General features: G+C 45.7%; 2 protein-coding genes across 4 annotated transcripts; one reads left to right on the forward strand and one right to left on the reverse strand.

Annotated features, from left to right (window-relative positions):
- Positions 1-63,030: 63,030 nt before the first annotated feature.
- UNC93A (unc-93 homolog A) lies at positions 63,031-957,968 on the reverse strand. Of its 3 annotated transcripts, XM_077486512.1 has the most exons (9): positions 957,774-957,968; positions 911,550-911,684; positions 778,255-778,436; positions 756,132-756,361; positions 580,671-580,808; positions 432,109-432,326; positions 311,848-311,983; positions 289,394-289,525; positions 63,031-63,429 (listed from the first exon to the last, which is right to left on the reverse strand). In XM_077486512.1, the coding sequence occupies exons 1-9, from the start codon at positions 957,858-957,860 to the stop codon at positions 63,161-63,163; spliced, it is 1,527 nt and encodes a 508-aa protein (XP_077342638.1). In that variant the 5' UTR covers positions 957,861-957,968; the 3' UTR covers positions 63,031-63,160. The 3 variants fall into 3 exon arrangements, with proteins under 3 accessions (XP_077342638.1, XP_077342639.1, XP_077342640.1); XM_077486513.1 differs by lacking the exon at positions 911,550-911,684; XM_077486514.1 differs by lacking the exon at positions 580,671-580,808.
- Positions 113,327-114,915, forward strand: LOC143989529 (uncharacterized). The gene is made up of 5 exons (XM_077489660.1): positions 113,327-113,684; positions 113,779-113,938; positions 114,444-114,588; positions 114,692-114,793; positions 114,883-114,915. The coding sequence occupies exons 1-5, from the start codon at positions 113,504-113,506 to the stop codon at positions 114,913-114,915; spliced, it is 621 nt and encodes a 206-aa protein (XP_077345786.1). The 5' UTR covers positions 113,327-113,503.
- Positions 957,969-1,132,922: the final 174,954 nt, after the last annotated feature.

A 1,132,922-nucleotide genomic window follows, 5' to 3' on the forward strand; every position in this document is an offset into this window, starting at 1 on the left:
TTCAAATGCAGCCTCACTGTGTCCATCAAATTCAACCTCACTGTGTCCATCAAATGCAGCTTTACTGTGCTGTAAATGCAGTCTCACTGTGCACATCATTGCAGCCCCTCCTGTGCCCCATGTCCCAGTCTGCAGTTCCTGTCTGTGGGAAGGTGTGTTGTTTATGCTCGGTACAGTACCTTGCATGCCAGCAGGATATCCATGACGGCCAGCAGCAGGCAGGGTCTGTTCTCGTTTTGGATGGGGACGGTGCTCCTTCCAGAGGATTTGTCTGCTGTGAGATGGAGTGGTCCCTGGCCACCTGCACCTTCAGCCGTCTTCATTTTCTGGCCCCAGTCAGCCTGCCCTCTGGTCCTGGGGAAGTGGAGAGCACTGAGTGGGAGTTGGAGAGAAGGGGGAGCAAAGAGTACTGGCGGGGTTGGAGAACACATGGGTGGGGGCAAAGAGTGAGGGGGAGTGGAGATCAAAGGGGTGGGGAGCGGAGAGCACTTGGGGGGAACTTGAGAGCACTGGGGGGGCCAACAAGAACAGGGGTAGAGAGCACGGTAGGCTGAGAGCACTGGGGGGGCTAAGAGTGTGGGGTGGTGAAGAGCACTGGGGGGGGGGCACAAAGAGCAGGGGTGAGTGGAGAGCAATGGGGGGGGGAGCTTGAGAGCACCAGTGGGGGCCAGAAAGAACAGGGGTGGAAAGCACGGGGGACTGGAGAGCACTATGGGGGGTGGAGAGCACACGGGTGGGCGCAAAATGCAGGGGGAGAGGAGAGTACAGGGGTGGGGAGTGGAGGGTGCTAAGGGGGAGCCAAAAAGAACAGGGGTGGAGAGCACGGAGGGTAGAGAGCACTGGGGGGGGGCTGGAGAGCACCAGGGGGGCAGATAGAACAGGGGTGGGTAGTAAGGAGGGCTGGAGAGCACTGGGGTGGGGGCTAGAGAGTGATGGGGAGAGCTGAAGAGCACTGGGGGGGGGAAGAACAGGGGGGGAGCATTGGGGGGAGGGGAGAGCACTGGAGGGGAAAGAACAGGGGGAGAGAGGAGAGCACTGGGGGGAGTGGAGGGCACGGGGGGGGAAGAGCACTGGGGGGAACAGGGGCGGAGAGCACTGGGGGGGAAAGCACTGGGATGGTGGCTAGAGAAGGATGGGGAGAGCTGGAGAGCAGCAAGAACAGGGGGGGAGAAAACTGGGGGGGGCAGGAGAGTGTGGTGGTGGTGGTGGAGGAGAGCACTGTGGGGGGGGGGGGGCAGGAGAGTGTGGTGGTGGAGGAGAGCACTGGAGGGGGTGGCAGGAGAGTGTGGTGGTGATGGAGACCACTGGGGGGGCAGGAGAGTGTGGCGGTGGAGAAGAGCACTGGAGGGGGTGGAAAGAGAGTGTGGTGGTGGAGGAGAGCGCTGGAGGGGGTGGCAGGAGAGTGTGGTGGTGGAGGAGAGCACTGGAGGGGGTGGCAGGAGAGTGTGGTGGTGGAGGAGAGCACTGGAGGGGGTGGCAGGAGAGTGTGGTGGTAGAGGAGACCACTGGGGGGGGGGCAGGAGAGTGTGGTGGTGGTGGTGGTGGAGAGCACTGTGGGGGGGGGGCAGGAGAGTGTGGTGGTGGAGGAGAGCACTGGAGGGGGTGGCAGGAGAGTGTGGTGGTGATGGAGACCACTGGGGGGGCAGGAGAGTGTGGCGGTGGAGAAGAGCACTGGAGGGGGTGGAAGGAGAGTGTGGTGGTGGAGGAGAGCACTGGAGGGGGTGGCAGGAGAGTGTGGTGGTGGAGGAGAGCACTGGAGGGGGTGGCAGGAGAGTGTGGTGGTGGAGGAGAGCACTGGAGGGGGTGGCAGGAGAGTGTGGTGGTAGAGGAGACCACTGGGGGGGGGCAGGAGAGTGTGGTGGTGGAGGAGAGCACAGTGGTGGAAGAGAGCATGGGGGGCAGGAGAGTGCGGTGGTGGATGAGAGCATTGGGGGGGCAGGAGAGTGCGGTGGTGGAGGAGAGCATGGGGGGGCAGGAGAGTGCGGTGATGGAGGAGAGCACTGGGGGGGGCAGGAGAGTGTGGTGGTGGAGGAGAGCACTGGGGGGGGCAGGAGAGTGCAGTGGTGGAAGAGAGCACTGGGGGGGGGGTCAGGAGAGTGCGGTGGTGGAGGAGAGCACTGGGGGGGGCAGGAGAGTGCAGTGGTGGAAGAGAGCACTGGGGGGGGTCAGGAGAGTGCGGTGGTGGAGGAGAGCACTGGGGGGGGCAGGAGAGTGCAGTGGTGGAAGAGAGCACTGGGGGGGGCAGGAGAGTGCAGTGGTGGAAGAGAGCACTGGGGGGGGGGCAGGAGAGTGCGGTGGTGGAAGAGAGCACTGGGGGGGGCAGGAGAGTGCGGTGGTGGAAGAGAGCACAGGGTGGGCAGGAGAGTGCGGTGGTGGAAGAGAGCACAGGGGGGGGCAGGAGAGTGCGGTGGTGGAGGAGAGCTCTGGGGGGGCAGGAGAGTGCGGTGGTGGAAGAGAGCACGGGGGGGGCAGGAGGGTGTGGTGGTGGAGGAGAGCACGGGGGGCAGGAGAGTGCGGTGGTGAAGGAGAGGAGCACTGGGGGGGCAGGAGAGTGCAGTGGTGGAAGAGAGCACTGGGGGGGGTCAGGAGAGTGCGGTGGTGGAGGAGAGCACTGGGGGGGCAGGAGAGTGCAGTGGTGGAGGAGAGCACTGGGGGGGCAGGAGAGTGCAGTGGTGGAAGAGAGCACTGGGGGGGGTCAGGAGAGTGCGGTGGTGGAGGAGAGCACTGGGGGGGGCAGGAGAGTGCAGTGGTGGAAGAGAGCACTGGGGGGGGCAGGAGAGTGCGGTGGTGGAAGAGAGCACGGGGGGGGGCAGGAGAGTGCGGTGGTGGAGGAGAGCACTGGGGGGGCAGGAGAGTGCGGTGGTGGAGGAGAGCACTGGGGGGGGGGGCAGGAGAGTGCGGTGGTGGAGGAGAGCACTGGGGGGGGCAGGAGAGTGCGGTGGTGGAAGAGAGCACGGGGGGCAGGAGAGTGCGGTGGTGGAGGAGAGCACTGGGGGGGGCAGGAGAGTGCGGTGGTGGAGGAGAGCACTGGGGGGGGGCAGGGGAGTGCGGTGGTGGAGGAGAGCACTGGGGGGGGGTCAGGAGAGTGTGGTGGTGGAGGAGAGCACGGGGGTCAGGAGGGGGGGGGCAGGAGAGTGCGGTGGTGGAGGAGAGCACTGCAGCCCCCCTCCCCCCTCGATCCTCCTATCCAGGCACTGTAGCATGGATGGGCATCTACTCCTGTGTATCACAGCGCTGGATGGCTGTGTTCGGCGGCCGCTCTGTAACACAGTCCCGCCCCCCCAGACCGGCTCATGTGATAGGCGGAGCGTTGATTCTCTCTACTATCACATGAGATGGTCTGGGGGGGCGGGACTGTGTTACAGAGCGGCCGCCGAACACAGCCATCCAGCGCTGTGATACACAGGAGAGAGCGGGGATTCCAGGGGGGGCACTTGACCCCCCTTGCCCCCTGCTGCGGACGCCCATGGCTAGAGGTTCGATGGCTAAATTAAATATTAAAGATAAGATAAGAGATAAGGGGCAACCTTGTCGTGTTCCATTCGAGTTGCCAAAGGGCCTAGACATCATATCATTTGTGTATACTCTCGCTGAGGGGCCCTTATACAGTGCAAAAATTGCCGATAAAATATTTCCATGAAAGCCGAATTTTAAAAGCACTGACTGTAAATAGCCCCAATGGACCCTATCAAACGCCTTCTCTGCATCCAAAGAAAGGAGCAGAGAAGGCGTTTGATGTCTCTCAGTGTATAATATCATTCAGACGTCTTGTTGCATCTGAAGATTGTCGACCTTTAGTAAAGCCAGATTGATCTTTGTGAATGAGGTCTGGTATGTAGTTCATCAGTCGATTCGCTATTGCTTTGGCGTATATTTTGATGTCAATGTTCAATAATGAAATCGGTCTGAAATTTTGGGGAGCGTTGGGATCTTTGCCTGGTTTCGGCAGTGTTATGATCAAGGCCTGAAGCATCTCAGCTGGAAATTCTGATTTGGATGCCGCTTCGTTAAAAAGTGAGCATAAGTGGGGAGCCAGTATATCTCAAAGTAATTTATAGTATTCTCCTATCATTCCGTCTGGGCCTGGAGATTTATTGTTGGGCAGGGAGTCTATAGTTCTAGCAATTTCTTCCACTGAAAATGGGACATTAAGATCAGAGATTTGATCAGTAGTTAATGATCGGAGACTAATAGTATTTAAGAAATCACTTATTATCTTTGGGGTAGGTGTGGGAGTTTGAGAATCATCTTTAAGATTGTACAGGGAGCTATAATAACATCTAAATGCATTCGCCAAGTCTTGGGGGTCTTGCAATTTTTCTCTAGTAATAGGGTGGTATAGATATGGAATCTTTGATTTGGAATATCTGCCTTTGATCCGAAGTGCCATGTTTTTTCCTGCTTTGTTGCTAGTATGGTAATATTTAGCTTTAAGTTTTCTAGTATGTTTTTCAAATGTATCCAATAAAGTTGTTCTGAGTTCCTGTCGTAATATTTGTAGTTTCGTTTTCAGTTGTTGTGATGGGTGACATTGGTTTTGGGAATCGAATGTTTTAATGTCAGCAGTACGTTTCTCAATGAGTTTTGTTTTATTTTTCCTGAATTGAGCATTCAGTTGCATTAGGATTCCCCTACTAAATGCTTTATGAGCACCCCATAGGGTGGCGGAGTCTGACACCGATCCCCATTATATTTAAAGAATTCAGTTATCTGGTTTTGTATAGCTGTAGCATAGGTAGGCATTTTGATAAGATATGCATTTGTTCTCTATAGAAAATGGGTCGTTTGAGAGTGTTTAGGTAGAATAGTCATACTAATTGGGGCATGATCAGTCCAAGTGATGGGTGCAATGTCAGACTCCCTCACCCTCTGCAATAACCACTTATCCGTAAAAATATAATCGATACGAGTATAGGTATTATATACCAGGGAATGATATGTGTATTCACGATCTCCAGGATGATGGCATCTCCATACATCATAGAGATCGCTTTTATTCAAAAAAAATTTAAGTGCACAGTTGGTTCTGGTTTTGGGATTAGAAGTGTCTAGTTCTTGTTCATGTATTGTGTTGAAGTCTCCACAAATTATTAAGGCACCTTTTCGGCATTTACCTATTTTTCTCATCAGGCCATTCAGAAAATGGGATTGCCTTTTATTAGGCGCATACACATTTACCAATGTAGTAAGTGTATTATCAATGGTACATATTAATATGAGGTATCGTGCATTGGTATCTACAATAGATTCATGTAATTGAAAATTAACTGAATGATGTATGGCAATAAGTACTCCTCTTTTTTTCTGTTGGCCTGAGGCTGTAAATATGTGAGGAAAGTTCTTATGGGTGCAAGTGGGAATAGCGTCTGTTTTGAAATGGGTTTCTTGTATACACAATATTTGACCTGGGTGTTAGCCATTTGCCACATCGACGCTCTTTTTGCTGGATGGTTAAGACCATTAGTATTTAAAGATATTAACTTTATACTCATAAAAGGATATTAATAAGATGGAAAAAGTAAGTACATACTAGCCTGATAATAGCTTTAAATTCTACTTCCATTTGAACAATCTGTAGTCTGAAATGACTATGAATGTCCAAAAATTTAGTGACTGAAAAGTTTTGATTCAAATTTTGTAGGTTCACAACATACCTGTCCCTTTGAATGCTATGAGTTGTGTATAGAATACTGTGAAGAAAAAAATAAAAGTAAAAGCACAAACAAAAATATAACCAAACATTAAACTTAACTTGCAGTGGTAAACATTTCAATGCATACTGCAACATTAGAATGGGGAATTAGTTCAAAGGTCAGCTGTTCCAAAGATTTAGTATCGCACGGCACGGCGGGCAAGCTGATAGATTGGTTTCCTATAGATAGGATTGTATTTTGACCAGATCTACTCAATGAAAGCTAATGCCATTGTGGCGTAAGTTTCTCCGGATTCTTCTTAGCTCCGATAGGTGGAGTTGGTTCGGGGATAATACCCCATGCGTGAAGTAACTTAATGCCTTGTTCCACAGAAGTGATTGTATGGTAGGTGTCGTTCTTCTGTATCAGTAGTTTAGATGGTTGTTTCCAACGGTATTCAATTTTATGATTACGCAGAGCTTTTGTAATCGTGGAAAGTTGTCTTCTCATATCTAGAGTATGTTTAGACAAGTCAGCATAAATCTGGATTGTATTATATGGTTGTGGAAGTTGTCCTAGATGTCGCACTTTATATAGGATTTGTTCTTTAACATGGTAGAGGTGTACTCTAAGTAGTACATCACGTGGTATCTGTGGAGGGAGAAATGACGGTTTCGGAATCCGATGGATATGATCAATTGTGAGCTCTAAGGCTGGTATAGCTGGCAGCAAGTTGGAGAATAAGTCAGTGGCATATTTTTTAAGATCAGACTGCTGTATATTTTCAGGGATACCCCTGATTTTGAGATTGTTCTTCCTTGAGCGGTCTTCTAGATCTGCGATTTTAAATTTAAGCCACTCTTTTTCAGCTTTATTTTCTTCATGAGCATCTATTAAGTCATTAATAGTATTTGTCATGTCTCCCATAGAGTTCTCAATAGTGTGTACTCTTTCACCTAAGGAGTTCACTGCTTTGGAGAATTGATTTGTGAGTTCTAAAATATCCGTATGAAGCGAAGTATGTAAAGTTAATAGCATTTCTTTTAATTGGGTGTCCAGAATAGGCTGGTTATTAGTGGGGAATGCGGCTATAGGCGAAGCTATAGGAGTTATGACTGTGTTATCTTGACTAATATGAGGTATTTTATGGCTTACCTCCTGGCCTGTGAAATCCAGTTTGATACGAGTTTTAGCCGGGCTGCGACATGTAGGGCTGAGGCAATCTTCCTCATGAGGAGATTCCAGATGTGTTTTGTGAGTTGATTCTTCTAGAGCAGCATCAGGCATGTCAGTGTAGTGCGCTCTCCCTGAGGAGGCCGTTGCTGGTACAGCAGCTGTGAGAGGATCTGCGCCATCTTTTTTTCTCCCTCCCGCTGACTGAGAGGAGAATGTCGTTAGTTTTTTCATTTTCCGTTCGTCTTTCCGCTTTTTCGACATCACCTTCGGATTCAGGAACTCTTCCGTCATCTGTTCGTATCTTTTTTACCGATATTCGCTGTGAATTGTCGCTAATATGCCCATTCGTGTCACGGAGCTCTCTCACAGAGCTTCCATTCGGCTCGTGCACTGACCACGCCCCCCCACTACAAAACCTTTCTTCCGATTCTGAGCCCACACTTAATCTCCCTATTCTCCTCCTTACTGAACGGCACCATACCTGACCCCCAGTTTCTCCATGCCCACGTTTCTATGATTCGGAAACCAGGTAAAGACCCCTCCCTCCTGGATAAGTACAGGCACATTGCGCTGCTAAATTCCGATTACAAAATCTTCACCAAGATCTTGGCGAATAGGTTATCCCGTTTGATTCCACAGCTCATCCACAAGGACCAAGTGGGTTTTGTTTTGGCTAGACATGCGGGTGACAATACCAGACGTACCGTAGATTTGATTGATTTACTAAATAAAACGAACCGCCCAGCCCTAATACTGAGCCTTGACGCTCAAAAAGCGTTCGATAGACTCAGCTGGCCATTTATGTTTGCCACACTCTCTCACTTTGGCATTGAAGGTCCCTTTATTGATGCCTTACGGGCCCTGTATTCCAGACCCTCTTCGCAGGTCCAGCTATCCTCCTATCTATCACCTTCATTCTCTCTCAGTAATGGCACTAGGCAGGGCTGTCCGTTGTCCCCCTTGCTCTTTATTCTGTTTGGAACCTTTGGCAGCCACTATTCGTAATCAACCTGACATTCGAGGGGGGACATTATGCCAAACAGAATATAAATTGTCTCTATATGCTGACGATATTCTGCTGACCTTGACCAGGCCTCACACCTCCCTTCCCACTCTACATGCCCTACTGCAACAATTTAGCTCCCTCTCTGGATATGAAATCAACACCAACAAGACAGAAGCTTTACCTATTCTTATTCCCCCCTCAGACCTTGTCCTTTTTCAGCGTAACTACTCCTACCATTAGTGTACAGACTCCCTTAAGTACCTAGGGGTTAACCTTACATCTTCCTACTCTAGTCTTTATCAAGCTAATTTCCCACCACTCTTCCGGGACATTGACCGACTCTTGCGACAATGGGACCCTTATCCTATCTTTCTCTTGGGTCGAATCAATGTCTTGAAGATGTCTGTCGTGCCACGACTTTTATACTTATTTGAAACGTTACCAATCCCCGTTCCCATGTCCCAACTTAAAGCGACACAGAGGTCCTTCCTTAATTTCATCTGGCACTATAAAGCCCACAGGATAGCTAGTTCAGTTGTGCTTGCTCCCAGAGCTGGAGGTGGACTGGGGACCCGGGCCTTCTTAAATACTATTTAGCTACACATTTGAAATCGCTCATAGTGTGGTTACACAGAATGTCATCCAGTGTATGGTCTGACATTGAAATGAGTATTACCACCCCAGTCCACCCCTGCTCGATGATCTGGGCAGAGTTGGAGACTTCCATACATCAGCTTAGGAATCTCTGCCTATGTCCCATGCTCTTTACTCTTTCTATATGGAATAAATGTGCCCAGCGTTTCTCCCTGGCCTGCCCATGTTCACCATTATTAAATGTATTGTTAAACCCTGACATTCCAGACAGCCTGTCTTACTCTCGCATGCTCCCCTGGACACATGCTGGTATCTTCCAGCTCCGTAATTTGGTACACCCACTTACTCATTCGCTTCTGTCTTTCGCAGACATACAACGTAAACTTCAGGTCCCCAAAGGTCTATTTTACTCCTATCTTCAAATCAGACACTACTTTAGCTCCAAAAATCCCACCCTTACCGTGAATAATCCTACCCCCTTTGAGCTTCTTTGTTCCCAAGGCCCATACCAAACTCGTCTCATCTCCGAGATTTACAAATACCTACAGGCCACTCCCTCTCTCCCTGGCCCCAGTCACCTCTATATGCACACGTGGTCCCGGCTTATTGGCCAGACCATTACTACTCCCCAGTGGCTGAAAATTTGGGAGGTAGCCTCTAAGTCATCTCGATGTGTAGAACAAAAGGAGACAATCTATAAAATTCTAATGTTTTGGTACAGGACTCCGGAGATCCTACATAAATACGATCCCGGGGTCTCCCCACTTTGCTGGAGATGTCGGAAGGCTACTGGCTCTCTCTTTCACATTTTCTGGGAATGTTCTGTCATTCAACCTTTTTGGTCCTCTATCCATGCATATCTGCAAAACCTTTTCGACACCACCCTCCCGCTAACCCCAATCCATTTTCTGCTAGGCTTGCCCTTCCCTGACCTACCCGCAAACGCCCAGAAACTATTAGGTTTTATTCTACTGGCAGCGAAGCGAGCCATACCAGTCAGATGGCTATCACAATCTCCACCCACGCTCCCACAGGTATTACAAACTCTGGAACAGATCCGTAGAATGGAGCACCTTGCTGCTATTATTCACGACACACTGCCTAGGTTCTTCCGAGTTTGGGACTTGTGGGACCATTCCCAGCTTAACCCAGGACTTCCTACAGCCCCCCTGGCAATGCTCACCCCCTTGAACAGAAGTGGGGGTGGGGTAGTTCCACTGCCCCCTACCTATAGCCTGCTCAGGAATCCTTGGTATTCTCCCTCACCCCTCCACCTATGTGTGTTTCACCCTGAGGCTGCCTCAGTCTGGTATAGGCTCCTTGCGTATCCCAGATCCGGTGGTTGGCTATGCTTCTTATGTGGATTACCCACGTGTTTGGCCTACCCACACACTGGATCCTTCCCCACCCCCCTCCTGCCACTTCCCCCCGACCCCCCTTTAAACATGATGGGTGAATTAGTACATTGGGTGTGTTTGTGCCCAGATATTGCCTGACCACTGTATTTTTGTTTTTTTTCTCTTGTTCTTTGGCCTTTGTCTGTAACATTGTTGACACTGACAATTGTTTGATGCTGTACTTCCCTTTGTATATTCTCTTTGAAAAATTTTCAATAAAAATACAAAAAAAATAAAAAAAATAAATAAATAAATATATATATATATATATATATATATATATATATATATATATATATATATATATATATATATATATATATATATATATATATATATATATATATATATATACACACACAGAAAATGGTGGACAAATACATACATACCCTTTTCTTCATATGCATTCTGTATTTTTATTTTTATTTTCATTTTTATTTCTATTTTTTAATTCATACTCACATTTATTTTATTAAATTTTATATTTTTTTATATAATGTTTTCCACATAATGTTTTCTATTTTGGTATTTGATTGTAATCAATAAAACATTGTGAACCTGTGCCTCTGCAGGGGCACAGGTGTTAATAATTTTAGCTGTGAGCAAATGTATAAGGATGCAGTGTTCCAATTGTTTAACTGAGCCCATAGTAATGCTTTTTTCCATTTCTAGTAGCAGGGGCCGGGGCTTCGCACGTTTATTTTTATTTTTATCCAGTTTACTATACAGCCTAGCAGGAAGGATGATTGGAGACCCCGCAAGCCCCTGCTATAACAGGCGCCCAGGGGAAGAAAATACAATTCGGGGAATCAGTATATATCTGCAGACCTGGCCAGTTCCCTTTACAAAGATGGCGCTAGATAACTCCCTGCATGTGCAGAACACTGCATCCTATATAAATGATGAGGTGCACTTATATGGCCGCACGACGAAACCGGTAGGAGTGGCTATAGAGAAGTGACCTCTTTTGAATACACCGCAGCAGCTGGCAGTGTGAGGATTTCTTATAGTGAATCTTGCTCTGATAAGATGTGAGTAGTTTTCTGTTTTCAATGAACCTTTCTTAAAGACATACTACACTATGGATTCTCCTCCTTTTTACATGTAACGTTTAAATGAGAATCTAAACTGTGGATGGATGAATAACCAAATTCCCAGGCAGATGCCAGAGAGCGACACAGGGGCTATACACTGTCAAGGCGGTTTTCCCCCAGTAGGGGTAAAGATCTGGTGAGCGCAATATAATTCATTTTCATCTAAGCGCACCTGGGATTTTCTTTGAATATTTGTACGAGGCCCCATTTGGATTATGCACTGTTTAATATATTACAAAGGACTTGTCGGCATTTTATGTTTATAGGATAATAATATTGCATTTAGTTATTTATTTCAGTATTTTTCACTAGGTTTATATTACCAATTTTTTTTTTGTTTCACAACCTTTATTGGTATGGATGTATAACTGTTTAACAAATTGCACAGATTAGGAATAATTTTATTAATTAACCACTTGAGACCCACGCTATAGCGAAATGACGGCTACAGCGCGGACCTCCTTTGCCGGGACGACGTCTATTGACGTCGTCCCGTGCACGAGCGGCCTGCGCGCCCCCTGAGGGGCGCGCGCGGCGCGCTCTGTGATTGGCGAGTCTATGAGACTCGCCTGATCACCGATCCGAGCAAGGGGTCGATCCCGACCCTTTACCACGTGATCAGCTGTCAGCCAATGACAGCTGATCATGTGATACAACGGAGCCGGTAATCGGCTAGTATTCCTCCTCGCGCTGACAGCGCGAGGAGAAAATAAAAGAGCCGATCACCGGTGGCCATGATCGGGACATCAGTCTCGATCACGGCCAGCTTACTAGTGCCCACCTGCCCCCTCAGGAATAAGTAAGTGCCCCCGTAAGTGCCACCCAGCAGTGCCCACGATGCCACCCAGCAGTGCCCACAGTGCCACACATCAGTGCCCACAGTGCCACCCACAATATGCCTCAACAACGGTGCTTCACCCCTGTGCCACATATCCGTGCCCATCAGTGTCATCTACCAGTACCCATCAGTGCCCATCAGTGCCGCCCAGCAGTGCCACCTATCAGAGCCACCTATCAGTGCCCATCAGTCCCATCTATCAGTGGTACCTATCAGTGCCCCTTAGTGCCACCCATCCGTGCCACCCATCCGTGCCACCCATCCATGCCATCTTATCTGTGCCCATCTTTGCCCATCAGTGCCGCCTTATTTGTGCCCATCAGTACTGCCTTATCTGTGCCTATCGGTGCCACCTTATCTGTGCCTATTAGTGCCGCCTTAACTATGCCTATCAGTGCCCACCAGTGCAGCCCATCAGTGCCCACCAGTGCAGCCTATCACTGCCCACCAGTGCAGCCTATCAGTGCGCCTCATCCGCGCACTTCAATGAAGGAGAAAAATTACCTGTTTGCAAAATTTTATAACAAACTATTAAACATGATTTTTTATTTTTTTTATTTTGCATCTTTTTTTGTTTGTTTAGCAAAAAATACAACTCCCAGCTGTAATTAAATACCACCAAAAGAAAGCTCTATTTGTGGGAAAAAAATGATAAAAATTTCATTTGGGTACTAAAGAATATTAAATATATCTATATTCTTTTATCTCAGAGGCGTTTCCGAATCAATAGCATTGATAGTCAAACTGACTTAAAAGAACGTGTGAGTTTATTTGTCACACAGTTGGCATCATAAATACAATGTAAAAAGTATAATAGTTCAGTTCAGTGTAGATAAAAATATATAAAATAGAATAGTTATAAAGCTGTAATAAGCTTATGAAAGCATGTGTGCTTCAATGGTTGCTGTCTTGCTGTCTTGTGTGTCCTTCAAGAAGCAACAGGAAATTACGTTCTTAGGCCGCGTACACACGGGCGGATTGTCTGTCCAACTTAGTCCGCTGAACCGTGTTTCAGCGGACAATCCGCTCGTGTGTGGGCTTCAGCTGACTTTTTCAGCGGACTGTCTGACGAACAAAGTCTTACGGAATTTCTGAAATTTTGTCCGTTCAAACTTGGTTTTGTCCGTCCAAACTTGGTTTTAGCGGACAGTCCGCTCGTGTGTAGGCAAGTTGGACGGACTAAGTATGGCGCATGCTCAGAAAGGATTTACACGGCCGAATGTTGCATTGCAGTGTATAGGACGTCGTTTTTCTAGTCCCGTCGTACGTGCTGTACACGTCATCGCGCACGCTTTCAGCGGACTGTCTGCTCATCGTGTGTGGTCAAGTCCGTTCATGCAAATTTTGAACGGACTGTCTGTCGGATTGTCTGACGAACTTAGTTGGCCAGACAATCCGCCCGTGTGTACGCGGCCTTAGACTTCTGGCAGAATTCAGCTGTCCCAATTCATCAGTCTCTGTATGAATATGTCAGTATCATGTGTGGGTGTCTGAGTGTGAGTGAGTGCCCGTGTGAGTGTCTGCGAGCACTCCTTCAATCTGGAAGCATAGGCTTAAATATTACATGTGAACGTCATAACCTCACAAATTTAGAACCTTGTATGGCACACATTCATGTCTGCTAACTTCCGCAATGTGCGATCCAAAAGTAGATACTAACTCAGAGTCATATGGAGCTTGATTGACAAGCTCACATGTAACACTCCATACTTGACATAATGTGCTTTTCATATAATGTCATAACCTTACATTTACATAATAAGAGCACATATTAGCAACTTTACATTAAATAACTATATACTAATATGTATTAACATGACTGAGACTACTCTAAACTTATTTTTACAAGATATAATCCACAATGTATCATTTCTTTGGCTACATAGACACATGTCTATTTTTGTCTTCTCATGACATTCTGTACCAAGATACCATATAAGTCAGTGATGGCGAACCTTGGCATCCCAGATGTTTTGGAACTACATTTCCCATGATGCTCATCCACTCTGCAGTGTAGTTGAGCATCATGGGAAATGTAGTTCCAAAACATCTGGGGTGCCAAGGTTCGCCATCACTGATATATGTCATGCTCAAATTGGCTACATCAGAAACGTATTACTAACTCAGCTTTAGATGAGGATATGTTTCACTGAACACTTTATCAAGGTCATTCACACATACTTTTTATTATGATTAATCATAAAACCAAATATGTTTTGCAAGCTTGCCATAAATATATTATAACACCTATAAGTGCCGAATTATGAATTTGGAATAATAGTCTAACAATCCCCCCTGAATTATGATTAATCATATCAAATTGATCTAATACATTCATAACATCATTTATGTCCCATTCACTCATCCTTGTATCAAATGATCGGACACAATATTCCTCAGAACTGAAGCAGCTAGAAATAACTCTCATTCTAAATGATATTCTCTTTACTTTTAACTCCTCTTAGATCTATCTATTCAAAATCTTAAAATAATTGTATAGTTTTTTTTTTTTAAGTATAACATAATCATGACTCATATCAATAATTATTATTATTAATAATAATTATTATTATTAATAATAAAATAAATAAATGATGGAATAATATATTTCCATATTTGTGCTCAAATAATATTTTAGCTCTTTTGGAAATATACTTTACACTCTAAAACTTGTCATAACTTTCCATAGTTCTATTAAAAATGATATGTTTCCTAACTAGAATGAATGATTGTGCATTTGTAACCTAAAAATATTCAATATATGAATAAGGAAAAATAAATAAAAATAATAATGATAATCCTAACTTAATATGAACATTACTATCAGAATAATTGAATTATCAAAAATGTATGTGGATAAATGTTTCAGTCCTAAATTGTTTATCTATAGTAGATAAAGTTTCTTCTGATTAGTTTTTTTCTTCATGAAATGTCTTTAAAATTTCTTCTTCAAGTTCTGTTAGGTTAGAAAAACCTTGTTGAATAAGATAAATCAGTCATAAATATGAAGTATAAATCTTTTGTCCAATATTCTTTCCGAGAGGATCTCTTCTTTAACTTTGAATTTCCTGATATTCTCTTTGCTCTTCATAGGAGCTTGTTATCTTCCATATTTATTTGATTTTAGATGCCATATCTGTAAAAGAGATGCAGTATCATTAATTAGGCATAAAATATTTACATTCAATTCTTGTAACTTTTTCTTTATTTTTTTCAACAAATGTTAAAACATTATAGGAAATAACTTTATGAATTCATTAAACTATATGTAAAATAATACTATCTTGTATTTCCTTCAAAGAGAACTTCTGTATGACAATGTACTGTCCTTATCCTGTCTAAAATGACCTCAACTATAAAACATATGACTGTGAAGTTTAGGTATGACAGGACGTAACATTTCTTTTTAATCATGATATAAATCCATATTTTCACAAAGGTTTTATATCACCCAGAGACAACAATGGACTATGCCTTTGTTCTCATTACGAAAAGATTAAAAATATGCGTAACTGTATTCTGTGTTGAAGCTTTTATTCTAGTGTTAGAATGTTCTTCAGTAACAAGTACTGATTCTATGTCCTTCTCTGTTCCTATGCTGGAAACCTGAGATGAAGACTTCTCAGATACAGCTGTATAAACATGTGCTGGTGTACATTTCTGAAGATGTCTTCCTTCTACATCTATATGAATGTGTTTGCCTGATAAAGCTCTGAACCATAGAGGATATCTTTTACGACATTCTTTAAAACTATCTTCCTCAAAAATATCTTTTAGTGAGCAGTCAGGTGTCTGTACAATGATTTTGTTTGATTTTTACTATGCTCTCTGTAGCTTTAATTGCATAGTAAACACTTAGCAGTTGCTTTACACCTGGCTCAAAAGTCTTTTCCAAAAATGATAAAACTCTGGAGAAAAAGGCAATTATTTTCTCCTTACCTTTTAATAATCGAGACAACGTTACTGAGATGGCATTCTCAGATACATGAGTTTTCAAAACAAAAGATATTTCAGAACAAACCTCTACTGTATTTAATGCAGGAGCATTCTGCAAATCTTTTTTCAACATTTCAATGGCATTTTTCTCATTTGGACCCCATTGGTCAACTATATTACCTTTATTTCTCAAAAAAATATAGAGTGGATTAACTTTTTCTGCGAAACAGTGTACAAACTCTTTGCAAAGATTTATTTTATGCAAAAATTGATGCAATGCCTTATGAGTTGTTGGAGTTGGAATTGCAGTGATATCTCTAACTGTTTCTTGTAACAGTTGTCTCTTTCCTTGACTAATTTGCATGTGAAGGAATTTCACTTGATTTTTCATCAGCTGAACTTTCGCCTTGTTTAACTTTAAACCTTCAGCTTGTAACATCATAAACAACTCAGACAAAAGAGCAATATGTTCATCGATATTCTGAGTACTCAGCAAAATCGTATCCACATGCTGACAAATGCAGTCTGGTCTAGAAAATTTTGAAAGTATTTTTGCTATAGTTTCATGAACTATACCATCACCAATACCTAAACCAGGTATTAATCGAGTGAACGTATAAGTCTCTTTTCTGAATGTGAATGCAAGTTTGTACTGACAACTATTCGTTAAAGGAATGGAAAAATGGCTATTAGCGATTTCTAGTACAGAAAACACTTTGTCCTCAGCATTCAAATTTAACTTTATATTAGATTTATCAGGAAGAACTGGGTTATTTGTGATGTGTTTATTCAATGTCCGCAAGTCAACTGATAAAGAATATGAATTATCAGTATTTTTGATAGGCCAAATACAGTTATTTACCACTGATTTAGCTTTCTTTACAATTCCTAGTTGTACAAACTCTTGAATAATGGCAGAAAGTGGACCAATTGATTCTAGTGGTAACTCATACTGACTAAGGGGTTCTGGATCTTTTCCCTCAATTTTCAATTCGGTATTTTTCAAAGTTCCAATATCATTTTTAAACTTTGACCACAAACTTGGAAAACTTTGTACCACTTCCTTTAAAGTACAATTACCATCAACATCAGGCCACTTTTGTTCTGCAGACATATTGGTAATGGAACCAACATTAATGTATACAGAGGGATCAATAAGCACTGATTTGGGCCTAGATGGATCTTTCCAAATACTTTTCTTTGCCAAATCAATCACCCACTTTTGTTCATTGATTACATCAAGTATATTCTCTGCTTTGTGACACACCCAAATGTTAATTTTAGTTTTCACTAATCCAGGTACCTCAAATGTTACATTAGATACCTGTCTAGCAGTGGAATTACCTGTATTATTAAAACCCACTATATTACACATAAGAGAATTAGATTTCACAGGTATGTTTTCTCTGGTAAGGCTAATCTCAGATCCACTATCAATGAGACAATTAATACTTTTACCATTCAGCAAACATTGTATATATGGTCTACCATTCTCATCCAATATAATTGGTGCTACATATTGTAATGGCAGAGAAATTGAATCCCGATGTGATTCTATTTTTGGCAATGGCAATAAACCCTTTTGTTCAGTGACAGTATTGTCTGAACTGCTGTTAACAGTCAAATAAATTACTGATCTGTTTGACTTCTGTGGCATAAGGCAATTCAGTCAAAATGTTATCTTGACATGAAAAAACAGGTTGTACAAAAGCTGATTTTTCATTCTCCATATCTTTAGTTTTTATTTGTGAATCTCTCTTAAATTTACAGCAATGTTTTCTCATATGGCCAGATCTATGGCAATAAAGACACGTGATATGCTCTCCTTGCCTCACTTACCTGCACCTGTCCTTGTCATTCCTGCTATGACCTGTCTTTTCTGACATGTCTTCAGCCTGACTATTTTTGTCACATTGAATTATAGCCACCTCGTGTGTGAGATTGCTTTGATTCAATTGCCTCCTAATTTTATCAATGAAACTTACTACATCATTTAAATTTTGACGTTCCTGTGCTATGGCTACTGAAGTTGGGTCAAGGTATTTAAATTTTTTTATGAAAGCTATTTTTAAACCTGGGTCATTGTCATTATCTACTCCAAATATCATTTCATAAACCTTGCAAAATTTTATTTTAAACCCAAATGGATCTTCTTCTACAGTAGTCTTTAATAGATCTAACATTTCTATGGTCGGTATTTGCTCACCAGTTGCACATAGCAATAATTGTCGTAGTCTATCTGTCGCGTCATTTTGTTTTTCCTGACCTTCGTCATCAATAACAGTTGAATTAATTCGTTTAGCAAAATTAACAGGAACCCACAACTGAAATATGTAATTGCGCTGATCATTTGACAGATTAAAACGATCCGCAAACATTTCAAATAAATCCCAATTGGAAAATACAGTTGCCTCAATGTCATAAATAGGAAAATCTTTTAAAACTTTCATAAGTTGGTCATGTATTTGCAACTTTAGTTTTGCAGTTCTACATAATACGTTTTTATGTTTCATTTCTACTTCATTAGTAGCATCAACATTCTCCATATCCAAATTTTCCGGAATGTAAGAAGGTAGCTTAGACTTGGATACAGTCTTTTTGTCATCTATAGTTATTACAGCAACCTGTCTACTGTCATTTTGTAACTCTGGAAAAAAAATTTTTTTAGATTCTAATTGTTCTTCAAGATTCTCTATGTAATTACAAAAAATCTCACAATTTGGACAACTAAGAGACTCTTGGGACACATTTTCATGTATTCCTGTGTTCTGTACATTGTTAGTTTCTGTCTGCTTTAGTATACACATATTTTTGGCAGGTAAAATATTAATAATCATCTTATTAAATATCCTCACTAGGTTTAAAATGTTCGATATCTTTTTACGCTCTTTCATAACAGTAAATTTATTTTTCTCTATCTGCAAATTGGCTTGTAAACATTCATTGTACATATATGCCCATAAGTCACTGTCATTTGGGTAAAAAGACACATCTTTAAACTCTTGCTTGCTTTCTCTCGCTATATCATCAATAAATTCCATGACTTTTACTCACCGTATTTAGAAGAATTTCTCGTCTTCAACCGTCTGATACTGGACTGTTGACCACATCTGATGCAACACAAACGCCTCTTGGTTGATAGGTTCTGAACCGTCTTTATTCTTGAGCCTTGAATATTTGCAAGACTGGGCTAATCTCTCCCCCCTCAGCAAGGATCGAGATTTCCTTAAAAATTGAGAAATGACGGAACCGTCTGGCTCGCCAACTGAAGAATATTATTTATGTCTAATATTCTGTATCTCAGAGGCGTTTCCGAATCAATAGCATTGATAGTCAAACTGACTTAAAAGAAAGTGTGAGTTTATTTGTCACACAGTTGGCATCATAAATACAATGTAAAAAGTATAGTAGTTCAGTTCAGTGTAGATAAAAATATATAAAATAGAATAGTTATAAAGCTGTAATAAGCTTATGAAAGCATGTGTGCTTCAATGGTTGCTGTCTTGCTGTCTTGTGTGTCCTTCAAGAAGCAACAGGAAAGGACGTTCTTAGACTTCTGGCAGAATTCAGCTGTCCCAATTCATCAGTCTCTGTATGAATATGTCAGTATCATGTGTGGGTGTCTGAGTGTGAGTGAGTGCCCGTGTGAGTGTCTGCGAGCACTCCTTCAATCTGGAAGCATAGGCTTAAATATTACATGTGAACGTCATAACCTCACAAATTTAGAACCTTGTATGGCACACATTCATGTCTGCTAACTTCCGCAATGTGCGATCCAAAAGTAGATACTAACTCACAGAGTCATATGGAGCTTGATTGACAAGCTCACATGTAACACTCCATACTTGACATAATGTGCTTTTCATATAATGTCATAACCTTACATTTACATAATATGAGCACATATTAGCAACTTTACATTAACCACTTCCCGACCAGCGCACGACCATGTACGTCGACAGAATGGCACGGGCAGGCATATTGGCGTACAGGTACGTCCAATATTCGATGCCGCCCTGCCATCGGGAGCGCGCCGGCGGCGGCGCGCTCCCGCGCTGGTCGGGACCCCCGTGAGTCCGGTCGCGGGACCCGCGGACTCGATCGCCGCGGGCATCCCCGCGATCGTCTCACGGAGCGGCCGAATAGAGCAAATGCTGTGTAAACAACATTTGTCTATTCTGCCTAGCAACTAGTGACGCTGATCTCTGCTCCATGTGATTGGAGCAGAGATCAGTGTACACTAAATGAAAGCCCAACCCCCCCACAGTTAGTAACACTCCCCTAGGAACACTTAACCCCTACACTGCCACCCACTGGTTAACCCTTTCACTGCCAGTGTCATTTACACAGGAATCACTGCATTTATATAGCAGTGATTACTGTATAAATGACAATGGTCCCAAAAATGTGTCAAAAATGTCCGATGTGTCTGCCATAATGTCGCAGTCACAATAAAAATCGCTGATCGCCGCCATTACTAGTAAAACAAAAAATAATAAAAAAGTATTAATAAAAATGCTATAAAACTATCCCTATTTTGTAAACGCTATAACTTTTGCGCAAACCAATCAATAATCGCTTATTGCAATTTTTTTTACCAAAAATATGTAGAAGAATACGTATCGGCCTAAACTGAGGGAAAAAAATGTTTTTTTATATATTTTTGGGGGATATTTATTATAACAAAAAGTAAAAAATAATGTGTTTTTTTCAAAATTGTCGCTCTATTTTTGTTTATAGCGCAAAAAATAAAAACCGCAGGGGTGATCAAATACCACTAAAAGAAAGCTCTATTTGTGGGAAAAAAAGGACGTCAATTTTGTTTGGGAGCCACGTCGCACGACCGCGCAATTGTCAGTTAAAGCGACGCAGTGCCGAATCGCAAAAAGTGGTCTGGTCTTTGACCAGCAAATTGGTCCGGTCTGAAAGTGGTTAAATAACTATATACTAATATGTATTAACATGACTGAGACTACTCTAAACTTATTTTTACAAGATATAATCCACAATGTATCATTTCTTTGGCTACATAGACACATGTCTATTTTTGTCTTCTTATGACATTCTGTACCAAGATACCATATATGTCATGCTCAAATTGGCTATATCAGAAACGTATTACTAACTCAGCTTTAGATGAGGATATGTTTCACTGAACACTTGATCAAGGTCATTCACACATACTTTTTATTATGATTAATCATAAAACCAAATATGTTTTGCAAGCTTGCCATAAATATATTATAACACCTATAAGTGCCGAATTATGAATTTGGAATAATATTCTAACAGGTACAGTATTGTATGACCGCGCAATTGTCATTCAAAGTGCATCAGCGCTGAAAGCTGAAAATTGGTCTGGGCAAGAGGGGGGTTTAAGTGCCCAGTAAGCAAGTGGTTAATAGAGCTCCACACATTGACACACATTTTATTTAAGGGTATAACGCCAATTCTACCTGACTTTTTTTTTATATGCTTTGACTACGCTTTCTCTATTTACCTTTTTATTTATATTTAATAAACAAGTGTGATTTAATTGTACTTCTGTCTCGGTCTGATTCATGGTTTCTGACAACATGTTCCTCTAGATATGTTGTCTATTTAATCACATGTCCCTGTGGCAAACAATACATAGGACGCACTACTCGTACTTTTTCAATTAGAGTTGGAGAACATCTGGCTAAAATTTAAAGCGGGGATGTTACGGTCCCAAGACATTACAGGGAATGTCCTGATTGTAACCCTGAGGATACCAGTTTTCTGATAATTGATAGCTATATTCCACCATGGGGGGGTGGGGCTATGACAAGGGGGGTCTCACAACTTGAAATATTTTGGATTTTCAAGTTACAAACCTATCAACCATGGGGTTTAAATGTAGAATGGGATATCAAAATAAATCTAAATAAAGCTTGACCAATTTGACATGTCTGCCCTTTTAAGGTGCAGACGTGTAGTAAATGAGGCAAGCTATTGGGATCTAACAAATAAATAAAAAAATTGTGTGTATTGTAATTATGTTCATTTTTGCACTTTTCTGCTGTCTCCAATAGTCCATTATGTATATGTATGTGGCATCTGAAATTTTGTATATTAACAACTTTTTATAATGCTAGGTAATAAGGATTTTGCTATTCCTTGGTTTGTTTTTTTATCTGTACTGTATGGAGATACTTACAGAGGACAGTTTCCTGTCACAGCAGTTGGGCTAGTTAGCCAACCATAATTTAATTATTATCACATACTATTTTGCAATGTTGATATTGGTAGGCGTGGCCTAGAGTGGTCTAGGTAATATTATTAAATGTATCATCTACTTCCGCAGATCAACACCCTATTATATCAATAAAAAAATTTGAAAGAATTTTTTTTACATTTGAGCGTTTGTCTTTCAGAATGTGAGTAGTCCGTAGGACACTTCCATCTCTGTTCATATATTGGTGTCTGGAGAATGCTGTTTTTGCATTAGATCCGGCTTTCCATTGCTGACACTGGTTTTTATATCGAGGCTTGGACAACAATGCTGCCCATTCGTTTGGTTAATTTTCTGGAGACAGTAAAAGTTATGTCACTTCCGGCTTCATAGCGAGGCTTGGACAGCGGTGCTGTTCATAGCCTCAGTGCTTTTACTATGAGAGTGGAGGTTGCGTCATTTCCAGTCTAGATGCCATTTTGTGGTAGTCCGGCATTGTACTCACTCTATATAATGTTTAGAGGATATTATTTTACATTCCTGTTCTTTAATTGAAGTATTTATTGCCCTAAAGAGGTATCCTTTTGAGTAGAGTATGTGGATAAGATTAATCATTCATTACAAATAAATTACATATTTTTTACATTGAGACCGTTCTGTTTACCAAAACGAGGCTTGATACACAAGCCATGGGCGCCATCTTTTGAGATACCGTCAGTTGTTCCGTTTGAGAACGTGCTGTGCCGGTAACCTTACCTCAATGCAAGTACCCCCATTTCTATAAATACGCAGTGTCTGCAGTGAACCAGCACCCCCAGATGATGCCTTATTGAGGCAAAACACATCAATAAGAGGTTTGCTGATACTACTGCGTTGCCAGAACACTATTACATGCTTTCTTATGTCTTTGTACATGTGAGAACCCACTTTAAGATTTGAATACATTTTTAAACCAATGGGATTACACTATGTGGTTCTATTTCTCTCCTTGCCGGTATAATTAATTGGGAGGAACCATTTTGCATACAATCTACCACTTCTTCTCCCGATTTCCTCTGAGCCCATCCAGTATAAAGATCTTGGTCGTTGGTGTTTGTGCATTTGAGTTGAGAGCTGTCATATTCTCCAGGTGCAGTGACACCATTAAGCCTTTGTGACTGATAAGGCGTATGCCTATCTGAGTCCACGTCAATCGGTAAGCCTTATTCCATGTGGTGGCGGACAACCTGCACAAGTCACATATATTTATTTTATGCACTTCAATAGACTTTTATGTCACACGTTTGGTGTATTCACATTCATGGATTAATTTTTTGGAATATTCACTGATTTATTTTTCAGATATTTTTGTATTTGCATTTTTGTGTTTAAAGTTTAAAGTTACAAACCACTTTGACCTACAGGTAAGCCTAGATTAAGGCTTACCTGTAGGTCCAAGAAATATCTCCCAAACCTATACGGTTTAGGAGATATTTGCCCGAATACGGGCACCGCTGGCGCACTGAGCGTGGCATCCTCGAAAACGAAGATGCCGCGCAATGCAGCGTGTCTTGGCTCCCGTGCGCATGCGCGGGAGTGACGTCATCGCGGCTTCGCCGAATGAAAACGGCGGAGCTGCGAGACCCACTGAGAACATGGATGCGGTGGACTACAGGGGACAGCGGTGACTTCGCTGGCTCCTGTGTCAGGTAAGTGACACATAATGGGCTACTATGCGATGCATAGTAGTCCATTATGCTTTGACTTTGCAGGGAATGAAAGAGGAAGTAAACTCATCAGGGTTTACTTCCTCTTTAAGCAATAACATGTATGGTGATACATATTTATAATTGTCGCTCATTATAGTTGTCACTCATAATTATCACCATAGCACTTTTATTTATATTTTGATATTTTATTTTGTTATTTATTTTTTCAGCATATATGTGTATATTATATAGTCACTTAGTATTGTCACAGTTATTTTAAGTCTGTGGTCTTCTCAATCTTTAAGGGATCTTTGCCTTTTGACAACTGAATCACAGCAGATTGTCTCATAGAGGGAGGTGCAAACCCTCATGCAGACAGCCTTTAAATACCTCACAAGATAAGGTACTTAAAGGACTTAAAAAATGTGTCTGTCAAACCATCTGCCTAGGTGTTTTCTTAATGGTCTGACCATCAATAGCTTTGGCTACCTCTTCTGCTGTGATTTGCCCTGTCAAACTTGCCAGCGGAACATCATTTCCCAGTCATGGTGTAGAGTCCAAAAAACTCAACATTTTTACCCAATCAAGGAACTTCTCCCCTGGAATTTGAATCAGCAAGCAGCAGTCTGGTGAAGTAGGCTCCCATCCCAGATGCTAAGAACCTTTTTGTCAATGGTTCCCGGTATAACACCCCAGATGGTAAGCCACGCACAAGTTATGCAGTGACCACAGTCCCGATGTCTGGGTTATTGCCATATGAGGTTTGTTTGGAGGTCATCCAAAACCAGAATTGTACTTTCCTCATTAGCTGTCACCTACATTCTTAGCTGATGCGATGGGTGCGGTCACTGTAACATGAACTTCAAAAGGTCCACCACAGGGTTCACGAGTCCCTCCTGGACCCTGACACAATAACCAGTTTACATTCTTTCCAACCAGGTGACTGGGCCATTGTAAAGAAGCTTGAGGGGTGAGACCACACCAGCCACTGAGAGCAACGGCTCAACCACGCCAAAGAATTGAGGAATATCTTTGTATATGTATATTTTTTTGTTTAGTAAATTTTATCAAGGGTAACAATGAAAAGCATCCCAACTTATTGCTTAAAGAAAGTGAACAGGACACATGGTTGGGTCTACTCTGAGTTTCCAGTGACCTCTAGTGCCCCAGGGATGACAACGGTACATGCTATTTATGATGTTAATATTGATATGGGGAGTTTTGACAAACTAGTAAAGACTTCAGACACTTGTCAATAGAATTTAACGATACATTTCTAGAGGGTAAAATTAATTATAATTTTAACAATAGCTCTGGTTCTTGCCAGCTTTGGTATCGGGATAACTAGGTAGCCCACAAGTGTGCTTCAACTTTAGTTTGGTATCAATGCAGATCTACAGCTTATAAGGTAATTTCCCCTAATGCAAGAGGTTAATGTGTGCTGGTGAAACTCGTCCCAGCATCTTATGTCGCGGCTGATCTGAGGCTCTGATGGCGTGAGAGAAGGTAAGAATGGCAAGGACAGCTGGAAGGGAATTACTTGTACACGGTGGGGGCTTGAGCTTATGAAACGATTGAACAATTTCTCATCCATTGAGGATGGGATGTTTCATGTAACTGTTGAAACTACAAGGAAGTTCCCACAGTCCAAGGGGGGTTTCTGGGAATTCATAAGTAAAGATTGTTATACCTGGATCGAGGATACTGGTGACAAAGTTCAGGCCCATATAGATAAGGTTCAGATCCCTGAATGGCAAAACCAGAGCTATAGCTAGTGAAGATTGAAATCCTTTTAAGGGTCTGGGAATCTGTGGGGATTTAAATATTTATTTTGCAGCGGATCATATGTGATGGAAGTAAGGGTTTGTTTATTCATGTTGTTTTTGTTTCTATTCTTTCTATATGCCGTGATGAGGTGCCCCTGTTGCCTGATTGGACACGTGACCAGAGCCCGAGCACATGACCACATCTTCCTCAATGAGACGCCCCAAAGCCCAACCCATGTACACACAGGATCCCAGACCAACCGGGGACAACTACAGCTCACCATGTCATCTCTCCTGAAGAACAGACATGTCAAGCCGTATTTTCCTTTTTATGGACTCATATGGACTGTAAGGACTGATTCATTTCCAGGTGTAAGGAAGATGAAGTTTCACCGAGGGACACATGGAATCATATGACAAAGAGGAGGAACTGTTGTGGAAGTATTTATGAAGATGTATTAGGTGTATTTTAATATGTATTGTCATAAGAGTCCCCCAGTGTTTGTTCTCCCCCAGCCCACTCTAAGCTGACTGGGGCAGACTGACGCTGGTTGAGACCTGTTAGGTAGTGGAAAACCTCCTGTTGTTTGGAGAGAGGTGTTTGCGGAGTGAGGACATGCCCGCCAGCGAAGGGCCCCTGTGCAATGCACAGAATGATCATTTGGGGGGGATTTGTTTGCCCTGCAAACACATTATCGGTTTTAGTGGATGTGCTCTCTTGTCACCCCTGTATGCCTGATCAACATATTTGGGGTGCAATGACGTACACCTGCAGATAGCCTCCCATCCACAAGGAACTGTAGGGTTAGGGAACTATAGGATTCCTATCAGAGGAATTGTAGTCATTGGTTATTGTATATTGTATAATTTATCCTGTGTTACATCCTTATATGGTCATATCCTTATTTGGTAATTTCCTGTGAGGTCACAAGCTTTGTAGGAGGTGTTTGGCTGCTGGAGGCACACCCTCAAGTTTGGGACTTCCTGTTGATGTGTAAATAAAAGGAGACGCATGGCTGAGAAAAGGCAGTTATGCTGAGATGAGGACGTAAGAATGTGGTGATGCGTTTTTACTGGGGAACTGGGGAGACATGGAATGATAAGTAAGGTACCTTATATCATTAGACGAAAATGTGTGCTTATATGAGCACAGAAGATATGGCTGTGTGCTCTGTGTACAACCAAATTTCTACAACTCTGGTTGCCCCCCAAAAGGATTATGTCCCTCCATATATAAGGAAGTGGGAAATGATATTAGACAGGACGTGCACCCAGGCACAACATAGGCAGATAGTAAATCTTGTGTTGAAATCTTTAATATCCACAAGAATCCAAGAAACTAATTTTAAAATAATGACAAGATGGTACTGTACACCCTCATTACTTAGTAAATTCTTTCCGGAGATCCCAGAAAAATGGAGGTGTCAGGAGGAAAGAGGGACTCTACTCCACGTTCTTTGGTCCTGCCCAAAACTGGAGGGAGATATGGCGGATAGTAAAGAAATTTACTGAGTATAACCTCCCAGAAGATCCAGCCCTAATTTTGTTACATGTCTCAAACATACCGGGAAAAACATATAGTAAATGAATTTTGCGCCATCTTATTAACACTGCTAGATTATGTATCATACAGCAGTGGAGAGATACAAGCCCTCCCACAATTCTTACATGGGTCACATGAATTGAAGAGGTTAATAGGATGGAGGATTTGTTATTATTGGCTGAAAATCAAAAGGAGCCATATTTAGAAACTTGGGGCGAATGGAATACATTTAAATTCTCAAAAGAAGGGAGTTCCCTCTTTGCTCCTGAGAGTATTTAAAAAAGAGAGGAGTTGGGGGGTGACCTCACTTCCCTGGATGATGGTATATTGAACTTGCCTTTTCCGCTGTAAATTTCCCCTCCAACTCCGACTCCCCCTCCCCTATCAGTGTTTTGTTTTTGTTTGTTTTTTCTTCTTCTCTCTTTCTATTTTTTTTTTTAGGAATTCTTTCCCTCATGGGGCTTCTTAATTTCTCCTTTTGCCTCTTCAGATATATAGAGGTTTTTCTTAGTAAAGTATGTTGTCAGGGCATACAAGAGAAGCAGGTCTAACGGAAGATAGAATGGGGACTCAAATAACTAGTTATTGTTTTTTCTGTGGCTGTATTTAAGATAGGAGTAATGCTGTTAATTGGATTTTGAATTGATTCATTGGAGCTCATATGATTGATGGATTCATGAAATTGTTTATTTCTCTGTATGTATGACAACTAAAATAAAGTAATTTAAAAACAAACTGAACCACATTGTTTTACGCTGCTGCATCCTGCACAACTTTTTAAAAAGAAATCCTCCAAATTATATAGCCTCAGTTGGGCCTGAGGCTAGACTTTGTGAACTAACACTGATGGTCCTGGAAGCTGTCCATCTTGGCTTGCCCCCCCAAAGTGCCTGTGAAGTGCATGAAAAATATGTGGAATATTTTACGGGTGGGGGGCCATTGCTATGCCAGCTAATTTGTAAATATTTTTAAAATAAAAAAAAATTGATATGATAAAATCTTGATTTGGATTTACTGCTTGTGTTTCTTTTATCTGTCTCCTAGGTTCTCCTAGTGCCAAGTGTTTTTTTTTTTAATCTTTATTTAAGGATTGCAGGTTATACAAAAAGGAAAGAAATCAAGCATGACCAGGGCCGGACTGGCCTAACGGGATACCTGGAGATTTCCCGGCAGGCCGCCTGCCCTGGGGCCACTTTTAGCTGCAGTTGCATCCTCTGCTCTCTCCTGCAGATCACAGAGCTGGCTGGCTCTGTGTTCGGCGGCCGCTCTGTAACATGGCCCCACCCCCTCAGACCTGCTCGTGTGATAGTAGATAGAATCAACTTTCCGCCTATCACATGAGCTGGTCTGAGGGGGCGGGGCCATGTTGCAGAGCCGCCACCGAACACAGAGCCAGCCAGCTCTCTGATCTGCAGGAGGAGATGCTGCAGATAGAGCCCGCCCTGTGTTCCACATTGCCTGGATAGGAGGATCGGCGGGATGGGGGCTGCCGATTCTCCCATCCAACTTATTTTACTGTCCCCAGTTCACCTTGTGCTCCCTGCCCCCACCCCAGTGCTCTCCTCCACACACTCTCCTGCCCCCCCAGTGCTCTCCTCCACCACACTCTCCTGCCCCCCCAGTGCTCTCCTCCACCACCACAATCTCCTTCCCCCCCAGTGCTCTCCTCCACCACACTCTCCTGCCCCCCCAGTGCTCTCCTCCACCACACTCTCCTGCCCCCCCAGTGCTCTCCTCCACCACACTCTCCTGCCCCCCCGTGCTCTCCTCCACCACACTCTCCTGCCCCCCCAGTGCTCTCCTCCACCACCACACTCTCCTGCCCCCCCAGTGCTCTCCTCCACCACACTCTCCAGCCCCCCCAGTGCTCTCCTCCACCACACTCTCCTGCTCCACCCCAATGCTCTCCTCCACACACTCTCCTGCCCCCCCAGGGCTCTCCTCCACCACACTCTCCTGCCCCCCCAGTGCTCTCCTCCACCACCACACTCTCCTGCCCCCCCCCGTGCTCTCCTCCACCACACTCTCCTGCCCCCCGTGCTCTCCTCCACCACACTCTCCTGCCCCACCCCAGTGCTCTCCTCCACCATACTCTCCTGCCCCCCGTGCTCTCCTCCACCACACTCTCCTGCCCCCCCAGTGCTCTCCTCCACCACACTCTTCTGCCCCCCGTGCTCTCCTCCACCACACTCTCCTGCCCCCCCCACAGTTCTCTCCTCCCCTGTTCTTGCTGCCCCCCTGCTCTCCAGCTTTCCCCATCCTTTTATAGCCACCATCCTTGTGCTCTCCACTCCCCCCCCCAGTGCTCTCCCCCCAATGCTCTCTACTCCCCTTGTGTTCCCCCCCAGTGCTCTCCCCCGTCCGCCTCATCCCCAGTGCTCGCCCCCAGTGCTCTCCCCCCTGTTCCCCCTCCCAGTGCTCTCCCCCCTGTTCCCCCTCCCAGTGCTCTCCCCCCTGTTCCCCCTCCCAGTGCTCTCCCCTTGTTCTCCCCCCAGTGCTCTCCACTCCCCCAGTGCCCCCTGTCCCCCATCCCCCAAGTGCTCTCCCCCCTGTTCCCTCTCCCAGTGCTCTCCCCCCCTGTCCCCCCTCAGTGCTCTCCCTGTTCCCCCGTGCTCTCCATTCCCCCAGTGCCCTCCCCCCTGTTCTCCCCCAGCGCTCTGCACTTCCCCCAGAGCCTTCCCCCCTGTTCTCCCCCCAGTGCTCTTCCCCCTGTTCCCCCCCGTGCTCTCCCCCAGTGCTCTCCACTCCCCCCAGTGCTCCCCTGTTCTCCCCCCCAGTGCTCTCCCCCCTGTTCTTTCCCCCAGTTCTCTCCACTCCCCCCAGTGCTCTCCACTCCCCCCCGTTCTTTCCCCCTCCAGTGCTTTCCCCATTCTTTCCCCCCCCAGTGCTCTCCCCCCGTTCTCCCCCCCCAGTGCTCTCCCCCTTCCCTCTCCCAGTGCTCTCCCCCCTGTTCTACCCCCTAGTGCTCTCCACTCCCCCCCAGTGCCCCCCCTGTTCTCCTCCCCCCAGTGCTCTCCCCCCTGTTCCCCCTCCCAGTGCTCTCCCCCTGTCCCCCCCGTGCTCTACCCCCTGTTCTCCTCCCCCCAGTGCTCTCCCCCCTGTTCCCCCTCCCAGTGCTCTCCCCCCCTGTCCCCCGTGCTCTACCCCCTGTTCTCCTCCCCCCCAGTGCTCTCCCCCTGTTCTCCTCCCCCACAGTGCTCTCCCCCTGTTCCCCCTCTCAGTGCTTTCCCCCCTGTTCCCCCCCAGTGCTTTTCCTGTTCCCCCCAGTGCTCTCCCCCCAGTTCTCTCCCCCCTGTTCCCCTCCCTAGTGCTCTCCCCCCTGTTCCCCTCCCTAGTGCTCTCCCCTCCTGTCCCCCCCAGTGCTCTCCCCCTGTTCTCCCCCCTCAGTGCTCTCCACTCCCCCCAGTGCTCTCCCCCCTGTTCTCCCCCCAGTGCTCTCTGCTCCCCCTTGTTCTCCCCCCAGTGCCCCCTGTCCCCCATCCCCCAAGTGCTCTCCCCCCTGTTCCCTCTCCCAGTGCTCTCCCCCCTGTCCCCCCTCAGTGCTCTCCCTGTTCCCCCGTGCTCTCCATTCCCCCAGTGCCCTCCCCCCTGTTCTCCCCCAGCGCTCTGCACTTCCCCCAGAGCCTTCCCCCCTGTTCTCCCCCCAGTGCTCTTCCCCCTGTTCCCCCCCGTGCTCTCCCCCAGTGCTCTCCACTCCCCCCAGTGCTCCCCTGTTCTCCCCCCCAGTGCTCTCCCCCCTGTTCTTTCCCCCAGTTCTCTCCACTCCCCCCAGTGCTCTCCACTCCCCCCCGTTCTTTCCCCCTCCAGTGCTTTCCCCATTCTTTCCCCCCCAGTGCTCTCCCCCCGTTCTCCCCCCCCAGTGCTCTCCCCCTTCCCTCTCCCAGTGCTCTCCCCCCTGTTCTACCCCCTAGTGCTCTCCACTCCCCCCCAGTGCCCCCCCTGTTCTCCTCCCCCCAGTGCTCTCCCCCCTGTTCCCCCTCCCAGTGCTCTCCCCCTGTCCCCCCCGTGCTCTACCCCCTGTTCTCCTCCCCCCAGTGCTCTCCCCCCTGTTCCCCCTCCCAGTGCTCTCCCCCCCTGTCCCCCGTGCTCTACCCCCTGTTCTCCTCCCCCCCAGTGCTCTCCCCCTGTTCTCCTCCCCCACAGTGCTCTCCCCCTGTTCCCCCTCTCAGTGCTTTCCCCCCTGTTCCCCCCCAGTGCTTTTCCTGTTCCCCCCAGTGCTCTCCCCCCAGTTCTCTCCCCCCTGTTCCCCTCCCTAGTGCTCTCCCCCCTGTTCCCCTCCCTAGTGCTCTCCCCTCCTGTCCCCCCCAGTGCTCTCCCCCTGTTCTCCCCCCTCAGTGCTCTCCACTCCCCCCAGTGCTCTCCCCCCTGTTCTCCCCCCAGTGCTCTCTGCTCCCCCTTGTTCTCCCCCCAGTGCTCTCCCCCCTGTTCTCCCCCCCAGTGCTCTCCACTCCCCCCGTGTTCCACCTCAGTGCTCTCCCCCCGTTCTCCTCCTCCCGAGTGCTCTCCCCCCTTTCCCCCCCCCCAAATGCTCTCCACTCCCCCCAGTGCTCTCCCCCCTGTTCTACCCCCCAGTGCATCCCCCCGTGCTCTCCATTCCCCCAGTGCCCCCCCTGTTCTCCCCCAGCGCTCTGCACTTCCCCAGTGCTCTCCCCCCTGTTCTCCCCCCGTGCTCTCCCCCCTGTTCTCCCCCAGTGCTCTCCCCCCTGTGCTCCCCCCCAGTGCTCTCCACACTGTTCTCCCCCCAGTGCTCTCCACTCCCCCAGTGCTCTCCACTCCCCTTGTTCTTTCCCCCCCAGTGCTCTCCCTCTGTTCTCCCCCCCAGTGCTCTCCCCCGTTCCCCCTCCCAGTGCTCTCCCCCTTCCCTCTCCCAGTGCTCTCCCCCCTGTTCTGCCCCCTAGTGCTCTCCACTCCCCCCAGTGCCCCCCTGTTCTCCTCCCCCCAGTTCTCTCTCCCCTGTTCCCCTCCCTAGTGCTCTCCCCTCCTGTCCCCCCAGTGCTCTCCACCCCTGTGCCCCCCAGTGCTCTCCCCCAGTTCTCCCCCCTCAGTGCTCTCCACTTCCCCCAGTGCTCTCCCCCCTGTTCTCCCTCCAGTGCTCTCTGCTCCCCCCCGTGTTCTCCCCCCAGTGCTCTCCCCCCTGTTCTCCCCCCCAGTGCTCTCCACTCCCCCCGTGTTCCACCTCAGTGCTCTCCCCCCATTCTCCTCCTCCCGAGTGCTCTCCCCTCCCCCCCTGTTCTCCCCCCAGTGCTCTCCACACTGTTCTCCCCCCCCAGTTCTCTCCACTCCTCCAGTGCTCTCCACTCCCCCATCTTCAACCCCAGTGCTCTCCCCCCTGTTCTCCCCCCAGTGCTCTCCACTTCCCCCAGTGCCCCCCCTGTTCTCCTCCCCCGTTCCCCCCAGTGCTCTCCCCCCTGTGCTCCCCCCAGTGCTCTCCCCTCCCCCCAGTGCCCCCCGTTCTCCTCCCCCAGTGCTCTCCCCCCTGTTTCCCCTCCCAGTGCTCTCCCCCGTTCCCCCCCAGTGCTCTCCACTCCCCCCAGTGCTCTCCCCCCGTTCCCCCTGCCAGTGCTCTCCCCCCTGTTCTCCCCCCAAATGCTCTCCACTCCCCCCAGTGCTCTCCCCCCGTTCTACTCCCCAGTGCTCTCCCCCTGTTCCTCCCCAGTGCTCTCCACTCCCCCCAGTGCTTCCCCCCCCTGTTCTCCTCCTCCCAGTGCTCTCCCCCACCTGTTCCCCTCCCCAGTGCTCTCCCCCTCTGCCCCCCCAGTGCTCTCCCCGTCCTGTTCTCCCCCTCAGTGCTCTCCACCACCCCCAGTGCTCTCCACCCTGTTCTCCCCCCTGTTCGCCCCCGTGCTCTTTCCCTGTTCTCCCCCCAGTACTCTCCCCCCTGTTCTCCCCCCCAGTGCTCTCCCCCCTGTTCTCCCCCCAGTGCTCTTCCCCCTGTCCCCCCCCCCAGTGCTCTCCCCCCTGTTCTCCCCCCAGTGCTCTTCCCCCTGTTCCCCCCCGTGCTCTCCCCCAGTGCTCTCCACTCCCCCCAGTGCTCCCCTGTTCTCCCCCCCAGTGCTCTCCCCCCTGTTCTCCCCCCAGTGCTCTCCCCCCTGTTCTCCCCCCAGTGCTCTCCCCCCTGTTCTCCCCCCAGTGCTCTTCCCCCTGTTCCCCCCACCAGTGCTCTCCACTCCCCCCAGTGCTCTCCCCCCCTGTTCCCCCTGCCAGTGATCTCCCCCCTGTTCTCCCCCCAAATGCTCTCCACTCCCCCCAGTGCTCTCCCCCCTGTTCTACCCCCCAGTGCATCCCCCCGTGCTCTCCATTCCCCCTGTGCCCCCCCCCCCGTGTTCTCCCCCAGCGCTCTGCACTTCCCCAGTGCTCTCCCCCCTGTTCTCCCCCCTGTTCTCCCCCCAGTGCTCTCCCCCCTTTGCTCTCCCCCCCAGTGCTCTCCACACTGTTCTCCCCCCAGCGCTCTCCACTCCCCCAGTGCTCTCTACTCCCCTTGTTCTTTCCCCCCCAGTGCTCTCCCTCCGTTCTCCCCCCCAGTGCTCTCCCCCCGTTCCCCCTCCCAGTGCTCTCCCCCTTCCCCCTCCCAGTGCTCTCCCCCTGTTCTACCCCCTAGTGCTCTCCACTCCCCCCAGTGCCCCCCCCTGTTCTCCTCCCCCCAGTTCTCTCTCCCCTGTTCCCCTCCCTAGTGCTCTCCCCTCCTGTCCCCCCCAGTGCTCTCCACCCCTGTGCCCCCCCAGTGCTCTCCCCCAGTTCTCCCCCCTCAGTGCTCTCCACTCCCCCCAGTGCTCTCCCCCCTGTTCTCCCCCCAGTGCTCTCTCCCCTGTTCTCCCCCCCAGTGCTCTCCACTCCCCCCGTGTTCCACCCCAGTGCTCTCCCCCGTTCTCCTCCTCCCGAGTGCTCTCCCCTCCCCCCCTGTTCTCCCCCCCAGTGCTCTCCACACTGTTCTCCCCCCAGTGCTCTCCACTCCCCCAGTGCTCTCCACTCCCCCCGTCTTCCACCCCAGTGCTCTCCCCCCTTTCTCCTCCTCCCCAGTGCTCTCCCTCGTGCTCTCCAGTCCTCCCAGTGCTCTCCCCCCCGTTCCCCCTCCCAGTGCTCTCCCCCCGTTCCCCCTCCCTGTGCTCTCCCCACCGTTCCCCCTCCCAGTGCTCTCCCCCCCTGTTCCCCCTTCCAGTGCTCTCCCCCTTCCCACTCCCAGTGCTCTCCCCCCTGTTCTCCCCCCAGTGCTCTCCACTTCCCCCAGTGCCCCCCCTGTTCTCCTCCCCCCAGTGCTCTCCCCCCGTTCCCCCCAGTGCTCTCCCCTCTGTTCTCCCGCCAGTGCTCTCCACTCCCCCCCAGTGCCCCCCGTTCTCCTCCCCCCCAGTGCTCTCCCCCCTGTTACCCCTCCCAGTACTCTCCCCCGTTCCCCCCCAGTGCTCTCCACTCCCCCAGTGCTCTCCCCTCCTGTCCCCCCTGCCAGTGCTCTCCCCCCTGTTCTCCCCCCAAATGCTCTCCACTCCCCCCAGTGCTCTCCCCCCCAGTGCTCTCCCCCTTTTCCTCCCCAGTGCTCTCCACTCCCCCCAGTGCTTTCACCCCTGTTCTCCTCCCACCAGTGCTCTCCCCCACCTGTTCCCCTCCCCAGTGCTCTCCCCCTCTGCCCCCCAGTGCTCTCCCCCCCGTTCTCCCCCTCAGTGCTCTCCACCACCCCCAGTGCTCTCCACCCTGTTCTCCCCCCCTCTTCACCCCCCATGCTCTTTCCCTGTTCTCCCCCCAGTGCTCCCCCCCCTGTTCTCCCCCCCAGTACTCTCCCCCCTGTTCCCCCCACCAGTGCTCTCCACTCCCCCCTGCCAGTGATCTCCCCCCAAATGCTCTCCACTCCCCCCAGTGCATCCCCCCGTGCTCTCCATTCCCCCAGTGCCCCCCCTGTTCTCCCCCAGCGCTCTGCACTTCCCCAGTGCTCTCCCCCCTGTTCTCCCCCCGTACTCTCCCCCCTGTTCTCCTGCCAGTGCTCTCCCCCATGTGCTCTCCCCCCAGTGCTCTCCACACTGTTCTCCCCCCAGTGCTCTCCACTCCCCCAGTGCTCTCCACTCCCCCCGTGTTCCACCCCAGTGCTCTCCCCCTGTTCTCCTCCTCCCCAGTGCTCTCCCCCAGTGCTCTCCAGTCCTCCCAGTGCTCTCCCCCCGTTCCCCCTCCCAGTGCTCTCCCCCCGTTCCCCCTCCCAGTGCTCTCCCCACCGTTCCCCCTCCCAGTGCTCTCCCCCCTGTTCACTCCCAGTGCTCTCCCCCGTCCCACTCCCAGTGCTCTCCCCCCTGTTCTCTCCTCCACTCCCCCCAGTGCCCCCCCCCGTTCTCCTCCCCCCTGTGCTCTCCCCCCGTTACCCCCAGTGCTCTCCCCCCTGTTCTCCCCCCAGTGCTCTCCACTCCCCCCAGTGCCCCCCGTTCTCCTCCCCTCAGTGCTCTCCCCCCTGTTCCCCCTCCCAGTGCTCTCCCCCCTGTTCCTCCTCCCAGTGCTCTCCCCCGTTCCCCCCAGTGCTCTCCACTCCCCCCAGTGCTCTCCCCCCTGTTCCCCCTCCCAGTGCTCTCCCCCATTCCCCCCAGTGCTCTCCACTCCCCCCAGTGCTCTCCGCCCCTGTTCCCCCTGCCAGTGCTCTCCCCCCTGTTTTCCCCCCAAATGCTCTCCACTCCCCCCAGTGCTTTACCCCCTGTTCTCCTCCCCCCAGTGCTCTTCCCCACCTGTTCCCCTCCCCAGTGCTCTCCCCCTCTGCCCCCCCAGTGCCCCCCCCTGTTCTCCCCCCTCAGTGCTCTCCACCACCCCCAGTGCTCTCCACCCTGTTCTCCCCCCTGTTCTCCCCCTGTGCTCTTTCCCTGTTCTCCCCCCAGTGCTCTCCTCCCCTGTTCTCCCCACCAGTGCTCTCCACTCCCCCCAGTGCTCTCCCCCCCTGTTCCCCCTGCCAGTGATCTCCCCCCTGTTCTCCCCCCAAATGCTCTCCACTCCCCCAGTGCTCTCCCCCCTGTTCTACCCCCCAGTGCATTCCCCCCCGTGCTTTCCATTCCCCCAGTGCCCTCCCCCTGTTCTCCCCCAGCGCTCTGAACTTCCCCAGTTCTCTCCCCCCTGTTCTACCCCCGTGCTCTCCCCCCTGTTCTCCCCCCCCGTTCTCCCCCCCAGTGCTCTCCCCCCTGTTCCCCCCACCAGTGCTCTCCACTCCCCCCAGTGCTCCCCCCGTTACCCCTGCCAGTGATCTCCCCCTGTTCTCCCCCAAATGCTCTCCACTCCCCCCAGTGCTCTCCCCCCCGTTCTACCCCCCAGTGCATTCCCCTCCCCGTGCTCTCCATTCCCCCAGTGCCCCCCCCTGTTCTCCCCCAGCGCTCTGCACTTCCCCAGTGCTCTCCCCCTGTTCTCCCCTCGTGCTCTCCCCCCTGTTCCCCCCCCAGTGCTCTCCCCCCCCAGTGCTCTCCACACTGTTCTCCCCCCAGTGCTCTCCACTCCCCCAGTACTGTTCCCTCCCCCAGTGTTCCACCCGTTCTCCTCCTCTCCAGTGCTCTCCCCCGTGCTCTCCAGTCCTCCTAGTGCTCTCCCCCCGTTCCCCCTCCCAGTGCTCCCCCCCCGTTCCCCCTCCCAGTGCTCTCCCCACCGTTCCCCCTCCCAGTGCTCTCCCCCCCTGTTTCCCCTCCCAGTGCTCCCCCCCTTCCCACTCCCAGTGCTCTCCCCCCCTGTTCTCCCCCCCAGTGCTCTCCACTCCCCCCAGTGCCCCTCCGTTCTCCTCCCCCCAGTGCTCTCCCCCCTGTTCCCCCTCCCAGTGCTCTCCCCGTTCCCCCCAGTGCTCTCCACTCCCCCCAGTGCTCTCCACCCCTGTTCCCCCTGCCAGTGCTCTCCCCCCTGTTCTCCCCCCAAATGCTCTCCACTCCCCCAGTGCTCCCCCCCTGTTCTACCCCCACAGTGCATTCCCCCCCAGTGCTCTCCCCCCTGTTCCTCCCCAGTGCTCTCCACTCCCCCCAGTGCTTTCCCCCCTGTTCTCCTCCCCCCAGTGCTCTCCCCCACCTGTTCCCTTCCCCAGTGCTCTCCCCCTCTGCCCCCCCCCCAGTGCTCTCCCCCCCTGTTCCCCCCCCCTCAGTGCTCTCCCCCCCTGTTCCCCCCCCCCTCAGTGCTCTCCACCACCCCCAGTGCTCTCCACCCTGTTCTCCCCCCCGTTCTCCCCCCCTGCTCTTTCCCTGTTCTCCCCCCAGTGCTCTCCCCCCTGTTCCCCCCCACCAGTGCTCTCCACTCCCCCCAGTGCTCTCCCCCCTGTTCCCCCTGCCAGTGATCTCCCCCCTGTTCTCTCCCCAAATGCTATCCACTCCCCCCAGTGCTCTCCCCCCTGTTCTACCCCCCAGTGCATTCCCCCCCGTGCTCTCCATTCCCCCAGTGCCCTTCCCCTGTTCTCCCCCAGCGCTCTGCACTTCCCCAGTGCTCTCCCCCCTGTTCTCTACCCCCCCGGTGCTCCCCCCCGTTCTCCCCCCCAGTACTCCCCCCCTGTTCTTTCCCCCCCAGTGCTCTCCACTCCCCCCAGTGCCCCCCCAGTGCTTTCCACTCCTCCCGTTCTTTCCCCCCAGTGCTCTCCACTCCCCCTGTTCTTTCCCCCTTCAGTGCTCTCCCCCCATTCTTCCCCCCCAGTGCTCTCCCCCCGTTCTCCCCCCGTGCTCTCTCCCCTGTTCCTCCCTCCCAGTGCTCTCCACTCCCCCAGTGCTCTCCTCCCTGTTCTTCCCCCCCCCAGTGCTCTCCCTCCATTCTCCCCCCAGTGCTCTCCACCCCTGTTCCCCCTCCCAGTGCTCTGCCCCCCATCCCCCCACCCAGTGCTCTCCCCCCGTTCTTTCCCCCTCCAGTGCTCTCCCCCATTCTTCCCCCCCAGTGCTCTCCCCCCGTTCTCCCCCCGTGCTCTCTCCCCTGTTCCTCCCCCCAGTGCTCTCCACTCCCCCAGTGCTCTCCTCCCTATTCTTCCCCCCCAGTGCTCTCCCTCCATTCTCCCCCCCAGTGCTCTCCCCCTGTTCCCCCTCCCAGTGCTCTCCCCCCCATTCCCCCTCCCAGTGCTCTCCCCCTTCCCCCCCAGTGCTCTCCCTCCTGTTCTCCCCCCAGTGCTCTCCACTCCCCCCAGTGCCCCCCCTGTTCTCCTCCCCGCAGTGCTCTCCCCCTGTTCCCCCTCCCAGTGCTCTCCCCCTGTTCACCCCCAGTGCTCTCCCCCTGTTCTCCCCCCAGTGCTCTCCACTCCCCCCAGTGCCCCCTGTTCTCCTCCCCCCAGTGCTCTCCCCCCTGTTCCCCCTCCCAGTGCTCTCCCCCTGTCCCCCCCGTGCTCTCCCCCCTGTTCCCCCTCCCAGTGCTCTCCCCCCATTCCCCCTCCCAGTGCTCTCCCCCTTCCCCCCCAGTGCTCTCCCTCCTGTTCTCCCCCCAGTGCTCTCCACTCCCCCCAGTGCCCCCCCTGTTCTCCTCCCCGCAGTGCTCTCCCCCTGTTCCCCCTCCCAGTGCTCTCCCCCCTGTTCACCCCCAGTGCTCTCCCCCTGTTCTCCCCCCAGTGCTCTCCACTCCCCCCAGTGCCCCCTGTTCTCCTCCCCCCAGTGCTCTCCCCCCTGTTCCCCCTCCCAGTGCTCTCCACTCCCCCCAGTGCTTTACCCCCCTTTTCTCCTCCCCCCAGTGCTCTCCCCCACCTGTTTTCCTCCCCAGTGCTCTCCCCCTCTGGCCCCCCCAGTGCTCTCCCCCCCTGTTCTCCCCCCTCAGTGCTCTCCACCACCCCCAGTGCTCTCCACCCTGTTCTCCCCCGCTGTTCTCCCCCCAGTGCTTTTCCCTGTTCCCCCACCAGTGCTCTCCCCCCTGTTCTCCCCCCGTGCTATCCCCCCTGTTCTCCCCCCAGTGCTCTCCCCCCAGTGCTCCCCCCCTGTTCTCCCCCCGTGCTCTCCCCCCTGTTCTCCCCCCAGTGCTCTCCCCCCTGTTCTCCCCCCTGTTCTTTCCCCCCCAGTGCTCTCCACTCCCCCAGTGCTCCCCCCAGTGCTTTCCACTCCCCCCGTTCTTTCCCCCCAGTGCTCTCCACTCCCCCCATTCTTTCCCCCTCCAGTGCTCTCCCCCCATTCTTCCCCCCCAGTGCTCTCCCCTCGTTCTCTCTCCCCTGTTCCTCCCCCCAGTGCTCTCCACTCCCCCAGTGCTCTCCTCCCTGTTCTTCCCCCCCGTGCTCTCCCTCCATTCTCCCCCCCAGTGCTCTCCACCCCTGTTCCCCCTCCCAGTGCTTTCCCCCCATTCCCCCTCCCAGTGCTCTCCCCCCGTTCTTTCCCCCTCCAGTGCTCTCCCCCCGTTCTTTCCCCCTCCAGTGCTCTCCCCCCGTGCTCTCTCCCCTGTTCCTCCCCCCAGTGCTCTCCACTCCCCCAGTGCTCTCCTCCCTATTCTTCCCCCCCAGTGCTCTCCCTCCATTCTCCCCCCCAGTGCTCTCCCCCCTGTTCCCCCTCCCAGTGCTCTCCACTCCCCCCAGTGCTTTACCCCCCTTTTCTCCTCCCCCCAGTGCTCTCCCCCACCTGTTTTCCTCCCCAGTGCTCTCCCCCTCTGGCCCCCCCAGTGCTCTCCCCCCTGTTCTCCCCCCTCAGTGCTCTCCACCACCCCCAGTGCTCTCCACCCTGTTCTCCCCCGCTGTTCTCCCCCCAGTGCTTTTCCCTGTTCCCCCACCAGTGCTCTCCCCCCTGTTCTCCCCCCGTGCTATCCCCCCTGTTCTCCCCCCAGTGCTCTCCCCCCTGTTCTCCCCCCGTGCTCTCCCCCCTGTTCTCCCCCCAGTGCTCTCCCCCCTGTTCTCCCCCCTGTTCTTTCCCCCCCAGTGCTCTCCACTCCCCCAGTGCTCCCCCCAGTGCTTTCCACTCCCCCCGTTCTTTCCCCCCAGTGCTCTCCACTCCCCCCATTCTTTCCCCCTCCAGTGCTCTCCCCCCATTCTTCCCCCCCAGTGCTCTCCCCCCGTTCTCTCTCCCCTGTTCCTCCCCCCAGTGCTCTCCACTCCCCCAGTGCTCTCCTCCCTGTTCTTCCCCCCCAGTGCTCTCCCTCCATTCTCCCCCCCCAGTGCTCTCCACCCCTGTTCCCCCTCCCAGTGCTTTCCCCCCATTCCCCCTCCCAGTGCTCTCCCCCCGTTCTTTCCCCCTCCAGTGCTCTCCCCCCATCCCCCCCCCCCCAGTGTTCTCCCCCCGTGCTCTCTCCCCTGTTCCTCCCCCCAGTGCTCTCCACTCCCCCAGTGCTCTCCTCCCTATTCTTCCCCCCCCCCCAGTCCTCTCCCTCCATTCTCCCCCCAGTGCTCTCCCCCCTGTTCCCCCTCCCAGTGCTCTCCACTCCCCCCAGTGCTTTACCCCCCTTTTCTCCTCCCCCCCAGTGCTCTCCCCCACCTGTTTTCCTCCTCAGTGCTCTTCCCCTCTGGCCCCCCCAGTGCTCCCCCCCCCCCTGTTCTCCCCCCTCAGTGCTCTCCACCACCCCCAGTGCTCTCCACCCTGTTCTCCCCCGCTGTTCTCCCCCCCAGTGCTCTTCCCCTGTTCTCCCACCAGTGCTCTCCCCCCTGATCTCCTCCCCAGTGCTCTCCCCCCGTTCCCCCCACTAGTGCTCTCCACTCCCCCCAGTGCTCTCCCCCCCTGTTCCCCCTACCAGTGCTCTCCCCTCTGTTCTCCCCCCAAATGCTCTCCACTCCCCCCTAGTGCTCTCCCCCTGTGCTCTCCATTCCCCCAGCGCCCTCCCCCTGTTCTCCCCCCAGTGCTCTGCACTTCCTCCTGTTCTCCCCCGTGCTCTCCCCCCAGTGCTCTCCCCCCTGTTCTCCCCCCATGCTCCCCCCTGTTCTCCCCCCATGCTCCCCCCTGTTCTCCCCCCAGTGCTCTCCCCCCTGTTCTTTCCCCCCAGTGCTCTCCACTCCCCCCAGTGCTCTCCACTCCCCCCTGTTCTTTCCCCCCAGTGCTCTCCACTGCCCCCCCTTTTTCCCTTCTCCAGTGCTCTCCCTCGTTCTTCCCCCCCCAGTGCTCCCCTGTTCTCCTCCCCCCAGTGCTCTCCCCCCTGTTCCCCCTCCCAGTGCTCTCCACTCCCCCCAGTGCTTTACCCCCCTTTTCTCCTCCCCCCAGTGCTCTCCCCCACCTGTTTTCCTCCCCAGTGCTCTTCCCCTCTGCCCCCCCCAGTGCTCTCCCCCCCGTTGTCCCCCCTCAGTGCTCTCCACCACCCCCAGTGCTCTCCACCCTGTTCTCCCCCGCTGTTCTCCCCCCCAGTGCTCTTCCCCTGTTCTCCCACCAGTGCTCTCCCCCCTGATCTCCTCCCCAGTGCTCTCCCCCCGTTCCCCCCACTAGTGCTCTCCACTCCCCCCAGTGCTCTCCCCCCCTGTTCCCCCTACCAGTGCTCTCCCCTCTGTTCTCCCCCCAAATGCTCTCCACTCCCCCTAGTGCTCTCCCCCCTGTGCTCTCCATTTCCCCAGTGCCCTCCCTCTGTTCTCCCCCCAGTGCTCTGCACTTCCCCCTGTTCTCCCCCGTGCTCTCCCCCAGTGCTCTCCCCCCTGTTCTCCCACCGTGCTCCCCCCTGTTCTCCCCCCAGGGCTCTCCCCCCTGTTCTTTCCCCCCAGTGCTCTCCACTCCCCCCAGTGCTCTCCACTCCCCCGTTCTTTCCCCCCAGTGCTCTCCACTGCCCCCCGTTTTTTCCCCCTCCAGTGCTCTCCCTCGTTCTTCCCCCCCCCAGTGCTACCCCCAGTGTTCTCTCCCCTGTTCCTCCCCCCGTGCTCTCCACTCCCCCAGTGCTCTTCTCCCTGTTCTTCCCCCCCCCCCCCAGTGCTCTCCCTCCGTTCTCCCCCCCTCTCCCCAGTGCTCTCCACTCTCCCCAGTGCTCTCTCCCCTGTTCTACCCCCCGTGCTCTCCACTCCTCCCAGTGCTCTCCCCCCTGTTCTTTCGCCCCCGCCAGTGCTCTCTAGCTCTCCCCATCACTCTCCAGCCCCCACCCCAGTGCTCTTCAGCCCCCCATTCTCTCCACCCCTGTTCTTTCTGGCCCCCTGGTGCTCTCTACCCCCGTGCTCTTCACCCCTGTTCTTTTTGGCTTCCCCCAGCACTCTCCACTCCCCACCCCTGTACTCTCCACTCCCCCCTGCATTTTGCCCCCACCCATATGCTCTCCACCCCCCATAGTGCTCTCCAGTCCCCCGTGCTTTCCACCTCTGTTCTTTCTGGCCCCCACTGGTGCTCTCAAGCTCCCCCCATTGCTCTCCACCCCTGTTCTTTTTGCCCCCCCAGTGCTCTCAAGTTCCCCCCAGCGCTCTCCTCTCCCCACCCCTGTGATCTCCACTTCCCCCTCCCAGTGCTCTCCCCCGTTCCCCCTCGCAGTGCTCTCCCCCCTTTCCCCCTCCCAGCGCTCTTCCCCCCATTCCCCCTCCCAGTGCTCTCCCCCTTCCCCCTCCCAGTGCTCTCCACTCCCCCCAGTGCCTCCCGTTCTCCTCCCCACCAGTGCTCTCCCTCCTGTTCCCCCTCCCCGTGCTCTCCCCCCTGTTCCCCCCAGTGCCCCCCCCTGTTCTTCTCCCCCATGTTCCCCCTCCCAGTGCTCTCCCCCCCGTTCCCCCCCAGTGCTCACCACTCCCCCCAGTGCTCTCCCCCTGTTCTCCTCCCCCTGTGTTCTCCTCCACCTGTTCTCCTCCCCAGTGCACTCCCCCTCTGTCCCCCCCAGTGCTCTCCCCCCCGTTCTCCCCCCTCAGTGCTCTCCACCCCCCAGTGCTCCCCCCCCTGTTCTCCCCCCATTCTCCTCCCCACCAGTGCTCTCCCCCCTTTTCCATCTCCCAGTGCTCTCCCCCTGTTCTCCTCCCCCAGTGCTCTCCCCCCTGTTCCCCCCCCAGTGCTCTCCCCCCCATTCCCCCCCAGGGCTCACCACTCCCCCAGTGCTCTCCCCCTGTTCTCCTCCCCCCAGTGCTCTCCCTCACCTGTTCTCCCCTCCGTGCTCTCCCCTCTGTTCTCCCCCCAGTGCTCTCTGCGCCCCCCTGTTCTCCCCCCAGTGCTCTCCCCCCAGGGCTCTCCCCCCAGTGCTCCCCCTGTTCTCCCCCCAGTGCTCTCCTCCCTGTTCTTTCCCCCCAGTGCTCTCCACTCCCCCCAGTGCTCCCCCCCAGTGCTCTCCACTCCTCCCCATTCTTTCCCCCCCAGTGCTCTCTTTTCCCCCCGTTCTTCCCCCCCAGTGCTCTCCCCCGTTCTTTCCCCCCATTGCTCTTCCCCCGTTCTACCCCCCCAGTGCTCTCTCCCCTGTTCTCCCCCCCCAGTGCTCTCCACTCCCCCAGTGCTCTCCTCCCTGTTCTTTCCCCCCCAGTGCTCTCCCTCCGTTCTTCCCTCCAGTGCTCTCCCCCCCATTCCCCCCCAGGGCTCACCACTCCCCCCAGTGCTCTCCCCCTGTTCTCCTCCCCCCCACCTGTTCTCCCCCCCATGCTCTCCCCTCTGTTCTCCCTCCAGTGCTCTCTGCCCCCCCCCCTGTTCTCCCCCCAGTGCTCCCCCCTGTTCTCCCCCCAGTGCTCTCCTCCCTGTTCTTTCCCCCCAGTGCTATCCACTCCCCCCAGTGCTCCTCCCCAGTGCTCTCCACTCCTCCCCATTCTTTCCCCCCCAGTGCTCTCTGCTCCCCCCGTTCTTTCCCCCCCAGTGCTCTCCCCCCGTTCTTTCCCCCCCAGTGCTCTCCCCCCGTTCTTTCCCCCCATTGCTCTCCCCCCGTTCTACCCCCCCAGTGCTCTCTCCCCTGTTCTTCCCCCCCAGTGCTCTCCACTCCCCCAGTGCTCTCCTCCCTGTTCTTTCCCCCCCAGTGATCTCCCTCCGTTCTCCCCTCCAGTGCTCTCCACTCCCCCCAGTGCTCTCCCCCCTGTTCTACCCCCCCGTGCTCTCCACTCCACCCAGTGCTCCCCCCTGTTCTTTCGCCCCCCCATGCTCTCCAGCTCTCCCCATCACTCTCCAGCCCCCACCCCAGTGCTCTTCAGCCCCCATTCTCCCCACCCCTGTTCTTTCTGGCCCCCTGGTGCTCTCTACCCCCATGCTCTCCACCCCTGTTCTTTTTGGCTCCCCCCAGCACTTTCCACTCCCCACCCCTGTACTCTCCACTCCCCCCTGCATTTTGCCCCCACCCATGTACTCTCCACTCCCTCTGCTCTTTGGGGACGGCAGAAGGTGCAGGTGGCCAGGGACCACTCCATCTCATAGCAAACAGATCCTCTGGAAGGAGCACTGTCCCCATCCAGAACGAGAACAGACCCTGCCTGCTGCTGGCCATAATGGATATCCTGCTGGCATGCAAGGTACCGTACCGAGCATCAACAACACACCTTCCCACAGACAGGTACTGCAGACTGGGACATGGGGCATAGGAGGGGCTGCAATGATGGGCACAGTGAGACTGCATTCACGGCACAGTAAAGCTGCATTTGATGGACACAATGAGGCTGCAATGGTGGGCACAGTGAGGCTGAAATGGTGGGCACAGTGAGGCTGCAATGACGGGCACAGCGAGGCTGCATTTGTGGGCACAGTGAGGCTGCATTTGTGGGCACAGTGAGGCTGCATTGATGGGGACAGTGAGGCTGCATTTGATGGGCACTGGTGAGGCTGCATTGAGCTCTTGTATCATCTCTGCAGTCCCTGACCATTTCCTGTATCATGTCTGCAGTCTCTGAGGGAGTCTGGAATTTGAATATATATAATAATAATAATAATACTCTCTTCATCAAATGTGCTTTAAAATGTATGGTTTTCCCTTTCGTGAACAAGAAAATAATGACGTTATGCTGTTGGGCTGGTATAATAATGCTGTGGGGCTGGTATGAAATTTTTTCCAGGGCTGGTTTTTATTCTCAGTCCGCCCCTGAGCATGACATCCAACCTCCTCCAATACTAAGCAATGACAACTCCTTGGACAATTTTTGTACATTAATGGGATAGCATTTCAGGTTCTAATATTACGTTATATTAAAACAGTGAACTGTGGTTTAAAGTTTCTTCTGTTGTTTAATTCTGCAATTTAACCAGAACAGCAAGGTGAACTTCCTAACCAGCAAAAACTATTGATATGACCAATGAGTAAAACCAAAAGGGAAAATCTCAATTCAGAGGACTGAGCCCAAACCTTATACTACATGTAGGTTATGGTTCTCAGTATTGGAATATCAGGAAGAGTATCAAAAGTTTTCCACAATCTGTGATAATTTTTCATTTATGTGAAAAAAGAGTCAGAGAATCAATGGGGGAAAGACAAGAAAAAAGAGAGGGAGGAACAGAAAATGGAAGGTGTAAGGAAAGTAGAAGGGGGTGTAGAGTTCTAGCAAGGCCGACGGCACGATACGTTAAATTATCTTAAGACAGGGTACTCAGATGTAGGACTTATATTCATCTGAAAATTGTAACAGGTGCCAGTGTGTCCAGCTGGTGTTGTGTTGTCCCCCCCCCCCCCCCCCCCCAGTGCAGCTGTGAGCTGTTCCATCTGCTGAATATCGCAAACCCACGCATTGGGGACACATGCCCTGGCTGCATTCAAGAGGTGTATCAAAAGGGATTTGCGATCATGCTTTCCGGACATGGGAGTCAGATTTAGGAGTACAGCTGCCAGGTTATCTTGGAGAGATTGTGAATGATCCACATTACTTGTCTCCAGAAAAGGATCAGGACTGGGCATTCCCAGAAGATGTGAAGCAATGTGCCATTCTGTGTGCCACATCTCCAACACAGTGGGCTATGTCCTGGGAATATAGACGTTAGTACAGAGGGGGTCCTGTACTAGCGCATCAAGATTTTATAAGTGATTTCCTGATACTTGCTACACAAGGAGGACTTATGAGCAAAAAGGAGCATATGATTCTTTTGCTCCTCAGTGAACGTAGTGTTAAGGTCCCTCTCCCACGGGGGGTCATGTTGGGATGTGTGAGCAAATAATATGTTATACGAATAGGAAAAGGATTTCCGTATAGTCTCATCTCCCAGGCACAGTTCTTCAAAGGACGTTGGCTGTCTGTGCAAAGGAAACCACCGATATCTGGGAGGGATTCGAGGAAATTAGTGAGTTGCAATATCTTCCATCCACCCAAAATGGAGGATCTAAAGCCAGGGTATATGCTTGAAGGGTCACACCACTCTGAGGGACCCAAAAAGGAGGAGGTTCTGACGGAGCTGGAATGATTTATCAGAAATACTCGGTAAAAAGTTTGGGTGACCAATTATAGGCGTTAAAGGCGAGGGAAAGCTAGGCGTTTCCGCCATTTTAAAGTTCTATTAAGCTTCTGCAGGGTGGGCTCAATTAGTGGGTGTGGAGAGGAGAATATGGAAAAACTAGTTCTACTCCAAGGCAAACCCTCAAGGGGAAATGGCACAGTTTCCTGTTCCAGGCGGACCCATAGATTATGGGACAGGTGTCTGCACCAATCCACCACTCTATTCATGTGAAGTGCTTTATAGTACAGGGCTGGATTGGGGAGGCCAACCCCTCCTCTGAGTTTTGGTCACTGTAATAGGGATCTTCTGAGTCGCGGAGGCTTGCCCTGCAATATATACCTAATGAAGATCATATGTAATGTACTAAAGAAGGTCTGTGGTATCCTAACCAGTAGAGCGTGTAAGAGATAAAGCAACCCCGGCATAATATTCATCTTTAAGACATTGCATCTACCAAACCATGAAACCGCCAGGTTCTTCCATCTATCTAAAGGAGAAGATGCTCAGGAGGGGCTGGAAATTGAGTTGGTAGATGAGATGCAGGTTCGAAGGAATCTTAGTGCCTAAATATTGGATAGTCTGAGGAGACCACCGGAAGGGAAAGTTGCCACAGAGGTGAGCCTGTGAGCCAGGAGTAAGGGAGACGTTAAGCACTTCTGAATTTTGCAGATTCATTTTGAAATTTGATAGATCACCATATTGGCGTATTGCCGAAAGGAGGACTGGGAGAGAGGTATGCGGTTCTGAGATGTAAAACAACAGGTCGTCTGCATAAGCAGCAATTTTATGATGGTATGTACTCGTTTCAAGTCCTCAGGTTTAAGCCTAATGTGTTGCAATAGGGGTTTGAAGGTAAGTATAAAGAGTAGCGGGGAGAGCAGACACCCCTGCCTTATGCCATTGCTTATCTTCAAGGGGTTGGAAGCTACCCCGTTTACTTTAACCAATGCAGTAGGGGACCAATAAATAGCAGATATCCATGACAACATGGAGGTCGGCATACCAAGGCGTTGCAAGGTGGCTAGGAGGAAAGTCCAGTTCACCCTGTCGAACGCCTTTTCGGCATCTGTGGACAACAGGATGAGCGGGGTATTAACCACTTAACGACCAGCGCACGCCGATGTACGTCCTATTTGCTGCCACAACCGAGATATTCATCTATTCAGGCGCCAGTCGTCTGTACGATAACGGTGGTCTCCGTGGCGTGTTCGCTGCGAGATCACCGTTATGGGTGGCGGGAGAGGTGCCATCCCCCCGACGCCCTCCTGCACCCTCCACCACTTACCGGAGCCGTCGGTAGTGGCGGAGGCGATCGGGTACTCTTCCTAGCTGGGTATAGAGATGAGTGAGGCTAAGATGGCCCCCACTCGTCTCTCTATACCATAGGAGTGCGGAAGCGTCGTCAAAACGTCACTTCTGCCCATACATTTTTGAGGACTTTTTGACTCCAGATCTCATATTTAAGAGGACCTGTCATGCTTTTTTCTATTACAAGGGATGTTTACATTGCTTGTAATAGGAATAAAAGTGATCCATTTTTTTTTTTAAAAGAGTGTAAAAATAAATAAAATCAATTAAAATAAATAAGAAAAAAAAAGGGTTTTAAAAACACCCCGCCACGACGAGCTCGCACGCAGAAGCGAACGCATACGTGAGTAGCGCCCGCATATGAAAACGGCGGTCAAACTACACATGTGCATTATCGCCGTGATTGGTAGAGCGAGAAGAATAATTCTAGCCCTAGACCTCCTCTGTAACACAAAAAATGCAACCTGTAGAATTTTTTAAATATCGCTTATGGAGATTTTTGAGGCTAAAAGTTTGACACCATTCCACGAGCGGGTGCAATTTTGAAGCGTGACATGTTGGGAATCAATTTACTCTGCGTAACATTATCTTTCACAATATAAAAAAATAATGGGCTAATTTTACTGTTGTCTAATTTTTTTATTCAAAAAAGTGAATTTTTTTCAATAAAAGTGCACTTGTAAGACCGCTGCACAAATACGGTGTGAAAAAAAGTATTGCAATGACCGCCATTTTATTCTCTAGGGCGGTAGAAAAAAAACAATATAAAATGTTTGGGGGTTCTAAGTAATTTTCTAGCAAAAAAAACTGTTTTAAACATGTAAACACCGAGTCTGAAAAAGAGGCCTGGTCCTTAAGTGGTTAAGGTGTTTGGCTCTTGCCACCACATCTATCGTCCTTATTGTGTTATCCTGTGCCTCTCTGTTATGGATAAAACCGACCTGATCCAGGGCTATTATGCGTTGGAGGACAGGACCTAGTCGCTCGGCACAGATTTTTGTGAACAATTTAAGATCACAATTAAGTAAAGGGATGGGCCTGTAGCCCACACAAAGGAGTGGATCCTTTTCAGGTTTAGGGATAACAGAGATGCTGGCCTGCAAAAGGTCCGGAGGTATGGCGTGGTTATATAGTATTGCGTTAAAGGCCGCAACAAAATGGGTCACTAGCTGGGCTTGGAATGTTTTGTAATAAGAGATTCTAAAGCTGTCAGGGCCGGGTGCTTTCCCTCTAGGAGACCATGCTAAGGCACACAGATATTTGTGGACAGAAATATGAATGGGAAACATTGCTTGGAAATGGGGTACAATTGTCTGTTTGGGCAGAGTTACAAGTTGAAGACATAATTAATTCCCTTAACCCAGCTGGAATACCTACCTTTTTTGGACAAGTTTCACACATGGAGACACCCCAAGTATCCACTGGAGCACCTGTGTGGGTCACCCTAAAAAATGTGCTCTGGTGTCCCACACTAGTGCCCCCGATACCAGATGTGTAAACAGCTGCTGTGTGTCCTTTCCTTACATTACACTGAATCAAGTTTCCAATTCATTCTAGTTTCAAAGACATCTAGACAACAATGTCCTAAACTTATTTTAATATAAATTAGCATGACCAAATGTAGTTAAGAGGAAATATATAAAGAACTGCGCTCCCTCCAACAATGCCCAAGAAAGGAACACTTTATGCCGCGTACACACATAGCGTACTATCCGACGGACTTAGGCCGCGTACACACGCGGGGACTGTTCGCCCAACTTTGTCCGTCAAACAGTTTCGGCAAACAGTCCGCTCAAACTTAGCATGGACGGACATGGCCACACACGACGGACGAACAGTTTGCTGAAACCGTGCGCGATGACGTGAACGGCACGTACGACGGGACGAAAAATACGACGTCCTATACACTGCATTATAACTTTCGGCGTGTAAATCCTTTCTGAGCATGCGCGGAACTTAGTTTGACGAACAAGCCTACACACGAGCGGGCTGTTCGCTGAAACAAGGTTTCAGCGGACAGTTTTTCGGAAATTCCGAAAAACCTTGTTCGTCAAACTGTCCGCTGAAACTGTCCGCTGAAAGCCCACACACGAGCGGACTGTCCGCCCAAACACTGTTCAGCGGACAAAGTTGGGCGAACAGTCCGCCCGTGTGTAAGCGGCCTTAGTCTGGCGGACTTCCTGCCAGACTGTCCGTCGGACTTTCCGAACGAGCTACTTGCCCACACACGGCACTTTTTCAGCGGACTAATACGGCGTACTAAGTCCGCCGTACTATCCGCCCTACTTTTGAAATGAACGGACTCGCCCACACACACGGAGGAAAGTCCGCTCATTTTGAGCAGGTCTCCAGGTAGGCGGGCCTGCGAAGGAGACGTTGCAGGCCCTGCCACCTGGTATGGACTTAAAGGGGAACCCCAACGCCGAAAAAAAACGGCGTGGGGGTCCCCCCAGGTCCACATCAGACCCTTGTCCGAGCATGCTACCCGGCCGGCCAGGAAAGGGTAGGACGAGCGAGCGCCCCCCCCTCCTGAGCCGTACCAGGCCGCGTGCCCTCAACATGGCGTGGCCCCCCCACCCCAAAGCACCTTGTCCCCATGTTGATGAGGACAAGGGCCTCTTCCCGACAACCCTGGCCGTTGGTTGTAGGGGTCTGCGGGCGGGGGGCTTATCGGAATCCGGGAGCCCCCTTTAATAAGGGGTCTCCCGGATACCGGCCCCCCACCCTATGTGAATGAGTATGGGGTACAATGTACCCCTACCCATTCACCTGTAAAATAAAGTACAAAAAAAAAACATAACACACAAGATAAAATAGTTTATTGCACAGCTCCGGGGGTCTTCCGTCTTTGGGGGTCTTCTCGCCGGACTCCTCCGCTATCTTCTTCTAGCTCTTTTGCTAGCAGAGGAGCCCGGCTTTCTTCCTCGCCGCGGCCTCTTCTTCCGACTTCGGGGGTCTTGTCCCCCTCTTCAGTTCTTCTGCCGGGCCACCGTGCCTTCTTATAGCTCTTTTACAGGCGGTGGCCCGGTCTTCTGTCGCCGCCGCCGCCTTCCGTTCTTCTTCTTCTTCTCCTGGAGATGTTGACTCGACGCTCTCTCCGGCCACAATGCCAGGGACGCGCTGCGTGGCGACTTATATAGGGACAAGGGGAGGGGTCATCGGTTTATGTCACATGGGTTGATGTCACATGGTGACCCCGCCCCCTTATGATGTCACAGTCCCGGAGGATGCTGGGGCTGTCGCCATGTGACATCAACCAATGTGACATCAACCCATGTGACATCAACCAATGACCCCGCCCTTGTCGCTATATAAGTCGCTGCGCAGCACGTCCCTGGCATTGCGGCCGGAGAGAGAGCGTCGAGTCAACATCTCCAGGAGAAAAAGAAGAAGAAGAAGAACGGAAGGCGGCGGCGACAGAAGACCGGGCCACCGCCTGTAAAAGAGCTATAAGAAGGCGCGGTGGCCCGGCAGAAGAACCGAAGAGGGGGACAAGACCCCCGAAGTCGGAAGAAGAGGCCGCGGCGAGGAAGAAAGCCGGGCTCCTCCGTTAGCAAAAGAGCTAGAAGAAGATAGCAGAAGACCCCCGAAGACGGAAGACCCCCGGAGCAGTGCAATAAACTATTTTATCTTGTGTGTTGTGTTTTTTTTGTACTTTATTTTACAGGTGAATGGGTAGGGGTACATTGTACCCCATACTCATTCACATAGGGTGAGGGCCCGGTATCTGGGGGCCCCCTTATTAAAGGGGGCTCTCGGATTCCGATAAGCCCCCCGCCCGCAGACCCCGACAACCAATGGCCAGGGTTGTCTGGAAGAGGCCCTGGTCCTCATCAACATGGGGACAAGGTGCTTTGGGGTGGGGGGGTCACGCGGGCCCCCATGTTGAGGGCACGTGGCCTGGTATGGCTCAGGAGGAGGGGCCGCTCGCTCGTCCCCCCTTTCTTGGCCGGCCGGGTAGCGTGATTGGATAAGGGTCTGATGTGGACCTGGGGGGACCCCCACGCTGATTTTTTTCGGCGTTGGGGTTCCCCTTTAAGTCCATACCAGGTGGCGGGGCCAGCGACGTCTCCTTCACGGGCCCCGCCTACCTGGAGACCCGCTCGAAATGAACGGACTTTTCTCCGGGTGGGAAAAGTCCGTTCATTTCAAAAGTACGGCGGACTGGCATACATACGGCCGGATTGTCCGCCGAAATGCGAGTCCGGCGGGAAGATTGGAGTGAAAAACTACTTTCTAAGTCCGCCGTACTTTCGGGTCAAAAAAGTATGCCGGAGGCTACACACGGGGGGATTGTCTGGCGGACTTCAGTTTGCCGGACTTTTCCACCCGCTTGTTTGATCGTGTGTACGCGGCATTAGGCTCACCGATCCCCTTAAACCCTTATAATACCAAAAAGGAAGGGGATATAATAGCATATAGCTATAATAATGGATGGAGCCAAAATTAATGCCAAAAATCTAACACCATGAGTGCTAAAATCAAATGATAAACCTAATCACATTATCCTTATTATAACGTGTATAAATAACAGAGTATTAATACCCAAAAAATCGTGTAAAAAAATCAAATAAATAAATAAATATATGAAGTTCATAGATCTCAATGAATTAGTCTTTAAATAGTCCAACCATAAGAAATCCAAACTCAATTCCACCACGTGACAAAACAGTGATTAGCCCTTGTACACACGGTCGGACATTCCGACAACCAAATCCGTCGGATCTTGTCCGAAACTGTTGCATACACACGGTCGGACAAAGTTGTCGGAAAATCCGATCTTTCAGAACGAGATGACGTAATTTCGTTATGATGGGACTACGTTCAGGCTAGTAGCCAATAGTAGCCAATGTAGGAATTTGATCTGAGCATGCGTGGCACTTTGTCCGATCGGAATTCTCTACACATGATCAGAGTATGTCCGATCGGAGCAGTTTGTCGGAAAATATTTCCGGCAAGTTGGAAAATTTGGTCCGACGGATATTCCGACGGAAACAGTCCGATGCATACCACACACAGTCGGAATATCCGACAAAACGCTCCGATCGGACACATTCCGGCGGAATCTCCGACCGTGTGTACAAGGGCTAAAACATCTCTTGCTTCATATCCATGTCCACAATGTGCACTGTGTGAAAAACTTCACCATCACCAAAATATAAGTTGGCTCCTTACCAGATGCTTAAGAATGAACAGCATATAAATAATACAGTCCAGATTTCTCAATCCTCCCACATAAGTCCACTCCGGCTACTGTGCCACAGGATATCCCAATCTCGGTGAGTTTTATCAGTGGTTAACCATAAAGAGGGAAAAAAAGTGCTCCAATAGTGTAAAATCTCTTTTTTAATTGAAATATAGATTAAAAGATTGCACTTACAGACATATGGAAAAAGTTCAGACATCAAAAGTGGGCAGCGCCGGCCATACACATACCCCCACAGACTTATCCTTTCCCAGTCTCATGTATTAAAAGAAAAACGAGGTGATAAACAGCATGACACACCGTAGGTACATTTCAAAAATACTCCTTGAGCTTTAAAAATACAAGATAATAATTTTGTTGTGTAAATTTGACACACAAATAAGTTCTTGATTAAAAAAAAATTATGACAAAAAATGCAAACATTATTATGGAGATTTGGCTTAAATAAAAAAAAAAAGATTATTCATGAGATCAGGAGAAATAATAAAGAAAGAAGTTTGTGAGAACTCTGTGTGAACATGAGCAGCAAAACAATTTCATTCTTCTAGCATTCTAAAGAAGAAGAGAATGCGCTGCATTAAACGATTAAAACAAATTCAGCGTGACGAATGAGCTATGTACATTACGAACGGTAGTTTTACCAGACCAATCGCTTCTGTCTCGTACGTGAATCTGAGCATGCGTGAGTTTTTGCGCGCGTTGGAATTGCATACACACACACACAAAAGCATTTTCGGGTAGGAATTTTTCCAACCATAAAATTGAGAACATGCTCTCAATCTCAATCTCAATCAGTCCAATAGAGCATACACACGATTGCATTTTCCGACCAAAAGCTCTCATCTGACTTTTTCTGGCGGAATTTCTGATAGTGTGTACGGGGCATTAGAGTCTGCAAAAGATTTAAAACTGGGGCAATGGTTCACCAGTAGAACAATGACCCTAAAGATACAGCCAGAGCTACAATGGAATGGTTTAGATGAAAGCATATTCATGTGTTCAAATGGCTCAGTCAAAGTCCAGACCTAAATCCAATTGAGAATCTGTGGCAAGACTTGAAAACTGCTGTTCACAGACGCTCTATATCCAATCTGATAAAAATTGAGCTATTTTGCAAAGAAGAATGGGCAAAAATGTCACTGTCTAGTCTAGAGTGACAAAAAGACTTGCAATTGTAATTGCAGGGAAAGGTGGTTCTAAAAAATATTGACTCAGGGAGGCTGAATACAAATGCACACTACTCTTTTCAGATATTTATTTGTAAACAATTTTGAAAACCATTTATCCTTTTCCTTCCACTTCACAGTTATGTGCCACTTTGTGTTGGTCAATCACATAAAATCCAAATAAAATACATTTACGTTTTTGGTTGCAACATGACAAAAATGTGAAAAATGTCAAGGGGTATGAATACTTTTTCAAAGCACTGTAAATTGTCGCAAAGTTAATATGCTAGGCTGCTGCATCCTCTGTTCCTTTCTTTATAGATTTGATTGTACAGCTGGATAAGAGGGGTAGCACACATACAGAAACTGGCCCCCTCCATTTTCCTCCTGCAGCCGCTAAAAGCCATCTCCTCTCCTTCAGTGGCTTCAGGAGGAAAATGGAGGGAACGGTTTCTGTATATGCTACCCTGCTAACCAGGTTACTCTTGTTACCGCTGCCCATCCACTGCTTCTGCTGTGTGCATCCGCTGCCCTACTGAATGACACCATCCACTGCCCTACTGACCGATATTGTCCACTGTCACCGCCCACTGTTCTACTGACACTGTCCACTGCTCTACTGACTAAAATTGCCAACTTATGTCCTGACACTGTCCACTGTTACCGCCCACTGCTCTACTGACTGACACTATCCGCTTCTCACTGACACTGTCCTGCTGACTGACATTGTCCACTGCCCTACTGACACAGTATACTTCTCGTTTTGCGTAGTAACAGGGAAATTAAATAAACAGTAATTTGGCCAGGAAATAAATTTAGAAAATGGCATTGTTTCCCTGGTGGAAACATCCCCCTGACATCGGTAGTCAGCAGTGTGTCTCTTTACATTTGTGGTCAGTGGAAAAGGGCCTAATACATTGGTGATGAGTGGAAAAGTGCCCCATACATTGGTCAGTGACATGTCCCCTTACATCAGTGTTCAGTAAGGTGTTCCTTACACTGGTGGTCAGTAAAATATCCCCTTACAACAGTAGTCAGTAAACTGTCCCCCTTACATTGGTGGTCAATAATGTGTCCACTTACATTGGTGGTCAGTAACGTGTGCCTTTACATTGGTGGTCAGCAATGTGTTCCTTTACATTGGTGGTCAGTAATGTGTCCCCTTACATTGGTGGTCAGTAATTTGTCCCCTTACATTGATGGTCAGTAAAGTGTCCCCTTATAATGGTGGTCAGTAAGTGCTCCCTTACATTGGTAGGTGGTGGAGAAGCAGCCTGTAGATTGGTGGTGATTGAGAGAAGGACCGTATTATATTAGTGATCACTGGAAGAAGCGCTCCCTTACACTGAATGATCAGTGAAAATGAACAAAAATTACACTGTCCAGTGCTCTACTGACTGACACTGTTCATTGCCCTACTGACACAATCCACTGCCATACCAACACTGTCCAGTGCACTATTGACTGACCCTGCCCACTTTTAAGGTAGTGTAAGTTTATATTTTTAGAGTGACATTTGTTTTATTATATTTTTCTTGGTTTTCCTTACTATTTAGTTAGGCTTTGCTGGCTAGTTTCTTAAAATAAAAGGCCGCTTAACCCCAGTGATCTTTAATCCCTGCCAGGTTGCCTACCCCTGGTCTAAGATATTCAAAAGATTTTGGAGAAACTGTCCACATTTTGACATATCTCTCCAATTATTTTGAATTACCCTCTTGATACGTAAATAATGAAGATTTCAAATAACCCTTTAGCCACTTGGAGTATCTTGGCGCGAAATCTAAGCAACGAGTGGTAGTGGGGGGCCCCTGGTCCTTTGGCCTGGAGTGCTTTTTTTAGTCACCTATGGTCCTTTTTGGCCTCTAAGGGCCGGGAGAACTGTTTTTGGTCACTGAGGACTATTTTTGGCCTCCAAGGTTTGGGAGTGTTTTTTTTTTTGGTCACCGTAAAGCATTTTTGGACTTCAAGGTCCACAGGTGTTGTCTTTGGCCACCAAGGACCAATTTTGGCATTCAAGGACTGGGGTTGTGTGTTTTTGGACACAAAGACCATTTTTGGCTGTCAAGGGCCAAGAGTGCTGTTTTGGTCACCAAGGACCATTTTTGGCATTCAAGGGTCGGGAGTGAATTTTTGGGTCATTGAGGACCATTCTTGGCCTCCAAGAGCTCAGAGTGGTGTTTTTGGTCACCAAGGACCATTTTTGGCCTCCATACGTAAGCAGTGATCGCACCACACATATGAGATATCACTGCAAATGTCATATCAAGAGCAATAATTTGAGCACCAGACCTGTATATATCTAAAGTAGTAATCTATAAAGACTTTTAAAGTGCTGCCTATGGATGATGTCGTTTATCGTGTTCCACGTGCATTATCTTTTATATTTTACCAAGAAATTGGTATTATATTGTGTTTGCGTGCACTAAAATTCATTAAAGTATATTGTTTCCAAAATTACTTGCAGGTGAAAAGACGCTTCTACAAAAATATATAATGTTTGTGGGTTCTCAGTAATTTTCTGGCATAAGAAATTCAGATTTTTACATATATTTGTGGATGTGTCAGAATAGGCCTGGTCTTAAAGTGGTTAAAAAAGTTCAGGGACTTCTGGTGCATGTTTTCCTGGTGCCTCCATGGCAGCATACCTGTGACAAGCTCCGCCTTGGCTCCTCCCTCAGGACTAGTGAATATTATAAAAGAAAAGGTTAGTACAGCCCCCGCATTCTCCTTTTTTTCCTCATACCTCATGGCAGTGAATCCTGGTCGGCGTCCTTACCTTCTGCATTCGGCAGCGTCCGTCCGGGTTCAAGCCTCTCCCGGACGCAGTTCCTTCTCTTGGGCAGCTAAATGCGCTTATAAGGTTGGAAGTCCCTTCTGTAGGATCTTTTGGGACAAGCAGTTTGTCTCTTAAGTAAGAGCTTTACCTGCAGTATGGGCGTTCAGGCTCCAGTCTATGGCAGCAGAGGTAGCAGCTTTTGCTCTGTCCCTGAGGTTTGTTTTTTCCCTCCAGTCTCATCTGTCCTTCCTCTCTCCTGCGCTCTGTTTCCGCGGTCCCCATAGTCCTAGCAGGCCCCCCTTTCCTTTCCCATGTGTGTTTGTCACTCCCAGACTCACTAGGGGCCGCGCGCGGCGAGTCTGTGTCATTTTATAATAGTATAGCGTTCCCGCCGTCGTCTGCGCATGCGCCGGCGGGTCGTATGTTTCGACGGTCAGTTTTGACGTTCGGCGCGTGCGCGGTAGCGTCGGAAGCTTCGGCGGCCATCTTTTTTGAGGGCGAATGGTTCTTTTTGCCCTCAGAGTGTCAGAGGAGGAGCTTTAGCACGACATCACTTCCCCTCCTCCTATTTATTTCCCCAGCAGCACAAGTGAAATGCCTGTGGTCAACAAGAGAATTACACTCTAGAGTTCCAGGCTATTCCCACCCCTGTTAAGGTAAGGCATGTTTTAATGCATTTGTTTTTGTACTTGTGATCATCCGAATATATTGGTATAGCTCTGATGGAATGTCTCTTTTCACTTAAAAAGAATAAATTTATTAATATATTAAATTATTTAAATCGGAGCCTCCAAAAAAAAAAAAAAAAAAAAAAAAATATATATAAAAAATGGATTTAAAAAAAAAAAAAAAAAAAACACAAAAACACAACACACAGTAACGGGGGGTGGGAATCGTCACTTTTGTAGGCAAATTCCCTTCTTTTCCGTGAATCAGCGCACGACTGGTTGACGCCTTTTTCCTCTGACTCTTTCCTAGCCGTTACCTCTGCTAAGCCGCCTAAACATGAGCCTTTCGCCGCCCGCTCAAGATCCTACTCTACTCCCAAGGTAAGGACCTACGCCCAGGTAAGTTTTAAAAAAAAAAAAAAAAGAGTGCACTAAGGACAATACTTTTGTATTTCAGTCCTGTACGCCAGAAGACGTCTAAGAAGACCTCAAGGCGATATGGAGATGACGATGATGATTCCTGTCACAGCAGAGACAGGTCACCCAGACATGGGCATTACAGAAGCGGCAGGAAAGCTTCAGCTAAGAGGCGCCGTCATTCGCGCTCCCCGAGACCTAGACCTACCAGATGTCAGGCCTGCGGAGGCTCCCCACTTCCGGACAAACTCATTTGTCGAGACTGCCTTAGAGACTATGCAGCAGACAGAGAGTCTGAGAGCCTACAGGTGGCAGATCTCCTTAAAAAGGCAGTAAAAGACTCCCTTACGGAATTGGTCGCTACAAGGCCGACACAACAACCGGCATCTCCTCCTCAGGAGCTGATGGCGGAGGCCTCCATTCCTGGTCCATCCACCAGTGGAAGTGGTCGTCTGTTCCCTCCCTCCTCCTCTAAACATCAGGACGAAATGGCCATTTCAGAGGATTCCTCAGATGACACAGATGCCTCTGGCTTTGCCTTTGCCATGGTCCAGCCCTATGTGCAGGCCGTTAAACAAGCAATCGGTTGGGAGGATTCCAACGTGGAGGTCAGGAAGTCCAAATCATACTTCCCCTTCCTTAAGCGCCAGATCTCCTTCTTCCCTCTTATGGAGGAAATCAGGGAGGTGATCGAGGAAGAATGGGGGAGGACAGACAAAAGACTTTCCACCAATCGATTGGGAAAATTATACCCTCTCTCCGAGGCAGATTCCAAAATGCTGGACGGCCCGCCGGTGGTAGATGCCGCAGTGGTAAGGCTGGCCAAGAACGTCACTTTACCCCTAGATGATTCAACCTCCTTCAAGGACCCTCTGGATAGAAGGATGGACCTTGACCTTAAGAAGGCCTATCAGATGGCAGGATATGCCTGTAAACCTGCAATAGCTCTGACATCAGTGTCCAACGCACTACGCGTCTGGACAGATAATATAGAGTCGGCAATCCAACAGGATATCCCTAAAGAAGAGATAATAAGGGCATTGGATGAGCTGAAGCTCTCAGCCGACTTCATTGGAGAAGCCGCCATCGATTCCATTCGTTGCTCCGCAAGGGCAATGCTTCACACAGTAATGGCCAAAAGGGCACTGTGGCTAAAACCATGGGCAGCGGACGTTGCCTCGAAGCAAAATTGGTGCAAGATACCTTTTGACGGTAAAGCCTTGTTCGGGGAAAAACTCGACAAAGCCATCTCTCGGGTCACCGGCGGAAAGTCAGGCCTACTTCCTCAAGACAGGCGATCTAGACGTTTCAGATCCTCTGCACCAAGGTTCCAATATTCCAAAAATAGGGACTACCGACAATCAAGACAAGGGAAAGGCTTCAGGCACAACTGGAAGAGCACACAGTCGACGTTTCTCAAGTCCAGGAGGCAGAGGCCGGTACCTACCCCACAGGAGCCATCAAAATCTTTTTGACGCCAGGCCAGCCCAAGTGATCCCTGTGGGGGCCAGGTTGAAACAGTTCTCAAAGATTTGGGAACAAAAATGCAGGGATCCCTGGGTAGTTGCAACAGTCAAACACGGTCATTCCTGGTCCTTCCTAAACCAACCCCCCAAGGACTATTTTTCTCCGACAAGGGTGTCAAGATCTCCTCAAAAGGCGGAAGCTCTGAAGCGATTTCTTCTTTCCCTACAGGAACAACAGGCAGTAGTTCCAGTGCCTCCATCCGAGAGATTTTCAGGTTTCTATTCCACCCTGTTTCTAGTCCCCAAAAGAAACGGAGGGTGGAGACCTGTGATAGACCTAAAGAGGCTAAATCGCTACATTTTTCTGGAAAAGTTCAAGATGGAGTCTCTTCAGACGATCATTCGCGTAGTCCAACCAGGGGATTGGATGTTGTCTATAGACCTGCAAGACGCCTACTTACACATTACCCATACTCCCTACGTTCCAGAAATACCTGAGATTTGCGGTGGGGCAAGTACATCTCCAATTTCGGAGCCTTCCGTTTGGCCTCTGCACGTCACCCAGAGTCTTTACAAAAACCCTGATTGCCATCATAGCACCTCTGAGAGAATTGGGGCTCCGGGTGTATCACTATCTGGACGACCTTCTACTCCTGGCGAAGAACCCAACCCAGTTATTAGAACACAGGGATATCCTGTTAACAACACTAGTGGATTTTGGTTGGAAGATAAATTACGAGAAAAGTCTTCTCTCTCCGACCCAAGAGATGGTCTATCTGGGAGCCCTGTTCAATACAATGAAAGGATCAGTGTCTCTCCCTCCTCAGAAGGTATCTTCCATTATCCAACAGATGAAGAAGGTGAGCTTGAGATCCTACCTGACAGCCTCAAATTGTTTGAGCCTGATAGGTCGGATGTCATCATGCATCCCTATGGTCCCCTGGGCCCACTGGCATTTGAGACACTTTCAGCTGGAGTTCTTAAGAATGTGGAACAAACGATATCTATCCCAACCCATACACCTGACAACCCGGATGCTCAGGAGTCTACATTGGTGGATGAAGAGACAGTCGCTTCTGAAGTCTCGCCCGCTAGGGCATGTCGACTGGATCATAATTACTACCGATGCCAGCGCAGCTGGTTGGGGAGCACATTCCAACAAGACCTCAGTACAAGGGAGATGGTCCTTCAATGCAGCAGGCGTGGTGTCCAATGTCCTGGAGCTCAGAGCGGCCTATCTTGCACTGCTAGCCCTGGAGTTCGAGATTTCGGGCAAACCAGTTCTCCTCAGAATGGACAACAGGGCCGCGGTATCTTATGTGCACCGTCAAGGGGGAACGCGCAGCAGATCCCTCCTGAACGAGGTGGAGCCCATATTCCTCTGGGCCGAAAGGAATCTGAAGGACCTGAGGGCAGTCTATCTGCCCGGCCATCTCAACTCAAGGGCAGACAGCCTTTCCCGCAGGTTCGCAGACACCAACGAGTGGTCCTTACACCCGGAAATCTTCAACTGGATAATGATCCAGTGGGGGCCCCTCGAGCTAGATCTCTTTGCGACAGCATCCAACACCAAACTGCCAAGGTTTATCTCGAGATTTCCGCACCCCCAGGCGGAGGCAACAGATGCCCTATCAGCCCCGTGGGCATGCGATCGGGCCTACGCTTTTCCCCCACGGCCCCTCATATCGAGGTTCCTGTCAAGACTCGTGAGGGAGACATCGACGGTGATAGCGGTTCTGCCATACTGGCCAAGAAGGCCTTGGTTCCCTACGGCAATGGATCTGAGCACCAGTCCTCCAGTCAAAGTTCCAATAGTACCCCTCCTCCTGTCGCAAGGATGTCACACCCACCCAGATCCCCGCAGGCTGGACCTTCACATCTGGCAACTGAAAGGGAAAGGTTCCAATCCCTAGGGTGCTCCGACAAGGTGATCGCAACCCTGCTCAAGGCAAGAAAACCATCCACAAACAACATATATGATAAAGTATGGAACAACTTCAAGACCTTCATGCTTGATAGAAACTGTGATCCAGGTTCCCCTTCGTCATCTCAAATTCTTGAGTTCCTGCAGGCAGGCCTGGACCTGGGTCTTGCATTGAGTACTTTGAAGGTACAGGTGTCAGCGATCTCAGCAGCAACCAGTAGAAGATGGGCGGAGGACCCATTGTTAATCCAATTTTTTAAGGCCGTCAGGAAGATCAGACCACCGTCTAAACAATCTTTTCCCACTTGGGACCTTACGGTCATCCTGGAGTCCTTAGCCAATCCACCCTTTGCCCCTTCGGACTCAATATCACTCTGGAACCTAACTTTAAAATTAGCCTTTCTGATAGCCATAACCTCCGGCAGGCGGGTGTCAGAGCTCCAAGCTTTGGGAGCAGATCAGGATCATATTATTTTTTACCCAGATAGAGTGGAACTTAGAACAATACGAGGGTTCATTCCCAAGGTCGCTTCATCCTTGAGCATGTCAGAACCCTGGGCACTCCCAACATTTTCTGAACAGGACTCTGTCGCTCTTCATGAATTAGACATCGCATCCACTCTGAAATGCTATCTCCAAGCCACAGCTCCATTCCGGGCTTCCATCAGACTGTTCATAATTCCCTGGGGAAAACGTAAAGGAAAGGAGGCATCAGCCAGAACGATTGCTTCATGGATCGTCAAACTCATCCACAAGGTGTACAGGACAAAGGGACTAGAGACCCCTTCAGCGGTCAGGGCGCACTCCACAAGAGCGGTCTCTGCCTCTTGGGCGGCAAGAGCGAATGTGTCGATCGAAACTATTTGTCGGGGAGCAACCTGGTCATCCCAACACACATTCCTGAAACATTACAGGGTGGACCCAGGAGCTCTCTCCTCAGTGGAGTTTGGCAGACAGGCAATCACTTCGGCCTTAGCCTCTTCTAAATAATAAATTCTTTAAATAAACCTCTAAGCATTATCCCACCCGTCTCAGCTAGTTATTTGTCACAGGTATGCTGCCATGGAGGCACCAGGAAAACAGAAAATTGTACCATACTTACCGTAATTTTCTTTTCCTGGTGCCTATCCATGGCAGCATACATTCCCACCCTCGGTATTCTATATTAACGAGAATGCGGGGGCTGTACTAACCTTTTCTTTTATAATATTCACTAGTCCTGAGGGAGGAGCCAAGGCGGAGCTTGTCACAGGTATGCTGCCATGGATAGGCACCAGGAAAAGAAAATTACGGTAAGTATGGTACAATTTTCTGTTTTTAGGACATAAGACAGGTATTGCAATAAACAAACACTGTCGGCATTTTTGTACCCACATACAATATTCAGACTCACATTTATTTGAAAGAAGCATTTACCCACTCATCCATGGAAATAGCTGATTGAGACCTGCCAAAAAGGAGGACCATATTAGATATAATGCACTGCATTTATTGGATCCAACCTGCTGCACTTACCATTGCAACCTGCTTCCACCTTCAACTCTTCTGGGTCCTACTGCACACCTCATCTGGTATCCACCTGCAGAGAGATCTCCACACCACCACCATCTCTCACCTGAGGCACATCTGGCAATCCCTATTTCTTTGGGCTTCATGTCCCCTGTTATTACCTTCAGTGGCACGAGGACTCTCAGCATTTCGGCTTCAGGACCAGGTACATTACACTGCCCCTAACGGGAACAGAATTCAGTTTGCAACATCTATTCTCCAGTTATTGCATCTTGAGAGTCTGCTGGCTAGGGTCAAAGCAGTGCATTGTGGGATGTCAACATTTGCCAGGGCAAGGTCAGCCAAACATTCACGTGTTTGGCCATATCCAATCCTGAAAATTTGCTTCAGATCAAAGCCAAAGCTCTTTCCTGAACATGTTTTGTTTCCCACTCACTTCAGAAGCAATTGATCTATACACTTGAGGAACATTTACAAGTCGTAGAGTTTACAGGAGAATAGAATTCTGTTGTATACCCTTGTAATACTAATATTTTCTTTAAAAATGCACCATCTGTACTAAAACATTATGAATTAAGCAATTGAACACACACCAATTACACTTTTTTCTTTAAAATCTGTTTACATTTAATTCATTATTGATTATGATTTTACTTTAACACCAATGGAGAGATGTTGAATATTCATTGACCATGCAAACCGTGATCAAACATATGCCTAACTGATATAATTTTACATTTTAGTCTGCTGGTAAAGGTAGACTTTTATACACGGTACTTTATTTGCTTCACTGCTTAGCATTATTTCTTTTTTTTCAATATATTCAACTACAGCATAAAGTGTTATTCCAAGGAAAAGTACAGAAAGCAATATATACAATTTTGCAGATACGCACAAAAAATTGCTATATCCATAAGCTATTACGAATCCCATAGACTCCCACAGACGATAATTGGCAAAAGCAGCTTCTTTGTTCTTGTCAAACAATACTCCATAAAGAGCTGTGAAAAAAAAACAACATTTTTTAAAGGTTTAATTAGGATGAATTTTATTCAAAGCTTAGTCAACATGTCATTAAACCCCAAACAATTTTCTGTGTATATCGCTTTAAAATTATGCACTATGCCTGTGTGCAGAATCTTGTTGCCATCCATCTATTACTTTCTTGTAAATACCTGGTTTATCCAACTGCTTCCATTCATGCTCCCACTGTGAGTGGCAACAACAGCACAGCCATTCTCCCGTCTTCTGCATTGCTACACATTGAGATTGATTTACTAAAGGCAAATAGACTACATATTTTGCAAGTGAAGTTTCAAGGGCATCTTCTCCAGAGCTTAGTAAATGGTGAGAAGAAGCTTCACTTTGCAAAAAATACCCAATCACATGCAAGGGAAAAAAAAACACATTTGCACATAATCATTATGATGAAAGTAATCAGAACTTTTCCTCATTTACTAAGCTCTGGAACAAATTCCCTTGCAAAGTGCAATTGCACTTCAAGGGGGTTGATTCTGCAATGTACAGCCTATTTGCCTTTAGTAAATCAACCCCTTTGTGAGCATCAGGCCCGGATTGGCCATAGGGCACACTGGGCATTTTTCCCGGTGGGCTGGGGGCCCCTCAAGGACTTGTCCTTGAGGGGCCTAAAGCTGAGCTGCTCCTTGAGACCATGCCTCACCCAGCCTCTCTGTGGCCAGCCACTCATTAAGCTCAAGGCCGGTAGTCGGGGCCTGGGGGTTGGAAATAGGAGATCAGCTGACCCGTGACGGGGAAGAGTTGGAGGAGGTCTCCCCTGGGTGAGATGTGACTCCCATCTCCTAAACTTGGGACAGGTGTCACAGTGACACAGGTAGCCACTGCTGCTAACTGACACGTGAATGGAGCCAGAGAAAAAGTGTCAGTGATTATTGCCAGTTATATTATATATCCCCCAAGGTAAGATCCTGTCAGGTATGGTGTAGCGTAAAGTATTGGGGGGACCGGAGATGATGGGGATGAAGGCTTCCATAGGAGGGCCAGACCTCATCACTGGTGTGTGACCCCCTCCACCTGGCTGTATCCCCTCCTCTGGTTTGTCCACCTGGCTCTATACTCCTCTCCAGTTGCATCCCTTCCTCTCCTCTGTCCACCTGGCTCCATCCTTCCCTCCAGCTGGCTGTATCCCCTCCTCTCCTTTCTGCCTGGCTTCATCTTCCCCTTCACCTGGCTGCATCCCCCTCTCCTCTCTCCACCTGGCTCCATCATCCCCTCCACCTGGCAGCATTCCCACTCTCCTTTGTCTCTTTGGCTCAGTACCCACCTCCACCTAGCTGCATCCCCCTCTCCTCTGTCCATCTGGCTCCGTCCTCCCCTTCATCTTGCTGCATCCCCCCTTTTCCTCTACCCACCTGGCTCTGTCCTTCCATCCACCTGGCTCCATCCCCTCCTCCTCTGTGTCCAAATGTCTCAGTCCTCCCCTCCACCTGGCTGCATCCCTTCCTCTCCTCTGTCCCCCTGGCTCCATCTTGCTCCTTCCCTCCTCCCTCCTAGCTTTGTCCCCTCTTCTCCTCCATCCACTTAGATGTAGGGCAATTGCCTCCAGTGTCCACACCAGGGCCACACTAGGGAAGCTTGTGGAGCTAAGTGCCAGATGCTTTTGTTTTATTTAACCGTGCTCCTTTAAGCCCCTCCCACTTAACACAATTTGGCCACACACACTCTTTGCTGCAGCACACTATGCTGCTCTCCTTGGGGCACCCAAAGGTTTCCCAGGTCTTTTACAATCCTATAGTGTATACTAAAAAAAAGTTACAAAAAACAGGTAGAACATGATGCCTGCGCTAAGTGATGCCTAAGTGATGCCTGTAAAAACTCAGTGGACAAAGATAAAAAACTCTTACACAATGTTCATTGCCAGATTCTGTTTTCTACTTCCTTATGAAGCAGGCTAAATGATCTAAAGCAGGCTAGTTATATAAAAGACATCAAGAAAATGGTAGTTGTCATTATTTGTAATTTATTTTTTTATAAAAGAAAATTGGGCTGGTCAGCCTAAAATGCCCAGGCCTATTTTTTGTCCCAGTTCGAGCCTGGTCTTTTCATCACTTTTGAGGTGGCTCCAACTGTCTGATCATCAGCTGCCCACCCTCTCCTCCCCTATCTAAAACACTCTGAGTTGCCTCACAAAGCTTCTGGAATCCGTCAATCATCGCGGATAGATCCACTGCACTCACAGTCATGTGGGGCTGCATCAGCAATGATTCCAGAGGTTCGTGAAGTGACTCACAGATTGTGTTATGCAGGATCATGTTTACGAGACAGCTTCCATGGGGGGCCCTGTGTCTGTATCTCTACCTGCACCAGCTGAAAGCCGGCAGGAGGGAGAGAACCCGGTTTTCAGCTGCTGCAGAGAGCCACACAGGGCATCCTGTAATTGCCTTTCCATCCGACTGCACTGATTTCCTCTGCTGTTTGGGCCCCCTACAGGAGGACTGGTGGTCCTATCACCTGGCTGAATGCATGACACGGATATAACATAACACCACCAGACACCCCATCTCAGAACAAACTGTGTCGTGAGGGTAAGGCAACACATCCAACCATTGAGTATTTATTGCCTTATTCAAAGGATCTATCAAGGCTTAATGAAATGCGATACAGGAGTATTAGAAAAACATATGGACATTTCAAGAGTACATCATCAGCAGATCATAAGCCATAAAAAATAACAAGTAACAGATGTATAGGTATACAAAGCCCTTATACAGTATATGACATGGCTTGCTCCCTGTTGGTGGTTTGCATGTGGATTTTGTGATCTCAAGTGGAATTTTGAACTAAAGTGGGGAGTTAATAACCAGGAGTTGTGCTTTTGACTGCTTCTGCTTGCAAGTGTTGTTTTTAGGGGTGTTTTTATCTATTTTTCCCCTCCTTTATTTGCTAGCAGTTTTTAAAAGACCTTTTTTCTGTCACTTTTTAAACAGCATTTTTTTTTTTCTCTCTTTCTTCCTGCTAATTGAGGGGAGGGGTTAATTGTTCACAGGTGTATAAAGGTAGGTATACAAACTCCCCAAAGAGCTTGCTCCCTGTTGGTGGTTTGCATGTGGATTTTGTGATCTCAAGTGGAATTTTGAACTAAAGTGGGGAGTTAATAACCAGGAGTTGTGCTTTTGACTGCTTCTGCTTGCAAGTGTTGTTTTTAGGGGTGTTTTTATCTATTTTTCCCCTCCTTTATTTGCTAGCAGTTTTTAAAAGACCTTTTTTCTGTCACTTTTTAAACAGCATTTTTTTTTTTCTCTCTTTCTTCCTGCTAATTGAGGGGAGGGGTTAATTGTTCACAGGTGTATAAAGGTAGGTATACAAACTCCCCAAAGAGCTTGCTCCCTGTTGGTGGTTTGCATGTGGATTTTGTGATCTCAAGTGGAATTTTGAACTAAAGTGGGGAGTTAATAACCAGGAGTTGTGCTTTTGACTGCTTCTGCTTGCAAGTGTTGTTTTTAGGGGTGTTTTTATCTATTTTTCCCCTCCTTTATTTGCTAGCAGTTTTTAAAAGACCTTTTTTCTGTCACTTTTTAAACAGCATTTTTTTTTTTCTCTCTTTCTTCCTGCTAATTGAGGGGAGGGGTTAATTGTTCACAGGTGTATAAAGGTAGGTATACAAACTCCCCAAAGAGCTTGCTCCCTGTTGGTGGTTTGCATGTGGATTTTGTGATCTCAAGTGGAATTTTGAACTAAAGTGGGGAGTTAATAACCAGGAGTTGTGCTTTTGACTGCTTCTGCTTGCAAGTGTTGTTTTTAGGGGTGTTTTTATCTATTTTTCCCCTCCTTTATTTGCTAGCAGTTTTTAAAAGACCTTTTTTCTGTCACTTTTTAAACAGCATTTTTTTTTTTCTCTCTTTCTTCCTGCTAATTGAGGGGAGGGGTTAATTGTTCACAGGTGTATAAAGGTAGGTATACAAACTCCCCAAAGAGCTTGCTCCCTGTTGGTGGTTTGCATGTGGATTTTGTGATCTCAAGTGGAATTTTGAACTAAAGTGGGGAGTTAATAACCAGGAGTTGTGCTTTTGACTGCTTCTGCTTGCAAGTGTTGTTTTTAGGGGTGTTTTTATCTATTTTTCCCCTCCTTTATTTGCTAGCAGTTTTTAAAAGACCTTTTTTCTGTCACTTTTTAAACAGCATTTTTTTTTTCTCTTTCTTCCTGCTAATTGAGGGGAGGGGTTAATTGTTCACAGGTGTATAAAGGTAGGTATACAAACTCCCCAAAGAGCTTGCTCCCTGTTGGTGGTTTGCATGTGGATTTTGTGATCTCAAGTGGAATTTTGAACTAAAGTGGGGAGTTAATAACCAGGAGTTGTGCTTTTGACTGCTTCTGCTTGCAAGTGTTGTTTTTAGGGGTGTTTTTATCTATTTTTCCCCTCCTTTATTTGCTAGCAGTTTTTAAAAGACCTTTTTTCTGTCACTTTTTAAACAGCATTTTTTTTTTCTCTCTTTCTTCCTGCTAATTGAGGGGAGGGGTTAATTGTTCTCAGGTGTATAAAGGTAGGTATACAAACTCCCCAAAGAGCTTGCTCCCTGTTGGTGGTTTGCATGTGGATTTTGTGATCTCAAGTGGAATTTTGAACTAAAGTGGGGAGTTAATAACCAGGAGTTGTGCTTTTGACTGCTTCTGCTTGCAAGTGTTGTTTTTAGGGGTGTTTTTATCTATTTTTCCCCTCCTTTATTTGCTAGCAGTTTTTAAAAGACCTTTTTTCTGTCACTTTTTAAACAGCATTTTTTTTTTTCTCTCTTTCTTCCTGCTAATTGAGGGGAGGGGTTAATTGTTCACAGGTGTATAAAGGTAGGTATACAAACTCCCCAAAGAGCTTGCTCCCTGTTGGTGGTTTGCATGTGGATTTTGTGATCTCAAGTGGAATTTTGAACTAAAGTGGGGAGTTAATAACCAGGAGTTGGAAACAGGAGTTAAGACAGGAGTCTCTAACCTGTAAGTAACATCTTAAACTTCATTTAAGTAATTGTATTGTAACTGGGAAATGAGTGATAGCAGGGTTGAAGGTTTTGCTCAGTGCACAGTGTGCCACATGTATGCAAAACTGGTGCAAGAGCTCCAGGATGCATACCGCTGTGACAGATGTGAGCAGGTTGCCCTTCTAGAAGCTCGCATTAGAGATCTGGAGGAGCAAGTTGCAACACTGGGTGGAAAGGACAACCTTGAAAGGGGTCCTCTGCTCGCTGAGCAGGTGGTCAGTAGGGTTGATGTGGAGGGTGGAGGGGCAAGTCAGGATTATCACGTAGGAAGATGGGTTAATGTAGTTAGAGGGAGTGGAAGGGGCTCGCAGAAAAGGAAGGTCAGTCCTGTGTTTGTGCATCAAAACAAATTTGCCGAGTTGGGTGAAAATGTGGAGGTGACAAACACAGAGGTGGCAGCCCTAGATGTCACTGCTCCCCCTAACAGCCGGGAGAGCAGCCCATCTAGTAGAGGAGGTGAGGGGAGTGCAGAAAGGCCTAGACAGTTGGTGGTTATAGGGGATTCTATAATCAGAAGGACTGATAGAATAATTTGTCGCCAGGATCGCCTCAACCGAATAGTTTGCTGTCTCCCTGGTGCTAGGGTTCGGCATGTGGTGGACCGGGTGGATAAATTACTGGGAGGGGCTGGGTATGACCCAGCAGTCTTGGTCCACGTTGGAACCAATGACCGTATACATGGAAGGTGGAGGCTCCTCAAGAATCAATTTAGAGAACTAGGCTGCAAGTTGAAGGGAAGGACCTCCAAGGTGATATTCTCTGAAATATTGCCTGTGCCATGCGCAACACAGGAAAGGCAGGGGGTGATTAGAGAGCTGAATGCATGGCTAAAGACCTGGTGTAGGGAGGAGGGATTTGGGTTTCTAGAGCACTGGGCTGACTTTTCATTGGGGTGCAACCTATATGCTAATGATGGTTTGCACTTGAATGGAAGGGGGTCTGCTGTGCTGGGGAAGAGGTTTATGGGAAGGCTGGAGGAGTATTTAAACTGGGTTTGAGGGGGGAGGGTGAACCAGAAGTACATTGGGCAGACAGGTCAGTTAGGGGTCAGACATTAATGGAGGGTGGAATGGGGATAGATGGGGGGTGGGATATGGCAGGTGTCAAGAAATTTCCCATGTTGCAAACAGCCATTGAAAACTATAGTGCAATTTGTACTACTAAAAATAATATGAAAAACACCAGAGCAAAATGTAATAATGCATTAAAGTGTTTATTCACCAATGCCAGAAGTCTGCCAAGCAAAATAGGTGAGTTGGAAGCTGTGGTGCATCAGGAGAGCTATGATGTAATCGGTATTGCTGAAACTTGGCTTCAATCCTCACATGACTGGGCTATTAATATTCCAGGCTATGCACTCTTTCGGAGAGACAGGGTAAAAAGGAAAGGTGGCGGGGTCTGTCTCTATGTGAGAAGTGATCTCAAAGCAAGTGTGAAAGAGGACCTGGTGGATGGAGAGTGTGATGAGTCCGAAGCATTATGGGTGGAACTGCATTTAGATGGGGGTAGTTCAAAGTTAATCGTTGGAGTTTGTTATAGACCACCCAATGTGAATGAGGAGGTGGAGACTCAGCTCCTTGCACAGATGGAAAGGGCTGCAAGGGCTGGGACAGTGATAATAATGGGGGATTTTAACTACCCAGAAATTGACTGGAGTAATGGCACTGCTGGGACAGTTAAAGGGCAAAAAATGATAAACCTATTACAGGACAATTTTATGGTCCAGTTTATTGAGGCCCCAACTAGGAATGAAGCTCTGTTGGACCTGGTAATCTCAAACCATGCAGAGCTTATTACTAATGTCCAGATAAAGGAACACCTGGGTAGCAGTGATCATAACATGATTTCCTTTGATGTTAGCGCTAAACAAGAAATACATACGGGTAAGATAAAAACACTTAACTTCAAGAGAGCTAATTTTCCAAGGATGAGGGCTACTCTCCAGGACTTAGACTGGGAGAGAATATTCGCTTCAATGGGCACAGAACAGAAATGGGAATTCTTCAAAAAGACTGTTGGGGACCTCACTGCAAAGTATATTCCCATGGGCAATAAGTTTAAAAGGCTAAAAACAAAACCTATGTGGCTCACGGCCAAAGTTAAAAAAGCTATAAACTGTAAGAGAAGAGCTTTTAAAAAATATAAAAATGAAGGATCACTAGTGTCATTTAAATGTTACAAAGAAATTAACAGTATATGTAAAAAGGAAATCAAGGATGCAAAAATTCAAAACGAACGACAGATTGCAAAAGATAGTAGGACAAACCCCAAAAAATTCTTCAAATATATTAATAGTAAAAAGGTCAAGTCTGAGCATGTAGGCCCTTTACAAAACAATCTAGAGTTGGTGACTGGGGACAAAGAGAAGGCTAATTTATTAAACACTTTCTTCAGCTCTGTGTACACAAAAGAGCATGGGGGAGCTCATGTCCATAATGGGGGTGGTAGTGACACAGCCCCAAATGATCCACAATGGCTCAAAAGGGATATGGTCCAGAAATACTTAGACAGAATAAAGGTGGATAAAGCACCTGGACCTGATGGCATCCACCCACGGATCCTAAAAGAATTGAGCTCTGTAATTTCAGAGCCATTGTATCTAATTTTTAGGGACTCATTAATGACGGGAATAGTCCCACTGGATTGGCGCAGGGCGAACGTGGTGCCTATATTTAAAAAGGGATCAAAGTCTTTACCAAGTAACTATAGACCTGTTAGCTTAACTTCTATAGCTGGGAAGATACTGGAGCGTTTAATAAAAGACCACATCGACGAGTTCTTGCTGAACAATAACACTTTAAGCAACAGACAGCATGGATTCATGAAAGACAGAAGTTGTCAGACAAATCTGATTTCTTTTTATGAGGAGGTAAGTAAAACCTTGGACAGAGGGGTGGCGGTGGACGTGGTATACTTGGATTTTGCAAAAGCATTCGATACAGTTCCGCACACATGGCTCATGTGTAAGGTAAAGTCTACAGGTTTGGAAATATCAGTTTGTAAATGGATAGAAAATTGGCTAGAAGACAGAATTCAAAGAGTCGTGGTTAATGACTCTTACTCTGAATGGTCTAAGGTTATCAGTGGTGTACCCCAAGGTTCAGTGTTGGGACCCTTACTTTTTAACATCTTTATAAATGATATTGGGTCTGGCATCAAAAGTAATATTTCTGTCTTTGCAGATGACACCAAGATATGCAGTGGAATAACGTCTTTACAGGATGTCTCCAATTTACAAGCCGACCTCAATACACTGTCTAATTGGGCGACTATGTGGCAGATGAGGTTTAATGTTGATAAATGTAAAGTTATGCACTTGGGGCCTAAGAATATGCATGCATCATACATGCTAGGGGGAGTACAACTGGGGGAATCCATAGTGGAGAAGGATCTGGGGGTTTTGGTAGACCATAAGCTCAATAACAACATGCAATGCCAAGCTGCTGTTTGCAAAGCGAGCAAAGTCCTTTCTTGTATTAAGAGAGGTATGGACTCCAGAGAAAGAGATATAATTTTGCCCCTGTTCAAATCATTAGTAAGACCTCACCTGGAATATGCCGTTCAGTTTTGGGCACCAGTTCTCAAAAAGGATATCGGGGAACTGGAGAAAGTGCAGAGAAGGGCAACCAAACTGATAAGAGGCATGGAGGAACTCAGCTATGAGGAGAGATTAGAGGAACTAAATTTATTCACTCTTGAGAAAAGGAGATTAAGGGGGGATATGATTAACATGTTCAAATATATTAGGGGTCCATATAGTGAACTTGGTGTTGAGTTGTTCTCTGTACGGTCAACCCAGAGGACACGGGGGCACTCTTTACGTCTAGAGGAAAAGAGATTTCAGCTTCAAGTACGGAAAGGTTTCTTCACAGTTAGAGCAGTGAAAATGTGGAATAGACTCCCACCAGAGGTGGTTCTGGCCAGTTCAGTAGATTGCTTTAAGAAAGGCTTGGATACTTTCCTGATGGTACATAATATAACTAGGTACTAACATAGGTAAAGTTGATCCAGGGAAAATCCGATCGCCTATTGGGGGATCAGGAAGGAATTTTTTTCCCCTGCTGTAGTAAATTGGAGCATGCTCTGCTGGGGTTTTTTTTCGCCTTCCTCTGGATCAATTGTGGGCATAAAATTGGGTATCTGGATTGTACGATTATTTTTTATTTTATTTATTTGTTTTTAAGGTTGAACTGGATGGACTTGTGTCTTTTTTCAACCTGGCTAACTATGTAACTATGTAACTATGTAACTATGGAAGGAAAGGCCTCAATTAGAGCAGGCTAAAGTGAGGTAACAGCCTAAACATAGCGGGAGTAGCTATACTAAAACCTGGGAATATGAGGGGGGTCTATTCAAAAGAGGGTTTTATCAGGGATTTCCGGCTATAGGTATCAAAACTGCTTGTTGGTGTCAAATATTAGTGAACCTGCTAATAACACCCCTGGGAAGTACTGGGGGACCGTAAACAAAGTTGATCTAAGCTAGTGTCTCCAAAAGGGATTAAGTGGTCTCAGAATGTCAGGGGGGAGTATAAAGAAGGCGTATTTGCATGTGAAAAGAGGGAAGCCATAGGACTAAAAGTAGTTAGCATGTCACTCTGGAAAGGGGGGAAGGAGAATGTGAAAAATAAAAACTCAGGTGCTTTTTTTCAGCTGGAACTTGGTGGACCTCAGTTCCACCACCTCTGGCTGAAGCCCTTTGCTCCCTGTTCACCACTATCACTTGTAAATACAGAAGTCTGGCTTCTGTGTTTATAAGTGACAGCATGTCTTCCTATGGCTCCCACTGAGTGCAGGATGGGGACCTGGGAGATGTAGGTGCCTGGGGTGCAGTGTGGATGCTGACACCCCCACTGGATGATCTCAAATGAGAGAGGCAGAGCCAATTATAGTGTGCAGGGGGGTACTAGAGAAGAAGAGGGTGAAGGTGAGATGTGGATGGAGGTGCTCTGCACTCTGTTTTTAACGCACCCCTGAACTCTGCACTATGTATGTAGCGCAACCCTAAACTCTGCACTCTGTGTATAACCCTATTGAACTCTGAACTCTATACATAATCCACTCCTGGTATTTAATGCCTCTTTAAGACTCTCCCACTAAGTATTATTTCACCATACCCACTATTTAACCTCCCTAGCGGTAATCCCGAGTCTGGCTCGTGTTGGGATTTTAGTATCATAAACGGTAACCCCGAGCCAGACTTGGGATCGCATCGCTGGATACAGGGAGGACACAGGGAGAAGTTACTTACCTTGTCCCCTGGATCCAGCGATGTCTTCCGCGCTGTGTGATCAAGCTGTCCCCCGCTCGATTCACACAGTGCCCAAGTGCCGCCGAGCTCCGTTCCCTGCAACGTTATGGCGCACGGGAGCGGAGTTCAGCGCCAAATTAAAAAAAGTAAAATCACACAAAACACACACAGTACTGTAATGGCTCGGGATTACCGTTTATGATACTAAAATCCCAACATGAGCCAGACTCGGGATTACCGCTAGGGAGGATAAATAGTGGGTATGGTGAAATAATATTTAGTGGGAGAGTCTTAAAGAGGCATTAAATACCAGGAGTGGATTATGTATAGAGTTCAGAGTTCAATAGGGTTACACACAGAGTGCAGAGTTTAGGGTTGCGCTACATACATAGTGCAGAGTTCAGGGGTGCGCTACATACATAGTGCAGAGTTCAGGGGTGCATTAAAAACAGAGTGCAGAGCACCTCCATCCACATCTCACCTTCTTACAGATTACAGTACTGTATAAAAAAATGACACACCCCCTTTGTCCCTAGTGGTCTGTCCAGTGCCCTGCATGCACTTTTATATTATAAATAAATTTTTTTCTGCCTGGAATTTGGAGATTGTCCATAGCAACCAAAAAGTGTCCCTTTATGTCAAAAGTGATTTTAGACCAACTAGAAAACAGCGATAATAAATTATAATCACTTGCAGAATTGAGCGATAGTGATTTGTGGGGAAATTCGTCATCAAACACTAAATCTAATGACAGCGACAATTCTGCAAATGAGCAAATTTCAGTGTTTTTGGATTTGATTACATTATTGAATAATTTTTATTATTATTTATTATATCATAAACTTTATCATACCCGGGATGTCTGCTAGACTCTGGTTTGAACAGATTTAAGAGAGTTATTCCTAAGAATTACAGGACTACAATATAAAACGCCAAATTTCCATGCAAAATAATTGTACCGCTTTCAGCACCTAAAATCAGAACTAATCATACCGCCAGGGAGGTTAATGTGGTTTGAAGGGTGTGTGTGTATCGGGGGGAGGGGGAGGTTGAGTTCCTGAACCTATTTTCTGAGAAAAACAGCTTGATGCTGCATACCTATAAGTGGATTGAAGCGAGTCGAAAGGATCTTTGCTAGGAGCTTTATGTTGTGGTTGAGTATAGATATCGGTCTGTAGTTGGACCATGAGGTGTTCTCTGTACTTGGTTTGGGAATCATGGCAATGGCTGCCATGAGGGATTCTGTACAGAAAGATTGGCCTTATAGGATTTGTAATTGAATGTATAAACAACTGACTCCATGTTAGATTCTCTTCCATTTTACATGAAGTAGAAGTGAACTTTTCGTGTGTGTGAATTTTGTCATAATCAGCTTAAAAGTTTGCATAGTTCCACACCCTATGAGATAAGTTGAATTTATCATCAACTATTTCTTGTTATCTAATCAAGCAGCCTAACTCTCTCACGGATCCGAGGGTCCTGATGGTCTGCCTATATAAACCAGTGTGGTCATCAAGGTGTACAATTCCTTTCAGTAATTGGGGGCTCGTCCCCGAGAAGCAATCATCCTTGGAAAGGAAAACGTTTGTTTTATTTTGGTGTATTATTTTTCTTGCCTCAGCTCTGATAAAGCTTAAGTCCTTTAAAAATTATATAGAAAGGAGACAGAATACGCCTTAAAGGGAGACCTGAGTCCTAGAGAGAAGATTCATTAATATTAGACAAAACAGTACTGTAACTCCTTTTGGGAAGGAGAGAAAAGGTTTATGAGGTAATTACCACTGTGACCCATGAAAAAGAAAAGAGTTTGGGACTTTAAATGAGGCCTCTGAAGTAGAAATCAGAGGTACCTCCATCCCGGCTTTTGCGCAGAGAAAGGGTTTAGGATTTTGAGTGAAGCATGCAGCTGGAGAGCAAGGAGGCACTAAAGGTTATCAAAATTAATTTTATTCCATAAACACAACATACAATACAATACATTACTGGAAACGAGATACATTGAGACCCGCAAGCCATTCAAAATTGAGTTACATAATTTATAATATGCAATATAAATACATAAACATAAGATACAATTGTATATGACGTCCCATACAATAGTGATAAAATAGTCACTGACTGTAAACATAAGGTAGCAGCATTGTTGGCTCAAACAACTGGATGCATAACCATGATTGTAGCATCTATAGCTTGACGCATTTTGTGACTAACTGTCACTCACCAGGAGCAGACGCTGTAGGGATGTCTAAAAAATTGAAAGGTGAACAGTGAGTAAACTGAACACACATAAGATGGGGAAGGAGGAATGATGAAACATTCACCCATACTTACAGGTCAACAATGAACGTGGAGTGCGGCGGTGGATGCCAAGGCGAACCACCGTGACCCAAACCTCTGTTTGCTTTGTCTTTCTGTCACATAGAAGTATATGATCATTTGTTGTGTGGGAGAAGCAGTAAGGTAAGACAGCCTTGCGTTCACTGTAATATAGGTCAAGAAGATGGTAAAGAGGCTCCGCCTCCCCCTAACCACAGGGAAACTTGTAAGGATTATATGCTAGGGATTGTGGTACTGATTATGAATTTATAAATCCTTGGGTGTCAAATTTAGCAGGGTGGACTGAAACTATGCATAGTAGTGATCCCTTCCCCCGAGATGGAGAAAATTATTAATTTCATATGGAAAGTATGAAAGGTTTATGTCTTGGTGACATGAAGGTTTTTCCATGGTTTTCAGGATACGCTCAGTGGGATTTGAAATACATGAAAGAGGGAGGGGAAAATTGGCTTAAGTTTGCCCCATACTGCTTTCAGAGGGATAATAAGGAACAGAAGAAAGCAAAGAAAGGTTTAACTAAGGAGTATGACCTTAAACAGAAGAAGGAATCTGAGGTCAAGAGACCCCACCCCACGGCTCCACCATTGCCTTTCTCTCATATATGCCCACGACCGTACACCAGTCAGATCTGTCCTAGCCTCAGCAGGGACAAGATATACATTCTTGCTGGATATCATACCACCCATCAAAAGACCCCCTCCACCAGGGGCCCCACAGGCTCTGCCACAACAACAAGCACTTCCACAGACACAACAGTTAGCGGTACATACCAACCAGCACCCGCCACCCCACAAAGATAAGCATCACAAGATTCTGAGGATAGCGATAGCACCTCAGAAGGAGCAACAGGGGGCCACACATCAACTACCCAATTCCCTCAATTCCCTCTAATGTTATAGTAGTAAAGTACATTTGTCCCCAGCAATTTGTATATATATATATTATCTCATTATTTACGGTGCCGAGCCAATTATAATCATCATAATATAGGCATTTAATCTTTTTGGCAAAATATTTTCTTAACTGGTTGCAATATAAATTTTTTGTGAGAACACCCGCCAGAGGTAACACATGACATAACAAATTCTAACAAATGATTACACCAGCACTTATCAAAATCACATCAGCACTCTTCTTTCTTTTGTTATTTTTCTCACGGGTATTGTGCAATATGTATATGTTTATAGATTAGTTTTATTCAAGAACACACTTAATTTTTATTTTTTATTTTTCTTTTGTTTATTTTTACCACTTTTTCTTTTAGTACACTCCACATAGGCTGAGGATATAACCCTTACACCATCCACACCAAGGTTCAATACATTTTTCCACTTATTTTTACATGGGGTTCAAGACTAAAAACATGGCATTTATAAAGAGGGTGTAGCACAGTAGTACATCCAAATTATAGGAGCTGCACTCCCTTAATTTCTAATTTATAGCACTTTCCATCGAGTGATATTACAAACTATCAAGCACTCCCCCACAGGCCTCTGTCCTGACTTGTTGCACCAAGCAGAGGTTATAACACATTCATCAGCACATAAGTCATTAGACATCATACCTTGCAGAAGGTATATATATTGATCATTGGCACATCTAGACAGTGCATATTTAATTTCCATCATTTTTTTTATTCTTAGCTTTTAAAGTTTTTCAGCGGAGATACTGGACACTAAACTACACTCCCTCTTACAAGCAATCACCCATACCATTGCACAGGAGATAGGGAAAGTTGCCAAGGAATTGAGAGGGGAGATTGATCAGCTGGGTGAACGTACAGACTCCTTGGAAAATAAATTTGACGAAATGGTGCAATATGTCCAGGTTCTCGAGGAAGACAATACCACCATTAAAAATACCGTGACTCAATTACAAGCCCAGCAGGAAGATTTGGAAAACAGAGAGCGTAGACAGAACCTTAGGTTTAGAGGCATTCCCGAAACAGTGGAAGACAAAGACCTGTGCAACTACCTCCTAAGCCTTTTCAACTTTTTAGCCCCTAATGTCCCTGACATAGACTGGCGCCTAGACAGAGCACATCGGTCGCTGGCTCCGAAACCTCCTTTGGGGGCCAACCCGAGAGATGTGATTGTTCGTTTTCACTATTATGACAGCAAAGAAACCCTGACGCTAGCATCTCGCAACCAGTCCAGAGTTGAATTTAAAGGCTCCAAGCTCCAAATCTTCAGTGATCTGTCACCCATTACCCTAGCGAGGAGGAGAACCCTTCGACCATTGACTTTGCATTTACAGTTTCACAAAGTGGCCTACCGGTGGGGCTTCCCTTTTCGCCTTTCCGCTTCTAAAGATGGCATCCAATATTCCCTACGTGATCTGCAAGAATGTGACTCTTTTCTACGCAACTTGGGGCTTCCACCTCTTCCAGAAGAAGATTCTCAGCCTCCTCCAGCTACGCCCAAACCTCCGCTGACTCCAAGCCGCATCTGGACCCCGGTGCGACAGAAGACGTCCAAATCCAACTTTCCCCCCGGAAAGGTCGTACCTCCAGGCTCCCAACCTGAACTGTCCCCTCCTGACTCGCTTTGGATGCCTTATTTACTTTGACACCCAAGTGCTATTATGGGTAGTCAATGCCCCCTAGAGGGTAGATCTACCCCTTGACCAGTGGGGTAGGTGGCCGGACTTATCTGACGCTGCCTCCAGTTTAACTAAATTTTATTCCTCTTCCCTCAACAGGTTGTGATATTTTTGTCTGATAGAAACTATAGTATTAATATGTTTTGTTTGTGTATTTTTGTGTAAGGTTGCACACGTTTGGGGGTCTGTACATGTATGTGTATAGCTCCCCCCCCTTTTTTTTTTTTTAATCTTTTTCTTCTCCCTTACACAACCTAGGTCTCATGTTCACACTGGGGGCACCCTGTTTATTTCAGGGAGATACGGGGGACTCCTCCCGTCCATGTTCCTCCTTTTTCTTTTTTTTCTTTTTGCATGTTTTGGAGATGTACAAATCTCCACCTCTGACCCATGGCTTTGACCTGGGCTCCCTGGTGGCACCAAGCCATCCAGGTTTCTATTGGTTGGTCGTTTTTCCGAGTTTTTTCCGACCCCTCATTTTACCCCCGTTTTTTCCCCTTCCCTTTTTCTTTTCTGGAACATTTTTTCCACTCTGGGTGGGAGACTGGGATCTTTCCCTGTCTTCCACTGGTTATACTTGCCTCTGATACAGATTTTTTTGAACGATTGCACCGATGTTTATGTCATGCACATTGCTTTATGTAATATATATTTGTTTTGGGTCCACTGTTATACCCTACTTGTTGCACTTGTGAGGTTTTCTGCCATGCTCTGGCCCTTGGTTGACTTGTTATGGCTTTAAAACTCCTAACATATAACGTTAAAGGATTAAATTCCATTCAAAAGAGATGGCTGGCTCTGAAGGAGTTTAAGGCCTCCAGGTCCAGATATTGGTCCAAGAGACCCACTTCCGTGTTGGAGGTTCACTTAAGTTTGCTAGCAAACATTTCCCGACCTCCTTTCTGGCATCTGACCCGTCGGGTAAGGCGGGTGTTGCTATATTGATTAGTCGGCATTGCCCGTTAAAGGTCACATCATCCCATTTAGACCCTCATGGAAGGTTTATCATCCTGAAATGCTCCCTACTTGCTAAATCCCTCACCATAGTTAACATTTACGCTCCTAACTCGAGTCAGCTTAATTTTTTGTCCTCAGTCTTTGACGCTCTCGACCGCTTTGCCCAACCGTTTATGATATTAGGAGGAGACTTTAATATGACGATGTCGTCAGACAGAGATAGATGCACTCTATTTCTCTCAGCTTCCCCACCCCGAGCCACTCGCCTATCCAAATCGTTCCGTAAGCTGATAAGATCAAGGCGATTGTTAGACATCTGGAGGATAAAACATCCTACTCATAAACAGTACACCTTTTTCTCATACCCCCACAAGCTTTATTCCAGATTAGATCATTTCTTTATCTCCTCGCCCCTATTAACGTCAGCGGTCTCCTCTGAAATCAACCCTATCACATGGTCCGACCACTCTTCAGTCCAACTGGATATCTACCTTTCCTAAGACCTGTCATTGGAGACTGAATGAGACTTTCCTCCATTCTCCAGAAACTAAGAGTCTTTTAACAAATGGTCTCACGGAATATTTCCAACTTAATACTGACTCGGTCACGGAGCCCTCTACCCTGTGGGAGGCCCACAAGGCTGTTTTCCGCGGACAGTGTATAGCGATGGGGTCCCGCCTTAAAAAAGACGCGGCATCCCAGCGTTCTGCCATTATGACTGACTTACGCCGGGCAGAGAGATTGCTGTTGGCCTCCCCCACGGTGGACAGGCTCTGGAAGGTTGTCTCCCTGCGCAATCGGCTCAAATCCTTAGCCATGAGCAAAATAGACAAGTCTCTTCTGTGGTCCAAACAGAAGTTTTATGAATTCTCTAATAAACCTCATAAGCTGCTGGTGAATAGGTTAAAGCCACGGTCCTTTCAACCCTCTCCCGACTTTCTACGACAACCCGATGGCTCAATTACATATTGCCCTCTGACTATGTCACGGATATTCGGAGACTTCTACCATAACTTATATAACTGCCTACAGACAGACCCAAATTATGACTTTACACAAGAGAGATTCGATCTCTTCTTTAAGCACTTGAAATTACCTAAACTTCTTCCTGATCATCTCGCAACCCTGAACTCAGCCATATCACCCGATGAACTTGAAGAAGTAATCATGCAGCTCCCTAGCCAAAAAGCTCCGGGCCCAGATGGGCTACCTTATTCCTATTACAAAACCTTCCTACCTATCCTGAGCCCCCACATGATCTCACTCTATGCCTCCCTTCTTAAAGGTTCTACTCCACACGCCCAATTCCTCCATGTCCACATATCGGTCATTCCAAAGCCTGGTAAGGACCCCTCCCTGCCGGACAATTATAGGCCCATAGCGTTGTTAAACTCAGGCTATAAAATTTTTACGAAGATCCTGGCTAACAGGCTGACCCATATAATCCCTACACTCATCCATAGAGACCAAGTGGGCTTTGTGCAAACCCGTCACGCAAGAGATAATACCAGACGCACGATAGACCTGATTGATCTACTGAACAAAACCTCCCGCCCAGCCCTGGTCCTTAGTTTAGATGCTCAAAAGGCCTTTGACAGACTTAGTTGGCCATATATGTTGGCCACTCTTTCTAGATATGGTTTCGCAGGCCCTTTTGTAGCAGCCCTTGAAGCCCTCTATTCCCGCCCCTCTTCTCAGCTCAAATTGGCATCCTATTTATCCTCTTCCTTCCCTCTGAGTAACGGCACCAGACAGGGCTGTCCCTTGTCGCCTCTTCTTTTTATTCTATGCCTGGAACCCCTAGCAGAGGCCATCCGCATACACCCAGACATTAGATGGGTATGTTTACGCCACAGGGAATACAAACTGTCCCTGTTCGCAGACGACATCCTCTTGACGCTGACTAGTCCCCACATCTCACTTCCGAACCTCTTATCCCTGCTGAAAGACTTTAGCTCCATATCAGGGTACAAGATTAACAAAAGTAAAACTGAAGCTTTACCCATACATATTCACTCTTCTGCTCTCAATTTACTGAAAGATAATTATACCTTTCACTGGTGTACAGATTCCATTAAATACTTAGGGATATCACGCCCTCCTATTCAACCTTATACTTGGCTAATTACCCTCCACTGTTTCGCGACATTGATAGGCTATTGAAGCAATGGGATTCGCTTCCCCTCTCACTTCTGGGCCGTATTAATGTCCTGAAGATGTCGGTGATGCCTAGGCTCCTTTACCTTTTTGACACTCTCCCGATCTCAGTCCCTATGTCCCAACTAAAAGCAGTTCAGAGAACTTTTCTTAATTTTATATGGCATTATCGAGTGCATAGGATTGCAGGTCCGGTGATGTTAGCTCCAAGATGGCGCGGAGGTCTGGGAGCCCCAGATCTGATTAAATATTATTACGCTACACACCTTAAACCAATTATTACCTGGTCATCCAGGAAAGCCCCTACAGTGTGGGCAGAAATTGAGATGAGCATCACCAGACCTGCACACATTTGTGCCATGCTCTGGACAGACCTTAAAACCTCCATGGGCCCACTTCGCAGTATTTGTCTAGCCCCGATGTTATTCTCCCTGGATGTCTGGAGGAAATGCTTAAAGTTGTTCTCTCTGGCCTCCCAATTCCCTCCTTTGATAAACATTTTGTTTAACCCAGATATCCCGGACAGCCTGGCTTATGATAGGATGATTCCTTGGTCCCAAGCTGGTATGTTTCAGCTCCGCAACATAGTGCATCCTCTCACCAGGAGACTTCTATCGTACGCGGAATTGCAGAAACAGCACCAGATTCCCAAACAACTTTTCCGCTCCTATCTCCAAATCAGACATTATTTCGCTTCTAAATCCCCCACCCTAAGTCTCGACAAGCCAACCCCATTTGAACTTTTATGCGCTCAAGGCCCGTACCAGGCCCATTTAATCTCTGACATATACCGTATACTCCAGGAATCGGTACCCATGACAGAATCTTCCCATTCCTATATGCGGAAGTGGTCGCTAATGCTAAAACATCCCATATTGCTCCCACAGTGGCAGAGAATATGGGCAGCTGTCTCTCAGACGTCATGTTGTGTGGAACAGAAGGAAACGGCTTATAAGATATTGCTTTTCTGGTATAGAACGCCTGAAATTCTACATGAATATGACCCCACAGCCCCTGTGGTCTGTTGGAGATGCCGAGGAGGTACAGGTTCTCATTTTCATATTTTCTGGGAATGCCCATTGATTAGCCCATTCTGGCTGACAATACAGTCTTTCATCCAAGACTTGTTTGAGATTTCCCTCCCGCTAGATCCTCTGTACTTCCTATTAGGGTTACCGATTCCTGGACTTTCTAAACATGCTCAGAAGCTCGCCACCTTCATTTTACTAGTGGCTAAAAGAGCCATCCCTACACGGTGGTTATCTCATATCCCGCCCGATCTCAGCCAGGTTTTGCAGAACTTAGAACATATCAGCCGTATGGAAAAGCTTACAGCCATAGTCCACGATACTATGCCCCAGTTCTCTAAGATTTGGGATCTGTGGAACCGCTCCAAACTGAATACTGCTGCGTAATTCAGATTACTACTCTACGCCCTACGATGAGTTTAAATGCTCAAATTAATCGACCAAACCATGTCATATAATTCTGAAAGGAAGAAATTCCCATGCCCCCGGCTCACTGAGACTTGGTTATTTGATTGTGACATTTACAGATCTGTACCGCAAATAGTTGATAATTTTTTGCTGACATAATAAATATGCTGAACTATTATGCCTCACCCTCCTTCTCCCCCCCCCCCCCCTTTTCTTCTCTTTTTTTTTTCTCTCTTCTTCTCCCTGCCACCCTTCTCCCCCCCTTCCCTTGTTTTTGATTTGTCTCCTATGTCAAACTTACTGTTTCTATGTACACTTGTGCAATTGTAAGATACCGTATTCTTGTTATCTTTCTATTTTCAATAAAAAATACAATTAAAAAAAAAAAAGTTTTTCAGTTTGCAATCTGTAGAGGGTGCAACACAGAACTATCATTACAATAGGTTCAAACCAAACACTCAAGTACCTTTTAATCAGAAAGGCGCCACACCTGCAACCTTTTTTAATCAATCCAAACATACCTCACCCAGGTGAAAGTGTGCCTGCAGGGGCAGCAGTTCTTTTTTTCAAAACTTTTTTCAAGATTTTCTGCATTTCCTGTGCGCGGATTTATTTACAACTTTTCTCATTACCTTTACCTACAGTCCATCATAAATGCCGCTGCCAGACTCATCCACCTTACAAACCACACAGTGTCTGCCACCCATCTCTGCTAATCCCTCCATTGGCTGCCACTTGCCCAACAAATTAAATTCAAAATAAGTTACAAAGCCATCCACAACTCTGCCCCCAGCTACATCACTAGCCTAGTCTCAAAATACCAACCTAATCACCCTCTTCGTTCCTCCCAAGACCTCCTGCTCTCTAGCTCCCTCATCACCTCTTCCCACATCAGCCTCCAGGACTTCTCCCGAGCCTCGTCCATCTTCTGGAAATTGCTACCCCAATCAGTCAGACTGTCTCCAAGTTTATCCACTTTTAGGTGATCCCTGAAAACTTTCCTCTTCAGAGAAGCTTATCCTACCTCCATCTAACAACTTCGCTATTTTCTCCATTAGCTCATCCCCCACAGCTATTACCATTTGTATAACTTGACCCTCCCTCCTAGATTGTAAGCTCTAATAATCAGGGCTCTATGATTCCACCCTTTAATGAATTGTATTGTAATTGTACTGTCTGCCCTAATGTTGTAAAGCTGTCATGGTTATGCAGTGATCTTCCTCTGTTTGCTTACCTCCCCTCATGTGTTCTGACTAAGAGGCCAGCCACTTCCACCTGGTGGTTTTTATAACCTCTCCTCAAAGCGTGGCTCCACCCCAGGCCCTATCAGGGAACCCTATATTAACCTGTGCACTGCAAGCCAGCAGTGCTGATCAACCATTGTGCATTCATTGTGTGTTTGGCTTCGTGTTTTCTGCTTGCCGTGTGCTCTACGTTTGTCTCTGTTACCGACCTTGGCGTGTTCTCATTGATTCCTGTCTGCTTGTGACCTTGACCTTTTGGTATGTCCCTGACCATCCCTGTCTGCCTGTGACCCTGAACCTTTGGCGTGTACTCTGTTGTTCCTGTCTGCTAGTTGCCCTGACCTCTGCCTTATCCCCTTACTATTCTTGTTGTTCCAGCCTGCTGCTTCCTTCTCCTGTAGTCTACTGTGAGTGTGAGCTGTGAGACCCTAGGGGCCGCGACCTGGAGCCAGACTGCAGCGAAGTCCATCCTCCCCACTGGAGGCTCTGGTGAACACCTGCTGGCTCTTAGACTCCGCGCCCTGGGGAATCTATGCTCTAGCTCCTACTTGGATCTGTGTTAGTGATCCAGTAGACCTGTGTCCTGAATCTCCCTGGGTACAATCCGCAGAAGTCAGTCCTAAGGTCCACTACCTAGCAGTGCACTTCCGACTCCTGCGAAGTGCATCTGTCACTATCCGCAGATGATCCATTACAGGGCTTAGTTCGCAGACTTGAGACCCAGGAATCACATCAGATCCAGGTGATGCAATTCCTTCAGGATTTGGCATCCCGTTTTGAACAGGTTCAGGCCTCATTAGGACCCCCGGTTCAACAACCTCAACCGCTATCTGCTGCTGCACCTATCGCATCAGTCGCAGCCACACATTCATTACAACTACCAGCTCCGGCCCGTTTCTTTTGGGACTCCAAGGCTTGCAGGGGGTTTCTTAGCCAGTGCACAATTAATTTTGAACTTCAGCCCCAAAACTTCCTGTCCGATCGGGCGAAAGTAGCATATATTATATCCCTCCTGTCTGGCAAGCGCTAGTTTGGGCTGCCCCTCTGTGGGAACTGAATGATCCAGTGGTTTTTAGCCTGTCTGATTTCTTGAAACTTTTTTGGAATATCTTCGAGGAACCTGGTCGTGTCTTCTCAGCGGCTAGCGCTCTTTTACGTCTCCGTCAAGAGTCCGCTTCTGTGGGACAGTATGCTCTTCAGTTCCATATCCTCACAGCTGGCCCTAGTTGCAACCTTTTTACATGGCCTCTCTGATAGAGTGAAGGATGAATTGGCAAGAAGATCCCTTCCTGCTGATCTGGACAGTGTCATCACCTTGTGTATCCAGATCGACATTCGCTTTCAGGAAAGGGCCCTGGAAAAAAGACGCCAGCACTCCCCATTCTTTTGGCAGCCTGAGCTCCCAGTCCCTTCTCTTCAATCCAAGGAGCACCCCCTGCCTGCTGAGGAACCTATGCAGTTGGGCTGGACAAAGTTATCTCCTGAAGAACGCGCTAGGTGCAGAACTCTGGGCCTATGCCTCTATTGTGGGGCCAAAGGTCATTTCCGTGACACTTGTTCTCTTGGTCCGGAAAAATGCTCAGGGCTAATACATCTGGAAGGTGGAGTATTAGACCCTGAAATATCACCTTCACCTACTCGTCTTCTCCTTTCTGTGTTGCTTCATGTTGGTGCTTCCTCTCGTTTGGTCTCAGCACATCTGGATTCCGGAGCCGCTGCCAATTTCATGGATTGGGAAACTGCATCCTCTATGAGACTTACCCTTTTGCCCCTTACAACACCACTGGTGGTCTTGGCGATTGATGGCACTGTTCTCCCAGGGGGCCCTATCCGCTTCCAGACCCTTCCTGTTAAGATGTCAGTAGGGACACTCCTCGAGGAGTGGATATCCTTCCTTGTTTTAACTAAGGCTTCATCTCCTATCCTATTAGGTCTTCCTTGGTTACGGCTCCATTCTCCACACATTGACTGGTCTGCTGGACAGATCCTGGCTTGGGGTTCTACCTGTTCCTCTTCCTGCCTACTCAAGGGTACCCCAAAAGAGAAACTTTCTGTTGCCACTATCCCAGTATCTTCTGCTCTTCCCGCTGTATATATTGATCTCTGGGATGTGTTCTGCAATAGTCAGACTGGTGCACTCTCTAGGTCATGTGGTACTCTGGATGAGGGGCCCACCTATGAACCTGAGTCGATCATTCACTCCAGTTTGCATAACCATTTCCCTTTGCCTGTCCCTAATCTCCCTTGGACGCACAGCCAGACTAACTTGTCTGCAAGTTCCACAGTCGCTATGCCCTGTGATGCAATTGAGATGGTCGCTACACCTGACAATACTATTCAGTCAGCCTCTGCACCAGTTATGCCAGTCCAGCCCATGCCCAATGAGCTTCCTGCTTCTTGTTCAGGACCTTTTGTAACCTGGCCTCACCCTACTGCTACTATGTCCGTTCAAACCTGTTTAAGAGGCTCAATCCATCCTTTGGATAGACTGCCTCATTCGGCCAGGTGGGGTTTTCAATCTTTTTCTCAGGGCTCTCTGCATTCTATTTGTGTTTCAGCTATCCAGCTTGACTCTTCTGACATGTCACCTCCTAACCAACCTGACCTGAGGGATCCACTGACCTCTGCTCAGTCTGGTGGTCCTGTGCTGGATGTCCAGCTCAACTTTAAGGGTCTGGGGGACCCTGCTCAGATTCTTGATGGTCTTATCATGCCCTTACCCATTCCTAAAAAGCCTTTAGTCCTCAAGTCCTCTCGTTCTCTCCCTACCTCGGTTCCGGTCTCTGAGGATAATCTAAAATACGAGGTTAGTCAAGTTTTGGATTCCTGGCTCCGTAAAAGCATTCTTCAGTACCTCGTACATTGGAAAGGGTTTGGCCCTGAGGAGAGGTCTTGGATCACTGCATCTGGGGTCTTTGCTCCTCGTCTGTTGAGGAGGTTCCATATGGAGTTTCCCTTTAAGCCTGGACCCAGGCGGGGGAGGGGGAGGCCTCGCAAGGGGGAGGGTACTGTCATGGTTAAGCAGTGATCTTCCTCTGTTTGCTTACCTCCCCTCATGTGTTCTGACTAAGAAGCCAGCCACTTCCACCTGGTGGTTTTTATAACCTCTCCTCTAAGCGTAGCTCCACCCCAGGCTCTATCAGGGAACCCTATATTAACCTGTGCACTGCAAGCCAGCGGTGCTGATCAACCATTGTGTATTCATTGTGTGTTTGGCTTTGTGTTTCCTGCTTGCCGTGTGCTCTACGTTTGTGTCTGTTACCGACCTTGGCGTGTTCTCAACGATTCCGGTCTGCTTGTGACGTTGACCTTTTGGCATGTCTTCTACCATCCCTGTCTGCCTGTGACCCTGAACCTTTGGCGTGTACTCTGTTGTTCCTGTCTGCTAGTTGCCCTGACCTCTGCCTTACCCCCTTACTAACCTTGTTGTTCCAGCCTGCTGCCTCCTTATCCTGTAGTCTACTGTGAGTGTGAGCTGTAAGACCCTAGGGGTCGCGACCTGGAGCCAGACTGCAGCGAAGTCCATCCTCACCACTGGAGGCTCTGGCGAACACCTGCTGGATCTTAGACTCCGCGCCCTGGGGAATCTATGCTCCAGCTCCCATTGGGATCTGTGTTAGTGATCCTGTAGACCGGTGTCCTGAATCTCCCTGGGTACAATCCTCAGCAGTCAGTCCTAAGGTCCACTACCTAGCGGTGCACTTCCGACTCCTACGGAGTACATCTGTCACCTGGTCTCAGGTGACCTGACACAAAGGTTGAGTGGATACGAGGTTATTCTCCCCTCAAATCCGAAAACAAATATGCTTTACCCACTTCAGGCCCAGCCCCAATCCTAAATGCGAAACTAGGTTTAAAAGGGGTTAGAGGACGAGGACGAGGTAGTGCCTCAACATGAGTGCATTGAAATAATCTACCAGGACACATCTCCACATGTAGATATGTGTTCCACTGCAATCTTTGGGGCACAAAATGTTTTTGTTGATGGTTCTTGTTCTAGAAGAAATGACCACATATCATGCAGGATAGCAATTAAATTGCCTCGCTATATAGCCATCCTCCATTGCAAGGCACATACCACAAACCAAGATGATCTTTTTAAAAGAAAATACCTTAGCTGATAAAGCAGCAAAGGAAGCAGCTTCTAAACAAGAAGCTACCATACAAATGCTATTGCATGCACCTGAAATGCCCGTTAGACCAAACCTTGTCAGATCTTCAGACATATGCTATAGACACAGATATTAAACAATGGAATACTGCAGGAGTGCAGAAAAGCCCAGATACTGTGTTTGTCTGTCAAGAGGGGAGACCATGTATACCTCTGGCTAGTACACCTTTATTTATTTCTCAGTATCATGAGGCTGGCAGGTCACATGTGAATTATTGGACAATGATTTCTTTATCCCTGGGTCTTCCCTCTTTAGTCAAATCATATGTTGCCAGATGCATCACATGTATTCGAAACAACCCAAGAAATCCACAAAAGCCAAAACATGAACATCTTACATATCCATCCACACCTTTTACGCATTTACAGATTGACTTCACCCATATGCCTAAATTAGGTAAAAGATAGGAATATTTACTTGTGATAGTAGACATGTTCTCAAGATGGACAGAAGCATTTGTAACCAGAAAAGAAAATTCACAAACATAATTTGTAAAAAAACCTCATGCAGGAAATTATCCCTAGATGGGGATGCCCTCTCCAAATAAATTCTGATAATGGTCCAGCCTTTATTTCAAAAGTTTGCCAAGATTTGATGAAAGCACTTAAAATTGATTGGAAATTTCATATACCTTACCACCCGCAAAGGTATTTTTGAGAGGGGCTTTATGTTCGGGACGAACATGAGTTTGACTCGAACATTGGCTGTTCGCCCGTTCGCCAAAAAAAAGTTTTAAAAATGGCAGTTTTTTGGAAGCAGCGATTTTAATAATGCTTAAAGTGAAACCATAAAAGTGTAATATTCCTTTAAATTTCGTTCCTGGGGGGGGGGGCTATGGTATGCCTGCAAAGTGGCTCATGTTTCTAAAAGAAAAAAGTCATTTAAAACTACTCGTGGCTATAATGAATTGTCGGTTCAGCAATACACATAAAAGTTAATTGATAAAAACAGCATGGGATTTCCCCATAGGGGAACCCCGAACCAAAATGTAAAAAAAAATGCGTAAGGGTCCCCCCAGATTCCATACCAGGCCCTTCCGGTCTGGTATGGATATTTAAGGGAGCCCCGCAGCAAAATGTAAAAAAAAAATGGCGTGGGAATACCCCTCAAAATCCATACCAGACCCTTATCCGAGCACGCAACATGGCAGGCCGCAGGAAAAGAGGGGGGAGAGAGCACCCCCCTCCTGAACTGTACCAGGCCACATGCCCTCAACAGTGGGAGGGTGGTTTGGGGCAACCCCCCAAAGCACCTTGTCCCCATGTTGATGGGGAGAAGGGCCTCATCCACACAACCGTTGCCCGGTGGTTGTGGGGGTCTGTGGTCGGGGGGCTTATCGGAATCTGGAAGCCCCCTTTAACAAGGGGACCCCCAGATCCCAGCCCCCCCTGTGTGAATTGGTAATGGGGTACAAATGTACCCCTACCATTTCACAAAAAAGGTTTCAAAAATGATAAAAAAGACAAGAGATGTTTTTTGACAATTCCTTTATTAATTTCTTCTTCTTTCATCCTCTTTCTTCTGGCCTACCCGTTTATGTAAACGGGTGACCCCGCCCACCTCTGACAACACGGGGAAAGCCATAGGGAAGTCCCTGTGTGTTAGACATGTGCATTACGTTTCGTTCCGAATTGAAATTCGGACAAATTTTCATTATTCGGACATTCGGATGCATCCGAATTACCGAATTACAATGCTAACGAATTCAACCGAACGAAATTCGAATCAAATTCGAAAAATTACCAGAATTTGGGGCCACGTATCTCGGGGCCACTTGTAGCTAGAAATCCCAAAATAGGTATGCAAACACAGGAGACTTAGCACTACAACATCTCCAAATTTGAGGGTTTTAGCACCAAGTGACCCCGAGATACGTGGCCCCAAAGTGGGGTCACAAAATGTCAAGCACTTTTCTGCAGCAGAGAATTACATTTTGCGACCCGATTTTGGGGCCACATATCTCTGGGACACTTATAGCTAGAAACACCAAATTTGGTAAGAAAACACAATAGGACTAGCACTACAACATCTCCAAATTTGGGGTTTCTAGCACCAAGATACTCCGAGATACATGGCCCCAAATTCGGGTCGCAAAATATTTTCGAAACCGGTTGAAATAGTTTCGAATGCGGTTGAAATCATTTCGAATCATGTTGAAATCATTTCGAATCCGGTAGAAATATTTTCGAATTTGGTAGAAATATTTTCAAATGCAACCAATTTTTCGAATTTGGTAGAAAACTAAATGAAATCCGAAAATGAATTTAACAAATTTAACAAATACAACTAAACTAAATTAATTAATTAACGAATTAAATCAAAATTAAACTAAACAAATTTTTTCCTTTTGCACATGTCTACTGTGTGTCAGAGGGGGAGGGATCACTGGGTGGCCCCGCCCTCCATTATATAAAATCTATCACCTGAACAGAAGCATCACACAGTGGAAGACTCCCACTGAGGCAGATCGTGCGGAGGACAAAGCGGAGAAGAAGAAGCCAGAGGAAGATGCCAGACGAGAAGACCGGAGGAAGAAGGGGAGGAAGATAGAGGAAGAAGCGGGGGATGAAGAAGCTGGAGGAAGAAGAAGAACAAAGAAGGAAGACCAGAAGAAAGAAGATGGAAAAAGAAGCGGGGAAAGAAGAAGAAATTAATAAAGGAATTGTCAAAAACCTCGTCTTTTTTACAATTTTTGACACTTTTTTGTGAAATGGAAGGGGTACATATGTACCCCATTACCAAGTCACACGGGGGGCCGGGATCTGGGGTCCCCTTGTTAAAGGGGGCTTCCAGATTCTGATAAGCCCCAAGCCTGCAGACCCCCACAACCACTGGGCAAGGGTTGTGGGGATGAGGCCCTTCTCCCCATCAACATGGGGACAAGGTACTTTAGGGTGCTACCCCAAAGCACCCTGCCAATGTTGAGGGCATGTGGCCTAGTATGGTTCAGGAGGGGGGCCGCTCTCTCATCCCCCCTCTTTTCCTGTGGCCTGCCAGGTTGCATGCTCGAATAAGGGTCTGGTATGGATTTTTGGGGGAACCCCACACCATTTTATTTTTAATTTTGGCGTGGGGTTCCCCTTAAAATCCATACCAGACCCTTCATTTTGAGGGGGTCTCCCATGCCATTTAAAAAAAAAAATTGGAGTGGGGTTCCTCTTAAAATCCATACCATTCAGTTCTGGTATAGATTTTGAGGGGGACCCCCATGCCTTTTTATTTATTTTGGCACGAGGTTCCCCTTAAACTTCATACCAGACCTGAAGGGTCTGGTGTGGATTTTGAGGGGGACCCGCACACCATTTTAAAAAAAAAGTTTGGTGCGGGGTTCCTCCCTGAAGGGCCTGGTATGGAATTTAGGGGTAACCCCACGTATTTTTTTTACATTTTGGTTTGGGGTTCCCCTGTGAGGAAATCCCATGCTGTTTTTATCAATAAACTTTTGTGTATTGCCGGACCGGCAATTAATTATAGCCGCGAGAAATGTCATTTTGCTGTCCGACTTTTCTAAACACGGGAAACATGCGCCACTTTACAGGCATACTATAGAGACTTTTATTGTTTCACTTTAAGCATTATTAAAATCACTTCTCCGGAATTTGTACATGTCCCCTGTGGCAGGACCCAGGTCCCCAAACACTTTTTATGTCAATACCATGCATATAAGCCTTGAAAATTAGCACTTTTGATTTTTCATGTTTGTGTCCCATAGACTTTAATGGTGTTCACTTGTTTGAACAAATATTTTGCATGTTCTGGTGCGAACTGAAAGGGGGGTGTTCGACCCATCCCTAGTTGAGAGAAGGAACGGAACCATTAAAGATAAAATAAGAAAAGGAACAGGAGGCACATATAATAAGTGGCAGAAAGTCCTAACAGCAGTTTTGGCTGAAATAAGAATATTTGATGTCCTCATGGGTAGGCCATTTCCCACCCCGTGGGCCAGACAACCACCTATGTTAGAAAGAGGGGACCTAGAAGTAATACAGGGAAAGTATATTAGAAAACTCATTGAAACTCTGGACAGAGTTGAAAGAAATGTAGCTCACACCTCTCCATTCTTTTCAGAGGAACCTACACACACTTTCCAGGTAGAAGACGTAGTGGTAGTCCAACAGCTGAATCATACTAAGAAGCAAGAGTACCCATACGGACCCCCAACCACTGTGATCGCAGTCACATGTACCGCAATCCTTACCGAGGGACAACAGTCCTGGATTCATGCCAGTTGTGTGAAGAAGGTGAATCAAACACCTAAGAAGCAAGATAAAGCACAAAGAGGTGAATCAGGTGATACAAATCCTCAAACAGTGAGTGAAGCAGATGGTCAAGACTCTGAAAAAGAGGACCTAGCTTACGGCACCACAGACTTCTGGGAAGGAATTTTGCCTCCTGTTCCTAATCTCTCTGATATTGTTCCTACCTACATGGATCATAACTAATTGTATTTATTATCCTGAGGACTTGGGAGCCCTTAAAGACATATGTGGGTCACCCAATAATACCATCGATAATATACATGCCAGACACAAGAGAGATACACAATCAGATAATGAAGGACTTAAAACTGATAGTTTTACAGAGAAAATATTGCTACTGAAATTCAAATATAATTATGCCCAGAAATCAGGGTATGGTAAACGTTGGATATGTAGTAAACTGCATCCTAGTACAGCCCGTATTCCGCTTATAGCTGTACCTTTACATATTACCCTTTTTTTAAATGGAACTCCTCCCATTGTTTTAAGCAACATATCAAGTTTATATGTAACTTTGTTACATTTTCAACAATGGACAGAAGTCATTCCCCTGACTGGTGTTTTAATTTAGGGAATGAGACACAGACTAACCCCTCTACATGCAGTAGGTCAATATTTAACATTTCTATGTATGAATCTAAGGGAAGCTCTTCCTGTTCACTGTTCCATATATCTGATCCTGATTTAAACAACACCTTGTCTAATTCTTCTTCCCTCCCTGATAATGTAAGTGATATACTACACCAATTTATAATCACAGCACAGGACAAGTACACTCACAGGCTTATTGCTAAGAAACTATTTTCACTAGGCGGCACAATGGTGTAGTGGTTAGCACTCTCACCTAGCAGTAAGAGAGGTCGCTGGTTCAAATCCTAACCACGACTCTACCTGCCTGGAGTTTGCATGTTCTCCCTGTGCCTGCGTGGGTTTCCTCCCACAATCCAAAGACATGCAGGTAGGTTAATTGGCTTCTGTCCAAAATTGGCCCTAGTATATGAATGGGGACCTAGGATTGTGGGCTCCTTGAGGGTAGGGACTGATTTGAGTGTGCAATGTACAGGGATAGGGACAATTGTAGACACTCACTCAGGATGGACTGGTGTTTTTATTCAACCTTACTAACTAGGAAAAAGTGTCTATGTGTTTTGTGGGAAGGTATGCTATCCTTGGGTTCCCCTCCATGTCCAGGGATGGTGTTATTTTGCCTATTAGTCCCAAATATGGGAGTAATGGGTAACAATAAGGGAGATCACCTACTTGAGGCCAGTATGCATCCAAAATAACATCTTAAGCATAGAATGAAGCGAGAATTGTTTCTTGAAAGGGATATGGCATGGGCTTGGTTTCCCTCATGGACAGGATAGGGGATTGATATGATGAAGAAATTAAATAATTATTCTAAGATACTAGATGAAATGCTGGATAAAAATTCAGATGACATTACCAAGTTATTTGGAAACAAGAGCAATCAGAAAACAATTAGAACTTCATGACATGGCAATAGAAAGTATGAACGCAGCCCTTACAGGGTTATTTGAGATGACTGAAGACTATGAATGTTGTACTTTGATACATAATACCAGTATAGAAATACCTGATTATTATGACATATTCTCACACAACAGAGCATAAGTAAATTACAAATAGAAGCATGAGACATAGCAAAGAAATGGGATGCTTTGAAAGGATTAGGCGGATTTCGTTTTGTAGGAATATTTTCAAGGCTGAAAGACATTGCTATGACTATTATAATGATTTTTCTGTTATTTTTATATGCATGCTTCAAACTTGTAATGTGTATCACTGCTACCCGAACCCCTGACCCTGCTGCTGCTAATAAAGCCTACCCTCGACTCCATCTTAGATTCTCGTCCATTTTACATAAAGTGGAAGTGAACTTTTCTTGTGTGTGAGTTTTACCATAATCAGCTTAAAAGTTTGCATAGAACCACACCGTATGGGATATTGTGGTTAAGTCGAATATGTGTCAGCAAATCATTAACTATTTCTTGTTATCTAGTCAAGTAGCTTAAACCTTGATAAGAATGTTGTGAGTGTGAAGCTTGAATAACCCTTAGACATGTATTTTTACTCATATATATATATGAATACTGTTGTATTCAATAAAGTCAGAGATCTTATGAACACATACTCAAGGTTGCTTCCCGTGTCTCATTTGGTCTCTCATGGATCTGAGGGTCCCGGTGGTCGTCAAGGTTTCCTTTCAGGATTGAGTTGTAGACTTTGACCAGTAGGGGGGCAAGGAGGTCATAACATTTCTTATAGTAGGTTGCCAATAGGCCATCAGGGCCTGGCCTTTTCAGAGGTTTCAAGGATTTGTATTTCCTTTGTAGAGAGAGGCTGTTCTAGGGTCTCACGGTGGGAAGGGGAGGGAGGGGGAAGTTGTGTAGTAGAAAGAAGGTTGTCCATACTGTCCTGGTCAAATGGGTTTTGTACAGGTCAGAAAGATGTCAGCAAAATTAGAGAAGAATTTTCACAGGGTTGCTTGTGCACAAATTCTTGGATAGTTTCAACCTTATAGGTTGGGGGGTGTCATCTGCTTTGCAGAGCGCCATAGCTAAAAATGTATCTGGTTTATTCACCTTCATTTAGAGGGTGTGTCGTGATTTTAGGAAGTCGTTTTTCCACTGCTTCTGTCAGAAAGAGGTCGCGTTCTAGATGCACTTTTTTAAAGTCCCGTATGGTCGATGGAGAGGGCATAATTTGAAATATTTCAGAGGCCTTATGGTAGGCCTCGTCAAGACGTTTATGGAGGTGAGGCGATGTTTCTCTCTGGGCTGATACGATGCCTGGCTGATACATGCTGCCCTAATGACAGGCTTATGTGCTTTCTATAGTGTTAGAGGAGAAACATCCGAGGACACATTGTGAGCAAGGTAGCGCACTCAATCTCTAGACAATACGTTGAGTTTGCCATCAAGCTGTCATTAATGGACCAAGATGTGTGGTTAGGTCTAGGGATTAAGGAGGAGAGGGAAGAGACCAACGCATTGTGATCTGACGATGAGCATGGAACATTGGTGGAGGCCAGGAGTGGAGAGTGGCTATGCTCACGAAAATATGGTCAATGTAAGAAAACCGCTTATGATGTATATTTCAGTTTTGGTGGGGTTCTGTTCTTGCCAGGAATCTAACAAGGAGTGTTGGTTCAAGAGCTGTTGAAAGTAGAGACGGTGTGCTTTGGAAGAGGGCAGAACTGGAGATTTGTCTAGAAATGTGTATAGTACCTGGTTTGAGTCTCCACAGTAACTTGATTATGAGAAGCCACAACAGAAAGTAAATGGGAAAGAAATGGGAGTGGATTTTTGTTAGTGGCGTAGTAAGAGACTATTGTAACTTCACAATCTAAGAGATGCGCAGTAAGTATAAGGTAGCGACCTTCTGGGTCTCTGATCTCTGCCAGGAGCGAGAAAGGAGTAGTATGATGAAATGCTATCAATACCCCCTCTGTTTAATAGAAGCAGAGGCTGTGAATGCTTGTGGATATTGGTCGGACAAAAAATATTGGTGTTGATTGTGCTAGACCTCCTGTAAACAAATGGGCTGACAATGATGCGAATGAACTGACCTTCGTACGCTTGGTGAGGTAATTTAGGCCTTGAGCGTTGAGTGTGAGAATGTTCAATGTGACCATGATTGCCAGCAGGGAGGTTAGGAGGTAGTGTCGCTGACAGCTGGTGGTCCCCCTCTAGGGGAGGGGTTTGGCGATCAGAAGAGGAAGGTGGAAGAAAGGAGGGCTAATAGAATGAGATGGTGAGTACTACGTGCCCTCCTCCAGACGTGTTTTGTCATCAACAGACGTTATCAATGGGGAACAAGCAGCATAGTGACTCATCATCATTATAAGTATAAAAATATAAAAATTACAATAAAATATAAAAGAGAGTTGTCCAATGGGTGTACAGCGCACTACACCTCTAAAGGACAGAGGAGTCCAGAGAATACCCGAAATGGATAACTGTGGACTTAGTGGGGGAGCAGTGAACTGTCTCCGGGATTGTAGGAGCCTAAATGGCAAAGTATATATATATATCATAAGGAAAAGAGAGGTGTAACCACGCTGGAACAATACTAAAAAGGAAACAAGACACAAAAAGCAGCAGCATACAGTGCGATAACACAGGAGATAAAATAAAATGAAAAAAGCTGCGCTACAGTTTTTTTTAAATTGAATCAATAAAAACCAACATGATGCCAGGCAAATCAATGAAATGTAGAAGTTGTAGTCACTGGTTAATTAAAACACACTGCAGTATGCATGCGCAAACAGATAAAGTGTCCGACCACCGTAGCTGTACATTCTGATTACCAAACGGCATGCATTAAAGGCAGGTGGCTTTAACCCAGCCTGGGTCTTTAAGCTTGCAGGTGACTATAACACAGATGGTAATCGAATAGTACTGCTCACTTCATCCGTATGCTTTCAATGAATGCTCAGGAAGAGAAAGAGACTAACCATAGTGTAGTATATTCCAAACTTAGTGAATGTATTAAATAAAATATTGCACTTACAATTACGTAGTCATATGAATGCATAAAAAAGATTGACGGCCGGCATACACAAACGGAGCCCATCCTCCTAGTTGGATCGCGTAGTAACATCACTACGTGCCTTTCTCCAGATGCGTTTCGTCATCAACAGACGTTATCAATGGGGAACAGGCAGCGTAGTGACTCACGATCTTAAATATAAAATCCAAGCCTCGTTCTGTCTACAAGTAACTGGATCCAGGAATGCCATATTGGATATGGGCAAATTTTCCCTTACTCTTGAAAACGGGGATAGTTGTATCCACAACGCCTTACAAAAACAATTATAAGTATAAAAATTACAATAAAATATAATTTTTAACAGATTATTGCCATTTCCCTATTTAAGGTCCATATCAAAAATTATATTTACTTACGTGGAACAGATCGGCCGATGAATTGATATTGAGTCAGTATAATAGAGACCATTAATTTAGCTCATGTTACTATATTCGCCTCCCAACAAATAAGAAGAGAGACAAACAGAGTATCATTCAAGTATCAAGTACCATTTGTGATATAAATTAAAAATGGGATAAAACTAAGTAATGTGTATAACTAGAAATGAAAAATTATAATAGTGGCATAAATATTAGTGTTCTATGAAGTATATTAGTTACAATAATCTCAAATAGCATTATGTGAATAATATAAACATATCAATTAATAATATATATATCCATGAAAAATATACATATCCATAATTAGGTGAATAGTATAAAAAATAAAACATATCAATAATGTTTACATGTATATTTAAGTAAAAATTAAAATACATGAAAGTGAATAAAATATATATATTAATATAAATATTAATGTCAATATAATCTATTCAATTAATAAAAATGTATTAATAATAAATGATTTTAAATATTACAACTATCAAATAATTAATACTGAGTGTAGTGATTGTAAACCCAATTATCCCTATATACGTTGCTCACCAGTGCACTACCCCTCCGTCGCTAAAGACATCAGTGATGAAACGCGTAGGAGGGAGCCACGCACACTACGTCACTTCCGCAACGCAGATCGAATGGAGTACAGCTGGAACGCACACCGCTGCTCCATAGATCTAGCGGAGATATCGGGACTAATAAGCGATCGGGTTCAGTTTTTTAGCTTTTGGGGGGTTTTTTTGCTTTTTGTCTTCATAATTTTTCACTTTTTCATGTGTATTTTTATTTTTTGTTTTTAATTTAATTAATTTTTATTTTTTGGCGGCCATATATAACTATTTTTACAATAAACAGGATTCATATTATAAATGTATCACTATATACAATTTCCAATATATAGTTTTTAATAATTTTTAAAAGTTTTTTTGTACATCTGCTTCTGGACTGCAAGAGACTTTTTAAAAAATATATTTTTTTGGCCACTAATTTTACTGCACTATGGGAGCTGATTTTTGTTTTTTCTGAGGATCCATCCTACTGCCATAAGCCTGCTATAAAATTAAATAAAGGGGGATCATCCCAGCTATAAGGAACACAAATGAGCTAAGAGGAGGTGGACGCACCACAGGATATCTTGGAAACTGAGTGACTACATGCACGATACCCCTTAGGGGGACAAGGATTTGGTGAGTGGGGACCTGAGTGGGCGAGCACGGAAGTCACTTTTTCTCCTGATCAAGCATCAAAGTCACTTTTAATCTGATGTGCTGCTATCTCCTGTCTAGGACTGACTTATAGCTTTAGGACTGAACACACACTGAGCGTGCACTTTAGTGTGAAATACCCCCTCCTCTAGAGGGTTCAGTGAGGAGTACATATAAATATATATATATATATATACCGTATATGCCGGTGTATAAGACGACCGGGCATATAAGACGACCCCCTAATCTTACTGTTAATCTTACATTTTTTTCTTGTACTTACCGTATAAGACGACCCCCTTCCAAGGCTTCCGACGCTTGATATTCCGTCCTTCTTGCTGGAGCAGGAGCTGGCGCCATATCCTTCTTCCTGCTTTTGCTGGAACCAATCACAGCGAGCGATGTATTCTATTAATGAATACAAAGCCTGCTTGGATTGGCAGAGGCTGTATCATCATCAGCCTGCGTCTCTCTGACTCTCAAAGCCAATCCGAGCAGGCTACAGAGTTTGGAGGTTGTTGCTCCAATCTGAGCAGGCTCTGTATTCATTTGAATACATCGCTCGCTGGGATTGGCTCAGCGGTATATACTGTATGTAGCCGAAGCTACATACAGTATTACCGAACCCTCAGCAGGCATCGTAGGGGCTGATCCGGCGTATAAGACGACCCCCGTGTAAAAGGTCGTCTTATACGCCGGCAAATACGGTATATATATATATATATATATATATATATATATATATATATATATACACACACACATACATACATACATATATGCGCAACAGATGGTTGTAGACTCTTTCTGATTGACATTTTTGTTTTTTATGTATTTTGTAATCTATTTCTCTTTTTTGGACTTGTTTGCACTTTTTTCACTTTCAGCACGTTATGCACTTTGGAAGACTGTCTTCCCCTTTTTTTTGCACAATATTTGGACTTTAATATATATGGACTACTGTATGATATATGGTTTTTCTCTTTTTGCGATCATATGGAGACATGTGGTGTGTAAAAACTGAGTAACAGATTAACACATTTGGTTTGACTTAACACATCACATATATAATTCTGTCTTTTTCTGATACTTATAGTTACAAGATGGTTTAGAATCATTTATCTATTGTACTGTACACTACCTTATAGAACATATTTTATGAACGGGGGTGCAAGGGTCAGATTGGATGATTAGTTTGTTGTATGAGCTGTATGTGTACTTAGCAGAGGGTGGCACCCTGAGAACATAGGTGTGAGCTTGCTAATATAATATAATATAATATAGCCCCATTAGCAAGCTTTTAGATACACCAACCTGTCTTTCTCATTTTATGAAGAGTAGAGAGGCCTCTGGGAATCCCTTATACTACCGATTAGGCGTGTATATACAATACTTCTTTAAAACATACTTATCAATACCCCAAAAAATTTTTTTGAGGGATCCTTAGCATGCATAGGTAAATAAAGTAAAATAAAATTGAATGAAATAAATAATAATAAAAAGGCATTAGGCATTATTTACTTGCGCATGCTAAGGACCCCTCAAAAACAATTTTTTGGGGTATTGATTAGTATAGCCCTCACTGCAGGGGTATTGCACTGGTGAGGGAAATATCTAAATTGGAAATTACTTGGATCCACAGATTAAAAACGTATGCGCCATATGGGCTAACCATAGACACTGATGTAAATGCTTTTATAGATATTTCATGATATGTCTATATGTCTAATTGTTTTGGCCCTATATGAGAACCCGTTCTGAGACACCCGTATGGGATAGGCATTTAAAAAAAAGTATTTTCCTGCCATTAATAGTATTTTCTAAATATTGTACTATTTTCACTTAAAATACATGTACACATTATTGATATGTTTTTTATTTTTTATATTATTCACCCAATTATGGATATATATATATATATATATATATATATATATATATATATATATATATATATATATATATATATATATATATATATATATATATATATATATATATATATTTAATTGATATGATTATATTATTCACATACTGCTAGTTGAGATTATTGTAACTAATATACTTCATAGAACATTTTTTTCATTTCTAGTTATACACATTACTTAGTTTTATCCCATTTCTAATTTATATCACAAATGGGATACTCTGTCTTCTTATTTGTTGGGAGGTGAATATAGTAACATGAGCTAAATTAATGGTCTCTATTATACTGGCTTGATATCAATTTATCGGCCGATCTGTTCCAAATAAGGAAATATCATTTTTTATATGGACCTTAAATAGGGAAAGGGCAATAATCTGTTAAAAATTATATTTTATTCTAATTTTTATATTTTTATACTTATAATTATTTTTGTAAGGCGTTGTGGATACAACTGTCCCCGTTTTCAAGAGTAAGGGAAAATTTGCCCATATCCAATATGGCATTCCTGGATCCAGTTACTTGTGACACAGAACGAGGCTTGGATTTTATATTTAAGATGGTGAGTCACTATGCTGCCTGTTCTCCATTGATGTATGTAGTGACGTCACCACGCAATCCAACTAGGAGGATGGGCTCCGTTTGTGTATGCCAGACGGCAATCTTTTTTATGCATTCATATGACTACGTAATTGTAAGTGCAATATTTTATTTAATAAATTCACTAAGTTTGGAATATACTACACTATGGTTAGTCCCTTTCTCTTCCTGAGCATTAATTGAAAGCATATGGATATTGGGACGGACGAAGTGAGCAGTACTATTCGATTATCATCTGTGTTATAGTCACCTGCAAGCTTAAAGACCCAGGCTGGGTTAAAGCCACCTGCCTTTAATTCATGCCGTTTGGTAAGCAGAATGTCAAGTCACCTGAGACCAGGTGACAGATGCACTCCGTAGGAGTCGGAAGTGCACCGCTAGGTAGTGGACCTTAGGACTGACTGCTGCAGATTGTACCCAGGGAGATTTAGGACACGGATCTACTGGATCACTAACAGATACCGGTAGGAGCTAGAGCATAGATTCCCCAGGATGTGGAGTCTAAGAGCCAGCAGGTGTTCACCAGAGCCTCCATGGTGAGGATGGACTTCGCTGCAGTCTGGCTCCAGGTCGCGGCCCCCAGGGTCTCACAGCTCACACTCACAGTAGACTACAGGAGAAGGAAGCAGCAGGCTAGAACAACAAGAATAGTAAGGGGATAAGGCAGATGTCAGGACAACTAGCAGACAGGAACAACAGAGTACACGCCAAAGGTTCAGGGTCACAGGCAGACAGGGATGGTCAGGGACATGCCAAAAGGTCAAGGTCACAAGCAGACAGGAATCATTGAGAACACGCTAAGGTCGGTAACAGAGACAAACGAAGAGCACATGGCAAGCAGGAACCACAAAGCCAAACACACAATGAATACACAATGGTTGATCAGCAACCCTGGCTTGCAGTGCACAGGTTAATATAGTGTTCCCTGATGGGCCTGGGGTGGAGCCATGCTTAGAGGAGAAGTTATAAAAAAAAACAGGTGGAAGTGGCTGGCCTCTTAGTCTGAACACATGAGGGGAGGTAAGCAGAGGAAGATTACTGCATAACCATGACAGTACCCCCCCCTCTTACGAGGCCTCCCCCACCTGGGTCCAGGCCTAAAGGGAAACTCCAGATGGAACCTCCTCAACAGATGAGGAGCAAAGACCTCAGATGCATTGATCCAAGAGACCTCTCCTCAGGGCCAAACCCCTTCCAATGTACGAGGTACTGAAGAATGCCTTTACGGAGTCAGGAATCCAAAACTTGACAAACCTCGTATTTTAGATTAGCTTCAGAGACCGGAATCAGGGTAGGGAGAGGACAAGAGGACTTATTGAGGACTAAAGGCTTTTTAGGAATGGGTAAGGGCATGATAAGACCATCAAGAGTCTAAGCAGGGTCCCCCAGACCCTTAAAGATGAGCTGGACGTCCAGCACAGGACCACCAAACTGAGCAGAGGTCAGTGGATCCCTGAGGTCAGGTTGGTTAGAAGGGGATGTGTCACAAGAGTCAAGCTGGATAGCTGAAACACCAACAGAATGCAGAGAGCCCTGAGAAAAAGATTGAAAACCCCATCTGGCCGAATGAGGCAGTCTATCAAAAGGATGGCTTGAGGTCCTTAAACGGGTTTGAACGGACATTGTAGCAGTAGGGTGAGGCCAGGTTACAGAAGGTCCTGAACAAGAAGCAGGACACTCATTGGGCATGGGCTGGACTGGCATAACTGGTGCAGAGGCCGACTGAATAGTATTGTCAGGTGTAGCGGCCATCTCAATCGCATCACAGGGCACAGCGACTGTGGAACTTGCAGACAAGTTAGCCCTGCTGTGCGTCCAAGGGAGATTAGGGACAGGCAATGGTAAATGGTTATGCAAACTGGAGTGAATGATCGACTCAGGTTCATAGGTGGGCCCCTCATCCAGAGTACCACATGACCCAGAGAGTGCACCAGTCCGACTATTGCAGGACACATCCCAGAGATCGCCATATACAGCGGGAAGAGCAGAAGATACTGGGATGGTGGCAACAGGAAATTTCTCTTTTGGGGTACCCTTGAGTAGGCAGGAAGAGGATCAGGAGGAACCCCAAGCCAGGATCTGTCCAGCAGACCAGTCAACATGTGGAGAATGGAGCCGTAACCAAGGAAGACCTAATATGATAGGAGATGAAGCCTTAGGTAAGACAAGGAAGGATATCCACTCCTGGTGGAGTGTCCCTATTGACATCTTAAAGTGGTTGTAAACCCTTACAAACCACTTTGACCTACAGGTAAGCCTAGATTAAGGCTTACCTGTAGGTCCAAGCAATATCTCCTAAACCTATATGGTTTAGGAAATATTTGCCCGAAAACGGGCACCGCTGTCTACGGCGCATGCGCCGTAGACAGCGGCGCGCAGGCGCACTGAACACGGCAGTTCCAAGAATGGAGCTGCCGCATTTGTCGACTCCCGTGCGCATGCACGGGAGTGACGTCATCGCGGCTTCGCCGAATGACAGCGGCGGAGCTGCGAGACGCCACCAGCAAGATGGATGCGGTGGACTACAGGGGACAGCGCGACTTCGCTGGCTCCTGTGTCAGGTAAGTGACACATAATGGGCTACTATGCGATGCATAGTAGTCCATTATGCTTTACCTTTGCAGGGAAAAAAAGAGGAAGTAAACTCATCAGGGTTTACTTCCTCTTTAACAGGAAGGGTCTGGAAGAGGATAGGGCCCAGTGGGAGAACAGTGCCATCAATCGCCAAGACCACCAATGGCATTGTAAGGGGCAAAAGGGTAAGTTTCCCAATCCATGAAATTGCCAGCTGTGCTGAGACCAAACGAGAGGAAGCACCGACATGAAGCAACACAGAAAGGAGAAGACGAGAAGGTGAAGGTGATATTTCAGGGTCTAATACTCCACCTTCCAGATGTATTAGCCCTGAGCGTTTTTCCGGACGAAGAGAACAAGTGTCACGAAAATGACCTTTGGCCCCACAATAGAGGCATAGGCCCAGAGTTCTGCGCCTAGCACGTTCTTCAGGAGATAACTTAGTCCAGCCCAACTGCATAGGTTCATCAGTAGGCAGGGGGTGCTCCTTGGATCGAAGAGAAGGGACTGGGAGCTCAGGCTGCCTAAAGAACTGAGAGTGCTGGCGTCTTTTTTCCAGGGCCCTCTCCTGAAAGAGAATATCGATCTGGTTACACAAGGTGATGACACTGTCCAGATCAGCAGGAAGGGATCTTCCTGCTAATTCATCCTTCGCTCTCTCAGAGAGGCCATGTAAAAAGGTTGCAACTAGGGCCTCATTATTCCAGCTCAATTCAGCTGTGAGGATACGGAACCGAAGAGCATACTGTCCCACAGACGTGGACTCTTGACGGAGACGTTAAAGAGCGCTAGCCGCTGAGGAGACACGACTCAGTTCCTCTAAGATATTCTAAAAAAGTTTCAAGAAATCAGACAGGCTAGAAACCACTGGATCATTCAGTTCCCACAGAGGGGCAGCCCAAGCTAGCGCCTTGCCGGACAGGAGGGATATGATATATGCTACTTTTGCCCGATCGGATAGGAAGTTTTAGGGCTGAAGTTCAAAATGAATTGTGCACTGGCTAAGGAACCCACTGCAAGCCTTGGAGTCCCCAGAGAAATGGGCTGGAGCTGGTAATTGTAATGAATGTGTGGCTGCGACTGATGTGATAGTTGCAGCAGCAGATAGCGGTTGAGGTTGTTGAACTGGGGGTCCTAATGAGGCCTGAACCTGTACAAAACGGGATGCCAATCCTGAAGGAATCTCATCATCTGGGTCTGATGCAATTCTTGGGTCTCAAGTCTGCGAACTAAACCCTGCAAAGGATCATCTGCGGGTAGCAGCACATCAGCTGGGTCCATGGCTGATCAAACTGTCAGGTCACCTGAGAGCAGGTGACAGATGCACTCCGTAGGAGTCGGAAGTGCACCGCTAGGTAGTGGACCTGAGGACTGACTGCTGCAGATTGTACCCGGGGAGATTCAGGACACGGGTCTAATGGATCACTAACACAGATCCCGGTAGGAGCTAGAGCATAGATTCCCCAGGGCGCGGAGTCTAAGAGCCAGCAGGTGTTCACCAGAGCCTCCAGTGGTGAGGATGGACTTCGCTGCAGTCTGGCTCCAGGTCGTGGCCCCCAGGGTCTCACAGCTCACACTCACAGTAGACTACAGGAGAAGGAAGCAGCAGGCTAGAAAAACAAGAATAGTAAGGGGATAAGGCAGAGGTCAGGACAACTAGCAGACAGGAACAACAGAGTACACGCCAAAGGTTCAGGGTCACAGGCAGACAGCGATGGTCAGGGACATGCCAAAAGGTCAAAGTCACAAGCAGACAGGAATCATTGAGAACATGCCAAAGTCGGTAACAGAGACAAACGTAGAGCACACGGCAAGCAGGAACCACAAAGCCCAATACACAATGGTTGATCAGCAACCCTGGCTTGCAGTGCACAGGTTAATATAGTGTTCCCTGATGGGACTGGGGTGGAGCCATGCTTAGAGAAGAGGTTATAAAAACCACCAGGTGGAAGTGGCTGGCCTCTTAGTCTGAACACATGAGGAGAGGTAAGCAGAGGAAGATTACTGAAAAACCATGACACAGAATCTACAGCTACGGTCGGGCACTTTATCTGTTTGTACGTGCACACTGCAGTGTTTTAACCACTTGGCGCCGATACTACATCTATTGACGTCATGGGCTTTTGGTGGTTATATCTGAATGATGCCTGAGGCCACAGACATCATTCAGATATAGGCGTTTTCAGCCGGCGATTCCCTGCACCATAAGAAGAATCATAGCGGCTGTTCCGCCGTTTGATCGTTCTTACGGACGGCGGGAGGTTCTTACGGCCGGCCCCCGCAAGTTACCATAGAGATTTCCGGCGGACCAGATTGTCCCCGGAGTCTCTATGATCGTTCGGAGACCAGGCGCGATGTTATGAGGTGACGCCCGGCCTCTGTATTCAAATTAATGGCGCCGATCTGGCTAGGAAGCCAGGATCGTTTTTTTTTTATTCTTCCCAGCCTAGAGGTGAGATATGGGGTCTTATTGACCCCATATCTCACTGTAAATATGTCCGATCGTGCCATATTCCTATTACAAGGGATGTTTACATTCCTTGTAATAGGAATAAAAGTCATCAATTTATTTATTTATTTATTTTTAAGTGTCAAACAAAAAAAATAAAAAATTAACAATAAAAAAAAAATGTAAAGCGTCCCTGTCCCCGTGAGCTCGTACACAGAAGCGAACGCATACGCAAGTCCCGCCCACATATGAAAACGGTGTTCAAACCACACATGTGAGGTATCGCTGCGAACGTTAGAGCGAGAGCAATAATTCTAGCTCTAGACCTCCTCTGTAACCAGTAAAAAAAATGTAAAGCGTCGCCTACGGGGATTTTTAAATACCAAAGTTTGGCGCCATTCCACGAGCGCGTGCAATTTTGAAGCGTGACATGTTGGGTATCTATTTACTCGGCGTATCCTCCTCTTTCACATTATGCAAAAAAATTGGGCTAATTTTACTGTTTTTTGCTTTTTTTTAAGCATGAAACCAAATATCTCGCAAATACCGTGCGAGATAAAAACGACCGCCATTGTATTCTCTAGGGTCTTTGCTAAAAAAACATATATCATGTTTGGGGGTTCTATGTAATTTTCTAGCAAAAAAATTAGAAATTTTACATGTAGGAGAGAAATGTCAGAATTGGCCTGGGTGCGAAGTGGTTAATTAACCAGTGACTACAATTTCTACATTTCATTGATTTGCCTGGCATCATGTTGGTTTTTATGGATTCAATTTTAAAAAACTATAGCCCAACTTTTTTCATTTTATTTGATCTCCTGTGTTATCACACTGTATGCTGCTGCTTTTTGTGGCTTGTTTCCTTTTTTAGTATTGTTCCAGCGCGGTTACATCCCTCTTTTCCTTATGATATATATATACTTTGCCATTTAGGCTCCTACAATCCCGGAGACAGTTCACTGCTCCCCCACTAAGTCCACAGTTATCCATTTTGGGTATTCTCTGGACTCCTCTGTCCTTTAGAGGTGTAGTGCGCCGTACACCCATTGGACAACTCTCTTTTATATTTTATTGTAATTTTTATATTTTTATACTTATAATTGTTTTTGCAAAGCGTTGTGGATACAGCTGTCCCCGTTTTGAAGAGTAAGGGAAAATTTGCCAATACGGCATTCCTGGATCCAGTTACTTGTGACACAGAACGAGGCTTGGATTTTATATTTAAGATGATGAGTCACTATGCTGCTTGTTCCCCATTGATAACGTCTGTTGATGACAAAACGCGTCTGGAGGAGGACACGTAGTGACGTCACCGCGCGATCCGACCAGGAGGACGGGCTCCGTTTGTGTATGCCGGCTGGCAATCTTTTTTATGCATTCATATAACCACGTAATTGTAAGTGCAATATTTTATTTAATAAATTCACTAAGTTTGGAACATACTACACTATGGTTAGTCCTTTTCTCTTCCTGAGCATTCATTGAAAGCATACGGATATTGGGACGGACAAAGTGAGCAGTACTATTCGATTACCATCTATGTTGTGGTCACCTGCAAGCTTAAAGCCCCAGGCTGGGTTAAAGCCACCTGCCTTTCATGCTTGCCATTTGGTAAGCAGAATCTAAAGCTACGGTGGTCGGGCACCTTATCTGTTTGTGCATGCACACTGCAGTGTTTTAATTAACCAATGACTACAACTTCTACATTTCATTGATTTCCCTGGCATCATGTTGGTTTTTATGGGCTCAACTTTATAAAACTCTAGCATAGCTTTATATATATATATATATATATATATATATATATATATATATATCTATATATATATATATATATATATATATATATATATTGTGGCAGCACGCAGGTAAAGTCACCTGGTTGTATCCAGGATGGGAAATATGTGTGCCCTAGATTCAGGCTTTACGCAGACTTATACAACTAGAGGGGAAGAGTTAATGAGCCCAGCTGAAGTAAGTGGGCTCATTAAGACCTCTACAAAAAACCCCAGCATGCTTAGGGAGATGCTCCATCCTGGAACCAGTTTTGTGTGTATAGACTGGGGAGTGTGATACCTGTTCTGTGCGGTGAGTTAACGCCTGTGTGGCAAACCCCTACAACAGAGACAGGGACTGGGGGCAGCACAAGGCTGCACTCAGTTGTTAGACAGGGAGTCTAAGTATGTAATTAGAGGTCAAGCTGACCAGGATTTATTTTCATGTCTTATTTTTGTTTGGCTGTTATATGTTTCACTGCATGTAGCATAAATAAACTGCATCTTTTGTTTTTTTGCACCTACAACGCTGTCTGCTGTGCCTAATTTTGTGTTGTGAACCCATCCAGGGGGGTCACACACACCCGCTGCCGAGCTAACCCCTCACAGTTGGTGGAGAATTTTGGCAGTTTTTTTTAAGGCCAGCATGGAAGAGATACTGAGACAGCTGGCTCTAGCAAATGCAAATCAGCAGCAAGCAAATGCAAATCAGAAGCAAACAAATGCAAATCAGCAGCAAACAAATGCAAATCTGCAGCAAACAAATGCAGCTTTACAAAAGAGCCTTGCAGCCCAGCAGCAGACAAATGCAACTTTGCAGCAGAGTCTTCAACAGCAAATAGAGACATTAATACAGCAACGTCCGCAGACCAATGAGGCAAGTGGTTACACTAATACCGCATCCTATGGTGTGAGCCGTTTACTGACAAAAATGACTGGAGAGGATGATCCGGAGGTGTTTTTGACCACATTTGAAAGGACTGCTGAAAGGGAAAAGTGGCCTAAGGAGCAATGGGCTGGACTGGTGGCCCCTCTGTTAACTGGGGAATCGCAGAAAGCTTATTATGACCTAGAGCCTGACCAAGCAAAAGACTATGTGGTGCTAAAAACAGAAATATTGGCACGGCTGGGTGTTACCCTGGCCGTCCGGGCTCAGCGTGTGCATAATTGGACTTTTCAGGTTGGAAAACCCCCCAGGTCTCAAATGTATGATCTCATTCACCTGAGCAGGAAGTGGCTGCAGCCAGAGATTTTGACCACACCAAACATTGTGGAACGTGTTGTTATGGATCGTTTCCTGAGAGCTCTTCCTACTGCCATCCAAAAATGGGTAAGCCATGGAGACCCAGAAAATGCAGATAAACTTGTGGATCTGGTTGAGAGGTACTTGGCTACAGAGAACCTAACCACCTCTTCCAGGGACTCACAGACTTTCCACCCTAAGACCAGATCATTCCCAGTGGCGGGTAAGATGACTCCAAGGGGTGAGGGTGGAGGGAGTGAGAGAGTGGGAGTTCTTCCTAAGGTCTGGCGGGAGCAGCCCAGGAAGCCCATGCTGCAAGAGGCAGCGAAAAAGATTATTTGCTACCGCTGCCGCCAAGAGGGACATATTGCAGCCAATTGCCCCGTTGTGGATGAGCCTATGCAATGTGACTTTATAAGGGAGAGACGTCAGTCGCTGTTTGCGACAGTTGCATGCACTGCCATTCGGGGACCTGAGAAACATTTATGTAAAATGTGTATTAATGGTAGAAATGTTGATGTGTTGCTGGATTCAGGTAGCCTGGTAACGTTGATAAAAGCTGAATTAGTTACTACAGAGGTCTCTGGGAAGAACAGGGTGGCTGTTATTTGTGTGCATGGGGACACCCGAGAGTATCCTGTAACTTCAGTGTTTTTTGAGACCCCCAAAGGTAACCTCTCTCATCAGGTGGGGTTAGTGTCTCACTTACCACATGATGCTATTGTGGGAAGGGATTTTCCAAAATTCTGGGAACTCTGGGATTGTCCTGAGCCCCCCACTGGTGCCCCTATAAACCAGGAAGATGACCAGAATTCCTCTGGGAGTGGTGAGGACTCTCCTGAATTTCCTTTGTCGGTATTGGCGGGGGAAACTCGAGAAACTGGGGAGGAGCCAACATCCTCAGATGAAAACATGCCGTCTGTGGAGTTTTCAGATCTTGAGGTTCACAGGGAAAATTTTGCCACAGAACAGTTAAAAGACCCCACCCTAATAAAGGCACGGGAAAATGTGGTGAAAATAGATGGCGAGTTAGTGAACCCAGATAAGACTTGCACTAACCCGTACTTCACTATGGAAAGGGACCTGCTGTATCGAGTGGCTCAAAGGGCAGAAGAAACCATTGAGCAACTTGTAGTGCCCAAACCTTACAGGAAGTTGGTGTTAGAATTGGCCCATGGGCACATTCTGGGAGGTCATCTGGGGACAGAGAAAACCAGGGAGAGGATATTGCAGAGATTCTATTGGCCTGGGGTCCTGAAGGAAATAGAAAATTATTGTTCCTCCTGCCCTGTGTGTCAGAAGTCGGCACCTATGCCACATTTCCGTAACCCGCTGGTACCTCTTCCTATCATTGAGGTCCCCTTTGAAAGGATCGCAATGGATTTGGTAGGTCCGATAATGAAGTCCGCCAGGGGGCATCAGTACATTTTGGTTATATTGGACTATGCCACCCGTTATCCGGAAGCAATTCCTCTTCGAAATACCTCGGCCAAAACCATAGCCAAAGAGCTATCTCTTGTTTTTAGCCGCGTGGGTATTTGTAAGGAACTGCTTACGGACCAAGGTACACCCTTTATGTCCCGGGTTATGAAAGAATTATGCAAGTTGTACAAAGTGACGCAATTGCGTACATCTGTGTATCACCCCCAAACAGATGGGTTGGTTGAAAGATTCAACAAAACCCTAAAACAAATGTTAAAGAAGGTGGTGGATAGAGATGGAAAGAATTGGGACTATCTAATACCCTATCTGATGTTCGCCATTAGGGAGGTACCCCAATCCTCTACGGGTTTCTCACCCTTCGAGTTGCTCTATGGGAGACACCCAAGAGGGCTGCTGGATATCGCCAAGGAAACTTGGGAAAATTTGAGTTCTCCTCACAGGAGTGTGATTGAGCATGTTGCCCTGATGCAAGATAGAATTGCACAGGTAATGCCAATTGTAAAGGAACATTTAACCCAAGCGCAGTTAGCACAGCAGGGAGTGTACAACCGTGGGGCCAAGACCCGTACTTTTTCCCCGGGGGATAGGGTCTTGGTGCTAGTCCCAACGGTTGAAAGCAAATTTCTGGCCAAATGGCAAGGTCCATATGAAGTAATTGAAAAAATTAGTGAGGTGAACTACAGGGTTAGACAGCCAGGAAGGCGAAAGCCGGAGCAGATCTATTACGTCAATCTGCTGAAAGCCTGGAGGGATAGGGAATCCCTAGTCGCAGAGACTTTGTCACAAGTACAGCCTGATTGCTTAGTTCCTGAGGTTGGAATAGCAGACACCTTATCGAAACCCCAACAACAGGAGGTTAAAGAGTTTGTACTTTGTAACAAAGAGATTTTCTCTGAGCTTCCAGGACAAACATCTGGCGTAGAGCATGACATTATCACCCCGCCAGGAGAAAGGGTAAAACTAAAACCTTATAGAATACCAGAGGCCCGACGGGAGGCAATACGTGGGGAGGTACAAAGGATGCTGGAATTGGGTGTAATAGAGGAGTCCCAGAGTGACTGGTCCAGTCCTATCGTACTAGTGCCCAAACCTGATGGGAGCTGGCGGTTTTGTAACGATTTTCGACAATTAAATAAAGTTACAAAATTTGACACCTACCCCATGCCGCATATAGATGAGTTGATTGACCGGCTGGGAACAGCTCGATATATGACAACTCTTGATCTCACCAAAGGGTATTGGCAAATTCCCCTGGCCGAGTCGGCCAAGGAGAAAACTGCGTTTGTAACCCCAGATGGGGCATTCCAATATAAGAGAATGCCGTTTGGGTTACAGAATGCACCGGCAACATTCCAGCGGAAAATGGATAAGATTCTGAGGTCCCATCAGAAATATGCTGCAGCTTACCTGGATGATGTGATTATCCATAGCACAGACTGGGTCTCACATTTGCCAAAAGTACAAGCAGTCCTAGACTCTATCCGGGAAGCTGGGTTTACGGCCAATCCAAAGAAGTGTACCATTGGACAGGAGGAGGCCAAATATCTTGGGTACACTATTGGGAGGGGGTGATAAAACCCCAAGTCAATAAAGTCGAGGCCATACAGAGTTGGCCACGTCCCAACAGCAAGAAACAGGTACGAGCCTTTCTGGGAATCGCTGGCTATTATCGACGATTCATTCCCCATTTTGCTTCTCAGGCTGTGCCCCTCACCAACCTGACAAAAGGGAAAGAGTCGGTCATGGTTAAATGGTCCCCAGAGGCTGAAGAAGCATTTCAGTCCTTAAAAACAGCCTTATGTAGCCAGCCAGTGTTGTACTCACCAGACTTCTCTAAGGACTTCGTGGTACAAACTGATGCATCAGACGTTGGGTTAGGAGCAGTGTTATCCCAGGTCTGGAACGGGGAAGAGCACCCAGTCATTTACCTCAGCAGGAAGTTGAAGTCCCATGAGGTAAATTACTCCACGATTGAGAAGGAATGTTTAGCAGTGAAGTGGGCTCTAGATTCCCTTCGGTACTATCTGCTAGGTAGGCACTTTGACCTGGTGACTGATCACGCTCCTTTAGGCTCCATGCACACTGGAGCTCATAAACTGCAGTTTATTGGAGTTTGGGCGTTTTTTTTAAAAGCCCATAAACTCCACTCTATGTTAGCCTATGTGTCCATGCACACATGGACGTTTTTTAGCTTTAATGAGCAGTGGAGTTTATGGGCTTTTTTCTGAACGCCAGAAATTCGCGTTCAAAGTGCCGTTTTTGACCGGGAAAAAACGCCAAAAACCGCCAAACGCCGATAAATGCTCATAAACGCTCATAAACGCTAGTTAATCAGCGTCTGACGTTTTTATGATAAAAAAAATTACAGGACATCTTGTGCATACAGGAAGCAACATTTGACCTCCCATCCACACCTCTTGAGCAGTTCACTTCCTCTCTTGCTGCACACACATCTTCTGAGTCGTCCTATGCATACAGGACAGGAAGCAAAATGGCAAAAGATGTTTCTCAATCACAGCTCATTGCTGCAGTACAAATGCACCCTGCAATTTGGGACTTATCTCACCCTGGACATGGGGACCGTGTTTCCAAAAGGAACAATTGGAATGAAATTTGCTGCAGCCTAACGGAGGACTGGGATGAAATGAGCCAAAGCATGAAGAAAGATCGACGTAAGTGCATATGTGTGCTTGAATAATTTTTTTGTTTTTATGTGCATATTGTATATAGTTTCAAAAATGCTTAATGTACCTTTTTTTTTGTCAGTTGCAGCTTTGCAGTCTCGATGGAAGTCACTAGTTGACAGAATAAGGAGGGAAGTGAAGGATAAGCTGCTTACGGAGCGAAGTGGAGCACCTTCAAATATTAGACCGCACCCCTTAGCTGAGGAGCTTTCCTTCCTAAGACGCTCCATGGAGTCAAGAGCGTAAGTAATTTGCATTGCAGGGAGGGGCCAGTGAGGTGACGTACCATTGGTAATGAGCATATTTTTATGTTAACAATTTTTTTTGTTAAAATTACAAAAAGAAAAAAATAATGCATTTTTTTTCAAAATTGTCGCTCTTTTTTTATAGTGCAAAAAATAAAATTAAATGATCAAATACCACCAAAAGAAAGCTCTATTTGTGGGGGAAAAAAGGACACAATTGTCACTTAAAGTGACGCAGTGTTGAATCGCAAAAAGTGCTCCGGTCTTAAGCCAGCAAAATGGTCCAGTCTGAAAGTGGTTATTTCAATATTTCAATAAATATTGTGAACAATTTTTTTTTTCAATTAAATTTTCTTTTTTTTCCATTTTTTTTAGAGCTTGATTTTGTAAATTTTAAAAAATATTATGTAATTTTTTTACAAAAAAATTAACATTAATATTTTTGTAATAACTAAAACGTGGTTTTTATCAGTAGTCACAACCTTTCTGTTATCTTTATTAGAACCACATCAAACTGGAATGCTACAGAGGCAGATGAGGAGATTGATCAGAGGGAAGGAAATGTTTCACGGGCGACTGCTTCCCCAAATGTTAGCACATTGTCCACGCCATCAGAAGTTGGGAGTGTGGATCTAGAAACTGAGCAGGTATGTTTATTATTATTATTATTATTATTATTATTATCTAATATATCTATTCATCTATCTATCCCTTTTGTAAAAATCAATTATCTGTTTTTTTTCTTCATAGGAAAATAGAGTTGGTAACGCATGCTCTTCCAGTGGTGGTCGTGGACGCGGTAATCGTCAGCAGCGTAATCCAGACAACAGCAACCAAATGGAGCAACGCATTGTACAGCTGATTACGGACTTAAATAAACAGAGAACCGAAAGCGACGTGTTTATGGATCATAGTCATCCTCATGTGACTTTCTGTCGCAGCCTATTCATGCTGCTGTCAGATCTAGATGCTGAACGGGAGAAGCAGTGCATGGAGAACATGTACACATATGTGTTGGCCTGTAGGGTGGCGCAAAGGAGTGGGATGCCAACACCACCCATTTTAGTTCCCTCTTCCACTGCTCCTCCTGGGCCAGCAGTCTACCACTCCACCTATGCGCCTGTTACCTCTTGCACCGCTCCTCCTGGGCCAGCAGTCTACCACTCCACCTATGCGCCTGTTACCTCTTGCACTGCTCCTCCTGGGCCAGCAGTGTACCACTCCTCCTATGTACCCGGTCCCTCTTCCACAGCTCCTCCTGGGTCAGTAATGTACCACTCCCTAAACGTACCAGGTCCATCTTCCATTGCTCCTCCTGGGCCAGCAGTGTACCACCCCCCCAACATGACAGGTCCATCTTCCACTGCTCCCTCTGGGCCACCAAGGTACCACTCCACCAATGTGCCAAGCCTGTCTTCTAGCAGCCCTCCCACTGGTCAAGGTTCCCCTTCTGCCTACTCCTACAATGTACCAGGTCTCTCCTCCTATATACAAAATGTGCCTCCTGCAAGTATGCCACCCACACCTCAACACCAGAGACATCGATTTGATACCACTAATCCCTCCAAATCACCACGCCTGGAATCACGGAGTGTTGATCCGGTTTATGAAGAATTATGATTTTATTTTGACTAAATTTGCATTTTTTTGAACGTGTCACCCATTTTGACATTCTATAAAGTTTTTGGCCAGTTGATGGTCAGTTGTCAGTTATTAGCTATCAGTTTTGACCTCTTTTTTTTGAAAAAGTTACACTATACACTGTTTGGTTGTATTATTTTTGATGATCAAAAAAGAAAAGAATAAAAAAAATCTGAACTTTATTGTAATGTAATGAATTTTATTAAAATTTAGTTAACTTTATTGAAATGAAAAAAACATATGCAATTTTATTAATCTGGGAGAACATTCAAGGTAAGTAAAGGCTAGTATCAAGAAAAAGTAAACTAAATATATTGGTCTTGCCAGGCCAAACTACCAGCAGGGGAAACAAAAAAATTGGCAAACTGATTTCGGATGTTTATAACTCTAGCAGTACTGCGCAAGTCCATGAATTGCATATCATGTCCTGGGTTTGGGGGTGCAGGTTCTGTGGAGACTCTCTCGTTGACAATTAAAAAGTTATGCAACACGCAGCATGCTAGGACGACTTTTATAGCGTTCTCCACATCAAGCTGCATGGCGGAGAGAAGTACACGCCACTTTGCTGTGCATACTCCAAAGGCGCACTCCACAACACGTCTGGCTCGGCTTAATCTATAGTTATAGATTCTCTGCTGGTAAGTAAGTCCTCCTCCACTATATGGGCGCATTAGATTTTCTGCTAAGCCAAAAGCTTCATCGGCTATCATCACCAGTGGAAGACTGGGCTCCGTAGTGCCTGGAAGTGGTCTACAAGAAGGAATCCCTAGTCGTCCTTCATGCAGACGACGACCCAGTGCAGACTCCCGGAATATTCGGGCATCCCCCTGACTCCCGTAGGCCCCCACATCCACAAATATGAAGCGCAGATTTGCATCCGCCAATGCCAGAAGTACAACAGAAAAGTACTTTTTATAATTGAAATAACGCGACCCGGAGTTAGGTGGTTTTTTGACTCGGACATGCTTTCCATCCAGAGCTCCTATACAGTTTGGAAACTGTGTCTTTTCCCAAAATTCTTTAGCTACTTTTTCCCATGTTTCTTCTGTAGGCTCAGGCATCATATCGGTTTTTAACTCCTCCCACAGAGCAAGGCAGGTCTCCCGGGTCACTTTTGCCACTGTGCTTACACCCATCAGAAAATAGTGGTGCAGCGAGACAAACGATTGTCCTGTGGCCAGGAACCTACAAAAAAATAAAAAAATTTTGTCAATAACATTTTAGAATTGGGAAAAGGTTACAAAATAACTTTTTTTTATATACAATCCTTTTTATTTTATCAAAAAATATAAAAAAAAATCAACAAGCCAGTAAATTTGTTGTGGATAAAACATTGTCCAAGCAAAAAAAAATTGGTAATGTAAAAAAGGCAAATATTTTTAAAAAATTATATTTTTTAGGCCGGGTTCACACTGCTGCGGGGGGAGATCCGGATGTGATTCGCACCGCACTGCAGTGCAAATCACATCCGATCTCCGTAGCGATGCGAGTTCAGCCATACAGATAGTATGGCTGAATTCGCATCGCTCCCGCAGCAAACTCGCACGGGACCCTTTTTTTGGTCCGCAGCAGAATCGGATCGCATGGGTGTTCACACCATGCGATCCGATTCCTGTGCGAGTCTGCAGATCGTACTGCGATATGCGGACGGATCTGGGGGTGTCATTAACATTTCATTGACACTCCCAGCCGTTCGCATAGGGCAGTGTGAACTGCCGGCGGGAGTCATGCAATGCGGGAAAACGCCGCGGATTTGCGGCGTTCCCGCATCGCTGTGGTGTGAACCCAGCCTTAAGGACAATTGTGGAAAACATGACTGTTTAAAAAAAAAAGTAACATTTTAAATACACATGACAAAAATAATGAAATACCTGAGTGTCACCAGGAGACGTTCCTCAGGAGACACGCTCATCCTCATCTGGGTGTCCATTCGAGTGAGACGTGGTCGCAGCCTCTCTAACAGATTGTCATATGTGCCAACAGACATCCTTGTGAAGTTAAAAAACTTTTCAGGATAATTACGCAGATGAACATATAGGTTGGTGAAATATCCTGAAGAGATGCGTTGGTCAATCAACGGATGGGTCCAGTACCGACGAACTCTGGTCCTCTCATTAATTTCTCTTCGTCTTCTGATCCGACGCAACAAAATCAGGAGGAGTATTTCCTGCATTGTCTTCACGGCTGGATCCATAGTCAACGCAGCTAGCAACAGTAGACAGCTCTCTGCTGAAGACAGTGCTTTTTCTGGTCTAAAATGGCTGCTAGGGTAAAAAATGCTATTGTTTCAATGCATTTTGGGAGTTTGGGAATGCATTGTGGGATTTTTGTAGTGTCCTCTGTGTATTTTTATAAAAAACGCCCATTAACGCTAACGCTGTAAAACGCTCATAAACGCTCATAAACGCTAGTATAAAACGCTGTTAAAAGCAGGTTTTTCAACCAGCGTTTTCTGCCAGCAATCTGGCGTCCAGAAATAGCTTTTTTGAGCTTCAGTGTGCATGGAGCCTTAAAGTGGATGGCTCAAAACAAGGAGACCAATAGAAGGGTAAATAGGTGGTTCCTGGCCCTACAGGAATTTAACTTTACAGTTAAGCATCGCCCTGGTGTTAAAATGGGGAATGTGGATGCTTTGTCTCGGATACATGCGTGTCTGACTGCTTGTGTTACAACCCCAAGGTTGAAACAAGAGGGGGGGGTATGTGGCAGCACGCAGGTAAAGTCACCTGGTTGTATCCAGGATGGGAAATATGTGTGCCCTAGATTCAGGCTTTACGCAGACTTGTACAACTAGAGGGGAAGAGTTAATGAGCCCAGCTGAAGTAAGTGGGCTCATTTAGACCTCTACAAAAAACCCCAGCATGCTTAGGGAGATGCTCCATCCTGGAACCAGTTTTGTGTGTATAGACTGGGGAGTGTGATACCTGTTCTGTGCGGTGAGTTAACGCCTGTGTGGCAAACCCCTACAACAGAGACAGGGACTGGGGGCAGCACAAGGCTGCACTCAGTTGTTAGACAGGGAGTCTAAGTGTGTAATTAGAGGTCAAGCTGACCAGGATTTATTTTCATGTTTTATTTTTGTTTGGCTGTTATATGTTTCACTGCATGTAGCATAAATAAACTGCATCTTTTGTTTTTTTGCACCTACAACGCTGTCTGCTGTGCCTAATTTTGTGTTGTGAACCCATCCAGGGGGGTCACACACACCCGCTGCCGAGCTAACCCCTCACAATATATATATATATATATATATATATATATATATATATATATAATCTCGTGATAAGTATAATAAGCGCATCCCAAAAGTACATATGTTAGTCCGGTCCCTGACAAACATGGTGCAGACTGCCGGGAGGAGCCTTGTAGAACAAACAGTAAACCATCCTACAATAGTTGACTTAGTAATGGGACTAGCTTTCAGTAACCAGGCTAACAGCACACATTATTCTTACAGGTTGCAGTAACGCAATTAAACAGGTATGGCATAGCATTACAGTATAAATGCCCTCAGTCAGATTTAATATGCCAATTTGAGCGGATGCTCACCAAAGCCCTTAAAAACACCTCAGATACAATTACAGCATAACAGGCCCGTAAGATCCATGATGTGGACCGCCGCACCTCAGCCCTTGAGCAGCAGGCAGATGATCTTGATCTCCTTACAGGCAATCACGCTGAGGAGGATCTCAAGGTCCTTAGGGAGGAGAATTGCAACCTCGAAACGTGCTTAGAGGACTTTAAAAACAGGGCCAGATGCTCTAACCTTCGTATCCGAGGCATACACGAGACAGTGCTAGACCTACAATCTACCATGACGGCACTCTTCCAGGAGCTGGCACCATCAATACCTATTGAGCACCTAGAGATGGACAGAATCCATAGATCCCTAGCTCCACATCCAGAGGATGACCCCCACGAGATATTGAGGTGAAACTTCACTTCTTCCGTACTAAAGAACCTCTCATGGAAGCTTCTTGCAACAAGGAATCCCTGTTTTTTTCAAGGTCATCACTACCAGATTTTTTTTTTTAACCATAAATTTTTATGGAAGAAAAGAAAACATTTTGTACATGAATTGCAAAGCATTGTTTACAACATATAAAATGAACATAGTGGTTGGTGAATGGTAGGCTTACTACTACACCGAAATTTTGCTACCTGAGCTACACATATTCACATAGCTTTCGACCTCAACAGGAGGTAGAACCTGTCACCCCGACTGGGTACATACTGGGAGCAGGCTCCTCTAAGGGACTTGAAAGAGGTAGCCCTCCAGTGACCTTATTGAGGGTTCCCTCAATTGGTCGCAGGTACCTTGGTGTGACTATAACCAAGGTTAATTTTTGTTATTACCACTATACAGCTGTGTATTTATTTAAGTTATCATGAGTATGTTAAATATAGAGTTATCGTCACAAGTGAGAGCAGGCATAGTGAGAAGCTCTCCAGACCTCCCAGTATTTGTGGAAGGCCTGAGCTCTTCTTTCCTTATACGCAAGAATTTTCTCCATTGTGTAGTGGGCGTTCATTCTATAAATTACTTCCTCAATTTTTGGAGGTAATTGGGAGGATATACGTGCTGCAAATAGGATATGTATAATAAATTTCCTCGCCATATGTGGGAAATTTTCAATGCCGATGCTGAGAAGGGCAAGTGCAGGGTTTGGTGTGAATGTGGTATTTGCTATGTCCTGAATGATGGAAGCTACTTCCTGCCAGAAGGAATCTATCACCTTACAACTCGACAATATGTGTAGAAGGTTTCCAGTATTGTTACAGTTCCGTCAGCAGAGTGGAGGGCTTTTTGGGTTCATTTGGTGAATGTGTAGGGATATGTAGGGGTGTGAGATACCATCTTCGTAGTATCTTCTGCACATTTTCCCAATGATCTATACAGGCTGAGGATTTGGCATTGTATTAGATAGCTAAGTGCCATTGATGCAGTGGGAATTCTCTTTTTAGTTCCTGTTCCCACTTCATCATATAGACTGTATGTATAGGGGGTAGCGAATTTGTAAAATAAGGATATCCCCTTGTGTTTCCCCAGGCTTTTGTTTATTATGTGGTTCCACAATATTTGGGGTATCTTTAGTGGCTTGGGTGTATTATATTTGGTGTAGTGTGTTATTTGAAACATTTGGTATCTGTCCAGTGCTTCAAGTCCCTGTAAGTCAGGTGTAATGAAGTGTATCCCTTTTCCTTTTCCAAGCATGGGTCGAGAAGTTTGGCATTAGGTATTCATACGTTTCTAATGATGTTCTTATTTCCTGCAATGGAGTATGCGTAAATTGTTGTTTTATCATGGAGCATGTATGTATCATGGGTACAGTGGTTATGCAGGTCTGTGGTGTAAACAGGCTGCTATTGCCAGCGCTGGGAGATTATGGCCTGGGGTGATTTCTTGCTCAATTTCTGGCCATCTATTGTCAATTTGACACAAGAACCAATACCATGCTTGTTCCAGGATTACTGCTTGGTAATAATTGTGTGCGTTGGGTAGGCCTACCCCGCCAAGGTACTTGGGTTTGTACAGTTGTGTCAATGCGATTCTAGGTTTTTTACCAGCCCAAATACATTTTTTTAATATTTTCGTTAGTTGTGAAAAGAAAGTTGGGGGGATAGGTATGGGTAGTGTTCTGAAATGGTACAGTAGCTTAGGCAGTATTTGCATTTGGTATTTAGCTATTCTCCCCATCCACGTTAAATGCAATTTGCCAATTTGATCCATATCCTCTTCAATGTTCGTAAGTAGTGGAGGGTAATTGCTGGAATATAGTTTAGTGGAAGATGAGGTGAGCTGCACCCCAAGATAAGTAATTCAGGGGGGTTCCAGTTGCAGGGGAACATATTTTTGATCCTATTTTGTTCCTCTACAAGTACATTGAGTGTTAAAGAGAAACATTTGTTAATATCGATTTTGTAATAGGAAACTAGACTGAATTTGTGTAGCATTTTCTTAAGTTCTAGTATAGAGGTTTCTGGGTTAGATATTGTTAAGATAATAATATTATCTGCAAAGAGTCCTATCTTGTGGGTTTCATGACCTATTCTAATACCTTTGATGTTGTCATTGGTCCTGATGTATTGTCAGTGGTTCTATAATAAGTGAAAATATGATTGGGGAGAGTGGGCAGCCTTGGCACGTACCATTAGATAATAGGAAAGGATCAGAGAGGAGACTAGATGTGTAGACTTGCGCTGTGAGTTTGGAATACAATGACATGATTGCTGAATGAATCAGGCCAGATATTCCAAATTTATGTAAGGTGCTTGATAGGTAACCCCAATGTACCCTATCAAAAGCCTTTTTGGCATCAAGGGCTAGGAAGATACTGGGTACTTGGTTAACTTCTGCTAACCGCAGGAGATCTAGCATCCTTCTAGTCCCATCTGGTGCTTGCCTGCCCTTTAAAAAGCCTACTTGGTCCAATCTTATGAGGGAGAGGGTAATTTCTAGTAGTCTGTTGGCCCAAAACCTTGGCATAAAATCTTTAGATCAGAATTTAGTAAGGAGATTGGTCTAAAATTTTGTGGGTGAGATGTGTCTTTACCGGGTTTGGGTAAGGTAACTATGATCAATTTTGCGATTTCTTTTGGGAAGGATCCTGTTGTGGCTGCCTTATTAAAAACATCTACTAATTTTGGCACTAGGAGTGCGGTGAAGGCCTTATAGTAGTCAGCAGAGAAACCATCCGATCCTGGTGACTTGTGCAAGGGGAGAGATTTAATAACTGTCTCAACTTCAGCACTTGTGAATGGAGAATTTAACACTTGTAGCATTGCTGTGTCTACTGAGGGCAATCTGATCCCCTGGTGGAATTCATCAATCTCTCTTTCCATGGGTTGGTGGGTGGATGGGTCTTTGTTGAGATTATGAAGGGATTCGTAGTAATCCCCAAAGGCATTTGCTATGTCTTTAGGGTTGTGAAGTGTGGTACTGGAACTGGGATGTTGTAAGTGTTGTGGTAGTGTTTTACCCCACCAGCAGAAGGATGCAGGGTTCTCAACCAAGCAGGTTGAGGGGCTCCAGGGGAGTTGTTTATTTGGGAGGAAACTGGCTTTTCAGTTTCCTCATTGTTTACAAAAATCCAGTTGGGGACCTGGAGCCCGGAGATTCCCTAGCGTTATGGGTGGGACGGAATCTCCAATCCTGGGACCGGGTTTTGGGAACAGCCAGAAGTCTGGCTGGTTGATTGAACAGGTGGATCCTGGGCTTATAACGGAGTCAAGACCAGGGTTCTGGGCTCCACCCTCCTGAGGAGTCCAGGCAAGCAAGAGAGAAGCGTGCATGTCTGCACAGCTCTGTCTGTCAGAGCAGACAGAGGGTCCAAGCCTATGGGCTGGAACAGCAAGGAAGCTGGAAGAGTGCTGAGGCACAGAGTGGACAGGAACTCGGTTATAGAGTCGAGAGGGCTGACGCATAAGTCTGAGAAGCAGTGCTGCTAAAGAGAGCCAGGTGGCTTGGTATTTTCCGTTCAACTTACAGTGTTTGCTGTGGAAAGCTGATACACCTGTGTGGGTAACCCTCCTGATATTAGACTTGTTTTCTTTTTTCATTTAATAAAAGTGGACCAACAAGCCCTTAAATGGCATGACTGGCATGGTCTCTGCTCACTGGTGTGCTCTACACAGAAGCTAAAGAATCCCCAAATATCACAGTGTGTAATATTGGTTTTAGCTTGTCTTTTTTTTTATTTGGGAGGCTATGAGTTTGCTTGCTCTATTATTTTGGGAATTGAAAGATAGTTTCCTCCTCATGAAATATAGGTCGTAGTCTGCCCTAAGTTCCTGTTGAAAGTCCTTGCGACAGCAAGTAAGGCGTTTTAAGATACCATGGGATACGGTGCTAGGGTTCTTATGTTGTGCCTCTAGGTCTGCAATGGACTTGTGAAGCAGTGCTACCCACTGCAACATTTTTTTCCTCTCTCTAGAGGCAACCTGGATAAGTACCGTATTTATCGGCGTATAACACGCACCCCAAGTTTAGGAGGGAATTTAAAAGAAAAAAACTTTTAGGAGGGAAGTTTATGGAAAAAAAACTTACATTTAAATGCCTATCAATGCAGCCTCGTCAGTGTCATTTGCAGCCTTGCATTGCAGCCTTGTCAGTGTCATTTGCAGCCTTGCATTGCAGCCTTGTCAGTGTAATTTTCAGCCTTGCATTGCAGCCTTGTCAGTCATTTGCAGCCTTGCATCCTTGCATTGCAGCCTTGCATTGCAGCCTTGCAGGCTTGTCTCCTTGCCATTTTAAAAATGGCGCCGCCGAGATACAGAGCAGATGTCCTGTGTATCTCGGCGGCACTTGTTCTCTGCCGTTCTCGGCGGATTTCGGGTATTTTCAGCCACACTCGGGCCGTTCTCGGCGGCTTTCGGCTTTATGAAAGCCACCGAGAATGGCCGAATGTGGCTGAAAATAGCCGAGAGCGACCGAATATACCCAAGAACGGCCAATAATAACTGAAAGCTGCCGAGAGCGGCAGAAAAGGTTAGGAAGGGCGGGGCATCATCGAATAACATGCACCCCTAATTTCCCCCTGATTTTAGGGGGAAAAAGGTGCGTGTTATACACCGATAAATACTGTAGTCCCCCAGCATAAGCTTTGTGAGCACACCAGACCATCGTTTAAGAACACTCCCCATTGGAGTTGAGGCTAAAGTATTCTTTAAGTTTCTCTTCTATCTCGTCCCTGATACAGGGATGTGACAGAAGGAAAGTGTTGTTGCGCCACAGCGGTTTTTGGGATGTTTTGTGATCATCCACAACCTCAATGTTCACAGGCGCGTGGTCGGACCATGTGATGTTGTGGATATCAGCTTTACTCACTTTCTGCAGGGTATACATATCCGTGAGAAAAAAGTTGAGTCTAGAGTAACTATTGTGCACTGTAGAGTAGTATGAGTAGGCCCTCTCAGTGGATCTAAGGCAGTGCCAGGGATCAAAGAGTCTTTCTTCATGGCACCAAGATCCTAAGGATGGCCTCTTCCTCAGAGCCCCCGAGGAGGAGTCAAGTTCATCATTCATAACCATGTTGAAATCCCCACATATTATTAGATTACCTTTTTGTATAGATTTAGCAAGTGTGACAATTTTTTAGAATAAATTTCAATGGTTTGACATTAGGAGCATATAGATTTACCAGTGTGTAGAAAAACAGGGGTACAGAAAGGCATAATTGTGCAGATTTGTTGTGCCACATCCTATAACAATTGCAAAAAAAAAGGAAATCCCTATAGGTGGACTTTAAAGGCACATACTACTATACCAGGGCTCGACAAAACCCGGGCGCCAGGTCGCATTTGCGACTAGAAATAGCGGCCTGGCGCCTGGGGCATCACAGCTGGGGGTATCCTGTCACCGCGGACCCCCCCGGCGTGATCGTGTCGGGCCGCGCCGCCGGCGGCCGGTAATTGAGGCCCCGGCTTTGAGGCCTTCTACGATCCTATGGTTCCTGCTGGAATCTGGCGCCCTCTTGTGGTGGCCGTTGGAATTACAACCAGCAATGCTAATAGGCTGGCAGGCAGGGGAAGCCCCATCTCCTTCCCTTTACTCAGAACCCCCTAAAGATTATATATATATTTTATTCTAACACCCTAGAGAATAAAATGGTGGTCGTTGCAATACTGTCTGTCACACTGTATTTGCACAGCGGACTTACAAGCGCACTTTTTTGGGGAAAATGTATTTAATAACAAAAAAAAATAAGACAACAGTAAAGTTAGCCCATTTTTTTTTTATATTGTGAAACATAATGTTACGTCGAGTAAATCGATACCCAACATGACATACTTCAAAATTGCGCCCGCTCATGGAATGGCGACAAACTTTTACCCTTAAAAATCTCCATAGGCGACGTTTAAAAAATTCTACAGGTTGCACGTTTTAAGTTACAGAGGAGGTCTGGAGCTAGAATTATTGCTCTCACTCTACCGATCGCAGCGATACCTCACATGTGTGGTTTGAACACCGCTTTCATATATGCGTTAGCTTCTGCACGCAAGCTTGGCGGGACAGGGCGCGTTTAAAATAATTTTTTTTTTTCTTATTTTAACTTTTATTTTTATTTTTTTCAATGTTCTTTTAAAAAAAAAAAAAAAAAAAAAAAGTGTGTCACTTTTATTCCTATTACAAGGAATGTAAAAATCCCTTGTAATAGAAAAAAGCATGACAGGTCCTCTTATATATGAGATCTGGGATCAGAGAGACCTCACATCTCATATTTACACTAAAATGCAATTTAAAAAAAATTTGTCATTTGAAAAAAATAAAAAAATAAAATGTCCCTCTAAGAGCTATGGGCAATGACTTGGAGACAGGTGAGGGGCTGGGGGCTATCTTCCCCTCACTCGTCTCCATGTCAGGCCAGGGACAGGTCCAGATCGCCGTCACGGACCTGGCTCCTAACTTTTTTAGCTGGCTCCTAGATTCCAAGCAAATTTGTCAACCCCTGTACTATACGATAAAGTACAAAACTATATTTATATTAATGCAAAATCTATATATACATAATCACAAAAGGTAAACACAAGGTAGTACAAAACAATTAAAAATAAGAGAACAATGTTAATATTGCAGGGTTGAGCACCCATACATAATGAAGTGCGCCCCAACACTCATTACCCTATGTGTTTCAGAGGGATTATACACTCCTTCATCAAGGGTAAGTATAAATTATGTGGAACGGAGTTCTAGCGAAAGACACAAATGACAGGGTATTAGGGAAAAAAGCAAACAAACAAGTAATACAGGTCAATAAAGAAAAAACAGCAGTAGTAATATGGTTCCCATTACTTACATAGCAAAATCTGCATAACCAAATCTGCAAGTTTGGGCATACAATATCTTATGAATTAAAAGTAATGAGGTCAAACAGTCGGATGGTATAGCTTTCCAGTGTATTGGGTCTCACAAATATAACTCAGTAGCTGATAAATTACAATAGTTGAAAAGATGTCAACATAATTGGAGGGCCCTGTGGAGTATACCCTTCTCCTCCTCCAAAAGTAGAAGAGTGGCACTGGGAGGGGGTAGGAGATACACTGAGGCAAAAAAGACAGGAAACCATAGAAAATGAGAAGAGAAGGAGAAAAAAACGAAAGGATTTTTTTACATTTTTTTTAATATACATTTATATACATAGAGGTCATGATGACATATCTTGTGTATAGACAAAATAAGAAACGACAACTATGGGAGTATCAAATAAAAAATATAGAATATATATTTTTTATATAGTTTTTGTTGCATATAACAGAAAATTGTTCCATACTTACCGTAATTTTCTTTTCCTGGTGCCTATCCATGGCAGCATACCTGTGACAAGCTCCGCCTTGGCTCCTCCCTCAGGACTAGTGAATATTATAAAAGAAAAGGTTAGTACAGCCCCCGCATTCTCGTTAATATAGAATACCGAGGGTGGGAATGTATGCTGCCATGGATAGGCACCAGGAAAAGAAAATTACGGTAAGTATGGAACAATTTTCTGTTTTCCTGGTGCCTCCATGGCAGCATACCTGTGACAAATAACTAGCTGAGACGGGTGGGATAATGCTTAGAGGTTTATTAAAGAATTTATTATTTAGAAGAGGCTAAGGCCGAAGTGATTGCCTGTCTGCCAAACTCCACTGAGGAGAGAGCTCCTGGGTCCACCCTGTAATGTTTCAGGAATGTGTGTTGGGATGACCAGGTTGCTGCCCGACAAATAGTTTCGATCGACACATTCGCTCTTGCCGCCCAAGAGGCAGAGACCGCTCTTGTGGAGTGCGCCCTGACCGCTGAAGGGGTCTCTAGTCCCTTTGTCCTGTACACCTTGTGGATGAGTTTGACGATCCATGAAGCGATCGTTCTGGCTGATGCCTCCTTTCCTTTATGTTTTCCCCAGGGAATTATGAACAGTCTGATGGAAGCCCGGAATGGAGCTGTGGCTTGGAGATAGCATTTCAGAGTGGAGGCGATGTCTAATTCATGAAGACTGACAGAGTCCTGTTCAGAAAATGTTGGGAGTGCCCAGGGTTCTGACATGCTCAAGGATGAAGCGACCTTGGGAATGAACCCTCGTATTGTTCTAAGTTCCACTCTATCTGGGTAAAAAATAATGTGATCCTGATCTGCTCCCAAAGCTTGGAGCTCTGACACCCGCCTGCCGGAGGTTATGGCTATCAGAAAGGCTAATTTTAAAGTTAGGTTCCAGAGTGATATTGAGTCCGAAGGGGCAAAGGGTGGATTGGCTAAGGACTCCAGGATGACCGTAAGGTCCCAAGTGGGAAAAGATTGTTTAGACGGTGGTCTGATCTTCCTGACGGCCTTAAAAAATTGGATTAACAATGGGTCCTCCACCCATCTTCTACTGGTTGCTGCTGAGATCGCTGACACCTGTACCTTCAAAGTACTCAATGCAAGACCCAGGTCCAGACCTGCCTGCAGGAACTCAAGAATTTGAGATGACGAAGGGGAACCTGGATCACAGTTTCTATCAAGCATGAAGGTCTTGAAGTTGTTCCATACTTTATCATATGTTGTTTGTGGATGGTTTTCTTGCCTTGAGCAGGGTTGCGATCACCTTGTCGGAGCACCCTAGGGATTGGAACCTTTCCCTTTCAGTTGCCAGATGTGAAGGTCCAGCCTGCGGGGATCTGGGTGGGTGTGACATCCTTGCGACAGGAGGAGGGGTACTATTGGAACTTTGACTGGAGGACTGGTGCTCAGATCCATTGCCGTAGGGAACCAAGGCCTTCTTGGCCAGTATGGCAGAACCGCTATCACCGTCGATGTCTCCCTCACGAGTCTTGACAGGAACCTCGGTATGAGGGGCCGCGGGGGAAAAGCGTAGGCCCGATCGCATGCCCACGGGGCTGATAGGGCATCTGTTGCCTCCGCCTGGGGGTGCGGAAATCTCGAGATAAACCTTGGAAGTTTGGTGTTGGATGCTGTCGCAAAGAGATCTAGCTCGAGGGGCCCCCACTGGATCATTATCCAGTTGAAGATTTCCGGGTGTAAGGACCACTCGTTGGTGTCTGCGAACCTGCGGGAAAGGCTGTCTGCCCTTGAGTTGAGATGGCCGGGCAGATAGACTGCCCTCAGGTCCTTCAGATTCCTTTCGGCCCAGAGGAATATGGTCTCCACCTCGTTCAGGAGGGATCTGCTGCGCGTTCCTCCTTGACGGTGCACATAAGATACCGCGGCCCTGTTGTCCATCCTGAGGAGAACTGGTTTGCCCGAAATCTCGAACTCCAGGGCTAGCAGTGCAAGATAGGCCGCTCTGAGCTCCAGGACATTGGACACCACGCCTGCTGCATTGAAGGACCATCTCCCTTGTACTGAGGTCTTGTTGGAATGTGCTCCCCAACCAGCTGCGCTGGCATCGGTAGTAATTATGATCCAGTCGACATGCCCTAGCGGGCGAGACTTCAGAAGCGACTGTCTCTTCATCCACCAATGTAGACTCCTGAGCATCCGGGTTGTCAGGTGTATGGGTTGGGATAGATATCGTTTGTTCCACATTCTTAAGAACTCCAGCTGAAAATGTCTCAAATGCCAGTGGGCCCAGGGGACCATAGGGATGCATGATGACATCCGACCTATCAGGCTCAAACAATTTGAGGCTGTCAGGTAGGATCTCGAGCTCACCTTCTTCATCTGTTGGATAATGGAAGATACCTTCTGAGGTGGGAGAGACACTGATCCTTTCATTGTATTGAACAGGGCTCCCAGATAGACCATCTCTTGGGTCGGAGAGAGAAGACTTTTCTCGTAGTTTATCTTCCAACCGAAATCCACTAGTGTTGTTAACAGGATATCCCTGTGTTCTAATAACTGGGTTGGGTTCTTCGCCAGGAGTAGAAGGTCGTCCAGATAGTGATACACCCGGAGCCCCAATTCTCTCAGAGGTGCTATGATGGCAATCAGGGTTTTTGTAAAGACTCTGGGTGACGTGCAGAGGCCAAACGGAAGGCTCCGAAATTGGAGATGTACTTGCCCCACCGCAAATCTCAGGTATTTCTGGAACGTAGGGAGTATAGGTATGTGTAAGTAGGCGTCTTGCAGGTCTATTGACAACATCCAATCCCCTGGTTGGACTACGCGAATGATCGTCTGAAGAGACTCCATCTTGAACTTTTCCAGAAAAATGTAGCGATTTAGCCTCTTTAGGTCTATCACAGGTCTCCACCCTCCGTTTCTTTTGGGGACTAGAAACAGGGTGGAATAGAAACCTGAAAATCTCTCGGATGGAGGCACTGGAACTACTGCCCGTTGTTCCTGTAGGGAAAGAAGAAATCGCTTCAGAGCTTCCGCCTTTTGAGGAGATCTTGACACCCTTGTCGGAGAAAAATAGTCCTTGGGGGGTTGGTTTAGGAAGGACCAGGAATGACCGTGTTTGACTGTTGCAACTACCCAGGGATCCCTGCATTTTTGTTCCCAAATCTTTGAGAACTGTTTCAACCTGGCCCCCACAGGGATCACTTGGGCTGGCCTGGCATCAAAAAGATTTTGATGGCTCCTGTGGGGTAGGTACCGGCCTCTGCCTCGTAGACTGTGTGCTCTTCCAGTTGTGCCTGAAGCCTTTCCCTTGTCTTGATTGTCGGTAGTCCCTATTTTTGGAATATTGGAACCTTGGTGCAGAGGATCTGAAACGTCTAGATCGCCTGTCTTGAGGAAGTAGGCCTGACTTTCCGCCGGTGACCCGAGAGATGGCTTTGTCGAGTTTTTCCCCGAACAAGGCTTTACCGTCAAAAGGTATCTTGCACCAATTTTGCTTCGAGGCAACGTCCGCTGCCCATGGTTTTAGCCACAGTGCCCTTTTGGCCATTACTGTGTGAAGCATTGCCCTTGCGGAGCAACGAATGGAATCGATGGCGGCTTCTCCAATGAAGTCGGCTGAGAGCTTCAGCTCATCCAATGCCCTTATTATCTCTTCTTTAGGGATATCCTGTTGGATTGCCGACTCTATATTATCTGTCCAGACGCGTAGTGCGTTGGACACTGATGTCAGAGCTATTGCAGGTTTACAGGCATATCCTGCCATCTGATAGGCCTTCTTAAGGTCAAGGTCCATCCTTCTATCCAGAGGGTCCTTGAAGGAGGTTGAATCATCTAGGGGTAAAGTGACGTTCTTGGCCAGCCTTACCACTGCGGCATCTACCACCGGCGGGCCGTCCAGCATTTTGGAATCTGCCTCGGAGAGAGGGTATAATTTTCCCAATCGATTGGTGGAAAGTCTTTTGTCTGTCCTCCCCCATTCTTCCTCGATCACCTCCCTGATTTCCTCCATAAGAGGGAAGAAGGAGATCTGGCGCTTAAGGAAGGGGAAGTATGATTTGGACTTCCTGACCTCCACGTTGGAATCCTCCCAACCGATTGCTTGTTTAACGGCCTGCACATAGGGCTGGACCATGGCAAAGGCAAAGCCAGAGGCATCTGTGTCATCTGAGGAATCCTCTGAAATGGCCATTTCGTCCTGATGCTTAGAGGAGGAGGGAGGGAACAGACGACCACTTCCACTGGTGAAAGGACCAGGAATGGAGGCCTCCGCCATCAGCTCCTGAGGAGGAGATGCCGGTTGTTGTGTCGGCCTTGTAGCGACCAATTCCGTAAGGGAGTCTTTTACTGCCTTTTTAAGGAGATCTGCCACCTGTAGGCTCTCAGACTCTCTGTCTGCTGCATAGTCTCTAAGGCAGTCTCGACAAATTAGTTTGTCCGGAAGTGGGGAGCCTCCGCAGGCCTGACATCTGGTAGGTCTAGGTCTCGGGGAGCGCGAATGACGGCGCCTCTTAGCTGAAGCTTTCCTGCCGCTTCTGTAATGCCCATGTCTGGGTGACCTGTCTCTGCTGTGACAGGAATCATCATCGTCATCTCCATATCGCCTTGAGGTCTTCTTAGACGTCTTCTGGCGTACAGGACTGAAATACAAAAGTATCGTCCTTAGTGCACTCTTTTTTTTTTTTTTTTTTTTAAAACTTACCTGGGCGTAGGTCCTTACCTTGGGAGTAGAGTAGGATCTTGAGCGGGCGGCGAAAGGCTCATGTTTAGGCGGCTTAGCAGAGGTAACGGCTAGGAAAGAGTCAGAGGAAAAGGCGTCAACCCGTCGTGCGCTGATTCATGGAAAAGAAGGGAATTTGCCTACAAAAGTGACGATTCCCACCCCCCGTTACTGTGTGTTGTGTTTTGTGTTTTTTTTTTTTTTTTTTTTTTAAAACCATTTTTTATATATATATTTTTTTTTTTTTTTTTTTTTGGAGGCTCCGATTTAAATAATTTAATATATTAATAAATTAATTCTTTTTAAGTGAAAAGAGACATTCCATCAGAGCTATACCAATATATTCGGATGATCACATGTACAAAAACAAATGCATTAAAACATGCCTTACCTTAACAGGGGTGGGAATAGCCTGGAACTCTAGAGTGTAATTCTCTTGTTGACCACAGGCATTTCACTTGTGCTGCTGGGGAAATAAATAGGAGGAGGGGAAGTGATGTCGTGCTAAAGCTCCTCCTCTGACACTCTGAGGGCAAAAAGAACCATTTGCCCTCAAAAAAGATGGCCGCCGAAGCTTCCGACGCTACCGCACACGCACCGAACGTCAAAACTGACCGTCGAAACATACAACCCGCCGGCGCATGCGCAGACGACGGCGGGAACGCTAGACTATTATAAAATGACACAGACTCGCCGCGCGCGGCCCCTAGTGAGTCTGGGAGTGACAAACAGGAAGGACAGATGAGACTGGAGGGAAAAAACAAACCTCAGGGACAGAGCAAAGCTGCTACCTCTGCTGCCATAGACTGGAGCCTGAACGCCCATACTGCAGGTAAAGCTCTTACTTAAGAGACAAACTGCTTGTCCCAAAAGATCCTACAGAAGGGACTTCCAACCTTATAAGCGCATTTAGCTGCCCAAGAGAAGGAACTGCGTCCGGGAGAGGCTTGAACCCGGACGGACGCTGCCGAATGCAGAAGGTAAGGACGCCGACCAGGATTCACTGCCATGAGGTATGAGGAAAAAAAGGAGAATGCGGGGGCTGTACTAACCTTTTCTTTTATAATATTCACTAGTCCTGAGGGAGGAGCCAAGGCGGAGCTTGTCACAGGTATGCTGCCATGGAGGCACCAGGAAATATAATTATTTTTTTATTTGAGGCAAGTGCCATTATTGTAAATTTATGCTAGTACAAAAGAATCCCATCCTACCTAATGGCCAAGTTTTTTACCCAAGGCATTTTGCCAGTTGTCGCACTTTTGGTGTAATCTATCTGCTACTCTGTGAATGTCAATGTTTTTATGTCGGAAAAACAAAAGTTGAGTTTTGGAGAAGAGCCTACCGACATATTTCTAGTATGATGTCATGCGACCCTGATCTTCCTCTAGGTCGACATACAGCTTTAGTACATAACGGCAAGTTCCCTAAAACTAAATTCTTAATTTTAGATCGTATCCATCCGAATCCTAGGAGAGGTGACTGGAACAAGTCCCTCCTCCAACTAGAGTCCCAGTGGATATTTAAATTAAAAGCTACTCAACCACCTGGCCTCATCGAGAGTATTTGTTTCAAACCATTTCTCGAAGGCCTTTCAACAGGAACTATGGAAAAAGGATACTAACTGCTTTCCCCTTAAAAAATATTTAAAAAGGGAAAAGGGAAAGGGAAAGGGAAAGAAAAGAGAAAAAAAAGTAAAAGAGAGAGGAAGAGAAAAGAAAAGAGAAAAAAGGGGGAAAAAATAAAAGGAAAAAATGTAATTTTTATTTTTTTGCTATGTTGGATAAAATTATAATATATTTATTACATTTTCTTAAATGTTGTATCCTAGTTTTGCATTATCACTTAATTATGTATAAAATTAATATTATTTATATATTGCCTTTTATTTTTCTTTCTTTGTCATTTTTTTATGCTTTGTAATCATTTTGTATTATAATTTAATTATGTACAACATTATTTATGTACTGTATCCTATTTTGTAATTTTTTCCTTGTTCCTTGACGACTCTCCAATTTCTTGGGCCTCTTTCCATTCCCTTCGTGATCTGGTTTCCTTTTCATGGTACCCTGTGTGTTTCCCCCTCCTCTGGCCTGGGTTGGAGTGGTGAGAGCACCCGGCACTCAAAGCTGCCAGGGAGGTTCTTCCTCCCTTGGCGGCATTTATGGGGATAGCGGCCGACGCATTCTATGCTGGCTGCACTCGATCTTGCGACTCCAGCAGACATGCGCTGTCCACTGGGGAAGCTCGGTGTGCTTGGTGTGTCAGTGGGTGGAGTGGGCGGGGCCCCGTTCCGGCGCACGTGGGTTTGCATGCGCGCCATGGACGGGACCGCGCTCTCACCACTCAGGAGTCGCCAACTGATTGGAGAGACACTCATTCTTAAACCCCTGTCGTAAGGTCCACCGGCATTCTACAGCTGTTAGCTGTGGGACGCCGAACGGACATGCTGGGTGCTTTGCTCTGCCTTAATCTTGAGGTATATTCTCACTGTTTTCTATCCTCGGTTTCCAATACTTTGCTGCTCTTCTGTTGGGATTTATACATATTATTGATATTACTCTGTCTACCTTTCTTAGATTTATTAAACCACCCCATCTTTGAGACCAGGTTCACGTAGCTGTATTTTTGCATCAAGGGTTTTACCCCGCAGGTATCTTTTTTTTTTTTTTTGTCTGTGCTTTACTGAAAAGAATTTACTATATACAAAAAAAAAAAGGAGAGAAGAAAGGGGAAAAAAGAGGGAAAAAGGGAAAGAAAAAGATATATAGATATATAGATATTTTTATCTTTATCTTTATCTTTTCCCTGACAGGCTCCATGGCAGCCTGTGTGTGGGTTGACCCCACCTCCACTCCAATGCTATAGGACCCCATTCAAATAAAAGAGCACTCACCACTCCACACGGTGTTCCTTTTTTGTCCTCCTCCATTTGGACCTACACATGCTGTTCGGTTGGATTTTGGATTTCTCTCTTTGCATACCTATGCGGTGCAAGCTCAGTACCCAGCCATGGGCGGGCGAGTAGCTTTGAGGCTGGATGGTCCCCTGTATGAGGGTGGTTGCCTCGGTATGCCCTGGATGAACATTCAGGAGGAATCACTACGGCTGGCAAGGTCTCAAGAGTTTTTTCTTTCTCCATGGCAGTCGTATATTTGTATATGTTTGTGGCTATTCCCTGGCATTTGTTTATTCCCCCTGTATGGCGGCTGGAGCGCTTTGCGTTCCAGGTCGCCACATTGTCTTCTGCGTTCTGGACGCGCCTGCGCAGTAGCCTCTTTCGATATTGAGGCTTGGTGTGCGCGGTTCGACCGAGCTATAGCGGCCGCACAGTCGCAGTATGGCCATCCTTCTATTACGCAAGTGCGAGGTGAGGGGGCGGTAACGTCATGGGCGGGGATTTTAAAAACCAGACTGCTGCCTCAGTCTCACTGGGTATGTCAGTGCATTAGAAGCAGCAAGCCTGTTATCTCCAGCCCCAGTCTGCAAAGGTGAGCATCGTTACTATGGATAATTAGATGCAGTGTGTGCATGTTGGAATACATGTATTTAAAAAAAAAAAGAAAGAAAGTTTTAATTTGGTAATCTTGTATAAAAAAAAAAAAATATATAATATATATTTAATGAATTCTTTCTAAATATTATTAAGTGAGATATATTTATGTGCTTTCCCTTGGGACCTCATCTTTTCTTTGCAGACTATCTTGTATCGTGACGCTCTTCGTCCAAAAATTATGGACAAATCACCGCCTTTAAGTGGCCAGCCCTTACGCACTAGGTATGTGCTGATAAGGAGAGGGGTGGAATTAACAGTCGCATTTGTTTGCGTTTTCTTTTTGATGCCATTTTTTTCCCGCTTTCCTGTCTTGTGTTAGCCCTTTCAGGTTGGATCCTCAGGATAAAAACCTTGCCAGGCCATTCGTCTAGATCCAGAAGGGAATCACCGCATGGATCTCATCATCAGAGGAGAAGTTCACATTCCTCCTCCAGACACTTCTCTCACCGCCATGATAGTCGCTCTGATCGCAGAGCCTGCTGGGGATGTGGGACTCGAGTCCCAGAGGGCAAATCGCTGTGTAATCAATGCTATCAATGCCCAGGCGGTTGGAGAAAAAGAATCAGAAAGCCAGCGTATGGAATCCCTGGTGAAACGTGTGGTGCAGCAGTCTCTGAGAGACATGGACACCTCTCACACGCCGAGTCAATCTACTTCCTTGTCTGGCCCTTAGGCTGATGAGGCCCGTGATGATCCAGGTACTTCCCAGCCCTATGCAGCATCTAATGCGACTTCGGAAGACGAGTTCCTAGGTGAGGAAGTTATCAGGGGTTACGACTTTGCTATGGTCTCCCCTCTGATTAAGGCAGTTAAGGAAGCCCTTAAGTGGGAAGACTCATCTATTCCTCCAGCCAAGCAGAAGAAATTCTTCAAACAGCTGGGGAAGGAACGTCCAAACTTTCCTTTTCTTACTGAACTCAAAGATATTTTTGAGGAAGAGTGGAGTAAAGTGGACAGGAAGTCCTCTATGACTAATAAAACTTCCAGGTTGTATCCCTTCAAAATAGAAGATGTAAAGCATCTGGAAAATGCCCCCCTGGTGGATGCAGCTTTGATGCGTTTGGCCAAACACGTTACCCTCCCATTGGAGGATTCAGTGTCCTTTAAGGACGGCCTGGAGAGGAAAATTGACCAGGACCTTAAGAAGATTTATAGACTGGCTGGGATGGCCTGCAAACCTGCCCTGGCACTAGCAGCTATGTCTAAGGCCATGGAAGCTTGGTCTGAAAATGTGGAATCCTTCCTTAAGGGCGTTTCCGAGGATCTGGCTAAGAATTCAGCAGCAGCAGCAGAGCTGAAGCTGGCGGCAGTCTTTCTGGGGGAGGCGTCCATTGATCTAACCCGTCTGTTGGCACGCGTGATGCTGTCGTGAGTTACGGCTAAGCGGGCCTTGTGGTTACGTCCCTGGCTAGCTGACCCGGTTTCTAAGCAGGCGTGGTGTAAGATCCCCTTTGAGGGCTCTACGTTATTTGGTAACAAGTTGGATGACGCCATTACACGTGCTACAGGTGGCAAGTCTGGCTTCCTTCCCCAGGACAGAAGACTTTTGGGTCGGAAGAGACCACAGTATAAAAAACGCAGCCCAGAGCGGACAAGGGACGCACGTTCCTACAAACCGGGTCGGGACTTCAGAAGGAATTGGTACAGAGGTCAGACTTCCTTTCGTAAGCCCAGCAAGAACCAGTCATCCAGTGGTCGTGAGCAGGCTAAGTCTTTCTGAGGTTGCACCCGCCCAGACAGGTTGGGTGGGGGCTCGGCTATCCCTCTTTCAGCACGTTTGGGTGGCCTCAATCTCAGATTACTGGGTAGTCAGAACGGTCTCGGTGGGCCACAGATGGACCTTCTCCAGCTCCCCTCCACGCAGATACGTGCCCACCCTGCTCCCTCGCTCGGAGGAACAAAGTCAAGTACTGTCTTCTTATGTGGATCTGCTGAAGGCTCAAGGAGCGGGTAATTCAGGTGCAAAGGAAGAGTGGTTTCAGGGAGTCTATTCTCTTCTTTTCCTGGTTCGAAAGAAAAGAGGTTCCTGGCGCCCAGTGATAGATCTCACCTGTCTAAACAAATACATAGAGTATGGGAGATTCAAGATGGAAACTCTTTCGACCATTCAACAAGCCATACAGACGGGAGACTGGTTGATTTCGATCGACTTAAAGGACGCCTATTTCCATGTCCCGGTAGAAATGAATTTTTAAAAATTCCTAAGATTTCACGTAGGTCAAGACCATCTCCAATTTATTTGCCTACCCTTCGAGTTGACAACCTCTCCCCGAGTTTTTTCAAAGGACCTCCTGGCTGTAGTGGCCTTTATCAGGTTAAAAGGTATTTGACTGTACCATTACCTGGACGACCTGCTGGTTTTGTCCCAAAGCAGAGAACAACTGCTGAAGCACCGGGAACAAGTAATCTCTTCTCTGTCCAGCTTCGGGTGGCTTCTAAATCTGGCAAAAAGTCATCTAGAGCCGGTCCAACGGCTAATATATCTAGGAGCCCAATTCGACACTCTGCAGAGTACTATCTCTCTCCCGGACGAAAAAATACAGACAATATGAGAAAGAGTCTCTCGGGCTCTATACACTCAGCACCTAAAAGCTTCTCAGTGTCTCAAGATCATTGGTACGATGGTGTCGACAGCCCCGATGGTGAAATAGGCTTTGTGGAGGTTTCGCCCCTTCCAAGCAGGTTTTCTCAAGCAGTGGAAGTCAGGGGACAAAAATCAGAGTATTCGTATAACCTCAACCATGAGAGAGAGCCTCTTTTGCTGGCTACAGCGCAAGAACCTGCTGAACTGTCATTCCATCATCCCCATCTCCTGGGTCACGGCCACGACCGACGCCAGTGGGACAGGTTGGGGGGCTCTCTACAGATCAAATCTTGCACAAGGCAAGTGGGATGCTCATCTCCCCTTACCAGGGTCAAATGTCCTGGAACTTCGGGCAGCCTGGTGTGCTCTCCAGCAATTCTCTCACCTTCTGAAAGGGAAGTCAGTGTTATTACGGATGGACAACACCACGTGTCCTATGTGAAAAGGCAGGGGAGTACTCAGAGCTCTACTCTTCTACGAGAAGTCGAACCCATCCTATCATGGGCTCAGAAAAACCTGATGAACATCTCAGCGGTCTTTGTGCCAGGAGTTCAGAACTCTCAGGCGGATTTTCTATCCCGGTCTCAACTGGACAACAACGAATGGTCTCTTCATGTTCAAACCTTCAAGTGGATCCTGTCATTAGGGGTCAGTCCAGAAGTGGATCTTTTCGCCTCTCCCTGCAATTTCAAAATAAAGAAATTTTACACGCGAAGTCGTTGCAGCCAGGCCTGCGGGACGGACGCTCTGACGGACCAGTGGAGGTTCAGGAGGGCATATGCTTTCCCTCCACTTCCCATGATCCTCAGATTCCTTCAGAGGCTCCGAGTGGAAGCAGTAGAAGTTGTGATGATAGCTCCCTATTGGCCCAACAGGCCTTGGTTTCCCCTCCTGGTCCAACTCAGTGTTCGAGATCCCATACCTCTCCCTCTCAGGCCGGACCTTCTTTCTCAGGGTACAGTTCTGCACCCTTGCCCAGCAGTTCTGAGACTGATGGTCTGGTTCTTGAAAGGAAGAGGCTGGAATCCATTGGTTGTGCATCAAGTGTGATTTCCACTCTGATGAATGCAAGGAGATCAAGTACAAACAAAGTATATGGCAGAATCTGGGACAAATTTGTTAAGTTCTGCTCTTCTTCGAATAGACCTTTTGAACATCCAGGAGTACAGGACATTCTTAGCTTCTTGCAGTCTGGCCTCGATCTTTCTTTATCGGTAAGCTCCCTCAGGGTGCAGGTGTCGGCTCTATCGGCTTTCTCAGGTACATCTTGGGCAGTGCATCCACTGATTCGTCAGTTCTTCCAGGGAGCTTCAAGACTCAAACCCCAAAGAAAGCCTAGATTCCCCAAGTGGGATCTTCCTCTGGTCCTGGACTCAATCTCAGTCTAAGTATGACGGGGCCATCCCCGCTCTCTATTAAGGATTTCTCAGCAAAAGTTGTTTTCTTAGTTGCGGTCACCTCAGCCAAAAGGGTTTTGGAAATTGGATCCTTGGGCTTCAAAGAGCCTTTTTTGAAGTTCTTTCCGGACCGAGTAGTCCTTATTCCCATGTTGGGATCTAATCCAAAAGTTACTTCGGTGTTTCACCAGAACCAGGAAATTGTCTTGCCTACTTTTAAGACTAAAGATTCTAATGACGTACACCCTTTGGATGTTGGAGAAGCCTTGAAAGAATATCTTCTTATCACTTCCCCCTTCAGACGCTCAGAGCATCTCTTTATCCTACCTTCAGGTAGCAACAAGGGCAAGAAAGCTTCAACTAGGACGCTGGCCAGCTGGATTGTAAGAACTATACAACGGGCATATAGGGCAAAGGGCTTGGCTCCTCCAGAGGCGGTGATGGCTCACTCTACCAGGGGAATGGCAGCCTCATGGGCACCGGCTCGGCATGTGGCTCCTGACACAATCTGCAAGGCGGCCTCTTGGTCTTCTATTAATACGTTCATGTCACATTACTGTGTTGAGCCTGCTTCTCTATCCTCTGTAAATTTTGGTTTAAAGATTTTATCGGTTGATAAAGCAAATTAAATGTTTTCTGTTTAAAGCATACCCACCCGTGTGGTCGGCTAGTTATTTCCCACACGTAGGCTGCCATGGAGTCTGTCAGGGAAAAAGGAAAATTTATTGTCAAATACTTACCGTAATTTTCCTTTCCTGATGGACTCCATGGCAGACGGAGTTCCCACCCATAAGTCTTATGAGGAGGCTAGTTACAGAACACCGTGTGGAGTGGTGAGTGCTCTTTTATTTGAATGGGGTCCTATAGCATTGGAGTGGAGGCAGGGTCAACCCACACGTAGGCTGCCATGGAGTCCATCAGGAAAGGAAAATTACGGTAAGTATTTGACAATAAATTTTCCTTTTTTTATTTGATACTCCCATAGTTGTCGTTTCTTATTTTGTCTATACACAAGATATGTCATCATGACATCTATGTATATTAAAAAAAAAAAAATTCTTTGATATTTTTAATTCCTCCTATTCAGTTTTTTCTCCTTCTCTTCTCATTTTCTAGGGTTTCCTGCCTTTTCGCCTCAGTGTATCTCCTACCCCCTCCCAGTGCCACTCTCCTACTTTTGGAGGAGAAGGGTATACTCCACAGGGCCCTCCAATTATGTTGACATCTTTTCAACTATTGTAATTTATCAGCTACTGAATTATATTTGTGAGACCCAATACACTGGAGAGCTATACCATCCGACTGTTTGCCCTCATTACTTTTAATTCATAAGATATCGTATGCCCAAACTTGCAGATTTGGTTATGCAGATTTTGCTATGTAAGTAATGGGAACCATATTACTACTGCTGTTTTTTCTTTATTGACCTGTATTACTTGTTTGTTTGCTTTTTTCCCTAATACCCTGTCATTTGTGTCTTTCACTAGAACCCCGTTCCACATAATTTATACTTACCCCTGATGGAGTGTATAATCCCCCCGAAACGCATAGGGTAATGAGTGTTGGGGCATACTTCATTATGTATGGGTGCTCAACTCTGCAATATTAACATTGTTCTCTTATTTTTAATTGTTTTGTACTACCTTGTGTTTACCTTTTGTGATTATGTATATATAGACTTTGCATTAATAAAAATATAGAAAAGGGGAAAACACTGCGCTATGGTTTGTAAAAAATGGCCACAACAGCCAAAACAGCCGCCAACACTAAAAACAAACAAAGTTCAACAGATGGAATAATAAAAACAGTGTAGCGCTTCAATAATAATAAGTGTAATCAACACAAATTAAAAAAATAACAGAACAAAAAATCGCACAGAACTAGATGCCTGAAAGTAAAAGTCCAACATAAGGCACTCATTCCACTATGTTGATGGCATAGGAGTGGCCAAACCGTCACATGGAAGGAGAATGGTGTGCTAGACGAATATGTTCATGCAGGTAGACTTGATTGTAACAATAGTAGATAAATACTTCTTACCGGAACAGTTGGACTCACGCAATCATATGACGGCTGAGTCTAGAAGGCTTGGGGTCACAGTCAAGGACCAAAGAGTGTAAAGAGAGAGGTCAGTTGTGCTGGTGATGGAGCTCCAGGCGGTTGTAGGCTCAAAGATGGGTCCTTTCAGATGGAACATCAAAGGTCGAAGTGGTCAAGCTCAAACGCAGCCCGTTGGACCAATACTCCAGCCTCCCCCGAATGGGGAGGGGGGTGTTTGTGAGGTTTTAAACCAAAACCATGGAAAGAAGGGAAAAGAAAAAAAGGCTCCACATGGTGCGGGTCAAACGATATAAAAACGTTGGTTTATTGAAGTCAAAAGGTAACAAATGACTTAGTGATCACATAAAAAAAACAAAATGAACTTAAAAGCAATGTGGGGTACCAACAGCTCGCCCGACGCGTTTCGACATATGTGTCTTCAACTGGGGCATGTTGGAACCCACCACATTGCTGACAAATATATAGAGAATGAGAGAGAGGTCCCGCCTATCAAGAGGCGGGACATCCAATCTCAGACAACCTCTTAAAGCGACAGTATACAATTCAGTCAAACCAAAGTATACCAATTCAGACACTATAAGCAAATGCAAATAACATCTCAAAATACCACACATGCAGAATGTTAGCTGGGTATTGATGACAATAAAATCTAAAAAATAAAAAATATAAGAATAAGCCACCATGCTCACGCATGGATAACACTAAATAGATTACATTATTCATAGCCTAATCAGATATATGGATGCAACATAATACAAATCACTTATGAAGCATATGCAAGGGACACATCAAGCAATAATACATAAAGGTAACACCTGCATTGTTAGTATACATGGAATACATTAAACATTTACCAGAGACTGTCAGTTTGTATTTGCATAATTCACAGTCTCATCAGACTTATGAATTGCAAACAGCCCTAGTGCTCATACAGAGCGCATACAAAAAACACATCCAGTCATGGTACAAACGATCAGATCTGCACTGTCAATTGTACATAAGCTGCACTATACCAACCCAAGAGCAAGCTGATTTGTATATATTATAACAAAAACAGAGCTATGAAATTCTCAGCGGTGATATCTAATAGAGCTCTATCATTAAATGTCTCTTACTTGTTATGCCAGCAATGTGTGACCTGGAGATGTGTATAAGTAATCATGGTGAAACTTGATACATGATGATCGGTTTAGTAAAGTTTAGATCAGATAATCTAAACTGTCATAACATGAGATGACACAGAAAGGACTGAACCAATCACTGAGTGCGTGTATCATGTGGTTAGATGTGGGAGTGGTTGAGAAAAGCTCAAGTCTGTGAAGTAGGGGCGTGTATATTTGCATATCATTGGGCAAAAGTGTGAAGAGGAGGTATCTTTCAAAGCCTGGCGCCAAATTACTCATTATTATGCGTTCCATGCTGCAGATCACAGCAAACTTAATGAACGCCTATAGGTGCATGCCGGCGAAGTGGGGCGTGTGCATACGAACGTCACATATTGCGTATTCGTGCAGAGACTGAATAAACAGAAAGGGGCGTGTGAGATGTGGAGGAGGGAAGAGCCTTTCAATCTGGCGCCAACTTCCCACATGGAAAGCGTCACACGCCACTGGGCGTGGCCAGCAGCAAAAGGGCCAATCCAAGGGTCTATCAATATACACATGCGCCCTGACTAATGACGTAATTACGTCATGTCATGCGCAGTGATGGATCAAGGGTGGAAGCAACGAGATGATCCCGGGGACTATGGGAGATGTGACGATATCACGTCACGTCCAATAATAGAGCCCGACGTAACCGTGGTAACCACGGAAGTGTCACCGCTTTTAAAGGCAAAAGGATACCGCAAATAAAGGAACGCAAGTACACAAATAAAAAGAAAAGACAAATATCACTAAACAGTCAGATTATACTTCTTACTGTGGAAAATTTTGCCACTAATAGCCAAAGGTTATGTGAAGTGGAAAATTGGGAATAATCGCATGGGTCTGATGTAAAGCGCCCAAATTACGCACATATTGACCTGAAAGATATAAATTTAAATTTTGAGGTACCAGAAACCCAAAAAGAAGGACCTTAAAATATAATGAAAATGGCATATTCTCAACTAATGCCAAAAGTGAAGTTGGACATAAAAGTGAGAATGTGAAAGGAACTCGGTCCCAGATCCCACATGATCTAGAAAAAATGCGTAATGAACGCATATAACCAGATTCAAGCAGAGATCTGAAAGGGAGATATGTGAAGGAAAAAATTATGTAAGAAAAAATATATGATGGGGACGCAAGGTGTATACGGTGAATTGAGAATTGTGTCACAGAGAGCGCGAATTTAGGAAGTGAAAGTGAAAAGTAAAGTGCCCGATGAATGGATAATAGGTATATTGGTGTATAATACCGAGGAAAAGGAGGACTAAAGAAGTGGTTAGGAGTATAAAACAAATCAATAATAAAAATGATAATATATGGCACTAGTGATCCATAATAAGATAGATTAGGCCTGATTAATAAAGCTGTTAATGTCCCAATCTGTGTTCATGCCAAAGGGGGAGTAGCACCTCAATTCATAGATCCAAAATGTCTCGAGACGCGAAACCCCCCTCAGGCATGAGTCTCCCCTCCAGTTTGGGACAAATTTGTCAATGATTTGGAAACGGGTGCCCGTAGGATCTCTGTTGTGTTTTTCAAGATAATGTCTCGGAACAGGGTGTTTATCGCACCCTTTTTTGATTTTGCTAAGATGTTCGTTGACTCTAATGGAGAAATTACGAATAGTGCGGCCAACATATTGTTGGTTGCAAGGACAGGTGATCAAATAAACAATGTACCTCGTGACACAAGTGGTAAAGTGTTTCATGAGGTATCTACGTGCAGTGGATGAAGATGTAAAGGAGTCACTTTTGCCCTTACCCAGCATATTATGTAGGCAGACATTGCATTTTCTGCAGGGAAAGTAACCCTTACTCTGGGGGAAAAATTGTATTGATTTAGGAATATCTATTACATTAGGAGCGATATCATTTTGTATGGATCGAGCTCCCCTGTAGATAGTTCCAGCTTTATTTGGAATCATTCCACCCAAAATTTTGTCACTTTGTAGTACCTTCCAGTGCCTGTTAATAATTCGCTTTATGTCATTGTGTTGTGTGGAGAAAGTTGTAAAGAAAGACCATTTATATTTATCACTTGTTACTGTTTTGACTTTCTTCTGTGTAAGAGAGGCCCTGTCGGTGTGTAAAGCTGCCTGGATCTCGACATCAAGAGTACGTGGATCATAACCCTTGTCCAAGAACCTCTTACGGATGGTGTAAGATTGGGAAATATAGTCACTGACATTCGTGCAGTTGCGCCTGAGCCTGAGAAACTGACTGCGTGGGATGGAATTAAGCCATTGACGATGATGGCAGCTGTCAACAGGAATATAACCATTCCGATCCGTTGGTTTAAAGAAAGTCTTCAGGACCAGGCGTTTCTGCACTATAGTAACCTCTAAGTCAAGAAAATGGATGTTAGTTGTACTGGCCTCAAAGGTCAACTGAATGCCGCGATCATTGGCATTGAGGGTTGCCATGAAGGAGTCAAGAGAGGGCCGGCTGCCCCTCCATAGGAGGAGGATGTCGTCTATATACCTAGCCCACAGCACCAGTTCAGGCCTGTTAAGGGCATAGACGACATCCTCCTCCCACTGGGCCATAAACAGATTGGCCAGGCTGGGTGCATATTTGGCCCCCATGGCAACCCCTCTGTTCTGGGTATAAAAGGTACCCTGGAACCAGAAATAATTATGAGACATAGCGAACTCTAATAGCTGCATAAGGAAATTCCTGTGTATCACAGGAAGTGTAGAATCCCTGGAGAGAAACAATTCAGCAGCTCTCAGGCCTAAATCTTGTGGGATACAAGTATATAGTGCAGAAACATCTGCTGTAACAAGAATAAGATCATCATGGTACTCAATATTCTCTAGTAGTCGAATAGTATCACCTGTATCCTGTAAGTAGGAAGGTATATTCCTTACTAGGGGCTGTAAATAGGAATCTATATATTTCCCTATTCGCGAGGTGATGGAATTTATACCACTCACAATAGGGCGGCCAGGTGGATTGGCAGAGTCCTTATGTATCTTAGGAAGTTGGTATATTGTCGGAATGCGTGGAGCCAGTGGGATCATAAATTCTCTTTCTTTCTTATTTAGAATATTCAGAGAAAAACCTTCGTCTATGATCTGTATAAGTGTTTTTTTGTATTTAAGGGTAGGGTCACCTGGTAGAGGGCTATAAGTAGTGACATCGCTCAATAATCTATTCATTTCCCCTATGTAACGAGATTTGTCTAAGACCACTATACCCCCCCCTTTGTCTGCAGGGCGAATGATGAGATTTTTCCTTTCACATAAAGATTTAAGGCCCTGTGCTATAGAAGGGTCTTGATGTGTCCTTTTTATGGGTAACTGGTCTAAATCGTTTAAAACGAGATTTTTAAAAACATTAATAGATGGAGGTAAGATACCTGGGTTGAACAAAGATGGATTGCTCAAACCAGAGTGTCTAACTGATGTAGGATGAGAAATTTTATTGGTTACACTTGGAAGAGACAAAAAATGTCTCTGGATGTGTAGCTTACGGATGAACTTATGCACATCAATGAATGTGTTAAATTTGTTGAGTTTTCTAGGTGGGACGAATTTAAGGCCCTTATCTAGAATACTTTTTTCACTTGCTGATAATATTGCTGTGCTTAAATTAAAAATGCCCGCACCTACTGTGTCCTTTTTCTTTTTGTGCTGGATGCGCCTCCCCCCTCTGGTGCCTCGTTTGGTTTTTGGTTTCCTCCACGTATGGGGGTATCCCTGTGAAAATCCTGATAATAAGGGGGCCCTGATGGATGATTGCGGTTATATGGGGGTCTAAACGGAGGTTCATCATTGTAAGTCATGTAAGGAGGAGGGTCGCGTTGAGAATCAAAATGGTCATCTTCCCTAAGGGGTAGATAACGATTATAAGTGCGAATTGGAGTACTATGTGAGTAGTCCTCCCTACTGTGACCATAATTGTCATCCCTCCGATTTCTACTATATTCACGGGAAGTGTATTGGTGACCACCATTGTTATTTCCATGATGTCTATCTGGGCCATAACCCTGATTATTTCTCCCTTTACCCTTATGCCAAGGTTTAGAGCCTTTCCCTTGGAGGTTAGGGTATTGGGCTTGGGCAGGGGATCTATATGCATAGTTATTTGTTCTAGGAGGTCCGCTGGGCCTAGGCGGGGGTGGGGGAGGTTCATATGTTAACCTTCTTTCGGTCTCCATAGCCTCGGGTTGCATAATATCTGATGGCGGATCATTACCCGGTTCTGAACCAATTTTTTTCTGCCAATTAAAAACAGCATTGGATTTATAATCGTTAACGTCACGATTATACTTTTTTTGTTTTTTAGTACGTTGATCTTTTTCCTCTTTCTCCAGATGGTTTCTTAGATTGGAGGATAACGTATTATACTCTGGTGTACCCAATGCTGGTATAAGTTTTTCTTTGATATCTTTGATTTCTTTGTCAATGAGGGGTAGCCTGGCCTGCTTCTTATCTATCAAGAAATTTAACAGTTTAATACCCATCTCATTGAAAAAGATGAACCAGGCATCAAACTCAACCTCCCCCTGTTGAGGATGTATGTCCCAACGTAAACCCCGAGGGACCATTTTCTCTTTAATATATTGCCTCAAGAAGGCGATGTCCCATTGAAGGTGAACTTCTGAGACCATCACGTTCTTGAGTCTGGTGAAGAGACCACTGACTTCAGTATTAGTGGAGTTAGATGTAAACACACCATCAGTATTGAAGGATCTAGAGGTCCTATATTCAAAGATATCCATTGTGTACGAAAAACAATATTGCCAAAAATTATATAGAGAGCAACAAAACTGAAAACGAAAAGAAGCTGCAGTGGATAATAAGTCACAAAGGTAAATAGAAAAGGGGAAAACACTGCGCTATGGTTTGTAAAAAATGGCCACAACAGCCAAAACAGCCGCCAACACTAAAAACAAACAAAGTTCAACAGATGGAATAATAAAAACAGTGTAGCGCTTCAATAATAATAAGTGTAATCAACACAAATTAAAAAAATAACAGAACAAAAAATCGCACAGAACTAGATGCCTGAAAGTAAAAGTCCAACATAAGGCACTCATTCCACTATGTTGATGGCATAGGAGTGGCCAAACCGTCACATGGAAGGAGAATGGTGTGCTAGACGAATATGTTCATGCAGGTAGACTTGATTGTAACAATAGTAGATAAATACTTCTTGCCGGAACAGTTGGACTCACGCAATCATATGACGGCTGAGTCTAGAAGGCTTGGGGTCACAGTCAAGGACCAAAGAGTGTAAAGAGAGAGGTCAGTTGTGCTGGTGATGGAGCTCCAGGCGGTTGTAGGCTCAAAGATGGGTCCTTTCAGATGGAACATCAAAGGTCGAAGTGGTCAAGCTCAAACGCAGCCCGTTGGACCAATACTCCAGCCTCCCCCGAATGGGGAGGGGGGTGTTTGTGAGGTTTTAAACCAAAACCATGGAAAGAAGGGAAAAGAAAAAAAGGCTCCACATGGTGCGGGTCAAACGATATAAAAACGTTGGTTTATTGAAGTCAAAAGGTAACAAATGACTTAGTGATCACATAAAAAAAACAAAATGAACTTAAAAGCAATGTGGGGTACCAACAGCTCGCCCGACGCGTTTCGACATATGTGTCTTCAACTGGGGCATGTTGGAACCCACCACATTGCTGACAAATATATAGAGAATGAGAGAGAGGTCCCGCCTATCAAGAGGCGGGACATCCAATCTCAGACAACCTCTTAAAGCGACAGTATACAATTCAGTCAAACCAAAGTATACCAATTCAGACACTATAAGCAAATGCAAATAACATCTCAAAATACCACACATGCAGAATGTTAGCTGGGTATTGATGACAATAAAATCTAAAAAATAAAAAATATAAGAATAAGCCACCATGCTCACGCATGGATAACACTAAATAGATTACATTATTCATAGCCTAATCAGATATATGGATGCAACATAATACAAATCACTTATGAAGCATATGCAAGGGACACATCAAGCAATAATACATAAAGGTAACACCTGCATTGTTAGTATACATGGAATTGTCTCTGTGACACAATTCTCAATTCACCGTATACACCTTGCGTCCCCATCATATATTTTTTCTTACATAATTTTTTCCTTCACATATTCACATATCTCCCTTTCAGATCTCTGCTTGAATCTGGTTATATGCGTTCATTACGCATTTTTTCTAGATCATGTGGGATCTGGGACCGAGTTCCTTTCACATTCTCACTTTTATGTCCAACTTCACTTTTGGCATTAGTTGAGAATATGCCATTTTCATTATATTTTAAGGTCCTTCTTTTTGGGTTTCTGGTACCTCAAAATTTAAATTTATATCTTTCAGGTCAATATGTGCGTAATTTGGGCGCTTTACATCAGACCCATGCGATTATTCCCAATTTTCCACTTCACATAACCTTTGGCTATTAGTGGCAAAATTTTCCACAGTAAGAAGTATAATCTGACTGTTTAGTGATATTTGTCTTTTCTTTTTATTTGTGTACTTGCGTTCCTTTATTTGCGGTATCCTTTTGCCTTTAAAAGCGGTGACACTTCCGTGGTTACCACGGTTACGTCGGGCTCTATTATTGGACGTGACGTGATATCGTCACATCTCCCATAGTCCCCGGGATCATCTCGTTGCTTCCACCCTTGATCCATCACTGCGCATGACATGACGTAATTACGTCATTAGTCAGGGCGCATGTGTATATTGATAGACCCTTGGATTGGCCCTTTTGCTGCTGGCCACGCCCAGTGGCGTGTGACGCTTTCCATGTGGGAAGTTGGCGCCAGATTGAAAGGCTCTTCCCTCCTCCACATCTCACACGCCCCTTTCTGTTTATTCAGTCTCTGCACGAATACGCAATATGTGACGTTCGTATGCACACGCCCCACTTCGCCGGCATGCACCTATAGGCGTTCATTAAGTTTGCTGTGATCTGCAGCATGGAACGCATAATAATGAGTAATTTGGCGCCAGGCTTTGAAAGATACCTCCTCTTCACACTTTTGCCCAATGATATGCAAATATACACGCCCCTACTTCACAGACTTGAGCTTTTCTCAACCACTCCCACATCTAACCACATGATACACGCACTCAGTGATTGGTTCAGTCCTTTCTGTGTCATCTCATGTTATGACAGTTTAGATTATCTGATCTAAACTTTACTAAACCGATCATCATGTATCAAGTTTCACCATGATTACTTATACACATCTCCAGGTCACACATTGCTGGCATAACAAGTAAGAGACATTTAATGATAGAGCTCTATTAGATATCACCGCTGAGAATTTCATAGCTCTGTTTTTGTTATAATATATACAAATCAGCTTGCTCTTGGGTTGGTATAGTGCAGCTTATGTACAATTGACAGTGCAGATCTGATCGTTTGTACCATGACTGGATGTGTTTTTTGTATGCGCTCTGTATGAGCACTAGGGCTGTTTGCAATTCATAAGTCTGATGAGACTGTGAATTATGCAAATACAAACTGACAGTCTCTGGTAAATGTTTAATGTATTCCATGTATACTAACAATGCAGGTGTTACCTTTATGTATTATTGCTTGATGTGTCCCTTGCATATGCTTCATAAGTGATTTGTATTATGTTGCATCCATATATCTGATTAGGCTATGAATAATGTAATCTATTTAGTGTTATCCATGCGTGAGCATGGTGGCTTATTCTTATATTTTTTATTTTTTAGATTTTATTGTCATCAATACCCAGCTAACATTCTGCATGTGTGGTATTTTGAGATGTTATTTGCATTTGCTTATAGTGTCTGAATTGGTATACTTTGGTTTGACTGAATTGTATACTGTCGCTTTAAGAGGTTGTCTGAGATTGGATGTCCCGCCTCTTGATAGGCGGGACCTCTCTCTCATTCTCTATATATTTGTCAGCAATGTGGTGGGTTCCAACATGCCCCAGTTGAAGACACATATGTCGAAACGCGTCGGGCGAGCTGTTGGTACCCCACATTGCTTTTAAGTTCATTTTGTTTTTTTTATGTGATCACTAAGTCATTTGTTACCTTTTGACTTCAATAAACCAACGTTTTTATATCGTTTGACCCGCACCATGTGGAGCCTTTTTTTCTTTTCCCTTCTTTCCATGGTTTTGGTTTAAAACCTCACAAACACCCCCCTCCCCATTCGGGGGAGGCTGGAGTATTGGTCCAACGGGCTGCGTTTGAGCTTGACCACTTCGACCTTTGATGTTCCATCTGAAAGGACCCATCTTTGAGCCTACAACCGCCTGGAGCTCCATCACCAGCACAACTGACCTCTCTCTTTACACTCTTTGGTCCTTGACTGTGACCCCAAGCCTTCTAGACTCAGCCGTCATATGATTGCGTGAGTCCAACTGTTCCGGTAAGAAGTATTTATCTACTATTGTTACAATCAAGTCTACCTGCATGAACATATTCGTCTAGCACACCATTCTCCTTCCATGTGACGGTTTGGCCACTCCTATGCCATCAACATAGTGGAATGAGTGCCTTATGTTGGACTTTTACTTTCAGGCATCTAGTTCTGTGCGATTTTTTGTTCTGTTATTTTAATAAAAATATAGTTTTGTACTTTATCGTATAGTAGTATGTGCCTTTAAAGTCCACCTATAGGGATTTCCTTTTTTTTTACCAGTGTGTAGATGTCAATTTCTGTTACCAATATGATAAAACGTCTGGGGGGTCAATATGGTCCTGCAATAAAGAAAAGGTTACTGTGTCCTTGATAGCAATCAATACCCCATTTTTTTTGGAAACATCATTGGCAGTGAACACTTTGGGTAATTTTTTGTGTGTGCATTTAGGGGGTTTGCTGCTGGAGAAGTGTGTCTCTTGTGCGCACAGGATGTCACAGTTCACGTCCAGAGCTGACTTCCACATGGTTCTTTGCTTTTAGCAGCTATTTAAGCCTCGCACATTGCGTGACATGATTTTAAGATTCATTCCAGTCAATGAATGCGACTTGCTACCATCTAGTGGTAGGCGTTAAAAAAGGGATGTGCCCTTGTACTTTTGCTGAATATGTGTGGTTCTTGAGACCGGGTTCCTGTAGTAAAATCCAGAATAACAAAAATGAAAAAAGGGCAAAAATAGAAAACCATACTGAGCTATAAAGCAACATGGAACAGTCAAGCAATGGAAATTGCATAACACAAGTTACAGCAGACATCCTGTGGGTAGAGAAGGGGGGTAACTGGGTCTCAAATTAGCCAAACAACGGTCAATTCTTGAACCTACACCTGGGTTCATGAGTTGATTGGAAGGCACTAGGGTTTAGTGATCCTGAGATGAGTACCATACTTGTGAAAGTACTATCAGCGGGAGCAGACATGAGATATATATTTGCCTACCTGCCCCCCCCCCCCCCCCCGTTTTGACGATAATCGTTGCTTCTATCCGGTAGGAGATCAGGGTCTGCCGCTTCTCCATTCATCGGTAGCAATCGCCATTTTTTGAAGAGCTTCATACCTTTTTCAAGGGATGTAATTGCATGCGATTCCTTATTCATTTCCAGCAACAATTTGGCAGGGAATCCCCACTTGTAAAGAATCTTGTGATTGCGCAAGATTTTTGTAATAGGGACCAGATTGTGTCTTGCCGTTAATGTGGCTTGCTATAAATCCGCATACAATGCGATTCCAGTGAATGGGTCAGGGAGTGCGTGGTGCTGTCTGGCAAATCGCATCAACTGGTCCTTTATGTGGTAAAAGTGGATCCTCGCTATGACATCCCTGGGTATTTGCTCAGATAGGAATGATGGCTTTGGCAGTCTGTGGGCTCTGTCTATTACTACGTCTGCAGGCCCCAGAGATGGAATGACTGTGGTCATGAGCTTTTGGAGATATGCTGCGAGTTCTGCTGGTTTGATCGATTCAGGGATCCTTGTGAATTTAATGTTGTTCCTGCGACTTCTATCTTCAATGTCCGCCAACTTAAGTCTCATGGCCTTGATCTCATCTACCTCAAAGTGGGCATCCACCAGCTCATTATGTGCCATAGTGAATTCCTCCATCTCTTTTTCCACACAGTCTACTCTGCTGCTGACTAGTGATGGACGAACTTCCGACAGGACGTTTCGCAAACGCGAACGCGGCTGATATTTCGCGAACCATAACGTTCGCGGCGGGCCCCATTGACTTCAATGGGAAGCAAACTTTACAAACCTACAGGTCATATTTGCAGCCACAACATAATTACTAGCTGTGCACACATAGTCCCACCACATGGCCAATGACATAACACATGTATGAGGTGAATCTGGGATCGACAACAACAAGCATTCTTTTTTTATGTGAAATTCTGACAATTCAGGACTGTGGAGCGCATGAAGGCAATGGAGGAGAGGGAAGGTCAGGGTAGGCAAAGAAGAGGGTGCAGGAGATGATCACCAGCACCGTGATATAGAGCACTGACACCTGCACCGTGATAGAGAGCACTGACATCAGCATCGTGACATACAGCAATGACACCTGCACCGTGATAGAGTGATCTGACACCAGCACCGTGATAGAGAGCACTGACATCAGCAGCGTGACATACAGCAATGACACCTGCACCATGATAGAGTGATCTGACACCAGCACCGTGATAGAGAGCACTGACATCAGCAGCGTGGCATACAGCAATGACACCTGCACCGTGATAGAGTGATCTGACACCAGCACCATGATAGAGAGCACTGACATCAGCAGCGTGACATAAAGCACTGACACCAGCACCGTGATATACAGCACTGACACCAGAACTGTGATATACAGCACTGACACCTGCACCGTAAGCAGCATAGCACAGGGATGGTGGGAGCCCCTCATAATATGCACAGCAGAGGTACAGCCCCAGGAGGAAGTCAGCACAGCACAGGGATGGTGGGAGCCCCTCATAATAAGCAGCTCCAGGAGAAATATGACACCGCTCAACCTCTTCAAACAGGAGGGTACGGGCATATAGTACGGTGTGCTTTTTTTTGTACAAGGAAGTGAGCCAAATGAAGAAAGAAGGTCTGTGTGCTCGATTAAAAAAATCATTTATAGACATATACATGGTCTACTGGTCACATGTGTTGAATTCCTCCGAGATCCATGCCTCATTCATTTTTAGAAATGTGAGGTAGTTAACACTGTCGTGAGCTAGGCGAGTACGCTTATCGGTCACGATCCCCCCCTGCTGCACTGAACGTCCTTTCGGACAGGACACTGGACGAGGGGCAAGCCAACAGTTCGATTGGGCAAGCTCTGGCCAGAGGTCAAGCCTGCCCACCCAGTAGTCCAGGGGTTCATCACTCCTCAGAGTGTCCACATCGGTCGCTAACCCGATGTAGTCGGACACCTGGCGGTCTAGGCGTTCCCTGATGCTGGATCTGGATGACACCTGTCGATGGGTCGGCTGAAAGAATGACCTCATATCAGAAGTCACCAACACATCTTCAAACCGGCCTCTTCTTGCAGGCGCTGTTGGATTGGTACCCGCAACTCCTTCTCTGGGAGTGGGAATTGCTCCTCTGCCAGCGCACGCAAAAGCAGAATGCAGCATTTCTCGAAGCAAGGCCTGGAAGTGCTCCATTCTGACAGCCCTCTGTGACGGCGGTAACATTTCCGCCATTTTGTGTTTGTACCGGGGGTCTAAGTATGTTGCCCCCCAGTACTGGTTCTTGACCCTTATGCTTTTTATACGGGGGTCCCTATTAAAACACTGGAGCATGAAGGCCCCCATTTGCACTAAACTGGAAGCGGTGTGGTGGCCTGGCTCCTGCTTATCATCCAGGATAATGTCGTCCTCTTCATTCTCCTCACCCCATCCACGCACAACAACAGGGATCCCAGAAAGGTTTAAAGCATGCTCTTCTTGCTCCTCCTCATCCGCCCCGGCACCATCCTCCTCTGACTCCTCTTCAGACTCCTGTTGTTCACTTGTCTCAGATAGAGAAGCCCCCCCCTGGGAATTCATCCAGCATTGCGACTTCCTCATCTTCCCGCTCCTGCTCCTCCACAGCTTGATCAATGACACGACGCAATGCACGCTCCATAAAGAAGGCATAAGGTACCATGTCACTGATGGCGCCATGGCTGCGACTGACCAGTTTGGTGATCTCCTCAAATGGCCGCAGAAGTCTGCATGCGTCGCGCATGAGCAGCCACTGGCGCAGTGAAAAAAAAACAGCTCCCTAGAACCTGTTCTGCCGCAGAGTTCATACAGGTAGACGTTAACTGCACGTTTCTCCTGGAGCAGCCTATCAAGCATAATAGAAGGTTGAGTTCCATCGCGTCGGGCAATTGCAAATAAGACGTCTGACCGGCAGATTGTGTCGCCGCTGAATGTCAGCAAGGTGAGCCATGGCCGTGTAAGATCTTCTGAAATGGGTCGAGATTTTCCTTGCCTGCCGCAAGATGTCCTGGACCCCAGGGTATTTGACAACGAATCGCTGCACAACCAAGTTTAAGACGTGTGCCATGCATGGCACGTGCGTCATTTTGCCCTGTTTCAATGCGCTAAGCAGATTGGCACCATTGTCACACACCACTTTACCAACTGTCAAATTGAGCGGTGCTAGCCACTGATCTGCCTGTGAATGCAAAGCTGAAAGGAGTGCCGGGCCAGTGTGGCTCTTGGCTTCCAGGCACAACAGACGCAGCAAGGCATGGCAACGTCTCACCTGGCATGTTGAATAGGTTCTGGGGAGCTTGGGCGGTGCAGCGGAAGAGACGCTAGCAGCGGAAAAGGAGGAGTCAGCCGAGGAGGAGTGGAAGGAGGATGGAGTAGGAGGAGGAGGAGGAGAAGAGCCAGGCCTGCATGCAATCCGTGGCGGTAAAACCAAATCTACACGGGTGCCACGGGTTACATGCTTGATGGCCGTCAGAAGGTTCACCCAGTGGGCAGTAAAAGTGATATACCTTCCTTGCCTGTGTCTGTGGTCAGATGTATCTTGGCACCGACAACTGTGTGCCAGAGATACATTCACTTGCCGCTGAACATGGCCATATAACTCTGGGATGCCCTTCTGTGAGGAATACTTCCTTCCTGGGACCTTCCATTGTGGTGTTGCAATGGCCACAAATTTTCGAAAGGCCTCCGAGTCCACCAGTTTATATGGCAGTAGTTGGCGGGCTATCAGTTCTGACAAGCCAGCTGTCAACCGTTGGGCAAGAGGGTTATCCGGCGTCATCATTTTTTTACACTCGAACGTTAGGCCCACGGAAGCCTGCCTTTTTGCAGAAAAACATGAGCTTGGTGTGATGGAAGGTGGAGTGGAGGACAATTGAGAGGAGAAGAAGTAGAAGACGAGGCTGGACGGTGAGAGCCTGGAGTGTGGCTTTGTGTGTTCCGTTGCTCCCACTGGGCTCGGTGATGGCAGCTCATGTGCCTTCTTAAGGCGGTCGTCCCTAGGTGAGTGTTGGGCTTACCGCGACTAATGCGTTGACTGCAAAGATTGCAGATGGCAACACTATTGTCAGCAGCGGACACGTTAAAAAAACCCCACACTGAGGAGCCATGTGCCGGCGTCCTGGGAGCGCCAGATGTGACCGTACATGGTCAGTGACTCGCTCCTGATACATTAGCAGTCTGCTTTGTCCCTCCTGTGCAATGTAAGTTATTCCTGCTTCTCCTCCCTATCTGATGGTCCATATCTCCCTCTGAACTCCCCTCCTCTTCCTCTCTTGTGGGCACCCACATGACATCACTAGACACGTCATCATCGACATCACCTTCCCCACCGCTATAAGTAGAGATCTCGGAGTAGGCAGCAGCACCGGTGTCCAACCTCCTCCTTGGGCTGATCTGGGTACTGTTGCCAGACTGCTGAGTGGTGGTTGTCCCTACCTCCTCTTCCTGATCCAATGCCAAGAGTGGCTGCACATCAGAAATGTCTTGATATGGATCGTAAAATAATTCCTGTGACTCAAGCGGAAGGTATGTGGTGGTGGTGGTGGTGGTGTTGTTGGTGGTAGTGTCTTTGGGGGTGCACATAGCAGAGAGTGAAGAAGAGGGTGCAGATCGAGAGGATGAGGAGGGTGCAGAAGAGTAAGGCTGAGTGAGCCAGTGAACCAATTCTGGTGCTTCCTTTGACGTAATCGCACGCACCTTCTGCAATTTCCCAATTTGGCTCAAGCCTGTTGCTCCTGCCCTACCCCTACCACCCCTGCGGAAGGGCCTGCCTCTTCCTCTGCCTGTCATTTTTTAAATGACCCTGTGACAAAACTCTCAGTCCCTATACTGATAAAGGACTGCTGCAGAATAGGGCAGCAGTCAGCAGTAGTGCACCTCAACCCTATATATTGTGGACCTATACCAGTCCTTAAGGATTAGCAGACTGTACCTCACTCAACCCTATATACTCTAGTACGCTATACCTTACCAGTCTTTAGAAGGACCTTTGTGCAACTAGTAGGTTGTGATTAGCAGACTGTACCTCACTCAACCCTATGTACTGTAGTACACTATACCTTACCAGTCCTTAGAAGGACCTTTGTGGAACTAGTAGGTTGTGATTAGCAGACTGTACCTCAGTCCCTATACTGATAAAGGACTGCTGCAGAATAGGGCAGCAGTCAGCAGTAGTGCAGCTCAACCCTATATATTGTGGACCTATACCAGTCCTTAAGGATTAGCAGACTGTACCTCACTCAACCCTATATACTCTAGTATGCTATACCTTACCAGTCCTTAGAAGGACCTTTGTGCAACTAGTAGGTTGTGATTAGCAGACTGTACCTCAGTCCCTATACTCATAAAGGACTACTGCAGCAGAAGGGCAGCAGTCAAGTATAATATTCTTTCTATATTTGGAAGAAAGAATATTATACGCGTACAACCCTATTACCATACCAGTCCTGAAAAGGACCTTTGTGGACCTAATAGTAACAGCTACTGATTAAACTGTCCCTCACTGCCACACACAGCTTCCTGTCTGTCCCTATTTAAACTGACAAAACACAGGCTGCTGCAACAATAACTTGAATAGCACTCAAAACTATATCCTGTACTACTACACCATACCAGTCCTGAAAAGGACTTTTGTGGACCTAATAGTAACAGCTAATGATTAAACTGACTGTCCCTCTCTGCAACACACAGCGTCCTATCTGTCCCTCTCTCAGCACTGACAAAAGACAATCTGCTGCAACAATGATTTGAATAGCAGTGCCTCAAACCTATATCCTGAACTAGAAATACTGAGCCAAAGCTAAAAATTGGACTTTATATGAGGCCATATGAACTAAATACATACACCTCCATCCCCAATATCTTGAAAAGGGTTCTTTCTAGTTTTTCAGCTGTGGAATTTGTCTTTATTATTAATTTTTACTTTTATTACTTTGACCCCTACAGATATGTTTGGGAATCAATTATAAGATGAATTATGCATACCATTAAGCACATATCTCATGGCTGGAAACTGTTTACCTCCCCCTTACGTTTACTATTGGTCAGTGGTGTTATGGCCGTGCCTCAGGGTTCGCCTTCTCAGCTCCCGGAAGTAGCGTTTTCTATAATGTTTTTTACCGTTTGATGCCATCATCGACAATTATACCCATACACTACAGATAGGTGAGATTGTTTGGGACTTTTGTGGTTCCCCTTTCATATTTGTATACCTTGGACTACTATATTCATTTGGTAATTTTATTTCATTATAGATACCCCAAAATCCTGCATCTGCTCCTGACGAGTGGTATAGTAACCATGAAACGTGTAGAGATTTTTCTTTATGATGCGTTGTCACAGTATTCATGTATACATATCTGGACTATATCATACTTTAATGAACCAATCCACCATCTTTGTTAATGTTTTAATGCTACTATTATATATACCTTGGTCTACATACTAAGAGTTATTATTATATATATATACACTATATTGAATTGATTGTGCATTATCATGAAATGGTTAGATCTTATTTATTGATATTTATGAATTTTTTAAAACAATGTTTCTATATTGAACTAATCATGTAATACCATGTTATATCTATATTTATAAATTGAGATCCATTATCTTACTGTTACATCAATCTATTATTCATGGTGGTATATATATGCATGACCTTTTGATAATAAACAATGTGTATATTGATTGGCTCATTTGGTCTAGTGAAGTGCTTTATATAAAGTCCCACTATATCCTGAACTACACCTATACCATACCAGTCCTTAAAATAACTTTTGTGGACATAATAGCTAGCGATTTGGGCCACTGCAGTCTCTCCCTGCTCCACACAGCAACCTCTCCCTATAGTGACAGTAGAAAGAATATAAAATGGCCGCCGGATCGGGTCTATTTATAAGTTACGGGGAATGTCCAAGTGTCCATGTGATGTAATGTCTCAATTGGCTGTCCTGTACCACATGATGGATGTGTCATAGGTCAAAGTTCTTTTACACAGTAAACACGTAAGTCCGCCGGGCGAACAGCGGCAATAGTCCGCCGATCGGGGCGGACCGCAAACAGCTGAAATTCGCCGCGAACCGACCGCCGGGCGAACCGTTCGGCCATCCCTACTACTGACCACTGACAGTTCAGTTTTAGTGGTGTGTATAAATGCAGATATGTCCTGTTGGAGGGCCCCCCTTAGGGTCAATAACATTTCTTTCATAAATGTGTCTATGATGGGTTGCCCGGAGGTGGGAATGGCATCTAGCTGCTGGCCATAAGAGGAGAATTCCTCCATTACTCCCCCCTCTGGCCCTGCTTCATCCTGCTTCTCCCCCTCCACCCCAAGTCTCCTCTGCGTCACAGGGCTATCAGAGGGTAATGAAGGTGGTGGATAGCTTGTGGGCCATGTCTCACATGTAAATGTGGACGGATGGCTGCAGGAGTGTGCAGCGGATGCTGCTTCTCAGCTCTAAGAGCAGGCGCCATCTTGGGATTCTCGGCCGGCCGCGAGTGGGTAGAAATTGGTTAATTTCCTTGGTCCCTCTCTCATTTTATGTTTATTCATCATGGCCGCTGTGCTCCCCTTAGTCTCCCCTCTCTGTGGGTGCTATTTTCGTTCATGTAGGTTAGCTGTGAGCTGCGCTGTATAGTCTGTTGTGGCAGAGCTTTCTCCTTACACCTCCATCCACTCTGGCTGCTGGCCACACCCAATCACTACCAGATTTTTCAAGATCTTTAAACGAAAAGCTAAGAATCTTCTAATGATATTGTAAAAACACTGCATTGCCTATTGCTGGGGGTTTCCCTTTTCCATTTGCTTCTCCTATAAAGATACATCCTATCTGAGCAAATCTGCTGAAGACCTCCAAGTCAGAATTTAAGTAGTAATAAAAAACAGAAAACTTTTGGATCAACTAACCTATATCGTAAAGCCCATTAAATAACACAATAGAGTATTTGCAACAGTGGCAGCCCGTCCATAGGAGGCACCGGGGAGCCACCACTACCGCCCCCCCCCCCCCCAAGCAGTCACAAAAAAATGTTTTTTTTTAAAACTGGCCCTTTAAAAAAAAAAAATACAAAAAAGTGTGCCAAACAGTGCACTTATGGGAAGTGTCATGTCTATGCAATCACGAGATGGTAGTAGGGGCGTTTCATTTGCGGCCGTTTAACTCGCCTTGCGGTGACACAGGCTGCTGCAATTTGGTGGTGACGCATGCTGCTGCAATTTGGTGGTGACGCATGCTGCTGCAATTTGGTGACACATGCTGCTGCAATTTGGTGGTGACACAGGATGCTGCATTGTGTAGGACACAGGCTGCATTTTATGTGACACAGGCTGCATTTTATGTGACACAGGTTGCATGTAAGGATGGACTCCGCTGGGGACACCTTCTGGCATCTGGTGGCAGGCGACGTGGCTCAGGGCTCCCACTGATTCTGCATTATGGTGAGTTGAATGATTTAATTTTGTATTACAATGTAATAATAGAAATAAGGCGCTTCGGTCATCCTGACACCATAAAAACCATGGTGCTGGGATGATTTAAGTGCTAACACCAGGTGTTCGGAATATCTTTATCTGCTGATTGTTACACTCCATCCTTCTCTCCCTCTCCCTCCATCCCTTGTTCATCTCGGACACTAACCACACCACCTTAGAGCCCGCCCATTATTTTGCTGAAACCACACCCATTTTCACAGAGTGGGAGGGGTCAAAAAGGAAGGACGGGATCTGGCGCCCCCATCCTAAAACGTCACCAGCCTCTACCGATTTGCAGTTATCATTGCTTAGAATAGGGGCCTGAGATCTCACGCCACCTGGCGAGGGAAATCAGCCCGTTGGAGCCATCAAAAGTGACTGATCTGAGAACCATGATCCCTGTTAAACTTTAATGGTAGAGTAAGAGCAGGGCCATCTTTAAGGCATGGCAAAAGGGGCAGCTGCCTTGGGCCCTGTCATTGTTGTGGGGCCCAAAACAGCTGTCTCATACTTGCCAACTATCCAGGTTTAAATTCCCTTGTCCCTTGAAGTTTTAGTCCTTTGCTGTGTCCCAATATCTCAGTGTGAAGTGCTGGTCCTAATGCTGCCCAGCTCTGCCCTGTTGATGTGTGTAGATGACTCACCTGCAGACCCTGTGTTTACATGAAAATAACCGGCATTCATGTGCAAATAGTGTCTGCAATACTACGTAAATAGCTGCGGCCGGTGGCATTGATATGTAAATAAAGGCGACATTCATATGTATATCATGCTCCCCTGCAGTGAGGAGATGATGTGCTGTAACCTCTAGCAACTAATCAGTGAGCCACAATGTGTGCTGTAACCTCTAGCAACCAGTCAGTAAGCGGTAATGATATGCTGTAACTGCCGGCAACCAATCACAATTGCTGCCTGATCTGATACAGTAAACTGATTTTTAAGTCTAGCTGCTATTTATTGTATGTCTCAGAGCAGGTGGAGAGTGAAATTGCCTGGGGGGGGGGGCAAGAAAATGTTTGCCCAGGGCCCAATCAATATTAACCCTTTCCCGCCGAGCGTACGCAGATATGCGTACTCGGCTTCTGGGGGTTATACCGGGATGATGCCCGCACCTGCAGGCATCATCCCGGTACCGTTTTTTGCAGCAGGCGATTGGCTATCCAGGCATAACAACCGATGCGGCTAAAAGCCGCTCGGCTGTTATGCCGGAGGAGCGGGAGGGGACGTCCTCCCCCCTCCCGCCGCTTCTCGCCGCTGTTACCGGTGCTCCCGCTCGATCGGGAGCACCGATCAGTGATCCGACGCCTCCGGCTGCTGCGGAGGAACTGGAACGAAGCCGTCATCGGCTTCGTTCCAGTCTCCTCATCGTAAACATGGAAGCGACATCATGACGTCACTTCCCGTTTACTCGGCTGCCAATGGCGCCGGTTTTAAAAAAATATCCGGTATTCAGAATCGCCGTTTTCGGCGATCTGAATACATTGAAGTGTAAAGGAGGGGTGGGGGGTCTTTTAGACCCCCGATCCCTCCATAAAGAGGACCTGTCACCACCTATTACTGTCACAAGGGATGTTTACATTCCTTGTGACAGCAATAAAAGTGATCAATTTTTTTTTTTTTTTTAAACAATTTAGTCATTTTAAAATAAATAAAAAAATTAAAAATTTTTTTTTTAAAGCGCCCGACGTCCCCGCGAGCTCGCGAATCAAAGAAAACGCATACGTAAGTCGCGCCCGCGTATGTAAACGGTGTTCAAATCACACATGTGAGGTATCGCCGCGATCGTCAGAGCGAGAGCAATAATTCTAGCACTAGACCTTTTAGGTACCGTACTTTGTCGTCAATCTACAAGTGCGCGCAATTATAAAGTGTGGCATGTTTGGTATCTATTTACTCGGCGTAACATTATCTTTCACATTACGCAAAAAAATTGGGCTAATTTTACTGTTTTGTTTTTTTTTTATTCATGAAAGTGTCCCTTTTCCCAAAAAGTTGCGTTTAAAACACCACTGCGCAAATACCGTGTGACATAAAATATTGCAACAATCGCCGTTTTATTCTCTAGAGTCTCTGCTAAAAAAATATATATAATGTTTGGGGGTTCCAAGTAATTTTCTAGCAAAAAATATGGATTTTAACTTGTAAACACCAAATTCCAAAAATAGGCTTAGTCATGAAAGGGTTAAAGACATCCCTGAGTAAGAGGATAAGTTGTGATGAGTCACCTGGCTATTGTACCAGTGTTATACATGGGGGGGGGGGGGGGGGGGAGGGAGCGAAGGATAGAGGGTAGGTAAGGGGTAGAAGGATAAGGGGAAGATGTGGAAATTACGGAAGTTCAACACTGGTGAGGTGGAGTCACTAAGCAGCATCCAGCAGATCAAAAACAAAAAGGGTGCATAGATACGGTATAGTTACAGTACACAGTATGCCATTTTTGAACTTGCTATAAGAGCAATTTAGATGGTTGTGACTGTAGTAAAGAGAGTCCAGAAAAGCCCAGAGCAAAATAAATAAAATAAATAGGCATAATGCTGGCATGACAGGGGGAACAGGGTACATGGATAAGACAGAGGCTGTGATTGGGAGAATAAGGTGGGAGGGGGTAACAAGTGAAGGAAAAGGAACTGGCTCCTCCCCCTGGCACCACAGCATGAGGTAAAGTTCAGAGCAGCAGTGACATGGCCGAGGTGGAGAGATTACTGGCCCACCTACGGGCGTAAGCGGCAGCACAGGGCCCACGTTGGCTCTAGGAGATACTGGGGCCAATGCTGGCACAGCCGGTAGAGAGTGAAGGTACCCGGGGGAGGGAGTCAGTGCGAGTTCAGAGGTCTCGGCCTCCGTAGTCCTTCTCTCCCAACCTCTCCCCCAGAGCTCCGAGTCATCCAGGGAGTTACCCGCGGGCCCCTTCGGGTCCCCCTGTGAAGCGTACTGCTTTGCTCGTGGGGGGAGGTTCCCAGAAGGAATCCCCCTCATAGACGGAGATCTGCAGGCAGTCATTCCAGCAGTGTGGGAGTGGCCATGTGGCCTGCACGGCGGAGAGAAACTGATCAAGCAGGCCCCGCCCCTGGTGGTGACACAGGCTGCTGTATTACAAATGTCTGGGCCTTTACTAGTCAGGTTACCAAGGAAATTGCAAGCACCAAATGGAAGGATTTATCTAGTTCCAATCTAACTCCATCTCAATTGGAGGCATTAACATCCCTACATCAAAACAACAATATAATTATCAAGCCCTCTGATAAAGGGGGCAATTTGGTAATTATGGACACTAAGCAATATGAGAATATGATCCTTGATATATTATGTAACCGTGAATGATACAAAAAGGTGTCCTCCAGTCACCTTCTTCTGACTTCTACTCGATATTTACATCGCATTGGATCAGTCTCCTCTCCACGAACGCCTACTATGTATGTGCTTCCCAAGATACACAAAAACCATTTGCAACCACCAAGCCATCCCATTGTTTTGGGAAATGGCTGTTGAACAGAAAAGGCCAGCCAATTGGTGGATGATGTTTTGAGGCCTCATGCTGAGGGGCTTGCATTGTACCTACAGGATACAAGTAACTTGCTCAGGGTCCTTGATGGGATTGTGATTCCAGAAGAATCCTGGTTGGTCTCCTTGGATGTTGAGGCCCTCTACAACTCCATCCCCCATGACTTGGGGGTGGCTGTTGGGGAGGGCTTCATTAGTGAAAACTGTGGGGTCTCTGAACAGTATAATATTGTCAGAAACCATGAATCAGACTGAGACAGAAGTACAATTAAATCACACTTGTTTATTAATAAAAATAAAAAGGTAAATAGAAAAATCGTAGTCAAGCATAGCCAGAGTCCAGTAACCAGATCGGGTAGTCAGCCAGGCCAGAAGTTCAGGGATCCAAGTAGATCAATCGCAAGCAGGATAAGGAGCAAGAAAGGGATGTCAGCAAGCCAGTCTTTAAACAAACTGCAGGAGATGGTTTCTAGTGATGTGACCAAGGCAAAGGCAGAGGTGAAGTGAGCTCGAAGGCTTTAAGTAGGCAGGTCAGGCGAGCATCATCAGGAACAGCTGGTAACTGTGGAGAGAGAAGAGAGCTGGCAATTAGCCAACAGCTGAGAAGCCAGCCTAGAGAACGAAGGGCTAAGCCAGCCCTGACAGTACCACCTCCTCAATGACCCCTCTCCCTCGGAGGCCACCGGGCTTGAGGGGAAACCGTCTATGGAACTCGCAGAGGAGGACAAGGGCATGTACATCAGAGGATGAAACCCAGGAGCGTTCCTCCGGACTGTACCCCTTTCAATGCACCAGGTACTGTATGCACCCACGGAACCTACGCAAGTCAACAATGGATTGTACATTATACTCCTTATGGTTCTCAACCTGAATAGGGTGAGGACGTGCCACCAAGGTGGTAAATTGGTTACAGACCAACGGTTTCAATAAGGAGACATTAAACACATTTGAGATGTGCATACTAGGAGGAATGTACCTATCATTAGCATGACGCAAAGCCTCCTGGAATTGTACCCAAGTGGAACGAAGACCACGGTGATGCTCCTCTAATGCAGGAATACTCTGCGGAACAAACGAGTCAGGCAACATGTAAGGTTGGAAACCATAATTCGCCATAAATGGAGACAATCGGGAGGCAGAATTCAAGGCACTGTTGTGAGCAAACTCTGCCCAAGGTAATAGGTCAGACCAGTTGTTATGGTGATCAGAAATAAAGCAACGTAGGAATTGCTCCAAGGACTGATTGGCTCATTCTGCGGCCCTATTAGACTGTGGGTGATACGCAGAAGAGAACGCAAGCTGGATTCCCAACTGGGCACAAAAGGCTCACCAGAACCGGGAGACAAACTGACTGCACGTCCGAGACAATCATCTTGGGTAGCCCATGTAAGAGAAAGATCTCCTGAGCAAAAATGGAAGCCAGTTCCTTAGAGGTGGGCAACTTCTTAAGTGGAATACAATGACACATCTTTGAGAACCGGTCAACCACCATAAGGATAACAGTGTTGCCTTGGGAGTTGGGCAAATCCACAATGAAATCCATAGACAGGTGAGTCCAGGGCCTCTCTCCATTGGGTATGGGTTGTAGGAGGCCCATTGGAAGGTGTTGTGGAGTCTTACTCTGAGCACACACGGGGCAGGCAGCTACGAAGCCAGTAACATCAGCCCGTAGACTAGGCCAGCAGAATTGTTGGGGAAATGTCCCAAATGAGTTGATTCTTCCCAAGATCGCCAGCTGCCTTGGGAGAATGGTAAGTCTGGAGCACAGCAGTACGGAGACTCTCTGGGACAAATCAGCGGTCACAAGGTTTATCAGGAGGAGCATGGACCTGAGCAGCAAGAATTTTGTCACCCAAAAGAGAAGTAAGACTGGTGCGAACCGTAGCCAAGATACGATCAGGAGGAATCGTAGGAACCAGAACCGACTCCGATTTGGAAGTGGAAGAAAATTGTTGTGACAAGGCATCAGCTCTTACATTCTTAGTACCGGGTAAGAATGAGACAATGTAATTAAAGCTCAACAAGAAAAGAGCCCATCGTGCCCTTCTGGGAGAGAGCCGCTTAGCCTTAGACAAGAATGTAAGATTCTTATGGTCCGTAAGAATAAGAACAGGCACGGTGGTACCTTCAAGGAGATGTCTCCATTCTTTCAGGGCTAAAATGATTGCCAACAGCTCTCTGTCACCAATCTCATAATTGCACTCAGCAAGTGACAATTTCTTGGAAAAGTAGCCACACGGATGCATATCGCTCTCAGTTAGGACATTGAGACAGAAGGGCGCCAACTCCAGTCTCAGAAGCATCAACTTCTAGGATAAAAGGCAACTTAGGATCAGGATGTGCAATAACACAGGAGCAGAAACAAAGGCAGCCTTGAGAGTCTCAAAGGCCTTAATGGACTCCGGAGACCAACTCTGTGGGTTACCGTCCTTTCTGGTCATATCAGTCAGGGGCTTGACCAGAGACGAGAAGTTACGAATAAAACTTCCGATAGTAGCTGGCAAAGCCCAGGAAATGCTGCAGAGGACGTAAACCCATGGGTCGAGGCCAACGTAGGACTGCTGAAATTTTCTCTGGGTCCATCGAAAAACCAGCAGTGGAAATGACATAGCCCAGGAATGTAACCTGTTCATGATGGAACTCGCACTTCTCCAGTTTACAATAGAGATTGTTCTCTCTTAGTTTCTAAATGCACACGACAGACATCTGTGTGGTGGCTCTCCAAGGACTTGGAAAATATGAGGATATCATCGAGATAAACCACCACACACAACTGCAACAAATCTCGGAGGACATAGTTAATAAATTCCTGGAAAACTGCCGGCGCGTTACAAATGACAAAAGGCATTACCAGGTATTCATAATGGCCTGTTCTTGTATTAAACACCGTTTTCCACTCGTCGCCCTCCTTAATGCGCACGAGATTGTATTCCCCTCTCAAGTCAAGCTTCATGAAAACCGTTGCTCCCTTGAGGCGGTCAAATAACTCTGTAATCAATGGAATCGGGTAGGCATTCTTAATCGTGACACGATTGAGACCCCTATAATCTATACAAGGTCTCAGTTCACCACTCTTCTTTTTCACAAAGAAGAAACCAGCACCAGCAGGAGACGAGGATTTGCGAATGAAACCTTGAGAAAGTGCGTCAGCAACATACTCCTCCATGGCCTTATCCTCCAAGACCAACAAAGGGTAAACCCGGCCATGAGGAGGTATAGCACCAGGTTGAAGGTAACTTGCGCAATCATAAGACCGGTGTGGAGGCAAACTACCGGCTTGACCTTTATCAAAGACATCGCTACAATCGTGGTACTCCTCAGGCAGGGAGGGGAGTGAAGAGGTGCAAAGGACCATGGATACCTTCAGTAAGTATGTCTCACTGCATTGTGGTGACCAGGAGAGAACCTCAGCACGGAGCCAATCAAAAGAGGGGTTGTGCCTCTGTAACCAAGGATAACCAATAACCAGCAGAAACCTGGGTGAGGAAATAACTTGGAATTGGATTATCTCATGGTGAAGAACCCCTATGGCCATGGACAACGGAACCATCTCATGAGTCACATGGGCAGGCTGTAAAGGTCTCCCATCAAGAGCCTCAATAGCAAGTGGAGTGTCACGCAGCTGCAGCGGACTCGAGTGCTGCGAAACAAATGCAGCATCAATGAACAAGCCTGCAGCCCCAGAGTCGATTAGCGCCTGTATATCGATGGACGACTCGGACCAAGAAAGGGTGACCAAAACCAGGGGCTTATCCTTCTGGATAACTGGGGATGAAACAACGGCACCTAAGGTCTGTCCATGACAGGACCTCAAGGTTTGGGCGTTCCCTGGACGGGTAGGACAAGACTTCAAAAAGTGACCTGCCTGGCCACAATAAAGGCACAATCTCTCCCTCCTCCTAAAGGCTCTCTCATCCGCAGAGAGACACGTGAAGCCCAGGTGCATGGGTTCATCTTCACTGACCAACTCAGTACCAGGAGGCATGGGAGGCATGGGTGGGACTACAAAGCTCAGAGGCAAACGTACAGGAGGCTTCTGCAAGTGCTCCTTAAGAGAAAGTCTTTCTCTGAGTCTGGAGACAATGAGGATGGCAAACGAGATCAAGCTCTCCAGCTCAGTGGGTATATCTCGGGCTGCTATCTCATCCTTGATGGAATCCGAGAGACCATGAGAAAAAGCAGCCACGAGGGCCTCATTGTTCCAAGCAACCTCCGCTGCCAGAGTAGGGAATTCAATGGCGTAGTCGGCAACAGTTCTTGTTTGATGGACATGAGGCACTTGGCAGCAGAAGCGGAGCATGCGGGAACGTCAAATACCCCTTTAAAGGAGGCCACAAACTCAGGGTAACTCAAGACAACATGTTTTTGCATCTCCCATAAAGGGTTATCCCAGGCCAAGGCTCTCTCAGAAAGCATAGATATCACAAATCCTACTTTGCTTCTGTCAGTGGGAAACGACCTGGGGCAACATCTCAAAGTATATCTCAACCTGATTGAGAAACCCTCTGCATTGAACTGGATCGCCCCCAAATCACTGGGGAAGCAGAGCGGAACCAGACATACCTCTTATAGAAGTAATACTTGAGGCGGGTGCCTGCACAGAGACTGGTGCAGCAGCAGGGACAACTGCGACTCAGGTTGTACCGGAGCAGCCACCCTGGGGGATTCCAGGTGAGCCGTGCGATTCAGGAGCGTTTGTAACGCCATGGCAAACTGATCCATGCGGTGATCTTGCTCATCCAATCTGGAAAAAATATTACCAACAAGTCGATTGACTGTATCTTCTGAATTCATGGCCTTCGCCTACTGTCAGAAACCATGTATCAGACAAGTACAATTAAATCACACTTGTTTATTAATAAAAATAAAAAGGTAAATAGAAAAAACATGGTCAAGCATAGCCAGAGTCCAGTAACCAGATCGGGTAGTCAGCCAGGCCAGAAGTCAGGGATCCAAGGTGAGCAACTGCAAGCAGGATAAGGAGCCAGAAGGGATGTCAGCAAGCAAGTCTTTAAAAAAACCGCAGGAGATGGTTTCTAGTGATGTGGCCAAGGCGAAGGTAAAGATGAAGTGAGCTGGAAGGCTTTAAGTAGGCAGGTCAGACAAGCATCATCAGGAACAGCTGGTAACTGTGGAGAAAGAGAAGAGAGCTGGCAATTAGCCAACAGCTGAGCAGCCAGCCTAGAGAAGGAAGGGCTAAGCCAGCCCTGACAAATATTTTCATCTTAGAATTACTGAGATTCATTTTATCCAATAACATTTTTCTGTTTGGTGATTCCCACTTCCTCCAGATACAGGGGATGGCTATGGGGACCAAATGTGCTACCTCATATGCCAACCTGTATCTGGGGGGGTGGGAACGAAACCTGTTTTATCGGGATGATATGCAGGTTTTCTTTGAGTTCATACCAATTTGGCGATGCTTCATAGACTATATTTTCTTTATATGGTCAGGAACTAAAGAATCCCTTTTACTTTTTTTTGCGGAGTTTACAAACCAACAGCTACAATTTGAAGTTTACTTTTGAGTTCAATTAACATACATTGACCTTTCTTGATGTTCAGATTTTTGTAAATAAAGATGGGAGTATTGGTACCTCTTTATCGAAAACCCTCCTCAAGGAATTCTTTACTCCATGCGACCTCTTCAAACCCAGCGCCATTAGTGGCAAGTGTGCCCAATGGCCAGTACTTGCGTTTGAAGCGCAATTGTAGCTCCAATGGGGATTTTGAAAGGGAAGCCAGATTGTTATATTCATGGCTACAGCAAAGTGGATATAGCAGAAAATGCTTAACCACTTGCCGACCGCCGCACGCCGATGTACGTCGGCAGAATGGCACGGGCAGGCATAAGCACATACATGTACGTGATTTGCCTCCCGCGGGTCGGGGGCCCGATCGGGCCCCCGCCCGGTGCCTGCGGCGGTCGGTTTTCGTTCGGGAGCGATCCCGGACGAGGGGACGGCCATTCATTCATGGCCACCCCCTCGCGATCGCTCCCGACGAATGGAAATCCCCGGTGACATCACTTCCTCTCCTGTAATGTAAACACAGGAGAGGAAGTGATGTATTCTCTCCTCCGTGTCGGTATTTTTCGTTCCGACACGGAGGAGAGCGGATCAGTGAGTTGCACCAACACATCCCACACACAGTAGAACATGCCAGGCACACTCACACCCCCCCTTTACCCCCCGATCACCCCCCCAATTACCCCTGCCCCCCAGTCACAGTGACACCAATGTCATTTTTTTTTTTTTTTTGCATTGGTGTCATTTGTGACTGTAATAACTGTTAGGGCAGTTAGGGTTAGCCCCCTTTAGTTCTAATGTACCCCCCTAACCCCCCCAATAAAGGTTTAACCCCGTGATCACCCCCCGTCGCCAGTGTCACTAAGGCTGGGTTCACATTGCAGCGGTTTATGAGAACGAATGTGATTCGCACCGCACTGCAGTGCAAATCACATCCGATCTCTGTGCGATTCGAGTTCAGCCATTCGCCGCACCCGCCGCACCCGCCACACCCGCCGCACCCGCCGCAAATTCGCACGGGACCCTTTTTTTGGCCCGCAGCAGAATCGGATCGCATGGGTGTTCACACCATGCGATCCGAGTTTGCAGATCGCACTGCGATATGCGAACTGATCTGGGGGTGTCAGTAACATTTCACTGACACTCCCAGCAGTTCGCATAGGGCAGTGTGAACTGCCGCCGGGAGGCATGCGATGCGGGAACCCGCCGCGGATTCGCGGCGTTTCCGCATCGCTCCAGTGTGAACCCAGCCTAATAAGCGATCATTTTTCTGATCGCCGTATTAGTGTCACAGGTGACGCTAGTTAGGCAGGTAGGTATTTAGGTTCGCCGCAGCTTTTTATAGCGCTAGGGACCCCCATATACTACCGCATAAAGCCCCCTGATTGCCCCCTAGTTAACCCTTTCACCAGTGATCACCATATAACTGTTACAGGTGACGCTGGTTGGTTAGTTATTTTTTTATAGTTTCAGGGCACCCGCCATTTATTACCTAATAAAGGTTTAACCCCCTGATCACCCGGCAGGTGTCATTTGTGACTAATAACTGTTAGGGCAGTTAGGGTTAGCCCCCTTTAGTTCTAAGGTACCCCCCTAACCCCCCCAATAAAGGTTTAACCCCGTGATCACCCCCCGTCGCCAGTGTCACTAAGGCTGGGTTCACATTGCAGCGGTTTATGAGAACGGATGTGATTCGCACCGCACTGCAGTGCAAATCACATCCGATCTCTGTGCGATTCGAGTTCAGCTATACAGATAGTATGGCTGAATTCGTGTCGCACCCGCCGCACCCGCCGCAAACTCGCACGGGACCCTTTTTTTGGTCCGCAGCAGAATCGGATCGCATGGGTGTTCACACCATGCGATCCAAGTTTGCAGATCGCACTGCGATATGCGAACTGATCTGGGGGTGTCATTAACATTTCACTGACACTCCCAGCAGTTCGCATAGGGCAGTGTGAACTGCCGCCGGGAGGCATGCGATGCGGGAACCCGCCGCGCATTCGTGGCGTTCCCGCATCGCTCCAGTGTGAACCCAGCCTAATAAGCGATCGTTTTTCTGATCGCTGTATTAGTGTCACAGGTGACGCTAGTTAGGCAGGTAGGTATTTAGGTTCGCCGCAGCTTTTTATAGCACCAGGGACCCCCATATACTACCGCATAAAGCCCCCTGATTGCCCCCTAGTTAACCCTTTCACCAGTGATCACCATATAACTGTTACAGGTGACGCTGGTTGGTTAGTTATTTTTTTATAGTTTCAGGGCACCCGCCATTTATTACCTAGTCTCACTAGTGTACCCCTAAATTTAGGGGTGTCTACTTTCTAAAATGGGGTCATTTGGGGGGGGGGGTTTGTGCCATCTTGGCATTTTATGGCCTTCAAAACTGTAACGCCCTTAGAAAGCCTGAAGGCGGTGCTTGGTTTTTGGGGCCCCGTACGCGGCTAGGCTCCCAAAAAGTCCCACATATGTGGTATCCCCGTACTCAGGAGAAGCAGCAGAATTTATTTTGGGGTGTCATTTCACATATGCCCATGGCATGCGTGAGCAATATATCATTTAGTGACAACTTTGTGAAAAAAAAAAAAAGTTTGTAATTTTCCCGCAACTTGTGGCAAAATATAAAATATTCCATGGACTCAACATGCCTCTCAGCAAATAGCTTGGGGTGTCTACTTTCTAAAATGGGGTCATTTGTGGGGGTTTTTGCCATCTTGGCATTTTATGGCCTTCAAAACTGTAATAGGTAGTGAGAAGTGAACTCAAAAAATTACGCCCTTAGAAAGCCTGAAGGCGGTGCTTGGTTTTCGGGGCCCCGTACGCGGCTAGGCTCCCAAAAAGTCCCACATATGTGGTATCCCCGTACTCAGGAGAAGCAGCAGAATTTATTTTGGGGTGTCATTTCACATATGCCCATGGCATGCATGAGCAATATATCATTTAGTGACAACTTTGTGAAAAAAAAAAAAAAAAAAAAAAGTTTGTAATTTTCCCGCAACTTGTGGCAAAATATAAAATATTCCATGGACTCAACATGCCTCTCAGCAAATAGCTTGGGGTGTCTACTTTCTAAAATGGGGTCATTTGTGGGGGTTTTGTGCCATCTTGGCATTTTATGGCCTTCAAAACTGTAATAGGTAGTGAGGCGTGAAATCAAAAATTTACGCCCTTAGAAAGCCTGAAGGCGGTGCTTGGTTTTCGGGGCCCTGTACGCGGCTAGGCTCCCAAAAAGTCCCACATATGTGGTATCCCCGTACTCAGGAGAAGCAGCAGAATTTATTTTGGGGTGTCATTTCACATATGCCCATGGCATGCGTGAGCAATATATCATTTAGTGACAACTTTGTGAAAAAAAAAAAAAGTTTGTAATTTTCCCGCAACTTGTGGCAAAATATAAAATATTCCATGGACTCAACATGCGTCTCAGCAAATAGCTTGGGGTGTCTACTTTCTAAAATGGGGTCATTTGTGGGGGTTTTGTGCCATCTTGGCATTTTATGGCCTTCAAAACTGTAATAGGTAGTGAGAAGTGAACTCAAAAAATTACGCCCTTAGAAAGCCTGAAGGCGGTGCTTGGTTTTCGGGGCCCCGTACGCGGCTAGGCTCCCAAAAAGTCCCACATATGTGGTATCCCCGTACTCAGGAGAAGCAGCAGAATTTATTTTGGGGTGTCATTTCACATATGCCCATGGCATGCATGAGCAATATATCATTTAGTGACAACTTTGTGAAAAAAAAAAAAAAAAAAAAAAGTTTGTAATTTTCCCGCAACTTGTGGCAAAATATAAAATATTCCATGGACTCAACATGCCTCTCAGCAAATAGCTTGGGGTGTCTACTTTCTAAAATGGGGTCATTTGTGGGGGTTTTGTGCCATCTTGGCATTTTATGGCCTTCAAAACTGTAATAGGTAGTGAGGCGTGAAATCAAAAATTTACGCCCTTAGAAAGCCTGAAGGCGGTGCTTGGTTTTCGGGGCCCTGTACGCGGCTAGGCTCCCAAAAAGTCCCACATATGTGGTATCCCCGTACTCAGGAGAAGCAGCAGAATTTATTTTGGGGTGTCATTTCACATACGCCCATAGCATGTGTGAGCAATATATCATTTAGTGACAACTTTGTGTAAAAAAAAAAAAAAAATTTTTTTTTGTCATTATTCAATCGCTTGAGGCAAAAAAATAAAATATTCAATGGGCTCAACATGCCTCTTATCAATTTCCTTAGGGGGTCTACTTTCCAAAATGGGGTCATTTGGGGGGGTTTTGTACTGCCCTGTCATTTTAGCACCTCAAGAAATGAGATAGGCAGTCGTAAACTAAAAGCTGCGTAAATTCCAGAAAACGTACCTTAGTTTGTAGATGTGACAACTTTTGCGCAAACCAATAAATATACAATTATTGACTTTTTTTTTACCAAAGACATGTGGCTGAATACATTTTGGCCTAAATGTATGACTAAAATTGAGTTTATTGGATTTTTCTAATAACAAAAAGTAGAAAATATCATTTTTTTTCAAAATTTGCGGTCTTTTTACGTTTATATCGCAAAAAATAAAAATCGCAGAGGCAATCAAATACCATCAAAAGAAAGCTCTATTTGTGGGAAGAAAAGGACGCAAATTTTGTTTGGGTACAACATTGCATGACCGCGCAATTACCAGTTAAAGCAGCGCAGTGCCAAAGTGTAAAAAGACCTCTGGTCATTTACCAGCAAAATGGTCCGGTCTGAAAGTGGTTAAAGAAAGCATATTCAAATGCAAAAAATCAGAAAACCATTCTTTTACATGGTTCGTCGCCAAAAAACTTTGATTCTGGGGTCCAGCTGGTCACCACTTTCTCAGGCCAACATAAACAGGTCAGGGATATTATGACTAAATATTGGTATCTCCTGATGGATGATGATAAGGTGAAACATCTCAAACCATATCCTGAAATCACCTTTAAACGATCTAAATCCCTGAAGGACAATTTGGTGTAGAGCCATTACACCCCCCCCCCCCCCCCTGTAGGTGTCCCTATGGAATTTAATAAGGGCATGTGGCACTGTAACAAATGCAGTTTTTGCAAATACATACATGCGGCTCGATCAATTGTTTTGTCAAATGGCCGAACGTTTAAACCTAATTTCTCTGTTACCTGTTAATCCATTGGCGTTGTATATATCATGCAATGCGAGTGTGATGCTTTTTATATCAGCATATTGCCATATTAGAGATCATGTTTCTCTTATACTGAAAAAACGCATGGAAACTCAGATCAGCCGCAATGTTGATATGAATCATAATTTCGATAGCAGAAAAATGCATTTTTATGCATTAGAATATGTTCCACCAGGGCCAAGGGGAGTCGATTATGATAAGATTCTTTTACAACGGGATGCCAAGTGGATATATAATTTGTCAGCATTGAAATATCCAGGGCTTAATGATTCTATGAGCTTTAAGTGTTTTTTTTTTTTTAACTATCAGATGGACTTGCATATATTTAAAACTCATTATTCTTTTTTCTCTTTTTTGCATTTGTTCACATTTGATCTATATACCTTTTGTCAAAATAATTTTACTGAATTTAATGGGATTTTGTCACTTGGTATGCCTGAATATTGTTGGGTGGGTCACATGGGTGCCCGGGGCACAGTAGAGATTCAGGTGGAGAATCAGCCACTTGTCTACACTGTGCCTATCTTGAGATAGTCGATAGTTTGGAGCATTTGTTGCTGTGTGATATTTAAGCGCCAGTTAGTTCTGGGTATCCGATATAATAGGCGGTATCCAGTACTTAAGATGGTGCTTCTGTTGCAGGAAGGTCATACGTGCCTTCTTCTGGTATATTACAAGCGTAGGATTGGGCGCATGCGCAATACGGGGAGGTTACGTTGGATACGTCATTCCCAGACATCTTCCTCATTCTTATTGGATGGAGGAATGCATGCGCAGTACTAGTTCTATGGCGCTGTATGCTCCATTTTCTTTAATCCAGCCAATCATTTGCTCCAGCTGCAGTCTTTCCATATGCGTCCACAGCCCGGCGGTGATCTCAGACGCCGCTGGGTTGGGAGGGCTATTTAGATGCGGTGCATTCTCCGCCAATTTTTTTGCCGCTGCTAGCATATCAGTGGGGTGGTATATCCATCCATCACCTCATGATCTGTCAGCTTTTGATACTCTATTACATCAGGTACTTTGGTTCTTTTTATATTTAGCGGTTTCTGTGTACATGGGATGTATTTTAGGGCAGCCATTATTTATTAACATATTATCCATACTCTTTATACCTCTACAGAACTATTTATCTGGGGTTTCTTTGTCTTGCTTTTGGTCCAAAGAGGTCAAGTTATTATTGAATGACCAAATAGGCATTTACTATAACTACAGATGAGGATATACCTCGCTGATTCTATTTTAATTAGTATTCAGGTAATTTACCATAGTATAGAGGGGGCCAGTTGAGATGGTCTCAATATACCCAACTGTCTTTTTTTTATTCATACAGATCACTACATGTATCAGTAGCCTTCCTGTGACCCCCAGATTCAGAAATACCTATCTGTGACTTAAAATCCTGTTACAGCACTTTCTACTTGGTGGCTGCTATACTGTTGCGGTGTAACTGGCTAATTGGCATATTTTTGGATATCTTATGTGGATCTATGTTTTAAAAAAATATATAAATTGAACACTGCATATTCATACAATGTTCTTGTGCCCATGAATTGGGCACTATTGGAATATGTTATCTTATCATTGTTAATGGAAAGGTGAATTTGATTATGATATATTTTTGATCCGTATCGCTCTATTATTACTTTTAGTTTATCCACTAAGTGTACCTTTTAACTCTTGAGGAAGCTCAGAGGAGCGAAACATGTAACGTGGTATACTCTGAAGTGATAAATATTATCTCTTTTGTTTCATCATAGAGCATTGATGTGGATAACAATTTTAATATATTGTAAATATTATTTTGTACTTATGTTAATAAAATAAAAAAAGTGTGATTTTATGATACATACTCTGTGAATATCTATTTTCTATATACATCATACAGCACCTTTAAAGTCCTGGGGTTTTGTTTACCCCTTTGTCCCTGTCTTCATTCTGCTGCAATTTGGTGGTGACACAGGCTGCTGCAATTTGGTGGTGACACAGGCTGCTGCAATTTGGTGGTGACACAGGCTGCTGCAATTTGGTGGTGACACAGGCTGCTGCAATTTGGTGGCGACACAGGCTGCTGCAATTTGGTGGCGACACAGGCTGTTGCAATTTGGTGGCGACACAGGCTGTTGCAATTTGGTGGCGACACAGGCTGTTGCAATTTGGTGGCGACACAGGCTGTTGCAATTTGGTGGCGACACAGGCTGTTGCAATTGGTGGCGACACAGGCTGCTGCAATTGGTGGCGACACAGGCTGTTGCAATTTGGTGGCGACACAGGCTGTTGCAATTTGGTGGCGACACAGGCTGTTGCAATTTGGTGGCGACACAGGCTGTTGCAATTTGGTGGCGACACAGGCTGTTGCAATTTGGTGGTGACACAGGCTGCTGCATTTGGTGGTGACACAGGCTCCATTGTATGTGACACAGGCTGCATGTAAGGAGGGACTCTGCTGGGGGCACCTTATGTAAGGACGTACTCCACTGGGGACACCTGCTGGCATCTGGTGGCAGGCGATGTGGCTAGTGACATGCTGAGGGCTCCCACTGATTCTGCATTATGGTGATTTGAATGATTTCATTTTATATTACAATGTAATAATAGAAATAATGCGCTTCAATCATCCTGACACCATAACAACCATGGTGCCGGGATGATTGAAGTGTTTGGAATATCTTTATCTGCTGATTGTTAAACTTTCTAGAATACACGTATTTCTATTGTTGTGCAGGATCTATATCTGCTATCCCTCCATCCCTCTCTTCCTCCATCCCTCTCTCCCCCCATCCCTCGTTCATCCCAGACACTACCCACACCACCTTAGACCCACTATCTTTTTGAAACCACGCCCACTTTCACCAAGTGGGAGGGGTCAAAAAGGAAGGACCGTGTCTGGCGCCCCCCTATCCTAAAACTTCACCAGCCGCCACTGATTTGCAGTTCTCATTGCTTAGAATAAGACCTGAGACATGGTGCCACCTCGCATATGGTGAGGGAAATCAGGCCATTGGAGCCATCAAAAGTGACTGATCTGAGAACCATGATCCCTGTTAAACTTTAATGGTAGAGTAAGAGGATAGGTTGTGGTGAGTCCCCTCTAGTGAGTGGCTCAGCGGTATATATGAGCAGGGGCTAGAACTCTAGGGGATCATAAGTTACCCATGGGTACATTGAGGCCTGGCTATTGTACCAGCGTTATACATGGGGGGGGGGGGGGGATCGAAGGATATAGGGTAGGTAAGGGGTAGACAGACAAGGGGTAGAGCGCGGAGGCATGGACTGATGGAAGCTGAACCCTCGGCATCCAGGGCAGAGTTGGCTGCAGGACCTTCTTCAGAGGAGGAAGAGGTTGCTGTGGTACAATCTTTCTGGGGCCACACTGGTGCAGTAGAGGGAGACATCACAGCGGGCAAGGGAGCCAGGGCAGATGCAAGCCCACCAGGTCCGGAAAGGCGTCACAGAAGTCCATGGGTGGGTCTGGAGCTCAGAGCATGGACTAGTGGAAGCCGGACCCTCGGTGCAGAGTCATCTTGGCAGAATCATCTGGAGTGCCTTCTTCAGAGGAGGAAGAGGTTGCTGTGGTAAGATCGGAGGGAGAGCTATCGGGGTTGGAGGATGAGCAGGTTCCCCTGAGACAATCGGTGCCGATGGAGACAGGACGGTCAGCTGGTGGGACTTTTTCCAGGCAGCCCAGTAAGTCAACTTTACCTTTACCTTCCATGGGCTAGTGTGGTGGGATGGATGAGGTAGACCACTGGGTGGGCCTGATACGGGCACTGGGGTAGCTGCGGGGCAAGGGGGCTCTCAAGTGGTGTCTTCCCAGGCTGCCACAGTTCAGGGGGCCACGGTTGTGGGGGAGTCAGGCTTGTAGGGTATGTTGGTGGGACTGAAGGAGCTGGTAGGCAGATTGGAGAAGAGTGACGGCGGCTCTGCCAGCCCATCAGTAGCGTGGGTCCCGCCTGCAAGGGGGGGCAGGGCATCACCAGCACCTAAGTCGGCAGCGGTACCTACTGTGGAGGACCAGCCTGCTTTGTGGTAAATGCAGAGCAGGGGCAGAGAATCTGGAAAGGCATCAGGGATGGGGGACACCGTGAGTAAGCAGGACACAGTCCGTTTAGCGGATACGGCAAAATGTGAGGTCTATGTATGTTTGGTGGGTCCACTAGGGGCACATCTGAAACCAGAGGTACGAGAGAAAATTTGGAAGGGTGAGTACGTCAAAATTTTCTCGCTGCTGCCATTGGAAAAATTCAACCTGGATAGGGTGAAACCAGAGGAGTCCAAAAAGGAAGACGAGGAGAAGCGGAGGTATCGGCTGATTCCGCGGATCTTTACTAACTGGTTGCAAGCGTTTGCAATCATGGCACGTGTAATCAGGGAAAAGAACCCTGAACATTGTTCGGCGCTTTTGTTTGGATGCAGTGGGGGAGGCACACAGAGTCTACGGGGGCACAGCATGGCTGCGGTATGACGAGCAGTTCAGGCAGCGGAGGGCGATACGTCACCATAAGGACATCAATTTGTGCTTATGCCTGATGACTTCGGTAAGGGCTCCAAGTCAGTTTTTTCAGGGAGGGGCCAGTGAACTGTCTTTCCCTGGACAACCGGCCGGGAAGCAAAAGGAGGTCTGTTGGAGGTACCGCAGTGTATTATTTACATAGATGCTAATCGAGGTTCCTGCAAAGGCCAACACTAGGATGGAATGATGGCTTTGATAACAGATGTTTGTGTTTATGTTTATTTGAAAGTATTTTGTTAATAAATAAGGCTGCTACGGCCTGTGTTTTACTCTAAAAACTCAGAGTGGTCTTGTTAATTAGGTTATGGGTAGAGGTTGGAGTATAAAGGTTAATTAAAGGAAAGGTACATCTGTTATACAATAGTCAAGAAAAGCCTGGAGAAAAATAAATAAAATAAATGGGTATAGGGCTGGCAAGACATGGGGAAACAGGGAACGTGGATAAGACAGAATTTGTAATTGGGAGAATAATGTGGGAGGGGGTAACAAGTGAAGAAAAAGGAACTAGCCCTTCCCCCTGGCACCACAGCGTGAGGGAAAGTTCCCGCCCATCCTTCCCTTGTTTTGTGGTTTAGGTTTGTCTAGTTGCGTTGTTTTGTTTCCTTTCAAACAAGGACGAGAGGATTCAGACGTCATGGCAGTGGCAGGTGTTGGTCTTTGCGGGTGAAGGAAAAGACCTAGCAAAGAAGCGTTCAGGACCTGTAGTGGTATGGGTCCTGATGGTGGTTTTTCAGCTAACGGAGGTTTAGCTGGAAGTTTTGGTAACGGGTGCACTGGGGTCAGTGGTTGTCTCTGAGCCAGCCTGTCGGCTTGAGGCCTATTAACAAAGTTGAGAGGTACCGCAGTGCAGTATTTACATAGATGGTAATCGAGGTTCCTGCAAAGACCAACGCTAGGATGGCATGATGGCTTTAATAACAGATGTTTGTGTCTATGTTTATTTGAAAGTATTTTGTTAATAAATAAGGCCGCTATGGCCTGTGTTTTACTGCAAAAACTCAGTGGTCTCATTAATTAGGTTATGGGTAGAGGTTGGAGTATAAGGGTTAATTAAAGGAAAGGTACATCTGTTATACAATAGTCAAGCATATTTAACATTAAAGCATCAGTCCATGGAGTCTTCATGAGCAGGTGCTGGCAAGGTGAATCGGCCTCTCTTGTTGATATTGGCATTGGAGGAGACCCCTTGTCCTGGGGTGGTTGGCTTTTTCGTGGGTGAGCAGGATACAGCTCTGCGACGGGAACCCTCAGGGGGGCGATTCAGCATACACCAGATGATTGTCGTGAAGTGTGGCCTGGAGGTCTTCAGCAGATTTGCCCAGATAAGATGTACCTTTATACCTTTTTATAGGAGAAGCGAACGTTAAAAGGGAAAGCACCATAGATATTGCAAGAACACCTCATTGCCTATCAGCAGAAGGGGTTTCATAGCTTTTCATTTACACATCTTGAAAAATCTGGTAGCGATGACCTTGAAAAAACAGGGATTCCTTGTGGTGGGAAGCTTCCATGAGTTGTTCTTTAGTACGGAAGAAGTGAAGTTTTACCACAATATCTCATGGAGGGCCATCCTCTGGGCGTGGAGCTAGGGATCTGTGGATTCTGTCCATCTCTAGGAACTCAATAGAAATTGATGGTGCTAGCACCTGGAAGAATGCCTCGGATACGGAGGTTAGAGCATCTGGCCCTGTTTTTAAAGTCCTCTAGACACGTTTTGGAGGTTGCAATTCTCCTCCCTCAGTGTGACTGCCCGTAAGGAGATCGAGGTCATCTGCCTGCTGCTCAAGGGCTGATGTGCGGTGGCCCACATTACAGATCTCGCAGTTCAGTTGTGCTGTAATTTTATCTGAGGTGTTTTTGAGGGTTTTGGTGAGCATCCTCATTGGCGTATTAAATCTGGCTGAGGGCTGTTATACTGTAATGCTATGGGTGTCTCTCCATAGTCAGTGTCTGATTCACCGTAAAGGTGATTTGATTGGATGAGCTGCCAACCAGAATTATTTTTTGCTCATTGGAATCCGTGATGGATGGGGCCTGCACCTGGTCTATGCATTAGTGGATTTGGAGATGGGAGACTGACCTAAAGCGGTGTTCAAACACATCTAGAGATTAGTAGTGGCTAATTTGGGACCCAGACTTTTGGAGGCTCAGAGTGACATTTGGGTGGTTAAAGGACCTCCTCTACAGGGTTTAGTAGCCTCCAGGAAGCAGTACATAATGCAGGATGTTCCCTGTGCTAATGCGTGAAGTAGCAGTTGAGAGGAGACCTGGCTGTGTGCGGCATGTGTGCTGAAAACTGACAAATATCTGAAGCTTGACACTGCTAACTATGACGAAACATCCCCACACTCTGCTTGAGCGCTTTCGTTATATACCACTTCCTCCCAGTCTGAATAGAGATATCAGATATTCCAACCGCTCACAAGCACAAAACAGGACGATACTTATTTGATTGCTGAACATGGACTTATTTATTTGAGATGGCACACAAATATATAAAGCAGGCTTACAATAAGGACTGTAACCAGAAACCTAATTAACACAAGCTAATTATCTAATCCTTTAGACAGCATAGGTGACTAAGAGACATGACCTTTAAGATAGACTTGCAGTCTTTTAGCTCAGAAGATACAATCAACATTGTAAATCAACACAGGTCCTTCCTACAATAGCAAGGTTAATTAGCACAAACAACAATGGGTGAAATACTAGAAGTTGACAACAGGAGACCCATGGCTTTCCAGATCCCATTAATCAGCATTCCTTTCAAATACATCCGCTATATGAGTCCCAAGCATGCAGAGACCATCATGGCCTCTGTAATAATGTCCTTTTGCATTACATAACAGAATATCTTCCTAAATGCTTGTAGCTTCCTCAAATGCCAGGGCCCATAGTCGGTAGGCAAATGGCTAGCATCCACTCCCCTCCAAAAGCCTCTGTCCCGGGTGAGTCTGTCACACTAACCCTGGGGTAAATCCTGTATATGAACTTTGTTTCTTATATTTGTGCTGAGGATAAGCGGACTTTTGTGTTAAGTTTTCTGAAAAAGAAGTCAGCTCCATGTTACTGCTGAAAGTGCTGTTTAGTTTGCTTTGAAAGAAGAATAAACACCTTTATGTTTAAGACAAATGCAGTGGCGGCCAGTGCTCAAAATTTTTGGGGGGGTGCCAACAAACTGAAAAATTATGGAAAAAAAAACCCCATCAATCGCCGCCACTGTGCCCATCAAACCCAGCCACTGTGCCAATCAATTGCCGCCAGTGTGCCATCAAACATAGCCACTGTGCCCATCAAACACAGCCACTGTGCCCATCAAATGTAGCCACTGTGCCATCAAACGCAGGCACTGTGCCCATCAATTACCGCCACTGTACCATCAAACGCAGCCACTGTGCCATATCAAATGTTGCCAGTGTGCCCCTCGCCTGCCATCTGCACTTACCATGTCTTGGTGGGACAGCTCCTTGATGCTCCTCGATTTCTTATCCCATCCTCTCTTCCCATCCTCTGCTATGATTGGACGCCTGTTATTTCACCAAATCAGGTGCTGTGTAACAGATCCGAGCACCTGATTGGTGAAGAGGTGGTTTAGTGTTAGGAAAGCGAATAGTCATTTGAGTGACCTGCGAGCGCCAGGTCACCATTTTTGAAGCCTATGGCTCTAATCAGGTGCTTAAAAAAACCCTGCCACTGTAGTTTTGGTGTCAGGTGCTCAAAAAGGGGCCAGCAGGAACAGACATGCTGGAGGTCATCCATTCCCTTTTATATAAGCCACGGTGACCCAGCCGCAAGCCTCCATATAGGCCAACTGTCGCTATGAGGAGGTGATGGCCCGGCCCAACACAACTGTTCTGACAATATTGGGTTTCAAAAAGGAGGCCGGTAGCTTGAAGAATAGACTTCTTAAAGTACTCAATCTATCCCATTGGGATTTACGTCTCACCCATAAAAACCCCAAAAGTGACAATGGTATCGAGTGAATTTAGAACTACCAGAGGTGGTGCATGTAAAACTTTGGTCACATTTTGAGCACATTTTCATGTGGGGGCTATACATATGAATACAATATGAATACATGGACAGATGCAGACATGTCAAGTTACCCAATGGAAGCATGTTTCATCCCAAACATTATGTCAATTGCAAGACTCCGGGTGTGGTGCATCTACTTTCCTGTGAATGTGGATGCTACTATGTCGGGAAGACAATAAATGAGTTTTGGAAATGCATTTACTGACATCTCCTAAGCATATGCAAATGAGATCCAGAAGTGCTAAATGGCAGACATATGGCTCTTGTCCATGGTGAATCCATTACTAAAGTATATTTTTTGGCATTGGATTGCATACATCCCAACTCAAGGGGAGGTGATCTTAACAAGCATCTATTACAATGTGAACTTAGATGGATCATTGACCTCCAGGCCACTTCACCTCCTGGCCCAAATGAGGCATTTAACGTTAAACCCTTTCTCAACTTAATCTGGAATGCACACACTGGGGGATACCAATCCTCTACTTGTTGTCTTTAGTCATTTCATATATACAACTCTCAACTTTGCCCTTTCTTGACCTTTTTTCTACTACATAGCATGTTTTTGTTTTGTTTTGTTTTTTAAATAAAAAAAATTATTTGTTTTTATTTTACAATTTATAATTACATAAAGTGACTATCAATGAATAGTCACCTCATGAGAAACAGTATATATCATATACTCAAAAATTAAACAGCTATAAGTCACATTACATACAGTTAAACATATTGTAAACAAAACTATAGATTTTTTTTTTTTTTTTTATTTTTTTAAATGGTGCTCGGTATTAAATGTAGGAAGTTAGGAGAAAATAATGTTGTCAACTAGTGGATGTTGGAGAGTCGAGCACCCTACAACTTAAAGAAAAAAAATAACTTAACTTGTTTTCCCCTCTTCCTCTCCCCCACATACAAGTTCCGTGGTGGGTTACATTCGCAGGAGTCTGTCCATCACCAACTGCGGTAGTGCCAGGCCAGGGTCAGCCAACCAAGGCTGCCAAATAAGGTAAAATTTTTGTGCAGCATTCCTGCGTCGATAAGCCAGTTGCTCCCTGAGCAGAAGGGAATTAACATAGGTAATCCATTGTTTCTCAGTGAGTACTGTAGATGCTATCCAATGTCCGGCTATGAGCATATAGAAGCCTGGTTATCATAAGATACATTCCCTTTGGGTACATTTCAGCATCAATAGCTCCCAAAAGGCACACTAAAGGAGCCAGAGGTACAGGCACTTGGACTAGTTTATTAATATGCTGGAGGACTTCCATCCAATAGCGGTGGAGTTTTGGGCAGCGCCAGATCAAATGTATGAAAACACCTTGATGCACCTTACATTTTGGGCACAGGGGGGATTCCCTCAGACCCCATGCTCAGGCCTCTGATAAGCTCTATGCAGAATGGACAATTGCAAGAGGTTATAAGAGACTGAAACAGAGATCGCGGGGATCAATTCTAGGACCATATACCATTGTTCTCCGCTTATATCTCCAATATCAGTCACCCACGGGCTTTACATTTCAGGGAGGTATGGTTACATAGTTAGTCAGGTTGAAAAAAGACACAAGTCCATCCAGTTTAACCACAAAAAAAAAAAAAAAATATCATACAAGCCCATATACCCAATTCTATACCCACAGTTGATCCAGAGGGAGGCAAAAAAAAACAGCAGAGCATGATCCAATTTGCTAAAGCAGGGGAAAAAAATTCCTTCCTGATCCCCCCGAGAGGCAATCGGATTTTCCCCGGATCAACTTTCCCTTTAAATGTCAGTACCCAGTTATATTATGTACACTTAGGAAATAATCCAGGCCTTTCTTAAAGCAATCCACTGAGCTGGCCATAACCACCTCTGCAGGGAGTCTATTCCACATTTTCACAGCTCTTACTGTGAAGAAACCTTTCCGTATTTGGAGATGAAATCTCTTCTCTAGACGTAAAGAGTGCCCCCTTGTCCTCTTTGTTGACTGTAAAGTGAATAACTCAACACCAAGTTCCCTATATGGACCCCTTATATATTTGTACATGTTGATCATATCCCCCCTTAATCTCCTCTTATCAAGAGGGAATAAATTCAGTTTCTCTAATCTTTCCCCATAGCTGAGCTCCTCCATGCCTCTTATCAGTTTGGTTGCCCTTCTCTGCACTCTCCAGTTCCCCGATATCCTTTTTGAGAACTGGTGCCCAAAACTGAACTGCATATTCCAGATGAGGTCTTAATAATGATTTGAACAGGAAAGGACTTTGCTCGCTTTGGAAACCGCAGCTTGGCATTGCATGCTATTATTGAGCTTATGATCTACCAAAACCCCCAGATACTTCTCCACTATGGATTCCCCCAGTTCTACTCCCCCTAGCATGTATGATGCATGCATATTCTTAGCCCCCAAGTGCATAACTTTACATTTCTCAACATTAAACCTCATCTGCAACATAGTCTCCCAATTAGACAGAGCATTGAGGTCGGCTTGTAAATTGGAGACATCCTGTAAGGACGTTATTCCACTGCATAGCTTGGTGTCATCTGCAAAGACAGAAATTTTACTTTTGATCCCAGACCCAATATCATTTATAAAGATATTAAAACGTAAGGGTCCCAGCACTGAACCTTGGGGTACACCACTGATAACCTTAGACCATTCAGAGCAAGAATCATTAACCACTAATGAATTCTGTCTTTTAGACAGTTTTCTATCCATTTACAAACTGATATTTCCAAACCTGTAGACTTAACCTTACACATGAGCCATGTGTGTGGAACTGTATCGAACACTTTTGCAAAATCCAAGTATATCACGTCCACCGCCACCCCTCTGTCCAAGGTTTTACTTACCACCTCATAAAAAAAAATCAGGTTTGTCTGACAACTTCTGTCTTTCGTGAATCCATGCTGTCTGTTGCTCAAAATATTTTTTTCCTGCAAGAAATCATCTATGTGGTCTTTTATTAATCCCTCCAGTATCTTTCCAACTATAGAAGTTAAACTAACGGGTCTATAGTTACTTGGTAAAGACTTTGTTCCCTTTTTAAATATAGGCACCACATTGGCCCTGCGCCAATCCAGTGGTACTATTCCTGTCATTAATGAGTCCCTAAAAATTAGATAGAATGGCTTTGAAATTACAGCGCTCAATTCTTTTAGGATCCGTGGGTGGATGCCATCAGGTCCAGGTGCTTTATCTACCTTTATTCTGTCCAAATATTTCTGGACCATATCACTTTTGAGCTATTGTGGATTTGGGGCTGCGTCACTACCACCCCCATTATGGACATGAGCTCCCCCATGCTTCTTTGTATACACAGAGCTGAAGAAAGTATTTAATAAGTTAGCCTTCTCTTTGTCCCCAGTCACCCACTCCAGATTATTTTGCAAAGGGCCTACATGCTCAGACTTAACCTTTTTACTATTGATATATTTAAAGAATTTTTTGGGGTTTGTCCTACTATCTTTTGCAATCTGTCTTTCATTTTGAATTTTTGCATCCTTGATTTCCTTTTTACATATTCTGTTATATTCCTTGTAACATTTAAATGACACTAGCGTTCCTTCATTTTTATATTTTTTAAAAGCTCTTTTTTTATAGTTTATAGCTTTTTTAACTTTGGCCGTGAGCCACATCGGTTTTATTTTTAGCCCTTTAAACTTATTGCCCATGGGAATATACTTTGCCGTGAGATCACAAACAGTCTTTTGAAGAATTTCCATTTCTGTTCTGTGCCCATTGATGCCAATATTCTCTCCCAGACTAAGTCCTGGAGAGCAGCCCTCATCCTTGGAAAATTTGCTCTCTTGAAGACAGTAATATTATGCACACCTTAGATATCAGGCATTTTTGGGCATCCACCCAAACAATCTACAGCAGGAGAGGAGAGGCTGACACAGTCAGAGGGAGTGTGTGGTTTTGTGCTTGTATAGCGTGTCTGAGTTGGAGATATTGATAGAAATCTCTCTGAGGTAATTGGAATTCAGCACAGAGTTGTTCATAACATTTTAAAACTGTCCTCATATATATTTGTGAAAAGAACCAAACTCCCTTTTGTGCCCATGTAAAGAATCCTTGCAGCTTATATAATTCTGGGTTCTGATCCGATCCGCAGATGGACGGAAAAATAAGTTTTTCCTCCGTCACACTTTTTCGGATTGGAGCGGGTCGGATGTCAGCGGACATGTCACCGCTGACATCCGTCCCTCCATAGACCTCTATGGAGTGTCTGTTCAGGCCTAAAAAATTGACAGGCGAACCTGAACCGATCGTCTGTATGAAAGGGGCCTTAATCTGTTGAGGAGGGAGAAATTAAAAGCAGGGTTGGGAAAGCCACACCGCCTGTACAGCACTATCAGCATTTACTGGTATCCTGTAGATGTAGACCAGAGTATTGAAAATATCTCACCACCTCCACTGTCTCCACTGTACCTCCACCTCTCACTCCTATCTCTGCTTTGCGGGCCTCCAGATGCACTGCACTATGTACTATGTATTGACCCTGGTGACACTGGCTCCAGATTTGCCTCCAGGGGTCACTTCAACTCCGCTTCACAAACCGCACTTGCCCCTGGCCGTGATCCCATGGACGTAACGTGCATGCTGATGTCACGCTCACGCGTTTTGTCAGTCAATCACCGCTAACTTCTTCCTGAAAGTGGAAAATATACCTTGGCCCTAGCTTCCAAGAAGGGCAGGCCAATTTCAGGTTGGCAGTAGACAGCCACACTTTGTCTCCTACCTCAAAGGCAGGATCCCCCCTCCATTTCTTCTCCAGTGTTTTTTGTCATCCACTGTATGGGCTCCTGGAGGACCTGATGAATAAATAAAAGCAGCGGAGGTATTGTTCCAGGGTTTGATTTTGCCTTCCGTTTGCCCTTTACTTTAAGGGTGGTAGGTAGATGATAAGCAGAGTTTTATTTCCAAGGCTTTACAAAGGGCTCTCCAAAACCTGGAGGTAAATTGCACCCCTCTTTGGTAGTCTGTGAAGTCTGATGACAGTAGACAGTCACACTTTGTCTCCTACCTCAAAGGCAGGATTCCCCCTCCATTTCTGATCAAAGTGTTTCTTGTAATCCACTGTATGGACTCCCGGAGGACCTGATAATTGTTTTGTATGAAAACAAAACCGTCCTGCAAGGCGGGTACAGTGGTTTCAGGCATAGTTTCAGGCAGGGCAGCAGTGTGGAAGTCATAATTGGCCCAGAATGGGGACTGGTTTGTAGCTGAATGGACCAAGTAATTATAGGCGAATTCCACCAGTGGAAACAGGGATGCCCAGTCATCCTGGAAAAAGCTGAAAAGCAGCTGAGGTATTGTTCCAGGGTTTGATTTTTGCATTCCGTTTGCCCCTTATTTTGAGGGTGGTAGGCAGATGATAGGCACAGTTGTACTTCCAAGGCTTTACAAAGGTAAAGTAAACTGCACCCCCCAGCCTGTTCTTTGGTAGTTTGTGAAGTCTGATGATCTCCTTGATAAAACTGAGCCGTTTAAGCTGCAGAGGGAGTACCAATCATTGATATGAAGTGGCCCATTTTGGATAGTTGTCTACCACAATGAAGATGATTGCGAATCTTTCAGAGGGAGGAAGGTCAACAACAAAATCCAAAGAGATCATCTCCCAGGGGTGATTAGGAATAGGCAAGGGTCTCAATAACCCCCAGGCTTTGGCTTTGTCGCCTTTGCTATGTAGACATATCGTGCGTGACTTGACGTAGGATCTACAGTCCCGACTGAGATTAGGCCACTGAAAGGACCGCTGAATGAGCTTGTTTATTTTACGAGCCCCAAAGTGCCCTGCAAATTGGTGTTCATGGAATGTCTTGAGAACCAGAGACCTTGCTTCTTGAGGTATGAAGACTTTGTCCTGGTGCCAAAATAATCCATCTAGTCTCCTAATGAGTCATGTTCAGATTCCGGGCAAGATCTAGAAGCATGTTCAATGGATACTTTTAGGTTGGGTTGAATCAGCAGATCCTTTTGGGCGGATAAGATGGTGCTTGGAGGAGCCAATTCGGTGGACTCGGGGAACATCCTGGACAGGGCATCTGCTTTACCGCTTTTGAAACCCAGGCGGTATGTCAAGTGGAAATTAAATCTAGAAAAGAATAAGGCCCCTCCGGCTCGTCGAGGCGTTTTGCAGATCTTAGATATTCCAGATTTTTGTGATCTGGGAAAATCACAATTGGGTGGTTAGCTCCCTCAAGCAGGTACCTCCATTCTTCGAGGGCAACTTTAATTGCCAGAAGTTCTCTGTCACCCACATCGTAGTTTCTCTCGGCCTGATTCAGCTTCCTGGAGCAAAAGGCTACTGGGTGAAGCAAGGCCTTTGAGCCCTGATGGTGGGAGAGCACAGCTCCCATAGCGACTTCGGATGCATCCACCTCAAGGACAAAGGGAAGAGCTGGGTTAGGGTGTTGCAACACAGGAGCATAGGTGAATAGAGACTTCAGTTGTTCAAAGGCCATTTGGGAATCCTGGTTCCAGGAGAATCGTGAGTGCAGGAGAACCTTTGGAATAACTCTGGAACGAGCTGAAGTGGGTATCTGTTCTTGATGGTAATTTTGTTAAGGTCCCTATAATCAATGCATGGTCTGAGAGAATGATCCTTCTTCTCGTTGAAGAAGATACCAGCTCCAGCAGGCAAAGAGGAGGGGCAGATGAATCCTTTGGCTAGGTTTTGGTCTATATATTGTCAGAGGGCCTTCAGCTCCAGCTCAAAAAAAGGAAAGATTTGCTCGAAGGGTACGTCTGCTCCAGGTAGCAACTCAATCGGGTAGTCATAGGACCGATGCAGCGGCAGGGCATCAGCACCTTTCTTGTCAAAAACATCAAGGAAATCAAGGTAGGCTGAAGGAATGACATGACAGGGATCTTGTGTGGGTTGAACGGAGAGACATACTGAAGGATTGACAGGCATGGGGACACCATAGTTTTGGTGACACTAGGAATATGGGAAGACGATTTTTTCCCTTGGGCCAGTCATTTTTTGGGTTGTGGGCCCACAGTCAGGGTATCCCTAGAATGTCTGGGAATATAGAAGACCCGATGACCTCAAAGTGGAGTAATTCCTGATGATTGGCATCCATGGTGGCGAGCACAGAGATAGTCTCCTGAGTGACAGGTCCAGAGCTGGGAGCAGTGCCATCTGCTAAATGTATGTCAAGTATTTGTTCCTTCAGTTTCAGTGGTATGAGCAAGCTCTTGGGGCTGATTTCCAAGAAGCAACTACAGGCTCCAGAGTCAATGACTGTCATCAGCTTGACTTTTCTTCCAGCCACCTACAAAGAGAGGGAGAATTGCATGAGTGGTTCAGTCCCAGATAACTGGAGGTATGAGGGTCGTGGAAGGCTGGACTTACTTGGGTGAACAGGACAACTGTGAAGGAAGTGGCCCAAAGCTCCACAGTAACGACACAAATAACCTTGTGATATGCATGCTCTCTCTTCAGGGGTTAAAGCTGGGTGGAGTAGGCCAATTTGCACTGGTTCCTTGTCAGAAGTATTGATGGACTGGCAAATAGAGCCTGGGGTTGTTGGCCCAGGGAACTTTAGCATTACCCATATGGGCTGAAAGGTCTGAGGGCGTTTCAGGTCATCGCTCTTGCAGCCGTCAGTCTAGTTGGATAGAGACTTGGATGAGCTTTTCTAATGACGTGGAGCTTCAAACCTAGCCAACTCGTCCTTGAGAGTCTTGAATAAGCCTTGCGAGAACTGGTATTTTAGGGTGGTATCAGTCTACCCAGTATCAGCTGACCACCTGCAAAACTCCACAATATAATCCTCCACCAGTCATCTACCTTGTACTAGAGCATGAAGGGCAGACTCGGCAGTGGCAGTCCACTGTGGATAGTCATATAGGTTAGCCATAGCTTCAAAGAAGGTGGCAACTGAATCCAGTACTAAGTTATTTTGCTCAAGGAGGTTATGAGCCCAAGACTGCGGTTAATCAGACAAAGGTGAGATAATGAAACCCACCTTGACAGTCTCAAGAGAAAAAGTCCTTGGTTGCAGGGCAAAGTAAAGTTCACAGCCATTTTTGAAGGTCCTGAATTTCCATTGGTCACCTGAAAAGCGCTCAAATGCGGCTGTAGCAGGAAGACTTGTCATGCAGGCAGTGTTGTGGAAAATTGTATGAAGATGTATTTTAATTTATTGTCATAAGAGTCTCCCAGTGTTAGCACTCCCTCTAAAGAGCGGCCTGGGGCAGACTGATGCTGGTTGAAGATCTGTTAGGTAGTGGAAAACTTCCTGGGATAGGAGAGAGATGTTTGCAGAGTGGGGGTATGTCTGCAAGTGAAAGGGCCCCTGTGCATTTCACAGGCGATCATCTGAGGGAATATGTTTGCTCTGCAAGGACCGATGTAGGCTCATTGTCTCTGCTGTGTCTGATCAGCACATGTCGAGATTCGCAGCGTGTACCTGCTAATAGCCTTCCATCTACAAGGAAAGGTAGCATAATCCAGGTATGCATTACTCTCTGGAACAATGTATATTAAGGCTTCCTATCAGCGGAATTGTAATCATCATTCATTGGTTATTTTATAAATTCATTTATTCTGTGTCATGTCTTTATTTGGTAATGTCCTTATATGGTCATTCACATCCTGTGTTGTTCATTTTCCTGTGAGGTCACAAACTGTTTAGGAGGGGATTAGCTGTTGGAGGCAAATCCTCCAGGGTGTGGCTTCCTGTTTATGTGTAAATAAAAGGAGATGCATGGGTCAGGAAGACGGAGATGCTTACCAGCCATCCTGAAATGAGGACGTAAGAATGTCGTAATGTCTGTTTACTGGGGTATGGGGAACCAGGGGAGACATACGATTAAAAGGAACATTATATCATTCGATTGAGGGGCGCTTATTGGTGCAAGAGTGTGGTGGAATATCCACGACAGGAGTGAGGGAGTGAAGGCGTCCTTCCAGCTGAAAGTACCCATCTTGTAAGCTCTGGACTGCTTATGTAAGAGTCGTCATCTGCTGACATAGGGCCTCCAATGCGGAAGCAGTTCTCTCGGGCCACAGACATCTTGGTTGATACTATTACGTACCTGGTGCTGGAGGCCAATAGAGAGAGGGCTTCCCTTGCTGCTAAGTTTCAGACCCCCCTGAGGGTGAAAACAATAGCGGTAAAGGCCTAAATTAGCATGGGTCACCTGCTGGACTGTGTGCAGGAGGTTCCAGAATATAGCTGATGTGCTGGCATATAATCAGCAGACAGGTGACGCCCATGTAGGGTTGCAGGACTCTGATAATGCAGAAACTGGGGCGTAGTCAGAAGGAAACCTAGGTCAGGAGCCAGGTGGGTATCAGAGAAGCCGTGGTCAGATGGATATCCGAGATCAGGAGCCAGGTGGGTATCAGAGCAGACGTGGTCAGATGGATAGCCAAGGTCAAACACAGGAAGCATGCAGGAGACAGGTCAAGGACAAGCTGGGTCAGTAACAGAATACTCTTACTAAATATCTTGGAATGTCTGCTTTTCAAAAAGGGGTCATCTGGGGGTATTTGTACTGTCCTGGCTTTTTAGTGTCTTAAGAACACTCATGTACATCAGGTGTGATCAATTTTCAATGAATTGTACCATAGCTTGTAGACTCTAACTTTCATACAGACAAAATATTACAATGATTTGGGTTATTTTTTACCAAAGCAATGTAGCAGTATACATTTTGGCCCAAATGTATGAAAAAAATGACTTGCTTAAAAAAACTGTATAAAGCAAACTAAGAAATGTTTTATTTTTTTTATTTCAAAATGTTCGGTCTTTTTTATTTATAGAAAAACCCCAGTGCTGAATAAATACCACCAAAATTAAGTTCTATTTGTGTAAAGAAAAAGAAGATTTTGTATGGATACAGTGTTGCATGACTGAGTAATTGTTATTCAATTGTGAGAGCACTGAAAGCTGAAAATTGGTCTGGGCAGAAAAGGGGTAAAGGGCCCAGTAGGGAAGTGGTTAAAGTGGTTGTTAACTTCAGTCATGGAACTTGAGCAAAGCACATATCTCTGTAGTGTTTACATATCTCTCTCCAAAGTTCTAAGTGCTGTTTCTCTTTAGTGCTTCATTCCTCTGTTATCAGCATGAGTCACTTCTGAGAAGTTTTCCCAAAACATGAAATAAATTTGTGTTGGGAGGGAAGTGCTCAGAGCTCAGAAAGGAGCTTGTCTATTCACAACGCAGTTCTTCTGCATTGTGGAGGGGGTGTGTTCCTTTCCTCCAATCAGCTCTCACACACTTTAACCGCAGTCTCTCTAACATCTCCTCAGTGAAGAAAGATCTGCACTTTTGAAAGGGTGTAGAGAGGAGAAGAGTGCAGATAAACAAATAAAACCCATGTAGAAGGATTTTTTAATCTCTCTGTATCAAGGCTGGGTATATGTGAGAAATTACAATTAATTTAAACCCACTGTGATCTTTTGCATATTCTCGATTAGCTCCATTTCAGATGCCTATGAACACTCCCAGACCGTCTGGAACCACCACTGTGGGCGGGGGGGGGGGGGGGGGGAGAGTAATCTAGCATTCTTTAGAATCAAACAATGGGCCGCCTATAACATTGGATGTACCTCGCGTTCTTTAAGGGTCAAGATTGGAGAACACAAGTGTGGGATTATTACTAATAAAGAGAAGTACTCTATCCCACACCATTCCAGTTTTTACGGCCATATGACTCCTCTTTCCTCTCTACTGGATGTGTATTTCTGTGCATTTGAAGTCTCCACACAGCATATGACATGTAATGACCTCTTGCATTAGTTGTCATATTTTTATTAGTATTTGTCAGTTATGTAGTCCCTCATCTCGTTTTACCATCAGCGCACTGCACAGAGTCTATATATGTGCATATATATGTGTACAGGCATATAATAATTTCTATCATTTGGAAAATCACCATCATTCTCATTATCACTATTATCATCATTATCATTATTAATATAAACAGCACACCTTTTTTAGACCGGGCATCTCTTTGGTTTGCTATAGTGTGTCTACCAGAGTTTGTCTATAATATACACATACCTCACTATGGCAATAATAAGTTTATTTTCTCCCCCCATATGTGCCGAGCAATACAGGCTCTATGTCATAGGGCTAGAATACGTTACAGTTCACGTTTACAGACACATTAATGCATCTTGGTATATTTTTCATGCATTATGAATATATGATAAAAAGAATATTCCCGCGCTATCAAAACCAAAAACAAAAGTAAGGCACTAGTTACAGCGAACACCAGATTGGTCAAACCATAACCAAAAATAAGAAATATAAATAAAATCAATAGATGGTGCTGTGCTCTAAGTGATGGCTAATGCCACGTACACACGACCGGACTTACTGGCAAACTAGGTCCGACAGTCTTCCCGATGGACTTTTCGGCGGAGTTCCGACGGACTTTCCGAAAGAACAGACTTGACCACACATGAATGGACTGAGTCCGTTCGTTTGGAATGTGATGATGTAAACGGGACTAAAAAAGGAAGTTCAATAGCCAGGAGCCAATAGCTTCCCTTGCGTCGTATTTGGTTTGCTGGACCAGCATACAGACGATTGGTTTTCCCCATAGGAATTGAGTCCGTCAGACAGATTTGAAACATATTTCTAGGTCCATCGGATTTTTTAAACGATAAACAATCGGATTAGCCCACACACGATTGGATTGTCCGACGGACTGATTCCATCGGACCTAGTCTGCCGGAAAGGTTGTGTGTACACGACATAACAGTTAAATAAATCAACAATGAAAATGCTATGTGCTAGAAGGCTGAATATAGGACTCCAATGCAATATACAAATGTGACAAGGCAAACGTATATAAATAATGTAAATTATATAAAGTGCTACATGCTGACAACTGCAAAACATAAATGACAATGTAAGGAAATAGAGAATGAATGATATCCTATATAGCAGTGGTCCCCAACCTTTTTGGCACCGGGGACCGGCGTAGTTGAAGAAAATTGTGCCAAGGCCCAGGGGGTGTATGCAGCTTTTCGCGGGCAATTTATTGGGCGTTGGCTGGCGTTGGCGCTTCAATCATCCCTGCACCATCATTGATATGATGTTAGGATGATGGAAGCGCATTATTTCTATTATTGCATTGTAATATATAATGAAATAGTTCAACTCACCATAACGCAGAATGTGCCAGAGTGTCACTTGCCACGTCGCCTGTCACCAGATGCAGATTGTCACTTTCCACGTCGCCTGCCTTCAGATGCAGCTTGTCACGTCGCTTGTCACCAGAAGCATTTTGTCCCTTGCCACGTCGCCTGGCACCAGATGCTTTTTTTGTCCCTTGCCATGTCACCTGCCACCAGATGCAGCTTGTCACTTGCCACGTCACTTGTCACCAGATGCAATTTGTCCCTTGCCACGTCACCTACCACCAGATGTGGATTGTCACTTGCCATGTCGCCTGCCTTCATATGCAGCTTGTCACTTGCCATGTTATCTGAAATCAGATGCATTTTGTCCCTTGCCACGTCACCTGCCACCAGATTTGGATTGTCACTTGCCACATCCCCTGCCATCAGATGCAGCTTGTCATTTGCGACGTCGCCTGCCATCAGATGCAGCTTGTCATTTGCCACGACACCTGCCACCAAATGTGGATTGTCACCTGCCACCACATGACTGTTGTCACTGCAGTGGTGGCAGCACAGGTGTGCATATTAGTTCAGAGGCAAGCCTGCACTAATGGGTAGTAAGGAAGAACAGCGGTGGGGCCCGGTAGTGAGAGATGATCTCACCTGCCTCAGCTTCAACAGTATATCAGTGTTCTGCCTCGCTGTGTCGGCAGAGGAGCAGTAAAGCGGGCGGGCAATGAGAGATGATCTCATCTCTCTGTTCCCTCACCTCACCTCACCTCCAGCGTTATAGCAACCCCGCTGTGAGCACGGAAGAGCGGCGATGCAGGCGGGTGGGCGGTTGGAGATGATCTCATCTCACTGCTCGCTCGCCTCCGTATAGCGGCCCCGCTGTGAGCGCGGAACAGCGGTGATGCAGGCGGGCGGTGAGAGATGATGTCATCTCTCTGCCTGCTCCGCCGCCGCTCATCAGAGTGCAGCCTTCGCGGCCCGGCTGCAAGCAGGCCACGGCCCGGCTGTGGGCCGCGGCCCGGGGGTTGATGACCCCTGCTATATAGGACACATAGAAATGAGGTGCTGGTGATAAAAGTGAAGTACAGATACACAAAAAGCCCTCAAATGTAATGAGCAAAGTGAAAACGTGGGGTGCTGCTCTAACTGACACTGTGCAAATATGGTAATGGTGGTTTGGTGACTTTTTTCTTCAGTACAATTACACCTTTGTATGCAATGGCCCCTTACCTTACCGCTGTAAGGTAACAGCATAGATATGTACAATATAAATCCTGAAATCCAGGATCCTGTAATAGGTCACACTGAGGGCTGATCCTCTGTGCAAAGCAACAGCGATGGATAGAAATCTTCCCAAGCCGATGTATAAGTGGGATGTAAGAACAGAAAGAAAGGATGCCGAATCGTGAAGTATGCAAGAACTAAGTACTTTTATTGATACCAGCCAATAGAGGTACTCACATAAAAACGCAAGTAAAAAACAAAACACTATGAGTGGCGAGCTAGCAACGTGAAGTCACTTCCGGTGCCTATCTGTTTCGATGAGTAGATTCACGATCACGTAACTTCATCAGGGAATATAGACTGGCACTAGAAATGTCCTTAAATAGGCTTGATACTATAGTGAATGAGCGGCCATTTTCTTGTAGTCATATGACTAGAAAAGGTATAGCGGCCATTTTCTAGTGGATATTCATAGCGGTCTAGTGGTCTACAACCACAGTCATTTTCTTGAGGTCTAATGACATTAAACATAACTAGGGACATTCTCAGGCCGCTCATATAGCAAAGCCGCTGATAAAACACATTAGCCATCGCAATTGGCTTTTGATGCACCTTAGACTAAATTGAACTCAGAAAAATGACTTCCGAGCCCAAGCTGATAAAATTGGGCACAGATTTATCAAGAAAGGCTATGACAGCAAGTATGTACAGTAGGCGAGTCAGTCCAGACTAAAGATATCAAACACTGTAAATAAAAGCACGCCACTGGCAACTGGGTGACGTTAATGTAAGATTAAAACATATGTCCCTCTGCAAAGGCAGAGGAAGCAGGCAAAAAGGTAGTGGGGACACCAGAAATGATGTTAATACCGTATATTGGGCTGGATTCACACCTATGCATTTCTTGTGCTTTTTGCATTTTGCAGATTTGCTCTACAGAACGTGTTGCATAGGAAACCATGTTAAATGGACTGCAGTGCAAATCTGCAAAATGCAAAAAGTACTAAAACTGCATAGGTGTGAATCCAGCCTAATAGAATACCAGGAAAACAACAATGGACACAGAGAATGATGTCAATATAGATAATTAAAACTGCATAAGATGCGGAGGCTGATGCTAAATATTAATAGAACAGATATATATTTGACACAAGAGAACTAAATACTGAAGAAGATGGAGAAGATGGAGGTATCGTAATAAAATAGGATAAAATCAAAAGATAAAACTAAAACAATATAAAAGGTAAACTGTAAGAACGTCTGAATAATACAGGGAAAATAAGATAGTATCAGAGTGGATATGTAAAAACTACTGTTTCTGAATAATTCAAAATCATTAATAAAACAGTTAAGCTCAAATTCAAAGTTCAATCCCCAGGGTACGGACATATTCAATATAAAAATCCATTTGGATTCTAGCTGGCTATGGGTGCTCACTTTTTGGCTACCCCACCGGTGTCTTTTGTATCATTCTATCCAGGGCCGGCCCTACCATGGGACCCAATGCTACCATTGGTTCCAAGTGGCCCGTTCCACCCACTCCGCTGCTTATCCCACTACGAGGAGCTAATTTTTCTCTCAATAGGACCTGCAGCAGTGTGCAGATCCAGTACAACCAGGGATTGGCTAGCAAGTCAGCTGGATGTGCACTGTGCAGCCCCAATGAGAGACTTCCCCTGTCAAAACGAGAGTGTGATGTCGGGTAGGGGCGGGACTGTGTGGCATGACTAACCTACTATTACAGAGTTTGTATCCCAAAATTCCACTCACTGACCCAGCACTTCACTCTTTTTTGCTGAGGCATCCGCAGTTCAGAATCTTATTGATCTTCTTGACGAAAACGCACCTACCGATTTAATCGATACCATCGTTCTTGACCGTATTTTTGTGGAAGTCGACGAGGACCTAATAACTAGCAGACCACATACGTCTATAAAAAAGAAATCTAGTGCATATCCACCCCCCAGTACGAATTCCAATACAGCCCTATTTCTCAAATTGGTTACCCGTGAACTACGTCCGTTCAAACCCACTTTCAAACACCATAGAAATCTCACATACCATGAACCTCTTGCCCTTCAGAGTCTCAAAATGAATTCCTCTATTGTTATCAAACCCGCTGACAAAGGCGGGAATATAGTTATTCAAAATAAATCCGATTATGCAGCAATGTGCCTTGCTATCCTTTCTGACACAAATTGTTATAGAACTATATCTCACACTTCGTCGATGGTGACACTATTTTAGTTGCCATCAACGTGGAGGCCCTATACAGCTCTATCCCTCACTATTTAGGTCTTCAGACCATCCGTCACATTCTGACACGTTCTCAGCAATATCCGCAAGAACTGTCAGATTTCTTACTACAATCACTGGAGTTTATACTCGCACACAATTTATTTTCTTTTGGGCGTTCCCACTACCTCCAGGTGCATGGCGTAGCTATGGGCACCTGTTGTGCCCTGGCATATGCCAATCTATACCTGGGGGAGTGGGAACGCTCACTTTTTTCTGATCCAAATGTATCCCAGTTTTGCCACCATGTGGCGACCTGGTATCGCTATATTGATGATATTTTGTTTTTCCCTAATCGTCTTTCAGGACAGCCACTATGAGAGATAGACTCCTCCTCTTCCTCTGGAAACACTGCGCCAGCCCATAAATTCTTACTTCCCCTGCCGGACCTCAGTTATTAGTGTTTCCTCCGGCGGGGAGACACTGTGCAAGGAACCAGGCCGATCAGCTGGGGAGGCTGTGGCCGTTTTTTCGTTAAAAGAACCCGGTTGAAAGAAGCAGGGGCTTCGTTTGGAGAAAGCTGGGTTCAAACCGTTCGAAACCAACGTCCGCGTGTCGGACGGGTCGAACGGTTTACTTACCTCACCAGGTACTGCCACCCCTTCCGAGTCGAGCGCGGCTTCAGGTCGTGGGGGACTCCTATCGCGTCTACAGGGACGCAGCTGGCAAGCCGTTCGGAAGATTTCCCTGTACATGGGTACAGTCCGCCCCTTTTTTCTCTGAACCGAGCGGGCCGAACGACGGGCGACGTCGTATCCGGCGGAAACGAAGGCTTGACCTCGAAATACGATCGACTTCCGGTTCCGGGTCGTGGAGCTGATAGGAGGTCCGGGCACAAGCTGGAGATGGGTTCAGAACGTGCACAGGCAACGTGGAACTCTGTAGTAAGCAGCCACCTGCAGTCATGTCGGAAGCTGAGGCTCAAACGACAGACTCTATCTCCAGCATTCCTAAGGTAAGAGCGCCCTGGGGAGGGGTTCTCTCTATCTAGGATCCCCCCACCCCAATGTATGGTTCTATCATGGGTGGGGGGGCAGACCCCCTGGGTGGCCAGGGGGGAAGGGAGGCTCAGATCCCTTCGTTTTAAAAAAGGGTCTAGTGCACTCCCAGGGTTGTATCCCGAGCTTTTGATTGACTTTGTCTTTTTTCTGTTTTTTTCTTTTTTCCTTTTTTTTTTGAAAGCTACGGAAAAAACTAGGTCTACGCATAGCTCTAAAAAGAAGTGTGCCTCCTGTAGGGACATTTTAGGGGAATCTTGGACCAAAGTGTTGTTCTCACGGGTCCATCTCCCCAGGATACAACCCCACCTCTAGCACAGAGTTCTGCTCCAGTCCAACCTGCTAGTACAGGGGGGACAGAGGTTGCAGGCCCTTCAGGGACAGGTAGGGAACTTCCAGATAGTTCCTCCTCCGATTCCCAGGAGGGCTTCGAGGGGGAGGACCAGGACGGGTCCAGGAAAGCCTCCAGATATAAGTTGTCCCTTATGAGGTAGGGACCTCTTAAAGGCAATTTATGCAACCCTCAGTATCCAGACGGATAAAAGCCCCTAACCCTGCATGACCAAATGTATTCAGGTTTAGGGGAGCCAAAAAGAAGGGTGTTTCCAGTACACAAAGTTTTAATGGAAACAGTTTAAAAAGGAGTGGCAGGATCGGGAAAACCCTTTTTATCTAGATCCCTCAAAAGAAGGTTCCCATTTTCAGAGGACCCGGCATGCCTTTGGAATAAAAGTCCCAAATTGGATGCCACGTTCTCCCAGGTCTCCAGACACACAGATTTGGCGTTTGAAGACATGGGGGCCTTGGCAGATGTCATGGACAGAAGGATTGACTCTCTGCTTAAAAAGACGTGGGACTCGGCTATCAGCAATTTAAAGCCTGAAATGGCAGTTACAGTTGTGGCTCGCAATTTAGAGCACTGGCTCTCACAGATCCAACAACATATTGAAACCATTCTGTCATCCTTCCCTACTATGCTGCGAGGGATCACTTACATAGCTGATGCCTCTGCTGAGTCCGTCCGCATGTCGGGCAGAACGGCGGCTCTAGCCAATTCGGCCAGAAGGGCCCTCTGGTTAAAAACATGGCCAGGGGATAATGCCTCCAAGATAAAGCTATGTGGGATACCCCTGACGGGGGACCTCCTGTTTGGCCCAGGGCTAGAGACGGTTCTAGACCGGACAGCGGACAGGAAAAAGTCCTTTCCTCTCAAACGGAAAACCTCCGTACCAACAAGAAAGAGGTTTCCTCCGCAGGGGCGTAGGGAAACCTCTAAACCAGAGGGGAAAAAAGAGAACCTGGCCCCAAAAAGGCAGGGGCAGAGGAGGGGCGATTTTTCGCCCTCCTATCCAGCCCCGTAAAACCCAGTGACTTTCCAGCTACAGGGGGAGGAAGACTGGGGGCCTTTCTTCCACAGTGGGAGACAATATCCCCCAATCAATTTATTTTAGGGGTAGTAAGAAGGGGGTACCTCTTGGAATTCCTAAGACCACCCCCTCAAAGGCTCCTTGTCACGCATCTACCCAGGTGCATGGTAAAGGCCGAGGCCTTGCTAGAAGCTCTGAGGGAATTGGAGAATCAGGATGTTATTCTCAGGGTCCCAAAAGCAGAGGGAAGGGGGTTTTTTTCTCACATCTTCATAGTGAAAAAACCCTCGGAAGTTCAGGTTGTTTCTGAACTTAAAGCCCCTGAACGCTTCAGTGACATACAAAAGATTCCGCATGGAATCGATCTTTTCAGTAAAGGCGCCTCTGCCCCACAACTGTTTCATGGTATCCCTGGACCTAAGGGACGCGTATTTACACATCCCTATAGCGGAAGCCTCGCAGAGGTTTCTACGCCTTGCCATAGATCTGGGCGGAGAAACAATACACTTTCAGTTTCAGGCCCTGCCATTCGGGCTATCCTCTGCACCCCGCATATTTACCAAAGTCCTGGCAGAAGCCATGGCCTTTCTTCGGCTCCAGGGGATATGTATAATTGCTTACCTGGATGACCTGCTTTTATTTGCAGCATCCCCAACACAGTTGGTCAGGGATCTCGATCTAACCAAAGAGGTCCTTACAGACCTGGGGTGGCTTCTGAACTTGGAAAAGTCCAGCCTGATCCCCTCACAACAGATCTCCTACCTAGGTTTCCTGTTGGACTCAACACTGTTGAGAGTTTTTTCTACCAAGAGAAAAGGTACAAAAACTGGACAGTGCGGTGGCCTCTCTTCAGAGCAACCAGCTGGTTTCCATAAGGGTTCTGATGTCAGTACGGGATCTCCTTACATCCACCCTTCCAGCAGTGCAGTGGGCAGGGCTAGACTTTCGTCCCCTACAGTCCTTCATCCTAGGGGTGTGGGACCACAGTCAGGAGGCCCTAGACACCTTAGTTCATATTCCACACCAGGTAAGGAGATCCCCCCGGTGGTGGAGGAAAGTGACAAATCTGTCGCAAGGTCGTCTGTGGCTCATCCCGATTTCTCGGATAGTAACCACAGACGCAAGTGGAAAAGGTTGGGGGGCACATTTGGGTTCCCTTCTAGCCCAGGGCACCTGGGGGGGACGGCGAGTTGACTCGATCGTCCAACTAGAAAGAATTAAGGGCAGTGGGACTAGCCCTCAAATTCTTCAAAAAAGAGCTCCGGGGTCACCACATTCAGGTGCGGTCGGACAACTCTTCCGTAGTGGCCTATTTGAACAAACAGGGTGGCACGAGAAGCGGAACCCTGTTGTCTTTAGCGACCGAGATCCTGTCCTGGGCCGAAACCTACCCCCTTTCGCTCTCAGCAGTTTTTCTGAGGGGAGAGAAAAACGTGGTAGCAGACTTTTCTCAGCCGAAAAAGGCGGAGGGAGGACGATTGGGTTCTCAACCAGGAGGTCTTCAATCTCATAATAAGGAGATGGGGGGCCCCCGGAGGTGGACCTGTTCGCGTCCAGAAACAATGCAAAAACCCCCTGTTTTTTCTCCCTAAAAAGGGGAGAAGGAGCCTTAGGGGTGGACGTTTTGAGCCAGAATTGGCACTTCAGAACTTGCTATGCCTTCCCACCTCCAGCGTTGTTGCCAGCAGTTCTGAGAAAGTTTCAGATGGAAAGCACATCTCTGATTCTGGTGGCTCCACATTGGCCCAAGAGAGCATGGTTCTCAATGCTAAAGCAGTTGGCGGTAGAACCTCCCTTACTCTTGCCCCCTCATGGACGATCTTCTCTCTCAGGGGCCAGTCCTCTGCCCACAGGTACGCCAGTGGAAGTTAGCGGCCTGGCTACTGAGGAGGGTTTATTAAAATCTAAGGGATTTTCACAGAAACTAGTTTCTACCCTCCTGGACAGTAGAAAAAAGGAAACTCGCCAGATCTATGAAAAGGTCTGCTTACGTTTCAACAAGTGGTGCGCAGAGAACTCTTTCCCAGTACGGAGCTCCTCCGCAGTGTTGGAATTTTTACAATGTGGGGCAGATAAGGGCTTATCCATTAGTACCCTTAGGGGTCAAGTATCAGCCCTCAGTGTTTATTTAGAGGATCATTTGGCTGCCAACCCATGGGTAGTCAGGTCCTTTAGGGCCCTGTCCAGACAGAGACCGGTCCAGGGCCTGTCCTTTCCCAGATGGGATTGATCTTTAGTTTTGCAGAGCTTAACTGGACCCCCCTTTGAGCCTTTAAAGGAGTGTCTTCTGAGAGAGCTTACTCTGAAGACAGTGTTTCTGGTAGCAGTGACAACTGCTAGGAGGGTCAGTTAGATGGAGGCCTTATCAGTCAGGGCTCCCTTTGGCGTTATTTTTCTGGATCGGATAGTTTTAAAGACCGATCCAGCCTTTTTGCCGAAGGTGGTATCCAGCTTTCATAGAAGCCAGGAAATTGTTTTGCCCTCTTTTTGTCCCAATCCCTCCGGTGAGAAGGAACTAAAATTCCATTATTGGATGTTAGGAGATGTATCCTACACTATCTGGAACTGACCAAGTCATTTAGAAGGTCAGATTCCTTATTTATTTTGTTTTCCGGGGCCAGGGAAGGTTGTAAGGCGTCCGGCGCACTATTGCTAGGTGGCTCAGAGTAGCCATCGAGCAGGCTTATTTAGTTCAGGGAAAGAAATCCCAGTGGGTATTAAAGCACACTCCACTAGAGCTATGGCAGCCTCCCAGGCAGAAAGAGCGGGAGCAACGCCAGAGCAGATTTGCAGAGCAGCAACATGGTCCAGCTATTCCACTTTTGTAAAGCACTACAGAGTGGATCTGGTGTCGGCAGGTGAGCAGACCTTTGGGCGAAAGGTTTTGCAAGCTGTAGTCCCACCCTAACTGTTAAGTGCTCGCTTATCCTCTCATAGTGGCTGTCCTGAAAGACGATTAGGGAAAATTAGAGTTACGCTTACCGGTAACGTCTTTTCCAGTAGTCTTTCAGGACAGCCCTAGTTCCCACCCGAAAATTGGGGGGTGTCTTACAAAAGACCAGAGCGCAGCAAGATAATGGTATTTGATAAATATGTTATTAATGTGTTCTTGTGTCTCCCCAGCTGGCCGGAGGTATTCTCGATATAAACTGAGGTCCGGCAGGGGAAGTAAGAATTTATGGGCTGGCGCAGTGTTTCCAGAGGAAGAGGAGGAGTCTATCTCTCATAGTGGCTGTCCTGAAAGACTACTGGAAAAGACGTTACCGGTAAGCGTAACTCTAATTTTTTGGAATGGTCCAGCTGAACTACTACACCAATTTTTAAAATTCCTAAATTCTGACTACTAAATTTAAAATTCACTATGACATATAGTACTTCTAGGATTTTGTTTCTGGACCTGACCATCACCAAAGACCAGAAGGGTCACTTGCAAAGCACATTGTTTCGCAAACCTACTGCCGGAAACACTATTTTATCTGCAGATAGCTTTCACCCCAAGCCCTTACTACAATCTATCCCCTACACACAATATTTACGTGCACGGCGTAACTGCTCTACTGATGAACTATTTAACCAAGAAGCCACCTTACTTAGAGAGAGGCTCTCTGCTCGGGGTTACTCTAATAAAATCCTAAAAATGGCATACAAGAAAGCCAAAGCGAAAAATCGCCATGATCTTCTTTTTCAAAAACGCATTACTACACGTCCCCCCCCCTCCCCCCCCCGAATCATTGTCTCATATTGTCAGCAGCATCAGCAGATTAAAAATATAGTACTAAGATATTGGCACATTTTAACCTCAGACCACAATTTTGCACTTTTCGTTCCAGCCCAGCCACTTCACATTTAGAAGAACCCCCTCCATACGCGACAAGCTGGTTCATAGCGAATATTCTCATACTTCTTCTACTACCACTAAATTACGAGGTACTTATCCTTGTGGTAACGGCAGATACTGCAAATATATCAATACTGTTCATAATATTGGGTTACCCAATCAACAACTTTTCAATAATCATCACTGTCAACTGTCGCACAGAGGGGGTTGTTTACCCTCTACTCTGTGAATGTATCTGTTTTTATGTTGGTAAGACCAAATTACCATTTTGGAAATGTATTTACCGCCACATTACTACTATTAACACTAAAGACCCTGATCTTCCAATAGGCCGACATTGTGTTACGGTCCATCCTGACCATACACCAGTGGTCCCCAACCTTTTTGGCACCGGGGACCGGCATAGTTGAAGAAAATTGTGCCAAGGCCCAGGGGGGTGTATGCAGCTTTTCGCGGGCAATTTATCGGGCGTTGGCTGGCGTTGGCGCTTCAATCATCCCGGCACCATCATTGATATGTTAGGATGATGGAAGCGCATTATTTCTATTATTACATTGTAATATATAATGAAATCGTTCAACTCACCATAACGCAGAATGTGCCAGAGTGTCACTTGCCACGTCGCCTGTCACCAGATGCAGATTGTCACTTTCCACGTCGCCTGCCTTCAGATGCAGCTTGTCACGTCGCTTGTCACCAGAAGCATTTTGTCCCTTGCCACGTCGCCTGGCACCAGATGCTTTTTTTGTCCCTTGCCATGTCACCTGCCACCAGATGCAGCTTGTCACTTGCCACGTCACTTGTCACCAGATGCAATTTGTCCCTTGCCATGTCACCTACCACCAGATGTGGATTGTCACTTGCCATGTCGCCTGCCTTCATATGCAGCTTGTCACTTGCCATGTTATCTGAAATCAGATGCATTTTGTCCCTTGCCACGTCACCTGCCACCAGATTTGGATTGTCACTTGCCACGTCCCCTGCCATCAGATGCAGCTTGTCATTTGCGACGTCGCCTGCCATCAGATGCAGCTTGTCATTTGCCACGACACCTGCCACCAAATGTGGATTGTCACCTGCCACCACATGACTGTTGTCACTGCAGTGGTGGCAGCACAGGTGTGCACATTAGTTCAGAGGCAAGCCTGCACTAATGGGTAGTAAGGAAGAACAGTGGTGGGGCCCGGTAGTGAGAGATGATCTCACCTGCCTCAGCTTCAACAGTATATCAGTGTTCTGCTGTGCTGTGTCAGCAGAGGAGCAGTAAAGCGGGCGGGCAGTGAGAGATGATCTCATCTCTCTGTTCCCTCACCTCCAGCGTTATAGCATCCCTGCTGTGAGCACGGAAGAGCGGCGATGCAGGCGGGTGGGCGGTTGGAGATGATCTCATCTCACTGCTCGCTTGCCTCCGTATAGTGGCCCCGCTGTGAGCGCGGAACAGCGGTGATGGGGGCGGTGAGAGATGATGTCATCTCTCTGCCTGCTCCGCCGCCGCTCATCAGAGAGTGCAGCCTTCGCGGCCTGGCTGCAAGCAGGCCACGGCCCGGCAGTGGGCCGCGGCCCGGGGGTTGATGACCCCTGCCATACACCACATGTACGTTTTCTAGCCCTTGACCATATCCCTCTGTGTTCGAGGAGGTGATCACAACAAACTCTTACTTCAGAGCGAACTGTGGATTTTTCATCTTAATGCCACCTCACCACCCGGCCTCAATGAAGCCTTCAATTTTAGACCCTTCTTGGAAGGTTTTCAATCGGGGGTATGTGAGCTTGACCTTTAACAAATTCAGTACATTACATGATTGCTGATTTTAGGCCTATTAGCACTATACTAATATTACAGTCTTTGTTGTATGTACTTATCTGCTTATTCTGCTGACATATATTGGAGGTGGTGTCTGTCGGTGCCAGCATTTCACATCTGCTTTACCTGCAATAGACTCTTTTTACAGTGTTTGATAGCGATTCCTAATATTTGACATATGGACTATATGCTCCTGCACCGTGTCTCTCTCCTATGCCCATATATAGATGGGTTTCGAGGCTGAGGACCCCAATAGTTGGTATAACTCTGAGACCATTTGTGGGACTGGTTCGTCTGCTATGAATAGGCCTTCTAAAGGTGTGAGTAATGTGATATCACTTATGGAGCTACCATGTGTCTCAAAAAGTGGTGCAACTCATTGCCGATCCTGGACGGGGTGCATGGGGTGCAGTGCACCCGGGTGCCACAAAGGAGGGGGCGCTGAAGCTCCCGAGTGCTCCCCTCCCTCCTGCCGCCACTGTGTTTTCTCCCCAAGCCCATCCCCCTCTCTCTGCCTGTTAGCGGAGGAGAGCAAAACAGCTGGAGACCGGAGTGGTTGTGTCTCTGTGTGCAGAGGGATCAGCCGCAGCCACGCAGTGACGTCACGGGGGGGGTGGTCCGTGGCCGAGCCCGAGCCCGACATGTTCCCAGTTCTCCTCCTGTGTGCAACTCCTACCTGCTGCCCAGCGAGCACCACAAGCCTCACAAGCTCTGTTCCACCCTGGTGGCATGGCTGCACACTGTGCTCTCCTCTCCAGCTACCGCCCAGGTGTTTTTTAATTAGCTTAATGGGGGGGGGGGGTCTGTACTAATGGAGGGGGGGTTTGTGGGGGTCTGTACTAATGGAGGGGGGTTGTGGGGGGTCTATACTAATGGAGAGGGGTGTGTGGGGGTCTATTCTTATGGGGGGGGGTTTGTAGGGGGTTTATACTAATGGAGGGAGTGTTTGTGGGGGTCTATTATAATGGAGGGGGGTTGTGGGGGGTCTATTCTAATGGAGGGGGTTTGTGGGTGGCTCTGTACTAATGGAGGGGGGTTGTGGGGGTCTATACTAATGGAGGGGGGGGTTTGTGGGGGTCTATACTAATGGAGGGAAGGTTTGTGGGGGTCTGTACTAATGGAGGGGAGGTTTGTGGGGGTCTGTACTAATGGAGGGAAGGTTTGTGGGGGGTCTATACTAATGGAGGGGGGTTGTGGGGGGGTCTATACTAATGGAGGGTGGTGGGGTTTTGGGGGGGGGTCTGTACTAATGGAGGGGGTTTTGGGGGGGGGTCTGTACTAATGGAGGGGGTTTTGGGGGGGGGTCTGTACTAATGGAGGGGGGTTTGTGGGGGGTCTGTACTAATGGAGGGGGGTTTGTGGGGGGTCTGTACTAATGGAGGGGGGTTTGTGGGGGGTCTGTACTAATGGAGGGGGGTTTGTGGGGGGTCTGTACTAATGGAGGGGGGTTTGTGGGGGGTCTGTACTAATGGAGGGGGGGTTTGTGGGGGGTCTGTACTAATGGAGGGGGGGTTTGTGGGGGGTCTGTACTAATGGAGGGGGGGTTTGTGGGGGGTCTGTACTAATGGAGGGGGGTTTGTACTAATGGAGGGTGGTTTGTGGGGGTCTATACTAATGGAGGGGGGTCTGTACTAATGGAGGGTGGTTTATGGGGGTCTATACTAATGGAGGGGGGTCTGTACTAATGGAGGGTGGTTTATGGGGGTCTATACTAATGGAGGGGGGTCTATACTAATGGAGGGAAGGTTTGTGGGGGTCTGTACTAATGGAGGGGGGTTGTGGGGGGTCTATACTAATGGAAGGGGGGGTGTGTGGGGGTCTGTACTAATGGAGGGGGGTCTATACTAACGGAGGGGGTTTGTAGGGGGTCTGTACTAATCTAATGGAGGGGGGTCTATACTAATGGAGGGGGGTTTGTGGGGGGTCTGTACCAATGGAGTGGGTCTATACGAATGGAGGGTTTGTGGGGGGTCTGTGCTAATGGAGGGGTTCTATACTAATGGAGGGGAGGGGTTTGTGGGTGGTCTATACTATTGAAGCGGGGTTGTCCTTGGGGGGGGGGGGGGGGGGGTCTGTACTAATGGAGGGGGGTTGTTTGTTCTGGGGGGTCTGTACTAATGGAGGGGGGTTGTTTGTTCTGGGGGGTCTGTACTAATGGAGGGGGGTGGTTTGTCCTGGGGGCGTCTGTACTGATGGAGGGGAGGTGTTTGGCCTGTGTGGGGGTCTATTCTTATGGAGGGGGGTTTGTGGGGGGGTTTATACTAATGGAGGGAGTGTTTGTGGGGGTCTATTATAATGGAGGGGGGTTGTGGGGGGGTCTATTCTAATGGAGGGGGTTTGTGGGTGGCTCTGTACTAATGGAGGGGGGTTGTGGGGGGTCTATACTAATGGAGGGAAGGTTTGTGGGGGTCTGTACTAATGGAGGGAAGGTTTGTGGGGGGTCTGTACTAATGGAGGGGGGTTGTGGGGGTTTGTACTAATAGAGGTGGGGTCTGTACTAATGGAGGGGGGTTGTGGGGGGTCTGTACTAATGGAGGGGGGTTGTGGGGGGTCTATACTAACGGAGGGGGGTTGTGGGGGGTCTATACTAAGGTAGAGGGTTGTGGGGGGTCTATACTAATGGAGGGGGTGGGGTTGTGGGGGGTCTATACTAATGGAGGGGGGTTTGTGGGGGGTCTGTACTAATGGAGGGGGGTTTGTGGGGGGTCTGTACTAATGGAGGGGGGTTTTGTGGGGGGTTTGTACTAATGGAGGGGGGTTTATGGGGGTCTATACTAATGGAGGGGGGTCTATACTAACGGAGGGGGGTTTGTAGGGGGTCTGTACTAATCTAATGGAGGGGGGTCTATACTAATGGAGGGGGGTTTGTGGGGGGTCTGTACTAATGGAGGGTTTGTGGGGGGTCTGTGCTAATGGAGGGGGTCTATACTAATGGAGGGGAGGGGTTTGTGGGTGGTCTATACTATTGAAGCAGGGTTGTCCTTGGGGGGGGGGGGGGGGTCTGTACTAATGGAGGGGAGGGGTTTGTTCTGGGGGGTCTGTACTAATGGAGGGGAGGGGTTTGTTCTGGGGGGTCTGTACTAATGGAGGGGGGTGGTTTGTCCTGTGGGCGTCTGTACTGATGGAGGGGAGGTGTTTGGCCTGAGGGGGTCTGTACTAATGGAGGGGAGGTGGTTTGTCCTGAGGGGGGTCTGTACTAATAGAAGGGGTGGTTCTGTACGAATGTAGGGGGGGTGGTTTGTCCAGGGGGGGTCTGTACTAATGGAGCGGGTGGTTTGTTTTGGGGGGGTATGTACTAATGTAGGGGGTGGTTTGTTTTGGGGGGTCTGTACTAATGGAGGGGGTGGTTCTGCAGCCCACACAGCATGCTCAGCTGAATGGGAGAGAGAGAGAGAAAGCCAGGAGCTTGGGAAAGTGTTCAGGGAAGTACACCCAGGACTCCAGAGGGAGAGGACAGTGCTGGGAGAACCCCTCTGCCCTGCACTACCAGAGGGAAAGCCACACAGCCTTGCACCATCCCTGGTGGAGAAAGGAATGGAGTCATTGCCAGAATACAGATCTGGGCTCTACCCAGCGGAGTCGCCACGGGCAATTCAGAGTGAGCTGACTCCTGATCAGAGGAACCGTTGTTGGGTCAGGTGAGAGGGCTGATCGGCCATTATCTACTAACTTCCATAGGAACTGCAGGCTCTGATCATCTCCTGTACTATGTCTGCAGGCTCTGATCATCTCCTGTATTATCTCTGCAGTCTCTGATCGTCTCCTGTACTATGTCTGCAGTCTCTGATCATCTCCTGTACTATTTCTGCAGTCTCTGATCGTCTCCTGTACTATTTCTGCAGTCTCTGATTGTCTCCTGTACTATGTCTGCAGTCTCTGATCGTCTCCTGTACTATGTCTGCAGTCTCTGATCGTCTCCTGTACTATGTCTGCAGTCTCTGATCGTCTCCTGTACTATGTCTGCAGTCTCTGATCGTCTCCTGTATTATGTCTGCAGTCTCTGATCGTCTCCTGTATTATGTCTGCAGTCTCTGATCGTCTCCTGTATTATGTCTGCAGTCTCTGATCGTCTCCTGTACTATGTCTGCAGTCTCTGATCGTCTCCTGTATTATGTCTGCAGTCTCTGATCGTCTCCTGTACTATGTCTGCAGTCTCTGATCGTCTCCTGTACTATGTCTGCAGTCTCTGATCGTCTCCTGTACTATGTCTGCAGTCTCTGATCGTCTCCTGTACTATGTCTGCAGTCTCTGATCGTCTCCTGTACTATGTCTGCAGTCTCTGACCGTCTCCTGTACTATGTCTGCAGTCTCTGACCGTCTCCTGTACTATGTCTGCAGTCTCTGACCGTCTCCTGTACTATGTCTGCAGTCTCTGACCGTCTCCTGTACTATGTCTGCAGTCTCTGACCGTCTCCTGTACTATGTCTGCAGTCTCTGACCGTCTCCTGTACTATGTCTGCAGTCTCTGACCGTCTCCTGTACTATGTCTGCAGTCTCTGACCGTCTCCTGTACTATGTCTGCAGTCTCTGACCGTCTCCTGTACTATGTCTGCAGTCTCTGACCGTCTCCTGTACTATGTCTGCAGTCTCTGACCGTCTCCTGTACTATGTCTGCAGTCTCTGACCGTCTCTTGTACTATGTCTGGGGGCTCTTTCTAACAGACTCTCTAACAGAAGTCCCCTCTGTGTGCATAAGAGAGACTCCCCTCCAGGTCTCATTAGTGTATGATTTTCCTATATTTTCTTTACTGGTAAAAGATGATGGGAGGATCCCAGGGTAATGAAGACTTCTTAGGGGAGCATCTCTGTGTTTGAGTCGTTGCCATAGTAACATTTGTAAAGGGGAGGAGTTTGGAAGATGACCACGCCGACGTGGGGGCGCCAGATTTATTTCTGCACCCAGGCGTCTGTGACCCTAGGATCGGCCCTGGTGCAACTGTCTATATCGACAAAAGTTCATCTGTAGTCTCCCAGGTCTGCCCGTCAAAGAATCAAAGGGCATAATTTTGCCATCTCTTAACAGTTTCCTGCAACTATCGTTCCTGTCATCAACCCATGTTACAAATAATTCTGCGCTTTTCCCAGGGGGAAACCAAAGGTACCCTCCCAGTGGCGCCAGTGGGGACACAGGGGGGGGGCCCAGGCCTAGAGCTCAGTTGATTTTATCCCATGTCCTGAGCGACAGATGCATCAGTGGGACATGTCTTTCAACAGCCCCTATGTTCCCTCGAACAACAGGGCATATGCCAAGTTCCTCCCAGCTATGTATTTTTCCATGGTGACCCACAATTTGGATTGGTCATGAAAGCATCCTTTGAAGGGCTATAGCCTGGTAGTATCTCTGTAGGTCCGGAATGCCCAAACCACCAAAGTACTTTGGGCGTTTCAGAACCCTTAGGGCTATGCATGATTTCTGGGAGTTCCATATAAACTTAGTGGACATGTGGGTAAAGAAAGTTCTGGGTTAGTGATGGACGAACTTCCGACGGGACGTTTCGCAAACGCCAAACGCGAACGCGGCCGGTAGTTTGCGAACCATAACGTTCGCGGCGGGCCCCATTGACTTCAATGGGAGGCGAACTTTACAAACTTACAGGTCAAATTTGCAGCCACAAAATAATTACTAGCTGTGCGCACACAGTCCCACCACATGGCCAATGACATAACACATGTATGAGGTGAATCTGGGATCGACAACTACAAGCATTCTTTTTTTATATGTGAAATTGTGACAATTCAGTACTCTGGAGTGCATGGAGGCGAGGGAAGGTCAGGGTAGGCAAAGAAGAGGGTGCAGGAGATGATCACCAGCACCGTGATATACAGCACTGACACCTGCACCGTAAGGAGCCCCAGGAGGAAGTCAGCATAGCACAGCGATGGTGGGAGCCCCTCATAATGAGCATAGCACAGGGATGGTGGGAGCCCCTCATAATATGCACAGCAGAGGGTGCAGAAGAGTAAGGCTGAGTGAGCCACTCAACCAATTCTGGTGCTTCCTTTTGACGTAATCGCACGCACCTTCTGCAATTTCCCACTTTGGCTCAAGCCTGTTGCTCCTGCCCTACCCCTGCGGAAGGGCCTGCTTCTTCCTCTGCCTGTCATTTTTTAAATGACCCTGTGACAAAACTCTCTACAGAAGTGCAGTATGTATGTGAAGCAGGATGTTATATACCTTCTTCCAATCTATTGTTTTTGGGGGCCACTGGTCTATCACACCAGTTACAATATTTTTTTTGAATTGCGTTTGTCACTCTTTGTAGTATCGCTGCAGATCCGCTCAGCAGTCACAATGCTGGACAGTGGAAACGCACTATACTATGCTTTCTATATGTGCAAGTATTTTATAAGTGTATTACACAACTATATACTGCACACCAAATAGTACACCTATACCAGTCCTTAAGGACCTTTGTGGAACTAGTAGGTTGTGATTAGCAGACTTTACCTCACTCAACCCTATATACTGTAGTACGCTATACCTTACCAGTCCTTAGAAGGACCTTTGTGGAACTAGTAGGTTGTGATTAGCAGACTGTACCTCAGTCCCTATACTCATAAAGGACTACTGCAGCAGAAGGGCAGCAGTCAGCAGTAGTGCACCTCAACCCTATATATTGTGGACCTATACCAGTCCTTAAGGATTAGCAGACTGTACCTCACTCAACCCTATATACTGTAGTACACTATACCTTACCAGTCCTTAGAGGGACCTTTGTGGAACTAGTAGGTTGTGATTAGCAGACTGTGCCTCAGTCCCTATACTCATAAAGGACTACTGCAGCAGAAGGGCAGCAGTCAAGTATAATATTCTTTCTATATTTGGAAGAAAGAATATTATACGTTTACAACCCTATTACCATACCAGTCCTGAAAAGGACCTTTGTGGACCTAATAGTAACAGCTAATGATTAAACTGACTGTCCCTCACTGCTACACACAGCTTCCTGTCTGTCCCTATTTAAACTGACAAAACACAGGCTGCTGCAACAATAACTTGAATAGCACTGCACTCAAAACTATATCCTGCACTACTACACCATACCAGTCCTGAAAAGGACCTTTGTGGACCTAATAGTAACAGCTAATGATTAAACTGACTGTCCCTGCTGCACACAGCGTCCTGTCCCTATCTGCACTGAGAAAAGACAATCTGCTGCAACAATGACTTGAATAGCAGTGCCTCAAACCAATATCCTGAACTACACCTATACCATACCAGTCCTTAACAGAACTTTTGTGGACCTAATAGCTAGCGATTTGTGTCACTGCAGTCTCTCCCTGCTCCACACAGCAACCTCTCCCTATAGTGACAGTAGAAAGAATGTAAAATGGCCACCGGATCGGGTCTATTTATAAGTTAGGGGGAATGTCCAAGTGTCCATGTGCTGTAATGTCTCAATTGGCTGTCCTGTACCACATGATGGATGTGTCATCATAGGTCAAAGTTATTTTATACAGTAAACACGTGGGTCCACCGGGCGCACAGCGGCAATAGTCCGCCGATCGGGAATCGCGAACAGCCGAAATTCGCCGCGAACCGACCCCCGGGCGAACAGTTCGGCCATCCCTATTCTGGGTAGGGATATAGGGAGCCTTTGCATGTAGAATAATATCCTAGGTAAGACGTTCAGTTTTATAATATTCACTCTCCCTAGCCATGTGAAGGCAGTTTTCATCCAGTGTTGCAAATCCTCTTTGACCGTGGATATCAACTTAGGGTAGTTCGTCATGTATAGTGTGTCAAAACTATCTGTTAATTGTATGCTTAGATATCATATGGAGGTCGCAGCCCATGTAAAGGGTTATGCCGTTTTCAGTCTGTCTGTCATGGTTGGGGATAATTGTATTGGCAGGATTTTGGAGTTTGCGTAGTTGATTTTAAAGTTCAAGATTGTCCCGAAATGTTGAGGTTCCTTCAGCAGGATTGGCAACGAGATCAGGGGGTTCGTTAGGTGGAATAGTACATCGTCTGCATCTGCGTAGGCTGAAAGCTTGTACTCTATGCTACCCACTGTTAGGCCTCTTATGTCTGTGTTCGCTCTCACCCTACGCAACAAAGGCTCTAAAGTTACTGCGAAGAGGAGGGGTGAAAGCGGGCACCCCTGTCTCATGACATTCCTGATCAGGAACTTGGATGAGAGACTGCCATTTACTTTGACCTGTGCACTACGTTCTGTGTTTATACACATGGCCTGTATCCAGATCAGCATATTTGTCAGGAAATGTTCCATCCGCTGATAATATCTGTCTTTTGGCGTGCAGTACTGAGGTCCACCAGCAGGTGTCTCCTGGCAGTTTTGAACTGTCAGGAGAGCTTTTTCCTGCTGATGTTATGTCATCCTTGGGCTGCAGTACTGGCGTTCACCAGCGGATGGATCCTGGCAGTGTGGAGCAGACAGCACCTCCTGCAATCAGGTGTCACTTGAGGCTAATCACAGGCCTATAAGTAGTTGGCAAGCATTCACATGTTTGCCTTGGTATTGTCCTTGTGCCCTGACCTGCTGCTTGTGATCCTGAGCCTGATTCTGAACCTGTTCCTGTTCCTGTGACCCGTGTTTCTGATCCTGTTTCCTTGTCCTGGTCCCTACCCTGTCCCACTTGTTACCATCATCCCTGCCCTGCAGTCTGATCTGTCTGATCTCTCCCTGTCCTGTGTTCCTACCCCACCTGCTGATCTCCCCGTGTATGACCTTGGCCTGGCTTGTGTCTCTGATTCTGGGCTGCCCTGTGTTTATCTACTGATCCTCTGTGCATGACCCTGGCCTGCCTATCGTTTATGATCCTGGTATTTCCCATTTATTGTACATATCTGTCTGTTGTTATTTGGGGGTCTCTGTTGGTTTATTATTTGCACTGTGTGGTTGTATTTATATTATTCACTTTCCTTAATAAATCATTATATTTCACTTATACACGTTTGGGTTTCCTCTGTTGCAGTCCACACAGTTCTGGTCTTATCTGATACATGACTAGGGATGAGCCGAACACCCCCCGGTTCGGTTCGCACCAGAACTTGCGAACGACCCCCGCGTTCGGTACGAACGTTAGAACCCCATTGAAGTCTATGGGACTCGAACGTTCGAATTGGAAAGTGCTAATTTTAACGGCTAATATGCAAGATAGTGTCCTAAAAAGGGTTTGGGGACCTGCCTCAGGGGACATGGGTCACTGCAAAAAAAAGTTTTAAAAACTGCCGTTTTGGCGGGAGCACTGATTTTAATGACGATTAAAGTGAAAAAAAAAGGTGAAATATTCCTTTAAATATGGTGCCTGGGGGGTGTCTGTAGTATGCCTGTGAAGTGCCATGTGTTTCCCATGTTTAGAACAGTCCCTGCACAAAATGACATTAAACGGAAATAACACCATTTAAAACTGCTTGCGGTTTTAATGTTATATCTGGTTCCTGCAATATGGTTGAAAATCATTGAGAAACATGGCATGGGTAGCCCTCCCTGCCCATTACCAGCCTATTTGGGTCTTGTACGCATATTAAGGGGAACCCCGTACCCATATTAAAAAAAAGAAATGCGTGTGGCCCCCAGGCCCTATATACTCAGAACAGCAGTATACAGGCGGTGCAAACAAGACAGGGACTGTGTAGGTTTGTTGTGTTAAGTTGAATCTGTTTGTCATTTTCAACCGGTACATTTTTAAAGTGTAGCTCCAGTCAAAAAAACTATCTTTAAGCTTTTTGGAAAACATAGGGAAGGGTTATCACCCCTGTATAATTTGTTTTGTCGTCCATCTTTTTTCATCTCACTTGCTGCTGTCTCCTTGCGTTTGTAGGAGATGTTTGTAAGTTGGATGTTTGAAAGTAGGGGCCTGCCCTATATTATAGCGGTATGTACTGGGTACAGAGCACGCAGACAGCACGCACTATCTCCTAACACTACTGACTGCAAGCTCTATTATTAACCACTTGTTAGCCCAATGTTTGCATAAACTGAAAGATGAAGTTATGCTGAGTAAATAGATATCAAACATGTCACTCTTCAAAATTGCACATGCCCGTGGAATGGCGCCAAATGTCGCTACTTAAAAAATCCCCATAGGCGACACTTTAATTTTTTTTTTTACTGGTTACATGTTTTGAGTTGCAGAGGAGGTCTAGGACTAGAATTATTGCTCTCGCTCTAACATTCTCGGCGATACCTCACATGTGTGGCACATGCGAGCACATGGGGACATGGGCGCTTTAATTTTTATTTTATTTTTTTATTCATTTTACTTTATTTATTTTAGTTTGACATTTTTTTCCCCAAAAATATATTTTTGATCACTTTTATTCCTATTACAAGAAATGTAAACATCCCTTGTAATAGGAATATGGGGTGACAGGTCCTCTTTACAGTGAAATCTGGGGGGTCAATATGACCCCACATCTCACCTCTAGGCTGGGAAGCCTGAAATAAAAAATAAAAAAAAGATTCTGGCTTTGATCGTACTGGCGAGTTGGTAGAAGCACCGGAGGGCGGTGAGGGGTGGGGGGCGTCTATGGCTGGGTATTTCAGGGTATCACCGAGTATGGCTGGGTATCTCTGAGTATGGCTGGGTATGGCAATTTATGGCAGGGTATTACAGAGTATTGGCGGGGTACTACAGAGTAATAGCAGGGTACTGCAGAGTATTGGGGGGTACTACAGAGTAATGGCAGGGTACTGCAGAGTAATGGCGGGTACTGCAGAGTAATGGCGGTTACTGCAGAGTAATGGCAGGGTACTGCAGAGTAATGGCAGGGTACTGCAGAGTAATGGCAGGGTACTGCAGAGTAATGGCAGGGTACTGCAGAGTAATGGCAGGGTACTGCAGAGTAATGGCAGGGTACTGCAGAGTAATGGCAGGGTACTGCAGAGTAATGGCAGGGTACTGCAGAGTAATGGCAGGGTACTGCAGAGTAATGGCAGGGTACTGCAGAGTAATGGCAGGGTACTGCAGAGTAATGGCAGGGTACTGCAGAGTAATGGCAGGGTACTGCAGAGTAATGGCAGGGTACTGCAGAGTAATGGCGGGTACTGCAGAGTAATGGGGGGTACTGCAGAGTATTGGGGGGTACTGCAGAGTATTGGGGGGTAATGGGGGTTAGTGCAGAGTAATGGGGGTTAGTGCAGAGTAATGGGGGTTAGTGCAGAGTAATGGCAGGGTACTGCACTGCAGAGTAATGGCAGGGTACTGCACTGCAGAGTAATGGCAGGGTACTGCACTGCAGAGTAATGGCAGGGTACTGCAGAGTAATGGCAGGGTACTGCAGAGTAATGGCAGGGTACTGCAGAGTAATGGCAGGGTACTGCACTGCAGAGTAATGGTACTGCACTGCAGAGTAATGGCGGGGTACTGCAGAGTAATGGCGGGGTACTGCAGAGTAATGGCGGGGTACTGCAGAGTAATGGCGGGGTACTGCAGAGTAATGGCGGGGTACTGCAGAGTAATGGCGGGGTACTGCAGAGTATGCACTGGTATTTCAGAGTATTGGCAGGGAATTGAGGGGTTAAATTCGGTGAGCAGCGATGTGGGCACTGCAGATGCAGCCCACATCGCTGCTGACACCGATCTCTTTCCCCTCCGCTGTACCGATCGGTACAGAGAGGGGAGGGAGGAACAGGCGTCATAACATGACGCCGGTTTGTTTCCAAGTGATCACTCCGTCATTTGACGGAGCAATCACGTGGTAAACGGCCGCTATGAGCGGCCGTTTACCGTGATCCGTGATGCGACCCGGCGGTCACGGATGCTCTCGAGTGCGCACACCTCGGGGCACGCGAGAGCAGAATTCTGGGAGGCCGTTAATTAACAGCCTCTCAGAGTTAAACAACCCCCCTGAAGCCGTTAATCGGCAATGGGCAGTTGTTAAGTGGTTAAAGCTAGATCACTAGCTATATAGGTGAGGTGAATTTAGTGGTGTATACTGCAGTCAGGGCACAGACAACAACCACTACACAGCAGCAAGATAGGAAATCAGCCAAAAACGATTGGTGTGTACTGTGTTGAAGGTACACAGAACACCCACTGCTTCAGATGCTAAGCAACACACTACACGAGGCCGCCTCAAAGGCGGCCTTATATAGTGTGGGGCGTGCACTACACAGCCTGAGCTATGATTGGCCACAGGCAGGATGCCTGTGGCCAATCATGGCTCTCCTCGCTGCCGGCGCTGCGATTGGCCAAGCATGCGGGGTCACAGTGCATGCTTGGCCAATCATGGGGCAGCAATGCACTGCGCCACCGCAGTGCATTGTGGTCCGCGCGCGCGTCACTCGAATTTTGACGCGAACGGCCCAAACGCTCGGAATTCGCCGAACGGCCGAACAGCCAATGTTCGAGTCGACCGTACGTTCGACTCGAACACGAAGCTCATCCCTATACATGACAATATTAGAGCGTAAACCCAGTGTGTTGAGTACTGCGCACAGCTAGGACCAGTCAATGCGGTCAAACAATTTCTCTGCGTCTGTAGAAAGTATTAAGTAGAAAGGGGGTCTTCTCGTTTCTTGGCCCAGTGGATGAGCTGGATCGCCCGTATGGAGTTATCTCTAGCCTCTTTTTCTGTGATGAAACCTGTTTGGTCAGGGTGGATTACTTGGGGTATAAGATACTTCAGTCGGTTTACCAGAATTTTTGACGATATTTTCACGTCAGTGTTGAGTAGGGATATGGGGCGGTAGCGTTGTGGTGTGGTGGGGTCTTTCCGTTCTTTTGGTATGTATTTGCACATCTGACTAGCGAGTATCTGGGAAAAGTTTTTGTAATAAGCTTTAGAGTACTCATCTGGGGCTGGACTTTTCCCATTAGGCAGTGATTTAATGGTGATTTCAATCTCTTCAACAGTTATGGGGGAGTCTAAGTCAGATTGTTGGGGTGGTAATCCATTAGTTTTTAGATATTCACAGATTCTACACATTTTGTCAGTCTTGTCTTCTGGGGTTATATCAGTGTCAAGGTTGCAGAGGATTTAAACATCAATTCCCCAGAGGAGGAGCAAAGTTTTTGTATTTCTGTCTGGGACCTTTTTTTATGTAGTACTTTTGCCAACATACGGCCACATTTGTTGCTATAATACCTGTGTGATAGATATCTCAATTGTTTCCGCACTTGTCTTTCCAGCAAGCGTGAGAACAATTCTTGAAGCTTGGTCAACTTCTTCAAAGCCTTGGGACCCCCTTCAGTTATATGCTTAAGTTCAACCTGCTGGAGTGCGGTAAGCACTCTATTGAAGTCTGCCTGTCGTTCCCGTTTAATTTTTGTGACCAGGGCGATAAGCTCGCCTCGTATTATTGCTTTGTGGCATTCCCAAATCGTTCCCTCTCTCAGGTCTTAGCCCTTGTACACACGGTCAGACATTCAGATGGAAAATGTCCAATTGGACCGTGTTGTCGGATAATCCGACCGTGTGTGGGCTCCATCGGACTGTTTCCGTCGGAATATCCGACCAACAAAGTTTAAGAGCAGGGCTATAAAATTTTCCGACAACATGATCCTATCGGACTTTGTCCGATTGTTTGTAGAGAATTCCGATCGGACAAAGTGCCACGCATGCTCAGATCAAATTCCTAGACCAAAGCTATTGGCTACTAGCCTGAATGTAGTCCCATCGTAATGAAAAAACATCACCACGTTCTGGACGATCGGATTTTCCGACAACTTTGTCCGACCATGTGTATGCAACAGTTTCTGACAAAATCCGTCAAAATCCAACGGATTTGGTTGTCAGAATGTCCGACCGTGTGTACGGGGGCTTAGTGTTATTTTGTCGAAAGTAGTGCTGCAATGTTTCTGAGATCTTTGACACTACTACCAGATCGTCTAACAGATTTTCATTGAGTCACCAAGTCCAGGCCCTATGGGTGGCCGAGGGCAAGGCGAAGGTAACGGTAACGGTGACTGGGGCATGGTCTGAAATCGTTATATATTTCTGATAGACGAGCACTGTAGCAGTTCCAAAGTGGGCCGATCAACATAGAGCAGATCTATTCTGGTGTATACATTGTGTACCTTTGAATAGTCCTTGTGTATACATTGTGTACCTTTTGAATAGTGTAGTCCTTATCACTGGGGTGGAGGATTCTCCAGCTATCTACTAAACCTGCAACCTGGAGGTATTTACGGAAGTGTTTTAGGAAGGAATGTGAGTGTGTGGGTTGTCTGTGCAATGTATCCTGTGAAGGGTAAATCAGGGAGCCCTTCTTAAACTCCGCCAAGCGGTCTAGGACAGTGTCCAGGAGGTCAATTGGTTTGAGCTGGGAAAATTGGGCTCAAAACATATTTATAAAAAAATGATATAAAGTACACCAAAAAGTATATGGGTGTAACAATACAAATTTTATCATAAATATAATATCAAAACAGTCCACCAAAAAAGCAGATAAATAAAATAATAATAATAAAAATGAAAAATATTTAAATCAAATCTTCTGTGTATAATTAATCTCCAACACCGTGCCTTGCTAAAGTGCAGTGTGCTTGAATCTTGCAAAAAAAAAAAAAACATAATGTGCTTCACCTGAAGTGTCATACAAATCTGCTCACCAGATATCTCCGGCCACTAAGTGACCAGCAAGCATCTAAAAAATGGGAACCTTCCTCTGTTAGCTGGAATCTTCCAAGCCAGAATTCACTCTAAACAACTGTTACCAGTACCCGATCAAAGTACATTAATCATAGATGGTATTTGGTTATTCCTCCACTTATTAGCAGTAATACACTCTGAAGTGTATGTCCAGCACTCCTTATCTTTAAATCTGTAGAAATTGGCTCCCCCAAGTACGAGACACAGAAAGGCAATATAGTGTCTTTGTTTAAAAAAAAAAGCACTTACATGCCCATATAAAATCCAGTAGATCACAACACAGCTGGGGGATGAGGCAGGGACTGGTCCGTCACTCGGTGTCTGAGATAGGAAGGGTGGTGTGCTTCTCAGCTGTAGTGGAAAATTAAAGCTCCTATCAGGCATCTCAAGCTTTGTTTTCTATGCATTTCATGCCCAGGCGCACATCATCATTTTTCCTGGGATAAAAAAATGGGACAAACAAGCTGATGCATTTTACACTGCACATGGGCAGCTATGACTAAGCACTGTTAAGTGTGAAATGCGTCAGTTTGTTTGTCCCATTTTTTGCTGTGACTTGTATCTGTTGGACTTTTTATAAATAAAGGCTATATTCCGGAGTGCGACTTTCCAGAACTTCCTTTTTGCCTCATGTTGCTATATGCCTAGCCGACACCTGGTGTCCCAGTTCTGAGGAGAGTTCTATATCCACATTTCCACCTGGAGCGGTGATCCCTTTCCCTTCCCCTAAAAGGGATAGGGCCTAAGCCTGGGCAGCTGTAGTTGTGTTTAATGTCCTTAGACCACAAGAAAATGGCCATGGTTGTAGATCACTAGACCGCGGAGGCGCATGTGCGGATTCCTGAGAGAGCAGTCGTGCTTTCTTAGAGCTCCACTCCCGTGATAGACACACCGGAGGTTTATCAGCTACAGTGTTGCTACGAACGGCTCCAAACACTGCCGCCTAACACCTGGAACCCTTAGGTAAACAAAAATGGTCCTAAGGATAAAAATTTTAATAAAAAACGAGCAATTCTAAAGAGGTACCGCTGTGGCCTTCAAGTAATAAGGCACTATCAGTTACCTCACAGCTCACCTCACAGCCTGCCTCAGAGCGCACATCTAAATCCCTGTCACACAGTCTGTATACACAGAACTCTGGAGGGGAATCTGATTCTGATGCTGGAAACTCACAACATATTTCTCAATCCACCATGTTTATACAATTTGAAAAAAAAAGCTAAAGAAGGCATTAAAACAAACATCAGATCACATAACAGATAAGCTTACCAGAAAAATAAGGGAATTGAGACAAAGAACAGATGAACTAGAGGTGAGGGTGGATGAAATAGAAAATCACACACAGCAATATATTGATGAGATTGAAAATCTTAAAGAGGAAAGACTTAATTTACAATCCCGTTTAGAAGATCAAGAAAACAGGGACCGTAGTTTTAAAATAAGAATTAGAGGAATTCCTGAGAATATTCTTGATTTGCAAACTGCAATGACTACACTTTTTCAAGAATTACAGCCTGACATCCCGGTCGAAAGATTAGAGATGGATAGAGTACACAGAACCTTGGCTCCACGCAAGACCTCTCGCCAATCACAGTAGCTAAACGACGTGCACTCAAACCATTATTGCAAGTTCTCCAACAACACCAAATTGTATATCAGTGGGGGTTCCCATTTTCTCTCCGCTTTAAACACCAAACAATCAAACATGTCTGTCGCTCTTCAGAGGAATTACGATCGACTCTGATAGACATGGGACTCTTAGACAAAGGTGCAACCAAAGAGATTCCATAGTCGCTCGACTCCTAAATCTTCCTCACAACAAAGTACCTCAGGCTCAGGACCCTCAACCATCAAATCGCAGAATCAACATAAAAGAGGTCGCTTTGAAAATCTATCACCATCTAATGAAGACTCTATGGACTGATTTTATCACCGTGGATGGTCTGTTTCACTGTGCTATCACCTAGCAAATTTTGCTTGATTAAATTCTTCCAATTTTTTTCATTTTAGTTTTTCTTCCAAAATTATTATTATTTTATTTATTTTTTTTAAACTCGAAACTCTAAGCTACACTCAAAACATTTATTTTTTATTTGATTCTTTTTTACTTCTTATCCTTTTTCTAATTTAGCTCAAAGTCTGAGCTACATTCAAAGAATAGGATTTTTATATACAGCTTACCTGTAAAATCCTTTTCTTGAGAGTAAATCACGGGACACAGGAGCTTCATTACATAGTGGGTTATATAGGCACCTCTGGTGATTGGACACTGGTTAACCCCCAATTAAGGAGAATCCCTCCCCTATATAACCCCTCCCATATGGGAGGCACCTCAGTTTTGTAGCAAGCAATAGGAAACCACGTAAAACCCAAGAGGGGCGGGAGCCCTGTGTCCCGTGATGTACTCTCAAGAAAAGGATTTTACAGGTAAGCTGTATATAAAAATCCTATTTTGTTGATCATACATCACGGGACACAGGAGCTTCATTACATAGTGGGATGTCCCATAGCAATGCTCAGATTGAGGGGAGGGAGACACAGATCATAATAGACCGCCATGGACCGGAGGACCTAAACTGTAGCCTGTAGTACACTGCGCCCAAAGATGATATCCTCTTGCCCTCTGACATCCACCTGATAGAATCTGGTGAATGTGTGGACTGATGACCAAGTTGCAGCCTTACAGATCTGAGCCAGGGAGGCCTGGTGATGCACTGCCCAAGAAGCATTTACAGCCCTAGTTGAGTGCGCTTTCACTTAAAAAGGAGGGATTTTCCCTTTAACACTATAGGCCTGAGAAATAATCTGTCTAATCCACCTTGAGAGAGTGGATTTTGATGCCCCCTGGCCCTTCCTAGGGCCTTCCAGCAAAATAAATAAGCAATCAGTTTTCCTTATCTAAGCAGTTGCCTGAAGATGGATACTGATTGCCCTTACCACATCCAAAGTGTGCAAAGACTCTTCTGCGGACTGTGGGTCTGGAAAAAAGGATGGTAGGATTACATCTTGATTCAAATGGAATCCCGAAACCACCTTAGGCAGAAAGGACCTGTGGGGACGCTTTACCACCCGGTCCTTATGAATAATTGGATACGGTTCCTTGCTGGAGAGAGCTGCTAGCTCTGACACTCTCCTAGCCGAGGAAATGGCTACCAAGAAAACCAATTTTTTAGTCAAAAAGGACTAATGAAGCCAGATGCAAAGGTTCAAATGGTTGTCCCTGCAAAGCTGAGAGAACCAAATTCAGATCCCATGGGCATACCGGTGGTTTGACTGGCGGCCTTATCCGCATAGCCCCCTGGATGAAAGCCAAGGGAATGTGATGCAAGTGGCTTCTGAAAAAACACTGACAAGGCCGAAATCTGCACCTTGATAGTGCTTACGGCCAAATTCATTTCTAGGCCTTACTGGAGAAAGGCCAAGATCCTGCTAATGACATGCTTTCTAGGATGCCATTCCCTGAGTTCACACCAGGAAACATATGCCTTCCAGATCTTGTAGTAAATAAGCCTGGAGGCCGGTTTCTGGCATTGACCAGAGTAGAAAGGACTGGCCCCGAAAGCCCACGGTCTCTCAGAATGTGGGTCTCAGCAGCCAAACCGTCAAATTCAGACTGCGTAAAGCAGGATGGTAAATTGGACCCTGTGAGAGCAGATCTGGCCGGAGAGGAAGGATCCATGGCCTGCCTACTGCCAACTTAATGAACTCTGCGTACCAAGGTCACCTGGGCCAAGCCGGGGCTACCAAAAGCACCGACTTTGTTTTCTTCTTGATTCTTCCCAGGAACCGTGACAGAAGCGGGCATGGGGGAAGGCATAAATTAGATTGTACTGATCCCAGGGAACTGTCAGAGCATCCGACCCCTGAGCAAGAACATCTCTTGTCCTTGACACGAATTTGTCCAGATTTCTGTTGAATCTGGACGCAAACAGATCTACCTCTGGAGTACCCTACCTGTGACATATGTTCTGAAAACACGTTGGGGTGCAGAGCCCATTCTCCTGGGCACAACTGCTGGTGGCTCAGAAAATCCGCCTGCCAATTTTCCACTCCTGGAATGAGGACTGCAGAAAGGGATGGAACATGCCTTTCTGCCCAGGCAAGTATGCGATTCACCTCTTTTTGTGTAACCAGCCTCCTGGTACCACCCTGGTGATTGATATAGGCCACTGCTGTTGCATTGTCGGACTGAACCCGAACAGGGAGACCCCGTAGTCTGTAAGACCACTTTATGAGAGCCATATAAACTGCCCGGATTTCCAAGACGTTTATGAGCAATAGCTTCTCGATCGCAGATCATTTCCCCTGCGAGCACATCTCCTCCAACACTGCTCCCCAGCCCGTCAGGCTGGCATCTGTCGTAATAATCTTCCATGGAAGAGGAAGAAAAGTTTTGCCTTTCAGCAAATTCTTGGTTTGTAACCACCAAACGAGACTCTTGCGTGTCCCTGGGGACAGACACATGGGAAGATCCAAGGCCTGGGGCTTCCTGTTCCACGCCGCCAGGATGTATGTTTGCAGAGGCCTTGAGTGGAACTGGGCAAATGGAACGGCCTCGAAGGAGGCAACCATTTTCCCTAACAGTCTCATGCACAACTGAATGGGGAAGATCTTCTGCCCACAATTAGGGGCACCAGACCCCCAATGGCCAAAGCCTTTGGCCTTGGTAGAAACACCCCGCCTTGAGCGGTGTCGATGACCATACCCAGGTACTACAACCTGGTAGCAGGCTGTAGGGAAGATTTTTCTAGGTTTATAATCCAACCTAGGTGTTCCAGGAGGTCTAGTGTTCTGGTAACACTGTGGTTCAGGAGCGCTACTGTTTTCTCTATGAGAAGCAAATCGTCTAGATACGCCATGACGGTTATACCCTGAGCTCTTAGGTTTGCCAAGAGAGGGTCTAGAATCTTTGTGAAGACTCGAGGAGCCGTAGCGAGCCCGAACGGCAAGCCACAAATTGAAAATGGCGCCGCTCTACCGCGAACCTTAGATACTCTTGGTGTGTGGAAAATATGGGAAACATGCCTAAATGATGGATGTTTGCTCCTTTTGATTGGAAGGAGAGTAGATTTACCCCCTGAAATTCTTTGGATGAACTTGTCTAATTCTTCTCCAAATAAACGTTCCCCCTTAAACGGGAACCCAATCAAATGCTTCTTGCATGATAGCTCAGCTGCCCAATTTTTTAGCCATAGGGTCCTTCGCATGTGTACCAAAAAGGAGAGACAAACGAGATGCTGCTTGGACAGAATCCAAAATCGCATCAATCATAAAACACAGAATTTGAGGTATTTCTGCATAGTTCTCCACTTTCTCACTGGGAAGGAGGCCAAGCATCTGCTTAACTTGTTCCTTGAGGAACTGACACAACCCCACGGCTGTGACTGTAGGTTGCACTACAGCGCCAGTCATGGAAAAGGAGGCTTTCAATAAGGTTTCCAGCTTCTTATCAGTTGGATCCTTAACTACCTGAGCATTATCCAAAGGACAGGTCAGGTTTCTATTCACGCAAGATACAGTCGCATTGACAGATGGGACCCCCCATTTCTTGGTGAAACTTTCCTCCAGAGGATAATGCATAGAAAACCTTTTAGGAGGCGAAAACTGTTTATCGGGATGTCCCCAATCCTCATACAACAATTTATCCATTAAGGGATGAATTGGAAAGGAAAAGGCAGTCTGTGGGATTTTCCTGATTCCCAGGGAAGAAACAGAGGACGTAGCGACCTCAACAGCAGGCATTCTGAATGTGGTACGCACCAACTCAGTATAATACTGCACCTGTTTTCTGAGCACCTGGGAGGAGGGGACTCTCTCCTCTTCCTCTGATTCATCCGAATGCTCAAGATCCCTGTCCCAAGATAGGGATCTCTCCTCACTGTCAGAAGTGTCATCTGAAAAAGGAATCTCAGCAGAGGGAGGGGATCAACTCCTTTTCCTTTCAGGGAAGCTGAAATAAAATTCAGGATTCTCCCATCAAAACCCTCCAATGTAGCCCTAAGGGAGTCCTCAGTGACATATACTGGGGCTGAGACATTAGGAGAGGCTTCAAAACCTGACAGGGGCACTGACTCCAGTCTTGCAGGGGGGGATGGTAACCTACAGGCATTTTTAAAACCCCTAGACCTAGGCGGTGATTTACCAGTGCCTTTGTTACCTCCCCCTGAGACCCTCTTACGAGGAGACATAGTCCTAAGCTACAAAGCAGAGGTACTAGTACAAAGTGCAATCACTGTTGGGCTCAAAGTCTCACAATAAATATATATGCTTAAACTGCACAACCTGATGCTGAGTAGGTGTCTTAGATTTGCCTGGATCCAATCCCTTGGGATGCTTACTGCCACAGCTCCTGTGTTTCCACTTGCTGCCCCCTGGCGCTTTGGGCTTTTTTTTTAATTGCCGCCTGGCGCCTTCGCAGTACAGCGCCGTGCACACCAACGTGCACGGCTCTCAACCACACTCCCCCCCCCCCCCCCCCCCCCCTCCATTAGCATGGGAGTGCACTTAGCGCATGTGCACGAGGACCACCGGACGTCCAGGGGGTAAGGGGACCACCATCGGAGCTGCGCGGGACCCCCAGACTACGTGGGACCCCTGTATTACCTTTATTGTGGCAGGAATTGCAGTGGAGACGTGAGTCATCTGGGAGAACCAGGCTTCACTGAGCGTGTGTATCTGAAAGGCATGTAAGTATGCATCAGGCTGCTCTTACTCCCTCTAGTGGTGGACACCAGGTAAGACATACAACTACTCAATGAAGAAATCCATAATATACATTTTATATAGGATTAACTTCCCTTACCTGTCCTCGCCGCAGGAATTGCTGAAAACAGACAGATTCCAGCCTTCACTCATCACGGGCAGGCAGAGTTGTGCCAACCTTCAGTTTTTTTTTTGGGTTCCTTCTCAGAAGAACCTCCTACCTGGACCTTGTAAAAGACTCTGCCAGAAACTTTCGTGCCACTATGTAAATAGTACACCAAGTCTGGTTTTCCGAGAGCCCAGTCTTCCAATAGGAGAGGACTTACAGGCAAAACCTTGTTTCTTCGGATGACGAGGCCCGGGTACCATACCATCTTGGGAGTCAAAATATCGGCCCGAGATATGGATCCGGTTTGTTGTAGCCCTTAGGCCCCCGCAGGGACCTGCACAGAGCTTTCTTCAGAGCACATGTTTTACGTGACCAACCACCATAGACACTGGCGAAAAAACTGAGGTTCCTCCCATATGGGAGGGGTTATATAGGGGAGGAATTCTCCTTAATTGGGGGTTAACCAGTGTCCAATCACCAGAGGTGCCTATATAACCCACTATGTAATGAAGCTCCTGTGTCCCGTGATGTATGATCAAGAAAAGTGTGTTTTGGTTATATACATAGGTATATATCTATGTGTGCGAATATACGTGCACATATATATATATATATAATGTGAAAGAAAGCATGCCTATGTGGATATGTGTATGTATGTGTGTATGCATGCGTATATGGGTACAGATATATGATGTAAGAGCTAATGAGTGTGTGTGTGTGTGTGTGTGTGTGTGTATGTATTGTAGCAGAGCGTCCCAGAGAGAGACAGGAAAAGTCCTGTTCGGGGTTTATACGTCTCCCAGGCTCCTCTCGTACACATTCCGAAATCTCTGATCCATGGTCCAGTTCGGGTCTTGGTCCTCTTCCCCAGGCTAATTTAAGCTCACCTGAGCAGACAGCCTTTGCTCTCTGCCTGGGACACACAGACCATGTTGGTTTGTGAAGAGGAAAAGGTTAGTAAAAGCTGTTAAGCAGCTTATGCAGAGACTGACAAGCGGTAGGCTTGTTCAGCCTGGTAGTGAGGGCCTGCATATTGTATAGTTAGAGCCGAGATACGGCTAGGATATGTGTTTTGCTATTTTTTTTTCATTTGTTTGTTTTCTGGAACACGAAGCTAATGCTATCGCACAGGAGCAATCGCAGAGGCTGTTTGAACAGCTAGCCACTGATGCAAAAGCGGATAGGAAAACCGTGGCTGAGGTTGTAGAGATGCTAGCACAGTGGTCACCTGCTAAAGTTGATGATGTTGGAGATAAGCCCTCAGTCATGCATGTGGGTCGCTTTCTTTCTAAGATGACTGCAGATGATAATCCAGAGGCCTTTCTGCTAACGTTTGAATGGACCACTGAGAGGGAAGGTTGGCCTAAAACCCAGTGGGCAGGACTAGTTGCTCCCTTGCTTTCTGGAGAATCGCAGAAGGCCTACTATGATTTGGAATCAGCAGAAGTGGGAGACTATGAAAAGGTCAAACGGGAAATCCTGGCACGACTTGGTGTCACTTTGGCAGTTCGAGCACAGCGGGTCCACAGCTGGTTCTTTCAAGGGGAGAAGCCCCCAAGATCGCAGATGTTCGACCTAATTCACCTGGTGAGGAGATGGCTACAGCCGGAGTCCCTGTCTGGGCCACAAATAGTGGAGCGTGTGGTCATGGACCGGTTCCTGAGGTCACTACCAATTCCCCTGCAGAGGTGGGTGAGTCAAGGAGACCCCAAATCGGCGGACAACCTCGTGGAACTCGTTGAAAGGTACTTTGCTGCAGAAAACCTGGTCACCACCCCTACAACTGCATGGACTTTCCACCCAAAGCCACGGTCTCCCCAGGCAACCGGTAAGACTGTTCCAGGGGAAGTGGGTGGTAAAGATGGCAAGGAAATTTTGTTGCCAGGACTGAAGTTTGACGTCCAAAACAAGGGAAGCCATTGCCTGTCAGCAAACCAAACTGGGGAAACGTCAGGTGTTTTCGTTGCCAAGAACTGGGACATGTTGCAGCAAATTGTCCATTGACAGATGAACCGATGCAGTGCGATTTTTTTTTTTTTTTTTTTTTATGTCTATGTTTGCAGCTGTTTCATGCACTGCAGCGCCAAATATGGCAAAACCAATGTGCCAAATGGCTGCTAATGATAAGCCTATTACAGCCTTGCTGGACTCTGGAAGTCTAGTGACTTTGGTTACAGCTGAAATGATTGAACCTGTGAATTGTCATGCTAACAAAATTGCTGTGATCTGTATTCATGGGGATACCAAGGAGTACCCTATAACCACTGTTCAGTTTAAAACTGGCTTAGGTAGGGTGACCCATCAGGTTGGACTTGTCCCCAACTTGGTGCACAGGGCCATCATTGGTAGGGACTTCCCTAAGTTTTGGGAACTGTGGGACCGTCCCGACCCGGTCGCAGTACCTGACTCAGTGGCAGAGCCAGAACTCCTGGCCACTACTGACAAGGTGGGTACAGGGGATTCCTTTCAGGGCTCCCCGGGTTTTCCTCTATCAGTTATGGCAGGAGAACTGGAGGAGTCTGAGGAAGTCCCCACCACCAGTAGAGCTGGACAGCCGACTGCTGAATCCGAGCCTACGTTGGAGTTTGCTGACCTTAATGTGCACAAAGAAAATTTTGGTACTGAGCAAAGAAAAGACCAGACCCTTGCCTGGGCCTGGGAAAATGTAACAGTGATTAATGAGGTACCTGTCGAACCCGGGGACAGGCCCTGTTTTCCTTATTTCAGCAGCAGTGAGGATTTACTGTATCGTGTAAAATGAATGATGAAGTGGTTGAACAGTTGGTGGTCCCTAAGCCGTACAGACGGGTGGTGTTGGAACTTGCTAGGAGGCCATTTAGGGGTTGAAAAAACTACTGAAAGGGTGTTGCTTAGGTTTTACTGGCCCGGGGTACAGAAAGATATTGAGAATTATTGTCAATCCTGTCCTGTGTGTCAGATGCCAGCCCCACTACCCCACTTCCCAAGTCCTTTAGTGCCATTACCTATTATTGAAGTGCCCTTTGAGAGGATTGCCATGGACCTTGTGGGTCCACTCCCCAAGTCTGCCCGGGGTCATCAGCATATCCTAGTAATCATGGATTATGCTACCCGTTACCCTGAAGTGGTTCCCTTATGCACCGTGTCTGCTAAAAACATTGCCAAAGAGCTGTTTATGGTGTTCAGTCGGGTGGGCATCCCTAAAGAAGTCCTTATAGACCAGGGCACCCCTTTTTATGTCACGAATAACTAGGGAGCTCTGCAAGTTGTTTAAGGTGACATAGTTGCGAACCTCAGTGTACCATCCTCAAACGGATGGCTTGGTGGAACGCTTCAATAAGACGTTAAAGAGCATGTTTAAAAGGGTTGTTGACAAGGATGGGAAGAACTGGGACTTCCTGATACCATACTTGATGTTTGCCATCAGGGAGGTTCCCCAGTCCTCTACAGGGTACTCTCCATTTGAGTTTCTTTATGGGAGACACCCTCTGGGACTTTTAGACATAGCCAAAGAAACTTGGGAGGAGGAGCAGACACCCCATAAAAGTGTCATTGAGCACATCGCTCAAATGCAGGAGAGGATTTCAGCAATAATGCCGATGGTAAAAGAACATTTACTGCAGGCCCAGGCAGCCCAACAGAGCATACACAACAGGGGGGCCAAACTCCGGGTTTTCTCACCTGGTGACAGGGTCCTGGTGTTGGTTCCTACTGTTGAGAGCAAGTTCCTGGCTAAGTGGTAGGGTCCCTTTTGAAGTAATTGAAAGAGTTGGGGAAGTCAACTTCAAGGTGTATCAACCAGGAAAAAGGAAGCCCGAGCAGGTTTACCATGTAAACCTGTTAAAGCCCTGGAAGGATAGACTGGCGTTAACTGCGAGGTCCCTCCCGGTAACGCCTAAGGGTTCTGAGTCCCCTCTGATCCCTAAGGTCACAATTCCAGATACCTTGTCATGGTCCCAAAAACAGGAAGCTAGAGAGTTCCTGATAAGGAATAGAGAGAAATTTTCAGAGTTACCTGGCATGACTTCAGCAGTTCAGCATGATATGGTTACTGAACCTGGGGTACGTGTCAAGCTTAAACCATACAGAATTCCTGAAGCGAGGAGAAAAGACAACAGCAATGAAGTTAAAAGAATGTTGCAGCTAGATGTTATTGAATCCAATAGTGACTGGTCTAGCCCCATCGTGTTAGTCCCAAAACCGGATGGCACTTGGAGGTTCTGTAATGACTTCAGGAAGCTTAATGCAGTGACAAAGTTTGACACATACCCAATGCCCAGAGTAGACAAACTTATAGACCGACTTGGCAAAGCTCGCTATATTACCACTTTGGACTTGACAAAAGGGTATTGGCAAATACCCCTGACTGGTAGCGCCAATGAGAAGACTGCATTTGTGACCCCAGAGGGTTCATTTCAATATAAAAAAAATGCCTTTTGGGTTACAAAATGCCCCCGCGACATTTCAGAGGGCCATGGACAGGACCCTAAGACCCCACCGACGATATGCAGCAGCCTATTTAGATGACATAGTGGTATATAGCACTGACTGAAGAGGGAATCAAGGACAGCCTGGACACGAGGCAAGTGAGACTCCCAAAGACGGTTTTACAGCAAATCCCAAAAAATATGCCATTGGTCTAGAGGAAGCCAAGTATTTGGACTACACTATTGGCCGTGGTGTCATAAAACCTCAAGTGAGTAAAATATAAGCCATCCAGGAGTAGCCACGTCCTGCAAACAAGAAGCAGGTCAGAGCCTTTCTTGGCATTGCGGGGTATTATAGAAGATTTATTCCACATTTTGCAACTATAGCTGCCCCTCTGACAGACCTGACGAAAGATAAAGACTCTGTAATGGTGAAATGGTCCTCAATAGCAGAGGAGTCTGTCCAAGTCCTGAAGAAGGCTCTTTGTGCACAGCCAGTACTGTACTCCCCCGATTTCTCCAAAGATTTTTTGGTTCAGACAGATGCCTCTGATGTTGGTATCGGGGCAGTACTATTGCAGGTACACAATGGGGAAGAACACCCTGTGGTGTACCTAAGCAGAAAGCTCAATGACCATGAGAAAAAGTATGCAGTCATTTGAAAAGGAATGTTTGGCCATAAAGTGGGCTGTGGATGCGCTCAGGTACTATTTGTTAGGGCGCCAGTTTGAGTTAATATCTGACCATGCTCCCCTGAAATGGATGGCCCAAAAGGAGGAGACTAATAGATGGGTGAACTGGTGGTTTTTGGCTCATACAGGATTACTCCTTCACTGTAAAACACAGGCCAGGTGTTGAGATGGGGAATGTAGATGCCCTGTCCCGTGATCACTCCTGTTGGGCCACAGGTGTTCCAACCCTGGGGTTGAAACAAGGGGGGAGAATATGTAGCAGAGCATCCCAGAGAGAGACAGGAATAGTCCTGTTGGGGGTTTATACGTTTCCCAGGCTCCTCTCGTACACATTCCGAAATCTCTGATCCATGGTCCAGTTCAGGTCTTGGTCCTCTTCCCCAGGCTAATTTAAGCTCACCTGAGCAGACAGCCTTTGCTCTCTGCCTGGGACACAGAGGAAAAGGTTAGTAAAAGCTGTTAAGCAGCTTATGTAGAGACTGACAAGCGGTAGGCTTGTTCAGCCTGGTAGTGAGGGCCTGCATATTGTATAGTTAGAGCCGAGACACGGCTAGGATTTGTGTTTTGCTATTTCTTTTTCATTTCTTTTTCTGGAACACTGTACAGCACCTGTGTGTGGACTTGTATATAACACCAAAATAAACACAGCACTGTTTGTCACATCATCACTGGATTTGGTATCTGTGCTTGAGAAACTGCTCATCCCAGGGAGGTTTGTACCTGCTACCTGTCCCCCAGGTTACAGCATATATGTTTATTCATGAGTGTAAGTGAATGTAGGTGTGTATATGTATATGTGTGTGTATATGTATATATGTATATGTATATGTGTGTGTGTGTGTATATATATATATATATATATATATATATAATATATATTTCAATATATCATTCCCCTTCTCTCTTTATTCATTCTTTTCTGAGAATACCTTCTGGTTTTCAACAGAAAATTAGTACATTATATATAACAACAATATTTCTTGGTTTATTCTTTTACTCATTAGTGTTTCTAATTTTTATAGCCTCTTGTTAACTTCACCATTGCTTTTCTAAAACCAGGCTACATTGATTCTGACGCTGTCATATTCATCAGTACTTTACTTATCTCTCTTTAAACTTATACTTGACCAGGTAGCTCCTCATTTGTAACAATTCTGAAGTAATTCATTTTTACTACTATATTTACAGTTATAGTTTTCTAATGCTCAGTTATAATGGTTCATATATGGCCGCTGGTGGCATCTATCCCTAGGGAACCTTTTGCTGCCTCCTTACACATAAAAAAAATGTATTTGCTTATATTTTTACTTCTTATTTTCCATTCAAACTCAAAAGCCTGAGTCACATTCAAAGTATTGTGTTTTGGTTATACACATAAGTATATAAGTATATGTGCGAATATATGCATAATGTATATATGAGATGGTTAGCATGCCGATGTGGATGTATATTAATAGGTTCAGGTATATGTATGTAAGGGAGAGTGAGTGTGAGTATACATTTGCATATTCATGAGTGTAAGTGTGTTTAGGTGTACATATATGCTCATGCATATTATTCCCTTTTTCCCTTTATTTTTATTAATTTTTTATATATATATTTTTTGGAATATCTTCCTGTTATTTAATGGCAGATTAGTACATTATATACAACAACAATATTTCTTGGTTTACTCTTTTACGCATTATTGTCTTTAATTTAAATAGTCCTTTGTTACCATTACCATTGTTTTTCTAAAACCAGGCTACATTATTTCTGACACTGTCATATTCGTCAGTACTTTATTTATTTCTCTTTAAACTTGTATTTAGCCAGATGGCTCCTTATACATAACAATTCTGAAGTAATTACTTTTTACAACTATATTTACAGTCAGTTATCAAATGTTTAGTTATATGGTTTATATATGACCTCCGGTGGCATCTATCCCCAGGGAATCTCTTGCTGCCCCCTTATCACCCTCGAACCCCTGCTACTGCTATGTGGGTTCCTGAGAGTGACTATGGAACATATTGGGGTCTTCTTGATATTCCCCTGTGATGTTCCTATACCCTATTTATCCATTGTCATTTATGGATATTACTGACATATTTTAGGGTTTCTCGATTCTTTTATACTCTCTCTTTCTCCTATTTTCTGTCTTCGTCCCTTTTTTCTCTCCTGGTGGAGGTTCTGGCTCTCGCCTCAGGTTACGCTCCTTATTTAAGAATTTTTTTCTTTAATTTGCTATGGCCCCCATAAACATCTTATCCTTGAATGTACAAAGCTTCAACATTCTGCAAAAGCACAAATGCGTTCTTTTGCCACTAAAAAGGCCCATATTATTTGTCTTCAGGAGACTCATTTTTATTGATAAAGCTTTTCCCAAATATCTTTCTGCCTCATACCCTCAATTTTACACGGCCTCAGCCACAACCAAACAACATGGGACCCTTATAGGTTTCCACCACTCTACGCCATTTTCTCTTAGTTCAAAACTTTGTGACCCTGAGGGTAGATATATTTTAATTACAGGTCTAATCGCTGATACTGCAATTACATTGTTATCTTACTATGCTCCCAATAGACATCCGGAAGCTTTTTTTTATCCCACCTTTTCCAGGTGGTGGAAGCTCATAAAATCGGAACTGTTGTGTTATGTGGAGATTCCAATACCACTATTTTTCCTTTCCTGGATAAATCCCCATCAGTCCCTAATTAAAATACCCAAAAACAAACTTTTCAACATCTGCTTACGGCACATGGTCTAGCAAACACATGGCGGGAAATTCATTCGACTAGTAAGAATTTTACACATTCTCATCCACACAAGTCTTTTTCTAGAATAGACCACATTCTTACCCCATTAAGCATGCTACCTGAGATTATATCTTCCAATATCATTGCTTACCCATGGACAGACCATTGTGCAGTTATGACCACTCTAGCCTCTCCTATCCCCAGGTCGCATGATGTGACTTGGTGTATTAATGATACTATGCTATCTCACCCATCACATTGCTTAGAAATTGAAACAGCTCTGAAAAAATACCTCTTTCAATGATATGGAAGACATTTCTGCCCTTACATTGTGGGAAGCCCATAAGGCTGTAATTCGGGGTAAGTTGATACAGCAAGCGACTGCCCAAAAGAGGGAAAGTAAACTTAAATTCGCAAAGTTGGAAGCTAACTTTAATAAATGCCATGCAGACTTTCAATCTACCCTGAACGCCAGCAACAATACTAAACTAGAGAGAGCTCGATTGGATCTTGACCTCTTTTTGACCGATTCAGCAGATAAACTTTTACGCAAAAGACAACATATCCAATATCTTAAAGCTAATAAGCCAGAGACTCCTATGGCACGTAGCCTAAAGGCAATTCACCACCCATACTCGTCCATTTGACTTAAAACATCCCGAGATGCATATACTAGCAATCCAAAGAAAATATTAGAAATTTTTAGTTCAAAACTAGCTAAACTTTATTCCCCTGCTTTACAGTTTGATAAGTTTAAAGCAGATAACCCTATTCTCTGATATTAAACTTCCCACGCTAGAACACGAACAAATTACCTTTCTCGAAAACCCCCTCACTCCATTAGAAGTCCAAAATGCTATTAAATCATTGAAACCTCATAAAAGACCAGGTCCTGATGGGTTTTCGGCAGCATATTTTAAACAATTTATGCCTATCTTAATACCTATATTGACTAGGGCCTTTAATTCTTTACTAGATGGACACTCCTTTAGACTTGAATCATTAACCTCCATTATATCTGATTCCTAAACCTAAATCCGATACCACCTCCTGGTCTAACTACCGCCCTATATCCCTATTAAATCTGGATATTAAAATATTAGCGAAAATTCTAGCAAATAGACTAAACTCCATCATTGGTAAACTCATACACTGTGACCAAACAGGCTTCATGCCCATGCGTCAAGCGGGAGACAATATTAGAAGAGCGCTTTTATTAACACATGCAGCTAAGAGAAGGCATATTCTGACCTGCCTCCTATCTTTAGACATAAAGAAAGCATTTGATTCGGTAACCTCGCCATATATGCAGTTTATTCTCAAAAAATGGGGTTTCGGTAATCATTTTTTATCTTGGGTCTTTTCCTTATACAGCAATCCGAGGGCATACATTAAATATATGGGTTACAAATCAAAATGATAGAAATTAGAAGAGGGACCAGACAGGGTTGTCCCTTTATCCCCTTTACTTTTTGCCCTACTTATCGAACCCTTGGCTCATTTAATTAGAAATAATCCAAATATCAAAGGAGTGGAATTAGGTGGACATCAGCATAAAATATGTCTCTTCGCAGACGATATACTTATCTTCTTAACCCATCCTTATATCTCTGCTCCTAATTTTCTAGACATTTTAGATAAATTTGCTTATATCTCAGGACTCCACATTAACCCTCAAAAATCTAATGCACTTAATGTTTCCCTGTCACAAGATGAACTACAGCAAGCCCAAACTTCACTACCATTTAATTGGGTAACACAATTCTTTCCATACCTAGGAATACAACTCACATCCTCATTTTAAAATCCCTTTACAACAAACTATCTACCATTATTAAAATATACTACATGCTTAATGAAACAATGGTCCTCTCTCCCCTTATCTTGGCTAGGGAGGATTAAGTCCTAGCTTGTTGGTATTTGGTGCCAGCCAGAATAGCTAAATTTATCCCCTCTTACCCAACAACATGTTTTCGAGGATACTCGTCATCAGATACCCACTTTCACATTTGTTGGCAATGCCCAATTGTTCAAACCTTCTGGATAAAATTTTTTGATATGGCTTCTAAAGCCTTGGAAACTCGAATATTTCCAGACCCGGCCATAGCACTTCTAGATCTTAAACCTCCTGGACTCACCCGGACTCAGTTTTAATTACTAGTACATCTCACAACTGCAGCTAAACAAACCATAGCTAAGGCATGGAAATCCCAGGCGCTTGTTGTGGCCAAAGCTAAACATCGAATGAATAGGGCTCTTATCATTAATAAAATGTCGTCTATTGAAGATAATAATATGAAAAAATACAATACAATCTGGCAACCATGGGTTAAGCACCTTCTATCTACAAACTTTGATCTATCATTGTTGATGCCTAATTGATACTCCTTACATCCTTTTTACTATTATCTTTTTTACTTCTAGGTGCTTCTGGGGCGGGGGCTGGACCAATACAAGGAGAAACTTTTCTTATCTTCTCTTCTTTCACTCACTCTCTCTCTTCTTATCTTCTTCTTTTTCTTTCTTCTTTTCTTTTTACTTACTTTTTCATATAATAGTTATGAATACGGGATCTTGATTCACTCCTTTTACTCACATATATATCTTAGAATCTCTGTCACTCATACTTGGCTGATTTCTCATTTATAATATATTCCTTATGTTAACAAAAATAGGATAAATGAGAATCATATAGTCTGCTACATAACTTTCTTTTTTCCTCTTTACTTTAAATATACTTTTAGTCTCAATACATTTTATCTTATGTCCTAAAATACCCACGCGCATTCACAGCTTGAACCCAATTGGGGTGAACGTGTGGTTGGGAATTCAGAGATGTTTATTTAAAGTTATATTAACATTCTTTCTTCTTTGTACATTAGTTGTCAAATATTATATCTATATTTGCGCAAATGTGATTATATCTAAGAAGTTCTGATTGTATTGTTCTGTATCGTATCCCATGTTTGTAGTTTATTCTCATTTCATTTTCTAGACATTATTTGTCTTTTCCTGTATAAAACTCAATAAAAAGATTGAACAAGATCACTAGACCGCTATGAATATGTACTAGAAAATGGCCACTATACCTTCTCTAGCCATAGAACTACAAGAAAATGGCTGCTCAAGCAATATAGTATCAAGCCTAAGGACACTTCTAGTGCCAGTCTACATTCCCTGGTGAAGTCATGTGATCATGACGCTATGCGTCGGAACAGATAGGCACATTGCGAGCTCGCTGTTGGTGTTTTGTTTTTTACTTTCGTTTTTGGCTGTTATCAATAAAAGTACCTAGTTCTTGCATACTTCACGATTCCGGCCCCTTCTTTCTCTTCTTACATACCACTTATACATCGGCTTGGTAAGATTTCTATCAATCGCTGTTGATTTGCACAAAGGATCAGCCCTCAGTGTGACCTATTGCAGGATCCTGGATTTCAGGATTTCTATTGTACACTTCTATGCTGTTACCTTGCAGCGGTAAGGGGCAGTAAGGGGCTATTGCAGACAAAGGTGAAATTGCACTGAAGAAAAAAGTCACCAAACCACCATCACATTACCATATTCGCACAGTGTCAGTTAGAGCACCACCCCACGTTTTCATTTCGCTCATTACTATACATTTGAGGACTTTTTGTGCATCTGGAGTTCACTTTTGTCATCAGCACCTCATTTCTATGTGTCCTATATAGCATGTGTCCTATATAGGATATTATTCACTCGCTATGTCCTTACATTGTCATTTATCTTTTGGAGTTTATATTCCTCTTGTCAGCACGTAGCACTTTATATCATTTACATTATTTCTATGGGTTTGTCTTGTCACTCTTGTATACTTTATTGGAGTCCTATATTCAGCCTTCTAGCACATACTGTAGCACTTTCATTGTTGATGTATTTATCTGTTAGCCATCACTTAGAGCACAGCACCATCTATTGATTTTATTTACATTATGAATATATATTTTTATTTTTCATCATATATACATTTTTATGTACTTTTTTTTTTTTTTTTTTTTTTTTTTTTTTATACATTTACCTTTGGAATATTCAAGGAAGGAACATTTTTGTAATCTGTTTTCAATTTATTTGGGTCCACGCTTATGCAAAGGACCTTTTCTGTAATTGTCTCCTTCTACTTAATTTAGTCCACGCTTTTATGAACATTACATGAGAGCTGTGGAGCCTCAATATCCCCTCCTTTTATTTTTGACTTGTAGCCCGGTCATTTCTTGTGCATGCTTAAATGGGGTTGATTTTGGGGTGGTTAATATGCGAATGGTGCAGTTTCTGTTTATTTACATCCACATGCACACTTTGTATATGCACTGCGGCTGGTGTTCTGTTAGAATTGGCCACCCATCAGATTAGGTAACGGAAGTGACTTTGCATCACCTGCGCATGACTACCACCGCTAACAAACAGGTTTGCTCATTTGACAACATCTGCAGTCAGAATAAGGCAGCGGACATCTTACTACACCCATCTACGTCTTGAATTTAAGAGTAATTTTTAGCAATAAAGTGAGCGTATATAAATAAATATAGTATGTTGACATCTGTGATGCTCTTTGAATGTTTAATTTTAAAAGCCAAAAAGGTTTAGCGCTGAGCAGTATTGGGTGTACTAACATGGCGTCCACTGGCATCCAGCTTCTTTCAAATAACAAATCATCAAAGATGCATAGCTGGGTGTACTAAGATGTCCACTGCTGCCTTCTTCTGACTACAGGTGTTCTATCAGCATGGCCGGCCCTACCATGGGATCCGCTGGGTCTATTGGGCCCATTGGGCCCTTTTAAGAAGGGCGGCAAAATGCTGTCCATTGCAGCTCTAACACTCTCGGGTCAGAACTGGACATGCCCAGTTCTTAAGCCAGCCAAGAGTCTCCAATGCTCGTTCTGCCCCTGAGTGCTTCTGCTGCTATTTGTAGGAGTGGAGCCTGCAGTGAAAGATGTAGTTCAGCCTAGCAGAAGGTAAGATGGCTCTGGGCTGGGGGGCATGGCCAAGAGAGGCATGTGAGAGGATGTGTCATACAGAGCTCCCTGCAGTTACCCAGTAAAGATCCTCCTCCTGGTCAATTTACCAGCTTGTTCTGGCACAAGACTCACTTGATTCCTCACTGGATACTAGTGTACCCCTCTGGACTCCCCGCCAGCTCCACACAAAGCATGCTGGCCTGCAAACAGCTAAAAGGAGATGAGATGCAGCATGAGCTCCAAAATGGCGCCTTGGCAGCACCGTGCACATGCAGAGAGAAATTGAAGGATACTGGTAAACCCCTTCAGAAAACTCCCAAAGCTCAGGGGAAGGACATGTCCAAAGCTAGGGTATATTATACCCAGAAGCTAAATGGCCTAGCAGAGCGGCCCTTGGATGAGGAGCTGGACGCTACCCCTGGCATTTTTCATGCCCTGCAGACAGGAGAGCCATCCACACAGGGCCCTCAGGCTACATCAGATCAGCATTTCACTGGGAATGCAGAGGAGAATGATACTGAACAGCCGACTCTGGCTGAAATACTGAGGGCAGTACACAAGTGCACGGTTTCTGTGCAGACATTGCAGGAGCACTTTGGAGGCCTAAAGGAGGAGGTGGGGCTGATTCGCCATGACATACAAAAAAATCAGGGAACGCACTACAGCAGTGGAGGGCCGTGTCAGTGAAGTGGAGGAAAAAATTACTCCTCTTATCAGAGATGTACAGATCACAATAAAAAAAAGGGTAATACTGCACTGTCCTCAAAAATATTTTAACAAATAATAATTAACTGCTGCAACTAAAAAATGTGAGATACCCACACCAAAACAATTCCAAAACTTATTAGCTGCGCTGTAAAAAACTCTACATACAGTATCTCAGAATACCAATGAATCTAGTGAAATAAATAAATCAAAACATGCAATAAAATGACATAATCCAAAAATTAGGTGAATTAATGATTAGACCAATGCATAAATAATAAAGTCCTGGAAAAAACAGTTAAAAAGTGAAAGTCCACCAAATAAATTAAACAGCATGTTGCTCCTCCCTATACCGTTTCGTCACAGATGACATCTTCCAGGGGCACTAGGATCCCTAGCTAGCTTCCGTGCCCCTGGAAGACGTGCTGACGTCACCGCATACCGTGCTGGACCCGGAAGACACGGGCAGCGTTTAGGAGCCGGCCGGCTTGATGATTTTAAATGAAGCGCTCTTGCGATTGAATGTCTAAGTGCGGAACTTAATTTATTTAAATAATAATTTGTGTGAGAGTTGCACTAATGGAGGCTCTTCTGTCTTTTACATGGGGGAGGAATACTACCTAGGATATCCTGATATTTCGCTACCACCTGGGATTTTGCAGTGGGGACTACCCTCTTGACTCTCGAAGCGAACCCTTGGTTGGAAAAGAATTGCAGGCTGTTGTAGATCTCCCTAAAAAGAGATCTCGGAATCTGGTAAGCAACAGTGTGACTAGAGGTGGAGGATCTTTTCTCTGGAATTCATCACTGTTCTTGGGTGTTTCTGGTGTGATGCCACGATTAACAGATCACTAAGGATTTAATTTATTTGGTGGACTTTCACTTTTTAACTGTTTTTTCTAGGACTATTTATGCATTGGTCTAATCATTAATTCACCTAATTTTTGGATTACGTCATTTTATTGCATGTTTTGATTTATTTCACTAGATTCATTGGTATTCTGAGATACTGTATGTAGAGTTTTTTTTTACAGTGCAGCTAACAAGTTATGTCCAAACTGCTGGTTGCAAGCTGAACAGTGGAGCCTTGAGTGGAGTGTGAATAAGTATTGCTTTTTGACTGCTGGGTTGCATTTTTAGTTTCTTTTGGGGCTTTTTTTTTGTAGCTTTTTAATACCCTTTTTTGACACTTTTTAAATAGTGGTGTTTTTTTTGTTTTGTTTTTCCCCTTCCTTCAGCCTACTAATTAAGGGGAGGGTTTAATTGGGCACAGGTGCTTGAGGTCTATATAAGTTTGGGTGAAACTCATTTTGAGCCTGCTCATCTTGAGTCTGTGAGAACTCTGTCTAAGTGGAACTGGTCCAAATGGTGAGTGAAAAACCAGAGTTTAAAACAGGAGGTTATAACAGGGGTCATAGTAGCTGTGTAGTGTGATTACGTGTGTGTGTGTGTGTGTGTGTGTGTGTGTGTGTGTATGTATGTATATCTTTAGTACTTGTGCATTGTGGGTGCACGCTGGTCTGTGAGTACCTGTGTACTGTCTTGTTGAGTATTAGTGTCAGGAAGCTAGTTGTTAGGTAATTTGGACTGGGTATAATCTCTAATCCTCATTAAATTAATAGGTACGATGACTGGCGGGTGTGGAGAGGCGACTCGGTGTACATTTTTGCGGCATGTATGTGTTCCTTGATCATCTGATCGAGGGTGAATACTGCTGTGCAAAATGTAAGCACATTGTTTCCCTGGAAGCCCAGGTTCTGAATCTGGGGAAGCAACTGTCAGCACTGAGAGGACCCTCCACCCTAAATGAGAGCCAGGGACATACACGGCAGGTGCCGGCAGGGGCCAGCACAGAGGTGGATGGAGACAAAGAGGTGCAGGCACTAGCAGAGAGTAGATAGGTGACAGTCAGGAAGGGTAGAGGGGCAAGTGCCAGGGAGGCCGATCCAGGGCTGGAGCATCCCAATAAGTACGCTCCATTGAGTGACATTGGTGATCCCAGTCAGGGACCAGCACTGCTGGAGCTGAGGGATTCTCCTAGCTGCCAGGAGAAGAACTCCTCCAGTGAGAGTGGGGGGGTGGGGAGCGAAGGGAAAGGAAAGACAGATTCTGGTGTTAGGGGACTCAGTTCTTAGGAGGACAGCGAGGCCAATCTGTAACAACAACCTGAAGTGCCGAACTGTATGTTGTCGGCTGGGCGCTCGGGTTCGGCACATCACGGACCTGGTGGACAGATTACTGGGAGGGGCTGGGGAAGACCCAGCTGTCATGGTGCACGTTGGCACCAATGACAAAGTCAGAGGCAGCTGGAGTGTCCTAAAGAATGATTTTAGGGACTTGGGAGCTAAATTGAGGAAAAGGACCTCCAAGGTAGTATTCTCAGGAATACTACCAGTAAATCGAGCCATACCAGAAAGGAAGAGGGAGATTAGGGAAGTAAACAAGTGGCTCAAAAGCTGGTGTAGTAAGGAGGGGTTTGGGTTCCTGGAGGACTGGAACGACTTCTCAGTCGATAACCGGTACTATAGAAGGGATGGACTGCACCTAAATGAGGAGGGTGCAGATCAGCTGGGATTAAGGATGGCCAAAAAGTTAGAGGGGTTTTTAAACTAGGCGATGGGGGGGAGGGTTCAGAGATAGAGATAGTCAGTCAGCGTGGAGCATATTCCAGAGGGTAATATTAGGGGCATTAGTGGTAGGGTAACCAAAGCACATAAACCTAAGGTAAATATAGTAGCAAGTCCTAGTTGTAATCTTGGAACACCCAAGAGGATAGTATGTGACCGGTCAAAATATATTAATACGTTAAAATGTTTGTTCGCCAATGCCAGAAGTCTGCCAAGCAAAATAGGCGAGTTGGAAGCTCTGGTGCATCAGGAGAGCTATGATGTAATCGATATTGCTGAAACTTGGCTTCATTTCTTACATAACTGGGCTATTAATATTCCTGGCTATGCACTCTTTTGGAAAGACAAAGTAAAAAGGAAAGGTGGAGGGGTCTGTCTGTATGTGAGAAATGATCTCAAAGCAAGTGAGAAAGAGGACCTGGTGGACGGAGAGTGTGATGAGTCTGAGGCATTATGGGTGGAACTGCATACAGATGTGCGTAGTTCAAAGTTAATCATTGGAGTTTGTTATAGACCCCCCAATGTTAATGAGGAGGTGGAGACTCAGCTCCTTGCACAGATAGAAAGGGCTGCAAGGGCTGGGACAGTGATAATAATGGGGGATTTTAACTACCCAGAAATTGTCTGGGGTAATGGCACTGCTGGGACAGTTAAAGGGCAAAAATTTGTAAACCTATTACAGGACAATTTTATGGTCCAGTTTATTGAGGCCCCAACTAGGAATGATGCTCTGTTGGACCTGGTAATCTCAAACCATGCAGAACGTATTACTAATGTTCAGATAAAGGAACATCTGGGTAGCAGTGACCATACCATGATTTCATTTGATGTTAGCTGTAAGCAAAAATCACATACGGGAAAGATAAAAACACTTAATTTCAAGAGAGCAAATTTTCCAAGGATGAGGGTTGCTCTCCAGGACTTAGACTGGGAGAGAATATTGGCACCAATGGGCACAGAACAGAAATGGGAATTCTTAAAAAAGACTGTTTGTGATCTCACGGCAAAGTATATTCCCATGGACAATAAGTTTATAAGGTTAAAAATAAAGCCGATGTGGCTCACGGCCAAAATTAAAAAAGCTATAAACTATAAAAATGTTACAAGGAATATAACAGAATATGTAAGGAAATCAAGGATGCAAAAATTCAAAACGAAAGACAGATTGCAAAAGATAGGACAAACCCCAAAAAATTATTTAAATATATTAATAGTAAAAAGGTTAAGTCTGAGCATGTAGGCCCTTTGCAAAATAATCTGGAGTAGGTGACTGGGGACAAAGAGAAGGCTAACTTATTAAATACTTTCTTCAGCTCTGTGTATACAAAGGAGCATGGGGGTGGTACTGATGCAGCCCCAAATCCCCAAGGGCTCAAAAGTGATATGGTCCAGAAATATTTGGACAGAATAAAGGTGGATAAAGCACCTGGACCTGATGGCATCCACGGATCCTAAAAGAATTGAGCTCTGTAATTTCAAAGCCATTGTATCTAATTTTTAGGGACTCATTAATGACAGGAATAGTACCACTGGATTGGCGCAGGGCCAATGTGGTGCCTATGTTTAAAAAGGGAACAAAGTCTTTACCAAGTAATTATAGGCCCGTTAGTTTAACTTCTATAGTTGGGAAGATACTGGAGGGATTAATAAAATACCACATAGACGAGTTCTTGCAGGATAAAAATATTTTGAGCAACAGACAGCATGGATTCATGAAAGACAGTTGTCAGACAAACCTGATTTCTTTTTATGAGGTGGTAAGTAAAACCTTGGACAGAGGGGTGGCGGTGGACGTGATATATTTGGATTTTGCAAAAGCATTCGATACAGTTCCGCACACATGGCTCATGTGTAAGGTAAAGTCTACTGGTTTGGAAATATCAGTTTGTAAATGGATAGAAAACTGTCTAAAAGACAGAATTCAGAGAGTTGTGGTTAATGATTCTTACTCTGAATGGTCTAAGGTTATCAGTGGTGTACCCCAAGGTTCAGTGTTGGGAGCCTTACTTTTTAATATCTTTATAAATGATATTGGGTCTGGGATCAAAAGTAAAATTTCCGTCTTTGCAGATGACATCAAGCTATGCAGTGGAATAACGTCCTTACAGGATGTCTCTAATTTACATAGCCGACCTCAATGTTCTGTCTAATTGGGCAACTATGTGGCAGATGAGGTTTAATGTTGAGAAATGTAAAGTTATGCACTTGGGGGCTAAGAATATGCATGCATCATACATGCTAGGGAGAGTACAACTGGGGGAATCCATAGTGGAGAAGGATCTGGGGGTTTTGTTAGATCATAAGCTCAATAATAGCATGCAATGCCAAGCTGCGGTTTCCAAAGCGAGCAAAGTCCTTTCCTGTATTAAGAGAGGTATGTACTCCAGAGAGAGATATCATTTTGCCCCTGTTCAAATCATTAGTAAGACCTCATCTGGAATATGCAGTTCAGTTTTGGGCACCAGTTCTCAAAAGGGATATCGGTGAACTGGAGAAAGTGCAGAGAAGGGCAACCAAACTGATAAGAGGCATGGAGGAGCTCAGCTATGAGGAAAGATTAGAGGAACTGAATTTATTCACTCTTGATAAGAGGAGATTAAGGCTGCGTACACACGGGCGGACTGTTCGCCCAACTTTGTTCATCAAACAATCCGACAAACAGTCCGCTCAAAATTTGCATGAACGGACTTGACCACACACGATGAACGAACAGTCCGCTGAAAGCGTGCGCGATGACGTGAACGGCACGTACGACGGGACGAAAAATACGACGTCCAATACACTGCAATGCAACCTTCGCCGTGTAAATCCTTTCTGAGCATGCGCGAAACTTAGTTTGTCGAACAAGCCTACACACGAGCGGACTGTCCGCTCAAACCAAGTTTCAGCAGACTGTCTTACGGGAATTCCGAAAAACTTTGTTCGTCAGACTGTCCGCTGAAACTGTCCGCTGAAGCCCACACACGAGCGGACTGTCCGCTGAAACACTGTTCAGCGGATAAAGTTGGGCGAACAGTCCGCCCGTGTGTACGCGGCCTAAGGGGGATATGATCAACATGTACAAATATATAAGGGGTCCATATAGGGAACTTGGTGTTGAGTTATTCACTTTACAGTCAACAAAGATGACAAGGTGGCACTCTTTACGTCTAGAGGAGAAGAGATTTCATCTCCAAATACGGAAAGGTTTCTTCACAGTAAGAGCTGTGAAAATGTGGAATAGACTCCCTGCAGAGGTGGTTATGGCCAGCTCAGTGGATTGCGTTAAGAAAGGCCTGGATTATTTCCTAAGTGTACATAATATAACTGGGTACTAACATTTATAGGTAAGGTTGATCCGGTGGAAAATCCATTGCCTCTCGGGGGATCAGGAAGGAATTTTTTCCCCTGCTTTAGCAGATTGGATCATGCTCTGCAGGTTTTTTTTTTTGCCTTCCTCTGGATCAACTGTGGGTATAGAATTGGGTATATGGGCTGGTATGATATTTAATATATGTTTAAATATATATATATATATATATATATATATATATATATATATATATATATATATATATATATATATATATATATATATATATATATTACACTTTTTTTTTTTTTTTTTTTTTTTTGGTTGAACTGGATGGACTTGTGTCTTTTTTCAACCTGACTAACTATGTAACTGTTATGGAGGATTACAACAGCCAATGAACTTAAAACTGAGGACAGAGGGCAGGGACCCCACAGAATATGTAGATAGCTGGCTGGTTGAGGTATTTGGCAAGGAGGCATTCACACCTTTCTATTCAGTAGGAAGAGCGCACAGAGTCCCACCCAGACCCATTCCAGCGGGTCATCCTCCCCGCACGCTCCTAGCCAAACTCCTTAACTTTAAAGACCAAGAGATTATACTTCGTCTGGCTAGGGAGTGGCATAATATACAGTTTAATGGGGTAAGGGTGTCCTTCTACCCTGACTTCTAGCCACCACTCAATTGATGTGAATCTATACGACTCACCCTTTCTACAATATGGATGTCAGATTACACTATTGGGAGACACATATACTTTTTTTTTTTTTTTTTTCTGGAAATGAGTGCAAGTATTCTTTATGAGACCAAGGCTATCGTTGGATTACAATTCATGAATCAATTTGTGAGTGGTATATGATACGGGGGCGCTATACCAATCTAATTGGTGATCATAAAGTGCTTTAGTGCTATTATTGGCAAACCATACTATTTTTATACAGTTATAAAAAATAAATTTATACATAAAACAATAAATTACATAAATCTCAAAAAAGTCCATATAGTTGAAGAAAAAATTGCACTCAAGTGAGTAGATTCGTTAAACTGTCACCACATGCACATGAAGACAATGGATGAATCACCCGGTGAATAATAGTAGGTAACCTACTCACCGACTCACCATGACTCCTTTAATTAAAAAGACAGCTCAGGTGCAGCTTTGGCAGATTAAGGAACTGCCGCCTTTGATGGAAAATCTGTTTTTTGTTATGCCAGGAAATGTTGGTTCCATCCATAAAAGCTCAGGGAAAATATAGAGAGTAGGGCCATAGCGTGATACCGTTTTATAAAAAATACTATAACATACAAAATAAAACAGCCAAGTGGCCTTAAAGTTACATTAAAAAGTGCCTTGCCTCGACACTGAAGGAAATAGGTATGTCAGACCGGGTATCTTGTGAACTGGCCGTGCCGGTTCCACAATCGGCGTGCGTTCCACAGCTTGGACTGAGAAAACCAGAAGTTTCAATAGGTAAACGTGACCGGGATGCGCCTCTCGGTCACGTTTAGTATGGTTTGCCAATAATAGCACTATAGCCCTTTATGATCACCAATTAGATTGGTATAGTGCCCCTGTATCATATACCACTCACAAATTTCACAAAGTCTTTTTTTTTGCACTTTGAGGGGAGCAGCTTTATTTCACTTAAACATGTATATTTTTTAATTTTTATTTTATAATACAGTTTTGGCATGGGGTTCAAGCACTGTAGGTTCATCTCAATTTATGTATCAAGTTGCTGGTTTCTACCTGCTTGTTGCTGCAGAGACCAGGTTGGGTTACTTTTCATACCCACCAGTTGTTACTGTCTTTTTTTCCCCTTTTACTGTAGATACTGAGCCCTTTTGGGGATGGGAGGCTCCAAAGCCATCTGACAAGCTCTGAGGGGTGGAACTGTATGGCTGGCATGTCTTTCACTGTGGCCACAGTGTGGCACTCACTGGGGCTCCCCCTTTGCAATATGTTTCCTGTTCTATTTTTTTTCTTTGTTTCCAGCGTGTTTTATTTTGTCCTTGCATGCCTTCATGGAAAAGATGTGCGACTAGTCTTGGTGCTCCTGATCTTGCTTTGTAATCTAGATTCTGCAGAACCCTCTGGTTCTAACAATATGTTGCATTTCTTGATGTCGTGGAGCATGGCCTGGATGAGCATTTACAGTACAATTATTATTTTTCTGACCTCATAATGACTAAAGCCACGTACACACAAGTGGAATGTCCGACAGAAAAAGTCAGACAGAAGCCTTTCATTGTATATTCGGATCGTGTGTGCCTCATCTGACTTTTTTTTTGAAAATTCTGACAGACCTAGAAATAGAACATGTTCTAAATATTTCAGACGGAACCAATTCCTATTGGGAAAACCGATCTTCTGTGTGCTGTTCCGACAGACCAAAAATGACGCATGCTCTGAAGCAAGTACCGGACAGAAGCTATTAGCTACTGGCTATTGAACTTCCTTTTTCTGGTCCAGTCGCACGTGCTGTACGTCACCGCATTCTTGACGATCGGACTTGGGTTTGATCGGGTGTATGCAAGACAGTTTCAGCAGAATTCTGTCAGAACTCCATTGGAAAAACCTTCAGAGTTTATTCCGACAGGAAAACCAGTCGTGTGTACAGGGCATTATACTTCTATTGTCTCGTAGAACATTAGAGGCATGAATGACCCCCTTAAGCATACCATGGTGTCTACTGCTCTCAAGAAAAAAACTCCCTGCGGTGTGTGTTTTGCAGGAAACTCATTTGACGCCAAAAACCCTGTCGTGTGTAAGTTTTGAATGGGTGGGATTGACGTATCACTCTACTCATAACTCCTATTCTGGGGGGCTGAGCATCTTGGTACATTGGTCCTTAGATTTTCAATTAATGGACTCATAAAATTAAAACTAAAAAGTGTGGCGCTTAGGTGGCAACAAACCACATGAACCAGTAAGGCACTAATTCGAGCAAAGAAAATTGCATACACTTCAAAAAAAGAAAATATGTGTAAATTCTGTTGTATATCAAGAGATCTTACTCCCAAGTGGAAGAGTGCATGAACCTCATGCACATAAAAGGTTAAAGTAAATAAAATTAATTTAACATATATAGTCCATCAAGTGAACGTCTAACAGTCCTTGAAATGTGTAATATCAATCACAATTCCAAACTTGAGGTGACGTAAAAAAGGTGAAATTCAACTTCTGATGTGTAGAATAATATCACCACCATCGTGATAAAGAAGGGGAGAGGAGGCTTACCAAATGACGTGGACTCAGAGGAAGGCTTACGCCTCTGGAGTCATATGGGCCTGTAGGTTAGCAAACCAGATAATCATACATCTAGTTTGTAATCTCCCGCAAGTCTTCAGGTCATGAAATTGTCCGTAGCGATCCTCCTATAGTGCTCATCCCACGAAAATAGGGGGCTCAGGTATCAAAGACCATGGAAGTAGAAAACTAGCATAGCGTGATACAGTTTTAACATCCAATTTATTAAAAAGTAATAATAAAATTACACTCAAATTTGGTTCAATCGTAATAACATAGTCAGAAAATAGCGATTTCTGTAAGGGGGTCCACCCGACGCGTTTCAACTAAACAGTTGTCCTCTGGGGTGTGGACCCCCCAAACAGCATCGCTTATAAGTACAAAATGACCCCAAAATAACCAATGACCCCGGAAGCACTCGGCACTTCCAGCCACATGTTCCGGAAGTGTATATATTAAAAACTCCTCCATATATATTTATTATCCTTACATATAGCATCATCCCCATCAGAGATGTCCGCCAAATATCCAAAATATAAACGAAACTGTGAATATTTGGATATAAAAGATTTTCCACATCTTGGGCATAAATGGATTTCCATCCTGTGTCATAATCAAGCCTCGTTCTGAAAACCAAGCCTCGCTCTGATTATGAGGCCAAGCCTCATATTAGCATCTGTCCTGTGTCGTAACCAAGCCTCGTTCTGATCACGAGGCCTGGCCATCCAAACACCAGAATGCAGCGTAGTTGAGCCTCGTTCTGAAAACAAAACCTCGCTCTGATTATGAGGCCAGGCCGTCAAAACTCCGGCATTCAACGTAGTCAAGCCTCCCTCTGAAAGCGAGGCCAGACTGTCACAGCTGCGGTTTAGTCAGCAAACACTTCCCAGGACCAAGCCTCGCTCTCAGAATGAGGCCCAACCCACGGACTGGCTACAACAATCGTTATCAAGCTGCATACTGCCTGCTTGTGTGTATATGAACCCGCCCCACATAACCTCCCCATAGGAGGTGTCAAGCAACTCCATAGCAACAGTGTGATGCCATACATATCACATACAGCGTCTGCCGGAGTCATGGTCTTAAGGGGGGCATCAATATAAACTTTACACATATTTAGTTGGTATACAAAGTATATATATATACAGATATTCACATGAACATGTTCACCATAAGGGGAAAAAAAGGAGGGAAAAAAAGGGGAGATAAAACATTTACTCCACCTCAATAGGGGTCATTAATTTCTCCAAAAAATCACGCCACTAAAACAAATGAAAACTAACAATTGGCCACCAATCAAATAGTATTCCCACCAATTACCATTTGTATTGTATCAATAAGCCATTGTAATGAGTACATCATGCAATCACTACAAATTAAATATACATAGTTCAACTGAATAACAATCAATTTTAATGCAAATGTAGATCAATCAGGGGAGGGCCAACGAATAACTAAAAATATATTATAAAAAATATTAAAAAGTTGTTATTTTGTCCTTATGCTTGATTAATAAATTAATTTATGTCTAGCTTCACGTTCATTCCAAAAGGACGATAAGTCTGTAGCTCATAGATCCAAAATATTTCAAGTCTTGAAACACCCCTGGTGTTAACTCCACCCCTCCATGGTGCAATATATCTGTCTATGACCAGATACTGAGTTCCCATAGGATTTCGAGCATGGTGTTGTCGATAGTGACGCGGAACAGTATGTTTCACGCTCCCGAGTTATATTAAGTTAATATGTTCCGACACACGAGTGGTGAATGATATTATGGTTCTACCTACATACTGTTTGCCACAAGGACAAGTCAGTAGATACACTACATTTATTGTGGCACAGGTGCAGAACTGTTTGATCTTAAAAGTGCGGCCCGTTACGGTAGATTTAAATTCCTTAGTACTGCCGAGTCCACTGCTATTATGATGAAAAACCGTACACCTTTTGCATGGATAGTAACCTGTCCAATTGTGAAAGAACATAGGTTTACAGGGGGGTTGATGATAGAGGGGGCATTTTCAGTGCAGGTAAACCCCGGTAGACTACCTTGGGTCTTTCCGGTATGAGAGGTCCAAGGACTTTATCGTTCCTTAGGATGCTCCAATGTCTTTCAAAAATATTCTTAATTTGTTTGTGCTGTGTAGAGAACAGTGTTAGGAAGGACCATTTATAGTGGCCATCCTCCCTACGAGGCCTCTCCCCCAGCAAAGAAGTTCGATCAATATCCAAAACCTTCTGCAATTCTCTATCGCTATCAACCCCACTATAGCCCTTATCCAAGAATCTAGACTTCAATACATCAGCCTGGATTTTAAACGTGTTGATATTAGTACAATTCCTGCAAAGTCGCAGGAATTGACTCTTGGGAACAGAGTTCTGTGGTGGCAACTATCCACAGGTATAAACCCGTTTCTATCTGTGGGTTTAAAATGTGTGCTCATCACGAACTGACGTCCTGAAATTTCTATTCCCAAGTCTAAAAAATTAATCCTAGACATACTAGATTCATAGGATAGGACTATATCTCCATCCATTCCCATTAAGGACAGAAAAAAATTATTTTAATGCTTCAGATGTACCTGCCCATAGGAGGAGGACGTCATCAATGTATCCTGCCCACAGTTTCAACTGAGGGTAATCCAGAACAACGTCCTCCTCCCATTTGGCCATAAATAGATCAGCTAAACTGGGGGCAAATTTTGCCCCCATTGCTACTCCCTTGGTCTGTAAGTAAAACTTCCCTTCAAACCTAATAATAAATAACATAATAAAATAATTGTGTTGAGTTGCAAACTCTAAAAGTTCCAGAATATAGTCCACTTGAAACTCTGCAAGAGTGGGATCACGTTTTAAAAACGTATGTACAGCTTCCATCCCAATATGATGAGGGATACATGTGTACAGTGATGCCACATCTGCCGTAGCGATGATCAAATTTTTCTCAATAGTGAAACTAGACAATCGGTTGATTACATCTTTGGTGTCTTTAAGAAATGAAGGGGTAGTTTTAACTAAAGGTTGGAGAAAATGGTCAATATATTTCCCAATACGGGAGGTGATGGAATCAGTTCCACTTATAATGGGATGACCAGGGGGACAAATGGGATTCTTATGGATCTTGGGCAAATAATAAATAATGGGAATACGTGGAGCTAGTGGGACAAGAAATTCTCTTTTTTTTTTTATTTAAAATCTTCACATTAAATCCTTTAACAATGAGACTGTTTAGTTCCCTTTTGTATTTTTTTGTAGGATCACTAGGTAGTTCAACATATATGTAGCGTGATCACTAAGAATGTTGTACATTTCACCTACATAGTCAGCCTTGTCTAGTAATACCACGCCCCCCGGCCTTATCAGCAGGGCGAATGACCAGGTCCTTGTTATCGCACAAGGACCTGAGTCCCACCTCGGGTAGAGGATTATGAGTCTTTCTAGGTGGTAATAAAGCCAAATCTTTCAATACTAGCTCTTTGAACATACTTAATGATGTGGCCAGCTGTGTAGGGGGGCTAAACACATATTTTCTTTTTTTGAAGTGTATATAATTTTCTTTGCTTGAATTAGTGCCTTACTGGTTCATGTGGTTTGTTGCCACCTAAGCGCCACACTTTTTTGTTTTAATTTTTGCATCTTTAGTCTTCAGTAGTGTTGGCAGCTGGGTAGAGCACATCTTTTCACAGCGCGGTATTTTTTTACACAATGGACTCATTAATTGACTCATACGTGCCATTTTTTCAGTTTGCTTAAGTGCGCATGTGCTGCATGACATCGGCACATACAAATACAGGGATATCTCCTAAACCGTGCAGGTTTTGGAGATATCCAGTGCAGATACAGGTAAGCCTAATTAAACCCTTTACAACCACTTTAATAGTTTGTATCTGTTTTTCAGTGCGTTCTTGTGGGTTCATTAATGATTTTCAGATCATTCTTCTCAGGTTCTTTCTGATTTTCAGTGCGTTTTTGTTAGTTCGTTCTGACCAGCCGACTATTTTCTAGCCATGTTGCGGTTATGTACTAGTCAGAGTTTGTGCTGTGCAAGGGCTTGGTGTTGGAGTTTTTGCTTTGACCAGTCCATGGACTGGGCGAGGAGGAGTTCATGGACAAAGAATTGGTTGTTCCAGCGTGACCAATTCTCTCATATGGAAAATTTGGAAAAAGAAAATGCGTTACGGTGGATACACTCAAGGTGTACAGATAACTAGGGGTATAGATCTTCTAAAAAGGCAGCTGCGACTCTGCTGTAAAATATAACTACAGTGGAAGAAGTAAATAGAAATAAAAGAGTTGCGCTAAACCATATACTATGTGTAAATAAACAATATGTGATAATACTGTGGGATAAAATGAACCATAAACCCATACATATATGCAATAAAGTCATAAATAAAGAGACCATACAGCTATCCCTATGAAGGTAACGCTAAATGGTTAAAAATAGTGACTTTAAACAATATGTGAGACCATTTGACATAACCCCACATATATATGAATCATAAGTGAAATCATATAAAAAAACTGCATCCAAGTGACAGTGAAATATAAAAATACAAAAAATAAATGAAATGAAAAACAGTTGATAAGCTTAAAAAATCCAAATTTCTAGGTGTATCATCAAAAAATTTCCACCCGTGCAAAACTAAAGATTAAAAACAATAAATCAAAAAAGTCCATCCATAAAAAGGAAATCTTCAAATAGTGAGCCGTATGTGATCCACCACCAATATGAGAAGAATTTTACTTCTTACCAGAAGTCTATGACACCCCACAGAAAGCTTTAATGGAAATAGATCTCTCCTTAGCTCTCAGACACTCCTACAGATATCCTTAGGTGCACAGTCTCCAAGATCTAGATAGCATACCCCACACTCTTCAGTCCACCTCCAATGAACCCAAGCTCATTGGTGTATGATCACTGGTTCAGGGATGTATTGGAGAAGGTGGATCTTCACATTCAGTTTGTCTAAGGGTACAATGGCCACCCTCCATCCAGCCACCACCATGGAACCAAACCAAGCTTTGTATATTATATCAATTTATACTATTCCAGCATATAGTAAAAGTTCAAAGCTTTGGCTTGCAACCTTGTCCCTATATCACTTATATGCCTTTGTTGCGGGAGATCCGGAAGAATAAACCTGATTATTTCAGGAATTATCTCCGGATGACGGACCCCATTTTTCACTGCCTGTTGACTTTGCTGTCCCCTTATAATACCAATCAGGACAACTGCATGACACCTGCATGCAGCAAGCCATCATTCCTAAACAAAGACTCGTCGCCACCCTGCAGTACTTGGCAACAGAGAGAAGTCTGCAGGACATCAAGATCTCGACTGGGATCCCCCCAGGCTCTGGGAATCATTATTCCAGAGACCTGTTCTTCTGCGGTACCTGTATGACTATATTAAGGTAAGTTTTATCCTTTAACATCACATTCTATTTATTTAATGTTTGCTAATGTATTGTATTTATTTCATCATTCCCTAATTACCATGATTGTAATATGCTGTGAATGTTCTTTGTCTTCTTGCATGCTGGAAGCTTTTAAAGTTCCTTTTTTGTCCTTCATGCATATTTGCCTTCACTAACCTTCCCAGCATGCTATCCTGGGCCCATGCACACCTAGCCTAGTCACTTAACAATGTATTTTGTCAGCTCCATTGTAGTACTTACCCTAAACACCCCCTAAAATGTATACAAATGTTCTTGTTGTCCTTAAATTCAGTCTTTTTTTGGGGCCAAAATTCATTTGGAACGCTCTCTCTCCCCAACCGCTAAGTCAACCCATACCAATACCGACTTTGCCCAACCCATAAACACTATACCGACCTCTTTTGTGGTCAGATTTTTGGATGAATTCACCAAAGCATGTAGTGCAAGGGCCTGCCTGAATATTTTCAAATGGTACTGTTTAAAGTTTTGCTCTCCTATTATCTTGATCGGTAATTACGGAATGTAAAAACGTGCTTACATTTTTACAGTGTGTAGTCATATTTTTGTATTATGACACTTCTTACCTGTCCAGTGGGGTGCCAATAGTGTAAGTAAGGAGGGGCCAAAGCAATACACATTATTTATACATTCAGCTCTCAATGAAGTGGAGAGGGTTACCTGTCTAAAACACCCCCCCAACATTTTTACAGTGGGCCATCAGAGGGGGTGAGGAATCCGATAAGTGGAACTTATACTTTTTCTTTAAATACTCCCTAAAATAAATGTTATACTTATGTTGGCCAAGAATGTTTGTGTCTAATTTTACATAGTTAGTAAGGTTGAATAAAGACACCAGTCCATCCAGTTCAACCTGAGTGAGTGTCTACAATTGTCCCTATCCCTGTACATTGCACACTCACATCAGTCCCTTCCCTCAAGGAGCTCACAATCCAAGGTCCCCATTCATATACTGGGGCCAATTTTGGACAGAAGCCAATTAACCTACCTACATGTCTTTGGAGTGTGGGAGGAAACCAGAGTACCCAGAGGAAACCCACGCAGGCATAGGAAGAACATGCAAACTCCAGGCAGGTAGTGTCGTGGTTGGGATTTGAACCAGCGACCCTTGTTACTGCTAGGCGAGAGTGCTAACCACTACACCACTGGGCCGCCCTGTAATCTGCTTGCAATGTTATGTACAAAAGTCCAATAACCGGATCGATTAGTCAGCCAGTCCAGAGTTCAATAACCAGATTGGGTAATCAGCCAGGCTGGAAGTCAGGGATCTAAGTGGAGCAACAGCAAGCAGGATAAGGAGCCAGAAGGCATGTCAGCAAGCCAGTCTTTAACCAGAACCGCAGGAGATGGTTTCTTGTGATGTGACCAAGGCGAAGGCAGAGATGAAGTGAGCTGGACAGCTTTAAGTAGGCAGGTCAGACGAGTAGGATCAGGAACAGCTGGGTGGCTGTGGAGAGAGATGAGAGCTGGCAATTACCTGACAGCTGAGCAGCCAGCACAGAGAAGGAAGGGCTAAGCCAGCCCTGACACACTGGTAGAAAATATGTTTGTTTTTTTTGCGGGCAATTTATCAGAGAAATGGCTGGTGTTGGTGCTTCAATCATCCCGTCACCATGATTGTTATGATGTCAGGATGATTGAAGCGCATCATTTCTATTATCACATTGTTATATAAAATTAAATGTTTCAACTCACCATAATGCAGAATCAGTGGGAGCCCTGAGGGTGTCACCTGCCACGTTGCCTCCCACCAAATGCAGATTGTCACTTGCCACCTCACTTGCCACACATTGCAGATTGTCACTTGTCACATCACCTGCCATCAGATGGGGATTGTCACTTTCCATGTGACCTGCCACACATTGCGGATTGTCACTTGCCACGTCACCTGACACACATTGCGGATTGTCACTTACCACGTCAATTTGCATCTGCTATGCAGATTGTCACTTGACAATTTGCCTGTCAGCAGATGTGTATTGTCACTTGCCACGTCCTCTGCCACACATTACGGATTGTCACTTGCCACCAGGGTTGCTGCCTGCCACATGCATGTTGTGGATTGTCACCTACTGTGTCACTTTCCTGCTAAAGTGGTCTTTTGCTGTGCCCCAGAGTGAAATTAAGCAGCAGAGAGATGATGTCATCTCTCTGCCTCCCGCACAGTGAGGGTGGAACTGCAGGGATGCAGGGTGGTGAGAGATGTCAACTCCCTGCTCCCCTGCCCGCCGGCTTCCTGATTTGCCAGCAGCCCGCTCAAACACAGAGCCGCCCAGCTGCCCCCCTCACCTGCCCACTCACTAACTGCACTGTCACCCGCAGAGCCGCCCGCCTGCGCTATCACCCCTGGAGCCACCAGCATTCTCGGAGAGGGCAATTGCCCCATTGCCCCCCTGGATCCGCCCCTGTTTACCTCTTGATCCCATGCCTAATATCAACATATGCTAGCTCCCATTGTGTGGAATCAATGGACATGTTTAGGGAGTGCAACCCCTTCCTCTCATCTACTTTAGTTGCGAGGAAGGGGTTGCACCCACAAAATGCGTACATTGATATCTAGTGATGGCAGATAGCACATGTTGACACACTGTGTGCCTCTTCAAAATTTGGCTTTCAAATTACTTTAAAACTTTAGTAAAAATAAAAAATCTAACAACAAACTGTTAAATTTTTGGATGTTTTAGATTCTGGTTAAAACATCAATTATGTTGAGTCTTTTTTCAACATCATTGATGTTTTCCTTGACCTTTTCTAATTTCCGATTGCACACCATTATCTCCCTGATGAGAATCTGTGCACTTGCACTGTTGAAATTAGTTTCTTCTTCCACAACATCCACATCACCTAAAAATAAAAAAACACACCATGTATTATAAATATGAAGGCATACATGTATTACCTGAAGCTGTGGTCTCAGACACAGACCTGTTGTGGTCACTATTTGGCCCAATTCATGAACCTCTCCTCCTTCCACATCTTCTTCATGGTGTGTGGGGATTTCCCCTTCTTCAGAGGATTTGGTGTCCACACCTCATGATGTCCTGATTCTTTTCTCCCCTATGTGAATAAAAAAAAGGTATACTTCGCACACAGATATTTGAGGCAAGACATAGGAATATGAAACATTGCTTGGAAGTGTCATTCAATTGTCTGTTTTGGCAGAGTTCCAAGCGGAAGACATGATTTTTTTTCCCCTTTCTTAAAGCTGGAATGCTTACCTTTTTTGGTAAAGTATCACACATGGAGAGATCCCTAGTATCCACTGGAGCACCTGTGTGGGACACCCTAAAAAGGGTGTTCTGGTGTCCCACACTAGTGCCCCTGCGTCCAGATGTGTAAACAGCTGCTGAGTGTCCTCCACTTACACTGAATCAAGTTTGCATTTCATTTTAGTTAAAAACCCATCTAGACAACAATGTACTAAACTTATTTTAATACAAATAGGCATGAACAAATGTAGTTAATCTGCATCTGCCAAAAACATTGTATTAGTGGTTGAACTAATGATGTTTACTACGAGGGATTACTGTGCCCACGAACCTGAAACTTGCCATTTGAAACTGTACAACAGTAAAGAAAAGCACATGGAGCAGCATGCAAGTAATAATAATAGGAACACATGACAAAAATGTACTTTTTAGAAGCAGTTTCCTGATATACTGATTATGCTCCCTCAATTTCAGGTGTGACCAGCGTTTCCTCAATTGCTCCTTGAATCGTCGTACCCCAAAATTCCTGTGCAGACTTCTCACAACTTTAGCCATGATCTTGGCCTTTCTCACATTTGGGTTTGGGTAAGGTCCATACTTCCCATCATAGTTGGCCCTCTTCAAGATGTCCACCATCTCCATCATCTCTACAAAGATCATATTTGAAGCCTTAAATCTCCTTCTGGATTGGGATGTTTCTGGCTCCGGGCTTTCATTGTCTTTGCTGCTATTATCACGCACCTGTTGTCTATGTGGCATGTGCTCTCCCACTGCGCCGAAAGAGAAGGGGCGGGGAATACACTAGAAAGAAGGTCAGGGGTTGAGTTTCATGCATTTGTAGTGTACATAAAGCATAACACACGTGCATTGTACGTATGATCTGTGAACGGAGGACAGAGTAGTGTAATTGCTGATCGTGCAAACAAAGGTACAATTTTAACTTGGGACATCAGTGGTTAGTGGTCTATACTGCTTATCGATTGAGGCCTATATTGGGACAAGATTAGGAGAATTTAGCCTGACATTAGGGTTTGTCTTGTGTTGTGTCTTGCAGAGAAAATGGATACATTTAATGACCATGTCTTCCTCCCCAACTTCATTGATAAGTACAGGGAGCTGCCCTGTATGTGGCAAGTAAAACACCAATATTATAGCAACAAACTAAAGAGGAAGGCAGAGCTGGATCACTATAAAAAAATTTCAGGGGATCTTGCAAAAAATGACAAACAAAAACAAAGATTATTCAGGAGATCATGAACAATAATAAGAAATACGTTTGTCAGGCTCAGACAATATGCCTCCACGTGACGTTATATGCTGTTTGCAGAACTTTGCATTAAAGGAAGATATCATGCAAAAGGCACACCGTAATGACCAAATTGTGTTTAATGGAGAAGTGATAACGCTCTTTCAGGACTTATCCCAAATAGCTTTGAAAAAATCGCAGATCTCTGCGACCTCTTTTAGATAAGCTTCATGAGAAAGACCTGTGCTACACATGGCGCTTCCCCTTCGCCTTACTGGTGACCCATAATGGAAGGCAACATATGCTGCGTTCACCAGATGACCTCCCAGACTTCTGTAACTCACTACAACTGGGTCCCATCGAGCTACCGGATTGGTACCAGGAATTTCTCCTTCCACCACTACAACGGAGCCCCCCCTGCTCACCGTTTGCATCACCAGACAAACGTATAACCAAGAAGCTGAAACAGAATTGCCAGGGAGGCCCACTTCCTAGCACACCCAGGACACACTCATCCGGAGCCCCAGGCGACCAATAAAGAAAGGAACGGGAACTGTGGTTTTCTTTTGTTCTTTTCTGGCCCTTTTTTTGTCTTTTTTTTTCTCTTATCTCTGAGAACAAGTAAGCAAACATTTTATAGTTAGCGTATGTGCATATGGGACTCGGGGTGCTCTTCAACCAGTTAAACAGTTTGATTGAGCCATTGTACCCTCACCCCCCTTCAGCAAAGAGTTTGGCCCTGCTTAAGTGTTTACAGTTGCAGGTCACGCATTTTGGGACTCTGCTAAATACACTAAAGCAGGGGTAGCCAACCAGTGGCCCGGGGGACACATGTGGCCTGCAGAGCCCTCTGATGTGGCCCGCAACCTCCTGCTCTGGAATGGTGGGTAAGCAAGACCAGATAACAGGTTGCTGACTCATCATACCACAGCATTAGTGTTGTGAATGAAGCTGGTGGTAGAGGAAGAAAGTGGCTGCTGAGCAGAGCCCCATAAGCTGATGCTTCCTGTACAGCACCAGCTTTTGCCACAGGCAAAGTTTATGGCAAAGTTCAGTTAACCAACAGGATAGACACAGGTGCACTACGCTGCACCCGCGGTGTGGGTAAACCATAACCCATCAGTGTGAAAGCAGTTTAGGCCCTTTTCACACGATCAGCCCTACCCAATCGGACCCTCGATTCACCTCTACAGAGTGGCAGATGTAAACAGATTTTGTCCATTTACTCCCACCTGCCTCCAATCCGATCCTAAAAATCCGATCAAAAAAATAGAAGGCAATTGGTCCCCTTCCATCTGGGTGGATCGGATTGGAGGGCCTATAGGGTAGCCGTGACCTGTCATCCACCCGCTCTGCTCATTGTGGTCCGCGACTGGTTACCAAGTTGCTTAAGTGGCCATCGCTCTTAAAAAGGTTGGGCACCCCTGCACTAAAGAATAGAATGACCTACTTGCTTCCTCAGGGGATGAACGATTTCCAACACTGGTTATATTCTATAGACTAACCAATCATGGGTCCCAACCCACATATTATTTGTTTATCGCAGGTTGAACCATTACATTGGTTCGAGAACGTTCCTCTTTATTACTTTTTTTATATAAGTAGGATATAATTATCCGTCATGTCTAAATAATAAGATTTGTTGTTCTATTAGGGGGCGCACCCCACCCTAGTGGTCGAGTTTTAGGAAACCAACGGACCAATGAGGCTTGGAGACAGAAACTAAGCTACCTCTTATTATTGTGACTCCTCACTCATTGGCCAGTTCTTTCTGACCATGGTTGTTCTTTTGGTATATGCGCTATAGTGCGGAATGACTATATTTGAAATTTACTATTTGTTACTTAATGTGATTGTATGCATATTAGTGCAATTGTGACAGAGAAAATTGAGTACTGTCTGTGATACTTTTTTTTTTATGTGCACTAACATACAATTTTTCAGGACAAGGACAATTTGTAAATCAGTACTGCTTGGACATTGAAGAAGGGGACATACCTCAAAAGCTTGTCCTGAAAATTTGTATGTTAGTGCAAATAAAAAAAGTATGGTCAGTACTCAATTTTCTCTATTTGTTACCTAAAAGAGGCTGCAGGCCTCCTATCTTCATTACCACAGTTTACATCTCTTATAAAGTAACAGGCTGTTTCGATAGGCGTTGTTCATTTCGGCTGGTACCTCCCACTTCCCCACAAAGTGCTTCCCACGGTGACCCGAATCACCGGAAAGTACGCCAGATTAGACCTTACAGATAGGATACCTATTTTAAGGTGAATGATCTATGATTTCTTCTCTGCTGCTATTCTCTGTCTCTTTCTACTTTTCTCTTTTCATAGTAGCTGTCTATACTCATATAAGCATTTACTGGAAAAATATTTACCTGTACTCACGTCTCTTTTAACCAGTGTTTACAGGATACAGCTCTTCAGATCTTTCCACGGTGGTAAAATGGCATACTCCTCGCTAGGCAAAAACTCCACGGTAATTTCTCATAACGTCAGAGGTTTGAATATACCGGAGAAAAGAACAGCTCTTTTGCGAGAGCTAAAGAAAGGTAGGCCTCATTTCACCTTTCTAAAAGAGACGCACTTCAAAACACATAGCACACCCAGGCTCACTGATTCCCATTTTGTTGAGGCACATCATGTCACAAATGATTTAGTTAAGTCAAAAGGGGTCACCATATTAATCAGCAAGGATGCTAATTTTGAACTGATTGACAGAACCGGAAGGGAGATATCTTCTCCTCAAAGGGAAATGTAACGGTGTACCGACGACCCTAGCTAATGTATACTTTCCCAACTCCTCCCACCTAATTTCCTGCCGATGATTGATAAGAGAACTTTAGGGCTTTAGTTCAGGGCGAATAATTCTGGGCAGAGACTTCAATTTACCCCTAAATCCCTTGACAGACACATCTTCAGGTACATCAAAAATAACGTACAGAATTCTAAAAAGTTTGAAGTCATTATGGAACTCACTGCATCTCATTGACACTTGGCGATATCTACACCCGGACGGTAGAGATTTTACCTTCTATTCAGCTTATGCTAGATACTCGCGGATCGATTACATTTTTATATCACGCAAAGATCTACACACAGTTACGACAGCGAATACAGGCATCCAATCCATATCTGATCATGCCACGGTGTCCCTTTTGCTGGTCCCCGCAACCCCCCCTACGTAGACACCTACTTGGTGATTGAACTCCTCACTCCTGAGGGATCATGAGTTGCTACCGAAAATTACTGCACATCTGAAGGAATTTTTTATCCATAATGTAACACCAGAGACAGACCCTCTGATGATATGGGAGGCTCATAAGTGCTCCATCAGAGGGGAGTTAATGAGAGGGAGCTCGGCTAAAGAGAGACAGGGAAAAGGAGATCACAAGATTAACAGATAGAATTTTGAACTTAGAGTCACAACACAAACAATCCTTAACAACACGGAGCGCGACTGAATTACACGACACCAGGAAATCGCTACAACAATCAACGCCACTACCGATATACAAAATATACTATGAATATGGAGAAATAACAGGCACATTTTTAGCCAGAGCCCTAAGAGATCCCCGACACAACAAAAAAATTATAGGCATATAAAACAAGACAGGAACAATGGACCACACTGATAAACTGATTGTCCAACATTTTTCATGACTATTACTCCAACCTTTATAACCTACCAACCCCACATAAACCTGCAGATATACAGGGTAATAGATCACAAATACAAGATTACATAAAATCAGCCAAGCTCCCTAAACTAACCGAAACCGATATTGAAAATCTAGAACAACCTATTGACGACTCTAAGATAAGACTTGCAATAAAAGACCTGAAAACAGTAAAGAGTCCTGGCCCTGACAGTTTCTCGTCTATTTATTACAAAACATTCATAGATATCCTAACTAACCCCCTAATGAAAGCATTAAACTTCTTTTCCACACCCAGAGAAGTCCCCCCGACATTTCTTACGGCACACATAACTGTCATACCCAAACCAAATAAGGACCCAACACATTGCCCTAGTTACAGACCAATCTCGCTACTGAATCTAGACGTGAAACTCCTGACTAAAATAATCGCTAATAGACTTAAACCCCTACTCCCAACTTTAATTGGACCGGAACAGGTGGGCTTCATGCCAGGCAGGGAAGCACAAGACAATGTCATAAAATCATTGAATTTAATCTATGCAGACAGAGAGCGAAAGATCGAGGGACTTATGTCTACGGACGCGGAGAAGGCCTTCGATCGAGTAGCAAGGGACTTCATGTTAGCAACATGCAGATATGTTGGTTTAGGCACACACATGATGGATTGGATATCGGCGCTTTATCAGAATCCCTTAGCTAAGCTACAAATTAACGGATCCCTGTCGGATACTGTAACTATTACGAACGGTACTAGACAGGGATGCCCACTCTCACCAATCCTTTTTATCCTCTCACTTGAACCTTTCATTAGGAGAGTTATGGCATCACAAGATGTCCAGGGATTTACAGTCGCCAATAGGGAATTTAAAATAGTGGCATATGCAGATGACTTGTTATTTTTTCTGACAAAACCACTCACGTCGATCCCAACTCTGATGAAGGAATTCTCCGTTTATGGATACGTCTCCTACTTAAAAATCAACTACACAAATTCAGAGGTGATGAATATCACTCTGCCAGAGAAATTACTAAAAACTGTACAATCAAATAGCACCTTTAAATGGGAGAACTCCCATTTACCTCCCTAAAATACTTGGGCATATGGTTAACACCTCAATGATCCCAAATCTTTGATAGAAACGTAATACCTACACTTAAAACCATAAGACAGGATTTACTATCCTGGCTCACGAAAAATAACTTTTCCTGGTCTGGCAGGGCGGCCATCTGTAAAATGTCCATCCTGCCTAGAATTCTGTACTTGTTCCGAACCTTACCCATAAAGATCCTACAAAGTTTCTTTAAAAAACTACAGTTGATCCAACTAGAATTCATTTGGGCACACAAATGCCAGAGGATCAAGTTTGATCTGATAACTAGAGCGAAATAAAGAGGGGGAATGGGTTTGCCCGATTATAGGAAATATTATGCCTCACACATAACTAGGATCATAGATTGGCATTGCCACCAGAATATTAAGGATTGGGTTTCATTGGAAAATGATCTAAGTCCGATCTCCATGAGATTCTCACCATGGATGTCATTGACAGGTTACCCGCCGACCCTTCGGCAACACCCCTTACTAAATGCCACCTTATCGATCTTCCATGCAATTACGAATAAATCAGATGTTTACACACCTCTTAGCCCACTCACCCCACTTAAAGACAACCCTGACTTCCCACCAAGAATGGGGAATCACTCATTGCAAGCACCGGGCATGGACATACCCTTACTTACCAAACATTGTTTTAAAAATGACCTGATCAAAGACTACAACGAACTGAGGGTAGATAGCCATGCTCAAGGCCTCCCACTCTGGACATACTTTCAGATACATAGCTATGTCAACAACACACGCCGTAAGACATATTTTGCTAGACAGCTGACGGAAGTGGAATCGGTGTGCCTGGAGGGAGCTCCAATTCAAAAAGCTACCTCGCTAGCCTATTCTTGGATGCAAAACTCAAAACAAACCTTGGACATATTTCGGATGAGCTGGTCTAGAGAGCTCAACATATAGCTTATGGATAGACAATGGCAAAGGGCATGCATACTCGCCCGCAAGTGTTCCTTGAGTACCAGAACGCAGGAAACGGCATACAAATTGCTCACGCAATGGTACGCCATGCCTGCCAAACTACATAAATGGTGCACTCAAGCTTCAGAACTTTGTTGGCGATGTAAGCAGGTGGAAAGTACGATTTTTTTTTTTGCATGGTCTCCCTGGATCACCTTTAGATACTCACAAGAATATGGGAAACTTACAACACCTGCGACAAACTAGAAGTTCAATAGCAAACTGATATTGTCAACCTCAAAAGATAAGATCAACAAACGATACTTCCAAATAGGAGGTTTTAATATACTCTTGCTGAAATATAAAGTTACTTGTCTTTACTTCTATTTCCTCACATTCAAACCTTTCTTTTCTCCTCCCCCTCTACTGTTCTCTAAATCTGTATCTTTATCCCATGTACTCACCTCATACACCGTACCAAAACATAAGGTAATAATACTGAGATAATCATAAAATGATATATGTGACACGGTAAGCAAAGTTCTAAAAGAAAAAGCTCCTGGTGCTTAGTTTAAAATAGAGAAGAGGACAAGCGCTTACTTAGTTTAAGATGTATTTTCATACATTATTGACTGGACAATGTTACACTTATATTCATGTTAACAGTGATCACATGTACCATGTATTACCTTCAATAAACTTTTGAATGAAAAAAAAAAAAGAAATCGGTTTGTCAGAACTCTGTGTGAATATCAGCAGCAAAGCAACTTCTGTCTCATATTTGAATCCAAGCATACGTGGAATTTGGTGTGTAGGACTTGAGCACAAACAAAATTTTTTGTCAGAAAAGTTGAGAACCTGATCTCAAAAATTTGTGAGCATAAATGTCTGATGGAGCATACACATGGTCGGACTTTCCGACAACAAGTTCACATTGAACATTTCCCGTCGATTGTGTGTACGAGGCATAAGACCGGCAACTACTTTGCCAAGAGCACCATGGAAACTCAATGCCTTCTGGGCTGACTACTGGCAGAGACATGCTAACTACACTGATTTGAATGCCGCTTGGGACGCTTTTAAAGTGTTCCTGACGGGTCTATTTATATCAGAGGTTAATGCCATAAAAGGAAAAAAAAATTCTGCCCAAAGGGAGCAGGCTGCCCAGCTGGTGAGACGCTTGGAGGCGGAGTATATTGCCAACTCGGGAGACGGTGCTAGGGAAGCTTGGCTAGCAGCCCAGGATGCAGCTAATCGCCTTTTATGAGGAGGGGGAACAGACGGGAAAGTTGCTGGCGAAAATAGCTGTCATAGAAATAGGCTGCGCTAGTTGCGCATTCCCATGTGCGCGGGAATGGCGCTCTGGCGCACATATGTGCGCAATAGAACTGCGCTATGGCACACGTGCATTTGCGGCCCTACTGAGTGGTGCACGCATGGCGTGACCCTTTTGCTGACCTATAAAGGAAGCATCAGCACTCAAACAAACTGCTGGTTCGTCTTCAGCTACCTGTGATTCCTGCGCTTGTTCCTGTGACCTGTCTTACCCGTTGTGATCCGGATTGCCTCTAGACCACGCTGATTCTCTCCTGGACCTGACCCATGGCTTGCTTCTTGGACTTCTGCTCTCTTACATGTTTAACCTCTGGCCTGTACTTGGACTTTGCCTCTTGTCTCCTGTGATTGACATCGGCCTGTTCTTGGATTGCCTTTTGTCTCAGCATTCCTGATTACTACTGATTCCTGATCTGAACTGTGTTTGACCCTCGGCCTGCCTTTGGACTTTGCTCTTGCCTGATGGACTTGTTGCTGCAGTTTCCTGGACTCTCACGGGTCGCTACTTACCCGCTCTGCTCAAGTTGCCCTTTGATCTCCAAGCAAGTAGCTGTCCCGCTGGTAGCTTGTGCCTCTTGGTGCCAACCACCCTCTGTGTCACCTTCATGGGCAGCGTGCGCTGAGTCGCAACAGCAACCGCTCTCGGCATCTTGGCCTCAGTGAGTACACCTTTTATGATAGTACGAACCAGCCATGACAGAGGCCCATTGGAAATCCTATGCCAGCAAGTGTCAGCTCTCACTGAAGCGGTACAGAAACTGCAGGAGGGTTACACATAGATTGACAGCCGACTCCAGCAATTGGCTGCAACCCCTGCACCTGCAAATCCAATGCAAGCCTCCACCAGTGGTGCACCTCAAGTCCAGTCTCCACCCACCATGATGATGGCAGTGCCTGAGTCTAGAGTCCCCACGCCTGAGCTATTTTGAGGTGACCGGAAAAAAATTCAGAGCTTTCAAAAATGCTTGCTCCCTGTACTTTTTCCCAGGACTTTTTCCTCCGAGATTGGATTCATTATCTCCCCTTTGTCAGAGGAACCCCAAGCTTGGGCCCACAGCCTCATGGAGCAAAGAACTCCCCTTTTGAACTCTGAACACCTTCTTTGAGGCCATGGGTCAATTATACGATAATCCTCAGCACACTGCTACAGCTGAAGCTACCCTGCATGCCCTTTCACAAGAAAGGAGGACTATACAGTTGAGTTCCGCAAGTGGTAAGCTGACACCAGCTGGAACGAGGCAGCCCTTCGTTACCAATATCGGCTAGGACTCTCTGAGAATTTAAAGGAGGAGCTGGCCTGAGTACAGACCCCTGCCTCCCTGGAGAGCTTAATTCAACTAGCCACAAAGGAAAATAGGAAAAAAACTGCGCTAAGGTGCAAAAAAATGAGTTATATATACTCTCATATGGTACTTTATAAGAATGAACGTTTAGCTGCGGCTTCACTGTGTCACATAATACAGAACCAAAATTGAAAAATACTAAGCTGCGCTTAACTTATACAAACAAGTGATTTGTGCAAAAAATAGTAAAAATATAACAACCATATATAAATAGTGTTACTTACAACATGCATAATGTAGAACACACATGAAAAGAACCAAACTTAAATCTTGCAATATGAGTTCCCAATATGTAAGACTCTTATCAGCAAAAAAGATGGAACAGAAACACCCAGTATTTAGACGCACACAGACAGACCCGTTCTCCTGGAAGTCGTCACAAACACGAGGTGATGTATAGCGTAGGGCTGAGCGGTACGCTATACATCACCTCGTGTTTGTGACGGCTTCCAGGAGAACGGGTCTGTCTGTGTGCGTCCGGCCGGCACCGCAGACTTAAGGCTTTTTTTCTTCTATACATTTGTAAGTGTATTTTTATTTTTTATCGTGAGTAATAAAGGGTTTTACACTATCTGGAGTCTTTTTCCCTTTATGGTTCCTATATCCCTGCATTTGAGCCCTCTTTTGGACCTGTGAGGAAGACGCCCGGGAACAGGTCCCCTTCCCTACCCCCACTGGAGTGGTGGAACCAGGAGGACACTGAGGATCCCCCTTTTGGCTGGAAGTGACATCTATCCTTACAAGTCTCGTGTGACCCTCTGTAGCGGGGGGGTCATGTCGTTCTGGTAAGCGGCAAATTTTATCGCATGTTGGTGGTGGATTGAACATCCCTTTTGTTTCTATTGAACCGAGTGGCGGATATCTATGAATATTCTGGTCTAATTTTGGAGGACTTTATTTTTAGTTATTTTACAATTAGTTTTCATGTACATGGACTTACCGTCTAAACACTGGGTGTTTCTGTTCTATCTTTTTTGCTGATAAGAGTCTTACATATTGAGAACTCATATTGCAAGATTTAAGTTTCATATTTTGGTTCTTTTCATGTGTGTTCTACATTATGCATGTTGTAAGTAACACTATTTATATATGGTTGTTATATTTATACTATTTTTTGCACAATCAACTAGCCACAAAGCTGGACAGATGGAATGCGTAGCAGCGTTCTGAATGCCTCCAGGTCCCTCGGCCCAGCTGGATGCTCCCTAAGACCACCGCTCCTTATCCACCAATCCCGGTTCCTTCAGGCCCCTCAGCCCCAGAGGGGGAACCAATGCAGCTGGGTCTAGTTCGTCCTCATCTTACCCCTAAGGAGTGACAAGGGAGGTGGGGGGCTCGGACATTATCTTCGCCACTGCCCTGTGAAACCTTGTAAGTTGCCCCCACAGTGTGTTATGAACTATCAAGCCACAGGTCTTGCTCAGTTTTATGTGACTCTCTCTGTTTCTCTACAGCTGGCGGAAGAGAAGATCCAACTACCGGCCGTGATTGATTCAGGGGCATGCAGCTGCTTCCTGGACATCTCTGTTGCTCAACGGATGACCACCATCACCAGGGGAAGTACAGGAATTCTTACACGGGAATGAGTTGCCTTGCTTATTGGGGCCTCAGAGCAGTTTAATAGGTGCCCCCATAACTACTGAGGAAATGCAACTAGCAACCAACTCCTTTCCTAACTCTAAGGCACAAGGAGATGATGGTATATTGATTGAGGTATATAAACAGTATGAGGATATCATATAACCACAATTGCTTAAAACACTCAACTCAGCTAGGGAATTCCTGCACCTCCCAGACTCTAAAACAAGCCACAAATCGGGGAAGGATGTGCTGGATCCGGGCTCATATAGGCCAATCTCATTCTAGCAGAGGGAGATAAAAATCTTGGCTCAGGTGCTTGCCCTAAGGTAATCTCTTCCATTATCCACCCAGAGCAATCAGGCTTCATACCAGAAAGATCCACTGCCATTAATTAACATCAACTATTTCTTAATATACAATCCCATACTGACGATTCAGGTGTTAGGGCGTTGCTATCGTTGGATTCGGGCTACACTGAGCAGGTTTGGGCCTGTATTTCTTTCCTCGATTCAACTACTTTATAGCTCCTCCTCAGCGGTAATTAGAGAAGCAGGTTGGGTATCTGCACCTTTTCCACTACATAGAGGGACTCAACAGGGTTGCTCTCTGTCCCCTTTAATCTTCTCCATAGCCATAGAACCCATGGCTGCCCTGATTCGCTCTAACCCTTTAATAACTGGCTTTAAATACGACCAGATACAAGAAAAACTCATGCTTTATGCTGATGATGCCATGTTACTATTCGGAGACATGTCAGGGTCCCTAGGGGAAGCCATGTCAATTATCAAGCGATTTGGATTGTTTTCGGGACTAGTGATCAATTGGAGGAAATCCTCAATTATGTTAGATTCTGTCCCTGCGCAGGGCCCTACACTCCATTACATCCCGGTGTCCCCTAAATTTAAATATTTGGGAGTCTATGGTACTCCACATTCATGCTATTATGTGTCCCTTAATCTTGCCACATTAGGGACAAATTTAAAATATGGTTAAAATTTAAAATTGGTATGTAGAGTAAATCAGCAAGATGATTCTTGTACCGCAATTTTTGTACATTCTGCATAATACCCCTATGGTTGTCCTGCTTAAAATATTCTGGGTTACTAATTCCTTGCTCCATGCCTTTATCTGGCTTAATAAACCCCAAAGGATTAGGTTGTAACAACTTCAGAAACCTAAGGAGGCGGGGGGACTGGCCATTCCCAATCCCTGGCTCTATTACTTGGCTGCCCAGCTACAACATATTGCCCAAGCTATGCCCAATGAGTAATACAGTGTGGGGGGGGGGGGGGGGATCATAAAGATCCAACTACAGCCCTTTTGTGGCATGTTACAGGTTCATACGGTGTGGCTAGAGGGATAGAAGCATTATCCTTTGACAAATCGAATAAACTTTTCCTCACATATGTCCTGATGCAAAAAGTGATGGATAAAGTTTGAAAGTTACAGGATATTAATGGCTTTATGGAGTATAGCCCTATATGGAACAATAAGTACTTTCCGGAATTGTTATTCCTGACATGTGGAGAGCGGTGGAGGTCTGTGTTACACATCTAGTTCAGATTTTTTCTAATGGTAGACTACTCTCCTTTGCTGACTTGCAGGTAAAATTTGGGTTGCCCCAATCAATGTACTTCTCTTACTTGCAGCTACGACATGCAACTAAAGCACAAACAGGTAGTAATCTATGGACACAATGCCCGGCCCTTGTCTTTCATTATATGACTGAGGTGTCTCATTTCAAGAGTTTTATATCCAGGATATACTCTATGTTGCTATCCATATTCTTAGCTGGCTCTCCTACCAAAGTCATGGCCCACTGGGAGAGAGATGTGGTGGGTGCTTTCAAGGAGGACCAATGGGAGAAGGTGTTGCAGGCAATAAAGGTGTGCTCGCTTAACACAGAACAACGACTGTCCCAGCTATACATCCTATGCAGCCTGCAAGCCTGCATAGGATGGGCATAGGTGACATCGCTGATTATACAAGGTGTTCTAGAGACCATGGGAACCTCATCCATCTATTATGGCGTGGCCCAAAGCTAAACCTGTACTGGACGGGAGTCCTCACCACCATCAACAAAGTATTCCAGGTCAATGTCCCACAAGAGCCCAAAACATGTATTCTGGGTATTCTTGACGACCTACAAATTGAAGACAACCCAAAAAAGGCAATTAGTAGAGCTCTTTCCAAGCCCATAAGCTTATTCTCCAACACTGGAAGGTGACTGAGCCTCCTACTCTATGGGAATGGATAGCCCAAATGGGGGCCACACTAAGATTGGAGAGATTATTATACATGAAATATATATTTCAACACCGGGGCTGACCAGGTGAATTTGATCTGATGTGGGCCCCCTGGATGAACACCACCAGATTATCTCAGGTAGAAGTAGTATTGGATAGACTGCTTCTTTAACTCAAGTTATTGTGTTGAGAGAGGGCCATTTACTTGCATGGCAATGGATTACCTATCTTGATTTGAATAGGTGGGAGAGGGGAGGCCCGCCTTGCATTGTACTTCTTGAATATAGTGCTTCTGTATGTAAGCAAACATTGCTGGAACGTGTATTTTTCTATGTATGTTTCTTATCTTTTATGTTAATAAAATAATAATAAAATCCTTTTTGAGACAAAAAGATGGGAGGGGGAGAGGGAGGGGGAGAGGGAGGGGGGGAGAGGGAGAGGTGGGGGTGCTATTGCATGTAAATGTAACTTCCTGATTTTATTTTAGTTTTCATTAATGAAATAATGAAATATAACGAAATGAAAACCATGAAATAATGGATGTGGAGGCCTTTTGGTGGGTGTGATTTTTTCTTTTTCCAGGGAGTAGCATTTCATTCTTGGACCCAGGCAGCAGAATATCTTGGGCCAGCCCTGTCTGTCAGATTATAAAACCTGGTAGAGGTGGACGCATGCACGGGTGACGGAATGTCACTTCCGTTGTCTAACCTGACGTGTCTCCGATTCTGACGGAAAACCGGCTGCTCCTCTGCAGGCTGTGTGCTTTTTTTCTCCTCTTCATCCTCTGTTCTGTGAGATTGGCCTCTAGTGACAGACTCCACCAAGATGGCAGCGGTTCACGGCCAGGAGGAGATACAGTGACAGCTAGAAACGGCAACTGGAATGCACATCCGACCTTTGGTTTCTGGTACCAGTCTTTGGCGTGCGTTCCAGGCCCTGGGACCGCTCCATTTTGGACATACACCAAATCCCTTGCATTCCAGCAGGGACTAGAACATTTTTGGAGTAAGGAGTCCAACATTGCTCTGCTTTACTGAATAAAGTTTTCATCATGGTAGGTCATATACTCTTTTACAAATTCACAATTATGTGCACTGTATTTTTGTGTGCATCTTTTTTCTGCACAACATTTATGTCCATTACTTTGTTGACATCAACCCAGCCTGGGGACCCTACATTTTCATTTCTTCTTATCTGGGTCCCTTTTTTATTTCTGCCACTTCTTTTTACCCTCTCTCAGGCAGGGGCCTCGGCTCTCATGTTATGAGTGTATCCCCCTTGTTCGATAAGGTACAAGTATAGCTGAACAGCCATTTGCAGTTTGGCTCTAAAAAAGGACTCTCCTTCTAAATGCATCAACCAGCAGGAACCAAGCCTAGGTCTCCCCTGACCCGCCCCCCCAGTTCCAGATGGTCTGAGAGTGTTCAGCCAATGGTATGGCTGTTGAGTGTATTTTATCACCTTTGTTTGTGAGTAGATTTTTGTTTACCATTTTTATTAAATATTTGTTGGATAATGCACTAGGCCCTCTTTCTTTTATTAATTTCGGCAGTGGTGTAAGGACAACCCCAGTTCTAGAAGGCAGCAAGGTTACCGAGGAACATCCACATAGGCATGGTGAAACAGCCACTATTGGGCACATTCACGTATATGCAGGAGTGTTGCTGTCAGATTTAACAGAGTCTCTCCACAAATTGTCCAGTGCTAACGAATAGAACAGTAGAAGTCACTGGGTAAATGGGTATTGAGAGTATCTGAAGATCAATAATACCAAGTGAAGCACTAGTATAGCTGTACGAAAAAGAATCCGTATGGAATTTAAAAATGCAATAAAGAAAGTGAAGTAAGTGTATTTTTGAAAGCTTCCATATGGGTGAGTTGATGTTAGATTTTTGATTCTAGCTAGGTTATGATGAAATATCAGAAGGTTATCTCAGGTTCTAACTTGGCCTAACTTGGGGCAGTCGCTGGACATGAGAGAGTTTGAAGTATGCATTGTAGGTACATCCGCTGATTGAAGGTTTCTTGAATCAAGGATGAAGTATCCTGTAAAAGTAGCCAGAGATGTCCTTATTAAGTAGGGTGTGACAAATTCACCCGGGACAGAGGATCTTGGAGAGGATTCAATGCCAGCCTCTTGCCTTGTGATTATGGTCCCTGCCATTTGGGGGAACGGTGCTCTTTGTGAGCTGTATGCCTGGGGACCCCTGACATTGTGTTCTTGGATTCAGGTCCATGTCCCCCTCCCAAGACACACAGACTCTGGATATGTATATGCCATATTAGCAATAGTGGCTGAATCATACTGATGGGACAAAAACTGTTAGATGCTAATATCAACTCCAGCCACATGTCTGTTGTCTTCTATGATGTAAATGAGTCTAGTCTGGCTTGACACAGAGTATTTGTGTTAATTAACATTCTAATTATATAGTTGTCTGCTAAGTGTTTACTGGGGGGGAGTATCCAGGAGCCAGCCTACCTCGTTATCTATGAAACAATTAAAACTCAATTGTGCAAACTCTGCGCCATGTACAAAGAATAAAAAAATCAAATAATAAAACAAAAGCTGCACCCTATTTATGTGAGGTGAGAAAAACACAACCTCCTCAATAGTGAAACAGTAATTCATTTTTGGGAGCTTTTAATATGTTAGTATACTAATAAAATTCTCAAATTACATAAAAAACTCAGCAATCAAATTGATAACCAATATATGTGATGTCAATAATAAGTTCCCAACAATCAAAATAGATAATCAATATATGTGATACCAATAAGTTCCCACTCGTGATCCAGTGACAATAGAAAAGTTCTTCACAAATTATAATTCAATCATAAAAAGTCCCATAAGTATGCCACTCCAGCTTCTTTGATAAATAATCCCAAATCCACTAAGTGCAGAAAATCTTGTAGACTGTGATAAAAAAGTAAATCCAGAGAGCTTGCCTATACCTCCACCAAGGAACACCGACACCCAATCGTGATATGCAAGTATAATCTGCTTACCAGATTTGTTTGACCACTTTAATTAAAAATTAAGTCAAACAACGCCTGTACAGGTAAGTGCCTGTTCACATGAATGTTGACATGGATACATAGGATAGTGCGTCCCCCTTCAGAATCTCAGATGGTATGTAGAGAAAGGGCACAAAAAATCCATAGCATAATACTGATTTTTATTTAAAAAAATATAAAACATACAGCCAAATGGCTCCTTACATTATGTGCCTGACCCAGCACTGGGGCTGCTCTAACCCCTTGTGTTAAAAGTGTATAAAAGACTGTATTCTGGTTCTAATAAAGAGTCCATGTCAGCAGTGAAACAAGTCTCATCTTGTTTTGTGCTTGGGAGTGGTTGGAATATCTGATATCTATATTCAGACTGGGAGGAAGTGGTATATGACAAAAGCACTCAAGCAGAGTGTAGGGACATTTTGTCACATTGGTGGCAAGCAGTGGGGCGCTTCCTGCAGTCTGGGACATCCAAACTTCCACCTGGAGGATAGCAGACTTTTGTCACCCCAGAGGAGATATGAATCTGGCATCAGAATTTCCGGGCTGCTGCGGATCGTCGTTTCAGCATACACCAGGACTGTGTCTGAGGATGACTACCTGGAGCTCAGGCAGCAGATTCGGGTGGAGCTCTGGATTGGAGCCCTCCAGCTCACTGGTATAAAACAGGGCAAGTGCTTTCCAACCCAAAAGAAACTGGCCAGTGACCAACAGGCATTGTGGATGGCATTCCTGGGAAAGCGGCCCCAGGAGCAATGGGTGACTGAGTTAGACAGGCAGGTCCAGCAGGTGATAGAGCTGGACAATCGTTATCGGGCTCTGCAATAGCACGCTGAGCAGGGATATTTAGGGGAGAAAAACAGAATGCTCTCTGGAGGGATATGACTTTGTAGGCCCTGGATTGCTGTGGGAGAGCCTTACAGATCGTTTTGTGTTTGACGGCGAAGGGGAACCTACCCTTGAGGACCTGCAAGAATATAGAGGCATCTGGAAAAGGCATACAGGAAACTAATAGAACACGTTCAACAGCATGCCAAATAATCGGCGGTGGAAACTCTGGAGATTGACATCTCCAAAGCTGAAGTGCTGACAACAGGGTAGAACTCTGCTAACCTCTGCCGAGCACTGATCGCATCTTCTGTCTTCCATGGACAGGAGATGATGAACCTCTATCCCCAGACACCAGTTGCAGAGACAGGTGATTTGATAGACTTTTCTGCTGAGGAAAAACAATCTGGTGAGCCCCCAGCAAAAGAGCTGGTATTAGATCCAAACTTCACTATGCTCTGCCCAGCACCAACAGCAGTATCTGTGGAGTTACAAGTAACTTCCCCAGCTGAAGCGCTGATCACCGGACAGAGGGTCCAAGACCTCTGCCCCACACCTGAGAGAAGGTGGCAATCACTTCCCAGCAGCAGATACAGGGGAAGAAGGGAGAGGAGGTGTTTGTCGCCCCTCCACAACAGTTGGCCAGGGTGGAGGAAGCGGTCTTTCCTCCCCAGCAAAGATTTGTGCACCTGGCAGACAGTACCAGAGACATGTCATCCCAGCAGCCAGATGAGGGAATGGAAAAGGAAGCGGCCATCTCACCTCCGCAATGGCAGCTACCCAGTTTGGGAGTGGAGGAATCAAGCCTCCTGTCCCAGCGGTTACCCAGAGCAGAGGATGCGGAGTCCTCAGCAGAAGTGCTGGCAACAGGGCAGAGTTCTACAAACCTCTGCCCAGCAACAACTGTGGAGATCCAGGGAGCCGGGGCAGTCAGCCCCTCTCTCCGGTGACAAGCTGATGTAGCGAAGCTGCTACTCCCAGCTGAATCACTGGCAACAGGGCAGAGCAACGCTGGCATCTGCCTAGCGCCTGCAGTTTCTTCTCAGCTTCAGGGAACTGGGGCAGTGAGCCCCTCTGCCAAGCCACAGGCCAAGCCATGGAAGGGTAAACACCACCCAGCTGAAGGGCTGACAGCCGGACAGAGAGTCAATGACCTCTGCCCCACACCTACTGAGGTCAACTATTCCTTGCAGCCAAGAATGGAGATCATGCGGACAGACTATGTGAGTTCACTTTGCCCAACTAACGCATGTCCAGACCAAGTGGAGGTCTGGGACCTTGTTAGTCAACATTTGATGGGGGAGAAATTGACACTCACCCGGGACAGAGGATTTTGGAGAGGACTGAATGCCAGCCTCATGCCTTACGATTACGGTCCCTGGCATTTGGGGGAATGGTGCTCTTTGTGAGCTGTATACTTGGGGACCCCTGAGGTGGTTACTTTGTCCCCCCCAGGACACACAGACTCTGCATATGTATTTGCCATATTAGCAATAGTGACTGAATCATACTGCTGGGACACAAACTGTAAGCCCCTGTGCACCCGGTCGGAGATTTCGACAACCAAATCCGTCGGATTTTGTCCGACACTGTTGCATACACACGGTCGGACTAAGTTGTTGAAAAATCCGATCATTCAGAACGTGATGACGTAATTTCGTTACGATGGGACTACGTTCAGGCTAGTAGCCAATAGCTTTGATGTAGAAATTTTATCTGAGCATGCGTGGCACTTGGTCCAATCAAAATTCTCTACACATGATCGGAGTATGTCCGATCGAACCAGTTGGTCAGGAAATATTTCCAACATGTTGGAAAATTGGGTCCGACGGATATTCAGACGGAATCAGTCCGATGCATACCACACACAGTCGGATTATCCGACGACACGGGCCGATAGGACACATTCCGACGGATTCTCCGACCGTGTGTACAAGGGCTTAGATGCTAATATCATCAACTCCAGCCACCTGTCTGTTGTCTTCTAAGATGCAAATGAGTCTAGTCTAGACAAAAAAACGTTCCCTGTAACACTGCGCTATCCAAAAAACAGAAAAAAGCTGCTAACACAATCACAAGGATAAAACAGTGAATAATTAACAAATATCAAAACGTAGTGTAGCGCTTAACAAAATTATGAATGACCTAGTTAGTGCATCATCATACAGTGATTAACCCAAAACACCTTAAGTGTGAAGATTCATGAAAAAAATTATATATAGAAATAAAGTTACAATTCCAAAAAATATAAATAAAAAAAAGTCTCTATGTAAGATGTTGATCCAATCCAAACGTGAAATACGGGTCACCATCCACCTTCTCAAGATGAAGCTAGCATGCAGACACCCTGTGATATTCCCGTCACCTTTAGAAATAAAGGCTTACCAGATAATATGGATCCAAACGAATATATATTCGAAGGATCATGCAAGCTTGTACACTTAGAAGGCGAGATTACAGATGTAAAATGTCCAGGGAAGTAACAAGTCAAACTCCTCATAAAGATGTCCCAACTAGTTGTTAAATCCTCATCGGTACACTCCAGCACAAAATGTTGAACTCATACAAAGGAAAATAAGGAGCCACAATAGTGTAAATCCATTTAAAAGAAAAAATTTAATAAAAAAGTAATGAACTCACATGTAACCAAAGAAATCAAGCGCTTATTCCATAAAAACAGTGCTACAGCAGTAGTCCCGACGCGTTTCGTCCTCTACAGACGTCATCTGGGGTAGCACTACACTGTAGCATCCTCACTTTTATATCAAACAATCAATTTGGGCAAAAATTCCATCTGCCTGTGTCACCGCGTGTCATTTCCGGTTTAAGATGGCGCCCGGCGTGCGTTCCACGCCTCATTATAATGCTACAGCATGAATTAGCAGGCAAATCATGCCATAACATATATAAAGTGAACCAATAAATAAAACATAAATTAGCCCAAACATTAGAAATATACCAAACGTAAAATTAACCAAACACTAGAATTTATTCCCCTTTGTTATACCGTTAATAGTATTTCCGGTTCATGACTGAACAACTAGGGGGCGTGGATATGGTTCCAATCGTTATCTTACCCGGCCCCTCATGCCGACGGAGCCACCCCCACTACAGGAAAGTACTCACATAGTGGGCGTAACGTATACAGGGAACACTGATGCTTCCGTCTCACGACGCTGGAACGCACCGCGTACCGGAAGCGCCAGCATTGCAGATGCGTCCGACGTCAGAGGCGGCGTAAGAGGAAATACGTCACCTCCAATCAAACAGCATCAAACATCGGAAGTGACGTAAACAAAAATACGTCACCTCCGGCCAGAATGTGTCCGACACCAGGAAGTGATGTAAAGAGAGTACATCATCTCCGGTGTCCAATAGGACGCATGTAAACACATTCCGGACCATACATCATAAAAGGGCTGTGCAATTTGCGTACACCCCTACTCCTCAATGAAAAAAATATCATACTAATATGTATGGAGTGGGAGCAGTTGTGTATAGGCAATAAGAAGTATATTCAAAAAATATATACAAAATACACATCAGCACCGATACAACGCATGCCCGAACATACATTGTAACAAATACTGATAGCATCTAAGGCAGATAGAATTCTGTCCCAAGACTAATACTAATAATATACCGTAAATAACAATGATAGAAACACCTACCACTTACATAAAAATCAAAAATATTAAAACAAACAAACTAAAATAAAACACTAAAATAAAACACTAAAATAAAATGTTGCCAATATACATATTAACCATTATTAATGAAGGCATTAATATCCCATTCTATATTTAAGCCAAATGGCGAGTGAGATCGAATAGTATATATCCAGTAGGTTTCTAATCTGGAAACACCCCGAGTCATAGCACCACCCCTCCACGGGGGTGTGTACTTGTCAATAGCTAAAAATTGGGTACCTGTTGGGTCACTGTTATGATGTTCCCTGTAGTGTCTCGGGACAGTGTGTTTAGAGACCTTACCCTTTATTAAGGCTATGTGTTCCCCTACTCTAATCGCAAACGTCCTTGTCGTCCTCCCCACATATTGTTTGCCGCACGGGCAAGTGATCAAATATACTACATACCGGGTGCTACAGGTACAGAATGATTTTATAGTATATGTTCTGTTAGTTGTTGTTGATGTAAACTCAGTTGTTTTGTGTCTACCGGCTATATTAAACTGACATACCACACATTTTTTACAAGGATAAAAACCTGTTAGATTGTGAAAAAATGATGGACGACAGGGTGGGTTAATAACATTGGGAGCAATACAGTCCCGTAGAGAGGGTGCTCCCCTGAAAAGTACTTTCGCCCGCTCAGGTAACTTTGAGTTGAGGACTGGGTCACTTCTTAGTACATCCCAATGTTTATTAATAATGGTCTTAATTTGTTTATGCTGTACTGAAAAAGATGTAAGCATAGACCATCTATAAGTGTCCTCAGGTTCATGGCGCACTTTCTCAATCACTAGGCTCTCCCTATTAGTGTCAATAACTCTCTGTATCTCTACATCAAGAACCCTAGCATCATATCCCTTATCCTCAAATTTTTGTTTGAGGATTACTGCTTGTGACCTGAACGTATCAAGGTCTGTGCAATTCCTTCGCAGTCGTAGAAATTGACTGCGTGGTATCGAGCTCAACCATGATCTATGATGGCAGCTATCAAGGGGAATGAAGCTATTCCTGTCCGTCGGTTTGAAGTGCGTTTTGAACACAAATTTATTGTCTACTAATTCAATCTCTAAATCAAGAAAATTTATCCTAGAGAGACTCATTTCGAACGATAGAGAAATACCCCTATCGTTACTGTTCAAATTCCTAAAGAATTCAGTCAGCGAATCTAATGAACCACTCCATAGGAGGAGGATGTCGTCTATATACCTAGCCCACAGGACCAAAGAGGGGTTCCTCTGGGCATAGACGACATCCTCCTCCCACTTGGCCATGAATAAATTAGCAAGACTGGGGGCAAATTTGGCCCCCATTGCTACACCCCGTTGTTGTAAATAATACTTGTCGTTAAACCAAAAATAGTTATGTTCCATGGCAAATTCTAAAAGCTCTATGAGGTAATCGCATTGAAATGATGCCAGAGAGTCCTCACGATCTAAAAAATATCGGACAGCCTCTATACCCATTCCCTGAGGTATGCAAGTATAGAGGGACGCTACATCAGCTGTAGCTATGATACATTGCTCATGAAGCACTAAACTTTCAAGTCTCCTGATTGTAGCACCCGTATCTTTAAGGTAGGATGGGGTTTTTTTAACAAGGGGTTGCAAATAAAAATCTATGTAGCGGCCTATGCGTGAAGTGACCGAATTGATGCCACTCACTATGGGCCTACCAGGAGGGCTCACCAGATCTTTGTGGATCTTCGGTAAGTAATAGATTACAGGAATTGAGGGGGAAATGGGAACCAAAAAGTTTTTTTCTTTATTATTCAATATTTTTTGATCATAGCCTTTATTGATAAGGTCCTTAAGTTGTTTTTTATATACAATCGTGGGATTATTGGGGAGTTGCTTATAGGTACCTGGCTCGCCCAAGATCCTATGCATTTCAGCTTCGTACTTGTCCCTATCCAGAATCACAACACCCCCCCCCTTATCAGCTGGACGTATAACTACGTCTTTTTGTTCACATAAAGATTTAAAACCATTTGTTGAAAAAGTGGTTCTATTATTACATTTCATAGGGAGTCTATCAAGATCTTTTAATACTAGATCCTTAAAAATTTTTACAGCTGGAACAGTGGGTACAGGGGGTATAAATAGAGACGGATTAGCCAACCCGGAATGTACAGTTCCCGATGTGGCCGCTAGATAATCCGTTCTGAAGGGATTTTTATCCTTGTAAAAAATGTGTGGTATGTCAGTTTAATATAGCCGGTAGACACAAAACAACTGAGTTTACATCAACAACAACTAACAGAACATATACTATAAAATCATTCTGTACCTGTAGCACCCGGTATGTAGTATATTTGATCACTTGCCCGTGCGGCAAACAATATGTGGGGAGGACGACAAGGACGTTTGCGATTAGAGTAGGGGAACACATAGCCTTAATAAAGGGTAAGGTCTCTAAACACACTGTCCCGAGACACTACAGGGAACATCATAACAGTGACCCAACAGGTACCCAATTTTTAGCTATTGACAAGTACACACCCCCGTGGAGGGGTGGTGCTATGACTCGGGGTGTTTCCAGATTAGAAACCTACTGGATATATACTATTCGATCTCACTCGCCATTTGGCTTAAATATAGAATGGGATATTAATGCCTTCATTAATAATGGTTAATATGTATATTGGCAACATTTTATTTTAGTGTTTTATTTTAGTGTTTTATTTTAGTTTGTTTGTTTTAATATTTTTGATTTTTATGTAAGTGGTAGGTGTTTCTATCATTGTTATTTACGGTATATTATTAGTATTAGTCTTGGGACAGAATTCTATCTGCCTTAGATGCTATCAGTATTTGTTACAATGTATGTTCGGGCATGCGTTGTATCGGTGCTGATGTGTATTTTGTATATATTTTTTGAATATACTTCTTATTGCCTATACACAACTGCTCCCACTCCATACATATTAGTATGATATTTTTTTCATTGAGGAGTAGGGGTGTACGCAAATTGCACAGCCCTTTTATGATGTATGGTCCGGAATGTGTTTACATGCGTCCTATTGGACACCGGAGATGATGTACTCTCTTTACATCACTTCCTGGTGTCGGACACATTCTGGCCGGAGGTGACGTATTTTTGTTTACGTCACTTCCGATGTTTGATGCTGTTTGATTGGAGGTGACGTATTTCCTCTTACGCCGCCTCTGACGTCGGACGCATCTGCAATGCTGGCGCTTCCGGTACGCGGTGCGTTCCAGCGTCGTGAGACGGAAGCATCAGTGTTCCCTGTATACGTTACGCCCACTATGTGAGTACTTTCCTGTAGTGGGGGTGGCTCCGTCGGCATGAGGGGCCGGGTAAGATAACGATTGGAACCATATCCACGCCCCCTAGTTGTTCAGTCATGAACCGGAAATACTATTAACGGTATAACAAAGGGGAATAAATTCTAGTGTTTGGTTAATTTTACGTTTGGTATATTTCTAATGTTTGGGCTAATTTATGTTTTATTTATTGGTTCACTTTATATATGTTATGGCATGATTTGCCTGCTAATTCATGCTGTAGCATTATAATGAGGCGTGGAACGCACGCCGGGCGCCATCTTAAACCGGAAATGACACGCGGTGACACAGGCAGATGGAATTTTTGCCCAAATTGATTGTTTGATATAAAAGTGAGGATGCTACAGTGTAGTGCTACCCCAGATGACGTCTGTAGAGGACGAAACGCGTCGGGACTACTGCTGTAGCACTGTTTTTATGGAATAAGCGCTTGATTTCTTTGGTTACATGTGAGTTCATTACTTTTTTATTAAATTTTTTCTTTTAAATGGATTTACACTATTGTGGCTCCTTATTTTCCTTTGTATGAGTTCAACATTTTGTGCTGGAGTGTACCGATGAGGATTTAACAACTAGTTGGGACATCTTTATGAGGAGTTTGACTTGTTACTTCCCTGGACATTTTACATCTGTAATCTCGCCTTCTAAGTGTACAAGCTTGCATGATCCTTCGAATATATATTCGTTTGGATCCATATTATCTGGTAAGCCTTTATTTCTAAAGGTGACGGGAATATCACAGGGTGTCTGCATGCTAGCTTCATCTTGAGAAGGTGGATGGTGACCCGTATTTCACGTTTGGATTGGATCAACATCTTACATAGAGACTTTTTTTTATTTATATTTTTTGGAATTGTAACTTTATTTCTATATATAATTTTTTTCATGAATCTTCACACTTAAGGTGTTTTGGGTTAATCACTGTAAAATGAGTCTAGTCTGCCTTGACACAGAGTATTTCACCTATTGTTGTTTGTAACATGCTAATAAATATAGTTGTCTGCTAAGTGTTTACTAGAGGGGAGGGGGGGGGGGGGGGAGTATCCAGCAGCCAGCCTACCTCGTTATCTACCCCTTGTGTTAAAAGTGTATAAAAAGACTGTATTCTGGTTCTAAGAGAGTCCATGTCAGCAGAAACAAGTCTCGTCTTGTTTAGTGCTTGAGAGCCGTTGGAATCTCTGATATCTATATTCAGACTGGGAGGAAGTGGTATATGACGAAAGCACTCAAGCGGAGTGTAGGGACGTTTCGTCACATAAGGTATGTTTCAACTTTCTATGGAGTTTACAGTTCTCTATCAGTTACAGACCTGGTCCTTTCTCAGGGAAAGTGGGGGCTTTTTGTGGAAGAACACTTTTTTCTGGATTGTGGGAATGGCACGTTGGACCATGTCCAGAATAAGCTGCATCTCAAACAAGTCTCGAACTGTAATTGACGGTATGCCTAGACAGGTATACAGCTCAGTTACTTGTGATAGTTAATTTAGTATAAAAAGATCACCATTCTCCCGTACCTGCAAGCAGGAGGAGTATCCCCATCAATATGCAGCTCCAGAGGAGTGAATATGCTCCAATAGAGGTTTAAGCATGATCTCATCATTGGGGTCCTCCTTGATAAGTCTGGCAATGGCACAATTTGAGCACTCCTTAAAACACTCTTTAAAGTGGTTGTAAACCCTTACAAACCACTTTGACCAACAGGTAAGCCTGTATTAAGGCTTACCTGTAGGTCCAAGAAATATCTCCTAAACCTACACGGTTTAGGAGATATTTACTAAAAGACAGTCACCGCTGTCTACGGCGCATGTGCTGTAGACAGAAGCCCGCAGGCGCACTATTGCTGTTAGCAGCATGCCGCTGCTAGCGGCAAAATGCCGTTAGAGCGGCTCCCGTGCACATTCGCAGGAGTGACATCATCGCTGCTCCAGTGCTGTGAGTGGCCGGAGCAGTGATACCCAGAAGATGGACGCTCCATGCTACAGGGAACAGAGGTGACATCGCTGGCTCCTGCGTCAGGTAAGTGACACATAATGTGCTACGATGCGATGCATCGTAGCCCATTATGCTTTACCTTTGCAGGGAGACACTTGCTCTTTAATCCCGTGTGGTACTTTTTTTTTGGTTAAGGTTCCTTGGAATGAATTAGGATTTAGCTACTGCTCTTGGATATTTGGTCTCCGTATATATGGGACATTGTGTTTTCAAGGATAAGCCTTCATGATTTGGTACAATGTTAATTCAGGTGGAAAATAAATTCCAAATTCTTTTGTAGTGTGTATCATTTTAGCCCACCCGAAAGAACGTTGCTAGGTAAAGCCTAAGCTAGCAACAGAAACAATTTTTGTTTGTGCCAAGAGTTGCCATTGACATGATAATGTCAAGGGAGGGTGATTGCAAAATAAAAAGCAAACTTGTTTTACAACGTTGTGTCCATGCAATATTTAGGGTTGCTCGTGTTTTTTCTTTTTGTATTTTTTTTCTATTGTTATGTTAATGGAACCTATTTTATTGGGTTTACAGACTGCATGCTTCTTGCTCTTCCTGATCCCATACCTGAAACCATTCTGTCTGGTTTTTGTTTAGTTTGTACCACCACATTTTATATTGATCTTTACTTTTTTTTTCAGATCTTTATTTAAAGGGCAAAGATACATGAAATACAACATCCTTGAACAACATAAGAAAAGGATACAACCGTGTAAGATGAGTTGAGCTACATAACAAGACATAGGAGTTAACAGAAGTTTTTTCACCTTAGTCATTATGCATTAAGGCCTTATAGGCTGAAACACGTCAACTGACTTAATCTGCATTTGTTCACTGTGGCTATTCTCAATAAAAATAAAGAAATTTTAAGAGCAACAACTGGAGTGCGGATAATTTTTTCCACATTGCTTTACTCCAGCGACTGTGGAACAAAAGTCAAAAGGTTCTATGCATCAAGATAAAAAACCTTCTGTGAGCAACAGCCCCCTCAGCCCCCCTAATACTTACCTAAGCCCATCTTTATCCAGCGATGTTGCAGAACAGTCTTGGGCTGCCAAGGACTCTCTCTCCTCATTGGCTGAGACCACATCACTGTGCCATTGGCTTCCATCACTGTCAAAGTCAGGAGAGAGAGGGGGTGGGGCCGAAATGTGGCTCCGTGTCTGAATAGACACACAGAGCAGTGGCTCAGCTCAGGTGCCCCTATAGCAAGCTGCTTGCTTTGGGGCATTCAGAAGAAGGGAGGGGCCAGGAGTGCTGGCAAGGGAGGCGAGAAGCGGAGGATCTGGGCTGCTCTGTGCAAAACTACTGCACAAAGCAGGTAAGTACAACATGTTTGTTATTTTTTAAAGAAAAAAAATGAGACTTAGTATCACTTTAAGTATGAAATGTCATGTTGCAGTTTCTAAAGCAAGGAAAATACTTTCCTGTATTAATTGATATAGACTCCAGAGCGAGAGAAATAACTTTGGCCCTGTGTAGCATCCTGGGGTTTAGTCAGGGATGATCCTCACATATTTGCTTGCCAGGAGTAGTTACCTTAGTCAATTGTTAGAGATCCGTTAATTTCTCCCTAAGTTTGACCTTGCTGTACTTTTTCTCTTCTACTACTAGGTGGCCGGGCACTTGGTGTTACTAGATATGAGAATCATTTGCCTCACTGGGAGAGCCTATATATTCGGGTGGAGTCAGGTGATCTATGTTCTGTGCCGTGGACATGTGTTGTATGCCGGGGCTCCTAGGCCGGAGATTGGGCCTATCCCCAGGGGCATCTAGCTCCTAGGCTGTGTGAGGCCCTATCCAGAAGTAAAAGAGCAGCGCAGGGTTGGGATTGCGGCTTGCAGTCCAACCAGAAGTGACAGTTCTGCCGGCCGGAGAACCTGTCAGTGGTCAGAGGTAGAAGGGAAGCTGTTGCCATGAAGGGACCAACCACCTTATTACCAGGGACCACAGTGAGTAACTGAAGCAAGTACTGAAGCAGCATTCTCACTGAACAGGCACGATGGAGAATCTGGAAACTTCAGGCGGTGATCAAGTAAGGGACCCAACTAATTGAGGTAATTCTTGCAGAGCAGCCTTGTGAGTCAAGCCAGGGACCAAACCAGTTAGCAGGGGTGAAGCTTGAGAAGTATCTGGAGTGCCAAGCTAGGGACCCAGCAGGGAAGCGTGGGTGACGCTTAAGGGAAACACCACCGTAAAGCTTTGAGGAGCTCCAGGGATTCAGGCAAAGAATCAGAAGGTCCAGTGAGAGACCAGGAGCTCAACGGGCTGAAGAACTACAAGTGGAAGTTGTAGTGAAGCTGAGAGAACTGTTATGATTTGTGTTAGGAACTGTTAAAGACTGTTCTGGACATCTCTTTTGCATTCAAGAAGTGTCTGGGGCCCAATAACTTACACTTTGCACCCACTATGCCTCACAGCCCACTACTTACAGAAGGATGTCAACTATCTTTGGCTTTAGAGGTCCTCATTAGACTGGAAGAGGCTAAAGACTTTGCTACACCTATATAAAGCAGTAAGACCTCTGGAATATGCACTTCAGTTTTTGACACCAGTTCACAAAAAGGATATTGTGGAACTGTAGAGCATGCACAGAAGGGCAACCAAATCGATAAGAGGCATAGAGAACCTAAGCTATGATGAAAGAGTAGCTGCACTGAATTTATTAACCCTTGGGAGAAGACAATTAACCCTTTTGTGCCTGCTCTATAACCAAAAGAGGGCTATTGTGTGGGCCTTAATTGCTGGGAGGGCGTCCATGTAAGTCCTCTTGTGCACGAGCTGCCTGCACGGCAAACGGGGAACGCAGGGCGCGCTCTGTGATCAGCGGGTCTACAAGACATGGCTGATCATAGATGGAAGTAAGGGGCAGATCCTGACCCCTTACCATGTGATCAAGTGATGTAAACAGAGCCTGTAATCGGCTGATTCAGTTTTCAGCACTGATTGGGTGCTCTTGCAGCGATTCTATATTCCCTCCATTGGCGCCACTGCATTGATTGGAGGGGCCACATTTCCATCTTCATCTTGCCCCTTTTTGTAGCTAGACCCACTGGGTGTGCAGATGTCCATCGGATGCTAATTATGTGTCTACTGTTGGCCGATCCGCTTGTGTAAGTACATCTGGTACATTGTTCTGTCTTCACAAATTGTGGTTTAGCATGCCAATCTAGGGTTTTATATGCAATTCTAATGGGCAAATAATTTCTTATATTATATTACTTTTGTACTAATATCTTACCCGTCTACATTATAGAAAGACTACATGTCTGACACTAAGCCCCTGAAAAAGGACATTTCTGTCCAAAACATGACGGCATTGATCTGTGCTAGCCCAGTATGCTTGTCCAGGGCAGCTACGTTTCATGTCTACTATGTTTTTAACTTTCCTTGACTAATTTTTTGATACTTGTATGTTATTGTATTAACTATTACCATTGTGTATAATAAATATCTAAATTTCTTCTCTACATTTGGTCTGTCATTCAAAAACCTGATGGGACTGTGCCTTGTGCACTAGGTGCTTTTTTTTTCCCCCCGGAAATCCAGAATATAACTCCAAAGATTGTTGATCCAGGGATTAACTAATTGTCTTGGGGGATTAGGAATATTTTTTTTCCACCACTGCAGCAAGTTGGACCATGGTCTTTTTCCTTCCTCTGGATCAACTGTGGGTATACTATAATGACAAACTATATCGTAGTGCCAAACGTTCAGAAATGGGATCAGCATTCCTGTGGTAAATATTTCTCCAGGATCCTGCTGCCTGGGAGATGGGACATATTTCATTACAGGTAAGTTAGGTCTTTAAAGTTGTGGGGCTAAAAATATTTTTTAAGTAAATGACAAAAAATAAATATTAACTTAAAAAAACATAAATACTTACAGTTGGTTTGTGTCTGCCATATGGCATCGGCCATGCCCCAAATTGCAGGAAATATGAAAAACACGACAATCTCAGTTGGGTAAGGCATCCAAAAAATCAAAGCTATGATTGTTGCAAAATTGGTCAATGCAGCTAAAAGGAAAACAAAAATAAGTATAATAAGTGTCCAAGAAAATTGCTTAAGTTGTTATTTATATTACAATATGCACAGTATATACTATTTATATACTGTTATTGATATTCATTACATTACAAGATATGCAAGAAAAGGGAAAAGTGATTTCCACAATTGGAATTAATGTGACAGACTAAATAGACCACTAGGTCTTTTTCTGCCATCACCCTTCTATGTTTCTATGTGCATGCAATATGATTAAGATTACAGTGAAGTCCACATCCAAATTTGCGGGTAGCTTGTGGGAAAGTTTGCCCACTGAGCACCTCACAATGCACTGTGCGCTTCACAGTGCTTTCTAGGGTGGAGAGCTGCTCACCTGCCCCAGAGGGATCCTTGTGAACTGCCCTGCTGATCGAGCAGGAGGATCGGTCTGCATTACAGAACATTTGAGGTTTCTGCATTAGTCGTTGGCTATCCAAAGGAGCGGTGCGGTGTAGCGACGCAAACTTGGATCAGGACAGAGGTATCAAGGAAGGAATCTTAAAAAGCATCTGGGCCTAGTGTGGTGAGCGGGCACTTGCCCAGATCAATATAGTGACTGTGACTGTGTGAATTAGTTCCAGCTTGCTGGTGGGATCTGTAATCCCACAGGAGTGATCTCACTTATCCATTAGACCGTGTATAGTGGAACTTCAGGGTTGGCCTTTGCTGTACTGCAAAGTCAATGCTGAGTTACACCCCTCATTAAGGAAAAGGCATTGTAAGTGCTTTACATGTGCGAGTACACAGTTATCGGCATGTCATTTCTTTTACAATTTGCTACCTACTTGATTCCTGGATTTACAAATACTGCAGTCTAATGAGCTTGCTGAAGAAAGAAGACAAGAGATGTTGTCATTTTCTATAAAGCAGCACAACTTCCGGTTTACAGAGTGGACAGTGTATTGCAACCTAGGGGGAGCCCTTGAGTATATGATACAAATTTATATTGTATTGTGCTGTTGTATGTTCATAGCATTGTGCTGCAGAATTGGTATGCGTGTGTGCTCGGAGGGTTCAGCGGGAAGTTGCTCAATATATCTGCTGATTGGTATTGGGTGCCTGTCCCACTGTGCACCTGTTTGCATACGCTATCTATGGTGATCCTTGAATACATTTATATTGCCATTTATTGTCTCTGAGCTATCACACTGTTAATTGTGTTAAACTTTCACCTCGGTAAACTTTCAGATGGTTAATTGATATCCTGTGTGAGTCTCATCTATTATAACAGCTGGTGAAGTGACGGGTTCCAAGGATACGGTAAATATACAGTACAGTGTGTTATTAATGTGTTTCTCTTTACCACTGGGTCTTACACTAGCATTGCCATACAGGTGTGCCAAAGGGGTCCAGACTGTTCTTGCGGTTGATAGGCAGGGTTACAGGATTAAATACATTCATCAGCAGCTCCTTCGGGGGTAAGTGCTACACACAAATTCATTTCTGAACTTATTTGTTTTGGTTTGTATGGATGGATTCCATGGGTTGTTACTGACTTCTGGTGAAAATGTCAAAAGCACCTTTAGAAATATATTTACCTAAAAAAATGGTGACGTGTTCAATACTTATTTTACCCGCTGTATGTATACACACTCACTTATGCACACACAGTCATATATTTATACATACATTTAACGTCTTCAAACACCACACATTTACTGTGCCTGGCTAACTTTCTGTTTTGGGCTGGATTACAGTACAACATGGTAGAAGTTTTAAGGCGGAACAAGTTGGGACTCAGGAGGTGGAACAAAGACAGCTTTCTGTCATCTGATCTCTGAATGCTGGCCTGCGTTAAGCTGTGGAGACTGCTGAGGGGAGACTTAATCAATGCTGCGGGGTGTAGCATAAATCTTGACAGCTGCTAAATTTTAGGAGCAGTTTCTCCTGCATATGATGCCACATAGCAACCCCCCTCCCACCTGAAATCCTGATTGTGAGACCTATGAAGGACTGTGGTTAAGGAAATGCTTACTTTTTTTCCATAACGTTTTTATTGAGTTTTACAATGCAGGTGAATATACATACAATCATACAAAATACAGTTTATGTTGCCACCAACTAAGGGTTTAGTCACAATTGTTCATAAATCAAGGAAATTCCTGGGCTGGTTTTATTTTTTTTATTTTGGATAGAGTAAGGGTTATAACCCCTGACAGTTTTATTTTTGCCATCTGTGTCCCATTGGGTAGATTGCCCTTCACTTTCTGCCCCATAGCCAAAAGAAGAAGTGAGAAAAAAGCTCTCCAAAGTGAAAGAGTCCCTGGGTCACCAGAAATAGAGTGAAAATATTTCTTCTCTATAACTGTTCTGGTGACTATCCTAAATTTGGATTTGCTTTAGCTTTTGGTGATGTCAGTAAACATGACAAACAGAAAGGGTGAATCTCCCTACAGGGGAAACAAACCACAGGAAAAAAAATCTGACAGAAGTTCATCTGCCCTCAATCCAAATCTTTAGAATGTTTTGCATTTAGTCATACTTGTTTTGTAAAAAGGTGATCATTTAGATTTTACAGAAATAAAACAAACAAAAAAGAGAACAACTCTGACACACAATTTTACATAGGAGGAATGTAGATAATTTTCATTACTCTTGCATAACTACATCCACACGTACACATTCATACCAGCACCACATACATTACCCATACATCAGCGCCATGATACCAACCATACTCCAACTTGGATGATACACCACATTAGACCAGTGCATAGCAAAAGAAACAATGACCCTTTGTGTATGCCACACCAATGTACACCAGTGAAGAGAACCTGATTAAGTAAGCTGTGATGATAAGACATCTCCCCAAAAAGCCTCAGATAAATCTAATCATGGTTGCCATATCTTGGTAAATTTCTTAGGGCACTCCGTACTTTTATATATCAGTTTGAATTTGGGTAGATCGCCATGAACGGTTCAAAATAAATCGTGAGCTGTGAGAGGGCCAGCTGCCTTCCAGTGTAATAAAACACTTTTATGAGCATAAAATAACAGTATACATAACCTCTGTTAGCATGTGTCCGAGAGACAAAATCATTGAGAACACCTAAAAGGTATTGGAAGATTGAGCTTGTGCTAAAAAGAAACAAAATAGATCCTTAATGAAAGAGGATAGGCCAGGGCAGGTCCAGAACATATGAAAAAAATCTGCAGCAAAACAAGATCACATCTACAGCAAGCAATCAAATATGAACCAGCTTGGCTGAAGTTTAGTGTAAGTGGTGGAAAAAAAACTTAAATTGAATCAACTGATTAGCCGTGCTTATTAGACCCTGAAAGCAAACCTCTGTGGCTTCTTCTCAGTCCTCCTCAGAGATCTCAGGCAGCAGCAATAGCCACTTCTGAATTCTGAAAAGGGTCAGCGCCCATCAACTTTGAGATTTCAGGGTACTCCAAGAGGTCTTCAAGGGAAGATTCCGTGAGCTCGATGTTCAAGGACCCAAACTGCATCCGAATGGCATGCTTCAGTAGGAGCTATTTGATAAATCTTTTATTATCAATGCCATATCTGTGTCTTAGTGTATCAAAGAACACAAAAACATTATCATCAACTATGAGAGAGGTGAGTAATACCAAGACGACCCCACTTGGTCGAGTACAGGTGACCAAAGAACTCAGGAAGATTTTGATTCCTCCATAGGAGGGCATGTGGCGACATCCCCAGAGAGGACTGTGTAAGTATTTTCCCCCCCTCCCTCCATGCCATGAAATCTACTTCTATAGGAGAGGATCCTGAACCTCTAGCTCCCTTTGACCTATACGGTTCACCCTTCACAGAGGTGGAGAGACCAACAAAGGCCAACAGAAGTGGAGTGGAGGGAGTAAGGGGTTCAGCGTGTAACCATTCATAAACATAAGTGAGTTGGGAAGCTATAAAGTAATTTTGTAAATTTGGGCAAGCCAGGCCTCCAATGGTCTTAGCCACTTGCAGAGAGGACTTGGCTATACGGGGTTGATTACCATGCCAAAGGAACGATGACAAGATAGATTGAACCTGTGGGAAGAGTTTCTTGGGGAGAAAAATTGGGGTAGCTCTAAAGCAGTATAAGAATTTTGGTAAAAAGATCTTGAAAATATTTATGTGGCCAATCAAGTTAAGGGGCAATGATGTCCAGGTATTAAGCTTATCCGCCATTTGCTTGACTAATGGGGTAACATTTAGTTCTTCATGCCTGAAAAGCTCACCATGAATTTTAATGTTCAGGTATTTAAAGGATTGAGTTATTTGCAGGTTTGACCTCTGTATATAAGCAATAGGTATGGGAGGGCCTATAACAAAGGCCTGAGATTTTTCCCATCCCACCTGTAAACCAGAGACCTCCCCAAATTCCTCTACCACCTGCAAAAGTTTAGTAAAGGAGTTCTCCTTACCATCTAAATAGACCAGGGCATCATCTGCAAAAGCGAGATCTCTGCTCCAAGTGACTATAGTGGATGCCCCCCCCCCAGAGCCAAAGGCTCAATAGGAAGCCAATAGTGTGTACCAACAAAGAGTCAGTCTGCCGTTTTCCTTGAAGAGAGGGTTTCTGTTTGCAGAACAGCAGACTCTGTGTCAGAGAGGTTACCTGACTGGATGGATGGTCGGCCGCTCTGGCTCGCACCAGTGTGCGCGGCTGTGCGTGTTCCTGTGGGCACTCGTACACGTGTGCCAGCTGACTCCGATGCGCATGTTGGTGCACAGGCGAGCGTGTTCCTATGGGCATCAACTTGCATGCTTCTGGGGGCACCGGTGCATGTGCGGGTGCTCGGGCATGCGCGCGTACAAGTGTGCGCGTTGGCGCAGACACGTGCGCACTGTTTGGCACCGACTGGCCTATTTAGTCTGGTTGAACTCATTGATCGGTGCTGCCTGGTCAACAGCTCCCCGTGACCTTGTTCCCTGAACCTGAATTCCGGCTTGACTACCTTCCTGGATATCTGTCCGCATCTGACCTCTGCCTCGTTTTTGACCTTGCTTCTGCCTGCTCCCTTGTACAATGCTGCCTGCATGTTGCTGAACCCGACCTGAACCTGGACTTACCCTACCTGCTCCTGCTCAGTATCCACTGCCTGCATTTCTGCTCACCACCTTGCTGTCTGAAGACCCTTCTCTTCCAGCATCAGGACTTACCTACCAGGCTCTCATGCTCCTCCGCACTCCTGAGCAACCTGTCTTCTCTACCAGGGGCCGCGATTCGGATATGTAAGGGAGACCGCCCTCTGCCCAAGTGGACTCACCAGTCAGGTACGTAGGGCTCTGATAGTATCAGGCAGCCATGACCGAGTCCGGGCAGGGGGCCTCCCCTATGGATGAACTTTGTAGGCATCTAGCAGGCCTCACCCAAGTGGTCAAGATGGCTATTGGAGATTGGAGGGACAAGTCCAGGCTCTGTTCTCATCTGCTACTCCCCAAGGAGCAGCTTCTGCCGGACTCATCCAAGCACCCTCAGTAGTGATGCTCCCTCCCGAATCCAGAGCTGAAAGTTTTTCTGGGGAAAGGAGCAAGTACCAAGCTTTCCTGTGAGCTCTATTTCACTCTTCAACCCCGTACTTTTACCCTGGAGGCTACAAAAGTGGGATTCGTCATCTCCCTCCTGTCTCCTCAAATCAGGGCCCACTGTCTGCTGGAGCAAAAATCCATGTGTCTGGATTCTCTTGACAGTTTCTTCACAGCTATGTCACAGCTCTATGAGGATCCCTAGTTAACCGCAATGGCCGAGGCTGCGCTGCATTACTTGCAGCAGGGTCGCAGAGCAGCAGAGGATTATGCAGTTGAATTCAGACGCTGGAGCTCTGACACAGAGTGGAACGACATGGCCCCGCATCATCAATTTTGCATGGGCCTGTCTGAGCCTCTGAAGGATGAGCTGGCAAGTGTCGGTGTACCTCAGACCCTGGATGCACTCATTAACCTGTCAATTCAAATTGCTCGCCGCCTGAGAGAGAGACGTTCTGAAAGATCTTCTGGTCACCCTCGTCCCATCTGGATGCTGCCAAGGGTGCCCAGTCCACCCAGTCCTGTGCCTCCCATCTCTTCTAAAACTGCTTCTGAGGCCCCAGAGCCCATGCAACTTGGCCTGCTCCGTCCGTCTCTTACCCCAGAAGAAAAGATGCGCAGATGGGCCCACAACCTGTGCCTGTACTGTGGAGAACCCGGACACAAACAAGATCTTGTCCCAACAAGACACGTATGTGCCTGCCTCTCTCTTCCTTGAATGTGCCTGTTTTGTCTAAAACTGGTTCTCACCTGGCTCTTGCTGTTTTACAGCTTTCTGGAAGGGCTATCCCACTGTCAGTCATCGTTGACTCCGGGGCTTGTAGCTGCCGCATAGATCTAGCCTTCGCTACCAACCCTGGCATTCCCCTTCAATCTAAGGCCCGGGCTCTTGCAGTACATCTGGTGGATGGCTCTGCTCTCAGCTCAGGTACAGTCATCCAGGAAACCGTTCCTCTATTGGCCACCATCGGTTCTCAACATCAAGAACTTTTATGCCTGGACGTTATTCCCTCTCCGCTTTTCCTCATTATATTGGGAATGCCCTGGTTGCAGGCTCACAACCCCAGCATCGACTGGGCCATGGTGAAGTCCAGTTCCCTTCCGATTACTGCCGTCAGCACTGCCTATGTGAAACATCCTGCAAGTCATCCCAGCTACCCTGTATGAACTCGGATACTGAGCTATGCCACTCTATTCCCGAACCTTATCACAACTTCTTGGATGTCTTTAGCAAAAAAGGAGCAGAGACTCTCCCTCCACATAGACCATATGACTGCCCAATAGAACTTTTACCTGGAACAGAAGTCCCCTATGGAAGGATCTTTCCATTAACTGAGCAGGAGTTGGGCACCCTGAAAGATTATATAGACGAGAACCTGAAGAAAGGGTTTATCCGCCCTTACACCTCCCCGGCCGGTGCAGGCATTTTTTTTTGTCGAAAAAAAAAAAGGATCGTTCCTTAAGTCCTTGCATCGACTACCAGGAATTGAACAAAAACACTATTAAGAACAGATATACGCTACCACTGGTGCCGGAACTTTTTCAGAGGTTGGGAACGGCCACTATCTTTACTAAGCTGGATCTTCACGGAGCGTATAATCTGATCCGCATCCGAAAAGGAGATGAGTGGAAACCGGCCTTCCGTATTCGACTCAGACATTACGAGTATCTTGTTATGCCTTTGGATTGTGTAATGCTCCAGCGACTTTCCAGAACTTAGTCAATGATATTTTTCACAACTACCTGGACCTGTATGTCATTGTCTACCTGGATGACAATTTGGTGTTCTCATCCTTACCCGATCACCGCAGGCATGTCTGGAACGTACTGGCTCGTTTGAGGCAACACGGGCTTTACGCCAAACCAGAGAAATGCTAATTTTTAGATCCAATGTGTGTGATTCCTGGGCCTAGTCATTTCTGCTGAAGGCATTAAGATTGACCCCAAGAAAGTTTCTGCTATCCTGGACTGGCCCGCACCCGCTGACAAAAAAGGGGTACAGCGCGTCATTGGCTTTGCCAACTTCTACAGGAAGTTCATAAAATGGGGTTCTCCTCCATAATCGCTCCTATAACCGAGCTAAGTAAATAAGGAATCCGATTCTGCTGGACCCCCGAAGTGCAGGTGGCCTTTGAAAAGCTCAAGGGACTTTTTATATCAACGACCATTCTCAAGCATCCAGATCCGGCGTTGCCCTTCGCCCTGGAGGTTGACGCATCTGAAATCGCAGTGGGCGTGGTACTCTCCCAGCGTCAGGGTGCTAAAGCTCTCCTTTACAAAGTGGGATTCTTCTCTCATAAACTGTCATCTTCAGAGAGAAATTATGATGTTGGAGACTGAGAGCTTCTGGCCATCAAAGTGGCGCTGGAGGAATGGCGTTATCTACTAGAGGGTGCTGCACATCCTGTTATGGTGTACACGGATCATAAAAACTTGGAGTATCTGAGGACAGCCAAGTGACTAAAACCCCTCACGCTTCCAGTTCCACATAACTTACAGGCCCAGCTCCAAGAATGTCAAACCTGACGCACTCTCGAATGTTCCTTGACACTGGGGAAAGTCAATCCCCAGACACCATCCTTCCTCCTGGAAATTTTCAACTCCTGGTCGGCCGCTCTGGCTTGCGCCGGTGTGTGCCGGCACGCGTTGGCATGTGCGTTCCTGTGCGCATGGCTGTGCGCACTCCTGTGGGCACTCGTGCACATGTGCCAGCTGACCCCGATGCCCATGGTGGTGCACGGACACACGCGCATTCCTATGGGAATCGACTTGCGTGCTTCTGGGGGCACCGGTGCATGCGTGCGCGTTCGGCACATGCGGGTTTGCATGTGCCTGTCCGCGTTGGTGCAGACACGTGCGCACTGTTTGGTGCTGACTGGCCTATTTAGTCTAGCTGAACCCATTGATCGGTGCTGCCTGATCAACAGCTCCCTGTGACCTTGTTCCCTGAATTCCAGCTTGACTGCCTATTGACTCAGCTTGCCCTTCGGACCTTCCTGGATATCTGCCTGCATCTGACCTCTGGCTCGTTTTTGACCTTGCTTCTGCTTGCTCCCTTGTACTTCGCTCAGATGGCTCAGTCGGGGGTCTGCACTGCAGCGTTTCTACTCTCTCAAAAAGGAAATTGGAGAATTCTTGGAAACAAAGGGACAACCAATGCGAGAACTATCTGATCCGATGTGACTGGCTGATTTGGGGTTTCTAGTTGACATAACCAAGCATCTGATTGTCCTGAACACAAGTCTTCAGGGGAAAGATGCAGCGGTGAACCAGCTTTATTCACACCTCAAAGCCTTTGGAACAAAGCTGCAACTTTTCATAAGGCAGTTGTCACAAGCACAACCTAATCTTATACATTTTTCAGCGTTGCAGGAAATAATGACCAGTTTTCCACAGGACAATATCAGTGCACAAATGAGCAGATATGCAGCAGACATCACATCTCTCTCTGGGGAGTTTAAACGGCGCTTTCAAGATTTTGCAGCTATTGAAAAGGAGATCAGCCTTTTCTCCTCTCCATTCTCTGTTGACCCCGATGATGCTCCAGATCAGCTGCAGCTTGAGCTCATTGAGCTGCATTGTGACAGCGAGTTACGCAGTCGTCACCAACAACTCTTTCTTGTGAACTTTTACCGCCAACTGGATAAAAGCCGGTTTCCAGAGATTCGAACTTTGCTGAATTTGGCTCAACATATATGTTTGGCTCAACATATATATGTGAGAAGACGTTCTCTGTTATGAACTTTAACAAGAACCGCGTGAGCACAAGACTAAGTGACTCTCACCTGCGGGACATTTTGCGCATCAAAACCACTGCCTTTGACCCAGACCTGGCCTATGTGTGCTGCAGTCCAGATCTCAGTTTCACCCTTCACATTAATGCAGACAAGTTTTCTTTTTCAATTCAGATTAATGTAAAATCTCAGTATCAGTTGGTCTAAATAAGTTATGACTATATTTCACAAGATGGACACTTGGTTTTATGTTCCTGTTCATATTTTTTTTTAGCTTAAAAATTGACAGACAGCCTTTATTAATGTACTTTAGAATGTTCCTGACATATATTTCAGCTTCCTGGATTTTTTTTTTTTTTTCATCCGGCCTTCATATATGAAAGGCAGAGTGATTTAACACCTGTGTAGATTTGTCATCCATGTGACTAAATGAAAAGTATGCCGTTTGCAATAAACTTTAGTTAAAAATTTAATTTGCATTTCATTTTAACGGTTCAAAAAAAGTCAGGCAAAATGGTCGGCCCTCATGCATGTTCACTTCATGAAATCCGGCCCTCTTTGAAAAAAGTTTGGACACCCCTGCATTAGACAAAGTGTGGGCCAAATCCTATCTGTGACCGCAATAGTCCTTTATAACAAACATTTTTGGGTGTGGATACCAAGGGAGCAGCCTCAGCAACTGCCCCGATATTCCTAAAATTCCCATACATATATCGGAGCAACATATGGAAAGCGACAGGATTCATCTGGCCCTGACAGCGCCAAGATCTGATGGTCTGCCACGTGATATTACAACCAAGCTGCACTATTAAATACTAATATCACTGAAAAATATATAAAATATTCCTCACTGATCCCAGCGCTCAAAAAAAGGAAGTTAATCAAAAACGAATTGTAAGCTGCCATCATAAAATAAAATCATAAATCACATGGACATATGGTATACGTCATCCGTTAACCTCTCATAAAATATACTATATTGACAGCGCTAAATATCCAATAAATTTCAAAATAAATATATATAAAAAGATGACAGTTCGTGATTATCAAGGAATCCACCAGAAAAGTTTTTTTAAAAGTCCAAAAACATGAGTATGAGCTTTCCACTAAAGTGTTCACAAGATGATGCAAAAGAGAAGAAAGTCCATCTCCAAGCCAGAAACACCAGTGCACAGAAACTTCACAATCGGTGACACCCCTTATGGTAACAAACTCACCAGAACTCAAAGGGTTAACAGGCACATCATCAATTATTATGATTGGTTCACCGGATTCTTTATGGAGATGCTTCTCATTATACCCAATGCCAAGTGGTTGTCAACATCAATAGTAAAGGTTCCTTGATCTCCTTACAGCAATACCTTTTTAGATTTACAGTACTCCACTCAAAACTAATTCACATGTAGGAAAAGATAAAAAACATATTCCATAGTGCAAACCTTTTTTTTATTTAATAAATTTCTCATGCGCAGATAAAAACATACGTACACAATTTTAAAATTGTAAAATCGTTATCATTAATGTCACTCGCAGTGCGATCAGGTTTGTCTCACCGCAGTCCAGAGCACATAAGATAGTACACGGTCTCAGCGTCCACGGCGGGTCCCGGGTAACCATTCAAACCATCTCCTCTGCGATGACGTATAGCTGCTTGGTCACGCCCATACGCGTTTCGTCACTACGTCTTCGTCTGTGGGCGCGGCCAAGCAGCGCAGCTCATACGTTTATATACACAGTAGGAGGCGAGCCAACACGAAGTCACTCCTCCGTCCGGCCTTCTCAACTCCCGCGTTAATACCAAATGCGGAAATGTCAAGACACGCCGTGCAAGCCGTCACCATGCCAACGCGCCTAACACAACAGTGACTCAGAAGAGCATTTCCTTCTGACAGACTCGTCATCAGTACGCTGCTGAGTCACCGGGCTCCATTTTTAAACCGGCTCGGCCATCTCCTTACTATCAGAAGTGCCAATCCCCATTCAGCGCAAATCTCTGGTGATGTTGTATATGCAGATAACCTACAGAAAAATTTGTAACACACTAACAGGTCAATACTGCTTTCAATACGTTCTGGACAACTCCATACATTACATCACCATTCTCTGTGATTTATAGATCTTTTTCAAAGGAAAGTTATATAATGAAATTTTCAAAATAACATTAAGATCTCATACATTTTGAATATGCATAATTTACGATAGAGTGAATTCATACAGTAGTTAAAATGAATTAAAGCGGAGGGCCAGTTATAAAAAAAAAAAAAAAAAAAAAAAAAAGTCAGCAGCTGCAAACACTGCAGCTGCTGACTTAATAAACACACTCACCTGTCCAGGGCGCCCGCGATGTCGGCCGCCCAAGGCTGACCCGTCCCTCGGCTCTCGGGTCCCGGCGCTGCCATCCCTTGTAAGGGAAACAGGCAGCGGAGCCTTACGGCTTCACTGCCCATTTCCTACTGCGCATGCGCGAGTCCCGCAGCTACTGCGCATGCGCGAGTCCCGCAGCGCTTTCTGAATGGGACGCGCTGTGTTCTGGAACACACAGTTCCCAGAACACAGCGCGACTCATTACCCAGAAGACGCCGCGACGAAGAGAGAAGACAGAAGATCTCCGCGGAGGAGGAAGAGGAAGATTAGGATAAAGTGCCTAGCAACAGGCATTTCTGGTAAGTAAAAAAAAAAAATTTTTTTCATTTTTTTTTTTTTAGATTTTTTGTAATTAACATTTTTTTGTTTTTCAGGGTGGCCCTCCCCTTTAAAAACAACATTCAGAAACGAATACAAATCCAATTAGATTTAATTGGATTTGTATTAGTTTCTGAATGTCGTTTTTAATTCATTTTAACTACTGTATGAATTCACTCTATCGTAAATTATGCATATTCAAAATGTATGAGATCTTAATGTTATTTTGAAAATTTCATTATATAACTTCCCTTTGAAAAAGATCTATAAATCACAGAGAATGGTGATGTAATGTATGGAGTTGTCCAGAACGTATTGAAAGCAGTATTGACCTGTTAGTGTGTTACTAATTTTTCTGTAGGTTATCTGCATATACAACACCAGAGATTTGCGCTGAATGGGGATTGGCACTTCTGATAGTAAGGAGATGGCCGGGCCGGTTTAAAAATGGAGCCCGGTGACTCAGCAGCGTACTGATGACGAGTCTGTCAGAAGGAAATGCTCTTCTGAGTCACTGTTGTGTTAGGTGCGTTGGCATGGTGACGGCTTGCACGGCGTGTCCTGACATTTCCGCATTTGGTATTAACGCGGGAGTTGAGGAGGCCGGACGGAGGAGTGACTTCGTGTTGGCTCGCCTCCTGCTGTGTATATAAACGTATGAGCTGCGCTGCTTGGCCGTGCCCACAGACGAAGACGTAGTGACAAAACGCGTATGGGCGTGACCAAGCAGCTATACTGTATGTCATCGCAGAGGAGATGGTTTGAATGGTTACCCGGGACCCGCCGTGGACGCTGAGACCGTGTACTATCTTATGTGCTCAGGACTGCGGTGAGACAAACCTGATCGCACTGCGAGTGACATTAATGATAACGATTTTACAATTTTAAAATTGTGTACGTATGTTTTTATCTGCGCATGAGAAATTTATTAAATAAAAAAATGGTTTGCACTATGGAATATGTTTTTTATCTTTTCCTACATGTGATTTCGTTTTGAGTGGAGTACTGTAAATCTAAAAAGGTATTGCTGTAAGGAGATCAAGGAACCTTTACAATTGATGTTGACAACCACTTTGCATTGGGTATAATGAGAAGCATCTCCATAAAGAATCTGGTGAACCAATCATAATAATTGGTGATGATGTGCCTGTTAACCCTTTAAGTTCTGGTGAGTTTGTTACCATAATGGGTGTCACCGATTGTGAAGTTTCTGTGCACAGGTGTTTCTGGCTTGGAGATGGACTTTCTTATCTTTTGCAAGCTGCACTATTATTGCATAAAAGAGAACCTGATGGCGACTGCCTGTAACAGGCCAGACCTATCCCTCTATGGAGCACCAATTCAACTTTTCACAGATTTGGCCCCTCTGGACGATCCAAAAATGGAGGAACATGAAGCCTCTATTGCAACAGCTTCAAAACTTCCAGATTAAGTATAGATGGGCATTTCCATCCAAGCTGTCATTTACCTATAAGGGCAGATCCCACTCCTTTTCAACGTTCAACGACGGAGAGGAACTACTACTGGAACTGGGGATTATCTCTCGCGACTTCCAAACCACCTCTCCATCACGTCGTCCTAATCGCCCCATTTCCCTGCTGTGGCAGGAACACACCAGACTGTCTGCAAGAAAATCCTTCCTGCTCACATGAAACTGATATGACTGACTGTACCTCCCCCTATTCGGGGGCTGATGTAGTCCACTTAGGGTGTCCTACAGATGCCTGAAGCTGAAAGTGTGTCTGTCGCTGTTGTCCCTGTCACCAAAAGTTGGTTAAGAACTCAGTTATGCCTAGAAATTTTGAGTTATTTTTTTTTTTTCTTACAGCAATTGCTTAGCTGCAGTGCAGTACTATGTCCTGGGGGTGCCCCAGTTGGTAACTGCCAGCCCTCCCCTGTGCGTCCCCATCTCCGGGCTAGAAAAGGCTGCTCCATGGACATCCTACCCTGGTTTTTGGGCCACACAGGAGGGAGATTAGTTTAGATAAAAGAAAGCTCCAGAAATTTACCAAGTTAAATCAGTTAAGGCCCAGTTTCCATGGGCTGTATTTTAAACTATAGATGTGATTTGGGTCGGGTTGTACACATGTGGCCCGCCAGTGAGACTACCTCCCTCATCCGATGAAGGTATCCTCCCCCATTATGTTCTGGTTGTTAGATCCGGCTGGGATTTTATCACAAAATTGCACTGTTATGACACAAGTTTATAGACCATTTTACTCAGGCCTTGGGCCGAATATTTTTTTATTCTCTATTTACTTATATCTTTCTTTCCTTCCCCCCTCCCCATACTGGTTCCTGACTCCACGCTCCTACTCCAAGATCGGACCCTGGTCGAAACTGAGGAAGGCGCCTCCAGACTCTGTACAGTACAGGATTCAAGGTAAGAGTGTTCTGCCCTGCCACAATGGCTAAAGTCTATTCTATGCAGTACTCCATAATAACTCATAACGTCCACGGCTTCAATTCGCCAGTAAAAAGAAATAAGGCCTTTCACTATTATCACTCTCAGCGAACCAATGTTATCTTACTGCAGGAAACGAACATTTCCAAAACCTCGAGCCCGAGATACCTGAATGCAAAATATCTGCAGTACTATCTTTCCTCGGGCCCTGAAAAAAAGGGGGGGGGTTGCAAAATGCTTTCCAAAACAGACCCCATTCAAGCCTATAACCATAGCTAAAGACAAATTGGGTCACTATGTTAAGGCGGTAGGTCGCCTCCATGACCAATTGGTTTCATTTATATCCTACTACGCCCCAAATTCTGGGCAGGTAGAGTTCTTTAGTAAGATTTTTTAAAGCCCTAAGGCAAACGCTGTGCTATAACCAAAAAATTTTAATTAGTGATCAAATGACTAAGCAGCTGACACCAAAAAAAGTCCAGTACTGAAAAATTCTAAACAAACATAAAATAACAAAACAGACGCAGCGCTAATAACAAACTTATATAAATGTAAGTGAAAAATGGTGACCAATTACAAAAAGAAAAAATGTAACAAAAAAAAGAAAAGAAAACTAAAGCAGAGTCCCATCAAAAAGAATGATGATGTACGTGTAAAATCCAAAGAACATCCAATTAGAATAAAGTGTCCACAGAGATCATTAAAGAAATAGTTGAGGCATCCGTGATATTATTTCAAAAACGTGCAAAAGTACATTGATCTCTGTGGACACTTTATTCTAACTGGATGTTCTTTGAATGTTACATGTACATCATCATTCTTTTTGATGGGACCCTGCTTTAGTTTTCTTTTCTTTTTTGTCACATTTTTTCTTTTTGTAATTGGTCACCATTTTTCACTCACATTTATATAAGTTTGTCATTAGCGCTGCATCTGTTTTGTTTTTGTATGTTTCTTTAGTAAGATGTTAGAGGTACTGATGCCCAAGGTACAGGGGCAGGTGGTTCTAGGCAATGATAGCAATATCCCGTTAGATTGGAGTATGGATAAGTCAGATTCGGTTAAAATGGTTCTCAAACAGACACCTAACAATAGCAGTAAAGTGGCACGGATACTTCATGAATATGACCTGATAGACGCCTGGCGAGAGGTTAACCCCACCACTAGGGATTACACACACTATTCGCAAGTTCACCAGACATACTCCCGCATAGACCATTTTTTTGTGCATACCTCTCTACTCCCAGCCATTATGTCAGTAAAGATCTTGTCTATTCTAGTCTGGTCAGATCACTCTCCAATCAAATTGGCAACATCGGCCTTTGGACTAAACCACGCACCTCGTCGTGGCGCTTAAATGAAGCTTTACTAAATGATCCCACAATATTTGCAGAACCCGAAAAAGAGTTGAAGAATTGCTTTCGGGAAAATTCCGCCTCTGCGACGTCTTCCAGGATTATTTGGGCAGCTCATAAAGCTACTATATGGGGCAAATTAATACAACTCGCAGCGAGGGTGAAACGAACAAGGGAACAGATGATTAAACAGCTAGAACGTGATCTTGACAGACTAATGACGGAACAGCATCGGACCCCTCAGGTTGACATTAGACATAAAATTGACAATGCTAGGACGGCACTGAACCTTAGTTTAACTACCCAAGCAGATAAACGTATTCGTTGGTCAAGACATAAATATTACACAATGGAAGATAAGCCGACCACACTCCTGGCCAGGAAATTAGTACCCCGCATACATACAACCACCATACCTAAATTGAGATTAACTTCAGGACAACCCACACAAAACCCTGAAGCTAGCATACAGGAATTTCATAAGGTCTACACTAAACTGTACAATAAGCCAGAACATTTCTCTCATGCTAAGGCAGAAGCCTTTTTTCAGGAAGTTTCACTACTTCACCTTACAAACGTCCATGTAGAACTCATGGCTCAGGAATTTACAGAAGCAGAAATAAAACTGGCCATAAAAATGATTAATCCCTCTAAAGCTCTAGGCCCAGATGGTTTTTCGGTTCATTACTATAAGAAATATCAGGAAATTTTGCTCCCCCATCTGTGTTCCTACTTTAATGACCTGAGAAAGGGGAACACGATTCCAAATCATGAAAATACGATGTATATCCATATCATACCGAAACCAGGTAAAGATCTGGGAGATTGTTCTAATTATTGCCCAATATCCCTGATAAATGTTGAGTTGAAAATAATGACAAAAATACTCGCCCTTAGACCAAATTCCTTTCTTCCACAATACATCCACCTAGACCAGGCTGGCTTTTTTCCTGGCCGCCAGTCATCAGATCAGACTCTAAGGCCGCGTACACACGAGAGGATTGTCTCAACTAAGTCCGTCAGACAATCCGACAGACAGTCCGTCCTACTTTTGAATGAACGGACTTGACCACACACTATGAACAGACAGTCCGCTGAAAGCTTGCGCGATGACGTGTACAGCACGTACGACGGGACTAGAAATACAACGTCCAATACACTGCAATGCAACCTTCGGCCGTGTAAATCCTTTCTGAGCATGCGCCATACTTAGTCCGTCCAACTAGCCTACTCACGAGCGGACTGTCCGCTGAAACCAAAGTTGGACGGACAATATTACGGAAATTCTGAAAGACTTAGTCCGCCAGACTGTCCGCTGAAAAAGTCCGCTGAAGCCCACACACGAGCGGACTGTCCGCTGAAACACGTTTCAGCGGACTAAGTTGGACGGACAATCCTCTCGTGTGTACGCGGCCTAAGAGTTATAAACATCATTTCAGCTATCCATTCCGACTGGGACCACAAGGGGAATAGACAAGGAATGCTATTATCATTAGATATCCATAAAGCATTCGATTCCCTTTCATGGGATTACTTGTTTAATGCCTTGACAAGGTATGGTTTTGGCGAACGCTTTCTGACTCTCCTTCGGACACTATATGACTCCCCAACAGCGTCCCACTCATTAAACATCTGCAGAGGAACCCGACAGGGATGTAACCCTGTCCCCATTGATATTTGTTTTAGCAATGGAACCACTAGCCATTAAGATCCGGGCCTGCCCAGATATTAAAGGCATAGAACGCGGGGACAGAAAACATAAGTGCTTACTATTTGCCGATGATATACTGATGGTTTTATCATCCCCCCATCACATTTTTACCCAACCTATATTCAATATTACATCCATTTTCAACTATCTCGGGTCTTAAAATTAATCAGGATAAATCAAAAGCCCTTGAACAGTCACACCAGTTTTGCTGGGAACTGGTAGCACTACCCTATCTAGGAATAAACTTGACCCCCTCCCTAAGTACCCTATACTTGCAGAACTATCTGACTTTGTATAGACGTTTAACAGCAGGTCTATCTAGATGGCAGGTCAATGCTCCATCGTGGTTTGGCAGACTGCACTCTATAAAAATGAATATTCTTCAGAGAATCCTGTATCTGTTTCGTACATTACCAGTGGCACGCAATCGATCAGACCTGCTAATGTTTCAAAGGAAACTATATCAGTATATATGGGGTGACAAGAGGCCCAGGGTTAACAAACATACTATTCTCACCAAAACAGAAAGGAGGCCTAGGGCTTCCTGACCTACAAAAATATTTATATGCAGCACAATTGTCACAACTTACCAAATTTCACTCCCAACAACCTCAAACAATATGGATGGTGATGGAATGATATTCCTGCTACCCAAAAGCAATCTCTCATATCATGTGGTTACCATTGAAAGAAACGCCGATAATTTTATGCCCATCCCTCTCATTATCCTTAGATATTTGGCACAGACTAACTAGGGCCCACAATTTTTAATCGCCCCATAATCTAGCCCCTCTCCTGCGAAATGGAGATTTTACCCCAGGCCTCACCCCCCCTGCTTTTGAATGATGGTCCAACAAGGGCCTATTGTGGATAGCAGACCTTTTGTGATAACAAGGGTATGTTATCCAAAAGAACAGAGATCTTTAGATACACCCAAATATATCATTTTCTACAGACCCTATCATGCAAAGGTGACCTTACAACTATGACACCTATAGAGAACATGTGCCACCAGTATGACAAACTCCAAGGTCATATATCGGCTATATACATCTTAACATCAGTTTCCTCTAAACTGACCTATATGACCCAATAGGAAAAGGATATCCAGGAGAACCTGGAGCTAGCAGAATGGCATTCGGTAGTGCAGGCTGCTTCCAGGTCGCTGATCAATACTTTCATAATAGAAGCAACTTACAAGGTACTATTAGGTACCTAGTAGATTGGCCACTTTTTTTTCAGGGGCATCTTCCAAATGCTTTCGGGGTTGTGGTCAGGAGTGGATGGCATTCCATATTTGGTGGCAATGCCCCAAAGTACGGAAATTCTGGATCAGGATCTATAACTTCATATACTCCCTTACCCAGATAAACCTGACTAAGTCCCCAAAGCATGCACTACTAGGCTGTAAGATCCAGGAAGCCTCTAAAAACCAAAGACGGCTTCTTACGTTCATCTTTGATCTTTGTATCAGCCAAAATCACAATAGCGAAAAACTGGAAGTCATCAGCAACACAGTTTGACCAGTTTAAACATAAACTCTCATGGATAATGTTAAATGAGAGATTAACAGCAATTGTACAGGATAAAATGAAACTATTTGAAAAAGTATGGGATCCATGGATCAGTTATTTGACAAGTGACCCTTGGACACTCCCTGATTAGGAAGTCTCTGAGGGGTAATAACACAGAGCGTGGAGTCATCCCCCCTTCCTTCCCTCTTATCCTCCCCACCTCTCCTCTTACTCCTATTTCTTTTTTACCTTCTGAGATTCTGGTTTTATTGGGTGGGGGGTTGCATCTCTGAGGTTGGGGAGTGTCGGAGAACCCCAAAACTCAGCTGGGGCGGATGGCATCCCCTGGCGTGGAAGGGGCACCCTGAAGCCCATATTATAAAAGATTGTTTTATGCAAACAGGCTATGGTGAGAAGCCCAACGCAGGTATCCAGCCACATAACAGGCCTAGTGAAATCTAAACTGGGTTTCAAAATGTATGAAGGTTAATAACAAAGAAATCAATACTCGGCCCCAGTTAACAAGGCTGTGGACTGCCTGTGATTGCAATGTATGTTTCTTAGTACATATAAGCTATGCATTGTTAATTTTAATGCCAAATTTCTATTTTGTATTGTTGAAAAATTTAATAAAAACGATTGAAAACAAAAAACAGTCACTTCCAGCGCTAATAGGTCTTCCAAGGTGTGAAGTAACAGATGTCAGATAAAATGGTGGTGTGAAAGATATATATGGTATCCCAAAACTGGGTGGATGCTGCCTTCCTCAGATGGGGTAATCCAAAAGAAACAAGAAAAAAAGAAATGGATGGCAAGCACACCTAGTGCATTACCAGAGATAATTTAATAATAAGAATTTTTTGTATAAAAGTGGGTACTCACAAAATGCAACTGACAAAAGGCCATAAACACAGTGCACAGAACACGGGGTGAAGCTAATGCATTTTGGGGGTGCACCCCCTTCCTCAGAGCTAGACATGAGGAAAGCAGGGAAGCCCAATGGGTAGGAGAACAAAGGGGGGATGAAAACCCATTGGAGTTAACCTCAGATCCGATCATGGCTACAGTGCTAATATAGGGATTCAGTGGCACACAGACATTAAACCATACATACTTCATACACACACCGCAAAATCTTATACAAAACCAATACAACTACTCAAGAAGGGTAGCGCAACCCCTGCCCATCTCCTAAAAACAAGAGTTATAAGGGCTTATACCCTGAACATAAGCCATGCATGGGGCACATGGCCATTAACAGCAGAACTAGAAAAATTAAAAAGAAAAACTGTCAGTGTCCAACCGGAGTGGGGAGAGCAATTCACACCATGGCAGCTCAGGGCCAACTGAGGGTTGGCTGAGGGAAATAGACTCTTCGGCAGGCGAGATGTACAGTCGACCAAAAAATTGGCTAAATAAAAAAAAAAATCATAAACAAAGAAAGATGGGGGAGATAACAATAAACAGGATTCCGTTACTCAATGGGTGGACATCCATCAGGTGGTGTTCGGGGAGGTTGTGGCAGCGATTTGCACCAAGCCAGTTAATTTTGAGGGGACTGGAAGAAATTAACCCTCCCTTTGTGAGTAACATGGAGGGTAGCAGGGAAAAACATAGACTATTGGATGTCATGCTTCTCCCTGACACGCTGATAGTTTGCTCTCTTATTGCAAACTGATGCAGAGTAGTCAGGGAACAGGGACACCACAGCATTGTTGATCTGAAGAGTCCTTCCCTTCTGGGTTGCACCAAGAATGGAGTCACAATCCCTGTAGTTGAGGAGACTAATCACCATTGTGCGGGGAGGGAGTCCCTCAGGGAGAGGATGCCCAGGGACTTGGTGGGCCCTCACAATCATAAAGCAGGAGGAAAGTTGATTGTGGCCAAATTCTTGCTTAAGCCAGCTTTCCAGGAAGGCTACAGGGTCTGATCCCTCCACCTGCTCAGGTAGACCAACCAGACACAGGTATGTTTGGGCAGTATGGGGTTAATAGTGTCATATCACTGATATGCCATTCAGTCTCAGTGACCTGGCCTTGTATTTTGTGCATGTCTTGCCTCATAATCACAAGATGAATTTTCAGTTCATCCACCTTCCCCATAAGGTCCGAGTGATTTACCATAATGGTGGCCAGGACCTCTGACAGCATGAGTCCCTTCCTGTTGTCCGCACCATCCTCGCTCAGGGCCGCCTGCGAAGACAAGGCTGGCAGATCCAGGGTACCCAGGGAGACATCCTGGACATCCCCGAAGAGAAGCATTAGAGCCCGGAGAGCCGCATGGTGTACCGTTAGGGCGGCGGCCATCTTGGCAGGAGTGGGTGGTGATGCTCATCTTGGCCGGAGGTTGCTTTTTTCTCCACTTTCCCATCCACCAACAAGACCCACAGTGGCGTAAGGGTCATCTCCCGGAAGGTAGGTATCAGAATATCCATGTTTTAGGCTTGGTCGACCCAGGATGGAGCAGGATTATTGTAGGAGAGACCAGGGCTGCTCAGGGACACGTCTGATCACATCCCACACTAGGTCACATCCCCTAGTTATACTTTAATATTTTGGATTTACCCTTACTTTTATTCCTGGCAACATTAGCGATCAGGGCAATTAGAGATAGAATCTCCCTAGTCTTATTGGGAAGATTCTTTATTTAATTGCCCTGATTACTATAGTCGCCAGGAATCTAAGTGGGAGTACACAGACAGCAATACAAATCGGACTGTTTTTTCTACCATTCTATCCAACTCTATCCAAATGTTTTGCTAAAGTATATGCTTTAAGTCATTTGAATGACATTCATTTTGCAAGATTTGATTATTAGCTGTGACATAAAGTAAGCAATGCAGACAGAAACCAATGTGGCAAATGATGATTTAATAATTCACTTGTTACCCATTGGATTTGTGATAAATAGACTCCTATGATTCAATACTGTTTTGCTGTTTAATTGTCCTACAGAGATAGTATACATTGTGCACAATCCAATACAAATGTAAAGAAAATGTATACATTTGTCATAAAATAGAAAGCAAATGGCTGATTACAAAAATAAAATTACAACTCTGTTTATCCACAATCAATATGAGAGGCCATCACAGTTCAAGCTTGAGAACACAATCTCAAAAGTCTGCACACAGAGGTGAAAAGTAGCAGCTATTGTGTTTCTGGGGTCCCACTTTCTTTATCAAAGCTTCATACTAATAAAAACACAAATGCTACCTTCATAATGATTTTTAAAATCTAGCATGCATTTGTACACTATCTTCTTTGTACACTGTCTTCTAGTTAATGCATTTGAATTATGATCAACATGTTATAATTGTTTAAAAATAAAAATTCTCTATTGCTCTAAGAAATCACAATTTTATGTTTTTACTCCAAGTAGAGCTCAGTGTGAAATGTATAGCTTCGATTCTTACCAAGGAAAAATAGAAACATCCTTCCGGTATATCGAGAAAGTTTTCCAAACAGCAAGGAGCAGATAGCATTGACTGCTGCAAAGCAGATCATTACATATCCAACAAAATGAATCCCAAGAGAGCAGGTAACATAAGACTATAAAAAGAAAGAAAAGAAATTACAGTTTTCCAAACATACTGTATAACATTTTTTTCTCTTTTCCAACCCATTTTCTATCAAAGTGAATACAGCCGAGCCAAGCCACTGGGCAGGCTGGGGAACCAAAAGTAGGTGCTGTTTACATTTGAGGTCTATATACTGTACCTATTCACAATTTAAATCACAATGAGACGGTGGTGGTGTGGGAAAAGGCTTTTTATAACCTTAATTGTAATAATGAGGAACTAATTGAAAAAACTCCAAATAGAACATTCCCAGGTATTATCTGGGATCCACGGATAGTACTGGGTCCTCTGCTTTCTCTTTAGCCCTAGGTGAAACCTCACTCACCCTCGCCCCCCTGACACCACAAGAATACCTTGGCTAGGGACTCTCAGCAGTCACACAAAGATGACATGCACTGACCTGATAAGATCAACATTAATCACTTGAGCCCTGGAAGGTTTTACCACATTTATGACAAGAGCTATTTTTTGCTATTCTGCACTGTGCAAGTAGCTTGTTTGTAGCAATCATGAACAATCTTCTAAAATGGGCTTCTGCTAGCAAAGCTGGGGAACTTTAACATTGGTGCGCAAAAGCAGTGAAGATTTTGCAAAGGGTGAAGTTCAGCAGCAGTCGAATGTAGAGTTAGGCTCAGTAGGTGAGTAGGTTTCTTAGTGCAGCTAGGCAGAGATAAGGGACAGTGTGTGTGTGTGTGGGGGGGGGGGGGGGGGGGGCGGGAGTATTAAGCTATTATGCACTGAACAGAGATGCATAAAGAGTGGTCAAGGTCACCAGATCCTTCTGCGCAAGTCCATGTGCGACAGTAAGAAATCTGTACTGTGGGGGGCCCCTGCTGGTGCAGTGATGATGACTGAGACAAAGGAAGCTCGAACAGCAGTTCTGGATGATGGCTGTTCAGACTCCTGATTAGCTCTCCCACCTTGGCACTCAGTCTGCCCTTTGGCTCTGGCATGGCTTGGTCTGATGCAGTCCAGCCTTGCACAGTTCAGCACAGCTCATACACTTCTTTCTGATTGGCATAACTCTTCCCAACTGCCCAACTCATTCCTGGGCCTTTACTAATATTTCATGCCTCCCTCTTCGGGTGCTTATGGGCCTTGTAGTTGAAGCCCCAAATCAGCTTTGTGTGGGATCCTCCTTCAAGACTACATCTCCCAGGCTGCCCCTGGCAATTATAGTTAGGTAAGCTAGTTAACATTGCTATCTTGTAGACAAATAAAGTTCTGGAACTCAGTAATATTTTCTAGTGTTAAATTTGAGACATGTTAAAAAAAAAAAGAAAGATATGACTGTAGGTTGCCGGCATCAGAGATTGTCTCTACAGGTAGTTAGATATTCCCCTAGAATTTGTGAGAGACAGGTCAGAGCAGCTGGCAAATGTTTGGATGTTTGGCCTGACCTTAAAAGCTAGTTATTTAAAATGTTTGAAGCTAAAGTTGCTTGCTCTAGTCAGCCATCACACTGGTTTGGCATAGCTAGCTTTATGGTTCTGACCGTCAGGTGCCCGTTCTTTGCCAAAACTGTAGAAAAAGAATGCCCTTGGGGGGGGGATTTTGCGGGTGGGAGTATAAGTAAGGGATAGATAACAACAGTATATATAAAAGTAAAAGATTTTATTCCAAAATAATAATGATAAAAAATACTGTAAATATTCCTAAAATCATTTAATAGAACATTGATGCATATAACGTTGCTAAGTTCTTGGATCAACAAATTAACTTCACAGAGGGAGTCCTGGAAGTTATGTGATCACAAAAAAATTCCAACATGTTTCTGAAAAGCAGGGGTAATAATAGAAGCAAACTGTCATATGTCTAAAAAACAAGAGAAAAGGAGGAATTACATTGTGATATCGTACAATGTACAAAATAAATTGTATATCAGTATACTTTAACAGTGTGAATTCAATCTAAGCATCACATAACATACCAAATAAAAAATAAGAATAGTACTTACAGCAATAATATCCAATAGAAATAGTACCAAGCATGAAGAGAAACGGGGATTCCAACCTTAAAACCGTTTTGCATCACAATAAAAGGCACAGAGTTCAATCTTATTGAATGATGGCTCGGTAGATTAATAAACTTCAAGAGGAAAATAAGAGTGGGAAAAACCCAAATCTCTGTTTTTCCATATATGCGGTATTACTGTGACTAATGCCCACAGCCATGAGCGGCAGATCAAAGCTCACAAGAAACAGCCACAGCACCAATCCAGTATAAAAAGTAAAGAGCAAAAAAAATGAGTTTGTACATCTATCCTAATTTGTTGAAAAAAAAGTATCTATAAATATAGAGTCAAAAAGCAATGCATGCTTGTATAGCAGCATCAAAAAAGCTCAGTGCAAAAACCATTGATAAAAGAAGTGCAAATGTATCAATATTGAAGTAAGTTCAGTGCAAGACTAAAGTGTCATGCAGAGAGTCCCAGCATTAAAAGTTCACAGTTTTAAATATATAAGTATGTGAAACTGCTCTCCCAGCTTAAAAAGCACTCACCTTATTTGACAAGTCAGATATGTGACCAAATCCTGGCTGTGCAGCAACAAACTGCTGCATAATAGGAGTATTTCTAGCCAGGTGTCAAAGAAATTCATTCAGTAATGATTAGACACAGCTGAACACCAGGTATGGGCACTAACATATAGCGCTGACCTCCTGGTGATGCTATTCAGCTGTGTCTGCAAGGGAAGCGCATTTAGATGGAGCAAGTCCGATGCATAGGTGTTCCCCCCCAGCTGATGCGGCGTCCAACGCCACTGCGTCACAATGCACAGTGACGCCGGCACAGGAAGATGCCCTATTGCGCATGCGCCGCCTGTTTAATGCCCACACGGCTGCGCAGCCAATACAGGGAAGCTGTAAGTGTGGAAAAATACTGTGAAAGCCGATTATTGTGAACACCCCCAGGCGGCCGCGCAAGATATTGCAACCCTTACACAAGCAATGCCCTGGGGAAGGAAAAAATAAGCCCCCGGGGCTCCTGTGTGACGGGGAGCCTCAATAAGCCACAGAAGGGGGGTGGGGGAACACCACAATACCAACATACAGTATAAAGTTTTAGTTATAAAAAATGTTACCGTCTCTCTTGAACAATTCTCAAAATTCAAAATTGGAAAAAGCTGCGAGGATACACAAAAAGAAAAAAGAGGAGAAGGGAGATTTTCAAACGTTTCCAAAATCGAGTCTAAGCCCTTGTTTACACGGTCGGCTATTCCAATGGACAATGTCCGATAGGACCGTGTTGTCGGATAATCCGACCGTGTGTGGGCTCCATTGGACTGTTTCCGTCGGAATATCTGACGGACCAAGTTTTACAGCTTGGCTATAAAATTTTCCCACAACATGATCCAATCGGACTTTGTCCGATCATGTGTAGCCTAGTCCGACGGACAAGGTGCCACGCATGCTCACAATAAAATTCGGAGACGGAAACGCTCGATCAGGTAAAACTACCGCTCGTACTCGATATAGCACATACATGCAGCGCATTCTCTTTTTCTTTACAATGCTGCAAGAATTAAGTTGTTTTGATGCTCATATTCACACGCACTTCTCCCAAACTTATTTCTTTATTCTTTTTACTCATTTCAGCAATACAATATTTTAATTCGTCACATCTACCCAATCATTTATTTTTTATTTTTTTATTCATTGGTTGGTTTTTTAATCAATCCTTTTTTGACAGTTTGTCAATCTTTGCATTTTTTTTTGGTGTGTTTTGTGTGTCAGCTTACCACAACACCATTATTATCTTTTTAATTTATTATTTTCTTTTTTAATCTACAGGAACTTGTTTGGTGTTGGTGCCCCTTGTTATTCATTTGACTTTGTATTTTTGAAATGTGCCTGCCTACTCACAAATAAACTGTCCTTTTTGAAGTAAAACACATACGCAAGTATTTCTTCAACCAAAAAAACCCTTTATTTAGGTGTCAGTAACAGATAAAGAGGGAGGCAGCGCTGGAGAAACTGGGGAGATTAGCGAAGCCTTTGGCCCCCAGGGCACACATCAACTGCCTGAGGAGTACATGTCTGAGGGAGAGTAGTCTGGTCCTGAAGTCCAAGAAACCCGGAACAGCAGCAGATGACATCTGTTTCTAGGCTGTGGTCCTACAAGAGGCTGCATCTTCTGTCAGACCAGACTGAACCCAGGTTATCACACTCTGGTCTTCCTTCCACGCTTCCTTCCAGGCTGTGGCTGTGGTGCTGGAGGTGTGGCAGGAGGAGGAGGGGCATGGGCCAAATCACACAAGTGTGTTGCTTGTGTGATTTGGCCCAACAGACCCTTGTTGAGGGTGTGGAGAATTAGCTCCTCGCACAAGATCTGTTGCCCCTCCTCCATTTGCTGGAGTTTGCAGGCAGCCAAGGTGGTAAAGGACTCTTGATAGGTGGGGGTGGGTTTGAGGACTGCTGAAGCCTCCCCGATCAGCTTCAGAGCCGACTCCTCCACATTCCCCCCCTTTCTGGCCCTTTTGCGTGGAAGGCGGAGGGGAGGGACCTGGGATTCAGTCAGGCTCCCATGCCCGCCCACTGCTTGGCTGCCGCTTACCCCTGCCTCCTCCTGGCTGACACTTTCCACAGCCACCTCCTGGCTGCTGCATTCCACACCCTCCTCCTGGCTGATGTCTTCCTGTGTATGAAAAAGGGACATAGTTTTAGTTTTTGGTTCATCAAACACACACAATTTTCAGCTCAAGACTGTTTCAAATTGTTAACAAATAGAAAAGACTATCATTCTGAGCTCAGCATTTTTCATTCTTGGCCCAAAGGTTTTGTCCACTACTGTCTATTGATATGTGAAACACTTTCTAAAATCAGCAATTAGAGAGCAAAAATCAAGTTAATATCATTCATTTTTACTCCCAAAATATGTAGAACAATACTATACCTGGCTCAAGCTGGGCTCCTCCAGTTCTTCCTGAGTGGAAGGCCCAGGTTGGGCGATGAAAGATTCAGCAGGGGTGGAATGTAGCATAGAAGGACGCGTGGACGGAAGGGTAGAGAGGGATTCCCTGACATCAGCCTGGTCTGACAGAAACTGCATCTGCTGCAGCTCCAGTTTGCATGGACTCCAGCACCTTCTTCCGCTCCCTCAGATATGTACTCCTGAGGCCACCAATTTTCACTTTTAAATAGTTGATGTCTGCCCTGGGGATCACCGGCTTCACAAACTCAACCAGTTTCTCCATTGCTGCCTGCCTCTTTAGTCTGTTACTGTAATGTGGATGCATAGATTGCCACAGGCAGGGCAGCTCTCTGTACTTATCGATGAACAGAGGGAGGAAACTGTGGTCATTAAAACCGTCCATAATCTCTGCAAGACACAACACAAGACAAACCCTAATGTCAGGCTAAACTCGACTAAATCTTGTTCCAATGCAGGCCTCAATCTAGAAGCAGTATAGGCTACTGATGTACCAAGTTAAACATTGTACCTTCGTTTGCACGATTGGCGCGTCAGCGTCTCCCTCTGTTCACAGATCTTACGTACGACACACGCGTGTTCCGATTTATATACAGTGCACATGCGTGAAACTCCGCCCGCCCCTGACGTTCTTTCTGGATTATTCCCCACTCCTTCTCTTTCAGCGCAGTGGGGAGAGCACATGGCGGAGAGAACGCAGGTGCACAATCATAGTTCCACTAACGAGGAGGAGGGCGAGGAAAGCCCGGAGCCTGAAACATCCCGATCCTGGAGGAGAAGATTTAAGGCCTCAAATATGTCTTTTGGAGAGATGTTGGAGATAGTGGACATATTGAAGAGGACCAACTATGGTGGGAAGTATGGACCTTACCCAAACCCAAATATCAGAAAGGCCAAGATCATGACTAAAGTTGTGAAGAGATTTCAGAAGAATTTTGGGGTACGACGATCCAAGGATCAACTGAGAAAACGCTGGTCAGACCTGAAACTGAGGGAGCACGATCAGTACAGAAGGATCAAGCGAGTTCTTCAAAAAAGTAAGTAGTTGTCGTGTGTTCATATTATTATTATTATTATAGCTTGCATACTGCTCCATGTGCTTTGATTTCATGTTGTACAGTTTAAAATGGCCACTTAAGTTCATGGGTTCAATCGTTCGTAATAAACATCGTTCATTAGCCCACTCCCAAAATGATGTTTTCCCAAATTACACTTCACTACATTTGTTCACACTGCAGGTAAGTATTCCAGCTTTAGAAAGTGTCCAAAATAATGTTGTCACCTTTAAACTCGGCCAAAAAAACACACTTGTATCACACTTCCAAGCAATGTTTCATATTCCTATTTCTGCCCTCTGTGTGCTAAGTATTCCTTTTTTATATTCTCATAGGGGAGAGTAGACTCGGGATGTCTGATGACACCAGGGACCCCACACCTCCCAAAGAAGGCGAAATTTCAATACCAGAAGCAGAGGAGGAGGAAGGAGAGATTGTTGAAGTTGGACAAATTGTCACCACAACAGGCGAGTGTCGGAGACCACAGCTTCCGGTAAGCTAATCAATGTATGTCGGCATATTTATAATACATGGTGTGTTTATTTTTATTTTTTAGGTGATGTGGAAGAAGAATCACATTTTACCAGTGAAAGTGCCCAGATTCTGATTGGGGAGATAATGGGGCGCAAACGCGATTTAGAAAATATACAGAAAAACATCAATGATGTTCAGCAGAAAATGAAGAACATCATTGATGTTTTGGGGAGAGTCTGAAACACCCCAAACTAGCTAGTTTTTTTTTTAACAAACAACTTTTGTATTTTACAAAAAGCCAATTTTGGAAGATGCACACATTGTGTCAACATGTACTATCTCCCATCATGGGGGATCAATGTACGTGTTTTGTGGAAAGTGGCTGAGATTAAATGGTTGCACCCCCAAAACATGTACATTGATACCCCATGATGGATGATAACACATGTTGACATTGGGCATGGGATCAGGAGGAAAATGGCCACTTTTGGATTCTCAAAGTGTGTATTTATCTTCCAAATTTGGCTTTTCCAGGGGTGACACCCCATGTGATGAAGGCAATATCAGCCCAGTTTGTACATACTCATGTCTGATATTGTCTTCACTTTTCAAAGTTGAACTTTGTAAGTTCCTGTGTTACATAGTTACATAGTTAGTCAGGTTGAAAAAAAGACACGTCCATCCAGTTCAACCTTAAAAACAAATAAATAAAATAAAAAATAATCGTACAATCCAAATACCCAATTTTATGCCCACAATTGATCCAGAGGAAGGCGAAAAAAAAGCCCAGCAGAGCATGCTCCAATTTGCTACAGCAGGGGAAAAAAATTCCTTCCTGATCCCCCAAGAGGCGATCGGATTTTCCCTGGATCAACTTTACCTATGTTAGTACCTAGTTATATTATGTACCATCAGGAAAGTATCCAGGCCTTTCTTAAAGCAATCTACTGAGCTGGCCAGAACCACCTCTGGCGGGAGTCTATTCCACATTTTCACAGCTCTAACTGTGAAGAAACCTTTCCGTACTTGAAGATGAAATCTCTTTTCCTCTAGACGTAAAGAGTGTGCCCGTGTCCTCTGGGTTGACCGTACAGAGAACAACTCAACACCAAGTAAACTATATGGACCCCTAATATATTTGAACATGTTGATCATATCCCCCCTTATTCTTCTCTTCTCAAGAGTGAATAAATTTAGTTCCTCTAATCCCTCTCCTCATAGCTGAGCTCCTCCATACCTCATTAGTTTGGTTGCCCTTCTCTGCACTTTCTCCAGTTCCCCGATATCCTTTTTGAGAACTGGTGCCCAAAACTGAACTGCATATTCCAGGTGAGGTCTTACTAATGATTTGAACAGGGGCAAAATTATATCTCTCTCTCTCTGGAGTCCATACCTCTCTTAATACAAGATTTTTTAACTTTGGCCGTGAGCCACATAGGTTTGGTTTTTAGCCTTTTAAACTTATTGCCCATGGGAATATACTTTGCAGTGAGGTCCCAAACAGTCTTTTTGAAGAATTCCCATTTCTGTTCTGTGCCCATTGAAGCGAATATTCTCTCCCAGTCTAAGCCCTGGAGAGTAGCCCTCATCCTTGGAAAATTTGCTCTCTTGAAGTTAAGTGTTTTTATCTTACCCGTATGTATTTCTTGTTTAGCGCTAACATCAAAGCAAAAAATGTTATGATCACTGCTACCCAGGTGTTCCTTTATCTGGACATTAGTAATAAGCTCTGCATGGTTTGAGATTACCAGGTCATTCCTAGTTGGGGCCTCAATAAACTGGACCATAAAATTGTCCTGTAATAGGTTTATCATTTTTTGCCCTTTAACTGTCCCCTCAGTGCCATTACTCCAGTGAATTTATGGGTAGTTAAAATCCCCCATTATTATCACTGTCCCAGCCCTTGCAGCCCTTTCCATCTGTGCAAGGAGCTGAGTCTCCACCTCCTCATTCACATTGGGTGGTCTATAACAAACTCCAATGATTAACTTTGAACTACATCCATCTAAATGCAGTTCCACCCATAATGCTTCAGACTCATCACACTCTCCATCCACCAGGTCCTCTTTCACACTTGCTTTGAGATCACTTCTCACATAGAGACATACCCCGCCACCTTTCCTTTTTACCCTGTCTCTCCGAAAGAGTGCATAGCCAGGAATATTAATAGCCCAGTCATGTGAGGATTGAAGCCAAGTTTCAGCAATACCGATTATATCTTAGCTCTCCTCATGCCCCACAGCTTCCAACTCACCTATTTTGCTTGGCAGACTTCTGGCATTGGTGTACAAACACTTTAATGCATTATTACATTTTGCTCTGGTGTTTTTCATATTATTTTTAGTAGTACAAATTGCACTATAGTTTTCAATGGCTGTTTGCAACATGGGAAATTTCTTGTCACCTGCCATATCCCACCCCCCATCTATCCCCATTCCACCCTCCATTAATGTCTGACCCCTAACTGACCTGTCTGCCCAATGTAATTCTGGTTCACCCTCCCCCCTCAAACCCAGTTGAAATACTCCTCCAGCCTTCCCATAAACCCCCAGCACAGCAGACCCCCTTCCATTCAAGTGCAAACCATCGTTGGCATATAGGTTGCACCCCAATGAAAAGTTAGCCCAGTGCTCTAGAAACCCAAATCCCTCCTCCCTATACCAGGTCTTTAGCCATGCATTCAGCTCTCTAATCGCCCCCTGCCTTTCCTGTGTTGCGCATGGCACAGGCAATATTTCCGAGAATATCACCTTGGAGGTCCTTCCCTTCAACTTGCAGCCTAGTTCTCTAAATTGATTCTTAAGGAGCCTCTACCTTCCATGTATACGGTCATTGGTTCCAACGTGGACCAAGACTGCTGGGTCATACCCAGCCCCTCCCAGTAATTTATCCACCCGGTCCACCACATGCCGAACCCTAGCACCAGGGAGACGGCAAACTATTCGGTTGAGGCGATCCTGGCAACAAATTATTCTATCAGTCCTTCTGATTATAGAATCCCCTATAACCACCAACTGTCTAGGCCTCTCTGCACTCCCCTCACCTCCTCTACTAGATGGGCTGCTCTCCCAGGTGTTAGGGGGAGCAGTGACATCTAGGGCTGCCACCTCTGTGTTTGTGCATCAAAACAAATTTGCCGAGTTTGGGTGAAAATGTGGAGGTGGCAAACACAGGACTGGCCTTCCTTTTCTGCGAGCCCCTTCCACTCCCTCTAACTACATTAACCCATCTTCCTATGTGATAATCCTGACTTGCCCCTCCACCCTCCTTATCAACCCTACTGACCACCTGCTCAGCAAGCAGAGGACCCCTTTCAAGGTTGTCCTTTCCGCCCAGTGTTGCAACTTGCTCCTCCAGATCTCTAATGCGAGCTTCCAGAAGGGCAACCTGCTCACATCTGTCACAGCGGTATGCTTCCTGGAGCTCTTGCACCAGTTTTGCATACATGTGGCACACTGTGCACTGGGCAAAACCTTCAACCCTGCTAGCACTCATTTCCCAGTTACAATACAATTACTTAAAGGAAGTTTAAGATGTTACTTACAGGTTAGAGACTCCTGTCTTAACTCCTGTTTCCAACTCCTGGTTATTAACTCTCCATTTTAGTTCAAAATTCCACTTGTGTTCACAAAATCCACATGCAAGCCACCATCAGGGAGCAAGCTCCTAGAGGAGTTTGTATAACTACGTTTATACACCTGAGAACAATTAACCCCTCCCCTAAATTAGCAGGAAGAAAGAGAAAAAAAAATGCTGTTTAAAAAGTGTCAGAAAAAAGGTCTTTTAAAAACTGCTAGCAAACGTATCAAATAAAGGAGGGGGAAAAAAAACACCCCCAAAAACAACACTTGCAAGCAGAAACAGTCAAAAGCACAACTCCTGGTTATTAACTCTCCACTTTAGTTCAAAAGAGACAGTGTTCTGTATGTTATGCTTTGATACATGCCTGTTTAAACAAAAACGCCAAGTTACAAAAATGTTACCGAAAATAATGTTTTCTATACACCAAATATGTTGGTGTGTTGTAAAACCCTTTTCTAAACGCACATGTGAATGTGTTTTGATTAAAAAGTGAAATTATCAACAATGTGTGGCTTCCTTTTTCAATGTGCAAAAGCAGTATTTGGAGTAAAGTTGTTGTTTTCTGTAGCAATGGGTGTTATTTACTAAAGGAAAATCCACTTTGCACTCCAAGTGCAGTTTCAGGTGCACTTTTGCAGTGCACTTGTAGTGCATAGTGGATGTGCCTTTAGTAAATAACACCCACAGTGATGTTTACATTTCCCCAATAACGCCATTTTCCTGACCCCACATATTTCTGCCATGGTGCTGAAAATGAGCAATATTTTTGTCAGTAATGCACTACATACATTAGCAACACAAACAAGGTGTGTGTGTAACAGACCCACAACATAATAAGATTATCTGAAGAAGAGACAGTCACCTCATCTCGCTCAGAACTTGGGTTTGCACTGTTGTAGAAAAATAGCCAAAAAAAAGCAAAAATACCTATGAGACACCTAAAACAAAGCCAAGCAGTAAATGAAAACAAAGATTATTGTAGTTTCAAAGAAAATTTTATTAAAAAAATTCCTTTCAGACATTGTCTGGCATATCAATGGCCCCCCTACCCACAAAGTACTCCATGTATTGGGTTCTGACCTTGCGGGCGCTTTGGGGGGGCAAGCCAGGACGAGCAGCTTCAAGGGACGTGAGATTCTCATTTTCAGGCAAGTCTGCATCTGGGCCAACTGAGACCACATAGTTAGCTGAATGTTTTTTTCAAAAAATTGTGCAGAACACAGCAGACAAGCACAATGTGATTTAGTTTATATTCCGCCATGATGATTGGTGGCAAAAATAGGTGGAACCGGCTGGCCAGTATTCCAAAAGTGTTCTCCATGTCTCTTCTGGCTCTGGCCAGCCGGAAATTAAAGATCCTCTGATCCGGGGTGAGGGTCCTCATCGGGAAAGACCGCATCAGGTGGTTTGCCAGGGCAAGCACCTCATGTAGTTCTTCTACATTCTCCTCTGGGGTTGCAAGCCCAGCCTGCCACTCTGGAGACGCCAGTAGAATTCCATCCGTGCGAACACTCCACCATCTGACATCCAGCCATTTTGCCCCACGTCCAAATAAAGGAAATCATAGGTCGCTGACACCACCGCCAACATCACAATACTATTAAACCCCTTGTAATTATAATAGTAGAGCCCAGAGTTGGGGGGTGGGATGATGCGGACGTGTTTCCCATCAATTGCACCTCCACAATTGGGAAAGTCCCAACGGCTGGCAAAGTGAGAGGCCACAGTCTGCCATTCCTGTGGTGTTGAAGGAAACCGTGGAGTGAAACAAGACAAAAAAATTTCTAATTTTGCACATCAACATTGCAAGCAGATTAGACACAAACATTTTTGGCCAAGATCAATATAACATTTTGGGAAACTAGTATTTAAAGCTTAAAGTATAAGGTCCCCTTGACAGAGTTATCACCCCCATCCCTCCGCCACCCCCCATCCCCCCATCTGATGGGCCCTTGCAAAAAAATGAGGGGGGGGTGTTTTGGACAGGTAACCCTCTGCACTTTATTGAGAGTTGAATGCATAAAGAATGTGTGATACTTTGGGCAGCCCCTCCTTACTTACACTATTGGCAGCCCACCGGACAGGTAAGAAGTGTCATAATACCAAAAAATAAATAAAAAATGGAAGCACATTTTGACAGTCTGCTATTACCTATCAAGATAATAGGAGGAAAAAAAACAAGAAAATTTAGCATTTGAAAGTATTGAGGCAGGCCCTTGCACTACATGCTTTGGTGAATTTGTCCATAAATCTGACCAGAAGAAAGGTAGGTAGAGTGGGTATTGGGTTTGCAAAGTCAGCAGATAGAGGATTGCTATCAGCTGACCTAGCAGTTGGGGGGAGGGGGGTTTCTAATGAGTTTTGTCCAACCAGAAAAAAAAATGGCACTCTGCATGAATTTAAGCACACACATAACATTTGTACACATTTTAGGGGGTGTTTAGGGGAAATCAATACTATGGAGCTGACAAAAGACATTGCTAAGTGACTAGACTATAGGTTTATGGGCCCAGAAGAGCAATGTGGGGAAGTTAGTGAAGGCAAATATGCATGAAGGACAAAAAAAGGAACTTTAAAAGCTTTCAGCATGCATGAGGACAAAGGGGTACAGCATATCAATTAGAGCATATTGAAATCATGGTAATTAGGGAATGAGGAAAGAAATACAAGACATTAGCAATCATTAAATACATAGAATGTGATGTTAAAGGATAAAACTTACCTTCATATAGTCCTTCTGTAGGACCTGAATGATGGCAGAACAGGTCTCTGGAATAATGATCCCCAGAGCCTGGGGGGAGATGCCTGTGGAGAACTTGAGGTCCTGAAGGCTTCCCCTGTCGCCAAGTAGCGCAACGTGGCGATGAGCCTCTGCTCCGGAGTGATGGCTTGCCGCATGCAAGTATTCTGCCTGGTGATATAAGGGGACAGCAAAGCCAGTAGACGGTGAAAAACGGGGTCCGTCATCCGGAGATAATTCCTGAAATCGTCAGGATTATTCTCCCGGATCTCACGGAGCAAAGGCATGTGCGAGAACTGGTCACGCTGGCACAACCAATTCTTGGTCCACAAACTCCTCCTCGCCCTGTTCATGGACTGGGCTTGTGTGAAAGCTAAAAGCCCGACACCAAGCCCCTGCACAGCACAAACTCTACGACGAGTACGTACACGAAACATGGTTTAAAACGGTCGGCTGGTCAGAACGGACAACAAAAAGCACCGATAAACAGCAATGCCTGAAAGAACGACCTGAAAAGCAGAAACGAGCAGACAATAAGCAATGCAAATCAAAGCGTACTATACCAAGATATAGTCCACAATGAGCAACAAATGCTTACTGACTACACACACTGATAATCAGATACACACCGACAAGCACAAACTGAAGAGCAGTAACGAACTAAAGCACAAATCTGAAAAGCGTGAATCGTCTCTCACCAAACTTCTAACACACGATAAACACGAGATCAGCAGAAGGAGCCCAAAGGGTGCCGGACGTGGTGCTGAACTTCCCTTTTCTAGTCCCGTTGTACGCGGCTTACGTCACCGCGTTCTTGGCAACTGGAACTTCGGACAACTTAGTCCAACCGTGTGTATGCAACACCACTTCCGGACTAAATCCGTCTGAATTTATCCAACGGATTTGGTTGCCGGAATGTCCGACCGTGTATACGGGGGCTAACAGTCAAACTTCAACAAGTAAATTGACAATCTGGACATATATATAAAATCCAAGATGATATTATAAACAGGGAGAGAAGAAAGAAGAGAGACAGGGAATTAGAGATCTTTGTCAAAAAATCCCCCCCAAGGGCATTCTTTTTCCACAATTTTCTATGGGATGTGGCAGGAGTCTTTTTAAGAGACAACTCTTAGGTGATTCCTCTTCTGCTGTTTTTCATAATTACAGGGTAGTAGATACCCATAAGTCCCTTCTTGGAATCTCCCCTTTGATTCTCAGTGTGAAGCATGTGTTTTTTTGTTACTTTCTCTAAGCATGGCAGAATTCCTAAGTCAATCTTGGGATGAGTACATATCAAAACTTCAAAAGGATTTTGGCCAAAATGAGTCCGGGGAATCAGAATTCATGTTCCTGTTCTCTAATTTGACAAATGGCTTGAGAAGAAGGCACAGCTACATTGGCATGTTAAAACATTCCAAGAGAATATCAAAGATGATCTAAACCCTCTGGGACTTTGCATCCAAATTTTTCCATCTTTTGATAATACTTACTCTACATTTAAAATAGCCTGGGAAAATAATTTGAAATCATGTTCCAAGGGCATGATGAAGCTCTTAATCAAGGAGTACTAGAAACACCTTGTATGACATAGATATCAATATATAAAAACTTTTTTCTCAAATCAAGTTGTTACAAAATCATACATCTTTTCAGGAATTAAATGAGAAACTCAAAACTCTCATAGAACTTTTCGACAAAAATATTCTTGTTAAAAAAAGAAAATACATTTTTAAGGGATAGTGAAGCATCTTCTGAAGGTAGAGCCTATGAATGGAATCAAAAAAGTTACACCGAACTGGGACCAAATGGAAATGCCAGATACTTCTTTTGCATCTTCCATGTCATCACACCAAAGTTTCTAAACGCAACAGACGGCCAAAAAGACGCCGTGATGGTGACAATCCCTCCACATCCTCTTCCAACAAGCATGCACCTTAACGCACCTCTCGCACTTCTCCGATGGTGGGTTCCGGGGCACCGACCACGGCCCCAGCAAGCTCTGGTGGATCCGGGGCCATGGCCCCAGCACCTACCACACATGACACTTCCCTTTTTGGCACTCCAAAAATCCTTCAATATTTTTTCTCAAGAATCAGGGGAACTTCTACGTCCCCCCGACCACAACACCACCTTAAAATCACCAACCTCCCTGTGTAAACTTAACATTATCAACCTTTCCTCCCACTCCATTAACCAAGATGAAGTCTCGGTTTTGTTGAAAGGACCCTCGTTTTGTCCAGCCAAGAGGCTGGACAAATTTGAAGCAATTAACCACTTTCAGACCGGACCATTTTGCTGGTAAATGACCAGAGGTCTTTTTACACTTTGGCACTGCGCTGCTTTAACTGGTAATTGCGCGGTCATGCAATGTTGTACCCAAACAAAATTTGCGTCCTTTTCTTCCCACAAATAGAGCTTTCTTTTGATGGTATTTGATTGCCTCTGCGATTTTTATTTTTTGCGATATAAACGTAAAAAGACCGCAAATTTTGAAAAAAAATGATATTTTCTACTTTTTGTTATTAGAAAAATCCAATAAACTCAATTTTAGTCATACATTTAGGCCAAAATGTATTCAGCCACATGTCTTTGGTAAAAAAAAAGTCAATAATTGTATATTTATTGGTTTGCGCAAAAGTTGTCACATCTACAAACTAAGGTACGTTTTCTGGAATTTACGCAGCTTTTAGTTTACGACTGCCTATCTCATTTCTTGAGGTGCTAAAATGACAGGGCAGTACAAACCCCCCCCAAATGACCCCATTTTGGAAAGTAGACCCCCTAAGGAAATTGATAAGAGGCATGTTGAGCCCATTGAATATTTTATTTTTTTGCCTCAAGCGATTGAATAATGACAAAAAAAAAATTTTTTTTTTTTTTTTACACAAAGTTGTCACTAAATGATATATTGCTCACACATGCTATGGGCGTATGTGAAATGACACCCCAAAATAAATTCTGCTGCTTCTCCTGAGTACGGGGATACCACATATGTGGGACTTTTTGGGAGCCTAGCCGCGTACAGGGCCCCGAAAACCAAGCACCGCCTTCAGGCTTTCTAAGGGCGTAAATTTTTGATTTCACGCCTCACTACCTATTACAGTTTTGAAGGCCATAAAATGCCAAGATGGCACAAAACCCCCACAAATGACCCCATTTTAGAAAGTAGACACCCCAAGCTATTTGCTGAGAGGCATGTTGAGTCCATGGAATATTTTATATTTTGCCACAAGTTGCGGGAAAATTACAAACTTTTTTTTTTTTTTTTTTTTTTTTCACAAAGTTGTCACTAAATGATATATTGCTCATGCATGCCATGGGCATATGTGAAATGACACCCCAAAATAAATTCTGCTGCTTCTCCTGAGTACGGGGATACCACATATGTGGGACTTTTTGGGAGCCTAGCCGCGTACGGGGCCCCGAAAACCAAGCACCGCCTTCAGGCTTTCTAAGGGCGTAATTTTTTGAGTTCACTTCTCACTACCTATTACAGTTTTGAAGGCCATAAAATGCCAAGATGGCACAAAACCCACACACGAGCGGACTGTCCGCCGAAACACTGTTCAGCGGACAAAGTTGAGCGAACAGTCCCCGCGTGTGTACGCGGCCTAAATTTTAATAAAATGTTTATAAATCAATACACTCACAAAAGTGGTTCCTAGATGGGCATTGTAATTATTTCAACATCCGCTAGTCGCTGTCAGAGAGGAGAGGCCATCCCAGCTGTATATCCAGCAGAGGGATAGATGATGTGGATGGTCCCAGGCCCGGAAACACTGCTGGATACGATGTTTCCGGTGGTTGTGGAGCACAAAAAAAAGGCACCAGCACTGGCGGGGATCGGCGTCACTTCTGGGTTAGCAGGGAGGAGCTCCTGTGCCTACTGCCAATATATGGATTCTAGAAAACACAGTTATACCTAAAGGAAGAACTTTCTTTCCCAGACATTTCTCGAATTGTCAGACACAATACGTGGTATATCTTTTGCTATATATGTTGTAATTGAAAACCATACAAAAGCTATGGCAGAGAGTTTACTGACACATTCATGCCATGCAGACAAAGAATCCAGACCTCACTTTTGGGAGGCATGTTTTACAAACTCATGCTGGGCTATGCCCTAAAGTATTGGTTTTGGTATTGGATCGTATACACCCCAGTTCACGAGGAGGAGATTTGAATAAGCTCGTCCTACAACGTGAGTTTAGGTGAATATCTGACCTGAATGCCACTGCGCCACCAGGCCTTAACGAGGCCTTTAATCTTAAGTCCTTTTTGCCAGGATTTTCATCAGGGGGCTTTGACAAAGATCTCTAATTCCCTGTCTCTCTTTTTTCTCTCCCTGTTTATAATATCATCTTGGATTTTATATATATGTCCAGCTTGCCAATCTACTTGTTGAAGTTTGACTGTTAGACTCGATTTTGGAAACATTTGAAAATCTCTTTTGCATAATCAAATATCTAACATGATTTTCTCTTTTCTCCCCTTCTCCTCTTTTTTCTTTTTGTGTATTCTCACAGCTTTTTCCAATTTTGAATTTTGAGAATTGTTCAAGAGAGATGGTAACTCCCACCTTATCATAATGACCATAATTTATAAATTTTTTTATGACTAAAACTTTATTCTGTATGGTGGTATTGTGGTGTTCTTCCCCCCTTCTGTAGCTCAATGAGGATCCCCGGCACACAGGAGCCCCGGGGGCTTTTCTTTTCGTTCCCCAGGGGAATTCATTTTGTAAGGGTTGCAATATCTTGCACGACATGCCTGGGGGTGTCCACAATAAATGGCATTCACAGTATTTTTTCACACTTCCAGCTTCCCTGTATTGGCTGCGCAGCTGTGTGGGCATTAAACAAGCGGCGCATGCGCAATAGGGCTTTTCTCCACCATACCCATATTTGCGTTCCCATCTTCCTGTGTTAACAGCCTTGTCAGTATTTGACGCCACTGCGCATTGTGACGCGGTGGCATCGGATGCCGCATCGGCCAGGGGAACTTGCTCCATCTGGATGCGCTTCCCTTGCAGGCCATCATCAGGAGGTCAGCACTATATGTTAGGGCCCATACCTGGTGTTCAGCTGTGTCTAATCATTGCTGAATGAATTTCTTTGACACCTGGCTAGAAATACTCCCATTATGCAGCAGTTTGTTGCGGCACAGCCAGGATTTGGTCACATATCTGACTTGTCAAATAAGGGGAGTGCTTTTTAAGCTTGGAGAGCAATTTCTGCCTGTCCCAGGATCACCTAATGCCGCGCACACACGATCGGACTATCCGGAGGACTTTGCAGTGGAGGTCCGCCAGACTTTCCGAACGAGCGGACCTGCCCACACACGACCGGACTTTTCCGGCGGACAAACCACTGGACTATGGCGGGAGTCCGCCAGACTTTTGAAATTAATGGACTTGCCCACACACAGAGAAAAGTCCGTTCATTTTGAACGCGGCTCCAGGTAGATGGGACTAACACAGGAGGTCAATGTTGCCGCCTCCATCGACGAGATTGACACCTCGCTAGCCCCGTCACCTGGTATGGACTTAAAGGGGAAGACCTGTGCCAAAAAATGGCGTGGGGGTCCCCCCAAAGTCCATATCAGACCCTTACCTGAGCACGCAGCCCGGCCGGTCAGGAAAGGGGGTGGGGACGAGAGAGCGGCCCCCCTCCTGAGCCATACCAGGCCGCGTGCCCTCAACGTGGGGGGGTGCTTTGGGGAAGGGGGGCCCTGCTGCCCCCCCACCCCAAAGCACCTTGTCCCCATGTTGATGAGGACAAGGGCCTCTTCCCGACAACCCTGGCTGTTGGTTGTTGGGGTCTGCGGGTGGGGGGCTTATCGGAATCCAGGAGCTCCTTTTAATAAGGGGGCCCCCAGATACCGGCCCCCACCCTATGTGAATGAGTATTGGAGTACCCTGTACCCCTCCCCATTCACCTGGTGAAAAAAGTGTAAAGAAAAAAACACAACACATGTTTTTAAAATAATGTATTGCACGGCTCCGGTGGTCTTCCGTCTTGGGGGGTCTTCTCGCCAGACTCCTCCGCTATCTTCTATTAGCTCTTTTACTAGCGCTATCTTCTGCTAGCTCTTTTACTAGCGGAGGAGCCCCCTGCCGTCAGTGCTGGGACCCTTACTTTTTAATATCTTTATAAATTATATTGGGTCTGGGATCAAAAGTAACATTTCCGTCTTTGCAGATGACACCAAGCTATGCAGTGAAATAAAGTCCTTACAGGATGTCTCCAATTTACAAGCCGACCTCAATGCTCTGTAAAATTGGGCGACTATGTGGCAGATGAGGTTTAATGTTGAGAAATGTAAAGTTATGCACTTGGGGGCTAAGAATATGCATACATCATACATGCTAGGGGGATTACAACTGGGGGAATCCATAGTGGAGAAGGATATGGGGGTTTTGGTAGATCATAGCTCAATAATAGCATGCAATGCCAAGCTGCAGTTTCCAAAGCGCGGAAAGTCCTTTCCTGTATTAAGAGAGGTATGGACTCCAGAGAGAGAGAGATATAATTTTGCCCCTGTTCAAATCATTAGTAAGACCTCACCTGGAATATGCAGTTCAGTTTTGGGCACCAGTTCTCAAAAAGGATATCGGGGAACTGGAGAAAGTGCAGAGAAGGGCAACCAAACTAATAAGAGGTATGGAGGAACTCAGCTATGAGGAAAGATTAGAGGAACTGAATTTATTCACTCTTGATTAGAGGAGATTAACCACTTAAAGACCGGACCATTTTGCTGGTCAAAGACCAGACCACTTTTTGCGATTCGGCACTGCGTCGCTTTAACTGACAATTGCACGGTCGTGCGACGTGGCTCCCAAACAAAATTGATGTCCTTTTTTTCCCACAAATAGAGCTTTCTTTTGGTGGTATTTGATCACCCCTGCGGTTTTTTATTTTTTGCGCTATAAACAAAAATAGAGCGACAATTTTGAAAAAAACGCATTATTTTTAACTTTTTGTTATAATAAATATCCCCCAAAAATATATAAAAAAACATTTTTTCCCCTCAGTTTAGGCCGTTACGTATTCTTCTACATATTTTTGGTAAAAAACTCGCAATAAGCGATTGATTGGTTTGCGCAAAAGTTATAGCGTTTACAAAATAGGCATAGTTGTATAGCATTTTTATTAATAATTTTTTATTATTTTTTTTTTTTACTAGTAATGGCGGCGATCAGCGATTTTTGTGACTGCGACATTGTGGGGGATCCATCGGACATTTTTGACACATTTTTGGGACCATTGTCATTTATACAGTAATCACTGCTATATAAATGCAGTGATTCCTGTGTAAATGACACTGGCAGTGAAGGGGTTAACCAGTGGGTGGCAGCGTAGGGGTTAAGTGTTCCTAGGGGTGTGTTACTAACTGTGGGGGGTTGGGCTTTCATTTAGTGAACACTGATCTCTGCTCCAATCACATGGAGCAGAGATCAGCGTCACTAGTTGCTAGGCAGAATGGAGGAATGCTGTTTACACGGCCTTTCCTCCATTCAGCTGTCCCGTGAGACGATCGCGGGGATGCCTGAGACAATCGAGTCCACGGGTCCCGCGACCGGACTCCCGGGGGTCCCGACCAGCGCGGGAGCGCGCCGCCGGTGGCGCGCTCCCGATTGCAGGGCGGCATTGAAGATTGGACGTACCTGTACGCCAATATGCCTGCCCGTGCCATTCTGTCGAAGTACATCGTCGTGCGCTGGTCGGGAACCGGTTAAGGGGGGATATGATCAACGTGTACAAATATATAAGGGGTCCATATAGTGAACTTGGTGTCGAGTTATTCACTTTACAGTCAACAAAGAGGACAAGGGGGCACTCTTTACGTCTAGAGGAAAAGAGATTTCATCTCTCGAAAGGTTTCTTCACAGTAAGAGCTGTGAAAATGTGGAATAGACTCCCTGCAGAGGTGGTTATGCCCAGCTCAGTGGATTGCTTTAAGAAGGGCCTGGATTATTTCCTAAGTGTACATAACTGGGTACTAAGATTTATAGGTAAAGTTGATCTGGGGAAAATCCGATTGCCTCTTGGGGATCAGGAAGGATTTTTTCCCCCTGCTTTAGCAAATTGGATCATGCTCTGCTGGGGTTTTTTGCCTTCCTCTGGATCAACTGTGGGTATAGAATTGGGTATATGGGATTGTATGATTATTATTATTATTTTTTTTTTCAACCTGACTAACTATGTAACTATGTAATTGCCGCCACCGTCCGGGGGTCTTCTTCTGACTTCGGGGGTCTCCTCCCCCTCTTTGGTTCTTCTTGCCGGGCCTCCGCTTTCTTCTTCCAGCTCTTTTACTAGCGGTGGCCCGGCCTTCTGTCGCCGCCACTGCCTCCTCTTCTTCAGTCCCAGAGTGTCAGGGCTGGCTTAGCCCTTCCTCCTCTGGACTGGCCGCTCAGCTGTCGGCTAATTGCCAGCTCTCTTCTCTCTCTCACAGTTACCAGCTGTTCTTGATGATGCTCGTCTGGATGCTCGTCTGGCCTGGTTTTATGAACTTTGGACTGGCTGACTACCCGATCTGACTATTGGACTCTGGCTTGCTTGACTACGCTTTTTCCTATTTACCTTTTTATTTTTATTAATAAACTAGTGAGATTTGATTGTACTTCTGTCTCTGTTTCATGGTTCCTGACACAGAGGATGCTGGGACTGTGACATCATAAGGGGGCGGGGTCACCATGTGACATAATCCGGGGACCCCACCCATTGTCCCTATATGTCGCCGCACAACACGTTCCTGTCATTGCAGCCAGAGAGAGCATCGAGTCAACATCTCAAGGAAGAAGAGGAGAAGAATAAGAGAAGGCGGCGGCGGCAGAAGGCCGGGGCCACCGCTAGTCGGACTTTTGAGTCAAAACTTCTTTCTAAGTCCGCCGGACTTTTGAGAAAAAAAAGTCAGCCGGAGCCCACACACGGATAGTCCGATCGTGTGTACGTGGCATAAGAGCATCAGTGGGCTGCTGTGGGATGGGCAATATACAGCCTCCTGACTGTCTTCAGACTGTGAAGTTTGTTCTTGGGTCCAGTCTCAGCAACCTTCTGTGTCACCATCTGCTGGTAGGATAGTTTTCTGTACTTAAAAAAAAAAGGGGGGGTACATTCTTTTTCTTAAGTTTGTTTCAGCTGTTTGCTTTATCGTAGTGTTCAGACTTCCATGTTAGAATATTACTGGCGATCTCCATACTTTTGTTTCTCTTTCCAACTATCTCTCTTTTTCCGCTGGCCATCCCTTATTCTCTACTACCATGAGTCAGCCATCACTTATGTAAGACCCTCAATACTTAAGGTAGGGGGACCACCAGTTGGTAAGTTTTCAGGTGTCCTTAAAAGAGTGCCCTCTAATGCGGTTTGCTTTGATATGTCTCAGCTCCGCACACTCACGCTCTCGGAGTTAAAGAACAAGAGAGGACAGGCGTTCTCCAAAAGAGCATAGCTCCAGACGTAGAGCAATACAGGCACCCCAGCAAGAAATCAGGCTGGGCTTGTGGTGCAGTCCCCCATCCAATAAATTGGTGTGCAAAGACTGTCTACAGGAGTCTGCAGTAGACAGGGTGCAGGACACTGCGCAAATCTCATCATTACTGAAGAAGGTAGTATGAGATTCCTTCTCTGAGTTTACCTCAACCCAGCCACCCGCCCAAAGGGTCCCATTGGAGGATCAGCCGGGGACTTCAGCAAGCAGTATAACCATGCTCAGTGTAAAAAAAAATAATAAAAAATGGCAGGGTCTGCATCCCTTTAGACATAATTTCCTATTGGGAGTATCTTGCAAACAATGATATTTTTGTAGCAGTGGATGCCAAAAATCTGACTTGTATTTTAGTGCAGACTTCTAGGAAAATTAGTGAGTCAGTCACACAAGTGCATGCCCAGACTTACAGTAAGACTTAGAAGGCAAGCTTCACTGGTTTCTGGACAGCATGCTGTACAGAGCCTTGGATGAAGGTATCAGACACTCATGGTCACTTTGGGAGATTCCTCACTGCTCCTCCTCAAGACCATTTTTCTCCCATGGAGCTGCCAAGTCCACCACAACAGCGGGGGGCTGCTACAATGCTTACAGACACCTCAGACTCAAGAGGGATTGCAGGTTTTCTACCCAATCCTGTTTGGAGTTTGCAGGGGAGGTTGGTTAGTGTCCAGTTGCACATCAGTAGAGATAAAACCCTTTTGAGCATTCTTTGAAAACTATAAGATGGAGTCCATTAAACAGTATAACCACATGGCTGGAGGCTGTTGCTGGATCACCAGGATGCCTATCCTATCCTCACACTTTAGAGGGAAAGTAAAGCCAACCTTTCTCCATCCCATTGGTTGGTGTACCCAGGAGTGCTCTGCTATTTCCTCTGTTTTATTTTCATCAGAGGAAGTGGTGACAGTCAGGAACAGATTTCTGAGGACGAATACTTCCGCTTGTTTGATGGCTTCTCAGTGCCTCAGTCATCTGGGCACAATGTCATCATGTATAAAAATGATTCCTGGGGTGCAGGGGCACCTGCACAAACTTCAACTAGAATTTTTAGTGCAAGGGAGGAAACAGGATAGAGCACAGTTAATAAATGTTACTCAGTATGAGTAGCGGTCCACGGAGATGGAAAGACCTTGAGGAAGTCTTGGTCCGTTTGGATCTTTAGACTGGAGAAGGGCTACAAATCATGTCTGCAAGACAGCTGGGAAGATGTACTGCGAAGGACTTTTGGTCAAGACAAGCAGAGATTCCCAGCCAAGGAGGGCAATCTTGAACGCGCTGGGGTTCAAACAGCCCTTTTAGCACTTTGGCCTTACCACACATAGTCAAGGAGGACCAATCTCCTTGCAGCTTAGCAACAGGGCAGCAGTCACCTATATTCAGCTCCAGGATGAAACTTCCAACAATATGCTATTGAGAGAGGTGAAACCCATAACGCCTGGTGCGAAAGATCACCAGCAAAATTTTGGAAACCGTTTACCTCCCAGTAGTTGCTTTTGAACAGGTACAAGCTTCCAGAGCACAATGAGTGGGTCTATGACTCAGGTCTTCTCTGAGCTGGTCCACAGGTGGGGCCTACCACAGACAGACCTCCTTGTTTTCCACAGTAATCACAAACTTTGGTCTAAATTTGGCTGTAACCAAAAAGCACAAGGGGCAGATGTTCTGGTCTCTCCCTGGGACTGCAATTTAACCTATATATTTTCCCCAACATTTCCCGTAAATTAGATTCCCCTTGAGGCTGTCAAGGGAGAACATAGTTTTCATAGCCAGTCCTCCATATTGACCATGAGGCCCTCGGTTTTCCCTGGCCATTCATTTCAGGATACAGAAGACATTTCCCCTCTATACCATACGCAGACTGGGGCTGCAAGCTGGGGCACTAAAGGGGGAGGATGGGCAACTCTGGTTGCTCCAGTTTCACTCCAGAGAGATCTCTACTTTTGTTGTGTGCGAGAAGACATTCTACTTACAACATCTAGGTCTAATTCGGGAACAAGTTTGCTTTTTCTTGTTAGGGTGAGACGTTGATCCTACTGCCCTTCCAATGTCAGCTGTTCTATTCTTCCTCCAGGCCTTAACCTATCCTCACATAGCTCACGAGTGTGGGCTATATTGGCAATAACACATTTGAAAAGGACCAAGAATCCTTCAGTTTGCACAACTTTTGAGGGCAGTCGTGAGGAGTCAGTCACCAAAGAAGAAAGATCTATTGCAGTTGCTTGATCTCATATCAGTTTAACCGTTTGTTCCGACAGAGCAATGTTCAGTTCAGGCCATCACTTACAAGGCAGTATCAATTGCAAGAACTTTAAGCAGAAAGTTATCAGATTCAAGCTCTTGGAGCTTCAAAGTAAAAAAGAAAAAAATGATATATAATATATTCCTTTCTTTCCAGAAAGAGTAGCGTTGGATCTTGTAGATCATTCTGCATCAAACATAGCAACGGTCTGCTATTTAACAGACAGCTGGACATTGCCTATTTTCAGAACTTTAAAGGAGTATCTCTCCACAATTGTCCCTTTCAGGTCATCTAAATAAACCTTTTGTCATTCCAGTTGGGAATTAAGGGAAAGAGGTTACTGCCTGGATCCTAGCAGGCTTGGTTCTGTATAGGACTCACAAGCCTCTGTCAGTGGCGGCAGAGCACTCTACCAGAGTGGTTAAGGCCTCATAGGCAACACATTCAAGAGAATCTATGGTGCCCATCTGTACAGGGGTATCACGGTCGCTCCAACATTCCTACTCAAACTTGACGGAATAGACTTTGGGGCGTTGTCATCAGAGGACTTTGTAGGAAGGCCTATTTATTCCTCTGTTTTATTAGAAGATTGGTTTGGTTAGTTATTTATCACTAGTATGCTGCCATGTTGGCGTCAGGAAAACTGAAAATTGTATCAAATACTTTTCCGTAATTTTCAAACCATGGCAGCATATGAGCCCACCCATGTGGGTTTCGGTAAGTGTGGCTTGTTACAAAGAATGGGGTGGCGGCTAACCACGCCTTCATTTATGCTATTCACTGGTCCTGAGGGAGTGGTCAAGAGGCAGAGCTCTATCACTAGTATGCTGCCATGGTTTGGCGTCAAAGGAAAAATGACGGTAAGTATTTGATACAATTTTTAGTTTTTTTGGAACAGACAAATATCGTTGGAAAAAAGTTTGTCCAAAAGGGGTACAATGAGCACTTCATAGAAGAAAAAATAAAGAAACAAATGCAGTATCAAGAGATTCCAATGATCATGGATTATAATATCCAGCATCAACAGATTGAGCGAATATTTAAGAAGCACTGGTCACTCCTTCTAGCTGACCAACAACTATGGAGTATTTTGCCAGAAAAACTAGGATTTGTTCATAGGAGGGCACCCACTTTAAGATATATAATAGCAAAAAATGTCCTGGACCCCGCCCCCCCCCCCCCAAAAAAAAAATCACAGGAATATACTTTTTTTCAAGGAAAGGGCTTCTTCCCATGCAAGCAATGCTATGCATGTAAAAATACCAAGCAAAACGGTCAAAAATGCATACATTTTAAATCTACCAGTAATAATAAAGAATATCAAATTAAAGATTTTGTGTCATGCAGAAGTGAGGGGGTGGTGTATGTATTACAATGCCCTTGCTCATTACAGTATGTGGGAAGAACGAAACGCCCGATGTGGAAACGCATTCGGGAACATATACAAAATATCAAAAAAGGTTACCCAAAGCACAGCATGCCGCGCCACTTTGCTTTATGACTTGATAATAACCCAGCGTTACTCAAATTTTGGGCTAATGAAGAATATAAATCACACTGGAGGGGTAGCAATAGAGTGAGAGAATTAAGTAAAAATGTACTCTCAGCCTATGGGCTTAAACATAGATTTAAACTGCTTTATATTGGGGATTATATATATATATATATATATATATATATATATATATATATATATATATATATATATATATATATATATATTATATATATATAATTTATTTATTTATTTTTAAATAGCTTTTTTTTTGTTATATTTTTCCACCCCAATATTGTAAATGCATATTTCCCTCCATCCAATACCATCTATTCTGGAGTAGAGGTTGTTTTTTTGGTTGTAATTTTAACTTTAACCACCGGAGGAAGCTCCCTGGCTAAATGTGTATTATGTAGTCTACGTCAAGCCAAACATTGTAGGTTTAAGCTACATTCTTTTTAAACTTTTAACATTTTGTTATATTGTCAGGATTTTAAGTATAATGAAATTTAACTCTGTATATTATGTTGCTTTTGAAATGAAATGCAGAACGCATAGAATGGTATGATGATGCATTGAACTCCCAGCTTTCTCCCAGGAGATCCCAGCATTATGCTGTATGCAACTGATCATTTCATATGCGATCTATCCTGCGGGGAAGCGTGAGTGAGGTCCACCCTAACTAAATAGGGATCACTTTGTTATATTATCTGCACAATGGTCTTGTTTGTTCCTTGTTTCTCATGTTATGGAAGCCTGCTGAAAGTTGGAAGTTCATGCAAGGGAATCAGCAGTGCAATCTCTGAATGAACCACAGGGGCGGACTGACCATCGGCCACTCGGGCACTGGCCGAGGGCCCCATCAGGGTCGCCAGCCTCAGTAAAACCAGGGACAGTATGTAAAAATTGTTTTTTTTACATCTGTCTCTGAAATGTCCCTTACCGACATCCTTTTTGGTCTACAAATCCAGAGATTATAGCTGCCCCACCTCTCTAGTATTTTCTCAGCCAATAGAAACATGTCTGTGTATACTGTGTGATTGTATACTGTGTGTGTGGGTGTGTGTTTGTGTATATTGTGTGGCCCCATAATCTCTAATTGCCTGGGGGACCCATAATCTCCTATTGCCCGGGGGCCCCATGAGTTCTCAGTCTGCCCCTGATGAACCACCTGTTACTCAGAAGGCTCATTAAGGCTTGATTATCTAGTCCCACTTATGTGAATTTATTGGCAGAGACTTTGGTTTGTACACAGTGGAATGTGATATTCTTTTACTTGTGGCAAAGGTTTGCTCTATAGTTACCATTACACATAATGAATTTCATAAATTTCTTATATTTTGTATGGTTCACTATATGTTCACAATTATTCACTTAATATGGTGGTACACTGTGCAATATTAGTAGGTTAATATTAGCGCAATTATCCATTTAAAACAAATACAGCACAGTACACCATCCCTACATGTCATTAAGTGCCTGAATTTGTGAATGTAAATTTGTGAGGAGCAATGCGTCAAGGCACATGTAGTCCTGGGCAGGAAGTGAGTGGTTCTAAAGGCAGAAGTTTTTGTTTTTACCTTGCTATAGGGGCACTCTATACCAGGGATATTCAATTAGCGGACCTCCAGCTGTTGCTAAACTACAAGTCCCATCATGCCTCTGCCTCTAGCTGTCATGCTTGTGGCTCTAAGAGTCTTGCTATGCCTCATGGGAATTGTAGTTCTTCAACAGCTGGAGGTCTGCTAATTGCATATCCCTGCTCTATACTATACTTCACAGCTTGCTATTGGGGCACTGTAAAGGCAGGAGGAGCCAGAAGCGTCGGTGGGGGACCCCAGAAGAGGAGAATCAGGGCTGCTCTGTGCAAAACCATTACAAAGCAGGTAAGTATAACATGATTGTTTAAAAAAAAAAAAATCACTTTAAAAACTCTGTGCACATTAGATCAGCATCTGAACACAGAGAAGGTGGAGGCTGATAGACAGGAGGTAATGTAAGGCATTACAATTACATTTAAAGTAAACTTTTACCAGCATTGTACATTATATTTAAAATTATTATATCCATGAAAAAAAGTGTCAGCTTTTAGGCTTCATGCACACGAGACGCAGATGCAAACGCTGCTGGACACATGTTGAAACCGGCGTTTAGAAACGCGCGTTTTGCCGCGATTTTTACCGCGATTTAGCGGCGTTTTACCGCGTTTTACCGCGTTTGCGTCTAGAAGCGTTTAGTTAAGCTAACATCATAGACCCTCCCCAGCTCAAAAATTAACTATTCAGCAATTTTGTGAGACCAGAGTGAGTAGCAGCAGCTGTGAGAGCTGCAGTGTACTTGTATTTAGCGTGTCACTTGCCACGGCACCTGCCACAAGTTGTGGATTGTCCACTTGCCACTTGACTTGCCACATCACCTGCCACGTCACTTGCCATGTCATCTGCCACAAGTTGTGGATTGTCCAACTGCCACGTCACCTGCCACAAGTTGTGGATTGTCCACTTGCCACGTGACTTGCCACATCACCTGCCACGTCACTTGCCACGTCACCTGCCACAAGTTTTGGATTGTCCACTTGCTACGTTACTTGCCACGTCACTTGCCACAAGTTGGGGATTGTCCACTTGCCACATCACCTTCCACAAGTTGTGGATTGTCCACTTGCCACGTCACTTGCCACATCACCTGCCACGTCACTTGCCACGAGATGTGGATTGTCCACTTTCCACGTCATTTGCCATGCCACCTGCCACAAGCTGTGGATTGTCCACTTGCCATGTGACTTGCCACATCACCTGCCACGTCACTTGCCACATCACCTGCCACAAGTTGTGGATTGTCTACTTGCCACGTCACTTGCCACATCACCTGCCACGTCACTTGCCACATCACCTGCCACAAGTTGTGGATTGTCCACTTGCCACGTGACTTGCCACATCACCTGCCACGTCACTTGCCACAAGATGTGGATTGTCCAATTTCCATGTCACCTGCCATGCCACCTGCCACAAGTTGTGGATTGTCCACTTGCCACGTCACCAGCCACATCACCTGCCACAAGTTGTGGATTTCCACTTGCCACGTGACTTGCCACATCACCTGCCACATCACTTGCCACGTCACCTGTCACAAGTTGTGGATTGTCCACTTTCCACATCACTTGCCACCTGCCATGTCACTTGCCACAAGCTGTGGATTGTCCACTTGCCACGTCACCTGTCACGTCACTTGCCACGTCACCTGCCACAAGTTTTGGTCTGTCCACTTGCCACGTCACTTGCTACGTCAGCTGCCACGTCACTTGCCACAAGATGTGAATTGTCCACTTGTCACATCACCTTCCACATCACTTGCCACATCACCTGCCACGTCACCTGCCACAAGTTGTGGATTGTCCACTTGCCACGTCACTTGCCACGTCACTTGCCACATCACCTGCCACGTCACTTGCCACGAGATGTGGATTGTCCACTTGCCACGTCACTTGCCACGTCACCTGCCACAAGTTGTGGATTGTCCACTTGCCACGTCCCTTGCCACATCCCCCTGCCACGTCACCTGCCACAAGTGGATTGTCCACTTGCCACATCACTTGCCACATCACCTGCCACAAGTTGTGGATTGTCCACTTGCCACGTCACCTGACATAAGTTGTGGATTGTCCACTCGCCACGTCACTTGCCACATCCCCTGCCACAAGTGGATTGTCCACTTGCCACGTCACTTGCCACGTCACCTGCCACAAGTTAGGGATTGTCCACATCACCTGCCACGTCACTTGCCACATCACCTGCCACAAGTTGTGGATTGTCCACTTGCCACGTCACTTGCCACATCACCTGCCACGTCACTTGCCACAAGATGTGGATTGTCCAATTTCCATGTCACCTGCCATGCCACCTGCCACAAGTTGTGGATTGTCCACTTGCCACGTCACCAGCCACATCACCTGCCACAAGTTGTGGATTTCCACTTGCCACGTGACTTGCCACATCACCTGCCACATCACTTGCCACGTCACCTGTCACAAGTTGTGGATTGTCCACTTTCCACATCACTTGCCACCTGCCATGTCACTTGCCACAAGCTGTGGATTGTCCACTTGCCACGTCACCTGTCACGTCACTTGCCACGTCACCTGCCACAAGTTTTGGATTGTCCACTTGCCACGTCACTTGCCACGTCAGCTGCCACGTCACTTGCCACAAGATGTGGATTGTCCACTTGTCACATCACTTGCCACATCACCTGCCACGTCACCTGCCACAAGTTGTGGATTGTCCACTTGCCACGTCCCTTGCCACGTCCCCTGCCACGTCACCTGCCACAAGTGGATTGTCCACTTGCCACATCACTTGCCACATCACCTGCCACAAGTTGTGGATTGTCCACTTGCCACGTCACCTGACATAAGTTGTGGATTGTCCACTCGCCACGTCACTTGCCACATCCCCTGCCACAAGTGGATTGTCCACTTGCCACATCACTTGCCACGTCCCCTGCCACAAGTGGATTGTCCACTTGCCACGTCACTTGCCACGTCACCTGCCACAAGTTATGGATTGTCCACTTGCCACGTCACATGCCAGTCACCTGCCACAAGTTGTTGATTTTCCACTTGCCACGTCACCTGCCAGGTCACTTGCCGCGTCATCTGCCAGGTCACTTGCCACGTCACCTGCCACAAGTTGTGGATTGTCCACTTTCCACGTCACTTGCCACTTCACCTGCCACGTCACTTGCCACAAGTTGTGGATTGTCCACTTGCCACGTCACTTGCCACCTGCCATGTCACTTGCCACAAGTTGTGGATTGTCCACTTGCCACGTCACTTGCCACCTGCCATGTCACTTGCCACAAGTTGTGGATTGTCCACTTGCAATTGCAATTGTTTAAAATATTTTTCTAATGGTTTTTCATCATTTGCAATCATTTTTGAGATTTTTAATGTAAAAAAAAGGTCACCTTTAAAAACGCATATAAACGCAAACGCGGCTAAACGCGGTAGCGGCGTTTTGCCGCGTTTTACCGCGTTTTGCCGCGTTTTGCGTCTGAAACGTGGAAATTTTTGTTTCTGAACGCATTTTTTTGCTTCTGGAAAAACGAGACTAAACGCAACTGCATAAAAACGGAAAAAAACGAGACTGTGTGCATGGACACATAGGATAACATTGAATGAGTTCAGGGGCAGTTGCAAAAACTGTCCAACTGCATCTGAACGCGCGTTTAACTGCGTCTCGTGTGCATGAGGCCTAAGTATTACTTTAATATAAAAGATTTAGATCTCCCTTCCACCCTTGATATAGCTTCATGTCTGACTCCTAGTTAAAATGGCCTTTTATCCTACTTCTGTGGGTATTTATTTTATATATATATATATATATATATATATATATATATATATATATATATATATATATATATATATATGTGTGTGTGTGTGTGTGTGTGTGTGTGTGTGTGTGTGTGTGTGTGTGTGTGTGTGTGTGTGTGTGTGTGTGTATGTGTATATGTATATATATATGTATATCTATATCTATATATCTTCTCTTTCCTGACACAAGCATAGCAGCATATAGGTATGGGTAGGCTCTGCCCCTGTCCTATTCCAGAACCGGTTATACTATATAAGCAAGTATCCTCCCTGCAGACAGCATTCTCTTTTTTTTTCCTCACTGCTACAGTCGGTTTTGCTGCTGCAGAAAGCAGGATTTTTCTTTTCCCTCACCTTCCCGATATCATCTTGCCAAGCCGCACAGGTTCAAGCCTCTCCTGTGGTGGAGCTCCCTGCTGTACAGGCTGTAAATCTCCTAGATGGGGGAGACCTCCCCCCTCAGGATCCAGGATTTGGGGGGTGCAGGCATCTGGTCTCTAGGGATTGCTCCTTCATCATGACTCCATGAATGGGCATTCATTGGACATCCTGTTTGGCCATGAGGCATGTGGGTGGTAAGGCACCACAAGGTGCACAAGGCTATAGTATTCAGTTATTGTTATGTTGTTGGACGTTGTCTGCTTAGTTACATATCCTGTTGTCAATGTGTAATTGCTTCTGCTGTCTGTGGTACACCACAGAGAGATATGTGGTTTAACGCTTGTAGTGGTTTACTATTAATGTTTCTTAACAGATACTCCCAGGGTGTCTCTCCAGTCCTTCAACTCATCCGTAAGCCAGTAGCAATCAACTTTCCTAGAGACCAGCAATATTCACTAAGGTAAGGGCAGGTAGGTATATGGTATCCTAAAAGAGTGCACATTATGGGCATAATAAATTGTAAATCTCTCCAAGCCCTCAACACCAGCACCACTTCTGTTGTGGAAATTCCTATAAATTTGTGTTGTCAGATGTCCCCTAGTGTTGGTTTTGCTGTAATGCGCTCATGTGAGCGTATTCGCACAGACATTAGCGGAAGACCAGTTGCCACGAAAACCTTCTTGTGGACACTGCAGATATGGTTGCTCTTTTAAGGATGTTCGTTTATGCCTCGCCAGGAGACTGGCCACTTCCTGGTGACTGCGTTAATGACTCCGAGCGGACATGTCTGTGTACATGGGAACTATAGCCTAACTATATGAATATTATGGCCCACTAAGCCATGGTTTTGTATGGTTCACGTCATTGAAAGCAGTTGGTCGATTTGCATGCGGTTTTGTGCAGAGCCAGCTTTCTAGTGTAACCTTTGTCTCACAGAAAGCATGGCTCTGCACCTGATTGTTTACAAACATCACTGTTAGTCTATTTGAATGTATACATGTCTGTTATTGGTTCTTTTTAATGAACCCCATTGGAAGGGTTACTGTTTGTGATGTCACTTCCCATGTAAGAAGTGATTGTCTAGAATCGGCACTTCCTGTTTGTGAAAGCTTTTGTGATAATAAAAGGCCATGCTGGCTGGTGTGAAGCCAGTCAGGCTGATGGAACTGAGAACGTAAGAAGGATGGTCATGTCTGTTCATTGGGATGAATGTGTTGGAAGGTAAGCTAAAGTATTATATCATTAATCTGGAAATGTTATTATTATGGCAAACAGGAGATTTGGCTGTGTGCTCTGCGTACGACCAAAATTTCCAGGATATCAATGGCGGGCCAGGGACTTACGGAGCAAACGGAGCCCCCCTCTACACAGGCAGAAAGGGAGAGAACAGATCCCAGTCCAGGACATCAAAACTTTATTGTCCTGAGACAAAAGGGGTATGTTTTCTCTGCCTGATGTGCTGGGGAGGTCCTGCTTTGCGAAAATATATTTTTTTGTCTTTTTGAGATAATGCTGGAAGTTTGATTTTGTGTGTGTGTGATTTGGATCAGCTTGAGTTTATGTGTATGGAAACTGCATGTTTGTGTGCTATGTGGCTTGGGGGAGGGGCAGCCAGGATGGCTATCCCATGGTTGTTACAATAGGAAAATGTTTTGTGTTGAAAGGGCTATTGTCACGTACCTGGTAGGCGAGCCCAGAATGCAGGGAGCGGCCTCTCGTAGCCTCTGGCTCGAGAACCCCTGAGGGTGGTAACAGGGATTCAAAAGTTCAGAGGGCACAAGTGCCTGGCTGGTGTAAGGCAGATCCGGATCGACAGCAGTAAGCACAGGTAGCAGATAAGAACGGCTGATAACAGTCGGCAGGTGACAGCAGGCACAGGCAGTCGGACTGGAACAGCAGAAGGTCGTCAGCAGGTGACAGCAGGCACAGGCAGTCGGACTGGAACAGCAGAAGGTCGTCAGCAAGTGACAGCAGGCACAGGCAGTTGGACTGGAACAGCAGGAGGTCGTCAGCAGGTGACAGCAGGCTCAGGCAGTCGGACTGGAACAGCAGATGACAGCAGATGGTAGAGAGCTGGAGGCAACAGGTATTGGGTATCCGATCGGATCAGCAGGAGGTAAACAGCAGAGTCGGGTACAGGCCGGGTCGGTAACAGGCAGGCAACAACGGGACACGGGAAGAGACGGAGACGTAGTCAGACAGGCAAGAGGTCGGTGGCAGGCATCAAACGAACGTAGTCAGGAACAGGCCGGGTAACAGGAATCAAGGCAACAGATAGCAGGTAACAGAATCACCGGACACGCTGTAGACTGGACAGCAAGAAGGAAACAGAGGCAGAGTCCTTAAGTAGCTTTTAGGGCGCCAAAGCGGTCGCACGGCGAGTCTGCGTGCCCCCGCGAGTAACCGTGCGCCCGTTCGTGACACCGCGCACCCGCGTGCGCTCGATCGCACCATCACGCACCCGCGTGCGCCCGATCGTACCAACGCGCACCCGCGTGCGTCCGTTCGCGTTAACGCGCACCAAAGGGTACCGACAAGTTCTCAGCAACGGGCCCCTGCGAGCAGATCTCCCATGTGCGATTGGATCACCAGAACAGTCATGACAGCTATGCCCTGGGGGAGGGGATCTCTGAAGTTCTGAGCATACATGCAAGCATCACTGTTTGTATTCAATGGCTTGTTATGGAAGCTGATGCCACAGTGAGTATATGAACTTTAGGTGGGGACAAGATTGTATGTTTAAGTTGGGCTTTTTCATTAAACTAACACTTTAAAATGTGAGTTAAGCCTTGTACACACGGTCGGAGAATCCATCGGAATGTGTCCTATCGGACCGTGTCGTCGGATAATCCGACTGTGTGTGGTATGCATCGGACTGATTCCGTCCGAATCTCCGTCGGACCCAATTTTCCAACATGTTGGAAATATTTCCCCACCAACTGGGCCGGTCGGACCTAATCCGATCATGTGTAGAGCATTTTGATCGGACCAAGTGCCACGCATGCTCACATTCAAATTCCGACACGGAATTGCTCGTTCAGGTAAAACTACTGCTCGTAAGCGATATAGCACATTCGTCACGCTGCAATGTTAAAAATTCTTTCATCAAGCGCATTCTCTTGTTCTTTAACAATGCTGCAAGAACGGACTTCTTTTGATGCTCATAGTCACACACACTTCTCCCGAATGAATTTCATTACTCTTTTTTTTAACCATTTCAGCAATACAATTTTAGTTTGCGTCACATCTACACAATTTTAGATTTGTTTTTTTATTTTTTGGATGTTTTTGGGGGGGGGGGGGGGGGTTCCCTAAAAATCTCCTTTAAATACACTTTGCTCATTTCTCCTTATTTTTTTTTTATTTTTTTTGTGTGTAAACTTACAACAACATTATTGTATTTTTTATATTTTCTTTTTTAATCTACAGGAGGTTGTTTAGTGTTGTTACCCCTTGTTATTTAGTTCACTTTGTATTTTTGAAATGTACCTGCCTGCTCACAAATAAACTGTACTTTTTAAAGGAAAACACATTACACAAGTATTTCATCAAAGAAAAAAAAAAAAATTATTTTGTTCGCTAGAAACTAAAAATAGGAACGCAGCACTGGAGAAACTTAACTTTGGTGCAGCCTTTGGCCCCCAGGGCAGACATGACTAAATGAGATATTAAAAAATTGGTGGCCTGAGGAGTAGATATCTCAGGGAGAGAAGTCTGGTCCCGAAGTCCTAGAGAGCAGGAAATTCAGATGCCATTTCTGTCCCCAGGATGTGGATCTTCAAGAGGCTGCATCTTCTGGCACACCAGACTAAACCCAGGCCATCACTCTCTGGTCTTCCTTTGGGACTTCCCACCAGGCATCCTTCCAGGCTGTGGCTGGGCTCCTGTAGCTGGGGCAGGAGGAGGAGGGCGTTGGTCAACCTCCTGGCTGCCACTTGCCACAGCCTCCCCCCGACTGAGGTCATCCTGTGTATGAAAAAGGGACATAGTTTTAGTTTTTTGATCATCAATCACACCATTTTGTGCTCCTGGCTTTTGCTAATTGAATGTTACCAAATAGAATAGACTATCATTCTGACACCAGCATTTTTCTTTCCCATCCCAAACATTTTTGGTCACTACTGTCTCTTGAGATGTAAACCACTTAGAGAAATCTCAACTTACTGATCAATAAGAACATCTAGTTAACATCATTATATGTAACACAAGAAATATGTTCAACAATGCAATACCTGTCTGAAGCTGGGCCCCACCACATGGTGCTGCCTGGAAGGCCCAGGTTGGACATCAGAAGCCTCAGCTGGGGGTGAAGGATGCCTTGGAGGAAGCCTGGAGAGTGGTGGCCTGAGTGGTGGTCTGGGTACTCCTTGGTCTACCAGAAAATGCAGCCTGTCAAAGTGCACCATCCTGGGGTAATAAAAAGCATCTGTATCTCCTGCTCTCAAGGACTCCAGGTGCTTCTTTCTCTCCCTGAAATATGTAAGCTTCATGGCCACAATTTTGCGATTCAGATAGGTCATGTCTGCCGTGGGGACCATGATCTGCAACAAAGCAAGCAGTTTCTCCAGTGCTGCGTTCCTCTTTGATCTGTCATTATAAAACTTGTTGTGGAACTGCCACAGGCAGGGCATCTCCATGTACAGTTCTATGAATAGCCCCATAAAGTTGGCATTGGTGAATGGATCCATTTTGTCTGCAAGACACAACACATGACAAACCCTCAAATACTAATAATGCAATTAAAATCCCTCCTAATCTTGTCCCAACATCGGCCTAGATACAAGCAGTCTAGTCTAGTGAAGCACCAAGTTAAAAATGTTACCTTCGTTTCCACGTTTGTTGCGTCCGTGCCTCACACTCTCCTCCCAGATCGTATGGACGATACACACGTGTTGCGTTTTATATACAGTGCGCATGCGTGAAACTCCGCCCGCCCCTGACGTTCTTCCCAGACTATTCCCCACCCCTTTGCTTCCCACGCAGTGGAGAGAGCACATGGCGGAGAGAACGCAGGTGCGCACTAATAGTTCCACTAACGAGGAGGAGGGTGAGGAAAGCCCGGAGCCTGAAATGTCCCAATCCAGGAAGACAAGATTTAAGGCCTCAAATATGTCTTTTGGAGAGATGTTGGAGATGGTCGACATATTGAACAGGACCGACTATGATGGGAAGTATGGACCTTACCCAAACCCAAATATCAGAAAGGCCAAGATCATGAATAAAGTTGTGAAGAGTCTTCTGAAGAATTTTGGGGTACGCCGATCCAAGGATCAACTGAGAAAACTTAATCTTATAACCTGAAACTGACCTGAAACTGAGGGAGCACGAACAGACCTGAAACTGAGGGAGCACGAGCAGTACCTCAGGATCAAGCGTGTTCTTAAAAAAAGTAAGTAGTTGTCGTGTGTTCATATGATTATTCTTGCTTGCATACATGCTCCATGTGCTTTGATTTCATGTTGTGCATTTTAAAATGGCCACTTTCAAGGTCATGGTTTCGTTCGTTCGTATGAAACATCGTTCTGCAGGGAAGTGATCCAGCTTAACAAAGTGTCCCCAATAATGTTCTCACCTTGTAACTCGGCACAAAAACACAATTGTACAACACTTCCAAGCAATGTTTCATATTCCTATTTCTGCCCTCTGTGTGCTAATTAATCTTTGTTTACATTCTCATAGGGGAGAGAAGACTCGGCAAGTATGAGGACACCAGGGACCACACCCCTCCCAAAGAAGAGCAACTTCCAAAAGGTTGGACAAATTGTCACCACAACAGGTGAGTGTCGGAGAACACAGCTTCCGGTAAGCTCATCAATGTATATCACCATATTTGGATTACATGGTGTGTTTGTTTGCTTTGTTTTCTAGGTGATGTGGAAGAAGATTCCCGTTTTACCAGTGAAAGTGCCCAGATCTTGATCGGGGAGATAATGGGGTGCAATCGGGATTTGGAAATTGTCCAACAAAACATCAATGATGTTAAAAATAAAATGAAGAACATCATTGATGTTTTGGGGAGAGTGTGAAAACTAAAAAACTAGATAGGGTTTTATTTTTGCTTTTTAACATAAAAATGTTGTATTTTGCAAAATTCTAAATTTGGAAGATGCACAGAGTGTGTAAACATGCGCTATCTCCCATCATGGGGGATCAATGTACGTGTTTTGTGGAAAGTGTCTGAGATGAAGGGGTTGCAGCCCCAAAGCATGTACATTGATCCCCCATGATGGGAGATAGCACATGTTGACACGCTGTGTGCATCTTCCAAATTTTGATTTTTCAGGGGTCACACCCTATGTGATGAAGGCAATATCAGCCCAGTTTGTACATACTCAGGTCTGATATTGTCTTCACTTTTCAAAGTTGAACTTTGTAAGTTCCTGTGTTCTGTATTTTATGGTTTGATACATGCCTGTTTACACAAAAAATACAAGTAAAAAAAAAATATGATTAAACTCTGTTTTGGATACACAAAATCTCTTGGTTTGTTGTAAAAACCTTTAATAAATGCACATATGAATGTGCTTGTATTAAAAAGTTGAATTTTCAACAATGTGTGGCTTCCTTTTTCATTGGTCCTAAAATGTATTTGTAGTCAAATTTGAGTTTGTGCTGAGAAGGAGTGCGATTTACTAAAGCCAACTCCACTTTGCACTCCAAGTGCAGTTTCAGGTGTACTTTTGCAGTGCACTTGTAGTGCATAGTGGATGTGCCTTTAGTAAAAAGCATCCACAGTGAGGTGTAAATTTGGACAATCATGCAATTTTACTGCCATGGTGCTGAAAATGAGCATGATTTTGATCAGTAATGCACTACATACATTAGTTAACAAAAAGAAGGTGGGTGTGTAGCAGACCCACAACATAATAAGATCATTTGAAGAAGAGACTGTCCCCTCATCTCGCTCTGAACTTGGGTTTGCACTGTTGATGAAAAAGGCACAACTTTAATAAAACTGGCAAAGTGGGAGGCCACAGTCTGCCATTCCTGTGGCGTTGAAGGACACTGTGTAGTGACACAAGAACAAAAACTAGTAATTTGACAAATCAACATTGCATGCAGATTAGACACCCACATTTTTTGACAAAATTAGTATAACATTTTTTAAACTGAGTATTTAAAGCCTAAAGTATAAGGTCCCCTTATGAGAGTCATATCCCCCCCCCCCCCCCATCTGATGGGCCCTTGCTAAAAAATGAGGGGGGATGTTTAGAACAGGTAACCCTCTCCACTTGATTGAGAGCTGAATGCCTAAATAATGTGTGATACTTTGGGAAGCCCCTCCTTAGTTACACTATTGGCAGCCCACGGGACAGGTAAGAAGTGTCATAATAACAAAATGGAAGCCATTTTGACATTCTGCTATTACATAGCAAGAAAATTAATGTGTTAAAAAAATCAAAATAGCATTTGAAAGTATTGAGGCAGGCCATTACACTACATGCTTTGGTGAATTTGTCCATAAATGTGATCATGAAAAAGGTATTTAGAGTGTGTATTGGGTTGGGTCAAGTCATCAGATAGAAGATTGCTATCAGCTGAGCTATCGGTTGGGGAGAGGGGGGTTACTAATGAGTTTGGCACAACTCCAAAAATCCAAAAAAGGTCACTTTGCATGAATTGAAGCACACATAACATTTGTAGAGATTTTAGGGGTTGTTTAGGGGAAAGCAATACTATGGAGCTGCCAAAAGACATTGTTCAGTGACTAGACTATAGTTTTAGGGGCCAAGAAGAGCATGGTGGGGAAGTTAGTGAGGCAAATATGCATGAGGACAAAGGGACAGAGCATATGAATTAGAGCATATTGCAATGATGGTAATTAGGGAATGAGGAAAGAAATGCAAGACATTAGCAATCATGAAATACGTAGAATGTGATGTTTAAGGATAAAACTTAGCATAATATAGTCCTTCTGCAGGAGATGAATGATGGCAGAACAGGTCTCTGGAATAATGATCCCCAGAGCCTGGGGGGAGATGTCTGTAGAGAACTTGAGTTCCTGAAGGCTTCTCCCTGTCGCCAAGTAGCGCAACGTGGCGATGAGCCTCTGCTCCGGAGTGATGGCTTGCCACATGCAGGTATCCTTCCTGGTGATATAAGGGGTCAGCAAAGCCAGCAGACGGTGAAAAACGGGGGTCCGTCATCCTAAGAAAAATCCATAAATGATCAGGATTATTCTCGCAGATCTCACGGAGCAAAGGCATGTGGGAGAACTGGTGACGCTGGCGCAACCAATTCTTGGTCCACAAACACCTCCCCTCCCTGTTCATGGACCGGGCTTGTGTCAAAGTCAAAGTAAGAACCCCAACACGAAGCCCCTGCACAGCACAAACTGTATGATGAGTACGTAGACAAAACATGTTTGGAAAACGGTCGGCTGGTCAGAACGGACACCAGAAAGCACCGATAAACAGCAAGGCCTGAACGGACGACCTGAATAGCAGAAGCAAGCAGACAATAAAAATGCCTTTCAAAGCGTACTATACCAAGATATAGTCCACAATGAGAAGCAAATACTTAATGACTGCACGCACTGATTATCATATACGCAAAGACAAGCACAAACTGAAGAGCGGTAGCGATCTGAATCACTAATCTGAAAAGCGCGAATCGTCTCTCACCCAGCTTCTACTAAAACACGAGATCAGCAGAAGGAGCCCAAAAGGTGCCAGATGTGGTGCTGAACTTCCTTTTTCTTGTCCCGCCGTACACGGCTTACGTCACCGTGTTCTTGGCAACCGCTAAATCAGACAACTTGGCCCGACCGTGTGTATGCAACAGTTTCGGACACAATCCGTCGGACTAAATCCGATGGACAAAATCCGACGGATTTGGTTGGCAAAATCTCCGGCCGTGTGTACAGGGGCTTAGCCTAAAGTGTTTGTCTATGTGTTAAATGTGATGTCCCATTTTTGTCAGTTTGTGTGGGGAGAAGGTTTGGCTAGTTGGGAAGCTTGTGCTGGTTTTGGCGGGAAAATCACCATTTTGTTGTGGCCTGGCTTTTCTTATAGGCAGCATGTGGTCATATCTTGATTTCATTTGTCCCAGCTGCCATTTTGTGTCCGCTGTGGTGTTGGTGGAATTGCTATTTTGGTTTATAGAGGTGCAGTTTAACCACTTAACAACTGCCCATAGTTGATTAACGGCTTCAGGGCGGTTGTTTAACTCTGAGAGGCCGTTAATTAACATGTTATGACGCCGGTTACTCCCTCCCCCTCTATGTACCGATTGGTACAGCGGAGGGGAAAGATCGGTGTCAGCAGCGCTGTGGGCTGCATCTGTCGGAAAAAATGACAACTTCAAAAAACTCATCATGCCTCTTACTAAATACCTTGGAATGCCTTCTTTCCAAAAAGGGGTCATTTGGGGGGTATTTGTAATTTTATGGCATGTTAGGGTCTCAAGAATTGAAATAGGCCGTCAGTACTTCAGGAGGGATCAATTTTCAGATATTGGCACCATAGCTTGTGGACTCTATAACTTTCACAAAGACCTAATAATATACACCAATTTGTACTTATTTTTACCAAAGATATGTAGTGGTATAAATTTTGGCCAAAATGTATGAAGAAAAATTACTAATCTGCTAAATTTTATAACAGAAACAAAGAAAAATTCGTTTTTTTTTACAGAATTTTCGGTCTTTTTTTCTTTTATAGCACAAAAAATAAAAAACCGAAAGGTGATTAAAAACCACCAAAAGAAAGCTCTATTTGTGTGAAAAAAAGGACAAAAATTTCATATGGGTACAGTGTTGCATGAATGAGTAATTGTCATTCAAAATGTGAGAGCACCAAAAGCTGAAAATTGGTCTGGTTATTAAGGGTGTTTAAGTGCCCAGTGGTCAAGTGGTTAAGGCATCAATTTCCTTTTCTGTGTTTGTACTTTTTTAGCAACTTTTCAATATAAGAGTGGCGATTTTTGTATTGGATTTTTGTTTTGGCGGGAAATCACCATTTTGTCGTAGCCTAGCTTTTGTTGTCTGCCATGTGAGCAGGGTCGGTGCCCATTTTGAGGATCTCTGAATCTTCCTATAGGGGAAGGTGCAGACACCATTCCCTTGTGTGTGAAACCATGTGACATGAGCCACCATCTTGTCCCTAGGCCATGTGGTCTGGGCTGTCACCTTCTCTCTAGGCGCCATTTCCTTTTAAGTGAATTATATTTTTGTACTTTTTACATGATTTTTCAGTTAAGCTATTGCATTTTCTGTATTGAATTTTGGTTTTCAGTGGATAGTAAAACTAGCTTTAACTGAGTTTTTGTACACAGCGGTGTGTTTTTATTTTACAAATGTATGGGAGTTTCTCAGAGGGCAATTCATTGTTTTTTTAGGCTTGTATTGTATAGCCTGCATATGGGGGTTAGGCTCCCCTCCCCCTCCCTTTTCCTGTAACATTGATATGTAAATGAACCAGTTTGATGGGTTCATGCTTTAACATTTTGATATATCCACAGGAAGTTGATGGTAGGAGCTGGGGGTCTTCTGACTCATGTTTGGAAGGACAATTGGAAAACACTGATGTTTGAAAGAGTGTTTTAAATTTTTAGTTTTATACTGTAATACAGTTTTGGATAGAGAGCAAACAGGAGGCATCCATGTTGTTTGTTGTAATATCTAGGTACAGAGAGAAGCCACATTGTTCTGTAGAGTAAGCTGGCATAATGGTGTTTTCTGTGCAGCTTAATCTGGCAACGCAGTGTATGGCGTACAATGGAAACGCTTGTGTATGCATACACTGTGAGGGGTAGAGACTTAATTCAAGGGGTGATAACACCTTAGATGGGGTTTCTAGTTGGGGGACTAGCTGTAGTCCGTCGATCCACCGCAGAAGATGACACCTGGCGGTGCTCCCTAAAATAGGTGCAATGGTTTCCCTGGACGCAGGGGTAAGACAATAAGCCAATTCGAATCGCTATGGGCACTAGGAGGTCCATGCAAGGGAAGGATTGGAGGCTTCCCACAGTTAGACTGCTGCACAGTACATAAAGAGCCTAGTTTTGGGGCTAAGGCCATTAGACCCCTTTAAAGATTGACATAGGTGGTCCAAGGGTACTATTTTGGGTATCCCTCTGGAGTTGATGTAGCGTGACTGTGGCTTCAGAAATCTGTAATGGTGAGTGCGTTGATGGATGTGTAGAACTTGCTTTTGTGATTTTCAGAGGAGGAACTGTGGTTAAAATTCTAATGCCCGTTTTAGAACTTTGTGTGGCTGGTCCATACAATATTCTGAGATGTTCTCGTGTCTTTCCCACTGTATGTATTTTTTTTCTATCTCTAAGAGTGAAGGCAGAATTCCATTTGGTTGTTTTTAATTTGTAATTTTTGATTTGGAACTATGAAATATCTCCCCCACATTTGTATCTAAATGTTTGTCTTATGTAGTAACAATAAGATGTCTGAACCCACTGCGGCAACCCTTTTGCGTGTCGCTGGTGTTGTATTTTAGTAAGAAAGTGAAAGTAAGGGTTACAGAGGGTTTAGTTATTATCGGTTTTGAGGAATGTCAATGACAATTTACCAATGTACAGGAATGTTGTATTGTTTATGAAGAACAGAGTAATAACTTTTGTTTATAAGTATCTTTTCAGGTCCAAGGAGTTTCTGAAAGTGTAAAAGAAGGTAAAAGTATCATAGGCTATTTTACTGTTTTTTTTTCTGCACCATTCTAAACCATGTGTGTCTTCCTCCAGTTTTTAATGAGGAGGAAAGGGGGGGGGGGGGGTGAGAGTGGTGAGTATGACAATTTTTCAAACCAATGATACTAACTACTCTAATTCTAGCCAAGTTTGTGATAGGTGACTGGGTCGTTGTAAAGAAGATTGCAGAACGAGACAAGGATGAGAAGTATCTTCCAACTAGCAAGAAAGCGAACAGGACACATGGTTGGGTCTACTCTGAGTCTTCACTGAGCTCTAAGTGCCGCAGCAATGACAGCAGTGTATGATATATAGGCATATTGGTGTGAGGAGTTTTGACAAACTAGTAAAATCCAAGCAGACACTTGTCAATAGAATTTAACGATACATTTGTAGAGGGTAAAATTTATTATAATTTTAACAATCGCTCTGGTTCTTGTCAGCTTTGGTATCGGGATAACTAGTTAGCCCACAAGTGTGCTTCAACTTATTTTGGTATTAATGAGGATTTACAGCTTATAAAGTAATTTCCCTAATGAAAGAGGTTCATGTGTGCTGGTGAATCTTGTCCCAGCATCTTATGTCACGGCCTAACGCGAGGATCTAATGGCGCGAGAGAAGGTAGGAATGTTAGGGACAGCTAGAAGGGAATTGCTTGTACACGGTGAGGGCTTGAGCTTATGAAACGATTGAACAATTTCTCATCCATTGAGGATGGGATGTTTTCATATAACTGTTGAAGCTACAAGGAAGCTCCCACAGCCCTGGAAATTCATAAGTAAAGATTGCTATACCTGGATCGGGGATACTGGTGACAAAGTTCAGGCCCATATGGATGGGGCTTGGATCCCTGAGAGGCAAAGCCAGAGCAATAGCTAGTGAAAGTTGGAATCCTCTTAAGGGTCTGGGAATCTGTGGGGATTTCATTTTTATTTTTGCAGCGGATCATAGTTGAAGGAAGTAGGGGTATATTTACTTATGCTGTTTTTGTTTCTATTCCTTCTATATGTCGTGATGAGTTTCGTGATGATGCTCCTGTTGCCTGATTGGACACGTGACCAGAGCCAGAGCAGATGAGCACATCTTCCTCAATGAGACGCCCAAGAAGCCCGACCCAGGAACAAGACACAGAGGATCCCAGACAGACCAGTGACTACTATAGCTCACCATGTTATCTCTCCTGAGGAACAGAGTCTACATGTCATGCCGTGTTTTCCTTTTTATGGACTCATATGGACTGTAAGGACTGATTCATTTCCAGGTGTAAGAAGATCAAGTTTTATTGAGGGACACATGGAAGCATATGACAAAAAATGGAGGACTGTTGTGGAAATTCCTATAAATGTATGTTGTCAGATGTCCCCCAGTGTCGGTTTTACTGTAATGTGCTCATGTGAGCGTATTCTCACATACAGACATTGGTGGAAGACCAGTGGCTTTGAAAACCTTCTTGTAGACACTGCAGATATGGTTGCACTTTTAAGGATGTTCGTTTATGCCTCGCCAGGAGACTAGCCACTTCCTGGCGACTGCGTTAATGACTCAGAGTGGACATGTCTGTGTACATGGGAACTATAGCATAACTATTTGAATATTATGGCCCACTGAGCCATGGTTTTGTATGGTTCGCCATGGTTTTGTATGGTTTTGTGCAGAACCAGCTTTCTAGTGTAACCTTTGTCTCACAGAAAGCATAGCTCTGCACCTGATTGCTTGTAAACATCACTGTTATCTAGTCTATTTGAATGTATACATGTCTGTTATTGGTTCTTTTGAATGAACCCCGTTGGAAGCGTTACTGTTTGTGATGTCACTTCCCATGTAAGAAGTGATTGTCTAGAATCTGCACTTCCTGTTTGTGAAATCTTTTGTGATAATAAAAGGCTATGCTGGCTGGCGTGAAGCCAATCAGGCTGATGGAACTGAGAATGTAAGAAGGATGGTCATGTCTGTTCATTGGGATGAATGGGTTGAAAGGTAAGCTAAAGTATTATATCATTAAGACGGAAATGAAGCCAATGGATCTGGAAATTAGGAAAGATTATACTACTGTAGTATAGTAGTGTTTTGTGGCCTGCAGTGAGCTCACTTCGGTAGCCAGACTGTCTGGAGCGCAGACAAGATGAAAGCAAAGCTCTGGCCAGTGATAAACTCCTTAGGATGGTTAATCCTAGAGTGAAAATTAAGTGGCCATTGATGCAGTTCAGCCACGGTGGATGCAAGACTGTATGCCGTTTCTCTAGTAGTCCGTTGTGGTCAGTTAACCCTTATGGCTCATCCCACAAGTGACACATATCGCTTTTAAGTCAGAGTGGTGACTGTTCAAGATGGATCCAGTGATTTCAAGAAGGGGGATTAATCCCTTATGTTAAACGCCAATTACCAGAGGATAGCCGAAAGGCAAATGAACAAAGATTGAATGACAGGTTAAGCCTGGGAAAACTACTGTATAGAAGAGAATAAAGAATCCATAATCATATTTATTGTCTGCCTAAAGCTGAGTCTACTCCTTTCGGGGAGCAACAAAGTTTCTTCACCCAAGTCGCCCAGTAGGATCGGCCGGCAGAATTATATGTAAATTGGAGCATTAGGATCCGTGTGTCCTGTGCATTAAGGAAAACATTGGACTTTTTCATTCCTCTCCTCGAACTCATTTCATTCCCTCCATGACTCATTAGAACACAGGAAAACAAGTATGGTGCACCATCCAGCCAAAGAAGATTTCAAGGATTATGTCTGCATTAGTCAAAGGGCAGACTTGGACATGAAGCAGAAGGATTAGGATCCAAAGCTTAATATGGCATTGTTGAAATCAATCACTCAATCACTCAAGCTGCTAGGTCTATCCTCCCTGTCAAGGAACCGACTAGTTTTCAGGCTAGATAATGCCACCGACTGGCCAATGAAGACCAAAAGAGGATACTGCTCAGGCTTCAGAGGATGGTTCGCTATCATCCTACCCAAAGACAAAAAAGTTTAGGTCCCTCTGTGCTTCTGCTATAAGCGTATAAAGTGACAATGGAGGTCAAACATCTGAACTCAGATACGGAACAAGACCTTCTTTGTTCGGGGAGCTCAGCAGCTGAGTATCATGCTGCATAAAAGAAAAAGGTAAGATTGGAGGTTGTCGCTAGACCTAGCAGGTGTGTGTATACTGTATATACACTTTGATACACCCATGCGTTTGCAAGCACCTTTACTTGGCCATGCAAGAGTTTTAATAGGAGTTCATCTGGCAGACTTTGGCCTTTCCACAAACTCAGGGCATTTCCAAGAACATTAGGTCCAGTAGTGACCGTCTTGCGTGAGTGAGGGCTACAGGTGATCTAATCCAGACTCTGATCAAATTGGAAGGAGCCAACATCATGAGACTATCTAGTCTTATTACAGCAATGACCTGCCTGGAAGCAATCCTGGATCTCTGAAGAATACAGAAGAGTTGCACTCAGAGATAGAGACAGTATAAGTATTTCTATATGTGTGCACACTGCGCTAATGAAAAACGCCTTGGATGTGGCATAACAAACTTATTACTACAAATTATTGCCTCCCACTTACATCATAAAAGATTCTAAATTGCCTTGTTAAATTTTCAAACATGCTCAGTATTGCGATCTCCTCATAGCTTCTGTTGCACAAATGGAGTCACCGTCTCAGCGTTGCCATGTAGCCACATCCCAACATGTTTCATCACTTCAGACTTCATCACGGGGATGGCAACAAAGCTTAAGTATCTCCCTCCTCATCACTTTAGCTCATAGTGGTATCATATATTTGTTCATCTGTCCAAATAACCCACCTTCTGCCAGTTAAAATTGTAATTATAATATTAGTGATAATAATATAAGTGATAAAATATTCACAACTGGCTTGATGGCTACCAGCAGCATTGACATTACTATGTCCGTGCCACCCATCTGTGCCATCTTATCTGTGCCCATCTTTGCCCATCAGTGCCGCCTTATCTGTGTCCATCGGTGCCGCCTTATCTGTGCCTATTAGTGCTGCCTTAACTATGCCTATCAGGCTGCATTGGTGGGCACTGATAGGCTGCATTGGTGGGCAAACTATAACAAACTATTAAATATGATATTTATTTTTTTTTGCATCTTTTTTTGTTTGTTTAGCAAAAAATAAAACTCCCAGCTGTGATTAAATACCACCAAAAGAAAGCTCTATTTGTGGGAAAAAAATGATAAAAATTTAATTTGGGTACAGTGTTGTATGCCCGCGCAATTGTCATTCAAAGTGCATCAGCGCTGAAAGCTGAAAATTGGTCTGGGACTGAGGGGGGTTTAAGTGCCCAGTAAGCAAGTGGTTAATTGGGATGGTGGGGGGGTTAGTTGTAGGAGTAGTAAGTTAGTAAAAATACAAACAGGCTGTTTCTTGAGGGCAGATTTGCACTACAGAAGACACGAGGAGACATTGAAGGAGGCTGACAAACCTTCTTACACACACACAAAGATACATTTATACGATCTTCATTTCATGAATAAGAATCAAGAATAAGAAGCTTATCGATGCTTTTTTATACATTTTGACACTGTTTTTGTAATAATTTGCTTTTTTTATCATTAAATCAATTTTGGAGTTTTTACATGAGAACTGAACGGATTTTCTTGGAACTTTCCTCATCAATTTGAATTATTGAAATATAGTTATTAATACAGTAATAACTCGATTTTTACATATATACACACATATATATAGATATATACATACATATTATAATATATATATATATATATATATATATATATATATATATATATATATATATATATATATATATATATATATTCTTTATTGCATCTCCAAAAATAAAGAATAAAAACTAAAATAAGGTATATCCTCAAAAAGAAAAAAAATGTTCACAAAATATTCAGTTACACCTAATAATTAATAATCATTAATGAAGCAGTTAATGTCCAGTTCGATGTTTAACCCCACCAGGGCTCATCATCTGTAATAATCTGTAATTTGTTTCCTTTCTGGAGAGGTCTCCAACTCTATTAGCCCTTGTACACACGGTCGGAGATTCCGACGGAATGTGTCCTATCGGACCGTTTTGTCGGATATTCCGACTGTGTGTGGTCTCATTCAGACTGTTTCCGTCGGAATATCCGATGGGCCAACTTTTCCAACTTGCCGGTAAAATTTCCAGACAAAATGCTCCGATCGGACATACTCCGATCATGTGTAGCCTACGCCGACGGACAAGGTGCCACGCATGCTCACAATCAAATTCGGACACGGAAGTTCTCGCTCAGGTAAAACTACTGCTCGTAATCGATATAGCACATTCGTCACGCTGCAATGTTAAAAATTCTTTCATGAAGCGCATTCTCTTGTTCTTTACAATGCTGCAAGAATTAACTTCTTTTGATGCTCATAGTCACACACACTTCTCCTGAACATATTTCTTGAGTCTTTCTTACTCATTTCAGCAGTACAATATTTTAAATCGTCACATCTACACAAATTTTTTTTTTTGCGGGAATTTTGTGGCTGTTTTTTTTCATCAACATCTCCTTTTTTGGCAGTTTGCTCATCTTTGCATTTTTTGGGGTGTGTTTTGTGTGTCAACTTACCACAACACCATTATTATCTTTTTTGTATTTTGTTTTTCTTTTTTAATCTACAGGAGGTTGTTTAGTGTTGGTACCCCTTGTTATTCATTACACTTTGTATTTTTGAAATGTACCTGCCTGCTCACAAATAAACTGTCCTTTTTGAAGTCAAACACATACGCAAGTATTTCTTCAAACAAAAAAAATCTTTATTTAGGTGTCATTAACAAATAAAGAGGTAGGCAGCGCTGTAGAAACTGGGGAGATTGGCGAAGCCTTTGGTCCCCAGGGCACACATCAACTATTTAAAAGCAAAAATTGGTGGCCTGAAGAGTACATGTCTGAGGGAGAGCAGTCTGGTCCTGAAGTCCAAGAAACCCAGAACAGCAGCAGATTACATTTATGTTCCCAGGCTGTGGTACTACAAGAGGCTGCATCTTCTGTCAGACCAGACTGAACCCAGGTTCTCACACTCTGGTCTTCCTTCCACGCTTCCTTCCAGGCTGTGGTGGTGGAGGTGTGGCAGAAGGAGGAGGAGGGGCATGGGCCAAATCACACAAGTGTGTTGCTTGTGTGATTTGGCCCAACAGACCCTTGTTGAGGGTGTGGAGAATTAGCTCCTCGCACAAGATCTTTTGCCCCTCCTCCATTTGCTCGAGTTTACATGCAGCTAAGGCGGCAAAGGCCATTTGATAGGTGGGGGTGGCTTTGAGGGCTGCAGAAGCCTCCCTGATGAGCCTCAGAGCCAACTCCTCCACATTCCCCCCCTTTCTGGCCCTTTTGTGTGGAAGGCGGAGGGGAGGGACCTGGGATTCAGTCAGGCTCCTCCGCCTGCCCACCGCCTGACAGCCGCTTACCCCTGCCCCCTCCTGGCTGCCACTTTCCACAGCCACCTCCTGGCTGCTGCTTTCCACACCCTCCTCCTGGCTGATGTCTTCCTGTGTATGAAAAAGGGACATAGTTTTAGTTTTTGGTTCATCAAACACACACAATTTTCAGCTCAAGACTGTTTCAAATTGTTAACAAATAGAAAAGACTATCATTCTGAGCCCAGCACTTTTCATTCTTGTCCCAAAGGTTTTGACCTCTACTGTCTATTGATATGGGAAACTTTCTAAAATCAGCCATTAGTGAGCAAAAATCAAGTTAACATCATTTTTACTCCCAAAATATGTCCAACAATACTATACCTGGCTCAACCTGGGCTCCTCCAGTTCTTCCTGATGGGAAGGCCCAGGTTGGGCGTCGTAAGACCCAGCGGGTGTTAAATGTAGCATAGGACGCTTGGAAGGAAGGGTAGAGAGGTATTCTCTGACCTCAGCCTGGTCTGACAGAAACTGCATCCTGTCATAATACCACAGCCTGGGGACATAAACGTCATCTGCTGCAGCTCCAGATTGCATGGACTGCAGCACCTTCTTCCTCTCCTTCAAATATGTACTCCTGAGGCCACCAATTTTCACTTTTAAATAGTGGATGTCTACCCTGGGGACCACCGGCTTCACAAACTCAACCAGTTTCTCCAGCGCTGCCTGCCTCTTTAGTTTGTCTTTGTATTGAGGGTGCGTTGATTGCCACAGGTAGGGCAGCTCCTTGTATTTATCGATGAACAGAGGGAGGAAACTGTGATCATTGAAACCGTCCATAATCTCTGCAAGACACAACACAAGACAAACCCTAATGTCAGGCTAAACTTGACTAATTTAGGCCTCAATCTAGAAGCAGTATAGGCTAGTGATGTACCAAGTTCAAAATGTTACCTTCGTTTGCACGATCGTCACGTCAGCACACGCGTGTTGAGTTTTATATACAGTGCGCATGCGTGAAACTCCACCCGCCCCTGACGTTCTTCCTAGACTATTCCCCGCCCCATCTCTTTCGGTGCAGTGGGGAGAGCACACGGCGGAGAGAATGCAGGTGCGCAATCAGAGTTCCACTAACGAGGAGGAGGGTGAGGAAAGCCCGGAGCCTGAATCGTCCCGATCCTGGAAGAGAAGATTTAAGACCTCAAACATGTGTTTTGGAGAGATGTTGGAGATGGTGGACATATTGAAGAGAACCAACTATGATGGGAAGTATGGACCTTACCCAAACCCAAATATCAGAAAGGCCAAGATCATGACTAAAGTTGTGAAGAGTCTTCAGAAGAATTTTGGGGTACGACGATCCAAGGATCAACTGAGAAAACGCTGGTCAGACCTGAAACTGAGGGAGCACGATCAGTACAGAAGGATCAAGCATGTTCTTCAAAAAAGTAAGTAGTTGTCGTGTGTTCATATGATTATTATTGCTTGCATACTGCTCCATGTGCTTTGATTTCATGTTGTACAGTTTAAAATGGCCACTTTCAAGTTCATGGTTTCAATCGTTCGTAAGAAACATCGTTCTGCAGGTAAGTATTCCAGCTTAACAAAGTGTCCACAATAATGTTCTCACCTTTGAAGTCGGCCAAAAAACACAATTGTACCACACTTCCAAGCAATGTTTCATATTCCTATTTCTGCCCTCTGTGTGCTAAGTATTCCTTTTTTACATTCTCATAGGGGAGAGAAGACTCGGGAAGTCTGAGGACACCAGGCACCCCACACCTCCCAAAGAAGGCGAAATTCCAACACCAGAAGCAGAGGAGCATGAGGAGGAGGAAGGAGAGATCGTTGAAGTTGGACAAATTGTCACCACAACAGGTGAGTGTCGGAGACCACAGCTTCCGGTAAGCTCATCAATGTATGTCGGCATATTTATATTACATGGTGTGTTTTTTTGCTTTTTTGTAGGTGATGTGGAAGAAGAATCACATTTTACCAGTGAAAGTGCCCAGATCCTGATTGGGGAGATAATGGGGTGCAATCGGGATTTAGAAAATATACAGCAAAACATCAATGATGTTCAAAATAAAATGAAGAACATCATTGATGTTTTGGGGAGAGTGTGAAACACCCCAAACTAGATAGGGTTTTATTTTTGTGTTTTGAAAAAACAACTTTTGTATTTTACAAAAAGCCAAATTTGGAAGATGCACACAGTGTGTGAACATGCGCTATCTCCCATCATGGGGGATCAATGTGCGTGTTTTGTGGAAGGTGGCTGAGATGAAGGGGTTGCACCCCCGAAACATGTACATTGATCCCCCATGATGGGAGATAGCACATGTTGACACACTGTGTGCATCTTCCAAATTTGGCTTTTCCAGGGGTGACACCCCATGTGATGAAGGCAATATCAGCCCAGTTTGAACATACTCATGTCTGATATTGTCTTCACTTTTCAAAGTTGAATTTTGTAAGCTCCTGTGTTCTGTATGTTACGCTTTGATACATGCCTGTTTACACAAAAACGCCAAGTTACAAAAAAATTACCTTAAATAATGTTTTTGATACACCCAATATGTTGGTTTGTTGTAAAACCCTTTTCTAAACGCACATGTGAATGTGCTTTGATTAAAAAGTTAAATTATCAACAATGTGTGGCTTCCTTTTTCAATGCGCAAAAGCAGTATTTGGAGTAAAATTGTTGTTTTCGGTGACAATGAGAGTTATTTACTAAAGGCAACTCCACTGTGCACTCCAAGTGCAGTTTCAGGTGTACTTTTGCAGTGCACTTGTAGTGCATAGTGGATGTGCCTTTAGTAAATAACACCCACAGTGATGTGTTAATTTTCACAATCATGCTATTTTCATGACCCAACATATTTCTGCCATGGCGCTGAAAATGAGCAATATTTTTATCAGTAATGCACTACATACATTAGTTAACAAAAACAAGGTGTGTGTGTAGCAGACCAACAACATAATAAGATTATCTGAAGAAGAGACTGTCACCTCATCTCGCTCTGAACTTGGGTTTGCACTGTTGTAGAAAAAGGCACAACAACAAAAATCAAAAATGTACCTAGGAGACACCTAAAACCAAGTAAATGAAAACAAAGATTATTGTAGTTTCAAAGAAAAATGTATTACAAAAATGCCTCTCAGACATTGTCTGGCATATCAATGGCCCCCCTACCCACAAAGTACTCCATGTATTGGGTTCGGACCTCACAGGCGCTTTGGGGGGGGGGGGGGCAAGCCAGGACGAGCACCTTCAAGGGCCGTGAGGTTATCATTTTCAGGCAAGTCTGCATCAAAGATTTAAAAATACAGATGGGTAAATATGAAGGGAAACTGGATGAATTGGAAAACAGACTCCACAGGGACAATATAAGACTGGTAGGCCTCCCCGAGAAGTGTGAAGGCTCTGACACAGCTGAGTTTCTGGAAAAATGGCTTGTTGAAGTGTTTGGCAGAGAGACTTTCTCCCAACAATTTGCTATAGAAAGGGCACACAGAGTTCCGCTTAGAATCATGCATCGGGGGGGTCAGCCTAGATCTGTATTAATCAAATTTTTGAATTTCCGGGATAAGGTTGTGTTGTTTCGGAGGGCCAGGGAGATGGGAAGTGTCATCTAGAAGGGCGCCAAAATCTCGTTTTATTCTGACTTTTCCCCTGATCTGCAGAAGCGCAGAGCAGAGTTTATAGAGGTCAAGCGCAGACTCCAGAAATTGGACGTTACATATGCTCTGCTCTATCCGTCAAGGTTACGGGTAGTAGCATTAGGAGAGACCTTATTTTTTGACACTCTGGCAAGGGTAGAAGCATGGATGCAGGAGAAGGGAGATCAGTTATTGAAGAAGTGATGTGTTTTTCTTTTTCATATATGTATGTGTATGACCCCCTTTTCATTCATCCTTTCCCTTTTTTTTTTTTTTTTGTTTTATTTTTTTGTTTTTTTTCTCCTTTCCCCTCCCTCTCTTATCGGGAGAGGGGAAGATCAGCGAAGGGGGGGTGTAACGGGTGCACTGTAAATGAAGAAAGGGAAGATGATATACTTAAGTCAGGGTGTAGAGAATGACACACAGTATAGTAAGAATTTATGTATGAGAAAGGGGAGGGTCAAAGGGGGAGGTTGTTGAGTATTAGGGGGGAGTGGGAGGTGGGTGGGGACGGAAGCATGAGAGAAGGAGGGGGGTGGGGGGAGCATGAGGGTGTGTGTGGGAGTGTAGTGGTCACGGAAAAAGCCCCTAGGGGTAACCTAGATAGGTATGGAGAGGGTAGGGGGGAGGGAACAGGGAAAATGGAAGCATACAAAATTCAGGAAAAGGAAAAGGGTAATACTTGCACAGTTATAGATGATAATTTAAAAGTAATGAGTAAACACGCGGTAATGGTGTGTGTAGACAGAAGGTTTGGATCTCATGCTCACAAGGGGAGACTGAGAAGGGATGACACTATGAAGCATAAAAGATTGTATAACTTTATCAAAGTACTCACTAAGTGGGATTGCACTTTCCTTTTTACACCCCCCCCTTGCATTCTCCTCCTCGGCATGAACTATAGGGGGAGAAGCAGGGATTATTTCTGCTCAACGTCAGGGAATTCAGAGAATTTAAATGTTAATTTTGAGCCTCCAGGTTTTATTCTTTTTTCGCTCTTCTTTACTCTTTTTCCGCACTTCCTAGAGTCATGCAGTCTAGAGTTTTGAATATTGGCTCTTGGAATGTCCGAGGGCTAGGAGCCTCTGTAAAAAGAGCAGTAGTGTTTGACACCCTGGAAAGGTGTAGGGTAGGATTGATCTGCCTACAGGAGACACACCTAATTAAAGAAACCATATCAAAAAGTCAGAGTAGGAAATTTCAAGTCCAGTACCATTCAGTCCACACCTCTTATTCGAGGGGAGTGGCTGTGCTGGTAAGGAGAGAGGTGGCGTTCTCCTGTCGGCAGATCAATATAGATAAAGAAGGGCGGTTTGTCTTTTTACACTGTGTAATTGAAAATCAGGAGTATGTTTTTGCAAATGTTTACATTCCTCCTCCATTTAAAATGGAAGTTTTATATTGTTTGATGGAATTTATAGCGGATAAATCGGGGATTCCTGTTATAGTAATGGGAGACTTTAATGAGGTTATAAATAAAAGCCAGGATAGGTTTCCGCCAGGAATATATATGCAAACGGAGGCTGAGACCCGGCTGTCTCGATTTTTGCTGGAGGGGGGCCTGTCTGATATATGGAGAATGCGTAACCCGGACCAGTTGCAATACTCATGTTTCTCAAGCTCATACTCCTCACTCTCAAGGATAGATTTAGTCCTTGGGAATGAGGAGGCGAGCCGTGTAGTAAGGGAAATAGCTTATCAACCTAGAGGGGTGTCAGATCACTCGCTAGTGACAGTATCGGTAAATCTAGGGGGGATAAAGCCCCCAAGAGTATGGAATATGAATATAGTGTGGTTTGAGCTAATTGGAGACCCCGAGAGGGTGCTGTTTAGAGTGGCAGAGTTTGTGGAGTTTAACAGTGGGTCTGCAGAAGTAGGAGTAATATGGGACGCATTGAAGGCCTATCTTAGGGGTATTCTTATTCAACAGGTAGCGAATGTTAAGAAAACATCTAATGAATGGGAGAATAGGGTTAAAAGGGATCTAGTAATAGCAGAGAGAGCATATATAGAAAACCCCACCCCAGAGAAAAAAAAAATATGGTTAGAGAAACAACAGGAACACAAGGTAGTGGTTACTAGGAAAATAGAGAATAAAAGATTGTTCCAGAAACAAGTGGAATATGGGGAAGGGGAAAAAGTAGGAAAGATGTTGGCACAGATTGTAAGAAGTAACTCCTCGCCATCCACTGTCCCAGTGATAAGGACTGAGAAAGGAGAAATATCAGCACAGAGCTCAGTGATTACTGATACCTTTAGGGTATTCTATGCCAAACTGTATTCCTCTCGGGGGACAGAGGTTGGCGAGGATACGGATAGGTTCTTTCCGAATATCAAAATGCCGTCCCTAACAAAGGAGGAGAGTGAGATAATGGAAGCCCCATTAACAGTTGAGGAAATCCAGTGCGCAGTAGCAGAAATGGCCAATAAGAAATCCCCAGGACCAGATGGTCTTCCTGTGGAAACTTATAAATATTACTGTAAAATATTGCTTCCAGAGCTCCTTAAAGTATTTAATTGGGCAAAAAAGGAGGGGAGATTGCCGACTTCAATGACTGAGGCAACAATAATAGTCTTACACAAGGAGGGGAAGGACCCATTGGAAACACTGTCCTATCGACCCATTTCCCTTCTCTGTGCGGACGCTAAAATATTAGCCAAAGTATTAGCCATTAGATTGAATAAAATTATTTCCAGGCTGATACACCCCGACCAAACAGGTTTTATCCCAGGCAGAACTACAAGCACGAACATAAGAAGATTATATCTTAATATGCAGGTACCTATAGAGAATGATGGCAATAAGGCAATAATGGCTTTAGATGTAATCAAAGCCTTCGATAGTTTAGAATGGCCCTATATCTGGCGGGTACTGGGGGAATTTGGGTTTGGCCCTAATCTTATTGCATGGGTAAAAACCCTGTATAACGGCCCTAGTGCTAGAATTAGGGTTAATAATGAATATTCAGATAGGATTTTCCTAGAGAGGGGGACAAGACAGGGGTGCCCTCTGTCACCCCTGATCTTTGCCCTGGCAATAGAACAATTAGCTATTGCAATTAGATCTAGTAGGAATATGGTCGGTTTTCAAAGGAGGACGAGGGAAGAGAGGATAGCGCTATATGCGGACGATATTCTCCTTTTTCTGGGGGACACAGAGCAGTCCCTTAGACAAGGGATGAAACTTATTACAGATTTCGGGAGGTTCTCAGGCCTGGAGATAAACTGGGAAAAATCAGCTCTTATGCCATTGGATAAAAGTAGGGCCCAAAGCCCAGGGACAGGCGCGCAGCTGGAAGTAGTGGAGCGCATGAAATACCTGGGGATACACATACAAAGAGATCCTAATAAATATATAAGTGATAATTTGGTTCCATTAATAGCTAAATTTAAAAAGAAAATCGAAATCTGGAAAAGACTCCCATTATCGAATGCAGGGAGATGCAATTTGATTAAAATGGTATGGATGCCTCAGTTATTGTATGTGTTACATAATTCCCCGATTTGGGTAGATATAATGTGGTTTAGGAAAATAGAGGTATTATTTCGAGAACTTATATGGAAAGGGGGAGTATCTAGGATTGCTCTACAAACTTTGCAATCACCTACAAGAAAAGGAGGAATGGCAGTTCCACATCCAAGGAGCTACTTATTAGCTGCTCAATTACAACACTTGGAAATGAGTGAGGAGATGGGTGGAGGAACTAACAGGGCCTTAATATTAATGGAGACACCCCATAAGAATATGGTAGAAGCTCTGGAGGCAAATTCATTTCCCAAAAAAAAAATACCTACAATAAAATTAGTAGTAAAGGTGTGGAAGGCAGTTAAGGCGATTAAAGGCCTGGGAGGCTTAACTCAGTACACCCCATTGTGGGACAACCGGAACCTGCAGGAAATGGAAGAAATAGGGGTATATAAAAAATGGGAAGTTAAAGGGATAGATAAGTTGGCCCAGTTATATACAGGGAAAATATTAAAAACATTTAGGGCTTTAAGATCAGAGTTTGATATATCAAAACAATCATTTTATAAATACCTTCAAATTAGACACGCTCTAGGGAAACAATTTAATAGGCAAGGTCCTGTGTGGAATAACTCCCCTATTTTTAGCAGATTAAATGCCCCAGTAAGGACAAAAGGATTTATAGCGGATGTATATCCAGTTATATGTGAAGGAAGTATAGGAAGCCCAGAAAGGTTTAAATGCAGAAGGAAATGGGAGGAGGAGTTGGGAATATTTACGGAAGAACAGTGGAGGAAAATACTGGAGGATGGTTATTCAATCTCAGTCTCGCCTGCCCAGAAGTTGTCACACTTAATGCTGCTACATAGAGCCTATTATACACCAAAAAGACTGTTTAGTTTTGGATGCAGAGCAGATGACAAGTGCCCTAGATGTCAAGAGTCTGGAGACCTGGCTCACATGTTCTGGCGATGCCCAAAATTGTTTCGCTACTGGTCAGAGATTGTTATCACCTTGAATGAAACATTTGGTGTAGCGATCAGGGGGGATCCCAGGATATGTGTGCTGGGCCTGGGTGAAGCAATAGGAAGATCGCGACATACTAATAAAGCAATACTGAGATGTCTGTTTCAGGCAAGAAAATTGTTAGCTCAAAGGTGGCAAGCAAAAAATGCCCCCTCAGTAGCGGACTGGCAGTTAGTAATCATGGAGACAATATGGAAGGAGAGGGTGATATATTTGAGGAGAGGAAATTTTAAAGAATTTAAAAAGATGTGGAAACCCTGGCTGGATAGAATGAGATATCCAGAATGAGGCATGGGAGAGGAGGAAGTTGGGTAGAGAGAGAGGAAGTAGGAGGGGAAGGAGGAATATCTGAGCAATGAGTGAAAAGAGGGGTTAGATAGAAGAATTATTGACACATCATGGATAGGAACGTTTTCTAAAGGTTTTATTATTCACTATAGTATTACTGTATTTGTAAAGGTGAAATAAGTGTTACACGTGCTATAGAGAATGTTTCTCTTGCTTTTATTATGTAAAAGAATGTTGAAAATGAATAAAGATTATGAAATTTTTAAAAAAAGTCTGCATCTTGGCCAATTGAGACCACATAGTTAGCTGAATGTCTTTTCAAGAAATTGTGCAGAACACAGCAGGCAAGCACTATGTGATTGATTTTATAATCCGCCATGTGGATAGGCGTTAAAAAAAGGCGGAACCGGCTGGCCAGTATTCCAAAAGTGTTCTCCACCACTCTTCTGGCTCTGGCCAGCCAGAAATTAAACATCCTCTGGCCTGGGGTGAGGGTCCTCATTGGGAAAGGCCGCATCAGATGGTTTGCCAGGGCAAACGCCTCATCTGCGACAAAAGACGAACGGGGGTCCTTCCTGATTCTCCTCTGGGGGTGGCAAGCCCAGAGTGCCACTCTGGAGACGCCAGTAGAATTCCGTCCGTGAGAACACTCTACCATCCGACATCTGGCCATTTTGCCCCACGTCCACATACAGGAAGTCATAGGTCGCCGACACCACCGCCAACATCACAATACAATTAAACCCCTTGTAATTAAAAAAGTACGACCCCGAGTTGGGGGGTGGGACGATGCAGACGTGTTTCCCATCAATTGCACCTCCACAATTGGGAAAGTCCCAACGACTGGCAAAGTGGAAGGCCACAGTCTGCCATTCCTGTGGCGTTGAAGGAAGCTGTGGAGTGAAACAAGACAAAAATGTGTAATTTTGCTAAGCAACATTGCAAGCAGATTAGACACCAACATTTTTGGCCAAGATCAGTATAACATTTTGGGAAATGAGTATGTAAAGCCTAAAGTATAAGGTCCCCTTATCAGAGTCATCCGCCCCCCCCTCCCCCCCATCTGATGGGCCCTTGCAAAAAATTAAGGGGGGATGTTTTGGACAGGTAACCCTCTCCACTTGACTGAGAGCTGAATGCCTAAATAATGTGTGATACTTTGGGAAGCCCCTCCTTACTTACACTATTGGCAACCCACCGGACAGGTAAGAAGTGTTATAATACCAAAAATAAAACAAAATGGAAGCACATTTTGACATTCTGCTATTACCTATCAAGATAATAATAGGGTAAAAAAAATATATAGCATTTGAAAGTATTGAGGCAGGCCCTTGCACTACATGCTTTGGTGAATTCGTCCATAAATGTGACCATCAAAAAAGTAGGTAGAGTGTGCATTGGGTTTGGTAAAGTCAGCAGATAGAGGATTTCTCTCAGCTGACCTAGCAGTTGGGGGGAGGGGGGTTCCTAAGGAGTTTGGCCCAACCAAAAAAAAAAAAAAAATGTCACTCTTCATGAATTGAAGCACACACATAATATTTGTAGACATTTTAGGGGGTATTTAGGGGAAAGCAATACTATGGAGCTGATAAAAGACATTGCTAAGTGACTAGACTATAGTTTTATGGGCCAAGAAGAGCATGGTGGGGAAGTTAGTGAAGGCAAATATGCATGAGGACAAAGGGGCAGAGCATATAAATTGGAGCATATTGCAATCATGGTAATTAGGGAAGGAGGAAAGAAATGCAATACATTAGCAATCATTAAATACATAGAATGTGATGTTAAAGGATAAAACTTACCTTCATATTGTCCTTCTGCAGGACCTGAATGATGGCAGAACAGGTCTCTGGAATAATGATCCCCAAAGCCTGGGAGAACTTGAGGTCCTGAAGGCTTCTCCCTGTCGCCAAGTAGCCCAACATGCCGATGAGCCCCTGCTCCGGAGTGATGGCTTGCCACATGCAGGTATCCTGCCTAGTGATATAAGGGGACAGCAAAGCCAGCAGATGGTGAAAAATGGGGTCCGTCATCTGGAGATAATTCCTGAAATCATCAGGATTATTCTCGCGGATCTCACGGAGCAAAGGCATGTGCGAGAACTGGTCACGCTGGCGCAACCATGGACCGGGCTTGTGTGAAAGCTAAAAGCCCAACACCAACACCAAGCCCCTGCACAGCACAAACTTTACGACAAGTATGTACACGAACATGGTTTAAAACGGTTGGCTGGTCAGAACGGACAACAGAAAGCACTGATAAACAGCAATGCCTGAAAGAACGACCTGAAAAGCAGAAGCAAACAGACAATAAGCAATGCCAATCAAAGCATACTATACCAAGATATAGTCCACAATGAGAAACTAATGCTTACTGACTTTCCGCACCTTATAATCAGATACGCAAAGACAAGCAGAAACTGAAGAGCAGTACCGAACTGAAGCACAAATCTGAAAAGCGCGAATCGTCTCTCACCAAACTTCTACTAACGCGATAAACACAAGATCAGCAGAAGGAGCCCAACGGGTGCCGGACGTGGTGCAGAACTTCCTTTTTCTAGTCCCGTCGTACGTGGCTTACGTCACCACGTTCTTGGCAACCGGAACTTCCGACAACTGAGTCCGACCATGTGTATGCAACATCACTTCCGGACCTCTTGCGGACTAAATCCGTCGGAATTACTCAGTTATGTGTTCACCTACTTTTATTTCCAGAGTTCTTTTTGTACGTCCAATATACATCAGTCCACATGGGCAGACTAATGCATATATGACATGAGTAGTGTCACATGTTATGAGGTCAATGATCTCATACTCTCTACCTGTAGGGTTTGAATAAAATGTGTCGTTTCTTTACATTATTTTTTGCAAACTTACATGCTCTACATTTCCCACAGGCTACAAAACCCTTTCGACCCTGACAGAAAGATAGTTTGGATGGTGTTGTAATATGTTGGCTGATTTATGTAGGATATTCTATTAAAGTACCATATTGACCAGACATTCAGTTGAGTTGTCCAAGCCAACTGAATTTTAACATATCAAAGGGACAGCTGAAGACCCTTTTATGTGTTAATCTTACGCAAGTCTACCTAGGTGTGTGAGGTATGGCCTGTTAACCTAATTGAACATTTCAACGGATACATTGTTTTAACTTAAGTAGGACCATAGAAGAAGTATTTATTGATGGTAATTAGACTTGAGGGGGGTATTCATGGGAAACATTTGGTTGACCTAGCAGAAATACCCCCCCCCCCCCCCCCCAGTGTCAGACCAGTACTTGGGAGGACATACAAGCTGGCATTCAGTCTTGTCTCAGTGTGATTCTGAAGGCACAGATCTAGGAGACATGGGACGCTGAAGGCTGGTATTTGTTGTCATATATACTCTATTGGATTGTGTCATCTGTTGCAAGACTTTGTTCTGTGTTGGAAGTCAAAGTTCATCTCTCTGGAAGTATTGGGTTGCTGCAGAAGATTATAATAACTACTAATTAATTATCTAACCATAATATCATATCGCTACAGATGGAGGATCTAGAATTTGTTGAACTACCTTGTCACCAAAATTAAGAGCCCTCCTATAAATAGAGGGTTTTTTGGGGGATTACAGATTTTAATACCTTATCCATCCTGAGAATATGCCAATGTCTAGGGATTATGCTCTTAATTTCCTTATACTGGCAATTAAAATCTAAGATGAAACACCACTGCTTATTATCATCTTTATCAATATAGATCCTATTCTCCAAGCGTTGGTCCCTCGGGATGGCCAATGTCCTCCGGATCTCTTGATCTATCTGTACCTCTGAATATCCCATCTGTGTAAATTTCCTTTCATAAATCCAATAAGTGTTTAATGATTGGTTTGTGCAAAAGTTATAGTGTCTACAAAATAGGGGTTCATTTTATGGCATTTTTATTGATATTTTTTTTTTTTACTAGTAATGGCGGTGATCTGCGATTTTTTTTTTTTTTTTTTATTGTGACTGAGGAGAAATCTGTACAGCTGACTTCAAACAGCCTATGTTAACTTCTGAACACTTTGAAGACTTTTTGGCTGAATTTGTGATGATTGTTTCCTACCAAGGGTGGCCCAGAGGTCGCTGGGCTGGTTCAACCTTTTCTGAAGCAAGAGTACCAAGGGGTGTACCGCTTGATGGGTCATGATCGAGATGACTACGATAATTATCTAGAAGCCATTCAGTCTAGGGAGCACTGGAAAAGTTCTACGGGAGAATGTGGTCTCCCATAGCAACTGGAGAAAGTTTCCCGAAAGGAGGAGCTACAGCAGAAATGTGGCTCAAATTCTGAGTGAAGTGGTTTGTGCGAAAGTGTCTGTTGTCACCCCTGGCAATCATGAAGGAATTTTTTTTAGCCCACAGAGGATGAGGTAGAGCACAAGAAACCAGTAGTTTCAAGTTAAGGCTGCTTGTGTGAAGTGGTCAGCGCAGAGAAGAGGGCAGAGTATCCAGCATCCTGCAAGGGGTGTGACCATGTGTGTGGGTCTGCTGTTACCCCTGGCAACAGAAAACCTGTTTGGCGTGCAGGGGATGTTGGAAAATCGAATGCAATGTTGCCCCGTGTCCATGTGGGGGCATTAGCTTGTGAGAGCACAGCAAAGAAGCTACAACGCCCTCAATTGAAGCTTCCAACACTTGCCAAATGGAATGGTAAGACTGTTGCTGTTACAAATGTGAGAGAGTCTGGTCAGGGACTATTCCCTGTGAAGTGGAAGTCCTGTGAGAAAATCTGCTTTTAGAGCTGAAAATGAATAACCTGTCTAGTAGCAAAGCACAGTTTGAAGCTGATCCTGCAGCAAGCTTGAGGACTGTTAAGGACTTGTCTCCGTGCAATGTCCTTTGTAGAGACAAGGGTCAAAGCCATTGGCGTCATCAGGGTGTGGCTATCGAGGTTGGAGCCCCAAATGTGGAGCCCATAGCCCTGAGTCTCAGCGGAGGAGAGACGAGTGGGCAGGTCGTGGCTGCAGCGGGCGGCATTGAAGGAGAGAAGAGTGGGCGAATCGTGGCTGCAGCGGGCAGCATTGGAGGAGAGAAGAGCGGGTGGATCACGCCTGCGGGGGGCGGCATTGGAAGTGGAGGAGAAACAAGCAGGCGGATGAGCAGAGATTACATCATCTCTCTCCGCCGCCTGTCACCACTCTTCTACCCTCACAGCTTGGGCCTTTTAAATGTCAGAGTTGCGGCAAGGAGCAGAGAGATGACATCATCTCTCGCTGTCCACTCCGCTCTCTTGCCCTCACTATATGGGCCAGTGCTACCAGCTTGCCAGCAGTGCAATGATGCAGCGACAATGCACATTTGGTGGCACTGGATGGCATGGCAAGTGACAATCTGCAAATGGTGGCAAGTGAAAATCTGCAAATGGTGGCAAGTGATGTGGCAGGTGATGTGACAAGCGACAATCTGCAAATGGTGGCAGGTGATGTGGCAAGTGACAATCTGCAAATGGTGGCAAGTGACAATCTGCAAATGGTGACAGTTGACGTGGCAAGTATATGGCAAGTGGCAATCTGAAAATGGTGGCAGATGACGTATCAAGTCGTCTACTTTTTAGAAAGTAGACATTTCAAGCTATTAAGTAAGTAGCATGGTGAGTTTTTTTAAGTTGTAATTTTTTCACACAATTCTTTGCAAAAATTAGATTTTTTTTTTATTGATTTTTTTTTTACAAAATTGTCATATTAACAGTTTATTTCTCTCACAGAGCAAATGCATACAACAAATTACACCCCAAAATACATTCTGCTATTCTTCCAGAGTATGGCGATACCACATGTGTGAGACTTTTACACAACCTGACCACATACAAAGGCCCAACATTGAAGTAGCATTTTCAGGCGTTTACAAGCATAAATTACACATTTCACATTTCTAATTTCTCAACCACCTATTACACTTTTGAAGGCCGTGGAGTACCAGGACAATGGAATTGCCCCAAAAATGACCCCATTTTGGAAAGCTAACATCTCAATGTATAATTTGTGAGGCATAGTGAGTCTTTTTAACAGTTCAATTTTTTCCAGTTTTTGGAAAATATGGAAAAAAAATGAAAACACATTTTTTTTTTACACAAAGTTGTCCATTTATAAGATATTTCCAACAAATAGCATGTACATAGCAAAAATAACACCCCAAAATACATTCTGATACTCCTCCTGAGTACGGTGATTCCACATGTGTGAGCCTTTTACACAGCCTGGCCACATACAGAGGCCTAACATCCAAGTAGCATCATCAGGCGTTCTAGGAGCATAAATGACATATTATCATTTCCTGGCAACCTATCATTTTTGAAAGCCCTTCATATTTCTAACACATAGCATGTACATACCAAAAATTACAATCAAAAATAAATTCTATTGTGGAAAGAGTAAAAAAAAAAAAACATTAGCTGTGCTTTTAGTAGTATCCACAGAGGAGAGCACTGGTCCAAGCAGCAGGCAGGGATGTGCTTAGCGACAGCAATAGTAATAATCCAGGCAGCAGGCAGGAAAATTGTCTATAGTCAGCGCACAAGGATATTGTCAGCACAGTCCATAGAAATTGTCCAAGCAGAGACAGCCAGCGCAGCCATAATATTGATCCTGGTACGCTGTTACCTGCAGACACTCATTGTACCGCTCTCCAGCCCTTCCTAAACATACTGCCTCTTGCTACAGCTAATTATTTGCATAGTCCTGGTAGCGATGTGGTCCGTTCATGCGGCAGGCAGAGGCATGATGGCAGTAAGTCAGCAGTGGGCTGAGAGCCGCAATCAGGTAAGACCTGTGCACAGGGGCAGAAGCTTTGACCCACCCAAATCTCTATGAAGCCTCCGGACTCCAGACCCTAATCCGGAAATTCCAAAACCCGAAGAAAACAAAAAAATTGTTTTCTCTATTTAGAAAAACAATTCTGGTGTCCCTCACATATGTGTGACCCCTGTGTACTACAGTAGCAGGGCAACAGATCAGTCCAAGCGGTAGGCAAAAGCATAGTCCATAAAACAGGCCAGGTTCAGTTCAGCAAGTAGTCCAAGCGGTGGGCAGTAGCATATTTGATAAAACAGGCCAGGGTCAGTTCACATGGAGGCAGTCCAAACGGTAGACAGAGGAATAGTCACAAAACAGGCCAGGGTCAGTTCATGTGGAAGCAGTCCAAACGGTAGGCAAAGGCACAGTCAAAAAACAGGCCAGGGTCAGTTCACGTAGAAGACAGTGGCATGGTTATTTGGGGAAGCATGGAAAATGGTCAGCACAGATGGGGAAATGGTTAAAGATATGGACTAATATTTTAGGGATGTATGATAAAGTTGGAAGCATTCACCAATGCAAAGGCAGGGTTGCGAGGGACACTGGGGACAATGGTAGCTGGTAGCTTTTCAAAATCCTCTTTTGGTGCACACATGACATTTTTTTTTACGTCTTCGGCCTGTTTCAGATGGTGGAATGTTGAAGGGGAAGTGTTGCTCATGAAGTCGGCAAACAGCCTCAGAGCGAAGGTCTTCTGGGGGGGGGGGGGGGTCTTTGGTGATAGATGAGGGATGTGACAACTTCTAAGAATTGTAGGAAGGGGGCGGGGCTTTCTGTGTATTTGGTGTAGACTACAAAGGAATTATAAATGGCCAAATGGATGAGGTAAATTGCTACCTCCTTGTACCAGAATCAGGACCTCCTTATTGACTAATAGGGCTGAATCATTTGATCATTGAAATACACCCCCCCCCCCCCCCCCATGTAGAGATTATAATCTTGGACACATACTGGCTTTTCAATGGGGCCTCATCTTCTTTGAACCTTAAGTGTAGTATCGTCATGGATGGTGGACATCATGTGCACTTCCCTTTTATCCTTCCACCTCAAGACCAGCACTTTGTTGCATCTCAGTGCTATTCTTTTCCCCCGTTGCAGCTTTTTGTTTGCTAGAGATTGTGGGAAGCCCTTCCTATTTTTTCTGGAGGTTTCAAGGTTTTTGCAAGGTATAAGTGTTTGAGAAGGGGCTGGCTGGTGTAAAAGTTATCAAGGTATATGTGATATCCTTTGTTCAGAAGTGGGTATGCCAGGTCCCATAAATCTTTCCAGTTGTGCCCATGAAGGCCGGGCACTCAGGGGGCTGGAGCTGCGAATCTCTTCCTTCATATATGCAGAACGCATACAGATATCCCGTGGATCTCTCACGGAGCTTGTAAAATTTTACACCGTATCTGGCCCTTTTGCTAGGAATTTATTGCTTTATTTATTTCTAGCCTCCCTGAAAAGGGTACCAGGGACTCATCGACACATATATTCTGATTGGGGACATAGAGTTCTGCAAATTGTTGGGAAAATAAATTTATCAGTGAGCGAAGTTTATATAATTTGTCGTAATTTGGATGATTGAGGGGAAGGCACTGGGTGTTGTCACTAAAATGAAGAAAGCGCATTATCATTTCGTATCGGGACCTGGCCATTACGGCAGAATAAATGGGCATGTGGTGGATGGGGTTGGTGGACCAATAAGCATGTCCTTCATTTTTTTGGAAGCCCCATGTTTAGGGTGAGGCCCATAAACAATTTGAACTCCTCCAAATCCAGATCTCTCCATAAACAGACGGGCATATGATTATTGGGGGTTGTTGGCAATATACTGCTGGGCATATACATTTTTCTGATCCACAATGAACTGCAAAAATAGATGAAAGAAATCAATCTCTGAGAAATTGGGTGTTGGCCTGCATACCTGGCTGTGCTGTGAAAGGTGGAATAATTGGTGATCCCGAGTTGGATGGCAGCCATATTGGGTTGGCAAGACCACCTGGCATGTATGTAGAGGCACTGGCTCTTGGGGGACATGACACTCCAGTAGTTGGGGGCTTTGAATTGCCTGTGCTGGTACTCAGGCGTGATGTGGCAGCACTGGTACTGGGTCTGGTCATTTGTTCCTGGGGTCTATTGCCAGCGCAACGCTGGTACTGGGCATTTGTTCCTGAGGCCCATCGCCAGTGGCAGCGCTGGCACTGGGCATATGTTCCTGTGGCCTATCACTGGTGGCAGCGCTGGTACTGGGCCTGAGAATATAATCCTGGTTTCCAGAGTGCCGTGCCCTTTTAGGAGGGACCCATTCTTCCTCTGCATCATTTGCTGATTCACTATACTCAAGCTGTTCAAATTCTGAATTTTTATTCGGAATCAGAATTGGAATCTGATGAGAACTCCCCGTTGCTTTTATCAGGATCTGGAATGGCTCCTCACTGTTGTAAACTCTTTTAGAAATGATGCTGATGGCTGTGTGACAGGTGGCAGGTGATGGTCACTGATGGGCTGTATGATGGGTGGCAGGTGACATTCACTGCTAGGTGATGATGGTGTGAAGGCGATGGTCACTGATGGGTGACAGGCCATGGACGGTGATGGGTGCACCGCTGACGGTCACTGATGGGTAGGGATGAGCTTCGTGTTCGAGTCGAACATACGTTCGACTCGAACATCGGCTGTTCGCCTATTTGGCGAATTCCGAACATTATGGGCCGTTCACGCCAAATTCGTGTGGCGCTCACGGCCCACAATGCACTGCGCCATCGCAGTGCATTGCTGGCTCATGATTGGCCAAACATGCACTGTGACCTCGCATGCTTGGCCAATCACAGCACTGGCAGAGAGGAGAGCCATGATTGGCCAAAGGCAGGATGCCTGTGGCCAATTATAGCTCAGGCTGTGTAGTACAGTGTGTTGGCGTCTGTAGGAGTTAGTGGGTGTTCTATGTACCTTCAACACAGTATACACCGATCGTTATCGGCCGATTTTTCTTTCTTGCTCTTCTGTAGTGGTTTTCTGCGTGCCCTGACCGCAGTATACACCGCTATATTCACCTATATAGCTAGCTATATTTCTCTTTTTTAATAGAGCTTGCAGTCAGTGGTAGGAGATTGTGCGTGCTGTCTGCGTGCTCTGAACCCAGTATACAACGCGATATCCACCTATATAGCTAACTATCTTGCTCGTTTTAAATAGAGCTTGCAGTCAGTGGTAGGAGATTGTGCGTGCTGTCTGCGTGCCCTGAACGCAGTACACACCTGGAGAGGCTTTCCAAGAGAGCAGACGTGCGTGGAGGAGCTCTGTGGAGAACCACGGCTGTCCTGGACATCTGGCCTCATGGCATCGGCCAGCCCAGGCCCGGGGCCTCTTTCCCGGCCTGGGTCTCAGACAACCCCCCCTGGGGTGAGAGACCTCTCCAGGGAGGAGAAGTTGTTCCTGGTCACACAGTCTGAGCTAATGGACTGGACCTGGGCCCAGCCGGGAGAGGGCCCAAGCAAGCTCCAGAAGAGGAGAGAAAGGGTAAAAACCCTAATACAGAAGGCCGCGGCAGCTTATGTACAGCGATCGGAGCGACTGGCCGACCTACGAAATCGCAGGGACCGCTCAGCCAGCAGCAAACGTGGCGAATATAGGGAGACCATAGATGGCCTGAAGCATGAATGCAGGGACCTCTGGCGGCTGCTGGGCGGTCTCTGCGAACGTGGAAAGGGTGAGAGAAGGTTTTTGACAGAGGTAAAGAAAGAACTTCTAAAGGCCAGCCAGGAAGGAACCCAGGCGGTGAGACGAGGAAATACCCCCCTGAAGTCCCCCCTGAAACTCTCACCTGATGCAACAGTGCCACAGACCCCAGTGGAAGCAGCGTTTTCCGGTGACAACCAATCCATGGCCTGTCAGGAAAGTATGACCCCCGGAGCTGTCAGTGCGGAGGGTCCCCGGATTCCTGTGTTAACACCTGCTATGCCTATGGCCGCAGTCCAGGAGAATCCGGGTAGGGTACCCGATGAAGCATGTAAAAGCTCCGGTGGAGATGCAAGTCACAGTCAGCGGAACAGGAAACTGTTGGTGGTCCTCACCAGAGAGCCGTCGGAGGGGCCAGTGAAGGCCAATAGTCAGAGGTCCCCAGCGGAGAGTGCAGTCCGACCCCCCTCCGGGGCCCCCCCGGTGACCCCGACGACTCCTGCCAGACCCATAGCGGTGCGGGGAAAACCGGCCATAATGGCGGCCCCCACCGCGGCCGCATGGAGAGAGGGGGAGGTGCTGATGGGAACGGACACATGTGCAGTTTTGGATAGACATTGTGGACAAGCATCCTCTGCTGACACTGGGAGGAGTGGTGGGATGGGGGCGGGTGCATCACTTCCTGTTCCGGGTGACGAGACAGGAAGTGACCTCATCGACTTCCGGGAACCGGAAGTGATGTCAGTGGTGACCCCGGAAGTCCCAGGAGGGCCTAAAACAGAAGTGGGGACACCGGGAATTCAGCTAGGGGGGCCGTTGGTGTCGCTCGTTGGGGGAGAGGAGGCGTTGGTATCGGAGACCTCCCTGGAAAAAACAGCTTTAGCGTCCTCTGGGGATTTTCTTCCAGCAGGACAAGTATGCTGGGGTGAGTCCCCGATGGGGGATTTGAGGAGCGAGTGCTCGGCCCTGGATTTCATAAGGGGTTTGGAGGGGTCACAGGAGCGGGGTCCTGAAGAAATGGAGGTGGCTCCCCCCCAGGATCATATGTGTGTAGGGGGTACTGCTCCTTCCCCCGTGGTAAGGAGTGAGATGCCGGTTGGTGGGGATGCGGTGGGTAGAGGTACTGAGCCAGGGAGTCCGGTCCGTCAGGGGTCTGGCCCTTCCCCCACAGACCCAGTTTTCATCTTGGGCACACAGGAGGAGGCAAACCTCTTAGGTGCCCTGAAGGCTGGGCGCTCGTTTGCACAGGTGGCAGGTTCCTCTGTCCCCCTGGGTCCCCTGTACGGCCAGTTTGGCGCCCAGAATTTCCGGGCTCCCCCTGGGGATCAGCCCCAGGGTGCGCAGGCCTGGACGAGGGGTACGGGGGGCCCTGAGAGGCGCAGACGGAATGTGGTGCAGCTCAGGTGGAAAGGGACGTCTGCATGTCCCAGCAGGGGTCAGGTCATCGACTATCTGCTGGGGCTGCGCTTTAAAGTTTCTGACTTATTTGCAGTCATACACCCCACAAACTCGAAGGAGTTTGATGTGAGTTTCGTCTCCTTGGTCTCCATGGAGCTTTTCCTGACACTGTACGAGCTCGTCAGGAAGTCAGATCCGTGGAAAAGTTTCCGGGTGATACCTCTTTCGAGGCAGGAGGAGATAAAGAATGTGACTGTACTGGTCAGGAACGAGTCCCTCCCACCTGAGGACATCGCGACCTGGCTGACGCGGTACGGGCAGCTCCAGACAGGGCTGAGGAAAAGTTTGGATGAGCGCGGGGTCTGGACAGGTGCGTGGTTGGTCAGGATCCGGCTCAAGCGCCACAATAATACCGTGGCGCATGTACCTGGCAGCGCCTTTATAGGTAGAGACCGGATCCTGGTCTTCTACCCTGGACAGCCCCGTCGCTGTTTCAAATGCGGCAGTCCCGCGCACCTCAGTGCGGACTGCACAATGCCCCGCTGTGTGAGGTGCAATGGTTTCGGCCATTCACCTGAGGGTTGCAGGCTTATTGTCTGCAACCTCTGTGGGGAAATGGGACACCCCTTTAGTCGGTGCCCCAAGGCGTTCAGGGGGTGCCAGGCTGAGGGGGGTGCCCCAGGCCCGGAGGGTGAGGGGGTCCCTAGACGAAGTGGGGATCCCAACCCCTCAGGGTCACAGAGGGAGGGTTCCCCCCTCCCTCAAAGGGTCAGACCCCCCAGGCGCGGATCAAGGACAGGAACTGGCGTAGTGAGGGAGCCGGCGAGTTCTCCGGCCCCGTCTGACCCTGTGTCAGATGGGGCAACGGCAACAAAAACACCTGGGAAGCCGGCCAAGGCGAAAAAGCCCTCGCCCAAAAATCACCCTCCCCCCCCTCCCCCTGTTTCCCCCCCGTCCTCCTCCCTTTCCCCTGCTCCCCCCCCTTCCCCTCTCGCCCCCCTGGTCTCCCCCCTCCCAGCTTCCCCTTCTTCTCCTTTGCCCCCTTCCCCCCCCCTCCCTTCAGTAATTAAATCTGCGGGTAAACCGCATCCACCCCTGGATCAGGCGGCTATACTAATGCCCCCTCCGGCCTCTTCGGTGGTCGTGAGTGGTCGGCAGGCTAGTGCAGGAGGGGTGACCCCAATGGACATCTCAGGGGCTGGTAAGGGGGTTAATAAGAGGGTTAAGGAGATCTCCAGTGGGAGGTCCGATGAAGAGAGTGGGAGGGAACCTCCCAAAGTGGAATGGGAGAAGAAAACTAAAAAGAAGAGGAAGAGGAAGGTTTCGGGGAAGGAGGGTGGTGAGGACCCCCAGCCCAGTACGAGTTCAGGGGCAGGGGGGGGCTCCTCACTGGCCCTATGGAACAGATACGGGATCCTTTCCTCCTCGGACTCCGAGGAGGATTGATTTTTTTTTTTTTAGAAATGTAAAATAGAGAGGAACGTAAAATTCAATCACTAAGGATGGCGGTACCCGCTCCAATACGCCTTGCGACCATTAATGTCGCAAGTGTGCGTTCTGCGGCGGCTAGATTTTCAGCCTTTGATTTTCTCGGCCGGGTTGAAGCCGACATTTTGTTTTTGCAAGAGACCTGGCTGGCATCTGTGGCAGAGATGCACCTAGCGAAGAGGGAGTGGAGACATGGGCCCTCCCTCTGGTCTCTTGCGGCTGAGCCCTGCAGTGGTGTTGCGGTCCTTTTTAAGACTGGTTCGGTGGCTTGTCGACGAGTGATTGAATTGGAAATCGGTAGGTGTTTGATTGTGGACGCAGTCGTGAGAGGGGAATCCCTCCGCCTTATCAATTTTTATGGACCTCAGTCCCAGAGGGGGAGGAAGGACCTTCTCACGCTGCTGAAACCATACCTGTTTACATCCCAGCAGGTGGTCTTTGGTGGTGACTTTAACATGGTCACCAGGTCAAAGGACCGGGCAGGCACCTCAGGCCCTCTGGGATATGATAGTATCTTTTTGAATAGAATAGTGAGGGAAGCTGGGTTGGTGGATGTGCACGTTCGCCACTTCCCCAACCTCACTGGTTTCACATATTCCAGAGGTAGTTGTAGGAGTAGGTTAGATAGGTTTTTTTTGAAGGGGGACTCGTCCTTTGCAGCTCCTGCGCTGCATGCGGTTGAGTTCTCTGATCACCGTATGGTGTCGGTCACTCTGAATGTGGCGGACACCCCTCAGAAAGGGAGGGGCTTGTGGCGACTAAACGGGTCGCTACTTGAGGACCCTGAAATCAGATCGGCCTATGAGGACTTCTTTTTAGAACAAGCCTCGCTCCTTGAGAGCGGCTGCTCCCGCCAGGAATGGTGGGAAGTGGTGAAGAAGAGGTCGGAGGGCTTCTTCCGGGAAGTCTCAGGCCGTCGGGCAGCATCCCGGTATCAGGCCTACCAGAAGTTACGCAGGCAGCTAGATCGCTTGGTTTCTGATGGTGGCCCTCAGGACCAGATCTCGGATCTGAAGCTCCAGATGAAGGAGTGTCAGTATGACCGTCTCGCCTCCCTGGTGCTGGAGAGGGATTACGGGAAGTTCACCAACCCGGATCCCTACAAAAGCTGTGGGGACGCGGTGAGTGGGAAGGTCATACATGGACTGAGAGATCCCTCCGGTTCCCTGGTAAGGTCCAAGCCAGGCATCCTGGGGATCATCAGAGCCCATTTTTCAGACATCCTTCGGAAGAAGCCGTTGGATCTGAGGAGAGCCAAGGAATTTCTTGATGGGACTCCACTTGAGGTGGGGTCTGACCCCCTAGACTCCTTGGTGGAAGAGATCTCAGTGGCCGAAATTGAGCAGGCTATTGACTCGTTGTCTCTAAAGAAGTCGCCGGGGCCTGATGGGTTCACGGCAGAATTTTATAAAGCCTTTAAGAGCCTTTTGGCTCCTCCTCTGAGGGAGGTGTTCAGTGAGTGTTTGGCATCTGGCCTGCTCCCTCCCTCGATGAGAAGGTCGGCCTTGATCCTTCTGTCCAAGGGGAAGGATCCGTCCGTGGTTGAGAATTGGCGTCCTATCGCCCTTCTCTCCACGGATAGAAAGATTCTGGCAAAGATTTTGTTTACGCGTATGTCTGCTGTTGCGGGCAAGCTGCTGTCTGCCTCCCAGCACTGCACAGTTCCCGGCCGTAGCACCTTTAGTGCAGTCCTTAACGTCCGGGAGGCTGTGGAGAGGTGCAGGGCAACGGGTGATGGGCGGTATCTGCTGGCATTAGATCAGGCGAAAGCTTTTGATCGGGTAGACCACGAGTACCTCTGGCTTCTCCTGGGTAGATACGGCCTGCCTGATCGATTTATTGATTGGCTCAGGACTTTGTACAGAGGGGCCGAGAGCTTCCCTCTGGTCAATGGTTGGGTGGGTCCTACCTTTCCGGTGGACTCTGGTGTTAGGCAGGGCTGTCCGCTGAGTCCCCTGCTCTATGTATTTGCAGTCGACCCCTTCGTAAGAAGGCTAGACTGTGGGCAGCTGAGGGGGGTCCTGATGGAGCCCGGCAGTGGCCCGGATAAGGCGGTGAAGGTGGTGGCCTACGCGGACGACGTCTCGGTGGTGGTGGCTAGCCGAGAGGAGGCCCATTTTGTGGAAACACAGATTGGAGGCTACTCCGAGGCGTCTGGTTCGTTGGTCAACTGGGACAAGAGTGAAGCTCTCTGGTTGGGAAGGGAGGGTGAGCAGTTTGCCCTCCCGGACGTTTTTCCCCCGCCCCGACCAGAAGTTAAGATCTTAGGCATTTATTTCGGCCAGGGTGATTATCCCAAGCTAAATTGGGAGCGCAGGTTGGTAAGTGCCACCCAGAAAGTCAACGCCTGGAAAGGCTGGAAGCTGTCATTGAGGGAAAGGGTGAGCCTGGTTAAAACCTATTTGCTTCCCGAGTTCCTCTATGTCAGCTACGCATGTCTGTTGCCAGAGTCACTCTATGCGCGGGTCTGCGGTCTGTTTTTTCTGCTTTTGTGGGGAAACAGACTGAACCTGATAAAAAGGGAGGTCACGTATCGACGGAGAGGGGAGGGCGGTTTGGACATGATCAACCCCACGGTTTTCTTTACTGTGGTGTTCCTGAAGTTCAATCTGCAATCCATTTTTGTGGACGAGCCCTCTCTATGGGAACGTTCATGTAAGAATTGGTTCCTGGTGTTCCTGAGCAGGTGGGAGGGGGGTGGCCGCCCGGGTGACCTTCGGAGGTCCCATGGGTACCTCCCCGCCTATGTCCCAATCACCCTGAAGGTACTAAGGCGGTGGAGGATAACGGCCTTAGAGGTAGGCTCCCTGGGCCGGCGAGAGCTGTACCAGAGGGTCATGGCCTCGGACGTTTTGAGACCACTGGCCTTAAGGGACTGTCCAGACAGGGTTCTCAGGGAGGGACTAGCCCTCCTGAATTCTAAGAGAATTCCTGCCAAGTTCTGGGATCTCGCATGGAGGGCGTTCCATGGACGACTCTATGTGAGATCGAACTTGAAGTACCGGAGCCCAGAGGACAGAGGCTGTCCTCGCCCTGAGTGTGGTGGGGTACTAGAGACCATGGACCACTTTTTGGTCGAGTGCCCTTTCAACTTGGGGGTTCTGGGGGAGGTTGGAGATGCCATTGGCTATCCCCGTCTCCGGGCCCTTGCCTATTCTGAGAGGGTGTACGGTGACTTCAGAGCCCGGAGGGGTTTTGTGTTATCATCACTGTTTTTAGTTAGTGTCATATGCCTTTACTACACTTGGCACGCTCGGTGTTTAGTGTCCACTAGGGGCAAATTCCTGCCCATGCATGAGGTGGCGGGTGATATCATTCGGGAATTGGGTAAGGTGAGGTTTCTTGAGGGGGAAAGAATGGGTAGGGAAAGGTGTGCTAGGTTGTGGAGAGGGTTCTCTTTCCGGCCACCTTGATGATCTCCCTCTTCTTTTCCTTAGGTGGGGGTGCGTCTGTCCTTTCACCCCCTTTTTTTTAGCTTTTGGGCAACTTAATTTTAAAAACATGGTATGCACCGTCAGTTTCGTTACGTTCCTGCCTATAGGGGGTATGTAATATAAATGTATATAGTTTGAATAATGATTAGGAATTTTTTTTTTTTTTTTTTTCTTCCCAGATGATCATGGGATTAAGGATCGTCTGATATGGGCAGTTTGAATAGATCCGGTCTGTCCAAAAGCATTTATGCAAGTTGTTCTTTAGTTCTTTTTTTGCTCAAGTATGAGTTTTTCTTAAGTTCTTGATTATGTAAATCAGTAGCAGTTTTATTTTAATAAAAATTTCCACCTATATAGCTAACTATCTTGCTCGTTTTAAATAGAGCTTGCAGTCAGTGGAAGGAGATTGTGCGTGCTGTCTGCGTGCTCTGAACCAAGTATACACCGCTATATCCACCTATATAGCTAACTATCTTGCTCGTTTTAAATAGAGCTTGCAGTCAGTGTTAGGAGCTTGTGCGTGCTGGCTGCGTGCTCTGAGCTGTCCTGAGAGAGTGAGAGCTTCCAGGGAGGTGGAGGAGGAGTGGGAGCTGATGGCGTCAGCCAGCCCAGGTCCGGGGCCCTCTTCCCGGCCTGGGACCGTGGTTCATCCCCCTGGAGCGAAAGACCTCTCCAGGGAGGAAAGACTGTTCCTGCAAACGCAGTTTGAGCTGCTGGACTGGACCCGGGCCCAGCCGGGAGAGGACCCCGGGAGGATGCAGAAGCGCCGGACAAGGATCAAAGTCCTTGTACAGAAGGCCACGGTGGCCTATGTACTGAAGTCGGAGAGGCTAGCGGACCTGCGGAATCGCAGAGACCGCTCAGCCAGTAGCAGAAGGGGAGAGTACCGGGAGGCCATTGAAGGCCTGAAACATGAGTGCAGAGACCTGTGGCGGCTGCTGGGCAGTCTCTGCGAACGCGGAGTTGGTGAGAGGGGCTTCCTCTCCGAAGTAAAAAAAGAGCTCCTGAGAGTAAGCCAGGAGGGATCCCAGGCAGCCAGGAGAAAAGGCTCTTACCAGAAAGCATTGCTGGAAATGGAGGAGAAGCTGCGAACCCCGGTGGAGGAAGTAGTCTCGATGGGTGAGGAAGATCAACGCCCCGAGGTGGAGACCAGCCGGGTGAGCGTGGCCCCTGGAGCCGTAGGTGCGGAGGGTCCCCGGATCCCTGTTGTTTCACCTGCTCTGCCAGAAGCTGTGAAGCAGGTAGATCCGGGTAGGGCACCCCATGATGCGCAGGAAAGCTCCGGGGGAGAGGCAAGTCAGACGGAACAGCATGGGAGGAAGCTGGTGGTGGTCCTCACTAGAAACCACCCGGAGGGACTTGTGAAGACCGGTGGCCGGAGGTTGGTGGATGACGTTGCTGTGCGGCCCCCCCCAGTGGCCCCGATCGAGCCTGCAGCATCCGAGACAGCCGCATGTAGTGAGGGGGAGGTGCCGGCAAGCTCGGACTATGTTCAGAAGGAACATTGTGGACAGACATCCATTGCAGACACTAGGGAAGGTGGGGGCGGGGGAGGTGGATGTGTCACTTCCTGTTTCCGCGAGTGTGGCCGGAAGTGACCTCCGTGACCCGGAAGTGCCGCTCGTGGTGGCCCCGGAGGTCGCGGAAATGTGTGCTGAGGAGGTGGGGACACCCCGGGCCTTGGCAGCCGAGTCTCCTGCTCCCTTAGGCCAGGTGAGAGCTCTGGGAGTCTCGGGGACTCCTCTGGTGGCTGCTGCCTTGGGTGCCCCAGAATCTTCCGGTGAAGCTTTACCCGGTAAGCAAACAAGTTGGGGGGAGTCCCCTATGGGGGAGCTAGGGGGAGAATGCCCGGCCCTAAGCTTTATCAGCGGCAGGAGCAGGATATGGCTCAGGAGATGGAGGTGGCTTCCTCTCAAGCCTCCGCCGCTGTGGGGGGTGTGACTACGTCTCCATCTATGGCTATTGGGAAGAGGGTAGAGGGTGGGAGTGGGGGGGCGTGTGCTGCTCTGTCAGAGCCCATGGGCTCATCTCAGCGGGGGTCTGGCCCTTCCCCCACAGTCCCGAATCCCATCTTGGGCACGCAGGAAGAGGCAAACCTCTTAGGTGCCCTGAAAGCTGGGCGCTCATTTGCCCAGGTGGCAGATTCCTCTGTCCCTCTGGGCCCTCTGTATGGCCAGTTCGGTGCCCAGAACTTCAGGGCCCCCCCTGAGGAGCAGCTCCAGGGGGCGCAGGCTTGGTCAAGGGGTACAGGGGGTCCGGAAAGGCGCAGGCGGAATGTGGTGCAGCTCAGGTGGGAGGGGACGTCCGCGTGTCCCAGTAGGGGTCAAGTAATTGACTACCTGCTGGAATTACGCTTTAAAGTTTCTGACTTGTTCGCGGTCATACATCCCGCGAACAGCAAGGAGTTCGATGTGAGCTTCGTCTCCGTGGTCTCTATGAGCTTTTCCTGACCTTGTACGAGATCGTCAGGAAGTCAGATCCGTGGAAAGGTTTCCGTGTAGTACCTCTTTCGAGGCAAGAGGAGATAAAAAACGTGACCGTCTTGGTTAGAAACGAGTCCCTTCCTCCTGAGGACATCGCAACCTGGCTGGCGCGGTATGGGCAGCTCCAGACAGGGTTGAGGAAGAATTTGGACGAGCGCGGGGTCTGGACGGGTGCTTGGTTGGTCAGGATCCGGCTCAAGCGCCACAACAATACCGTGGCGCATGTACCCGGGAGCGCATTCATAGGGAGAGACCGGATCCTGGTCTTCTACCCTGGCCAGCCCCGTCGGTGTTTCAAATGTGGCAGTCCCGCGCACCTTAGCGCGGACTGCACTATGCCTCGCTGCGTGAGGTGTAATGGCTTCAGCCACTCACCTGAGGGTTGCAGACTCATAGTTTGCAACCTCTGTGGGGAAATGGGGCACCCTTTCAGCCGCTGCCCCAAGGCTTTTAGGGGGTGCCAGGCTGAGGGGAGTGCTCCAGGCCCGGAGGGTGGGCGGGTCCCTAGACAAAGTGGGGATCCCAATCCTTCTGGGCCACAGAATGAGGGTGTCCCCCTCCCTCAAAGTGTCAGACCCCCCAGGCGTGAGCAGGGGGCGGGCACTGCATCGGCAGGTATGTCAGTAAGTTCTCCGGCCCCGTCCGGCCCTGTGCCCGACGGGGCGACGGTAGGAAAGTCAGCTGAGAAACAGGCTAAACCTAAAAAGCCCTCTGTTAAAAAAACATCCTCCCCCCCTCCCCCGGTTCCCCCCTCCCCTCTTCCCCTCCCCCCCTCTTGTTGGTTGCGACGATTAATGTTGCAAGTGTGCGTTCTGTGGCGGCTAGGTTTTCAGCCTTTGATTTTCTTGGCCGCGTTGAAGCCGACATTTTGTTTTTGCAAGAGACCTGGCTGACATCTGTGGCAGAGATGCACCTAGCAAAGAGGGAGTGGAGACATGGGCCCTCCCTCTGGTCTCTTGCGGCTGAGCCCTGCAGTGGTGTTGCGGTCCTTTTTAAGACCGGTTCGGTGGCTTGTCGACGAGTGATTGAATTAGAAATCGGTAGGTGTTTGATTGTGGATGCAGTCGTGAGAGGGGAATTTCTCCGCCTCATAAATTTCTATGGTCCCCAGTCAAGGAGAGGGAGGAAGGACCTTCTTGCGCTGCTGAAACCATACCTGTTTACATCCCAGCAGGTGGTCTTTGGTGGTGACTTTAACCTAGTCACCAGGTCAAAGGACCGGGCAGGCACCTCAGGCCCTCTGGGATACGATAGTATCTTTTTGAATCGCATAGTGAGGGAGGCCGGGTTGGTGGATGTGCACGTTCACCACTTCCCCAACCTCACTGGTTTCACATACTCCAGAGGTAGTAGTAAGAGTAGACTAGATAGGTTTTTTTTGAAGGGGGACTCGTCCTTTGCGGCTCCTGTGCTGCATGCGGTCGAGTTTTCCGATCACTGTATGGTGTCGATCACTCTGAATGTGGCGGACACCCCTCAGAAGGGTAGGGGCCTGTGGCGACTAAATGGGTCGCTACTTGAGGACCCTGAAGTCAGGTCGGCCTATGAAGACTTCTTGAGAGCGGCTGCTCTCGCCAGGAATGGTGGGAAGTAGTGAAGAAGAGGTCGGAAGGCTTCTTCCGTGAAGTCTCTGGTCGTCGGGCAGCTTCCCGGTACCAGGCCTACCAGAAGTTGCGCAGGCGGCTTGACCGCTTGGTTTCTGATGGTGGCCCTCAGGACCAGATTTCAGGTCTGAAGCTTCAGATGGAGTGTCAGTATGACCGTCTAGCCTCCCTGGTTCTTGAGAGGGATTACGGGAAGTTCACCAACCCGGACCCGTACAAGAGCTGTGGTGACGTGGTGAGTGGGAAGGTCATACACGGACTGAGGGATCCCTCGGGTTCTTTGGCGAGGTCCAGGCCGGGAATCCTGGGGATCGTCAGAGCCCATTTTTTGGACCTCCTGAAGAAGAAGTCTTTGGACCTGGGAAAAGCCAAGAAATTTCTTGATGAGACGCCACTTGAGGTGGGGTCTGACCCCCCTTGGCTCTTTGACAGAGGAGATCTCTGTGGCCGAAGTTGAACAGGCCATAGACTCTTTGTCTCTAAAGAAGTCGCCGGGACCCGATGGGTTCACGGCGGAGTTCTACAGGACCTTTAAGGGCCTCTTGGCTCCTTGTCTGAGGGAGGTGTTCAGTGAGTGTTTGGCGTCTGGCCTGCTTCCTCCCTCAATGAGAAGGTCGGCCTTGATCCTTCTGTCAAAGGGGAAAGATCCGTCCCTGGTGGAGAATTGGCGCCCTATCGCCCTTCTCTCCACGGATAGAAAGATCCTGGCGAAGATACTGTTTGTGCGTATGTCTGCAGTCGCAGGCAAGCTACTGTCTGTTTCCCAGCACTGCACGGTTCCTGGCAGCAGCACCTTTAGTGCGGTCCTCAACGTCCGGGAGGCTGTGGAAAGGTGCAGGGCAACGGGTGACGGGCGGTATCTGTTGGCATTAGACCAGGCGAAAGCTTTTGACCGGGTGAACCATGAGTATCTCTGGCTTCTCTTGGGGAGATATGGTCTGCCTGATCAATTCATCGATTGGCTCAGAGTTTTGTACAGGGGGGCTGAAAGCTTCCCTCTTGTCAATGGTTGGGTGGGTCCTACCTTTCCGGTGGACTCTGGTGTTAGGCAGGGCTGCCCGCTGAGTCCCCTGCTCTACGTCTTTGCGGTTGACCCCTTCGTAAGGAGGCTAGACTGCGGACGCCTGAGGGGGGTCCAGGCGGAGCCCTGCAGTGGCATGGATAAGGCGGTAAGGGTGGTGGCCTATGCGGACGACGTCTCGGTAGTAGTGGCTAGCCGAAAGGAGGCCTAGTTTGTGGAAACACAGATTGGAGATTACTCCGAGGCGTCCGGTTCGCTGGTCAACTGGACTAAGAGTGAAGTTCTCTGGTTGGGGAGGGAGGGTGAGCAGTTTGCCCTCCCGGACGTGTTCCCCACGCCCCGGCCAGAAATTAGAATTCTGGGCATCCTTTTTGGCCAGGGTGACTATCCCAAACTAAATTGGGAGCGCAGGCTGGTGAGTGCCACCCAAAAGGTTAATGCCTGGAAAGGCTGGAAGCTGTCACTGAGGGAAAGGGTGAGTCTGGTCAAAACCTATTTGCTTCCCGAATTCCTCTTTGTCAGCTACGTTTGTCTTCTGCCAAGATCGCTCTATGCGTGGATCTGCGGTCTGTTCTTTCTGCTTTTGTGGGGAAACAGGCTGAATCTGATAAAGAGGGAGGTCACGTACCGACAGAGGAGGCAGGGTGGGTTGGACATGATTAATCCCACGGTTTTCTTTACCGTGGTGTTAAGTTCAACCTACAATCCATTTTTCAGGACGAATCCTCCCTGTGGGAACGCTCATGTAAGAACTGGTTTCTGGTTTTCCTGAGTGGGTGGGAGGGGGCGGTCGCCCCGGTGATCTACGGAGATCCCATGGGTACCTCCCCACCTATGTTCCAACTGCCCTAAGGGTACTGAGGCGGTGGAGGATAACGGCCCTGGAGGTGGGCTCGTTGGGTCGGCGCGAGCTGTACCAGCGGGTCATGACCTCGGACTTTTTGAGACCACTAGCCTTTAGGGATTGTCCGGACAGGGTTCTCAGGGAGGGATTAGCCCTTCTGAATTCTAAGAGAATTCCGGCCAAGTTCTGGGATCTTGCATGGAGGGCGTTCCATGGACGGCTCTATGTGAGGTCGAACTTAAAGTACCGGAGTCTTGAGGACAGGGGCTGTCCTCGTCCCGAGTGTGGAGGGGCACTGGAGACCATGGACCACTTTTTGGTTGAGTGCCCTTTCAACTTGGAGGTTCTGGGGGAGGTTGGGGATGCCATTGGCTATCCCTGTCTCCGGGCCCTTACCTATTCTGAGAGGGTGTACGGCGACTTCAGGGTCCGGAGGGGGTCATGAGTTATCGTCACTGTTTTTAGTTAGTACAGTTTGCCTTTATTACACCTGGCACGCGCGGTGCTTAGTGTCCACTAGGGGCAAGTTCCTGCCCGTGCATGAGGTGGCGGGTGATATCTTTCAGGAATTGGTAAAGGTGAGGTATCTTGAGGGAGAAAGAACGGGCAGGGAAAGGTGTGCCAGATTGTGGAGAGGCTTTTCTTTCCGGCCACCTTGATGATCCTCCCCCTTCTTTTTCCCTAGGTGGTGGGTCTGTCTGTCCTGTCCCTCACGTTTAGTTTTTTGGGCAATCTAATTTTAAAAGCATGGTAGGCACTGATGGTTTCATTACGTTCCTGTCTATAAAGGGTGTGTAGTGTATATAGATAGGTTGTTATTGTAGATAAACTGTTTTAATCCGAGTGACTTTTCTTTTAAGCTGGTGAAGAAAGCATGTTTTCTTTTCTATTTTATTAAGTCTAAGTTGGTTTTCCTTTCTTCTTTTCAAGAATGAGTATTTATGTCTTTGTTTTGTAAATACAACTGGCAGCAGTATTTTTTTTTAATAAAAACCTCCACCTATATAGCTAACTATCTTGCTCGTTTTAAATAGAGCTTGCAGTCAATGGTAGGAAATTGTGCGTGCTGTCTGCGTGCTCTGAACCCAGTATACACCGCTATATCCATCTATATAGCTAACTATCTTGCTCGTTTTAAATAGAGCTTGCAGTCAGTGGTAGGAGATTGTGCATGCTGTCTGCGTGCTCTGAACCCAGTATACACCGCTATATCCACCTATATAGCTAACTATCTTGCTCGCTTTAAATAGAGCCTGCAGTCAGTGGTAGGAGATTGTGCGTGCTGTCTGCGTGCTCTGAACCCAGTATACACCGCTATATCCACCTATATAGCTAACTATCTTGCTCGTTTTAAATAGAGCTTGCAGTCAGTGGTAGGAGATTGTGCATGCTGTCTGCGTGCCCTGAACGCAGTACACACCAGGAGAGGCTTTCCAGGAGAGCAGACGTGTGTGGAGGAGCTCTGTGGAGAACCACGGCTGTTTTGGACATTATGGCGTCGGCTAGCCCCGGCTCGGGGCCTCTTTCCCGGCCTGGGTCTCAGACAAGCCCCCCTGGGGTGAGAGACCTCTCCAGGGAGGAGAAGTTATTCCTGGTCATACAGTCTGAGTTAATGGACTGGACCTGGGCCCAGCCGGGAGAGGGCCCAAGCAAGCTCCAGAAAAGGAGAGAGAGGGTAAAAACCCTAATACAGAAGGCTGCGGCAGCTTATGTACAACGCTCAGAGCGACTGGCCGACCTACGAAATCGCAGGGACCGCTCAGCCAGCAGCAAACGTGGCGAATATAGGGAGACCATAGATGGCCTGAAGCATGAATGCAGGGACCTCTGGCGGCTGCTGGGCGGTCTCTGCGAACGTGGAAAGGGTGGGAGAAGGTTTTTGGCAGAGGTGAAGAAAGAACTTCTAAAAGCCAGCCAGGAAGGAACCCAGGTGGTGAGATGAGGAAATACCCCCCTGAAGTCCCCCCTGAAACTCTCACCTGATGCAACAGTGCCACAAACCCCAGTGGAAGTAGCGTTTTCCGGAGACAACCAATCCATGGCCTGTCAGGAAAGTATGGCCCCCCGGAGCTGTCAGTGCGGAGGGTCCCCGGATTCCTGTGTTAACACCTGCTATGCCTATGGCCGCAGTCCAGGAGGATCCGGGTAGGGTACCCGATGAAGCACGTAAAAGCTCCGGTGGAGATGCAAGTCACAGTCAGCGGAACAGGAAACTGTTGGTGGTCCTCACCAGAGAGCCGTCGGAGGGGCCAGTGAAGGCCAATAGTCAGAGGTCCCCAGCGGAGAATGCAGTCCGACCCCCTCCCCTCCGGGGCCCCCCCGGTGACCTCGACGACTCCCGCCAGACCCATAGCGGTGTGAGGAAAACCGGCCATAATGGCGGCCCCCGCCGCGGCCGCATGGAGAGAGGGGGAGGTGCTGATGGGAACGGACACATGTGCAGTCTCGGATAGACATTGTGGACAAGCATCTTCTGCTGACACTGGGAGGAGTGGTGGGATGGGAGCAGGTGCGTCACTTCCGGTACCGGGAGACGCGACCGGAAGTGACCTCATCGACTTCTGGGAACCGGAAGTGATGTCAGCGGTGACCCCGGAAGTCCCGGGAGGGCCCAAAACAGAAATGGGGACACCTGGGGTTCAACTAGAGGGGCCGTTGGTGTCGCTCGTTGGGGGAGGGGAGGCGGTGGTGTCGGAGACCTCCCTGGAGATAACAGCTTTAGCGTCCTCTGGGGGATTTCTTCCAGCAGGACAAGTATGCTGGGGTGAGTCCCCGATGGGGGATTTGAGGAATGAGTGCTCGGCCCTGGAATTCATACGGGGTTTGGAGGGGTCACAGGAGCGGGGTCCTGAAGAAATGGAGGTGGCTCCCCCCCAGGATCATATAGCTGTAGGGGGTACTGCTCCTTCCCCCGCGGTAAGGAGTGAGATGCTGGTTGGTGGGGATGCGGTGGGTAGAGGTACTGAGCCAGGGAGTCCGGTCCGTCAGGGGTCTGGCCCTTCCCCCCCACAGACCCAGTTTTCACCTTGGGCACACAGGAGGAGGCAAACCTCTTAGGTGCCCTGAAGGCTGGGCGCTCGTTTGCACAGGTGGCAGGTTCCTCTGTCCCCCTGGGTCCCCTGTACGGCCAGTTTGGCGCCCAGAATTTCCGGGCTCCCCCTGGGGATCAGCCCCAGGGTGCACAGGCCTGGACGAGGGGTACGGGGGGCCCTGAGAGGCGCAGACGGAATGTGGTGCAGGTCAGGTGGGAAGGGACGTCTGCATGTCCCAGCAGGGGTCAGGTCATCGACTATCTGCTGGGGCTGCGCTTTAAAGTTTCGGACTTATTTGCAGTCATACATCCCACAAACTTGAAGGAGTTTGATGTAAGTTTCGTCTCCTTGGTCTCCATGGAGCTTTTCCTGACACTGTACGAGCTCATCAGGAAGTCAGATCCGTGGAAAAGTTTCCGGGCGATACCTCTTTCGAGGCAGGAGGAGGTAAAGAATGTGACTGTACTGTTCAGGAACGAGTCCCTCCCACCTGAGGACATCGCGACCTGGCTGGCGCGGTACGGGCAGCTCCAGACAGGGCTGAGGAAAAGTTTGGATGAGCGCGGGGTCTGGACAGGTGCGTGGTTGGTCAGGATCCGGCTCAGGCGCCACAATAATACCGTGGCGCATGTACCTGGCAGCGCCTTTATAGGTAGAGACCGGATCCTGGTCTTCTACCCTGGACAGCCCCGTCACTGTTTCAAATGCGGCAGTCCCGCGCACCTCAGCGCGGACTGCACAATGCCCCGCTGTGTGAGGTGTAATGGTTTCGGCCATTCACCTGAGGGTTGCAGGCTTATTGTCTGCAACCTCTGTGGGGAAATTGGACACCCCTTTAGTCGGTGCCCCAAGGCGTTCAGGGGGTGCCGGGCTGAGGAGGGTGCCCCAGGCCCGGAGGGTGAGGGGGTCCCTAGACGAAGTGGGGATCCCAATCCCTCAAGGTCACAGAGGGAGGGTTCCCCCCTCCCTCAAAGAGTCAGACCCCCCAGGCGCGGATCAAGGACAGGAACTGGTGTAGTGAGGGAGCCGGCGAGTTCTCCGGCCCTGTCTGACCCTGTGTCAGATGGGGCAACGGCAACAAAAACACCTGGGAACCCGGCCAAGGCGAAAAAGCCCTCGCCCCCAAAAATCACCCTCCCCCTCTGCCCGTTTCCCCCGTCCTCCTCTCTTTCCCCCGCTCCCTCCCCTTCTCCTCTCCCCCCCTGGTCTTCCCCCTCCCAGTTTACCCTTCTTCTCCTTTGCCCCCTTCCCCCTCCCTCCCCTCAGTAATTAAAACTGCAGGTAAGCCGCACCCGCCACTGGATCAGGCGGCTATACTAATGGCCTCTTCGGTAGCCGTGAGTGGTCGGCAGGCTGGTGCAGGAGGGGTGGCCCCGATGGACATCTCAGGGGCCGGTAAGGGGGTTAATAAGAGAATTAAGGAGATCTCCAGTGGGAGGTCCGATGAAGAAAGTGGGAGGAAGCCTTCCAAGGTGGAATGGGAGAAGAAAACCAAAAAGAAGAGGAAGAGTTTGGGGAAGGAGGGTGGTGAGGACCCCAATGAAGAGCCCAGTACTAGTTCAGGGGCAGGGGGGGGGCTCCTCACTGGCCCTATGGAACAGATTCGGGATCCTTTCCTCCTCGGACTCCGAGGAGGATTGATTCTTTTTAGAAATGTAATATAGAGAGGAACGTAAACTTCAATCACTAAGAATGGTGGTACCCGCTCCAATACGCCTTGCGACCATTAATGTCGCAAGTGTGCGTTCTGCGGCGGCTAGATTTTCAGCCTTTGATTTTCTCGGCCGGGTTGAAGCCGACATTTTGTTTTTGCAAGAGACCTGGCTGGCATCTGTGGCAGAGATGCACCTAGCAAAGAGGGAGTGGAGACATGGGCCCTCCCTCTGGTCTCTTGCGGCTGAGCCCTGCAGTGGTGTTGCGGTCCTTTTTAAGACTGGTTCGGTGGCCTGTGGACGAGTGATTGAATTAGAAATCGGTAGGTGTTTGATTGTGGACGCAGTCGTGAGGGGGGAATCCCTCCGCCTCATCAATTTTTATGGACCTCAGTCCCAGAGGGGGAGGAAGGACCTTCTCATCCTGCTGAAACCATACCAGTTTACATTCCAGCAGGTGGTCTTTGGTGGTGACTTTAACATGGTCACCAGGTCACCTCAGGCCCTCTGGGATATGATAGTATCTTTTTGAATAGAATAGTGAGTGAAGCTGGGTTGGTGGATGTGCACGTTCGCCACTTCCCCAACCTCACTGGTTTCACATATTCCAGAGGTAGTTGTAGGAGTAGGTTAGATAGGTTTTTTTTTGAAGGAGGATTCGTCCTTTGCAGCTCCTGCGCTGCATGCGGTTGAATTCTCTGATCACCGTATGGTATCGGTTACTCTGAATGTGGCGGACACCCCTCAGAAAGGAAGGGGTCTGTGGCGACTAAACGGGTCGCTACTTGAGGACCCTGAAATCAGATCGGCCTATGAGGACTTCTTTTTAGAACAAGCCTCGCTCCTTGAGAGCGGCCGCTCCCGCCAGGAATGGTGGGAAGTGGTGAAGAAGAGATCGGAGGGCTTCTTCCGGGAAGTTTCGGCCGTCGGGCAGCGTCTCGGTATCAGGCCTACCAGAAGTTACGTAGGCAGCTAGATCGCTTGGTTTCTGATGGTGGCCCCCAGGACCAGATCTCGGATCTGAAGCTCCAGATGAAGGAGTGTCAGTATGACCGTCTCGCCTCCCTGGTGCTGGAGAGGGATTACGGGAAGTTCACCAACCCGGATCCCTACAAAAGCTGTGGGGACGCGATGAGAGATCCCTCGGGTTCCCTGGTAAGGTCCAAGCCGGGCATCTTGGGGATCATCAGAGCCCATTTTTCAGACATCCTTCGGAAGAAGCCGTTGGATCTGAGGAGAGCCAAGGAATTTCTTGACGGGACTCCGCTTGAAGTGAGGTCTGACCCCCCGGACTCCTTGGTGGAAGAGATCTCAGTGGCCGAAATTGAGCAGGCTATTGACTCGTTGTCTCTAAAAAAGTCGCCAGGGCCTGATGGGCTCACGGCAGAATTTTATAAAGCCTTTAAGAGCCTTTTGGCTCCTTGTCTGAGGGAGGTGTTCAGTGAGAGTTTGGCGTCTGGCCTGCTCCCTCCCTCGATAAGAAAGTCGGCTTTGAGCCTTCTGTCCAAGGGGAAGGATCCGTCCGTGGTAGAGAATTGGTGCCCTATCGCCCTCCTCTCCGCGGATAGAAAGATTTTGGCAAAGATTTTGTTTACGCGTATGTCTGCTGTTGCAGGCGAGCTACTGTCTGCCTCCCAGCACTGCACAGTTCCCGGCCGTAGCACCTTTAGTGCAGTCCTTAACGTCCGGGAGGCTGTGGAGAGGTGCAGGGCAACGGGTGACGGGCGGTATCTGCTGGCGTTAGATCAGGCGAAAGCTTTTGATCGGGTAGACCACGAGTACCTCTGGCTTCTCCTGGGTAGATACGGCTTGCCTGATTGATTGATTGGCTCAGGACTTTGTACAGAGGGGCCGAGAGCTTCCCTCTGGTTAATGGTTGGGTGGGTCCTACCTTTCCGGTGGACTCTGGTGTTAGGCAGGGCTGTCCGCTGAGTCCCCTGCTCTATGTCTTCGCAGTTGACCCCTTCGTAAGAAGGCTAGACTGTGGGCAGCTGAGGGGGGTCCTGACGGAGCCCGGCAGTGGCCCGGATAAGGTGGTAAAGGTGGTGGCCTACGCGGACCACGTCTCGGTGGTGGTGGCTAGCCGAGAGGAGGCCCATTTTGTGGAAACACAGATTGGAGGCTACTCCGAGGCGTCTGGTTCGTTGGTCAACTGGGACAAGAGTGAAGCTCTCTGGTTGGGAAGGGAGGGTGAGCAGTTCGCCCTCCCGGACGTTTTTCCCCCGCCCCGACCAGAAGTTAAGATCTTAGGCATTTATTTCGGCCAGGGTGATTATCCCAAGCTAAATTGGGAGCGCAGGTTGGTAAGTGCCACCCAGAAAGTCAACACCTGGAAAGGCTGGAAGCTGTCGTTGAGGGAAAGGGTGAGCCTGGTTAAAACCTATTTGCTTCCTGAGTTCCTCTATGTCAGCTACGCATGTCTGTTGCCAGAGTCACTCTATGCGCGGGTCTGCGGCCTGTTTTTTCTGCTTTTGTGGGGAAACAGACTGAACCTGATAAAAAAGGTCACGTATCGATGGAGAGGGGAGGGTGGTTTGGACATGATCAACCCCACGGTTTTCTTTACTGTGGTGTTCCTGAAGTTCAATCTGCAATCCATTTTTGTGGACGAGCCCTCTCTGTGGGAACGTTCGTGTAAGAATTGGTTCCTGGTGTTCCTGAGCAGGTGGGAGGGGGGCGGTCGCCCGGGTGACCTTCGGAGGTCCCATGGGTACATCCCCGCCTATGTCCCAACCGCCCTGAAGGTACTAAGACGGTGGAGGATAACGGCCTTAGAGGTAGGCTCCCTGGGCCGGCGAGAGCTGTACCAGAGGGTCATGGCGTCGGACGTTTTGAGACCACTGGCCTTAAGGGACTGTCCAGACAGGGTTCTCAGGGAGGGACTAGCCCTCCTGAATTCCAAGAGAATTCCTGCCAAGTTCTGGGATCTCGCATGGAGGGCGTTCCATGGACGACTCTATGTGAGATCGAACTTGAAGTACCGGAGCCCAGAGGACAGAGGCTGTCCTCGCCCTGAGTGTGGTGGGGTACTAGAGACCATGGACCACTTTTTGGTTGAGTGCCCTTTCAACTTGGGGGTTCTGGGGGAGGTTGGAGATGCCATTGGCTAACCCCGTCTCCGGGCACTTGCCTATTCTGAGAGGATGTACGGTGACTTCAGAGCCCAGAGGGGTTTTGTGTTATCACTGTTTTTAGTTAGTGTCATATGCCTTTACTACACTTGGCAAGCTCGGTGTTTAGTGTCCACTAGGGGCAAGTTCCTGCCCATGCATGAGGTGGCGGGTGATATCATTCGGGAATTGGGTAAGGTGAGGTTTCTTGAGGGGGAAAGAATGGGTAGGGAAAGGTGTGCTAGGTTGTGGAGAGGGTTCTCTTTCCGACCACCTTGATGATCTCCCCCTTCTTTTCCTTAGGTGGGGGTCTGTCTGTCCTTTCACCCCTTTTTTTTTTAGCTTTTGGGCAACTTAATTTTAAAAACATGGTATGCACCGTCAGTTTCGTTACGTTCCTGCCTATAGGGGGTATGTAATATAAATGTATATAGTTTGAATAATGATTAGGATATTTTTTTTTTCCCCAGATGATCATGGGATTAAGGATCGTCTGATATGGGCAGTTTGAATAGATCCTGTCTGTCTAAAAGCATTTATGCAAGTTGTTCTTTAGTTCTTTTTTTGCTCAAGTATGAGTTTTTCTTAAGTTCTTGATTATGCAAATCAGTAGCAGTTTTATTTTAATAAAAATTTCCACCTATATAGCTAACTATCTTGCTCATTTTAAATAGAGCTTGCAGTCAGTGGTAGGAGATTGTGCATGCTGTCTGCGTGCTCTGAACCCAGTATACACGCTATATCCATCTATATAGCTAGCTATCTTGCTTGTTTTAAATAGAGCTTTCAGTCAGTGTTAGGAGATTGTGTATGCTGGCTGCGTGCTTTGACCTGTGGGAGCTTCCAGAGTGGTGGAGGAGGAGAGGGAGCTGATGGCTTCAGTCAGCCCAGGCCAGGTGGCTGTTTCTCAGCCTGAGGAAAGGCGTGGTGCCCTAAAACTCCAGGAGTTCGTTGAGGAGAAAACCAGCTTGACTTGGTTGACTGGTCTCTGAGACAGCCAGGTGAAGACATGGAGAAATCTGCAGAGAGGAAAAGGAAAGCCAAGAGCTTAATAGTAAAGGCTTCTCGCTGTTACTGCGAAAAAATGAAAGTTTTGGCCGAGCTGAGGAATAGACGCGACAGATCAGGTATCAGGAAGAGATCAGAATTTAAACCTGCCATAGATGGACTGAAAAAGCAGTGTAATATGCTTGGTGAGCTTTTATCAAATCTAATTGAAAGTGCCTCAAGCGAAAAGGACTTTCTGTTGAGTATAGAAAAAGTTATGAAAGTGGCGTGCGATGAGGGCCCTCAAGCAGTAAGACGCCGCAAGCAGCGTTTAACCCCAACAGCGCCAGAAGGAGAGATGGAGGGTCCCTCTATGGAGGACACCCATGGAGAAGCAGAAGTGGAGGAAAAAAGGCCGGTAACCCCAATATTGGTGGAGGCTCCAGCTGTAGCTGCAACCCCGGCCAGGAAAGAGACATCCCCGGTAAATGGGAGTGTGGAGGAGAGCAGTAATGGGAGAAGAAACCCCAAGGCAAAGAATGCTGTTCCCGATGGTACTGCGGAGGGGCCAGGTAAGCCTAAGGGGAGCCAGCCTGTGTGTGTGGCTGTGACCCCAGGTGGCGGTTTGGGTCCCGGTGATGCAGGAGGGAAACAATATCAGAAGGATAGCAAGGAGAAGAAAGACTTTAAGGAAAAATGTGAGAAGAATCCTGTGGTACAGCTAGCAAGACTGGTAGAAGATAAAGAAAAACCGGACTTACCAAAACAGTCCCCAATGATCCCGGCCGGTGATTGCAAGCAAGGCACGCCGTCAGCTGAGTTGTCGGCTGCCGCTGCTGCAAGCCGGACCCAGGGTAAGGGGAAGGGGGTTAAAACGTGTGGAGGGAGTGAGAAGAGCAAAGACAGCTTGGCCGGCACTGTGGTTGGTGGTGCAGTGAAGGCTAGCAGCAAAGCTCCGGGTGACTTGGTAATGGCGGCCGCCGACAATAGAACGCCGTCTTCCCGCGGGAGGGAGGGCAGTACTGTTGGGCGGGGAGCCAATAGGAGTGCAATGAGAGCGGGTGACGCACTTCCGGTAGGAGGATCTGTTCCTGGCGGGGATGGTTCGAGGCCGGGAGTGAAGATAGCGGAGGTTGACCGCGGGAGGCCCCTTCGGTCAGTGACACCTGGGACTTCCGGTATTCCATCTTGTCAGGAGAATGCTGGCGGGACTGATATGGAAATATCTAATGGTCTGGAACAAGGTCAAGTTTCTGCTTGGGGAGATTGTCCCATGGGGGAGCTAGGAGATGACAGCCCTGCTATGGATTATATTCGAGGTTTAGAAGGGTCCCAACGGGAGCAGGGACAGGTGCCAGTGGATTCCTGTGGGGCCTATACAGAGGTGGCCTGGCAGGAGAATTGGAACGCCCTCTTCTATAGTTCAGAGGAGGAGGCCCCTCCAATGAAACAGTCTAGTAGGGGGGGGGGGGAGGAGAGTAGGTGTCTTGTGGCCTGATCTGCTGCAACCTCTATGGTCAAATGGGGCATCCATTTAGTAGATGCCCCAGGGCGTACAGGGGAGAAGCAGCAGCGGGCAGTAGATCGGGTGGTAATGCTGCTCCACCTCCAGCTGGGCGGAGATCTGGAGGGGAGGGGCAGAGTAACGTGTCTGGGCAGGGGGGGCAGGAGGAACCCCGGACTCAGAAGGAACCTAAGGTGCCCCAGAAAGAGAAGGGGGTTCAGTCTACGAATGTAGCCCGGGCTCCTGATAGTATAGTTCAAGCTTCTATAAGTAAGGTTGGGTCCGTGATGCCTTCTGAGTCTCTCCCTTCAGGGGGAATGGTGCAGGGATCTTGTCCCCCAGTTCCTGGTCCCTCTCCCCTTCCTCGGAGGCAGCAATCTGGTGGTCGCTTAGCTGCCACCTCCTCGTCTGATTCCTCAGCGGGTGAGAGCCAGACCGGGGAGGAGGAGATGGAGGTGTCAGTAAAGGGCACTCAGAAGCGTCCTAAAGAGTTATCAGATGAGGAAGGTGAGGTAACCTGGGTAACGGTCAAGAAGAAGCATAGTAAAAAGAAGAAGAAAAGGGTCCCACTACCTGAGGTGGAGTCTCACCAGGGCCTAGCAACAGGGATGAAGCTCATCTTCTAGATTTTTCCTCAGGGGATGAGTGTGTTGAAGATATGTAAATATAATTGTACAGTTCCACGGATGTTGTGATTCCAAGTGATATGATTATGTTATGAGTGGAATGTAACTGATGTTGTTTTTGTAAAGTTTTGATTTCTTGTATGTTTTGGTAGCAGAAAATCATTAAAAAAATATCCACCTATATAGCTAACTATCTTGCTCATTTTAAATAGAGCTTGCAGCCAGTGGTAAGAGATTGTGCGTGCTGTCTGCGTGCTCTGAACCCAGTATACACCGCTATATCCATCTATATAGCTAGCTATCTTGCTCGTTTTAAATAGAGCTTGCAGTCAGTGGTAGGAGATTGTGCGTGCTGTCTGCATGCTCTGAACCCAGTATACACCGCTATATCCATCTATATAGCTAGCTATCTTGCTCGTTTTAAATAGAGCTTGCAGTCAGTGGTAGGAGATTGTGCGTGCTGTCTGCGTGCTCTGAACCCAGTATACACGCTATATCCATCTATATAGCTAGCGATCTTGCTCGTTTTAAATAGAGCTTGCAGTCAGTGGTAGGAGATTGTGCGTGCTGTCTGCGTGCTCTGAACCCAGTATGCACCGCTATATCCACCTATATAGCTAACCATCTTGGTCGTTTTAAATAGAGCTTGAAGTCAGTGGTAGGAGATTGTGCGTGCTGTCTACGTGCTCTGAAGCCAGTATGCACCGCTATATCCATCTATATAGCTCTTCTCTAATTGAGCCATCTGCCATCTGCAGGAGTTAGTGGATGTTGTATGTGCCTCCAGCACAATATACACTACCCAATTGCTCGTTTTCCCAACTCCCTTCAGGCCATTACCATGTCTGGAAGGCCAGCAAGGAGAGGCAGACAGGCGCGAGCCGATAAAAGAGTGCAAGCAGGCTCTGTGTCTAGAGACAACAGTGCTGGTTGTGGATGCGGTGCATCGTCATCATCAGCACGCGGCCATGGGACACGCTTGTCCTTCTTTTCGGCAGCTGGACATGTTGAGCCACAACATGCCAATGACTTGGTAGAGTGGATGACCAAGCCCTCTTCATCCTCCTCATCCTCTCTCACCCAGTCTCAGGGTACTAGCAAAGCAGCTGCCAACGCATCGTCTTCCCTCCTCTCAATGTCATCATCAGTGACTCCTTCCCTTGACCCACCACGTCCTCCTGAGGAGTCTCCAGAACTCTTTGAGCACAGTGTTGGGTACATGCTCCAGGAGGATGCCCAGTGTTTTGTAGGCTCTGATGATGATACTCAGCTAGAGGAAGGCAGTAGCGTTAATGCAGAGAGAGGGGATGCTCAAGAAGGACAGCAATCTGGCAGTCATGTTCCACAAGCTGCAGCATACTGCCAGGTTTGCTCCAGGAGGAGGCACATGTCCAATTAGGCAGGATGCCCTCCGGGGGCCAGCTTAGGGGCAGCACACCGACTGAATCACACCGCAGAGCTCCGCTTGTGCAGGGCGCTGCCTCTGTGCGTTATTCTAAAAGTTCTTTGGTGTGGGCCTTTTTTGAGACGAGTGCATCAGATCGCACCGCTGCTATTTGCAACATATGTCTCAAGCGTATCTTGCGTGGCCAAAACATCAGCCACTTAGGCACCACATGCTTGACCAGACATATGTTGACGTGCCATGCAGCTCGTTGGCAAGCGTACCTCAAAGACCCACACCAAAGAACAAAGCGGACCTCTCCTTGCTCCTCATCAGCTGGCATCTCCAACCCCACTAGACCTTCAGTCCTCTCTGAAACCTGCTCTGAGAGGAATGAAGGTGTAGAATTAGGTGTGTCACAGCCAAGTGCTTCCGGGCACTCTGCTAGCAGTACACCCACGTCCGATTATAGCAGGCAAATGTCCCTGCCCCAGCTGCTGGACCGGCGAAAGAAGTTCACTCCCAGCCATCCACATGCCCAGCGGTTGAATGCTAGCTTGGCTAAATTGCTAGCACTTCAACTGCTGCCTTTTCAGTTGGTAGACTCGGCCCCCTTCCGTGAGTTTGTACAATGTGCGGTTCCTCAGTGGCAGGTCCCCAAACACCACTTTTTCTCACGGAAGGCGATTCCGGCTCTCTACCGGCATGTGGAAGGCAATGTCCTTGCCTCGCTGGACAGGGCAGTCAGCAGTAAGGTGCATATTACCGCTGACTCGTGGTCCAGCAGGCATGGACAGGGACGTTACCTGTCTTTCACGGCCCATTGGGTCACTCTTCTGGCAGCTGGGAAGGATGCAGGACAAGGTGCAGTAGTGCTGGAGGTTGTTCCGCAACCACGCCTCCAAAATGCTACTATTGGTTGTGACCCACCTCTCTCCTCCACCCCCTTCTCTTCTTCTTCCTCCATGGCCTCTTCCAGTGCTCTGTCCTCAGAACCAGCGGTGCTCCGTAGGCGTTCCAAGGGCTACGCAAGTACGCAGGCAAAACTATGCCATGCCGTGCTTGCGCTGGTTTGTTTGGGGGACAGGAGCCACACTGGGGCGGATGTTTTGTCAGCTCTGCAGGGGCAGGCAGAGAGGTGGTTGACGCCACGCCAGCTTAAGCCAGGAATGGTGGTTTGCGACAATGGCACCAACCTCCTCTCCGCCCTCCGACAGGGACAACTGACCAATGTGCCCTGTGTGGCTCACGTCAACCTGGTGGTGCAGCAGTTCTTGAGCAGGTACCCGGGCTTACAGGATGTCCTGAAGCAGGCCAGGAAAGTCTGTGTGCATTTCCGACGATCATTTAATGCCTGTGCTCGGCTGGCTGAGCTCCAAAAGGAGTTGAACCTGCCCAAGAACCACCTTATATGTGACATGCCCACCAGGTGGAACTCAACGTTGGCCATGCTGCAGTGGCTGCACACGCAGCAGAGGGCCATCAATGAGTACCTGTGCGACTACCGCACCAGGACAGGGTCAGGGGAGCTCGATTTTTTTCTCACCACACCAGTGGGGCATGGTCATGGATGCATGCACTGTCCTGTCACCGTTTTGAGGAGGCCACAAGGATGGTGAGCAGTGACAGAGCATGCATCAGTGACACTGTACCTCTTGTCCACCTCTTTGAGCATACGCTGCATGGAATAATGGACAGGGCACTTAAGGCAGAACAGAGGCAAGAAGAGGAGGACTTCCTTACCTCTCAAGGCCCCCTTTATCCAGACAGTGTTCCTGCTGGCCTGCCAATCACACAGGAAGAGGACAAGGAGGAGGAGGAGGAGGATTGTGTCAGCATGGAGGTGGGTATGATCGGTTCCACCAACCGTCGCCAGCGTCAGATTTACATGGTGCAGAAATGCCTAGGGGCAAGATCAGACTTGGACACCTCTCCCACCGAAAATCCTCTGGGTTACTGGGTCTTGAGGATAGATCACTGGCCAGAGCTTACACAGTATGCAATTGAGCTACTGGCCTGTCCTGCATCCAGTGGTCAGAATGCACATTCAGTGCTGCTGGAGGCTTTGTAACCTATCACAGGGTGTGCCTGTCCACCAACTCGGTTGATCAACTGATCTTCATAAAAATGACTAAGCCTTGGATCACCACCAGCTACCAAGCACCTGATGCTGATGTAACTAAATCATTTTTTTTAAATGTCAGATCCATTCAAGACTGCCTATGCTGATCCTGAGTGACTATCCTGTTATGCTTAGTGACTATCCTCTTCCTCCTCAATGATCATGCTGATAGCTTATAAGAACATTATTGGTTCTGGGCGCAGCCACCAGTGGCTAAGGCCCAATTTTTTTTAGTCCCTGTTTGACAGGGGCATGTAATTACAATTTTTATGCAATATTTTGCAGCAGGGCTCATTCCTGCTCTCCAACTAGAGTATCTGTGAGGGGTTGAAGTGTTGTGGCACCAACACCAGTGCCTAAGGCCCAATTTTTCAGCTCCTGTTTAACAGGGGTGTGTAATTACAATTTTTGATGCAATACTTTGCAGTAGTTCTCATTCCTGTGCTCCGACTAGAGTTTCTGTGAGGTGTTGCAATGTTGTGGCACCAGTGCCTAAGGCCCAATTTTTCTGCCCCTGTTCAACAGGTGCATGTAATTACAATTCTTTATATAATATTTCACAGCAGGGCCCGTTCCAGCGCCCACCAAGAGTAACTGAGGACTTACAGTGTTGTGGCACCAGCACCACCACCAAAGGCCCAATTTTTCTACCACTGTTCAACAATGGCATGTGACAAGTCTTGATATAATAGTTCACAGCAGGGTGTTCCAGTGCCCACCAAGTGTAATGCCTTGTACACACGGTAGGACATTCCGACCACAAAATCCGTCGGATTTTTCCGACGGATTTTGTCCTAAACTGGTGTTGCATACACATGGTCGGACAAAGTTGTCAGAAAATCCGATCCTTTGGAACCTGATGACGCTCGTTGATTACGACGGGACTATGTTGAGGCTAGCAGCCAATAGCTTTGGTCTCATAATTTGATCTGAGCATGCGTGGCACTTTTTCCGATCGGAATTCTCTACAAACGATTGGAAAAGTCTGATCTGATTTTTTTGCCGGAAAATTTGATATCCTGCTCTCAAATTTTTTCAGTCGCAATTTCCGAAGGAAAAAGTCCGATAGAGCCCACACACGATCAGATTTTCTGACAATATAATCCGATCGGACCTTTTCCGTCGGAAATTTCCGTCCGTGTGCACAAGACATAACTGTGAGGGCTTACAGTGTTGTGGCAACACCTTAGGCCCAAATTTCTGCAGAGCATATAGGGCAGGCCCCTACTTTCAAACATCCAACTTACAAACAACTCCTACTTGCAAACGGAAGGAGACAACAGGAAGTGAGATGAAATCTACATCTAGGAAGGGAAATTCTCTCCTGTAAGAGTTGATATGGGAAAAAATGTGTCTACTCTCCACTGATGCTTTATCACCAATCCTTGTTTCACTAAAAACTCAAAATTTTCAAAAAACATTTGTCATTGGGACAGAAAGTGAGGTGAAATCTTCTGAAAAGGTGCACAGAAAGCAAGTGTTACAGATCCAGATCCCTATGTTTTCCAAAAAGCTTAAAAATAGATTTTTTGGCTGGAGCTACACTTTAAAAATGTACCAGTTCAAAATTACAAACAGATTCTACTTAACAACAAACCTACAGTCCCTGTCTTGTTTGCACCTCCTGTATACTGCTGTTCAGAGTATATAGGGCCTGGGGGCTCCATGCCTTTTCTTTTTTTAATTTGGGTGCAGGGTTCCCCTTAATTTCCATACACGACCCAAAGGGCCTGGTAATGGACTGGGGGGGTACCCATGCCATTTGTCTCACTGATTTTCATCCATATTGCCGGGAGCAGACATTACATTAAAGCCGCAAGCAGTTTTAAAGTGCTTTTAAACCCTTACAACCAACTTTGACCTACAGGCAAGCCTAGATTAAGGCTTACCTGTAGGTCCAAGAAATATCTCCTAAACTTATATGGTTTAGGAGATATTTACCCGAAGACAGCCACCTCTGTCTACGGCGCATCCATCCCATCTCTATCACCATACTGCAGTGCTACCCTCTGTGTCACCACCTGCAACATTAACTAAAAATACATAGAGGGTGGGGGTGTGGCCTGGAGCGGCATGAGATAGGACTCAAGTGAGCTGAGCTCCGCTGGCCGAATATCCTTAACACATAACCTGAGACCCAGACTGCAGATTCTCCCCGCTCCAACTGCTCCCCAGACCGGGCAACCTCTGGGAACATGTCGCCACTGAGAAGGAACACGGCAGCACCCGCTAAACTGTCTCAATTCAGGCATGATGAGACAGAGCCAGCAGACCAAGATGGCGCCGCCATGCAGAGGGAGGAGAGTGCGCAGAACACAGACACAGCCAGACTCCTGGATGCTATAACAGCATGTCAAGAAGCTGTCACGAACTGCCAAACCAACCTCACAGCAAGGATTGAAAAGGTAGATATCTCGCTGGTCAGGCAAGACTTTCAAAAATGAAGGGAGAGAGTTACAGAGGCAGAGACACGCCTGAGTAATGTGGAGGACTCCCCGCCCCCCCTCCCCCCGGCAGATCTCCTCAGAGGCCATGCAACATCAGGTGAATCAAATCCTGCAGAAACAGGATGATATTGAGAACAGGCTTCGCAGGTGCAACATGCGCTTCATAGGCCTGCCAGAGGGGGTGGAGGGAAGGGACCCCCCAACTTTCCTATCCGATACATATGGAAGGGAATCGTTCTCCCCCACGTTCGTAGTGGTAGTGGAGCTAGCGCACAGAATGTCGGGCAAACCACCACCACCGGGGGTACATCCTCGCACCTTCATTGCTAAATTCCTGAATTTCAGGGACAGGGATGCTATCCTTCGCCTCAGCAGGGAAAAAGTGAAAACCGTAGCAATCTTCCCCGACTTCTCTGCTTAAGTTCAGAAAAAGCGCAAAAACTTCATGGAAGTGAAAAGGTGCCTGTGGATAAAGAACAAAGTACGCTATGTTGTTTCTGGCCCGTCTGCGTGTGGAATGCCCCAACCGAGCCCACTTCTTCAAGGATCCTGAGACAGCCTTGACATGGCTTGAACACCGAGGTGCCAACAGATGAGTATACAGTATATGTAAAAATGCATCTACCCTTACAATCTGCGCACTTAAACCTCCTCCCCCCTCCTCCTACCCTCTCTCACCCTATTTCACCCATCCAATATACCTGGCTCCATTTTTTATTGCCTGGGATGGGACCCTCATCTCTTACAGCCAGAGAGTGGTTTGGAAAATGCATGATAACATTGCTCACGGTCTCCACCACCCTCGGGTCCGAAACTTTTGGGACGCTATGCTGGATAACGTCCCCTCAGCCCCATATTGTCATAAGTCTCCCACAGCTCCTCTGCACCTAATGTTGATACATCCTGTGATATCATGCGTGGCGGAATGGCATCTGACTGCATACTGACATTGCTCACTGACCCAGATTGCCACCTGCGATCGAGAAGGCTGAGTCCTCCATGTTTTAGGGTGTCCCGCTCCAACAGGAACATTCTTCTAAGATTGAGACAGCTCCTTTAACAGATTGTTTGGATGAGGTACCTGTTGGCAATGTCGCCATAATCTACCTTGGCTACATGCCAAATGCTATACCACTGCTACCAAATTCACCCACGTTTGGGTCGAGACGTTGTCCTTTAATATTTTCTACTGGAATATCCAGATAAGATCCCTCCTTGCCGGCGGAGGGAAATACCTTACCAGCAAGCTCACCTGGACTAGTGAGCACAGTCCTATAGTGTGTCACATAGCACAGTGAAGTTCCACCCAGTGTCTTATTATGTACAACTTGTGTTGGAACAAATGGCAAAACACTGTGCTACCATACTATGATACCCTCATGTGTATTTTGTTGATACAATGCCATTCTTTCACAGGTTGGATAATGTTTATGCCCTGTTGGCTATTTGGGTTTAATTCCCACACTAGTTGGGGTCAGTGCAGGGCGGGGTGGTGGGTTAGGTTTACAATGGTTAAAGATGTTCTCTTTATTTCGGCACATATTTGTCTTTCTTGGTGCCGTACATATGTGGTGGTGCAGTCGGCGCCCCTCCCCGGCTGGGGGGGGGGGGTGCTTGCTGTACTGACCCGGGGGGAGGGGGTGGCCCATCTCCTGGAGTTTCACTATTCTATTGTATACATCCATGGCCACATTAAAATTCCTCACGTGGAAAGTGAGGGGAATGAGATACCCCATTAAGAGGTCAGCAGTTTTTGGACAACTTAAAAAGATGAAAGCAAACGTGGTGGCCTTGGTGGAAACACACGCTGAGGGCCCTATGTTGAGGGCACTTCGGCGCCCTTGGATAGGATGGGCGTACCACTCTGTCCACACCACGCACTCCAGAGGAGTGTCCCTATTAATTGCTAAAAACACCCACTTTGAACTCCAGGTTTCAGTAATAGACCCTTTGGGTAGATTTGTATTCATAAAAGCAAAACTACACGGGGACATGATCCTTATAATGGCATTTTATGTACCTCCGCCCTTCCAGTTTGGTGTACTGATGGAGGTAAACTATATGGCACTTCACCCAGCTGTTCGGGCAGTGTGGATGGGGGATTTTAATAATGTGATGGACAAATCTTTAGATAGGATGACCAGGCCCCATGCAGCCCTCACCGCACACCCAACCGACGAGATTCGGCCGACTTCTCAATGATTTCCACCTAGTGGATACATTGAGAACCAGGCACCCTACACAGCGGGCGTAATCCTGCTTCTCCGCCTCTCACCAATCTATGTCCCGCATAGATCTTATACTCTTCTCCAAATCACTCCTACCTAGGCTCACAGATATAGGCTTTCTGCCCAGATCGCTGTCTGATCACTGTCCATACTGGGCTAAACTTTCCTTAATGCATACACGTCCCCTGACGTCGTGAATCCTTTTTGGTTAAGTCTCCTACCGGAGGAAAATGACCTGGAATCGGGCTGGGAGGAATTTTTGGAGACCAACGAGGCGTCAGCGCGACCACAAATAGTCTGGGAAGCATTTAAAATACATGCTAGAATGACTCTTCAGACCCAAATTAACAGAGTGAATTGCTCCTCCACGACAAACAAACATAGACGTGGCAACACATAATTTACAGACTGTGGAGAGAGAATTCATCAACGACCCCACGGCAGAGAAGGCAGGTAGTCTTAAAATATGCTCTAGAGTACTGGACTAATTGATTTATGAAAAATCCAAACAAAAACTTTTCTTCCTCAAGCAGAGGTCATTTGAGCATGGTGAACGAGCGGGGAAGCTACTTGCTTATTTAGTCCACAGTGAGGAGAGACCCCCGGTGGTGATCTCCCTCCTCTCGGCACACGGTACGCTCGAGACTGGCCCCTCACAGGTCATGATGATGTTTCGATACTTCTTCACCACTCTCTATACAACCACTGTCTCAGATGACCTCTCCCAGATGGAATCCTTTTTGATGGGGTTACATTTTCCGCAACTGACTGAGGAACAAACCCAAGAACTAGAAGAGCCATTAACAAAAGAAGAAATTTCATCAGCTATAGCTGAATTCCCGTCATCTAAAGCCCTTCAGACGGCCTACCGGTGGAATTCTACTCTACGTACCAAGATCTACTGGCCCCCAGACTGCTAACATTATATAATTCTATTTTTGAAAATTCTGAACTCCCGGCGTCCATGAGGGAGGCAACTATAGTGCTTTTCCCCAAACTTGGGAAGGATCCCCACCTCCCAGAATCTTACCGTCCCATTTCTCTGTTGCAGGTGGATGTCAAGATACTAGCAAAAGTTCTTGCCATCCTCCTCAACAGAGTGATCCTCTCGCTGATCCATGGAGATCAAGCAGGATTTATGCCAGGCAGAAACACGTCGTTCAATCTTCGGAGATTATTCATTAACCTCCAGGCCCCCCCATTATAGCGCTGGTTCTAGGATAATAGTGGCCTTGGACACCGCCAAGGCATTTTATTCTGTTGAGTGGAAATACCTATGGACCTGCTTGGCCAAGTTCGGACTAGGGCCAAGATTTATTAAATGGATCCAATTACTCTACCAGAACCCAGTTGCTAGAGTACTGGCGAACGATTGGCCCTCAGAGCAATTTCCCCTCTCCAGAGGCACTAGACAGGGGTGCCCCTTGTCGCCACTGCTCTACACTTTAGCGTCTGAGCCGTTGGCCATAGCGATTAGCATATGGGAATAGTGGGTTTATGTAGGGGCGAGATCACAGAGAAAATCAGCACATATGCAGACAATACTCTACTATATTTAGACGACTCACTCCCAACAGCTCTAGCCCTGATAGAAAAGTTTGGCACATTTTCTGGTCTGAAAATTAACTGGGACAAGTCCCAAATTCTCCCCCTTGACAGCTTTCCACCTCCCAGAGTAAAAGGGGCATCTTTTATCTATTCCACATAACCTCTGGTGGTAAATTAAAATCTTTTCGGGGCGTGGCTTCGGCATGGCGGCGAGTGGACGTTAGTTCAGGGAGCTCCCGGCCAGCGTAACCCGTGCGGCACAGCGCAATGGGTATCCCGCATTGACAGCACCATACCTGCACTCCCGACAGTTCGGTGCACGATCCGCTGCACTCGGCGCTCCCCCCCCGCGGTATGGACATTAAGCATTTAAAACTGTCTGCCTCTACCCCCGCGAAATCAAAGATGGCGCCGGTGGGAAACGCTGCGAGAGGAACTCAGGGGGAGATGGCGATCCCGAGTGACAGGCAACAGCAAGAAGATGAGCTTACAATACCACCCTGCTCTCCTCTCAGCAATCTATCTCCCTGCCTTCCGAGATCACTGGCCACATCACCCGACCTGGAGGAAGGGCTGTTTGGATCAGGACATGCTTCTCCTTGTGCCAGCACATCCCTCCCTTATGCTGGTTTTACAGAGATCCCAAGGCTGCAGGACACAGTGAGTGCATATGAAGCACATAACCAGCAGTTGGAGGCTACATTGCAAGCTGATCCTACACACAAGCTTTGGGCTCTTTTGCAACAACTCCCTACCAGGAATGACTTTGAGACACTGGCCACTAGAATGGAGGGGGCCATGAGGGGGGAGCTGCAGGCTATTAAGCAGGAAGTTGCAGCCATAGACACACGGGTCGCAGTAGTGGAACAAGAACAGGGAGCGTTATCCCAAAGCATGCAAGAAATCCAGGCCACACAGACTGTTATAAGTGATCAATATCTTCAACTACAATTGCTTATCGATGATTTAGAAAACTGTAGTCGCAGACAGAATATCCGCCTGAGGGGTATCCCAGAGTCTATCCCACAGTCTGGCCTCAGGTCGACGGTGACTGCCGTCTTCAACCGGTATTTAGACCGGCCACAGGACACAGCTATTACCCTGGACCGCGTCCACAGGACTCTTGGTCTTAACCCTAACTTATTTGATAGGCCCAGGGATGTCCTATGTTGCTTGCACTCCTTTAACCTCAAGGAAGAAATCCTGAGACAGGCATGGCGGGTAGGAGTTTTGGAGTTTGATGGCGCTGCCATCCATCTGCTCCCAGATATCTCTCAAAGAACCCTGATGATGAAGCGAGCGCTAAAACCTGTTCTAGACGGCATCGGCGAGAAAGGTCTCTCGAACAAGTGGGGCCACCCATTCCACCTGATCGTACGCAAGGGGACCGAGACCTTCGCCCTGTGACATCCATCAGAGCTCCCACACCTGTTCACCTTCGCTGAAATGGACCCGGTCGCTGTCCCCAACTGGCTTCTAGTGACCACTCAACTGAACACACAACGGCGTCCCCCGGTTGGAGGGCAACGAGGAGCCCGATATGGCCATCACACGCAGAGAGGTCCGCAAAGAGACCCCCGTGGACCGGCCCCTTGAGTCCATGGAACCAGATAATTGAGTACCCCCTTTGGACTAAAGGGCCAGACAGTATTATAGACAGTTTCACTGTGGCTCGCTAATTACCCACAGGGACCAGGACTACGCCAAGGCTGGCATGTTTTTTTTTTTTTTTTTTTCTTTCTTTCTTTTTTGTTTGTTTTCTCCTACCAGGCCGCCCCGCTGGACTACCCAAATCAGTATAATACCCTATGTTCACTCATAATCAGGGGAGAGGCCATAGGAGTGGAGGTAGACGGCTTCTGCTTCCCACCACTTTTTTTTTTGGGGGGGGCTCTGTTCCCCCCCCCCCCCCTCCATGTGTTTCTGATGTTTCAGAACGGAACGCATCTGTCGGACTTGTCAGGCAGAGACAGAGGACAACTGGGGGCTTCTCCAGTGGCCTGAATGGGGGGGGGGGGGCGTATCTTCTACAACGGCTCTCATGCGGGAAGCCATCTATTACTGTTATAATGTTGCTATGGGAAGGGGAGGGGGTTGTTGATTTTTTATTTATGATCTCTTATTTATGTTTGTTTTTCACTTGTGCTTGACTGTAGGGGTCCCTTTTTTTTTTCCCTCCCCCTCCCCCACAGTTCTGTGTGCATCGTGATTCCTCAGCCTTTTGGGGGGCCTGCTGGTCTCCTCGGCAAGCATTGCGCACACTAGTGCTGGCCACCTACAGGGGGCCTCCCCTGGGTGGATGCCCCTTGCTCCCTAACAGGGGGGCCGGGGTCTCCTCACAGGGGGGGCCAGGAGAGGGGGGGGCCGGGTGGATCAGAAAAATAGGGATTCTGATGTTGGTCGGTGGGTTATTCAGTGAGAGATGTTGGCCAGATGGTTAAATTTTATATTTACCCATGTCTTCCTCGGGATACTGGGTGGGTTAGGGCTGAAACTGGTGCCTTTGATAACTACTACTGGTTAAATGTTCAGTTGTTTCTCTACTAATTTCTATGTGTTATATTTGGTTTCCCTAATTGGGATTTAAGTTAAACGTAACATCTTCCATATTGGTGCTGTTGTATTGTTATATTGTTCTTTTCCTGCAGTTGCTGCGGGGGTCCCGATGGCCGGGGCTCCACGTTTGACTGTGCCTCACCACCTCCCACATTAGGAACACTCTGCCCTGGTGGCAGTAGCTCTCCTTTACGGAGTTCCATCTCTTGCTAGTCCTCATTCCTTCTCCTGATTCCCCAGCTTTTAGTCGCTATCTAACTTCCTCCCTATCCTCTCCTCTCACTCACCCCTCAACCCCCCCTTCCCCTTCATTCCCCCCCCCCACCCGGGGAGCGAGAACTTTGCCGGCATGGCTCTAAAGTTCCTTTCATGGAACATTAAAGGACTAAGTTCTCCTGAAAAGCGATCCAGCTGCTTGTCCGAACTCTGGAGACATCCAAGAGACGCATTTTCGGGCTGACAAGGTTCCAAGGCTAACGGACAGGCACTTTCCGGTGGTCTACCATAGTCCATCTACCTCCTCTAAATCCAAAGGGACAAGCATTCTACTATCCAAATTGATACACTGGCAGTTCCTAGATGAACTCCGAGATCCCGAGGGCAGATTTCTGCTCCTGAAGGGCAAAATTGATTCTCACGCATTCACCCTTGTGAACTACTACCTACCTAATACGAACCAGGCACAGGTCTTGGGAACTTTCCTAACACTGGAGACATTCTGTGAGGGCACCCTCATTCTGGGAGGAGACTTTAATCTTACCTTGGACCCCTCTAAAGATTCCTCGGCCCATTCATCCTCCTTAACCCAAAGTGCAAGGCGGACTCTTAAGGACTTGCTCCACGGTCACCAGCTGGTGGACATTTGGAGAATTTTCCACCCGCGAGAACAGGATTTTTCTTTTTACTCTCCTACCCACGGTTCTTACTCCAGGATCGATTTTTTCCTAATTCAACACTCTACCATCCCTTTAGCTTCTAAAGCAGAGATTGGTCAGATAACGCTTTCTGATCATGCACCGGTTCTCCTGGAACTCACACTACCACACGCACACCCAAGGACGCCACTGTGGCGCCTGAACGAAACACTCCTTAAGGACCCCGACACAGCAGCGGAGATCAGCGCAGAACTGCGTAATTTCTTTGCAAATAATTCCGGCTCCGTGTCCAACCCCCTCTCTGTCTGGGCAGCACACAAATGCTATATCGGGGGGATCTTTAATAAACTTGGCCATGCAGCCAAGCAACGTCGCGCCAAAACTCTGACAGATCTCTTAACGAAACTCCATGATCAGGGACAGCGACATAAAGTGCGACCTGACCCCACATTGGAAGCAGAGATGCTCCAAACTAGAGAGGCAATTAGAGAACATTCTCTCTATAAGGCCAAACATGTCCTGCTCAAGGCTCGCCGTTCATTCTATGAGTACGGAGATAAGTGTGGTCACCTGCTGGCCAATGTGTTGAGGGTCAAACGGGCACAATCGTACATTCCTGCTTTCTTGACCCCTTCAGGGACCAAGAAGCATGCCTCTCCAGACCTTGCAGCTGCCTTTCGAGATTTCTACTCAAAGCTTTACAATTTAGACCCGGCACAGGCAACAAACCCTTCAGCCTCCTATATCTCCAATATTCAGAAATATCTCCAAGAGGCCAAGCTCCCTACGCTCACTGAGGTTGACCAGGAACTACTATCCCAACCTCTCCACGTGGAAGAACTAACAGCTGCCATAGTGGACACACAACCGGGAAGGCTCCGGGGCCCGATGGCTTTACGCTCATGTATTACAAAACGCTCCAGACGTCTTTAGCCCCCCAATTCATCACAGCTTTTAACGCCATTCTGGAGGGACATATCGTTCCTCCTGACATGCTGCGAGCCTCTATCTCGGTACTCCTTAAGCCTGGAAAGGACCCGTTGTTGTGTGCCAGCTACAGGCCCATTTCTCTTTTAAACTGCGACATCAAACTTCTCACGAAAATCATTGCCACCTGGCTCAATGTTTTTATGCAGCGCCTGGTTGCCCTTGAACAGGTGGGTTTTATACAGTCCCGTGAAGCGAGAGACAACATGATCAGGACACTTATTATAGAGAAGGCGAAGAGATCTGACACCCCACTATTACTCCTGTCCACTGACGCCGAACAGGCGTTCGATAGGGTGGACTGGGTGTTTCTCCAGGAAACGCTACGGTCGTTTGGACTGCCAAAAGCAATATTGGACTAGATTGCTGCCCTCTATTCTAGACCTACAGCTACGGTCAGGGTTAACGGGATCGACTCTGAATCTTTTGCAATCTCCAACGGTACCAGGCAGGGCTCCCCACTTTCCACTCTTGTATTTGTTCTTTCACTTGAGCCATTTCTTCGCCACATAAAGGACAACCCGAATGTCAGCGGTGTCCAGTCCAACCACTACCATCACAAAGTAACATCTTACGTGGACGATCTCTTATGCCGCGTACACACGATCAAACAAGCGGGTGGAAAAGTCCGGCAAACTCAAGTCCGCCGGACAATCCCCCCTTGTGTAGCCTCCGGCATACTTTTTTGACCCGAAAGTACGGCGGACTTAGAATGCCGTGTTACACTCCAATCTTCCCGCCGGACTCGCATTTCGGCGGACAATCCGGCCGTGTGTATGCCAGTCCGCCGTACTTTTGAAATGAGTGGACTTTTCCCGTCCAGAGAAAACGTACGGTCCAATATGGAAACATTCAGGGCCTCCGACTTTTGAAGACTTTAAATTTGGATAAAGTACCATATTGTTTTAATTCTTGTAGCAATGAGGGCAAGGATGTTATAGGTTTTGTGATATAGAATAAAGCCGCGTACACACGTAGCCGTCTGTCTGACGTACTTAGTCTGGCGGACTTCCCACCAGACTGTCCGTCGGACTTTCTGAATGGGCTACTTGCCCACACACGGCACTTTTTGAGTGGACTAATACGGCGTACTAAGTCCGCCGTACTATCCGCCCTACTTTTGAAATGAACGGACTCGCCCACACACGCGGAGGAAAGTCCGCTCATTTCGAACGGGTCTCCAGGTAGGCGGGGCCCGCAAAGGAGACGCCGCCGGCCCAGCCACCTGGTATGGACTTAAAGGGGAACCCCAACGCCGAAAAAAATCGACGTGGGGGTCCCCCCAAGTCCACAACAGACCCTTGTCCGAGCACGCTACCCGGCTGGCCAGGAAAGGGGGGGCGAGCGAGCGCCCCCCTCCTGAGCCGTACCAGGCCACGTGCCCTCAACATGGGGGGTGCCTCTGGGAAGGGGGGCCGCGCGGCCCCCCCACCCCAAAGCACCCTGTCCCCATGTTGATGAGGACAAGGGCCTCTTCCCGACAACCCTGGCCGTTGGTTGTCGGGGTCTGCGGGAGGGGGGCTTATCGGAATCCAGGAGCCCCCTTTAATAAGGGGGCCCCCGGATACCGGCCCCCCACCCTATGTGAATGAGTATGGGGTACAATGTACCCCTACCCATTCACCTGTAAAATAAAAGTACAAAAGAAACACAACACACGAGATAAAATACTTTATTGCACAGCTCCGGGGGTCTTCCGTCTTCGGGGGTCTTCTCGCCGGACTCCTCCGCTATCTTCTTGTAGCTCTTTTGCTAGCGGAGGAGTCCGGCTTTCTTCCTCGCCGCCGGCCTCTTCTTCCGACTTGTCCCCCTCTTCGGGTCTTTTGTCGCCGCCGCCTTCCGTTCTTCTGTTCTTCTCTTCTTCAGATGTTGCCTCGCCGAGTCCTCCGCTCACAATGACAGGGAACGGGCATGCGGCGACTTATGTAGGGACAAGGGGCGGGGTCTTCGGTGGATGTCACATGGGTTCATGTCACATGGGTTGATGTCACATGGCGACAGTCCCAGCATCCTCCGGGACTGTGACATTGTAAGGGTCACCATGTGACATGAACCCATGTGATATCCACCGAAGACCCCGCCCCTTGTCCCTATATAAGTCGCCGCGTGCCCGTTCCCTGTCATTGTGAGCGGAGGACTCGGCGAGGCAACATCTGAAGAAGAAGAAGAGAAGAACAGAAGAAAGGAAGGCGGCGACAGAAGACCGGGCCACCGCCTGTAAAAGAGCTAGAAGAACGCGGTGGCCCGGCAGAAGAACCGAAGAGGGGGACAAGACCCCCGAAGTCGGAAGAAGAGGCTGGTGGCGAGGAAGAAAGCCGGACTCCTCCGCTAGCAAAAGAGCTACAAGAAGATAGCGGAGGAGTCCGGCGAGAAGACCCCCGAAGACGGAAGAGCTGTGCAATAAAGTATTTTATCTCGTGTGTTGTGTTTTTTTTGTACTTTTATTTTACAGGTGAATGGGTAGGGGTACATTGTACCCCATACTCATTCACATAGGGTGGGGGGGCGGTATCCGGGGGCCCCGGATTCCGATAAGCCCCCCGCCCGCAGACCCCGACAACCAACGGCCAGGGTTGTCAACATGGGGACAGGGTGCTTTGGGGTGGGGGGCCGCGCGGCCCCCCCTTCCCCAAGGCACCCTCCATGTTGAGGGCACGCGGCCTGGTACGGCTCAGGAGGGGGGGGGGCGCTCGCTCGCCCCCCCTTTCCTGGCCGGCCGGGTAGCGTGCTCGGACAAGGGTCTGTTGTGGACTTGGGGGGGACCCCCACGCTGATTTTTTTCGGCATTGGGGTTCCCCTTTAAGTCCATACCAGGCGGCGGGGCCAGCGACATCTCCTTTGCGGGCCCCACCTACCTGGAGACGCGCTCGAAATGAGCGGACTTTCCTCCGCGTGTGTGGGCGAGTCCGTTCATTTCAAAAGTAGGGCGGATAGTACGGCGGACTTAGTACGCCGTATTAGTCCGCTCAAAAAGTGCTGTGTGTGGGCAAGTTACCCGTTCGGAAAGTCAGACGGACAGTCTGGTGGGAAGTCCGCCAGACTAAGTACGTCGGACAGATGGCTACGTGTGTACGTGGCTTTATTCTATATCACAAAACCTATAACATCCTTGCCCTCGTTGCTACAAGAATTAAAACAATATGGTACTTTATCCAAATTTAAAGTCTTCAAAAGTCGGAGGCCCTGAATGTTTCCATATTGGACCGTACGTTGATAGGTATGCAACCTTTTTTCCCATTTAAGTGGGCTACCCGATCTATACAGTACCTGGGCACCAGAATACCGGCAGACTTAAAGGAAATTTTCTCTCTGAATTTTCAACCTCTCTTGACAATGCTCACCACGGACCTTAAAAGATGGGATCCCCTTGCCCTTTCATGGTTCGGCCGTTGTAACGTGTTGAAGATGAACGCAATGCCACGACTCCTATATTTACTACAAGCCCTACCCATCAAGATTCCCCAGACTTTTTTTCATGTGGTTCGTTCCATTTTTATTAAGTTCCTCTGGCAGGGCAGACACCCGCGTATTGGTAGGGCGATGCTGCTTCGGCCGAAGCTGCAGGGAGATATTGGCTTCCCAGACCCTGCTCTCACGCACATGACACGCACATGACACGGGTGGTCGATTGGTGCCGCCACATGGAAATGAAGCTTTGGGTCTCACTGGAGCAGGAGATAGCATGGGCTCCGTTGGCTGGTCTGCCCTGGGCGGGCAGGGCGTTGGAACCCCGTGTGACTTCTCATCCGTTACTCGGCCCCTCGCTCGCCAAGTTGGAACGATTTTTTCATCTTTCCCACTTGACTAACTTTCCATCCCCCATGACCCCAATCATTGGCCATCCTGGATTTCCTCCTGGCCTGTCTGGTCTGGCTTTCACCAGACAGGCAATGAAAGGGCTTATACGAGCGGCCCAATTTCTAAGACCCACAGGATGGATACCCACAGGGACCATAGGGTTAGAGCAGGCACCCATTACGTTGGATAGCTGGAGATCCAGACAGCTCGCCCATTTTCCCGGTTCCTTACCCAAACACTCGCTTTTCCCTAGACAACTCCATCCCTTCGAAGAACTTTGCCTGGACAATGGCCATATTTGAGGTACCCTCTCTAGGTCTTACCAAATCCTGATGCACACACAATCCTCCACAGATCCTCCCTTTTTAGCCAAATGGGAAAGAGACCTACGAACTACATTTACCACTCCACAGAAGGAACCCATACTCTTTTTTTGCCCACAAATCATCACTCTGCAGCAAATGCCAGGAGATTTCATACAAGTAGATCACACGTTGGTATCGCACGCCGTCTGTGCTGGGCAAAATATTCCCCGGTCAATCTGACCGTTGCTGCAACAAGCCGGCACTATTCTTCACATTTTCTGGGAATGCCCACAAATACAGACTTTCTGGCAACCTGTCCTACGATTTATCCACAAGTTCACAGACATATCCCTGACCAATGATCCTGCAGCCGTACTTCTTAATCTCACTCCCATGTCAAAAAAGCGCTACCACAAATCCCTACTTAAACACCTCCTCAATGCTGCTAGAGCCTGCATTCCAAGTCAGTGGAAGCAGCAATCTGTTCCCACAGTGGCCCAGTGGTGACATGGAGAAAATGGAAGACCTGACTGCCACGATTCGGGATAAAACAGAGGAACATGGGAACAGGTGGTTCTATTGGACCCAGTTTCGCTTTTCGGAACCTCCGCAAGACATAGCATGCTCCTTTCGTTTGCCAGTGGCTATTGCTCCAAACCATGAACATCAAACAGACTAGCAGGCCGGGGGTGTCCCTTGCTCCCTGGGTGGAAGTCCCACTCCCTCCACTTTATCCAAATTCCCCCCCATCTCCTTTCTCCCCTCTTCTCAATTTCCATCCCAAAACGAATCTCTTTTCCCCTTTTCTCTTTTAGTCTTACTATCTCCCATTTCAACCCCCCCCCCCCCAAAAAAAAGAAAAACATCGGTATGTCCTGACCCTAACTGATCACTGCGCAATACTCTTCCCTTATCTATAGATACCAAATTTTTCCAAGGGTATTGGGGCTAATACCTATAGTTCTTTGGGTGCTGGGGGATCCTGAGGTATTGCAGCATCATTTTTACACCTCCAGGGTAGGGATGAGCCGAACACCCCCCTGTTCGGTTCGCACCAGAACCTGCGAACAGACCTAAACTTTGTGTGAACTTTAGAACCCTATTAAAGTCTATGGGACTCGAACGTTCACAATCTAAAGTGCTCATTTTAAAGGGTAATATGCAAGTTACTGTCCTAAAAAGTGTTTGGGGACCTGGGTCCTGCCCCAGGGGACATGGATCAATGCAAAAAAAAGTTTTAAAAACTGCAGTTTTTTCAGGAGCACTGATTTTAATAATGATTGAAGTGAAACAATAAAAGTGTAATATTCCTTTAAATGTGGTACCTGGGGGGTATCTATAGTATGCCTGTGAAGGGGCGCATGTTTCCCATGCTTAGAACTGTCCCTGCACAAAGTGTCATTTGTGCAGGAAAAAAAGTCTTTTAAAATCACTTGCGGCTATATTGTCGGCTCCCCGTAATACAGAGAACACTCAATGAGTGTTCTCTGTATTAGCCGACAATTCATTCATTCATTGATAAAAAAAAAAAAAAAAGCGTGGGGTTCCCCTAAATTCAATTACCAGGCCCTTCAGGTCTGACATGGATATTAAGGGGAACCCCGTGTCAAATTTTAAAAAAAATTGACGTGGGGGTCCCCCTAAATATCCATACCAGACCCTTCAGGACTGATATGGATATTAAGGGGAACCCCGCATCAAATTAAAAAAAAAAATTGATGTGGGGGTCCCTAAAAATCCATACCAGATCCTTTATCCGAGCACGCAACCTGGCAGGCCGCAGGAAAAGAGGGGGGATGAGAGAGCGGCCCCCCTCCCTCCTGAACCGTACCAGGCCACATACCCTCAACATTGGGAGGATGGTTTGGGGGTCTGTGACCCCTCAAAGCACCTTGTCCCCATGTTGATGAGGACAAGGGCCTCATCCTCACAACCCTGGCCGGTGGTTGTGAGGGTCTGCGGGCGGGGGGCTTATCAGAATCTGGAAGCCCCCTTTAACAAGGGGACCCCCAGATCCCGCCCAAAAGTACCCCTACCATTTCACAAAGAAAGTGTAAAAATGGTTAAATAAGACAAACACACTTTTGAAAATTCCTTTATTAAAAATAAAAAAAAAGATTCTAGCGGTGCTAATCCACTTTTGCTATCCAGAGACGAATCTCCAGGGTCCAGCGATGGATGATTATATCCAGCGACGGGGGATCTCTCAGTATCCAGCGCTTTCCATACATCCGTCTTCTGTCTCCCCTGCGGAGACACTGCGGAGATCCCAGCGCTGACGTTTCTTATATTAGGAGGGCAGGGGCCATCCGTCACCTGACCCCGCCCATCTGACGCTGGTGAGGGAAGCCAGGGGTTCCCCAGTGACGTATGGGTGACCCCGCCCCCTTTGATGTAACGCAGGTTTCCGTTACATCAGAGTCAGAGGGGGCAGGGTCAGGTGACGGGTGGCCCCGCCCTCCTAATATAAGAAACGTCAGCGCTGGGATCTCCGCAGTGGAGACAGAAGACGGATGTATGGACAGCACTGGACTGAGAGATCCCCCGTCGCTGGATATGATCATCCATCGCTGGACCCCGGAGATTCCTCGCTGGATATCAAGAGTGGATTAGCACCGCTGGAATCTTTTTTTTTAATTTTTTTTTATTTTTAATAAAGGAATTTTTCAAAAGTGTGTTTGTCTTATTTAACCATTTTTACACTTTCTTTATGAAATGGTAGGGGTACTTTTGTACCTCCTTACCATTTCAAACAGGGGGGGTGGGATCTGGGGGTCCCCTTGTTAAAGGGGGCTTCCAGATTCTGATAAGCCCCCCGCCCGCAGACCCTCACAACCACCGGCCAGGGTTGTGAGGATGAGGCCCTTGTCCTCATCAACATGGGGACAAGGTGCTTTGAGGGGTCACAGACCCCCAAACCATCCTCCCAATGTTGAGGGTATGTGGCCTGGTACGGTTCAGGAGGGAGGGGGGGCCGCTCTCTCGTCCCCCCCTCTTTTCCTGCGGCCTGCCAGGTTGCGTGCTCGGATAAAGGGTCTGGTATGAATTTTTAGGGGGACCCCACGTCAATTTTTTATTTTATTTGATGCGGGGTTCCACTTAATATCCATATCAGACCTGAAGGGTCTGGTATGGATATTTAGGGGGACCCCCACGTCAATTTTTTATTTTATTTGATGCGGGGTTCCCCTTAATATCCATGTCAGACCTGAAGGGCCTGGTAATTGAATTTAGGGGAACCCCCACGCTTTTTATTTTTTTATTTTTTTATCAATGAATGAATGAATTGTCGGCTAATACAGAGAACACTCATTGAGTGTTCTCTGTATTACGGGGAGCCGACAATATAGCCGCAAGTGATTTTAAAAGACTTTTTTTCCTGCACAAATGACACTTTGTGTAGTGACAGTTCTAAGCACGGGAAACATGCGCCCCTTCATAGGCATACTATAGATACCCCCCAGCTACGAAATTTAAAGGAATATTACACTTTTATTGTTTCACTTTAATCATTATTAAAATCACTGCTCCTGAAAAAACGGCCGTTTTTAAAACTTTTTTTTGCATTGATCCATGTCCCCTGGGGCAGGACCCGGGTCCCCAAACACTTTTTAGGACAGTAACCTGCATATTACCCTTTAAAATTAGCACTTTAGATTTCTCCCATAGACTTGTATAGGGTGTTCCGGCTTTTCAAATTTGCCGCGAACAGCCCAAATTGTTCACTGTTCGCTGAACAGGCGAACAGGCAATGTTCGAGTCGAACATGAGTTCGACTCGAACTCGAAGCTCATCCCTACTCCAGGGTACTCGGGTTCTTGCGTGTTCACAAAGGTGCACATGTGTTATTTTCCTCTGAATTTTTACTGTTGGCCCAGATACCCGTACTATGTGATCACATGTTTGTAATTGCTTATATTTCATTCTGTGTGAAGTTACCTATGCATTGTATGTCGCATACCACTAAATAAAATATTTAAAAAAATAATCTTTTCACGATTTACAATCTGAATATGGGCAACCCAATAGCTATTATTAAAACAAAAGAAAATAAAACCGCGCTGAAACCCTCAAAAAAATGAAACGATTCCTCTTTCTTACTTTATCAAGCAAGAGGAAAAAATATCAAGCAAGAAAAAATAAGTATTTTTCTCAAATGAATATCCCAAAAAAATGAATCTTAGAAATAAATACAAATAATCCAAAAATTACAAATGAATGTTTCACAGAATATAAGGCTGCTGCTCCACAGTGGGATACACACACATAAACATAGATAGAAAATGAACAAAAGAGCTGCGCCAAATAATATAAATCAAAAAAACAATTTATAAAGAAAAGAGCAGAACGTGAAACTGGGTTACTTATGAGAATGTGGAGCGGCTACAGTGTATGGATTGTTCGTTCCTGAGGGATTAAGGATAAAGTGTTCGGTGGAAGCGAGGAGCTGCCGGTGGCTTGGTACTCTAAACGCTCCTTGTGCTTTTACCATCTGGTAAGCGCACTGTTTTGTCGGTGGTGGGACACTATAGCGATAAGGAAGCGTGGAATCACTGTGGTGCGATCGTCTTCCTTTTTTGGATAACATAAAGTTTTCATGGACTTTTCTTTATAAATAGTTTTTTTGATTTATATTATTTGGTGCAGCTCTTTTGTTCATTTTCAATAGCTATTATTATAGATACTTACAGCTTCGTCACACGTACTGTGCCCAATTTCCCCTAGATGATATTTCCCTAGCCAATAATCCATTGATGGAAGCCATTAAAACCCAGATCCCCAAAAATTAATCTCATAATTTTATGTTATGCTGTTACTCCCTCCAATGACTGTGGCGGCCTACGCACTAAAGAATAGATGGGCGGGAGAGATAGGTCCTATTGCAGATGATTAATGGAGCGATGCCCTAGAAACCTGTAAACTAGTATCACCCAAACGCTTTGACCGATTGACCCAAGTCTTTATAATGCACAGAGCATACTTCACTCCACTTAAAATTTCAAAATATAACAACACTTACTCTAGCACTTGCCCTATGTGTATCCAAGAAACCGGTACCTTTTTTCATCTCCTGTAGAAATGTCCCAAAATTCAAAATGTTCTGGTCACAGTTGGTGAGATTCCTACATGACACGATGGGCTCCCCCATAACACTTCAGCCAAAAACGTGTCTTTTGGGAATCTTTCCAGATCCTGATTCTAATAAATTTACTAAAATATTTTTGCATGAAATGCTATTCTCTGCATGGAAAGTTATTGCCAGGGTGTGGATGAGACCTGATCCCCCAACCGTCTCACAATGGATCATGGAGGTTAATACTGTACTGCCATACAAGAAACTTATATACACCCATAGAGGTTGCCCCTCCAAATATGAGAAGTTTTGGAACAGATGGCTCAAGAATTCTGCAACATGTATATGGTTGATTGATTCTTGATAGGCATTGAAATGTGCTCTGGATGGGTTCGCGGAGATGTATTGGGATCCTGCAGGATAAGGCGGGTGGACCCACGGGGATGTTTGTATGAGTCCGGTACCAACTAGGATACTATGCACCTATCTACTTATTTTTGTGAATGTCGCTTTATAATTTTGTATACAACTCAATATACGGCATACATATGCTACAGATTTGATACCCTTTTTGTATGTGCAATAATTTTTTCAATAGAAAGAACTCATGTTAAAAAAAATACATAGAGGGTATCTGTAAAGAGTGAGTGCTCCCAGATGCTTAACATTATGGGGGCAAGGAAATTAATTGTAAGATGTATTGCTATGTAAGTAGGGCTAATGCCCTGTACACACGGTCAGAAAGGGTCTCATCCGATTATATTGTCGGAAAATCCGATCGCGTGTGGACTCTATCGGACTTTTTCCGTCAGAAATTCCAACTGAAAATATTTGAGAGCAGGATCTCAAATTTTCCGACAACAAAATCCAATCGGACTTTTTCCAATTGTTTGTAGAGAATTCCGATCGGACAAAGTGCCACGCATGCTCAGATCAAATTACGAGACCAAAGCTATTGGCTACTAGCCTCAACGTAGTCCCGTCGTAACGAACATCATCACGTTCTGAACTATTGGATTTTCCGTCAACTTTGTTCGACCGTGTGTATGCAACACCAGTTTAGGACATAATCCGTCTGAAAAAATCTGACGGATTTTGTTGTCGGAATGTCTGACCGTGTGTACGGGGGCTAACTCCCAGAAAGAGAAACAGGTAGGGAGAATTTAAACTGTAACTAACAGGCATCTAGAGTTGTAACCTGAACCCAGAGGCCGCATACATAGTGTGTAGAGATTGAAATCAACATCTGCCGTTCCCTCTGTTGATGTGTGAGCTGAGCACGGTGTATACACCTGCCCATCTTGACAGTAGATGGGCTTGGCACCAGTCACCCAAGCTCAATGCGGCAGGGTCACCCCATCTTCTCCCCCGAAACACTGTAGCCCACCGGATTCAGAGATGGAAAGACCCTGGAGTGAGGGCAGCAACCTTCCAGTGCCAAACCAGACAGGCAGAACCACCTCCCCTCCTCCCACCCATGCAACATCATTTTGGCCAAAAAGAAAGCACTGGAGTAGTCCAGGCAGGGAGATCCATCCTTGATGGGTCCATTCAACCCCCTATACTGGTAGGGACCGAACCACCCTGCGGAGGGAAATCCAATACACTGAACCCCGGGTAAATGGTACATACATATCCACACAGAATAGTAGTGAAAATAAAAATAACTGATCCCTCATGTAGACTACAACTGAATTACACCCCCTGGGGCAGTCTTTGAGGCCCAGCTAGTGAGATGATTGAGAAAGGCAGCGTTCATGTCAGTGATCCCTCAACATTCCCCACCAGGATACAGACTAGGTGGACATTTCCAGAGGTCACCACTTGCACACTACAGGACGGCAACCGAGGCTGGAGCAGTGCAACTGAAACGACTTTGGCAGCATGGGTAAATCTTTCAGTCATCATGTCATCAGGTGTGTTCTTTGCATACAACATTGATATTTGGTCAGCTATCTGAATTGCAATAAGTCCTTAATTATAGTAATGTTGATAAGGGGGACCGCAGCGGTCACAATGGGGACAGTGAACAACGTTTAGTCTTAAGAACAGTCTTAAAAACAGTGGTGGAGGCGACAAATAATAGCCCGCAGCCTGTTCAGGTCCAAAGGTTTAGGACCCAGTGCTCTATGTATTCTGTTCAGCTCCATGTTTGCAGGTGGAGCAGTGTCAAGAATCCGGTGGAAGATGGCTAGAACGGTTTCTTGCAGATCCTCAGTACCCGTAGCTTCTGGAAGGCCACAGGGCTGCACGTTGTTCCAGCAGCTCCTATCTTCCAAGTCTTCCAGATGTAGTTGCAGGGCCAGTCATGCCAGCTTGAGAGTTGTGGGGAGTTTCCAGCTCTGGCACCTGTTTTTCCAAGGCTGTAGTCGCAGTCTCCACCACTGTAAGTCAGTCTGAGAGCTCCTGTACTTCAGTCCGGACTCCCTGTAGGTCTCTGTGGTGGGCCTCTTCAACCCTTAGGATAAGGATTTCTATGTCGGCCTTGGTGGGAATGGCATGCAGTTTTTAATATCTTTGTTAATGATATAGGGTCTGGGATTAAAAGTACCATTTCTTTCTTTGCAGATGACACCAAGCTATGCAGTGGAATAACGCCCTTACAGAATTCCTCCAATTTACAAGATGACCTCAATGCACTGTTTAATTGAGCAACTATGTGGTAAATTAAGTTTAATGTGGATAAATTTAAAGTTATGCACATGGGGGCTAATAATATGCATATATCATACATACTGGGTGGGGGGGGGGGGGGGTGTACAACTGGGGGAATCGATGATGGAGAAGGGTCTGGGGTTTTGGTACATCATAAGCTTAATAGTATGCAATGCCAAGCTGCAGTTTCCAAAGCAAGAGAAGTCCTTTCTTGTATTGAGAGAGGTATGGACTCCAGAGATAGATATCATTTTGCCCCTGTACAAAACATTAGTAAGACCTTATCTGGAATATGGAGTTCAATTTTGGGTACCGGTTCTCAAAAAGAATATGGGGGAAGTGGGAAAAGTGCAGAAAAGAGCAAACCAAACTGATAAGAGGCATGGAGGACCACCGCTATGAGGAAAGATTAGAGGAACTGAATGTATTCTCTCTTGAGAAGAGGAGATTAAGGGTATATGATCACCATGTACAAGTACATAAAGGGTCCATATAGTGAACTGGGTGTTGAGTTATTTACTTTAAGGTCATCACAGAGGACAAGGGTGCACTCTTTACGTCTAGAGGAAAAGAGATTTAATCTCCAAATATAAAAAGGTTTCTTCACGGTAAGAGCTGTGAAAATCAAGATTAGATTCCCTCCAGAGGTGGTTCTGGCCAGCTCAGTAGATTGCTTTTAAAAAGGCCTGGATTGTTTCCTAAATGTACATAGTATAACTGGGTACTAACATTTATAGGTAAAGATGATCCAGGGAATATCGGATTGCCACTTGGGGGATTTTCTCCCCCCTGCTGTAAGAAAATTGGATCATGCTTTTCTGGGGTTTTTCGCTTTCCTCTTGACCAATTGTGGGTAAAGGGATTGTGTATATGGCATTGCATGATTTTTAAATTTTTTTATTGGTTGAACTATTAGTCTCAAACTGGTGGCCCTCCAGCTGTTGCGAAACTACAAGTCCCATGAGGCATTTCAAGGATGACAGTTATAAGCATGATTCCCACAGACAAAGGCACAATGGGACTTGCAGTTTTGCAACAGCTGGAGGGCTGCCAGTTTGAGACCCCTGATCACTACATGGACTTGTGTCTTTTTACAACCTGACTAACTATGTAATTAAAGGTGGATTTTTAAAGCAGTATAGATTACCTGGGGGGTGGGGGGGGGGGGGGTAGAGAAGATTTATTCAGATCATGCAGAGCTGACGTGCAATACTTAACTCAAGATTAATATTTTATCCAAGATGACAGTTGCCAATGCAATCCCTGCCTGTACATCCCTTAGAGAAGGTCTAAACTAATAAAATTTGATATAAACTATTTTTTACCATATGGGGTCACATTTAATACCTACTGTCCTTGGGTGTTCTCTCCCCCGATTTTTTGCTATAACCCCCAAATACTTACCTGAACTCACTCTCAATCCAGCAATGTGCACGGAAACTTCAGCTCTCTCTCTCATTGGCCTTCCTTGCTGTCAATCACAGCCAGTGAGCCAATAAGGAGAGAGAAGGGGCAGGCTGAGCCACAGCTTTGTGTCTGAATGGACACGCGAAGCAGCAGCTTGGGAGTGTGCCTGCTTGGGTGCCTCCATTGCAAGCTGCTTACCCTGGGGGCATTTGACAGGAAGGTGGGGCCAGGAGCACCCAGGACCCAAGAAGAGGGCTGCTCTGTGCAAAACAGTTGCACAAAGTAGGAAAGTATGACATTTATGTTTTCTTAATTGATCTTTACTTTTTGCCTTTAATATCACTCTAAAGCAGAAGGAGAAATGTGATTAGCTTCAAAACCCAAACAGGCATGCTCACCAACCAGTAAAGTTTCATTTAAGCAGGCTTTCAGTGAGATCCAGGTGGCACACAGGCTCTCTTCTCCATAAAACAAAAACTCCTCTCTATGTCCACCTGATTAAAACTGGTCAGTGAATTCTGGCAGTGGAGAGTCTCCACTGTCAGAATACAATGTCCTAGCGGGAAGGATTCTTGCATCCATCTTGTTTGTGTGGATGGGGGAATCTGTTTTTTTTTCCAGCCCCCTGGCTGAAGGAAAACATGATCCATCTATGACCAGCCTTTTATTCAGGGCTGTAGGGGAAGTACCTGCCCTCTACATTTAATCCCCTCTTGACCCTGCCACAGGCTGACATTCCACAATATAAACTGTATAAATGTATTTACACATACACAGTACATATAACATATATTAGGGGACATTTTTGATAGCATTGGATTACAGTACCTTTGTGAAGTCTCCAGCAAGAAATCCTTGTTCAAAACCACTCCACATCGTTAAAGGAATAAGAAGAGCTTGTCTTTTATCTTGAAGATGCCTAAATGTTGCAAATGTTTTCATCCATAATGATTCTCTTTTGTCAGCCCTTCTAGATTCCTCCTCTTCTTTTAAGTCAATATTATCCAAGAATATAATTATAAGCAAGACAGCAAGTATCCCAGCTCCTTGATAAAAAAAAAAAAAAAACACAATGGACAATGAAATGTAAAAAAGAGATTAAAAAAATAACATATTAAGCATACATTGCTTGAAGCTCTTTTTTAACTTTTTATCTTAGTCTCAATCCCTCTACTAGTCTGAAGGATTGACTTTCAATAAATCTGATACACTCCCTTGCACCTGCATTACTTTTTTGTACTCATCTCTATTAGATGGCCAGAACTGTAACATGTGATAGCAATTTTGAGCACTTGATATAAATTATAAAGGGCCTTAGAGCTGATATGGTATATATGTAGGAACAAAAATGGAAAAAACCTGAATGATTAGGCTGCATCCATATAAGTGTTGTATCACTCTAAAGTTAATATTATAGCTAGTGGCCGACATGTGAGCAGCACTGTGAAGGAGCTCTGGCCGGGATGATAAATCCTGTCCAAATCCTGAGTGTCAGAGACACAGATCCTTCACAGCACAGATACCCTGAGACTCCCTGGACTTGACAGAACATGCGGGCATGGTGAAATACGGGCCAGCATCAATGGAATCTGCCACCAACCGCCTATTCCGTTATGCATGGGGATCCCAAGATGGCGACGGCCATGCGGCAGAGGAACAGGGCTCAAGCAGTACACAGCGGACAGGGGCCGTTCGCTCACCCGTACAGCCAGGGAAGGTAAGCCCGCTACCCCGCAGGTCTCAGGGCAGGAGAAGGGGCTCATCCCTGGATAGCTGTCCCCCACAGGGATATGTGGGAGACGGAACAGGCGGAGGCCGAAGGGGAACCCTCACTAAAACAAATCATGGAAGCCATATACACATGCCAAACCACTCTGATTGAACATATTGATGGGATAAGGGCAGAAATGTATTTTCTTAAACAAGATGTACAGACTATCAGAGAGAGGGCCTCAGAAGCCGAGCAACGGATTAGTGATCTGGAGGATGTAGTGCGCCCCATGGAAAATAAAGTGCAAATCCTGCATAGAGATGTCTGTGCCCACACTGAAAAGCTGGGAGACATGGAAGACAGACAGAGGTAGAACAACCTCCATTTTGTTGGTTTCCCTAAAAAAGCAGAGGGTAAACGGACTGAGGATTTCCTAGAGTTATGGCTTAAAGATAATATGGCTGATACCACGTTCTCACGTTTATTTGCCATAGAGACATCCCTTCTAAACCACCGCCTCCTGGAGCACATCCGCACCCACTTATTGCCCGCATATTACATTTCAGAGACCGGGAAAGTATCCTTCGTGCAGCCCATACAGGGGGTGAATTACAGTATAATGGGGACCGCATTTCCATATACCCGGATTTCTCTGCAGTCACGCAGAAGCAGAGAGCCAGTTTTGTACATGTTAAGAAAAGGCTGCAGGAATTACAAATGCCATACAGAATGCTCTACCCAGCAAAACTACGGGTGGTGGATAGAGGTAAAGCCTATCTCTTTAATACACCTAATGAAGCTTCACATTGGCTGGACACTAGGGGACGTTGCAGCCCAGAGGCCCGCTGAGGATATTGCAGTTATATTTGGATCACAAGCGCCAACAACCACATGAACATCTTTAGACATCATCTTGTTACTTTTGCAATACTGACTGACACTACTGCAGTTTGGTAAAATGTGCAGCCTTGGTCCACGTGTTTTTTTTATTTTCTTCAGAACATTCTACAACAGAGAGAGAAGCCAAGGGGTTAAGAGAGGAAGTCCACAGATCTAGGGGAGATGCTCATCTTTTGGGGGAGAGGTTGAGTGAGGGGTGTTTGTTTGGGGTTTTTTTTGGCATTTTTATTTTTTCATTTTTCACTGGCAGGTCTCCCACCTGTTTTTACATTTCTTTCCCCAAAGTGGTTTCTGGATTTCTCTCCCGTGAAGGGGGGGGGGGGGGGGGGAATTTTTACCCTCCAGTTTTGATGGACTTCCATAGGGGACATTGTCTACCTCTTTCTGCCTAGACATATGCAGTGTTGTTTTGAATAGTAGAGACCTGTGACCCCCCCAAGGTCATTTACGCTATTTTTCAGTTATGGGATTCAGGCACACAACAGGTTGGGGCTGTGTGCAGGGTGGGAAGGGTCGGGTTAAAGTTGTTCCTAAGTTTGTGCTGTGTGCTGTCGGTTGTTTTTTCTCTCTCTTGCTCTGCTCTCTGCAGGACAGAAGTTTCCCAGGTACTCCCACATGAGAGACTTCCCACAGATATACAGTACATATTCTCTTTAGGTACAGATGGCGGGTAAGACAAATCTGATATCATGGAATGTAAGTGGTCTGAACTCGAAAATTAAGAGGTCCCTTGTATTTGATTTTCTTAGGAAGTATAAACCACACATTTTCCTATTACAAGAAACGCATTTACAGGGCTCCAAGGTAATGGCTTTGAAGAAAGCCAATATTATGAGGGTACTACATGATAAATACTCCACTTATATAAGGGGAGTAGCCATTTTGGTTACCAAGAAAGCTGTGGCACATAACCTGCAGGTCAAATTAGATCCAATTGGTGTGTGTGTACATCCCACCCCCCTTCTCTCTCCAGATATTAGACAAAATATTGCAAGAAGCTATATTAATTGCACAGGGTCCGTTGTTACTATTGGGAGATTTTAACGCAGATGGGGATCTGGACAGACATGGATGTGTATCTAACTCTCATTATATCCTTTCTTCCTGGCTGGAGAGCTATGCTCTCACTGATGTCTGGAGACAAAGACACCCTGGAACAAGAGAATACTCCTGTCACTCGGAGACCCATAAGACACTGTCTAGGATAGATTTTTTACTCTCTACCCTGGATGGTCTCCCACTCATTGCTGGTGTTAGATATCTCCCTAGAGCAACTATGAGAGGGGTGTTGACTGCGGAAACTAGGGATTTCTCCAGAGCTCAGAACTCAGAAGTAAAAAAAAGCAGAGTCTGAGATCTCGGAGGCAGAGAGTAATTACTTTCAGGACTCATCCCCTAGTAAGTACCAAATATGGCAAGATCGAACCAGACTGTATAAACTGCTCCTGACTGAACATGCTACAAAAAAGCAACATCAATCTAGGTCCTTTTTTGAGTTTGGAGACAAAAGTGGCCGTCTATTCGTTTTTTTAGCAAAGCTATTGTATACTCCGACCTCGGTAATGCAACTTAGGAATCCCAGGGGGGAAACAGTGAGAGAACTGCCTGAGATCTTAAACACCTTTGTAAACTTCTATGAAACCCTCTATCAGACTCAGACTCGACATACTCCACAGGACCTAAACACTTACCTGGTCTCCCTTACTTTACCCTCATTGACGCTGGAGGATAGTGTAGCTTTGGACCTACCCATTACATAGGAGGAGATATCTGGGGCTATTTCTTCCTTTAAAACTGGTAAGTCTCTGGGCCTCGATGGATTCCCGGCTGACTGGTATCAGCTACATAGGGAACAACCGGTTCCTCTTTTGCAAAAAGTTTTTATTGCAGCTGAAAGGGACGAAATACTTCCGGACTCTATGAGAGAAGCGCTGATTGTGGTGATCCCCAAACCAGGGAAAGATCCCCAAGAATGTGAATCATATAGGCCAATCTCTTTAATCAATTCTGACGTCAAGATACTGGCCAAGGTCTTGGCCAGTAGATTGCTGTTGGTGGTTCTCAAACTAATAAATTCTGATCAGACAGGATTCATACCTGGCCGCTGTACACAAATGAATCTCCGTAGATTATATGTTAATTTACAGACTCAACACATTAATATGGGCAGGAGAGTGATTGCCTCTCTAGATACAAAGAAGGCGTTCGATTCTGTGGAATGGGACTATTTATTTTCCATCCTAGACACAATGGGATTCGGTCAGAGGTTTATCTCATGGGTAAAATTATTGTATAAGGACCAAAGAGTGAGCGTTAGAGTCAATGGACTTATATCAGACTCTTTCCAGATCCATAGGGGAACGAGACAGGGGCGCCCCCTGTCCCCTCTCCTATTTGCTTTAGCTATTGCGCTATTGGCTGTTAAACTTAGGTCTCATGATACGATTAGGGGGTTTTTGGTTGGGGAGCTGGAGGAACGCATGTCATTATACGCTGATGACATGCTCCTGTATTTGGGTGACCCTGAAGCTTCATTGTCAGCTGCGGTCTCCCTGGTTCAGGAATTTGGTGACTTTTCCGGTTTTCGCATTAACTGGAAGTAAGCCCTTTTTCCTCTAGATCCACAGCCGAATCTGTCCCTTCCCGAACAGTGTCCCTTAACCACAGTCTCACAATTTAAATATTTGGGAATAACGATCCAACTCCCCCCCTTATGGCCCGTAATTACAGCCTTCCAAGATAGGATTCGGAAGTGGAAGGATTTACCACTTACATTGTTTGTTTGGGAGGGACAATTTATTTAAAATGATTTTCTTCCCCACATTCTTCTACTTTCTCTCTAATGCCCCAACATACATACCAAAAAAGACATTTAGGCACATTCATTCTCTACTGACCTCTTTTCTGTGGGTCAACGGTGCGGCTAGAATCGCGATGGAGCTTCTACAACTACAGGTGGGGAGAGGTGGCCTGACAGTACCTGACCTCCGCCTATATTATCTCGCCTCACAACTAGCACATATTCATTGGCGAATGTTTCCACAGCTGAACAATGTGGCAGTGGCAGTTGAGGCGGCTGTGGTGACTTCTTATGAGACTATTGAATTTCTTCTTTAGGGGCTGACACCCACGAGAGAGGAAATAAAATGCTTGGCTCTGCTAAGCGGATTCTAGGGATTTGTATAAAACATATACTGGACACTCCGCTTCAGCTTTCACCTAATGCTCCATTGTGGTTTAACCCATGCTTCAAGGAGTTTTTCCATTGGTTATAGATGGGCCAAATTTGGATTGACCTACTTACACCAATTATATGATGATAATGGGGATTTGAAGTCGTTTGTACAACTGAAAAGGGATCTGGATCTTCCAGATGCATGGAAATACCAATTTACCAGACTAAAACATGCTGCTCGTGCTCAATTTGGAGCAGAGCCAGTAGCCCTTGTAAATTCCAAAATGGAGAGACTCCTCACGCATCCGGAGCACACAAAACTAATCTTCACCTATTAGAACACCCTTGCGGGAAAAGTATACCCAAAAGAAAGGAAACTTAGGGAGAAATGGACTGAGCTTATAACAGAAATTACAGAGGATCAATGGGAGGAGGTACTCTCTTCATATTTACCTATGGTTATATCTTCCAGAGACAAAATGATCCAACTAAGGTACCTACATCAAACGTATTACACCCCACTTAGATTATATAAAATGGGAAGGAGAGACAACCCCACTTAAATGCTCCTCTGTAGAGGGTTCCTTTATACATATGGTCTGGGAATGCAATAGAATAAGGCCACTATGGTCTCAGGTGACCCAATTCATAGCTGACACCTTGGATCTGCCTAACATTTGTAGCCCACTTTTGGGATTATTGGGAATTATAGAGGATGAGGTTATGAGTAATAATACAAGATTACTATTAAGGCTACTATTTTATTATGTTAGAAAGCTCATCGCTCTTAAATGGATTAGCAGTGACCACCTTACATTGAATGCTTGGAAAGGATTAATCAATGCTAATGTTACCATGTATAAAATGACATATGACTCCAGAGGCTGGCCTAAGAAATTTAATAAAGTCTGGGGTAAATGGGTTAAAGCAACTGAAACGGCACAATCTGACACTTAATGGAAAACATTAAATTTAGGGAAAAAAATGATGAGATCTGAGGGAGGGAGAGCTTTAGCACATGGCACAAGAACTAAAGGTTAACAGGGAATTTTCCCTTTAGTGTTAATATTCATTTTATTTTTATTTTTATTTGTCTGATTTATTTTACGAATTGTTATTGGAAATGGTAAGCTACACCTAACGTAGTATATTATATACTGTTTCTTTAACAAAAAAACAAAAAAAGAGGATGGGCTAAATGTACAATTTATGATCTACATGGAGAGGTCTGTTTCTTAAAGACCACCCACAAATTGCTTATTTGGTTGTAATCCATGGAATATACTGTATTTCAAATGTTATGCTTTGTACCTGACATGTATGTACATTTGGCAAATAAAAACCTTTTTTAAAAAAAAACGTAATATTATAAATGATGGTGCGCTCAAATCAATTTAATTCATTGCTCTAAAGAGGTATAAGTACTCTTCATGCATCTAAAGTGCTTAAAGTACAATAAAATATTTTCATAAACATACACCACACAGTGTTAATTACTGTGCAAAATAATTGCACCAAATATTACTGTGCAAAAATTGACCCTTGATAAAGTCACATGACATGTGACGCAACGCGCCAGGAGGAGCCAGTGACGTCATTCGGTGTAGTGTCTCTGAACACAGCAGGTGAAGAAGACTGTGCTGGGAACGCCTTTAACTGGCTGATTGTTATATATCCGCTGTTATCAGTCCAGGTTATGTGAGTGAAGCAGCTTGTGTTTAACCACTTTCAGACCGGACCATTTTGCAAGCCAATGACCAGACCACTTTTTGCGATTCGGCACTGCGTCGCTTTAACTGACAATTGTGCGATTGTGCGACGTGGCTCCCAAACAAAATTGACATCCTTTTTTCCCCACAAATGGAGCTTTCTTTTGTAATAATTCTGAGCATTTGCTAATCTCTCTGGCTGCTAGATATCAACACTAAAAATGCTATCCTCCTGTGGGATTGTGGTACAGCAGAACAAATAGCAGACAATTCCAATTTCTGAATACCAGGTGCTGCGCCATAGAGAAATGCCTACACACCTGGCTGTTCTTGATCCCCCAGGTAGAGGTCAAGGGTGGCTTTCCCAGTAGGGAGCTGTCCCTGTGCTGTCCCTTGGTCATGAGCAAGCAAAGTATTGCACCTTGCTGTCCCCTCTATCCAGGCTTGGGTTGTGATGAAAATAAATTACTCACTCAGTCCCTCTTTAGTGAATCATAAAGTCCAGGGGGCTGCCACATATGCTTTCTGCTATACAGGCCCAGATTTTGACTGTCAGGGTAGCTTCAGCTAAGCCTAGCTGAGACTGTAAAGGATGTGAGACTTCAGCTGCACCTTGTCTCTCTCCATCTGGGGTCCCCTCTGGGCAACTAGACCCTGGACTCTGCTCCCACATGGTCAGGCTCCAGAACATGTATGGTCTATCTCCCCAACTCCTGGGCCTTCCCTACCCAGGGATTGGTGGAGACTCCATATATATCCAGGCTTTATCCTCTGTTCCTCCACCCTCTAAGTTTCAGAACTATCCAGCTGTTAGAAATTCTGTATATAGCCCTACAGAACAGACAGTGCACAGTCCACATGTGCTTATTTTGTTGGTTAACGGCAGACAGGAAACAGGAACTTTATTATTGAGAAAATACAGAGTTTTACAATAGATGCTGCTACAAACTTATAAACATCTACTGGCTGATAAAAAAAAATATATATATATATATATATCTACTGAATACCAATAATCATATAGTTGTTGCATAAAATACAAATAAATAACTACTCCTTATATTAGTCCCATTTCAGATCTCAGTTCTATAAAGCCGTTTCTTCTAAGCAGTGACTCTGAAGTCACACTTCATGAGTTGGAAGTCTTTGCATCTCATCCCATGAATCTGGCCCAGGTTTTAATGCTATACGAGCAACATCAGACAGATGTTTGGCTGGGATGCCTTTATTGCATCTGGGGGATTTCCTGATCAAGGCCTCTTGTGGCCTCATTTCTTCTTTTACAGCATCTGGATTGTCTGCATTAATTTATATTTCTTTGCTACTTTGTTGTTTATCTTCATGTGGCACTAATGTGGAATTTCCCTCAGTTTGTGCTAGTTCATGGAAATCTATTAGGTAGATCGTGGGGGTGCCTTAGCACACACTAGAATTTATGAGAATATTATATCATTAGGTCACCATCCCAAATACATAGCAGGAAATAATATGAAGAGAGACAAAGCGGATGTTCTAAGGGTGACCTGCTGGGATTTAAATGATTATCCAATTACACAAACAAAAATTTATATAAAAATGCATACATTTTATTGTACAATGGTACAATAAACATAATTGGATCCACATATGAAACCATACAAGAAAGAGGAAAAATTGCTGCGCAATGGTTTATTTTGCGTTTCACGGTAACATGCTGCTCCTTCAGATTGCCAAGTATGCTTGTGACAATTAATTCAATACAAAACTTATATCCAAAAAAATAAAGCATATATCAATATACATCATATACATTTGAGAGAAAAAGCACCACCATCTCCTTAAGAAAAAAAAATGAATATTTACAAAACCAATCAAAAAAACACACAAAAAAACAAAGTTCCGTTTGTCTAGGGTCGTGGGGAGGCAAGAGCAAACACCAAAAGTGGAGGGAACCAGTCCATCTTAGCAGCTATATATAAATCAAAAAACAATAACAATGAAGCATAAAAAGCTTCAAATGTTAAAATATACCAAGACCACAGACTATACTGTATTAGTCTCATGTAAGGTACTCATTGTTGCGGAGTAGTGGTAAGCACTTAAATGTAAAGCTGGTATAGATTAATAAATCCCAAGTTCTATGTTTTGGTTAAAAAATTTGCTGATGTCAAAAAGAGACTGCAAAGGCTACAGTTATCCTAGTTAAGATTGACAGCCAGAGGTCAGAACCAGTTCTTTGAAAATGCACTGGACGCAGCCGTCTGGTTGGATAAAAATGAACAAGATCTCCGCCGAAAGGGGAAGGTTGATATCCTGTTTGGAATTACAAAAAGGAATGATGGGCAATAAGTTAGCAAAAGATTGGGAAACAAACGGGGAAAGGGACAAGTAGTTGAAAGGAGGACCAAACTATGGTATTTAATTGCTGAATAAATCTTTAATACTACAAAAATCTAACAATGACCAAAAACCCATATTTTAAACATGGGCAGTGTAAACCACCCCGCTAAAGACAATAAAAATTGTTAAAATAAAGAGACAACGTTGTCACTTTAAAAATGGACACACAGGACACCGCTGCAATGGTGCAAACTAACCACACTATATACTGAGTATGAACACTTCCATATATATCGAAGCCTTGATGGTCTGTGAGTGAGTGATTAAAACACAAAGCAATACTTGTCCCTTACAAGGCTTATTGTATACTAATTGTGTCACATATGCCCATTTAGCAGAGACCAGTTCATGGACAGATTGTCCGTGGCTATCTCATATAGATGGAAGTATATTGCACTGCTGAGCAACACATTTACCAAGAGCAGAAATCGAATACTTGTATTGATGCACTTGCGACTAAATTAATACAGTCCTTGGATATTCCTACATGCAGCACACACATTGCAATCACTAATAACTGACAGTCCAGGTGAATGAATCAGGCTATAACAGCATTGTAAAGGTGAGGACAGATTAGTAACAGTGCCCTCCTAAGGATTATTCTGGGTGGTCGGCAGAGCATCCAAGTGACAATCAAAGTTCAAGAGCTAAGATCCCAATTGTATGGCTATCTGAATGTGTATGAGCTGACTGAAGTCATATACTAAACAGGATAGCCAGAGTAGGATTTGTCTGTCCGTTAATATTCCGCTAATGAGGATAGCATCAGAGTAGATTATTCAGAGAGTCATAGATTATAGTCTCCTTTCCAGGGGATCTGATACAAGTGGGTATAGACGTGGAATCACTTTACATGTCTATTCCCCACAAATGGGGACCAATGGCGGTGTTCCATATCCTAGACTCCAGATTTCCAGTTTTATGTGCACAGAATGAGTTTATACTAGACCTTTTGGAGTTGCCAATGCACTGAAGAATAACTTTTTCCAATTTACAGGTTCATAGTATCAACAAATAAGGGGTACAGTTATGGGAGCGCCATGGGCACCCGCTTATGCATGTCTGCACTGGGGATGGTGAGAGGAGGAGGTGGTGTGTAGCTGGTTGTAGCTTAGGTACATTGATGATGTACTGAGGCTCTGGGAAGGCTCTAATGAGGATCTATCCCTTTTCCTAGATGTGTTGAACTGTAAAACACAAAACATTAGGCGGCAGATACGCAAGAAATTTCTTTCTTGGATCTGCTAATCCATCTGGAAAATGGCAGCCTCAGTACCCAGACCTTCAGGAAAAACACAGCCGCAAATACTTTGCTTCATGCAAGTAGCCACCATCCAAAATCCATAATACAGAGTATCCTGGTAGGTCAGTTCCAAAGAATCAAAACGTAACTGCTCAAATGAGTCAGACTATAGAGAGGATATTCACATCGTAATTTGAGAAGAGCCAAGAGATTGAAAAATTTAGAAGCGACCTAATCCGGCCCCGGGGGGCTTAACAGGAGAACCCTGAGGGACCTGTAAGGAAAATTATCAAATTTGGTGTGCAGTGGAATGATCTCAATAAAATACTCAATGAGCATTGACATATATTGACACGCTCTAATGACCTGTAAGACATAGCCGGATCTAGACCATATCTTGTTGCTAAGCGAGCAGGTAACCTAAATGATAATTGATCTGCCAGAATTGAAGGGGATGTTCCCATGTGGCCACCGTGGTATCTGAAGATTTGTGGAACGGTCTGACATGTTCACCAACTCTGATGGTGCCAATAGATATAGCATCAAACAATTTATCAACTGTGCGACTACTAGAGTTCTCTATCTATTGGAATGTTCCGGCAAAAAACTCTATGGGGGTTACTTACGAAAGACAAATTCATTTTGCATTACAAGTGCAAACTACAAGTGCAAAGTGTAGAAATGTAAGGAGAATAAAAAAACAGCATTTTAGCTTGCACATGATTGGATGAGAAAATCAGAGCTTCCCCTCATTTCAGATCTACCCCTCAGATTTACAGCGACTGCACTTCCAAGTGCACTTGCAGTGCAATTTCAAGTGCACGTTGCACTTGTAGTTTGTACTTGTAGTGCAAAGTGGATTTGCCTTTTGTAAATAACCCCCATGTGTTCAAAACCAAATGCCAGCTCCGTGTTAGGGTCGGTGAACATGTCAAAAGCATCAACCTTAAGAAAGACAATCCCATTGGACAGCATTTTGCGCAATACCACAATGGGAGCCCAGAGGGTCTAATGCAGCACGTACACACGAGCAGACTTCGCGTCGGACTCAACTCCTAAGGACTTTGACGGAGTTCCGCCGGAACAGACTTGCCTACACACGATCACACCGATCTTCTATTAGACGGTGACGTACACCAGGTCCGACAAGACTATAAAACGGAAGTTGTGCCACCCATTGGGCTCCTTCTGCTAATTTTGGGCTTACCTCGTGTTAGTAGAAGTTTGGTGAGAGACGATTCATGCTTTTCAGACTTGTGTTTTTCAGATCGTTTAACTGTTCAGTTTGTGCTTGTGAGGTTTGTATCTGCTTTTCAGTGCGTGTAGTCAGTTCCCATTGGTTTATTCAGTGTGTTCTTGTCCACTCTTTGCTGATTTTCAGCTTGCTCTTCACAGGCCTTGCTGTTCTGCAGTTCATTCTGTTATGTTCCTTCTGACCAGCCGACTGTTTTGAAGCCATGTTGCGTGTACGTACTCATCGTAGAGTTCGTGCTTTGCTTGGGCTTGGAGTTGTAGTTTAAGTCCCTTCGACACAGGGTCTCTCAGGGTGTTGCTAGCAATGCTGCAAGTATCTGCTCAGCAAGTTACACACAGGCTGGATGCACTTCTTAACCAGGGAAGGGTTTATTACTCACTCAGAAAGTGATGTGCATTCTTGCATGGAGGAGTCATATACAACCGGTCTCCCTCTAAGTATCATGCTGCTGCTTCCAGTCCCAAACACACTGTGACTGACTTCCTGGTACAGCCCCTCCCCCAGCATGCATCGGGAGAAAGGGGTCAAGGGTCACAATGATTCTGCATAAACATTACATTAAATTTTTCTTGAAGAAAAAAAAACAAAAAATATATATATAACAAGAGAACAAATACACAACACATAAAATACTCAACACATAAAAAACAATGCAAACATGATCAGTTCAGCAAGTAGTATCTCCAACTCAGTTCTGTGGCTTCTGCAGCACTTCAGGAGCCCTTTTGCTCCATTTCCTGTCACGTAAGATTTCAGTGCTTTGCCAAAGAGGAGTTTGATGTATTTGGCAGGCAGACTTACGAAGTGGCACAGCACTGGAAGGGATAGAGTCGGTCAGTGGGTGTAGAACAGACCAGTCTCTGCGACTTCAAGCACATGTCTGGACTCCTCCGGAATATGGTCACCAACCTTTTCAGGGGTTGGTTGTAAACTTGTGGGATCATGCCAGACACCATGCCATATGTCACAAGTAGAGCCCTGAGTAAACTCTGGTGGTTGGTTAGAAAGAGGGGTCGGGTTTGTCTCTAGTGGTCGGCAAATGCACTTCCTCAATTGTGAAAGGTGTCATCGAACATAAATGCCATTCTCCAGGCGAACAAGGTACATCCTTCCAAGAGGTCCATCAATTATACTGGGAAGCCAATGAGGCAAAACTCTGTAATTCCAAAACCATACAAGATCACCGGCACGGAATCTAGGATGGCCTGGTGGAGGAGGTTTTGGTGACTGTTCCTGTGGATAGACTAAATCCAGTTTGGTGTGGAGATGTCCCATAAACATAAGAAAATCAGGGACAGCCCAGTAGTACCGTGTTTTGTGTTTCGGTACATGGTCAAGAAATCCAGCAGCTTCTCCTCTGACAGTCCAGAGTGGAGAGTAAGTGCTTCTTATGCCATGTACACATGATCGGACTATACAGCAGACTTAGTCTTCCCAAAAGTCCGGCGGACTTTGAAAGAAGACTTGACTCAAAATGGCAAAAGAGCAGTGGCAAAAGAGCAGAAGATAGTGGAGGAGCCCGGCAGGAAGACCCCCGGAGCTGACTAATAAACTACTTTAAAAACCTGTGTTGTGTGTTTTTTTTCGTGAGTCATCACGAAAAAAGAGAAGCAGTATTTATGTCCCAGTTATAACAAGATCCCTACAATTTATACAGTACCTAAAGTCCATAAGGACGCTATTAAACCTCCAGGTAGACCACTAGTAAATAGTATAGAGTCGGTAACATCAAGATTAGGGGAATACTTAGATTTCTTTTTACAGACTAGCATAAAAACCACCAAAGCGTATTTAAAGGACACTACCTCTTTTATACAGAAAATTAGGGAGGTGGTTATATGGGTAGATAAGGAAGTCTATTTAGTGACGGCAGACGTGTTTTTTTTTTTTTTTTTTTGCCATCTCAGTCAGTTACTTTATTCTAGCGGATTCTAATCAGCTTGTCGCTCAGAACCCCGCTTGTTCTCCTTAACATCATTGTGGCAATCTTTCTTTTTTTTTTCCTTTCCCTTTTTTTCCTTCCTTTTATATTCTTTATTTTTCAATTTCATATTGATACAAACAATACATCAAATTGCTTATAAAAGTCTGTTTTTTTCTTCCATCAAATTCCATTTCCCTCTCCCTCCCCCCTCCCTTGACCCTGGGGCAAAAAAAAAAAAAAAAAAGGAGGGGGGAGGTCTGCCCCCCTCTCTCCCCCCTCTGTCACCCCCCTCTCTGTCCCCTTGTCCCTCGATTTATAGTACGACAGTCCCCCCTCTCCAAGAATGTCAGCCATTGTTGCCATGCCCGTGACCTTCTCCCTTTGTATCTTGTAATTTATGAAATAGGCACGTCCAAGGACTTTTCTTAATCTTCTTTCGTGTCACCAAGCATATAATTTCTACTATTTTGTCCCAAAAAGGGGTTATTTTAGGGCAGTCCCACCATATATGTTTTAAGGAGCCCTGCTCCGAACACTCCCTCCAACACATTGCCTGCTCTGCCCCTGTAAACCTCTGCATTCTTTGGGGAGTCATGTACCATCTCGATATTAATTTATAGGCCATTTCTATCATGCAGACTTCTCTTGGTATTAAATGTGTCATTTTAAGTATTTTTATCCTGTGCTCTTCACTCCTAAGTGGTCCTAGTTCCTCTTCCCATTTCCCCAAATATGTCGGTAGTTCTGAATCAGCTTCACGTCTTAATATTTTATATATTTTCGATACTCTTTTAACTAAACACTTTCTATCCTTCAATAGATTCTCCAGTGGTCTTAAACTCTCTGTTCCCCGTAACGGCTGTGGCAGACTTTGGGTAAAGTGTAATAGTTGAGCGTGTCTCCATTTATCTAACGGTTTGTGCCCCCACTCTTTTGTGAGTTCCCTATATGTGTATACCCTATTCCCCTTGATCACTTCTCCTAATTCTATTTCCTCTTTACTTGCCCATCTACTAAAACACAACCGCTCCTCTTTGCCTGGCAAAAAATAATTTATGTCCAAAAGTGACATTAATGGTGAATTGTGAGTCCAATTGTGTGCCCTATTAATTTTATCCCATATTTTTAATGTGTATCTAGTTAAAGTGCTCGTGTCTACTCCTAAGTTCCGCTGATGAGGTGGTATCCATATCATTTTTGCCAAACCCGTCCCACTCAATCTAATTTCCAGGTCCACCCAACTCTTTTCTTTCTGGTTGTATACCCAATCTGCTACTCTGGATATTATTATAGCCTCGTAGTATTTTTTTAATTCTGGTAGTGCTACTCCTCCCCTTTCTTTTTCCTTCACTAAAACTTTGTATGCTATACGCGGTCGTTTCAGGGGCCATATAAATGCCATGGCCAAAGATTTTAATTTCCTGAAGAAACTCATTGGGACCGGGACAGGTATCATTTGGAATGTGTAATTTACAATTAGCAATATTAACATTTTTATTACATTTACTCTACCCATCCAACAGGGATCCATTAACTCTTATTCTAGCGGTCGGCTGGGTGCACAACGCCTTGATCCATCTCATAATTTTTTCCCCTAACCCCATATAGTTTAGGGTCTCGTGCATAAACTCCCAGTCTACTCTATCAAAAGCCTTTTCGGCATCAACTGACATAAGGACTGTTGGAGTCTTCCCTTTAATTGCCTCCTGGATCAGAATGATGGATTTCACGGAGTTATCCCTTCCCTCCCGTCCCTGTACGAATCCCACCTGATTGGTGTGGACCCATCCAGGGAGGAGTACTTTCAATGTATCAGCTATTATTTTTGCGTAGATTTTTATGTCAGTGTTCAGTAGAGATATCGGGCGATAACACTCTAGGGCTGCCAGATCTTTACCCTCCTTCAAAATTAAAGCGATATGGGCAAGGAGTGCCTCTTTGCGGAAGCCCTGTCCCTCTCCAACTGCATTGAAGTACTCACAAAGTTTTGGTGCCAGGAGACTCTGGAATCTCTTGTAATACAGACTGGAGTATCCATCCGGGCCGGGACTGCCCCCCAGTGGTATTTCCTTAATTGCTCTCTCGACTTCCCTTATCGAGATGGGAGCCTCTAAGGCCTCCATCTCCTCCCTCACCCCTCTTGGGAAATCGAGATTCCTAAGATACTCCCATATGGCTTCCTTCCTATTTCCTCCCTTGCTACCGCTTCCTCCTATCTCATAGAGGGTACTATAATAAGAATGGAAATTCTCTGCAATATCTGGGGTGGCAAACTTCAGCTCCCCCTTTTTATCTCTAATTTTGGGTATAAAAGTCCTATTTTTCTGTTCCTTTACTCTTTTTGCCAGCCACTTGCCTGACCTGTTCCCCCACTGGTATCTCTCCTTATTTATTCTATAGAACACTGTTCTCCTTTCTTGCTCCAAGTGCTCTTCCAACTCCCCCTTTTTTTTTTGTAAATCCTGACTCTCCTGGATCCCTCTAGGTCTTGTTTTCCGTTCTAGCTGTTCAATCTCACTATATAGTTGAACCTTCCTTTTCTGCCTTTCTTTCTTTATCCCTGCTCCAATCCCAATCAACCTGCCTCCGATTACTGTTTTATGTGTCTCCCAGAGGGTAGCTCTAGAGATTTCATCCGACTCATTAAGCTCAAAAAAATCCCTCAGCTCCTTTTCAATTTGCCTGCTCACATCCTGTTCTTGAATGAGGGAATCGTTCATCCTCCAAGTTCTCTCCTTCCCTTTGTCATCCTGTATTTCTAATTGAGCTATTATAGGGGCATGATCTGATAAAGTAGTGGGCTTGATTTCCACTTTTTTCAAGTTGGCCACTAATTGATGTTCTATGAAAACATAATCCAGTCTTGCAAAGGTTTTGTGAACTGCCGAGCAGTGAGTATAATCACGCTCTTTTTGGTGACTGATCCTCCAGGAATCTTGAAGCTGGGCGTTTGTCAATGCTTTGTTTACCAACTTAAATCTCTGTTCCGACACTCTTATAACTCCCCCCGAGCTATCCATCCTTGGGTCTAAGCACCAATTCAGATCACCTGCTAGTACCACTTTGCCCTCTCTAAACTCCTCTAGTTTTGTTAATATTTTCCTTAAAAATGTATCTGGGTTTCTGTTTGGTGCGTACACATTTACTATAGTACATTGCATCGCCCCCAATTTTCCTTTTATAAATAAATACCCGCCCTCTGGGTCGGTTAAACGATCCTGAATTTCAAACCTTGATAGCCTATCAAAACCAATGGCTACTCCTCTTGAATGGGGCGATGGTGAATCCCCGTAGTACCAGGATGGGAATTGAGCTGAGGCCAATTTTATGCCTGAGTTGTTGGTTATATATGTCTCCTGTAAACAAATTACATTCCCCCTCATAAAATGCAATTCTTCATTAATTTTGTATCTTTTTTCCCTAGTGTTTAAACCCTTCACATTGTATGTTATTACATTAATAAGGACCATTTTCTACTTATTTCTCTTGGTCACCTATAAACTTACACCGCATTTTTGCTGGGGGACAGATCGGGGTCGGACAAAAAAAAAAGGAAACCCCCATCTCCCCCTCCCAACCCCCCTTCCGCAACGCTCTACCTAAACAGGTTGTTCGGAGATCCCCCCCTTTCTGCGTTGTTCATATGGGCTAGACACTTTTCCCCTTGGTGTCTAATCCTTCCCATATTTACCTCAGGGGCTCACACCGGTAGACCTCTAAAAGCCTCCCCCCACTCCCCGCCCCACCCCCCACCCAGCTACCCCCCCAACCCTCCGCACCCTTCACTCTCTTCTTACCTTCTTAGTCTATCTTCTAGGTGTATCCCCCTCACAGACACCATGCCATATGTCACAAGTAGAGCCCTGAGTAAACTCTGGTGGTTGGTTAGAAAGAGGGGTCGGGTTTGTCTCTAGTGGTCGGCAAATGCACTTCCTCAATTGTGAAAGGTGTCATCGAACATAAATGCCATTCTCCAGGCGAACAAGGTACATCCTTCCAAGAGGTCCATCAATTATACTGGGAAGCCAATGAGGCAAAACTCTGTAATTCCAAAACCATACAAGATCACCGGCACGGAATCTAGGACGGCCTGGTGGAGGAGGTTTTGGTGACTGTTCCTGTGGATGGACTAAATCCAGTTTGGTGTGGAGATGCCTCATAAACATAAGAAAATCAGGGGACAGCCCAGTAGTACCGTGTTTTGTGTTTCGGTACATGGTCAAGAAATCCAGCAGCTTCTCCTCTGACAGTCCAGAGTGGAGAGTAAGTGCTTCTTATGCCACGTACACACGATCGGACTATACAGCAGACTTAGTCTTCCCAAAAGTCCAGCGGACTTTGAAAGAAGACTTGACTCAAAATGGCAAAAGAGCAGTGGCAAAAGAGCAGAAGATAGTGGAGGAGCCCGGCAGGAAGACCCCCGGAGCTGACTAATAAACTACTTTAAAAACCTGTGTTGTGTGTTTTTTTTCGTGAGTCATCACGAAAAAAGAGAAGCAGTATTTATGTCCCAGTTATAACAAGATCCCTACAATTTATACAGTACCTAAAGTCCATAAGGACGCTAGTAAACCTCCAGGTAGACCAATAGTAAATAGTATAGAGTCGGTAACATCAAGATTAGGGGAATACTTAGATTTCTTTTTACAGACTAGTATAAAAACCACCAAAGCGTATTTAAAGGACACTACCTCTTTTATACAGAAAATTAGGGAGGTGGTTATATGGGTAGATAAGGAAGTCTATTTGGTGACGGCAGACGTGTTGTCATTATATACCATCATACAGCATGATGACGCGCTGTTGGCATTAAAGTGGGCCCTTAGTAGTAGGGATGACATCCTTTTTTGCAGAAAAATTTCCTGGGAATGATTCTGGATTATTGTCTCACCCATAATTATTTCTGGTACAATGGCAACTTCTATAGTCAGGAGACGGGAGTTAGCCATGGGTGCTAAATTTGCGCCAAGTATTGCTAACCTTTTCATGAGCCAATGGGAAGATAAATGGGTGTACAAAAATAGATGCGGCAAGCTAATATTTTACTGGCGCTATATAGATGATTTGTTCCTAATATGGGAGGGCACGGAGGCATCACTGGCTGAGTACACAGAGTACCTGAACAGTAACCCCAACAACATCAAATTGGAGTTTAGCTGGAGTCAACAGCAGATACACTACCTGGACGTTATGGTAGTGAAGGAAGGTAACCAACTGCACATTAAAACTTATTTCAAAAGCACAGATAGAAACAGCTTTATCCCCATACAGAGTACAGAGTGGTCATCATCCTAAATGGTTGATGAACATTCCGAAGGGACAGTTCACCAGGATTAGGCATAACTACACATCAGATGAGGACTATTTCACACGGGTAGACACCCTAAAACGACAGTTTGAAGAGAAAGGCTATAAGGCCCAGCCGTTGGAAAGATTAATAAATGAGATAGGTCATAAATCCCAAGAAACTCTATTGCAGCCTAGTAATAGGCAGCAAGACAAGAAACATGAGTGGGGTTTTATTTCACAATACCATAAACAATATAAAGACATAGAAGCAATAATTTCTAGATACTGGAACATTCTTCAGATGGATAAAGTAATAGGAAGTGTACTACCAGAGAAACCTCCCTTCATTTATAGAAAAAATGCATCATTTGGGGATCAAATAGTAAAAAAGGTGTTGGACCCTCCCAAGAGGAGAAAGATGTTTTTGGATCAAATAGGCTTTCACGCATGTAGGAGATGTAAAGCGTGCAGACAAGTTTCCACACATCTAAGAGTGCTAACCAACTTTACCTCCACTGCTAATGGAAAGGAGTTCCAAATTAAGGAATTCATTTCCTGTGCATCCACGCATGTGGTATATGCATTAGAATGTCCGTGCGGGCTTATGTATATAGGCCGCACCAAACGCACGCTCACCACATGGGTGGCAGAGCATATATATAACATCAGTATTGGGTATAAAGAGCACAGCGTGTCATTGCATTTTAGAATAAACATAATAAAAACCTCCTCCTCCTCAAGATCCCAATTTTCTTTTCCACAGACTTGATGTGTGCCCTGGGCCAAAAGGCTTCACAAATTCCTAAGTTTCTCCAGCGTTGCCTTTACCTTTAATTTTATATATATATATATATATTTATATATATATATATATATATATATATATATATATATATATATATATATATATATATATATATATATATATATATATATATATAATGTTATTGTGGTAACTTGACACACAAAAAAATAAAAATAAAATATAATGTTATTGTGCTAACTTGACACACACAAAAAAAAAAAAAAAAGAAGGTAACTAGAAAATAATCATATAACAAAGATCTTGATGAAATCAAAAATATGAAATGAAATCAAAATCAAAAATAATAAAAGGTGACTCCAAAAAAAAAAAAAACATTATTATGGAGATCAGGATTTTAAAAAATACAATATCATTCATGAGATCAGGAGAAATAATCAAAAAATCTGTTTGTGAGAACTCTGTGTGAATATGAGCAGCAAAACAACTTCATTCTTCTAGCATTATAAAGAAGACAATAATGCATTTATTAACGATCACAGAATTTGCAGTGTAAGGAATGTGCTAGCTCCAATACGAATTCTAGTTTTACCAGACTGAGCGCTTCTAGCTCGTACTTGCTTCAGCGCATGCGTCGTTTTTGGTCCGTCAGAACAGCATACAGACGAGTGGATTTCTCCATAGGAACTGGTTCCGGCTGAAAGATTTGAAACATATTTATTTCTAAAGTCCAGTCTGATGAAGCCCACACACGATCGAATTGTCCGGCGGATTTGTTCCATTGGACCTTTGCTGTTGAAAAGTCTGGTCGTGTGTATGCGGCATTAAGGTTAAGGGCTTTTCAAACCTTTCAACCCGGAGAGGCGACTTTGGCACAGTTCTCTTGAGAAGAGAGAAAGCCTGGATTTTTAGAATGGATGTATGACGCCCAAAGGTTTAAAAAATGAATTAATCCATAAGGTGTTCCTTGAACAGTAAAAGACCCCATATTTCCTCGATATGCCCTTCTCTCTATTTTTTCTCTATTGTGACACAGGTTGTGTTTTTGGTCAGGCATCTCACTGATACCTGTGTTGCCATTGTGCTGGGTGTTCAGTGTGCTCCTGTACCTTTAAGAAGGGGTGGCTCCCCTTCAGTCCACCTGCTTTCACCTATCCATCAGAATGCATGTGCCTCCACTGTGGGGACACTTATAAGTTAGTGTTAGGTACCACAGATATTGGGGTGCCTTGGCGTGGCTCTGTGGCTTACGCATGCATTTGCAAATGTGTGCAGACTAAACCCCTGTTTTAATGCATACTGTTAGACAGGTTATCTGGTTGTCTGTGGGCTAGTGGTAAGTAAAGCTTGTTTTTTTCCTCGGTTTAACCTTGGGTTTGTTTTGTATCTGTTGTTAGCCTTCCAAGCTTCTCACTGTGATAGCCAGCTATAGGTGTGAGCGGGTGGCATTTTTTTGTGTCACAGGTTGTTTTTTTGGTCAGGCATCTCACTGACACCTGTGTTACCATTGTGCTGGGTGTTCAGTGTGCTCCTGTACCTTTAAGAAGGGGTGGCTCCTCTTCAGTCCACCTGCTTTCACCTATCCATCAGAATGCATGTGTCTCCACTGTGGGGACATTTATAAGTTAGTGTTAGGTACCACAGATATTGGGGTGCCTTGGCGCAGCTCTGTGGCTTACGCATGCATTTGCAAATGTGTGCAGACTAAACCCCTGTTTTTAACGCATACTGTTAGACAGGTTATCTGGCTGTCTGTGGGCTGGTGGTAAGCAAAGCTTGTTTTTTTTCCTCGGTTTATTCTTGGGTTTGTTTTGTATCTGTTGTTGGCCTTCCAAGCTTCTCACTGCGATAGCCAGCTACAGGTATGAGCGGGTGGCATTTTTTTGTGTCACAACATAATGGTTGCCTCTACATGTTTCACCACAATCGTGGCTTCTTCTGGAGCTTTTGTAGGACTTTAATACATTGCCACCCTTTAAAAGATCACGGTTTAAATGGAATCATTACAGCCCATCAAGAGCTCCAATGAGGTGTCTGACCAACCATTGTGATCTTCCCTGGGTTAAAGGTATCATAGTAATACCAAATTAAGGAACATTGGTACTCTCAGAGAAGGAAGTGCTCAGATGACACAGTCTCTTTGAAGTTTGCTCACAGCGTATGAAGTTTGCATTTTGGGAAGAATATTACAGGATTATTGTTCCCCCCTCATTTCTGACACACAGACACCCCACTGGGGCTCTTGATGGGCTATGAGGATTCCTTGGAACCGTGATCTTTTAAAGGGTGGCAATGTATTAAGGTCCTACAAAAGCTCCAGAACAAGCCACGATTGTGGTGAAACATGTAGAGGCAACCATTCTTTTGTATTGTGACCACCATAGGCGCTGCCAGGGGGTGGCTATCGAGGCTGGAGCCTTGAATCTGGAGCCATAGTCCAGAGTCTCTGTCCCACCCTGAAGGTGCATTGTCCTGCATAAGTTTGTTGATTATGTGATAGGTTCTGGCTCAGTAGGACCTGCAGCAGTGTGATCACCCAGCACAGCCAGGGATTGGTGGACAAGCTGGCTGGATGTACACTGTGCAGTCAGGAAGGAAGACTTCACCTGTCAAATCGAGAGTGTGATGTCGGGTGTGGGCGGGACTGCTACCCAGACCCGCCCTTCTGTCATCCAACCAGTGGAGACCCGGCATTCATACATTGCTGGCCAGGACAAAGGGTGTAGTGGGAGGAGTTGCAACTGTGACCGCGTCCATGCTTCAGGGGGGCTGCATATAGGGTTGCCACCTGTACGGGATTCACCTGGACAGTCCGGGTTCTGAATCATCTGCCCGGTTTTCAGACTGCCTGAAACCCGGACAGACCATTCTGGCAGGGGGGAGCTTCATTAGAATACATGCCACCGTGGAGACAGTCACAGCAGCAGCAGTATCATTACTTCTCAATAAATACACACACTGAGCTTTTATGTGTGTGTGTATTGAGAATCTGAAGATCCTTTCTGCCCCCCTCCAGGCTCCTGCAGGGTCTCAATTATCTCTGTTCCCCCCTCTGCAATCACTAGTGCCGTGGTCTGGAAGAAGGGGGAGGCGGAGCGGAGGAGATCACTGGAGCTGCTGTCGGGCTTTTGCTCATCAAGAGGTAAGCCGACTTTTTATTTTACTAAGCAAAGTTCCAGGAGGGTTTCTTTTATGAAGGTTTAAGAATCAGAAGAGACAGCAGTGAGTGTGGGGGGAGGGGGGGGGAAGAGTCTGCAGTCTGATCACAGTATCTCCCAAGCAGCTCACTTATCTATGTATACAAACTTCCCCCATCCTCTGTCTGGATTATGTGATGTAATTTATGGCCATTCACTTAACCCCCTGTGTATGTGGTGAGTTTACACCCCTGATAGTCCAGACTCAGAGCCTGGATAACACGGGATATATGAATGGTCATACATGACCTCCCCATCATCTGTACATACAGAGTGCTGGGGGCAGCATCTTATAACACATTGTTTTCATTGACTAGTATTGTTGTGTATATTTTAGTACATGACCACAATAGCTTTTAAAAAAAACTATAGACATCCCTATCTGACCACTTCTCAGCCCCCAACTACCCCCCAGCTTATATTACCCCCAGACCACTTCATACAGACATCACTCCAAGCCGCTTCCTACCCCCCAGCTGAGGGACTTCATTCCATAGTCACCCCACAGACACCGCAAGAAATCCCTCCCCATACTGCCCCGATCATACCCTCTGCACCCCTCTCCTGTAAATACTGTCTCCATTATACCCTCCACGCTCCTCTCCTGTACATACTGCACCCATTATACCCTCTGCACCCCTCTCCTGTACATACTGCCCCCATCATACCCTCTGCACCCCTCTCCTGTACATACTGCCCCCATTATACCCTCCACACTCCTCTCCTGTACATACTGCACCCATTATACCCTCCACACTCCTCTCCTGTACATACTGCACCCATCATACCCTCTGCACCCCTCTCCTGTAAATACTGCCTCCATTATACCCTCCACGCTCCTCTCCTGTACATACTGCACCCATTATACCCTCTGCACCCCTCTCCTGTACATACTGCCCCCATCATACCCTCTGCACCCCTCTCCTGTACATACTGCCCCCATTATACCCTCCACACTCCTCTCCTGTACATACTGCACCCATTATACCCTCCACACTCCTCTCCTGTACATACTGCACCCATCATACCCTCTGCACCCCTCTCCTGTAAATACTGCCTCCATTATACCCTCCACGCTCCTCTCCTGTACATACTGCACCCATTATACCCTCCACACTCCTCTCCTGTACATACTGCCCCCATCATCCCCTCCACACTCCTCTCCTGTACATACTGCCCCATCATACCCTCCATACTCCTCGCCTGTACATACTGCCCCATAGTACCCTCCGCACTCATCTGCTGTACTTACTGCCCCCATCATACCCTCCACACTCCTCTCCTGTACATACTGCACCCATCATACCCTCCACACCCCTCTCCTGTACTTACTGCCCCCATCATACCCTCCACACTGCTCTCCTATACATACTGCCCCCATCATGCCCTCCACACTCCTCTCCTGTACATACTGCACCCATCATACCCTCTGCACCCCTCTTGTACATAATGCACCCATCATACCCTCCACACTCCTCTCCTGTACATACTGCCCCATCATATCCTCTGCACCCCTCTCCTGTACATACTGCCCCCATCACCCCCTTTACACTCCTCTCCATACCGCACCCATCATACCCTCCACACTCCTCTACTGTACATACTGCCCCCATCATACCCTCCACATTCCTCTCCTGTACATACTGCACACATCATAGCACTCCTCTCCTGTACATACTGCACCCATCACCCCCTCCACACTCCTCTCCTGTACATACTGCCCCCATCATACCCTCCACACTCCTCTCCTGTACATACTGCACCCATCATACCCCCTGCACTCCTCTCCTGTACATACTGCACTCATCAAACCCTCCACACTCCTCTCCTGTACATACTGCCCCCATCATACCCTCCGCACTCCTCTCCTGTACATACTGGCCCCATCATATCCTCCACACTCCTCTCCTGTACATACTGCCACCATCATGCCCTCTGCACTCCTCTCCTGTACATACTGCACCCATCATAGCACTCCTCTCCTTTACATACTGCTCCCATCATCCCCTCCACACTCCTCTCCTGTACATACTGCCCCCATCATCCCCTCCACACTCCTCTCCTGTACATACTGCCCCATCATACCCTCCACACTCCTCTCCTGTACATACTGCACTCATCATAGCACCCCTCTCCTTTACATACTGCCCCCATCATCCCCTCCACACTCCTCTCCTGTACATACTGCCCCCATCATACCCTCCACACTCCTCTCATGTACATACTGCCCCATCATACCCTCCACACTCCTCTCCTATACATACTGCCCCCATCATGCCCTCCACACTCCTCTCCTGTACATACTGCACCCATCATACCCTCTGCACCCCTCTTGTACATAATGCACCCATCATACCCTCCACACTCCTCTCCTGTACATACTGCCCCATTATACCCTCTGCACCCCTCTCCTGTACATACTGCCCCCATCACCCCCTTTACACTCCTCTCCATACCGTACCTATCATACCCTCCACACTCCTCTACTGTACATACTGCCCCCATCATACCCTCCACACTCCTCTCCTGTACATACTGCACCCATCATAGCACTCCTCTCCTGTACATACTGCCCCCATCATACCCTCCACACTCCTCTCCTGTACATACTGTCCCCATCATACCCTCTGCACCCCTCTCCTGTACATACTGCCCCCATCACCCCCTTCACACTCCTCTCCTGTACATACTGCACCCATCATACCCTCCACACTCCTCTACTGTACATACTGCCCCCATCATACCCTCCACACTCCTCTCTTGTACATACTGCACCCATCATAGCACTCCTCTCCTGTACATACTGCCCCCATCATACCCTCCACTCTCCTCTCCTGTACATACTGCCCCCATCATAGCACTCCTCTCCTGTACATACTTCCCCTATCATACCCTCCACACTCCTCTCCTGTACATACTGCCCCCATCATACTCTCCACACTCCTCTCCTGTACATACTGCACCCATCATACCCTCCACACTCCTCTACTGTACTTACTGCCCCATCATACTCTCCACACTCCTCTCCTGTACATACTGCCCCCATCACCCCTTCACACTCCTCTCCTGTACATACTGCCCCCATCATACCCTCTGCACCCCTCTCCTGTACATACTGCCCCCATCACCCCTTCACACTCCTCTCCCGTACATACTGCACCCATCATACCCTTCACACTCCTCTCCTGTACATACTGTCCCCTTCACACTCCTCTCCTGTACATACTGCCCCCATCCTACCTTTCACACTCCTCTCCTGTACATACTGCCTCCATTATACCCTCCACACTCCTCTCCTGTACATACTGCCCCCATCATACCCTCCACAGTCCTCTACTGTAAATACTGCCCCCATCATACCCTCTGCACCCCTCTCCTGTACATACTGCCCCCATCACCCCTTCACACTCCTCTCCATACCGTACCTATCATACCCTCCACACTCCTCTACTGTATATACTGCCCCCATCATACCCTCCACACTCCTCTCCTGTACATACTGCACCCATCATAGCACTCCTCTCCTGTACATACTGCCCCCATCATACCCTCCACACTCCTCTCCTGTACATACTGTCCCCATCATACCCTCTGCACCCCTCTCCTGTACATACTGCCCCCATCACCCCCTTCACACTCCTCTCCTGTACATACTGCACCCATCATACCCTCCACACTCCTCTACTGTACATACTGCCCCCATCATACCCTCCACACTCCTCTTGTACATACTGCACCCATCATAGCACTCCTCTCCTGTACATACTGCCCCCATCATACCCTCCACTCTCCTCTCCTCTACATACTGCCCCCATCATAGCACTCCTCTCCTGTACATACTTCCCCTATCATACCCTCCACACTCCTCTCCTGTACATACTGCACCCATCATACCCTCCACACTCCTCTACTGTATTTACTGCCCCATCATACTCTCCACACTCCTCTCCTGTACATACTGCCCCCATCACCCCTTCACACTCCTCTCCTGTACATACTGCCCCCATCATACCCTCTGCACCCCTCTCCTGTACATACTGCCCCCATCACCCCTTCACACTCCTCTCCCGTACATACTACACCCATCATACCCTTCACACTCCTCTCCTGTACATATTGCCCCCTTCACACTCCTCTCCTGTACATACTGCCCCCATCCTACCCTTCACACTCCTCTCCTGTACATACTGCCTCCATTATACCCTCCACACTCCTCTCCTGTACATACTGCCCCCATCATACCCTCCACAGTCCTCTACTGTAAATACTGCCCCCATCATACCCTCTGCACCCCTCTCCTGTACATACTGCCCCCATCACCCCTTCACACTCCTCTCCTGTACATACTGCCCCCATCATACCCTCTGCACCCCTCTCCTGTACATACTGCCCCCATCACCCCTTCACACTCCTCTCCTGTACATACTACACCCATCATACCCTCCACACTCCTCTCCTGTACATACTGCCCCCATCACCCCTTCACACTCCTCTCCTGTACATACTGCCCCATCATACCCTCCACACTCCTCTCCTGTACATACTGCCCCCATCACCCCTTCACACTCCTCTCCTGTACATACTGCCCCCATCACCCCTTCACACTCCTCTCCTGTACATACTGCCCCATCCTACCCTTCACACTCCTCTCCTGTACATACTGCCACCATCATACCCTCCACACTCATCTCCTGTACATACTGCTCCCATCATACCCTCCACACTCCTCTCCTGTACATACTGCCCCCATCACCCCCACCCCCCCTCCCCAGAAATGTTATTTAATCACAAAACTATATGTATAGTTTAAACAACATAAAAAAATGCTGTTTATTACAATGTACAGTGGTAATGAATTTAATGTACTACAAAAAAAAAATATTTGCCGTGTGCTGCTAAAGTGTTCGGGTTTGGCTTGAAGAAAAGGTGGCAACCCTAGCTGCATAGCTCCCTGTTACATTTGGCTTTATGTCGCTTCTGTGTGTGGGTAGTGGGCTCACATGAAGGGCCAGTATGTTATAGGACAGACCACTCCCCTCCCCTGCACACAGGTACCATGGAATGCTGCTGAGTGGAGGAGGCAGTTCATCTGCCTTATAAGGGGCTGTTCTCTTGCTTAGAATGACGCTGCCTCCCAACCCCCTGTCCTCCCTATCCATGCACCTCCATGAGTTGGTCCTGTCTTCCCCTCGCTAGTCTCCTCCCCTCACCTTTCGCTCCGATTCATTCCCTGTTAATCTCTCCTGGCCTTGTTTTCTCCCTCACCCCCCCCCCCCCCCCCACCTGTCCTCAGTAATGGCAAGGGTCTGGCCAGGGGAAGTGCTCTCTAAGCGGGTGCAGTAAATCTTACAAGTAAGCATGTTTATGTTGAGAGCAGAGGATGGGGGTCACTGAGTACATTCTACTGTCCAGGAAACTGACAGGGCTGGGAACTTATATTAAAAGGGAGGAGGACTGAGATTCCCCTGGATTCTCCGTGGAGTGACAGGAGCCAGCATGTGGAAGGGATAAGTTCAAAACATGCTGGGACTTGTAGTGTGTAGGCAGCAGCAGGACCCCTGTGGACATAATGGCATAATGCTGGGCCCATGCTAGAGGGGCCTGTTCCACCTCACTGTCACATTATGTCAGGGGTGCCCAGCCGCTGGCCTGCGGGCCACATGTGGGTATAGCTGGCTGGCTTGCTGTTCCCCAGGGTGGGCATTACTACCTGAGGAACAGCAGCAGCCACCACCCATACCTGGCTGGGGGACAGCAGTAGCAGCCAAGACCAGCCATACCCACCCTGGGGACAGCAGCAGCTGCCACCAGCCATACCCACCCTGGGGACAGCACCCACTGCCAGCCAGCCATACCTGTCCTGGTTACAGCAGCCGCTGCCAGCCATACCCACCCTGGGGACAACAGCACTTGCCAGCCATACCCTCCTTGGGGGACAGCAGCAGCACCCGCCAGCCCTACCCACCCTTGGGGGACAGCAGCAGCAGCCACCAGCCATACCCACTCTGGGGGACAGCAGCAGCCACCAGCCATACCCGCCCTGAGGACACCAGCACCAGCTGCCAGCCATAACCGCCCTGGGGGACAGCAGCAGCCACCAGCTATACCTGCCCTGGGGACAGCAGCAGCCACCAGCCATACCGGCTCTGGGGGACAGAAGCAGCAACCGCCAGCCGTACCCACCCTGGAGGGTAGCAGCAGCCGCCAGCCATACCTGCCCTGGGAGACAGCAGCAGCCATGAAGATTGAAGTCCGTTTTTTATAAAATCAAACAGCAATGGACATGTCTGTTTTCTACACTGGGCTGCTTTAACCACTTGCTTACTGGGCACTTAAACCCCCCTCCTGCCCAGACCAATTTTCAGCTTTCAGCGGTGATGCACTTTGAAGGACAATTGCGCGGTCATATAACACCGTACCCAAATTACATTTTTATCATTTTTTTTCCCACAAATAGAGCTTTCTTTTGGTGGTATTTAATTACAGCTGGGAGTTTTATTTTTTGCTAAAAGGACAAAAAAAGATACAAAATAAAAAAAAAAAAAAATATGTTTAATAGTTTGTTATAAAATTTTGCAAACAGGTCATTTTTCTCCTTCATTGAAATGCGCTGATGAGGCGGCACTGGTGGGTACTGATAGGCTGCACTGGTGGGCACCGATAAGCACGGTTAAGGCGGCACTGATAGGCACAGATAAGGCAGCACTGATGGGCACAGATAAGGCAGCACTGATGGGCACAGATAAGGCAGCACTGATGGGCACAGATAAGATGGCACGGATGGGTGGCACGGATGGGTACGGATAGGTATCACTGATAGATGGGACTGATGGGCACTGATAGGTGGCACTGCTGGGCGGCACTGATGGACACTGGTAGATGACACTGATGGGCACGGATATGTGGCATATGAGGTGCAGCACTGTTGTTGAGGCAGATTGTGGGCACTGATAGGTGGCACTATGGGCACTGATAGGTGGCACTATGGGCACTGATGGGTGGTACTGATGGGTGGCACTTTTACTATAATTATGGCAACTAATTTCAAAATTAAGATGGGATTGAATGAAAAAGGATACCACATCCCAAAATCATATGTAAAACAGAGAAAAAAAGAGGGCCAAAATGGGCTGGGAAATACCAACCCAGGAACTTTTACCGGTATCAGATCAGTGAAATCTGCAATAAATATCAATTGCTAAAAAATTTTTAATTGATCCAGCATATATCAATAGTTAACAAAAGGTCATTATACAACCATAAAACAAATCGTGAGGCAGGATATAGTATAGAACATCTCCAAGATTACCCCACTCTTATACATAAAAGCATAAGTGCTGAGCTGCGATTTTCAACATGTTTAGCTCATAACTCGAGCTTCTTCAGGAACTGGCGCAGCAACTAATCATAACAAATAAAATGAAAGAACAGAGAACAACGTATATTTAGTTCATAAACATTGTTTACAAGTTTCAAAAAAATCATAATTTTCAAGGTGAGAATATAGGGGAAAAAAAATACAAAAATCATATTAACATATAATAAAAAATTATAGGCGTATCATATCACAAATTCCAAATTCAATGAGATGATAATCAGTATATTAAATTAGATAAAGATAGTTGTAAATAATTGTAAAGATATCATATCATTTCTCTTACCAATTGAGTCAGAATCTCCCAGATCTGTGAGTGTAGTTGCCAATAATAGTGAATAAATAAGATGTTGGAAAAGAGGTGCAATCAATGCACCCGTGGCCAATAAGTAAACAAACAGCGATGCATCACCAAAACACTGAGTCTGTAGAGAAAGACAATATATTTTGTATATTGAACAATGATAATTGATCCTATTGATGTTCAAATAGAAGAAATTTTGTATGGATGGGAATCAGATTACCTGGATAGTTGAAGCAATACTAATACAGGCTAATTACGAATGGCCAATATGGAAATAAACGTAAGTATTGCCAGAGAGTCACTTCAGTATCATCTGCAATAGACAGAGGGTAAACTCCATCAGCTAAGGAGAACAAGATTACTCAGTTAAGGTAAATAGTTGCAAAGAGGAAGAAATCCATCCTTGGTAATCATAGAAACATGTTGTGTATCTGTGAAGCCAGCATACCTGTCATATAGGGTTCAATGACAACAGCTCACTGATAACATTTCAGCAGTTCATCCTCCGTCAATTGCCAACAGGCAACTGACAGGGGGATGAGATTATATGTTTTCTCCAGCTCAGCGGCGTCTGACGTCACCGCCGATCAATAGGATCAATTATCATTGTTCAATATACAAAATATATTGTCTTTCTCTACAGACTCAGTGTTTTGGTGACGCGTCGCTGTTTGTTTACTTATTGGCCACTGGTGCTTTTCCAACATCTTATTTATTCACTATTATTGGCAAATACACTCACAGATCTGGGAGATTCTGACTCAATTGGTAAGAGAAATGATATGATATCTTTACAACTATTTTCAACTATCTTTATCTAATTTTAAATCATTTTTTATTATATGTTAATATGATTTTTGTATTTTTTTTTCCCTATAGCCTCACCTTGAAAATTATGTTTTTTTGAAACTTGTAAACAATGTTTATGAACTAAATATACGTTGTTCTCTGTTCTTTTATTTTATTCGTTATGATTAGTTGCTGTGCCAGTTCCTGAAGATGCTCGAGTTATGACCGAAACATGTTGAACATCGCAGCTCAGCACTTATGCTTTTATGTATAAGAGTGGGGTAATCTTGGAGATGTTCTATACTATATCCTGCCTCACTATTTGTTTTATGGTTGTATAATGAAGTTTTGTTAACTATTGATGTATGTTGGATAAATAAAAACATTTTTAGCAATTGATATTTAATTGCAGATTTCACTGATCTGATACCGGTAAAAGTCCTTGGGTTGGTATTTCCCAGCCCATTTTGGCCCTCTTTTTTGCTCTGTTTTACATATAATTAGGTGGCACTGGTAGGGGGCAGGTGGACACTGCTTACTTGGCCCCAGCTCGCCGTGATCGGGACTGAGAGGAAAAATAGCCGATTACCGGCTCTGTTGTGATCACATGATCAGCTGTCATTGGCTGACAGCTGATCACGTAAGGGGTCGGGATCGATCCCTTGCTCTGATCTGTGATCAGGCGAGTCTCATACTCGCTGATCACAGAGCGCGCAGGCCACTCGTGCATGGGACGACGTCAATAGACGTCGTCCCGGCAAAGCAGGTCCCCACTGTAGCCGTCATTCGGCTATAGCGCGGATCTCAAGAGGTTAAAACTGATCCACAGGTGCAGCTGTGGGTTGCCTGCACTGAGCCATAGACTTGTGTTATTACCTGCAGGTTTGGTGCGCTTTCACAAAGTGCATATATTACACCTGCAGTATATAATTGAATTCTGTGGCAACTAACCTGCAGGAAAGCCACAGGTACACTGCGCTGCACCCACGGTGTGTGTCATCAGTGTGAAAGCACCCTTAGACCCCTTTCATACGATCAGTCCAATCGTGTCCGCCTGTCTGTTTTTCAGGTGGACCTAATCGGACCCTCCATTCACTTTTATGGAGCGGCAGATGTAAACAGATTTGTGTCCGTGTACACTTGCCTACCTCCAACCTCTGCCCTACTGACACCGTCCACTGCCTTTTTGACACTAACCTTTATGGTAGGCTAAGTTTATATTTTAACCGCTTGATAACCGCCTCACATCGATATGCATAGTTACATAGTAAAGTTGAATAAACACACCAGTCCATCCAGTTCAACCTGAGTGAGTGTCTACAATTGTCCCTATCCCTGTACATTGCACACTCACATCAGTCCCTACCCATGCGTCGGCAGAAGGGCTCGTACAGGCAAACTAATGTACCTGTAAGTGGCTCTTTAAGAGGTGGTCAGTGGGCACCCACGGCAAGCTCCATGAGTCGGGTCGTGGGTCCTGCTGACTCGATCGCTGCGGGGATACATCACCTTGCGGAGAGGAAAAATGGGGAGATGTTACTGTAAACAAGCATATCCCCGTTCTGCCTAGTGACAGTGTCACTGATCTTTGCTCCCTGTGATCGGGAGCAGAGATCAGTGACGTGTCACACATACCACGCCCCCCCCTCCAGTTAGAAACACTTAACCCATACACTGCCCCCTAGTGGTTAACCCCTTCACTGCAAGTGTCACTTACACAGGAATCAGTGCATTTGTATAGCACTGATTGCTGTATAAATTACAGTGGTCCCAAAAATGTGTCAAAAATGTCTGATGTTTCCGCCATAATGTCGCAGTCAAGATCACTATTACTAGTAAAAAAAAAAAAATGTATTAATAAAATGAATAAAAATGCCATAAAACTATCCCCTACTTTGTAAAAAAGATTTTGTATAAATTTAGCATAAACCAATCAAACGATTATTGCGATTTTTTTTTTTTTACCAAAAATATGTAGAAGAATAAACTGAGGGAAAAAAATGTTTTTTGTGGGATATTTATTATAGCAAAATGTAAAAAATAATGCGTTTTTTCAAAATTGACGTTTTTTTTTGATTATAGAGCAAAAAATAAAAACCGCAGGGGTGATCAAATACCACCAAAAGAAAGCTCTATTTGTGGGAAAAAATGCACATCAATTTTGTTTGGTAGCCACATTGCACGACCGCACAATTGTCAGTTAAAGCGACGCAGTGCCGAATTGCAAAAAGTGCTCTGGTCAGGAAGGGGGTAAATTCTTCCGGGGCTGAAGTGGTTAACGCTGACATTTTGTTTTATTATAATTTTTCTTGCTGTTAGGAACGCCAAACCTCAGTGATCTTTTTCATTTTGTTCAGATTGATCTGTTGCCTACCCCTGCTCCAGAGTAGTCAAAAGATTTTGGAAAAACTGTCCACATTTTGACATACTGTTCCTCCAAATTCTTTTGAATAATCCTCTCAATATGTAAATAAAGATCTGAAATGACTCTTTAGCTACTTAGAGTATCTTGGCATGTGGTGGAAGTGGCAGGTGGTAGTAGGGGGGGAGGGGCCAGGTTAACTTTTGCAATATTCTTTTGTTTAACCATGTCCATTAAGCCCCTCCCACTGTTAAGTTTGACCACATCTACTTACGCTGTAGTGTGCGTAGCACGTTCACATAGCGTGCCACCGGTTGCTTCCTCCCTCAAGTGTCCCCTCATTCTGAAATTCTAAAGTTGGGAGGTATGCCGCAGGGTGGCGGCTGCGGCGGGTGGGCTGCATTAGAAGTGGAGGAGAGAGACGAGCAGGAGGATGAGCAGAGATGACATCATCACTCTCCGCCTCTTCCACTGCTCTTCGCTCTCACATTGAAGTGGCCCGCCCTCAAAGTCGGGCCACTTCAATGTGAGAGCGATGTGCGACGGGGAGCAGAAAGATGACATCATCTCTCACTGCCTGCGCTCTTCTGCCCCCACACAGCACGGGCCTCTTATATGTCGGAGGTACAGCGGGGAGCCAGAGATTACATCATCTCACTGCCCTCCCCGCATCACGTCTCTCCTGCCCTCACTAAATGGACCAGTGCTGCCAGCATGACACCAATGCAGCGACAATGCACCTTTGGTGGCACTGGCTGGTATGACAAGTGTCAATCCACATCAGTTGGCAAGTGACAACCCACATCTAGTGGCAGGTGACTTGGCAAGTGAAAGTCTGCAAATGATGGCAGGGGACATGGCAGGTGACGTGGCAAGTGACAATCTGCAAATGGTGGCAGGGGACCTGGCAAGTGTCAATCTGCAAATGGTGGCAGATGACGTGGCAAGTGTCAATCTGCAAATGGTGGCAAGTGATGTGGCAATGACAATCCACATCTGGGAGAAGGTGACATGGCAAGTGACAATCCACATCTAGTGGCAGGTGACGGTGGCAAGTTAAAAAGCTGCATCTGATGACAGGCTACAGTGACAAGTGACATGATGCTTCTGGTGGCAGAAGATGTGGCAAGTGACACGCCCAGGGCTCCCACTGGTTCTGCATTATGGTGAGTTGAGCCACTTCATTATATATTAGAATGTAACAATAGAAACAATGCGCTTCAATCACCCTGACACCATATCATATCATATGGTGCCATGATGATTGAAACACTTTGTGCTCTTTTTATATATTAAATTGTTTTTCTCTCTGTAAATTATGTCTGTTTAATAAAAAAAAAAAAATCTTCTAACATCAATTTTCATTGATTGCTTGCACCTTGCACACGGACGTTTTTACAGCTGCTTTTCTGAGCATTTTCTGCCCCTTAAAAATGCCTATCCATGTTAGTCTATGGCTTCATGCCCACTTTGAGCTGCAAATTGCATAGGCGTTTTTGAGCTGTAAAAAAAAAAAACCAGGGCCAGTGCGTTCTGAGGCTCCAGCATTAGAGCTGTAAAAATGTCAGACGCCGGCAAAATGTGAATTAACGAGGCTTAACGCTGTTTTAAGCCTCGTCCAGCCTTTATTTAAAATCAATGGTTCCCTATGGGAGACCATTGATTTGAATAGAGGTTGTACCAGAAGTCGGATCAAGATGTTCTGACTTGCGGTGCGACTTATGTGCTCAGAATCTTGAAGGGAAACCCCGCAAGATTTAAAAAAAAAAAAGTTTGTGTGAGGTCCCCCCCAAGATGATACCAGACCCTTCAGTCTGTTATGGATCTTAAGGGGAACCCCCCACACTGAAAAATTTGGCATGGGGTCCCCCCAAGATCCATACTAGACCCTTATTCGAGCACGCAGCCTGGTAGGTCAGGAAAGGGGGCGAGCGAGAGCCTCCCCCCCCCTGGACCATTTCAAGCCACATGCCCTCAACATGGGGGGTTGGTGCTTTGGGGCAGGGGGGTCTGTGGGTGGGGGTCTTATCGGAATCTAGGAGCCCCCTTTTATAAGGGGGCCCCCAGATCCCTATACCCCACCCTATGTGAATGAGTAAGAGGTACATGGTAACCCTACCCATTCACCTGGAGGAAAAGTGTCAAAAAAAACACAGACTACACAGGTTTCTAAAGCAATTTATTAGGCAGCTCCGGGGGTCTTCTTCCGACTTCTCTGGCCTCTTCACCCACTCTCCGGGGTCTTCTCCCACTCTCTGGTGTCTTCTCCCGGGCTCCTCCGCTATCATCTTCCAGCTCTTTTACTAGCATTGGTCTGGTCTTCTCCATCGTCTTCTTTCGTCTTCTTCCCTCTCCTCTCTTCCGATGTTGACACAACGCTCTCTCCTACTGTAATGCAGTGTACGCAGTGCGCAACAATTTATATAGGCATGGGGCGTAGTCACCAGTTGATGTCACCTGGTGAGCCCGCCCCCTTATGACGTCAGAGTCCCATCATGCCCCAGGCTGTGAGTTCATAAGGGGAGGGGTCACTGGGTGACATCACCTGGTGACCACGCCCCGTGTCTATATAAATCGTTGCGCACCGCGTACACTGCATTACAGCGGGAGAGAGTGTTGTGTCAACATGAGAAGAGAGAAGAGGGAAGAAGATGACAGAGAAGCCCGGGCCAACATTCGTAAAAGAGCAGGAAGAAGATAGCAGAGGAGCCCAGCAGAAGGCACCAGAAAGCAGGAGAAGAAAACCGGAGAGCGGGAGAAAAGGCCGGAGAAGTCGGAAGAAGACCCCCTGAGCTGCCTATAAGCCCTGCACGATATGAGTCACCGTGACTCATATTGCGGTGGTGTGGCTGGACGCATGCGGATGTACCTGGCGACCCTTGTGGTTTTTACTTCAGAAGGGGTTTTTCCCCTAGCTTCAGTTACCAGCTGGAATTTCAAATTTCTTTCATTGCCTGATGAACCGCTGCTTGACCAATTTGGACACATTAATTTTAAAGATAATTTTATTCATTCACATGGTTCAACATCCACAAAACCATTGAGGTGACTCTGGCATCACCTGTGTTGACATGGAATGCTGTCTGTCTCTGCCATTTGCTACTTGGATGTCAGTATTAAGATACATGGATGCCTAGGATATAGCCCTGAGGAAGCAGTGACTACAACTGTGAAACGCGTCGGCTGTATAATATACCCTAGCATCAATTGTTCTGCTTTTATTAATTTGGGTCACTTGATGTATCATAAATGTTGTTTTTAATCTATGAAGTATTTTTGTAATAAAATTAATGTCTTTCTAAACTATGTGTGTTGATATGCTTACCTCTTGACATTAGCCATTAGGGACAGGTCTTCGATCTATCCTTTTTTTGCTCTTTTTTCTTAACCAAGTAGGGATATGGATGCATTGCTCTGCCATTAGACACTGTCCATAACTGCTTTTATTCAATATTATTATTATACAGGATTTATATAGTGCCAACAGTTTACATAGCGCTTTAGAACTTGAGGGTAGACAGTACAAATACAATACACTTTAAAACAGTAGGGCCCTGCTTAGAGCTTACAATCTAAGAGGGAAGGTCAAGAGAGTCAAGAGGTAATAACTGTGGGTGATGTGCTGATTGAGAAGATAAATGTACAGTTGTTAGGTTGGGGGGCAAGATAGGCTTCTCTGAAGAGATGAGTTTTCAGGGAGGTCTTGGGAGGAGCGAAGAGAACGATTAGGTTGATATTTTGAGACTAGGTTAGAGATGTAGCTGGGGGCCAGGTTGTGGATGGCTTTTATAGTTAGTATCTTGAATTTAGTTAAGTGACTGATTGGCAGCCAATGGAGGGATTGGCAGAGGGGTATAGCAGACACTGAGTGGATTGTGAGGTGGATGAGCCTGGCAGCAGCGTTCATGATGGACTGAGGTGGGGATAGCCTATTTAGAGGTAAGCCAATGAGGAGGGTGTTGCATGTCATGGGTTACATGGCCTTTGTTTCGGTGCCCGGTTGGCATCAAACCCTACACACTTTGTCAAGTTGGCATCAGCTGGACCCCAGGATCCTTTCTGTTCCAGATTGTTTGTTGTTTTTCCATTTTATCTGCTGAGCAGTTGTGCAATATTGATTACATCCTATTCATTATGTCTTTCCAATGTACAGACCTTCTACAGGGCATACTGTGTTTGAGTAGTATGTTGAGTGCTCATGGTTATTGCAATGTCCTGTATAACTCTTCTGCCAGAGAATTACCTGTATCAGAGTATGCTAGGTCTTCAACACCTATTGTGCCCTGGAATATCTGGGGAGTTAATGACCCAATGAAGTGAACCATGATCTCCTCCTGTTTGCGCAAATTCTACCCAGCCATTATTGGCTTACAGGAGACTCATCTAGTGGGGGACAATGTTGGGTTCCTCTGGTATACTTGGGTTGATAAAGCATATCACTCCACTCACTCTGCCTATTCTCGCGGATGTGATTGTACTGATACATAAAGCGTCAGGAACTGGACTCCCTTGTGGATGCCTCCTCAGGAAGATTTGTATTCTTGTACTGTAAATTGTTTAGTATAACCTTTCTTCTGGTCTTTATATACACCCCCGTTCCAAAGGGATGTACTGCAGTTGTACCTGGCGAATAAGCCTGACATTCCAGTGTTAATCATGGGGGACTTTAATTGCTATTTAGATAGTATAGATTTTTATTTTATTTTTTTACACAAAAGATAGTATAGATTTATGTGTGGGCACCCCCAACCTGGTTAGTCACACCTCCAAAGTGGATTACTTCCTGCAAGGGGTGTCTGATCACTCCCTCTTAGTTTTATGGTTGGTCACACAGCCCCCCACCTCCTTACCCAAGGCCCCATGGAAACTTAACGCCTTCTGACTTAAGCTGTTTACTTCACAGGAAAGGATATCCACCCAGATTGACACATTTTTCCAGACTCATTGTCACTATGCAGATACTATACAGAAATGGAAACGTTTAAAGTGTACCGTAGAGGTGTGCTTAAAACAGACATAAAAATTGTCAAGCAGAATTCTTCTGCCCTGCTTGAACAGGTGGGGAATCAGGTGTGACAACTGGAATTGACTTATGTTACTGGCTCAGGATTCACTGAATTGCCTGAGATCCTCCGCTGCAGAACATGAAAGGTTTTTAGGGGAAAAGACGGGTTGCCTACTTGCCAAAAATGGCAGATCCCAGCAACAATCCCCGGCTATTGTGGCTATCCGCTCAGGTGGCCAGGTAGTCAATAATCCAGAACAAATTATCTGAGTTGGCATCTTTCTACACTGACCCCTATGGGTCGCGAAAAGCTTATTCATATGTTGATCTTGACAATGACCTTTCCACTATTACACTTCCTCTTAACTTTGGAAGATTTGCTGATTGTAGTCTGTTTTCCCAATTGCAAAGCTCCTGGGGACGGCATCCCTTGAAGGTTTAAACCCAATATGGGGAGCAGATGTTGCTGGAGGTGTTTAATGCCTCAATTGGGGAGGGTCACCTTCCTGCTTCAAATGGCCAGAGCGAATGTGATACTATTGCTCACACCTGGGAAGGATCTGGTTGACAGAGGTTCCTATCGACCTATTTCTCTCCTTCAAAGTGATGTTAAGATACTGGCTATGGTCTTGGCGCTTCAGGTCAACAGGACCATACCTTCCATAATACATCCAGACCAGGCTGGCTTCATGGCACAAATCTATGGCCATTATCCTTAGGCAGCTCTTTCTTAATATACAGCTACAGATGGATAATGGGGACACAGAGCTCTTTTGTCCCTTGGCACCAATAAAGCATTCAATAGTATAGGATGACGATACCTGTGGGCGGTATTTTCCAGGTTTGGCTTTGGTGATCGAATTATTGCATGGGTCATATTGTTGTATGCATCCCCACAAGCAACTATTAGAATATCTGATCAAATGTCACATGCGTTTGCTTTGGGCAGGCAGAGGAACAAGGCAGGGGTGTCTGCTGTCCCCCCTGCTCTTTGCTATCGCCATAAAGCCATTAGCGGCCATGGGGAGGGCCAACCCACAGATTACAGGGTCCAGGTTTCGTGATCTGAATGAGAAGCTCATGTTGTATATGGACGCCATGATGCTTTTCTTAGGAGACACCACTACCTCGTTTTTTTTTTCAATTGGAAAAGACAACTTTATTTGGATAAAAGTCATTTTACAAAGTAGTTGCTTATGTGGAATAATAAAAAGTACATTATAACAGTCATTTTGCGTGAGATTCTTTGTACATACATGTTAAGGCACAAGTTTATGAGGTATAGACATCCAATATTTAAGAGACTTCATGTCATTCTGCTACCAATACAGTTCTGATTAAGATTTTCATGGTTTACACCTTCATACAACAGTCACTTTCTACTGTCATCTAAGTAGGGCTTGGAGTATTTTAGGCATATGTTTCTCCATCCTATAACCATCTACCGCACATCTTTGAGTACTTATGTGCGCACTTTCTATGGGCATAGACTAATTTTTTAAGTGGCAGTGCATCATTAACGTTCCTCTTCCATTGGCGTATGGAGGGAGGCTGAGTCTGCATCCATGCCTTGGCTATGCCCTTATGCGCCATAAACAGAGTTTCATTTAGAAATGTAGCTTGGCATTTGTCAATTTCTACATCTGGCAGAAGTCCCAGAAGACACAGTTTTGAGTCTAATACTACTGGGGATCCCATATTGCCATGTAAAAACTGAACAATCTGCATCCAATATGTCTGAATGTTTGGGCAGTTCCATATGAGATGGAAGAATGTACCTGGGGCTGCGTGGCACAAATGGCATGTCAGGTCATATGTATGGAGGAATTTTGCCTTTTTTAGGGGAGTCGGGTAGGCTTTGTGTACAATGTATATCTGTGTCAGTCTGTCAGATAACTTGAGGGACGTCGGTCTGGTCCCTTCCATTATTTCATCCCAGTCTTCCACCTCTATGGGGCCTATGTCTTTTTCCCATCCCATTTTTGCCTTTTGTGCAATGGCATTTGACCTATGGTTTCTGATCTTTAGACACAGGGTCTATATGCCCTTGTACACACGGTCGGAGATTCCGACAACCAAATCCGTCATTATTCCGACGAATTAATTCCGGACGAGGTCCGGAAGTGATGTTGCATACACACGGTCGGACCAAGTTGTCGGAATTTCAGGTTGCTAAGAACGCGGTGACGTAAGCCGCGTACGGCGGGACTAGAAAAGGGAAGTTCAGCACCACGTCAGGCACCCTTTGGGTTCCTTCTGCTGATCTCATGTGTATCGCGTGTAAGTAGAAGTTTAGTGAGAGACGATTCGTGCTTTTCAGATTAGTGATTCAGATCGCTACTGCTCTTTAGTTTCTGCTTGTCTTTGCGTATCCGATAATCAGTGAGTGTAGTCAGTAAGTATTTGTTTCTCATTGTGGACTATATCTTGGTATAGTACGCTTTGATTTGCATTGCTTATTGTCTGCTTGCTTCTGCTATTCAGTTAGTTCTTTCAGGCATTGCTGTTTATCGGTGCTTTCTGTTGTCCGTTCTGACCAGCCGACCGTTTTCAAACCATGTTTCATCTACGCACTCATTGTAGAGTTTGTTCTGTGCAAGGGCTTCGTGTTGGGGTTCTTACTTTGACACAAGCCTGATCCATGAACAGGGAGGGGAAGGGTTTGTGGACCAAGAATCGCCTATTGAGATTTTTAGGTACCGTAGTTTGTCGTCATTCCACGAGTGTGTGCAATTATAAAGTGTGACATGTTTGGTATCTATTTACTCAGCATAACATTATCTTTCACATTATGCAAAAAAATTGGGCTAATTTTACTGTTTCGTTTTTTTAAATTCATGAAAGTGTCCCTTTTCCCAAAAAGTTGCGTTTAAAACACCGCTGCTCAAATACCGCGTGACATAAAATAGTGCAACAATCGCTGTTTTATTCTCTAGAGTCTCTGCTAAAAAAAAAATATATATATATATAATGTTTGGGGGTTCCAAGTAATTTTCTAGCAAAAAATATGAATTTTAACTTGTAAACACCAAATGCCAAAAATAGGCTTAGTCATGAAAGGGTTAAACAATAGCATTTGAAAGTATTGAAGCAGGACCTTGCACTACATGCTTTGGTGAATTCATCCATGAATCTGACTACCAAAGAGGTAGGTATAGTGTGTATGGGTTTGGCAAAGTCAGCAGATAGAGGATTGGTATCAACTGACTTAGCAGTTGGGGAGGGGGGTTCCTAATGAGTTTGGGCCACCAAAAAAAAAAGCCTCTGGCATTCTGCATGAACTTAAGGACACACATAACATTTGTACACATTTTAGGGGGTGTTTATGGAGCTGACAAAATACATTGCTAAGTGACTAGGCTAGAGGTTTTTATGGGCCCAGAAGAGCATGTTGGGGAGATTAGTGAAGGCAAATAAAGGACAAAAAAGGACGTTTAAAGGCTTCCAGCATGCATGGGGACAAAAGGGCACAGCATATTACAGCATATTCCAATCATAGTAATTAGGGAATGATGAAAGAAATACAATACATTAGCAAACATTAAATACATAGAATGTGATGTTAAAGGAGAAATCTTACCTTAATATAGTCCTTCTGCAGGACCTGAATAATGGCAGAACAGGTCTCTGGAATAATGATCCCCAGAGCCTGGGGGGAGATGCCTGTCAAGAACTTGAGGTCCTGAAGTCTTCTCCCTGCCGCCAAGTACTGCAATGTGGCAATTGGCCTCTGCTCCGGAGTGATGGCTTGCCGCATGCAGGTATTCTGCCTCCTGATATAAGGGGTCAGCAAGGCCAACAGATGGTGAAAAACAGGGTTTGTCATCCTGAGATAATTCCTGAAATCATCAGGATTATGCTCCCGGATCTCACAAAGCAAAGGCATGTGCAAGAATTGGTCACGCTGGAGAAACCAATTCTTGCTCCATGAACTCCTCCTTGCCCTGTTCATGGACTGGGCTTGTGTCAAAGCTAAAAGCCCAACACCAAGCCCCTGCAAAGCATGAATTCTACGATGAGTACATACACCAAACATGGCTTCAAAACAGTCGGCTGGTCAGAACGGACTAACAGAAAGCCCCAATAAACAGCAAGGCCTAAAAGAGCGAACTGAAAAAACAGAAACGAGCAGACAATAAGCACTGTAAATCAAAGCGTACTATATAAATATAGGCCGTGATCACAAACGTAATACGCCTCCTAAAACATCCAAAGCCCAGGGGAAGGATATGCTGTATTATGCACAAAAACTGAATGGCGTGGAGGGACCCCGGGCGGATGAAATGCTGAATGCTACTCCTGCTATCTTTAACACACAGCAGACAGGGGAATCCTCTAGTCAGGCAGAGCAACCTACCCCAGAGACAGATGTGGTGGAGGAAGGGGATGACGCTGAGCAACCCACCCTTGCTGACATACTGAGAGCGGTGCAAAAATGTACCGCCTCAGTGCAGACACTGCAGGAGCACTTTGGTGGCTTAAAGGAGGAGGTGGGACTGATTAGACATGACATGCAGAAAATCAGAGAGCGCACGACGGCGGTGGAGGGTCGGATCAGTGAGGTAGAGGATAGGATGGTGCCCATGGTCAGAGAACTGCAGATCACTGCCAGAATTGCAAACGCCAATGAACTTAAACATGAGGACATTGAGAATCGCCTGAGAAGGAGCAACATCCGTATTGTAGGATTGCCAGAAAAGACGGAAGGCAGAGACCCTACTAAATTTGTGGAAAACTGGCTGCTGGAGGTGTTCGGCCGTGAGGCATTTACTCCTTTTTACTCAATTGAGAGGGCGCACTGGGTCCCTCCCAGGCCCTTACCACCGGGCCATCCGCCGCGCACCATGCTGGCTAAACTACTCAATTATAAGGGCAAAGAGATCATACTGCGCTTGGCCAGGGAGAAACGAAATATTCAGTATAATGGTGCGAGAGTCTCCTTTTACCCCAATTTCTTGGCGGAAGTTCAGAGGCGCAGAGCGAAATTTGGGGATGTGAAAAGAAGGCTGCAGCGTCTGGTAGCCAACTACGCCATGTTATACCCTGCCAAGCTCCGCGTGATAGCGGGGGGCCGAGCACAATTCTTTGAATCTGCTGCAGAAGCTTCTGCGTGGTTGGAGGCGAATGAACATCTCCTTCGCCAAGAAGGAAGAAATGAGGAGGAAGCAGACTGATCCTACGAAGCATTTGACTGTGACCCCTAAAGGAACCCTGTGGATTACAAAATTCCTACTTAAGGGCTCTCAAGTTTTCAATGCGATTAGCCCAACGGTTGGAGCACAACCTATGTGGTGAGACATTGGGCACTGTATGCCTGTTGCAACAGAGGCCAGTATGGGTTTTTGTTTACACCCAAAGGTTCTTTTTTGTTCAGTTACTAAAGGTTATTTTTCTCTCCTATACTGAAATTTTCGCTCCTGCAGGGAGCAAGGAGCAATCAAAACAGCATTATGGACAGATCACAAAGATGAGTGCAACGGGTCAAGCCTGGCAGAGGGAATACCACACAGCATTTGAGCGGGAGGGCTCGGGTCCAGATATCATTTACAGTCAAGGGTACTATTTGCTCTCTGAGACATTCTGGGACTGCACTTCATGGTATCCCCGAAAAGGGGACAGGAGGGGGTCCTGGGTGTGTAAGAACTGGGTATATCGAGCAAATTATAATGTGTTTCTAAGGGATAGTGATCTATTCTGTAATACTCATTCTGTTGACATGACATGATGGCGTGTACTCCCATAATCTCATGGAACGTGAGGGGCCTTGGGGATCCCCTCAAGCATTCTATGGTTTCCACAGCCATTAGAAAACATCTTCCGGGTATTTGTGTGCTGCAGGAGACCCACCTGACGCCAGCCACAGTGTCGTGTTTGGGGTTTGCATGGGCGGGGTGGGCGTACCATTCCACTCACACCTCATATTCTAGGGGGGTGAGTGTGATGGTGCATCGTACCCTCGACTTTCAGATGATCGATTTTGTGGTTGATCAGGAGGGGAGATATGTATTTTTGTTGTGTAGAGTTTCGCAGTTACAATTTATTCTTGCAGCAGTATATATACCCCCCCCCCATTCAGTCCCATGGTTTTACGTGCCCTGTTAACATTCCAATTGGCAAACCCGGGGACTCCATTAGTGGTGGTGGAGGATCTTAATGGAATCATAGACCCTAGTTTGGATAAACACCCTCCTCCTCCAGGGGGCCGCAATAAGAACATAACGGCCTTGGCGAGGTTTATGGGGGAGGTGGGGTGGACAGACCCGTGGAGACATAGGAACCCAACCGAAAGACAATTTTCATGCTTCTCTAAGACACATTCTTCTTTATCTAGAATTGACCTGTGCCTGTGCTCGGCCTCAGCGTCTCAGTATGTAGAAAAGGTACAGTACCTAACTAGAAGTATCTCTGATCACTCCCCTTTGTTGGTTCACATAACGGTTAAACCAGCCTCCACTTTGCAGAGAGCCCCATGGATGCTTAATGCCTTCTGGTTGAATCTTCTCCCTCCCACCAACACAATCGAAACACACATTGTGGCTTACTGGCAGAGGCATGCAAAGTATCCTGATTCGAATGCCGCCTGGGATGCTTTTAAAGCTTTCCTGCGGGGGCTGTTCATAACTGAGGTCAATGCCATTAAGCACAATACGTCTGCCCAGAGGGAACAAGCTGACCGGTTAGTAAGACGTCTGGAGGCGGAGTACATTGCTGACTCGGGTGGGACCACCCGGGAAGCATGGATAGCTGCACAGGATGCAATTAATAGAATGGATGCCTCCAAAGCGAATCAAAAAAGATTTTTTTAACAAATTGGCTTTTTATGAGGAGGGTGAGCAGACCGGCAAGCTCTTGGCCACGATAGTGCACTCTCAACGGTCTTCCCCATCTATTGGGGCTTTGCACAACAAATCAGGTAGGTTGGTTAATACCCCTGATCTGGTGGTGCAGGAATTGGTGGACTTCTACTCTGAACTCTATGAATCCAAGTTGACATGTACTATAGAGGAGGTTCAGGATTTTCTACAGGGGATAGAGCTACCGTGCTTAATGGAGCCCCAGGTGGAATTTCTTGAGGCGCACATTACGATAGAGGACATGTTGATAGCTACCAACTCGTTCCCCAATTCCAAAGCCCCGGGAGATGACGGCATTCCGATCGAGGTGTATAAACAGTTTGGAGATGTAATACTGCCTCAATTACTCCGCACACTAAACTTAGCAAGGGAGTCGTGTTGTCTCCCTGATTCTATGAGAAGAGCCAGCATTGTATTGCTTCTCAAACCGGGGAAGGGAGGGAGATCCCGCCACTGCTCTCCTGGAACACACCACGGGTTCGGGTGGGGTAGTAGCAGGCCTAGAAATCTTATTGTTCGCCAGGTCTAACAGGCAGTTCCCAACATATGCCCTAATTCAGAAAATTTGGAATAAAACACATCAATTACAAAATGTGGAGGGCTTCACGGAGTACAGTCCGATATGGAATGATCGGTATTATGGGGAGCTGCTTGGTCTGACCTGTGCAGAACGTTGGAGACGATATGGAGTGACACTCCTGACTCACATTTTCACTGGGGGTAACCTGCTCTCTTTTGCAGAGTTGAGAGAAAGATATGGTGTCCCAAAGGGTATGTATTTTTATTATTTGCAACTGCGACATGCCGTTAAGGCGCATGCAGGAAATAATCCCTGGATACAATCTCCCACCCCAATCTTTCGCTATGTGATAGAAGTCACCAGTTACAAGGGTTTTATATCCAGTTCATACAATATGTTACTTAATGCATTTGTACCTGGTTTCCCCCGCAAGGGTAACTGCCTTATGGGAGAGAGATGCAGGAGCATTTGAGGAGGACCAATGGGCTGAGGCCCTACAGGCAATACAGGGTTGCTCGCTGAATACGGCACAGCGATTGTCACAACTGTACATTGTAATGAGGGTGCACCGCACGCCGGCCAGACTGTACAAGATGGGGATTGGGGAGGGGGATCAATGCACCAGGTGCACCAGGGACCGGGGAGATCTCATTAATTTACTATGGCGTTGCCCCAAATTGCATATATATTGGTCGGGAGTCATTGATACTCTCAATGGGGCCTTCAGGGTAAAGGTGCCACAAGATCCAAAGGTGTGTCTCTTAGGTATAATGGACGACCTCCCATTGAAGTTGTTCTCTAAGGAGGCCAAAGGTAGAGCCCTCTTTCAGGCACGTAAACTTATCCTTCATAACTGGAGAGCGAGCGACCCTCCGAGGTTGAAGGAATGGATATCCCAGACGGGGAACATGTTAAGCATGGAAAAGTACATTTATCAACACAGGGGTCGGGCGGGAAGATTTGAATGGCTATGGGGTCCTTGGCTTGATGCCCCAGGATTGTCCCCCCTGGAGCTGGTTATAGATAGACTGTTTATTTAGGAAGTGTAAGGAGAGATATACCGGGGAATATAGAGTTATAGAGAAATAACAACTGACGTGGTAAAGGCAGGCCCGGTTGCAATGGGGCTGAGGCCCGAATGGACCATACTATTTCTTTAACTTGGTATGCTGTTTATATAGGAGAATATCTATACCAATAGTGGTACATGACATTGACAAGTGAAAAGTACCTTTCTTTGTATGCTGCATGAACATGTCTGTTATGCTGATTCTGTGATTGTCATTTGTATTTTTGTACCAATAAAACCCGTTTTGAGTAAAAAAAAAAAAAGTATTATTATCTTGATAGGTAATAGCAGAATGTAAAAATGTGCTTCCATTTGTTCATTGTTTTTTTTTATTTTTTTTATTATGACACTTCTTACCTGTCCAGTGGACTGCCAATAGTGTAAGTAAGGAGGAGGTGGCCAAAGTATCACACACTATATATATATATGCATTCAGCTCTCAATGAAGTGGAGAGGGTTACCTGTCCAAAACATCCCCCCCCCCTATTTTTTGCAATTGGCCATAAGATGGGGGTGAGGAATCTGATAAGGGGACCTTATACTTTTCGCTTTAAATACTAATTTCCAAAAATGTTATACTGATCTTGGCCAAAAATGTTTGTGTCTAATCTGCTTGCAATGTTTGACTCCAGTTTCCTTCAATGCCACAGGAATGGCAAACTGTGGCCTCCCACTTTGCCACCCGTTGGGACTTTCCCAATTGTAGAGCAATTGATGAGAAACACGTCCGCATCGTCCTACCAACCAACTCGGGGTTCTACTATTATAATTACAAGTGGTATAATAGTATTGTGATGTTGGCGGTGGTATCAACTACCTACGAGTTCCTTATATGGACGTGGGGAAAAATGGCCAGATGTCGGATGGTGGAGTGCTATCCTGCTGCATTCTGCACAATTTTTTTTAAAAATACTCTCCAAACTATGTGGCCTCAGTTGGGCCTGAGGCAGACTTTCCAGAACATGCCAACCTGAAGGCACTTGAAGCTGGCCATCCTGGCCCACGAGGTCAGAAACAGAGTACTTTGCGGGTAGGGGGGCCATTGATATGCCAGACAAGGTCTGAGAGGCATGTTTTTAATAAATTTCTCTTTCAAACTGCAATAATATTTGTTTTCATTTACTGCTTGGGTTTGTTTTAGGTGTCTCACAACTTTTATTTTTTTGGACCTTTTTCTTCAACAGTGTAAAAAAAGTTTAATTGCGAGTTGAGCTGACAGTCTCTTCTTCAGATAATATTATTATGTTGTGGGTCTGCTACACACACACACACACACCTTGTTTTGTTGTTTATGTATGTAGTGCATACTGACAAAAATATTGCTCATTTTCAGCACCATGACAGACCTGTGTGGAGTCGTGAAAACGGCCTGACTGGGGAGAATTTTAAAGCACTGTGGGTGTTATTTACTAAAGGCAAATCCACTATGCACTGCAAGTGCACTGCAAAAATGCACCTGAAACTGCACTTGGAGTGCAAAGTGGATTTGCCCGTAGTAAATAACACCCATTGTCACAGAAAACAACAACTTTACTACAAATACTGCTTTTGCGCATTGAAAAAGAAAGCCACACATTGTTGATAATTTCACTTTTTAATCAAAGCACATTCACATGTGCGTTTATAAAAGGGTTTTACAAACCAACATATTTGGTGTATATAACGTTATTTTTGCTAACATTAATATAACTTGCAGTTTTTGTGTAAACAGGCATGTATCAAAGCATAACATACAGAACTGAGGAACTTAGAAATTTCAACTTTGAAAAGCGAAGACAATATCAGACATGAGTATGTCCAAACTGCATTGATATTGCCTTCATCACATGGGGTGTCACCTCTCTAAAAGCCAAATTTGGAAGATGCACACAAATTGTGAATCAAACTGGGCATTTTCCCTCTGATCCCATGCCTAATGTCAACATGTGCTGTCTCCCATCATGGGTGATCAATGTATGTGTTTTGGGGGTGCAGCTCCTTAATCTCAGCCACTTTAGTAGCGAGGAAGGGGTTGCACTGACAAAACCCGTACATTGATCCCCCATGATGGCAGATTGTACATGTTGACACACTGTGTGCATCTTCCAAATTAGACTTTTGTCAAAATATAAAACTGTATATTAAAGTATAAAAATCGATGCTAGCTAGTTTTGTGCATTTCAGATTCTCCCTAAAACATCAGTGATGCTCTTCATTTTTTGTTGAACCTCATTGATGGTTTTCTTGAGATTATCTAATCTCAATTTCAACCCATTATCTCCCCAATGAGGATCTGGGCACTTTCACTGGTAAAATGCAATTCTTCTTCCACAACATCCACATCACCTAAAAATAAACCAAAAACACACCATGTATTATAAAAATGCAGGCATACATCTATTACCTGAAGCTGTGGTCTCTGACACTCACCTGTTGAGGTGCCAATTTTGCCAATTTCAACAACCTCTCCTTCCTCCTCCTCCACTTGTGCTTTTGGGATTTCCCCTTCTTTGGGAGGTGTGGGGTCCCTGGTTTTCACAGACATCCCCAGTCTTCTTTCCCCTATGAGAATGTAAAAAAGAAATACTTAGCACACTGATATTTGAGGGCAGAAATAGGAATATGAAACATTGCTTGGAAGTGTCGTACAATTGTATTTTTTGGCAGAGTACAAAGCTGAAAACATTTTAGAGACTTTCTAAAGCTGGAATACTTACCGGTTTTGTGCAAGTTTGCCAGATGAAGACACCCCTATAGTATCCACTGGAGCACATGTGTGGGACACCCCAATAAAAAGGGAGTCCAGATGTGTAAACAGCTACTGGATGTCCTCTCCTTTACACTGAATCAAGTTTGCATTTCATTCTATTACAAACTCTAGACAACAAACTTCCTTTGACTAGAAATAAAAATCAAAATTTACGAGGTATGTGTTAAAGTCCACTTGATAGCCAACATCCCAGAATTGAACAATATGGAAGTTTTCCCCTTAGGAAAGGCGGGACATTTTAGGCATAAACTGTAACACCTACGATAATTTTTTAAGAATGTATAAAACACTTTTATTGAAACAAAAGAAAGAAAAAAAACACATTCATTTACATATTACAGAAGAAAAATAGGACATTAATTCCTTCATATAGTCATGTTTTTTTCTTTATACATTCTTAAAAAATTATCGTAGGTGTTACAGTTTATGCCTAAAAAGTCCCGGCTTTGCTAAGGGGAAAACTTCCATATTTGACTAGAAATAGGCATGTACAAATGTAGTTAAGTGCAACTTTCAAAAACATCGTATTTTTAGTGGGTGAACAAACAATGTTTACTACGAAAGACTGAACCCATGAACATGGCCATTTTAAACTGTACAACATTAAATCAAAGCACATGGAGCAGTATGCAAGCAATAATAATAGTAACAACAACAACAACAACACACAACAACTACTTACTTTTTTGAAGAACTTGCTTGATCCTTCTGTAATGATCATGCTCCCTCCAGTTTCAGGTCTTACCAGCGTTTTCTCAGTTGATCCTTGGATCGTCGTACCCCAAAAGTCTTCTGAAGACTCTTCACAACTTTAGTCATGATCTTGGCCTTTCTGATATTTGGGTTTGGGTAAGGTCCATACTTCCCATCATAGTTACATAGTTAGTAAGGTTGAATAAAGACACCAGTCCGTTCAGTTCAACCTGAGTGAGTGTCTACAATTGTCCCTATCCCTGTACATTGCAGACTCACATCGGACCCTACCCTCAAGGAGCCCACAATCCAAGGTCCCCATTCATATACTAGGGACAATTTTGGACAGAAGCCAATTAACCTACCTGCAGGTCTTTATAATGTAGGAGGAAACCGGAGTACCCAGAGGAAACCCACACAGGCACAGGGAGAACATGCAAACTCCAGGCAGGTAGTGTCGTGGTTGGGATTCAAACCAGTGACCCTTTTTACTGCTAGGTGAGAGTGCTAACCACTACACCACTGTGCCGCCCAGAATTAAAAATGCTGGGGTCAGAATGATAGTCTGTTCTATTTATTAACATTCGATTTGCAACAGTCATGTTGTTCCACTTCAATATGTCCACCATCTCCAACATCTCTACAAAAGACATATTTGAGGCCTTAAATCTCCTCCGGGATCAGAACATTTCTGGCTCCGGGCTTTCCTCGTCCTCCTCCTCATTAGTGGAATTATCATGCACTTGCTATCTCTCCGCCATGTGCTCTCCCCACTGCACCGAAAGAGAAGGGGCGGGGAATAGACTAGAAAGAACGTCAGGGGTGGGTGGAGTTTCACGCATGCGCACTGTATATAAAACGTAACAGGTGTGCGTCGTACGTACGTGGAGGAAGGAGTAGCGGAAGCGCTGATCGTTCGAACAAAGGTACAATTTTAACTTGGTACATCACTGGCCTATACTGCTTCTAGATTGAGGCTTATATTGGGACAAGATTAGAAGAGTTTAGCCTGACATTAGGGTTTGTATTGTGTTGGTTTTTGTAGAGAATATGGATCCCTTCAAGGAACCACATTTTCTTGGCATATTCATTGATATGCTCAGGGAGCTGCCCTGCCTGTGGCAGATGAACCACCCCTTTTTAAAGGACCTAAGAAAGAGGAAGGCAGCGCTGGAGAAACTGCTTGCTTTGGTGAAGACGATGGTCCCCACGGCAGACATCACCTATGTGAAGACCAAAATTGGTGGCCTGAGGAGTACATATCTGAGGGTGCGCAGGAAGGTCAAGGATTCCCTGAGATTAGGAGATGCAGATGACATTTATGTCCCCAGGATGTTGTACTATGACAGACTGCAATCCCTCTGGCAGACCAGAGGGATCCCAGGCCAGCACTCTCCAGTCTTCCTTCAAGGCTTCATTCCTCCCCAGCTGAGGCTTCCAATGTCCAACCTGGGCCTTCCAGGCAGCAACATGTGGAGGGGCCCAGCTTGAGTCAGGTATAACATTGTTCAACATATTTATTGTCGTATATTTTATGATGTATAACTAGATGTTATTATTAATCAGTAAGTTCTGATTTAACAAAGTGTTTTACAGATCAATAGACAGTAGTGACCAAAAATGATTGGGACAAGAATGAAAAAAATGCTGGGGTCAGAATGATAGTCTGTTCTATTTATTAACATTCGATTTGCAACAGGCATGACCCGAAAATTGTGTGATTGATGAACAAAATACGACAATTATGTCCAATTTACATTCACAGGAAGACCTCAGTCAGGAGGAGGCTGTGGCAAGTGGCAGCCAGGAGGCCAACCATCGCCCTCCTCCTCCGCCTCCTGTCACACCTACAACAGCAGAGCTACAGTCTGGAAGGAAGCCTGGAGGGAAACGTCTAAGGAAGACCAGAGAGTGATGGCCTGGGTTCAGACTGGTCTGACAGAAGATGCTGGCTCTTTTATGACCACAGCCTGGGGACATAGATGTCATCTGCTCTTACTGATCTCTTGGGACTTCTGGACCAGACTTTTCTCCCTTAGATGTGGACTCCTCAGGCCACCAATTTTGCATTTAAATAATTGATGTCTGCCCTGGGGGCCAAAGGCTTCACCAAATTTACCAGTTTCTCCAGCTTTGCCTTCCTGTTTATTTGCTTAGGACACCTAATAATGTATTTTTTTTTTGGTTAAAGAAATACTTGCCTATGTGTTTTACTTCAAAAAGGACAGTTTATATGTGAGTAGTTATGTACATTTCAAAAAATACAAAGTCACATTAACAAGGGGCACCAACACCTCCTCGAGATTAAAAAATAAAAAGATAATGGTGTTGCGGTAAGTTGACACACACAAAAAATTACGAAGATGACCAATATAAAAAAAAAAAAAAAAGGAGATCTTGATTAAAAAACCAAACAAAATAAAAAATAAATAAATAAAAAGATTAAAATCTAAAATGATTCGGGAGATCTGATGAATAAAAATATTCTATTCATGAAATCAGGAAAAAGAATAAAGAAATAAGTTGGAGAAGTCTGTATGACTATGAGCAGCAAAACAAGTTCATTCTTCTAGCATTATAAAGAAAAATGCGGTGTGAAGAATGTGCTATATCCATTACAAACGCTAGTTTTACCTGACTGAGCGCTTCCGTCTCATAATTTATTCTGAGCATGCATGGCACTTTGTGCATCGGACTAGGCTACACACAATCGGAATTGACGCGATCAGATCATGTTGTTGGAAAATTTGAGATCCAGCTCTCAAACTTTGAGCGTCGGAAATTCAGACGGAAAAAAGTCAGATGGAGCCCATACATGATTTTCCGACAACATGATCCGATCGCACATTTTCCATTTTAAAAGCAGTGGCAACCCTGCTCATCTCAAAGGTTTGCAAATCTGACAGAAGTTTGCTGCTTTTAAAATGCAACATCTAATGCCGTGTACACATGATTGGAATTCTCGATAGAAAAAGCTCTGATGGTTTTCCCGACGGAATTCCGCTCAAGCTGTCTTGCCTACACATGGTCACACCAAATTTCGATAGTTTAGAACGCGGTGACGTACAACATGTACAACGGGACTAGAAAAATAGGATTTTTGTACTCCTCTCCTGCTCCTCTCTGTAACTAAATGGGTTGTATAGCCTACCATTAGGAGAACTAGGCAAAATCGTTACACAATACACAGAACTTTTAATCCCGCCCCAGGGTGGTGGGCCCTGTGCCATCAGCCCTCCTCACTGCTCCCAGCAGCTTCAGTATGTCAACAAGCAGTATAACGTAGAAAAAAGGAGGGGTGGGTGCTGTGTCAATCTGAATTACAGAGAAAATTATTTTACAGTGAGTACAAAAATCCTATTTTCTTATATTCACCGACCGACACAGCTCCTCTCTGTAACTAAATGGGACATCCCCAAGCAGTGCCAAACAAGGGGTGCGAAAAAACAGCATAAAAACTTCATCCACCATGGCAAGTGGGAACTAGTGAAACTAAACCCACAAAAAAACAGCAGTGTGTGGAAAAACTCCACCATATAACCGGGCATCCTCAACAGGAGTGATCCCCAAGACTGAAACATTGCGGAAGTAATGCAACAGTGCATTAACAAAACAGTACTCCGTTTTTATTGAAAAACCAGGAAAAAAAATCTCAATTGCAACTACACGGCCGCCTGGAAAACTTTGCGGCCAAAACAAGCATCAGCCGATTCACGGACGTCTACCTTGTAGAACTTGGTAAACGTAGACGACCAGGTCACCGCCTTACACACCTGAGCGACAGACGCTTGGTGTCGGAAGGCCCAAGACTTTCCGATTGCTCTTGAGTGGGCCGTGTATGGAAGGGGGGGCACTGCCCCTTCAAGGCGTAGGCTTGTACTACAATCTGTCTGATCCACCTGGAAATGGTGGCTGACGAGACCGCCATGCCTGCCTTAGGACCAGCCACCGAAAAAACGGTGAGTCTGACTTCCAAAAGGGGGCTGTGGCAGACAAGTAGACCTTCAGAGCCCTAACCACATCGAGAGTGTGAAGAGCAACCTCCTTGGGGTGCTTTGGTTTAGGACACAACGATATTAATACAATGTCTTCATTGATATGAAAAGCCGAAACCAGCTTTGGTAGAAAGGAGGGTTGCGGACGCAACACCACCTTATCCCTGTGGATGACCAGATAAGGCGACTTGCATGACAAAGCAGCCAATTCCGAAACCCTCCTGGCCGATGTGAAGGCCACTAGAAAGACCACTTTCTGTGAAGGAGTCAACAAGGGAATCTCCCAGATATTCTCAAACGGCGGGTTCTGAATCGCAGACAACACCAGGTTCAAATCCCATGTCGCACCCCCTGAACAAAGGTACTCACTAATGAGTGAGACACCAGGGGTCGCTGGAAAAAGACAGCCAGAGCTGAAATTTGCCCCTTGATGGTGCTCAACACCAACTTCTGGCCTACACCATGCTAAAGAAACAGCAGGATCCTGGATATAGAAAAGGAGCGCGGATGCCACCCTTTCTCCTCACACATGGAGATATAGGCCTTCCAAGTACGATGGTATATCTTCCTGGAAGAAGATTTCCGCTCCCTCAACATAGTTGGAATCACCGAGTATCCGACAGACCCTGGTTCCTCAACACCTGGCTTTCAACAGCCATGCCGTTAAAGCCAGCGATGGTAAAGCAGGGTGAAAGATTGGACCTTGAGATAGGAGGTCCTCTCGCAACCGCAGTCGCCAGGGAGCGTCTGCCACCAGACGCACCAGGTCTGCGTACCAAGGCCGCTGAGGCCAATCTGGGGCAACCAGGATTATTGGGATCCCCTCGGCTTCCACTCTGCGCAGCAGGCGTGGCAACAGTTTTAATGGAGGAAAGGCGTAGATCAGCTGGCACTGATCCCACGGAGCCACCAGCGCGTCTGACACGTCTGCCCACAGATCTCTTGTCCTGGACACGAATCTTGGTACCTTCCGATTGAGACGGGAGGCCAATAGATCCACAGCTGGTGTGCCCCACCGCAGGCACAGCAGCGCGAATATCTCCGGATGCAATGCCCATTCTCCTGGGTCCAGCATCTGTCGACTCAGATAGTTCGCCTGCCAATTTTCCATCCCTGGGATGTAAATGGCCGACAGGGCCGGTATGTGTCGCTCTGCCCACCAAAGTATGTGAGCGACCTCCCAAGCAGCGGCTGAGGTTCTTCTTCCCCCTTGGTGATTTATGTACGCCACAGTCGTGGCATTGTCTGGCTGTATCCTGATCGGACGCCCTTGAAGACTCATCGACCATGTGTGGAGGCACAGACTGATCACTCTCAATTCGAGCAGATTGATCGGCAACTTGGATTCCTCCGCCGACCAGAGATCCTGAGCCGACTGAATCCCCATCACTCCACCCCAGCCAGACAGACTGGCGTCCGTAGTGATCACTATCCATGTCAGAGGAAGGAACGATTTTCTGGACTGAATCACCAGGGACCTCAACCACCAGATCAAGGAGTCCCTGACTGATTGACTCACCTGGATCTGCCGATCCAGGGACAAAGGAGATTTGTCCCACTTCGTCAAAATCTCCTTCTGCAGGACTCTGGTGTGGAACTGGTCATTAGGTACCGCCTCGAAGGAGGCTACCATGAGCCCCAGCACTCGCATGCAAAAGCGGAGCGACGACCACTTGCGGCTCATCAGTAAATTGACCGCCGATCTGAGAGTCATCTATTTGTCTGAGGGGAGAAAAACCCTCGCTGCCCTGGAGTCCAATAGTAACCCCAGGAACTCCAGATACTGAGTCGGTATAACCACCGGCTTCTTTAGGTTCAACAGCCATCCAAATTCTTGCAGGGTCTGCAAGGTGATCGCCACATCCTCCTCTAATTCTGAGGCGGAAGATGCTCTCAGTAGGAGATCGTCTAGGTAACCCATGATCGCGATTCCGCGTTGTCTCAGCAACACCAATACTGGAGCCAGTACTTTGGTAAAGACTCGGGGTGCTGATGCCAGGCCAAAAGTAAGAGCCACAAACTGTTAGTGGGCTTCCCTGACTGCCAAACGCAGAAATCTTTGATGCCGAAGGCAAATGGGTATGTGCAGGTAAGCATCCTGGATGTCCAAGGACACCAGGAAGTCCCCTTGATGGAGTGCAGTGACTACTGTGCGAACCGATTCCATTCTGAACCTCTGCACTTTTACAAAGTGATTGAGGGCTTTCAAGTCCAAGATCTAACGTACCCCTTCCTTCTTGGGAACCACAAACAGATTTGAGTAGAACCCCTGGAAGTGTTCCGATTCCAGAACCGGTACAATCACTCCCTGATTCAGCAAGTCCCGTACCGCCCCTAACAGGGCCTCCCGGCGAACCTGGGACACAGGTATGCTGGAGGGGAAGAATCTGTTTGGCGGCCAAGAGAGAAACTATCTTGTAGCCTGTGGAAATCAGATCACAGACCCATTAGTCGGATAACCGGGAAGTCCACCAGGCTGCAAACTCCCGAAGACGACCCCCACCCGAAAAAGTGGGTGGGGCAAACCTTCATGCTGTAGCACTTTTGTTCGCAGGCTTGTTAGGCTTGCGGTTCCAGGGACGCTTCTGACCGCCCATGGGCGTCCTGTCGGGCTGGGGACAGTTTGCTGAAGCACCGGGCGGACAAAAAAGCTGATTGTGAGCGGAAAAAGAGGGCCCTTGCTTGCGGCGAGGCTCCTTAGCCTTCCTGGCCTGTGGGAGTAGTGTACTCTTACCACCAGTGGCATTCTTAATAATGTCATCCAATGAGGCTCCAAAGAGCCGCTCGCCAAGGAAGGGAAGATCCGTCAGGGCTTTCTTGGATGCCTGGTCAGCAGACCAGCATTTCAGCCAAATGAGGCGCCTCAGCACCACAGCTGACACTGAAGCCTTGGATAACAGAGGGAGAGTATCCAGGGCCACGTCACAAACTTATTTAAGGCCTTGCACTAGTTGGTCTGCTAGCTCCACGCAGACAGGGGAGGCGTTCTTCTCTCCCAGTTCGTGGTGCAAACGTTTTGCCCACTCCGTCAGTGTCTGCGACACCAGTGTGGATTCCAGTAAAAATCGCACGGCTGATCCCACAACCGTAAACAAAGAACGAGCCACCGCCTCGGCCTTCCTGTCTGTGGGATCCTTGAATGCAGGAGTCCCCTCAACCGGGATTGTGGTTACTTTATTTAACCTAGATACTGGGGGGTCCACGACCGGAGGAGCCGACCACTTTTTGAGAAGACTTTCCTCAAAGAGGTAACGCACCGCCAAATTATTGGGGACCGAAAAGGTCCGTTGTGGGCGATCCCATTCCCTGTAGATGAATTTGTCAAAATAAGTCAAATACGGGAACACCTTAGGTGAACGTGCTGGCTTGTGGGACCCAAAAGAGACTGGTACATCAGCACAGGGATACGCTGGCTCCTGAATCTTCAGGGTATCACGCACAGTTGTGATAAGTGCTCCAACAAGCGCTTTGTCCCACCCGGACACGGACGGGGAATCATCCTCACTGTCCGAACGGTCCTGGTCAGCCACGTCTGATAGGTCAGAGCAGGGGTCACCAGCCGCAGCAGGGCCTAGTCTGCATCAGAGCTCTCCCCAGAGGTTAGGGGGGCAGGGGCCCCTTACGTGCACCTTTCCTGCCATGTGCCGCCTCCATCTTAGCAACATAGGAGTCAAAGACCGCTGTCAGGGTGTCCATGCGCACCGCGCTAACCACAGGTGACCCAGTTGCTATAGCCTGGATTTTGGGGGGAAGAAATACCAGTTTCTGAAGGCATGCTGATCCTAGCCTGTCTGCCACCTGCAAGGGGACTTAGGACAGTGAAGGTCCCACCCTCCTGCTGTCGCCGCATGGGGGGTACTTGGAGCTTAACTCACCACCCTGGGGCATTCTATGAATACCACTAGCAGTGCCTGTAGTCCCTAGGAGGTTCCCAGTTGCAGAGAGGAGAAAACTGTCAGCAGCAGCAGCTATAAACAGCGGTGAAACGTTCTGTAGAGCTAACTTCAGCGTTCAGCAAAGAGCCATCTAGTGTCCTGTACACACAGTGGACACAGGAAACAGCAAGTGAAAGCACATGTAATGCTGCCACAAGAGAACAGAGGCGAAAAAAGCAATCTGTTTCAAGAAAATGGCTGCCAATGCAACTAATAGGAGATCCTAAAGAAGATGGCTGCTGAAGCTCACCAAGGGAATACCCCCCCCCCCCCACACACACACACACACACACACACACACACCGCATGCAGCCACCCCCCTCAGAGGGGGAAAGGAGGGGAGATAGGGACTTGGGAGAGAAGATAGGGAGGTAAGGTGGCCCCCGAATCGACCCCCCCAGGGAATGTCCAGCTGCTCACCCCACCGAGGCAGGGATAGCCGTACTCACCAGTCCTGAAGAGCTGGGAGACATTCCATCACAGACCTACTCCTTCACAGTTACAGGGTAGCTGTTGGCCCGGTATACTGTGATCCAGACAGCAGTAGCCCGGTCATATGTATACCCCGGAGCATTGAAGCTCACCGACCACCTCTGGAGCTGAGGCATGTCATGGCCTGCCGAGCCTTAGCTGCGGCCTGCTCACACTCGATGGCCGGACTGGGGAGACTACAAGGAGGTCATTAACCAGCCTGTCACATAGCAGTTGATGAAAGATCCTATAATCTTCTATCTTGTGCAAAAAGCAGCAAACCTGCAGCAAAAAACATGGATCGAGAGGGCCCACAGGGTTCCTAGGTCATTCTCCTTACTAGGCAATTTAAAAACAAGCTGCTGGGAGCAGTGAGAAGGGTTGATAGCACAGGGCCCACCCCCCTGGGGCGGGATTAAAAGTTCTGTGTATTGTGTAACAATTTTGCCTAGTTCTCCTAATGGCAGGCTATACAACCCATTTAGTTACAGAGAGGAGCTGTGTCGGTCGGTGAATATAAGAGAAAAGGAAGTTCAATAGCCAGTAGCCAATAGCTTCAGTCTTGTAGTTGAATCTGAGCATGCATGATTTTTGGCGTCTCGAAATTGCATACACACAATTGGAATTTCTGATTTTTTCCGTCAGGAAAATTGAGAACATGCTATCAGTTTTTGGCTGGCAGAAATTCAGACAGTTAAATTCTGATGGACCATACACACGGTTGCATTTTCCGATGAAAAGCTCTCATCTGTCTTTTTCTGGCTGGAATTTCCGATCATGTGTACGAGGCATTAGTAGTCAGACGGAGTTGTAAGTACTGTATTTCAAAAAATTATCTAAAGGTGTGATGCGCTAATTTCCAACCATACATATAAAACAATAGTGAATGAATAAACTAAACCTTCTAAATGGACAAACGCTTCATACGGTGCAGATATAAATGCGAAGAAAAAGATATATTATTTATACAATATTTAAAAGTGCAAAACGTGCATAAATATAGCTAAAAGTGATCCAGTGCATGATATATTATAAAGTATATAAAAATAGCTCCAAAGTGGCTAAGTGCATATGTTATGCTACACAAATCAACAATGCATAAACGCAGGTATAATGTAAAGATACCGTGAAAACAAGAAAAACTGTTTATACCAAAAAGTGACAAAAATTATATGCAAAGGAAACCAAATCTGCGTGGTTAAAGTGATGCACATTAAAGTGTCCCATACATAGTCAGATAGTGTGACTAAATAAACACACTAAAGTGCAACGTGCTGAGCCAACAATCCTTCTGTGGTGGTTCGTGCAAGTGATGCTAATAAAATGCAATTACCTCAACGCTGTGAGGTAAACAGCGAAATTAGTACAGGGCAACCAGGTAGACCAGGGCGATCACAGGGATGGCTATATAGCAGGTTCTTAGAGATTCATCCAGCTTCCTTGTGTGTAATATAAGGTGCACTCAAAGAAATAGATCAAAAGAGGGCTGCCATAGTGTAGTATTTAAAACATGTAATGTTTATTTAAAAGGCTAAATACTACTCACAAACGAAGTTTTAAAACAATGCACGAATATTACAGCAGCAGACCGGATATGGACGTCACTTCCGGGTTGAGGAGAACCCGGAAGTGACGTCCATATCCGGTCTGCTGCTGTAATATTCGTGCATTGTTTTAAAGCTTCGTTTGTGAGTAGTATTTAGCCTTTTAAATAAACATTACATGTTTTAAATACTACACTATGGCAGCCCTCTTTTGATCTATTTCTTTGAGTGCACCTTATATTACACACAAGGAAGCTGGATGAATCTCTAAGAACCTGCTATATAGCCATCCCTGTGATCGCCCTGGTCTACCTGGTTGCCTTGTACTAATTTCGCTGTTTACCTCACAGCGTTGAGGTAATTGCATTTTATTAGCATCACTTGCACGAACCACCACAGAAGGATTGTTGGCTCAGCACGTTGCACTTTAGTGTGTTTATTTAGTCACACTATCTGACTATGTATGGGACACTTTAATGTGCTTCACTTTAACCACGCAGATTTGGTTTCCTTTGCATATCATTTTTGTCACTTTTTGGTATAAACAGTTTTTCTTGTTTTCACGGTATCTTTACATTATACCTGCGTTTATGCATTGTTGATTTGTGTAGCATAACATATGCACTTAGCCACTTTGGAGCTATTTTTATATACTTTATAATATATCATGCACTGGATCACTTTTAGCTATATTTATGCACGTTTTGCACTTTTAAATATTGTATAAATAATATATCTTTTTCTTCGCATTTATATCTGCACCGTATGAAGCGTTTGTCCATTTAGAAGGTTTAGTTTATTCATTCACTATTGTTTTATATGTATGGTTGGAAATTAGCGCATCACACCTTTAGATAATTTTTTTAATTCACATTAGTGAGAGCCAACTCATATAGTGATTGCTGCTTTTTTCTGGTTTTTTTTACTCACTTCTATTTTCCATAGAGCGCAGAAGCCTTTAGATATAAGTACTGTATTTCACTATATAAACTAACTTTACTTTTATAAATACTTCTAAAATGCAAAACTCTGGTGGTTGTAACATGTCCGCTTTATCCCTTCTTAGTATATCCTTACTGTGGACGAGTGTGGGGTGTAGCAAGATGGCGGTGACTGCGATGGGTCGCAGAATATGTCGTTACACTGGCTTCTATTCTGGTAAGGCAAGACTAAACACAGGGAGATGTCTGTGGATATTATAGTGAGTGTGGGAGATGTCCATTACAGTGGGGGAAGATGATGTGGATATTACAGTGGGGGAACTTAATTTAAAAAAGTGTTAATAAACAAAAAGACAAAATGTATGTTTGTCTTGTGTTTTTTTATTTTGTTTATTTGCTAATCAGAAAAATGATCTGATACTCTGATCCGAGGAAAGATCTGAACCTTGGGTTTTTTGATCCGTTGCACCCCTAGGGCTCACAAAAGATTGACAATGAAGTGACTGCATATATGTCCCAACCTAAGTTACTTTTGAGACAAAAATTGAGATTCCAATGGCTTCTATTCTATTTTTAACAATAGACAGATGCCAAAGTGGTTCCCTTTGGACTTGGGGTACAAATTTTTTCAACGATTCAAAACCCATCACAAGATTTGAAGGACAGCTGGGAGCAAAATCTCACCTTATGCTCCCTGAACATGCTGGATTTTCTTAATAAACATTTAAGCCATGTACACACGATCAAACAATCCGCCCGTGTGTGGGCTCCGGCGGACTTTTACCCAAAAGACCAGCGGACTAAGATTGTAGTTTTGCACATCAATCTGTCCGCCGAAATGTTAATGTTAATGTCCGTTAATCTGGCCGTGTGTGTACTTTTGAAATGAATGGACTTTTCCCGCCCGGATTAAAGTCTATTCATTTTGAGCGTGGCTCCAGGTTGCCGGGACCAGCGAAGGAGGCGTCGCTGGCCCCGTCACCTGCTATGGACTTAAAGGGGAATCCCTACGCTGAAAAAATTATGTGGGGGTCCCCCCAGGTCCATATAAGACCCTTATCCGAGCATGCTACCCGGCCGGCTAGGAAAGGGGGTGGGGACGAGCAAGCGGTCCCTGCCTCCTGAGCTGTACCAGGCCGCGTGGCCCCCCCACCCCAAAGCACCTTGTCCCCATGTTGATGAGGACAAGGGCCTCTTCCCGACAAACCTGGCCGTTGGTTGTCGGGGTCTGCGGGCGGGGGTCTTATCGGAATCCGTGAGCCCCCTTTAATAAGGGGGCCCCGGATCCCGGCCCCCCACCCTATGTGAATGTGTATGGGGTAGAATGTACCCCTACACATTCATCTGTGAAAAATTAAAAAATTTAAATTCTCGCCGGACTCCTCCGCTATCTTCTGCTAGCTCTTTTACTAGCGGAGGAGCCCGGCTTTCTTCTTTGCCGCCGCCCTCTTCTTCCGACTTCGGGGGTTTTGTCCCCCTCTTCGGTTCTTCTTGCCAGGCCACCACACCTTCTTCTAGTTCTTTTACAAGTGGTGGCCCGGTCTTCTGTCGCCGCTGTCTTCTGGTGTTCTGTTCTGTTCTTCTCTTCTTGAGCGGTTGCCTCGTCGCTGTCTCTGGTCACAATGACAGGGACACGGCATGCGGCGACTTATATAGGGACATCGCCGGATGATGTCCCCGCCCATTATGATGTCACAGTCCCAGCATCCTCTGGGACTGTGACATCATAATGGGTGGGGACATCATCCGGCGATGTCCCTATATAAGTCGCCGCATCCCTGTCATTGTGACCAGAAACAGCGACGAGGCAACAGCTCAAGAAGAGAAGAAGAGAACAGAACAGAAGGCCAGAAGACAGCGGCGACAGAAGACCGGTCCACTGCTTGTAAAAGAGCTAGAAGAAGACGCGGTGGCCGGGCAAGAAGAACCGAAGAGGGGGACAAGACCCCCAAGTCGGAAGAAGAGAGCGGTGGCAAAGAAGAAAGCTGGCGAGAAGACTCCAAAAGATGACCCCCAGAGCTGTGCAATAAACTATTTTAACCCTTGTGTGTTGCATTTTTTTATATTTTTTTCACAGGTGAATTGGTATGGGTACATTGTACCCCATACTCATTCACATAGGGTGGGGGGCCCGGGATCCGGGGCCCCCTTATTAAAGGGGGCTCACAGATTCCGATAAGCCCCCCGCCTGCAGACCCCGACAACCAACGGCCAGGGTTGTTGGGAAGAGGCCCTTGTCCTCATCAACATGAGGACAAGGTGCTTTGGGGTGGGGGGGGCCGCGCTGCCTCCCCAAGGCACCCCCCATGTTGAGGGCACGCGGCCTGGTACAGCTCAGGAGGGGGGGGCGCTCGCTTGTCCCCACCCCCTTTCCTGGCCGGCTGGGTAGCATGCTCAGATAAGGGTCTTATATGGACCTGGGGGGACCACCACGCCGTTTTTTCAGCGTAGGGATTCCCCTTTAAGTCCATAGCAGGTGACGGGGCCAGCAACGCCTCCTTCGCTGGTCCCGGCTACCTGGGGCCGCGCTCAAAATGAACGGAATTTCCTCCGTGTGTGTGGGCGAGTCCATTCATTTGAAAAGTACGGTGGATAGTCTGACGCAAAAGTGCCGTGCGTGGGCAGGTAGCTCGTTCGGAAAGTCCGGCAGTTTGTCCACCAGACTAAGTCCGCCGGATAGTCTGATACGTGTGTACGCGGCATAAGACTCAAAATTGGTTACAATAGATGAAGACATTCAGCATGTTTTGGAGAAATTGAAGAGTTTCTCCCTAAATGACCCAAAACAGTAAGTTAAGGGACAATTTTGGAAGAATATAATAAACAATTTAGACCAAAGATAAATAATACACCAAAGACCTGGTCGCTTTTTAGGCAGGTCAGGCGTATAGGTGGCAGATAATGAGAAGGAACAGATTTTATGTATTAAAAATGATGATAAATCAAATCGATACCTATCTGACAATTTAATTGCATCTTCAATTACCGTACTTCTTAACAGGGAACAGGGTACTTCAGGAATCAAAGGCAGGATACGTTAACATTTCGAACATCCATCTTTTAATAGGTTTTCATCGGTAGCAGCTAAACGCAAAGATTCCCTCCCCCCCCCCCCCCCCCCATCAGGGATCGATGTACTATGACCCAGTTTGCAATAGACTCCAATTTTGAAATCATACATTTGATGCCATTTTCTCTGGATGAATTGAATCTTCTTAAATTGGGCCCTAATTTTTGTCCCACCACAAATGCCAACCTATATTTAAATCTCTTTAAATGTAAACTCCATTCTAAATACATTATGGAGGGGCCGTAAATTAGAGAACAGGAACTACCGCTGCAAGGTGCCATTAAAAACTGGCTTGACTACTCTTGCTTGAAAAGAAAAGTGGAGAGGTAGATTTTGAGAACTTAATATATGACAGGGACTCAGGCACTGCCAGACAAGATAACACTATAGAGGTAGTGGATTTTGCAGTATACAAAAAGAAATCCAAAAGATGTCTCATTCAGCGCAATACGAGGGTAGAACTATTTTTAAAACTAGTTACAAAAGATGTGAAAAAAACTACATTCAAATCTGACAAAAGGAGAATTGGAGGCTTTAAAAAAAATCTACAAGAAAGTCGCGACTTTGTTACTAAGCCCTCTCATAAAGGGGGCAATATTGCCCTGATGACTCAGGAAGAATATGTTCATACAGTACATGGTACCAACCAATTTCACCCATTACAACTACTTTATTCCAAAATACTTTCTTCAAAATCATAGATAAAGCCTTTGCACTATCATTTACTAAAGTGACCATTTACGAGTTGTACATCCAATGACCACTACCTTTTACGCACTACCCAAAACATATAAACTACTGTTTTCTAAATGGCTGCCCAAAGGGATTGGCATTTTACATCTGACTGAAACAAGTAGATTAGACCTATATTAAAATAGACAGAACGTTTTTTTGAACAGGGAGAAAGAATGGAAGGTTCTTAACAATGTTGACACAACAGGATTATCCAGCTACACTTATAGCCGAAGTTAGAACTCCTGAGGGGAAAATGGTTTGCAACCCAGAAGAAATCTTAGGAAATGTTAACCAGTGTTATAGTTCTTTATATGCTTCTACTCTCCCTCTTGGCGTCCACCCAGGGGAGCTGTCCATTAGGCTTGTGCAATTCGTTTCGTAACGAAACAAAATTTGGCCGAATTTTGCATCTTTCGGATGCATCCGAATACGAGAGAGAGAGAGAAGAGAGAGAGAAGAGAGAGAGAAGAGAGAGAGAAGAGAGAGAGAAGAGAGAGAGAGGAGAGAGAGAGGAGAGAGAGAGGAGAGAGAGAGGAGAGAGAGAGGAGAGAGTGAGGAGAGAGTGAGGAGAGAGAGAGGAGTGAGAGAAGAGAGAAGAGGAGAAGAGAAGAGAGAGAAGAGAGAGAAGAAGAGAGAAGAGAGAGAAGAGAGAGAGAGAGAAGAGAGGGAGAGAGAGAGAGAGCGAGAGAGAGAGAGAGCGAGAGAGAGAGAGAGAGCAAAAGAGAGAGAGAGCAAGAGAGAGAGAGAGAGCTCCAAAATTGTCAGTAGTATATTCAAGGCTCTTATTGAAGGGGTCTCTTTCAGATTCAGTGAGATATGCACATATAGTTCTTAATCATAAGGAAGCTAAGGATCCAAAAGGATGTGCCTCTTATAGGCCAATAGCTTTATTAACCACTTACAGACCAGACCACTTTTTGCGATTCGACACTGCGTCGCTTTAACTGACAATTGCGTGGTCCTGCGACGTGGCTCCCAAACAAAATTGATGTCCTTTTTTCCCACAAATAGAGCTTTCTTTCTGGTGGTTTTTGATCACCCCTGCGGTTTTTATTTTTTGCGCTACAAACAAAAATAGAGCGACAATTTTGAAAAAAATGCATTATCTTTTACTTTTTGTTATAATAAATATCCCCCAAAAATATATAAAAAAAATGTTTTTCCCTCAGTTTAGGCCGATACGTATTCTTCTAAATATTTTTTTTTTACCAAAATCGCAATAAGCCCAAAAGTTATAGTGTTTACAAAATAGGGATAGTTTTATGGCATTTTTATTAATAATTTTTTTTTTTACTAGTAATGGCGGCGATCAGCGATTTTTATTGGGACTGCGACATTATGGCGGACACATCGGACATTTTTGACACATTTTTGGGACCATTGTCATTTATACAGCAATCACTGCTATATAAATGCAGTGATTCCTTTGTTAATGACACTGGCAGTGAAGGGGTTAACCAGTGGGTGGCAGTGTAGGGGTTAAGTGTTCCTAGGGGTGTGTTACCAACTGTGGGGGGCTCGGCTTTCATTTAATTCACACTGATCTCTGCTCCAATCACATGGAGCAGAGATCAGCGTCACTAGTTGCTAGGCAGAATGGGGAAATGCTGTTTACAACGGCATTTCTCCATTCAGCCGCCCCGTAAGACGATTGCGGGTATACCCGCGGCGATCGAGTCCATGGGACCCGCGACCGGACTTGAGGGGGTCCCAACAGGCACTTGAGCGTGCCGCCGGCGGTGCGCTCGCGATGGCAGGGTGGCAAATTTAAAGGGACGTACAGGTACGCCCATTTACCTGCGCGTGCCATTCTGCCGACGTACATCGGCGTGCGCTGGTCGGGAACCGACTAATTACTGATTTTAAAATATTGTCGAAGTTACTCACCTTGAGCATTCAACTTCTGTTAACATCTACTATTGACTCGGACCAGACTCAATTTATGCCCCAAAGAACGGCGTATATTTAATTTACGTCTCCTGGCAAATTGGATGCGGGGAAGTATAGCAGTTGACTGCGATCCGTAGGTTTAATATACAGATTAAAAATGCTCTGTCTCTGTATCTTTAACATGGTGTCTGTCTAGGAATTAAATTTCATTAAAACAATAGGTGATATTAAACTTGAGACCTGGCACAAGATAATTAAGATACTCGTTAAATTAAAAGTAGGGTTGCCTGTCCACACCGCAAACAGATCATCAATAAATCTAAACTACCTCCTACAGTGGTCCAAAAAAAACATTATTTAATTATCGAAAGGAATTTTCTCCAGTCTTCTTCCAGGACAGCACACCTGAGATGACGGGTCTCACCTGACAGGAAACACAATCAACAACCGAGTTTAAAAGGCCCCATCCTTCCCTCTGTCCCTCAGTTATTGACTGTCTTTCCCACAGAGTGGCAGCAAGACAGTTTATTTCTTCGATTTCAAAAGACCAAGGTCTGGGACCTCGGTCTCCCCTACCTCCCTGGGTTATCAGACCCAGAGCAGCCAGTAGTGACTGCGGGGTCCGATAGGGCTCTGCTCTATCCAGGGGGGTATTTCCCTCTTGCTTCCTAAGGGAACACTCTGGTGGGTACAGGAAGAACACCCCTGAGAGACTGGTGGCACTAAGACACAGTGAGGGTGTCTATAACCCCAGGGACCTTGTATCCCACTCTCCACTCCTACCAGACAGTGGTGGATGGTAGGGAGGGGCCTCCGAGTACCCTCAGTTGCGGGGGGGGGGGTTCCGGGAGGCTCGCTACAGTTTGTCCCAGCTCAGCTGGATCTGGTTGCCACTAGGTAATGTCTGCGTTTTCCGGCTGCTACTGCGCATGTCCTGATGTCGACCACACGCGCAATGTTATTACCGGCAACCGGACTACAACAAAAATGGCGGCGAGCGGAGCAACGGATCACTATAAAGGTGGTAACAGAGTGGCCTACTGTCCTACGTCCCCCAATCGAGCTGGAATGACTCCTCCTGGAGCGTAATCAACCAGTAGGGATGGAAAAGGAGGACGGACCAAGTTTAGCAGCTGCAGAGGTCGCCACAGGAGATGAGTGCTCAGTTGTGGGGAGAAGGTTTGGGGGGGCCCTGTTCCTCTCTTCCCCACAGGTTATCCTGTGGATAATGACTTAAATGGGCTTTTCTTTTGTCTTTTTGAGACTGAATACCCTTCCCAGGGGTTGACCAGCAGGTCTAAGGCAAAAGCCACCTCAAAGTCTAGGCGTTATGGGTACTGTAATTAAAAACTAACGCAGGACCACAACAAGCCTTTGTTTTAGATGCATTTATAAATCAGGCAAGGAGACAGCACAGGCTGTGAAGGACTGCGGTGCACTACAGTCCGAGATGCTGGCAACCCTCCAGCCCTTTAGGACTACAATTGAAAAGCGACAGGTAGAAGCCCCTTCCAGTTGGGAGAGCTCCCCCTTTGCAGGAGGAGATGTCTACTAGTTATACTGGGGGGGTCCCAAGAACCAGCCCTCTACTACTCAGATGAGGAGGTGCAGGACTCGGAGCAGAGCTCTTGAGAGGAAAGGAAGGACTCTGACGAGGATAGCCAGGTGGAGACTAGGCCTGGGGACACCTTTTTCTCAGCCGAGGACATGGAGGGTCTCCTTAAGGCTATGTATGCGTCTGAGGACATCCAGATGCCTTCCACCCAGTTCTCAGCTCAAGATAAAAAGGTATATGGGGGACTGGGCAAGCCGCAAACTAAGTCTTTCCCGGTGCACCAGTCCCTTAAGGATATAATCCTAAGGGAATGGAAGGAGCCTGAGCACAAGCTGTTAAGACTTAAGACCTGGAGACACAGATGCCCCTTTAAGAATGAGGAGGAATAAAAATTCTTTAAGGTCCCATGGTTGGATGCATCTTTGGCGCAAGTATCCAAAAGATCAGACCTCTCCTTTGAGGACTCTGGCAACATCCAAGATCAGATGGATAAGAAATCTGAAACTTTGTTGCGTAGAGCCTGGGACACTAATGTGGCAGCTATGGGTCCAGCATTGGACTCTGCCTGTGTTGCCAGAAAACGCAGACGCATGGCTCAAAAGGTTGATGGACCATGTCTCGTGTAAAAAAGAATCCAAGGAAGTAATAGACTCCCTGAAGGTCATTGGGAGGGCGGTTGCTTTCTTGGCAGATGCGGCTGTGGAGCCAATAAGTACAACTGCTAAGTCAGCAGCTCTACTTAACTCTACTAGAAGGGCCCGGAGGGGATGGAGGTTATACCTTTAAATCTTGACCCTGTGCGACTAGGACAGGTCCTCTCCTGATCCACAGAAAAGGGTAAAAAATTCCCTACAAAATCCAAGAGGGATAAAGGGAAGAAATTTTTTCGAGGCCCCTCTGCAAAAAGACAGTTTAAGGGTAAAAGTGAGCAGAGGGAAAAGTGGGGGCTCGGGAAAGGGCAAGGAAAAGGGTGGAATCCTTTTTTTCTGGGTCCGGACATTACAAGGAAGCCAAATAACGTCAACATAAAGGTTGGCACAAGGCTCTTGTGGTTTCTCCCCCAGTGGGAGAAGATCACAGAGTCCTTACATCCTAAATCTTGTAAGAGAAGGTTACAGGTTGGAATTTTCATTGACCCCCTCCCCCCCTCCAAACTTCCTCATTACCTGTCTTCCCCAAGACCCACTGAAAGCAAGGGGCCTTTTGGGGAGTGTCCGCGAACTCACAGAACAGGAGGTCATTGTGCCTGTTACCGTGAGTCAGATGGCCCTAGGGTTCTATTCCCACATTTTCGTGGTTCCGAAACCATGGGGCAAGTTTCGGCTGATTATAAATAGTGATGGACGAACTTCCAACGGGACGTTTCGCGAACGCGGAACGCGAACGCGGCCGATAGTTCGCGAAGCGTAACGTTGACTTCAATGGGAGGCGAACTTTACAAACCTACAGGTCAAATTTGCAGCCACAAAATAATTACTAGCTGTGCGCACATAGTCCCACCACATGGCCAATGACATTACACATGTATGAGGTGAATCTGGGATCGACAACTACAAGCATTCTTTTTTTATATGTGAAATTGTGACAATTCAGGATTGTGGAGCGCATGAAGGCAATGGAGAGGGTGAGAGAAAGAAGAGGGTGCAGGAGATGATCACCAGCAGCGTGACATACAACAATGACACCTGCACTGTGATAGAGTGATCTGACACCAGCACCGTGATAGAGAGCACTGACATCAGCAGCGTGACATACAGCAATGACACCTGCACTGTGATAGAGTGATCTGACACCAGCACCGTGATAGAGAGCACTGACATCAGCAGCGTGACATAAAGCACTTACCCCAGCACCGTGATATACAGCACTGACACCAGCACCGTGATATACAGCACTGACACCTGCACCATAAGCAGCCCCAGGAGTAAGTCAGCATAGCACAGGGATGGTGGGAGCCCCTCATAATGAGCATAGCACAGGGATGGTGGGAGCCCCTCATAATATGCACATCAGAGGTACAGCCCCAGGAGTAAGTCAGCATAGCACAGGGATGGTGGGAGCCCCTCATAATGAGCATAGCACAGGGATGGTGGGAGCCCCTCATAATATGCACAGCAGAGGTACAGCCCCAGGAGGAAGTCAGCACAGGGATGGTGGGAGCCCCTCATAATGAGCATAGCACAGGGATGGTGGGAGCCCCTCATAATATGCACAGCAGAGGTACAGCCCCAGGAGGAAGTCAGCACAGCACAGGGATGGTGGGAGTCTGGGTCTATCACACCAGTTACAATACTTTTTTTTGGATTGCGTTTGTCACTCTTTGTAGTATTGCTGCAGAACCGCTCAGCAGTCACAATGCTGCACAGTGGAAACGCACTATACTATGCTTTCTATATGTGCAAGTATTTTATACGTGTATTACACAACTATATACTGCACACCATATAGTACACCCTTACCAGTCCTTATAAGGACCTTTGTGGAACTAGTAGGTTGTGATTAGCAGACTGTACCTCACTCAACCCTATATACTGTACTACGCTATACCTTACCAGTCCTTAGAAGGACCTTTGTGGAACTAGTAGGTTGTGATTAGCAGACTGTACCTCAGTTCTTATACTGATAAAGGACTGCTACAGAATAGGGCAGCAGTCAGCAGTAGTGCACCTCAACCCTATATATTGTGGACCTATACCAGTCCTTAAGGATTAGCAGACTGTGCCTCACTCAACCCTATATACTCTAGTATGCTATACCTTACCAGTCCTTATAAGGACCTTTGTGGAACTAGTAGGTTGTGATTAGCAGACTGTACCTCACTCAACCCTATATACTGTACTACGCTATACCTTACCAGTCCTTAGAAGGACCTTTGTGGAACTAGTAGGTTGTGATTAGCAGACTGTACCTCAGTCCTTATACTGATAAAGGACTGCTACAGAATAGGGCAGCAGTCAGCAGTAGTGCACCTCAACCCTATATATTGTGGACCTATACCAGTCCTTACTGATTAGCAGACTGTACCTCACTCAACCCTATATACTCTAGTACGCTATACCTTACCAGTCCTTAGAAGGACCTTTGTGGAACTAGTAGGTTGTGATTAGCAGACTGTACCTCACTCAACCCTATATACTGTACTACGCTATACCTTACCAGTCCTTAGAAGGACCTTTGTGGAATTAGTAGGTTGTGATTAGCAGACTGTACCTCAGTCCCTATACTGATAAAGGACTGCTGCAGAATAGGGCAGCAGTCAGCAGTAGTGCACCTCAACCCTATATATTGTGGACCTATACCAGTCTTTAAGGATTAGCAGACTGTACCTCACTCAACCCTATATACTCTAGTACGCTATACCTTACCAGTCCTTAGAAGGACCTTTGTGGAACTAGTAGGTTGTGATTAGCAGACTGTACCTCAGTCCCTATACTGATAAAGGACTACTGCAGCAGAAGGGCAGCAGTCAAGTATAATATTCTTTCTATATTTGGAAGAAAGAATATTATACGTGTACAACCCTATTACCATACCAGTCCTGAAAAGGACCTTTGTGGACCTAATAGTAACAGCTACTGATTAAACTGACTGTCCCTCACTGCCACACACAGCTTCCTGTCTGTCCCTATTTAAACTGACAAAACACAGGCTGCTGCAACAATAACTTGAATAGCACTCAAAACTATATCCTGTACTACTACACCATACCAGTCCGGAAAAGGACTTTTGTGGACCTAATAGTAACAGCTAATGATTAAACTGACTGTCCCTCTCTGCAACACACAGCGTCCTATCTGTCCCTCTCTCAGCACTGACAAAACACAATCTGCTGCAACAATGATTTGAATAGCAGTGCCTCAAACCTATATCCTGAACTACACCTATACCATACCAGTCCTTAAAAGAACTTTTGTGGACCTAATAGCTAGCGATTTGGGTCACTGCAGTCTCTCCCTGCTCCACACAGCAACCTCTCCCTATAGTGACAGTAGAAAGAATGTGAAATGGCCGCCGGATCGGGTCTATTTATAAGTTAGGGGGAATGTCCAAGTGTCCATGTGCTGTAATGTCTCAATTGGCTGTCCTGTACCCCATGATGGATGTGTCATCATAGGTCAAAGTTTTTTTTACACAGTAAAGACATAAGTCCGCCGGGCGAACAGCGGCAATAGTCCGCCGATCGGGCGGACTGCGAACAGCCGAAATTCCCCCGCGAACCGACCGCGGGGGGAACAGTTCGGCCATCCCTAATTATAAATCTAAAGCCGCATACACACGGGCGGACTGTCTGGCCAACTAAGTCCGTCAGACAATCCGACAGACAGTCCGTCCTACTTTTGAATGAACGGACTTGACCACACACGATGAACAGACAGTCCGCTGAAAGCTTGCATGATGACGTGTACAGCACGTACGACGGGACTAGAAATACGACGTCCAATACACTGCAATGCAACCTTCGGCCGTGTAAATCCTTTCTGAGCATGCGCCATACTTAGTCCGTCCAACTTGCCTACTCACGAGCGGACTGTCCGCTGAAACCAAAGTTGGATGGACTGTATTACGGAAATTCCGAAAGACTTAGTCCGCCAGACTGTCCGCTGAAAAAGTCAGCTGAAGCCCACACACGAGCGGACTGTCCGCTGAAATGTGTTTCAGCGGACTAAGTTGGACAGACAGTCCGCCCGTGTGTACGCGGCCTAAGGAAGCTGAACCAGTACTTGCTATACAAAAAGTTCCGGATGGAGAGTATCTATATGGTCAGGAGACACCTTCAGAAAGGTACCTTCATGATCACATTAGAGCTAAAAGATGCTTATTTTCATGTTCCCATTGCCCAGGGAACATCAAAAGTACCTGCAGTATGGACGGGGCAGAGTGTACAGCACTGGCAGTTCAGGGCGCTCCCCTTCAGCCTAGCAGCCAGTTCGAGAATCTTTACCAAGGTTCTCGCTGAGGTGGTTTCCTTTCTGCACCTCCAGGAGATAGCATTGATCCCGTACTTAGACGATATGCTGATTTACAGCCCAGCCCTAGAACAGCTCCGGGTAGATTGAGATGGATGTGAGAGTTCGTATTGTTGGGGAGGTAAGAACTTCCCTAGGTTGGTGGCTCAATTCGATCAACTTATCTGGGGGTCAGACATGGACTCAACAAGATCTGATAAGCATAACAAAACGGACTCAAGTGCCTGGGGCTGGGGAGCTCACTTGGGAAATCACTACGCAGAGGGTCTGGAGACAGAGCAAGGCTTCCTCCAATATCAGGGAGCTTCTGGCAGTTGGAAAGGCTTCTGGCAGTCGGAAAGGTGTTAAGCTTTTTCGAGAACCAGTTCCGAGGGAGGGAAGTACAAATCTTCCTACCTGAATCACCACGTTAATGACGCTGACTCAGGAGATTCTGGAGGAAGTAGAGAATATTCTTTCTGTCTCAGCAGTCCATATAAAAAGGTCCCTCAATCTTCAGGCAGACTTGCTCAGCAGGCAGCCCATTAATCAGGGAGAGTGGGAGCTTAACAAGGAAGTTTATTCTGGTAAGCCCTCATTTTGGCAAACCAAGGATAGATTTGTTTGCTTGCCAGAAGAACACGAAAGTTCAGAAATTCCCTCTCACCAAGGAACAGGGTTCGGGGGGGGGGGGGGGGTGGATGCCTTAGCCCAGAACTGGGATTTCGGGGTCTGGCATACGCATTTCCTCCCCTAGTGCTCATTCCCCGGGTGTTACAGAAGCTTTTGCTTAGTAGAAAAAAGTCTGGAAGGTCTTCTCCCGCTGGGCTCAGTCTAGGGAAGGCGCTCTCCAAACAGTCCTGACAGTCTTAGATTTCCTTCAAGATGGGGTGGACCAGGGTTTAGTGGTAAGCACCCTTAGCCCCCATACTCACGGTCGGACATTCCGGTAACCAAGTCCGTCAGATAAATTCTGATGGATTTAGTCCTGGAAGTTGTGTTGCATACACACGGTCGGACTCAGTTGTCGGAGTTTCCGGTTGCCAAGAATGCGGTGACGTAAGCTGCGTACGACGGCACTAAAAAAGGAAAGTTCATCACCACATCCGGCACCCTTTGGGCTCCTTCTGCTGATCTCGTGTTTATCGCGTGTTAATAGAAGTTTGGTGAGAGACGATTCGCGCTTTTCAGATTTGTGCTTCAGTTCGATACTGCTCTTCAGTTTCTGCTTGTCTTTGCGTATCTGATAATCAGTGCGTGTAGTCAGTAAGCATTAGTTTCTCATTGTGGACTATATCTTGGTATAGTACGCTTTGATCTTCATTGCTTATTGTCTGCTCATTTCTGGTTTTCAGGTCGTTCTTTCAGGCATTGCTGTTTATTGGTGCTTTCTGTTGTCCGTTCTGACCAGCTGAGCGTTTTAAGCCATGTTTCGTGTACATACTCGTCGTAGAGTTTGTGCTGTGCAGGGGCTTGGTGTTGGGCTTTTAGCTTTGACACAAGCCCGGTTCATGAACAGGGCGAGGAGGAGTTTGTGGACCAAGAATTGGTGGCAGCGTGACCAGTTCTCGCACATGCCTTTGCTCCATGAGATCCAGGAGAATAATCCTGATGATTTCAGGAATTATCCCCGGGTGACGGACCCCGTTTTTCACCGTCTGCTGGCTTTGCTGTCCCCTTATATCAGCAGGCAGGATACCTGCATGCGGCAAGCCATCACTCCGGAGCAGAGGCTCATCGCCACGTTGCGCTACTTGGCGACAGGGAGAAGCCTTCAGGACCTCAAGTTCTCCACAGGCATCTCCCCCCAGGCTCTGGGGATCATTATTCCAGAGACCTGTTCTGCCATCATTCAGGTCCTGCAGAAGGACTATATGAAAGTAAGTTTTATCCTTTAACATCACATTCTATGTATTTAATGATTGCTAATGTATTGGATTTGTTTCCTCATTCCCTAATTACCAGGATTGGAATATGCTCTAATTGATATCTTGTGTCCCTTTGTCCTCATGCATGCTGGAAGCTTTTCAAGTTCTTTTTGTCCTTCATGCATATTTGTCTTCACCAACATCCCCAGCATGCTCTTCTGGGCCCATAAACCTATAGTCCAGTCACATAGAAATCTATTTTGTCAGCTCCATAGTATTGCTTTCCCCTAAACACCCCCTAAAATGTGTACAAATGTTATGTGTGTGCTTAAATTCAGGCAGAGTGCCAGAATTTTTTTTTTGGCTGGGCCAAATTCATTAGGAACCCCCCTCCCCCCAACTGCCAAGTCAGCTGATAGCAATCCTCTATCTGCTGACTTTGCCAAACCCAATACACACTATACCTACCCTTTCTCTGGTCAGATTTATGGACGAATTCACCAAAGCATGTAATGCAAGGGCCTGCCTCAATACTTTCAAATGCTACAGTTTAAAATATTTTTTCTCCTATTGATATCTTGATATGTAATAGCAGAATGTCAAAATGTGCTTCCATTTGTTCCTTTTTTTTATTATGGCACTTCTTACCTGTCCGGTGGGCTGCCAATAGTGTAAGTAAGAGGGGCTGGCCAAAGTATCACACATTATTTATGCATTCAGCTCTCAATGAAGTGGAGAGGGTTACCTGTCCAAAACATTAACCCCCCTCATTTTTTGCAATGGCTCATCAGATGGGGGGGATGGGGGGGTGAATCTGATAAGGGGACCTTATACTTTAGGCTTTAAATACTCATTTCCCAAAATGTTATACTGATATTGTCCAAAAATGCTTGTGTCTAATCTGCTTGCAATGTTGATGTGCAAAATTACTATTTTTTTTTCTTTTCTTTTCCTTCAATGCCACAGGAATGGCAGACTGTGGAGGTGCAATTCATGGGAAACACATCTGCATCGTCCCACCCCCCAACTGGGGGTCGTATTATTATAATTACAAGGGGTTTAATAGTATTGTGATGTTGTCGGTGGTGTCAGCGACCTATGACTTCCTTTATGTGGACATGGGGCAAAATTACCGGATGTCAGATGGTGGAGTGTTCGCACGGACGGAATTCTACTGACATCTCCAGAGTGGAAGTCTGGGCTTGCCACCTCCAGAGGAGAATCTGGAAGGACTCCCGTTCATTTTCGTCGCGGATGAGGCATTTGCTTTGGTAAACCATCTGATGGGGCCTTTCTCGATGAGGACCCTCACCCCGGACCAGAGGATCTTTAATTTCGAGTTGGCCAGAGCCAGGAGAGTAGTGGAGAACACTTTCGGAATACTGGCCAGCCGGTTCCTCCTATTTTTGACACCAATTACACATGGCGAAATATAAACTAAATCACATTGCGCTTGCCTGCTGTGCTCTGCATGATTTTTTGAAAAAACATTTAGCTATGTGGTCTCAGTTGGCCCAGATGCAGACTTGCTGGAAAATGACAACCTCACGGCCCTTGAAGCTGCTCAACCTGGCTTGCCCCCCCCAAAGCGCCCGCGAGGTCAGAACCCAATACATGGAGTACTTTGTGGGTAGGGGGGCCATTGATATGCCAGACAATGTCTGAGAGGCATTATTTTAATACATTTTTCTTTGAAACTCAAATAATCTTTGTTTTCATTTACTGCTTGGCTGTGTTTTAGGTGTCTCATAGGTATTTTTGCTGTCTTTTTTGGGCCTTTTTTTAAAAACAGTGCAAACCCAAGTTCTGAGCAAGATGAGGTGACAGTCTCTTCTTCAGTTAATCGTATTATGTTGTGGGTCTGCTACACACATCTTGTTTTTGTTGATAATACTGACAAAAATATTGCTCATTTTCAGCACCATGGCAGAAATATGTAGGGTCATGAAAATGGCATGATAGGGGAAATTTAAACATTACTGTGGGTGTTATTTACTAAAGGCACATCCACTATGCACTACTAGTGCACTGCAAAAGTGCACCTGAAACTGCACTTGGAGTGCAAAGTGGATTTTCCTTTAGTAAATAACACCCATTGCCACAGAAAACAACAACTTTACTGCAAATACTGCTTTTGCGCATTGAAAAAGGAAGCCACACATTGTTGATAATTTCGCTTTTTACTCAAAGCACATTCACATGTGCATGTAGAAAAGGATTTTACAACAAACCAACATATTTGGTGTATATAAAACATTATTCTGGGTAACATTTTTATAACTTGGCGTTTTTGTGTAAACAGGCATGTATCAAAGCATAACATACAGTACACGGGAACTTACAAAGTTCAACTTTGAAAAGTGAAGACAATATCAGAGATGAGTATGTACAAACTGTGCTGATATTGCCTTCATCGGATGGGGTGTCACCCCTGAAAAAGCCAAATTTGGAAGATGCACACACATTGAGAATCCAAAAGTGGCCAGTTTCCTCCTGATCCCATGCCTAATGTCAACATGTGCTATCTCCCATCATGGAGTATCAATGTACATGTTTTCGGGGTGCAACCCCTTCATCTCAGCCACTTTAGTAGCAAGGAAGGGGTTGCACCCAAAAACACGTACATTGATCCCCCATGATGGGAGATAGTACATGTTGACACACTGTGTGCATCTTCCAAATTTGGCTAGTTTGGGGTGTTTCAGACTCTCCCCAAAACATCTTCATTTTCTGTTTAACATTATTGATGTTTTTCTGTATATTCTCTAAATTGCGATTGCACCCCATTATCTCCCCAATGAGGATCTGGGCACTTTCACTGGTAAAAAAGAAGGCGATTCTTCTTCCACATCACCTAAAAAATAAACACACCATGAATTATAAATATGCAGATATATATTGATTAGCTTACCAGAAGCTGTGGTCTCCAACACTCACCTGTTGTGGTGACAATTTGGCCAAATTCAACAATCTCTCCTTCCTCCTCCTCTGTTTCTGGTGTTGGTATTTCCCCTTCTTTGGGAGGTGTGGGGTCCCTGGTGTCCTCAGACGTCCCGAGTCTTCTCTCCCCTATAAGAATGTAAAAAAGGAATACTTAGCACACAGATGGCAGAAATAGGAATATGAAACATTGCTTGGAAGTGTCGTACAATTGTGCTTTTTGGCCGAGTTCAAAGGTGAGAGCATTATTTTTGACACTTTCTAAAGCTGGAATACTTACTTGTAGTGTGAACAAATGTAGTGAAGTGTAATTTGGGAAAACATTGTTTTGGGAGTGGGCTAATGAACAATATTTATTACGAAGGATTGAACCTATGAACTTGAACGTGGCCATTTTAAACTGTACAACATTAAATCAAAGCACATGGAGCAGTATGCAAGCAATAATAATAATAATAATAATAATAACAACAACACAGGACCACTACTTACTTTTTTGAAGAACTCGCTTGATCCTTCTGTACTGATCGTGCTCCCTCAGTTTCAGGTCTGACCAGCATTTTCTCAGTTGATCCTTGGATCGGCGTACCCCAAAATTCTTCTGAAGACTCTTCACAACTTTAGTCATGATCTTGGCCTTTCTGATATTTGCGTTTGGGTAAGGTCCATACTTCCCATCATAGTCGTTCCTCTTCAATATGTCCACCATCTCTCCAAAAGACATATTTGAGGCCTTGAATCTTCTCCTCCAGGATCGGGACGTTTCAGGCTCCGGGCTTTCCTCGCCCTCCTCCTCGTTAGTGGAACTATGATTGCGCACCTGCGTTCTCTCCGCCATGTGCTCTCCCCACTGCGCCGAAAGAGAAGGGGCGGGGAATAGTCTAGAAAGAACGTTAGGGGCGGGCGGAGTTTCACGCATGCGCACTGTATATAAAACGCAACACGCGTGTGTCGTATGTACGATCTGTGAGTAGAGGAAGGAGGAACTGAAGCACCGATCGTTCAAACAAATGTACATTTTTAACTTGGTACATCACTAGCCTATGCTGCTTCTAGATTGAGGCCTATATTGGCACAAGATTAGAGAGAGTTTAGCCTGACATTATTAGGTTTTGTCCTGTGTTGTGTCTTGCAGAGAAGATGGATCCCTTCAAGGAACCACATTTTCTGGAGCTAATCATTGATATGCTCAGGGAGCTGCCCTGCCTGTGGCAGATGAACAACCCCTTTTCTAAGGACCTAAGAAAGGATGGCAGCGCTGAAGAAAATGCTTGCTTTGGTGAAGATCATGGTCCCCATGGCAGACATGACCTATTCGATGGCCAAAATTAGTGCCATGAAGAGTACATATCTCAGGGAGCACAAGAAGTTCCAGGATTCCCTGAGATCAGGAGATCCAGATGACATTTATGTCCACAGGATGTTGTACTACAAGAGGCTGCATTTTCTGGCAGACCAGGGGGAACCCAGGCCACCACTCTCCAGTCTTCCCTCAAGGCTTCCTTCACCCCCAGCTGAGGCTTCCGATGTCCAACCTGGGCCTTCCAGGCAGCAACATGTGGAGGGGCCCAGCTTGAGACAGGTATAGCATTGTTGAACATATTTCTTGTCGTACATTTAATGATGTTAACTAGATGTTATTATTGATCAGTAAGTTGTGATTTAACAAAGTGGTTTACATCTCAATAGACAGTAGTGACCAAAAATGTTTGGCACAAGAATGAAAAATGCTGGGCTCAGAATGATAGTCTGTTCTATTTGGTAACATTCAATTTGCAACAGTCATGAGCACAAAATTGTGTGATTGATGACCAAAAAATTAAAACTATGTCACATTTTCATACAGAGGAAGACCTCAGCCGGGAGGAGGCTGTGGCAAGTGGCAGCCGGGAGGTCGACCATCGCCCTCCTCCTCCTGCCACAACTACAGGAGCCGAGCCACAGCCTAGAAGGAAGTGCCCAAGGAAGACCAGAGAGTGATGGCCTGGGTTCAGTCTGGTCTGACAGAAGATGCAGCCACTTGTAGGACCACAGCTTGGTGACATAGATGGCATCTGCTCTTGCTGATCTCTTGGACTTCTGGACTAGACTGCTCTCCCTGAGATATGTACTCCTCAGGCCAACAATTTTGCATTTTCAAATTAGTTCATGTCTGCCCTGGGGGGCCAAAGGCTTCGCCAAATTGACCAGTTTCTCCAGCGTTGCCTTCCTGTTTGTTTGACACCTAAATAAAGTTTTTTTTGATTGAAGAAATACTTGCCTATGTGTTTTACTTCAAAAGGGACAGTTTGTGAGTAGGCAGGTACATATCAAAAATACAAAGTCAAAATAATAACAAGGGGCACCAACACCAAACAACCTCCTGTAGATTAAAAAAATAAACCAATACATTAAAAAGATAATAATGGTGTTGTGGTACGTTGACACACAAAACACACCAAAAAAATGCAAAGAAGAGCAAACTCAAAAAAGGAGATGTTGATTAAAAATACCAAACACAAAATTATAAAAAAATAAAAAAATAAAAATAAATAAAAAGATTGGGGAGATGTGACTAATTAAAATATTGTATTGATGAAATGAGTAAAAAGAATAAAGAAATACGTTTGGGAGAAGTGTGTGTGAATATGAGCAGCAAAACAACTTCATTCTTGTAGCATTGTAAAGAAAAAGAGAATGCGCTGCATGAAAGAATTGTTAACATTGCAGCGTGACGAATGTGCTATATCGATTACGACCGGTAGTTTTACCTGAGCGAGCGCTTTGATCTCAGAATTTTATTGTGAGCATGCGTGGCACCTTGTCCGTCGGACTAGGCTACACATGATCGGAACTGACGTGATCGGATCATGCTGTCGGAAAATTTTATAGCCCAGATCTCAAACTTGGTCCATTGGATATTCTGACGTAAACAGTCCGATGGAGCCCACACACTGTTGGATTATCCGACAACACGGTCCTATAGGACATTGTCCATCGGAATGTCCGACAGTGTGTACAAGGGCTTAGAGTTCAGGTGGCAGCCCTGTCAGTGTTCTTTGACAGTAGACTAGCTCGGAACCCCCTTGTAAAAAGATTTGACGGCCAGGGAAAGGTTAACCCCGGTAAGGACAATCAGGTTTCCACCGTGTGATTTGTCCCTGGTACTGGACGCCCTAACAAAAGGGCCTTTTGAGCCGATGGCTCAAATTTCTTTTAAATTTCTTATTTCATTTAAATAAGAAAGTAATTCTCTTCAAGTACAATCTCTAATAATTTCAACAGGAAGGCAATCTGTGAGCTGTCATACAGTCGGGAATGGGTTAAAAGTCAACAAGCCTCAATCCCCAAATCATGAGGCGTAACCATGTAAAAATTGGATATATCTCACGTGACTAAGATGGAATCAGGTACAACTAAAATAGCCATGATTCTACTATGGAAATCTCCTGTATCTCATATATAAGACCTTGTTTGGAGCACTAACGGTGTCAAATACTTATCCAAGTATTTGGATCACTGTTCACCCCACCTGCCTTGGAAATATATACTGTATATATAATTAAAAAGTTTTTTTGTGGTTACTATTTTCTGTCCTTCCTAGAGGTAAAATATTTGGTTTGTTTTTGATTTTATCATTTTATGATATTATATTCGATCCGTAGGTTTAATATGCAAAACGTTAATGTTGTCCCTATATCTTTAACATGATTTAGCCTATTTGTACTTGCGTCATGCTTTGTCTATTTCTAGTTCCATATCTGCCATTATAGCTGCAATGAAATATACATGAGGTCCGTATGGTCCTGAAGAAGCGAGTTTTTTCATGAAATGTGTAGACCATAATACAGCGACCATTGTGCACCCCAAGTTGGGATGATTATTGATTGTGCCCTATTATTGTATAATGAGATCTGTACTACACCCGGGAGATCAGTGTGTGTATAGCTGTTTAGCTGGGTGATCAATGGGGAAACAGCGGACAGTGTCCCCCAAAACACAGTGTCCCCAAAACAGTGAAAACACCTGTCATACAGTGAACAGTGAACATCTGCCCATCAACAACTGGCACATCTGTCCGCCAACAGCGGACACATCAGCCCGTCAAACAGCGGACACATCAGCCCGTCAAAAGCTAGCACATCAGCCGCCCGCCATCTGACACATCAGCCATCCGTCATCAGCAGGCACATCTGCACGCCACCATCAGGCACATCTGCCGCCTGCCATTTGACACATCTGCCCGTCAACATGACTAAAAGGTCATATAGCGCAGAGGAGGCTTTCCAGATACTCCAGAGTATGTTGGACAAGAGTAGCAGGGAACTTTCTCTGTCAGACTCAGATAGCGACTATGAGCCACTGGAAAGCAGTGGCTCAGAGATGGAAACCGAGGAAGATAGAAGCCTAACAAGGAGAAGCGGGAGAAATTAGCAGGTGCAGACATCCACCAGCAGCGCAGCACTCCAGGATGATATGCAGGCATCCACTGGCAGCGCAGCACTCCGGGATAGGCAGGCATCCACCAGCAGTTCTGCAACCTTCCTAGAAGATAGGCCAGATGTTAGCAACGGAGCATCCCATAAAGAAGCAGTGCCCATACTAGCCTTCCAGATGTTCTACGGTATCCAACATGGCTGCCTGATATGTCAGTAGAACCTGTTTCCCCTTTTTACAGCCCAGCCAGGCCCTCAGATACAGATGGAAAATGTAACCCCACTTTATTATTTTCATTTATTTTTTACCAATGATCTCCTAACCTACATTGTGGAGCAATGTAATCTATACGCCAGCCAACATATAGCCAACAATCCAAGTTCTTCATATGCCTGTCCTTTTGTTTGGAAACCCCTCATCATAGAAGAATTTAAAATTTTCCTTGTTCTAACCCTCAACATGGGGCTGACAAAAAAAAAAAATGTCCAATCCTACTGGTCTACCCAACCTATCCACCACATGCCGGTCTATTTGTCAATGATGCCCAGAACCCGTTAGGAGATGATCATGAGATTTTTACATTTCAATAATGCCCAATGCCTCCCTCGAAATCACCCCAGTTACAATAAATTATTCAAAATGCGAGCCCCTAATCAATTGTTTTTGCGCCAGCTTCAAGCAGATGTTTACCCCTGATAGAAATATTTGTGTAGATGAATCCCTATTAAACTTCACTGGAATACAGCATTACAACCCCCAGTAAAAGAGCCAGACGTGGGGTAAAATTTTATAAAGGCGTGTGACAGGGCCACAGGTTACACATATGACTTTATAATTTATGAGGGAAAAGAGACAGCTAAACCCCCCTGGATGCCCTACCTACATGGGAACAAGTGGCAAAATTGTCTGGCAGCTGATCCAACCATTGCTTGGGAAAGGTTACCACCTATATGTAGACAATTTCTATACAAGTCTCACACTTTTCCACCATCTGTACCTAAAGCAGACTGTGGCCTGTGGGACAGCACGGACCAACCGCAAAGGCTTCCCACAGACATTGGTCGCCAAGAAATTGAAACAGAGTGAAATGGCCAGTATGCGGACTGAAGAGGTACTAGCACTGGAGAGATAAAAAAAAATTATGTCTACATCCTTTCCACAATACATGATGACATCTTGGTGGAACTGCAGAGAAGGAAAGGCCCCATCCAGAAGCCAAAATGTATCCATGAGTATAACTTATACATGGGGGGGTTAATATGAATGACCAGGTGATGCAGCCCTACTTGGCCACCACAAGATCACTGTTTTGGTATAAGAAAGTTGCCATTTATTTGATGCAACTAGCCATGTTCAATTCGTATATTATTTTTTCTAAGTGCACCCAAAGTTCCCTGACCTATCTAAAATTCCAAGATAATGTTATCACAGCCTATGTCTATCCCCATGGCCAACTCACTCAACTAATTCGCTCTGATGCAGTAGCCAGACTACATGAAAGCGCTTTCCCGAAATCATCCCTCTTACCCAAACAGGTCGCAAACCCCCCCAAAAAAAAAAATTGTTGTGTGTGTTCAAGTAGAGGAATTCGCCATGACACCTGATACTACTGTCCAGACTGCCCCTCCCAGCCAGGCCTCTCTATTGGAACGTGCTATCAACGCTAACAAACTTCACTACACTATTAGTAAAGTGAAGATGATTTTTCTCCAGTTTCCACTTTCTGCCATTTCTGTGTATGACCCGGACTGTTAACGACTATGCCTCTGCCAAACATGTTTCTGCCTCCAACGTGAATTGACCTCGGCCTGTTAAATGACCATGCTTTTTGCCTGCCTCCTGAACTGCCACTGTACATCACAGGGGTCTCGCATGTGAGGGGCTCCAGAAAAAAATTTTCTCCAGGTTTTTCGTTTTCTTGAATTAGGGTCTGGAGACTGAGGCTTCGTAGAGATTTGGGTGGGAAGAAGCCTCTACCCCTGTCCTCAGGTCTTACTTGACGAAGGCCCAATGTACAAAGTGCCGCCTGCTGCCATCTGAACTGGTCATGCCTCTGCCTGCCACCTGAACTGGCCATGCCTATGCCTGTTACCTGAACTGGCCATGCCTATGCCTGTTACCTGAACTGCCTGCTAAACCATAGATTGTACTGAACCATGTTCATACTTTTCCATATCTGTCTGCTGCCTGGACAATTCCTGGACATTTCCTTCGGCTGTCTAGACAAATGCTTTGACTGCTCTGGAATGGTATTCCTGCCTGCTAAAACCACAGGTGAGCCTTTTTTAACCTTTGCTCAGCAGAATGTATTTTGGGGTGTAATTCTTGGTGTGTACATGCTATGTGTTAGAAGCCTGAAGGTGCTACATGAATGTTGGGCTTCTATATGTGGCCAGCCTGTGGAAAAGTCTGACACATGGGCTATTGCCATACTCAGGACGAGTGGCAGAATGTATTTTGGGGTGTTATTTTGGCTATGTACATGCTATGTGTTAGAAAGATCTTCTAAATTGACAACTTTGTGAAAAAAAAAAAATAGGTTTTCATTTTCTTTCAACATTTTCCAAAAACTTGCGGAAAGAAATTACATGTTCAAAAGACTCATTATGCCTCATAGAATATACATCGGGGTGTTTTCTTTCCAAAATTGGGTCATGCGATAGGTACTCAGGAAATGAAAGGTTTCATTCATGCCTTTAGAACGCCTGATGGTACTATATGGATGTTGGGCCTCTGTATGTGGACAGGCTGTGGAAAAGTCTCACACATGGGGTATCTCCATACTCAGGACAAATAGCAGAATGTATTTTGGCGTTCAATTGCAATTATGCCTGCACCATGTGTGAGCAATAACTTGTAAATATGATAATTTAGTCTAGAGAAAAAAAATTGCAACTTCAAAAAAATCACTATGCCTCTTACTAAATACCTCAGACTTTCTTCTTTCCAAAAAGGGGTCATTTGGGGGGGGGTTATTGTACTGTCCTGACATTTTAGGGCCTCAGAAAATGAGATGGGCCATCAGTGCAGGGCAGGATTGATACATTTTCAATAATGCGTAGCATGGCTTGTAGGCTCTATAAAACTTTCACATAAACCAATGATCATACACTTATCAGGATTTTTTTACCAAAGACATGTAGTAGAATGCATTTTGGCCTAAATTTTTGCCAAAAATAGATTTTTTTTGGTTTCTTTTAAAAGAGAAAGTAGAATTTTTTTTTTCAAAATATTCGCTCTTTCGCTTATATCACAAAAAATAATAAATGAAGTAGTGAATAAATATCACCAAAAGAGAGCTCTATTTGTGTGAACAAAATTATAATTGTCATTCAAAGTGAGAGCACTGAAAGCTGAAAATTGGTCTGGGAAGGAAGGGGGTTTAAGTGCCTGTATTGAGGTGGTTAAGTCTTTTTAATTCCCATTCTAGTACAGTAATCTTGGCCAGGGACAAGCATATCCAATTATGTTATTTACATAGGTTGTATTATCTGCCACTATGTGCATTCCAAATGCATATGGGATACCTTTATTTGCCACAAATATGAAAGGTAATTGGATTACTTTCTACACATGGCTGCTCGCTACTGTTCTCCAGGAGAGGAGCACTGTTTCTGTATTTAAAAGTGACATCGCTCCTCTCCGTGCGGCCGTTCAGACCCCTCCCTGCTCCACACATTGATCTCTGAGAGACCGGCAGCTGCATGGAGATGATGCGAGTTGAGGCTGCTTTTCTGCTCTTGTTTTCTAGTTGGTGGGAGAGAATTCAGAGGAAAGTTGGGGAGGAGGGGGGCGAGCTCTGAACTGGAGAGAGGAGAGATTTGTAAGAAACGCAAGAAGAAAAAGAGGGCGCACCAGCTTTGTGCATTATCCTTTAAACATCTTTTTTATTAAAAATAAGATAAAAAATACTACTCACAATCATGGAAAAAAAGGTGGCAAATACAAACTCTCCAGATGACGACAATTAGTTGACTGACAGACTCCAGGTGGTAAACAGGAGATATCAAGGGCCACTACCGTCTGACGTGTTTCGAAGGGATACCTTCTTCCTCAGAGACTAGCAGTGTTATCCCCTACAGATATTATATATATATATATATATACACATATACATATATACACACACACACACACACACACACACACACACAGCAGTGAGCATTTGGGGAGGCACCGCCCATGTGGGTGAGTCACAACAGAAGGCACACGCCCATTAAGCATTACATACACTCAATACAGTGGATACATAAGGTGAGCGATGGCCCATCTATCCATGTTTTCCATAGCCAAAAGACTCTAAAAGACAATAATCAAAAATTATATTATAAATAGTATTAATGGATAATCAATAGATAGCTTAAAGGGCCCGATGGGAACACTGGTGATTTGCAGCCTCAGCAGGGCATATTGGGTATCATAGACTCACCCAGTCTTTGCCCCCACCCCCTGAGAGTCCTCCACACAGCCATTGGCACCAGCAGAAGGGGGTGAAGGAGAGGGGGGGTGGATCTTAGAAAGGGAGGCTGGTACATTTTTCTATCGACCAGAACATTCATTCTCTTCACTTCCGTCATTTATAAGATTTACAGGATGGCTTGTCCCAGCCCTGGACCGCACACTGCGTTGTTTGTGTTCCAAACAACCGGAAATGCTGGCCTGATGCAATTTCCTGTGTGCCTGGCATCGCACGCTGCTGAGGTTACCGGTGGCTGTCAGCTGCCACCATTTTGTTGAAGACACTTGCTAGAGGACAATCACAGACACCACGAATGCTCCAGAGAGCCATTTGAGAAGAAAACCCATTCAGTTCTCCTCATCAAATTCAAACAGAATGTAGCCACCAGCTGGCCAATCGTGGTGGAGTCACCAAATCCCTCTGGTGTGCGTCATCCTAACTCAAATCTGCTCAAAACACATTCCTAGTAAAAGGGAATGTGTGTACTAAAACGATGCGAGTACATATAAATGCATACACATGTGCTTTTGGTCGGTATTTTTAAAGGACATTGATAAAATATCAAATGGTACATTCAAAGCTGAATAAATTCATTAACCACTTGAGACCCGCGCTATAGCCGAATGACGGCTACAGCGCGGATCTCCTTTTCCGGGACTACGTCTATTGACGTAGTCCCGTGCACGAGCAGCCTGCGTGCCCCCTGAGGGGCGCGCGCGGCGCGCTCTGTGATCGGCGAGTCTATGAGACTCGCCTGATCACCGATCCGTGCAAGGGGTAGATCCCGACCCCTTATCACGTGATCAGCTGTCAGCCAATGACAGCTGATCATGTGATATAACGGAGCCGGTAATCGGCTATTATTCCTCCTCACGCTCTCAGCGCGAGGAGAAAAAAAAAGCCGATCACCGGCGGCCGTGATCGGGACATCAGTCCCAATCACGGCCAGCCCTGCTAGTGCCCACCTGTCCCCTGCCAGTGCCCACCTGCCCCCTGCCAGTGTCACATTAATAAAAAGTAAGTGCCCCCCGTCAGTGCCACCCAGCAGTGCCCATAGTGCCACCCAGCAGTGCCCACAGTGCCACCCAGCAGTGCCACCCAGCAGTGCCCACAGTGCCACCCAGCAGTGCCCACAATCTGCTCAACAAAGGTGCTGCACCCCAGTGCCACATATCCGTGCCCATCAGTGCCGCCCATCAGTGCCCAGCAGTGCTGCCCATCAGTGCCCAGCAGTGCCACCTATCAGAGCCACCTATCAGTGCCCATCAGTCCCATCTATCAGTGGTACCTATCAGTGCCCATCTGTGCCACCCATCCGTGCCCCCCATCCGTGCCATCTTATCTGTGCCCATCTTTGCCCATCGGTGCCGCCTTATCTGTGCCTATTAGTGCCGCCTTAACTATGCCTATCAGTGCCCACTAATGCAGCCTATCAGTGCCCACCAATGCAGCCCATCAGTGCCCACCAATGCAGCCCATCAGTGCCCACCAGTGCAGCCCATCAGTGCCCACCAGTGCAGCCTATCAGTGCCGCCTCATCAGCGCACTTCAATGAAGGAGAAAAATGACCCGTGTGCAAAATTTTATAACAAACTATTAAACATGATTTTTTTTTTTTTTTGCATCTTTTTTTGTTTGTTTAGCAAAAAATAAAACTCCCAGTTGTAATTAAATACCACCAAAATAAAGCTCTATTTGTGGGAAAAAAATGATAAAAATTTCATTTGGGTACAGTGTTGTATGCCCGCGCAATTGTCATTCAAAGTGCATCAGCGCTGAAAGCTGAAAATTGGTCTGGGACTGAGGGGGGTTTAAGTGCCCAGTAAGCAAGTGGTTGAAAACAGTACATAATAAATTGTATATTGAAGAATAAAATATTACCGATAGTCAATTTTGAATGAGAATTCAATATCGGTAATTGCTAGATAAAGCATTCGCAATATCACATTTCATAGGATCATTTTCCAATGATAAGCAACACTCATATATAGTAATTTAGATTTGGACTAGCGTGATGATAAATCAAGCTATTTGTCCAATCCATATTACCAAAATTATCCTTACAGAGACTACCCAAGAACTCACCATTTCTCTTCCAAGTTAATAGTGAATTTTGAGCCAAGTCTATTTGCATAGTACACATCAAAGTTAAATCATCCTTTCCTTCTTTAACTTTAAGAGATTGCAGAGATACAATTATGTCTGGAATAATGAATTTCACAACAGTAATCATCACCTTCACTTTGACTTGAGGTAAACCTCTTGCTATTTAAAAATGACATATTCTAGTTACATCTCCTTTTTCATCTCCTGTAATTTGTATATGTTCAGGATCTACAAACTGTAAATAATGTGTAAGCCCCTGTACACACGGTCGGAGATTTCCACAACCAAATCCATTGTCCGACCGTGTGCATACACACGGTCGGACAAAGTTGGCGAAAAATCCGATCTTTCAGAACGTGATGACGTAATTTCGTTACGATGGGACTACATTCAGGCTCGTAGCCAATAGCTTTGATGTAGAAATTTGATCTGAGCATGTGTGGCACTTGGTCCGATCAAAATTCTCTACACATGATCGGAGTATGTCCGATCGACCCAGTTGGTCGGAAAATATTTCCAACATGTTGGAAAATTGGGTCCGACGGATATTCTGATGGAATCAGTCTGATGCATACCACACACAGTCGGATTATCCGACGACACGGTCCGATAGGACACATTCCGACGGATTCTCCGACCGTGTGTACAAAGGGCTTAGAAACCAAATATCAGTTTTGGATCCTCCCACAGAAGCAGAATGTACCATACCACTAATTACATCACCAGTCCAAGTTTTAGACTCCTTTCCTTTTAAAATAACCCAGATTCTATAACCCAGAATCCCATATTTGTTAAATTACACTCAAATGTACCAGTTTTGTTATTATTTATTATTAGTATTTTCTTTATTTCCAATTTTCTGATGTTTTCTTTGTCTTCTTGGAGTTTGTTCCTCCATGTTTGGTTATCAGATGCCATGTCTGCCAAAGAAAGGCAGTATCATTATCTTGGCATAAACAAATTGCATTGATCAGCGTGAACCCAAATTTTATGTTGTCTCCATGCATTTTTCACAGAATTGAGAGGCATTTGGACTTGTGTCAAAAAATCTCAAAAATAGCTTCTCAATTACTTTGCCATGGTCCAGTTTTTAAAAAGATTTTAATCATGGCTTGTCCACCTTTCTCAATTTTTGAGGTATGTGGAGGAATAATTTTCTGCATGTGAGAAGCTGCATGTGGCAAAATGGTGTTCATATTGTCTTGCAACATCTGTAACCATTTGGTTTTCTCAATTACTTCTTTTTGTGGAGTAGACAAAAAAGGTTCATGTGGGAACACGAGGCATTTTTCTACCTGTCATTAGTTCAAATGAACTGTACTGAGTAGATGAGGATGTTGTACATCTGATACTCATCTGAACAAAAATGTACAGCATCTACCCATGTACTTTTGTCTAGTAACATTTTTGCAATATATTGAACATGAAATCTTTTTTGGATTCCCAGACTTTGGCGCATTACTTTACCTGTAAAATGTGATCCTTGATCCGAACCGAGGTTCATTGCGATCCCCCAAGTTGGAAAAACATGATTAATTAACATTCTTGCAGTTGTCAGTACATCATCTGTACGAGCAGGTAAGGTTTCAGCCCACTTTCAAAACACATCTACTACTATGAGCGCATACCTGATTTTGTATTTTCCTGTAGGCAGTGGTCCTATATAGTCAATTTGTAATGTGGACCATGGACCATTTAGCAGGAGGAATTCTTTGTAAAGGAGGTTTTTGTCCCTTTGGTCTGGGGTTCACTTGAGCACCAATAAGACAAGATTGAATCACATTGTCTACAGTTTCTTCCATTTCTTTTTTCCCAGTAAAACATTTTGTTGAAACTCTAGCAATCTCTGCTTCCTTACATGGCCTAAGCTTTCATGATTATATTTTGTGAATTCTACTTGTAAATGTTTTGGTATTACAGGACAACATATGAACTGTCACTAGAGATTGCTAGTGGACCTTGGTTCTCTTCATTGTGTACAGTAAGCACTGTTTCTACGGCTAACAGTTCTGCTTTTTGTGCTGAAAAGTGTCCTGGTAGTTTGTCTTATATGGCATATCCGCTTTTAGGAAACCAGATTGCATAGCCTGAAAAATACTCCCATATGATACAGTAACGTGAACCATCCACAAACACTGGTTCATCAGTCTTTTCTCTGCTATACAGAGGAGAGTAGGCATCCTTGAATTCACATGAATACTCATGATCTTATCCATTATATGCCATCAATTGAGAGAGTACATATCTGGCATTATGTTCAACCTGGATCTGTTTAGGTGATAAAGCAAACAAACATTGTGAAAACCTTTGACTGGAAACACCTTGAATTTTTCTCAAGGAGAAATTAAGACTTTCGCTAAGGCTTGATGAAATATACGCTAGGACTTAGACGCAAGCCTCGTGGAAGACGATCAAAGGTATATTGCTCATTCATGAATGAAATGAAATTTATAGACAACTTTTGGTCAAAGAAAAAAAAAAAATCTGTTAGCAATATCACAGAGAACACTTTAGCGGCAATTTAAGACATTGTCAGGTGTTTCTGCAACTATCGAGGCGTAATTTGGGGTGTATTTATTCAGCATTCTAAGGTCTAGGGTTATCTCGTTTAGGGTACTACCCATAACAGATTGTTTGTCACTGTTTCATGGTTTCATAGTTAGTTTCATAGTTAGTTAGGTTGAATAAAGACACCAGTCCATCCAGTTCAACCTGAGTGAGGTGTCTACAATTGTCCCTTTTCCCTGTACATTGCTACACCCACGGTCCCCATTCATATACGAGGGCCAATTTTTGGAAAGAATCCAGAAGCCAATTAACCTACCTGCATGTCTTTGGATTGTGGGAGGAAACCGGAGTACCCGGAGGGAACCCACGCAGGCACAGGGAGAACATGCAAACTCCAGGCAGGTAGTGTCATGGTTGGGATTTAAACAAGCGACCTTCTTACTGCTAGGTGAGAGTGCTAACCACTACACCACTGTGCCGCCCTGAATTTGTTTCCCTAATAATACCCTGTTGCAAAAGTTATTTTACGACAATAGATACTGGTTCAATAGACTCTGGCAATTTGTATTGCTTCTGGGCTGGTAGATCCCGCCCTTGCATATCTATTTCTATTTCTTTGAATAAACCCGCCTCAGTTTTACCTTGGCTCCATAGATTTTTGTATGATTTGGCCAATTGTTCCAGATCTCGATTGTTACCAATATCTGGCCATTTATGGTCTTCAGCAATCACTTCTGTTAAACAGATGCTCCCGACTTCATAGTAATCTGCTGGGTCAATTACCACAGGCTTACGATTAATAGAGCCTTTCCAGATAACACCATTACCTAGATCAATTATCCAACCCCTTCGTTGAATGATATCTGTTCCAATTCTATTCTTTGGACTTTGATACCAAATATCGATCTCAGTATTCAAATGATCAGGAATTTCAAATGAAACCTTTGTACACTTTGAAGCTTAAGCCCTTGTACACGCGGTCGGACATTCCGACGGGAAGGTGTCCGATCGGACCGTGTTGTCGGATAATCTGACTGTGTGTGGGCTCCATCGGACTGTTTCCGTCTGAGTATCCGACGGACCAAGTTTTCCAACTTGTCTATAAAATTTTCGGACAACATGCTCCGATTGGACATAGTCTGATCATGTGTAGCCTACTCCGACTGACAAGGTGCCATGCATGCTCACAATCAAATTCGGACACGGAAGCGCTCGCTCAGGTAAAACTACCGCTCGTAATCGATATAGCACATTCGTCACGCTGCAATGTTAACAATTCTTTCATGCAGCGCATTCTCTTGTTCTTTACAATGCTGCAAGAATGAACTTGCTTTGATGCTCATATTCACACACACTTCTCCCGAACGTATTTCTTGAGTCTTTTTACTCATTTCAGCAATACAATATTTTAAATCGTCACATCTACACAAACTTTTTTTTTAATTTTGTGGTTAGTTTCTTTCATCAACATCTCCTTTTTTGACAGTTTGCTCATCTTTGCATTTTTTTGGGTGTGTTTTGGGTTTCAACTTACCACAACACCATTATTATCTTTTTTGTATTTTGTTTTTCTTTTTTAATCTATAGGAGGTTGTTTGGTGTTGGTGCCCCTTGTTATTCATTTCACTTTGTATTTTTGAAATGTACCTGCCTGCTCACAAATAAACTGTCCTTTTTGAAGTAACACATACGCAAGTATTTCTTCAAACAAAAAAAAAACTTTATTTAGGTGTCCAACAACTAAAGATGAAGGCAGCGCTGGAGAAACTTGTCAATTTGGCAAAGCCTTTGGCCCCCAGGGCAGACATGAATTAATTAGAAAAAGCTAAATTGGTGGCCTGAGGAGTACATATCTCAGGGAGAGAAGTCTGGTCCAGAAGATCAGGAAGAGCAGATGCCATCTATGTCCCCAGGATGTGGTTCTACAAGAGGATGCATCTTCTGTCAGACCAGACTGAACCCAGGCCATCACTCTCTGGTCTTCCTTGGGCACTTCCCTCCAGGCTTCCTTCGAGGCTGTGGCTCGGCTCCTGTAGTTGTGGCAGCAGGAGGAGAAGGAGGGCCATTTGCCACAGCCTCCTCCCGGCTGAGGTCTTCCTCTGTATGAAAATGGGACATAGTTTTAGTTTTTTGCTCATCAATCACACCATTTTGTGCTCATGACTGTTGCAAATTGAATGTTACCAAATAGAACAGACTATCATTCTGAGCCTAGCATTTTTCATTCTTGTCCCAAACATTTTTGGTCACTACTGTCTATTGAGATGTAAACCACTTTGTTAAATCACAACTTACTGATCAATAATAACATCTAGTTAACATCATTAAATGTACGACAAGAAATATGTTCAGCAATGCTATACCTGTCTCAAGCTGGGCCCCTCCACATGTTGCTGCCTGGAAGGCCCAGGTTGAACGTTGGAAGCCTCAGCTGAAGGTGAAGGAAGCCTTGAAGGAAGACGGTAGAGTGGTGGTCTGGGTTCCCCCTGGTCTACCAGAAAATGCAGCCTCTCGAAGTACACCGTCCTGGGGTAATAAATGGCATCTGGATCTCCTGATCTCAGGGACTCCAGGTGCTTCTTTCTCTCCCTGAGATATGTACTCTTCATGGCACCAATTTTGGCCATCACATAGGTCATGTCTGCCGTGGGGACCATGATCCGCACCAAAGCAAGAAGTTTCTCCAGCGCTGCCTTCCTCTTTCTTCGGTCATTATAAAATGGGTTGTTGATCTGCCACAGGCAGGGCACCTCCCTGAACAGTTCAAGGAATAGCCCCATAAAATTGGCGTTTTGGAAGGGATCCATCTTGTCTGCAAGACACAACACAAGCCAAACCCTAAAATACTAATAATGCCATACTAAACCCTCCTAATCTTGTCCCAACATAGGCCTAGATAGAAGCAGTCTAGTCTAGTGATGAACCAAGTTAAAAATTGTACCTTCGTTTGCACGATCAGCGCGTCAGCTCCTCACTCTGTTCACAGATCGTACGTACGACACACGCGTGTTGCGTTTTATATACAGTGCACATGCGTGAAACTTCGCCTGCCCCTGACGTTCTTTCTAGACTATTCCCCGCCCCTTCTCTTTCAGCACAGTGGGGAGAGCACATGGCGGAGAGAACACAGGTGCGCAATCAGAGTTTCCACTAACGAGGAGGGTGAGGAAAGCCCGGAGCCTAAAAGGTCCCGATCCTGGAGGAGAAGATTTAAGGCCTTAAATATGTCTTTTGGAGAGATGTTGGAGATGGTGGACATATTGAAGAGGACCGACTATGATGGGAAGTATGGACCTTACGCAAACCCAAATATCAGAAAGGCCAAGATCATGACTAAAGTTGTGAAGAGTCTTCAGAAAAATTTTGGGGTACGACGATCCAAGGATCAACTGAGAAAACGCTGGTCAGACCTGAAACTGAGGGAGCACGATCAGTACAGAAGGATCAAGCGTGTTCTTCAAAAAAGTAAGTAGTTGTCGTGTGTTCATATTATTATTATTGCTTGCATACTGTTCCATGTGCTTTGATTTCATGTTGTACAGTTTAAAATGGGCACTTGCAAGTTCATGTGTTCAATCGTTCGTAAGAAACATCATTCGTTAGCCCACTCCCAAAACAATGTTTTCCCAAATTACACTTCACTACATTTCTTCACACTGCAGGTAAGTATTCCAGCTTAACAAAGTGTCCAAAATAATGTTCTCACCTTTGAACTCGGCGAAAAAAACACAATTGTACGACACTTCCAAGCAAAATTTCATATTCCTATTTCTGCCCTCTGTGTGCTAAGTATTCCTTTTTTACATTCTCATAGGGGAGAGATAACTCGGGAAGTCTGAGGACACCAGGGACCCCACACCTCCCAAGGAAGGCGAAATTCCAACACCAGAAGCAGAGGAGCAGGAAGAGGAAGGAGAGATTGTTGAAGTTGGACAAATTGTCACCACAACAGGTGAGTGTCGGACACCACAGCTTCCGGTAAGCTCATCAATGTATGTCATAATATTTATAATACATGTTTTTTTTTTTGCTTTTTTTTGGTGATGTGGAAGAAGAATCACATTTTACCAGTGAAAAATGCCCAGATCCTGATTGGGGAGATAATGGGGTGCAATCGGGATTTAGAAAATATACAGAAAAACATCAATGATGTTCAAAATAAAATTAAGAAAATCATTGATGTTTTGTGGAGAGTCTGAAACACCCCAAACTAGCTAGGGTTTTCTTTTTGTGTTTTGAAAAAACAACTTTTGTATTTTACAAAAAGCCAAAATTGGAAGATGCACACAGTGTGTCAACATGCCCTATCTCCCATCATGGGGGATCAATGTACGTGTTTTGTGGAAAGTGGCTGAGATGAAGGGGTTGCAGCCCCAAAACATGTACATTGATCCCCCATGATGGGAGATAGCACATGTTGACACATTGTGTGCATCTTACAAATTTGGCTTTGCCAGGGGTGACACCCCATGTGATGAAGGCAATATCAGCCCAGTTTGTACATACTAATGTCTGATATTGTCTTCACTTTTCAAAGTTAAACTTTGTAAGTTCCTGTGTTCTGTATGTTATGCTTTGATACATGCCTGTTTACACAAAAACGCCAAGTTACAAAAAAGTTACCTAAAATAATGTTTTTGATACACCCAATATGTTGGTTTGTTGTAAAACCTTTATCTAAACGCACATGGGAATGTGCTTTGATTAAAAAGTTAAATTATCAATATGTGGCTTCCTTTTTCAATGTGAAAAAGCAGTATTTGGAGTAAAGTTGTTGTTTTCTGTGGCAATGGGTGTTATTTACTAAAGGCAAATCCACTTTGCACTCCAAGTGCAGTTTCAGGTGCACTTTTGCAGTGCACTTGTAGTGCATAGTGGATGTGCCTTTAGTAAATAACACCCACAGTGATGTGTACATTTCCCCAATCACGCCATTTTCCTGACCCCACTTATGCCGGCCATACACGATGCGAATTCCGAACGACCCGTCGAACGATAAACGAAAGCGGCACTCACAACAACATGCGAATGTGCCATCAATGAAGTACGAAAATCGTACGTTAAAACACTATGTTTTAACGGGTTTTTTTTATTCCGTGTTGCGTTCGACCATTCGTTCGTTGTTTTATATGGTTTCCTTCTGGTTCAAACTTTCCAGAGATCGTGCGCAGTTCATTTTCTTATGTCAAATCGTCCAACTCTGCCATTAACGATACGATTTTTGGACGATTTTTGAAAAAAAAACCAACATGTTGGATTTGTCAATTTGCCCTGTCGTACGAAAATCGCATGTCGCGCATACCACACTAACGATACGAAAATCGGTCAATTTTACTTTCGCTCGGATTTTCGTTCGGAATTCGCATCGTGTATGGCCGGCATTATTTCTGCCATGGTGCTGAAAACTAGCAATATTTTTGTCAGTAATGCATTACATTAGCAACAAAAACAAGGTGTGTGTGTGTAGCAGACCCACAACATAATAAGATTATCTGAAGAAGAGACTGTCCCCTGATCTCGCTCAGAACTTGGGTTTGCACTGTTGTAGAAAAAGGCCTAACCAAAAAAAGCAAAAATACCTAGGAGACAGCTAAAACCAAGCCAAGCAGTAAATGAAAACAAAGATTATTGTAGTTTCAAAGAAAATTTTATTACAAAAATGCCTCTCAGACATTGTCTGGCATATTAATGCCCCCCCCTACCCACAAAGTACTCCATGTATTGGGTTCTGACCTTAGGGGCGCTTTGGGGGGGCAAGCCAGGTTGAGCAGCTTTAAGGGCCGTGAGATTATCATTTTCCGGCAAGTCTGCATCTGGGCCAACTGGATGTCTTTTCAAGAAATTGTGCAGAACACAGCAGGCAAGCACTGATTGAGTTTATATTCCACCATGTGGATTGGCGTTAAAAAATGGCGGAACCGGCTGGCCAGTATACCAAAAGTGTTCTCCACGACTCTTCTGGCTCTGGCCAGCCGGAAATTAAAGATCCTCTGATCCGGGGTGAGGGTCCTCATCGAGAAAGGCCGCATCAGATGGTTTGCCAGGGCAAACGCCTCATCTGCGACAAATACAAACGGGAGTCCTTCCAGATTCTCCTCTGGAGGTGCAAAGCCCAGACTGCCACTCTGGAGACACCAGTAGAATTCCGTCCGTGAGAACATGAGAATACTCCACCATCCGACATCCGGCCATTTTGCCCCACGTCCACATACAGGAAGTCATAGATCGCTGACACCACCGCCAACATCACGATGCTATTAAATCCCCTTGTAATTATAATAGTAGGACCCCGAGTTGGGGGGTGGGATGATGCAGACGTGTTTCCCATCAATTGCACCTCCACAATTGGAAAAGTTCCAAAGGCTGGCAAAGTGGGAGGCCACAGTCTGCCATTCCTGTGGCGTTGAAGGAAACTGTGAAGTGAAACAAGACAAAAAATTTGTAATTTGGCACATCAACATTGCAAGCAGATTAGACACCAACATTTTTGGCCAAGATCAGTATAACATTTTGGGAAATGAGTATTTAAAGCCTAAAGTATAAGGTCCCCTTATCAGAGTCATCACCCCCCCCCCCCCCCATCTGATGGACCCTGGCAAAAAATGAGGGGGGGGATGTTTTGGACAGGTAACCCTCTCCACTTGATTGAGAGCTGAATGCCTAAATAATGTGTGATACTTTGGGAAGCCCCTCCTTACTTACACTAATGGCAACCCACCGGACAGGTAAGAAGTGTCATAATACCAAAAATAAAACAAAATGGAAGCACATTTTGACATTCTGCTATTACCTATCAAGATAATAGGAGAAAAAATATAGCATTTGAAAGTATTGAGGCAGGCCCTTGCACTACATGCTTTGGTGAATTCGTCCATAAATGAGACCAGAAAAAAAGTAGGTAGAGTATGTATTGGGTTTGGCAAAGTCAGCAGATAGAGGATTGCTATCAGCTGACCTAGCAGTTGGGGGGGGGGGGGGGGGGGGTTCCTAATGAGTTTGGCCCAACCAAAATAAAAAAAATGGCCCTCTGCATGAATTGAAGCACACACATAACATTTGTAGACATTTTAGGGGGTGTTTAGGGGAAAGCAATACTATGGAGCTGACAAAAGACATTGCTAAGTGACTAGACTATAGTTTTATGGGCCCAGAAGAGCATGGTGGGGAAGTTAGTGAAGGCAAATATGCATGAAGGACAAAAAAGGAACTTGAAAAGCTTCCAGCATGCATGAGGACAAAGGGGCACAGCATATCAATTAGAGCATATTGCAATCATGGTAATTAGGGAATGAGGAAAGAAATCCAAGACATTAGCAATCATTAAATACATAGAATGTGATGTTAAAGGATAAAACTTACCTTCATATTGTCCTTCTGCAGGACCTGAATGATGGCAGAACAGGTCTCTGGAATAATGATCCCCATAGCCTGTGGAGAACTTGAGGTCTTGAAGGCTTCTCCCTGTCGCCAAGTAGCGCAACATGGCGATGAGTCTCTGCTCCGGAGTGATGGCTTGCCGCATGCAGGTATCCTGCCTGGTGATATAAGGGGACAGCAAAGCCAGCAGACGGTGAAAAACAGGGTCCATCATCCGGAGATAATTCCTGAAATCATCAGGATTATTCTCCTGGATCTCATGGAGCAAAGGCATGTGCGAGAACTGGTCACGCTGGCGCAACCAATTCTTGGTCCACAAACGCCTCCTCTCCCTGTTCATGGACCGGGCTTGTGTGAAAGCTAAAAGCCCAACACCAAGCCCCTGCACAGCACAAACTCTACGACGAGTACGTACACGAAATATGGTTTAAAACGGTCGGCTGGTCACAATGGACAACAGAAAGCACTGATAAACAGCAATGCCTGAAAGAATGACCTGAAAAGCGGAAGCAAGCAGACAATAAGCAATGCAAATCAAAGCATACTATACCAAGATATAGTCCATAATGAGAAACAAATGCTTACTGACTACACGCACTGATAATCAGATACGCAAAGACAAGCACAAACTGAAGAGCAGTACCGAACTGAAGCACAAATCTGAAAAATACGAATCGTCTCTCACCAAACGTCTACTAACACGCAATAAACACGAGATCAGCAGAAGGAGCCCAAAGGGTGCCGGAAGTGGTGCTGAACTTCCTTTTTTTAGTCCAGTCGTACACGGCTTATGTCACTGCGTTCTTGGCAACCGGAACTTCCAACAACTTAGTCCGATCGTGTGTATGCAACATCACTTCCGGACCTCTTCCGGACTAAATTTGTCGGAATTAATTCGACGGATTTGGTTGCCGGAATGTCCGACCGTGTGTACAAGGGCTTAGAGTTGCCTGATCTGTTAAATCCAACTGTGCAAATTGCTGCATCTGTTAAGAGGTAATCTTACACCTGTAATAGACATCTCTGCACCTGTATCAACTAAAAAGCTGAGTTTTTGACCATTCAATTTTGCTCGGATATAAGGGCACCACATTTTTTCTTTCTAACCTCTATTTTATCCTCAGCAGCATCTTCATTTACTTTCGAAGTATTGGAAATATAGGAAGGTTGAGGCTTTAATTTAGAGGCTTTTTTGTCATCTTTTGTTATCACAGCAATCGGTGTCAATCTATTGTCATTCTTACGTTTTACCAAAAGATTTGTTTTGGAGTCAATTTGTTCCTCAAGATTCTCTATATAATTACAAAAAAAAACATTTTGAACAATTAAGAGAATGAAAATGGTGGGAGGGGCAAGAATTGTCCCCACCCACCATGTATGGGATGCTGGCAGACCAATTGTTGAACAGTTGAAATGCTTGCCTATGATTGGTGGTATCAGGCAGCAACGGTCCTGGCACGAGTTGCTGCCTATAAGGGTAGAGAAAAGTGCGTTACAAGTGGCAGTTACCGGGACAAGAAGAGAAGAAGACGTTGCTCTCCGGTACTGGCGTTATGGAGTCGTTGTTGCGGCGAGTTCTTGAGCGGGCTGGCACCGAGGATGGCGAGCAGTGGTTGCGGTCTTGTTTGGCTATACCTAGAGACGATTCCCCGGTTTCCTGCCTTCGTCCAGAACTGACCATCGTTTCGGACGGTCCTCCGGTGTTCGCTGCAGCTCCTTCCGTAGTGCCTCCGGATGTTCCGCCGCCTGTGACTTCCTTTTCCTCCCGATGGGCTCCTCCTATTGACCCCGTGATGCCAGGTTCGTCGTTCAGAGATTTCCGCGCTAAATCGGCGTATTCTCCGATCTCGGAAGACGGCGCATGCGCAGTGGATCCGGCTATTAGTAAAAAAAGGACAAGAAGACTGCCGCGAAGATTTGAATCTTCTGTCGTACAGATTCGTTCGGATGCAGGTACTGATGCTATTTCTTTGAAAAAGAAGAAGAAAACGAAACATTTAAATAGCAATATGCTGGACAAAGGTATTTCAGGGCCTAGCAACTCTGTGATTGCTCAAAATTCTGTTATGGCTACTGCAGTTGATGTTGTTAAGGATGTTGCTATGGTTACTATTCCAAATCGCTCTGCTACAGATGCTGAACTGGCTGTCCCTTTGGATATTGTCCGCGCTGCTGACACTGCTGTAGATCATGCCACGGCTACTGTATCGAGAGGTGAGTCTTTGGATGCCTCTGTTCTACGTGAATTTGTTTTTAATATGTCAGCTTTATTTAAAAAAATTTTAAATGACCCAGCTTCTTCTGCATCTGACGATCAGTCTCAATTGGCGTCAGTGTGGAAGGATAATGTGCATATGGTTAAAGATGCTAATGTATTACATAATGTCAATTTGTCGTCTGTTGATTTGTCTGTGTCTCCTTCCGATGTTCCTGTATGTTCGGTTCCTGAACCGTATTTAAAAGAGGTGCTTTCTTGTGAGTTTTCACCATTGGGTTTTCATTTACCTATGGCTCTTAAAGAAAAAATATGGAGATGTGAATATGTTGATTTAATGACGTTTTTGCCGTCTTTTAAAGAACATCGTTCGAAAAAAAAAAGGAATTTGACAAATTGGATATTGAGAGACATCGGTCGAGCCCTCGCAATTTTCAAAATTGGTTGCAAGCTTTTTGTATATATGCGAGTGTAATGGGTGAGAGACGTTCAGATTTGTGCTGCGGTATGTTCCAGCACGTTGACATTATTTTGGAGGCCTATAAGAATTTTCCAGGTTTGTCTTGGTTTTTTTATGACGAAGCATTTAGACAAAAACTTTCTATTCATACCTCTTTGAAATGGGGTATGAAGGATGTGGGTCTTTGGCTTAATCTTTTGTTACCCCAAAAACCTGCGGCTAAACCTTTGATGCCTGTAATTGGACAATTTCGTAAAGGTTTATGTTTTCAATTTAATGATGGTCATTGTAAATGGCTCCAAAATTGTAAATACAAGCATGAATGTGCTCATTGTGCTGGTTTACACCCTGCGGTCCGTTGTTTCAAGAAGCAAGTTCATAATGCAACTTCCAATGTGAAGGATTCCTTTCTTAAAAGCGGTGATTTTGGAAAAAATGCTACCGTGGCTGCTTCAGTATCCAGATCGCAAGAAGGCGGACATTTTGCTTGATGGTTTTAGTTTGGGCTTCCTTTTGCCTGTTTTTTCTGGGGTAGGTTGTACTATTCATAGGAATTTAGCATCTGTTTCTACTTATGCAGAGATTGTTCGGACCAAGATTTATAAAGAAATTGCGGCAGGGAGGGTTTCTGGTCCATTTTCAACGCCTCCGTTTATTAATTTTAGAATTTCTCCATTGGGAATTATTCCTAAAAAAGAAAGGGGTACTTTCCGACTTATTCATCATTTATCTTACCCTGAAGGTATGTCATTAAATGATGATATTGACCCTGAATTGTGTGCGGTATCTTATTCTTCTTTTGATGATGCTTTAATATTGATCAGAGGTGTTGGTCAGTCAGCTTTGTTAGCGAAAGCTGATATGAATTCAGCTTTTAGGCTTCTGCCTATTCGTCCTGCTGCCTTTAATTCCCTTGGATTTGTTTTTGATGATTTGTTCTTTTTTGATAAATGTTTGCCTATGGGCTGTTCAATTTCTTGTTTTTACTTTGAACTTTTTTCTTCTTTTTTGGAATGGGTACTTCGTTTCAACTCTCATTCTAGTAATTGCTTGCATTACCTTGATGATTTTTGTTTGAAGGGAGTGCGAATAGTTCTGATTGCCTGAATCTATTTAATCAATTCAGATTTATTTGTGACCTTTTTGGAGTACCGTTGGCTGATGAAAAATCGGTGCTGCCATGTACGTGTTTGGAATTTTTGGGTGTTCAGATAGATACGGTACGTATGGAGTTCCGACTTCCTCTGGACGAAATTATTAAAACTAGATTTTTGTTAGATTTTATTTTGTCTAAGAGAAAAGTACAGTTAAAGACTATTCAGTCTTTATTAGGTTTGTTGGCCTTTTCTGCTAGGGTTATTCCTGTAGGGAGGATTTTCTCTAGACGACTTTATCGGGCGATTTCTGGTGTTTCCTCGCCAAAACACTATATTCGAATAACTCGTGATATTCGGGGGGATTTGTTAGTTTGGCAAGAGTTCCTGGTTTCTTTTAATGGATGTTCCCTTTGGCAATCGTCATTTTGTGAGGCTTCTGCACTCGATCTTTATACTGATGCTTCGGGTGGTGTTGGATATGGTGCTTTTTGGTGCGGTAAGTGGTCGGCTAACATGTGGCACCCTTCTTGGTCTGAGCAAGGTTTTCTTCGGAATATCGTTCTTCTTGAGCTTTTTCCTGTTGTCGTTGCTTTGGAATTGTGGGGCCCTCATTTTCGGGACAAACGCATACTTTTGCATTCTGATAATAAAGGAGTTGTTTTTGCTATTAATTGTTTAGTGTCTAAATCTTTACCTGTTATTTCTCTTTTACGTTATTTAGTTTTGCAATGTCTGCGATTAAATATTTGGTTGAAAGCTAAATATGTGCGTGGTGTTCACAATGTTGTGGCTGATGCTTTATCTCGCCTACAGATCGGCAAATTTCGAGAGTTGGTTCCGGATGCGGAGGCGATTGGAGAACCTTGTCCTCCTCACTTGTGGACGTTGGTCTGATGCACATACAATCTGCTATTAAACAATCTTTGGCCCCTTCCACGTGGGCATGTTACGAAGCCGCGTGGGGGTTTTGGTGTTCTTTTTTGTCCCTGTATGGTCTTGATTGTGCTTATATTTCCGATGATGTCGTTTTAGCTTTTGTTAATTCTTTAATGTTAAAAAATTACTCATATTCTTATATTGTTAAGACTTTGGCTGGTGTCTCCTTTTTTCGTAAATTAAATGGCGGTTCTTCTTGCACTTCTTATTTTTCTGTGCAATTGGCTCTTAAAGGGTATCGTAAATGATTTAAAGTGCCTGATAGAAGATTGCCTATATCTGTTGATATTTTGGGTAAGCTTTGCGCTGCCACTGACATAGTGTGTTCTTCCTCTTTCAAAGCTTTATTGTTTAGAGTGTCTTTTTGTTTGTGTTTTTATGGGGCTTTGAGAATATCTGAGCTTCTTCCTCCGAATAAGTCTTCTGGTTTGGGCATGGCAATGTCTTTGGTTCACCTTGCTGCTGGGGTTCTCCGTTTATTTTTGACCAAGAGTAAATCTGATCAATTGGGTCGTGGTCATTGGATCACTATTCGCTGTCATGAGAATGTCGGGATTTGTGCTGTTTCTCTAGCGTTTTCTTATTTGGCCTTGAGGCCCTTTTTTAACAAACAGTTCTTGATCCATTCCGATGGTTCCCCATTGACTGTTTTTCAATTTAATGCCGTTTTCAAACGATGTTTGGTTTATCTGAAATTGGATCATCTGGCCTTTTCTTCCCATTCCTTTCGTATTGGTGCAGCTACTGCTGCGGCTAAATTGGGTATGTCTGCCAGTGATATTAAATGTATTGGTAGATGGCGATCTCACTGTTTTCGTACTTATGTTCGTCTTGATAATTCTGTTTAAATTTCAGATTCTCAATACATCGTGTGGATCATCGGTCATTCCTTTGTCTATTGGCCCATGAAAGAGCGGCTTCCAGATGCTATGGTGTTAATTTGGATTTCTCTTCGTCAAAAATTTTGTTACATTGGTATGGACAAAGGGGTATGAGATGGCATCATTTGAGAGGTGTGTTTTCTTTCTTGCTTTCAGATGGCCTATTCCGCATATTGTGGTTTTCCATTTGGCTGGGAATGACCTCGGTTGTATTAGAACTTTGGATTTACTAGCTAATATGAAGGCTGATTTACTTTTCTTTCATAATCTTATGCCTGGTTGCGTTTTTGTTTTTTCCGAGGTCATTCCTCGCTTGCAATGGTTTTCTCCTCCTTTTAGGCATTTTGAAAAAATGAGAAAGAAAATAATCGGTCTATTGCTAAGTTCATGCCTGTTATTAATGGTTTTGCTTACCGACACGTGGAGCTGGAGGGTGGTGTGCTAGGCTTTTACCGCTCGGACGGCATTCACCTGTCGGATATTGCTCTGGATATTCTTAATATGAATGTCCAATCTAGTGTGGAGTCGGCCGTGGGCCGGGTGGGGTGCCTTGCTTATGTTTCATAAGCTCGGCTTATGGGACTGTTTATTCTGTGTGATTAAATGGCTTGAGCTTTAATAGCTAAGCTATGTTAATGTTGTTGAAATATTAATTTGTGTTTTTTGACAATTTTATGCTGAATAAAATAGATATATATTGATTTATATTTAAACCTATAATAAAAAGGCCGCGGCCGTTTAACTCCACACATATTGGTTTATTGTTTATTTATTACTAATGTTTGATATATTAAAATTGGCTAAATATAAGTTCTGCCTAGCATACCATGAAAATGGTGGGAGGGGCAAGAATTGTCCCCACCCACCATGTATGGGATGCTGGCAGACCAATTGTTGAACAGTTGAAATGCTTGCCTATGATTGGTGGTATCAGGCAGCAACGGTCCTGGCACGAGTTGCTGCCTATAAGGGTAGAGAAAAGTGCGTTACAAGTGGCAGTTACCGGGACAAGAAGAGAAGAAGACGTTCCCGCCCCCCCTTCCCATGTCGCGGCCTGTATTATGAGGTTATTTGTCCTTTTCTTTGAAAAGGGACTGTTTATTCTGTGTGATTAAATGGCTTGAGCTTTAATAGCTAAGCTATGTTAATGTTGTTGAAATATTAATTTGTGTTTGACAATTTTATGCTGAATAAAATAGATATATATTGATTTATATTTAAACCTATAATAAAAAGGCCGCGGCCGTTTAACTCCACACATATTGGTTTATTGTTTATTTATTACTAATGTTTGATATATTAAAATTGGCTAAATATAAGTTCTGCCTAGCATACCATCTTGGGACAAATTTTTATGTGTGCTGTACAGTGTTACATTCTGTCTGCTTTAATGTACACACATTTGTAGTAGGTAAATCAACATTAATAATTATTTTGTTAAATATTCTTACCAACTTTAAGAAATTAGATACATTTTTACGTGGTTTGCTAACAGTGAATCCAGTTTTCTCTATATGGAAATTAGCCTATAAACATTCCTTACAGTACATATATGCCCAAAGATGACCGATTTGGATAAAAATACACATCTTTAAACTCTAGCTTACTTTCCCTAGTTAATTCATCAATACATTCCATGACTTTTACTCACCATAATTTGAAGAATTTCTCGTCTTTAGCCGGCTCAGTTTCTTGGACTTTCGTCCACGTCCGATGGAACACAAATGCCTCTTTCTAGATTCTTTGAACCTTTTTTGCCCCGAGACTTTATTAATCACGAAATTGTGTTAGTCTCTCCCCCTTTGTCAAGGAGTGGGGGGAAAAAAATAAAATAAAATAAAAAAAGTGATCACTGTGGCTGGCTCACCAATGTAGAAATATCGCAAACGCATATAATATCAGTAGTGTCTTTTAGGTGTTTCGTTCAATAGTTCAATAGCCAGGATGTCTTAAAACAAAGTGCAAGTTTATTTGATCACACTTGGCATCTACTTGAAAATAAATACAAAGTTAAAACTTCATACAGCTTGATGTAATAAAAGATATTAAGAATAAAAACTGTAGTAAAAAAGTACAGGAAAAGATTTGGCTTCTTGCTTTCCTTATTGCAGAGAGATGTCTGTTAGAAAAGCTGTTAGGAGCTAGGCAGTATATAGGCCTGTTCTGCTCTGTTGGAAATATCTCTGCTGCTCATTACATGGAACAGTTCCCTAAACGTCACCACTGCATCCTACTACTATTATCAAATAAAGGCTATTGAATGGTGATTATTAGCGTTACTATTCCAGGCTAACACCTCCGCTGAAAGTGACAGATTGTTGGAACTGCACTAAGTGGCAGGCAGATCTCCCGGGACTTTTTTATTTTCTGGAGATAGAACCTTTCTCTGTACCAGATTGGCGGCAGATACTCTCGTAGACAAATGGTTAATAATGAACAGAACTGAAATTGTATGGAGAGACCCCCACAGATGAGACAGATTAGATTGGACATACGGATCGACTTTAAGAGCAAGAACATACAAGGACATATAAGAGTTGAATGGGAAGCTGCAAGATTACAGAAGATTATGCTTTACCTCTGAGAGCCTATAAACAATATAAATTGTAAGTCAAGTTTGTATATCAAGATGATTTTTTTTTTCTTCCCTTTTTTTTGCTGGAACCTCTCTGGAGACAAAGATATGGATTTTGGGGCCTGATTGTATTGATTATGCTAATTGAATGCCATCTTAAGTAATATAATCCTTTTGATTTAAGTAAATGGTTTACTGGGGGGGAGGAATTTAGGGGGAGGGGGGAGAAATTGTTACAGTAGATTGACCGAGCACAAAGAGAAATACGATTACAATGTTTGGATAAATTAGAACATGATACCGGGTGACAGTCATTAGCAGATACAGCAGATGATTTTTTTCCTCCTGCTCTTTGAAGGGTATGGAACAAGACAGCTGCAGGGAGGATGGGGAAAGAGGGAGGGTGGGGGAGGAGGGAGGGGAAAGGGACACAAGATGTAATTTAAACAAACACTTGGAATATTCACTCATAATGTGGTGGTAGGGAAAGGGCATAATTACATGAGTAGATACATTAGAGGGGTTTCTCCCTTTCCCCTTTGTCCTTATTTTTGTATCTAAATCACTAAGATTTTATTTTTGTCACGTTTGTAGGTACATTACATTTTATTTATTCTCTTTTCCTTTTTCTTTTTTTGTTAATTGACTATATGAATGGGCTAGCGGAGAAGGCTGAGAGCTCCTCCTCTACAATTTGTTTGAATTTAGATATTACTGGAGTCAGGGTAGGAGAGGCGCTGCATAAGGTTTCAGCTTACATGAACAATATGCTCTTTTCTCTTACAAACTCCTTAGGCCGCGTACACACGCGGGGACTGTTCGCTCAACTTTGTTCGTCAAACAGTTTCAGCGGACAGTCCGCTCAAAATTAGCATGGACGGACTTGCCCACACACGACGAACGAACAGTCCGCTGAAACCGTGCGCGATGACGTGAACGGCACGTACGACGGGACTAGAAAACGACGTCCTATACACTGCAATGCAACCTTCGGCGTGTAAATTCTTTCTGAGCATGCGCGAGACTTAGTTTGACGAACAAGCCTACACACGGGCGGACTGTCCGCTCAAACCAAGTTTCAGCGGACAGTTTTTCGGAATTTCCGAAAAACTTTGTTCGTCAGACTGTCCGCTGAAACTGTCCGCTGAAGCCCACACACGAGCGGACTGTCCGCCGAAACACTGTTCAGCGGACAAAGTTGAGCGAACAGTCCCCGCGTGTGTACGCGGCCTTAGTGTCGTTCCCAAACCTCATATGCGAATTTGAGATATACGGCCAACTGTCTAACCTACAGATTCATTTTAATAAATCGGAGGCTATGGGAGTAGACATCTCCACTGTGGTGCTCAGAAACCTAAAGACAAATTTAAAGTTTAAATGGACAGAAAGCCTTGAAATATCTGGGAATGTATATCCCCTCTGATTTATCTCAGGTCTTCTAACTTTTCCCCCTCTTCTGTCCAGAACACATCTCTGGAGACATGGAATCGGGGACTACATTCGTGGTTTGGGAGATGCAACTTCCTAAAGATGCATATCCAACCATAATATTTATACCAATTCCAAACCTTACCGATCAAGATACCATTGCAGTATTTCAAACAGGTTCATGCCTTATTTACTAAATTTATATGGGTGTATAAGAGACCACACATCTCTAGATTCCGACTATCTCTACCTAAACATAGTGGCAGTATTGCACTACCAGATGTATTCAAATACTATCGGGCTGTACACATGGGGAAACGTATAGATTGGAACCGCCATTCAATAAGCAAACTATGGATTTGAATTGAACAGGTGCAAACCAATGTCTTACTGAAAGGGGAACCATGATGTTAAGACAATCTCCCGTCTTGTTTAAAAGTACATCCCCTGAGCCCTACAGTACGTATTTGTTCACGGGTGATTGCCAAAACGTCGCTCTCGTCATTAGATTGCCCACTGATGCCCATCCTTGGGAATCCAGGATTTCCCCCAGGTTTGAGAGACTATCACTTTTCCACTTTACGACAAACGAATTGCTTTTGAGCATCGCATTTTTTTACTGCCAGATGAATGGCCGTCCATAGCAGTATTAACCGTTCTGGAATGCGTTCCAGCTCCATCCTTTTGTCTATTCATTGAAGTCCCCGGGGAGGTTCAGTAAACAATTATCTACATTTGCAAAGTACTGTTTGGAGGAGGAGACCTTGATGCAAACACTCTCGAAGATAAATGGTCTACTGCAGGGATCTGCAATTAGTGGAGCTCCAGCTGTTACAAAACTACAAGTCTCATCATGCCTCTGTCTCTGGGTCATGCTTGGGGCTGTCAGAGTCTTGCTATGCCTCATGGGATTTGAAGTTCTGCAACAACTGGAGGTCCGCTAATTGCATATCCCTGGTCTACTGATTACCCCTCCGGAACAACCATATCTATCTTGGATGGAGAGGTGGGAGGAAGAGATGAACTGTAAGTTTACAACCAGTCAAAGACAAAATATAATTGGGCTCGTATTGAAATCATACATTTGTACTAGGATCAGGAGACATATTGTAAAATATTGACACGGTGGTATCAGACCCCACAAAAAATAAAAACACTTCATCCCAAAACGCCAGATCGTTGCTGGAGATGCCAGGAGGAGGGAAGTACGATGCTACGTGTTTTTTTGGTCCTGTCCAAAGATAACACCATACTGCAGGGAAGTACGAAATATTATTCAAACATTTTCAGATTTTTTATATACCAGAGGACCCAGCTTTTTTCTATTGAATGCCACGACTATCCAAACTAAAAATTATGTATCTATGTAATCTATTTTGGCACTTTGTAAACGTGGGAAAAGCATGTATCCCCCTACCATTGTATATTGGCTACATAAGGTGGAAGAGATTAATAAGCTGGAAGCTCTCATACGTTCAGCACAAAATAAACAAGAAAAGTATTCTGAGTTATGAAGACGGTGGAATACATTTATCCTCTCTGAAGAAGGTTTGACTTTGCTTAACTCACGATTGTTGGGTGTAGATATTACAATTAGACAGCCGATAACTAGTTATCCATCGCCCATCAGAGCCGCCCATCCCTTTCTTCTGTTCCCTTCTTTCTCCCTTGTGTTTGGGTTTTTTTTTTTTTTTATATATAAAATTGCTTGACGACTCCTTCAATGTATTTATGTCATGTCATTGTGTAAATTTGACTCCAATAAAAAACCTGAACTGGCCTTTTTGTGTGTGTGTGTGTGAAGAAGTGTGTCTTAACCACCTTCAGACCGGACCATTTTGCTGGTAAATGACCAGAGGTCTTTTTACAATTTGGCACTGCGCTGCTTTAACTGGTAATTGCGCGGTCATGCAATGTTGTACCCAAACAAAATTTGCGTCCTTTTCTTCCCACAAATAGAGCTTTCTTTTGATGGTATTTGATTGCCTCTGCAATTTTTATTTTTTGCGATATAAACGTAAAAAGACCGCAAATTTTGAAAAAAAATGATATTTTCTACTTTTTGTTATTAGAAAAATCCAATAAACTCAATTTTAGTCATACATTTAGGCCAAAATGTATTCAGCCACATGTCTTTGGTAAAAAAAAAGTCAATAATTGTATATTTATTGGTTTGCGCAAAAGTTGTCACATCTACAACTAAAGTACGTTTTCTGGAATTTACGCAGCTTTTAGTTTACGACTGCCTTGCTCATTTCTTGAGGTGCTAAAATGGCAGGGCAGTACAAAACCCCCCCAAATGACCCCATTTTGGAAAGTAGACACCCTAAGGAAATTGATAAGTGGCATGTTAAGCCCATTGAATATTTTATTTTTTTTACACAAAGTTGTCACTAAATGATATATTGCTCACACATGCTATGGGCATATGTGAAATGACACCCCAAAATAAATTCTGCTGCTTCTCCTGAGTACGGGGATACCACATATGTGGGACTTTTTGGGAGCCTAGCCGCGTACGGGGCCCCGAAAGCCAAGAACCGCCTTCAGGTTTTCTAAGGGCGTAAATATTTGACTTCACTCCTCACTACCTATTACAGTTTTGAAGGCCATAAAATGCCAAGATGGCACAAAACCCCCACAAATGACCCCATTTTAGAAAGTAGACACCCCAAGCTATTTGCTGAGAGGCATGTTGAGTCCATGGAATATTTTATATTTTGCCACAAGTTGCGGGAAAATTACAAACTTTTTTTTTTTTTCTTTCACAAAGTTGTCACTAAATGATATATTGCTCACGCATGCCATGGGCATATGTGAAATGACACTCCAAAATAAATTCTGCTGCTTCTCCTGAGTACGGGGATACCACATATGTGGGACTTTTTGGGAGCCTAGCCGCGTACGGGGCCCCGAAAACCAAGCACCGCCTTCAGGCCTTCTAAGGGCGTTACAGTTTTGAAGGCCATAAAATGCCAAGATGGCACAACCCCCCCCCCAAATTACCCCATTTTGGAAAGTAGACACCCCTAAATTTAGGGTACACTAGTGAGACTAGGTAATAAATGGCGGGTGCCCTGAAACTATAAAAAAAATAACTAACCAACCAGCGTCACCTGTAACAGTTATATGGTGATCACTGGTGAAAGGGTTAACTAGGGGGCAATCAGGGGGCTTTATGCGGTAGTATATGGGGGTCCCTGGCGCTATAAAAAGCTGCGGCGAACCAAAATACCTACCTGCCTAACTAGCGTCACCTGTGACACTAATACAGTGATCAGAAAAACGATCGCTTATTAGGCTGGGTTCACACTGGAGCAATGCGGGAACGCCACGAATCCGCGGCGGGTTCCCGCATCACATGCCTCCCGGCGGCAGTTCACACTGCCCTATGCGAACTGCTGGGAGTGTCAGTGAAATGTTAATGACACCCCCAGATCAGTTGGCATATCGCAGTGCGATCTGCAAACTCGGATCGCATGGTGTGAACACCCATGCGATCCGATTCTGCTGCGGACCAAAAAAGGGTCCCGTGCGAGTTTGCGGCGGGTGCGGCGGGTGCGGCGGGTGCGACACGAATTCAGCCATACTATCTGTATGGCTGAACTCGAATCACACAGAGATCGGATGTGATTTGCACTGCAGTGCGGTGCGAATCACATCCGTTCTCATAAACCGCTGCAATGTGAGCCCAGCCTTAGTGACACTGGCGACGGGGGGTGATCACGGGGTTAAACCTTTATTGGGGGGGTTAGGGGGGTACCTTAGAACTAAAGGGGGCTAACCCTAACTGCCCTAACAGTTATTACAGTCACAAATGACACCCGCCGGGTGATCAGGGGGTTAAACCTTTATTAGGTAATAAATGGCGGGTGCCCTGAAACTATAAAAAAATAACTAACCAACCAGCGTCACCTGTAACAGTTATATGGTGATCACTGGTGAAAGGGTTAACTAGGGGGCAATCAGGGGGCTTTATGCGGTAGTATATGGGGGTCCCTGGCGCTATAAAAAGCTGCGGCGAACCTAAATACCTACCTGCCTAACTAGCGTCACCTGTGACACTAATACAGCGATCAGAAAAACTATCGCTTATTAGGCTGGGTTCACACTGGAGCGATGCGGGAACGCCATGAATCCGCGGCGGGTTCCCGCATCGCATGCCTCCCGGCGGCAGTTCACACTGCCCTATGCAAACTGCTGGGAGTGTCAGTGAAATGTTAATGACACCCCCAGATCAGTTCGCATATCGCAGTGCGATCTGCAAACTCGGATCGCATGGTGTGAACACCCATGCGATCCGATTCTGCTGCGGGCCAAAAAAAGGGTCCCGTGCGAATTTGCGGCGGGTGCGACACGAATTCAGCCATACTATCTGTATGGCTGAACTCGAATCGCACAGAGATCGGATGTGATTTGCACTGCAGTGCGGTGCGAATCACATTCGTTCTCATAAACCGCTGCAATGTGAACCCAGCCTTAGTGACACTGGCGACGGGGGGTGATCACGGGGTTAAACCTTTATTGGGGGGGTTAGGGGGGCACATTAGAACTAAAGGGGGCTAACCCTAACTGCCCTAACAGTTACTACAGTCACAAATGACACCAATGCAAAAAAAAAAAGCAATTGGTGTCACTGTGACTGGGGGGGCAGGGGTAATTGGGGGGTGATCGGGGGGTAAAGGGGGGGTGTGAGTGTGCCTGGCATGTTCTACTGTATGTGGGGTGTGTTGGTGCAACTCACCGAACCTCTCTCCTCGGTGCCGGAACGAAAACTACCGACACGGAGGAGAGAATACATCACTTCCTCTCCTGTGTTTACATTACAGGAGAGGAAGTGATGTCACCGGACATTTTCATTCGCCGGGAGCGATCGCGAGGGGGTGGCCATGAATGAATGGCCGTCCCCTCGTCCGGGATCGCTCCCGAACGAATACCGACCGCCGCAGGCACCGGGTGGGGGCCCGATCGGGCCCCCGACCGGCGGGCAGGCAAGGACGTACATGTAAGCCCTTATGCCTGCCCGTGCCATTCTGCCGACGTACATCGGCGTGCGGCGGTCGGCAAGTGGTTAAGCCATGTGCAACACTGTTTTTATACTATTCTCAAATCTACAAGTCAGCAACATGCAGCTATATCCATATACAGTTTGAGTTTGATGTGTATGATTGTATTAGTAATTGTTCTAAATTGTCACATTGCTAATAGCTGACACTACTTTTAAACTTCTTTTATTGACAGAAACACATATCCGTATTTAAAAAAAGAAACATACTGTTGACCTTCCTGCTTCTGGTAAATGGCCACTTATTGTAATGAATATCTTCTTTAACCACTTAAGCCCCAGACCATTTGGCTGGCCAAAGACCAGACCACTTTTTGCGATTCGGTACTACGTCGCTTTAACTGATAATTGCGTGGTCGTGTGAAATGGCTCCCAAACAAAATTGACGTCCTTTTTCCCCACAAATAGAGCTTTTCTTTTGGTGGTATTTGATCACCTCTGCGGTTTTTATTTTTTTTGCGCTATAAACAAAAATAGAGCACCAATTTTGAAAAATTATTTTTAACTTTTTGCTATAATAAATATCCCCCAAAAATATATTAAAAAAAACATTTTTCCTCAGTTTAGGCCAATACGTATTCTTCTACATATTTTTGGTAAAAAAAAAAAAAAATAATAATAATAATAATACGTATACGTATAAAAGCGTATATTGATTGGTTTGAGCAAAAGTTATAGTGTCTATAATAGGGGATAGATTTATGGCATTTTTATTAATAATTTTTTTTTTATTTTTTTTTTTTTACTAGTAATGGCGGCGATCAGCGATTTTTATCATGACTGGGACATTATGGCGGACACGTCAGACAATTTTGGCATATTTTTGGGACTATTGGCATTGATTACTGTAAAAATGTCACTGGCAGTGAAGGGGTTAATATGTATCCTAGTTTGTGTTCTAACTGAAGGGGGGATGGGACTGTGCAGGGAAACTAACAGATCGCTGTCCATACTCTGCATGAACAGAAGATCCGTCAGTTCGCTGGTCAGAGAACAGGAAACTGCGTGTTTACACACACACACACAGCTGAGCGCCCCCTGGTGGCCGTTTATGCTACCGACGTAGTATAATGGCGATTCCCACAGCCGAGCCATGCAACTGCGGCGGCTGGGCGGCTAGCGGTTAAATAACAGAAATTCAGTTCTGTACCAAAACTTACAAATGCATAATCAACTATAAAAGTGTGCATATGTGTGTGACTGTGTAATATATAAAATTTCACACTAATTCTAACTAGCTAACTTATTAAGCAACTATATAAAATAACTAACTATATTATGGATAATCTATGATTTACTTTATAAAAGATCTTCAAGCATTCTTGTTCAAATCTATAACATATCTGTGTATTCTTATCTGTGAAACTACTGACCTCAAGTCAAATTCTGGACATGGAGAACAACTTGCACAAAAGTCACATTCACACACCTTATTTCAAGATCTGTCTTATGTTGAGCTAAGTAAGCCTTTTGAATATCAAAATGTAAAAGGGGACACAAAAAGCAAAAATACAGATCTGATATAAAGCCAAATAACTAAAAATAATTATACAGGGCCCCTTCAGGCTCTGAATCACTTGAGGCCTCTGCATATCAGCTGCCTGACCGCCCATTCCCTCTTCTACCTCATCAACCCAGTCTTTCTCCAGGATGAATAGGGGAAGGGGATCTGTCAAGCTTTCTGCCACTCTGTGGGACAGAAGCGATCATTCTAGCAATCTTGCTCTTTAAGGGCCGGTTCACATAGGGGCGACTCAGATCCGACTTCAGGTCGCCCCTAGTCACCTTAAAGTGGTTGTAAACCCTTACAAACACACTTTGACCTACAGATGAGCCTAGATTAAGGCTTACCTGTAGGTCCAAGAAATATCTCCTAAACCTACACGGTTTAGGAGATATTTGCCAAAAGACAGGCACCGCTGTCTTACGGTGCATGCGCCGTAGACAGCGGCGTGCAGGCGCACTGAGCGCAGCACCGTCAACGGCGAATATTCCGTGCGTGGCTGCTCCCGTGCGCATGCGTGGGAGTGACGTCATCGCAGCTTCGCCGAATGACAGCGGCGGACCGAGACCCACCGAGAAGATGGATGCGCCGGACTACAGGGGACAGCGGTGACATCAGGTAAGTGATGCATAGTAGTCCATTATGCTTTACCTTTGCAGGGAATGAAAGAGGAAGTAAACTCATCAGGGTTTACTTCCTCTTTAAGTCGCGCTACATGTAAAAATCAATGTAAGTGAATGAAAGCCGTCTTAATGCACACTACTGAAGTCACTCCGACTTCAGAAAAGGTTCCTGTACTACTTGTATCCGACTTGTACCCATTGATTTCAATGGAAGTCGCCTCCAAGTCGGATCTCCGTATATACGGAGGCGACTCTCACAGAATTATCAGCTCTCGAGAGGGAACTCCACGCCAAATTTATTTTAAAAAATGTGCCGTGGGTTCCCCTTCCGAGAGCATACCAGGCCCTTAGGTCTGGTATGAATTTTAAGGGGAACCCCCTATGCCGAAAAAACGGTGTGGGGGTCCCCCCCATATCCATACCAGATCCTTATCTGAGCACGACCCCTGGCCAGTCAGGAAGGGGGTGGGGACGTGCGAGCGCTCCCCCTCCTGGACCGTACCAGGCCGCGTGCCCTCAACATAGGGGGGTTGGTGCTTTGGGGAAGGGGGGCGCCCTGCGGCCCTCCCACTCCAAAGCACCTTGTCCCCATGTTGATGAGGACAAGGGCCTTTTCCCGACAACCCTGGCCGTTGGTTGTCGGGGTCTGCGGACGGGGGGCTTATCGGAATCCGGGAGCCCCCTTTAATAAGGGAGCCCCCAGATCCTGGCCCCCCACCCTATGTGAATAAGGGGTACATCGTACCCCTACCCATTCACCTGGGGAAAAAAATGTCAATAAAAAACACAACACAAGTTTTAAAAGTCCTTTATTAAGCAGCTCCGGGGGTCTTCTTCCGACGTCGGGGGGTCTTCTGACGACTTCTCCGCTCTATTCGGCCTCTACTCCCGATGTCCGGCCTCTTCTCCCGGGCTCGTCCGCTGTCTTCTTGCAGCTCTTTTACTAGCGGAGGAGCCCGGTCTCCTCCGCCCTCTGTCCTTCTCTATTCTTTCTTCTTCCGATGTTGACCCGGTGCTGTCTTCCGCTGTACTGGCTCGTGCGACGACTTATATAGGTATGGGGTGTGGTCACCGGAGGATGTCACACTGACCCCGCCCCTTTATGACGTCACAGTCCCCGGGGCATGCCGGGACTGTTAAGTCATTAAGGGACGGGGTCACTGTGTGGAGAAGAGGCCGGACACCGGGAGAAGTCGTCAGAAGACCCCCCCCCCCCCCGACGTCGGAAGAAGACCCCCGGAGCTGCTTAATAAAGGACTTTTAAAACTTGTGTCTTGTGTGTTGTGTGTGTTTTTTTATTGAAATTTTTTCCCCAGGTGAATGGGTAGGGGTACGATGTACCTCTTACTCATTCACATAGGGTGGGGGGCGGGATTCCGATAAGCCCCCCGCCCGCAGACCCCGACAACCAATGGCCAGGGTTGTCCGGAAGAGGCTCTTGTCCTCATCAACATGGGGACAAGGTGCTTTGGGGTGGGGGGGCCGCAGGGCACCCCCTTCCCCAAAGCACCAACCCCCCCATGTTGAGGGAACATGGCCTGGTATGGTCCGGGGGGGCGCTCGCTCGTCCCCACCCCCTTCCTGACCGGTCAGGCTTCGTGATCGGATAAGGGTCTGGTATGGATCTGGGGGGGACCCCCACGCCGTTTTTTAAGCGTAGGGGTTTCCCCTTAAAATCCATACCAGACCTAAGGGCCTGGTGTGCTCCCAGAGGGGGAACCCATGCCGTTTTTTTTTTTTAATTTGGCGTGGCGTTCCCCCTTGAGAGCTCATTCTCTGATTGATTGAAAGTCGCCTGGCCTGGGGTGACCTAAAGTCGTGTTGTAAGTCGCCCCAAGTCGTGTTGACAAGTCGTGTCCAAGTTGCCTCCAAAAGTCACGTTGAAAGTCATGTTGCCCCTGTGCGAACCGGCTCTGAACCAGAGAAAGCTGATATCAGATCCTCTTTAGTAATAAACTCTAAGGTAGCAGCACTGGTAGTAACCACAATGCCGGACAGATGCAGCGGCTCAGATTGCTCGGTGTCATCTGGTCTTTCAGGGGAGGCTATTACATCAGAGTTTTGTTTAGCTTCTACAGGAACCGCTGATGGAACACATGTGCCCTTGCTGCAGCACTCGGAAGACATAGCTTGCTGAAGCAGTGGTAAGTGGCTTTGGGACACAATACAGAAGTTCCTCAGTACCACAATTCCCTCTTGGAAGAGTCCTATACAATGACCTGTTCTTCCAGCTAATACAACATAATTGGGCTGTACCTGCCATCACCCATAGGATACCCGTGCCACCCAGTATAGGCTGCTCTGTGTCCCCTCCACCGAGCAACAAATTTCTAATATAGCTTTAAAAAGCGTTCCTCGGCTGTCAGCACCACATGCACACACTCATGTGTGCTCCCGTATCCCCGTGCGTGCTCCTGTGGAGGAGAATATCACAGAGTACCATTCCTATGCCCTCTAGTGGGCAAAAAAATGCACAGCAAGTAAAACGTTTTTCGTATTCCAAAAACTTGCCAGCCTAAATATAGACCATTTCAGGGGAATATATTTAATAATTATACCCTGATTTTACACTGGGCCACTTACTGCTCCCACCTCAGGACAATAGCCTATGCCAGAGGTCCAGCCTTCACCCATCACAGCGGATTCTGTCACCACAGACCTTCAAGGACTGGTTGTTCTTCTGGAAAGTTCTTCTCTCTCCACAGGGAAACGCCGGAGCTCTGTCAGAGTGACCATCGGGTTCTTGGTCACCATCCTGACTAAGGGCCTTTTCCCCCAATCAATCGGTTTGGCCGGGCGGCATGCTCTAGGAATAGTCCTGGTGGTTTCAACGTGCTCATGGGGACTTTCAATGCTGCAGAAATGTTTCTGTACCCTTCCTCAGATCTGTGCCTTGATACATTCCTATCTCAGAGGTCTACAGTCAATTCTTTGGACTTCATGACTTGGTTTGTGCTCTGACATGTTCCATTTTAACTGTGGGACCTTATATAGACAGGTCTGTGCTTTTCCAAATCATGTCCAATCAACTGAATTTACCACAGTTGGACTACAAGTTGTAGAAACATCTCAAGGATGATCAGTGGAAACAGGATGCACCTGAGCTCAGTTTTGAGTGTTCATGGCAAAGGCTGTGAACACTTAAGTACATGTGATTTTTTATTTATTTTTGTTAATACATTTTCAAAGATTTCAAACAAACTTCTTTCAGGTTGTCAATATGTGGTAATGTGTGGTAATGTTTTGTAGGATTTGAGGAAAACAATGAATCTAATTGATTTTGGAATAACGCTGTAACATAACAAAATGTGGAAAAAGTGAAGCACTGTGAATACTTTACGGATGCACTGTAAATGCACATTACCCACTTCAGCTCCGTAAGATTTTATCCCCTTCATGACCAGACCATTTTTTGCTATTCAGCACTGCGCTTCTTTAACTGGTGATTGCGTGGTCATGCAACGCTGTACCCAAACAAAATGTATATAATTTTTTTCACACAAATAGAGCTTTCTTTTGTTGGTATTTGATCTCTGGGTTTTTATTTTGTGCGATATAAACGAAAGAAGACCATACATTTTGGAAAAAATATATATTTATATATTTTTTACTTTCTACTATAAAACAAATCTTATAAAAATGTTTTTGCCAAAATGTATTCTGCTACATATTTTTGATTTTAAAAAAATACCAATAAGTGTTTACTGATTGCTTTATTTGAAAGGTATAGCGCCTCCCTACTAACAATGGAATATATTCTGGAAATATATTTTTTTATACTACTAATCAGCAACTTATAATGGGACTGCGATACTGTGGCAGTTAATCTAACACTAACTGACTAGCTGCCACTGCCATTACCAGTGACATTAATACAGTGATCAGTAATAACAACATCTAGGGTGATCAAGGGGTTAATTATGTGCCTTACTATGTGTAATGTGTGTACAGTGTGCTGCTTTCACTAACTGATCTTTGCAGGGATGTGAAACTGACAGTTCCCTTCCTACAGAGCTCTGTTTTTATCAACACAAGAGCTCTGGGCTGTGATTGCTTGGTGCACTTACCCCATCCTCGGCGGCCAATCACGGCGGCTTCCCAGGCTCTCCTCCGTGGGCATCATGAGCAGCTTCTCCTTCCCCTGCTCAATGGCTTCCATCTCCTCCCTTGGCGGCCAATCTCAAATCCGCGCTTCCTGATTGGCGGGGTGGCGATTCAGTGTGAGAATTGAGAATATTCATTAAAAATTCCCTATTCTCACACACCTGGGTCCCACTCCAGCCCACCCTATTTTGAAGCCTCCGGCTCTAATTGGTGCTTCAAAAAAACACCCATCCCACATTTAAATTCATGCGCCCGGCATCCTGAAAGGGGACAGACGCATGGATATGGGTAGTGGCGGCGATGGATAGGGGAGGCGGACCCTGTCCCAGTGGCTTTGGTCTGTTTGAAAACAAATCAGCTGAGGATTCCATTCATTTATACCAAACCCTCTCTTAAATGAGAGTCTCATAAAGATTTCAATAAAGGACCCCTAAACAAAAAATGTCATGGTGTTCTTTCTTAATTCATAATAAGCCCTTCGGGTCTGGTATGCAGACTGAGACTCAATCTTTATTGTTCAGATATTTCATAAAGAAGGCATTCATGCATATCTTTACCACCAAAATCAAATCATCTATTGAATGTGAAACAGATACAATCTTTGACCTAAACAGTTGCTACCTCTTAAGATGTAAAGTTTGACATATGTGGGTGTAAATTCCATACCCATTGAAGTGCCACATCAAACAAAAATAAGGTTGAACATATTTTTTACTAAATGCTTGTCAAGTAGAGCAATAGAGGGTATAAAATAAAGAACACTGCCTTGGCAGCACAGTGGTTTAGTGGTTAGCATTCTCTTCTAGCAGTAATAAGGGTCACTGGTTCAAATCCCAACCACGACACTATCTGCCTGGAGTTTGAATGTTCTCTCTGTGCCTGTGTGGGTTTCCTCCAGGTACTCCGGTTTCCTCCCACAATCAAAAGACATACAGGTAGGTTAATTGGCTTCTGTCCAAAATTGGCCCTAGTATATAAATGGGGACCTTGGATTGTGGGCTCCTTGAGGGTAGGGACCGATATGAGTGTGCAATGTACAAGGATAGGGACAATTGTAGACACTCACTCAGGTTGAACTGGATGGACTGGTGTCCTTATTCAACCTTACTAACTATGAAACAAGGGGGTAGGGAGCAGTGGTTAACAAATACTGCAAAACAATCGGTACATTAAAATATGTAGGTGTGGGGGCGTGGCCGGATGGAGGTGTGAGTGTGTGAGTGGATGCAGACGCGCCGTCCCATCGCTCTCCCTGATGGAAACCTGGTGTGAGTGCTGATCCACCCGTTGAGCCCCACCGCCTGAGCCGCTTTCTGACTGTCCCATCCCCGAAACGAGAGCCGAGAAGAGCCGAATTGAGCGCTGAGCGGTGACTCGGAGGAGCTGAGGGAGATTTCGCCACTGCTCGGGTTCCCACGAGGCTTCCGGAGCGGTGGAACGCCACGTGCAGAAGTGGGAGAAGGGTAGCCCCATCGCTGACTGAGCTGCTGCGGGATTTCGGTGAGATACCCAGTGACATACAGTACAGTGAGAAGGAAGGCTGTGCTGCGGAGGACTGGACCTGTCCATTAGAGGTACCTGTGGGGGGAGTGAGCGGGGGAGCCCCTGGGCTACTGGGGGCACTATTGTCAGTGCAAGCGGCATCTGGCTTGAGGGTAGAGGGGTGCTCCCCCCCCCTTTTCTCCCTTTACAGAGCTCGCAGCATTGTAGGCTTTCGCCCTTCTATGGATAGACTGCCAGCCTAGTGGACTAGGACATTGCATTTCAATATTGATACCAGAGAGGGCGGATTGGAGGCTGACCAATTGGGGGACAAGACGGTGATACCCCCCCTCTGGCATCCCCTTTTCCAAAACCTCCTCTTTTTTTTTTTTTGGGCTGATTCCTCTCCTGGCTGACCTTCCCCTTTGCTTGATTTTACTGTTATGCAATATAAATTTGTAATTATGCTAAGCAAGAGGTCCACCGAAGACATGTCGCATGGCAAGGGGGGGCCATAAAACGCGGGCAGCAAAGGAGAAAGCGAACCAGGTCTCTGCGGCGGCAGCAGCCACAAAACTTGAAAGTTTTGCCCACGCAACTTCACCATCAAAAGGAGGCCACTATCAGTTGGCGGGGCAAACAAAGGTGCAGGGTGTAACCTTAGACAGGAGAAGTGCAGGCCAACCAGTATCGGGTTCCGCCACCTCAAGTACCAGGAAAAATGCAAGCAATCTAGGTTCAGGGAATGGTAAGGCTACCTATGGTGTAATCAACCCAGTAGAACCCCCAGAAATCGAGGATGGTGAACCTACACTGCAGGATATACTTCTAGCGGTAAATGAATGTAAGGATTCTATTTCTGCCCTTAATAACCAATTGAGTAGTATAAAAAATTAATTACAATCAATGAGCCAATTGCTGAGCAACACCGTTGAAAGAACTGCTGCACTTGAAGGTAGATTAAGCATGGTTGAGGATGAGCTACCACCACTACAACAAAAAATCATGGCACTACAGAATCAAATTTCTAAGCAGGCATATAAGCTTGATGAAATGGACAATAGAAATCGCAGGAACAATGTGCGTTTGATCGGGCTGCCGGAGGGTAGCGAGGGCTCCAACCCCATAGCCTTCCTAGAAAGCTGGTTAAAAGAACTTTTAGGGGATACCCCTTTTTCCTCATTATTTGCAATAGAAAGGGCGCACAGAGTCCCTGCTAGGTCTCGGCAGCCAGATGAACGCACTAGACCATTATTATTTAAACTGGTGAATTACAACGACCGGATGATTCTGTTGCAAAAGACCAGAGATATGAGAGACATCTTCTATAAGGGGACTAGTGTATCATTCTATTCAGACTTCTCACCGGAGTTACAAAAAAAGCGGGCAGAGTTTATCCCCGTTAAGCGCATTCTTCAGAAATTTAAAATAACTTATGCTTTGTTGTATCCGGCCCGATTGCGGGTGATTGCCTTGGGCTCAACCCTTTTTTTCAATACCCCAACTGAGGTTGAAAGATGGCTGGAGGAACATAAAGGGGACTTCTAATGATTGTCACGCTTCAGAAATCCTGATTCTTCTTCCCCCCCCTTTTTTTTGTGTTTGGAAAAGAGTAGAGAAGAGTTGTTAACGTAGTTGGATGCACTTGCAGATGCGAAAACTTTGGGTGTGGAGTGTTTAGTTGTCAGTTAGATAGTGATCAAGAAGGGGTTGGGGGAGAGGTGGGTGGGGATATATACACAAGAGGTATTATCTTATAGGATAAGAATGTATACCACATTTGTCTATACAAAAAATGTTAAGAATTAATCTTAAAACGTATTTATTTATTCTTTTCCCCTCACGTGAGGTGTAGGAACATGGGTATTTAGAAGAGTTGGCAAAAAAAAGATTATTTTTTTTTTGATAACTCTGGTTTTATTCTGGTTTTATTAATGGAATTGAAATGCACTATATTGAAAATGTTGATACGAGGGGTGTCACGTTATGCTATGTCACTAACCAGGAATGTATCACAAAGGGGAGAGGGGTAGGGGGGGGGGGGGCTTGAAATAGGTGGAAATTTTAAATATGCATAACCATGGTATATTAATATATATGTTTAATGGGGGAGACGAGTTGGTTTCTTACCCCCTCCCCCCCCTTTTTTTTTCTTTTTTGGGGGGGACGAGGGATCAGTGCTAAATAGGGTGGGAATTTGATGTTTAATAGACCGATTTATATCAGGAAGGTGGGGCTTATAAAAGAGGGGGAGGGTGGAAGGATGGGACGGTGCTCTGGGATTAGGGTGTAGGAAGTTTGGGGGGGTCGGGAGGGTGGGGGGGGGTGGGTTGGGAAAGTTAGTGCACACTGTTCGGGCCGTGAGGGGTGGGGATGCGGCGGGGATTGGGGAGGTGGGGGGGTGGGCTGCGTTGCTATTAAAGGGGTGCTGCTCCCCTTTGCCGCGGTTTCCTGGGTTTTTTCCTCTTTCTTTTTGCTTTTCTTGCTTGTTCCTTTGTTTTTGCTTGATTTAGATTTTTTTTTATGCAAGCAAATAAAGTTGACATCATCTCATGGAATGTGAGGGGACTGGGCGATGTAAATAAAAGAGGTGTGGTGCTGGCTGCGTTAGAGGGGAGGGGACCTGGCCTGCTATTTTTGCAGGAGACACACTTGACCCCTAATACAGCCTCCCAATTAACAAATCGTAAATTCCAAACTATTACTATCATTCTTTCCACTCCTCTTACTCAAGGGGAGTGAGCATTCTAGTAAAGAGAGGGACAGACTTTTCTTGCAGGGAATCCTCCATCGATGCGGAGGGTAGGTATATTTTTTTTGTATTGTTCGATTGGTAAGCAGAATTATATTTGGCAAATGTTTATATACCCCCTCCTTTCAAATTGGAGGTGATGTATAGGCTTTTTGCATTTAGCCTGGATAAATCAGGGACCCCAATAATAATTCTGGGAGACTTTAATGAAACATTAGATAGGAATTTGGATAGATTCCCTGCACTGGGGGGGGGGGCAGGGCTGTAAGGGCTGGCCGCCTACAGCAATTTTTGATGGAAACAGGATTAAGCGATTTATGGCATGCACAACGCCCACAGGAAAGACAGTATTCCTGCTTTTCAAGTACGTACCATACTCTCTCAAGGATAGATATGGTCTTGGGGAATAGGGAGGCATCGGGGCTGGTACAGGATATTAAATATGGGACAAGGGGGATTTCAGACCACTCTCCCCTGGCCATATCGGTAAGGATAGGTGATGGAGCCATTCGTGGGGAGTGGAGAATAAACCCTAGTTGGTTGGAGCTGATTGGTAGCCCTAGTGTCGTGATAGATGGGATCAGGGAATTCCTCCAATTTAATAGGGGCTCAGCAACACCCGGAGTGGTCTGGGATTCGCTAAAGGCCCATCTCAGAGGGGCACTAATCCAGCAAGTAGCAAAAACTAAGAGGGAATCTCGGGAAAAGGATAGAGAAATAGAAAAGGCGTCCACACCGAAAAAGCATATATTGATGACCCGACCCCCGAAAGACAGAAGGAATGGCTGGATAGTCAGCAGGGGGCATAAAATGATGCTTATGAAAAGGACCGAGAACAGACGAATATTCCAACGCCAACATTATTTTGGTGAAGGAGAGAGGGTGGGACGTGCCCTCTCACTTCTGATTCAGTCAAATAATTCCTCTGACTCGATCCAGGTAATAAAAGCACCGAATGGGGACCTGGTATCTAGCCCTCCAGAGATCATGAATGTACTCGCTGACTACTACGAAAATCTATATAAATCGGCTACAAGGGGTCGAGGCAGAATAGCAACTGATTTTCTGCATCAAACAACAATTCCAACCCTAGTAGATGAGGAGAAAATAAGCCTTGATGCGCCTTTTACATTGAAAGAATTGAAAAGTGCAGTAATGGAAATGCCTAACTATAAATCCCCAGGCCCAGACGGGTTACCAATAGAGATCTATAAGCGCTATGGGGATGTACTCCTACCGGAACTTTTGGAAACATTTAAATGGGCATTGGATGAAGGTAAGCTCCCTACTTCAATGTCGGAAGCCAATATTACCTTAATTCTTAAAGAGGGGAAGGAGCATCAGGAGGTCTCCTCATATCGCCGGATTTCTCTATTGTGTTGTGACGTTAAAATTTTAGCTAAAGTTCTGGCGACCCGTTTAAACAAGTATATTTGCAAATTAATACACCCAGATCAATCTGGGTTTATTCCGGGTAGAACAACCAGTACTAATATTAGAAGAGTTTTTGTAAATATCCAGATGCCAATTGATAAAGAGGGCCCCAGTGCGATATTAGCCTTGGATGCTATTAAAGCTTTCGATAGCTTGGAATGGGATTATCTATGGGGAGCGCTGGAGCGATTTGGATTTGGCCCACTATTTATTAGATGGGTCAAACTACTTTATAGCAAACCTAGAGCAAAAGTTAAAATGGGTACTGCACTCTCCAGGACATTCCAGCTGGAAAGAGGGACGAGACAGGGATGTTCCCCTGTCTCCCCTCTTGTTTGTACTGGCCATGGAGCCCCTGGCTGTCCTTCCGAGATCACGCCCGGACATCCAGGGTTTCCGATGTAGGTCGGGGGAAGAAAAAAATTTGCGGACGATTTCCTTTTTTTCATTGGGGATATAAAGTCTACCCTGAATAAGGTGATGCAGATGATGGGTGAGTTTGAACAACAGTCGGGTTTGGGAATTAATTGGAGCAAATCAGCATTGTTGCCACTTATTAGAGCAGGGGACCAATCGATACCAACGATTCCTTGTCGGGAGGTGGTAACCAAGTTAAAATATTTAGGTGTTTGGGTCTCTGGAGCTGTAAATTATTATGTTAGTGAGAACTTGGTACCACTATTGGCCAAGCTAAAACAAAAAACGAGTATTTGGTGCTGCCTCCCCCTTTCGGTAGTGGGACGCTGCAATTTAATTAAAATGATTTGGTTCCCGAAAATACTATATATTTTACATAATTCCCCGATTTGGATTAACCAGATGTGGTTTAACCACTTGCTTACTGGGCACTTAAACACCCTTCCTGACCAGACCAATTTTCAGCTTTTGGTGCTCTCACACTTTGAATGACAATTACTCAGTCATGCAACACTGTACCCAAATGAATTTTGTGTCCTTTTTTTCCCACAAATAGAGCTTTCTTTTGGTGGTATTTGATCACCTCTGGGGTTTTTATTTTTTGCGCTATAAATGATAAAAGACCGAAAATTTTGAAAAAAAACGCATATTTCTTTGTTTCTGTGATAAAATTTTGCAAATTATAATTTTTTTTTCATAAATTTTGGCCACAATTTATACTGCTACATATCTTTGGTAAAAATAACCCAAATTATTGGATATTATTTGGTCTTTGTGAAAGTTAGAGAGTCTACAAGCTGTGGTGCGAATCGCACAAAATTGATCACACCTGATGTACTGGTGGCCTATCTCATTTCTTGCGACCCGAACAAGTCAGGAAAGTACAAATACCCAACAAATGACCCCTTTTTTGAAAGTAGACATTCCAAGGTATTTACTAAGATGCATGGTGAGGTTTTTGATGTTGTCATCTTTTTCCCACAATTCTTTGCAAAATGAAGATTTTTTTTTTTTTTTTTTTCTCACAAAATTTTTAATGTAATAGGCTATTTCTCTCACATGGCATGTGTATACCACAAATGACACCCCAAAATACGTTCTGCTACTCCTTCTGAGTATTACGATACCAAATGTGTGAGACTTTTACACAGCCTGGCCACATACAGAGGCCCAATATTGAAATAGCACCATCAGGCGTTCTAGGAGCATAAATTACACATTTCATTTCTCAACCACCTATTACAGTTTTGAAGGCCCTGGAGCACCAGGACAATGGAAATGCCCACAAAGTGACCCCATTTTGGAAAGCTAACACCCCAACGTATAATCTATGAGGCATATTGAGTCGTTTGAATGGTTCATTTTTTTCCAGAAGTTTTGGGAATATGTGGAAAAAAAATGAAAACGCATTTTTTTACGCAAAGTTGTCCATTTATAAGATATTTCCAACACATAGCATGTACATAGCAAAAATGACACCCCAAAATACATTCTACTACTCCTCCTGAGTATAACGATACCAAATGTGTGAGACTTTTACACAGCCTGGCCACATACAGAGGCCCAATATTGAAATAGCACCATTAGGCGTTCTAGGGGCATAAATTACACATCTCATTTCTCAACCACCTATTACATTTTTGAAGGCCCTGGAGCACCAGGACAATGGAAATGCCCACAAAGTGACCCCATTTTGGAAAGCTAACACCCCAACGTATAATCTATGAGGCATATTGAGTCGTTTGAATGGTTCATTTTTTTTCCAGAAGTTTTGGGAAAATGTGGAAAAAAAAATTAAAACGCATTTTTTTTACACAAAGTTGTCCATTTATAAGATATTTCCAACACATAGCATGTACATAGCAAAAATGACACCCCAAAATACATTCTACTACTCCTCCTGAGTATAACGATACCAAATGTGTGAGACTTTTACACAGCCTGGCCACATACAGAGGCCCAATATTGAAATAGCACCATTAGGCGTTCTAGGGGCATAAATTACACATCTCATTTCTCAACCACCTATTACATTTTTGAAGGCCCTGGAGCACCAGGACAATGGTAATGCCCACAAAGTGACCCCATTTTGGAAAGCTAACACCCCAACGTATAATCTATGAGGCATATTGAGTCGTTTGAATGGTTCATTTTTTTTCCAGAAGTTTTGGGAAAATGTGGAAAAAAAATGAAAACGCATTTTTTTACGCAAAGTTGTCCATTTATAAGATATTTCCAACACATAGCATGTACATAGCAAAAATGACACCCCAAAATACATTCTACTACTCCTCCTGAGTATAACGATACCAAATGTGTGAGACTTTTACACAGCCTGGCCACATACAGAGGCCCAATATTGAAATAGCACCATTAGGCGTTCTAGGGGCATAAATTACACATCTCATTTCTCAACCACCTATTACATTTTTGAAGGCCCTGGAGCACCAGGACAATGGAAATGCCCACAAAGTGACCCCATTTTGGAAAGCTAACACCCCAACGTATAATCTATGAGGCATATTGAGTCGTTTGAATGGTTCATTTTTTTTCCAGAAGTTTTGGGAAAATGTGGAAAAAAAATGAAAACGCATTTTTTTTACACAAAGTTGTCCATTTATAAGATATTTCCAACACATAGCATGTACATAGCAAAAATGACACCCCAAAATACATTCTACTACTCCTCCTGAGTATAACGATACCAAATGTGTGAGACTTTTACACAGCCTGGCCACATACAGAGGCCCAATATTGAAATAGCACCATTAGGCGTTCTAGGGGCATAAATTACACATCTCATTTCTCAACCACCTATTACATTTTTGAAGGCCCTGGAGCACCAGGACAATGGTAATGCCCACAAAGTGACCCCATTTTGGAAAGCTAACACCCCAACGTATAATCTATGAGGCATATTGAGTCGTTTGAATGGTTCATTTTTTTTCCAGAAGTTTTGGGAAAATGTGGAAAAAAAATGAAAACGCATTTTTTTACGCAAAGTTGTCCATTTATAAGATATTTCCAACACATAGCATGTACATAGCAAAAATGACACCCCAAAATACGTTCTACTACTCCTCCTGAGTATAACGATACCAAATGTGTGAGACTTTTACACAGCCTGGCCACATACAGAGGCCCAATATTGAAATAGCACCATTAGGCGTTCTAGGGGCATAAATTACACATCTCATTTCTCAACCACCTATTACATTTTTGAAGGCCCTGGAGCACCAGGACAATGGAAATGCCCACAAAGTGACCCCATTTTGGAAAGCTAACACCCCAATGTATAATCTATGAGGCATATTGGGTCATTTGAATGGTTCATTTTTTTTCCAGAAGTTTTGGGAAAATGTGGGAAAAAAAATGAAAACGCATTTTTTTACGCAAAGTTGTCCATTTATAAGATATTTCCAACACATAGCATGTACATAGCAAAAATGACACCCCAAAATACGTTCTACTACTCCTCCTGAGTATAACGATACCAAATATGTGAGACTTTTACACAGCTTGGCCACATACAGAGGCCCAACATGCAAGGAACACCATCAGGTGTTCCAGGGACACATAGCATGCACATACCAAGAATTACACCCCAAAATACATTCTACTGAGAAAAGAGTAAACAAAAGATTACCTGTGGTTTTAGCAGCGCAGTTGTCCACAGGATGATAGCACTGGTCCAGGCAGCAGGCAGGGACTTGGTCAACAAAAGTGAACACAATTTTCCAGGCAACAGGCAGGTATACTGTCCATAGTCAATATTGGCAGCAGGCAGGGATACTGTCCATATACAGTCCAAGGTCAGTGCAGGCAGAGATCGTCAGCATTGCCAAAATATTGGTCCTGGTAGTAGGCAGGAACATGGTCCATCCATGTGCTGTGGTCAGTTCATGCGACAGGCAGAGGCATGATGGTATAGGTCCTACAGGCAGCAGGCAGAAGTAGGGCCTTGTTCAGGACAGAATGGGGATAGGGGTAGAGGCTTCTCCCACCCAAATCTCTTTGAAGCCTCCGAGTCTCCAGACCCTAATCTAGGAATGAGAAAACAAAGGAAATTGTCTTCTTCATCCAAAAAAACTATTCTGGAGCCCCTCACATATGTGAGACCCCTGTTATGAATCCCACTAGTCCACAGAGGGTACAAGATCAGTCCAAGAGGCAGGCAAAAGGCATGGTCAAACAGTCCAGGGTCAGTTCCAGATCAGGCAGAGGTATGTACAGAATCAGTAGGCAGAAGCGTGGTCGAATAACAGTCCAGGGTCAGTTCCAGATCAGGCAGAGGCATAAACAGAATCAGTAGGCAGAAGCGTGGTCGAATAACAAGCCAGGGTCAGTTACAGAGCAAGCAGAGGCATAAGGGGTTTGAAGGTAAATGGCAGGAAGTGAGGGTTATGGTTACCATACTTCACTAATAATTCACTGAAGTATGGTAACGGCGGAAACAGTCACCTATGCAGAGGCCTGGTTGGGAAGGGCATTGGGCACAGTGATAAGTGGTGTCTCTTCTCACTCCTCGTTTGCTGCACACCCGACATTTTTTCTGATGTCTTCGGCCTGTTGGTCTGGGAGGGATTTTATCAGGAAAGTGGCGTTCAGAGAGTCTGCTAATTACATCGGATCGAATGTTTTGTGGTGGGCCGTTGGGGTATATAAGGGCAGTGGTGATTTCCTCCTGGTAGCCAAGGAAGGGTATGGGTCTTTCTGTGGACTTACGATAAATTACAATGTGTTGTATATGGCCAAATTAAAGAAATAAATTAAAATTTTTTTATACCACTTGTATGTTCTTCTCGTGGCAAGATAGGGTTCGAGCATCTGGTCGTTCAAGTCGACACCCCCCATGAACATGTTGTACTCATGGATACAAGTGGGTTTTTGTATTGGGCCATCCCTCCTGGTGATCTCAACAAAAGTGTTGTTGTGGATCAAAGAAAGCATGTAGACATCCCTTCTGTCCCTCCACTTCACAGCCAAAATTTCCTCGTTCCGTAAACTCGCCGCTTCGCCTTTTCTTAGCCTTTTGTTGAAGAGGCTTTGAGGAAAGCCCTTCCGGTTCGTTCTTACGGTGCCACATGCTGGAGTTTGCATTCTATGGAGGTTGCGGAACAGGGGTAAACTGGTATAAAAATTGTCCACATACAGATGGTAGCCTTTCTCCAGGAGTGGGTTTATGAGTTCCCAAACAACTTTTCCACTCGATCCGATGTATTCGGGGCAATTAGGGGGATGTAGCTGGGTGTCCTTCCCTTCGTATACCATGAAGGAATATGTATACGCTGTGGCTCGATCACATAATTTATACATTTTCACCCCATAGCGGGCCCTTTTGGAGGGAATAAATTGCTTTAGGCCCAGCCTGCCAGAAAATTTTATCAGGGACTCATCCACACATATGTGTTGGTCTGGGGTAAACAACTGGGGGAAAATCTGAGAAAAATAATTTATTAGCGGCCGAATTTTGTAAAGTTTATCAAAATTTGGGTCATTCCGGGGAAGGCACTGGGTATTGTCGTTAAAGTGTAGGAATCTCATTATCGTTAGATATCTGGTCCGGGACATTATTGAGGAAAAGATGGGCATGTGATAGATGGGGCGGGATGACCAATATGCACATATTTCATTTTTATTGTTTAGTCCCATACAAAATGTGAGGCCCAAAATTTTTTTAAACTCCTCCACTGTTAGGGCTCTCCACTTGTAGGGACGGGCATAAGAGGACGTTGGGTTGCTTTCAATAAATTGTTGGGCATATAGGTTGGACTGGACCACAATGGATTCAAGCATGTCCTCTGTAAAAATTAGGTGGAAAAAGTCCATCAGGGAAAAATTGTGTGTGTCCACCTTGACTCCTGGGTTGGCAGTGAAAGGGGGAACGTTAGCTTCTCCTGAGTTAGGAGGAAGCCACAAGGGGTTCTGGAGGGAATAGGGAAGGCTGGCATGGGACCTAACCCTTTGGGGCCGAGTTGACACCCCACTTGTATGTGGCCTTTGCCGAGGTACTGTGGTGCCGGTGGATGGCACTGGGTTGCCGGTGGATGGCTCTGCGGTGCTGGTGGATGGTACCACCTCCTCACCAGTGCGCCTTCGTCTGACGGGCGGACTATCATCTTCCTCCTCTGAGGCTGTCATGGTACCGCTGCTGAGGACAGGCTCGTAGTCCACGTCAGAGTCACAATCTGAATATGAGGAGGAATCCGACACGGAAACCTCCCCGTTGCTCTCGTCGGCTGCAAGGATATCATATGCCTCCTCAGCTGAATACAATCTTTGTGACATTTTTATTGATCACAAATGGCACTGACAGGTGATGCTGATCTGGCAGATGACACTGACAGGTGACGCTGATTTGGCAGATGACACTGACAGGTGACGCTGATGTGGCAGGTGACACTGACAGGTGACGCTGATTTGGCAGATGACACTGACAGGTGACGCTGATGTGGCAGGTGACACTGACAGGTGACGCTGATCACAGGTGACACTGACGTGGCAGGTGGCACTGACAACACGTGGCACTGACAAATGGCACTGGAGGCAGATGGCACTGGAGACAGATGGGGCTGACAGATGGGGTTGACAGATGGGGCTGACAGATGTCGCTGGCAGATGTCGCTGGCAGATGTCGCTGGCAGATGTCGCTGACAGATGTCGCTGACAGATGGCACTGGGGCTGGCACTGGCAGATGGCACTGGCAGAGGGTGCTGGCTATTTGCTCTGGCAAATAGGGCTGGCAGATGGCACTGCGGCTGGCAGATGGCGCTGGCACTGGCGCTGGCAGGTGGCACTGGCAGGTGGCACTGGCACTGGCGGCACTGGCACTGACGGCACTGGGGCTAACGGCACTGGGGCTGAAGGATGGCACTGGCGCTGGCAGGTGGCACTGGCAGGTGGCACTGGCAGGTGGCACTGGCACTGGTAGGTGGCACTGGCAGGTGGCACTGGCACGTGGCACTGGGGCTGACGGCACTGCGGCTGGCAGATGGCGCTGGCACTGGCACTGGCAGGTGGCACTGGCACTGGCGGCACTGGCACTGACGGCACTGGGGCTAACGGCACTGGGGCTGAAGGATGGCACTGGCGCTGGCAGGTGGCACTGGCAGGTGGCACTGGCAGGTGGCACTGGCACTGGCAGGTGGCACTGGCAGGTGGCACTGGCACGTGGCACTGGGGCTGACGGCACTGGGGCTGACGGATGGCACTGGCAGGTGGCACTGGCAGGTGGCACTGGCAGGTGGCACTGGCACTGGCGCTGGTAGGTGGCACTGGCACTGGCGGCACTGGCGCTGGCGGCACTGGCGCTGACGGCACTGGGGCTGACGGATGGCACTGTCGCTGGCAGGTGGCACTGGCAGGTGGCGCTGGCAGGTGGCACTGGCACTACTGGCAGATGGCACTGGGCTGACAGATGGCACTGGGCTGACAGATGGCACTGGCACTGGGGCTGACAGATGGCACTGGGGCTGACAATTGGCACTGGGGCTGACAATTGGCACTGGGACTGACAGACAATTGGCACTGGGACTGACAGATACAATGTTTCACTCACAGATCCGCTCTCCCTCCTCACACGCTGTCTCTGTGTGAGGAGGGAGAGACACGGCAATGGGAGATGATCTCATATGTTTACATTTGAGATCATCTCCTATTGGCAGCTTCGATCGCTCTGTGAACGGCCGCTTTGATTGGCCGTTCACGGCGATCTGTATTTGCCTGTCTCCGGGAGACACGGCGAATACAAAACTTCCGCGATGCGCGCCGCCGGCGGCGCGCATTGCGGAAGTAAACACCAGGCCGTCCAGGGACGGCCAGGCGAAGGAAGCCGCCCGCTCTAAGGCCGTCATTCGGCTATAGGGCGGGCGGGAGGCGGTTAAGAAACTAGAGTCATTATTCCGAGAATTGATCTGGAAGAAAGGTCAAGCTCGGATTAGCCTCCAAACATTGCAGCTCCCGGTAAAGAGGGGAGGGATGGCAATTCCACACCCAAGGTTATATTTTTTGTCAGCCCAGCTCCAGCATCTGGCTGGGGCCGGTATTAATGGCAGAGAATATTCAAGCAATAAAATTATGATTGAGAAAACACCCCATAAGCTAGTGGTTGAGACCTTGGAGGCTAATTCTTTCGTTCATAAATGTCCTACGACTATCTTATAGAGGAAAGTGTGGCAGGCAACTAAGTTAATCATGGGATACAACGAGGTGACCGATTATACCCCTTTGTGGTATAACGAAAACCTATCAGAGTTAAGCAGTATAGACAGACCTCTGGAGTGGGAGAGACACGGAATCAATAGACTAACACAACTATATGACGGGAATCGCATGAAATCCTTTGTAGATCATAGGCGAGAATTGGGCATCTCGAATAGGGAGTTTTATAAGTATCTACAAATTAGACATGGGATTGGGGCCCAGTTTGGGGCATTGACTATGGAGAGGGTTGAAACCCCCTTGCTCCGGGGACTGGTTGAGTGTACGCAAAAGAAAGGGATAATCTCCAAATTATACACTAAACTTAGGGATAAGTTCTTGAAGGGAGAGGGACCAGACAGAAGTAGAAGGGAGTGGGCTAGAGATATAGGGCCGATAACTCAGGAACGATGGGATAGGATATTAGAACGTGGGTGTTTGGTATCAATATCTCCCTCGCAGAGAGCGTCCCATTTGTTCTTTACTTACAGAGTGTACTATACCCCCTACAAAATGTGGAAGATAGGAAGGTTAACTAGAGATGAATGTCCTAGATGCGAGGCACCTGGGGACTTTCTCCACATGGTGTGGAAATGTTCAAGGCTGTACAGGTACTGGATAGAAATAGTCCGTAGAATCAATAGGACCTTTAAGACTACTCTAGAACCCGAGGCTAGGACCTGTCTTCTAGGGATCCTAGAGGAGGGTTGAGTTTCCCCCTTGGTAAGAACGGCAGTATTAAGGTGCCTGTACAAAGCTAGACGGCTGATAGCAATGAATTGGCAGGCTAGGAACCCCCCGCATTTGAGGCATGGGTTAATGCTATTGATAATACAATCTGGTGTGAAAGAGTGGTGTATATAAAGCAGGGCAATCTAAGGAAATTTGGGGAGCTATGGAGCCCTTGGTTGAGTGAGGGGGGTTGCCCGGTGGGTGTGGGCGGAGGGGTGGGGGTGGATGCTGCGGTTTGACCGATTTCCCCCCTATATTACCCCCTCGCCCCCCCCTCCCCTCTGGTCCTTTTCTTTCCTCGGTTGCCTTCCTCTCCTAGCCAGCCAAACATTATTTGGCTGGGACTGTAGGCGCGAACAGTGTGCACAGGGGTGGGGGGGGGGGTGGGATGGGTTTAATGGGTTGATTTAACTTGAATGTGGCACATGACTCCTATGTTTGCTTTATTTATTTTTTCTTTGTTGTTGCTGTTAATTTTGATTGGGACAATGGTGCCAGTGTGCTATGTACATCTTTCTTGCTGTTATTTTAGTGGTTGATAATTGAATAAAAATAAAGAAGCTAAAAAAAAATATGTAGGTGTGAATAACAATGCTCAAAAGTTGCAATCGGTATCATAAACATTCTTTTGTGTCCATGCATATGTTTGTTAAAACAGGGAGAGGGGAGGGGGGGGGGGAAGATGGGGTATGGGGGAAGGCACAGATATACATACAGTGTGTCTGTTATAATTATTTCTCATTGTACCCAAGACAAAATGTTTGGAAAAACTGTTCACTGGAGCGTGGTCATCAACTCACGGGGACCACATTCCCCAGTGATCCTCCGGGATTGAACACCCAGAAGCAGGAGATTTAAGACTTATGGGTAAACGTAAAGGAGGTTTGCCATTCTCCCGGAGAGATTTCCGTATCTAGGTTGCTGGACCACTTTTGTGTAAAAGTGGGTAAAGTGTTATGTGTGTGGGAAAGAATTTATTTGTATATTAGAGATAACGTGTATCTAGGGACATGGGGGAGACCACATATTTCCTCAAAAACCTTTGGGGCCCTATGTATCTGACAGATAAGTGCAGGGTGGAGCAGAATTTCTTCAAGAACATCATGGGTAACCAGTCTGTTGTGGGGGGTTGGTGACTCCCAAGTGGTATAAACCTGCCCGTCGTGTGAACAAATGAGCATGCAGTTGCCACCCTGCTCTCTCATAGCAACCCAAATGTCCCAAATCCTCATAGTCGGGAAGTGAAGGGTTGTCAAATAGAGGGGTTAAGGGATTGGGGTCAGTAGACAGTGCAAATGCGGTTTGTCGATGGTACCATAAAATTAGTGTTGCCACGGTCAATGGGGAAAGCATAGGCATGGTGCAGAATTTGAGATTGTATCCCTAGAGCAGGGTCTGTAGGTCTACCTGTGCAATGCCTTGTTCAATCAGAGCGGACAGTTTAGTCAGCGGGCGTGGGAGCCATTCGAGTAATCTGGAGAATACAGCCGATGCATGATATATCTCAAAATCAGGGAGATCTATACCTTCATTGGATTTGTGAGAGCATAAAATTTTATGTTTTAGTCTGGAGGGGTGATGTTGCCATACAAATGTAATCGCTAGGGAGTGGAACGTTCGGTAGTAGGACGTTAGGAGGGTATGTGGGAGGGCCTGGAATAAGTAGAGTAGTTTGGGGAGGATATCCATCTTAAGGATATTGATGCGACTGAGCCACGATAACTGAAGGTGGTGCTAGGACTCTAGCGATCTTAGGATTTTAGTCAGTAAAGGGCTGAAATTTAGAGGGTAGACATCATGGAGGTCCAGAGGGATCTCTATCCCTAGATATTTGATTTAGTCTGCCAATGAAAGGGAAAGTTCTGTTGGACCGTGGTTGGGTAACGATATGTTCAGGGCTTCTGTTTTAGCTATGTTCAACTGAAAATTGCTATGCTCAAGCTCTTGGAGGAAGGAGGGGATGTTAATATGTGGTTGTGTCACATACAGCAGTAGGTAATCTGCGTATAGGGAGAGTTTGCAATGGGCTGAGGGGTTGGGGATACCATGTATGGATTTGTTGTGACGAATTGCCTGGGCTAGGTGTTCAATGGTTATAGCAAAAAGGAGGGGGGATAGTGGGCAACCCTGTCTGGTCCTGTTGTTAATCTCAAATTTCTGTTAATGCTCACCATTAGAAGTTAATCTCGCTGAGGGGTTGGCGTAAAGGGGCATATTTTTAGTCAATAATGTGGGTCCTAATCCTATCTGCTGTAGTGATAATTGTAGGAATGGCCAGCTGACCCTATCGGATGCTTTCTCTGCGTCGCAAGCCACCAGACAGGCAGGGATATGTTTACACTGAGCATAGGAGACCAGATGAAGGGTTTTAGGGGTGTTATCTCTGGCCTTGTGGCCTGGGACAAAGCCTACTTGATCGCTATGTATAAAATTAGAGAGCAAGGGGGCAAGTCTATAGTTACTACAGCTCACATGATGCTTCCCTGGTTTGGGATTGACTACTATTTGGGATTGAGAAGATAGGGGGTGTGTTTTGTCCAATTCCTAGAAAGCCTATGCCATGATCGGGGCCAGCAAAGGGGCAAAAGTCTTATAGAAGCAAGGTGTGTAACCTTCAAGTCCAGAACTCCTTTTGCCATTTTTGAAGTTTTTGATCGCCAGTAAAAAACAGTTGTAAAGATCAGTGCTTCCAGCTCCTCAATAGTACTAACAAATAACTAGCCTGTGAAGTATACAAATGGCTCAATCCTTAAAATTTATATTAGTAATAGTGCCAAAATAATGATGAAAACCTGTGATAAAAAGAAATAAACAATAATGTTTAAAAAGTCTAATGGTTTCCAAAATAACTGTGTTCAATATTCCACCAAGTGATGAATATTATAATGAAGGGTTCTTAGCGCTCTATTCAAAAGTGACTTAACACTGTAGCACCCAAGAAGTAGTGACAGGGTATAACAGAAAAGGTCCTCCACCACCTATAACACTGCCGCTTACCAGATCAAAAGATCTCTTGTTATGGAGAGCTCAAAAGAATGTGGCTCTTTCCCCAGCCCCGGGTCTCTGTATAAGGATTGCAGAATAATCCCTGCTGTACCGTTTCAAATTGGCTTTTACTATTCCTTTTTTTGGATCAGCCACCGAAACAAACAGGGAGTCTGACTTCCGAAATGGAGCCGTGGCAGACAAATACACCCTCAGAGCCTGAACCACGTCCAGGGCATGAAGGGCCACCTCCTTAGGATGTGTCGGCTTAGAACAAAAAGATGGTAGCACAATGTCTTCATTGATGTGGAACGCCAAAACCACCTTTAACAGAAAAGAAGGTTGTGGATGCAACACCACCTTATCCCTGTAGATAACCAAATAGGGCAACTTGCAAAACAAGGCCGCCAGTTCCGAAACCTTAATGGCCGAAGTAATGGCCACTAGAAAGACCACTTTCTGGGAAAGAGTCAACAGAGCGATCTCCCTGACATTTTCAAATGGCGGTTTTTGAAGTGCTGATAACACCAGGTTCAGATCCCAAGGGAGTAACGGTGGATGCACCGGAGCAACTACATGTCGGACCCCCTGAATAAAAGTATTCACTAGAAAGTGGGATGCCAGAGGTCACTGAAAAAAAACAGCCAAAGCTGATATTTTTCCTTTATGCATCTGGCGACTTAGATAATCCACCTGCCAGTTCTCCACTCCCGGGATGTAAATAGCCGTCAGGGCCAGTACATGTCGCTGTGCCCACTGAAGGATGTGAGCGACCTCCCGTGCGGCGGCCAAGCTTTTTGTTCCTCCTTGGTGATTCTGGTGGCTGAGGTCCCCGGCACTACGGTCCGGGAAGTTGTTCCTACCTCTGAAGTGGACAGTCATCACAATGGACGCTAGCCCATCCGGCTGGGGTGGAGTAATGGGAGTTCAGTCGACTAAAAAAAACTGAAAAAATGCATGAGCAATTGCAATTATACAGCCAAAACAGGCATCAGCCGATGTACTGACATCTACCTTGTAGAATTTTGTAAAAGTGTGAACAGACGACCAAGTCGCCGCTTTGCACACTTGAGCGACAGTCGCTTGATGTTGGAAGGCCCAAGATGTTCCGATTGCCCTTGTGGAGTGGGCCATTACCAGAAAGGGGGGCACCTGTCCCTTCAAGGCATAGGCCTGTACTACAAACTGTCTGATCCACCTGGAAATGGTGGCCGGTGAGACCGCCATGTCTTTTTTCAGTCCAGCCACCGAAACAAACAAGGAGTCTGGCTTCCGAAATGGAGCCGTGCCAGACAAATACACCCTCAGAGCCCTAACCACGTCCAGGGCATGAAGGGCCACCTCCTTAGGATGTGTCAGCTTAGGACAAAGAGATGGTAGCACAATGTCTTCATTGATGTGGAACAACAAAACCACCTTCAGCAGAAAAGAAGGTTGAGGACGCAACACCACCTTATCCCTGTGGATAACCAGATAGGGCGACTTGCAAAATAAGGCCGCCAGTTCCGAAACCCTCCCGGCCAAAGTAATGGCCACTAGAAAGACCACTTTCTGGGAAAGAGTCAACAGAGGGATCTCCCTGACATTTTCAAATTGTAGTTTTTGAATCACTGATAACAGTAGGTTCAGATTCCAAGGGAGTATCGGTTTGACGGACCGAAGGAACTACATGTCGGACCCCCTGAACAAAAGTATTCACTAGAGATTCACTGGAACATTTTCAAATGGTGGTTTTTGAAGCACTGATAACAGTAGGTTCAGATTCCAAGGGAGTATCGGTTTGACGCACCGGAGGAACTACATGTCGGACCCCCTGAACAAAAGTATTCACTAGAGATGAGATGCCAGGAGTCACTGAAAAAAAACAGCCAATGCTGATATTTGTCCTTTAATGGTTCTTAAAGCCAATTACTGCTCTACTCCTTGCTGTAGAAACAGCAGGATCCTGGATATAGAAAATGAGCGCGGACTCCATCCTTTCTCCTCACACATAGAGATGTATGCCTTCCAGGTACGATGGTATATCTTCCGAGAAGAAGATTTCTGTGTTCTCAGCATAGTTGGGATCACCGAGAATGAAAGACCCCGGTTCCTCAACACCTGGCTCTCAATAGCCATGCCGTTAAAACCAACGATGGTAAAGCAGGATGGAGAATCGGACCTTGAGACAGAAGGTCTTCTCGTAACGGCAGTCGCCAAGGGGCGTCTGCCACCAGGCGCACTAGGTCTGCGTACCAGGGACGCTGGGCCCAATCTGGGGCAATCAGTATTAGTGGAACCCTCTTGGCCTACACTCTGCAGAGCAGAAGTAGTAACAGTTTCAGTGGAAGGAAGGCATAGATCAGTTGTTACTGATCCCACGGAGCCACCAGCGCGTCTGACGCGTCTGCCCAAGGATCTCTTGTCCTGGACACGAATCTTGGTACCTTCCGATTGAGACAGGAGGCTAGAAGATCCACATCTGGTGTGCCCCATCATAGGCACAATAGCCTGTGATGGGGCACACCAGAAGTGTGAACACTTCCGGATGCAATGCCCATTCTCCTGGGTCCAGCATCTGGCGACTTAGATAATCCGCCTGCCAGTCCTCCACTCCCGGGATGTAAATAGCCGACAGGGCCAGTACATGTCGCTCTGCCCACTGAAGGATGTGAGCGACCTCCCGTGCGGCGGCCGAGCTTCTTGTTCCTCCTTGATGATTGACGTATGCCACCACTGTGGCATTGTCTGACTGGATCCTGATCGGACGCCCTCAAAGTCTTATCGACCATGTGGAGAGGCATAGCCTGATCACTCCCAGTTCAAGCAGATTGATCGGCAACTTGAATTCCTCCACTGACCAGAGGCCCTGGGTCGACTGAACTCCCATTACTCCACCCCAGCTGGATAGGCTGGCGTCCGTTGTGATCACTGTCCACTTCAGAGGTAGGAACGACTTCCCGGACCGACGTGCCATATGGTACTGCCTCAAAGGGGGCCACCATGAGACATGGGACTCGCATGCAGAAGCGTAGCGACGACCACCTGCGGTTCATCAAATAAAAAGGAAAAAATACTGCGCTCCTAACTACCTGGTGAAAACTAAACTAACATAAAGAGCAGCAGCTACTAAGTGTGATACACACCAAATACAAGAAAAAAGGAAAAAATAGCTGCTCTAATAATACTTTATCCCATCTAGTGGGAAACCTTAATAAATAAGTGAATATCTTAAATTATCAAACATTCACGTGAAATAATGAATACAAAATGTGAAAATTTATATTAAGCTACTTAAATTAATAAATATGAAAATATATATAAATATGCAAATAAAAAATATGAAAATATAAAAAATAGCGATGAAGTGAACAAAGTCCCAAGTGAAAGAACTCAAAGTCTGTGTCTTTGTTGGAGAGATTTCCCCTCATCTGCTGTCCCGGTGGCATGGCAAAAAAGACCAACATCCCACAATTGAAAGTCTCCCTGACTTACTATCGGGTGTGCATTCCAGTGTATTTCTGACCTGCTGTTTTGCCATATGAGATCTACAATGGGGACCCTGTCGGGTATTTAATGCGAGCTATTGACGCTTGCCATCTGGTAAGCGTGTATTCTTTGTGGTGTTTGCACTTTTGGTGACGGAAGACTGAACAATTAGTTTTAAATATTAATTGGACTTTGAGTTCTTTCACTTGGGACTTTGTTCACTTCATCACTATTTTTTATATTTTCATATATTTTATTTACATATTTATATTTATTTTCATATTTATTAATTTACGTAGCTTAATATCAATTTTCACTAATTGGTATCTCATTTTCACATTTGTATTCATTATTTCACCGGCGGTTCATCAACAGTTTTACCGCAGCTCTAAGGCCGCGTACACACGGGCGGACTGTTCGCCCAACCTTGTCCGCTGAACAGTGTTTGGGCGGACAGTCCGCTCGTGTGTGGGGCTTCAGCGGACAGTTTCAGCGGACAGTTGGCCGAACAAGGTCTTACGGAAATTCCGAAAAACTGTCCGCTGAAACAAGGTTTCAGCGGACTGTTCGCTCGTGTGTAGGCTTGTTCGGCCAACTAAGTCTCGCGCATGCTCAGAAAGGATTTCCACGTCGGAAGGTTGCATTGCAGTGTATTGGACGTCGAAATTTTCGATCCGTCGTGCGTGCCAAAACGTCATCGCGCACGGTTTTTAGCAAACTGTTCGTCCGTCGTGTGTGGCCATGTCCGTCCATGCTAAGTTTGAGCGGACTGTTTGCCGAAACTGTTGGACGGACAAAGTTGGGCGAACAGTCCGCGCGTGTGTACGCGGCCTAAGGCCTTGTACACATGGTCGGACATTCTGACAACCAAATCCGTTGAATTTTGTCCGACAGATTTTGGCAGATGGATTTTGTCCGAAACTGTTGCATACACACGGTCGGACAAAGTTGTCAGAAAATCCGATCGTTCAGAACTTGGTGACGTTATTTCATTATGATGGGACTACGTTCAGGCTAGTAGCCAATAGCTTTGGTCTAGGAATTTGATCTGAGCATGTGTGGCACTTTGTCCGATCGAAATTCTCTACAAACGATCGGACAAAGTCCGATCGGACCATGTTGTCGGAAAATTTTATAGCCCTGCTCTAAAACTCTGTTGGTTGGATATTCCGACGGAAACAGTCCGATGGAGCCCACACACGGTCAGATTATCCGACAACAGGGTCCGATCGGACATTGTCCGTCGGAATGTCCGACCGTGTGTACAAGGGTTGAGAGTCTGCAGCTTGTCTGAAGGGAGAAACACTCTCGCTTCCATGGAGTCCAGCAGCAAGCCTAGGTACTCCAAATGCTGAGTCGGTACAATCACTGACATTTCTAGGTTCAACAGCCACCCAAATTCCTGCAGGGTCTTCATGGTGATCGCCACACCCTCCTCTAACTCTGAGGCGGAAGATGCTCTCAGGAGGAAATCGTCTAGGTATCCCACGATCACGATTCCGCATTGCTGCAGCAACACCAAAACAGGACGCATCTTGGTAAAGACTCGGGGGGCTGATGCCAAACCAAAAGGGAGAGCCACAAACTGGTAGTGGGCTTCCCAGACTGCAAATCGCAGAAACTTCAGATGCCGAAGGCATATGGGTATCTGCAGGTACGCATCCTGGATGTCTAAGGACGCAAGGGAGTCCCCTTAATGGAGTGCAGTGACTACTGAGCAAACTGATACCATTCTGAACCTCTGTACTTTCACAAAGTGATTGAGGGCTTTCAGGTCCAAGATTGGACGTACCACTTCCTTTTTGGGGACTACAAACAGGTTTGAGTAGAACCCCTGGAAACGTTCTCATTCTGGAACCGGTACTATCACCCCGTGACTCAGCAGGTCCCTTACCGCCCCAAAAAGGGCCTCCCGGCGAGCCGGAAGTACAGGTATGCTGGAGGGGAAGAATCGGTTTTGCGGCCAAGAGAGGAACTCTATCTTGTAGGAAATCAGATCGCAGACCCATTGGTCGGACAGCCGAGAGGTCCACCGGGCTGCAAACTCCCGAAGGCGACCTCCCCCCACCCATGTTGTGGGCGGGGGCAATCCTACATGCGGTAGCACTTTTGCTCGCAGGCTTGTGGTTCCAGGGACGCTTTGGTCCTTCAGAGGTTGTCCTGTCAGGCTGGGGATGCTTGGTCGAAGCCCCGGGCGGACGAAAAAGCCGTTTGTGAGCGGAGAAAGAGGGCCCTTGCCTACGGCATGGCTCCTTAGCCTTCCTAGCCTGTGGGAGTAGTGTACTCTTACCACCTGTGGCATTTCTAATAACATCATTCAAAGAGGCTCCAAAGAGCCGGTCGCCAAGCAAGGGAAGATCCGTCAGGGCTTTTTTGGATGCCTGGTCAGCAGACCAGCATTTTAACCAAATTAGGCGCCTCAGCACCACAGCTGACACTGAAGCCCTGGACAACAGATGAAGGGTATCCAGGGGCGCATCACAAATGTACTTCAGGCCTTGCACTAGTTGGCCTGCTAGTTCCACGCAGACAGGAGAAGCCTGTTCTCCCAATTTGCGGTGCAACAGTTTTGCCCACTCGGACACAAGTGCGGATGCCAGTACCGGTCGCATGGCTACCCCCACAACGGTAAATAAGGAACAAGCCACTGTTTCGACCTTGCTGTCCGTGGGGTCCTTAAATGCAGGAGTCCCCTCTACAGGGTTCATGGTTACTTTATTTAACCTGGATACTGAGGGGTCCACGACTGGAGGAGCTGACCATTTTTTAAGAAGGCTCTCCTCAAAGGGGTAGCGCACAGCCATGTATTTGGGGACCAAAAAGGTCAGTTGCGGTCAATACCATTCCTTGTAAATGAACTTATCAGAATAAGTCAGATATGGTAACACCTTAGGTGAACGGGCTGGCTTACAGGACCCAAAAGGGACCGCTACATCAGCAGAGGGATCTGCTGGCTCCTGAATCTTCAGGGTATCACGCACAGCTGTGATAAGTGCTTCCACAATCGCTTTGTCGTGCACGGACCCAGGCAGGGTCTCATACTCACTGTCCAAACCGTCCTGGTCAGCGTCATCTGAAATGACAGAGCAGGGATCACAAGCCTCAGCAGGACCCAAATCTGTGTCAGAGCTCCCCCCGGAGGATGGGGGGGGGCAGGGGGTGCTTTTTAGCACCTTTGCGCCCACGCACCGCCTCCATTAGGGCAAAGAAAGAATTTAGGACTGCCGACAAAGCGTCCAGAGGCACTGAACAGTCTGCAGTCAAAGCGGTTGCAATTGCCTGGATTTCGGGGGAAGAAACACCAGTTTCTGAAGCCATGCTGACCCTACCCTGCCACCTGATGGGGACTTAGGACAGTGATGGTCCAACTCTCCTAACTGCTGCTGGCTGAGAGGCTCTTTCCCGCAGGACTCACCACCCTGACTGGTTCGGCGCTGTCCAGCTAGTAGTGCTCGTGTCCTGTGTCAGCTCCCAGGTGCATAGGAGAACCCACTGGGCTGTCCAGAGCTCCTGCAAATGGCGCTGAAAGTGATCAAAAACTTGCTCAGGCTTCAAGAAAATGGCCACCGAGCATCCAATATAAAGGACATAAACACAGGGAAAATGGCCACTGAGCTATAGGCAAACAAGCTGCTCCTTGAAACTGACCAAAAACTTGTTCAGACTTCAAGAAAATGGCCGCTGAGCATCCATAAATACAGGGAAGATGGCCGCCGAGCTACAGGAAAGCATGTTGCTCCTTGCAACAAAGATGGCAGCCGAACACTGTATACCATGAGGGACAGTAAAACAAACAGGCAAGAATGGCGGTGAAAAGCACTAAAGCAATCAACGGGTACAGCCTCCAGACACCCCCAGGGAGAGATCCACACCCATCCAGGGCACAGCCAGCCAGTGCAGTCCCCCTAGGTGAGAGCCCCCCAGAGAGCCCATGCATATGACACACACTGCTCAGCAGCCTCATGCAGCATCCCCCACAGGGAGGGGGGGGAGGGAAGATGAGAGAAGAGAGGGAGGTAAGGGACCCCCTATTCGACCTCCCAGAGAATGCCCAGCTGCTCAGCCCCACTGAAGTAGGGAGAGCTGTACTTACCAGTCCTGCAGAGCTGGAAGACTTTCCATCACAGACCCACTCTCCGGTCAGTACAGGGTGGCTGCTGGCCCGGCACACTGTGACACAGACATCAGTAGCCCGGTCATATGTGTGCCCAGAGAGCATTAAAGCTCATGACCACCTCTGGAGCTGAGGTATGTCGTGGCCGACCCAGCATGTAGCTCTGGCCTGCACGCGCTCGCTGGCCAGGCTGGGGAGACCACAAGGATAAGGGTATCCAGCCTGTCAACCAGCCGGCTGTTGATAGCAGATCACAGGATCTTTAATCTTGCTCAAAAAGCAAAGCTTCTGCAGAAAAAAACATGGACTGATGGGCTCATCAGGGTTCCTAGGTCCTTCTCTTTCACTAGGCAAAATAAAACTAAAGCTGCAAGGCAGGCTGAGGGGCCTAAGGGACCGTCCCTTGGGCAGAACTAGAGTTCTGAGTTTTTTCATTACATGTTAACATGTTATGCCTAGTCCTCTCTTAAAGGTGGCGTACAAACCCAATGGTCTAAAGAGAGTAGCTGTGTCCGTCAGTGAATATAAGAGAAATACTTATTTGGGAGGTGGTGTAGAGTCCGATTGAAAGTGAGTTTTCTGGAATATAAGTATCTGAATGTGAGATTTGTGGAAGTGGTATAGCAGCTGTCTGCATTTCTCTGGGGTGTTGAAGCCTCCACAGTTAAGCAAGGAAATCTGAAGAGCTAAGGTGGATGCCATGGGACATGGAGTATAGAGTAGAAGGCTATGAGAGAGAATGGAACACTGTATATCATAGATAAGACATCGGACAGAAAAGGAGGGTAAGGAAGGAAAAAGAGGGAAGAGGAAGGAAGAACAGAGGGCATAGAAAATTAAAGGCATTACCAATTGTAGTGGAGTAGCTGTTCAGCACAAATATGATGTCAATACAGAGCAAGCTTATGAGGAAGAACAGCAGAAACTGCCATACTGTTGGAAATCTGGGGACTGTGCTCATATTGTGGGGAAACAGCACTCTCTAGTGACCATGGGGAGGTCTCTAGAAAATAGCAACACTAAAGTAAGCACTGAAAACAGTCAGTGAAGACTTTGCAAACCCTAATGTACACATACATGGGGCTACCCGTCCTGGCCTAAAAGCAATATAAGCAGTCTAAATATGTCAACAGGCAAACCGGTGGGGACCCCCCAGGAGCCCAATGGACACATCCAAGGGGTAACTCGAGTGGGTCCAGGGGATGGCTCCCATTGTGAGGGCCCCCCAGCCATCTACAGAGATAACTTGATTTTAAACATCTATTAGATAAGGCATATGGCTAAAATAAAAAATTTAAACTAGTAACAATACAGAAAAGACCCTGTCTGACTTAGGTCAAGCAACCAATCATAGTTGGGGTTCCTGGGATCAGGAGAAAAGGCAAAATATTTCCCACTGGCCGGTGGGGGGTTGGAGGAATTCATCCTGCTGGTGATTTGCATGCATTGGAGCAGGAGCTTCTTTGTGAAGGTTGTCCAGCCAATGGAGAGAGGCAGGTCGCTGCTTGTAGGGGCCAATCTGGGATGTGTTTTTTTGAGGCAATTCTAAAGTTCCCAAAAAGTTAGCCAAGGCTCCAAGTGTGCAAAAAATCGCTGTCTTGCCATTCTAAGAAGCTGAAAGCTTAAAAGGAAATCCCCATCTGTATTTGATTTTTTTAGCTTGCAAGGCGTCCGTGACAGGTCTAAGGGCTTTGCTTATCAGCAGAGTCTGCCTGGACAGGTCAGCCAGCAGCATGACTGGAGTGTCATCAAAAAGAATGGAATCCTGTGAGCGTGCCACTTGCATAATATCAGCTTACATAGTTAGTAAGGTTGAATAAAGACACCAGTTCATCCAGTTCAACCTGAGTGAGTGTCTACAATTGTCCCTATCTCTGTACATTGCACACTCACATCGGTCCCTACCCTCAAGGAGCCCACAATCCAAGGTCCCTATTCATATACTAGGGCCAATTTGGGACCGAAGCCAATTAACCTACTTGCATGTCTTTGGAGTGTGGGAGGAAACCAGAGTACTCGGAGGAAACCCACGCAGGCACAGGGAGAACATGCAATCTCCAGGCAGGTAGTGTCGTGGTTGGGATTCAAACCAGCGACCCTTTTTACTGCTAGGTGAGAGTGCTAACCAGTACACCACTGTGCTGCCAATGTTGCTTTGGCTTTGATGTAGCTTTGATGTTAAAGAAATGGATCTTGCTAATTACATCTCGCAGGTAGGCTGGGTTTGGGTTGCAGGGCCCCAGTGATCTGTGGACATGATCAATTTCAATCGGGGTATCTTTGGGTTTAGCCAGAAGTTGATTGAATATGGCTGTGACTGCAACTGCCAAGTCCTTGGGTTCCACTGTTGGCAGACCACGGATCCCAATATTGTTGCGTCTGTTTCTGTTATCTTGGTCATCCAACCCATAAAACAGTTGCTGTATTTGTATGGTATGTTCTTGGAGAATCTCCTCATGTTCAGTGATTCTTGTGACTGAATTCTCCACTATGTGTTCAATGTCCTCAATGCGGTGACCTATGTCCCTGCGGAGGTCAGTTATTTCCTGTTTGTATGATCTTTCCAGCCGGTTGATATGGGATTCTATATGTATTGGCATATAACACCACAGCCTTTTCCCCTTAAAATCAGGGAAAAATCGTGGGTGCGTGTTATACGCTGATCCCCGCTGATTGTGAGTGGAGGAGCGAGCGTTGCCAATATAAACACATAGCCGAGTGTACTCGGCTAGGCTTGGCTCCGCTCAGTCAGGACAAGTCCTGCCTAAATTTACCTGCGCTGACAGTACAAAACAAACCCACTACCCTAGCACCAACCTACCTAAGGTAGAGAATGCTACAATTGTATTTTATTTTTTCATTTTATTTTAACACATAAATATAAAATGAAGACTTACCTGTGTACACACCCAAAAGAGTGTACATTAAGTATATTGCTGGCTGTTGTGAACTTGTTCCATTCAGTTTGCTGTCATCCAAATTTGGACAGTCGTTTGCCCCACAGTATGTATAATTTGATAAGCTTACATCAAATCCTACATGAAAAAAAAATAATGAAACAAAATACAGAAAAAGGATTATGGTTTTCCTTTTATTCTGCTTAATCCTAATTCTTATGAGCTGCTAGTATCTAAAATCTTTTCTGCCCTCTGAAAAATGCACTTTTTCTGTTAAAAGAGTTAAATTACCTGTGGGAGGGGCTACTTTCCCGGAGTGTCATGCTGACAATGGGGTCTGGATCCGCCCCCTTCCATCTCCTCGCCATGATTGATGTCAGCTTTGGGCCCTCTGTGGGTTCCTGAGAGTGCACACAACATACAGAGCTGCTCCACCCCTCCTCTCCCCTGTCCTCCCCCTCTCCTCCCCCTCCTCTCTCCTCTCCTCCACCTCCTTGTTGCAGGCAGAACGATTTAAGCACACATTCAGTAAAGCGGCAGGCATTAGTGACTGTAGAAGGCACTGAAAGTGCACTTTTATATAATATTCTACTTTCCTGTTAAAATTATTCACTTCAGCCCCGGAAGATTTTACCCCCTTCCTGACCAGAGCACTTTTTACAATTTGGCACTGCATCACTTTAACTGACAATTGCGTGGTCATGCAATGCTGTACCCAAACGAAATTTACATCCTTTTTTTCCCCCACAAATTTCTTTTGGTGGCATTTGATCACCTCTGCGGTTTATATTTTTTGTGCTATAAACAAAATAAAAGCATCAATTTTGAAAAAAAAAACTATATTTTTTACTTTTTCCTAACATAAATATCTCCAAATAAAAAAAAAAAAATTCTTCATGAGTTTAGGCCAATATATATGCTACATATTTTTGGTAAAAAAAAAAGTTGCAGTTAGCGTATATTGGTTTGCGCAAAAGTTGTAGCATCTACAAACTATGGGAAAGATTTCTGTCATTTTTATAATTATTATTATTATTTTTTTATTAGTAATGGCGGTGATCAGCGATTTGTATCCAGACTGCGACATGGCGGACAGATCGGACACTTTTTTGGGACCAGTGATAATTATACAGCGATCGGTGCTATAAAAATGCACTGATTACTGTGTAAATGTCACTGGCAGGGAAAGGGTTAACACTAGGGGTTGATCAAGGGGTTAACTGTGTTCTAACTGTAGGGACATGCAAGTGACTAGGATAGGAGACACGCATGCGCCCTCTGGTGGCTGAAAATGGGTAGGACATACCCATATGGGATTTCGCACAGGGGAGCCATTCTGCCGCAGTATATCTGTGTGAACCGGTCGGGAACCGGTTATAATACAAGAATACATTTTTCAAGAAATATACTACACCCTCTTTTGTCAGCATTACCTGCATTTACTGTTACAGAAAAATTAAACATAAAATTAGCGCTAATATTGTGAATTGATCATTGCATTGACTATTCAGATTGTTATATTTGTTTGAGGCCATGAAACCTTCCATGCACATATGCTTATGTTGATTTCACACTATTAAGTGTACAGGAAGAGGATGATGGGACTGTACAGGAAATCAGGATTGGGGATGATAGGACTGTACAGGGGATGGAGATGATGGAACTGTACAGGAGTACAGAGGAATGGGGATGATGGGACAGAGGCTGTACCGGTGTTTTTGTGCAGTTAAACCACAATTTCCCATAGACGCTCTAAATTCTCCTAAATTTTTGGTTGTTTTCTAAAAATGCACCAAAGATGCAGCTTGCAGAACTTTAAGAAAATTTGCTAATGGACTAGTCTATGGGAAACTGTAGGATAACCACACAAAACCGCTGGTACACTCACGCTGCTGCCAAATTGCAAAGCAGCGGTTTGAAACCAGCCTCATACACTTCTGGTTCCGGTGCCACATGGAGTAGCTGTCTCCCCTCACAGCTCCCGCAAACCGCCCTCCAAACCGGCCTATAAATTCTGTGTTTTTCGCCCCAACTATTTCCAGCTGCCTTCTCCACGACTCCGGTCACGGGATGGGCCGGTTTGTCGAAAAAAACGGGCCGCGATCGTACACGGCTGCCGCTGCGTGGCCCGACTCCGCCGCAAATTGAGGCCCCGTCTTCGGCCTACATGGATCCGGCCTGTGCGGCCCAGCCTGCGGAGACGGCGCCAGCGATGGAGGTAGGAAAACAGCCAACATCACAGCCTGCTCTGAGAGACACACTACCTCAGCAGCCCCAGGCCCCTTCACCTTCATCTGGCCCTGAAACAGCTCATTTTGTGCAGCAGCCTCACATACCTCCACCAGTACAGGACCATCACACTGAACTCCTGGCTCAGACTGTAGCTGCTCTTCTATCCCCTATGATTGCTGCATCAGTGGAGAAGGCTGTCAGCTCAGGCATGCAAAAGATTCAAGCCAAGCTAGGGGAACATACCTCTAGATTGAATGAAGCAGAACACCGTATCTCAACTCTTGAAGAAGAACTCTACCAGACACAATCTCTGGAACATGCCCAAGACAGAACGAACAAATTTATACTAGAAAAACTTGATGACCTCGAAAATAGGTCCAGGAGGAGCAAATCTGCTATTTGTAGGAATACCCGAATCGCTTCACCAGTCTGCTTTGTCAGAACTCTGTGCCCGTCGCATCCCTGAAGCACTGGGTCTGGGAGGCCCATGCACCGTAGAACGTGCACACCGTGTGGGAGCCTTTAACTCTGAGCGCAAATCCCCGCGCCCGATAATAGCCAAGTACCTCAATTACTCAGACAAAGCCGCCATACTGCAGCAATACCGACAGTCCAGATCCCTGCAGATAGACGGAATAAAAATTTAGATTTTTGCCGACTACTCGGTGGACGTCTCCAAGAAATGTAAGGCTTTTCAGCATATCTGCGCAGAACTCCACCAACGACAACTCAAGTTCACCCTGGCATTCCCGGCCATTCTGCGGGTCAAAACACCCACCGGTGAGCAACTTTCCTTTCAAGACCCAGATGAGGCGTCATCCTTCTTGAAATCATCAAGCTCGGGCTCTCACCCCAGCACCACACCCAAAGCCCCCCCAATCAACCGAGCCCTGGATCAAAGGAGCCCGCGGAAAGACTCTCCCAAGCGCTTTAGGGCCTCAGGTCCAACACAGTACGGCTTAACCGCACGTTGAGGGGCGACGATGCCACTGTTGTCTCAATGCACAATCTCTTCTTCTTTGCGGCCATGTCTGGCCACCCTTCCTACCTGGGCAAGGTGAACTGAACTTGGACTTTCCCTCCTGAACCGTCCACACCTCTCAGGTAGTATCCGTTATTAGTTAAACGGCTATGGGGATGCCTTTGCCTGCATCCCGATTTTTTTCTTTTTTTGGTATTTCCTGTTTTTATCTTTCATGTTGGTAATTCTATGGCTATGCTGCCTAGTACAGTACTATGTGTTCAATGATTTTTGAAGGTTTTGTCTCTTCATACACATACACATGTCTTCTTCCCCTAGGTATCTCTGTGCAGACCTGTTCGCACGCTCTGATCTCCTGCCTGCACTGCTGTTATTCCCTATCCCCTCTCCGAGGGGCGGAAGCCCTCACGTCAGATGCGGGGCTGGTTAAGGGAGCTGGTCTTCACAGTGATCCCCATGCGGAAAAAAGCGAAGTTGGTTAATATTTGTGTTTACCTCTGCATGTTCTACCTTTGGTTACCATTCCAGTCCTTCCCCTCCCCCCCTTTTCCTCTCCTTCTCCCCACTGAGCCCTCTATTAGTGTGACTTTACCTACTACCCCCCCCACCTAGGGCCCAACAGGCATGCTCCAGTGTAGATCAGCGCAACCTACTATTCCCAAGCGCCCACACCCTAATAGCTCAACTACTTGCAACCCATACCCCCGTTGAAACCTCACCATGCTGCCGATAGTCTCATGGAATGTGAAGGGCCTTCGTTCCCCCTCTAAAAGAATGAAGGTCCTTCGTCATCTCAAACGGCTTAAGGCAGATATAGCATTGCTTCAGGAGACCCACCTCTCCTCACCCGACTTTGCTTGGATGAGGAAACTCTGGGTTGGTACGGTGGAGGGCTCAGAGGCCCTAGGCCGTAAAGCAGGAGTCCTTATCCTCATTCACAAACATCTCCCATGTAAACTCCTATCTACGGATAACCAGGGCAGACTTCTATCTATTCGTAACCTCATAGGGACAAAGGAAATAGCAATATCTAACATTTATGCCCCTAACAGCCCCACAAAGCAGTTCTTCAACGCACTAACCTCTTGGCTCCTGCGCTATCCTCAACTTCCCCAGGTCGTTGGGGGTGATTTCAATTCCACGATTCACCCGCTGGATGACAAATCCCCGCAACGGCGTCTTATCCCACCCCGACTCCCATTAACGCCACAATACTAGCAACGACAATGAAATCCCTTCGTCTCCATGACGTATGGCGGTTGCACCACCCGACTGATAGGGAATTCTCCTTCTATTCACACCCACACAATGTTTTCACCAGGATCGATTACATATTCTGCTCCCACGATTTACTCCCCTTAATCCCAGAAGCGGAGATTCACGATATTGCTATCTCCGATCATGCTCCCATTTCTGTGTCCCTAGAGACCCCTGACATCCACCCAAATCCCAAAATCTGGCGTTTCCCCTCCTTCCTCCAACACAACGTGGATTTCCAATCCTACATCACAAAAGAATGGCGGCTTTACACACAAATAAATGTGGCCCACGCTGATGACCCAAATCTGTTCCAGGATGCGGGGAAAGCTTTTCTTCGGGGACGCATCATTTCTTATGCATCGTCCTTCAAAAAAAACGCACACCTCAATTACAACACCTCCAGTTCCAGACTTCACCAGGCTCAAGGAGCACTCTATACTCATGACTCACCTGAAAACCGGACTGCTTGGCAAATAGCCAAACAGTCTTTTGACACCTGGGCCGACACCCTGGAATCAATCAAGAGAGCATACCTTGATGACACTCTCCATAAATTTGGGAATAAGGCTGGCAAACTTCTAGCCCGACTATGCAAGGGACCCTACCGCCCAACTATCACCCCCTCTATCCGGGAGCCGGATGGCTCTATTACGACCACGCAAAAAGGCATAAATTCGGCCATGCTGCGCTATTATTCTGCACTGTATGCTGCCGACCCCATCGACAAGCCCACGGCACACGACTTCCTAGACAAAGTGACACTGACCCAAATATCCTCCTCACAACTAGACTCTCTTAACGCCCCCATCTCTCTTATGGAAATAACCTACACGATCCGTAATCTAGCCTCCTCTAAAGCACCCGGCCCAGATGGTCTAACAGGTGAATTCTACAAATCCCTAAACTCGCTCCTAGCACCCACCCTTAAAAATGTTTACCAACACATATGTTTAGGTGACCCCTATCTACCCACGGGCAACCAGGCAATAGTTAAACTACTAGAAAAGAAGGGGAAAGACCCTCAAGAACCTGGCTCATACAGGCCCATCTCACTTCTAAATCTCAATGTCAAAATTCTTTCCAAACTAGTAGCCACGAGACTAGCCAACATCATCCCTTCTCTGATCCATCGTGCACAGTCAGGCTTTGTGAAGGGCAGAACGGCAACGATCAACATCAGAAAGGTGATGATGGCACTAGAACACACCAGATGCAACCCAAACTTTGCTATTATTACTCTTGATGGCGAAAAGGCTTTTGACAACGTGAGTTTCGAATGGCTTTCCATGGTTCTGAGTAAAATGGGATTCGCTGGCCCCTTTCTTCACCTCATAAATTCCATGTACGCCTCACCAGCAGCTAGATTAGTAGCTGCCGGCCTCCTCTCCAACGAGTTCCGTCTACACAAAGACATGAAACAGGGCTGCCCTCTATCCCCACTCCTCTTCAATTTAGCTCTGGAACCACTTTCCAGATATCTACTAACAGTGGCCCTGATACATGGCATAAAAATAGGGGAGCAGGAATTGAGGACGTCCCTTTTTGCAGACGACGTCCTCATCTTCTCCGCCAATCCATCCGCAGACATGCCCACAATAAAATACACCTTTGATCAATTCAGAAAATGTTCAGGATTACACATAAACTACTCCAAAAGCGAGATATTGCCCCTTGGCCCCCTCCCACCTCCGGCTTGGGCTCAAAAATCCATCTTCACTATAGCAAAGTCACATATTACCTACCTAGGAATCAAGATAGGGAAACTCCCTTCCTCTCTTTATCATCTGAATTACCCCCCCCCCCCCTCTTTGTCAAAATTACCCTGGAATTAGAAAACTGGATGGATCTGCCCCTCTCGCTCCTGGGAAGATGCCACTTGGTAAAAATGGTCAGTTTCGCACGCCTGCTGTACCCCCTCCAAACGATACCTTTACTTATCAGACACAAAGATTCCAAAACTTTGAACTCTGCAATATCAACATTTATATGGCGAAACAAACGACCACGCATAGCCTTTTCAAAATTCCATCTTCCCAGGACCGAAGGTGGTATTAGTCTTCCAAACCTTAGATTGTATAACCTAGGTAACCCGAGTTTCTCCCCGGGTCAGGAACACCAGCCCTATGATCTGTGGCGACAAAAGGGTCTCGATACCTTCTTCTCCCTTTGTGATCCTGAATCTGGTCGAGTAGCACCATTCAGTTCCCTAGCTGCCAAATTTTCTCTCACAGATGCTTCTGCTTTCCACTATGGCCAATGTGTTAGTTCCTTCAAAAACCTGCAGAGACGAATCCATGAGATTTACATCATCATTCCTTGAGACACTCCTACAAAAGGACTCTTCGACATCTATAAACCTCTACTTTTAAAAACAACTCCCTCTCTGGATTCATCCTCAGTGTCAAATTGGGCAAAAGACTTTCCAGATGAAGACATAGTGGACAAGATCCTGCAAGGCCTCAACTCTGTATACAACTTGGTTCCCAATGAATCTTGGAGGGAAACCCAGCTGAAAATCGCTCACCGAGCACATATCCCCTTTCTCCCGGCCTCCCAACCATGTTCAGCCTCTTCCTCATTGTGCCCATTGTGCCACCAACCTAAGCCTTCTCTCACGCACCGCTACTGGACTTGCACCTTTATCTCTGCTTTTTGGAACAAAATCCTGGCATATATATTTCAGATTACGTTGCTAAAGCTTCCCAAAGACCCGCTACTCCTTATCTTCGGGCACTGGGACCTTACACTACTTCCTTGGTCCACCGTTCCCAGCCCACCAGGCAAGGACTGGGCCTTGATCTGCCTCCTGTTAGCAAGAAGGGCCATACTAGCCAATTGGACGTCTGCCTCCAAACCCTCCATCTCCCAGGTTAACAGAGATCTCCTGCAGCTTCTATTTCGTGACAAACTCAACACCAATCTGGCCCACCAGAAAGCCTCACTGCACTTCCACAACAGATGGGACTCTTTTATTGTCGCGCAGCTTACTCAAGAACGAGCTCACCTCGATAAACTCACCTTTGTCTACAATGGACCATTGCCGACTATGACCCTCTCTACTACTGGATAACTACCTACAATAGAACAGCGGACTTGGGCTCCCCCCCTCTCCTTCACAGCTTTCCTTCTGAATTGTAGCATACCCTGTTCTCTTCCCGAGGTTAGTTTAGTGCCTTATTATCATCAGATCCATCCAGTCACAGCTTCCTCATGTCCCTCTGTTTTAACAGGGAGAGGGGTACTCTCCATTTTCGGTTTAAGATACTTGTGCTGATACACCAATGTGTGACCTACTTTGATATTTTGTCTGACTTGTACATTATACGTAAAACCCTTTGTACTTGCTGGTTATATCATTCTGTAATGCACTCTTTTTCAATAAAATTTTATTCAACGAAACCAGCCTCATAGTTTCAAATGGGAGGACAGAACTATTTAGAGCCATAGAGCTTAGTCACATTATAATTAAAGGATAAGTTCACTTAAAAATAAATAAATAAATGAATGCGCATTTTTTTTGCAGATAAAAATATGTGTTTGCTATTTTTTCCTGTAGGAGCCTGGAACACATTGTTGTCAGAGGATCAGGTGCCATGCAGGACTCCTTTGTCAGTGTAAGCTGTCTGCCCATACATTGACAGGTAGAGTCAATGAACTACCAGACTGCTCAATAGTGCCATAGTTCAGAACTATAAGCTGACAGCCACAAAGGTACTTGTAGTTTTTCCATTCACAGAACACTGTGAATGAATGACATCACTGAGCGGTCGGAGCATTTTTTTTAGATTGTGATAGTAAGAGGGAGGAGGAGATCCCGCACTCACTGTCAAAACAGAGGATCGGGGGTGGGGGGGGGATCGATTGCATTTGTAACCTGTTACACCCTGAATATGGGATGTGTGTAACCACTTGCCGCCCGCCCTATAGGCAATTGACAGCTGCAAAGTGGTTGCATAATCCTGACCGGACGTCATATGACGTGATCAGGATTATGAGCCGCTGCGCACCCCCGGGGCGGGCATCACGGCGATCGTTGTTGCGGGGTGTCAGTCTGACACCCGGCAACTACGATCTCGGTAAAGAGTCTCCGGTATACCTACCATTAGCTGCCACCACCCAGCTTGGCTTAAATCAGTACCTAGAAGCCAACTTTTGAGGTTGAGACGCAACTGTACAGAACAGGATGTTTTTATACAACAGGCCCGTGTTCTTACCCAGAGGTTTATCGATAAAGGGTACCCGTCTGAACCCTTGACTCGTTTGGTAGATGAGATCAGCCATGTTGAAAGATCTGAACTATTAAAGGAACGAGAAGGGGGTCGCCAAAATAATTTCCGCCAACCTTTCATTACTAATTATTCTTGCCAACACACAAGGATTAAACATATACTTAGGAAACATTGGCACATACTTAGGAATGACTCAATATTGGGAACTATTTTGCCTGATAGACCCCAAGTAGTCTATAGAGGCGTGACATCTCTGAGGGATAGGGTGGCTCCTAATGCCTTAGACCCACCCATTAACCGCCCGCATTTCTTCTCAAACCTCACTGGGTATTATCAATGCAGGAAGTGCCCGGTATGTAGCATAAACGGCTGTCGGTCAAGGAGAAGTACCACCTTTAGATCTACTGTCACTTCTAAATCTTACACCATAGAGCCCTTTATTACCTGTTGTTCCGAGGTGGTGGTCTACATGCTGGAGTGCCCTTGTGGCCTCCAGTATGTGGGGCGGACCAAACGCGCCTTACATGTGCGTTTGAATGAGCATATTGGGAACATTCGTAGGGGGTATACTCAACATTCGGTCTCCAAGCACTACCTCTTGGCGCATAACAGAGACCCTACCAACACTTTTTTTTGGGGGATTGATAAGTTCAATCCCCATTGGAGGGGAACCCATCTGGTCAGGAGCATTTCGAAGCTCGAAATGATGTGGATACACAAATTAAAAAGTTACAACCCTTATGGCCTTAATATCGAAGTAGACGTAAATGCGTTTATTGATAACGCTTGAACAATGTATAATTGGTTTGAACAGCTTATATCGTTTAGGCTTTCTGTTGCCTTTAGGATTGTGAACTTGGTGTGAGTTCCATGAGTCTCTGCTAGGAAAAAAAAAAGGGGGGCTTTTATGTTTACTACTTTTTATTTTTCATTTTTTGACACCATCATTTTATTTTCTTTGGTGCTGGCATATTTTAGGGTATTAGTATTTGGATATGTAAAATATTATACCATATTTTTTGCCACATAAGCCCTTTTTCCACTTGGATTGATTTGTCTGTGCCAACTCATATCGAATATCATCTTTGCATTTAGTACTTTATTAAATATTATTTTAATTAACGATATTTTTTAAGATAGTTTGGGGATGGTCTTCCTACCCCTTTCCTTTTTTTCCCTTTTAGTTGAATTTTTGTATTCATTGATCTTTTATAATATTTTTGTGTTCTTAATCCATGATTCTCAGAGCAATTTCGATGGTTATGGATAAAGGTCGTGCTTTATGTAACAGTAGGGCAACTTCATGTTTTTTTTCCATTATGTAAAATGGCGGATTAGGTGATAATATGGGCAATTTAGCCCTTTTTCCCTCATCTAATATGGTGGATTGAGAGACAACATGGAGCTCAGACCGAGGCTGTTTGTTTACTATTTTGTATTTAGGCGGTGCGTCAGAACGCCGTCCCGCATCCCGTGAACACGTCCGTTCGTGACGAAACGCGCGTAGGGAGGTAGGCGTTCTGACGTCTCCGCGTTCTACGCCCAACTAGGAAGTGCGGGCGGCATACGAGTCCGGCCGGCTCGTTTTTTTATATACGATCGTTTTCTTCTATGTACATGTGAGTGCAATATTTTATATTTTACTTTATTAAAACTAAGTGGTTTTACGCTATGCGAGTGCCTTTTTGAATTTTTCCATATAATCCACGATACCCTCGTTTCCTGACTGGAGGCTTCGTATTGGATACAAGAGCAGTGTGGTGCCTGTGACGGTTCATCCAGAACTTCTGTGCTGTGGCTTTGTTGATCTCACTAACACTGGGATCTAAAACTCTGGTAAGCGGCCCCCCTACTGACTGGTGGAGGATTGTTTGGAATGTTTTTTCACACAGGACTTTGTGGGTTTCCTACACCTTAATATCACCTTGGAGGAAGCAACACTATATTACTTTTTGGACAATTTTTTGTCTCAATATATACAATTTTTGGTTGTTTTTGAAAACATTTTTTGTTTTTTCCAGTTTACTCACTTGAATTATCTGATTGGTGTGTGGGCTCATTTTTCCCTTTATTGTATATGATTTACACATTAGGGGTATATCATTTCTGCTAATTTCATTATTGGTTTTGTTTTATAATTCAATTTTTCACCTATAATAATTTTTATTGGTATGATGATAAGGCATTATTCACTTATACAATTCCATCATTTGTAAAAAAAAAATTTTTCACTAAAAATAGCTTTTTATGATTATTGAATTTTTTTGACTAGACTTTAGACATAGATTTTTTGTTTTTAGCGCAGCCCACCCTGTTCACTTATTTAGTTTGCTATCGGAGTATTACGATTAGGGTTGCCGCTTATAGGGTAGTTATTATCTAATTTTTTGTTTGAATAGCGCGGTTTACTCTTTATACAGTGCTGGTCATGGACATGGTGCATCCTCTGCCGTGAGGCACACTTGTCCTTTTTTTCTGCTGTTGGTAATGTTATTGAGCCAGAACATGCAGAAGAGTTGGTGGAGTAGATAACAAAGCCGCCCTCATCCTCCTCATCCTCTAGCACCCAGGCTGGAGAGTAATTTTCCTTCCTATGCAGCTGCCAAAGTGGCCTATTCCACCAGCTCCATGACCACAGTCATTCCTTCCATAGCCCAACCATCATGCATGGAGGAGTCCCCCAAACGATTCCACCACAGTGTCAGGTACATGCTGCTGGAGGATGCGCACCGATTTGAAGGCTCCGATGCTGGTTCCCGGGTTGAGGAAAGGTGCTCACAAGCCTAGAGAGAGGGGGTGCTTAAGAAGGACAAGAAACTGACAGTCATGTTCCCCCAGCTGCAGCATAGTGCCAAGTTTTTAACATAAAGTTTATTTTCCAATAAAACAGCAAATTACATTAACAGATAACGGGAAAAAAAAGGAGGAGAAACGATATACAACAATGTGCAGTGATCACAATAGATTCAATTAAAATACAGGTGATTTCCGACAGTCAGAATACCCTACAGGTGAGAGAGAAGGGGGGGAGGGGGGGATACTGAACAGTATTTCTATCTACACACCTTTCTATATACGTCTGAAGCATCCCTATATTCAGGTCAAATCGCTACACAGAGACGTAAATTAAGCATTTTGAGCAGTCAACAGCATAGCTCAGTTATATATGGGTCTCTTTCAGGGAGTAAGACATCTCATGCCCTTTTCTGGCCAGCCGAGACCCCACACGGGGTCGGAGCAGGTACTCTTATGGCTCCAGCCTTAACCAAGGGACAACTGATCTTCACAGACCCATGGACCCCATATTTTTGAGAACTTTTTGGGGCAATTGTAGCCTAGGTAAGTTTGTTTATACAGTGGGAGAGCATTATTTATAAGCTTTTTCCACTGCTGTATTGTCGTGGGGGTAGCCCCTTCCATTGGAGCAGGATTGCCTTTCTTGCATAGAAGGCCACATAGAACAAAAACAGCTTCTTAGATTGTGGGGCTGGCTGTAGAGGCAGGATGCTTTCATGTTGGGGAAGGGGCCTTAGCGTGCCGCCAACGAGGGTATGTGGGGAGACCTGGGAAATGTTGTGGAGGGTTAGCAGTATGCGAGGCTGTAGCACCGCCAAAAAAGAAAAGTGAGGACCCGTGCCTAGCCAAGAATTGCCTGCCTACCTGTCTACCTGCCCGCCTACCTGCTCGTCTAGCCAGCCAGCTGATATACACTATGTTTTGAAGCGATCTACAACGGAGCAGTAAAACACCGGAAGGCTGAGTTTGCGGTTCCAGCCCCCTCTTAGCTGCTGTGCCGCACGGTCTCGCTAACAGTTAGAAGGCTGAGCGGTTCAAAGGACTTGAATAGAAAGCAGAGCAGAGGCCAACCTAAAAGGGCATGGGGGTAAAGATGCTCTCGCTGACAGTCCATCATCTTCTTTAATAGCGCAGCAGACACAGAGACCGGGAAGACACATAGGTACTGGTTTATGAACTGTAAGCCCTTGTACACACGGTCGGAGATTCCGACGACCAAATCCGTCGGAGTTATTCTGACGGATTAATTCCGGACCAGGTCCGGAAGTGATGTTGCATACACACGGTCGGACCAAGTTGTCGGAATTTCCGGTTGCCAAGAAGGCGGTGACGTAAGCCGTGTACGGCAGGCTTACAAAAGGGAAGTTCAGCACCACGTCCCTTTGGGCTCCTTCTGCTGATCTCGTGTCTATCGCGTGTTAGTAGAAGTTTGGTGAGAGACGATTCGCGCTTTTCAGATTTGTGATTCAGATCGCTACTGCTCTTCAGTTTCTGCTTGTCTTTGCGTATCTGATAATCAGTGCGTGCAGTCAGTAAGTATTTGATTCTCATTGTGGACTATATCTTGGTATAGTACGCTTTGATTTGCATTTCTTATTGTCTGCTTGCTTCTGCTATTCCTTGCTTCCTCCTTGCTGTTTTTCGGTGCTTTCTGTTGTCCGTTCTGACGAGCTGACCGTTTTGAAACCATGTTTCGTCTACGTACTCGTCGTAGAGTTTGTGCTGTGCAGGGGCTTCGTGTTGGGGTTGTTACTTTGACACAAGCCCAATCCATGAACAGGGAGGGGAGGCGTTTGTGGACCAAGAATTGGTTGCGCCAGCGTGACCAGTTCTCACACATGCCTTTGCTCCGTGAGATCCAAGAGAATAATCCTGATGATTTCAGGAATTATCTCCGGATGACGGACCCCGTTTTTCACCGTTTTTTGACCCCTTATATCAGCAAGCAGGATACCTGCATGCGGCAAGCCATCACTCCGGAGCAGAGGCTCATCGCCACGTTGTGCTACTTGGCGACAGGGAGAAGCCTTCAGGACCTCAAGTTCTCTCCCGAGGCTTTATTATTCCAGACCTGTTCTGCCATCATTCAGTTCCTGCAGAAGGCCTATATGAAGGTAAGTTTCATCCTTTAACATCACATTCTATGTATTTCATGATTGCTAATGTCTTGCATTTCTTTCCTCCTTCCCTAATTACCATCATTGCAATATGCTCTAATTCATATACTCTGCCCCTTTGTCCTCAGGCATATTTGCCTCACTAACTTCCCCACCATGCTCTTCTTGGCCCATAAAACTATAGTCTAGTCACTTACCAATGTCTTTTGTCAGCTACATAGTATTGCTTTCCCCTAAACACCCCCTAAAATGTCTACAAATGTTCTGTGTGTGCTTCAATTCATGCAGAGTGCTTTTTCTTTTTTTTTTTGGTTGTGCCAAACTCATTAGGAACCCCCCTCCCCCAACTGCTAGCTCAGATGATAGCAATCTTCTATCTGATGACTTTACCAAACCCAATACACACTCTACCTACCTTTTTGATGGTCACATTTATGGACGAGTTCACCAAAGCATGTAGTGCAAGGGCCTCCCTCAATACTTTCAAATGCTTTTTAATTTTTTTGTTTTTTCCCCTATTAATTATCTTGATATGTGATAGCAGAATGTCAAAATGTACTTCCATTTTTTTTTTTGGTATTATGACACTTCTTACCTGTCCGGTGGGCTGCCAATAGTGTAAGTAAGGAGGGGCTTCCCAAAGTATCACACATTATTTCGTCCAAAACATCCCCCCCCCCTCATTTTTTAGCAAGGGCCCATCAGATGGGGGGAATGGGGGGGTGATGACTCTCATAAGGGGACCTTATACTTTAGGCTTTAAATACTCAGTTCCCAAAATGTTAGACTAATCTTGGCCAAAAATGTTGGTGTCTAATCTGCTTGAAATGTTGATTATTTAAATTACTAATTTTGGTTCTTGTTTCACTCCACAGTGTCCTTCAACGCCACAGGAATGGCAGACTGTGGCCTCCCACTTTGCCAGTCGTTGGTACTTTCCCAATTGTGGAGGAGCAATAGATGCACGTCCGCATCGTCCCACCACCCAACTCGGGGTCGTACTATTATAATTATAAGGGGTTTCATAGTATCGTGATGTTGGCGGTGGTGTCTGCGACATATGAGTTTTTGTATGTGGATGTGGGGCAAAATGGCCGGATGTCGGATGGTGGAGTGTTCTCACGGACGGAGTTCTACTGGCGTCTCTATAGTGGCAGTCTGGGCTTGCCACCCCCAGAGGAGAATCAGGAAGGACTCCCGTTCGTCTTCGTCACGGATGAGGCGTTTGCCCTGGCGAACCATCTGATGCGGCCTTTCCCGATGAGGACCCTCACCCCAGACCAGAGGATTTTTCATTTCCGCCTGTCCAGAGCCCGTAGAGTGGTGGAGAACACTTTTGGTATACTGGCCAGCCGGTTCCGCCTTTTTCTTACGCCTATCCACATGGTGGAATACAAACTGAATCACATAGTGCTGGCGTGCTGTGTTCTTCACAATTTTCTTAAAAAAGTTTCTGTGAACTATGCGGTCTCAGTTGGCCAACAAGAAGCAGACTTGCTTGAAAATTATGATAACCTCACGGGCCTTGAACCTGCTAATCCTGGCTTGCCCCCCCCCAAAGTGCCGGTGAGGTTAGAACCCAATACATGGACTACTTTGTGGGTAGGGGGGCCATTGATATGCCAGACAATGTCTGAGAGGCATTTTCTCAATAAATTATTCTTTGAAACTCCATCATTTACTGCTTGGCTTGCTTGTAGGTGTCTCCTCTGAAAATTTAGTTTTTTTCTTGTTGTGCCTTTTTCACCAACAGTGCAAACCCAAGTTCAGAGCGAGATTAGGGGACAGTCTCTTCTTCAGATAATCTTATTATGTTGTGGGTCTGCTACACACACATACCTTGTTTTTGCTAACCAATGTATGTAGTGCATTACTGACCAAAATCGTGCTCATTTTCTGCACCATGGCAGGAAAATGGCATGATTGTCCAAATTAGCACATCACTGTGGATGTTTTTTACTAAAGGCACCTCCACTATGCACTACAAGTGCACTGCAAAAGTACACCTGAAACTGCACTTGGAGTGCAAAGTGGAGTTTCCTTTAGTAAATAACACCCATTCTCACCGCAATCTAAAATTTTACATCTTTGGCGCAATGAAAAAGGAAGCCACACATTGATGATAATTTAACTTTTTAATCCAAGCACATTCACATGTGCGTTTAGAAAAGGTTTTTGCAACAAACCAAGAAATTGTGTGTATCAAAAACAGTCTTTCAGCTAATTTTTGTGTACTTGGTGTTTTTGTGTAAACAGGCATGTATCAAACCGTAACATACAGAACACAGGAACTTACAAAGTTCAACTTTAAAAAGTGAAGACAACATCAGACATGAGTATGTACAAACTGGGCTGATATTGCCTTCATCACATGGGGTGTCACCCCTGGAAAATCCAAATTTGGAAGATGCACACAGTGTGTCAACATGTGCTATCTCCCATCATGGGGGATCAATGTACATGTTTTGGGGCTGCAACCCCTTCATCTCAGCCACTTTCCACAAAACGCGTACATTGATCCCCCATGATGGGAGATAGCGCATGTTTACATCAATGATGTTCTTCATTTTATTTTTTACATCATTGATGTTTTGCTGTATATTTTCCAAATCCCGATTGCACCCCATTATTTCCCCAATCAGGATCTGGGCACTTTCACTGGTAAAACGGGAATCTTCTTCCACATCACCTACAAAACAAATCAAAAAAACACCATGTATTAAAAATATGGTGATATACATTGATGAGCTTACCGGAAGCTGTGTTCTCTGTCACTCACCTGTTGTGGTGACAATTTGCCCAACTTCAACGATCTCTCCTTCCTCCTCCTCCTGCTCCTCTGCTTCTGGTTTTGGTATTTGGCCTTCTTTGGGAGGGGTGTGGTCCCTGGTGTCCTCATACTTGCCGAGTCTTCCCTCCCCTATGAGAATGTAAAAACAGAATAATTAGCACACAGAGGGCAGAATTCGGAATATGAAACATTGCTTGGAAGTGTTGTACAATTGATTTTTTGGGTCGAGCTCCAAGGTGAGAGCATTATTGTGGACATTTTGTTCAGCTGGAATACTTACCTGCAGAGCGATGTTTCTTACGAACGAATGAAACAATGAACTTGAAAGTGGCCATTTTAAAATGCACAACATGAAATCAAAGCACATGGAGCAGTATGCAAGCAAGAATAATGATATGAACACACGACTACTTACTTTTTTTAAGAACACACTTGATCCTTCTGTACTGATCGTGCTCCCTCAGTTTCAGGTCTGACCAGCGTTTTCTCAGTTGATCCTTGGATCGGCGTACCCCAAAATTCTTATGAAGACTCTTCACAACTTTAGTCATGATCTTGATCTTTCTGATATTTGGGTTTGGGTAAGGTCCATAATTCCCATCATAGTCGGTCCTGTTCAATATATCCACCATCTCCAACATCTCTCCAAAAGACATATTTGAGGCCTTAAATCTTCTCTTCCTGGATCGGGACGTTTCAGGCTCCGGGCTTTCCTTGCCCTCCTCCTCGTTAGTGGAACTGTGATTGCACACCTGCATTCTCTCCGCCATGTGCTCTCCCCACTGCGCTGAAAGCGAAGGGGCGGGGAATAGTCTAGAAAGAACATCAGGGGCGGGCGGAGTTTCACACATGCGCACTGTATGTAAAACGCAACACAGTGTGTCGTCTGTACGATCTGGGAACAGAGTGAGGCGCAGACGCGACGATCGTGCAAACGAAGGTAAAATTTTGAACTTGGTGCATCACTAGACTAGACTGCTTCTATCTAGGCCGTTCTTGGGAGAAGATTAGGAGGGTTTATCATGGCATTATTAGTATTTTAGGGTTTGTCTTGTGTTGTATCTTGCAGACAATTTTATGGGGCTATTCCTCCAACTGTACAAGGAGATGCCCTGCCTTTGGCAGATCAACAACCAGTTTTATTACAACAGAAGAAAGAGGAAGGCAGCGCTGGAGAAACTTCTTTCTTTGGTACGGATCATGGTCCCCACAGCACACATGGCCTATTTGAATAGGAAAATAGGGGCCATGAAGATTACATATCTCAGGGAGAGAAAGAAGCACCTGGAGTCCTTGAGATGAGGAGATCCAGATGCCGTTTATTACCCCAGGATGGTTTACTTCCAGAGGCTGCATTTTCTGGTAGGCCAGGGGGTACCCAAGCCACCACTCGACCGTCTTCCTTCAAGGCATCCTTCACCCCCAGCTGAGGCTTCCAATGTCCAACCTGGGCCTTCCAGGCAGCAACATGTGGTGGGGCCCAGCTTGAGACAGGTATTGCATTGTTGAACATATTTCTTGGGGTACATTTAATGATGTTAACTAGATGTTCTTATTGATCAGTAAGTTGTTATTTAACAAAGTGGTTTACATCTCAATAGACAGTAGTGACCAAAAATGATTGGGACGGGAATGAAAAATGCTGGGCTCAGAATGATAGTCTGTTCTATTTGGTAACATTCTATTTGCAAAAGTTAGAAGCTCAAAATGGTGTGATTGATGAGCAAAAAACTAAAACTATGTCCCATTTTCATACACAGGAAGACCTCAGTCGGGGGGAGGCTGTGGCAAGTGGCAGCCAGGAGGTCGATCAACGCCCTCCTTCTCCTCCTCCTGCCCCAACTACAGGAGCCCAGCCACAGCCTTGAAGGATGCCTGGGGGAAGTGCCTAAAGAAGACGAGAGAGTGATGGCCTGGGTTCAGTCTGGTCTGCCAGAAGATGCAGCCTCTTGAAGAAACACATCCTGGGGACATAGATGGCATCTGAATTTCCTGATCTCCAGGACTTCTGGACCAGACTTCTCTCCCTGAGATATGTACTCCTCAGGCCACCAATTTTTCTTATTCTAATTTGTTCATATCTGCCCTGGGGGCCAAAGGCTGCACCAAAGTAACAAGTTTCTCCAGCGCTGCCTTCCTCTTTTTATTTTATTGCGACCAAAATAAAGGTTTTTTTTGTTTGATGAAATACTTGGGTATGTGTTTTCCTTCCAAGGCCAGTTTATTTGTGAGCAGGCAGGTACATTTCCCCAAAAAAAGTGACATGGATAACAAGGGGTACCAACACTAAACAACTTCCTGTAGATTAAAAAAGAAAATCAAAATATAAAAAATACAATAATGTTGTTGTGGTAAGTTTGCACACAAAACACACCCCAAATAATAGAAAAATTAGCAAACTGTCAAAAAAGGAGATGTTTAGGAAAAAAATAAAAAATAAAAATGCAGCCAAAAAAACAAAAACAAAATATAAAGATGTGACGAAATCGATTACGAGCAGTAGTTTTACCTGAACTAGCGCTTCCGTGTTGGAATTTGAATGTGAGCATGCGCACCTTGTCCGTCGGAGTAGGCTACACATGATCAGAGTATGTCCGATCGGAGCATTTTGTCGGAAAATATTTCCGGCAAATTGGAAAATTTGTTTCCGACGGATATTCCGACGGAAACAGTCCGATGCATACCACACACAGTCGGAATATCCGACAAAACGCTCCAATCGGACACATTCCGACGGAATCTCCAACCGTGTGTACAAGGGCTAAGAGCAAAAGCTAGATACGAACCTCAGGATATCTACAGTATATCTTGCCTAAGAATGCCTAGGAATAATCTGTATAGCTGATTAACAGGACTGTCTGCTACACTTGCATATTCATCGGCACTATGAACTGTGAAGAGGTCTCTTCTATGAAAATCTACACATAGCTGATTACTAGAACTGCTACTGCTACACTTTCACATTGGTCAGCATCTCGAACTGAGAGGAGGACTGGCCTGAGAGCATCTAGCTCAACTGACCATGTGAAAAGTCGCTATAACTGCATATTTATTAGCACTCTAGACGAGCAGGAGGCTTTTTCCTATGAGAATCATGCATAGCTATTAATGGAACCCCCGCCATACTTGTGTATTGGCCAGTACTTGGAATTGTGGGGGGGGGGCTTTGTCTAGGAAAATCACATATAGTTGATAGTTGCTAGAACTGCCAATATTTCTGCATATTTGTTATCACTCGTTATCACTCAGAACTGTGAAGGGGCTGTGTCTAAGAATACTACGCTCAGCTGATCACTAGAAAGTCTGGGGTATGTGCATATTTGTCTGCGTTTGTGAACTGAGAGGTTTTTGCCCATGAAGATTCCTAATGAAATCTAATAGAAATGCTCTGCCTATGATAACTGATAGAAACACTGTTATAGCTGCACATTCATCAGCAATTTGAACTGTGAGGAGGTTCTGTCTACGAAAGGCACGCATAGCACAGCTGATTATTAGTACTTCCGCTATACCTGCATGTTTGTCAGTACTTTGAACTGCGAGGAGGCTCTGCCTATGATAACCATGTCTAGCTGACTACCAGAACTACTACACATAGCTGCTTAATAGGACCGTTGCCATACATACTGTATACAGTCGTCAGGGCTCTGAACTACGAGGAGGCTAGGCCAATGAAAGTCACACACAGCTGATTACTAGAAACGCCGGTACATCTGTATATTGGCCAGTATTCAGAATAGTGAGGATGCCTACCTAAGAATATCATACACAGCTGATCATTAGAATTGCTAAAATTGCTATTATATTCAAATATTTCTCAGCATTTTAAATCGTGAGGAGGTCCGGCTTATGAAAATCCCACACAATGGATTATTTTTAATTGTCACTATAATGACATATGGCTGTGTACACCCATGCTGTGGTCGTATAAAAAAAAATGTCCACAGTGATTTCTTAAACAAAAGCCTGATAAACAGACGTTTTACATCGGTATTGTAATTGGGAGCTGAAACATTATCAATTTCAAAAAATAAAAAAAAAGTATGATAGGCAGAACAACGAGGGGGAGTGAACAAAAAACAGGTAAGGGGCCAGTAAACACCTCTAAGATCAAACAATATATGTCTAAGGTGGCAAGCCCCAAGACCCCAAGAGCAGGGAAACAATCGATTGGGCATCAGGAGAAAGCAGAGGCAACTGGGAAAAAACTAGGAGAGACTCAAGACCAATCTAAAGACTAAATAAGTATTGGAAGTGAAATGGAAAAAGGTGCAATGGGGGAAAGAGTGGCAGCAGATCAAACTCCAACTAAAGCAGAGATGATGGAAATGTTCCAAAGATTGGAGAGTGTTATAAAAGTAGAAATCTCCTCGCTACGCACCGATATAGGTCATCTGTTGAAATGAGTGTAAAAGACAGAAGAAAGAACAGATAAACAAGCCCAGAAACGAATAAAATGAAATGCAACTGTTAAAACAATGCAACTGGAACAGAGAAAAATTCTATACAAATTAGAAGACCAAGAAAACCAAAATCGCAGACAAAATCTGTGAATCCGAGCATTACCGGAAGAGATAGGAGATGATCTGAGAAAAATCATGAGTATAATCTTCAGCCCGCTTTTAAATAAAGAGGCAGAGGAAGGTCTTCGGATTGAAAGAGTCCACCGGCTTAGAAAACCTAAAAATATCACAGAAGATAAGCCAAGAGATGTTATCATCAGATTTCAATTTTACGAAGACAAAGCCGCAATTTGGGTGAAAATGCGTGGAGGACCCCCCATAAAATATGGGGGGGCGGAGCTTCACATTTTCACTGATTTGGCCCCAGAAACACTCACTAGGAGATGCCTTTTAAAACCTCTCTTGGAGCAAATGCGCACACAATATTAAATATAACTGGGGATTCCATGCGTGCCTAATAGGTATTAAAGATGGAAGATCAAGGAGATTAAGGTTCCTGGAAGAAATGCATGAATTCTGTAACCAGGTGGACTTATGGGTCCCTGCCATACTAGGATGGGGAGAAGAAGAATCGGCAACTGAGATGAAAGGAACATTTAGGAAATGAGTCATGAATAGACTCATAGGAAGTGCAGAGCTGTCAAGAAGAGAGAAGACAGTCAACTGTGTGTGGGGGGGGTTGGAGAGGTGGGGGTTGAGGGTCAGTGTTTGGAGTCCCAGGGGTCTCCCCTTGTGCCCTCTGCTCACCCCGGTTCCCCGATATAAGGGGAGCAGGGTACGGGAGACTGGGGCATGATTGGAGCCACACCTCAAGGTAGAAGAGTCTCAGGTGGGAGTGGGAAGAACACCCACAGGGAAGTCTCAGGCCAGAATGTGGCCAGGGGGAGGATTGGATGGGGGGGGGGGAAGGGAGGGACAGCATCGTGTTGGGGTAAGCAATATTCACTTAAAATAGAGATACATTTCCACCAAAGGATTATTACCCTCTAACATATAAACTATATAGGACTCCTAGGGCAAGTGAGAAATGCCATGGGAGAGGGAAGCTGAGTAAGATCAAAGGAGAACAGAAACTTGAAATCAGGGATTGGCAACCTGAAAGAAGAAGGAAATAGGAAAACTTAGATGAATGAAATAAACATATTAACATATAATGTCAGAGGGCTGAATTCCCCTACAAAGAGACATAAAATTCTGGAAGAACTTAGGCAATATAAAGCTGAGGTGGTGTTCTTACAGGAGACTCATATTGCCCAGGAAACAAATGTGAAACTTTTTTCCAGGGATTTTACGATCTGGTACTATGAGGATTCACCTATTAAGAGGGCTAAGGGAGTGGCAATTGGGTTTGCAAAAACAGTTAGATTTATATTTGAAAGAGAGGATAACAGACACTGAAGACTGAGGAAAAAGATATTTACATTTGCCAATATTTATAGCCCTAATAAAAACCCCACTAAATATTTTAAACAGATCTTGAGAAGACTAATGGACTTTAAGACAGGGGATCTGATTCTGGCGGCAATTTTAATTTTTGCATGATCCCGAGGTAGACAGCACGTCCCGGGTACAGGGGCAAGTAAGGTAATTCTAAACACGATAAAACAGAAAATGCACCAGTACCAAATGATAGACGTATGGAGGATGCAGCATTTGAAGACACAAGATTACACTTTCTTTTCCCCTGTACACAGGACATACTCGAGACTGGACTATATAATGGTAGATCATAGAGTATTTGAGCAGGTCATTGCAACAAATATTGAAATATCGACGGTATCAGATCATTCCCCGGTAACAATGAGGATGGGGATGCCAGGCATCTTAAGACAGCCTTATACGTGGCGGTTAAATTAAGTTCTTCTCCAAAATGAGAAAGTAGCAGAGATAGTTTATAAAGAAATAGAACATTATTTCACAATTAATGATGCTGGAGAAATTTCAGGCGCCGGAGGCACATAAAGACTATATTAGGGGTATCCTTATCTCTATTGGGGCCAGGGGGGAAAAAAATTCATACTTTGATAGAGGAGATTCAGAAATTAGAACAAGACCATAAAAAACATAAAGGACAACATCAGACGATCTTCTAACAATTACTGGGTAAAAGAGATGAACTAAGGAACATAGGAACATTATGGACCAAGAGACAAATAAAACATTCCATAGAGTGACAAAAGAAAGCTACCTGGAGGGGAATAAAGTGGGTAAAGCATGTTGAAAAAAAAAAAATATATATATAGATAAGATCCAAAATAAAAATGGGGAAATGGTATTTAAAACTAAAGAGATTGCAAATGAGTTTAGGAATTATTACAGGGCCCTATATTCTGTAAACCAGAAGGGAAAACAGGAAATAGGAAAAAGCAAGAATATTAGGGAATTTAAAAAAAATGCTAGATTGGACCAGATATCAGCAAGCGACAGGACTATATTAGGTAGACCAATAACCGAGGAGGAAGTCCTTAAAGCTTTAAAGGATTGAGCCCCGGGGAAAAGCCCGGGACCGGATGGGTTCACAACCTATTATTTCAAAAAGAGATACTGGTCCCGAAGCTTTGTCAGTATATGAACGGGTTGGGAGTTAATCATGAAATGACAAACAAGATAAATAAGATATTTGGGGGGCACACCCTAAAAAAAAATGCATAAAGATGGTGCTGCCATAAGACCATAAAACAGAACAAAAATATTACAGCGCACACATGCAAAACTAACATTTTACCTCGAGCAAGGCTTTTTAAAACACCTAGACATTTTCAAAAGACCCACTAATCATGGGGTACTTTGTCACAGTAAGTGGGCTTAAGCACCATATAGCAATATGGTGTGACCAAATCCCCATATTTTTTGATAATGTGTTTTGAAAATGTCTAGGTGTTTTAAAAAGCCTAGCTGGAGGTAAATGTTAGTTTTGCATGTGTGCGCTGTAATATTTTTGTTCTGTTGTATGGTCTTATGGCAGCACCATCTTTATGCATTTTTTTAGGGTGTGCCCCCCAAATATCTTGTTTGTCTATTGTATGGATTATGACCAAATCCTTTTGGGTTGAGCACCCCACTCCCTCACTAAGTACCTCTCATTAGTGACCACCTGTGTCCCATGGTTCAGAGAAGTGGGATCTCCCAGTCTATGGATAGTGTAGGACCCAGTAATCATGGGGTACTTTGTCGCAGTAAGTGGGCTTAAGCACCATATAGCAATATGGTGTGACCAAATCCCCATATTTTTTGATAATGTTTTTTGAAAATGTCTAGGTGTTTTAAAAAGCCTTGCTGGAGGTAAATGTTAGTTTTGCATGTGTGTGTTGTAATATTTTTATTCTGTTTAATTATGAAAATGGGCCCTGGCTGCATCAATTACGGTTATTTTAAAAGAAGCGAAAAATAGTACACTCTGTCCAAATTCTAGGCCGCTAGCCCTCCTGAACGTGAATGTTAAGCTCTATGCCAAGGTTCTGGCAACTAGGATGAAGGAAAGAATGACCGAACCAGGTAGGGGTTATCCCAGGGAGGGAAGGGAGGGACAATGGAGTGAGAATGTTGCTCCTCCTTCAGGCTATCAAAATCAGGTCCCCAGGACTATTCCTGTCTAATGCTGAGAAAGTATTCGACAGGGTAGACTGGGGACTCATGATAAAAACGCTGGAAGCATAGGACCAAGAATGATTAAATGGATTGAAGTCTTATACCATACCTCCGCCTGTGTGAAAGTAAATGGTATGTTATCCCTCCCTTTTGAGATGGAAAACGGAACAAGGCAGGTATGTCCGTTATCACCCCTTCTGTTTGTTCTGACGCTAGAACCATTATTTGCGACAATACAAAATAACCCTGATATTAAGGGCATTAAAATAGGAGGGGAGGAACATAAGCTGGCAGCCTTTGCTGATGATGTTCTGTTTTTCATTTCGGAACCAAGGATCACAATGCCAAATCTTTTGAAGGCTCTTAGCCCTTGTACACATGGTCAGACATTCTGATGGAAAATGTCCAATCGGGCGGTGTTGTCGGATAACAATGGTAGCGCCCGTTTACCATGTGATCACTCCATCAAATGACGGAGCGATCACTTGTAAACGAATCGGCATCATGTCATGACGCTGGTTCCTCCCTCCCCTTCTGTACCGATCGGTACAGTGCGAGGGGGATGTGTAGTGCCCACAGCGCTGCTCTGTGACAATACTCTGCAATACTCTGCCCATACTGTGCAATACTCTGCAACACTGAGCAATACTCTGCCAATTTTATTTTTAATTGAATTTTCAGTCTTTTTTTATTTATAGAGCAAAAAATAAAACCAGCGGTGATTAAATACCACCAAAAGAAAGCTCTATTTGTGTGAAAAAAGGACAAACATTTCATATGGGTACAGTGTTGCATGACTGAGTAATTGTCATTCAAAGTGTGAGAGCACCGAAAGCTGAAAATGGGTCTGGTTAGGAATTGGGTTTAAGTGCCCAGTTGTCCAGTGGTTAACAAATGACATTCCTTTGTTAGATGAAATAAAGATGGAGACAGAAAAAATATCAACTCGACCCCTCTCTTGGCTAGTGCGTATTAATGCAGTAAAGATGGTCATAGTCCCAAAAATCCTATACAAGTTCCAAATGCTGCCTATACCACTCCCGCAAACATACTTTAAAATGGTAAAATCTATTATAATGAAATGTATATGTAAAAACAAAAAAAATGAGAATCGCATCGGCTGTACGTGAAAAGTGGAAAAAATAGGGGGCTTAGCCGCCCCAGTTCTCAAAAAATGTTATAAAGCGGTAGTACTTTCACAAATGGTGGAGTGTGCTGAGGAAGACAATGAAAAAAGATGGGTAAAAATAGAAAATATGGGGGGGTGTCCAAGATGGCGATGGGAGCAGACCTATCCTGGTGTGGAACCCGCTCAAATACACCAGAATACCCCTGAGACTGCTCTCCTGAGTCTTGGGGAATAAAAGAAATAAAAAGGGTGTACAGAAGAGACACTGCCGAAGCTGCACGCTCTCCGCCAAAGCCCGGGCCTCCTCCTCCCTCTACCTACCACAGACTCGTACCGCGCCATCGCCTGACGCCCTGATGCTGGCTATCACAACATGACAATCCACCCTCACGATTAAAACAAGTTCAAGGAGCAGGTGTCGGAAGTGGAGAGGCGAGTCTCCGGTCCTCCAGTCAGCTCTTCTACAGGGAGAGCTGAAGTTTGAGAATACAAAGCTGCTAATCTTTCCGGATTACTCTGTGGAAACACAGAGGCAACACAAATCCTTTGATCAGGTGCGGGTCATCCTACGAGAGAAAGGGCAAGATGGAGAAGAGGTGCAGTTCTTCACTTCTCCCAGGGATGTGATGGCGTGGGCTGAAAACCCCCAAAGATGATTCGCCATACACTACTTCCCCTTGCATGCAACTGTGAGTATGGTGCTGGGGACCCCCATGTGTTAAAAATTGTTATGAGGGCACATATATGAGCACAGGATGGAGGCTTGATCCTTTTTCCCCTCCCTACGCTCACCTACACAGTCCACCAGCTAAGCTGCAGCCTGTGACATTTTTCCCACACCCACAGATTAAGGGGCTCTGAGACCTTATTCCATTCATCCTTATCCTTTCTAAACCTCAGTGACAGCCGCCCACCAGAGGGTTACACCCTCAAGCAGCTGCCTGCTCAAGGGGATATCCCCCCTCCTTATGTCCTGTTGTAGTCATGACAGGGGGCTGCCCAACTCACAGGAAAGTTACTTTTCCACCCACATGGGTAGTAGTCCATACAACTCACATGGGGTTTGGCTTCAGCTCTCCAGACCTGATCCTCTCCTGCAAAGGGAAAGTTACAAATTCTACATCTAAGAACTGTGCGCCTGGGGCTCCGGGTGTTCCACATTGGCCTTCCTTCACCGGATTCCTTAGATACTTTGCACTGTTGCCATAGGGATGACTTTAGTTTTGGGAAGCAAACCCTCCTCCAAGGTTGGAGGGGCTGGGGGGGGCGGGGGGGTTGGGAAAGTTGAGCCACTCTGCTGGCTCCCAGTTGGTTGTTTTATGTTGCATGACAGTAATGTTGTGGATTAATTCACTTGCACCATTGACGAGACCTGGTCCACTCCTCGGCCTGACATTGTCCACCCGGAGTGAACCACAACTCATAACCATTGACACGCTTGCCTTTGTTATTGATACACCTGTATGGCTACATTTGATATCCTCTCCTGGAATACACTGGGATTCAACTCCTCGATTAAACGCTCCTTGGTTTTCCAATGTATAAAAAGGTGCAACCCCCACATGTGTGTTACAGGAGACACATCTAGTAGGAATTAAGACCCTCAGCCTCAAAAAACCATGGGTGGGCCACCAGGATCACTCCACTTATTCCAACTTTGCTAGAGGTGTTAGTATCCTGGTCCTCAAAAACTCTCCCATTTAAACAACTTGATCTGATTCTAGATCCTGATGGAAGATTCGTCCTGGTCCACGCATTGATCCACAATTTGCCATGGGTTCTGGTAGGACTCAATTTGCCTCCCCTTGCATCCCTCAAGTTCCTCAATCTCATTTCGGCCAATGTATTACTGATGGGAGACTTTAACCTTGTCCTGGACTCTGGTATGGACAGGTCAGCTGCAACCCCTCACGGATGTGTGGAGATAGAGAAACCCTCAAAACAGGGCCTTCACCTGCCACCCATAGATTCTTTTTGACCTAGCGGCGCCTGTTCTCCCCAGAGTCTGGGACATCACCAACCTTCCCACGGGAAAAGCGCTCTTATAAAAATCTTATCCCCACGTCCGTGATTGTAGGTCAATCAATCCCGTAATACAGGTTAGGTATGGGAAACAAATGGTACTTAAACTCCATAATGGTATCCACATGTAAAATAAAAAATGGCTGCTTACATGTCAGTAGCTAAAATTAGGCCAGACTCAGAGTGTAACGGCGTTCCACGCCACTTCTAACGTTACTTCCGGTCCGTCGTATTTTAATTTAATAAAGTTAAAGCTACCCTATGTTCCTCATACTTCCCCATATCCCTCCTCAATGTTGACATCAAAATACTCGCAAAAGTCCTTGCCAAACACTTGAATGCTGTTATCACTGCCCTGGTCCACCCAGACCAAACAGAGTGGACATAAGCATCCGTCGGCTCCACACCCATATAGCTGCTGTGGACCCAGACAATCCCAGAGTGGTGGCCTCACTTGACGCTGAGAAGGCTTTCGACTCAGTCGAGTGAGGCTACCTATGGACAGTGCTTTCTAGATTTGGCTTCAGCCCTCAATTTTTATCATGGCTACAAATGCTTTACACACACCCTAGGGCCTGAATACGTACCAACGGGACCCTATCGGGGGCCTTCTCTCTTGAGAGGGGAACTCGACAGGGATGTCCATTATCCCCAGCCCTATTTGCTCTGGCCCTGGAGCCAGGGCAAATGGCTACTCATATCAGAAGCATCACCAGCCTGGGGCCACAGGGGGCCCTGACCCCCCCAACATCATACTGGGCCCCCATGTGCCCCCAAATTAAAATGATCGGCACGGCAATTACAGGGCGATTCTCTGTAGGCTCTCAGCTGCTGGAGGGAGAGACACACAGAGGGCATCACTTATGTAATTGCCATGCACTGTGTCCTGTTGTATACTTTGCTGTCCGGTCTCCTGCTTCTCATAATGACAAAAGACAGGGCCAGCTCCAGCGCTTTGACCTCTCTAAGCCCACTCCTGTGTGTGCAAAACAGCATCTCCTCCGACCTGTAATGTGTGGAGACGGGAGAAGTCCACACAGCAGCAGTAAGGTTCAGGGCTGCATGATGTCCGTGTCCTGACTACAGGGAGGGGGACATTTTTGCATCTCATCTCTTAGCCAATAATACTTTGTCCGTGCTTCAGCCCCTCCCTCTTCCTCTCCCACCACCCACATTTTGACTTCAGTTCCAGGGAGAAGCCAGAATCGGCCTTCAGCTTGCCAGATCACATGAGGTTTTTTTTCTTTACTTTACGTTTACTTCAGGGAGGGGGAGAAGGAGGTTCTGCAGCAGCAGGGACAGTCATAGATTCATGCTTTTAGTGCAGGTGATGGAGGAAGAGGGGAACAGGACTCTTATCTATTCATGTTCTCATGTATTTACTCTGGCACTACCACCCTAACCTGGCACCACCACCTAACCTGCCACTACCACCTAATCTAGCACTACCACCCTAACCTGGCACTACCACCCTAACCTGGCACTATTACCCTAACCTGGCACTATTACACTAACCTGGCACTACCACCTAACCTGGCACTATTACCTAACCCAGCACTACCATCCTAACCTGGCAATACTGTATATCACCTAACCTGGCACTACCACCTAGCCTGCCACTACCACCTAACCTGGTCATACTGTATATCACCTAACCTGCCACTACCACCTAACCTGGCACTACTGTATATCACCTAAACTGGCACTACCATATAGCCTGCCACTACCACCTAACCTGGCACTACTGTATATCACCTAGCACTACCACCTAACCTGGCACTACCACCTAGCCTGCCACTACTACCTAACATGGCACTACTGTATATCACCTAGCTTGGCACTACCACCTAACCTGGCACTATTGTATATCACCTAAACTGGCACTGTCACCTAACCTGGCACTACCACCTAGCCTGCCATTACTACCTAACCTGGCAATATTGTATATCACCTAACCTTCCACTACCACCTAACCTGCCACTAACACCTAACCTGGCATTACTGTATATCACCTAAACTGGCACTATCACCTAAACTGACACTACCACCTAGCCTGACACTACCGTTTATCACCTAAACAGGCACTACCACCTAGCCTGGCACTACTGTATATCACCTAGCCTGCCACTACCACGTAGCCTGCCACTCTTGTATATCACCTAACTTGGCACTACTGTATATTACCTAAACTGGCACTATCACCTAAACTGCCACTACCACCTAACCTGGCCCTACTATATATCACCTAAACTGGCACTACCACCAAGCCTGGCACTACCACCTAACCTGGCACTACTGTATATCACCTAAACTGGCACTACCATCTAGCCTGACACTACCACCTAACCTGGCACTACTGTATATCACTTAGCCTGGCACTACCACCTAACCTGGCCCTACTATATATCACCTAAACTGGCACTACCACCTAAACTGGCACTACCGTCTAATCTGGCAATACTGTTTATCACCTAGCCTGGCACTACCACCTAACATGGCACTACTGTATATCACCTAGCCTGGCACTACCACCTAAACTTGCACTCCCACCTAGCCTGTCACTACCACCTAACCTGGCACTATTGTATATCACTAGAGGTCGACCGATATGGGTTTTTCTCTGGCCGATGCCGATGCCGATATTTAGAAATCATGGCGGCCGATAGCCGATATATGATGCCGATTTTTTTTGGGCCGATATGGTAGGCCGATTTTATTTTATTTATTTTTTTCCTTTTTTATTTTTTAATCCCCCTTGATCTAACACACCTTTCCCACTGGGGCGTTTTTCAGGCGCTTTTGGGCTAAAAATAGCGCCTGTAAAATGGCTCCCCTGCAGTCTGTGTGAAAGACAGAGTGCTTTCACACTGAGGCGATGCGCTGGCAGGATCTTAAAAAAAAAGTCCTGCAAGCAGCACGTTTGGAGTGGTGTATACCGCTCCTCCACCACTCCTGCCCATTGATATGAATGGGCACCACTGCCGAAGCGCATGCAATGCGATTTGGCAGCAGTGCTTCATGGGCGCATTTAACCTCTTCCTTGGCCGCTAGCTGGGTTATATGTGCCCCACTAGCCAAATAGCACCGCTAAAATGATGGTAAAGAGTCGCTAAAACTTGCGTTTTACCATCAACGCCTGCCCGCTCCAGTGTGAAAGCAGCCTTCATAAGTGATACAGAAAATTTCTTACATTTAAACATTTATTAAACAAAACAAAACCCCCAATCAGTTTACTTGTATGTATGATTTAGATAAAAAAAAAACAAAAAAAAAACCTATATATTAAATAAAAACAGGTAGTCAAAACTTTTGGACGAAAAAAAAATGGGCTAACTTTACTGTTTTTATTTTATTTTTATTTTTTAAATAGTGTATTTTTTTCCTAAAAAAATGCATTTGAAAGACCTCTGTGCAAATGCTGTGTGACATAAAATATTGCAACAACCGCTATTTTATTCCCTAGGATCTCTGCTAAAAAAATATATATCATTTTTGGGGGGTCCAAGTGATTTTCTGGCAGAAAATACAAGATTTTTACTTGTAAGCAACAAGTGTCAGAAAAGATTTAGTCTTTAAATGGTTAAACTGAGAACTTCTACACACAGAGATGACTTCATTCATTCAGAAGTGTAAACATTGTATCATTTAGTTCTTTTCTTGGCAGCCTGCCCAGAGGAGGAAAGGGTTGCTATGACGACTCAGGCAACTCACACTGACTGAAATGACTTCTGTAATAGAAAAGTCCCGCTGTAGTTCTAAATCGGCTTTTTATCAGCTCAAATCGGCCGATGCCGATTATTTAAAAAACGGCAAATATCGGCCGATATATCTAACCTGGCCCTACTATATATCACCTAAACTGGCACTACCACCTAACCTGGCCCTACTATATATCACCTAAACTGGCACTACCACCTAGCCCGCCACTACCACCTAACATGGCACTACTGTATATCACATTGCTTGGCACTACCACCTAACCTGGCACTATTGTATATCACCTAAACTAGCACTACCACTTAACCTGCCAATACCACCTAACCTGGCACTACTGTATATCACCTAAACTGCCACTACCATCTAGCCTGCCACTACCACCTAACCTGGCACTACTGTATATCACCTAGCCTGGCACTACCACCTAGCCCGCCACTACCACCTAACATGGCACTACTGTATATCACATTGCTTGGCACTACCACCTAACCTGGCACTATTGTATATCACCTAAACTAGCACTACCACTTAACCTGCCACTACCACCTAACCTGACACTACTGTACATCACCTAAACTGGCACTACCACCTAACCTGGCACTACTGTACATCACCTAAACGGACACTACCACCTAACCTGGCAATATTGTATATCACCTAACCTGCCACTACCACCTAACTTGGCACTACTGTATATCACCTAACCTGCCACTACCACCTAACTTGGAACTACCACCTAGCCTGCCACTACCACCTAACCTGGAACATTATACCAACAGTAAAATATGGTGGTGGTAGTGTGATGGTCTGGGGCTGTTTTGCTGCTTCAGGACCTGGAAGACTTGCCGTGATAAAAGGAACTATGAATTCTGCTGTCTACCAAGAGATCCTGAAGGAGAATGTCCGACCATCTGTTCGTGTACTCAAGCTGAAACGAACTTGGGTTCTGCAGCAGGACAATGATCCTAAACACACCAGCAAGTCCACCACCGAATGGCTGAAGAAAAACAAAATGAAGACTTTGGAGTGGCCTAGCCAATGTCCTGACCTGAATCCTATTGAGATGTTGTGGTATGACCTTAAAAAGGCCGTTCATGCTCGAAAACCCTCTAATGTAACTGAATTAGGACAATTCTGCAAAGATGAGTGGGCCAAAATTCCTCCAGGACGCTGTAAAAGCCTCATTGCACGTTATCGCAAACGCTTGGTTGCAGTTGTTGCTGCTAAGGGTGGCCCAACCAGTTATTAGGTTTAGGGGGCAATCACTTTTTCACACAGGGCCATGATGGTTTGGATTTTTTTTCACCTTTAATAATAAACACCTTCATTTACAAATTGCATTTTGTGTTTACTTGTGTTGTCCTTGACTATTGTTTAAATTGGTTTGATGTTCCGAAACACTTAAGTGTGACAAACATACAAAGGAACAGGAAATGAGGAAGGGGGCAAACACTTTTTCACACCACTGTAAATCTACTCTCCTTCCAGTCAAAAGGAGCAAACGTCCATCATTTAGGCATTCTCTCTCTCCTGGAGCATCAAGCTCTAAGCAGTGGCGACGGCCTTCTCAACCCTCCTCTACAGGAAAGGCTCAGGGCCGGGCCCAGGGGCAGAGAAAGACTTGGGGGTGAAAGCCTGCAAAGCAGAGCCCAAAAGCTTCCTTGTGAAGGGGCCCCCCGCTCGGCCGAGTGGGGGGAAGGCTTCGGCAGTTTGCGGAAGCCTGGCGGGAAGAGATCTGGTTTCAGGAGATTCCACCTTCTCGATTTCTAAGGTCAAGGATCCCCAGAGACCCAGTAAAGCAAAAAACGCTATTTCTGGCCTTAGATCACTTACTATCCCAGGGGGTGATAGTAGAAGTGGACCCAAAAGAACAGGGTTCAGGGTTTTACTCCAATCTCTTCACCGTTCTGAAGCCAAATGGAAGTGTCAGACCTATCCTGGATCTGAAGGATCTGAACCGGTTTTTATGCATCCGGTCCTTCTGAATGCAGTCAATTCGCACTGTGGTCTCCTCCCTGCAAGGGGGATAGTTTATCGCATCAATAGACATCAAGGATGCATATCTCCATGTGCCAATTTTTCCCACACACCAAAAGTATCTAAGGTTCGCGGTAGAGCGGCGCCATTTTCAATTTGTGGCCTTGCCGTTCGGGCTCGCTACGGCCCCTCGAGTCTTCACAAAGATTCTGGACCCTCTCTTGGCAAACCTAAGAGCTCATGGTATAGCCGCCATGGCTTATCTAGACGACTTGCTTCTCATGGAGAAAACAGTAGCGTTCCTGAACCACAGTGTTTCCAGAACGCTAGGTTGGATTATAAACCTAGAAAAGTCGTCCCTACAGCCTGCTACCAGGTTGGAATACCTGGGTATGTTTATCGACACCGCTCAGGGCAAGGTGTTTCTTCCAAGGCCAAAAGCCTTGGCCATCGGGGATCTGGTGCGCCTAATTCTGGGCAGGAGATCTTCCCCCATTCGGTTGTGCATGAGACTGTTAGGGAAAATGGTCGCCTTCTTCGAGGCCGTTCCATTTGCCCAGTTCCACTCAAGGCCTCTGCAAAGATGCATCCTTGCCGCTTGGAACAGGAAGTCCCAATCCTTGGATCTTCCTATGCGTCTATCCCCAGGGACACGCAAGAGTCTCGTCCGGTGGTTACAAACTGAGAATTTGCTGAAAGGCAAAACTTTTCTTATCTTCCATGGAAGGTTATTACGACAGATGCCAGCCAGGCTGGGGAGCAGTGTGGGAGGAGACGTGCTCGCAGGGGAAATGGTCTGCGATCGAGAAGCTATTGCCCATAAATGTCTTGGAGATCCGGGCAGTTTATATGGCTCTCATAAAGTGGTCTTCCAGACTACGGGGTCTCCCTGTTCGGGTTCAGTCCGACAATGCCACAGCAGTGGCCTATATCAATCACCAGGGCGGTACCAGGAGTCTGGTTGCACAAAAAGAGGTGAATCACATACTTGTCTGGGCAGAAAAGCACGTTCCATGCCTTTCTGCAGTCTTCATTCCAGGAGTGGAAAATTGGCAGGCGGATTTTCTGAGCCGCCAGCAGTTGTGCCCAGGAGAATGGGCTCAGCACCCCGACGTGTTTTGGGACATATGTCGCAGGTGGGGTACTCCAGACGTAGATCTGTTTGTGTCCAGGTTCAACAGAAAACTGGAAAAATTTGTGTCAAGAACAAGAGATACACTTGCTCAGGGGTCAGATGCTCTGACAGTTCCCTGGGATCAGTACAATCTGATTTATGCCTTCCCCCCATGCCCGCTTCTGTCGCGGTTCCTGGGAAGAGTCAAGAGGGAGACAAAATCGGTTATTTTGGTAGCCCCGGCTTGGCCCAGGCGACCGTGGTACACAGAGATCATGAAGTTGGCAGTAGGCAGGCCGTGGATCCTCTCTCTCCGGCCAGATCTGCTCTCACAGGGTCCGATTTACCATCCTGCTTTACACAGTCTGAATTTGACGGTTTGGCTGCTGAGACCCACATTCCGAGAGACTGTGGGTGTTACGTACCTGGGATATGAACCTGACATGCAGAGGAAGGCCTCTCGTACAACTCCGGCTCACGGACCACTGGTATTGATACAGCAGCCACGGGAGCACTGTGGGATATGAGTGCCTGTAAACAGTTCAATAGTTCCTGTAGTAGTGGTGATCAGCAGGCAGGTAGTGGATGAACTCACACGAGCAGGACCAGATGCTGGTTTGCAGGGCTGGGAGCTGAAGCAGGCTGGATGAACGAGGTGCAGGGTCAGACAGGCCGGGTCGGTAATAATCAAGCAGATCAGGCATAGACGGTAGGCAGAAGAGTGGTCAGGTCACAAGCCAAGTAGTACCGGAAGATCAGCAGACAGAATTAGCAGGCAGGATCAGAGTCAAAGGGAAGCCGGGATCAGAACAGGCAGCAGGCAATCACAGGAAACGACAAGCTGGATCAGATTCAGAGGTCACACGGGAACAGGATACAACACAGAAGCTGCAGACCAAACAGCAATGAACCTCTGTAGGAGCCCTGTTTAAATAGCCCGCCTGACTTCAGTATTAGTGACAGGTGTGTGTCTTAAAGTGCTAGTACCCATGCGTGCACGCCGGGATCTTACATGGAAAGCCCGTCTTCCCTGACAGTGGGCTTTCGGGGCCAGTCCTTTCTACTCTGGTTAATGCCAGAAAGCCGTCCTCCAGGCTTATTTACTACAAAATCTGGAGGGCATATGTTTCCTGGTGTGAACTCAGGGAATGGCATCCTAGAAAGTATGTCATTAGTAGGATCTTGGCCTTCCTCCAGTCAGGCCTAGAAATGAATTTGGCCATAAGCACTATCAAGGTGCAGATTTCGGCCTTGTCAGTGTTTTTTCAGAAGCCGCTTGCATCGCATTCCCTGGTGCAGGCTTTCATCCAGGGGGCTATGCGGATAAGGCCGCCAGTCAAACCTCCGGTATGCCCATGGGATCTGAATTTGGTTCTCTCGGCTTTGCAGGGGCAACCTTTTGAAACTTTGCATCTGGCTTCATTAGTTCTTTTGACCAAAAAATTGGTTTTCTTGGTAGCCATATCCACGGCTAGAAGAGTGTCAGAACTAGCAGCTCTCTCCATCTCCAGCAAAGAGCCGTATCTAATTGTTCATAAGGACCGGTGGTCATGCGCCCCAACAGGTCCTTTCTACCTAAGGTGGTTTCGGGATTCCATTTGAATCAAGATGTAATCCTACCATCCTTTTTTCCGGACCCACAGTCCGCAGAAGAAGAATCTTTGCACACTTTGGATGTGGTTAGGGCAATCTGTATCTATCTTCAAGCAATGGCTCAGATAAGGAAAACTGATTTCTTATTTATTTTGCCAGAAGGCCCTAGGAAGGGCCAGGCGGCATCAAAATCCACTCTCTCAAGGTGGATTAGACAGATTATTTCTCAGGCCTATAGTGTTAAAGGGAAAATCCCTCCTTTTCAAGTGAAAGCACACTCTACTAGGGCTGTAAGTGCTTCTTGGGCAGTGCATCACCAGGCCTCCCTGGCTCAGATCTGTAAGGCTGCAACTTGGTCATCAGTCCACACATTCACCAGATTCTATCAGGTGGATGTCAGAGGGCAAGAGGATATCGCCTTTGGGCGCAGTGTACTGCAGGCTGCAGTTTAGGTCCTCCGGCCCATGGCTGTCTATAATTATGATCTGTGTCTCCCTCCCCTCAATCTGAGCATTGGTTTGGGACATCCCACTATGTAATGAGCTCCTGTGTCCTGTGATGTATGATCAAGAAAATAGAATTTTTATATACAGCTTACCTGTAAAATCCTTTTCTTGAGAGTACATCACGGGATATAGGGCTTCCGTCCCTCTTGGGTTTTACGTGGTTTCCTATTGCTTTGCTACAAAACTGAGGTGCCTCCCATATGGGAGGGGTTATATAGGGGAGGAATTCTCCTTAATTGGGGTTAACCAGTGTCCAATCACCAGAGGTGCCTATATAACCACTATGTAATGAGCTCCTGTGTCCCGTGATGTACTCTCAAGAAAAGGATTTTACAGGTAAGCTGTATATAAAAATCCTATTATATACACACACACACATACATACACACACACACACACGCACACACATTTTTATAGTTGGCCCCCCTACTTTTGTCCCTGTCCCCTCATGTGACCCCCCCCCCTAAATATGAAAGTTGGAGACACCACTGGCCCATATAGGAAGAACTCTGGAATTAAAGGCATAAAGGTAGGGCCATTGGAAGAAAACTATCCCTATACGCGGACGACTGCCTGTTGTATTTGGCAGATGCCTCCACCTCCTTAAGGGCTGCCTTGACCCAGTTTGACACCTTCAGCGGATATTCAGGGGTCCGTATCGACTGGGACAATTTGTTCTTCATCTGTCATTACCCTGTGTTGAATCCCACACACCTTTACGTTGGGTAGAAGATTTCACATACTTGGGAGTAAAGGTGGGTCCCACGACGGAAGGCTACATGACCAGGAATCTCCTCCTGGTCTTCAACCAACTGACCAAGCATTGCACCACCTGGCGTAATCTCCCCCTCACACCAGTGGGCAGGGGAAATTTAATTAAAATGATATACCTGCCCAAGCTGCTGTATTTTTCAGACAAACCCCTATCCCTATCCCCCAAGCCTTCTTTCGGAAAATAGACAGCATAGTGACTAACTTCATTTGGGCGGGTGGTCCCCCACGGGTAGCACGGTGTACCCTATACCTCCCCTTAGGAAAACTGGAAGAATGTTTTTTAAATTTGATATGAAGTAAGTAAAATATAGATAGTAGACTTTGTAAAAGGCTATTTTCATATGTAGAAAACGAAAGAATAAAAAAATAAATAAATAGAGCAAAAGCCAATGTCTAGTATTGCACCAGAAAGATGGGAGCTCAGCTACCTGAACTTTTGCACGCTTCTGGTTCCTGAATGTGCTAATTGTAGTGTTCTTTATGGTACTAATATTTAACTGATGTGTAATAAGAGATGCATAAACTACACAGGGAGCCAGGAAAGCAATGAAATTTGACACCAATGACCTTTACAGCTGAATTAGTTTACATGTTGGGATTTTTGTGTCCACTGTTTGAAGGAGAGAAAATGGAGGCCACGCAAAGGCTTTTACTCTGTAACTAATATGCAATGCAAATCAAATGTGTGTCTGTTCCACCAACAGAATAATGTGCTATAATATAATCCTGTTTTCCAAGAGAATGAATTAAAGTAAAAATTAGTGTATGTTAAAAAAAAAATAAAGATTGTGGGGCTGGTAAGTTATCCACTATTCCAAGCAGCAATGAGATTGGGTCACACGGTACAGTCAACTTACTGATGGAATTAACCACGGTGACCACTTCTCTCCAGAAGGTCTGTATATGTTGACAGGACCAGACAACATGGAAGAACGATCCCTCCTCTGAGGAGCATTTAGGGCAGAGTGGATACTGTCAGGTTAAAATTTTTGCTAGACGTTGTGGTGAGAAGTATGCTCTATGTAAAAATGTAATGCCGCGTACACACGGTCGAACTGTATGACGTACTTAGTCCATTGAAACACATTTCAACGGACAATCCGCTCGTGTGTGGGCTTCAGCGGACTTTTTCAGCGTGCAGTCCGGAGTACTAAGAATTTCAGTTTGCCCAAAAATCTTTCCATCGTACTTTGGTTTCAGCGGACAATACGGTTGTCAGTATGCTAGTCCGACGGAATAAGAATGGCGCATGCCCAGAAAGGAATTACAGGGCTTTGCTGTGTCTTGGACTTCCTATTTCTAGTCCCGTCGTACGTGCTGTACGTCATCGCGCAAGCTTTCGTCGGACTGTTTGTGTATCCGTGTGTGGTCAAGTCCGTTCAGTGGAAAGTACGCCGGATTGTCCGTCGGATTGTATGACGGACTAAGTACGTCATACAGTTCGATCGTGTGTACGCGGCATAAGTTGAACTAACCTGTCATGAGCGGATATCACCAGGGGGAGGTACTGTTGAATACCCTCCTCCCAAATCAGTCATCAGCCAGCAAAGGTATATCCCCCTGCTATACCAGGAACAACTGCAAGACCTTAGAGATATCCAAGCCGGCTAGATTTGAACATAAGGCAGAGAGGGGCTTAGTCTCCTCCACTGTGCTCAGAAGACGTTCTATTCCAGTGGTTACCAGCACTGGGGGTGCAGGAAACTGGGATCAGTAGGCATGATGGAGCTGCATGTACCCAAAAAAAACATGGTTAGGTAATCCCCTCTGGTGCTTTAACTCATCAAACTAAAGCAGGCCAGCAGAGGACACTATATCGGCTAACGTTTTAATTTTGTATCTGGCCCAAAGCACCGGTTCAGGGACCATCTAGAAGTGCGGTAACCATGGTATCATGCCAGGGACCAGCCGTTAGGCATCCGGATCTTGGTCCGAACAATCTCCCAGACTCTAATGCCATGTACACACGACCGCACTTTTAGGGACTAGGTCCAACGGTCTTTCCGACGGACTTCCCGAAAGAACGGACTTGGCCACACACAATCACACCAAAGTCCGACGGATTTGAACATGATGACGTACGACCGGACTGGAATAAGGAAGTTCATAGCCAGTAGCCAATAGCTGCCCTAGCATACACACAAACGGATTTCTCGGTCCGGCGGAGTTCTGGTGGAAAAATTTAAAACATGTTCTATTTCTAAAGTCTGCCGGATTTTTGGCAAGCAAAGGTCCGATGTAGCCCACACAAGATCGAATTGTCCGACGGACTCGTTCCGTCGGACCTTTGATGTCAAAAAGTCCGGTTGTGTGTACGCAGCATAAGTGTAGTTCTCATCAAGGGGGTTATATTCGGGTTTGACTTGGGCACGCGGTGCATTAAGTTTCTCAGGTCGGAGTATGACCCGAGCAACGCCACCTCCAAAGTCGAGGCAGGGTTGACCAGCTCCTCCGACAGCCACAATCTGTCAGAATCCATGAATCAGACCGAGACAGAAGTACAATTAAATCACGCTTGTTTATTATATAAAAAAAATAAAAAGTTAAATAGAGAAAGCGTAGTCAAAGCATAGCCAGAGTCCAGTAACTGGATCGAGTAGTCAGCCAGTCCAGAGTTCAATAACCAGATCGGGTAATCAGCCAGGCCAGAAGTCAGGGATCCAAGTAGAGTAACAACAAGCAGGATAAGGAGCCAGAAGGCATGTCAGCAATCCAGTCTTTGAACAGAACCGCAGGAGATGGTTTCTTGTTATGTGACCAAGGCGAAAGGCAGATATGAAGTGAGGTGGACAGCTTTAAGTAAGCAGGTCATACGAGCTGGATAAGGAACAGCTGATAACTGTGGAGAGAGACAGGAGCTGGCAATTAGCTGACAGCTGAGCAGCCAGCCCAGAGAAGGAGGGGCTAAGCTGGCCCTGACACTACCCCCTTCTCAATGACCCCTCTCTTCTATGGAACTTGCGGAGGAGCACAGGGGCATGTACGTCCGAGGATGAAACCAGGAGCGTTCCTCAGGACCATACCCCTTCCAATGTCACCAGGTACTGTATGCGCCAACGGAACCTATGGGAGTCAACAATGGATTGTACCTCATACTCCTCATGGTTCCCAATCTGAATAGGGTGAGGACGTGGCACAGAGTTGGTAAATCGGTTGCAGAACAGCGGTTTCAACAAGGAGACATGAAACACATTTGAGATGCGCATACTAGGAGGAAGTTCCAACGCGTAAGCCACTGGGTTAATCCTGCGAAGGATACGTAAAGGCCCAATAAACCGAGGTGTAAACTTCAGTGAGGGAACACGAAGCCGGAGGTTGCGAGATGACAGCCAGACCCTGTCCCCGACCAGGTAGGAAGGCGCAGGCAGGTGTCTGCAGTCAGCATGGAGTTTTTACCTATCATTAGCATGACACAAAGCCTCCTGGACTTGTACCCAAGTGGATCGAAGACCACGGAGATGCTCCTCTAACGCAGGAATACTCTGCGGAACAAACGAGTCAGGCAACATGGAAGGTTGGAAACCATAATTCATCATAAATGGAGACAATCGGGAGGCAAAATTCAAGGCACTGTTGTGAGCAAACTCTGCCCATGGTAATAGGTCTGACCAGTTGTTATGGTGGTCAGAAATAGAGCAATGTAGGAATTGCTCCATGGACTGATTGGCTCGCTCTGCAGCCCCATTAGACTGTGGGTGATACGCAGAAGAGAACGCAAGCTGGATTCCCAATTGTGCACAAAATGCTTGCCAGAACCAGGAGACAAACTGACTGCCCCTGTCCGAGACAATCACCTTGGATAGCCCATGTAAACGAAAGATCTCCCGAGCAAAAATGGAAGCCAGTTCCTTAGAGGTAGGCAACTTCTTAAGTGGAATACAATGATACATCTTTGAGAACTGGTCAACCACCAAAAGGATAACAGTGTTGCCTTGGGAATTGGACAACTCCAGTCTCAGAAGCATCAACTTCTAGGATAAAAGGCAACATAGGATCAGGATGTGCCAACACCGGAGTAGAAACAAAGGCAGCCTTGAGAGTCTCAAAGGCCTTAATGGACTCTGGAGACCAACTCTGTGAGTTACCATCCTTTCTGGTCATATCAGTCAGGGGCTTGACCAGAGACGAGAAGTTACGAATAAATTTCCGATCGTAGTTGGCAAAACCCAGGAAACGCTGCAGAGGACGTAAACCCACGGGTCGAGGCCACTGTAGGACTGCCGAAAGTTTCTCTGGGTCCATTGAAAAACCAGCAGTGGAAATGACAGGAATGTAACCTGTTCACGATAGAACTCGCACGTCTCCATTTTACAATAGAGATTGTTCTCTCTTAGTTTCTGAAGCACACGACAGACATCTGTGTGGTGGCTCTCCAGGGATTTGGAAAATATGAGGATATCATTGAGATAAACCACCGCACATAGCTGCAACAAATCTCGGAGGACATCGTTAATAAATTCCTGGAAAACTGCCGGGGCGTTACAAAGGCCAAAACGCATTACCAGGTATTCATAATGGCCTGTTCTGGCATTAAACGCAGTTTTCCACTCGTCGCCCTCCTTAATGCACACAAGATTGTATGCCCTTCTCAAGTCAAGCTTTGTGAAAACCGTTGCTCCCTTGAGGCTGTCAAATAACTCTGATCAATGGAATCGAGTCAGCATTCTTAATGGTGACACGATTGAGACCCCTATAATCTATACAAGGTCTCATTTCACTGCTCTTCTTCACAAAGAAGAAACCAGCACCAGCAGGAAACAAGGATTTGCGGATGAAACCTTGAGAAAGTGCCTCAGCAACATACTCCTCCATGGCCTTATCCTCCAAGACCGACAAAGGGTAAACCTGGCCACGAGGAGGTATTGCACAAGGTTGAATGTCAATTGCGCAAATCATAAGACTGGTGTGGAGGCAAACTACTGGCTTGACCTTTATCAAAGACATCGCTAAAATCGCTGTACTCCTCCGGCAGGGAGGGGAGTGAAGAGGTGCACAGGATCTTGGATACCTTCAGGAAGCATGTCTCACTGCATTGTGGTGACCAGGAGAGAACCTCATCACGGAGCTAATCAAAAGAGGGGTTGTGCCTCTGTAACCAAGGATTTTTTATTTTTTTTATAATTTAAATTTTATTTGGAATTTTCCATTTAAAACAGAAATACATAAATAACAACGTGGGAGTACAGTAACAAAGGGAAAAAGGAAGACATATTTCAAAAACATGACAAACCTCCAACACACTATGTCAACACCAAATGCAACATATGATTCCTTTATATTCCTATCTATCACCCCCTGTACCACCCACCCACTCTCCTTGAGGTTCTTATCTACCCTCCCCCCAGCTTACCCTAAATTATATTCTAACCACCCTACCACCCCCCCCCCCCCTCCTATTTGTTGGCCCTTCCTCCTCATTTTATTCCATTTGTACCCGAATGTAGGTTTCCGTCGTTTTGAAAATTCTCCATTTTTCCCAGACTGCCCAATATTTGTTCATTTGATTATTTTCCATTTTAATCAAGTATTCAATGTTATTAATGTATTCAATTCTCCGCACCCACTCTTTAATGGTGGGTTTTTTAACTTGTGTCCAATTTACCGGGATCAAAGCTTTTGCTGCATTTAGCAGAAAAAGTACCAGGTTATTCATTTTTTTTTTCCTTTGTTCTTTTCCAATTGTAATTTACTTCTTATATCTTCTACTCCGTAGAACAAACATTGCAGCGGGCTATATGGAATTTTTTCTCCGGTAATTCTTTCTATATAAGCTAAAATCTCCTGCCAATAAAGCTTTATTTCTGGGCATTCCCACCAGATATGAAGTGCTGTTCCTGGTAATTTACACTACCTCCAGCAGTACTTGGATCTCAATGGATCGATTTTGTGTAATCTAACGGGAGTTATCTGCCATCTCATCATGCACTTATAGTTAACCTCTCTCGACATTATGTCGTCTACCTGGCTATATGTTGACATCATCATCTGCCTCTCGTCCACTTTGATACCCAAGTCCGCTTCCCATTTTCCTATTGCTGGTATACTATTTTGAGTCTCGATTTCCGATAGACAATCATATACTTTAGACATACAGTGTTTTACATTTTCATTGGAATTACATCATTTTTCTATAGATGTTAAAGAATTCTCGTCTCTTATGGGTTTTGGGATTGAGCCGACAAAATGTTGAATCTGTATATACTCCCATTCCTTTAAATTTTTCCATCTATACTTTTCAATTATTTCATGTTTTAACATCAAACTACCCCATGAAATTATATCTTTTAATTGTATATTTTCCATTTGTTTACCTAATTGGGTGCCGTTTCCTGGAATAAAAAAGTCTGTGCCCGCTAGTGGAATTAGTGGGGAATTATAGACCAATTTCTTTCTCCGATAAAGTGCATCCCATATTTTTAGTGTTGTTATCGTAATTTCGTGTGTCTTATTTGTGCCCTTTCTAAATCTAAATTTTGGCGGAATCCAGATAATTTTTTTTAATTGTGTACCCGCTAGTGACTCTTCTATTTTTACCCATTTTTTTTCAGTGTGAATATTTGCCCATTCCACCATTCTAGCCAACGTGATTGCAGTGTAATATCTATAAATATCAGGCAAAGCCATCCCCCCATTTTTTTTTCCCTAGTTAATATATTATAATTTATCCTCGCTTTTTTATTTTGCCAAATAAATTTAAAAAAAAGTGTTTTTATTATTTAAAAAAAAACTATGTGGAATGTGGATTGGGAGCATTTGGAGTTTATAGGTAATTTTCGGTAACACCACCATTTTTAACAAATTGATTCTGCCTGTCCATGAGATTTGTCGTGTTTTCATTTTTCCTAACACTGTTTTAATGTCATTTATTAATGGGATAAAATTTGCGTGGTATAAGTCCTGGACCGTCCTTGTGATTTGTATACCTAAGTACATAATTTCTTTTTTTTCCATGTAAAAGGATATTCTTGCTGTAGTGCCTTCTCTTCCTTATTATCCAATCCTATATTTAATATAACCGTTTTAATAGGGTTGATTTTGAAGTTAGAAAGCATCCCGTACTCTTTTATTTCTTTTATTAAACTAGGGATGGATAGTCTTGGTTTCGTTATGTAAAGGAGTATGTCGGCCGCGTACGCCGCCACTTTGTGCTCTTCTTCACACCATTTGACCCCACTTATATTTACATTATTTCGAATCTTAGACAAGAATGGTTCTAAGGCGATTACGTAAAGCAGGGGCGAAAGTGGACAGCCCTGCCTTGTCCCGTTTAGCATTTCGAACGCGGACGACATACTCCCGTTTACACCCACTCTGGCCGACGGTTGAGTATATAGATTATTAATCCACTTCAACATTTTTGGGCCTAGACCCATGTACTGGAGGGTTTCCATTATCAAACACCAATCAATTCTATCGAATGCCTTTTCGGCATCGATAGAAATCAATATCATTGGGGTTTTCTTTTCCCTATCTTTCTGCATAAGAAGGAGGGTCCTCAGGCTATTATCACGTCCCTCCCTGCCTGGGATAAATCCTACCTGGTCCCCATTTATTAATTTCGGCATCAAATTTTTTATTCTTGTTGCTAAAAGCTTTGTGTATAGCTTAGTATCTACATTCAGCAATGCTATCGGGCGGTAGCTGGAGCAGACGGAGTCATCCTTACCCTGTTTTGGTATAACTGTTATGTTTGCCAATAAGGCCTCCTTCCTCATATTCCGTCTTCGCCCAGACTATTCCAATACTTACATAATTCAGGAACTAATTGATGTTTAAATTTCTTATAATATCTAATTGTGAAGCCATCGGGGCCTGGACTTTTTCCGTTTGGAGTTTCTTTGATTGCTTTATATATTTCTTCTGGTCTAATTGGCTCCTCTAAACTTATAACACTATCTTCTGGTATTTTCGGTAGATCTGCTTCACTAAGATATTGCTGAATTTTATTTTTCCTTTGCTCCTTTTGTGCCACGGATTCTTTACTTCTTATTGAATAAAGGGTATTATAATATGTTTTGAAGGCCTCTGCGATCTCCAACGATCTGTATTTAACTTCCCCATGTTCATCTTTAATTTTCTCAATATAATTTAAACCTTTTTTTTCCCGGGCTATTCTTGCTAAATATTTCCCCGACTTATTTGCCCACAGGTATCTTTCTTTAGCTACATTCTTATAGACTCTTCTCTGTTTTTGCTCTATAAGTTCATCTAATTGTGCACGTTTCTGGATGATCTCCTTATATATCTTTTTATCAAAATATCTCTTATGTTTTTGTCCTAATTCATAAAGTGCTTTATTTATTTTTTCGTATCTTTCTTCGCTTTCTTTTTTTTTCCCTGATCCTATGCTAATTTATTTCCCTCTTATTATAGCTTTATGAGCTTCCCATAAGGTGGCCCTGGAGACCTCTGTAGTGTCGTTTATTTTAAAATATTGTTCTATTTCTGATTTCATAATACTCTCGACATCTTCCATCTCAATCAACGCCTCATTTAGTCTCCAGGCCCCCCTTACGGGCTCTTCTTCACTCATCCTAATTTTAGCTATCACTGGGGCATGATCCGATACGTATATTACCTATCTGTGCATTTACCAACCTTTCCATTAAGTCGTGATCTAGAATTATATAATCCAGTCTAGCGTAAGTGTCATGCACCCGGGAATAATATGTATAGTCGGTTACTTTAGGGTTGCATGCTCTCCATGCATCTACGAGCTGTTGTGTATGAATTTTTTTTTTTAATATTCTCTGTTGTTTAATTTCCAGAGAGGAAATAAATGATGTCCCATCAATTTCCGGCCTCATGGTGAAGTTCAGATCTCCTGCTATGATCACATGGCCCTGTTTATATTTCTCTATTGATTTCAATATACCGTTCAAATATTTTTGGGGCCTTATTGGGGCAGTAAATGTTAATTAATGTATATTTTTGTCTTGATAAATAACCCTTTAAGAATATAAACCTCCCTTCCGGGTCCATCTTCAACTCCTCCAGCCTCCAACCGACAGCCCTTGCAAAGCCAATGGCTACCCCTCTTGCACCCTTAATCGGGGAATCAGCATAGTACCAAGTAGGATATTTTCCCGTGTCAATCCGCCTATTGGAATCAAGGGATAGATGTGTCTCCTGTAAAAAAACAATATCCGCCTGATAGCCCTCTAATTCTTCAAAAATATAAAACCTTTTCCTTGGAGAATTCATTCCTCTTACATTATATGATATTACGTTAAAACCTGCCATCGGGTATTTCTGTAATCCTTCTTAACTCTTTTATTGAATTCGGGCCAACCCCCTTTCCCAACCTCCCCCCCCCCCCCCACCCGTACCCATCCCATCCTATGATGTACTTTTGACCCCTTGGTCAGGGATAATTTCTCCGGAACCTCTTTGTTCCTTATATCCCTTTGTCCCAGGGTGGAGTTCTGTTCGGGCGCGTCACCGTCCATCCCCCCTGTACCTTGCGAGATGAAAACTATGACATGCCCAGAGGACCTTGCTCCCCTCTACACCGCCCGCCTCCCCTCCCCCCCCACAATAGGAGGGGAGGGGCGGGGAGGGGGGGGACGTGAGGCGAAAACCACCAGAGAGCGTATCCCATAATTCCTGTAGTTACTATCACTAATTCCCGTCCCTTCCATGCAAGAAAGGGAAAAGGATTCATTCGCCCCCTGCCCGTCTCCACTCCCCACCCCCGCCCCCCGCCCCCCACTACACTCCCATCACTGGGACCGGGATATCTAGTATTTTACAAAATTCTGGAACTTCCTCAATATGTCTTAATCTCCCAGTCCGCCCATTCTTCCTGCCAATAAGGCATGCAGGGACCGCCCAGTTGTACGGCACCCCATTCTACTTCAGAGCTGACAAGAGCGGCTTTAAAAGTCTTCTTCTGTTCATTGTGTCTGGAGCTAAATCCTGAAAAATCTGTAATTCCTTTCCTTCATATATAATTGGCGTTTTGACTCTTATATTTTTCCAGAGTAGGTTCTTAACCTCTTCTTGCTGGAAACGCACTATTATGTTGCGTGGAGTGTCTTGCGAAAGTTGTTTTGGTTTCCTTAGGCGGTATAACCTTTCGATACTTATTGGATTGGTAGTTTCTTTATTCATCAATGGGTTACATATCCTTTTTATTATTTGTGTTAGATCTTCTTGCTGTTCAGTATCCGGGACACCGCGTATCCTTATGTTTCGCTTTCTTACCTTATTTTCCTGATCCTCGATTTTATAGGCTTGCTCCTGCTGCCCTTTTTTTAAGGAAATGATTTCAGCTTCTAATTTCTTTATTGTATTTGCTTCTTTCTCCACTTATTTTTCCATTTCCTCTACACGATCTAAAACGTGCGCAAGGTTTTTATGCACTCTGTCCATTTCTTTTTTCATGGAGTTTTCCAGTGCTGCAAACATTGAAATTATTTCCATTTTTGTAGGTAAAGCTGAGGGGTTTTCTTCCTGTGATGAATGCACCTGTATGGGCTGAGATTCGTCAGTTTCATGGTTCAGCTCAACTGATTGATCCATCTCCACTTCCGGCCTACTCTCTTGGGCTTGTGGAAAGTTGTTTTGAGGTTGTTGTCTCTTTCTCTCCCTCCTTTCTTTATCCTTTTTGTCCTTATTTTCTGCTTGGGTACTTCTTGTTTGCAGTAGCTTTTCTTGTTGTTGTGGTTTCTCTGTACCCCCCGTTTGCGTAACAAATTTGTTCATGGGGCCAGGACTCACTACCAGGCTTAGCCGGGGTGATTTAGGGATTGTTCCTGTCTTAGGCGTCCTCCCCTTCATTTTCTGTATTTATGTCCACCAGGCCCCCTAGAGAGTTGTATCCCACCTCAGGCTCTATTTATCTACTTATAATCTATTATGTATTTTCGTATATAATTTCAAACCCTGTCGCAGGTTCCATGCATCACTGCGGGCCCCTTATCCAAATGGTTTTACACTAGTTATTTCCTGCTGCATATGACTAAACCAGTATTTATCAAACTTCCAATGTCAGCCCTCTGTGAACTTTCCACCTGTTTAGCCAAGCGTTTATACGCCGTTTGTTATTCAGTAGTGTGTTGCAATATAGTTGTTTGTACCAATGCTCTTGTTGGACGTATTAACCTTGTTTGCAGCCCTCCTTTACAAAAAAAAAAGTACCATTCAAAAAGGAAAACAGAAATAAGCACCAATCAAGTGTCTCTTTGCCCCCAAGCGACATTACTCTTATTTAGTACATCAAAAATAAATCAATTAGTCATATGCTTGATTTTTTTTTCGGTTGCACAGTTATTTTACTCGCTTCAGGACCCCTTAGCACAGCACAGTTTTATTGGGGAATTTGTTTCTATTACCAAAAAGTTTTTCCAGCATTTGAAGTGAAGCAATTTAAAAGCCTTTAACATTTAGCAATAAATCCGGGATACAAGAGAGTTCTCCAGTACTTCACTGCTTCTTTCTGTTCAGCATTAATGCCGTTTTTTTTTTCTTCTCACCTCCTCTGTATAGGATCACTTTATAACAGTCTTTCCGGTATATATATTTTTATACATTCATACATGCTCCAGTGGTCTTCAGCCTCTACACAGGAACACAATCATTGCAAAACAAAACGAGGACTCCTCTTACTGTTATGTCCCTCCTTCGCCACCAGAGGGCGCCGGACACCATCGTTTTGTTCCTTTAGTGATCCGCTCGGAGCTCCATGGTTTCACAGTCCGTCCTCATTGCAGGCTCGGCCCCGTTCTTCCCGGTCCATCCGCTCACCCCAACAACGTCCCTGCCTTCCACACAAGGATTCCGGGAAACAGCAGCGCTTTAGGGACGAATAGGTATGCAATCCCAGCTTTGGGCACTCCGGGGTTAGGAGCGGTGGAGGAGCGGGGAGAGGCTAATATAGCACCGCCATAGCAGCTTTCAAGCCTGGCACTGCTACAGCCTCAGAGCAGCACAGAGGGAGCAGATCCACATCCGCACACCTAGGTGTGGAGATGCACCCTCCCCAGTCTCCTCCCCCTCATCAGGTGTGCTTGGATGTGCTCTGTAACCAAGGATAACCAATAACCAGCGGAAACCTGGGTGAGCAAATAACTTGGAATTGGATTATCTCATGGTGAAGAGCCCCTACGGCCATGGACAATGGAACTGTCTCATGAGTCACATGGGCAGGCTATAAAGGTCTCCCCTGTCAAGAGCCTCAATGGCAAGTGGAGTGTCACGCAGCTGCAGCGGAATCGAGTGCTGCAAAACAAATGCAGCATCAATGAACAGGCCTGCAGCCCCAGAGTCGATTAGAGCCTGTATCTCGATGGACGACTTAGCCCAAGAAAGTGTGACCGAAACCAGGGGGCTTATCCTTCTGGATAACTGGGGACGAAACAATGCCACCTAACGTCTGTGCATGACAGGACCTAAAGGTTCAGTCATTCCCAGAACGGGTAGGACAAGACTTCAAAAAGTGACCTGCCTGACCACAAGAAAGGCACAATCTCTTCCTCCTCCTAAAGGCTCTCTCATCCGCAGAGAGACGCGTGAAGCTCAGGTGCATGGGTTCCTCTTTACTGACCGTCTTGGTACCAGGAGGCATGGGAGGTGAGGGAGGCATGGGTGGGACTACAAAGCTCGGAGGCAAACGTACAGGAGGCTTCCGCAAGCGCTCCTTAAAGTGGTTGTAAACCCTCCCCCACAACTTTGTCCCATGTAAATCAGCATAAAAAACAACCCTAAAGCCGTGTACACACGTAGCCGTCTGTCCGACGTACTTAGTCTGGCGGACGTCCGCCAAACTGTCCGTCGGAATTTTCGAACGGGCTACTTGCCCACACACGGCACTTTTTCAGCGGACTAATACGGCGTACTAAGTCCGCCGTACTTTTGAAATGAACGGACTCGCCCACACACGCGGAGAAAAGTCCGCTCATTTCGAGCGGGTCTCCAGGTAGGCGGGGCCCACGAAGGAGACGTCGCTGGCCCCGCCGCCTGGTATGGACTTAAAGGGGAAACCCCAACACCGAAAAAAATCGGCGTGGGGGTCCCCCCCAAGTCCACAACAGACCCTTGTCCGAGCACGCTACCCGGCCGGCCAGGAAAGGGGGGCGAGCGATCGCCCCCCCCCTCCTGAGCCGTACCAGGCTGCGTGCCCTCAACATGGGGGGTGCCTTGGGGAAGGGGGGGCCGCGCGGCCCCCCCACCCCAAAGCACCTTGTCCCCATGTTGATGAGGACAAGGGCCTCTTCCCGACAACCCTGGCCGTTGGTTGTCTGGGTCTGCGGGCGGGGGGGCTTATCGGAATCCAGGAGCCCCCTTTAATAAGGGGGCCCCCGGATACCGGCCTCCCACCCTATGTGAATGAGTATGGGGTACAATGTACCCCTACCCATTCACCTGTAAAATAAAAGTACAAAAAAAACACAACACACGAGATAAAATACTTTATTGCACAGCTCCGGGGGTCTTCCGTCTTCGGGGGTCTTCTTGCCGGACTCCTCCGCTATCTTCTTGTAGCTCTTTTGCTAGCGGAGGAGTCCGGCTTTCTTCCTCGCCGCCGGCCTCTTCTCCCGACTTCGGGGGTCTTGTCCCCCTCTTCGGTTCTTCTGCCGGGCCACCGCGCCTTCTTATAGCTCTTTTACAGGCGGTGGCCCGGTCTTCTGTCGCCGCTGCCGCCTTCCGTTCTTCTTCTTCTTCTTCTTCTCCTTCTTCTCCTGGAGATGTTGACTCGACGCTCTCTCCGGCCACAATGCCAGGGACGCGCTGCGCGGCCATTTATATAGGGACAAGGGGCGGTGTCGCATGGCTTTATGTCACATGGGTTGGTGTCACATGGTGACCCCGCCCCTTACGATGTCATAGTCCCCATGTGACATCAACCCATGTGACCAACCCATGTGACATAAAGCCATGTGACACCGCCCCTTGTCCCTATATAAGTGGCCGCGCAGTGCGTCCCTGGCATTCCGGCCGGAGAGATCGTCGAGGCAACATCTCCTGGAGAAGAAGAAGAAGAAGAAGAAGAACGGAAGGCGGCGGCAACGGCGGCGACAGAAGACCAGGCCACCGCCTGTAAAAGAGCTATAAGAAGGCGCGGTGGCCCGGCAGAAGAACCGAAGAGGGGGACAAGACCCCCGAAGTCGGGAGAAGAGGCCGGCGGCGAGGAAGAAAGCCGGACTCCTCCGCTAGCAAAAGAGCTACAAGAAGATAGCGGAGGAGTCCGGCGAGAAGACCCCCGAAGACGGAAGACCCCCGGAGCTGTGCAATAAAGTATTTTATCTCGTGTGTTGTGTTTTTTTTGTACTTTTATTTTACAGGTGAATGGGTAGGGGTACATTGTACCCCATACTCATTCACATAGGGTGGGGGGCCGGTATCCGGGGGCCCCCTTATTAAAGGGGCCTCCCGGATTCCGATAAGCCCCCCGCCCGCAGACCCCGACAACCAATGGCCAGGGTTGTCAGGAAGAGGCCCTTGTCCTCATCAACATGGGGACAAGGTGCTTTGGGGTGGGGGGGCTGCACGCCCCCCCTTCCCCAAGGCACCCCCCATGTTGAGGGCACGCGGCCTGGTACGGCTCAGGAGGGGGGGCGATCGCTCGCCCCCCTTTCCTGGCCGGCCGGGTAGCGTGCTCGGACAAGGGTCTGTTGTGGGCTTGGGGGGGACCCCCACGCCGATTTTTTTCGGTGTTGGGGTTTCCCCTTTAAGTCCATACCAGGCGGCGGGGCCAGCGACGTCTCCTTCGCGGGCCCCGCCTACCTGGAGACCCGCTCGAAATGAGCGGACTTTTCTCCGGGTGGGAAAAGTCTGCTCATTTCAAAAGTACGGCGGACTGGCATACACAGGGCCGGATTGTCCCCCGAAATGCGAGTACGGCGGGCAGATTGATGTGCAAACTGAAATTCTAAGTCCGCCGTACTGTCGGGTCAAAAAAGTATGCCGGAGGCTACACACGGGGGGATTGTTTGGCGGACTTGAGTTTGCCGGACTTTTCCACCGGATTGTTTGATCGCGTGTACGCGGCATAATGATCACTGCTTGTAGATATCTCCTTACTTGCTTAGTATTGTTGTAATCCTTGTTGTTCTGTAGAATGAAGTCACTGAGCATTCCCAGATCTCCCCTGATTTAAGGCACACTTTCTATGTCTTATCTATCTGTTATCAGGACTTCCTACGGCACAGCTCTGAACTCTGCTAATCACTCAGAGCTTCCTCCTACACACCATGTGACCATGTGAAATGGCATACAGTCTAAACTTAGCCAATACTGCAGTCTTGTCAGCTGAATCTGATAAGTCTGACAAAGGGAAACATTAGAAATCGGCACAAGTAAATACTATGAAATAAACAAGTAAGCTATGAACAGGGAAGCAGGGTTGCCATAGAAACGTTGGATTGAGAAGGAGGTTTGGTTAACAGTACAGGAAGTGCTCAATGTAAGGGCGGAAATACACTCCAATGTGGACTCAGAAACCAATACTTAAGATGGAGCTGCCTAACCCCTGGAAACAAGTTTTTTAAAGTTTCTTTAAGCAGTAAGTAGTATGTGATTTGGGTTGGATTACAGTGGCTATAGTCTGATAATGACTTATTATAATGGACTAAATGAAAAGAAGCATCAGAGTGGCAGAGTTTACTTCCTCTTAAAAAAAAAGGCTTTCTCTGAGTCTGGAGTCAATGAGGATGGCAAACGAGATCAAGCTTTCCAGCTCAGTGGGTATATCTCGGGCTGCTATCTCATCCTTGATGGAATCCGAGAGACATTGAGAAAAAGCAGCCACGAGGGCCTCATTGTTCCAAGCAACCTCTGCTGCCAGAGTACGGAATTCAATGGCGTGGTCGCCAACAGTTCTCATACACTGATGGACATGAGGCACTTGGCAGCAGAAGCGGAGCATGCGGAAACATAAAATACCCTTTTAAAGGAGGCCACAAATTCAGGGCAACTCAAGACAACAGGTTTTTGCATCTCCCATAGAGGGTTAGCCCAGACCAAGGCTCTCTTAGAAAGCAAAGATATCACAAAACCTACTTTGCTTCAGTCCGTGGGTAAAACCTGGGGCAGCATCTCGAAGTATATCTCAACCTGATTGAGAAACCCTCTGCATTGAACTCGATTGCCCCCAAATCGCTGGGGAAGCAGAGCGGAACCAGACATACCTCTTATAGAGGTAGTACTCGAGGCAGGTGCCTGCACAGAGACTGGCACAGCAGCAGGGATGGCCTGCGACTCAGGTTGTACCAGAACAGCGGCAGTGGGGGATTCCAGGTGAGCCAATGCGACTCAGGAGTGTTTGTAACGCCAAGGCAAACTGATCCATGCGGTCATCTTGCTCATCCAATCTGGAAAAAATATTACCAACAAGTGGATTGACTGTATCTTCTGAATTCATGGCCTTGGCCTACTGTCAGAAACCATGAATCAGACCGGGACAGAAGTACAATTAAATCACACTTGTTTATTAAATAAAAAAAATAAAAAGGTAAATAGAGAAAGCGTAGTCAAAGCATGGCCAGAGTCCAGTAACCGGATCGAGTAGTTAGCCAGTCCAGAATTCAATAACCAGATCGGGTAATCAGCCAGGCCAGAAGTCAGGGATCCAAGTAGAGCAACAGCAAGCAGGATAAGGAGCCAGAAGGGATGTCAGCACTCCAGTCTTTGAACAGAACCGCAGGAGATGGTTTCTTGTGATGATACCAAGGCGAAAGTGAGCTGGACAGATTTAAGTAGGCAGGCCAGACGAGCTCGATAAGGAACAGCTGCTAACTGTGGAGAGAGAGATGGGAGCTGGTAATTAGCTGACAGCTGAGCAGCCAGCCCAGAGAAGGAAGGGCTAAGCCAGCCCTGACACCATCTTAGCGTGACCAGGACGGCCGCCCAGTAATACTTGAGAAACCTCGGCAGGGCCATGCTCCAAAAATGCTAGGAGCAGCTGGAGGGTGGATTTGGCAATCCTGGGGGCTCTACCATTCCAGACAAATAAGATAATCAGCTTGTCCAACTTTTTGAAAAAAGCTTGTGGGACGTGCATCAGGGTTTGCCTAAAAACATACAGGAACGTCACCTTTGCTATTTGCCCTGGCCATTGAACCTCTGGCCAGAGCAATTAATCTTAACCCCAATATTAGGGGCTATGTTAAGGGGGACCAAGAATTTAAACTAAGCATGTATGCGGACGATGTGCTCCTGTTTCTGACGGACCCTATTGTCTCCATACCTAACCTTATGTCCATCCTGCATGATTTCCGGGGTCTGTCTGGTCTGGGTGTCAACCTTTCTAAGTGTTCGGCCCTTCCGATTAATTTCCCCCAACAGACCGCAGCACAGATTCAAGCTATTTATGGCTTTCCTATGGATGGCCAGACCTTCTCTTATCTGGGGATTAAACTAGCTACAACTAGCCACAAAATATACCTAGCTAATTACCCTGCTATGTTTTCCCACATTAGACAACTGTTACACTCCTGGGACTCTTATCATATTTCATTTTTGGGCAGGGTGCAGGCAGTCAAGATGTCGATCCTCTCTAAACTTTTATTTTTATTTAGATCCCTGCCCAATTATATACCCCGCCTGACACTGGAATCCCTGCAGAGGGATATTAATAAGTTCGTCTGGCATAACAAAAAGTCCCGTTTAGGTAAGCAAATGGTCTACAGGGCTAGAAATCTGGGTGGTCTGGGTCTCCCTAACATCTGGTTATACTATCTCTCAGCCAGATTCCTCCAACTTGCTCAATGGCACTATTCCCCGAGGACTATACCCTGGCCCCCTATTACCTCCCAGGCCTACTTTGGAATAAAACCTCTTATATTAAAGAGATCTCTGCCCTGAATTCAGTTGTGAGTCAGTCACTTCGCCTATGGTCTCTGTATGGTGGGAAATTCTCACTACTCCCCCCAACCCTAGGCTGGCCTCTTTTATCTGGAATCCGGGGTTCCCGGCTGCCCTTCACGACCAAAATAGCTTTGCACTATGGGTCTTGGGGGATCTGACCACCTATGGTTCCCTTCATGACAGAGGGACTTTTAGGTCTTTCGGATCTCTCCAAACCTCCCACGCCCTCCCTAATTCGGAATTTTTCCGTTACCTGCAAATTAGGCACTTTTACAATACCTACTTCCCTAGGGCCACCATGGGGACAGACACCTTTTTCGAGAGACTATGTGGTCCCGAATCTAGGGATAGGGGTGGCATCTCCATTATATACTCATCCCTCGCAGGCGTAGGCCTCTTAGATAAATCTGCAGCCATACTTAAGTGGGAACTAGAGACGGGGGAGGAGGCCTCCCCAGAGGAGTGGACTCTCAGAATTTCCAATATGCACAAGTGCACCAGGTCCGAGGCGGTGAAAGAAACGGTGGTGAAGCTACATACCAGGTGGTATTACACCCCCCGCGAAACTACATAAAATCTTCCCCACCATTTCTGGATCTTGTTTTCGGGGTTGTCCCGACTCGGGTACTCACCTTCATATATTTTGGAGTTGTCCGGCCCTCAGGACCCTCTGGCAAAGAGTGCAGGACAGAGTATCGGGGATTATTGGTACCCCTATCACGCTTACCTTCCAAATGTGCCTTTTCTTTGCTGATATCCCAGGTTCTACCCCCCCCCACCAAAAACTTTCCCATACCCTTTTTAGTGCAGTAAACTGGTCGATTGCCCTGTTTTGGCACTCTCCTACGGTTACATGGGATCAGGTACTTAAGAGAATGGCTGCCATTCAGCTTATGGGGAGGATTTATCAAACAATCATGGACACTATGCAGGTCTATGATCTCAAGTGGAAGTCCTGGACTTCCTGAAAGGCCGTAGGCCTGCAGGTTGAGACAGAATTGGAGTCTGCTCACCCCAAATAAGGTTACTGACTTGGATCAATGGTATTTTGGCCCCGTGCCTTTTGGAGCAGTTATTATAATTTTAAAGTTTAGCTTTTGTTTTTTGTTGTTTTTCTTGTCTATTTTATGATTTCAGTGGCATGTCCATACCCAGATGCCTATATAGTGGTACAGTTTCTACCCCAGCACGTGGAAGTGAGGGTTATACTTTTAGCCTGTTTGTTTCCTTGCCTTCCATACCCCCACAGACAATGATGAAATGGTGGGTTGCAGGTACTTTTCAGACAACCTTTTGTTATGAACCAGGACACTTGTAACAACATTAATGAACCCACTGTACTGTTATTGATTTGTCTACTGTGATGTAACTCTCCTGTTATTGATCAATCTGTTGAAGTCACTTACTGTATATGCCATATTCCCTTTCTTTTTTTTTTTGGTTGTAATAAAAGTTCGTATTAAAAAAAAAAAACATACAGGAACTTGGGAAGCTCCGACATTTTAATAAGGTTAACCCTTTGAACCGGGGGGAGAGGATAGTGATTTCCAAGCAGCGCATCTGAGTCAGGAGGGACATTACCAGAGTCAGGTTGAGGGGGATGACCTGAGCTAAGTCCCTATTAATCTCTATTACCAGGTATCTAAATTGTGGAACCTTTTGGAGAGGGGTACCCGGGGGTATAGATGCTTCCTCCAGATGTAGCGCAAAAATCAGACTTTCCCAGTTAACTCGGATACCAGAGTATCTACCAAATATATCTATCAACGACAGGGCTGCCCCCAAAGTGTCTGTTGGGTTTCTAAGATACAGCAGGGTATCGTCTGCATATAGAGAGATCTTCTCTTGGACCGATCCCATTGGTATACAGATAACTAGGGGGGAGGCTGGCAAGAGAATCGCCAACGGCTCAATAGCCAGGGCAAAGAGGACAGGGATAGTGGGCATCCCTGCTTGGTGCCCCTGTGTAGGTGAAAAGGTGGTGAGAGAGTAGATCCTGTGCAGACCCTAGCCTGATAGAATAGAGGAGGAGGCACAACTCCAACGAGGCAGGATGTCCTCTAGGGGGCAGTTTAAGGGCAGCCACTCTACTGCATCACACCACAGAGCTCTGCAGGTGCAGGGCGCTGCTGACTCCCCGCTAATTTTGAAAATTTCCTTGGTGTGGGCCTTTTGGACACGTGTGCAGCAGATCGTACCTTTGCCGTTTGCAACCTATGTCTGAATCGAATCAAGCGTGACCACAACAGCAGCCGCTTGGGCACCATTGGGCAGCACATGCTTGACCAGACATATGACGACCTCCCATGCAGTCTTTTCCCCATATACTATATTTTAGATTTAATATCTCTCAGATATGATTTGGGTTAAATGAGAGTTCTTTGACCATGAGTGAAAGCTTTAACACAATAACATTTATTGGTGAGTAGTTGAAAGTCTAGCTAATACACAACCATCTATCTATAGTCTACACCAAGGAAGAAAATATTAGGTTAAAATAAGAGCATTACATGAAGGAATACAGAGTATATGCTTGAAAACATTAATCTGAAAACATATTTAGTTACAAGTAAAATGCAGACCTTTCCAATAATTACCCTTTGCACCAAGGCTCCATTCTGATGGTTGCTCTCCCATAAAAGTATGTGTTTTCCTCCCATTTGGTCTGTGTATATAATTACATGCTGATGCCTCCTTCGTTGGCATAGCATGGCTCTGATTGGTGAGCTTCCCTATTCCTATTCCCTAAGGTGTATATTACCGCAGACTCATGGTCTAGCAGGCATGGCATGCTACCTTTCCTTCACGGCGCACTGGTTAACTCTGCTGGCAGCTGGGAAGGATCCAGGACAGGGTTCAGTATTGTTGGAGCTTGTTCCGCCACCATGCCTCCAAAATGCTAGCAGTGATTCTGCCACAGCTCTCTCCTCCACCCCTCCTCTTCTTCTTCCTCTGCACTCAGGCAAAAAGATGCCATGCGGTGCATGAGTTACATAGTTTCATAGTTGGTGAGGTTGAAAAAATACACATCAAGTCCATCAAGTTGAACCTATGCGTGTGATTATATGTCAGCATTACATTGTATATATGTTGCGGTCGTTCAGGTGCTTATCTATTCGTTTCTTGAAACTATCGATCAATGCCAGTGCTCAGCTGGCTGACATTCAAAGTGAATGCAACCTGCCCACCAACCGCCTCATTTGTGACATATTCACCGGGTGGAAGCCAACGTTGGCAATGCTGCAGTGGTCTGTACACGCAGCAGAGGGCCATCAATGAGTACCTGTGTGAGTATGGCACCAAGACAGGGTCAGGGGACTTTGGCTTATTTTTGCCACACCAGTGGCTACTGATCAAGGATGCATGCACTGTCCTGTCACTATTTGATCAGGCCACGAGGATGGTGAGCAGCGAAAATGCATGCATCAGTGATACTGTCCCTCTTGTCTTCCTGTTGGAGCACACGTGTCATGGAATAATGGACAGGGCACTTGAGGCAGAACAGTGTGAGGAAGAGGAGGACTTCCTTACCTCTCAAGGTCCCCTTTATCTAGATATTATTCCTGCAGGCCGGCCAAACACACAGGAAGAAGAGGAGGAGGAGGATTGTGTCAGCATGGACATGGAGGATAACATTTAGCAGCAGTCTTCAAGGGATGGTTTTCAGTCCCCAGAAACCCAAGGAATTGTACATGGCTGGGAGGAGGTTGGTACGGATCATGTGATCCTTAGTGACCCAGAGGACTCAGAATCGAATGCCTCTGAAAACTTTTGCAGGCTTTGCAGAATCAGGGAGGCCATGCCGCATAAGGACCCTAGGATTCGTGGTATCAAAGAAAAGGAATCTTTACTTGCTGGCAACCCTTCTTGATCCAGATTACAAGGGTAAGGTTTCAGAACTCATCCTGCCTTCGCAGAGGGAGAAGATGCCTTGAAGAAAGGTTTGCGCAATGCATTTCCAGACCCTGTGAGGTTACAATTTCCTGCTGCTGGACAACGTGTTGCTGAGACTTCTGTCAGGTCACCTGAGGCCAGGTGACAGATGCACATTGTTGAGGTCAGGAGTGCACCTCAAAGGTAGTGGACCCTACGGCTGACTGCTGCGGATGGGAGTCTAGATGGTTAAGGAAGGCAGGTTCGCTGGAACACCAACACGGATCCCACAGGGGCTAGAGCGCAAGATTCCCCGGGGTGCGGAGTCTAAGAGCCAGCCGATGGTCACCAGAGTCTCTAGTGGCGAGGGTAGACTGGGCTGCAACTGGCTCCAGGTCACGACCCCCAGGGTCTCCCAGCTCATGCCCACAGTAGGCTACAGGAGGACAGAGATAGTAAGGGAATAAGCCAAAGGTCGGGGCAACTAGCAGACAAGGATAAACATAGAACACTCCAAAGGTTAGGGTCACAAGCAGGCAGGGATAGTCGAGAACAAGCCAAGATCGGTAACTGGAATCAGATGTAGAAGACACAGCAAGATACACACGGAAGCTAAACACACAAAGGTTGATCAGCAAGGCAAGCTTGCAGTGCACAGGTTAATATAGAGTTCCCTGATAGGGGCTGGGGTGCAGCCATGCTTTGAGGAGTGATTATTTAAGTAGCCAGGTGAGAGTGTCTGGCCTCTAAAGGTGAACACATGGAGGAGAGGTAAGCTGACAGACAAAGATTACTGCATAACTATGACAGCTTCGTTCAGTCAGAGGAAGAGCAGTGGAGAAGGTGGCTGGTTGACTGATGCCTTTAGACAATTTTTCAGTCCTCAGAGCCAAGGTCTGATCAGTTCAAGCAACCATCGCCAGCGTCTGCATTACATGGTGCAGGAATATCTAGGGGCAAGAGCAGACTTGGAGACCTTTCCAACAGAGCATCCACTGGGTTACTGGGTCTTGAGGATGGACCCCTGGGCAGAACTGGCACAATATGCAATTGATATACTGGCCTGTCCTGCATCCAGCGTTCTTTCTGAATGCACATTCAGTGCTGTTGGAGGGTTTGTAATGGATCATAGGGTGTGCTTGTCCACAGACTCCCTTGATAGGCTTGCATTCATAAAAATGAATCAGTCTTGGATCAGCAGCAGCTATCAAGCACCTGATGTAACTGATTGATTTTTCTATAGATGTGCGATTCCTTGAAGACTGCCTATGCTGAATGACTATCCTATTCCTCCTCAATCTTGATGATGCTAGTTTCCAACAATATTTTTGGTTTAGAGCACCACCACTACTGCCTAAGGCCCAATTTTTCTGTCCCTGTTTAACAGGGGCATGTAATTACAATTTCTGATCTAATATTTCTTTCTTGTACATCATAGGACACAGAGCCTTAAGTATTTACTTAGTGGGTTATAGCTACCTTCAGGTGTTGACACTGGCGTACCCAATACAGGAAGCTGACTCCCCTACATAACCCCTCCTCCTTCCAAGAGTACCTCAGTTTTTTCGCCAGTGTCTAAAGGTGTTGGCACGAGTGAAGCTGTGCTCTGATGAGCTCCAGGAGGGATCCATGTTGGATTTAAAAAGCCTCCACAACCTGATCCATCCCGCCACTGTGGCTCCAGGATGTTATCCGGGCCTCGCATGGAATAAAGAGGTTTTGCTTGTAATGCTCTGATGAAAAATATGCAAAGAATTACAGGTGATATCGGTATTTGCCTTGTTCCTTATATGTACTTTGTGTAGCTAAAAGGGCGCTGGCTTATTGTTTATGCAACTTTCTTAAGTCCTGACCAAGGCCTGGGGCAATACTTAAGAAACTAGCAGATGTTACCATAATAGGAAACCTTGTAAAGACACTCTGGATTTGGCAATAAAGCTGACAATGCACCATGAGTCACCAGTGTGCCTTAGCCAATGGCAGGTTGCCAAATACTACTATAAAGTAGCTGCTTACAGTTTTATGTGTGTGATTTTGCTGTGGAACTTCTTGCTGGAAGGGTCCATCACCCGTTTGTACTGTACATCTGTAATAAATCTGTCTTCTAATCAACATGACCGGAGCTGACTGATCAGTAAGAGAATGGAATTTTACTGACATGCTCCTCTGAGGGCTGGACCCTAGGAATCAGGACTTTTTGGTCTTGCTACATTACCTAAAGCTTTCCTGAGGGGTGCTATACAGGTCCAAAGGAGCAGAAACCCTATAAAAAAAGGGCCTCAGCCTTTAAAGGTTTAAACACGCTGCCCCGCCGTGATGGGTGGAGTTTGGATCTGTCTGTTTACAGCAGTATCCTGCAGCGAGGAAAAGGTAAGAGGAAAGCATAGGAACTGCAAAATCCACCTATGACTTTTCTTTTAATTATATTGTAAAATGCCTTAAAAACCCTAGAGGGAGTAATAGTGTTTAGACCCTGTTTAAATCGGTGCTAATACAGCATGTGCCTCAGCAGCTGGAAGGGGGTCTCCTCTCCCCCTAAATGGAAAAACTGAGTGGCTAGGGATACATGTTATGTTAAAACAAGCATAAATCTGAAATGATGATAAAACGGCTGTGTAAATCCCTTCCCCCCTCCCCGACACCCGCCTCTCTAAGATCACTCTTGCTAAAGCACAGGAAAGGGCGTGGTGCATACACAATCGGGCTCACACCTGAAAAAGCTTAAAGCTGATAATCTGGGAAACAGTGTCTATCAGAGCAGCTGGCGCAAGGCTGCCACAGGACACAGAAGCACTGATGCACGTGAGGGGTTTACACAGGCATTTGCAGTAAAGGAAAAACATATTGTTTAGCATTAGATCATTCTATGCTATCACTGTTATTCCTGCTATTGTTCAAATAAATAGAACAGTTCTTGGAATACCTTTGCTTTTTGTGCTTTGCACTATGGTTTCAAGGCTTACCACTAAGACACAAAAACCACCCCCAGGCTCTGGGAACTCCAGATATGCCATTATATTGTCATCCTCTCCAGAGATACCTGACATGGCAAGCCAGGATGAGTCATTGGAAGCAATTGGTGGTGCAACTGCTTCTAACACTTCAACCCCTGTATACATGACTGAAGATGCATTTTCCTCTGCCCTGCAGGTCTTAGAAGGTAGATTAGCAGCTTTAATCACTTCCTCCATTAAAGGGGATAAGAAGAGTGCTAGATCCCTCTCTCCCACTCCAAACCCCTTACCAGGGGAACAGTGGGGACAGGATGGGGTATTATCCTCAAACGATCTGGAAAAACAGACCGATTATTTCTCTGCAGAGGAAATAACAGCTGATGTTCTAGCTTTACACTCGAAGGTTAAACCCTTACGGACATGGTGCACTCCACTTTCATGCTACCCCTAAATAGAGTCAGCTGAAAGTCTGGTTTCTTCTTTGGGTTCTTTGAAACCTTCACAACCAGTGCATGTGTTCCTGGCCACACAAAAAAAAAATGGAAAGTTCCAGCAGTAGACGCTGCAAATTCCAGCGTGAATAAACATTTAACTTGTCCAGTGGACAATACACAAATGCTAAAAGTTGGAATTCCTGTTAAAAAATGTTTCTTTCCTTAGCAGGTATTGTGGCTCAGCCTGCAATTAGAGCCATAGGCATCTGTCACTCCTTAACCACTTGACCACTGGGCACTTAAACACCCTTAAAGCGGAGGTCCACCCTAAAGTGGACCTTCCGCTCATCGGAACCCTCCCCCCCTCCGGTGCCACAATCGGCACCTTTCAGGGGGGAGGGGGGTGCAGTTACCTGGATAATCCAGGTAACTGCACCCACTTCCGGGATAGCTCTTTGCGGAAAGGGGTGTAACTTACGCCCCTTTCCGCAAGTGCCCGCCCCTTCCCGCAAGTGCCCCGCTGCCTGCTGGGAAACACACAGATCCCAGAGGCAGCGGGGACCGTCCTCATTGCGCAGCGCGGCTCGCGCATGCGCAGTAGGGAACCCGGGAAATGAAGCCGAAAGGCTCCATTTCCTGATTCCCATACCCAAGATGGCGGCGGCAGCACTCGAGTGTCGATCTAGAGATCGGCTTCGGGTGCCGACATCGCGGGCGTGCTGGACAGGTAAGTGTCACTATTTTAAAAGTCAGCAGCTGCAGTATTTGTAGCTGCTGGCTTTTAAAAAAAAAAAAAACGCGGAGTCCCGGAGGACTCCCGCTTTAATAACCAGACCAATTTTCAGCTTTCGGTGCTCTCACATTTTGAATGACAATTACTCAGTCATGCAACACTGGACCTATATGAAATTTTTGTCCTTTTTTTCACACAAATGGAGCTTTCTTTTGGTGGTATTTAATCACCGCTGGGTTTTTTATTTTTTGTGCTATAAAAGAAAAAATACAGAAAATTCTGTAAAAAAATGAATTTTTCTTTGTTTCTGTTATAAAATTTAGCAGATTAGTAATTTTTTCTTCATAAATTTTGGCCAAAATTTATACTACTACATATCTTTGGTAAAAATAAGTACAAATTGGTGGATATTATTTGATCTTTGTGAAAGTTATAGAGTCCACAAGCTATGGTGCCAATATCTGAAAATTGATCACACCTGAAGTACTGACGCCCTATTTCAATTCTTGAGACCCTAACATGCCAGAAAAGTACAAATACCCCCCAAATGACCCCTTTTTGGAAAGAAGACATTCCAAGGTATTTAGTAAGAGGCATGATGAGTTTTTTGAAGTTGTCATTTTTTCCCACAATTCTTTGCAAAATCAAGATTTTTTTTACTTTTTTTTTTTTTCACAAAATTGTCATATTATCAGTTTATTTCTCACACACAGCATATGCATACCACAAATTACACCCCAAAACACATTCTGCTATTACTCCTGAGTACGGTGATACCACATGTGTGAGACTTTTACACGGCGTAGCCACATACAGAGGCCCAACATGCAGGGAGCGCCATCAGGCGTTCTGGAGCACCCAGGACTATTCTGATATTTCTCTCCTACATGTAAAAATCATCATTTATTTGCTAGAAAATTACATAGAACCCCAAAACATTATATATGTTATTTTAGCAAACACCCTGGAGAATACAATCGAGGTCGTTGCAACTTTTTATCTCGCACAGTATTTGCGCAGCAATTTTTCGAATGCTTTTTTTTGGAAAAAAAACTGTTTTGTGCTTAAAAAAAAAAAAAACACAGTAAAGTTAGCCCAATTTTTGCATAATGTGAAAGATGAAGTTACGCTGAGTAAATAGATACCTAACATCGCTACTTAAAAATCCCCAAAGGCGACGATTTAATTTTTTTTTACTGGTTATATGTTTTGAGTTACAGAGGAGGTCTAGGGCTAGAATTATTGCTCTCGCTCTAACATTCGCAGCGATACCTCACATGTGTGGTTTGAACACCGTTTTCATATGTGGGCGGGACTTACGTATGCGTTCGCTTCTGCATGCGAGCACATGGGGACAGGGGCGCTTTTAAAAAAAAAAAAAATGTATTGTTCATTTTACTTTATTTATTTTAGTTTGACATTTTTTTACCCAAAAATAAATTTTTTGATCACTTTTATTCCTATTACAAGGAATGTAAACATCCCTTGTAATAGGAATATGGCACGACAGGTCCTTTTTACAGTGAGATATGGGGTCAATAAGACCCCACATCTCACCTCTAAGCTGGGAAGCCTGAAAGAAAAAAAAGATTCTGGCTTTGATCGTATTGGCGAGTCGGTAGAAGCACCGGAGGGCGGCCGGAGGGGGGGGTGTCTATGGCTGGGTATTGCAGGGTATCACCGACTATGGCTGGATATCTCAGAGTATGGCTGGGTATCTCAGAGTATGGCGTTGCAGAGTATTGCGTTGCAGAGCATTGCAGGGTATTGGCGGGTGTTGCAGAGCATTGCAGGGTGTTGCAGGGTATTGGTGGGTGTTGCAGAGCATTGCAGAGTGTTGCAGGGTATTGGCGGGTGTTGCAGATCATTGCAGAGTGTTGCAGGGTATTGGCGGGTGTTGCAGAGCATTGTAGGGTATTGGCGGGGGTTGCAGGGCATTGCAGAGTGTTGCAGGGCATTGCAGAGTGTTGCAGGGTATTGGCGGGTGTTGCAGGGTATTGCAGGGTGTTGCAGAGCATTGCAGAGTGTTGCAGGGTATTGCAGAGTGTTGCAGGGTATTGCAGCGTGTTGCAGAGTATTGCAGAGTAATGGCAGGGTATTGCAGAGTATTGCAGGGTATTGCAGAGTAATGGCAGGGTATTGCAGAGTATTGCAGAGTATTAGCTGGCATTGCAGAGTATTTCAGGGTATTGCAGGGTATTGGCAGGGAATTGAGGGGTTAATTTTCGGTGAGCAGCGATGTGGGCACTGCAGATGCAGCCCACATCGCTGCTGACACCGATCTCTTCCCCCTCCGCTGTACCGATCGGTACAGAGAGGGGGAGGGAGGAACCGGCATCATAACATGACGCCGGTTTGTTTACAAGTGATCACTCCGTCATTTGATGGAGCGATCACGTGGTAAACGGCCGCGATGAGCGTGATACGCCGGGTCCACAGGTCACGGATGCTCTCGAGTGCGCGCCCCAGGGGGCGCGCAAGAGCGGAATTCTGGGAGGACCCAGCACCACGGGTATTCACAAAGATACTGGCCCCACCTCTAGCCAGGTGGAGGGCATAGGGCATAACAGTGTTGGCGTACCTAGATGATCTATTGTTAATAGACTCGCTTAAAGCAAAGTGTATGCATTACAACAATTTACCTGGAAAATCTCGGTTGGATCCTCAACCTGGAGAAGTCTTCCTTAAAACCAGTAAGAAGGCTGGATTACTAAGGCCTGATCATAGATACAGCCCAGAAAAGGGTGTTCTTGCCTCCAGCAAAGATCAGCTCCATACAAGAGCTGGTATGGATGGTCAGGTCAAAAGCAAATCCTTCAATTCGCCTTTACATGAGGTTGTTAAGAAAGATGGTAGCTTCCTTCAAAGAAGTCCCCTATGCCCAGTTCCATTCAAGATGGTTGCAAAACAGAATACTCTCTGCTTGGAACAAGATGATCCAAGCTTTGGACTTGCCAATGTGGCTGTCCCCAAGAGATAATCTGGAAAGTAGTAACGATAGATGCCAGCCTCTCAGGCTGAGGAGTGGTACTAGAGGAGATGACTGTCCAGGGACAGTGGTCAAAACTCGATAGAGTCCTGCCCATCAACAGCCTAGAGATTCGGGCAGTGTATCTGCCTCTGAAAACCTGGACCTCCAGGTTAAAGAATTGTCCAGTCCAGATTCAATCCCACAATGCCATGGTTGTGGCCTATATCAATCACCAAGGGGGCACCAAGAGTCTCTCAGCTCAGAGAGAGGTGAACCATATCCTAACTAGGGCAGAAGGGAATGTCCCATCCCTATCGCCAGTTTTCATTCTGAGAGTAAAAAATTGGCAGGCGGACTATCTAAGTCGCCAGCAGTTATTCCCAGGGGAATGGTCTCTTCACCCCAAAGTGTTTTGGGTTGTTTTCCAAAGATGGGGGACTCCGGACATAGATCTTCTAGCGTCCAGATTCAGCATGAAGTTAGTCAACTTTGTGTCCAGAACAAGGGATCCACTCGCATACGGAACAGATGCACTGGTAACCCCGTGGGATCAGTTCTCACCGATCTATGCTTTTCCCCCGATTCAGTTGCTGCCTCGACTTCTTTGCAAGATCAAGCTGGAAAGAAAGCAGGTAATTCTGGTAGCACCAGCATGGCCCAAAAGGTCATGGTACGCAGAGATTGTAAAAATGGCAGTGGACGCTGCTTGGCCTCTCCCACTAAGGACAGACCTGCTCTCGCAGGGTATTGCATCCTACTTTACGAACGCTAAATTTAATGGCTTAACTATTGAAACCTGCATTCTGAAGAAGCAACTTTAATCAATGCAAGGAAGTCAGCTCCCAGAACTATATATTATAGAGTTTGGAAAGCTTACGTTTCCTGGTGTGAATCCTAGGGTTGGCACCCTCGGAGATATATTATAGGCAGAATTCTTGCCTTTCTACAATTGGGCGTAGAGATGAAGTTGGCCCTAAGTTCTATTAGGGCCAAGTCTCAGCATTATCGGTTTTATTTCAAAGACCTCTTTCTACGCATTCTTTAGTCCGGGGTTTTATGCAAGGGGTGATGAGGATTAATCCACTAGTTAAATCACCTTGGGACCTGAATTTAGTTTTGTGTCTGTGAGGGGTTAAAGTGTTTTTGGCACCACCACCACCAAAGGCCTAATTTTTCTGCCCCTGTCCCAGCAGCAGAAAAAAAATGACAAGTGTATCCCACAGCCACCTTTAGAAGATGCACCGTGTCCATGACCAGCACTGTGGACTGTATACATAGAGCCTGCTTGCCCTCTTTTAGTGGCCTGTGAGTGTCTGACTCTCCTTGGTGGCCTTCCGGACATTATGGGGATTTTGTTTTGCAACACCACACTACACTGTATTGTGTACTGTGTACACCACCAGAAAAGTAGTAGCAACTGCACTATGGGTGCATGGTACTGTTTACACCAACAGAAGTGTAATAACAACTATGGGTGTACTGTATTGTGTACACCACTAGAAAAGTAATAGCAACTGCACTATGGGTGCACAGTATTGTGTACACCACCAGAAGTCTAAAAGCAACTATGGGTGCACTGTATGTACTGTGTACACCACCATAAAACTATGGGTGAACAGTAAGCTGTGTGAAGTTAAAAAAAATAAACGCTTGTGCCTCTTTGGTTGCGGAGATATTGTGCGTTATAGTTGCTGCAACCCCACCCACTTTGCACCTCATGTTGCTGAATTTTAAAGACAAACGTGCCATTCGTTTGTGCTGTGTTTTGTGCTGTTTTGTGCTGTAAAAATAAACGCTTGTGGCGCTTTGGTTTTCGGAGATATTGCGCATTATATTTGCTGAAACCCTGCCCACTTTGCACCCCATGTTGCTGAATTTTAAAAACAAATGCACCATTCATTTGTGCTGTGTTTGTGCCAATTTGGTTTCGGAGATATTGAGAGGTATATGTTGTCAAACCACACTGACTTTACACCCCATTATTAAATCTTACATACAACTAGACTTATTTGTTTGTGGTTTGTGCAGATTTTGTGGATATTGTACATGATGTTTTACTACATATGCGTAGTTTTGCCGCCCCCACAGGGATCCCCCCCACTTCCGATTCTCTAGCGCTGACTGGAAGAACAGATGGAGGAGGAAATCTGGGGAGGGGGCGGTCACAGCTGGCTCTGGCTCTAGTCAGCCAGAGCCAGCTGTCAATCATGCGGCAGGGTGGATCTCGACAGTATTGTCTGGATCTGTCCCGGCTGCATCGCGGCTTTGCGCTGTCAGGATATAGTGAGCAATAGCCTGCCACGTGCACATGAGTTTTTTTTTTGTCACAGGAGAACATACTATATGTCATCTTGTGAACAAAAAGAGATCTAAGGCCAAAAAAGGTTGAGCCATAATTCTCTTTTACCAAAAGTTTAACCACTTCCCGACCAGTGCACGACGATGTACGTCGACAGAATGGCACGGGCAGGCATATTGGCGTACAGGTACGTCCAATATTCAATGCCGCCCTGCCATCGGGAGCGCGCCGCCAGCGGCGCGCTCCCGCGCTGGTCGGGACCCCCGTGAGTCCGGTCGCGGGACCCGCGGACTCGATCGCCGCGGGCATCCCTGCGATCGTCTCACTGAGCGGCAGAATGGAGGAGATGCTGTGTAAACAACATTTCTCCATTCTGCCTAGCAACTAGTGACTCTGATCTCTGCTCCATGTAATTGGAGCAGAGATCAGTGTTCACTAAATGAAAGCCCAACCCCCCCACAGTTAGTAACACACCCCTAGGAACACTTAACCCCTACACTGCCACCCACTGGTTAACCCTTTCACTGCCAGTGTCATTTACACAGGAATCACTGCATTTATATAGCAGTGATTACTGTATAAATGACAATGGTCCCAAAAATGTGTCAAAAATGTCCGATGGGTCCCCCACAATGTCGCAGTCACAATAAAAATCGCTGATCGCCGCCATTACTAGTAAAAAAAAAAAAAAAAAAAAAATTATTAATAAAAATGCTATAAAACTATCCCTATTTTGTAAACGCTATAACTTTTGCGCAAACCAATCAATAATCGCTTATTGCGATTTTTTTTACCAAAAATATGTAGAAGAATACGTATCGGCCTAAACTGAGGGAAAAAAAAGTTTTTTTTATATATTTTTGGGGGATATTTATTATAACAAAAAGTAAAAAATAATGCGTTTTTTTCAAAATTGTCGCTCTATTTTTGGTTATAGCGCAAAAAATAAAAACCACAGGGGTGATCAAATACCACCAAAAGAAAGCTCTATTTGTGGGAAAAAAGGACGTCAATTTTGTTTGGGAGCCACGTCGCACGACCGCGCAATTGTCAGTTAAAGCGACGCAGTGCCGAATCGCAAAAAGGGGTCTGGTCTTTGACCAGAAAATTGGTCCGGTCTGCAAGTGGTTAAACCACGCAAAACAGCACTCCAGCAAATTCTCTTATATAAGTCACTTCTTTTTTTTATATATTTTTTTTTAAAGCATCTGTGTCTGTAAACATTCTTTTCCTGACAGACTCCATGGCAGATTACGTGTGCGTTAACCCGCCTCCTCTCCAATGCTATAGGACCCCACTCCCATAAATTTGAGCTCACCACTAGAGACTGCGATCCTTTTTTGTCCTCCTCATTGAACCTCCTTACATTTACGGGTGTCCACAATTGATTGTGGAAGTTGATGCCAGGCAGTTTCAAGCCATGGGCGGGTGTGTGGCTCCAGGCCCCTGTGTCCTGTGGTGGGGATGGCCTTCGTATGCCCAGGCTTGGTGGAATGACTGGTAGGTCAGAAGATTCTCCATGGCAGTAGTTTTTGTATGTAAAACTCCCTGTTTTTTTCCCTCATGTACCTTGCTATCATCTTTTTCTTTTTGCTTCTATAGTGCCTGGAACTCAAGTGCGTTGTAGGGTTCGGCTCTTGCTTCCGGATCGTGGCTCCGGCTCGCTACTGCGAATGTGCGATCCTAGGACAAAGCCAAGGCTTGGTTTCACGCATGCGCGATGTGGCAGGGGACCCGGCGCCCATGCAGGCGCTCTATGGCAGGTCACCACTGCGCAGGCGCAGTCCAGGCATGGTGGTGACGTCATTCTGGGGGGATGTTTGAATCCCTGAGAGCCCTGTCATTCTAAGGATTACTACAGGCAGCTGGTGTTAGCTCCTCAGGCTCCAGGTTCCCAGATCATGGTTAGCTTCAGCCTGGGGCTATGGTAAAAGAGGGAAATAGCACTGCTATTTTTACGCCTTTGTTCCAGGACAAGTGAGTGTTCCTACAAGGCTGCAGGATCGCCTCCTATTCGTCATCCAGGGTGCCATGGACAGATCACAAAAGGGCCAGCCCTCATGCTCTAGGTATGTGGGGCATGAGAAGGGGAGGGCCAGATGCAGATGGACCTATTCCCTAAACGTCACGTTCTTCCTTCTCCCTTTTTTAGCTCTTCCAGGTCAGACTATCAGCTTACTGTCCAAGATGACAGGAACCTTGCCAGGCCGCAGTGCCCATCTTCTTCATCAAGGTCCAGATGTGACTTTCCGTCTAGGACCCAACATCAGAGGAGATTATCCCATTCCTCCTCCCAACAGAGGAGATGTTCCCATTCCTCCTCCCAACAAAGGAGATGTTCCCATTCCTCCTCCCAACAAAGGAGATGTTCTCATTCCTCCTCCCAACAGAGGAGATGTTCTCATTCCTCCTCCCAACAGATGAGATGTTCTCATTCCTCCTCCCAACAGAGGAGATGTTCCCATTCCTCCTCCCAACAGAGGAGATGTTCCCATTCCTCCTCCAAACACCACACCCACCGCCACGACAGCCGTTTTGATCACAGATCCTGCTGGGGTTGTGGGACCCAGGGTCCCGGAAGTCAAGTCCTTATGTGACCCTTGGTATGCCAAGGCGGCCGGGAAAAAGATGCTGAAAGACGCTGATCAAACGAGTGGTGCAACAATCCCCCAAAGAGTGGGGTACATCTTACACACATAGCCAGCACACCACATTATCTGGCTCCCTGGCTGACGAGGCCCAGGAGGATCCGGGCCCATTCCAGCCTTATGATTCCTCCCCTGATTCCTCGCAAAGCGAGATGGAGGTAGATGAGTTTGTTGGAGGCTTTAACTTCACCCTGGTTTCTCCACTAATTTAAGTGGTCAAAGAGGTCCTTAAGTGGCAAGACTCTTTTACTCCAATGGCTAAACAGAAAAAATACTTTAAGCATCTGGAGAAAGAACATTCCAATTTTCCACTCCTTTCTGAATTAAAGGATATTGACGAGGAATGGAGCAAGGTAGATAAGAAGACCTCTATGTCAAGTAGAACCTCCAGGTTATACCCCTTCAAGGCTGAGGAAGTGAAATATCTGGAAAACACTGCCCTCGTAGACGCAGCTCTGATGCGACTAGCTAAATGTGTCACTCTTCCTATAGAAGATGCGGTATCCTTCAAAGATGGGCTTGCGAGAAGAATCTATAAAGATCTTAAAAGAATTTACGGGTCAGCCGGGATGGCTTGCAAACCCACCTTGGCCCTTGCGGTCATGTCCAAGGCCATGGAGGTCTAGATGGAGAATGTAGACTCCATGATCAGAGGAGTCTCAGAAGAAATGGTAATCCAGGAGCTGAAGCTGGCGGTGGCCTTCCTGGGGGAGGCTTCAATCAACCTTATCTGCCTGTCGGCCCTGACTATACTGTCCTCGTTCACTGCCAAGCGGGCCTTGTGGTTGCGCCCCTGGCTTGCTGACCCAGCATCCAAGAAGGCCTGGTGTAGGATCCCCTTAAAGGGTCCTCGCTGTTTGGTGACAAGCTGCATAGCACCATAGCCCGGGCCACAGGTGGTAGGTCGGCTTCCTGCCTCAGGTTAGGCATCTGTTCAATCAGAAAAGGCCTCAGCAAAGAAGACATAGTACTGAGCATTCAAGGAAAGCACACTCTTACAGGCCCGGCCGATATATCAGAAGGAATCAGAGCAGAAGACAGGCATCCTTTCAGAAGCCCGCTAAGAGCCAGGCACCCAGTGGATGAAAGCCGGCTAAGCCATTTTGAGTTTGGGTCTGCCCAGGAGGGTCGGGTGGGGACATGTCTGCTTTTCTTCCAGCACATCTGGGAAAAGCAATCTGGAACCAATCCAGTGCCTGATATACTGTACTTAGTTCCACACAGTAGAAAGTTCCATCTCTTTCCCCATGAAAAAAAGATTCCAGTCATTCAAGGAAGAATCTCAAGAGCTCTGAGCTCTTCACATCTAAAAGCCTCGCAATGCTTAAAGATTATCGGCACAATGGTCAAGTGGTCTCCGGGGAGATTACGCCCTTTTTAGATAGGGTTTCTTCAACACTGGAATTTGGGGGACGACAATCAGTCCATTCACATAACTTCAGTGATGAGGAACAGCCTCTTCTGGTGGCTCCAGCGCAGAAATCTGCTCACCTGCCACTCCATCTCCCCCGTCTCGTGGGTCACGGTCTTGACTGATGCCAGTGGTACTGGTTGGGGAGCCCTTTTGTGGGTCAGAACTTGCTCAAGGCAAGTGGGGTGCCCGTCTTCATAACCCGGGCTCAAATGTCCTGAAGTCACAGGCAGCCTGGTCTGCCCTCCAATCTTTCACTCATCTCCTGAAGGGGAAATCAGTTTTACTGAAGATGGACAACACCACAGCGGCCTCATATGTGGAGACAGGGGGGCACTCGGAGCTCTACTCTGCTCCAAGAAGTCAAGCCCGTCCTGGGCTCAGAAAAGTCTTCATCCCTGGAGTCTAGAATGTCCAAGTGGACTTCGTGTCCCGCACTTAGCTGGACAACAATGAGTGGTCACTGCATGCGCAGAAATTCGAGTGGATTCTGTCCTTGGGAGTCAATCCCGAAGTATATTTATTTGCAACCCCCTGCAACTTCAAAATCAAGAAGTTATACACTCGGGCCGTTGCAGCCAGTCCTTTGGAATAGATGCCCTGACAGATCAGTGGAAGCTCCAACAGTGCGTACGTCTTTTCCCCGTTCCCGATCATCCTCAGATTATTACGGAGGCTTAAAGCAGAGGCGGTCGAGGTGGTGATGATAGCACCTTACTGCCCAAACAGGCCATGGTTTCCCCTCCTGACCCAGCTCAGCTCCTGGGACCCACTACCTCTTCCTCTCAGGCTGGACCTTCTTTCTCAGAGGGGCAGTCCTGCACCCTTGTCCGGCATTACTGAGACCGATGGTCTGGTTCTTGAGAGGGAAAGGCTGGAGTCTCTCGGGTGTGCTTCAGGAGTAATTTCCACCCTCATGGGCTCGAGAAGGGCAATCACGAATAAAGTATATGAGAGAATTTGGGCCAAGTTTGTCAAATTTTCATCCTCTATGGGCGGATCATTCAGGGATCCGGGAATACCAGGATATTCTCAGCTTTCCTCGATCCATTCTAGATCTGTCTCTGTCCATCACCTCTCTCAGGCTCCAAGTCTCTGCCTTGTCGGCCTTCTCTGGGTACATCGTGGTCTGTTCACCCTTTAGCTCTGCAGTTTTTCTGTGGAGCAACAGGCTTCAAAGATTCCCCTGGTCCTTGACTCACTGTCTGGACTAAGCACCTGTCAGAGAATCACCAGACTTCAACGTCGGCACTTCCCCGTGCGCCTGCGGGGAAGAGCTGCACAACGACGCATGCATATGCGTCGTACGATACAATGTCGTACACGCATGTGCAAGCCTATGCACACAGCTATGGGCCTTACCTGATTGGCCTGACAGTCCTATAAAAGGCATCAATGTGCTCTGTGTCTTTGCTGGTTTGTCTCCTCAGCTCACCTGTGTTCCTGTTTCCTGTTTCCTGTTCCTGTTGACCACTTCCTGTTGTGACCCGGCTTGTTTGAAGACCACTCTGCTTCTCTCCTGATCTGACCCCTGGCTTGTTTAAACTGACTTTCTGCACTTAGCCTTGCTGGCTCATGGACTGATACCTGTGCTTGACCCTCGGCCTGCCTCTGGAATATCCTTTATCTCACGGACTGATACCTGTGCTTGACCCTCGGCCTGCCTCTGGAATATCCTTTATCTCACGGACTGATACCTGTGCTTGACCCTCGGCCTGCCTCTGGAATATCCTTTGTCTCACGGACTGTGCCTGTGTTTGACCCTCGGCCTTCACTCCAGGTGTTGGAACCCCTGGCAGGCGTTTACCTCTACCAGTTCCAAGATCTTCTGCACGGGCATCTCTTCCTTCAGTAGACCTGCTGCATTCCAGTCACCTGCTGGCAACCCGTGCCTCTCTGTGCCCTGTACCCACTGTTCCATCCTCAGGGGTACTGTGCACCCAGCTGCAAGGGAAGCCGCTCTCAGCACTTCGGCTTTGGTGAGTACCTGACAGCACCACGGGATCTGCCCCGCTTTCTGTTAAGGACTTTTCTGCAAGAATCACCTTTCTAGTAGCCATCACTTTGGCTAAAAGGGTTTCTGAGATTGAGTCCTTTGGTCATGTAGAACCATTCCTGACTTTCTTCCCGGACCGGGTGGTCCTTATCCCTATGTTTGGCTTAAATCCGAAGTCTCTTCAGTGTTCCATGAGGACCAAGAAATTGTCCTACCTACATTCAGGACCCCAGGTTCCTCTGAAGTTCACCTCTGGATGTAGGCAAAATGCTGAAGGAATACCTACGAGTTACTTCCTCCTTTAGACGCTCCGACTTCCTCTTTGCTCTACACTCCAGCAACAAGGGGAAATGGGCTTCGTCCAGAACGATTGTGTCCTGGATCATCCAGTATATCTAGCAGGCTTATAGGGCTAAGGGCCTGGCTCCTCCAGAGGCGGTGACAGCACACCCTACCAGGGGTATGGCAGCTTCGTGGGCAGCATCCCAGCATGTGGCTCCTTATCTCATTTACTAGGCAGCCTCATGGGCCTCCATTAATACCTTTATGTCACACTATTGCATAGAACCTGCTTCTCTATCCTCTTCAATCTTTGGTTTAAGAATCCAGTTGGTTGACGGATAGAATTAAACTTCTTTTTATCAGCATACCCACCCGTGTGGTTTGGCTAGTTATTTCCCACACGTAGTCTGCCATGAAGTCTGTCAGGAAAACTGAAAATGTATTATCAAATACTTAACGTAATTTTCCTTTCCTGATGGACTCCATGGCAGACGGAGTTCCCACCATTTGGTCATGAGTTGGCTAATTACGGAACGCAGTCTCTAGTGGTGACCTCAAATTTATGGGAGTGGCATCACATAACATTGGAGAGGAGGCGGGGTTAACCCGCATGTAGTCTGCCATGGAGTCTGTCAGGAAAAGAATGTTTACTGACATAGATGTTTTTCAATAAGTGACTTATATAAAAGAATTTGCTGGAGTGCTGTTTTGCTTGGTTAACACCTGGTTTAAAAGAGAACAATGGCCCAACCTTTTTTGTCCTTAGTTCTTTTTTGTTCACAAGATGACATATGGTATGTTCTCCTGTGACAAAAAAACTCATGTGCATGTGGCGGGCTATTGCCCACTATATCCTGACAATGCAGAGCCGTGATGCAGCCGGGACAGATCCTGACAATACTGTTGAGATCCACCCTGCCGCCTGATTGACAGCTGGCTCTGCCTCACTAGATCCAGAGCCAGCTGTGCCCGCCCCCTCCCCAGATTTCCTCCTCTGTCTGTTCTTCCAGTTAGCACTAGAGAATAGGAAGTGGGGATCCCTGTGGGGGTGGCAAAACTATGCATATGAAGTAAAACATCATGTACAATATTCACCGAATCTGCACAAACCACGAACAAAAAAGTCTAGTTGTATATATGATTTAATAACGAGGTGTAAAGTCAGTGTGGTTTGACAACATATACCCCTCAATATCTCCGAAACCAAAGCGGCACAAACCTTTTTTTTTTTGCAGCACAAACGATTGGCGCGTTTGTGTTTTTAAAATACAGCACTATGGAGTACAAAGTGGGTGGGGTTGCAGTAACTATAATGCACAATATCTCCGCAACGAACGCGGCACAAACATTTATTTTTGCGACACAGACCAGCACAAACGAATGGTGCATTTGTTTTTAAAATTCAGCACTATGGGGGCGTGGCTAGCCAGCGGAGCAGATGGATGCATAGAGGCACTGCTCCTCTCCGCCGAGACTCTTCAGGGGTTATCTTCTGACTATACAGCCCGTCTGAAAGCAGTATTCAACCCGCAGACACAGCGGGCATCGGAAGATTCCATCCCGAAAGCACAAGGAGCTGAAACCACCGAGTAAGCTACCCACATTCTTTATGCAGCACCGCCGGACAGAGAAGCAAGATAGCGGGGGTGGCGGTATGCAGGGACGGCGCACGTGTGCGGAGCCTGCATAGGATGGAGCAGGGCAGAGTCGGTCACAGGGCTTTTCAGGATGAGCTGAAGGGGAAAGATCTTCCTCGTCCACACCATCAGCAACTTTTTACCCAGATAAAAGTAAGCAGAGGCTGGATGGTGATCTGGCAGACTCCCTGGAGGTAAGCCTGAATACATCACAGGATGACACGAGGGAGCTGCAGGACTCACTCACAGACTTCCCCATTACAAACATGCCTATGATGGACACTACACTGAAGGACATGTTAGTGTCCCTACGCTCCACTTTGCATACTGATATTTTAACACTGACACAAAAGTTTAAAACAGACATGTCTGCAATCAGGAATAGAGTGTCTCATGTGGAAGTTAAAATGGGAGAATTTGACTCAACATTTAATGAATGGTGGACGCACATAATGATAGAGAAGATGTGCTACTTCAACTGAAATTTAAAATGGCAAATTTGGAGGACAGATCTAGGAGAAATAACATTAAAATCCGAGGTATACCAGAAATGGTCAAGCCAGCAGATTTGAAAGATTATTTCACTACAGTAATGAAATCCGTCCTCCCTGATGCCACTGAAGGAAGCCTGATAATTGATCGCATCCATAGGCTACCTAGACCTAAGCATGTTCCATCTCATTTGCCAAGAGATACAATAGTGAGAGTTAATTTCTTCCATATAAAGGATCAGTTCATGATCGCCACCAGATATCGAGATTCTTTGCCCCGTGACCCCTGATCTATTGGCATTTACAATGCAACAGCCGCTGCATAACCACAAGATAACATACCGCTGGTTGTATCCAGCAAAGCTGTTGGTAACAAAGAATGGTAACACACACCTCATTGCCAGCATAAAAGAAGGCCTTAAACTTTTACGGGAGTGGCAAATTATTATTGATCCTGGCAGTGGGGAGGGAAGAAATGTTAACTCTCCAGTACCCACCCGATATAGTTCGGACACTGAGACAGGCTGAGTATGCCACAGCTACGAATTATGACCTTTAACCCCTGGAGATCTCAGGATAATGCCACTGACTTTTCACTCACCCCCTTGCTCCGAGCGGTGATTTATACCGCACAGATTCTACTAAGAATCGCAAGCCGTGTTTTGTTTTCTTTGTATTAGTTCATTGTTTTTATTTTGTGTTGTCCAAGGAACCCACCCAAGCTACTATTGAACTTGGATCGCCGTAGACCTTGCTCCAACTACCCGGACATAGAGACGCTGATTGATCCCTTAAGTGGAAGGTAAATTGTTTGCCATAATCTGCTCGATTGTATTGATTGTGGAAAGACTGAGCTATAAACAATATGTCAATTCAGATTACCTCATTCAATGTTAAGGGCCTTAACACTCCCTATAAAAGACGTCTAGCATGGAAAGAAGCAATCCGACTCAAAAGCGATGTTATCTGTTATCAGGAAAAAAACTTTGCCTCGCACAACTCTTCAAAATTTCAACATCGCAGATTTCCCCATGTTTTTTTGTTAAGTGGCCCGTCTAAAAAGAGGGGAGCTGCAATCGCTATTAAGGACACAATCCAATTTACATGCTTAAATTCTTATTTGGGTGACTCGGGTAGATTCCTAACACTCATATGTGAAATGGATAGCATTGTGTATACCGTAGTAAATGTTTATCTCCCCAACACGAAACAACTAAGCTACCTGATGAAAATTCGGAAAAAAGTGGATACCATGCGTCAAGGGAATGTAATATGGTGTGGCGATTTCAATATGACTAATGACAGGGACTTAGATTTATCTAGTGATACTAGACTTGAACAACCTACAGTGACTCTAGACCCTTTCATGTTGACTTCTGGTCTGTGCGATGTGTGGAGGTGTCAGCATGCATCCGAGAGGGACTACACGTTTTACTCGGGTGTGCACCACTCATACTCTCGCATAGATTTATTTCTAGCGGGTAAGTTTGTGTTACAACAAGTGACTAAATCAGAAATACACGATATCACGTGGTCAGACGACGCCTATATCCAAATGTGTGGGGGACCAATGAGCTGAGACCAGGGCAAAAAGGTAGCGAATAGAAGTTTATACTTTGTCAAAACCTGAACACCAAACCAAAATGAAAAAGGCAATGGAGGAGTTTTTTTTACCATAAATGCTGCCTCGGTGGATGACCCCTTCACATTATGGAGTACGCATAAGGCTTACATCAGGGGCCTGCTTATACAATTAAGTGCAACAGTAAAGAAACAGCGACTTGAGAGACTCTCTGACCTTATGGCGCGGATTAACCGCTTGGAAACCCTTAATAAACAAAAATCATCCCAACTCAGAGAGTCGCTTTTTGTAGCTAGACAGGACCTGCCAGCACACTTAGTGGCTCAGTATAATACCCAGATACGTTCCCTGAAAGCAATGTCTCATAGAAGTGGTAATAGAGCAGGGAAATTTCTAGCCCGTCAGGTGAAGGACAAGATATTTAAACAAAGAATTCCCTATTTGCTGCACCCTACGAATGATTCAAAAATAACGAACCCTAAGGATATAGTTGACAGGTTTAGCGATTACTATGCAAAATTATACAATCTTAACCACTTTCAGACAGGACCATTTTGCTGGTCAATGACCAGAGGTCTTTTTACAATTTGGCACTGCGCTGCTTTAACTGGTAATTGCGCGGTCATGCAATGTTGTACCAAAACAAAATTTGCGTCCTTTTTTTTCCACAAATAGAGCTTTCTTTTAAAGGTATTTGACTGACTCTGCGATTTTTATTTTTTGCGATATAAACGTAAAAAGACCGAAAATTTTGAAAAAAAATGATATTTTCTACTTTTTGTTATTAGAAAAATCCAATAAACTCAATTTTAGTCATACATTTAGGCCAAAATGTATTCAGCCACATGTCTTTGGTAAAAAAAAAGTCAATAACTGTATATTTATTGGTTTGCGCAAAAGTTGTCACATCTACAAACTAAGGTATGTTTTTTGGAATTTACGCAGCTTTTAGTTTATGACTGCCTATCTAATTTCTTGAGGTGCTAAAATGGCAGGGCAGTACAAAACCCCCCCAAATGACCCCATTTTGGAAAGTAGACACCCTAAGGAAATTGATAAGAGGCATGTTAAGCCCATTGAATATTTTATTTTTTTGCCTCAAGCGATTGAATAATGACAAAAAAAAAAAATATATATTTTTTTTACACAAAGTTGTCACTAAATTATATATTGCTCACACATGCCATGGTTATATGTGGAATTGTACCCGAAAATACATTCTGCTGCTTCTCCTGAGTACGGGGATACCACATGTGGTCGACTTTTTGGAAGCCTAGCCGCGTACGGGGCCCCGAAAACCAAGCACCGCCTTCAGGATTTCTAAGGGCATACATTTGTAATTTCACTCCTCACTACCTATCACAGTTTTGAAGGCCATAAAATGCCAAGATGGCACAAAACACCCACAAATGACCCCATTTTAGAAAGTAGACACCCCAAGCTATTTGCTGAGAGGCATGTTGAGTCCATGGAATATTTTATATTTTGCCACAAGTTGCGGGAATATTACAAACTTTTTTTTTTTTCACAAAGTTGTCACTAAATGATATATTGCTCACACATGCCATGGGCATATGTGAAATGACACCCCAAAATAAATTCTGCTGCTTCTCCTGAGTATGGGGATACCACATGTGTGGGATTTTTTGGGAGCCTAGCCGCGTACGGGGCCCCGAAAACCAAGCACTGCCTTCAGGATTTCTAAGGGTGTAAATTTTTGATTTTACTCCTCACTATCTATCGCAGTTTTGAAGGCCATAAAATGCCAAGATGGCACAAACCCCCCCCCCCCCCCCAAATGACCCCATTTTGGAAAGTAGACACCCCTAAATTTAGGGGTACACTAGTGAGACTCACAGGTAAAAAAGCACCTAGGCTGTCAGCGACTGTATCAAAACGCTACAAAAAAAACTGTTAGCGATCGCAGGGATCAGGCCTGACTCTGCGAACGCTGCAGTTATGTGTGTTGTGTTTTGTAAGTGACCGTGATCGATCGATACTGCACTTGGGTGGGCTGGGCTGGTATTGGCGGAGGGGCTAAACGCAGGTGCTAGCAGGTATCCGGGCTGATCCCGCTAACAATGCGTTTTGGGAAACCTAAACTGCTGGCGACGCTAATATAGATCTGATCAGATACTATATTACTAAGGAAGGTGTATGCTTTGTGCGTGGGTGTTAGCGGTACTGGCACTAACCTGACGCTGCCTGGGGCGACGCAGACCTTATCTGACCCTCAAACTTATATCACCCGCCGGGTGATCAGGGGGTTAAACCTTTATTAGGTAATAAATGGCGGGTGCCCTGAAACTATGAAAAAAATAACTAACCAACCAGCGTCACCTGTAACAGTTATATGGTGATCACTGGTGAAAGGGTTAACTAGGGGGCAATCAGGGGGCTTTATGCGGTAGTATATGGGGGTCCCTGGCGCTATAAAAAGCTGCGGCGAACCTAAATACCTACCTGCCTAACTAGCGTCACCTGTGACACTAATACAGCGATCAGAAAAACGATCGCTTATTAGGCTGGGTTCACACTGGAGCGATGCGGGAACGCCACGAATCCGCGGCGGGTTCCCGCATCACACTGCCCTATGCAAACTGCTGGGAGTGTCAGTGAAATGTTAATGACACCCCCAGATCAGTTCCATATCGCAGTGCGATCTGCAAACTCGGACAGGAATCGGATCGCATGGTGTGAACACCCATGCGATCCGATTCTGCTGCGGATCAAAAAAAGGGTCCCGTGCGAGTTTGCGGCGGATGCGGCGGGTGCGATGCGAATTCAGCCATACTATCTGTATGGCTGAACTCGAATCGCACAGAGATCGGATGTGATTTGCACTGCAGTGCGGTGCGAATCACATCCGTTCTCATAAACCGCTGCAATGTGAACCCAGCCTTAGTGACACTGGCAACGGGGGGTGATCACGGGGGTTAAACCTTTATTGGGGGGGGTTAGGGGGGTACCCTAGAACTAAAGGGGGCTAACCCTAACAGTTATTACAGTCACAAATGACACCAATGCAAAAAAAAAAAATGTATTTGGTGTCACTGTGACTGGGGGTGCAGGGGTGATTGGGGGGGTGATCGGGGGTGAAGGGGGGGTGAGAGTGTGCCTGGCATGTTCTACTGTGTAGTGTAGTGTTTTTGCAACTCACCGATCCTCTCTCCTCAGTGCCGGAACGAAAAATACCGACACGGAGGAGAGATTACATCACTTCCTCTGCCTGTGTTTACATTACAGGAGAGGAAGTGATGTCACGCTGCACTTCCATTCGTCAGGAGCGATCGCGAGGGGGTGACCATGAACGAATGGCCGCCCCCTCATCCGGGATCGCTCCTGAACGGATTCCGACTGCCGCTGGCACCGGGGGGGCCCCCCACCCGCGGGAAGGAAGGGACGTACATGTACGCCCATATGCCTGCCCGTGCCATTCTGTCTACGTACATCGTCGTGCGGCGGTCAGCAACTGGTTAAAGATGACTCTACTATTTCCCAGCCTAATGAGGAAATTATCTCCAATTTTCTCTCTTCACTTGATTTACCCCAGGTGTCGCAGACTGTCAGGGAATCAACAGCAGGGGAAGGGCTCTAGGACCCAGCATCTCTACCAGCACTTATGGCAGGAGAAGGACTTTAGGACCCAGCATCTCTGGCAGGAGAAGGACTTTAGGACCCAGCATCTCTTGCAGGAGAAGGCCTTTAGGACCCAGTATCTCTACCAGCAGGTCACATGGGCCTATATAAGGAAGTCTGCTAGTGTCTGCAATTGCTGGTTTGTCTTCAGCTCCCCCTGTGTTCCTGTGTCCTTTATTATCTGCTTATCTGATCTCCTGTGTACCGACTGGCTTGTTTTGACCTGGTCTTTCCGATCCTCTGGCTTGACCCTTTGGCTTGCACCTGACTTCTTCCTGCCTGCTCCCAGCATCTGACCCCGGCCTGGCTATTGGACTCTGCTTATCCTGCTCCCTGTACTAAGACGCAGCTGACCTTAGGTCATTCTGATCCTGGACTGTCTCTCTGTGAATGACCCCTGATCTGGCTCCCGGCTTCGATATTCAGTTATTCCACTGGACTCTGTCTCCTGGACCTTCCAAGCATGCTTGTCTCCAGCAACCCAGCACCCCTGCTTCTGTGGGCACCACACCTGCTGTTCCACCTTCAGTGGTGTGCTGCGCTCAGCCGCAAGGAGAGCCCTCCCAGCATCTCGGGCTCCTACCAAGTTACTGACACAGACCGACTTGAGCACCACTAAACTTGCTATTTACAATTCAGGAAATTGAAACCATGATTAAAGCGCTTTCCCATAATAAGTCCCCGGGCCCAGATGGGTATTACCAGATGTATAGCAGCATCTTATCCCCATACCTATACCAAATTTTTACTAAAGCTCAATCATGTGTAGAATTCCCACCAGATATGCTCACAGCAACAATTACAACAATCCCAATGCAGGTAAAACACCGAATGTACCACAAAACTTTAGACCTATTTCACTACTAAATGTAGATGTGAAAATATACGCTAAACGAATTGCTAATAGATTAGCGACCAAATTACCTTTAACTTAATTAAGTATGATCAGGTAGGTTTTGTGCTGGGACGCCAAGCTACAGATGCTACTAGGCGGATGTTAAACCTGGTGCATCTGGTGGAGTGGAATAATAGGAAGCCTTCTCTGCTCCTTGCCTTGGATGCAGAGAAAGATTTCGATAGAGTGCATTAGGGGTACCTGAGAGAAGTCCTGCATAAATTTGGACTGGTGGGCTTTACAAGAGATGCTATTCTTGCACTGTATTCATGTCCATCGGCATTTGTGTTTACAGAAGGCATGTTTTCAAAAAGTTTTCAAATAACAAATGGTTTGAGGCAGGGGTGCCCCCTGTCTCCATTGATATTTGACAAAGTTATGGAGCCATTGGCCGAAAAAATAAGAACCCCAACGTTAAAAGGTATCCAAGCACATTCCACCTCACATACTATCTCTTTATTTGCAGACTATGTTATCCTTTCATTATCTGACCCAATCACATCGTTACCTGCCACCCACAAAATTCTGCAACAATTTTGTACTGTCTCTTACTACCAGGTTAACGCCACAAAGTCACAGATATTAGGTATAGGTGTCAATATAAATGTAGAGGCTTCCCTTAGACGATCTTTCCCATATCCATGGACTAAAGACTCACTCACCTACTTAGGGGTCCAACTTACTTCCCCTTTAACAAACCTCTATCAGGTTAACTATAGTCCCCTTATTAATAAGTTTCAGCAAGAACTTAATAGACTCCAAAAATTCTACCTGACGTGGTCTGGACGCCTGGCGGTGTATAAGATGTTAATGCTACCAAAATTGCTCTACTACTTTAGAGTTCTACTGATAGCGTTACCTATGGCCTTTTTCAACACTATGCAAAGACAGCTATCGAAATTTATTTGGGCAGGTAAAAGAGCTAGATGTTCACCTTCTGTACAAACTAAACTCAAGTTGGCAGGGGGAATGGGGGTACCTGTTCTAAAAGATTACCATACTGCGGTGATTCTGGACCAGCTTAAACATTGGTTTGAAGAGTCAAGGGATAGACCGTGGTGCCAATTGGAAATCACACAATTGCGTAGTAGATCCCCATTGTCACTGTTCATGGCAAGTGATGTGCCCAAGGATAGTAACCTAGCAGACCACCCTACAATCCAAGCGGCTCATCGAGCCTGGTCAGACTTAAATCCAAAGGGAACTATAGACTCTCCAAAAGTTGGAATACCGATTCCTCTAGACACTTTATTATGGACAATTCCAAATTTAAAACTTCATAACTGGACTGCAAATAGAGTACTGAATTTGATGGACGTGACATCTGGGGACAAGCTAAAGCCCTTTATAGATTTACAGTGTGAATTTGGGATCCCAAACATGGAAATTTTTACATATAATAAAATCTCATCCTACTATCAAAAACTGAAGGTTACACATAAACAGATTCCCGAACAAATATGGAAATTTATGAATTCTAAAATAGCCAAATTAAAAAGGTATAGCCCTAATTTACAAAGTTCTGAACACCAAAGCCACATTTACTAAAACTACCTCAGTATTTAAATGGGAAAAGAGCTAGGTAAGGAATTTTCAGATCTGTAGTGGTTGAGAGCAACAAAAGTCCACCATCAGTACTCTAGGAGCGTAAATTACGAGGAAATTAATTAAAACATTTTGTTAAGATGGTACTATACTCCCTACATAGTCTCCAATTTCTTGAAAGACAATTTGAATATGTGTTGGAGACAGTGTGGGCAAATAGTCACTCTACTGCATATGGTGTGGTCCTGTAATGTTCTTCGTAAATTTTGGTCGGATATAGCCCAACTATTATCAAGACTAGTCGGAAAGCGAGTAGAATTAAATCCAGAGCAAGCAATTCTGAGCATAGATCTGCACACTTATCCAAAATCGGTAAAGTCTATCACCACGCATATTTTACTAGCAGCAAGAGCAGCAATAATGTACAGATGGAAAGACATAGAAGCCCCTGATGTTAGAGAGGTAACCGTTAGAATAAATATAATAGCCGAATATGAGAAAATAATGGCATATAAAGATAATAAAGCTCACACATACGAATTTAACTGGGTGCCTTGGAGACACTAATTTCTAAGTTCATCTTCTTTTCTGGTTAGGCCTTAAAATTCCTAAAGGCCCCCTTAATCCCCTGTGCAGCCTTCCAACCAATACTAAATCTCATTCCATATTCCCAACTATAACAAATATTACATGTGTTGATAAAACTGTTAATAAATAAAAATAAAAAAAAAAAAAAAAATTCCTAAAGGCCTCCCTTTTGTTTTTCGTTTTATTTACTTCTTTATTTACATTACCGTATATACTCGAGTATAAGCCGAGATTTTCAGCCCCTTTTTTTAGGCTGAAAGTGCCCCCCTCGGCTTATACTCGAGTCACCGCCGTCTGCCTACCCGATCAGCGTGTCGTGCAGACAGACGGCGGCCATTCCACTATTCAAAAGCCGCGCCTCCCTGTCTGTGATAGGCGGAACACTCAATTTCCCAGCAGTCAGTGGTCCGCCTATCACGGACATCCGCTCATCCTCATACTACGGACGAGGATGAGAGGATGTCCGTGATAGGCGGAACACTGACTGCTGGGAAATTGAGTGTTCCGCCTATCACAGACGGAGGCGCCGGTTTTGAACAGTGGAATGGCCGCCGTCTGTCACAGACGAGGAGGAGAGGTGCGGCGATCCTGGCATGGCTGCCGTATGTTTTTTAAACATGCAGATCGGTGCAAAATGGCACACAGAGGCTGCAGAAGGACACAGAGGCTGCAGAAGGACAAAGAGGCATGCACAGGACACAGGTAGGCTGCGATGGACACAGGGATAGACACAGGGATGGACACAGTGATGGACACAGTGATGGACACAGGGATGGACACAGGGATGGACACAGGGATGGACACAGGGAGGTATACAGCTGCAGATGGGCATTGTTGACCCTCTTTTCAACTCTTAAGCTGTAACAGTAGCTGCTGCATGTCTCACCCTCGGCTTATACACGAGTCAATAAGTTTTCCCATTTTTTTGTGGTAAATTAGGGGCCTCGGCTTATATTCGGATCGACCTATACTCGAGTATATACGGTATACAGATATTTGGAAATGTTACTTTCCTCTACAAGTCCCCTTTGAACTCTATTGGTCGTAAATGGTTTAGTTTTAAATAGAGGCGTAAAGATTAGGGATATATCAAAGATATGGGAGAAGGGGCACTACCCTGTGATGCAGAGTGATCCCATAGGGGCGAGTGGGGGGCCCCCCCTACCATTATCAATACGGGATATTTAGTTGAGAATATTTTTGTGATACAAAATATTACCCTTAGGTTGAAACTTCTGTAACCATTAATGCCATGTACACTGCTAAACTGAATCTATGAGTGTAAAGCAACAATGTTACAATGTTCACTTGATGTGTATCCTGATGTTTCTATAATTAATTAAAATGATTGAAACTAAAATTCAGCACTATGGGGTGCAAAGTGGGCGGGGTTGCATTAACTATAAAAACACAATATCTCAGCAACCAAAGTGGCACAAACGTTTATTTTTGCAGCACAAACCCGGCACAAACGAATGGTGCGTTTCTCTTTAAAATTCAGCAATATGGGGTGCAAAGTGGGCAGGTCTTGCATTAAATTGAATGTTTGATCACCTCAATACAGTGCACTTACACCCCCTTCCTGACCAGACCAATTTTCAGCTTTCAGCGCTCTCACAGTTTGAATGACAATTACTCAGTCATGCAACACTGTACCCATATGAAACTTGCATCCCTTTTTCCACACTTTCTCTTAGTGGTATTTAATCACTAGTGGATTTTTTATTTTTTGTGCTATAAATAAAAAAATAAAAAACTTAAATTTTGTGAAAAAAAATGCCTTTTTCTTTGTTTCTGTCATAAAACTTTGCTAATTAGTAATTTTTATTCATAAATTTTGGCCAAAATTTATACTGCTACATATCTTTGGTAAAAATAACCCACATTAGTGTATATTATTTGGTCTTTGTGAAAGTTATAGAGTCTACAAACTATGGTGCAATCACTGAAAATGGATCTCATCTGATCAGGCCTTCAGTACATCAGGTGTATCTCATTTCTTGAGACACTAACAAGTCAGGAACGTGCAAATACCCCCCCAAATGACCCCTTTTTAGAAAGTAGACATTCCCAGGTATTAAGTAAGTAGCATGGTGAGTTTTTTTAAGTTGTAATTTTTTCCCATTATTCTTTGCAAAATTAAGGTTTTTCTTTTTTTATTATTATTTTTTACAAAATTGTCATATTATCAGGTTATTTCTCACACACAGCATATGCATATAACAATTTACACCCCAAAATACATTCTGCTACTCTTCCCGAGTATGGCGATACCACATGTGTGAGACTTTTACACAGCCTGGCCACATACAGAGCACCAACATTGAAGTAGTACCAGGCATTCTACGAGCAAAAATGACACATCTCATTTCACAGCCACCTATTACACTTTTGAAAGCCCTGGAGTACAAGGACAATGGAATTACCCATAAAATGACCCCATTTTGGAAAGCAAACACCCCAACATATAATCTGTGAGGCATAATGAGTCTTTTGAACCGTTCATTTTTTTTTTCCAGAAGTTTTTGCAAAATGTGGAAAAAAATGAAAACTTATTTTTTTTTTTTTTACACAAAGTTACATAGTTACATAGTTATTCAGGTTGAAAAAAGACACAAGTCCACCCAGTTCAACCACAAAAATATATATATATATAATAATATCATACATGCCCATATACCCAATTCTATACCCACAGTTCATCTAGAGGAAGGCAAAAAACCCCAGCAGAGCATGATCCAATTTGCTAAAGCAGGGAAAAAAATCCTTCCTGATCCCCCGAGAGGCAATCAGATTTTCCCCGGATCAACTTTACCTATAAATGTTAGTACCCAGTGTGGCAGCACGCAGGTAAAATCACCTGGTTGTATCCAGGATGGGAAATATGTGTGTCCTAGATTCAGGCTTTATGCAGACTTTTACAATTAGAGGGGAAGAGTTAATGAGCCCAGCTGTAGTAAGTGGGCTCATTAAGACCTCTAAAAAAAACCCCAGCATGCATAGGGAGATGCTCCATCCTGGAACCAGTTTTGTGTGTATAGACTGGGGAGTCTGAGATCTGTTCTGTGCGGTGAGTTAACGCCTGTGTGGCAAACCCCTACAATAGAGACAGGGACTGGGGCAGCACAAGGCTGCACCCAGTTGTTAGACAGGGAGTCTACGTGTGTAGTTAGAGGTCAAGCTGACCAGGACTTATTTTCTTGTTTTATTTTGTTTGGCTGTTATATGTATCACTGCATGTAGCGTAAATAAACCGGATCTTTTGTTTTTTGAACCTACATCGCTGTCTGCTGTGCCTGACTTTGTGTTGTGAACCCATCCAGGGGGTCACACACACCCGCTACCGAGCAAACCCCTCACACCAGTTATATTATGTACACTTAGGAAATAATCCAGGCCTTTCTTAAAGCAATCCACTGAGCTGGCCATAACCACCTCTGCAGGAAGTCTATTCCACATTTTCATAGCTCTTACTGTGAAGAAACCTTTCCGTAATTGGAGATTAAATCTCTTTTCCTCTAGACGTAAAGAGTGCCCCCTTGTCCTCTTTGTTGACTGTAAAGTGAATAACTCGACACCAAGTTCCCTATATGGACCCCTTATATATTTGTACATGTTGATCATATCCCCCCTTAATCTCCTCTTATCAAGAGTGAATAAATTCAGTTCCTCTAATCTTTCCTCATAGCTGAGTTCCTCCATGCCTCTTATCAGTTTGGTTGCCCTTCTCTGCACTTTCTCCAGTTCCCCGATATCCTTTTTGAGAACTTGTGCATAAAACTGAACTGCATATTCCAGATGAGGTCTTACTAATGATTTGAACACGGGAAAAATGATATCTCTCTCTCTGGAGTCCATACCTCTTTTAATACAGGAAAGGACTTTGCTCGCTTTGGAAACCGCAGCTTGGCATTGCATGCTATTATTGAGCTTATGATCTACCAAAACCCCCAGATCCTTCTCCCTTATGGATCCCCCAGTTGTACTCCCCCTAGCATGTATGATGCATGCATATTCTTAGCCCCCAAGTGCATAACTTTACATTTCTCAACATTAAACCTCATCTGCCACATAGTCGCCCAATTAGACAGAGCATTGAGGTCGGCTTGTAAATTGGAGACATCCTGTAAGGACGTTATTCCACTGCATAGCTTGGTGTCATCTGCAAAGATGGAAATGTTACTTTTGATCCCAGACCAATATCAATTATAAAGATATTAAAAAGTAAGGGTCCCAACACTGAACCTTGTGGTACACCACTGATAACCTTAGACCATTCAGAGTAAGAATCATTAACCACAACTCTCTGAATTCTGTCTTTTAGCCAGTTTTCTATCCATTTACAAACTGATATTTCCAAACCTGTAGACATTACCTTACACATGAGCCGTGTGTGCGGAACTGTATCAAGCTCTTTTGCAAAATACAAGTATATCACGTCCACCGCCACCCCTCTGTCCAAGGTTTTACTTACCACCTCATAAAAAGAAATCAGGTTTGTCTGACAACTTCTGTCTTTCATGAATCCATGCTGTCTGTTGCTTAAAATATTTTTTTCCTGCAAGAACTCGTCTATGTGGTCTTTTATTAATCCCTCCAGTATCTACCCAACTATAGAAGTTAAACTAACGGGTCTATAGTTACTTGGTAAAGACTTTGTTCCCTTTTTAAATATAGGCACCGCATTGGCCCTGCGCCAATCCAGTGGTACTATTCCTGTCATTAATGAGTCTCTAAAAATTAGATAAAATGGCTTTGAAATTACAGAGCTCAATTCTTTTAGGATCCATGGGTGGATGCCATCAGGTCCAGGTGCTTTATCCACCTTTATTCTATCCAAATATTTCTGGACGATATCACACTTTTGAGCCATTGTGGATTTGGGGCTGCGTCAGTACCACCCCCATTATGGACATGAGCTCCCCCATGCTCCTTTGTATACACAGAGCTGAAGAAAGTATTTAATAAGTTAGCCTTCTCTTTGTCCCCAGTCACCCACTCCAGATTATTTTGCAAAGGGCCTACATGCTCAGACTTAACCTTTTTACTGTTAATATATTTGAAGATTTTTTGGGGGTTTGTCCTACTATCTTTTGCAATCTGTCTTTCATTTTGAATTTTTGCATCCTTGATTTCCTTTTTACATATTCTGTTATATTCCTTTTAACATTTAAATGACACTAGCGTTCCTTCATTTTTATATTTTTTAAAAGCTCTTTTTTTATAGTTTATAGCTTTTTTAACTTTGGCCGTGAGCCACATCGATTTTTTGCCTTTCAAACTTATTGCCCATGGGAATATACTTTGCCATGAGATCACAAACAGTCTTTTTGAAGAATTCCCATTTCTGTTCTGTGCCCATTGATGCCAATATTCTCTCCCAGTCTAAGTCCTGGAGAGCAGCCCTCATCCTTGGAAAATGTGCTCTCTTGAAATTAAGTGTTTTTATCTTTCCCGTATGTGATTTTTGCTTACAGCTAACATCAAATGAAATCATGTTATGGTCACTGCTACCCAGATGTTCCTTTATCTGAACATTAGTAATACCTTCTGCATGGTTTGAGATTACCAGGTCCAACAGAGCATCATTCCTAGTTGGGGCTTTAATAAACTGGACCATAAAATTGTCCTGTAATAGGTTTACAAATTTTTGCCCTTTAACTGTCCCAGCAGTGCCATTACCCCAGTCAATTTCTGGGTAGTTAAAATCCCCCATTATTATCACTGTCCCAGCCCTTGCAGCCCTTTCTATCTGTGCAAGGAGCGGAGTCTTCACCTCCTCATTAACATTGGGTGGTCTATAACAAACTCCAATGATTAACTTTGAACTACGCACATCTGTATGCAGTTCCACCCATAATGCTTCGGACTCATCACACTCTCCGTCCACCAGGTCCTCTTTCTCACTCGCTTTGAGATCACTTCTCACATACAGACAGACCCCTCCACCTTTCCTTTTTACTCTGTCTTTCCGAAAGAGTGCATAGCCAGGAATAGTAATAGCCCAGTCATGTGAGGAATGAAGCCAAGTTTCAGCAATACCGATTACATCATAGCTCTCTTGATGCACCAGAGCTTCCAACTCACCTATTTTGCTTGCCAGACTTCTGGCATTGGTAAACAAACATTTTAATGTATTAATATATTTTGACCGGTCACATACTATCCTCTTGGGTGTTCCAAGATTACAACTAGGACTTGCTACTATATTTACCTTAGGTTTATGTGCTTTGGTTACCCTACACTAATGACCCTAATATTACCCTCTGGAATATGCTCCACGCTGACTGACTATCTCTATCTCTGAACCCTCCCCCCCATCGCCTAGTTTAAAAACCATTCTAACTTTTTGGCCATCCTTAATCCCAGCTGATCTGCACCCTCCTCATTTAGGTGCAGTCCGTCCCTTCTATAGTACCGGTTGTCAATAAGTTGTCAATTTATAAGATATTACTAACACATAGCATGTATATAGCAAAAATTACACTTTAAAACACATTCTGCTACTCCTCGCGAGTATGGCAATATCACATGTGTAGGACTTTTACACAGCCTGGTCACATAGAGAGGCCGAACATTGAAGTAGTACCCTCAGGCGTTCTAGGAGCATAAATGACACATCTCATTTCATTCCTACCTATCAAACTTTTGAAGGTCCTCGAGCACCAGGACAATGGAATTATCCCCAAAATGACCCCATTTTGGAAAGCAAACACCCCAACATATATGTTATGAGGCATGGGCTGCAAATAGGTACTCGGGTACTCTGATGGGCTGGTGACAAGTACTCGGGTACTCTGATAGCCTGGTGACAGGTACTTGGGTACTCTGATGGCCTGGTGACAGGTTCTCTGATGGCCTGGTGACTGGTATTTGGGTACTCTGAAGGGCGGTGATTGGCACTCAGGTACTCATATGGACTGTGACAGGTACTCGGGTGCTCAGATGAACTGTGACAGGTATTCGGGTGCTCAGGTGAACTGTGACAGGTATTCGGGTACTCAGGTGAACTGTGACAGGTATTCGGGTACTTGGATGGGCTGTGACAGGTACTCAGGTACTCTGATGGACTGTGACAGGTACTCTGATGGACTGTGAGTGACAGGTACTATGATGGGTGGTGACAGATCCTCTTTATTGGGGGGGATGGGGAGGCAGTCAGTGTGATTGGTGTACACTGTAAGCGGTAACGAGATGTTACCGAAATCTCCTCCTCACACACGATCGGTCTGTGAGGAGGAGAACCCGGTAACATCTCGTTACCGCGGTTTGTTTACATTTAGTGATCGGCTAACGATCACAGCCGGCCAATGGCTGTTTACCAGCGTCGGTGACGAGCAGTTTTCCCGGGAACACGCCGCCACCGTCATGCATGTGCAGCAAGATCACGCACACACGCTGTGCACAGTGGGGGTGTACCCATGAAGTCACGGCTGATCACGTGGTAAACAGCCATACCCAATGGCTGTTCACCCCCCTCGGTGGCGAGCGGTGTCTCCGTTACACGCCACCACCGAAGGAAAAGGGATGCGCGCATTCCCTGTTTAAATGGGAGGACATCATATGACGACCTCCCACCACAACAGGTGCGCCGTCTGGCCGTCATTTGATGGTCGGCGGTCGGCAAGGAGTTAATATCTCAGAAACAGAACCGGCACATACGCTCATTTTTGTGGTACAAATCAGCACAAACGCGGCACAAACTAATGTTTGTATATTTTTATTCAGGTTTTACAAATATGGGGTGCCAACTTCACACCTGTTTTGTGGTTCAGGCATGAATTGTTTACGTGCACACCCTCAACATATATTTGATTTAACACACACATATTTTCCATACTACAATTTTTTTTATGACATGCATCTTCATCTTTTCAAATAAATTACACTCATTTGGCCACCATAAGCGGTAAACACACACACACAGGCACACAGACACTTTGCACACAGGCAATTTCCTCTCTTTATCTTGCTGACACAATATCATTGTGTCAATCCTTACTGTTTATAACATACCCAGATCATCTGTTGTATTCCAAATACTAAGATGATTGTGAGAACAACGCACAATTCACCATCGCAACTAAATAGAAAATGATATACCATGTACAGCATGACATGGTTTCTCTTCTATAAGGATTGTGTCAGGGACTTACCAGCGATGGACAGGCACAGCTGCGTGCACGCATGCGCACGCGTGCTTCTTCTCGAACTGAGCCTCGGCGTTTTCACACTGGCAGGCGTCGGCGCTTGCTTCCGGCGCGCGCGTGTTTGCGAGTGGTGCGCGTGCGAGCGTGTGTGCGTGCGTTGGGGGCGCACACGTGTGCACGATAGCGCTGTTTGCCGCCACTGAACGCTTAAAGGTTCTCCTAGTGCGCTGGTGCGGCGCTGTTTCGTCTCAGCTCCTGTGTATCTGACTACCTGAACCTGATCATCTGCTACTGTTATCGACCTGGCTTCGACTGACATTTCTGCCTTCTCCAAGCCCGCCTGACCTTGCTACCACTTCTGCCTGTGATTCCGTTGCCGACCTCTGACAGTTTTACCGACGCTGCCTTGCCTGCTGCTGTCACCTGTCTGCTCGCCTACTGACCCGGACCCTGCTCCAACCTGCTGCCTGTTCAGTGTTCTGCTGTGCCTGTGGTTCCTCTCATTGGCTCCTGTAGCTGCTGCTTGCATTTCTCAGCTCTTCTATCAACTTCCAGCCCTGCTCCACCAGCCGTCCAGCCATCCAGAGGGATCTCTTCTCCGCTATCAGTCCCAGTGGCCCTATTCCAGCAGGCACTTCTACCCACTGTGCTCTCGAGACCGCTGTTCCCATTCCAGTGGCTCCTGAACCAGCGTTGTAAGAGAGGTCTCCTTCTACAAGTCGGGCTTCAACACCAGGTACCTAACAGTACGAAACAGCCATGACTGAGCCCGCAAGAGAGACCTCTCCCATGAAGGAGATCTGCACGCATCTGGCGGCCCATACCCAAGCTGTAAAGTCGCTGCAGAACCTTACTGATGCGGGTCATGCAGCTTCTGCTCCATCCTCCACACCAGTACAGTCTGTTGCCTCCCCATCTATTGTCATGCTTCCACCTGAGCCAAGGGTGCCCATTCCAGAGAGGTTCTCTGGGGATTGAACCAAATTTTGGGCATTTCGGAACGCCTGTCAGCTCTATTTTGCCCTACAACCACGGACTTTCTCCCTGGAAGCCACTAAAGTAGGATTTGTGATCTCCCCTTTACAAGGAGAACCCCAGACCTGGGCCCACCGATTACTTGAAGGAGACTCACTCCTGACTCTCTGCAATCCTTCTTTGAAGCCATGGCTCAGCTTTATGAGGACCCCCAAAGGACTGCCACAGCTGAATCTGCCCTGTTTGCGCTCCAGCAGGGCCGCAGACCGGCCAAGGACTATGTCACAGACTTTAGGCGCTGGAGCGCAGACACTCAGTGGAATTATGCGGCTTTGAGGCATCAGTTCCGCATGGGGTTATCCGAAGGGCTTAAGGACAAACTTGCTCGAGTCGGCATACCAGAAACCCTGGAGGCCTTGATCTCCTTGGCAATCCAGATTGACCGTCGTCTCCGGGAGCGATGATCAGAGCGCTCTGCTCAGCAAACTCACCCGGTTTGGATGACAGCGAAGGCCCCAACGCCTGCTTCCCGCTACTTACCTCCACCCAGCTCTTATCCGGCCTGCTCGGCTCCTGACACCTCCGAGCCCATGCAATTGGGACTAATGCACCCTGCTTTACCCCCAGAAGAACGTGCATGTCGCCGTCAGCAGAATCTCTACTGTGGTGGTACAGATCACTATGTCTATAACTGCCCAGTCAAGACAAGTAAGTGCCTATCTTCTGCTTCTACCAGTCTCTCTGCATTGTCTGCCAACTCAACCCACCTTGCTATTCCTCTTTTGCTACAGCTCCAAGGAAGGACGGTAACAGTCAACGCTATCATTGACTCCAGGGCGTGCAGCTGCTTTATTGATTCCATTTTTGCTGGCCAACAGGGCATCCCGTTACAAGACAAGATTCATGGACTTTCAGTTTTCCTGGCTGATGTATCTAGCATCAGTTCTGGGAAGGTAACTCAAGAGACTTCCCTTGCCTGTCATCATCTCCTCTCAGCATAAATAATTCCTGACCCTTGATGTAATCTCCTCTCCGATGTTTCCGATCATCCTGGGCATACCCTGGCTCCAAGCCCATAACCCTCTCATCAATTGGGTTACTAGAGAAGTCAAGTTTCCTTCTCCCTATTGTCTGAAGCACTGCCTAACAGACTCCACCAAGTCTTCTGCTTCCGTTTTATGTCTAGACTCTGACCAGAATCTACTCCAGACTGTACCCAAGCATTATCACGAGTTTATTGATGTCTTCAGCAAGAAAGGAGCAGACTCTCTACCTCCTCATCGCCCCTACGATTGTCCGATTGAACTGCTCCCTGGGGCCGAGATTCCTTTCGGACGCATCTTTCCTCTGTCAGAAAAGGAGCAGGAGGCACTTAAGATCTACTTAGATGAGAACCTGGAAAAGGGGTTCATTCGCCCCTCAACTCCCCAACGGGAGCCAGAATTTTCTTCGTCACCAAAAAAGATCAGACCCTCCGACCATGTGTGGACTATAGAGAGCTAAACAAGATTACGGTTAAGAACCGCTACCCCTTACCTTTGATACCCGAACTCTTCCAGAGACTGAGGTCTGCCGTCATATTTACTAAGCTTGACCTAAGAGGGGTGTACAATCTAGTCCGCATTCAGGCCGGGCATGAATGGAAGACAGCCTTCCGGACCCGATTCAGGCATTATGAATACTTGGTAATGCCCTTTGGGCTCTGCAACGCTCCAGCCACTTTCTAACATCTCATTAACGATGTATTCAGAGACTTTCTTGATGTATTCGTGATTGTCTACCTGGACGACATCTTAATATTTTCCGGATCACTTGATTAGCATCGGGAGCATGTCCGCAAGGTCCTAAGCCGTCTTCGTCAGCACAGACTTTACGCAAAGGCTGAGAAATGCGAATTTGAATTACGGAGCATCCAATTCTTGGGGCTAGTGATCTCCCCAATGGGCATTAAGATGAATCTCCAAAAAGTGTCTGCTGTGTTAGACTGGCTGGCGCCTCTGGATAAGAAGGGCGCACAACGCTTCATCGGCTTTGCGAACTTCTATAGGAAATTCATAAGAGGCTTTTCAGCTATAATTGCGCCCATCACGCAACTAACCAAACAAAGCTCTCGTTTCTGCTGGACTCAGGAGGCCCAGAGTGCCTTTGAAGAGCTTAAAAACTTTTCACGTCTGCCCCAATCCTCAGTCACCCAGACCCGTCCTTACCCTTCATTCTCGAAGTAGACGCTTCTGAAGTGGCCATAGGAGCAGTCATCTCTCAACGTCGAGGTAACAAGGACCTAATGCACCCTGTGGGGTTCTTCTCTAGGAAACTCTCTCCTGCAGAGAGTAATTATGACGTTGGCGACCGAGAACTGCTCGCTATTAAAGCTGCCTTGGAGGAGTGGATGTATCTGTTGGAGGACGCTGCTCATCCGGTACTAATATATACCGATCATAAGAACTTAGAGTACCTAAGGTCTGCCAAACGACTGAGACCCCGACAAGCTTGCTGGGCCCTGTTCTTCTCACGCTTCTCCTTCCATATAATATACCGGCCCGGATCGAAGAATGTGAAACTGGATGCGCTGTCACGCATGTATGACAATCCAAAGGACTCATCTGTTCCTGATACCATCCTGCCTGCTGGAAATTTTTTACTCTTACAGACAAATCTTCTATCTTTGATCAAAGAAGCGTCCTCTGACTCCTCAAAACCCCCCGGGATGGCTTGTTCTGGAGGGGAAGTTAAATCTTTGTTCCCAAGAATGTTCGAGTCAGTGTTGTCCCTTCTTCACGATCATCCGCTGGCAGGCCACTTTGGGGTCCATAAGACCCTTGAGCTTGTACGACGCACATTCTGGTGGCCCAACTTGAAGGACTTTTGTGAGAAGTACGTCAGCTCCTGTCCTGTTTGTATCCAGAACAAGACGCCAAGAAATCGGGCTTGGGGACTGCCTAAACCCTTACCTGTGCCAGACAGACCCTGGATAATGATTACCATGGACTTTATAGTCAAGCTTCCATGCTCTGAGGGATGCTCAGCTATCTTTGTGGTTGTAGACCAGCTGTCCAAAATGGCCCATTTTTTACCCCTAAAAGGGACCCCATCTGCTGTGGAGACTGCCCCGCATATTCATTAAAGAAATTGTGAGGTTACATGGAATACCAGCAAATATAGTTTCCGACAGAGGAGTTCAGTTCACCTCACATTTCTGGAGGGCCCTGTGTAAGATCCTGAAAATTGAGCTGGCCCTGTCCTCGGCCTATCATCCCCAAACCAACGGACAAACGGAAAGGACCAACCAGACTCTTGAACAGTACATTAGCTGTTTCACATCTTTTGTACAGAATGATTGGGTGTCCCTGCTGCCCTTAGCAGAATTTGCCTACAATAATGCTTGTCATTCAGCCACCAGTCAGTCCCCTTTTTTCGCCAGTTATGGCTTTCATTTAACTTTTCTGCCTGACTTTCTTTCAGAAACCTCAGTTCCGGCGGTCCAGGAGATAGTGGAGTTCCTCAGCCATAATAACCGGGTGTTGCAGGAGGCAGTGGTTAAAGCCCAGGCAGACAGCGAGAGAGCCTTTGACCGGAGAAGAAGAGGGGAACTGACCCTACAGGTTGGCGATCAGGTATGGCTTTCTACCGATAACATTAAATTGGCTTGTCCTTCCAGGAAACTTGCACCTAAATTTATGGGACCATTTCCGGTAAAGAGGAAAACCAATGAAGTTTCCTATGAGTTAGCCCTGCCTGAGTCGCTTAGGATTCACCCTGTGTTTCATGTGTCACTGCTGAAACCTGCCGTCCCTTATCCTTTCCCTGATAGAGGAACTAGACCTCCAGAACCCATCTTAGTGGATGGAAACGAGGAGTATGAGGTGGAAGCCACCCTTGATTGCAGAAGAAGACAGGGACGTATTCTGTTTTTGATTAAGTGGAAGGGGTTTGGTCCGGAAAACAATTCCTGGGAACCTGGCAGCAATATCCATGCCAGGTGGTTAATTTGCGCCTACTTATCTGCCCATCCGGAAAAGAGGGACTTGCTGGGCATCCGGAGGCTGCCCCTTGGGAGGGGGCAATGTCAGGGACTTACCAGCGATGGACAGGCACAGCTGCGTGCACGCATGCGCACGTGTGCTTCTTCTCAAACTGAGCCTCAGCGTGTTCACACTGGCAGGCGTCAGCACGTGCTTCCGACGTGTGCGTACGTGTTCGCGAGTGGTGTGCGAGCGGACGTGCGTGCGTTGGGCGCGCGTGTGCGCTATAGCGCTGTTTGCCACCACTGAACGCTTAAAGGTTCTCCTAGTGCGCTGGTGCGGTGCTGTTTCGTCTCAGCCTACCTGAACCTGAACCAGATTATCTGCTACTGTTACCGACCTGGCTTCGACTGACTTCTCTTCTCTTGAAACAACCCCGGCAATGCACAGAGGAGGACTCCTTTCATTAAGATTCTCCCCCTCTCACAATGTCCTAAAAAACTACCCTTACCTCTTTGGTATGCCAATTATGAATAATTACAATTTTCAGGTGCTCCTGCACATTTGATTCCCCGTTGAGGGGCCGTTAAACATGTGTCCACTTGGTCACATGTGGACAGGCTCTCAGAGGGTCCGGGATCACACTTGAGAGGATTATCTGGTTTTAAAGAAGTCTCTGGTTAAGCGAGCTTTCCTGGCGGAAAGGGAACACTATGATTACATAAATTCAACACGAAACAATGTATACGTAATAAATGAGACTGTATTGGATATTAAATTACATGACAATTAGAATATTGAAATATGTCTTCTTGATGTATTTATAGAAATGTAAGGACACCCTGAAGAAGACCAAAACCTTTGATGTCAAAATGCAATTCCATACATCGGATAGTGCAATTCGAAGTGCAACAATGTATCACCCTTGATGTATAACCTTTCCTAGCCTAATTTGTCTCACCTTGTATATACCAGAGCTCATATTTTAATTCACTTTTTATATATGTTTTGTGTCTAACCATCCTTTGAAATAAAAAATCTGTTATTTTTATTTATTTTTTTACAAAATATCTGACTCCTATTTGCTGCTAAAAAGACTTACATTGGGGTGTGCAGCCCTCTCAGACTCTCATACATTTGTCGCTCTATGATAAAGAATGGGAACTCTAAGCTTTTCAGGAATGAAAATGTGTTCTTTATGGAAATAGAGTTCATCTCTTCGTTGAATATGTAAATCCAGAGGAGGTGGGTGGTGAGCGACCGCGTTTTTAACTTGCGACATCACATCTGCTTGTAGAAGCAGGAAATTCTTAGCTGGCAAAATAGTGTCAGGTTCAGAAGATGGGACCGATTCAGGAAATATTCGTGAGAGCGTATCAGGTTTGCAATTCTTGGATCTGGGGGTGAAAAGTTAAATGGAATACAAAACTGCAAAAGAACAGTGCCCATATGGCCTGTCAATGTCCTAGTCGTCTAACAGTTCCTAAGTACTCCAGATTCTTATGGTCTGTAAAATAAAGGATAGGGTGTGCAGTTCCCTCCAGCAGGCAGTGCCGTTCCTCAAGGGCAGATTTAATGGCGAACAGTTCTTGATCCCCCACATCGTAATTTCTCTCGGAGGAACTTATTTATAGGAATTTCTGGATAAAAAGGCAATAGGGTAAAGTAAAGATTTGGCCCCTTGTCGTTGGGATAATATAGCCCCAACCACACTTTCAGAAGCGTCCACTTCGCGTACATAGGCCAAAGCAGGATCTGGGTGCTTCAGAATAGGAGCAGAGGTGAACAGAGTCTTTAATTGTTTGAAAGCGACTTGAGCCTCTGGAGTCCACTTGAATGGAATACACTGCTTGGTCAACTGTGTGATTGGTGCTATAATAAAGGAAAATTTATTTATAAACTTCCTATAAAAGTTAGCAAATCCCAAAAAGTGTTTTCTTGTCCTCCAGAGTGGGCCATTCCAATACAGCAATCACCTTTTTTTGGGTCCATAGCATAGCCATCTGCAGAAATGAGTCCCAGGAATTGAATAGTCTGCCTTTCGAACTCGCATTTCTCAGCTTTTGGGTAGAGACAACGTTGACAAAGTCTGTCCAGTACCTTCTTCACATGACTTCTGTGTAGGTCTAGTGAACTGGAAAATACAAAGATGTCATCCAAGTATATGATAATAAACAATTCAAGATAGTCCCGAAAGATGTCGTTGACAAGAGGTTGGAACGTAGCTGGGGCATTACAGAGACAGAACAGCATGAATAGATATTTGTAATGTCCAAACGCATTTGGAATGCTGTCTTCCATTCGTCTCCTTCAAGAATTCTGACTAGAGTGTATGCACCCCTTAAATAGAGTTTAGAGAAAATTTTCACCCCTCGTAACCTCTGGAATAGCTTAGGAATTAAGGGAAGTGGGTAGCGATTGACAGTTATTTTGTTGAGATTGCGATAGTCCATGAGGAAGATGATGCCAGCTCCTACAGGTGATGTGGAAGGTCAAATGAATCCTTTCTTCAAGCTTTCATCAATGTGTAGCGGCGGCTCCTGAAGAGCATGCGCTATGTGTTTTTCCAAAGTTAAGGTTATACCTAAACTGCAGTTTGTTTTGGGTACAATTGTCTAAATTTGGACTTCAGCATCAGTCTGACTGGACTGTGAGATGTTCAGCCTGGCCAGAGGGGGCACTGTCTCTTCTGGCAGGTATGGAACTATGGTCTGGTTAGGTGCTTAAGTTACTCTCTCCCGGAGCCCGCCCAGTGGGAGTGGCGCTCTCGCTGTGCTTTCTGGGAGAGGGTATTTAAGATGCAGACGTCATGTGGTTCGGGGTTCCAGTCCAGAATGATGTACTGACTTCATGGTCCTGGTCCTCCTGACCAGTCCCCGGGAAGGCTATGGCCTGGGGTGCGGATCCACCCGATCTTGATGTCTCGGGGCTGGCTAGCCCGAGGTGAGGAAACTAAAGGAGGATTCTGAGGTGGTTGGGTGCCGTCTCCGGTTTGGGAGAGACCCAGTGACTTCAAGCATTCCAGGGGGAGGACTCTTCAGAAGAAGACCACGTACGGGTTGGTTTATAGTAAGAGCCTGGAAGGGCTGAAGTACCCAAGAGAATTCGGTCTCATGGATATTGCCTAGCTGGCTGAAAGATCCGGGTATCCTACGAGTGTTCTTCAAGTTTAGATTCCCTACGTGTTCTACAACAATGTCTGTGGCAGAGACATTATCTTGTATGTTCTACAACAACATCTGTGGCAGAGACTTGTTCCTGAGTAAGCACCTTCTTGGCTGCTAGGCCTTGTGAGAGAAGGACTGTCCAACTTGACTGAACATCCAGTTGCGAATGGCTATTCTCTGGATGCAGTTACAGTAAGCAAGTTCAACATTTTGACTTTGACATTAAGAGTACCTGAACTTTCTTTCCAACCCTCTGATCCCAATTTAAGAGACTGTTCATTGTCTATGTTTTTGCAAATAAAATCCATTCAAGTGGATCTGTTGACAGTCTCTCAAGTTACTGGGCCATCTACCACGGGACACCCCTAGATGTGAAGCGAGTGGAACAGAAGGTAACGGTAAGCCCAAATCTAACCAGCAGCTCCTTCAAGGGTAGTGCTACAAATGTAATTACGGAGGGTTTTCAATTAAAGTTCAGAAAGAGGGTAGACTCAGCCAAATGGCATCTCAGCCCCAGGCAACGGTTTAATGGGGCAGTTATAAGTCTGATGGGGAGAAAAAGTATTAGCATTCTTCTTATTAAAGATGTCTAAATATTTGTGATAGATTGCGGGGACTAGTTTTTGATACTTCAGGATCAGGATGGATACCCAGGAGAGCAGTAACTGTTTGTGACTCCTGTGGAACACAATGTACCTGGCAGTATGGAGAAGGGAAAAGGATCTCATATCCACAAGCCAATTGATGCTGGGGCTATGTGCCTTCAGCCAGGGCATACCTAGAATAATGGGTAACATGGGTGACGTTATGACATGTAGGCATAGGAATTCTTGATGACCAGAGGAGTGACAGGTTTGGCTCCATCTCTTGTGTCACCAGGCCAGACTTAATACTGGAACCATCAGCCAAATGAACGAAAAAACCCTGTTTCTTGACACAGAGTGTAAGATTATGTTGGGCTGCAAAAGTAGAGTCCACAAAGCAGCTGTAGACACCAGAGTGTATAATCGCAGAAACAGAAAACAGTCTTTTCAGCAAGTCTCAGGTGACATAGAAAGTTGAGGTGTGTTTGATCAGTCCTGGGTGTATGCATTGTATGTATTCAATTAGTAAGGGGCTTGTAAGGTTTCACTGGACAGGTCTGTAGCTAGTGACCACCATCGCCACAGTAGAAGCAGAGGTTGGAATGATAACGTCGGAAACGTTCAGCAGCAGACAGAGGGGGTCTCCAAAAACTCTTTTGCGAAAAGCCCCAAGGTGCCCTTGTCCTGTTGTCAGTGATGCAGGAAATGGTAATTTCATGTCCTGGGTGGACCAAAGGGCTTCTGCCTGTATTCTCGGATTGTTGTTCTCGTAGCTGTTGGTCAATCTGGATAACAAGATTCACCAGATCCTCCAAAGCTGTTGGTAATCCCGATTCTGGAAAGTTCATCCTTAAAAGCATCCTATAAACCGAGACAAAACTGGTAATGGAGAACTGAATCGTTCCACTGAGTATGAGTACGTCATAGATGGAAATCAGTCACATAATCCTCCATGGGCCATGCAACTTGCTAACCATTAGTTCTGCAGTCTGGCAACAGAAGGGGTCAGCGTATAGCTGAGGCATAGTAGAGAAAAAAAAGAGTCCATAGTCAGAGCTTGATCATGTTGCTCACGGAGGTGATAAGCCCAGGACTGGGGCTCATCCCGAACAAGTGAGCTGAATCTCACCCTAACATCTTGTGTAGAGAAAGTTTGGGGCAGGAGGGAAAAATATAGTTCACAAGAGTTACAAAAAGTCAGAAATTTCCTGCGATCTCCTGAGAAGCATTCAGGGATGGGTACTTGGGGTTCCAGTGAGAGAATGGCTCTGCTGGGTGTGCTGGTCTGGGTGGCTTCATCTGTGACAGCAGGAGGACCCAAAAGGTGACAAAACCTCTGTGCAGATCGTTAATTGATCTTCCGTGCAAATACGTTTTCCTTGCAGACTTTGCATGATGTAGGATAGTGCAGTGATCGATCGACAAATGTCCTCCAGTGGAGAGGCTTCAATTTCAGATTCCATAACTGTCTGTTACTGTCATGCACCTGATAGGAGACTGAGTTTATGAGTTCGGCCTCTTATATCTCCCGCCCCTGCCCCACTGAAGATGAGACAGAGGAAGCCGAGGAAGAGGAGGGACACGAGTGCCTTATGTTGATTGTAGAACCTGTAGCAGAGAGTGTGACGCCAAGGAGACATGGAACCAGAGAAACAGAAACAGCGGTAATGTTTTCAGGCCTGGTCCAGGTTAAAGGGGCACTCCGCTCATGTTGATGGTTCTGGGCTGGCAGCATGTCAGGACTCTGGAGGCTGGAGCATACAGTGATGAGCAGAGCTAGTGCAGCAGACATCCGGGCAAGCACTCGAAGGTTAAGGGAAGCCAGGATCAAAGGCAGAAGCAGAATTTCAGGAATAGCCGGGGTCATCAACAGGCGGGCAGCGGGGTACAAAGTCATTAGCAGAGCCAGGGTCAGGAAAAGAGCCGGGTCGAAAGTAAGCTGCAGGACAGAACATTACCGCCTTTTCTGCAGGATCTACAGCCAAGGTTAAGGAACACGCCAGGTCAGCAACAGGGAGAACACACAAGATCAATCAGAATACAGGACACAGCCCATCTGACGCCAAGAGGAATTGTGTCTGTGCGCATTCGCAACTGTGAATTCCCACACGCATGCACATTAGTCATTCTTTAGGGAATACCATGCGCATGTGCGCATCTATGTGCCAGATGTCTCACATGGATTCCCTGAAACTGTCAGAAGGATCAGTTAGCTGGATGACAGAGCGATGATCTCCCGCTGAGACATGGTTTGTATATGAATAGCCAAGCAAAGTCCTGCCTCCTTGACTGGCATTGGACCAGAGAGCCATCTATTAGTGTAGCTGGTCTAGGAGGTGGGACTTTGTTTGACAGCAGCCAGCTATTCATATACAAGCCTGGTCTCAGTGGGAGATTGCCGCTGTCACATACCTGGTGGTTTTGAGCATGAATTGCAGAGAGAGACCTCCCCTACCGCTTCCACTCAAGGACCCCTGGAATGGGGACAGAGGGCACAGGAGTAAGGAGTGGTATGGGTGCCTGGCGGGAGTCAGAAGTCCAGGAACCACTTGAAGAAGCAGGAGACTGGAACTGGAGAGCAGACTGGAACTGAAGTGCTAGTCAGTGGTCGGATATGAGGCGAACAGCAGAGGTGGGATCAGGCAGGAGAATAGTCAGGCAGGCCAATGGTCAGATGCAGGCGAATGGCAGGAAGGGTTACAACAGGTAGCCGGGTCTTTAAACAGGTCATCACAGGTCAGATCAGGTTAGGGTACACAGAACGCTGTAGAACAGGCAGCGCGGACCTGTCGGGAACCATGAAACAGACAGAGACAGAAGTACAATCAAATCACACTTGTTTATTAATAAAAATAAAAAGGTAAATAGGAAAAAGCATAGTCAAGCAAGCCAGAGTCCAGTAGCCAGATCAGGTAGTCAGCCAGTCCAAAGTTCATAAACCACATCGGGTAATCAGCCAGTCCAGACGTCAGGGATCCAAGGTGAGCAACTGCAAGCAGGATGGAAGCCAGGAGGGATGTCAGCAAGCCAGTCTTGAAACAACAGACATCTGTGTGGTGGCTCTCCAGGGACTTGGAAAATATGAGGATATCATCGAGATACACCACCACACACAACTGCAACAAATCTCGGAGGACATTGTTAATAAATTCCTGGAAAACTGCTGGGGCGTTACAAAGGCCAAAAGGCATTACCAGGTATTCATAATGGCCTGTTCTGGTATTAAACACAGTCTTCCACTCATCGCCATCTTTAATGCGCACAAGATTGTATGCCCCTCTCAGGTCAAGCTTCGTGAAAACTGTTGCTCCCTTGAGGCAGTCAAATAACTCAGTAATCAATGGAATTGGGTAGGCATTCTTAATCGTGACACGATTGAGACCCCTATAATCTATACAAGGTCTCAGTTCACCGCTCTTCTTTTTCACAAAGAAGAAACCAGCACCAGCAGGAGATGAGGATTTGCGGATGAAACCTCGAGTAAGTGCATCAGCAACATACTCCTCCATGGCCTTATCCTCCAAGACCGACAAAGGGTAAACCCAGCCACGATTAGGTATGGCACCAGGTTGAAGGTCAATTGTACAATCATAAGGGACGGGTAGGACAAGACTTTAAAAAGTGAGCTACCTGGCCACAATAAAGGCACAATCTCTCCCTCCTCCTAAAGGCTCTCTCACCTGCAGAGAGACGCATGAAACCCAGGTGCATAGGTTCATCTTCACTGACCAACTCTGTACCAGGAGACATGGGAGGTAAGGGAGGCATGGGTGGGACTACAAAGCTCGGAGGCATACGTACAGGAGGCTTCCGCAAGCGCTCCCTAAGAGAAAGTCTTTCTCTGAGTCTGGAGTCAATGAGGATGGCAAACGAGATCAAGCTCTCCAGCTCAGTGGGTATATCTCGGGCTGCCATCTCATCCTTGATGGAATCCGAGAGACCATGAGAAAAAGCAGCCACGAGGGCCTCATTGTTCCAAGCAACCTCTGCTGCCAGAGTACGGAATTCAATGGCATAGTCGGCAACAGTTCTCATACTCTGTTTGATGGACATGATGCACTTGGCAGCAGAAGAAAGCATGCGGGAACGTCAAAACCCCTTTTGAAGGAGGCCACAACCTGAGGGTAACTCAAGACAACAGGTTTTTGCTTCTCCCATAGAGGGTTAGCCCAGGCCAAGGCTCTCTCAGAAAGCAAAGATATCACGAAACCTACTTTGCTTCTGTCCATGGGAAACGCCTGGGGCAGCATCTCGAAATATATCTCAATCTGATTGAGAAACCCTCTGCATTGAACTAGATCGCCCCCAAATCGCTGGCGAAGCGGAGCAGAACCAGACATACCTCTTATAGAGGTAATACACGAGGCGGGTGCCTGCACAGAGACTGGCGCAGCAGCAGGGGCGGCCTGCGACTCAGGTTGTACCGGAGCAGCCACCGTGGGGGATTCCAGATGAGCCGTGCGATTCAGGAGGGTTTGTAACGCCATGGCAAACTGATCCATGCGGTGATCTTGCTCATCCAATCTGGAAAAAATATTACCAACAAGTGGATTGACTGTATCTGCTGAATTCATGGCCTTCACATACTGTCGGGAATCATGAAACAGACAGAGACAGAAGTACAATCAAATCACATTTGTTTATTAATAAAAATAAAAAGGTAAATAGTAAAAAGCGTAGTCAAGCAAGCCAGAGTCCAGTAGCCAGATCGGGTAGTCAGCCAGTCCAAAGTTCATAAACCACATCGGGTAATCAGACAGTCCAGACGTCAGGGATCCAAGGTGAACAACTGCAAGCAGGATGGAAGCCAGGAGGGATGTCAGCAAGCCAGTCTTGAAACAACAGCAGGAGATGGTTCCTAGTGATGTGACCAAACGTGGAAAAAGGAGCTGGAAGACTTAAATAGTCTGGCCAGACGAGCATCATCGGAGACAGCTGGTAACAGTGGAGAGAGAAGAGAGCTGGCAATTAGCCAACAGCTGAGCAGCCAGCCCAGAGGAGGAAGGGCTAAGCCAGCCCTGACAGGACCATCTGTGACAGACAGGCTTAAATAGCCCGTCTGGCGCTAACAGAGGTGCGCACGCACACACACAAATGTGAGCCAGAAAGCACGGGGCGCAGATTTCTGGCAGGATCTTCATGACATTGCCCCCCCAAGGGGCAGCCTCCAGATGCCCACTCAGGCAAATTTCTCACGGGATGGGACCTTTTAAAGGACTGTAACAAACTGTTAGTGTAGATGTTCCCCTCGGGCTCCCAAGAGTTTTCTTCGGGTCCAAACCCCTTCCATTTGATCAGGAATTGGTTCTGGTTATTCCAGTCAATGATGGCCTCAACCTCAAACTCCTCCTCGCCATCTACCAAGACAGGATCTGGGGGACCCATACTTCAACCCAGGAATGGGTTGGGAGTAGAGGGTTTAGTAACAGTACTTGGAATACCGGGTGTATCCTTAGTTAAGCAGGAAGTTCCAATTCGTATTCCACCTCATTGATTTCCCTCCTGACAGGGAATGGCCCCAGAAACTTGGGACCCAACTTCTTTGAAGGGCATGCTAACATAAGGTTCACAGTAGACAACCATACTAGGTCACTGGGTGCTAGTACTGGTTCACCTCTTCTTTTCTTGTCAAAGATTATTTTGTTATGTTGAGTCCGAGTCATAGTTTCCTGTAGGAGTTGGTTTTTGGAGGCAAGGAAGTTTATTCTTTCCTGAACTGCTGGTACCAAACGTTCGGAAAGGGAATTGGGTAGGAAGGAAGGGTGCAACCCAAAATTAGCGAAAAACTGAGTCTGTTGGGTAGCAGAGTGAATGGAGTTATTATAGGTAAATTCAGCCAATGGAAGTAGAGAAATCCAGTCGTTCTGGGCAAAGGAGGAGAAGCATCGAACATATTGCTTAAGGGTTTGGTTGGTCCTCTCTGTTTGCCCGTTGGTCTGGGGATGATAGGCAGAAGAGAGTGACAGTTCAATATTCAGAGCCTTGCAAAGGGACCTCCAGAATCGGGAGGTAAACTGCACCCCCCGATCTGAAACAATGTTGGCCGGTACCCCGTGAAGTATGACAATCTCTTTAATGAACACTTGAGCCGTTTCGAGAGCAGAGGGAGTGCCCTCCATTTAAAGGAAATGTGCCATCTTTGACAGATGATTTACAATCACAAAGACAGTGGTATGACCCTCCGCCGGGGGTAGCGCGACGATAAAATCTATGGATAATGATATCCATAGATTCCATGGTCTGTCTGGAACAGGCAATGGTCTTAATAGCTCCCATGCCTTGGTCTTGTTGCCTTTGCTCCTAATGCAGGTTGTGCAGGATTCCACAAACTTCCTACAATCCTCACATAACTGAGGCCACCAAAAAGGTATGCTGTACCAAGTCGATGGTCTTGGTTATACTGAAATGTCCTGCCAGTGAATGGTCATGGCAGAGTTCCAAAATGGACACTTTTTTGGGGTTTTGGAATGTAAATTTTGTCCTTGAGCCAAAACAACCGTTCTCCGCCCTGTAGTTCTTGCCCAACTAGAAGTCTCTGTCCTGCGGAGGCTTGCTGGATTTGTGAGAGCAGGTTTTCTTGGAGCAAAAGAAAAGTTCCAGGAGAAAGGATCGTGTCTGGAGATGAAATTTCTTTGGGTTTATGGAATATTCGGGCTAGAGCATTGGGTTTTGTGTTCTTGGAGCCAGGGCGATAGGTGACGTGAAAAGAGAGCCTGGTGGAGAAGAGGGCCCACCTAGCTTGTCGTGGTTTTAACCTCTTTTCAGATCTCAGATACTCTAGGTTCTTATGGTCGGTGAATATCAGAATCGGGTGTGTGGCTCCTTCCAAAAGTTAGCGCCATTCCTCCAACGCATTGAAAAGAATCATAGGAAGTGACTATGTTTATGTTCCTTCTATTTGACCTTTGCCTACCCAGAATGCGAGGTGCCCTTGGTCACCTTGGACAGAACTGCATGCTGGGTAGATCATAAAAGGGCCCTGCGTGGCCATCTTAACGCTCTTCTGGATGCATGGCCTGCCTGTGAGAACCTGTGAGGAGGTTTCCAGAAGGAGCGGCCTACCGCTATTGCAGAACGCTGCAGAAACAGACATTGCCAGTCATCTGACAGCATGAGAAACACAGTGACTGGATCGGGAAGGATCCAGAGACACTTTTCGGAGCATTACAGTACCCGGCTCACCCAGCGGAGTGGAGCGAAGTGACGGAGTCATCCGGCATTGAAGCAAGCCACAGTGCACCGGACTTCAGATCCAGTTGGTGAGCGGGCTGTGACCCACAGTTTTATTACGCATTTGCATCCAGTTAGACTCATATACAGTATCTGCTGGGACCTGTAGTCCCGCAGAAGAAGCTCTCAGAAACTGACATTAGGCAGTCTTAAGGCCTAATCCTCACTGCATCTTGAGCATTGTACTATACCTGAGGGAATACTGACTGGAGCATTTAAAGAAATAGTAGCAGGGTCACTTTTAAGTTCAGCTTAACTTCTTTACCATTTGGATTACAAATTATAAAAGACCGTCATAGCTAGCAGAAGAAAAGAAGATTAAAGACTGTGTACTATTAACAAGATCTTGCAACTAGCTTATTAAAGTAGGGGGAGCTCCCTTATAGTTTCACCTTGTAGAATTGTTGTTCAAATTCACTGTCCTGTCATTTTACGTTAGGGTGACAGTACAATTATTGTAATCACCTGTTTATTACAATTTACAGTAAAGAATATTTCTGGTTAAGTACCCCAATTTTGTGGAGTATTGTTTTCTCCCAGCAGGTGGAGTCATTGGATACCCCGGTAATAATACAGATATATTATATTGTATTGTGGGGTTATCTCTCAACATTTCATTACCCATTCACATTGCACCACAGCTGTGTCAAGGGGACTGAGTCAAGTCAAGGGGGGGTTCATTAGCAAAGTGCAGGCCCAAATCAATCAAGCAGCTCCTTCGGGGTCAGTGCTACACGTGGGGGCTCGTCCAGGATCCTTTCACTCTGCAAGCAAGCCACCCTTGGTGCCAGTATGGACCCCATCACAGTAGTCCGGTGGTGCGAAGCGGAAGGCGCATGCTCAGAAGCGAGCATGGCAACTGAACTCCCAGGGGAGGACTGGGAAGAGAAGCAGATTAGAGAAATTGCACAGGCATTGTCCCCAAACAGGATGGCCTATGTGGTCACAGTGAGACCAGACTATGGAACCTCTCACACCTATGCACTACTGGAGTGAAGGAAAGGTGTCCCTAAGAATTTCCAAGGCACCAGTGTGAAGCTGTCTGACAGAGCCAAATGTTCCCTGACACACCCAGAGAGGCCAGGTGAAAGCCCTGTCAGTTCCACACAGATGAAGTCAGCCAAAGCAAAGGTTTCCTCTGGGTCACGTCCGACCAAAATTGAACCAGAGTTTTACAGCCTTAGGGGACTTTGTGGTGAAATGCCAGAAGGGAAACCACCCCGCATACCCTGGGAATTCGTACCAGAAACTCTGCATTTTCTCCGGAAGGCAGCCCATACCCCCGGAGGAAAGCAACTTTGAAGAAGAATGGTTAGAGCAAACCTGTTCCAATTAAGGATCCGTCAAAATGGTGGCATTTTGAAGTATCCAGATCTGATCAGAATTGTGCACGAAGAGGAGGCCATCCTTGAGAGGAAAAAAGAAAAAGTCCAAAGACAAAAATCAGTTGTCAAAGTCAGGACGGCTAGTGCAACTAGTGGCAACCCTCAGATCGAACTTCTACAGACACAGGTGGCACAGTTGATGGAAATGATGGCTCTGTTGACCGACAGGCGCACCATTCCACCCGCTGGAGGAAGTCAAGTACCCCGAAGAACCATTACATCCCACAGTTGCAGAGAAACGCAAGACCTGTTTCAACTGTAGAGGGGTTGGACATTACAGGCGAGTATGCCCAAGCCCAAAAGCAGAAACAGAACACCAAAAGCCAGTGGAAAACTGCAGAGGGCCCCAGTGATGGAGTCAACTGGGCACCCTACTACCATAGCTAACTCCAAACCAACCCATACGCACCAGACCCCTGGGACCACAGCCAAGCCAAAGTGGAAGAAAAAGAGTCCACAGAAGCCAAGTGTGAAGGTACAAGCCACTGAGCAGGTCAAAGGTACCACTTCCCATGGACTTCCCCTAAGCTAGTGGGACCCTCCCCAATTGTCCCTATACAGATAGAAGGGATATATACAAAACCCCTGCTGGACACTGGAGCCCAAGCGACTTTCATGAGAAGTATCTCAAACACCTGCCGCTACAGAAGTCGAAGGAATTGGAGATATGGGGCCTAGGGTCCCAGAGCTTCCCCTATGATGGCTACCTACCTTTCAAGCTCACATTCGACCCGAGTATGGCAGCAAAGGCCGAAACCTTTGATACTTTGGCTGTAGTGTGTCCTCGCCCCTCAGGGGCTGGTAGAAGTTGCCTCGTCATTGGTACCAACACTGATCTGGTCCGAAGATTACTCACACCGCTTGTACAAGAGAAGAGTACCTCTTTGACTAGTGTGCACCCCATGCTAACACAGGTGTACCGGGATCTTGTGCAGGAACAGAAGACCCCACCAGAAGGAGTGGGAAAGATTTGGCGTCTGGATAAGAGTGAGAAGCTGGTGCAACTGGGTGAGGTAGTCTGCCTAAAAGTCTCCATCAAGTTGAGTTAGAAACAACCTGGCCCCTTCATTGTCCTTGAGTCAGACAGGAAAAAGGAGGATAAAGGCCTGGAAGTCATCCCCAAAGTGTTATTGACGAAGGCGCTGAAGAGAAGCAAGGGAAGAATTTCAGTCCGTGTGCGCAACACAGCAGCCTGGCCTGTGAAGGTGCCTGCCAGAGTGATACTGGGACAGGCCAGTCAAGCCACCCCAGTCCTACTGTGTGCCATCATGGGAAACAAAGACGAAGAGATTCCCCTAGAAGAGTTCTATCCAAAGAACATGCCTCTTACACTTGGTTGGATGGAAAGAGCAAAGACCCAGCTCCTGAGATGGAGAATTGCTTTCTCAAAAGGTGAGTTCGATATGGGGCCTGCAAAAAGTGCTGAACATAAAATTCAGCTGGAGGAAGACAAACCCTTCAGGGAGAGAGTCAGAGGGATTCCACTGGGAGATCTTGAAGACCTCAGAGAACAGCTTGGCTGAGCTGAAGAAAACAGGGATTATCAGAGATTCCCGGAGTCCATATGCCTCTCCAATAGTGGTCGTCAGGAAAAATAATGGGTGATTACGGCTGTGCATTGACTACAGGACACTGAACCCAAGGACTATTCCTGACCAGTACACCACACCTCGGATAGAGGATGCCTTACAGAGCCTGTCAGGGGCAAAGTGGTTCAGCGTGCTGGATCTGAAAAGCGGATACTACCAGATCCTCATGTGCCCCAAAGATAGGGAGAAGACCGCTTTTATTACCCCAGTGGGATTCTTCAAATTCAATCGGATGCAACAAGGTCTGTCTGGGGCCCCGGAAACCTTCCAGAGATTGATGGAGAAGACTGTGGGCGACATGAACTTGATTGAGGTGCTGGTATATCTGGATGATATCATAGTGTTTGGCCGAACACTAGAAGAGCACGAAGAGCGCCTGGAGAAGGTTCTGAAGAGACTTCATGATGAAGGCCTGAAGCTCTCGATGGAAAAATTACAATTTTACCAACCCTCAGTAAACTACTTAGGGCACATTATGTCTGAAAAAGGAGTGGCAACAGATCCTTAGAAGCTGGAAGCTGTCACTTCTTGGCCCAAACCCACAAATGTGACTGAGCTCCGATCATTCCTGGGTTTCTGTTCATATTACAGGAGGTTCGTAGAAGGGTTTGCGAAGATAGCCCACCCACTTACTGAGCTTTTGAAGAACCAGGAGGCTGGTGCAGACTCAGAAAACACTGAAAGACCAAAAGAGGGACCCAGGAAAAAGGAGTCCATTCAAGACCATTGGACTCCGCAGTGCGAAGAAGCTTTCAGACAGCTAAAGTGGAGCCTTACAACTGCTCTGATCTTGGCCTATGCAGACCCCGCCAAACCCTACGAACTGCACGTGGATGCTAGCCGAGACGGGCTGGGCGGAGTGCTCTACCAAGAATATTACGGGCATCTGAGGCCCATTAGAAGCAAGAGGGGGGTAGGTCGCGCTATGGAACTTTTAGTACAAAAAATTATAAAATAAATGTAATTTTGGTAAGAGCAGCCTCTATTAATTTCTACCCAACTTGGGTGGAACAATAAGACGAGATAAGAGAGGGAAATAGATTTGGCGCTATACCATTTCTAACTCAAACTAAATAAATAGATGAAGATAGTATGCATAAATTTTCCAGCTCGCTGGTAAATAATTAAAGTAGAAATATAAATTAAAATAGAGGGGTGAAGGTGTAATACTCTGAAACAATATTCCTATGTATGTGTTAATCAATAAATATCAGTACTCCATACATAAATTATATATAAACCATGAGTAATTGTTTAGGTATATTATTCCTTAAATTCTAATATTAAAGTGCAAGTGCCAGTGACAAAACCAGGTGTCATTATTCAAATGCATAAAAACAGAATAAGTGTCCAATCATAAAATAAATATAATAAATATCATGTGGTAAAAAGTCTGTGAGAAAAAAAACAAAAATTAAGAATAAATATGTGTGGGTTAATAACACAGGTGAAAAAAATATATATATATAGTGGAACAAATATTATGAAAACTTGATGGAGAAATAAAAATAAATTTGAATAAAATTAAAAGTAAAGATAACGACGAAAAATATAAAGGTGAAAAAATGATGACAAAAAAGTGAAAAAATATGATGACAAAAAAGTGGTGAAAAAATAGTGGTGAAAAAATATATCTTCTGTGTATGGGGGAGGAGTGGAGGGGGTGACTTCAATTGCTGCTCCCAGTGCTCGGTGACCACTTATGAAATTTGCTCTCACCAGGGGTATGACCCTGTCCGGGGTGGATCAGCCTTCACAGTATAAGCCACTGTGTCGCTGTGAAGGCTGATCCACCCCGGACGGGGTCATCCTAACCAACAACAGAATGAAGGAATTAAAGTTTTTAAGAAAATGGTAGAAAAGGACATCAGAGATCTGACAATTAAACCCTCAAAATAAAGGGAATATGGAAGACCATCAAACAATTAGAAAAGAAAAAAGATATAGTCATTAGACCGGCGGACAAGGGAGGAGGACTGGTTATATTAAATAAAGTGGACTATGAAGAAGAGATGGGTAATCTCCTCAATATACCAGATACTTATAAACAACTGAAGAAAAATCCAAAAGAATAATATAATAAAAAATTATGTCAACAAGGGTTTAACTAAAGAGATACTTAATAAAAAGGAAGCAAGGTTTGATTCAACTTGTATGAGTATCTGCCTTCTGTTGCACCTCTGTAGGTACCCTGGCAAGTCTACTCTGTCGTGACCTGTGTATGTATGTATGTTTGTTTCTTTTTTTCTTTGTTGAATGTTATTAAATTTAATAAACAGATTTAAAAAAAAAAAAAAAAAAAAAGGAAGCAAGGTACTTAATACCTAATGCACCGAAAACCCCAGTGATATATTACGTACCAAAGATCCACAAAAGCCAAACACATCCCCCAGGAAGACCTATAGTGAGTGGGATAGACTCTTTATTTTCAAGACTGGGTGCTTACGTTGATGGATTTCTACAACCACTAGTAGCTGAAGGCAAATCATATTTGAAAGACAGCAGACAGCTCCTGAAGGAACTCCAAGATATTAATATAGAAGAAAAGGACATATTAGTAACAATTGATGTAAATTCCTTATACACAAACATTAAACAGAAAGATGGACTGAATGGGGTGAAGTGGGCCCTTCACAAAAAGTCCAAACTGAAACAAGAACAAATTGATTATATATTAGAAGGATTGGATTTGGCAATGTCTCATAACCACTTTTGGTATAAAGGCAAATACTATGTCCAAACAAAAGGAGTAGCCATGGGGGCAAAGTACGCAGCCAGCGTGGCAAATCTTTTTCTGGATCACTGTGAGGAAGAACAGATCTATGGAGTACCTAGGAAAAATCTTAAGATGTACAAAAGGTACATAGATGATATTTTAATTATCTGGGGAGGCACACATTCCGAACTACAGTCCTTTCTAGAAGAGATTAACCAGAACATTTATGGAATCACTTTTACAGGAAGTTGGGATAACCAGAGTATAGATTATCTGGATTTACAGATTTTTAAATCAGAGGGATCTTTGGGCACCAGAACCTTTTTTAAAACTACCGATCGAAATGGATACATACCTACCTCAAGCTGCCACCACCCACGATGGATTGGCAACATACCTAACGGGCAACTCCTGAGATTGTACAGGAACTGCACCAAAAAAGAGGATTTTGACAAACAGGCGGAAGTCATCATTAAAAGGTTCATAAATAAAGGATACAAAGAATCCTATTTACGGGTTCTTAAAGAAAGTGTAATAAAAATGGACAGAAAGCAACTGTTAGAAAATAGAAAAACCACCAAAAAGATTAAAAACATAGAAACCACCTTTTTCACGGGCTTTAATAGGCAGCATAAGGAAATCGAAAGGATCATAAAAAAACGTTGGCCTATTCTAAAAACAGATGAGCTACTGAAACAAATACTGCCCAATAACCCCTCTTTTGTTTTATAAAAAAGCTCCCAACCTAAGAAATAAACTAGTCAAAAATACAATTGACCCCTCACGAGACATTAGGATAGCTAAACATCTAAAAGGATTTTTTAAATGTGGCCAATGCCTTCCCTGTCGCCAAAGCAAGAAAACTAATAGAAAAATTACCAAATTTACCTCAACCACCAATGGAAGAGAATTCTGCATTAAGGAACTCATTTCCTGTAAGAGCACCCACGTCACATACGTCATAGAATGTCCTTGTCATAAACAATACGTGGGAAGAACCACACGTGAATTGCACGAGAGGATTAGGGAACATATTAAAAACATTAAAAAAGGATATGACAAACATAGTGTCTCACTGCATTTCAGAGATTTCCATAACCAAGACCCTAAACAAATGACTTTTTATGCAATTGATAAAATTAAAGGGCATTGGCGAGGAGAAGACAAGACTATAAAAATCTCACAGAATGAGACCAGATGGATCTTCAATATGGAAACTTTACAGCCTGCCGGAATGAATATTGACTTGGACCTCAATTGCTTCTTAACTAATTTTTAACCAAAACATATATTTAATAATTTTTTATATACATAACATACTTAGGTCGAATGTAATACATTCAACAGATACCACATATTTTTATTGGAAAATAGATGAAAAGTAACCATACTTCTAGGAATGAATAAAGGTCAGGGACACATTTATAAATTAATTTTATATTAATTTTATATTAATTTTTATATTAATTTTAGTATATTTTACATTTTTCTAAGGCCCTTACTGATCTAGAAGTAGAAATAGGAAGTAGGACAATTATTACCCCCTTTATGTTCTTTTTCATATTTAATATTTTATAAAAAATGTTTTAGTCTTTATATTTATATCCTTAAGGTCGAATGTTATTCATGTTATTCATTCATAGTGTCCAAATAATATAACAGACACAAACTATTTTCTATATATTCCCTTTCATTTAACATTTTGATAAAATAATTTCTAATGAGTCCATTATAAATAAAAACTTGCTGAAAACCTTCCCTTCCTCCCATATAATACTGGCAATAATAATATCCTTAACCTGCTATATCTGTGACATCAAGTATTACAGATGTAACTTTGATTCTATCAGAAAGCATAAACAGATAATATTATTTTTATCCCCCATGGTTCAACCTATATATTCCCTATATTAGTATATATTCAAATCCATATACATTCAACCAGTTTTTTTCCGGTATTCCCTTTTGCTTTCTCTTAATTTATTTTCATTATTACTTATTCACATTTTAATTTTATTTCTATTTTATTTTTATCTTCATTTTCATATTTATTCACTTGCTTTAATTTTCATATTCAATAAGTGGTTTTACGGTGTAGTCCCAGATATAGAGGTGTAATGTCCAATCCTTGCTTTGGTAGTAAATCAACTGGCTCAACGCAGGCGCAATACTTTACCTCCTGTGCAGCCCTGTATTAGTTGTATTTATGCTAAATGATGGCATTCCCCTAATAAAGATGGCGGCGAAGTTCCGCGCATGCACGATTGGCACATTACACCCTATATAAACGAAAAGGTGTATGAAGATGGCCGCTCCGGATGACGTCTGTATGACGAAACGCGCAGGGCGTGGCCAGACAGCGTACACCTTCAGCTCAGACAGCGAGGAAGCCGAGTGGGACTTTTTAAAAAACAAACAGCAATACAAATGCGATTATATTTGATTGATTGTGAGTAGTCTTATGCTTATTTAAATAAAATTTACATTTTAAACGTACTACACCATGGATATGCCTCTTCCCTGTTATATGTAAACGAGGCACATTACACCCACAGAGGAGCGAGGGACTCCCCAGCACCACAGCAGAGGCAAGCCAGGGAGCGACACAGTGGCTTATACTGTGAAGGCTGATCCACCCCGGACGGGGTCATACCTCTGGTGAGAGCAAATTTCATAAGTGGTCACCGAGCACTGGGAGCAGCAATTGAAGTCACCCCCTCCACTCCTCCCCCATACACAGAAGATATATTTTTTCATCACTATTTTTTCACCACTTTTTTGTCATCATATTTTTTCACTTTTTTGTCATCATTTTTTCACCTTTATATTTTTCGTCATTATCTTTACTTTTAATTTTATTCAAATTTTTTATTATTCCTCCAGATCATGTTTTCATAATATTTGTTCCACTATATATATATATATTTTTTTTTTTTTCACCTGTGTTATTGACCCACACATATTTATTCTTAATTTTTGTTTTTTTTCTCACTGACTTTTTACCACATGATATTTATTATATTTATTTTATGATTGGACACTTATTCTGTTTTTATGCATTTGAATAATGACACCTGGTTTTGTCACTGGCACTTGCACTTTAATATTAGAATTTAAGGAATAATATACCTAAACAATTACTCATGGTTTATATATAATTTATGTATGGAGTACTGATATTTATTGATTAACACATACATAGGAATATTGTTTCAGAGTATTACACCTTCACCCCTCTATTTTAATTTATATTTCTACTTTAATTATTTACCAGCGAGCTGGAAAATTTATGCATACTATCTTCATCTATTTATTTAGTTTGAGTTAGAAATGGTATAGCGCCAAATCTATTTCCCTCTCTTATCTCATCTGAGGCCCATTGCCTATTTGAGCAGAAGTCTAATTCCTGCTGAAAGGAACTACGCTACTCACAAACTTGAATTTCTGTCTTTAAGGTGGTGGACAAGTTAAGAGATTATCTCTACGGAGCGGAGTTCGTGGTCAAGACGGACAACAACCCCCTCACATACTTACTCACCACTGCAAAGTTGGACGCCACCAGTCACAGGTGGTTGGCTGCCCTCTCTGAAGCCTGAAGTACAGACCAGGGGTTGGTAACCGAGATGCAGACACTTTGTCAAGAAGGCCCCACTACTGTCAAGACCACTCAGAAGACTTGACCCAACTTACCCCTGAAGGAGTAAGAGCCCTCTGTGAAGGGAAGGAACAGCAGGGAAGAGGTGGAGCTAGAGCTGAAGAAATTGGAGTATCCACAGTGGGGGTGCCCAAGTGTTACTGTAACGTATCTCAGATTGTACGAGAGGATCTACCAAACTATCCAAAAGGGACCTCAGGAGAGACCAGCTGGAAGACTCACTTTGCGGACTAGTACTGAAGGCTTTGGAGAATAAACAGCCTGATCTGCTGTTGAAGAGCACCCGGAGAGAAGCTTGGGTACTCCACAGAGAATGGGATCGGTTGCAGTTACAACAAGGGGTGGTCTACCAAAGGGGCCCCTCTGAAGATCCCGAAGAGAAGTGGCAACTGTTCCTGCCAGAGAAACATAGGGAGAAAGTACTGACCGCCTTGCATGACCATCATGGCCATTTATGATCAGAGAGGACCTTTCAACTTATAAGGGACAGGTTCTACTGGCCTTAAATGAGGACTGAAGTGGAGAGCTACTGTCATTTCTGTCCCAGGTGCATACAGCAGAAGACCTTGCCCCAGCGAGCCACCCCAATGGGCCACTTAGAGAGCCAAGGGCCAATGGATCTGGTCTGTATAGATTTTGGAATCCGACTTGAGTGGACAAGGAAACATCTTAGTGGTTACCGATCACTTCACTAGCTATGCTCAGGCGCTCCCTACCAAAGATCAGCAAGCAGCCACAGTAGAAAAGACTCTTGTAGAGAGGTTCTTTGTCCATTATGGGCTACCTCAACAGATACATTCAGACCAGGGAAGAGACTTTGAGAGCACTCTGATAAAAAGGCTGTTAGATCTACTAGGCATCCAGAAGTCTAGAACTACTTCCTATCACCCATAAGGAGACCCTCAACCAGAAAGGTTTATTAGAACCCTCCTCAACATGCTGTGGACCTTGACTCCTGAACAAAAACCCCATTGGAGCAAACACATCACTGCTTTGGTACATGCCTACAACAGCACCAAGACTGATGTTACAGGATACTCACCCTACAGGCTAATGTTTGGGCGTGAAGCTAGACTGCCAATAGACTTAGCCTTCGGAACCATTCTGTCCCATACATCCGAGACCTCTCATCGAGGGTATGTGGATAGGTTGCAGAGAAATTTTAAGATTGCCTATGAACAGGACCAAGCCACATCAAACACCAGAGGAAGTAGGAACAAGAGAAATTTTGACTTGAGAGTATGAATTCAGGACCTACAACGCGGTGACCGAGTCCTACTGAGAAATCTGGGAATCCCAGGCAAACATAAGTTGGCTGACCGCTGAAGGAAGCAGTCAAGATAAATTCAGAGGCGGAACTACCTTCCACATCCACTGCCGTACATTGACCAGTAACTAGATATCAGCCTGAGCCCTCAGCAACTGAGGATGAAGAGGGAGAGAAAATGGAGATGAGTTGGCTGTGGTCACCTGATGCTCCAGGAGCGGAAGCCAATGTTTTATCTCAAACAAGAAGAGGAGACAAGGGGACTGTTAGGCCTTTAGCCCCCGAGTTCGTACCACAAGACAGGTCAGCAGAAAGTTTAGAAGAGTCTAAAACCTCTATGTTGGAAACAAATTTTGAGAATTCCTCTGCTGGTGCTGACACTGAAATACAGGACGCAGAACTGAGTGAACAGGAGAATGAGGAAATCTAATAAGATGTCAGCCTACCTGAGACTCCAAAAGAACAGAGACCCAGGAGAGACATTTGCCCAAAGAGACTAATGCCGCGTACACACGAGCAGACTGTATGACGTACTTAGTCTGGCGGAAAAGTACGCCAGACTGTCCGTCAGACTTTCCGAACGGGCTACTTGCCCACACACACCACTTTTTGAGCGGACTAATACGGCGTACTAAGTCCGCCATACTATCCGCCCTACTTTTGAAATGAACGGACTCGCCCACACACGCGGAGGAAAGTCCGCTCATTTCGAGCGTGTCTCCAGGTAGGCGGGGCCCGCGAAGGAGACGTCGCTGACCCCGCCGCCTGGAATGGACTTAAAGGGGAACCCCAACGTCGAAAAAAATCGGCGTGGGGGTCCCTCCCAAGTCCACAATAGACCCTTGTCCGAGCACGCTACCCGGCCGGCCAGGAAAGGGGGGCGAGCGAGCGCCCCTCCTCCTGAGCCGTACCAGGCCGCGTGCCCTCAACATGGGGGGGTGCCTTGGGGAAGGGGGGGCCGCGCGGCCCCCCCACCCCAAAGCACCTTGTCCCCATGTTGATGAGGACAAGGGCCTCTTCCCGACAACCCTGGCCGTTGGTTGTCGGGGTCTGCGGGCGGGGGGCTTATCGGAATCCGGGAGCCCCCTTTAATAAGGGGGCCCCCGGATACCGGCCCCCCACCCTATGTGAATGAGTATGGGGTACAATGTACCCCTACCCATTCACCTGTAAAATAAAAGTACAAAAAAAAACACAACACACGAGATAAAATACTTTATTGCACAGCTCCGGGGGTCTTCCATCTTCGGGGGTCTTCTCGCCGGACTCCTCCGCTATCTTCTTGTAGCTCTTTTGCTAGCGGAGGAGTCCGGCTTTCTTCCTCGCCGCCGGCCTCTTCTCCCGACTTCGGGGGTCTTGTCCCCCTCTTCGGTTCTTCTGCCGGGCCACCGCGCCTTCTTATAGCTCTTTTACAGGCGGTGGCCCGGTCTTCTGTCGCCGCCGTCGCCGCCGCCGCCTTCCGTTCTTCTTCTTCTCCAGGAGATGTTGCCTCGACGATCTCTCCGGCCGGAATGCCAGGGACGCACTGCGCGGCCACTTATATAGGGACAAGGGGCGGTGTCACATGGCTTTATGTCACATGGGTTGGTCACATGGGTTGATGTCACATGGGGACTATGACATCGTAAGGGGGCGGGGCCACCCCTTGTCCCTATATAAGTGGCCGCGCAGTGCGTCCCTGGCATTCCGGCCGGAGAGATTGTCGAGGCAACATCTCCTGGAGAAGAAGAAGAAGAAGAAGAAGAAGAAGAATGAAAGGCGGCGGCGGCGACGGCGGCGACAGAAGACCGGGCCACCGCCTGTAAAAGAGCTATAAGAAGGCGCGGTGGCCCGGCAGAAGAACCGAAGAGGGGGACAAGACCCCCGAAGTCGGGAGAAGAGGCCGGCGGCGAGGAAGAAAGCCGGACTCCTCCGCTAGCAAAAGAGCTACAAGAAGATAGCGGAGGAGTCCGGCGAGAAGACCCCCGAAGACGGAAGACCCCCGGAGCTGTGCAATAAAGTATTTTATCTCATGTGTTGTGTTTTTTTTTGTACTTTTATTTTACAGGTGAATGGGTAGGGGTACATTGTACCCCATACTCATTCACATAGGGTGGGGGGCCGGTATCCGGGGGCCCCCTTATTAAAGGGGGCTCCCAGATTCCGATAAGCCCCCCGCCCGCAGACCCCGACAACCAACGGCCAGGATTGTCGGGAAGAGGCCCTTGTTGCGGGCACCCCCCCATGTTGAGGGCACGCGGCCTGGTACGGCTCAGGAGGGGGGGGCGCTCGCTCGCCCCCTTTCTTGGCCGGCCGGGTAGCGTGCTCGGACAAGGGTCTGTTGTGGACTTGGGGGGGACCCCCACGCCGATTTTTTTCGGGGGTTGGGGGTCCCCTTTAAGTCCATACCAGGCGGCGGGGCCAGCGGCGTCTCCTTCGCGGGCCCCGCCTACCTGGAGACGCGCTCGAAATGAGCGGACTTTTCTACGGGCGGGAAAAGACCGTTCATTTCAAAAGTACGGCGGACTGGCACACACACGGCCATACTGTCCGCCGAAATGCGAGTACGACGGACAGAATTTCGAAAAATCCGAAATACTTAGTCCGCCGTACTGCATGCTGAAAATGTCCGCTGAAGCCCACACACGAGCGGACTGTCAGCTGAAATGTGTTTCGGCGGACTAAGTAGGCCATACAGTCCGCCCGTGTGTACGCGGCATTACGTATGATACATTGGGCGAATTTCCTGAAGCGACCCAAATCATCAGCAAGAGAAATCCTGAAGTGCCTGGTCCCTCTACTACTGACTCAGTAAGGGACAACCCCAGCTCACCCCTTGACACATCTGTACCAGACACTATAGTGTCAGCTGTGAGTGCACAGAACAGCTCCCCAAAACATGACAATTGGTGGGAAGCTCCTCTGCCTGTGTTGTACAACCGCATAGAGGCAAAAATGTGCAATAGAACCAAGGCTTTAGGTATCTTTGGGGACCAAAGACTTAAAGTAGGGGAGAGTAAGTAGCGCTGACATTTCTGCCTACTGAACCCATGTTAATTTCATTACAATGTAAGTCTATGGACATTATCATGACTTAGTATTTGGCACCATCTAACAGCCAATAACAATAAATGGACTTGGATTCTTTTCTTTCTTGAACATTGAAAATCATCATAGGAAGTGACTATGTTTATGTTCCTTCTATTTGACCTTTTCTTACCCAGAATGCCAGTTGCCCTACCCATGGTCACCTTGGACAGAACTGCATGCTGGGTAGATCATAAAAGGGTCCCGCGCGGCCATCTTAACTCTCTTCTGGATGCATGGCCTGCCTGTGAGAACCTGTGAGGAGGTTTCCAGAAGGAGTGCTGCAGAAACAGACATTGCCAGTCATCTGACCACGTGAGAGACAAAGTGACCGGATCGGAAGGATCCAGAGACACTTCTCGGAGCATCACTTGCCCCAGCTCACCCAGCGGAGCAGTGTGACAGAGCCAGCTGGCATTGAAGCAAGCCACAGTGCACCTGACCAGAGCTGTTATACAGGACTTCAGATCCAGTTGGTGAGTGGGTTGCGGCCCACAGTTCTATTACGCATTTGCATCCAGTTAGACTCATATACAGTGTTTGCTGAAGCTCACAGAAACTGACATTAGGCAGTCTTAAGGCCTAATCCTCACTGCATCTTGAGCATTGTACTATACCTGAGGGAATACTCACTGGAGCATTTAAAGAAATAGTAACAGGATCACTTTTAAGTTCAGCTTAACTTTTTTACCATTTGGATTACAAATTATAAAAGACCGTCATTGCTAGCAGAAGAAAAGAAGATTAAAGACTGTGTACTATTAACAAGATCTTGCAACTAGCTATTAAAGTAGGGGGAGCTCCCTTGTAGTTTCACCTTGTAGAATTGTTCAGATTCACTGTCCTGTCATTTTACGTTAGGGTGACAGTACAATTATTGTAATCACCTGTTTATCACAATTTACAGTAAAGTATATTTCTGGTTAAGTTCCCCTAATTTTGTGGAGTATTGTTTTCTCCCAGCAGGTGGAGCCATTGGATACCCCGGTAATAATACAGGTATAATATATTGTATATTGTGCGATTATCTCTCTCCATTTCATTACCCATTCACATCGCACCACAGCTGTATCAAGGGGACTGAGTCAAGTCAAGGGGGGTTCATTAGCAAAGTGCAGGTCCAAATAAAGAAGCTCCTTCAGGGGTCAGTGCTCTACATACATTATTTATATATATATATATATATATATATATATATATATATATCATCAGTAAAGATCATTTTACAATCAAGCATTAATTGTTGAAGTATTAAAAGGACTTACTGGGTATACAAACTTTATACAATGCGACGCTAAGGCGTTTCATTTATGAGTATTTACAGCAGACAACTCCATGTCAAGGACATGATAACCACAAGGGGGCCACGTAGAATAACTGAATCCTAAAAAGGAAACATGTATATCTAATTATAGTATATATGAGTAATGACGGGACCTGTTCCCTTTGTCCACATATAGTTATACATCTTATGAGCTCTAAAAATAAAGCCCAAACTATCCTAAAAAGGGGAAAATAGGAAAAGTAATGGTAACAGTTACCTGAATTGCTGTTAATAGGACCAATAAGAATGAGGAGATTATCATTCAAGCTGGGTATTAGCCTGAGAATAGGGAATTTGCTAGATGTAGATATGGAGGAGCAGGATCCAAGTCTGTTTAGATATCACTCCACCAATAGATCACCCAAAGAAATGGTTATCCCAAAAGGAAAAGACATCAGGAATGGCCAAACAGAAGATGGTATTTATCAAAAAATTTATAAAAGTTTGTCCATAAATTAAAGGTTTGCCAGTTTATAGAAAGTGAGTTTACAGCAATCAAACAGCATGTTCAACTTACCTACCAGTAACAAAAGTAACAGATGCAGAGGGAGAGGAGAGATAGATTCTCTCTCGTGCGGGCCCTCTGACAGGGAGTGGTGGCGGAAGCTGCATTCATAACCCACCCCTGCTCTGGAAGCATCTGACCTCCCTTCCCGAACGAGGACGTCACTTTGAGGATGCTAGTGCGCACTCACGAATGCAAGATGTGGAAACTATGTATCACGCATGCATGATCAGCGGATCAGCCATCTTGGAAATGGGCTGCCAACACATCGCAAACACCACTAGGTGTAAAAACCCAGAACAGAGCAGCAATTATAACAGCCTGCGCAGGAGGGAGACAAGGCCAGAAGGCTAGCTGGAAAGAGCTCAACCTGAATAGAGGCAGCATTAGACTTAAACCTAGCGGGCACCGGTCACAAATCCACACTTAATCAAATGTGGAAGGATCGGTGCCTGGGACGTCTGTGTGGTTAACAATTGACCAGACAATCAAGTCACTCTGCTGGATTACAATATCTGAGAGTAATGTCAGGCTTATAGAAATATGGTATCACAAACTAATAGGCTCAGCCAATTATGAAAGCCTTATAAATAAAACAAAAAATGGGAGTTATTGAATGTTAAATATCCCAAGACACAGACTCTTTACGCCTTGCCAAAAATACATAAAAATGTAATGCAGTCACCTGGAAGACCAATAGTGTCCGGCAATGGCTGCCTCACAGTAACTGCATGCCAACTGATGGATGATTACCATCGACCACATGTGGAGGGTCTCACATCTTTTTAACAGGACACTTCAGATCACCTCCGGGCCATTGATGGGATACACATCCCAGAGGGAGCCTGGTTAGTGGCCTTGGATGTTGAGACCCTCTACAACTCCATCTCCCATGACAAGGGGGTGGCTATTGTGGAGGGCTTCATCTCTGATGGCAACCCCATTGTTTCACCTTATAACAACAAGTTCATTCTGAATCTTCTAGAATTTTTTTGTTTGGTCACTCCCACTACCTCCAGGTTCAGGGGGTGGTGATGGGGACGCCAACCTGTACCTGGGGGGGTGGGAGCGAGATCTTTTTTGCAGTGAAGAAATGCAGGCCTCTTTATGCAAGATACCCCTATGGCGTTGATACATTGACATTTTTCTCATTTGGACTGGGACCAAGGATGTGTTGCTCTCATTCTTTGAGAAATCAAGTCAATGAATACAACTTTAAATTCACTCTAGAATGCCAACAAGAAAAAATAAATTTTTTGGATATTCAAATCTGATGGAACTTTGGGCTCCACCCTGCTTCGTAAACCCTATGCAGGGAATTCATTTTTGAATGGCAATAGTTTGCATCCAACTTCCTTGGTGGCAAATGTCCCATATGGGCAATATCTTAGGTTAAAAATAAATTGCAGCGACATCAAAACCTTTGAAATAAAAGCTAAGGCATTTCAGCTACGCCTTGCACAACGAGGCAAGAAATACCTTAAAATGGCATATGTCAAGACAAAGAGTAAAGATAGAGCCTCACTAATTTATGGCCAAAAAGATCACAAAGCTGTTCCAGGAGTTAGAATGATTACTCGCTTCTTGGGTCAACATAAACAGGTTCACCAAATCATGCATAAAAATTGGTATCTTCTAATGGATGACAGCACTCTATCTCTAAGCATTTAAAAACTTATCCTGAAATCACTTTCAGAAGATCTAAATCACTCAAGGACAAACTTGTCCACAGTTATTGTGAATCAAAGGTAGGAATTCAGAGCAAATCAAAGGGAACTACTTCTTGCAATAAATGCAATTTTTGTAAATAAATTTTTTAAGCAGCAGAAATCACTCTTCCTGCTGGGCGTCCTTTTAGACCTCAATGTTTGGCTACCTGCCAATCAGTAGGAGTGGTATACATTATACTATGTAGTTGTGGGACATACTTTGTAGGTAAAACAAAAAGATGTAGTTGTGGGGCATACTGTGTAGGTAAAAACAAAAAGACCCTTCTTTCATCGAATTCGAGACCATGTTTCTTTGGCAAAGAAAAAAGGACTAGAGGTCACATGCATCAGGACTATAAAAGGTGTCTATATTAATAAGATAATAGTACCAAATTTGTATGTTAAAAATTAAAAATATTATTTTATTATTACAAAATAGAAAAACATGTAAAGACACAATTTTACAAAATTACATGAAAAAAATATGATAACACATATACTCATTTGCTACAGGTATGTTTGTAAAAAAAAAAAAAAAAACACATCCTCATAAAAATGGCTTGAAGATTAAAGTGTCATTCAACACTGCGGATTTAAGAGCAGACAAGTGAGAAATCCATTTAGCTTCGCGCTGGAGCAAAACCCTATCATAATCACCTCCTCTTTCAGTAGGAGGAATATATTCAATGGCAAAAAAAGGGCATTTTTTGTGTCGTCAAATTGATGGCACAAACCCATGTGCCGACTGATGGGTGTTTCCATCTTTTTCTTGAACACTAAAGAGACATGGTCATGTACGTCCATTGGGAAGAACCCCACTTCTTGATGCATAAATGTACCTACAATAATCACATTTATGGCAAGGCCTAGTGCCCTTGATTTTAGTAGTATAAGAAGGAGTAGTGTAGAATTTTATCTTTGATCGAACGCGGCCTTCTGTAGAGACATTGGTACCTCTTGATGGGGGATCCATTGGTTTCCAAACACCTAAAAGATCATCCCGAAATTACCTACAGAAGGTCGCGTTCGATCAAAGATAAAATTCTACACTACTCCTTCTTATACTACTAAAATCAAGGGCACTAGACCTTGCCATAAATGTGATTATTGTAGGTACATTTATGCATCAAGAAGTGTGGTTCTTCCCAATGGACGTATATTTTCTTATAATTTTTTGACGACATGCAAATCCATTGGCATAGTGTGCTTGATGATGTGTGAATGCAATGCATTCTATGTGGGGAAAACAAAGCGTTCCTTTTTTCATAGGATACGTGACCATGTCTCTTTAGTGTCCAAGAAAAAGATGGAAATACCCATAAGTCGGCACATGGGTTTGTGCCATCAATTTGACGACACAAAAATTCATTTTTTTCGCCATGGAATTTATTCCTCCTACCAAAAAAAGGAGGCGATTACGATAGGGTTTTGCTCCAGCGCAAAGCTAAATGGATTTCTGACTTATCTGCTCTTAAATCCCCAGGGTTGAATGACACATTAAGCTTCAAGCCATTTTTATGAGGATGGTTTTTTTTTTTTTTTTTCCTTAATATTCAGAATATTAGATCTCAAATGTGTCTGATCATATTTTAGTGTTCAATTATTAAAAAAATGTATGAGTAACATAAGTTTAAATATCTATACAATTTTGATAGAATGTATTTAATACTTTATATAAAATTGATGTAACTATGTATTGTGCGTGCCACTTTAAGAGACCCTGTGTGGACATTTTCCCTTTATCTTGAATGTACGGACAACCAAGGCAATTAGCGAAGGGTATTTAATCAATGGCTCCCTTCGTTCTTTGCCTTATTGTTAGTTTGCCGTGCTGTGCCCCCTATTCGTTTTGCCTCTGTTTTTTTCAGTCTTTTAGACTTTAAGGATTGTTGCCTGATGGATGCCTTTTGGTAGCCATGAGACGTCACCTAGAGTCTTAGCTTGCCCCTTTAATTCTATCTCACTGAGGGCACATCCGATTATTTTGGATTTTAGGTGCTAAAAGTGGTACAGTTATTTTGCATGAAAATTTGACATTTTATATTGTAGTCCTGTAATTCTTAGCAATAACTCACTTAAATCTGTCCAAACCAGAGTCTAGCAGACATCCCGGGTATGATTAAGTTTGAAAAATTAAATCAAAAATTATAATATAATAATTATAAATAATTGTACCAAATAATATAACAATAATAAAAATTATTCAATAATGTAATCAAATCAAAAACACTGAAATTTGCTCAATTGCAGAATTGTCACTGTCATTACTTTTCAGTATTTGATGACGAATCTCCCCACAAATCGCTATCACTCAATTCTGCGAGTGAGTCTAATTTATTATCGCTGTTTTCTAGCTGGTCTAAAATCATTTTTGATGTAAAGGGACAGTTTTGGTTGCTATGGACAATCTCCAGTCATAAAGAACAGTTTTTATATTATAAAACTGCATGCAGGATACTGGGCAGACCACTAGGGACAAAGGGGATGTGAAATTATTACATACAGCAATGTAATCTGTAAGATTACATTATACTGTATGTAATGTGTGTGTTTCACTTTTTGAATTTGGTGCCGATCTCCGTCCCCGTGAGTCGCAACGCTCGCAGGGCACGGAGATCGGCTCCGTGATAGATTGAGCGAGACACGGCTCGCTTGTACAGCGGGGGGACATCGCTGGATCCAGAGGAGAAGGTAAGTAAAGCATCCTCCTGGATCCAGCAATGCGGTCCCGAGTCTGGCTCAGGGTTACCGCTTTTGGCATAAAAATTCCACCCCGAGCCAGACTCAGGAATACCATCAGGGGGGTTAATGGCTGCTGGGGATTCCCTTTGGCATCATTCTATGCACCATTGCTGCCTTAATTTGTGCATGCGCATGGCTGCATACAATGTATGGCATTGGTGTTCTTCTATGCGCCCTGCGGTCCGCAGCGCATCAGTGGTGTCAGACGCCACTGCGCATGGAGTAGCCATAAATAGAGGGATTCTTTCCCTCTCAAAGTCTGTCAGAAATGCCCGTAAGCAGGGGAGAACTCCATTCCTCCTCTGACAGCTTCCTATGCCTGATTCTTTTGCCAAGGTGAGACTCTTTTCTGCTAGTGGAAACCTGGTAGATTAGCTACTGAGATATTGTTTTTTTTGTTTACAAACGTTTTTTATTATAGATAAGGTCAAGATACACTAAGGCCGCGTACACACGGGCGGACTGTTCGTCCAACTTTGTCCGCTGAACAGTGTTTGGGCGGACAGTCCGCTCGTGTGTGGGCTTTCAGCGGACAGTTTCAGCGGACAGTTGGACGGACAAGGTTTTTCGGAAATTCCGTAAAACTGTCCGCTGAAACCTTGTTTCAGCGAACAGTCCGCTCGTGTGTAGGCTTGTTCGTCAAACAAAGTTGCGCGCATGCTCAGAAAGGATTTTCACGCCGAAAGCTATAATGCAGTGTATAGGACGTCGTGTTTTTCGTCCCGTCGTACGTGCCGTTCACGTCATCGCGCACGGTTTCAGCAAACTGTTCGTCCGTCGTGTGTGGCCATGTCCGTCCATGCTAAGTTTGAGTGGACTGTTTGCCGAAACTGTTGGACGGACAAAGTTGGGCGAACAGTCCGCGCGTGTGTACGCGGCCTAAATTGACAGAATGAATTGTACAAGTAAAGGTATAAGGTGATCATAAAATATTGCTTAGTTGATAATATTTTTAGTGACAGAATTCACACATTGGAGTAGGAGTTACAAGGGTGTTGGAGGAAAAGGGTTTACATAAATGCTTGAGAAAGTTAAGGGAATTACATTGGTAAAATTACATCAATAGAGAGGCTTCCCATAGCGTCCATTTATTTTGGTATATATGAATGGTGTCAAACAACATATGGTGTATTCTCTCTGAAAGCTTAATATTAGCTATACGGTTAAGAACCTGAGGCCAAGGGACAACCGATGAGCGCCAGTTAAAGGCAATGGTCCAGTGGATGGAGCTAAACATAGTCTGGAGCTAGTATGTGGGATGTCTTGCATTGGGAGGAAGAACAGGCACATTTGGGGAGTTAGAGGGACTGTTCTACCTGAGATACGTTCAATCATCAGCTTGGCGTTATGCCAGATATCTTTAAGAAGGGGGCAGTCCCAGAAGATGTGAAGTAAATCACCCCACCTGGGACAGCCTCTGAAACATAGTGGGGATGTTGATGGGTAAAAAGAATTAAGTTTGGAGGGGGTAAGATACCACCTATAGAGCAGTTTGGTGGCAGATTCTCTAATAGAGGTAGTTTTGGAAGATTTGTGTAAGTTTACAAATATAGTGTCCCATTGTTCGGAGCAGAATGAAATATTTAAGTCTGATTCCTATTTGAGCATGGGGTGAGATTTGTCAGGCATATTAAATTTATTCAGATTTTTATACATTTTGGATATTAAACCTTTAGCTTGTGGGGAGTATATGCAAATCTTCTCAAACTGTGGGGGGGGGGGGGGGTGTAAAAGGTCAGGGAGTAGTACTTTTGGTAGAATTGTTTAATCTTCTCATAAGTCATTTGTTCTGTAGGAGCAAGGTTGTATTTTACTTGAAGCTCAGAGAAGGAGTAAAATATATTGTTATGTATGAGAGCGTTCAGGTTCGTTAGATTATGTTGTTTCCATATAGATAATGAATTATGTAGATAATCTGACAAAATGAAGCGGGTCTCCCAGAAAGGAAGCTAGTGGTGGGGTGACAGAGGACAAGGTGAATTTGGTATTTTGTCTATTCCATAGTTGTAAAGTATGTGACACCGTGATATTCAATGGTCTTATTTTATGAGGCGAGACGGTCTTGGACCATAGCAGTCCCTGTAGATGGTATGGGAGGACCGATTGTTCTTCAAACAGGAGCCATGGGATTTGAGAGGAAGAAGCATACCATTGTGCAAGTTGCGTAAGTCTGTGCAAAGATTAGGTGTGCCAAGACCTGCTTTCAGTGGGGGCCTAAACATCAAGGAGTAACTAAATCTTGTTTTTTTGTTTAGACATATAAATTTGTTGATTTCTCTTTGGAGGGAGGCTAATGTATTGTTGGGCACTGGGAGAGGAATGGCTCTGAAAAGGAATAGTAGTTTGGGTAGTATAACCATTTTTGTAGCCACTATTCTACCAGAGAATGAAATTTAGTATGATGACCATGTTTTCATTAGGTTTTTAATGTTGTTAAATTTTGGAGGGAAATTGGCCTGAAATAGTGATTTGTAAGAGGGTGTGATATGGATACCTAGGTATTTAAATGAGTTCAGACACCAGATGAAAGGGAATTTGTCTTTAAGCATTGTGATCATGTTTGATGGGATATTAATAGGAAGGGCAGAACATTTAGACAAATTTACGCCCAGGCCTGACAAATCATACAAAATATCCAGTGTTTTGGTCAGATTAGGTAAGGAGATGAATGGATCCGTTAGATATAGGAGGACATCGTCAGCATAAAGGCTAAGTTTGAATTCCTTGGATCCTTTAGTATACCTTTTGATATCTGTATTGTTTCTGATTGCGAAAGCAAGGGGCTCTATTGCAAGGGCAAAGAGGAGCGGGGAAAGTGGGCATCCTTGTCTAGTGTCCTTGCTCAAGGGGAAGAAGTCAGAGTTGGACCCGGGTAGTTTGATGTGTGTTTGTGGGTTGTGGTATAAAGCTTTAAAGCCATGAAGAAATTCACTGTTAATGCCAAATCTAGGGAGTAAAATGTCCAAGTACAACTAGCTGACGCTGTCAAAAGCTTTGTGGATGCCAAGGCCGAGAAGAAGTGTGGGTGTGGAGTTTTGGTTAGAGTCCTGGATGATGTTTGTGGTCAGTCTTATATTATCCGTTATCTGTCTGTCAGGGATGAATCCTGTCTGGTCTGGGTTAATTAATGGAGGGATAACTGCAGCCAGTCTATCGGCTAACAGACGGCCGAATATTTTGAGATCATTGTCAATGACTGAAATGGGGCGATAGTTCTGTGGGATAGAATGGTCTTTGTTTGGTTTGGGAAGAGGGGACATGTTCGCTAAGAGCATTTCTGATGGGAATTGATTTCCTTGTAGAATGTGATTATATCGTTTTGTTAAGTGTGGGGTTAATGTGGAGGCAATTTTTTTATAATACGAAGAGGAATAACCATCAGGGCCTGGAGCAGTGGAAGTTTTTAAAGAAGTAATCATTCTATTGATTTCTAAATCTGTGCAGGGTGCGTTAAGCGTCTCTATTTGCTGACTAGATAGAGAGTGTAGAGTAATATCATTGAGCCAATTCGGAGAGGATTGTTTGGGTGGAGAAGAAGTGGTAGAGAGGAGCTTTTTATAAAAGTCTAAGAATATATTGATAACATCTTTAGGGTGGGATACCAAGTTACCAGAAGAGTCGTGGAGTTTATATGTGTGTGGGGGGGGTTGTAATTTGATTTAATTTCCTGGCAAACATAGTTGAGTAGGAGTTGCTATTAAGAAGAAATTTTGCTTTAGACCATCTAAGGGCTTTTTCGGTGTCTGATGTTAACAATAAGTCTAAGGCAGAGCGCTTTTCTTGTATTTGTTTGAAGAGATCACTGGAAGGGTTTTGGTTATTCCGATGATACAAGTTGTCTAAGTCTTTAGTGAAAGATCTTATATCAGCTAGTTTTCTGTTTTTGATTGAGGCGATTTTTATCAAGTGACCTCTCATGACTGCCTTATGCGCCATCCATAAGGTTTCGGGTAAAGTGTCTGGGGATGCATTCAGTGTAAAGCATTGTTCGAGGTGAGAAAGGATTTCTTGTGTGGTTGTTGGGTCAGTCAAGAGGGAGTCGTTTATACGCCATTTGTGTGTTCAAGTAGATAGGCCTATATGTGAGGTATTAAAGGAAACTATGTGGTGGTCTGACCAGGGACAGGGGTGGATCTCGGCCTTTGAAGAGTTAGCCAACAATACTGGGGTGCAGAAGAGTCAAGACGTGCATAACTATCATGTGGGTGAGAATAAAAAGTGTAGGCTTTGATACCAACATTATGAGCTCTCCAGGTGTCAACTAGTTGGTGGGTATGTAATGCACGATTTAGAGACTTGGGGAAGGCTTTAGAGGATGGTACCACTCTGCTTCTGTCAAGTGCTGAGTGTGCAGTTAAATTTAAGTCACCACCCACAATAAGATGTGTGGTGTGAAATCTATCCAAAATATAAAAAAATTTAGAAAAAAAACTTGCTTGTTCATCATTAGGGGCATATACTGAGGCTATGGTAATTGAGCGTCCTTCAATTGAGCCCCTTAAGATCAGAAAACGACTATCAGGGTCTTTAAACACGTTTTAAATTTCAAATACAACAGAATTTTTTACGAAAATTGCAACACCTCTGGACCTGGTATCAAATGTGGTGCAGTAAAATTGACTATAACTTTTGTCAAAAAATTTTGGATGCTTGTCAGAAGCAAAATGGGTTTCCTGCAACAAGATAATGTCAGCTCCCAGTCTCTTGTAGTGACGGAACGCCTTCCTCCTCTTTTGGGGAGAATTGATGCCCTGGGCATTGTGAGATATCACCCTAAGCCCCATAGGATAGATGGTAGGAGACTATAATGATTATCGGGTGAAAGAAAAGGCCCACAACACCCAGGGCATGGACCGCTCCCAACAAAATCATAAGCATAAAGGGCATTAGGAATACCTTAGGACTCAGGAGAAAGGGTAAAATGGTATTTTTAACGATGAAAAGTGAACTTTCATTATTATACAATATCATTGAGTATAATGAACCTAGAGATGAAAATATTGTGGTTGACCTTTTTTTAAGAAAAAACATGTGATAGCAATTACTGTAAAATAGGGAATCAGGGTGAACAATACTACCTGACCAAAGAACATTTTGAAGTGGACAAAAATGTCCAGAACTCATAAGGGGAGCCCGATCTATACTGGTGATAGATATCATGATCAAGTGCACAAAAATAAATGTGAACCGAACCATAGGCCATGAACCCCAAATGAGTGGGGGGACAAACTAACTGAGACGGAACAGACCAGCCTCAGCGAAGATTCTGTATATCAAAAAGGTATAGACGTTCATTGCGTCAACAATAGAAAAATTGAGAAAAGAGGAAGTATGTTACCTCGTGTAAAATGGGAACTTATAGAGTAAAAAATTTACAATAGTTAAACTCAGGGAGAAGAGCAACAGAATAATACTTTGAGATGCAAAACTATCTTGCAACATTGCAACTATAAAATACAGTAACGCGTATAAGTATTTTCCCTTCACTCTTATTCACTCTCATTATGCTCCCTCCCTCCCTTCAGTGTATCCCATGCTCCCCCCACCCCCCAAACGAGGGCTGGTGGAGAAAGCCGGACAATCCAAAAAAAGAAAAAAAGTTTCTGTTAGAAATTGTTCATTTTCTTAGGTACGTTCAGAGCGGGAGGGGTACAAGGCAGTCAGAGAAGGGAGACAGCTTAATCAAGCCTCCAGATTTCTGAAAGATTGTCGCCATCTTCTTTGGTCTCGACGTGTTGCAGGGGTGGCCCAGATTGGTGAGGCGTGAGGGGTAGGAGGTCTGGGATCTGCGGATGCATCCAGAAGCCCCAGCTTTACCAAGAGTTCTTTTCCTTCTGAAACATTAACAACTGTGTAAGTAGAGCCGTTATGGGGTACTGTAAGTTTAAAAGGAAAACCCCATCTATATCTTATGTGTCCCGATTGTAGGAGGTTATTTCCTTCATTTTTCGTCTTCTTTCCAGTGTGGCCTGGGAGATATCTGGAAAAATTAGAATTTTAGTACCATCCAATTCAATGCTGTGCATGTTTCTGGAGGCTCTTAGTATGTTTTCTTTTGTGATGAAGTCCTTCATGCATAGTATAATATCTCGAGGAGGCTTGTCCGGTGGAGGTTTAGGACGCAAGGCCCTATGGATTCTATCACAGGCAAATGAAGACGGTGGTACTTCTGGAAGGAGAATGTGGAACAGTTTAGTTATAGCCGGTGTTAGGTCTGAAACTGATTCTGGAATACCGCGGATCCTAAGGTTGTTCCTGCGGTTGCGGTTATCCAGATCCTCGACTTGAGATTGCAGGTATGAGTAGTTTTCCGCAAGGAGCTCAAAGTCTTTCCTAAGGTCATTATGGGCCAAAGATAGCTCATCATGTTTAGTTTCAAGAACATCTGTATGCCCCCCAAGGGAAGCAATTTCTTGTGTAAGTGTGCTTGTTGTTTTTTGGAGCTCAGATTGGATTTTGTCTGCAAGTTTTTCATAAATCTTAGTCAGACTGGCATCTAGATAGGCTTTTGTAATTTGTGCAGTGTGTTCAGTATTGTTTTGTGTAGAGGTATTCTCTCGGAGGGGAGCTTCTGCTATGTCAGGAGAGCGCTCGGCCCTAGAGCCATTTTCTTCTGCTCTTTGATGCGCAGAGGATATGAGGCTGAAGAGTGTTGCTGTGAATGGCGACGGGGCGCCTACTTGCCTGAAGGCATGCACTGCGTTGGAATGCTGGAGAGGTAGTTCAAGCAGTTTTGGAACCTCTTGTAGAGAGAATAGAATCTTCGCTGAGTTGGTGAAGTAGTTAAATTGTGTAGCTGATCTGCATCGCGCCCAATATGCATCCCCCTAAAATTGGGGGGTGAGTTTAGAGCATTCTAGTGAATCATAATTAAAGTAAGGGGTAGTCACGTGTTGTGGTTGGGATGGTAAATGAATCAGCTCAGAGGTGACTGCTGCTCCTGTTAGAAATCACACTGTCGGTTGTTGCCCAAGCATGGATGGGGGCCGACCAACAAGCTGGGGTAATGATCAGGGTTGATAAAGGGATATCAAAAGGTGAGTAGGAAAAAAAAAGTGGCTTTAAAAGTTGATAAAGGTCCTGGTGTTGGTGTGGAAGCAGATCCAACTGAATGATGTGAAGCCCTCTCACTAATATAGTCAGGAATGATTAATAAAGGCTATTGATAACCCCTTGAGCCAGGGGGTCACTGAGGTGGAGAGGGTGCCTTAACAATGCAAGCCTGGGGTGCCTGATGATTCAGTGGGGGCTCTGGTTGTTGGGGTAATAAACCCTGTTCTGAGCCTCTGTATGTGGTCCGTAGAGAAGAGGTCTGGCCAGTAATAAAATGCAGTCTATGGCCACAAGAGAAGGCCGGACCGGCCGCGGATCGCTCCCCCGGGTAGCCGCCTCAGGAAAGGCCAGGGATCGTCAGGCCTGACTAGGCTGCACCAGGCCGGGGCCGGCCATGGCAACCCCGGGGTCGTAGAAGCCCAGGGCGGCCACCGGAACGTGCACTGAGAGAGGATGGATGGCTGGGAGGGACAGATGAACATCCAGAGAAGGCCGGGCCAGCCACTGATCGCTCCCCTGGGAAGCCGCCTCAGGAAAGGCTGCGGATCTTTAGGCCTGACTAGGCTGCACCAGGCCGTAGCTGGCCGCGGCCCACCCGAGGATCGAAAAGGCACTGGGCGGCCGCCGGAGCGTATGTGGGGAGCGGATAAGCAACTGGTGGGGACAGATGTTTGTCCCTTACCTTCTGGAGCGAGCTGATTCCGAGATCTCCGGGAGGCCTCGAGGGTGCAAGATGGCAGCGGCCGAGAGGAATTCTCGGCTAAGGGTCACAGGCGTCCGTGGGGCAAGATTGCTCGAAATAACTGCCTGGGGTGGAGCAGCAGGATGTATTGAATCCGGTGGTGTATAGATGTTGTCGTAAAAAAAAATTAGTTTAAAGCGGATGGCGGTGGATTACTCCACGGGGGCAGGGAGCCCTTAGAAAACACGTCCGCCACCATCAACGTCAGGACACGCCCCCGCTACTGAGATATTGTAATGTTGTGATATAGCTGTTCTAATACAATTATAATAAATCCCCCTTTTCACAGATTGTCTTTCAAGTCTCTGAATAAGGATCAGTATGTGATCCCTTCAGCTTGCTACTAATTTACTACTTCAGCTGTAAGGACACCTGGTGTTTTTATACCATTCGGATTTGTCTTCTGCTTGATCTTTTGGGGTGCGGGGATCCTTCTCTGGAATAGACGCACCTTATCCCTTCATTGATTCTATTATCTAAACATTTGAGGTAAATTATTGTCAATTCTTATCAATTTAATGGTAGTTTTGTTATATAAAAGTGGTCGATTCCAGATCCATCTTTTTCATTTAATGTTCTTTTCTTTATAGAAAAAAAAGACTCTCTGATTTTAGTGTTCATCTACTCTGCATTCAAAAAATGGGCATCAGTACACAAATGGGCCTCTGTGCACGCATCAATATGTAGTTTTATTTTTTTCATCTCTGATCATTACTGCGCAGTTGTGTTGGTAAGCCCCCTTCCCCCCCCCCCTTTTTTTTTCTTGAATTTGTCATTTTGATTAATAGTTTCTTATCGATTTGTCTAATATGTAAATATAGTTTTCATTGACTCATTGATTATGTTTTTTTCTTTTTTTGTAAGGTTTACATTGTATCGTTTCATTTATATTGATTTATGTAATTATTTCATTCATGTGTTTATCATATTATATTATATATAATTTTTTCTTATTGTTTAACAGTCTCCACATACAGTATCTCCTGCGGAAGTTCTGTAGAGCGAAACATGTTGAGAGAGTGGTAGCAACTGTGTACAAACATACCTGTATGAGTACCGTTATCATAAGTTTTTTTTATGTAATTTGTAAAATTGTGTCTTTACATGTTTTTCTATTTTGTAATAATAAAAGTATATTTGTAATTTTTAACATACAAATTTGGTACTATTATCTTATTAATATAGACGCCTTTAACGTCCTGAGGCTTCCGACCTCTAGTCCTTTTTTCTTTTCCCTATATAGTCAGGGATGTGGTGTCTTGATTTGACTCCTCTCTTCTAAATTTGGCCCCATGTTTCTTTGGTGTCCAAAAAGAATGGAGACCCCAATTAGCCATCATATGGGCTTAGTCAATGGCTTTGATTACTCTCAGATGCATTTTTTTGCACTTGAAGACATTCCTTTAAATGAAAGAGGAGAGGACAATGATAAATTACTTTTACCACGTGAAGCTCACTGGATTCATAGTTTGTCAGCCTTAAAACCTCCAGGTTTGAATGATTCACTAAGTTATAAACCTTTGTTATAGAAAGACATGGTGCATCACAATGCCTTGACGTTTTGGACAAAACAAAATTTAAAAAAAATAATGTTTCCTTGTTCTCTAAAACTGCTTGACTTGTTTTACATCTTCTTTATGAATCAAAAAAAAAAAGTGTTCAATATGCGATTATGTATACTCTTGCATCATAATTAATGAATCTAGTTCTGTGCCGAAGCATTAAGATGGACCTATATACTAGTATTTCGTTTTCTATTTAACCACTTTCAGACCGGACCATTTTGCTGGTCAATGACCAGAGGTCTTTTTACAATTTGGCACTGCGCTGCTTTAACTGGTAATTGCGCGGTCATGCAATGTTGTACCCAAACAAAATTTGCGTCCTTTTTTTCCCACAAATAGAGCTTTCTTTTAAAGGTATTTGACTGACTCTGCGATTTTTATTTTTTGTGATATAAACGTAAAAAGACCGCAAATTTTGAAAAAAAATGATATTTTCTACTTTTTGTTATTAGAAAAATCCAATAAACTCAATTTTAGTCATACATTTAGGCCAAAATGTATTCAGCCACATGTCTTTGGTAAATAACTGTATATTTATTGGTTTGCGCAAAAGTTGTCACATCTACAAACTAAGGTACGTTTTCTGGAATTTACGCAGTTTTTAGTTTATGACTGCCTATCTCATTTCTTGAGGTGCTAAAATGGCAGGGCAGTACAAAACCCCCCCAAATGACCCCATTTTGGAAAGTAGACACCCTAAGGAAATTGATAAGAGGCATGTTGAGCCCATTGAATATTTTATTTTTTTGCCTCAAGCGATTGAATAATGACAAAAAAAAAATTTTTTTTTTTTTTTACACAAAGTTGTCACTAAATGATATATTGTTCACACATGCCATGGTTATATGTGGAATTGTACTCCAAAATACATTCTGCTGCTTCTCCTGAGTACGGGGATACCACATGTGGTCGACTTTTTGGAAGCCTAGCCGCGTACGGGGCCCCGAAATCCAAGCACCGCCTTCAGGATTTCTAAGGGCATACATTTGTAATTTCACTCCTCACTACCTATCACAGTTTTGAAGGCCATAAAATGCCAAGATGGCACAAAACACCCACAAATGACCCCATTTTAGAAAGTAGACACCCCAAGCTATTTGCTGAGAGGCATGTTGAGTCCATGGAATATTTTATATTTTGCCACAAGTTGCGGGAAAATTACAAACTTTTATCTTATTTTTATTTTTTTCACAAAGTTGTCACTAAATGATATATTGCTCACACATGCCATGGGCATATGTGAAATGACACCCCAAAATAAATCCTGCTACTTCTCCTGAGTACGGGGATACCACATGTGTGGGATTTTTTGGGAGCCTAGCCGCGTACGGGGCCCCAAAAACCAAGCACTGCTTTCAGGATTTCTAAGGGTGTAAATTTTTGATTTTACTCCTCACTACCTATCGCAGTTTTGAAGGCCATAAAATGCCAAGATGGCACAAACCCCCCCCAAATGACCCCATTTTGGAAAGTAGACACCCCTAAATTTAGGGGTACACTAGTGAGACTCACAGGTAAAAAAGCACCTAGGCTGTCAGTGACTGTATCAAAACGCTACAAAAAAAAACTGTTAGCGATCGCAGGGATCAGGCCTGACTCTGCGAACGCTGCAGTTATGTGTGTTGTGTTTTGTAAGTGACAGTGATCGATCGATACTGCACTTGGGTGGGCTGGGCTGGGCTTGGCGGAGGGGCTAAACGCAGGTGCTAGCAGGTATCTGGGCTGATCCCGCTAACAATGCGTTTTGGGAAACCTAAACTGCTGGCGACGCTAATATAGATCTGATCAGATACTATATTACTAAGGGAGGTGTATGCTTTGTGCGTGGGTGTTAGCGGTACTGGCACTAACCTGATGCTGCCTGGGGCGACGCAGACCTTATCTGACCCTCAAACTTATATCACCCGCCGGGTGATCAGGGGGTTAAACCTTTATTAGGTAATAAATGGCGGGTGCCCTGAAACTATAAAAAAATAACTAACCAACCAGCGTCACCTGTAACAGTTATATGGTGATCACTGGTGAAAGGGTTAACTAGGGGGCAATCAGGGGGCTTTATGCGGTAGTATTTGGGGGTCCCTGGCGCTATAAAAAGCTGCGGCGAACCTAAATACCTACCTGCCTAACTAGCGTCACCTGTGACACTAATACAGCGATCAGAAAAACGATCGCTTATTAGGCTGGGTTCACACTGGAGCGATGCGGGAACGCCACGAATCCGCGGCGGGTTCCCGCATCACACTGCCCTATGCAAACTGCTGGGAGTGTCAGTGAAATGTTAATGACACCCCCAGATCAGTTCGCATATCCCAGTGCGATCTGCAAACTCGGACAGGAATCGGATCGCATGGTGTGAACACCCATGCGATCCGATTCTGCTGCGGACCAAAAAAAGGGTCCCGTGCGAGTTTGCGGCGGGTGCGGCGGGTGCGATGCGAATTCAGCCATACTATCTGTGTGGCTGAACTCGAATCGCACAGAGATCGGATGTGATTTGCACTGCAGTGCGGTGCGAATCACATCCGTTCTCATAAACCGCTGCAATGTGAACCCAGCCTTAGTGACACTGGCGACAGGGGGTGATCACGGGGTTAAACCTTTATTGGGGGGGTTAGGGGGGTACCCTAGAACTAAAGGGGGCTAACCCTAACTGTTCTAACAGTTATTACAGTCACAAATGACACCAATGCAAAAAAAAATGCAATTGGTGTCACTGTGACTGGGGGTGCAGGGGTGATTGGGGGGGTGATCGGGGGGTGAAGGGGGGGGTGAGAGTGTGCCTGGCATGTTCTACTGTATTGTGTAGTGTTGGTGCAACTCACCGATCCTCTCTCCTCGGTGCCGGAACGAAAAATACCGACACGGAGGAGAGATTACATCACTTCCTCTGCCTGTGTTTACATTACAGGAGAGGAAGCGATGTCACGCTGCACTTCCATTCGTCAGGAGCGATCGCGAGGGGGTGGCCATGAACGAATGGCCCCCCCCTCATCCCGGATCGCTCCTGAACGGATTCCGACCGCCGCTGGCACCGGGGGGGGCCCGATCGGGCCCCCCACCCGCGGGAAGGCAGGGACGTACATGTACGCCCATATGCCTGCCCGTGCCATTCTGTCGACGTACATCGTCGTGCGGCGGTCGGCAACTGGTTAATTATCCAATAGTTTTTTTAAAAAAAATTCTGATTGTAATCCAGCACAGTGACTTGATTGTCTGATCAATTGTTAACCGCATGGACGTCCCGGGCACTGATCCTTCCACATTTGATCAAGTGTGGATTTGTAACCAGTGCCCACTAGGTTTAAGTCTAATGCTGCCTCTATTCAGGTTGAGCTCTCTTTCTAGCTAGTGTTTTGGCCTTTCCAGCTAGCCTTTTGGGAGATCCTGTGGAGGCTGTTCCAATTGCTGCTATGTTCTAGAAGCATTTGCGATGTGTTGGCAGCCCATTTCCAAGATGGCGGATCCGCTGATCGCTCATGCTTGATACATTGTTTCCGCTTCTTGGATTTGCGCATGGGCACTAACATCCTCAAAGAGATGTCCGTGTTCTAGAAGCGAGGTCAGACGCTTCCGGAGCGGGGGGGGGGGGGGGGTTATGAATGCAGCATTCATGCATTTTATGAGAGGGCCCGCATGAGAGAGACAGTATCTATCTCTCCTCTCCCTCCTCATCCGTTACTTCTGTTACCGGCAGGTAAGTTGAACATGCTGTCTGATTGCCGTTCACTCACTTTCTAAAAACAGGCAAACCATTAATTTATGGACAAACTTTTATTTTTATTTTTTTTGATAAATACCATCTTCTGTTTCACTTGCTTTTTAGGCAAGCCATTCATGATGTCTTTTCCTTTTGGAATAACCATTTCTTTGGGGGATCTATTGGTGGAGTGATATCTAAACAGAAATGGATCCTGCTCCTTCATATCTACACCTAGCAAATTCCCATTTCTCAGACTAATACCCAGCTTGAATGATAATCTCCTCATTCTTATTGGTCCTATTAACAGCAATTCAGGTAACTCTGGTGGAAATACTCAGAAACTAAACACCTTGTTTTTTGCATTGTGTAAAGTCTGCATACCCGGTAGGTCCTTTAATGCTTCAATAATTAATGCTTGATTGTAAAATATCTTTTGTGATATTTAAATATTGTGACAGTACAGTTCCCTGTCCTAGTAATTGTCGCCCCAGGTTCTCAGATAGGCAGGTTGAGGGGCTCCAGAGGTATTTAATGTGGGGGAATCTGTTTTATCAGTTTCCTCCAAATTTTGTAAAATCCAGTTGGGGACCTGGAGCCTGGAAATTCCATTGCGTTATGGATGGGACAGAATCTCCAATCCTGGGACCAGGTTTTGGGAACAGCCAGGAGTCTGGCTGGTTGATTGAGCAGGTGGGTCCTGGGCTTATAGCAGAGTTAGGACTAGGGTTCTGGGCTCAACCCAGAGAGACAGGTGGTCTCCAGGAGTCCAGAGAGTGCAGGTGTGCACTAGTGCAATCCAAAGACCCAAGTCTGAAGATCAGAGCAGTGAGGGGCTGCTTTCTAGATTGAAGCTACGTGCATCCAAGGAGACAGATGAGAGCCTGAAGTGGAAGGCCTGAGCAGCAAGGAAGCTGAAAAGAGATACAGTAGTTGTAGGGGAACCCTGTTATATGGCCAAGAGGGCTGAAGCGTAAAGCCTAAGTGGCAGTACTACTGAAGAGAGCCAGGTATCTTGGCATTTTTTCATTTGTTATTGTTTTTGGGAGAAGAACCCCTGTGTGGGCATCCAAGTGCATGTATGGACTTTCCATTATTTTGTTCCTTTTAATAAAAGTGGGCTACCCTGCCCTTAAACTAAAGTTCCTGTTCGCTGTGAAACTTAATCAAAAGTCATCTACCACTGAGCTAGACATCCCCCAATGTCACAATAAATAAATATTATATATATATATATATTTATTATGTGTATTTTCACACACCTTTATTTTGATAAACTGATTAATTGTAAAACAAGTTACATATTCTATAGTAATTAATCCAATTTTTGTTGTTTTACTTTCTTTAGTAGATCATTTCATACAGCACTCTAGATCTCCTGAAGAAGCTCACTTGAAGTGAAACATGTAGAACAGTAGTGTCTGTACAAATATATGGAATTAATGTTATGCGACAAGGAATTTTTTATGCAAATGTTTTTATTGGCAAAAATAAAGTATATTTTTTATAATTAAAAAATACTATATTCTTTATTCTCTGACACCTTAAAAGTCCCATAGTTTTCCTTTTTTCATGTATTCTTAATATTAATTGGGATGTGGTGTCCTTTCTGACCAGGCAACCCTAAACTTTCTTGTCACTGTAATAAAAAGGTGACTGCTCTGTAAAGGGGGCAATGTAATATAAAGGGGACTGCTCTGTAAAGTACCCCTTTTACAGTGCAGTACCCTTTTACATCACAGTGATCCTTTACATCAGTGGTCATCAACCCTGTCCTCAGGGCCCACTAACAGCCAGGTTTGCAAGAAAACTGAAATAATCACAGGTGATATAATTTGCTGCTCAGTGATTTCAGTATTCTAGTCTGCATATCCCCAAGGTAATACATAAAATCTGGCCTGTTAGTGGGCCCTAAGGACAGGGTTGATGACCACTGCTTTACATTAATGTAACAGGGACTGCTCTCTGTAATCATCATATCAGCAGGGGCTGATGATGCATCCTTATGTTGAAACGTAGGGTGGAGCTAAGGACGTGTGACACTGACCAGAGACACGGCGGCCATATTGTCAATTTGAAACACTGTTTGTTTCTACATGCTTGGCGTTTCTTTCAAAAATATGAGTGCATCAGCCTTTTCATTTAATAAATCTTTTATCTGCATGTCTGTGCAATGAGCCTTTTCATTAATTATACATTCATGTGGATGCTGGAGCCATCCGGTGAAACTTTAAAGAATTGAAGCAGCTTTGGGGTTCCTTTGACCTGTGTGGAGAGGAATATGCTAGAGTGTCAGTGGAGTAGATTGATCTGTGCAGAGCAACTGCTGGGGCCATTAATCTGTACTTACATTGTGTGTACCCTACACACTGTCGGTAAGGGTCAGTTGAATTGGGTGCTGGTGGTGGCTATTCAATCCGCTTTATCTGGTTCTAGGTGAAGATTTTTGATTCAATCGTCTTCCCATAGATGAACTTTATTGTTTATATATTATCTTAAGTTCATTTTACATTGTCCATATAGAACACCTGTTCAACTTATTTTTTGGGGCAAGTGCGGTCCGCTTTATGTCGTAAATGTACCACTGAACAGAAAGATCTCCTTCATATGCTCTGGAGATGTCCCAAACTCTTCTGATATTGGAAGGATATCATTACGGTGATAGACAAAACCTATGCAGCCCAAATTTCATTTGAACCCCTGGAATGCCTACTCTAAGCTCTAGATGCATAACTGTATAGGTCTCCAATCTATAGGCCTAAACACTTCTTCTCTAAATTTTGGCTCTCTCCTAACCATCCCACTAGGGATGAGCACAAACAACCCCCCCCCCCCTGGTTCGGATTTGCAGAAGAAAATGCAAACAGATAAAATGTGTATGGGGACCCAGGTACTGCCCCAGGGGACATGTATCAATGCAAAGAAACGGCTGTTTTTTGAAACAATCAAAATAAATTATTCCTTTAAATATCATGCCTGGGGGTTCCCTTCGACTGCCTATAAAGTAGCGCATCTTTCCCATGTATATAACAGTACAGCAGAAAAATGACATTTCTAAAGGGAAAAAAATGTAATTAAAAACTGCTCGTGGCTGTAAAGTATTGCCGGTTCCCGGCAATATACATAAAAAAAGATTGAAAAATCCCCCTGGTCCATTACCAGGCCCTTTGGGTCTGGTATGGATATTAAGGGGAACTCCATGGCAAAATGTAAACAAAACAAAAATAATGGCATGGGGTTCCCCCCAAAATCTGTACCAGACCCTTATTTGAGCATGCAACCTGGCAGACCACAGGAAAATGGGGGGACAAGATTGTGGCCCCCCTCCTGAACCATAGCAGGCCAAATGCCCTAAACATGGGGAGGGTGCTTTGGGGTCCCCCTCAAAGCACCTTGTCCCCATGTTGATGGAGACGAGGGCCTCATCCCCACAACCCTTGCCCAGTGGTTGTGAGGGTCTGCAGGCAGGGGGCTTGTTGGAATCTAGAAGCCCTCTTTAGCGGGGGGGCCTCAGATACCGCCCCCCCACATGTGAATGGGTATTGGGTATATTGTACCCAGTCACTAAAAAAATTGTCAAAAAACAACAATTCCTTATCAAAAAAAAAAAAGTGTCCCGCAATGTAAATCCACTGTCAATCACGACGCAGACAGTCCAGAGAAAGAAAGAAAAAAGAGGAAAAACTCCACCTCCATGGGAGATGTCTGACTACCGTCTTTTCACTTTGACAGCCGTTACATAGCCAAGGGTGGTTCCACCCAGTGACATAAACAGGTGACCCCGCCCTCTCTGACATCACATTATGTCAGAAGGGGCGGGGTCAAACAGTTACGCTGCCGGGAGGCCCTGTCCTTGGCTATATAACAGCTGTCACCACGAAATGACTGCAGTCAGTGGGACATCTCCCATGGAGGCAGAGTTTTTCAATTTTTTCTTCTCTGGACCATCAGCCCTGTGATTGAAGATGGATGGACATGGCAAGACACTTTTTGACAATTCCTTTATTAAAAAAATAAAAAAAGTGTCTCCTGTTGTTTTTTTGACACTTTTTTGGTGAATGGGTAGGGGTACAATGTACCCCTACCCATTCACATGGGAGGGCCGGGATCTCGGGCCCCCCTTGTTAAAGGAGGCTTCCAGATTCCGATAAACCCCCCTGCAGACCCCCACAACCACTGGGCAAGGGTTGTGGGGGATGAACCAAAAGCAGCCTTCCCATGTTGAGGGCATGTGGTCTGGTACGGTTCAGGAGGGGGGGGGCGCGCTCTCATCCCCCCTGTGGCCTGCCAGGTTGCATGCTTGGATAAGGGTCTGGTATGGATTTGGGGGGGACCCCCACGCCATTTTTTTTATTTTGGCGCAGGGTTCCCCTTAACCATTTCAATACACTGTGTTATATAAACTACACTGCCTGCATGGACTAAAACACATATATATGTGTGTATGTAATACACTGCCACTAACTAACCTGCCTAATCCAGCTCAATCTATCTCCATTCACACACTATACAAAGCCCCTATGTAAGCCGCCTTATATAGTGTGGGGCGTGATTGGCCAAAGCATGCAGGTCAGGTGCATTCTTTGGCCAATCATCGCACAGCAATTCACTGCGATCTCGCAGTGCATTATGGGGTGTTCAGCAGCGTTCACATTTCCCTCGAACACCTCATTTGTTAATTTTAGAACAAACCAACACCCAAGTGCAGCATTTGATACAGTAGATCACAATACTCTACTCGTCACAGAAGTAGCCGGAGTCCAAGACATCTCCAATGGTTTGCGTCCTTCCTCGGTTACAGACAGTGAAAATAGGAAAATTCCTCTCCGAAACTCGGGCAGTCACCTGCGGAGTCCCTCAAGGCTCTCCTTTGTCACCCGTTCTCTTCAACATTTACATTCGCCCACTCCTTCAAATCATCAGATGCTCAGATCTCTGCTTCCACTCTTATGCTGACGACACGCAACATTATTTCCGGATCAATGGAAAAAAAGATCACCAACAACAACTTGAAAACTGCCTCAAATCAATTGAGGACTGGATGACCACTAACTCCCTCCAGCTGAACGAATCAAAGACAGAGCTTCTTATCTTACACCCAAATCATAAGCCCGCAACCAAAACCTCCTGGTCTCCACCAACCGTCTTTGGGCAGACTATCTCCCCAAAGACCAAAGCGAAGAGTCTCTGGGTTATTTTAGACGCACAAATGTCAATGGATGCGCAAATAGGAGCAGTAGTCAGTGGATCTCACCATCTGCTGCGCATGCTTCGCAGACTCATCCCTTTTATCCCAAAGAATGACAAAGCAGTGGTAGTTGGAACAATCATTAATTCACAACTGGACTACACAAATTCACTTTACATAGGATTACCACAATATCAACTTGCGCGATTACAACTGATCCAAAACACGGCGGCAAGGCTGATAACATGAAAGAAACCCTGGGAATCCATCTCTCCTTCACTGAGGAGCTTACATTGGCTAACCATAAAAAAATCGGATCACGTTCAAGACCCTTTGCCTCACCCACAAATGCGTGCATAGAGAAGCTCCGCAATACCTAATGGAGAAAATAAATCATTACACACCAAACCGCAGTCTTCGATCAGCCAACAAAAACCTCCTCCTCATGCCCAAAGCCCAGTATAAATCCAAGGGGGATCAGAGATTCGCTGTCCAAGGGCCTCGGCTATGGAATGCTCTACCAATCAACATCCGCCTGGAAGAAAATCACCTGGCTTTTAGGAAAAAACTCAAGACCTTCCTCTTTTAGCAGATGATCAAAGCTCGCCACAGCGCCTAGAGGCGATTCAGTTCGCATTGTGCGCTATACAAGTATTTCATTCATTCATTCATTCAATGTTTGAGTCAAACTTATGTATTTCCATGTATTTCAAGTAGCCAGGCAGAACCCAAGCTGAATGTAATGTAATGCTCTATATTGGAAAAGACCGTCTGGAGTAGAAAATATGGTCTTTTTTCTGGCTTCCTTAGTTAAAAGGTATTTGCCAGTAGCCTTTGGTGAGGTCTAAGGTACTGGACTTGACCCAACTAGTGATGGACGAACTTCCGACGGGACGTTTCGCGAACGCGAAACGCGAACGGGCACAAACGTTCGCGAAAACGACCGTTCGCCGCGGGCTCCATTGACTTCAATGGGAGGCGAATTTCGCAAACCTTTAGGTCGAATTTGCGGCCACGTGGTAATTATTAGGGGGTAGCACGTAGTCCCACCACCTGGACAATAGCATAATACATGTATGAGGTGAATTTGGGATCGATAACTACAAGCATTTTTTTTTTATTTGGGAAATTGTTCTGACAATTCAGGACTATGGAGCTAATGAAGGCAATGGAGGAGAGGGAAGGTCAGGGACCAGGGTAGGCAAACAAGAGGGTGCAGGAGATACAGAGCACTGACAGCAGCACCGTAATACAGAGCACTGACATCAGCACCGTGACATACAGCGCTGACAGCAGCTCCGTGACATACAGCGCTGACAGCAGCACCGTGACATACAGCGCTGACAGCAGCTCCGTGACATACAGCGCTGACAGCAGCTCCGTGACATACAGCGCTGACAGCAGCACCGTGACATACAGCGCTGACAGCAGCTCCGTGACATACAGCGCTGACAGCAGCTCCGTGACATACAGCGCTGACAGCAGCTCCGTGACATACAGCACTGACAGCAGCTCCGTGACATACAGCGCTGACAGCAGCTCCGTGACATACAGCGCTGACAGCAGCACCGTGACATACAGCGCTGACAGCAGCTCCGTGACATACAGCGCTGACAGCAGCTCCGTGACATACAGCGCTGACAGCAGCTCCGTGACATACAGCACTGACAGCAGCTCCGTGACATACAGCGCTGACAGCAGCTCCGTGACATACAGCGCTGACAGCAGCACCGTGACATACAGCGCTGACAGCAGCTCCGTGACATACAGCGCTGACAGCAGCTCCGTGACATACAGCGCTGACAGCAGCTCCGTGACATACAGCGCTGACAGCAGCTCCGTGACATACAGCGCTGACAGCAGCTCCGTGACATACAGCGCTGACAGCAGCTCCGTGACATACAGCGCTGACAGCAGCTCCGTGACATACAGCGCTGACAGCAGCTCCGTGACATACAGCGCTGACAGCAGCTCCGTGACATACAGCGCTGACAGCAGCACCGTAAGCAGCCCCAGGAGGAAGTCAGCACAGCACAGGGATGGTGTGATCCCCTCATAATAAGAACCCCCAGGAGGAAGTCAGCACAGCACAGGGATGGTGTGATCCCCTCATAATAAGAACCCCCAGGAGGAAGTCAGCACAGCACAGGGATGGTGGGAGCCCCTCATAATAAGAACACCCAGGAGGAAGTCAGCACAGCACAGGGATGGTGGGAACCCCTCATAATAAGCAGCCCCAGTAGAAATATGACACCGCTCAACCTCTTCAAAGAGGAGGGTAGGGGCATATAGTACGGTGTGCTTTTTTGGGTCAGGGAAGTGAGCCAAATGAATTAAGAAGGTCTGTGTGCTTGATTCCAAAAATTGTTTATAGACATATACATGGTCTACTGATCACATGTGTTGAATTCCTCCGAGATCCATGCCTCATTCATTTTTAGAAATGTGAGGTAGTTAACACTGTGGTGAGCTAGGCGAGTACGCTTATCGGTCACAATCCCCCCTGCTGCGCTGAACGTCCTTTCGGACAGGACACTGGATGAGGGGCAAGCCAACAGTTCGATTGCAAATTGGGCAAGCTCTGGCCAGAGGTCAAGCCTGCCCACCCAGTAGTCTAGGGGTTCATCACTCCTCAGAGCGTCCACATCGGCCGTTAACCCAATGTAGTCGGACACCTGACGGTCTAGGCGTTCCCTGATGCTGGATCCGGATGACACCTGTCGATGGGTCGGCTGAAAGAATGACCTCATATCCGAAGTCACCAACACATCTTCAAACCGGCCTCTTCTTGCAGGCGCTGTTGGATTGGTACCCGCAAATCCTTCTCTGGGAGTGGGAATTGCTCCTCTGCCAGCGCACGCAAAAGCAGAATGCAGCATTTCTCGAAGCAAGGCCTGGAAGTGCTGCATTCTGACAGCCCTCTGCGACGGCGGTAACATTTCCGCCATTTTGTGTTTGTACCGGGGGTCTAAGTACGTTGCCACCCAGTACTGGTCCTTGACCCTCATGCTTTTTATACGGGGGTCCCTATTAAAACACTGGAGCATGAAGGCCCCCATTTGCACTAAAGTGGAAGCGGTGTGGTGGCCTGGCTCCTGCTCATCATCCAGGATAATGTCGTCCTCTTCATTCTCCTCTCCCCATCCTCGCACAACAGGGATCCCAGAAAGGTTTAAAGCATGCTCTTCTTGCTCCTGCTCATCCGCCCCGGCACCATCCTCCTCTGACTCCTCATCAGACTCCTGTTGTTGACTTGTCTCAGATAGAGTAGCCCCCCCTGGGAATTCATCCAGCATTGCGACTTCCTCATCTTCCCGCTCCTGCTCCTCCACAGCCTGATCAATGACACGACGCAATGCACGCTCCAGAAAGAAGGCATAAGGTACCATGTCACTGATGGCGCCATGGCTGCGACTGACCAGTTTGGTGATCTCCTCAAATGGCCGCAGAAGTCTGCATGTGTCGCGCATGAGCAGCCACTGGCGCGGTGAAAAAAAACCCAGCTCCCCAGAACCGTTTCTTTCGCAGAGTTCATACAGGTAGACGTTAACTGCACGTTTCTGCTGGAGCAGCCTATCAAGCATATAGAAGGTTGAGTTCCATCGCGTCGGGCAATCGCAAATAAGACGTCTGACCGGCAGATGGTGTCGCCGCTGAATGTCAGCAAGGCGAGCCATGGCCGTGTAAGATCTTCTGAAATGGGCCGAGATTTTCCTTGCCTGCCGCAAGATGTCCTGGACCCCAGGGTATTTGACAAGGAATCGCTGCACGACCAAGTTTAAGACGTGTGCCATGCACGGCACGTGCGTGATTTTGCCCTGTTTCAATGCGCTAAGCAGATTGGCACCGTTGTCACACACCACTTTACCAACTGTCAAATTGAGCGGTGTTAGCCACTCATCTGCCTGTGAACGCAAAGCTGAAAGGAGTGCCGGGCCAGTGTGGCTCTTTGCTTCCAGGCACAACAGACGCAGCACGGCATGGCAACGTCTCACCTGGCATGTGGAATAGGTTCTGGGGAGCTTGGGCGGTGCAGTGGAAGAGACGCTAGCAGCGGAAAAGGAGGAGGCAGCTGAGGAGGAGAGGGAGGAGGATGGAGTAGGAGGAGGAGAAGAAGAGTCAGGCCTGCATGCAATCCGTGGCGGTAAAACCAAATCTACACGGGTGCCACGGGTTACATGCTTGACGGCCGTCAGAAGGTTCACCCAGTGGGCAGTAAAACTGATATACCTTCCCTGCCCGTGTTTGCTAGACCACGTGTCTGTGGTCAGATGTATCTTGGCACCGACACTGTGTGCCAGAGATACATTCACTTGCCGCTGAACATGGCCATATAGCTCTGGGATGCCCTTCTCTGAGAAATACTTCCTTCCTGGGACCTTCCATTGTGGTGTTCCAATGGCCACAAATTTGCGAAAGGCCTCCGAGTCCACCAGTTTATATGGCAGTAGTTGGCGGGCTATGAGTTCTGACAAGCCAGCCGCCAACCGTTGGGCAAGAGGGTTATCCGGCGTCATCATTTTTTTACGCTCAAACATTAGGCCCACGGAAGCCTGCCTTTTTGCAGAAAAATGTGAGCTTGGCGTGATGGAAGGTGGAGTGGAGGACAATTGTGAGGAGAGAGGAGAAGGAGAAGTAGAAGACGAGGCTGGACGGTGAGAGCCTGCAGTGTGGCTTTGTGTGTTCCGTTGCTCCCACTGGGCTCGGTGATGGCTGCTCATGTGCCTTCTTAAGGCGGTCGTCCCTAGGTGAGTATTGGGCTTACCGCGACTAACGCGTTGACTGCAAAGATTGCAGATGGCAACGCTATTGTCAGCAGCGGACACGTTAAAAAAAGCCCACACTGCGGAGCCATGTGCCGGTGTCCTGGGAGCGCCAGATGTGACCGTACATGGTCGATGACTCGCTCCTGATACATTTGCAGTCTGCTTTGTCCCTGCTGTGCAATGTAAGTCATTGCTGCTTCTCCTCCCTATCTGCTGGTCCATATCTCCCTCTGAACTCCCCTCCTCTTCCTCTCTTGTGGGCACCCACGTGACATCACTAGACACGTCATCATCAACGTCACCTTCCCCACCGCTATAAGTAGAGTAGGCAGCAACACCGGGGACCAACCTCCTCCTTGGGCTGATCTGGGTACTGGCGTCAGACTGCTGAGTAGCGCTTGTTGCTGCCTCCTCTTCCTGATCCAATACCAAGAGTGGCTGCGCATCAGAAATGTCCTCTTGATATGGATCGGAAAATAATTCCAGTGACTCAAGCGGAAGGTATGTGGTGGTGGTGGTGGTGGTCGTGTTGTTGGTGGTAGTGTCTTTGGGGGTGCACATAGCAGAGAGTGAAGAAGAGGGTGCAGATCGAGAGGATGAGGAGGGTGCAGAAGAATAAGGCTGAGTGAGCCACTCAACCAAGTCTGGTGCGTCCTTTAAAGTAATTGAACGCACCTTCTGCAACTTCCCACTTTGGCTCAAGGCTGTTGCTCCTGCCCTACCCCTACCACCCCTGCGGAAGGGCCTGCCTCTTCCTCTGCCTGTCATTTTTTAAATCACCCTGTGACAAAACTCTTAGTCCCTATACCGCTGAAGGACTGCTGCAGTATAGGGCAGCGGTCAGCAGTAGTGCACGTCAACCCTATGTATTGTGGACCGATAGCGGTCCTTACAGAACAGCAGACTGTACTGCACTCAGGCCTATGTACCGTAGCACCCTATACCAAGTTACCAGTCCTTATAAGAACTTTTGTGGACCAAGCAGGTTGTGTGTTAGTGATTAGCAGACTGTACGTCAGTCCCTATACCAATGAAGGACTGCTGCAGTATAGGGCAGCGGTCAGCAGTAGTGCACGGCAACCCTATGTATTGTGGACCGATAGCGGTCCTTACAGAACAGCAGACTGTACTGCACTCAGGCCTATGTACCGTAGCACCCTATACCAAGTTACCAGTCCTTATAAGAACTTTTGTGGACCAAGCAGGTTGTGTGTTAGTGTTTAGCAGACTGTGCGTCAGTCCCTATACCGCTGAAGGACTGCTGCAGTATAGGGCAGCGGTCAGCAGTAGTGCACGGCAACCCTATGTATTGTGGACCGATAGCGGTCCTTACAGAACAGCAGACTGTAACGCACTCAGGCCTATGTACCGTAGCACCCTATACCAAGTTACCAGTCCTTATAAGAACTTTTGTGGACCAAGCAGGTTGTGTGTTAGTGATTAGCAGACTGTACGTCAGTCCCTATACCAATGAAGGACTGCTGCAGTATAGGGCAGCGGTCAGCAGTAGTGCACGGCAACCCTATGTATTGTGGACCGATAGCGGTCCTTACAGAACAGCAGACTGTAACGCACTCAGGCCTATGTACCGTAGCACCCTATACCAAGTTACCAGTCCTTATAAGAACTTTTGTGGACCAAGCAGGTTGTGTATTAGTGTTTAGCAGACTGTGCGTCAGTCCCTATACCGCTGAAGGACTGCTGCAGTATAGGGCAGCGGTCAGCAGTAGTGCACGGCAACCCTATGTATTGTGGACCGATAGCGGTCCTTACAGAACAGCAGACTGTAACGCACTCAGGCCTATGTACCGTAGCACCCTATACCAAGTTACCAGTCCTTATAAGAACTTTTGTGGACCAAGCAGGTTGTGTGTTAGTGATTAGCAGACTGTACGTCAGTCCCTATACCAATGAAGGACTGCTGCAGTATAGGGCAGCGGTCAGCAGTAGTGCACGGCAACCCTATGTATTGTGGACCGATAGCGGTCCTTACAGAACAGCAGACTGTACTGCACTCAGGCCTATGTACCGTAGCACCCTATACCAAGTTACCAGTCCTTATAAGAACTTTTGTGGACCAAGCAGGTTGTGTGTTAGTGTTTAGCAGACTGTGCGTCAGTCCCTATACCGCTGAAGGACTGCTGCAGTATAGGGCAGCGGTCAGCAGTAGTGCACGGCAACCCTATGTATTGTGGACCGATAGCGGTCCTTACAGAACAGCAGACTGTAACGCACTCAGGCCTATGTACCGTAGCACCCTATACCAAGTTACCAGTCCTTATAAGAACTTTTGTGGACCAAGCAGGTTGTGTGTTAGTGATTAGCAGACTGTACGTCAGTCCCTATACCAATGAAGGACTGCTGCAGTATAGGGCAGCGGTCAGCAGTAGTGCACGGCAACCCTATGTATTGTGGACCGATAGCGGTCCTTACAGAACAGCAGACTGTACTGCACTCAGGCCTATGTACCGTAGCACCCTATACCAAGTTACCAGTCCTTATAAGAACTTTTGTGGACCAAGCAGGTTGTGTGTTAGTGTTTAGCAGACTGTGCGTCAGTCCCTATACCGCTGAAGGACTGCTGCAGTATAGGGCAGCGGTCAGCAGTAGTGCACGGCAACCCTATGTATTGTGGACCGATAGCGGTCCTTACAGAACAGCAGACTGTAACGCACTCAGGCCTATGTACCGTAGCACCCTATACCAAGTTACCAGTCCTTATAAGAACTTTTGTGGACCAAGCAGGTTGTGTGTTAGTGATTAGCAGACTGTACGTCAGTCCCTATACCAATGAAGGACTGCTGCAGTATAGGGCAGCGGTCAGCAGTAGTGCACGGCAACCCTATGTATTGTGGACCGATAGCGGTCCTTACAGAACAGCAGACTGTAACGCACTCAGGCCTATGTACCGTAGCACCCTATACCAAGTTACCAGTCCTTATAAGAACTTTTGTGGACCAAGCAGGTTGTGTGTTAGTGATTAGCAGACTGTACGTCAGTCCCTATACCAATGAAGGACTGCTGCAGTATAGGGCAGCGGTCAGCAGTAGTGCACGGCAACCCTATGTATTGTGGACCGATAGCGGTCCTTACAGAACAGCAGACTGTAACGCACTCAGGCCTATGTACCGTAGCACCCTATACCAAGTTACCAGTCCTTATAAGAACTTTTGTGGACCAAGCAGGTTGTGTGTTAGTGTTTAGCAGACTGTGCGTCAGTCCCTATACCGCTGAAGGACTGCTGCAGTATAGGGCAGCGGTCAGCAGTAGTGCACGGCAACCCTATGTATTGTGGACCGATAGCGGTCCTTACAGAACAGCAGACTGTAACGCACTCAGGCCTATGTACCGTAGCACCCTATACCAAGTTACCAGTCCTTATAAGAACTTTTGTGGACCAAGCAGGTTGTGTGTTAGTGATTAGCAGACTGTACGTCAGTCCCTATACCAATGAAGGACTGCTGCAGTATAGGGCAGCGGTCAGCAGTAGTGCACGGCAACCCTATGTATTGTGGACCGATAGCGGTCCTTACAGAACAGCAGACTGTAACGCACTCAGGCCTATGTACCGTAGCACCCTATACCAAGTTACCAGTCCTTATAAGAACTTTTGTGGACCAAGCAGGTTGTGTGTTAGTGATTAGCAGACTGTACGTCAGTCCCTATACCAATGAAGGACTGCTGCAGTATAGGGCAGCGGTCAGCAGTAGTGCACGGCAACCCTATGTATTGTGGACCGATAGCGGTCCTTACAGAACAGCAGACTGTAACGCACTCAGGCCTATGTACCGTAGCACCCTATACCAAGTTACCAGTCCTTATAAGAACTTTTGTGGACCAAGCAGGTTGTGTGTTAGTGTTTAGCAGACTGTGCGTCAGTCCCTATACCGCTGAAGGACTGCTGCAGTATAGGGCAGCGGTCAGCAGTAGTGCACGGCAACCCTATGTATTGTGGACCGATAGCGGTCCTTACAGAACAGCAGACTGTAACGCACTCAGGCCTATGTACCGTAGCACCCTATACCAAGTTACCAGTCCTTATAAGAACTTTTGTGGACCAAGCAGGTTGTGTGTTAGTGATTAGCAGACTGTACGTCAGTCCCTATACCAATGAAGGACTGCTGCAGTATAGGGCAGCGGTCAGCAGTAGTGCACGGCAACCCTATGTATTGTGGACCGATAGCGGTCCTTACAGAACAGCAGACTGTAACGCACTCAGGCCTATGTACCGTAGCACCCTATACCAAGTTACCAGTCCTTATAAGAACTTTTGTGGACCAAGCAGGTTGTGTATTAGTGTTTAGCAGACTGTGCGTCAGTCCCTATACCGCTGAAGGACTGCTGCAGTATAGGGCAGCGGTCAGCAGTAGTGCACGGCAACCCTATCTATTGTGGACCGATAGCGGTCCTTACAGAACAGCAGACTGTACCGCACCCAAGCCTATGTACCGTAGCACCCTAGACAGACCAAGTTACCAGTCCTTATAAGAACTTTTGTGGAACAAGTGAGTTGTGAATGATTAGCAGACTGCAGCAGAAGGGCAGCAGTCAAGTATAATATTCTTTCTATATTTGGAAGAAAGAATATTATACGTGTACAAGCCTATTACCGTACCACTGATACCAGTCCTGAAAAGAACCTTTGTGGAACTAATAGTAACAGCAAGTCTTTAAAATTATCCTCACTGCCTGACAACACTGCTTCCTGCCTGTCCCTATACAAATTGGCAAAAAAGAGTAGGCTGGAACGATTAGCTGGAACAGCTCTTTTGTGGACCTGATAGTAACAGCTAATGATGATGATGATGATGATGATGAAGAAAGACTAATCTGGCTGAGCTGTCCCTAAAATAGCAGCATACAGCGCTCTGTCCCTTTATCTAAACTGACAAAAGAAACTCAGGCTGCTGACCTAACACCTATACCAGTCCTGAAAAGAACTTTTGTGTACCAAATAGCTAGCGTTTTCTCTGTCCCTACTCCACACAGGATCCTTTCCCTACAGTGACAGAAGAAAGAATGTAAAATGGCCACCGGATCGGGTGTATTTATAGGTTAGGGGGAATGTCCAAGTGTCCATGAGCTGTCATGTCTCAATTGGTTGTCCTGTAACACATGATAAACGTGTCACGAAAGGTTAAAGTTCTTGTATACATTAAACACGTAAGTCCGCCGGGGCGAACGACGGAAAAAGGCGTTCGAACCCGCGGACGGCGAAAGTCGGAAATTCGCCGCGAAACGACCGCCGGGCGAACCGTTCGGCCATCACTAGACCCAACCTCTCTTTCAGCTTGTCTACTCAAGCCATTTGATATGCATCAAACTTAGATACCACATTGAGATTTCTGAAATCATTACAAAACTGCAGCGTCCTTTTGGACTTCAGTAACAACACAATTGGGCTTGACCATTTGCTCTGTAATTCCTCAATGATATTGAGTTCATGCATTTTCTGAGCCTCCTCCGACACTGTTTTCCTATGTGCTTGGGAATGCAATAGGGTTTACATGGACCTTCACATTGGGTTCTGTAACAAGGTTATGTTTGATTATCCTGGCTTACCAAGATAATCAAACATGAACTTATTACAGAACCCAATATTTCTTTGTAAAAACTCTTACTTGCTGTTTTTGTGGCTTAGACAGAGACAGAAAATGGGATTGAGTTCTTCCCCACGAGGGGCTTAGAATTAACCTCAGCCAGGGCAACTACCTGCTCTAACACAAAATAATTTTATCCTGTCCCTCGGCTCGCAATGGCTATGTTTTCAATACAGGGAGTGGTTAAAGCCCAACTGTGATACCCAAAATGTGAATATCCCAGTACTGTGAAGTGTGGCAGCACGCAGGTAAAATCACCTGGTTGTATTCAGGATGGGAAATATGTGTGTCCTAGATTCAGGCTTTATGCAGACTTTTACAATTAGAGGGGAAGAGTTAATGAGCCCAGCTGTAGTAAGTGGGCTCATTAAGGCCTCTACAAAAAACCCCAGCATGCATAGGGAGATGCTCCATCCTGGAACCAGTTGTGTGTATAGACTGGGGAGTCTGAGATCTGTTCTGTGCGGTGAGTTAACGCCTGTGTGGCAAACCCCTACAATAGCGACAGGGACTGGGCGCAGCACAAGGTTGCACCCAGTTGTTAGACAGGGAGTCTACGTGTGTAGTTAGAGGTCAAGCTGACCAGGATTTATTTTCTTGTTTTATTTTGTTTGGCTGTTTATGTATCACTGCATGTAGCAGAAATAAACCGGATCGTTTGTTTTTTGAACCTACACCGCTGTCTGCTGTGCCTGACTTTGTGTTGTGAACCCATCCAGGGGGTCACACACACCCGCTACCGAGTTAACCCCTCACAGTTGGTGGAGAATGCGGGCAGTTTTTTTTTTAAGGCCAGCATGGAGGAGATACTGAGACAGCTGGCTCTAGCCAATGCAAATCAGCAGCAAACAAATGCGGGTTTACAAAGGAGCCTTGCAGCTCAACAACAGACAAATGCAACTTTGCAGCAGAGTATGGAAGCTCAGCAACAAGCCCAGCAGCAGGCAAATGCAAATCAGCAGCAGGCAAATGCAAATCAGCAGCAGACAAATGCAACTTTGCAGCAGAGTTTGGAAGCTCAGCAACAAGCCCAGCAGCGATCTGAAGCCCGCTTCATAGACCTGTTGCAGAAGCAAGAGCAGAATTTTCAACAGCAAATAGAGACATTGATACAGCAACGTCCGCAGACCAATGAAGCAAGTGGGTACAATAATACCGCAACCTTTGGTGTGAGCCGTTTACTGACAAAAATGACTGGAGAGGATGATCCGGAGGTGTTTTTGACCACATTTGAAAGGACTGCTGAAAGGGAAAAGTGGCCTAAGGAGCAATGGGCTGGACTGGTGGCCCCTCTGTTAACTGGGGAATCGCAGAAAGCTTATTATGACCTAGAGCCTGACCAAGCAAAAGACTATGTGGTGCTAAAAGCAGAAATATTGGCACGGCTGGGTGTCACCCTGGCAGTCCGGGCTCAGCGTGTGCATAACTGGACTTTTCAGGTTGGAAAACCTCCCAGGTCTCAAATGTATGATCTCATTCACCTGAGCAGGAAGTGGCTGCAGCCAGAGATTTTGACCGCACCAAACATTGTGGAACGTGTGGTTATGGATCGTTTCCTGAGAGCTCTTCCTACTGCCATCCAAAAATGGGTAAGCCATGGAGACCCAGAAAATGCAGACAAACTTGTGGATCTGGTTGAGAGGTACTTGGCTACAGAGAACTTGACCACCTCTTCCAGGGACTCACGGACTTTCCCCCCTAAGACCAGATCATCCCCAGTGGTGGGTAAGATGACTCCAAGGGGTGAGGTTGGAGAGAGTGAGAGGGTGGGAGTTCTACCTAAGGTCTGGCGGGAGCAGCCCAGGAAGCCCATGCTGCAAGAGGCAGCGAAAAAGATTATTTGCTACCGCTGCCGGCAAGAGGGACATATTGCAGCCAATTGCCCAGTTGTGGATGAGCCTATGCAATGTGACTTTATAAGGGAGAGACGCCAGTCGCTGTTTGCGACAGTTGCATGCACTGCCATTCGGGGACCTGAGAAACATTTATGTAAAATGTGTATTAATGGTAGACATGTTGATGTGTTGCTGGATTCAGGTAGCCTGGTAACATTGATAAAAGCTGAATTAGTTACTACAGAGGTCTCTGGGAAGAACAGGGTGGCTGTTATTTGTGTACATGGGGACACCCGAGAGTATCCTGTAACTTCAGTGTTTTTTGAGACCCCCAAAGGTAACCTCTCTCATCAGGTGGGGTTAGTGTCTCACTTACCACATGATGCTATTGTGGGAAGGGATTTTCCAAAATTCTGGGAACTCTGGGATTGTCCTGAGCCCCCCACTGGTGCCCCTATAAACCAGGAAGATGACCAGAATTCCTCTGGGAGTGGTGAGGACTCTCCTGAATTTCCCTTGTCGGTATTGGCGGGGGAAACTCGAGAAACTGGGGAGGAGCCAACATCCTCAGATGAAAACATGCCGTCTGTGGAGTTTTCGGATCTTGAGGTTCACAGGGAAAATTTTGCCACAGAACAGTTAAAAGACCCCACCCTAATAAAGGCACGGGAAAATGTGGTGAAAGTAGATGGCGAGTTAGTGAACCCAGATAAGACTTGCCCTTATCCTTACTTCACTGTGGAAAGGGACCTGCTGTATCGAGTGGCTCAAAGGGCAGAAGAAACCGTTGAGCAACTTGTGGTGCCCAAACCTTACAGGAAGTTGGTGTTAGAATTGGCCCATGGGCACATTCTGGGAGGTCATCTGGGGACCGAAAAAACCAGAGAGAGGGTATTGCAGAGATTCTATTGGCCTGGGGTCATGAAGGAAACAGAAAATTATTGTTCCTCCTGCCCTGTGTGTCAGAAGTCGGCACCTATGCCACATTTCCGTAACCCGCTGGTACCTCTTCCTATCATTGAGGTCCCCTTTGAAAGGATCACAATGGATTTGGTAGGTCCGATAATGAAGTCTGCTAGGGGGCATCAGTACATTTTGGTTATATTGGACTATGCCACCCGTTATCCGGAAGCAATTCCTCTCCGAAATACCTCGGCCAAAACCATAGCCAAAGAGCTATCCCTTGTTTTTAGCCGCGTGGGTATTTGTAAGGAACTGCTTACGGACCAAGGTACACCCTTTATGTCCCGGGTTATGAAAGAATTATGCAAGTTGTACAAAGTGAAGCAATTGCGTACATCTGTGTATCACCCCCAAACAGATGGGTTGGTTGAAAGATTCAACAAAACCCTAAAACAAATGTTAAAGAAGGTGGTGGATAGAGATGGAAAGAATTGGGATTGTCTAATACCCTATCTGATGTTTGCCATTAGGGAGGTACCCCAATCCTCTACGGGTTTCTCACCCTTCGAGTTGCTCTATGGGAGACACCCAAGAGGGCTGCTGGATATCGCCAAGGAAACTTGGGAAAATGAGAGTTCTCCTCACAGGAGTGTGATTGAGCATGTCGCCCTGATGCAAGATAGAATTGCACAGGTAATGCCAATTGTAAAGGAACATTTAACCCAGGCGCAGTTAGCACAGCAGAGAGTGTACAACCGTGGGGCCAAGACCCGTACTTTTTCCCCGGGGGATAGGGTCTTGGTGCTAGTCCCTTCGGTTGAAAGCAAATTTCTGGCCAAATGGCAAGGTCCATATGAAGTAATTGAAAAAATTAGTGAGGTGAACTACAGGGTTAGACAGCCAGGAAGGCGAAAGCCGGAGCAGATCTATCACGTCAATCTGCTGAAAGCCTGGAGGGATAGGGAATCCCTAGTCGCAGAGACTTTGTCACAAGCACAGCCTAATTGCTTAGTTCCTGAGGTTGGAATAGCAGACACCTTGTCGAAAGCCCAACAACAGGAGGTTAAAGAGTTTGTACTTCGTAACAAAGAGATTTTCTCTGAGCCTCAGGGACAAACATCTGGCGTAGAGCATGACATTATCACCCCGCCAGGAGAAAGGGTAAAACTAAAACCTTATAGAATACCAGAGGCCCGACGGGAGGCAATACGTGGGGAGGTTCAAAGGATGCTGGAATTGGGTGTGATAGAGGAGTCCCAGAGTGACTGGTCCAGTCCTATCGTACTAGTGCCCAAACCTGATGGGAGCTGGCGGTTTTGTAACGATTTTAGACAATTAAATAAAGTTACAAAATTTGACACCTACCCCATGCCACGTATAGATGAGTTGATCGACCGGCTGGGAACAGCCCGATATATGACAACTCTTGATCTCACCAAAGGGTATTGGCAAATTCCCCTGGCCGAGTCGGCCAAGGAGAAAACTGCGTTTGTAACCCCAGATGGGGCATTCCACTATAAGAGAATGCCGTTTGGGTTACAGAATGCACCGGCAACATTCCAGCGGATAATGGATAAGATTCTGAGGCCCCACCAGAAATATGCTGCAGCTTACCTGGATGATGTGATTATCCAAAGCACAGACTGGGTCTCACATTTGCCAAAAGTACAAGCAGTCCTAGACTCTATCCGAGAAGCTGGGTTTACGGCCAATCCAAAGAAGTGTACGATTGGACAGGAGGAGGCCAAATATCTTGGGTACACTATTGGGAGGGGGGTGATAAAACCCCAAGTCAATAAAGTCGAGGCCATACAGAGTTGGCCACGTCCCAACAGCAAGAAACAGGTACGAGCCTTTCTGGGAATCGCTGGCTATTATCGACGATTCATTCCCCATTTTGCTTCTCAGGCTGTGCCCCTCACCAACCTGACAAAAGGGAAAGAGTCGGTCATGGTTAAATGGTCCCCAGAGGCTGAGGAAGCATTTCAGTCCTTAAAAACAGCCTTATGTAGCCAGCCAGTGTTGTACTCACCAGACTTCTCTAAGGACTTCGTGGTACAAACTGATGCATCAGACGTTGGGTTAGGAGCAGTGTTATCCCAGGTCTGGAACGGGGAAGAGCACCCAGTCATTTACCTCAGCAGGAAGTTGAAGTCCCATGAGGTAAATTACGCCACGATTGAGAAGGAATGTTTAGCAGTGAAGTGGGCTCTAGATTCCCTTCGGTACTATCTGCTAGGTAGGCACTTTGACCTGGTGACTGATCACGCTCCTTTAAAGTGGATGGCTCAGAACAAGGAGACCAATAGAAGGGTAAATAGGTGGTTCCTGGCCCTACAGGAATTTAACTTTACAGTTAAGCATCGCCCTGGTGTTAAAATGGGGAATGTGGATGCTTTGTCTCGGATACATGCGTGTCTGGCCGCTTGTGTTACAACCCCAAGGTTGAAACAAGAGGGGGGGGTATGTGGCAGCACACAGGTAAAATCACCTGGTTGTATTCAGGATGGGAAATATGTGTGTCCTAGATTCAGGCTTTATGCAGACTTTTACAATTAGAGGGGAAGAGTTAATGAGCCCAGCTGTAGTAAGTGGGCTCATTAAGGCCTCTACAAAAAACCCCAGCATGCATAGGGAGATGCTCCATCCTGGAACCAGTTGTGTGTATAGACTGGGGAGTCTGAGATCTGTTCTGTGCGGTGAGTTAACGCCTGTGTGGCAAACCCCTACAATAGCGACAGGGACTGGGCGCAGCACAAGGTTGCACCCAGTTGTTAGACAGGGAGTCTACGTGTGTAGTTAGAGGTCAAGCTGACCAGGATTTATTTTCTTGTTTTATTTTGTTTGGCTGTTTATGTATCACTGCATGTAGCAGAAATAAACCGGATCGTTTGTTTTTTGAACCTACACCGCTGTCTGCTGTGCCTGACTTTGTGTTGTGAACCCATCCAGGGGGTCACACACACCCGCTACCGAGTTAACCCCTCACAGTAGCTTAAATAAAAATTTGTGCTGCGCCTTCCTATAGCAATATTGACTCAACAGTAGGGATGAGCCGAACACCCCCCGGTTCGGTTCGCACCAGAACTTTCGAACGGACCCCAAATTCGTACGAACTTCAGAACCCCATTGAAGTCTATGGGACTTGAACGTTCGAAATTAAAAGAGCTAATTTTAACGGCTAATATGCAAGATACAAAAAGATAGATAAAAAAGGGTTTGGGGACCTGGCTCCTGCCCCAGGGGACATGGGTAAATGCCTAAAATGTTTTTAAAAATGGACGTTTTGGCGGGAGCATGGATTTTAATGACGATTAAAGTGAAAAAAAGTGAAATATTCCTTTAAATATGGTGCCTGGGGGGTGTCTGTAGTATGCCTGTGAAGTGCCACGTGTTTCCCGTGTTTAGAACAGTCCCTGCACAAAATGACATTAAACGGAAATAACATCATTTAAATCTGGTTCCTGCAATATGGTTGAAAATCATTGAGAAAAATGGCATGGGTAGCCCTCCCTGCCCATTACCAGCCCCTTTGGGTCTTGTACGCATATTAAGGGGAAACCAGTACCCATATTAAAAAAGGAAATGCGTGTGGCCCCCAGGCCCTATATACTCAGAACAGCAGTATACAGGCGGTGCAAACAAGACAGGGACTGTGTAGGTTTGTTGTGTTAAGTTGAATCTGTTTGTCATTTTCAACTGGTACATTTTTAAAGTGTAGCTCCAGTCAAAAAATCTATTTTTAAGCTTTTTGGAAAACATAGGGAAGGGTTATCACCCCTGTATAATTTGTTTTGTCGTACATCTTTTTTCATCTCACTTGCTGTTGTCTCCTTCCGTTTGCAACTAGGAGATGTTTGTAAGTTGAATGTTTGAAAGTAGGGGCCTGCCCTATATGCTCTGCAGAAATGGCGGAACAAGGTGTTGGTTTTGCCACAATATTGTAAGCCCTCAAAGTGACTCTTGGTGGGCACTGGAGCGCCCTGCTGTGAATGATTATATCAAGAATTGTAATTACATGTCCCTGTTAAACAGGGGCAGAAAAATTGGGCCTTAGGCACTGGTGCTGGTGCCACGACACTGCAACCTCTCCCATATACTCTAGTTTTATTGCAGGAATTAGCCCTGCTGCAAAGCATTGCATCAAAAATTGTAATTAAACGCCCCTGTTAAACAGGGGCAGAAAAATTGGGCCTTAGGCGCTGGTGCCACCACACTGCAACCTCTCCCATATACTCTAGTTTTATTGCAGGAATTAGCCCTGCTGCAAAGCATTGCATCAAAAATTGTACTTAAACGCCCCTGTTAAACAGGGACTGAAAAAATGGGCCTTAGGCACTGGTGCCACAACACTGCAACCTCTCCCATATACTCTAGTTGTGGTGCAGGAATGAGCCCGGCTGCAAAGCATTGCATCAAAAATTGTAATTAAATGCCCCTGTTAAACAGGGGCAGAAAAATTGGGCCTTAGGCACTGGTGCTGGTGCCACGACACTGCAACCTCTCCCATATACTCTAGTTTTATTGCAGGAATTAGCCCTGCTGCAAAGCATTGCATCAAAAATTGTAATTAAACGCCCCTGTTAAACAGGGGCAGAAAAATTGGGCCTTAGGCACTGGTGCTGGTGCGACGACACTGCGACCTCTCCCATATACTCTTGTTTTATTGCAGGAATTAGCCCTGCTGCAAAACATTGCATCAAAAATTGTAATTAAACGCCCCTGTTAAACAGGGGCAGAAAAATTGGGCTGATGGCATCACCCAGAACCAGAAATGTTCTTCCAACATATCAGCGGAGGAGGAAGAGGATAGACAATCAACATAACAGGACAGTCACTCAGCATCAGCATAGGCAGTCTTGAAGGGATGTGATATTTCAAAAAAAAATATTCGGTTACATCAGCTTCAGGTGCTTGGTAGCTGTGGGTGATCCAAGACTGATTCATTTTGATGAAGGTCAGTCGATCAACTGATTCGGTGGACAGGCGCACCCTGTGATCGGTAACAAAGCCACCAGCAGCACTGAAGGTGCGTTCCGAAAGAACGCTGGATGCAGGACAGGCCAGTAGCTCAATTGCATACTGTGCAAGCTCTGGCCAGTGATCCATCCTAAAGACCCAGTAAGCCAGAGGATTTTCGGTGGGAAAGGTGTCCAAGTCTGACCTTGCCCCTAGGTATTCCTGCACCATGTAAATCAGACGCTGGCGATGGTTGCTGGAACCGATCATACCTTGGGGCTGCGGACTAAAAAATTGTCTGAAAGCATCAGTCAGACGGCCACCTTCTCCACCGCTCCTTCTGACCGATGCCTCAGCAACACGTTGTCCAGGACCAGGAGTTTGTAACCTCCCAGTCTCTGGGAACGCGTTGCACAGACCTTTCTGCAAGGCCTCCCGGAGATGTCTCATCCTCTGCTCCCTCTGCGATGGCAAGATAAGGTCGGCAACCTTACCCTTGTACCATGGATCAAGGAGAGTGGCCAGCCAGTAATGGTCCCTCTCCTTGATCCGAAGAATACGAGGATCCTTCTGCAGGCTTTGCAGGATCAGGGAGGCCATGCAGCGTAGGTTAGCTGAGGCATTCGGTCCGGAGTCCTCTGGGTCACTAAGGACAACATGATCCGCAGCTACCTCCTCCCAGCCACATACAAGTCCACGTGTTTCTTGGGACTGTAAATCATGCCTACAAGACTGCTGCTGCTGCTGATGCTGAGTGCCAGCCTCCACCTCCATGCTGACACAATCATCCTCCTCCTCCTCTTCCTCCTCCTCATCCTCTTCCTGTGTGATGGGTGGCACAGCAGGAACACTGTCTGGATAAAGGGGGCCTTGAGAGGCAAGGAAGTCCTCCTCTTCCTGCCTCTGTTCTGCCTCAAGTGCCCTGTCCATTATTCCACGCAGCGTATGCTACAAGAGGTGGACAAGAGGTACAGTGTCACTGATGCATGCACTGTCACTGCTCACCATCCTTGTGGCCTCCTCAAACGGTGACAGGACAGTGCATGCATCCCTGATCATGCCCCACTGGCGTGTTGAGAAAAAAACGAGCTCCCCTGACCCTGTCCTGGTGCCGTAGTCGCACAGGTACTCATTGATGGCCCTCTGCTGCACGTGCAGCCGCTGCAGCATGGCCAACGTTGAGTTCCACCTGGTGGGCATGTCACATATAAGGCGGTTCTTGGGCAGGTTCAACTCCTTTTGGAGCTCAGCCAGCCGAGCACAGGCATTAAATGATCGGCGGAAATGCACACAGACTTTCCTGGCCTGCTTCAGGACATCCTGTAAGCCCGGGTACCTGCCCAAGAACCGCTGCACCACCAGGATAAGGACGTGAGCTACACAGGGCACATAGGTCAGTTGTCCCTGTCGGAGGGCGGAGAGGAGGTTGGTGCCATTGTCGCAAACCACCATTCCTGGCTTAAGCTGGTGTGGCGTCAACCACCTCTCAGCCTGCCCCTGCAGAGCTGACAAAACATCCGCCCCAGGGTGGCTCCTGTCCCCCAAACAAACCAGCGCAAGCACGGCATGGCATCGTTTTGCCTGCGTACTTGTGTAGCCCCTGGAAGGCCTACGGAGCACCGCTGGTTCTGAGGACAGAGCACTGGAAGAGGCCATGGAGGAAGAAGAAGAGGAGGGGGTGGAGGAGAGAGGTGTGTCACAACCAATAGTAGCATTTTGGAGGCACGGTGGCGGAACAACCTCCAACACTACTGCACCTTGTCCTGCATCCTTCCCAGCTGCCAGAAGAGTGACCCAATGGGCCGTGAAAGACAGGTAACGTCCCTGTCCATGCCTGCTGGACCATGAGTCAGCGGTAATATGCACCTTACCACTGACTGCCCTGTCCAGCGAGGCAAGGACATTGCCTTCCACATGCCGGTAGAGAGCTGGAATCGCCTTCCGTGAGAAAAAGTGGCGTTTGGGGACCTGCCACTGAGGAACCGCACATTGTACAAACTCACGGAAGGGGGCCGAGTCTACCAACTGAAAAGGCAGCAGTTGAAGTGCTAGCAATTTAGCCAAGCTAGCATTCAACCACTGGGCACGTGGATGGCTGGGAGTGAACTTCTTTAGCCGGTCCAGCAGCTGGGGCAGGGACATTTGCCTGCTATAATCGGACGTGGGTGTACTGCTAGCAGAGTGCCCGGAAGCACTTGGCTGTGACACACCTAATTCTACACCTTCATTCCTCTCAAAGCAGGTTTCAGAGAGGACTGAAGGTCTAGTGGGGTTGGAGATGCCAGCAGATGAGGAGCAAGGAGAGGTCCGCTTTGTTCTTTGGTGTGGGTCTTTGAGGTACGCTTGCCAATGAGCTGCATGGCAGGTCAACATATGTCTGGTCAAGCATGTGGTACCCAAGCGGCTGATGTTTTGGCCACGTGAGATACGCTTGAGACATATGTTGCAAATAGCAGCGGTGCGATCTGATGCACTCGTCTCAAAAAAGGCCCACACCAAAGAACTTTTAGAATAACGCGCAGAGGCAGCGCCCTTCACAGGCGGAGCTCTGCGGTGTGATTCAGTTGGTGTGCTGCCCCTAAGCTGGCCCCCGGAGGGCATCCTGCCTCATTGGACATGTGCCTCCTCCTCCTCCTCCTCCTCTCTCCTACCAGGCACCCACGTGGAGTCAGTGCCCTCATCATCCCCTCCCTCTTCATCGCTGTAGCAAACCTGGCAGTATGCTTCAGCTTGTGGAACATGACTGCCAGATTGCTGTCCTTCTTGAGCATCCCCTCTCTCTGCATTCCCGCTACTGCCTTCCTCTAGCTGAGTGTCATCATCAGAGCCTACAAAACACTGGGCATCCTCCTGGAGCATGTACCCAACACTGTGCTCAAAGAGTTCAGGAGACTCCTCAGGAGGACGTGGTGGGTCTAGGGAAGGAGTCACTGATGATGACATTGAGACGAGGGAAGACGATGCGTTGGCAGCTGCTTTGCTAGTACCCTGAGACTGGGTGAGAGAGGATGAGGAGGATGAAGAGGGCTTGGTCATCCACTCTACCAAGTCGTTGGCATGTTGCGGTTCAACATGTCCAGCTGCCGAAAAGAAGGACAAGCGTGTCCTATGGCCACGTGCTGATGACAATGCACCGTGTCCACGACCAGCACTGTTGTCTCTAGACACAGAGCCTGCTTGCCCTCTTTTATCGGCTCGCGCCTGTCTGCCTCTCCTTGCTGGCCTTCCAGACATGGTAATGGCCTGAAGGGAGCTGGGTAAAACAGCAGTTGGGTAGTGTATATTGTGCTGGAGGCACACAACACCCACTAACTCCTGCAGATGCCTTTATTATAGAACACCAGAGATAAAGGGGTATACTGTACTGGAGGCACACAACACCCACTAAGCCCTACAGATGGCTCTATTAGAGAACAGCAATAAAGGGTAGATACAGGTGTATATTGTGCTGGAGGCACACAACATCCACTAACTCCTGCAGGTGCCTTTATTATAGAACACCAGAGATAAAGGGGTATACTGTACTGGAGGCACACAACACCCACTAAGCCCTGCAGATGGCTCTATTAGAGAAGAGCAATAAAGGGTAGATACAGGTGTATATTGTGCTGGAGGCACAAAACACCCACTAACTCCTGCAGATGCCTTTATTATAGAACACCAGAGATAAAGGGGTATATACAGATGTATACTGTGCTGTGCTGGAGGCACACACAACTTCCAATAACTCCTGCAAATGGCAGATGGCTCAAATAGAGAAGAGCTATGTAGGTGGATATAGCGGTGTGTACTGGGTACAGAGTACGCAGACAGCATGCACAAGCTCCTAACACTACTGACTGCAAGCTCTACTATAAAAGATAGATCACTAGCTATATAGGTGAGGTGAATATAGCGGTGTATACTGCGGTCAGGGCACGCAGACAACAACCACTACAGAAGAGCAAGATCGAAAATCGGCCGATAACGATCGGTGTATACTGTGTTGAAGGTACACAGAACACCCACTAACTGCTTCAGACGCCAACACACTACACAAGGCCGCCGCGCTGGCGTCCTTATATAGTGTGGGGCGTGTACTACACAGCCTGAGCTATGATTGGCCACAGGCATCCTGCCTGTGGCCAATCATGGCTCTCCTCGCTGCTGGCGCTGTGATTGGCCAAGCATGCGGGGTCACAGTGCATGCTTGGCCAATCATGAGCCAGCAATGCACTGCGATGACGCAGTGCATTGTGGGCCGTGAGCGCCACACGAATTTGTCGCGAACGGCCCATAACGTTCGGAATTCGCCGAACGGGTGAACAGCCGATGTTCGAGTCGAACGTATGTTCGACTCGAACACGAAGCTCATCCCTACTCAACAGTAATGGAATGCTTACACCACAAATAATATGCTTATTACATAACAATACCATATAAACAATACTCAAATATTACTGTGAAAAAAATATATACTGTACATATAGACCCATGTTCGCTCCAAATCTATTTTCCACAATATAAGTGAATATCGGCAAAAAATAAATAAAAACAACAAAAAAAAAACTATTTTTTTTGTACTGTGTCTTTAAATAAAAGGTTTATCATGCAAAAATATTCTCTAGTGTTTCTTCAAAATAAATATTTCCTCCTCCAAACTACACCTCAAGTTCCTTGTGCCACGGCCACTACTATGCACTCACCGGATTAGTTTTTTTGACCGTATATGGGTCAAACGAAGCATGTAAGCAGCACTCCTTTAAGCCAGCTCTCCAGTCCAGCAGATTCACTAAGCCATCTATTTACCTCCGATGTATTCAAATGTCCCAGAAAAAATAGTAAAGTGTCATGCCCTTTTAATTAGTAAAATGTATTCCTAGAAAGTGTGCACTTACATCAATAAAACATATACAACATGCATTAGTGCGTTTCCAAAATGGCTCTCAGTGATCATCTCCTTCTGGTTCCACACACCAGCAGTGACACGGGTGGAAGTTACATCACAAAGTAAGACTGCCTGCTCTAGATCCTTCCAGAACTTTAGCAGATTCACGTGGTATATTTGGTATGGCTTATGCTTGCCAGGTTGATGTACTTTATAGTTGACCTCATCAACCTTTTCGACCACCTCAAATGGTCTCTGCCACTTTGCCGGGATTTTCCCTTTTTACTATGGGTATGAGTCAACTGATCCCCAAACTAGAACTATCTAAGTTTGGCAGACCAGTTGTACACCCTTCTTTGTGGTTATTTACTAGGGGCATCACCTTACGGATCCTCTCTCTCATCTTTATTATACAGTATGCTCTGTATTATGAGGAGAGGATTCACTTTTTTAGGTTTCTTTCACCAAGTCCAGCAGTCCCCGTGGTATTTGCCTGTGCACCAACTAAAACGAGGAAAACCCTTCGGACACCTGAGGTACGGTACTTTTCAAATGGCAAACATCAGTGCCATCAGTGTGTCCTAGAGAATGTGTTAAACAATTCCATGGCAATTGCTTTTGAGGTGGTCTTCAGGGGAACTGCTTCTGGATATCTCTTGGTATAATTGAGTACCACGAGGATGTCTTGGAAGCCCCAAGCCGATTTCACTAAAAGGCCCACCAACTCCATCACAATATGCTTGAATTCTATCTTGGTAATGGGCAAAGACACCAAAGGGTTCCTAAAATGTGATATTAGTATTGGTTAGCTGGCAGGTGAGACATGAATTGCAATAACTATTTCACCTCTGCCATCATCCCTGGCCCTGTATTGTGCGTCTGAGAGGCTGGCAAACCAGTTACTGGTCGACCACCTCTTCCCAGACCTTAGTAACTCGGTATAGGTCACCAATTACCACAAAGTGGGGAAACTTTTTCTCAGCTTTTGACACCCCATAAATCATGGTAACTTATTCTTAGGTGTTTTATTTATGTGGAATCCTTCTTTCGGGTGGAACAAAATGTGCCCATGGCATTTTGAGATCAAGATGGGTGAGATTACTGGAACTTTCTCCCTTGTCCTTCAGCAACATAACCTGCAATGGGTAGGTTTCCTCTATGTTTTCCCCAGCCAAGGCCTGCATAAGAGTGGGTTCCTTGGGGTTTGCCTTAGCTGGTAGACCGTCTGCCCCAGAGGCAACACTGTTAGACCCTGTACACACAGTCGGAGATTTCCACAACCAAATCCGTCTGATTTTGCCCGTCGGATCTTGTCCGAAACTGTTGCATACACACGGTCAGACAAAGTTGGCGAAAAAATCCGATCTTTCAGAACGTGATGACGTAATTTAGTTACGACGGGACTACATTCAGGCTAGTAGCCAATAGCTTTGATGTAGGAATTTGATCTGAGCATGCGTGGCACTTGGTCCGATCAAAATTCTCTACACATGATCGGAGTATGTCCGATCAGCCCAGTTGGTCGGGAAATATTTCCAACATGTTGGAAAATTGGGTCTGACGGATATTCAGATGGAATCAGTCCGATGCATACCACACACAGTCGGATTATCCGATGACACGGTCCGATAGGACACATTCCGACGGATTCTCCGACCGCGCGTACAAGGGCGTAGTCTTCTATAAAGTCTTAGCATCCAGCCCCTTTCACAGGTAGGTCCCATTATCCCAGCATTCCCTGGCTCACATAGTCCCAAAAGTTCAACAAATAAGAAGCAGTCCCTACCTAGGATAACATCTTGGGTGAGGTCAGGTACCACTCCAACTTCCTGGGCCACAGGCCGTGGTGATTGTCACTGGTGAGTATTCCTTGGTGTCCCCACCCTCAGGGTTCTTTCTAAAGGGTTCTCCTTCTCTGGTACCCACAAATGTTACCATGCTTCTGAAATCTAGCAGCACTCTGGTGTAAAGATGATTCACCCAGAGGTCACACTCAAACTACCCCTCGGTCAGGTCCAGGTGAGAAACGTAGTACCTCCAGGCATAGAAGGTCATCCTTTGTACAGCTCCTTCTCTGTAGGGGACATTGGGCCAGGATATGGCTCCAGGAGTGACACCACCAGCATAGCATATTCTCATTAGTTTGCGCTGGAGAAAAGCTATGGGATGCTGGGGTGGTCACTCCCTGGCTGTCTTGAGTTGATGACTTCTAGGTTAGTGGGTGTCTTGATCTACTCAATGGCAGGGGTCCTCAAGGTTTTGTCAGGTCCCAGTAGATCCTCCAACAGTGTACCACTCTAATATCTCCACCAGATGGTCCATCATCTGGGGTTCCTCGTGGCCAATCCAAGGCTGAAGCTCCTAAGGTAGCGCAGCGCATGATCTGTGGCCCTGTCAATCAAGCAATTTGGGATTGTGGGGACAGGCCAGCATAATACCTCCAAAGGTGCATCTATTGTGAACAGACAGCTGCAGTCTCACTCCAAGGAGGGCTAAGATCTCCTCCTTGAGTTTACCATAGTCCTTGGCATAAGCTGCATACAGGTCTTAGTAGGACTACTGTGGTTCCCTTGACAGAGACAGGGTGATCAGGCAGCCCCCTGGCCCTGTGGTCACTCCTCCCTCTTGACCTTGTGCTCCCAATGTGGTGAGGAAGGCCTCAATCTTGAACCAGCAAGATGCAGATCTCAGAAGCTTTGTCTTCTACAGAGGCAGGACAGAATACATTGCTGCTGCCAATGCCAGTCAAGAAGCCGTGTAGTTATGTGAATTTCTTGAAGATTATTATTATACAGGATTTTTATTGCACCAACAGTTTGCACAGCGCTTTACAATGTAGAGGGGGGACAGCACAGTTACAATACAGAAGGGACAGGGCCCTGCTCGCGGAGCTTACATTCTAGAAGGATGGGGATGGTGGTACAAAATGTAATAGCTGCGGAGGATTGGCTGAAGGGGGTGGCTGGGGTACAGTTCTTAGGTGGGTGTGGGATAGGCTGCCCTGAATAAATTCGTTTTCAGGGATCTCCTAAAGGAGAACAGGATAGGGGCTGACCGGACATACCAGGGCAGGGAGATGGGAGAGACTCTAGAGAAGTCCTGGAGGTGAACAAGGGAGCTAGAGAGAAGGAGGTCTTGGGAGGAGCAGAGAGGATGATTTGATATCTCTATATGAGGTTGGTGATGTAGCTGGGGGCAATGTTGTGGATGACCTTGTATGTTATGGTTAGTATTTTGAATTTTTCTAAGGTGGGGTAGTGGAAGCCAGTGAAGGGATTGGCAGAGAGGAGCAGCAGTCACGGATCAGTTAGTGAGGTCTCACAGCAGCATTCATAAAAGACTGAATGGGGGATAGCCTGTGTAAGGGTAGGCCATGTGAGGAGAGAGTTGCAGTAGTCGAGGCAGGAAATAACCACGGAGTGGATACCTTGTTTTGTGGTGTTAGTGGAGAGCTAGATCTGGGTGTCATTGGCATAAAGGTGGTATTGGAAACAATGGGAGGTTATCAACTGGCCCAAGGAAGAGGTATGGAGAGAGAATAGGAGGGGCCCAAGGACAGAGCTTTGGGTTACCACAACAGAAAGAGGAAGAGGAATGGAGGAGATGGTGTTGTATGTGACACTGAAAGTGTGCTTAGATCGGAGGAGGATAAAGCAGAATCACGGAGGCCAAGGGAGTGGTCAACTGTGTCAAAATGCAGCGTAGAGCTCCAAGAATATGGGTATGGAATACTGGCCATTGGTTTTAGCAGTTAGTAGATCATTGGTGAGTTTTAGTAGGGCAGTTTCAGTGGAATGTTGTGGGCGGAAGCTGCACTTTAGAGGATCGAGAAGGTTGTTGTCAAGGAGGTAGCAAGGCGTTTCAGGAGCTTGGAGGCTAACAGGAGCAGGGAGATTGGTCTTAAGTTATTCAAACAGGTGGGGTCCAGTGAGGCCTTTTTAAATAGTGGGGTAACCAGTGCATGTTTGAACAGGGAGTGTAAAGGTGCCAGAGGAAAGGGAGAGGTTGAAGACGTGGTTTAGAGAGTTCAGGATAGAGAAGGAAGGTGGACGTAGTAATAGTGAGGGGTCAGGGGGGAGTTGGATGCTGGCTCTCTCATCACAAAATTGTGTAAATTTTGCTTTTGAAATGGTTGGCAATCTCCTGGTCGGTAAGCAAGTTGGTGGGTGGAGGCAATGTGGGGTGAAAAGAGGTAGAAAAGAGTTGATGGGGTTTGGACGAGAGGGATTTGATAAGAGTGTTGTAGTAGGTTTGTTTAGCAGTGTGGAGGCAGAAGTTGTATTTGAGATCTTGGAGAGCCAATGTCCAAGCCCACAATCTTATATGAGGACAATCAAGGGTGTATCAAAATTGCCACCAATGAGATGATTAATGCAAGAACAAAGCATATTGACACCAGACATCATTACATTCATGATCTAGTTGAACAAAATGTAATTGTGTTTACGTATTGTGAAACTAGTACCATTATTGAAGATGCTTTGAAAAAAAACCTTACAAGAAAGATTTATGGAACTGGGAATCCGAAATGGGACTAATATAAGCAGTAGTTGTTGAGTGGGAGTGTTGGAGTACAGTGTTTATGTATTTTGTGCAACAACTACATCAGGATTTAGTAGAGATATATTCTTCAACCAGTAGATGGCAGTGTTTTTTAAGTTTGGAGCTGTATCTATGGTACACTCTATGGGGGTTATTTACGAAAGACAAATCCACTTTGCACTACAAGCGCAAACTACAAGTACAAAGTGCACTTGAAATTGCACTGAAAGTGCACTTGGAAGTGCAGTCGCGGTAAATCTGAGGGGTAGATCTGAAATGAGGGAAAGCTCTGCTGATTTTATCATCCAATCATGTGCAAGCTAAAATGCTGTTTTATTTTCCTTGCATGTCTCCCTCGGATCTACAGAGACTGCACTTCCTAGTGCACTTTGGACTTGTAGTTTGCACTTGAAGTGCAAAGTGGATTTGCCTTTAGTAAATAACACCCAATACCTTTTCTCTGAATAAAGTTTCCTGTTTTCTTCTTGCAGATAAGCACATGGGGACTGTGCACTGTCTGTTCTGTAGGGCCAATATACAGCATATCTAACATAGCTAATTACACATAAACTCACAGGTTAAAAGTGTGTTCTCATAATTTTACAGCCCTTTTAATGCTTAAATTACTTTGTGTACATTTACCTTTATCTGGTGTTTGTCCAAATATAAGAGATGAAATAAGATTTCCCCATACGCCTGATGATTGAAATATTAGAAAAAAGAGTCCAAAGTATTGATTGACAATATCCTTGCCTTCCTTTTCGGCAATCTTAGCATATCGATTTCCACTTATAGTCAGATATGTACATTTTGCAGCCCATAATGGGGCACCTCCAAATCCAAGAATCACAGATGTTGGAACAAGAGTATACCTGAAAGATGAAAGCATACCTTATTTATGTTATCTTCAGATCAGGCTATGAAAATACTTCTAAATTATGGTCACTTCATAACAGTTCTGCATGCATACAAATTTGGTATGTCAATAAGGAGGAGCTGAATGACCCGGGTTCAGTTCCGAGGAAGGTTCACAGAACATGACTAAAGCTAGGGTGCTGAAACCAAACCTATTAACGTCAATGGGAAATGTATGGCAGGGTAATAATAGGCAGGTAAAAACAAATGATATGTAGGGCTGGGGAACTTTTACCAAAGCCAAAAAAAATATGCCATAATTTTATTTGGTGGGATTAGTGATTTAATGCTTTAATTGAAACATTAAAAATGGATGATTAAGTCACAATCATCAGGCCCTGGACCTGATGGGTTCTCAAGTGTCTTCTACAAACAATTCTTTAACCCCGATTTTGAATAAAACATTCAAAGTGATTTCACAAACTTGTCCTTTCACCCATTAACCGCAGGAAGCCCACTTCACCCTAATCCTAAGAACAAAATGTCCCAACCCAGTGCTTAAGTTATTGACCTATCTCCCTGATGAATATAAGTTTAAAGATTTATGCTAAACTCCTGGCCAATCTTCAATCCTATTCCTGATTGACCTGGATCAGGTGAATTTGCTCACCAACACAAGGCCTGAGATAACACAATTCAGACCATTTCTCTGGTACCCCTGTAAGCAGGTGCAGTCTGTACTGCCTATTGTAGGTGCGGAGTGGAATACAGAAGGGAAAGGAAGTTGTGGAGAACTTAGTTCCTCTATGACTTCCTGCAGTCGCCAGGAGAAGAGCTGTCCGATTGGATACTGGCATGACCTCCACATCCATCTTGAGTGAGGATAGAGATTATTAATGCCGCGTACACACGACCGGACTTTTTGACAGCAAAGGTCCGACGGAACACATCCGTCAGACATTCCGATCGTGTGTGGGCTCCATCGGATCTTTGCATGAAAAGAATCTGACGGACTTTGGAAATAGAACATGTTTTAAATTTTCCTGCCAGAACTCAGCCGGACTCAGTTGCTAGCGGGAAACCGGTTAATCTGTATGCTGGTCCGACGGACCAAATACGACGCATGGGCAGCTACAGCACCTGCCTGCGAGAATGTTTCCAGCACGATCCTATCGCGCTGGTTCCCAGTGACAGGGTACTGTACATCTCGCGCTCGCTGCAATAGGAAAAACACATTTTCTTATCGCAGTGAGCGCAAGATACAGTGGTGTGAAAAAGTGTTTGCCCCCTTCCTCATTTCCTGTTCCTTTGCATGTTTGTCACACTTAAGTGTTTCGGAACATCAAACCAATTTAAACAATAGTCAAGGACAACACAAGTAAACACAAAATGCAATTTGTAAATGAATGTTTATTATTAAAGGTGAAAGAAAATCCAAACCATCATGGCCCTGTGTGAAAAAGTGATTGCCCCCTAAACCTAATAACTGGTTGGGCCACCCTTAGCAGCAACAACTGCAACCAAGCGTTTGCGATAACGTGCAATGAGGCTTTTACAGCGTCCTGGAGGAATTTTGGCCCACTCATCTTTGCAGAATTGTCCTAATTCAGTTACATTAGAGGGTTTTCGAGCATGAACGGCCTTTTTAAGGTCATACCACAACATCTCAATAGGATTCAGGTCAGGACTTTGGCTAGGCCACTCCAAAGTCTTCATTTTGTTTTTCTTCAGCCATTCGGTGGTGGACTTGCTGGTGTGTTTAGGATCATTGTCCTGCTGCAGAACCCAAGTTCGTTTCAGCTTGAGTACACGAACAGATGGTTGGACATTCTCCTTCAGGATCTCTTGGTAGACAGCAGAATTCATAGTTCCTTTTATCACGGCAAGTCTTCCAGGTCCTGAAGCAGCAAAACAGCCCCAGACCAACCCACTACCACCACCATATTTTACTGTTGGTATAATGTTCTTTTTATGAAATGCAGTGTTCCTTCTACGCCAGATATACTTGGACACACACCTTCCAAAGAGTTCCACTTTTGTCTCATCGGTCCACAGAATGTTGTCCCAAAAGTCTTGGGGATCATCAAGATGTGTTGTGGAGAAATTGAGACGAGCTTTGATGTTCTTTTTGCTCAGCAGTGGTTTTCTCCTTGGAACTCTGCCATGCAGGCCATTTTTGCCCAGTCTTTTCCTGATGGTGGAGGCATGAACGCTGACCTTAACTGAGGCAAGTGAGGCCTGCAGTTCCTTGGACGTTGTTGTGGGGTCTTTTGTGACCTCTTGGATGGGTCGTCGCTGCGCTCTTGGGGTAATTTTGGGCGGCCGGCCACTCCTGGGAAGGTTCACCACTGTTCCATGTCTTCGCCATTTGTGGATAATGGCTCTCACTGTGGTTCGCTGGATTCCCAAAGCTTTGGAAATGGCTTTATAACCCTTTCCAGACTGATAGATCTCAATTACTTTCTTTCTCAATTGTTCCTGAATTTCTTTGGGTCTCGGCATGATGTGTAGCTTTTAAGGATCTTCTGGTGGACCTTAGTGTCTCAAGCAGCTCCTATTTAAGTGATGCCTTGATTGTGAACAGGTGTGGCAATAATCAGGCCTGGGTGTGGCTAGAGAAATTGAACTCAGGTGTGGACAACCACAGTTATAGTATGTTTTAACAAGGGGGGCAATCACTTTTTCACACAGGGCCATGATGGTTTGGGTTTTTTTTTCACCTTTAATAATAAACACCTTCATTTACAAATTGCATTTTGTGTTTACTTGTGTTGTCCTTGACTATTGTTTAAATTGGTTTGATGTTCCGAAACACTTAAGTGTGACAAACATGCAAAGGAACAGGAAATGAGGAAGGGGGCAAACACTTTTTCACACCACTGTATATGCCCCTCCAAGGCTCTTTGGTCTGGTATGGATTTTAAGGGGAAGCCCCTACGCCAAAAAAACGCCCCTTATGACGTCACAGTCGCAGGGATGCTGGGACTGTGAAGTTATAAGGGGCGGGGTCACCACATGACATCACCCGGTGACCCCGCCCCTTATGCCTATATATGTCGCCACGTACCATGTCCACGGCCTTAAAGTGAGAGAGAGCGTTGTATCAACATCGGAAGAAAAAAGAAGACCGGGCCAACACTAGTAAAAGAGCTGAAAGAAGATAGCGGAGGAGCCCAGCAGAAGAACTGGAGAGAGGGAGAAGAGGCCGGAAAGCGCAGAGAAGTCGTAAGAAGACCCCCAAAGTCGGAAGAAGACCCCTGGACAGCGGCAACGATGAAGGAGAAAGCTGGGCTCCTCCGCTAGCAAAAGAACGGTAAAAGAGAAGAAGATAGCGAAGGAGCCCGGCGAGAAGACCCCCAAAGTCGTTAGAAGACCCCCTGAGCTGCCTAAAAAACTATTTTAAAAACCTGTGTAGTGTGTTTTTTTATTGACACCTTTTCCCCCAGGTGAATGGGTAGGGGTACGATGTACCCCATACTTATTCACATAGGGTGGGGGGCTGGGATCTGGGGCCCCCCTTATTAAAGGGGGCTCCCGGATTCCGATAAGCCCCCCGCCCGCAGACCCCGACAACCAATGACCAGGGTTGTCGGGAAGAGGCCCTTGTCATCAACATGGGGACAAGGTGGTTTGGGGTCCGCAGGGCACCCCCCTTCCCCAAAGCACCCACCCCCATGTTGAGGGCATGTGGCCTAGTACAGCTCAGGGTAAAAAGGGGGCGCTCACTCGTCCCCACCCCCTTTCCTGACCGGCGGGGCTGCGTGCTCGGATATGGGTCTAGTATCAATTTTGGGGGGACTCCCATGCCCTTTTTTCAATGTAGTGGCTTCCCCTTAAAATCCATACCAAGCGACAGGGCTAGCAAGATGTCAATCTCACCAATAAAAGCGGCGAGATTGACTTCCTTTTCTAGTCCCGTCGCAACTCATCGCATTCAAAATGAACGGACTTTAGTCCGTGTGTGGGCAAGTCCGTTCATTTGGAAGTCTGCCGGAACTCCATCGGAATTCCGCCGGGAAGTCTGGCGGACCTAGTCTCCCGGAAAGTCCGGCCATGTGTACAGAGCATCAGCCTCTGACCCACTGACTTAGCACGCATTATGCAAATAGTGTAGGTAAAGGTTCCCATTTATCATGGGACAGCGTACAGCAACAGGGAGAGGTTCCAGAGGAGTAGGGAAAGTGCAGGGACTCCGCTGTCTCCATTCAGTAAGCCTTGCCTTCCTTTCCTGCAGCTTGTCCAGCTTCAGTTTGACCGGCCAGGCCGCATTCCCATTTCTGGTGGCAGAAGCTGTTGGCATCACCTCAAGTGCAGTACTGCTATAACTATCCCTATATGTGGCTCCAGACAGGTGTGCTCTTGATTGTACTTAGTTGTGAAGTTCTACAATATTACAATATTAGTTCAGATTACTTAGACTCTGTGTTCTCTGCCACTGACACATCACGCTGCACCATGCTCGCACACTAGGATCAGAGCTGTAATTGCCTATTATGTTTACTATCATTGGATGTGGAAAAAGGCCTTTGACCTGCTAAAGTAGCACTTCCTAGTAGCTGTTCTGCAGCAAATTGGCTTTCCTGCAGCCGGAATAAGGGTTAGCGGCCTTCTGTCCGATCCGGTGAAAATATCCAAGAGCATGCGCCAAAGTTGCCCACTCTCACCCTACTTGAAATGGTTGTAGTCCTGCAAGCCAACGCTGCTAAACAAGGCAAGTAGGAGATCTCTCATAAATTAAGCCTCTTTGCAGGTGACCTCCTTAGAATTGTGTTCCTAAGTATTCATCATGAGTTGGACCAATTTGATCTTTATAGAAACTTTGAAGTAAATGCCACAAAATCGTAATGCCTTAACATAACCCTACCCCAGTGTGAAAAGGAATTATTGGCAGCCTCCTTTTCTTTGAGGTGGGAAACCCACTTGCTTTAGTATATGGGAGTTCCTATTCCCTCATCAAAAGACAAATTATGCAAACTTAGCTATTTGCCATTACTGAATTCTATCTACTGTAGCCTTTAAAGCTGGTCATTGGGACAGCATTTTTGGCTTGGTAGAATTAACACTATATATATATATATATATATATATATATATATATATATATATATATATATACATATACACACACATCTCCCCCACTTCATGCACTTGCAATTTTTGATACTATATCATTGTTTTTCATGGTTGTTGTTTTGCTATTTATTAATAATTTGTAACTTTGATGCGTTTTTCTTGTGCATTGATTTTTCTTTTTATGTATAGTTTAAAGAGTAACATATTTGCTGTTCTGTGATATGAATATCTCTAATCCCTTGTTCCTGAAGAAGCCGATCATGGTGAAACATGTTCAACGTACTGGGATGGAACCTCTTTTGGTCTTTAAAGAGAATGTCACCTGCGTTTAGGCAATAGGTGTCAATTATAGACCATAGGGAATTGTATTAAATGTTTGACTATTTTTTATATTTTGTGTAATGTATATGAAATAAATTTGTATATTTTTTTAGAACACCTTTTCTTATTTTTCTTCCAATATTTGGTGCCGCAAAAGTCCCTTACCTCCAAACTTTTTGTGTCTATATCTCCTTTTGGGATGCTGGTACCAGTATTGTATATTACTTGAACAGATCCCTGTCAGAGTAATCTTTTTTAATACAGAGATAAATATGTTAAATAAGTAAGTAAAATGCAGCACTAAAATATGGGTACCATTCTTTTGAATAAAATGTACAAAGATAAATAAATGTCCATAAGTGAAAATATGGGGATCAATGTAGGTCCAATGGTGATAAACCAAAAAGTAGTCCAGTGAAATGAAAAAAACAATCCAGGTGTATCGAAACAATAATATGTCAAACTACAAGTGTCACATAATTAGTGAAAATTAATAGAAGATCCACCACCAAAGTGACCAATCGCTTACCAGAACAATTGAACTCAAATAGGTGTGCACCTAATGAGTCAATCAGACTTTTGTGAGATATGAAGGATGGTTCAGGCTCACATCAAAGGCTTAATCTCCAGAGGGTGTTCAGACCAGTGGATATCAACAGATAGGACAATATATAGGGCAGACAACCCAACCATTAGATATGGAAAGTGAAAAGAGGGCACATAGCTTAATTCCGTATGGAATATATGAAATTTAATCAGAAAATATAGAAGTTACACTCACATTTCCAAGGATAAAAACAACACTCGTAAGACAATAACAGCGGAATCAACTAGACCTTCCGATGCGTTTCGCCTAAAAAAGGCATCATCTGGGGTGCTGTCCCACTGAATTTACTGTCTTTATATAGTAAAATACATAGCCCCTTAAAGAGGAAGTAAACCCTGATGAGTTTACTTCCTCTTTCATTCCCTGCAAAGGCAAAGCATAATGGACTACTATGCATCGCATAGTAGCCCATTATGTGTCACTTACCTGACACAGGAGCCAGCGAAATCACCGATGTCCCCTGTAGTTCCGAGCATCCATCTTCTTGGTGGGTCTCAATGGGTCTCGCTGCTCCGGCGCTGTGATTCGCCGGAGCAGCGATGACGTCACTCCCGCGCAAGCGCACGGGAGACGAGACGCGCGGCATTGCGCGGCATCTTCGTCATCGACAATGCCACGCTCAGTGTGCATGCGTGCCGCTGTCTACGGCGCATGCACCGTAGACAGCGGTGCAGTCTTCGGGCAAATATCTCCTAAACCGTATAGGTTTGGGAGATATTTCTTGGACCTACAGGTAAGCCTTAATCTAGGCTTACCTGTAGGTCAAAGTGGTTTGTAAGGGTTTACAACCACTTTAATGATCTGTCATCATTCTCTGTAATTCTGATTTCACTTACTCACGTACAGCCAAGATGGCCCCGCCGTTTGCATGTCAAGCCTCGTTCTGATGAACGAGAAGAGGAAGTGACACGGATCTGAATAGCAGGGCTAAACTAACCAAACAAATGGCACCGCCGTTAGTGAAACAGAGATCTAAAATGGCCACTGACAAAACTGCATCAATATTGGCGGAGGTAGTAATAGGTATGTGAGGTTTAAAGAAAATAACTCAAACAAATAATGAGAATGATACTTATTGCCAGAAAATAACCAAAAACATGGCGCCTTCCGTAAAGGAGACATAAATCACCAGCAGAACCCAGACAGTCACCCCATCTAGTGGAATGATCTGGTATTACCGTCACTCGTACATTGCCAATGTAAATGAGAAGTACGAGTTTGATATATCATAGAAAGTAAAAAAAAAAAAAATGACTAAATATTAAAAAGTTAGATACAATGATGCTCACAACATAAAAAAAATATGAATAAATCCCAGAGCTGATGGTCATATTAGGATTCATAAAAATACCAGAAAAAATAATAGTAAAAAATAAGGAATTACGCGACAAAAAAAAACCGCAATAAAGTGCAAAAGCTCAGTTATCAAGAATATTACAATAAAAATATTAAAGTTATAAAATATACATATATAACATACATATGATATATATAGCTTATAGTTAATGAAAAAGAAGTGATAAAATATAGATTGTACCCAGATAATATCTGAAAACAAAGTATTAGATTTGGAATCTTATGCTTGATTTAATAAAAGCGTTGATGTCCCACTCAATGTTTAGTGCAAAGGGGCAATAAGTCTGCAACTGGTGTATCCAGTATGTTTCAAGGCATGAAACCCCTCTGGTCATAGCTCCTCCTCTCCACTGGAGGGTATACTTATTAATGATGACAAATTGTGAACCCTTGGGGTCACGACTATGATGCTTCCTATAATTCCTGGGTACATTATGTTTGGTGCTGCCACCCTTTATCCCAGAAATATGTTCACCTACCCTCACCGAGAAAGCACAAATTATGCACCCCACATACTGTTTCCCACAAGGGCAGGTGATCATATATACTATGTTTGTTTGCACAAGTGCAAAACTATTTTATCCCCTGATGAACTCACGTGATTGACATAATGCGTAGGGTGTGGCCGTCGCAATACCGGAAGTGACGTAAGACTGGCGGAAGACGCGAGGACACCATTTTTATTGTGTGCTGCTTGATTTACTTCTAAATGTGAGAGTCTTATTCGTTCGTTTATCTAATAAACCGCTCATTTTTTAACAATACTGCACTATTGGAGCCTTCTCTTCTCTTTTATGTGAATATATGGAGTGACATTTGTTTATGGACACCGCTGCCTATACCATAGTACAACTATTACAGGAATGAATGGCCCTCTGGTGGCCCATGGTGGATGTTCATAACTGGGGAAATATTTACTGTTGAGGACCCCCTGCTGGCTAAAGAGAGAACGGAGGCTGCTTATTCTATTTGATGTGCCTATTTTCCTTAAAGTAGAGGTGAGAGTTCTGGGAGCCCATAACCTTTCTTTTCTACATGAATATGTTTTAACTACTTCCTCTCTGAGTTGAGTCTATCAGAATACCTTTGGTGCCGTTGAATATACCTAAGGACTTGCTATATGGACTAGATTTTTTAACTACCTTTTTGTATATTTATTTATTTATGCACTAGCACGTTTATCATCATATTTTGTACTTGCGCAGGACCACTATTTATTTTATTTTCCAGTACTGGTATTGTGTGAATACTACTAGGTCCAGCTGCAGTTATTAGCACTTTAATTGCTATTTTGCACGTTTACACGTTTTAGTGACACTTGCTTGATTTAAGTGCGTTTATTCACTTTATTTGTCTATATGAGGTTTTTTATCACATTTATACATATATTTATCACTTTCAAAATAAATTTTTTGTGATTTTACACTTTAAATAGTAGCGCGAAGGCCTTTTTTTCCCATTTTATCTAGTATATAGGTGGTGCAAACAAGACAGGGACTGTGTAGGTTTCTTGTGTTAAGTAGAACCTGTTTGTAATTTTGAACTGGTACATTTTTAAAGTGTAGCTCCAGTCAAAAAATCAATTTTTAAGCTTTTTGGAAAACATTGGGAAGGGTTATCACCCCTGTATAATTTGTTTTGCCGTCCGTCTTTTTTCATCTCACTTCCAGTTGTCTCCTTCCGTTTGGAAGTAGGAGACGTTTGTAAGTTGGATGTTTGAAAGTAGGGGCCTGCCCTATATGCTCTGCAGAAATTTGCGCCTAAGGTGTTGGTGTTGTCACAACACTGAAAGCCCTCAAAGTGACTCTTGGTAGGCGCTGGAGAGCCCTACTGTGAACAAATATATATCAAGAATTGTAATTACATGCATACATGTTGAACAGTGGTAGATAAATAGGGCCTTTGGTGGTTATGGTGGTGGTAGTGGTGCTGGTGCCACAACACTGTAAATCCTCACAGTTACTCTCGGTGGGCGCAGGAACGGGCCTTGCTATAAAATATTATATCAAGAATTGTAATTACACAACACTGCAACCTCTCCCAGATACTCTAGTTGGAGTACAGGAATGAGCCCTGCTGCGAAGCATTGCATCAAAAATTGTATTACATGCCCCTGTTAAACAGGGGCTGAAAAATTGGGCCTATACACAGCAACCTCTCGCATATACTCTAGTTGTAGTGCAGGAATGAGCCCTGCTGAAAAGCATTGCATCAAATATTGTAATTACACGCCCCTGTTAAACAGGGGCTGAAAAATTGGGCTGGGGCACTGGTGCTGGTGCCACGACACTGCAACCTCTCCCAAATACTCTAGTTGGAGTACAGGAATGAGCCCTGCTGCGAAGCATTGCATCAAAAATTGTATTACATGCCCCTGTTAAACAGGGGCTGAAAAATTGGGCCTATACACAGCAACCTCTCGCATATACTCTAGTTGTAGTGCAGGAATGAGCCCTGCTGAAAAGCTGAAAATTGTAATTACATACTCCTGTTAAACAGAGGCTGAAAAATTGGGCTGGTGGCATCACCCAGAACCAAAAATGTTCTTCCAAGATATCAGCGGAGGAGGAAGAGGATAGACAGTCAACATAACAGGACAGTCACTCAGCATCAGCATAGGCAGTCTTGAAGGGATGTGATATTTCAAAAAAAATTATTCGGTTACATCAGCTTCAGGTGCTTGGTAGCTGGTGGTGATCCAAGACTGATTGATCTTTATGAAGGTCAGTCGATCAACCGAGTCGGTGGACAGGTGCACCCTGTGATCGGTTACAAAGCCCCCAACAGCACTGAAGGTGCATTCCGAAAGAACGCTGGATGCAGGACAGGCCAGTAGCTCAATTGCATACTGTGCAAGCTCTGGCCAGTGATCCATCTCAAGACCCAGTAAGCCAGAGGATTTTCGTTGTCCAGGTCTGACCTTGCCCCTAGGTATTCCTGCACCATGTAAATCAGACGCTGGCGATGGTTGCTGGAACCGATCATACCTTGGGGCTGCGGACTAAAAAAATGTCTGAACGCATCGGTCAGACTGCCACCTTCTCCACCGCTCCTTCTGACCGATGCCTCAGCAACACGTTGTCCAGGACCAGGAGTTTGTAACCCCCCAGTCTCTGGGAATGCGTTGCACAAACCTTTCTGCAAGGCCTCCCGGCGATGTCTCATCCTCTGCTCTCTTTGCAACGGCAAGATAAGGTCCGCAACCTTACCCTTGTACCATGGATCAAGGAGAGTGGCCAGCTAGTAATAGTCCCTCTCCTTGATCCGAAGAATACGAGGATCCTTCTGCAGGCTTTGCAGGATCAGGGAGGCCATGCAGCTTAGGGTAGCTGAGGCATTCGGTCCGGAGTCCTCTGGGTCACTAAGGACAACATGATCCGCAGCTACCTCCTCCCAGCCACATACAAATCCACGTGTTTCTTGGGACTGTAAATCATGCCTACAAGACTGCTGCTGCTGCTGCTGCTGATGCTGAGTGCCAGCCTCCACCTCCATGCTGACACAATCATCCTCCTCCTCCTCTTCCTCCTCCTCATCCTCTTCCTGTGTGATGGGTGGCACAGCAGGAACACTGTCTGGATAAAGGGGGCCTTGAGAGGCAAGGAAGTCCTCCTCTTCCTGCCTCTGTTCTGCCTCAAATGCCCTGTCCATTATTCCATGCAGCGTATGCTCCAACAGGTGGACAAGAGGTACAGTGTCCCTGATGCATGCACTGTCACTGCTCACCATCCTTGTGGCCTCCTCAAACGGTGACAGGACAGTGCATGCATCCCTGATCATGCCCCACTGGCGTGGTGAGAAAAAACCGAGCTCCCCTGACCCTGCCCTGGTGCTGTAGTCGCTCAGGTACTCATTGATGGCCCTCTGCTGCGTGTGCAGCCACTGCAGCATGGCCAACATTGAGTTCCACCTGGTGGGCATGTCACATATAAGGCGGTTCTTGGGCAGGTTCAACTCCTTTTGGAGCTCAGCCAGCCGAGCACAGCCATTAAATGATCTGCGGAAATGCACACAGACTTTCCTGGCCTGCTTCAGGACATCCTGTAAGCCCGGGTACCTGCCCAAAAACCGCTGCACCACCAGGTTAAGGACGTGAGCACAGGGTAGATGGGTCAGTTGTCCCTGTCGGAGGGCGGAGAGGAGGTTGGTGCCATTGTCGCAAACCACCAATCCTGGCTTAAGCTGGCGTGGCATCAACCACCTCTCGGCCTGCCCCTGCAGAGCTAACAAAATATCTGCCCCAGTGTGGCTCCTGTCCTCCAAACAAACCAGCGCAAGCACGGCATGGCATCATTTTGCCTGCGTACTTGCGTAGCCCCTTGAATGTCTACGGAGCACCACTGGTTCTGAGGACAGAGCACTGGAAGAGGCCATGGAGGAAGAAGAAGAGGAAGGGGTGGAGGAGAGAGGTGTGTCACAACCAGTAGTAGCATTTTGGAGGCGTGGTGGCGGAAAAACCTCCAACACTACTGCACCTTGTCCTGCATCCCTCCCAGCTGCCAGAAGAGTGACCCAATGAGCCGTGAAAGACAGGTAACGTCCCTGTCCATACCTGCTGGACCATGAGTCACCGCTAATATGCACCTTACTGCTGACCGCCCTGTCTAGCGAGGCAAGGACATTGCCTTCCACATGCCGGTAGAGAGCCGGAATCGCCTTCCATGAGAAAAGTGACCTGCCACTGAGGAACCGCACATTGCACAAACTCACGGAAGGGGGCCAAGTCTACCAACTGAAAAGGTAGCAGTTGAAGTGCTAGAAATTTAGCCAAGCTAGCATTCAACCTCTGGGCATGTGGTTGGCTGGGAGTGAACTTCTTTCTACGGTCCAGCAGCTGGGGCAGGGAGATTTGCCTGCTACAATCGGACGTCCGTGTACTGCTAGCAGAGTGCTCGCAAGCACTTTGCTGTGACACACCTAATTCTACACCTTCATTCCTCTCAGTGCAGGTTTCAGAGAGGACTGAAGGTCTAGTGGGGTTGGAGATCCCAGCTGATGAGGAGCAAGGAGAGGTCCGCTTTGTTCTTTGGTGTGGGTATTTGAGGTAAGCTTGCCAACGAGCTGCATGGCAGGTCAACATATGTCTGGTCAAGCATGTGGTACCCAAGCGGCTGATGTTTTGGCTACGTGAGATACGCTTGAGATATATGTTGCAAATAGCAGCGGTGCGATCTGATGCACTCGTCTCAAAAAAGGCCCACACCAAAGAACTTTTAGAATAATGCACAGAGGCAGCGCCCTGCACAGGCGGAGCTCTGCGGTGTGATTCAGTCGGTGTGCTACCCCTAAGCTGGCCCCCGGAGGGCATCCTGCCTTGTTGGAGATGTGCCTCCTCCTCCTTCTCTCTCCTAGTGCCTGGTAGGAGAGAGGAGGAGGCACATCTCCAACGAGGCAGGATGCCCTCCGTGGGCCACCCACGTGGAGTCAGTGCCCTCATCATCCCCTACCTCTTCATCACTGGAGCAAACCTGGCAGTATGCTGCAGCTTGTGGAACATGACTGCTAGATTGCTGTCCTTCTTGAGCATCCCCTCTCTCTGCGCTCTTGCTACTGCCTTCCTCTAGCTGAGTATTATCATCAGAGCCTACAGAACACTGGGCATCCTCCTGGAGCATGTACCCAACACTGTGCTCAAAGAGTTCGGGGGACTCCTCAGGAGGACGTGGTGGGTCTAGGAAAGGAGTCACTGATAATGACATTTAGACAAGGGAAGATGATGCGTTGGCAGCTGCTTTGCTAGTACCCTGAGCCTGGGTGAGAGAGGATGAGGAGGATGAAGAGGGCTTGGTCATCCACTCTACCAAGTCTTCGACATGATGCGGCTCAACATGTCCAGCTGCCGAAAATAAGGACAAGCGTGTCCCATGGCCACGTGCTGATGACGATGCACTGCATCCACGACCAGCACTGTTGTCTCTACACACAGAGCCTGCTTGCCCTCTTTTATTGGCTCGTGCCTGTCTGCCTCTCCTTGTTGGCTTTCCAGACATGGTAATGGCCTGAAGGGAGATGGGAAAACCAGCAATTGGATAGTGTATATTGTGCTGGAGGCACAAAACACCCACTAACTCCTGCAGATGCCTTTATTATAGAACACCAGCAATAAAGGGTAGATACAGGTGTATATTGTGCTGTGCTGGAGGCACACAACACCCACTAACTCCTGCAGATGGCTTTATTATAGAACAACAGGAATTAAAGGGTAGATACCGGTGTATACTGTGCTGTGCTGGAGGCACACAACACCAACTAACTCCTGCAGATGGCAGATGGCTCAATTAGAGAAGAGCAATATAGGTAGATACAGGTGTATACTGCGCTCAAGGCACACAGACAACACCCACAACCTCCTGCAGATAGCTCAATTAGAGAAAAGCAATATAGGCAGATACAGGTCTATACCGCGCTCAAGGCACACAGACAACACCCACAAACTTCTGCAGATGGCTGATGGCTCAATTAGAGAAGAGCAATATAGCAATATAGGTAGATACAGGTGTATACTGCACTCAAGGCACACAGACACACAGACAACACCCACAAACTCCTGCAGATGGCTGATGGCTCATTTACAGAAGAGCAATATAGCAATATAGGTAGCTACAGGTGTATACTGCGCTGGAGGCACACAACACCAACTAACTCCTGCAGATGGCAGATGGCTCATTTAGAGAAGAGCAATATAGGTAGATACAGGTATATACTGCGCTCAAGGCACACAGACAACACCCACAAACTCCTGCAGAAGGCTGATGGCTCAATTACAGAAGAGCAATATAGCTATTGTGACATTTGGGGATACTAGCTCCGCAGGATTAAGTGCATAAACCCTTGTCAGGTGAAACCAAAATATATTTATTTATAATTAAATCAAAAATAAAGCTTTTCTTCAGCATATAAAAACCGTAAATTAAAGTCCGCTTATTTTCAGCACAAAATAATACAAAAAGAAAAGCACCTACAGTTCTGTAGACAGGTCTTCACCAAAAAGAGTCCTTGCAGAGATCTTTTTGCAGCTTCCAAAACAGCTCACAGCAAACAGCAAACAACACAGCCAGACAGCTCCTCAGACAGGTGTTCATCTCCTGCTCCTCCTCACCACCACCTCTCTGTCTACTTCCTGTCTTATAGGCTGTCTGTCTTCCTGGAGGCTGTTAACCCCCTGTGGTCAGGGAGGGAGGCTCTTTCCCACCCAAATGTCACTTTAGAGCCTCCCAAATTCCGGGTCCCAACTATCTTCTTATAATATAGAGAGGACCGCGAATCTTCTCCCGAAAATTATACCCGGAATCTGTCACCCATTTTTGGGTGACCCCCTGAGGCCTACCATGATTCCCTTAAAGGGACCACATCTCGAATATAGGCGCCACATAGTACCCGTCCAGGACCCAACCTTGGCGTCCTGTACACTATATAGGTAGATACAGGTGTATACTGCGCTCAAGGCACACAAACACCCACAAACTCCTGCAGAAGGCTGATGGCTCAATTACAGAAGAGCAATATAGCTATATAGGTAGATACAGGTGTATACTGCTCTCAAGGCACACAGACAACACCCATAAACTCCTGCAGATGGCTTATGGCTCAATTAGAAAAGAGCAATATAGCAATACAGGTAGATAAAGGTGTATACTGCACTCAAGGCACACAGACTACAACCACAAACTCCTGCAGATGGCTGTTGGCTCAATAATAGAAGAGCAATATTGCAATATAGGTAGCTACAGGTGTATACTGCGCTGGAGGTACACAACACGAACTAACTCCTGCAGATGGCAGATGGCTCAATTAGAGAAGAGCAAAATAGGTAGATACAGGTGTATACTGCGCTGAAGGCACACAGACAACACCCACAAACTCCTGCAGATGGCTGATGGCTCAATTAGAGAAGAGCAATATAGCAATATAGGTAGATACAGGTGTATACTGCGCTGAAGGCACACAGACAACACCCATAAACTCCTGCAGATGGCTTATGGCTCAATTAGAAAAGAGCAATATAGCAATACAGGTAGATAAAGGTGTATACTGCACTCAAGGCACACAGACTACAACCACAAACTCCTGCAGATTGCTGTTGGCTCAATTAGAGAAGAGCAATATTGCAATATAGGTAGCTACAGGTGTATACTGCGCTGGAGGTACACAACACGAACTAACTCCTGCAGATGGCAGATGGCTCAATTAGAGAAGAGCAAAATAGGTAGATACAGGTGTATACTGCACTCAAGGCACACAGACTACAACCACAAACTCCTGCAGATGGCTGTTGGCTCAATTAGAGAAGAGCAATATTGCAATATAGGTAGCTACAGGTGTATACTGCGCTGGAGGTACACAACACGAACTAACTCCTGCAGATGGCAGATGGCTCAATTAGAGAAGAGCAAAATAGGTAGATACAGGTGTATACTGCGCTGAAGGCACACAGACAACACCCACAAACTCCTGCAGATGGCTGATGGCTCAATTAGAGAAGAGCAATATAGCAATATAGGTAGATACAGGTGTATACTGTGCTCAAGGCACACAGACAACACCCATAAACTCCTGAAGATGGCTGATGGCTCAATTACAGAAGAGCAATATAGCTATATAGGTAGATACAGGTGTATACTGCACTCAAGGCACACAGACAACACCCACAAACTCCTGCAGATGGCTGATGGCTCAATTAGAGAAGAGCAATATAGCAATATAGGTAGATACAGGTGTATACTGTGCTCAAGGCACACAGACAACACCCACAAACTCCTGCAGATGGCTGATGGCTCAATTACAGAGTGTATACTGCACTCAAGGCACACATACCACACCCACAAACTCCTGCAGATGGCTGATGGCTCAATTACTACCTGTGGCCAATCATGGCTCTCCTCGCTGCCGGCACTATGATTGGCCAAGCATGCGGGGTCACAGTGCATGCTTGGCCAATCATGAGCCATCGCAGTGCATTGTGGGCCGTGAGCGCCACACAAATTTTTGCGCGAACGGCCCATAACGTTCGTGTTCGTATAAACATGCGAACAGCCGATGTTCGAGTCGAACATGCGTTCGACTCGAACGCCAAGCTCATCCCTAATGATGAACAGAAAAGCAAAGTGAGCAAAGAACATTTGTAGGAATCGTCTCATTCATGTGGGGGTTTTTCTACTAGTAGCAAACTCCTATCTATCTCTGCCACCTTCTGTAGTTCCAAATTTATTGACTTGGGGTCATAGCCCTTCTCAAGGAATCTTTCTTTAAGGGTGGACGCTTGGACGAGATAGGTGTCAATATCTGTGCAGTTCCTCCACAGTCTGAGAAATTGGCTTGTTGACTTATTCCCCCTTTGGACTAAACATTGAGTGGGACATCGACTCTTTTATTATTCAAGCAAGTTATTTTAGTTTTAATTCTTTTCTTTAAAGTGGTTGTAAACCCTTACAAACCACTTTGACCTACAGGTAAGCCTAGATTAAGGCTTACCTGTAGGTCCAAGCAATATCTCCTAAACCTTTATGGTTTAGGAGATATTTGCCCGAAAACGGGCACCGCTGTCTACGGCGCATGCGCCGTAGACAGCGGCGCGCAGGCGCACTGAGCGCAGCATTTCCAAGAATGGAGCTGCCGCGCATGTCGACTCCCGTGCGCATGCGTGGGAGTGACGTCATCGCGGCTTCGCCGAATGACAGCGGCGGAGCTGCGCGACCCCACCAACAAGATGGATGCGGCGGACTACAGGGGACAGCGGCGACTTCGCTGGCTCCTGTGTCAGGTAAGTGACACATAATGGGCTACTATGAGATGCATAGTAGTCCATTATGCTTTGCCTTTGCAGGGAATGAAAGAGGAAGTAAACTTATCAGGGTTTACTTCCTCTTTAAACCTCACATAGTTTTTAGATGATTTATGTTTATGCTTTAGCTATTACTACCTCCGCCAATATTGATGCAGTTTTTTCAGTGGCCGTTTTCACTAACAGTGGAGCCATTTTTCTGGTTAGTTTAGCCCTGCTATTCAGATCTGTGTCACTTCCTCTTCCTGTTCATCAGAATGAGGCTTGATATGCAAACGGCGGCGCCATCTTGGCTGTACCCGGAAGTGAATTCAGAATTACAGAGAATGATGACAGAGCTGATTATCATTAAGGGGGTATATATTTTACTATATAAAGACAGTAAATTCAATATTTTCTGATTAAATTTTATCCATTCCATACGGAATTACGCTATGTGCCCTACTTTTTCTTTCCATATCTAATGATTGGGCTGTCTGCCCTATATATTTTCCTATCTGCTGATATCCACTGGTCTGAACACCCTCTGGAGATTGAGCCTTTGCCGTGAACTATCCTTGGTATTTCACAAAAGCCTGATTGACTCAGGTGTACACCTATTTGAGTTCAATCGTTAGGGTAAGCGATTGGTGACTTCGGTGGTGGTTCTTCTATCAATGTTCACTAATTATGTGACGCTTACAGTTTGACATGATATTGTTTCAATACACCTGGATTGTTTTTTTTCATTTCACTGGACTACTTTTTGGTTTATCACTATTAGGACCTACTTTAGTCCCCATATTTTCACTTATGGACATTTATTTATCTTTGTACATTTTATTCAAAAGAATTGTACTCATATTTTAGCGCTGCACTTTACTTTAACATGTCCAAAATTACCCTTAAACCACGCCCATTTTTCACGTCACTATGCCACACCCAAAAATGAATGGCCACTCCCTAATTATAATAAGACTCCCCCTACAGACAAAAAAGGTGTCCCTATAAATTTTTTTACAACGTTGGAAACTATGCAATAAGAAATGCAAGAGTGTGATGAAGGCAGCTAAAAATAGATTACAAGAGACATATTTCTGAGGAGAGTAAAAAAAATCCCAAAATGTTTTTCAAATATATATAGTGAAAAGGCTAGATCAGAACACATTGATGATAAGATATAAGATGATGTGACAGTGAGAAGGCAATGGTATTAAATGCATTCATTCTTCTCCTAAGTTTATATGATGGAAAAAGGATAGGTATATTAAACAAGAAAAGCAAACGGGTACCAATATTCCAAAAAGGGCCAGGGTATCAATAGAATGTAAACTACTAGAAGGGCACATATTCAAGAAATTGCTGTTGAAAATAGTATCGATCATTATTAGTAACCAATGAAGAACTGTTCTTGCCAGACCAGCCTTTTAACATTCCATGAGGAGGTAAGCTCTAATTTGGATAGAGGAAGGCTTTGTGGATGTAGTGTATCTGGATCTTGCTAAGGAATTTGATACAGTGTCCCATAAACACTGAATTTACAAATTAATGTTTTTTTTGGCATAGATGAGATTGAAAGTATTTGGATAGAAAATTGGTTGCAGACATATCCAGAGGGTAGTGATTATAAAATCCAACGTTGCAGCTGCTCTCTCCACTCTCTCTCTCCTCACTGAATATGGAGACAGCAGAGAGATCTATTGCTCATGTCAATCACAGCCTGTGTGGAAGGAGCAGTGGGTGGGGCCAGAGCACAGTGAGTGCCCTCATAGGAAGCGGCACTGGTGTGGGTGTGTGTGTGTGTGTGTACATTAAGTGTGCAGGCTTAACCCGTCAATCGCGAGACAAGCCACACAGGTGTTGAGGGTCAAACATGCAGAGCATAAACTTTTTATTAAGTACCAAATATACACTTTTAAACTCAGTTAGGGACACTCCCCTTAGCCTTGTCATAGATGGGGAAAGGGACAAGGAAGAACCAATGGAAACTCAACACTTGTCGGGTACTCAGATGAACTGTGACAGGTACTCAGATGAACTGTGAAAGGTACTCGGGTACTCAGATGAACTGTGACAGGTACTCGGGTACTCAGATGGATTGGGACAGGTACTCTGGTACTCAGATGGACTGGAACAGGTACTCTGGTACTCAGATGGACTGGGACAGGTACTCGGGTACTCAGATGGACTGGGACAGGTACTCGGGTACACAGATGGACTGGGACGGGTACTCGGGTACTCAGATGGGCTGTGACAGGTACTCGGGTACTTGGATGAACCGTGACAGGTACGCGGGTACTTTGATGGGCTGTGACAGGTACTCGGGTACTTTGATGGGCTGTAACAGGTACTCGGGTACTTTGATGGGCTGTGACAGGTACTTGGGTACTCTGATGGACCGTGACAGATACTCGGGTACCATGATGGACTGTGACAGGTACTCGAGTACCCTGATGGACCGTGACAGGTACTCAGGTACTCTGATGGACTGTGACAGGTACTCGGGTACCCTGATGGACCATGACAGGTACTCGGGTACCCTGATGGACCATGATAGGTACTCGGGTACTCTGATGGACCGTGACAGGTACTCGGGTACTCTGATGGACCGTGACAGGTACTCGGGTACTCTGATGTGCCGTGACAGGTACTCGGGTACTCAGGTGGACTGGGACAGGTACTCGGGTACTCAGGTGGACTGGGACAGGTACTCGGGTACTCTGATGGGCTGTGACAGGTACTAGGGTACTCTGATGGGCTGACAGGTACTCAAATACTCTGATGGACTGTGACAGGTACTCTGATGGACTGTGATTGACAGGTACTATGAGGGGTGGTGACAGGTCCTCTTTATAGGGGGGGCAATCAGTGTGATTGGTGTACACTGTAGGCAGTAACGAGATGTTACCGCAATCTCCTCCTCACACACGATCGGTGTGTGAGGAGGAGAACCCGGTAACATCTCGTTACCACGGTTTGTTTACATTTTAGTGATCGGCTGTGAAAGGATCACAGCCGATCACGTGGGTAAACAGGCGGCCAATGGCTGTTTACCAGCATCGGTGACGAGCAGTGTTCCCGGGGAACACGCGCCACCGACGTGCACGCGCAGCACGGGGTGTGACCATCTGTGATCGGCCGTGACTTCATCACGGCCGATCACGTGGCAAACAGCCATAACCAATGGCTGTTCACCCCCTTCGGAGGCGAGCGGTGTCTCCGTGACACGACGCCACCGAAGAAACAAGGGTGGGCGCACACGATCGCGCGCATTCTCTGTTTAAACGGGAGGCCGTCATATGACGGCCTCCCACCACAATAGGTGCGCCGCCTGGCCGTCATTGGACGGCCGGCGGTCAGCAACTAGTTAAACACAGCAACAAGGGGGGGAGGGATGTAGCATTACATTACGTTATCTCAATGCCCTTTTGTCCCCAAGTCTCTCAGTCTTTTCTGGGCCAAAATCTGTGGAAAGGAGGCTAGCCCACAGCCCACTCCAAAACACACAGAGACAGTGGGTTCTGTCACAAGGACCAATCTTTACTTTCTCTTTCCATGTTTACAAATGTGATTGCTTTGATTGAACACAATGTTTACATGGTATAGGAATAAGGCTGGGTTCACACCGCTGCGGGTGGGAGACCCGGATGTGATTCGCACCACACTGCAGTGCAAATCACATCCGATCTCTGTAGCAATCCGAGTTCAGCCATACAGATAGTATGGCTGAATTTGCATCGCACCCGCCGCAAACTCGCACAGGACCCTTTTTTTGGTCCGCAGCAGAATCGGATCGCATGGGTGTTCACACCATGCGATCCGATTCCTGTCCGAGTTTGCAGATCGCACTGCGATATGCGGACTGATCTGGGGGTGTCATTAAGATTTCATTGACAATTCCAGCAGTCCGCATAGGGCAGTGTGAACTGCCGGCGGGAGGCATGCGATGCGGGAAAACGCCACGGATTTGCGGCGTTCCCGCATCGCTACGGTGTGAACCTGGCCTAAAAGAAATAACACCATGAGGCGATTGCTGTTGTTACAGGTGATTACCTGATTAGGACTGATGATCAGGAGGCTGTAACACAAGCAGAAATGGGTATGACATTTCCGATGAGTTTGAAATATATTGATTATATTTGTGTATTTAAAAGTACAGCTGCTGCAACTGCATTCACATTTAAAATGTACATATCATTCTGCTTGTTAAAAAACAGTGTGCATATTATTTCTCATATAAAATTAAAATCATATATTAAAAATAGTGCATTTTATGACTTGTAAAAAAAATCCCGTTCATGCTTCAACTATTTATCCTGTTATAAAATATTGTCATACAAGGTAAAATAATTTTAAATATCTATCTTTTTACAATTTATTACTGGAGGTTGGTGCTAATTTAGTAAAAATAGAAAGTTAAAGAGGGTGCTGGTTTTTGATTCTGACAGATTTTTCCTAGGCCCTCTACAGGAAAGGTATCTCTACTGGATGGTGGACTTGTCAGTGATTAGTGAAAATGTTGTCTGTTTCAGTGGATTTTAGTTTCAACTACACCACCACAAAGGTTTAGTCAGGGTGTTTATATAATGGTTTGACCTTGAGCAGTTGCATGATGCAATGATGTTGTTATAGCCCTCTTGTATTTTCATTGAAGATGAGTTTTAAATAATGTATTTAAGATAAAAAATATATACATATAAATCAAAAGTATACCAATATTAGATATTGAATATTTGGTCACCTGTCTTTTTAATTACTGTCTAGTTACTGTACAATCATTAAATATACTGTACCAGCTGGGGTAGAAATTGCCAAGAGAATATGTAATATAACAGCACATAGAAACAACGATAGTCCATTTGCAGCCAAGTTTCTGAATAACAATAGGAGGAACAAACATTGATGATAAGATAAGTGCTCCATATATAATACTTAGGGAAGCTACTCCAAGACCTTCATCAGCATTCAGGCTGCTCTAAAAAAAAGAAAAAGGGATATTTAATTATTATTGATTTCCTTAAAAACACTGAATTCTAAAAACCTTTATACTGTAGATTAAATAATATGCCTGCACCAAAGGCTCAGAAAGTCAAACTCAGCTGCTGCCCAATATTCAAATTATTATGCATATAAAGGTACAATTCTATCAGATATATTAGTGAGCTAATGGGATTCTCTTCTACCTCCTTTTACCTACCACATACTGTATATATCATAAACAGGGCAGCCATCAGAAATGTTTGGGCCCCTTACACAGCTTTAGACCTGCCCCCCCTCACCCCCAAACCCGACCACCAACATTCCCCAGGGCTTTCCCACGTGCCATCCTTCCAACTGAATCTGCACACCGGCCACCTCACCTGTACGCTCTCAGCACCCCCCACAATCCTGTATATATGTCAGCCCCCCTCACACCTGTACATATGTCAGTGCCCCACCCCCCACACACCTGTATATATGTCAATCCTTTCCACACACCTGTATATATGTCAGAGCCCCCCCACATACCTATGTAGAAGTCAGCCTTCCCACACACACCTGTATATATGTCAACCCCCACACACTTGTATATATAGAACTGATGAAACAATGGATATGGTGAAACGCGTCTTCTGATTGGTCGACACGTCACTTCCGGTATACGGAGCTTGCGTTCCACGCTGAGACGCACTTCCGGTTCCGGCCCTTCGGCTCGCTGGACGCTGGACGGCCCTGATACTGCCATCATCCTGACATCCACGAGGCGGCGTTTTTGAAAGGATTAAAAAAAACTGCAACTTTTAAGCCTCCACTGCCAAACATCTCTAGTGGTTCAGCAACCCACCATCTTCGCTCCTCTGTACAGAAGTGACTGTGATTACTTTCCCCTTCGCTATATTGATACGCCTGAATACTATGTAATTTCGTGAGTAGCCAATTGGTTGTGTGTTTTTATCATATTAAATGGTACTTCTCATATACTGCACTTAGTTTGGCGCACTTATTGTCCTTTCTACATCGGACATTTTTGACACATTTTTGGGACCATTGTCATTTATACAGCAATCAGTGCTATTTAAATTCACATATTCCTGTGTAAATAACACTGGCAGTGAAGGAGTTAACCACTAGGGGGCTGTGTAGGTATTATGTATGACGTTATGTGTTTTTTTTATTGTAGGGGGCGTGGCCTGGCATGTGACATCAATGATCGTCTTTCCCTATATTAGGAAACAGACGATCAGTGACAGCCACAGTAGGCCCTTGTACACACGGTCGGACATTCTGCCAACCAAATCCGTTGGATTTTGTCCGACGGATTGTGTCCGAAACTGTTGCATACACACGGTCGGACCAAGTTGTCGGAAAATCCAATCGTTCAGAACGTGATGACATTATTTCGTTACGATGGGACTACGTTCAGGCTAGTAGCCAATAGCTTTGGTGTAGGAATTTGATCTGAGCATGCGTGGCACTTTGTCCGATCTGAATTCTCTACACAGGATCGGAGTATGTCTGATCGGACCAGTTTGTCGGAAAATATTTCCAACAAGTTGGAAAATTGGGTCCGACGGATATTCCAACGGAATCAGTCCGATGCATACCACACACAGTCGGATTATCCGACAACACGGTCCGATAGGACACATTCCAACGGATTCTCCGACCGTGTGTACAAGGGCTTGGAAGCACAGGGAGAGGTTTGTTTACACAGATCTCTCCTTGTTCTTCAGCTCTGTGACCCGATGGCGGGAAACCAGCAGCGTTCGGGTCTGCTGGTCCCACGGCCATGGTCACGGAGCTCGGAACCGAGTCAGGAGCACGCCGCCGGCGATGCGTTCCCAACCCATGGCTGGGCACTTAAAGAGCAATGTACAGGTACGTGCTTGTGCCCAGCCATGCCATTCTGCTGACGTACATCGGCGTGAGGTGGTCCATAAGTGGTTAAGGATTATTATCAGCAGAATTGTAGTCATCGTTCATTGGTTTTGTATGGTTTGCATCATCGACTATTTGAATGTATACATGTCTGTGATTTGTTCTTTTGAAGGAAAAAAAATGTCTGATTGGCTGTCTGTGAAGACACCACCTTCTTCTGTATTGTATTGCATTGTATTGTCCTTATATGGTTATTCACATCCTGTGTTGCTGCTGTAAGGTTACAAGCTTTGTAGGAGGCATTTAGCTGTTGGAGGCAAACCCTCCAGGGGGTGGCTTCCTGTTGATATGTAAATAAAAGAACCAGCAGATGACCTGCGGGGGAAGTCAGGCTGATGGAACTGAGAACGTAAGAAGGATGGTCTTGTCTGTTCATTTGGATGAGTGGGTTGAAAGGTAAGAAGTATTATATCATTAAGACGGAAATGGGTGCTTATATGAGCACAGTAGATGTGGCTGTGTGCATAGCATACAGCCAGATTGCAGTTTAAGGCATCATTTTCCTTTTCTGTGTTTGTACTTTTTTATCAACTTTTCAGTATAAGAGTGGCGATTTTTGTATTGGATTTTAGTTTTAGGAAAATCGCCATTTTGTCGTAGCCTAGCTTTTGTTGTCTGCCATGTGACCAGGGTCGGTGGCCATTTTGAGGATCTGTGAATCGTCCTATAGGGGAAGGTGCAGACACCATTCCCTTGTGTGTGAAACCATGTGACATGAGCCACCATCTTGTTTCTAGGCATCATTTAATGTAAGCTATTGTAGGTTAGCTGTTTGTACTTTTTAGCAATTTTTTCAGTATTAGCCCTTGTACACAGGGTCGGAGATTCCGACGGAATGTGTCCGATCGGACCGTTTTGTCGGATATTCTGACTGTATGTGGTCTACATCGGACTGTTCTTTTTTTCCAACTTGTTGGTAAAATTTTCAGACATACTCCGATCATGTGTAGAGAATTCCGATCGGATAAAGTGCCACGCATGCTCAGATCAAATTCCTAGACCAAAGCTATTGGCTACTAGCGTGAACGTAGTCCAGACGTAACGAAATAACGTAATCACGTCGGATTTTCCGACAACTTTGTCCGACCGTGTGTATGCAACCGTTTCGGACAAAATCCGTCAGACAAAATCCGACGGATTTGGTTGTCGGAATCTCCGACCGTGTGTACAAGGGCTAAGAGTGGCAATTTTGTATTGGATTTTGGTTTTGGCAGGAAAATCGCCATTTTGTGGTGGCCTGGCTTTTTTTGTAATCACCATGAGGTTGTCAGGTCACCTTGAGGCCAGGTGACAGATGCACCCCGTAGGGATTAGGAGTGCACCGCAAGGTTCTGGACCCTACGGCTGACTGCTGTGGACGGGGGTCAAGGTGACAGGAAGGCAGGGCCGCCAGAACACCAAGATGGATCCCACCGGGGTTAGAGCGTAAGATTCCCTGGGGCGCGGAGTCTAAGAGCCAGCAGGTGTTCACCAGAGCCTCGAGTGGTGAGGATGGACTTGGCTGCAACTGGCTCCAGGTCGCGACCCCCAGGGTCCCCCAGCTCACACCCACAGTAGGCAACAGGAGGATAGGGATGGTGAGGGACAAAGCCAAGGTCGGGGGCCACAAGCAGACAAGAATAGTCAAGGACACGCCAAAAGGTCAGGATCACAGGCAAACAGGGATAGTCAAGGACACGCCAAAGTCGGTAAAGGAATAACACCAGAGCACACGGCAGGTAACAGGAAGCTAACACACAAAGGTTGATCAGCTGGGTTGGCCTGCAGTGCACAGGTTAACCACTTCAGCCCCGGACCAATTGTCAGCCTAAGGACCAGAGGTCTTTTTACAATTTCGCACTGCACTGCTTTAACTGGTAATTGCGCAGTCATGCAATGTTGTACACAAACAAAATTTGTGTCCTTTTCTTCCCACAAATAGAGCTTTCTTTTGATGGTATTTGATTGCCTCTGCGATTTTTATTTTTTGCGATATAAATGGAAAAAGACCGAAAATTTCGAGAAAAAAATATATTTTCTACTTTTTGTTATAAGAAAAATCGAATAAACTCAATTTTAGTCATACATTTAGGGCAAAATTTATTCAGCCACATGTCTTTAGTAAAAAAAATGTCAATAAGCGTATATTTATTGGTTTGTGCAAAAGTTATAGCGTCTACAAACTAGAGTACATTTTCTGGAATTTGCACAGCTTTTAATTTATGACTGCCTATCTCATTTCTTGAGGTGCTAAAATGGCAGGGCAGTACAAACCCCCCCCCCAAATGACCCCATTTTGGAAAGTAGACACCCCAAGGAAATTGCTGAGGGGCATGTTTAGCCCATTGAATATTTTGTTTTTTGTCCCAAGTGATTGAATAATGACACAAAAAAAAAAGTTTACAAAAAGTTGTCACTAAATTATATATTGCTCACACATGCCATAGTTATATGTGGAATTACACCCCAAAATATATTCTACTGCTTCTCCTGAGTATGGGGATACCACATATGTGGGACTTTTTGGGAGTCTAGCCGCATACGGCACCCCGAAAACCAATCACTGCCTTCAGGATTTCTAAGGGTGCAAATTTTTGATTTCACTCCTCACTACCTATCACAGTTTTGAAGGCCATAAAATGCCAAAATAACAAAAAAAAAAACCAAATGACCCCATTTTGGAAAGTAGACACCCCAAGAAAATTGCTGAGGGGCATGTTGAGCCCATTGAATATTTTTTTTTTGTCCCAAGTGATTGAATAATGACACAAAAAAAAAGTTTACAAAAAGTTGTCACTAAATTATATATTGCTCACACATGCCATAGTTATATGTCGAATTACACCCCAAAATATATTCTACTGCTTCTCCTGAGTATGGGGATACCACATATGTGGGACTTTTTGGGAGTCTAGCCGCATACGGCACCCCGAAAACCAATCACTGCCTTCAGGATTTCTAAGGGTGCAAATTTTTGATTTCACTCCTCACTATCTATCACAGTTTCAAAGGCCATAAAATGCCAAAATAGCACAAAACCCCCCCAAATGACCCCATTTTGGAAAGTAGACACCCCAAGCTATTTACTGAGAGGCATGTTGAGTCCATGAAATATTTTGTTGCAGGAATATTACAATTTTTTTTTTTGCACAAAGTTGTCACTAAATGATATATTGCTCACACATGCTAAGGGCATAAGTGAAATTACACCCCAAAATAAATTCTGCTGCTTCTCCCGAGTACGGGGATACTACATGTGTGGGACTTTTTGGGAGCCTAGCCACGTACGGGACCCCGAAAACCAAGCACTGCCTTCCGGATTTAAATATAAAACGCTACCAAAAAAAACTGTTAGCGATCGCAGGGATCAGGCCTGACTCTGCGAACGCTGCAGTTATGTGTTTAGTGTTTTGTAAGTGACAGTGATCGATCGATACTGCACTTGGGTGGGCTAGGCGGAGGGGCAAAACGCAGCTGCTAGCAGGTATCTGGGCTGATCCCGCTAACAATGCGTTTTTTAGGAACCCTAAACTGCTGGAGACGCTAGTACAGATCTGATCAGTCAGATATTGATCTGTTCAGATTCTATACCAGTACGGGAGGTTTATGCTTTGCGCGTGGGTGTTAGCGGTACTGGCACTAACCTAGAGCTGCCTGGGGCGACGCAGACCCTGACCCTAAAACCTAATTGATATCACCCTCCGGGTGATCAGGGGGTTAAACCTTTATTGGGTAATAAATGGTGGGTGCCCTGATGCTATAAAAAGCAAACTAACTAACCAGAGTCACCCGTAATACTTATACGGTGATCACTGGTGAAAGGGTTAACTAGGGGCAATCAGGGGGTTAAAATCTTTATTAGGTAGTATATGGGGGTCCCTGGCGCTATATATAAAAACCTGACGGGGAACCTAAATAACTAACTGGCTAACCAGCTTCACCAGTGACACTTATACAGTGATCGCTGGTGAAAGGGTTAACTAGGGGCAATCAAGGGGTTAAAACCATTATTGGGTAGTATATCGGGGTACCTAGCGCTATAAAAACCTGGCGGTGAACCTAAAAAAATAACTAGCTACCTAACAGGACCAGTGACACTAATGCAACGATCAGAAAAATGATCGCTTAGTGATACTGGCAAAAGGGGATGAAAGGGTTAACTAGGAGCAATCAGGGGGTTAAAACCGTTATTGGGTAGTATATCGGGGTACCTAGCGCTATAAAAACCTGGCTGTGAACCTAAAAAAATAACTAGCTACTTAGCGGCACCAGTGACACTAATGCAGCGATCAGAAAAACGATCGCTTAGTGACACTGGCAAAAGGGGGTGAAAGGGTTAACTAGGGGCAATCAGGGGGTTAAAACCATTATTGGGTAGTATATCGGGGTACCTAGCACTATAAAAACCTGGCGGTGAACCTAAAAAAATAACTAGCTACCTAGCGACACTAGTGACACTAATGCAGCGATCAAAAAAATGATCGCTTAGTGATACTGGCAAAAGGGGGTGAAAGGGTTAACTAGGAGCAATCAGGGGGTTAAAACCATTATTGGGTAGTATATCGGGGTACCTAGCGCTATAAAAACCTGGCTCTGAACCTAAAAAAATAACTAGCTACTTAGCGGCACCAGTGACACTAATGCAGCGATCAGAAAAACGATCGCTTAGTGACACTGGCAAAAGGGGGTGAAAGGGTTAACTTTAGGGGCAATCAGGGGGTTAAACCTTTATTGGGGGGTAGGGGGCTACCCTGGACCTAACACTAACTGCCCTGACAGTTTTTACTGTCACAACTGACACTAAATGCAGTGATCACTAAATAAATGATCACTGCAATCAGTGACACTGTGACTGGGAGGGGGCGGGGGGGATCGGGGGGGTGATCTGGGGGGTTTGTGTGCCTATGTGTGCCTATGTGTGCCTACATGTCAGTGTAGTGTTGGTGCACACTTACTTTCACTGTTCTCCTCGTAGTCCGGTCAAAAAGACCGCCCCGAGGAGAATTACATCACTTCCTCCCTGCCTGTGTTTACTATACACAGCGGGGGGAAGCTTCTCATTCGCCAGGAGCGATCGAGGGGGGATGACTAGAAACCAACGGCCATCCCCTCATCCCGGATCACTCCTGCAGCGAAACGGACTGCTGCATCCAGCGTGAGGGGGTCCGATCTGACCCCCCACCCGCTGGAAGGCGAGCACGTACATATACGTGCTTGTGCCTGTCGGTGCCATTGCACCAACGTACATTGCCATGCGGCGGTCCTTAAGTGGTTAATATAGAGTTCTCTGATAGGAGCTAGGGTGGAGTGATGCCAGAGGATGGATTACAAAAGCAGTCAGGTGAGGGTCGGCTGGTCTCTAGAGATGAACACATGGAAACAGGTAAGCAGACCAATTCTATTGCATAACCATGACAGAGGTCATGGTTGGTAGCCATTTTGAGAGGCGCAGTTTTAAGGATTTTGTGCTTTTCAGCTTGTAAATCATCCCAGACTGGAAACTGCTCCAATTCCTTTGTGTGTGTAGCCATGTGGTCTGGGCCGTCACCTTCTCTCTAGGCACCATGTTGGAATTGAACATGAATTAATGTTATATATATCTAAAGTTTCTACACATCTGTTTGTACAACCAAGCTCAGCCATATTGACACTTGCAGTCAATATGATGACAATCATGGCTCCGATCTGTCTGTGAGGACAAAAGATGGGACTTATGAGCGGGAAGGGCGTCGGAAATTGAATCACAAGATGTGACCCCAGTCGGAGCAGTTGCAATTCATGGACAAACATTGCCCCCCAGAGGCCAATTATGGCAGGACGGTCAGAGATATTTAGCCTGGGGGAGGAGACGCCCCAGAGACACTGATTCGTCCACAGGCAAAGGGGGATGGGCAATGGGATGAGGTGTGGCTGAGGTGTGTTTATCAAAAAGGGAATGATTGAAGAGAGCTTCCTATCACTCCACCATGAGGACAGCCACAAGGATCTGCTAAGTATTGCTTGTATTGTATTCTGATTGTATGCTATGTACTCTTGTCATTTCTATTGATACCTTATGTAAGCTTTCTTATTTCCTTGGGAAATAAATGAGATTTGATTGATTTTAGACCGTGTGTGGTTTCATAGCTAATTGTTGTAGTATTGTGATATTAATGCTAGCATGTGCTCAGAGTGTTAATACAATTAATACATAGCTGATAATAATAGTTTGCAATTATCAGTTACTTCACACCATTTCCTTTTAAGTGAATAATATTTTTGTATTTTTACATGATTTTTCAGTTAAGCTATTGCGTTTTTCTGTATTGAATTTATTTTTTTATTGAAATCTCTGCTTTGCACTGGGTTTCAGTGGACAGTGAAGCTAGATTTAACTATGAATTTTTGTACATAGGGGTGTGTTATTTTTATTTTACAAATGTATGGGAGTTTCTCAGAGGGCAATTCATTGTTTTTTTGGCTTGTATTGTATATTCTTCATATGACTAGTGATGTCCAGTTCATGAACGAATCGTTCTTTTGAATCGATTATTTTCAGTGAACTGGATGAATCGATTCATCTGAGTGAACTGATTCATTTGAAACAGTTCACTATGCAGTCAATAGAATAGCAGAGCAGGCCTGGTAATATATGATCCTAGAGTGAGAGAGCTCGGCCATTCCCTGCAACCAATCGACTGACTCAAAGCACAGTGACACTCAGGAACTGGATACAAACTTAAAACAAGAGTCAGGAGTTCACAGTACACCGAGTTAAAGAATCATACAAGTTACCGAAAAAAATCAAAAATCATATCAGTTTAGAACACAGTACACTGAGGCCGCGTACACACGCGCGGACTGTTTGCCCAACCTTGTTCGTCAAACAGTTTCGGCAAACAGTCCGCTCAAAATTTGCATGAGCGGACTTGCCCACACACGAGCGGACTGTTTGACGAACAAGGTTGGGCAAACAGTTCGCTCAACTTTTGAAATGAACGGACTCGCCCACGTAAGGAGGAGGCAAATCCGCCCATTTCGAGCGCGTGTACAGGTAGGCGGGGCCCGCGAGGGAGACGTCGCGGGGCCCGCGAAGGAGACGTCGCGGGCTCCGCCGCCTGGAATGGGCTTAAAGGGGAACCCCAATGCCGAAAAAAATCGGCGTGGGGGTTCCCCCAAAGTCCACACCAGACCCTTGTCCGAGCACGCTACCCGGCCGGCCAGGAAAGGGGGGCGAGCGAGCGCGCCCCCCCTCCTGAGCCGTACCAGGCCGCGTGCCCTCAACATGGGGGGGTGCCTTGGGGAAGGGGGGGCCGCGCGGCCCCCCCACCCCAAAGCACCTTGTCCCCATGTTGATGAGGACAAGGGCCTCTTCCCGACAACCCTGGCCGTTGGTTGTCGGGGTCTGCGGGCGGGGGGCTTATCGGAATCCGGGAGCCCCCTTTAAGAAGGGGGCCCCCGGATACCGGCCCCCCACCCTATGTGAATGAGTATGGGGTACAATGTACCCCTACCCATTCACCTGTGAAATAAAGTACAAAAAAAAACACAACACAGGGAAAAAATATTTTATTGCACAGCTCCGGGGGTCTTCCGTCTTCGGGGGTCTTCTCGCCGGACTCCTCCGCTATCTGTGTGTAGCTCTTTTACTAGCGGAGGAGTCTGGCTTTCTTCCTCCCCGCCGCCGGCCTCTTCTCCCGACTTCGGGGGTCTTGTCCCCCTCTTCGGTTCTTCTGCCGGGCCACCGCGCCTTCTTGTAGCTCTTTTGCAGGCGGTGGCCCGGTCTTCTGTCGCCGCTGCCTTCCGTTCTTCTGTCGCCGCCTTCGGTTCTTCTGCCGGGCCACCGCGCCTTCTTGTAGCTCTTTTACAGGCGGTGGCCCGGTCTTCTGTCGTCGCCGCCGCCGCCGCCTTCCGTTCTTGTTCTTCTTCTTGTTCTTCTTCTTCTTCTCCTGGAGATGTTGACTCGACGAGCTCTCCGGCCGGAATGCCAGAGCCGCGCTGTGCGGTCACTTATATAGTGACAATGGGGCGGTGTCACATGGTATATGTCACATGGGTTGGTCACATGGGTTGATGTCACATGGGGACTATGACATCGTAAGGGGGCGGGGTCACCATGTGACCAACCCATGTGACATATACCATGTGACACCGCCCCATTGTCACTATATAAGTGACCGCACAGCGCGGCTCTGGCATTCCGGCCGGAGAGCTCGTCGAGTCAACATCTCCAGGAGAAGAAGAAGAAGAACAAGAAGAAGAACAAGAACGGAAGGCGGCGGCGGCGGCGACGACAGAAGACCGGGCCACCGCCTGTAAAAGAGCTACAAGAAGGCGCGGTGGCCCGGCAGAAGAACCGAAGGCGGCGACAGAAGAACGGAAGGCAGCGGCGACAGAAGACCGGGCCACCGCCTGCAAAAGAGCTACAAGAAGGCGCGGTGGCCCGGCAGAAGAACCGAAGAGGGGGACAAGACCCCCGAAGTCGGGAGAAGAGGCCGGCGGCGGGTAGGAAGAAAGCCGGACTCCTCCGCTAGTAAAAGAGCTACACACAGATAGCGGAGGAGTCCGGCGAGAAGACCCCCGAAGACGGAAGACCCCCGGAGCTGTGCAATAAAATATTTTTTCCCTGTGTTGTGTTTTTTTTTGTACTTTATTTCACAGGTGAATGGGTAGGGGTACATTGTACCCCATACTCATTCACATAGGGTGGGGGGCCGGTATCCGGGGGCCCCCTTCTTAAAGGGGGCTCCCGGATTCCGATAAGCCCCCCGCCCGCAGACCCCGACAACCAACGGCCAGGGTTGTCGGGAAGAGGCCCTTGTCCTCATCAACATGGGCACAAGGTGCTTTGGGGTGGGGGGGCCGCGCGGCCCCCCCTTCCCCAAGGCACCCCCCCATGTTGAGGGCACGCGGCCTGGTACGGCTCAGGAGGGGGGGGCGCGCTCGCTCGCCCCCCTTTCCTGGCCGGCCGGGTAGCGTGCTCGGACAAGGGTCTGGTGTGGACTTTGGGGGAACCCCCACGCCGATTTTTTTCGGCGTTGGGGTTCCCCTTTAAGCCCATTCCAGGCGGCGGAGCCCGCGACGTCTCCTTCGCGGGCCCCGCCTACCTGTACACGCGCTCGAAATGGGCGGACTTTCCGAGCGGGAACAGTCCGCTCATTTCGAAAGTACAGCGGACAGGCCCACACACGGGCGGACTGTTCGCTCAAACACAGTTTCAGCGGACAGTTTTTCGGAGTTTCCGAAAGACTTTGTCCGTCCAACTGTCCGCTGAAACTGTCCGCTGAAAGCCCACACACGAGCGGACTGTCCGCCCAAACACTGTTCAGCGGACAAGGTTGGGCGAACAGTCCGCCCGTGTGTACGCGGCCTGAAAGAACCACGAGTCACCACCAGTAAAACAATACACTAAACCAATGAGGTAGCAGCAGTGATCAGGTGGTACGGACAGCCTAAGGCCCTTTCACACTCGTGCGACTTGTCCTGAGACTTGAGACTGCAAAGTCGCATGACAAGTCATAACCCATGATTTCCAACGAGTTCAGTTCATATCTGTGCATCTTCAAAGTAGTTTTTGTACTACTTTTGTCCGACTTTGATGCGACTTGTGGCAGAGACCTCAAGATTACACAGACATTGCTTCAAGTCGTGGCAAAAATCATGGCAAAAGCACTTGATTTTCAAGTCGCACAAGTGTGAAAATAGCCTTAACGATTGAATTTTACTACCAGGGGTACTTCGCCCATGGTAGTGGTAGTAAAATCTGATCATCATTCCTGCGCATGTGCTGTAAAGGCTACGGGCAAATCTGATGGCTAGCAATGTTAACTGTGAAGTTGGCCCATCAGAATGCAGTTCACATGCACAAAAACCCACTTTTCATTTAAGCTCCTTTTCCACTTGTGCAACTTGTCCTGCCACTTTGTACTCTATGATTTCCAATGAGTATTATTCATATCTGTGTGACTTAAAAGTAGTCCCTGCACTACTTTGGTCCCACTTTGATGCAACTTGAGATCCATAGACCTCCGGAATACACAGGCATTGCTTTAAAGTCGCATCAAAATTGCAGCAGAATTGTGCAACTTTCAGGCTGCGTTAGCCTGAAAAGCCAGAAAGTTGCACAATTCTGCCGCTACTTGAAGCAATGCCTGTGTATTCTGGAGGTTTATGGACCTAAAGTCACATTAAAATGGGACCAAAGTAGTGCAGGGACTACTTTGAAGTCACTGTGACTTGAAGTCGCACAGATATGAATGGTACTCATTGGAAATCGGGTACTTCTTGTCATGCAACTTTGCAGTCCCAAGTCGCAGGACAAGTTGCACAAGTGGTTTATGTGCATGTGAACTGCATTCTGGGGCAACTTCACAGTTAACATTGCTATCCATCAAATGTGCGGAAACCTAGGCTCAGGGCCAGTTCACACTGCTGCATAGTGCAAAATCGCATGCGATTTGCACTGCAGTGCAAATCACAGGCGATGTCCGTGCAATGCGATTTCAGCCATACAGATAGTATGGCTGAAATCGTATCGCAATCGGACTAAACTCGCACAGGACTCTTTTTTTGGTCCGCACCAGAATCGGATCGCATGGCACCCATGCGATCCGATTCATGTCCAAGCTGACACTTTGCAGTGCGACATGCGAGCTGAAATGGGGGTGTCATTAACATTGTATGACACTCCCCAGCAGTTCGCATGTCGTTGTGAACTGTTGTGCGAGTCTGGTGCGATGCAGGAACCCGTAGTGGAATCGCAGGGTTCCTGCATCGCACAAGTGTGAACCCAGCCTAACACAGCTGTTTGTGTATCACCAAAATTCATGACACTGAGCTAATCTGACAACAATAGACTTGTGCTCTGTGCCAATCAACTAAATCAAACGTCCCCAGGACCTGCCAACCTTCTGTGTGAATCAGTCTTCTGAGGCCTCATGCACACGAGACGCAGGTGAAAACTCTGCTCAAAAAAAGCTGAAACGCGCGTTTAGAAACGCACGTTTTGCCGCGTTTGCATGCCGCGTTTAGACGCGTTTAGGCGCGTTCAGCCGCGTTTGCGTTTATAAGCGTTTAGAAAGATAACATCATGTAGACCCTCCCCAAGCTCTCAAAGCATGTTTTTTTAACTATTTCTGCTATTTTGATCAGAGTAAGCAGCAGCAGCATAGAGAGCAGTTGTACACTTGCATTTGCCTCTCTGTCTGTGGTATATATTTTGAAATGGATCCCATCCCATATCTGTCCTTTATTTATTTTTTAAATAATGTCTATTTATAGCAAATTATCCAATTTTTTTAAATATCTAAATTTTTCTTGTGGCAATTTTTAACATGTTTTCATTGTTTCTAATATAAAACAATATTAAAATAGTTAATTATTTATTTTTTTAATTTAATATATGCTTTTATTCATTTTTTATAGTTTCAAATTGTTTTATTTAAAAGCAAATCTATGTTAATTTGATTTTTTATAATTATTTTAAATTTATTTGGCCAATTTTTTAATATATTTTTATCGTGAAATATGCACTGATTAATATATTTTAATTCTTTGCTGCTGTATATGGTAGTATAATATTTTTTAATGCCTTATTAAAATATCCAGAATCCTAACCCTAACACTAACCACTAACCCTAACCCCTAACACTAACAGCTAACACTATCCCTTACACTAACCCTAACCCTAAACAACCCTAACCCTAATCCAACCCTTAATCCTAAACAATAACCCTAACAGATAACCATTTACCATAACACCCAACCCTAATGACCAAATTACATTGCCGCAGATGGTCACAGTTGACTTTAAGGCCATGTATCTCTGATGCAGAAAAGTTCATGACATTTTGCGACCCAAATTTGGGGCCCCCTATCTCGGGGTCACTTGGTGATAGGAACCTCAAATTTGAATATGTTGTAGTGCTAGATCCACAGTGTCTGCATATCAAATTTGGGGTTCCTGACAATAAGTGGCCCCAAGATATGGGCCCCCAAAGTCGGGTCACAAAATGTCATTCTCAGATCATATTTCTGAGTTTTCAGGTCAAAAAAATTGGGTTCCTTTAACTAGTAGCTGACCCCCGGCCGTCAAACGACGGCCAGGCGGCGCACCTATTGCGGCGGGAGGCCGTCATATGGCGGCCTCCCGTTTAAACAGGGAATGCGCGCGATCGTGCGCGCGCATCCCTGTTTCTTCGGTGGCGGCGTGTCACGGAGACACCGCTCGCCACCGAAGGGGGTGAACAGCCATTCGTTATGGCTGTTTACCACGTGATCGGCCGTGATGAAGTCACGGCCGATCACAGATGGTCACACCCCGAACGCGCATGCGCGCGATCGCTAGCGCGCTGCGCGTGCACATCGGTGGCGGCGTGTTCCCCGGGAACACTGCTCGTCACCGACGCTGGTAAACAGCCATTGGCCGGCTGTTTACCCACGTGATCGGCTGTGATCCTTTCACAGCCGATCACTAAAATGTAAACAAACCGCGGTAACGGGATGTTACCGGGTTCTCCTCCTCACACACCGATAGTGTGTGAGGAGGAGATTGCGGTAACATCTCGTTACCGCATACAGTGTACACCAATCATACTGATTGCCCCCCCCTAATAAAGAGGACCTGTCACCACCCCTCATAGTACCTGTCAATCACAGTCCATCAGAGTATTTGAGTACCTGTCCCAGCCCATCAGAGTACCCGAGTACCTGTCCCAGCCCATCAGAGTACCCGAGTACCCGTCCCGGCCCATCAGGGTACCCGAGTACCCGTCCCGGCCCATCAGGGTACCCGAGTACCCGTCCCGGCCCATCAGGGTACCCGAGTACCCGTCCCGGCCCATCAGGGTACCCGAGTACCCGTCCCGGCCCATCAGGGTACCCGAGTACCCGTCCCGGCCCATCAGGGTACCCGAGTACCCGTCCCGGCCCATCAGGGTACCCGAGTACCTGTCCCGGCCCATCAGGGTACCCGAGTACCTGTCACAGTCCATTAGAGTACCGAGTACCTGTCACAGTCCATTAGAGTACCTGTCACAGTCCATCAGGGTACCCGAGTACCTCTCACAGTCCATCTGTGTACCAGAGTACCTGTCACAGTCCATCTGTGTACCAGAGTACCTGTCACAGTCCATCTGAGTACCCGAGTACCTGTCACAGTCCATCTGAGTACCCGAGTACCTGTCACAGTTCATCTGAGTACCCCAGTACCTGTCACAGTCCATATGAGTACCTGTCACCGCCCTTCAGAGTACCCAAATACCAGTCACCAAACCATCAGAGTACCTGTCACCAGGCCATCAGAGTACCCGAGTACCTGTCACCAGGCCATCAGAGTACCCGAGTACCTGTCACCAGGCCATCAGAGTACCCGAGTACCTATTTGCAGCCCATGTCTCATAGAATATACGTTGGGGTGTTCACTTTCCAAAATGGGGTCATTTTGTGGGTAATTTCAGTGTCCTGGTGCTCCAGGACCTTCAAAAGTGTGATGGGTAGGAATGAAATGAGATGTGTCATTTATGCTCCTAGAACGCCTGAATGTACTACTTCAATGTTCGGCCTCTCTATGTGGCCAGGCTGTGTAAAAGTCCTACACATGTGGTATCGCCATATTCGGGAGGAGTAGCAGAATGTATTTTGGGGTGTAATTTTTGCTATATACATGCTATGTGTTAGAAATATCTTATAACTTGACAATTTTGTGTAAAAAAAAATGTGTTTTAATTTTTTTCCACATATTTCAAAAACTTCTGGAAAAAAATGAACCGTTCAAAAGACTCATTATGCCTCACAGATTATACGTTGGGGTGTTTGCTTTCCAAAATGGGGTAATTTTATGGGAAATTCCATTGTGCTGGTACTCCAGGGCCTTCAAAGGTGTAATAGGTGGTTGAGAAATGAGATGCGTAATTTTTGCTCCTAGAACGTCTGAAGGTACTACATCAATGTTGGGCCTCTGTATGTGGCCAGGCTGTGTAAAAGTCTCACACATGTGGTATCGCCGTACTCGGAAAGAGTAGCAGAATGTATTTTGGGGTGTAATTTGTTGTATGCATATGCTGTGTGTGAGAAATAACCTGATAATATGACAATTTAGTAAAAAAAAAAAAAAAATCCTTATTTTGCAAAGAATTGTGGGAAAAAATGACAACTTAAAAAAACTCACCATGCTACTTACTTAATACCTTGGAATGTCTACTTTGTAAAAAGGGGTCATTTGGGGGGTATTTGTACTTTCCTGACTTGTTAGTGTCTCAAGAAATGAGGTACACCTGATGTACTGAAGGCCTGATCAGAAGTGATCAATTTTCAGTGATTGGCACCATAGATTGTAGACTCTATAACTTTCACAAAGACCAAATAATATACACTAATGTGGGTTATTTTTACCAAAGATATGTAGCAGTATAAATTTTGGCCAAAATTTATGAAGAAAAATTACTAATTAGCAAAAATTTATGACAGAAACGAAGAAAGGCATTTTTTTCACAAAATTTACGTTTTATTTTATTTATAGCACAAAAAATAAAAAACCCACTAGTGATTAAATACCACTAAAAGACAAATCGATTTGTGTGGAAAAAAGGATGCAAGTTTCATATGGATACAGTGTTGGATGACTGAGTAATTGTCATTCAAAGTGTGAGAGCGCTGAAAGCTGAAAATTGGTCTGGTCAGGAAGGGGGTGTAACTGCACTGTATTGAGGTGGTTAAAAACGCATATAAACGCGTTTTGCGTCTGAAATTTGGAAATTTTTGCGTCTGAACCCATTTTTTTGCTTCTGGAAAAACTAGGTTAAACGCAACTGCATAAAAACAGCAAAAAATGAGACTGTGTGCATGGACACATAGGATAACATTGAATGAGTTCAGGGGCAGTTGAAAAAAGTGTCCAACTGCATCTGAACACGCATTTAACTGCGTCTCATGTGCATGAGGCCTGATTCTAATCATTTCATATATTTAATCATTTTAATATGGTTGAATCAGAGCTTCAGTTCACTTGCTTGTCAGTAGACTCAGCAAGTGAACCGAAGAATCGAAGAATCGATTAATTGAATCGGTTCATTTCAGTGAGCAGTTTGAAATGAACCGATTCACTTTAAAGATCCGGACTTCCCATCACTACATATGACACTAGGCTCCCCCTCCCCGTCCCTGTTCCCGTTCATTCATATTTAAATGAACCAGCTTGATGGGACATGTTGATGTATCCACAGGAAGTTGGTGGGAAGAGCTGGGGGTCTTCTGATTTGTGTTTGGAAGGACAATGGGAAAACACTGACGTTTGAAAGAGTGTTTTAACCACTTCCCGACCAGCGCACGACGATGTACGTCGACAGAATGGCACGGGCAGGCATATTGGCGTACATGTACGTCCAATATTCGTTGCCGCCGTGCCATCGGGAGCGCGCCGCCGGCGGCTGGCTCCCGCGCTGGTCGGGACCCCCGTTAGTCCGGTCGCGGGACCCGCGGACTCGATCGCCGTGGGCATCCCCGCGATCATCTCACGGAGCGGCCGAATGGAGGAAATGCTGTATAAACAACATTTTTCCATTCTGCCTAGCAACTAGTGACGCTGATCTCTGCTCCATGTGATTGGAGCAGAGATCAGTGTACACTAAATGAAAGCCCAACCCCCCACAGTTAGTAACACACCCCTAGGAACACTTAACCCCTACACTGCCACCCACTGGTTAACCCTTTCACTGCCAGTGTCATTTACACAGGAATCACTGCATTTATATAGCAGTGATTACTGTATAAATGACAATGGTCCCAAAAATGTGTCAAAAATGTCCGATGGGTCCCCCACAATGTCGCAGTCACAATAAAAATCGCAGATCGCCGCCATTACTAGTAAAAAAAAAAATAATACAAAATTTATAAAAATGCTATAAAACTATCCCTATTTTGTAAACGCTATAACTTTTGCGCAAACCAATCAATAATCGCTTATTGCGATTTTTTTTTACCAAAAATATGTAGAAGAATACGTATCGGCCTAAACTGAGGGAAAAAAATGTTTTTTTATATATTTTTGGGGGATATTTATTATTACAAAAAGTAAAAAAGAATGCGTTTTTTTTCAAAATTATCGCTCTATTTTTGTTTATAGCGCAAAAAATAAAAACCGCAGGGGTGATCAAATACCACCAAAAGAAAGCTCTATTTGTGGGGAAAAAAATGACGTTAATTTTGTTTGGGAGCCACGTCGCACGACCGCACAATTGTCAGTTAAAGCGACGCAGTGCCGAATCGCAAAAAGTGGTCTGGTCTTTGACCAGCAAATTGGTCCGGTCTGAAAGTGGTTAAATTTAATTCCAGTTATCTTTTTAGTTTTATACTGTAAGCTTTTGTACACATGGACATTCCGACAACAAAATCCGTCGGATGAATTCCGACGGATTTAGTCTGGAAGTGGTGTTGCATACACACGGTCGGATAGATTTGTCGGAATTTCCGATCGACAAGAACGCAGTGACGTAAACTGCGTACAATGGGACTATAAAAGGGAAGTTCAGCACCACGTCCGGCACCCTTTGGGCTCCTTCTGCTGATCTCATGTTTATCGCGTGTTAATAGAAGTTTGGTAAGAGATTTGCGCTTTTCAGATTTGCGCTTCAGATTGTTACTGCTCTACAGTTTGTGCTTGTTGGTGCATATCTGCTTATCAGTGTGTGTAGTTAGTTCTAGACATGTGCATTTCGTTTCGTTCCGAATCAAAATTCAGACGAATTTTCATTATTCGGACATTCGGATGCATCCGAATCACCGAATTACAATGCTAACGACGAAATTCGAATCAAATTAGAAAAATGAAATTTTTTGACCCGAATTTGGGGCCACGTATCCCAGGGCCACTTATAGCTAGAAACCCCACTACAACATATCCAAAATTGGTGTTTTCTGCTTGACATTTTATGACCCGAATTTGGGGCCACGTATCTCGGGGTCACGTGGGGCTAGAAACCCCACTTTTGGAGATGTTGTAGTGCTAGTTCAATTGTGTTTTTATGCCAAATTTGGTGTTTCTAGCTATAAGTGACCCTGAGATATGTGGCCCCAAAGTCGGGTCGCAAAATGTCATTCTCTGCTGCAGAAAAGTGCTTGACATATTGTCCATATCTAGGGGTCACTTGGTGCTAGGAACCCCACAACTTGTGGCAGGTGACGTGGCAAGTGGACAATCCACAACTTGGTCATGTGGCAGTCATGGCAGGTCACGTGTCACTCGTGGCAGGTGTCATGGCAAGTGGACAATACACAACTTGTGGCAAGTGGACAATACACAACTTGTGGCAGGTGACGAGGCAAGTGGACAATGACATACATATGTACTTGCCTTGCGATCGACATCCGTGACTTCTTCAATCAGGCATGCTGACAGCTTCATTGATGTGATAAATATAAATTAAATAAGATGTGTGTGTGTTTTTTTTTTACACTGGTACACTGCAAGTATGAGAAGTTGATGTGACAGATGTATATAAGTTACTAACCATCTTCCAAAATTTCTAATTCAAATAGGAAAAAAATAGAAAAAAATATAATTTAATAGAATAAAATAGAAAGAATATACAACCATCTTCTGAAATTCAAATTTCAAGTAGAATAAATTAGAATTTCTAATAGTATGAATTCAAATTTTTTAATTAATTAATATTAAATTTGGATAGAAAAGATTATAATAAAATAGAAAATAGACTAGAAAACCGATAAAACAGAACAGAATAGAATATATTTTATTCTATTCTGTTCTATTGTTTTTCTGGTCTATTCTTTTATATTCTATTAAAATCTTTTCTATTAAAGTCTAAATCATTATATACTAAATGTGGATTCGGAAGATATTTCATTATATATATATATATATATATATATATATATATATATATATATATATATATATTTCTAAAATGAAATAGATGCTAATAGTCTGCAGGAGATCTTATGGAAACAAATAGTAATCTGCAAAAGAAATTAAAAATGAAATAGATAGTATCTATATTATATTCTGTTCTATTGTTTTTTTTTTTTGAAAAACAATAGAACAGAACAGAATAAAATATAATATATTCTATTGTGTTTCTCTTCTATCATTTTTCTAGTCTATTTTCTATTTTATTATAATCTTTTCTATCCAAATTTAAAATTAATTAAAATTCGAAATTCTAATTTATTCTATTCAAATTCGAATTTCAGAAGATGGTTGTATATTTTTTATATTTTATTCTATTAAATTATATTTTTTTTCTATTCTGTTCTAATCTTTTCTATTTGAATTATAAATTTTGGAAGATGGTTAGTTACTTATACTTATATATAACTGTCACATTAACTTTTCATACTTGCAGTGTACCAGTGCAAAAAAAAACACACACCTTATTTCATTTATATTTATGGTATCAATGAAGTTGTCAGCATGCCTGATTAAAGAAGTCACGAATGTTGATTGCAAGGCAACTGCATATGCTGTATGTCATTGTCCACTTGCCACAAGTTGTGTATTGTATTTGTCCACTTGCCACGTCACCTGTCACAAGTTGTGTATTGTCCACTTGCCACGTCACCTGCCACAAGTTGTGGATTGTCCACTTGCCACGTCACCTGCCGCCAAGTGACCCCAGATATGGGCAATATGCCAAGTACTTTTCTGCAGCAGAGAATGACATTTTGCGACCCGAATTTGGGGCCACGTATCTCGGGGCCACTTATAGCTAGAAACCCCAAATTAGGTATGCAAACAGAGTAGACCTAGCACTACAACATCTCCTAATTTGTTTCTATCACAAAGTGACCCTGAGATACGTGGCCCCAAAGTCAGGTCACAAAATTTCAAGTACTTTTCTGCAGCAGAGAATTACTTTTTGTAATTTTTGCGACCCAAATTTGGGGCTACATATCTCGGGGTCACTTATAGCTAGAAACACCAAATTTGGTATGCCAACATAATAGAACTAGCACTACAAAATTTGGGGTTTCTAAATATTATCGCGTGTTAGTAGACATTTGGTAAGAGACGATTCGCGCTTTTCAGATTTGTGCTTCAGATCGTTACTGCTCTACAGTTGTGCTTGTTGGTCCCTATCTGCTTATCAGTGCGTGTAGTCAGTTCACATTTGTTGGTCATTGTGGACTATATCTTGGTATAGTATGCTTTGATTTTCAGTGCTTATTGTCTGCTCGTTTCTGGTTTTCAGTTCGTTTCTTTCAGGCCTTGCTGTTTATTGGTGCCTTCTGTTATCCGTTCTGACCAGCCGACCGTATTAAGCCATGTTTCGTGTATGTACTCGTCATAGAGTTCGTGCTGTGCAGGGGCTTGGTGTTGGGCTTTTAGCTTTGACACAAGCCCAGTCCATGAACAGGGCGAGGAGGAGTTCATGGACCAAGAATTGGTTACTCCAGCGTGACCAGTTTTCGCACATGCTTTTGCTTCGTGATATCCGGGAGAATAATCCTGATGATTTTAGGAATTATCTCCGGAAGACGGACACAGTTTTTCACCGTCTGCTGGCTTTGCTGTCCCCTTATAACAGCAGGTAGGATACCTGCATGCGGCAAGCCATCACTCCGGAGCAGAGGCTCATCGCCACCTTGCACTACTTGGCAACAGGGAGAAGTCTTCAGGACCTGGAGTTCTCCACAGGCATCTCCCCCCAGGCTCTGGGAATCATTATTCCAGTTCTGCTATCATACAGGTCCTGCAGAAGGACTTTATTAAGGTAAGTTTTCGCCTTTAACATCACATTCTATGTATTTAATGTTTGCTAATGTATTGGATTTCTTTCCTCATTCCCTAATTACCATGATTTCAATATGCTGTAATTTATATGCTATGTCCTCATGCATGCTGGAAGCTTTTCAAGTTCCTTTTTTGTCCTTCATGCATATTTTCCTTCACTAACTTCCCCAGCATGCTCTTCTGGGCCCATAAAACTACAGTCTAGTCACTTAGCAATGTCTTTTTGTCAGCTCCATAGTATTGCTTTCCCCTAAACGCCCCCTAAAATGAGTACAAATGTTATGTGTGTGTGCTTAAATTCATGCAGAGTGACAGATTTTTTTTTTTGGTGGGCCAAACTCATTAGGAAACCCCTCCCCCCCCCCCAACTGCTAGGTCAGCTGATAGCAATCCTCTATCTGCTGACTTTGCCAAACCCAATACACACTATACCTACCTTTTTTTTTTTCTGGTCCAATTTATGGATGAATTCACCAAAGGACGTAGTTCAAGGGCCTGCCTCAATACTTTCAAATGCTACTGTTTAAAGTTTTTTTTTTTTTTTTTTTTCTCCTATTATCATCTTGATAGGTAATAGAATGTAAAAATGTGCTTCCATTTGTTCCTTTTTTTTGTATTATGACACTTCTTACCTGTCCAGTGGGCTGCTAATAGTGTAAGTAAGGAGGGGGCTGGCCGAAGTATCACACATTATTTCTGCATTCAGCTCTCAATGAAGTGGAGAGGGTTACCTGTCCAAAACATCCCCCCCCCCAAATTTTTTGCAATGGGCCATCAGATGGTGGGGGGGGGGGGGGGAATCTGATAAGGGGACCTTATACTTTAGGCTTTAAATACTCATTTCCAAAAATGTTATACTGATCTTGGCCAAAAATGTTTGTGTCTAAACTTGCAATGTTGATGTGCAAAATAACTCATTTTTTTTCTTGTTTGACTCCACAGTTTCCTTCAACGCCACAGGAATGCAGACTGTGGCCTCCCACTTTGCTAGCCGTTGGTACTTTCCCAATTGTGGAGGTGCAATTGATGGGAAACAAGTCCGCATCATCCCACCCCCCAACTCGGAGTCCTACTATTATAATTACAAGGGGTATAATAGTATCGTGATGTTGCCGGTGGTGTCAGCGACGTATGACTTCCTGTATGTGGATGTGGGGGAAAAATGGCCGTATGTCGGATGGTGGAGTGTTTGCGCAGACGGAGTTCTACTGGCATCTCCAGAGTGGCAGTCTGGGCTTGCCACCTCCAGAGGAGAATGTTGAAGGACTCCCCTTCGTTTTCGTCACGGATGAGGCATTTGCTCTGGCAAACCATCTGATGCGGCCTTCCTCGAAGAGGACCCTCACCCCGGATCAGAGGATCTTTAATGTGCAGCTGGCCAGAGCCAGAAGCATAGTGGTGAACACCTTCGGGATAATGTCCAGCCGGTTCTGCCTATTTTTGTCTCCAATCCACATGGCGGAGTATAAACTAAATCATATTGTGCTTTCCTGCTGCGTTCTGCACAGTTTTTTGAAAAAACATTCAGCAAATTATGTGGCCTTAGTTGGGCCTGATGCAGACTTGCCCGAAAATGTCAACCTCACGGTCCTTGAAGCTGCTCGTCTTGGCTTGCTCCCCCAAAGTGCCCGCAAGGTCAGATCCAGATATATGGAGTACTTTGTGGGTAGGGGGCCATTGATATGCCAGACAATGTCTGAGAGGCATTATTGTAACACATTTTTCTTTGAAACTCCAATAATCTTTACACACAAAAAAAGGGAAGTTGGGACTTTAAATGAAGCACTTGGATAGTGAAAGAAAAAAATATTTTTTAAAGCCATGTTTATTAGTTTAATTCAATGTTCAATAAAAAACTACTCATTATAAAAACATGATTTATAACATAATATATAGTATCCACATATAACTACACATGACAGTAATAAATAAATTGAGTAATGTGGCAAAATAGTGCCCATGATGGCATATCTGACATCGACAAATATATGCACAAGGTGAATATGCATCCCATAGATATAGAAACAAAATTAAATTTGTAATAAATAGTCAAAGACTACTAAGTGAATGGTCAAGGACTTATAAGTGTGGTTTCGTATACAGTGTAGCTAGGACATCACAATAAAAAGATTGACGCGTTTCTTGGGTATCTCCCCACTCATCAGGAGCTGATGCTACCACAAGGTTCCTATAGAGAAATAAAAATTATATAAATAATGTACTGACCAATGGATAAAAATAAATTCATGAGAGTATGTTATGAATAGGTAGTTTGGCCAAGGCGGACTCACCAGTCCGGGCGACAAGTGCAGCGCACAGCGGTGGGCGCTGGGCGGGCTAGGGACACACTCCCTCCACGGGAACTGAGGCGGCGGATGGATGCGATATCCGGCACAGAAAGAATGCACCAGCATAAAAAGGTGTACCAGATGGTGGAAGGTGTGGTGAAAATGGAAACTAAAATATCTAAAAACAGATTAATAATTATAAGTATGCACAAAGGTAGTGTAGATGCTAGAAAAAATGAATGTGAAATTTTTATGCTGGTGCATTCTTTCTGTGCCGGATATCGCATCCATCCATCTGCCGCCTCAGTTCCCGTGGAGGGAGTGTGTCCCTGGCCCGCCCAGCGCCCACCGCTGTGCGCTGCACTTGTCGCCCGGACTGGTGAGTCCGCCTTGGCCAAACTACCTATTCATAACATACTCTCATGAATTTATTTTTATCCATTGGTCAGTACATTATTTATATAATTCTTATTTCTCTATAGGAACCTTGTGGTAGCATCAGCTCCTGATGAGTGGGGAGATACCCACGAAACGCGTCGATCTTTTTATTGTGATGTCCTAGCTACACTGTATACGAAACCACACTTATAAGTCCTTGACCATTCACTTAGTAGTCTTTGACTATTTATTACAAATTTAATTTTGTTTCTATATCTATGGGATGCATATTCACCTTGTGCATATATTTGTCGATGTCGGATATGCTATCATGGGCACTATTTTGCCACATTACTCAATTTATTTATTACTGTCATGTGTAGTTATATGTGGATACTATATATTATGTTATAAATCATGTTTTTATTGTCTTAATGTCTATACATAGTATGAATTGGATTAATTTATAATGAGTAGTTTTTTATTGAACATTGAATTAAACTAATAAACATGGCTTTAAAAAATATTTTTTTTCTTTCACTATCCAAGTGCTTCATTTAAAGTCCCAACTTCCCTTTTTTTTGTGCGTATCAATTACCGGGATGGAGGTACTTAATTATGCTTCATTTAAAGTCCCAAAATTCCCCCCTTGTTGCTTATATCCAATAATCTTTGTTTTCATTTACTGCTTGGCTTTGTTTTAGGTGTCTCCTAGGTTTTATTTGGGGTTTTTTTGGGCCTTTTTCTACAACAGAGCAAACCCAATTTCTGTGCGAGATGAGGTGACAGTCTCTTCTTCAGATAATCGTATTATGTTGTGGGTCTGCTACACACACACCTTGTTTTTGTTGATAATGTATGTAGTGCATTACTGGCAAAAATATTGATTATTTCCAGCACCATGGCAGAAATATGTGGGATCATGAAAATGGCGTGATTGGGGAAATTTAAACATCACTGTGGGTGTTATTTACTTTTGCAAATCCACTATACACTACAAGTGGACTGCAAAAGTGCACCTGAAACTGCACTTGGAGTGCCAAGTGGATTTGCCTTTAGTAAATGACACCCATTGTCACAGAAAACAACAACTTTACTACAAATACTGCTTTTGTGCATTGAAAAAGGAAGCCACACATTGTTGATGATTTAACTTTTTACTCAAATCACATTCACATGTGCATTTAGAAAAGGGTTTCACAACAAACCAACATATTTGGTGTATATAAAACATTATTTTGGGTAAAAATTTTTCTAACTTGGCGTTTTTGTATTAACAAGCATGTAGCAAAAGCATAACATACAGAACACAGGAACTTACAAAGTTCAACTTTGAAAAATGAAGACAATATCAGACATGAGTATGCACAATCTGTGCTGATATTGCTTTCATCAGATGGGGTGACACCCCTGGAAAAGCCAAATTTAGAAGATGCACACAAATTGAGAATCAAAAAGTGGCCAGTTTCCTCCTGTTAACATTAATGTCAACAGGTGCCATCTCCCATCATGGGGTATCAATGTACGTGTTTTGGGGGTGCAACCCCTTCATCTCAGCCATTTTAGTAGCAAGTAAGGGATTGCACCCACAAAATATGTACATTGATCCCCCATGATGGGAGATAGTACATGTTGACACACTGTGTGCATCTTCCAAATTTGGCTTTTCTAAAAATATAAAAGTGTTTTTGAATATTTAAAATGGATGCTAGCTAGTTTTGGGTGTTTTGGACTCTCCCTAAAACATCAATGATGTTCTTCATTTTTTGTTGAACATCATTGATGTTTTTCTGGATATTCTCTAAATCACGATTTCACCCCATTATCTCTCCAATGAGGATCTGGGCACTTTCACTGGTAAAATGCGATTCTTCTTCCACAACATCCACATCACCTAAAAAAACAAAACAAAAAAAACACACCATGTACAGTGGTGTGAAAAAGTGTTTGCCCCCTTCCTCATTTCCTGTTCCTTTGCATGTTTGTCACACTTAAGTGTTTCGGAACATCAAACCAATTTAAACAATAGTCAAGGACAACACAAGTAAACACAAAATGCAATTTGTAAATGAAGGTGTTTATTATTAAAGGTGAAAAAAAATCCAAACCATCATGGCCCTGTGTGAAAAAGTGATTGCCCCCTAAACCTAATAACTGGTTGGGCCACCCTTAGCAGCAACAACTGCAACCAAGCGTTTGCAATAACGTGCAATGAGGCTTTTACAGCGTCCTGGAGGAATTTTGGCCCACTCATCTTTGCAGAATTGTCCTAATTCAGTTACATTAGAGGGTTTTCGAGCATGAACGGCCTTTTTAAGGTCATACCACAACATCTCAATAGGATTCAGGTCAGGACTTTGGCTAGGCCACTCCAAAGTCTTCATTTTGTTTTTCTTCAGCCATTCGGTGGTGGACTTGCTGGTGTGTCTAGGATCATTGTCCTGCTGCAGAACCCAAGATCGTTTCAGCTTGAGTACACGAACAGATGGTCGGACATTCTCCTTCAGGATCTCTTGGTAGACAGCAGAAGTCTTCCAGGTCCTGAAGCAGCAAAACAGCCCCAGACCATCACACTACCACCACCATATTTTACTGTTGGTATAATGTTCTTTTTATGAAATGCAGTGTTCCTTCTACGCCAGATATACTTGGACACACACCTTCCAAAGAGTTCCACTTTTGTCTCATGGGTCCACAGAATGTTGTCCCAAAAGTCTTGGGGATCATCAAGATGTGTTGTGGAGAAATTGAGACGAGCTTTGATGTTCTTTTTGCTCAGCAGTGGTTTTCTCCTTGGAACTCTGCCATGCAGGCCATTTTTGCCCAGTCTTTTCCTGATGGTGGAGGCATGAATGCTGACCTTAACTGAGGCAAGTGAGGCCTGCAGTTCCTTGGACGTTGTTGTGGGGTCTTTTGTGACCTCTTGGATGAGTTGTCGCTGCGCTCTTGGGGTAATTTTGGGCGGCCGGCCACTCCTGGGAAGGTTCACCACTGTTCCATGTCTTCGCCATTTGTGGATAATGGCTCCCACTGTGGTTCGCTGGATTCCCAAAGCTTTGGAAATGGCTTTATAACCCTTTCCAGACTGATAGATCTCAATTACTTTCTTTCTCAATTGTTCCTGAATTTCTTTGGGTCTCGGCATGATGTGTAGCTTTTAAGGATCTTCTGGTGGACCTTACTGTGTCAAGCAGCTCCTATTTAAGTGATGCCTTGATTGTGAACAGGTGTGGCAATAATCAGGCCTGGGTGTGGCTAGAGAAATTGAACTCAGGTGTGGACAACCACAGTTATAGTATGTTTTAACAAGGGGGGCAATCACTTTTTCACACAGGGCCATGATGGTTTGGATTTTTTTTCACCTTTAATAATAAACACCTTCATTTACAAATTGCATTTTGTGTTTACTTGTGTTGTCCTTGACTATTGTTTAAATTGGTTTGATGTTCCGAAACACTTAAGTGTGACAAACATGCAAAGGAACAGGAAATGAGGAAGGGGGCAAACACTTTTTCACACCACTGTATTATAAATATGCAGGCATACATTGAATAACTTACCAGAAGCTGTGGTCTCTGACACTCACCTGTTGTGATGAAAATTTTGCCAATTTCGACAATATCTCCTTCCTCCTCCTCCTCCTCTGCTTCTGGTGTTGGTATTTCCCCTTCTTTGGGAGGTGGGGGGTCCCTGGTGTCCTCAGACATCCTGCGTCTTCTCTCCCTATGAGAATGTAAAAAAGGAATACTTAGCACACAGATATTTGAGGGCAGAAATAGGAATATGAAACATTGCTTGGAAGTGTCGTACAATTGTGTTTTTTTGGTAGAGTTCAAAGCAGAAAACATTATTTTTGACACTTTCTAAAGCTGGAATACTTACCTGTTTTGTGAACAAATATAGTCAAGTGCAACTTGCCAAAACATCGTCTTTGAAGTGGGCTAACGAACAATGTTTATTACGAACGATTGAACCCATGAACATGAAAGTGGCCATTTTAAACTGTACAACATTAAATCAAAGCACATGGAGCAGTATGCAAGCAATAAATAACAGGAACACACAACAGCTACTTACTTTTTTGATTTAACTCGCTTGATCCTTCTGTACTGATCGTGCTCCCTCAGTTTCAGGTCTGACCAGCGTTTTCTCAGTTGATCCTTGGATCATCGTACCCCAAAATTCTTCTGAAGACTCTTCACAACTTTAGTCATGATCTTGGCCTTTCTGATATTTGGGTTTGGGTGAGGTCCATACTTCACATCATAGTCGTTCCTCTTCAATATGTCCACCATCTCAAACATCTCTCCAAAAGACATATTTGAGGCCTTAAATCTTCTCCTCTGGGATCAGGCCGTTTCTGGCTCCGGGCTTTCCTCGTCCTCCTCCTCGTTAGTGGAATTATTAGTGCACACCTGCTGTGTCTCCGCCATGTTCTCTCCCCACTGCGCCGAAAGAGAAGGGGCGGGGAATAGTCTAGAAAGAACATCAGAGGCGGGCGGAGTTTCATGCATGTGCACTGTATATAAAACGCAACACGCGTGTGTCGTACGTCCGATCTGTGAGCAGACAGTAGTGACTAAAAATTAAGAATGAAAAATGCTGGGCTCAGAATGATAGTCTGTTCTATTTGGTAACATTCAATTTGCAACAGTCATGAGCGCACAATTGTGTAATTAATGACCAAAAAACTAAAACTATGTCCCATTTTCATACACAGGAAGACCTCAGCCAGGAGGAGGCTGTGGCAAGTGGCAGCCGGAAGGTCGACCATCGCCCTCCTCCTCCTGCCATAACTACAAGAGCAGAGCCACAGCCTGGACGGAAGCCTGGAGGGAAGTACCCAAGGAAGACCAGAGCAGCCTCTTGTATGACCACAGCCTGGAGACATGGATGGCATCTGCTCTTCCTGATCTCTTGGACTTCTGGACCAGACTGTTCTCCCTCAGATTTGTACTCCTCAGGCCACCAATTTTGCATTTTCAAAATAGTTCATATCTGCACAGAGGGCCAAAGGCTTCGCCAAATTGACCAGTTTCTCCAGCATTGCCTTCCTGTTTATTTGTTTGACACCTAAATAAAGTTTTTTTTTTTTTTTTGGTTCAAGAAAAACTTGCCTATGTGTTTTACTTGAAAAAGGTCAGTTTATTTGTGAGTAGGCAGGTACATTTCAAAAATACAAAGTCAAATTAATAACAAGGGGCACCAACACCAAACAACTTCCTCTAGATTAAAAAAGAAAACAATAAAATAAAAAGATAATAATGGTGTTGTGGTAAGTTGACACACAAAACACACCAAAAAAATTCCGAAGATGAGCAAACTGTCAAAAAAGGAGATCTTGATTAAAAAAAACCCACAAAATTTAAAACAAAAAAAATAAAAAATGATTGGAGAGATGTGACGAATTAAAGTATTGTATTCATGAAATGAGGAAAAAGAATAAAGAAATACGTTTTGGAGACGTGTGTGAATATGAGCAGCAAAACAACTTCATTCTTGTAGCATTCTAAAGAAAAAGAGAATGCGCTGCATTAAAGAATTTTTAACATTGCAGCATATTGAATGTGCTATATCGCTTACGAGCGGTAGTTTTACCTGACTGAGCGCTTCCGTCTCAGAATTTATTCTGAGTATGCGTGGCACTTTGTCCGTCGGACTAGGCTACACACGATCGGAACTGACGTGCATCGGATCATGTTGTCGGAAATGTTATAGCCAGCTCTCAAACTTTGTTGGTTGGATATTCTGACGGAAACAGTCCGATGGAGCCCACACACTGTTGGATTATCCGACAACATGGTCCAATCTGACTTTTTCATCTGATTTTCTGACCGTGTGTACAAGGGCTTATACAGTTTTGGGTGGAGAGCAAACAGGAGGCATCCATGTTTTATGTGTTGTAATATCTAGGTACAGAGAGAAGCCACATTGTTCTGTAGAGTAAGCAGGCGTAATTGTGTTTTCTGTGTGGCTTAATCTGGCGACGCAGTGTATGGGGGTACAAAGGAAACTCTTGTGTATGCATACACTGTGAGATGTAGAGACTTAATTCGGGGGGTGATAACACCTCGGATGGGGTTTCTAGTTGGGGGACTAGCTGTAGTCTGTCGCTCCACCGCAGAAGAAGACACCTGGCAGTGATCTCCTAAATAGGTGCTATGGTTTCCCTGGGAGCAGGGGTAAGACGATAAGCCAATTCGAATCGCCATGGGCACTAGGAGGTCCATGCAAGGGAAGGATTGGAAGCTTCCCACAGTCAGACAGCTGTACAGTACATAGAGACAAGAGCCTAGTTTTGGGGCTAAGGAGTGGACATTAGACTCCTTTAAAGATTGACATAGGTGGTCCAAGGATACTATTTTGCGTATCCCTCTGGAGTTGATGTATCACAACTGCGGCTTCAGAAATCTGTAATGAGTGAGTTGATGGATGTGTAGTACTTGCTTTTGTGATTCTCAGAGAAAGAACTGTGGTTAAAATTCTCATGCCCATTTTAGAACTTTGTGTGGCTGGTCCATACAATATTCTGAGATGTTCTTGTGTCTTTCCCATTGTATGTATTTTATTTTTTTCTATTGCTAAGAGTGAAGGCAGCATTCCATTTGGTTGATTTAATTTGTCATTTTTGATTTGGAATTATGAAATATCTCCCCCACATTTGTATCTAAATGTTTGTCTTATGTAGTAACAATAAGATGTCTGAACCCACCACGGTAGCCCTCTTGCATGTCGTGGGTGTTGTATTTTGGTAAGAAGGTGAAACTAAGGGTTACAGAGAGTTTCGTTATTATCGGTTTTGAGGAATGTTATTGACAATTTACCAATGTACACGAATGTTGTATTGTTTATAAAGGACAGAGTAATAACTTTTGTTTTATAAGTATCTTTTCAGGTTCAAGGAGTTTCTGAAAGTGTATAAGAAGGTAAAATGTCATAGGCTATTTCACAGTTTTTTTTCTGCACCATTCTAAACCCTGTGTGTCTTTCTCCAGTTTGTAATGAGGAGGAAAAAAAGGGGGGGGGGGGGGGTTAAGAGTGGTGAGAATTACAATTTTTCAAACCAATCATACTAACTACTCTAATTCTAGCCAAGTTTGTGACTGGGTCGTTGTAAAGAAGATTGCAGAACGAGACAAGGATGAAAAGTATCTTTTTTTTTTTTTTATATATATTTTTAAAGTGTATTTTCCAACTAGCTAAGAAAGTGAACAGGACACATGGTTGGATCTACTCTGAGTCTTCACTAAGCTCTAAGTGCCCCAGCAATGAGAGCGGTGTATGATATATAGGCATATTGGAGTGAGGAGTTTTGACAAACTAGTAAAATCCAAGCAGACACTTGTCAATAGAATTTAATGATACATTTGTAGAGGGTAGGGATGAGCCGAACAGCCCCCGGTTCGGTTCGCACCAGAACTTTCGAACGGACCCAAAATTCGTACGAACTTTAGAACCCCATTGAAGTCTATGGGACTCGAACGTTCGAAATTAAAAGTGCTAATTTTAATGGCTAATATGCAAGATACTGTCCTAAAAAGGGTTTGGGGGCCTGGCTCCTGCCCCAGGGGACATGGGTCAATGCCTAAAATATTTTTAAAAATGGCCGTTTTGGCAGGAGCACTGATTTTAATGACGATTAAAGTGAAAAAAAAAGTGGAATATTCCTTTAAATATCATGCCTGGGGGGTGTCTATAGTATGCTTGTGAAGTGCCACGTGTTTCCCCTTGTTTAGAACAGTCCCTGCACAAAATGACATTTAACAGAAATAACGTCATTTAAAACTGCTTGCGGTTTTAATGTTATATCTGGTTCCGGCAATATGGATGAAAATCATTGAGAAAAATGGCATGGGTAGCCCCCCCTGCCCATTACCAGCCCCTTTGGGTCTTGTATGGATATTAAGGGCAACCCCGTATCCATATTAAAAAAAGGAAATACATGTGGCCCCCAGGCCCTATATACTCAGAACAGCAGTATACAGGTGGTGCAAACAAGACAGGGACTGTGTAGGTTTGTTGTGTTAAGTAGAATCTGTTTGTAATTTTCAACTGGTACATTTTTAAAGTGTAGCTCCAGTCAAAAAATCTATTTTTAAGCTTTTTGGAAAACATAGGGAAGGGTTATCACACCTGTATAATTTGTTTTGCCGTCCATCTTTTTTCATCTCACTTCCTGTTGTCTCCTTCCGTTTGCAAGTAGGAGACGTTTGTAAGTTGGATGTTTGAAAGTAGGGGCCGGCCCTATATGCTCTGCAGAAATGGCAGAACAAGGTGTTGGTGTTGCCACAACATTGTAAGCCCTCAAAGTGACTCTTGCTGGGCGCTGGAGCGCCCTGCTGTGAATGATTATATCAAGAATTGTAATTACATGCCATTGTTGAGCAGTGGTAGAAAAATTGGGCCTTTGGTGGTTGTGGTGCTGGTGCCACAACACTATAAGTCCTCACAGTTACTCTTGGTGGGCACAGGAACGGGCCCTGCTGTGAAATATTATATCAAGAATTGTAATTACATGTCCCTGTTAAACAGGGGCTGAAAAATTGGGCCTTAGGCACTGGTGCCACGACACTGCAACCTCTCCCATATACTCTAGTTGTAGTGCAGGAATGAGCCCTGCTACAAAGCAGTGCATCAAAAATTGTAATTAAACGCCCCTGTTAAACAGGGGCTGAAAAATTGGGCCTTAGGCACTGGTGCTGGTGCCACGACACTGCAACCTCTCCCATATACTCTAGTTGTGGTACAGGAATGAGCCCGGCTGCAAAGCATTGCATCAAAAATTGTAATTAAATGCCCCTGTTAAACAGGGGCTGAAAAATTGGGCCTTAAGCACTGGTGCTGGTGCCACGACACTGCAACCTCTCCCATATACTCTAGTTGTGGTGCAGGAATGAGCCCTGCTACAAAGCATTGCATCAAAAATTGTAATTAAACGCCCCTGTTAAACGGGCTGAAAAATTGGGCTGGTGGCATCACCCAGAACCAAAAATGTTCTTCCAACATATCAGCGGAGGAGGAAGAGGATAGACAATCAACATAACAGGACAGTCACTCAGCATCAGCATAGGCAGTCTTTAAGGGATGTGATATTTAAAAAAAAAATTATTCGGTTACATCAGCTTCAGGTGCGTGGTAGCTTTGGGTGATCCAAGACTGATTCATCTTGATGAAGGTCAGTCGATCAACTGAGTCGGTGGACAGGCGCACCCTGTGATCGGTAACAAAGCCACCAGCAGCACTGAAGGTGCGTTCTGAAAGAACGCTGGATGCAGGACAGGCCAGTAGCTCAATTGCATACTGTGCAAGCTCTGGCCAGTGATCCATCCTCAAGACCCAGTAAGGTGGGGAAGGTGTCCAAGTCTGACCTTGCCCCTAGGTATTCCTGCACCATGTAAATCAGATGCTGGCGATGGTTGCTGGAACCGATCATACCTTGGGGCTGCGGACTAAAAAATTGTCTGAACGCATCGGTCAGACTGCCACCTTCTCCACCGCTCCTTCTGACCGATGCCTCAGCAACACATTGTCCAGGACCAGGAGTTTGTAACCTCCCAGTCTCTGAGAACGCGTTGCATAGACCTTTCTGCAAGGCCTCCCGCAGATGTCTCATCCTCTGCTCCCTCTGCGACGGCAAGATAAGGTCGGCAACCTTACCCTTGTACCATGGATCAAGGAGAGTGGCCAGCCAGTAATGGTCCCTTGATCCAAAGAATACGAGGATCCTTCCGCAGGCTTTGCAGGATCAGGGAGGCCATGCAGCGTAGGTTAGCTGAGGCATTCGGTCCGGAGTCCTCTGGGTCACTAAGGACAACGTGATCTGCAGCTCCTCCCAGCCACGTACAAATCCACAGGATTCTTGGGACTGTAAATCATCCCTACAAGACTGCTGCTGCTGCCGAGTGCCAGCCTCCACCTCCATGCTGACACAATCATCATCATCCTCCTCCTCCTCCTCATCCTCTTTCTGTGTGATGGGTGGCACAGCAGGAACACTGTCTGGATAAAAGATGCCTTGAGAGGCATGGAAGTCCTCCTCTTCCTGCCTCTGTTCTGCCTCAAGTGCCCTGTCCATTATTCCACGCAGTGTATGCTCCAAGAGGAGGTACAGTGTCACCGATGCATGCACAGTCACTGCTCACCATCCTTGTGGCCTCCTGAAACGGTGACAGGACAGTGCATGCATCCCTGATCATGCCCCACTGGTGTGGTGAGAAAAAAACTAGCTCCCCTGACCCTGTCCTGGTGCCGTAGTCGCATAGGTACTCATTGATGGCCCTCTGCTGCGTGTGCAGCCGCTGCGGCATGGCCAAAGTTGAGTTCCACCTGGTGGGCATGTCACATATAAGGCGGTTCTTGGGCAGGTTCAACTCCTTTTGGAGCTCAGCCAGCCGAGCACAGGCATTAAATGATTGGCGGAAATGCACACAGACTTTCCTGGCCTGCTTCAGGACATCCTGTAAGCCCGGGTACCTGCCCAAGAACCGCTGCATCACCAGGTTAAGGACATAAGCCACACAGGGCACATGGGTCAGTTGTCCCTGTCAGAGGGCGGAGAGAAGGTTGGTGCCATTGTCGCAAACCACCATTCCTTGCTTAAGCTGGTATGGCATCAACCACATCTCGGCCTGCCCCTGCAGAGCTGACAAAACATCTGCCCCAGTGTGGCTCCTGTCCCCCAAACAAACCAGCGCAAGCACGGCATGGCATCGTTTTGCCTGCGTACTTGCGTAGCCCCTGGAACGCCTATGGAGCACCGCTGGTTCTGAGGACAGAGCACTGGAAGAGGCCATGGAGGAAGAAGAAGAGGAGGGGGTGGAGCAGAGAGGTGTGTCACAACCAATAGTAGCATTTTGAAGGCGTGGTGGCGGAACAACCTCCAACACTACTGCACCTTGTCCTGCATCCTTCCCAGCTGCCAGAAGAGTGACCCAATGGGCTGTGAAAGACAGGTAACGTCCCTGTCCATGCCTGCTGGACCATGAGTCAGCGATAATATGCGCCTTACCGCTGACCACCCTGTCCAGCGAGGCAAGGACATTGCCTTCCACATGCCGGTAGAGAGACAGAATCGCCTTCCATGAGAAAAAGTGGCGTTTGGGGACCTGCCACTGAGGAACCGCACATTGTACAAACTCACGGAAGGGGGCCGAGTCTACCAACTGAAAAGGCAGCAGTTGAAGTGCTAGCAATTTAGCCAAGCTAGCATTCAACCGCTGAGCATGTGGGTGGCTGGGAGTGAACTTCTTTCGGTGGTCCAGCAGCTGGGGCAGGGACATTTGCCTGCTATAATCGGACGTGGGTGTACTGCTAGCAGAGTGCCCGGAAGCACTTGGCTGTGACACACTTAATTCTACACCTTTATTCCTCTCAGAGCAGGTTTCAGAGAGGATTGAAGGTCTAGTGGGGTTGGAGATCCCAGCTGATGAGGAGCAAGGAGAGGTCCGCTTTGTTCTTTGGTGTGGGTCTTTGAGGTACGCTTGCCAACGAGCTGCATGGCAGGTCAACATATGTCTGGTCAAGCATGTGGTGCCCAAGCGGCTGATGTTTTGACCGCGAGATACGCTTGAGACATATGTTGCAAATAGCAGCGGTGCGATCTGATGCACTCGTCTCAAAAAAGGCCCACACCAAAGAACTTTTAGAATAACGCGCAGAGGCAGCGCCCTGCACAGGCAGAGCTCTACGGTGTGATTCAGTCGGTGTGCTGCCCCTAAGCTGGCCTCCGGAGGGCATCCTGCCTTGTTGGACATGTGCCTCCTCCTCCTCCTCATCTCTCCTACCAGGCACCCACGTGGAGTCGGTGCCCTCATCATCCCCTCCCTCTTCATCGCTGTAGCAAACCTGGAAGTATGCTGCAGCTTGTGGAACATGACTGCCAGATTGCTGTCCTTCTTGAGCATCCCCTCTCTCTGCGTTCACGCTACTGCCTTCCTCTAGCTGAGTATCATCATCAGAGCCTACAAAACACTGGGCATCCTCCTGGAGCATGTACCCAACACTGTGCTCAAAGAGTTCAGGAGCCTCCTCAGGAGGACGTGGTGGGTCTAGGGAAGGAGTCACTGATGATGACATTGAGAGGAGGGAAGACGATGCGTTGGCAGCTGCTTTGCTAGTACCCTGAGCCTGGGTGACAGAGGATGAGGAGGATGAAGAGGGCTTGGTCATCCACTCTACCAAGTCTTCGGCATGTTGCGGCTCAACATGTCCAGCTGCCGAAAAGGACAAGCGTGTCCCATGGCCACGTGCTGATGACGATGCACCGCGTCCACGACCAGCACTGTTGTCTCTAGACATAGAGCCTGCTTGACATCTTTTATCGGCTCGCGCCTGTCTGCCTCTCCTTGCTGGCCTTCCAGACATGGTAATGGCCTGAAGGGAGATGGGAAAACCAGAAATTGGGTAGTGTATATTGTGCTGGAGGCCCACACAACACCCACTCCTGCAGATGGCAGATGGCTCAATTAGAGAAGAGCTATGTAGGTGGATATAATGGTTTATTCTGTGGTCAGGGCACGCAGACAGCACGCACAATCTCCTACAGCTGACTGCAAGCTCTATTTAAAAAGAGCAAGATAGCTAGCTATATAGGTGGATATAATGGTGTATCCTGCACTACAGAAGAGCAAGAATGCAAAATCGGCCCATAACGAATGGTGTATACTGTGTTGAAGGTACACAGAACACCCACTAACTCCTACAGATGCCAACACACTACACAAGGCTGGCGGCCTTATATAGTGTGGGGCGTGTACTACACAGCCTGAGCTATGATTGGCCATAGGCATCCTGCCTGTGGCCAATCATGGCTCTCCTCGCTGCCGGCGCTGTGATTGGCCAAGCATGCGGGGTCACAGTGCATGCCTGGTCAATCATGAGCCAGCAATGCACTGCGATGGCGCAGTGCATTGTAGGCCGTGAGCGCCACACGAATTTGGTGCGAATGGCCCATAACGTTCGGTATTCACCAAACGGGTGAACAGCCGATGTTCGAGTCGAACGCGAAGCTCAACCCTAGTAGAGGGTAAAATTTAATTATAATTTTAACAATAGCTCTGGTTCTTGCCAGTTTTAGTATCAGGATAACTAGGTAGCCCACAAGCGTGTTTCAACTTTAGTTTGGTATTATTGTAGATCTACAGCTTAGAAGTTAATTCCCAATAATGCAAGAAGTTCATGTGTGCTGGTGAATCTCGTCCCAGCATCTTATGTCGCGGCCGATTATGAGGATCTGATGGTGCGAGAGAAGGTAAGAATGGCAGGGACAGCTGGAAGGGAATTGCTTGTACACGGTGGGGGCTTGAGCTTATGAAACGACTGAACAATTTCTCATCCATTGAGGATGGGATGTTTTCATGTAACTGTTGAAGCTACAAGGAAGTTCCCACAATCCAAGGGTGGTTCCTGGGATTTCATAAGTAAAGATTGCTATTCCTGGATCGGGGATACTGGTAACAAAGTTCAGGCCCATATGGATAAGGCTCAAAAACCTAAAAGGCAAAGCCAGAGCTATAGCTAATGAAGGTTGGAATCCTCCTAAGGGTCTGAGAATCTGTGGGCATTTAATCTTTATTTTTGCAGCGGATGATAGTTGAAGGAAGTAGGGGTATATTTACTCTTTTTTTTGTTTTTGTTTCTATTCCTTGTATATGCCGTGATGAGGTGCTCCTGTTGCTTGATTGGAGTGCCTGACCAGAGCCTGAGCAGATGACCACATCTTCCTCAATGAGACGCCCAAGAAGCCCGACCCATGAACAAGACAAGACACAGAGGATCCCAGACCGACTAACGACTACTACAGCTCACCATGTCATCTCTCCTGAAGAACAGAGTCTACATGTCAAGCCGAGTTTTCCTTTTTATGGACTCCTATGGACTTTAAGGCCAGATGTAAGAAGAAGATCAAAATTCATCGAAGGACACATGGGATCATATGACAAAGAGGAGGATCTGTTGTGGAAAATTTTATGAAGATGTATTTGGATGTATTTTAGTATGTATTGTCATAAGTCTCCCTGTGTTCGTTGTCCCCTAGCCGGCTCTAGCGAGCTGACTGGCGCAGACTAACACTGGTTGAGATCTGTTAGGTAGTGGATAACTTCCTGGGATTGGAAAGAGGTGTTTGCGGAGTGGGGGTATGTCTGCCAGATAAAGGGCCTCCTGTGCATCTGGGGGCATATGCTTGCTCTGCAAGGATTGGTTGTGGGCGGATGTGCGCTCAATGTCTCTGCTGTGTCTGATCACCACATGTGGAGATAGGCAGCGCACATCTCTGGATAACCTTCCATCCACAGGGAAGTGTAGAATAATCCATGTATACATTGCTCTCTGGAAAAATTTATATTAAGGATTATTATCAGCAGAATTGTAGTCATCGTTCATTGGTTTTGTATGGTTTGCATCATCGACTATTTGAACGTATACATGTCTGTGATTGGTTCTTTTGAAGGAAAACAATGTCTGATTGGCTGTCTGAAGACACCACCTTCTTCTGTATTACATTGCATTGTCCTTATATGGTCATTCACATCCTGTGTTGCTGCTGTAAGGTCACAAGCTTTGTAGGAGGCATTTAGCTGTTGGAGGCAAACCCTTCAGGGCGTGGCTTCCTGTTGATATGTAAATAAAAGAACCAGCAGACTACCCACGGGGGAAGTCAGGCAGATGGAACTGAGAACATAAGAACGATAGTCATGCCTATTCATTTGGATGAGTGGATTGAAAGGTAAGAAGCATTATATCATTAAGACAGAAATGGGTGCTTATATGAGCACGGTAGATATGGCTGCCCCTCACATACACACATCTGTAAACACACAAGACTCTGTGCCCTCCCTGTACACAAACAGCCCCCTCCCTTTCCCTCACAGCCCATACTTGTAAAGAAGGTCTTCCTAACTAGTCCCAGGTTGCTGAGAAGCTGAGTACAAACCACACAAGAGGTGGACATACACATAGTAGCCAGAGGTGGCATCAAAGATCTCGATGTCTGAGCTCAGTGACACGAGAACAGCAGAAGCTGTCAAATAGTTTCTGTATTGCATAGCACGGCTCCATTTCACCTGTCCTGCCTTCTTCTGGCCCGGACGAGCCCCCTTACAGTTGTGACGGCTGTATCCCCCCCCCCTCCGATGGCGGCCTTGATCATAAAGAAACATATACAGCCCTGGCCAAAGGTTTTGAGAATGAAACAGAAATGTTATTTCACAAAGTCTGCTGCTTCAGTGGTTTTAGATCTTTTTGTCAGATGTTACTAACCATAGTACTGAAGTATAATTACAAGCATTTCATAAGTGTCAAAGGTATTTATTGACAGTTACATTAGGTTTATGCAAACCATCTTCCACCTGACTCCCCCTTGATGGCATGGTCCATGTCTATGTATGAGTTTCTCAGTTCCCTGCCAGGAGAGCTGCCAGGATGAGTCATCCACCCCTGAACTTTTTTTTTTTATTTCAATCCATTTTTATTGGTTTACCAAATACATGTATACAACAATTCTCTTGGAACTAAGTAATAGCCATCACACACATTTATCCACAATAATATAAAAAGCCATAAACCCTTTTTGTGGTCATACCCTTGACTTGGCCTCAACTTCCTCCCCTCCCCCCCCCCCCCCCCGAATATACACCACAAGTACCAATTTTTCCCAGTCGAGTTTCTACTCCACTGGATGGGAGAGATGGAATAGAGCGCTGGCGAAGCAAGGGGGGGGGGGCGGGATTCCTCAACTCGTCTGTCTGATATACCCAAATATGCAGCCCACTAGTTCCTAGAAGGGGGGAGAGGTTCCTTCCTCTCCCTTCGCCCCTCCCCCTGTCAACATACTGTGAGTTAATGGGGCGGTAGCACAAGCTTCCCCTCCAACATCCCCCACAACGAACAGCCCAACTCATTCAGTCAACGGCTCCATAGGCCCTAAAATTTCTTTAAGTTATTTTGCTTAATATACCACACCCTCCCACACCAAATCATAGAGCAAATGACTTTAATCAATTCTACTGAGGAGGGGGGTATTTTAGACTGCCAGTTCAACGCTATTAATCGCCTAGCCTGGTGTAGACATCTTAACACTGCTATTTTTATTGGGGTTTGAATCCCGCCCTCCTCGAAACTTCCCAGAAGACAAAGCTTTGCCTCTGGCTTTAATATACCAAAGGTTCTATTTATCCTCTCAACTATTTACACCCAGTATCTGAACAGTTTTGGGCCTTTCCATACCATCTGTAGCAAATCCCCTGGTGCTCCACACCTATGGAATTCATCTTTAGGTATCACTCCAAATTTACACATTCTTTGGGGAGTGTAATAAACTCTATACATAAAATATAAATGGGACACTCTTTGTGAGGGGGATATTGAGACCAGGCTCCCTTGTGCTAGAATCTTCCCCTATTGTTCCTGGGTTATTGCCCCTAAGTCTTTGGTCCAACTTATTCTACTCTTATCAGGTCCTTTTCCGCTTAGATTATTATCTCCCAACTTGGCATATATTTTAAAGATCAAGCCTTTCCCTGACCTACGTTCGACTATTTCCTGAAGTAGGGTTTTCACCCTTTCGATAGTTAAAGACTTGAATTGAGCCTGGATTCCATGCCTAATCTGTAAGTATTTAAAGAAAGCCCTGCTAGGGATGTTAAATTCTTGTCTGAGGGCTTCAAATGGCTTCATAAGATTGCCCTTATATAATTGGGTCAACCTTCTAATTCCCTGGATTTCCCATTCTCGAGGTATTTCTATGTTTGCTATTTCATCTACGGTAAGTTCTTATTGTACCACAGCGCTGTATACTTGGTCACACTGATATATCCCATCAGCGATTTTGTTACCTGCCACACTTTGCTCATTAAGTCACTGGTGGGACACCTTTGGGCGAAAGAGTTAGACTCCAATACCTCAACTAGTAGGTTATGGGGTGCTCCTTCAATCCCCATTCTATTGCTGGAGGACTCGCTCCCCAGGATCCCACCCCCTACCATATGCTGGAGTTGAGTTAATATAAAATATAATCTCGGGTGCGGAATAGCCACTCCTTCCCTCCTGACGGGATGCTGCAATGTTTGCAAGCCAATCCTTGCTTGGCCTTTCTTCAAAATTAAGTAAGGATTCAATTCTCTTGAACCATAGTTGGTTAATCCAAATTGGGGAATTATGGAGAATATATAGCACTTGCGGGAGCCAGATCATCTTAACTAAATTGCAGTGTCCCGCCATGGAGAGAGGGAGACGGCATCAAATGTCCACTTTTTGTTTTAGTTTCGCTAACAGTGGCACTAAGTTGTCACTGATATAATGATTCCCCCTCCCGAGAGATCCAAACACCTAGGTATTTCAGCTTAGGTACCACTTCCAAAGAAGGGATTGTGAGGAGAGGTCGATCCCCCGGTTTAATCAGTGGTAATAAGGCTGACTTGTTCCAATTGATTGTTAACCCAGAGTGTTGTCCAAACTCCCCCACCATTTGTATCACCGTATTTAATGTGGAATTTATATACAGATATAAAACAAAACGTTGTCGCCAAATAAAGTCATTTTATCTTCCCCTAAATTGCCAAAACAAACAAGAGGGGGGACAGGGGGCATCCCTGCCTCATCCCTCTCCCTAACTGAAATGCCTGGGAGAATACAGTGCCCGTTTTAATTTTTGCCCTGGGCTCATTATAAAGTAGCTTTACCCATCTTTGGCCAAAGCCAAAACGCTCTAACACTCCCCTTAAATAACCCCATTCCAAGCTATCAAAGGCTTTGGTAGCGTCCAAGGCCAAAATGGCCTTGGGGCTTTCATTATCGCATGGAATTTGAACATTTAAGAAGACTCTTCTAATGTTAGTACTCATTGTCCTACCAGAAATAAAGCCTGACTGGTCTGGATGTATGCATTTATGAATATATTTATTAAGATGGGTCGCCAAAACTTTGGCTAAGATCTTGACATCAGAACATAACAGGGAAATTGGCCGATACGAGGAAACCTCGCACTGGTCTTTCCCGTCCGTCGAGGTGGGAAGTTTACCCACCTATAATGCCCACTTCAATGTTTCTAAAAGCTCTTGGCAATAACACTTCACCATACCGCTTGTAGATTTCTATTGGCAGCCCATCCGGACCTGGAGACTTTTGAATGGGCATTCTTGCTACTGCACTTTTTAGCTCTTCTAACGTGATTGGCGCCTCAAGGTCTATTTTGTCCTGGTCCGACAGGGTTGGAACTGTCAATTGACGTAGGAAGTTAAACGTTGCTGCCTCCCCCCTGTTTAGTGGACCTATATAAGAGTTCGTAATACTTACCCAGTTCATCTATTGTCTCTGTTGGGCTAGTGGTGAGATCCCCGTTTGGTTTTTTAATCGCCTGGATCATATTGGGGGATTTGTTGGTCTCAATCAAGAGGGAGAGGGTTCGACCAACTGTCTCCCCCTCACCAAAATAATACTATTCTCCGCCCTTTTTATGAGTATCATTTTATAGGCTTGTTGTCTGTTCAACCATTTCTTCTGTCGCTCGGGGGTCAGATCTTCTATATACATAGATATCTCTCTGCTTGAGCAGCCCCTTCTCTAATTACTCTTTCCTGCTCCCTCGACTTCCTCTTAGTTATTGCCACCTGCTGGATTAACAGGCCTCTCAAGTAGGCCTTCAGGGAGCCCCATAGCATTCTGTGTGTCGCTGAGCCCCTATTAATTTGCAGAAATTCCCTTATCCTAGCTATCAGTAGGTTGGAATCCTCAATCAGTTCAAGCCAACAAGGGGTGATCTTCCATTTCCCCGGGCAGGTATCGCCCCCCTGTTCTTATGGATATGATCACAAGCAAGTGGTTCGAAGCTCCTCTAGAGCCATATTCTATATCTTGTACTAGCACTCTTACTCTTGTCTTGTACTCCCTAGTGCCATGTCTATAATGGAGAGGGTACGGTAAGAGCTTGAGAGGCATGAATACTGCCTTTCTTATGGATGCCGTGCTAACCATAAATCACTCAATCCTAGTTCCAACAGAAGGCGCTGCAGCCGACTCTCCCCCTCTAACTTAAACCCATTCGGCTTAGGAAATCTATCCAGGCTCCTGTCTAGTACCTCATTAACATCACCTAGGGCTAGTATTGGGATTCCTGGTTTGTCCAGGCCAAAGGAAAATAACTTATGCAGGACCTCTGGTTTAAAAGGAGGGGGTATATAAATATTTGCTAATATATATGGTTGTTTGCCAATCTGGCAATATAAAAATACATATCTACCCTCCTTGTCAATAGAAGACTCCCTACAAAAAAATTCCACTCCCTTCCTAACCAAAACACTCACTCCCCTAGAATAGGAGGAGTAGAAATAGTGGTAGTAGGCCTGGAACTTTCGGTTAGTTAACTGCAAAGCTGTGGTTGGGGTTAGATGTGTCTCCTGGAGGAGTACTATACCAGGTCTCCTCCCTTCCAATTCTAGTAAGACCGCTGCTCTTTTGTTTTGATCAACCAAGCCCCGAACGTTCCACGAGGCTATAGTCACTCTATTCATTTGCATAAATTAAAGTCAAAGCCAGTACAGAGGAGGATAGGGAGGAAAGGAGCGGCCCCATCACCTGTTGGTGGACCACCCCCTCCCTCCCCCCCACACCCCGCCGCACCCCAATACCTCCTGGTGCTCGTGGTATACAATAGCAACCCCCCTTCCCCCGCTTCCCCTACCCACCCCCCCTCGCCCACCTGGGCTCCCCCTGGGGGTCTCTCCTGTGGCCCTCTTATGCTCTTCGCACCCAGTTCCCACATTGCCCCACCCCACCACCCTCCACTCCTAGCCTCATGCCATATCCGTATTATAGGATTTTTCTTTTACCTTTCCTAAAAAAAAAAAAATTATATCATAATACACCCACCATCCGGCCCTTTATTGCTTCATGATATTACAGTTTTATTCTAGGAAGTGAATGTCCAATTAGTGCATTCCCCTAATAGGGAGTGACATTTTTTTAAATATAATAGTACACCCACCCTCTGCCCCTTTGTTGCTTTGTGATATTACAGTTTAAGAGCCCTTTCACACTGAGGGCGTTTTGCAGATGCCCCAACATTAGAAATAGCACCTGTGATCTGCCCTCAAACTGCTGCACCATTCATTCCAGTGTGAAAGCCCCGAGGGCTCTCACACCGGAGTGGTGCGCTGGCAGGATGTCAGAAAAAGTCCTGGCAGCTGCTTCTTTGGAGCGGTGTGTTTACTGCTCCTCCACCGCTGCTCCCCATTGAAATCAATGGGGCAGCGCTGCAATACCGCCGGCAAGGCGCCGCTATTGTGGGCGGTTTTAACCCTTTGTTAGCCTCTAGCGGAGGGTAAAAGCTCCCCGCCAGAGGCCAAAATGCGCTGCAAATCCGAAGGCAAAACACCACTAAAAATAGCGGGCCTTTACCACCGACGCTATGGGCTCAGCAGTGTGAAAGGGGTCTCATTCTAGGAAGTGAATGTCCAATTAATGCATTCCCTTAACAGGGAGGGGAATTTTTTTTTTTTTAATTGAATAGTACACCCACCCTCCGCCCCTTTGTTGCTTTGTGATGTTACAGTTTTATTCTAGAAAGTGAATGTCCAATTAGTGCGTTCCCATAGGAAGGAAGAGAGAGAAAAAAAAAAAGAAAAAAAGGTTTCCCTTTTCTCTTTTCTCTTCACTCTCTTCCCTCCTTCCCCCTCCCCTCCCCCTTTAAACATTAGGTACCATGATATACTCCCCTACAACCCATTATTCCTTTGTAATATTTCTCTCTTATTCTAAAAAACAACACCAGTAGTACCATTTTCATTTAACAAACAAACAAACCAAAAAAATAATAATTTAATTTCATAGTACACCCACCCTCCACCCCTTTATTGCTTTGTGGTGTTACCTTTTTATTCTAAAAAGTGAATGTCCAATTAGTGCATTCCCATAGGAAGGAAGAGAAAAAAAAAAAACGTAATTCAATTCCAAATTATTTCCTACAAGTCCTCTTTGTGTTCCTCCAGCCACTTTTCAACCTCCAATGGTGCATTGAAAAATAAAGTCAAACCCAAGGAAGTCACCCGAAGGAGGGCAGGATATAGCAATTAGGGATGGCCGAACTTTTCGCCCGGTGGTCGGTTCGCGGCGAATTTTGCCTGTTCGCGATTCGCCCGATCGGCGGACTATTTCCGCTGTTCGCCCGGTGGACTTATGTGTTTACAGTGTGAAAGAACTTTGACCCATGATGACACATCCATCATGGGGTACAGGACAGCCAATTGAGACATTTCAGCACATGGACAATTGGACATTCCCCCTAACTTATAAATAGACCCGATCCGGCGGCCATTTTACATTCTTTCTTCTGTCACTTTAGGGAGAGGTTGCTGTGTGGAGCAGGGACAGACTGCAGTGACACAAATCGCTAGCTATTAGGTCCACAAAAGTCCTTTTAAGGACTGGTATGCTATAGGGGTAGGACAGTATATAGGGTTGAGTGAATTGCTGTGCTTGTAAATTCAGCAGCCTGTCTTTAGCAGGGAGGGACAGGACGCTGTGTGTAGCAGGGAGGGACAGTCAGTTTAATCATTAGCTGTTACTATTAGGTCCACAAAGGTCCTTTTCAGGACTGGTATGGTATAGGAGTAGGACAGTATATAGGGTTGAGTGAACTGCTGTGCTTGTAAATCCAGCAGCCTGTCTTTAGTGATTGCAGGGAGTGACAGGATGCTGTGTGTAGCAGGGAGGGACAGTCAGTTTAATCATTAGCAGTTACTATTAGGTCCACAAAGGTCCTTTTAAGGACTGGTATGGTATAGGAGTAGGACAGTATATAGGGTTGTACACGTATAATATTCTTTCTTCCAAATATAGAAAGAATATTATACTTGACTGCTGCCCTATTCTGCAGCAGTCCTTTATCAGTATAGGGACTGAGGTACAGTCTGCTAATCACTAGCTACTAGTTCCACAAAGGTCCTTTTAAGGACTGGTATGGTATAGAGTAGTACAGTATATAGGGTTGAGTGAGGTACAGTCTGCTAATCCCTAGCTACTAGTTCCTTATAAGGACTGGTATAGGTCCACAATATATAGGGTTGTGGTGCACTACTGCTGACTGCTGCCCTATTCTGCAGCAGTCCTTTATCAGTATAGGAACTGAGGTACAGTCTGCTAATCACTAGCTACTAGTTCCACAAAGGTCCTTAAGGACTGTTATAGGTCCACAATATATAGGGTTGTGGTGCACCACTGCTGACTGCTGCCCTATTCTGCAGCAGTCATTTATCAGTGTAGGGACTGAGGTACAGTCTGCTAATCACTAGCTACTAGTTCCACAAAGGTCCTTTTGTCAGGTCACCTTGAGGCGAGGTGACAGATGCACACCGTAGGGATCAGGAGTGCACCGCAAGGTTGTGGACCCTACGGCTGACTGCTGCGGATGGGAGACAGGTCCCACCGGGGTTAGAGCGTAAGATTCCCTGGGGCGCGGAGTCTAAGAGCCAGCAGGTGTTCACCAGAGCCTCGAGTGGTGAGGCTGGACTTGGCTGCAATTGGCTCCAGGTCGCGACCCCCAGGGTCCCCCAGCTCACACCCACAGTAGGCAACAGGAGGATAAGGATGGTGAGGGACAAAGCCAAGGTCGGGGCCACAAGCAGAAAAGAATAGTCGGGGACACGCCAAAAGGTCAGGATCACAGGCAAACAGGGATAGTCAAAGACATGCCAAAGTCGGTAATGGAAAACAGTAGAAGAGCACACGGCAGGTAACAGGAAGCTAACACACAAAGGAATACACAATGGTTGATCAGCCCTGATGGCCTGCAGTGCACAGGTTAATATAGGGCTCCCTGATAGGGCCTGGGGTGGAGTCATGCTTAGAGGAGAGGTTATAAAAACCACCAGGTGGATGTGGCTGGCCTCTTAGTCTGAACACATGAGGGGAGGTAAGCAAACACAGGAAGATCACTGCATAACCATGACACCTTTTAAGGACTGGTATGGTATAGAGTAGTACAGTATGTAGGGTTGAGTGAGGTACAGTCTGCTAATCCCTAGCTACTAGTTCCACAAAGGTCCTTAAGGACTGGTATAGGTCTACAATATATAGGGTTGCGGTGCACTGCTGCAGATTGCTGCCCTATTCTGCAGCAGTTCTTTATCAGTATAGGGACTGAGGTACAGTCTGTTAATCACTAGCTACTAGTTCCACAAGGGTCCTTAAGGACTGTTATAGGTCCACAATATATAGGGTTGTGGTGCACTACTGCTGACTGCTGCCCTATTCTGCAGCAGTCCTTTATCAGTATAGGGACTGAGCTACAGTCTGCTAATCACTAGCTACTAGTTCCACAAAGGTCCTTAAGGACTGTTATAGGTCCACAATATATAGGGTTGTGGTGCACTACTGCTGACTGCTGCCCTATTCTGCAGCAGTCCTTTATTAGATAGGGACTGAGGTACAGTCTGCTAATCACTAGCTACTAGTTCCACAAAGGTCCTTATAAGGACTGGTATAGGTCCACAATATATAGGGTTGTGGTGCACTACTGCTGACTGCTGCTCTATTCTGCAGCAGTCCTTCCTCAGTGTAGGGACTGAGGTACAGTCTGCTAATCACTAGCTACTAGTTCCACAAAGGTCCTTATAAGGACTGGTATAGGTCTACAATATATAGGGTTGTGGTGCACTACTGCTGACTGCTGCCCTATTCTGCAGCAGTCCTTTATCAGTGTAGGGACTGAGGTACAGTCTGCTAATCCCTAGCTACTAGTTCCACAAAGGTCCTTAAGGACTGATATAGGTGTACTATTTGGTGTGCAGTATATAGTTGTGTAATACACGTATAAAATACTTGCACATATAGAAAGCATAGTATAGTGCGTTTCCACTGTGCAGCATTGTGACTGCTGAGCGGTTCTGCAGCGATACTACAAAGAGTGACAAACGCGATCCAAAAAAAAAGTATTGTAACTGGTGTGATAGACCAGTGGCCCCCAAAAACAACAGATTGAAGCGGGGTGTTATATACCTTCTTCCTCATACATACTGCACTTCTCTAGAGACTTTTGTCACAGGGTCATTTAAAAAATGACAGGCAGAGGAAGAGGCAGGCCCTTCCGCAGAGGTGGTAGGGGTAGGGCAGGAGCAACAGGCTTGAGCCAAAGTGGGAAATTGCAGAAGGTGCGTACGATTACGTCAAAGGAAGCACCAGACTTGGTTGAGTGGCTCACTCAGCCTTACTCTTCTGCACCCTCCTCATCCTCTCGATCTGCACCCTCTTCTTCACTCTCTGCTATGTGCACCCCCAAAGACACTACCACCAACACCACCACCACCACATACCTTCCGCTTGAGTCACAGGAATTATTTTCCGATCCATATCAAGACATTTCTGATGCGCAGCCACTCTTGGCATTGGATCAGGAAGAGGAGGTAGCAACAACCGCCACTCAGCAGTCTGACGACAGTACCCAGATCAGCCCAAGGAGGAGGTTGGTCCCCGGTGTTGCTGCCTACTCCGAAATCTCTAATTATAGCGGTGGGGAAGGTGACGTCGATGATGACGTGTCTAGTGATGTCACGTGGGTGTCTACAAGAGAGGAAGAGGAGGGGAGTTCAGAGGGAGATATGGACCAGCAGATAGGGAGGAGAAGCAGGAATAACTTTCATTGCACAGGAGGGACAAAGCAGACTGCTAATGTATCAGGAGCGAGGCATCAACCATGTACAGTCACATCTGGCGCTCCCAGGACGCCGGCACATGGCTCCGCAGTGTGGGCTTTTTTTAACGTATCCTCTGCTGACAATAGTGTTGCCATCTGCAATCTTTGCAGTCAACGCATTAGTCGCGGTAAGCCCAACACTCACCTAGGGACGACCGCCTTAAGAAGGCACATGAGCTGCCATCACCGAGCCCAGTGGGAGCAACGGAACACACAAAGCCACACTCCAGGCTCTCACCGTCCAGCCTCGTCTTCTACTTCTTCCCCTCTCTCCACACAATTGTCCTCCACTCCACCTTCCATCACGCCAAGCTCACGTTTTTCTGCAAAAAGGCAGGCTTCCGTGGGCCAAATGTTCGAGTGTAAAAAAATGATGACGCCAGATAACCCTCTTGCCCAACGGTTGACGGCTGGCTTGTCAGAACTGATAGCCCGCCAACTACTGCCATATAAACTGGTGGACTCGGAGGCCTTTCGAAAATTTGTGGCCATTGGGACACCACAATGGAAGGTCCCAGGAAGGAAGTATTTCTCACAGAAGGGCATCCCAGAGCTATATGGCCATGTTCAGCGGCAAGTGAATGTATCTCTGGCACACAGTGTTGGTGCCAAGATACATCTGACCACAGACACGTGGTCTAGCAAACACGGGCAGGGAAGGTATATCAATTTTACTGCCCACTGGGTGAACCTTCTGACGGCCGTCAAGCATGTAACCCGTGGCACCCGTGTAGATTTGGTTTTACCGCCACGGATTGCATGCAGGCCTGGCTTCTTCTCCTCCTCCTCCTACTCCATCCTCCTCCGTCTCCTCCTCAGCTGACTCCTCCTTTTCCGCTGCTAGAGTCTCTTCCGCTGCGCCCCCCAATCTCCCCAGAACCTATTCGACATGCCAGGTGAGACGTTGCCATGCCGTGCTGCGTCTGTTGTGCCTGGAAGCCAGGAGCCACACTGGCCCGGCACTCCTTTCAGCTTTGCGTTCACAGGCAGATCAGTGGCTAACACCGCTCAATTTGACAGCTGGTAAAATGGTGTGTGACAACGGTGCCAATCTGCTTAGCGCATTGAAACAGGGCAAAAGTATGCATGTGCCATGCATGGCACACTTCTTAAACTTGGTCGTGCAGTGATTCGTTGTCAAATACCCTGGGGTCCAGGACATCTTGCGGCAGGCAAGGAAAATCTCGGCCCATTTCAGAAGATCTTACACGGCCATGGCTCACCTTGCTGACATTCAGCGGCGACACAATCTGCCGGTCAGACGTCTTATTTGCGATTGCCCGACGCAATGAAACTCAACCTTCTATACGCTTGATAGGCTGCTCCAGCAGAAACGTGCAGTTAACGTCTATCTGTATGAACTCTGCGGCAGAACAGGTTCTGGGGAGCTGGGTTTTTTTTCACCGCGCCAGTGGCTGCTCATGCGCGACGCATGCAGACTTCTGCGGCCATTTGAGGAGATCACCAAACTGGTCAGTCGCAGCCATGGCACCATCAGTGACATGGTACCTTATGCCTTCTTTATGGAGCGTGCATTGCGTCGTGTCATTGATCAAGCTGTGGAGGAGCAGGAGCAGGAAGATGAGGAAGTCGCAATGCTGGATGAATTCCCAGGGGGGCTACTCTGAGACAAGTGAACAACAGGAGTCTGAAGAGGAGTCAGAGGAGGATGGTGCCGGGGCGGATGAGGAGGAGCAAGAAGAGCATGCTTTAAACCTTTCTGGGATCCCTGTTGTTGTGCGCGGATGGGGAGAGGAGAATGAAGAGGACGACATTATCCTGGATGATGAGCAGGAGCCAGGCCACCACACCGCTTCCATATTATTTAAGATTTTCCTAGTGGATGGAGTAGTGGGATTTATTGTTGGTTGACTACCGCTTCTCCTGTCCAGTAGCGCTCCTTGCTGTTTTTGTTGCACCGCCAGCTGGTGCTGCCCCCCCTCATTGGTGAAGTCGCATGAGCATAACGTTCAAGTTTTGCCACTGCTGCTGCCGCTGACACCTGGTTCGCCTTTTCTTTTTCTTTTGCTGAACGGGTTTTTTGACTTCCCTCGTGATGCGGCATGTCTTCAGTAGCCCTTTTAACGAGCATAATATATTGAAAATTAGTATAAGTTGTGATCTTATTTATTTACAGGGAGGACAATACCCCAACTGGAAAGGGAAAGGATTTCAATGTTACTACTGGCAATCGGGAATAGAGGCCAGCCCCTCCAACAGAGGGGAAAGAAAGCAGGGGAGAGGCAAAGGAAAGGGGACACCAATTCCACAAACAGCCGCCTCCTGCCTTCCACTGCTTGCACCTACTCCTTCCGTGCTTGATTTCAGCCTTGTGGCACTGTCATATGGCTTATCCCAGCAAAGTTCTCAGTCTGCACAATATGCGCCTATACTTTACTATCGAGGGGGGGGGGCTCCTTGTATCTTACAGTCTTGTTTTTATTACTGTCTTTCTTTTTCCTTTCTCTTCTTCCTCCCCTCCTCCTCCTCTGCCCCCACCCCCCTTCTCCCCTTTACCATCGGGCTGATGGAGTGATGGAGGGGCCCCCTCTACTCACTCAGGTACTTCTCAAGCAGGTCAGGACCTCTGCGGTTCCGAGGGTACGCGGTGCTGGCTCCTCCAGCAATTCGGCTTATCAGTTTGTTCGCACGTTGATCGACTGCCTCCAAGGTCTCGCGGTATTCGGTTCAGCCACGGGGCTTCCCTCAAAGGTATTTGGTGGCTTCTGCAGCTTCAGAAGATCTCGGTGGCGCTTATGAGATCCTTCGGCTTCTCCGACTACATCAGATCCAAAAGCCGCCCCTCTCCTCTCCGTTCGGCTGTCAACCTAATCAGGGGGGTCCGCAGCAAGCAGTGTGGAGCTCACAGCCTTCAATGAAGCTCCAAACAGGGGGAGAAAAGCTATAGAAGAGGGCAAAGCCAGGCAGAATAGAGAGAAAGCAGCTGACAAACACTCATCTCCCGCAGCAGCCCAAGGTAACAGCGTCTCTCACACGACACATTCCCCGGTCAGGCATAATCAGGCACAGGTGTGGAGGCAGATGGAGGTGAGACTACTGGGCTCCGCACTCACTCACTCACGCCCTCCTCCATGCAGCCACACCCCCTCCATAAAGTGTATTTCTAACCCCTGAACTTTAGTGACCCTGACCCAATTACAGACTCACCAGTTAACATGGGTCAGAGTATATTTTGAGCCCTTTCACACTGAGCTGCCCCAGGCGTTGGCAGTAAAACGCCGCTATTTTTAGCTGCGCTTTACTTTTAACCCCCGATAGAAGCCGAAAAAGGGTTAAAACCACCCGTAAAGTGCTGCTACAGCGGCACTTTGTTGGTGGTTCGGTGGCGCTGCCCATTGATTTCAATGGGCAGGGTCACTTTAGGAGCGGTGAGTATACCATTCCTAATGCACGCCAAAGAAGCTGCTGGCGGGACTTTTTCTGATGCCCTGACAGTGAACCGCTCCAGTGTGAAAGCCCGAGTGAATGGAACCACTGTTTCAGGGCGATTTGCAGACGCTATTTTTAACTCTATAGCACCTGCAAAGCGCCTCAGTGTGAAAGGGGTCTTTGTGAAAACTCACTACTAGTAGCACACAATACATCCACCTTCCACTAAAAATGAGACATGTCCCCATTGGTTGGAATAATTTAAGAAAAGTACTCCTGCTCCCAGGAGCAACAGGCATCCCATAAGAAAAAAAAGGGAACAGGGAAAAGGGATCAAACTTGGACAGGGCTATAGTTCAAATAAATTAGTATATATCAAAAATAAAGATATACAGATTGGTTATAACACTTTGGCAAATGTACAGTGTAAACTACAGGTTCCTGCAACTAGCAACATATTTACACATTTCTACTAAGCGTACAGGACGCCAAGGTTGGATCCTGGACAGGTGCTATGTAGCACCTATATTCGGGTTGTGGTCCCTTTAAGGGAATCCTGGTAGGTTTCAGGGGGTCACCCAAAAATGGGTGAGAAATTCCGGGATTAGTTTTTAGGAGAGGACTGAGTCGTGGTCCTCTCTATATTAAGAGAGATAGTTGGGACCTGGAAATTGGGGGGCTCTGAAGTGACATTTTGGTGGGAAAGAGCCTCCCTCCCTGACCACAGGGATTTGGCACACAGGGGGTTAAAGGCCTCCAAGAAGACAGCTCATAAGACAGGAAGTAGTAGAGAGGTGGTGGTGAGGAGGAGTAGGAGATTAACACCTGTCTGAGGAACTGTGTTGCTGTGTTGCTGTGTTGCTGTGTTGCTGTGTTGCTGTGTTGCTGTTTTGGAGGCTGCAAAAGATCTCTGTAAGGACTCTGAAAACTTTGGGGTGAAGACCAGACTACAGAACTGTAGGTGCTTTCTTTTCTTATTATTTGTGCTGAAGATAAGCAGACTTTAATTTACGTTTTGTATGCTGAAGAAAAGCCTTATTTTTGATTTAATTATAAATAAAAGTATTTTGATTTCACCTTTTACCGGTTTATGCACTTGGTCCCGTGGAGCTAGTATCCCCAAACTTTACAAAAGGCATACAGGTATGTTTACCGGAGCACCTCCCCCTAAAGTGAAGACCTCCCATTAGCTTGTAGAAGGCAGAAATGTCCATGACATCCATTCACTTTAACCGCTTGCCGTCCACAGGCCGTCATATGATGGCCAGGCAGCGTGGTTCTTGTTCTGGGCAGGCGTCATATGACTTCCGTCCATTTAAACGGGGCATGTGGGTGATCATGTGTGCGTAGCCCTGTACCTTCGGTGGCGGCGTGTCACAGAGATACTGCTCGCCACCAAGGGGGGTGAACAGCCATTGGGCATGGCTGTTTACCACATGATCGGCTGCGGTGAAGTCATGGCCGATCCCAGATGGTACCACCCCACTTTGCACGGCACATGCGCGCGATCACGAGCGCACTGTGCATGCACGTTGGTGGCGGCGTGTTCCCACACGATGCTGGTAAACAGCCATTGGCCGGTGGCTTTTTACCACGTGATCAGTTGTGATCTTTTCACAGCCAATCACTAAATGTAAACATAGAGCGGTACCAGGTTCTCCTCCTCACACACCAATCGTGTGTGAGAAGGAGATTGCGGTAACATCTTGTTACCGCTTACAGTGTACACCAACACACACTGATTGCCCCTCCCCCAATAAAGAGGACCTGGCACCACCCATCAAAGTACCTGTCACCAACCATCAGAGTACCTCTCACAGTTCATCTGAGTACCCGAGTACCTGTCCCAGTTCATCTGAGGACCCGAGTAACTTTCACAATCCATCTGAGTACCTGTCACAGTTTATCTGAATACCCGAGTACCTGTCACAGTCCATCTGAGTACCTGTCACAGTCCATCTGAGTACTCGAGTACCTGTAACAGTTCATATTAGTACCGAGTACCTGAGTACCTGTCACCGCCCTTCAGAGTAGCCGAATACCAGTCACCAGCCCGTCAGAGTCCCTGAGTACCTATCTGTAGCACATCAGAGTACCCGAGTACCTGTCACCAGCCCATCAGAGTACCCAAGTACCTCTCTGCAGCCCATGCCTCACAGAATATACTTTGGGGTGTTTGCTTTCCAAAATGGGTTCATTCTGTGGGTAATTCCACTGTCCTGGTGCTCGAAAGACCTTCAAAATTGTGATAGGTAGCAATGAAATGAGATGTGTAATTTTATGCTCCTAGAATGCCCGAAGGTACTACTTGAATGTTGGACCTCTGTATGTGGCCAGGCTGTGTAAAAGTCTCACACATGTGGTATCGCCATACTCGGGAAGAGTAGCAGAATGTATTTTGGGGTGTAATTTTTGCTATATACATGCTATTAGGTTTGAAACCCAACCAGGACACTACCTGCCTGGAGTTTGCATGTTCTCCCTGTGCCTGCATGGGTTTCCTCTGGGTACTCCAATTTCCTCCCACACTCCAAAGACATGCAGGTAGGTTAATTGGCTTCTGTCCCAAATTGGCCTTAGTATATGAATGGGGACCTTAGATTGTGGGCTCCTTGAGGGTAGGGACTGATGTGAGTGTGAAATGTACAGGGATAGGGACAATTGTAGACACTCACTTAGGTTAAACTGGATGAACTGGTGTCTTTATTCAACCTTACTAACTATGTAACTATGTAACTTTGTGTAAAAAAAAAAAAATGCATTCTCACTTTTTTTAGACATTTTCCAAAAACGTATGGAAAAAAATGAACCATTCAGAAGACTCATTATGCCTCATAGAATATACGTTGGGGTGTTTGCTTTCCAAAATGGGGTCATTTTGTGGGCAATTCCATTCTCTTGGTGCTCCAGGGCCTTCAAAAGTGTAATAGGTGGTTGAGAAATGAGATGTGTCATTTATACTTGTAGAATGCCTGAAGGTGCTACTTCAATGTTGGGCCTTTCTATGTGGCCAGGCTGTGTAAAAGTCTCACACATGTGGTATCGCCATACTCGGGAAGAGTAGCAGAATGTATTTTGGGGTGTAATTTGTTGTATGCATATGCTGTGTGTGAGAAATAACCTGATAATATGACAATTTTGTAAAAAAAAAAAAAACTTAATTTTGCAAAAATTGTGGGGAAAAATTACAACTTAAAAAAAACTCACATGCTACTTACTTAATACCTTGGGATGTCTCCTTTCTAAAAAAGGGGTCATTTGGGGGGTATTTGTGCTTTCCTGACTTGTTAGGCCGCGTACACACGCGGGGACTGTTCGCCCAACTTTGTCCGCTGAACAGTGTTTCGGCAAACAGTCCGCTCGTGTGTGGGCTTTCAGCGGACAGTTTCAGCGAACAGTCCGCTGAACAAGGTTTTTCGGAATTTCCGAAAAACTGTCCGCTGAAACCTTGTTTCAGCGAACAGTTCCCTCGTGTGTAGGCTTGTTCGACAAACTAAGTTCCGCGCATGCTCAGAAAGGCTTTACACGCCGAAAGTTATAATGCAGTGTATAGGACGTCGTATTTTTCGTCCCGTCGTACGTGCCGTTCACGTCATCGCGCACGGTTTCAGCAAACTGTTCGTACGTCGTGTGTGGCCATGTCCGTCCATGCTAATTTTGAGCGGACTGTTTGCCGAAACTGTTTGACGGACAAATTTGGGCGAACAGTCCCCGCGTGTGTACGCGGCCTTATTGTCTCAAGAAATGAGATACAGCTGATGTACTGAAGGCCTGATTAGATGTTTTCAATTTTCAGTGATTAGCACCATAGATTGTAGACTCTACAACTTTCACAAAGACCAAATAATATACACTAATTTGGGTTATTGTTACACATTTTGGCCAAAATTTATGAAGAAAAATGACTAATTTGCAATTTTTTTGACAGAAACAGAAAGGCATTTTTCTGATGCCACCATGGCAGCATATTGGTGATAGGCTCCGCCTTTCTCTCCTCCCTCAGGACCAATGAAATAGCATAAATTAAAGGCCAGTTAGGCCCCGCCCCATTCTTCTTCTTTTTGTCCTCCATGCACAAGTGAAGAGTAAGCAGTACTATGTTCCCCCCTCGGCCTCCAGGCAGCTTCCGTCTGGGTTAAGCCTCTCCCAGTGAGAAGTCCCAGTATCAGGCTACTAAAGGTGCCAGAGTAGCTTGGGAGTTCCTTCTGTGGGCTTCAATGGAGCTGTGCAGTTTTTCCTCTTTAGGAATGAAATCTGCCTTTAAGGTCTGTGACTGCAATGCTTGTTGGGTTTGGGGAGGCCAGCTATGCATCCTTCTTACCTTTGCCCTCTGAGCCTTTGTTTGTCTCCTCTCATTTTCTGCACCTCCTGTTCTTTCTTCCTGCAGTGGCACTGTTCATGGTACATTACTCCCCCTAGACAGGGTCTCAGTCTTTTGCTGTCCTAGCATCCCTTTAGGGCAAGCGCTGCCACCCAGCTCTGTTTTTGTATGCTGGGACATGCGCCGTGACATCATCAGTGCATGCCGGTTTACACATGTGCACTGGCCAGCTGGGAGAATGGGCGCCATTTTGACTATGGGCAAATTGTGCCTTTTTGCTAGTAATGGAGTGGAAGGTTCAAGAAAGAGACTTTTCTCTCCAGAAGATAGTTTTGGGGCCCCGATAGGTGTAATTGAGCAGGCAGTGGATAGGATCTTTTCCATAGCTCCAGCATTTATTTATTTATTGTTTTTTCTCTGGCCCTCCACAGAGATATGTCTGCTGGCGCCCCTGCTGCCGGCTGCAGGTATAGCTTATTTTTGTAGGTTGTGTATGTATAGGTTTGGGGCAGGTGGGTATGTGTGTGTGTATATATATATATATATATATATATATATATATATATATATATATATATATATATATATATATATATATATATATATATATATATATATATATATTTATATGTTTGTTTGTGTATACATGTGTGTGTCCTTAGGTTGGTGGTGTTATATGGAGCTATATGTGCAGATATATATATATGCATGCATATTGTTAAAAAAAGAAAGGGAGAGAGTTTGTATGTATATATGTGTATGTATGTATGTATATATATATATATACATTAAAAGAGAGAGAGGTGAAGTCGCTGTTGCCTTATCTATTTTTCCCTCTTCTCAGTCTTTCTGTGGTTGTCCGTCTCTCAGCTGGTTGTCCCATTTCTCCACGGTTCGAGTATCAGTCACTACTCATACAAAAGACCCTCAACACTTAGGTGGGGACCACCGTGTCGGTAAGTTTTCAGGAAAAGAGTGCCCTCTCATGCGGATTGCTTTGATTTGCTTCAGCTCCACGCGCCCACGCTCTCAAAGGCCAGAGCCAGAGGTCAGGGAAAGGCAGACGTTCTTCAGAGAAGCATAGCTCAGATGCCACTCCCACTCAGGAGAGGGGTTCCAAGCTCCTCTTTCCCAGACCCAGCACCCCAACAAGAGTCCTGTAGGACCTGTGGCGCCGTGCCTATGCCCAGGAGGCTAGTGAGTAAAGTCGGCCTGGTTGAAGTTTGCAGCTGACAGGTAATACCGAATGTCTTTGTTACTTATCAGGTGGCATAAAAATTCTGTTTTAAACTCACTGTAACTACTCTAGCTAGCCAGCCCCTTGTTGCGGGTCTAGCCACTAGCAGAACAACCTGCCACATGGATCATTCATCCTCTCAGTTCTCCTGATGAGGGGGGGCAGCCTGCAAATGATTTTAGCTCCCTCACACCAGAGGAAGATGTGGAGCTACTTGGTGTCAGTTTTCTTTGGAGAATTGTGTATCCAGGCAGTCATGCAGACCAATACATGGGTTAAAAGACAAAGTCATATTTACCTTTTAAATCAGCAATCACTTTTCCATTAGGAAACTGGTTTAATTCAAGGTGGCTATAGCATCGCTGAAATCCATGCCTACAGTGGGACCGGCTGTTGTCCAATAGGGTGACACCTGGGAAGGGCCTGCCACTCAACAGTGACCCTTACCTTGGTGACGGGTACTTGGGGTTTCTGCTCTCAGAATGTGGTTGGAGAGGAAATCCTTAGGGCTGATATCTTCGGATACTGACCAAGATGTATCAGCAAATTTCACTGCAGAAGCAGCAATAGTCTCAACCTGGTGCCTGGCCAAGGCAATGCTATACTCAGTTATGGCTAGGGGGACCCTATGGTTGAGACCCAGGGCTGTGATTGGCTTTCTAGAAACAAAATTGCAATAGTCACTTTATAGTGCAAGATCTCTGATAAGAGACCAGAGACAGCCATGTCGGAAGTGACAGGAGGGAGTCCGTTCTTCTCCCATAACAGAAAGCAGGAAAGTAAAGGAAAAAAAACTAAAAATAAATAATAATAAATAAAGGGAGAAATGCGTTTCTCCCACTAGGTTCTGCTCCTCTAGGGGCATAAATGAAAATCTTTGAGTGTACCGCAGGTACCCGCAAAATCAATTTACTGGGCACATGCCCAGACTTTTAAAGTAAGTCCTAGTGGGCACGCTTCACGGGTTACTGGACAGTGTGTTGTGCAGATACTTGGAGGGTAGGCACTCATGGTCACTTCGGTGGATTCCTCACTATTTCTTCTCTGGACATTTTTCTGCCCCACGGAGCTGCCAGATCCACCGCAACCACAGCGGTTATAATACTTACGGACACTTTAGACTCAGGGGGGAGCTGTCCTGGTCCCATCTCACAGGAGAGATTGTAGGTTTCCTACCCACCCCTGTGTGTAGGTCGCGGGGGTTGGAGATGAGCATTCGCTTGCAGCAGATGGCTGGAGGCAGGAGATTTTTATCCTTGCATCCCAAAATTTTTTCTTTTCTTTATTATTCCAAAGTAAGTACATGTGGCGATCAGTTGGACACATCTCCACTTTATCAGCCTACCTTTTAGTCTATGAATATCTCTAAAGATGTTCACAGAGGTTTAAGTGCTGGGTCAGTTCTTCACGGAGAACAGGGTCTCCAGGTTTGCCACTACCTGGGCGTCTTTCCTTTCTACATAAAAAAAAAAAAAAGGCTAGCTTTTGCATTCCAACAGATAAAGTGCCTGTGGGGGCTCTACTGGTTCCTCTGTTTTGCGTTCATCAGAAAAGGACGGTGACGGTCAGGAAGAGAATTCTGAGGTCCGATGTCTCTATTTCCTGGACAACTTTGAGGTGCCTCAGCTTCCTGGCCATAATGTTGTCATTCATACCGATTATTCCTTGGGTGCATGGGTACCTCTGCCAGTTTCAACTACAACAGACAAAACAGGATACGGCGCAGCTATGGTTAGTGTCACGCAGCATGTATAGCGGTCTGTGGTGATGGAAAGACCTTGAGGATGTCACAAACCATTGGACTGGATCAATGTCACAAATCATATCGGCAAGACAGCCTGGAAGGTGCACTGCAAGGGTCTGTGGTCAAGGCAAGCGGATATTGTTGGCCAAGGAGGGTGGTCTGAAAAGCTCTGGAAGGTCAAGCAGTCTTTTTTTATCACTTTGACCTTGCTACACAGAATCAAGGATGACCAGTCATCTTGCGGTTGAGCAACAGAACAGTAATTGGCGTATTTTCAGCTCCAGGGAGGATCTTGCGGCAATATGCTATTGAGAGATGTAGAACCCAGAATATCTGGGTAGGAAGATCACCAGCAAGTTCCGGAAGCAATTTACCTCCTAGGGGACTGGAATACACAGGCATACTAGCATGCAAGCTTGCCAGAGCATGAGGGGGAGGTGGTTAAGCAGGAGGACAGCCATCCATTAAGATACCTGCAATATAGGGAAATGGAGGAAAAACACAATCCTCTTACTAACAACCTATCTAACTGTAGATTCTGTCAGCAGGGGGTTATGAGCTTGCTGGCAGAAAAAAAAGCTTTTTCAAAGAGTCTCTGAAAGGAGGTGCCCCTCCACACTGTCAGTCTCTTTAAAGTAACACTCTAGGCCTTACCACCATGTCTTCTCCAACAGTCCCACATCTGGAAAGGGTAGTTGGTAGGATCCTACTCCGTTCAACAAGGGAAACGCTGCTTTAGGCTGGAATTCTGCTTCAGTCCTTTTTCTCACCAGTTCATGTCTTTATTTGGCAGTTTGATGATTTCTCCATTGGGACACTTCTTGGCAATGGAGTAGCTTCTGCTGGGCCATCTGGCTTTTACAACAACCACTCGGTCCCTGTAGATAGCTCTCCCCAGGCTCCATCCTGAAACCCAGCGCAAACGTCTTTGTTGTAAGGTCCCAGCTGGAGTTTAGGAACGTGCAAGTAGTCCCATACGCGCACCTCTTCCCAGCTGGCATGGGAGACCTAAATGTCCATGACATCTTGCGGGACATAAGGAAAATCCAATCCCCACTCCACAGCAGTCCTCCTCTGCACCTCAATCTGAAATCAGGAGAACATAGGGAGCTCCATGTGCTTTCCGCTTTTGGGTAAAACACAAGCCTGTGAAAACCTTGCAATCTACAGTTTGTAGGTCATGTCTCGTGCCTGTAACCTGCCCCTGGTGACAGCTGGCACTGTCTGGACTGGGGATGGGGCAGGGGCACTACAGGGTTGTTGTTTTGGAGTTTGTAGCTGTTCATCTGTGCAGGTCCATGTAGGCTGCTGTTCCTCCATCGCCCACTCTGTTCCCTTAGGGGTAACAGCCTTCTCACCCTGCTCTCCTGCTGGCAGAAAATATATATATATAAACAAATCAGCGCAATAACAGGAAAAACAATAGCAATAGCAATATATAGCAGCTCGACACCAAGGGTCAAAATTCAAATCCCTGAGCAGAAAACAAAAAAAGGAAGATGCAGCGCTAAAAATTACACAAAACATCAACAACAGTCTACGATTCAATAAAAAACTATCCCAAGTTTCTTCAGTGAAGAGCAAAACTAATTGCATGCAGGTGACTTCGTGGACTGATCACACCTTCACCACTAGTATAGATGGCAGCTCAACTCACTGAATGGACTCTTTAATTACAGAGGGCCTGAAACACCTTCCCCCTTTCCTGGGGCATCAGATAATCATCACCAATGGTGTCCGACAGAGCTTCTCATAAATAGGTGAAATAAGCTTGCAAGCTTCAATCCAGTGTCACGCGTATCTTGAAATTAAATTAAAAAGCAATATATAGTGCTCTCTGTTTGTACATAACATTTATTAAACTAACAATAAAATATAACTCACAAATGTGGCACTAATAACCTAGTGCCCGGTATGCCAGCATGTAAACAAAATCAGCGGTGGCTGCGGGTAGTGTCACCACTCCTCCGTATGCATTACGCCCCTATAGGACTTCATCAGCGAATCTGGAATAAACGTAAATACCCAACTTATATGGGCAAACAATACCTGGTCATCATCCAATGCAAACGCAGGAGACTGCAAGGTATACTACAATGGAGCTCACTGCGGAGAAGGTGATGACGTCATGACGCTATGCACGACAATGGAGCGCGCCACCGTGTCACATGCTTCAGCGTCCCCCCTCACCATGCAACGCCGCGCAACCAATGCGAACACACTGCGGAGAGGGAGATGATGTTATGGCAGTATGTACGGAAGCCAGACAGGCCGATCATAACCAGGAAGAGTCCCCATCAATAACATTACATGCAACCTGATAAACAGTGTTATATCCACAATACTGGGGGTCCCAGGGTTACAAACAAGATGGGGACTGTAGGTTTGTTCTTAAGTTGAATCTGTTTGTAAGTCGGAACAGGTAAATTTTTTAAGTGAAGCTCCAGCCAAAAAAATCTCTTTTTAAGCTTTTCGGATAACATAGGGAAGGGTTATCACCCCTGTAACATTTGTTTAGCTGTCTGTGCCCCTGTACAGAAGATTTTGGGCTGTTAGGGAAACAAGGATTGGTGATAAAGTATCAGTGGAGACACCTTTTTCCCATATTAACTCTTACAGGAGAGAATTTCCCTTCATAGGTGTATATTTCCTTCTCACTTAAATCAGATGTTTGTAAGTAGGGGACCCCCTGTATGCTTTAGTATGTATAAAATACTACAATATGTTGCAAAATATACAAACACATTTAATAATGCTTATACTCAAGTGAAAAATATAAAAGATATAAAATATATATTATAAAAACATATATATATAAACATCTTTTTATATTCCAAATTATATCAAATAAATAGAGGAAAATTTATTTATATATATTTTCACCCCTCTCCGATCTGTTGGCAGATCTTCAGCTTCCTGAGCATCCCCCCAAGTCCATTCTTCCTCTGACTCGCTCTCCGGGGACCACTCAACCTCCACTTCTAGGGGCCCAAACTGAGCATCTAGCCTGGGAGACTCCCAATCTATTTCACCACCACTGCCACTCCCCTCTGGCTCACTTGAAGACTCGCAGTCCTCAACAGCTGGCTCCTTCCAGGTGGGGCTGACAGGGAGGACTTCAGCAGCTGACTTCTCTGCTGGGACATCATGAGCTGGGCTTGGATCTCTTACCTTCTGCTGTGGCTCTTTCTCCCTTGTGCTGTGAACTGCTGTGATTTTCCAGGCTCTGCCACAGAAGTAGTGGTGGAGGCCTAACCTGAGCACCGCCCACCCCTGAACTTCCTCCGGGCAGCCAGGATTCCTCTCTTCACTCCACGCATGGTACTGATGAGAGGTTCACAGCATAAAAGTCACTGGTGGAAAATAGCTGGGCATCATCATGGTTAAAGGCTCTTCACAGTGCCCACACTTCAGCCAGGCTCCGACCACTGCTGTAGGTTTCCTGTCCCCAGGACACAACAGGCATAGCTTCTCCATCCTATTGATCATCCTATACTCTCAGTGCTCTAGCCGCACACCGTGTCCATCATCCAGTATTGGCTTACAAAAGGGCCGCAGATTTGTAGGTAACCTGCCATGATGCACTCCTCCTCGGTACTCTTGTGCTGAACATGCTGGGCTCTGTCTGCAGAGTGACCCCACCCCCAAGCTTCCAGTCTAGTTGGTACCAACAGTTCTGTAACTCCTTCCCTTCTGAAAACTGAATTTTTCCGCCACAGACACCATCCACACAATCACTTCAAATGGACTGTTATTTGCAGGACTTGTTGCAACATGCCCCTCAATCTCAGCCAGGACTGAATGGCTGAGCGCAGGCAGCACTGAGAGTCCACAGTTATTGCTAAGGGCAACCACTGTGTACCATATTGATTTTAGCAGGATCTTGGCAGTCTCTTATTTCAGCTGTAGTTGCATAGCTGATAGACACAATCCCGCTGGTTTCCACCTGGTTGCCATGGGTAACAATGGACACATCCATGCACTTTACACTGGTTCCAGCAGGATGTTCCAGCTCACAGTCACTTTCCCCAGCCATAATCAGACAGCTGGAAATTTTGTAATGCCTGGGCACAATCGTCCGCTGTGGTTGCCACGGACAACAGCACGCAATACAGTACTTACTAATCAAGGCAGGCCCTGGTGCATCACAAGTAGCCATCCCAGCCATGGTTAGGGCAACTGGGCATGCAGTATAGCTTGTTGGCAGCAACCTCCCCATGGTTGCTATGGACAAGGGCACTTGAACACCAATTTGACATTTACATTTCAGCGGTGTATAATTCCGGTTTAGCATCATCATCCCCTTGTGGACTTAGACAGCAAAGAACAGTCTCTGGCTTGATGGTTTCCGGTTGCTATGGCCAATGGCCATGCAGGGTACTATGGGAACAACCCTGCTGAGCACCCCAAAAGTAGCACTACCCCGTAGGGATCGCTAATATCCGAGTCCCCACTGCTGCACAGTCACACAGCATTTTCTTCATTCATTCAAATGCAGTAAACAGTCCTTGGCTTGTTTTTGCTGTTTTATTAGGGGATGATAACTTGGATGTTGTAGGGTATTATGGGATGCCTAACTTAAAAATGTCCAGAACACAGAACAGAAAGACAACTTCCTTCCTATTTATACAGAAATCCTCCTGCACAGAATTCTCAGGTGAAATTACCTGTCTTTTTGTCAAATTAGCAGTGTCAGGATCACTTAAGTGCTCCTGCTCCTCATTCCAGCATCCGGGTTTTGGCTATTTCATTCTCCCTGTCTGTGTCCACCTGCAAGGTGATTGATGTGGTTAGTCATCTGTTATAAACAAACCAAACGCTCAGTCCCTTGCTTGTGATAGAAAGTGATACGTGTGTTCTTCCTGATCAAGCTCCCTGTCTGTCTGCCCTGCTTTGCTAGTTTGGATTTCCTTGTGTATGACTTTGGATCAGATATTGGACTAGTACCTGAACTCAGCCTATCTTTTACCTGGACTGTCTTAGAACCACGCTATCTGTCTGCTAACTGCGGGTTTGCTTTGCTCAGTTCTGCCCTGGTGTGGTTGGCTAGGCACTATAGCGTTGTGTAAAAGTCCTGTGGGGGATTAAGTACTGGTAGGCCTGCTTGCCTTAAGGGAAAGGGGGCTGCTATAGGTGAAGAACACAGTCGCCAGCCATATTATCTGACCCCCAACGTTGGGGTAGACATGACAAGCAGCAGCCCATTACAGGCTAGGAACATCCCATCCCTTTGTGGATAATTTAGCACATTGTGGAGTGAACATCATCTCCTTCTGCCCCGCTGTAGACACTGAGCCAAGTTCTACCACTGCAGGAGACTACTAGCCCACCTGGCTGCCACCAGCCCACCTGGCTGCTTGCTTCCCCCAGTCCTCCTGACTGGCATGCTTCCCTCAGTCCTCCTGACTGGCACACACACATGAAGATTCCCCGGGGCAAGGTTAGATGAAGATTTGGCACACCACAGTCTTCAAGAGAACACTGTTACAGCTGACAGTCTCTCCCCTTGTGCACCTCGTTGATCTATGTCAGGACACCTGAGACCAGGTGACAGATGCACTCCGTAGGAGTCGGAAGTGCACCGCTAGGTAGTGAACATTAAGACTGACTGCAGCGGATTGTACCCAGGGAGATTTAGGACACAGGTCTACTGGATCACTAACACAGATCCCAGTAGGAGCTAGAGCATAGATTCCCCAGGGCGCAGAGTCTAAGAGCCAGCAGGTGTTCACCAGAGCCTCCAGTGGTGAGGATGGACTTCACTGCAGTCTGGCTCCAGGTCGTGGCCCCTAGGGTCTCACAGCTCACACTCACTGTAGACTACAGGAGAAGGAAGCAGCAGGCTGGAACAACAAGGATAGTAAGGGAATAAGGCAGAGGTCAGGGCAACTAGCAGACAGGAACAACAGAGTACACGCCAAAGGTTCAAGGTCACAGGCAGACAGGGATGGTCTTGGACATGCCAAAAGGTCAAGGTCACAAGCAGACAGGAATCGTTGAGAACACACCAAGGTCGGTAACAGAGACAAACATATAGCACATGGCAAGCAGGAAACAGGAAGCCAAACCCACAATGGATACACAATGGTTGATCAGCACCACTGGCTTGCAGTGCACAGGTTAATATAGGGTTCCCTGATAGGGCCTGGGGTGGAGCCATGCTTAGAGGACAGGTTATAAAAACCACCAGGTGGAAGTGGCTGGCCTCTTAGTCTGAACACATGAGGAGAGGTAAGCAAACACAGGAAGATTACTGCATAACCATGACAATCTACTTACTGTCTCTGCTTGCTCTCTCTTACTGCCTCCTCAGGAGGATCCCACTTCCTGTGGTCGGATACTTCCAGGCAAGCTTTCCTGAGCTCCAGCCCAAGGTAAAACCCCTTACCGGCAGGGGTCCCTCAAGGGCCACCTACAGCCTCTCCTCAGCACTGCTTCTCCATCTCCCGTCCGACTCCCCTGCTGGCAGGGCCAATGTCTATATATGGGTTTCTCAGTCCCCTGCCAGGCCCACTCCTGGGGATTGACTGAGGCCCTAAATATATTTAAGGCAGCCCCTCTCCTAGCCTCTGCCCACTATTATTTTAGAACTGTAGCGGGGCCCCGTGGGGTCGCTGACTGTAGTAGTTGCACCTGTCACCCTGTCCAGCCAGGCATTCTCTTCCAGTCACACAATTCAAATAGATGAGAAAGATAGTTGGAATCTGAACTAAAGCTCAACACTCCTCCAGCACATTACTTATGATTCATCCCTGCTTCCTCTACTGTACAACACTTGATTCCTGACACAGCTAGCACATGGTTAGGCCTCACTCTGAATAAAGCTTAACCGTTAATGATTCGCCATTTGCTGGTAGGGGTCTTTAGTCCCCTTTGGTGTAGCAACCAGTAGCAACTGAAAAGAGTCTCTTTGTGCTAGCTATGTTTTAGGTGGACTACTGATCCCAGAAAGTCCTGTGCAGACTCTGCCAACTCTCAAACTCCAGCAACATCACAGTCTCTCCCTCTGGCTCTATATCCACTGCTGGCATGTCTTTCCCAAATCTTCTAACTGTGCCTGTCACTCACCAAACCAAGGATAGATCCTCCTGATGATTTGTCTGGCAATGTTCCCCACTGTCCTCTTCTGTTCCTGTTCAGGACACCCCCCATGTGAGTTGCATGAAGGGTTCCTTCCCAGCTCTCCGAGGCCCGGCCCAAGGCCAGACAGGACAGGGGGCTCCGTCTAAGGCCACGACAGCCTAACACTCCATCAGTTCTTACACCCGACAACTCCTCCCTTAGGAGGCTGTCTCTGGGTATATAGGAGGTCTGCCCCCTGCCAATCCTAGCTGGGGATTGGTCGGGGTTCCCAGATACACCCCATGCCACTCCAAACCTCTCTCCCTACCTCTTTTCCAGAACCTTCTGAAAACCAGAGGGAGGCACCCGAGAGATGAAGGCACATGTCGGTCACCTGCTGCTGATATCAAACCACTCCCAGCCCCCATATCAAAAATAAACAGGCCTAGCTTAGGCCTGCCTGAACTGGCTGTAATAACAAAACAACAACTACCTCTAGTAACCTACCTAGGCTACACTCACCCCCCCCCCCCCACCACCACCAGAAATCTGAAAAATGGCTCCTGGGCCCAGAAGCAAGGGCATCCCATGGAATAAATAATTTGGATGGGGGAAAGGAAACAACTTGTTGGATGGGGAACTGTACAAATAAATATCAGTACAAAAATAGATATATATACATTTTTGAGAAGTATTTACACTGTACAACACAACTAAGACACTCCTAACTACAGATCCCTGCAGGTAACTACATATACACATTTTTGAGCCAGAGCATCTCTTCCTCACAAAAGATACTCTGCTCGCTGGTATTCTTGTCCTCCAGAACTGATATGGAGATTTCGCTATACGCTATACATAATCAATCTCACCTGCGCTAATACGCACCCTTTCAGTATAATGCATCTGGGATCCTAATCCATGCCTCATGCATATCCCCAGTAATAAACAGACATGACCACAGCTTACGTCCTCACCTCAGCACGACTGCCTGCCGAGCACCAATTTGGGTCTTTTATTCAAAAACAACAAATGACAAACAGAAAGCGATCTCTTCAACAGCCAAACACTTCCTCCACATGATATGACCTCACAGGATATGAATGTCAACACAGGAAATCCTTCCAACAAGATGAGATTGTAAAAAATAATGGCTAGAGGAGTCTTATGCAGGGCTGGATTAACATAGGGGCTATTGGAGCTGCAGCTCCAGGCCCCTACCTTTAATATAGGCCCAGCCACCTAAAAAGGACAGACTTCTCATGGAAAGCAATGGGCCAACGGGAAGAGATCTCCCCTGACAGGCCCTGCATTCCACATGCACCGCCTGGGCAGGGTGGTGGGATTGATAATGGGCACTACATGAGCAGTCCTAACAGAAACCTGGGGCACGCCAATGCAGGGCTCTTATAGAAGTATGGGGCTTCCATAGTGTTAGGCCTGTGCAGCTGCATTCTTTCAGCTCAGGGTGCACGCCAATGCATGGCCCTTACAGAAACTTGGCAAATCAAATGACAGGCTTCCCTAGTGTTATGCCTGTGCAGCTGCGCACTTTTGAGTTTGGGCGCATGCCAGCACTGGAAAGCAGAAAGGTGACCAGTAAAAGGTCCGCCAAAATCCTCAGCACCAAGCACATGATGCTCTTAATCCGGCCCTGGTCTTAAGCGTGTGTCTGGGCAGGGACAGTGTGTATGTTTTACCTGGAAGCCATGCTCTTTAACTAAACAAAGGAAGCCGCATGGCTAACAAACATGAACTCTGTCACCACCCTGATGTTTCCCTCATCATTGTAGGGGATCTAAATTGTTACATGGATCCAATTCTGGATAAACACCTGCCTCCGATGACTTCTCACACAAAAGCTTGAACTGCACTGCGGAAATTCACGGAGGAGGTGGGATAGATTGATCCGTGGCGTAGCCGAAACCCATTACAGTAGCAATTCTCCTGCTTCTCTAAAACCTACCTATCCCTATCAAGGATTGACCTGTGCCTATGCACACCCAAATGACAAACTTACTGGAGGACATTAGATACCTGGTGAGGGGAGTGTCAGATCATTCCCCTTTATTGATCTCCTTGGTCTCCAAGCCTGCCGCAGACATGCCTAGGGCTCCATGGAAACGTAACGCATTTTAGTTTAATCTATTTCCCTCCCATGAGAGGATGGTAGCTGAGATTTATGGGTTCTGGTGGCGCCAAAAGGATCATCCTGATTTTAGGTTAACCTGGGAGACGTTTAAAGCGTTCCTCAGGGGTATATTGATCACTGCGGTTACGGGCATTAAAACTAAAACAAATGCTATTAAGGAGCAGACTGAGCAGATGGTGAGCCGACTGGAGGCAGAATTTAATGCAGACCCCTCTGATGCAGCTAGGAAAGCATGGCTGGCTGCACAGGGGGCAGCTGGCCGGATCACAGGGGATGCAGCAGACAGAAAGGGGTTTTTCAATAGACAAGCCATCTATTAAGAGGGTGAGCAGACAGGCCGTCTGCTTGCAAAAATAGTGAAGGCCTCCCAGACATCCCCGTCCATCGGAGCATTACGTACCGAGGGAGGGAGGATAGTAAACACCCCTACCCACGTTATTAAAGCAAGTGGTTGAGCCTCTTCTTTTTTTTTATTTATTTATTTATACCACTAAGAAAAGGAACAATATCCACAGAGAGAGTAAACACCCAATGACAAAGAGAGGTAGACATTACATCTTATATCCAAAATAGTTACATACTTACATAGTTAGTCAGGTTGAAAAAGACACATGTCCATCAAGTTCAACCAAAAAAATAAATAAATAAAATAATAATATCATACAATCCCATATACCCAATTCTATACCCACAGTTGATCCAGAGGAAGGCAAAATACCCCAGCAGAGCATGATCCAATTTGCTAAAGCAGGGGAAAAAATTCCTTCCTGATCCCCCGAGAGGCAATCGGATTTTCCCCGGATCAACTTTACCTATGAATGTTAGTACCCAGTTATATTATGTACACTTAGAAAATAATCCAGGCCCTTCTTAAAGCAATCCACTGAGCTGGCCAGAACCACCTCTGCAGGGAGTCTATTCCACAGTATACATCATTCTTCTCTTATAATGTTACAAATTAAACTGGTTTGTTTTCCCTCCAGATATAACCTTCACTTTCTATATATTTGCTTCTTGTCCACCCCGTTAGTCTATCTCTATTCACCTCTCTCTATTTAAATCCTTACCCTCCCTTTCCATAGAGCAAGATATATTCTAATCCTTCCTTATATTTTATCTTTGTAATCCCCATACCCCCCCAAATACTCTAAACCCCCAACCGGCATAACCACAAGGGAAGCAAAAAAAATTAAAAATACAACCCTCCCTTCCCCATCCCCTCCCTTTCCTCCTGATCCTCCTCCCCTACGAGGAGGGTGAACACCCCCTCCCCCCCCCCCCCCCATTAGTAAAGACTTTCAAGGGACTCAAAACTTTTCCGGAGATTCAAAACATTCAAAGATGTTTAGAGCAGGTGGATGACTGATAATCATATGGCTGAAACGAGGCTTACTTGGCAGTGATCGGCGGTGAGGTCCTGAGGCTGCGGGAGGCTGTGTTGGTCACCCCCTGTGTGCTGGGAGACAGGGGTCTGTGGAGACGGATTTGGGCGGAAGAGGGATCCTCGAGGAGTCGCCATTACCGTGGCTACATGGAGAGAGCAGATGGCACTGGGCACCTAGGCTGCCCGAGGATTCTCCGGAGACCCGCCAAGCTCTGACGAGATCTGGCGAGGAATAGACAAGTTTAGCCGAAAAGGAAAAGACAAGAGCCGAATGCAATGCAGGATCAGACGGTCCCCGGTGAGCTCTGTGTATCCCGTGGAAGATGCATAGGCATGAGAGAGCGGGATTGTCCGGGGAGAAACGGGAGATCAAAGGTAGAAAAACGAAGGAGGCTGTTTGAAATGAACTGAAATACTACCGCTCCTGGAAAAGTGGAGGGGTGCACCGTAAATTATTGAAGAGACACTAGAAGTATGTGGTAAATTATAGACCATATTAAGTGCACTGATTATCGAACATTTTAATGGTTTCTTGATTGAGAGCTGAATTTTAAATTGGCAATAATATTAATAACGATGGAGCAGGGGTTGATTTAAAAGCGGCCAACTATAAAACATTGATAAATACAGAAAGCTATAGAAGGTCACGGTAATCTAGCAGCTTTACATATTCAAACACCAGGCAGTATACCGTGTTAAAATAAAAGAGGAAAAGGGTACGTCTCCACCCCTCTCCTGTTTTTTCTTCCAACTTTTATTATTTTAAACAACATGCCACCCAAAAGTGGCCATAATCAAAAATCAAAGAGGGGTTCAGCGGGGGGTGTAGTGAAAAATCCACTTAAACCCCAATCGGCACAAAAGTTGGATATTAACCACTTTCAGACCCGACCATTTTGCTGGCTTAAGACCAGACCACTTTTTGTGATTTGGAACTGCGTCTCTTTAACTGACAATTGCATGGTCGTGCAACGTGGCTCCCAAACAAAATTGACGTCCTTTTTTCCCACAAATAGAGCTTACTTTGGGTGGTATTTGATCACCCCTGCAGTTTTTATTTTTTGCCCTATAAGCAAAAATAGACCGACAATTTTGAAAAAAAAACACATTATTTTTTATTTTTTGTTATAACAAATATCCCCCAAAAATATATTTAAAAAAAATTTCCCTCAGTATAGGCCGATACATATTCTTCTACATATTTTTGGTAAACAAAATTGCAATAAGCGATTATTGATTGGTTTGCACAAAAGTTATAGCATTTACAAAATAGAGGATATTTTTATGGAATTTTTATTAATAATTTTTTTTACTAGTAATGCCAGCGATCAGCGATTTTTATTGTGACTGCAACATTATGACGGACTCATCGGACATTTTTGACACATTTTTGGGACCATTGTCATTTATACGGCAATCAGTGCTATACAAATGCACTGATTCCTGTGTAAATGACACTGGCAGTGAAGGGGTTAACCAGGGGGTGGCAGTGTAGGGGTTAAGTGTTCCTAGGAGTGTGTTACTAACTGTGGGGGGCTGGGCTTTGTATTAGTGAACACTAATCTATGCTCCTCTAAGGCCGCGTACACACGGGCGGACTGTTCGCCCAACCTTGTCCGCTGAACAGTGTTTGGGCGGACAGTCCGCTCGTGTGTGGGCTTTCAGCGGACAGTTGGACGGACAAAGTCTTTCGGAAATTCCGAAAAACTGTCCGCTGAAACTGTGTTTGAGCGAACAGTCCGCCCGTGTGTGGGCCTGTCCGCTGTACTTTCGAAATGAGCGGACTGTTCCCGCTCGGAAAGTCCGCCCATTTCGAGCGCGTGTACAGGTAGGCGGGGCCCGCGACGGAGACGTCGCGGGCTCCGCCGCCTGGAATGGGCTTAAAGGGGAACCCCAACGCCGAAAAAAATCGGCGTGGGGGTTCCCCCAAAGTCCACACCAGACCCTTGTCCGAGCACGCTACCCGGCCGGCCAGGAAAGGGGGGCGAGCGAGCGCGCCCCCCCTCCTGAGCCGTACCAGGCCGCGTGCCCTCAACATGGGGGGTGCCTTGGGGAAGGGGGGGCCGCGCGGCCCCCCCACCCCAAAGCACCTTGTCCCCATGTTGATGAGGACAAGGGCCTCTTCCCGACAACCCTGGCCGTTGGTTGTCGGGGTCTGCGGGCGGGGGGCTTATCGGAATCCGGGAGCCCCCTTTAAGAAGGGGGCCCCCGGATACCGGCCCCCCACCCTATGTGAATGAGTATGGGGTACAATGTACCCCTACCCATTCACCTGTGAAATAAAGTACAAAAAAAAAACACAACACAGGGGAAAAAATATTTTATTGCACAGCTCCGGGGGTCTTCCGTCTTCGGGGGTCTTCTCGCCGGACTCCTCCGCTATGTGTGTGTAGCTCTTTTACTAGCGGAGGAGTCCGGCTTTCTTCCTCCCCGCCGCCGGCCTCTTCTCCCGACTTCGGGGGTCTTGTCCCCCTCTTCGGTTCTTCTGCCGGGCCACCGCGCCTTCTTCTAGCTCTTTTACAGGCGGTGGCCCGGTCTTCTGTCGCCGCTGCCTTCCGTTCTTCTGTCGCCGCCTTCGGTTCTTCTGCCGGGCCACCGCGCCTTCTTGTAGCTCTTTTACAGGCGGTGGCCCGGTCTTCTGTCGCCGCTGTCGCTGTCGCCGCCTTCCGTTCTTGTTCTTCTTCTTGTTCTTCTTCTTCTTCTCCAGGCGATGTTGACACGTCGCTCCCTCCGGCCGGAATGCCAGAGCCGCGCTGTGCGGTCACTTATATAGTGACAATGGGGCGGGGTCACATGGTATATGTCACATGGGTTGGTCACATGGGTTGATGTCACATGGGGACTATGACATCGTAAGGGGGCGGGGTCACCATGTGACCAACCCATGTGACATATACCATGTGACCCCGCCCCATTGTCACTATATAAGTGACCGCACAGCGCGGCTCTGGCATTCCGGCCGGAGGGAGCGACGTGTCAACATCGCCTGGAGAAGAAGAAGAAGAACAAGAAGAAGAACAAGAACGGAAGGCGGCGACAGCGACAGCGGCGACAGAAGACCGGGCCACCGCCTGTAAAAGAGCTACAAGAAGGCGCGGTGGCCCGGCAGAAGAACCGAAGGCGGCGACAGAAGAACGGAAGGCAGCGGCGACAGAAGACCGGGCCACCGCCTGTAAAAGAGCTAGAAGAAGGCGCGGTGGCCCGGCAGAAGAACCGAAGAGGGGGACAAGACCCCCGAAGTCGGGAGAAGAGGCCGGCGGCGGGGAGGAAGAAAGCCGCACTCCTCCGCTAGTAAAAGAGCTACACACACATAGCGGAGGAGTCCGGCGAGAAGACCCCCGAAGACGGAAGACCCCCGGAGCTGTGCAATAAAATATTTTTTCCCCTGTGTTGTGTTTTTTTTTTGTACTTTATTTCACAGGTGAATGGGTAGGGGTACATTGTACCCCATACTCATTCACATAGGGTGGGGGGCCGGTATCCGGGGGCCCCCTTCTTAAAGGGGGCTCCCGGATTCCGATAAGCCCCCCGCCCGCAGACCCCGACAACCAACGGCCAGGGTTGTCGGGAAGAGGCCCTTGTCCTCATCAACATGGGGACAAGGTGCTTTGGGGTGGGGGGGCCGCGCGGCCCCCCCTTCCCCAAGGCACCCCCCATGTTGAGGGCACGCGGCCTGGTACGGCTCAGGAGGGGGGGCGCGCTCGCTCGCCCCCCTTTCCTGGCCGGCCGGGTAGCGTGCTCGGACAAGGGTCTGGTGTGGACTTTGGGGGAACCCCCACGCCGATTTTTTTCGGCGTTGGGGTTCCCCTTTAAGCCCATTCCAGGCTGCGGAGCCCGCGACGTCTCCTTCGCGGGCCCCGCCTACCTGTACACGCGCTCGAAATGGGCGGATTTGCCTCCTCCTTACGTGGGCGAGTCCGTTCATTTCAAAAGTTGAGCGAACTGTTTGCCCAACCTTGTTCGTCAAACAGTCCGCTCGTGTGTGGGCAAGTCCGCTCATGCAAATTTTGAGCGGACTGTTTGCCGAAACTGTTTGACGAACAAGGTTGGGCAAACAGTCCGCGCGTGTGTACGCGGCCTTAGTGTCAGTGATTTTTCAAGCACCCACAATCACCACCCCAACAAGATGCGGGGGACTCGGTGGTATTGAATTTTGAGTCTTCAAATAGAGAGACAGAATCAATAGTAAATAATAGCCCCCCTGGGGATATACAGCATTCAGTAGTGAACATGGTGGAAGAGAGTAACAACCCCACATGGAATATGCAGACATATATAAAGTCATTGCCTACTAGAGAGGACATGGATAAGTATGTTTATAGACTGGATATAAAGAAGAAATAATGGCATTAAAAACATCTTTAATGGACACATAAAATAAAATTGAAACTATAGATGCTAAACTGGTGATTGTGGATCAAAGAATGTTTAAAACAGAGGAAACAATTAAAAAACATAATAGCTATATAAAATATTTTGTGGATGCGACAGATGAGCTCGAAAATAGAAGTAGGCACAATATTATAAAACTCAGAGGTGTGCCAGAAACAAAAGAGCCGAAAATCTGAAACAGACACTTCAAACAATATTTAACATTTTATTAAAACAACCGGAAAAAACAGAGTTAAAAATGGATCAAGCACACAGTAAACAGGGCCCTAGCTTTGGAAACCGGGAGCAGACGAGCCTGAGAGACATAATATGTTGCATACATTTTTTTCAAGATAAAGAAAACATCATGAAAGCAGCACAGACACAAAAGGACTTTGTGTTTGATGAAGCTTAGCTTATTTTTCTACAGGACTTATCCAGACATACGGTAAGTAAAAGGAGAGTGGTCAAACCTTTATTAGAAGAAATGAGAGGAAAAGGGATCTTTCAGAAATGGGGATTCCCCTTTCAGATAATCGTTTTTCATAACGGTCAAAAGGTTGTGTTTCGGGATATGGAAGATCTTTCTGATTTTCTTGGCCACCTGGGTCTGCCCCGATAGAACTGCCGCTGTGGCCACAATTATATCAGGATCTGCTTAGAGGACAATATATGAGAAGATAACTGTGCCCAGGGGGGACGGGGAGGTGGGGGGGGGGAGGCAGGAGGAGGGGGGAGGAGAGGGAAGAGGGTAGAAGAAGGGGAGAAGAAGTTTTTTTGTTTTTTTTATGAGGTAAAGATCTAATTTTAACCACTTACTTACTGGGCACTTAAACCCCCCTCAGTCCCAGACCAATTTTCAGCTTTCAGCGCTGATGCATTTTGAATGACAATTGTGCGGGCATACAACACTGTACCCAAATGAAATTTTTATCATTTTTTTCCCACAAATAGAGCTTTCTTTTGGTGGTATTTAATTACAGCTCGGAGTTTTATTTTTTGCTAAACGAACAAAAAAAGATGCAAAAAAAAAATCATGTTTAATAGTTTGTTATAAAATTTTGCAAACGGGTAATTTTTCTCCTTCATTGAAGTGCGCTGATGGGCACTGATGGGCTGCATTGGTGGGCACTGATAGGCTGCACTGGTGGGCACTGATAGGCATAGTTAAGGCAGCACTAATAGGCACAGATCAGGCGGCACCGATGGGCACAGATAAGGCGGCACTGATGGGCAAAGATGGGCACAGATAAGATGGCACGGATGGGTGACACAGATGGGTGGCACGGATGGGTGGCATGGATGGGCACTGATAGGTACCACTGATAGATGGGACTGATGGGCACTGATAGGTGACTCTGATAGGTGGCACTGCTGGGTACTGATGGGCGGCACTGCTGAGCACTGGTAGATGACACTGATGGGCACGGATATGTGGCACTGGAGTGCAGCACCTTTGTTGAGGCAGATTGTGGGCACTGCTGGGTGGCACTGTGGGCACTGCTGGGTGGCACTATGGGCACTGCTGGGTGGCACTGACGGGGGGCACTTACTTTTTATTAATGTGGCACTGGCAGGGGGCAGGTGGGCACTAGCAGGGCTGGCCGTGATCGGGACATCAGTCGGCTGATCGGCTTTTTTTTTTCTCCTCGCGCTGTCAGCGCGAGGAGGAATAATAGCCGATTACCGGCTCCGTTATATCACATGATCAGCTGTCATTGGCTGACAGCTGATCACGTGATAAGGGGTCGGGATCGACCCCTTGCACGGATCGGTGATCAGGCGAGTCTCACAGAGGGCATTATGGAATATAATCTTACAGTAAATGCAATGGATTATGATAGCAAATGTTACACTAAAAATGGAAATGTATTGATACACAGGTGACCAGTGGGGTGGAGGGTGTTTTTTTTTCTCTTCTTTTCTCTTTTCTTCGTGGAAGAAGTAAGAATAAGGATGAAGGGGGGGGGGGAAGGGAAGAGAAATTCCCTTATTTTTAAAGGGGGAAAAAATAGTTTTTTTTTTCTTCTCTTCTCTCTCTCTCTTCCCCTCCTGTCCCCCTCCCCCGATATCTATTAATATTAAAGAAAAAAGGGATTAACATACCCGGACTGGAGACATGTTCTATCCCAGGAGGGTCTTTTATAGGAAAGTTACAATGTAAGTTTAGACTTGAAGGAGTCAATTTAGGGAGGGTGAGAGAATGACTGAATGAGCAAGTTGAGTGTCGGAAAGCAAGGGTTGGTGTGAATAGTGCTTAAGGGTATTAATGTGTAAAGGGGTGTCCCCCTTCTTTTTTTTTTTCTCTCTCTATTCCTCTCTTGTCCTTATCTATGGGTATGGTTAAGATCTGCTCCTTCAATGTTAAAGGGTTAAATAATGCAACAAAAAGATCACAAATCCTACACTTTTTTACATAAACAAGGTATAGGGATTATCTTTCTCCAGGAGATGCATTTCCATTCAGATCACATACCAAGAATTCAGAATAGTTATTTTACTGCATGGTTTCATGATACATATACTTATTCAAAATCTAGAGAGTCTCTATAGCAATACATAAATTAATACCTCATCAGATTATAGAAAAATGGATAGACAAGGATGGCAGGGCAATATTGTTAAAATTAAATATATATGGTAAAAATTATACATTTATTAATATATATTTGCCTAATATAAACCAGATAAAGATGGGTATCCGTTTATTGAAAGAACTTATGGATAAGGCCGAAGGGGTGACCATAGTTGGGGTGACTTTAATTTTGTTTTTGATCGTGACATGGATACTACTGCACATCAGGATCTCATAGGAATACAGATAACAATGTTTTTTTAGAAGTACTTGGAAAATATCAATTAGTGGACATATGGAGAATATTACATCCAGGAGAGGACTATACGTTCCACTCAAAAGTCCACAATACATACCATAGATTAGATTATTTTTTGATAAATTCACGTGCGGTTGCTACAGTTTCCTCCTCAGAAATAGGTACTTTTGTTTGGTTGGACCATGCCCCTATCTTTCTCGAGATGGATTTATTCAAAAATCATATATTCAGAAGTACATGGAAATTAAGCGATAATTTATTGTATGATGAACCATGTATCTCTGAGATACAATCAGCAATAAAGATTTTTTTACAAGACCATATAAATGATAATACATCATCTCCCAATCAATGGGAAATGTTAAAATGTATTGTGAGAGTCTTATTTATAAAACATGGAGCCAGGTTAAAAAAAGAGAAAGGAAATAAAGTAAGATTGCTTCAACAACAAATTGCAGAATTAGAAAAGCAACATAAACAGATTTCAGAAAGAGAGACTTTAATGATATTAACGGATAAGCGATTAGAATTATGTACAATATTAAATGAACAAACATTAAAGATAAGGGACAAAAACTGTACATTGTACTATCAGCAGGGTAACAAACCTGGTAAATTATTAGCTAGAGCTCTACGTCAACAAAAAAATACCACAGCTATTGTTAAAATTAAAACAGGAACGGGGGATATGATATACGAACCAGAAGCTATATTGAAAGAATTTCATAGGTTTTATTCAAAACTATTTAATATATCCAACCAAATAATAGAACACGATCCTGAAGTATTTCAGAGTAATATAAGGCAATATATAGAAGATACAGCTATACCAACTTTAACACAAATGGAAATAGAGCAATTAGAAAATTAGTTTTCTGAAACAGAAATTCGGAAAATAATCGATACATTAAAAATAGGTAAAAGCCCAGGGTCGGATGGTTTCACTCGTCGTTTTCATAAAATATTTAAAGATCTGTTAGTTCCAATTATGAAACGCACATTTAACTCAGTGTCCCTATCCCCACCATTTGTTCAGCAGAGTATGCAGGCATATATCTCACTAATACCTAAACCGGAAAAAGATCACACATTATACGGAAATTATCGGCCAATTTCTCTGACAAATATCGATCTTCGAATATATTCAAAAATGATCACAAATAGATTGACAATGAAATTACCGAGAGCTATACACCTCAACCAGGTGGGATTTATAGAAGGCCGAGAAGCACGGCATAATACTCTGAAGACTGTGACACTGATAAAATATGCGCGGAGGAATGCCATCCCATCCTGTCTTCTCGCAATTGATGCTGAGAAGGCTTTCGACAGGGTGGAATGGCGATTCTTTGAGGAGGTTCTGAGACAATGGGGGTGGGACCAGTATTAATGGAAAATATAATGGTTTATATCGGAACCCAGCGGCTAAAATAAGAGCAAAAGGGAGACATCGGAATTGGTCACAATAACAAATGGAACCCGGCAGGGCTGCCCCCTGTCTCCAATATTATACGTGCTAGCTATCGAACACCTAATGATAGCGATTCGGAATAATAAAGACATACATGGAATAAAAGTAAATATTGAGGAATATAAAACATCAGCTTATGCTAATGATTTGTTATTGTATATTACGAACCCAATAGTTACAATACCAAATCTAATACGGGAGTTTTAGCGTTTTACTGAGCTTAGCAATTTTAAAGTTAATTATAATTAAACTGAAGCTCTAAATATTACAAAAAATGGGAAAAAGAATTAGGGATAGCAATCCCCAAAGAAAAATGGGACAAGGCAATAACACTAACACATAAGATGTCGGTTTGTAGTAAACATCAAGAAAGAAATCATAAATTATTAGTGAGATGGTATAGATGTCCAAATGATTTACATAGTATTAATCCAGAAAACGATGATACCTGTTGGAGATGCCAAACTGAGATAGGTACAATGTCACACATTTGGTATTTTTGTCCCAAGATCCAGAGGTTATGGAAGAAGATTTATAAAATATACAGGGACAAGACAGGGATCAATATACAACCAGATTTAATGATTTCTATATTGTCTATGATCCCAGGATCAGTAAAGAGTATAAAGAAAGTGATATTTTACATTTTTATAACAGCAGCAAGAACAGTTATAGCAAGAAAGTGGAAAAAGGAGATAGACCTTTCAGTAGATGAATGGATTATAGAAATGGACAGGATGCGTTTCCTGGAGGAAAGAATGTTAACTGAAACAGGTTCGAAGGAGCAGGTAATTTCAATATGGCAAAAATGGGATGAATATAAAAAAAAATCACTGTAATTATCAATAATCTATAAAGCAACCCAGATGGAGAAGGGGAGGAGAGTTGGGGAAGAGAAGAGGAGGGGAAAGGGAGGAAGGGGAGAAAGGGGGGAGAATAAACCTTCCCCCATATATATATATATATATATATATATATATATATATATATATATATATATATATATATATATATATATATATATATATATAAATTATCTGATAATACTTGATATTTTGTGATATGTATCTGTAATTGTTGGATGGATAAAAATGTAAAAAATGTTTTGTTAAATAAAGATTTATAAAAAATAAATAAATAAAAGTTACACCACAGCAAACAAGGGAAAAAAAAAAAAATGATGTTCAGAGCACTCAAAGGCATTCAAGGTACTCGGGAGGCACTCAGAGAGGCACTCACAGACAGAGGGACTTATTCCTCTGCTGTATTCCCCAAAAGTTTCCTCCCTTCTTCTTAATATACAAATAAATTACATGTTGTCCAAGTTTGAATGTAATGCTCTTTTCTATCTTGTGCTGAGAGAAATAAGTCCTCTATAGCACCAACATTTCTGACTCTATTAAGGCACATAGCAATTGAAGGTGGCCCAAGATCTTTGCAGCGGAGTGCAACTCCTGCCTTAGCTGCATTCACTAGATGACATAATACAGATTTCTTATATGTCTGCAAAGGAATTTCTGAACAGTGAAGCAAGAAAAAAGTGGGGTCATCTGGTATTGGAAATGCTGTGAATTTTTGGGCAATCTTTTGTACCTCCAGCCAATATTGTCTGATCTTGGGTCATGACCAAAATATATGAATCAAAGTCCCCCATTCCCCATTACACTGCCAACAGCGATCTCATGCATCTGGGAAGAACTTACGAAGCCTTGACGGGGTATAGTACCATTGGTCAATACCTTATAGTTAGACTCCTGGGTTTGCGAGCATATCGATGAATTCAGTGTGAGGTGTATTATCTTCAGGCATTGTGTATCCCTGGCATCTTAAAATCCTCTGAAGGGGCAATCAGCACTGCATATATCTTAGAAATCGTCCTAGGGAGAGGTTCCTTCTCCTCGCAGTATAATTCAAACTTAGTCAGTTGTCGTTGATAGTTTATCGCCGGTCCTAGTGAATTAAAAAAGTGGCGCAACTGTAGTGCCTGCCAGAAATTTATTTCAAACCGACCCCCTGGTTGCGTCAATAAGGCAACCATGGGCCAAGTTTCCAATTGCAGGAAGTGTGATGCCTGAATGTAGCCCCACTCTATAAGTCCCTGATAAGCCCCCGACTCCATTCTTGGCCTGAAACTAGGGTTTCCCAGAATGGGAAAAAATGGTGATTTAGTTGTAGAATATTTGGGATTTTGGCTGATCTTGGGGCCAATTCGCAATGTTGGGCCTATAAGTGGGTGCTTTTTAAGGGAGTCTGGTAATATTGTGTAACACCATAGTGCTCCATAGTGTTCTACCCAAGGGTATCGAGCTAAACTTTTGTTCTATTTCTGTCCATAATTTGAATTCTGTGTGTCTACTCCAGAGTCTATCACTCTGCCAATGTGCGCTGCCTGGTAATATTTAATCATATCCTGGACTGCCAAACCGCCATAACGCTTAAGAGTTATAAGGCTTCTACTAATCCTTGGTCATTTATTCGCCCATATAAACTTAGTAAAAAAAGGGTATCTATCTGATAGAAAAAAAACAGTTGGTATGTCTATAGGTACAGTCTGGAATTGATATAGGAATCTTGGCAAGATGTTCATTTTAATAATATTACATCGGCCGAACCCTGGATATAATCCCTGTTGTCATTTATCTAATAGGGCACGAACTTCCTTGAATAACGGTGGAAAATTTACTATGAAGGTCTTCTCGAGGCTTGATGGAATGTATGTACCCAAGTATTTTAGCTCTGCAGTCACCCATTTGAAGCCAAAATTAGGTTGTATAGTTTGTTGTATCGATAGTGGCAGTGCAACCCCCATGGCCTCTGATTTTGCATAGTTTATTTTTAAATTTGATATCTCTCCATATCTTTCAATTTCTTCCATGAGGTTTGGCAGTGAGATATGTGGCCTAGACAGGGAGAACAGCAAGTCATTGGCATAAGCCCATATTTTATAATTATGATCCCCTATTTGAAGTTCCTGGATGTCAGGGTTTTGTCATATTTTATTCAATAATGGCTCCAATGAAAGAACAAACAACAGGGGAGAGAGAGGGCATCCCTGGCACGTTCCATTCAAATTTTGAATGGTTCTGAAAAAATCCCATTTACAGAGGGGTTATAAAGTTTGGGCACCCCAGGTAAAAATGTGTATTAATGTGCATAACAAAGACAAGGAAAGATGGAAAAATCTCCAAATGGCATCAAATTACAAATTAGACATTCTTATAATATGTCAAAAAAAGTTAGATTTTATTTCCATCATTTACACTTTCAAAACTATGGAAAACCAAAAAATGGCGTCTGCAAAAGTTTGGCACTCTGCAGAATTTATAGCATGCACTGCCCCCTTTGCAAAGCTGAGACCTGCCAGTGTCATGGATTGTTCTCAATCATCATCTGGGAAGACCGGGTGATGTCAATCTCAAAGGTTTTAAATGGTCAGACTCAACTGACCTTGCCCCAACAATCAGCACCATGGGTTCTTCTAAGCAGTTGTCTAGAAAACTGAAACTGAAAATAGTTGACGCTCACAAAGCTGGAGAAGGCTATAAGAAGATAGCAAAGCGTTTTCAGATGTCAATATCCTCTGTTCGGAATGTAATTAAGAAATGGCAGTCATGAGGAACAGTGGAAGTTAAAGCAAGATCTGGAAGACCAAGAAAAATATCAGACAGAACAGCTCGCAAGATTGGGAGAAAAGCAATTCAAAACCCACGTTTGACTGCACGATCCCTCCAGAAAGATCTGGCAGACACTGAGGTTGTGGTACACTATTCCACTATAAAGAGATATTTGTACAAATATGGTCTTCATGGAAGAGTCATCAGAAGAAAACCTCTTCTACGTCCTCACCAAAAAAATCAGCGTTTGAACTTTGCAAATGAACATATAGAAGCCTAAGGCATTTTGGAAACAAGTTCTGTGGACCGATGAGGTTAAAATAGAACTTTTTGGCCGGAATGAGCAAAGGTACGTTTGGAGAGGAAAGGGCACAGAATTTAATGAAAAGAACCTCTGTCCAACTGTTAAGCATGGGGGTGGACCAATCATGCTTTGGGGTTGTATTGCAGCCAGTGGCACAGGGAACATTTCACAAGTAGAAGGAAAAATGGATTCAATAAAATTTCAGCAAATTTTGGATGGTAACTTGATGCCATCTGTGAAAAATCTGAAGTGAAAGAGAGGATGGCTTCTACAAATGGATAATGATCCTAAACATACCTCAAAATCCACGGGGGATTACATCAAGAGGCGTAAACTGAAGGTTTTGCCATGGCCTTCACAATCTCCTGACCTCAACATTATTGAAAATCTATAGATAGACCTTAACCACTTGCCGCCCGCCCTATTACAAATTGACGGCGGCAAAGTGGTTTCATAATCCTAACCGGACGTCATATGACGTGATTAGGATTATGAGCCGCTGCGCGCCCCCGGGGGCGCGCATCGCGGCGATCGTTGTTGCGGGGTGTCAGTCTGACACCCGGCAACTACGATCTCGGTAAAGAGTCTCCGACGGAGACTCTTTACCATGTGATCAGCCGTGTCCAATCACGGCTGATCACAGTGTAAATGGGAAGAGCCGGTGATCGGCATTCCCTCACTCGCGTCTGTCAGACGCGAGTAGAGGAGAGCCGATCGGCTGCTCCTCTGACAGGGGGGGTCTGTGCTGATCGATTATCAGCACAGCCCCCCCGAGGATGCCCACACTGGACCACCAGGGACACCACTAGACCACCAGGGAAAAGGTAATAAAAATCCATAATCCTCCCTAGACCACCAGGGTGCCAGTCAGCACAATGGGTGCCAATCAGTGCCCATAATGGATGCCAATCAGTGGCCACAATGGGCATCACTGATTGGCATGCATTATTGTTTGGCACTGATTGGCATCCATTACTATAACACCGATGCCGCCTATGAGTGCCCACCTGTGCCGCCTATGAGTGCCCACCTGTGCCGCCTGAGTGCCCACCTGTGCCGCCTGAGTGCCCACCTGTGCCGCCTATGAGTGCCCACCTGTGCCGCCTATCCATGCCCACCTGTGCCGCCTATCTATGCCCACCTGTGCCGCCTATCTATGCCCACCTGTGCCGCCTATCCATGCCCACCTATGCCGCCTATCCATGCCCATCCATGCCGCCCATCCGTGCCGCCCATCCGTGCCAGCTATCAGTGCCAATTTGTGCCACCTATCAGTGTCCGTCCGTGTCGCCCATCCGTGTCGCCCATCAGTGCCGCCTATCAGTGCCACTTCATTGGTGCCACATTGGTGCCCATCAGTGCCACCTTATCAGTGCCCATCAGTGTAGCCCCATCAGTGCCCATCAGTGAAGGAGAAAACGTACTTATTTACAAAGTTTTGAAACTGAAACAAAAAAAAACATTTTTTTTTTCAAATTTTTCGGTATTTTTTTATTTGTAGCGCAAAAAATAAAAACCGTAGAGGTGATCAAATACCACCAAAAGAAAGCTCTATTTGTGGGAAAAAAATGATAAAAATGTCATTTGGGTACAGTGTAGCATGACCGCGCAATTGTCATTCAAAGTGCGACAGCGCTGAAAGCTCAAAATTGGTCTGGGCAGGAAGGTGTTTAAGTGCCCTGTATTGAAGTGGTTAAAAGAGCAGTGCGTGATAGACAGCCCAGAAATCTCAAAGGACTGGAACACTTTTGTAAGGAAGAATGGGCAAAGATACCTCAAACAAGAATTGAAAGACTCTTGGCTGGCTACAAAAAGCGCTTACAAGCTGTGATACTTACCAAAGAGAGCAGTACAAGATATTAACTCTGCAGGGTGCCGAAACTTTTGCAGACACAATTTTTTTGTTTTCTGTAATTTTGAAAGTGTAAATGATGGAAATAAAATCTAACTTTTTTGTGCATATTATAAGAATGTCTAATCTGTAATTTGATGCCATTTGGAGATTTTTCCATCTTTCCTTGGCTTCGTTATGCACATTAATACACATTTTTACCTGGGGTGCCCAAACTTTCGATCCCCACTGTACTTTGACCAAGGCTTGTGGGAAGGAGTATAGCCCAGCAATCCACCGTAGCATACCCTCTCCCATCCCCATGTGTCTCAAGACTTCAACCATAAATTGCCAATTAACTTGGTCAAACTCCTTTTCTGCGTCCGTACTTAGAAAGACACTGGGAGTTTTTGTTTAGTTGGCATGATGTACCAAGTTAAGTACTTTGATGGGATTATCCCGCGCTTCACGTGAGGGAATAAACACAACTTGGTCCAAATGCACCAGTTGGTGGATATGCAATTGGAGGCTGGAAGCCAATATCTTGGTGAAAAGCTTTAAATCTATGTAGTGATGACACTTTGGACAAAGTGTCTGTCATGTACAAATTTAGTTTTTGCCTCAGAACAGTAAAGGGGTTCTGAGGGTTAATTATGTAGGTTTAAATTTGACATCAGTTTGGCTGGGCTGTGTTAGAGTTCTGCCTGGTCATGTGCACAGTTGAGTGCACATGACAGGCCAGAACCAGGCCTGGTTGGACGTTTTGGGTATCAGCGTTCCTCAGAGCCAATCAGTGGGTGCGTCTGGCCCCGCTGAGGAGTCTGGGGAAAGGTACTTAATATGTTGAAGTCACGTGTTCCGGGTTCGTTTGTGAGGCAATAGCCGCCTGTTCCTGATTTTGGACCAGGGTAGCCCCGCGAGGGGTTCCAGTCACGGGAGCATTCGTCGATCCGCAACATGATTCGGTTGGTTAACCCCAATAGACCCGCCTGGTCTGGGGTAAGGTTCCGTCTGTTCCAGAGTCTCGGAACCGGCTGGTCCGAGGCGCAGTAACTGAGAGAGGATTCTGGATCAAAGTGCTGACTGCCATAATATCTGGCTAGAGATTTGTTCAGCTTTGAAGCACCCAGCTGCGAGTGGCTACTCTCTGGGTGGTGTTAGAGACTTTCTGATAATTAGCTTTAGAGTTTCTTCACCCTTGCCCTCTGTTCCCATACAAGACAGTGTTTGTTGGATGTTACCCCTGAAAATAAAAACCTTTCTAAAGGACTTTATTGGTGTCAGCATTCAAAGTTGTTGGGTACTAACCCTGGGAACCCCTAGACTTGGAAGGACCAGCCAAGCGGAGGTAACCGGTAAGTCCAAAAGTTAAGGCCGTCCTGCCAAGGGTTATGGCCGCTACATCTACATTCAATAATGAGATCGGCCGGTAACTGCCGCACTCCGCCGGAACCTTCCCTTCCTTTGGAATAACCGAAATATGCGCCATAAGTGTATCTGGCGGGGGTGCGGCAGTCCGGCCAAGCGCATTGAATGTCTTTATCATATATGTACCTAACACTGACATGAAGTTTTTAGAATCTTGCATTGTAAATCCATCAGGGCCTGGTGCTTTCCCTTGTTTAACTGACTTTATTACTGTTTTTAATTCCTCCATAGAAACTGGCATTACGGAGCGGGGAGGGCAGTCTATAAAGACCTGCTGAGGAGAGATATTCCTTTATTTTAGCCGCAGGTAAAGACGGTGTTATCAGATTGTATAGGGAGGAATAGTATTCTTTAAACCTCTGGGCTATGTATTTTGGTATTGAGATTAACTTTCCATTCCTTCCTTTTATATGGGGTATATAGACTGTCCTCCCCTTTTCCTTAAGCTTTCCCGCCAATATTCTACTACATTTATCTCCCATTTGTGGCAGCATGCAGGTAAAGTCACCTGGTTGTATCCAGGATGGGAAATATGTGTGCCCTAGATTCAGGCTTTATGCAGACTTTTACAATTAGAGGGGAAGAGTTAATGAGCCCAGCTGAAGTAAGTGGGCTCATTAAGACCTCTACAAAAAACCCCAGCATGCTTAGGGAGATGCTCCATCCTGGAACCAGTTTTGTGTGTATAGACTGGGGAGTGTGATACCTGTTCTGTGCGGTGAGTTAACGCCTGTGTGGCAAACCCCTACAACAGAGACAGGGACTGGGGCAGCACAAGGCTGCACTCAGTTGTTAGACAGGGAGTCTATGTGTGTAATTAGAGGTCAAGCTGACCAGGATTTATTTTCATGTTTTATTTTTGTTTGGCTGTTATATGTTTCACTGCATGTAGCATAAATAAACTGCATCTTTTGTTTTTTTGCACCTACAACGCTGTCTGCTGTGCCTAATTTTGTGTTGTGAACCCATCCAGGGGGTCACACACACCCGCTGCCGAGCTAACCCCCTCACAGTTGGTGGAGAATTTTGGCAGTTTTTTTTAAGGCCAGCATGGAAGAGATACTGAGACAGCTGGCTCTAGCAAATGCAAATCAGCAGCAAGCAAATGCAAATCAGCAGCAAACAAATGCAGGTTTACAAAAGAGCCTTGCAGCCCAGCAGAAGACAAATGCAACTTTGCAGCAGTGTCTGGAAGCTCAGCAACAAGCCCAGCAGCGATCTGAAGCCCGCTTCATAGACCTGTTGCAGAAGCAAGAGCAGAGTTTTCAACAGCAAATAGAGACATTAATACAGCAACGTCCGCAGACCAATGAGGCAAGTGGTTACACTAATACCGCATCCTTTGGTGTGAGCCGTTTACTGATAAAAATGACTGGAGAGGATGATCCGGAGGTGTTTTTGACCACATTTGAAAGGACTGCTGAAAGGGAAAAGTGGCCTAAGGAGCAATGGGCTGGACTGGTGGCCCCTCTGTTAACTGGGGAATCGCAGAAAGCTTATTATGACCTAGAGCCTGACCAAGCAAAAGACTATGTGGTACTAAAAACAGAAATATTGGCACGGCTGGGTGTCACCCTGGCCGTCCGGGCTCAGCGTGTGCATAATTGGACTTTTCAGGTTGGAAAACCCCCCAGGTCTCAAATGTATGATCTCATTCACCTGAGCAGGAAGTGGCTGCAGCCAGAGATTTTGACCGCACCAAACATTGTGGAACGTGTTGTTATGGATCGTTTCCTGAGAGCTCTTCCTACTGCCATCCAAAAATGGGTAAGCCATGGAGATCCAGAAAATGCAAATAAACTTGTGGATCTGGTTGAGAGGTACTTGGCTACAGAGAACCTGACCACCTCTTCCAGGGACTCACGGACTTTCCACCCTAAGACCAGATCATCCCCAGTGGCGGGTAAGATGACTCCAAGGGGTGAGGGTGGAGAGAGTGAGAGGGTGGGAGTTCTACCTAAGGTCTGGCGGGAGCAGCCCAGGAAGCCCATGCTGCAAGAGGCAGCAAAAAAGATTATTTGCTACCGCTGCCGGCAAGAGGGACATATTGCAGCCAATTGCCCCGTTGTGGATGGGCCTATGCAATGTGACTTTACAAGGGACAGACGTCAGTCGCTGTTTGCGACAGTTGCATGCACTGCCATTCGGGGATCTGAGAAACATTTATGTAAAATGTGTATTAATGGTAGAAATGTTGATGTGTTGCTGGATTCAGGTAGCCTGGTAACGTTGATAAAAGCTGAATTAGTTACTACAGAGGTCTCTGGGAAGAACAGGGTGGCTGTTATTTGTGTGCATGGGGACACCCGAGAGTATCCTGTAACTTCAGTGTTTTTTGAGACCCCCAAAGGTAACCTCTCTCATCAGGTGGGGTTAGTGTCTCACTTACCACATGATGCTATTGTGGGAAGGGATTTTCCAAAATTCTGGGAACTCTGGGATTGTCCTGAGCCCCCCACTGGTGCCCCTATAAACCAGGAAGATGACCAGAATTCCTCTGGGAGTGGTGAGGACTCTCCTGAATTTCCCTTGTCGGTATTGGCGGGGGAAACTCGAGAAACTGGGGAGGAGCCAACATCCTCAGATGAAAACATGCCGCCTGTGGAGTTTTCGGATCTTGAGGTTCACAGGGAAAATTTTGCCACAGAACAGTTAAAAGACCCCACCCTAATAAAGGCACGGGAAAATGTGGTGAAAATAGATGGCGAGTTAGTGAACCCAGATAAGATTTGCACTTACCCGTACTTCACTATGGAAAGGGACCTGCTGTATCGAGTGGCTCGAAGGGCAGAAGAAACCATTGAGCAACTTGTAGTGCCCAAACCTTACAGGAAGTTGGTGTTAGAATTGGCCCATGGGCACATTCTGGGAGGTCATCTGGGGACAGAGAAAACCAGAGAGAGGATATTGCAGAGATTCTATTGGCCTGGGGTCATGAAGGAAACAGAAAATTATTGTTCCTCCTGCCCTGTGTGTCAGAAGTCGGCACCTATGCCACATTTCCGTAACCCGCTGGTACCTCTTCCTATCATTGAGGTCCCCTTTGAAAGGATCGCAATGGATTTGGTAGGTCCGATAATGAAGTCCGCCAGGGGGCATCAGTACATTTTGGTTATATTGGACTATGCCACCCGTTATCCGGAAGCAATTCCTCTTCGAAATACCTCGGCCAAAACCATAGCCAAAGAGCTATCTCTTGTTTTTAGCCGCGTGGGTATTTGTAAGGAACTGCTTACGGACCAAGGTACACCCTTTATGTCCAGGGTTATGAAAGAATTATGCAAGTTGTACAAAGTGACACAATTGCGTACATCTGTGTATCACCCCCAAACAGATGGGTTGGTTGAAAGATTCAACAAAACCCTAAAACAAATGTTAAAGAAGGTGGTGGATAGAGATGGAAAGAATTGGGACTGTCTAATACCCTATCTGATGTTTGCCATTAGGGAGGTACCCCAATCCTCTACCGGTTTCTCACCCTTCGAGTTGCTCTATGGGAGACACCCAAGAGGGCTGCTGGATATCGCCAAGGAAACTTGGGAAAATGAGAGTTCTCCTCACAGGAGTGTGATTGAGCATGTCGCCCTGATGCAAGATAGAATTGCACAGGTAATGCCAATTGTAAAGGAACATTTAACCCAAGCGCAGTTAGCACAGCAGAGAGTGTACAACCGTGGGGCCAAGACCCGTACTTTTTCCCCGGGGGATAGGGTCTTGGTGCTAGTCCCAACGGTTGAAAGCAAATTTCTGGCCAAATGGCAAGGTCCATATGAAGTAATTGAAAAAATTTGTGAGGTGAACTACAGGGTTAGACAGCCAGGAAGGCAAAAGCCGGAGCAGATCTATCAGGTCAATCTGCTGAAAGCCTGGAGGGATAGGGAATCCCTAGTCGCAGAGACTTTGTCACAAGTACAGCCTGATTGCTTAGTTCCTGAGGTTGGAATAGCAGATACCTTATCGAAACCCCAACAACAGGAGGTTAAAGAGTTTGTACTTCGTAACAAAGAGATTTTCTCTGAGCTTCCGGGACAAACATCTGGCGTAGAGCATGACATTATCACCCCACCAGGAGAAAGGGTAAAACTAAAACCTTATAGAATACCAGAGGCCCGACGGGAGGCAATACGTGGGGAGGTACAAAGGATGCTGGAATTGGGTGTAATAGAGGAGTCCCAGAGTGACTGGTCCAGTCCTATCGTACTAGTGCCCAAACCTGATGGGAGCTGGCGGTTTTGTAACGATTTTCAACAATTAAATAAAGTTACAAAATTTGACACCTACCCCATGCCGCGTATAGATGAGTTGATTGACCGGCTGGGAACAGCCCGATATATGACAACTCTTGATCTCACCAAAGGGTATTGGCAAATTCCCCTAGCCGAGTCGGCCAAGGAGAAAACTGCGTTTGTAACCCCAGATGGGGCATTCCAATATAAGAGAATGCCGTTTGGGTTACAGAATGCACCGGCAATATTCCAGCGGAAAATGGATACGATTCTGAGGCCCCATCAGAAATATGCTGCAGCTTACCTGGATGATGTGATTATCCATAGCACAGACTGGGTCTCACATTTGCCAAAAGTACAAGCAGTCCTAGACTCTATCCGGGAAGCTGGGTTTACGGCCAATCCAAAGAAGTGTACCATTGGACAGGAGGAGGCCAAATATCTTGGGTACACTATTGGGAGGGGGGTGATAAAACCCCAAGTCAATAAAGTCGAGGCCATACAGAGTTGGCCACGTCCCAACAGCAAGAAACAGGTACGAGCCTTTCTGGGAATCGCTGGCTATTATCGACGATTCATTCCCCATTTTGCTTCTCAGGCTGTGCCCCTCACCAACCTGACAAAAGGGAAAGAGTCTGTTATGGTTAAATGGTCCCCAGAGGCTGAAGAAGCATTTCAGTCCTTAAAAACAGCCTTATGTAGCCAGCCAGTGTTGTACTCACCAGACTTCTCTAAGGACTTTGTTGTACAAACTGATGCATCAGACGTTGGGTTAGGAGCAGTGTTATCCCAGGTCTGGAACGGGGAAGAGCACCCAGTCATTTACCTCAGCAGGAAGTTGAAGTCCCATGAGGTAAATTACGCTACGATTGAGAAGGAATGTTTAGCAGTGAAGTGGGCTCTAGATTCCCTTCGGTACTATCTGCTAGGTAGGCACTTTGACCTAGTGACTGATCACGCTCCTTTAAAGTGGATGGCTCAGAACAAGGAGACCAATAGAAGGGTAAATAGGTGGTTCCTGGCCCTACAAGAATTTAACTTTACAGTTAAGCATCGCCCTGGTGTTAAAATGGGGAATGTGGATGCTTTGTCTCAGATACATGCGTGTCTGACTGCTTGTGTTACAACCCCAAGGTTGAAACAAGAGGGGGGGGGTATGTGGCAGCACGCAGGTAAAGTCACCTGGTTGTATCCAGGATGGGAAATATGTGTGCCCTAGATTCAGGCTTTATGCAGACTTTTACAATTAGAGGGGAAGAGTTAATGAGCCCAGCTGAAGTAAGTGGGCTCATTAAGACCTCTACAAAAAACCCCAGCATGCTTAGGGAGATGCTCCATCCTGGAACCAGTTTTGTGTGTATAGACTGGGGAGTGTGATACCTGTTCTGTGCGGTGAGTTAACGCCTGTGTGGCAAACCCCTACAACAGAGACAGGGACTGGGGCAGCACAAGGCTGCACTCAGTTGTTAGACAGGGAGTCTAAGTGTGTAATTAGAGGTCAAGCTGACCAGGATTTATTTTCATGTTTTATTTTTGTTTGGCTGTTATATGTTTCACTGCATGTAGCATAAATAAACTGCATCTTTTGTTTTTTTGCACCTACAACGCTGTCTGCTGTGCCTAATTTTGTGTTGTGAACCCATCCAGGGGGTCACACACACACCCGCTGCCGAGCTAACCCCCTCACACATTTCATACATTACTTTACTCCCTGCTTGTATTGCCGCTTTGGCCTTATAGCGGAGAAGGTCTGCCATCTGTCTCCTCAGATGTGCTAGGTCCCTCCCTATAAGTGGGGTCTGTTCTTTCTTGTGTTGAAATTCGAGAGTCTGGATTTCCTCTGATGGTTTTATTATCTGCGCTTCTTGTGCTTTCTTCAATTGGGAGCCATGTTTAATCAAAATCCCCCGCATTACTGCCTTATGTGCCTCCCATATCATGCCCGGGTCCCTCCCCGGGTTGTCATTAACCTGAAAGTATGCTGTAATTTCCTTCATTATATCCTCCCATATTTCGGGTCTCTGTAATAGACTTTCATTTAAGCGCCAATGCCCACCCCCCCCCCCCCCCCCCCAGGAGCGAGCCAAGCACGACAGGGAGATGTGTAGTGTGATTGGAGCATGGTCTGACCATGTTATGTTTCCTATAGTCACGTCTATTACCGACGCGAGTAAGTAATGTGGCACAAAAAATAGATCTATCCGAGAATACTGTTGGTGAGGTTTGGAAAATCCGCCATACATCTGCCAACTGCATCTCCTGTATTTTCCGTATAATACTCTTCCTGACACCACCAGGAATGGAAGATGACCCAGAGGAGGTGTTTATTCTGGGGTTTAAAGATATATTAAAGTCACCCCCCAGAATCATCTTCCCTTCTGCAAATTCTGCTGGCTTTCTCGAAATGTTGTTTGTAAAAACGTCTTGATGTGCATTTGGTGCATATATTGTAGCCAATGTCACCTTTACTCTTCCAATATGGCCTTTAAGGAATAGGAAGTGTCCATTCACATCCACCCGTCTATCCACAAGAGACCAGGGTATCCGGTTGGAAATGAGAATGGACACCCCCTTAGATTTTGCTTCTTGATTATGTGTATGGTATGTACAGGGAAAGAATTTGTTCTGAAGGAAAGGTAGTCCGCCCGTCCTGAAATGCGTCTCCTGCACAAATGCTATATCTCTGTGTACTGGTGCTTTAAATCATTCAACAACATCCTCCTTTTCTCCGGAACATTGAGTCTCTTTGCATTTATGGAGGTTACCCTTACACCCTCCATCTTAGAGAGAGGGGGAAGTAAGGTAAGGTGACCAGATTTTTAAAATGAAATCTGGGGACATATTTATTTTTTTACTAGTAATGGCAGCAATCAGCGACTCATATCCGGACTGAGATATTGCGGTGGACAAATCGGACACTAATGCCGCGTACACACGACCGAAGTTCCGCTGAAACTGTCTTGCATACACACGATCACACCAAAGTTCGACCGTCTAGAACACGATGACGTACAACACGTACGACAAGACTAGAAAATGGAAGTTCAATAGCCAGTAGCCAATATCTGCCGTCTCGTACTTTTGCCGATAGGAATTGTTTCCGTCGGAAATATTTAAAGCATGTTCTATTTCTAGGTCCATCAGAATTTTCAGGAAAAAAAGTCTGATGAGGCCCACACACGATCGGAATATCCGATGAAAATACTTTTTCTGTCGCACATTCCGCTCATGTGTACATGGCATTAGTGACACTTTGTGGGAACCAGTGACATTAATACAGTGATCGGTGCTAAAAATATGCACTGTCACTGTACTAATGGCACTGGCTGGGAAGGGGATAACATCTAGGGCAATCAATGGGTTAAATGTGCGCCTAACAACAAGTGTTTTCTCACTGTGGAGGAGGTGCTTTTACTAAGGGAAGACATAGATCCCTGTACCTGCTTTGCAGGAACACAGGATCAATGTCTTCCACACTGACAGAATGGCGAACTGCCTTGTTTACATAGGCAGACCACTAGGCGAGTTTGCCGGATCTGCTGATTGGCTCTGACACCCAGAAATGCAGGATCACCTATATAAGTGATCTTGCGCAGTGCGACCCCCCCTGTAGCAGTAAATCTGCTATCAGGTGATCGGAAACTGGTTAACATTATGATAACTCACAGGCAGTAGGCACTCTATCATGGCTCTGTCACAGTGTATCACATAACATGACTGCTGGGTGCTGATTTTGTTAACTTTTGACCAATAAGTGCCTGCTGCCTGTGAGTTCTGATACCATCCATTATGCCAGAGAGACAGACACAGTGCAATGTAGTCTATTCACAGACACCCCCAAAGCACACCTGTGTTGAAGCCTTGAAGGCACTGGCAGCCCCACGATTGGATCTGCTTCCCCCCTATTCCTGCTGCTGGACATCGTCAGCTGAGCTCAGCTGCCTCTCTCTGCCCGTTGCCGCCTCCGCCGGCCTCACAGCTTCTCAGGTCTCACTCTCTGGGCCCCGGCTACTACTGGGTGGAAAGCGGAGGAAAATGACTCTGCCAGGGAAGGCAAGGAGATAATCAGGCAGGCGGCTGGCCGGGATTTGAGCCAAGGCAGAAAAACATGTGAGCGGACCTGAATGGGCATGGGCCCGAAACTGAAGAAATAGTCTATCCACTCTGACCAGCACATCATCATCAGAAAGGGGCACAGATAATGGAAAAAATACACCCCTAAGCTAGTAGGAGCGGGGGTGTGTAATTCAGAATTCTTTTTTTTTTATTCTGCACTGACTGTCTTTGAAAATTGCCCCAGCTCCTGTTGAAGTCAAATCCGGCGACAGAATTGGTCCGGGGACAGTGTCCTCAATCCGGGGACTGTCCACTGAAACTGGGAAATCTGGTCACCCTAAAGTAAGGGGGGGAGAGGAAAGGAGAAGGAAAAATGTCCTCCTCACAGGGAACCCCTAAGGGAGGCACCCACTGAGCCTCTCTATCTGTGGGCCATGTTGGTGCAGACCTAATTAGGGGCTCGATCTGGATTTGGCCGAAGAGCTCCGTTTCCCGTTCCCTCCAGCCGGCCATAAAACATCCGTATACCACCCTAGATCCCGGTTGTTGTTCAGCCCTTTATTTTCTACCTCCTCTCTCCCCCCCATCCCCGTGGGGGTGGGGCACCCCCCGGGTACAGCCATCAAAGACCGTCAGACCCGGGAGTGCACCCGCCCCCCCAGAGACGGAGGAGAGAAAGCTGCAACTTTTCTCATCTCTAAGCAATTTATTTTATATTCAATTTACAGTTTGGATACCCCAACATTATGTCATATAATAAAACAAAACAATAATCATATATATAATCTGCAAAGTTCAGCACCTAATACAGCAGTCACTGTGAATTATTTACTTTCTCGAGAGCTTTTAAACAGTTAAACACACCAATAAAGCGCATCCACAGATACCATTGTATCTTTTTCTCTCCCCCTTCTTCTTCTCCTTCCCTTCCTTCCCCTCTCTCTCTCTCTCTCTCTCTCTCTATTCCTCCCCATTCTCGCATCTCCTTCCTCCCCTCCCTGCTAATAGACCTAAGGAACTTCCCCTCTCTTCTACCAATTCATCCCTCCTTCCCTCCACCTCCATATCTTTATGACTCTTTCTTTCATAGTGGGTACGTTCCCGGACTCTCCCTTCTCACCTGACCTCTCCACCCGCCCACAAAAGTCTATCCCCTGCTTCCTGAGCCCTCCTTTCATCTAGGTTTCCAAACCAGGAACATTTAACTTCTCCACCTTCTCCTTTTTTTTATCCTAATTCATGCCTCATGCATATCCCTAGTAATAAACAGACATGACCACAGCTTACGTCCTCATCTCAGCACGACTGCCTGCCGAGCACCACATTGGATCTTTTATTCAAAAACAACAAACCTCACAGGATATGATCTCACAGGATATGAATGTCAACACAGGAAATCCTTCCAACGAGATGAGTTTGTACAAAATAATGGCTAGTGAAGTCTTATGGGTGTGTCTGGGCAGGGACAGTGTGTATGTTTTACCTGGAAGCCATGCTCTTCAACTAAACAAAGGAAGCCGCATGGTTAACAAACATGAACTCTGTCACCACCCTGATGTTCCCCTCATCATTGTAGGGCATTTTAGGGGATCCAAACTGTTACATGGATACAACTCTGGATAAACACCTGCCTCCGGTGACTTCTCGCATAAAAGCTTGAACAGCACTGCGGAAATTCACGGAGGAGGTGGGATAGATTGATCCGTGGTGTAGCCGAAACCCATTACAGAAGCAATTCTCCTGCTTCTCTAAAACCTACCTATCCCTATCAAGGATTGACCTGTGCCTATGCACACCCCAAATGACACACTTACTGGAGGACATTAGATACTTGGTGAGGGGAGTATCAGATCATTCCCCTTTATTGATCTCCTTGGTGGCCAAGCCTGCTGCAGACATGCCTAGGGCTCCATGGAAACATAACGCATTTTGGCTTAACCTATTTCCCTCCCATGAGAGGATGGTAGCTGAGATTTATGGGTTCTGATGGCACCACGAGGATCATGCTGATGTGAGGTTAACTTGGGAGACGTTTAAAGCGTTCCTCGGGGGGATTGTCAGGGAAATGGCCGTAGGAGAACTAGCAATAGTGCCAGTTGTCAGGGAACCAACAGCAGGAGAAGGACGTTAAGACCCAGCATCTCTGGCAGGAGAAGGACTTTAGGACCCAGTATCTCTACTAGCAGGTCACATGGGCCTATATAAAGAAAGTCTAGTAGTGTCTGCAGTTGCTGGTTTGTCAGTCTTCCTGTGTTTCTGAACCTCTGTGTAATTACTATTTGGATTCCTGTTGTGACCCTGCTTGTCCCTGACCTATCTGATCTGCTCTTCTGGTTTGACCCCCTGTCTTCTCCTATACCTGATCCCGGCTAGTATCACGGACTTTACTACAGTTACCTGTTTCCGCCTGCTTCCTGATACCAGACCTTTGGCTTGTCCCTGTTTCTGCAACCTGCCTCTTCCTCCTGCCGGATCTAGTGTGTTTGACCCCTGGCCTGGCTTCTACTACTGTTCCTTATGCACACCTTCCAAGTATTACTGAGGATTCTTATAGACTTTAGCTCAGCTGTGCTTCCTGCATTACCCGGTGTCCTTCAGGTGCCCACCAACTCTTATCTCCGGAATCCATCTGGCAACCTGTGCTTCTCTGGGCACTACACCCTCTGTACCCAACTTCAGGGGTGTACTGCACTCAGCTGCAAGGGGAGCCCTCTCTGCATTTTGGCTCCAACCAGGTACGTGACAGTACAAACCAGACATGAATGAAGCCAACGGAGTGCTTCCCTGCTCAAAATGATGTGTCAACAATTCACCACCCTTACGTAAGCCGTTCAGAAGCTCCAGGATGGCTACTTCCGGTTGGAGGATCGGCTGCAGCATTTGCCTGTTGCTCCAGCCTTGGTGGACTCTAACACAGCTGCAGTTTCCTTGCCTCCTCCTGAACCATGGGTACCTACACCCCAACGATTCTCCGGTGACAGGAAAAAGTTCAGGGCCTTCAAGAATGCCTGCCTACTGTACCTGGCCCTCCAACCTAGAACTTTTGCTTCTGAGTTTGTGAAAGTAGGATTTGTCATTTCTTTATTATCTGAATGACCCCAAGCCTGGGCTCATAACCTGCTGGAACAAAAAGACTCTGCTTTGAATACTATGGACACTTTCTTTGAGGCCATAACTCTGTTGTACGATGACCCCCAGCCTTAGTTGCCCTACGGCAAGGAAAACGCCCAGTGGAAGATTATACAGCGGATTTCAGCAGATGGTCCACCGACACAAACTGGAATGAGGCAGCACTCAGGTTCCAGTACCGCCAAGGGCTGCCTGAGATCCTTAAGGATGAACTGGCTCAAGTTACTATTCCTGAGACTGTTGACGGACTTATTCACTTAGCCATTCAGCTTGACAGGCGCCTGCGGGAGCGGTGGCCTGAACATGCTCAATCCTTCCAGCCTACACAGATGCTACCCAAGATTTCTCCTGCTGTAGATCCCACATCTGTTTCCTTTTTCTACATGCTGTTTACCTTACAGCAGTAAGGTAATAATCTAGCACAGCCATGAGTGTCAATTGACACTGAAGAGTGTATTTCCACACAAAAGTCACAGTATCACCTGGAGAGCTTTAGATCTACACTCAGTGTCCTTGGAAACACTGCCACATTTGCACCACTTATAACCGTGGACTACTTTAAATCTCCACGTCCCACTTTGGGATATATATATATATTTTTGCACATTGCATATGTTGCACAGTTCTGCTTGTTATTTACTTGTTTGCACTTGTTTGCGTTTTTGCACAGTTATTTTATGGCATTAACTATTTTTTATACACTGTGTTTATTTACTTATAATTATTGTCTATGATATATAATTTACATACATGTTTTTTATATACTTTTTATATATGTTTTTATATATTCTGCATAAGCTTTTTACTTTAGACAGTATCTGATCCAGACCTCTGGACACCTTACGTATTTTATATCTTATAAGTAAGATATATCTTATAATATAAGTATCTTATAGCGAAATTTGCTTTTAGGAGCGCAACACCACCCACTTTATCCATTCCTTTTACACATTTGGGCATCAGTTTGGCCCTTACGGTGTATGCAGCACCCATAGAAATGCATTTAGTCTTCTTCCCCTTCCCTCTTAGCGCAGGAGCACCTAGCCTTACATATACAAGCAATCATTGATTCTGGGGCATATAGCTGTTTTATGGACTTATCTCTGGCTAAGAAACTTGGTGTGCCTCTCTATGAAAAAAAGCAAAGACTTGAGGTTCTTTTGGCTGATGGTTCCCTGCCCAGTTCTGGAGTTGTGACGCAGGAAACCATGCCCATCTTCACTACCACAGATACCGGTCATCAAGAATTTGTTCGATTTGATGTCCTATGTTCCCCCATGTTTCCCATCATCCTGGGAATTCCATGGCTGCAGGCACATAACCCGCAAATCAATTGGGCCAAGAAGGAAATCTTTTTTCTTCATTATATTACCTGCCGCATTGCTTTACTCCTAGCTCCAGTAAGCCTGTTAGCTGTCTGGCGGTGCAACCTGCTCTCAGTAATCTCCAGTATGTTCCTCCAGCTTATCATGAGTTTATAGACATTTTCAACAAGAAAAAGACCGATGTCCTCCCACCTCACCGGCCTTATGACTGTCCAATTAAACTTCTCCCGGGGGCTGAGATCCCGTTTGGACGAATCTTCCCCCTATCTGAAAACGAGCTGGAGACCCTACGAGTATATATTCATGAGAACCTTGAAAAGGGGTTTATCTGACCCTCTTCTTCTCCTGCTGGGGCAGGTATATTCTTTGTGGAGAAGAAGGATGGTACATTGTGGCCGTATGTAGACTACAGAGAAATCAATAAGATCACTGTAAAGAACAGATACCCACTCCCTCTCATTCCTGAACTCTTTCAAAGGTTCTGAACTGCCCAGATCTTCACTAAATTGGATCTGAGGAATGCTTATAACCTTGTCCGCATACACCAGGGTGATGAGTGGAAAACAGCATTTCGGACACAGTTCGGCCACTTTGAATACCTTGTGATGCCGTTCTAGCCATGTTCCAGCATCTAGTGAACAACATTTTTTGTGAATTCCTGGATTACTTTGTAATCGTATACCTCGATGATATCCTTATCTTTTCTGCCTCTTTGGAGCTTCATCGAATTCATGTTAAAAAGGTGCTCTCAACCTTGAGAAAACATGGACTATATGTCAAGGCAGAGAAATGTGATTTTGAAAAAACATCTATTCAATTCCTGGGTCTCATCATCTCCACAGAAGGAATTTCAATGGACCCAAAGAAGGTGAAAGCAATACTAGACTGGCCAGCTCCTTCGGACAAGAAAGGTGTTCAGCGCTTCGTTGGGTTCTCCAACTTCTATAGGACGTTTGTGAAGGATTTCTTCACCACCATAGCACCCATCACTCACCTGACCCACCAGAAGGTCTGGTTCCAGTGGTCTCCAAAAGCCCAGACAGCCTTTGACAAATTTAAGGACCTGTTCACTTCCGCACCAATCCTATGACACCCAGATCCGACCCTGCCTTATGTGTTGGAAGTGGACCCCTCTGAAGTAGCTACAGGGGCAATCCTGTCCCAACAGCAGGGACCTAAGGCTCTTCTTCACCCCATAGCCTTTTTCTCTCAAAAGATGAGCCCACCCAGGGCCGGTGCTACCACTAGGCAAACTAGGCAGCCGCCTAGGGCGCACTGCCGCCTAGGGCGCCCGGCCACTGGTGTTCCTACTCCCTCTCTCCCTTAGCAACTAACTTAACAAGCAGCCGCTCTGCTCACGAGTCCCTCCATACAGTACCAGAGGCACCAGTGCAGCGGCGGCGGGGTACTGTATTCATTAAGGTTAGGAAACATCCTCTGCGCCGCTGCGCTGATGATGATGACATTGCTTGATGATTACAGTGCCAGTGAGTGTGACCTGTGTCTGTATCACCATACGAGGTCACATTATCACCGTCTCTGATGAAGAGGAGGGGAGCGAGCCCGGACAAAGCGCAGCGCCGGCCGGCCCTGAAGTGCTTGCCTGCAGGATACATGGAACCAGCCAGGGCGGATGAGATGGAAGCCCCGGCTGCATGTAAGTTCAGGATTGGTGCCATTTCCCCGCCCTCCTCCTCCTGGACTGTCGGAATAGTTTGTGAGGACAGACAGCAGCGCCGCTCTGCTCAGAGTGAGGTTACCAGAGCATTCGCACAGGTACTGGAAAAACAGCACCCCTGAATTAAAAAAAAAAACGTTTTCTGCTGTCAGGTTTATATTGTACTATGTACAGAGGGGGCAGAGGTGTGGGGGTGGGCGCAGAGAGGAACTGAAGTGCTGGGGGGGGGGGCAGAGGAGAAAAGATATGTGTGTGTATGTGGGGGGGGGGGGGGTTACAGAGGGGAACATATGTGGGAGGGGCAGAGGGGAACATGTGTGTGGGGGGGGGGGCAGAGGGGAACATATGTGTGTGGGGGGACAGAGGGGAACATGTGTGTGGGGGGGGGGGACAGAGGGGAACATATGTGCGTGGGGGGACAGAGGGGAACATATGTGTGTGGGGGGACAGAGGGGAACATGTGTGTGGGGGGACAGAGGGGAACATATGTGTGTGGGGGGACAGAGGGGAACATATGTGTGTGGGGGGACAGAGGGGAACATATGTGTGGGGGGGGGACAGAGGGGAACATATGTGTGTGGGGGGACAGAGGGGAACATATGTGTGTGGGGGGACAGAGGGGAACATGTGTGTGGGGGGACAGAGGGGAACATATGTGGGGGGGGGGCAGAGGGGAACATATGTGTGGGGGGGGACAGAGGGGAACATATGTGTGTGGGGGGACAGAGGGGAACATATGTGTGTGGGGGGACAGAGGGGAACATGTGTGTGGGGGGGGGGACAGAGGGGAACATATGTGCGTGGGGGGGGGACAGAGGGGAACATATGTGTGTGGGGGGACAGAGGGGAACATATGTGTGTGGGGGGACAGAGGGGAACATATGTGTGTGGGGGGGCAGAGGGGAACATATGTGCGTGGGGGGACAGAGGGGAACATGTGTGTGTGGGGGGACAGAGGGGAACATATGTGTGGAGGGGGCAGAGGGGAACATATGTGCGTGGGGGGACAGAGGGGAACATGTGTGTGTGTGGGGGGACAGAGGGGAACATACGTGTGTGGGGGGACAGATGGGAACATATGTGTGGAGAGGGCAGAGGGGAACATATGTGCGTGGGGGGACAGAGGGGAACATATGTGTGTGGGGGGGACAGAGGGGAACATATGTGTGGAGGGGGCAGAGGGGAACATATGTGTGGGGGCACAGGGGAACATATGTGCGTGGGGGGACAGAGGGGAACATGTGTGTGTGGGGGGACAGAGGGGAACATATGTGTGGAGGGGGCAGAGGGGAACATATGTGCGTGGGGGGACAGAGGGGAACATGTGTGTGTGTGGGGGGACAGAGGGGAACATATGTGTGTGGGGGGACAGATGGGAACATATGTGTGGAGAGGGCAGAGGGGAACATATGTGCGTGGGGGGACAGAGGGGAACATATGTGTGTGGGGGGGACAGAGGGGAACATATGTGTGGAGGGGGCAGAGGGGAACATATGTGTGGGGGCACAGGGGAACATATGTGTGTGGGGGAGGAGGTTACAGAGGGGAACAGAGGTGGGGGGAACAGATGTGTGCCATACATTGGGGAACACAGGTGCAGGGGGGTACAAAATATAAACAGAAGTGTGGGGAGGCTACAGAGATAAACAGAGTTGTGAGGGGGGTGGGGTGCAGCGGGGAACAGGCGTTCAGGGGATTGATGAAGCAATTGGGGTGATCTGAGTTGCTGAAAATACAGGAATTGGGGTGATTTGAGGTGTGCAGGGTCAAACTAGGCAGCCGCCTAGGGACCCCGACCGCTGGTGTTCCTACTCCCTCTCTCCTTCAGCAACTAACTTAACAAGCAGCCACTCTGCTCCCGATTCCCTCCATACAGTACCAGAGGCGCCAGTGCAGTTCAAGTTCATCTTTGTGAAAAAATAATAAATGCAGATCTTTTTGCAAAAAGGTAAAAAAAATGTGCATTTATTATTATTTTAGTCATTGTCAGTGTATCTGTCTGCTCGCACGGACAGGCAGTTACACAGTTAGCTTGTCTGTATACTACCCTAGCCCGTCCATATACCTGTGTACCATGGCTGCCGCAAGGAAGCGAGCCGGTGCCGCCACTATTTGTCTTCAAGCCAGGTCCAGAGACACAGGTGTGGTCCTGTGCTTCACGGCTGAAGAAAAGGTGGAAAGCTGCTGCAAAAATCTCCCCCCACCATATACATGGGCAGGGAGAAGGGGTGGAGTCAGGAGCAGAGCTAATGGGGGGCCGGGGGGGGGCGCCAAAATGAGGTTTCGCCTAGGGTGTCAAAAATCCTTGCACCAGCCCTGAGCCCACCGAAGAGAGAAATTATGATGTGGGAGAACTTATGGCCATTAAATCTGCCTTAGAAGAATGGGGGTACTTATTGGAGGGTGCCGCTCATCCCATTATGATTTTTACAGACCATAAGAACCTGGAATACCTCAGGACAGCCAAGCGTTAAAGACCCCGGCAAGCCCGCTGGGCTCTGCTCTTCTCCAGGTTCAATTTCCATATTACATATCGGCCAGGTTCCAAGAATGGGAAGGCAGATGCACTCTCCCGAATGTTTCCAGACACCTCTGAAATGACAAAGCCAAGTACGATCCTATCCACCCAGAATTATTTTTTGCTTATCCAACCTGACCTAAAGACCTTAATCAAGCAAGCCTCAACCCAGTGCCCTGGATCAGAAGTGTCCTCACTGAGAAACCAAGATGGATTTTTGTGGCACCAGGATAACATTTTTGTTCCCCAGCCAGTCAGATTCCAAGTTCTAAAAATGTCACATGACCATAAACTTGCCGGTATTTTGGGATACGAAGAACCACTGAATTTGTTCAGCGCTCATTTTGGTGGGTCAGCCTAAGACAGGACTGCAGAAAGTATGTGAACTCTTGCACCATTTGCCAGCGCAACAAGGGTTCCAAAGCCAAGCCATGGGGACTTTTGAGGCCATTACCCATTCCTGAACAACCCTGGAAAGAAATATCCATGAACTTTATAGTAGACCTGCCCCCCTCTGGGGGATGCACCACCATCATGGTGGTGGTAGACCGCCTTTCCAAAATGGCACACTTCCTTCTGATGATTGGCACACCCTCCACTTCAGACACAGAAAACATGTTCATTAAAGAGATTGTCAGATTACATGGATTACAAGATAGTATTGTCTCCAATAGAGGGGTACAGTTCACCTCCAAGTTCTGGAGGGATCTCTGCAAATCTCTATCAATAGAAGTGTGTCTTTCCTCAGTTTACTACCCTCAGAGCACTGGTCAAACAGAGAGGACTAACCAGACCTTAGAACAGTACCTTCAATGTTTCTGTACTTGCTCGCAGGATGACTGGATCTCCCTTCTTCCCTGTGCTGAGTTTGCATATAATAACTCTTTGCATGCAGCAATCAATCAGTCCCCTTTCTGGACAAACTATGGATTCCATCCCTCCTTTCTTCCAAATACTATACCTGAAACATGTGCTCCCGCTGTCTAGGATCGATTAAGGTTAATTCAATCCAACTACAAGTTGCTACAGGAGGCCATGCAAAAAGCCCAAGAGGACTATAAAAAGTTCCATAATAAAAGAAGAAGGAATCCTGTCTTTAAGATTGGGGACAAGGTATGGCTTTCTTCAGTAAACCTAAAGCTATCATGTCCCTCCCGGAAGCTTGGACCCAAATTCCTCGGTCCCTTTGAAATCGAAAGAGAGATAAATCCGGTGGCTTTTGAGCTAACACTACCCAATGCTCACAAAATCAATCCAGTGTTCCACATCTCCCTGCTTAAACCAGCTGTACCCAGTCCCTTCCCTGGAAGAGAAGAGCCACCTCCACCTCCAGTCTTGGTAGAAGGGGAAACAGAATTTGAGGTCAAAGCCATTATGGATTGCCAGAGGAGGGGTAGGCAGGTCCAGTATCTAATCAAATGGAAGGGGTACCCTCCCGAAGACAATTCCTGGGAGCCTGCAAACAATGTGCATTCTCCTAGACTCGTGCAGGACTTTTACAGCAGACATCCAGAAGCATTGGCCTGTTGGGGCATCCGGAGGCTGCCCCTTGGGGGGGCACTGTCAGGGAAATGGCCGTAGGAGAACTGGCAATAGTGCCAGTTGGCAGGGAACCAACAGCAGGAGAAGGACTTTAAGACCCAGCATCTCTGGCAGGAGAAGGACTTTAGGACCCAGTATCTCTACCAGAAGGTCACATGGGACTATATAAGGAAGTCTGCTAGTGTCTGCAGTTGCTAGTTTGTCAGTCTTCCTGTGTTCCTGAACCTCTGTGAAATTAATATTTGGTTTCCTGTTGTGACCCGGCTTGTTCCTGACCTGTCTGATCTGCTCTTCTGGTTTGACCCCCTGGCTTGCTTTACCGACTTGCTGTCTTCTCCTATACCTGATCCCGGCTAGTATCACGGACTTTGCTACAGTTACCTGTTTCTGCCTGCTTCCTGATACCAGACCTTTGGCTTGTCCCCGTTTCTGCAACCTGCCTCTTCCTCCTGCCTGATCTACTGTGTTTGACCCCTGGCCCGACTTCTATTACTGTTCCTTATGCACACCTTGCCAAGTATTTTTAAGGATTCTTATAGACTTTAGCTCAGCTGTGCTTCCTGCATTACCCGGTGTCCTTCAGGTGCCCACCAGCTCTTATCTCCGGAATCCATCTGGCAACCTGTGCTTCTCTGGGCACTACACCCTCTGTACCCAACTTCAGGGGTGTACTGCACTCAGCCGCAAGGGGAGCCCTCTCTGCATTTCGGCCTCCAACCAGGTACGTGACAGGGATATTGATCACTGAGGTTACAGGCATTAAAACTGAAACAAATGCTATTAAGGAGAAGACTGAGCAGATGGTGAGCTGACTGGAGGCAGAATTTATTACAGACCCCTCTGATGCAGCCAGGGAAGTGTGGCTGGCTGCACAGGATGCAGCTGACCGGATCACAGGGGAGGCAGCAGACAGAAAGAGGTTTTTCAATAGACAAGCCATCAATGAAGAGAGCAAGCAGACAGGCCGCATGCTTTTAAAAATAGTGAAAGCCTCCCAGACATCCCCGTCTATCCGAGAATTACATACCGAGGGAGGGAGGATAGTAAACACCCCTACCCACATTATGAAAGCAAGTGGTTGAGCCTCTTCTTGGACATGATACAAATGGACTTGGCAAAAGTGGACTGGGAGTCCAAAATCAAGGACAATTTATCCCCCGGAGAACATAGGGCCATTAGGGAACTCTCAGAGGCCCAGCAGACGGTAATACAAAGGAGTGATAAAGGGGGCCATGTAGTCCTCCTTAATGAAAGGGACTATGAGAAAGAAGTATTTTTCAACTGCTAGGTGTCAGGGCTGGCTTAGCCCTTCCTCTTCTGGGCTGGCCGCTCAGCTGTTGGCTAATTGCCAGCTCTCTTCTATTTCTACAGTTACCAGCTGTTCCTGATGATGCTCGTCTGTCCTGCCTATTTAAAGACTTCCAGCTCACTTTTTCATTTGCCTTTGCATTGGTCACATCACAAGGAACCATCTCCTGCAGTTTGTTTCAAAGACTGGCTTGCTGACATTCCTCCTGGCTTCTTATCCTGCTTGCGGTTGCTTTCCTTGGATCCCTGACTTCTGGCCTGGCTGATTACCCAATCTGGTTAATGAACTTTGGACTGGCTGACTACCCGATCTGGCTACTGGACTCTGGCTATGCTTGTCTTGAGTTACCCTCAGTTTGTGGCCTCCTTTAAAAGGGTTTTTGACGTTCCCACATGCTCCGCTTCTGCTGCCAAGTGCCTCATGTCCATCAAACAGAGTACAAGAACTGTTGCCGATTACGCCATTGAATTCCATACTCTGGTAGCAGAGGTTGCTTGGAACAATGAGGCCCTCGTGGCTGCTTCTTCTCATGGTCTCTTGGATTCCATCAAGGATGAGATAGCAGCCCGAGATATACCAACTGAGCTGGAGAGCTTGATCTCGTTTGCCGTCCTCATTAATTCCAGACTCAGAGAAAGACTTTCCCTTAAGGAGATCTTGCGGAAGCCTCCTGTACGTTTGCCTCCGAGCTTTGTAGTCCCACCCATGCCTCCAGGGAACCGAGTTGGTCAGTGAAGATGAACCCATGCACCTGGGCTTCACGCGTCTCTCTGCGGATGAGAGAGCCTTTAGGAGAGAGAGATTGTGCATTTATTGTGGCGAGGCAGGTCACTTTTTGAAGTCTTGTCCTACCCGTCCAGGGAACGCCCGAACCTTGAGGTCCTGTCATGGACAGACCTTAGGTGGCGTTGTTTCTTCCCCAGTTATCCAGAAGGATATGCCCCTGGTTTTGGTCACCCTTTCTTGGGCTGAGGCATGCATTAAGATACAGGCTCTAATCGACTCTGGGGCTGCAGGCCTGTTCATTGATGCTGCATTTGTTTTGCAGCACTCGATTCCGCTGCAGCTGCGTGACACTCCACTTGCCATTGAGGCTCTTGACAGGGGAGACCTTTACAGTCTGCCCATGTGACTCATGAGACAGTTCCATTGTCCATGGCCGTAGGGGCTCTACACCATGAGATAATCCAATTCCAAGCTATTTCCTCACCCAGATTTCTGCTGGTTATTGGTCATCCTTGGTTACAGAGGCACAACCCCTCTTTTGATTGGCTCCTTGCTGAGGTTCTCTCCTGGTCACCACAATGCAGTGAGACATGTTTCCTGAAGGTATCCAAGATCCTGTGCACTGCTTCACTCCCCTCCCTGCCGGAGGAGTATCGTGATTTTGGCGATGTCTTTGATAAAGGTCAAGCCGGTAGTTTGCCTCCACACCGGCCTTACGATTGCGCAATTAACCTTCAACCTTGTGTCATACCTCCTTGTGGCCGGGTTTACCCTTTGTCGGTCTTGGAGGATAAGGCCATGGAGGAGTATGTTGCTGACGCACTTTCTCGAGGTTTCATCCGCAAGTCCTCGTCTCCTGCTGGTGCTGGTTTCTTCTTTGTGAAAAAGAAGAGCGGTGAACTGAGACCTTGTATAGATTATAGGGGTCTCAATCGTGTCACGATTAAGAATGCCTACCCGATTCCATTGATTACAGAGTTATTTGACCACCTCAAGGGAGCAACAATTTTCACAAAGTTTGACCTGAGAGAGGCATACAATCTCATACGCATTAAGGAGGTTGACAAGTGAAAAACTGACTTTAATACCAGAACAGGCCATTATGAATACCTGGTAATGCCTTTTGGACTTTGTAACGCCCCGGCAGTTTTCCAGGAATTTATTAACAATGTCCTCCGAGATTTGTTGCAATTGTGTGTGGTGGTTTATCTCGATAATATCCTCATATTTTCCAAGTCCCTGGAGAGCCACTCTCAGATATCGGTCGTGTACTGCAGAAGAGAGAACAATCTCTATTGTAAACTGGAGAAGTGCGAGTTCCATCGTGAACAGGTTACATTCCTGGGCTATGTCATTTCCACTGCAGGTTTTTTGATGGACCCAGAGAAACTTTCGGCAGTCCTACAGTGACCTCGACCCGTGGGTTTACGTCCTCTGCAGCGTTTTATGGGCTTTGCCAACTACTATCGGAAGTTTATTTGTAACTTCTCGTCTCTGGTCAAGCCTCTGACTGATATGACCAGAAAGGACGGTAACCCACAGAATTGGTCTCCAGAGTCCATTAAGGTCTTTGAGGCTCTCAAGGCTGCCTTTGTTTCTGCTCCTGTGTTGGCACATCCTGATCCTACGTTGCCTTTTATCCCAGAAGTTGATTCTTCTGATACTGGAGTTGGCGCCCTTCTGTCTCTGTCCTAACTTTGAGAGCGCTATGCATCCGTGTGCCTACTTTTCCAATAAATTGTCACCTGCTGAGTGCAATTATGAGATTGGTGACAGAGAGCTGTTGGCGATCATTTTAGCCCTGAAAGAATGGAGACATCTCCTTGAAGGTACCACTGTGCCCGTTCTTATTCTTACTGACCATAAGAGTCTTACATTCTTGTCTGAGGCTAAGCGACTCTCTCCCAGAAGGGCGCGATGGGCTCTTTTCTTGTCGAGTTTTAATTACATTGTCTCATTCTTTCCCGGTACTAAGAATGTAAGAGCTGATGCCTTGTCACGACAATTTTCCTCCACTTCCAAGTCGGAGCTGCCTGTCCTGTGTGTGCTCAGAGAAAGACTCCACAACACCTTCCAGTGGGCCTCCTACAACCCATACCCAATGGAGAGAGGCCTTGGCCTTATGTGTCATTGTATTCCACTTAAAGTGGTTGTAAACCCTTACAAACCACTTGACCTACAGGTAAGCCTAGATTAAGGCTTACCTGTATGTCCAAGAAATATCTCCCAAACCTATACGTTTTAGGCGATATTTGCCCGAAGACGGGCACCGCTGTCTACGGCGCATGCGGCGTAGACAGCAGAGCGCAGGCGCACTGAGCGTGGCATCCTCGATAACGAAGGTGCCGCGCGTCCCGGCTCCCTTGCGCATGCGCGGGAGTGACGTCATCGCGGCTTCGACGAATTACAGAGGTGGAGCTGCGAGACCCACCGAGAAGATGGATGCGGCGGACTACAGGGGACAGCGGTGACTTCGCTGGCTCCTGTGTCAGGTAAGTGACACATAATGGACTACTATGCGATGCATAGTAGTCCATTATGCTTTGCCTTTGCAGGGAATGAAAGAGGAAGTAAACTCATCAGGTTTTACTTCCTCTTTAAGAAGTTGCCCACCTCTAAGGAACTGGCTTCCATTTTTGCTCGGGAAATCTTTCGCTTACATGGGCTACCCAAGGTGATTGTCTCAGATAGGGGCAGTCAGTTTGTCTCCCGGCTCTGGCGAGACTTTTGTGCACAGTTGGGAATCCAGCTTGCATTCTCTTCTGCGTATCACCCCGCAGTCTAATGGGGCCACAGAATGAGCCAATCAGTCCTTGGAGCAATTCCTATGTTGCTATATTTCTGACCATCATAACAACTGGTCTGACCTATTACTTGGGCAGAGTTTGCTCACAACAGTGCCTTGAATTCTGCCTCCCGATTGTCTCCATTTATGGCGAATTATGGTTTCCAACCTTCCACGTTGCCTGACTCGTTTGTTCCGCAGAGTATTCCTGTGTTAGAGGAGCATCTCCGTGGTCTTCGTTCCACTTGGGTACAAGTCCAGGAGGCTTTGCTAATGATAGGTACAGACTCCATGCTGACCGCAGACGCCTGCCTGCACCTTCCTACCAGGTTGGGGACAGGGTCTGGCTGTCAACTCGCAACTTCCGGCTTCGTGTTCCCTCTCTGAAGTTTGCACCTCGGTTTATTGAACCTTTCCATATCCTTCACAGGATTAACCCAGTAGCTTACACGTTGGACCTTCCTCCTAGTATGCGCATCTCAAATGTGTTTCAGGTCTCCTTATTGAAACCGTTGGTCTGTAACTGATTTACCACCACTGTGCCACGTCCTCACCCTATTCAGGTTGAGAACCATAAGGAGTATGAGGTACAATCCATTGTTGACTCCCGTAGGTTCCGTGGGCGCATACAGTACCTGGTGCATTGGAAGGGGTACGGTCCGGAGGAACGCTCCTGGGTTTCATCCTCTGACGTACATGCCCCTGTCCTCCTCCGCGAGTTCCATAGACGGTTTCCCCTCAAGCCTGGTGGCCCTTCGAGGGAGAGGGGTCATGGGGGGGTACTGTCAGGGCTGGCTTAGCCCTTCCTCCTCTGGGCTGGCCGCTCAGCTGTCGGCTAATTGCCAGCTCTCTTCTCTTTCTACAGTTACCAGCTGTTCCTGATGATGCTCGTCTGTCCTGCCTATTTAAAGCCTTCCAGCTCACTTTTTCATTTGCCTTTGCATTGGTCACATCACTAGGAACCATCTGCTGCTGTTTGTTTCAAAGACTGGCTTGCTGACATTCCTCCTGGCTTCTTATCCTGCTTGCGGTTGCTCTCCTTGGATCCCTGACTTCTGGCCTGGCTGATTACCCGATCTGGTTAATGAAATTTGGACTGGCTGACTACTCGATCTGGCTACTGGACTCTGGCTATGCTTGACTACGCTTTTTCCTATTTACCTTTTATTTTTATTAATAAACAAGTGTGATTTGATTGTACTTCTGTCTCAGTCTATTTCATGGTTTCTGACAATAAGTGACTCTAGAACATATAAAAAACTATCCAATGATCCCTTCCCTGGACTAAGTTTGAACCTGAACATAAGGCTGCGCCTAGTGGGGGAGGTGGGCCTTTTGTGTAAAAGTGAGCTGGACTATCTCGTGGTGGAAGAGTTCAATGTACCCACACTCTATGTTATCCCAAAAGTTCAAAAATCCCTAAAAAATCCCCCCTGGAAGACTGATCGTCTCAGTCATAAAAGGCCCCCTTGAGAGAGTAGGCAAGAAGTACCTTGACAATTTACTCAAGGTTATGGTGATTGACCTTGAGTCATACGTCAGGGATACAGGTGATGTTTTGGGACGAATAGCGGAGATTGATCTACAAGAGAACCTTCTACTCATGATTGACGTAGAGTCCCTCTACATGTCAATTCCCCACGAGTGGGGTATTAGAGCCACTGAGACTTCCCTTGAAAAACATTTCCTCAGGTGTGGCCCTCAAAATGAGTTCCTGGTGGATCTCCTCACCTTTGCCCTTAATAACAACTGTTTTCAATTTTTGTCTATTACCAACAGACCAATGGTACCTCCATGGGAGCACCATGGGCCCCGGCGTATGCATGGCTTCATTTGGGGCTATGGGAGGACTTGGTCTACACCTCACCGATGTACCTGAGCTAGGTCCCAGGGCACACCTCAGCTGGGGTCCCCCCGCTGCCCCTCCTCTGGCCACGCGGATCCTTGACCCTGCCCTGGCAGAAGGGGGTTTACAGAGGTTCCTGGCAGGACTCAAGAAATTGATGGGTAGGTTTGAGCCTGGGAGTGCCAGGGCTGTCACGCCTGCTGCGGCAAGGTCGGGGCTTGTGACGCCCATGGGGGATGAGACCGTGGTGGCGGCACCGATCGCGGAAACCCAGGATTCCACAGGGGAAAAAGTGGGGACAGCAGGGGATACGGGAAAGAAATAAGACCTGATCAGGTTGGCAGATGCGGCCAGGTATGAAATCTATGTTTGTTTTGAGGGACCATTGGGAGTTTATTTAAAGCAGGAGGTCAGGGAGAAGATTTGGAAGGGGGAGTAGGTAGAGATTTTTTCTCTGCTACCCCTGGAGAAGTTCAATTTAGACAGGGTAAAACCAGAGGACAACAAGGAGGATGAAGAGAAGAGGAGATAAAGACTCATACCGCTGACATTTCATAATTGGCTTCAGGCGTTCACGATTCTGGCTAGTGTGATAGGGGAGAAAAACCCAGAGCATTGCTCAGTGCTCTTCTGCTACCTGGATTCAGTAGGAGAAGCACATAGAGTCTACGGGGGAGTAGCATGGCTGAGGTATGCGGAGGGCGCTAAACCCAGCTCTATGATGGGATCACAAGGACATCAGCCTTTGGATGCACTTGATGATGTCCGTGAGGGCACCGAATCATTTTTTTCCAGGTGGCGCCGGTGACTCATCGACTTCCGGACAATCGGCCACAAAGAAAAAGGGAGTTTGTTGGCAATACAATGACGGCACCTGTAAATTCGGGGGGGGGGGTGCAAATGCTCCGACTGTGGGGGGGCCCATCCGATGTCCCAGTGTTTCAAACAAGGAAAAGGCGGGGCTAGCGAGTCGGCTAACAAGAGGGACGATGCCAGTGAAGGTCGAAAGGATGCGTCCTTCCCTAGATAGATATCCTGATAGGGAGGCAGAGCAGGTGTTGGGCCAGGGGTTTTTGGAGGGGTTTAGGATACCGGCAATCCTAGGCGTTTCTCCCACAATGTTCAGGAACCTGCGTTCTGCGATGCAACATCCAGAAGTGGTTTTGGAGAAACTGCAGATTGAGGTTGTGTTGGGGCATATGGCGGGCCCTTTCCCAGCTGTACCAATTCCTGCTTTAGTTGTCTAATTATATATATATATATATATATATATATATATATATTAGGGGTGGTTCCCAAAAAGGAGCGGTTGAAATATCGGCTGATTCACCACCTTTCTTTTCCAAAAGGGGGGTCGGTGAATAATGCCATTGATCCACAGATGTGTGCAGTTTTGTACACATCTTTTGATGCGGCGATATTTTGGGTAAGGCGGTATGGGCGAGGGGCTAAGATGCCAAAAACGGACATCGAGTCGGCATTTCGATTACTCCCCGTCCATCCGGACAGTTTTCATCTGCTAGGATGTCATTGGCAGGAAGAATACTATGTGGATTGCTGCCTGCCTATGGGCTGCTATTTCATGTGTGCTTTTCGAACGCTTCAGTTCATTCCTGGAATGGGTGGTCAGAGACGTCGCAGGAGTGAATTCCATCATCCATTACCTGGATGATTTTCTGTGTGTAGGCCCACCCTCCTCTGAGATTTGTGCGGTGCTCTTGACAACGCTGGAACACATAGCAGAATGTTTTGGGATTCCCTTGGCACCGGACAAGACGGAAGGGGCGACTACAGTGATTCGTTTTCTGGGAATTGTAGTGAACTCGGAGGAAATGGAGTGTCGACTGCCTGACAACAAGCTGAAGGCACTGCAGGCGGAGATTCGGGGGAAGATAGGATTACGCAAGGTCCAACTTAGGGCTCTACAGTCGGTATTGGGGAAGTTGAATTTCACGTGTCGTATTATCCCAATGGGTAGGGTTTTCTGCAGGTGGCTGTCAGCCATAACAGGGGGTGGAGTCCCCCGAACACTTTGTGCGATTGACTAAGGAACATAGGGAAGACCTGCGTATACGGCACTTGTTCTTGGAACAATTTATATGGAAGGGCCTTGTGGATGTCAAGTCCGGTAAATTACTTTAATTTAGAGTTGTACACAGACGCGGCTGGATCCATGGGTTTTGGGGCCTTTTTCCAAGGAGAATGGAGTGTGGGGCCATGGCCAAATTCATGAAAAACAGGGGGTTATTGAAGAACATGGTGCTGCTGGAGCTATTTCCAGTGGTACTGGAGGTGGAGCTATGGGGTGAATCCTTTAGGGACCTGAAGGTGCGCTTCCATGGGGATAATCTGGGTGTGGTCCAGGTCATTGGTGTTAAGGTGCATGCAGTTGAATGTTTTTATACATGTGGTGCACCTACCGGGAGTTGAGAAATGTATTGCTGTCTCGCTTCCAGTGGAACAAGTTCCAGGAATTGGCACCTGTGCCAGACACGCACGGGGTCCCTTGTCCCTCGGGCTATGGAAGATTACCTTGGACTCGTCTCCGACTGGATCAGATGGTCAGTGAGTGAGGTGACATGGGCGGCTTACAGCAAAGTGGGGTCCGAATGGAAGTCACTGTGGACACAAGTAGGGGATGTGGTTAGCATACGGGATCGTAGGCTGATGGTGATGGGGTGTGGAAAGGGGTGTCTGTTTTCGGACTGGGAAAAAAGTTGGCGTGCCTCGCCTTAAGGTTTAAATTAAAAGGGAACAGGATTTTACAAAGGATTTTTGGGTTAGACAGGCAATGAAGGTATAGGAGAGGTTGGCAACACAGGGATGACAGACGTCCGATGTCATTTGACTTACTGGGCAGACTCTTGCGCAGTTATGCGTGATTTTTTCATCACATTATGAAGTGGTTCTTTCAGAACTGCGTTTGCCCTGGCATTTTTTGGGGCATTTAGGATTGGAGAGTTAGTCAGCCCCTCAAAAAAAGGTAAAGGGTGTATGGGGGCTGCGGAGGTCATCTACAGCGAGGATAGGTTGTCCGTGCGGGTGAAGAAGTCAAAGACGGATCAGGAAGGTAAGGGAAAGTGGATAATGTTTTTTGCGCTACCAGGTTCTCCATTGTGCCCCGTTTCAACAGTTAAGAGTTTTTTGCTGATCCGTCCAGAAGGCATGGGTTCCTTTTTAGTACACGAGAATGGAGAATCGCTGTCGAGATTCCAGTTTGTCTCGGTTTTCTGTAAATGCTTGAAGGCGTTGGGTCTAGGTGAGATGAATTCTTAATCACATTAATTCCCGGATAGGGGCAGCTAGAGAGACGGTGAGATGGAGTTTAGATGAGGAGTCGGTTAAGAGGATTGGTCGGTGGGAGTCAAAAAAGCCTTATGTTAGGCCAGAGCTGTTGGAGATATAGAAAATAGCGGAGATAGGGGTGTACGTTGGCAACTGTCTGTGTGTGTAGGAGTTTGGATTTACCGTCATGTGGGTTTTTGCTTTCTGCAGGTGGAACTCAGGGGTTGGTCTGGATAATGGGGCACTCCTATGTCTGTTGGGGAGCGAGAAGGGAAGACGTGGGGACAGGGGACAGGCAATTGGCCATTTCCAGATGGGAGGCTTGCATTCGGTGGTTGGGAGTTCCTGGGATGCTCTGGAGCAGGATTGTGCCTGAAGTGTGCTGTTTTGCACAGCTTGACAGGCCCCTGGATATTTTAGCGTTACATGTGGGAGGGAATGACCTAGGCCTTAGGTCCAAGCTGGACATCACGCGGGATATCAAATCTGATTTTCTCTGTCTCAGTGCGGCTTTTACTAAGATATTGATAGTGTGGTCGGATATGATTGTCAGGGCCACATGAAGATTAGTGAGATCAGTGGAGAGGGTCAATAAGGCCAGGAAAAAGGTTAACAGGGAGGTCAGCAGGTTCATGGTAAAGAACGGAGGGCTGGCTATCAGGCATTTGGAGTTGGAGGTAGATACCTGGCGTGGCCTTCAAGATGGAGTACACCTTAATTCCGTGGGGATAGACATGTGGGCCATAGGATTGCAGGATGGCATAGAAAGAGCACTGAGGGTGTGGAGGGGCGCTCAAGGATAAGGTTTTACCCTTGTTTGCTGTGGCGGGTGTTGGTCATTGCAGGTGAAGGAAGATACCCCCCCCCCCCCAGATGAGGTGAATGCAGGACCCATCGGTGATATGGTCTCGTTGGTTGTATTCCATCTAACATTGGTTTAGATGGAATTTGGTGAAAGGGTGTACTGTGGTCAGTGGTTTGGTTGTCTCCAAGCTAGCATGTCAGCCGGAGGCCTATTTTTTCAGTTAAAGGTACTGCAGTGCATGATAAGGATCGTTAAGTTAATGGTGGGGGGATGTCCTGCATAGACCAACATGACCAGTTGACGTTTAACAGATGTTTGTTTAATAAAGGGGCTGCTATGGCCAGTAATTACTCCAGAATTGGTGATAGCTATTGTGTCACACTCAGCAATTGCTGGATACTTCTTATATGTGAACGGCAAAGCTGGCATCAATTTCCTTTGCGTCCGGACTCTGTTTTTTGTTATTTGTTTTATGTTGTTTTGTACCCCTTGTCTGCGGTTGCTATTGACTAGCCCATCTGGACTAGTCGGCAAATTTTGTACCAGGATTAGTCAAGAGTTTGGTTTTTATCCATATACCCACATGTTTTATATATATATCAATAAACTATCTATTTTTGATTTGATTGAGTACTAGCATGTGTATTGCTTTTCATTAAGCCCCATCTTTTCTTGTCCCCATTTGTTTGGGATACTTTTTTACAATTACCACATTATGAAAGAGCTGGTAAGGTTTTATGCTGACTTGTATAGGTCCCAGGTGAATTACTCGACCTTCACTTCTGCTGCTGGACGCAAATTAAATATGTCCAGAACATGGCAGGACCACATGAATTTATCTCCCTAAATCTGACTCCAATATTATATAGAATACAGGATAGAGCCAAAATTTGTCTCTGCCTTAAAATGTCCCTGGTGGGGAGGGTAAATCTCATAAAAATGATTTTTATGCCCCAACTCCTATATATTTTGCACAACACACCAATGGTGATCCCTCTAAGATCTTTAGAATTATTAATTCCATTCCATTCCACTCCATTTTTAGGGCCTTCATATGGCTAGCTAAACCCCCAAGGATAAGGTTAGAGCAATTACAAAAATCCAAGGAAGCGGGAGGCCACGCCCTCCCTAACCCTTGGGTCTACTATCTGGCAGCTCAGGCGCAACATATCACTCGGGCTATGTCAGAAGACCTGGAAACGGAGGATGGAAATTTACACTAATGTGCTATGTCACTGGCCTCAACAACGTACCCACGGGTATGGAGGCCTTGGCATATGCAAAATCCAATAAACATTTTCCCACATATGTCCTGATGCAAAAAATATGGAACAAACTTAGACAGCTGCAAGAAGTAGAGGGCTTTACTGGGAACAGCCCGATATGGAATAATGGATACTATGAGGAGCTGCAGTCATTGGATTGGGGTGCATGGTAGAAGAGGTACGGGGTCACAGACATGCGAAATATATTTTCTACGGATTCCCTTTCAGGAGTTGAGGGAGCAATTTCACCTCCCAAACTCAATGCTCTTCTATTATATGCCACTGCCTCACGCAGTGATGGCGCATGACCCTGATATTCCGATATATGGCTGAGGTGTCCCAGTAAGGGCTTCGTATCTAGAATTTATTCCATGATTCTCAATATCTACCTAGAAGGATTTCCCCAGGGGGCGTCGAGCAAATGGGAAAGAGATGTGGGTTCACTTGAGGATGAGCAATGGGAGGAGGCACTCCAGGCAGTACAACTTTGCTCCCTAAATGTGGCCCAATGACTATTATACATCGTATTTAGAGTACGCTACACGCCTGACAGGTTGTTCAAGATGGGAGTAAGACCTGATTCCAAGTGCCCCAGGTGCGCGAGAGATCATGGGGATCTGATACACCTACTCTGGAGGTGCCCCAAACTACATTTGTTCTGGTCAGGGGATGTGGCCACCATCTATGAGACTACTATACCCACAGACCCAAAGCCTTGACATTCCTATGGAGGACAATTTCAAACAGGCTATAGCCAGGGCCCTGTTTCAGGCCCGGAAGTTGATCCTTCGACATTGGAAGGCGATTGAACCTCCAACGTTAAAGGAATGTATTGCTCAAATGGAGGACACCATAAGGTAAATACATATTTCAACTTAGAGGTCGCCCGGGAAAGTTTGATAAGCTGTGGGCACCCTGGCTGGACACCCCCGGCCTCTCTTCTGTTGATCCGGTGATGGATAGATTGCTGAGGTAAAGAATAGGAAAGCGAGAGACACATTGAGAGGGTGGAAAAAGGAAAGAACTTACATTATAAGAACTCAAATATGGCGCTGACGCATAAATAATCAGTCCCCTTAGAGGAAATACCCAAAATGCATACTACAAGATGGTATTGGATGTTGAGTGTAATGTATGAATATACCTCCTGCGATGGTAATTGAAATGTAAGACAAAGTCTGTGCCTTAATTGTAAAATTTTTATGTTTGTTTTGTTTTCTAAATAAACAAAACATGAACTCCCTGACCATAACAACTCAAAGGCTCAGATTTTTACGATTTTTCGTGAGTCCTCATTCTGCTTTGTTCTGAGAACAAAGCATACCCGGACTATACTACCGTGGGTGGGAGATTATCTGCAGGTGTACGCCACGGCCCCCCTCCAAATATGTTAATCAGGCACACAGGGATAACAGCTGATCTGCTAAGCGTGTCATCCTGTCCCTTTCCCCTACATATGTCGATACAAGGGAATTTCGTATCTACCTCAGGGGGTGATGTGGTGAGGTGAGCCTTCATTACAGGGGGGGGAGCACTTGAGTGAGAACACAGTGTCTGATTATCGCATCACTTTCACACCGTACTGAATCACATGGAGTGTGGAGTACCTGTAAATTGGATCAATTTGAACTTTGCACAGTGCACTTAAACACTTTATTATAATTCCAGTATTTGGATCTATTTATAAGTTAAATGTCTTCTGGTTCAATTTGGCTGTGTGCTCTGCGTACAGCCAAATTTCCATAACAAAGCCCAACAAATGTCACCCTCCATTGGGGCGCTACTCTCACATACCGGGCGAGTGACTAATTCTCCAACCCAGATTATGTCCACTTTAGTGGATTACTATTCTTCCCTGTATAAATAAAAAAAAGCCATACGACAGATTACCTGACAGAGTATCTTACTATTGTGCAACTTCCCTGCATGTCTACCTCCTCCAGACTGCAATTAGATGCCCCCTTGATTTTGAAGGAATTTCAGATGGCGACCAGTGCGTTTCCCAACTCCAAAGCCCCAGGAGATGATGGCTTGCCCATAGAAGTTCATAAACAATATGCAGAGTGCATACTTCCTGGACTGCTGAAGGTACTTAATGATGCTAGGGAGAGGGGTGTTCTTCCCCAATCTATGACCAGAGACAATATTGTATTAATATTGAAGCCAAATAAGGATCCCCTTGATCCAGGATCTTATAGGCCTTATAGGCCTATTTCCTTTTTGCAAAATGATGTCAAGATTTTGGCAAAAGATCTGGCTCTGCACTTAAAGTAATGTCCTCGATTGTCCACTCTGATCAATTTATGCTCCAAAAATCAACAGCCATCAATTTGTGATGACTTTTCCTCAATATCTTGTCCCGGGCAGATAATGGCGTAGTCCGAGCATTACTGTCCCTTGATGCCCACAAGGCTTTCGATAGCATTGAATGGGAATATATCTCGGTAGTTATGTGCAAATTTGGGTTTGGAGACCTGTTCATTTCCTGGGTTCAGCTACTATATAGTGCCCCAGTCACAACTATCCAGGACGGTGGCAGGATATTCTTGAGTTTTAATCTACACAGAGGTACAAGGCAGGGCAGACCCCTGTCCCTTCTTTTGTTTGCACTAGCCATGGCTGCCCTGATCCGTTCTAATGCTATTATACAGGGATTTAGGTATGGGGAACTTCATGAAAAAATAATGATGTTTGCCGATGATACTATGCTGTTCCTCAGTGATACATGTAGCACTTACCCCCGAAGGAGCTGCTGAATTTTTCTGGGCTTACCGATTACCCCCTCCACCTCGCACTCGTTGTCCTTGTCTAGGGGTTCCCAGGGTTGATAACCCAGTAACTGTAGAGACCGACACTTGAATTCCTTGTCAGGATTTTTATTTTGCATAAAACGGTTGAACAAACTCAGTCTCTAAGTTGGGAATAGAGGGTAGAGTTTAGCTCAGGTGCTTGGAACTGCTGACTTCAATAAAATTCTCTCTCTATGTACACAATCCAGGGAACAGCCGCTCACAACTGGAGTCTTTAAATGTTGGAGAAATCCTTAAATTTTGGGTTTAGCAGCCAACAGGTAATTCTAGCTTTTTAAAGTCTCTCACGCAGACTTGGTTGTAAACTTGGAAACTTGGGTTACAACTGGAAGGGTAGAAGTAGGAACATTTCTTACTGTACCAGAATCTTTCAGCCAATCTGGCGATACTGTAAGAATTGTGGATTCAATCAATGTCCATGGCAGCTCAGCTTCCAGGCTCTTACCGATCAGCCAGCCTTCTGCGTGGCTCTCTTACCGAAGAGTCCTCCCCTGGTCGCATGTAGAGTTGCCGGGCCTCTTTCTAACCCGAGACGGCACCGGAATACCTTAGAATCCTCCTTCCAGTTAGTGTGCCTCGAACTAGCCAGTTCTGAGACTCGGAAACAGATGGATCCGCACCCCAGGCCATGAGGGCTCCTGGGGGCTGGTCAGGAGAACCAGGACCACGGAGTCAGCAACAACTTCTGGACCGGAACCCTGAATCACGTGACTTCGGCACCTTAAGTACCCCTTCCCGGATTACGCAATGAGACAAACACACCCACTGATTGGTACCGAGACAGAGATTGGTACCCAATGTGTCCAACCAGACTGTGTTTTATAGCCTCCCACAGGTGTACAACCCCAACTATGACCAGGCAGAACTTCTATACAGCCCAGCCAAACTGATGCCAAAGTACAATTTAGCACAATTAGTCCCAAAACTCATTACAGTTTTAGGTAAAAACAAAATTTAAAATCTAGCGCATACATATACTTCTCTACGTGAGGTTATGACAGTGTGCCATGACCCGGGGGGGGGGGGGGGGGGTTGGCGAAGTGATGTAGCATTACATTACATTATCTCAATGCCATTTTGTCCCCAAGTCTCTCAGTCTCTTCTGGGCCAAAATCTGTGGGAAGGAGGCCATCCCACAGCCCACTCCAAAACACACAGTGATAGTGGGTTCTGTCACAGACTAATGCCTTGTACACAGGGTCGGACATTCCGACAACAAAATCCATCGGATTTTTTCCACCGGATGTTGGCTCAAAGTTGTCTTGCATACACACAGTCGCACAAAGTTGTCGGAATTTCTGATCGCCAAGAACGCAGTGTGGTACTGCGCGTACAATGGGACTATAAAATGGAAGTTTAGCACCATGTGAGGCACCCTTTGGGCTCCTTCTGCTGATCTCATGTTTATCGCGTATTAGTAGAAGTTTGCTTAGAGACGATTCATGCTTTTCAGACTTGTGCTTCAGATCGTTACTGCTCTACAGTTTGTGCTTGTCGGTGCGTATCTGCTTATCAGTGCATGTAGTCAGTTCGCATTTGTTTGTCATTGCGTGCTATATTTATATAGTACTCTTTGATTTTCAGTGCTTATTGTCTGCTCATTGCTGTTTATCAGTGCTTTCTGATAGTCCGTTCTGACCAGCCAACCGTTTTGAAGCCATGTTGTGTGTACGTTCTCGTCATAGAGTTTGTGCCGTGCAGGGGCTTGGTGTTGGTCTTTTAGCTTTGACCCAAGCCCAGTCCATGAACAGGGCGAGGAGGAGTTCACGGAGCAAGAATTGCTTACTCCAGCATGACCAATTCTCGCACATGCCTTTGCTTCATGAGATCCAGGAGAATAATCCTGATGATTTCAGGAATCATCTCAGGATGACGGACCACGTTTTTTTTCCTTGTTTGACTCCACAGTTTCCTTCAACGCCACAGGAATGGCAGACTGTAGCCTCCCACATTGCTACCCATTGAGACTTACCCAGTTGTGGAGGTGCAATTGATGGGAAATACGTCCGCATTGTCCCACCCCCCAACTCGGGGTCCTACTATTATAATTAACAAGGGGTATAATAGTATTGTGGTGTTGGCGGTGGTGTCAGCTACCTACGAGTTCCTGTATGTGGACGAGGGGAAAAATGGCCAGATGTCATATGGTGTCAGATGGTGGAGTGATCACACAGAGGAGAATGTGGAAAGACTCCTTTTCATCTTTGTTGCCGAGGAAGCGTTTGCACTGGGGGACCATCTTTTTTTTTTTTTAACCAAAGTAAGGTTTATTGAGCATGTAGAAGCAGGATACAGCATGTATACACACATAGGAACCGGTGCAACAGGCACCACACGTCACACAAGAAAAGAAAAAAAAAAAGGAGATGAGTAAATTCCATGTCTGACATACAACCTTGAGGTATACAGGATAAACAGTAAATTGTCTACACATGTTACAAATAAAAACTCTAAGGCCCCCTCGGGTAATCGCAACAGAGAGACCCAGGATCACAGTACCATCGCGGGCGCACTGCCCTAAGTCACGCAGCTATGAGGGCTCTCTAACCACCTGTCCCAGATTTTATGAAATTTCAGAGGGCATCCCCGATTAGAGTAGATAGTTTTTTTGTATGATAAAGTCAGATTGACAGCTCTCTTCCACTGCTGGACCGTCGGGGAATCAGGTCGGAGCCACAATCTAGCTATCTGCATCCTAGCAGCAAAGAGAGTCTCCTGTAGGAAAGTCCTAAGATATTTGTCTTCTTCCCGGAGGGGGAGAAGACCGAGGATACACTGGCGGGGGCATAGTGTGAGAGGGGAGCCCATATGATCGTGCAGAAATGCGACTATCTGTGCCCAGTATCTTTGGATGGGGGGACAGGTCCAGATAAGATGAAAAAACGTGCTGGAAGCATCACCACACCTGGGGCATAGAGGGCTAAAGTCAGGTTTATATTTAGTCAATCGTCTAGGGGTAACATAGGAGCGGTGGAGAATGTAAAGGTGGGTCAGTCTATCGGATAGTTTGGGAGATACCTCAGTCGACACCACCAGGGCCTCACCCCAAAGTTCGTCCTCCATATCACCAACGTCCGCCTCCCACTTAATTTTGAGATCGTAAGCATGAGCTGTGGCCCCTGGAGTAAGGAGGTGCGTGTAAATAGTGGAGATGAGTTTCCGGGGGTCATCCCCGAGGACCAAGCTAACTAGGGGCGTGCGAGTCAAGGCCGGGGGTGAATTCCCAAACTGTAGCGAAAAAAAGCGTGGTTAGGAAGGCCAAACTCGTCCTTGAGCGTCTGGAATGTCTTAACCCCAGGAGGAGAATAAAGATGAGACAGATAAATAACCCCCCTGCATAGCCACACCTTGTAATCCGGCACTCGCAACAGTTCGGGTAAGTCAGGATTGTCCCAGAGGGGTGTATGTGCATGTAGGGAGGGGGCTCCGAATCTCAGTTGTGACGCCCGCCAAACCCGACTGTGGTGGGCGAGCATAGCACGCCCAGGCCCCAGACGGGACAGGCCCCTGTGCCTGCAAAAGAGAATCTGGAAGGGGTGCGCAATCACATCCGTCGCCGACGTGCAGACCAGAAGGGAATATCTCAGTTTGTCGTGCGTGTTGAGGTAATGGAGGTGGGAGAGCTGGGAAGCCAGGTAGTATGTTTCGAGATCGGGTAGTGCAGCGCCACCCAAGTGAGGTGGGCATTTGAGAGTCCGCCAGGACAATTTGTGCCTGGAGGAGCCCCAAATGAACTAATTGAGGATTGACTCCATATCGCGGAACACATGAGGCGGTACATGCATCGGGGCGTGCCAAAATAAATAAAGGAGCTTGGGAAGAAGGATCATTTTGACAAGACCCAGGCGGCCCATAACTCCGAGGGGGAGCCTGAACCAGACCTGTGTCTTCTGTTTCAGGAAAGGAAAGATGGGTGTCAGGTTAAGACTAACATAGTCCGCGGGGGAGCGAGAACAGTGAATACCCAGGTATTTAATCAGATCCGTGCGCTCGAGAGGCAGCAGGGCCTGCGTCCTCGTGGGGACGGATATGTCAATAGGGAGAATTTGGGACTTAGACCAATTAATGCGGAGACCCGAGAAGGTGCCAAAGCGCTGAATCAGTTCCAAAGCCGCCGTCAGTGAGGGACCAGCATCCTCCAGGTACAGTAGCATGTCATCCGCGTAAAGACTTACAACTTCCGACAGGCAACCCATGTGGAGACCCCGAATGTCTGGGTGGGCTCTGAGGGCAATGGCCAGGGGCTCCACAGCTAGCTCATACAGCAGGGGTGATATGGGGCACCCCTGACGTGTACCGTGGGACAGAGAGAAAGGGTCCGAGATCTGGCCATTTACCAGGACACGGGCAGATGGGGCCTGATAGAGAAGCTGGATCCAATGCACAAATTTAGGGCCGAAGCCAAACCTGTGCAGGCATTCCCACAGATACCCCCACTCCACCGAGTCGAAAGCCTTTGCGGCATCCAAACTGACCACTACCCTAGATCCGGTGTTGTTATGAGAAGCCTGCAGATTCATGAACAATCTCCTAAGATTAAAGGCCGTATTTTTACCAGGCGTGAAGCCGGTCTGATCAGCATGGATAAGACGATGTATCACCTTATTAAGCCTAAGGGTGAGGATTTTGGACAATATTTTGATGTCCAGCTGCAGGAGCGATATAGGGCGGTAGGACTCAGGGTAAAGGGGGTCCTTACCCGGCTTAGGAATGAAGACCAGAAGTGCCTCGTTCATAGAGCGGGGAAGTGTGCCTGTGTCGAATATGTGGTTATAGAGTGAGTGAAGTTTAGGGAGCAGAACCTCCTGGAATTGGGTGTAGAACTCTCGGGGAAGGCCATCCGAGCCCGGGGCCTTGGACGGCGGCAAACAAGCTATAGCCTCCGCTATACACTCCTCAGTAATAGGGGCCTCGAGGAGCTCAACCTGGGAGTCCTCGAGACTTGGGAAGTCCACCGTCTGTAGTAGGGCGCGCAGGTCGTCCAAGGAGCCGTTGGCTTCGGAGGTGTATAGATCGGCATAAAAGCGCCGAAATTCACAAGCCACCTCCCTCGGTTCCGACAGTGCGAGCCCCCCCGCAGACACAAGCCGGACCACCACCGGGGGCCGGTGGTCCAGGTGGGCCATATATGATAACAACTTCCCTGCCCGTTCGCCATACTCATAAGCTTTTTGTTTACTGTAATAAATCTTTCTCCCGGCCCTGTCAGTGTGTAGTTGGTCGGTAAGTCGGGATTGCAGTCGTAACTTGGCGGAGTTGGAGGGTGTGGGGTGCACTATGAATTCGCTCTCCAATGCCTCCAGCTCTCGCTCGGCCTGCCGCACAGTCTGTCGAGAGGAGTACTTAAATCGGTTAATATGCATCGTCATCAGCATGCGGCATGTAACTTAAAAGCCTCCCACACTGAACCATACGAGGCCGAGGCTGTGTTAGCTCTAAAATAGTACTCCCATTCACGCCGGATAGCCTCCAGGTCTGGGAGGATTGTCAGCCAAAAAGGATTCAACCTCCACAGGCGAGGCGCCGAGGTGGAAGGCAGGCTGAGACTGACCCAGTAGGGCGAATGATCAGAGAGAATCCTGGTCCCGAATCCCACCTCCTGTAATTGCGGGAGCAGGACTGGGGAGAGCAGGATCATATCTATCCGAGACATGGCATTATGCGCCGGCGTGAAGCAGGAGTACGCCCTGCAGCTAGGATGTCTATATCTCCAGGTATCCGTGAGGGCGAATTCGGCTAGAAACTTGCCAAATCTGGTCAGCGGGGGGGGGGGGGGGAAGTGGGCGCAGGGGACGGCGTAAGTCTGTCCAAGGCGGGGGATATCACTGAATTGAAGTCACCCAACCACATAGCTGGCACTGTGGGGTGTTGCAGCATAAAGTCCAGCCCATCTCGGAGAGCCTCAAACTGAAAGGACGGGGGTATGTAGAAGGCTAATAGAAGGAATTCCAGACCCCCCATCGTAACATGTAGAAATACATATCGCCCCCGTCTGTCAGTACGCAAAGTGTGGAGATGAAAATGAGCAGTTTTAGCCACCAGGACTGCAACCCCACAAGAGTTATTGGTATAAGGGGCGTGATACATCCATCCGACCCATGGTTTTTTAAGGGAGAGTTGTAGCTGACCCGTAATGTGTGTTTCAACCAGAACCATGATGTCCGCCCACATTTGTTTAAGATGCATGAGCACCGCCACCCGCTTGGATCTGTCACGCAGTCCCCGCACATTCCAGGTAACTACCTTAAGGGTCGACATGACAGGTGCATGATGTTATACAGGACCCCTGGGACCCGTAGTCGGCAGCCCCACCCGCAGTCAAAAGGCGAGCAAGGGGAAGGGCAGCCGAGTCACGGGAAACAGTGGTAAGCAGCAAATAAGTAGTCAGACATGTTAAAAAAGAAGCAAATAGGAATACATTGTGTAACTCAAACATTAAACAGAGTCTTGCAGTTGCAAAATATAACTGAACAGTGCCCACACTGGACCGGCAGGGCAGTAAACCAGCACAGCAACACATAGTGGGCATGGGAGCTGAGGCCGGCCAGGGAAACCTAACTTGAAGTAACAGTAGGGGATGCACCCGGCCAAGATGGACCAGGAAAAGCGCATACTGGCAAAGATAATGCGCACGGCGGGGCTCAACCCCCACTGAAATCAGGGATGAACAGAGTTCAACTGTGCAGTGCGTCCACGTAGTCAGCCTTGACATAGGGAAGATTCGGCCAAGGAGAGTATTTGAGTTACCGGCTGCACAATATGTCTATGGAAAGGGGGGACCCCAATAGGGTAGGACACCTGAAGTTCACGGTGTTGGGGGGATGTGCATAGAGGTATCAAAAAGAAAAAAAGGGGGGGAAGACATAGCAGTGAGGGAGGCAGAGTGGACAGTAGTTGGGTGAGAGAGAGGAAAAGGGCAGCCGGGGCCCTGGCTTACTCACAGTTCACTCTATGACTGCCCCCCACACAGTAAGGCCACCATCCAGGCCGGCGAAGTGCAGCAATACGACTAGCAGAGTCAAGCAGGGGCATCATCCGGACGTTGTTCCAGCCAGGAGAGCACTGCTGCGGGATCCTCAAAGAAATGGGTCTTGCCGTCCCGCACTACGCGGAGCCGAGCAGGGAACATCATCGCGTAGGCTAGATGGCGAATGCGGAGCTGACGCTTGGCCTCGGTAAACTGGGCCCTCTTCTTCTGGACCTCGGTGGAGAAGTCAGGGAAAACCGCGATGTCCTCATAAGGAATGTTGCCCTTCTCGCGGGTGAGACGCAGGACCGCGTCGCGATCCCGGTAGTTAAGCATCTTTGCAATGAAGGTGCACGGGGGGGCCCCTGGAGGCGGGGGTCTCGAAGCCAGGCAGTGGGCACGCTCAACTGCAAATGTGGAGGAGAAGGCCTCTCGGCCAAAATTGACAATCAGCAGGTTTTCAAGGAATGCAGGGGGGTCGGAGCCCTCCACCTTCTCTGGCAATCCCACAAAGCGCAAGTTACAGCGGCGCATTCTGTTTTCGAGGTCGTCCTGCTTGCTTAGGACGGCAGTTAGCTGATGCTGCAGGCGTTCAGTTGTTATCTGAAGGGGGGGGATGTCATCCTCCACGTGCCCCAGCCTGTGCTCCGCTTCTCCGACCCTCTCCCGCAGCTTGTGAAGGTCCTGGCGAATGAGAGAGATGTCCACCTTAACCTCCTCAATCCTGGAGGTAAGAGAGGTGCGGCAGAGGGTGACAGCCTCGAGGATGCGAGCAGTGTCACCAGAGGGGGGGTTCTCTTCGGCCGGTCCCGGCGCGGCGCCATCTTCCTCCACAAGGTCCGGGCCGTCCACCCGGAACTTTCCGAGCTTGGCAATCGCGCCCTGGGACCGCTTCGGTGGCGACATGGGTGCGAGGTGTCCTCCCGTACAGAAAGGGGTGATGTACCCGAAAAAAACTTGCAGATTAGTCCACAAGGATAGAAGGAAGGATGTATAGCAGCCGGAGCTCACTCAAAGTGCGTCCTACGCCATGCAGCTGCAGGCCACGCCCACTGGGGGACCATCTTATGTAGCACTGACCCCCGAAGGAGCGGCTGATTTAGTTGGGCTTACCGTTACCTTCTTGACCTTGTGTACGTCTAGGGGTTTCCTGAGGTAGATGGGCCAAAGAATTGCAGAAACTGACACTGGATCCGCTTTCAGGATTTTTATTTGCAAAAAAAAAAAAAAGAGTAGACAAAACACAGTCTCTCAATGAGGGTTTAGGTATAAAGTTCAGATACTCTTGGAACTGCTCAAAATAGAAAGTCTCTCACTCGCAGGAATCCAGAGAATAGCCACGCACAACTGGATTCTCACAGCTCCCACATAGACCTCCTCTCACTGGGCCTAGCAGCCGATAGATTGTTCAAATAAAGCAAAGTATCTGCCACAGACTTGCATGTAGAACATTTGTGAATAAAGTCTCTACCACAGACTTGTTGTAGAACACTTGTAAATAAAGTCTCTGCTACAGACTTGTTGTAGAACACTTGTAGTAACTGAAGGATGTAGACAAATTTAGAGAGCTCTCACATGGTACCAGTATCTTTCAGCCGGTCCGGCGATGCCGTACGAGTGTAGATTCACTTGGTGTCTTTCAACTAAGCCTGCTGGCTCTTGCTGAGAAGCCAGCCTTCAGCGTGGCCTTCTCCCAAAGAGTCCTCCCCTGGTTGCTTCCTCAGTTGCTGGGCCTCTCCTCAGACGAGATGGCACTGGACCACCTTTGAATCCTCCTTCCAGTTACTTTGCCTTGGGCTAGCCCAAAGCATCTCCTGGGACATTGTCTCAAAGAGGTCCTCATCCCAAAGCATCAGAAAAAGAGTCCAACTCCGAATCCCTGAACTCCTCCGCTGGTAGATCATTTCTCACAGTCCCGCCCAACACAATGGCCCCAGTTTCTCTCACCATCAGTGTTAGTAGACTTCTCTGATACGATCTCCCTCCTCCAGTCTGGTTCAGGTGAACTCCTGAATGGTCCCCGACTGCGGCCGCAGGAAGATTTTACTCGACCCACTTTCTCCAAAGCAGGCATGGTAGTAGCGGTGGATGAAGCGCTGTCCATGACCTCCGGAGTAGTTTCTTCTGACAGTGGCAGTAGTAGTAGTAGTAGTAGTCGCATCTCCCTCCGGAATGCTAAGAGCAGCAGGCATTGTAGCTGTGGTAGGCCTCACCAAAGGAGTATAGACAGCAGACTCCTCAGTGGCCACGCCCATGGCCCAGTCCATGCAGTAGGCCTTCGGTGGCACGATGGGCTGTTCCACTTTAAAAAAGGTACTCTCCACAGCCGAGACAGCAAACGAATGGCCGAGGGCTTGTGATCAGTCCTTCACACTTGCCACAATGCATCCCAAGGGCCTCGATGTCTCCTGATTTGTACAGTATGAAACACCCTTGAGGTGCCAGGCGAATCCCCGTATCGGTCAACACAGTTCCAGAGAGTCTCACACTCGCAGGGATCCCCACAGATGGCATTCTTGGTCCCATGGTGGGTGACGTTCCCGGAATTCTAAACATATTTTTCTCTTCTGCTTCCGCCGAAAAGCACAACCTCCTTCCTCTCTCTCCTACGGCACTCTCCCGCGGTGCCTCGTGTAGGGAGAGGAAATAGGCAAGACTCCTCCCACTTTCTCCTCTGGTCATGCAACTCACTGGCTTTTTCCAACGCCCACAGTTTACACACCAACAGTGGATTTCAATAATTTTTCACAAAATGGCGCAGTCCAAAAAAATTATTTTTGAACCCTCTACCCTGTAGTTACCATGTGTTCTTTCGTTGCGAGGGTTAACGGTAAATCCCGGACCTGAGACCCCACATGTAGCACTGACCCCGAAGGAGAGGCTGATTTTGTTGGGCTTACCGTTACCTTCTTGACCTAGTGTTCGTCTAGGGGTTTCCCGAAGTAGATGGCCCAAAGACTTGCAGAAACTGACATTTGATCAGTTTTTTCGGGATTTTTATTTGCAAAAAAAAAGAGTAGACAAAACACAGTCTCTCAATGAGGGTTAGAGGGTTTAGGTGGAAAGTTCAGGTACTCTTGGAACTGCTCAAAATAGAAAGTCTCTCACTCACAGGAATCCAGAGAATAGCCACTTACAACTGGATTCTCACAGCTACTGTATAGACCTCCTCCCACTGGGACTAGCAGCCGAGAGTGTTCAGATAAAGCAAAGTCTCTGCCACAGACTTGCATGTAGACGGTGGCACAGTGGTGTAGTGGTTAGCACTTTCGCCTAGAAGGGTCACTGGTAAGAAGGGTCACTGGTTCAAATCCCAACCACAACACTATCTGCCTGAAGTTTAGTTTGCATGTTCTCCCTGTAATTTATAAAGAAGTTATAGGGCCCCAGGCGCTACCCCAAAAATGATATGAACTAGATCAATATTTAAGAGGGGTTTCCAAATTCCTCTCTACCACCGGAGGAAAAAACCTCCTAAGCAAAAGGAAGACCAGACTAACTGTGTCTTCTCTGATAATGAGAACACGCTACGGTTTGTATAATATATATATATATATATATAAATTATATAAAGTATTTCCCTAGTGCGTATACACACCATACACTTAAAATGGGCAAATTGGACAACACTTCCTCTGCATACACACTCCCAAAACTATTGTATAAGGCAATACAGAATGCTGTGATGAATAAAACGAATGAAAAAATATAAGTAATTATAAAAAAAATATGAATATAAATATCAAACAAAAATCAGACCATAAATATAAATGTGAGGTGCTCAAACACAATGCTTCCATATCATACAGTTATTCCACACTATGTATTTCCATGTGCAAAAAGAGAGGCATCATTCATCATTAGTCCATGTGACAATAAAGTCCAAATTATGTGCAAAAAAAAACAGTTCTCCAAAATTCATAAAGTGCAATGTGTGCAAAAGTGCAAAAACATGTGCAAAAGAAATACAACACCAGCTATTTTTATATCCCAAAATAGCTTTTTTAGAAATCTAAATAAAAATAAAGGGCACAGTCAATGTGTAAGAGGTCTCAGGAACTATGAAGTGGATAACGAATCAGGTTAAAAGTGACTTTAGTGCATGATCAGAAAAATCCAGTGACTTCAGTGCTCACCCACTCGGATCCCCACTCACCAAATCTTTGTCCCCCTAAGGGGTTAAGTGCATGTAGCCCCTCAGTATCCAACTGTTTTCATTCGATTCGTCCACCTCCTTTCACTTGTCTGTATTCTTTATATCTAGGATGGTCCCCTTTAAAAAAGGCTTGTGGCAATGTGATGGATCCTCAGAAAGAACAAAAAAGCAGCTCCCATGGTGCAGTATTTTAGTCACCAAAAATGTATTTATTAAAAAATCTCACAAATCAAAAACATTTTTTACAAAATTAAAAAATAATTAAAAATATATAAGATGGCCGGCAAACACAAAAACAAAACCAAAACAATAAATGAGGACAAAAGATGGAAAAAGCACCTATCGGGTCCCAATAGCTAACACTGGTAGCACCATTTCCCAGCATAATGCACCTACTACTGGCACGTGTGCTGAATATGCAATCCTCACGCAGTTAATAAAAAGCTGAGGAAAATTCTGTTACTAAAATCCTGGCTAAAATCGCTAGATCTGTGGAGGAGCGGCGTGGGAGGCTGGAACACACACAGCTCCTCCACAGATCTAGCGGTTTTAGCCGGTAGCACTCGTGGCCGGCACTACACTTATGTGGCCATTCCTGATTAGGACCCTCACCCCGGACCAGAGGGTTTTTAATTAGAAGCTGGCCAGAGCCAGAAGAGTGGTGGAGAGAACTTTCGGGATAATGGCCAGCCAGTTCCGCCTATTTTTGACACCTATCCACATGGCGGAATATAGACTGAACCATATAGTGCTTTCTTGCATCATTTTGCACAATTTTTAAAAAAAGTACTCTCCAAACTATATGGCCTCAGTTGGGCCTGAGGCAGACTTTCCAGAACTTGCCAACATGACGGCATTTGAAGCTGACCGTCCTGGCTTGCCCCGCCAAAGTGCCCGCGAGGTCAGAAACCAATACATCGAGTACTTTGCAGGTAGGGGGGCATTTGATATCCCAGACAATGTCTGAGAGGCATTTTTTAAATACATTTTTCTTTCAAACTGCAATAATATTTGTTTTCATTTGAATGAATGAATGAAATACTTGTATAGCGCACAATGCGAACTGAATCGCCTCTAGGCGCTGTGGCGAGCTTTGATCATCTGCTAAAAGAGGAAGGTCTTGAGTTTTTTCCTAAAAGCCAGGTGATTTTCTTCAAGGCGGATGTTGATTGGTAGAGCATTCCATAGCCGAGGCCCTTGGACAGCGAATCTCCGATCCCCCTTGGATTTATACCGGGCTTTGGGCATGAGTTGTAATTTACTGCTTGGGTTTGTTTTAAGTGTCTCCTAGCTTTGTTTTTTGTTTATTTTTTGGGCCTTTTTCTTTAACAGTGCAAACCAAATTTCTGTGCGAGATGTGGTTACAGTATCTTTTTCAGACAATATTATTATTATGTTGTGGGTCTGCTACACACACACTTTGTTTTTGTTGTTAATGTATGTAGTGCATAACTGACAAAAATATTCTTCATTTTCAGCACCATGGCAGAAATGTGTGGAGTCATTAAAATGGCATGATTGGGGGAAATTAAAAAGCACTGTGGGTGTTATTTACTAAAGGCAAATCCACTATGCACTACAAGTGCACTGCAAATGTGCACTTGAAACTGCACTTGGAGTGCAAAGTGGATTTGCCTTTAGTAAATTACACCCATTGTCACAGAAAACAACAACTTTACTGCAAATACTGCTTTTGCGCATTGAAAAAGGAAGCCACACATTGTTGATTATTAAACTTTTTACATAAAGCACATTCAAATGTGCGTTTATAAAAGGGTTTTACAACAAACCAACATATTTGGTGTATATAACATTATTTTTGGTAACATTAATATAACTTGCCCTTTTTGAGGAAACAGGCATGTATAAATGCGTAACATACAGGACTGAGGAACTTACAAAGTTCAACTTTAAAAAGTGAAGACAATATCAGAAATGAGTATGTCCAAACTGTGTTGATATTGCCTTCATCACATGGGGTGTCACCCCTGTAAAAGCCAAATTTCGAAGATGCACACAAATTGTGATTCAAACTGGGCATTTTCCTTCTGATCTCATGCCTAATGTCAACATGTGCTATCTCCCATCATGGGGGATTAATGTACATGTTTTGGGGGTGCAACTCCTTCATCTCAGCCACTTTAATAGCAAGGAAGGGGTTACACCCCCAAAAAAGCATACATTGATCCCCCATGATGGGAGATAGCACATGTTGACGCACTGTGTGCATCTTCCAAATTTGGCTTTTGTCAAAATATAAAACAGTTTTTTAAAATATAAAATCTATGCTAGCTAGTTTTGGGTGTTTCAGATTCTCCCTAAAACATCAATAATGTTCTTAATTTTTTGTTGAACCTCATTGATGTTTTTCTTGAGATTATCTAAATCGCAATTGCACCCCATTATCTCCCTGATGAGGATGTGGGCACTTTCACTGGTAAAATGAGATTCTTCTTCCACAACATCTACATCCCCTAAAAATAAACCAAAAAACACACAATGTATTATAAAAATGCAGGGATACATTTATTACCTCAGAGACTCACCTGTTGTGGTGCCAATTTTGCCAATTTCAACAACTTCTCCTTCCTCCTCCTCCTCTGCTTCTGATTTTTGGATTTCCCCTTCTTGGTGAGGTGTGGGGTCCCTGGTGTCCTCAGATATCCAGAGTCTTCTCTCCCCTATGAGAATGTAAAAAAGGAATACTTAGCACACTGATATTTGAGGGCAGAAATAGGAATATGAAACATTGCTTGGAGGTGTCGTACAATTGTCTTTTTTTCAAACCTGAAAACATTATTTTTGAGACTTTCTAAAGCTGGAATACTTTCCTGTTTTGTGAAAGTTTGACAGATGGAGACATCACTATAATATCCACTGGAGCACGTGTGTGGGACACCCGAATAAAAAGGGTGTTCTGGTGTCCCACACTAGTGCTCAGATGTGTAAACAGCTGCTGAGTGTCTTCTTTACACTGAATCAAGTTTGCATTTCATTCTAGTTACAAACCCCTCTAGACAACAAACTTCATTTGACTAGAAATAGGCATGAACAAATGTAAACAGGACAAAAGAAAGGACTTTGGGATCAACCAACCCGGGACTTTAAAGGTGTCACAAACAAGGATACATGAATATTAAAAAATATCCATAAAAATATATATATTATTCAACAAATTTGCGATACACAACACATTTTAAAAGTACATTTCCATATAAAATTAAGAAGCACCAAACACCCTCTACAACTCCATTCCCCATGATTTGGGGTTGGGTGTTGTGGGGGACTTCATCAGACAGAACCTTGGGGTGCCCAAGCAATACAATCAATTTATTTTGGACTTACTTGGGTTCATTTTGTCTAACAACATTTCTCTTTTTGGTGATTTCCACTACCTCCAGGTGCAGGGGGTGGCTATGGGGAGCAACCTGTACCTGGGGGGGTGGGAACGCATTCTTTTTTTCAGTGATGACATGCAGTCATCTTTTGAGTTGATTCCCATATGGAGACGATTTATTGATAACAATTTTTTGTTTGGTTGGGCACAAGGGAGACTCTTCTTCTGTTTCTGGACAAATTGAAAATGAATCAATACAATCTCAAGATACCTTATGAACTAAGTCAGCAAAAACGAACTTTTCTTGATGTACAGATTATGGTCAACGAGGATGGCACTATTGGGACAACTCTGTACCATAAGCCTTCTGCAGGTAATTCTTTACTGCATGCTGCCACCTCCCATCCTGCGCCTTTAGTTGCCAGTGTCCCATATGGCCAATATCTGCACATCAAACACAATTGTAGCTCCGAGGTAGATTTTTAAATAGAAGCTCAATTGCTACGATAATGTTTTGCGGCAACGTGGCTAAAGTCACAAATGTTTGAAAAAGACTATCTTAAGGCAAAGGACCAGAACAGAGTCTCTCTTATCCATGATTCCAAGCCTCTTAAATCCAAGTCTGGTGTATGCCTGATTACCACTTTTTCAGGACAACAACAGGTTAGGAACATCCTGAACAAATATTGGTACCTCCTTATGAGTGATGAAAAGATTTCTAAGCATTTGAAACCTTACCCTGAGATTACCTTCAGACGATCACAATCCCTGAAGGATAGCCTGGTCTGTAGCCACTACAGTCCTCAGGCAGTTTTCTCTAGTGATTCAAAAAAAGGCACTAGACTAGGGATGAGCCGAACACCCCCCGGTTCGGTTCGCACCAGAACTTTCGTATGGACCCCAAATTCGTACGAACGTTAGAACCCCATTGAAGTCTATGGGACTCGAATGTTCAAAATTAAAAGTGCTAATTTTAACAGCTAATATGCAAGATACTGTCCTAAAAAGGGTTTGGGGACCTGGCTCCTGCCCCAGGGGACATGGGTCAATGCAAAAAAAAGTTTTAAAAATGTCCGTTTTGGCGGGAGCACTGATTTTAATGACGATTAAAGTGAAAAAAAAAGTGAAATATTCCTTTAAATATCGTGCCTGGGGGGTAGTATGCCTGTGAAGTGCCACGTGTTTTCCGTGTTTAGAACAGTCCCTGCACAAAATGACATTTAAAGAGGAAGTAAACCCTGATGAGTTTACTTCCTCTTTTTTTCCCTGCAAAGGTAAAGCATAATGGACTACTATGCATCGGATAGTAGCCCATTATGTGTCACTTACCTGACACAGGAGCCAGCGAAGTCACCGCTGTCCCCTGTAGTCCACCGCATCCATCTTGCTGGTGGCGTCTCGCAGCTCCGCCGCTGTCATTCGGCGAAGCCGCGATGACGTCACTCCCGCGCATGCGCACGGGAATCGACAAATGCGGCAGCTCCACTCTTGGAACTGCCGCGTTTAGTGCGCCTGCGCGCCGCTGTCTACGGCGCATGCGCCGTAGACAGCGGTGCCCGTTTTCGGGCAAATATCTCCTAAACCATATAGGTTTAGGAGATATTGCTTGGACCTACAGGTAAGCCTTAATCTAGGCTTACCTGTAGGTCAAAGTGGTTTGTAAGGGTTTACAACCACTTTAACAGAAATAACATCATTTAAAACTGCTTGCGGTTTTAATGTTATATCTGGTTCCTGCAATATGGTTGAAAATTATTGAGAAAAATGGCATGGGTAGCCCTCCCTGCCCATTACTAGCCCCTTTGGGTCTTGTACACATATTAAGGGAAACCCCGTACCCATATTAAAAAAAGGATATACGTGGGGCCCCCAGGCCCTATATACTCAGAACAGCAGTATTCAGGCGGTGCAAACAAGACAGGGACTGTGTAGGTTTGTTGTATTAAGTTGAATCTGTTTGTAATTTTCAACTGGTACATTTTTAAAGTGTAGCTCCAGTCAAAAAAAACGATTTTTAAGCTTTTTGGAAAACATAGGGAAGGGTTATCACCCCTGTATGATTTGTTTTGCCGTCCATCTTTTTTCATCTCACTTGCTGTTGTCTCCTTCCGTTTGCAAGTAGGAGATGTTTGTAAGTTGGATGTTTGAAAGTAGGGGCCTGCCCTATATGCTCTGCAGAAATGGCGGAACAAGGTGTTGGTTTTGCCACAACATTGTAAGCCCTCAAAGTGACTCTTGGTGGGCGCTGGAGCGCCCTGCTGTGAACGATTATATCAAGAATTGTAATTACATGCCATTGTTGAACAGTGGTAGAAAAATTTACCTTTGGTGGTTGTGGTGCTGGTGCCACAACACTATAAGTCCTCACAGTTACTCTGGGTGGGCACAGGAATGGGCTCTCCTGTGAAATATTATATCAAGAATTGTAATTACATGTCCATGTTAAACAGGGGCAGAAAAATTGGGCCTTAGGCACTGGTGCCACGATATTGCAACCTCTCCCATATACTCTAGTTTTAGTGCAGGAATTAGCCCTGCTGCAAAGCATTGCATCAAAAATTGTAATTAAACGCCCCTGTTAAACAGGGGTAGAAAAATTGGGCTGATGGCATCACCCAGAACCAGAAATGTTCTTCCAACATATCAGCGGAGGAGGAAGAGGACAGACAATCAACATAACAGGACAGTCACTCAGCATAGGCAGTCTTGAAGGGATGTGATATTTAAAAAAATATTATTTGGTTACATCAGCTTCAGGTGCTTGGTAGCTTTGGGTGATCCAAGACTGATTCATCTTGATGAAGGTCAGTCGATCAACTGATTCGGTGGACAGGCGCACCCTGTGATCGGTAACAAAGCCACCAGCAGCACTGAAGGTGCATTCCAAAAGAACGCTGGATGCAGAACAGGCCAATCTGACCTTGCCCCTAGGTATTCCTGCACCATGTAAATCAGACGCTGGCGATGGTTGCTGGAACCGATCATACCTTGGGGCTGCGGACTAAAAAATTGTCTGAAAGCATCGGTCAGACGGCCACCTTCTCCACCGCTCTTTCTGACCGATGCCTCAGCAACATGTTGTCCAGGACCAGGAGTTTGTAACCTCCCAGTCTCTGGGAACGCGTTGCACAGACCTTTCTGCAAGGCCTCCCAGAGATGTCTCATCCTCTGCTCCCTCTGCGATGGCAAGATAAGGTCGGCAACCTTACCCTTATACCGTGGATCAAGGAGAGTGGCCAGCCAGTAATGGTCCTTCTCCTTGATCCGAAGAATACGAGGATCCTTCTGCAGGCTTTGCAGGATCAGGGAGGCCATGCAGCGTAGGTTAGCTGAGGCATTCAGTCCGGAGTCCTCTGGGTCACTAAGGACAACATCTTCCGCAGCTACCTCCTCCCAGCCACGTACAAGTCCACGGGTTTCTTGGGACTGTAAATCATCCCTACAAGACTGCTGCTGCTGCTGCTGCTGCTGCTGCTGCTGATGCTGAGTGCCAGCCTCCACCTCCATGCTGACACAATAATCCTCCTCCTCCTCATCCTCTTCCTGTGTGATGGGTGGCACAGCAGGAACACTGTCTGGATAAAGGGGGCCTTGAGAGGCAAGGAAGTCCTCCTCTTCCTGCTTCTGTTCTGCCTCAAGTGCCCTGTCCATTATTCCAGGCAGCGTATGCTCCAAGAGATGGACAAGAGGTACAGTGTCACTGATGCCTGCACTGTCACTGCTCACCATCCCTGTGGCCTCCTCAAACGGTGACAGGACAGTGCATGCCTCCCTGATCATGCCCCACTGGCGTGGCGAGAAAAAACCGAGCTCCCCTGACCCTGTCCTGGTGCCGTAGTCGCACAGGTACTCATTGATGGCCCTCTGCTGCGTGTGCAGCCACTGCAGCATGGCCAACGTTGGTGGGCATGTCACATATAAGGCGGTTCTTGGGAAGGTTCAACTCCTTTTGGAGCTCAGCCAGCCGAGCACAGGCATTAAATGATCGGCGGAAATGCACACAGACTTTCCTGGCCTGCTTCAGGACATCCTGTAAGCCCGGGTACCTGCCCAAGAACCGCTGCACCACCAGGTTGACGTGAGCCACACAGGGCACATTGGTCAGTTGTCCCTGTCGGAGGGCGTAGAGGAGGTTGGTGCCATTGTCGCAAACCACCATTCCTGGCTTAAGATGGCATGGCGTTAACCACCTCTCGGCCTGCCCTTGCAGAGCTGACAAAACATCCGCCCCAGTGTGGCTCCTGTCCCCCAAACAAACCAGCGCAAGCACGGCGTGGCATCGTTTTGCCTGCGTACTTGCGTAGCCCCTGGAACGCCTATGGAGCACCGCTGGTTCTGAGGACAGAGCACTGGAAAAGGCCATGGAGGAAGAAGAAGAGGAGGGGGTGGAGGAGAGAGGTGTGTCACAACCAATAGTAGCATTTTGGAGGCGTGATGGCGGAACAACCTTCAACATTACTGCACCTTGTCCTGCATCCTTCCCAGCTGCCAGAAGAGTGACCCAATGGGCCGTGAAAGACAGGTAACGTCCTTGTCCATGCCTGATGGACCATGAGTCAGCGGTAATATGCACCTTACCGCTGACCGCCCTGTCCAGCGAGGCAAGGACATTGCCTTCCACATGCCGGTAGAGAGCCGGAATCGCCTTCCATGAGAAAAATGGCGTTTGGGGACCTGCCACTGAGGAACCGCACATTGTACAAACTCACGGAAGGGGGCCGAGTCTACCAACTGAAAAGGCAGCAGTTGAAGTGCTAGCAATTTAGCCAAGCTAGCATTCAACCGCTGGGCATGTGGATGGCTGGGAGTGAACTTCTTTCGCCGGTCCAGCAGCTGGGGCAGGGACATTTGCCTGCTATAATCGGACGTGGGTGTACTGCTAGCAGAGTGCCCGGAAGCACTTGGCTGTGACACACCTAATTCTACACCTTTATTCCTCTCAGAGCAGGTTTCAGAGAGGACTGAAGGTCTAGTGGGGTTGGAGATCCCAGCTGATGAGGAGCAAGGAGAGGTCCGCTTTGTTCTTTGGTGTGGCTCTTTGAGGTACGCTTGCCAACGAGCTGCATGGCAGATCAACATATGTCTGGTCAAGCATGTAGTGCCCAAGTGGCTGATGTTTTGGCCACGCGAGATACGCTTGAGAGATATGTTGCAAATAGCAGCGGTGCGATCTGATGCACTCGTCTCAAAAAAGGCCCACACCAAAGAACTTTTAGAATAACGCGCAGAGGCAGCGCCCTGCACATGGCGGAGCTCTGTGGTGGGATTCAGTCGGTGTGCTGCCCCTAAGCTGGCCCCCGGAGGGCATCCTGCCTCGTTGGACATGTGCCTCCTCCTCCTCCTCCTCTCTCCTACCAGGCACCCACGTGGAGTCAGTGCCCTCATCATCCCCTCCCTCTTCATCGCTGGAGCAAACCTGGCAGTATGCTGCAGCTTGTGGAACATGACTGCCAGATTGCTGTCCTTCTTGAGCATCCCCTCTCTCTGCATTCACGCTACTGCCTTCCTCTAGCTGAGTATCATCATCAGAGCCTACAAAACACTGGGCATCCTCCTGGAGCATGTACCCAACACTGTGCTCAAAGAGTTCAGGAGACTCCTCAGGAGGACGTGGTGGGTCTAGGGAAGGAGTCACTGATGATGACATTGAGAGGAGGGAAGACGATGCGTTGGCAGCTGCTTTGCTAGTACCCTGAGCCTAGGTGAGAGAGGATGAGGAGGAGGAAGAGGGCTTGGTCATCCACTCTACCAAGTCGTTGGCATGTTGCGGCTCAACATGTCCAACTGCCGAAAAGAAGGACAAGCGTGTCCCATGGCCACGTGCTGATGATGACGATGCACCGCGTCCACGACCAGCACTGTTGTCTCTAGACACAGAGCCTGCTTGCCCTCTTTTATCGGCTCGTGCCTGTCTGCCTCTCCTTGCTGGCCTTCCAGACATGGTAATGGCCTGAAGGGAGTTGGGAAAACCAGAAATTGGGTAGTGTATATTGTGCTGGAGGCACACACAACTTCCACTAACTCCTGCAGATGGCAGATGGCTCAAATAGAGAAGAGCTATGTAGGTGGATATAGCGGTGTATACTGGGTTCAGAGCACGCAGACAGCACGCACAATCTCCTACCGCTTACTGCAAGCTCTATTTAAAACGAGCAAGATAGTTAGCTATATAGGTGGAGGTTTTTATTTTAAAAACTGCTGCCAGTTGTATTACAAATCAAAGAAAGAAAGTACTCATTCTTGAGAAGAAGAAAAGAAACCAACTTAAACAGGCTTAATAAAATAGAAAAGAAAACATGCTTTCTTCACCAGTTCATAAAGAAAAGTCCGTCTCAAGACGCGGAGGGAGAGAGGTCACCAGGAAAAGCCCCCTCCGGCCCAAGATCACTCGGATTAAAACAGTTAATCTGTAACAACTTATCTACTACGACTTATCTATATACACTACACACCCCTTATAGACAGGAACGTAATGAAACCATCAGTGCTTACCATGTTTTTAAAATTAAATTGCCCAAAAAACTAATCGTGGGAGACAGGACAGACAGACCCACCACTTAAGAAAAAGCAAGGGGGAAGATCATCAAGGTGGCCGAAAAGAAAAGCCTCTCTACAATCTGGCACACCTTTCCCTACCCGTTCTTTCTCCCTCAAGATACCTCACCTTCACCAACTCCTGAAAGATATCACCCGCCACCTCTTGCACGGGCAGGAACTTGCCCCTAGTGGACACTAAGCACTGCGCGTGCCAGGTGTAATAAAGGCAAACTATACTAACTAAAAACAGTGACGAGAACTCATAACCCCTCCGGACCCTGAAGTCACCATACACCCTCTCAGAATAGGTAAGGGCCTGGAGACGGGGATAGCCAATGGCATCCCCAACCTCCCCCAGAACCCCCAAGTTGAAAGGGCACACAACCAAAAAGTGGTCCATGGTCTCCAGTGCCCCTCCACACTCGGGACGAGGACAGCCCCTGTCCTCAAGACTCCGGTACATTAAGTTCGACCTCACATAGAGCCGTCCATGGAATGCCCTCCATGCAAGATCCCAGAACTTGGCTGGAATTCTCTTGGAATTCAGGAGGGCTAATCCCTCCCTGAGAACCCTGTCCGGACAATCCCTTAAGGCTAGTGGTCTCAAAAAGTCAGAGGTCATGACCCGCAAGTACAGTTCACGCCGACCCAACGAGCCCACCTCCAGGGCCGTTATCCTCCACCGCCTCAGTACCCTTAGGGCGGTTGGAACATAGGCAGGGAGGTACCCATGGGATCTCCGTAGATCACCGGGGCGACCACCCCCTCCCACCCACTCAGGAAAACCAGAAACCAGTTCTTACATGAGCGGTCCCACAGGGAGGGTTCGTCCTGAAAAATGGATTGTAGGTTGAACTTAAAGCGGAGGTCCACCCTAAAATGGACCTCCGCTCATCGGAATCCCCCCCCCCTCCGGCGCCACAATCGGCACCTTTCAGGGTGGAGGGGGGTGCAGTTACCTGGATAATCCAGGTAACTGCACCCACTTCCGGGCTAGCTCTCTGCGGAACGAGCGTAGGTTACGCCCCCGTTCCGCAAGCGCCCGCCCCCTTCAGCAAGTGCCCCGCTGCCTGCTGGGAAACACACAGCTCCCAGAGGCAGCGGGGACCGTCCGGATTGCGCCGCGCGGCTCGCGCATGCGCAGTAGGGAACCGGGAAATGAAGCCGAAAGGCTCCATTTCCTGATTCCCATACCCAAGATGGCGGCGGGACCCGGCAGCCGAGCGAGCGATCGGCTTCGGGTGCCGACATCGCGGGCGCGCTGGACAGGTAAGTGTCACTATTTAAAAGTCAGCAGCTGCAGTATTTGTAGCTGCTGGCTTTTAAAAAAAAAAAAAAAAACGCGGAGTCCCGGTGGACTCCCGCTTTAAGAAACACCACAGTAAAAAAAAACGTGGGATTAATCATGTCCAACTCACCCTGCCTCCTCTGTCGGTACGTGACCTCCTTTTTATGAGATTCAGCCTGTTTCCCCACAAAAGCAGGAAGAACAGACCGCAGATCCGCGCATAGAGCGATCTTGGCAGAAGACAAACGTAGCTGACAAAGAGGAATCGGGAAGCAAATAGGTTTTGACCAAGCTCACCCTTTCCCTCAGTGACAGCTTCCAGCCTTTCCAGGCATTAACCTTTTGGGTGGCACTCACCAGCCTGTGCTCTCAGTTTAGTTTGGGATAGTCACCCTGGCCAAAATGAATGCCCAGAATTCTAATTTCCGGCCGGGGCGCGGGGAACACGTCCGGGAGGGCAAACTGCTCACCCTCCCTCCCCAACCAGAGAACTTCGCTCTTGGTCCAGTTGACCAGCGAACCGGACGCCTCGGAGTAATCCCCAATCTGCATTTCCACAAACTGGGCCTCCTTTCGGCTAGCCACCACTACTGAGACGTCGTCCGCATAGGCCACTACCCTTACCGCCTTGTCCGGGCCACTGCAGGGCTCCGCCTGGACCCCCCTCAGGTGTCCGCAGTCTAGCCTCCTTACAAAGGGGTCAACTGCAAAGACGTAGAGCAGGGGACTCAGCGGGCAGCCCTGCCTAACACAGGAGTCCACCGGAAAGGTAGGACCCACCCAACCATTGACAAGAGGGAAGCTCTCAGCCCCCCTGTACAAAATCGATGAATTGATCAGGCAGACCGTATCTCCCCAGGAGAAGCCAGAGGTACTCATGGTTCACCCGGTCAAAAGCTTTCGCCTGGTCTAATGCCAACAGATACCACCCATCACCCGTTGCCCTGCACCTTTCCACAGCCTCCCGGACGTTAAGGACAGCACTAAAGGTGCTGCGGCCAGGAACTGTGCAGTGCTGGGAAACAGACATATGTACAAAACAGTATCTTCACCAGGATCTTTCTATCCGTGGAGAGAAGGGCGATAGGGCGCCAATTCTCCACCAGGGACGGGTCTTTCCCCTTTGACAGAAGGATCAAGGCCGACCTTCTCATCGAGGGAGGAAGCAGGCCGAATGCCAAACACTCATTGAACACCTCCCTCAGACAAGGAGCTAAGAGGCCCTTAAAGGTCCTGTAGAACTCCGCCGTGAACCCATCAGGTGCCAGCGACTTCTTTAGGGACAAAAAATCTATGGCCTGTTCAACTTCGGCCACAGAGATCTCCTCTGTCAAAGAGCCAAGGGGGTCAGACCCCACCTCAAGTGGGGTCTCATCAAGAAATTTCTTGGCCCTTCCCAGGTCCAAAGGCTTCTTCTTCAGGATGTCCGAAAAATGGGCTCTTACGATCCCCAGGATTCCCGGCCTGGACCTTACCAAAGAACCCGAGGGATCCCTCAGTCCATGTATGACCTTCCCACTCACCGCGTCACCACAGCTCTTGTAGGGGTCCGGGTTGGTGAACTTCCCGTAATCCCTCTCAAGAACCAGGGAGGCGAGACGGTCATACTGACACTCCTTCATCTGAAGCTTCAGATCTGAAATCTGGTCCTGAGGGCCACCATCAGAAACCAAGCGGTCAAGCCGCCTGCGCAACTTCTGGTAGGCCTGCTACCGGGAACCTGCCCGACGACCAGAGACTTCCCAGGAGAAGCGTTCCGACCTCTTCTTCACTACCTCCCACCATTCCTGGCGAGAGCAGCTGCTCTCAAGGAGCGAAGCTTGTTCCATAAAGAAAGGCTTCATAGGCCGACCTGACTTCAGGGTCCTCAAGTAGCGACCAATTTAGTCGCCACAGGCCCTTACCCTTCTGAGGGGTGTCTGCCACATTCAGAGTGACCGACACCATACAGTGATCAGAAAACTCGACCGCATGCAGCACAGGAGCCGCAAAGGACGAGTCCCCCTTCAAAAAAAACTCTAATCTAATCTACTCTTGCTACTACCTCTGGAGTATGTGAAACCAGTGAGGTTGGGGAAGTGGCGAACATGCACATCCACCAACCCGGCCTCCCTCACTATACGATTCAAAAAGATACTATCATATCCCAGAGGGCCTGAGGTGCCTGCCCGGTCCTTTGACCTGGTGACTAGGTTAAAGTCCCCACCAAAGACCACCTGCTGGGATGTAAACAGGTACGGTTTCAGCAGCGCAAAAAGGTCCTTCCTCTCCCTCCTTGACTTGGGACGATAGAAATTTATGAGGCGGAGAAATTCCCCTCTCACGACTGTATCCACAATCAAACACCTACCGATTTCTAATTCAATCACTCGTCGACAAGCCACCAAGCCGATCTTAAAAAGGACCGCAACACCACTGCAGGGCTCAGCCGCAAGAGACCAGAGGGAGGGCCCATGTCTCCACTCCCTCTTTGCTAGGTGCATCTCTGCCACAGATGCCAGCCAGGTCTCTTGCAAAAACAAAATGTCGGCTTCAACGCGGCCGAGAAAATCAAAGGCTGAAAACCTAGCCGCCGCAGAACGCACACTTGCAACAATAATCGTCGCAAGGCGTATTGGAGCGGGTACCGTCATCCTTGGTGATTAAAGTTTACGTTCCTCTCTATATTACATGCCTAGGTCAATCCTCCTCAGAGTCAGAGGATAGGACCCCGAAAAGGTGGTGCTAGGCTGGGGGTCCTCGCCACCCTTCTTCCCCAGGCCCTTCCTCTTCCGCTTTTTCATTTTTTTTTTAACCCAGTCTGACTTGGGGGGCTCCCTCCCGCTCTCACCATCTGACTTCCCACTAGACACGTCTTTGGGGCGCTTATTCACCCCCTTACTCACCTCAGAGGTGTCCATTGGGATACCCCCCAGACCGACCTGCCGACCACCCACGATCTCCGTAGAGGCGGGAGGAGGCATAAGAAGGGTCGCCGGATCCGGAGGCGGACGCGGTACATCTGGCGGGGGAGAAACGGGTGGGGGAGGGGAAGAAGGGGAGGAAGGAGAAGAAGGGGAAGGTGGTAGGGGACGGGAAGGGGAGGCAGGGAGAGGGGAAACAAGAGGGGGAAAGGGGAAGGGGGAGAGGGGGGAACCGGGGGAGGGGGGGATGTTTTTTAACCGAGGGTTTTTTAGATTTAGTCTGTTTCTCAGCTGGCTTTCCTACCGTCGCCCCGTCAGGGCCGGGGAACCTACTGACATGCCTGCTGATGCAGTGCCTGCCCCCTGTTCATGCCTGGGGGGTCTGACCCTTTGAGGGAGAGGGGCACCCTCATTCCGTGGTCCAGAAGGTTTGGGATCCCCACTTTGTCTAGGGATCGGCTCACCCTCCGGGCCTGGAGCACTCCCCTCAGCCTGGCACCCCCTAAAAACCTTGGGGCAGCGGCTGAAAGGGTGCCCCATTTCCCCCACAGAGGTTGCAAACTATGAGTCTGCAACCCTCAGGTGAGTGGCCGAAGCCATTACACCTCACGCAGCGAGGCATGGTGCAGTCCGCGCTAAGGTGCGTAGGACTGCCACATTTGAAACACCGACGGGGCTGGCCAGGGTAGAAGACCAGGATCCGGTCTCTCCCTATAAATGCGCTCCCGGGTACATGCGCCACGGTATTGTTGTGGCGCTTGAGCCGGATCCTGACCAACCAAGCACCCGTCCAGACCCCGCGCTCGTCCAAACTCTTCCTCAACCCTGTCTGGAGCTGCCCATAACGCGCCAGCCAGGTTGCGATGTCCTCAGGAGGAAGGGACTCGTTTCTAACCAAGACGGTCACATTTTTTATCTCCTCCTGCCTCGAAAGAGGCACTACACGGAAACCTTTCCATGGATCTGACTTCCTGACGATCTCGTACAGGGTCAGGAAAAGCTCCATAGAGACCACGGAGACGAAGCTCACATCGAACTCCTTGCTGTTCGCAGGATGTATGACCGCGAACAAGTCAGAAACCTTAAAGCGCAACCCCAGCAGTAGTCAATTACTTGACCCCTACTGGGACACGCTGACGTCCCCTCCCACCTGAGCTGCACCACATTCCGCCTGCGCTTTTTTCTGGACCCCCCGTACCCCTTGACCAAGCCTGCGCCCCTTGGAGCTGCTCCTCAGGGGGGGCCCTGAAATTCTGGGCACCAAACTGGCCATACAGGGGGCCCAGAGGGACAGAGGAACCTGCCACCTGGGCAAATGAGCGCCCAGCTTTCAGGGCACCTAAGAGGTTTGCCTCTTCCTGCGTGCCCAAGATGGGATTCGGGACTGTGGGGGAAGGGCCAGACCCCCGTTGAGATGAGCCCATGGGCTCCGACGGAGCAGCACGCGCCCCCCACTCCCACCCTCTACCCTCCTCCCAACAGGCACCTTGTTTTTAACCACCTCCAAGGTTGGAGACATAGCCACACCCCCCACAGCGGCGGAGGCTTGGGAGGAAGCTACCTCCATCTCCTGAGCCATATCCCGCTCCTGCCGCTGAGACCCCTCCAGCTCCCTGATAAAGCTTAGGGCTGGACATTCTCCCCCTAGCTCCCCCATGGGGGACTCCCCCCCAACTTGTTTGCCTACCGGGTAAAACTTCACCGGAAAATTCTGGGGTCCCCAAGGCAGCAGCCACCAGCGGAGCCCCCGAGGCTCCCAGAGCTCTCACCCGTCCCAAGGGAACAGGAGACTTGGCCACCGAGGCCCGGGGTGTCCCCACCTCCTCAGCACACATTTTCGCGACCTCCGGGGCCACCGCAAGCAGTACTTCCGGTTCAGGGAGGTCACTTCCGGCCGCATTCCCGGAAACCGGAAGTGACGCATCCACCTCCCCACCCCCACCTTCCCTAATGTCTGCAATGGATGTCTGTCCAAGAAGTTCCTTCTGAACATAGTCCGAGCTTGCCAGCACCTCCCCCTCACTACATGCAGCCGCAGCGGGGGCCACCATTACGGTCGGCACCCCTCGCACTGTCTCGGATGCTGCGGGCTCGATCGGGCCACTGGGAGGGGGGGGCCGCACAGCAACGTCGTCCACCAACCTCCGGCCACCGGCCTTCACAGGTCCTTCCGGGTGGCCTCTAGTGAGGACCACCACCAGCTTCCTCCCATGCTGTTCCGTCTGACTTGCCTCTCCCCCGGAGCTTCCCTGCGCATCATGGGGTGCCCTACACGAATCTACCTGCTTCACAGCTTCTGGCAGAGCACCTACGGCTCCAGGGGCCACGCTCACCCAGCTGGTCTCCACCTCGGGGCGCTGATCTTCCTCACCCATCGAGACTACTTCCTCCACCGGGGTTCGCAGCTTCTCCTCCATTTCCAGCAACGCTTTTTGGTAAGAGCCTTTTCTCCTGGCTGCCTGGAAACCCTCCTGGCTTGCTCTCAGGAGCTCTTTTTTCACTTCGGAGAGGAAGCCCCTCTCACCAACTCCGCGTTCGCAGAGACCGCCCAGCAGCCGCCACAGGTCTCTGCACTCATGTTTCAGGCCTTCAATGGCCTCCCGGTACTCTCCCCTTCTGCTACTGGCTGAGCGGTCTCTGCGATTCCGCAGGTCTGCTAGCCTCTCCGACTTCAGTACATAGGCCACTGTGGCCTTCTGTACAAGGACTTTGATCCTTGTCCGGCGCTTCTGCATCCTCCCGGGGTCCTCTCCCGGCTGGGCCCGGGTCCAGTCCAGCAGCTCAAACTGCGTTTGCAGGAACAGTCTTTCCTCCCTGGAGAGGTCTTTCGCTCCAGGGGGATGAACCACGGTCCCAGGCCGGGAAGAGGGCCCCAGACCTGGGCTGGCTGACGCCATCAGCTCCCACTCCTCCTACACCTCTCTGGAAGCTCTCACTCTCTCAGGACAGGTCAGAGCATGCAGCCAGCACGCACAATCTCCTACCGCTGACTGCAAGCTCTATTTAAAACGAGCAAGATAGTTAGCTATATAGGTGGATATAGCGGTGTATATTGGGTTCAGAGCACGCAGCCAGCACGCACAATCTCCTACCGCTGACTGCAAGCTCTATTTAAAACGAGCAAGATAGTTAGCTATATAGGTGGATATAGCGGTGTATACTGGGTTCAGAGCATGCAGACAGCACGCACAATCTCCTACCGCTGACTGCAAGCTCTATTTAAAACGAGCAAGATAGTTAGCTATATAGGTGGATATAACGGTGTATACTGGGTTCAGAGCACGCAGACAGCACGCACAATCTCCTAACGCTGACTGCAAGCTCTATTTAAAACGAGCAAGATAGTTAGCTATATAGGTGGATATAGCGGTGTATACTGCGTTCAGAGCACGCAGACAGCACGCACAATCTCCTAACACTGACTGAAAGCTCTATTTAAAACGAGAAAGATAGTTAGCTATATAGGTGGATATAGCGGTGTATACTGCGTTCAGAGCACGCAGACAGCACGCACAATTTCCTAACACTGACTGACAGCTCTATTTAAAACGAGCAAGATAGTTAGCTATATAGGTGGAAATTTTTATTAAAATAAAACTGCTACTGATTTGCATAATCAAGAACTTAAGAAAAACTCATACTTGAGCAAAAAAAGAAGTAAAAAACAACTTGCATAAATTCTTTTAGACAGACAGGATCTATTCAAACTGCTCATATCAGACGATCCTTAATCCCATGATCATCTGGGAAAAAAAGAAAAAAAAATTCCTAATCATTATTCAAACTATATACATTTATATTACATACCCCCTATAGGCAGGAACGTAACGAAACTGACGGTGCATACCATGTTTTTTAAATTAAGTTGCCCAAAAGCTAAAAAAAAAAAAAAAAAAAAAGGGGTGAAAGGACAGACAGACCCCCACCTAAGGAAAAGAAGGGGGGAGATCATCAAGGTGGCCGTAAAGAGAACCCTCTCCACAACCTAGCACACCTTTCCCTACCCATTCTTTCCCCCCTCAAGAAACCTCACCTTACCCAATTCCCGAATGATATCACCCGCCATCTCATGCATGGGCAGGAACTTGCCCCTAGTGGACACTAAACACCGAGCGTGCCAAGTGTAGTAAAGGCATATGACACTAACTAAAAACAGTGATGATAACACAAAACCCCTCCGGGCTCTGAAGTCACCGTACACCCTCTCAGAATAGGCAAGGGCCCGGAGACGGGGATAGCCAATGGCATCTCCAACCTCCCCCAGAACCCCCAAGTTGAAAGGGCACTCGACCAAAAAGTGGTCCATGGTCTCTAGTACCCCACCACACTCAGGGCGAGGACAGCCTCTGTCCTCTGGGCTCCGGTACTTCAAGTTCGATCTCACATATAGTCGTCCATGGAACGCCCTCCATGCGAGATCCCAGAACTTGGCAGGAATTCTCTTGGAATTCAGGAGGGCTAGTCCCTCCCTGAGAACCCTGTCTGGACAGTCCCTTAAGGCCAGTGGTCTCAAAACGTCCGAGGCCATGACCCTCTGGTACAGCTCTCGCCGGCCCAGGGAGCCTACCTCTAAGGCCGTTATCCTCCACCGCCTTAGTACCTTCAGGGCGGTTGGGACATAGGCGGGGAGGTACCCATGGGACCTCCGAAGGTCACCCGGGCGACTGCCCCCCTCCCACCTGCTCAGGAACACCAGGAACCAATTCTTACACAAACGTTCCCACAGAGAGGGCTCGTCCACAAAAATGGATTGCAGATTGAACTTCAGGAACACCACAGTAAAGAAAACCGTGGGGTTGATCATGTCCAAACCGCCCTCCCCTCTCCGTCAATACGGGACCTCCCTTTTTATCAGGTTCAGTCTGTTTCCCCACAAAAGCAGAAAAAACAGACCGCAGACCCGCGCATAGAGTGACTCTGGCAACAGACATGCGTAGCTGACATAGAGGAACTCGGGAAGCAAATAGGTTTTAACCAGGCTCACCCTTTCCCTCAACGACAGCTTCCAGCCTTTCCAGGCGTTGACTTTCTGGGTGGCACTTACCAACCTGCGCTCCCAATTTAGCTTGGGATAATCACCCTGGCCGAAATAAATGCCTAAGATCTTAACTTCTGGTCGGGGCGGGGGAAAAACGTCCGGGAGGGCGAACTGCTCACCCTCCCTTCCCAACCAGAGAGCTTCACTCTTGTCGCAGTTGACCAACGAACCAGACGCCTCGGAGTAGCCTCCGATCTGTGTTTCCACAAAATGGGCCTCCTCTCGGCTAGCCATCACCACCGAGACGTCGTCCGCGTAGGCCACCACCTTCACCGCCTTATCCGGGCCACTGCCGGGCTCCGTCAGGACCCCCCTCAGCTGCCCACAGTCTAGCCTTCTTACGAAGGGGTCAACTGCGAAGACATAGAGCAGGGGACTCAGCGGACAGCCCTGCCTAACACCAGAGTCCACCTGGAAGGTAGGACCCACCCAACCATTAACCAGAGGGAAGCTCTCGGCCCCACTGTACAAAGTCCTGAGCCAATCAATAAATTGATCAGGCAAGCCGTATCTACCCAGGAGAAGCCAGAGGTACTCGTGGTCTACCCAATCAAAAGCTTTCGCCTGATCTAATGCCAGCAGATACCGCCCGTCACCCGTTGCCCTGCACCTCTCCACAGCCTCCCGGACGTTAAGGACTGCACTAAAGGTGCTACGGCCGGGAACTGTGCAGTGCTGGGAGGCAGACAGTAGCTCGCCTGCAACAGCAGACATACCCGTAAACAAAATCTTTGCCAAAATCTTTCTATCCATGGAGAGGAGGGCGATAGGGCGCAAATTCTCTACCACGGACGGATCCTTCCCCTTGGACAGAAGGATCAAAGCCGACTTTCTCATCGAGGGAGGGAGCAGGCCAGACGCCAAACACTCACTGAACACCTCCCTCAGACAAGGAGCCAAAAGGCTCTTAAAGGCTTTATAAAATTCTGCCGTGAGCCCATCAGGCCCTGGCGACTTTTTTAGAGACAACGAGTCAATAGCCTGCTCAATTTCGGCCACTGAGATCTCTTCCACCAAGGAGTCCGGGGGGTCAGACCTCACTTCAAGCAGAGTCCCGTCAAGAAATTCCTTGGCTCTCCTCAGATCCAACAGCTTCTTCCGAAGGATGTCTGAAAAATGGGCTCTGATGATCCCCAAGATGCCCGGCTTGGACCTTACCAGGGAACCCGAGGGATCTCTCAGTCCATGTATGACCTTCCTACTCACCGCGTCCCAACAGCTTTTGTAGGGATCCGGGTTGGTGAACTTCCCGTAATCCCTCTCCAGCACCAGGGAGGCGAGACGGTCATACTGACACTCCTTCATCTGGAGCTTCAGATCCGAGATCTGGTCCTGGGGGCCACCATCAGAAACCAAGCGATCTAGCTGCCTGCGTAACTTCTGGTAGGCCTGATACCGAGACGCTGCCCGACGGCCCGAAACTTCCCGGAAGAAGCCCTCTGATCTCTTCTTCACCACTTCCCACCATTCCTGGCGGGAGCAGCCGCTCTCAAGGAGCGAGGCTTGTTCTAAAAAGAAGTCCTCATAGGCCGATCTGATTTCAGGGTCCTCAAGTAGCGACCCGTTTAGTCGCCACAGACCCCTTCCTTTCTGAGGGGTGTCCGCCACATTCAGAGTAACCGATACCATACGGTGATCAGAGAATTCAACCGCATGCAGCGCAGGAGCTGCAAAGGACGAATCCTCCTTCAAAAAAAATCTAACCTACTCCTACAACTACCTCTGGAATATGTGAAACCAGTGAGGTTGGGGAAGTGGCGAACGTGCACATCCACCAACCCAGCTTCCCTCACTATTCTATTCAAAAAGATACTATCATATCCCAGAGGGCCTGAGGTGCCTGCCCGGTCCTTTGACCTGGTGACCATGTTAAAGTCACCACCAAAGACCACCTGCTGGGATGTAAACAGGTATGGTTTCAGCAGGATGAGAAGGTCCTTCCTCCCCCTCTGGGACTGAGGTCCATAAAAATTGATGAGGCGGAGGGATTCCCCCCTCACGACTGCGTCCACAATCAAACACCTACCGATTTCTAATTCAATCACTCGTCGACAGGCCACCAAACCAGTGTTAAAAAGGACCGCAACACCACTGCAGGGCTCAGCCGCAAGAGACCAGAGGGAGGGCCCATGTCTCCACTCCCTCTTTGCTAGGTGCATCTCTGCCACAGATGCCAGCCAGGTCTCTTGCAAAAACAAAATGTCGGCTTCAACCCGGCCAAGAAAATCAAAGGCTGAAAATCTAGCCGCTGCAGAACGCACACTTGTGACATTAATGGTCGCAAGGCGTATTGGAGCGGGTACCGCCATCCTTAGTGATTGAAGTTTACGTTCCTCTCTATATTACATTTCTAAAAAGAATCAATCCTCCTCGGAGTCCGAGGAGGAAAGGATCCCGAATCTGTTCCATAGGGCCAGTGAGGAGCCCCCCCTGCCCCTGAACTAGTACTGGCCTCTTCATTGGGGTCCTCACCACCCTCCTTCCCCAAACTCTTCCTCTTCCTCTTCTTTTTGGTTTTCTTCTCCCATTCCACCTTAGGAGGCTCCCTCCCACTTTCTTCATCGGACCTCCCACTGGAGATCTCCTTAATTCTCTTATTAACCCCCTTACCGGCCCCTGAGATGTCCATCGGGGCCACCCCTCCTGCACCAGCCTGCCGACCACTCACGGCCACCGAAGAGGCCGGAGAGGGCAATAGTATAGCCGCCTGATCCAGTGGCGGGTGCGGCTTACCTGCAGTTTTAATTACTGAGGGGAGGGAGGGGGAAGGGGGCAAAGGAGAAGAAGGGGAAACTGGGAGGGGGGAGACCAGGGGGGGAGAGGAGAAGGGGAGGGAGCAGGGGAAAGAGAGGAGGACGGGGGGGGGGGAAACGGGGAGGGTGATTTTTGGGCGAGGGCTTTTTCGCCTTGGCCGGCTTCCCAGGTGTTTTTGTTGCCGTTGCCCCATCTGACACAGGGTCAGACAGGGCCGGAGAACTCGCCGGCTCCCTCACTACACCAGTTCCTGTCCTTGATCCGCGCCTGGGGGGTCTGACCCTTTGAGGGAGGGGGGAACCCTCCCTCTGTGACCCTGAGGGATTGGGATCCCCACTTCGTCTAGGGACCCCCTCACCCTCCGGGCCTAGGGCACCCTCCTCAGCCCGGCACCCCCTGAACGCCTTGGGGCACCGACTAAAGGGGTGTCCCATTTCCCCACAGAGGTTGCAGACAATAAGCCTGCAACCCTCAGGTGAATGGCCGAAACCATTACACCTCACACAGCGGGGCATTGTGCAGTCCGCGCTGAGGTGCGCGGGACTGCCGCATTTAAAACAGCGACGGGGCTGTCCAGGGTAGAAGACCAGGATCCGGTCTCTACCTATAAAGGCGCTGCCAGGTACATGTGCCACGGTATTATTGTGGCGCCTGAGCCGGATCCTGACCAACCACGCACCTGTCCAGACCCCGCGCTCATCCAAACTTTTCCTCAGCCCTGTCTGGAGCTGCCCGTACCGCGCCAGCCAGGTCGCGATGTCCTCAGGTGGGAGGGACTCGTTCCTGACCAGTACAGTCACATTCTTTACCTCCTCCTGCCTCGAAAGAGGTATCGCCCGGAAACTTTTCCACGGATCTGACTTCCTGATGAGCTCGTACAGTGTCAGGAAAAGCTCCATGGAGACCAAGGAGACGAAACTTACATCAAACTCCTTCGAGTTTGTGGGATGTATGACTGCAAATAAGTCCGAAACTTTAAAGCGCAGCCCCAGCAGATAGTCGATGACCTGACCCCTGCTGGGACATGCAGACGTCCCTTCCCACCTGAGCTGCACCACATTCCGTCTGCGCCTCTCAGGGCCCCCCGTACCCCTCGTCCAGGCCTGCGCACCCTGGGGCTGATCCCCAGGGGGAGCCCGGAAATTCTGGGCGCCAAACTGGCCGTACAGGGGACCCAGGGGGACAGAGGAACCTGCCACCTGTGCAAACGAGCGCCCAGCCTTCAGGGCACCTAAGAGGTTTGCCTCCTCCTGTGTGCCCAAGATGAAAACTGGGTCTGTGGGGGAAGGGCCAGACCCCTGACAGACTGGACTCCCTGGCTCAGTACCTCTACCCACCGCATCCCCACCAACCAGCATCTCACTCCTTACCGCGTGGGAAGGAGCAGTACCCCCTACAGCTATATGATCCTGGGGGGGAGCCACCTCCATTTCTTCAGGACCCCGCTCCTGTGACCCCTCCAAACCCCGTATGAATTCCAGGGCCGAGCACTCGTTCCCCAAATCCCCCATCGGGGACTCACCCCAGCATACTTGTCCTGCTGGAAGAAATCCCCCAGAGGACGCTAAAGCTGTTATCTCCAGGGAGGTCTCCGACACCACCGCCTCCCCTCCCCCAACGAGCGACACCAACGGCCCCTCTAGTTGAACCCCAGGTGTCCCCATTTCTGTTTTGGGCCCTCCCGGGACTTCCGGGGTCACCGCTGACGTCACGTCCGGTTCCCGGAAGTCGATGAGGTCACTTCCGGTCGCGTCTCCCGGTACCAGAAGTGACGCACGCGCTTCAATCCCACCACTCCTCCCAGTGTCAGCAGAAGATGCTTGTCCACAATGTCTATCCGAGACTGCACATGTGTCCGTTCCCAGCACCTCCCCCTCTCTCCATGCGGCCGCGGCGTGGGCCGCCATTATGGCCGGTTTTCCTCGCACCGCTATGGGTCTGGCGGGAGTCGTCGAGGTCACCGGAGGGGGGTCGGACTGCATTCTCCGCTGGGGACCTCTGACTATTGGCCTTCACTGGCCCCTCCGACAGCTCTCTGGTGAGGACCACCAACAGTTTCCTGTTCCGCTGACTGTGACTTGCATCTCCACCGGAGCTTTTACGTGCTTCATCGGGTACCCTACCCGGATCCTCCTGGACTGCGGCCATAGGCATAGCAGGTGTTAACACAGGAATCCGGGGACCCTCCGCACTGACAGCTCCGGGGGCCATACTTTCCTGACAGGCCATGGATTGGTTGTCTCCGGAAAACGCTACTTCCACTGGGGTCTGTGGCACTGTTGCATCAGGTGAGAGTTTCAGGGGGGACTTCAGGGGGGTATTTCGTTGTCTCACCGCCTGGGTTCCTTCTTGGCTGGCTTTTAGAAGTTCTTTCTTCACCTCTGCAAAAACCTTCTCTCACCCTTTCCACGTTCGCAGAGACCGCCCAGCAGCCGCCAGAGGTCCCTGCATTCATGCTTCAGGCCATCTATGGTCTCCCTATATTCGCCACGTTTGCTGCTGGCTGAGTGGTCCCTGCGATTTCGTAGGTCGGCCAGTCGCTCTGAGCGTTAGCGTACATAAACTGCCGCGGCCTTCTGTATTAGGGTTTTTACCCTCTCTCTCCTTTTCTGGAGCTTGCTTGGGCCCTCTCCCGGCTGGGCCCAGGTCCAGTCCATTAACTCAGACTGTATGACCAGGAATAACTTCTCCTCCCTGGAGAGGTCTCCCACCCCAGGGGGGGTTGTCTGAGACCCAGGCCAGGAAAGAGGCCCCGAGCCTGGGCTAGCCGACGCCATAAGGCCAGATGTCCAAAACAGCCGTGGTTCTCCACAGAGCTCCTCCACACACGTCTGCTCTCCTGGAAAGCCTCTCCCGGTGTGTACTGCGTTCAGAGCACGCAGACAGCGCGCACAATCTCCTAACACTGACTGCAAGCTCTATTATAAAAGATAGATATATCGCTAGCTATATAGGTGAATATAGCGGTGTATACTGCGGTCAGGGCACGCAGACAACAACCACTACAGAAGAGCAAGAACGAAAAATCGGCCGATAACGATCGGTGTATACTGTGTTGAAGGTACACAGAACACCCACTAACTGCTACAGACGCCAACACACTACACAAGGCCGCCGCGCTGGCGGCCTTATATAGTGTGGGGCGTGTACTACACAGCCTGAGCTATGATTGGCCACAGGCATCCTGCCTGTGGCCAATCATGGCTCTCCTCGCTGCCGGCGCTGTGATTGGCCAAGCATGCGGGGTCACAGTGCATGCTTGGCCAATCATGAGCCAGCAATACACTGCGCCATCGCAGTGCATTGTGGGCTGTGAGCGCCACATGAATTTGGCGCGAACGGCCCATAACGTTCGTAATTCGCAGAACGGGCGAACAGCCGATGTTCGAGTCGAACGTATGTTCGTCTCGAACACGAAGCTCATCCCTACACTAGACCCTGTCATAAATGTAACTTTTGTAAATTCATCTGGGCCGCTCGTTCCATTGTCCTTCCAAACGGTCGTTTGCTGAAACCAAATTTTCCGCTCACTTGTCAATCAGTTGGCATAGTTTATATTATGCAGTGTGAATGCGATGCATACTATATTGGGAAAACCAAGAGACCCTTCTATTGTTGAATTCACGATCACGTAGCCTTGATTCAGAAAAAATGCATGGAGACCCCCATCAGCCGCCACATTGGTATTTACCATAACTTTAATAGTACCAAAATGCATTTTTACGCCCTGGAGCAATCACCCCCCAGAGGGGGTGACTATGATAGATTGCTTTTGCAATGGGAGGCTAGATGGATACATGAGCTGTCAGCATGGAAATATCCCAGCCTCAATGATGCATTTTGTTTTAAATGTTTTCTTTAATTATTATTTTTTTTCTGTTGTTGTTATTGACTACATGATTTATTTGTTGTCCACATGATATCATTTACCAGTAACCCCCTTTCTTTAATTTTTTACCTTTTTTTCATTTATTTTTTATGATTGATTATTCCAGTATCTAAGTACTTTATTTTGTTTTGGCAGTGGTCTCCATATGCTTTACCCATACTTTCTGTCCTTATATTGTTGGCCATACAGACACCCGAGGCACCTAGTGGCCATTCGGTTAATACACCGCTGGTCCACTGGGAGCCCTAGAGGTGGGTAGTGTACTCTACATTTATATCCATGGGGCTAAATTGATCTTTAGTTGTTTATGGGGAGCAATTCCCTTTTTGTATCCCTTATAGCCCTTGTATCCCGTTCGCTGCTACCTTCTGATGTCGGCGAACGCTGCAGGGAGAGGAGGTTTATGTGTCCCTCACATTCATCTGCCGCTATACTTCTTATCTTTCATCAGGTAATATTAATATTTGCCTCTAAGCCCATCTATTTGATATACACACTATGTTGATCTTTCATCTACATCTATTTAATTATTTTATTATGGGTTAAAAGAACAAATACTTTGTTTTAAACTCTAGATGCCTGCTTCCCTGGCTCTTTTAAGATTGGCGGCTGACAGCTATTTAGCTGCTTGAACATAAGGCTACATATTTTTGATTGCGGCAAGTATCATTGGATTCAATTACTACAAATGATTTTTTTTAACCCTTTTTTACCCTTTATTATTTACTTGTCAAAATTCATTAATATGATCTATTCTCACCCATAGTGTTGAGAAATCTACTCTATATCCTCCTGCGGTCTCAATTGTTGGACTTTGGCATGGGTGACGGAGGGATTTTCCACTGCTGCGCACAATAATATTTTTTTGCTGACTCTATGAATGTCAACACCTTTTGGCACTATCCAAGCAATTCTCTTTGACAATACTGGTAAGATCTCATGTGGACGCATATGCTACATAAATTAAATTGTGATTATGCTATATACCCAACTAATCTGTCTCAATATATCTGTATATATGTAGATTGTATACATTTCATATATGCTATGAAGCTTTATCATTTCTCTATCTGTTTCTCGCTCATTGCATCATGTACCTAAACTCCTGAGGAAGCTCAGGTGAGTGAAACATGTAGAGTGGTATATGTGAAACTGCAAATTAATTGCTTGAATTAAGAAAACGTATGTGTTTGGTGCGTCTTAATTTTATATGGAAATGTATTTTTAAAATTTGTTGTGTATCACGAATTTGTTAAATAAAATATATATTTTTTTATGGTTATTTTTTAAAATTCATCTATGCTTGTTTGTGACACCTTTAAAATCCCAGGGTTGGTTGACCCCAAAGTCCTTTCTTTTGTCCTGTTTTCATATATTGGGATGTGGTGTCCAGTTTGATGTTCCTGCCCTTTCTATTAATTGTTGCATGAACAAATGTAGTTAACTGCAACTTTCAAAAACATTGTATTTTAACCACTTCGCGCCGGTAGGACATCCAGGGACGGCCTCGGCTTTCGGTGGTTATATCTGAATGATGCCTGAGGCCACAAACATCATTCAGATATTGGCTATTCCCTGCACCATAAGAATGATCATAGCGGCTGTTCCACCGCTTGATCGTTCTTACGGGAGGCGGGAGGGGACGTTCCCCCCTCCCCGCCACCCTCCGGTGCTTCTACCGACTCACCGCTTCCATCGGTGAGTCGGTCACAGGATCCGCTGGCCCTTGGATAATACCATAGAGATTTCCGGCGGACCAAATTGTCCCCGGAGTCTCTATGATCATTCGGAGGCCGGGCGCGATGTTATGACGTCACGCCCGGCCTCTGCATTCAAAATAACGGTGCCGATTTGGCTGAAACTGTTTTTTTTTTTTAGAAAAAAACGCGTTTGAAAAATTGCTGCGCAAATACCGTGCGAGATAAAATGTTGCAACAACCGCTATTGTATTCTCTAGGGTCTTTGCTAAAAAAAACATATATAATGTTTGGGGGTTCTATGTAATTTTCTAGCAAAAAAATGATGAATTTTACATGTAGGAGAGAAATGTCAGAATTGGCCTGGATGCAAAGTGGTTAAGTGGGCGAATGAACAATATTTACTACGAACGATTGTTGAACCCATGAACATGAAAGTGGCCATTTTAAACTTTACAACACTAAAGAAAAGCACATGGAGCAGTATGCAAGCAATAATAATAATATGAACACACAACAACTACTTACTTTTTAGAAGAACTTTGCTTGATCTTTCTGTACTGATCATGCTCCCTCAGTTTCAGGTCTGATCAGTGTTTCCTCAGTTGATCTTTGGATCGTCGTACCCCAAAATTCTTCTGCAGACTCTTCACAACTTTAGTCATGATCTTGGCCTTTCTGATATTTGGGTTTGGGTAAAGTCCATACTTCACATCATAGTCGTTCCTCTTCAATATGTCCTCCATTTCCAACATCACTACAAAAAACATATTTGAGGCCTTAAATCTTCTCCTCCGGGATCGGGATGTTTCTGGCTCCGGGCTTTCTTCATCCTCCTCCTCGTTACTGGAATAATTAGCACGCACCTGCTGTGTCTCCGCTATGTGCTCTCCCCACTGCGCAGAAAGAGAAGGGCGGGGAATAGACTAGAAAAAACATTAGGGGTGGGCGGGGTTTCACGCATGCGCACTGTATATAAAACGTAATACATGTGCGTCGTACGTATGATCTGTGAGCGGAGGAAGGAGTAACGGAAGCGCCGATCATTCGAACTAAGGGAGCTGCCCTGTCTATGGCAAGTGAAACACCTGCATTACAACAACAAATTAAAGATGCAGGCAGTGCTGTAGAAACTGTTGGAGTTGGTGAAGCCGGTGGTCCCCAGGGCAGACATCACCTATTTAAAAGAGAAAATTGGTGGCCTGAGGAGTACATATGTGAGGAAGCGCAAGAAAGTCCAGAAGTCCATGAGATCTGGAGCTGCAGCAGATGACGTTTATGTTCCCAGGCTGTGGTACTATCACAGGCTGCATTTTCTGTCAGACCAGACTGAAGGTCCAGAAGTCCATGAGATCTGGAGCTGCAGCAGATGATGTTTATGTCCCCAGGCTGTGGTACTATGACAGGCTGCATTTTCTGTCAGACCAGACTGAGGTCAGGGAATCACTCTCCATTCTTCCTTCCATGCTTCCTTCTATGCTTTATTCCACCCCTGCTGAGGCTTCCGACGCCCAACCTGGGCCTCCCAGCCAGGAAGAAGTAGAGGAGCCCAGCTTGAGCCAGGTATAGTACTGTTCTATATATTTTTTGAGTAAAAATGAATGAGGTTATTGATCACTAATTTCTGATTTAATAAAGTGTTTTACATATCAATAGACAGCAGTGGCCAAAATATTTGGGACAAGAATGAAAACTGCTGGGCTCAGAATGATAGTCTTTTATATTTGTTAACATTCAATTTGCAACAGTCATGAGCTGAAAATTGTGTGTGATTGATGAACCAAAAACTAAAAGTATGTCCCTTTTTCATACACAGGAAGACCTCAGCCAGGAGGAGGGCGTGGAATGTGGCAGCCAGGAGGTGGCTGTGGAATGTGGCAGCCAGGAAGAGGCAGGGGGTTAGTGGCAGCCAGAAGGTGGGCAGGCCTAGGAGCCTGACAGAAACCCAGGTCCCTCCCTCCATCTTCCAACCAAAAGGCCCAGAAAGGGGGGGACATGGAGGAGTCAGTGCTCAGGCTGATTGGGGAGGCTTCTGCGGGCCTCAAAGCCACACCCACACATCAAGAGGCTTTTGCCGCCTTGGCTGCCTGCAAACTTGAGAAAATGGAGAAGGGGCAACGCCTTATGTGTGAGGAACTAATTTACCTCACACTAAACAAGGGGGTGAAGGGCCAAATCACCCCAAAAACCCACCTGTGTGATTTGGACCATACTCCTCCACCTCCTCCTGCTACACCTCCAACACCACAGCCACAGCCTGGAAGGAAGCGTGAATGGAAGAGAGTGACGGCCTGGGTTCAGTCTGGTCTGACAGAAGATGCAGGCTCTTGTATGACCACAGCCTGGGGACATAGATGTCATCTGCTGCTGTTCCTGATCTCTTGGACTTCTGGATGAGATTGGACTCCCTTATATATGGACTCCTCAGGCCACCAATTTTTGCCTTTAAATAATTGATGTGTGCCCTGGGGGCCAAAGGCTTTGCCAATTTCACCAGTTTCTGCAGTGTTGCCTCCTTCTTTATTTGATTATACACCTAATAAAGGTTTTTTTTGGTTAAAGAAATACTTGCCTATGTGTTTTACTTCAAAAGGGACAGTTTATTTGTGAGTAGGCAGGTACATTTTAAAAATACAAAGTCAAATTAACAATGGACACCAACACCAAACAACCTCCTCGAGATTAAAAAAATAAAAAAATAAAAAAAGATAATAACGGTGTTGTGGTAAGTTGACACACAAAACTCACAAAAACAATTACGAAGATGACCAAAATTAAAAAAAAAAAGGATATCTTGATTAAAATAGCAACCACAAAATTTCAGAAAAAATTAAAAGATAAGAATCCAAAATTATTCGGAAGATCTGATGAATAAAAATATTCTATTCATGAAATCAGGAAAAAGAATAAAGAAATATACATTTTGGAGAAGTCTGTGTGAATATGAGCAGCAAAAAACTTCATTCTTCTAGCATTATAAAGAAAAAGAGAATACACTGCATTAAACAATTTTTTACATTGCAGCGTGACGGATGTGCTGTATCCATTACAAACGCTAGTTTTACCAGAATGAACGCTTCTGTCTCATAATTTATTCTGAGCATGCGTGGCACTCTGTTCATCGGACTAGGCTACAAACAAAAGGAATTGACGCAATCGGATCATGTTGTCGGAAAATTTGAGATCCAGCTCTCAAACTTTGTGGGTCAGATGGAGCCCACACACGGTTGGATTGTCCGACAACATGATCCGATCGAACATTTTCCGTCGGAAATTCCAACCGTGTGTACAAGGCATTACTCTTCCAAATATGTTGCTGGATGTGACACCTGATCCCTCTTTACTGACCATACAGCAGATTCTGCTTTCCGGGTCTTTTAGACACCAAGGCATACAGATTACCCCCTATCCGCTAGACTATGTCAGACTTAATCTGACCCCTTTACTCAGTTGTTGCGATTGGGTTAAGATATGGAGCAGGCCAAAGATATCTCAGGTGGGATGGATAAATCTTATAAAGATGATTATGATGCCACAGTTGCTCTATATACTACACAATACCTTAATGGTCAGCCCGTTGAAAAAGTTCCATATTATAAACTCAACTTTTAGATCTCTAATCTGGCAATCGAAGCCAGCTAGAATAAAATTAGAGCAGCTACAGCATCCAAAAGAAGCTGGTGGACTGGCACTCCCCAATCCCTGGCTCTATTACTTAGCCTCACAGTTACAGCACATAGCGGGGGTAGTGCACCCCCTGCAAGAGCTGCAATTAAACTTAGTAGACTCTTCTGCTAAAATACTTCGTTTCACAATGGGGTCGGGGGTGGCGGATGGTCTGGAAGCCCTGCACTTTAGCACATCAAATAAACTTTACCCTTATGTTCTTATGCAGAAAATTTGGAATAAGGTCAGGATGATGAAGGGTTTTGCCAAATACAGCCCAACCTGGGATAACAACTACTTTCCAGAAATAGTGGAAACACTTTGGCATTTCTCACCTGACCCACATCTTCTGAGATGGGTAGCTGAGATCATTCTCTGAGCTTAGAGAGGCCTTTGGACCCTCCACAATGCACTTCTACTACATGGAGCTTCAGCATGCGATCAGGGCACAGGGAGGAGGGGATCAATGGTCCTTGGATTCTACCCCCATCTTCAACTACTTGTTTGAGGTCACCACCTATAAAGGATTTATCTCCTGTAGCTATTCCATGCTCCTCAACCCTTTCCATGGGGACTTGCCTCATGTCGCAGTGGGAATGGGATGTTAGGATCTTTCAAGAGGAGCAGTGGGAGGAATCCCTACAGGCTGGTCCCCAGTGCTCTCTGAACGTGGCTCAGTGCCTGTCGCAACTATATATCCTCCTGAGGGTTCACTAAACACTGGCCAGGTTGGCCCGCATGGGGGTGAGCTCTGACTCCACCTGTACCAGATGCAGTAGAGATTATGAGGATTTGATACACCTCTTATGGAGATGCCCAAAGCTCCATTTATATTGGAAACAGGTCTTGGACACGCTTAATAGGGTCTTCCAGATTATGATCCCGGCTGACCCCAAGCACTGTGTATTCTAGACATACTTCCGATTGAAGATATCCCTAGACAGGCTGTAGCAAGGGCTCTCTTCCCGGCCAGAAAAATTATTCTGAGACACTGAAAATCCACACTGAGCCCTCCACGTTGAAGGAATGGATTACCCAAATGGGTGACACATTTATCAACACAGGGATAAAAAAATAAAAAAAAATAATGGGCCCCATGGTTGGATGTCCCGAGCCTAGCCCCAGTAGATCTGGTGTATGACCAACTATTCTAACACTTGTTAAACACTTTTAACCTGAATACCTGGATGTTTGATTGTACGATTGTACTTTATGTTGATGGATAAGATGTTATTTGAATGCATGGGCGGGTGGGGTTTCATTCTGCAGAATGTTTTGTATAATGTACTGAATTTATATATGCTGAAATTTTCAGATCATGTGTACCTGTTTTGCTCTGGACCATGTATGTACAATTTCTTTCTATGCTCAATAAAAACTGAAAAATCAATGGGACATGAAAAATTAAAAGTGCTAATTTTAAAGGCTTATATGTAGGGATGAGCCAGCGGTTCGACTTGAACATTGGGTGTTCATTTGTTCTAAAATAAACCGAACATATGGGGCGTTTGCGGGACATTCAAACGCCGCGGAACGCCTCATAAGTATATTGCTGTATGATGATGGGCCAAAGCATGCACCTGACCTGCATACTTTGGCCAATCACAGTGCACTCTGCTGAGAGAGCCATAATTGGCAAAAGGCAGGGTGCCTTTTGCCAATCATGGCTCAGGGGGACTAAGTCCATGCCCCACACTATATATGGCTATATGGCTGCTTACATAACATGTGTAGTGTTGTTGACGTGGACAGAGAGATAGCTGGAGTTAGATTAAGCAGGCATGTTATTCAATTAATGGCTGTGTGATATGTATATATATATATATATATATATATATATACACATACATACATACATACATATATACACATACATACATATATATATATATATATATATATATATATATATATATATATATATATATATATATATACATATATATATATGTATATATATATATATATATATATATATATATATATACATACATACATATACTCTGCCTATATGTACAGTGCATTCGGTGGTGTATAGTTTCTAATACACTTCAGGCAGTGTACACAGTATATCACAGTATATAATACAATGTAGTGTGGTGTTGCAAAACAAAAATTACATTGTGTCCAGAAGGCCACCAAGGAGAGGAAGATGCTCACAGGCCACTAAAAGAGGGCAAGTAGCCTCTGTCTACAGTCAGCAGTGGTGGTTGTGGACATGGTGCATCCTCAGCAGGTGGCAGAGGGGCACGCTTGTCCTTTTTTCTGCTGCTTATTGAGCCACAATGTGCAGAAGAGTTGGTGGAGTGGATAACAAAGCCATCCTCATCCTCCTCATCCTCTGTCACCTAGGCTCAGAGTAGTTCGCCAGAATCATTTGAACACAGTGTAGGTTATATGCTGCTGGATACAAACTCAAATATGTGTCTACCGGCGCAAAAAAAAATGTATATTTAGAAGTGCAAAATATTGTGATACACCCCTACTGTAAAATATCTCTATAAAAAAATATATATATCACTGTGAAAAATAAATAAATATAATACTGTATTTATACATGCATATATCTAAGTAATCCACACGTGTCTATATTTCATGTGCAACTTTTGTTGCTATTTATACAGAAAATGTTCAGGTTGGGATCTGAAAACCAATATATGTATATGTATATATATATATATATATATATATATATATATATATATATATATATATATATATATATATATATAAATCCTTATTTCAAATTTCCTGCTGTGAAAAAAAAAAATCCAACTTCTTATATCCGTGATTCTGTGCGTTTCACATCCACCAATCCAGTGACAATACCACCACCATGAGCCCATGTACACACGGTCGGAGATTTTGGCAACCAAATCCGTCGAATTTTGCCCGTCGGATTTAGTCCGACGGATTGTGTCCGAAACTGTTGCATACACACGGTCGGGCCAAGTTATCTGATTTCACGGTTGCCAAGAACGCGGTGACGTAAGCCGTGTACGGCGGGACTAGAAAAAGGAAGTTCAGCACCACGTCCGACACTCTTTGGGCTCCTTCTGCTGATCTCGTGCTTTAGTAGAAGTTTGGTGAAAGACGATTCACGCTTTTCAGATTAGTGATTCAGATCGCTACTGCTCTTCAGTTTGTGCGTGTCTTTGCGTATCTGATAATCAGTGCGTGCAGTCATTAAGTATTTGCTTCTCATTGTGGACTCTATCTTGGTATAGTACGCTTTGAAAGGCATTTTTTATTGTCTGCTTGCTTCTGCTATTCAGGTCGTCCTTTCAGGCCTTGCTGTTTAGCGTTGCTTTCTGGTGTCCGTTCTGACCACCCGACCGTTTTCCAAACATGTTTCGTCTACATACTCATCGTACAGTTTGTGCTGTGCAGGAGTTCTTACTTTGACTTTGACACAAGCCAAAGGGCTTGTGTCAAAGTCATAGTAAGAACCCCTGCACAGCACAAACTGTACGATGAGTACGTAGACGAACCTTCAGGACCTCAAGTTCTCTACAGGCATCTCCCCCCAGGCTCTGGGTATCATTATTCCAGAGACCTGTTCTGCCATCATTCAGCTCCTGCTGAAGGACTATATTATGCTAATTTTTAACCTTAAACATCACATTCTATGTATTTCATGATTGCTAATGTCTTGCATTTCTTTCCTCATTCCCTAATTACCATCATTGCAATATGCTCTAATTCACATGCTCTGCCCCTTTGTCCTCATGCGGATTTGCCTCACTAACTTCCCCACCATGCTCTTCTTGGCCCCTAAAACTATAGTCTAGTCACTTGACAATGTCTTTTGGCAGCTCCATAGTATTGCTTTCCCCTAAACACCCCCTAAAATCTCTACAAATGTGATGTGTGTGCTTCAATTCATGCAAAGTGACCTTTTTATTGTTTTTTGGAGTTGTGCCAAACTCATTAGGAACCCTCCTCTCCTCCTCTACCTCAGCTGATAGCAATCTTCTATCTGATGACTTGACCCAACCCAATACACACTCTAAATACCTTTTTCATGATCACATTTATGGAACAATTCACCAAAGCATGTAGTGTAAGGGCCTCAATACTTTCAAATGCTAGTTTTATTTTTTTAACACATTAATTTTCTTGCTATATAATAGCAGAATGTCAAAATGTCCTTCCATTTTGTTATTATGACACTTCTTACCTGTCCGGTGGGCTGCCAATAGTGTAACTAAGGAGGGGCTTCACAAAGTATCACACATTATTTAGGCATTCAGCTCTCAATCAAGTGGAGAGGGTTACCTCTCCTAAACATCCCCCCTCATTTTTTTATCAAGGGCCCATCAGATGGGGGGGATGGGGGGGGTTAGGACTCTCATAAGGGGACCTTATACTTTAGGCTTTAAATACTCATTTTAAAAAATGTTATACTAATTTTGTCCAAAAATGTGTGTGTCTAATCTGCATGCAATGTTGATTTGTAAAATTACTATTTTTTTTTCTTGTGTCACTACACAGTGTTCTTCAACGCCACAGGAATGGCAGACTGTGGCCTCCCACTTTGCCATTTTTCGTCAAGTTGTGCCTTTTTCAGCAACAGTGCAAACCCAAGTTCAGAGTGAGATGAGGGGACAGTCTCTTCTTCAGATAATCTTATTATGTTGTGGGTCTGCTACACACAGACCTTCTTTTTGTTAACTAATGTGTAGTGCATTACTGATCTAAATCATGCTCATTTTCAGCACCATGGCAGGAAAATGGCATGATTGTCCAAATTTACACCTCACTGTGGGTGCTTTTAACTAAAGGCACATCCACTATGCACTACAAGTGCACTGCAAAAGTACACCTGAAACTGCACTTGGAGTGCAAAGTGGAGTTGGCTTTAGTAAATCACACTCCTTCTCAGCACAAACTAAAATTTCACTACAAATACATTTTAATCCCAATGAAAAAGGAAGCCACACATTGTTGAGAATTAAACTTTTTAATACAAGCACATTCATATGTGAGTTTAGTAAAGGTTTTTACAACAAACCAAGATATTTTGGGTATCCAAAACCCAGTTTAATCATATTTATTTTTTACTTGTTTTTTTGTGTAAACAGGCATGTATCAAACCGTAAAATACAGAACACAGGAACTTACAAAGTTCAACTTGGAAAAGTGAAGACAATATCAGACATGAGTACGTACAAACTGGGCTGATATTGCCTTCATTACATGGGGTGTCACCCCTGAAAAATACAAATTTGGAAGATCCACACAGTGTGTCAACATGTACTATCTCCCATCATGGGGGATCAATGTACATGCTTTGGGGCTGCAACCCCTTCATCTCAGACACTTTCCACAAAACATGTACATTGATCTCCCATGATGGGAGATAGCGCATGTTTACACACTCTGTGCATCTTCCAAATTTGGAATTATGCAAAATACACCTTTTTTTTAAAAAACAAAACAAAAATAAAACCCTATCTAGTTTTTTCGTTTTCACACTCTCCCTAAAACATCAATGATGTTCTTCATTTTATTTTTAACATCATTGATGTTTTGTTGTACAATTTCCAAATCCCTATTGCACCCCATTATCTCCCCGACCAAATCTGGGCACTTTCACTGGTAAAACGGGAATCTTCCTCCACATCACCTAGAAAAAAACAAACAAACACACCATGTCATCCAAATATGGTGATATACATTGATGAGCTTACCGGAAGCTGTGTTCTCCGACACTCACCTGTTGTGGTGACAATTTGGCCAACCTCCACGATCTCTCCTTCTTCCTCCTGCTCCTGCTCCTCTGTTTCTTCTTTTGGAAGTTGCCCTTCTTTGGGAGGGGTGTGGTCCCTGGTGTCCTCATACTTGCCGAGTCTTCTCTCCCCTATGAGAATGTAAACAAAGATTAATTAGCACACAGAGGGCATAAATAGGAATATGAAACATTGCTTGGAAGTGTTGTACAATTGTTTTTTTGGGCCGATTTACAAGGTGAGAACATTATTGGGGCCACTTTGTTAAGCTGGAATACTTCCCTGCAGAACGATGTTTCATACGAACGAACGAAACCATGACCTTGAAAGTGGCCATTTTAAAATGCACAACATGAAATCAAAGCACATGGAGCATGTATGCAAGCAAGAATAATCATATGAACACACGACAACTACTTACTTTTTTTAAGAACACGCTTGATCCTTAGGTACTGCTCGTGCTCCCTCAGTTTCAGGTCTGACCAGCGTTTTCTCAGTTGATCCTTGGATCGGCGTACCCCAAAATTCTTCAGAAGACTCTTCACAACTTTATTCATGATCTTGGCCTTTCTGATATTTGTGTTTGGGTAAGGTCCATACTTCCCATCATAGTCGGTCCTCTTCAATATGTCGACCATCTCCAACATCTCTCCAAAAGACATATTTGAGGCCTTAAATCTTGTCTTCCTGGATCGGGACGTTTCAGGCTCCGGGCTTTCCTCACCCTCCTCCTCGTTAGTGGAACTATTATTGTGCACCTGCGTTCTCTCCGTCATGTGCTCTCCCCACTGCGTGGGAAGCGAAGGGGCGGGGAATAGTCTGGAAAGAACGTCAGGGGCGGGCGGAGTTTCACGCATGCGCACTGTATATAAAACGCCACACATGTGTATCGTCCATACGATCTGGGAGGAGAGTGTGAGTCACGGACGCGGCGAATGTCGAAACAAAGGTAACATTTTTAAATTTGTGCTTCACTAGATTAGACTGCTTGTATCTAGGCCGCTGTTGGGACAAGATTAGGAGGGATTTTAATTGCATTATTAGTATTTGAGGGTTTGTCTTGTGTTGTGTCTTGCAGACAAAATGGACCCATTCAACAATCCCAACTTTATGGGGCTATTCCTCGAGCTCTACATGGAGATGCCCTGCCTGTGGCAGTTCCACAACAAATTTTATTATGACAGATCAAAGAGGAACGCAGCACTGGAGAAAATGCTTGCTTTGGTGCAGATCAGGGTCCCCACGGCAGACATGACATATCTGAATCGCAAAATTGTGGCCATGAAGCTTACATATTTCAGGGAGAGAAAGAAGCACCTGGAGTCCTTGAGAGCAGGAGATCCAGATGCTGTTTATTACACCAGGATGGTGCACTTTGACAGGCTGCATTTTCTGGTAGACCAGGGGGTACCCAGGCCACCACTCAGACCACCACTCTCCAGGCTTCCTCCAAGGCATCCTTCACCCCCAGCTGAGGCTTCTGATGTACAACCTGGGCCTTCCAGGCAGCACCATGTGGTGGGGCCCAGCTTGAGACAGGTATTGCATTGTTGAACATATTTCTTATGTTACATTTAATGATGTTAACTAGATGTTCTTATTGATCAGTAAGTTGAGATTTCTCCAAGTGGTTTACATCTCAATAGACAATAGTGACCAAAAATGATTGGGACGGGAAAGAAAAATGCTGGTGTCAGAATGATAGTCTGTTCTATTTGGTAACAGTCAAATAGCAAAAGCCAGGAGCACAAAATGTTGTGATTGATGATCAAAAAACTAAAACTATGTCCCCTTTTCATACACAGGAAGACCTCAGTCGGTGGGAGGCTGTGGCAAGTGGCAGCCAGGAGGTCCAACAACGCCCTCCTTCTCCTCCTGCCCCAGCTACAGGAGCCCAGCCACATTCTGGAAGGATGCCTGGTGGGAAGTCACAAAGGAAGACCAGAGAGTGATGGCCTGGGATGAGTCTGGTGTGCCAGAAGATGCAGCCTCTTCAAGATCACCATCCTAGGGACAGAAATGTCATCTGAATTTCCTGCTCTCTAGGACTTCAGGAGCAGACTTCTCTCCCTGACATATGTACTCCTCAGGCCACCAATTTTTTTGTATATGTCATTTAGTCATGTCTGCCCTGGGGGCCAAAGGCTGCACCAAAGTTAAGAAGTTTCTCCAGTGCTGCTTTCCTAGTTTTATTTTCGAGCAAAAAAAAATAATTTTATTTTTGTTTGATTAAATACTTGTGTAATGTGTTTTCCTTCAAAAAAGTAGAGTTTATTTGTGAGCAGGCAGGTACATTTCCAAAATACAAAGTGAACTAAATAACAAGGGGTATCAACACTAAACAACCTCCTGTAGATTAAAAAAGAAAAAGAAAATCTAAAAAATACAATAATGTTGTTGTTGTAAGTTTACACCCAAAAATAAAAAGTAAAAAAAAAGGAGAAATGAGCAGTGTCTTTAAATGATATTTTTAGGGAATCCCCCCCCCCCCAAAAAACATCCAAAAAATAAAAAAATTAAAAAAACATTGTGTAGATGTGACTTAAACTAAAATTGTATTGCTGAAATGGTTAAAAAAGAGTAAAGAAATCCGTTTGGAGAAGTGTGTGTGACTATGAGCATCAAAAGAAGTTGGTTCTTGCAGCATTGTAAAGAACAAGAGAATGCGCTTGATGAATGATTTTTTTAACATTGCAGCGTGACGAATGTGCTATATCGCTTACGAGCAGTAGTTTTACCTAAACGAGCGCTTCCGTGTCGGAATTTGAATGTGAGCATGCGTGGCACTTGGTCCGATGAAAATGCTCTACGCATGATCGGATTAGGTCCTTCCGGCCCAGTTGGTCGGGAAATCTTTCCAACATGTAGGAAAATTGGGTCGGACGGAGATTCGGACGGAATCAGTCCGATGCATACCACACACAGTCGGATTATCTGACGACACGGTCCGATAAGACTCATTCCGACAGATTCTCCGACCGTGTGTACAAGGGCTAAGAATTGGCCACTCACCAGATATTATTGTGAAAAGCAGTTCATTGATAGGAATAACCAATCCACTCAGGGTCTGTGCTGCTCCCAATTTACCAATCCACTCAGGGTCTATACTGCTCCCAGCTTACAGGTATTAAACAATGTTCACCCTCATTAAAAATGAACCGCAATCATTGCGCGGTATATATGTACATTTATTTATGAGAAAAAGTAAAAACAAGCCATATCACTCACACTTCCAAGTGCCTATAGGTTGTCACTAAACCTTTCTGGCAGTTTGAATGGGTTTAGATGGGTTAGCCTCCTGCACACACGGTCAGAGATTTCCACAACCAAATCCGTCGGATTCTGCCCGTCGGATCTTGTCCGAAACTGTTGCATACACACGGTCGGACAAAGTTGGTGAAAAATCAGATCTTTCAGAACGTGATGACGTAATTTTGTTACGATGGGACTACATTCAGGCTAGTAGCCAATAGCTTTGATGTAGGAATTTGATCTGAGCATGCGTGGCACTTGGTCCGATCAAAATGCTCTACACATGATCAGATTAGGTCCGACCGGCCCAGTTGGTTGGGAAATATTTCCAACATGTTGGAAAATTGGGTCCGACGGAGATTCGGACGGAATCAGTCCGATGCATACCACACACAGTCGGATTATCCGACGATGCGGTCCGATAGGACACATTCCGACGGATTCTCCGACCGTGTGTACAAGGCTTTAGGGTATGGCGGTGTCTCTCTTCTCCCAGCGTGCGTCCCAAGCCTCACTATCATTACCCGGACATGATGTTTTGTATGTCCCAGCAGCCTCTATGCATTTTGCAAGTAAAATTGCATCATCAGGGAGATTTTTTTTTTCACAGCAGAAAATTTTAAAGAAGGATTTATTAATATGTTGGTTTTTAGATACCAACCTAAACGTTGAACATTTTCTGTATAGATAGCGACAAAAGTTGCACATGAAATATAGACACAGGTGGATTACTTAGATATATGCATGTATAAATACAGTATTATATTTATTTATTTTTCACAATGGTATGTATATATGTTTTTACAGTGGTTTCTTCTAGAGTGATATTTTATTTATAAATATATTTACACATATAAGGTATATATTTTTTTTTTCAGTGTTTTTTTTTTGAGTGATATTTTTTTGTAGAGATATTTTACATAGTGGTGTAATGTTTAGGTATAAGGTTATAAAGTATAAAAGTTAGCGCAGTCAGCATATAATATTTTTTGTTTTATGCTGCTGGAGGATGTGCAACAATTTGAAGGTTTCCGATGTTAGTTCACAGGTTGAGGAAGGGAGTAACACGAGCCTAGAGAGAGGGGGTGCCACAGAAGGACAAGAAACTGGTAGTCAAGTTCCCCCAGCTGCAGTATACTGCCAAGTTTGCTCCAGTGATGAGGAGGGAGGGGATGATGAGGTCTCTGATTGTACTTGGTTGCCTGAGAGGAGGAGGAGGCACAACTCTGAAGCAGGATCAGGATGTCCTCTAAGGGACAGCTTAAGGCCAGCCACCCTATTTTATCACACTGCAGAGCTCCGCAGGTGCAAGGCGCTGCTGACTCCCCGCTGACTTTTAAAAGCTCCTTGGTGTGGGCCTTTTTCGACACGTGTGCAGCAAATTGCACCGTTGCTGTTTGCAAGCTATGTCTGAACAGCAGCTGCTTTGGCACCAAATGCTTGACCAGACATATGACGACCTGCAGTGCAGTCCATTGGAAAGAGCACTTGAAAGTCCCACATCATAAAAAAAATTCACAGCAGGGCCGTTCCTCGGGCAACACGAGTAACTGTGAGGGCTTACAGTGTTCTGGCACCACCAAGGCCCAACTTTTCTGCAGTATATAGGGCAGGCCATATAGTATATATACTGCTGTTCACACTATATAGTGCCTGAGGGCCAGGGGGGCCCCCACACCATTTTTTTTTATTTTGGTGTGGGGTTCCCCTTAATATCCACACCAGACCTGAAGGTCCTAGTATGGATTTTGGGGGGAATCCACGCCATTTTTTATGGTATTTTTGACTTGCGGTTCCCCTTAATATTCATACCAGCCCAAAGGGCCTGGTAATGGACTGGAGGGGGGGCCAACACCTTTTTTTTTCCAATGATTTTTATCTATATTTTTGGGATCTGACAGTACATTACAACTGCAAACAGTTTTAGATGACATTTTTTCCTTCAGAAATATCATTTTGCTGTGGTACTGCTATAAACATGGGAAGGATGAGCTACTTTGCAGGCAGACTAAGGGGACCCCCCAGGCATGATATTTAAGGAATAGTTCATTTTTATTGTTTCACTTTAAGCATTATTAAAATCACTGCTTCTGAAAAAACTGCAGTTTTTAAAACTTTTTTTTGCATTGATACATGTCCCCTGGGGCAGGACCTTGGTCCCCAAACACTTTTTATGGCAATAACTTGCAATTAAACCTTTAAAATTAGCACTTTTCATTTTTCACGTTCATGTCCCATAGACTTTAACAGTGTTCGCACAAATTTTTTGCCTGTTCTCATTTTCAGCTGCGAACCAAATCGGGGGGGGGGGGGGGGAGTTGTGTTCAGCTCATCCCTACTTATATGCAAGCTATTGCTATAAAAAGTGTTAGGGGACCCGTGTCCTGCCCCAGGGGACATGTATCAATGCAAAAAAAGTTTTTAAAAGGGCCGTTTTTTCAGGAGCAGCAATTTTAAGAATTCTTAAAGGGACACATTAAAAATTAAATATTCCGTTAAATATCGTGCCTGGGGGTCCCCTTAGTCTCCCTGTAAAGTAGCACATTTTTTCCAGGGGCAGAAACATTGGGCCTTAGGTGTTGGTGGTGCCAGAACACAGTAACCCCTCACAGTTACTCTTGCTGGGCGCAGGAACAGTCCCTGCTGTTAAATATTATTTAAAAAACTGTAATTACATGCCCCTGTTAAACAGGGGCAGAAAAATTGGGCCTTGGATGGTGGTGGTGCCTTAAACCAAAAATATTGTTGGAAGCTAGCATCATCATGATTGAGAAGGGAAAAGGATAGGCAGAATAGGCAGTCTTCAATGGATCCCAGATCCATAGCAAATTCAATCCATTACATCAACATCAGGTGCATGATAGCACCATATAATGCAGATGCCAGCAATGGTTGCTGGAACCTTGGCTCTGGGGACTGAAAAACTGTTCAAAGGCATCGGTCAGCCAGCCACTTTCTCCACTGCTCTTCCTCTGACTGAACAAAGCCTCAGAAACACATTGTACAGCACCAGGAAATGGTAACCTCCCATGGTCTGGAAATGCATTACACACACTTTTCTTCAAGGCCTCCTGAAGATGTTTCATCCTTTGCTCCCTCTGCAAAGGCAGGATGAGTTCTGAAACATTACCCTTGTAACGTGGATGAAGAAGGGTTGTCAGTCAGTAATGATCCCTTTCCTTAATACCACGAATCCTAGGGTCCTTACGCAGGCTTTGCAGAATCAAGGAGGCCATGCAGAATAAGTTTGTAGAGGTATTCGATTCTGAGTGCTCTGGGTCACTAAGGATCACAATATCCGTAACTACCTCCTCCCAACTACGTACATCTCCTTGGGCTTCTGGGGACTGAAAACCATCCCTTGAAGACTGCTGCGTGTTATCCTCTACATCCATTCTGACACAATCCTCCTAATCGTCCTCTTCTTATTCCTGTGTGTTTGGAAGATCCCACAGGAATGCTGTCTAGATAAAGGGGGCCTTGAGAGGTAAGGAAGTCCTCCTCTTCCGCACACTGTTCTGCCTCAAGTGCCCTGTCCATGAAGCGTGTGCTCCAACAGGAAGACAAGATGGACAGTATCACTGATGCATGCATTGTCACTGTTTACCATCCTCGTGGCCTCATCAAGTGGTGACAGGACAGTGTATGCATCTTTGATCAGTAGTCACTGGCATGGTGAAAAGAAGCCAAGCTCCCCTGAACCTGTCCTGGTGCCATACTCACACAGGTACTCATTGATGGCCCTCTGCTGTGTGTGTAGCTGCTGCAGCATTGCCAGTGTTGAGTTCCACCTGGTGGTTGATGGGTGAGTTTCATTTCCTTTTAATGTCAGCCAGCCAAGCACGGACATTGTATGACCAGTGGAAATGACCACAGACTTTTCTGGCCTGCCTCAAGAGATCTTGTAAGCCTGGGTACCTGGTCAAGAATCACTGCACCACCAAATACAACACATACAACCATTCCTGGCTGAAGCTGGCATGGCGTCAACCACCTCTGAGCCTGCCCCTGCAGAGCTAACAGAATCTCTGCCCCAGTGTGGCTCCTGTCCCCTAAGCAGACCAACTCAAGCACCACATGGCATCTTTTTGCCTGACTGTTTGCATAGCCCCTTGAGCATTTCAGGAGCCCTGCTGGTTCAGAGGACAATTCTACAAAAGAGACCATAGAGGAAGAAGAAGAGTAGGAAGGGGAGCATACAGATTTTATGGCAGAATCACCACTAGCTTTTTGGAGGCATGGTGGCGGTACAAGTTCCAATACTGAACCCTGTCCTGCATTCTTCCCAGCTACCAGCAGAGTTACCCAGTGCACTGTGAAGGAAAGGTAACGTCTGTAGCCTTATGAGTTTATGTGAAATTTCCATTAATACCTGTACAATATTGTAATTAGAAATATATTTCAGTTAGAGGGAAATATATATTTAACCACTAGGCGTCCGCTCTATAGCCGAAAGACGGCTGCAGAGCAGACGCCAATTGCTGGGAGGCCGTCCCTGGACGTTCTCCTGTTTACTTCCGCAATGCGCGCTCCCGCGAGCGCGCATCGGGGAAGTTCTGTGCTGGCCGTGTCCCCTGGACACAGCCAGTCACAGGTCGCTGTAAATTGCCAATCACAGCGGCCGTTTACAGCGCGATCGGCGTGCCCAATGAGAGATGATCTCATATGTAAACATATGAGATCATCTCTCAGCGCTGCTCTCCCTCCTCACACAGAGACAGCGTGTGAGGAGGGAGAGATGAACGGCTGCAGTGGCCGTAACTAAAATATCTCCCCAGTGTGCCAGTGCCATCTGTCCCCAGTGTGTCAGTACCATCTGTCCCCAGTGTGCCAGTGCCATCTGTCCCCAGTGTGCCACCTGTCATTGCCATCTGTCCCCAGTGTGCCACCTGACAGTGCCACCTGTCCCCAGTGCCACCTGTCCCCAGTTCCATTTGCACCAGTGCCACCTGTCAGTGCCATTTGCCCCAATGCGACCTGTCAGTGCCATCTGTCATCAGTGCCACGTATAATGCCATCTGTGATCCGTGCCACATCAGTGCCACGTGTCATCAGCGCCAAATAGTGCCATCTGTCATCAGTGCCATATCACTGTCACGAGTCATCAGTGCCACATATTAGTGCCATCTGTCATCAGTGCAACTTATCAGTGCCATCTGTCATCAGTGCCACCTGTCAGTGTTACGTGCCATCTGTTATCAGTGTCATCAATGCCACATATCAGTGCCATCTGTCATCAGTGCCACGTGTCAGTGCCACGTATTAGTGCCATCTGTCATCAGTGCCATCTGTCATCAGTGCCACGTATTAGTGCCACGTGTCATCAGTGCCACGTGTCATCAGTGCCAAGTATCAGTGCTATCTGTCATCAGTGCCACATCAGTGTCGCTGTCCTGGTGCTCCAGGGCCTTCAAAAGTGTAATAGGTAGTCAACAAGTTAATTTATGCTCCTAGAACACTTGATGGCGCTCCCTGCATGTTGGGCCTCTCTATGTGGCCAGGCTGTGGAAAATTCCCACACATGTGGTATCGTAATATTCAGGAGGAGTAGCAGAATTTACTTTGGGGCCTTATTTGTGGTCTACTCTACACATGCCATGTGAGAGAAATAACCTATTACAATGACAATTTTGTGAAAAAAATAAAAATAAAAAATAAATCTTAATTTTGCAAAGAATCGTGGGAAAAAAAATGACAACATCAAAAACCTCACCATGCATCTTACTAAATACCTTGGAATGTCTACCTTCAAAAAAGGGGTCATTTGGGGGTATTTGTACTTTCCTGGCTTGTTGGGGTCGCAAGAAATGAGATCGGCCACCAGTACATCAGATGTGATCAATTTTCTATGATTGGCACCATAGGTTGTAGACGCTCTAACTTTCACAAAGACCAAATAATATCCACTAATTTGGTTTATTTTTTACAAAAGATATGTACCAGTATAAATTGTGGCCAAAATTCATGAAAAAAAAATCACAGAAACAAAGAAAATGCGTTTTTTTTCTAAAATTTTTTTTCATTTATAGCGCAAAAAATTAAAAACCCAGAGGTGATCAAATACCACCAAAATAAAGCTCTATTTGTGGGGAAAAAAAGGACAAAAAATTAATTTGGGTACAGTTTTACATGACTGAGTAATTGTCATTCAAAGTGTAATAGCAGCGAAAGCTGAATATTGGTCTGGTCACGAGGGGTGTTTAAGTGCCCAGTTGTCAAGAGGTTCAGTTATTGAGTGTTGTGTTGGTGTTACTGTAATTAGTTCAACTTCAAAGCTTGGCCTTTTGTTTTCCCTGATAACATCTCACTTGGGAAGTAAACAACAGCTTTCTTTGACTCCTCCAATCAGGCTGTTCCCAATATACATTTACTAGGTACAGTGACCAATTAGGGAGAATTATATTAGCCACACTACAGAAAGTAGGGGGGGGGGATATAATGCTTTGTGAGCAAGCTAACTCTCTCTGGTGTGGGAACACACAGCAGTCACCATGGGCTGACCTGAAGTTAACAGGTAATCTAACTCTAAACTTACACCTTATATTGTATTGTAAATATGGTTCTGTGAGTAATTTGTAAATATCATGTAAACCAGGGGACCTACACTGTACATTGTGTTGTAAATACTGTCTGGTGTGTAATTTGTAGATATTATGTAACCCTATAAATAAATGTGTATTGTGGATGGAACTACCTCTTTTGTACAAAATCTCTCAGCCCTAGATATGTATATGTTCATACTACTACAATGATTGAGGTGTATGCACATAATCATAAAAACTAGTCAACAAGTCCCTGTCCATGCCTGCTGGACCATGAGTTAGCAATAATATGAATCTTACTGCTGAATGCCCTGTACAACGAGGATAAAACATTGCCTTCCAGGTGGCAGTAGAGAGCCTGAATGGCCTCACGTGAAAAGAAATGGTGTTTTGAAACCTGCCGCAAAAGGGCAGCAGTTGCAGTGCTAGCAATTTGGCCAAACTAGCATTTAGATGCTGAACATGTGGATGGCTGGAACCAAATTTATTTTTATGGTTCAGCATCTGGGGTAGGGAAATTTGCCTGCTGAAATCAATTGGTGGTGTACTGCTAGCAGATTGGCTGCAAGTACTTGTGACACCTATTGCTTCATCCTCTCAGTGCAGGTTTTTGAGAGGACTGGAGGCATAGTAGTTTTTGAGATCCCAGATGAGGAGCAAGGAGAAGTCTGCCCTTTTCTATGATGTGGGTCTTTGAGGTGCTGCTGCTAACGGACTGCATGGCAGGTCATCATATGTCTGGTCAAACATGTGGTGCCCAAGTGGCTGCTGTTCTGGCCACTCTTGATCGCTTCGGACATAGGTTGCAAACAGCAACGGTGCGATCTGCTGCACACGTGTTGAAAAAGGTTCACACCAAGGAACTTTTAAAAGTCAGCGGGGAGAAGGCAGCGCCCTGCACCTACTGCTACTACTTTTCTGTTACTAGACCACCTTCTCCAGCACTTGGTCACACTCCTATCCCTCCAAAGATACCAATGCCACTAGGACATATGACTCTCGCCCTCCTGCTGATTTTGCTGAACCTGGCACAAATCTGATGCATAATGAGTTAGGGCACATATTTTTTGCTTTAAACTCAGAATTTAGCTGAACCACAAAAGCGAGAGATTGTTATTGAAGAAAAGGTGGCAGCGAATCTGGGAAAAATGAATGTTCTAAATGGCACATGCCTTAAGCGCAAGCCCAAGACAATATTTCAACATGCTGCAGCTCGCCAATCCTTAGATGAGATGGTTGCACTAGTTTTTTTTCATTATTTTTCTCCTGATATTTTTGCAAATAATACACTTCCTGTCCTAAGGTGACCATGCTCACTTAAGTCCACTGTGGATGTAGCCATGTTTCTTACCCAGGCCTGATTCCTAAATATGTCTGACTTTCTTCATCTTTATTAGAATTGGGGTGAAATAAATAGTTTATAGGTTAGAAGATAACATTATTTGTGATTTCAGTTTGGCTGACAGGGAGTGACAGGGGCGCTCTAGTTCCTGGGAGGATCATCGGGTATTTTCTGTCCTTCTTAAGAATTCTCTTAGTCTGAAAAATTTCAACGAATGCTGCCCCCACAATTAAGGATTGCAATGAGTTTAGATATACTTCAAATTAGCATATAACCATGTTGTACCTTTAACATTGACAAAAAGTAAAATAAATTTAATTAGATATTAATGAGGTTGATTAAACATATAGTTGAATGTTACGCCCCATACACACTATCAGATTTTCTGCTGTTTTTTTTTTTCCTTTAGGTTTACTAAAACCATGTAGTGCAAGGGCCTGCCTGATTGCATAAAAATTGAAACTCCTAAGGTTTGACCTCTTATTATATGGTTTTGGTAAATCTGAAGGAAAAACTCAGCAGAAAAACTTGATACTGAGTATGGGACTTTGGAAACAAAGTAGAGTAAAGCCCCATACACACTATCAGATTTTCTGCTGAATTTTTTCTTCAGAATTACCAAAACCATGTAATATGAGGTCAAACATTAGGAGTTTCAATTTGTATGCAACCAGGCAGGCCCTTCTACTACATGGTTTTGGTAAATCTGATGACAAAAATCAGCAGACAATCTGATAGTGTGTATGGGGCTTAATGCTTTAACAATGCTAATTTTTATTTTTGCTCTACTTACCTGTAAACTTTGAAGTCCTCCAAAAGCAGTAAAGAGTAATAAAAATCCAAAGGATACAACAAGAACATTTTTAAGGTATTTGTCCATTCCAATATTTAGGCTAAAGTAAGATCAATTCAATTTTCTTTTCTTTTGTTAGCATATATATGCAGTTTGTATTCTTTGATCTGGAAGGCAGCAAATGTTGTCTGTAAGACTCTGAGCTTTTAAACTTTATTGATCCTAAAATGTTTTTTTATAAATGGTTACTCATTCACTCGATAAACTGCATTAGCGAGCAAAAGGGCAGCTTTTATTAGGTCATAAATGATAAAATATCTTCATTACAAATTACGTAAATAAAAATAAAACTTTGATTGCCTTTATTATAACTTTATTCTTTTTCTTTCCTTTCTCCTTCTTACTGCCCCCAGGAAAAATGTTGTTACATTCTGTCATGCTATCTGAATATGCTGCCATTACATGCAATGAATACTGATTATATACCCCAAATTCATCTGATATTCATCTGATTCATCTGTTTGTACTTTTTGCATTTTTTTGTACAAGTTGCATTTCACTTGTAACTGTGATAAATGTTTTCTTGTTTGTCAAGCTATGCAGCTGTCTATTTTTTTCTTAACTAAACCTTTTTCAATTGAACAAGAAAGTAGGGTAGTGATTGGCAGTGTGTTAACATAATTTCTTTAGTTATTTCAGGAGACAGGTTAAGTGTATTTCAGGAAACAGGTAAAGTGTTTTTAATATATCTTTACTAAACAATATGTCTGCAATGTTTGTTCTAAGAAAAATATGATAAAATACAAAGCAATACAAAAAAGACATGCATGCATTATTTATGCTAGTTATCCTAACTAGAAACTGGAAATTGACAAGAATAAACTAAAATACTCAGCTTTGTTAGCTTGGTCCACCATTCCATTATCTAAATAGAATGTTTTAAAGCATGTCTAAACCCAGTAGCAAAATATAAATTTATTGTAGCTTAAAATTTGATGGCTGCATTTGTTTTCACGTACAGAACAAAATTAAATTGTCAAAATAATTACTATAATTTTTCTTTTCAGGTGTGATATACTGCCATGGATAGGAATCCATGGCAGTATATCACACTTCATTGCATTCAGAACCAGTTTAAAGGGGTTGTAAAGGTTTGTTTTTTATTTTCCAAATAGGTTCCTTTAAGCTGGTGCATTGTTGGTTCACTTACCTTTTTCTTCGATTTCCCTTCTAAGTGTTTTTTTTTTCTGAAAAAAAGTGAACCAACAATGCACTAAGCTTAAAGGAACCTATTTAGAAAATAAAAAATAAAGATTTACAACCCCTTTAAATTTATAAAAGAATACCCTACCCTACCACTCTAAATAATATTATAGACCAAGAGAGGAAATGTACGTTGCCATGGATAGGCACAAGAAAAGGTATGTATTTAGACAATTTTGTGGTTTTCCTGGCGCCTTAGATGGCAGCAGATTAATAATAAATAACTATCTGACAGTGAAAGTAAAGCTGTTATTTATTAATATAAAAAACGGAGTAATGGAGAATCCATCTTCTGAGGAGAGAAGTGTGGAGGATATGGCAGCAGGCAGTGTGTACAGGAGACGACTGTGGAGGATATGAAAGCAGGCAATATGTACAGGAGAGGAGTGGGGAGGGTATAACAGTAGGCATTATGTACAGATGAGGACTGTGGAGAGTATGACAGTGGGTGGTATGTACAGGAGTGTGGAGAGTATGACACATGGCAGTATGTACAGGAGAGGAGTGTGGAGGGTATGGCAGTGAGCAGTATGTACAGGAGAGGATTATGGAGGGTATGACAGTGGGCAGTATGTACAGGAGAGGAGTGTGGAGGGTATGACAGCAGGCACTATGTACAGGAGAGGAGTTTGGAGGGTATGACAGTGGGCAGCATGTATATGAGAGGAGTATGGAGTGGATGACAGTGGGCAGTATGTATAGGAGAGGATTGTGGAGGGCATGGTGGAGGCAGTATGTACAAAAGAGGAGTGTGGAGGGTATCTGCTTGTACTGGATCAGCCTCGTGCAGGATGCTCCAATGTTCGTTCTCTTAAATGCAGTGAGCCGCAGGCATGGATGTGTGCGGATTCCCCCCTGCTGGCTTTCTCTACGACTGGGACTACCTGGCTGGATTAATCAGACAATCTGGCTTTTTGTGCCCTAGTTCTTTACCCCCGAAACACCTGATGGGTTGTGAGTAGTCGTGGGAGTTGAACCTAGGCTGCTGAGAATAAATGGCCGCTGGTGGTGGTGCTGTAGGGCAGTATGACTGTGGTTGGTAGGTGCCAGCTGGAGGGGGTGCCGCTGATCCTTACTCCACCCGAGCTGTTGACTTGACCACAGGGTTATCCAGTTTGCGGGCATCTGTGTATTCATCCGCCAGGCGAGCTGCTTCAGGCAAGGTGAAAGGTTTTCATCTCTGACTTCTGTGGACAGCTTGTCAAAGAAGTGCTCCAGCAGGAACAGCTGCAGCACCTCTTCCCCGGATACTGCTTGGCATCCAGCGACCCAGTGGGATGCCGTGCAGTGTAGGCAGCATGCCCACTCAGTATATGAGTATCCAGTCTGCTTTCTCATCTCTCGGAACCGCTTCCGGTATGCCTCCGGTGTGACGGCATACCTGGCCAAAAGTGCTTCTTTTACCAGCCCATAGTTCATAATCTTGTCTGGGATGGACCTGAACGCTTCACTGACCCAGTCGGATGATTTCCCAGAAAAAATTGTAACCCATTCCTCTTCGAGCACCCGGTGTAGGGCACATTGCCATTCAAAATCGGCAAGGTACCCATCAATCTCCCCTTCTGTTTCGATTACATTTTTAAAAGCAGCAAAATGTACCTTTCTCTTTTCAGTTGGTTCTGCTGTGACTACTGCTGCTGCAGCACCTCTTTGCTGTAGCCAATTTGCCTCCACAGTCACTAAAACTCGGTCTATGATCTCCACTGTAGGGTTAGGGCCATAATGTGCCAGTCTTATGTTAACAGCCCGATCAAAACTTGCCTCTTTGGGTGTCTTGTCTGTTACGCTGGGACTTTCGGTTATGTTGGGTCTTTCGGCTCTATCCATTTTGACTAGTTCTGTGATAATGTCCCTCTTCTTACGGTTGTTGGTCGGTCGGCCCCGGTTCTCCAGTAAGTCCCTGAGGGTAGATAGTTTTAGCCGTTCATACTGTGCTTCTATTGGCCTGTGTCCTCTTGTAGCTGTCCTTCTGGGTTGTGGGAATCATCCCGCTGCTTGCCACCAATTGTAATGACACCCTGAGTATGAAATGGGTTAAAGCCGTTTAGGACATTCCATTTCTGAACACAAAGGCAGCTACCTTATAACAGCTAAACTAATTTGGCTTAATGTACAGCCTGCAAAAAAAAAGTCTGATTATTAACAATTTTGAAGACTGTTCCTGTACCTCAGCTCTTTTACTGGTGTCTCTCGCATTCTAAACTATTACAAGTGTAGTGGTCTAAAGTGTACATATAAAACGGTGCAGCGCAATAAAGGACAAATAAAATACAGTTCATGCAATAAACAATCAGAAGTGATGAATGGCAGTAAGGAATGAGGCCAACACGTGATGATGAAAAGATCTTCAATCGACGATTAAAGTGACAAATCCTCCACCATCAATGTAATATACTCTTAGAAGATCAAATGATCAATCTCACTTATATCCACCATAGGTGAGGGCAGAATATCAATCCAGCAACAACGGTCCAGTAGCTCAGATATAAGCACCGTGGGTGCCGGATCTAATAATCAATCCTGCTTATTACCACCATAGGTGACGGAAATTGATTAATCCAAAAGCAACAATCCAATAGCACAAGTAAGGTATATAAAATGTGGATACCTCCAGCGGTACAATCCAGAAGCATAAGCTGCATTAGAGTGAGTTCAAATAGGTGGTATATGCCAAAAATAAAAATGAGATTGATCTAAGTGCACACTGAAAAGGTTGTTTAATAAAACTAAAAATAGCTTGATACAAAAGCAAGGGTACATAATATAAAACTCAGGTGACCCAACAGATTAAAAAACAAACGGTATGGGAGCCGTAAGGTAAAACAAGATACACAGATACAAAGGGGGTGACGTCCGCAAAATAGCTCCTCTCCCCATATGTACGTTACTTCCTGTACAGACTTCGTTAGTGGTGGGTGGAGCTACAACGTCACCCAAGAGTCTTGTATGACAACCTGGTAACCATGGAGAGCGCACAGAAAAAACAAAACGAAGCCGCAACCGGAAGCAGAAGCAAAGCCACCCTCTGCACACAATGCGCCAGCTTCTCCTATGGGGACACAGACATTGCCTAACATATTATGATAAAATCGAAATATAACACTGTATCAAATTAAAAGAACCTCAAATATACATATAAAACACAATTGCAAAATATAAAGCATGATATAAAAACAGACAAAATCTAAATCCTAAAAACACAAAATCCTAATAATAAGCACCCTATTTATCTTAAATAAAGCAGTTCAAATCAAAGTCAACGTTTAGGGTTAGGGCACAGGACACCCTTAGGCAAATGCAATAGCAATTAAGGCAAAGTTTGCAGACCAAAAATAGAACTAGGCAGAGAGCAATACAAGCTGAATGCAGCAATCTGTATCTTGCAGCAACAGCTGTTTCCTATAGCCACAACTCCTCTCAAAGTATCCTACTGTAGATCTACCAGTTTAACCCACAGTATCCCCCTGTAGATCTTCCAGCTCAACTCACAGTAGATCCTCAAGCTCAGCTTGCCATCTCTCACTAGACTTCTTGGACTCTCTGCTACCTGCTGGATCCCTCGAGCTTCACCCACCGCTAACCGCTGTACTTATCTTCAAGCTTTACTTACAGCTACCCACCATTCTCCTTTAAGCTTTACTTACAGCTACACGCTGTATTCCTGGATGAGCCTCCACTAAAGCTTTCCCACTTACTTCACTGTCCCAGGCTAGTGAAGAATCTGCTCTAGTACTCCTTCAGAACTTCATCCCTTCCAAACTTGCCTTTGATAACAGGAATGGTCGTCCCTCCAGCAACTGCTTCTCCTTTACCTCCAGCAACTGTCAGGCTCCCCTTGGACTGAGCCTCTAACAAATGCAGTTCCGGCCCAGGTTTTGGGCTTAACCTTTGCTGCTCCTCATTAGGCTTCATGTAGACCTAGCAACTAGTAGGACTCCTGGATAGGCCTCAGGCTTCAGGCCTGGGAGCCAGGAGCTGTTTGAAACATGTCCACCCAGGCCGCAGCCCCAGAGGGGACGAACCCTGATCACCTGACTCCCTCCAAATAAATAGCCTATCCCAGCATGTCTAGTTGAAAAAGGAACTCCTGCTGGTTGGCTGAGATAACTTATTTACCCATCACCTGAATTCACTGTAATCCAACATCCTAATGCCAAAGGCAACACCGCCACCTGTTGACAGAAGTGAGAGAGACTACAAATTAAACTCCGAAATCAAAACTACCAATTAGCCAGGCCAGTTACCACCCAGCACAACTAGATTTATTATCAGCCCTGTTTAGGACCAGGGTGCTGCACAAGAAATTGTCTCATCATTTCCTACTTCCCATTAGCTGCACACATAAACCCATGCAACAGGACTGGAAGGTAAGCAAGAGAGGGACTTTGGGTACAAATCAATCTGTAATCTTCTCTGAGTTTCTCCTCTGCAGCCTGAAGCTGAAGGTTGGACAGAGTAAAAATCAGACAAAAAACATTTCTGTATGAGCAGATAAGAGACAATTACACAAACTCAGTAGACAATCACAGTGATCACATGTCCATAAACAACCGTCATGAATGGCATTCATTCATGGCCAATCACAGCAGTCACAATAGTAAGCAATTAATCATGAATTTTCGCATATCATAGTGTATAGATGTCAGTAGTAGGTACTGCAGTGTGCAGGGAAGAGCATGGTAGAAAACAGGGCATTAGCATGGCAAAGGACAGGGGTCCGTAGATCAGAAGGATCAGGAGGACCCAATACATGGTCCTGGGAGGTCAAGAAGCATAGTACTGGGGGATCAAGAGGGCATAGTACAGGACAGGTCTGGGGGGCACAAGGGGGCATTGTACAGGGGGGAGCAAGATGGCACACCACATTAGGACACAGAAGAGCATGGTAAAGGGAGCCTCAGAAGGACATAGTACAGGAGGGGATACCACAGGGGTGCTCAGGAGGGCACACCACAGGGTAGCTCAGAAGTGAAAAGTACAGGGAGGCTCAGGTGGGCACACCACATGAGGGCTCAGGAGAGCATGGTGGAGGGGGGCTCAGGGAACACCACAGGGGGACTTAGGAGGGAGTGGAACAAGGGGCTCAGGAGGCAGTGGTAAAGATTTCCTCAGGAGGCCATGGTAAAGTGGGGCACAGGAAGGCACAGGGATGGCTCAGGAGGGCATTGTACAGGGGGCTCAGTAGGGATGAGCTTCATGTTCGAGTCGAACGTACGTTCGACTCGAACATTGGCTGTTCGGGCGTTCGGCGAATTCCGAACGTTTGGGCCGTTCGCGTCAAAATTCGGTGGCGCAGTGCATTGCTGGCTCATGATTGGCCAAGCATGCACTGTGACCCCGCATGCTTGGCCAATCGTAGCGCCAGCAGCGAGGAGAGCCATGATTGGCCACAGGCATCCTGCCTGTGGCCAATCATAGCTCAGGCTGTGTAGTGCACGCCCCACACTATATAAGGCCGCCTTTGAGGCGGCCTCGTGTAGTGTGTTAGCATCTGAAGCAGTGGGTGTTCTGTGTACCTTCAACACAGTACACACCGATCGTTTTTGGCTGATTTCCTATCTTGCTGCTGTGTAGTGGTTGTTGTCTGTGCCCTGACCGCAGTATACACCACTATATTCACCTCACCTATATAGCTAGTGATCTAGCTTTAACCACTTAACAACTGCCCATTGCCGATTAACGGCTTCAGGGCGGTTGTTTAACTCTGAGAGGCCGTTAAATAACGGCCTCCCAGAATTCTGCTCTCGCGCGCCCCCTGGGGCGCGCACTCGAGAGCATCCGTGACCGCCGGGTCCACAGGACCCGGCGCATCACGGATCACGGTAAACGGCCGCTCGTCGCGGCCGTTTACCACGTGATCGCTCCGTCAAATGACGGAGTGATCACTTGTAAACAAACCGGCGTCATGTTATGACGCCGGTTCCTCCTTCCCCTCTCTGTACCGATCGGTACAGCGGAGGGGAAAGAGATCGGTGTCAGCAGCGATGTGGGCTGCATCTGCAGTGCCCACATCGCTGCTCACCGAATTTAACCCCTCAATTCCCTGCCAATACTCTGCAATACCAGTGCATACTCTGCAGTACCCTGCCATTACTCTGCAGTACCCCGCCATTACTCTGCAGTACCCCGCCATTACTCTGCAGTGCAGTACCCTGCCATTACTCTGCAGTACCCTGCCATTACTCTGCAGTACCCCCCATTACTCTGCAGTACCCCCCAATTCTCTGCAGTACCCCCCCAATACTCTGCAGTACCCGCCATTACTCTGCAGTACCCCGCCATTACTCTGCAGTGCAGTACCCTGCCATTACTCTGGAGTACCCTGCCATTACTCTGCAGTACCCCCCATTACTCTGCAGTAACCCCCATTACTCTGCAGTACCCTGCCATTACTCTGGAGTACCCCCCAATACTCTGCAGTACCCTGCTATTACTCTGTAGTACCCCGCCAATACCCCGCCAATACTCTGCAATACCCTGCCATAAATTGCCATACCCAGCCATACTCGGAGATACCCAGCCATACTCGGTGATACCCTGAAATACCCAGCCATAGACGCCCCCCACCCCTCACCGCCCTCCGGTGCTTCTACCAACTCGCCAGTACGATCAAAGCCAGAATCTTTTTTTTTTTTTTTATTTCAGGCTTCCCAGCCTAGAGGTGAGATGTGGGGTCATATTGACCCCCAGATTTCACTGTAAAGAGGACCTGTCACCCCATATTCCTATTACAAGGGATGTTTACATTCCTTGTAATAGGAATAAAAGTGATCAAAATTATATTTTTGGGGAAAAAAATGTCAAACTAAAATAAATAAACTAAAATGAACAATAAAAAAAAAAAAAAATTTTTTAAAGCGCCCATGTCCCCATGTGCTCGCATGCAGAAGCGAACGCATGCGTAAGCCCCGCCCACATATGAAAACGGTGTTCAAACCACACATGTGAGGTATCGCCGAGAACGTTAGAGCGAGAGCAATAATTCTAGTCCTAGACCTCCTCTGCAACTCAAAACATGTAACCAGTAAAAAAAAATTTAAGCGTCGCCTATGGGGATTTTTTAAGTAGCGACGTTTGGCGCCATTCCACGGGCATGTGCAATTTTGAAGAGTGTCATGTTTGATATCTATTTATTCAGCATAACTTCATCTTTCACTTTATGCAAACATTGGGCTAACTTTACTGTTTTTTTTGTTTGTTTTTTAAGCACAAAACTGTTTTTCCCCCCAAAAAACGCGTTTGAAAAATTGCTGTGCAAATACCGTGTGAGATAAAAATTTGCAACGACCACCATTGTATTCTCCAGGGACTTTTGGTATGCATATGCTGTGTGTGTGAAATAACCTGATAATATGACAATTTTGTGGAAAAAAAAAAAAAAAAAGGAAATAGGCCGTCAGTACTTCAGGTGTGATCAATTTTCAGATATTGGCACCATAGCTTGTGGACTCTATAACTTTCACAAAGACCAAATAATATCCACCAATTTGTACTTATTTTTACCAAAGATATGTAGTAGTATGAATTTTGGCCAAAATTTATGAAGAAAAAATTACTAATCTGCTAAATTTTTTAACAGAAACAAAGAAAAATTCATTTTTTCGCAGAATTTTCGGTCTTTTTTCTTTTATAGCACAAAAAATAAAAAACTGAGAGGTGATTAAATACCACCAAAAGAAAGCTCTATTTGTGTGAAAAAAAGGACAAACATTTCCTATAGGTCCAGTGTTGCATGACTGAGTAATTGTCATTCAAAATGTGAGGGCACCGAAAGCTGAAAATTGGTCTGGTTATTAAGGGTGTTTAAGTGCCCAGTGGTCAAGTGGTTAATAATAGAGCTTGCAGTCAGTAGTGTTAGGAGATAGTGCGTGCTGTCTGCGTGCTCTGTACCCAGTACATACCGCTATAATATAGGGCAGGCCCCTACTTTCAAACATCCAACTTACAAACATCTCCTACTTGCAAACGCAAGGAGACAGCAGCAAGTGAGATGAAAAAAGATGGACGACAAAACAAATTATACAGGGGTGATAACCCTTCCCTATGTTTTCCAAAAAGCTTAAAAATTGTTTGTTTGACTGGAGCTACACTTTAAAAATGTACCGGTTGAAAATTACAAACAGATTCAACTTAACACAACAAACCTACACAGTCCCTGTCTTGTTTGCACCGCCTGTATACTGCTGTTCTGAGTATATAGGGCCTGGGGGCCACACGCATTTCCTTTTTTTAATATGGGTACGGGGTTCCCCTTAATATGCATACAAGACCCAAATAGGCTGGTAATGGGCAGGGAGGGCTACCCATGCCATTTTTCTGAATGATTTTCAACCATATTGCAGGAACCAGATATAACATTAAAACCGCAAGCAGTTTTAAATGGTGTTATTTCCGTTTAATGTCATTTTGTGCAGGGACTGTTCCAAACACGGGAAACACGTGGCACTTCACAGGCATACTACAGACACCCCCCAGGCACCATATTTAAAGGAATATTTCACCTTTTTTTTTCACTTTAATCGTCATTAAAATCAGTGCTCCCGCCAAAACGGCAGTTTTTAAAACTTTTTTTTGCAGTGACCCATGTCCCCTGAGGCAGGAGGCAGGTCCCCAAACCCTTTTTAGGACACTATCTTGCATATTAGCCGTTAAAATTAGCACTTTCCATTTCGAACGTTCGAGTCCCATAGACTTCAATGGGGTTCTAACGTTCGTTTCGAACACGGGGGTCGTTCGCAAGTTCTGGTGCGAACCGAACCGGGGGGTGTTCGGCTCATCCCTAGGGCTCAGGAAGACACAGCACAGGGGAGGCTCAGGAGGAAGAAGTACAGTAGGGGCTCAGAAGGGCACGGTACAGGTTAACTCAGGAAGTATGGTACAGGCAAGCTCAGAAGGGCACACCACAGGGGGGCTCAGGAGGACACAAAAGAAGTTTATTTACGCAGCACAGTTCAGGAAACCTACTGCAGCTGATCTACATGTTCTGGTCCCCGCTGTGCCTACTCTCTTGTCTATTTTTTTTTAAATCAGATAATTTTTTATTTATTAAAAACAAACCCAAAAGAAAGAAAAACACACCTTCAAAAGCACAACCAAAAAGGAAGACGTAATGCAGCCGTTTGTCATATAATTATACATATCACAGCTTATCGTTTTAGGGATACCTATGTAAAAACATTACATGATCTTGTAATCTATATTGACAAACCTCACAGTACTAAGCAGATTAGAATGTGTAAGTATGGATATATTATCATATGGTCATAATCATTCGTATTTTTCACTTGCATTATGGGTCCTGCTGTGTAGTCTTTTCTACTCTTCCCTTTGCTGCATTACTCAGTGGAGAAGGGTATCACTCTCCCCCAACTATCGGGGAGCCGTATGTAATGGTTACATCTCCCAACCATTGGGCAGAACAAACTATATACAGATCATCCTCTGCAGGACTAGATGTTGATTACTGTTTCCCCCTTTCCCCTATTATATTGTAATATTAACCCGTTCTAAATATCCTCATGGAGCTGATGTGGTATGATAGCTGTACTTCCCACCATCCCGGACTAGTGATTTAATGATGCTTGGTTATATTATACATAAGTTACCCTTTGCTAGAGTGGTGTAGCAGTAGTGGTGGTTCTGCCACCCAAGATTCTATTATGTACCAAAATGTAGTGGTGCCAATCCAGGCGTATCCAGCCACTGATCCCATATAGCATCAAATTTAAGCGGGCTACCTCTGTGCTTATAAGCGAGTTGTTCTCTGACAAGAGAATCATTCACAGACCCAATCCACTCCATTAGAGTAGGTGCTGTTGTTAATAGTCATTTCCTGGCTATAAGTTTCCTGGCTAGGAATAATACCCATAGGATAGCAATGTATGTATGGGGTGTGTATTGCTCGTCATCTAGCAGGCCCAGTAGACAAAGTTTAGGGTCTGTCCTAAATTTGAGGTTCCATATGCTGTTGATGGTTTTTACCACCGCTGCCCAGTATCTTTGTAGCTTCGGGCATCTCCACAGCATGTGGATCAACGTACCACTATTAGCAAGGCAGCGAGGGCATAGTGGCGTGTCTCTCTTGTGCCATTTATGTAATTTCTCCGGTGTGCGATATGTTCGATGGAAAATAAAAAGTTGGGTACGTTTTTTAGAGGGGGATATCGGCACCTTAGGAACGTTGTCCAGAATAGTGTTCCATTCCTCATCTGTAATGTGCCCTATATCTTCTCCCCACCCCTCTCTGCACTTCAAAGTCATTGCCCTAGATACTTGACCCAGGAGGGAGTTGTATATAGAAAAGATTTGTCCCTTACAGGATGAGGATGTAATCAGTTGGGTAAGTACTCCTGTCTAGTGATGGACGAACTTCCGACGGGACGTTTCATGAGCGCGAACCGCGAACGTGGGCAAAAATTCGAGAACCGCAAGGTTTGCGGCGGACCCCATTGACGTTAATGGCAGGCGAACCTTAAAAACCTGCAGGTCATATTTTCAGCCACAAAATACCTATTAGCTGTGCACACATAGTCCCACCACATGGACACTGACATAACAAAAGTATTAAGTGAATCTGGGAGCGACAACGACAAGCATTCTTTTTTTATCTGTGAAATTTTGAGAATTCAGGAGCGCATGAAGGCCATAGAGGAGAGGCAAGGTCAGGGCAGGCTATGAAGGGGGTGCAGGAGATGATCAGTGCCACAGTCAGGGCAGCACAGTCCTGTGCCAGTGTCCCAGTGTGCCAACCTGTGCTTGAGCCCCTACCTCTGCCCGGCCCTTACCCCCACCTATGCAGGGCTCCACTGCGGTGGTCCGGAGGTGCCAGTCCAGTGCTGATCCTTAGCCATGGTGCTGGCAGTGCCTGCTGATTGGCTTCTCCGCTGCTATCTCCCTCACTGTCTGAAACCAGCACCACGATAGAGACTGAGCACTGACACCAGCACCGTGATAGAGAGCACTGACACCAGCACCGAGATAGAGAGCAGCACTGACACCAGCACCGTGATAGAAAGCTGAACATTGACTGCAAAGATTGCAGATGGCAACACTATTGTCAGCAGCGGACACGTGAAAAAAAGCCCACACTGCGGAGCCATGTGCCGGCATCCTGGGAGCGCCAGATGTGACCGTACATGGTTGATGCCTCGCTCCTGATACATTAGAAGTATGTTTTGTACCTCCTGTACAATCTAAGTTCCGCCTGCTTCTCCTCCCTATCTGCTGGTCCATATCTCCCTCTGAACTTCCCTCCTCTTCCTCTCTTGTGGGCACCCACGTGACATCACTATACACGTCATCATCGGCGTCACCTTCCCCACCGCTATAATTAGAGATCACGGAGTAGGCAGCAACACCGGGGACCAACCTCCTCCTTGGGCTGATCTGGTTACTGTCGTCAGACTGCTGAGTGGCGGTTGTTGCTACCTCCTCTTCCTGATCCAATGTCAAGAGTGGCTGCGCATCGGCAATGTGATGGATCGGAAAATAATTCCTGTGACTCAAGTGGAGTGTATATGGTGGTGGTGGTGGTGGTGTTGGTGGTAGTGTCTTTGGGAGTGCACACAGCAGAGAGTGAAGAAGAGGGTGCAGATCGAGAGGATGAGGAGGGTGCAGAAGAGTAAGGCTGAGTGAGCCACTCAACCAAGTCTGGTGCATCCTTTGACGTAATCGAATGCACCTTCTGCAATTTCCCACTTTGGCTCAAGCCTGTTGCTCCTGCCCTACCCCTACCACCCCTGCGGAAGGGCCTGCCTCTTCCTCTGCCTGTCATTTTTTAAATGACCCTGTGACAAAAGTCTCTAGAGAAATGCAGTATGTATGTGGAAGAAGGTATATAACACCCCCATTCAATCGGTCATTTTGGGGGGCCACTGGTCTATCACACCATTTATAATACTTTTTTTTTAATTGCGTTTGTCACTCTTTGTACTATCGCTGCAGAACCGCTCAGCAGTCACAATGCTACACAGTGGAAATGCACTATACTATGCTTTCTATATTTGCAAGTATTTTATACGTGTATTACACCCCTATATAATGCACACCAAATATTACACCTATACCAGTCTTAAAAGGACCTTTGTGGACCTAATAGTAGCTAGCTAATAGCTAGTGAATTGCAGACTGTCCCTGCTCCAAACACCAAACTGTTCCTCCCTACACTGAGAAATGACAGCTGCAGAATCTGTCAGCAGCACAGCAGTGCAGTGCACTATAATATGCTTTCTATATTTCAAAGAAAGTATATTATACGTGTACAAACCTATATAATGTACACCTATACAAGTCCTTAAAAGGACGTTTGTGGAACTAGTAGATAGTGATTTGCAGACTGTCCCTGCACCAAACACCAAACTGTCCCTCAGTCCCTACACTGATAAAAGACAGCTGCAGAATCGGTCAGCACTCAGCAGCACAGCAGTCAGCAGTGCACCATAATATACTTTGTATATTTGAAAGAAAGTATATTATACGTGTACAACCCTATATACTGTACACCTATACCAGTCCTTAAAAGGACCTTTGTGGACCTAATAGTAATAGCTAGTGATTAAACTGACTGTCCCTGCTCCACACAGCGTCCTTTCCCTACACTGACAAAAGACAGCTTCAGAATCAGTCAGCAGTGCACTCAGCAGCACAGCAGTCAGCAGCAGTGCAACAGAATATACTTTGTATCTTTGAAAGAAAGTATATTCCAAGTGTATTACAACCCTATATACTGTACACCTGTACCAGTCCTTAATAGGACTTTTGTGGACCTAATAGTAATAGCTAGTGATTAAACTGACTGTCCCTGCTCCACACAGCGTCCTGTCCCTACACTGACAAAAGACAGAATGTAAAATGCCTGCCAGATCAGGTCTATTTATAAGGTAGAGGGTATGTCCAATTGTCCATGTGCTGAAATGTCTCAATTGGCTGTCCTGTACCCCACGATGGATATGTCATCAAGGGTCAAAGTTCTTTCACAATGTAAACGCATATGTCCGCCGCGCGAACAGCACCAGAAGTCCGCTGGTTTGGCAAATCGCGAACGAGCAAAATTCGCAGCGAACCGACCGTCGGGCGAACCGCAAGGTCATCTCTACTCCTTTCCCAGTTAGTTTCCAAGTAGTAGTTGCAGCCTGTGCCGTTATCGCATGCCTAAGTTGTAGGTATTGATAAAATGCATTCTTTGGTAGGTTGAATTCCATGCGTAGAGATTGGAAGTCCCGGAGTGTACCCCCACAATATAATTGTGGGATATATCTCACTCCGTTTCTTGGCCAATTGGAGAATTCCTGTAATTTATTCAGTTCTGGGAAGTTACAATTATCCCATATACGTGACCGGTTTGTGTACCCTGTGTAATGTAGGTGTTGGTTAGCTTTATTCCAAATTTTTCTTTCAATAGTTTTTATTAAGGTTTTTCAAAAGAAGAATACAAAACAAGCTATAGATATCACCCCCCCTTTTAAAAAATCAGGGAGTGCATATTAACATACCAGTGTTTAACAGGCGTTACATAAAATAGAGAACAATCACAATTACATTAATATTGTAATGGTAGTGACAATCCAGAAAGGCATCTATGAGGAATATGCAATAAAGAAAACTCAGGGTACACCTGTTTCTGACAGGAAGATGGCTTGTTGGGGGGAGGCCGTACCCCACCCCAAGGGGAGCACACTGTGGGGACGGCCTCACTCTCCAACCCCATTCCCGAATGGCTCGCAAGAGCCAGTGCCTCATTGGGCTGACTATCACTTAAATCAAGCATGTAATTGAACCCAAGGACAGTCGACTAATTAATCGCTGTGTGTAGTAGACAGAGAGGAACCTACACCTGAAGCAGAAACGCTGAACTAAAAGTCCTGGGCGAACTTGGTGCGAGCGCGCGGAAACCTGGCCGTGCCAGGGGGCTTCTGCCTGCTGTCGCATCTGGATACAAAAATTCAAAACACTGGAACAAACTATCGGAACCAGAGAAAGAGGGAGAAGGAACAGGATCAGAAAGAGAGAGGAGGTAGGGAAGTAAGAGGGGGATAGCAGGTCCAGAAGAAGTAGGAGAAGAGGGAAGGATAAGGATAGAAGGTCATCCAATCAGATAGTTGCGGCTTAGGAAATCAATGTCCCAGGAATTATGGAGATTCCGACATAATTCGCCCATGGTTCCCATATCAATTGGAATTTGTGAGTTGTATCCAGTAGTGTAGCGACAATTTTTTCCTGGGCCATGATCCAAGAAATTTTCCTTTTCATGTCGTGCATGGGTACCGTGGGTCTTTTCCAGTGTTTAGCTATAGTAATTCTAGCACCTAATAGCATATAGAAAATTAAGGCTTGGGTGTGTTTGGGAGTACCGACCACACTGGCATTAAGAAGTGCTATCTCGGGTAGCTGTGGAATAGGTGTACCCGTAATTTTCCTCAACAGATGGAAAAAATTGTTCCAGAATTTCCGTATCCTGGGGCAGGTCCACCATATATGAAATAGGGAGCCAGTAAGCCCGCAACCCCTAAAACATAAAGGGGAAGCGTCCGGGAAAATCTTAGCCAGTGTGGTCGGTACGAGATACCAGCGTACCATGAGTTTAATACTAGCTTCCATTAGAGAAATATTCATAATATTTTTGAATGATCTGTGAAATTGAGAATACCATTTGGGTAGGTCCCACTCTACTGCCAGATCTTGTTCCCAAAGTCGGGCATATAATGGCTTGGTGGTGTTCTTGGCAAGTGAGTTGTAAATGATGGAGATACCTCCCCTCTGATCCAGCATGTTGCCACACCATATTTCATAAGGGGTCGGTAGAGGGGGTGTAGAGTTTAGAGGCCATTTGGATCGAAGGAAGTGAGAAATTTGTAACAGTCTATAACGCTCAGTGGGGGGCATTTCTAATTTGCTCACACAGTACGCCAGTGTGAGAGGTCCTGTAGTATGCAGAAAATGTCCGATCCTATACAAGCCTTTGTCTACCCACCACCTGAATGCTGTAATATTTTGTCCGGGCGGAAATTCTGGGTTATTAAAGATATGGGCAAGTGGCCGCATGGGGGAGACTAGGGCTGAGTGCATTCGGAGCCTATCCCACAATGACATAGAGTGAGAGAGGGTGGGGGCCAATATCGCTGGCCGCAAACGCGGTTCAGACCAGAGTAGGTAGTCAATTGTGTGGTTGGGTGTCGCCATCCTTTCCAAGAGAAGCCAATCTGGTTTGGGGTTTTGAGAGTGTACTGTAGATATTTGGGCTATCTGCGCAGCTTGGTAGTACCACCAGATATTGGGCAAAGCTAGGCCTCCTTGGGACTTGAGTCTATAGAGAATGTCTTTGGAACATCTCCTACCCTTGGAACCCCAAATAAATTTCAGGATGGAGGATTGGAAGCGCATGATTTGGGCTTTCCTGATAGGAATTGGCAGAGAGCGGAAAAGATAAAGTAAGCGGGGCAATAGAGTCATTTTAATAGAATTTACACGGCCCATCCAGGATAGATCATATTTTGACCATGTGGCCATGTCGGCTTCTAGTTTTTTGAACATGGGGGGGAAGTTACTGGAAAATAGTTTATCATAACTAGAAGTCAGGTTTATTCCTAGGTAGGGAATAGCTGATGAGTTCCAGGTGAACGGGAAGTGATTTTGGAGGTTCATGAGAAGGTTTGGAGAAACAGATATGTTTAGAGCTGCAGATTTAGCTACGTTGACTTTAAGACCAGAGGCTCTGCTAAATTGCTCCAAGAGTTTAAGGATGTTGGGAGTAGAGATAAGGGGTGATGTGATGAAGAGGAGAAGGTCGTCAGCAAAGAGGGCACATTTATGTTCCTGAGCACCACAGGAAACTCCTCTTATGTCTGGGTTTGTGCGTATGGCTATGGCTAGGGACTCAATGGCTATAGCAAAAATCAGGGGGGATAACGGACACCCCTGTCTAGTGCCTTTCTCAATAGTGAATGTGTCCGAGTACCTGCCCTGCAGACGTACTTGGGCATTGGGAGTAGAGTAGAGTGACTTCAAAGTGCCTATAAAATTGGGACCCATGCCCCACCTCCCAAGGACCGCAAAGATATAGGGCCATGTGACCGTGTCAAATGCTTTTTGTAAGTCAACGGAAAGGAGGAACCCCTCTTGCTTGGGTCCTCCATCCCATTGAGAGTTAAGGAGAGACACTATATCAATAGCTCGTCTGATTTGGTCCGGGCCTTGTCTCCCCGGGATAAAGCCTGCCTGGTCCCTGTGAACATACTGAGCAATAAAAGATGATAAACGGTTAGCCATTATTTTTGTTAAAAGCTTGAGATCATTATTGATCAAAGAGATCGGGCGATAATTGCTTACTAAGGACGGGTCCTTTCCGGGTTTCGGAATGACCGAAATGTATGCCAGGTTGGAGGCTTTATCCAGGGGAGTACCATGACTAAGAGAATTGAAAAATCTAGCTAAGTAAGGCGCTAAGATATTGGAAAATTTTTTGTAGTAGCCAGCTGAGAAGCCATCAGGGCCAGGGGCAGAACCTACTTTGAGCTTGCGTATAGTCTCCAGGACCTCCGACTCCGTAATAGGTAAATCTAATAGCTCCGCATGAGCTCCGGAGAGTTTAGGCAGGGGAATGGAATTTAGGAACTCCTCAATATTTGGGGGAGATCTGGGTTTGTCATCCTTATATAGAGAGGCGTAGAAATCTTGGAAGCATTCTAGAATGCTCTGTGGATTTTGTGTCAGGGTGCCGGTTGGTAGCTTTATTTTGGGGAAGGCCATAAGTCGTGATTTGGGAGACAGTTTGGTGGCTAATTTGGAGCCTATTTTATCCTTATGCATATAAAACCTGGCTCCAGACCAGCGAAGATGTTTTTCCGCCTCGGTTGTGAGGGCCAAGTTGAGCCTGATCCTGGAAGATTCCAAGTCTTCCCGGGAGGATTGTGTACGTTCTCGCTTGTTACGTTTACAGGCCGCTTGAAAGTCATTGGAGAGTTTGGTTATTTCAGCTCTATGTGCCTTCTTCAATTGGGATGAAAATTGCATAATTTTGCCCCTCATTACCGCCTTATGGGCAGCCCACAACGTTGCAGGGGAAATTTCTGCAGTATCGTTAGCTATAAAGTATTCATTCAATTCCCTTTCAAGCATGGAGCAGTGTGCCGGGTGACTAAGCAGAGACTCATTGAGACGCCACTTAAATTCCTTGTTTGCTGTAGAAGAGTTGCGGAGATAAAGTGTAACCATGGAATGGTCTGAAATAGGGGAATCTCTGATTTTGGACTTTGTAGCTAACGACACATTAGTACCGCGAAGAAAAATATGATCTATCCTGGCGTAGGATTTTTGTGGGGCCGAGTAGTGGGTGTGGTCCTTGGTCCGGGGGTTGAGTTCCCTCCAAATATCCACCAGACCTGAGTCAAAGAGGAGCTTAGCTATTCTAGTACTCTGTTTGGACGGTTGCTTTGGTCTCGAGGGACCAGAACCCGATTTATTTAGGGAAACGTCGAAGGTAATGTTGGAATCCCCCCCCAGGACGACAACCCCCTCCAGATGTGGGGAGATTGTAGTCAAGAGAGAAATGAAAAATTTGTCTTGGCCTTTATTGGGCGCGTAGTACGAAACAAAAGTGTAAAGTGACCCATCTATGGTGCCTTTTACAAGGAGAAATCTACCTAATGGGTCAGTGAGAATTTGGGACATAGAAAAATTTAGGTTTTTAGAGAAGCAGATAGCAACCCCCTTTGTCTTGTTTTCGGCATTAGAGAGGTAAAACTGGGGAAATTGTTGGTGTAGGAATGAAGGCTGAAAGGATTTGGGGAAGTGGGTCTCCTGAAGCAAGAGGACTGAAAAGTTTTGAGAGTGGTACAGTTTGAAAAGTTTCCTTCTTTTAACAGGGGAGTTAAAACCCTGGACATTATGAGACACTATGGAAAGGGGCGAAGGTATGATGTTATGTACTGGCATGGATCAGGTGGGAGGTATCTACTGGGAGAGAGTGGGACCTACCTGATATTATAAGGACTGAAGCCGCCAAATCTTGAAGGAATGTATGATAAGATGACCTTCGGATGGGAGATAGGAAGGGAGGGTCAGCGGTGAAGAAGAAGAAAGATGGACCTGCTAGGAGAAATAGAAAAGGAAAAGAAATATCCGTTAACAGTAACATTATACAGATATGCAAAAATCCCAAGAAGAGGTGTGAGAACCCATTCCCACACCTCATCCCACCCATACCCAATCAAACACGAATGAGTGCTCCTTCAAAAAAAAGAAGGAAGGGGCACAAGGCCTCCCCACCGTAGGAGGAACCACAAAGATTCCCCCCTCGGGCTGGAAGGTGTGGAGGCGCAGGACAGCCGTCCCGGCCTACTCCCACGGCCTAAAACAGTTGCTAGGGGGTGTAGCCCCCAACTAGATTTTTCAAAGAACAGAGAATATGTGCTCCCCCACCCCCCATCCCCCCGCCCCTAGATAGGGTTAGGAGGGTTTAGGAATCCGGGGGATCGGGGGAATACCTCAAGCGATAGAGCTTGCAGCAAACCCCAAAAAAAAAAAAAAAACCCAGTATGAAGAAAAATATTACCGCCATCCGCCCGCATAGAACCTGGGGGTGGCTCTACCCAGTTGTAATTAAGAAACTTCAATACAATACAAGTGGGGTTAGGGTAACCTTAAGAGTAAAAAAAAATAAAAAAAAAATAAAAATAAAATTTGACATCAATAACCAGTATAGCTTAGTGGATAACAGGACACTAAAAACAAAAAAAAAAAAAAAAAAAGAAAAAAAGAGTCAGAGACAATTGGCAGTTGTTGAAAGTTCTGCGTGTGAATAAAATGAGGAAAATCTCAAATGAGTCAGAAAGACCCAATGTTCATCAGAGGATCCGACAGGATCAAAAGAAGTGCTGCGGGCCCGGATCGACCCTAGGTTAGATGGAGTCATGACGGTGGCTTGGAATCCTTAGACTTCTTGGACAAGCGCTTCTGCCATGCAGGTGCGATAGGACTTGATGGTGGTGGTCTTTTGGAGGAAGCCACTGGGGTTGTGCTTGTCGGAGATGGGTCGGGGTCCCTAGAGACTAGACCAAGTTGGAGTAAAAGTTTTTCACCCTCTTGAAACGAGGAGAAGCCGTAGGATTTAGAATTGTAGGAGAATGAGAGACGAAATGGGAATGACCACCTGTAAGCGATCGATTTTTGGGAAAGTGCTAGAAGGAGCGGTTTCAGTGATCTCCTCTTTTGGATTGTGAAGGGCGATAGATCTGCAAAGATTTGTATGGGGTGCCCCTGGAACATAAGGGGACCCCCACCTCTTGACCGTTGCATAACCTCCTCCTTAACTTTGTAAAAGTGAGGTTTAACAATGATGTCTCTTGGGAGTCCATCTTGGCGCGGGGCTTGTAAAGCCCTGTGAGCTCGATCCATTTCAAGGCGATGGTCAGGGATATCCGGGATAAGTTCCTTGATGAATGTTTGGACGACTAGGGCCGAGTCCTGGAATGATTCGGGAACTCCTCTGATGCGGAAATTATACCTCCTCGAGCGGTTCTCGAGGTCGTCAATTTTGGAGAACGCTGTTTCAAGTTGGTCCTGCAAGTCCTGTACTCGCGCAGTGTTTTGATTTACTCTGGAAATTGTTTGGTCTGCTTTTTGTTCGATCGTTTCTATTCTGTTACCTAAGTGTTGTAGTTCAGCATGAATGGCTGAGGTGATTTGAGTAGCGTTTTGTGAGAGACCCCTGGCTAGCATGGTGCCAAATAATGTGACCATGGACGAAAAGTCCTGAGGAGAGGGATGAGAGCCTGGCATATAGGCCAAAGTGCCTCCTGGGCTGGCTGCAATGTCCTCCATGGGGGAGAGCGGCATGTCATCCAGGACCCTGCTTATAAGGGATTCTGTGGAGGAGGGGGATAAGCAGGCTGTGGAGATTGTACTCACATCGGGGCCCGGGGCCCCTGTCGAGCGCAGCGGTGGGTCGGCTATGGATTCCTCCTCCTCCAGGATGTCTCCTCGTGCGGCGGCGTCCGGCGCCATTTTGGTGTAGGCCGCGGGTTTCGGTCCCGTGTTCAAAGCACGGGATAGGTCTCTCCTTGCTGTCCCTCCTGCCATCCCGGGATGCCCGGGTGTATCCTCCGTCCGCTCGTGCCGTTCGCGGTCGGGGCTCGGAGCTTAGAGCGGCGCCGTGGGAGATGTTAGGCCGGGACGGTGCGGAGCTCGCAGACTAGGCAGCCATCCAGCGAGCGGCCGCGCATGCGCCTCCTTATTCCAAATTTTATCTATTAGTATTAGTGTAGCATACTGGCTTTGGGTTCCCAATTCACCTGCCTCTATGAATTCCACAAGTCCATCCCCAGCCAACTGTGTCTGAATAATGTTCCGTATTGGATCCATGGACTCAGGACAGAGCCAACCCATTAAATGTTGCAGCTGGGCTGTCATAAAATAATAGAATGGGTTTGGTACTGCTAGACCTCCCAAGTCCTTGGTTTCCTGTAAAGTTTCAAGTTTAATTCTTGGAACTTGTTTCCTCCAAATCAAAGTGCGATATATGGTATTACACTTTTTAACCACCTTCAGACCGGACCATTTTGCTGGTAAATGACCAGAGGTCTTTTTACACTTTGGCACTGCGCTGCTTTAACTGGTAATTGCGCGGTCATGCAATGTTGTACCCAAATGAAATTTGCGTCCTTTTCTTCCCACAAATAGAGCTTTCTTTTGATGGTATTTGATTGCCTCTGCGATTTTTATTTTTTGCGATATAAACGTAAAAAGACCGCAAATTTTGAAAAAAAATGATATTTTCTACTTTTTGTTATTAGAAAAATCCAATAAACTCAATTTTAGTCATACATTTAGGCCAAAATGTATTCAGCCACATGTCTTTGGTAAAAAAAAAGTCAATAATTGTATATTTATTGGTTTGCGCAAAAGTTGTCACATCTACAAACTAAGGTACATTTTCTGGAATTCACGCAGCTTTTAGTTTATGACTGCCTATCTCATTTCTTGAGGTGGTAAAATGGCAGGGCAGTACAAAACCCCCCCAAATGACCCCATTTTGGAAAGTAGACACCCTAAGGAAATTGATAAGAGGCATGTTGAGCCCATTGAATATTTTATTTTTTTGCCGCAAGCGATTGAATAATGACAAAAAAAAAAATGTATTTATTTTTTTTACACAAAGTTGTCACTAAATGATATATTGCTCACACATGCCATGGTTATATGTGGAATTGTACCCCAAAATACATTCTGCTGCTTCTCCTGAGTACGGGGATACCACATGTGGTCGACTTTTTGGAAGCCTAGCCGCGTACGGGGCCCCGAAAGCCAAGCACCGCCTTCAGGATTTCTAAGGGCATACATATGTCATTTTACTCCTCACTACCTATCACAGTTTTGAAGGCCATAAAATGCCAAGATGGCACAAAACCCCCACAAATGACCCCATTTTAGAAAGTAGACACCCCAAGCTATTTGCTGAGAGGCATGTTGAGTCCATGGAATATTTTATATTTTGCCACAAGTTGCGGGAAAATTACAAACTTTATAAATTTTTCACAAAGTTGTCACTAAATGATATATTGCTCACACATGCTATGGGCATATGTGAAATGACACCCCAAAATAAATTCTGCTGCTTCTCCTGAGTACGGGGATACCACATATGTGGGACTTTTTGGGAGCCTAGCCGCGTACGGGGCCCCGAAAACCAAGCACCGCCTTCAGGCTTTCTAAGGGCGTAAATTTTTCATTTCACGCCTCACTACCTATTACAGTTTTGAAGGCCATAAAATGCCAAGATGGCACAAAACCCCCCCAAATGGCCCCATTTTAGAAAGTAGACACCCCAAGCTATTTGCTGAGAGGCATGTTGAGTCCATGGAATATTTTATATTTTGCCACAAGTTGCGGGAAAATTACAAACTTTTTTTTTTTTTTTTTTTTTTCACAAAGTTGTCACTAAATGATATATTGCTCACACATGCCATGGGCATATGTGAAATGACACCCCAAAATAAATTCTGCTGCTTCTCCTGAGTACGGGGATACCACATGTGTGGGATTTTTTGGGAGCCTAGCCGCGTACGGGGCCCCGAAAGCCAAGAACCGCCTTCAGGCTTTCTAAGGGTGTAAATTTTTCATTTCACGCCTCACTACCTATTACAGTTTTGAAGGCCATAAAATGCCAAGATGGCATAAAACCCCCACAAATGACCCCATTTTAGAAAGTAGACACCCCAAGCTATTTGCTGAGAGGCATGTTGAGTCCATGGAATATTTTATATTTTGCCACAAGTTGCGGGAAAAGTACAAACTTTTATTTTTATTTTATTTTTTTTCACAAAGTTGTCACTAAATGATATATTGCTCACACATGCCAGGGGCATATGTGAAATGACACCCCAAAATAAATTCTGCTGCTTCTCCTGAGTACGGGGATACCACATGTGTGGGACTTTTTGGGAGCCTAGTCGCGTACGGGGCCCCGAAAACCAAGAACCGCCTTCAGGATTTCTAAGGGTGTAAATATTTGATTTCACACCTCACTACCTATCACAGTTTTGAAGGCCATAAAATGCCAAGATGGCACAAAACCCCCACAAATGACCCCATTTTGGAAAGTAGACACCACAAGCTATTTGCCGAGAGGCATGGTGAGTATTTTGCAGCTCTCATTTGTTTTTGAAAATGAAGAAAAAAAAAATAATGTATATTTTTTTTCTTTTTTTCAATTTTCAAAACTTTGTGACAAAAATGAAGGTCTGCAAAATACTAACCATACCTCTCGGCAAATAGCTTGGGGTGTCTCCTTTCCAAAATGGGGTCACTTGGGGGGATTTTGTGCTATCTGGGCATTCCATGGCCTCCGAAACTGTGATAGGCAGTGAGGAATGAAATCAAAAATTTACACCCTTAGAAATCCTGAAGGTGGTGCTTGGATTTTGGGGTACCGTACGCGGTAAGGCTCCCAAAAGGTCTCACACTTGTGGTATCCCCGTACTCAGGAGAAGCAACAGAATGTATTTTGGGGTGTAATTTTACATATAACCATGGCATGTTTGAGCAATATATCATTTAATGACAACTGTGCAAAAAAAAAAAAAAAAAAAAATAATAATGTATTTTTTCCACAACTTTTGTCAAAATATAAAATATTCCATGGACTCGACATGCCTCTCAGCAAATAGCTTGGGGTGTCTACTTTCTAAAATGGGGTCATTTGGGGAGGTTTTGAACTGTCCTGGCATTTTATGCACAACATTTAGAAGCTTATTGTAATTTTTTTTTCATGCAGCCTGTGGGCTGAACGAAAAAAAAATATTGATCGGTGGGTATGCCCACCATTAGATACCACCCTTCATCCACCCACTTTCTAATGGTGGGCATACATGCACCATTTATATATGCCGAAGCATGGGGGCATCCTCCCGCAAAAGGTAGGAGCAGATCGCTCCTCCACCCCTTATGCCCCCATGCTTCGGCATATATGCTCTTTTTTAACTGTGGTGGTGAAATCACCCCCGACAGTGCTGGAGTCGCGGCTTTATGTATCATGGGAGCAAACGCTGTTGCTGTCAAGATAAATAAATCCGCGCTGCAACTGAATGGCGTACCTGCTAAGCAAATGATGGTTAACAATAAAACAAAGTAACATTACAGTATAACAGTAAGACGAATTATGGGGGCATCCTCCCGCAAAAAAGTTATGCCACGTACATACATTCAAACTTTTCCACGGGCAAGCCCTCCGTCGGAATTTTGACTGTATGTACGTGGCATTAGGAGCAAAATCGCTCCTCCACCCCTTATGCCCCCATGCTTCGGCATATATGCTCTTTTTTAACTGTGGTGGTGAAATCACCTCCGACAGCGCTGGAGTCGTGGCTTTACGTATCGTGGGAGCAAACGCTGTTGCTGTCAAGATAAATAAATCCACGCTACAGCTGAATGGCGTACCTGAAAACAAAAAATGGTTAACAATAAAACATTGCAGAATAGAATACAGTACAAAGGAGCAGAACAATAGAGAGAGAATAGAGAGAGAGAGAGAGAACAATAAAACGACAACTATTTTTTGTTTTTTTATTTTATATTTTTTTTGGTTTTTTTGTTTTTTTTACTTTTTTTTTTTTTTTAACACTTTTTTATGTAACTTTAACACTTCTGTTGTGTTGGTTTGGGTCTCTCAAAATGTGATGGCATCTTGGGAGACCCTCTGAACGTGTGCCTAGCCTGTGCAATGCTGTACCCTATGCTAATACTCAACTAGTTCATGGTAGCGTTCAAAACACTCACCCTGACAAAGACCAGGATTGCCAGGACAGCGGGGACAATAAGAACGGGTGTCACGCCTAAATCCGCGCTTTCTGCAGACACGACATTTTCTTTGGGGGGCTCGTTGGGTAGGGGTACTCGGGAGGACATAAGAATAATGCCTCTCATGCAGCCGGCTTACTGCATCTGGTAGGGGAAGGTGAGGTGGAGCACCGCCTGGATACAGAAGGGCTCTGACGATATCCTCCTGGAATTTGAGTAAGGATCCAGTCCGTCCTGAAGCTTTGTGTAGTACATAAGCATTCAGTATAGCCAATTGGAATAAATAAACAGACACTTTTTTGTACCAGCGTCTGGACTTACGGGCAACTAGATACGGCGCCAACAACTGGTCATTGAGGTCCACCCCTCCCATGTTAAGGTTATATTTGTGGACACAGAGGGGTTCTCCACAATACCAGTCGCCGTAGGAATTTGGACCGTCGTGTCTGCATGAAGGGAGGTAAGAACGAAAACATTCTTATCATCCCTCCACTTCATAGCGAGCAAATTATTACTGCGCAAGCAGGCTCTCTCCCCCAGCCTAAGACGGGACTCTACAAGCCGCTGGGGAAAGCCCCGGCGATTAGGTCGCACGGTGCCACATGCTCCAATCTGCTGATCAAACAAGTGACTAAACAGTGGCACGCTTGTGTAATAATTGTCCACGTACAAGTGGTACCCCTTTCCGAATAAGGGTGACACCATGTCCCACACTATCTTGCCAGCGCTTCCTATGTAGTCAGGGCAGTTCTCCGGCTCTACGTGACTATCTTTACCCTCATAAACCATGAAACTACGTGTATAGCCTGTGGCCCTGTCACAGAGCTTATACATCTTGACCCCGTATCTGGAACGCTTGTTGGGGACGTATTGTTTGAATGACAAGCGACCAGAAAACTTAATCAGGGACTCATCAACGCAGACAACTTGATCGGGAGTAAACAAGTCTGCAAAACGTTGGTTGAAGTGGTTTATGAGGGGCCGAATTTTGTAGAGCCGATCGTATTCAGGGTCTCCACGAGGACGACAGAGTTCATTGTCGCTGAAGTGCATGAACCGCAAAATCTGCTCGTATCGTGCCCTGGACATGGAAGCAGAGAACACGCGCATATGGTGAATTGGGTCAGTGGACCAATATGACCGCAACTCACTCTTTTTGGTTATGCCCATGTTGCGGGAGAGGCCCAGAAAGATTTTAAATTCGGAAACCGTAACTGGTTTCCATTGTCTGGCAAGGGCGGACTGGGGAATAGTGGCGATGTGTTGAGCAGCGTACAAATTGGTTTGGTCCACAATAGATCTATAGAGATCTTCGGTGAAAAACAGTGAGTAAAAGTCAAGTGTCGTAAAATCAACTGTTTCCACGTTAATGCCAGGTTGGCCAGTGAATGGGGGAAGTACGGGTTCTGCAGAAGTGGTGGGCACCCAAATAGGATTGGCGAATTCTGCAGGAAGGGCACTATGGGTACGACGGGCCTGTCTTTGTCTTCTTCTTGGTGGCAGCGGGACACTACTTGTGCTTGCCACCTCGCCAGCTTGAACTGCACTTATGGAACTCGCCACGTCACCACGTGTTACTGCAGTGCTGGATGTAGGTCCAGGGTGTACTAGGCCGCTGGTGCTTGCCAGTTCACCAGAAGGATGAGCGGCTCTAGTACGTCTCTGCTCCATACGAGTGGCCTGCGGTTTATGCACCTCAACAACAGAATACATTCGGGATCGGGCACACCTGTCCCTAACAGAGGCCTCATCTCCGTCGTCAGAGCTATCTGTCATGGAGCCGCTGTCCTCTACAGGATCGTATTCTGAGCCTGAATCTGACAGATGAGTGACGTCCTCTTCACTATCTGTCATGCTCAGAAACGTGTAGGCCTCTTCACTAGTGTACCTTCGCTTTGCCATTTTGGGCTCTAAATTTAGGGGTACACTAGTGAGACTCACAGGTAAAAAAGCACCTAGCCTGTCAGCGACTGTTTCAAAACGCTACAAAAAAAACTGTTAGCGATCGCAGGGATCAAGCCTGACTCTGCGAACGCTGCAGTTATGTGTGTTGTGTTTTGTAAGTGACAGTGATCGATCGATACTGCACTTGGGTGGGCTGGGCTTGGCGGAGGGGCTAAACGCAGGTGCTAGCAGGTATCTGGGCTGATCCCGCTAACAATGCGTTTTGGGAAACCTAAAATGCTGGCAACGCTAATATAGATCTGATCAGATACTATATTACTAAGGGAGGTGTATGCTTTGCGCGTGGGTGTTAGTGGTACTGGCACTAACCTGACGCTGGGGCGACGCAGGCCTTATCTGACCCTCAAACTTATATCACCCGCCGGGTGATCAGGGGGTTAAACCTTTATTAGGTAATAAATGGCGGGTGCCCTGAAACAAAAAAAAAATAACTAACCAACCAGCGTCACCTGTAACAGTTATATGGTGATCACTGGTGAAAGGGTTAACTGGGGGGCAATCAGGGGGCTATGCGGTAGTATATGGGGGTCCCTGACGCTATAAAAAGCTGCAGCGAACCTAAATACCTACCTGCCTAACTAGCGTCACCTGTGACACTAATACAGCGATCAGAAAAACGATCGCTTATTAGTGACACTGGCAACGGGGGGTGATCACGGGGTTAAACCTTTATTGGGGGGGTTAGGGGGGCACCCTAGAGCTAAAGGGGGCTAGCCCTAACTGCCCTAACAGTTATTACAGTCACAAATGACACCAATGCAAAAAAAAAAAAAAAAAGAAAAAAAAAAAATATGCAATTGGTGTCACTGTGACTGGGGGGGGCAGGGGTGATTGGGGGGTGATTGGGGGGTGATCAGGGGGGTGAAAAGTGTGCCTGGCGTGTTCTACTGTTAGTGTAGTGTTAGGTGCAACTCACGATCCTCTCTCCTCGGTGCCGGAACGAAAAAGACCGACACGAGGAGAGATTACATCACTTCCTCTGCCTGTGTTTACATTACAGGAGAGGAAGTGATGTCACCGAGCATTTTCATTCGTCGGGAGCGATCGCGAGGGGGTGGCCATGAATGAATGGCCGTCCCCTCGTCCGGGATCGCTCCCGAACGAATACCGACCGCCGCAGGCACCGGGCGGGGGCCCGATCGGGCCCCTGACCCGCGGGCAGGCAAGGACGTACATGTAAGCCCTTATGCCTGCCCGTGCCATTCTGTCGACGTACATCGTCGTGCGGCGGTCGGAAAGTGGTTAAACACATGAATGGGAATCCAGAGAGGGGTGTTGTGTAGAGTGTAAAATATCTGCGGGTTCCAGACCATCTTTATCAGGTTGCAACAACTGAGAGCGGCAACCTAATCCAGCTGGTCGTTTTTTCCTGGAATTTTTTAAAGAGTTGTTCTATATTTAGTTTTATATATTGGTTCAAGTTAGGATGTATAACTATGCCTAAATATTTGATCTTCTCCAATACTTTAATTTGCTTGGCTATCTGGGGCAAGGGTTCATTTAGTGGGTCCAGGGGTAATATTGTAAAACCGGAAAATGATCCGAATGCGTGGATCAACTCCATTAGTTTAACCAATGAGGTGGATGTGTCCCCCAGTGCATCGTCAGTGTATAATGCCAATTTGTCCTCCGTTTCACCCCTTTTAAAACCAACTATATCTGGGTTACCCCTTATGGCAGCTGCCAGGGGTTCTATGGCCAGGGCAAAGAGTAATGGGGACAGGGGACAGCCCTGTCTGTGCCTCTATATAGAGCAAAAGAGGGTGTTGTTTATTCTAATACAAGTTCCTTATACAGTAGTTTAATCCAAGAGATGATGGTGTCTCCCAGATTACATTTTTCCAGTACTCTCCACAAATACTCCTACTCAACGCTATCAAATGCCTTAGCGGCATCGAGAGATAGAATAGTTCTGTGTCCCTGGTTATCAGTGAGTATTTGCATATAAAGCCCCCATACACACACACACGGACATTCCGGCAACCAAATCCGTCGGATAAATTCCGACGGATTTAGTCCGGAAGTGGTGTTGCATACACACGGTCGGACTAAGTTGTCAGAAGTTCCGATTGCCAAGAACGCAGTGACGTAAGCCGCCTACGACGGGACTAGAAAAGGGAAGTTCAGCACCACATCTGCCACCCTTTGGGCTCCTTCTGCTGATCTCGTGTTTATCGCGTGTTAGTAGAAGTTTGGTGAGAGACGATTCGCGCTTTTCAGATTTGTACTTCAGTTCGTTACTGCTCTTCAGTTTGTGCTTGTCCGTGCGTATCTGATTATCAGTGCGTGTAGTCAGAAAGCATTTGTTTCTCATTGTGGACTATATCTTGGTATAGTACGCTTTGATTTGCATTGCTTATTGTCTGCTTGCTTCTGCTTTTCAGGTCGTTCTTTCGGGCATTGCTGTTTATCGGTGCTTTCTGTTCTCCGTTCTGACTAGCCAACCGTTTTAAACCATGTTTCATGTACGTACTCGTCGTAGAGTTTGTGCTGTGCAGGGGCTTGGTGTTGGGCTTTTAGCTTTCACACAAGCCTGGTCCATGAACAGGGCGAGGAGGCGTTTGTGGACCAAGAATTGGTTGCACCAGCATGACCAGTTCTCACACATGCCTTTGCTCCGTAAGATCCAGGAGAATAATCCTGATGATTTCAGGAATTATCTCCAGATGACAGACCCCGTTTATTACCATCTGCTGGCTTTGCTGTCCCCTTATATCACCAGGCAGGATACCTGCATGTGGAAAGTTCTCCACAGGAACCTCCCCCCAGGCTCTGGGGATCATTATTGCAGAGACCTGTTCTGCCATCATTCAGGTCCTGCAGAAGGACTATATGAAGGTAAGTTTTCTCCTTTAACATCACATTCTATGTATATAATGATTGCTAATGTCCTGGATTTCTTTCCTCATTCCCTAATTACCATGATTGCAATATGTTCTAATTGATATGCTGTGCCCCTTTGTCCTCATGCATGCTGGAAGCTTTTCAAGTTCCTTTTTTGTCCTTCATGCATATTTGCCTTCACTAACTTCCTCACCATGCTCTTCTGGGCCCATAAACCTATAGTCTAGTCACTTAGCGATGTCTTTTGTCAGCTCCATATTATTGCTTTTCCCTAAACACTCCCTAAAATGTCTACAAATGTTATATGTGTGCTTAAATTCATGCAGAGTGCCCTTTTATTTTTTGGTTGGGCCAAACTCATTAGGAACCCCCCTCCCCCAACTGCTAGGTCAGCTGATAGCAATCCTCTATCTGCTGACTTTGCCAAACCCAATACACGCTCTACCTACCTTTTTTCTGGTCAGATTTATGGACAAATTCACCAAAGCATGTAGTGCAAGGGCCTGCCTCATTACTTTCAAATGCTACAGTTTATTGTTTTTTTCCTACTATTATTATCTTGATAGGTAATAGCAGAATGTCAAAATGTGCTTCCATTTTTTTTTTGGTATTATGACACTTCTTACCTGTCCGGTGGGCTGCCAATAGTGTAAGTAAGGAGGGGCTGCCCAAAGTATCACACACTATTTATGCATTCAGCTCTCAATGAAGTGGAGAGGGTTACCTGTCCAAAAATGTTTGTGTCTAATTTGCTTGCAATGTTGATGTGCCAAATGACAAATTTTTTTTCTTGTTTGACTCCACAGTTTCCTTTAACGCCACAGGAATGGCAGACTGTGGCCTCCCACTTTGCCATCCATTGGGACTTTCCCAAATGTGGAGGTGCAATTGATGGTAAACACGTCTGCGTCATCCCACCCCCCCAACTCGGGGTCCTACTATTATAATTACAAGGGGTTTAATAGTATCGTGATGTTGGCGGTGGTGTCAGCGACCTATGACTTCCTTTATGTGGACGTGGGGCAAAAAGGACAGAATTCTATTGGCTTCTCCAGAGTGGCAGTCTGGGCTTGCCACCCCCAGAGGAGAATGTCGAAGAACTCCCATTCATATTCGTCGCGGATGAGGTGTTTGCCCTGGCAAACCACCTGATGCGGCCTTTGCCGATGAGGACCCTCACCCCAGATCAGAGGATCTTTAATTTCCGGCTGGCCAGAGCCAGAAGAGTCGTGGAGAACACTTTTGGAATACTGGCCAGCCAGTTCCGCCTATTTTTGACGCCAATCCACATGGTGGAATATAAACTCAATCACATAGTGCTTGCCTGCTGTGTTCTGCACAATTTCTTGAAAAGACATTCAGCTAACTACAGTGGTGTGAAAAAGTGTTTTCCCCCTTCCTCATTTCCTGTTCCTTTGCATGTTTGTCACACTTAAGTGTTTCGGAACATCAAACCAATTTAAACAATAGTCAAGGACAACACAAGTAAACACAAAATGCAATTTGTAAATGAAGGTGTTTATTATTAAAGGTGAAAAAAAATCCAAACCATCATGGCCCTGTGTGAAAAAGTGATTGCCCCCCTTGTTAAAACATACTATAACTGTGGTTGTCCACACCTGAGTTCAATTTCTCTAGCCACACCCAGGTCTGATTATTGCCACACCTGTTCACAATCAAGGCATCACTTAAATAGGAGCTGCTTGACACAGTAAGGTCCACCAGAAGATCCTTAAAAGCTACACATCATGCCGAGACCCAAAGAAATTCAGGAACAATTGAGAAAGAAAGTAATTGAGATCTATCAGTCTGGAAAGGGTTATAAAGCCATTTCCAAAGCTTTGGGAATCCAGCGAACCCCAGTGAGAACCATTATCCACAAATGGCGAAGACATGGAACAGTGGTGAACCTTCCCAGGAGTGGCCGGCCGCCCAAAATTACCCCAAGAGCGCAGCGACGACTCATCCAAGAGGTCACAAAAGACCCCACAACAACGTCCAAGGAACTGCAGGCCTCACTTGCCTCAGTTAAGGTCAGCGTTCATGCCTCCACCATCAGGAAAAGACTGGGCAAAAATGGCCTGCATGGCAGAGTTCCAAGGAGAAAACCACTGCTGAGCAAAAAGAACATCAAAGCTCGTCTCAATTTCTCCACAACACATCTTGATGATCCCCAAGACTTTTGGGACAACATTCTGTGGACCGATGAGACAAAAGTGGAACTCTTTGGAAGGTGTGTGTCCAAGTATATCTGGCGTAGAAGGAACACTGCATTTCATAAAAAGAACATTATACCAACAGTAAAATATGGTGGTGGTAGTGTGATGGTCTGGGGCTGTTTTGCTGCTTTAGGACCTGGAAGACTTGCCGTGATAAAAGGAACTATGAATTCTGCTGTCTACCAAGAGATCCTGAAGGAGAATGTCCGACCATCTGTTCGTGTACTCAAGCTGAAACAAACTTGGGTTCTGCAGCAGGACAATGATCCTAAACACACCAGCAAGTCCACCACCGAATGGCTGAAGAAAAACAAAATGAAGACTTTGGAGTGGCCTAGCCAAAGTCCTGACCTGAATCCTATTGAGATGTTGTGGTATGACCTTAAAAAGGCCGTTCATGCTCGAAAACCCTCTAATGTAACTGAATTAGGACAATTCTGCAAAGATGAGTGGGCCAAAATTCCTCCAGGACGCTGTAAAAGCCTCATTGCACGTTATCGCAAACGCTTGGTTGCAGTTGTTGCTGCTAAGGGTGGTCCAACCAGTTATTAGGTTTAGGGGGCAATCACTTTTTCACACAGGGCCATGATGGTTTGGATTTTTTTTCACCTTTAATAATAAACACCTTCATTTACAAATTGCATTTTGTGTTTACTTGTGTTGTCCTTGACTATTGTTTAAATTGGTTTGATGTTCCGAAACACTTAAGTGTGACAAACATGCAAAGGAACAGGAAATGAGGAAGGGGGCAAACACTTTTTCACACCACTGTATGTGGTCTCAGTTGGCCCAGATGCAGACTTGCCTGAAAATGAGAATCTCACGGCCATTGAAGCTGCTCGTCCTGGCTTGCCCCCCCAAAGCACACGCGAGGTCAGAACCCAATTCATGGAGTACTTTGTGGGTAGGGGGGCCATTGATATGCCAGACAATGTCTGAGAGGCATTTTTTAAATACATTTTTCTTTGAAACTACAATAATCTTTGTTTTCATTTATTGCTTGGCTTGGTATTTTTGCTTTTTTTTTGTTGGGCTTTTTTCTACAACAGTGCAAACCCAAGTTCTGAGCGAGATGAGGTGACAGTCTCTTCTTCAGATAATCTTATTATGTTGTGGGTCTGCTACACACACACCTTGTTTTTGTTGCTAATGTATGTAGTACATTACTGACAAAAATATTGCTCATTTTCAGCACAATGGCAGAAATATGTGGGGTCATGAAAATGGCGTGATTGGGGAAATTTACACATCACTGTGGGTGTTATTTACTAAAGGCACATTCACTATGCACTACAAGTGCACTGCAAAAGTGCACCTGAAACTGCTCTTGGAGTGCAAAGTGGATTTGGCTTCATCACATGGGGTGTCACCCCTGGAAAAGCCAAATTTGGAAGATGCACACAGTGTGTCAACATGTACTATCTCCCATCATGGGGGATCAATGTACATGTTTTGGGGGTGCAACCCCTTCATCTGAGCCACTTTCCACAAAACACGTACATTGATCCCCCATGATGGGAGATAGCACATGTTGACACACTGTGTGCATCTTCCAAATTGGCTTTTAGTAAAATACAAAAGTTGTTTGTTTGCAAAAAAAAAAAACAAGCTAGTTTGGGGTGTTTCAAACTCTCCCCAAAACATCAATGATGTTCTTCATTTTATGTTGAACATCATTGAGGTTTTTCTGTATAATTTCTAAATTGTGATTGCACCCCATTATCTCTCCAATCAGGATCTGGGCACTTTCACTGGTAAAATGTGATTCTTCTTCCACATCACCTAAAAAAACTAAAATAAACACACCATGTATTATAAATATGACGACATACATTGATTAGCTTACCGTAAGCTGTGGTCTCTGACACTCACCTGTTGTGGTGACAATTTGTCCAACTTCAACAATCTCTCCTTCCTCCTCCTCCTCCTCTGCTTCTGGTGTTGGAATTTCACCTTCTTTGGGAGGTGTGGGGTCCCTGGTGTCCTCAGACTTCCCGAGTCTTCTCTCCCCTATGAGAATGTAAAAAAGGAATACTTAGCACACAGAGGGCAGAAATAGGAATATGAAACATTGCTTGGAAGCATCGTACAATTGTGTTTTTTGGCCGAGTTCAAAGGTGAGAACATTATTTTGGACACTTTCTAAAGCTGAAATACTTACCTGCAGTGTGAAGAAATGTAGTGAAGTGTAATTTGGGAAAACATCGTTTTGGGAGTGGGCTAACGAACAATGTTTATTACGAACGATTGAACCCATGAACATGCAAGTGGCCATTTTAAACTGTACAACATTAAATCAAAGCACATGGAGCAGTATGCAAGCAATAATAATCATATGAACACACGACAACTACTTACTTTTTTGAAGAAGTTGCTTGATCCTTCTGTACTGATCGTGCTCCCTCAGTTTCAGGTCTGACCAGCGTTTTCTCAGTTGATCCTTGGATCGTCGTACCCCAAAATTCTTCTGAACACTCTTCACAACTTTAGTCATGATCTTGGCCTTTCTGATATTTGGGTTTGGGTAAGGTCCATACTTCCCATCATAGTCGGTCCTCTTCAATATGTCGACCATCTCCAACATCTCTCCAAAAGACATATTTGAGGCCTTAAAGCTTCTCCTCCAGGATCGGGACGCTTCAGGCTCCGGGCTTTCCTCACCCTCCTCGTTAGAGGAACTCTGATTGCGCACCTGCGTTCTCTCCGCCATGTGCTCTCCCCACTGCGCCGAAAGATAAGGGGTGGGGAATAGTCTAGAAAGAACGTCAGGGGCGGGCGGAGTTTCACGCATGCGCACTGTATATAAAACGCAACACGCGTGTGTCGTACGTACGATCGTGCAAACAAAGGTACCATTTTTAACTTGGTACATCACTAGCCTATACTGCTTCTATATAGGCCTATGTTGGGAAAAGATTAGGAGAGTTTAGCATGGCATTATTATTATTAGGGTTTGTCTTGTGTTGTGTCTTGCAGACAAGATGGATCCCTTCAAGAACTTCAATTTTATGGGGCTATTCATTGATCTGCTCAGGGAGGTGCCCTGCCTGTGGCAGATGAACAACCCCTTTTATGATGACCGAAGAAAGAGGAAGGCAGCGCTGGAGAAACTTCTTGCTTTGGTGAAGATCATGGTCCCCACGGCAGAAATGACCTATGTGATGGCCAAAATTGGTGCCCTGAAGAGTACATATCTCAGGGAGCGAAATAAGCACCAGGATTCCCTGAGATCAGGAGATCCAGATGCCATTTATGTCCCCAGGATAGTGTACTACGAGAGGCTGCATTTTCTGGTAGACCAGGGGGTAACCAGGCCACCACTCAACCGTCTTCCTTCAAAGTTTCCTTCACCCCCAGCTGAGGCTTCCGACGTCCAACCTGGGCCTTCCAGGCAGCAACATGTGGAGGGGTCCAGCTTGAGACAGGTATAGCATTGTTGAACATATTTCTTGTCGTACATTTAATGATGTCAACTAAATGTTATTATTGATCAGTAAGTTGTGATTTAACAAAGTGGTTTACATCTCAATAGACAGTAGTGACCAAAAATGTTTGGGACAAGAATGAAAAATGTTGGGCTCAGAATGATAGTCTGTTCTATTTGGTAACATTCAATTTGCAACAGTCATGAGCACAAAATGGTATGATTGATGAGCAAAAAACTAAAACTATGTCCCATTTTCATACACAGGAAGACCTCAGCCAGGAGGAGGCTGTGGCAAGTGGCAGCCGGGAGGTCGACCATCGCCCTCCTTCTCCTCCTCCTGCCCCAACTACAGGAGCCGAGCCACAGCCTGGAAGGAAGCCTGGAGGGAAGTGCCCAAGGAAGACCAGAGAATGATGGCCTGGGTTCAGTCTGGTCTGAAAGAAGATGCAGCCTCTTGTAGAACCACAGCCTGGGGACATAGATGGCATCTGCTCTTCCTGATCTCTAGGACTTCTGAGCCAGACTGCTCTCCCTGAGATATGTACTCCTCAGGCCACCAATTTTGCATTTTCAAATTAGTTTGTGTCTGCCCTGGGGGCCAAAGGCTTCGCCAAATTTACAATTTTCTCCAGCATTGCCTTCCTGTTGATTTGTTTGATACCTAAATAAAGTTTTTTTTGGTTGAAGAAATACTTGCGTATGTGTTTTACTTCAATAAGGACAGTTTATTTGTGAGCAGGCAGGTACATTTCAAAAATACAAAGTCAAATGAATAACAAGGGGCACCAACACCAAACAACCTCCTGTAGATTAAAAAAGAAAAACAAAATTAAAAAGATAATAATGGGGGGGCGTGGCTTAGCGGCTGATGTAGGAGGACGTGCATGCCTTGAGCTCCGTCGGCCATCCGTGCTTACATCCTTACAGTCTGATCTGAAAAGCTATTTTTGGAGCCCTTACCTCCTGCCACGCTAGGAGAAGCATCCCGGACCACCGCGACATATCTCGGGACCCCCGCTGTGATGTCCAGACGCCATACCGGAGGGAAGGGGCTGACGGACCCCCCAGGCCAAGATGGCGCCGGCGCTTGGCGTGCAGCCAGAGACCAGTACAAGGAAGCGGCACAAAAGCTCCTCTATGGTGGTAAATCGTACAAAGACGCCCTGGCTGGCCAGCCCTCACCTCAAGCTACCCCTGGAAGTTCTCCTGAGGCAGATGACACAGTCCCCTTGGAGGATGATGATGGATTGTCCACAGCATGGCGCACAGTGAGTACACCTAGAGACAGTGATAGGCCTGAGACACAGACCGTCCCCTCTCCAGTACCAGAGGGAGAGCCTACGCTAAGGGACATATTTGCTGCTGTTACCTCCTGTAATCACTCTATTGCAGCCCTCTCAGAAGACATCAAAGGGGTTAAGGCTGAAATAACTTTTGTCCGCCATGACATGCAAAAGCTAAGGGAGAGGACAGCTGCCCTTGAAGGCAGGCTGAGCACAGTAGAAGATGATCTGGCCCCCATGCAAAGGGATCTGAAATATAATTGCCATCTTACCGAACAGCACGCTATGCGACTTGATGAGATGGAAAATCGCATGAGACGCAATAATATTCGCGCTCTGGGGATTCCGGAACGTGTTGAGGGTAAAAACCCGGTTGACTTTATTGAAAACTGGTTAATTGCCACCTTTGGTAAGGACTCCTTATCACCGCTTTTTGCTGTGGAACGCGCCCACCGGGTACCGTCTCGCCCCCTACCTCCGGGCAACCGTCCCAGGCCCTTCTTGTCTAAACTCCTCAACTATAGAGACAGGGACACCATTCTCTCTAAAGCGCGGGGGCTGTCAGACAAAATGGAGATCGAGAACTCCAGGATTTCGCTATTTCCGGACTTTTCAGCAGAGCTTCAGAAAAAGCGTGCAACATTTCTTGAGGTTAAGCGATGCCTTCGGGACCTTAACGTTCAATATGGTATGCTATATCCGGCCCAGCTTAGGGTTACGGCTCTGGGCTCTACGCACTTTTTTGATCGCCCTGCGGCGGCGGCACAGTGGCTTGACCAGGAGCACAATGCACTCAAAGCCGCCAAGCTTCAAAGATCTCCTCCACGATAATGACACCTTCAGACAAGATGACTGGACTTACATTTCTTCAGGCCCGGCGGAAAGCAAAGGTTTATGGCTCCATTACAGACCCACCAGAGCTACATGATGCCTGCACATGTGAAACCCTGTTTGCCATCTAGAAGAGTCTTCTATGGGTGTTTCCATGGCCTTCCCCCCGCCCCAGAGTTCCGGATGGGGGCTATTAGACTGCTGCTTCTCCCGTTTGGGATACCAAAGTTTTTTGCTGTTTAACTGTTTCTCTTTTCTTTTTCCTTTTACTTATTTTTTTCTCTCTCAGGACCACAATAGACACGGACTATATCCCAGCATGTCTGCACCCGTCTGGGCGACCTTTCCTCGGTACTGCTGCTCATGAAGGACTTTTTTCTCCCCCTTTTTGGGACATCTCAGGTGATGCGACTTATCAGTCGCTTGTTGTTGTTATATATGTGTTAAATGCATCTTTCCACCCTAGTTGCTTACGAATGTTAATAAGGTCACTCCTATCTACACTTATGTTTTGTATTCCTGATGGCAAAGGTTAGATTTCTCTCTTGGAATGTCAGAGGGCTGGGCAGCCCGGTAAAAAGGCTGGCGGTGTTAAAACACCTCAAAGATATGAAGGCTGGAATTGTGTGTCTGCAGGAGACACATTTTGCTCCTGATGGTACGCATAGCCTTGGGCCTAGACTGTATACCCAGCAATTCCACTCTACATACTCTGCTTATGCAAGGGGAGTGAGTATCCTAATTAGACAACATACCCAATTCTCTTGCTCCCAACAGGTTATTGACCCAGGGGGGAGGTACATCTTTTTGCTGTGTAAGATTGCTACTGTACATTGCATTATTGCCAACGTATATATCCCCCCTCCGTATTCAGCTGAGATCCTCAGGCGCCTCGCTGGGTTTATGGCACAGTTCCCTAGCATACCCCTACTGGCGATGGGCGATTTTAATAACTATGTCAATGGCATGTGGGATAAGATTCCAACGCCTCCTTTGGTTCCCTCCCGCCCTAAGGCCCCTTTCACACGGGCGGATAGAATGGTGCTTTTAGCTGCGGATTTTCTAGTTTTCCACCGCAGCCAAAGGCACACAATGCTTTCCTATGGCCCTGTTCACACACAGCGTTTAACTGCGATTTCGTTACGTGCGGTTCGGTGCGAATAGAAAAAATAGAATTGTATGCGTCCAGGTGCGATGTAGCGCAGCTATAAGCACATAACCGCAGGTAATCGCAGTCTTTTGTGTCAATTGCGGCCAGCAGCGTGAAAGAAGAAAAAAAACACCCGGAAGCACATCCTATACAGCAGGTGTACCTGGGAAATGACACAGGAAGTTGAGAGGGATGAAAGGGGAGAAGACAGCATGGCGGCAAGAGACATCTCACACGAGGCCATCATCGCACTGGTGCATGCCCGACCAGAGTTATGGGACTCAGAATGCCCAGGATATGCAGACCGAGTGCTGAAGAGAGCAAAGTGGGAGGAAGTCTACAAATATGTCACACCGAACTGGGACGAGATGTCTGCAACTGAACAGGATAACCGAGGTGAGTGCAAGGTTTGTTGTGTCTATGCAGCAGGGTACACATGCATCCTAGTAAAGATTTTACCCCCTAATGACCAGGCCATTTTATAGCAATACAGCACTGACAATGCTGCAAATTCCACAAAATTAGACATGCTATCTGCCAATAGAACTTAACCAAAAAGTGCATTCTATGTTTTTTATATATTGCAGGAAAGGAGGTTTACACACGTTGGAGGTCCCTGCGCGACCGTTACAAAAAAGAAGTCAACGAAGAGAAGGCTGCGGAGAGAAGCGGAGCACCCTCAACTCGTCGCAGGCCTAACCCCCATGCAGAGGCTTTGTCTTTTTTGAGGCGCACCACTGAGATGCGCACGTAAGTATATCCATTTATTTTACTTAGCGATTTGTGACCAGTAAAGGCATATTCATGTTCACTTTTTTTTTAAACGTGTAATCTTTATTGTTACCTAGAACTGTGTCAAGTGTCCCTGTGAGAGCAAGCGCAAGGCGCGAAAGTTCGTCGCCATCACCATCAGGAGACGCTGACACCAGTCAAGAAACCACAGAGACAGTGTCATCCCAAGAATATCATCCATCCACTCAAGAACCTGCGGTATGTATTTTAAAAATGTCACAATTTCTGTCCACAAAAAACGTATTACTTACATTTTGAAAAGGCAGCTGGTGTTGGCACAAATGTTGGAGAAACAACAACAGCTTATTTTTGGGCAAGGTGTGACTTGTTCTTCTGGCTTTGGAGGTCTTCAGTGAGATCAGGTTTTTGCAGCAAAACAAGTACCTGTGTGTGATCTATTCTAAACAGGTGCTGCAATATTTGTACAAGCCATCATATGCTGTTCACTAAAGTGTGACCTCAGTATCAGATGCATAATCTATATATTATAACTATTGCAGGCAAATCCAGATAGGAGAGTCCGGTCTACTTCTACCACCCGTCGAACACGTACTCAACAAGAGACACCTTTTGAAGAATATTTCAACCGTATCATTGAAGAAATGAGAAAACAATCACAAAACCAGGCAAAAGATGATGAATTCCTCAACATCTCAGACCCAGATGTTATGTTCTTGAGAATGTTGCTTTGTGTAATCAGGGAGATTCCTGCAGATAAGCGCACTGAGGTCAGGGGTGATATACATGCCTATTTAACGTATATTGTGTCCGCTTGCAAAGAGCAACGCCCATATCCTAAATTTCAGCCATGGGCTATGGGTTTTAATTCACCTAGTGGCTCTTTCAGTAGACCAATGCCCAGTCAGCAGTGCCATGACACAACATCTGCCATTAACCCTTATGCAGGACCCCCACCACTGTATACATCTTACCCGTCTAATCCTGGTTACCAAAGGATGCATGTTCAGCCACACCCAGTGTCTTCATCCTCATCTTCCCATTCAGGATCACCCGTAGATGTTGGCAGTGAACCAAGCCATTCTTCCCTGCGTAACCCTAATTATCCAATATATGAAAACTTATAGTATTCCTATGGCAGTGATATGACGGTTGTATTTTTCTTGTTGTGTAATGTTACTTAATGTTTTACCTACACTACTTAATGTTTTACCTACACTACTTAATGTTTTACCTACACGAACTAATGTTTACAACCAACCCCAGATTCCTCCATGTACACTGAACTGTACGCACAGAAGAATCTCCCACTGTCCCAAGCTTATACATGTTGCTACTTGGCCCCACTTGCTCTCACAATACCTGAACTTTCTGATTGGGTGCTAGCATTGTTTAGGTTGAGAGACTTGGCCCAGTGGGAGATTACCCCATCTACACAGTGGAGTGTACATGGAGACATCTTTTGCACTTTCTCCATCTAGCCAAATATTTCAGAACTGTTTACCGCATTCAGTGCCCATCTTTGGCCCCTTTCACACGGGGCAGATCAGTAATGATCTGCCCCGTGATGATCCGCTCGCTCAGCGGGATTGCTCCGTTTTCCCCGCTGAGCCGGCTGCGGACAGGGCGGTCTCCGCACACTGTGCAGGGACCGTCCTGTCAGCTCTCCACTCTCCTCTATGGTGATCGGACGAGCACGGACCGTCTGTCCGTGTCCATCCGATCCGCTCTGCAGACGGATAGAATAGGATTTTACTCCGTCTGCAGAATCGGACTGTTGCGGAGGCGGACGATATCGGGTGCCACCGCAATTGTCCGATTCTGTAGACGGAGGGAAATCCAATTTTTCTAGCCATCTGCAGAGCGGATTGGATGAACACGGACAGATGGTCCGTGCTCTTCCGATTCCCATAGAAGAGAACAGAGAGCTCACAGGGCACAGTGTGCCGGGACAGCCCTGTCTGCCACCGGCTCAGTGGGGACAATGGACAATGGAACAATCCCTGCCGACCGAGCGGATCATCACGGGACGGATCATTACTGATCTGCCCTGTGTGAAAGGGGCCTTACAGCACTTCAGGAATACTGTAACCTTTTTTTTTTTTTTTTTTAGGGGGGTAGTGGGGGATATTTTGTGGACTCGTTATCTGTTGCACTTGAAATTCAATAATTGAAACTAAAAGGAGATTTTATATATATATATATATATATATATATATATTCCAAAGGAATTAAAAAACATTTTTCTATACTTGCAAGCATTCAATGTTTTTGTAAGGTTTTTCTATTTTTTATACACCCTGTGCATTGCAGGAATACTGTAACCTTTTTTTTTTTTTTTTTTAGGGGGGTAGTGGGGGATATTTTGTGGACTCATTATCTGTTGCACTTGAAATTCAATACTTGAAACTAAAAGGAGATTTTATATATATATATATATATATATATTCCAAAGGAATTAAAAAACATTTTTCTATACTTGCAAGCATTCAATGTTTTTGTAAGGTTTTTCTATTTTTTATACACCCTGTGCATTGCAAAAGATAGAAATAAAAACAATTTAAATTGTTGAAAATTGTTGACTACTTTATTTAAGGCAAACGTGAAAACTGACACAAAAACTTGAAAACTGTGATGAAAAAACTTTGACATGTAAGGTCCATGCAACACCGTTTAAAAATTTACACATAGTCCAATTGCCATGGCAGCTGTCCATCTTCACTCAAAAAGTAATCAGTGAAATGTTCACGGACTTGTAGGGCCTGATTACTTGGACGAGTGCCAGTAACATGACGTATGGGTTCCTCAGAAACAGGGGTTTCGGTGGCCACGATCTCCTTACCCCTCAAAAAATTGTGGAGAACACAACATGCTAGAACCACATTGACGGCATGATCAACTTCTAGATGCATGGCTGTCATCAAAACACGCCATTTGGCAGTGCAAATGCCAAATGCGCACTCAACCATTCTTCTAGCTCTGCTGAGTCGATAGTTAAAAATTCACCTCCTGGCAGTGAGACCATGCCTGGTATAGGGCCTTAGCAAGTGAGTAGATAAGGCAAATGCCTCATCTCCCAGCACTACAAATGGAAGATCTGGTCCAGTAGTACCAGGGAGAGGCCTTGACTGTGGCACCTGAAATTCGCCATATTGAAACCGCCGCCCCATTACGGAATTTCTGAAAATTCTAGAATCTCCAGAACTCCCATACGCTCCAACATCCACAGCGATGAACTTCATATTTGCATCGCTGAGTCCCAGAAGCACAATAGAAAAGTATTTCTTATAGTTGAAAAAGCGGGAACCGGATTTTGGAGGCTTGATGAGCCGGATGTGTTTCCCATCTAATGCCCCAATGCAGTTTGGGAAGTTGGTCTTCTCCCAAAATTCCTCCGCTATTTCCTCCCACAGACTGGATGTTGGCTCCGGCATGACTGATGCTCCGGCATGACTGATGTTCTCAGTTCTTCCCAGATAACATGACAGGTATCGTGCACAATGGTGGATACGGTGGAAATTCCCATCAGAAATTGATGATGGAGGGAGGTGAAACTGGCACCAGTGGCAAGGTATCTGCAATACAAAATTGATAACAATTCAGAAAATATAAAATATAGTAAAATAAATAAAAAAAAATAAAAAAATCAATATACATATGTAGTTCTACATGGTAGCAAATAAACATCAGCATCTATATAAGCTGATGACTTTTAACACATTGCAGCCCAAAGATAAAACATCCCTCGGATCTGGTAGTAGGTGCTGGCATCCAAACAGGAAGCCTGGTGGTGGGTTGGTCTAGTACAAAATATTATTTGGTGGTACCTTGCTTGTTAATGCAAAATTCTGCCTTTGTGTTCAGAGCTCACCTACATAATGAGAAACTACTGAAATTTGATGACGTTTCCTATTTGCAAAAAATAAAACTGACTGTGCAAGGCACGATAGATAGTTTTCAAGGATAAAAAATAATGGTAATGGTAGTAATGTGCGAAAAATCGCTGTTGTGATATAGATTAGGTCATAGATTCATCTATATATATATATATATATATATATATATATATATATATATATATATATATATACATACATACATACACACATACACACTATTGCCAATATTGCCTAAGCCTGCATGTACATGAATTTAAGCATTTGTTCAACATATGGAAAACCTACCTTAAAGTAAGTAACAGCCGTTCTTCTGGACTAATGCTTCTTCGCATATTGGTCGTGGTTCTGGTCAGGTGTCCTCTAACAAGTACCAACAGCTCATCGAAGCACGCCACCGACATCCTTGTGTAATTATGGAACTTGTCCCCATGAGTCCTCAGCTCACCGAACATGAGGGCAAAGTAGCCGATCGATAGGCGCTGAGACGTTAAGGGATGGACCCAGTAACGACGAGGACGTCGCCTACTCTGGATCGCTCTTCTTGTCTTCATCCTCATCATCAGCAAAATGAGCATTGCAAGCAAACTACCCATATTTGCATTCATTTTTCAAAAAACTCTGGCACAAAACTGAGCACTCCTCTCCACTCCTGCAAAACTCCAACACACACTCAGCCAGAGAACAAAGAAACAGGTTTAAATATAGAGGACCGCAATGCATCATGGGTACATTCCAGGGAACAAAAACATAAATAAATAAAAGGGTTGCTATGGGAATAAAAACTGCAGTTAAACGCAACCGCATAAAAACGCATGTAAACGCTGGTAAGCGCACTGTGCAAACGCAGCTGATCGCTGTGCCTGGAGCCTTGAATTTTGTAGAAAAAAATAAACATGATAAACTGCGGCAGAACAGCCGCTCCGTGTGAAAGGGGCCTAATGGTGATACTCCCTTTGCTGCCCTATTAGCTGAACTTGGGTTGGTGGATGTCTGGCGGAGAGCCCACCCCCACACCCGTTTGTACTCCTGTTGCTCTCCAGCGTTTGGGAGTTTGTCTAGAATAGACTTGGGACTGGGGAACTCCGCCCTTCTCCCCCTAATTAGTGACTCTGGGTATGGGGATAGACACATATCCGACCACTCCTCTTTGTGGATTGAGATGTCCCTATCTACTGACCTCGCACCCAGGAGTTGGAAGCTTAACCCTTTTTGGCTTACACTCTTCCCGCAACCTGACCCCATAGCGAGTGCCCTTAAACTCTTCCTGCAGGACAATTTAGGCTCGGCCTCTATAGATGTAGTCTGGGATGCAGCTAAGGCCTTCCTTAGAGGGCAATTTATCACTACTATAAATGGTATAAAACAGAATACTAAAGCTTGGGAAATGGAGGTCGATAGAGCACTCAGAGAGTCAGAGCAGGCCTATATTGCCAGCCCCTCAGAGGACACAAAGAGAATTTGGTTGGGGGCGCAGTCTATGTCCAGACAGGTAGCTCTGCAACTGGCAGAAAATAAACGATTTTTCCTACAACAAACACACTTTGAGGACGGGGAATCGACAGGTCATATGCTGGCTCTGCTGGCAAAGGCTCAGGGTTCTACACCTATGGTTCACTCGCTGTGCGATTCGCATGGGGTGACCCACTCGGACGCCCCTGGGATCTTACAGATATTTCGGTCCTTTTATGCAGACTTGTACTCATCCAAAGTGCAGCCCGGTGACGGGGAGATTTTGAGCTTTCTGGACGGCTGTGATATCCCATGCTTGTCTGCGTCGGATGGGGAGCTGTTGAATGCCCCCATAACAGTGGATGAATTGGCCTCTGCACTGGAACATTCCCATAATAATAAAGCTCCGGGGGCGGATGGCCTCCCATCCGAGGTGTACAAGCGTTACGCTGGTGTTCTGCTGCCCACTCTCTTGAAAGTGTTTAACAACGCCCTAGAGACAGGGGTTCTGCCTGCTTCTATGAACGAAGCAATCATAATTGTACTCCTAAAACTGGGTAAGGTAGCGACATCACAGGACGCATACAGGCCCATCTCCTTGCTCACGACGGACGTTAAACTATTGGCTCGGGTCTTGGCAACGAGATTGTCCCTGGTAATACATAAACTGATCCATAGGGATCAATCAGGGTTTATTCCCACACGTTCGACTGCCCTAAATATTCGCCGTTTATTTCTAAACCTACAGGTCACTGTGGATAACCCCAGGCCGTCCTCTCGCTGGACGCAGCTAAGGCCTTCGATAGTGTTGAATGGCCTTATCTGTGGAAAGTGATGGAAAGGATGGGGTTGGGCAGTACATTTATTAGCTGGGTCCAACTATTATATGCTAAGCCTACGGCTAGAATTAGAGCTAATGCGGAACTCTCCGAACCATTCATGCTGTATAGAGGCACGAGACAGGGGTGCCCTTTGTCGCCCCTGCTCTTTGCCATGGCGCTCGAGCCACTGGCAGCAAGACTGAGGTCGGCTCCGGACATTGTTGGATTCTGCAGGCCCACTGGGACGGATGTGGTGTCACTATACGCGGATGACACACTTATTTATCTGGGGGACACACAGGGTTCCCTAACAGCAACTATGCACTTGATTAACCTATTTGGTACATTATCCGGTTTCACGATAAACTGGGACAAGTCTGTATTACTGCCCTTATCCCCTTTAACGGCACCTCTACCCCCATGCGCAAACATGATATAGACGGTTGCGTCCTTTAAATACCTGGGGGTACAGGTATCCCCCGAGGTGACGAACTACGCCAATCTGAACCTTCTACCGTTATTACTTAAGTTCAGGGAGAAATGTAAAACTTGGTGTAAACTACCGCTATCGGTAGTGGGCAGGGTGAATCTCATCAAAATGGTATGGGCTCCGCAGCTGCTCTACGTTTGTCATAACTCGCCGACCTGGATTCCGAAACGTTGGTTCGATAAAATTGACTCTCAGTTTAGGGAATTAATATGGTGTAGGAAGACGGCCAGGCTTAGTTTACTTACCCTGCAATATAAAAAGGACGAGGGGGGGTTGGCACTGCCACATGCTAGATTGTATTTCTTGGCTTCGCAGCTCCAGCACTTGGGTGGTTGGGGGTCGGATGATCCCCTGGACCCGATACGTAGGATACTTGATGACACTGTTGCCCCGGACACAGCATTGACCAGGTTGGAAGCAGGCTTCCCTCATATGGACAGGAGTTCCCCAACTATTATATTACTGAATACCCTATGGTCCCATGTTAAACGACTGCTACAAATACGTGGCTTCCTTGGTCTCACCCCTATTTGGCGGAATGCTAACTATGGCGAGCTTTTTAAGCTCAAGGGATTTGGTAACTGGAGAAGGAGTGGCCAGTACCTCTCGCAGCTGTATAGTGGCCGGGTGCTGAAGTCCTTCATGGAAATACAGGCTGAGTTTGGCATACCGCGTAGGGACTTTTTTAAATACTTACAATTACGACATGCGCTACAGGCGCAAGCCCGCGGTATGCAGCTTTGCCTGACGGATCATGCTGTAGTACAAGGGATATTCATGCAGACTGACCGAAAGGGTATGATATCTAGGGGGTATGACATGCTTCTTGATGCAATGCAAGACCCGGCACATCTCCCATGTCGGCAGAAGTGGGAGGCGGACCTGGGGCCTATAGACGCGGAGACCTGGAACCCTTGTTTGTCCTCCGCTCCGTTGGTGTCGGTATCGGCCTCCCATAAACTCTCCCATCTATATCTACTGCATAGGGTTTATAGGACGCCAGTTAAACTGCACAGCTGGGGTGTTAGGGGATCCCCCTTTGCCCAAAATGTATGCGGGACCATGGGGATCTCCTGCATATGTTCTGGAGGTGCCCAAAACTAAAAAGGTATTGGGATGAGATCCTTGACACTATCTCTTCTGTATTCTCTGTTGGTATCCCGCGGTGTCCGTTGGTCTGCCTGTTGGGGGCCCTAGACGAAGAATCGCTAACGCCTTCGGCTCATACTGCCATTATTCGGTTATTATATGTAGCCAGGAAATTAATAGCACGATTGTGGATAACACACAGGGTTCCCACCAGGCGGCAATGGACGGACCAAGTGAACCAGATGCTGATCAGGGAAAAAATAACATACCAACACAGAAACGCACCGCACAAATTTAATGCTATGTGGAAGGGATGGCTCGAGGTTCCGGGGCTAGCCCCCCACCAACTTATACAGGACAGACTTTTACAGGGCTGAATGTGGGTCTTGGGGCATGTGCATGGAGGTACATAGACCATCTTGATCTCTTCATGGGGCTAATTCTATATCTCTCCCTCACCCGGCATTTATGAGGGGTGGGAGGGGGGGCCGGCAGGACTGGGTGGAGGGATGCTGGACGTTGTGCATAACATTGTACTTATATAGCTGTCCCAAAATGCAATATGGTCTCAGAGAGAATGTCACTTTTGTTTATATTCTTGGTTTCTTTTTCTTATTTTTCAGTTTTAATGACATTTCCTATGTCTCAGCGGTCTACAAACCGGGTCAATTTGTACTTTGTATTTTCAGTATTCCTTAAGACGTAAAAACCAATACTGTTGTACAACTGTATTTTCTGTCTATGTTTGGTTTGTACCACATATGTTTTGCAATAAAAACGTATTTGATTTAAAAAAAAGATAATAATGGTGTTGTGGTAAGTTGACACACAAAACACACCAAAAAAATGCAAAGATGAACAAACTGTCAAAAAAAAAAACCAACCACAAAATAAAAAATGTAAAAAAACTAAATAAAAAGATTGGGTAGATGTGACGATTTAAAATATTGTATTGCTGAAATGACTAAAAAGAATAAAGAAATACATTCGGGAGAAGAGAATGTGCTGCATGAAAGAATTTTTAACATTGCAGCGTGACGAATGTGCTATATCGATTACGAGCGGTAGTTTTACCTGAGCAAGCGCTTCCGTCTCCGAATTTTATTGTGAGCATGCGTGGCATCTTGTCCGTCGGAGTAGGCTACACATGATCGGACTAAGTCCGATTGGAGCATGTTGTCGGAAAATTTTATAGCCAAGTTGGAAAACTTGGTCCGTCGGATACTCTGATGGAAACAGTCCGATGGAGCCCACACACGGTCGGATTATCCGACAACACATTCCTATCGGACATTGTCCATCGAAATATCCGACCGTGTGTACAAGGGCTAAGATAGAAGCGGCGTTGATTATTTGCAGTAGATCTGTTTGCTATGAAGCCAGATTGGTCTGGGTGAACCAGTTTTGTCACCACTTTCGAGAGCCGCAAGGCTATGGTTTTGGTAAGGAGTTTCAGATCCGTATTCAGTAGGGATATGGGTCTGTATGACTCTGGTTTGTCTGGTTCTTTTCCTGGTTTTAGAATAACCACAACCACTGATTCATGCATGGATCTTGGCAAGGAATCTGAGCTAAACACCTCGGTAAATGTATGGAATAACTCCGGTAGTAGTATTCCTTCAAATTTTTACAATTCAATTGGGAGGCCATCATTACCTGGAGCTTTGGAATTTGGGAAAGTAGCTAATGCAAGTTGCAGTTCCTCTAGAATGAGAGGAGTATTGAGAAGCTTTTTATCTGCCTCCTGAAGTCGGGGTAAAGAAACAGCATCTAGAAATTGTGTCAGGTCGTCTATGGGATATGATACCTTAGAGGAGTATAAGTCCTTCTTGATGCAATGCAAGACCCGGCACATCTCCCATGTCGGCAGAAGTGGGAGGCGGACCTGGGGCCTATAGACGCGGAGACCTGGAACCCTTGTTTGTCCTCCGCTCCGTTGGTGTCGGTATCGGCCTCCCATAAACTCTCCCATCTATATCTACTGCATAGGGTTTATAGGACGCCAGTTAAACTGCACAGCTGGGGTGTTAGGGGATCCCCCTTTGCCCAAAATGTATGCGGGACCATGGGGATCTCCTGCATATGTTCTGGAGGTGCCCAAAACTAAAAAGGTATTGGGATGAGATCCTTGACACTATCTCTTCTGTATTCTCTGTTGGTATCCCGCGGTGTCCGTTGGTCTGCCTGTTGGGGGCCCTAGACGAAGAATCGCTAACGCCTTCGGCTCATACTGCCATTATTCGGTTATTATATGTAGCCAGGAAATTAATAGCACGATTGTGGATAACACACAGGGTTCCCACCAGGCGGCAATGGACGGACCAAGTGAACCAGATGCTGATCAGGGAAAAAATAACATACCAACACAGAAACGCACCGCACAAATTTAATGCTATGTGGAAGGGATGGCTCGAGGTTCCGGGGCTAGCCCCCCACCAACTTATACAGGACAGACTTTTACAGGGCTGAATGTGGGTCTTGGGGCATGTGCATGGAGGTACATAGACCATCTTGATCTCTTCATGGGGCTAATTCTATATCTCTCCCTCACCCGGCATTTATGAGGGGTGGGAGGGGGGGCCGGCACTGGCAGGACTGGGTGGAGGGATGCTGGACGTTGTGCATAACATTGTACTTATATAGCTGTCCCAAAATGCAATATGGTCTCAGAGAGAATGTCACTTTTGTTTATATTCTTGGTTTCTTTTTCTTATTTTTCAGTTTTAATGACATTTCCTATGTCTCAGCGGTCTACAAACCGGGTCAATGTACAACTGTATTTTCTGTCTATGTTTGGTTTGTACCACATATGTTTTGCAATAAAAACTTATTTGATTTAAAAAAAAGATAATAATGGTGTTGTGGTAAGTTGACACACAAAACACACCAAAAAAATGCAAAGATGAACAAACTGTCAAAAAAAAAAACCAACCACAAAATAAAAAATTTAAAAAAACAAAATAAAAAGATTGGGTAGATGTGACGATTTAAAATATTGTATTGCTGAAATGACTAAAAAGAATAAAGAAATACATTCGGGAGAAGAGAATGTGCTGCATGAAAGAATTTTTAACATTGCAGCGTGACGAATGTGCTATATCGATTACGAGCGGTAGTTTTACCTGAGCAAGCGCTTCCGTCTCCGAATTTTATTGTGAGCATGCGTGGCATCTTGTCCGTCGGAGTAGGCTACACATGATCGGACTAAGTCCGATTGGAGCATGTTGTCGGAAAATTTTATAGCCAAGTTGGAAAACTTGGTCCGTCGGATACTCTGATGGAAACAGTCCGATGGAGCCCACACATGGTCGGATTATCCGACAACACGTTCCTATCGGACATTGTCCATCGAAATATCCGACCGTGTGTACAAGGGCTAAGATAGAAGCGGCGTTGATTATTTGCAGTAGATCTGTTTGCTATGAAGCCAGATTGGTCTGGGTGAACCAGTTTTGTCACCACTTTCGAGAGCCGCAAGGCTATGGTTTTGGTAAGGAGTTTTAGATCCGTATTCAGTAGGGATATGGGTCTGTATGACTCTGGTTTGTCTGGTTCTTTTCCTGGTTTTAGAATAACCACAACCACTGATTCATGCATGGATCTTGGCAAGGAATCTGAGCTAAACACCTCGGTAAATGTATGGAATAACTCCGGTAGTAGTATTCCTTCAAATTTTTACAATTCAATTGGGAGGCCATCATTACCTGGAGCTTTGGAATTTGGGAAAGTAGCTAATGCAAGTTGCAGTTCCTCTAGAATGAGAGGAGTATTGAGAAGCTTTTTATCTGCCTCCTGAAGTCGGGGTAAAGAAACAGCATCTAGAAATTGTGTCAGGTCATCTATGGGATATGATACCTTAGAGGAGTATAAGTCCTGGTAAAAGGAGCAGAATTCCTCCAAGATGGAAGGTGTGTCAGTAACAGCTAAGTTTGACAATACTGTTATGCTATGTACCACCTGAGGTGGCTGTTGTGATCTGGCTATCATGGCGAACAGGTGGCCTGTTTTGTCCCCTTCCTCAAAATAGGTTTGGGATTTAAAAAATCTTTTGTTATCAGCTTGTTGTAGATGTATCGTGCGATATAATTTTTGAGCATCCTTCCATTGTCTCTCATTTGCTGGAGTAGGGGCCCCCAGATACAGTTCCTCCGCCTTCTCTACTACTCCTTCGGCATCTTTGGCCCACTGTCTGCTTCTAGTTTTAATTACATTAACTTCTTTTATGCACATCCCCCTGATAAAAGCTTTCAGGGTATCCCATGCCACCCCCGGCGCAGCAGAAGGTTTATTCGTTTCCAGAAAATATTTGATTTGCGTCTGCATATTATCCATATCGGTAAATAATTGTAGCCAAAAAGGATTTCGTTTCCAGTGTATGAGCAAGCAAGTTTTCTGAAGGTTCGAGCTATGCTGCACCGGCGAATGGTCGGACAACCCCCTGGCCAGGTAGGCTACCCTCCGGTCATAGGAGTGTGTTAAGTCATTTCCCATCCCAAAGTCTATTCTAGATAGACTGAAATGTGTCAGCAAATGACACGAGAATTGGGCCTGCAAAGGAAACTTGCATCTCCAGAGGTCTGTCAGCCCAAGCTCAGTCACAAACCTGGCCAAGGGAGTCTGCGTCCTAGGGCCCTGGGGACAGTATTTTTTGTAAACATCTAGAGAGATATCTAACGCACTATTAAAGCCCCCTAAAACATATGTTTGGCTAAGAATCTAGCTAAACATTGTAATACCTCTAGAGTAAAAGGGGGAAGCACATATACATTGGCAATAATACAAGGTTGTGTTTCCCACACTCCCATTAGAAAAACAAATCTGCCTTCTGAATCTATTTGTACATCCCATTCAGTAAATGCAGTAGACCTGGAAAAGAGGGTGCTAACTCCCCTAGAATATCTGGTATGTACAGATTGGTATTGCACAGGGTACTTGGATATATGTAATAAATGAGTAGTGTCACTGGTAAGGTGGGATTCTTGAAGACATCTAACACTGGGCATCCGTTGTGAGAGGAAAGTAAACAGTGCAGTTCTCTTTGTAGGGTCATGCAGTCCCCTAATATTCCAGGAGAGGATTGTGTCTCTTTGGTTACTCATTAGGGTGGTGGGGATACCATGTCAAGTGCACGCTCCATCGGTTAGTCAATCCCTGAGAAGTGACCTGCCATACCCAGATCCAGATATTACCTGAGCGTTCAGAAGATGTTGTCAGGGAACTCACCGTGTGAATTTCCGTCCCCGTGTAGCAGTAGCTTATTTTCGTTTCAAGGGCCATGCGCGGTGTCCCCCGAGGCGAACGAACGGACGCATGCTCACGCCAATACGAACACGTGGACGCACTCGCGCAAACCAAACGTATGTGCGTACTCACGCACGCACGACCACGTCCACCAATCCTGGCACATCTCACCATATATAAACAGGATCCTGACCGGATACCAGTGCTGGATCGTCTTCAGCTTGTCCCTGAGATACCTGATCGTTGTTTGTACCTGTGACCTTGACCCTGATTACCCGGCTTGCTCGACTATTCTTTTGGATCATCCCTGTTTACTACTTCCTGGATTATTACTGACCTCGGCTTGGACTTCCTACTTCGGCTTGCTTCCTGATTTTGTACCTCACTGCCAGCACGTTACCAGACCCCTGCTCGTCCTTGACTACGTATCTGCCTTCCGTTCCTGTAACTCGTTGCCAGCCAGTTGCCAACCTTGCTTGTTCCTGACGTGCAGTGTTTTCCTCATACCTGCTTGGCTTCCGCTGAATACCACCGGTGACCAGTCTACACCTCTTCCTCCATGAGGATCCAGCGTCTTCAAGCCTTCATCTTCAAATCCACAGACACCTGCACCCTTTCGCTGCCTCAACACTCCCTGTCCCCACTTCCAGGGGTGTTGAGACCGGAACCGTGCAAGAGGCCACCCCCAGCAGTCTGACTCAGCTGTAAGGTACGTGACAGATGTGAGCTGCGGTACGTTCAAAGTCACTTTCACTCTGATGCGGGGTGCAGATAAATGGGGTAAAGTCAGAAGGGGTGAATGCCTGCAGAGATGCACCCCTCCCAACAAGGGCTGAAAAATAACAAAAACAAAAAACAAGAGAAAAACCAACAACCAGTTGCCAACAACAGAATCAGGCACAACAGTCATGAGCATGAGTGGTCTTGTTGACAAACTTTCATGCTTGCCCGCAGGGCTACGTGGGGGTTAATAATGAGGGTTGGGGCCCTGTGACTCCGAGTTTGAGGCACAAGTGGTATCGGTAGACAGTGAGGTATATTCGGTTAAGTCATATGTGTCTCTACTTATGCTCCGTTCTGAACAAGGTGAGCTGTGGGATTACATGGAATGTTTTTTCCGTGGTAGCTTTTATGCTTGAGCAGGCTCTCGGGCGGCACCCCTCAGTTGTCTCTTGTGCCGGTCGAGCCATTTTGCGGCCATTTTTGGGTTTTCAAAAAAGTGCACTGAGCCTCCCACAACTATGCGTAGCTTGGTCGGGCACAGCATGGAGTATATTAATGGGATAGCACGCATTCTTTTCTTCACTTCCGTGAATTTTGCCTTCTGTTTTTGTACAGCCGCTGAGAAGTCAGGGTATATGGATATTTTAGACCCCTGAATTTCCATGTTCGCTTTCTGCCTGGCCATACGTAGTATTATATCTCTGTCTTTATCATTTATAATGGTTTATCGTGGCCCCCTGGTGGCGGTGGTCTAGAGAGCACCCTATGAGCCACTTTCACTTTTTCCACTGAGAAAAACGGAGTGAGGTTATTTTTACCAAAGGTATCTGCTAGCCATGCTTCAATAAAATCAGTGGGATGTTTCCCTTCGGCCTTATCAGGCATACCAACTATACGTATGTTAGACCTTTGCAGCCTGTTTTCCATATCCTCGACCCTGGTAGATGTTTCATCTGATTTAGCAGAAGTGCCATGCAATTCCTGTATCATCCTCGATGGTGCTCACCCATCCCTCTAAGGCAGTGGCCCTCTCCCTGATCTTCTGCATATCCTGTCTAATGTGAAGTAAGCCCTCCTTCATGCTTCTAACTTCCACAGCCAACTCAGTGAGAGAGGATCCATAAGAATGGACCGCTGTGAGTATGTCCTGCAATGAGGGCTCAGCACTGACCACCTCTGAGTGGCTAGAAGTGTCCTGGTCAGGGAGAGGGGCGGTGGAGGTATTCACTGCGCTCCTTGAGGCCATAGGCGCCATTTCTCTGGCACATGCTGGGTGTCTTGTGGCGGCATCCCAGGGGTTCCCGATCTGGCCGTTTTAGCGGTATTCGATGGCTGGCTGTGGTGTGAGGTTCTAGGACTGCCAGGATCATGTGCAAACTGACCAAGCTTAGCGTCCGCCGAGGCATAGGTATCCCTCCCCGCGCGCTGCTGCTGAGGTGGGGAACCGCCATGTTGGGCTGCTCCGTCAGCCCGGGGGGCCTCCGGTTTTGTTTTGGACATTCCGTGTTTGTTGGGACGGCGACCGGGTGTTGCAATAGGGGTGGCTCCACAACGGGAGTGGAGTTTCCGGTCTATGCCAGCGTTTTTTTATGCTCAAAGCAGGATTGTTTGGCTCAGGATGCAGGAGCTGATGTGAGACACGTCTGCTCACGTGAACCTCCAAGCCACGCTCCCTTCTCTCTTGTCTATTTAATTTGATATCATCTAAATGATCCTTGAGGGACAATCAGTGCAGTGCAGTCTGGGGATGAGCTATCTCAACTGAAAGCATTAAAGCCGACGGCTATACATAGGCAGCAGAAATCTGTGCCCCGCAGTTGCTAGTAAACAAGGGATAGGCTTTGGGGCAGGGATTGGATTTGACAGCTTTCCAGCCTCTGAGCTAAGGTGGCTAATATGCTCAGCTCTGCCACTCTGAGAGAGAAGCAATTACTCACAATCTACCTGTAACCTGCCCGCGGTCGTCTGGTAGAAAGCGATCGATGGGTTGCTGACTCCGGGTATATAGTGTTATATAATTGCCAGTTAAAGTAGCAACATGCTAAATAGCAAAAAATGCTCTGGTCATGATGGAGATAAAACCTTCCAGAGCTCAAATGGTTAAATTTGACTTGTTTTGTCTAGTTCTGGAAAAATTGCGTAATCCTTTTTTTACACTCACTTGTTTCCTGTTGTCTTACTTTGTAAGGTTGGATCTACACTGTGTTCTCTCTTGTATACTGCTTCTGAATTGTATCCAAGACAGCAACATTATATTGTGAATGTATTGTATGTAAATGTAGCACTGACTCCCGAAGGAGCGGCTGATTTTAATGGGCTTACCATTACCTTCTTCACCACGCTTTGTATCTAGGGGTTTCCCGTGGTAGATGGCCCCGAAACTATAGAGACTGTCGACAGATCCGCTTAAAGGGATTTTTATTTGCAAAAACGTAGTTAACAACGGTCTCTCAGTATAGGATCAGAGGGTTAGGTGAAAAGTCCAGGTACTCTTAGTGTCAAAGTCAGTATATAAGAACTTTCTTACTTTGAATAAAATCCAGAGAATAGCCATTCACAGCTGGATCTTCACCCTAGTTGGATAGCCCAGGCCTAGCAGCCACAGACTTTGTTGTAGAGCATGAACAGGAAACTAGAACACTCGTGTGGTACCAGTATCTTGCAGCCGGTCCGGTGATACCGCACAAGATTGGATTCGCTTAGGTCCTTCAGCTTTACCAGGCTCTTGCTAAGAAGCCAACCCTTCCATGGCATTCTTCTGAAGAGTCCTCCCCTGGATAACTACAAATTTGCTGGGCCTCTCCACAACCTGAGATGGCACTGGACCACCTCCGAATCCTTGCTTTAGTTTCCTTGCCTCAGGCTAGCCAGCCTCGAGACGTAAAGTCGGGTGGATCCGCACCCCAGGCCATAGGTGTCCTGGGGTCTGGTCAGGAGGACCAGGACCATGGAGTCAGAACATACTTCTGGACCGGAACTCCAAAACACGTAACATCCACATCTTAAGTACCCTCTTCCAGAAAACACAGCAAGAGTGACACTCCCACTGGGCGGACTCCGAGAGAAAGTAACCTTAAAGCACAGTCAGACTGATGCTGAGGTCAAAATTTGGAATAATTATACCCAAACCAAACTGCTACATATCCCCCCCCCCCCCAGTCATTTAGACGATGTCCCTATCATCTAGGCAACAACCAGGGTAAAAATCCTAACCTATTTTCAAAAAAAACCCTATGCGGTGCCTGAGTTTTTAAAATGGTTGTTGGGAAAGGAAAAGAAAGGAAAACACATTTAAAACATTTAACGTTTTCACAACAACATGTTCAAATGCTGTACATGTACCACCCAGCTAACTGACTAACCCACCCAATCTCCGATGAGCTTGACAGTCGATCACGGTGCATCATGAAAGAGAAAATACAACATACAAGGCAACACTGTACACTATACATTTTGTTTTAAAGAGTGAAATTCCACTGCTGCTTCAATAAATTTCCTTCTTCAAAGATTAGTAAAATTATTTTCCCTAACATTAAACATAAAACATAAAAGAAACGTTCTTGCTACTGCTGTTCCTTTCCTGCCGACTCATGCCACGTAGTGGTCAGAGCCGCTGTAACTACAAGTCCTTAGAAACTTAGAAACTCAGAATGCTGTGGGCTGAGAGCCTGTGCCTGAGAGCCTGTAGAACTTGACGTGTAATTTCCCCTAGCAACCACCTGCCTATCTACCCCCACAGTCCTTGTAACTTCTAGAAAAATATCACAAAACTTGAAGACATAGAGAAGCTCTTTTTACAAAAAATTCAAGGGCTTGGCTCCAGGAACAGGCAAAGTTAAGTCTTTTCCTTGTGCATCCAGAGTAGTGATAAACTATACAGCACTGTCTTTATCCGGTCTGCATATCACTACTCATAGATGTGCCGACCGTAGCGCCAATGCCGTAGACATCTGATAAACCGTTCATAAAGCTCCAGTGAAAAGGCCTTTTTCCAGAGCGGCTTCGGTACTTTTAAGTAGCTCCAAACATCGTCCTCGTACCAGGCCTCACGGTTCTTTTCAATAACAGTCATGATGTCCCTTGGAAGATAGGGAAACTCCAAACCGTACTCATTAGATACTCTCTTATGAAGAAGTCTCTGTGACCTTGCAAGTCTCGGCAATGCACGGGCACTTCCTTCCCCAGGCGGTATGCAGGAGTCTGGGGACCGTTGCACCAACGTGGCAGAATCCCTTTTCAGTGTGGGAAAATTCACAGATTTAGGGAGAGTCACATTTACCGTGATGGGGTTTTCTGCACTCTGCGTTCCATCCCCTGAGTTTAAAGTTAGCCAATCCGAAACATCTGTACAAGTGGCGGCTACATCATCCCCTCCAGCCCACAACAACTCCTCCGACAATACCCCCAAAATGTCCTCATCTTCCATATCCAACAGGGACTCTAGCTCTGAATCTCTGTATTCCTCTGCCAGTAAATAGTTAATCAAAGGTGTACTCATGGTCAGACTCTTTTCCGAAGCAACCTTCTTCCGCCGATTGGGTCCAGCCAGACTTGGTGGCGGAACTTTACGCTGCCTCCAGGAATACTTTGTGTGCCTCACTTTTTCCAATGGAGGCATAGTGGTTTCCGTAACGGAGGTAGAAACAGTGCTCCAAGGCGGTTTCCTCAGCGGTCTCAGTAACAGACGTAGCAGCATCTCCTTTTGGGATGTCAGCAACGACAGGTGTCACTGCTGTGGAAGGCTTTACTGAAGGGGTGAAAATGGCTGGCTCCTCGGTTGTTATGCCCGTGGCCCAGTCCATGTGGTAAGCCCTTGGTGATGTGACTGACTGCTCCACTTTGAAAGTGTACTCTCCACACTTCCTGCACCTGGAAAATGGCGATAGTTGGCGACCAGACCGTCGCACTTCCTGCATAACATACCCAGGCCTTCGATGTATCCAGTAGTGTAGCGAATGAACCACTCCTGTGGCAGCAGGTGAATGCCCGTGTCTGTGAGCATGGAACCAGGTGGCTGTATTCCTGCGGGACCCCTTCCAAGAGGCATCCTGGGTCCTGACACAGGCTGCACACCCAAAGCATGGTACATCCTCAAAAACATTTTCTCCACGCACCGAGAAAAAATATGGACTTGTCTCTCTTACTTCCACAACACACTCTCACGCGGTGCCTCATGCGGGAAAAGATCAGTATAGCTCCCCCTACTGGGCACTGGCTCCTGTGTAATTTTGCGGGCTTTTAGTACAGGCTCCTCCCATGCCTACGCACCTAAGTGAAAGTCTCTCCAAAATGGCGCTGATCTTTAAGGCACAGTAAAAAAATACTTCACCCTCTGTTCTAGGGCGCTGTGAGGTAACTGTAAATCCCAGACGAGCCCCCACGTGTAGCAGCTATAACCCTTGATGGGGCAGCCTTGACTTTTGTACTTACCGGTTACCGGTAGCTTGGCTTGTTCTTCCAGGTCTAGGGGTTCCCAGGGTTAGTACCCAATGACTTTGGACACTGACACCATAAAAGTCCTTTAAAAAGGTTTTTATTTGCAGGGACAACAAACACAGTCTTGTATGGGAACAGAGGGCAAGGGTGAAGAAACTCAGGCACCTTGAACTGCTAATCAATAGAAAGGCTCTAATGCAACCCAGAGAGTAGCCACTCGCAGCTGTGCACTTCAAAGCTGAACAAATCTCTAGCTAGAGATTATGATAGTCAGCACTTTAATCTGGAACTTGTAAAGTCTCTGACCTTTAATAAATTTGCAACCGAAAATAAACAGGAACCTTTCCTCAGTACCTGGAACGTTCTCTGTCTCCTTGGCAGTACTGGAAAAGCGGGGATTTGCTAGTGTCCTTGACAACCCAGCAACCAGGCACTTCTTGGGATGCTAGCGTGTTGGCCCTCCTCCGAAGAGTCCTCCCCCGGTCACTTACACGAGCTCCCTCCAGGCCAAGAGGACACCCGGATGCCTTGAATCCTCAGTTACTGCGTCTCGGACCAGCCGGTTCCGAAACTCGGGAACAGATGGATCCTTACCCCAGACCATACGGGTCTAATGGGGCTAGTCAAACTGACCCTGTTGCGGGGCGGCATTTGCTCCCATGACCGAGACCCCTCGCGGGGCTACCCGGTCCTGCTTCAGGAACGAACCCCGAACACGTGACTTCAGCACCTTAAGTACCCTTCTCCAGGCTCCTCAGTGGGGCCAGAAACACCCACTGATTGGCTCCGGGGGAACGTTGATACTCAAAGCGTCCAACCAGGCCTGGTTCTGGGCCTGTCATATGCACCTAACTGTACATGTGACCAGGCAGAACCCTAACACAGCCCAGCCAAACTGATGCCAAAGTTAAACCTGCACAATCAACCCTCAAAACCCCTTTACTGCTCTGAGGAAAAAAAAGAAATTTGCACATAGCAGACACCTTGTCAAAAGTGTCACCGCTACACCAGGAAGTGAACAGGCAGCAGCTTCAGCTGCCCACATTTAAAATGGTTGCAGTCAGACTTAGTGGAGGGAGATTTCTGCAACATATTTTGCCAAGTACAGAATCACAGTATACGGTATAAACAAATAATAATATGCAAAGTGGTTGGAGGAAATCTTCAGAATGGCAAAGATGTTTTTATTACAAATTATGTGAGAAAACTGCAATTCCTCTTTAAGGGCTAGTAACTCTCAGTCCCTCTACTAAATAGCACGTTGTTTTGTTAAGCTTCATATAGGAGTACCTCCAACTCCACCATAGAAACTGCTCCCAGCTCTACTGCCTGCAGGAACTACCAGCCCCCCCAGCTGCTTCGAAGATCTCCCAGGGCAAGGGATATGAAGGGCTAAGCACAATGCTTTTAAGAGGTTAAAAGGCTTGCTAAATGTGGTAGTCTCTCCCCTTGTGAATCTTTGGGTGTTTGATGTACTCACTCTGTCCTCTTTGCTCCCTGCTGCTCCTTAGGCAAACCGCACTGCTGTCAGGATCTTCCCGAGCCTGGCCTGGAGGCAGGGGTCCCCTCCTTGGCCACCAACAGTCTCCTCAGCACTCCATCTCTCATCTGACCCCATCCCAGCATGGTTTCTCCATGTTTAAGGGCTGACCTAGCCACACTGCCAGAGCATTATGCATTAGGCCAAGTTCCCTCAAGTATGCAGATCAGTCACCCTGGCCTTCGCCCACTAACTTCTAGCAGTTTCTCCAAGATTTTTTGTTGTTGTTGGTTTTAGGGCATTTTTACCTGTTTTTACATTTATTTTGGTGCCATGGTATTTCAAATGAGGATTCATTTTTAGGCGGATGAAAGTTTTTACTTTTTTGTGATTTCTTTATTGTAATTCATATTGGAGAAATGTCAGTTATATTTTTATGTAATATGCTACATTGAATATTATCTTTTTGTTGGGGTAGCCTGTGTGCACTATTGCACTAATAGATGGGACTTTGTATATTTTGATAATGTGATGTGTTCTATATGGGTTTTTGTTTATTAGCACAACACGTTTTATATTTATTTCTGTAACTATGATAAATACCTAGAAATCCCCCAAATACTCTAAGTTATGCTCCTCTACCCAGTTGTCAGAGCTATCTGCCAGGGTGCCTCTTGCTCTCTACATATTTATATAGTGAGACTGAGCTTGGGCACTGATTGGCTACATTGATGGGCACTGGTAAAGTTGTTGTTGTTAATATTTAATTTTGTAACTGCATTCTGCATAAAACATTTAACAGTGAAATGCCATGTGATAATTTATGAGGGAGTGTTTAGGGGTGGCATTGGGGGTGGGGCAGGGTAGGGGTTGGGTGGGGCAACTGGTGGGGAATAACTCTTAATGCCTGGCTAGTAGCTCAGGACTTGAAATTTAGAGCCCTGGCTTAAGACACAATTTTCCGTGCAATATGTCCATAGGCTTAAAGAGATTGTAAAGGTTAAAATTCAATTTTTTTTATAGGAAACATGTTATACTTACATGCTCTTTGCAATGATTTTGCACAGAGCAGCCCCAATCCTTCTTTTCTAGGTTCCCCGTTGGTGCTCCTGACTCCTCCACCTAGCTTAGTGCCCCCCTAGCAAGCCACTTTCTAGGGGGCACTTGTGTGGACTCAATTCCAAGTTGCTCTCTATGTGTCTATTGACACACAGAGTAAGGCTTGGCCTCACCCCAGCTCACTGCTTGTGAATGACAGCAGCAGGAGCCAATGGGGAATGAGAGAGCAGAGAGAGCTGCTGCTCTTGTGAACAGCACTGGATATTGGTCTCAGGTAGGTATAAAGGAATGCATTAAGGTAAAAAACCTTCACCCTTTAAACCCCCATAACCTAAACCCTTGGGGGCACAAAAGACTTCCCAACACTGGTAGAAATGTTCTCCTTCCTCACAATTATCAGAATCACAGGCCTTCTCTCAGCCTTTCTCATCTGACACAATTCACAAAAAAATATGAGGTTGTGACTCTTCCCCTTTAGGGAAATAAAATACTGCCCCAATTCCTCAAATTTGACCAGTGCAACCTTCCAAACAACCAGACCACAAACAGATGGACCCCAATTATCAGGTCTATTACTACCACTAAGTTAAAATAAAGCTCTTTTTCTATTTCTGTGCACTCAATTAGAGGACATAACAAGACACACCGCAGAAGGATCTGTAACAGAGAACCCTAACCACTTGCCTTTCTGGGCAATTTCTTGTCAAATTTTGCACATGTTAAAATCTGCATTTTTTGCTAGATATTACTGTAAAAACCTAAAAAAGTATATATTTGTTATTTATCAAATGCATATTTTCAGGAATAAATACACTAAAATAAATTTTAGTGCAAACAAACATTATGCCACATTAGCAGCTGTGAACTGGATTTAACCACTTATCTACCATGCTGATAAACCTACCTTGATAGACAAGTGATCAAATAGACACTGTACAGGACGTCAGGAATTTGTCCTGCATGTGCAGGTATATTCCTCTAGTATTTAAGCTGTGGTCCTTTTAAGGGGACCCGTTTGAACAGCGGTTCTCACCCATGCAGGGTGAGGAGTTCTGGGGTAATCTTGCTGGAGGGGAAAGGACTGGATTTTAGTATTCTTTGGATTGTAAAGTCCTTATTAGAGACTCTGAATTTCTTTGTTTCCAAGAGTTTTGGGAGGGAAGAACCTCCAAACCCTGATTATAAGGGTTCTAGTCCTGAAGGGGTTAGGCGACAGTCAAAGGACTCTTGAAAAGCAGCAGGTTGGGATTAGCACCTGTGTCAGTGAGGCAGAGTGGAGTGCTGTGAGCAAGTGTGAACACTGGTGACTGAAGCATTTGTTGCTGAATCCCTGCAGCCTCTGTGGCACCATGAGACAACTGAGAACCCTAAACCCAGTGTGAGACTGAATGTCTGTCAGTGAGCCTTTTGTATGGCTTTCATGATACTACGACTATGTTGAAGCAAAGATCTTCAGCAAAAGGCACTGTTTTTCTTCTTCTTTTTTTTTAAATGACTGTTTACATTTACCAACACAGTTGTCTAACTTATGCAGCACTACTACCCTGGGGGGTTGCTTGGTAATGCATGTTCTCCTGTGCAACTGTGACCCTGTGAACTTTCCAGCCCACCTGACACTCTAGGTTCAGACATATTGTGTACACCTTTAAATGACACACAGACACAATGCAAGTAGTTTCAACTCTCTAGAATTTTACTTACTTAGGGAGAGAGAGATTTGAAGGAAAGATTAGTCAGCCAGGTCCTGGTTACAGCTAAGACCAGGTTAAAATAATGCTTGCAGTAATAACAATTAGTAATGACAAGTGGATGATAACAATATACACAGCCACACAGTGAGTCTCTTGAGGAAGCTGGTGGAAGCTGGTGATGGATTGAGGGAATGTTTATGACTTAAAGGGGAACCCTGGGCTGGCCTATAATGCCTTTAATTCTAATGAGAGACGATGGGGTTAATTTACTAAAGGCAAATCCACATTGCACTGCAAGTGCACTTGGAAGTGCAGTCGCTGTAGATCCGAGGGGAAGACCTGACATGAGGGGAAGCTCTGCTGATTTTATCATCCAATCATGTACAAGCAAAAATGCTGTTTATTTTCCTTGCATGGCCTCCTAAGATCTACAGCAACTGCACTTCCAAGTGCACTTGCAGTGCACTTGTAGTGCAAAGTGGATTTGCCTTTAGTAAATAAACCCAAATGTATTATAGATACCAAGGACGTGTCCTCTTTAAGAGCAATAGCAATGACGTTCTAACAGCAAGGCCTTGCACTTCAACAGCAAGTTGGAGCTCATAAACAATAATTCCTTAATGTGGTAAAGTAATGATGAACAAGGCAAGATAGCTGGCTCTGTCTTATAGCAATCCTCTATGTCAGGGGTCTCCAAACTATGGGTCTCCAGTTGTTCAGGAATAGGGATGAGCCGAACACCCTCCGGTTTGGTTTGCACCAGAACCTGCGAACAGACCTAAAATTCGTGTGAACTTTAGCACCCTGTTAAAGTCTATGGGACTCAAACGTTCAAAATCAAAAGTGCTAATTTTAAAGACTAATATGCAAGTTTTTGCCATAAAAAGTGTTTGGGGACCTGGCTCCTGCCCCAGGGGACATGTATCAATGCAAAAAAAAAACTTTTAACCACTTGCCTACTGGGCACTTAAACTCAGTCATGCAGCACTGTACCCAAATTATTTTTTTTGTCCTTTTTTTCCCACAAATAGAGCTTTCTTTTGGTGGTATTTGATCACCTCTGGGTTTTTTATTTTCTTGCGCTATAAATGAAAAAAGACCAACATTTTTGAAAAAAAACTAAATTTTCTTTGTTTCTGTGATAAAATTATGCAAATTATAAATTTTTCTTCATAAATTTTGGCCATAATTGATACTGCTACATATCTTTGGTAAAAATAACCCAAATTAGTGGATATTATTTGGTCTTTGTGAAAGTTAGAGAGTCTACAAGCTGTGGTGCGAATCATACAAAATTGATCACATCTAATGTACTGGTGGTCTATCTCATTCTTGCGACCCGAACAAGCCAGGAAAGTACAAATACCCCCAAATGACCCCTTTTTGGAAAGTAGACATTCCAAGGTATTTGGGCATAGAGGCATAGTGAGGTTTTTGGTGTTGTCATTTTTTCCCACAATTCTTTGCAAAATTAAGATTTTTTTTGTTTTTTAGTATGAAAAAAAAACGCATTTTCTTTGTTTCTGTGATTTTTTTTTCATGAATTTTGGCCACAATTTATACTGGTACATATCTTTGGTAAAAATAAACCAAATAAGTGGATATTATTTGGTCTTTGTGAAAGTTAGAGTGTCTACAACCTATGGTGCCAATCATAGAAAATTGATCACATCTGATGTACTGGTGGCCGATCTCATTTCTTGTGACCCCAACAAGCCAGGAAAGTACAAATACCCCCAAATGACCCCTTTTTTGAAAGTAGACATTCCAAGGTATTTAGTAAGAGGCATAGTAAGGTTTTCAGTGTTGTCATTTTTTCCCACAATTCTTTGCAAAATGAAGATTTTTTTGTTTTTAATTTTTTTCCCACAAAATTGTCATTGTACTAGGTTATTTTTCTCACATGGCATGTGTATACCACAAATGACACCCCACATTAAATTCTGCTACTCCTCCTGAGTATTACGATACCACATGTGTGGGACTTTTTCACAGCCTGGCCACTTAGAGAGACCCAACATGCAGGGAGCACCGTCACGTGTTCTAGGAGCATAAATTACACATCTAACTTGTTGACTACCTATTACACTTTTGAAGGCCCTGGAGCACCAGGACAATGACACGTGACGCTGACGTGGCAATGATGGCAGATGGCACTGATACATAGCACTGATGGCACGTGACACTGATGTGACACTGAGGACAGATGGCACTAATACGTGGCACTGATGACACTTGACACCGATGACAGATGGAATTAATCTGTGGCTCTGATGACACGAGACACTGATGTGGCACTGATGACAGATGGCACTAATACGTGTCACTGATGACAGATGGCACTAATATGTGGCACTGATGAAAGATGGCACTAATACGTGGCACTGATGACTCCTGACACTGATGACAGATGGCACTAATACGTGGCACTGATGACACGTGACACTGGCAGGTGGCACTGATAAGTGGCACTGATGACATGTGACACTGACAGGTGGCACTGGGGATACATGGCACTAGGGACAGGTGGCACTGGGGACATGTGGCACTAGGGATGGGCGGCACTGGGGATATGTGGCACTGGGGACAGGTGGCATGGATAGGTGGCACTGGGGACGGGTGGTACTGGGAATAGATGACACTGTTAGGTGGCACTGGGGACAGGTGGCATTGATAGGTGATACTGGGGACACATGGCACTGACAGGTGACACTGGGGACAGATGGCACTGATAGGTGGCACTGGGGACAGATGGCACTGATAGGTGGCACAGGGGACAGATGGCACTGATTGGTGGCACTGGTGACAGGTGGGCATGTGTGTGTGTGTTTTACTGTGTGTGTGTGTTTTACTGTGTGTGTGTGTTTGTGTGTGTGTGTTTTACTGTGTGTGTGTTTTACTGTGTGTGTGTGTGTGTGTATACTCACAGATGCTGCAGCTGCAGCATGGAAGCTCTCCCTCCTCACACGCTGTCTCTGTGTGAGGAGGGGAGCCGGCGATGAGAGATGATCTCATATGTCTACATATGAGATCACCTCTCATTGGATAGCCCGATCGAGTGCTAAATGGCCGCTGAGATTGGCCATTTAGCACGATCTGTGATTGGCTGTGTCCGAAGGACACGGCCAACACAGAACTTCCCCGATGCACGCAGGCGGCGGAGCACATTAGGGAAGTAAACAGGAGGGCATCCAGGGACGGCCTCCTGGCAGTTAGCGTCCGCTCAGTAGCAGTCTTTTGGCTATAGAGCGGGCACGAAGTGGTTAAAAACTGACGTTTTTCAGGAGCAGTGATTTTAATAATGCTTAAAGTGAAACAATTAAAGTGTAATATTCCTTTAAATTTCGTACTTAGGGGGTTTGTATAGTATTCCTGTAAAGGGGTGCATGTTTCCTGTGCTTAGAACTGTCCCTGCACAAAGTGTCATTTCTGCAGGAAAAAAACTGAAAATTGTATACTCACCTTCCGTAATTTTCCTTTCCTGACGCATCTTCATGGCAGCACACACTGGGTTGTGACTCCGCCCCCACAACCTGACAGGATTGGATTAGCTATAAATTTGAAGGGGAGACCCCCCGCTGCATTCTCTCTATATATCATCACAAAGAGTCAGGGAGGGAATCGTGTGCTGCCATGAAGATTCGTCAGGAAAGGAAAATTACGGAAGGTGAGTATACAATTTTCCGTTTTCCTGACGCCTTCATGGCAGCACACACTGGGAAATAACTCGCCAGTTGGGTGGGTGCAAGTAAAACATAAACTTTAATTCCTTATAACGCAGAAGAATTTGCTCTAATGATAGATCTGCTGAAGTCAGTCATGGACAAGTAAGCTGAATCCACTTTGTAATGGAAAATGAAGGTATGCCTGGAGGACCAAGATGCTGCTCTGCATATCGTCTCCGGAGATACTCTACAATATGCTGCCCAGGAGGTAGCCACTGCCCTTGTAGAATGAGCCCTGATGCCTTCGAGAATTGTCAGTTGCTGGGAGGAATATGCTTTTTTAATGATCCTAACCAGCCAGGATGCGATGGTGCGTGAAGAGGCTGCTTGACCCCGCTTGGAGCCGTGAGGGATGACCAAGAGAGAATCCGTCCTTCTGAACGAGGTAGTAGTGGATAGATAATTGATGATGGTTGACTTCACATCCAGAGGTGCGGATCCCCCTGATCGTTACGGAAGGATGGAAGAATGATATCCTGGTTGTAGTGGAATGGAGTGGCTACTTTGGGTATAAACTGCTCCGAGGGTCTTAGAACCACTTTGTCAGGAAAAAGGACTAAATGAGGCTCCGAGATCATTAATGCTTGTATTTCCGATACCCTTCTTGCTGATGTAATTGCAATCAGGAAAGTCAGTTTTAAGGTCAGGTCCCATAGAGAGATTTTTTCAGATGGAATAAATAGAGGTGAAGACAGGGCATGAAGAACTACTGATAAATCCCATGACGGCAAAAACTACTTCCTGGGAGGTTTGATTTTCAGATAGGCTCTTAGGAACTGGACAACTAGAGGATGAAAGGCCCACTTCGTGTCCGTTTTGGCTGATAGGGCAGACACCTGAACCTTGAGGGTACTTAGACTCAGTCCCTTGTTGACCCCTGACTGGAGGAATTCCAGAACGTGAGCATGCTCTGGAGAAACGCTATTCCATCCTCTCTGTTGAGCCATGGAGCAGAATCTTTCCCAAATTCTAGAATAAATAGAATTGGTCGTGAATTTCCTAGCTTGCATTTGAGTCGATATGACCTCTTGAGAACATCCCTGGGCTCTCAGCCTAGCCCTTTCAATCTCCAGGCCATCAGATGCAACTTCTCCGGAGCTGGGTGCAGGAACTGACCTTGGGACAAAAGATCCGGAGATACCCGAAGGTGAATAGGAGGTTGAAGGCTGAGTTGGAGAAGTGTTGTGAACCATGGTCTCCTTGGCCACAGTGGTATAACTGCGATCACCATCGCTGAGGATCTCCGGAGTCTGGATAGAAACCTCGCGATCAATGGAATTGGAGGAAAAATGTATCCCAGCCTGAAATTCCATGGGTGACTCAGACAGTCCACCCCTTCTGCTGATGGGAATGACACTCTTCATAGGAACCTGAGGCATTTGGTATTCGCTGGGGTAGCTGCAAGGTCTATCTCCGGCATTCCCCAAAGTTCCGTTAAAAGAGCGAAGGTTCGAGGGTTCAGGGACCACTCGTTGTTGGAAAAAGTCTCTCGACTCAGGTAGTCGGCTAACATGTTTTGCGCTGCTGGAACATAAACTGCTTTTAGGCTTGAAAGATGTACCTGAGCCCAATCTAAAATGGGTCGAACTTCCTCCATAAGAGTGACAATCCTGGTACCTCCCTGCCTCTGAATGTAGGCCACTGCCACTTTGTTGTCCATGCGGATAACTACATTCTTGCCTCTTAGGAGTGGTGCAAAGGCTCGCAAGGCTTGGAAAGCCGCTCTGAGTTCCAAGATGTTGGAGACTAAGCCCAAAGTCTGAAAAAGCCACTGCCCCTGGGCTGCCAGGTCTCGAAAATGGGCTCCCCAACCCGTCTGGCAGGTCGTCCGAAGTTACCACTTCTGGATCTGGAGGGACTATCGGCCTGTATTTCCCGAGGTTGCTGTGGTGTGTCCACCACCATATTGACTGCTTCACTATACTGGAGACCAAGATGGTTTGACGCATCGATACTCCATCCCACTGCCTGAGAAACGAGTTCTGGAGAGGTCTCATGTGCCACTGGGACCACTGTATCATAGGTATTGTTGCTGACATGGACCCCAGTATACTCAGGCAGTCTCTGGCTGGCAACTGGTCTGTTGACAATAGCCTTTGCATTTTCCGTACTAGAGGTCTGACCTTCTCCTGTGGAAGCTGTACCCTGTTTAATTTGGTGTCTAGGTCTGCCGCCAGAAAGACCATCCTCTGTGTAGGTTGCAGACTGCTCTTCCTCCAGTTGACTAACCACCCAAATTTCTGTAGGGTCGCAAGGAGAATCTCCCGGTGGAGAGTCAGAGATTCTTGATCCTCCGCTAACAGCAGGATGTCGTCCAGATAGTGGTGGACTCGTAACCCTTTCTCCCTGAGGAAAGCTACTAGTGACAGCAGAATTTTGGTAAACGTCCTGGGAGCCGAGGAGATGCCGAACGGAAGACACTGAAATTGGAAGTGGTGTTGATTTATGGCGAAGCGTAGGAATTTTTGAAAAAACGGGTGAACTGGCACGTGAAGATAGGCGTCCAACAAATCTATAGAAAGCATCCAGTCGTTTCGGTTTATTGCTGTACTGTAAGCTCTCCATTTTGAAGGACTTGGATGCCTCTGTTGAGTCTCTTGAGGTCCAGTACGGGTCACAAGTCGCCCGTTTTCTTTTTCACCAAAAAAAGAGGGGAATAGAACCCTCTCCCTTTTTGGTGTGATGGTACTTCTAGGATTGCACCCTCTTGTCTCAGTTCCGTGATATATTTCACTAGCAGGTTCCTCTTGGACAATGAAGACGGAAGCCTGGTAGCATGGAAGTAGCTTGGTGGAAGACCGTTCTTGAACTTCCATTTGTGACCAAATTTTATTGTGGAAAGTGTCCATAAGTCTTTTATGTGACTTGCCCAAATTTTGGAAAAGCTTTTCAGCCTGGCGCCAACCTGGGCCGGGTGGGCAGGCAGATCTTCAAAACGATTTTGGCTGATCCCCAGCCGGGTTGGCCTTGGATTTTTGTACTTTGAGAAAGGAGGGTTTTGTGCTCCTCCAGTCCCTTCTAAACTCCCTACCAGGATGGTAGGATCTGGATTCCCGGTATTTATCTGGTAAATTACGATTGAAGGCTGGACCTCTCTGTGTCCTAGGGCTTCTGTCGGAGGGGATCATACCTGACTTCCCTCCGGAAACTTTGGAGATGGCTGAATCTAGTTTGGCACCGAACAGGTTTGAACCATCGTATGGAATCCGACACCAATTCATTTTAGAGGCTGCGTCCGCTACCCATGGCTTGAGCCATAGAGCTCTTCTTGCCGTCACCCAGGCCAACATTGACCTTGCAGAAGATCTGATAACATCTACCGAGGCCTCTGCCACGAAATCCCCTGTGAGTCTGATCTCCTGCAGGGAAGATATTATTTTCTCCATCTCGATGCCGTCTCCGAGGTCCTTCTCCACTCCGGATGCCCATCCTGAGATGGCCCTGGCCACTGCCGCCGTAGTAATCGCTGGTCTACAGGCCCCTCCAGCCGTGGAATAAGCTTTTTTTAACTCCAGATCCATTTTTCGATCCAAAACATCCCGGAAAGAGACTGCATCCTCGATCGGTAAGGTTACGTGACGGGCCAGGCGCATCAATGAAGAGTCAACGACGGGGGCGTTCATTAGGGGTTTCACTTTTGCTTCCTTCAAGGGATACATTTTCGCCAGTCTATTAGAGAGGCTAGCTCTCTTATCTGATCTTTCCCATTCGTCCTTGATGAGGTTCTCAAGTTCCTCAATAAAAGGGAAGGTTTCTGGATCCCTTTTTAAATTCGGAAAATATTTCCGAACCTTCGGAGGATTAGCCGCATCCTCCTGCAAGCCAATTGCCTCCTTAACGGATTTTGCAAAAGGCTCCACTAGGGAAAAGTCAAAGCCGGCTGACATATCCTGACACTCGTCCTCCGAGGAGGATTCTGATGCTTGGGTGATACGGGGTTCCGCAGAGGATGTGCTAGGAACTGCTCTATCCTTAGCCGGTGCAGCTGACTCCAGCAATGTTTCCCGTACGGACTCCCTAATGAGATCCGTGGCCATTCTAGCATCTGCTTCTTTTTCTCTAGTGGCCTCACTGAAGCAGGAACGACAAGCAAGCTTGTCTGGCAAAGCCGGGGCACTGCATACCCAGCAGGCATTTGGTGCAGGGCGAGCATGGCGACTCTGATAGTGCGAGGGAGGAGATTTCCTATGTCTTGACTGGCTGCGGTGTGAGTGGCTATGCCGTGAATGGCTATGCCTCCGGTGGCGTGAAGGGGATCTCGAGCGGCTTCTACGAGATTTCCTGCTTGAGGTATGGCTGGATCTTCTCCCCTGTCTAGAACTTGCCGTTCTTGACTCAGTTGGGCTGCCGGAATAAAAAAAGGCAGCACTAAGCATCTGGCACTCTTTTGATCTCCCCTTCAATACGTACCTAACCGGAAAAGCCTCTTACCTAACTTGCTGACGGTGGTCTGCGTGGGCAGTGGACTCCATAAGGAAAGGGTACAGGATAGTCTAAAACGTAAGAAGGAACGCATAAGCAGGAAGGGATGCGTATAGTTAAATAATGCCCATATGGGCACAGCTGTTTTGGGCATAAGGCAAGAAAAATCCCATGATTCATGAAAACTAAACAAACCACAGAACTAGGCAAGAAATAACATTGCGTAAAATATCTACTAAGAAACTACACTGGCTGTAAACATGGCATACAAATAAATGCAAAACATAGAAACCCATAAGACATCCCTAATCCAGCAATCCCCCTCACCCGTCAATGTGGCACAACCTCCCCTGCCCCCTGCCGTTGACAACCACAGATCCCAAAAGGGGTAAGACACGTAGGGGGGGGAGAGGGTAAGGATATGGGGGAGCGGGAAAGGGGAAGGAAACAGAGGGCCCCCCTCACATTACCCACCCAACAGTCCAAGGACCAATATCATCCCCTCCATCCCCACCCGGCTGCTGTATGATGTCCGCCACAGTGACCCACCCGACCCCCTCATGTGTTCCGAGATGTCACCATGCTCCGGGAGTCCTCAGAGGGATATCAGCCAATAGGGCCAGACATACGGGCCATGCAGGGCCCTGAGGTCGAGAGCCGTGTCATACGACCGAGGGGCTAACAGTGTCTCTCCAAAGTGTTGCATGGGTGGCCTCTCCACTCCCGCGGGAGTGGGCAAACATGTATGAATGTCCAGGGCCCGGCATCTCTCCACGCCTCCCAGAAATGTCTCCAGCAGCCGTGGTGGCTGTGTGGCGGGGGCAAAGTCCATAAAAGGGGGATGTCAAAACACGGGTGAGTAATACTGATGGGGGGTGTAAAAAGTCAACCAGTGCAGAACAACATACAAAGTGTCAGAGGGTGTGATCATGTCTCGCGTGTTCCATTAGCGGATGTGGACATGGTCTGGGACCGACCTTGGGACCTCCGGGAGCGAGCTGGTGGGGCAGGCCCGTCTGACGTGGGACCTAAGCGGCCTGCCTGACATTGGATCCTCACCAGCCAATTTGGGACCGGACCGGTTCTGCCCCCAGGAATGCAAAGAGGGCGGGAGATCTGCTGGTGTGCGTAGTGTGAAGGAGCCGCTATTCTTGCGAAAGATGACTGTTAGGGGCTAGCCCCATCGGTATGTGCAGCCGTGGCATCTCGCAACTTCAAGTGCCGGTTTCAGCATGGCACGGCGCTGTAGTGTGGCCCTGGATAGGTCCGGGAGTATCTGGATCTGCGCACCTTCAAAGTCAATGACCCCATGTTCCCATGCCTTCTTCAGAAGTATTTCCTTTTGTGCATATCTATGGAGGCGGCACAGAACATCAGGGGGCCTTGCTAGGTCGGTAGATCTGGGACCCAGCGCCCGGTGAACCCGGTCGATTTCCAGAGAGGGAGGCGAGTCACCCAGAAGCCTGTGAAAAATAGCGGTAACAGTCTCTGCCAAATCCTCTGGTCCTGTAGCCTCCGGGAGACCCCGCAGCCGCAAGTTGTTGCGGGGACTGTGGCCTTCCATTTCCTCTAAATGGAGCTGCATCTCCTGCGTCACCGCTGCATGGGAAGCCTGCGCGTGTTCCAGGGCTTGCACCCTAGTTTCCAACGAGGTGATCTGGGTTTCCCCAGATGTGACCCGGTCTTCTATTGCGTGCAGCTCCATTCTCACCTCTTGTATGTCCCTGTTATGTGCTTCTTCTATCCGCATGATTAGGGTTTCAATGTCCGCCCCCGTGGGGAGTGCCTCAATGTCCGCCCTCGTAGGCAGGGCCCGCAGCATTCTGCGGAGGTCATCGTCCAGGTTTCCCTGGTCTGCGGTAGAGCCAGCCATCTCAGGTCATAACGTGGTTGGAGCTCCTGATAGGGGTTCTGAGGTGGGTGCTGTGAGAACGTTCTGTGTCTCAGTCCCGTGGGGGACTGGTTCCATGTGGGGTCTCCGTGGAGTGATGGCGGTGGCAGCCGGGGAAGTGCACGGGCTCCCTCTGAAGAAACGTTGGATATCGGGCTGTGAGGGCTGACTGTGTGTCTCGTGGGTCGCTGATCGTGTCCCGTATCGTTTGGGGGTTTGCATGCCGAGGTCACATCTGGTAAAGTTGTATTGTGGCCTGTATGGTCCGGGTCAGGCAAGGGGCCCCGCCGGGGTTCAACTTCACCCCGCCATCGTCAAGTCAGTGGAGGGGGGCTCAGCTGCATGTGTGTAGGCCCGGAGAAACCCCAGAGTGCAGCGTCACAGGCCTCAACCCACCCAACTCCTCAGTCACGGGCTGTGATTACTGTCCAGACAGGGGCCAGGGCCCAGGGGACTGAGTGGGCAGGAGTGGGGAGGGGAAGAGTTCTGTGTCCCCCTTGAAGGCCGAAGTGGCCGCAGTGTCAGCCGGTGGGGCAGCTGCCCCAGGAAACTGTGGAGATGTGTAGGTCGGACTAGGCCGCACTAGGCCGCACTAGGACGCGCTAGGCTGGAGCGGACAGCCGCGTCTCCGAGCCCCAGCGAGGCCTCCCGGGCGCGCTCCACGACCCTCCGCTGACACACAGGGGGTTAGGGAAGGGACCCCTACCTCCGTTTCCGCGTTGTCGGCTCCGGCAGGCTTCTGGGCCGCAAGATGGCGGCGGCCCGGGTGTAGCAAGATGGCGGCGGCTGCGGAGGGCTGAGAATCTAATCCAGCCGTGCGGGCCGCAATCTGCGGCAATTTCGGCTCAATGCATCCCCAGTTGTCTCAGGGGACTGTGCAGGGCCGGTTTGGGGGTCGATTCCCCGGTGCAGCACAGCGATGGCGGTGGATTAGCTGTGGAGGTCCATCGCCGCCCACTACCGGACACGCCCCTCCCACCCCTTTTTGTCCCATCCGTTACCGCTCCCGTCACTGACCAACAAACAAACACCGCCACAGCCTGATAGGATGAAACCTCAACCTAGAGGGCCCCTCCACACCCGCAGGGCCACCTGTATCCCCTCCTGCAAGCCCAGTGACCACAGATCAATTCCCAAATCTGTAAGGTGCACCCCATCCCTCCTGAGGTAAAGGCCGACATTCTTCTCCAGTTCCCAGTGACGTATCACCAAGCCCCCTTCTTGAACCATAAACCTCCCGACCACCTTGTTCACCCGAATCCTAGCTTTGTTAAGCCTCTCTTCCGACCTGGCCATGCGCCACGCAGTCCTAGCCACCATATCCGACCAGACCAGTAACATGTTCGGAAATACCGAACGCAGATACCCCAGATCCGACTTTACGTCCGCGATCAGATCCCTGACCGTCCTCACCCCTAAATCATTACCCCTGCATGTATTACCAACACGTCTGGCGGCTCATCAAACCTCACATACCGCTCTACCTCCGGGACCACCCCTCCCCACATCATCCCTGGCCTACCCAGCCACCTTATTTGTGCCTCCTGTCGGGATATCCCCAACTGCCTCCCCTCGGGTCTGGCATCCCCTCTCCTGGCTCCCCAGGATACATATGAATGTTCCACAATCCAGACAAGGCGTGGGTAACCTCCATCTGAAACGAAAAACCAAACAGAATGACAGACACCCCTAAATTAACACAACAAGGCAATCCCCCCACCACTGTTATCTTTTTTTTTTTTTTTTAAACGAATGCAGAAAAACTCATTCCCAAACCAAACTCGGCCTAATGTAAGTGTGGAATCGTTTAGATTCCCATCTCCCCATCCTACGCACTGCCTCCTCGTCCAACCCGCACCTGGCAGCCTCCGTGGCCGCCCCAATCCGGAAGGAGTGCGAGGCGTATGCTGAACCATCCATCCCCATGTTACCAAAATATTTTCACAAAGCCACAACAAATTGAAACCTAGACAAATAAGACCGATCCTCATGCACCAGCAGAGGCCCTCCTCCAGCCATCCTTTTTTGGAGAAAACGCCCCACCACCCTCACCGGGCACGCTGCTCACTCCGGTAGTGCAAACAACCACACCTGCACACCCTTTCCTTGCTGATCCGTCTTTGATTTCCTCAGCGTAACCGATAGCCTATCCTCCCAGAGGTGCACGTCCTCCATCAAAACACCCCCTACCACAGCCCTAGACGGGCTAACCAATTCCCCTACCCGAAACGCCCCAAAAAAAAGCAAAACACGGAACGAAAAAAGCCACCAAAAACAGCGACACCTCATAAGAGGATGAACACACCGACCCCAGTTGTTGTAGCAATACCAGCAAATTAGCAAACGTAATAGGCCTTCGCGTATCCTGCCGCCGATGCCCTTTTCGATATCCCTTGATCGCATGCCACACCCAAAAACCCTTCCCAGTCCTCCTGCCCGCTCAATTTAAACCAGAACGCCAACCCCGCCATTTTTTTCTCAATAGACGACACCGAGCATCCCGCTTCCATGTTCCTGGACACAAAATACAAAACCAACAACTGAACAGCGGACCTATCCTGCTCCACTCCCGCCTCCTGTACCAATTACAACCATTCCTTCCACACCCTTGCATATGCCCCCCACGTCACACCACTCACCGACCTCCTGATCCATCCTGCGGCGATTCCAATACCAGCTCCCAGGCAAGGCATGCCTTCTTCGTCCGCTTCCGGAGCCAAGGCCCTGAACTTGTCCCACTGAAAGCGAGACAAAGCATCAGCCAATGTGTTGTCCACTCCCGGGATGTGTACAGCGTAAATAAAAACATTCAATTGCAAGCAACGCAACACCAACTCCTGCATCAGCCGAACGACAGGTTGTGAAGATGCCAACATGCTATTGATGACCTGCACCACCCCCATATTGTCGCAGTTCAGCCTAAGCTTCAGGTTCCGACAAGCCTCCCCCCACAGTTCCAGCGCCAGCACCACCAGAAACAGCTCCAGCAGTACTAGGTTCCGAACGAAGCCTGCTGTGACCCAGGCCTGAGGCCAGGATTCGGCACTCCACTGTCCCTGGAAAAATGCCCCGTACCCCATGGAACCCGCTGCATCGGTGACCAATTCCACGTCGAAATTGCTCGCCGGCCCCGACATCCACACCGCCCTACCATTGTACACAGAGAGGAACTGATACCACACCTTCAGGTCCTCCCTGTGTTCCTTGCTAAGGCGAATAAAATGAGCCGGGGAGGTCACCCCCGCTGTCGTGGCAGACATCCTTCTACAGAAAATCCTACCCATGGGAATAATCCGGCATGCAAAATTTAGCTTGCCCAACAACGATTGCAACAAACATAAACGAACCTTCCTCATACCGTGAATCTCCTTGATTTCTTTCTGCAAGTCCAGCAACTTTGCCTCCGGCAATTGACATTCCATAGCTATGGAATCTATCACGATGCCGAGGAAGCTCAGCTCTGTCCTTGGACCCTCTGTTTAATCGGCTGCCAGGGGCACACCGAACCTCTCCTCCATGTGCTGCAACGTAGCAAGCAAAATCGCACACACATTTGAAGAGAGAGGGCCCACACACAAGAAATCGTCCAGGTAATGGATAAGCGACTTAACGCCCGCCACGTGCCGTACCACCCACTCCAGAAAAGAACTGAATGCCTCAAACATTGCACACAAAATGGAACAACCCATGGGCAAGCACTTGTCCACGTAAAATTGTTCTTGCCAGCAACAACCCAACAATCTAAAACTCTCGGGGTGTACTGGCAGCAGCCGAAACATCGACTCTATGTCTGATTTCGCCATTAACGCCCCCTTTCCGTAGCGCCGTAACCAACGCACCGCGCCATCAAACGACGTATAGGACACTGTGCAAGCCTCTGGGTCGATAAAATCGTTCACCGACCCCCCTTTTGGGAAGGACAGGTGGTGTATCAGCCGGAACTTGTTGGGTTCCTTTTTCGGAACCACCCCCAACAGCGACACCACCCATCGGTTTTCTCGCAAGCGGCCCTGCCATGTGCCCCAACGACACCTCTTTGGACAATTTTTACGTCACCACCTTAGGATGTTGTAACTCTGACTTTAAATTTCCCGCCTGCTGGGGCACCACCTTCAAACCACAGGGAATTTTAAAACCACGTTGAAAACCCGACCCTAGCATCCCCGCCACTGCCCCATCCGGGTACCTACTTAGGAACGGCTGCATCCTTTCCCACCTCACCGGCGTCATTCCTCTTGTGAGCAGGATCCCCGGCTCGTCTTCCTTTCTTAAAACACCTGGCGAGGTTGCTTAAACTTACAAGTTCCCCCAAATTTGCACGAACCCTCATTAAATTGCCAGCACACTCCCCATTTTTTCCCAGCCAACGATCCTGAGGAGTGGCTACCCCTGGCCCCCCCTGGAAATAACTGCGGTGGCGTCCTTGCCGAAGCCATGAGCCTCATCCAGAGGCTAATGTCCTTATGGTCCCACTGCAGCGTGGGCCGGATCGCCCTCCGTTGACGGAATTGCTTGTCGTACCTCAACCAAGCAGTACCCCCATATACCCTATAAGCTTCCCCAATGGCGTCCATATATCAAAATGACACAGAACAATGTTCGGGATTCTTTTCTCCCTATGACGCTGGCCATGATCGCGAATGCCTGCAACCAGTTGGCAAACGTTTGCGGTATCAACCTGTATCGCCTCTTCTCCTCATCTTCTTTCTTGGAATCATCCGGCTTCACCTGGTCCAAGTTGAATTTCTCAAGCGGCAATAGTGAAAAAATCTGCACGTATTCCCCCTTGACAATTTTGTCTCTTACCTCCTGCTTCAGATGGGCCCCTAGCTGTCCCTCGAAGCACACATATACCTCACACTTGGCCGCATCAGCGATCCTCACGATGTCCAACCTGGCGGCCGTCTCCGTGGCCCCTTTCGTACTAGCACCCTCTCCTGTAACAGCAGCCACCACCGAGGAAGCAGCCACTACCACCAGCGGAGGTGTAACCACGTCCCCCCCGGAAGGAGCACCCACACCACATAGCGCAGGCCCCCCCAGTCACCTCCTGCACCCCCGCTGAAGACTGCCCTGTCCCCCCCTCAAAACGACCCACTAGCACCCGCAACCATTCGAGCAACTCACGTAACTGTCCCCCTGACCCCGCACTCGCAGGCCCGGTCCCGTCCCGCGGTTGGTCAGTGGTGCCCACCTGCGATGCAGGAGGGACCCTTTGTCCCCCACTCCCCGACACTACCCCCATTAAACACTGTAAAGCATTAGTAAAGGCAGCGTTATCGCAAGACTTACCTGGCTGACTGGGCGCCCGCTGCGCTGACCCCCAGCGCCGGAACCGACCGTCCAGAAACCTTTTCCTCCTCCGACAGCTCTCCTTCCGATCTTCCCTCTTCCTCCGTAAGTCCTACCGACTGTAGCCCTCCAGGTGACCCAGACGCCGTGCGACACCGTTCTCCTTAACGAGCTGGGATCGCACTGTTCTTCGTTGGAGTCACCCTGCTCCCGGGGTTCCGGACAGAAGGGCCGGCTCTGGCACCACTCTGCTCTGGTGACCCTTGGCGGCTAATGCCAGGGGGCGTCCGCCTCCCCGCCGCAACTCTGCCAGCTCGTCCAGCCGCGACCAGAGGCATCAGGGTCCATCTGTCCCCTCCCCTCTGCCGTGCAGGGCTGCAGGGGAACACGAGCCACGCGAATGTCCATCTGAAGTCCCCCCTTTTCCAGTCTTGCCGGAAGCAGCCCGCCGTTTTACAGGCCCCCCGCCCCCCGCTGTCTGCGAAGAAACCCCCGCCAGGGTCCCCCGTCGTGCCGCCGCACTCACCAGCCTCCCTCCATTGTCTCTCACCTTCTTTTTGCCCCCTGCCTACCCCCAGCCCGTGCAGAGCTGCCGGGGGAATGTTCTGTCCATGCTGTCCTCCAGGAGCAGGGGAAGCGGCGCCATATTGGCCAGTGGCCCCGCCCCCGAACCAGTACCACGGCGTGTAGGCCTCAGCTGCCCCTCTGTGGGGGAATAAAGGCTCCTCTTCGCCGGGGGGGTGGATTCCTCCATCCCCGGGCTCCAATCGGTCCTCAAGGGCCCCCCGCCCCCCCTGGCGAATACCGCAACGGCGGCCGTGACACCCGGCTAAGCGCCGCCTCCCGCGCGTCTCCACCGCCGCCGCCACCCGCAATTGTTCTAGGAGTCCCGTGATGTCCGCCATGTTGGTGTACCTAGCGAGGAGCAGCGTGTAAAACCGCCTGCTCGCTCACTGAAACCTTCCAACTGGCTCCCCCTCGGCTCCGCCCCCACCTATATAGGGCCGCTCCCCCACCCCTTAGCTCCTCTTACCTCCTCCCCTGGGTGTAACTGGGCACCTAGTCATGCCCAGCCCTACGCTCAAGCTTCCCTGCGTGTCACCACGCTCCGGGCTTCTCTCTACTCTCCTCTACCTCCCGCTGACTTTCAGCTCCTACCAGGGGGAAATAAAGGGGATCTAACTGGAATAGTAGCACTGGATTGGCGTAAGTTGCCTATATTTATAAAGGGATCAAAGTCTTTACGAAGTAACTATAGACATGTTAGTTTAATGTCTATAGTCAGGATAGGGTTGCCACCTTTTCTTCAAGCCAAACCCGAACATTTTAGTGGTGCACGGCACTACGCTTGCTTAACTTAGCCTATTCACCAGAATGGGGCTGCGCTACAACCGTGTGCAATGCACATGGCTACAGCACAGTGTCATGGGTTTTTAGGGGTTAAAAACAGGAGGCAGCATTCTTCTTCACCTCTCGTCAAATACCTTCAAAACATGATCCACTATGGATCACTCTTCAGAGTGCTCTGCGACTCAGTTTACACTTGTGGTTGGGGGGGACAGTAAAAATTAGAGATTGAGCTGTATTTTAACTGCTACCCAACCATTCCCCTTAAGCTGAAAAGGCAGCAGAGGGGGGTGTATACCTGCCACCACCAAAATGCTTTGCATCACAGTGCGACAAAACATATTTGCACTGTTGGGTTCACTGAGCAGCATTGCCTGCCGAATGTGGCAAACTCAAGTGAATAGGAGCTTCCTGCATCCATGTGCAATGCATTCAATTGCGGGGCGATGCTGTGGGGTCAGAGTGACAGGAGGGGGCAGAGTGACAGGTGGGGGCAGAGTGACAGGTGGGGGCAGAGTGACAGGAGGGGGAAGGATGACAGGAGGGGGAAGGATGACAGAAGGGGGAAGGATGACAGGTGGGGGAAGGATGACAGGAGGGGGCAGAGTGACAGGAGGGGGCAGAGTGACAGGAGGGGGCAGAGTGGCAGGAGGAGACAGGTTGACAGGAGGAGACAGTGTGACAGGAGGGGGCAGAGTGACAAGATGGGGCAGGATGACAGGAGGGGGCAGAGTGACAAGATGGGGCAGAGTGACAGGAGGGGACAGGGTGACAGGAGGGGGCAGAGTGGCAAGATGGGGCAGGATGACAGGAGGGGGCAGAGTGACAGGAGGGGACAGGGTGACAGGAGGGGACAGGGTGACAAGATGGGGCAGGGTGACAGGAGGGGGCAGCGTGATAAGATGGGGCAGGATGACAAGATGGGGCAGGATGATAGGAGGGGGCAGAGTGACAAGATGGGGTGGGATGACAGGAGGGGGCAGAGTGACAAGATGGGGCAGGGTGACAGGAGGGGGCAGCGTGACAAGATGGGGCAGGATGACAGGAGGGGGCAGAGTGACAAGATGGGGCAGGATGACAGGAGGGAGCAGAGTGACAAGATGGGGCAGGGTGACAGGAGGGGGCAGGGTGACAGGAGGGGACAGGGTGACAGGAGGGGGCAGAGTGACAAGAGGGGGCAGCGTGACAAGATGGGGCAGGATGACAGGAGGGGGCAGCGTGACAAGATGGGGCAGGATGACAGGAGGGGGCAGCGTGACAAGATGGGGCAGGATGACAGGAGGGGGCAGGGTGACAGGAGGGGGCAGCGTGACAAGATGGGGCAGGATGACAGGAGGGGCAGGGTGACAGGAGGGGGCCGGGTGACAGGAGGGGGCAGGGTGACAAGATGGGGCAGGATGACAGGAGGGGGCAGAGTGACAAGATGGGGCAGAGTGACAAGATGGGGCAGGATGACAGGAGGGGACATGATGACAGGAGGGAGCAGGATGACAGGAGGGGGCAGAGTGACATGATGGGGCAGGATGACAGGAGGGGGCAGAGTGACAAGATGGGGCAGGGTAACATGATGGGGCAGGGTGACAGGAGGGGGCAGGATGACAGGAGGGGACAGGATGACAGGAGGAGGCAGGATGACAGGAGGGGGCAGGATGACAGGAGGTGGCAGAGTGACAAGATGGGGCAGGATGACAGGAGGGGGCAGAGTGACAAGATGGGGCAGGATGACAGGAAGAGACAGTGTGACAAGAGGGGGCAGGATGACAGGAAGAGACAGTGTGACAAGAGGGGGCAGGATGCAGGAGGACCTGTGGAGTAGACACACTATTCTATGAAGGACATTGTACATTGTATTATGCTGGCACCCGATCATTACATACAATACAGAGGTGATAGCAAAGAATCCTAAAAATTCCCCCTCTCCCCCTCCCTCCTCAGATCTGGTTTTCTTACCCAGCCAAGTAGTGTGGATGGATCTGATGGATCTGATTCCGTGACTGGTCTCTTGCGCGGTCTGTTTCCGGTCAGCTCAGCTGTCTGTGTGATAAATAACCTGCTGATTGGCCGATCATGGAGCTCTTATCCCCGATCCAGCGCTCTCCTCCAATTCTACACGGACATCCGAACACTAACAGGGCATTGCTGGGCAGACTCATTTTTCTATAGCGGTCTCCTCCTCCGTTAAGTTTTCCAGTGTTTGAGTGCCCTCACCCTCAGTGTGTGCCGGGTATCTCTTCTCCTCCTGTACGATCTGACCTGCGCATTGCCTGAGAAAAGTTCTGCCAGAAAAAAGCCATGGGAGCACGGGACATAATCTTTAAGCTGCGGTTCCCGGCCGCTACATTCCACCGGCGGATACTATAGAAGTGGCGTCAGGACTGATTAGTAATGTTCCAGCTGAACAGTTAGAGCCCTGAGCCACAGTGCGGTATGGATTATTTGTCCGGGATCCAGGAGGCAGGAGACCCGGACACGTGATTCAAAATTACTCTAAACCCAGGAAGATACGAAAGAGTTTAATAAAAGACCACATAGATGAGTTCTTGCTGGAAAATAAATATTTTAAGCAACAGACAGCATGGATACATGAAAGACAGAAACTGCTAAACAAATCTGATTTCTTTTTATGAGAGGAGAAGTAAAATCTTGGACAGTGGGGTGGCTGTGGATGTGGTATACTTGGATTTTGCAAAAACATTTGATAGAGTTCCCCACACACAGCTAATGTGTAAGATAGGTTTGGAAAAATCCGTTTGTAAATGGATAGAAAACTGGCTAAAAGACTGAATTCAGAGAATAGTGGTTAATGATTCATACTCTGAAGGTTATCAGTGGTGTACCCCAAGGTTCAGTGTTGAGACCCTTATGAAGCACCCTTTAGTTTGTGCTGCTAGTAGTGAGAGTAGGCAAACTATACTCTGACTCATGTTAACTTGTGAGTCTGTAATTGGGTCAGGATCACTAAATTTCAGTGCTGGATGACACATCTTGACAGCTCTCTGGTGACCCCCTCCCCCCCCTATTTATATCATGCTCTGTAGTAGCCTCTACCTTAGGTAGGTTGCTAGAGGTAGTTGTTTTTTTTTGTTATTACAGCCAGTGCAGGTAAATTTAGGCCAGCCCAGCTGAAAGGGGGGTGGAAGTTCTGAGTGATGGAGTGTTAGGCTGCCGTGGTCTAAGAAGGAGCCCCCATGTCTGGGGGGGGGGTAACCTTGGGCTGGTGCTCGGAGAGCTGGGAAGGAACCCCTCATACAACCCACATCAGGGGTGTCCTGAACAGGAGCAGGAGAGGAGAGTGAGGAACATTGCCAGGCAAATCATCAGAGGGATCCATCTGTGGTTTGGTGAGTGACAGGCACAGAAGATTTGGGAGAGACATGCCAGGAGTGGATATAGAGCCAGAGGGAGCAACGTTGTTGACGTTTGAGACAGGCTGCTGTAGCCAGGAGGTTTGGCAGAGTCTGTACCAGTGGTGGCCCATGCATTGTGGGTGCAAGGGCGCCACCCTCCCTATTCATGTGCCCAGCCCATTTCAGGATGCCGGACACATGGATTACTATGGCTGGAATAGGCAAGGGGTGTGTATTTTGAAGAACGTGATTAGAGCCAGAGGCTCTAATAGGTTTCAAAATAGGGTGGGCTCGGGGCGCAGAGCACTGCGTCCTGATCCCACCCTGTTGTGGGACATAGCAAAGGAATTTTCACTATTTTCACACTAACCTTCCTCCCTGCCAATCAAGAGGCAGATCTGTGAGACCTGTTTCCCGATTGGCCAAAGCATCAGGCAATCCCATTGGATGCCTAGCGGCGCTTTGGCGGAAGAGGAGACATGGCAGAGGAAGCCTGGGAGCCAGAGAGGACAGCGGAGCCACCGCTTCAGGAGAGGCAGAGGAGAGCGAGCCCCGCCACAGAGGAGAAGGAGAGCGAGCCCCGCCACAGTGGAGGAGGAGAGCGAGCCCTGCCACAGAGGAGGAGGAGAGCTGCTGTACCCTGGTCCTAGAGGCTGCTCTGTATACCCTCATCTGTATACCCTGGTCTGTATACCCTGCTCTGTATACTCTGGTCTGTGAGGCTGCTGTGTATAGCCTGGTCTGTATATCCTGGTCTGTGTGGCTGATCTGTATACACTGATCTGTATACCCTGGTCTGTGAGGCTGAGCTGTATACCCTGATCTGTATACCCTGGTCTGTGTGGCTTAGCTGTAAACCCTGAGCTGTATACCATGATCTGTGAGGCTGAGCTATGTAACCTGATCTGTGATGCTGGGGCTGTATACTCTGTCCTGTTGCTGGGGCTTTATACTCCTGACACAATGAGTGGAAGCAAATGGAATACAGGAGATGGAGTGGGTAGTAGTGGAAGCAGAGATGACTCATAAGTGATGTGCTGGAGGAGTGGGGAGCTTTAGAGACTGCAAGTACAGATTCCAACTATCTTTATAATCTATTTCAATTCATTTATCTGGGCATTCCTTGTTCCCTTTACCCCATCCAAGTTAAATCCCTTCAATAAAATAACAAAAACAAGCTGATAGACTGTTCATTGTCTAGCAAAGTGTGACTGGAAGTGAATGTCAGTCTGGACTGGGTGACAGGTGGAACTACTACAGTCAATGACCCCACGGGGGCACTTCTACATTTGGAAGCCCCACCGAGATTAACCTTGTCACGAGAAACCTGCTGGCCGTTGCCCCTATCAACGGAAGAGAGGGAAACAGTTGTTCTGCCATCCATTAAGGATTACACTCAGGGAAAGGACTTAAGTGTTTGCCTGTGTTTCAAAGTTTAACAACTGCCGTTGCCAATAGCAACCACCAAGGACTGTTGTTTAATTGCTGTTCCTGCTACCCAGTTACCCCAACTAGTGCTGGGATGGACACTTGTACCAATTCTGCAATTCAGTGACTGTTAACATGTGCCATCACCCATGGCGACCACGGCAGGCAATCGCGCCCAGGGATTACAAATATGTCCAGCGCTTTGTATGGCATGAACATTCCACACTGGATTACAGAAATCTTGAACTTTGCTCCAAACTCCTCCTGTTTGGGCGGCACAGTGGTGTAGCGGGTAGCACTCTCACCTAGCAGTAAAAATGGTCACTGGTTCAAACCCCAACCACGACACTACCTGCCTGGAGTTTGCATGTTCTCCCTGTGCCTGTGTGGGTTTCCTCCGGGTACTCCGGTTTTCTCCCACACTCACTACAAAGACATGTTGGTAGTGTGACAGAGCGAGGCTCTGTCCTTATGAAATCGGAGGAAAAAGAGACAGAGTTTGCATATCTCCAGCCCTGTGTCCAGGTCTTAATGATAACGAGCAGGGTGTGTGCCCAGCTGCACACAGCCCATATAACGAAGAGGCTGTTGGGAGTAGAGTGTGAGGATGGTGGAGTAGCTTGCTGCTGTGCATGTCCAAAGAGCCCAAAGCTGTGTGCGTTGAAGGGTTGAAGCTGTGTGCGTCCAAAGAGCTCAAAGCTGTGTGCGTTGAAGGGTTGAAGCTGTGTGCGTCCAAAGAGCCCAAAGCTGTGTGCGTTGAAGGGTTGAAGCTGTGTGCGTCCAAGGAGCCTAAGACTGTGTGTATCCAAGCAGCTCGTTTGAGGGGCAAGTACCTATAGCAGCACTACTGCTGAAGAGTAGCCAAGTGGGCTATCTTTTAATTTGGATTGTGTGTATTTAATTTAAGCTTGGACCCCTGCGTGGGATTCCTGGATGGACTATTTTGTTTTTCCTTTTAATAAACGTGGGCTACCAGGCCCTTAACTATAAACGCCTGCCTGATGTGGACTGAAAAATGCCTCTAACCACTTGAGCTAAACACCCCAATGTTACAAGTGGTGGAGAATGCGGGCAGAAGACGGTGGAATCCGGGTCCTTGCCCTACAGTAAGTTCAAGTCAGGAACTATTGGCTGTGTGTGGAAGTGCAGCCAGGCAAAAGGCTGCGTGTTGCAGGTGGTGTACCTGTGAATGAAAAGTCTAAAAAAAAAAATTCTTGCTATGAACTGTGTTTGTGTGCATGAGACAGCACAATCTGTGTGTGCAGCTGAGGAGAGCTTGCACGAAGAGAAAAGCAACTTGCTTTAAAGTGACAGCGTTAAATTTTTTTTTTGCTGGAAGGCGCAAAAGTCTGGTGGAGAGACTGCAAAGATGAAGCAAGGGTTTGAGCCTGCTGGAGAGTATTGCAGACTGTTTTTTGCTACACCAACCCCAGTTAAAGGGGACGTGCATATTGTTGCCCCTGACAACGCTGGTGCAAGCAGGCCAGCTATCAATGTGCAGAAGCCTAATTTTGAAAGGGGATGCAATTGGGGAAGCCCTGTTAAGGCTCTGAAACAAGAGCGCTGTTTGCGGTGCAGAGAGTGGGGTCATGTTGTCCCCACATGCCCATTGTCTCTGTCTCCAATACAAAGTGACACGGCCGGACAAAGGTCTGCAAAAATGTTTAGGAAACCTGATTTGAGTCCCAGGAGTGCCCAAAAGGTGGATCAGAAGTTCAATAAGTATGTGGTTGCCCGTAGCAACCGTGGTAATGTGAAGGCTGCAGACGACCACGTGAGAAAAGTATGGCCTGCAGAGGATTGTGGCAAGGTGAAAGCAACAATGCTTCAAGGAGTGCAAAATCGCTGCATTTGGGAGAGTCAAAGTACAGCTGGAAGAGTGCCATCTCCCTTGGCAACAAGAGATGGAGTGTTAACCGGAAGGAGGAGCTACAGTGGAGATGTGGAACGGCGTCCCACTAAAGATATGTGCAGAAATGTACCATGCCTGTAATGTGGTCAACTGGGGCAAGGTATTTTTTCTTGTCCCAGGTTATGGAACATGCCTGGAGATGTGGTTACTGGGCAGAAGTCTTTGTCCGCAAGCCCAGATTTTTGTGCAAACATGTTGTCAGTCACCTCTGGCAACAGTGAGGAAGTACCTGTTGTGCTTGCAGGGGGTGCTAAGGAGTCAGAAGTGGCTGCTGCAGTTTCGTTCCATGGCCACCAGGGAGAGTTGGCCAGTAAAAGCGTGATAAAGGAGAGACAACGTACTCAAATGAAGCCAGAATTACCTGCTACAGATTATGGTAAGACTGTTGCAGTTTGTGGGACTGATTCCAGTGAAGTGGGAGTATATCTGGCTGGAAGATCAGCAGAAGGTGTAAAAATGGACTTGCTGCAGTGTGCTACCCTGAGTAGTGGGGAGACACAGGTTGAAGCTCAACCTGCAGCAAGGTTAAGAACTCAAAAAGACTGGACTCTGTATGTGCCTGGTGTAATCCAGTGCTGGAAGTGGTAACCTAGGGGTGACCAATACAGTTTGTATGCCATGTTCCCTAGTGACTGGTGCTACAGAGATGCCCAGGGAAACCTACCAGGAGCCCGCAGTGGTGAGGCACGTGGTTTCCCAGGACAACTGTGGAGCTGCCCTAATAGCCAAAATAATGCCTTTGGAGAGGAAGGGGGGTGTGCTGAGCGGTACATGGGGTGCTGAGTGTTCTGACCAAAAACAGCCTGTTAAAGCTTATAATACTGCTATGTCTATGAATGCTGAGGGTAAAGGTATTGCCGATGATAAATGTACTTATTCTGATTTGTTCAAAAGTAATGAGGAAATAGTGATGTCTCCCTTGGCAACCAGACGCAGAGCCACAGGGTTGTCCATGGAAGTCTCAGGGGCCCTCCATGCGTTTGAGCCAGAGATTTTCCAGGACAGCACTGAATTTGCTCTGGTGGAACAGACTAGGTCTACACCATGCAGCGATAGTTTGTGTGAGCAGTCTGTTTACCATATGTGTAACCCAGTTGGTAAGGGGTTAAGTTAACTGCCCAAAGCTGAAGGTACACAGCTGAGTGTGCTTGCACCCCAGAAGCAAGGTGGTGATGGTGTATTGCAGCCTGCCTTGTTTGATGAAGCATTAGCAAAGAGTAAAAGCATGTCGTCAAAATGTGATTTATATAGAACTGACAAAGGTACTGATTGTGCTGCAGAATCCCAGGTGCCTCCTAAAGCAGATGAGGTACTGCTGAGCCCTCATTATGGAAGCACAATGGATTGGGACAGTTGGGCCAAACAATTACTAGCCATGTTAGACAAGGCTATGTTGAGTGACAGGGGTGTGAATACAACAACTGCTATGCCAGACAGGGAGATTGCAGAGCGACCGATGGTTGAGGGTTGGTCTCTGCAAGGGATGTTTCCCTCCAGTCGGAAGGACCCGATCAGGGCGCATGCATGGCAGATGTGGTGCTCACAACCCAGCCGCTAAATGTCAAGTGTCAAGGTGACACAGTAATAAATTTTGACTTGCAGAGGCTTATTGGTGAGTTAGAGGGGATGAATAAGAGACATGCATCTAACAGTGTTCCAGAGGCGCATCAGGCTGTGATGGATACCTCCAGTGAGGTGGAGGCCCCCTTAAATGTCGTGGCCCCTCACACTGCAGTGAATGAGCCCCTCTATGTCTCTGATAAGGGAAAGGTCTCCAAAAATGTTTTGCATATTGATGTGGAGTGTAACTGTTTGAACTGATGAAAGCACATTCCTTGTACACCTGGGTGCCTCTGTTACAGTCAGATGTGGTAATGCTGCATGGTACCAAAGGGTGGAGCCAGGTAATGCAAGCTGTGCTGGGTAACATAAATTACCAGTGGAACTGGGTGGTATGGTGCTTAATAGTCTGGAAAGTGATGTCACAGTTCCCTGTGAGAGTGCTTCCGGATACGGTTCAGTACGGAAGGCGCTCTAGGGGGCTGCTGGAGACATCAGAGGTCTCTCCGCCTGGTGCAGTGATAGACATGTCTGCTGGTGCAGTCCGAGGTGCGGCTGAGCAGGGTTCAGTAAATGGTGTGGATACTGCGTCACCCGCTAGACCTCGTAAGAAGGAAGGGCCAGATATGGACACGGCAAAAGCAGAGATTCTGTCTATCACCTGCAGAGAGGTACAAGTTTGGGTACCCGGAGACGCTCTCAAATATAGTATGGAGAGGAACAAAAATTGTGACATGGAAAAGTGTGAGCTGGCAAAGATTGGTACTGGTGAAAATAGGTCATGCGTTGTTCAATGTCAATTGTTAGAACAATTGCCCACAGAGATTTGGACAACAGGTGAAGTGAAGCCTTGTGAAGATCCCATAGGGGATAGCTGCTCACCTGTGTGTTGTCCCTCCTTGGGCCTGGCCCTAACAAATCCCGAGCAAGAAAGAACTGACAGTATTGGTAATTGGAGAAATGGTGGTGTATTCCTGAATGTTAGTTTAAATAATGGCCTTGATATGAACATGAATAATTTCTTGGAAAATGAGCGTGATACACAGACGTTAAGCTCTGGGGAGTTGGTGGTCAAGGGTAAAGGCAAAGGAGTTGGTAAACCCAAGAGACCTGTTGTGATGGGAAACACAGGTACCAGTGAGGGAAAAGGTAGTTCCTCATCAGGTGTAGTGTCTGAAGCAGGTTCCCTACGGAATCTGGAAACAGAGTTGAAAGGAAGTAGCAGGAAAGGCGGTGGGCCACCAGAAAATAAATGGGAGCTCAGGAACCCCAAGGACAGAGGAAGTAGGCTGCGGATACAGAACTGTAGGACCCCGTTGCGATCCAGGGTAAGGCGTGCCTGGAAGCACACCCGGAAAAAAGGTTTGGCCTACGTGGCTGACAGCCAGCACAGAGGTGTCCCAACCTTCATGATGGGTGCTGGTGTTCCTCCCTCCGGATCGAAACAAAGGGGGGGATATGTGACAGAGCGAGGCTCTGTCCTTATGAAATTGGAGGAAAAAGAGACAGAGTTTGCATATCTCCAGCCCTGTGTCCAGGTCTTGATGATAACGAGCAGGGTGTGTGCCCAGCTGCACACAGCCCATATAACAAAGGGGCCTTTGGGAGTAGAGTGTGAGGATGGTGGAGTAGCTTGCTGCTGTGCATGTCCAAAGAGCCCAAAGCTGTGTGCGTTGAAGGGTTGAAGCTGTGTGCGTCCAAAGAGCCCAAAGTTGTGTGCGTTGAAGGGTTTAAGCTGTGTGCGTCCAAAGAGCCCAAAGCTGTGTGCGTTGAAGGGTTGAAGCTGTGTGCGTCCAAGGAGCCTAAGACTGTGTGTATCCAAGCAGCTCATTTGAGGGGCAAGTACCTATAGCAGCACTACTGCTGAAGAGTAGCCAAGTGGGCTATCTTTTAATTTGGATTGTGTGTATTTAATTTAAGCTTGGACCCCTGCGTGGGATTCCTGGATGGACTATTTTGTTTTTCCTTTTAATAAACGTGGGCTACCAGGCCCTTAACTATAAACGCCTGCCTGATGTGGACTGAAAAATGCCTCTAACCACTTGAGCTAAACACCCCAATGTTACAGTAGGTTAATTGCCTTCTGTCCAAAATTGGCCCTAGTACATGAATGGGGACTTTGAATTGTGGGCTCCTTGAGGATAGGGACCAATGTGAGTGTGCAATGTACAGGGATAGGGGACAATTGTAGACACTCTGGATGGACTGGTGTCTTTATTCAACCTTACTAACTATGTAACTATATATATGTAACTATGTAACTATGTTGAAGACAGTAAAGTATGCCTGAGAATGTCTACTGTTGCCCAGGGTGACCAGAAGCAGCCTGTTGGTGACTTTGTGCGGGACTCTGTGTCATGGATATTCCACTACACTCTTGCGCTAACAAGCGCCTATTTCCGTCTTAATGATATAATGATCCCACTCATACAAATAAAGAGACATCACCAGCATTCTTACGTTCTCAAATTGGTCAGCATCTCTGAGTTCCCTGAGCCAAACATCTGCTTTTATTTACATATCAACAGGAAGCCACACCCTGGAGGGTTTGCTTCCAACAGCTAAACCCCTCCTACACAGTAGATGTACATGAAGTACATGACCAAATAAAGATTTAACAATACAGGATGTGACAATACAGAAACCCTTCCAAAAGGGTTAGTTAAGCAATAAAATACAATACAATACAGAAGAAGGTGGTGTCTTCACAGACAGCCAATCAAACATTTGTATTCCTTCAAAAGAACCAATCACAGACATATATACATTCAAATAGACTAGCAAACCGACATGTGCAAATTGACTAAATGATTCAATAACAAATGACTACAGTTCCTTGTGGATGGGAGATTATCTGCAGGTGTACGTCATGGCACCCCAAATATGTTGATCAGGCAAACAGGGGTGACAAGAGCGCACATCCAATAAAACTGATAAATGTGTTTGCAGAGTGAGCAAATCCCCCCAGATGATCATTCCATGCATCGCACAGGGGCCCTTCGCTGGCGGGCATATCCCCACTCTGCAAACACCTCTCTCCAAACAACAGGAAGTTTACCACTACCTAACAGGTCTCAACCAGCGTCAGTCTACTCCAGTCAAATCTTTAGAGCGGGCTGGGGAGAACGAAAACTGGGGGGACTCTTATGACAATACATATTAAAATACATCCATACATGCTAGGGTACTTTAGAAAAAAAATACATACAATGGGAAAGACACAAGAATATCTCAGAATATGGTATGGACCAGCCACACAATGTTCTAAAACGGGCATGAGAATTTTCTTTCAAATGTTTTTATTGAGATTTTTAGCAGATTTAGTTACAACAAGGGTTACAAAAGAAATAATATATAGTAACAAAAGTAACATAACACAGTATAATGTAGTGACAGGGTGTTCTCAGCACAATATAGAATAGTAACAAATAGTCCACAATAAAGAATAAAGTAGTATTCCCAAGTATCTAATATTCATAGTCATAAAGGGACTTGAACAAGAGTAAGTCTCTTAGAACTTGTGTAATAAAGTCTGTAATATAATTATTGTAAGAATTATAAATAGCGATATGGATAATGGCCACTTCTGGACCCCAAGACACCCCTCACAGGGATCTATCTGTGTCCTGGAGTACCCAGGCCAACATCCTAAAGGAAATTCAAACACAGTAGTTGTCGTTTATGAAGGAAAATAAAGATCTATTCTTACTCCGCAACTCAATTCAGATAAACAGACATGTGATATATTTGTCACTTTGTTATGAAATTATTTTAAAGCTATCCAAGAAATATTATAGAAGTTTTCCCCTTAAAGAAGGCGGGACTTTTTAGGCATAGACTGTGACACCAATTGATTTGGTAAAAATATATAAAAAAATAATTTTATTTCAACATAGAAAGAAAAAACAAAGAATAGTATATTACCATACATTTCCGAACAGGAGAAAGGGACACATTACTTCCTCCATGTGCATATATTTATAGAACCAGAAAACATTTGCTTCCTACATCTTATTCCAAAGGAACAGACTTCTATGACATTGTATATAGGCGTATTCAAAGCATTCTACAAACAAGGTCAAATTGCGTTAATATTGTGCATCCAATGTAACCTACGCGTTACGGAGTTATCTTACTCCTTCTTCAGGGATGATCCATTTTAGCACACTTAAATTTACAAAATAGTAGAATCTATAAAAAACATAAGAAATAATTATATATATATATATATACGTACAATAAAAAAAAAATAAAAAAAACACAACGCACCACTAAAACGCATCACCTATATATACGATCTTCACTCCAAGATGCAGGTCTAGGCTCATAATAAGGGGGGGATGTTTGACCACCTTCTTGGATGGGAACCGGGACCGCAGTGATAGGCGGACTGTAAGGGAGGAGGTGTACAAGTTAAGTAAATGCATGTCAAATTTTCACATGCCTAGATTTTAAATAAGTATTGCATGTATTTTACTACAGCGCCAATAATGGCAAATAAAGGTTCTATCTGTTAGCCCTCTTGTATGACTTCCGTCATTACATTTGTACTAAGAGGGAAACACCCCTAAAGAAAGGGGGGAACTTTATATAAAAAAAGCTATCTCATAGTGATCATTCTAAAAGATAATAGTATTGCAAAATCTTTTAAAAAAAATCTTACCCAAAAGCATTTCATAGAGTAGTTTGCTGTGTCCTATGTTAGAATTGTTAAAATGAGATGCCCAAATGTTGCAACTCTTTTAAATGTTTAAGGCAATCTATTTGGCTTAAAGTCGCCGCAATCTCTCTGTAGTCCAAGGATTTTGGTGCTATGGGAGAAAAAGATTCCCCCCAGAGATAAACGTGTCAGGTCCAGCCTAAAATGGGAAGGGGAAGGACAGTTATATCCATTAATTCCCCTTCATTTTTCAATAAGGCTGCATACAGACCGACATAAAAAAGTATATATATTTCCTTACCTTAAATTGTATCTCTCAGCAAGTCACCTCCTCCATGGCCATTTCAGACTGATAACAGACTGCTCCTGGCCCATTAAAGTATCTCACCGCCCCACCTCCTTCCCTCCCCTTACAGGTGAAGTAAATATTACTCACCTGTGAGTCCTATCACCTAAGCGTGGTCCCCCGGGTGTGCGGCGCACGACGTCGCCCCATGCCCACATCTAAAATGGCGCCGTGGGAGGAGTGACGTCATGCGTCACGCTCCCACCGACACGCATGCGCAGATCGTACCTTAGCCCTGGAGTTGGCCAAACAGTGTTGTTCACTAAACTACATCCCCCAGGAAGCACAGCGCCAGCAAAAGTGTCAGCAACTGCACATTCATGTAGGATGTGTAAACGCATTTAACCTCACGTTCGTCCAAGATGTCTATAGGGCGAGCGTGGGTGGACAACCTAGGGAGACAGAGAAACGGGAAGCTGGGGTGATCAGACCCCCATCCCATTTCTGTTACAGGTATACCGATGAGCGAGAGAAAAGGCCACCAGGGGGGAAAAGCAAAAGGTACCTGCCAACCAAGGGCAGGCTTCTCCCCTCCATAGTGGCCTTAGCGTGCCGGGATCCCATCCAGAAGAGCCCCATGGTGTTCAAAGAGCCAAAATTCACCTAATCGAGGGGGGAAGAAACGTACATAAAAATAAAAAAAATTTAAAAATTAAAAAAAATTTTTTTTTGCTCTTCCATAAGATGGTGAACTTTAGGGGCAAAGACTGGGACACGCGAATGGCAGGTTATTTGACAAATTTTGGTCAACATGAAATACTATAGAAGTTTTCCCCTTAAAGAAGGCGGGACTTTTTAGGCATAGACTGTGACACCAATTGATTTGGTAAAAATATATAAAAAAATAATTTTATTTCAACATAGAAAGAAAAAACAAAGAATAGTATATTACCATACATTTCCGAACAGGAGAAAGGGACACATTACTTCCTCCATGTGCATATATTTATAGAACCAGAAAACATTTGCTTCCTACATCTTATTCCAAAGGAACAGACTTCTATGACATTGTATATAGGCGTATTCAAAGCATTCTACAAACAAGGTCAAATTGCGTTAATATTGTGCATCCAATGTAACCTACGCGTTACGGAGTTATCTTACTCCTTCTTCAGGGATGATCCATTTTAGCACACTTAAATTTACAAAATAGTAGAATCTATAAAAAACATAAGAAATAATTATATATATATATATATACGTACAATAAAAAAAAAATAAAAAAAACACAACGCACCACTAAAACGCATCACCTATATATACGATCTTCACTCCAAGATGCAGGTCTAGGCTCATAATAAGGGGGGGATGTTTGACCACCTTCTTGGATGGGAACCGGGACCGCAGTGATAGGCGGACTGTAAGGGAGGAGGTGTACAAGTTAAGTAAATGCATGTCAAATTTTCACATGCCTAGATTTTAAATAAGTATTGCATGTATTTTACTACAGCGCCAATAATGGCAGATAAAGGTTCTATCTGTTAGCCCTCTTGTATGACTTCCGTCATTACATTTGTACTAAGAGGGAAACACCCCTAAAGAAAGGGGGGAACTTTATATAAAAAAAGCTATCTCATAGTGATCATTCTAAAAGATAATAGTATTGCAAAATCTTTTAAAAAAAATCTTACCCAAAAGCATTTCATAGAGTAGTTTGCTGTGTCCTATGTTAGAATTGTTAACCAGTTGCCGACCGCCGCACGACGATGTACGTCGATAGCATGGCACGGGCAGGCATATTGGCGTACATGTACGTCCCTTGCCTCCCGCGGGTCGGGGGCCCGATCGGGCCCCCGCCCGGTGCCTGCGGCGGTCGGTATTCGTGCGGGAGCGATCCCGGACGAGGGGACGGCCATTCGTTCATGGCCACCCCCTCGCGATCGCTCCCGACGAATAGGAATCCCCCGTGACATCACTTCCTCTCCTGTAATGTAAACACAGGAGAGGAAGTGATGTATTCTCTCCTCCGTGTCGGTATTTTTCGTTCCGACACGGAGGAGAGCGGATCGGTGAGTTGCACCAACACTCTACACACACAGTAGAACATGCCAGGCACACTCACACCCCCCCTTTACCCCCCGATCACCTCCCCAATTACCCCTGCCCCCCAGTCACAGTGACACCAATGTCATTTTTTTTTTTTTTTTTTTTGCATTGGTGTCATTTGTGACTGTAATAACTGTTAGGGCAGTTAGAGTTAGCCCCCTTTAGTTCTAATGTACCCCCCTAACCCCCCCAATAAAGGTTTAACCCCGTGATCACCCCCCGTCGCCAGTGTCACTAAGGCTGGGTTCACATTGCAGCGGTTTATGAGAACGAATGTGATTCGCACCGCACTGCAGTGCAAATCACATCCGATCTCTGTGCGATTCGAGTTCAGCCATTCGCCGCACCCGCCGCACCCGCCACACCCGCCGCACCCACCGCAAATTCGCACGGGACCCTTTTTTTGGCTCGCAGCAGAATCGGATCGCATGGGTGTTCACACCATGCGATCCGAGTTTGCAGATCGCACTGCGATATGCGAACTGATCTGGGGGTGTCAGTAACATTTCACTGACACTCCCAGCAGTTCGCATAGGGCAGTGTGAACTGCCGCCGGGAGGCATGCGATGCGGGAACCCGCCGCGGATTTGCGGCGTTTCCGCATCGCTCCAGTGTGAACCCAGCCTAATAAGCGATCATTTTTCTGATCGCCGTATTAGTGTCACAGGTGACGCTAGTTAGGCAGGTAGGTATTTAGGTTCGCCGCAGCTTTTTATAGCGCCGGGGACCCCCATATACTACCGCATAAAGCCCCCTGATTGCCCCCTAGTTAACCCTTTCACCAGTGATCACCATATAACTGTTACAGGTGACGCTGGTTGGTTAGTTATTTTTTATAGTTTCAGGGCACCCGCCATTTATTACCTAATAAAGGTTTAACCCCCTGATCACCCGGCGGGTGTCATTTGTGACTAATAACTGTTAGGGCAGTTAGGGTTAGCCCCCTTTAGTTCTAAGGTACCCCCCTAACCCCCCCCAATAAAGGTTTAACCCCGTGATCACCCCCCGTCGCCAGTGTCACTAAGGCTGGGTTCACATTGCAGCGGTTTATGAGAACGGATGTGATTCGCACCGCACTGCAGTGCAAATCACATCCGATCTCTGTGCGATTCGAGTTCAGCCATTCGCCGCACCCGCCACACCCGCCGCACCCGCCGCAAATTCGCACGGGACCCTTTTTTTGGCCCGCAGCAGAATCGGATCGCATGGGTGTTCACACCATGCGATCCGAGTTTGCAGATCGCACTGCGATATGCGAACTGATCTGGGGGTGTCAGTAACATTTCACTGACACTCCCAGCAGTTCGCATAGGGCAGTGTGAACTGCCGCCGGGAGGCATGCGATGCGGGAACCCGCCGCGCATTCGTGGCGTTCCCGCATCGCTCCAGTGTGAACCCAGCCTAATAAGCGATCGTTTTTCTGATCGCTGTATTAGTGTCACAGGTGACGCTAGTTAGGCAGGTAGGTATTTAGGTTCGCCGCAGCTTTTTATAGCGCCAGGGACCCCCATATACTACCGCATAAAGCCCCCTGATTGCCCCCTAGTTAACCCTTTCACCAGTGATCACCATATAACTGTTACAGGTGACGCTGGTTGGTTAGTTATTTTTTTATAGTTTCAGGGCACCCGCCATTTATTACCTAGTCTCACTAGTGTACCCCTAAATTTAGGGGTGTCTACTTTCCAAAATGGGGTCATTTGGGGGGGGTTTGTGCCATCTTGGCATTTTATGGCCTTCAAAACTGTAACGCCCTTAGAAAGCCTGAAGGCGGTGCTTGGTTTTCGGGGCCCCGTACGCGGCTAGGCTCCCAAAAAGTCCCACATATGTGGTATCCCCGTACTCAGGAGAAGCAGCAGAATTTATTTTGGGGTGTCATTTCACATATGCCCATGGCATGCGTGAGCAATATATCATTTAGTGACAACTTTGTGAAAAAAAAAAAAAAAAAAAAAAAGTTTGTAATTTTCCCGCAACTTGTGGCAAAATATAAAATATTCCATGGACTCAACATGCCTCTCAGCAAATAGCTTGGGGTGTCTACTTTCTAAAATGGGGTCATTTGTGGGGGTTTTGTGCCATCTTGGCATTTTATGGCCTTCAAAACTGTAATAGGTAGTGAGAAGTGAACTCAAAAATGTACGCCCTTAGAAAGCCTGAAGGCGGTGCTTGGTTTTCGGGGCCCCGTACGCGGCTAGGCTCCCAAAAAGTCCCACATATGTGGTATCCCCGTACTCAGGAGAAGCAGCAGAATTTATTTTGGGGTGTCATTTCACATATGCCCATGGCATGTGTGAGCAATATATCATTTAGTGACAACTTTGTGAAAAAAAAAAAAAAAAAAAAAAGTTTGTAATTTTCCCGCAACTTGTGGCAAAATATAAAATATTCCATGAACTCAACATGCCTCTCAGCAAATAGCTTGGGGTGTCTACTTTCTAAAATGGGGTCATTTGTGGGGGTTTTGTGCCATCTTGGCATTTTATGGCCTTCAAAACTGTAATAGGTAGTGAGAAGTGAACTCAAAAATTTACGCCCTTAGAAAGCCTGAAGGCGGTGCTTGGTTTTCGGGGCCCCGTACGCGGCTAGGCTCCCAAAAAGTCCCACATATGTGGTATCCCCGTACTCAGGAGAAGCAGCAGAATTTATTTTGGGGTGTTATTTCACATACGCCCATAGCATGTGTGAGCAATATATCATTTAGTGACAACTTTGTGTAAAAAAAAAAAAAATTTTTTTTTTTGTCATTATTCAATCGCTTGAGGCAAAAAAATAAAATATTCAATGGGCTCAACATGCCTCTTATCAATTTCCTTAGGGGGTCTACTTTCCAAAATGGGGTCATTTGGGGGGGTTTTGTACTGCCCTGCCATTTTAGCACCTCAAGAAATGAGATAGGCAGTCGTAAACTAAAAGCTGCGTAAATTGCAGAAAACGTACCTTAGTTTGTAGATGTGACAACTTTTGCGCAAACCAATAAATATACAATTATTGACTTTTTTTTTACCAAAGACATGTGGCTGAATACATTTTGGCCTAAATGTATGACTAAAATTGAGTTTATTGGATTTTTCTAATAACAAAAAGTAGAAAATATCATTTTTTTTCAAAATTTGCGGTCTTTTTACGTTTATATCGCAAAAAATAAAAATCGCAGAGGCAATCAAATACCATCAAAAGAAAGCTCTATTTGTGGGAAGAAAAGGACGCAAATTTTGTTTGGGTACAACATTGCATGACCGCGCAATTACCAGTTAAAGCAGCGCAGTGCCAAAGTGTAAAAAGACCTCTGGTCATTTACCAGCAAAATGGTCCGGTCTGAAAGTGGTTAAAATGAGATGCCCAAATGTTGCAACTCTTTTAAATGTTTAAGGCAATCTATTTGGCTTAAAGTCGCCGCAATCTCTCTGTAGTCCAAGGATTTTGGTGCTATGGGAGAAAAAGATTCCCCCCAGAGATAAACGTGTCAGGTCCAGCCTAAAATGGGAAGGGGAAGGACAGTTATATCCATTAATTCCCCTTCATTTTTCAATAAGGCTGCATACAGACCGACATAAAAAAGTATATATATTTCCTTACCTTAAATTGTATCTCTCAGCAAGTCACCTCCTCCATGGCCATTTCAGACTGATAACAGACTGCTCCTGGCCCATTAAAGTATCTCACCGCCCCACCTCCTTCCCTCCCCTTACAGGTGAAGTAAATATTACTCACCTGTGAGTCCTATCACCTAAGCGTGGTCCCCCGGGTGTGCGGCGCACGACGTCGCCCCATGCCCACATCTAAAATGGCGCCGTGGGAGGAGTGACGTCATGCGTCACGCTCCCACCGACACGCATGCGCAGATCGTACCTTAGCCCTGGAGTTGGCCAAACAGTGTTGTTCACTAAACTACATCCCCCAGGAAGCACAGCGCCAGCAAAAGTGTCAGCAACTGCACATTCATGTAGGATGTGTAAACGCATTTAACCTCACGTTCGTCCAAGATGTCTATAGGGCGAGCGTGGGTGGACAACCTAGGGAGACAGAGAAACGGGAAGCTGGGGTGATCAGACCCCCATCCCATTTCTGTTACAGGTATACCGATGAGCGAGAGAAAAGGCCACCAGGGGGGAAAAGCAAAAGGTACCTGCCAACCAAGGGCAGGCTTCTCCCCTCCATAGTGGCCTTAGCGTGCCGGGATCCCATCCAGAAGAGCCCCATGGTGTTCAAAGAGCCAAAATTCACCTAATCGAGGGGGGAAGAAACGTACATAAAAATAAAAAAAAATTAAAAATTAAAAAAAATTTTTTTTTGCTCTTCCATAAGATGGTGAACTTTAGGGGCAAAGACTGGGACACGCGAATGGCAGGTTATTTGACAAATTTTGGTCAGACTGAATGGCTTGAGTCCGATCTTACCATCTTATTTTTTTGTTTAAGTAAGTTGCTAGAAAAAAAGTCATCACTGCATTGGCATATAGACTCTTTTGAAAACTACATTATAGAGGATATAAATCCGTTTGGACTTCGAGTCCAGATATTCCCCTCCTTTGAAGTAAAAGACATTAATTTCAAGGCTCAATGGGAGAAAATACTTAATAAATGTTCAAAAGAAATGATGCAGATGTTAATAGAGGCATATAGAAAAGAGATGCTTGACCTTGATGGGGAACTGGACCAGGTCACTGATCTTTTACAGCCCCTACAAGGCCAGGCTTCATACAATGAACGGGAAAAAAATATGATAGAACGACTGGAAAAATTTAACAAAGGGATTCTGATTAAAAAAGAGAAAAAAATGTCAAGAGATAAAAATGCATTTAGAGAGGGAAAAGCATATAAATGGCAGGCTTATCAACCTCAGAAACAAACGAACTCTAAAACAGCTAGAAATTTTGGGAATAACATGGGAGACTCTCCCTCTAATACCTCTTCCTTTCAGCAACAATCTCCTTTTAGACAGAAAGGTATGGGGCGTAACAAGAGACAAAGACACCATGAAGACCCACAAGATCAATCAGTAAAAAAATCACTACGAGGACACAACACACATCCAACACCGATCGCACAGACTTCGGGCACATCTAATCTTTCGGTGACAGGTAATTCACAGAGAGAGATCTCTGTAGAACTTTCTTCTATTTCCCCTTGTGAAGAGGCACAAGATTGCACTAACTTACGACAATACACTGATCGCAGAGACACGAACTCCACCCCTATGGCACCTATCTTTTCCTCTTCTTCTTTTCCAAGCCGCCCGAGCTCAAATATAATCAAAGGGAACAAAATGGCGTATGTGCCGACAACCACATAAATCACTCTATGACAATTCCTTTGAATACACAGATGAATATAATTAATTTATCTTCTTACGCTTTTTTTTTTTTTTGCCATCTCAGTCCGTTACTTTATAGTCGCGGAATCCACTCAGCTTAATGTTCATGTCTCCGCTTACTCCTTTTGACATCATTGTGGCAATTCTTTATTTTCTTTTCATTTCATTTAGTAGCCTGCCTTCTTTATTTATCCATTTCACATTTATACATATATGCAAACGTTTCAAGAAATTACTTTTACACCTATTCTTTCATGAATTTCCATACCCCCCCCCTCCCAAAACCCTAGGGCAAAACAAAACAAAAAGAGAAAAAAAAAATAGCGAGGGATCAGAACTTTAGCAGCATTCAGGAGATGCGGGACTATCGTGTTTCTATATTGCGTTACTCCAAGTTCGGTATCATGAAAAAGGCATGTCCAGGGGCTTTTCCTAAGTTTCTTTCGTGTCACCATGCTTATAATTTCAACAATTTTATCCCAAAACGGGGTTATTTTGGGACAATCCCACCAAATATGTAACAGGGAGCCCTCTTCCGAACACTCCCTCCAAAACAATGCCTGCTCTGTCCCTGTGAACCTCTGCATCCTTTGGGGGGTCATATACCATCTTGATAGTAAGTTATAGGACATCTCTATCATGCGGACTTCTCTTGATACTGAGTGTGTCAGTTTAAATATTTTTATCCTGTGCTCATCATTCCTTAGTGATCCTAAATCCTCTTCCCATTTCCCTAAGAATCTCGGGAATTCTAGATCCGCTTCCTGTCTTAATATTTTATACATTTTTGATACTTTTCTAACTAAACACTTTTTATCCTTCAATAAATTCTCCAGAGGTCTCAGATTCTCTAATCCCCGTAACGGATGTGGTAGACTTTGGGTAAAGTGTAAAATTTGAGCGTGCCTCCATTTATCTAACGGTTTGTGTCCCCATTCTTGTGTAAGTTCCCTATATGTGTATGTCCTATTCCCTTTAATAACTTCTCCTAATTTTATTTCCTCTTTACTTGCCCAGCTACTAAAATACAACCGCTCCTCTTTACCTGGCAAAAAATAATCTGTGTCCAAAAGTGACATTAATGGTGAATTATGCGTCCAGTTGTGTACCCTATTAATATTATCCCATACTTTTAATGTGTGTCTCGTTAAGGTGCTTGTGTTTGCTCCTAAGTTCCGCTGATCCGATGGTATCCATATCATTTTTTCCAAAGACGCCCCACTCAGTCTAGTTTCCAGGTCTACCCAACCCTTTTCCTTCTGATTATATATCCAGTCTGCTACTCTGGCTATTATTATTGCCTCATAGTATTTCTTGAATTCTGGTAATGCTACTCCCCCCCTCTCTTTTCCCTTTACTAAAACTTTGTATGGTATACGTGAACGTTTCAGAGGCCATATAAAGGCCATCATCAATGCTTTTAATTTCCTAAAGAAACACATTGGGACCGGAACAGGAATCATTTGAAATGTATAATTTATAATTGGGAGTATAGTCATTTTTATTACATTTACTCTGCCCATCCAAGATACTGCTTTATACCTCATATTTTTCATTGTACTTTTGATTTTATTAAGGAGAGGGATATAGTTTGCCTCGTACAGCCCCTGTCTTTGTGACGTTAATTTAATCCCTAAGTAGTTCAATTCTCCCTTACACCATTTAAAGGGTAAGCTTGCTGCGAGGGTACTCTGTTCTACCTCGGATAAATTCAAATTTAAAATCTCTGTCTTCGTGAGATTTATCTTGAAATTTGATAATTTTCCATAGTAATCTAGTTCTTTCAAGACCGGAGGGATCGATGTTCTCGGGTTAGCTATATATAATAGTACGTCATCTGCAAATGCAGATAGTTTATACTCTGTCCCTCCAACCCGAATACCTTGGATATCCTGGTTCCTGCGTATTGCTACCAGGAGGGGTTCGAGGCTCAGGACGAACAGCAACGGTGAGAGAGGGCATCCCTGTCTCGTCCCATTGAACAACTCAAGGGGACAAGACAGGGATCCATTAACTCTTATTCTGGCGGTTGGATGGGTATATAGCGCCTTGATCCATCTCATCATTCTTTCCCCTACCCCCTTATAAATTAGGATCTCATACATAAACTCCCAGTCTAGTCTGTCAAAGGCCTTTTCGGCATCGACTGACATAAGGACTGTTGGGGTCTTCTCTTTACTTACCTTTTGGATCAGAATGATGGATTTCACCGAGTTGTCCCTTCCCTCCCGTCCCTGCACGAATCCTGCCTGATCGGCATGGACCCATGCTGGGAGGAGTGCTTTTAATCTATCAGCTATTATTTTTGCATATATCTTTATGTCTACGTTCAGTAGCGATATCAGACGATAACTCTCCAGAGCAGCTGGATCTTTACCCTCCTTCAGAATTAAGGCAATATGGGCTAAAAGTGCTTCTTTACGGAAGGCCTGTCCCTCACCAACTGCGTTAAAATACTCACAAAGTTTTGGTACTAAAAGAGTCTGATATCTCTTGTAGTACGCACTGGAAAACCCATCCGGGCCGGGGCTGCCCCCAGTGGCATTTCCTTAATTGCTCTCTCGACTTCCCTAGTCGAAATGGGGGCCTCTAGAGCCTCCATCTCCTCCCTCACCTCTCTTGGGAAATCGAGATTCCTAAGATATTCCCTTATCGCTTCCTTCCTTTTACCTCCTTTGCTACTAGCTGCTCCCAATTCATAGAGAGTACTATAATAGGAATGAAAGTTCTCTGCGATTTCTGGGGTGGCAAACTTCAACTCCCCCTTCTTATCTCTAATTTTGGGTAAAAAGGTCCTATTTTTCTGTTCCTTTACCCTTCTTGCGAGCCACTTACCTGGTCTATTCCCCCACTGGTATCTTTCCTTATTTATCTCGTAGAACATTGTTCTCCTATCTTGGTCTAAATACTCTTCCAACTCCCTTTTTTTTTTTTGTAGTTCCTGACTCCCCTGGATCCCTCTAGGTCTTGTTTTCCGTTCCAGTTGTTCGATCTCATTATATAATTGGGCCTTCCTTTTCTGCTTTTCCTTCTTTATTCCTGCTCCAATCCCAATCAACCTACCCCTTATTACTGTCTTATGTGTCTCCCATAGAGTCGCTCTAGATATTTCCTTCATATCATTTAGCTCAAAGAAATCCCTCAACTCCTTTTCAATTTGTCGACTGACCCCCTGTTCCTGCATGAGGGAGTCGTTTATCCTCCAGATTGTCTCCCTCCCTGTCTCTTCCTGCATTTCTAGTTGAACTACTATCGGGGCATGATCTGATAGAGTAATAGGCTTAATTTCCACTTTTTTCAAATTGGCCACAAGTCGATGTTCTATAAAGACGTAATCCAGTCTTGCGAAAGTTTTGTGCACTGCCGAGCAATGAGTGTAATCACGCTCTTTTTGATGACTCATCCTCCAAGAGTCTATAAGCTGGGCCTTTGACAGTGCTTTAGTTACCCCCCTATATCTCTGTTCTGATGCTCTTAAGCCTCCCCCCGAGGAATCCATCCTTGGATCTAAGCACCAATTTATATCCCCTGCTAGTATCACTTTGCCCTCTCTAAATTCCTCAAGTTTTATTAATATTTTCTTTAAAAATGTATCTGAGTTTCTATTTGGAGCGTACACATTTGCTATTGTATATTGCATTACCCCCATTTTTCCCTTTATGAACAAATACCTGCCCTCTGGGTCTGTTAGACGGTCTTGAATTTCAAACCTTAATTGTCTATCAAAACCAATTGCTACTCCTCTTGAGTGGGCCGATGGCGAGTCTCCGTAATACCATAATGGAAATTGCGCTGAGGTCATTTTGTTCCAGAGTCATTAGTTATGTACGTCTCCTGTAAACAGATTACGTTCCCCCTCATTAACTGTAAATCCTCATTAATTTTAAATCGTTTTTCTCTTGTGTTTAACCCCCTCACATTGTATGTTATCACATTAATTAAAGCCATTAATTACTAATTTCTTTTGGAGACCTACACCGGCCCAGGGGGCATTTTTCGAGGGGACAGATCGGGATTGGACAAAAAAAAAAACCCATAGCAGCTCCCTATACTTAGGATCACTAAGGAATGATGAGCACAGGATAAAAATATTTAAACTGACACACTCAGTATCAAGAGAAGTCCGCATGATAGAGATGTCCTATAAATTACTATCAAGATGGTATATGACCCCCCAAAGGATGCAGAGGTTCACAGGGACAGAGCAGGCATTGTGTTGGAGGGAGTGTTCGGAAGAGGGCTCCCTGTTACATATTTGGTGGGATTGTCCCAAAATAACCCCGTTTTGGGATAAAATTGTTGAAACTTAACTTAAACTGAAACTTAAGAAAAGCCCCTGGACATGCCTTTTTCATGATACCGAACTTGGAGTAACGCAATATAGAAACACGATAGTCCCGCATCTCCTGAATGCTGCTAAAGTTCTGATCCCTCGCTATTGGAAAACCATACAAATCCCAAAAATAACGGAATGGGTACAGAGGGTGGAGCAAACGAGGATAATGGAAGAATCGTTACATAAATTACAAGATATAGAGGAAGAGGGTCACGGGGAATGGCAACAATGGCTGACATTCTTGGAGAGGGGGGACTGTCGTGAAATAATCGAGGGATAAGGGGACAGAGAGGGGGAGGACGCTGAGTGGGAAGTGAGGGGGGCAGATCTCCCCACTCAATAAATTTTTTTTTTCTCTTTTTGTTTTGTTTTGCCCTAGGGTTTTGGGAGGGGGGGGATGGAAATTCATGAAAGAAAGGGAGTAAAAGTAATTTCTTGAAACGTTTGCATATATGTATAAATGTGAAATGGATAAATAAAGAAGGCAGGCTACTAAATGAAATGAAAAGAAAATAAAGAATTGCCACAATGATGTCAAAAGGAGTAAGCGGAGACATGAACATTAAGCTGAGTGGATTCCGCGACTATAAAGTAACGGACTGAGATGGCAAAAAAAAAAAAAAAAAAAAGTGTAAGAAGATAAATTAATTATATTCATCTGTGTATTCAAAGGAATTGTCATAGAGTGATTTATGTGGTTGTCAGCACATACGCCATTTTGTTCCCTTTGATTATATTTGAGCTCGGGCGGCTTGGGAAAGAAGAAGAGGAAAAGATAGGTGCCATAGGGGTGGAGTTCGTGTCTCTGCGATCAGTGTATTGTCGTAAGTAGGGATGAGCTTCGTGTTCGAGTCGAACATACGTTCGACTCGAACATCGGCTGTTTGCTCGTTCGGCGAAGTCCGAACGTTTTGGTCCGTTCGCGGCAAATTCGTGTGGCGCTCACGGCCCACAATGCACTGCGATGGCGCAGTGCATTGCTGGCTCATGATTGGCCAAGCATGCACTGCGACCCCGCATGCTTGGCCAATCGCAGCGCCAGCAGCGAGGAGAGCCATGATTGGCCACAGGCAGGATGCCTGTGGCCAATCATAGCTCAGGCTGTGTAGTGCACGCCCCACACTATATAAGGCCGCCAGCGCGGCAGCCTTGTGTAGTGTGCTGGCGTCTGAAGCAGTGGGTGTTCTGTGTACCTTCAACACAGTACACACCGATCGGTTTCGGCCAATTTTCGATCTTGCTGTTGTGTAGTGGTTGTTGTGTGCGTGCCCTGACCGCAGTATACACCGCTATATTCACCTCACCTATATAGCTAGTGATCTATTATAATAGAGCTTGCAGTCAGTAGTGTTAGGAGCTAGTGCGTGCTGTCTGCGTGCTCTGTACCCAGTACATACCGCTATATCCACCTACATAGCTCTTCTCTATTTAAGCCCACTTGCCATCTGCAGGAGTTATTGGAAGTTGTGTGTGCCTCCAGCACAGCACAGTATACATCTGTATATACCCCTTTATCTCTAGTGTTCTATAATAAAGGCATCTGCAGGAGTTAGTGGGTGTTCTGTGTACCTTCAACACAGTACACACCGATCGTTTTCGGACGATTTTCGATCTTGCTGTTGTGTAGTGGTTGTTGTCTGCGTGCCCTGACCGTAGTATACACCGCTATATTCACCTCACCTATATAGCTAGTGAGAGCCACCTATCAGTGCCACCTATCAGTGCCCAGCAGTCCCATCTATCAGTGGTACCTATCAGTGCCCCTTAGTGCCACCCATCTGTGCCACCCATCCGTGCCATCTAATCTGTGCCCGTCTTTGCCCATCAGTGCCGCCTTATCTGTGCCCATCGGTGCCGCCTTATCTGTGCCTATTAGTGCCGCCTTAACTATGCCTATCAGTGCCTATCAGTGCCCACCAGTGCAGCCTATCAGTGCCGACCAATGCAGCCTATCAGTGCCCACCAGTGCAGCCTATCAGTGCCCACCAGTGCAGCCTATCAGTGCCGCCACATCAGCGCACTTCAATGAAGGAGAAAAATGACCTGTTTGCAAAATTTTATAACAAACTATTAAACATGATTTTTTTTTTTTTTTTGCATCTTTTTTTGTTTGTTTAGCAAAAAATAAAACTTCCAGCTGTGATTAAATACCACCAAAAGAAAGCTCTATTTGTGTGAAAAAATGATAACAATTTCATTTGGGTACAGTGTTGTATGCCCGCGCAATTGTCATTCAAAGGGCATCAGCGCTGAAAGCTGAAAATTGGTCTGGGACTGAGGGGGGTTTAAGTGCCCAGTAAGCAAGTGGTTAAAAATGTACCAGTTGAAAATTACAAACAGATTCAACTTAACACATCAAACCTACACAGTCCCTGTCTTGTTTGCACCGCCTGTATACTGCTGTTCTGAGTATATAGGGCCTGGGGGCCACACGCATTTCCTTTTTTTAATATGGGTACGGGGTTCCCCTTAATATGCGTACAAGACCCAAAGGGGCTGGTAATGGGCAGGGAGGGCTACCCATGCCATTTTTCTCAATGATTTTCAACCATATTGCAGGAACCAGATATAACATTAATACCACAAGCAGCTTTAAATGACGTTATTTCCGTTAAATGTCATTTTGTGCAGGGACTGTTCTAAACACGGGAAACACGTGGCACTTCACAGGCATACTACAGACACCCCCCAGGCACCATATTTAAAGGAATATTTCACTTTTTTTTTCCACTTTAATCGTCATTAAAATCAGTGCTCCCGCCAAAACGGCCGTTTTTAAAACTTTTTTTTGCATTGAACCATGTCCCCTGGGGCAGGAGCCAGGTCCCCAAACCCTTTTTAGGACAGTATCTTGCATATTAGCCGTTAAAATTAGCACTTTTAATTTCGACCGTTCGAGTCCCATAGACTTCAATGGAATTCTAACGTTCGTACGAATTTGGGATCCGTTCGAAAGTTCTGGTGCGAACCGAACCGGGGGGTGTTCGGCTCATCCCTAGTCATAAGTTAGTGCAATCTTGTGCCTCTTCACAGGGGGAAATAGAAGAAAGTTCTACAGAGATCTCTCTGTGAATTACCTGTCACCGAAAGATTAGATGTGCCCGAAGTCTGTGCGATCGGTGTTGGATGTGTGTTGTGTCCTCGTAGTGATTTTTTTACTGATTGATCTTGTGGGTCTTCATGGTGTCTTTGTCTCTTGTTACGCCCCATACCTTTCTGTCTAAAAGGAGATTGTTGCTGAAAGGAAGAGGTATTAGAGGGAGAGTCTCCCATGTTATTCCCAAAATTTCTAGCTGTTTTAGACTTGTGCAATTCGTTTTGTAACGAATCGAAATTCGGCCGAATTTTGCATCTTGCATCTCGAATAAAAAAATAACAAATTACAACGAATACGAAAGAAATATAACGAATGAATTCGACATGATTCGAAATTATTTCAACCGCATTCGAAATTATTTCAACATGATTCGACATTATTTCAACTGCATTCGAAAATATTTTGTGACCCGACTTTAGGGCCATGTATCTCGGGGTCACTTGGTGCTAGACACTTCAAATTTGGATATGTTATAGTGCTAGTATTATTGTGTTTGCATACCAAATTTGGGGTTTCTAGCTATAAGTGACCCCGAGATACATGGCCCTAAAGTCGGGTCACAAAATATTTTCGAATGCGGTTGAAATAATGTTGAATCATGTTGAAATAATTTCGAATGCATTCGAAATTATTTCAACATGATTCGACATTATTTCAACTGCATTCGAAATGATTTCAACATGATTCGACATTATTTCAACTGCATTCGAAAATATTTTGTGACCCGACTTTAGGGCCATGTATCTCGGAGTCACTTGGTGCTAGACACCTCAAATTTGGATATGTTGTAGAGCTAGTATTATTGTGTTTGCATACCAAATTTGGGGGTTCTAGCTATAAGTGACCCCGAGATATGTGGCCCCAAAATCGGATCGCAAAATGTCATTCTCTGCTCTATTAACTAATAACATTTTGCGACCCGATTTTGGGGCCACATATCTCGGGGTCACTTATATCTAAAAGCCCCAAAATTGGTATGCAAATACAATAATACTATCTCTACAACATATCCAAATTTGAAGTTTCTAGAACCAAGTGACCCCGAGATACATGGCCCTAAAGTTAGGTCACAAAATATTTTCGAATGTGGTTGAAATAATGTCGAATCATGTTGAAATCATTTCGAATCCGGTAGAAATATTTTCGAATTTCGTTGAAATATTTTCGAATGTGGCCGATTTTTCGAATTCGGTAGAAAACTAAACGAAATCCGAAAACGAATTTAAGGAAGTTAACGAATATAACTAAACGAAATTAATGAATTAACGAATTAAAACGAAACGAAACTAAACCAATTTTTTCCTTTTGCACATGTCTAAGCTGTTTTAGAGTTCGTTTGTTTCTGAGGTTGATAAGCCTGCCATTTATATGCTTTTCCCTCTCTAAATGCATTTTTATCTCTTGACATTTTTTTCTCTTTTTTAATCAGAATCCCTTTGTTAAATTTTTCCAGTCGTTCTATCATATTTCTTTCCCGTTCATTGTATGAAGCCTGGCCTTGTAGGGGCTGTAAAAGACCAGTGACCTGGTCCAGTTCCCCATCAAGGTCAAGCATCTCTTTTCTATATGCCTCTATTAACATCTGCATCATTTCTTTTGAACTTTTATTAAGTATTTTCTCCCATTGAGCCTTGAAATTAATGTCTTTTACTTCAAAGGAGGGGAATATCTGGACTCGAAGTCCAAACGGATTTATATCCTCTCTAATGTAGTTTTCAAAAGAGTCTATATGCCAATGCAGTGATGACTTTTTTTCTAGCAACTTACTTAAACGAAAAAATAAGATGGTAAGATCGGACTCAAGCCGTTCAGTCTGACCAAAATTTGTCAAATAACCTGCCATTCGCGTGTCCCAGTCTTTGCTCCTAAAGTTCGCCATCTTATGGAAGAGCAAAAAAAAATTTTTAATTTTTAAATTTTTTTAATTTTTATGTACGTTTCTTCCCCCCTCGATTAGGTGAATTTTGGCTCTTTGAACACCATGGGGCTCTTCTGGATGGTATCCCGGCATGCTAAGGCCACTATGGAGGGGAGAAGCCTGCCCTTGGTTGGCAGGTACCTTTTGTTTTTCCCCCCTGGTGGCCTTTTCTTTCGCTCATCGGTATACCTGTAACAGAAATGGGATGGGGGTCTGATCACCCCAGCTTCCCATTTCTCTGTCTCCCTAGGTTGTCCACCCACGCTCGCCCTATAGACATCTCGGACGAACGTGAGGTTAAATGCGTTTACACATCCTACATGAATGTGCAGTTGCTGACACTTTTGCTGGCGCTGTGCTTCCTGGGGGATGTAGTTTAGTGAACAACACTTTTTGGCCAACTCCAGGGCTAAGGTACGATCTGCGCATGTGTGTCGGTGGGAGCGTGACGCATGACGTCACTCCTCCCACGGCGCCATTTTAGATGTGGGCATGGGGCGACGTCGTGCGCCGCACACCCGGGGGACCGCGCTTAGGTGATAGGACTCACAGGTGAGTAATATTTACTTCACCTGGAAGGGGAGGGAAGGAGGTGGGGCGGTGAGATACTTTAATGGGCCAGGAGCAGTCTGTTATCAGTCTGAAATGGCCATGGAGGAGGTGACTTGCTGAGAGATACAATTTAAGGTAAGGAAATATATATACTTTTTTATGTCGGTCTGTATGCAGCCTTATTGAAAAATGAAGGGGAATTAATGGATATAACTGTCCTTCCCCTTCCCATTTTAGGCTGGACCTGACACGTTTATCTCTGGGGGGAATCTTTTTCTCCCATAGCACCAAAATCCTTGGACTACAGAGAGATTGCGGCGACTTTAAGCCAAATAGATTGCCTTAAACATTTAAAAGAGTTGCAGTATTTGGGCATCTCATTTTAACAATTCTAACATAGGACACAGCAAACTACTCTATGAAATGCTTTTGGGTAAGATTTTTTTTAAAAGATTTTGCAATACTATTATCTTTTAGAATGATCACTATGAGATAGCTTTTTTTATATAAAGTTCCCCCCTTTCTTTAGGGGTGTTTCCCTCTTAGTACAAATGTAATGACGGAAGTCATACAAGAGGGCTAACAGATAGAACCTTTATCTGCCATTATTGGCGCTGTAGTAAAATACATGCAATACTAATTTAAAATCTAGGCATGTGAAAATTTGACATGCATTTACTTTACTTGTACACCTCCTCCCTTACAGTCCGCCTATCACTGCGGTCCCGGTTCCTATCCAAGAAGGTGGTCAAACATCCCCCCCTTATTATGAGCCTAGACCTGCATCTTGGAGTGAAGATCGTATATATAGGTGATGCGTTTTAGTGGTGCGTTGTTTTTTTTTTTTTTTTTTTTTAAATTGTACGTATATATATATATATATATATATATATATATATATATATATATATATATAATTATTTCTTATGTTTTTTATAGATTCTACTATTTTGTAAATTTAAGTGTGCTAAAATGGATCATCCCTGAAGAAGGAGTAAGATAACTCCGTAATGCGTAGGTTACATTGGATGCACAATATTAATGCAATTTGACCTTGTTTGTAGAATGCTTTGAATACGCCTATATACAATGTCATAGAAGTCTGTTCCTTTGGAATAAGGCCGCGTACACACGGGCGGACTGTTCGCCCAACTTTGTCCGCTGAACAGTGTTTGGGCGGACAGTCCGCTCGTGTGTGGGCTTTCAGCGGACAGTTTCAGCGGACAGTTGGACGGACAAGGTTTTTCGGAAATTCCAAAAAACTGTCCGCTGAAACCTTGTTTGAGCGAACAGTCTGCCCGTGTGTAGGCTTGTTCGTCAAACAAAGTTGCGCGCATGCTCAGAAAGGATTTTCACGCCGAAAGCTATAATGCAGTGTATAGGACGTCGTATTTTTCGTCCCGTCGTACGTGCCGTTCACGTCATCGCGCACGGTTTCAGCAAACTGTTCGTCCGTCGTGTGTGGCCATGTCCGTCCATGCTAAGTTTGAGCGGACTGTTTGCCGAAACTGTTGGACGGACAAAGTTGGGCGAACAGTCCGCGCGTGTGTACGCGGCCTTAGATGTAGGAAGCAAATGTTTTCTGGTTCTATAAATATATGCACATGGAGGAAGTAATGTGTCCCTTTCTCCTGTTCGGAAATGTATGTTAATATATTATTCTTTGTTTTTTCTTTCTATGTTGAAATAAAATTATTTTTTTATATATTTTTACCAAATCAATTGGTGTCACAGTCTATGCCTAAAAAGTCCCGCCTTCTTTAAGGGGAAAACTTCTATAGTATTTCATGTTGGGATGTTGGCTACTATTAAGCGGATCTTAATTTATACCTCACACAATTTTATACCTCACACTATTTTTCAATTTCTTATCCAAGAAATATTAAAACTCACAAGGGTTCTTTTGTCTATATGATTAAAGAATCAGCATTATCTAAATCACGGAAGTATAATTTTTGTACCATATACTCCAAGGTTCCCATAGTTGTTGTTCCTTAACCACTTGCCGACCAGCGCACGCCGATGTACGTCGGCAGAATGGCACGGGCAGGCAAATGGGTGTACCTGTATGTCCCTTTAAATTTGCCGCCCTGCCATCGGGAGCGCGCCGCCAGCGCCGCGCTCCCGCGCTGGTCGGGACCCCCGTGAGTCCGGTCGTGGGACCCACGGACTCGATCGCTGCGGGCATACCCGCGATTGTCTCACGGAGCGGCCGAATGAAGAAATGCCGTTGTAAACAGCATTTCTCCATTCTGCCTAGCAACTAGTGACGCTGATCTCTGCTCCATGTGATTGGAGCAGAGATCAGTGTTCACTAAATTAAAGCCCAACCCCCCCACAGTTAGTAACACACCCCTAGGAACACTTAACCCCTACACTGCCACCCACTGGTTAACCCTTTCACTGCCAGTGTCATTTACACAGGAATCACTGCATTTATATAGCAGTGATTACTGTATAAATGACAATGGTCCCAAAAATGTGTCAAATATGTCCGATGTGTCCGCCACAATGTCGCAGTCACAATAAAAATCGCTGATCGCCGCCATTACTAGTAAAAAAAAATAATAAAAAATTATTAATAAAAATGCCATAAAACTATCCCTATTTTGTAAACTCTATAACTTTTACGCAAAGCAATCAATCACTTATTGCGATTTTTTTTACCAAAAATATGTAGAATAATACGTATCGGCCTAAACTGAGGGAAAAAAAAATGTTTTTTTATATATTTTTGGGGGATAATTATTATAACAAAAAGTAAAAAATAATGCGTTTTTTTCAAAATTGTCGCTCTATTTTTGTTTATAGCGCAAAAAATAAAAACCGCAGAGGTGATCAAGTACCACCAAAAGAAATCTCTATTTGTGGGAAAAAAAGGACGTCAATTTTGTTTGGGAGCCACGTCGCACGACCGCGCAATTGTCAGTTAAAGCGACGCAGTGCCGAATCGCAAAAAGTGGTCTGGTCTTTGACCAGCAAAATGGTCCGGTCTGTAAGTGGTTAATATATAGGGATTTGTCATTAGGAAATAACAATTCATAGGAGTGGTGGAGTTGGGTTAATTCTATAACTTCTGTCATAGTAGGAAGAGAGTCAGTTTTCCATTTTCTAGTTATGGATAGTCTCGCAGCTAAAAGTATATGTGTTACTACTTTACGATATTGTTTGGGAATCGTATGTATATTCATATTCAGAATGGCTAGTTCTGGTGAAAATTGAAGGACAATACCTGTTACCGAAGTAAGTAAATGGGAGATTGCCTGCCAGTAGTTATGTAAACATAGGCAGTCCCACATAATATGAAATAGGGTCCCTAATTGGGTACAATTTCTCCAGCAATTAGGTGAAGAGTTCCCCTTGAATTTTGCTAGGATATGTGGAGTCAGGTATTGTCTTTGAACAATTTTTTGTGCCAATTCCCATAGTGTAACACATGCAGTTGCCCTATATATGCTTTGTAGGGAAGCCATCCATTGTTTAATTGAAAAGTCTTGCCCCAAATCTTGTTCCCATTTAAGGAAGGAAGGTAGTTTGCTGGGTATGTTTTTTCCCCCTAGAATTGGATATATTGTAGCTACTCCTTTCAGTGATGTGGTATGGTTATTGAGGAAAGACCATATTTTAACCGGGATTAAAGCTCTGAGTTGTGGATTGTGTAGCAGGCACTTTTCTATTTGATTATATGTAGTTCGCTCAGATTTCGGAAGCTGTAATTCATTACTTAACTGAGAAAAAGATTTTAATGAGCCCTGCTGGAAGAGGGATCCAATTTTAAAATCCCGACCCAAATTCCAGTCGTGTATGTGTATGCCAGGAATTAATGTTGGTATGATTTTTAGAGGAGGGTTTAACACAGTGATTGGAGTTTTATCCCATTTGTATGTGATGATTCTCTGCCAAGAGTGTAACGTCGCTTTCTCCGTTGGTGGGTATTGAGCTGTAATAGTGGACTTAATTTTCCTACTAAGCAACCAGAATTGCATGTTAGGTTGTCGCGCGATGTCTTTCTCAATTTGTCCCCATAAAGTTTTAGGAGTAGGCAAGAACCATTCTTGCAATTGGGTCAAAATAGTTGCGTCATAATAATCCTGTAGATCAGGTACGGTCGCTCCACCTATATTTCTATGTTTAATTAGTATATGGTATACGCAACGGGGTTTTTTGCCATTCCATAGATATTTTCCCAAACTGCTTTGTAAGGATTTAAAGTAGTATTTAGGGATACATATTGGAAGGGACCTGAGTAGATATAATAATTTTGGTAAAGTCATCATTTTGAAAGCTGCCAGGCGACCAGCCCATGTAAATTCAAATTTACTAAGTGTTGTCAGATCTGTTTCAAAATGTTTCTTAAATGGTAAAAAGTTTGTTTTAAATAAATGTTTTGTTTTGTTAGTGAGAATGATTCCTAAGTAAGAAATCCCCTCATCTTTCCAGTCGTAGGGGTATTTATTAGACAATAACTGCCTGGTTGTGTTATCTGTTATCCTAGGTCTAAAATATGGGACTTGGTTTCATTGATTTTATAATATTATGCTGCTCCAAATGTCGTTAGTATATTTTGGAGTTTCGGGAGAGATGAAATAGGATCAGACACTATAAGCACTATGTCATCTGCGAACAGACTTATTCTATTATCTATTTGCCCAATTTTTATTCCAGATAGTTTTGTGTCAGATCGTATACGTTCTGCTAGAGGTTCGATGGCTAAGTTAAATATTAAAAGAGATAAGGGGCAACCTTGTCGTGTTCCATTCGAGATGCCAAAGGGCCTAGACATCATATCATTTATGTATACTCTCGCTGAGGGGTTTTTATACAGTGCAAAAATTGCAGAAAAAATATTTCCATGAAAGACAAATTTTAAAAGCACTGTCTGTAAATAGCCCCAATGGACCCTATCAAACGCCTTCTCTGCATCCAAAGAAAGGAGCAGAAAAGGCGTTTGATGTCTCTCAGTGAAGTGTATAATATCAATCAGACGTCTTGTTGCATCTGAAGATTGTCGACCTTTAGTAAAGCCAGATTGATCTTTGTGAATGAGGTCTGGTATGTAGTTCATCAGTCGATTCGCTATTGCTTTGGCATATATTTTGATGTCAATGTTCAATAATGAAATTGGTCTGAAATTTTGGGGAGCGCTTGGGTCTTTGCCTGGTTTCGGCAGTGTTATGATCAAGGCCTGAAGCATCTCAGCTAATTTGGATGCCGCTTTGTTAAAAAGTGAGCATAAGTGGGGAGCTAGTATATCTCAAAGTAATTTATAGTATTCTCCTATCATTCCGTCTGGACCCGGAGATTTATTGTTGGGCAGGGAGTCTATAGTTCTAGCAATTTCTTCCACTGAAAATGGGACGTTAAGGTCAGAGATTTGATCGATAGTTAATGATGGGAGACTAATAGTATCTAAGAATTCACTTATTATCTTTGGGGTAGGTGTGGGAGTTTGAGAATCTTCTTTGAGATTGTAGAGGGAGCTATAATAACAGCTAAATGCATTCGCTATGTCTTGGGGGTCTTGCAATTTTTCTCTAGTAATAGGGTGGTATAGATATGGAATCTTCGATTTGGAATATCTGCCTTTAATCCGTAGTGCCATGTTTTTTCCTGCTTTGTTGCTAGTATGGTAATATTTAGCTTTAAGTTTTCTAGTATGTTTTTCATATGTATCCAATAAAGTCGTTCTGAGTTCCTGGCGTAATATTTGTAGTTTAGTTTTCAGTTGTTGTGATGGATGAGATTGGTTTTGGGAATCTAGTGTTTTAATGTCAGCAGTAAGTTTCTCGATGAGTTTCGTTTTTATTTTTCCTGAATTGAGCATTCAGTTGCATAAGGATTCCCCTACTAAATGCCTTATGAGCACCCCATAGGGTGGCGGAGTCTGACACCGATCCCCATTATATTTAAAGAATTCAGTTATCTGGTTTTGTATAGCTGTAGCATAGGTAGGCATTTTGATAAGATATGCGTTTGTTCTCCATGGAAAATGGGTCGTTTGAGAGTGTTTAGGTAGAATAGTCATACTAATTGGGGCATGATCAGTCCAAGTGATGGGTGCAATGTCAGACTCCCTCACCCGCTGCAATAACCACTTATCCGTAAAAATTTAATCGATACGAGTATAGGTATTATGCATCTGGGAATGATATGTGTATTCAAGATCTCCAGGATGATGGCATCTCCATACATCATATAGATCGCTTTTATTCAAAAAAATTGTAAGTGCACAGTTGGTTCTGGTTTTGGGATTAGAAGTGTCTAGTTCTTGTTCATGTATTGTGTTGAACTCTCCACAAATTATTAAGGCACCTTTTCGGCATTTACCTACTTTTCTCATCAGACCATTCAGAAAATGGGATTACCTCTTATTAGGCACATACACATTTACCAATGTAGTAAGTGTATTATCAATGGTACATATTAATATGAGGTATCGTCCACTGGTATCTACAATAGATTCATGTAATTGAAAATTAACTAAATGATGTATGGCAATAAGTACTCCTCTTTTTTTCTGTTGGCCTGAGGCTGTAAAGATGTGGGGAAAATTCTTGTGGGTACATGTGGGAATAGCGCCCGTTTTGAAATGGGTTTCTTGTATACACAATATTTGACATCGCTGGGTGTTAGCCATTTGCCACATCGACGCTCTTTTTGCTGGATGGTTAAGACCATTCTTATTTAAAGATATTAACTTTATACTCATAAAAGGATATTAATAAGATGGAAAAAGTAAGTACATACTAGCCTGATAATAGCTTTAAACCCTACTTCCATGTGAACAGTTTGTAGTCTGAAGTGACTATGAATATTCAAAAATTTAGTGACTGGAAAGTTTTGATTCAAATTTTGTAGGTTCACAACATACCTGTCTCTTTGAACGCTATGAGTTGTGTATAAGATACTGTGGGAAAAAAAAAAGTAAAAACACAAACCAAAATATAACCAAACATTAAACTTAACTTGCAGTGGTAGACATTTCAATGCATACTGCAACATTAGAATGGGGAATTAGTTCAAAGGTCAGCTGTTCCAAAGATTTAGTATCGCACGGCATGGCGGGCAAGCTGATAGATCGATTTCCTATAGACAGGATTGTAGTTTGTCCGGATCTAGGCAATGAAAGTTAATGCCATTGTGGTGTAAGTTTCTCCGGATTCTTCTTAGCTCCGATGGGTGGAGTTGGTTTGGGGATAATACCCCATGTGTGAAGTAACTTAATGCCTTGTTCCACAGAAGTGATTGTATGGTAGATGTCGTTCTTCTTTATCAGTAGTTTGGATGGTTGTTTCCAACGGTATTCAATTTTATGATTACGCAGAGCTTTTGTAATCGTGGAAAGTTGTCTTCTCATATCTAGGGTATGTTTAGACAAGTCAGCATAAATCTGGATTGTGTTATATGGTTGTGGAAGTTGTCCTAGATGTCGCGCTTTATATAGGATTTGTTCTTTAACGTGGTAGAAATGTACTCTAAGTAGTATATCACGTGGTATTTGTGGAGGGAGAAATGACGGTTTCGGAATCCGATGGATACGATCTATTGTGAGCTCTAAGGCTGGTATAGCTGGCAGCAAGTTGGAGAATAAGTCATATGTTGATCATATTTTTTAAGATCAGACTGCTGTATATTTTCAGGGATACCCCTGATTTTGAGATTGTTCCTCCTTGAGTCTTCTAAATCTGCGATTTTAAATTTAAGCCACTCTTTTTCAGCCTTATTTTCTTCATGAGCATCTATTAAGTCATTAATAGTATTGGTCATGTCTCTCATAGAGTTCTCAATAGTGTGTACTCTTTCACCTAAGGAGTTCACTGCTTTGGAGAATTGATTTGTGAGTTGTAAAATATCTGTATGAAGCGAAGTATGTAAAGTCAATAGCATTTCTTTTAACCACTTTCAGACCGGACCATTTTGCTGGTAAATGACCAGAGGTCTTTTTACACTTTGGCACTGCGCTGCTTTAACTGGTAATTGCGCGGTCATGCAATGTTGTACCCAAACAAAATTTGCGTCCTTTTCTTCCCACAAATAGAGCTTTCTTTTGATGGTATTTGATTGCCTCTGCGATTTTTATTTTTTGCGATATAAACGTAAAAAGACCGCAAATTTTGAAAAAAAATGATATTTTCTACTTTTTGTTATTAGAAAAATCCAATAAACTCAATTTTAGTCATACATTTAGGCCAAAATGTATTCAGCCACATGTCTTTGGTAAAAAAAAAGTCAATAATTGTATATTTATTGGTTTGCGCAAAAGTTGTCACATCTACAAACTAAGGTACGTTTTCTGGAATTTACGCAGCTTTTAGTTTACGACTGCCTATCTCATTTCTTGAGGTGCTAAAATGACAGGGCAGTACAAAACCCCCCCAAATGACCCCATTTTGGAAAGTAGACCCCCTAAGGAAATTGATAAGAGGCATGTTGAGCCCATTGAATATTTTATTTTTTTGCCTCAAGCGATTGAATAATGACAAAAAAAAAATTTTTTTTTTTTTTTTACACAAAGTTGTCACTAAATGATATATTGCTCACACATGCTATGGGCGTATGTGAAATGACACCCCAAAATAAATTCTGCTGCTTCTCCTGAGTACGGGGATACCACATATGTGGGACTTTTTGGGAGCCTAGCCGCGTACAGGGCCCCGAAAACCAAGCACCGCCTTCAGGCTTTCTAAGGGCGTAAATTTTTGATTTCACGCCTCACTACCTATTACAGTTTTGAAGGCCATAAAATGCCAAGATGGCACAAAACCCCCACAAATGACCCCATTTTAGAAAGTAGACACCCCAAGCTATTTGCTGAGAGGCATGTTGAGTCCATGGAATATTTTATATTTTGCCACAAGTTGCGGGAAAATTACAAACTTTTTTTTTTTTTTTTTTTTTTCACAAAGTTGTCACTAAATGATATATTGCTCATGCATGCCATGGGCATATGTGAAATGACACCCCAAAATAAATTCTGCTGCTTCTCCTGAGTACGGGGATACCACATATGTGGGACTTTTTGGGAGCCTAGCCGCGTACGGGGCCCCGAAAACCAAGCACCGCCTTCAGGCTTTCTAAGGGCGTAATTTTTTGAGTTCACTTCTCACTACCTATTACAGTTTTGAAGGCCATAAAATGCCAAGATGGCACAAAACCCCCACAAATGACCCCATTTTAGAAAGTAGACACCCCAAGCTATTTGCTGAGAGGCATGTTGAGTCCATGGAATATTTTATATTTTGCCACAAGTTGCGGGAAAATTACAAACTTTTTTTTTTTTCACAAAGTTGTCACTAAATGATATATTGCTCACGCATGCCATGGGCATATGTGAAATGACACCCCAAAATAAATTCTGCTGCTTCTCCTGAGTACGGGGATACCACATATGTGGGACTTTTTGGGAGCCTAGCCGCGTACGGGGCCCCAAAAACCAAGCACCGCCTTCAGGCTTTCTAAGGGCGTTACAGTTTTGAAGGCCATAAAATGCCAAGATGGCACAAACCCCCCCCCCCCCAAATGACCCCATTTTAGAAAGTAGACACCCCTAAATTTAGGGGTACACTAGTGAGACTAGGTAATAAATGGCGGGTGCCCTGAAACTATAAAAAAATAACTAACCAACCAGCGTCACCTGTAACAGTTATATGGTGATCACTGGTGAAAGGGTTAACTAGGGGGCAATCAGGGGGCTTTATGCGGTAGTATATGGGGGTCCCTGGCGCTATAAAAAGCTGCGGCGAACCTAAATACCTACCTGCCTAACTAGCGTCACCTGTGACACTAATACAGCGATCAGAAAAACGATCGCTTATTAGGCTGGGTTCACACTGGAGCGATGCGGGAACGCCACGAATGCGCGGCGGGTTCCCGCATCGCATGCCTCCCGGCGGCAGTTCACACTGCCCTATGCGAACTGCTGGGAGTGTCAGTGAAATGTTAATGACACCCCCAGATCAGTTCGCATATCGCAGTGCGATCTGCAAACTTGGATCGCATGGTGTGAACACCCATGCGATCCGATTCTGCTGCGGACCAAAAAAAGGGTCCCGTGCGAGTTTGCGGCGGGTGCGGCGGGTGCGACACGAATTCAGCCATACTATCTGTATAGCTGAACTCGAATCGCACAGAGATCGGATGTGATTTGCACTGCAGTGCGGTGCGAATCACATCCGTTCTCATAAACCGCTGCAATGTGAACCCAGCCTTAGTGACACTGGCGACGGGGGGTGATCACGGGGTTAAACCTTTATTGGGGGGGTTAGGGGGGTACCTTAGAACTAAAGGGGGCTAACCCTAACTGCCCTAACAGTTATTAGTCACAAATGACACCTGCCGGGTGATCAGGGGGTTAAACCTTTATTAGGTAATAAATGGCGGGTGCCCTGAAACTATAAAAAAATAACTAACCAACCAGCGTCACCTGTAACAGTTATATGGTGATCACTGGTGAAAGGGTTAACTAGGGGGCAATCAGGGGGCTTTATGCGGTAGTATATGGGGGTCCCTAGCGCTATAAAAAGCTGCGGCGAACCTAAATACCTACCTGCCTAACTAGCGTCACCTGTGACACTAATACGGCGATCAGAAAAATGATCGCTTATTAGGCTGGGTTCACACTGGAGCGATGCGGAAACGCCGCGAATCCGCGGCGGGTTCCCGCATCGCATGCCTCCCGGCGGCAGTTCACACTGCCCTATGCGAACTGCTGGGAGTGTCAGTGAAATGTTACTGACACCCCCAGATCAGTTCGCATATCGCAGTGCGATCTGCAAACTCGGATCGCATGGTGTGAACACCCATGCGATCCGATTCTGCTGCGGGCCAAAAAAAGGGTCCCGTGCGAATTTGCGGCGGGTGCGGTGGGTGTGGCGGGTGCGGCGGGTGCGGCGAATGGCTGAACTCGAATCGCACAGAGATCGGATGTGATTTGCACTGCAGTGCGGTGCGAATCACATTCGTTCTCATAAACCGCTGCAATGTGAACCCAGCCTTAGTGACACTGGCGACGGGGGGTGATCACGGGGTTAAACCTTTATTGGGGGGGTTAGGGGGGTACATTAGAACTAAAGGGGGCTAACCCTAACTGCCCTAACAGTTATTACAGTCACAAATGACACCAATGCAAAAAAAAAAAAAAAAAATGACATTGGTGTCACTGTGACTGGGGGGGCAGGGGTAATTGGGGGGGTGATCGGGGGGTAAAGGGGGGGTGTGAGTGTGCCTGGCATGTTCTACTGTGTGTGGGATGTGTTGGTGCAACTCACTGATCCGCTCTCCTCCGTGTCGGAACGAAAAATACCGACACGGAGGAGAGAATACATCACTTCCTCTCCTGTGTTTACATTACAGGAGAGGAAGTGATGTCACCGGGGATTTCCATTCGTCGGGAGCGATCGCGAGGGGGTGGCCATGAATGAATGGCCGTCCCCTCGTCCGGGATCGCTCCCGAACGAAAACCGACCGCCGCAGGCACCGGGCGGGGGCCCGATCGGGCCCCCGACCCGCGGGAGGCAAATCACGTACATGTACGTGCTTATGCCTGCCCGTGCCATTCTGCCGACGTACATCGGCGTGCGGCGGTCGGCAAGTGGTTAATTGGGTGTCCAGAATAGGCTGGTTACTAGTGGGGAATGCGGCTATAGGCAAAGCTATAGGAGTTATGACTGTGTCTTCTTGACTAATATGAGGTATTTTATGGCTTACCTCCTGGCCTGTGAAATCCAGTTTGATACGAGTTTTAGCCGGGCTGCGACATGTAGGGCTGAGGCAATCTTCCTCATGAGGAGATTCCAGATGTGCTTTTTGAGTTGATTCTTCTTGAGCAGCATCAGGCATTTCAGTGTAGTGCGCTCTCCCTGAGGAGGCCGTTGCTGGTACAGCAGCTGTGAGAGGATCCGCGCCATCTTTTTTTCTCCCTCCCTCTGACTGAGAGGAGAACGTCGTTAGTTTTTTCATTTTCTGTTCGTCTTTCCGCTTTTTCGACATCACCCTCGGATTCAGGAACTCTTCCGTCGTCTGTTCGTATCCTTTTTACCGATATTCGCTGTGAATTGTCGCTAATATGCCCGTTCGTGTCACGGAGCTCTCTCACAGAGCGTCCATTTGGCTCGTGCGCTGGTGCCTAGAGAGAAGGTGATGGCCCAGACCACATGGCTACACACACAAAGGAATTTGAGCAGTTTCCACTCTGGGATGATTTACAAGCTGAAAAGCACAAAATCCTTAAAACTGCACCTCTTAAAATGGCCGCCGATCATGACCCCATGGTGATTACAACAAAAGCCATTCCACCACAAAATGGAGCATTTTCCCGCCAAAACCAAAATAAAATACAAAAATCGCCACTCTTATACTGATAAGTTGATAAAAAACACAGCTAACCTACAGTAGCTTACATTCACTTACTGTAAAGGAAAGCAGAAATAATGCCTATAAACAAGGTGGTGGCTCATGTTACCGACTAAATGATTCAATAACCAAGGATTACAGTTCCTTGTGGATGGGAGATTATCTGCAGGTGTATGTCATGGCACCCCAAATATGTTGATCAGGCATACAGGGGTGACAAGAGCGCACAGCCACTAAAACTGATGAATGTGTTTGCAGGGTGAACAAATCCTCCCCAGACGATTGTTTCGTGCATCGCACAGGTGCCCTTTGCTGGCAGACATACCCCCACTCTGTAAATACCTCTCTCCAAACAACAGGAAGTTTACCACTATCTAACAGGTCTCAACCAGTGTCAGTCTGCTCCAGTCAGCTCTTTAGAGCGGGCTGGGGGAGAACGAAAACTGGGGGGACTCTTATGACAATACATATTAAAATACATCCAATACATCTTCATAAAAGTTTCCACAACATATGTTATACTAGCTCTCTACAGGAAGACATTGGCTGTCATCTTTATTCTTGCCACCAGCAACCACTGGATAATTTATCTGCTGTCTGTGTTTGGTCGCTTTGGCACGGTTGGAGCTGAGCGACATGTCTGGGCAAATCCTGCTAGAATCAGCATGCCTGCAAACTTAATTTTGTATAACAAAGGGCTACAGCAGCATGTGCAAAGAGGAGCCTGCTTATCAGTTCCACAGGCGCCTGGCTGTCAGGAATCTGGAAGATGGAGCCACACCCTGGAGGAGACTAACAAGTTCCTGGCAGAGGGTAATCGACTGATGCCCACTTTACAGGGGTTGCCTGAAATGCAAGAGCGGACGCTGGTGGACACTGGCAGACGGCTGGAGCGTGAAGGGCTTGCCTTGGGAGTTTTCGACGGAGCGGAGTGACTCTGACTGCTCTGTCCTGAATGCCGGATTCTGATGACAGAGATGACTGCTCGGGCCCGGTGCGGCCATGACCAGTGTAGATCAGATGTCCCCAACTTTCTTTTTCTGTCCGACTGTGACAGACTCACCCGGGACAGAGGCTTTTGAAGGGGACTGAATGCTAGCCTCTTACCGGCTTACCGATTATGGGCCCTAGAATTTGGGGTAACGGTGCGCTTTGTGAGCTGTATGCCTTGGGACCCTTGAGGTGGTGTTACTTTGGATTCGGGTCCTTGTCCCTCCAGGACACACAGACTCTGGAAATAGTGTGTATGCCATATTGGAAATGGTGACTGGGAGGCTATGTCTTGGATTGCTTAAAATGGGACAGTACTATTTATCCACAATATCTCCCAGGATATATGTAAAGACTATTCTTGGTTTGTTTGTGTCAGAGGGTCAACAGACTTTAACGTCTGTGCTTCCCTGTGCTCCTGTGGGGTAGACCAGCTCAGAGGCGCACACGGGTGCGCGATACGGCGGGTTTGCACATCATCTGATCGCTCTGGCAGACCTATAAAAGGCAACCATTTGCTCTGTGTCTTTGCTGGTTTGTCTCCTCAGCTCACCTGTGTTCCTCTGCTTCCTGTTCCTGTTTGCAACTTCCTGTTGTGACCCGGATTGCCTGAAGACTACACTGATTCTCTCCTGACCTGACCCTTGGCTTGTTTAATGGACTTCCTGCTCTTAGCCTTGCTGGCTCCCGAACTGATACCTGTGTTTGACTCTTGGCCTGCCTTTGGAATATCCTCTGTCTTCTGCACTTAGCCTTGCTGGCTCCCGGAATGATTACCTGTGTATGATCCTCAGTCTGCCTCTGGATTATCCTCTGCATTCAGCCTTGCTGGCTCCTGGACTGATTACTTGTGTTTGAACCTCGGCCTGTTTCTGCACTTTTCTTACCTGTTTTACAGACTGGCTTGCTACTTACCTTCTGGTCTGGTCCATCCTACACGAGCCCTCTTCCAGACCTTCACACAAGTAAGGTGTTAGAACCCCAGCCGGGCGTTCTCTTCAAGTATATCCCACAGGCATCTCTTCCTTAAGAAGACTTCCTGCATACCAGTCACCTGCTGGCAACCCGTGCCCCTTCGTGCCCTGTACCCGCTGTTCCACCCTCAGGGGTACTGTGCACCCAGTTGCAAGGGAAGCTGCTCTCAGCACTTTGGCCCCTGGTGAGTACCTGACAGTTTGATTCTGAACTCAACATGTGTTGTGGAAATTTTTATTATATGGACTAATGTGGACATTTTATTCTAGGATGTGTGTTTTATAGATTGTCATCTGTCTCCCTGTGTCTGATTTAATCAAGGAGCGCTCTAGCAGAGCGCACTTGGGTTGAATGGGGACCAGCAGTAAAACTGTCAGTATGAAAACCTTCTCATGGGCTTGGAGACGTGTTCTCTGTGTGTGTGGGCCTTTGCTGGTTTGTAAGTATCAAGCACAATGCGCTGGACTTCTTGCCCTTAAATGTCTATGGTTACTCTGAGCAGTATTCAGTGGGATCCGTGCTGACTAAGATGGGTCGTGTGCATTTTCCTCCCCCTTTCCCCTCCTGTGAGTGCCCCTTTAGTGTCATTTCCTGTGATGTCATTTTGTATTGAGGAAGTGATTGGCTGTTGGGGCCATGAGTTTCTGTGTTGTCATATCCTTATTTGGTCATATCCTTTGTTGAGGTCACATGGTGCTGGTGGCTTCCTGTTTGTGTGTGAATAAAAAGCCGAGAGGCTCTCTGTCCAGGAGAGCAGATGAAGGAACGATGGAGCTGAGATGGTGGTGATGTACGTTTACTGGGGAACACAGGGAGACATGTGGAATTTAGGGATGCACTATACCATTATGGTGAAGGAGTGTGCTACCATGAGGTTTTGCGGGGGAGGGATAGGCATGGTTGTTACAATATAAAAGTTTTTGTGTTCAAGGATGTTCTGAGCAAGCATGCAAGCAACATTGTCCTTTGTGTCTGGTCTCCTTTCAGGGTGGGAATGTGAACTTTGTTTGGGGACAAGAGTGTATGTTTCAGCCGTATTGTTGTGGTTTATGTGGCGTTGCTGTTTCATTGAAAAGCATGTGTTCCTATGGGTCCTGATTGATGTAGCCAAAAGTGTTTGTCTATGTTTGTAAGTGTTCATGTGGTGCCTCAAATGTGTAGGTTTGTAGGGAGAAGTTTATTTTTCTAGTGAAGAAATCCTGGCTTTGGTGGGAAAATGCGTAATTTTGTTGTGGCCTGGCTTTTGGTGTCTGCCATGCGGCCATGGTGGGCTGCAATCTTGAGAATTGCAGTTTAAGGATTTTGTGCTGTTTAAAGTGGTTGTAAACCCATCTGGAAAAAAAAAAAAGCAAGGCAAAGGCATAATGAGCTAGTATGCATAGCATACTAGCTCATTATGAATAACTTACCTGAGAATGAAGCCCCAAAGCGGTCCTCCGTCTTCATGTTTGCTGCTGCCAAGCATCCCGGAGTGACTTCCGGGTCTCGCTGCTCTGGTGCTGTGAATCGCCGGAGCAGCGATGACATCACTCCCGCGCATGCGGCCTGCCCAGTGCGCCTGCTGTCTTTTTGTAAATATCTCCTAAACCGTATAGGTTTAGGAGATATTTCTTGGACCTACAGGTAAGCCTTAATCTAGACCTCATTTGGGGGTTGATCTGTGGTTGTTGATGAATCATTTGGCATAGTTAATAGTTGGTTGTTAAATGAGTGTAGTTCTTTGCCAAGCCATAGAGTTGATGCCTCGGTTAGGATTTCTAGTTGGGCACTGGACCAGATATAGTGGTTGCAGTCCGTCAATCCACCATAAAAAAAGCACCGGGCAGAGCTCTCCTAAATGGGTGCAATGGTTTCCCTGGACACAGGGGTAAGACGATAAGGCGATTCGAAATGCCATGGGCATTTGGAGGTTCATGCAAGGGAAGGAATATGAGGCTTCCCACAGTCAGACGGCTGCACAGTACATAAAGTGCAGTTTTGGGGAAAAGGCCATTAAACCCCAAAAAGATTGACATAGGTGGACCAAGGATATTATTTTGGGTATCCCTCTGGAGTTGATATAGCGCGACTGCAGCTTCAGAAATGTGATGAAAAATTCACAGTCCTGTTTTTGGACTTTGCCTGCTAACATAGGTCTATACATATAAGCTATTACAGAAAAACAGGGATTACAGCATTCAAATACATAAAACATTCTGTTCCCATTTTTTTTTACATGTGGCTTCTTCAGAAAAGGGACACGGAGTACTTTTTCTGAATATGGAAAGAAATATATCCCACTCTAGATGTATATGACTAGAAAGAATAAAACAAAAATGAGTACACAGAAATACATAAAAAAAATTGTATTGACACAAACAAAATACAATAGATATTTTTTGCCGATGTGTGGCTTCAAACTCCAAATCTCCAAAAGAAATACTGAAAATATATCCCACTACAAAACATGATGTTGCCTATTCCCCCTACCTCCAAAAAAGAGGGGCATGAGGGTCAAATCCAGTATAAAGATAATTCCCAAAGATCCCGTTGTACACGCAAGCCAAAAAGTGGTCCATAAACAAGCCAGAATACCCATAGAGAGGGGTAGATTTGCTACAATATTTTTTCTATACCATGCAAGTGTAATACCTGTAAAAGCATTAAGCAATAAAGGGAAGAACAATCAACCAAAAATAGAGGGAAGCAGTTCAAAACAGGCTTCTAATACTGATCTCTACCTACCTCCCACTAATAGAACTAAAATAACTTCCGCTGCCAAATCTTCTTCCACTGCCAAAAGTTTCAGCTCCTTCATACTTTCACCTACAGATGCCAAACAAACTTTAAAATGTTCACAAAATATTCAGCTATCTGGCCATATCTTTTCAGTTTGATATCTTTTACATTTTCTGTGAAAAAGCTGTTTACGTTTAGTGATCATTTGAGGAAATTTCATTATAAAGGCTTTTGTTGGCATGGTTACCAAAGTTTCTTATACACAGTGATGGGCGGTGGGGGAGAGCACAGACAACCATTTACTGATTTATAATAGAGGAATATGATGGGGCAGTTTTGATGGGGCAGTTCTGATAGGGCAATTTTGATGGTGCCAATATGATGGGGCAGTTTTGATGGGGGAGTTTTGATGGTGGCAATATGATGGGCAGTTTTGATGGGGCAATTCTGATGGGACAGTTTTGATGGTGAGAATATGATGAGGGCAGTTTTGATAGTGCAAATATGATGGGGCAGTTTTGATGGTGGCAATAATAAAAACAACACGGGATGCTGGCACTTGAGGTTCAAATGTCTGATTAAAATCAGTCTAATGTTAAAAGTTCATTCAAAGTACATTCAAAGTTTAAAAGTTACTTTAGTTCTGTGAGAAATCCAGTAGGGGTCACTTGCTGGCTGTAGTGGATGGGGGACCAATGGTATATTTGCAAAATCACAGGCGGCAGCTCCTCTCAGAGTGAAGTCCGCTCATAAGAAGGAGAAAAATATAAAGCATAGAGGAGCGCCAGTTCAGTAAAAATGTATTCATTTCATATCAAACAAGTAAAAGTCTCACTTACACAGAGAATCAGTAATGTGCGGAGAAATGGTCAGCTGTTCCCTCAAGCAGGCAATATCTCGGAATGAAGATGTTGACAATATCATCCGCAAAGCGCTCTGCAATCCGCAGAGACACAGACCGGCTTGTGCGGACAGTGTGTGACGTCAGCGTGGGACACCAGAAGACACGACGCGTTTCTGAGCATGCGCCAAGTCCAGAACAGACATGCGCACTCCATTATCAAGTGTAGGTGTAAGGAAAACAGCGGTGAGCAGCATTTAAATAGGGGGATGAACAAGCAGTGAAATTAACAATAAAATTAACCCTATAATGTACACATCCAGGCTGAATTGATGATAATAGTCACAATAACTAAATATATATATTTATATATAGATAAAGGTGAAATTAATAATAGAAAATTCAATATTTAATTAAATGAAAGAAATAAAAATGAAACAAAAAAAATAAAAAAAAAATAAAAAAAATGAAAATAAATAAATAAATAAAATAAAAATGAAAATACCAAAATCAAAATAAGATTAATTATAAGTAAAGTGAAAAAGAAGATAAATTAAATGTTTGTAATAAGTGGAAAAATAAATAAAAATTAAAAAAAGTAAAAATGAATAAAGAAAAATGAATAAGAAAAATAGATATAAATATGGATAACAATAATAATAATTTGGAAAATAGTTATACAAAATGATAATATTAATAATAAGGACAATTGACAATACATATAGAAATGATGATGATAATAAATGAGCAAAAATAATAAATAATAAATAACGAATAACTGATAATAAAGGATATTGGTATAAAACAGTATTAATGCGTAATAATATACTCGGATATGGATGCATATGGATCCAACTTTGCCGTGCACTGAAGTACACAACAAAATCTCTTAAAAAGATGAACACTCTTAAAAATATAAATATTCCCAAAAAGTTACATGTAAAGATTCCCAAAAAATTATATATAAAAAAGGAACAAAAACTGAAAAAAAGAGAAAGAATGCAGAAAAGGATGAAGTGGCTGTATTCTCAAGGATTTAAAGAATAGTGTGGATGTTGATTTCTTCATTAAGGCCATTAGGGGCAAGAGTGTCCAAAGAAAAAATTCAAAAAGTTTTGCGCTCACATAATTTGGAGAAGCGTTCCGCCTCAGACACTCCTGCCGGTATGGACTCAATAACCCAGACCCGAAGGCCTGTAGTGGACTGGTCACGAAACTCTAAAAAGTGTCGAGGCACGCTATGTTTATCTGAGCCCAATTCGATCAATCGACGGTGCTTACCAAAGCGCTGTCTAAGTGGGCATATTGTGCGGCCCCTGTACAACATTCTACATGGGCAAGTAAGGCCATACACGACATAATTGCTAGAATAGTTGTGGAATTGGGTAGCTGGGTACGTAACCCCTTTTTGAATAAAACTCTTCTGGCCGTGATTAACAAAATCGCAAGTCTTACACAGGGATTTATTACACCTGTACATACCTACAAGTGGAATGAGACAAAGAGGATCAGGGTCCTGTTTACGCTTCAGCTTACTGGGTGCTATCTTATTTTTGAAAGAAGGTGCCCTCCTGTAAGTAACCTTTGGTCTATCACTCAAGGAGGAACTCAAGTGTGGATCCTGTTTTAGAATACTCCAATGTTTTCTTAAGATGTGTTCCATTTTTTTGTACTGTCTATGGAACCCAGTAATGAAGCGTACAGTGGGTTCTTCCGGAGGTTTGGCAATCCTTGTTTTTTTTCCGGGAAGATAGGCATTGTAGGCTTGTTCTCAACAAACTTTTCCTTTAATAGGGAGCTCTGTATTATGTAATTGCAGTCTCTGGTACAATTCTGTCTGAGTCGATAGAACTGACCCTTGGGGATATTTTTCACCCACAAGGGTTGATGGCAACTATCATAATGGAGATATGAATTACCTGCGGTGGGTTTAGTGTAATTGCGAGCAAAAATATTATTTCCTTCTTGGTTCAGCTCTAAATCAAGGAAAGCCAGGCTCTCCTTATTCCATACTGCAGAGAAAGAAAGACCCAGCTCATTACCATTACAATTTGGTAGATTTGGTAGAACAAGCATACAATGCCTATCATCCTGGAAAAAAAAACAAGGATTGCCAAAGAACCCACTGTACGCTTCATTACTGGAACTGGTAATTGCGCGGTCATGCAATGTTGTACCCAAACAAAATTTGCGTCCTTTTCTTTCCACAAATAGAGCTTTCTTTTGATGGTATTTGATTGCCTCTGCGATTTTTATTTTTTACGATATAAAAGGAAAAAGACTGAAAATTTTGAAAAAAAAAGATTTTTTCTACTTTTTGTTATAAGAAAAATCGAATAAACTCAATTTTAGTCATACATTTAGGCCAAAATGTATTCAGCCACATGTCTTTAGTAAAAAAAAATGTCAATAAGCATATATTTATTGGTTTGCGCAAAAGAGTCTACAAACTACAGCACATTTTCTGGAATTTACACAGCTTTTAATTTATGACTGCCTATCTCATTTTTTGAGGTGCTAAAATGGCAGGGCTAAAATGGCAGGGCAGTACAAACCCCCCCCAAATGACCCCATTTTGGAAAGTAGACACCCCAAGGAAATTGCTGAGGGGCATGTTGAGCCTATTGAATTTTTTTTTTGTCCCAAGTTATTGAATAATGACACAAAAAAAAAAAGTTTACAAAAAGATGTCACTAAATGATATATTGCTCACACATGCCATAGTTATATGTGGAATTGCACCCCAAAATATATTCTAATGCTTCTCCTGAGTAGGGGGATACTACATATGTGGGACTTTTTGGGAGCCTAGCCACGTACGGCACCCCGAAAACCAATCACTGCCTTCAGGATTTCTAAGGGTGCAAATTTTTGATTTTACTCCTCGCTAGCTATCACAGTTTCGATAGCCATAAAATGCCAAAATAGCACAAAACCCCCCCAAATGACCCCATTTTGGAAAGTAGACACCCCAAGCTATTTACTGAGAGGCATGTTGAGTCCATGGAATATTTTATATTTTGCCACAAGTTGCGGGAATATTACAAACTTTTTTTTTTTGCACAAAGTTGTCACTAAATGATATATTGCTCACACATGCTTTGGGCATATGTGAAATTACACCCCAATAAAAATTCTGCTGCTTCTCCCGAGTACGGGGATATCACATGTGGGAGACTTTTTGGGAGCCTAGCCACGTACGGGACTCTGAAAACCAAGCACCGCCTTCAGGATTTAAATATAAAACGCTACCAAAAAAACCTGTTAGCGATCGCAGGGATCAGGCCTGACTCTGCAAACGCTGCAGTTATGTGTTTAGTGTTTTGTAAGTGACAGTGATTGATCGATACTGCACTTGGGTGGGCAGGACAGAGGGGCAAAACGCAGGTGCTAGCAGGTATCTGGGCTGATCCCGCTATAAACAATGCATTTTTTTGGAACCCTAAACTTCTGGGGACACTAGTATAGATCTGATCAGATCAGATATTGATCTGTTCAGATACGATACCACTACGGGAGCTGTATGTTTTGCGCGTGGGTGTTAGCGGTACTGGCACTAACCTAGCGCTGCCTGGGGCGATGCAGACCCTATCTGACCTTAAAACCTAATTGATATCACCCGCCGGGTGATCAGGGGGTTAAAACTTTATTGGGTAATAAATGGTGAGTGCCCTGATGCTATAAAAGGCAAACTAACTAACCAGAGTGCCCTGTAACAGTTATACGGTGATCACTGGTGAAAGGGTTAACTATGGGCAATCAGGGGATTAAAACCTTTATTAGGTAGTATATGGGGGTCCCTGACGCTATATAAAAACCTGACGGGGAACCTAAATAACTATTCCCCTTGGTATCCTGGCGGTAGACATGGACCGGGTAACATTCCAGATATGTGAAGGAAATCGAGGCACCACCTTATGGGGGAACTCCATCAAAAATATCACAACTCATTTTATCTCTTTGGAAGTACATCTTTGGGTAAATGATATTAACAAATATGAGGTATTTCCAACACAAATAATACATAATACTTGATGTATTCATTCAGTGTAATTTTGTTTTATCAACAGACCACCATTTCTCTGAAGAAGACCCCCCAGGGGGTTGAAACGCGTTAGCATTATATATATTTTTACTGTTATTATAATATACAGTGTAATTTATAGTTGTGTCTGTTAATGTACGCCCATGGATATCGTTGTACTCTGTATATAAGAGTCCGCTTTTAAACTGCTCAGGTAGAGCTCATGTTTTTTACCAAATATTAACCACTTGAGGACCGCCGTATTGCCATTGTACGTCAGCACAATGGCACAGGCAGGCACAATCACGTACATATATGTGATTGCCTTCCAGCGGGTGGGGGGTCCCATCGGACCCCCTCCCGCTGTTTACGGCGGTCCGATTCGGTCCAGGAGCGCTCCGTGATGAGGGGATGGCCGTTGGTTTTCGGCCACCCCCTCTGGATCGCTCCTGGCCAATGAGAAGCTTCCTCCCCTGTGTATTGTTTACACAGGAAGGAGGAAGTGATGTCATTCTCCTCGGGGCGGTCTTTTTGACCGGACTACGAGGAGAAGAGTAAAAGTAAGAGTGCACCAACACTACACTGACATGTAGGTACACACAGGCACACAAACCCCCCCCGACCCCCCCCCCGATCGCCCCCCGATCCCCCCCCGCCCCCCCTCCCCCCCCAGTCACAGTGTCACTGATTGCATTGATCATTTCTTTACTGATCAATGCATTCAGTGTCAGTTGTGACAGTAAAAACTGTCAGGACAGTTAGTGTTAGGTCCAGGGTAGCCCCCTATCACCCCCCAATAAAGATTTAACCCCCTGATTGCCCCTAGAGTTAACCCTTTCACCCCCTTTTGCCAGTGTCACTAAGCGATCATTTTTCTGATCGCTGCATGTGTCGCTAGTGTCGCTAGGTAGCTAGTTATTTTTTTAGGTTCACCGCCAGGTTTTTATATCGCTAGGTACCCCGATATACTACCCAATAATGTTTTTAACCCCCTGATTGCCGCTAGTTAACCCTTTCACCCCCTTTTGCCAGTGTCACTAAGCGATCGTTTTTCTGATCGCTGCATTAGTGTCGCTACAGTCGCTAGGTAGCTAGTTATTTTTTTAGGTTCACCGCCAGGTTTTTATAGCGCTAGGTACCCCGATATACTACCCAATAATGTTTTTAACCCCCTGATTGCCGCTAGTTAACCCTTTCACCCCCTTTTGCCAGTGTCACTAAGCGATCATTTTTCTGATCGCTGCATGTGTCGCTAGGTAGCTAGTTATTTTTTTAGGTTCACCGCCAGGTTTTTATATCGCTAGGTACCCCGATATACTACCCAATAATGGTTTTAACCCCCTGATTGCCGCTAGTTAACCCTTTCACCCCCTTTTGCCAGTGTCACTAAGCGATCGTTTTTCTGATCGCTGCATTAGTGTCGCTACAGTCGCTAGGTAGCTAGTTATTTTTTTAGGTTCACCGCCAGGTTTTTATAGCGCTAGGTACCCCGATATACTACCCAATAATGGTTTTAACCCCCTGATTTCCGCTAGTTAACCCTTTCACCCCCTTTTGCCAGTGTCACTAAGCGATAATTTTTCTGAACGCTGCATCAGTGTCGCTAGTGTCGCTAGGTAGCTAGTTATTTTTTTAGGTTCACCGCCAGGTTTTTATAGCGCTAGGTACCCCGATATACTACCCAATAATGGTTTTAACCCCCTGATTGCTGCTAGTTAACCCTTTCACCCCCTTTCACCAGCGATCACAGTATAAGTGTCACTGGTGACGCTGGTTAGCCAGTTAGTTATTTAGGTTCCCCGTCAGGTTTTTATATAGCGCCAGGGACCCCCATATACTACCTAATAAAAATTTGAACCCCCTGATTGCCCCTAGTTAACCCTTTCACCACTGATCACCGTATAAGTGTTACGGGTGACTCTGGTTAGTTTGTTTTTTATAGCATTTTATATTCAAATCCGGAAGGCAGTGCTTGGTTTTCGGGGTCCCGTACGTGGCTAGGCTCCCAAAAAGTCCCCCACATGTGGTATCCCCGTACTCGGGAGAAGCAGCAGAATTTATTTTGGGGTGTAATTTGACTTCTGCCCATAGCATGTGTGAGCAATATATCATTTAGTGACAACTTTGTGCAAAAAAAAAAAAGTTTGTAATATTCCCGCAACTTTTGGCAAAATATAAAATATTCCATGGACTCAACATGCCTCTCAGTAAATAGCTTGGGGTGTCTACTTTCCAAAATGGGGTCATTTGGGGGGGTTTTGTGCTATTTTGGCATTTTATGGCCTTCGAAACTGTGATAGGTAGTGAGGAGTTAAATCAAAAATTTGCACCCTTAGAAATCCTGAAGGTGGTGATTGGTTTTCGGGGTGCCGTGCGCGACTAGACTCCCAAAAAGTCCCACACATGTGGTATCCCCGTACTCGGGAGAAGCAGCAGAATGTATTTTGGGGTGTCATTTCACATATGCCCATAGCATGTGTGAGCAATATATCATTTAGTGACAACTTGGTGCAAAAAAAAAAAAGTTTGTAATATTCCCGCAACTTGTGGCAAAATATAAAATATTCCATGGACTCAACATGCCTCTCAGTAAATAGCTTGGGGTGTCTACTTTCCAAAATGGGGTCATTTGGGGGGGTTTTGTGCTATTTTGGCATTTTATGGCCTTCGAAACTGTGATAGGTAGTGAGGAGTTAAATCAAAAATTTGCACCCTTAGAAATCCTGAAGGTGGTGATTGGTTTTCGGGGTGCCGTGCGCGACTAGACTCCCAAAAAGTCCCACACACGTGGTATCCCCATACTCGGGAGAAGTAGCGGAATATATTTTGGGGTGCAATTCCACATATAACCATGGCATGTGTGAGCAATATATCATTTAGTGACAACTTTTTGTAAAAAAAAATTTTTTTTTTTTTTTTTGTCATTATTCAATCCCTTAGGACAAAAAAAATAAATATTCAATGGGCTCAACATACCCATCAGCAATTTCCTTGGGGTGTCTACTTTCCAAAATGGGGTCATTTGGGGGGGATTTGTACTGCCCTGCCATTTTAGCACCTCAAGAAATGAGATCGGCAGTCATAAATTAAAAGCTGTGTAAATTCCAGAAAATGTACTCTAGTTTGTAGACGCTATAACTTTTGTGCAAACCAAAAAATATACGCTTATTGACATTTTTTTTACTAAAGACATGTGGCTGAATAAATTTTGCCCTCAATGTATGACTAAAATTTAGTTTATTCGATTTTTCTTATAACAAAAAGAAGAAAATATCTTTTTTTTTCAAAATTTTCGCTCTTTTTCCATTTATATCGCAAAAAAAAAAAATCGCAGAGGCAATCAAATACCATCAAAAGAAAGCTCTATTTGTGGGAAGAAAAGGACGCAAATTTCGTTTGGGTGCAATATTGCATGACCGCGCAATTACCAGTTAAAGCAGCGCAGTGCGAAATTGCAAAAAGACCTCTGGTCCTTAAGGTGTTTATTGGTCCGGAGCTGAAGTGGTTAAAATACTTTTTATATTATTTTGACATGCGTTGTTACTGTTTTTTTGCTGCCTAAAAACCCCGTTTTGTGGGGGAACTTGTTCTATTCTGATTCGTCTGGGGTGAGCAGCACTCTCCTAGCTCTACGTAGCAATGTGTTCTTTTCGACTACTACTAATATTCGGTGGATAAACACCCCTTTTTTTTTTTTTTTCTTTTTTTTTTTCCCCTAATTTGAACACAGGAGGGTTTAAAACATGAGCTCGGCTTAGTAGAGCCTTATTGAGGAATCACATTGCCTTTGTATATCTGTATATAAATATGTTTACAGTGAATATGAATACGTTTCAGGGCAATGACTGGGATGCTTTGATGTTAGGATATGAAATAGAGTTTGAGAAGACTGACCGAATTGATACAGAGATTATCACTCTTACCTCTAAATTGATGAGAATACTTGAGAAGAAATCAGCACTATTTTGGCATATAAAATCATTTGATAGACATATTGGTGAAAAGATTAACCCTTTAGGTCTTCGGGTTCATATCTTTCCTAATATAGAATTAATTAGCAATGCATGCAAAATGGAATAAACCTCTCCTTCTCGTTTCTCTTTTCTATCATCTCTCAAGGCAATATGCCCTGATGATACCTCTTTGCAAATTGATTGAGACTTCTAGTCATTATGATCATATTGGTTCGAGATAATGTACCATCTATGGCCACTGTGTAATAGAATGTATCTCTATATGATCAGTTACCTAGAAATGTCACTCATGTAGTTGCTATACATAGTTGCTATAGTTGCATATCTACTGTGCTCACGTTCTAAATAAAGACATGTATTTGCATGTCAATAAACGCATGTCATATATGTGAAGTATGTGTAATTATATAAAATGATTGGTAAAACAAGTTTAGTTTATTGTGATGTGATGTGATTGTGATGTTGTGCTCTGATTTGCCGCCTTCCCCCCTCTTCCCCCCCCTTTTTTTATTTTCTTTTTTTTCTTTTTTTTATTATTAATTTTTTATTTTTATTTTCCCCCCATGTCCCTCACTGCCACACCCCCAACCTTACCCTAGTCCCGGTGGTTATTGGGGGGGCTTTTGGACGGATGCGGCATGTCTCGGCATATGTATCACAGGATTTTCTTTCCCCCTGGGTGAATGCTTTCTTTTAACTAGCATGGTCCTTCCGCCAGCTGTACCCAAATGATGAGGGGGAGGGGGGTGGGTTGAGCTCTGTCGTGACTCCCTGGCAAGGATAGGAGAGGCTTTTGTTTGTTTTTACATACAGGCCTCTCCGCACGCCTCCCTTCGCCATAACGGGCGGGCTGGTCCCGTCCGGATACGAGGGATTCGCAATTCCTTGCCGGTGGCATCCTAGGACACTTCCGGACACATACCTCACGTGCGTCCGCATATCCTGCGGACGCACGCGACGTAATGATCGTCACGCAGTTGCGACGGGAGTGACGTCATTTCGGGGCCTCTCTGCGGCCTTCCGGGACGCCGGGGCGGCCACATGTGGCTGACCTGATTAGGCGGCCATGCGGTATTGGGCAAATACCGGTTATTGGGTGGATGGTCTACACCTGCAGGTAATTCACAGGCCTTATAAACATTCCCCTCCCCACAGGAAGTGCACATTTACTTCATGTGAAAGGACTGTTTGAACTTCCACTTGTCAGATGGTAAGCATGGCTATTTCCCCCTTTGGTTTGATTTGGATCTGTTGATTTACTGCATTCAAGTAATTTCTTGAAATCTGTAGAGCTGTATTTTGATTGACTTATCAAATTTCAGATTTGGTGACTCTACCTAATACGAATTAGTGACTGCGCCTGTTTTGGTCGCAGTCCTTTCCTCTCCCACTCGGATCACTTTTGATCAAGCCTAATAATCCAGGTAATTTGTCTTTATTCTTACCATCGATACCGTCTATTAAATTAGGCTAGTATAAATAGTTATTTTATTTTTTTTATTTTTTCTCACTCACATTTCACTCACTCATTCACATCTCATTTACATCTTGTCTTTCACTCATTCATCCTAGTTCATGTACATGGTGGTTTTGTTTTTCTATGTCACTCCCTTATTGCTTTCCCTCCCCCTCTTTAGTTGGTTATTTCTTTTCATGCTTCATATTACACTATTTTTTAGTTGGTTCATCGTTTTTTATGCATGTGTTGTCTGTTATTTATTCCATTTAGTCCACCATTTTAAGTTATTTATTTCCTTCCATTTTTTTCGCACATTTTCACCTATTTATTTATTTCTCATGCATCACATAGTTTATTCATCATATATTCACCTTATCATCTTTTAGCTTTTCACTCACCACATTATTCTGATATCTTGCAGGCACAGTCATTATTAGGTTCACTTGTATCCCTCCCTTATATATCCTTTTTTTTTTTTTTTTTTTTTTTTTTGGTATTTGGGTTACCCAGGGGTGCATTCTTTATTTTATATAGATTATGGGTATGGTGATGACAATCTCATGCCACATACACACCCTGTGCTCATATATCTAAAAAGGACATGTTCTTAATCCTTTTCATGTTGGGATTTCACTGCAGGTGTGACTTACCACATTATCCGGTTGCCCATATCTGCACCCACTCCCTATGTTTATGGGGGGTGTGGTATTCGTGTGACCTCTCGTGAGCCACGCCATTGGTTCTCTGACGCTACCTCCTTTCCCCTTGGTATCCTGGCGGTAGACATGGACCAGGTAACATTCCAGATATGTGAAGGAAATCGAGGCACCACCTTATGGGGGAACTCCATCAAAAATATCACAACTCATTTTATCTCTTTGGAAGTACATCTTTGGGTAAATGATATTAACAAATATGAGGTATTTCCAACACAAATAATACATAATACTTGATGTATTCATTCAGTGTAATTTTGTTTTATCAACAGACCACCATTTCTCTGAAGAAGACCCCCCAGGGGGTTGAAACGCGTTAGCATTATATATATTTTTACTGTTATTATAATATACAGTGTAATTTATAGTTGTGTCTGTTAATGTACGCCCATGGATATCGTTGTACTCTGTATATAAGAGTCCGCTTTTAAACTGCTCAGGTAGAGCTCATGTTTTTTACCAAATATTAAAATACTTTTTATATTATTTTGACATGCGTTGTTACTGTTTTTTTGCTGCCTAAAAACCCCGTTTTGTGGGGGAACTTGTTCTATTCGCAACCTATAATTATATACACATATAGTACTCATCCCGGATTTATTGTTTTTTATCTATCCAACACCCAGTGTTGACCAGCGCGGTTTTATCTTTATAATCAGGAACCTAAATAACTAACTGGCTAACCAGCATCACCAGTGACACTTATGCGGTGATCGCTGGTGAAAGGGTTAACTCTAGGGGCAATCAGGGGGTTAAAACCTTTATTGGGTAGTATATGGGGGTACCTAATGCTATAAAAACCTAGCGGTGAACCTAAAAAAATAACTAGCTAATTAGCGGCACCAGTGACACTAATGCAACGATCAGAAAAACGATCCGTTAGTGACACTGGCAAAAGGGGGTGAAAGGGTTAACTCTAGGGGCAATCGGGGGGTTAAACCTTTATTTGGGGGGTAGGGGGCTACCCTGGACCTAACACTAACTGCCCTCACACTTTTTACTGTCATAACTAGCACTAAATGCAGTGATCAGTAAATAAATGATCACTGCAATCAGTGACACTGTGACGGGGGGGGGGGGCGATCGGGGGGTGATTTGTGTACTTATGTGTACCTACGTGTCAGTGTAGTGATTGGTGCACACTTACTATGTCCTCTCCTTGCAGTCCGGTCAAAAAAACCGCCCAGAGGAGAGTGACATCACTTCCTCCTGCCTGTGTTTACACTACACAGGCAGGGGAAACTTCTCATTCGCCAGGAGCGATCGAGAGGGGATAGGCAGAAACCAACGGCCACCCCCTCATCCCAGATCACTCCTGAAGCGAAACGGACTGCCACAGCCAGCGGGAGGGGGTCTGATCGGACCCCCCACCCGCTGGAAGGCAGGCACGTACGGGTACATGCTTGTGCCCGTACATGCCATTCTGCAGACGTATATCTACATGTGGTGGTCCTAAAGTGGTTAATATTTTAAAAAGTATAAATAGTAGGAAAAAATTTGAAGATGGGCACACATCAGCTGAAAGAGCTGAACATTTTAAAAGTTGAATGGCTTTAATAGCTGAAAGTATGCAGAAGTTACGCAGAGCCAAAAAACGTACAGAATAAAAAGATGATTAATAAACGAGAAAATGCATTTCCTAGAGAAAATGCGTGGGAATGCTGAATAGCACCAAATCTGCCCCATCATATTGCCACCATCAAAACTGCCCCACTATATTGTCACCATCAAAAGTGCTCCATTAAAACTGCCCCATCAAAATTGCCCCCATCAAAATTGACCCCATCATATTGCCACCATCAAAATGGCCTCCGTCAAAACTGCCCCATCAAAATGGCCCCATAAAGCTGCCCCATCAAAATTGCCCAAACAAAACTGCCCCATTCTATTGCCCCCATCAAAACTGCCCCATTATATTGCCACCATCAAAACTGCCCCGATTAAAACTGCCCCATCAAAACAGCCCTCATCAAATTCGCCCCATCATATTGCCTCCATCAAAACTGCCACCATCAAAACTGCCCCATGAAAACTGCCCCATCATATTGCCACCATCAAAACTGCCCCATCATTTTTCCCCCATCAAAACTGGCCCCATCAAAACTTCCCTATCATATTGCCCCCTTCAAAACAGCCCCATCAAAACTGCCCCATCATATTGCCCCCATCAAAACTTCTCCATAATATTGCCCTATCAAAAAAGTGTTGAGGCACGCTATGTTTATCCGAGCCCAATTCGATCAATCGGCAGTGCTTACCAAAGCGCTGTCTAAGTGGGCATATTGTGTGGCCTACATACAACATTCTACATGGGCAAGTAAGGCCATACACAACATAATTGCTAGAACAGTTGTGGAATTGGGTAGCTGGGTAAGTAACCCCTTTGTGAACAAAACTCTTTCTGCCATGATTAACAAAATCACAAGTCTTACACAGGGATTTATTACACCTGTACATACCTACAAGTGGGATGAGACAAAGAGGATCAGGGTCCTGTTTACGCTTCAGCTTACTGGGTGCTACGCGAAATTGTAAAAAGACATCTGGTCCTTAGGCTGACAATTGGTCTGGGGCTTAAGTGGTTAAGCTTTTTAACACTTTTTTTAACATTGAAGTCAATGAGAGCATGCTTAAGATCCTTAAAATCTTCTTTCGCTGCCAAAAGTTTCAGCTCCTTCATACTTTCACCTACAGACGCCAAACAAACTTTAACCACTTGCTTACTGGGCACTTAAACACCCTTCCTGCCCAGACCAATTTTCAGCTTTCGGTGCTCTCACACTTTGAATGACAATTACTCAGTCATGCAACACTGTACCCAAATGAATTTTTTGTCCTTTTTTTCCCACAAATAGAGCTTTCTTTTGGTGGTATTTGATCACCTCTGGGGTTTTTATTTTTTGCGCTATAAATGAAAAAAGACCGAAAATTTTGAAAAAAAAACGCATATTTCTTTGTTTCTGTGACAGAATTATGCAAATTAATAATTTTTCTTCATAAATTTTGGCCACAATTTATACTGCTACATATCTTTGGTAAAAATAACCCAAATTAGTGGATATTATTTGGTCTTTGTGAAAGTTAGAGAGTCTACAAGCTGTGGTGCGAATCGCACAAAATTGATCGCATCTGATGTGCTGGTGGACTATCTCGCTTCTTGTGACCCGAACAAGTCAGGAAAGTACAAATACCCCCCAAACGACCCCTTTTTGGAAAGTAGACATTCCAAGGTATTTAGTAAGAGGCATAGTGAGCTTTTTGATGTTGTCATTTTTTTCCCACAATTCTTTGCAAAATTAAGATTTTTCATTTTTTTTTCTCCACAAAATTGTCATTGTAATAGGTTATTTCTCTCACGTGGCATGTGTATACCACAAATGACACCCCCAAAAAATTCTGCTACTCCTCCTGAGTATTACAATACCACATGTGTGGGACTTTTTCACAGCCTGGCCACATAGAGAGGCCCAACATGCAGGTAGCGCCATCATGTGTTCTAGGAACATAAATTACACATCTAACTTGTTGACTATTTATTACACTTTTGAAGCACCAGGACAATGACACGTGACACTGATGACAGATGGCACTGATACGTGGCAATGAGGACACTTATACGTGGCACTGATGACACGTGGCACTGATGACAGATGACACTAATATGTGGCACTGATGATAGATGGCACTAATATGTGGCACTGATGACACGTGGCACTTATACGTGGCACTGATGACACGTGGCACTAATACGTGGCACTGAAGACACGTGGCACTAATACGTGGCACTGATGACAGATGGCACTAATACGTGACACTAATACGTGCCACCGATGACAGATGGCACTAATACATGGCACCGATGACACGTGACACTGATGACAGATGGCACTGATAAGTGGCATTGATGACACGTGACACTGACAACAGATGGCACGTGACACTGACAGGTGGCACTGATGACAAATGGCACTGATATGTGGCACTGATGACAGATGGCACTAATACGTGGCACTGATGACAGATGGCACTATGTGGCACTGATGACACGTGGCACTGATGACAGATGGCACTCATACGTGGCACTGATGACAGATGGCACTGGGGACAAATGGCACTGACAACAGGTGGCACTGGGGGCAGGTGGCACTGGGGGCAGGTAGCACTGGGGGCAGATAGCACTGGGGTAGATGGCACTGGGGGCAGGTAGCACTGGGGTGGATGGCACTGGGGACAGGTAGCACTGGGGTGGATTGCACTGGGGGCAGGTGGCACTGGGGTGGATGGCACTGGGGCGGATGGCACTGCTGGGGGAGGATGGCACTGCTGGGGGAGGATGGCACTGCTGGGGGAGGATGGCACTTTTTTTTTTTTTCTCAAGGCAGAACAGCTGCCGCTGCAGCCGTTCATCTCTCCCCTCTCACACTGTCTGTGTGAGGAGGGAGAGCGGCGCTGAGAGATGATCTCATATGTTTACATATGAGATCATCTCCCATTGGACATGCCGATCACGCTGTAAACGGCCGCTGTGATTGGCCGTTTACAGTGATCTGTGTTTGCCTGTCCCCGGGGGACACGGCGAACACAGAACTTCCGCGATGCGTGCCCGCGGCGGCGCGCATTGCGGAAGTAAACATTAGGACGTCCAGGGACGGCCTCCCGGACTAACGCGCCTGCTCTACGGCCATCATTCGGCTATAGGGTGGGCGCGAGGTGGTTAAAATGTTCACAAAATATTCAGCTATTCAGCATTCCCATGCATTTTCTCCAGGAAATGCATTTTCTAGTTAATCATCATCATCTTTTTATTATTATTATTCTGTAAGTTATTTGGCTCTGCGTAAATTCTGCATGCTTTCAGCTATTAAAGTCATTCAGCTTTTAAAATGTTCAGTTCTTTCAGCTGATGTGTGGACTTCAACTTTTCTTCTACTATTTATACTTTTTAAAATATTAAGCTTTTTAGCACTTTCTTTAACATTGAAGTCAATGAGAGCATGCTTAAAATCCTTAGTGATCATTTCAGCAAATTTTTATTAAATTAAGGCAGCCAGGCTTTTGTTGTCTGTATTGTTTCCATGGCTACCAACACTTGTTATACACAGTGATGGGCAGTGAGGGAGAGCACAGACACACCATGTACTGATTTATAATAGAGGAAAATGATGGGCAGTTTTGATGGGGGCAATATGATGGGGCAGTTTTGATGCTATTCAGTAGTTATGGACGAACTTCTGACGGGACGTTTCGCAAACTCGAACCGCGAATGCGGCCAAAAGTTTGCGAACCACAAAGTTTGCGGCGGACCCCATTGACTTTAATGGCAGGCGAACCTTAAAAACCTACAGGTCATATTTTCAGCCACAAAATACTTACTAGCTGTGCACACATAGTCCCACCACATGGAAACTGACATAACAAAAGTATTAAGTGAATCTGGGATCGACAACGACAAGCATTCTTTTTTATCTGTGAAATTTTGACAATTCAGGAGCACATGAAGGCCATGGAGGAGAGGCAAGGTCAGGGCAGGCTATGAAGGGGGTGCAGGAGATGATCAGTGCCACAGTCAGGGCAGCGCAGTCCTGTGCCATTGTCCCTGTGTGCCAACCTGTGCTTGAGCCCCTCCCTCTGCCCGGCCCTTACCCCCACCTATGCAGGGCTCCACTGCGGTGGTCCGGAGGTGCCAGTCCAGTGCTGATCCTCAGCCATGGTGCTGGCACTGCCTGCTGGTTGGCTTCTCCGCTGCTATCTCCCTCACTGTCTGAAACCAGCACCGCAATAGAGACTGAGCACTGACACCAGCACTGTGATAGAGAGCACTGACACCAGCACCGTGATAGAAAGCACTGACACCAGCACTGTGATAGAGAGCACTGACACCAGCACCAAGATAGAGAGCACTGACACCAGCACCGAGACAGAGAACACTGACATCAGCACCGTGATAGAGAGCACTGACACCAGCGCTGTGATAGAGAGCACTGACACCAGCACCGAGATAGAGTGCACTGACACCAGCACCGAGATAGAGAACACTGACACCACACCAGCACCATGATAGAGAGCACTGAGACCACACCAGCACCGAGATAGAGAGAGAGTACTAACACCAGCAGTGAGATAGAAAGCACTGACACCACACCAGCACCGTGATAGAGAGCACTGAGACCACACCAGCACCGAGATAGAGAGCACTGACACCACACCAGCACCGAGATAGAGAGAGCACTGACACCAGCACCGAGATAGAGAGCACTGACACCAGCACTGAGATAGAGTACTGACCCCATCACCGAGATAGAGAACACTGACACCACACCAGCACCGAGATAGAGAGCACTGACACCAGCACTGATACCAGCAACTTGCTGCGGGACCCAAAAATATGACACCGCTCAACCTCTTCAAACAGTAGGGTACGGGCATATAGTACAGTGTGCTTTTTTTGTACAAGGAAGTGAGCCAAAGGTGTGTGCTCGATGAAATAAATCGTTTATTGAGTTATGCATATACATGGTCTACTGGTCACATGTGTTGAATTCCTCCGAGATCCATGCTGCATTCATTTTTATAAATGTGAGGTAGTCAACGCTGTCGTGAGCTAGGCGAGTGCGTTTATCGGTCACCATCCCCCCTGCTGCACAGAACGTCCTTTCGGACAGGACACTGGACGAGGGGCAAGCCAACAGTTCCATTGCAAATTGGGCAAGCTCTGGCCAGAGGTCAAGCCTGCCCACCCAGTAGTCCAGGGGTTCATCACTCCTCAGAGCGTCCACATCGGCCGTTAACCCGATGTAGTTGGACACCTGTCAGTCTAGGCGTTCCCTGATGCTGGATCTGGATGAGACCTGTCCATGGGTCGGCTGAAAGAATGACCTCATATCAGAAGTCACCAACACATCTTCAAACCGCCCTCTTCTTGCAGGCGCTGTTGGATTGGTACCCGCAACTCTTTCTCTGGGAGTGGGAATGCCTCCTCTGCCAGCGCACACAAAAGCAGAATGCAGCATTTCTCGAAGCAAGGCCTGCAAGTGCTCCATTCTGACAGCCCTTTGTGACGGTGGTAACATTTCTGCCATTTTGTGTTTGTACAGGGGGTCTAAGTACGTTGCCACCCAGTACTGGTCCTTGACCTTTATGCTTGAAGTGGTGAAGTGGTGGCCAGGCTCCTGCTCATCATGCAGGATAATGTCGTCCTCCTCGTTCTCCTCTCCCCATCCACGCACAACAGGGATCCCAGAAAGGTTTAAAGCATGCTCTTCTTGATCCTCCTCATCTGCCCCGGCAACATCCTCCTCTGACTCCTCTTCAGACTCCTGTTGTTGACTTGTCTCAGATAGAGTAGCCCCCTGTCAGGTCACCTTGAGGCGAGGTGACAGATGCACACTGTAGGGATCAGGAGTGCACCGCAAGGTTGTGGACCCTAAGGCTGACTGCTGCGGACGGGAGACAGATCTTACAGAGGTTAGAACATAAGATTCCCTGGGGTGCGGAGTCTAAGAGCCAGCAGGTGTTCACCAGAGCCTCTAGTGGTGAGGATGGACTTGGCTGCAACTGGCTCCAGGTCGTGACCCCAATGGTCCCACCAGCTCGCACCCACAGTAGGCAACAGGAGGATAGGGATAGTGAGGGATAAAGCCAAGGTCGGGGTCACAAGCAGACAGAGATAGTCAGGGACACGCCAAAAGGTCAGGATCACAGGCAAACAGGGATAGTCAAGGAAACGCCAAAGTCGGTAATGGAACAACAGAAGAGCACACGGCAGGTAACAGGAAGCTAAACACATAAAGGAATACACAATGGTTGATCAGCATGGTTGGCCTGCAGTGCACAGGTTAATATAGGGTTCTCTGATAGGAGCTAGGGTGGAGTCATGCCAGAGGATGGATTACAAAGGCAGTCAGGTGAGGGTCGGCTGGTCTCTAGAGATGAACACATGGAAACAGGTAAGCAGACAAACTCTATTGCATAACCATGACAGTACCCTCCCTCTTACGAGGCCTCCCCCTCCCCCGCCTGGGTCCAGGCTTAAAGGGAAACTCCAGATGGAACCTCCTCAACAGACTAGGAGCAAAGACCTCAGATGCAGTGATCCAAGACCTCTCCTCAGGGCCAAACCCTTTCCAATGTACGAGGTACTGAAGAATGCCTTTACGGAGCCAGGAATCCAAAACTTGACTAACCTCGTATTTTAGATTATCCTCAGAGACTGGAACCGAGGTAGGGAGAGGACGAGAGGACTTAAGGACTAAAGGCTTCTTAGGAATGGGTAAGGGCATGAGAAGATCAGGAGCCTGAGCAGGGTCCCCCAGACCCTTAAAGATGAGCTGGCATCAATAACAGGACCACCAGACTGGGCAGAGGTCAGTGGATCCCTGAGGTCAGGTTGGTTAGAAGGTGACATGTCACAAGATACAAGCTGGATAGCTGAAACACAAACAGAATGCAGAGAGCCCTGAGAAAAAGAATGAAAACCCCACCTGGCCGAATGAGTCTATCCAAAGGATGGATTGAGCCTCTTAAACGGGTTTTAATGGACATAGTAGAAGTAGGGTGAGGCCAGGTCACAGAAGGTCCTGAACAAGAAGCAGGAAGCTCATTGGGCATGGGCTGGACTGGCATAACTGGTGCAGAGGCTGACTGAATAGTATTGTCAGGTGTAGCGACCATCTCAATCGCATCACAGGGCATAGCGACTGTGGAACTTGCAGACAAGTTAGCCTGGCAGTGCGTCCAAGGGAGATTAGGGACAGGCAAAGGTAAATGGTTATGCAAGCTGGAGTGAATGATCGACTCAGGTTCATAGGTGGGCCCCTCGTCCAGAGTACCACATGACCTAGGGAGTGCACCAGTCCGACTACTGCAGGACACATCCCAGAGATCGCTATATACAGAGGGAAGAGCAGAAGATACTGGGATGGTGGTAACAGGAAGTTTCTCTTTTGGGGTACCCTTGAGTAGGCAGGAAGAGGAACAGGAGGAACCCCAAGCCAGGATCTGTCCAGCAGACCAGTCAACGTGTGGAGAATGGAGCCGTAACCAAGGAAGACCTAATATGATAGGAGATGAAGCCTTAGGTAAGACAAGGAAGGATATCCACTCCTGGTTAAGTGTCCCTACTGACATCTTAACAGGAAGGGTCTGGAAGCGGATAGGGCCCCCTGGGAGAACAGTGCCATCAATCGCCAAGACCACCAATGGCGTTGTAAGGGGCAATTGGGTAAGTCTCATGGAGGATGCAGTTTCTCAATCCATGAAATTGGCAGCGGCTCCGGAATCCAGATGTGCTGAGACCGAACGAGAGGAAGCACCGACATGAAGCAACACAGAAAGGAGAAGACGAGAAGGTGAAGGTGATATTTCAGGGTCTAATTCTCCACCTTCCAGATGTATTAGCCCTGAGCGTTTTTCCAGACTAAGAGAATAAGTGTCACGGAAATGACCTTTGTCCCCACAACAGAGGCATAGGCCCAGAGTTCTGCGCCTAGTGCGTTCTTTGGGAGATAACTTTGTCTGGCCCAACTGCATAGGTTCCTCAGCAGGCAGGGGGTGCTCCTCGGATTGAAGAGAAGGTATTGGGAGCTCAGGATGTCTAAAGAACGGGGAGTGCTGGCGTCTTTTTTCCAGGGCCCTCTCCTGAAAGCGAATATCGATCTGGTTACGCAAGGTGATGACACTGTCCAGATCAGCAGGAAGGGATCTTCCTGCTAATTCATTCTTCACTCTATCAGAGAGGCCATGTAAGAAGGTTGCAACTAGGGCCTCATTATTTCAGCTCAATTCAGCTGTGAGGATACGGAACTGAAGAGCATACTGTCCCACAGAAGCGGACTCTTGATGGAGACGTAAAAGAGCGCTAGCCGCTGAGGAGACACGACCCGGTTCCTCAAATATATTCTGAAAAAGTTTCAAGAAATCAGACAGGCTAGAAACCACTGGATCATTCAGTTCCCACAGAGGGGCAGCCCAAGCTAGCGCCTCGCCGGACAGGAGGGATATAATATATGCTATTTTCGCCCGATCGGACAGGAAGTTTTGGGGCTGAAGTTCAAAATGAATTGTGCACTGGCTAAGGAACCCCCTGCAAGTCCTGGAGTCCCCAGAGAAACGGGCCGGAGCTGGAGGTTGTAATGAATGTGTGGCTGCGACTGATGCGATAGGTGCAGCGGCAGATAGCGGTTGAGGTTGTCGAATCGAGGGTCCTAATGAGGCCTGAACCTGTTCAACACGGGATGCCAAATCCTGAAGGAATCGCATTTCACCTGGGTCTGATGCGATTCTTGGGTCTCAAGCCTGCAAACTAAGCCCTGCAATGGGTCATCTGCGGATAGCGGCACATCAGCTGGGTCCATGGCTGATCAAACTGTCAGGTCACCTTGAGGCGAGGTGACAGATGCACACCGTAGGGATCAGGAGTGCACCGCAAGGTTGTGGACCTTAAGGCTGACTGCTGCGGGCGGGAGACAGATACCACCGAGGTTAGAGCGTAAGATTCCCTGGGGCACGGAGTCTAAGAGCCAGCAGGTGTTCACCAGAGCCTCTAGTGGTGAGGATGGACTTGGCTGCAACTGGCTCCAGGTCGCGACCCCCAGGGTCCCCCAGCTAGCCCCCACAGTAAGCAACAGGAGGATAGGGATAGTGAGGGATGAAGCCAAGGTCGGGGCCACAAGCAGACAGGAATAGTCAGGGACACGCCAATAGGTCAGGATCACAGGCAAACAGGGATAGTCAAAGACACGCCAAAGTCGGTAACGGAACAACAGAAGAGCACACGGCAGGTAACAGGAAGCTAAACACACAAAGGAATACACAATGGTTGATCAGCACGGTTGGCCTGCAGTGCACAGGTTAATATAGGGTTCTCTGATAGGAGCTAGGGTGGAGTCATGCCAGAGGATGGATTACAAAAGCAGTCAGGTGAGGGTCGGCTGGTCTCTAGAGATGAACACATGGAAACAGGTAAGCAGACAAACTCTATTGCATAACCATGACACCCCCCTGGTAATTCATCCAGCATTGCGACTTCCTCATCTTCCTGCTCCTCCACGGCTTGATCAATGACACAATGCAATGCACGCTCCATAAAGAAGGCATAAGGTATGATGTCACTGATGGCGTCATGGCTGCGACTGACCAGTTTGGTGATCTCATCAAATGGCCGCAGAAGTCTGCATGCTTCACGCATTAGCAGCCACTGGCGCGGTGAAAAAGAACCAAGCTCCCCAGAACCTGTTCTGCAGCAGAGTTTGTACAGGTAGTCGTTAACTGCACGTTTCTGCTAGAGTAGCCTATCAAGCATATAGAAGGTTGAGTTCCATCACGTCGGGCAATCGCAAATAAGACGTCTGACCGGCAGATTGTGTCGCCGCTGAATGTCAGCAAGGCGAGCCATGGCCGTGTAAGATCTTCTGAAATGGGCCGAGATTTTCCTTGCCTGCCGCAAGATGTCCTGGACCCCAGGGTATTTGACAGCGAATCGCTGCACGACCAAGTTTAAGACGTGTGCCATGCATGGCATGTGCGTAATTTTGCCCTGTTTCAATGCGCTAAGCAGATTGGCACCGTTGTCACACACCACTTTACCAACTGTCAAATTGAGCGGTGTTAGCCACTGATCTGCCTGTGAATGCAAAGCTGAAAGGAGTGTCGGGCCAGAGTGGCTCTTGGCTTCCAGGCACAACAGACGCAGCACGGCATGGCAATGTCTCACCTGGCATGTCAAATAGGTTCTGGGGATCTTGGGCGGCGCAGCAGAAGAGGAGGAGTCAGCCGAGGAGGAGAGGGAGGAAGATGGAGTAGGAGGAGGAGAAAAAGAGGCAGGCCTGCATGCAATCTGTGGTGGTAAAACCAAATCTACACGGGTGCCACGGGTTACATGCTTGACGGCCGTCAGAAGGTTCACCCAGTGGGCAGTAAAAGTTATATACCTTCCCTGCTCGTGTTTGCTAGACCACGTGTCTGTGGTCAGATGTATATTTTATGTGGTCAAAAATACATTCACTTGCCGCTGAACATGGCCATATAGCTCTGGGATGCCCTTCTGTGAGAAATACTTCCTTCCTAGGACCTTCCATTGTGGTGTTCCAATGTCCACAAATTTTGGAAAGGCCTCCGAGTCCACCAGTTTATATGGCAGTAATTGGCAGGCTATCAGTTCTGACAAGCCAGCCGTCAACCGTTGGGCAAGAGGGTTATCCGGCATCATCATTTTTTTACGCTCGAACATTTGGACACGTTAAAAAAAGCCCACACTGCGGAGCCATGTGCCGGCGTCCTGGGAGAGCCAGATGTGACCGTACATGGTTGATGCCTCGCTCCTGATACATTAGCAGTCTGCTTTGTCCCTCCTGTGCAATCTAAGTTCCGCCTGCTTCTCCTCCCTATCTGCTGGTCCATATCTCCCTCTGAACTCCCCTCCTCTTCCTCTCTTGTGGGCACCCACGTGACATCACTAGACACGTCATCATCAACGTCACCTTCTCCACCGCTATAATTAGAGATCTCGGAGGAGGCAGCAACAGCGGGGACCAACCTCCTCCTTGGGCTGATCTGGGTACTGTCGTCAGACTGCTGAGTGGCGGTTGTTGCTACCTCATCTTCCTGATTCAATGCCAAAAATGGCTGAGCATCGGAAATGTCTTGTGATGGATCGGAAAATAATTCCTGTGACTCATGCTAAGGGTATATGGTGGTGTTGCTGGTAGTGTTTTTGGGGGTGCACACAGCAGAGAGTGAAGAGGGTGCAGATTGAGAGAATGAGGAGGGTGCAGAAGAGTAAGGCTAAGTGAGACACTCAACCAAGTCTGGTGCGTCCTTTGACGTAATCGCACGCACCTTCTGCAATTTCCCACTTTGGCTCATGTCTGTTGCTCCTGCCCTACCCCTACCACCCCTGCGGAAGGGCCTGCCTCTTCCTCTGCCTGTCATTTTTTAAATGACCCTGTGACAAAAGTCTCTAGAGAAGTGCAGTATGTATGTGGAAGAAGGTATATAACACCTACTTCAGTCTGTTGTTTTTGGGGGCCACTGGTCTATCACACCAGTTATAATACTTTTTTTTTAATTGCGTTTGTCACTCTTTGTAGTATCGCTGCAGAACCACTCAGCAGTCACAATGGCTGCACAGTGGAAATGCACTATACTATGCTTTCTATATGTGCAAGTATTTTATACGTGTATTACACCCCTATATACTGCACATCAAATAGTACACCTATACCAGTCCTTAAAAGGACCTTTGTGGACCTAGTAGCTAGTGATTTGCAGACTGTCCCTCAGTCCCTACACTGATAAAAGACAGCTGCAGAATCGGTCAGCAGATTTGAAAGAAAGTATATTATATGTGTACAACCCTATATACTGTACACCTATACTAGTCCTTAAAAGGACCTTTGTGGACCTAGTAGCTAGTGACTTGCAGACTGTCCCTCAGTCCCTACACTGATAAAAGACAGCTGCATAATCGGTCAGCAGTAAAGTATAATAGGCTTTCTATATTTGAAAGAAAGTATATTATACGTGTACAACCCTATATACTGTACACCTATACCAGTCCTTAAAAGGACTATTGTGGACCTAATAGTAATAGCTAGTGATTAAACTGACTGTCCCTGCTCCACACAGCGGCCTGTCCTTACACTGACAAAAGACAGCTGCAGAATCGGTCAGCAGTGCACTCAGCAATCAGCAGCACAGCAGTCAGCAGCAGTGCACCAGAACCCTATATACTGTGCACCTATACCAGTCCTTAAAAGGACTTTTGTGGACCTAATAGCTAATGATTTGTGTCACTACAGTCTGTCCCTGCTCCACACAGCAACCTCTCCCTACACTGACAAAAGACAGAATGTAAAATGGCCGCCAGATCAGGTCTATTTATAAGGTAGGGGGAATGTCCAATTGTCCCTGTGTTGAAATGTTTCAATTGGCTGTCCTGTACCCCATGATGGATGTGTCATCATGTGTCAAAGTTCTTTCACAATGTAAACGCATAAGTCCGCCACGCGAACCGACCGCCGGGCGAACCGCAAGGCCATCCCTACTATTTAGCATTCCCACACATTTTCTCCAGGAAATGCATTTTCTAGTTATTATTCCATACGTTTTTTGGCTCTGTGTAACTTCTGCATACTTTCAGCTATTAAACCCATTCAACTTTTAAAATGTTCAGCTGTTTCAGCTGATGTTCGGACTCAACTCAACTTTTTTTCAACTCAACTCTTTTTCAACTCAACTTTTTTTCTATTATTTATACTTTTTAAAATATTAAGCTTTTTAACACTTTTTTAACATTTTAGTCAATGAGAGCATGCTTAAAATCCTTAAAATCTTCCGCTACCAAAAGTTTCAGCTTCTTCATACTTTCACCTACAGACGCCAAACTTTAAAATGTTCACAAAATATTCAGCTATCTGGCTATATCTTTTCAGTTTGATATCTTTCACGGTTTTTGTGAAAAAGCTGTTTAAGTTTAGTGATCATTTCAGAAAATTTCATTAAATTAGGGCATCCAGTTTTTTGTTGTCTGTTTTGTTTCCATGGTTACCAAAGCTTCTTACACACAGTGATGGGCAGTGGGGGGATGCAGCTGGAGCATCTCAGATTACAGATCCCGGGGGACAGCACAGACACACCATGTACTGATTTATAATAGAGGAATATGATGGGGTAGTTTTGATGGGGGCAGTTTTGATGGTGGCAATATGATGGGGGAGTTTTGATGGGCCAGCATTGATGGTGGCAATAGGATGGGACAGTTTTGATGGGGGCAATATGATGGGGCAGTTTTGATGATATTCAGCATTCCCGTGCATTTTCTCCAGGAAATGCATTTTCTAGTTACAATTGAAATCAACGATCAATGGTTCTAATTTCTTTAGAAATAATTACTTCTGCGCCCCCAGTGCTTCAACCCCACAACTAGGTTTGGCCTAATTTCCATGCTCTAACTTGGTAGGCTAACTTTAATACTTTTTTTTACCACTGTATTTATTATTATTATTGTTTTTCACCAATCAACTTTTTGCACATATAGGAGCCCCTCCCAACTTGGTCTGTCCAGGTGGGGATAAGTATTCCCACGGGCTCCCTGGCCTCACCTGCCCCACTAAGCCGCATTCTCCATTTACGATCTTTTTGGGTGAGATAAGGGGCATGCCATGGAAATTTTGCACTTCATTTGCTACATAGTTATCTGGTTTCATCTATTCTGACCCGTTGTATTTAACCACTTGCCGACCAGCGCACGACGATGTACGTAGACAGAATGGCACGGGCAGGCAAATGGGCGTACATGTACGTCCCTTTAAATTTGCCACCCTGCCATCGGGAGCGCACCACTGGCGGCACACTCTCGCGCTGGTTGGGACCCCTGTGAGTCCGGTCGCGGGACCCAAAGTGTCATTTACACAGGAATCACTGCATTTATATAGCAGTGATTACTGTATAAATGACAATGGTCCCAAAAATGTGTCAAAAATGTCCGATGGGTCCCCCACCAATGTTGCAGTCACAATAAAAATCGCTGATCGCCGCCATTACTAGTAAAAAAAAAAAAAAAAAATTATTAATAAAAATGCTATAAAACTATCCCTATTTTGTAAACGCTATAACTTTTGCGCAAACCAATCAATAATCGCTTATTGCGATTTTTTTTACCAAAAATATGTAGAAGAATACGTATCGGCCTAAACTGAGGGAAAAAAATGTTTTTTTATATATTTTTGGGGGATATTTATTATAACAAAAAGTAAAAAATAATGTTTTTTTTTTAAAATTGACCCTCTATTTTTGTTTATAGCGCAAAAAATAAAAACCGCAGGGGTGATCAAATACCACCAAAAGAAAGCTCTATTTGTGGGAAAAAAAGGACGTCAATTTTGTTTGGGAGCCACGTCGCACGACCGCGCAATTGTCAGTTAAAGCGACGCAGTGCCGAATCGCAAAAAGTGGTCTGGTCTTTGACCAGCAAATTGGTCCGGTCTGAAAGTGGTTAAGTTACTATATGTAAAAAATTTCGCTACACTTTTGTATATATATATATATATATATATATATATATATATATATATATATATATAATATGATTATGTTTATATATTTGATATCTTTTAATGTGGTATAGGAATCTTATCAATATTTGTTGTAATGTTTACATTTTCTGATATAAGTGTATGTGAAGACAAATAGATTAATATATCTATGTTGATTGCATCATTATGTATTTACATTAATTATATGATATATGGTACCTTCAACACTCTATTTGTGGAATTCACACAATGTTTACATCTGTACTATCCCCAAGGCCCTGACGAAGAGGAATCACCCACGAAACGTATAGGCCACTTTCTGTATAACCTTCTGGGAAATAGCACATCCCTGAACTCAAATTGAATCATTAAGACTGTAATGTATCTTAAAATTAGCTTTTTAGAAAAAAAAATTGTACTCCTCTGAGGCACAATTCAAGTCCCACTTTGTTCTATTGTTTTTTTAAAATATATTTTCAAATATCTTCTGGGATGGTGCCTCTGTAGGAGTATTGGTGTTCCACGCCCACCCCACCCCACCCCTATACATAATGATTTTAACATCAGTTGTTCTTACAGCGAGACGGTGCAGGCGCAGAAGAGTAGATAGATTTTTTTCTTTTCTCTCAGATTGTGCCCTGTTCTCCGCCTCGCTCCCGTTGCGAGTTCATGTGCATGATGGGCGGTTTTCTACACTTTGTGGGCAGAATTAGCTAGCCACTGCAGCAAATAAATAAAACTTTGTGATGGGCGGACAATAGAACTTTCTGATGGGTGGATTTTTAGATTTCTTGTGGCTGAAATCAATGGGCACTTTTGGCCATAATTAATTGGCCACTGCTGCTACAAAAAAAAAAATACTTTGTGATTGGTGCATTTATGCTTGTGGGGTGTGTTTAGCTAACTGATGGGTGTCAATTACATGGCCAGTGCTGCAAAAAAAATATAACTTTGTGATGGGTGGATATTTATATTTCTTGTGAGCAGATTTTTGGGCATTTTTGGGTGGAATTAGATGGCCAGCGCTGCAAAATATAAATTTGTGATGGGTGGATTTCTACTTTTCTTGTGGGTGCCATTTGTGCCCATCATATGCAGCCATTTATGCTTGTTATATTCAGCCATTTGTGCCCGTCAAAGGCAGCCACGTGTGCCCATCATACACAGCCATTTGTGCCAATCAAATACAGCCAACTTATGCCTGTAAAATACAGCCACTTTGACCATCATATGCAGCCATTTGTGCCCGTCAAATGCAGCCACTTGTGCCAAACCAGCCACTTGTGCCCGTAAACTGTGCCCATCATATGCAGCCACTGTGCCCATCATATGCAGCTACTTGTGCCCATCAAATGCAGCCAGGCGCGTCCTCAGGTTTGGCTGTCACTTCATTAAACCCCCCTGGCTCTAATCATATGGTTCAAAATACACATCCTGCCTATCCCTGTCATAGTATTTCATGTGTCCGCCATCCTATAAGGGGCCGGGCGCTTGAATAGGGAGAGCAGCGGAGGTACTGGGGGGCGGCATCCATGCACCCACAATGCACAGGCTGCCAATGGTCTGTGATCTCTGTCCAGTGCTGGGGGCTGGATCACCTCCGCTGCTTTTCCTTCAATCAGGGGCCAAAGAAGCTGAGTGCGAGTTTACCTGTAGCCCTCACACTGGAGACTTGTACACCATCATCATGGCATCCCAGGATGGTGGGAACCAGGTCCCCCGAGGGCACAGCACATGTGTTACCCACTTTGGGGTAACTGGTAGCTTAGGGAGAAGGAGAGGGTCCCTGAGTGGACGTGGGAGAAGGAGAGGGCTCCTGGGTGGACATGGGAGGAGAGGGCTCCTGGGTGGACGTTGGAGAAAGAGAAGGCTCCTGGGTGGACCTGGGAGAAGGAGAAGGCCCCTGGGTGGTTAGCGGAAAAGGAGAGAGCCCCTGGGGGGCTAGAGGAGAAGGAGAGAGCCCCTGGGTGGCTGGAGGAGAAGGAGAGAGCCCCTGGGTGGCTGGTGCAGAAGGATAGAGCCCCTGGGCAGCTGGAGGAGGAGAGAGCCCCTGGGTGGCCGGTGGAGAAGAAGAGAGCCCCTGGGCGACTGGAGAAGGAGAGAGCCCCTGGGTGAAGGAGGAGAGAGCCCCTGGGCGGCTGGAGGAGAGAGCCCCTGGGCGGCCAGTGGATAAGGAGAGAACCCCTGGGCAGCTGGAGAAGGAGAGAGCCCCTGGGTGTTTGGAGGAGGAGAGGGCCTCTGGGTGGCCAGGGGAGAAGGAGAGGGCACCAGGGCGGTTGGCAGAGAAGGGGTGGGCACCTGGCTGTTTGAAGGAGCTGGCCCCAGGGTTGGCCAAAATTGGAAGAGCTGGTCCTTGGGTGGTTGGAGGAGGAGAGGGTGCCACCCTTCTCCCCTAAAGACAGGGACACCCTTCTCTCCCCTGGAGTACCGGGAAACCCTTTGTGACAGAGACTTTTGGAGGGGACTGAATGATAGCCTCTTGCGTTTTGATTATGGACCATGGATTTTAAGGGAACAATACTCTTTGCGAGGTGAATGAGAAATCCAGTCTGATCTGTACTAATCAGACTTAATCTTGTATATATTGTATATTGTCTCATTTTGTTGTGGACTCTTTGCTGTGATCGTTTGGGGTGGGACTGTATTCCAATGTTCTATTGTGTCTGTCTGCCTTGTATATTATGGGATGTTTATCTCTATAGAGGGGGGGGGGGGTGCCTCCAGCAGCCTCCCCTGCTGATAAGATAGTTTAACCCGCCCTCTTTTCCAAGGGTGGGGGGAAAGAGTCTCTGAGTTATTTTATCTGTTGTGTCCATGTGTGGTAATAAATGAGTTTGTTGTTTGCCACTTCAAGACTGGTGTTGTCTGGTGACTGGGTGGGCTAAAGGGTCTTGGATAGTGTTGGTTCTGGACAGAGGAAGCATAGACAGTGGACAGAGACCTGTTTGAGGACAGGGGTTCATCACACCCTTCTCTCCCCCAGAGGACGGGGACACCCTTCTCTCCCCGGGGGACAGAGTCCCCCCTTCTTCCCTAGGGACAGGAACACTATCTCTCCTAGGGATGGGGAACCCATCTTGCCTACGGACAGGAACCTCATCTCCCCTGGCAACGGGGACTCCATCTCACCTTAGGACCCCATCGCCCCTGGGGACCAGAACCCCACCTCCCCTAAGAACAGGAACCTGATCACCCTGTGTGTGCCAACCTACCACCCTGCCTGATCACCCTGTGTGTGCCAACCTCACCGCCTTGCCGGATCACCCTGTGTGCCAACCTCACCGCTCTGTCTGTCATGTGCATTGTGTGTGGGCCCTCCTGTGACAGCTCTTATAAGAACCGACCCTTCTGTGTGCTCCCCATAAATAACCAACAAGGACTGTACTTACAGGCGCCACTCTTGTAGCCAAGCCTTGCTCAGTTGTGTCTCTCTCCCTCTATCCAAATATGAGATCACCAGTATATAGTACGGTGGCAGCCTGAAGTTTACTCCTCTTCATTTCTTCTCTGACATCGAGTCTCATGTATGTGAAGATGTTCTGATGGACAATAAACACTTATGTTGCTGCTCTCACTTTACACATCATGTAGATTGTTAGATACAAACACCCAGGCACAGAAATAATCACATTTTTGTCGTCTGACCCTTCCTTTCATCCAAGTTGAAGAGCCAAGACTGATCAGATGTTTACAGACTTAGCCAACACGATCTTTCCTAGTGATGTGTGATGTCACCCAATCAATGACAGCCCACCCTTATGTCAATACTGCTCAAAGCAGACTGTTGTCTTCATTTTGCTTGGTAAAGTCAGCTACCAAGCCCTCCGGGGGAGAAGGGTGGCACTCTCTCCTCTTCCAACCACCCAAGGACCAGCTCTTCCAATTTTGGCCAACCCTGGGGCCATCTCCTTCTCCTTCAAACAGCCAGGGGCCCACTCCTTCTCTGCTAACCACCCAGGTGCCCTCTCCTTCTCCCGGCCATCCAGGGACCCTCTTCTTCACTAAATGGCCACCCAGGTGCCCTCTCCTCCTCCCCGGGGCCACCCAGGGGCCCCTTTGTTGGCTAAATAGCCACCCAGGGGCTCTCTCCTTCTCCACCGACCACCCAGGGGCTCTCTCTTTCTCCACCGGCCACCCAGGGGTTCCCTCCTTCTCCTCCAGCCACCCAGGGGCTCTCTCCTTATCCACCAGCCACCCAGAGGCTCTCTACTCCACTGTCTACCCAGGGGCCCTCTCCTTCTCCTCCAGCCACCCAGGACCTCTCTCCTTCTCCACCTGCCACCCAGAGACTCTCTCCTTCCCCCACATTCACCCAGGAACAATCTCCTTTTCCCCTGTCCACCCAGGAGCCCTCTCCTTCTCCCACGTCCACTCAGGGGCCCTCTCCTTCTCCCTAAGCCACAAGGGTCACACATATGCTCTGCCCTCTGGGGACCCAGTACACACCGACCTAGGACGCCATGATGATGGTATACAAGTCCCCAGTGTTAGGATTACAGGTAAACTAAATGGAAAACAAAGAAGCTTCTTTGGCCCCTGATTGGAGGAAAAGCAGTGGACGCGATCCAGCCCCCAGCAATTGACAGAGATCAAAGACCAGTGGTGGCCGTGCATTGTGGGTGCATGGTGTTATGGCTAAGTTTGCCTACCTCACTTATATGCTTAATGATACATAGCATAAGTGTCCTTTTATCTATATGAATCAACCCACGAGGTTGCATCTATAACCCATGAAATCAATAAGGAATGATAACAGTGTAAAAGGAATAACAATCACATTTATTTATGCACAAAAGAAAGATTAAAATGATCAGAGATTACCAAATATAGTATAGAGATGATATACATGCAGTGTTGCCAGTGTTTACAAAGATAGGTAATGCAAAAAGGGATATAGTTACAATGGACACACACAGGTTGTTACTTGAATCTTAGGCAAAATCTTAATATAGAAGAAAATTAGGGAAAAGTAAAGAGATAAAGGAATACATTACACAGGAATCTTACGAGTCCAGTCTATGAGGCTTAAGAGAGAGCTAGCATCCCTAAGTTGTTGGTTTTTATGTTGTTAGAATAACCCACTCCTACCAATCAGAACTCAGGGTCACCTCATTGGTTCAGAAGTGGCATTGAATCCTGATTGGCTACCCCTGCAGCCTAATGTTTATTGGTTGAGTTGCCTCAAATTCTGATTGGTTGTAATTTCAAGCCCAGTTAAAGAAGCATGCTTCTCACACCAGCAAGAGGTTAACTCTGGTGCCTCTGTGTCTGAAAACCTAAGTACCTATTTAATTATCTCTTGATTTACAACCGTCAGCCCTCTTTGATATAACATAAGTTAGTATTTCGAGGACTTGTGATCAGGAAGAGGCACTATGTCTGAAATGGCCATCTCTACAAACAATAGGGTAACTTAGTTACTATGCAGACAGCAGACCAACATGTGAAAATTAGGTATTAGATTAAGAGAACATGTGAACAGGATTAAAAAAGGTTTTAAATATCATAGTTTGTCTAATCATTTTAGACTATGTCATAATAGTGATCCTAGGGGTTTGAAGTTCTGTGGGATTGATAGAGTTGGTTCTAACCTCAAAAAAGCTATTTGGCAGAAAGAAACCCAGTGGATACATAGGTTAGGTACCCTTTGTCCGCATGGCCTAATATTGAACTTGACTTGAGTAGTTTTTTATCTAATTGGTGAATAATTTTTATTTAGTTTTTCTCTAAGTTTCAATTTTATTTATTTTTATTATTTTCATTATTTATTCTTTTTTTTGTTATTCACATTTTTTTATTTATTTGTGTTTATTTATTTGTTTCATTTATTTGTTTTTTGTTTTTCATTTATTTTATTCATTTTTATATTTTTATTTTATTTTATTTAAAATTAATTTTTCACCAAATATATTTATTTAGCCCAAGTGGCCTTTTTCCTCAACTAAAAGATTTTGCGAGTATTTATATATATTTGTATTTTATCATGTTATTATTATGTTTCTGAATGTGTAAATTGTCATTAAAGTTTTAGACTTGATATAAGACAGGAAATGATGTAATATGGAAGTAAAATGAGTGTTGATTACACTGGATGGTTCCCTTTCCTTTCAGTGGTGTATTCGCCAATTAGCGGCGATTTGTAAGCATATATAAACCAACTCTGCGATACCGGAAGTGATGTCCTTGATGACGCTCTGGAGGAGGGGCGAAACGTGTCAACGTATTTCCGGTATTGAGAACCAGTGACGCTACTTCTGGTTTCCATGGAATGCATGCTGAAGCTGCGGACCCGGAAACACACTAATGCCTGTTTTATCCAAACATCTCGTGAGTGACATATGTTAGCAGTGCAGTGCGTGTGTGTATCGGAGGTACTTCACATGTACGTTTTCTCTCTTTTTTACCCTGGCATATTCCAACATTCTGGATTCTTTTGAGAACATATGAATTGAGTCTCCGGATGGTCCATACATCATCTCCCCCACTCTTTAAGCTCTCTCTGACCCCTGGATTGAAAAGCTGAGGGTCCAGGAAATTTGGTGAGTGTAGTTACCAGAGGGGATCATCACCTCAAGGAATAAAGTTTTTTTCATCATCATTGAAAGCACTATTTAAAGCACTTAGCAATTTATTTGTTTAAGCACATTTGCCAGCACTTGTTATGTTATGGTGTCATAAGATTATTATGTAACTTGTTATAGCACTTTATATGCACAAGCACTTTATTCCGCTAGCGCAGTTTTTTCTGTTATTTTTCAAAATAGGCACAGACACTGCGTCCCGATCCAACCCTGTTGTGTGGCATAGCGAATTAATTTTCGCTATTTTCACACTAACGTTCCTCCCTGCCCATCAGGAGGCAGGTCAGTGAGACCTGTCTCCCGATTGACCAGAACATTGGGTGATCCTATTGGATGCCTAATGCTTTGGCAGAAGAGGAGACAGAGCGGAGGAAGCATGAGGAGCCATTGCTACAGAAGAGGAGGAGGAAGCCTTGTGACTCGTTAAGTGCCACTGGACCAGCCGCAGGAAGGTTAGTGAAGTGACAGCTGAGTTAGCGGACGTGCCTGGCTGTATTTGATGGGCACAAGTGACTGCATATGATGGGCACAGTGGCTGCATATGATGGGAACAGTGGACAGGCACAAGTGGCTGCATTTGATTGGCACAAGTTGGCTGCATATGATGGCCACAAGTTGGCTGCATATGATGGGCACAAGTTGATGGGCACTGGCTGCATTTGATTGGCACAAGTGGCTGCATTTAACGGGCACAAATGGCTGCATATGACGGGCACAAGTGGCTGCATATGATGGGTACAAATGGCTTCCACAAGAAAAGTAGAAATCTGCCCATCACAAATTTTTTTATATTTTGCAGCACTGGCCATTTAATTCTGCCCCAAAGTGCCCATAAATTCACCCACAATAACTGTAAAAATCTGCCCCTCACAAAGTTATATTTTTTTGCAGCACAGGTCATGTAATTGACGCCCATCAGTTAACCAATCACAAAGTAATTTTTTTTTGCAGCACTGGCCATCTAATTCCACCAACAAGAAATCTAAAAATCGACCCATCACATAGTTTTATTGTCCGCCCATGACGAAGTTTTATTTATTTGCTGCATTGACCAGCTAATTCTGCCCACACTCGCCATGGGAGCATGGTGGAGCACGGGGCACAATCTGAGAGAAAAGAAATGCGCCGTGAGTCCAGGTTCTATCCCCACCATCCAAGTGGACATAGAGTAGGAATATAAAAGAGCCGAGTGCAGCGAGGCCGAGCCCGAAGCGTGGCGAGTGAAGCTCGCCCGCGAGGGGCCCTCTAATTTTCCCAGCCCTATGTCCGCTTGGATGGTGGCGCAGTACGGGGCGGACACTATATGATGGCAGGACACTATCTGCCAGAACACCGGCTTGCCATAAGAACAGCTGATGTTAACCACTTAAGGACCGCCGCATGCCAATGTACGTCATCACAATGGCATGTACAGGCACAAGCACGTACATGTACGTGCTTGCCTTCCAGCGGGTGGGGGGTCCGATCGGACCCCCTCCCGCTGGATGCGGTCGTCCATTTCGCTTCAGGAGCGATCCGCGATGAGGGGATGGCCGTTGGTTTCTGGCCATCCCCTCTCGATCGCTCCTGGCGAATGAGAAGCTTCCTCCCACTGTGTATAGTAAACACAGGCAGGGAGGAAGTGATCCCATTCTCCTCGGGGCGGTCTTTTTGACCGGAGTACGAGGAGAGGTGAAAGTAAGTGTGCACCAACACTACACTAACACGTAGGCACACACAGGCACACAAACCCCCCCCCCCCCCGATCGTCCCCCGATCCCCTGATCGTCCCCCCTCCCCCCCAGTCACAGTGTCACTGATTGCAGTGATCATTTATTTACTGATCACTGCATTCAGTGTCAGTTGCAAAAGTAAAAACTGTCAGGGCAGTTAGTGTTAGGTCCAGGGTAGCCCCCTACCACCCCCCAAAAAAGGTTTAACCCCCTGATTGCCCCTAGTTAACCCTTTCATCCCCTTTTTGCCAGTGTCACTAAGCAATCATTTTTCTGATCGCTGCATTAGTGTCGCTAGTGTCGCTAGGTAGCTAGTTATTTTTTTAGGTTCACCGCCAGGTTTTTATAGCGCTAGGTACCCCGATATACTACCCAATAATGGTTTTAACCCCCTGATTGCCCCTAGTTAACCCTTTCACCCCCTTTTGCCAGTTTCACTAAGCGATCGTTTTTCTGATCGCTGCATTAGTGTCACTGGTGCTGCTAAGTAGCTAGTTATTTTTTTAGGTTCACCGCCAGGTTTTTATAGCACTAGGTACCCCCATATACTACCCAATAACGGTTTTAACCCCCTGATTGCCCCTAGTTAACCCTTTCACCCCCTTTTGCCAGTATCACTAAGCGATCGTTTTTCTGATCGCTGCATTAGTGTCACTGATGCCGCTAGGTAGCAAGTTATTTTTTTAGGTTCACCACCAGGTTTTTATAGCGCTAGGTACCCCGATATACTACCCAATAATGGTTTTAACCCCCTGATTGCCCCAAGTTAACCCTTTCACCCCCTTTTGCCAGTGTCACTAAGCGATCATTTTTCTGATCGCTGCATTAGTGTCACTAGTGTCGCTAGGTAGCTAGTTATTTTTTTAGGTTCACTGCCAGGTTTTTATAGCGCTAGGTACCCCCATATACTACCTAATAAAAATTTGAACCCCCTGATTGCCCCTAGTTAACCTTTTCACCAGTGATCACCGTATAAGTGTTACGGGTGACTCTGGTTAGTTTGCTTTTTATAGCATCCGGGCACCCACCATTTATTACCCAATAAAGGTTTAACCCCCTGATCACCCGGCGGGTGATATCAATTAGGTTTTAGGGTCAGGGTCTGCGTCGTCCCAGGCAGCACTAGGTTAGTGCCATTACCGCTAATACCCACGCGCAAAGCATAAACCTCCCGTAGTGGTATAGAATCTGAACAGATCAATATCTGATCTGATCAGATCTATACTAGCGTCCCCAGCAGTTTAGGGTTCCAAAAAAACGCATTGTTAGCAGGATCAGCCCAGATACCTGCTAGCACCTGCGTTTTGCCCCTCTGCCCAGCCCACCCAAGTGCAGTATCGATCGATCACTGTCACTTACAAAACACTAAACACATAACTGCAGCGATTGCAGAGTCAGGCCTGATCCCTGCGATCGCTAACAGTTTTTTTTGGTAGCGTTTTATATTTAAATCCGGAAGGCAGTGCTTGGTTTTCGGGGTCCCGTACGTGGCTAGGCTCCCAAAAAGTCCCCCACATGTGGTATCCCCGTACTCGGGAGAAGCAGCAGAATTTATTTTGGGGTGTAATTTGACTTATACCCATAGCATGTGTGAGCAATATATCATTTAGTGACAACTTTGTGCAAAAAAAATAAAAAATTGTAATATTCCTGCAACTTGTGGTAAAATATAAAATATTTCATGGACTCAACATGCCTCTCAGTAAATAGCTTGGGGTGTCTACTTTCCAAAATGGGGTCATTGGGGGGGGGGGGGGTTTGTGCTATTTTGGCATTTTATGGCCTTCGAAACTGTGATAGGTAGTGAGGAGTGAAATCAAAAATTTGCACCCTTAGAAATCCTGAAGGCAGTGATTGGTTTTCGGGGTGTGGTACGCAGCTAGACTCCCAAAAAGTCCCACATATGTGGTATCCTCGTACTCAGAAGAAGCAGCAGAATATATTTTGGGGTGCAATTCCACATATAACTATGGCATGTGTGAGCAATATATCATTTAGTGACAACTTTTTGTAAACATTTTTTTTTTTGTGTCATTTTTCAATCACTTGGGACAAAAAAAAAATATTCAATGGGCTCAACATGCCCCTCAGCAATTTCCTTGGGGTGTCTACTTTCCAAAATGGGGTCATTTGGGGGGGGGGGTTGTACTGCCCTGCCATTTTAGCACCTCAAGAAATGAGATAGGCAGCCGTAAAATTAAAAGCTGTGTAAATTCCAGAAAATGTACTCTAGTTTGTAGACGCTATAACTTTTGCGCAAACCAATAAATATATGCTTATTGACATTTTTTTTACTACAGACATGTGGCTGAATAAATTTTGCCCTAAATGTATGACTAAAATTGAGTTTATTCGATTTTTCTTATAACAAAAAGTAGAAAATATATATTTTCCTCAAAATTTTCAGTCTTTTTCCATTTATATCGCTAAAAATAAAAATCGCAGAGGCAATAAAATACCATCAAAAGAAAGCTCTATTTGTGGGAAGAAAAGGACGCAAATTTCGTTTGGGTACAACATTGCATGACCGCGCAATTACCAGTTAAAGCAGTGCAGTGCGAAATTGTAAAAAGGCCTCTGGTCCTTAGGCTGAAAATGGGTCCGGGGCTGAAGTGGTTAAAATCAGCTGTTTTGCTGTCACGTATGGCGCATGCGCAGTTCAGGCCGGGCACTATGACTATCCGATGGGGGGCACTTTTTGACAGAACACAGTTCATGACCCAAAGCTGTGCTGTCATGTGACTGCTAGGAAAAAAGATAAAAAAAAAAAAAAGTATTTACATTGTTATTTATTACAGTGTATGCAGAATTACTAAAGGCAGTGTGAATAGACAACACTTAAAGCTTGGTTAGTAAATAGTGTTGCCTACTTTAAACTTTAGTTTTAACACAGCGTTCCTACCAGAAAAATGGCACCAATGGTCTTGGCGACACGCTACGTGTTGAATGACGTCATCGTCTGGAGTCTATGTGGGGAGAGAAGGGAGGGCTTTCGCTTATGTGATAGTTAGGACGTATTACGGAAAGGAACAGAGGGGAATCACTGATATACTACAGCAAGACGAGAATACTATTGTTTATAATAGATCGGACTAGGTGGAAGGAATTGTACATATTACGAGTGGAACAGAGATAGCACACGCTGCGAGAAGGCCTCGGTCAGCCTGTCTGGGACGCGCAGTTTGCGAGCTGAGGTGAGGCAAGTTTTCCAGGCTCGTGACGCCTAGCTCTAGTATGCAACTTTTACCAGATAGTATTATCGGGGGGGATGGGAAGCTGCTCTCAAATGCTATATATCTACGAGGTTTATTATGTCAAATCTATATGTATATATATATATATATAATATTATTATTATTATTTTGTGTATTTATAATATCCTATGGAATGCTGGGAGTCTATAGTATTTTCAATGGCCAGTTATTTCTAAAGCTAACGTTTGCTAAGTTTAATCACATGCTCATTTATTACAGCTGTTGCGGTTTGTAATGTGAACTGTGTCTAACAACTACATAATCACATTATGATTTCTTCACTACAGATTTTGCACAAAGTTAAAAAAATAACATTTACCTAGCTGTAAGAGTTTGGCTACAATCTTTGGGTTGCTAGCTATATGATTTTTAAATACATTTTTAAACAGCCCATGGCAAGGCGATTTTGGAGAACGATCGATATAACCTTTAAATGGGGGTGGGGTTACTTGTCCCACAATACCACTGAGCATTGCTGTTTGAGGATTAAGGGGAGACCAGCATTCGGGTGGTTTTACGTGTATAATGAACTTTTGAGGAGGTTTTTCCCTGGAGTTCCTTGTGATGTATCACTAACTTTACTCACTTTGTAGTTGCTAACATTTGAAAACGATGAAAAAAACACCTTGAGGACTTCAATAAACAGAATGCAGTGTCTGCAAAACAAGTAGGGGCGTGGCCAATAGTCACCTCATCGCATATGGCTTTTAGTATAACACCTTTCTCCCTATGCTTTGCTGTGACAAAATAGGGCCTGAGAGTACACTGAAGTGTGAAATGTGTTACACTAATGTTGAGACATACAGAGGTCAGGACAAACTATTACTCTCCCTCAGCAAGTTTTTCTTTATCAGGCATCTCTAGAGATATAACATTTCCAGAAATGTTGACGCTATGGAAAATGTGTGGGTTTTTTTTTTTCTCAGAAAAAATTGAAATTTATAGAAAAATTGGGGGGGGGGGGGGGGGGGGGGTGTAGGGTAAAGAATCAGTGTGAAGTACAAATTGAGTCATTTTGCTTCATTGGGAAGGTGAAATGTATGTAAAAGTATTAGGCCTCATGCACGCTGGAGCTGCTTATCTAACTTTCAGGCCTCATGAACACTGGACGTTCTTAAAACTTTCTGTGTTTTTGCAGTAGCATATATATATATATATATATATATATATATATATATATATATATATATATATATATATATATATATATATATATATATTATTATTATTATTTTTTTCCAGCCAGAGAACACCCCTGTTAAAAAAAAAAAAAAAAAAAAAAAAAAAACCTGCTGATAGACTGCACAGACACATAGGATAACATGCTAAAGAGAGTGTTTGTTTTTTTTTTTTTTTTTTTTTTTTTTTGCTGCAGAAAAAAAAAATCTGAAGCCAAAAACAGCAGCTGTAAAAAACGTATAGTCTGCATGACACCCTAAAAAAAAAAAAAAAAAAAAAAATATAAAAAAGTTCAACATGGCACCTCATGGCAAAGAACTCCCCTGAGGATCTGAAAAAAAAAAATGTTGCTCTACATAAAGATGGCCTGGGACAGTGATGGTGAACCTTGGCTCCCCAGATGTTTTGGAACTACTTTTCCCATGATGCTCATGCATGCTGCAGTGTTGTTGAGCATCATGGGGGGAAAAGTAGTTCCAAAACATCTGTGGTGCCAAGGTTCACCATCACTGGCCTAGGCTATAAAAAGATTGCTAAGACCCTGAAACTGAGCTGCAGCATGGTGGCCAAGACCATACAGTGGTTTAACAGGACAGGTTCCACTCAGAATAGGCCTCGCCATGGCCGACCAAAGAAGTTGAGTGCACATGCTTGGCGTCATATACAGAGGTTGTCTTAGGGGAAATAGATGTATGAGTGCTGCCAGCATTGCTGCAGAGGTTGAAGGGGTTGGGGAGTCAGCCTGTCAGTGCTCAGACCATACGTCGCACAGTGCATCAGATTGGTCTGCATGGCTGTCATCCCAGAAGGAAGCCTCTTCTAAAGATTATGCGCAAGAAGGGCTGCAAACAATTTGCTGAAGACAATCAGACTAAGGACATGAATTACTGGAATCATGTCTTATGATCCGATGAGGCCAAGGTAAACGTATTCAGTTCAAATGGTGTCAAGCGTGTGTTGCGGCAAACAGGTGAGGAGTACATAGACAAGTGTGTCTTGCCTACACTAAGTGGTGGTGGGAGTGTCATGGTCTGGGTCTGCATGACTGCTGCTTGCACTGGGGAGCAACAGTTCATTGAGGGAACCATGTATGCCAACATGTCGTGTGACCTATTGAAGCAGAGCATGATCCCCCCCTCCTTTCGGAGACTGGACCACAGGGCAGTATTCCAAGATGACCACTGCCTTGCTAAAGAAGCTGAGGGTAAAGGTCATGGACTGGCCAAGCATGTCTCCAGACCTAAACCCTATTGAGCATCTGTGGTGCATCCTCAAACGGAAGGTGGAGGAGCGCAAGGTCTCGAACATCTACCAGTGCTGTGATGTTGTCATGGAGGAGTGGAAGAGGATTCCAGTGGCAACCTGTGAAGCTCCGTTGAACTCCATGCCCAAGAGGGTTAAGGCAATGCTGGAAAATAATGGACGGCACACAAAATATTGACACTTTGGGCCAAATTCGGAAATTTTCACTCAGTGGTTTACTCAATTTTGTTGCCAGCGGTTTAGACATTAATGGCTGTGTGAGTTATTTTGAGGGGACAGCAAATTTACATGGTTATACAACTGTATATGCACTATTTTACGTTGTAGCAAATTGTAATTTCTTCAGTGTTGTCACATTAAAGCGGCAGTAAACCCGCTGAAATTTTTTTTTCTCTGACCCGCAAGGGAAAAGGCATAATGGGCTAATATGCATCGCATACTAGCTCATTATGAAATACCTTAGAACAAGGCCCCGATATCTCAGACGATCCATGATGAGGGAGCTGACGTTCCCTTGGCGTGTCTTCTGGGTATCGCGGCTCCGGTGTTGAGTGGCCGAAAATCCCCTGTGCACATGCGCTGCTGCAGTCAGTGGGTCATTGTGAGGGGAATATCTCCTAAACCATACAGGTTTAGGAGATGTTGGTTTTTTATTTTTTTTCCTACAGGTACCGTATATACTCGAGTATAGGCCGACCCGAATATAAGCCGAGGCCCCCAATTTACCCCCAAAAAAACTGGCAAACTTATTGACTCGTGTATAAGCTGAGGGTGAGACATGCCTGTCCATCCCTGTGTGTGTGTCCGTCCATCCCTGTGTGTCCGTCCATCCCTGTGTGTCCGTCCATCCCTGTGTGTCCGTCCATCCCTGTGTGTCCGTCCATCCCTGTGTGTCCGTCCATCCATCCCTGTGTGTGTGTGTGTCCATCCATCCATCCATCCCTGTGTGTGTGTGTCTCCATCCATCCATCCATCCATCCCTGTGTGTGTGTGTCTCCATCCATCCATCCATCCGTGTGTGTGTGTGTGTGTGTGTGTGTGTGTGTGTGTGTGTCCAGCCTACCTGTGTCCCGAGCCTCCGTCCCGTGCCTTGCCTCCTTGCCTCCGTCCCGTGCCGTGCCTTGCCGCCGTGCCTTGCCTCCGTCCCGTGTCGTGCCTTGCCTTGCCTCCGTCCCGTCCCGTCCCGTGCCGTGCCTTGCCTTGCCTCCGTCCCGTGCCCTCTTCGTCGGCGCCTCGGCGGCCATTGTAAAATTCAAAAGCCTCCGCCTTCGCCTGTGATAGGCGGAACACTGAATTTCCCAGCAGCCTGTGTTCCGCCTATCACGGACATCGTATCATCCTCGTCCGTAGTACGAGGATGATACGATGTCCGTGATAGGCGGAACACAGGCTGCTGGGAAATTCAGTGTTCCGCCTATCACAGGCGAAGGCGGAGCCGGAGGCGCGGCTTTTGAATGATAGAATGGCCGCTGTCTGTCTGCTCGACGCGCTGATCGAGCGGGCAGACAGCGATGACTCGAGTATAAGCCGAGGGGGGCACTTTCAGCCTCAAAAAAGAGGCTGAAAATCTCGTCTTATACTCGAGTATATACGGTAAGCCTTATCTACAGTTAAGGCTTACCTGTAGGTAAAAGTTAACAAAAAATAGTATACAACCGCTTTAAGGCCAGGTTCATGCTGGGGTCTGCGGCCCTGTTAGAGCTAAAGCTTTTAACCCTCGTAGCAGCCGAAGAAGGGGTTGAAATTACCCACGTTGCGGTGCTTCAGAAGCCCTGTCCATTTATTTCAATGGTCAGGGCATTTTGAGAGCGCTTTATACAGTGACCCCAAACCACCCCAAAGATGCTCCTTACAGAACTTTTTCTAACGTCCCAAAAGCGCACTAGTGTTGTAAAAGCACTCGGGCGGCATGGGAGGCAATTTTCAGGCGTTTTACAGGCCTGAAATCGCCTGAAAACTGCCTGCGTTAAACGGGTCGAAAAGCTATAATAAAATATGTACAAAAATGTGAGGGGTGGTACTCACTTTTGTGATGGTGTATGTGTGTGATATATAATGTGTGTGTGTTTTGATATATATAATTTGGGCTCATAAGTTTACATACCCCAGTTCTTAATACCGTGTATTGCCCCCTTTGACCTCCATGGCGGTATGATTATTTCAGATTTTTGGTGCTGAAAGAGGTACCATTCATTATTTTGCATGGAAATTTGATGTTTTATATAGTAGGCCTGTAATTCTTAAGAATAACTCAATTAACCAGTTCCCACCCGCCCATAGCTAAATGACGGTTACAGGGCGGTTGGATAACTCTGGCAGGGCGTACAGTGACTCCCTCCCAGAATTCCACTCTTGCGCGCCCCCTGGGGCGTGCACCTGAGAATGTCTGTCTGTCTGACCGCCGCGCTGATCGCGGCCGTTTACCATGTGATCGCTCAGTCAAATGACGATCACTTGTAAACCGGCGTCATTTGACGCCAGATCCTCCCTCCCCTCTCTGTAGCGATCGGTACAGTAGAGGGGAGAGATCAGATGGCAGCAGCGCTGTGGGCTGGATCTGTAGTGCCCACAGTGCTGCTCTCTGACAATTGCAGTCACATCCAGCCAGCCATCCCTCAATACTCTTCCATACTCTGCAATACCCAGCCGTACTCGGTGATATGCAGCCATAATCGGCGATACCCAGCCATGCTCGGCTGTACTCATCCTCTGTATGTGGCCAGGCTGTGGAAGTCTCACGCATGTGGTATCGCCGTACTCCGGAGGAGTAGGAGAATATATTTTGGGATGTCATTTTTGTTATGTACATGCTATGTGTTGGAAATATAGTATAAATGGACAACTTTGTGGGTTTTTTTTTTAACCACTTCCATATGACGTCCTTGATTTTGTGCGGGGATATCTGAATGATGCCTGCAGCTACAGGCGTCATCCAGATATCAGCTTTTTCAGCCATGTTGGGCATCTATTTACTCGGCGTAACTTCATCTTTCACATTATGCAAAAACATTGGGTTAGCTTTACTGTTTTTTTATTTTTTTTAAAGCACAAAACCGTTTTTTTCCCAAAAAAATGCGTTACAAAAATTGCTGTGCAAATACCGTGCAAGATAAAAAGTTGCACCGACCGTCATTGTATTCTCTGGGGTCTTTGCTAAAAAAAAAAAAAAAAAAGTTGTAATGTAATTTTCTTCAAAAATGAATGATGATTTTTACATGTAGGCGAGAAATTTCAGAATTGTACTGGGTGCTCCAGAACACCTGAAAGTGCTTCCTGCATGTTGGGCCTCTGTATGTGGCCACGCTGTGTAAGTCTCACATGTGGTATTGCCATACTCAGGAGTAATAGCAGAATGTATTTTGGGGTGTTATTTGTGGTATGCATATGGTGTGTGTGTGTGTGAGAAATAACCTACTAATATGAAAATTTTGTGGGGGGGAGAAAAAATCTTGATTTTTGCAAAGAATTGTGGGAAAAAATGATAACTTCGCCATGCGTCTTTCTAAATACCTTGGAATGTCTTCTTTACAAAAAGTGGTCATTTTGGGGGGTATCTGTACTTTTCTGGCATGTTGGGGTCTCAAGAAATGGGCCATTAGTACTTCAGGTGTGATCAATTTTCAGATATTGGCACCATAGCTTGTGGACTCTATAACTTTCACAAAGACCAAATAATATCCACCAATTTTGTACTTATTTTTACCAAAGATATTTAACAGTATAAATTTTGGCCAAAATTTATGAAGAAAAAATTACGAATTTACTAAAACGGAAACAAAGAAAAATTCATTATTTTACAGAATTGTCAGTCATTTTTTTAGCGCAAAAAACCCTCAAAAACCCAGCGGTGATTAAATACCACCAAAAGAAAGCTCTATTTGTGTGGGGGGAAAAAAGACAAAAAAATCATATAGGTACAGTGTTGCATGACTGAATGATTGTCATTCAAAATGTGAGTGCACCAAAAGGTGAAAATTGGTCTGATTAGGAAGGGGGTTTAAGTGCCCAGTGGTTAACCACTTCTCAACCAGTGCGTGCCGATGTACGTCGGCAGAATGGCACGGGCACGCATATTGGCGTACAGGTACGTCCAATCTTAAATGCCGCCCTGCCATCGCGAGCGTGCTGCCAGCGGCCCGCTCGCGTGCTGGTCGGGACCCCCGTCAATCCGGTCGCGGGTCCTGCGGACTCTCGCCGCGGGCATACCCACGATCATCTCACGGGGCGGCTGAACTGGGAGATGCCGTTGTAAACAGCATCTCCCTGTTCTGCCTAGCAACAAGTGACGCTGATCTCTGCTCCATGTGATTGGAGCAGAGATCAGTGTTCACTAAAAGCCCAGCCCCCAACAGTTAGTAACACACCCCTAGGAACACTTAACCCCTACACTGCCACCCACTGGTTAACCCCTTCACTGCCAGTGTCATTTACACAGGAATCGCTGCATTTGTATAGCAGTGATTCCTGTATAAATGACAATGGTCCCAAAAATGTCTGATGTGTCCGCCATAATGTCGCAGTCACAATAAAAATCGCTGATAGCCACCATTACTAGTAAAAAAAAATTATTAATAAAAATGCCATAAAACTATCCCCTATTTTGTAAACGCTATAACTTTTGCGCAAACCAATCAATAATCGCTTATTGCGATTTTATTTTTTTTTCCAAAAATATGTAGAAGAATACGTATCGGTCTAAACTGAGGGAAAAAAATGTTTTTTTTTATACATTTTTGGGGGATATTATAACAAAAAGTAAAGTGTTTTTTTTTTTTTTTTTTTTTCAAAATTGTCGCTCTATTTTTGTTCATAGCGCAAAAAATAAAAACCACAGGGGTGATCAAATACCACCAAAAGAAAGCTCTATATAAAAAGGACGTCAGTTTTGTTTGGGAGCCACGTTGCATGACCGCGCAATTGTCAGTTAAAGCGACGCAGTGCCGAATCGCAAAAAATTGTCTGGTCTTTGGCCAGCAAAATGGTTCGGGGCTGAAGTGGTTAAATATTAAAATTCAATAATGCAATCAAATCAAAAACACTGACATTTTCTCAGTTGCAGAATTGTCGCTGTCATTACTTTTCAGTGTTTTGATAAAGGATCTCCCCACAAATCACTATCACTCAATTCTGCAAGTGATTCTAATTTATTATCGCTGTTTTCTAGCTGGTCTAAAACCACATTTGTAAAGGGACGGTTTTGGTTGCTATGGACAATCTCCAGTTTCCAGACATAAAGAACAGTATTTATCCACTTAAGGACCGCCGTATTGCCATTGTACGTCATCGCAATGGCACAGGCAGGCACAAGCACGTACATGTACGTGCCTGCCTTCCAGCGGGTGGGGGTTCCGATCAGACCCCCTCCCGCTGGGTACGGCGGTCCGGTTCGCTTCAGGAGCGATCCGTGATGAGGGGATGGCCGTTGGTTTCTGGCCACCCCCTCTGGATCGCTCCTGGCCAATGAGAAGCTTCCTCCCACTGTGTATTGTATACACAGGAAGGAGGAAGTGATGTCTTTCTCCTCGGGGCGGTCTTTTTGACCGGACTACGAGGAGAAGACTAAAAGTAAGTGTGCACCCACACTACACTGACACATAGGAACACAAACCCCCCCCCAGTCACAGTGTCACTGATTGCATTGATCATTTATTTACTGATCACTGCATTCAGTGTCTGTTGTAACAGTAAAAACTGTCAGGGCAGTTAGTGTTAGGTCCAGGGTAGCCCCCTACCCCCCCCCCCCAATAAAGGTTTAACCCCCTGATTGCCCCTAGAGTTAACCCTTTCACCCCCTTTTGCCAATGTCACTAAGCGATCATTTTTCTGATCGCTGCATTAGTGTCGCTAGGTAGCTATTTTTTTTTTTTTTTTTTTTTTTTTAGGTTCACCGCCAGGTTTTTATAGTGCTAGGTACCTCGATATACTACCCAATAATGGTTTTAACCCCCTGATTGCCCCTAGTTAACCCTTTCACCCCCTTTTGCCAGTGCCACTAAGTGATCATTTTTCTGATCGCTGCATTAGTGTCACTAGTGTCGTTAGGTAGCTAGTTATTTTTTTTAGGTTCACCGCCAGGTTTTTATAGCGTTAGGTACCCCCATATACTACCCAATAATGGTTTTAACCCCCTGATTGCCCCTAGTAAACCCTTTCACCAGTGATCACAGTATAAGTGTCACTGGTGACGCTGGTTAGCCAGTTAGTTATTTAGGTTCCCCGTCAGGTTTTTATATAGCGCCAGGGACCCCCATATACTACCTAATAAAAATTTGAACCCCCTGATTGCCCCTAGTTAACCCTTTCACCACTGATCACTGTATAAGTGTTACGGGTGACTCTGGTTAGTTTTCTTTTTTTAGCATCAGGGCACCCACCATTTATTACCCAATAAAGGTTTAACCCCCTGATCACCCGGCGGGTGATATCAATTAGGTTTTAGGGTCAGGGTCTGCGTCGCCCCAGGCAGCGCTAGGTTAGTGCCAGTACCG

This window comes from Lithobates pipiens, unplaced genomic scaffold (assembly GCF_037356315.1).
Source record: "Lithobates pipiens isolate NorthernLeopardFrog02 unplaced genomic scaffold, aLitPip1_a1.2 Scaffold_18, whole genome shotgun sequence".
Classification (NCBI taxonomy): domain Eukaryota; kingdom Metazoa; phylum Chordata; class Amphibia; order Anura; family Ranidae; genus Lithobates; species Lithobates pipiens.

Coding starts and splice junctions, on each gene's coding strand:
- LOC143989529 (XM_077489660.1), top strand. CDS start 113,504: ATGGCAAAAGATGTTTCTCAATCACAGCTCATTGCTGCAGTACAAATG. Junction 113,685..113,778: donor AAGCATGAAGAAAGATCGAC/GTAAGTGCATAT, acceptor TTTTTTTGTCAG/TTGCAGCTTTGCAGTCTCGA. Junction 113,939..114,443: donor CGCTCCATGGAGTCAAGAGC/GTAAGTAATTTG, acceptor TATCTTTATTAG/AACCACATCAAACTGGAATG.
- UNC93A (XM_077486512.1), bottom strand. CDS start 957,860: ATGGACAAATACCTTAAAAATGTTCTTGTTGTATCCTTTGGATTTTTA. Junction 756,362..778,254: donor GGCAATTTCTACCCCAGCTG/GTACAGTATATT, acceptor TTCATCTTTCAG/GTATACTCTTGTTCCAACAT. Junction 63,430..289,393: donor ATGGCAGACACAAACCAACT/GTAAGTATTTAT, acceptor TTTTTTTCACAG/CTCTTTATGGAGTATTGTTT.